The following is a 1,117,725-nucleotide window of genomic DNA, read 5'->3' on the forward strand; positions in this document are numbered from 1 at the left end:
GATCCTAAACAAACTCCCAAAATATCCCTCATGATCCATAAAATATCTCATCTGATCCCTTATCTCTAGATAAGCTCTAACTAACCCACAAATCTCTCAATTCTTCCAAAATACTCTCGAACCTTCTCCTATTTACAATAATTCTCATTCTCTCCTAAAACTATAAGAAAATAAAATAAATAATTAAATCCTATCTTATGAAACTAACTCTCTTAGTAAAAATTTAACACTAGGTTAGATGCATATGCATCAAGACACCACTGATCAACCATCGATAATCAGTTCTATGGAGATGTCAGAGAAATATACAAGGAATGATAATTGGTGCCTTAGAAGGAAGCAAGTTGATATGAGATCTTTCCTGACAAGAATTAAAGAAGGGAGACCTCTATTTTTATCATAATTTTGAGCAAGCACTTTCTAGAGTTCATTAGTATGTTGATTGTAATAGGAGTGGTGCAGGTTGGATAGGACTTAGATTAAAGTTCCCTCTTATTTGGTTGCCCACATATCCATATAAACATCCATATATTATCACTAATAAGTTTTGGGAGCCAAAATTGGTTATTTCTCAAGGATATAGGGTAAGAGATGAAGACATGGTAGGAAAATACAACCTCACACAACTTCACTCTTAGCAAGTCAGATGTCAGTGACATCAGTCTGCATGAGAAAATGCAAAATCTTAAGCTAGGGGGAGATGTTGGGTCATAGAATTATCATCTTTTTCCTACTTATTTTTCTATTTATTTTATTCCTTTTATACCAACAAGAGCATATCGTATTGTTGTAACAACCCTTATTCACCTAAGTATGTATGTTTTCACTTGTTGCTTTCTTAGTCCAATTCTACTTATAATTTGACGTTAGAACTACTTTCTTAGGCTCCTTTTTATCATAAAACTAATGTATGGGTTGTTTTGGGTTTGGATGTTCTGTCGAAGCTTGTTGTTACAGGATTACATTTCAGTTACTTTACCAATTTGGATTAATTAAGGTTTTGGGATTTGTTGTTGTTACACAGATAGTTGCTTAAGCACATGTTGCCTTTCCTAATTAGACTAGATCTAGGAGTGCTCAAAGTCAAAAGAAACAACTCATCACTTGGAGATATTTGTGGAGCATCCAGATCATTTGGTTGAGATCTTTCGTAACTCTATTTGTAATTAAAGGAAATTGTTATAGTTTTACCATTTCATGGAAATCATTGTGTAATTGTTAAAATATCATTTGATTTTAAGATCATATGAGAATGGAAAGATTCTCATGATGATCTTCTCATTGTAATTAAAATCTATAAAAGAGAAGATTGTTTTCCCACGAGGGCTAGAGTGAAGAATTAGAGAATATGATTGGAAAGGGGGAACACTAGAGCTCTATAATCCTAATACATTTATTAATGCAAATCTCAACTTTGTAGTTCAATAATTTACTTTGAGTAGTTTATGTGTTTTTTAGTGCACCAACTCTTGCTAAGGAGGAAGGGCCCTCCTTCTTAGCAGGGATAACTGGTTATTTAAAGTGGAATACATAATTGCATAAACATTTCTCAGTAATCTGATTTTTGTTATTGATGTTGTTACAATTGATTATGTGTGTAATTTAACGTGTGACAATAGACCGGTCACTCAGTTTAGTGTGGCAGTGAATTATTTGTTTTGTTGTTATAGTTTGAATTTCACTTCATTTTATGTGTGCAGATTGAATGAGTGATGGTTTTCAGGAGTTTTCTGAGAGTGGTTGAATGACAAAGTAGCTTATTCTGCAATATTTCTTCGCAATGAATCTGTGTGGAGTGTGTAACATCTTTGTTGATTACTGAGAGTGTGTGTGCAATGAATTTGAGTTGAGATTATTTTATGTTGTTCATCATCTATCTTAGCATAGACTTTGCATGAAAATCTTGTAAAAATTAAAGCCTACCTAGATTGATAATTAAATGTAACAGCAGGTCAACCAACATTAAAATGCAAACAATATAAAAATAATGAAGTTAACAAAGTCTGCTTTCAAATATTTGTGAGATACATGCATTATTATTTTATTAACTTGTATGTCTTCATGAACATATGTTGATACAAAATGATGGAAGAAGCATTCAAGTAATCCTATTTTTTTCTGAAACAATTCATACCATACCTTGAACACTTTAATGATATTGAAATAGGTAATTTGTATTGACACAAGTAATACTGAAGCATTTCAAAGTATAGGGTATAAGAATCATCATTTTTTAAACATGGCTTACAAATAATTCTAAAAATTTAGAAGTCTTGGTCATTAACATCATTTTCTGCAACATTGTCATCCAGTGTATCATTGTCAATGTTTGTATGATCTTTCAAGTAGTTAATATTATCGTCATCCTTGTCTTGAATTGCATCATCTTCCTCATCATTGAAATATAATTGTAGACCATCCATATTGTTACCAGATGTATTTAGATCATCAAATTTTTCTATACCATTCATATTTTTTTCCTTCATAACATCTTGTAACTTTGTATTGTTGTCTTCTTGTGCCTAAACATAACCATCTTTAGAATCATCACGGATGTCAATTTCTTTGATGCTCTCTAATCCCTCTCTCTCATTTTGTCGGTCGTCATTGTTTTGCTCAATATCCACTAACGCATCATCAAATACGTGCCCTAATCTCAGATCATAATGTATGACAGATATCCATTTCGAGTCCAGAATATATTCATAGAAAAATAGTAGCACATGAACGAGTACATACATACATTAGATGTATTAGAATAAATATTAGCTTATGTTCTGACTATCAAAACATGTGTTGCATTTCTAGCTTGAAATGGTTGGTTATGTTGTTGATAACATACAAATAAATAACATATTGTGCAAGTTCAAAAGCATTGAAAGGATCTATAAGGACTTAAGCTAACTCATGTCAACAGTTGTCATATAAACTTCTTTTATCACAAGTCTAATGTTCACATGGAAGACAAATTGTGTTGACAGTTTTGTACACATTGTGTTGAAGTGTTGGTTACAAATCATTCATTGTGTATGCTTATGGTTTTAACCCAAGTCAATCTTAAATGAAAAAAAATGTAAGTTTGCATTAGGGGATTCTTAGCTTGCTGCAATAAGTGCCCTAATGTTGGGTCTACATTGTTCACTTGACCAGATTATTCTAAAATATCTTTGTACATTCTTGAGTGGGGAATGTCCTCATGGGAGGAATTAACTCTCATTGTATGGTGGTTGAACCTTCGTAGGTTGGAAGCCACCCTCAGTATGGTACCGTGATGCTGAGATGTTCTAGAAGATCCTTGCCTGAAAGGCTAGTAGCAGTTAGGGAATTTGAAGTGTTAGTATCTCGTCCATAAGGGATGATGAGCACATCCCTATTAATAGTTGAATGTCCCTGAAACCATTAATAAGCACCTTAACGTCTCCTGCAAGGTCGCTATAACCCGTAGGAGACACCTTGGCAAGTGGCAAGAGAGTTGAACGCCCTTCAAGAGTCAATGAACTCTTAGCAAAGGGTGGTCGAAGGGTCACCTGTGCATACATGCTTGGAGTTTCCTATCTAAATGTCAATCTTTATGCGGCCCTTTTGGAGCCTCGTGAATCTTGTGGAGTTGGGAATTAACTCCAATGTAATCTCAGGAGAGTTAGCACATGTTTGTGCCTTAGAAAACCCTTGCAAGCCAGGAAAAGTGTTGGTGCAGATCCATATGTCGGCACAACCACCACAGTCGAGATATGGTGGAAGGGATCGAAGGAAGGATGTAAATGCAGAGAGGAGGCGAGTTAGGTTGACACAATTAAGATCAAGGCCAAGTAGAGCGTGTAGGGTCTGAAGAGCTCTCTCTCATATAGCCATGGTCGAAATTGAACGTAAACAAGTGTTGCAACAATGGAGGTGGAGGATTATACTTATAGAGGGAAACGATCAACCTTATCTTTCATCTAGGTATAACTCTAGTCGTGGAAGCTATTGATTGGCACATCGGAATTTCCCTTCAAGTGATTGGGCGAAGGAGGATTATGTGGCCTAAAGCCTCTATCCCATAAGAGTTAGCTTGCAACACAAAAGGATTCTTGATATGACGTTGGTCAAGATGAGTGGGTTGACAGATCATCCTAGTAGTTATGCCATTAGCCGGGGTGGTGCCCACCGAACTGTGCATCTTGGAAATCCTTGTAACCAATACACAACCCAAGAGTAAAGCCATAGCTGTTGAAGAGAGCCCAACATCCAAGGCAAGCTTGAATGATTTATTACAGGCCATTGAATTCGAGCAGTTTGAACCAGTCCATATTGATTTGACACAGTCATCACCAGAAACTGCCAAGAAGTCTACAGCCTCAAAAAAGCTCAAGTTCGATGAGCCAGGTGAAGAATTCATTTTAAAACCCAGAAGACCTATTACAAGGAAGCAAGTAAAAGAAGCGCTGTCAAAAATAGAGGCAATCGAGAAAGTTAGGCAAAATAATGCAAGCAGAACAATCATCACATCTCAAGGAGATAATATAGCAGTCATAAAGAGCCAATTAGAAGCAGCCAAATATGAGATTGCCAAATTGAAGCAAGCAGTTAGAAAACATGCAGATGTGTATACAAATTATCGTAAAGCTCTGTGGGGTGGGACTGAAACCTTTCAAAACCAGTTGAATTCAGTAGTTGATGGCCACGCACAATTTCACACATGGACAATACCAGCCATCAAAGAGGCCCAGTTTGTTAGAAAAATAAATATGCAATTAAGAGCTGAGAATAAAGCTCTGAAGAAGAAGATTGAAGACCTGAAGGTACAGCTAGACCAGTTAGCTGCCAAATGAATTTTCTTTTCAAAGGGAGGTTTTGTTCCAAGTTTTTGTCAAATTTGCTTAGTCTTACTGTTTTTGAAGACATGTAAATCCCTGCTATTATATGAAAAGTCGAAGGGAGTTTTTGGCAATCAAATTATTCAGTGATAAAGGTCTCGGGTAAAGGCATGCTGTTTTAAATAATTCAGCAGTTTCGTAGCGCGCTACAAAACTGCTATAGGTGATGATTTTAATGCAGACAGGCAGTTTGGTATTATGAGCGGGAATTTTGAAAGGGAGACACCTAAAGGATATGCAAGATATCAGATGGAGCTACAATAGCCGTTTAGATCAAGACAGGTGTACCTTAAAAAGGGTGGAATATTTTAACCCAAGTTAAATTTCTGTTATAAATCCACTTTATCACCGTTCAAAGGGTATTAAATGAGTTGCATACAAAGAACTTTTGCCTGCACACATATCTGTCGATGCAGCCTCCAACACATCAGGAACGTGGCAGTGTTTCATATGTTGGGTTATTAAAAGCTAAAAGACATGTTGTTGTACATTTGAGAAATTTGAGGCAAACTGGAACCGAGAAGCAAGGGACATCTCCCAACACTACTGAGCAGTTAAAGGATTTAGCGTTCAAGGTCGATATGGAGTATTAAACATCCAGCTCAGCCACATCAAAAAGGGGACCAGGTGTCAAAGAACAAGGAAAAGTCATTATGCATGGAAGATAGAGTTAGAGTCATAGTTAATTTAGAACTCTTTAAAACTCCAGTCAGCACTTTATTGTATTTAATAGTTAGTTAAATAGCTGATAGGTGTCATTAGAGGCAGTTATCGAATTCCCCTCATGCTGGAGGAGGAAGTTCGAATTAGTTAGAATAAGGATTCTATATATAGCTGAGACAGCGATGTAATGAGGGTTGGATATTTTATAAAACAGAGTACTGTTTTGGCTTATGTAAAGACAGAATTCAGTAATATCAGTTGGTTGTTTTTCTTCTCAGGATTCATGAGGGATTTCCATGTTTAGAATGTGTGATTTATTCTTTCCTTAATGTCTTTTACAGTTGCATATATGTGTAATCACTCAGAATTCATTGATCATGCTCTGACTTCCTGTATGCATGTATGAACTGTGGTTTTATATGAGTTGTGTTCTGAACATCTAAATGCTAAATGCCCTGACTTCTATGTAAAGGCAGTCTCATTATTTACTGAAGTATGATTGACTCCATAGGCCCAATGGAAATTAGTTTAATGTTTGTCCAGCCTTCATATTTGTTAATGTTATTCCACAAGAGTTAGCCATCTTATTAATAGTCAAAATCAATAACCCTTTGAGAGAGCCCTCTCAGGCTAAGGAGGCTAAGCCTTAGTCAAAAGATTGGTTTGAAACAGTTACTTGAAGTCTTCCTGGTCTGCAGCCTTCCAAGGCTTGATTTTGAGATAACATTTTGGTGCGTCTGCCGGGAGTCTGAAGATTACTCATTCCCGAAATTATGAAGCTGAACTTCTGAAGGTAGCAGGAGCTCAGAAAGGTTTTCGAGGTTGCATTCTACCTTGGTGACTCCATTCAATATTAAAGTTTAAAAGGTGGCTTCGAGAGGAAGATATACAAGGAGTAATCCTGACCAAAACCCACCTAGTCCTGTGGATAATCCCAACATTATCTCAATGAGCAAGCAAAGATTTTCTGATATACCAGGTACTTCATCTATATCAAAATCTTTGTTCCCTGAATTTTCTAGAAGTCCTGAAGATAAAATTGTTGATGATAAAATTCATGAGGTTTTGCTGAGGTCTGAGAATGAGGAAGAGCTTATTGGAATTATTTTAGATTTACAAAGAAGAGGCATTGATACTTCATCTTTAGTGTCCCAAAAAGATAAGGAAGAGTTTTGGGAGGTTGTTACTTCGGAATTGCTATTAGAGGAAGAGGACTTAAATCAGCTCAAGGAACTTGATCCTTTTGAAGTTTTGCTCAGATCTAAAACTGGTTTACCTCTCCCAAATTGGAGTTCTTTTGTTAGTGGTTTGGAAAGTCCAAACAGCCCTTTTCGTACTAATACTTTATCTTCTGCCTCTGTTAGTCCAAATAGTCCTCAGACACTATCTCACACAAGATCTGCTCCCACTGGTCATACAATACCTATTGTCACTGCTCCTCCATTCATTATGGCTATACCTGCTAGATATGCTTTTTTAGCTCTTCCTGTTGTATTACATGATCTTCCTAAAAAATATGCTGAAAGGATTCCAACATGGGGGGGTGATGAAGATATTACAGCAGAGGAACATGTGGATAGGTTCAATGATTTTGTTGATAGGGAAGAAGTGGATGATGAAGATGTAAAACTAAGGTTGTTTGCTCAAACTTTCATTGGGGAAGTCAGAAAATGGTTTAAGGCTCTTGCAGCTGGAAGCATTCATAGTTGGGTAGAGTTTGAAGACAGCTTTCTAAGGAAATGGGGAAACAGAACCAACCCTGTCCAAGCCCTTACTGAATATAACAATCTTAGGAGAGCCACGGAGGAAACTGTTCAAAATTTTTCTAAGAGGTTTAACAAAATATATAATGCTATTCCAGCTCATTTGAAACCTCCTGGAGCTTTGGCACAGTTGAGATATGCTGAATCATTTGATTCAGATTTTTCTCTTTTACTCAGAGAAAGGGAGTCTGCCTCTCTTGCTGACATGCAAAAAGATGCAATTAAGGTAGAAGGGAATATGCTTGCTGCTAAGAAATCAAAGATGGCAAAGTGTAAGTTGAAGGAGGAAGAGAAGCCTTCTACATCTGCTCAAGAAGACAAATTTGAAACAATGATGAAAACCATGGAGAAATTGATGGATAGATTAGCTCTTGGGAATGTTTCTGCTCCTCCAGCACAGCAAGAACCTCAATTCAGGAATCCTCAGTTCAGAAGACCTCAGAATCAGAAAAGGCCAAGAGACAACCGAAATCAGCAGGCTGATCCTCCAGTGAGACCTCCTTTCCAGCAAAATTTGGTAGATGAAGAGGATGAACCCGAAGTCCCTGAGGATTCAATTCATTGTTTTGATGAAGAAGGGTCAGGAATTTTCTTGACCAAGGAGGAACATGATGAGTCCAGCATGATAAAATTAGAAGAAGAGCCTTCAGATTTTTTAAAGGGCTATCAGCATGCTATCTTTGAGATGCAAAAGCAGTATAATCTTAGGAATAGAAATGTTCCTATTACAGCAAACAAAGCACAGCTTAAAAAGAATACCTCAAGGGCAGTTGATGATAAAAAGGAAAAAGCAAAGGTAGTTGAAGGTAAAGATGATCCTCCTCTCGACAAAAGGGACATTCAAATTCCTTCTCCTCCCAAAGAAATTGACAAGACTACTTCTGTTTTTAATATTGAGAATGAGATTGCAAAAATTAAAATATCAGTCCCTTTTAATGAAATTCTCAAGGTAGACAAATACAGAAGTAAAATTGTTGAAATGCTTAATTCACAACCAGGAGTGGCTGATATTCTGAATGTACAAGAAGATAATCCTATTATCTGTTTGGGTCCAAGACTTGAGGATGAACAAAATGAAGAATTTCCTCCTTTCTACATAAGCATTACCATTCATGACATGACTCTACATAATGCTATGTTAGATTCGGGGGCATCACATAATCTCATGCCTAAGGTAATCATGGAAAGATTGGGGTTAGAGGTTACTAGGCCATATAAGGATTTATTTTCCTTTGATTCAAAGAGAGTCCATTGCATTGGTTTGATAAAGGATGTTGTTGTGGGGCTTACACAAATTCCAGCAAAAACAATTGTTATGGACATTGTTGTTGCAGATATTCCACCGAAGTTTGGAATGCTTCTTTCAAGGTCATGGGCAGCAAAAATCAAGGGCACAATGCAGATGGATCTTACATATGCTACCATTCCAGTGTTTGGTGAACAAAGGAGGTTGTACCGCGAAACAAGGATGGCCTACATGGTGAGTAGCAAAGAAAAGCCTCAGAATTTTCCTATTTACTCATGTGATACTGGTCTTGGTTCAGCTATCCTTTTCAATGAATCAGTTGGGAAAGAATTAGAAGATAAACCTGCAGAAAATCAGAGTCAAGAAGGACAGCAAGGAGATGAAAAGGACATCATGGGCTGCTGGTCATTGTACTTTGATGGATCAGCAGGAAAAGAAGGGGCAGGAGCTGGCATTTGGATCACTAGTCCAACTGAAGAAAGTAAGTTTCTCTCATACAAATTAAACTTTGATTGTACCAACAATATGGCTGAGTACGAATCTCTAGTTTTAGGTTTGGAAGCCTTGGTAAAGTTGAAAGCCAAAAATATTGTTGTTTGTGGAGATTCAGAATTGGTAATTAAACAAATAGAAGGTACATATCAAACCAAGGATGCAAGAATGAGAGCATACAGAAATTTAGTGTTGGAAATGTTAGAAAAATTTCAAACCTACTCTTTTAGCATCAAGACTAGAGACCAAAACTCTGTTGCAGACTCTCTTGCTGTTTCAGCCAGCCTATTCATCATTCCTAAACATTCTTCTGATGGTTATGAAGTGGAGGTTCGCCATAGACCAGTCATACCAGATAATATCATAAATTGGCAAGTTTTTGAGAATGATCAGCATGTAAGGAATTTCATTGAATTAAAAGAAGAATTTGAGCACAATCAGATAGATCAGCGGAACATGTTAATAGAGTCAAAGGAAAGTTCTGAAGTTTTACAGTTACAAAACAATTTAATCCCTAAAGGCCTCATTCCTTTGGAAAAATTATTTGATCAAAATGATGTGTTCAAAGCACCAAGATTGCAAGCTAATGAGGAGGAAGTAGAAAACTGTAATTTAGGTGACTCAGTTGTGCCTAAAATAGTCAAGATTTCAATGTTCCTTTCAGCTGATATGAAGAACAAATATGTTGAAATGATGAAAAAATTCATTGATGTTTTTGCATGGAGCTATGCTGATTTGAAACAATATGATTCTTCAATCATACAACATACCATCCCTATTAAGCAGAATGAGAAGCCTTTTAAGCAGAAGCTAAGAATTATTAATCCTCTTCTAATGCCACTGATTGAAAAAGAAGTGAAAAAGCTTTTTGATGCCAAAATTATTGTTCCAATCAGATTCTCAAATTGGCTTGCTAACTTGGTACCAGTCAGGAAAAAGAATGGGGAGATCAGAATTTGTATAGACTTCAGGAACTTAAACAAACCTTCATTGAAAGATAATTACCCTCTCCCCAAAATGGATTTCATTCTGCAAAACATTGTTGGTTCACAAAGGATGTCTATGCTTGATGGCTTCTCAGGGTACAATCAGATTCTTGTGCACCCAGATGATCAGGAGAAGACAGCTTTCACTACACCATGGGGAACATTCATGTATGCAAAAATGCCCTTTGGCCTCATGAATGCAGGGGAAACCTTCCAGAGAGCAATGGATATTGCTTTTGCTGAAGAAAAGGACAAATCAGTGGTGGTTTATCTTGATGATATCACAGTTTTTTCAAAGAATGAAGAAGACCACTTAAAGCACCTTGAAAAGGTCCTACTGAAGTGTAGGAGGTTTGGTATTTCCCTAAACCCAACCAAAAGTATTTTTGCTTTAACTTCTGGCAAACTGCTTGGACATATTATTTCTGAAGAAGGAATTAGGATTGATCCTAATAGAGTCAGCGCAATTCAAAAGCTAGATCTACCAAGGAGTAAGAAGGAGATTCAATCCTTTCTTGGGAAAGTTAACTTTGTTAGAAGATTCATTCCTAACTTTGCTGAAGTGGTTAAGAACATAACAAAGATGTTAAAGAAAGGAGCAGATTTTAAATGGACAGTTGAAGCAAAGAAATCATTTGAAGAGATCAAGAAGGCACTTACTCAAGCACCAGTCCTCATCAGCCCGGATTTTACCAAGGAGTTTCTGATCTTCACATTTGCTTCTGAAGACACAATTGCTGGAGTTTTATTGCAAAAGGGAAGTCAAGGTACTGAACAGCCCATTTCTTTCTTTAGCAAGACATTGGCTAATGCTGAATTGAAATATAATATCTTAGAAAAACAAGCCTATGCATTGGTAAAAGCAATTAAGGATTTCAGGATTTATGTTTTGCACTCTCACATTGTTGCATACGTGCCAAATGTTGTTATAAAAGACATCCTTACACAAGCTGATCCAGATGGAAAAAGGGGAAAGTGGGTAGCAAAATTGTTGGAGTATGACATTGAGATCAAACCCACCAAGTTGGTAAAGGGTCAAGGCCTAGCCAAATTGTTGACTCAGTCAAATCTGGATTGTATTGATATTAATTTAAGCACAGAAATTTCTGAAATTTCTGAAAATGAAGAAGAGTTGGTCCAAATAAATGAGAAGTTCTTGATCTCAGAATGGTATAAGGATATAGTGTTTGTTTTGCAGCATAATAGAGCTCCTGATAACCTTTCAAAATCCAAAGCTCGGTTTACCAAGTTGAAATCTCTCAGATATTTTGTGTATGACCAAAATCTGTTTTGGAAGGATGCAGGAGGAATATTATTAAACTGTCTCATTGAAGAAGAAGCTGATAAATTAATTGATGAGTTTCATAAAGGGGATTGCGGAGGACATCACTATTGGAAAGCCACTGCAAACAAGGTTTTGAGAGCTGGCTATTTTTGGCCGACTATGTTTAGAGATATCTATAAAAAGATAGCCACATGCCATGAATGTCAACTGTTTGAGGGAAAGAGAAAGCTCATGCCAATGCCCTTGGTTCCCATTTATGTTGAAGCACCTTTCCAGCAGTGGGGGTTAGATTTTATAGGGGAAATCCATCCTCCTTCATCAGGACAACATCGCTGGATTCTCACAGCCATCGATTACTTTACAAAATGGATAGAGGCAATACCCACAAGGCAAGCAAATGATTCTGTGATTATTTCTTTCTTAGAAAATAACATATTATCAAGGTTTGGTTGCCCAATCAAGATCATTACAGATAATGCTCAGGCTTTCAAGTCCAAAAGAATGATTAATTTTTGTCATCAGTATCACATTTCCCTTGGACATTCCACTACTTATTATCCACAGGGAAATGGTTTAGCTGAAAGCTCAAACAAGAGTCTTGTGAGAATCATTAAAAAGCTGCTGCAAGAGAATAAAAAGGCTTGGCATTTGAAACTGAAATATGCCTTGTGGGCTGACCGGATTTGCACAAAGAGGTCCATTGGAACATCACCATATGAGCTTGTATATGGGGCAGAGGCTATATTTCCAACATCTCTCGGAGTACCAGTAATGAAGCTGATTCAAGGATTAGAAGAGGAACCAAATGCTGTACAATGCAGGATTAATCAACTAATAGCTTTGCAGGAGAAAAGAAATGAGGTGTTTGACAGTCATCAACAAAGCCAGAACGGGATCAAGAGAGCATTTGACAAAAAGATCAAAGAGGTTACATTCCAGATTCATGATAAAGTCTTGAAATGGGAAGCTAGAATTGAAGAGAAAGGTAAACATGGTAAATTCGAAAATTTGTGGAAAGGGCCATATCAAATTTCTGCTTTCCATGGGAATAACACCTACATTCTGCAGGAGATTGATGGAACACCATATGCTGGAGGACCTGTTAATGGCAGGTTCCTAGAGCATTACAATTGATTGAATCTCGGCCTAGTGTTTCACAAACATTGTATATAACCGTTTTGTTAGTCTTTCTTGTTAAAAATAAATGACAAGCTGAACAGGAAGCTTAAGCCCGAGGTGAAGGCCCACAAAGCTAGAAAGGAATGCTTGTCAACTCCGTTTATGTTTTTAGAAATTGAACAAAGCACTGGACCTACGAGTTCTTAGTGTACTACAGGAGCACACTATCCCAAGTGGAGCCACTGTTATCACTTAGAACTAAAAAAAAATTATGCATATAGTTGTTTGTCCTAGTCCAATTACAAAGGTATGTGTCAAGTTGATTTCGTTTTATATGTCTTACTTAGGATTTGGAGTTTTAAAGTTTTTGATTTAAACTATACTCGAATCCTATTGGTTCTACTCCACCATCATTGTTCCATAGTCATGTCTTGTCTCATCCGAGTCACCGAGTCTTTTAGGGATTTCGCAGCGTAATCCTATTGGCCAGTTTCGCAGCGCAATCATGGTTTAGCAATTTCGCAGCGCGTTATGATTAGGTCGTTTCGCAGCGCATCATTAGAATTTAAAACTAACAGCGCTGTGAAATCGTGGATTCGTGCATTTCGCAGCGAACCCTTCCCAAAATGTCAAGTCCGTAGCTGAGTCATCAGTTGTGTCCACTCATGTCAGTTTATGTGCCTCTCCTATCACGTTTGAGCGCTCATTTGCCACTACCCCACTAATAGATCTGTTGATATGCACAGAAATATCATTCCCAATAGATTCTACCATGCATAGACCTTTATGATAGTCATAAGTGCTGCATGAGTGACCTGTCTGTTTGATTATGTATGGAAGTGTTTCAATAAAAAAGAATTGAATTTCAAGCGAGCCTGATTACAAGCGAGGCTGAATTAAAAAGAACTGAACCACCATTGAAACTGAAGCTGTTAGACTCTGTGTGTGTGAAGATTTTGAAAGGAAAATGGAGAGGAAAGAACACAGATCCGGTAAATGCCAGAGGACTGAACCTGAGGGCCTGGATATAGCGTTGAGGGATGAAGGCGTGAAGAAAGCGTTCAAAGATGCCGGGTGCTGGAACTTTTGCAAAAAGCTTCAAGGAGGACATGCGCAGGTAACTAAAGAATTTGCGCTAAACTTCACTGGTTTAAATTCAAAGATAGCTATGCTAGAATTCTAAGTTTCTCCAGAAGCTATAGCTGCTGTGACAGAGATCCCAAGAGGACAGGAAGAATGGTTTAAAAATTTTAAGTTTGATATGAACCCTTGTAAAGAGTTTTTAAAGGAAGCATATGTAAACGAAGACTTAACAAAAGCAGTGCCCAGAAATTATGTAAAGGAACATTATGCTCTTCTTCTCACCTGCATTCAGAAATACTTGACCTGTGAAGGAAGGTACAATAAGGTCTATTCTTACCATTTCAAACTGCTTTTACATTTCACTGGGAAAGTTTCCATAGACATTCCTTTTTACCTATTTCGCAGTTTGAGTAAGATGTGTGATAAGGTGCAGCTGAGGAAAGAGGACTGTGAAACCTCTTTGTTTCATCATGGTCTGATTAAGTTGCTAGTTTTAGATGGCCTCCAAAAGATAGGCAGAGACTGGAATTCGTTTATTTTCATGGCTGGATTCCAAAGCAAGACTGGCCTTACTCCACAACCAGTCAGAGAACTCACAATAGCTGAACTTCAAAAAGAAGCAAGAGCTAAAAAGCAAAACAAGTCACAGCCAAGAAAACCAGTGAAGCCACTAATCATTCAAGAACAACCTCAGCAATCAACAAAGGAAAAAACTCAGGATAAGAAGACTGCACCTGAAGCAAGCACATCTGAAGCAGTCTCAAGGGTAAGGACAAGAGGTCAAATAAATAAGGAAAAGGGTAAAGCCGTAGCTATTGAAGAGAGCCCAACATCCAAGGCAAGCTTGAATGATTTATTACAGGCCATTGAATTCGAGCAGTTTGAACCAGTCCATATTGATTTGACACAGTCATCACCAGAAACTGCCAAGAAGTCTAAAGCCTCAAAAAAGCTCAAGTTCGATGAGCCAGGTGAAGAATTCATTTTAAAACCTAGAAGACCTATTACAAGGAAGCAAGTAAAAGAAGCGTTGTCAAAAATAGAGGCAATCGAGAAAGTTAGGCAAAATAATGCAAGTAGAACAATCATCACATCTCAAGGAGATAATATAGCAGTCATAAAGAGCCAATTAGAAGCAGCCAAATATGAGATTGCCAAATTGAAGCAAGCAGTTAGAAAACATGCAGATGTGTATACAAATTATCGTAAAGCTCTATGGGGTGGGACTGAAACCTTTCAAAACCAGTTGAATTCAGTAGTTGATGGCCACGCACAATTTCACACATGGACAGTACCAGCCATCAAAGAGGCCCAGTTCGTTAGAAAAATAAATATGCAATTAAGAGCTGAGAATAAAGCTCTGAAGAAGAAGATTGAAGACCTGAAGGTACAGCTAGACCAGTTAGCTGCCAAATGAATTTTCTTTTCAAAGGGAGGTTTTGTTCCAAGTTTTTGTCAAATTTGCTTAGTCTTACTGTTTTTGAAGACATGTAAATCCCTGCTATTATATGAAAAGTCGAAGGGAGTTTTTGGCAATCAAATGTTTCGGTGATAAAGGTCTCGGGTAAAGGCATGTTGTTTTAAATAATTCAGCAGTTTCGTAGCGCGCTACAAAACTGCTGTAGGTGATGATTTTAACGCAGACAGGCAGTTTGGTATTATGAGCGGGAATTTTGAAAGGGAGACACCTAAAGGATATACAAGATATCAGATGGAGCTACAATAGCCGTTTAGATCAAGACAGGTGTACCTTAAAAAGGGTGGAATATTTTAACTCAAGTTAAATTTCTTTTATAAATCCACTTTATCACCGTTCAAATGGTATTAAATGAGTTGCATACAAAGAACTTTTGCCTGCACACATATCTGTCGATGCAGCCTCCAACACATCAGGAACGTGGCAGTGTTTCATATGTTGGGTTATTAAAAGCTAAAAGACATGCTGCTGTACATTTGAGAAATTTGACGCAAACTAGAACCGAGAAGCAAGGGACATCTCCCAACACTACTGAGAAGTTAAAGGATTTAGCGTTCAAGGTCGATATGGAGTATTAAACATCCAGCTCAGCCACATCAAAAAGGGGACCAGGTGTCAAAGAACAAGGAAAATTCATTATGCATGGAAGATAGAGTTAGAGTCATAGTTAATTTAGAACTCTTTAAAACTCCAGTCAACACTTTATTGTATTTAATAGTTAGTTAAATAGCTGATAGGTGTCATTAGAGGCAGTTATCGAATTCCCCTCATGCTGGAGGAGGAAGTTCGAATTAGTTAGAATAAGGATTCTATATATAGCTGAGACAGCGATGTAATGAGGGTTGGATATTTTATAAAACATAGTACTGTTTTGGCTTATGTAAAGACAGAATTCAGTAATATCAGTTAGTTGTTTTTCTTCTCAGGATTCATGAGGGATTTCCATGTTTAGAATGTGTGATTTATTCTTTCCTTAATGTCTTTTACAGTTGCATATATGTGTAATCACTCAGAATTCATTGATCATGCTCTGACTTCCTGTATGCATGTATGAACTGTGGTTTTATATGAGTTGTGTTATGAACATCTAAATGCTAAATGCCCTGACTTCTATGTAAAGGCAGTCTCATTATTTACTGAATTATGATTGACTCCATAGGCCCAATGGAAATTAGTTTAATGTTTGTCCAGCCTTCATATTTGTTAATGTTATTCCACAAGAGTTAGCCATCTTATTAATAGTCAAAATCAATAACCCTTTGAGAGAGCCCTCTCAGGCTAAGGAGGCTAAGCCTTAGTCAAAAGATTGGTTTGAAACAGTTACTTGAAGTCTTCCTGGTCTGCAGCCTTCCAGGGCTTGATTTTGAGATAGCATGCCCCATTGGTCCTTTCCTCCTGTCCATGATTGATCCTAAGTGGTCCCTGTCTCTACAAATTTGATAGACTCTGAAGGATCACTGCATTAACTTACGTTTGCTTCTCCTATGCATTGGCAAATCTTTCCTGTGAATGAATGATCCTATCATTATTCACCTTACAACTTATGATCTTTTCTTTCAAACTTCTCAATGTATCTGCTATGTCAGGGGAATACTCATCACCATGTTGTTCATCTGATATGTAGGGAGAGTCATGTGAATTGTAGTGCACCATTTTTCTTGTCATATTGATCTTCTACTTCCTACAAACATACCATGTCAGGTAAACCAAATATAAACATGATCAACATACCTCAGTAAAGTTCAGGGGAGGCTATTTTATCTACAAAATCAATCTGGATTAGCACAACATATGTATATATAATGAATCAACATATTAATCATCTCAACATCAACATCATCAACATCTACATGATGACACTACTTCAATAATGACCATCACAATGCATGTATAACGAACGCATAGAAAATTGACATGCATGCATGACAAACGCATTCCTCCTATCGAGTCCAAGTTCTTGAACTTGGAAGCTCTAATACCACCACGTAACCACCCCTCCCATATGTACCCAATTTCACTCACCTACTAGGGTAAACATGAGATGAAGAGTTATTATGACATGACCCAACCTCCTAGCTCCAATTAAGGAACTAGGGCCTATAAATGATCATTGACTGACAACTCACAACATTCCTCAAGGCTACAGGACACTCAGAGGCCAAAGGACCACCCCAATTGAACAAACCATGAGTTGGGGCTGCTTTTCACATAACTTAACCCCAAAACACATGCATGACAAGGCCTCCAACCACACTCATAAGCCTGACTGAGTGTCGTTGTGACCCAAATTGTTTAGTTCAAATGGTGTTGTCCTCGTATCTAAGCCTCAATTCCAAGTCAGCCTCCAAACCACTACCCAGGACTTCCTCAAACTTCTTAGAATCATTAATGACATTACAAAAAGGCTAAACATACAAACTTGAAGGTAGAACTTGACCTAGACTGCCTAGAACATAACATACATTTCATAAAACACATGGAAAACATGTAAGCTACAGGTCATGTATGCATATCTAATCCTAAAAGTTTGAGATTCATTTGAGAATTACCGAGAAGACCCTATTCCCTCTCCACATAGTTGCAACATCACTTATTAGTTCATACATTCATCAACCAATAAATAGCTGAATAATTCTTCACAAGAGCGGTAAAAGATACACAACATATGAACATATAACTAGAACATAACAATCATATAAACCATGGAAACACATCCATAACATCGTCAACACAATTGCTACAAATATACATGAAACACAATAGAATAATAGTTTTTATTAACATATGAAAATACCAACCAATTTAGGGACTTCCACATACCACTCGACCATAGATTGGGCAGAACCAAAACTCTCTTTCAGCCAATTACCTATGCGCCATATTCCAAGAATGAATGTGGGATCTCATGGAATAAACCAAAATAAAACCAAACCAGGGCTTCCAAAGGCCAAACCACCTCAACCATCATCTAGTGATTCCACCTCATGGTCGGACATCATTATCACCAACCAGTTCGGTCTCTAACCAAGCTATCTAAGGTTGCAGGAGCTAGTAACTCAACCCACAACCTTCTAGGCCTCCAGAGAATTTTTCCAGCTTGTTGTTGCACTAAAAATTATCACCTTGACATTCTGCTATCGGTGTGAGATTCATTACCACTCATACTTTCCTCCTCTGCAAGTCTAAAACATTAGTTCCTCATATCAAGCCTGGAAAATAAGAGAAAAGCCTTCAAAAGTCTTTAAAACTCTGGTTCCGCACTTTATCTTTGTCTTACCTGCAGTCCCGCACCTAATGGTCATGTCTCCTGCCCACCTGACCGCACTGTCTTTGTGTTAAATATGCGAACCCCTGTAAAAGTTAAAAAGGTGCGAGTACATTCTGAAAAACTCACTTTCAGTCATTTCTAGAAGCTTCTAGAAGGAATCTTGAGGGGGCAAGTTCACTCTTTTAAGGTTCATGTATCCCATACCTTAAGGAGCTAACCCCTTGATGTGAGGAGCTTATCCCTTTGAAGAAGGATTTTATCCCTTCATAGGTGGACCTGTAACCTCCTCTTTTGCATTATAAAAAGAAGCATTGGGCTAGTTACTTTAGAGGTTAGAAGCTGAATATTTTTGAGGTGAAATGTTGTTGGAACTTAGTCTTCTTTAGTTGAGTTTTTATGAGGAGAGATTACATACCTCTAAGATCTCATTTGGAAGAGTGCAAGGCTTGTCAAAGTAAAGGAAATTCTTGTTTCAGACCCCAGGAAGAGCTTGTTCAACATCAAGGCTGAAAAGGTTGTAAGATTCTTCTACTTCAAAGTTAATACAAATAAAAAAAAATTTCTCAATAAGTTGTTAATTGATGGTTTATTTTATGGATTCCTTGATCACCATAATAGACATGATTTATGATATTTGCTATGTAGGTGCTATTTAATGTTTGTTTGTTTGTGATTGCAGGTCCTCAAAGGTAACTCTTTCGAACAACTAGGGGATGACTACTACGAACAAGCATTGGATCTAAGGTAGGATCTTAACACCTCTGTAGTATTTACTTATAAATCGCATATTTCTAGAGAAAGATAGGTTTTTTTTTCTGTTTGTTGCTAAACTATCTTCTGATACTAGGGAGATCAGTCTTGTCTGCAAGATCGATTTATCCGGCCAACACCTGGCTCCAAGGACTAGTAACTCAATCCACCAAGGGCTCTAATGTGTTTTTCCTAACCTAGGCTCCAATGTTGGTAACTCAACCTAATTTGTTCCAGGGCTTCTAGAGCATTTGTTCCATCCCATAGCCATAAGGAATTATGAGCACCAATCATAAAATAATCAAGTGGAAAAACTCACAACACCATGGTTATTCAGTAAACAAAAAGGCAAGGCTAAATCCACCATAAATCTAGGCAATCATCCATCCCAATCACAACACATAACCAGAAAACCACATGAAACCACATGCATCCATAAATCAGCGAGGAAATCACACATGCAACCTGTTACTTGCAAAGAAATTTCATTGTAGTTGTTGATCCATCAATTCCCTTACGCTTTCCTTCTTTCCTTTGCCTTCTTTCTCCAAATACAATGTATGCCAAAGTGCTCCAAGAATACTCTAAGTGTGCAAGAGTATGAGAGAATGACAAAATAGAAGAGAGCTCCAATCTAAAACTGACAAAAGGTCAAACAACAAAAGCTAACACTGACAAAAGTTGTGAATTGATCCTCAAAAGCCTTTTTATCATTAATGCCTCTATTTTCCTTCAATTTTCCTAACATGCAAATATGTGACCCTTCATCTCCCTTTTCTCCTATCTTCCTTTATTTCATAAATAAAATTCCAATTAATGCCTGTTTTCCTTTGCCAATGCCTTTGCCAATTTCCATAGCTATTAATTAATAATTAGTGATAACCATCACAATGTTTTTTCCCAACATTTAGCTTGGAATATGTGTCCCATGACCTTTGTATTATTTTATTTACATATAAAATCAGACGGGGGTCGTTACAAATCCATTCTCAGCATGGGAAACACCCAAATACCCAGTCGACTATTTAAAGTGACTGCGATGGCTAAGTGAACAAAGCCCATTTTCAGAATTGAATATCGTTGCAGAAGGTAGGGAACCTAATGCAATATCATAATGAAGTGACATGCAGAAGTATGCTTCTAGATAGCATGAAGGACTACAGAGATAGCATCATTCCTAGTGCAAAAGAGGGACAAAACAATGGAGTGCAGTTGTGCGAAGTGGGGAATGTAGAATTGTTGAGTGCAGAGATGTGTAGTGTTGTGTGTTGAGAGTGCGTAAACTAAAGGGTGACTAAGGCCAAATGTTAACTGAGAGACAGTGTAGCAGAGCACTGAGACCAGATCTATTTGAATAGCAGAGAGCACAGTTAAAAGGAGAACTATTGAGTAGAAGGGTGGTATAACAAGAGATCAGGTTTATATTTATAAGCATAGGTGTTAGCCTCTGTTTTCAGTTTGAAATTGTATGAAAAGTATAATAGTGGCGTAGTAGCATGCATTCATAAGAGGCTGGTGCCCCTTAGCAAGTAGTGGATTGATATCTTAAGGGGGTTGGGGCCTCCTATGAGTGGGTGCTCATAAAAAAATTTATGTAATTACGTAGGTGCTTAATTTACATCATAACAACAAAAAGATTGGTGGTTTTCTCCCTTTGGGTTTCCACATAAAAAATACGTGTCAATATGTGTGTTTCTCATTTGATAGATTGTGTGTACATGTGAATGGATTATCTTTCTATTTATTTATAATTTATTATGAATGCGCTCACAAGTAAATGGAAGTAGTGAAAATAAATAAATATTTGTGTTTAATGGTCTAAGAACCTCACTATTATTGATTCACCCCCCCCCCACACCTCTTAGTAATTCCTTATCCCAAAAATTGGTATCAAAGTGAAGCTCCTTCATGAACAGTTTAACCACTAGAAGATAGATCCATAAGTAATTATGTCTAGGCAAAAGAGTCAGGATGCTTACTCAAGCAAGACACCAGTCTTCGATGGGAAAAACTATGCTTTTTGGAAAGTAAGGATGGAATCTTATCTTATGTCTCTAGGAGTATATGTTTGGAGTTTTGTGTTAGTAGGTTATGATGTTCCTGGTGTCCCTCCCACATATGTAGATAATTAAAAGGTGTATGCAAATAATTCTAAAGCCAATAATGTGATTCTCTTTGGTCTTAGTCAATCTGAACTTTTAAAAGTTATGCATTGTAAGTATGTTAATGAAATATGCGTAAAGCTCAATTAGAATCATGAAGGAGATGATAAAGTCAAGCATGCCAAACTTCAAACCTTTAGAATGAGGTTTTAAAGCCTAAGAATGAGTGACAAATATGATTAGAGGACTTGATGAAGCTATAAAAGAATATATAAGTGTTCAAAAAGTCTTAAGATATTTTCCTATGAGATTTAATACCAAAATATTTATCATTGAAAAGATTTTTGATCTAAAGAGTCTCACAATAGACCAATTTCTTGGTACTCTCACAACCTATGAGATGAGAGTGGGAAAAGAGAAGTTTGAACCAAAGGAGACAACTTTCAAGGCATCCAAGAAGGCTAAGGAGCACAAAGATCATCAAGATTTCTCCAGCTACAACCTGATCAGGAGCTAGCTCACTTCACCAGGAAACTAAAACGTGGCTCAAGAAAGTATAAAGGGAAGATGCCCTTCAAAATCTTTGACTATGGCAGAGTTGGACATTTTTCGTCCAAGTTCCCTTACAAAGAAAGGACGGAAAATGAAGATGATCAGAAGTTCAAAGGAAAATATCAAAAACATCAAAAGAAGAGGCTCTCTAAGAAGAAGGGGCTCTACTCTAAAGAGGATAGCTCAACACCAGAGTCAGATAGTGAAAACTCCTTAGAGGATGAGTCAAATGAGTGGTTACTCATGGCATTTGGAGTAGACTCCAAGAAATAAAATATTAGAGACTATGAAGAAGAAGAAGAAGAAGAAGCAGATGTAGGAGTAGTGTAATTTGAAGGAGAACTCATCATTTCTCTTGATGAGTTAAAGAAGGCCAGAAGAAAGAAAAAATATCTAAAAGAATAGTTGCAGTGTGTTGAAGAAGATATGTATAATTTAGACAATGAGGAATTTGTTTATCAAAAAGAAAAACTTGAAGAAGCCATTAAAAGTAAATACAACTTATCTCTTCAACTAGAAGAAAAACAAAAAACATGTGAGAAATTAGAAGAAGAGAACATGCATATAAAGTAGGAGTTGTTCAAAGTAAAGAAGGAGATGATCTCAGAGACATGCAAAGAATAAGTTTTATCCCTGAAAGTCAAATTAGAAGAAGCTAAACAAAAAGAAGAAGTTCTTAATGATTTAATCCATGAACAAGAAGAAAATTGTCAGAGTCTCGAGGCAAAATTTCTCTCTCTGAGAACGAATCTTTAGAGATGGGAGACCGAGAAGGGTGTAAATTAAAAGTTTGCAGAAGGGAAAAGAAAGTTAGATCTGATTCTAAATAGTTAAAGGTCTCTAGAAAACAAAATAGGTCTGGGATATTCTATACCACGGGAATCTTCTATGAGGAAGATGAACTTCAAGTCTGCGGGATTTGAGGAACCTGAGAGCTATGAAAAGGTGAATCAAGAAAGGATCAATGAAGATAGAAAATTATCAAGAAATAGAGGAAACCATCACTGGAATAAGAATTCCAATTTATCAAAGAAGCCATACCAACGGAGAATGAATCAATCAGAAATACAACATAGGTACCTTCATGTACAAACTCATGAACTTTCCAACTTCAAGTACTCTAATTTATTTTATGGTCATTTTTAAAAATGTTATATATTTAGACATAAAGTTATTGATTATGGAAGGGTTAAAGTTGAAAGAGATGAAAATTTCAGATATGTAACAATAAGTATCATAATTATAGATATCAAATCTCTCCTCCTAGAAATAGAAATCCCTTCTCTCCCCTAGTGGATGATGTTGATTGCTTCAAACGTAATAATTTTGGGCACAATGCAAGTGAAGGCAGGAGTAGATTTGAGTATTCATCTAAATCCCAAAATGCTTGGCAACCAACTTTTCAAAAGGATAAGAATTAGAAATGTAATTCTCAAAAGAACATAGAATGTGGACTTTATTTGTCAGCACATGATAAAGAAAACATATGATATGTGGATAGTGGTTGTTCCAAGCATATGATTGTGGATAAAATTAAATTCCTATCTCTAAAATAAAAGGACAGGGAGAACAATGTCACGTTCGGCAACAATGCTCCAGCAAAAATTAAGGGCAAGGGAAGAGTCAATCTTAATAAAAAGGCTAAAGCTCAAAATGTATTGTATGTAGAGGGTCTCAAGAAAAACTTGCTTAGTGTGAGCCAGATGTGAGATAATGGCTATAATGTGACCTTTCAATCCAAATATTGTGAGATTTGTTAGGATATTCCAACACATAGGAAATAGTTAAGTATAACTTCGTCTAGTGTAGATTTAGGTAAAGTGTGTTTCTTTACTATGTACTTTTGTAACTTACAATCCGACAGTCATGATATATTCTAGACATGAAGTGATCTGATGGTTCATTCTCTCCTCGGTATTACCGACACTTGATCTGTGGCTTAACACCCGATTGGTCCATGATCTCTATTTAAAGAGCATGGAGGGTCATTTGTAGGGTGACTGTTCATGAGAGAAGCTTATGTAAATTTTCTTATTTTTATTAAAAAATTGTTTGAAGTGGTCGCGTTGGCTCGGGTCGTGGATTGTTTCCCTCTTTGATGGTTGTAGCCATGTCAAGAATACTGGTGTATTGATATGTGATCTATTTGTGAGTGGTGTCCTTTGGAGTTCTATCTGAGGAACTTACCCTGTAAATTCCTACATCGTATCGGAGCTATTTCAAGGCCGCATCTGTTGGTGATCCAAATCAGAAGCCGATACAACTACATCTGATTGTCGTTTCCTAGATCAATTGTTTCTGACTACTTTCGGGACGAGAGGAATGCTCTATTGTGTTAGGAGCATCTGTTCCAGTGAGGAACCCCTTTCATTTCACACGAAAAGGTTTCTGGTAGCCCTAGCTACGTCATTTTTAAGATCTGGAGGTATATAATCGTTATTTTCAATTTTAGTTATTTATCTCTCTATTTATTTCGGTTTATTTATCTCTCTATTTTGTATTATCATATCTATACCTTTCATTGTTGGGTATGCTCTTTTCCCCATGACTCTGTGCGATTTGGGAAAATCAGAAACAGAAAGGAAGCATTTTTCTCATACATATGCTCTTTTCCACCGCGCCTTAGTGTGATCTCGGAAAATTAGAAACATTGAGGAAAATATTTAATTTCCGGAGAAAGCTAACTTCAAGCCATAAGATTTGGTTTTTTTGTATGTCCATGTTGGGTTGTGTGGTTTTTTGTTTTGTAGGCAAAAAGGGATTTTTCAAGTAAGCATGCACCCCAAAGCTTCAGTGACTAAAAAAAAGAAAAACAACAACAACAACAAATCCTCTTCCTCTTTTCCAAAAATTACTAACCTTTTAAATTAGCTCACTTGGTCCAAAGTTACTTTATGAGAATAGAGGTCTTGAGATCAAGTTTTTCTTTTAGTTGAGTTACTTTTCAAAAAGCACATGTAACTTATGTTTTAAAGCTACTTTATGTAAAAGTGTTATCACCCATTATAGAAAGTGAGTCACTTATAATTCTAAAGTCTTTTTATCTTTTATTTAAGTTACAATTTAGAAGGTAGCTCATAAAGTATCATTGTAAAAGTGAATTTCACTTATTTATGAGAGTGGGTAACATAAAATCTTATTTTTAAAAGTGAGCTAATTAAATTAAGTTTGGAAAGGAGGAGATTTTTAGCATTCACTTATACACATTCACGCACTTCGTCGGTATATTCAACAACGTTTCTTCAAAAAGTCATAACTTCTTGATCCGGAAGCCATTTTTAAATCCATTTCTGTTTAATCTGCCTAATTTTTTGAGATATTTCCATTGGAACACTTAGTTTCAGCATCTACAACTTCAGTTTCTTTTCAAATGGAAATTCTATGCCAAGTTATTCTTGACAGCACCAACTACTTCCAATGGTGGTCCTACATTGTGGATTCACTTAGAAATAAAGGTCTTTACAGAATAGCCTCAGGCCAAGAAATTAAATCTAAAGATGAAGATAAGGCAACCAAATGGGAAAATAGGCAAGATCAAGCATGTGGGTTGATAGGGATGTATATTTCTCCAGACCTTAGATTCCATATCGCAGAACTTGATACCCCTAATGAAGCAATGAAACAGCTCACTAAATTTTTTGGAATTAAAAATGAACTTAGAGCCCATCAACTCGAAAATGAGTTGCTTACATTGGACCCCAATAATTTTTCTTCCATTGAAGATTTTTTGTCGAAGTTCAATACCCTTAGACTTCTTTTGGAAGGTGTTAAGGTTATGAAAGAAGATGGTAGCCTTATCTATTCCATTCTTACTAAGTTGGGACCAGCCTACTCTGTGTTTATTTCCACCTTCCATTCTACTTGAGAAGCCTTTATTTCTCAAAGACAAGACTACAAGTCCCCCTGTTTTGATGCCTTTTGTGATTCTTTAATAAGAGAACAATAAAAACTCTTACATCTTGGTCTTCTTAATCTTGGAAACTCTTCTAAGAAAGCCTTAGCTGCCCAGCAACAACCAAATTCAAAGAATCCTAAGAAGCAGTATCCAAAAAATAATTGTCCTAAACCAAACAAGGGTCCTAAGCAATTTCATTCTCAAAATGAAAAATCAATTCAACAAAATGATAAGGCAAATAAAATCAAAGGGAAGAAGTATGATAGACATTGCCACTTTTGTAACCGAGATGGCCACTTAGAATCCAAATGCTTTAAGAAGATGGAAACGTTGGAAGCAGCAATTAAGAAGCATAACATCCATTTTGAGCACTATTAAACTTCAACTTCATCTTCAAGAATAGCACTCTCTGCATGTGGTTGTCAAGCATCTCAGTCTGGTTATGCACTAAATGTATCTTCTTCTTCTCATTCTCATGAGTGGCTCATTGAGCTTGGAGCTTCTTATCACATGGCTAAAAACAAAGCCATGTTTTAATCTTCTTTAAATGATTGTAACACCAAAAACATATATGTTGGTGATGATAGACCTCTTAGTGTTGTAGGGACTGGAACTATTCATCTAGACAATGGTCAATTTAATGATGTATTATGTGTTCCAACCTTATCCTGCAACCTTCTATCTGTATATCAGATAACTCATTCAAGTGAAGGTAAAGCCATTGAGTTTTCACCTCACAATGTTGTCATTAAGGACCTAAGAGATCCTAAACAGATTTTAGCTACTGGAATTGCTAATGATTCTACAAGGTTGTATAAGTTTAAAAACTTTGAGTCATCAACTCTTCCCTCGGTATTTGTTGCTCATAATGATGAAGTGAGCAAACTTTGGCATGAGCGATTTAGTCACTTAAACTATCGCTCCCTTCAAAATCAATGTAAGGAAAATATGGTGACAGGTCTTCCTATGGTATCTTGCAAAGATGGTGTTTGTTTCGGATGTGTACTTGGAAAACATCATCAAGATAGTTTTGAAAAATGTGCCTCTTGGCACGCCTCAGCCCCTTTACAACTTGTGCATAGTGATTTATGTGGTCCACTTCCAGTTGTTTCATTCTCTATCTACAAATATTTCTTAACTTTCATTAATGATTTCTCCAGACGCGCTTGGGTATACTTCTTAAAACTCGAGAGTGAAGTACTTAACATGTTCTTGGCCTTTATGGCCTTTGTTGAGAAACAATCTGGACATCAAATTCTTAAGCTAAGATATGATAATGGTGGAGAATATGCTAATAACAAATTCATCAACTTTTGCACTGAGCATGGAATTCAAATGAAACACAATGTTCCATATACTCCACAACAAAATGGTGTAGTTGAAAGGAAGAATCCCACCTTAAAGGAAATGGATAATTGTATGCTTCAATCTAAAGGACTTAGTCTTAATTTTTGGGCATAAGCAATTAATTGTGAAAATTATATAGTAAATCACACTCCTACTAAGGTTCTAAAGAATATCACTCCAGAAGAAGCATGGAGCTCAATTAAACCAAATGTAAGTCAATTTTGTGTTTTTGGAAGTGAAGCATGGGCCCATATTCCAGATGAGAAACATAAAGCTTTAGAACCTAAGAGTGAAAAATGTATTTTTACTGGATATTATGAAGATGTCAAAGGATATAGACTTATTCCACTTAATTCCAAAAATGTTATCATTAGAAGAGATGTAAAGTTTGCTGAAAATATATCGGCCTACGAGCCTAGTTCGGCGGATGTGCCACCTCTCTCTATCCCTTCTACTTCTGAAAATATTTCTTCTTCAGATGATGACAGCGAGGATGAGAATCCTCCGCCACCTTCTCATGATCCTCCTTCAGCTCCTCATCTTCCAAAATGGCTCTGTTCTACTCGGGATGCAGCAGGTGCTCTTGCAGGTGATCCTACAGCTCAGCGACGTACACATTCTTAGTTCGATAGAGCCTCTTCTTTACTAGCTCAAGCTTCAACGAATTATGATCCTAACACCTTTGCAGAAGCTTCAAACTATCCAGATTGGGATGCAGCTATGAATGAAGAATATCGTTCATTATTGGCAAATGATACATGGTATCTTGTTCCTGTTCCGAACAGACGAAAACTTGTTAGATGCAAATGGGATTACAAAACCAAGTTTGGACCAGATGGAAAAGTTGATAAACATAAAGCTCGTCTTGTTGCTAAGGGTTTTTCACAAGTTGAAGGCATCGAATATACTGAAACCTTCTCCCCTGTTGCTAAAATGTTGCCTTTTTATTTCCCTTGCTCCCTCTTTAAAATGGGAAGTCCATCAGACGAATGTTAAATTTGCCTTCTTGCATGGGGACTTGCATAAAGAAATATAAAAGAAACAACCTCTTGGATTTATACAAACAGACTCGAGCCTTGTATGTCGGCTTAAGAAATCCCTTTATGGTCTCAAGCAAGCCCCTTGGGCTTGGTATGCCAAAATGGATAGCGTTCGTTTAGATATTGGCTTTTCTAGGTGTTATTCTGACAATACTTTCTACACCAAGAAAATGGGTAAGTCTCTTATCATTCTTGTTCTTTATGTTGATGATCTTATCCTTACTCGTAGTGATCCCAACCTTATCAACCATGTGAATTCCAACTTTAAAAAGAAGTTTTAAATGACAAAATTAGGACACTTACATTATTTTCTTGGTCTTCAAGTCTTGCAATCCAAGGAAGGTATTTCCCTTTCCCAGTCCAAGTATGCTCGTGACCTTCTACGCCACTTTCACATGGAAGACTATAAGCTAGCCCCTTCTCCCTTTCAGTCTGGAGCCAAACTTTTAGTCACATGTACTTCCCCTGAAGTTGATGCTACCTTATACCATCAGCTTGTAGGAAAACTTTTGTATCTGACCCATACCTGTCCTGACCTTTCCTTTGTTGTTGGCCTTATTGCTCAATTTATGCAAAACCCACATGAAAGTCATTGGAAAGCAGCTAAAAGAACACTTCATTATGTTCGAGGTACAGTTCAGTTTGGGATTCATTACAGTGCAAGAGCATCTCCTCTATTGGTTGGTTTCACTGATTCTTATTGGGCTGGTGACCCTAATGATCGGAAGTCTACTGCAAGTTATATCTTCACTCTTGGTTCTGGACCTATACATGTGCTTGCAAGAAACAAAGTGTCATTTCTCTTTCTTTAGCAGAAGTCGAGTATCGTGGCGCCATATAAGCTAGTAAGGAAGCCCTATGGCTTCATCAAATCCTTTCAGAGTTTGGCTTTCAGCAGCAGCATCTAACTACACTTTGGTGTGATAATCAAAGTGACATTCAACCATCCAAAGATCCAGTCTAATATCAGCACAGCAAACACATTGAACTACACTTGCACTTCATCAGAAAGCTCATTCATGACCATGTTCTTGAAGTGCAATATTGTTCAACCGATGATCAACTTGCAAACACCTTTACAAAGGCTCTCACAGAGGCAAAGTTTACTAAAATTTGATTTATGGTTGGAGTTTAGGAAGTTGTCACTAAGGGGGGATAGGCTCTAATGCCTCCTTCCTTCTCCTATTATGTCATATTTGTACATCCTTCAATCCTATCCCAAGTTGTTCTTAAGGGGGGGTGATAGGATATTTAGACACATAGAAAATAGTTAAGTATAACTTAGTCTAGTGTAGAGTTAGGTAAAGTGTGTTTCTTTACTATGTACTTTTGTAACTTACAATCTGACGGTCACGATATGTTCTAGACATGAAGTGATCTGACGATTCATTCTCTCCTCGGTATAACTGATGCTTGATCTGTGGCTTAACACCCGATTGGTCCATGACCTCTATTTAAAAAGCATGGAGGGTCATTTGTAGGGTGACCATTCATGAGAGAAGCTTATGTAAATTTTCTTTCTTTTATTAATAAATTGCCTGAAGTGGCCACGTTGGCTCAGTCGTGGACTGTTTCCCTCTTTGAGGGTTTTAACCACGTCAAGAATATTGGTGTATTGATCTGTGATCTGTTTGTGAGCGGTGTCCTTTGGTGTTATATCTGAGGAACTTACCTTGTAAATTCCTACAAGATCTTACATGAAAATAATCGAAAGCTCATGGGAAAGGCATTTAGAACTCATAATAATTTATATGTATTTGATGACTCCAAAGTAAGTTGTTATTTGAGAAAGAAAAATGAAACCCAATTATGGCATAAGGGACTTGGTAATATAAATTTTGATAGTCTAATAAAAGTTAGCATGATAGGAGTTGTGAGAGGATTGCCAAGACTATCAATGCCTGATAATTCAATCTGCAAGTCTTGTCAATTTGGTAAGAAGACTAGGACTCATTTCAAGACAAAGGAATTATCTTCATCTAAACCATTGGAGCTAATTCACGAAGATATCTGTGGCCCAACCTAACAAAAATCCCAAGAGGAGAGACATATTTTATGTTGCTTGTTGATGATTTTACCAGAGTTGCATGGATCATGCACTTAAAAGAGAAATTAAAAGTGCTTAAACATTTTAAGTCGTTTAAAGATCTAGTAGAAAATGAGAAATATCTAAAGATCAAATGCTTAAGATCAAACAAAGGAGGAGAATACACTTCAAAAGAGTTTGAATAATTCTATGAAGATCATGGCATAAGGAGGCAGTATTATATGGCCAAAACTCCACGACAAAATGGAATAGTAAAGAGAGAACAGAACAATCCAGGAGATGGTTAGAGCTATGATGGATGAAGCAGTTGTACCTCGCACATTTTGGGGAGAAGTAGCACAAGCATCATTGTACCTATCAAATAGAACACAACTCAGGCCTAATAGTGATAAAACTCCCTACAAGTTGTGGAAGGGAAGACCTACATCAAAAAACACTACAAGGTATTTGGGAGCAAATGTTTTATCAAAAAGAATGATAAAAATCCTGGAAAATTTGATTCTCATGTTGATGAGGGTATATTTCTATAATACTCAGCTCGAAGTAAAGGATACAAGTGCTACAAAAAAAGAAAAAATAGATTTGAGGACTACATTAATATAGTTGTGGATGAAAAAATGACAAAATCCAAGTTTTCCAAAGGAGACACGAACACAGATGAAGAAGAAAGTTTAGCCACCAAACTCATAGATCAAGCAAAAACATAGGCAGATGATGAAGATGAAGAAACAAGTACAACACCAAGGCCCAAAACTCCCTCAAGATATGTACAGAAACAACATCCATATAGTCAAATTATTGGTGATCAAAGACTTGGGGTTCAAACTAGGAGAAGGTTCCTTGGTAGCCCAAGTTGTGCAAACCTACCTCTATTATCTCATATTGAGCCCAAGAATCTCAATCAGGAAAGTGAGGATAATTCTTGGATAAAGGCAATGAATGAAGATCTAGATCAAATCCAGAAAAATGACACTTGGGAGCTTGTTACAAGACACAAACTGAAAAATTTCATAGGTGCCAAATGGGTCTTCAAAAATAAGCTAAATGAGAAGGGCCAAGTGGTAAGGAACAAGGCTCCTTAGTCTATGCCTAAATAGAGGGAGTAGATTTTGAAAAATCCTTTGCACCTATAGCGAGACTAGAAGCTATCAGAATGTTTCTTGATTTTTCCAGTCATAAAAACATAAAGGTGTATCAGATGGATGTGAAGTCAACTTTTCCCAATGGATATCTGGAAGAAAAATTTTATATTCAGCAACCAGAGGGGTTCATGCTCACCGAAAATGAAGGGTTTTTGTGCAAAATGAAAGAGTCCTTATATGGACTCAAATAGGGCCCTAGATCTTGGTATGCAAGACTAGATAGATATCTTCAGTAATGAGGATTTAAGAGAGGAACTGCAGATAACAATATGTATATAAAATTTGAAGTTGACCACCTACTGATTGTGGCAGTGTATGTGGATGACATAATATTTGGCAACAATATGGAGTGGTTGGGACATTTACAGACTATATGAAGACATATTTTGAGATGTCCATGATATGAGAACTGTCATTTTTCTTAGGATTGAAAATTTCTTAATCAAAATATGGGGTATTTATCTCTCAATCCAAATGTCTATGAGAAACTCTGAAGAAATTTGGACTGGAAGATGGCAAGTTGGTTAGCAGCCCCATGGTTACAGGTTGTAAGTTATGCAAAGAAGATTAGACATCATTGGCTAATCAGACTATCTACAGATTAATGATAGGAAGATTTTTATATCTCATAGCATCTAGACTAGATATCCTGCAAGCAGTAGGCCTCGTGGCCAGATTTCAAGCCTACCCCCGAGAAAGTCATATCATTATTGTCAAAAGGATTTTAAAATATCTACAAGGCACAACAGACTATGGGTTGTGGTATGACAGGAGCAGAGAGTTTAGATTAAATGCCTACACTGATGTTGATTAGGCGGGTAGTATTAATGACAGTAAGAGCACCTCTGAAGCAACATTCTTTTTGGGTTTTTGCTTAGTGTCCTAGGTCAGCAAGAAACAAGACTCCATTTCTTTATCAACTGTTGAAGCAGAGTATATTGCAGTTGCCACTTGTTTCTCACAAATTCTCTGGATGAAGCAGACCTTGAAGGAAATTAAGGTAGATTTGAATGATCCAATTCCAACCATCTGTGACAACACTAGTACTATCAACATCTCTAAGAATCTGGTCATTCACTTAAAGACCAGGAAAATCCCTATCAAGTTTCATTTCTTACTAAGAATGGGTTATTGCTAATGGTGTTTGACTTGAATATGTAGCCACTAAAGAACAAATTGCAAACAATTTACAGTTCAGTTTTGGAGCTCTCATTTTCTGTTGTCTCTCTTTCATACTCTTGGAGCACTCTTGGAGGAGTGTGGCATACTTTGGATTTGGAGCAAGAAGGTGAAGGAAGATTAGGAAAGCACAAGAGGACATCGGGACCAGCAACTACAATGAGTTTTTCTTGCAGGTACTGAGTTTCATGTATGGTTTCTTTGCTAGTTTTAGCATTCAAGGCACATGCATGTGGTTTCTTGGTTATGATCTATAATTGGCATGGAGGATTACCTAGATTGATGATGGATTTTCCTAGCCTTGTCATTTCCTGGATAGACATGGTGTTGTGGGTTTCGTCCCTTTTTTTTTTAGTTGGTTCTCATGTTCCTTATGGCCGTGGGTTGAGTTACTAGTTCCTAGAGCCTTGGTTGGAGAAACACTCTAGAGCCCTTGGTGGGTTTAGTTACTATTCCTGGAAGCTCTGGTTGGACAAATTCTCTAGAGCTCAGCAACAGATGTGGGTTGAGTTACTAGTCCTAGAAGCCTTGGTTGGAACAAATGCTCTAGAGCCCTGGAAAGCTTGTGTAGAGACCGATCTGGTGATGGTTAATGATGTCTGACTATGAGGTGGAATCATTGGTTGAGGGTTGAGGTGGTTTGGCCTCTGGAAACCCTGGTTTGGTTTTGTTTGATTTGTTTCATGAGATCCCAAATTCATGCTTGGAATATGGCATGGGGGTGATTGGCTAAAAGAGAGATTTGGTTCAGCCCAATCTATGGTCAGGTGCTATGTGGAAGTCCCTAACTTGGTTGGATTTGCAAATGTTAATAAGATCTCATTTTCCTTGGTATTTTCATGAGTAAATTTGCATAATATTATGTGGCTTTAATGGTTTTTTCCTTATTGATATATTTTTGGCTATTTGTTGGTTATAAGTATGTTTTATGACAGTTATGATATATGGCTCTCATCATGTTTTGGCTAGTATATGAAATTTTGTGAATGAATGACCTAATAGATAACAATGCAGCTATTATGAGGAGATATCAATCCTCTTTTATGATTCCCAGATAAGTATGAGACCCTTATGATCAAATCTGTTGTTGTGACTTGTAGATTACATGTTTATGATATGTTTCATGAAATGTTTGTCATGGCTAGTAGGGGTTAGATCAATCCCTTGTTAAAGTGTTTGCATTAGTAACCTTGTTTCAATGTTATTTATCATTTCTGGAAGTTTCATGAAGTTATGGGCAGTGGCCTGAGTCCTGACCCTGAAAAAGTGGCACAAAATTCCGGGTAACTGGCATAGAACTTCCTGAAAAAGGCCACAGTCACATGGATGCCTTGTTGTGGGAGTGACTGGAGGGTCCCATTTACATGCATTCCTTGTCATGGAAGAGAATGAGGCTCTAGGACAATGAAAAATCAAGTTCTCTCAAGGGTTTAATACCTGAAGGGGTTGGTTGGATCCTGAAGGTCCTATAGCTTTTGAGGAAGGTTGATTTGTTATTTTCATGTCAGTTCCACTTACTTAACTGTACATGGGGAGTTGAATCATATCATAGTAACTCTTCGACACATGTTTACCCTGATGAACCGGTTAGCTTGGGTAAATGTGGGAGGAGGGTGTTACAGAGTGGTATCATATCATGGTTCCATTCTCCTTGGGTGATGTTTGGTTTCCCTTTCTCTTTGGATGAATGTGTTGTGATGCATACATGTCAGTTGCATATATGTTTATTATGCTTGCGCTCTATGTGCTTGCTATGTATGCATGGTGGTGGTCATTGTTACAATTGTGTTGTCATGTGGAAGTTGATGATGTGGTTGTTGGGATGTGGTTGTTGTGAATGCATGTCAGTTGTATATGCATGTCAGTGTGTCCATATGTTATTATGCATGCATTGTCATGGTTATGGTTGTCGCGCATGAGGTCATGGTATGTAGTTGGTATTGTCATGCATGCTAACTAGATGATGAATTAGGTGATGTTTATATACTTTGTTGATTATGATTGTACATCTATTGTGATAATCTGGTTGGTCTTGCAGACGAGACATCCTCCCCTAAACTATACTGAGGTATGTTGATTATGTTTCTATTTTGGTTTAGATGACATGATATATTTACAGGAAGAGAATATCAAAGATGACTAGCAATATGGTAGACTACAACTCGCAAGATTCTCCTTATAGATCAAATGAGAAGCATGGTGAGGGATATTCTCCTGACATAGAAGACACTCAGAGAAGTTTGAAGGAAAAAACAAGGAGTTGCAAAGAAGATAATGATCGAATCATTCAATCACAAGAGAGACTTGCTAGGGCATAGGAGAAACAAGCAAAGGTCAATGTGGTTATTCTTCAGAGCTTGTCAAGCTTGAAAACACGGGGACCACTTAAAATCAATCATGGATAGGAGGATAGGAGGAAACCATCAGAAAGCTAAAGCATTGTTATGAGTGATCAAAGCAAAGATCTAAAACTAAGAAAGTTTGGAAAGTTAATGACAAGAATAAAGGGAAATGGGATAAGAAATGAACAAAACCTTGGGACAGAGGTAACAAAGAGAATGCAGCACCACTTAACAGGTTCAATGCATCTGATAGAGGACAAGTATTTCTGTTTGAGGAGCATAACAAGGGTGATGACAAGAAGCCCTTGCAGTTTTGGACTTTTGGAGGAGAGCATCGCACAAGAGATTGTCCACAACATCAGGGTGGTAGACCGTAGATCTACAGTGCAGAGGAAGCGCAGAAAGTGGGGAATGTTGGATAAAGTATTCCAAGAATCTATGTAGCATTGAAGAACAGGAAAAAAAATCACCAAGAGTCTATTATCTAGATGGACAGTAAAATTTGTGATCAAGTTATTTCTATTTTTATTGACCATGTATCTAATTATAGTTATGTTAATCTTGACCTGGTGGATAAGTGTGGTTTGAATAAAGAAGTGCATGCAGAATCTTGGTCAGTGCAATTGGATACAGGTATAAATAATAGAGTTCATCACTGAGTAAGAACTTGTGCATTTGAGTTTAATGGTATCCCTACATCAACACATCTGAATGTACTTCCATTGGGATAATATAGTATGATTTTGGGTATGGATTGGCTATATCTTCACAAGAGTAAGTTGGAGTGTTATGACAAAGTTATTGAGTGCTTGGATGACAATGGGGAATAAAGAGTATTGCAGAGTAAGAAGAAGGAAACATCAATTAGAATGGTGACACCTACGCAGGTGAAAAGCAGTCACAGGAAAGGGTGTGTGTTATTCGTAGTGCCTATGTCCAATGGCAATGGTAAGGAAGTTAAGGATGCAAATGTCTTGAGCAGGTACCCGGTTTTACAACAGTTTCAGGATGTGTTTCCGATAGAGATTTAAGAGTTGTCGCCTCACAGGGAAGTGGACTTTTCTATTGAGTTTGTAACAGGGGAAACACCAACATCAAAGGCACCTTACAGGATGAGCACACCAGAGTTAGTGGAGTTGAAGATACAATTGAAGGAAATGCTTGACAAGGGATACATTAGGCCAAGTGTGTTGCCTTGGGGTGCACTAGTGTTCTTTGTGAAGAAGAATGATGGTACTATCATGTTATGAATTGATTACAAGCAGATGAACAAAGTGACCATCATTAACAAGTATCTGTTGCTGAGGATTGATGACTTGTTCGATCAGTTGAAGGGAGTAGCAATGTTCTCGAAGACTGATCTGAGATCAAGATACCATCTGGTACGCATCAAGGAAGAGGACATCTACAAGACTACTTTTCAGACTAGGTATGGGCATTATGAGTTTCTTGTGGTTCCATTTGGTTTCAATAATGCTCCAGCTACTTTTATGTGCTTGATGAATAGTGTGTTGTGTCCTTATCTGGACAAGTTTTTTATTGTATTCATTGATGATATATTGATATTTTCTAAGAATGAGGAAGAACATGTTGAAAATTTAGTAGCACTGTTGAGATTTCTAAGAGAACATCAATTGTATGTCAAGCTTAGCAAATGTAGTTTTTTCAGACATAGATACATTACTTGGGTCATCTGATTTCCAAAGAAGACATAACAGTGGATCCGGAAAAGATAAGGGTTATCATGGAGTGGGAAGCTCCTACGAATGTGGATGATGTAAGATCATTCATGGGATTAGAAGGTTATTATAGGAGGTTCATCGAGAAATTCTCACATATTGCTTACCATATTACATTGTTGCAAAGGAAAGGTACGAAATTTGAATGAACAAAAGAATGTGTAGCTTGTTTTGAGCAGTTGAAATAGTTGTTGACAAATGCTCTAGTTCTAAATATTGTAGATCCAGATAAAAAAAAATTGGCGTGTACAGATGCTTTCAAGAGAAAAATTGGTGGAGTTTTGATTCAGGAAGGATAGGTAGTGTGATATGAATCAAGGAAACTAAATGAGCAAGAGCAGAATTATCTGACACGTGATATTGAGTTTGCAGCGATCATCCATGCTTTGAAGATGTGGAGACATTATCTTCTTGACATGAGGTTTGTACTGATGAGTGATCACAGTGGATTGAGATAATTGTTTGACCAAGTGAATCTGAATGCTAAGTAAGCTAGATGGTTGGCCACGATCAACAAGTTCAACTTTGAGATTAGGTACATTAAAGGTAAAGAGAATAGGGTTGCAGGTGATCTTAGAAGGAAGATACAAGTAAATCATATAGCAACCATGAGCTCCTACAGGACAGATCTACAGGATTAGATATTGCAGGCAGGACAACAGGATGACAGGTATATGGAGCTTATGCATAAGTTACAATGGGGTACAGGTGATCAGGATGTGGACTATCGTCTCACAGTAGACGGCTTTGTTAGATTTAGAGACACGATATATGTTCCAAAAAATAGTGAGCTCCAGAATATTATCTTGAGGGAATTTCATGCTAAGCCATATTTGGGTCATCTGGGATATCAGAAGACATTGAAAGTGGTGAAGAATTTCTACAATTAGTCTAACTTGAAGAAAGAGGTAGCTGAGTTTGTTGCAAAATGTTTGGACTGTTAGCAGGTAAAGGCAGAGTGTAAGAATCCAGGTGGTTTATTGCAGTCGATTCTGATTCCAAGGTGGAAATGGGAGGTCATTTCCATGGACTTCATTACAGGTTTGCCGAGAAAATTTAAAAAACATAATTCTATTATGGTTGTGGTTGAAAAATTAACAAAGGAAGCACGCTTCATTCTAGTGAAGTCTACATATTCAGCTAATGATGTAGCACAGGTCTTCATCAGAGACATAGTGAGGTTGCATTGTGTAACAAAGAGGATCGTATCATACAAAGATTCCAAGTTCACTTGTAGGTTCTAGAAAGAGTTGTTTTCAGGTTTGGGTACAAAGTTGGCCTTTAGCACAGCTTATCATCCACAGACAGATGGATAGACAGAAAGGGTTAATAGGATATTGTAGGACATGTTGAGAATGTATGTGATGCATCAACAACGGAGGTGGGAATATTATCTTCCACTGGTTGAGTTTTCTTACAACAATGTGTATCAGGAGTCATTGAGGATGAGTTCATTCGAGGCACTCTATTAGCGAAATCGTAATACTCCCATCAGTGGGAGTGATTCAATTAACAGGGTGTTGATAGGATCGGACATGTTGGCAAAGATGGAACAGGAAATGCAGGTAATCAAGAAGAATATGAAGGCAACATAAGATAGACAAGAAAGTTATGCATATCAGAACAACATGTTTAAGGAGTTTCAGGTTGGGGAACAAGTGTACTTGCGTATCAATCCCAAGAAGATCTCCTTGATGATTGGATCATGTGCCAAGTTGGCACCTCAGTTTTGTGGGTGTTTCAAGATTCTTGAGAGGATTGGACCAATAGCCTATCGACTTGCACTGCCTCTGACAATGAAATTCCATGATGTTTTCTATGTGGCGTTGCTTAAGAAGTATGTTAAAGATGTTAATCATGTAATTGATTGGTCTATGTTGCAGGTGGAACTAGAAGGAGAATTCCAGCTTGAACCTTAGTGCATTTTACAGAGAAAGATGCTCATGCTCCATAACCGAGAAATCAAGTAGGTTAAAGTGCAATTGAAGCACTTTGGGTCTGATGAATCTACATAGGAGATGATGAATCAGATGTGGGCTTTGTATCTTTCTTTATTCGCTAGTTGAGTGAATGTTTTTGACATATGTTTTGGTGTGATGTTTAGTATATGTATATATGTATATGGATGTAAATACATCCATGAGTTGAGTTATAAAGCTCCAATAAGAGGTATGGGTTTCATGTCGTTATGGTTTTCGTGTTCTTATGTTTCTCATGTCAGTTTCTTCTCAGCAGGATGATCATTGTAAATACTGCAATGAGCTAATCTATAAAGCTCCATGGGAAGTATGTTTTTCTTTTCAACAATATTGTTGGTTGTAGGCATCATTGAACATCGAGGACAGTGTTCCCCCAAGTGGGAGGATTCTGTAACAAACCTAGTCCAAAAATCCAAGTAATAAAGTTAATAAAGAAAAAAAAGTAACAAAGGTCATGGGACACGTATTCCAAGTTGAATGTTAGGAGAAAACATAGTGATAGCAATCTCTTGTGATTAATTAATGACTATGGAAATTGGCAAAGGCAATGGAAAAGGCTTTGGAAAGGCATGAGGCATTTATTAGCATTTTATTTATGAAAATAATGGAAAATAGGAGAAAAGGAAGGTGAAAGGTCACAAGTTGCATGTGAGGAGGAAAATGGAGAAAATAGAGGACTCATTAATAAAAAGGCTTCTAAGGATCAGTTTGTAGCTTTGGTAAATTCAACTTTTTGTCATTTCAGTTTTGGAGCTCTAATTTTCTACTCTTTCTCTCTCTCATACTCTTAAACACTTAGAGTTTTCTTGGAGCACTCTCAGAGGAGTGTGGCATACTTTGGATTTGGAGCAAGAAGGTAAAGGAAGAGCAGGAAAGTGCTAGAGGACATCAGTATTAGCAGCTACAATGGGTTTTTCTTGCACGTACTGAGTTGCATGTATGGTTTCCCTGCTAGTTTTGGCATGCATGGCACATGCATATGGTTTCTTGGTTATGATCTGTCATTAGCATGGAGAATTGCCTGGATTGATGGTGGATTTTCCTAGCTTTTCCATTTCCTAGATAGCCATAGTGTTGTGGGTTTATTCCCTTTTGTTTTCTATTTGGTTCCCATGTTCCTTATGGTTGTGGGTTGAGTTAATAGTTCCTAGAGCCTTGGTTAGACCAACACCCTTAAAAACCTATAACAACTTGGGTTGAGTTACTAGTCCTGGCAGCCTTGGTTGGACAAACACTATGGAGCCCTTGGTGGGTTGAGTTACTGGTCATGGAAGCCCTGGTTGGACATACGCTCTAGAGGCTGGTAACAGCAATGGGTTGATTTATTAGTCCTGAAAACCTTGGTTGGATCAAACACTCTAGAGCCTTGGATAGCTTGGGTAGAGATTGATCTGGTGTTGCTCAGTGATGTTCGATCGTGAGGTGGAATCACTAGTTGAGGGTTGAGGTGGATTGGCCTCTCGAAGCCTTGGTTTGGTTTTGTTTGATTTGTTTCATGAGATCCCACATTCATGCTTAGAGTATGGCATGAGGGTGATTGGTTGAAAGAGAGGTTTGGTTCAACCCAATCTATGGTCAGGTGGTATGTGGAAGTCCTTGACTTGGTTGGATTTTCATTATATGTTAATAAGAGCTCCTTTTCCTTGGTATTTTCATGAGTAAATGTGCATGATGTTATGAGGCTTTAATGGTTGTTTCCTCATTGATATAAGTATGTTTTATGACATTTATGATATATGGCTCTCATCATGTTTTGGCTAGTATATGAAATTTTAATGAATGAATGACCTAATAGATAACAATGCAGTTATTGTGAGGAGATATCAGTCCTCTTTGACGATTCTCATATAAGTATGAGACCCCTATGCTTAGATATGTTGTTGTGACCTGTATATTACATGTTTATGATATGTTTGGAAAAATGTTTGTCATGGCTAGTAGGGTTTAGATAAATTCCTTGTCCAAGTGTTTGCATTATTAACCTTGTTTCAATGTTATTTATCATTTTTGGAAGTTTCATGAAGTTTTGGGCAGTGGCCTGAGTCCTGACCCTGAAAAAGTGGCATGGAATCTGGGGTCGTTGGAACATAACTGCCTAAAAAATGCCATTATCGCATGGATTCCTTGATGTGGGAGCGAATGGAGGGTCCCTTTTGCATGCGTGTCTTGTCATGGGAGTGAATGAGGCTCTAGGGCAGTGAAAAAGCAAGTTCTCTCAAGGGTTGAACACCTGAAGGGTTGGTTGGTTACTGAAGGTCTTGTAGATTCTAAGGAAGGTCAGTTTGGTCTTGTCAAGTCGGTTCCACTCCCTTAACTGTACATGGGGAGTCGAATCATATCATAGTAACTCTTCAACACATGTTTACCCCAATGGACGAGTTAGCTTGGGTAAATGTGGGAGGAGGGTGTTACAACTCTGATATCAAACTTGATTTGGAATCTCTGATTTATCAGCATTAACCAAGATCTTTTCTTCGGTTCATGTTAACAAAATTGCATGAAAGAGCATGTAAAAACCATATGTGAAAATACTTAAAAAAGAGGAAACATAAAGGAGACCATAAAGACAATTCACACAAAAGTTTGATAATGAAGTTTGTCTAGTGTCGACCACATCTTAAGTTCCTGCTTCAATAATGGAGAGGTCATTTCATTCATCTCATAAAAAACAAAGGCAAATATATGGAAAAATACACCATTATATCTCCATTCCTGGGCCTAACATGAAATTTGGTTGCTCAAATCGCAACAATCGCAGCACCAGTGAGACAGTCTCATCCTAATGAGACTTTTGACTGTAAACATGACCCACTTCTTAAAGGTGCATTGTTGTCTCAAACTTCGTGTCCAACAATTAATGAAGACGACATGTTTCTAACATGAACCCTAAATTCAGTTGCCCACATAAAAGAAATTGACTGCACCATTGTGATCCTCATGAAATTCTGGTTAAAATGAGTATAAAGTTGAGTACATTCTGCAAAATGCAATTATGGCCCCAAAGAGAATCTTTTAGATTCCTCAAAGATTTTGCATAAAAAGATTTCTAGAATATTCAAGGAATATTCTGCCTCTGGAACCCTACCGTCAAGTTTCTGCCATGCACAGGCCTCCACCACTACTTCAATGTTTTATCTCGCTCATGGCTTTCCTCGTGGCTCCACGCTCACAACTCTATCCTGCCCCCTCGAATGGTGAAATGATGGGTAAATTTGTGGCCCGATGGACTTTATAAAACTCCACCGTTAGAAAGTTGGTTAGCACACAGTTATGAAGTTGTTTTGTCGTCATCGGAGCTTGCAGGTTCGACTATGCCTACGGTCCTATTTTATATAATAAAATAACAACATGTCATTTAACTGTTGATTCAGATGTTGATTGTTGTAATATTTAACTCTCGTCCTTTGACCGCGCGGAACTTCGTCATTTATCTTGGAATCTAACCTCTGGTTTTCATTATATGTTGGTGTATGCAGTTATATATATATATATATATATATATTCGTTATTAAATTTAAACTGTTATTTATATATATATATATATATATACTTTCACCTGTGATTAAATTTAACCCGTCTGCCAAATTGATTCCAAACCGCCTGTTGGTAATGTATGTCACGTTTGTCTAACCTTGGCATAGTTTGGATAACTGTTGCAAACCAAAACCATAAAAATAAATCGTTGCTACATTTTTTGGGAGAACCATATGGTAATTTGGCATAACCAGTTAAATTGTTGCCAAGTTTGAATAACAGATAAATATAACAGCGTTGCCAACAGACTGCCATTCGACCTCGACCCAACTGGCCACTAGATGGGTGCCATGCGGTGCCCAGTGATTGGGCCACATGCCCCCATGTTATTGGGCCACTGAAATATTGTTATATTTAGCAAGGTACTGCCAGATTTGACGGTGCCACTAACTTTAGCAATGCTACTAATTTTATCTGGGGATCCCCTAAATTTAACCGAAGTCCACCAAATTTGGTTGGACTGCCAAATTTAGTGATGCTCCAAATTTAACTAGTTGTCTGCTAACTTTAGATCATTGTGCATGATTGAGCAAAACTTTGGTTGGGTGTAACTACCACATACAGAGTCGAATTGAGGCGTCGTTTGCATTGTTGGAAAGCTTACCACGAGCTCTTTGATCTTACGCTAGTTTCGTAAATATCTAAGGTCTTATATTTTTTAGACATTAGGTATCCACCTGGCTTACTTTCTTAGCCAGAATTGGAGGCATCTAGAACCCAGGTCGCCCCTATCATGGAGGAAATGTAGTCTCATTAAGTCTTTAGTTTTTTGTTATGTTATGTAAATATGCAGTCTTTGCTGGCATGTTTTGGAGAATATATGGAAGCAATCAATTCAAACTAGTAATTTGTAGCTCATGGATAAACTATGATAGTCTTTTATGGAGTTTTTGAATAGTAGTAACAAACTGCCTAGAATATGTTGTACAAGGTCGTAGTCTTCAAACCGCGTTTTTATAATGCAATGAATATCCCTTTCTTTTATAAAAAAAATATGGAATTGACATGTAACATTTAAAAAAATATCAATAACAAAATTACATATATATATATGTGTGTGTGTGTGTGTGTGTGTGTGTGTATATGTATGTATATATCTACATATATGTATATGTATATATATATATGTGTGTGTGTGTGTGTGTGTGTATATATATATATATATATAAGATGATGATGATTATGATTAATGTCCACTGAAACCAATGAAGTCTATTGGACCTTAAGAAAAGAAATTAGTTGAGAATTTTTAGAGTTTTATTTCTATAATCAAATAGAAGGGAGAGGAGTGTTCTTAGATGACTATAGTTATCCTAGATGAACAGGTCAAAAAGGTTGGAAGTCTTGCAGATGTTTTGTGTGAACGGATGTGAGTGAGGGTTGGAAAATCCAAGAGAAAGTCCAAAGAAAGAGAATATCCTATGGATATATGTTTGATCTCTATTTGAGGTTGGTAGATCTAGAGTTAAGATGAATCTATGTTGGTTTATAAAATGGTGTAGAGTAACTAATAGATGAAATGACATTATGATGAACCACACTTGTTGGTTCGAAACGCGTCAGCCAAAAATTTCTCTTATGTGATATCTACCGAAAGACTTTTTTAATTCATTATGGATCACACAAGGCTCAATTCAGACATTTTTGTATTAATTTTAATCAAAATCTAGTAAAGATTTTTTTAACTTGAGTTTATGTTATTTAATCTATAGAATTTGAGTGTCCCACCTCAGATTTTGAATCATATATGCATTCAAAAATGTATTTTAAACACCACAAAATTACAATCTTACTTGAAATTGTATAATAAAATTACAGTGAAAAAAGTTAATTTCATTAAACAACACAAATTTTCGATCTTACTTGAAATTGTATAATGGAATTACTATGAAAAAAAATAATTTCCTTAAACAACAAAAAAATTACAATCTTACTTGAAATTATATAATTGCCTAACATTTTATATATGTTTTTTAAAAGTTTAATTATAATTAAAAATCTGATGTTTTACTTATAAGAGCTATAAGGGAGAGCGATTCCATGGCGGCTAGGGTTTGAAGAATACTTGCTCAAATTGTGGGCATAGTTCCAAATCTAGAGGAGGACAGTGCTAGAGCAGCAGAGCTGTGCAGAAGAGGGCAGGTTCTGACCCAACAGATGAAAAACGCGGGGTCCGACGGGACCCCAACTTATAAACAGGGAATGATGAACAAGAATAAAACTGCACTGGACGGAGTGCAAATCTCAGGCTCTGTGAAGACAGGAAAGGAAGATCTGACCAATAAGGGAAAGCTAAACAATGAGGGCAAAGACACTCAGAAACGAAAAGAAATCAATGGCAGCAACGATATAGTTGATAAAGACAGGAAAAACCCTTCTCTAGAAAAGATATCACAAGAGAAGGAGCCTAGGGAGGAATGAACAAGGAAAAGGAGGAGTTGAATCAAGATAAGGTAGAATAGGAAGGAACAACTAAGGATGCCAAAAAGAAAGAGTACCAGGGACATTGCAAGCCTAAAGCCACTGAAAATCTACGGGTAATAATCTCTGACCTAGAACTACAGGCGTACCGTGACCACATGGCAGAGCATGCAGTGATCTGCAAGTTTATGGGGTTCTAGCCAACAGAACGAGCCCTATGCTTGTGGATAAAGCAGCAATGGAAACCCAGAGGAGATGTGAGACTACACCTAGGGGCCAAAGGTTTCTTCACGATGGTATTCACTAATCTGGATGACAAGGATAGAATCTTCGATGGAGGCCCATATTTCTTCGCCTCAGCAAGTTTATACATGAGACCTTGGAAGCCCAACTTCGCACCAGAATAGGAATCCTTCAAACAGGTACCGGTCTAGATTCGCTTGTTCTCCCTACCGATTGACTACTAGGGACAGGCAGCACTAGAACAGATAGGCAATAAGTTAGGCACCTTCATCAAAGCCTCAGAGGCAATATTACAGAAGAGATACACCTTCTGTGAAAGAATTTGTGTTGAGATGGATGTTTTGGGGGCTTTGCATGAGGGTCTATGGTTGGAATACCGAGATGAAATGTATTTTGAAGCTATAGACTATGAGCATATCCCATTCTGATGTAGGAAATTTCATGAACATGGACATTTGATCAGAGAATGCCCAATGAACAGAACGACGAAGAAACCCAAGGAAAACATAGGGGGTAAGAATAAGGAGTCTTTTATACGACCTCATGTTAGACAGTGAGCAAACAAAAGGCAACAAAATAAAGCGACACATCCATTAGAAGCATAAGCAATGCATTTGAAGTGTTGGAATCAGAAACGGAACCAGAGGACACCATTCAAGAGCAAGAATCTCTGCGATATAGCTAAACCCCAATCACACCAAGGACACAAAACCCCATTTCTAATCCATCAAGCATCATTCCACTTGCTCCTGGACCATCAGGAGGATTGGAAGAAGATTCAAAAATGATGACTAGCGAAATGGGGCTCGAGGATATGGAGCTAAGCGACATTCTTGAACAGGAAGGTATGGATCTACCAAACATGGTAGAACAATGGAAAAAGAAAGGCATTGAACACATATCTGAAGAGGAGGTAAACAGAATCAACAATTTATTCATAGCAAGACAACAATCAGAAATGGACTTGCAGGGAAAAAGCTTGGGAACAGCAAAAGGTCTCGGGGTGTGAGCACAGGGACTGCATCAAACCACAACCAACCCAAAGCACCGGAAAAAATGAGGAAGAAGAACAAACAATGAAGCATTACTAGAGCTCGATCAAATGATCCTAAACTCAGGTAAGATGAAAGCCCTTGAGGCGTTCACACTCACTTCCTAAAAAAGTTGTTAATTATGAAAGTACTTTCATGGAATGCTAGAGGGCTAAATAGCCTAAAGAAGCAGTGGTTATTAAAGAAAAAAGTCAAAAAGGAACATCCAGATATGATATTTTTGCAAGAAATGAAATGCTCAAGCAAAACAATGGAAAACATCAGTAAAAAATTGGGCAAAAGAATGGACTGCCTAGAAACATAAAGTAGTGGAATGGAAGGAGGCTTGGCCATTCTTTGGAATCCTCAGGTTCTACAGCTTATATCTTCTGAAGCTGCCAAATCTCACATCTCAATAGAAGTCCAAATGGTAGGGAATTCAGACACCTATCTCTGCTCAAATGTCTATGGCCCTCAGAAACTAGAGGCAAAATTGCTATTGCTTAGGAATCTATCCAACTTACAGCAGAGATATCCCCAAGCAAAAGCAATTTTTGGAGGAGATTTTAATATGATCACTTCGCTTATGGAAAAAAAAGGAGGCATCAGAATGCTCAATCGGGATGTTGAAGCTTTCAAAGACTTCATCAAAACAGCCAAGCTTGTAGACATCTTCCCCAAGAGCGGGGCTTTCACATGGAACAATAAAAGAGGGGGTGATAGGCATATAGCCTCTAGACTGGACATATTCTTAGTGATAGAAACCATCCTACTGGAAAGGATTACTGTGGATTCGGACATACTACCAAGTGGAGGGTTGGACCACTGTCCCATAACAATGAATGCGCCCATCCTGGGTACCCCAAGGAATAAACCCTTCATATTTGAACAGTTTTGGCTCAGTCATCCAGAGTTCACATAAAAAATAAAGCAATGGTGGAGTGAACCGATAGGTATAAGAGGTACTAAGATGTACATTCTTCAAGCTAAACTTAAACACGTCAAAAACATGTTAAAATCCTGGAATCAAGAAGTCTTTGGCAACATTTTTAAAGAAAAGAAGATATTGGAGGAGCAATTGGAACGGATTCACAAGGAATGGATCTAGGGGAATATTAATCAAGAAACAATGAACACAGAACAAATACTTATGCAGTAGTGGTAGGCCAGATGCCAACAGGAAGAAACTCTGTGAGAGAAAAAATCTAGGATTCAGTGGCTTAAAGAAGGTGAAAAGAACGCAAAATTCTTTCATAGATCTGTCATTGATCATAGAAGTGCTAATAAAATATTAAGAATAAAGGATGAACAGGGGACCTCTGTGCAAACACATCATGAAATATCAGCCCTCCTCATCAACCATTTTAGCCAAATTGTTATGGAACCCAACATTAACAGAGAGGATGCTATCAGAGATCTAATGACTTCTATTCCCAAGCTTATCACAAAGGATCAAAACAAGGCTCTAAATCGAGAGATCACCTTGGGAGAAGTAGAAGAAGCAGTGAGAGACATGCCCAATGGTAAGGCGCCAGGTCCGGATGGTTTCACCATTGACTTTTACAAAGCCTGTTGGGAAATAATTAGAATAGAGGTTTGGGAAGTGGTGGAAGATTCCCAGCGCTTCTCATCCATTCTAAAATCCCTCAATTCCACCTTCATAACCCTTATACCAAAGGAGGAGGAAGCAAACACTCCGTCGAAATTTTGGCCAATTGCATTATGTAATGAGTTGTACAAGACTATATCTAAAATCATAGCTAACAGATTAAAGGCAATTCTTCCAAGGATCATTTCGGAAGAACAATCTGGTTATGTAGAACCGGGATACATATTATGGATAACATACTGCTAGCTCAAGAGATGATTCATACTCTCCAAACTCATAAAAAAGTTGGCATGCTAATGCACTTGGACCTTTCGAAGGCTTATGATAAAGTCAGCTGGAACTACTTGGAGGTTATTCTGGAGGAATTTGGCTTTGCAAGGAAATGGATAACTTGGATCCTAGCCCTGATTAAGTCCACCAGATTTTCCATCCTGGTTAACGGAGCTCCCACAACCCAGTTTACCTTCTCGAGGTATACGGCAAGGGGATCCCCTGTCCCCATTTCTGTTTGTAATACTAATGGAAGGTTTGATCCATCTTATCAGAAAGGCTAAAGAGGACAGCTTAATTCAGGGACTCCAACCCTTGGCCTCTTGCCCTGAAACCACTCATCAGCAGTTTTTCAATGATATAATGCTGCATGGTACACCCTCACTCAAAGAAGCTCTGGGTTTCAAAAGCATTCTCAATCAATTCAGCCTTGCCTTAGGTATGGAACTCAATCTCGCTAAATCTTCCATAATTTTTTTAACACGCACCTAGCAGTCCATAATAATCTTTCTAAGATCCTTGGGTTCAAGAGGTGTAACCTCCCTTCCAGATACCTAGGTATTCTGCTGGCAACCAAACCCTGGCTAAAAATTCATTGGGAAAAATGCTCGCCAATCTAGAGAAGCGGTGTCATCATTGGACCCATAGATCCCTTAACTTTGCAGGCCACCTAGTCCTCACCAAATCCGTCCTCCAGGCCATTCCTCAATTCATGCTTTCTATTCTCCTGGCACCTAAAGGTGTGCTTCAGAAAATCCGACTCATCCAGAAAGCTTTCCTATGGTCGGGAAACTCAGTTAAACAGAAGTGGTCCTTAATGGCCTGGGACAAAATTTGCAAACCCAAATACCTGGGTGGGTTAAATCTTCAGGACCCTTACACCGTCAACCGAGCTTGTGGAGCTAAGTTATGGTGGAGATGGGTTACAGAATCGAACATTCCCTGGGCCAAACACTAGAAAACCAAGTATGCAGATCATTATAGCCCTCAGAATCTGATCAGGATGCAGGAACCTCCAGAAGGATCTCCTATCTGGAACCTTGCAAGAACTAATCGAGGCATAATTCAAGAACGAAGCTTTTGGGAAGTTCGTAATGGACAAACTGCTCTGTTCTGGGAGGATGCTTACCAGTAGTTACCCAAGCTTGAAAACCCAGATCTCCTCACCATTCAGAGAAGATACCAGGAACTAGGGAAGATAACAGTGAGTGATTACTGGAAGCCTAATACTACTAATCAAGCATGGAAACATTGGATCTTCGACGATACAATGCAATCAAAAGAGAGGGACAATGTTATGGTGGAGCTGCAAATTGAGCTGGCTAAAAGGAAAATTAGAAATTCTCATGATGCTGATCAACTGCGTTGGGGCAAGCTCGAAGGGGGGACCTTCTCCCTTACAGAAGCAAGAGCTTGTATAGAAGAAAGAGACCAAGGGGAAAAAGTCAATTGGTATAACAGAGTTTGGGATGCTGAACTATGGCCGAAGATCAAAACCTTTCTTTGGCTCTTGATGCACCGAAGAACTCTTACATGGGAGAACCTCCAGAAAAAAGGGTTCATAGGCCCCTCACGTTGCCCCCTGTGTGAAAATGAGGAGGAATCTATGAATCACCTCCTCAATAGTTGTAACTGGACAGAAAGCCTCTGGAACTAGATGGAAACCATATTCAAGAGTACGGACATGAGCAGAGACTCATTTCAGGAAAGCGTAACAAATTGGTGAAGTAATTTTTCCAAATCCCAAACAGTCAATACATTATGGAAATTAATCCCTAGGTTCACAATGTGGTCGGTGTGGAAAGAACAAAACAGAAGGGTGTTTCAAAATGAAGCTAAAACCATAGAGTTTATCAAAGCCACCATACTGCAAAACATGAGAGAAACGTCTCTCACCAAATGGAAAGCAGAACAGAACAAGGATCTATGGGGGACTGACTTACAAATTCTGCAGACGTTTGGAATTGAGGCAGGCACCATCTCCAGCTCGTCTGAACTGCGACAACAGCAAGGCACCTCCATAAATGCCTGGCTGCCACCACCAACAGGATTTTACAAACTGAACTTTGACGGGGCCTCTCGAGGCAATCCTGGACCGGAAGGTATAGGAGGTGTCCTCCAAAATTACAAAGGGGAAATTCAACATATTTTCAGTCAATCCATGGGAGAAGGCACCAAAAATGAGATGGAATTCGCAGCTTTAGAGCAAGGGCTCTGAATACTAATTCGCCTAGGAACAGGAGCTACAGTGGTGGAAGGGGATTCTCTTTTGGCTATCAATGCCGCAAGGAAACTGCAGATGGGGTCGAAACCAGGTAAGGTAACGAAACATTGGAGGTTAGCCAAGGTCACAGAGCTCATAGTAGAGCACCTCTCAAGCCTCGACGGTATAATTCTACAAGCGATAAGAAGAATGGCAAATACAGTGGCTGACTGTCTGGGCAACTACGGGATCGATCACCACACAACTTATCCGGACACCTGTTGGCATGAGGTCACATGCATAGAATTTAGGGATAAGTGTTTACATCTTTCAAGAAAAGACATTCGTTACAGGGGGGAGGGGTGCAGCAGTGCGACGGGACACGCCTTAATGACGAATGAAGACAGCCATTAAGGCACACTTCCTGGATCATTATACCCCGAAATGGATTGGGGAGGGCAGACACCATCACCCGCAATGGAAGATGAAGGAAATCCTGTAGAAGAATGATTGTCAGAGAACTCTAGGCTCAGCGGATGACACGTGGCCCATGACAAGAAACCTTAAGCATGACAAATCCATTGCCTCGGATCACAAGCAGGGGAAGGAACGACGGGAAAGAAAGAGATGTAATGCTGCCAGAATTCGGAGATCTACGCAAGCCTCTCTCAACCTTTACGCTAATCCTTCCACTATAATTATAATGTCTTACCAAAGAGCTCCTATATCTTATGCTCCTCGCCCGACTCTTCATCTTGAGCGCTCTGCTTTACTCTTTGTCTGGTTCTCTAAAATTTCTCCTTCACCTGTTGTAACCAACAACAGCACTATGTCAATGGGGGGTTGTCGCAATGAGTCAGCAAATAGAGAGCTGAAAAGAGCTAGGGAGGCATATGAAACCCAAGTCTCAGCCAGAGGGAAGAAACTAATCGAGGAGTTGGAAGTTGAAGTAACTGAGGAGTAGGAGAAACTAGACATGCAATCAATTGAGGAGGAAACTGAGTGGATTGCAGATCCAGGAACCGAGACCACTAGAGCCACACAGTTTGTTAGGACACAGCGTGAGACGTGGAGAATGAAGAACATGTTGGCCAAAGCTCTGGTCAAGCAAGGGGAAGCCACAAAAGAAGCTTACTACACCACAACGCTGGCTTCAGCTAAAAACTCGGCCAGACTTGATGCTCTGGAAATAAGCATGAAGTCGCTCACTGAGGAAATCAAAATTCTAGCAGAGGATCTGCAGGCCTTCACCAGGCTCTTTAAACTCTCTGTCCAACGAGGTATGACCATTGCTATTGATATTGCAGCGGAAGGTACCAACGCTCTTCTAGGGCATCGCCAGAATACCCAAAAAGCCCCGAAATCTGAATCTATTAATGCATCAGCTGGCCCTAGTGCCACCTTCAAAGATTACGTGGAATTTGAGCTGTAGAGGTGTTTGTGCACTCTACTTTGCGACCACCAGCCTTTGAAGTCTTTTGTTTGAATTTTGATCTTGTTCTGGAGCTCAGGTCGTACTAGTCACTCTTTAGTTTTATCGTTGGGTTCAGGCAGCCCTGCGTGGCTGGCCCCTTCTATTTTATTGTACTTTTTGGAAAGTTCTTTTAGGTGTGTTTTGTCTAGATCTTGGTCAGGCCTGTATTCTCAGTGTGCAGGCCAGTTCTCTTCAAATTTTCAGTTCAACTTCTGATCGACCAAGCTTTAAGCAGAAGGGTCTATATGGTCATTTTGACCTTGTATTATATGTAATTTTGTGGATTAATATACTTAAAAAAAAAAAAAAAAAATCTAAATTAAATAATTAATTTTTATTAATGGTAAAATTTAATATAATTTAATAAATAAATATTTTTCAATATTTTGTAAATAATTAATTAGTAATAAAAAGTAACAATTTTATTTTTAGAATTATGTATATCAAATATAATAAAATTTAAAAATAAAATATATTAATATAAATGTAATAAACGGTTGTCTCATGAATGATAAGGCAAAATATAAAATATATTAATATAAATGTAATAAACGGTTGTCTCATGAATGATAAGGCAAAATACATGCGTTGGGATACCATGTAATTGATATAAGGTAAAATACATGCGTTGAGATACCATGTAACTGATATAAGGATAAGGATAAAATGAGCTAACAGAAAGCTTTCCTTCATAGCTAGCAAGAATTTTTGGGTCAAGAAAGATCTTAAAGAGCGAGTTTTGGGGCTTCATCCTCTTTTCATCCAGGGGACCACTGATAAAATTGCTAGAATTCTTAGAAAGCATAATGTTCCCTCAACCTTTAGACCCCTTAACACCATCCGCAGCTCCCTTAGATCGGTAAAAGACCCGGTTGACCCCAAGGACATGAAAGATGTCTATGTTATTCCATGTCCCTGTGGGACCCCATATGTTGGTGAGACATGTCATTCTATTAATCAAAGGATTAATGAGCACTCAGCTGACATAAAACATGGTAGAAGCCAGTCTTCCACCTTGGCAGAACATGCGGAGAAGACTAAGCATCATGTATGCATTAAAGAGGCCCAAGTTTTTGCCAAGGTAGTGCATTTCCATCGCCGGAAATTTACGGAAGCCATAGAAATCGAAAAAAGGCCGAGCAACGTCAATAGAGATGACGGCTCGAAAATTAGCAATTGTTGGATCCCTGCCCTTTCCTCCTAGCCACTTCCCCGTCCCCGGCCCGCGTCTTTCTTGTTTCCCCCTCATCCCCTTGTTCGTTTGTTTTCTTGTTCTCTTTCTCATTTCTCTATTTTAGTTCCTGTTGTTTAATTAAGAGGAATTTGCCTCTTCTCTATGCTATTAGATTCCTTAATCTTAATTAGTGGTCCATTATTTAACTTATTAGGTTTAATAGAGCCAGATAATTAAAAACTAAGAAAATTATAGCTCTGATAAACCAATTTGGTCTAAGTGGACCTTAACCACCACCACCACCACCACCACACACACACACACACACACACATATATATATATCAATTATTTATGTTTTTATTTGTTTAGTTTTAATAGTAGATTAGTCTATTAATAGATCTTAGGAATTAATTCTTACAATTTATTCTATTATATAACAAGAAACTAACTTGCCTGATAACTAATTAACTAATTATTTATATATTTATATTTAATTTTGAATATCTATATTTATATACTATTACATATTGCATTATTGATTTAAGGTTTTTGATCTTACAATTATATATATAATTAAATTCATAATATACATATATAATTATTTATTATTCCATATTATGATTTCAACTATTAAAGGAAAAAATTTATATGGTTTTTCATATTAAATTAATAACTGATGTTTGTTTTATTGGTCTTGATAGTTATTTCAAACAATTACAATTTTTGGAAATAAATATAACAAAATCTAATCTACATATTAATTAATTAACCATTTATTTATATAATTATAATTAGGAATTAGACCTATTAATAACTAATTGTTTCATACTCTTGATTATTAAATACAAACTTTACCTTTATTTAAACTTTGGTAATAAATATAACAAAAATCTAGTATATGTATATAAAAAAATTAAAATATATATATATATATATATTATTATTATTGTCCTTTTCCCTCAGTCCAATCAGATTGGCCAATCAAATTACCCAGTCCAATGTAGTTGTTTCCTAGTCAAATTCAACGGTTGGAAGATCTACTCTCCCTATTTAACATACAGCCATGATCTGATTCTTCAACATGTCTTGATGATGAACCACACTCGTTGGTTCAAAATACGTCGAACAAAAGTATTATAATGTAATCTCCGCCAAAAAAATCTTCTCAAAAACTTTTGCATTTCAATGACTTCTCAATACGTCGAACAAAAGTATTATAATGTAATCTCCGCCAAAAAAATCTTCTCAAAAACTTTTGCATTTCAATGACTTCTCCGAAAGAATCAAAGTAACATCAATAACTAAAGGATAATATTTGTGTCCACGCCACTAGATTCTTAGGATTTCAGTTGGATAAGCAGACTTTGCATATAAATCCATTAAAGTTGCATGAAAAATTAATTGTATTGAGAGAAGTGTGCTTCGAAATACATTATTTTAAGATTTTCTATTAATTTTTTTATTTAATTAATAATAATAATAAATCATATTTTTAATTAATTAATTATAATATAAATTAATTAATTAAAATAATAATAAATATATATTTTTAAATATTCGTAATTTTATTCCTAATTAAATAATAAATTTACATTATGCGTATATGAGGGGATTCTTGATCCTTTAGCAAGTGGATTGATAGTATATCTGAAAATTTAGCAAAATCTAATTTCATGCCTAAGGTCCCATCTATCCATGTCAATGCATAAAAGGGGCAGGTAGAGTAATCAACCTAAATCAACAGTTTTCTACATCACTAAGAGGTAAGTTATGACAAAAAATAACAGGGTGAATATAGCAGATTATATGCTTATAAAACAATATTAATAAACGCAATGCAGCATAGTCTTTGCCTTTACCAATATGAATTTAGCAGATTGTAAATAAAGTTAATAGATGCAATGCAGCATAGTCCATGTCTCTATTGCTAATCAAAAATACCTACATTTCTGTAATCTATCGTCATTTCTGTCAACACACCTCCATGCCTCCATAGTGCACTCAGCACAATGAACTTACTCCAAAGACTCCCCATTCATCTGATATATCGCAAGAACCCAAAACGATTGAATTTAATTGTTAAATGATAGTAACGATTGAAAAAACTATTGAATTTAATTATTAAATGATAGTATCTAAGCGATAACACTTAATCTTACCACAAATTTAGTACAGTGCGTAGTACCAGATAAAATCAATTAAAATATTAGCATTGTTCCTTTGGGGTCATAGTGCCTTGGAAGGGTTAAATTGTGGACAGAGTTCAAATAGGCATTGGCCCCATATATAAACCATCGTATGAAAACCTGAGGTAAAATTATATAAAGGAAGGTGCAACCGAAGATACCATGGATGCACCACGATTTTTGAAAATGCATTGAAGAGTACCTAATGACAAGAGATTTAATAGAGTATAGTGAAAGTAATTTTGCGAAGTGAAGTAGAGATTTAATAGAGTAGAGTGAAAGTAATTTTGTGAAGTGAAGAGGTGGTTTTCATTGTGCAGAGTAAAACGTTCATTATGGATGGTGCGATATCAATGTCAAAATAAGTAATGAATCTTTCCTATAATTGGAAGTTTGATTGTTGCCCCCCAGGTATTGTCTATAATGGTAAAATGTTCCCTGTATCGTGACAAGTGTAGTTATCTCTGTTCAATGCCATCTCAAATGGACTCGTCAACGATGGACAGTGCAAAATTATTTCTATACATGTGTTGTACATATGCCCCTCCCCTAAAGAAATGTGTAAACCAAAGGTGAAATGACTTCTCACTGTGCAAACTCGTCACTTTAGCATGTCCGACTCGCCACCATCGACAGTTACAAAGGCTGCAGATGCCTTCCTGAAGCCAACCTGGAACCTGTACTACTCTGCAATATATATTTTTTTCAGAAACCTGTACTACTCTGCAATATATATTTTTTTCAAAAGAAAAAAGCAGGCTTTCATTTCATAGAGAAAGTTACATTTTCACAGGCTTTGTCGGATCATGTTCATCCAAAAAAACACTATTGTTCTCATGAGATATCAGTTAGTGAAGAGGAACCCAAAAAAATAGAAAAGGAAAATACAGGGGAGTTGCAGGGATCCTTACCCAAAAAATAGTGGCCAAAAATAAGTAAAGATGAAAGTTAAAATTCAAAGAATACCAAATTGGCTGAGAACTTTTCAAAGAACATGTAGCCTTGACAGAGGAAAAGTCCAACTTTGGAAAGCACACAGCTTCCATATTTTACTCCCGAAATACATGTTGAAAGGAGACATAAAGAAAGAGGAGAGAACGTTGCAAAGTGGAGGAACCTCAATAGAACAACGACCCTGAATCTAGTTGATTAAGACAAGGGAGTAAGGTAGTAAGGAATGGATACATACAAATAGAATTTGTGTGTCCAATAGTTTCGATGTCTCAGTGGGTACATTGAATGACCTCATTCATAATGTATGCCTGAATCTATGCTTACTATGATACTCAATCTATGCATGTCTGCCAACGATCTTTCACCTTATTACGTGAAAATAGATATTCAGCGTGAAATAATATCGTAGGTTGTGTTCGATGTGTTAGTTGCAATCGAGTTGGACGAAAAATAGTTACTTTCAATCGAGTTGGTCGGTGAGTAGCATCAAAACAAGTCTCTCCTTGAGTTCCACCTGGAAGTTATAATGTTGGACAGGTAACTTACAAGTTTAATCTTTTGGGCTCAAGGGGTCCTCGACGGATGTAATCCCTAGATTCTATACAATTCTCAACCATGGAACACAGAGGAAAGTTTCGACTTCTAAAGAAATCTCAAGTTCCACAATTGATAAATCAATATCCGCCTTGAATGGAGAAGGATCTAGTAAAGTTTCGAAATCTTGTGACATTCCGGTTGGAAAATGTGCACCTATAATTTTGAAGAACAAGGCCCCAAGATGGCATGAACAACTGCAGTGATGCTGTTCGAATTTTCGAAATCTTGTAACATTCCGGTTGGAAAATTTGCACCTATAATTTTGAAGAACAAGGCCCCAAGATGGCATGAACAACTGCAGTGATGGTGTTCGAATTTTCATGGGCGTGTAATTGTGGCTTTTGTAAGGAAATTTCAGTTAGTTGTTGCCATAGACTCCAATGTCCCACGAGCACAAGTTGATCAAGATGCAATTTTTCTGCAATTTGGTAAGGTTGGGAAGGACATGTTTACGATAGACTATAGATATCTTGTTTACGAGAGATTCTTCGGCGTAAATCACATGATATTTCATTTGTCGAGGCGTTTTGAACCAACCAGTGTGGTTCATCGTCAAGACAAGTTGAATGTGTAAAATTCTTAACTTACAGCTTACAGCCCAAAGATTATCAATACCAAATATTTCACTGACAAACTTAATATGATCTTTGTTTAAGATGACATACCTTTATTAACAGCGGAAGAATTAATGGTTGCCATCTTCTGTCTTCTGTCTTCTGTCTTCTTCTCAGAATTTGGTTTCTCTCCTCTTGCCCTCACTTCCTTTATGTGCTTCTTGATGGAGAAGAATGCAACTCTTGTGTGTGGGAGAGAGAGGACCCAATCCTTTATATATTATTTAACTCTAATCTGGTACGTCCATCATATACCAATTCAACGCTTAAGATCTAATGCTTTAATGCTTTAATTCTTTAATGCTTTAATGCTTAGATCGGGTCACATTAAGATTAGAGACTGTTTTAACGTTAAAAGCATTTGTTGTTTCCAATAGCAGATTTCTAACATTCTCCCACTTGACCCGACTATTCATAATATTAAGCGTTGAACATCATACTATGATAAATTGCTGAGAGTTATGGCGGTTGTGCACTATTAATTCAATGCATTCCCTTCCATATACTACAATACCAGTAATCAATCAATTCATACTCATAATTTATATAAAACAGCATAATGGTCCACATAATGTCTTATATCATAATGATTAAACATAATATCTTTATAAGACTTTCTCTTGTTTAAAATTACATAAAATACGTACTACTATAATAAAACAAGAGACACATAATTGTATATCAGAAACACATAAAAGAGCTCAGAATGTCACACATCAATTATTATTAATACAGCCAAGACCCATTCTTTGAACATGTTCCTTAAATTGTCTTGGTTGTAACCCTTTCGTCAAAGGGTCTGCAATCATAAGTTCTGTCCTGATGTGCATGATTGACATTCTTTGTTTCTGAACCTCATCTTTCACAACAAGATACTTCAGTTCTATATGTTTGGCACCTTTAGAGTACTTGTCGTTCTTTGAGAAAAATACTGCTGCAGAGTTATCACAATAAATTTTCAGCGGCTTGCTAATGGTGTCGACAACCGCAAGTCCTGAAATAAAGTTCTGCAACCATAATGCATGAATTGTGGCTTCAAAACATGCCACAAATTCTGCCTCCATAGTGGATGAAGCAACGATAGTCTGTTTCGCACTTTTCCATGATATGGCACCTTGAGCAAACATAAACAGGTAACCAAAAGTCGATTTTCTAGTATCGATGCATCCAGCAAAATCTGAATCGCTATATCCAATCACATCCGATTCATTGGATGAGCATGTAATCTTTCGTTGAGAGAAATTCCTTAGTCTCATGCAATATACTTAAATTATTTGTAGCAAGCAAGACGTCATCAACATAAAGGACCAGAAAAATAAACTTGCTCCCACTGATCTTTTGGTATATACAGTGATCAACCGTATTTTCCTTAAAACCAAAAGATGTAATAATGGTATTGAACTTAATATACCATTGTCGGGATGCTTGTTTGAGCCCATATATTGACTTCTTAAGTTTACACACCAATTGTTCTTTACCTTCTACAGAAAAACCCTCAGGCTGATCCATATAAACATCATCATCAAGATCTCATTTGATGTAACTCCAAATCATAATGAGCTACTAATGCCATTATTATTCTTAGTGAGTCCTTTTTCGAAACAGGAGAAAATGTCTCCTTGTAATCAACACCATCTTTCTGAGTGTAACCCTTAGCAACAAGTCTAGCTTTATACCGTTCGATATTACCACTAGAGTCGTGTTTGGTTTTAAAAAACCCATTTGCATCCGACTCTTTTACAGCCATGTGGTAACCCAACGAGATCCCAAACTTCATTATGTTGCATGGATTTCATTTCTTCTTTCATGGCATTAATCCATTCCTTTGACTCTTTACTTTCTACAGCATGTGAAAACGAAACTGGATCCTTATTGATTCCAATATCATAATCTGATTCTTGCATATAAACCACATAATCATCAGAAATAGCTGACCTACGATTTCTTTGAGGTCTTCTTAATGCTACTTGTTGTGGTTCATGCATATCAGTATTATGTAAGTCATTTCCTTCAGGAAGTACTTCTTCATTTGGAGTAATAGTAGATGGAGGAACTATTCTAGGTAATGTAACATTTACCCTTGTTTCTTTATTTCTACTATTTCTCTTCTAGAACTCCCACTGACTTCACCATTCTCAATGAATCTTGCATTACCAGTTTCTAATTGCCTCTCAACTTCATTTACAAACGTCTCAAGGACATTCACAGATTGAGATTTTTCATGAAGCAAATAGACATAACCATAACGGGAAAATCGTCAATAAAAGTGATGAAATACTTTTCTCCATTAAAGGCTGGAGTGTCCATAGGTCCGCAAATATCAGTGTGTATTAGTTCAAGAAGTTGGTTGCTTCTAGTGGCTCCTTTCTTATTATGTTATTATGTTTGGTTTGTTTACCTTTAATACAATCCACACATAATTCTAGATCACTAAAGTCCAAATTTGACAAAATTTCATTACTTACTAATCTCATCATTCTTTCTTTGGATATATGACCTAGTCGTTTATGCCACAAGAAAGCAGAATTTTCATTCAACATGCTACGTTTTCATTCAACAAGGAATTCGCATAAGTGTCATTCAGTTTCAATTTATATAAACCATCAATTAGAATACCCGAACCAACATTATCAGCATTCTTATATAAATCAAAACAACCAGATCCATTCATACATCTAAAACCAGAAATATCCAATTTACTTGCGGAAATAAGGTTTCTAGATAATGAAGGTACATAAAGGGTACTGTATAAGTTTAATACATATCCACTTTCTAGAATTAGACGATAAGTCTCTTTTTACAGACACGACATTGAACAACCTTTAGTTCCTTCTTTTCCTCATCCTGCCCATTCTTGGCAGGTGCCTTTTCCTTCTTGAAATGACTTGATTTTCCTTTCTTTTCTTTACCAGCTTTATTACTCACAAAACTTACTGAGTGATTCACTTGATTTTTCAAACGTCCTTCTTCCTGAACAAGTCTACTGGCCAATTCATTAACATTCCACTTATCCTTTATAGTGTTATAGTTAATCTGAAAAGGCCCATATTCAGAAGGTAGCGAGTTCAGGATGAACTGGACAAGAAAGGAATCCTCTACTGTAAGTCCCAGGGAGTTTAACCTTGTTGCAATATTAGTCATCTCTATAATGTGCTTTTGCATAGTTCACGACCCATCAAACTTCATGGTCGTGAGTTCTGCCATAAGAGTACCAGCGAGTGACTTATCAGTTGAACAAAAACGCTCTTCCACAGACTGCATATATTCCTTAGCACTTTCTGTTTGTGGAATTGTTGACTTGATGTTGTTAGCAACAGTCATCTTAATAAACATAAGGCTCAATCTGTTACTGCGTTCTCATGCTTTATGGTGTGATTTTTCTGCCTCAGTACTATCTCTTGTAAGAGCAGCAGGCTTATCCTCAAGGAGTGCCAAGTCAAGATCCTGAACACCTAAATGGAAATTGACTTGTTCTCTCCATTCAGAAAAATTAACACCAGTGAACAATGTAACAGATGAAGCATGTGTATTCATGGAAACTCCTGCAAATGAAATAACTATAAGCTCATAACTAACACGATTCAGATGTAGACATAATAGTATAATATAGCACTCCTTTGGGTAGATACTATCTTATACTTAACATAATTAAATACCAAAACATAAGTAGGTAACAAATATGTTCAATTAAATAGAACTGACATCTTTGGATGATCAATATTTATTTAATCAAAATATCTATTAAACCTCATCATGTCAACTAGATATAGAACAAGACTTTCCTTTGGGTAAGTTCTCAGGTTCTATCATTAGTGACGCCAGTTTTTAATTGGTATTATTATAACTGGCAATTTCTATCAATAATCATTATGTCACTTATGCACTAAATGATTATTCTGATTTTGACCACTTTGGTGATTAACAAAATCATAAATCTCATGTGCACAAATAACTTATAACACATACCTTATGCAAAACAACATTCTGATTTTGACCACTTTAGTGATTAACAAAATCATAAATCTCATGTGCATAAACAATCATTAATGTATGCAAAACAATCATTCATAGAGCAATTACTTTTATGCCCAAATTTCAAACAATTATTTTGGATTTCCATTACTGGAAAGGCATACGAATGCGTCATTCAAACAACAGATTGGACATGCATTTCCGAAAAGGCATTCTTTATTTTGGTTTCATCAATTTAATTCAATACGAACTGTTCAAGTCTTTATTTTACGGCCTGGTGGAATGCGTGGACTTTTCAAATTCCTCTTGTCAGTGTTTAAGATTAAAGGTTTCGAAATCGGTACATGCTTGCCATTTCTTTAAACAATTTTCGGACTCATTCAAACAATTCGATTTAATGGAGAATTCCTTCTGTTATCATCATAAAAATAAAAAAGCTTGGCGTCCAAGTTAGTTTGACTGCTGACTGTGGCAGTTTCTTGAAAAATGAAACTCTTAAATTCTTACCCGACAAAGGAACATTATACCCCATGCCTAGTCCAGTCCACAGACTCTCACTTAGGTCCGACAATATGAATCGATCATTCTTATCTTAAACAAATTGGCCCAACAATAAAAAGCCATACGAAATTTCAATTTTCTTTCGAAAATACAAAGAGCATCGAAACCCAAGGATCACCGCTGAGCATAATTCAGAGTTCTAGTTCAAGCAAGAATTTGCGCAATGTATGGAAGCTAAAGGCTCCGACGGTATGGTTATGCAACATGCAATAGGGTTGTGACAAAGTCTTTGACTACGTTTACACAAAAAAAAACATATTCAAGTTATTGAACTTAACGTGTCTCTCTCAATATATCATAGAGCCGAGCTTTAGGACCTGCCTTTGGCTTTGGCTTCCCCTGCAAGCAATATGAAATTCGATTTGAGACTTAAGGGCCGCGCCACTGAGACAGGGGCTGCGTTCTCGGGCCCAATTGGAAGGAAAATTCGGGCAGAGGGTAAAGGTCGTCTTTATCTGTCCCTGTCACAAACAACTGATTGTTCTTTGAGGTGGCGTTCGACAGGAGGGAGGGGAGCAATCGGGTGAATGGCGGCCTGTAATTCGCGGCTGCAGCTATCAGCACGGTAATGGCGTCATGGGGTCCTGGTGTGCCACTTGGAGACATGGAGGACGGGCACGGGCCAGGATAGATATACTCTTGGACCGCGAATCTTAATCACAAGACAGGTTTATTGTAAATGCAAGTCATTTTTATTTCTTGATTAACAGTATTGGGATCCATGAGGGCGACGGAGGAAAACACGAAAATAGATAACACAATGAGAACGAAATCAAGGTCGAAAACTTTATATCCGACGGTCGGATCACGAATCTTGACTTATTTCGTTGTGAAGCATGCGCAGGATTTGATTAACATCATGAGTAAAGCACAGAACAGATCAATTGCAATCATAGGAAATATTCAGTTATTGATTGGTGGCTCTGATACCAAATGTAAAAATTTCCATTAAAAGCCCAAAGATTATCAATACCAAATATTTCACTGACAAACTTAATATGATCTTTGTTTAAGATGACATACCTTTATTAACAGCGGAAGAATTAATGGCTGCCATCTTCTGTCTTCTGTCTTCTTCTCAGAATTCGGTTTCTCTCCTCTTGCCCTCATTTCCTTTATGTGCTTCTTGATGGAGAAGAATGCAACTCTTGTGTGTGGGAGAGAGAGGACCCAATCCTTTATATATTATTTAACTCTAATCTGGTACGTCCATCATATACCAATTCAACGCTTAAGATCTAATGCTTTAATGCTTTAATGCTTAGATCGGGTCACATTAAGATTAGAAACTGCTTTAACGTTAAAAGCATTTGCTGTTTCCAATAGCAGATTTCTAACAGAATGAACAGATCAGGCAAAGCAAGTTAAATAGATAGAGCAGACCTCCAATGGCTATATTCAGGTGACAGCTAAACTTACAACCGCTAGATTTGACCAGTTAGTTAGGACAGGAAACTAACCATTATTAATAAGATAAGTTACCCCGGTTAGTTTTAAAAAATGGACCCCTTTTTTTTACCATTTTAAATATGTATTAAAATAAATTAACTTAATTTAATAGCTAGTTAATAAAGATTTTTTATCTAAAAATTAGAGTATTAATTATAAAAGTAATTAAATATATAAAAAATATAAGTCAAAAGGATGTTTCATACCCTTATTTATAAATAAATATTAAAATAAATCAATTATAAACTAGTTTAATGTTAGAATAATAATTAATTTATAAAAGTTAAATAAATATAGAGTAATTTAAGGGTATTATAATAATGATATTATAAATATATATAAAATAAAATAATTCCAATTAATGGTAAGTGATCCAAGTTACCCCGATTAGTTATAAAATGGACTCTTTATAAATATGTATTAAAAATAAAATAAATTAACTCAATTTAATAGCTAGTTAATAAAGATTTTATATCTAAAAAATAGAGTATTAGTTATAAAAGTAATTAAATATATAAAAGATTATAAGTCCAAAGGTTGTATCATACCCTTATTTATAAATAAATATTAAAATAAAACAATTATAAACTAGTTTAATTTTAGAATAATAATTAATTTATAAAAGTTAAATCAATATAGAGTAATTTAAGGGTATTATACTAATGATATTGATATTATAAATATATATATATAATAAAATAATTCAAATTAATGGTAAGTGATCCAAGTTATTAAATCTGAATATTAGAGTGGTTAGTTATAAAATTTATAGATATGAATAATTAGTTATATTTATATTGAAAATGGACTGTTTTAAACACTTATAAATATATTTAAAATAAATTAATTTCCAAATTAATATTAACAAAAGTTAATATATAAATATTAAAGTAATTTAAGGGAAAAAATATATTTTAATATTTAACATAAAAGTTAATTTAAGTGTTAAGATTATCATAGATTCATTATAACATTTAACATAAAAGTTAATTTAAGGGTTAAGATTATCATAGATTCATTACCAGACTATTATCTTTATTAACATAAAAAACGCCACCAAAGGCCACAAGAAACAGTAAACCAGGGGAAAACTACAAACAACTAAACAAGAGGAGGGGAAGACAAGAAGACAACGACTAGGAGGAGAAGGCTGGGACACAACAACTATTTATCTTCCACCCATCCTCCCTATTGAGATTGTTCGGTCTTTTTTCAATCTCAAGCGCTTCCCTAAATTTTCGGTGATGGAATTGGGACACTCTAGCAATAACACTAGCCTCCTCGATACAGACATGATGATTGGTTTGCTCCACATGCTTCGCTAAAGCAGAAGACTTAGCCCTACTATGTCTAAGGTCAGGTGCGTGCTCACTAATCCTTTGATTAATGGAGTGACCAGTCTCACCAATATAGGGGGTCCCACATGAACAAGGAATAATATAAACCCCTTTCATGTCCTTGGGGTCGATAGGATCCTTCACTGATCTGAGGGACTTATGAATGGTGATAAGAGGTCTAAATGTCGAGGGGACATTATGCTTCTTAAGAATCCTCGCAATCCTATCCGTGGTCCCCTGAACAAATGGAAGATGGACACCAGGAATCCGCTCCTTCTTTTCCCTTTTAGTGAAAGAATTCTTAGCAGCTTTGAGGAAAGCCTTCTGTCCCAAGTGCCTACTATAACCGTTCTCAACAAAGACATTAAGGAGATGGGATTTCTCTTCCTCGAAGCTCTTTTAATCAGAGATCCTTAAGGCACGAGTGGCAAGGGTGACCACGCAGCTGACCTTAGACATAGGAGGGCCAAGTCTTCTGCTTTAGCGGAGCATGTGGAGCAAACCAATCATCATGTCTGTATCGAAGAGGCTAGTGTTATTGCTAGAGTGTCCCAATTCCATCACCAGAAATTTAGGGAAGCGCTTGAGATTGAAAAAAGACCGAACAATCTCAATAGGGAGGATGGGTGGAAGATAAGTAGTTGTTGGGTCCCAACCCTCTCCTCCTAGTCGTTGTCTTCCTACCTTCCCCTCCTCTTGTTTAGTTGTTTGTATATTTCCCCTGGTTTACTGTTTCTTGTGGCCTTTGGTGGCGTTTTTTATGTTAATAAAGATAATAGTCTGGTAATGAATCTATGATAATCTTAACCCTTAAATTAACTTTTATGTTAAATATTAAAATATTTTTTTCCCTTAAATTACTTTAATATTTATATATTAACTTTTGTTAATCTTAATTTGGAAATTAATTTATTTTAAATATGTTTATAAGTGTTTAAAACAGTCCCTTTTCAATATAAATATAACTAATTATTCATATTTATAACTTTTATAACTAACGACTCTCATATTCAAATTTAATAACTTGGATCACTTACCATTAATTTGAATTATTTTATTTTATATATATAATTATAATATCAATATCATTATTATAATACCCTTAAATTACTCTATATTTATTTAACTTTTATAAATTAATTATTATTCTAAAATTAAACTAGTTTATAATTGTTTTATTTTAATCTTTATTTATAAATAAGGGTATGATACAGTCCTTTGACTTATATTTTTTTATATATTTAATTACTTTTATAACTAATACTCTATTTTTTAGATATAAAATCTTTATTAACTAACTATTAAATTGAGTTAATTTATTTTATTTTTAATACATATTTATAAGGCATCCATTTTATAACTAACCGGGGTAACTTGGATCACTTACCATTAATTGGAATTATTTTATTTTATATATATTTATAATATCATTATTATAATACCCTTAAATTACTCTATATTTATTTAACTTTTATAAATTAATTATTATTCTAAAATTAAACTAGTTTATAATTGATTTATTTTAATATTTATTTATAAATAAAGGGATGAAACGACCCTTTGACTTATATTTTTTATGTATTTAATTACTTTTATAACTAATACTCTAATTTTTAAATAAAAAATCTTTATTAACTAGCTATTAAATTAAGTTAATTTATTTTAATACATATTTAAAATGGTTAAAAAAAAAGGGGTCCATTTTATAACTAACCGGGGTAACTTATCTTATTAATAATGGTTATTTTCCTATCCTAACTAACTGGTCAAATCTAGCCGTTGTAAGTTTATTCATTACCTGAATATAGCCGTTGGAGGTCTGCTCTATCTATTTAACTTGCTTTGCCCGATCTGTTCATTCAATTTGTCCTGACGATGAACCACACTCGTTGGTTCGGTACGCGTCGACAAATGAAATATCATGTGATTTACGCCAAAGAATCTCTCATAAACTTGGTATGGATCACAGAAGCCTCAATACAACTATAGACATCCTTTGCCAGCCTTCTAGGCATTTGCAATATGCTTTACCATCTTTGGTACTAAACTTGCTTGTGAATGACACTGTATTTGTGATGTAGCTTCTCTAGAAAGAAAAACATAATTGACAACAATGATTTGGAGTTTCTTATGAAGATGTTTATCATCTGATGTTTTAATGAAGGGTTTTAATGAAGGGTTTAACCAAGATTATTCTATAGACGCTTGTTATGGGGATTTTATTACCCATGTTTTTTACTCAGAAATCTCAGTCAACAGAGGAAGTGTTATGTATTTGTCCAAGTATAAACTGCATTATTATTAAACTATGAGCTTATGGGCCTAGTTGAGGTCAATTTCTTGGAGACCTCATTTGCATCACACACTAGATTTCCAAGTTCCTAGCAAAGATGCATTTGTTAATGTTTTGAAAAACTCTTTAGCTAATGATTGGGATTGAAGTGGTTTATGCTTTAAGCTTGTACAGAGCACTTGGAAGATTGGTTCTTCATTCATTTGGTAGTTGTAAGAGAAGAAAAAACATAGGATATACACTCCTTGGTAGAAAAAATTTGTGTAGCTTCTGGTTTAAACCAGATACAAAATAACAATTCCCAAAGTTTGCATGCTCAAAATTGTGGCCATATCAACACTGGTAATCCCTTCTCCATCTTATTAACACAATCCAACATGATAATGAGTTGTTTTAGTTGTGTTGGTGATTGAATTGCCAAAGAGTTTTGAAGCATCGGACTTTGTTGAAGTTATCGTCCAATGTTCAATGTTGTACTTATTTCATGAATCACTATTTGTTTGTCACATTTCTTGGAATTTTTTTTCTAATTTTATGATTGAATTCTAGTTGCCAGATTTTCATAGATTTATTAGGGATAGCAGGTTGGTGAAGTAGATCTTGTCTGTTCAGTTGGAGATAATATCGTAATCTTGACACGCTCAAAAACATATAAAGCACTATACTAGATCAAATTCCTTTGGAGTTGGACATATTCTTGTTAGCATTTGGTAGTATATGCAAGCCTTCCTTCTATAGTTTTTGTCGTTAGGTAACTTCTACATCATGAGTAAGGCTTAAAGAGTGGTGTTGTTAGATTTTAGAACTTAGCACACACATGCAGGGAATAAATTACATTTGAAAACGAGTACATTCAATTCCAATTATGGCGTTATGTGCAGGATTTCCTTATAGTGCTTTTGTAGTAATGATACGTTTCCACATTGAGCAAGACAGAGTAATGCAGCTAAAATTTGAAGCTTAGAATAAGCATACATGAAATCAATTGGATTTCAAAATGAGTATGTGGTTGTGTTTATAATCAATGCTTCTGCAAATTTCTCATAAAGAAACTAATGAAAGTTAACACTCACTTCATATGCTTTTGATAACTGTTTGTTTCAGGTATATAAATCTAGATCACATTATGGAGAATGGTTCGGCTTCTACTAAATATTATAAATTATCTCTAAACTATTTTGTACTCTGGCATATGTTGCATTGATATTATATTTGCTGAAAGATTGTTCGAGGGTAGTCTAATTCCCGACTTGGTTGAATTTTTGCTATGATATGGTGTGTTGTGGTAGAGTACTTTGTAAATATTAATGGGAAACAATTATTCCATTACCGCTGATACTATCGATATATGGTAATGTATCAGTAGTCTAATTCCCAACTTGGTTGAATTTTTGCTATGATATGGTGTGTTGTGGTAGAGTACTTTGTAAATGTTAGATTTTAGGCTTCTGTGGAAGTTTTTTGCAGTGGCATGATCCGGATTATCCACGGTTTTGTGTTCATTCTGTCGACGTTTCAAACCCCAAAGAGGATCCATCATCAGGACTAATTCAGATAGAATATGAATGAAATCTTATTGAGAGAAGAGTCTATCGACCTGGGAATAAATAAACCTAGATCCCTAATTTTTAAGTTTCGATGTGGTTTCTTTGTTTACAAAGATTCCTCTAGATGAAGCCGTTTATGTTATAAAGATGGCCACCGATCTTGAAATAGCAAAGCTTGCAGAAATTTGTTTACGGTCCACTTTTTTCAGTTTTCAAGATCACTATTATGAACAAATATCTGGAGTCGCCATGGGTTCCCCACTCTCACCTATTGTCGCCAACTTATACATGGAGTACTTTGAAAGAAAAGCCCTGGACTCATACCCTCTGAAGCCAGCATGGTGGAAAAGATTTGTTGACGACACTAACCTGAATTGGACTCATGGTAAGGCAGAACTGGAGAAGTTTTTCAATCATCTTAACTCTATATCTTCCGAAATCAAATTTACTATGGAGCTTGAAGAGAACGGTAAGATCCCCTTTCTTGATGTTCTGATCAGTAGAAAAGAGGATGGTACTTTGGGACACCAGGTCTATAGAAAGAAAACTCATACTGATAGCTATCTTCATGCTGACTCTTACCATCATCCTTCCCAAAAATCTGGCGTCTTAAACACTCTAGCTGTTAGGGCTTTCAGGATTTCTGACCCTGATCACCTAAAAGAGGAGATTGAACACTTAACCTCTGTCTTCAAAAACCTTGGATACAGAGAGTGGAGTATCAAGAAAGCTATAAGAAGAGCTCAGGATAAGGTTCTCTCCAGGCGTCCTCCTGAAGACAAGAAAGAAAATTATGGAAAAGTTTACCTTCCATTCATCCAAGGGGTTACAGATAAGATTGCAAAAATTTTAAGGAAGAATAACATAAACACTCAATTTACAACATGTGGAACTATAAGACAAATGATGAGGTCAGTAAAGGATAACATTGATCGTCAACAACTCAAGGGTGTGTACAAGATTGATTGCTCTTGTGGCAAGAGTTATATTGGGGAAACAGGTCGATCTCTGAAAATAAGACTAAAAGAGCACGCGGTTGATATAAAGAATGAGAGATCCCGTACATCAGCCCTTGCAGAACACTCTTCCAAAACAAAACATCATATGTGTTTGGAAGACGCTAAAATAATTGCAAGAGAGGATAATTATCATAAAAGAAAAATCAGAGAGGCCATCGAAATTATGAAATTTCCTCAGAACCTCAACAGGGACAATGGGAGTGAAATTAGTGGAAATTGGCTTCCCCTGATCAGACAAATAAACCCCTCCAGTCCTTTGGAAGCATAGTATCAGGGTTTTCATTTTAATTAATTAATTAATTTTAAATAAAAAAAATTAATTAAATAAAAATAGAAATTAAATAAAATAAAATAATTAATAAAAACCAAGAATAAAGATTAATTAATTGGACAATTATGGTTAAACCTTGAAAAATGGTAAAATGATTAATAACAATAATAAAATAAATAAATAAACAATAATAAAATAAAATTAATTAATTAATCAATTAGATTTAAATTAATTAATTAAATAAAAAAATTTAATTGATTAATTAAATAATAATAAAAACTTTAAAAAACAATAGAAAGAATTATAATTAATTAATCAAATAAAATTAAATTGAATAGTTGAATAAATAAAAGCAATATAAAGAATTATAAATTGATTACTTACTTAATTATTTAAAAATTAAATTTAATTAGATTAATTAAATCAAAATTAATTAATTTAATCTAATTTAATTATATCAATTTTAATTAATTCTAATTAAAATTAAATATAATTAGTCAATTAATTGAACTAAAATAATTAATAAAATAAAGATTATAAATTAATTAATTAATTGATTAATTAAAAAAATAGGATTAACAATGAAAAATATGGTAAATAACAATAAATAAAAATTATGGATCAAATTGAACTAATAGATTAAATTATAAACTAATAAATTAAACTTATTTATGAATTAAAATAAATTTTTAGGTTCCAGAAAAAACTGTGGGAATAATCAAGGCTAAATAATTAATTTAATTAAATAAAAATTTTATAAATAAAATAATAATAAATTAAAATAAATTAGAAATCATACATATAAGTGTCGGCGTCTTTAAAAATTAAGGATCTAGGTTTATTTATTCCCAGTTCGATAGACTCTTCTCTCAATAAGATTTCATTCATATTCTATCTGAATTAGTCCTGATGATGGACCCTCTTTGGGGTTTGAAACGTCGACAGAATGAACACAAAACTGTGAATAATCTAGATTATGCTACTTTATAAATATTAATGGAAAACAACTATTCCATTTCCGCTGACACTATCGATATATGGTAATGTATCATCGACAAAAAAAACCACAAAACATGCTTTGATATAAAATGAAGTTTTGAAAATGGGTGTTGCTCTATGATCAATTTTCCATTTGGATTACTAGGTCTTGGTGGCATATGTTGACCCTTACTTCATCAAATATATTTATTAAATATTAAAAAACTGAAAAGCGTTCATGTTGACCCTTACTTCATCAAATAAAATTATTAAATATTTAAAAACTGAAAAGCGTTAAGTGAAACTGAAAAGCTTAAATTGCAACTTCTGAACTCCTTGACACTGGTTTGTGAGAGTCACAACTAATAAGTTTATATAGCATTATTATTTAAAGTGAGATGTGATTTTGTGGCAACTAAAGTCAAATCATTCCATATATAATTTAGCGTTTGGAACCTTAAACCACCATTAGTAATATCAGTACGTCATTTTTTCTGCACCATTAGTAATCTCAAGACATTTTCTTTCTTCTAGCGTGATTTTGTGGCAGTCATTTATTTCCCAATTTAAGCTTTTTTTGGTTATGTACTATGATAATTACCTACTAACATGACTTATTACCTTCCTACGGTCAAAAAATAATAATCTTTGTTGGTAGGGTTTATTAAATAAACGTATATTGCTCCGTGCTCACGGAAACTCAACTTATTCGACTCTTAGCGATGAAGTCAATAGTATTCACGTGGTGTGGATGGAAGCTTCATCAATTCTATTTTATGATCAATGTGACGAGAGGGACGATGTGGAGTGTGGAAAATAACATACAATAATTTAAAATAAGTGACTTACGTCAATGTGTGCAGAGAAGGGAGGTGCGGAGGAGTGCGGAGATGGGGAGTTCCAAGTCTGTATAATGAAAATTTTCTTCGCATTCCAAATTTACATTCAACTAAGTTATGAATATTTTAGTATATATAAATTAAATTAATTAATTAATGTCTAAGTTGTATAACAACCATATAAGTTAAGTTATGAAATTTTAATTATATTATTATTATTTAATTTTAAAGTTATCGTCAAGCCACGCACCAAATTGGTGTATGAGACATCTTTATTCGTGGGACAAGGGACCTACTTCTATGCAGCGATTTGACACTTAAGTCTACGAAGGCATACATACTCTACCCCCTCTAGTTTTGAACTTGTGACCTCTTATGAGGAAACACATACTCTTAACCATTATGCTCACTCACACTGTATATATAAACTAGCTCACTTGCCTATAGTGAAAAAATAATAAACTTTTCGGTTAAATGTGTATTACTCCATGCTCATGGCGACCCACTTATTTGACTCTTAGCGATGAAGTCAATAGTATACACATGGTGTGAACAAAAGCTTAATCAATTCTATTTTATGATCAATGTGAGGTAGGGATTATGTGAAGTGTGGAAAAAATAACAAGGATCATATGCAGTTGACAATGTTGAAGACACAGAAGCATATGTTAACTATTATTCCTTGTAATCGTAATAAGTAGTATAACAAGTCGCACGCGATGAATTTCTCGTTTTGATTCACACACGAATGAGTTATCTAAATATGCATGTTATTCACGAAGAATTTTAAATATTTGTCTCTCTTCAATGTTATTCGCGAAGAAAGAATCGTAACCTTAGGCATGCATGTGCAGAGAAGCGAGATGTGGAGGAGGGCGAAGATCTACACAATGAAAGTTTCCTCCGAACCCTAAATTTACAATCATATAATTCAATCATGCATTGTACCATCAATGATCCAGGATGGAAAAACAAATCTAGGTTGTAGAGCAACCATCTAAGCTAAATTATGAACAATATATATATATATATATATATATATATATATATATATATATATATATATATATATACTAACTTCCCTACGGTAAAAAATTAATAACCTTTGTCGGTTAAATGTGTATTGCTTCAGGGTCATGGTGGCTCGGCTAAGATCGGGGGTTGTTACCCTGATCACCAATATCTTTGTTTAAGTTGTCTCCTTACAGCAGACTAAGGAGGGTAGACCCTACAGAAATTAAATGAAGGACAAGTTGGGAACCAACCAATCCAGGAGATAGAGTTGAGAGACCAAATACTTGTTTAGATTTAGCAAGACTTAAATGATTCGATTTAGACAATTTATACCAGTGCCTTGTGGAGTCGACTATCTTTTTAAGAAATTTAGGACCAAGTACACAAGGGACAATTGTTGCTAAGGAAAATGTTATGATGATGAAAAGATATGCAAGATGTGATTAGCAAAGGGATGAGTGAGTAGTTTTGAGGTAAGATCGTTTAAGGTTTAAGCACTTAGTATTAATTAGCCTTTATGGCAAGAGTACTTAATAAATGAAGAGACAATCTTACATGAGACAAAGTGCCAATTTTCCAAATGCCAATAGGATACAAAAGATGCCAAAGATACAATTGCTCAAGTAAATAATCACAAAATGTATCTCTTAAAGAAAGATCATTGATATGCCAAAAATCCACAATAACCATAAACTAATAATGATATTAATGGCAAGAGAAAGAACTATAGCATTTACCCACAGTGTTATTCAAATCTATTATCTAGTGACAATAAGAGCATCAATGTTCCTTTTTAGACAATTAGGATGCCCTAACTTAGAGAATAATAAACATCCTTACTCAAAAGATTTGTTCAATAAACAATACTAAACATTCACTTTCCACATGAATTACAGATATTTATTTTTCAGTGATATCAGTTAAGCTTTCAGAGATAATAAGGGCAACAAAAAAAGAAAAAGATAGATTAGCCCTTTAAACTCTTATGACAACCACCTTCAAAATTATGTTTCAACACCTAAGTTTCATAAATTTAATATTCAGGACAACAGTAGAATCTCAAATTTATTTCCATCTCTTTAAACTTCATAAATGCATTCAGGACGACAAGATTATATGTGTGTAATCCTAATTCAGAACTCAGAAAATATCAACCATTTAAATTTAAAAGCCAATGTCAATAACCACTAAAACTTGTCGAAGTAAGAATTCAAAAAATCACCCAAAAGCACCTAATTATCAGATATTTGTATTTAAAACAATAGTGAATTCTTTAGGGATGACCATGAACCAAATTAGTGCAAGTACATAAAACAATCCCAAAATATACAATTTGATATGTGCAATCCAAATTCAGAATTTAGAAAATAAGTGTTTAAACTTGACGCTACTGACCATGCCAAACCTTGCTGCAAAAAATATTCACTTTCAGAATGAAGTAGAATACTATTTTTCAGAAATAATATTTATGACAGCAATAACCCTTAGATGCCAAACTAATGAAAAATATGTCAAACAGTTCCCAATCAATTGTTTCTCAGAAAATATTGAATTTAAATGCAAATTTCTATTATGATTAAATGTCATTAAGCAATGAGACGGTCATTCAAATTGTAGTTTTTTACTCAATGATTATCTTTGTCAATGTGCTTAATGTCACTATTTAAATTAATTAGCTTAATGTATTGGACAATGAAAGAAATAGAGGTTAGAAAATGAAACCCAAGGCCCTAGGCCTTGAAGTTGGTTATCCAAAATCTTCCAACAATGGACAAATTTGAAAATCACCAATTTCTACCCATGGTTCTCTTCAACTTCAATTTAGATCCGAATGGCAAAACCCCCATCCAAACTCAGGAATTTTTATTTTCTTTGCAATTTTGTATCTCAGAAATTCATGAAACCCCAGATCTGAAATTTCATTAAATGATCCTTGAAGTATTTGGCCCTGCAAACAAAAATGAGACTAGATCTTGTCCTCTAGGGCCTAGATCTATCTTAAAAGCCAAAACTTTCCTCAAATATTCTCATATCTGAAGCCTTTAATGAAAGCTCTTATCATTTCTTCCCTACAAACAAAATTTTGAGCCTAGATCTTGCCCTCTAGGGTCTAGATCTAGCTCAGATCTGAATATCTCCTTGGCTAATTTCTCAGACCTATTCCTGCACAAGTGAAAGGAGTAAAACCCAATACCCAATATGTACAAAAATAGATAAAATCCCAAAATGCAAGTGTTAAAATTAAAAATTATGTTACAAAACTTTATATCTACACAAGTAAATTAGAGATCTATACAAATAATCTATAGATCAATCAGATATGAAGAGTATGAGTCCAACTCCACTCCCATATTTGTAGATCTAAAGCTCTTCCTAGACAGATCTAGCTATTTAGCAGAATATTTTGAAGATAAGTAGTTTTTCTAAGTTGTAGGTACTAGCCTAGGACACCCCAACAAGATATAATTCATTATATAATCTAGGAACTTTAATCTAGAAGGCTCTCGAGATTGTAAGTTTCAGGAGTTGGATGGTTCAACCAAGAACTTCCTCAAATGCCCAAAATTTTTTAATCAAATGATTTCCGTATACTTATAAAATAAGTTGTTAAACCAATAGAGGTATAAAATAACTATTAAATCTTTAAAGATGATACTTGCTAATCAATTAAAAATCTTAATATTTTTTAGACTTGTTTTCGGTGATAATTACATAAAAATTCATTTGTCGACGCATTTCGAACCAGCAAGTGTGGTTCATCGTCAGGACAAGATGAAGAACCAAATCATGGCAATAAGTTAAATAGAGAGACTGACCATTCAAACGGCTAGAAAGAAATGGCTACATTTGAGTGGACCACGACTACATTTAAGTGGACCAAGAGTTAGGGGAAAGTTTATTAATTAATTAATTAGTTAATTTGTTTATTAAGTTTATTTATTTAAATATATATGCTTATAATTAACTAAAATTATTTTAACTAAATATATATGCAGGTATCCAACAACTGCTAATTTTCCAGTCGTCATCCCTATTAAGATTAATTGACCTCCTTTCAATTTCAATGTCCTCCCTAAACTTACGGTGATGAAAAGGAGAAATCCTAGCGAGAACCTGGGCCTCCTCAATGCATATATGATGCTTATTCTTCTTTGCGTGTTCTGCTAAAGCTGAATACCGGGTCCTCCCATGCTCGATGTCAGTTGCGTGCTCATGAATCCTTTGATTAATAGAGCATCCAATTTCACCAACACAGGGGGTCCCACAAGAACATGGAATAACATAAATACCTTTCATATCCTTGGGGTCAACAGGGTCTTTTACAGATCTTAGGGAGCTACGAATGGTGTTAAGGGGTCTAAAGGTTGAGGGAAAATTATGTTTCCTTAGGATTCTCGCAATCTTGTCAGTGGTCCACTGGATGAAAGGGATATGCACCCCTGAGATTCGATATTTAGGGTCTTTCTTAGCCTTGGGACCTCTGCTAGCTTTAAGGAAAGTTGTAAGACCCTAGTGCCTACTATATCCATTATTAACAAAAACATTAAGGAGATGGGCTTTCTCTTTATAAAGCTGGTTTTCATCAAAGATTCTCAACACATGAGTAGCTAGCGTGTTGATAACACCAAACTTTTGAGCAGGGAAACGATGAGACTAGGCATGAAGATATTGCTCAGTATGAGTTTTCTTTTGAAACACCTAGTAAGAGAAAGAACCATCATCCTTCTTCGAAATGAGAACATCAAGAAAATGCAGGCAGGCATTAACTTTGTGCTCCATAGTAAACTTTATGGCGGTATATTGATTTTTGATATGTTGGAAAAATTGATCTAACCTTTCCTCGCCATGAGGCCAGATGACACAAGTGTCATCTACAAATATTTTCCATAGCTTGGGTTGGAACTGGGCTAAGGCCAAAGCCTTGGATTCAAAGTATTCCATTAAAAATATTAGCAACAACCAGGGATAGGGGGGAGCCCATGGCAACCCCGCATGTCTACTCATAGAATTCCCCTTCAAAGCAAAAAAAAAAAAAAAAAAGATGTAAGACAAATCTCTACTAATTTAGTAGTATTGGGAATAGTGAGGCGATTGATGACCTCAAAGGCCTCCTTAATAGTGATGCTAGTGTAAAGTGAGACTACATAGAAACTAACAAGATGGTCCCCATGATCAAACTTTATGCCCCTTAACTCACTGACAAACGAAGAAGAGTCTTTGACAAATGACTCTGTAAGGCCAATAAGGGATTTAAGCTTAGAGGCTAGGTATTTGGGTAGGAGCTAGGTTGGCCCTCATATGGTGTTGACAATGGATCTCAAGGGGGGGCCTCCCTTGTGGATCTTTGGAAACCCATAGATCCTCGGAGTGATTAGGCTACTTTCAATAAGTTTGTGGCAAAAGATACCCATAGTGCTACTGGAATTTATAGATTGAGCGATTGTTTTGGAGATCCTTTTCAGGGGATTATCAACACACTAGCTACTCGTGCGCTGAGAATATCTAGTGAAATCCACATTTATAAAGAGAAAGCCCATCTCCTTAATGTTTTTGTTATTAATGGATATAGTAGGCACCATGTTCTTAAATCTTTCCTTAGATCTAACAGAGGTCCTAAGATTAAGAAAGACCCTAAAGATCGAATCTCATGGGTGCATCTCCCTTTCATCCAGGAGACCACTGATAATATTGTGAGAATCGTAAGGAAGCATAATGTTCTCTCAACCTTTAAACCCCTTAGCACCATTCGTAGCTCCCTAAGATCTGTAAAAGACCTTGTTGACCCCCTTGTTGACCCCAAGGATATGAAAGGTGTTTATGTTATTCCATGTTCTTATGGGACCCCCTATGTTGGTGAAATTGGGCACTCTATTAATCAGAGGATTCATGAGCATGCAGCCGACATCAAGCATGGGAGGACCCAGTCTTCAGCTTTGGCAGAACACGCGAAGAAGACTAAGCATCATATATGCATTGAGGAGGCCCAAGTTATTGCTAAGATTGCTCCTTTTCATCATCGTAAGTTTAGGGAGGCCATTGAAATTGAAAGGAGGCTGAGTAATCTTAACAGGGATGATGGCTGGAAAATTAGCAGTTGTTGGATCCCTGCCCTTTCCTCTTAGACCCTCGCCGCCCCCTCCCTTTCACCTTTCTTCATTCCTTTCTTTTTACTGTTTTCTTTTTTCATTTTAATTGTAGTTTCTATTTTATTACCTCGACTCATGAATTGTTTGAATTTCATCTGTGTCCCATTTTCTTTTTATTTGTTGTTTTCCCTTGTTTGTTATTTATTTGGTATTTATTGCCTTTATTTATTCATTATTATTATTATTATTATTATTTATGTTTAATCTTAATTTATCTCGTCATATTTCCTATAATAATATTAATATAAGATTATATATATTTTATTTAGTTTTAAATTAAAAAGAAAATAATAAATTTTCCCTTAATAATTATTTATTAGGTTTAATTTCTTCGTTTAGGTACATAAAATTTTACTAATATATATTTTAAATTTTTTATTTAGTTTTGGTTTAATTAAACATGATATGTATAACAAATATGTCTGTATATAAACATAGTTATAAGAATTTTAGTTAATTATAAGAGCATATATATATAGATAAACAAATTAACTAATTAATTAATTAATTAACTTTCCCCTAACTCTTGGTCTAGTCAAATGTTGTCGTTTCTTTTGGTCAAAAGTAGTCATTTATTTCTAGTTGTTTGAATGATCAGTGTCTCTATTTAACTTGTTGACATGCTCTGATTCTTCATCTTGTCCTCACAATGAACCACACATGTTGGTTCAAAACACGTCAACATATGAATTTTGATATGATTATCGCCGAAAACATGTCTCAAAAACTTGATATGGATCACAGAAGCCTTAATTCAATAATCTTAATGTTATCTTAAAACCCAACAACCTAAGTAAGATATTTGTGCAATAGATTGATCTACAAGAGTTATTAACAAGCAGCTGATAAATAAGATCAGCAAAACTTTAAATACAAATTACCATAAAATATAGGAGATGAACACTGCTATCAAGTAAAACCCCAAAGACTTTGCGTTGTATTATTCCAGAAAAGCTTACAAGAGCTTCAAGATCTAGTACACGATTCAATGATCAGAGGATTTAAAATGACAAATGACCTCTAATTTATATATTAATTCTCCAACGGCTAGTTGGCTTGATCCCCATCAAAGTAATCTTGACCATTATATATATACCTTCTAATCTCCTCTGTCAATTTTTTTTTTTACGAAATTCAAAATTTTCATTTAATTGAATTTCAATCAACTCAAAATTAATTATTTTGAGTTGATTTCCTCAAATTTTTGATTTTGGCTTAACTACCAAGGCCGAAGGGTCCAAAATCTCTTGAAATTTTCAATATCCCCTTGGCCAGAGACCTCCAAAAATTAATTTCTATGGGACCCAATAATTTTTTAATTTGGAGAATTAATTTTTCTTAGGACACAAAATTAATTAAATTCTTGGCTTATGATTTTAATTTATTTTGCTAGGAAATTTAATTGATTAACTTAAATTTGACTCTAATTAATTAAATTTCGGCATAAGAATTTTTTAATTTATTTTTGCCAAAAATTTTAATTAATTGACATATGATGGGATTAATAATTTTTCCATCCCTCAAATAATTTAGCCATGGTGTCTAAATATGAGGGACTATACATTAAAATATGTTTTACATCAAGATATTACAATTTAATACATAAATAGGGAACACTCGTTCATTATAGACCCTCATTATTTTACCCAATTCTGCAACTCAAATATGATCTAGTAGACCCAATGATTTGTAATAGAATAATTTAGCCAATTAGCTAAAATTATTCCCAAATCACTTTATAGAGGACTTGACTAAAACACTAGAACTTACCTAAGATCTTGACGACAAAATCCACCCTAGAATTGGGGTGAGGTTGGAGGGAAAAACTATGCCGATCATTCATGTTTAGAAACACACATGAATCGGTGAGACGAAAAACCTCCTAGGATAGAAATCGTCACCAAAAAAATAGGATTACCTATATTGTTACATACATAGATGGTCTTACTATGATCGTTTACATTATAAAATTGCAAAATGGGTTTACAACTCTAACAAACTGAAGGCTGATGATGAATCTTACATGATTTGAATAATGAAATTCCTTTTGCAAAAAAAGGGTGTACTGCTATAGGGTCATTGACACGGTGTGGTCAACATCTGGCTCTACTTGGAGACATGTTGCTTCACCGAAGGAATGTGAAAATACGGAATCTGCACCCAAGCAACACACAAAATTGTATAAGTAGCGTCCTTCCAAATACAATCCAAAAATCATCATATAACATTAAGCACATGAAAATAGAAGCTCTAAAACGTAAAAACGATCTAAAGACAAAAGTGAAACTTGATCTTATGAAATAGAATATTGAAATGAAAACTATTGTAACAACATAAATAACAAAAAGTAGGGCTAGAAATATAATATAGAGGATGCTTTAAGGCATTAGATGTGTTCAATATAGTGCTTCTTGAGCATTTTCTTACTCTTTGGCAGATCCATAGTGCCATGTGCATCTTAATAATTTTAGGAGTTTGACTTATCCCCATGTTATGATGTATAAGGACATCAGATTTATCTGGCTTCTTTTTTTTTCTCTTCTGCTTCATACTTTTCTTTGTGGTGGGTTGTGTTGCTAATGATGTGGAATATTTTGCTTGATCTTGAAAATTTTCAGATGAAAATATTGAAGTATCCAAGATATTCGTGACATGCCTCCCTTTATTCTGCATTTATCCTGTCAAGGGTGCATAATTTCTTTCAGTTTCCCTTTTATCTGAATCAACTTCAACTAACCACTTTTCAATTTAACAAATGAGCTCTTCATAATAGGATGGAGCTTGCTTCAACGAAGATGGATGCTTATGATCTGTTGAAAGTCCTATGTTATTTGAATTGGGTTGGAACTTTTGTATATGTGATCTTTCCATCCTGTCCAATTTATTATGAAAGGCAGTTATTTGATTTGAATACGTATCCTCTATGGCACTGACTTCCTTGGCATGATTTGATTCCATAGCTTTTATTAATTGTACTTGTTTTTCCTCCATGGCCAATAATTTGTTCTGAAGAGATATTTGATTAGCTTCCATGCCATTTATCATTGTGTTATGATTAACTTGAATAACACTCATTTCTTTCTCATGATTTTCTTATGTGGTGATCATTGCATGGTAGTTATTTGATTGTAGTAATTAAATTCCATGATCGTCATTTCCTGAACATGTTTTTATTCTATAGCTAACAACTTTCTCTGCATAGAACCCATTTCCCTGGCATGATCTGTTGTTAATATAGCTTCTACTAAACTCATTTCTTTGGCGTGATCAGCTATTAATTTTGCTTGATTAAGTTTCATATTCTTGATGAGTTGAGCCTGGTTAACCTCCATACTCTCAAGTTTTTGCGCTTGATTCAAATGCATATCCTTAACCATTTGAGTTAACTCCTTGATAAAATTATTTTCATCTTCTTTAGTCTCCTTTAATTCAACTTTCGCTTTGACCTTTATCTTATCTCCATATTTATTTTCAAAGGCATCAATGATTGATTCTAGAGAATCAAAAGTGTTACCGAGGAACTCAATGAACCAATCCATAGCATCAGAACCTAAGGTGAGAATGAAAAGTTGCATATTCACATCTTCATAGTCGGTATATGGGCGGCATCCATTTATGCAAAGATGGACATTCTGGATGTGAGTCTCAACAGTGATGGCTTTATCACCTCAAAAATGGGGCACCTCATCGATGGGCTCGCCAACTGAAGGCAGGAAATCATGTGGAGATCCCTGCAATTAGTAAAATCACAAGGAGAAAACAAGTCTTCCATGATGACTTGCTTAAAGGGAAAAGGAGGGGCCTAACGGATACTAGAGAGAGAGATCCTTTCTCAAGAAAATTAAGAAATACACAAGAAGCGAGCTTCTAGCAGAAATTTTTGTAAGAAATGAAATAAGTGGAGTCACCACTTCAACATGAATCTAGCTCCAAGATCCAAAAGGAAAAAACTGAAAAGTTAGTTGTGGAAAAGTAGATGGATATCAGGGAGGGCCTCTTGTATGATAAATAATGGATGAATAAGTGGAGTCGCCACCCAAAAGAGAAACCAACCGAAATGTCCAGGTGCTAAAGGTGTAGATAGAGAAGATAAAATGATTAGTAAGAGGAAGAAGATAAGGTGATGAAAAAATGAAGAGATGAAATGGTGCAAGAAAATGTTGTGCCGCTTGACAGGCTAATGAATTTCTAAAAAGATTAGATGATTAAAAAAAATTCGTGAGGATCAAAGACAGAAAAATTTATCCCTAGAAACGGTGCAAAAAAATGTTGTCACACATAATGTCTAGGCACCACGGCAACAGCTCAGATCGGGGGTTGTCACCCTAACCCCCAATCCATTCGTTTAAGTTGTCTCCCTACAACGGACTAATGGGGGTATACCCTACATAAATGAAATGAATAAGGACCAATTGGGAACCAGCCAATCCGGGAGACATAGTTGAGCGACCAAATACTTGTCTAGATTTAGCAAGACTTAAATTATTCGATTTAGAAAATTGATACCAGTGCCTTGTGGAGTCAACTATCTTGCTAAGAAATTTATGACCAAATACAGGATGGACAACTGCCTCTAAGAAAAATGTTATTTTGATGAAAAGAGATGCAAGATGTGATTAGCAAAGTGATGAGTGATTAATTTTGAGGTAAGATCGTTTAAGGTTTAAGTACTTAGTATTAATTAACCTTTACGAAAAGAGTACTTAATAAATGAAGAGACAATCTTATATGAGACAAAGTGTCAATTTTCCAAATGTCAATAAGATACAAAAGATGCCAAAGATACAATTTCTCAAGTAAATAATCACAAAATGTATCTCTTAAAGAAAGATCATTGATATGCCAAAAATCCACAATAACCATGAACTAATAATGATATTAATGGCAAGAGAAAGAACAAGAGCATTTACCCATGGTGTTATTCAAATCTATTATCCAATGACAATAAGATCATCAATGTTCCTTTTTAGACAATAGGATGCCATAACTTAGACTGAATAATAAACATTCTTAATCAAAAGATTTGTTGAATAAACAATACTAAACATTAACTTTTCACATGAACTAAAGGCGCTAATTTTTCAATGATATCAGTTAAGATTTCATAGATAATAAGGGCAACAACAACAAAAAGAGATAGATTAGCCTTTTAAACTCTTATGACAGTCACCTTCAAAATTATGTTTCAACACCTAAGTTTCATAAATTTAATATTCAAGACAGCAGCAGATCAAATTTGTTTTCAGTGCTTTAAACTTCATAAATTCATTCAGGACAGCAATCTTATATGTGTGTAATCCTAACTTAGAACTCAGAACTTAGAAAATATCAAGCATTTAAATTTAAAACCCAATGTCAGTAACCACTAAAACTTGTTGAAGTAAGAATGCAAAAAATCACCCAAAAGCACCTAACTTTCAAAAATTTGTATTTAAACCAACAGTGAGTTCTTTAGGGACATCAATGAACCAAATCAGTGTGAGTATGTAAAACAGTCCTAAAATATTCAATTTGATATGTGCAAACCAAATTCAAAATTTATAAAATAAGTGTTTAAACTTGATGTTACTAGCCATGCCAAACCTTGCTACAAAAAATATTCGCTTTTAGAATGAAGTAACAATATTATTTTTCAGAAATAATGTTGATGACAGCAGCTTATTCAAATCAATTGTTTCTCAAAAAATATTGAATTTAGATGCAAATTTTTGTTATGATTAAACTTCAAAAAGCAAGGAGATAGTCATTCAAATTGTATTTTCTAGTCAGTGATTATCTTTGTCAATGTGCTTAATGTTACTATTTAAATTAATTAGCTTAATGTATTGGACAACGAAATAAATAAAGGTTAGAAAATGAAACCTGAGGCCCTAGGTCTTGAAGCTTTTTATCCAAAATCTTCCAACAATGAGAAAATTTGAAAATCACCAATTTCTACATATGGTTCTTTTCAACTTCAATTCAGATCTGAATGGAAAAACCCTCATCCAAACTCAGATTTTTTTTCTTTATTGTAATTTTGTATCTCAGAAATTCATGATACCCCAGATCTAAAATTTCACTGAATGATCCTTGAATTATTTTGCCCTGCAAACAAAAAATGAGACTAGATCTTTCCCTCTAGGGCCTAGATCTATCTCAAAAGCTAAAACTTTCCTCAAATAATCTTAGATCTGAAACCTTTAATGAAAGATCTTATTGTTTCTTCCCTGCAAACAAAAGTTTGAGGCTAGATCTTGCCCTATAGGGTCTAGATATAGCTCAAATCTAAAGATATCCTTGGTAATTTCTAAGATTTATTCCTGCACAAGTGAAAGGAGAAAAACTCAATACCCAATATGTACCAAAATAGATAATCCCAAAAACCCAATTGTTAAAATTCAAAATTATGTTACAAAACTTTAGATCTACACAAGTAAATTACATATCTATATAAATAATCTACAAATATATCAGATCTGAGGAGTATGAGTTCAACTCTTCCAGATATGTAGATATAAGGCTCTTCCTGGCTAGATCTAGTTATTTAGCACAATATTTTGAAGATAAATAGTTTTTTTTCAAGTTTTAGGTATTATCCTAGGACACCCCTACAACATATAATTCGTTAGATAATCCAGAAATTTTCATCCAGAAGGCTCTCGAAATCTTAAGTTTCAGGAGTCGGCTGGTTCAACCAAGAACTTCCCCAAACGCCCAAAATTTCTTAATCAAATGATTTCCACACACTTATCAAATAAATCGTTAAACCAATAGAGGTGTAAAATCACTATTAAATTTTTAAAGATTAGAGATACTTGCTGATCAGGTGCTCAATATTTAGCACAAAAATCAAAGTTCTCAAATCGGCTCAAAGCCTGAACAACTGAGTCTGTCTCATCAAGATGATCGCAACGCAATTCGTTTCACTAAAAACCAAGTCCAGGTGAAGGAGAAAAAGCATGTTGTTCATATTTATAAACAGCTAAAAAATTGCAGAACATGACAGAACGATGACATGACAGTACAGTCAGCATGATGGGAATCTTCTTCAGTTTTTGCCCAATAAAGTTGTGACAAGTGTCACTTCAGGATTCGTTGGTTTGGTTGTGTGAAGGTGAAATTGCCCAATGACCTTCAAGGTGGAAATATTGGTTCATGGTGAATATTATGTGGAAATCAATTTTTTTTTATAAATATATATGTGTGTGTGTGATTTTAATATCATATATATATATAAACAAACAAACATTATAATTCCAAATCCACATATATATTTATATAATGGAGCATTTTAAATGTGATGGTAAGGTCAAAGTCTGAAATATATCAAAGGCTTCGAACTATATAGAAAGGCACAATGTTTATATATGGCAAAATGTATTAAGGAATGGGTTGACCTCCCCCCTCCCAACTTCATTGCATTACCATTGAGCCAACGACGGGATTTGAAAATGATAGCCACAATCCTTTATTTAATGCCTACAATGAAAGCGACGGTGGAGCGAAGGGAGCCAGCCTCGCGGGCCAGCTCCCTCACCATACGACCATGCCATATAAACCGAGGACCAACGCTAACGGATAAGCGCACTTAGCACCGCTAATCCTGTTTAAGTTAATTAATCCGTATTTAAATATGGAAGCAGTTTTGGACGTGCACAAAATTCAGCGAAATTGTCAATTTTGGCGGTGCTAACTGGAGTCTTCTCTAGTTTTAGCGGAGTTTCCTAGGGAAACGTTGAATGAAGCATATCTTGAGCAATTTTCGACAAAATTGAGCTTAGAAAGAAGTGTTCTTGGCTAATTTGGACATTCTGAACACATTGGTGAAGAGGTATCAGGAGCCATAGAGCTTTGTAAATGTCATTTTTCCCACATTGAGCTAATACAGAGGCCCAAGCCATGGAAGCTGGACAAAGGAGATGTAGCCAAAGAGGGGTGAACTCCTTCATCAAAACACTTTGTTAATGTGTCTCTTTGATCGTTTGCTGCACTGTACGTGTTTGTTGTTCAGTATTTGTTTTTGAAGCTATTTTTCTTATGAATGTCACTTTAAACTTAAGGAATTTTATTTGATTGTATGCACAAACAGTTAATGAAACCTTGGCACAATGAGCAATAAGCAAGCATATGTTTATAAATTTGTAATTGTTCTTAGCACAACAAAAGTAATCATACAAAAACAGATCAAGTTGGTATCAGAGCAAAGGTTGAATTGCTTGATTTCTTGAGTTTTTGTGCAAGTAGGGTTTTAATGGTTGCAAATTTGTGATGCTTACAAGGTTAAAGTTGCAGAAAGGGGCAGGGAAGCTATTGGTTGCAACTCCTGAGGTAATGCCCAAAAGAAGGAGAGCTACAAGCTCCGACACCCAAAGTTCCAATTACAGTTGCACTTGAAACTCCTCAAGTTTTGCCTTCAATTGAGATTGAAGAGGTACAATCAGTACCAATTTTTGAGCCTAAATCCATAGCCATTGTCTGGAGAAAGAGAGCTTGAAGGTCGCTCTTCAGAAGAGGAATAATTAAAGAGAGATTTATATACTTTGATTGAGATGGTTAAAGTCCTCTATAAAGAGAAGAACACAAGAATGGTTGGAGAGAGTTCTAAACCTCCACATGGAGAAGGAAGCCTAGAGGAAAAAAAATATGAGAAGAAGGATTCCAAAGGGCATGGTGGAAATCCACCTCCATCTCCACCATCATCATCATCTTCACCATCTCACACAACATCATCTTCCACTACCACCACTGAAACTTCCCATACTCATTCAAAAACCCCAAAAGGAAAGAGTCCATTACTGAAATTGGACATAAAATTCGAACTTCCCATGTACAATGGAGAGGTGAATACAGAAAAGTTGGACAATTGGATTTGACAGTTGGAGGTATATTGCAAAATTCAGAACCTTCAAGAAGACGACATAAAGATCCAGTTGGCTTCATTGAGGCTAGAAGGAGCTACACTAGTTTGGTGGGAAGCAAAGACTCGAGAGGAAATGAGATTCCATGGTAAGATATCCATCACTTGGGTTGAATTTGTTTCTGAAATTAAAAAATAGTTTTATCCTTTAGCATATATGAAAAAAGCCATTATGAGTTGGCAGAATTTTAGGCAGCTTAAAAGCCAAACAGTCCAAGATTATACACAGGAGTTTAGGAAAAGGGCTTTGTTGTTAGGAGTGAATTTGAATTCCCAAGATACATTGCTAAAATATATTGGGGGTTTACATTCCTATCTTAAACACACTATTCTTATGTTCAATCCAACTAATTTGGATGAAGTATGTGTGCAAGCCACGCACCTTAGATGTAGAGGAAAAAACACTTATGAAGAGAGTAGTAATACAAAGCCACCTAAGGGTAAGGAGAAAGAGAAAGGAGGAAAATGGAAAGGGGAGAAAAATGGAAGTGTGAAGAACGAAGGGGATAAATTTATCTGTAAACATTGTTCAAAAGAGGGACATAATGAGGATCATTGTTGGAAACTCCATCTAGAAATGAGACCAAATAAGTTCAACAATAAAGGGAAACAGAAAACCACTGCTATCACTCAAGAAGATTTAGGTTCTAAATCGGGTGATGAAAACAAAATCATTGTCATGGGAATCAAAGGAAAATAAGATATTGTAAGCACTAGTTCACAAAATTGTAACACTACTACTACTACAGATGAAAAGAGACGAATTGAGTTATTTCATGTTAGGTTCATATCTAAACACACCATTATTGACACACTCTTCGATAATGGGTCACAAGTGAATATAATCTTTGAAGACTTAGTCAACAGATTGAATCTTGAAACTTTACCTCACCATAAACCATACCCCTTGGGATGGATAACAAGAGACACCATTTTACAGGTTACAAGAAAATGTTTGTTTAAGTTTGCAATCACTACAAATTTTATTGACGAAGTAGAGTTAGATGTGGTACCGCTTGATATTTCAGGTGTGGTGTTGGGAAGTCCATATTTGTATGATCGAAAAGCAGTCTTTTACCGCCATGAAAACAAGTATCACTTGTTCAAGGATGGTGTGGAGTATATAGTGAGATCCCATCGTAAAAAGTTAAACATATCATTTGTTAATGCAGGGCAGGCAAAAAGACTAGTGAATTCAAGTAAAACTTTAGCACTTCTCATGTTCAAGCCAAATGATGATATTGTTTATGAAAATTTTGTTGCATGTAATGCAAGTTTGTTGTGTGTGGAGCATGATTGTTCAGAGGTCTTTGTTTCAGCCGGATATATACCCCAGGAAGTTTGTACACCCCTCCACTCAGGGGGGTGCAGGGGGGACTTATCCCCCCTGCGGGGGTCCAGGGGGGCCGATCCCCTTCGGCTGGGGGGTCCGTGGGCTCGGGGGCAGCGCTCCCGAATCTAAAAACAGATGTAAAATTGCCTTGTAGAAATATAGTAATTTCTAGTCAATCTAGGCCGTTCATTAGGCGGATGATCTGACGGTAGAAATTATGTTTAGTTTAGGGTTTTTTGCCCTAGAAGGCAACCCCTCTCTTTGTATGAGGGCATTGTATTTGAGGCTGAGATATAGATGTGTATTCTGTGAGCGAGAAACAGAGAGCTGAGACTGTGAGAGAAAACAGAGGAAATTACAGCGGATCTGCTGTAGGTTGTGTCACTTCATTTTGTTGGATAATAGAAAGGAAGGACTGGCTGTTCGGGGTGGACGTAGCCCAAACTGGGTGAACCACGTATATCTGTGTCTCTCTCATTTTACGCATTTTCTGTGTTTATATTTCTGCAATATTTTATGTGTTCCATGCTTCGTAATATATAATTTTATAACAACTGGCATCAGAGCCGAAGGTCTATTTGGCTGATAAACTTGCAGGAAAGAAGGATTCCTCATTCGAGTGGGAGCAATGGCAGAAGATGGTAAGTTTAGGGTCGAAAAATTTAACAGCCAAAACTTCTCGCTATGGAAGATGCAGATGGAAGATTATCTGTATCAGAAAGATCTATACCTACCATTGAGCGGAAAAACAAAGAAGCCGACGGCTATGATAGAGGAAGAATGGAACCTTCTCGATAGAAAGGCACTCGGAACAATACGGTTGTGCCTCGCTGCGTCAATCGCCTTCAACATTTCGAAGGAAACAACGATGGAGGGTTTGATTCAGGCATTGTCGAAACTATATGAAAAACCCTCGGCCTCAAACAAGGTATTTCTTATGAAACAGTTATTTAATATGAAGATGTCGGAAGGTGGATCTGTTGCAAATCATTTAAATGATTTTAATACAGTTACAAGTCAGTTAAGTTCTGTAGGGGTAAACTTTGAAGATGAAGTTAGAGCTCAGTTATTCTTGTGCTCATTACCAAAAAGTTGGATGGTTTAGTAATGGCCATTAGTAACTCTGCCTCTGGATCTAGTACTTTAAAGTTTGATGATGTTGTCGGTGCTATCCTTAGCGAGGAAATGCGACGAAAAAGCTCTGGTGAGACATCGGGTAAAGATTTGAATGCAGAGTCTAGGGGAAGAAAAATGGAAAGAGGAAAGAGCTCAGGATATCGCAGTAAATCAAGGAAAGGCAGATCCAAGTCCAGATCGGGGATAGTGTGCTGGAAATGCGGAAAGAAAGAACACCTAAAGAAAGAGTGTAGATCTCGGAAGGGAAAAGAAGGAGATGAACAGCAAGAAAACAATCATGAAGCAAATGTGACAGGTGAGGTGTTACAAGATGCTTTGATTCTTTCTTTCGAAAATATTACTGATTCCTGGGTGGTAGATTTAGGGGCCTCATTCCATGCCACACCTGATAAGAAATACTTTCATGACTATGTTCAAGGAGATTTTGGACAAGTTCGTTTGGGTGATGATAAACCCTTTAAAAATGTTGGAATGGGTAAGGTTCTTGTAAAATAGCAGAATGGAAACCAATGGCTACTAAAGGAGGTAAGGCATGTTCCAGATCTAAAGAAAAATCTGATTTCAACAGGGCAGTTAGGCGGTGAAGGTTGTGTGACAACTTTCACAGATAAAGCTTGGAAGGTCACCAAAGGAGCCCTGGTAATAGCAAAAGGCGAAAAGGTTGGTACATTGTATTTATGCAATGGTATTTCTAACTCTGTTAATTCTTTAACTTCCAAAGGAGCAAATGCAGCATTATGGCATCATAGGCTCGGACACATGAGTGAAAAGGGGATGAAGATTCTTCACTCAAGGAATTTGTTGCCGCTTCTATGAAAATTGCATTTATGGAAAACAGAAGAGAGTCAAATTTCTCAGAGTTGGGAAAGAAAAGAAGAGCGAAAAATTAAAGCTTATGCATAAAGATGTATAGGGACCTGCTCAGGTATCATCTCTCGGTGGCTCTCATTATTATGTTACCTTTATTGATGATGCAACTAGAAAAACTTGGATTTATTGTATTAAGAATAAATCTAATGTATTTGATACTTTCAAGAAATGGAAAGCTTTGGTTGAGATTGAGACAGGAAAGAAATTGAAGTGTCTTAGATCAGACAATGGAGGTGAATATTGCAGCAAAGAGTTTGATAGGTATTGTTCAGAGCATTGAATTCACAGAGAGAAGACAGTTCCAAGAACACCACAAGGAAATGGTGTGTCAGAAAGGATGAGCAGAACAATCATGGAGCATGCAAGGTGCATGAGATTGTATGCAGGATTGCCTTTACAGTTTTGGGCAGATGTTGTAGATACTGATGTTTATCTAATAAACGGAGGGCCTTCAAGTTCCTTGGATGGTGGTGTTCCAGAGGAAGCATGGATAGGTAAAAAGGTAAACTGCTCCTTTTTAAAGCCTTTTAGTTGTGAGGCATTTGTCCATATTGATAAAGAAAATAGAACAAAGCTTGAGGCAAAGTCAAAGAAATGTACCTTTATTGGATATGGTGTTAATGATTTTGGTTATCGCTTATATGATTACGAAAATCACAAAATCATTAGGAGCAGAGATGTAATATTCAATGAAAAGGTCTTGTATAAGAATCAGTTGCAGGAAAAGAAGCAAGAAAAAGAAAACAAGGAATATGCAGTTCTTGAAGAAATCACTGAAAAAAGTAAAGGTGTCTGAAAATAATAATAATCAACAACCACAACAACAGCAACCACCACAACGGCAACAGGCACCCCAAACACCTGAAAGTGGTGTTAGAAGATCTACCAGGATAAGTAGATCCCCTGAACGATACTCTCCTTCCTTATATTATTTATTGTTGATTGATTCTCGTGAACCCGAATGTTATGAAGAAGCAATGCAGGTTGAAAGCAGGAAGAAGTGGGAGGCGGCCATGGAAGAAGAGATGGACTCCTTAATGCATAACCAGACTTGGGACTTAGTCAGGTTGCCTGCAGGAAAAACTACATTGAAGAATAAATGGGTTTACAAGCTGAAGGAAGAAGATGGAGGAAAACAGAGATACAAAGCTAGACTTATGGTGAAGGGGTTTGCACAGAAGAAAGGTATTGATTTTGATGAAATATTTTCTCCTGTTGTTAAAATGACTTCAATCAGAACTATTTTAAGTATAGTAGTAGCTGAAGATTTGCATCTTGAGCAGTTAGATGTAAAGACAGGCTTTATCCATGGGGATTTGGAGGAAGAGATATATATGCAGCAGCCACAAGGATATGAGGTGAAATGGAAGGAGAAACTAGTGTGCAGGTTGAAGAAGAGCTTGTATGGCTTAAAACAGGCTCCAAGGCAGTGGTATCTAAAATTTGACAAGTTTATGTCTGAACAAGGTTATACTAGATGTCACTCTGATCATTGTGTTTATCTGAAAAAGAAAAATGATGGCAACTATATTATATTGTTATTATATGTAGATGACATGCTTGTTGCAGGGTATAACATGCATGAAATAAATGTGCTCAAAAGAAAATTAGCAAATTCATTTGCAATGAAGGATTTGGGAGCTGCAAAACAAATCCTTGGTATGAGAATCACTAGAGATAGGAAAAATCACAAATTAACATTGTCTCAGAATGAGTTATGGTGCCAAAGAGGAATGGTAAGCTTTTCAAGAAAGAAGACAAAATGAGTAGTTTTCGCCAAAGAAAAGTTGTAAAAAGAGGTCAGTGCAAGAATATACATAATACCAAACAAGAATGGTTTCTATGGCTTTTATTGTCTTATGTTCTTTGTAGCACTTCTATTACATACATGTATTTGAATTATGGCAAAAAAGAGCCATTTCTTGTAGAAATTGTCCACTTGGGTGACATAAACATATTTAGAAAGTTTTCTTATGCACATGTCATCTATGAAGGAAAATTGTTTGATGTTTTGAAGATATCAAAGTAAAAGTTGGGGTTCACTTCTTTGATGCATTTGGGCCATGATATTGGAGGAGGTAAGTGAAGGCAAGCCTCTCCAAGTTGGATGCCATTGTTGATTGGTCAACGCCCAAGATCATCATTTTGATAAGAGGTTTGTTGGGAGCAGCCCAATGTTAGAGGAGAGTTGTTGTTGACATTTCTTCTTTTGAAGCTCCTTGGAATGCATTGTCATGTGTGTGCAAAGTCTTCCAGTGCGGAGGCAAACATTAAGAGGTTTATGAAAGCAACTTCACCATCTTATTTCATTCAGAATATTTTCATGGTGTAAAGATTAAGTTGCAGCGATCCATGCACTTTCATTGGATGGATACTTGTCAAAAGTTTCACTTGGTTCGAAGGTACAAAAGAGTTATAAGCAGCAAGTTTATTGTTATGCCTTTTAGGCCTATTGGTTATGTAACTATTGTATTCAAGCATCATTATTTTTTACATGAAAGTTATGTTCAGAAAATTTCATACTTTCAAGATGTACAATCGTGCTTGAGTCATGTAAACCAAGTAGTGAAATTTGTCATCCATTTTGATTATATTTTGTTTATGTCGTCTTAGTAAGAAGGATGTTTTTTTGATGGCGACATGGAGTAAACCATGATTTTCTATGAACAACAGAAAATGGTGTAACAAACAGTGCATGATCAACTTGAAAAGGGCAAAGACAAGTACAAGTATTATGTCAATCACAGGTTTCAAGTTGATAGTGCAAACTGGTGTCAGTTTTTCAAAAAGAGGCTTCAAGTTGTTGAACAAGGAGAGAATGTTCAAATTTCACATTTTGAATGCATTTCTACAAAATTTATGAATCAATTTCAACAAGACGCGATCTGTGAAAGAAGAACGAGGTACTTAAGGCAAGTGAATGTTGATTTCCTTAGAGAGGACCTCAAGGAAACAAATTCGTCAAAAGCCAATTGGATCGATCTTGGAAAGGTGAGGCGGTTGTACCCTCATCTACTTGTCAGATAATAATGATATTTTGGGGTGAAAAGGTTTCTAGTGGGGAGGAATGATCAGGTGCTCAGTATTTAACTCAAAAATCAAAGTTCTCATATCAACTCGAAACCTAAACGACTACGTCTGTCTCATGAAGGTGATTGCAATGCAATCCGTTTCACTGGGAACAACATCCGAATGAAGGAGAAAAGGCATGTTGTTCGTTTTCCTAAACAGCTAAAAAAATTGTAGAACAAGACATAATGATGACATGGAAATACAGTCAATATGATGGGAATCATCTTCAGTTTTTGCCCAATGAGGTTGTGACAAGTGTCACTTCAGGATTCGTCAGTTTAGTTGTGTGAAGGTGAAATTTCTTAATGACCTCCGAGGTGGAATTATTCGTTCATGGTGAATATTATGTGGAAATTTTATATATATATATATATATATATATATATATATATATATATATATATATATATATATATATATATATATATATATATATATATATATATATTATATTATTTTATATGATTTTAATATCATATATTATATTATAATTATTATATATTATATATAAACAAACATTATAAGTCCAAATCAGCATATATATTTATATAATGGCACATTTTAAATGTGATGGTAAGGTCAAAGTCTAAAATCAAAGGCTCTGAACTATATACAAAGGCAAAATGTTTATATGTGACAAAATGTATTAAGGGATGGGCGGAGGGTTGGTCAAACCCGTGACCTCCCCCTCCCAACTCCATTGCATTATTGTTGATCCAATGACGGGATTGGAAAATGATAGCCACGATCCTTTATTTAATGCCTACAACGAAGCCGACAGCGTAGCAAAAGCAGCCAACCCCGTGGGCCAGCTCCCTCACCATATGACCATGCCATATAAACCAAGGGCTAGCGCCACTAATCCTGTTTAAGTTAATTAATCTGTATTTAAAGATGGCGGAAGTTTTGAAGGCGCGCCGAATTTGGCGGAATTGTCAATTTTGGCAGTGCTAACTGGGGTCTTCTCCAGTTTTAGCAGAATCTCCTAGGCTAACATTGAATGAAGCATATCTTGAGCAATTTTTGATAAAATTGAGCTCGGAAAGAGGTGTTCTTGGCTAATTTGGACATTCTAAACACCTTGGTGTAGGTATCAGGAGCCATAAAGATTTGTAAATAGCATTTTTGTCACATTGAGCTAATATAGAGGCCCAAGCGATGGACGTTGGACCAAGGAGATGTAGCCCAGGAGGGGTGAACTCCTTCATCAAAACACCGTGTTAATGTGTCTCTTTAATGGTTTGTTGTATTGTACATGTTTATTGTTCAGTATTTGTTTTTAAAGCTATTTTGCTTATGAATGTCACTTTAAACTTAAGGAAATTTACCTGATTGTATGCACAAACAGCTAATAAAACCTCATCACAAGGAGCAATAAGCAAGCATATGTTTATAAATCTGTAATTGTTATTAGCACAGAAAAACTAATCATACAAAAACAGATCAAGTTGGTATCATAGCAAAGGTTGAATTGCTTGATTGCTTGAGTTTTTGTGCTAGTGGGGTTTTAATGGTTGCAAATTTGTGATGCTTACAAGGTTAAAGTTGCAGAAAGGAGAAGGGAAGCTATTGGTTGCAACTCCTAAGGTAATTCCTAGAAGAAGGAGAGACACAAGGCCACAATCTCCATAACCCAAAGTTCCAATTCCAGCTGCACTTAAAACTCCTCAAGTTGTGCCTTCAATTGATATTGAAGAGGTACAATCAGTACCAATTTCTGAGCTTGAATCCATAGCCATTTTGTTTGGAGAAAGAGAGCCTGAAGGTCCCTCTTTAGAAGAGGAAAAATTTAAGAAAGCTTTCTATACTTTAACTAAGATTCTTAAAGTCCTATGTGAAGAGAGGAAGACTAAAATGGTTGGAGAGAGTTTTAAACCTCCACATGGAGAAGGAATATCAGAGGACAAAAAGGATGAGAAAAAGGATTCCAAAGTGAATGGTGGAGAGCCACCTCCATCTCCACACCCTCATGATCTTCACCATCTCACATAGCATCATCTTCCACTACCACCATTGAAACTTCCCATACTCACTACAAAACATCAAAAGGAAAGACTCCATTACTAAAATTGGACATAAAATTCGAACTTCCCATGTACAATGGAGAGGTGAATGCAAAAAAGTTGGACAATTAGATTCGACAGTTGGAGGTATACTGTAGAATTCAAAACCTTCAAGAAGACGACATAAAGATCCAGTTTGCTTCATTGAGGCTAGAAGGAGTTGCACTTGTTTGGTGAGAAGAAAAGACTCAAGACGAAATGAGAATCCTTGATAAGATATCCATCATTTGGGTTGAATTTTTTTTCTGCAATTAAAAGAAAATTTTATACTTTAGCCTATATGCAAAAATCCATTATGAGTTGGCAAAATTTTAGGCAGCTTAAAGGCCAAACAGTTCAAGATTATACATAGGAATTTAGGAAAAGGGCTTTGTTGTTAGGAGTGAATTTGAATTCCCAAGATACATTGCTGAAATATGTTGGGGTTTTACATTCCTATCTTAAACACACTATTCTTATGTTCAATCCAACTAATTTGGATTAAGTATGTGTGCAAGCCACGCACCTTGAATCTAGAGGAAAGAACACTTATGAAGAGACTAGTAATACAAAGCCACCTAAGAAGGAGAAAGAGAAAGGAGGAAAATGGAAAGGGAGGAAAATGAAAGTGTGAAGAAAGAAGGGGAGAAAGTTATCTGTAAAGACTGTTCAAAAGAGCGACATAATGAGGATCATTGTTGGAAACTCCATCCATAAATGAGACCAAATAAATTTAACAATAAAGGGAAACAGAAAACCACTGCTATCACTCAAGAAGATTTAGGTTCTGAATCAAGTGATGAAAATAAAATCATTGTCATGGGAATCAAAGGAAAACAAGATATTACAAGAACTAGTTCACAAAACTATAACACTACTACTACTCTAGATGAAAAGAGACGAATTGAGTTATTTCATGTTAGGGTCATATCTAAACACACCAATATTAACACGGTCTTCAATAGTGGGTCACAAGCGAATCTAATCTCTGAAGACTTAGTCAACAGATTGAATATTGAAATTGTACATCACCATAAACCATACCCTTTGCGATGGATAACAAGAGACACTAGTTTACAGGTTACAAGAAACTGTTTTTTTAAATTTGCAATCACTACAAATTTTGTTGACGAAGTAGAGTTAGATGTGGTACCGCTTGATATTTCAGGTGTGGTGTTGGGAAGTCCATATTTGTATGATCGGAAGGCAGTCTTTTACCACCATGAAAATAAGTATCACTTGTTCAAGGATGGTGTGGAGTATATAGTGAGAGCCCATCGTAAAAAGTTAAACATATCAGTTGTTAATGCAGGGCAAGCAAAAAGACTAGTGAATTCAAGCAAAAGTTTAGTACTTCGCATGTTCAAGCCAAATGATGATATTGTTTATGAAAATGTTGTTGCAGTAATGCAAGTTTCAATTCTGATTTGGTTGGTTTAGTTCATAAGAGTGATGAAGTATTTCAGGTTGTGAAACAATCGTCCTTCAAGGAGAAAGAAACTTCACATGAAATACCTTTGCAGCAAGAGGTTTTTTTTGTGAAGTTAGCATGCAAGGGTTGACAAAATTGCAAAGTGTAGAAACACCAATTCAATGAAAAATTTTGTTGAACAATGGGCTCATTCAATCATCCCCTATGCCATGTGGTGCACTGATGGTTATGGTGCCAAAGTTGAATGGTAATATTTTCAAGAAAGAGGACAAAAGGAGTAGTTTTCGCCAAAGCAAAGTTGTAAAAATAGGTCAGTGCAAGAATATACATAACACCAAACAAGAATGGTTTGTATGGCTTTAAATGTTGTATGTTCTTTGTAGCACTTCTATTACATACATATATTTGAATTTTGGCAAAAAAGAGTCCTTTCTTGAAGAAATTGTCCACTTGGGTGACATAAACATGTTTAGAAAGTTTTCTTATGCACATGTCATCTATGAAGGAAAATTGTTTGATGTTTTGAAGATCTAAAAATACAAGTTGAGTTTCAGTTCTTTGATGCATTTGGGCCATGATAATGGAGGAGGTAAGTTGAAGGCAAGCCTCTCCAAGTTGGATGCCATTGTTGATTGGTCAATGCCCAAGATCATCATTTTGATAAGAGGTTTGTTGGGAGCAACCCAATGTTTGAGGAGAGTTGTTGTTGACATTTCTTCTTTCGAACCTCCTTAGCATGCATTTTCATGTGTGTGCAAAGTCTTCCAGTGGGGAGGCAAACAGCAAGAGGTTTATGTAAGCAACTTCACCATCTTATTTCATTCAGAAGATTTCCATGGTGTAAAGATTAAGTTGCAGTGATCCAAGCACTTTCATTGGATGGATACTTGTCAAAAATTTCACTTGGTTCGATGGTACAAAAGAGGTATATGCAACAAGTTTATTGTTATGCCTTTTAGGTCTATTGGTTATGTAACTGTTGTATTCAGGCATCATTATGTTTTATATGAGAGTTATGTTTAGAAAATTTCGTACTTTCAAGATGTACAATTGGGCTCGAGTCATGTAAACCAAGTAGTGAAATTTGTCATCCATTTGCATTATATTTTGTTATGTTGCTTTGGTAAGAAGGATGTTGCTTTTAATGACGACATGGACAAAACCATGAGTTTCCATGAACGACTGAAAATGGTACAACAAACAGTGAAAAATCAGCTTGAAAAGGGCAAAGACAAGTACAGGTATTATGTCAATCACATGTTTCAAGTCGACGGTGCAAGCTGGTGTCAGTTTTGCAAAAAGAGGCTTCAAGTTGTTGAATAAGGAGAAAATGTTCAGATTTCACATTCTGAATGTAGTCCTACAGAATTTCTGAATCAGTTTCAACAAGACGTGATCCTTGACAGAAGAACAGGGTCCTCAAGGCAAGTGAATGTTGATTTCCTTAGAGAGGAGCTCAAGGAAACAAATTTGTCAAAAGCCAATTGGATCAAGCTTAGAAAGGTGAGGGGGTTGTACCCTCATCTACCTGTCAGATAATAGTAATATTTTGGGATCCAAAAGGCTTCTAATGGGGAGGAATGATTAGGTGCTCAGTATTTAGCTCAAAAATCAAAGTTCACATATCGGCTCGAAACCTGAACGACTGCTTTTGTCTCGTCAAGATGATCGCAACGCAATTCGTTTCACTAAAAACCAAGTCCGGGTGAAGGAAAAAATGCCTGCTATTCGTTTTCCTAAAAAGCTAAAAAAATTGCAGAATATGACAAAATGATGACATAGTAGTATAATCAGCATGATGGGAATCTTCTTCAGTTTTCTCCCAATGAGGTTGTGACAAGTGTCACTTCAGGATTCACCAGTTTGGTTGTGTGAAGGTGAAATTCCCCAATAACTTCCAAGGTAAAATTATTAGTTCATGGTGAATATTATGTAGAAATTAATTTTTTTTAGAAATATATATATATATATATATATAAACAAACATTATAATTCCAAATCCGCATATATATTTATATAATGGCGCATTTTAAATGTCATGGTAAGGTCAAAGTCTGAAATATATTAAAGGCTCTGAACTATATACAAAGGCGCAACGTATATATGCGACAAAATGCATTAAGGGATGGGCGGAGGTCGGGTCGAACCATGACCTCCCCCTCCCAACTCCATTGCATTATCATTGAGCCAACAGCGAGATTTGAAAATGATAGCCACAATCCTTTATTTAATGCCTACAATGAAGTTGATGGTGGAGCAGAGGGAGCCAGCCCCGCAGGCCAGCACCCTCACCATACGACCACGCCATATAAACCAAGGGCCAGTGCTAATGAATAAGCACGCTTAGCACCGCTAATCCCGTTTTAAGTTAATTAATATGTATTTAAAGATGGTGACAGTTTTGGGGGCGCGCCAAATTCAGCGGAATCACCAATTTTGATGGTGCTAACTGGAGTCTTGTCCAGTTTTAGCGGAGTTTCTTATGGAAACATTGAATGAAGCATATCTTAAGCAATTTTCGACAAAATTGAGCTGAGAAAGAGGTGTTATTGTCTAATTTGAACATTCTGAACACATTCGTGCAGGTATCAGGAGCCATAGAGATTTGTAAATAGAATTTTTGCCACATTGAGCTAATACATAAGCCCAACCCATGGAAGCTAGACCAAGGATATGTAGCCCAGGAGGGGTGAACTCCTTCATCAAAACACTGTGTTAATGTGTCTCTTTGATAGTTTGTTGCATTGTACATGTTTATTGTTCAGTATTTGTTTTTGAAGTTATTTTTCTTATGAATGTCACTTTAAACTTAAGAAAATTTACCTGATTGTATGCACAAACAGCGAATGAAACCTCAGCACAAGGAGCAATAAGCAAGCATATGTTTATAAATCTGTAATTGTTATTAGCACAGCAAAACTAATCATACAAAAACAGATCACTTGCTTATCAATTAAAAATCTTAATGTTATCTTAAACCCAACAACCTAAGAAAGATACTTGTGCAATAGATTGATCTACAAGAGTTATTAACCAGCAGCTTATAAATAATACTAGGAAAACTTTAAATACAAGTTACCATAAAATACTGAAACGGAACATTGCCATCAAATAAAACCCTAAAGGCTTTGTGTTGTATTATTCTAGAAAAGTTTACAAGAGCTTCAAGAGCTAATACATGATTCAATGATCGGATAATTTCAAATGACAAATGACCTCTAATTTATAGATTAATTCTCCAATAGCTAGTTGGTTTGATCCTTGTCAAAGTAATCTCGATCTTTAAAAATGATTTGATTTTTTATTTTTTGAGGAAATTCAAATTTTTCATTTAATAGAATTTCAATCAACTCAAATTAATTATTTTCAATTGATTTCCTCAAAAAATTGACTTTGACTTAACTACCAATGCCCAAGGGTCCAAAATCTCTTGAAATTTTGATTATTCCCTTGGCCGAGGACCTCCAAAAATTAATTTCTGTGGGACCTATGAATTTTTTAATTTGGGGAAATACTTTTTCTTAGGACACAAAATTAATTAAATTTCTAGCTTTGGATTTTAATTTATTTTTGCCAAAAAAAATAGTTAATTAACTTAAATTTGACTCTAATTGATTAAATTTTCGGCTTAGGATTTTTTAAATTTATTTTAACCAGAAAATTTAATTAATTGACACATGATGGAATTAATAATTTTTCCAACCCTCACATAGCTTAGCCATGGTGTCTAAATACGAGAGACCATGCACTAAAATATTTTTTACATCAAGATATTACAATTAATACATAAGGGGGGAACACTCGTTCGTTATAGACCCTCATTATTTTACCCAATTCTGCGACTCAAATATGATCTAATAGACCCAGCGATTTGTAATAGAATAATTTAGTCAATTAGCTAAATTAATTCTCAAATCACTTTATAGAAGACTCGACTAGAACACTAGGACTTACCTAAAATCTTGATGAAAAAATCCACCATAGCTTTGGGGTGAGGTTGGAAGGAAAAACTATGCCGATCATCCGTATTTAGAAAGACACATGAATCCGTGAGATGAAAACCCTCCTAGGATAGAAATCGTCATCAAAAATGTAGGATTACGCAGGTTGTTACATATATGTATGGTCTTACTATGATTATTTACATTATAAACTTGTAGAATGGGTTTACAACTCTAACAAACTGAAGACTGACAATGAATCTTGCATGATCTGAATAATGAAATCCATTTTGTGAAAAATGGGTGTACTGCTTGTTGTGGCCAGCAACAACCCCCCTTCTTATTGAGTGTTATTCCTAATACTAAATAAGTGGGGACCCTTAGTTAAAAATCTAAAAAATCAAAGTAGTGTTTAAATTTCCTTTTTAAATAAAATTACCATCATAAGCTTAGGAAACCATCTTGGAAAATCCAAAAAAGCTAAGTTTTATGATAAGGTAAAATAAAATCTTTCCTTCGGAAATATCGCATCGCATAAGATAGTGGAATGCCACCTTACAAGCACAATTTCAACATTTGCGAGATCGCAATATGTGATAATAAATAAATATCGCATCGCATTCAGCATAACTTACACGAAACACTTCAAAATTTTCCAATATGCGATAATGCCGATCACAAGATCGCATCTCGCAGGAAACAAGTTAACGAAGTCTGTCATACATAACATTTATGCGATTTGCGATATTGCGATTTTGCGATGCAGCGATAATACTATAATGCGATGTCACGAGCGATTAATTTTGCGATATTGCAATCTTGCGATGTTGCGATCTGTGATGTTGCGAAGCAAATCGCAAAATCACTTCATCGCAGATCTTTTGAGTGCGTTATTCAAGAAAAGTATTTTCCCTAAGCTGACACCTGGTTCTGCACTTTAATGCTAATAAATGAGGTAGTTTCCAATTATAATGGATTATGGGTGCGTGCTTATCGAAAGAATCATTTCACGTAAGGTGGTATGCTTGATATGTCTGCGGCATTTAAAACTTTTCCCATCACCCTTCCTTGTCATTCATTTTCGCTTCACTTGTGAATTACAAGAACGGACAACAGAGGCCAATACAAAGCATTACGCAGGTTGAAATGGGAAAGAAAGGCAAAGCCCCGAGCTCAGAAGAAAAGGAAATAGTGCCCTTATATACAGACACGGCCTGTAACAGAGACGCGGGAATAGCTACGTGGGAAGGCATGTATAATCTGCTCGAAGAGGAAAATCCCAGAGTAATGGAAGTAGATGCTACCGCGGGCTCAAATGGTTCTTCAAAAGCATCCCTTTTAGAGCTAGCCTGCTCATTCTTACACCGGATAGCAGCAAGGCCAAAAATCCTCCCATACACGGACATGGTCAAGTGGATACTGGACAGCGCAGAAATCATAAATAAACAGTTCAAAATTCAGGGTCAAGGACTCATCGGTTCATTCGCTGCACAGGATTTAAAGCTCAAGTATCATCTACCGGAGCCACAGGCAACGTATAACAAGCAGTTTATGGAGAAATTTGTAAAAGAAAATCAGGACCTTGCAGAAACCACCAAAGACTGGTCTAGGAGGGACGAACCGCTGAAGAAAGATAAACACAGTATGTACAGTATTGGTTCTCTTACCTCCCCATATTTCTTTGTTGCTGCCATGCTCTGTAGATTGTTCGGAATGCCAGATATCAACAAATTTTCATCAGAATGGCTACCATTATTAGATGTTGCCACAAATGCCACTATTGTAGATTGGGCCAAAATCTTGTCTGATAACCTAGTCATAGCCATTGTCAGTTACAGGTCCAAAAGAGCTGCGGCTCAGAGAATTTATCCTTCTTTTTACCTATCTGCATATGTAATGGATGTGATATGTTATGTTTCTAAATTTCCTGTTATGGGTTGGAAGTGGACAACTCAAGACCCCTTGCCCATCCACGTCTATCATAAAGAATTGTGGGATTCTCAGTTCACTCCATACTTCTACCAGATTTGTCATGAAATTATGTTGCCCTTGTACAGAATGTTGTATGATAAAGACCCTTCGAGATGCTCACCTGAAGCAGATGTAGACATCCTCCCTGTCGTGAGATGGTTCGGGGAGGAATTGTTTACTTATGTCAGGGTATTTGGAAGTTCTGCTCCCCCTCATGTCCTACCTTTGTATATCCCTGATAAACTCTTGGCTCGAGAGATTGCCTATCAAACCTGTGGGGAAGGTGGTCTAACTAAAGATTTAAAGGACAAAAAGAAGGCTATATGGCCACAGTTTCCTGTAGCCTGTGGGGCCTTTTCGCTTTTTGATGTAGGCCACACATTCACAGAAGTAAATAATATAACATGTCTACAGTTATTCAAATTTTCAAGAAGACCATTTGACCCTAATGAGGTAGTCAAGATAAAGGTGTTCTCTGGAGAAAAGGATTTATTCGATGATATATTCCAATAGAAAAGCACACTTCAAGAAATTCTGCATGCAGCCCAATTGCAATTCTCTCCAGAAGAATTTCAAAAGTTCAAAATATACAAGGAAAGAAGGTTAGCCAATATTCCTTTAGAGAAACTACGCATAAAACCCGCAAGAGAACCAACTCCAAGTATTAGTCTTAGTGGGAGTTCAAGCACTAATGGATCTAAATCCAAGTCAGAAAAAGAAATGTCTGAACATTCTAAAAGATTCGGAAATGAACAAGATAAAAGTGAAGGGTCGGTAAGGGATACTACCCAGTCAATGGAACTTCTACACCAACAGGTTATTGCCTCCCCGCAAAGAGATCCTCCCCCTCTTGTCATTCAAGCACCGCCAGTCATAACCAAACTAGACAAAGAATGGGAAACCTTCAACGACTTGATCAATCTTGAAGGACAAACCATAAAAACACCTGTGAGCAACGCACAGGTATCAAAAGAAGTAGTCACAACAACAGTCAGCGATGTCTCAGATATGGAGCATATTCCTATTGCCCCATCCTCTGAGCTTATGCTCAAAATAGAAGAAATTCCTCCCCTTGATGTGTTTTATAGCCCACAACACAAAGCAGTAGTAAGAAGACAGAGGAAGAAAAGGAAATTGGAAAACGTGCTCCCTCAAGACGTAGAACAATTAGATGTCCTGTGGCAAGATCCCACTAGCAATCCTACTGAGAATCTCACCAAACTATCTCAGATCGCAGGAGCATATGCCTCCGCGACTATTGATAAAGCATCTGAGGTACAGCAATTGCTAAAAGAAAGGGAAGACCAGATACAAGTATTGCAGCAATAGTTGCAACAAGCTAACGCCAACAATGAAGCACAGAAACAGCTTGAGAGGTTGCAGCAGGACTTCCAGCAAATGCAGATAGGATATCAGAAAAGTTTGGATGAGAAAGGAAAGAAGTTACAGGATCTACAGGAGATGCACAAGGACAATCCTAAACTCACAGAATTTATCACAGAGTCCATTTCCTTGAATGAACAATTACTACAGTAGCAAGAAGCATTGGGCCAAAAGATATCACAGTGGAGCTATTATTGTGAAATTAGTGATAAAACCACTAATCAAGTGGTAGATTTACGAAGTGACTATGATCTAATTGATAAACGGGTGACTGAATATTTGGCTTGGCAAGAAAAAGACGAGGGAAAAAGAGCAGGTGCACCAAGGATCAATGAAAACCACAAAGAAATGCTCTTTAACAAATGGGACGAGCAAATCAGGGAGGCAGAGCAAGCAGCAGAAGGAGCAGCCACGGCAGCAAGCAGTATTATTGATTGTGTAAATGAAAATTTGCACAGGGCAAATTTGATCGCAGAGACCACTCCAGGATATTTACCTAATGCACAGCAACTACAGGCAGATTGGAAACAGAGAGCTCAAGAAAAGGCAAAAGAAATTCAAGGGTTAACCAAGTTGAACTGGGATTATTACTGGGCTTACTTGGTAAAGCCACATAGTCAGTGGATGACTGTTAAGTGTATCATCAATTCGGCCGAAAAAGTGGCACCAGCTCTAGTCGATTCTGTTTTTCTCAGCTCAGCTAAAAGCGGAATTCAGCCAGCCGACTCTTCTCAAACAGATGTTGCATGCGTGCGATTTCAAGGACCAAATACAGAAGTAGTTTAATGTTAGATTTAATTTTAGCTTTAATTTTGTTTTATTTTCCTGAAAAAAGGACGGTCATTTAAACCGCATCCTACATTTTTGTAATAATTTATTTTTAGAATTAGTTTAGTAGTATTTAAGCCCTTCTCATGCATTTAGAGAAGGGTCCTGAAATTTATCATAAACTTATCCCCAGAACATGCACTTTTGTACCCTCTGAGGAGGTTTTGATGAATGAATGGAACAGGATTTATTAATATTTGCATTTGATATCTGCTACTGATGTTGCACTTTTGTACTCTTAGTAGATATTTGATCAAGGAGAGATAAATTGTGATCACTTGAGGCTCATGAGTAGGACTAGTTATAAATGGTATTTCTATCTCTTAACTATTTTTGCCTTGTGTTAGAGTGATTTCCAGTTCAGTTATTTATATATTAATGTATGAATTCCTGAGTTATCATTTGGTACTTTTGTACGGTGATAGCTATTTATTTATGCTTAGTGTATGAATAGCTCATTATGCGATATGTTTTTCACAACTGTTTCGTCTAACTTTTTTTACGAAGTGGTTCATCTGTACTGAATTCTTTTCTCGTAACAGCTGAATGATCTTTATTACCAGTTGTTATTTGAAATCATTTTAGATTTCATAGAAGAAAGATCACACCCTGGGTTAGTGTAGATTTACATATTTCTGTCATTAGAATAATAATTTCCTTATTATTAGATTAGAAGTATTGCATTTAGAAACTGTTAGAAACAGAAATATTCATCTTTCTCACACACACACTGAAATTGGGAAACTGGTCCCATATCCCCAATCGGACCTGCTATACCAAACGGAAAAGGAGCTGCCAACCAAGGTCTAGACCGGGCAGGTATCCCCCTTGTTGTAAACCCGATTTTCGGGGCTTCAACATATTTGGCGCTAGAAGGAGGGCCATCTAACTGTGAATAGCAAGCAGATCCAAATCTAAATACCATTCTGAGAATAAATCGCCCTCACCATCTCCTTCGACTTCTCCATTGCATTCAGAAACTTTAAATCCAGAGTTAGAAGTTGCTGGATCAACAGCCGCTGCTACAAACCCTGACATTTCAGAACAATCTACTATTGAACCTCCTGAAGTTGAATCTTTGATTCACAATCTTCAGCGATTTTCTATATCTCCTCAGGAATCTGATAAATCTCAAGGCAGCGTGACTTCGCAATACAACCCTACTCATCCTCTCACCAGATTAAAAAGCAAAAAGTTTGGTGTTCAGCCAACTGAATTACCTCTACCTTCTAGGAAGAGAGCAAGGAAGTCTCCTAAAGGATCTGATAGTGAGACTCTTTCATCATCATCATCCATCTCAACCTCTTCACCGCGAAGTCAACCATCCACTCCTCCACTTCAGGTCATCGTCCATCAGCCTATTGCAACTTCCTCAACTCCTTCTCAAACATCTGGAGTTATAATATCCTCATCTTCTCAACCACAAGGATCATCTTCTGCACTTTCTTCTGTTAGTAGTTCAGCAATGGCCCAATCTCCATGGAATAACCCAGGGGCAGTCTTAATGCCTGCACCCTTGAGTCAGATACCGACCCATCCTAAAAAATGGTTGCCTAAGTTTAACCCTGAGGCAGGTATGCTAACAGAAGAACATATAAATAACTTTATGCTATCCATAAATCTCAATGGATTTGTTAATGAGGACGCTGTTGTTCGACTTTTCCCTTATACTTTGCAAGGGACAGCCGGATCATGGTACTTTTCGTTACCATCTGGATCTATTACTAGTTCGGACATCTTCCAAGAAAAATTATTGACCTAGTTTGGTGATGACAGGTCTACAGCGACACTGATCAATGACTTGTCTAACCTTAGGGCCGAGTTAAGAGAACCTATCAAAGATTACAATTTACGTTTCAATAAAATCCTAAACAAAATACCTACTGCTTCTCAGCCTAGTAAAGAAGTGCAAAGTGAATGGTATATTACTGCTTTACCATCAAACTTAGCAATCTTTGTTGATAGGGCTAACAAAACAACCTTAGTTGAAAATATGAAAGAAGCAATAGCAGTAGAGAAACGTATTATGGCCTTAGAAAAGAAAAATGCGATGGAAGAACGAAAATCTAAGAAGGTCTCTTTCAAAGAAGACCCCAAGAAAAAGCAACCCAAAGATCCGTTTGATTTAGAAGGATTACAAAAAGTTTTAAAGACTATGTTTAACGAAATGGTCGACATTAAGAAGCAAGTAGCAGAAACGTCTTCTAAAAAGCCATACAAGCCTTTTAAAAGAAATCCTTCAACTGATTCCAAACCCCCTAACACTATTTCAAATGTTGAATCAGAAGAAGAAGAAGAGGAAAACGCTACTGAAGAGCATACCGATGAAGAAGAAGTTCTTGAGTTACAAGGTATGTGGGATTTCATCCTCCCAAATGAAAAATATCAAGAGGTATTCCCGGTTAGTACTCGTAGTAGAAATCAACTTGATCCTCCTCAGCCTACGCCTAAACCAAAGAGTGCAAGCTCAATGACTAAGGATAAAGTCGCAGCCAAGAAAACATCATCTAAAGTGACTCAAACCAGCCCAGTCCAAACAGACACATCTACTCCATCTAAAACGCTAATCGTTTCAGATGAAATGGAGTATAACATTGTTGAAGATATGAAAAATACTAGGACCAATATTACTCTTTTTGAATTGAGCAAGTTAAAACACCAGCAGAAAGTACTTTTGAAAGAATTACATGTTGTGTCAGTTGCGCCTTTACCAGCTGCTGTAATCTCTCAAGCTTCCCATGATATGGGAAGACCTCCAACTAATATGACAAATAAAGTTGATCCAAACGATATCGCATTAATTGGAGGAAGATCGAGATCGCATACTCCCCCATCTCTCCTTACTTATGAAATCTTCAATAAAAATATGCATAATTGCTTAGTGGATTCTGGAGCTTCATCAAATGTTTTGCCAAGATCAATTTGTGCAAAATTGAATGTTCAACCATAAAAATCCGTTGTGTGCATAGTTCAGCTAGATCGATCGCAAGTTGAAGTGATTGGTGAGTTAAATCAGGTTACCATAAGGCTGTCATCCAATCCAAAGGTATGTCAAGTTATCGACATTTTGGTTGCTGATATTCCTAAATTTTATGGCTTAATTCTTAGCAAAGATTGGTCAGAAAAACTTCATGGATGATTTGCAACTGACTGGTCACATATGTGGCTGCCTTATAATGGAAAACCAAACCAAATAAAAGTTGAACGTGAACAACATCAGAAATACATAGTAACAGAACTCGAGGGAAAAAATGAACGAGTAGCATATAATTCTAACATCATTGGCAACTATTCAGTAGATTCTTTCTTAGGAAAGTTTAATGCTCATACTTCACCTTACTTAGAATATTCTGTTTTGTCTTAAGTAGAAAATTTTTCTCAAACAGATAATTCTAAATGCATTAATTTTATAGATAGTCCTGTAAATAAATCTTTGTTTTGGAAATTATTTTTTGATGGTTCTAAGTCTAACGAAGGAGCAGGAGCAGGATGTGTGTTAGTATGCCCCGAGGAAGATAAAACCATGTTAACTTGCAGACTCGAATTCGAATGCACCAACAATACCACAGAATACGAAGCTCTAGTCCAAGGCTTGTACAAGGCAATCGGATTAGGCGTCAAATACTTGCAAGTTTTCGGAGATTCTGAAATAATAATCAGACAGGTACACAATACTATACACTGTTTATCAGGTCATTTAAAGCATTACTAATCTTTAGTTCGAGATCTGACTGAACATTTTATAGCATTTAATATCTCGTCAATTCCCAGACTCCAGAATGCTAGAGCAGACCTCTTAGCCAACGTAGCTTCCAAGCTCATTCCTTAAGAAGATTTTAGCCCTGACCGATTTTCAATTGAGTTAATTTTTAGACCATCTATTCCTGATAACATCACCAATTGGAGGATTTTCAATGACGATCCTGATATCGTGAGTTTTCTCACATCTGAAGGATCCTACACCAATCAAATAATTGACGAAGACCAGCATGACCAACAATTGCAACAGGATAGTACTAACAATGCTATACCTAAATCGGTAGTCAAATTAGAAGACCTTTATGATTTGAAAGATCGATTCAAAAGATCTACTAATTCAAAACTCCAAAGTTCAACTTTGAATTATGAATTAGTAAATCTAGGAACTGATGCGAAACCACAGAACATCAACTTAGGCCTTGGCCTAACCCCTGAAGAGAAATTAGCATATATTCGTCTCTTGAAACAATACAAAAGTGTCTTTGCGTGGAATTACGATGAACTCAAAACATACGACACCTCCATCATCCAACATACTATCCCAATGATTGATAATGAAAAACCTATCCAACAGAAGTTGAGAAAAATCCATCCAAATTTAGAAAATCAGATTAAAACTGAACTCAACAAGTTATTGAAAGCCAAGATAATCTTTCCCGTTAGAAATTCTAAATGGGTCTCCAATATGGTACCTGTTAGAAAGAAAAATGGAGATATCAGAATCTGCATTGACTTTCGAAACCTTAACAAGCCGTGCCAAAAGGATAATTTTCCTTTACCTCCCATGGAACAAATACTACAGGCAGTTGTTGGCTTAGAATTAATGTCATTCTTGGATGGGTTCTCAGGGTACAACCAAGTGCTGGTACATCCCGACGATCAATTGAAAACTACATTCAGAACTAAATGGGGCACATATGCATATCAAAAGATTCCATTTGGTTTGATTAACGCGGGTGCCACATTTCAAAGAGCCATGGACATCGAATTTAAAGGGTTAGTTAATAAATCAGTAGTAATCTATTTGGATGATATTATTGTTTATTCCAAGAAACGAAACAACCACCTCAGGGATTTAAAACAAATCTTCCAACGTTGTTTAAGGTATGGAATTTCACTTAACCCGGAAAAATCATTTTTCGCATTAAGTGAAGAAAAGCTTCTAGGATTCATAGAGTCAAAATCTGGAATTCACATTGATCCTGACAGAATCAAAGAAATTTCCGCAGTTCCCCTACCTCACAATAAGAAAGCCATGCAATATTTCCTTGGCCAGATCAACTTTGTAAAGAGATTCGTTCCAGATTTTTCTAGAATCGTGTCTCCTCTACAAGCCATGATTAAAAAGAACGCAAACTTTAAATGGGGCCAAGATGAACATGAGGTTTTCAACCTGATCAAACAAGCCATTATCAATGCTCCATCGTTAGCAACTCCAAATTTTTCCGATCCTTTTATTCTATATACCTTTGCCTCAGATAGATCATATGCTGCGATACTCACTCAAGCAAATCAAGAGAAGGTGGAAGCCCCAATTGCTTTTTTCAGTTCCAATTTACAAGGTGTTGAACTGAATTATTCAGATGTGGAGAAACAAGCCTATGCTGTTTTTAAAGCAATTAAATATTTCAGACCTTTCTTACTCAAGACACATACCAAGATCATAGTATCGTTTCCAGCGTTAAGAAGTCTTCTAGTATAGAAGGATGTGGGTGAGAAAAGGGCAAATTGGGTTACTGCCTTACAAGAATACAATGTAGAAATCAAACCAGCAAACATTGTAAAAGGTCAAGGCTTTTGCAAATTGCTTGCAGGAGCATTGCTAATGCCCGAAAATCCATCTGAAGAGGTACAAGTATACGAGGTAAGCCTAAACGATGCTGAGTCATTATATACTGATATTATCTATTATTTAAAGAATGGATATGCTCCTCCAAACGTTGATCACACCAAGAAAAGAGCCCTGAGGATAAAAGCCAAACAATATCAACTTATAAATGGTGTTCTTTTCAGAATAAATTATGATTCTGTTCTACTTAGATGTCTTGAGAAAGCTGAAGCTGAAAAATTTTTGCAGGAACTCCATGATGGGCCAGCAGGTGGACACTACGCTGGAGATGCAACTGCTCATAAGATCTTACGCGCAGGCTATTACGGCCCACATTATTCAAAGACGCACATAACTACGTAAGGGAATGTCAAGTCTATCAAACTGCTTCCGGAAGACAAAAGAAACCATCCTTGCCACAGCGACCAGTTACCATCGAACAGCCTTTCGATTAGTGGGGATTAGACATAATATGTGAGATCGTTCCTCACTCTTCTAAACAGCATAGGTACATCCTCACAGCGACAGATTACTTTATTAAATGGGTAGAAGCAGTTCCACTCAAGACGACTAATGCTGAAAATATCATTGAATTCATAGATCAGTTCATAATCACCAGGTTTGGATTGCCTTCCGCTTTAATGTTTGATAATGCATCATACTTTTCTGGTAATGCAATGACTGAGTTTGCACTCAAAAGAGGTTTCAAACTTAAATACTTGGCCAATTATTATCCCCAAGGGAATGGGTTAACTGAATCCACAAATGAGAACTTAATTAGAATCATCAAGCGAACCATTGACCAAAATCATAAAAATTGGCATAAGTCTTTAATATACGCTTTATGGGCAGACCGAATAACACAGAAAGCCTCTATCGGCACTTCTCCCTTTAATTTAGTTTATGGGAAAGAAGTGGTTCTTCCAACACATCTGGCAATTCCCTCTTTAGCCTTAGTTCAGTACATTGATGAAGTACCAACTTCTTCTTTACAACTTAGGCAGCTGGAATTAATTAAATTATAAAAACAAAGAGAAAGGGCTAAGATCACTCACGCTCATCATCAAGCATTGGTGAAAGCCTCTTTTAATTCCAATATGGTATCCAGAAAAGATTTTCAAATAGGAGATTTAGTTTTAAAATGGGACAAGGCTCATGAGGAAAAGGGAAAACATACAAAATTTCAAAGAATGTAGCTTGGTCCTTTTCAAATTGTAGAAATCATAGGTCCATCGACCTTCATGTTACAAGATTTAGCAGGCAAGAGGGATTCTTTACCTGTTAATGGTCAAATTCTCAAGAAATGTTTTCCATAGAAGATCAGTCTTCTATTTTTGTAGAGTAGTTGTTTTTCTTTTCATAATAAAACCAGTTGTGAATGGTTACGATAAGCATTTATGAAAAAGACACCAATTCTCTTTCAAATTTTGATTTTTCGCTTGTATAAATAGCAAATCTTTTGGAAAATTGATCTTTATTATTGAAAGATACAGTTAAAAACTCTAGCCTAGATATGATACTAGTTTCAACTTCATAAAATGTGATGAAAACAACCTTTAGTGAGAAATTGTTTTATATCAGTGCAATGAAAAGTATCAATAACAAAATAAAGATTCTCTGTAGAACAGTTGTTTCCAAAAACTCTACTATTTCGTCCAGAGCTAGCTTAAGGAAACAATGACTTCCTCCCTACTAAGGAAATCACAACTTTCAGAGGAAAAATCCAAGGATACACTTTATCTTAAAGAGTGAGAGGTCTCATCACGAGCCGGCTTATCATAATCACAGATATTATAACTTGCTGACTTTGCCAATACTGCATACCACAACAGGGCAAAGACTCAAGATTGTTGCAATCAAAAGGCAAGGGGTCTCATCACGAGCCAGCTTGTTCAGCAAAGTTATAAATCAATGAATGATTGTGTCATAAATTGGCCATCAAACCAAGACATTGCTCTTTAAGAATAAAAAGAAAATGAAAGTAGAAAGTGTGGATATGGATTCTTCTTTGAGAATTGTGGGTTTCTTTAAGTAGGATACAGGATCATTGCTGGGTAACAGGTAACCCTTTCGAGGCTATAAATGTCTGCTAGTAGCAGAGGCTCTACCTACGAAAAATGAGCATATTTAAAACTGGTTTACAGAGAAGACTTTGTTTTATCTTTACAAACTAAGTAATGACTGATGTAAATACAAGGACTAGCTTGAGGCAGCAAATAATCAAAGTTGAAAATAGTTGAAACAAAATGTCATTGACAGGCTAGAATATAATGTACTTTATCTTTCTATAATAAAGTTTAACTTTTTGAAAAAAATTCTATTTTGGAAGTTTTGAAAATTCAAAAAGCAGCAGAGATAACTGGTTCTTCCAAGTGAATCGCCAATTGTTGTGGCCAGCAACAACCCCCCCTTCTTATTGAGTGTTATTCCTAATACTAAATAAGTGGGGATCCTTAGTTAAAAATCTAAAAAATCAAAGTAGTGTTTAAATTTCCTTTTTAAATAAAATTACCATCATAAGCTTAGGAAACCCTCTTGGAAAATCCAAAAAAACTAAGTTTTATGATAAGGTAAAATAAAATCTTTCCTTAGGAAATATCGCATCGCATAAGATAGCGGGATGCCACCTTACAAGCACAATTCCAACATTTGCGAGATCGCGATATGCGATAATAAACAAATATCGCATCGCATTCAGCATAACTTACATGAAACACTTTAAAATTTGCCGATATGCGATAACGCCGATCGCAAGATCGCATCTCGCAGGAAACAGGTTAACGAAGTTTGTCATACATAACATTTCTGCGATTTGCGATATTGCGATGCAGCGATAATACTATAATGCGATGTCATGAGCAATTAATTTTGCGATATTGCGATCTTGCGAAGCAAATCGCAAAATCGCTTCATCGCAGATCTTTCAGGCGCGTTATTCAAGAAAAGTATTTTCCCTAAGCTGACACCTGGTTATGCGCTTTAATGCTAATAAATGAGGTAGTTGCCAGTTATAATGGATTATGGGTGCGTGCTTATCGAAAGAATCATTTCACATAAGGTGGTATGCTTGATATGTCTGCGGCATTTAAAACTTTTCCCATCACCCTTCCCTGTCATTCATTTTCGCTTCACTTGTGAATTGTAGGAACGGACAACAGAGGCCGATACAAAGCATTACGCAGGTTGAAATGGGAAAGAAAGGCAAAGCCCCGAGCTCAGAAGAAAAGGAAATGGTGCCCTTATATACAGACACGACCTGTAACAGAGACGCGGGAATAGCTACGTGGGAAGGCATGTATAATCTGCTCGAAGAGGAAAATCCCAGAGTAATGGAAGTAGTTGCTACCGCGGGCTCAAATGGTTCTTTAGAAGCATCCCTTTCAGAGCTAGCCTGCTCATTCTTACACCGGATAGCAGCAAGACCAAAAATCCTCCCATACACGGACATCGTCAAGTGGATACTGGACAACGTAGAAATCAGAAATAGACAGTTCAAAATTCAGGGTCAAGGACTCATCGGTTCATTCACTGCACAGGATTTAAAGCTCATGTATCATCTACCAGAGCCACAGGCAACTTATAACAAGCAGTTTATGGAGAAATTTGTAAAGGAAAATCAGGACCTGGCAGAAACCACCAAAGACTGGTCTAGGAGGGACGAACCGCTGAAGAAAGATAAACACGGTATGTACAGTACTGGTTCTCTTACCTCCCCATATTGCTTTGCTGCTGCCATGCTCTGTAGATTGTTCGGAATGCCAGATATCAACAAATTTTCATCAGAATGGCTACCATTATTAGATGCTGCCACAAATGCCACTATTGTAGATTGGGCCAAAATCTTGTCTGATAACCTAGTCACGGCCATTGTCAGTTACAGGTCCAAAAGAGCTGCGGCTCAGAGAATTTATCCTCCTTTTTACCTATCTGCATATGTAATGGATGCGATATGTTATGTTTCTAAATTTCCTGTTATGGGTTGGAAGTGGACAACTCAAGACCCCTTGCCCATCCACGTCTATCATAAAGAATTGTGGGATTCTCAGTTCACTCCATACTTCTACCAGATTTGTCATGGAATTATGTTGCCCTTGTACAGAATGTTGTATGATAAAGACCCTCTGAGATGCTCACCTGAAGCAGATGTAGACATCCTCCATGTCGCGAGATGGTTCGGGGAGGAATTGTTTACTTATGTCAGGGTATTTGGAAGTTCTACTCCCCCTCATGTCCTACCTTTGTATATCCCTGATAAATTCTTGGCTCGAGAGATTGCCTATCAAACCTGTGGGGAAGGTCGTCTAACTAAATATTTAAAGGACAAAAAGAAGGCTATATGGCCACAGTTTCCTGTAGCCTGTGGGGCCTTTTCGCTTTTTGATGTAGGCCACGCATTCACAGAAGTAAATAATATAACATGTCTACAGTTATTCAAATTTTCAAGAAGACCATTTGACCCTAATGAGGTTGCCCATACTTTCACCACTGCAGTCAAGATAAAGGTGTTCTCTGGAGAAAAGGATTTATTCGATGATATATTCCAGTAGAAAAGCACACTTGAAGAAATTCTGCATGCAGCCCAATTGCAATTCTCTCCAGAAGAATTTCAAAAGTTCAAAATATACAGGGAAAGAAGGTTAGCCAGTATTCCTTTAGAGAAACTACGCATAAAACCCGCAAGAGAACCAACTCCAAGTGTTAGTCTTAGTGGGAGTTCAAGCACTAACGGATCTAAATCCAAGTCAGAAAAAGAAATGTCTGAACATTCTAAAAGATCCGGAAATGAACAGGATAAGAGCGAAGGGTCAGTAAAGGATACTGCCCAGTCAATGGAACTTCTACACCAACAGGTTATTGCCTCCCCGCAAAGAGATCCCCCCCCTCGTCATGTCATGACAACAATCAGCGAGTGTCTCATGATCAGCGATGTCTCAGATATGGAGCATATTCCTATTGCCCCATCCTCTGAGCTTATGCTCAAAATAGAAGAAATTCCTCCCCTTGATGTGTTTTATAGCCCACAGCACAAAGCAGTAGTAAGAAGACAAAGGAAGAAAAGGAAATTGGAAAACGTGCTCCCTCAAGACGCAGAACAATTAGATGTCCTGTGGCAAGATCTTACTAGCAATCCTACTGAGAATCTCACCAAACTATCTCAGATCGCAGTAGCATATGCCTCCGCGACTATTGATAAAGCATCTAAGGTACAACAACTACTAAAAGAAAGGGAAGACCAGATACAAGTATTGCAGCAACAGTTGCAACAAGCTAACGCCAACAATGAAGCACAGAAACAGCTTGAGAGGTTGCAGTAGGACTTCCAACAAATGCAGATAGGATATCAGAAAAGTTTGGATGAGAAAGGAAAGCAGTTACAAGATCTACAGGAGATGCACAAGGACAATCCTAAACTCACAGAATTTATCACAGAGTCCATTTCCTTGAATGAACAATTACTACAGCAGCAAGAAGCATTGGGCCAAAAGATATCACAGTGGAGCTATTATTGTGAAATTAGTGATAAAACCACTAATCAAGTGGTAGATTTACGAGGTGACTTTGATCTAATTGATAAACGAGTGACTGAATATTTGGCTTGGCAAGAAAAATACGAGGGAAAAAGAGCAGGTGCACCAAGGATCAATGAAAACCACAAAGAAATGCTCTTTAACAAATGGGACGAGCAAATCAGGGAGGCAGAGCAAGCAGCAGAAGGAGCAGCCACGGCAGCAAGCAGTATTATTGATTGTGTAAATGAAAATTTTCACAGGGAAAATGTGATCGCAGAGACCACTCCAGGATATTTACCTAATGCACAGCAACTATAAGCAAATTGGAAACAGAGAGCTCAAGAAAAGGCAAAAGCAATTCAAGGGTTAACCAAGTTGAACTGGGATTATTACTGGGCTTACTTGGTAAAGCCACATAGCCAGTGGATGATTGTTAAGTGTATCATCAATTCGGCCGAAAAAATGGCGCCAGCTCTAGTCGATTCTGTTTTCTCAGCTCAGCTAAAAGCGGAAGTCAGCCAGCCGACTCTTCTCAAACAGATGTTGCATGCGTGCGATTTCAAGGACCAAATACAGAAGTAGTTTAATGTTAGATTTAATTTTAGCTTTAATTTTGTTTTATTTTCCTGAAAAAAGGACGGTCATTTAAACCGCATCCTACATTTTTGTAATAATTTATTTTTAGAATTAGTTTAGTAGTATTTAAACCCTTCTCATGCATTTAGAGAAGGGTCCTGAAATTTGTCAAAAACTTATCCCCAGAACATGCACTTCTGTACCCTCTGAGGAGGTTTTGATGAATGAATGGAACAGGATTTATTGATGTTTGCATTTGATATCTGCTACTGATGTTGCACTTTTGTACTCTTAGTAGATATTTGATCAAGGAGAGATAAATCGTGATCACTTGAAGCTCATGAGTAGGACTAGTTATAAATGGTATTTCTATCTCTTAACTATTTCTGCCTTGTGTTAGAGTGATTTCCAGTTCAGTTATTTATATATTAATGTATGAATTCCTGAGTTATCATTTGGCACTTTTGTACGTTGATAGCTATTTATTTATGCTTAGTGTATGAATAGCTCATTATGCAATATGTTTTGCACAACTGTTTCATCTAACTTTTTATACGAAGTGGTTCATCTGTACTTAATTCTTTTCTCTAACAGCTGAATGATATTTATTACGAGTTGTTATTTGAAATCATTTTAGATTGCATAGAAGAAAGATCACACCCCTGGTTAGTGTAGATTTACATATTTCTGTCATTAGAATAATAATTTCCTTATTATTAGATTAGAAGTATTGCATTTAGAAACTGTTAGAAACAGAAGTATTCATCTTTCTCACACACACACTGAAATTGGGAAACTGGTCCCATATCCCCAGTTGGACCCGCTATACCAAACGGAAAAGGAGTTGCCAACCAAGGTCCGGACCAGGCGGGTATCCCCCTTGTTGTAGACCCGATTTTCGGCGCTTCAACACTGCTATAAGGTCATTGACACAGAGTGGTCAACAACTCCACTTATTCAACTTTTAGTGATGAAGTCAATAATATTCACACAGTGTGGAGGGAAGCTTCATTAATTCTATTTTATGATCAATGTGAGGCAAGGACTATGCAGAATGTCAAAAATAATAATAAGGATCATACACAATTGACGAAATTGAAGACACAAAAGCATACACTGACTACGACTTTAATCGTAGTAAGTAGTATAGCAAGTCTCAGTTTATGAATTTATTGTTTCGATTCATGCAAGAATGAGTTATCTAAATATGCATGTTATTCACAAAGAATCTTAAATAATCTCTCTCTTTCTCTCTCTTCAATGTTATTCAAGAAGAAAGAATCATAAGCTTAGGCACCCGTGTGCTTGGAAGGGAGGTGCCGAGGAGTGTGGAGATGCAAAGGTCTACACAATGAAAGCTTCCTCCAAACCCCAAATTTACAATCATACAATTCAATCATTCATTTTACCATCAATGATCCAGAATGGAACACCCGGATGCGGGTGACACTTGGATTCATACGAACACATGCAATGGGGGGCAGCTGTGGTCTTAAGATCGTCTGGCCGGACGATCTATTAACTCGCCCCTGCCAAGCATTAACGCAGTTTGCGGTGGAGAGGATGGCTCTGCAGAAGAGGGATGGCCTCAAGCGAGGCGAATTGATTGTCTTGTACGCAGTTCTATGGAGTTTTGGCTCCATTGCCGCCAGATCATTCAGTTCCACGTCCTATAAAATGAAGTGCATGAATCAGTTCAGTGATTTGAGACATTGTTATGTTCAGTTGTCTGGGTGTAAGATTGAGCCGAATGCTGGCGGAAGGGGTAAAGGCCATAGCCTAACCTCTGTTCCATTCGCATGTTCTGGGCACTCTGTTCCGACTGCGTGCTCTAGGCATCCGCTGGAGGAAGGCTCAGTTAGGCACCAAAATTGGGTAATTGTTATTAAGGAGAACCGGTTAGATAATTACATTCCTGATTTTTCACTGTTTTTTGCATGCAAAGTGTGCTCTCCAGGGATAATGGCGCCACGACAAAGGGGAATCCCGAGGCGTGGAGGGGTTTGGGGAATTCGCGGAAGGCAAGAGGCTCAGGCAATTCAGCCAGTGGCCATGTTGGAACCTCAGTCCTCTCCCTCTGAAGAGTCCGACCAGTTGGACAGTCAAGTCCACACTTCTCGCTGCACCTTTCGCTGCCGGAGAAATCAGACCCGTCACTCATTGCTTATCACAGTCATTGCAACGGAGGAGGAGGACGACTCGTCCAGTCAGGAAGAACCTGACAGGGAGCCGGAGCAATTGAACCCTGCTCGGGTACCAGTAATGGGGGAAAATATTGATAATGAAATTGATGTTGATATCACTGTGATGGAGCCTCCTCCGGGATTGAGATCGCCTCAGCAACCAACTCAAGGTTTGTCTCAGCATCCGGCTCATGGCTCGCCTCAGCATCCCGCTTACTCCGGCAATCAGCTCACCAACAGTCTGGAGCCGAATGAGGAAATTTACAAGCCGGGAATTGAACAAGGTAAGCCACCAAGGGCTTAGTTCATGTTTTCTCTGATGCTTAATGAAAATGTTTTGGAATTTTGAGGGGACTCATTCTGGTTTAGAAGAGTCCAGCCGTCGGTTTAATAGTAGGGAGCCCTCAAGACATCTCAGCACTCCCAGTCTTCTGAAGAATATGGACTTCCCACCACAGTTTGGTACGTTGGTTTCTGCAGCAAGCCGCACTGAAAAGGCAAACTTCTCAATCAAATGCTGCTCTTTTGCATGGTCTTTTATGTAAGCCAGAAGTCCATCAGATATAGCTTTGTTATGCTCTCTGTTACTTTTTCCATATATGTAATCCAGGTTGCCCTGAGCACCTGTAGTCTTCTCTGATAGAGGATGCTCCTCTGCATCTTCAGAGGCCTTGGCCTCTTTGTAAATAATTTTATTTTTCTTAATACAATAGATCAGCCTTTATCCAGAAAAAAAAAATGATCCAGAATGGAAAAACAAATCTAGGTTGCATAGCAACCATCTAAGCTAAATTATGAACATTTTAATATATAAAAACTAACTCACTTGCCGACGTTGAAAAAATAATAACCTTTGTCGGTTAAATGTGTATTGCTCCAAGCTCATGGCGACTCCAATTATTCAACTCTTAGCGTTGAATTCAATAGTATTCATGCGGTTTGGAGGGAAGATTCATCAATTATATTTTATGATCAATGTGAGGCGGATACTATGCAAGTGCAAAAAATAATAATAAGGATCATACACAATGGACGACATTGAAGACAAAAAAACATATGTTGACTACAACTCATCGTAATTGTAGTAAGTAGTATAGCAAGTCTCGAGCTATCAATTTCTCCTTTCGATCCATGCACGAATGAGTTATCTAAATATGCATGTTATTCACGAAGAATCTCTCTCTCTAATGTTACTCACAAAAGAAATAATTGTAAGCTTAGGCCCGCATGTGTAGAGATGCGGAGGTCCACACCCCAAATTTACATTCATATAATTCAGTCCTTCATTCCACCATCAATGATCCCAAATGGAAAAATAAAGCTAAGTTTCATAACAACCACATAAGTTGAGTTATGAACATTTTAAAATGTATAAACTAACTCACGTGTTGCACATATCGACTATATATTATTGATTGATTAAAATCGTAGTCCAAAGCATATGGAAAACTTATATAAATGGAACATCTTTGATAATGCGCCATTTCACAAGAAATTTATGCTTTCAATCCCAAAATTGTGTGTTTGTTTCAAAATCTATAGGGTCAAGCATTTTAGCAACGCCACAGAAGTTTTTGCTTCCATTGATCTGCATTTCCACCAACAAAATATATATTTCTGTACATAGGATCATATGTTTTCACAAAATTAAATCGAAAGAAATGACATTAATATACATCTATGTCAATAATAGTCTATTTGGTAGCTCTATGGAAATATTGACATGCATGTAGTTCCTTGTAGTAGAGGAAGCAGGGTGGATTAGTGCCACAGGTCGCATAGGCAATATACGTTGAAATAATTATTTCTAGGGGGATTGTGGAGGTTTATTTATGGGCTAGCTGCAAAGGTGCCAAGGAAGCTTTTAATGTGCTTCCTCTGCACTACCAATTTTGTATTCAAAGATGAAGTTCTACACGAAACATTTTATTTTCTTTAACTTATTACTATTAGTATTTGTGCAAATTTATTCATGGTTTTCAAGGAACATGAGACTTCTTTAATTGTTTAAGTGCAATCATCTTTGACGAGAGAAAGAGTGGCTTTAATATTTAAGTGCAGTCATCTTTAGCAGCAGAAAGGGTGTCTAGGACGATGTGTGTGTAGAGCAAGGAATACCTCCGCACTTCAACACCTCCTCACTTCCGCATAACGAGGCCAGGCCCGAACCAAACCAATCCCTGCATAGGAATATGCATTTCCCTACACGTAAATAACATCAAGACAAACAACAATTGCAATTTCTTTCAAAATCAAGATTCAAATCTCCAAATTCAAATCTATCCATTGGTTATGTTTATTAACAATAAATTTCAGAGTGAAGATTTTATGATTATTTTGGATGAAGTCGAATCATGACAATTGTGTATTTTCTCATAATATTTTAAATCAAACTTATGTATGGGTATCATTATAAAATAAAAAAAATTGATTACCTCTTGCATATTAAATCTTAGAATGTTTTTAAGCTTTTGCATAGATAATGTAATCAGAAATAAGCATTTTTGGGTAGAGTGTGGAGGAAGCATAATGAAATCTTCCTTCGCACATTCTATCAACGTTATGGAGCCTCCACCCACCCCCGTGTTTCTTCCTCTACACCTTCATACTCCGCACAATGTATCAACTTTATGGAACCCCGTTAGGTTTGGCATCATTGGGCAGACCACTAGCAATGTTAAGTGTCAGAGTACTTACCGAAAAACCCCCCGCACCCCCTTCGCTTACATAAAGGACCTACTTAGAGCACTATGTTAATGTCAGTGTCGAATCACTCATCAACAAAATAACCACTCACAAAATTATCCTTTTTTATTTTAAAATGATTTTTCAGGCACTGAAAAATACCAAAAATAAATCTCCCTCCACCAAAGGAATTATGTCACATCAAGGCTCACTCAGCCAATGGAAAATTAGAAATAAGATTTCCAGAAATTAGAAAAATATTTTTGAATTTATAGGAAAATTAGGAATATTTAGCATTTTCCTTAAACTTTGGTTAAAATTTCAAAAGCTCGAAAAATAATCAAGAGTCAACGAACTTTGACTACGAGGCAAGTGTTATAGTCCCTAGCGAGGCAGGGACTAATAAGAGGTTTTCCATGAAGGTTCGGTTGAAAATTGTTAGCTAAAAATGTGTTGTAAGCAAAGCAAAAAAAGATTTAAAAAATATATATGTGAGGATCCATGTGCAAACGCAGTTTCATGTAGCATTAGGCTCCCAGGTTGGATCCCTGAAAGAACAATGAAAGAACTTGTTGGACTAATCATTGAGTTATATAGTTATATCCCAAATATCCTTTTCCAAAAGGAGTTTGTATTTTGATAAGCAATCTACTGCATGGTTTCTTTCCCTATAGATATGAAAGAATGAAAATAATATGAAAGTATCAAAAATACGCTTGATCTCCTTAAGAATGGGCAAAATATAAATGTTCTTGCAAACATTAGTGTTATTGAGCAAATTAATGGATAGCTTGGAGTCCCCAAACATAAACGAATTTTTGGAGGCTAGGAGTTTTGCTTGATTATTTGTCCCAACCCCATTTTTACTTTGAAACATTGATCCAGTGAAAGCAATAATATAAATCCTCCTCCATTGTTCATATTTTTGTTGATAAATGCATCATCAAAGAAGACCAACAACTTAGATGAATTTATGCTTTATGGGATAGTTGCTCTAGGGGTTGGTAATGATTCCAAATGGCCAACACCTCATCTGCAATGTGCACAGGAATCAAAATCTTGTCCTGAAAAACTGCCCTATTCCTGGCAAACCATACCCCCAACGAACAATGAGGGGAAGAGCTTCAAAAGGACGACAGGTTGGGTTGGCATACCAAAATTTCTAGGCAACCTCCAAATCCTCTCCTTCCCAAGGAATAAACTGACTAAGAGCAATGTTTCAAGCCTTCCAAACCTATTGGTAGAAAGGGCACACCATAAACAGAATGAACAACAATTTCCCCATTACTTTGACATAACTAACACCAACCAGGATCACATGGATTAGAGACTTGCATTCCTCGGCTCCAGGTCCTTTTACTCTGTTGATGTTGTCTCTCGAGGTAGCATCGGACATTTTCTCGTTGAATGCCCTTTCAACTTGCAATGTCAACAAACTCGTTCTTCGGAGTTTGTGCTAGCTGCCTTTTTATTAGACTTTCCCGTACTTTTTTTGGATGTTGCGAAGTCCTTGTCTTCCTACAGTAAAATCTTCCCTAGACACTTCTTTACTTGCAGTGTTGTGTCATTTGTACGTGGTTTAGTCCTTACTGCACCCACCTTTTTGTTGAATGCCTTCTACTTCCAACATTCTTCTACACAATGTGAATTACTACCACAAAATGTACATGGGTAAATCCTCTTTATAACTTTTAACATTAAGTTTTGACTTGAGGACTCACCTTCTGAATCACTGCTTGATTGATTCAGTTGCTTACCTTTTCGGTCCTACAGCTTTTTCGGCAACAGTTCAGGATGTAGAGACCAACATCGATCTGCAATGTGACCGCTCTTCCCGCAGTAGTCACATATTGATTGGTTGAAGCCTAAGCCTTCATACTTCGGCCTCTCCTGTATTGAAATTGGCTGAAGTCTACCCTGGCCTTGCTTTCCAAGACCTTGTCCTTCCTGGTAACCCATCTTCTCCATGAGCTTCTTACCCATTCCTTTGGTATGCTTTTCAAATGCCCCAATTTCCTGCTCACTGGAAGACTTGTTCTTCTCCAAGTCTTTTCTGGGTGAGGTTGGTGCATAAGAAGTTTCCTTGGAAGGTGAGGAAAAGCTTCCGATAGCTTCTTCTACCAACTGACTTTTTGGAGTCATGGATAATGATGAACTGTCTTCATCATCCAGATAAAGAGGGGAGACCTCTTTCTTCCTTTCAGTAGATGAGTTGTGAACTGAAGGATTGTTTGTCCTTCGACTCTTTTGCAACACTTCAATCTATGTCTGGAGCCTTTGCTTGTCTTCCTCCAGAGATTTCACCATTCGCCGCAAAGCATCGTTTTTCAAAGCTTCAATCTTTGTCTGGAGTTTCTGCTTGTCTTCCTCCATAGATTCTACCATCCATCGCAAAGCATCGTTCTCCCGCTTGAGCTTCTTGGAACTCTTTTCCATTCTTGCACTGGATGAGAACCTGCTCTGATACCAAAATATGATCTGAAATGCGGAAAATTAGATCATACTTTCTCTCCTTGGCAAGAATAATTAAATGATGCTTCATGCAACTTTGTTAATTAGTTGTTCATTATGGATGACTTCATCACATGTGAAATTAACTGTAAAGAACTTTAAACAAAAGTTACGCAATCAACAAGATAGAGAACACCGATGTTGATGACGGAGTTCACCCCTCCTGGGCTACGTCTCCGGGCCCTGCGCAAAAGGCTAGGCCACTCGTATTTTAGTGAATAAGAGGTATGTTACATTTGCTGCCACAGTTGCAGCTATTTCCCCATAATGGAAATGCTCTTGGACAGAGAGCTCTCGCAACTTCACATGGACATTCTACCAGTGAATTTTTCAATTACAAAAAAACAAAAGAGTCTTAAATTGCAGACTCAAACCTCTACTGAAAATGAGAATATATCAACAGCAATGAGAATACAAATCAAACCTCCCTCAACTTGACATAGGAGTCAGATTGTCTCTGTACTGAAATATGGAATTTCGGCTACTTCATTCACCAAAAGGACCCTGCCAGTGTCTCCGGAGCGCCTTGAAACCCTTTTCTAGGCTTTTGAATCACTCCATTTGGTTTCCATATGACACTGGAAAGCCCAAAACTGACTGGCTCATGACTTCATGCTTCTCGATGCTCTAATCTGGCACAATGGTTCTCTACCTTCTGCACTCAAATATGAACTTCAACTCTTGAAATCAAATTGAGTATGTTGCATCCTTTACTGCCTTCTTGAAAAGCTTCAAGAAGAACTCTCACACTGAATATGTGATCTCCACAAGTGTGTCCCCCTATGCTTAAAACATTCGAAGCATTTATAGGATGGATGAATGCTACATTTAGCATAGTTTGTTTTAACAAACTTAGAAGCTGGCCAATACAATGGCTCGGTGCAAATATATTATGCACTTAGTTTTAACAAACTATATCATAATATAGCTCCTTAACTTCAAGGTATTTTGAATGGTATCAACACCATGATTTTCGAAATATATATAAATGACTTGAAGCCACCTTATGGTTGACTTATCCAAAGTCTCGACCATAATGCCTAGCGCAAATGAAAGTTGTTTGTTTTTAATAACAAAACCCAAAATTAGACTTTAGGAATAACAATAATACGTTGGCGGTTTGCAGACGGCGCGAAAGGCTTAACTGTTTTGCTATGTGACTAGCGGAATCCCTTATCCTTTATCGGTTATCTCTACGGCGGTTCCGGTCTTCAAACGGCGGCAAATATCTCTGCGTAAAATGTAACATTGGTGGGTTGGAGTGTGGCCACATGCGCACAACCCCAAACCCCATTACATAGCATAAAAATCCACGTTTAAACAGAACTAGAGTTAAGTTAAACCCCAAGCGGAAACTCCGCTCACCTGGGCGCTGACATATGTGGTTAATGCCAATGGTTGGAGTGGGCGGTCAAAGCCACGTGGGCTTGACCCACCATGTGACAACTCCCATCTTTCACGTTGACCATTTAACGCAACCGCCGCACTAGCCTGGAACCTTGACTCTAGTGGAACTTCGAATGTGACGTGGTCTTGACCCACTCCCATGTGGAGTCAACCATAACCATCGCAGACAGGATTTGAACTTCAACTAGCAAAACCTGGACTTGGAACCTTGACATATGATGTAGCACCTTAGTCTCTTGCTCTGACGGATCGGTGGTTCCGTGCTCTGACACTTTCGTGGCATGTTGTTCTGACTGTCCAGCTACGTGGATACCATCATATGCTTCATCATTTGGTAATGTCATGGATTTGCAATACAAATGTAATGCAACAATAATACATTTACCATATAAATGCGACATTTCACAATAGTTGAAAAACTATATCATATAGTTTAAAAACACTATTGTGTATAGTTTGATGGTGTTTATTAAAATTCCACCATGAATTTTATTAACGTGCATAAACCATTTGATTCAGATTTTATATGTGCTCACCTTGCCACATAAACTTTGGATATGGCATCTTAAATGTGACATAACCTTTACCATCATGGTTTTAGACATCAAAGTTGTGACATCATAAGTTTGCAACAATAAGCCAATCACGACCATGCTCCTACAATTGGAATAAGAACCTGTTATGAAACCAGCTCAAGAAAAGATAGAAAAGATAGATCAACGCCTTAGAATTCAGCCTCTTCGAGGGGGCAACCTCCTTTACATTACATAAATGAACAATTCTTCGATGATACAAATGAAAAGACCTCCTTTCTATATATAGGAGTCTAAGGGGTCATAACATAATTAGAGCCGACATAACAATAATAATGTAAGGGCACAATAATAACAATAGTGGGCTTCTATGGGGCACAATAGTAACAATATGGGCACTACATGGGTACATCAATATAATAAGTGGGTTGTACTAATAACAATAAGGGGTTACACTAGTAGTATAAGGGCCTAACATGCCCCTCTCCTTCAAAAAGCGTTGTCCTCAACGCTTGAGTATTTCTTGATGCTTCTGTATAAAATTCTTGTCCTCCCATGTGGAATATTCAACGGGTAAGTTCTTCTACTTGATGAGATACTCTGAAATTGATCGATTTCGTAGCTGTCGGGTTCTTGTTTCTGTGACTGCTCCAGGTTCCAATATGATTTTTCCTTCCTCTTCAATTTCTGGCAATATTGTTTGAATTGGGATCTTTTGAAACTTTTGAATAAGTGGCCATACTTCTTCGTCCTTCTTCCATTCATCCCCTGCTTCGTTTCTCCAATCTGTTTGGATAATATAAATAGCACAAAATAATGCTTCCACATCCTCATCATTGAAGAGTCTTCCCATTCGGTAAGGTTGTCATTTTTTAAGTGCATGTAGTATTGCCAACATTTCCTTCTCATAAATAGCTTGCTTGAGATGTAGCAGTAAAAATACCCAATCACCTACATCGAAACATTTTTCACTACGATGTTGATCTACCTGCTGTTTCGTTTGATTTTGCACCGAAGTGGCGCTATCCTTTAAAAGTTGGAGAACTTGTTGTTGATGCTCGATGTGATCTTTCACTACTTGAACCTTTTTCTTCTTGATATGTCCTTCTATCTCTAGAGTTTGAGGAGTGGTAATTTCTTCCAATCCTTTACAAGATATGGTCGGATTCATTTCTTGATGCTCGATGTGATCTTTCACTTCTTGAACATTTTTCTTCTTGATATGTCCTTCTATCTTGAAGTTTGAGGAGTGATAATTTCAAACAATGAATTACAAGATATGGTTGGATTCATTTCTTCTTTCTTGATGTGATCTTTCACTTCTTGCACCGTTTTCTTCTTGATATGTCCTTCTATCTTGAGAGTTTGAGGAGTGGTAATTCTTGCCAATGCTTTACAAGATATGGTCTGATTCATTTCTTCTTTCTCTGGGGTGGGGTCCTGGCGTATATCTTCTTCTTTTGATGTTTCTTGATCCTTTTCTTCCTCCTCTTCATATTCTATGTAAAATAATTTCTTCTCAGCACACTTATGACCTTTAGTGCATTTGCTATCACAATTGTAACAAAGCCCCTTTTCTCTTTTTTCTTCCAATTGTTGTGGTGTAACCCTTGTAGGTTGTGGAAGGCTAGGAGAAACAACACTTCCATCTTTATAGTTGTGAGGGGTACGCTTCCTACTTTCCATAATTTTGCTTTCCACTATGTCACAAAGCCCTTTTACTCTTTCCAATTGTTGTGGTGTTTCTCTAAAGAAGGTGTTGCTCTTTGTATCCTCATAATGTGCTATCATTTCCTCCGTGAAAATTGACCACGTAACAAGTTGTTTACGAGAACAAAGCCCTTCGTACCATAAAAATTGATCTGGTTCTAAATATGAAGATGTAATACATACCTTTTGTAATAGTTGTACACCTTGAAACGACTGTAACTCTGTACTTTCGGATCTTTAAGTTCTGAAATTGCGACCTATAGTAGCCCTCTGTGTCCTCTTTCTAATGCCACCAGTCTGATCCAAATTGGATTCTCTAAGGAAGAGTTATGCACAATCTCCCAAGATGACCTGATTATAGACCTTTCCAGAAGAGCGAACTTGTATGAAGTGCCACGTGTCACTGTTTCAACCTTTGGATCTGAAAAATGCATACAAGAAACTAAATTCCGTCCTCTTTCTGTACCTTCTTACGAAATTTCAATCTGATCCCCAGAGAGAAAGTTATGACGATTTTCCCCAGGTCACCTGTTTGGAATGTAATTCAGGAGTCTGCAAAAAGACCAACTTCCTCAGATCATATCTCCGCAAATATAGTGTGAAAAGCTCTGAAATTCGGACCCAAGGTTCAGTGCGATTTCTTCTCAAATGGGTTTTTTTGCAACTTTTGAAACATCGCAGAAAAAAAGTTATAGTGAAAATGCCACGATGACCTGTTTGGAGCAGCGAAACCCTAGAATCCAAAGCTCTGATACCAAATGTTATGAAACCAGCTCAAGAAAAGATAGAAAAGATAGATCAACGCCTTAGAATTCAGCCTCTTCGAGGGGGCAACCTCCTTTACATTACATAAATGAACAATTCTTCGATGATACAAATGAAAAGACCTCCTTTCTATATATAGGAGTCTAAGGGGTCATAACATAATTAGAGCCGACATAACAATGATAATGTAAGGGCACAATAATAACAATAGTGGGCTTCTCTGGGCCACAATAGTAACAATATGGGCACTACATGGGTACATCAATATAATAAGTGGGTTGTACTAATAACAATAAGGGGTTACACTAGTAGTATAGGGGCCTAACAGAACTCAATCATCTTACCATCAACTGAAGATATGCACAGTAAATGAAAGTTTGACGCATGTCGATTTGCAGAAATGTCATCTAGCCAGCCAAGCCCTCTTTTGCACCTGTTCTTCATAAACTTTGATGGATGCTTTCTCCATCATCCGAAGTCTAAATGAGAAACTATAAGAAGTGTCAGATTCATAACAACGGACACTTCAACGTGACACTGTTTTTCGGGATGATATGGGACTGCCCATTTTCTGCATAAGTTGAAAACAAATTTGCTACATGGGACCATCTTGGTCGTTAAGAAAATTTCAACTTAACCTACAAGATCCATTTTGGATCATTCTATGACAGACATCCCAAGTAGGAACCTTCTTCATAAATTTAATTTATTAATATGAAAAATATACGAAGCAATTAATATATACACTACCAAGGCATGTATGATAATGTTTTCACCTAGATCTAGTTTTCATTTTCCATCTACCACTAATTAATGCATTCACTTCCGACATGACTCCAATTGCCATCTGGAAACCATGCGAAAGGGACTCATATGATCTTATGCATGCAAAAAACACTCTTTCTTAGAATATTGGTTTCGCTCTCCTCACCTGCACAATCTCGATGGTTCTTGTCTTGTCTAGCCTCATGTGCCAATCAATGATCCTCGCCATGTTAAGTCCTCCGTTCTATCGACATTTTTCTCATTCCTTAGCATAACTCTTTGAATCCAAAGGAGTTTACCATACACATCTCCCACTACTATTGATATCCAAATCCATCCCCCCAACATTCTTGTTTTCTTTCAATCAGTCATGGTGAGAGAACGTGGCCATCTTTGTTGTGGCAGCAGGGGGAGAGGGCACACTCTCAATTCTCCTTGGCGGGATGACCACCTGGTTCTCTTTAACCTGTACATTCCAAAACATATTAGATGAAGTTTTGCCACCCTAGAAGTTGTCGAGAGGTGAAGAATTTGGGATGAGCTTTGGGTCGTTCACAATGTTCTGGTGAGCCAGCTTTGGGACCAGGAGTGGGCTTGCACCCATGTTGAACGTCATGTAGCTGAAGCCAACGCCTATGCCGGCCATTTAGAACCGCAATCTATCGCCTTTCATAAATCACTTGTGTTAATTTCCCTCCCAACATGTCATCCTCCACCTCTTCCAGCGATATGGACATGTCTTCAGAGCAACAGCCTAGCAATCTGCTCTCTCATTAAATATGCTCTCCCTCCCCTTCCATCGTTTTGGTAGGTGATGGTCATGTCAGAGGCAAACTTGAACAAGAGTTTATGGTCACTGGGAAGGGTAGTTCTCAAAGGCCTCTAATAACCTACGCACAGCGAATTGAAAGGAAACCTTTCCCACACAACCACAACACTTATGACTACCTCATTGTCGAGGAAATGTCGAATATGGACAAGGAAGGAGATATAGTTGATTTCACTCACACTCAGCAAGCATCTTCTGAGCCTAAAGGAAAATGTCCAACACGATCAGGTCATCTTTGTCCTTTGTTATCGTCTCTTCCAGTCTTAAATGCAAGTTCATGACACATATATGATTGTAAAATGGTTGAGCTTTTTCTTTTTTGTACCCATTATGACTCAAAATCAAACCATTTTTTTGCTCAGTAGCATTTCTGGTTTCCCCTACAAGGATAGAAGGAAAGGTTCAGTCACGTAGACCTGGATGGATTCTTTGAATGTAATCTATTTATGATTTTTTGACTAATATAATGTTCGATATTTACCTATATGTGTGTGTGTGTGTGTGTGTGTGTGTGTTATGCTATTAAACAACCCCCCATTTGTTAACATAATAGCTAATATTCTATTAATAAATGGGGACCCTTAAAAAACTCCTTCCAAAAAAATAAATTTAACATTTAGACATTTTCTTGTTATTTTTTGGAATAAAGCAAGATATCAAGATGAAATCCTTTGAAAAACTAGCAGATGCTTGCCTTTCACATATCGCGTGATCAAGCGTGTCAAAAGCCCTGTTAACGACCAAAACTCGTGGAAAATCAATCAAAATGGATTATCGTGCTTAACCTTGAAACTATTAGACTTTTCATTTTGAACTAAGTTCTAAAACGTTTCTTAAACAAGTAAGGCTCGCATCGCATATCGCCACTTGCAAAGAGAGCACCTTCACAAAGTATCTTTAACCATGCGAAATGTGATATTGTGATGATGTATTCACCCTTATCACATCGCATTGGAAACCCTTAAGAAAGATCTAAAAACTTATCAACCCTGTGATATTGCGAAATGCGATGGGACCCCGGACCCGATTGCCAATTATGTTATAAAAACACTCAAGTCTGTTGCGCGAAGAAGAAAGGCTTTACAAAGAAAACCCTATCAAATAAGCTATGCTTTGAAAACTAATAAAGAATGCCCCACATATTGCATTTTACAGAAACCAAAGGAATGGGAAAGAAAGCGCACACACGAAATGCGATAATGTGATTTGCGATATTGCATCGCAAATCGCAAAATCGACATTTTCGCAGATAAAAATCTCACCACCCTAATAAGTTTCTTTCCTGACTTACGATGCAAAACATTAATGAGAAATAAAGTTATGGACAAGGAACCATTAGTGGGCATTTAGTAAGGGTTAATGGAATTTATGTTTGACAAGTTGTTCGACGTGATACGATATCTTCTCATTCGCGTTTAATAAAAACTCATTTCTTGTCACCTTCTCAAAGTCATCTATATCATTCATTCTTATGTTCATTTTTACTTGTGTTTATCCGATAGCTTTTGCTTCACTCCATTTTCAGGAACAATCCATAGCAAGAGTTGTTTGGAGCAATGGCAAAGAGGGGGAAGGCAACTGCGTCCGAAAAATCAGAAATGATCCCTCTGTTCTCTGACAATACACGCAACAAAGATAGAGGAACCTCAACATGGGAGGCCATGTATGATTTATTAGAAGAAGAGAAACCAAGACCTCTGGTAACAAAGGCCACAGCCGATGGTCATATTTCCTCCGACGCCTCCTTCTTCGAAACAACATGCTCATTTCTACACTGCATAGCCATGAGGCCGAAGATAATTCCATATACATATATGGTTAAGTGGATAATTGATCAGGTGGACATCTCGAACAGAGAATTCAAGAATAGTAGGTAGGAGGTTATGGGATCCTTTTCACTGGACAATTTATAGCTTATGTACAATCTACCAGAGCCACAGAATCTCTATAATAAACAGTTCCTTGAGAAATTTACTAAGGAGAATGAAGACCTAGCAGACGTCACACAAACTTGGACTGAAGACGACTACAAGATAAAAAAGGATAAGACGGATATGTATTCTACAGCATTTATCTCTCCCCCTCATAATTTAGCAGCAATCCTGCTATGTAAAATGTTTGGCAAGCCCGGTAGTACTAAATTTTCCCCATAATGGTTGTCATTAATAGATGCAGTTGTAAATGCAACAATAATGAATTGGGCCCAAATTTTGTCTGATAATTTGGCGAAAGCCATAATGGAGTATAGAAGAAAGAGGAGTATCTCTTCTAGGGTTTACCCTCCACTTTTCATGAGTGCCTATTATAATGGACGTTGTCTATTTTGGTTCCAAATTTCCTATCATGGGATGGAAGTGGAGTGTCCAAGACTTGCTTCCTATCCATATATATCATCAGAGTATGTGGGAATCTCAGTTTCACCCCCATTTTTACAGAATTTTCCCAGGATTTATGTTGCCTATTCATAAACAGGTCTACAACAGGAATGCCCCTAGATTTTCTATAGAAGTTGAAGTAGATATCCTACCTGTAGCCAGATGGTTTAGGGAGGAGACATTTACATATATCAGAGTATTCGAGAGAATTGTTTCACCGCATGACCTCCCATACTATGTCCCCGATAAGTTAATGGCTAGGGAGATAGCCTACCAAATAGCAGGGGAATGTGGGCTAAGCAAAGGATTGAAGGAACATAAAAAGGACATTTGGCCTACATTTCCATTGCAATGTGGTGTGTTTTCACTACACGATTTTGGAAATGCATGCAAGGAAGTAGAGATTATGAAATCTCTTAAATTGGCTACATTCCCAGGAGGACAGTATGACCCAAATGGCATCGCCAAAGACTTCACTACTATGGTGAAAGTGTAACCATTCATCCATGAGGAAGATGCCTTCGATGACCTCTTCGTACAAAAAGAGACGTTTTTAGAAGTGACGCATATGGCATCACTACTTTTTGCCCCAGATGATCTTGAAGCCTTCTGTGAATATAGGGAAAGGAGATTATTATAGGTCCCATTGCACCTACTACAGATTGAACCAATAAGGGAGCCAACTCCTAGTGTAAGCTTAGATGAAAGCTCCAAAAAAAAAATTGAACCAGAGTCCTAGGAAAAATCTACTCATGAGTCAGAGCACTCACAGCTACAGTCTCAAAATGGGGGCAATAAAAACAAAGAGTCCGAAAGGGACACAACCAGAACCACAGAAAAAGCAGTCGAACAAACCTTAGCAAAGAAACAGGTTGAACTTCCCTCTACTTTCACTCAGTTGGCGAAACCCCCAGTTATTGATTTAGAAAACGAATGGGAGCATTTTAATAAGAAGCTCCATACAAAGGAACAGACATTTGAGATACATACTCCATAGCATAAATCAACTCAAGAAATTACAGTGGAGAAGATTGTAGGCACTCAGGATGTGGAGCTCATTCCTGCCACCCCCACTTCTGAAATTATTTTAAGAATTGAGGAAATATCCCCATTAGATGTGTTTTATAACCCTACCCATAAAGTTGTCATCAAAAGGCAGAGGAAGAAAAGAAAGTTAGATGTTGCAGCTATTACCACTCCCGACAACGAACCAATGGACATTGTCTGGAAAGATTTGCCCATGGACCCATCTGAGAACCTTACGAGACTGTCGCAATTTGCGGGAGCCTATGCTATGGAAACTATTGATAAAGCAACAAAGGTTCAAATGCTGCTAAGAGAAAAGGAACAAAATATCATGTTGTTGGAACAACAATTAGAGCAAGAAAAAAACTAACCAACAAGCAGAGTTATAAATTGCCAAACTACAGCAGGAGTTTGAACAGATGCAAAAACAACATCAAGCCAGCGTAGCAGAAAAGGATGCGTGGATTCAATCTATGACAGAAAATTATAAAGACAGTCCGCAAATCAATCAGTTCGTAAAAGAAGCACTCAGCCTTAATGCCCAACTAATGCAACAAAAGGAACTTCTGGGCCAGGAAATCTCGTAAATAAATCCTTATTGAAAGATCAGTGATAAGTTAACAAGTCAAGTCGTCGATATGAGGCTTGAGTATGACGAAATCCATTAAAGGATTTCTGACTTTATCACCTGGCAAGAATCAAAAGATGGGAGAAAGATTGATTTTCCAAAACTGGAGGAATCACATAAAGAAATTATATTTGCAGACTGGGATTCTCGGCTCAAGCAAGCAGAAAGGGAAACAACGGTCGCGGCAGCAGCAGCAAACAACATCATTGAAGCCATTAATGAAAATCTACATGGCGCCAACCTGGTTGCAGAATCTATACTAGGATTTCTTCCAAATGCTAATCAACTAGAGCAGCAATGGAGACAAGCAGCAAAGGAAAGGGAGGAGGTGATCAGACAAACGAGCAAGCTAAACTGGGAATCATACTGGAAATTCTTAGTCAAACCATACAGCCAGTGGATGACCTTGCGATGCCTAACTAACTCTGCACAAAAAATGGTGCCAGCATTGGCGGACGTTATATTTACTGGACAGTTGAAATCTGTGATCAGCTAAAAGACACAGCTCAAACCAATGACAGATATATGTGATCTTAAGGATCAAATGCAAAGCAGTTAGTCACTCTGTTTTATTTTTATTTTAGTTTTATTTAGCATTATCTGAGGGAGGTCGTTTAAACCTCCTCAGTTATTTTTGTAATAATCTATTTCAGGACATATAGTTTTAGTATTTAAACCACTCTCATGCATTTAGAGAGGGGTCCATAAATTTTATCAGAAACATTCTTCAAAACATGCACTTTTGTACCTTTGAGTAAGTTCTAGTGGAATGAATGGAACAGGATCTATTTTCTTTTATATCTGGCATGTTCTACTGAAATTGCACTTTTGCACTCTTAGATGATGTTGGATTGATTCGAAATAGGTCGATATTGTTGAAACACATGAGCAGAGCTTATCATATATGGTTCTTTTATCTTGTGATTCTGTTTTATTTATGTATCAGGCAATAAATTTTCTTTAATTGTTTTACGTATGAAAGTTTGAATTTCGGTTAGCATTATTGCACTTTTGTATGGTGTTGGCTTTAATTTACTACCAAATATATGAACAGTTCTATATGCGATATATCTTTCACAATAGTTTTGGCTAAATATTTATCCAAAACGATTATTGTTATACGATTTCACTTCTTATTGCAGTTGAATGATCTGTATTACCAATTTCTATAGGACATTATTGTAGATCGCATACTTTACTTTATTCTCGGGCATAGTTATAGTTACTAGTGTTTAAACTAGGATATGTGCATGTGTTCAAATAGTTTAGATTAGATTACACTAAGCTTAATCATCCTCCTGATACATCATATATCACCCCATCAACACTATCAAAATCTCTTTTTGGGAAACTGGTCCCATTATCCCTAGTCTGAGCCACTACACCAAACGGAAAAGGAGTTGCCAACCAAGATCCAAACCGGGTGGTTTTCCCCCATGTTGTAGCAACGATTTTCGAGGCTTCAACAATATGATAATATTTTACCTTGTTATTAACTAACCTTACACTTTTAATATTTATTGTAAATACCACTTTTGAAAAGGGTAATTAGTCAAGTATTCTTTTACATTCGATCTAAATTACCTAAACCTATTTCATATATTTTATGACAAATATGTATTTGGGCTTAAGCGGGAAATAAGAAAGTATTGTGTATGTTTGGTAGGATGTTTAAATATATAAATTAATTTTAATTTTGGATTTGTTTCTATCGAGAGAGGGGAATGGACACGTGTACTTTTTTCTAAATTTTTAAATTAAAAAAATATATATATATATAAAGAAATTATAGATTTTTAATTTAAATGGATTTACACTACTTTGCATATGTGTATAGGTGTATATGATAGATTGATAATTAAAATGGATTTATTTTATTGTTGATGGTGTTGGAAATCCGTCAACCAAGGGGTCTCCTCGATGTGAAGTCCCAATTAGACCTCACATTGTTTGGTGTAGGAGCCTCATCTGAAATATCAGCACGGTTTCCATATATATCAAAGATATGCCTTGGCTCTAACTTTCAGCACGAGAGAGGGATGCAATGGTGTCTTCAAAAAGAAAGAAGGTGTGCCTAGTGAGTGTTCATTTGCAACTATGTCAAGGTTCTTCTACTACAGAGGGGGGAAGAAAAGTGAGCGTCTAAGTGAGAGGTAATAGTACCACCCAAGAAGAGACGTACATGAACCAGAAGGGACCGTCTAACATCCAATGGAATATTCCACAGCGAATGTGACGGTTGTTACAACCAACAAATAAAGAAATATTTGTCTAATATCCCGCGAAATAATCCACAAGGATGGGACAACGATAACAACCATTATAGAACATTCTCAACGAGATAAGTACTAAAATAATATAAATAGTTCAACTATCTTAGCACATGTGAAAGCAAACATGAAATAAAAACATCGACAAAATAGTCTTACAAACATTCATAGTCCATGCATGAAGAACATGCTGGAATTGAAGGCTTCTATTATTAAGTAAAAGTTCCAAGGCACATGTTTATAATGTACATCACTAGCCCCAGTAGTGGAGCATTGGAGCCACTCCTTTCTCCTCAAAGAATGTTATGAAACCATCTCACAAAAAGATATAAAAGATAGATCAACGTCTTAGAATTCAACCTCTTCGAGGGGGCAACCTCCTTTACATTACACAAATGAACAATTCTTGGATGATACAAATGACTAAAGCTCCCTTCTATCTATAGGAGTCTAAGGGGTCACAATATAATCAAGCCGACATAACAGTAATAACATAAGGGCACAACAATAACAATAGTGGGTTTCTATGGGGCGCACTAATAACAGTATGGGGACAATAAGGGCTACAATGACAATAGTAATAGGGGAATCACTAGTATTATAGGGACCTAACATGCCCCTCTCCTTCCGAAAAGCGTTGTCCTCAACGCTTGAGTAGTTCTAGATGCTTCTGTATAAAATTATCATCCTCCCATGAGGAATCTTCAGCGAATAAGTTCTTCCACTTGATGAGATACTACGAAATTGATCGATTTCATATTTGTCATGTTCTTGCTTCTGTGACTACTTTCGGTTCCAATATGATTTTTCCTTCCTCATGAAGTTCTGGCAATATTGTTTGAACTGGGAGCTTGTCACCTATAACCTTCTTTAAACATGAAACATGGAAAACGGGTGCACTTGGGAAGCTGCAGGAAGCTCCAATTTGTATGCCATAGTACCAATCTTTTGCAACACCTTGTACAGACCACAATACTTTGGTGATAATTTATTGTACTTCTTAGCTTACTTGAGGGACATTTGTTTATATGGTTGTAGCCGTAGGAATACCCAGTCACCTACACCAAAACTTCTTTCGCTGCGATGTTGATCTGCCTGTTGTTTCATTCTATTCTGCACCAACGTGAGGTTATCCTTTAAGAGTTGGAGAACTTGTTGTTGATGCTTGATGTGATGTTCCACTGCTTGAACCTTAGAATTTTCTCCTAAATATGATGTGATGGATGGTGGATGATATCCATAAAGTGCCATAAATGGGGTCATTTTTGTTGCAGTATGGAAGTGTTATACCACCATTCAGCTAGAGGCAACCAGTTGACCCATTGTGTATGTTTATCACATACAAAGCAACGAAGATATCCTTCCAAACATTTATTTACTATCTCAGTTTTCCCATCAGATTGAGTATGATAAGATAAGCTATGAGCTAACTGAGTACCGAGAAAAGAAAATAATTTTGTCCAAAAATTTCCAGTGAAATGGGATCTATGTCGCTTACAATAATCTTTGGGTTTCCATGTAGCTTTTGGATTGTTTCCATAAATGCAATAGAAACTATATTGGCTTTAAATGGATGTGATAATGCACAAAAGTGCGCATACTTGGTAAATCTGTTAACTACCGCCATCATGACACTCTTTCCTTCAGACTTGGGTAAACCTGTGATAAAATCCATTGAAACCTCCTCCAAACATTGGCTTGGAATGGATAAAGGTTGTAATAGACCTGGGGTCTTAATTGTTTCAACTTTATTTTGTTGGCAAACCAAACATTCCGCCACAAACTTTTGAATATCCGATTTAAGGCCATCCCAAAAAAATTCCTTCTTAACCCTATGGTAAGTTTTTAAAAATCCTGAGTGCCCTCCTAAGGGAGAAGTGTGCAATTCCATAAGAATATTTTGTTTGAGTTGGGAATTCTTACATAGGTATAAACGATCTTTGTACCATAACGAATCATTTTTCCAACTAAATGTATGAGATGCACTGGGATCTTGTTGTAAATTTTGAATGAGTGCCCACACTTCTTCGTCATTCTTCCATTCATCCCTTACTTCGTTTATCCAATCTGGTTGGATAATAGAAATAGCGCATAGCAATGCTTCCACATCCTCATCCTTTCTTGAGAGTGCATCTGCCACAACATTTTGCTTCCCCTTTTTTGTATATGATTTCAAAGTCATAACCCAACATCTTTGTGACCCATTTTTGTTGCTCTTCAGAGGATAATCTTTGTTCTAAAAAGTATTTAAGGCTATCATGATCCATTTTTACCATGAAGTGTCTTCCCATTAGATAGGGTCGCCATTCCGTAAGTGCATGTAGTATTGCCAACATTTCCTTCTCATAAATAGATTTGTGTAAATACTTTCCTTTGATTGGACGACTTTCGAAAGCAATGGGTCTTTCATCTTGCATTAAAACAACACCAATTCCATTTCCTGAAGCATCACATTCCACAATAAATGTTTTTGTGAAGTTTGGCGTAGCTAAGACCGGTGCTTGGCACATTGCCTCTTTAATATGTTCGAAGGCCTTTGTTGCTTCCGGAGTCCATGAAAATGCATCTTTCTTCAACAATGTTGTTAGAGGTGCTGCTATTTTCCCAAAATTCATAACAAACTTGCGATAATACCCTGTCAACCCGAGAAATACTCGCAGATGCTTTATGGATGTGGGGCTTTTCCATTCCTTAATGGATTTAATTTTGCTAGGGTCTACCTTAACACTTGATGAGATACAATATGACCCAGATATTCCACCTCTTGTACTCCAAAGAAACATTTGGAGCTTTTTGCATATAATTGTTTCTCCTCCAATAGTTTGAGCACCTTGTCAACATTGAACATGATCCTTCCAAGACTTGTTGTATATTAGTATATCATTAAAAAATACTAACACAAATTTTCTAAGGAAGGGTTTGAAAATGGAATTCATCAAACCTTAAAATGTAGAAGGTGCATTGGTAAGGCCAAAAAGCATGACCAAAAATTCATAATGACCCTCATGAGTTCTAAATGTTGTTTTCGGAATGTCTTCAATCTTTATTCTGATTTGATTATATCCTGAACAAAGATCCAACTTGGTGAAGTAAATTGATCCATGCAATTCATCCAATAATTCATCAATGATAGGAATGGGAAATTTATCTTTAATAGTGACCTTTCTGAGCTCCCTATAATATGGACACATGTGCCATGATCCATCCTTCTTGTGCACCAATACTACTGAAGCAGAGAAAGAACTTTGACTAGGTTGAATTATATCAACCTCTAGCATTTCTATAACCATACGTTCAATTTCACTCTTTTGGGCATAGGGATATCTGTATCTCCTAATGTTTGGAGGAACACTTCCTGGAATCAAATAAATAGCATGATCATGACCACGAATAAGTGGGAGGCCTTTGGGAATCTCAAATACCTTGGAATGATTGTCCAAGACTTTTTGGAGATCTGGAGAAATAGATGATTTCAATGTGGGAACCTCTAGCGAACAAAATTGTGCAATTATGCATCATTGTTCCTTCTTTAGAAGCTTCATCATACCGTTAGAGTTGCTTGTCTTTCCCGACTTCCCTGCAATACCCCTTTAGTTCAACTTCCTTTCCTTCCACACAAAATTTCATGAAAATTTCTTGAAAATTAAAAGCTATTGTGCCCAAAGATTGTAGCCATTGGACTCCTAGTACAACATCAGCACCACCCATTGGAATGGAAAGCATTGGGTTATTCAATATGTATTCTCCCATGGATAACTTGATATTATGGCACTTTCCAGAGCAATTTATGGTTCCTCCACTTGCAACCATCACTTGACACTCTGGTGTTGGATATAGGAAGCAATTCAATTCTTTGGCTATCTTACAATGAATAAAATTATGGGTACTTCCCGAATCAATCAACACTATTACCTTTTTCTTCTTGATATGTCCTTATATCTTGATAGTTTGACGAGTGGTAATTCCAGCCAATGCATTATAAGATATGGTTGGATTCATTTCTTCTTTATCTAGGGTTTGTTCCTGGAGTATATCCTCTTCTTTTGACATTTCTTGTTCCTTTTCTTCCTCCTCTTCACAATCTATGGAGAATAATTTCTTCTCAGCACACTTATGACCTTTAGTGTATTTGCTATCACAATTTTAACAAAGCCCTTTTTCTCTTTTTTCTTCCAATTGTTGTGGTGTCAACCTTGTAGGTTGTGGAAGGCTAGGGGCAACAACACTTCCCTCTTTATAGTTGTGAGTAGTAGGCTTCCTGGTTGCCATAATTTTGCTTTCCATTTTCCTTGCTAACTTGAATGCCTTCTCTAATGAATCAAGTTCCCAAAGGCGAACCTCATGTTGGATATTATCCTTTAAAGTCCCTATGAACACATCAATCCTATGCTCCTCTGGAATATCTTTTACCCTTATGTTCAATTTTTGGAAGTCCTCAATGTGCTCCATCATTGAACCCTTTTGTTTGAGATTTATCAATTGGCTAAAACAGGTGTTGCTTTTTGTATCCTCATAATGTGCTATCATTTCTTCCGTAAAAATTGCCCGAGTGACAATTTGTTTACGAGAGAAAAGTCATCGATACCATACAAACTAATTTGGTTCCAAATATAAAGTTGTAATACATACCTTTTGTGTGTTTTGCACATTATGGAGATCGAAAAATTGCTCCATCTGTAGTATCCATGTTCCAAGATCCTTGCCATCAAACTTCCTCATATCGATTTTTGGGACATGGTGGGTCTCAATCCAACATTAGAGTCTATGAAATCATGATTAACATTTCTTTTGTTCTCATCATGAGTTTCATTTATTACACTTTCACCATTAGTAACCATTTCTTGTAGCAACTTATTCAAATTTATCTTCAATTCTTCCATCTTAGCATCCATGCCATTCATCTTAACGTCCATGCCATTCATCTTAACGTCCATGCCATTCATATTAGCTTGCACGCAATTTATATTAGCTTCCATGCCATTCATCTTGGCTTCAGTTACCTTTTGTGAGAGTGAAATTTGTTGTACTTGGTCTTGTAATTTTGATATATCATGTTACATTTCTTCCTCTTCTTCACGAGTCATGCTAGAGATTTCAGGTTGCTTACTAGGTGTTTCCATTTTCTTTCTTCGGGGCATCAATTAATGCTAATAATTCTTCACTATTCCCTTTTAATTCCTTTAAACTAATTTTTCAAACCAATCTTATGCAAAAAATTTAAAAACTACACACCTTTTTTTCACTTTGTAAGAGCTCGATATTGAATCTATTGTATCTCTATAACTGCAGATCTCAAATATCTGAAATTGCGTCCTGCAGTAGCCTTTTGAGTCTTATTTCTAACCCATCAAGTATGATTAAGATTGGATTCTCCAAGGAAGAGTTATGCCAAATCTCCCACGGTGGCCTGATTATAGACTAGTGTCGTAGAGAGAACTTTTATGAAATGCCACGTGTCACTGTTTCAAGCTTAGTACCTGAAACTTATATATAGAAAACTACAAGTCGTCCCCTTTCTGAAACTTCTTACGAAATTTCAATCTGATGCTCAAAACAAAAGTTATGACAATTTTCCCCAGGTCACCTGTTTGGAATGTAATTCGGGAGTCTGTAAAAACCCCAACTTCCCCAGATCATATCTCCGAAAATATAGTGAGACAAGCTCTGAAATTCGGACCTGAAGTTTTGAACGATTTTGGCTCAAATGGCTTTTTTTTTAGCTTCTGAAACGTCACAGAAACAAAGTTATAGTGAAAATTCCACAATGACCTGTTTGGAGCAGTGAAACCCTAGAATCCAATGCTCTGATACCAAATGTTATGAAACCAGCTCACAAAAAGATAGAAAAGATAGATCAATGCCTTAGAATTCAGCCTTTTCGAGGGGGAAACCTCCTTTACATTACACAAATGAACAATTCTTGGATGATACAAATGACTAAACCTCCCTTCCATATATAGGAGTATAAGGGGTCACAATATAATCAAGCCGACATAACAGTAATAACATAAGGGCACAACAATAACAATAGTGGGTTTCTATGGAGCACACTAATAACAATAGGGGCACAATAATAAAAATAAGGGCTACAATGACAATAGTAATGGGGGAATCACTATTATTATAGGGACCTAACAAAGAACTAGCTGGTCTCTCTAATGCCTTGCAGGAGGAGTCAAGGTGAAAAGTCCTTTACTCATATAATGAGGGAGTATATATAGCCAAGGATGACTCTTTGACTACTCTCATGATTGTTTGAATTCCTGTGACTTTTCAACTTACATGACTCTTTACATTCCATGTGTGTCCTTTGGACTTCCATTTTACAATACCTTTGAATATAATATACATGGTCCACAATAGTGATGTGGCATATGACCATTCATGACATGACATGACATGACACTGTTGACACGAACTGCTTGATGATGTGGCATATGACCACTCATGACATGACATAACATGACACTGTTGACACGAACTACTTGATGATGTGGCAATGTCAGGTCATTGTTGCTGCTAAGTGTTGGATGTCTTCTTGAATATGTTTTTTCTTCATTTCTTCATGGCTTGGTGATGCAGAATCTTCAATGATATTTAGTCTTGGATAGTGGTCGCAAACTTGTGTCCCTTCGCTTTCTCTCGATTGATCAACTTCTGAGTTCAGCTATTAGAGAGTCTTTAGGCATGTTTCCCTTCTTCTTCTCCTTCTCCATCGTCTTGCCATGACATGATAGTTTACATGTTCCTGCAATTCACTCATGGTGAGATGACATTAATCAGAAAACCCCCTAGTCTAAGATGATGCATTCTGATTCATCAACTAAGCCCGAGACAAAAGACAAGTCCCAGAGGGGCTCAATCACTGTGCATTGTGCAGTTCTAGTAGATAGGGGGAAGAGATTGAGATATGATACTGCACAGTGCGTAGCTCAGGGAGGCCTTAAGAACAAGATTGTGAAATTTTTGGAGACAGTGGGGTCTAGATGAGGGAATGGACACTAGGAAATCCGATTTCACAGGTTTGGATGTCAAGGGAGGTTGGGCTTCTACGCATTGCATAGATCCAGCAACCGAGGGAAGAACTTGAGGCTTGAAGATGTGAAGTGTGCAGTTCAAGGCAAGCCGGGGGACATAATTGCACAATTTTAGGGGTCAAGGTCAGGGGTCGGGCACAGGAATTGTGCAGTGAAACAACCCTGGGAGATAGGGACTGCACATTGTGCAGTTCCAAGAAGTAAGGTCACAACTTAGAGGGTTGAAACTCTATAGTGCAGAGTTCAGTTGGGGCCCGATGAAGCTAAGTTGCTCGATCGAGAATATTTTTCGAAAATGGCTAAGTGTGGGATAAGTGATGAACCTTGACTGTGATCACACACTTAGCATACTTTGACAACACGAAAACATAGATCATTTGAACACATGAATAAAGCTTCTCTCTCTGTGTGACTACCTTATGACAAGATACGACAAGTGTGACACTTAAGATAGACTTTAGGAAGACCGTGACGACACTTATGCGACAGTGCTCAAGACTTTGTGTATGGGTGTGACAGATGTTTACATGGGTAGAACAACTCATATACACAAAGACACACCTTCGAAACCATCAAAATAGGCTTTCAAACATGTCAAAATACTACAGTTAACCCAACATGCAAAAGGGATCAAAGCATTGCAAGAGGACTCATAAAATAAGCTCTAATGTTTGCGGAAACAATATAAAAGACCAAGGAAGCCTCTGAAATTGAATGTAAGCCAAAATTTTGGAGGGTGTTGCAGCAACTACAACAATTATCTAAATAAATTTATATTGTTTTGTATATGTATATATGTGTATTTTAATATATAAAAAATTGATCATTCTTATATGTGATATATTTCTAATTAAAATGAATTTACATTATTTCTCTTAATTATATAATGTACATATGTGTCAATTCCATGTTGAACACAAAATGAAGTATACATCCCCTCATAATAAATTGCAATTATTTTATCATAATATTTTTTTTACTTTCAATTGAAAAGAATAGATAAAAACAATATATCAGTAAAATGTTTTAACCATAATATTTTTTTTTTCAACAATTATATATATATATTTTTATATATATATATATATATATATATATATATATATATATATATATATATATATATATATATAATGGATATTTAAATACTTTTTATGGGGTGTAGAGCAGAGGGTGATAAGGTGTTTTGTTAAAGCACATTGTGGTGTAAATATCACGAGTTCGAAACTTTGTGGGCAAAAAACTAGTCATGCTAAGGGTTGGTGTGGCCCAGGATGGGTGTGATCCATGGCTAATTTTTATGGCTTAAATGTTCCTGGATCACAACTATTCAAGTCATATGTTAGTTGTGTCAATAATCTCAAAACTCACATAACCTAGCAAACAAAAAGATAAATATATGTTTGATATTGAATATTTTTTGTTATTATTATTTTTTTAAATACCACATCAACCTATGCTAAATATTATTTAATTTTGAGTGATGGAATGTTTTTTATAAGAATAATAGGTATTTTTATATTAGATGAAGATATTACAAGTAGCGAGAGAAGTGGATGTTACATTTTTTACAAGAGCGCGTGATCTCAACCTCTAACAAGAGAGGTTCAAAATTGTGGCAAAAATGCCACATTGCTTTATACCTAAAATTATATGCAATCTTGAAGGCTTGTAGGTGAAGATGGCAAAAAATTGTCTACACAAAAAAATAAATAAGCAATACATCATGAAAAAGTAGAGGAGGTCTCAAAAGTGGTTTCCTTATAACTAGAGAGTTTGATCTCTTTTGTGTGAATTTTGCAAAGAAATCCTTCATCCTCTCTTTACCTGTTTGATCCTCTTTGCCTTCTTCTTTGAAGTCCATCTTTTCCATAACTATAATAAAAAACAAAAAACAAAAAAACAAAAACAAAAATAAAAACTTTTGTTGCTAAGTCACACTCTTTGATTGTGTTGCTATGAGTTTGTCATTTTGTATTTGACGTTGGAGGGTAAGCATATAAAGAGATGTCAATGCTCATTTGATTGAGCTGAGATTGTTTTGATGTATATCTAGGTAGATTTTTCCACATAGAAACTCAGATTATGGCTGTGTGAAACATCTCTTTCTGCAAACTAAGTTTGTTAATTGTTTGAGCTGAGTGGAACATGCTTTGATGTAAATTGATCGAGATGGATTTGTGTCTCTCAGAGAGCTTTGGATGAAAACATGAGAGCCCCCAGGTCGATGGGGTCAAACATGACAGTATCACCATAAGATAGCATCATCAAACCAAAAGACCAATCATGTTGTAAGATTGACCAGATTTTTTTGTGAGTTGGCGAAGAAGAGTTATGGAGAGTGGCTTCCCAACAATAGCCTTCTACCTCTAATTTAGGTAGCTTGTTGATGAACTGGAAACATATATGCATCTACATCATTTATTAACATGATGCAATCACGGTACCTATTATCATTAAAATGTAACTCTTTATTAAGCTATTGATAGTTATCGACCTTCCATAGTCATCCCTGAAAGCACCTTCCATGATCCTTGTTGGGAGATTAATTACGTCTTTAAAAATCGAGCCTTTAATATTTAGCATTTGGTTTCTTCTTTGAAATTTGGAGATCTCAGTATGTAGGAATGTCATTGTTGATTGGGATGGACTTAGGACAATTTAAAGATTATGTGGGATGTTTTTGCCTTGGAGAAGCTTGGGTTTTATCCATATATAACTCTATATGTTGAGACTTGGGGATGATTGAACAAAGTTACCAACTTAACAAGAACTGTAACCTCAAAATGAGAACTATAGCCCAAAAACCCCCCTATTTTTGTGCAAAAAACATGAAAATACACACCAGAAACGAAAAGTGTTGATGTTGCATCAATTTCTTCCTTGTTCTTCTTTTCCAAGTTAAAATTCTTTTTTTTAGCAATCGCATTAAAAACCAATTTTTTTTTGCAATATACATGAAAAAACACCCCAAAAAATGAAAAGTGTTCAAGCTGCATCAACATCATTTTTTTCGCATTACAATTTCAATTTTTTGTAACAATGGCATTAAAAACTAAAACTTCCATGCACTAAACATGGAAAAACACCCTGAAATCGAAAAGTGTTGATGTTGCATCAATGCTTTTTTTTGTTGAAATCTCATCATTTTTTTGGGGAGGAAGGAGAGAGAGGGGTGTTGTTCAACCCTGATGGAAAAATGGTATTATAATTCGCTTAGGGTCTCAATATTACAATAAATAATCAAGCTATGTTCTTAACATTATGGAAAAGATTGGAGTTAACCCTATCCAAGAAAATTTATAAGTTAGTGGTTTTTTGTGACTTAATGATTATCATTCGACAAGTCATAAAAGCTAAGGAGGCAACGTGTCATGAGCATATTCCCATTCTCCACAGGATTTCCTTAATTGCTTCTCAACTTGAGTGCTTGGAGTTTGTACATGTGTATAAACATTTAAATTCGGTGGCTAATGTATTGGAGAAAAAAGGCTCCTCGCTCTAGCAGGGTATAATAGAAAGAAATCATGGTCTTATAAATTATGATCTTATTCCTTAATCATGCTTAGTTTCCCAAGTTTTTTTAATGACATCCAGATGTTGTTTGGTATTAGATTCATAACTCTCCTCGGGTTGGATCTCTTGTGATGCATCTTGCTCAGTTATTGGCACGTCTGTTAAGATCGAAGATCATTGTGCACCAACAGAAGTTTAAATCCAACCACAATTTTTCAAATTTCCTTCCTTGTGGTATTCCTTGTAATAGGTGGATCGATCCCACATTTATCCTTTGTTTGAAGAGGCACTTATATTTATTTCGTTGTGGGTTGGAGTGGGTGGGATTTACCATGGGCAAGACTATGCATTCATCGAGTAGAGGATTGGAGTTAATATCACCGCGTTGTATCTACTACCAACAATCTTCTCATTTCCCATTCAAGGATTTGGCATCAAATATGGAATTTACATCTCATTTTGGCTCATGTCATCATCCCTATGTGGTCTATCTATTGATAATTGATGCCCCCTGAGGAATCTGTGGGGTATTGTTTCTTCCTAGCTTTGAAGATTGGTTCAGTTTGTTATTTGTGTTTGTTACCTTCTCTTAGTGGATTACTCTAACCATGGTGGATCCTTCAAAGCCCTTGGAGCCTGATAACAATGGTATGATATTTGAAAAACTTATGGACTCAACTAAGGCCTTGCTGGAGGTTAGGCAACGACAAGATGATATGGCAAAGAAGCAACGACATTTTTTCAAACTCCTTCTGGAAGCAAAATTGCTTTGACACCTCAACAACATGGAACTCTCGTTGAATGGGCTACATAAGGATCTTTCCTTCCTCAATGATCAGGTTACGTTAAAGGAAATTTTCATCACTGGAAGTGCTAAAATTGGTTAATGTAGCATTGCCTCCAGCTTTGCTCAGGATAAGAAAAAAGCCCGCCACCATCGGGGAGTTAATCCTCCCAACAATGGTCAAAGGTGATGATGGATTTTGTTGTTGTTTTTCGTTGGTTCTCTCGTTATCTTAATCTATCTTTGTTTCACTGCAAATACTACTTGATCCTAGGTTCCTTTTGTCGATTTATTAGTGGCAATTATTTTTGTATAAGCAAGAACTATAGTTCCATTGATGACTTTTTGGTTGTATGGGTAGATGAATACTCTCATCTACAAATCTTAGAATATTGTTGTAAGGGTTCTAGCCCATAATCCAGCCTTTTCGTTAATATAAAACCTATAACATTTCCTTTAAAAAAATCCAACATTTTTTAACAATGGCATTAAAAAAAATATTATGGCTCTGAAAAACCGTATATAAAATCCAATAGTTTTTTACGATAGCGTTAAATATAAATATCGTGACTCCAAAAAACATAAAAATTCCAACAAATTTCCATCATGGCATTAAAGAGAAATATCATGGCTTTGAAAAACCTTAAAATATTGACAATTTTCAACCTTGGTGTTAAAGATAAAATATCATGACCTCGAAAAACCTTAAAATTTCGACATTTTTCAACCATAAAATAAAACCAAATATCATGACTAAAAAAAACCCTTAAAAATGAATCCATAAATCAAATGTTCATTATACCAAGAGTAATTTCTTTTTTAAATGCTAAAAGTATAGCTCATTTAAAATTTTAGCCTAAGACAACTTGACACATTGCAACGAAAATTTAAAAAATCAACTATCAAATTGACACGCAATGGGGCATACTTGACCCATTATAATGAAAACTTAAAAACCAACCATTAAATTGACACACGGTAGGGGCATACTTAATCCATTATAATGAAAACTTTAAAATCAACTATCAAATTGATAAATAGTGGGGTCAAGTTGCTAATTGAACATCGACACAACCCCTGCAAAAAAAAAGAGTAAAATAATAAATGAATAGATAAAAATGAAAAAAACAAAACAAAAATCAAAAGACTAAAAAATAACTAAATAATAATAATAATTAATTAATTAATTAAAACTTTAAAAAATTTTAAAATGACAAACAAAAAAAATCAAACATAAAAAATTATATAAAAAAACAAGAAATATCTCTCTAAAAAACATAATTAAAAAAACAAAACAAAAATTAAATAAATAAAAAACAAACAAATTAGATAATTAAAAAAAAAATCAAATAAAAAAAAAACAAGATAAAAAAATTATTTAAAAATAAATACATAAATAAAATATATTAAAAAATGACCCTCATCAGGGTGCAAGCTGGCAGTTGAGCACTCAAGCAACAGAGTAATGGTCAATACCTCAGAGTACAGTACCATTGTGCCCCACACGCTCCAGGTGATGGGTGTGGTGGCCCCTTAGATGATGGCATGTAATGAATATGGGAAAGGTGGCAGCGGGAGTAAAGACAACATTGGTTTTAGTAGCAATGGAGGAGGGAAGGTGGGTGTTGTTCGGATCGTTGGCAGACAGGGAGACTAGTGCAACGGACGGGCTCTATGACGCCATCTACAGCTTCAAGAATATTTATCATGTGCAGAGGTTAATGGGTATGTACTTAGATATCTCTCCGCTCTCGTAATGTTGACCTGCTCTGGTTTTCGTTTGAGGGAGAGGGGAGGAATTATGGGTGAGAATCGCAAAATTGAGCAGTGTTGGAAGAGCTGGGGGTGTAGGGTGGTGGAATGTGCTTGGTTCTGTGTCTGAATCTTGCACCTGTTTGGTATTCTCTCTATTTCTCTTTGCTTTGAAGTTCTCCTTTCCCGCATGGGAATTCTGTTGACTTTGGACAAAGGACCTAGTTGTGTAGTTTGTAGGAGTCCAGTTGGTAAAGATAGGGAAACAGGCCCTGGGGGTAGAGTTGGCTAGTCCATTTGCATTCTGGGTAGCAGATCTTGGTTTAGTTCCATGTGTAGTTGCAGGGAAGAGGGTAGAAACCTCGACACGAGGGAGAAGGTCGAGAATTATGGGCAGGAAGTCTGGCAAGGGAGTGGCACTGGCTATGGAGGGCAGAGTGGTGATGGCAGCATCATGGGGCTCAGGATTGGGTGGACGATCGAGTTGGGTCCTCCTTTTGTGTCCTGAGTAGAGGGGAAAGGGTGTGTTAGCCTAGGTCAGTTGAGAGCTTGGAAATGGCAGCGCTTACCAACCCGGAACCGGGGAGCGGAAGCTAACCAGATTGAGGTTGAGAGGAGGTGTCTGAGGCCAAGAATACCCACTAGGGTTGGTTGTGGTTTGGCCCCATCCGGGGAATTTACGTGCAACCTTGAAGGGCCAAGCACTGCCACCAATAGGGGAGGATATGATGAAGGCAGGTTGGCGCACTGTAATTCTAACACGTGTGCAAGCCCCCTGATGTAATACGTTAAATTGTAATTGGTTAATGATTTGTTGCAATGAACAGGGTTGGGCCAGAGAAACCATGGCACATCCTGCAAAAACCCATGGTCATGGAAGAAGGCCACAAACAACCAGGAAGGACACAGAGCTAGGCCCGTCTGAGGGTCAAAAAGGCAAGAAATATGTGGAAAGGTTAATAATTGAAGCGGTAGTAGCATACCACGAAGGCACAAATGAGGAAATTTGCAAACTATTAAAGGAGTGGGAAGAGGGAGTGAAGTAGGAGAGTGAGACAGACACGGAAATGGAGGACTGGAGAACCCTTGTCCCGGACCCTGGAAACACAAGGGGCAGACTCACTCAATTCAAAGAAACCCTCTATATGTATTGGTTGATGAAAAGCCTGCTGGGTAAGGCTATGGAGCAGATTTCGGTGGGCATGGTTGTCACTGTCTAAGGCATGCCAAATTACAAATAGGAATTCTAGAAGGTGCAGTTTCAACTGCACAAACAGGATGTTCGACTTGGCAGAATTGAGAAGCACCTACCTTGTATCTTCGTCTAGATCGAGATGTCGGGGACGAATGCCAAAGACCCAGCGCCTGTGGAATCAGCTTCTTCTGAACAACATGATTAGAAAGTCTTATTTTAATGGTTTTTTTAATATATGCGAACAGATTTTACATTTTCTTATGCAAATATATATGTATGTAGATCTCTAGAGTATGGACAAGAATCTAAGACTTATATAGTAGCTTGGATAGAAAGACTGAATTTTTTTTGTTACTAGATAGCATACACTGCAGATAGGTGGCCAACAAACTTGGTTTCCTACTGGGAAAGTTGAGGCCACCTAGACAATCTATGTGGTGTAACTTTGCCTTATAATCAATGAAAAAGAAGGATCTACCAAGCTTAACAAAAAAAATGGAAAAAAAAAAGGAAAAAAAAAAAAAATATATATATATATAAGAGTTTCGAGAGGGTGGAGTATGACGGGTCACCCCGCCTTGACGCCAAAGTGTCGTAGATAGGGCGGATTCCCTACCCGTTGCCCTTTGGCATCGAGGCAGGAGATCATCGATTCCCAGAATCAACGAGTCCCAACACCACTATGTTTTGGGCTCATTGATTCGAGGAATCAATGGATGCCTGTCCTCGACACCAAAGGGCCTTGGGAAGGACACCCTAATTGCCCTTGCATGCAGCCCTTTGGCGTCAAGGTGGGGTTTCCCGCCATTGACCACCCTCTCGATTATTTTTTTCTCATTTTTATTTTTTATTTTTTCCATTTTTTTTATTTTTTTTTTAGATAATAATGTTGTTTTTTAATGCTTTCTATATATAATTTTTTTACGTTTTATTTATTTTGCATCTATATTTTTAATGTTTATTTTTTTTTATTTTTTCCAACGTATTTTTTCAATTATATATATATAGATAACTTTCGTAATATTATTTACTTATATTTTTTATTTCTTTTGTAAATTATATTTTTTAATTGATGATGATAATCATGATGATGATGATTAACGTCCACTAAGACCGATGCGACTTATTGGACCACAAGAAAAGAAAAAGAATCTAATTGTGATTCTTCAACATCTTGTTTATATGATCAAAGAGAAGGGAAAGAAGTGCTCCAAGGTCGTTATAGTTGGCTTGGCTTAATAAGTCAAGAAGATTGGAAGTGTGGCAAATGTTAGGGAATTGAGAGCGGATTTGAGTAAGAGTTGGGCAATCTAAAAGGAAATGTTTTTCATATTCTACCTTCTTAGTATCACAAATATGACAGATTCTATCTTCCCAGGGTGTTTCAAGAGTATACCACTGCCCGGTTTCACTTCGAATCTCATGAGAATTAGTTCTTATCCTTGCGATGATCATTTTTTTCTTAGTGTTGGTTAACAAAAAGAGATAATTTTGGTTATCAAGGGTGGGGTTGATCACCTCCTTATAGTATCTTAACTTCCTTTTACCCTCCAACTCCTTATCATCCCACAGATTGTCCTTAAAATTGGAGGTAATAGCATCTTTGACACTATCCTTGCTTCCCATGATTATCTCCTCCTTAATCCCCCAATGGTTGAGCCAAGACTCGGTATCCTTATGCCACTCGTGCTTGACGCGAAGGTGGGGGTTTTGACTAGAGTTAGAAGCAATTTTCGGGAGCCTCTTGTGATCCATGTTGTAAAGATTCTTCTTATACATAAAATATCTAAATATAATTGTACTTTCAATGGAAGACAAACCAGCTTCGATCAAGAGGATAGGATAGGGAGTATTTCCCTTGATATTTAGGTTGTAGGTTATGAATTGCTTTTGAATCATCTCAATCTTTCTCCATGACTCTCTGGATATACTGCAACCCCAAACTTCACATTTGTATAAGACAACAGGGGTGACAAGAGTCTCAAAGAGGAACCTCTTTTTACTCCAAATGCAAAGATCGACCAACTTACAATTGTTTTCAAGCTCATAATAAGATTTCCAGCCTCCAATAATCCTTTTCTTGATGCTATAATTCCAATTGAGTTGATGAGGAAAGTCAATACCCAAATATTTATAAGAAGAAACCTGCTCTAAGAAATGGTTATCATAAACAAAACTACCATGGGTGATCTTTTTGGATTTAATGATCATGACTTTAGTCTTGTCAGTATTAACTATCATACCCATCTTGGAGCAGTAGACATGAAGAGTCTTAAGCTACTTGTCTAGGTCATCGTGGATTTTTGCAAGAAGAATGATATCATTGGCATAAAGGAGAAGAGTAACACTTATACCAGCAAGTTTGGTTCCCTTCCAACCTACAGTATGCAGACACTCCTCTAGCTTATCGATGTATATGCCAAAAAGGGTATGGCATAGGGGACACCCTTGCTTAACTCTGATATTGAATTTAATGTCTTTAGACCACCCTTCATTGCTCTTAAGCTTGGCAATGACAGACTCATAGAGGAAAATCACAACAATCCTCAGTTCAGGAGGAACCATGATCTCTTCAAGTCTCTCTTAGAGCTTATCTCAAGGAACAGTGTTGAAATATTTTCTAAATTCCACAAAACAACAGAAGGGATTGGCTTTACTATTGCGTCATTCCTCTGCAATGATCTTGAAAGTGACAATATGGTCGATAGTCGAGTGATGTCTCCTAAAATCAGCTTGCCCTTTAGCTCTTTTACCATGGTTTTCAATTCAAAGGCTAAGACTATTTTCCATAATGAGCCCATATAGCCTGGCTAGGATGTGGCTAATCATAATGGTCCTGTAGTTAGAGGGAACGCTTTTGTCCCATTTTTAAAGATATGCACAATAAGGCTATGCGACCAAATATGAGGGAAGCCATGTTGTACAACCAAATTGAGAAGCTTTTGGAGATGAGGAATGAGGATATATTTTCCCATTTTAAAGATCTCAGCTTGGTATCCTTCAATATCTTTAGCTTTCCCATTAGCGAGCTTATTAATCCCAGACTCAACGTCTTCCAGAGAAAATACATCCTCCTTAGTAGGAGTGTTTAAGATGGTGCCCATGGTGTCCAAAGAGTCATACAACTTCTTAATATAGTTGTCCCAAATTTCTAAGGGGATAGAATGATTATCTCTAGTTTTATGAATAAGCACATTCCGCCAAAACTGTCTGGGCACGACTTTAGAAAGGTGGAGAAGATGTTCTTATCTCTTATTAATATATGACCTCTTCTTCCTCTTGATGAGAGCTTTGTATATACTTATATTTCGGAGCTTAATGATTTCATTAGGAGCGTCTTTGATCGCTTTCCTAAAAATTTTACAGTGTTTGTCATACCAAGGATTGGAAGTTCTATTATTTTGCTTATACGAAGTCTCATTAGAGAACTTGCTAATAGCAGTGGAAAGGGTATTTTTAAAATGGTAACAAATTTGATCAGTGTTGTTATTATAAGCCAGGGAGCCTAAATCCCTTAAGAAAAGGTCGACCTTACTTCTATTGAAGCGAATGTGTCTTTTAATTTCACTTGTCTCCCGCATGTGGGTGTTATGCATAACAAGATTGAGGGATAAAGACAGGGGTCTGTGGTCATAGTTAGGCTTGAATATCTTAAGTAGCTCAAAGTTTGTAATACGGTTGACGAAAAGGGTGTCAGAAATCACATAATCCACGACACTGCTACCTATCCCATGGAAACAAGTCATCTGATCGAAGAGAGGCCACTTATTAATACCATTACGAATTATTAGGTCCTGAGAACTACAAAGTTTGAGGAGCTCGGTGTCAAATAAGTTCTTGATTATGCCTTCAAAGTTTCTCTTGAATCTATCAGCTAAGTTACTATCTTCATTGAACCACAACGGGTTAAGGTTAGAGTTGTTAATATAATAGCTTGGTTAGTAACAGTTCTAGCATTAAAAACCCCAAGCAAAAGGATATTACCTTCATTCCTTAGGTTGTAGATGTATTTTTCTAAGGTATTGAAAGGATAATTCTTATCCAAGTTGTTTTTATTATAGGATGTAGAGTTGATAGGAGCGAAATAACAGATTGCAAGAAAGATCCTATTGGTGTTAAAATCAGAGATCTCGATCCAAATGTATTGATTGAAGGGGTCGATTTTATGAAGTCAGATGTGAGAGGAAACAATGTTCCTTATATAATAGGATATACCACCAAAACCCCTCCGAGAGGATTTCTTATTCCAAGCTGACCAAAGAGTGAAACTATTAAGGTGAAGGACCCTAGATTCGTCATGTTCCCAAGTTTCAACTAAAAGAATAAGATCAATATCGCTCAAGATCAAAGTTTACATAGGACCTTTACACCATGGAAAACCACAACAATTCCAGAAGAGGATCCGGAGTGATGCAAGTCCCTATTTATCACTCATGTTTGAGACTCTATCTCTAATAATAGCTTTCCTATTCCTAATGATTGCCCATTTCCCTTCTTTTCTTGCCTCCTTGACCTTTTGGACTTCTTTCCTAAGTTCAGCTTGGTCTTCTGGAATGAGATCTTCATTTATAAAGATTCATGTTCCTTTTAGGCTTGGGGATTTCCTGAGTATATCCAATTTATGTTCATTACAATTGACCTTGACACGGATTAGTTTGTGTTTATGCTCAAGTATCTTTCCTACCCTTGTTGCTTCCGTGAGATAAGTTGTTTGATTTTCAGATTTTGTTTTTAATTTTTCTTTAACTATTTCTAATGTGCCTTCATTGTTTTCTTCTTCTATACCATCAATTATAAGGTGTAATTCTCTTTTGTGGCGCTCATGGTCCAGCACAATTAGTTTATTAATTTCCTCTTTTATGGGCTTAATATCTAATTTATTCTCTGTGTTATTTAGGGTTGAGTTATTATGTAGTTGTTCTTTTAGATTTTTAATCTCGCTTTTCAAGGTGTCATTTTCTTTAACCATTGCTTGTTTACTATGTTCTATTTCTTGAATTTTACCTTTCATTCCTTGGAGTTCAGTCTCAAGTGTGATTATTTTATTTTCTAATGATTTGTGGTTGTTGTCAAGCATTGTAGTTAATTCTAGTTTAAAATGATTTTATCTTTCTTCTCTTCGTATTTTTAAAGATTCAATGTACTCATAAACACTCTCTAGGGTAATTTTACTTGGTCTACATTTGCTAGACGAGGGCTTAGAAATATGAGGAGAAGTGCTCATAGTGTAACAAAATAAAACTTAACAAGAGGAGGGTAAGTGGGAACATGTGCACCTATCATAGTTGTATTGAGTGTCACAGAACCAATGCATGGCTACACTCACCGCACCTCAGAGGATATATCCTTGGCAGCTGCTACAGATTGTGTTGAGGATATGTTTATATAGAGATCACCAAGCATCTGTTTATATAAAGATCCTCAAGTATTATCGCCGAAGTCAACCATAGAGGGATTACGGAGGTTAGCGCTGAAGCCACAGATCCTCAAGTATTTATATAGAGATATGTTTATATGCAAAAGACAGTCCCGAAAAACCTCAGATCCACCAAAACCCTTTGATCTTTTTTTCATAAGATATGATATATATTTATATGGAGATCACCGAGTATTATCGCCAAAGTCAACCGCAGATGGATTTGTCTATATGCGAAAGACAGTCTGGAAAAACCTCAAATCCACCGAATTATAGTTTTATTTATTTATTTTTAAATTATTTGTAATTTGTCCACTTCGGGTAGCTTAATTGGCAATGGTCGTGGAAATGAACTCTCATCGAATCGGAGGTCTTGGATTCAAATCTTGTGCTATCCCCCCAATCGGGGTGAGAAGATAGACATGATGAAATTGTTCAATTTTTTCCATAAAAATCATTTATTTAACATGTTTTTTAAGTGAAAAGGTCTCCTATTTTTTAATTATATACATATGGAAAATGTGTATTTCTTGTTAAATGTTTAAAATTAATTTTTTTAGTGACAATAATTGCTTCGAAAGGCACCCTCTAGCCCAATATGGTAGAGATGTTGTAACGTAATGTTTAACATTTTTTATTAAGTCAAATTACATAAAAATAAAAATAAATGAAAAGATTAACGTAATGTAATATAAACATTTTAACTATATGGAAATAAAATAAAAATAAAAATAACAAAATAACCCTATAAGTCCACAGGGTCTTGGATAGGCAGTGATGGGTGCTCTATTAAGGCACTCCTTGATTGATGAAGTCACCGGTTCAATTCCCCGCCCCAATTGGGGTGATATATTGGACATGATGAAGATGTAGTCCTACCAAGCTTACAACAACAACAAAAATAACCCTATAAAAATAAAAATGGCCCATGTGGAATATAGCCTATTTAAAGGGGGGAATTAAATGAGTTTGGGTCCATCTTACCAAGCACCCAGAGGATCAAAGCTCTTGAGATGCAAACCTCTTTTAGAGTGAAAAGAGATTTGATGCCTCTCGACATTTGGTAGATTTAGAGTTAAGTGGATCTAGGCTGGTTTTATGTGTATTGAAGTATTAATTAACAATACATAAATATATAAAAGATCCTAACTTCAAAATATTAATTTTATTATCTTTTAAAACTTTCTAAAACCAAAATCATTATAAAAAAACATTGCAAAGAAAAAAAAGGAATAGAAGCTTGGAAAACCCTTAAAAAACAAACATATTTAAAAGAGATGAATAAGACAACTTGAAAAATGGTTAACTAACAAACATTTAAAAAAAAAAATGTGCATACTTAGAACATAAGAAAATTTAAAGTGTCAAAAGAAAACCTTAAAAAAGGAGTTGATGTTGCATTAACACTTTTCAAAATAGACATGAAAAATTAGTAACATTAAAAAAAAAGTACATACTTGATACATAAGAAAATTTAAAGTGTCAAAAATATGGTCCAAAAAAAAGATTGATGTTGTATCAACAATTTTCAAAATCAGCATGAAAATCACAATCTTTTACGACTTCTAAAAAAACGAGAACTCGACACAATTCTCATTAAGTTAGTAACTTTGTTTTTGATATGTGTACTAGAGGATGTGCACTTTAAAGTAGCCTAATAGAGATGAATCTATGTACCATTATGGAGGAATTTCTCTACTTATTTGGTCCTTCATTTGGATGGTTCCCTGGCTTAACAAAGCACCTTCATTTTCCCTTTAGTTATTTGATTTATTTATGTCCCTCAAGACATGAAATCCCTCTAGTCTTGTCAACAAAATTTTTAAAGCCCCTATTGTCTTCCATATCAAACTAGAATCTTCATCCACAAAATCATTATTGAAGCGTTGAAATACGCATTTTGAAACCCCCATGATAATGGCTTCCTTGATGCCATTCCTAAAGAGCAATCGTAATCCCTTCCATCCTTTCCAAATGTGGGAGAGTAGAGGCATCATGAGGCATAGTATCCCTTGGATTATCGCATGACTTCATGACCTCCAAGATGTCCTTGTTTGAAGCCAACTCAACATCAAGGGAGTCATGTGGAATTAATGGAGTGATGGCCCATATCGACAGAGTATCCTAATCATATTCCATATTGGGATGGAGTTCCTAACCAGTGTCATCGGGTGGGGGTGGGAACACTAAAGAGGTGATCACTTCCATAAGAGGTGGTAGGGTGCCCCCATGACACTCATCTTCCATAGGCACTACTCGAGGATCAAGAGGTCCAAAGGATTCACTAATGATTGAAGAGATCATGTGAATGGTGGAAGCATATGGAGATGGGACGGGTGGAGCAAGGGGAAAGGTGCCCATTAACAAAGAGTCTTTGAACATCCCCGCTCCAATTAATTTAGGAGTCAAAGGGGAATCTCCTACAAATGGAACTAATTGAGTATCATGGAAATGCAAGTGAGGCTTGAAAAAGGTCAACTAGTTGATAGTGATTATGTTACCCTGATGGTGAAACATCATGACACAAGAAATAGATGAAACAATAGTAATCATGTCATAAAAAATTCTTCACTCGAGCAAGAGGTTATAGTCTAATGGGGCATCAATGAACTAAACTTCGACTTATATCATTTTACTACAGAGGCCAATAGGAAATGTATGAAAAAACCCTTATGGTTGCAAGGCATGCCCATCAAAGGCCCTTAATGCATAGTTAGGCAGTGAAAAAGTCGATGAACCAAGAGCCTGCCAAAACTTCGATCACATGATATAGGTAGATCCCCCTTCATCCAAGACTATTTGATGAACGTGTTGTCCAAAAACATGGAACATTGTCTTGAAGGATAGGCGATGTGGAAGGTAGGGTTACCAAGACGAAGGATTGAAGGTAATGATATTTGAATATGAGGGATCTATGCTACCAATAGTAGTTAAATGTGTTGAGAAATCTAGGGCAAAGGAATGAGATGATTTCTCTAGTAATGATAATTACTTGTGAATACTTTTTACTTCTTTATATTAGGTTCTTCTTCACTTAGATTATTATAGTGTTCTTATTCATCAAAAAACTACCAATTCATAAATAATAATGAGACAAGAGACATAGGATGTAGATGATCAGCCAAGGCCAAAACCTCTCCAACTTGAGAGAAAAACCCAAACAAATTCTTCTTCTTATAGAAAATTCAAGTGACGAATATCAAGACCAAGATCCTTGACTTATCAACCTCTCCAAGACCCAATCACAGGATCCTTCTTTACTGCTTCTTCTTCTTGCCCAAGTCAACACAAGTCAAACTGCTTGCCCTCCTTTGGATCTCAGCTACCTTTCATATTTCAGCCTCTTGGATCATACCTGCAACCCTCAGCCTCTTCAGAAACCCTAGTTGCAGCACGTGTGAGGGATTTACACCTTCTTTTGCACCCCGATTTCCATCTCTTGGATAGGAGATCCTTTCTTTTGATCATGCTCTTGAGATAGAGCATTTATCCATGTTACCTGCAACCATATGACATGACTTTATTTTATCAAATAAAAGCATACATACCTCAAGTTGCAGCACGTGTGAGGGATTTACACCTTCTTTTGCACCCCGATTTCCATCTCTTGGATAGGAGATCCTTTCTTTTGATCATGCTCTTGAGATAGAGCATTTATCCATGTTACCTGCAACCATATGACATGACTTTATTTTATCAAATAAAAGCATACATACCTCATTTTCCTTTTGGTCATCTAGACTTCCTTAAGAAGCTTCCTTGATTAAAAGAAATTCAATTCCTTGACCTGCTTCACTTCTTTAGACATCATACCACCATCCCAAGAATTCCTACAAGTTGGAATTCTTGATGAAACACTTGCTTCCTTTCAAATGATGGATCTTCCAATGAAGATTTTAACAAAGGATCTTGTGTATCCTCATCCAACAAAGGTTTTCCCTTTGAATGATGTATGATGATCTTTGCACTGGATGACTTTTTTTTCTTCTTCTCATAAGTGCCACTTATGCTTTTAATTAGGTTACCAAGAGCTATATCCTTCTATAGGTGATTTCCATAGACTTCTATTTCAGCTATCTTTCATGCTTCTCTATGATGATGTCATGAGTTGTTGTTTTCAATGCTTTTTATGATGCCATGATGCATCCTTTGATGCTCCTTATTGGCTCATGATAGACATATCTTACAACAAAAAACTTGAGAAACAGAAACTTGAAAAGAACTAGGTGAGGAAGATAATCTCAAACATAGAAGATATCTTTTACTTCCTCTTTCTTGGATTTCTTATTTTCAGCTTCCTCCACTTCTTCGGTGATATGAGCCTCTTTTCTTCCCCATTTTTTATTGAGCTTAGGAAAATTTCTCCTGTAATTCCCATATTATTGACATCCATGGCATTAAACCTTAGCCATATTCTTATTCTTTTTATAAGCACCAATTTTTCCAATTTTTACCTTCCTTTTTGTCATTGTAGCATATGCTTGATTTTTCTCACTTGATCCTACATCAGTTTTTGCCTTCAGCTTGGTTTCTTCAATCTTGCATAGTGACCATAGATCCTTGAATGGAGTGGATTCCTTCTTTCCATAAATTCTTGATGTGAAGTTACCCCATTCCTCTGGTAGTGCATTTAGTACTACAGTGGTAATCTCTTTGTCAAACATTATTTCTCCTAGATATTGAATTTGATCCCTTATTTCATATATCCTCATAAAGTATGAGGTTATTCCTTCTTCTTTTGATATCCTTAGCATGTAGAGTTCTTACCTTAATGAGATAAGTTCTCCTGCAGTGCTTACGAAAAACAACTCTATCAGTTTTTCGTATATTTTTTTGAAGTTTTGAATTTAGATACATATGGAATGAGGGGATCCTTGATGGATTCTATGAGAATGCTTTGAGCCCTTACTTCCCCTTTCATAAATCTTGCAAGTTATTGAGCATCTTCCTTTGGTGGTTTGGTGATTGAGCCTTTAACAAGTTCCATGACCACATTTTCAATGAGATTTAGATATGGCCTCTTCTTCCATGCAAGAAAGTTTGAAGCCCCAACCAACTTGTTTCTTTCCTTGCAAAAAGACATTTTGACAGATTCAGATGTAGACATAAATATACTTAATCGTGAATATGCTTCTTCCACTTGTTTCTTCCTTAAATTTGATGATGATATAGATAATAGAAAACTTCTCCTCTATGAAGATAGTTTTCTTGAAGAGTGATCCTTGGCTCCACAGAGAGGGATATCACCTTATAACTTTTGATGATGATGACAATGTCCTTGTTGTTGATGATGACAATGTCCTTGATATTGCTTCTCTTGGATGAGTAGACTTCAAGTTACTTAGATCTCTTCAACTTGAGGTAGGGTCTTTATAGTCCTTTTACTTTGATGATGACTTGAGTGAGGATCCCAAGACTTCTTCCGGTGTAGGCTTCTTCTTCAATCTAGGGTTTTTACACTTCCTTGTAGATCTTGACTTCAAAATTATTTTTTGGATTCTAGATATGGTTTGTTTCCCTTCTAAAGTTTCGGTCTTTGAATGCTTGAGTGTCCCTTGATGAGCTGCCCTTTATTGATTTTGTCACCTTGGCTCTGATACCATGTTGAGAAATCTAGGACAAAGGGATGAGGTGATTTCTTTAGCAATGATAACTGCTTGTGAATAGTGTTTACTCCTTTAGATTAGTTTCTTCTTCAACTTAGATTATTATAGTTTTCTTATTCATTAAACAGCTACCAATTTATAAACAATAATGAAACAAGAAACACAGGCTGTAGGCGATCAACTAGGGCCAAAACCTCTCCAACTTGAGAGGAAAACCCAAACAAATTCTTCTTCTTATAGAAACTTCAAGTAACAAATATTAAGACTAAGACCCTTGACTTATCAACCTTGTTAGTTTTTGTAGCATCGAATGTGTTCTAGCCACGAAATTTTGTGGACAGGCTAGAATACAAGAGATATCCAAAACCCATAAACCATTTTTGGAAATTCCCCCTAGAAATGACTTAATTAGATTATTATCCAATTTTTAAATATTTCCTAAGTCTAAAATTAGGGAATATGGTTAATTAATCAAAAGTAATTAATTAAAGGTGTGAATGTTCTAGAAACTCACACAGATCGACTTCTAGTTCATTCTAGCCATCAATTAAGATTTAATTTTGGTTGTTGGAGTCCCAACAGAGGATTATAAGAAGAAGTCAATGGGCACTTGAAGAGTACACTTGAGCAACGATTCCTTGTGCAAATTGAGCTAGCAATAGTAGAGTTCAAGCCAGAGAGGGACTCAATGTTAGTGAGGGGCATGGACAATGATCCAGAGGAAGATTTCCAGCTCTGGAGAGGCAACAGCAAGAGGCTGAGTTATTCCCCATGAAATAACATGAGTGCAGGAATGTGATTGCATGAACCCAAGTGCATGAACGCGCAAGTGCAAGAACGCGAAAGTGGAGGAATGCGAGTGCAGGAACGTGCAAGTGCAAGAACGCGCAAGTGTAGGAACGTGCTGGTGTAGGAACGCGAGTGCGGGCATCACAAGTGCAGGAAGCGCAAGTGTTGAGGTTGCTTAGGGAATATCTCTACCAAATTTTCTTGTTGTTTGTATTTCCAACTAGGAATCCATAGATTTACTCATATTTCACTACTGCATAATAAAATAAAACCCTCACTGTTGCACCGGTTTTCCCAATTTGGGTTTTTCCGATGACATTTGTCCAAAAATAACTATGTTATTTTATGAGTGTGTGCTAACATTTCTTCCAACATTTATTCTTCCACCATTTTATTTGTGTGGGTTGCAGTGTGAGTTGCTCAATATTTGCTATAAGAAACAGTAAATCAATTACTCATTAAAATAATAATTAGGGGAATAATTTCCAATTACTGCAATAGGATTCGGGTTTCCGAATTTTCACATGGTATCAGAGTGCAGATGATCAGCTAGAGAGCTCAGTAGTAAAGAAATAAGGAGTTTCATTGTTCAATGTGGGCAATAGATCGAAACCCTAGAGGGAAATTCAGTCACTTTACCAAGAGCCTGAATTTCTTGAGGAGATTTGATTTTTCTTAGAGAGGGACAAAAAATTCAATCTCTCCAAATCAAGGGATTCAAGAGGCAGAGGGAGCAACCCAGTATTGTCGTGACACAGATCTCTAGCTGGATGCAGTAGTTTTTGCAGCAGTTTTCTAGAGTAGAGCTAGTGTTGGGTGGAAGAAGAGCACACACTAGGGAAAATTTTCCTGAGGGAACTTCTAGTCTCAAGAAGTTTGATTTCCCTTGCAAATCAACAGTCATTGTGTGCAGAGTTTCCCAATCCAGAAGGGAGTGTGAATAGCTAAGCAGCAACTGAGCAGAAGGGAAGAGGAGATTTTCGACATTTGTTGATATGGCCACTATTGGGCTTCGAGATCAGGAAAGGTTGGATGGAGCCTCCAACTATCTCATCTAGAAGGCAAGGATGTCCTTCCTTCTAGATGAATGTGGCCTGAAGACGTATATTGATGCAGTGGTAACAGTACCCTAGGATGCAAATCAGCTGAAGGAGTACAAAAAGGAGATGGCATGGGCAAAGAGGTTGATCCTAGATGAAGTTTAGGATCACATTGTTTCACAAATAGCTGGCAAAGGCATTTCTAGAGAGATGTGGGAGACCCTCTCCACGCTATACCAGGGCACTTACGAGTAGTGGAAGATGTACTTAGAGGAGAATTTGATATTCATCGAGATGTAGAAGGGGGAAAGCATAGACCCCTTTCTCACCAAGATTTAGGGGGTCTGAGATCAGTTGTCAACTGTTGGGGCAGCGCCTCAACCCACATAAATAATGTGATTGGCACTAGATAGTGTCTCCAAGGAATGGCAAGTATTCGTCCAAAGTATTTTGCACATAGATACCTTGCCAAGTTGGGATAGGATGTGGGCCGATTTGTAGCAGGAGGAGTCGAGACAAGCTCTTTTAAAGAGCTCCATCAATGGCAACAACACCGGATGGAAATAGGTGAAGGAGGAGGAGAATGTGGCCCTCACATCAAAGGCTTCTAGTCAGGGAAAAGGGGAGCAAAGAAAGAAGAAGAAGGACATGTAGAAGGTCAAGTGCTTCAGATGTGGTGAACTCAATCACTACAGTACCCAGTGTCCTCTCATAAAAAAGGACAAAGAGGAGAAGCAGGACCATGCTGCAACACATGCTGAGATTGATAGGCTATCCTTCAGGTTGGAGGAAGATTTCGTTATGATCACCGACATACCTCCAGGAGTGAGGTGGGGTGATTTGGATCTGTAGCCCAAGAGCACTATAGATGGGAAAGAACCTTGAGGAGTCCACCCCATGGATCATTACCTGGCTACGAGGGCCCACAATATACAGTAGCAAGATGGATTAGTGACAGCTGATATAGTCATATGCCAGAGAGAGAGTTGCATGGACTAGTAGCATTTAGATGTCGGGGATCGCAGTACAGAGTTGGCGGAAGTGCAGTTGGCACAATGCAAAGTCAGCAGTAGCGCAAATTCTTCAATGACAGTGTAAATACTAGCAGTAGCCTGAGACTCAGGTGACAGATACATTATATTGATCATAGTTTATTCAGTATTTAGGATGATTCTAAGTTGCAGTTGTTGTAGTTGCAACATCAACATATGATAAGGAGTTGCAGTGCAGACGCAATGTTGGAAACAATATGGAATTATTAGCAACAACACACATGCAGCATATATTAGAGTTGCGCCATGGTTGGTGGGCAGTATGGCCAGACATCAGCAGCGTGACACGAGATGATGCATAGACAAGGTGTTGTCACAAGATGTGCAGTAGAGCACTAGAACACATTCCTCTTTAAGAGGGAGTGTTAGTCATATAGCATCGAATGTGTTCTAGCCACAAAATTTTGTGGAGAGGCTAGAATATAGGATATATCCAAAACCCATAAATCGTTTATGGAAATTCTGCCTAGAAATGACTTAATTAGATAATTAGCCAGTTTTTAAATATTTCCTAAGTCTAAACTTAAGGAAAATGGATAATTAATCAAAATTAATTAAGTCAATGTGTGAATGTTCTAGAAACTCACACAGATTGACTTTTAGTTAATCCTAGCCATCTATTAAGATTTAATCTTTGTCGTTGGAGTCCCAAAAGAGGATTATAAGAAGAAGTTGATGGGCACTTGGAGAGTACACTTGAGAAACCGTTCCTTATGCAGATCTAGCTAGCAGTAGTAGAGTTACAGACAAAGAGGGATGCAGTGTCAGTGAGGGTCAAGGACAGTGATCCGGAGGAATATTTGTAGATCTGAAGAGGCAATAGCAAGAGGCTAAGTTATTCCCAGTGCAGGAATGTGAGTGCAGGAATGCGAGTGCAAGAACGCGAGTGCAGGAATGCGCAAGTGCAGGAATGTGAGTGTAGGAATGCGAGTGCAAGAACGCGAGTGCAGGAATGCGCAAGTGCAGGAACGCGAGTGTAGGAATGCGCAAGTGCAGGAACACACCAATGCATGAATGCGAGTGTAGGAACGTGAGTGCAAGAATTCACAAGTGCAGGAACACGTGAGTGCAAGAACGCAAAAGTGCAGGAAGCACGAGTGTTGGGGTTTCTTAGGGAATATCTCTGCTAGATTTTATTGTTGTTTGGATAGCCAATTGGGTATCGATAGATGTACTTAGATTTCATTGTTGCATAATTAAATAAAACCCTCACTACTACACCTATTTTCCCAAGTTGGTATTTTCCGAGGACATTTGTCCAAAAGTAAATGTGTTATTTTATGTGTGTGTGCTAGCATTTCTTCAAGTGTTTATTCTTCCGCAGTTTTTTGTGTGTGTAGGTTGCAGTGTGAGTTGTTTAGTATTTTTTGTAGGAAATGGTAAATAAATTGTTAACTAAAATAACAATTAGGAGAATAATTTCCAGTTGTTGCAATAGGATTAAGGTTTCTGAATTTTCACAAACTTCTCCAAGACCTAGTCACAAGATCCTTCTTTACTGCTTCTTCTTCTTGCCCAAGTCACCACAAGTCAAACTGCTTGCCCCCCTTTGGATCTCATCTACCTTTTAGATTTCACCCTCTTGGATCAGACCTATAACCCTCGACCTCTTCAGAAACCCTAGTTGTAGCACGTGTGAGGGATTTACACCTTCTTTTGCACCGTGATTTCCTTCACTTTGATAATATGACTCCCTTCTGTAATTAATCTTGTGAACTAGCTTGTTTTTCTCCTTGATTTGGCCTCTAAGACAACAATGTTATCTTCGGTCTCTTCTGCAGCATATAAGACTCCCTTTTCTTCACATGTGTCGAAGTATTTTACCCTAAACAAACCCAAAAACAATTCAGCTTTCTTTCCTCCCTTCTTCACACTTCTTCCTTGTATTTCAAATGCTTGATCAATTATGTGCTTAGTGAGGTCTAGCTCACTCTATATATAATGATCTTCTCTTTTAAATATTTCGACTTGTGCCATGGAGTAGGCTGACTTTCCATTCTAGAAACATCTTTATCTCCTTGGAGGGTTTGTTACACAAATAAATTCTCTTTTTACAATGTGTGACATGCCCAAAATGGGTCTTCAATACATGACATTTACTCAGTAGACTTTATGACTTGATGGCTGAACCTAATAGCTCACAATTTTAGGTTCAACTAAAATAAAATTCCTTGAGCATGAAACCTATGACTCAAGCATAACAAAATGATTTTATTTTTATTCTTTACATCAATTACATAAAATCATGATTACATATGTCATTATGAATATCAAACCTAGTTACATTTTTCAACAAAACTTGCCTTGTATTAAGTTGGGAAACTTTGCAAAAATTCAAGTGCAGACATATAACCGGGTGCTTGGGCCAGATCCTCAACAATATTATATTTATGACCAACCCTTGCATTGGGATTATGCATAGTCCTATGAAGTGTGCCTTTAGGAGGACACAACATAATGTTCAATGATGGTTTATCAAAATGAAGAAGACCATCAAGCAGAGTGGCGTTCATGGGTTATGATGTGGAAGTATCACTCTCAGGATTCTCATAGTTATGCGCTCTAGTTATGACATATATTGGTTAATCCACCAAAATATTCTTGTGTGGATGATGAGGCATTATTTGAAGACTCTCCTCCCCTCTCCCTCGCTAAGGAGGTGGAGGATTTGCAACCATATGTTGTTGTTGGGCCAATAATGCATTCGTCAAGACAACAAGTTGATGAGTAGTTTTTTGTTGTGAGAAGTAGAAATGGATCTCATCCATCCAAGGAACCTCATGAGTAAGATGGTCCTCCCATAAATATTGCAAGGAAAATGTTTCTTTTTCTTTTTCTCTTTTGTGCTACCCCCAATGGTCTCTTTGGTTTGAGGTGCTTCTTTTTCATTTTATTGGACTTGTTTTTCTTCTTTTTGCTTCTTGGTTGTTGCGGATTATTTAAAGGTGTTTATTGCATGGAATTCACCTCAAAAGTTTAAATAGGAACATTGGAAGTTTAAGTGGTAGGCTTAATAGCTTGGGCACTAGAATCATTTGGCTGATTGGAGTGGCTAACTAGCCTATATTTCCTAAGGATACAAACCCCACCACACCATTGACGTGGGATCCAAGCTTATATTTTGATACACCATTCAATAATTGAGGGGTGTTAGGAATGATTTCATATAGCGTACTTGCTTGGGAAGAAAGTCGAGTCCAATTGGGGGGCACACATGATGTATTTTCCCTTGGTTTGGACTCCTATCTTAGTAAAATCTTCAACAATCATCGAAGAGAGAGACTTGGTAAACCGCTCATGTAATAACTCATCAAGAAACTTGGAATAAACTTTGTCTCCTTCTCCACTCATGAATGTGATAAGAGATGTGGGTGAGGGTATCCTTATGGAAGTTAGTGAGTATATTGGTTCATGTTTTGCACCTAACAAGCAATTGGTAATGCTTATTAAATCAGTGTACCATTTGGTGGCACCAACTGTAAGATTCCACTGGAAAAGATGCAACCTAATGCTATCATCCATAAAAGAGTTGGATGAGCACCATAAGTGGTAACTGGTAATGTGAGTTGTAGGGTATTCATTAGGTTTACCATCAAATTTGGGGTTGTCAACTAGTAGTTTAGGTGGGACCGCAAACCATGAAAGGTTATGCTTGATGGGGTCGTCCATTAACTTTGAAAGATTGGGAAGTGAATGGGTTGCCAAGAAGGGTGAGTTGAATGATGCTTTGGTCGGATATGTTCCTCCTATGACCTTGGTGGAGGTTATGCTCCACCCATAACATGGTTTCCAAAAGTGCGTTGACTCGAGGAGGTAGCTCTAGTGCCCATGTAAACATTATGAAGGTTATTAGTTCCCCTGGGGGGGATTTTCCTAGTGGAAAAAGGATTCCCTAAAGGTTGTTGACCTCTAGGGTGAAAGGATACACCAAAAGGAAAGCCTCCTTGACCAAAAAGGTTGGTACCCAGAGGATTAAATGCAATACTAGGGATGGTGCTTCTAGCCCCAATGGATCCCCCCGATGATTGACTATCCTAAGGAAATGTGAACCCGCTAGAAATGTAAGTTCCCCTATTTTTGTTGGGCAACGACATGGAATTAATATGATTATTCCAACTAAATGGAAATCTAGCATTAGGTGTGAACGAAATTCCTATGGATATATCAAGATTGTGTGAATGGAATTCATGAATGTCAGGATTAATAGTGGGACCTATAGATGAGATGTGAACGTGGAGTTCAAACCGTCAACATGTGACATGGGAATGCTACTTGTATTTGAAATAGAGCCTCTGCTAAAAATGAATTGAGGGTGCATGGTAAATGATGTGGAGGAACCCATAGTGGATGTACTAAATGGAAGAAGATGGGATCTTGGGAGGTTCTAACAAAAAGAGGAGATAGTGGCAGTGGATAAGGATACAAAATTTGTCTTGGTTAAATTGCCAGTGATAATAAGTGTGGACACACTAGGTTCTCCCATCGAAGTGACACCAACCACAATGGAATTTGGGTAAGGATTGTGTAAATGAAAAAAATCATACATGTCTGAAGAGATGGCTACCGATATATGAGTGATATGGGAATGAAGATGAGGTGGAGTACTTTCATCAACCACTTCGCAAACTAGAGGTCTGACCCTTTGAGAATCACCCAAAGTTGCCCCTGAAGTAGGTATGTTTATGGTAATGGAAGGGTTAAGCCTACGTCTATAGGAAAGTGGACCCTCTTTGTGGGGAGAAAGGCCCTCAAGGAAATGAGAACGAGGCAAACTAAACTCAACCACGGTGGTAGCAAAGGATGTATACAAAAGAATAAAATAAATATCATAAGGCCATCAAACATGACCAAATAACATGCACTTATCAAATCTAAGGATCAAGCACACAAATCAAGAGATCAAATGGATCTTCCCATAGTTGAAGCTTGGTTTATTAGGGCCCAAGTCAGTTGTGGAGATATGGTTGGCATTGGCCCTCTGCTTAACAACTCTAAACCTGGTGCAAGTACCCTTAATTATGCGCAATAAACCTCCAAGGGATCCAAGTGAGTACTGACCAACGTCTACCCTAGGTACAACAAGGATGTCCCCCTCACTAGCACATGTTTAAGGTCCCTAATATTATGCCCATTGTGGTTACCATGTGCAACCACTCAACTTGAATAAAAAGTTGTCAATGGGATCCACACGCAAGGGTATCTATCCTAAAGCTTCCCTAAGTAGACTGCTTGAGTACATGTGGACCACAACACCAAGCCCAAATGAGTGGGGTAGATCACTCCACTGGCTCCAATGTGACACCATGCTTGACCGTTGTGATAGAAGGGCTTCCCAAGAAATGTGTGACTGCAAATGAATTTCCACCCCCTAACTCAAGATTCTAGTGTTTGTTTTGGCAGCATTGGAGAGTTTACCTTACCAACTTATTCCAAGGCCGTAAAATTTTGAGCTAGTTAGTGTGCTACTAGAGAAAATAAAGATGAAAAATTAATTTTACTAAGCATGAATTTTAGTGGTTGTTCTTTAATGCCAATGGTAAATGGCATGAAACTCATATGATGTTATGACTTGATACAAAGAAACATGTGTAGGATATGCATATGCAGCTTTTTCTTTGATGAAATCTATCTGTGAGAAGGTTAGATATTTTGAAATGCAATATGAAAATAGTCCTTACAACCCTCTCTTTTTTCATTATAACATACAACACAAATCAAAATATAAAGTTTAAGAAAATAGTGAAAATAAACCAAAGGAAACATAAATAAAACACACTCAAAACATAAACCCTAATTAAAAGCAAGCATGCATTCAAAGAAAATATTCAACGATTAAAACACACTTACAAGTAGAGAGAAGAGTGAAGGGTTATAGGCCAATGGTGGCATAGAGATACCTAATACTCAATGCCTCTGTTGGGAATCAAACCCAAGAGGATTCAAAGCCATGATAAAGAAGACAAACCCACCTAAATGAGGTGGATATGAGATTTTTTGACTGAAAACAAGATAAAGGAAAATAGATTTGAAGATGACTCACAAGTAGGCGTAGATACATGCAAGAAAAATGGAGAAATTTTAGGAAAAACCCTGCTAAAACCCCAAGTAAATTGCTTCAACGCTCTACCAAAGAGCTAATAGAGAGTTGATTGAACAAACAATGCTCTATCAGAGAGAAAACCAGAGCGTTATGAGAGGCAACAATGCTTTGCAAAGCCTACTAACAGTGTGAATACTTGTATCTTTATGTGAAACGATGATAAGCATTCACAAGATCATTTAATTGTCAACCCAGGGTTTGTTAGACTTATGAGGACTCCAAGTTGTATGCACAAGTACCAAAATTCCCACCAATTTTATGTGCTTATGCAAAAAAACCTATAGGTGATGGAATTCATGATCAAGATAGGCTTGGCTACTAAATTGGCTTAATCACAAATTTCTTAAGTGTTGTAGTTCAGGTCAACACTCAATATTAAGAATAATTTCTAATTGTAAGCAAGTTTCCTATTAGCTCTGATTTCACAACACTTTTTGTAGTTTTGCAGCAGTTTTGCTCATTTCATAGCAACAATTGTTGATTATGCAGTGGTTTTGCAATCGCCTCTACAAACACTCGAAATCAAAGAACATGGCCCGAGGAAGTACAAGAACAAAAATGACATGAAACACACTTGCAAGTAAACACAAGGTAAATCATGTTGGTCGATCCTAATCTGATAAACAATTTAACATTCACACTTTGCAAGAAAGAAACATACAAATTATTGAAAGGAAAAATGTTCGCAGGGCCTTACCTCGAGCGGGCACAACTCAAGGTTCAACCTATGCCCAATAACTAAACTCACGAAAGTAGTTTTATTAGACTAAGTATGCATCCACGGGAAAATATACATTAATCAAAATAATATAACTGAGTACAACAACAAATGATATGTTGAGTTTAGAGTCCAAAATTAGACAACTTTGTTGGGGCTTAGTGATGGGGAACCTAAACCCCAACAAAGTTGTCTAATTTTGGAGGTTACATTATCCAAAAAAACTTTCCTCTTAATTCATGAATCCTAAATAAAATCGGACATAGTAACAAATAGGCTGCAAGACTAATAACATTTTGAGAATCACTATGTTTAGCCTCGACGATGCAACGAATGTTGCACGCTGAGGCATCTAGACTAGTTTACTATGAATTACATTTGGGATTGTGAAACAATGATCGCCCCTCTTCAGTCTTAAGAGAGAATATAGGAGATAGGTGAATGTTGTATTGGTCTGCAAGAAACTACCAAAGAAAAACACATGAATAACAATGCTCAATCAATCTGAAACTTGGAAATTGGCATGTTCACTTGTTCAAGTTTTATAGCTCTCTAACAGTCTCAGATATGCCACATGTTCCTTGTGAACCATACGTGTCTACATCAAAACATTGTTTGCATGCCTTAGACAAGAGATCAATGCCTCATTTATTTCAAACATAAATTATAATATAAAACTACCCTTAGACTATTCTCTAATAAACATGCTTCATACCTTAGTTGTATGTGCTGGATATTAGGATTTTAAAGGTGATTTCAAAGGAAAAGAGGGAAAACTAGCCAAAATGGGGTGGATGATTAGGTAGCAAAAAGCCCATTTTTGTAGTTCATCACCTACAAAGAAGAAATGAAAGGGGTTTTTACCTATATCCAAAGTTTTCAGGCATATGGGGTTTAGAAACAAGTTTTCTTATGATTCCAAATCACTATACAAATCTAAGAAAAACAAACAAAAGCTACTAGACTACCAGTAAAAGACTATGAAAAATCATCCAGTGGGATTCCCCAATGGAGTCACTAGTATTATTAATGGAATTTCCCCTTCATTAATAAGGAATTTATACCCACATGTTTTCCCAGGGCATGCCATAAACAATAAGTTTCCCAATCTATTTACACCATTATAAGACAAGGAGAAGGATTATATTATGCACCTTTTTCTCGAAAGGCGAATATTTGGCATACCTGGCTAAGGATGCTCCAAAGGTCCTTGCTCTTGAGCTCCCTAAACCTATTCCTGGACACATATAACACTCATTAACATTAACATAATAAATGAGATTCAAATACATTTATCAATGAAGAAAAATAATATGCGGGGGAGGAGGGGGAGGGGGGAGTAAATTACTTTTATTATACCATAGCATTACAAAAGTTGCTCCTACAATAATTGTTTTGTGTTCCTCCTCTCACTAAAGTTCATTATCAAGGCACACTATGTTTGCAACTTATCAAAAGGAAACCCACAAGTTTGTAGTCCAATAACACTTTGTTATAATAGACTTCTCTCTCTTTGTTCAATGGAAGGAATTTTTGTTATAGATGGCTTAGAGGGGTGATCACATTGTATCTGGACACTTTGTTGACCATGTTTGATATGGTCCTTGCATCCTTATCCATGAAAAATGATCAACTTTGACCTTGTTTTCTCTTATAGATTCGCACTACCACTTCAACTCTCTTTTGCTAATTAATTGGAAAGTTTTTGAGTCCTTCAACTCTCCCTGGAAAGTCATCAAGATCATTGTTAGGCTTAACAATGTTGTATGTTAGTGCTTGGAAAACATTGAAGGTGCAAAACATCAATTTTTTATGAAGTTTCTATGGGCCAATTTTGCATTCTAGTCTTCAATAGATGTTCCTCCCTAATGAACCCAAGGGGTGACATTTAGAGCTATAACACTCATACACCCATATTATTAATGAGAAATAGAATTGAATTATAAAAATCCAATAAGGTTTAATAAAATCCAAAAAATGTAAATATGAAAATAACTTGAGAGTTAAGAATATCTGATCTCTAGCGACCTCAAAAATTCTAGAATAGTATCTCTAATCACATGCCATTAGTCATTTCACACATTAATTCTATCGACCCCCCTTAATGGAGAATTGAATTCTCCACAATACCTAACTTGTCTCTATATATTGCATATTTGGCCCTTCGTAAAGGCCTAGTGAATATATTTTCCATATTATCATTTGTAGTACAATTCATCAAATTCAATATCATTAAATTGAAAAATCTCTCTTATGAAAAGATACTTTATTTCAATGTACTTTGATCTTGCATGATAAACTTGATTGTTTTTCAATTTGACTAAGCTTTCATTATCACATTTAATAGGCCTTGGTTCTCCTTTAACACCAATTTTACTAGCATTGTTTTCTTCTTTATTCAATTATTTTGTTTCTTTTCAATTTGAGCTCCTTTTGCCTCCCTTAACTCATTTCTAACGTTCCAACTATTACATCTCCACGCTCTTAGAAACGTGTTGATAGGTTGAACCTCCACTAATTGTCTTCGACATCAAGGTTTGCAAAACCTCCACCATTAGACTCACCACGCAAGGGCTTGAGAATGTGCAAATGGTCATAGTCAAGCTATTGATTTGCAATCCCAAAAGAGAAAACATCCATATTATCCATCAATAGAGATACATTTTGATAGTGAGATGTCCCAAAACAATACGGCTCTACAAAAACCCTATGACATGTTCTTCTAGTCTTATACATTTGCTAGTTGCTAATGACACCTCTTACGATGCACCAATGCCAAGACCCAGTACTTGAGAGCCCACACCTATTATGTGTGGAGTTAATAATTCATTAACTTCATATTACAAACCAAATTGCCCTCCCATCAACTTCATCCAATTAGCCTCTCCTTTAACCTACCAAAATTGCATATTGATCATTATATGTTTAGACCTCATTGATATGCAATGTGACCTTCAAAGAACTAATCGTTATTGATACAAAATCCACAATTGTTGGTATATTTTTTCATGTTCTCCTTTACACTTCTAATGACCCCTACCCCAAAACCCCTTTCCCTCCCAATATGAAAAACCTCAATTTTTTATACTAAACACTTACAAGACCCAAATATATTTATTTTCAAAATAATTTAGTGTGAAATTCACAAATGCATTTTATTTTTATAAATCATATATAACATTTAATCACGTGTAAGGAGCCTGAAATCATTTGATATTTGACCTGTTATTTTTGTTTATATTTATTCTGCTTATACATAAACAACACATGTTTACAGGAATACTCTCTGCATAGAGTAACAAAATTATGAGTTTATTAAACAATACTTTAAGGATTGTCTCCCTGTGTGGAGAACATATTTTTGTTTCTTAATTTTGGACAGGTACACAGTCTACTAAATCATGCATATGTTTATAGCATCTACAACATGTAATTTTCCTATCTTAATGAAAATTACAATTTTTCCAAAAAAAAAAAAACATTCAAACAAATAAACAAAACAAAACAAAACATTTAATCACATGTAAATATTAATATTAAATTAAACTCTTTTTTAACTCTAAAATTATTAATATTTAAAAAAAAAATCTAAATATATATTAATATTAAATTTTGTTATATTATTAAAAAATTATTTTATATTTTATTACTTTCTTTATGATTGTGAATTTTATTTTTATATGATAAAATATTAAACAATTGTAATTATAACATTTAAAAACATATGTACTAATAAAATATTAAAAATTATAATATGATAAAATAATTGAGTGGGTACATCATAGATGATCGAGGCACTTTTCATATTTACCTTTTATAGATTATCATTATCAACTCATACCAATTAAATATATTAAAATCGAGCACCCAAAGTGGTGAAACATCATCTCCTTCGATGTAGACAAAAGACCAAATTATATAATTTAAGAATACAAAAACCGAACTTTAGCACGTTCGAGCACCATGCAATAGTTGACCATTAGACCTCTCGATATGTCGATATAGGAAAATTGGCCACAAAGGTTTTATTAGTCCCCTCGGGGAGGAAGGGACTATTGTTATCGTTTCTTCAATAAATATTAGTTTAACACGAAAAAGAAAATAAACGAATCTGTTTTTCCTTTTAACCAAAATTCTTTTTATATTAATGAAATGCTTTTATCTTTTAACCAATTAGTAAAATTATATTTTTCTCTTTAATCAATCAACTAAATCATCGTCTTCTTTGGTTTTATATTTGGCCTCATATCGAGGCCAAAGCAAATTTAAATGATATTTTTGGTTATCAAATTTTAGATTAATAAGAAAGATAGTCATTTAAATGTTTATGTAGATTAATGTTAATATTAATTTGCAGACCACTCGGATGTGGGTGACACGTTCAGGCATTAATGTTATTACTGAAGAATGTCAGTGAGGGGACGGGCCACTTGTATGAAGGTGCCCCTCTCCATATCAACCTGAAACGCCTTCATTACTCTCTGCAGGCAGCATTCAATACAGGTCTGGATCGGCAAGAAGCTCTTCATTGTTGGGTTATGGAGATACCTCGTTTCAATCCTTCACCGTCTCCCCTGCTCTGCAGCATCTGTCCGCCTCAAGCCTTCGAGCCCAGCCTTCGCACTGCAACTGGTCGTCACTGCTGGATTGTTTGTTGTGCGGATTTTGATAATGGCTTTCATCATTCGCATTCGGCTCTCTGCTTTCTAATCTCTGCCCAGATCAATCCTGTTTCGCCTCTTATTCCCACTACTAGTTCTCCCTCTGCCTTCGTCCCTCTGGTCTCTGCCCCCTTTGAGCGCCAGCCAATGAATTCAATATGGTAAGGCACCGTATGCGAAGTCGTAGGGCAGGAAGCTCTCGTCCTCCGGTGGAGTGCTCCACCTCCTCTCCTTCCCCTGAATTGTATCATCCTCAATCTTTTGGGGAGGGTAGACATCATAATACCAGGCATGGGAGAGGTCGGGCTCGTTCTTCTAGTGTTCCTCTTGACGAATTTGCTGTCCATTCTGACAATTCTCCTCCGCCCCTTCAACCCGCTCCTCACTCTGCCCATTTCAGGTTTTGTAGCTCCCTGAACAGGCCCGTCATTACCGCTTCTATCTCCATCTCTTTCTCTGAAGAAATCGCTCATTCAGCCTCTCAGGTTGACATCTCCAACTTGCCGCAGGAAGGTACACTCAGATGCAACAATTGCAGGGATTCTGGTAAAAATGTGATGGTTGACAGTCTCTTCACCTCCCTTGGACCGAACTTTGGTGGAATTCTGCATGGTGAAGGGGGCAGCTCTGCTGCCACGCGCCCCTCTGGTGGTTCGTGTCATGATGGTTCAGCTATGCAGGATGCTTCTGGCGACGGGGAGAGCCTCACGGCGGTGGTGGAGAGTCACACAGCATAGCCTCCATGGACGTGGCAGATGAGTGGGCTTGCCTAATCATCGAGGAACCCATCCCGAATGAGTACAGCTAAGATGACGTGGCCTCCAGGTAGCAGAAGGTGGCAAACAAAGATTCGACAGAGGCTACCTGAGGTTAGAACTTGGCCGGCTATGGCTGCCTTGGTGTCTTCTATCTGGTTTTTTGTTTTGTTTTTGATAATCTTTGTGAGAATGTTGGTATCCTTTCTGGACCAAATGTTAGGTTATCTTACTGTCTTTTTGTGGAGTCTGGGCTCAAAATTGCCACCATTTTTGAAGGTTATGCTCTTGCTGGACTGGTTTCCCCAATGTTGGGGTAGTGCAGATTTTGTTGATACTACGATAAAATTGGTCGAGGCTCTGTCCTCTTTTTATCTTTTCTGTACATACTAATAGACTACTTTTACTTAGAAAAATAAATAAATAAATAAATAAATATATATATATATAGATATTAATTTACAGACATTAAAAATGGGGTTACATGCATTGTATCTTAAATTTCAATAGGAAACTAACATTATATTTGTGTCTGTCTCGGGACATGTCATGCCTGTTGCGTCAAAATTGTGGTTTGCATGAGAGCGATCATAATTTACTTGTGTGTCTAAATTTTTGTTTGTTGCATGTAAATTCATTCATTCAACTATGCTACTCCATCGACTTCGTTGTTGGATTAAGCTTTGCTCCACGATTCTCTGTTTGGACAAGTGATTGTTTGGATTAAGCTTTGCTCCATCGATATATGTTTGGACAAGCTTTGCTCCACTGATATTTGTTTGGACAAGCTTTCCTACACGGTTCTCTGATTTTTGTTTGGACAAGCTTTGCTACATGGTTCTCTGATTTTTGTTTGGACAAGCTTTGCTCCACCATTGTCTGTTTGGACAAGTGACTGTTTGGATTAAGCCTTGCTCCATCGATTTATGTTTGGAGCAGTCACTGAGCTAGACAATGATAACTTCTTGCTTTTTGTTGATTTTCTGGATCCATATTGGTGCTCATTCATTTTGCGCATCCATATTTTGGCGAGTAGCTCTGTGGACTAAAGGAAGGCAGTCATCAATTAAAGGAAGGTTGTCATCAATTCATTCATGGTCGAAGCAACATCAATTCATTTGGTAGTGAAGCAACATCATCAGAAGGTCAGTTCCACTCACCTACTTTGAGAGGCTCTGTAAAAATGAAAGTATCTGCAATATTGAGACATCATTGGTATTTTTTATTCATTATCGCTGAAGGATTTAAGCTAATGTTGAATAAACAAACAAACTTTTTAGACAATTTCAATAAATTTGCAAATTTTTACTATTTGTAAATTTATTTGCAAATTTTCATTCTTTGTAAATTTTCCGTTTTCACTCTGTAGTTTAGCTAATGCAAATTTGATTGTTTTCAATGAAAAAAAAAGAGAAGAAGACGAGCTAATTGGTTCTTTGAAACTTTCGTGAAATCCATTGATTTGAACTCAATGGAATGATTGTTTTCAACTGGTGTTGGTCCAAAGTCAAGTTCCAAAATAAGAAGCTCAACAAACTACCCTAACTTGTAATTTAGTTTTTGCTATAAACTTTTCACTACCATAGTCGATATAGCCTAGCCAAGGGATGATTGGTACGTACCCTTGCCGTTGTAGACCCTTGTAGCATTGATCCCTCATCGAAAATAATTTCTTATGTGTTTGTTTGAACTTGCTACCCACCCACCTAGAGACACCCAACCTTACTTTATCACCTCTTTGTTGAGAAATGGCAACAAGGAATTCCAGTTTTATTTGTCCTTGAATTAAATTGTGAATTAAAATCGAATTATATTGTCATAGCAACTTGTAAATAGTTAATTAAGTTTAATTAAATTAATTAGCTTAGGAATTTCGAGTTGGAAGTCTTCCTATAGTCATGTATACGGTCTCCCTAAATTTTAGGGGTCCAAGATGAGTTTATTTGAGTTGTAATTAGATAACTCAGTTTGACTGAGTTATAGATAGTTAAACTAGTTCTAATTGTTTGTGGAACTAGTAGAGGATTAGTAGTGAGTTGGTGCATTGGCGCATCCTCAGGTGCTACTCCAGCTAACTGAAGATTCTGTCGTGATAAACTTATGCATGTCAGTTCAGAGAAAGACCCAGTTGAGACTTAGTGCAGGGACGATGTACTACCAGTTGTAGAATGATCTGAGTTGTACAAATCATGCATGCAATCAGGAAGAGGACCTAGTTTGGATTGCACAGGTTTGAGGAAGGATTTCCCACATTGAATATGTGTTGATCCTCACAGGAATTGTGCAAGGAAATAGGGGCTCAGCACACAGCAGAAATTGGCTAAGTGTTGGTCAGTGCAGGCTTGTGAGGCAGAGAGTTGATCATACTTGTGCGGAATTGTTCTTATGAGAACAAGCTTTGTATTATCACTCAGATTTATGATTAATGCAATAGATAGTCAGGGTTTTGAGCAGTGGCTTTCCCTAGAGAAACAATTGTGTTATGTGTCTTTGATTATCTTCCTCTTGTCGATTATTGTTTACGTCGATCTTGGTTTATGTTGTTTAAAGAGTAGAGTAGATTCTTGTCTTGTGTTTTAGTACATAACATGAGTTGTGAATCTATAGGAAAATCTACATGGTATTGGAGCTGAAGAGAGTATACTAGAGGAGATTTCTAAGTTTTGAGTTTTTGGTTACCAGTGAAATTCAAATTTGCAATACATACTTCAAGATCAACAAATGGAATTCTACGGTTTGTGGCTCAATTATGCCTTGGAAGGCAGCTCGAATTATCTAGCCTGGAAGGACATAATGGAGGTTGTGCTAGAGGATAATGGCTTGAAGGAAATAATTGATTAAGACATTCCTAAGCCAGCAACATCGGATGCACAAAATCTAGTCGAATGGAAGAAGTGTGTGGCGAAGGTGAGGCGGATAATCCTTGAGGGAGTTCGAGACCATATTGTCTCGAGTCTCCATGGGAAGGAAACTTTGTATGCTATGTGGAAAGCATTAACAGACCTATTTTAGAACAACAATGACCATAGAAAGTTGGCATTGAAAGACAAACTTCAAAAAATCAATATGGAGAAAGGCGAGACCATTCCAAAATACTTGACCAAGTTCATTCATTATCGTGATGAGCTTGAAAGTGTTGGAATAACCGTTGCCAAGGACGATATGGTGAGCCTATCTCTCCTAGGCCTTCCTAAGAGTTAGAATAACTATCAGGACTCTGTTAATGGGAGGGAGAAGATGCCAGATTGGGAACGACTGTGGTCAGATTTGATGCAGGAGGAGATCAGAAGGAACACCAGATATGGTTCCTCATCAAAGACTGATGATGAGGAAAATTGTGCCTTAACGATTAAGGCAAGGAAATGGAAAGGGAAGGCGTCCCATTCCAAATCAGATTCTTGCCATGGCAGTAAGAAGAAAGACATGATGAAAATTAAGTGCTTTTATTGTCACGAGCTGGGCCATTTTGCTACAAGTTGTCCACTCAAGAAGTCCAAGAAGAAGTCCTCGGGAGGAGCGGCGGGTGAGGCTTTGGCCTCTCAATTTGAATTGGACTTTACTCTCATTGTGTGCATGGTTTCATCAATGATGGGTAGTGTATGGTACCTTAACAGTGGAGCTTCACTCCACATGACTGGTGACAAGGAGTTGTTCAATGACTTGGAGGAGAAAGATCTCCAGATGCATATCGAGATGGGTGACGACGGGAGGTATAGTGCTACTGGATTGGGCACGCTTACTTTTTAGAGGGAGCAGGGTGCTCCTCTCACCTTAAGGGATGTTACGTATGTGCCCGAGTTGAAGAAGAACTTAGTATTCGTTGCCATGCTTCAGGATAGAGGCTATGATGTGATTTTCTCGAAAGGAAGGAGTTCCTTCGACACATGGCCATGGGTCAAGTAAAGAAGATTGGGATTCGAGTTAAGAATCTCTATAAGTTGGAGGTAGAGGATTGTCTTGCTTTGAGCACGAAAGCAGAGAAGGTGCAGAGCCGAGACGTTGGTGAGTTGTGGCACAGACGATTGGGCCACTTGCATCATGGAGCTTTGAAAATCATGCAACAGATCTCTACTAGTCTTCCCAAAGGTATGCTTGAGCAAGCTCATACATGCAAGGGGTGTACTTTGGGAAAATACACCAAGGCTTCCTTTCACGACAGAGACAATCGAGCAAAGGTGATTCTAGAGTGAGTCCACTCAGATGTGTGTGGACCATTCTCAACAACATCCATGGCCAAACACATGTATTATGTTATATTAGTTGATGACTTTTCTCATAAATGCTGGATGTTTTTCATGCAGAAGAAGGATCAAAATTTCACAAAGTTTTGTGAATTTAAAGCATTGGCCGAGAAAGAGTCTGGCAAGAAGGTTAAAGTTATGAGTGATAACGATGGTGAGTATGTCTCAAATGAGTTTAAGAACTTCTGTGCATCAGAAGGGATTAAACGGGAGTTTACGGCACCCCATAACCCACAGTAGAATGGGGTGGCCGAGAGGAAGAATAAAAGCATTGTAGGGGCATCACGGGCAATGTTGCATGATCATGGACTACCACTACACTGATGGGTTGAGGCATGCAACATAACAGTTTATTTGTAGAACCGTAGCCCGCATTAGATTCTTGGGATGAAGACACCAAAGGAGGCTTATTTCAGTAAGAGGTTAGATGCTGGTCACTTCAGGATTTTTGGGTCATCAGTATATTTCCATGTGACCAAAGATGCATGGAAGAAGCTTGAGCTGACAACAGAGTTGGGGATATTTGTGGGGTACACTGATACACCTCACAACAATTGGGTGTACTTTCCGACCAATAGAATGACAGTGGTTCGCAGGGATGTCAAATTCGATGAGGAGAAGGTCATGCGATTTTCCCTTGAGAGGGAGCTTGAGCTACATGCGGTTGAGGATATTTAGCTCCTAAGGTTGAGGAGCCTCAAATTGATGTGGAGCATCCACATGCAAAGGATCTGTGAGTGGAGACATCCACTAAGGCAGAGTCTTCGAGAGATGGGAGAAAGCGCACTAGAGAGGCAGACAAGTTAATGCATGATGCATGAGAGAATGTGAGAGCACCCTCATCTCAGCACAGGCAGAGGAGGTCACCTGAGAGGTACACTAGATACATGACTCTTATGAGCGGATGTGTTGAGACTAAACCATCTTCCATTGAGAAAGCAGTGCAACAACGGTTTGGGTTGATGCCATGGTGGAGGAGTATGAATCCATAGTTCGTAACAATGTTTGGGATGTGGTCCCGAGACCTGAGGACAAGTCAGTGGTGATATCATGATGGCTTTACAAGGTAAAACAAACTGCAGATGGTAGTGTTGAGAAGCATAAGGCCAGGTTTATGGCCCGTGTTTTTTCACAAGTAGAGGGGATTGACCATGATGAGACCTTTGCTCTTATTGCAAGGTACTCACCGATCAGATCTATATTGGCACTATCAGCACAGATGGGTTGGAAGATACATCATATGGATGTAAACACAACATTCCTTAATTGCACGATTGAGGAAGAGGTGTACATAGAGCAACCTGAAGGTTTTGAGATCTTCGACCGTGAGTCGCATGTGTGTCGACTCAAGAGAGAGTTGCACTTCACCAAGGGTGAAGCAGATGCGAACTTGTAACACATAGTGGTGGAAGGTAAAATTTTTATCATAGTTTTCTATGTTGACAATTTGATTCTAACTGGTGATGATTAACTGATCAAGTCTTGCAATGAGGACCTTGCAAGAGAGTTTGAGATGAAGGACATGGGGCTCATGCATTAATTTTTTAGGCATGGAAGTATGGCAGGGTGATGGGGAATTGTTTGTGTATTAGGGAAAGTATGCCAACGAGATACTCAAGAGGTTTCGCATGGAGAGTAGCAAACCCATGGAGACTCCTCTAGCAGGTAATTGGAGGAAGCAGGATGCTACTTCAAGGAAGTAGTGGAAGCTATTGTTTACAAGTAGCTTGTGGGTTCACTCATGTACTTGGTGAACACGCGACTGGATATGTGTTATGTAGTTAACCAACTTAGCCAAGTGATGGTTAGGCCTACCAAGCTATATTGGAAGGCGACAAAGCATGTGTTGAGATACCTCAAGGGCACTCCTTAGTATGGATTGTGGTACAAACAGACAGACGGAGTGAAGCTTCAAGGCTTCACTGATGTAGATTGGGCAGGGAGTCCATCCGACAGGAAGAGCACATCAGGAGGGATCTTAAGTATTGGGTCAACGACAGTTTCTTGGTACAATTGTAAACAAAGATTCGTTGCACTCAATTCGATAGAGGCAAAGTACATGGCTGCAAGTTAGGCAACATGTGAGAACATCTGGATGTAGAAGATTATGGTTGGCTTGTTTGGTCAACAGATGGATCCAACTGTGATTTACTGCGATAATCAGAGTTGTATCAAACTCTTTGAAAACCTAGTTTTTCATGATCGGTCCAAGCATATTGATATCTGATATCATCATCTCAGAGATTGTGTATTGAGGTGGATTATGTTGTTGGAGTATGTTCCCACAGAGGAGCAAGATGCTGACATTTTGGCAAAGGCATTATCAAGATGTAAATTCGAGTTTCACAGAGATAAGATCGGCGTAGCTGATAATCCCTTTCTTGTTGAGAGGGAGTGTTGAGAAATGGCAACAAGAAATTCTAGTTTAAGTTGTCATTGAATTAAACTGTGAATTAAAATCGAATTCTATTGTCATAGCAACTTGTAAATAGTTAATTAAGTTTAATTAACTTAATTAGCTTAGGAATTTCGAGTTGGAAGTCTTTATGTAGTCATGTATATGCTCTCCCTAAATTTTACGAGTCCAGGATGAGTTTATTTGAGTTGTAATTAGATGACTCAATTTGACCGAGTTATAGACAGTTAAACTAGTTCTAACTGTTTGTGGAACTAGTAGAGGATTAGTAGTGAGTTGGTGCACTGGTGCATCCTCGGATGCTACTCCAACTAACTGAAGATTCCCTCATGATAAAATCATGCATGTTAGTTCAGAGAAAGACAATTGAGAGTAGTGTGCATGGACAATGTACTACCAATTGTAGAATGATCCAAGTTGTACAGATCATGCATGCAATCAGGAAGAGGACCTAGTTTGGATTGTGCAGTTTTGAGGAAGGATTTCCCACATTAAATATGGGCTGATCCTCACAGGAATTTCTCAAGGAAATAGGGGCTCAACAGGTAGCAGAAAAATTGGCTAAGTGTTGGTCAGTGCGGACTTGTGAGGCAGAGAGTTGATCATGCTTGTGCGGAATTGTTCTTGTGAGAACAAGCTTTGTATTATCACTCATATTTATGATTAATGTAATAGATAGTCATGGTTTTGAGCAGTGGCTTTCCCCAGAGAAACAATTTTGTTATGTGTCTTTGATTATCTTCCTCTTGTCGATTATTGTTTTCATCGATTCTTGGTTTCCGTTGTTTAAAGAGTAGAGTAGATTCTTGTCTTGTGTTTTAGTACATTACATGAGTTGTGAATCTACAGGAAAATCTACACTCTTCAGCCAGGAACAATTGGGTATAGCACTAGTATAAGATATTTACCTAAACACATTTTTGTTAATGAAGCTTTCACATCATTTTGGTAAGCAAACGAGCAAATTTCAATTTACTTGGTGCAAAAAAAACATCATGGATTCAAACCAAGAAAATTGTAAAATCTCAGCACGTCATCACCATCGACTCCTATCCAAATAGATAATAAACAAAAGGAAAGAAAAATCATTGACAATATCCTACTCCTACTGAATTATAAATTTATTGATTCAAAGCAAACAATTATTAGAACCAGTCTCCTTATGAAATTGAGAAGTGCTCCGTAAAAAGGGCCATCCATATACGAACCTTATTGAAGTAGCTCATATGGACACACATTTCAGCTGACATAGTGCTACAATAGTGGGCTATCCAACATTTGCTAAATATGATCACCTGGAATTAGTGATCCATCTCCAATCATCACCAAATACATGCATTATCCCAAATACTTATTGCCCCCGTGCTTTATATAATCAAACATTGACTGCCCCCTTATAATTCATTATCTGGGCCACTTTCTGCATGCTTCAAACACATTTAATGCTCATCTAATACTATGGTCTCATAAATATTGTCGTCTCTTAAACATTTCAAAGTTTGTCGTTAAATTTTAAGCTATAATAGAGCAAAAAACAGGTTGATATTGTTGATTTACTCATTGAAATCCACCAACACCAATTTTGCAACATTACAACCATGAACATGTGGTTTAGTAAATGGACATGTTGTATCTAAGGTTTAGGAGGTCCTTTGAACAACATTAACAGTGGAGAGAATCCCACAGGCAATGATAACACTCTACAATTGAAAACCCTATTGGAAACCCAATTCCAAACACATAATCTTCCATGTGGATGAATGTGTTTGCTCTTTTGGACAACTGTCTAGATAGATGGCTTTGGCCCTTGGGGGTTTGGATGCAAACATACAAGTTTCTCTATATGGTGCATCGTGTCATGTTTTATTTATTTGATGGAATTATAGTTTACAAAATTTCAAAGGTTTCCCTAAGGTTATTATAACATCACATCGAATATATCAAAGGGAAAATAAAACTTATTATATGATTCTCTTTAGTGCCTTTGTCGGATGAGTTCTAGAGCAAGAAACTAATTATATGAACACTCAGTAGTTTCATGCGTTATCACATTTCATGCGTTAGGAGGGACTACTCACTTAACAGGGAGGGGCCCCCACCCCATAAGTCAATTAGGAAAGATAGAGGCAAATACTTTACACCTATTCTCAATTCTATGTTACTACTTCTACTTGCCCGAGATGATGGGGTCCTTATTTCTCGTCTGGTGTCAACTTGGGACCATAATCAATATTGTTCAGTGATTCGTAAAGCAAGCCAAAGCAATGAATGATGATAAAATTGGAATGTATGAGGGTTTCATGCAAAAAGAAGTAATGCCACCAATGCTTGACATCTTGGACTATGGCATATAATTCCTTCTCATGAGAAGAAGTTAGTAATGGACTAAAGGTTTGTCTCGACTTTAGCTCAAATGTTAGTTTTAGTTTAAATGTAAGAAGTGTCAATAGTTAAAGGTCAATATCATCGATACTTTAAATGCAAACATCAATTTTAATGCTAGTAATAAATGCAAGTATTAGCAGTTCTTCAATGAGCTTTATAGCTCAAATGCAAACATCAACAATTTAATGTAAGTATCAACGCTAGTTTCATGTTAGTATCAACTATAAGTTTGAATGTTAAGTTTTTGTAGTTTAAATACCAGAATGTTAGTTAAATGCCATTAATGGTTCAATGTTAGTGTAGCTCTTTCCTGCTTACTAAAAGATATGAAATATGTCACTAGGTTCATTAGTTGGACAACTAGCTATAGTGAAACTTGTTGCTCTTAGCTTTAACTAAGCAATTCATAAGAGTTAAAAAGTAGTTCAATTGAAATTAGATTTCTTTAGATGCTTAGTTTCTCTTTAGTGAAACTAGGTAGTGATAGTTGTTTAGAATCAATTCTTTTTCTCACTATCCCCTGAGCTCTTAACGAAGAATCTTCTAGTTGTGTCCCCTAAGTTACCAGGAAGCACACTTTTCAGGTTCCATTCTTTCTACAGAGAAACTTTAACAGATTCTCTCAGCACTGGCTTGTTGAAAATAGTAACAAGAAAGGATAAAAATAGAATCCATAATATTCCAATTTTAATTTGTCCTTGAATTAAAATTCGAATTTAGTCTCACCAGCTGCTTGGAATTAATTAATTAATTAATTATGGATTAATTAGTTGGAGAAATTCAAGTTAAAAGTCTTTATGAAGTCATGCAACAGTTATCCCTTAAATGAAGGAGATTATCCCTTAATTAAGGAGATAAGATTGAGTTATATTTGAGTTGTAATTAGTTAGCTCCGTTTACTGAGTTAAGTCCAGTTAAATTAGTTCCAAACTGTTTGAGGAACTAATTGTGAGTTCTCAGTCAGTTGATGCATGCACGCACTCAACTAGTGTACTCCAGATAACTGAAGATTCCCTCATCAAAAACTCATGCATGTCTATTATGAGAAAGACCCAGTTGAGATAAATGTCAAGGACATGTTACTATCAGTTGCATGTGTTTTCCTATAAAGGAAACTCATTCATGCAGTCAAGGTAAGGTTCCTTGAGGATTGCGCAATTCTAACAGTGTGTTAGAGCAGTGTGTGAGAGTAGTGTTACACTGGGTGAAGGAGATCATCCCAGAGGTAACTGTGCAAGGAAATAGGAGCTTGGAGGGCAGAGGAGAAGGCTTGTGAGAAGCTTTGTTTTCCTGTGAGCATCCAGGAGGATTGTACTGAGAGCTGGCTAGCTGTGAGAGCTAAAGTTTTGTGTAATTCTGAGATATTCCCACCTTGTATGATAATACAGATAGTGGGGTTTTTAGCTGAGGCTTTCCCCTGAGCATTTTCTATGTTTCATGTGCATTGATTCTTCTTCTTATGGTTATATGTGTTCAACTCTGATTTAGCTCAATCTTTAAGCTTCCGCAAGTTTGATAGTAGAAGTAGATTATAGTATTTTCCTTTGGTATATTGCATTATCGAGTTAATCTACAGTCAGATTTTCTACATAGATCTCAGAGGTAGATTTGTAGAGAATTTACTGGAAATTCTACATGGTATCAGCGCTGAGTTTATCAGAGCAGTGAACAGTATACGGAGAAGAGAATTTGAATTTTGACGCGTTCTATGGCTTAAGACTCGAGTATGCCTTGGATGGCAGCTCGAATTACATAGCATGGAAAGATCACATGGAGGTTGTATTAGAAGAAAACAACTTGAAGGATTTCATTGATCAAGAAATCCCAAATCCAAGTTCAACTAATGCACAAGAGTTGGCTGAATGGAAGAAGTGTGTGGCGAGGGCGAGACGGATCATCCTTGAGGGAGTTCGAGACCATATTGTCTCGAGTCTCCATGGGAAGGATACTCCATATTCAATGTGGAAGACATTGAAGGACCTCTACCAGAACAATAGTGACCAGAGGAAATTGGCGCTCAAGGACAAACTTCGAAGAATCAAGATGGAGAAGGGAGATACTATTTCCACATATCTAAACAAGCTCACCACCTGCAAAGATGAGCTTAGCAGTGTGGGAATAACTACTGTCGATGATGATATGGTGGGCCTCACTCTCCTTGGCCTTCCAAAGAGTTGGAATAGCTACCAGGACTTTGTGAATGGAAGGGAGAAACTTCCGGATTGGGAATGACTGCAATCGGATTTCATGTAGGAGGAGATCAGGAGGAGCACATGAGATGGTTCTTCATCCAAGGATGATGATGAAGAAAATCTAGCCTTAGCAAGTAAGGCAAGGAAAGGGAAGGAGAAGGATTCTCATTCCAAATCAAATTCTTCTCATGGAGGGAAGAAGGTTGACAAGTCTAAAGTGAGATGCTTTAATTGTCATGGGATGGGTCATTATGAAACTAATTTCCCATCAAAGAAGTCCAAGAAGGGATGCCCGGAAGGATCTGAAGGTGAGGCATTAGCCTCTCAGTTCGAAATGGACTTCACCCTCATCGCATGCATGGTGTCATCGATGATGGGTTGTGGTTGGTTTCTTGATAGTGGAGCCTCATTCCACATGACCGACGATAAAAGTTTATTCAGTACCTTAGAGGAGAAAGACCTAAAGATGCGCATAGATATGGGTGACGATGAAAAGTATAGTGTTTCAGGAGTGGGCACGGTTGCTTTTCAAAGGGAGCATGGAGCTCTTATCACCTTGACGGATGTGAAGTATGTGCCTGGACTAAAGAAGAATTTGGTATCGATCGCGATGTTGGAGGACAAAGGCTACGATGTTGTCTTCAGTAAGGGAAAGGTTTTCCTTAGACACATCACCACGAGACAGGTGAAACAGATCGGTTCATGAGTTAAGAACCTATATTCTCTTGAGGTTCAAAATGCATGCAAAGCCTTGAGGAGCAAGGAAAATGTTAGAGACTTGGTGGTTGTGAGGGAGAGTGAATTACCTCTCAATATGCAACTCCAGAAGAAGTCTCAGACAATTGTGGAGGAGCCACAATTGGAGATGCTGAGAGGAGACCGAGTGGAGGCATGCACTCATGCAGAGACCTCCAGTAGGGGGAAATTTCGAGCCAAGTGGGCAGAGGGATCACATGCAGCCATATCTCCAGGTGTGAGGTGGGGTGATGTGAAGTGATAGTCCCAAGAAGGTTGAAATTGGGTAGGGTCCATGAGAGGTTTTATCTCGTGGATCATACCTTGCTACGGGAGCCCAAAGTACATAGTAGCGGGAGGAATCAGTGGGATTGTTGTAGTTAGAGATCAAAGTGACAGAGGCTAGAGCATTCAGATACTGAAGAGCGCAGAGAAGGATTAACAACAGTGCAGAAAGGCAGAGTCAGCCGAAGCGCAAATTTTTCAGTTGACAGAGGCAATAGCAGTCAGAGACTTTGATGACATATGCATCATACTGATTCAGGTTGGATGTTTTTTTTGTTTTTTGTTTCTGGAGTTGTTGGAGCAACAACACTAGAGAGAAGTGTTGCATGCAGAACATTACAAAGGTTTAGGATCGGGATCGAGTTGAATTCCTTTCTTGTTGAGAGGGAGTGTTGAAAATAGCAACAAGAAATGATAAAAATAGAATCCAGAATATTCCGATTTTAATTTGTCCTTGAATTAAAATTTGAATTTAGTCTCACCAGCTGCATGGAATTAATTAATTAATTCATTATGGATTAATTAGTTGGAGAAATTCAAGTTAAAAGTCTTTCTGTAGTCATGCAACAGTTATCCCTTAAATTAAGGATATTATCCCTTAATTAAGGAGATAAGATTGAGTTATATTAGAGTTGTAATTAGTTAGCTCAGTTTACTGAGTTAAGTCTAGTTAAATTAGTTCCAAACTGTTTGAGGAACTAATTGTGAGTTATCAGTCAGTTGATGCATGCATGCACTCAACCAATGTACTCCAGATAACTGAAGGTTCCCTCATCAGAAACTCATGCATGTTTATTTTGAGAAAGGCTCAATTGAGCTAAATGTTAAGGACAGGTTACTATCAGTTGCATGTGTTTTCCTATAAAGGAAATTCATCCATGCAGTCAAGGTAAGGTTCCTTGAGGATTGCGTAGTTCTGATAGTGTGTTAGAGCAATGTGTGAGAGCAGTGTTACATTGGGTGAAGGAGATCATCGCAGAGGTAACTGCGCAAGGAAATAGGAGCTTGGAGGGCAGAGGAGAAGGCTTGTGAGAAGCTTTGCTTGCCTGTGAGCATCCAGGAGGATTGTACTGAGATCTGGCTAGCTGTGAGAGCTAAATATTTGTGTAATTCTGAGATATTTCCACCTTGTATGATAATATATATAGTGGGGTTTTTAGCGGAGGCTTTCCCCTGAGTATTTTCTGTGTTTCATGTGCATTGATTCTTCTTCTTATGGTTATATGTGTTCAGCTCTGATTTAGCTCGATCTTTAAGCTTCCGCAAGTTTGATAGTAAAAGTAGATTATAGTATTTTGCTTTGGTATATTGCATTATCGAGTTAATCTACAGTCAGGTTTCCTACATAGACCTCAGAGGTATATTTGTAGAGAATTTGCAGGAAATTCTACATAGATTTTAGCCATGATAGCCGCAAACTATCCAAATTTCGATCCCACCTGTTCAAGGCAGGGACTTGCTGCCACGCAACTACCCTTATTTAATTATAATGTTAAGGATCAATTTTTAAAATTACCAATAAAAGTTTTCTCTTATATAATTTACAAAGTATGTTTAATTTTTTAGGTTTTATGTGGTTCATTAAATGTGTAAGTATGTTTAATTTTTTAGGTTTTATGTGGTTCATTAAATGTGTATTAAGATTTATGAAAGAGTTACTCACAAAGGTTTTATTTAGTTGTAATATCAAGGATTAATTTTAAAAATTACCAACAAAGGTTTGTTCTTATTTGCTTTTAGAAAATAAATTAATTTTTTAGATTTTATTTGGTTCATTAAATATGTATTAAGATATTTAATAATATTTTTTTTATTAAAAACGATATGAGAAGGTGGGAGGGGGGTGGAGGAATTTTAATTGATTTTTGAAGAAACGTTGTCATTTACATAAGGATTAAGAATCTCATGCAAAAATCAAATTGAGACCTATCAATTATTACAAGGCTTGTGTAAGGCTTTAGAATTTTGAGTTCAATGGGAGGACACTCAAACGTAATCATAAAGTTGATGATCATGAAATCCTCCTCACATTATTACAAGCTTGCTTCCATTTTGGTTTCAAGGCCATCAATTTTCAAAAAAATATCCTCCTATTAACACTTGAGAGAAAACAATCCATCAAACAACACCTTAATCGAATTCTATGATTCAATGCTAAGTAGCATTGTATTAATAATCCACTTGTCAATCACATGCCTGCGTCAATTCCAAGTCAAGGTCATAAATATGAAGAGTTTGGAGCTCCCCCTTCACATGCTTGAGCTCATGACAAATTTGGGATTTGAACTCCTGGCCGGATTATATCAAGTGAGGTGGGATTATGGTGAATAGTTAAGGAAGATATTAGAGGGGCTTTGGAAAATAGTCTCACCTGGTTAACCATTGTTTGGTTAGTATTGTTGTTATATTGCGGTCGGTAAAAATCATTCTTGGTATCGTGAGCTTGAGAATTGAAGGAGATGCATCGATTTGTTTCGAGTTCAATTGGTATAGTGAATGTTTTATCTTTTCAATTTTCATTTGGTTGGTATTTTTTTGGGTACGTGTTATATTCTTCACATGATTAGTCTTATGCATGATTTGTATGTGCCAAATGAAGTGAGGGGTGATAAGAGGGCTTGAGCTCTTGAAAAAAATATTTGAGTGGTTTTTTGTGTGTCTATTTTGACTCATAAATTTTCATCCCATGAATTTTAAATTTTGGTTTTTAATCTAATATAGGTCAACAAATTAGGTTTTTGGATGCTACAAGATCTTATTTACTGTATTGTAAATTGTGAAGTTAATGATAATGAAAATTAGAGGTGTGACTCTATACATTTCATTGGATTTCTCATTTAAGGATTACTAAGATAAATTTTTAAGTAGTATGTGTGATTGATATTGTTTCCTTTTTGTTTATGAAGAATATATATATATATATATATATATATATATAAAGGTTTAAAATTCACCAATCCTAGTTTCCCTAGTTTGTATTGCTTTAGGTTGAATAAGCAGTCACACTTAAACTAGATATTGTCTCTTTGGCTACTTTGCTTCTTATTTTAAAGTTTTGAAGTCTCTTCATTCTTGGACTTGGACATATGATGAAACTTTGAGAGAAGACTGTGCAATTGTTAGCTTTACCTAGTTTAGGAATTTAATTTAATTTAATTTTAGGCCTTATATTTGCATCTTTTTATGTGGTTAAGTATTGGCTTCTTAATGCTTTGTTGGCCAACTTGAGGAAGATTTGAGAGTGGTTTCATGGTTGCATTGACCTCTTTGGATTTAGATTTTTACTTTGGTATACTTTGTTATTTTTGGATTAATGGTAATGGACTTTAGGGAACTACAAAAAAATTAGGGGAGTTCTTTGATCCCATTAAAAATGATTCAAGATAATAAAAGTTCCATATTTTCAATCATTGCCAAAGTTCACAAGCATGAACATTGGTCCATTTCTCAATTTGCTTTTATTATGGCACATTGGTACAATAGAAACAACAAATTGTCACCTTTGATGATGCAACGTGTTAAGCAACATAGTAGTCAAAATGCTTAAAGATGCTCATCAAGGGCATCTAATCAAGGATTATACATGAATCCAAGATAATGGGAGTTAAATGAAGAGGACACTTCATACTCGATCAAGGACAAGGAAATTAAGACCAAAACCCCGTCCCGACTAATATTGACGTGAAAGAGAACACCGATCATCACATTTTTGTTTTGTTTTTTGTTTTGTTAATTTCACATTTTTCAAAGTTATTAATACATCATGCAAATTCTTATTATAAAATCTATAATAGTGGTAAGTATTGGGAATATTTTTCATTTGATAAAATTGCTCCTCTTGCTTGAAAATTGTGAATAATCACCATGATTTAGTTGTCCTATCCAACATAACTACAATTACTTTTTGATAATTCAAATTCTCCAATTTCAATTTTATTTATTTGTTTATTGAGAAAAAGAAAAAACAATTTAAAAACATAAAGTAATTTATCTTAATTACTAAATTATATATAATAATTAGAAATGTAAAAATTACTTACAAATAAGTAAATTGATATATATATATGTATGCAGAATTTTAATTTTGTTAAAATTCTATTTAATACAGTAACTAATTAAAAATGTGAATATATATATATATATATATATATTTTTATTAAAATTCTACTTTCTTATATGATTTAATTATCTTTTTATATAATTTATTAATAAAATATTAATGTTACAATATGATTTTCTTATATTGAAATAATTATATGTAAAAGAAGATACTAATAACATAAATATTTTATTAAATTTAGTATTTTTTATTGACGATGATGATGATTAACATCCACTAAAACCGATGTGGTTTATTGAACCTTAAGAAAGTAAGAGATTAATTGAGATTATTTAATATTTTATTTCTATGCTCAAAAAGAAGGGAAAGAAGCGTTCTTAGATCACTATAGTTTTGCTGACCTAACAAGTCAAGAAGTTTGGTAGTGTGGCAAATGTTTTGGAAATAAGAACGGATGTGAGTAAGAGTCGAACAATCTAAGAGAAAGTGCTTTTCATCTTCAACTCTCTTAGCATTGCAAAGGTGGAAAATTCTTTCATCTCAAAGTGTTTTGGGAATAGACCAATGCCCAATTTGACTTTAGAGCTCATGCGAATTACTTCTTATCTTTGTAATGTTCATTTTCTTCTTAGCACTGATCAAGACAGAAAGATAATTATGGTTAGCAAGAGTGAGGTTGATCACCTCCTTATAATACCTTAACTTCCTTTTCCCCTCCTTATAATACCTTAGCTTCCTTTCCCCCTCTAGCTCCTTATAATCCCACAACTTAATTTTAAGTTTGGAAGTAATTGTATTTTTAATATTATCCTTCTTCTCTAAGATGATCTCCTCTTTTATCCCCTAATGGTCAAGCCAAGACTGGGCATCTTTGTGCCATCCCTGCTTGAGCTAGAGGTGGGGTTTTTGGCTAGAGTTACAAGAAATTTTGGGGAGCCTCTTGGCTTCCATGTTGTAAAGCTTCTTCTTATACATCAAATACCTAAACATAACCATCCTCTCAATTCGGGAGAGGTTAGCTTCAATCAGGAGGATATGATAGGGGGTATTCCCTTTAATCTTGAGGTTGTAGGTGTAGGTTATAAATTGCTTTTCGATCAACTCAATCTTCCTCCATGATTCTCTAGATATATTGCAACCCCAAACCTCACAACCATATAAAATAACAGGGGTGATGAGAGTCTTATACTCCAAACCCAAAGATTAGTCGACTTGCAATAGTTTTTAAGCCCATAATAAGATTTCCAACCTCCAATAATCCTTTTCTCAATGCTAATATTCCAGTTGAGATGATGATGAATGCCAATACCTAAGTATTTGTAAGAAGAAACCTTCTCCAAGTAATTGTTATCATAGATGAAATCATCGTGGTTGATCCTCTTGGATTTAATTATCATGACTTTAGTCTTGTCAGTATTAACATTCGTACCCATCTTGGAGCAAAAATCGTGGAGGATTTTAAGCTGCTTTTCGAGATCATCATGGCTCCTAGCTAGAAGGATGATATCGTCAAGATAAAGGAGAAGAGTAATGACCATACAAGCAAGCTTGGGGCCATTGCGTCCTGCAGCTTCCAAACACTCTTCTAGCTTATTGATGTAAATGACAAGAAAGGTAGGGTAAAGGGGACACCCTTGCTTAACATTGATATTGCATTTAATTTCTTTAGACTGACCCTTGGTGGCTTAAGCTTGCCAATAACATTCTCGTATAGCCTTATTACAACAACCCTCAATTTGAGAGGAACCATTGTCTATTCGAGTCTTTGCCATAGCTTATTTGAGGAACTGTGTTGAAAGCTTTTCTAAAGTCAACAAAACAACATAAGAGAATAATTTTACTATTGCGAAATTCCTTGGAAATGATTGTGAGAGAGATAAAATGGTCAATAGTTGAGTGATGTCTCCTAAATCCAGATTGCCCTTTAAATTGCATTTTTTAATAAATTTTCTTACGCAATAATAATTTTAACATACATAAATAAAAAATAGTATTTATAAATAATAATTAAGTTCCATTTTTACAAAATCATCCTTATCCCATTAGCTTTATTAATATTTGAATACCTACAGTTAGGCAAAATTTAAAATTTATTTGAAAATAATTTTGTGTTTTTCAACAATTTTATAACATAAAAAATTAATAATATAAACATTTTATTAAATATATTTTAATTTTAATATATAAAAAATTATATATATATGAATGCCATATAAACTCTAATCACTTAAAATCCTCGTATAACATAAGATATCATCCACATAAACATAAAATTTTTCAAAATTTGAATCAGAAACCAATATTCTAATGTAATCACTAGACACAACAAAATACCATAAAAATAAATACATATATCCAAAATATCACCCACATAAACATAAAATCTTTCGAGATTTGAATTAGGAACCAATATTCTAATGTAATCACAGGACACAACAAAATACCATAAATACGGATATCCAAATCCGTATTAACCCAAAAGAAATCAACATATAAAAAGCCAAACCCATAGAATTCCATTAGAATTGTATGATTTTTTTTGTTTGAAATAATTACATATAAGAAATAAATAAATAACTTAAATATTTTATTCAACTTAATGATAATTACATATAAGAAATAAATAAATAACATAAATATTTTATTCAATTTAATGAAAATTACATATAAGAAATAAATAAATAACATAAATATTTTATTCAATTTAATGTTACCATTAATTTTAATATAAAAAAGTTTAATGAAATAATTATATTTATATATATATCAATGAAAATGTGAATACCATATAAACTTTAATCACCTAAAATCCTAAAATAACATAAAATATCTCTCACATGAACATAAAATTTTTTATACTCTGAATCATAATATCTCAATATAATCACCGAAAACAACACCCGAAAACAACAAGATACCATAAAAATAAATACAGAAATCCAAATTCCCCATTAACAAAAAAAACATCAACATATAAAAAAAGCAAAACCATAGAAAGCAACACGGGACAATTCCATTAAAATTGTATGATTTTTTTTATATTAAAATAATTACATATAAAAATAAATAAATAATATAAATATTTTATTCAATTTAGTGTTACCATTAAAAACTATATTTATAAAAGAAGTTTTAAAGTTAGAAATTATAATTAAAAACTATATTTATAAAAGAAGTTTTAAAGTTAGAAATTATAATCATTTTTTAATGTCATAAATTGTTTAATATACATGAATGAAAATATTACTCATATAAAAATATTAAGAAACACTTTAGTGTTGTGGTTAAAAATGAAGTTCCATCTTTGCAGAATTGTCTCTTACCATATGAACTTTATTATAATCTTACATAACTTCATTATAATCTTGAATATGTAATTGAATAGTTGATTTTTTATTTTATTTTTGTTTGTTTGTTTTTATAACAACTTTATAAAATAAAAAATTAATAATATAGATACCTTATCGAATTTATTCTATTATTAATATAAAGATTTAATGAAACAGATATCTTACCAAATTTATATAATTTTTTTATTAAAATAAAATAAGCGTAGAAAGTTTCTATTTATTTAATGCGAATTTAATATTTAGATAAATTCTACCATTTGCGCTAATTGTAAAGACTAAACAATAAAATAACAAGACAGGTAGGGGTAACACATTTTATTTAATGTTAAGGTGTCTCTCTTTGCAAAGATCTGCGAAACGAAGGATGCCATCTACCCAACTTCGACCATATTTCTTTGTCAATTGATTTGATTTTTTTTTTAAAAACGATATTTAAAGTTTTGTTGGCCTAAAAATTCTTCCATCCAAGACGCAGGTAAAAATCAAAAGCTACTGACAATATCTCGACCTGGAGGAGGCAAAACTTAGCTTGTAATATAATCCATTTAATTAAATATCTCAAAAAAATATGTAATATGTTTTCTAATATATTTATCCTCTCAAATTGACCGAGCCTTATGTCCAACTTACAGTGGACAAGCTCTCTGTCAAAAAGGCTTCGAAATTTAAAACGACAACGGGATAGAAATGAGCTTTTCCGAATGTGTAAAAACGAAAGATGAAAGAGACGCACGTGACGAAATACATGACTGAAGGTTTAAAATATTGTCATCACCGACACTTCTCATACAGCCTTTTGCGGCGAGGAAACCTTTATTGCCACCATTTTTATAAAAAGCCTCACATCGTATTCATTGGTTGTTATCGTTCTGCGAGTACTGCGACTCTTTTTTACCTCTTTGCGGCACTCTGTCGGGGGATCGATACCGACTCTTTATCCTTCTAAACCCTCGCCTTCTGTTCTTCCACCTCTTTCGCCTTTCTCACTTCTGTTGGAAACTTCGAGGAGGTTTTGCTCGGGATCGATGCTTGTGACTTGCGGGGGCTCGATCGCGGAACCTGTTACGTGCGGCTTCATCTTCAAGCAAGTGAGTAAATTAATCTCCATTTCAATTGCTGCCTGAAATATTCAGTAGCTTAGAGCAGTGTCTCAACAGAGTGTATTTAGTAGTCTTTAAAGCTTAGCAGAATAGCCTTGAGCTTAATAAGATCTTAGTTGTTCACCTTAGAGGAAAATAAATAAGCATTTAACAGTGTATAGCTCAGAGCCTTGGATTAAATTAGGCGCCCTGGACACCGAAATTTGGTTCAGTCTATGCAGCAATTATTGGATAATTACTCGTTCCACAAGTTTTTCAGGTTTTAGGACTGATCCGTTCAAATTGATCTAAGGCTTGGCCCATGAATTTGTTTTAATATATCTATTGCAATCCGAAAAACTAAGGCTCTAAGAAAATTTGGCATGTTTGATTTTACGTGCATTCTCAGTGAATTTACTTATGAATTTGAAACAAATAAAGTTTTAACCAAATTTAGCGTGTTTGCCTCTACGCACATTCAAACGTTTTTGGTAGATAGAGAAGATAGAAGGGGAAACACGAAAATATTCTTCTTGTTTCATATGCCGTTCAAATAAACTCAAAATATGTGACTTAATGATAAAGAATATCATTTTGGGCAAATTTTCGTATTTAAAATGTCTTAGGGTTCAGAGTTCCCTAGCCTAGAATGATCGGGCATCTTGATTTCTCTGTTTGTGTTGCGAAGTTAATGTTTTCTACTTCTGGAGTGATTTGTCCAACAATTTGGTATGAGGCAAGTTTCGGATGTTCGTTTTTAGATATTCCTACGGGAATTATTACGTTTTGTTCTACCGCGGGAGAGTGAGAGAAATGTGTGGAAGATAGGGCCGATTGACTGATAATAGAAGCGTTGTGAGGATGGGCGATTTGCATGTTCTGGTTAGAGGTGCGTGGATGTTTTAAGCGATCTGTGAAATTGCACTGAATCGCAAAATGGACATAAATTTTATGATTGTGTGAGAACTTCATGAATGCACTACGGCAAGTCGAGCACCAACAACCTGCAAAAAAAGCTGTAAAGTTGTGAACATGCTACTAATCACTTGAATTTATTGCAAAATTTGAAGAGTTTTGGATGGGAGCAAAAATTCCATGAAAACACCAGAATTTGGAAACCTCAATAGGCCTGATCTAAGGCTGCTCTACCAACTGATGCGGACCAATGGTGGAGCAAAGTGAGAAGAGTTGAACACAATATTCGATGTGATCTGAAGACATCAAAACCCACTCTTGGGAATAAATTCCAAGACCAGCTGAATGAGCTTACATCAAAATTGCAGAGAAAAAAAAACTTCCTGGGCGACATGACAGTAAGGGAAACCCTGAAAACACAAGAGGAAGTTTAAAGAGAAGATTAAGTTGTTGACTTGTTCATTCTGTACACTCTTCAAGATTGTGTATGTATATATAGAGTACAAAGAGCCAAAATTAGAATATGCAAGATTAGCACAAGTGAAGTGCAAATCCTGCACACTTGGCTTTTCGAAATATAAGGGCAGTGCAACCATTAATATTCCTTTTGTGACACTTGCTACAATATTCTTCACGAGATTTTATGACACAAGATACCTCATGACACATGCAATTTTTCTTTGCAACCATTTGGTACAACATTCTTAACAAAGATTTCATGATACATGCAATATTCCCAATGACACTTGTAAACATCTATTCACTTTTATCACATGTTATTTTAACTGAACAGTTAAGCTTAACATAGGCATTAAGTCATGTACAAATTACAATATTTACAAGCACTTTTCACATTTTACTTTTTAGCCTTCGAGTTCTAATCAATCCCACCTTTATTTTCATAATTGGGCAAAGTGAATGTAATATATTCCATAACGATCTATTTTAAAAAGTGCTAACATCCTTCACTTTTTTCTAACAAGTCCTGAATTACTGATTTTTGCAAAATAGAGTTTGGGAAGTGATTAATAGTAGGGTGATATTTATGATTTGTAGTTGATAGTCTAAAGGTGGTTTTGATGCAAATGGTAATTTCGACTATATCTTTTCTGTGGAGTTTATTTTTATAGAATATAAGTGTAGCACCTCAGATTGTCGAAAAATTGTTGAGGGGTCTATGAAAGATTGTGATTGCAACCTTGATTATATATGTAAGCAAAGATGTCCATTGATGATTGCAAGACCAAAGGGGCTTTTGTGGAGACAACTTTTGGATGTGTCCCCAACATCAAAGTTTCTTTGTTTAGTGAAGCTTTAATAGAGTTGTCTCAACTATGTGTGCGATTCAAAAATTTGGTGATGAAATATGTTCCTTAAAGATTGTAGGTATAAGAAACAACTGCATTTGAGGTTGCTTTTATCCATGGGATTCCTCATTCTTGATTTGATTTGTAGGATTGCTATTCTTTGGAGGAGTGAGGAGGGTCAAAATAGAAGACGTTGGAGTACGTTATTGAGCATGGATAGGTGTAGTAGGTGTAATAGTCAAGGACACAATTGTCTTATGATTGATGTACTTATTGAACTAGTAGACATTGCTACTTGAGGGAATGTACAAAATATCAAAGGAGTTGTAGGATATTGATTGTAAATTTGTTGATGTTCAACCATTTGTAAATGTTGGCAAAGGAACCACTATTGTCATCCCATTGACTAATCGAACTTGTACATCATATCTCACATCGTTTTGGTTTAAAAGTCGTTATGTTGTTTATGTTGATCACAGTTCTTGTGCTAGATGTTAAGCCAAACTAAAGCAAATGTGATTTGGATTGGATCATTATATTGTTTGTCACCCATCTTGATGCTTTTAGGTTGGAAAAATAGAGAAATCAACTTACAAGAGTAGTATTTGTGGTAGGGCCCAGTTGGAGGATTTGGGTAAAAAACATCTCATGGCCAGTTTGAGGCCTTAAATGACATTTTTTGGGGGTAAAACTTTGCCACTCAAGCGTAGAACACCAAATGCTACTCTACACACAAGAGACCTTTCCAATGGTCTAAGAAAGATGTTAATTGGAGTTTGGATGCAAAAGTTATGCTTCTTATAAGTTGACATATCGTGATTGACCACCATACTTCTAGAGGATGCCACGTCAACCCTTGTTACTCATGGAAAAGGGGCTAGTCATGTGGGGATGATGAAGATGACTCTAGAAGGGTCAAATTGTAACTCATGTTGAGGGTTGAATGGGTCAAATTTAACCCCATGTTGACTATTGGGCCATGTTATAATGGGGCCACTAGGAGAAAAAAGGGTTCCATTCTATTTTCTTACGTTTTGTTCCATATTAGAGTAGAGTAACTAAGTGTGGATAGAGAGAGCATAACAGAGGGGGTTTATATTTTGTAGCAGCCCACAGGCCACAGTTCTTAGGGAACTCCATAGAGTGCCTTCTCTTTTGTATTTGCATCATTTCTATTCTAGACAAAAGAGAGCACAATAGCCTCACCTTCTAGTTGACTTTTCTCCCTAAAGAGGATCCCAGATCATATCTTGGTGTTCATTGTTCACTATTTTCTGCATTTTTATCTATTGCATGCAGAAGCATATAACAATAATTAATAAATCCAAAATTAAGGAAAATTAACCCTCATAGTATAGAATTCATATTTCAATCTATTTTTATTAGATTTGGTGTGACAAAATGTCCAATGGAATATCCACGACAACTTCCAAATCATATTGATATCAAAGTAGGTTTATTTGGGTATTTCGTAGGAAGTTGCAGGGAATTAAAATTGTTTAAGCAAAAAGTCATTAAACCTTAGCCATGGCCAATGAATTAGTTTATGATAACCCTCGAGATACAACAGAGGAGAGGTTTTCGTGGTTGGTAGCTCAAGTTGTAGATATAAACCATAATGTGAGGCTCCTCATGGTGGCACTAACCAATAAGCTCGACTTGTTTGGAGAAGATGGAGGTTCCAAGGCAAAGGGAAGATTGGAGGGGAGATCAGGCGATCAGGAAGAATTGGAGGAGTCCAGGAAATCTGAAAAAGAACAGTTGTGAACCATTCATAGTCTCTCTTCAATATAGAAGTGAATGGTGGATATTGGGCTGCATCAAGGTGAGATTGATGCTTTTTAATCGAATCGTCGGTTGCAGTAGTTAGAGGTTTTTTTTACTGTTCACCATATAGATGAGGAACAAAAAATTCATTTGCCCATTCGAGCATAAAGAGCCATGAGTTGACTTGGTGGGAAAACCACATGAAAACACTAAGGCTAGAGGGAGATCCTCTAGTAACTAAGTGGGAGGATTTTAGAAATCTCATAAAGTCCCAATTTTACCCCATTGGGTATGTAGAGGACCAGTGGATTTGATGGCATTACTTTAGAGTCTAGACAAAGACAAGGGGAAAGTGTATAGAAGTACACCACAAAATTAAGGATGATGTCAATAATGTTGGGTTTCTCTCCTATGAACCTAGATGTACTCACCAAGTATCTAGAGGGTCTACACAGTCATATGTCAAAGCAAGTGATCTTGTTCAAACCCAGAACGGTGGTTGAGGCTCGTGTAAAGACACAATACTTGGAAAGCATAAGTCAAAAGAAAGGACAGTTGAGTGGTTAAGGAGAAGGAACACTGGGAAGCTTCCTAAGAGGGGAAGAAGAAATGGAAAGGGGGGAAGGACAAGAAGACAATAGCCACAATACATTGGTGGAAAGATCCTAGCAACCACTATAACATTGATGGTCATAGAGAGAAGTGTTGGAAATTACATTTAGGTATCAACTCCAAGAATCAGAGGAAGGATGGGAAGAAGAAAAGTCTCATAGCCACAAATTTGAGCAATCACATGGAAAGCAACTTGGACATGGTGTTGGAAATACTGAGGGGGGTGAATCAATATTTCGTAGCAATTAGCAACTTATTAATCTTTTCAGAGTATTAGTTAATCTTTAGCAATATTTAACATTAACCAGTATCATATAGCAAAAACAGTAAACAACACCTCTACAATGCACAATAATCAAGATAGTGTACAAAGATATTTTTTAGGTGGAAAACCCCCTCCAGGTCAAAAACCATCGAACACTTTTTAATATTTGTCTTCTTCAAAAAGAATAATTACATCAAGATTTCAGCTCCAACTGAAGGAGGCTCCAACCCCCTGATTTACAACCTCCAACCTGTAGGATGCTTCAATACCCTATTTACCAATTGAAATTGGGAGGACGCTCCAACGCCCTAGTTCTTAGGTTCCAACCTGATGGATGCTCCAATACCCTATGTACCAGCTGCAATTGGATGGATGCTCCAACACCCTATGCAAGCTACAACCATCCCTAGCACCACCCTTCCACCTTGAAGTGTTCTTAGGCTCCAACTTGAAGGTGACTCCAATCACCTGCCTTTGACCACCCTGCCACTCTAATCAACATGTGGACCACGTTTCACAATTTTCAGACTGGATCCCATTGTGCTCTGAATCAATATAAGAAAGCTGTAATAAAGATTATGCTGCTCTGCTCTGTAAGGATATCACTGACAACTCCTGGCAGCCACACTACTCAACACTGCACCATCTGACCACTGCACTATCTTACTTCAACCACTGTTCACTGAACCAACATTTGCTCAATTACAATGCCAATCCAACTACTGCTCAATCTGCACATCAAACTGAAAATCTGCTTCTGCATCAACTGTAAACCCTAGCTGTACCAAAATCACAACTACACTTTTCTGTAATAAACAATCAATCCGATCTCTGTATTAGTCAATCATTTACACATGCAAACTGCAATGGTCAATGTCACTGTACTACACTGCTCTTGAATGAATATGCGTTCAAGGGCTCATAGGCAGTCAAATCAAATCACTTGTGCCAAACTAGTAATGATACTGCAAGTACTGGGCATTAATGTCTGATGATGGCACAATCCAAGATGCCTTAGGTCAACCCTATGACCTGCTTGCAATTGTCTCAAACTCTGCCCAAGGAGGGTTTACTAGCATGTCTTATAGCTTGCTCATATATTCAATGTCCTGGTACCATGTAAGGTCACTATTGTGTCAACACCTACTGCAATCATGAAAGGTCACTGTTCAAGGATGCTGTCACAAACCCACTGTAGTATAAAGCATGTCACTGTAACATAAACATTGTCTTACTACTGTCAAGTCACGGTTAAAATGCTCCAGGCAACAAGAGCACTGTTACTGTCTTTTTGACAATGCCAAATATCACTGTAGTCAACTCAATTCAAATTACTGTACTGTCTAATCATTTAACAATTGTACCGCAAAGTAATTATCACTGTCATATCAATGAACAAAACAATGTCACTGCTATATGTATCACTGTTTGTAGTTATACACTCTAACCTCCACTGCTCAAGGTCAAATGCTTCATAGATTCACTGTATAAGAATTTTGGCATATTTATGAAAAGTACTGTCATTGTCTGGTATAGTAAGTGTTCCTGTCAATGAAGTCAAGCATCAGATCACAGCATGGGTCACTTAACACCAAGAGCCACTTGTTGTAATGTTAATAACTGTCCAAGCAGCTGCTTGTTAAGTCAACTTCATGAATATTTAAGGCACTCTTGGACAAAACCACAACAAAATTCAAAATCAATGATTGGCTTAGTGCATTTGGTTCTTGAAGTTGTTCACTGATACACAATGAGATTGCGGCGAGAATCACTATCATATATTGACATATGAATTATTGACTCACTGTCAACACGGTCTTCTAACAGTATTACTGTAGATGCCTGTCATAGATATTAGAGTACTGCCACAACTTGTTAAGATTGTCAACAACCCTTCAATCATCAAATGTATCAAGGCCTAACATGAACTCTTACCAAATACCATATACAACGTTGATCCAAACCTATAATAAGTACTCAAAACAGGGCCTAGATAAGGGTTGAAACCATAGTATAGCTCCTGTAATGGAAGCCCTAATGAAGGGCCGAAGTCATAGACAATAAGGAGCTAACCACCATATCACATCAGCCTTAGTCCTTTGCTTGAATCAGGTCAACTTCCACGAGGACTCGGTGATCACAGGTATAAATACAGTCACATACGTGCATCAGACCTTGTAAATTTTAGGTGCTGTAACAGTGGTTTGATGCCCTAATAACTGAACATAAATTGGACCTTCAATCTTGAATATGCTAGCTGCAAGAGAGAGGATGAACACTTGAACCTACAAGAAAAAATATTCCCATATGAATCCTAATCCCAAATAAAAAATACAAACAAAAACCCTTGATTGATCTCTGTGTTAACTTCCTCAGGTGGCCGAAAATTTCAGAGAGGTTTTTCACATTATTATTCGTTAAAGTTCATATGTTGGGAGGGAGTTGAAGGCTTCTTTTATAGGGATATCTTGAGTTGAGAGGGGCTTCATACAAGTAGATGTTGGAGGGCCTTTATAAGTCAAACATTGGATTTTAAATGCCTTGTAAAGTAAGGAAGGCAGCTGCCCCTTCTTGGTGGATGAAGTTTGGGTTTCTCCTTTTAATCGATGAAGGATACTTCCTAAGGGTGCATAGCACATGTGATGCCCTTCCTTAAAATGATTTCTTCACAAAACAAGATGAATAACCTTTATCCTAAATGTTTAATGACCAACAACCAATGAATGTGTGGTTATGTCACCACCCCTTGGGGTTTTAGCCCAAAAACTGAGGTCATCAACTTCAAACTTGAATATCTCTCAAACCAAGAGTATCCATTGCCGAGGATCTCCAAGACAAACGCAATGATTTGCCACTTCAAAAACCTCCGACAAATTCGGGGTATGTCCATTGACTAGGGAACCCAGACCTAGAACTTAGGATTTCCAGCCATCCAACATTGGAGCTTCCAACTTGATGTAATCCAGACAAATATAAGAAGCATTCATTAAGTGTTTGACATCAATGGTTGGTGTTTTAGTCAAAGTCAAACCTCAGGGTTGACATCAATGACAACACCATTCAACACATGGAAGAGAATGAGATGACCAAACTCTTCCATATAAAGATATATGTTAAGAAGAAAAAAATTGATGCTTTGTTTGACTCGGGATCAGAGGCGAATCTCATTGCAATAGATTTGGTCAACAAATTGGAATTAGAGGTTCGAGATCATCCTAGCCCATATCCATTGGGGTGGGTAAATAAGGAGGCAAAAATCAAGGTAACAAAACAATGTAAAATAAAATTTGCTATAAGTGCTTATTTTTTTGATGAAGTAGAATTGGATGTAGTTCCACTTGATGTATGTGGAGTGGTGGTTGGGAGTCCTCATATGTACATGGGGGATGCAATCTTCATGTAGAGAGCTAACTAGTGCCAACTCATCAAGAACTAAGAATCCTTCATCATCAACGCGCGCAAGGGTAAGTTTAAAATTTTGCTAGTAAATGCAAACCAAGCTAAGAACCTATGTAGAGAGCTAACTAGTGCCAACTCATCAAGGACTGAAAATCCTTCATCATGAACGCGCGCAAGGGCAAGTTTAAAATTTTGCTAGTAAATGCAAACCAAGCTAAGAACCTGATTAGTTCTAGCAAAAATTATGTTTTAATGTTTTTAAGAGAAACTTAGTCTATAGAAGGGTTAACGAGATCAAAGGCTTTCTTGGACGGGCGCACTAAGGAACAAAGGCAACAACTGGAAGAGTTGCTATAGGCATACAAGGGGGTGTTCCATGATCCTAAAGGGCTACCGCCCAAAAGGGAAGTGGAGCACAAGATCCAACTATTGTTGGACTCTCCGTTACCAAACATTGTGTTGTACAAGTAGTTTGTTCTAGAAGCAAGTCATGTGAAGAAGTAGTTGTGACAATTGCTAGAGTAGGGTGTTATTTGACCAAGTACCTCACCAATCATAATTGTGCTAAAGAAGGATGGGACTTGGCGAATGTGCATTGATTACAGAGAATTAAACAAAATTATGCTCAAGAACAAGTTCCACTTACGTAGGATTGGTGACCTGTTGGACTAGTTGCAACAAGCAAAATATTTCACCAACCTGGATTTAAAATCAGGGTATCACCAGGTGTGAGTCAAAGAAGAAGATACCTAGAAGACTGCCTTCAAAACCATACAAGGTTTGTATGAGTGGTTAGTGCACTAGCTATGTTCATGATATTAATGAATGATACACTGCGCCCATATCTAGATTCATTTGTTATTGTTTAAACTTTATATACATAATATATTTGTTACAATGCTCACAGGGAGGAGCACATCTCACATTTGATGGCGGTGCTAGAGACATTGAAGAAGCACCAATTGCTGGCAAATCTCAAGAAGTGCGAGTTTGCACAATAGTCTTTGTTGTATTTAGGCTATGTGATTGGTGGAGGGAAGCTTAAGATAGACCTTGCCAGGATGGAGGCCATCTTGAAGTGGTCGATGCTTATTGATGTTTCCAAGGTCAAGAGTTTCGTTGGGGTGGCACAGTACTTGAGGAAATTCATAGCCTCATTTTTCAGTAGTAGTCACTCCACTCCATGCCATAACAAGGGTGGCAGGAGTTTCTAGTGGGGGAAGAGTCAATAGAAGGCCTTTGAGGCGATGAAGAAGAAAATCAGTCGAACACCGGTTCTTGCATTGCCAAATTTGCTATAGCCCTTTGAACTTTGAAGTGGAGATGGATGCGAGTGGGTATGTTGTGGGAGTGGTCTTGATGCAGGGAGGAAGGCTTGTATGCTACCATTCTGAAGTGTTTCATAGGGTGGTTCTCACTACCCTACTTACGATAAGGAGCTCTATGCCCTGTTACATGCTGTCAAGAAGTGGAAGGCAAATAGTCATCCACACAGATTGGCACTTGCTATAGTACTTGCAGGCCCAAAGTAAGTTATAGCAAATCAAGCATTACAGGTGGATGGGGTTTTCACTGCAGTTTCATTTAGTGATCAAGTACAAGAAGGGTAGCACAAATAGGTTGGAAAACATGCTTTCGAGGCCACCCACGTAAACGATCACAACTTTGGGAACTCTGATGCACATGGAGCCTTTTACCCATGATCCATACGAAGAGGCATATACAGAGGATGCAGACTTCAAGGAGGTGTTTTGGCAGTTGTAGATTCAAAGTCATGTAGACAATGGAGATAACACAATTGACTATCATATTCACAATGGGTTACTATGTAGGCTAGACAAGTTATGTGTTCCTAAAGGTGTGCAACTATAACTAATAATAGAGGCTCATACCTCCAAGCTTGTAGGGCATTTTGGTGTAGGGAAAACAATGGTCAATTTACATAGGTATGTGTTATGGCCCAAAATGCAATATGTTGCTAGGTTCATAAGAAGATGTATGGTTTTTTGTGCCAACAAGCCTTGTAACATGAAAGAGGGTCTATACCATCACTTACCTATACCCACTTGTCCTCGGGAAAAAATTTCCATGGACTTTGTGGGATGTTTACCAACAACCAGGAAGGGACATGACTACCAGTTTGTGGTAGTTGATAGGTTCAACAAGATGTGCATTCTCATGCCCTTTAAAAAGACCATCAGTGGGCAAGAAGTATCAAATTTGTTCTTTGGATAGGTAAGGGTGCACTTTGGAATACCAAGGAGCATCGTTTCAGATAAGGAAACTAGATTTCTTAGTGCATTTTGGACTACATTGTTGAAGAAGATGGACACAAAGTTGAAGAGGTCTACAACATTCCGTTTGCAGACAGATGGGCAAACAAAGTAGTCAACAAGACTTTGGTGCAGCTTTTGGGGGTATATAATCAGAAGCATCCAAAGACATGGGATGAAAATCTGAAATCCCCATCTAAAACTTTCTTTGGATATTTTCCACCTTTAGCTTTGGATATTGCATATGGACAACAAGGAGGACTGAGGGAGGATCTCACATCGGATGCTTTATGGGTAGAGAAATTTGTTGAGAAGATCAAGCAGATCCATCTGCAAGTACAAGAGGCATTGAAGAAATGACAAGAAAAGTACAAGGCTAGGCATGATCAACATAGAACAAAGAAGTTATTTAGAGTGGGAGACAAAGTATTCTTACATTTGAACAAGGAGAGGCTATAGGGTCTTGGTAAGAAAATCAAGGTTGTGTGTTATGGTCCTTTTCAAGATATTAGAAAAGGTGGGAAATGCCTACTGATTCAGTCTACCCCCATACATGTTCATTTACTAAGTGGTGAATGTGGAAAATATGAATTCTATGAGCCATCCATGCTAGATCAAGAAGAGGAGCAGGTCCTACCTTCCATAAAGGACTTAGCTCCAGATGCTTAGGCAAAGTTGATGGAGTACAATTTTGCATAAGAGGGCCAAAAATACAAGATATGTGCAACATGAACTTTGGAAGATTGGGTTGAAAGGATGGCTTCTAGGAAATGTTAAATGGTACTCCAAGAAGAAGTAGAGGAAAAATTTCTTCACCACATTCAATAAAAGCTTTTGAGAACCAAAAGCCTCCCAAAATGGGGAGGTGTGATTTGGATTGGATCATTATATTGTTTGTCATCCATCTTGATGCTTTTACGGTGGAAAAATAAGAGAAATTAGCTTATAGGAGTAGTTTTAGCGGCGGGTCCTAGTTGGAGAATTGAGGTTAGGAACCTTCTGGGACCAATTTGAGGCCTTAGATGACATATTTTGGTGGTAAAATTTTTCCACAGAAGTGCAAAATCCCTTGATGCTATTCTACACATAGAGACCTTTCCAACAATCCAAGAAAGACGTCAATTGAAGCTTGGATGCAAAAGTTATCCTTCCCCGAAGTTGACATATTGTGATTGACCACCATAATTCAAGAGGGTGCCACATCAACCCTCATTGCTCATGGAAAAATGGGTTAGCCATGTTAAATTTCCTTGAAATTTTGCAACTGCTATGATGAACAATTTGAAACTAATTCCTTTTTCACTAAGACACATAATTTCTCAACACTAAAAGCATCAGAGTTAAATTCAGAGATAAAGAACAAAATCACACATGGGACACAATAATTTTCATGGGAAACCCAATTGGGAAAACCCTCTTCTCGTCATAGAATTTTATTGAAAGATTTTTGAGCATATGAATTTCTTACAAGACGATGTTGTTCCACTCGAGAACACACTTGTTCTCACTGCTTGGACTAAGCTTGAAACTCCTTGCAATCCTCTCGACCTAGCTCCTACTTCCTTGCGCAATTCAACCCCTATTTCCTAGCGCTGGAAATCTCCTATTTCCTAGTGTAATAGTGGCTCCTATTATTTAGGAATTCCTCCTAAATCCTAGTGCTAGTCTGCAAGGAAGTCTCCTTCTCAATTTTGCATATAGGCTCCTCCTTAATATGCTCTCTCAACAAGATGTTCTCTCACACACACAAACTTGTGCATATGAGAATGATACAAGGATGTGCCTTCGTAATCCTTTTAAGCAATTCCATCATGCTATATTTGGCAAGTGCGAATTTAGAATAACAATTGTGATTGATAAGTTAACTGAGTTCGAACTAAACTCTCTCCACTCAAAACTTTGGAGTTATAACTAATCTTTGCCTCAATTGAAACTGAAGCTTCCAACTCATCTTATCCGAAACTAGGATTGCCTGTTAGAAGTCTGCTAAATTGCTCCAACTCCATGCATGAATTAACTACTCCATGAACTCATCCTAACACCAAGAACTCGTGCATGCTAAAAGAAAGACTGATCGAGGTCTTTCTTGACTAAGGCACAAGTCAAGAAGACCTTCCCTCACTATAATTTCAACACTCCCTATTAGCGAGGAAGGTGTTTCTGGAAGAACCTCTTCCCCCTGGATCTGTCTCCAACACTACCATGTTCTTTGCTGTTGTAATTGCTCCCTGTGAACTAGAAGACTTCCCTGCATTCTTCTGCGAAATTTGATTTGAAGACTTGTTCTTCCCAACAATGCTTTGCGAGTCTACCGCCTCAGTCATAAGTTCCATGTACTCGGTTTATCTCGGTGACTGCTTACTCTGCTTGAATGTGGTATCGGAAGATCCATCTCTTTCCTGATCCCCCTTAAACAAATATTTTACCCACTTGGCTCAAACTCTCTCTATACTGGGAGTCACTGACTGAGTGGCTGCCTCCACTCATCTTGGGCTAAGCTCCTCATCATCTTGTTGGTCAACCCAACTGCTAACTAGCTGAGACTTAAACTGAGATACTGGCTGAGGCTCCATCTTGAGAGCTCTATCCTGCTCTCGCTCAACTATCACTTGTCTATTTTGAGAACTTCCTGCCTTGCTGCTCAAGGTTGCACCTGTCTCAACCTGTAGTAAGCACAAATTCTTCTTCCTTACACTTATTTGCTTCTTACATCTAGAAGCTAAGTGCTGGAGGTAAGCCTTACCTCTGCTGAAGATGACATCATAACCCTTGTGCTCCAGGGTAGCTACCGAAACAAGATTCTGCTTTAGTCCTGGAACATAGAGGATATCTCTGAGATGGAGAGGATTACCTGAATCCCTCTGAAAATTGTCAGTACCAACTCCTCTAATTGCATACATACCATCATCTCCTAGCTCGATTTGAAACTGCATGTTCTTCTCCTTCAGGTCGTTGAAATACTTCTTGGTCCTGGTCATGTGGAAGGATGCTCTTGAATCAATATACCATACACCGTTGTTTGTTGAGCTTTCCATGCAAGTAATCAATGAGAAATCTTTCTTGAATTGGGCAAAAATCGCATCTATCTCTGTTGATGCAGCTACATGATCCTTCCTAGATTCCTTCTTCCTGTTAGGACACTGTTGGTCAAAATAGTCATTGATGTCAATATGGCATTTGTGGAGATGGCAAATATTCTTGTGATGACCCTTTTGTGGTGGCATGTATATCCTTATGTTGAATAATGCTCACGATGCCCTAGGGAAACCTTAACCCTAATCCTATGTGTATTAATGAAATGCTTGCATTAATAAGTATACCCATGATGCATGATCTAATGAGCCCTAGATGCCCATGATCTATCTTGGATGATCTAATGATGCATGATGATGAATCCCTTACATGAAACCCTTCTACTCATTGATGAAAGCCCTTGTCCTTGTATGATGCATGATTAAATGTTGATTGGCAAATAGGATGCCCTAAGCCCTAAATATCTTGTTAAATAATGATTCCCTAAAGATGCCCATATCATAAAAAGCTTGAAGGCCTAAGACCATGAAGAAGGAGCCCTAGACATAAAATCCTAATGGCTGCCATAAATAAAATAATGACAGTTTCACAAATATAACTTTCTTGGTGGTAAAATGACCTTATTTAAGGAAGGACTTGGCATAAGCTCATAGAGGACATTTTCCCCTTTCCAACGAGCTATTACACGCTCTCTAACTCTTCTTAGATTGGGAGAAAATGATTCTTTAAGTTTAAAAAATATAATTGAAGGCTAACCGACCTAAGCCGACTTGTACGCTAACATGTTCCATCAATAGACGCGTATTTTCGTCTCAAGATCAAAACTAGTATAAATAAGGGTTCAAACACTTCATTTTCATTATCAATTTAAGTGGAAAATACAAAAATAAAAGAGGAAGCCGAGGAGATAAAAGGGAGATCAAAGAGATTATTGTTTGGGCTGATCAAATTCCCTTTGTGGACCCCAAAATCCAAAATGGGGCACCAAGGGTAGTCTCTTGGGTCTCCAACTGCTCAAAATGTCCATCTCTGCTCCAACATTGAGGGCTTTCTAGGTGCTACTAGGCCTCCTAAGTCTTTGAAGGTGAGACCATCCTGATCTGGGATTTGGATCAACTGCCATGTCTCAGAGAGTGCTAAGGCCGACCTTGGGGCATGCTGGTCTAGGTGCATCATCTTGAAGAATCATCAAATGTAGTGCAAAGTGGCAGAACGTCTTGGGTGCAGAAGGTTTCAAGGGTAGGTGTGATGTGCTGCTGCTACTTGGAGACTTAAGGCTCTCAACGGTTCACCTGTGGGTGCCAATATACTTCTATGGGGCCTAAGTACCTATTAAAGTTTGGGCTAGATAATTCTCTGCTGTAGATAATTACAATTTTCAACATTTTCACATTATATTCACCCCATTACATCATATCATCATGTAGAGAGAACAATAACATCAACAATACAACAGAATAGTAAAGAACAATAGAAGAAAGTCATACACAATAGAGACACCAAAATTTAGGTCAGAGATCAGGGCAAAACCCAACCAGATTCTTCTTTAGATATTCATCAAATGTTCAACTGAGATACAAAGTACAAATATCATGAGACATCATCATCAATTACATTAGGCCACCTAGGGCCAATCCAACAACAGACCATATCATATTGTCATAAGAGTACAATATACATTACTGTCACTGTCATACTTCATTGTTGCTCTCATAGATGTTCTGCCATCATTGACAAATCATACACCATTGTCACAATACTGCCATCCACAACTGCCATCACTGTTATGAACACACTGTCATATAGATCACAGTCATGTGTCACGTTCACTGTTGTCAAGAGTATTGTAAACACATTGTTATCACTGTCATCTAGATTATTGTTGTCATTGCCATGTCAAGGGCACTGCCATATCAAAGATCATTGTCACTGTCATTCATCAAGGTCTCTGTTATAAAGCAAGGTTACTGCCATAGTCATACATAAAAGTCACTGTCATGTGCCACTATCATATAGGTCACTATATTAAGAGCACTGTCATGTAGATCAATCTCAGATATGAAGAGCATTGTTATGAAGATTAAGGGCACTGTCATATACTTTGAGGTTATTGCGATATACATATGCATCAGGGTCATTGTTATACCAAGTTCAATGTTGTATTGAAGATCACTGAATCACTGCCATATGTCGGTTATTACCATATCAAAGGTATCTCTATCAAAACAATTGCCATACATCATTATTACAACCCTATGTTGATCTGGGGTAGCATTGGATGTGCTCTAGCCACGAAATTTGGTGGAGAGGTTGGGGCACATGAGATCTCCAATACCCAGAAAGGGTTTGGGCAGATTCTAAATAGTTCAGGAGATATTAAAATAATTAATATTTTTAATGGAGTCCCTAAATCTAAACCTAGGGAAATTAAAATATTAATGTGAATTAATATGAAACTGTGTTAGAATGGTCCAAAAGACATGGATCAAGCGAGATCTAATCTTAGCCGTTGATTAGGGACTTAATCTCAGTTGTTGAGATGTCAACAGGAAAGGTATAAGAGGAGGCTTGAGGGTCACTTGGATAACACACCAGCGTGATCAGTCATTCTATTCTCTAGAGCGGGGTTTGCTAAGAGGGATAGAATTAGTGATCGGGTGATGCAGTTGAGGGGCATTTGAGTACAGAGAGACAGAGAGGCAGAGATGATGTCGGGAGAGCAGCGCAGTAGCTAAGGAGAGTGACGCAGAGCCAGCCAGGGCTCACGCAGAGGCAGCCGGGAGCTGCGCAGAGCCTCAGAGAGGCCAGCATTGCCGACACAGAGGGCTAGAGGGTTGACGCAGGGAATCCCAGGGCTGGCGTAGACCCATCCGGGGTGACGCAAGGCCAGCGTGGGACAAAGAGGGGTTGACACAGTCCAGAGAGAGGATGATGCTGGGGTTTCTGGGGCAGATTTGTGCTAAGTAGCTGTTGGAAGGATTATCCGGCGTTTCAGCCAGGAGATTTGTCAGAAACTGAGAGGTATTACTGCCAAGGAAATTCTCTATTGGGTAGGCCAGTTTCGGCACCTAGATTGTACTCTGATATTGCTTAATAAGAAAACCCTCAAATAGCTGCACCGGTTTTCCCACATTGGGTTTTTTTGGGGACATTAATCCAAAAATAATGGTGTCATATGGTGTGTTTGTTCTTGTTTCTCTTAGTTGCTAATCTGTAATATGTTGAGCATGCACTGGTGTTTATTTTCAGTATTTACTTTGTAAATAACTTGTTAAGGAAAAATAACAAGTAGGTAGGAATAAATCAGATAAAGTGCATGGAGGGTTTCTAACTAAGTAAACTTAGAAACTTCAACATGGTATCAGAGCGTGATTGTAGATCATAGGAGGACTAAAGGACATCAGCCAAGCGTAGCAATAGCAGTAGAAAACAGCTGTCCCGAGGTGACAAAATTTGTTTCTAGCAGAGCAGCAACGAGGAAGGGTGACGCAGTGCCTGCATCATCAAGGGTGAGCCGGGAAGAGGTAGCGCAGAGGCTAAGGAAGGCAAAAGAAGCCTCACGTAGAGCCACATAGTAGCTGGGAGAGCTGACGCAGTTGGCTGAGGAGGCCGGGTCGCTGGTGCCGGGATTGCGCAGAGCCTAAGAGCTCTCACTTTCAGGTTGTTGGGGTTTAGAAGGATGCGGGAATATTGTAGAGTGGAGCTGGTGAGGTACTGTAGTCAGAACAGTACCTGACAGAGCAAGGCCAGAGGAGTTGCTACCGAGGGTTTCTAGTCGAGGAACCCAGATTAGTGGTGCAGTTGCACAAGATGATCAAAGTAGGGGGCATCTCGACAGTGGCAGAAGGATTTCCAGGAGGGAAATCAGGACTCAAAGGGAGTCCAGAAGAGAACTTCCAGGCGTGACGTAGAGAGACTCGGAGGAGTCGACAGAGGAGACAGAGGATGACTGTGCCATGAGTGCACACGCACCACTTGAGCGGAAGTGGGGAGACATCAAGCCGTATTCAGGCGGACTACAAGCGATGAAGGGCAGGATCCTCGAGGTACCCAGCGTCTTGGATTAGACCTTGCTACGGGAGCCCCGACGAGGAGTAGCAGGATTCGCTGATGTGGGTAGAGATGGATGCGGATGGAGTGGCAGAGAGAGCTACAGTGCAGGAGTCCCGAGACGGCGCACGGCTAGCAGGCTGCAGTAGTGTGAGAGGCACAGGAGTGTTGCACCAGTGCAGGATGGCACAGAGTGGTGTGCAACGGTGTGAGATGCAGGGAGTTGTTGCAACAACGCAGAGGTCAAAGAGGGAGCACTTGTTAGCGACAGAGGGAGCTTCAACATCAGTGGGTGTCTGTAGCTCAATAGGGAGGTCAGTTGGGACATCAGTTACTTACTTCTTAGTAACTGAGTTGCAGTGAAGCAGTGGGCAGCACGATGCAACATGATGAGAGGAGGTGCGGTGCTGATGTAGTGCTGTGAGAAAGGACCAGAAGCAGCATAGATATGGAGGGAGATGTCGTACAGATGCAACAATGGCAGTGGCAAAACCATGTGCAGTAGTATAGGATACAACAGTGCAGAGGATGTTGGACAAGAAGGCCTAGCATCAGCACAGGTACCGATGCCGGATGATCAGAGTAATACTCAGTGAGGAGTATTGCTAGAGCACAGTCATCGCTAAGAGGGAGTGTTGATTTGGGGTAGCATCGGATGTGCTCTCGCCACAAAATTTGGTGGAGAGGTTGGGGCACATGAGACCTCCAATACCCATAAAGGGTTTGGGCAGATTCTAAACAGTTTAGGAGATATTAAAATAATTAATTTTTTAATGGATTCCTCTCTTCAAACTGCCCATTTAGAGACCGAATTGACATTTCAACCACCAAGACCACTTTGCATTGGGAGCTGTGAACTGCTTTGGGAAATATGAATGTTGTCAAAAGAGATTGCTATGCTATGAGAGCTTTCATGAGGAATACTGCACCAAGGCTAGGGTCACATATAGAATCGATGGACCCTAACGATGTGGAATGACAGGTGCACTTTGACGTTGGTTGGACCGACCCATACATTGGTGATCTGCTGTACACATGCAGGCTCCCATAAAACCGTGAGTCCTTAAGAGAGTCTAAAATCCATCCAATTTGGCTAAGGATGAGAGTGCTTAGGTGAAGATTTTAGTAGATAGGACATGGTCTGACCAAACAACTGAATACACACTCAAACTGACAAAACACAGGTCTAGGATGCCTAATACAGGGCCTCACATGGTTTTCACATTGTTTCTGACTTGTGACCTTGGGCTTACAATAGTGGTTATTGTTGCACTGTAAAAATGTATTTATCCCTATTGACAAGAGGGGTAATAGGGCCTTTCAAACAAAGCATTGAGATATATTTGATCCCTTGGACCCTCAACAAGTCGAATCGTTCTATTATTGTGCTAGTCATGCTCACATATGGAAAATTTTATGAGTGCTGTACCATCTGAAGAGGGCCATAAGGGTTTTTTATTGGGCCAAATTCCTCAAGCCACGCGTGGGATCATTTCTAATCAAACCGTTGGTTGATATTAATTGATGCACGCCAGTAAAAAGTCGAAGGAAGTGGGACGTTGCCTCTTCTAGCATGAGTGGTCAAATCAAGTGCACCCCATCTTGTGGACAATTTTTTCTACAAAAATTAATTTTATTCCATGTAAAGGTGACTCAGTCTCCAACATGTGGATGACAAGTCAAGATAATACCGATGTTCCACTGAGTTTTTTCGAGACAGGGGAGCGTGGGAGTGGGGATATGTGGAAGCACCCCAAAATTTTGAAGGAGGATGGGGGGACGTCAAGATCCCTTGCAAACTGGTTTGCTCTCTAAAAATCTAAAAATAAAAATAAAGAATAAAGAATGATAAATTCCCAACAATAATAATTCTTCCCATGCAAAGTCATTATTGTGCAATACAATTAGTAAATAGCAAAATAATACTAAATTAAAATTTGTAAATTTTATAAGCATGGTTTTAAAACTCGAAACCCCCCCTAAGAAAAATTTCCCTTTGTGTGTGCTTTTCTCTTCCACCTGACGCTGATTTTGCTACTGCAAACAGCTGCAAAACCCTTCTGTGCCCAAACAAGGAATTTGCTCAGCGAAAATTACTAAGTTGCTGCTCCCTCTGCTCGCTGGAATCACTAAATCTTGCAAGCCATTTTTTTTCTTGCCAAACTGTGTTGAAATATCGATCTGCCCTACAATTCGAACTACCTGGCTTAGACTTTGCGCAACCCCTAGAAATTCGTCTTGCTACTCCCTCTGAACAACGAATTTTTGCTTACGCTTCTGAGCTCCCCCATATGATCAATCTCGCTTTGATACTATTGCAGCAACTCGTATTATTTCTTGTAACTATGAATTAAATTAGCAGTTTATTGCTACGACAACAATGAAATAAACACACTGCAATCTTCATAAAAATACCGCGAAAAATAATAGTGCTGGAAACTAAGAAATATACTGACACACACAAAAATTGACAATTACTTTTGGACAAAAATCCTGGAAAAACCCAACTTAGGAAAACTGGTGCAACAACTGAGGGTTTTTATTATTACACAACAGTGAAATAATCTGAGTACAATCTGGATGCCAAAAACTGCCAATCTTGTAGGGAAAATACTGGCAAAAATTATATGAGGGAAATTACCCGCTCTCCAAACAATCCCAACACTTGACTGCCCTTGAAAAAGCTAGTCGTCCAACTTGCCTTGCGCAGGCTCTCCGTCATTTTGGAGCTGCCTGTCACATGTGTTGCCTGAATCGATTGCCAATCTAGCCGTCCTGCTTGCTGCTAACTGGGAAAATGCTTCTCCGACTGTCTGGAAACTCTTTCTCGCTTTTGGAACTGAAAATCTTTCCCTCCAGCAAAATCCAACTACTCATTTGATGGTTTGTGCTGCCTCTGCGCAACCTCTTGGAGAAAATCTTGGTCTCTCTGCAAAGTACTCATCAGATCTGGAAAATCTTCCTCTGGCCTAATTGTCCTTGCCCCTCTCTGTCTCTGCTTCGTTTCTGAAGCTCAAACTCTTCCGCCAATCGTTGCCGCTCTTTGGAAATTCCAACTCTCCAAGGAAATCGATTTCAAGTGTATATTCTCCATCTACCTGCCGACTCCTTATAATCCTCTGTTGGACCTCCAACGACCAAGATTAAAACTTAATCAAGGGCTAAGATTATTTCCCAGTGGACCTGTTTAAGTTTCTAGATGATTCACACCTTTCACAATTAATGCTGATTAATTAACCCCTTTTCCTAAGTTTGAACTTAGGAAATATTAAAAAATAGGCTAATAACTTAATTGAGACACTTCTAGGTGAAATTTCCAGAAAATATTTATGGGTTATGGATAACTCCTGTGTTTTAGCCTCTCTACAAAGTTTCGAGACCAAAACACCTCTATTTGCTACAAAAACTTACAAGTCACACAAATCTTTGTTGATTTTTGGTAGCATCAGACGTGCTCTAAGTCTCAAATTTTGCAGGGAGGCTTGGGCACATGTATTCCAAAGAACCCAAAAAGTGTTTTGGGAAATTCCACCCGGAGACAGTGTTATTAAAGTAATTAATGATTTTTAATGGGTCCCTAAGTCTAAACTTAGGAAATTAAAATAATTAATGGGTATTAATCTAACTGCGGGTGTAAATTCTAGAAGAAGACGAGGATCAAGCAAAAATGATCTTAGCCATTTATTAGCTTCTAATCTGGGCCGTTGAATGTCAACGAGAAGATTATTTAAGGAGGCTTGAGGGTCATTTGGAAAACACATAGAGAGCGTTCAAAAGATCGAATCTTTGAAGCAGAGCAGCGGTTGGAAGAGAAATTCGAAGTGAGCTTTTGCAGTGAGGGGCAGGGATAGTATCCGAAGGGAAATATTTCCTGGTCGGAGAATACTCAGCTGAGAACGCAGATGGAGATCTAGCAGTGGCAACACTGTGCCAGAGGGGCTGACGTAGAGGCAGCACAAAAGTCAACAGGGAGTTCGAAATTTGCAGAGGGAATTCGAGTTTCAGAAGCCAGGTTCCGGGGTGTGAGATCGGGAGGCAGAAATTGAATCACCTGGGGAGAAAATTGACCAACCAGAGGATTGATGCTGTCCCCAGTGAGTTAGACGGTGGGCTGACGTAGACACTGCGCAAAGGTAGCCAGAGAAGCCGGGGGCAATCTTTCTGGGGCTGGATCAGCTAGGATTCCCAGTGATTGTGTGAGGTAATCTCACAAATCTCTTTGCCTGTATTATTCTCTGTAACGGGATTGTTGGGAAGGCTTCCAGAGATGTATTCAGATTTTACTACTGCATAATAATAAAACCCTCAGAGCTGCTGCATCGGTTTTCCCGCATTGGGTTTTTCCGGGGATGTTTGTCCAAAAATAACTGTCATTTGTGTGTAGCTTTCTCTATTGTTCAGTGTCTTGTTTCGACATATAATTTAATTGGTGTAGGCTGCAGTGTATGTATTTCGATGTTTGCCTAAGGAAACTGCAATAACTTGTTCATGTAAATCTAACAAGTAGGAGAAATATCATCAGTTGCTGCAGTAGGGAATCCCGGGTTTAAGGAATTTTCACATGCTTATATAGCAAGGTATTCATCTCTGAATTGGTAAGTGTTAAATTTGGCAACTCAGTGACAAATTCCAACCGTTGCATTAAATTCCTCTTTCTGAGAGTACCAAAATTCACTTTTGAAACACTTAATTTGGACAAGGAAAAATATATTTTTGATGGAAAACCCATATTGGCACATTTGTTTAGGTCGGCCTAAAGGAAAAATGAGCAGCTCTTTAACACACATAAATTCAAGTCAAGTCCTCCTCATTTGGCATCACAATCACAACACATTTCTTCTCTCCTCATTTGATTAGTTCATACAAGCTCAAGGATTGCAAGTATCTCTCACATGTGCGAAGGAGAGGGGTCTCTTTCTGATTGGGACGAATTTTAGATTTATTGTAGGGCTTTGACCAATGTTAACCAAGGGCTGTTTGACTGATTTTGACTGCGAGTTTTCTTGGTATCCTTCTCTTTGACTAGGCCGCATTGGAGGGCACAAAAATAGAGGAAGTTTGGGCACTTTGACCGCATATCTATGGCAAACATTGATTGCACGTTTCCTCTATGCGTTGACCAAGATTGATTGCTCAGATTTGCACTGTTTTGACTTCTGGTTAACCAACTAAGGAGGCCAAGTTGGAAGACCTTTGACTGAACTCTTGGAGGGCAATTTTGACCATTGAAAGTTGACTGGTTAGGGAACACATTGCTGCAGTTGACTGCTGCTCACTTGGACAAATTTGCACCAGAGTTTACTTTTGTTGACTCTCTCGTCTCTGTTTTAGATAAATTGCATGGCACATTGACTTGGTTGGATATTAGCTAACTGTAAGATGTGTCGTTTTTCATGTGTAAATTTTTTTAGCCATTGATAATAGCTTCTGAAGAGTGATTTGAGTACAGGTATCTTGCTCAGTCACTGGGGTTTAAGTGATAATTTAAATTTTGAATGTAATAGCAGGTATCTCTATTTATCTGAATTTTATTATCATTTTCTCGCTCTATTTTGATGGCTAGATTGAGTTTTGCAAGAAAATCTTGATTTTTAGATCATTGGGCGTTCAGGGAAGTTTTCAGTTGGACCAGCCAACTCCCGATCCGTGTTTTCTGAAGAGCCTAGCTTAATTTGATCCCGGGCTTATCATAAGATTTTTAGTGGTGATGCATGAAGGGTTTTGAGCTAAGCACCTCCTTTAAAATTTAAAAAATTTAATTTTTTACGTGCGAAATTGATGAATCTGGCTGTTGAGAGCCTTAGATTGTCAGATCTGGGAGCGGAGTTGGACTCACACTCCTCAGATCTGATAGATCTGTCATTCTTGTGCATAGATCTGTAATTTTTTTTGGGTTTTCTGACTTGGGTTTCTGGGGTTTTATTTATTTTTTGTATATCTGGGTGATGAGTGTTTTTGTTTTCAGGTACAGGTTGCAGATTTGAAGGTCAAGTTTGATTTGAAGTAAGATCTGGCCTCAAAACCATTTTTGCAGTCCAAGGGTTTTAATTTTTAATTTTTAATTTTATTTATTTTTATTTTTAATTTTTTATTTTTTAAATCTGGAAATAATTTTACGAGGGTTTCATTGATAAATCTGAAGCATAAGTGTGAAATTTGGCTTCCTGAGGTTTTCAGATTTGTTTGCTGCCTAGGGTTTTTGAACAGGAATTTTCGAAATTGTTTTTCTCCCTTGTGTTTATTCCTCTCTTGCTGCGTTTTTCTATTCCGCTGTTCGCCGTCCTCACACCCCTTCCTCGATCCTGCAAAACCCTCCTCCCTCTTGTTGCGGTTCCAAACCTTCATTTTCCTCCTGTTGATTTCTCTTTCCCTTGCAATAGAAACCCGCAGCTCTCCCTTTCCAGTTGCTTCTTCTTCATACACCATTGCTCCATCAACCTGCAAAAAAAAAAATCGTTGCTCCCTCGTGCTCCATTCCCTTGCCACAACCCCTCTTCAACCCATGTTTCCTTTCTCACTCCCTCCATTCGCAGCGTAAACCCTCGCGTGTCCATTTACCTGTGCGCTGCCATACCTGTTCTTCCATTTCTGTCCGCTGCTGTCGAACTCAAACACGTCAAGCTCCTCTTTTCCTTTCGCCGTTGAACCTGCAAGCATTTCGATTCCCTTCGTGTTTTATTTTTTAGCTTTTGTATGTTAGTTGGGTTAGATTATGTTTAATGTAGTTTTCATTTTATGATTTTATTTTGTTTTGATTTATTTTGAGTTTGTTTTTTAAATCTAAAACATAAATAAACAAAAATAAAAATTCGATTTCTATTTTAGCTTTTATTGTATATATATATTTTTTAATTTCCTTTTGTTTTATTTGATTTTATTTTACATTGTTTCATTTTGACTTTGATTTTTATTAAAATTTAACAAATCTAAAAAATTCTAAAAACCTAAAAAAGTTCATTCTATGTGACTAAAAATCTAAATTGAAATTAATTTTTCACACTAAAAGATATTAAATTTTTTTGTGGCCTTTGACCCATTTAAAAAATTTAAAAGATTATTAAATCCTTTTGATTTATTTTGGTCACTCTAAAATTTTTTAATTGATCATTTACCGCATTAGTTTTGCTTCATAAAACTTAGCACATCGAAGAATTTTTCCTAAGGACTGATTAAATTATTCCTTCTTGGTGTTCTTTTTGTGTGTCAAGGGTAAAAATCTAAAGAAAACTTTTGTGGTATTAACATCTCTCACTTCTCCATAATCAAACACGCTTAAATTTTTTGTATCTAAAGATTGACTATAGGAAAGTGATAAATTTTCCTAGATTTGGGTCACTAAGCATAAATCATTTTAGTTCTATGATTGTGAATTGATTAGCATTTAAATTTCATGGTTTTTTAAAGTATTTCGATCTCTAGAAATTTAAATGCTAGAATATTTTGCATCTATTGAAATTGATCGTCATTGCTTGACTTATTTGATGCTTGTTACATGTTAGATATTTATTAAATATTGTCAAGTAATTGTTAAAGTACTCTATCGTGGAATTGTAATAGACTGCGTATCTTTGTTTCCTAAGCTGAGTATTTTTGAGCATCCGTTGACATTGATATTAAATTGCAAAGAAGTTTTTTTTTGTTCTCTTTGAGCTATAATTGTATCATAAAGATTTGAAATAAGCTTGTGGTTTAATTTTAATATTTTCAAGGGTTTATTTTTTAAGTATTCATCTAGTAAAGTGAACATTTCATTTTGGTAATTGAGGGCTTTTGCGACACAAGTATTTATAATCCTCGAGTCTAGCTTCATCCCATCATCTGGTGCATTCACATATAAGTTAGCTTTGCATAAATAAAATTTACTTCCAAGCATAAGCTTGGTCGATAGAGAGATAGGTATCCATCCATCTTTGCTTGAGAAGCATGCTTTTAATAGTATTTAAAATGATGACCTTGCAGTCGTTAGAGCCACAACTCTCTGCAGCGCCAGAGGCACCAGGTATGTTAGATTTTTAGGAGAGGTATTGTTAATCACACCTTAGTGTGCTTTACCTTATCTTCTCTCTGCCAATTACTACGAAATCAGACTCAACACAGAAATGATCGAAGGATTCACATTTAAATAGGCATTTAACTAAAATTAACGAAGATTCTTGCATCTCACATTAGCTTTAGAATTTGCATTTCATATAAGATAGTCATTCATCTAAGCAACAGTTGCTAATCGATTACTTGGTCTTAATTTCCCTAGCAAGATCGTTGACTCCATAAGGCACTGGTATCAATCATTTAAAATCTAATCAAATCCTATTAAGTCTTGCTCAATCTTAATCAAGTACTTGATCGCTTCACTGTGTCTCTCGAACTGGTTGGTTCCCAACTAGTTCTTCTTCATTCCATTTTTCCATAGGGTCTACCCCCCTTAGCTTGCTGTAGGGAGACAGCTTAAACGGAGAGATTGGGGATTAGGGTGACAGCTCCCGATCTAAGCCGTTGTCGTGGTGCCTAGACATTCTATTAGACAACAAAACCCATTAAAAATATTAATTATTTTAATAACTCCTCATCCGGGTGGAATTTCTCCAAACGATTTCTGGGTTTTGGAGATTTCATGTGTTCTTGCCCCTCTACAAAATTTTGGAGCTGGAGCACATTCGATGCTACCCAAAATCAACAACTTGATCATGATAAAAGCCAAATAATGCATGCTTTGGGTAATTTGACAAATTCTTGGAATGATTATGGGGTATCCATTGTATCTAATGGCTAGACAAATGTAAAAGGCAAGCCACTTATAGTTGTTCTTGGTGTGTCTACTACTAATGCAGTCTTCCTTTCAACACATGAATACTCAGAAAAGTTCAAGACTTCCATCAACATTGCACAACCATTACTTCAAACAATTGAAAGTGTTAGGCCATACAATGTCATCCAAGTCATCACTGATAATGCTTCTAATTATAAGGCAGCTTGGGCAATCATTGAGGATTAATACACCAACATATTTTGGTCTGGGTGTTTGGTTCACACAATGAACCTTTTGATGCATGATATTATTAAGATCAAGGAACCTCAATAGAGATGGATTGGTGATTCGTATAAGAGAGAATGATAAAATTTACTACCAATCATAGCAATACCCATGGACTTTTCCATAGTCACTTAAGGTTGGAGCTATTGAAGCTTGGGAAGATTAGATTTTCTAGCTATTACCTCACCTTCAGGTGCCTTTTGAAGGTAAGAGAGTCATTGGCTAGCATGGTATCAAGTCAATGTTGGCAGGTATTAAAGGACAAGGCTCCAACCACATCTAACAAGGAAGGTTTTGAAGAGGTGGAAGACACTGCTCTTGATGGTTTGTTTTGGGCACATGTGAGGGATGTTTTGCAATACACCAAGCCCATTTATAACATGATTCGTTTTGCAAACACAAATGCACCAGTGATTGGGGAGGTGTATGAGTATATGGATAACATGTTGGGGCAAATAAAATATATTGTTTACCCAAAAGATCCCAACTTGTATGATCATATTCACAATGTTGTTTGTGCATGGTGGGATAAACTTAATGTTCCAGTATGTCGTGGTGTATATCCTTATGCCATAATACTACTCTCCATCTTGGTTGGGCAAACCTGCAAGTGGGGTGGGGTTAGGACCAAACCCCATACAAATCTAGAGGTACAAGTTGGGTATATGACAACATTCGACAAGCTGGTCCTTGACAGGGAGGAGTGTGCTAGATTGCGTGGAGAATTAGGCAAATACTTCAGTAGCATTGGAGTGTTTGGTTCTTTACATGCAATGGGAGATGGGACATAATGGATGTTGTCACATGGTGGAACATGTATGGCGGCGAGGGACTTTTTGCAAAATTGGCAATAAAAGTGCTTTCACAACTTGTTAATACTTCTTTTGTAGAGAGGTGTTGAAGCACCTATAACTTCATCCATAATGTGAGATGAAACTGCCTCAATGAAAATCGGGAAGAAAGCTTGGTTTTTGTGCACCATAACTTGAGGTTGTTGACATATTATTGTGAGCGGGCTCGTGCTAATACATCATATATGACTTGGGACAACCCAGAGGGAGATAATTTGGAGGATGGGGCTATACATTTAGAAGAATTGGAAATAGAATTTTTGAAAGATGATGAAGAAGCAACAACAACAACAACCACCATGCCACCACAATCATCCAATAGCAGTGCTCGAGTTCCACAAGCTTTGCTGCCGCCACCTCCATCTACAGTGTTTGCCTCACGTGGAGGTAATGTGCCTTTTGGTTCTGGTTTTGGACATGGCCGTTCAACTATGCGGGAGGAGATTCCCAATAGATCACGAGATTCTGAAAAATTAGACATCTCTCATGGCAACAGACCCAAGCAGTAGATAATAGATTTACTTGTCTTTTCTAGTTTCTAGTAGTTTTTATAACTGTTGACTCTTTCATATTTATTATGATATTTTTTGTAAACAATATATGACAATTTAACTTTGAAGTTTGAAGTTGGCAATTATAACTCATTGGCAATGAATTATGAATGATGCTTTGTGAAAGTTGAAACATTTCATTTCATGTTAGATATTCTGTTATAGTTTGGTTACTTGGTAATGGTAATGGATACAAGGACAACTTTAGTGATCCATGATGACAAATGTTATATATTGAATTTTCAAAGCTTGAAACTTTAAGATTGATGAATCATGAGACTTGATATGTTGTATGTTACTAACTTGTGGACATTTGGTTGACGAAGATTATAACTTCTAGATGATTGATGTTATATGGTTTAATCCATGTTTTTATGTGTTTTTATATCTAAATCATCATTCTACATGCTTTGGTTGACATATATGCATCAAAATATATAAAAATATATAATATAAAAATTCACTCCCGATTAGTTTGACCCGGGAGCTTTTGAAAATGTCGCTCCTCGCTCCCACTTCCGCTCCCTCTTCCCGATTCCAGTCCCGCTCCCAAGCAGCCCTGGCCTTTACTTTGATTTTGATCACTTAAAATGCATGTCCATCTTCCTTTCTTCTTTCATATTCTAGCTGTTGTGAGGTGGAATATCTCATATTGTTTAAATTCTAAGTTTTCTTGTGTCCTTGGTTGCTTTTGCTTGTATGCATATCAAGGGCATTTACTTAGTGTGCTGATCACTCATACTAGCCACAGATTTTATGTGAGTTGACAGCACATGAACACTAGGGAGTCGGGACACCCTGTGTGACTGGTGAAGTGCCAGTGCACATGAAGGAGTAATTAGCCGTGACCTTAGGCTAATTTCTTGTAGTTGTTTCCTAAGTTTTCCAGGAGCATGTCTGAGAGATAATAGGTCTTCGTAAAAGTACGATGAAGAGACCAAAAGTAGCTAGCAGTTGTATCTTCTAGGTTTTGCATAGCTGTCATGCCTATGGTTCTTGTTTTCTGTATCTGTGTTCTTTGGTTTATGAACTTCTGTCATCAGTTCAATTAAGGTTCGGTAAATGCATTTTGTTTTGTAGTGTCTTCAAATGTAGATCAATTATGGTCTATTTATGGATATCTGGATGAAAGAAAATATTATTCATTGTTATTTGTTCCTTCTTGTAGACATACATAAAGTTCTGTTGCTTGGTGTCAAGAAACTAGTCTTTGACATATGTAGTCCTAGAATATTTAAGAATTATTAAAGGTCAATGCCTTCAGAAAAGTATGACAAGGAAACCATAAGTATGTAGCTATAGCATCTCTTGGGTTTTGCATAGATATACTGCCTTTGACTATTGTCATCTGCATTTGCATCTGTTGGTTTGGGAATTTTCACCATCAGTTTAATTGACATTTTGGTATATTTTTTTTGTAATCTTCAAATATACATTAACTGTGATCTATTCATAAGCATATCTATTGAAGGAAAATTTTTTTACTTTTTATTTTATTTTTTGTCAATGCAGTTGCTAAAGTTTCTTGAGTCAGAAGGGTTGGAAGGCTTCCATTTGTTGTCGACTTGCACCATGTGTTATGGTTATGACCAGTTCCTATTGGAGTTTCTCTCCCCATAAAAATGACCAGGTCAGGGCTTGCCACACCTTTTTCAAATTACTTTCTTAAAACGATATTTATTTCTGTAAATGTAATTCAAAAGGTAATGTGACAGCAAGCATCATCTTAGCCCTAAAATTTTGCTAAGCTACATGTTCTCCCATTTGCTTAACTTTCATATATTATTTTTCACATATGCTGATCATAAATTTAGTTCTTAGTGCTTGGCACCAACAGATGCACACTTAGCATTAGTGGTCAGAAGTTAATACTACATTTGCCCGAGTCAATAGAAGACCGCAAATTGGTTCTGTATGGAGCTGACTGGCAAGCACCATTTTTTGAAGATGTTGAAACATCTAAGTCAGATTTGCTGTGTCATATGACACTTTTGGCCTCCAGGAGTTTATAACAATGGAAGGCAATGTTAGTTTATGGTTTGGAAGTCTTTCTTGAAATCATGCAGAAGTTGTTTCAAATGTTTATGTGCTTATTTTGTTTTTGAAGTTGGGCCTCGTAAACTGATTTTGATTGCCATGGAAACATCCAGTAAATTTTCAAGAGGGTGCGTCAAAAGTAGCAAGAAAAAGTGCGATAAAATGGAGTGTAGATGGAAGAGCATGAGTGCAATACAATGTGATCCTTATCTAGTGGGCGAGTCAAAATCACCAATGGCACTCGAAATATATTCTACTTTCATTTTTTTTTTTGACTGCTTGCTGGTTTATGCTTTAAGGTTTGCAACAAAATTGTAAATATTAGTAACCATCAACAACCATAAAAATGGAATGTACACAAAGAACTGTTATGCTTGAGAACCCTCATGGGGAAGAAACTTCAAATTTCATTAAAATTGAGAAGGTTTTTAATCTACATTTCACTCCTTTTACAGAATTTACTCTCACAAGGTTTTTTGCATAGTCTTACTCTTTACCCTTCTAGTTGTCCGTCGAAGTCGTAGGCTATCCATGGATTTGGCTGACTAGTGTTGCTTCTGATTGACATTGGATTTTAAGGCCTTCTCTTCGATCCCCCTTATGTAGCACAAGGATTGTTGTTCCAGTTTGAATACCCTGCCCTAGTAGGTTGCATTGGAGTATTATGGTTTTGAGCCATGGCTTGCTATTTGATATACAAAGACCAGTGACTATTTTCAATTGGCATTTTCCTTGGACGTGACAGACAAATGATTGTTTGATAAAGCTTCATGGTTTATTGAGGGGCATTATTGTATGTGCACACACTCTACTCAACACTCTCGTGCGACATTGTCAACTGTCTTTTGTCAACCGTCCGCTGGTCTCGGATCTCCTTCAACTGACCGAGGAAGTGATCTATTTGCTCCCCCTTCTGCATCTGGTATGACCTTAGCTGATTCTCTAGTAGCATCTTTCTCTGCATGGAAGTATGCTGGTACAATGTCTTCAAAGTGTCCCACATCTCCTTTGCCGTTGCCTTCTCGGCAATATGTGGGACCACATGATCTTTGACCCCATCAAGGATGATGCACTTTGCCTTAGCCATTGCCTCCTCGTACCTTTCATTAGCTATCGGGTCAGCTGGGATAGCCATTACTCTCAAGGCGAAGCCCTTGATACGATGTCTATCTAGAATGGACAAGATCCTGGCCTTCTAAACCACAAAGTTGGATGCTCTGTCCAGCCTGTCCTGATCTCTCAGCCCATTCACGGCCATATCTTTGGTCTTCTCTGTCGACTCCTCCGAGTCTCTCTACTTCCTGCCTGGAAGTTCTCGGTTCGACTCCTGTTGAGTCTCTCTACTTCCCATCTGGAAGTTCTCTTCTAGACTCCCTCTGAGTCCCGATTTCCCTCTTGGAAATCCTTTTGCCAACCGTCAAGTTGCCCCTCTCCAATCGTCTGTGCAACTGCAACACTGATCGGATTCCTTGGCTAGAAATCTGCCTCAGCAACAACTCCCTCTACCTTGGTCTTGCCCTGTTAGGTACTGTTCTGACCACAGTGCCCCACCAGCTTCGCTCCCGCAAACTGCCCACAGCTTCCTTCGCCACAACAACTGAAGCACTGAGCCTCTAGGCTCTGCGCAATCCCGACTATAACAAAAATAGCTCCCTCAGCCATTGCGTCAACCCTCCTGGTCTCTGCATGGCTTTGCGTGAGCCTCTTTCTGCCCTCCTCAGCCTTTGCGCTGGCCACTCTCTAGCCCGGACTGATGACACAGTTCCTCTGCGTCAACCCTTCCTCTGTTGCTTCTGCAAGGATCAACTACTGTCACTTGGGACAGCTGATTCTGCTGCAAATGCTCTGCCTAGCTGATGCCTTTAGCTATTCTGTGATCTACAACCACGCTCTGATACCATGTTGAATTTTCCAAGTCTATTAATTAGAAAATTAATCTGTATTCTGCTGGTTTATTTCTTCTACTTGTAAATTCTGAACAAGTTATTTAAAACATTTAAATACCGAAAAACACAATACAGTCACAACATCTACAGATCATCAACTGAAAGAAAATAGGCACACAAGTGACACCGTTATTTTTGGACAAATGTCCCCAGAAAAAACCCAATGCGGGAAAACCGATGCAACTATTCTGGGGGTTTATTATTATGCAGTATTTCCTTGAGTACAACTGGGTGCCTAACCGGCTCACTCGACAGAGAAAAATACACGGCAATAATGCTTCTCTATTTGGAAACAGGTATTCAGAAAACCTGTCCCATGAAACCCTCTCCAGCACAACTGAAGCTCAACGCTGGCCCTTTTGGCCTCTGCGTCAGCCTCCTGTTGACCTGCGTCAGCCTCAAACCCCTTTGCGTCAGCCCTCTGAGGCACTGCGCAACCTCTGGGACCCTCTGCATCACTCCAGCTGCCCTCTGCGTGGATGACACAATCCCTTTGGGCTCTGCGTGGCTTGCTCTAGCTGCTGCTTCTCGCTTTCTACCTCTGCGCTGGTCTCTCGACACTGTCTTTGCCTGTCTGTCCAGTACTCACTGCCCCTCGCTGTTGATCACTGATTCGACTTTGCTTAGCAACCTCGCTCTAGCAAAACGAATGATTGATCACTCTGGTGTTTTCTCCAACCGACCTTCAAGCCTCTTCTTATACTTTTCTCGTTGGTTCTTCAACAGCTGAGATTAAATCTCTAATGAACGACTAAGATTAGATTTGGCTTGATCCATGACTTTTGGAACCTTCTAACCCAGTTTTATATTAATACCCATTAATATTTTATTTTTCCTAAATTTAGACTTAGGAACTCCATTAAAAATATTAATTATTTTAATATCTCCCAAAGCGGGTACAATCTGTCCAAACCATTTCTGGGTCTTGGAGATATCATGTGCTTTAGCCTCTCCACCAATTTTCATGGCTAGAGCACATCCGATGCTACCCCAAATCAACAACATGCACATACCATGCATGTTAAAACCAGCTAGGAAATCATACATGCAACTTGTTACCTGCAAGTGTTCTCGCTGAAGTTGCTTGAACCAACTTTTCCTTGCTTGATGCTTGCTTTCCTTTCCTTTCATTTCCTTGCTTGTCCTTGTCCTTCCCTTGCTTGCTAGCTTTCCTTCTCCTCTTGGTGGTCTTCTCCTCTCTGAGAGTAATTCCAAAATTGAATTGACAAAAGGCTCAACTAACAAAAGCTTGTGAACTGATCCTCGGAAGCCTTTTTATTTTCCTTTAATTTCCTCCTCACATGCAATCTGTGACCTTTTAACTCCCTTTTCTTCTATTTTTCTTTATTTTCATAAAATAAATGCGAATAATGCCTTTTTTCCTTTTCAATGCCTTTGCCATTGCTTTTGCCAATTTCCTTAGCCATAATAAACGAAATGAACACCCACACTAGGATGTCTTGCCCAACAATTCAACTTGGAATACGTGTCCCATGACCTCAGTTTTATTTTGCCTTTATTAATCTTTATTACTTTTAACTTTTAGCCGGGGGTTGTTATAGATGCGACTCTAAAAATATTCTCATATTCCTTTAAACTGTGAGTGGGTATTGACATTTTAATCAAAGGTGCCAACTTGAATGTTATAGTAATCATTGATGATGGTGACAATGTTTATACTGAATTGATGATGATGATTCTAATGACTAAAAGATGAATGTTAATATGAAATTTTTATTTTGTCATATCTATATATTCCGTTTGCTTGCCGTATCGTATCCATATTTTTTGAAAATTTGCCATATCCGTTTCAAACCTCGTGTCCGTATCCGTTTCAGTGCAACTTATGGTTCTTTCTATTTTTTAATTCACCTTAATTAAAGTTAATTATTAAAGGGAATAGTCTTTTATTAGTGAGTTGATTAATGTCTAATAAAATGTGAAGTATTTACATTAATGATTTAGATGTAATTTCCACCATTGATTGGGATTTAATCTCAACCGTCCATCTTATTGAGAGATTAGGGTTATGGAGAGTTGGTTATCAACTCAGTATTATAAAAGAAATACAATGTGAAAGGAAAATTCAAAATATGCAGTGTGTTAGAAAAGACACAAGTGAGAGAGTGAAAAAGGATTTTCACTCTGTGCAAGTCTAAAGGAGAAAAGACGAAACAATGTGAGTGGCAAAAGGAGATGAACCCAGTTCTCAGAGATTGAAAGGGATGTATACAACAGGTGCAGATGCAACTTCAGGAGGCCGCACAACCCAACAAAAGAGAAGGGCAGCTGTACAACTTTCTAGGGCAGATTTAAGCAGCAGCAGTTTGGTTTTGATAGCAAGTTCTGGCAGGGCTGTATGGGCTGTACAGTGCACTAGAACAGCTAGGTTTTGCTGTAATATTTTTTTGTTTTCTTAATAGTCTATTTTCCCAGTTTGGGTACCTTTGTAACCTTGAAGTAATTTTAATGAAAAGTTGATATTTGAAGGGCACAAATTTCTGTGTTTATTGGAGATTGGTTTTTTTGTAGCTTCTGCTGATTTCTTATTTCCAATTAAATATCCAACATCTTTTTGTTTTAATTTATTTATTATATGAGTTGAAGAAATCAATCTAAATTAATTTTTCAGTAAGAAAATCATAAGGAATTAATTCACCTAGGTTGCCAGAATAGAGGTTTTAATATGTTAAGCAACCACTAAGCAAGGTCTCTAAATTCTGCATATCCATTGTGGACCATCTCCCATGCGACAATCCTCATCCTGGACTGTCCAGGGGGTTAACATATACCGTCTAGCTGAAATCTCATGAAGCACTGCCAAACATGGTGTAAATTCTTTTGGAATAACCTGAAAGTCTGACATTTTGTCATCTATCTTCCATTATTTTCTTTATGACATTATGACCTAATTCCTGGTTTTGAGCAGTTGCTTTTTTTATGTGAAAGGTATGTCATATTTAACAAGTAGATATTTGTAGAGCTGAAAATAAAAGCAGAAATGTATTTACAAAGCAATTGCATATTAGTATCAATACACTGTAAGCACAAGAGACATGGATCTGACTTGCTGTTTTCTTTTCCAGAAACGTCTTAATTTTTTAATCATTGTCATACTTATTTTTATTTGATATTATATAGAACAATGCATATGATCTGCGGTTGGGTTGGTTACATATATTAGATTTCATTAGTCATATTTCTATAGGTTACCAGAGACAACCTGTTACATCTTTTAGATGTGTAATGTTTATCTGTTTGTATTTTTGCTACTTACAGGACAGGCTACATCAGATATGATGGACACCAAGGTGTGTGCATAGTTTATAGTAATTTATGCTTGCTTTTGAGAAGAGCGCGTAGGAATATATCTTAATTGCATTTTGGCATTTCTGTAGCCAGTCTACTAAAGAATATCTCTCTTTTGTATTTTCCCATGTGACATGAAAATTGTATTAATGACATTAAATTTACAAATATATCTTCAGGATGGGTGAGGACACCTGTGATTGGCCTCAAGAAGGTACATGCATTATTGTATTGTTTTCATACAGGAAAATTACATGCTGGCGTATAAATGATTTTTAAATTTTAAAATGCTTTTGCTGCTCACATGTTCCTCTAGCTTCTATTAATTTTGAGAGTGGAACTTGAAAACAGACAAGGATTAGGCTTTGGAATGTGTCTAGACACTAAAGTTTGCTTAATTTTGTGTTATTTTGTGTTTCTATGATTCTCTTCATATTCTATGCATGTTGATTTTTAAAGGATTGTAAAGCTGGGACATGTGCTATATTAGGTTATGTAACTCTTTCAAATTACCTTAGAATCTTAACAAGCCGCTAAATAAAAATTTGTCCAGGCAACATGAAGCCTAACAATTTGTTGAGCCCCTTAATTGTATGATTTTGGTCATTTGTTTTGATATTTCCATGGCTAATTATTTTTTCCCAAGAAAATATTGTATTTTCATTTGAGATTGTTGAAATTTGGGGCAGCTTTGGGATGAATTTCCCTAAGAGAAATCCAATTACCCTAAGGAGAAGCCCAGCTACCCCAAAGAGAATGCATCTTGCCCCAAGAGAAATCCAATTACCCTAAGGAGAAGCCCAGCTACCCCAAAGGGAATCCATCTCGCCCCAAGAAAGAATTCAAAATTTGGATAAAGGAAATTAATAAGTTACCAGGATATGGATCCGGATACGGATACGGATACGGATCCGTTGGATTTTTGAAAAGCCAGGATCCGGATACGGCGAGTACAAAAATATATAATAATATTTAATTTTTTTTTAAAAATACATTTGATGTTTAAAATCAAAACCATTCATGAATCACAACATTAGAACTAAAATAATTAGACAATTTATGAATCTGAACACTAAAATGATGCATCTTGCCTCATACAAAGATGATAGTAGTAAAAACAAAATGAATGTTTCATCAATGATCACTTTATTAATATGATAATATAGAGTAGGTGTGTCTACATATCATGAAATGGGTCTACATCATCATCATCTACATATTGCAACTCTACATCATGAATAGACGATCGTGCACTAGGAATGTTAGAAGTTGTTGCAGAAGTAGGAAGTGGTTGTGTAGCATCCTCGAGTAGATTAAGGTGAGTCATGGCATTCAATGTCATGTTCAAGTCAGATATCTCAGGTTCCACATCCCACATCCTATTTGGACCTTTTTTATACTCTGAAGTAGAATGTGATAGAAGGCGAAGGTTGGAATGGACATATACAAGATCCTCAGCCTTCGCTGCTCCCAATCTGTTTCTCTTTACCGAATGGATGAAGCCATATGTACTCCAGTTCCTCTTAGCGGATGAGGAACTGGCAACCTGCGATAACAACCTCGTGGCTAGAGTTGAGAGATAAGTGCTATCTCCACCATGGAAGCCCCACCAAGTAATAGGATCCATATGCCCCTGATCATCCATGGCTATTGGATCTGAAAAGATCCCAGTGGATTGTACAAATGCTCCAAATTCATCACGTACATCCTTTGCAATTCCAACTTCCCTATAGATTTTCCTCAAAGCTGTCTTATATCCCTGTACCACTTCAGAATCTCTATTTGGTGCTGCTCTACCAGGTAAAGACAATATTTTGGAATGGTAATATTTGGGGTGTAGAGCATACGCCAAAAGGTCTAATGGTGTGGTCATTTTGTTCCACCTTTTTGTAACTATGTCTTTCACTTCATTGTAAAATACTTCAAAGGGGTCATGCTCACTTGCCTTGATAATTTCCCGTATTTTCTCCAACATACTATCTATGTTTTCATAGACTTCCCCCAAGCAAGGCATATATGTGTCAAATGCCCTAATCATGGTTAGAATTGGTTCTGTGAACTGCAAAAGGTATTGGACCTTGTCCCACCATGCATCATCAAGAATGATATACTTTATTCTTTGTCCTCTATCAGAAGTTGAAGTCCTCCATGATTCCCAAAGAGGGTCAATGACCATTGCCTGTAATGCTTGTCTGACCTCCAAAAGCCTCTTTATGACTAAAGTGTGGGAAGCAAAACGAGTTTCGGCAACCTACATAAACATATTGAAAAGTAAAATCTTAAATCAGACATAAAATAAATTGAACATTAAAATTGAGAACTCATAATGCATAACATTGATTAAAATTGGAGTACCTTTAGTAGCTCCAACTTTGCAAAACTCCGATATATGGCTTGGGACATTGAGTGATTCGTGATAAACATTTGGATCTCCTTTGATGCTACATATATTTCATTGATCCACTCAATTTCACCAATCTTGGCTAGCATAAGGTTCAATGAATGCACTGCACATGGAGTCCAAAATATGTGATTGTATTGACCCTCCACAATCAGGCCCGCTGCTCTACAAACCTTTGCATTGTCTGTGATAACTTGGACAACATTTTGTGATCCCACACTTTCTATTGCATCAATAAGAATTGTCGAGATGAACGTTGCATCTTTTTCCACTCCACTGCAATCAATGGCCTTCAAAAACATTGCTCCTTGGGGACAAATTGCAATAACATTAATTAAAGGGCGATTTCTTTGGTCTCTCCATCCATCAGAAACGATGGACACTCCTGTTTCTGCCCATGTATCACGGATTGATTGTAATTGTCTATCCACAAATTTTCTTTCTAATGTTAACAAAGTGGTGCGTACCTTTTCATACCTGGGGCTCTTGTATCCTTTTGGTGCTTCATTAACTGCTTTAATCATTTGTTGCCAATAAGGAGAGCGCACCAAATTGAATGCTAGTCCATTTGCATAGATGCAACGAGCAACATGCTCATCTGCAACTTCTCTACCCTGGTTATTGAATGCTGCTTCAAGAGGTCCTAGAGTAGGCCTTTTATTACTTGTGAGAGCTGGTGTAGATGGCAATGACGACTTGGTTGTAGAGGCTTGCACAGGGAGTTTTCCCTTGCTGAATTTCCTATCAGCAGCATCTTGCAAAGATGCATAAAACTTAACTTTTGCAGGACTCAAACCTGTCCCAGGTTGGCCATTTGGACCATTTGGACCATTGCATACTAACACACCTGTGTTAGTTTGCCCAGTAAGATGGGCCTTCACCCTAGTGTATGAGCCATTTCGAATGCTATTGCATTCACTACATCTCCATTTGTACGAACCACCACCAGAGTTTTTGCCAAGAATTTCCACATACTGCCATAAAGGAGATCTTGGATCTTTATTGACATTTATTCCTTCACTAGATTCATGCTGTAATGGTTCCATGTTTATCACACCTGCGTTGATAACCAAATATAAATTAATAAAATTGTCATTCTCAAAACAAAATTCTAAAGTGGTACAGGGCGAAATAAAATTAAAAAAAAATATAAAATTCTAAATTATTATTTTATAATAAATAATTTTAAAATTTAAATTTAAATAAATAACTAATTAAATTATTAATATTATATATATACATAATTTAAAATTTTAAAAACTAATAAACATATAAAATTTAAATATTAATAAAAAAAACAATATACATATTAAATAATTGATATAAATTGTAATTATTAAAATAAAATTATAAACATAAAGTTATAAACATAAAATATCTTTTAATTTTTATTTATAACTTACACATTATATTAATATACTATATAGTTTACGGCCCACGGGCCTACCATATTTAATTTTTATTTATAAAAAAAAAATTTAATATTTAACCCACACTATAACGTATATCATACGTTATAAACCTATAGTGTTATGTGATAACATATATCATATATGATAACGTATATCATATATGTTATAAACATATATATGTTAACGTATATCATATATGTTAAAAAAAATTAAAATAAAACACAAATAAAACCTACCGCATATATGTTATAAACTTATATATGTTAACGTATATCATATATGTTAAAAAAAAATTAAAATAAAACACAAATAAAACCTACCGCGTGCTGCAACCCTGCTCGACTCACGGTGCCCACGACAGCAACGACTGCAACTGTGCTCGACCCACGACACCCGCGCTTGCTCTATTGCTCGACCCACGACGCCCACGGGGAACCTAGTCTGTCGATTCTGCTCGACCCACGACGCTGCACAAAGAACGTTGCACAGCTCGACCCACGACGCCGCACAGATGCCTGCTCTCCCACGACGCTGCCAACCAAACTCGTCCATGCTAAAATCGATTTCACTATCGCCCTTTTATAGAATTCTTTGCAGCTAAACTAGGAGTTAAACGAGCAAAAAATTTCAATTAACTGAGTTATTAACTGTTAACTAAGAATCGAAACCCAACTGAACTGTGACATGAACATTTTGTTAACTGATCGTACGGATCCCACCGTATCCGTACCCGTACCCGTTTCGGATTCGGGGATCCGAGGTTTCACCGCTTGCCCCTAGCGGATCCGGTAACGTAGAGCGAAGGTGATGCCAAAATTTGGTCAAATTGAAGAAATCAAGCACCCAGAAGGAACCTCATACAACTCCCTTTGTAAAACCGACATTTCTTCCACCATTGTAACTCTAAAAACCATTCTTCTCGCTTTATTCATAAGGGATACCATAACAGAGGGTCAATGTCTCAGGAACATTTTACAACTTTATGGTAACGCTACAGGCATAGAGATAAATGAGAATAAGTTTGCAGTTTATCCAGTTAGTTTAGAGGATATTCAGGATTTGGGTATTGGAGGTTGCTTTCCTTTTCAACATTTAAAGACGTCAAAAGGGGTAAAAATATATAGGCTTTACTCTTAAGGTTATTTGCTATGGAAACTCAATATTGGTTGTTGTCTAAAATTGAAAAATATATCTCTAGGCGTGGTATATTAGTTCTAATAAAATTGGTGCTAGAAGCTATTCCAGTATACTAACACACAACTCATATTACCAAAGGTATTCTTGAAAAAATCAGAAAGTTTTGCCTTAATTTTCTGTGGCAAGGGAGCAATGATTGCAAAGGGAGCCATTTGGTTAAGTGGGAGAGGATTGCAACCCCAAAAGCTTTGGGGGATTCGGAGTTGAAGAACATACATTTTTTGGTAAGGCTCTAGCAACAAAATCATTATAGAATGTCATCACAAAAGACAGCCGGTGGAAAAGGATTCTTATACAAAAATACAATGTTATAGGAACCCCCTTGGACTGGATTATAAAGAAAAGGAAGAGTACAATCAATGTATCATTCCCAGTCATATGTTCCTATCTACAATGGAGAGTGAGAATTGGATAACAAGTAGCAGTGGGCGCAAATGCAATAACGAGGTGTGGTGGAGACATAATAATGCCTAATAAAATCATTAAACACTTGTATGTAATTGGCGCATGCACACTTAACTTGATTAACAATCCAGATGATCCATCCCTTTGTTTTCAAAGCTCGAGAAAAGCAACCAACCTTGGTATAGAAGGAAATGTTGATTTGTGGTAGCATCAGATGTGCTCTAGCCATGAAAATTGGTAGAAAGGCTAAGGCACATAAGATCTCCAAAACCCATAAATTGTTTTGGGAAATTCCATCCGACTGGAGAGATATTAAAATAATTAATATTTTTAATGGAGTTCCTAAGTCTAAACTTAGGAAAATTAAAATATTAATGGGTATTACTATAAAACTGAGTGAGAAGGAAAATTAAAATATTAATGGGTATTACTATAAAACTGAGTGAGAAGGTTCTAAATGACGAGGATCAAACCAAATCTAATCTTAGACGTTGATTAGGGACTTAATCTCGGCCGTTGAAGACTCAACAGGAAAAGTATAAGAGAAGGCTTGAGGGTCAGTTGGAGATACACCAGCAGATACTTAGTATCTCAAGGAAAATCAATTCTCAAAGAGAAGGAGATCGATTTCAGAGGGAGAGTTGCAGGGTGGAGGAAGAGGGGGGATTAGCAGCAGTCAGGGAGCTCAGAAGAAGTGACGCAGGGACTCTGAGAGACAGCGCATACCAGAGAGACGCAGGGATGATGCAGAGAGGGACCAAAGTTGCGCAGAGCCACACAGAATGACACAGGGTTGATGCAGTAGAGAAAGGAAGCTCTCCAGGGTGTCAGAAAGTCTCGGAGAAAAGTCTCAGGTGTTTTCTCCCATTGTTTATGTAAATTTCTCTGTAAAAGCGATTGTTGTTGAAGATTAATAAAACCCTCCTCTGTTGCATCGGTTTTCCCGCATTAGGTTTTTCCGGGGACAATTGTCCAAAAATATCTGTGTTGATGTGAGTGATTCTTGTGCATATATTTGTTTCTGTATAATGATGTGATATCTGCAGTAAAATTTATTTTAATATTTACTGAAGGGATTTCATAAATAACTTATTGGGAATAATAAGTAGGTGAATAAATCAGTTGTTGCAGTAATAGAATTTCTGTTTAGAAATTTTCACATGGTATCGGCGCTAAGATTCGGCGACATGAAGCGAAAATCAGTTCTCGGTCAAGAGCATGATGCAGAAGCATCCACTCAAGGAGACTCGTGCAGATTTTCAGAAGAATGCACAAGAGATAGAAATTACGATTATTCTATGTTGGCTTCCAAATTGGAAGAAGAAGTTGCTTGCATAACAAGCTCTACATCCTCAGAGGTTTGGTATATAGATAGTGGAGCTTCCTGGCATATGACAGGAATCCAAGAATGTTTTTCAGCTTATCAGGGAGAAAGAATGAATTTTCATATCACCATGGGAAATAAGGCAAAGTGTACTCCAGTAGGGAAAGGTACTATAGTTTTTCAAACAGAGACATGAGAGCGGTTCCGAGCTACCAAAGTGCTGCATGTGCCAGGACTGGGGATGAACTTACTTTCCATACCTCAACTTCAAAACAAGGGCTATGATGTTTTCTTCATTGAGGAGAAGATATACGTCAAACACCCGAGTTGGAAAAAGAAGGTCCAGATTGGAATCAGAAGTAACAAGTTGTACAGCTTGCAGCTAGAATCACCAATGGCACTGATAGGCAATAATGGAGACAAGGATTTGAATGAACTATGGCACAGAAAGATGGGACATTTGCACCATGGGGCTTTGAGAATTCTCAGAAAAACTGTAACAAGAGTTCCAGATCTTAGTACTGAACGAGACGATGTATGTAGAGGGTGTGCTCTGGGCAAGTATGCCAAAGCAGCGTTTCCAAGAAGTAACAATAGGGCCAAGAGTGTACTAGGATTGATACCCTCAGACATTTGCGGACCGATCTCCACAAAAGCTCTTGGTGGTGCCGAATACTTCGTCACCTTCATAGATGACCATTCCAGGAAGACTTGGATGTACTTTCTGAAAACCAAAGATGAGGTGTTCGGTCGATTCAAAGAGTTCAAGGCTCTAGTGGAGAATCTGACAGGAAAGAAAATAAAAGTGTTGCACTCAGACAATAGTGGAGAGTATGTTGACAAGGCCTTCAACGATTTTTGCGCTAGGGAGGGCATCAAAAGAAAGTGGACAGCTCCCTACAATCCGGAGCAGAATGGAGTAGCAGAAAGGAAGAACATGACTATTGTGGAAGCAACTAGGGCAATGATGTATGATCAGGATATGCCAAAATTCCTATGGGCAAAAGCATGCAGCACAACAGTCTATGTCCATAATAGAACTCCTCATATGGCATTGGGCAAGATTACTCCAGAGAAGGTCTTCACTGGGAACACACCTGAAGTTAGTCATTTCAGGATATATGGGAGTTTAGCATATTGTTGTATACCTGAGGAGAACAGAAGAAGTTAGATCAAACTGCAGAGAAAGGATATCTTGTGGGATATAGAGAGAATGCTAAGGCATATAGAGTCTATCTTCCAGGGAGTAGGAAGGTAGTAGTTCGGCAAGATGTAAAGTTCATGGAGGATAGAGCTTTTAGAAAATCTCAAGAAATGCCTTCCAAGGAGCAGTCAAAAGATGAGTCGTTGGTCAAACCACTTCAACTAGCGACAGCGAGTACCAGAAATTCTCCTTTGGAACAGGAGGGATCACAAGAAGAGGAAGAGCTGACAGATGCACCTACTACCAGAGGAAGAACGAGCCGGGAACTCCGACCAATTCTACGGGATGCAGAAGAATTCATTGGTGCACCCAGGGACAATAAAGGGGAGCGAAGACAGCCAGACAGATACCAGGCCTCAGTAGCTCAGGTTGGGGAACCATCCAGTTTTTAGGAGGTCGTTCAGCATCGAGTATGGGTGGATGCGATGGTGGAGGAATATAGCTCTATAATGGTGAATGATGTCTAGGAAGTGGTGCCTAGGCCTCAGGACAGATCAGTGGTAGGTTTGCGATAGATCTACAAGATCAAATATGTTACAGACGACAATGTGGAGAAATACAAAGCTAGGTTTGTAGCAAAGGGGTATGCTCAGAAAGAAGGAATAGACTACGAAGAAACCTTCACCCCAGTAGCCAGGTATACATCTATTAGAACCGTGCTATCTCTTGCAACATAGATGGGGTGAGAGATTCATCAGATGGATGTCAAGATGGCATTCTTGAACGGGGTAATAAAAGAGGAAGTATACATTGAACAGCTAGAAGGCTTTGAGACACATGAGAAGAAATCTCATGTATGCAGATTAAAGAAAGCCTTGTATGGGCTTAAACAAGCACCTAGAGCATCTAGCCACAAAATTCGACGTGAAGTATTTGGGACATATGCATTATTTCCTAGGGTTGGAAGTTTGACAGCAGAAGGGTGAGATCTTCCTTGGACAAGGGAGATATGCTACATAAATCCTGAAGAGATTCAGGATGCAAGACTGTAGGCCTATGGCTACTCCAATGATCACCAACTAGAAGAAAATTGATGCATCAAAAGATAAAGATGTTGATCCCACCTTGTATAGGTAGCTCATAGGATCCCTGGTGTATCTGGTCAATGCCAGGCCAGAAATTTGTTACATTGTCAACACCCTCAGTCAGTTTATGGTGGAAACTAAGAGGGCGCATTAGGCAGCAACCAAACATGTTCACAGGTATATACAAGGAACAGTTGAGCATGGACTATTGTACAGCAGAGGCAATGACATCAAGCTGAGTGGCTTAACTGACACAGATTGGGCTGGAAGTTCAGTAGATCGGAAAAGTACCACTGGGTGCTGTTCCAGCATTGAATCGTGGATGACTTCCTAGTGCACTAGGAAACAGAAATCCGTAGCTCCGAGCTCAGCTAAAGCAGAATATATGGCTGCTAGCACAGCTTCGTGCAAAGCCATATGGCTTAGAAAATTGCTTGTGAACATATTTAGTAGAAGGATGGATGCAACCAGGATCATGTGTGATAATCAGAGTTGCATCAAGCTCTTTGAGAATCCAGTTTTTCATGATTGGTCGAAGCACATTGATATCAAGTGTCACTTTGTCAGAGACTGTGTCCAACAAGGATCAGTACAGTTGAGCTACACTCCTACAAGATCAAGCCAAATCTAATCTTAGTTGTTGATTAGGGACTTAATCTCGACCATTGATGACTCAACAGGGAAAGTATAAGAGAAGGCTTGAGGGTCAATTGGAGATACACCAGCAGATACTCAGTATCTCAAGGAAAATTGATTCTCAAAGAGAAGGAGATCGATTTCAGAGGGAGAGTTGCAGGGTGGAGGAAGAGGGGCATTAGCAGCAATCAGGGAGCTCAAAAGAAGTGACGCACAAACTCTGAGAGACAGTGCAGATCATAGAGACGCAAGGATGACACAGAGAGGGACCACAGTTGCGCAGAGCCACGCAAAATGACGCATGGCCGACGCAATAGAGAAAGGAAGCTCTCCAAGGTGTCAGAAAGTCTAAGAGAAAAGTCTCAGGTGTTTTCTCCCAGTGTCTATGTAAATTTCTCTATAAAAGCGAGTGTTGCTGAAGATTAATAAAACCCTCCTCTGCTGCACCAGTTTTCCTACATTGGGTTTTTCCGGGGACAATTGTCCAAAAATAACTGTGTTGGTGTGATTGATTCTTGTGCATTTATTTGTTTCTGTACAATGATCTGATATTTGCAGTAGAATTTATTTTAATATTTACTAAAGGGATTTCATAAATATTTTATTGGGAATAATAAGTAGGTGAAATAAAGCAGTTGCTACAATAACAGAATTTCTGTTTAGAAATTTTCACAAGAAATTTGGCCAAAAGGTACCATCACTTTTTAGCGGAACTCAAGAAGGCACGCCTATAATTTAACAATTCCCCAAATGAACTAACCTTAAGCCGTAGATGGAGCAAGGGGAAATTATACCCCTATTGTTGGATACTCAACTCTTTTTGGACCAAAACAAGGGTTGACAGAACTTAGACTAGAAAGTTAAGGCCCCTCTCAAGAGTAAGTTGTTTATGTGGTTCACATTTAACATGGGAAGGCATCCAAAAAAGAAATAAAGAAATTCCAAATATTTTTTTACTTTATAGGTGTAATGGGAAAAATGTTTCACATTTGTTCTTGCATTGTAGTTTATCTTAGAAAGGTTGGGTTGAATTGAAGTTGGGGAGTTTTTGGTATCCAAAACCTTTGGAAATGTGAATCCATAGATACATGTCTAAATGTATGATTTACTAAACAAGATTTAAAGTGCTCCAACGTGTTGATTTGGGGTAGCATCGGATTTGCTCTAGCCATGAAAATTGGTGGAGAGGCTAAAGCACATGAGATCTCCAAGACCCAGAAATGGTTTGGGGAAATTCCACCCGGTTAGAGAGATTAAAATAATTAATATTTTTAATGGGTTCTTAAGTCTAAACTTAGGAAAATAAAAATATTAATGGGTATTAATATAAAACTGGATAAGAATGTTCTAAAAGACATGGATCAAGCCAAATCTAATCTTAGCCATTGATTAGAGATTTAATCTCGGTCGTTGAAGACTCAATAGAAAAAGTATAAGAGAAGGCTTGATATTCAGTTGGAGATACACCAAAATTGATCGGTCAGTTCAATTTTCTAGAGCTGGGTTTGCTGAGAAAATTCGAACAAGTGATCAAAGTTGCAGCGAGGGGCAGCGAGTGCATAGCAGAGAGGCAGAGATAGTGTCGAAGGACCAGTGCAGAGGCAGAAGAGGCTACAAAGAGCCAGCATGAGCCACGCAGGGGTCCAGAGTGATTGCGCAGAGGCTAGGAGGGCCTGCGTGGGTGACGCAGAAGGCCAGAGAGTTAGCGCAGAGCAGCAGAAGGCTGACGCAGAGGGCTTCTGAGTGACGCAGAGGCCAGGAAGGCTGACGCAGAGCTTCAGAGAAGTGTCGAAGAGATTTTCGTGGAGCAAAGTTGCAGAATATCTACTTCCGAAGAGAGGTATTACTGCCAGATAGATTTCTCTGTTGGGTGAGCCAGTTTGGCACCCTAGTCGTACTCAAGAAAGTTGCTTAATAATAAAACCCTCATACCTGCTGCACCAGTTTTCTCGCATTGGGTTTTTCGGGGGACGATTGTCCAAAAATAATGGTGTCCCTTGTGTGTTTGTCTGTTATTTTCAGTTGTTGATCTATAGATGGTTGACACTGCATTTGTGTTTATTTTCAGTATTTATATGGTTAAATAACTTGTTGAGTAATAAACAAGTAGGAGAAATAAACCAGATAATGCAGGAAGAATTTCTAACGTGTTAGACTTAGAAATTTCAAGATGGTATCAGAGCGTTGCAGATCACAGGAGAGTTGAAGGCACCAGCTAAATCAAAAAATTTGCAGCAAAAACAGCTGTCCAATGAGACAGAAGTTGTTCCTAAGCAGAAAGCAGCAGAGGAGTGACGCAGAGGGCCTGCGTCATCATTTCGAGCCAGAGAGAGGGCCAGCGTAGAGGTAGAGCAAGGCAGAAGAGGCTCACGAAGATCCACGTCATCCTACTCAGTTAGGTAGGCTTGAAGCAGTTGGTCAAAGGAGTGAATCAACCTTGCCAAGATTGCGTAGAGCTAAGAGGCTTAGTTTCTTCAACTGGTGGGGTGTTGTTGTTGTCGAAACAAAACAGTACCTAACAGGACAGAGCCAAGGTAGAGGGAGTCGCTGTCTTAAGGGATTTCTAGCCAAGAAATCCAGACCCGAGTTTTGCAGTTGCAAAGAGGATCGGATAGGAGCAGTTCGACAATTGACAGGAGGATTTCCAAGAGGGAAATCCAGACTCAAAGGGAGTCTAGGAGAGAACTTCTAAGAGGGAAGTCGAGGCTCAAAGGGAGTCCCGTAGAAGAGCGGAGATGGCAATGAACGTACTTAGGGATCAGGACAGGTTGGACGGGGCGTCCAACTTTGTCATCTGGAAGGTCAGGATCCTGTCTGTTCTGGATAGACATCGCATCAAGGGCTTCACCTTGAGGACCGTGGCTATCCTAGTCGACCCAATTGATAATGAAAGGTATGAGGATGCAATGGCAAAGGCAAAGTGCATAATCCTTGATGGGGTCAAGGATCATGTGATACCGCATATCGCTGAGAAGAACACGACAAAGGAGATGTGGGATACCTTAACGACATTGTATCAGGGTACTTCCGTGCAGAGGAAGATGTTGTTGGAGAATCAACTGCAGACGTATCAGATGCAGAAGGGGGAGCAAATAGATCTATACCTCAGTAGGTTGCAAGAGATTCGAAACCAACTTACTTCCATAGGGGCCACATCGGATCAGGAGTTCATGGTGAGGATCGCCCTGAATGTAGTCTCTGAGGATTGGAAGACATTTGTCCAAAGCATTTTGGGGCAAAGTTGATCTTCCAGGATATGAAGAGATGTGGGCAGCGCTTTGCCAAGAAGAGATCAGACAGTTGACCAAGGCGGGCAGTAGCAGCAAAGGAGGTCGAATCAAGAAAGAGGAGGAGCAAGATGCGGCTCTGGCATCTACGGGACAGCAGGGGAAGAGGAAGAATAAGGACATCTCCAAGGTAAAGTGCTTCCATTGTGGGGAGTTGGGCCATTATGCAACCCAGTGTCCCAAGAAGAAGAATAAGGGAGAGGCTTCTAACTCCAAGGCAACTCCGACTAAGGCGGAGAAAGAAGTCGAGACGGATAACGACTGTGCCATGAGTGCTCATGCACCTCTAGAGAAGAGGTGGGGTGACATCGAGCTGTAGTCAGGAGGACTACAAAAGATGAGGTGCAGGATCCTTGAGGTACCCAAACTCTTGGATCATATCCGGCTATGAGAACCCCGCATAACAGTAGCAGGATGACGAATGTCAGGTGGAACAAGATGCGGATGGAGCGACAGTGTAGTGCTAGAGTGCAGAGGTATGTAGCAGCACAATGGGGGTTGCCGCAGTGCGAGAGGCACAGAGTTGGTTGCAGCAGTGCAGAAAGGCACAAAAGAGGTTGCATCAGCGCAAGAGGCACAGAGGTGTTTGCAACAGCGCAAAGGCAGCAGAGGAAGCACCAGATAGCAGCAGAGGTAACTTCAACATCAGGGTTCCAGGCTGACAAGGATGTCAGTAGTTGGGTAGATCAGTTACTTCTCGGTAACTGAGTTGCAATGCAGCAGTGGCAGTGGTAGTGCTATGGGCAGCATGATGCAACATGTTGAGAGAGAGCTACAGTGCAGATGCAGTGTTGGGAAGAGAGAACCAGTAGCAGCACGGATGCAGAGGGAGCTACATTACAGAGGTAGCAGTGGCAGTGGCAGAGCAATGGGCAGCAGTACAGGAGGCAGCCGTGCAGAGGATGTTGGGCAGCAGGCCAAGCATCAGCACAGGTATCGATGCTGGATGATCAGGGTGATGTTCAGTGGTGGAGCATTACTAGAGCACATTTCTTGCTAAGAGGGAGTGTCGATTTGAGGTAGCATCGGATGTGCTCTAGCCATGAAAATTGGTGGAGAGGCTAAAGCACATGAGATCTCCAAGACCCAGAAATGGTTTGGGGAAATTCCGCCCGGTTAGAGAGATATTAAAATAATTAATATTTTTAATGGGTTCCTAAGTTTAAACTTGGGAAAAAAAATATTAATGGGTATTAATATAAAATTGAGTGAGAATGTTCTAAAAGACATGGATCAAGCCAAATATAATCTTAGACGTTGATTAGAGATTTAATCTCGGTCGTTGAAGACTCAACAGAAAAAGTATAAGAGGAGGCTTGAGGGTCAGTTGGAGATACACCAAGATTGATCAGTCAGTTCGATTTTCCAGAGTGGGGTTTGCTGAGAAAATTCGAACAAGTGATTAGAGTTGCAGCGAGGGGTAGTGAGTGCAAAGCAGAGAGGCAGAGATAGTGCCGAAGGACCAGTGCAGAGGCAAAAGAGGCTACGAAGAGCCAATAGGAGCCATGCAGGGGGCCAGAGTGACTGCGCAAAGGCTAGCAGTGCCTGTGTGGGTGACGCAAAAGGCCAGAGAGCCAGCGCAGAGTAGTAGAACGCTGACACTGGGGGCTTCTGAGTGATGCAGAGGCTAGGAGGGCTGACATAGAGCTTCAAAGAAGCGTCGAAGAGATTTTCGTGGAGCAGACTTCTTGAATATCTACTTCCGAAGAGAGGTATTATTGCCAGACAGATTTCTCTGTTGGGTGAGCCCGTTTGGCACCCTAGTTGTACTCAAGAAAATTGCTTAATAATAAAACCCTCCTAACGGTTGCATCGGTTTTCCCACATTGGGTTTTTCCGGGAACGATTGTCCAAAAATAATGGTGTCCTTTGTGTGTTTGTCTGTTATTTTCAGTTGTTGATCTGTAAATGGTTGAGACTGCATTTGTGTTTATTTTTAGTATTTATATGGTTAAATAACTTGTTGAGTAATAAACAAGTAGGAGAAATAAACCAAATAATGCAGGAAGAATTTCTAACGTGTTAGACTTAGAAATTTCAACACAAGGCAATCCCATTTCTAGTTATGTGGGGAATATGGACAGCTAGAAATATTATTTTGTTTGAAGAGAGGATGATGCCCACTCTTTAGGCAATTGCCCAGGTTAATGCTTTATTTACATATTACATCATCATTACCAAGGTTAAGCCACAAAGAATTCTTTTCGCAGTATAAGTGGATATGTTATTAGCTTGGGGATTTTTTAATGGGGCTTGTCAAGGCCCAGATTCTATGAGTGGGATTGGCTTTATTTTATATTTTACATAGACACATAGGGTTCACATCAAAGGTAATATAGGAAGAGTAACAAACAATAGAGGGGAATTCAAGACCCCATACTAAATATTAAAATATATTTTAAGTAGATGGATTGATAATTTTGCAGGTCATGGGTGACTCATCCATGGTCATTAATTGGATGAAAAGAGACCTCCATGTACAAAATAATTCTCCCCTTCCTTTTGCACTGCAATTAAAGGCAATATCTAACCATTTTCTTTGGATCAGCCATACTCGTGTTCATACTCATGCAACCAAACACCTCTTTGCTTCGAAAGGACTCCGATAGCGAGCCAACGCCACTATCACCCCCTTGCCATCGTCTATCAGACTTGGACATTCTTGACATCATTAACCTCCAACCCTGGGCTTATTCACTTAGTCTTCTGCATCATCGGGGGCTTTTGATTCAGTTATATACATGTTTTTGAGGTTGCCCTATTGTTGTATCCTTCTTTGCTTCATTTTATCCTAGTTTTAGGTTTGGCATTTTCTATGAGTTGCATTTGCACTCCCACATTGTATTCATACTGGATGTATCCTTCAATCCCATTGACCTAATTTTGTGCTCATTTGTTGGACATTAATAAATTTCTATCATCTTATCTTATCTTATAAGAAGCACAACAAGAGTGCAAATCACAATTGCACATATAGTGATATTATCGCAATTATCGTGATAATATTGTTGAAATCTAACTTGCCAATAATATCACCAAAATGTATCACAATAATTTTTCCTGTTTCAATTTATCATGATAATTTCATATGTATCACAAGACAATCTGAATTCATCACCTTATTACTAAAAAAGACAAGATAAAGTGTTGACTCAGGGTTTTCAACCTCATTTTACAAATTTTGCTAAGAAGGATTCAGCTCTAAGGCAGTGTGACCATTTTCCATCAAGCAAATAAGAGAAAATCTATACATCAACTAAGCGTTTTTGTAGTGGGGGTCTACTCCAATCTACCATATCCATGGGTCTTTTAAAAATAGGTCTTCATTTGCTTTGTTTTTCAAATTTTAGTATAAGGTTTGCAATGTACATTAGATATGCCTCTTCTTGCCTTTTCTTAATGAGAGATTATATACTGATACATCTATGATATTTTAATTACAACATTCTTAGAACTTTTTGCGGATTTGGATTTTGAATTTCCCCATTTTTTTGTATCATATGTCCAAATTTTAAAAATTAATCAGAGCTCTACAAAATGGTAAAGCCATTGGACCAAATGTGGGAGTATGGTGAACCATGTGAAAGTGATAATAGAACAAAGCTAAGTTGCAAGCTATGTGGAATGTAAATGTTTGCAAATCACCTACTTGAGGTACCACATTGCCAAAACCCCAGGGAATGAAGTGCATATTTTCCCTATAGCTACCCCAAACATTGTCCTTATTGCAAAGAAATCAATTCTTGATACTACTAGAACAAGAGAATAGAGTGAGGAATTAACAAATTGCATGGGAATCACAAGTTTCTCAACGACGAGGGAAACCTAGTCCTTGGCCACACCTTCTTAGTGCATTACGATTATCAAATTATCATTATAGTATCTAGATGCCTCATTATGATTATCAAATTATCATTATAGTATCTGGATGCCTGAAACTGGCGATCCACAATAAGAAAATCTGGGCAAAATTATTGAAGGGAATTACCCTTTCTAATCAAGCAATCCGGGCATAACTTGCCTACAAGAAACTCGGCCTCTTGACGCTTCTATGTCACCCTATGTGCTGGACTGCACAGTCACTATGACGTCTAGTTTTTGACTAGTCTCTGATGAAGTCATTATGCCTTTTGCTGCTAAGAAATTCGTCTCTTCGGCCCTCTGGAACCTCCTCCCAACCTCTAGATCTGAGAACTATTTTCTCTCTAACAAATCGAACTACCCTCTCTGAAGCTACTACGCAGAGCTCTGCACTGCCTCACTGGGGTAACTCGGCCCTCTTGCTGCTGCCTCTCCGAATCTAGAAAACTTCCTCCAGATCACTGTCCCTGCCCCTCACTCACTGCTTCGATCGCTGGCTCTCTCCGGCAACTGATTGTTGTTATTCTGGAAATCGATCTACCAAGAAATCAAATTGCTCAAGTGTATTCTCCATCACCACATCCAAATTGCTCAAGTGTATTCTCCATCACCACATCGACCTCCTCTTATAATCCAATGTTGGAGCACCAACGACCAAGATTAAAACATAATCGATGGCTAGGATATCTCTGCATTGATCTGTGTGAGTTTCTGGATCATTCTCATCTTATCTCAATTAATATTGATTAATTAACCATATTCCCTAAGTTTAGACTTAGAAAATATTTAGAAAACGGTTAATAATCTAATTGAGAAACTTCTAGGCGGCATTTCCAGAAACGATTTATGCATTTTGGAGATCTCATGTATTCTAGCCTCGCCACCAAATTTCATGGCTAGAACACATCCGATTCTACAAAAAAAAATGTTCGTTTGATGTTGATGTTGATGTTGATGTTGCTTTAAATGAATAAAAATTTGAAAAAACAAAAATATTATCTTTGTAGTTTCTTAAGTTTACCCATCATTTCTGATATTATCCCTGATATTTCCGATAATTTAAACTTTGGACCCCCATCGATAAAATCGTCGATAACGATGCATGTAACATTGGTGCAAATCAGCTCTCATAGGAAGGACTTCAGCTACCTGAGCTTTATGGCTCTTTGGAAGAAGTACAAAAATGACCATACAACGGTCATCCATCAGTTTGCATTAAATTATTTCTAAACTTCTTTTCAACATGTAATATGACTGTACTACAAACTGTCAAGACTACATTTTGTTTACTTGATAGATAATATACTCGATAGTATGAAGGCTGTGAATTTTTTTGGTTGTACATTGTGAAGAGATTTATCTTTGGTTTTCTGGACTGTGCCTAGAGCACCTAACTATTCTAATTTTGTTTATCTCTGTTAATTTTAGGGCTATATTGTTCTCTGCTATAGATAATTGCAATTTTAAACATTTTCAAACTTATTCACATTACTTTCACCCCATATTATCATAAGCAATTATATAGAGAGAACATTAATATCAACAATGCAGCGGAACATTAGAAGAAAGACATACACAATAGAGACACCAGTATTTTGGTCAAATACCAGGGCAAAACCCCACAAGGGGGGAAACCCATAATCAAATCTTCTTCTTCTTAGATATTCATCAAATGTTCAGCTGAGATACAAAGTACAATAGAAATGAGACACAGGTCTTTCAACATCAATCACATTAGGCCTCTTAGGGCCAATCTCAGAACATACAGGATCCTCATAAGATGGCAGCAGACAAGCCTACCATGGAGGCATTAACAAGACCTCCACAAAACCTCTGATCAATAAATGAAACCATAAGGGCTACCTCCATATCAATGTTTCAAGAGCATAGATCTCTGACTCAAGTAGGAGCACGTGTCACGGTGATATCATTGTCAAGAGCACAAGAATCACTGCAATACATCATACTGAAGATACCACTGCCCTATATCACACTGTCATAAGGGCATTGTCATACATCATGGAAGATATCACTGCCATACATCACTGTCATAAGCACAAGAGTCACTGACATACACAATGACAAGCACAAGTGTAACTGCCATACACAACGACAAAAATGCCCTTTTGTCCACTGAAGATGACCTCTGCAACTCACAGCACTAGGGCACAGCCGCACAAAAAACAAACCTCTTAATCCTTTTGCTGCTCCAAATTGACAAGTCTTAGGGCACTACATTGTAACAAGCCAGCCCTTGTTCATAGTACTAGTGCACATCAAGTAGCCTCTAACAAGCCACCAAACTCACTGTACATAGATTGCTTAACACTGTTGATCAACATTGTTATGAATAATATATAAGAAATAATGTAAATGACAATAATCATAAATAATTATTATTTAATTAGTAATTAGGTTGAAGAGGCATGACTCTCCATGAAGAGACACCTGCTTGGTATATAAGCAAGCCTCTTGTTCTCATTGTAAAATCATTCCTATTCACACATTTAATATAATATTTATATCCTCATGGATATCTTGATATTCCAAGTCTTTTGGAGTAATTAATCTGTAGAAGGAACTTTGTTCGCTTCAAACATTTACTATAACAGACCTCATCTCCTAACAAATTCATCACTCAAAAGTCAATAACATACCTTTTAAGGAAGTCTTGTTTTCAGCCCTCACTTACACTTCAACCTGTGCACACATTATATCTGAAATTTTGGCCCTAGTTAGGGCATTTGTACAGCTGTATGACAGCCCTCCAATTCGGCCTCCAAGCTGCCTCAATATCTGCACAAGCACTTCTCCTCTAGGCCTGATTTCTAGCGCTGTCCTTCTAGGGATCTTGACCCCTAATTATAGGTCTCCTTCAAGGAGGAACAATCTCAAAACTTCATTTGTTTAAGACTCGGTTGTCCTCAGTTTGGATGGCACCAGAATTCATCACACATGACCTCTTCTAGCTGAACAGAACCTAGATCCAAATCCAGCTTCACACACAAGCTTATCCGCCTTTTTCCTCTACCAATTAAGAGTCTCATCCTACCTGCAATACCTCAAAAACTTCGGCCCAATCACACGGGAAGATATTCAGCCAGATCTCAGAGAATTCATCATACTCGCATTTCCAGATCAGTCATACACAGAACCAGACCTTCGCTAGTCTTGCCCAGAACACAAGACAAACATGAATTCTCTCGTCAACATAACTTGGCTACATAAGGACTCAGTCACTTCAGATAGTCTTTTCACAAGAAGAATTGTCCTTCTGATGTGTGTTGAATGATCTCGAAGGCTCCTTTATCTATACTAGACATGGAGGAGCCATGAGGTGAGGCTGAATTGATGAAGAGCCTCGTTTTAATTTGCTCTTGATAATATTTAAATATATTTACCAAATATCTTGATGATTGCTTACCCAAATAAATTTGTCACATCAAATAATAATCAGAGGAAGGCCAAGCTGCCTAAAAATAATAATTCGGGCTTCGCTTGTAAAATTACTGAGCTGCTAAAAACCAACAAGCAAAAGCATGTAAAAATTGCCCAAAAGTGCTTTGGAACACTCACAACGACAAAACCCAAAATATCAAGTGAAAAGCTAGAATAAAAATGACAAGTTTCTACCCTACAACAACCAAGAAAAGCCAAGTTAAATCAACTTTTCTTGGCTGATTTTACTGCTGTTAGGACAACAGCAAGTTAAGGCCTTCAAATTCTAGATTTAAACAATATTAGCTCATGAAATCGAACCAAAGATATGAGAGAATATTTAGAATTTTATATGAGAAAAGAAAGAAATTTGGGATCTTCAAAGGACTTGGAGACACTTGATGCAAGTGGGAATAAAGCTTCTTATGTTCTTGAAGATGAATACTCCAACTGAGGAGCTCCCCATTGTTCAAATCTTGAGGTACCTGTGTGACTTAAAATATTGCCAAGAGATTGGTAATCATAGGTGTTGTTTGCATAATGAAAATGAATAAACATGATAATCAATCGAGAAACACATGTAAATTTCAAGTTCAATAATGCAAACTAACAAGAAGTCAAACAAACAATTGTTTGTCTTCTCCTTTGGAAAACAAGGCCCCTGTTAAGGCCTAGAATATAAACTCAAAGAAATACAATTGAAACTACAACAAGGTTAACTCATGAAATCTCCAAGCAGACCACATAAGTCTTGACACCATAAACCTCCAAAGCTTTCTTTTATTAACCAAAGATAGAACAATTACAGATTAGCATCAATTCCCCATGTTCTCAAGCTTCTATACTAGTTTTAAATGGAGGCAAGAGCTCCAATTTATAATAGAGAGGGTGACGATCCCAATGATGGGTGAAGATTTCAATGAGAGGGCTCGAGTTACAAGTGTAGAACTAGCTGCCAAAAGAGGTCTGCGTGGGCTGCCAAATGTGCAATGCGTAGGTAAGGAGAAGGCAGCGTAGCATCCTCAAGGAGATGCTTATGGCAACCAAGAAGAAAGCGTATACCAAGTGGGGGAGTGAAGTGGGAGTTTCTTGCCACATGCCCCCCTTAACTCACCATCAACTTGACCCCTTACACATGTAACTCGACCTCTAACACAAGTGTGAACTTGACCCCATAGATGTGGTAACTCGGCCCTTTAAAGTGGTAGCTAATTCATGTTTATGGCAACCACCTAGTCCTGAATTAGTGGGTCTTGAATTTGAATCCACTTGTGGCTTAACTCAGCCTTATGTGCTTAGTCACTTGACCTCAAGCGATTGCGAGAACCAATTGACTAAAAACATGTTTTTGGCATGTCTCTAGTTATTTAATATATGATTTTTTGTCTTTTTCTCACTTTTATGAGTAAAAGTGATTTTTCATGAGGGAAAATTGATATTTTGTGCCTCAAAGTGGCTACTAGGATGATGTTGGTAATTTATGGATTAAAAACAAGTACTCACATACCATACAACATTTCCTAGTACCACTTTTTATTTGTTACATTAAAATCAATTAAAATTTCCCATTACGCAGGAAATTTTTAATTATTAAAAAATCCTACTAGAACCTAACGCAATTCCATGAGACTCAAGATAATGCCTAGCATGGTAATATACATTGACCCTATACTTAGAAAACACACCCAACAACCAATTATTAAGACATGCTCTAGCTTTGGAGGATATGAGTGAAAAAACTCAATTAATTTTTTATCACTAAAAATCGAAAATAATTAATTAAGTAAAAAAACACTCTAGTGTGACTCCCTTAGTAACCAAGTCCCCAGGGTCTAAGTCTGTTACATAAGTTCATCGTGCTAGTGTCATTTTTACAATCCCCCATGGGGTACGAAATTTGCATAGAGAGAAGATAAAAGAAGAGAGAAGAATAAAAAGAGAGAGAAAGGGGCAAAATTGCGTTAATTTTCCAGTGATCTATGCTTAACACAATCACTTATTCCCATTCTTCTTCAATTAGCAATCAATTTATCCAATTTAATTCAACCTTCCAGTAACAATAAGCAACTGTAGATAGAACAATAAATCCAATGCACAATAGAAGACAATTAAGAGAAATAACAAGAGACACAATATTAGGTCAAAGACCAGGGGAAAACCCCACAAGGGGGAAATCCCTTTCAAAATTCTTCTTCCATTTGATTGCCATCAAATGTTAAACAGAGAGATACAATGTTCCAATTCATCAAACATGAGTCAAAGGTCAACAAATTTTACTATCCAATTTAACTAACCAATATCCAATGAGAGATGAGCCCAAAAGTCAAATCTATTCCAAAGTCAGTGTCTACAATTCTGGTCAAAGTCAACAGCGCCTGTAGCAGCCCTAACAACTCAGTGGTCAATGGTCAAAACTCCAAATAAGCTCGGTCGAGAATCAAAATATACGGGCTTGAATGCTGATCAAAATTCAGTCAAAACAATCCCAAACAGTCGCTCCAAATATGGGCAAAGTCAAACTTTGACCTAATGAAACCTTAGCTCTGAAATTTCAATCAACCCTGGTCAAAGTTAATTGGAAAAGTTTGGTCAATCCTTCAGTCAATTCGGGCTTCCAAAGAGATCTGAAATTCGGTCAACCCAAGTCAAAATGTCCAAAACGAATCGAAGTCAAAGATTGGTCAAATAGTCCCAAAAAAGTTAACGCTGGTCAACATATCCTCCTCTCTCCTTCGCACGTGTGACCTCGAACGTGCAATTTCAGAGCTATACGAAGTTACGAACCATAGAAGAGGAGATTTGAATGATGTAATGATGCTCCAAAGTGATGTGACAACTGGTGTTTTTATGTGTCCAAGGGACTCGAATTAGCTTACGCAGGCCGATTTGAACTTTTGTGCACTTGTGGGTTTGACCTTAAAAAAATATTTTTTCCTTGACCAAATAAAATTCTTCCAAGGGCTAGGAGGGGTTTCTTTGGATGAGGAAGACTCTCCAATGGAGGGAATTTATCCTTTAGCTGCCAAATTAACACTCACTCTTGTTGATTTGGGGTAGCATCGGATGTGCTCAAGGCCTCAAATTTTGCAGGGAGGCTTAGGCACATGCATTCCAAAGAACCCAGAAACCGTTTTGGGAAATTGCACCCAGAGACGATTTAATTAAAATAATTAATATTTTTAATGGAGTTCGTAAGTCTAAACTTTAGGAAAATTAAAATATTAATGGGTATTAATCTAATTGTGGGTGAAACTTGTAGAAAAAGACGGAGATCAAGTCAAAACAATCTAATCCTTTGATTGGGAGTTAATCTAGGCCGTTGGTTGTCCAACAGGAAGATATAAGAAGGGGCTTGAGGGTCATTTGGAAAACACATCGAGAAAGATCAAGAGATCGTATTTCTGAAGTGAGAAGTTCTTAGGAGGAAATTTTGATCGAGTAGATTTTTTGCAGTTGAGGGGCAGGGATAGTTGGGTTGGAGGATCTTCTCCGGAACCTCGAATACTCAGTAGAGAGGCAGAGAAGAACAAGTGGAGGCAGTGCAGACGCAGGAAGGACTGACGTTGGGCCAGGGGGGCCCACGCAGTGCCAAAAGGGCCAGCGCAGAGGCAGAGTTGTCTTCCAACAGAAGTCTGAAATTGCCAGGGAGCTGCCGGATTATCTGGGAAGGGTTGACGTTAGAGCTCCAGGGGGAGGGGAGACCCAACGCAGAGCCTTAGAGAGATCCACGTAGGCCCAAGCAATTACTGCGAAGAGGCAACGTAGTTGTAGCTGGGGATAGTCAGTCTAGCTGCCAGATTAGAGGGATTTGCCGGGTGAAGTGAGGTAATCTCACTAAGTTTTCTGCCAGTGTCTTTTCTCTGTAACTGGATTGCCGGAAGGGCATCCAGAGTTGTATTCAGAACTACTGCTTAATATTAATAAACCCTCAGAGCTGCTGCACCGGTTTTCCCGCATTAGTTTTTTTCCAAGGACTTTTGTCCAAAAATAACGGTGTTAATTGTGTTGTATTTTCTATCTTGCTCAGTATCTTGTTTCCACTTATAATTTAATTAAGTGAAGCAGTAGTATTTACTTAGATATTCACTGTAGAACACAGTAAATAACTTGTATGGATTAACAAGTAGGAGAAGTAACATTAGATTGTTGCAGTAGGGGTTCCTCTTGTGGAATTTTTATATGGTATCAGAGTTGCAGGTGAAGTAAGAAGAGCAGAGCCGTTAGATCCAACGCTGAGCAGAAGAGGGAGTTTGAAAATGCTGCAGGAGGCAGCAGTTTGAAACCCCCAGAGGGTTGACGTAGTTCCAAGCGGGAGTGCAAATTTTCGAAGCAGTCTTTCTCCGAGTGAGCTGACAGAGAGGACTTCCAGTTCGAATTTTTGCAGGGGCAAAGGGAGTAGCGCTGAAGCCTCAACGTGAGAGAGCTGGTGGGACGTAGATTTTCGTCATGCCGTTTGCTGGACTGAAAAACGTCAGAAGAAGGGGAAGCACCTTGAGGGAACTTTTCCTCAGCAGACTTTCCACCAAGAAGTCCGTTTTCTCATTGGCTGAGTAGCAGCAGTGAGAAGCAGAGGGGATTTTCGAAATTTTTGGCAAATATGGCAACCAGTGCCTTGAGGGATCAGGACAGGTTGGACGGAGCATCCGACTACGTCATCTGGAAGGCTAGAATGTCTTTCCTTCTAGATGAGCATGCCCTCAAGATGCATGTCGACAACGTGGTGGCTGAACCTGCGGATGAAGATCTACTAAAAAAGTACAACGCTAAGATGGCAAAGGCCAAGAGAATGATCGTGGATGGAGTCAAGGATCATGTAGTGTGTCACGTTGCTAGCAGAGCGACTGCTAAGGAGATGTGGGATGCCTTGGCCACGTTATATTAGGGATCTTCCGAGCAACGGAAGATGTACTTGGAACAGAATCTGAGATCTGCTCAGATGCAGAAGGGAGAGCGTGTGGATCCATTCCTCACGAAGCTGAAGGAAAACCGTGATGAGTTGTTTGTTGCGGGGCATACACCTCAAGATTCAGAGTTAGTTAGACTAGCCCTCAATTCTGTCTCAAATGAGTGGCAAGTCTTTGTCCAGAGTATCTTGGGCAGAGCAACATTGCCGAATTGGGATGAGATGTGGGTAGCTCTAAAACAAGAGGAGCTCAGGAGAGACCTGGTCAAGGTCAAACTTGACGGAAGCAAATACAGTAGTGGGTCGAAGCACAAGGAGGAGGATGATAATGCAACCCTTGCATCAAAGGGACAACAGGAGCAACAGAGACGTAAGCAGGATGCCTCGAAGGTGAAGTGTTTCAGATGTGGCGAGATGGGCCACTATGCATCTTAGTGTCCTCTCAGGAAAAGAAGGACGAGAATGAGAAGCACAATCTGAAGGCTGCACACGTGAAGATCAAAGAAGAGGAGTTCGCCATGACAACAGAGATAACTTTAGGAGGGAGGTGGGCTGATTTGGATCTGTAGTTCGAAAGAGCTACACATGGGCAGGATCCTTGAGGAGTCCATCTCTTAGATCAATACCTTGCTACGAGAGCCCAGTTTTGCAGTAGCAGGATCAACTAGTGTTGGATGATGTCGAGGAGTGTTGGGGAGACAGTTGCAGTGGCTAGGAGCGCCATAGTCTCAGCAATGCAAAGTAGAGTTGGCAGCAATGCAGTTGGCATAAAGCAGAGGTCAGCAACATCGCAGTATTTAGAGGGTCAACGCAGAGACTAGCAACAGTGAGTTCTAACATTCGTGTGGTATCACACTGAACACAATTAGTTTAGTAAGTTTGGATGTTTTTCAGTTGCTTCTCTTAGAAACTAAGATGCAGTACAGATGCAGTGTTAGCAGTGGCTGTGCTAGCATCATAGTAGATGCAACATTTGAGAGGGAGCTGTAGTACAGACGTAGTATTGGCGGTCGCAGTGTCAAAGGTAGTAGTAAAGTTACAACAGCAACGTAGTAGTTGGTGGACAACATGTCAGACATCAACACCGTAGAGGACGATGCTTCAGAGTCAGAGCAGTATGCAACAACAATATATTGCTAGAGGACATTCCTCGCTAAGAGGGAGTGTTGATTTGGGATAGCATCGGATTTTCTCTAGGCCTCAAATTTTCCAGGGAGGCTTAGGCACATGTATTCCAAAGAACCCAGAAACCGTTTTGGGAAATTCCACCCAGAGACTATTTTATTAAAATAATTAATATTTTTATTGTTGTTCCTAAGTCTAAACTTAAGAAAATTAAAATATTAATGGGTATTAATCTAATTGTGGGTGAAACTTCTGGAAATGTCAAAGATCAAGTCAAAACGATCTAAGCCTTTGATTGGGAGTTAATCTAGGTCGTGGGTTGTCCAACTGGAAGATATAAGAAGGGGATTGAGGGTCATTTGGAAAACAGACTGAGAGAGATCGAGAGATCGAATTTCTGAAGTGAGAAGTTCTCAGGAGGAAGTTCTAATCGAGTAGATTTCTTGCAGTTGAGGGGCAGGGATAGTTGGGTTGGAGGATCTTCTTCGGAACCTCGAATACTCAGTAGAGAGGCAGAGAAGCATTAGTGGAGGCAGTGTAGACCCAAGAAGGAATGATGCTGGGCCAAGAGGGCCCACACAGTGCTTGATGCAGTGCCAGAAGAGCCAGTGCAGAGGCAAAGCTATCTTCCAGCAGAAGTCTGAAATTGCCAGGGAGTTGCTGGATCAGTTGGGAAGGGTTGATGTCAAAGCTCTAGGAGGCAAGGAGACCTAGCGCAGAGCCTCAGAGAGCTCCACGCAGGCCCAAGCAGTTACTGCGAAGGGGCAGCGCAGTTGTAGCTTGGGATAGTCAATCCAGTTGCCGGATAAGAGGGATTTGCCACATGAAGTGAGGTAATCTCATTAAGTTTTCTGCTAGTGTCTTTTTCTCTATAACTGAATTGCCGGAAGGGCATCTAGAGTTGTATTCAAAACTACTGCTTAATAATAATAAACCCTCAGAGCTGCTACACTGATTTTCCTGCATTGGGTTTTTCCGGGGACTTTTGTCCAAAAATAACGGTGTCAATTGTGTTGTATTTTCTTTCTTAATATCTTGTTTCTGCTTATAATTTAATTAAGTGAAGGCTGCAGTAGTATTTACTTCGATATTTACCATAAAACACAATAAATAACTTGTATGGATTAACAAGTAGGAGAAGTAACATCAGTTTGCTGCAGTAGGGGTTCCTCTTGTGGAATTTTCACACCTCTCACCTAGGGAGAAATTTCCGACTGCATTATAAGTCCCATCTCAAATGTCTTGTCATTGTCATCAAGTCATATCTCGTCTTTGCATCTCTCTGCTCATCTGTTGAACATTCTCGAATATAAATATGAAGAGTCATCATCATAGGGGAGATCCAACTACCGCCCTATATCCAAAGACAATAGGCAAGATCCACTTACCGCAAGGGTAAGGATTAAACTCTATCATATTGACCCGTGACAATAGCCGAGATCTACTTACCATGAGAGAGGATCACACTATCTATTATGCATTGATCCTTCCTACCTGGACCCTCAAGAGTTAAGTGGTAGAGCAATTGCATCCTATCCAAATTGGGGGAGCTACACACTTACCATAAATGGTAAGGATCACACACATGCCCAAGTCTTCCTCAACCATTGGCTAGATGGGGAGGGACAATCCCAACAAGCCTAGCTTGTGGGTAGGATGCCAACTAGGGTATACTCTACCAAGTCCTAGACTTCATGGTAGGGGAGATACCCACTTGTCATAAATGACAAGAATCACACACACAACCTACAATGACAATAGGCGATATCTACTTACCTTAAGGGTAAGAATCACACCTTAACCTATTGTCTAGAGTTCCCTCAACCCTAGGAGCTCTCTGGCTAATTTCTTCTCTTTGTGAGCTCAAACAGGGGGGAAGAGCATAACTTAGTGTCCTCGATCAGTCGAGACTCTTACCCGAGCGGGTCACATCCATTAGTCCAAGCTGTTCTCTAAAGACCAAGAACCTCCCTTATGGCAAAGCCTCGGTGAGTATGTTTGCTATCTGCTCGTCAGTCGAAATATGATGGAGTCTTACATCTCCTCTTCGCACCATGTCTCATATATAGCGATACCTGATCTTAATATGCTTGGACTTGTCATGAAACTTGAGATTCTTTTCCAATCAGGTGCCACTCTTGTTGTCACAATATATCATTGATGTATCTAGTACCTGCTCAAACAACTCTCCAAAGAGATTCCTCAACCATACTGCCTCGTAGCTAGCCATGCTAGCAACAATATGCTCTGCATCAGCCATGCTAAGGGCAACAGACTTCTGTTTCCTACTCATCCAAGATATCAAAGCGAAACCCAAACTAAAACATCATCCTGATGTGCTCTTCCTGTGAATAACATTTCCAGCCCAGTCAACATCAATGTACCCATTAAGTCTCACATCTCCGATAATATATCTCAAACCAAGATTAATTGTCCCATGCAAATATCTCAACACATGCTTGGCAACAACCCAGTGTGTATGAAGAGGCTCAGTGATGAATTGACTCAAAGTATTTATTAATTGAAAAACATATGTTCGAATGAGTGTTCACAAGGAACATCAATGCCTCAATCAATTGTCGATACTCAGAAGGATTTTCCAAGTCAGGTCTTGCAACATCTCCACATAGTTTCTTGAAGTTCATCTTGATTGGTGTGGCCATGGACTTGCATTCTACCATTCCAAATCTTTTCAGCAGTTTAATAACATATTTCCCTTCTGAAAGGAAGATCTCATTGGACCTTTTCCACACCTGTAAGCCTAGGAAATAATGCATCAATTCGAGGTCTTTCATCTCAAATTCAAAGGCTAGCTCCCTCTTACATTCGAGCATCAAAGGCTCACTACCTGTCAAGAATAAGTTTTCAACATATAAAACCAAAATAAGGGGCATACCTTGGACAAATTTGAAGTAGAGGTTTAGGTCTACATTGCTTCTCGTAAATCCAAGCTTCACTAGGTTGCTATCAATATGTGCATATCAAGCTCTAGGGGCTTGCTTCAATCCATAGAGTGCCTTTTTCAGCCTGCAAACGTGAGTCTTCCTGTCGTACACTTCAAAATCCTATGGTTGCTCAACATATATTTCTTCTTGGAGTATGCCATGGAGAAACGCAGTCTTCACATCCATCTGGTGAAGTGTCCATCTTTCACTGCAGTAAGGGCAACATTCGATCGAATAGTAGTATAGCGGACAACAGGTGCAAATATATCATCATAGTCCTCTCCCTCTCTATAGGAGAATCATCTAGCCACGAACCTCACCTTATATTTCTCAATACTTTCATCAGCTCCATGTTTGATCTTGTACAACCATTTAGAAGTCACGATATAATTCCCGATGGGTCTCAGAACAACTTCCCACACATCATTCTTCATAATAGATTCATATTCTTTAGCCATAGCATCTTTCTAAACCTTGTCTTTCACTGCTTCATCAGCCATAGCATCTTTCCAAACCTTCTCTTTCATTGCTTCATCAAAGGTGGGAGGCTCAGCCTGTATGATGGAGCTCATAGCTACAACATATGTGTGGTATCAACAAGGCTTCTTACTTTTTTTGGCACATGAAAGTACACGGGGCAGCCAAAGATCTTCAGATGTCCAACATTGGGCTTCACACCTGTGAACTATTCTTTGGGAGTCTTGTCACCCAGGGCTTGATGAGGAATCCTGTTTTGAAGATAGACTGCTGTATTAGTGGCTTCTCCCCAAGGAAACTTAGATAACTTTTGATAATGCGACATGGCTTGGGCAACTTCCATGATGGTCCTATTCTTTCTTTCAGCTAGACCATTTTGCTCGGGATTATAAGGTACAATGGTCTCCTTGATTCCAGCGTTCTTGCAAAAGTCAATGAACTCATTAGAAGTGAATTCTTCATGATTATTAAAACTGAAGACCTTGATTCTTTTCCTTGTTTGATACTCTGTCAGTGCCTTGAAATCCTTGAACATGTCAAATGCTTCATCCGTGTGCTTCACATGAAAATTCCTTGATTGCAATTACTAGAAATTTATCTCCTAATTGTTCTGTAGTTTATTTGTTATTACGACAAATATCGATAAACTCACAATTGCAATCTTCACCAAAAATAAAATATGTTGCAGAAAATAAACTGGAAGCTGAGAAAATAATGTGCACACACAATAAAATAGACACCAATATTTTTGGACTAACGTTCCGAGAAAAACCCTGAAGGGAAAACCAGTGCAACAGATGAGGGTTTAGTTTATTATTATGTAGCAGTAAAATTTGAGTACAATAATTTAGATGCCTAAATGGAAATACTCCATCAAATAGTCTTGCCAAAATAATTAGGAGAAAAATTCTCCCTCTGTGAAATAAATCTTCCTTCCTCTGGCTTACTTGCAGTGCCCCCTCGCTGCTCGCACTGCTAGCCTGTGCAGTTTGTACGACCTCTGAAACTGCTTAAAACTTGGTCGTCTAGCCTTCTCTTGCCATTGGAAAAATTTGCTTTGCCTTTCAGAATGTCTTTTTGGCCTCCGATAGCTGATCCAAACCCTTCCCAACAATTCGCTCAACTGGATTGGCTAACTCGCACCACTTGGACGACTTTCTCTACAAAATATTTTAGCCTCCCTTCTGTTGACTCTCTGACACTGGAAAATCCTCCGGAAGTCTCTGCTGCTGCTCCTTTAATCATTGATGCGCTCTTTCTCTGGCTCAAACTCACTTCGTTGCTGAATCTTTGCAACTGGATAGCTGGATCTGCAAAGGAACTTGATCCCTTCTTGTGTCAACTGAGTCACAATTGTATCACAAATGTATCTATCTCCATCCCATCGACGTGCTCTTATAATCTCTCGATAGAGCTTCAATGGCCATGATTAGATCCTCATCAACGACCAAGATCATCTTAGGCTCTATCTGTGTGAGTCTCTAGAGCATTCTCGATCTTCCTTAATTAATTCCCGTTAATTAACTTGTTTTCCTAAGTTAGACTTAGGAAAAATTTAAATGATGGCTAATTAATTTAATTAAGGTATCTCGCGAAACCTTTTTTGGGTTTTGGAGATCTCATGTTTCTTAGCCTCTTAAACACAAATCGAGACTAGAACACCTATTTGATGCTACCAATAACTAACACTCCCTGTTAGCGAGGAAGGTGTTCTCTCTCTACTCCAACATTTCTACTCCTCTATAGTCGAACCACGTTGCTGGTGTCTGACATCTGCAACTATCTGTCACTGTTCACTAAGCCACTGTGCATACTCTAATTCATGTGCTAACCTTTCATCCACTTCGCCTTCACCTTCGCCATTTCCTTCATGTACTCCTTCAGTTGATCGACATCTTGGGGTACTGCTACTATTTTCTCCACATAGGCTTTCAGGCCATGTTCATCCAACAGAAAGAACATCCCAGCCTTCCAGATGACATAGTTGGAGGCTCCCTCCAACCTATCCTGATCTCTAAGCCCAACTGTGGCCATCTTTGAATCTAGTCGAAAATATCCCTCTTTCCCTTTGCTTGGCTTCTGGATCTACTACACGTACTCCCTTCCAGAGTGAGGAAATCTGCTCACAGCTATTGCCCCAATCTGCAACTGGAATAATTAGATCTCTAAAACTTGAAATCCCCTGAGAGAAATTTTCACTCTGTGTGTGCTATTTCTCTTCCACCCGACGCTGATTCTGCTTCTGCAAACTACTGCAAAACCCTTTGCGCCCAAACAAGGAATCGGCTCAGCGAAAAATTGAGCTGTTGTCGCTCCCTTTGCTTGGCAAAATCACTCTACTGGCAAGCCGAATTTTTCTGCTAATTTGCACTGAAAAATGAACTTCCCCAAGCAACTTGATCTGCTAGGCTCAGGCTCTATGCGACCTCCAAAATTCGTTCTGCTGCTCCCTTCTGAACAACGAATTTATGCTTCCGCTACTGAATCTCTCCGTCTAATCAATCACACTCTGATATTAGTGAAAATTTCCAGTCCGAAATTCTATTGCAGTAGTTGGAATTAATTCTTCTAATTATTAATTAATTTAACAATTTATTTGCTACGACAAATATCGAATAAATCATTGCAACCTTCACAAATAAAACTACGGAAAAACAATAATGCTAGAAACTGAGAAATAATCTAGGCACACAAAATTTGACACAATTTTTTTTGAACAATTGTCCCTAGAAAAACCCAACTTGGGAAAACTGATGCAACAGTTGAAGGTTTTTATTATTAAGCAATAGTGAAATTCTGATTACAATCTATGGATGCCAAACTGGCAATCCAAACAACAAGAAAATCTTGCCGAAATTATCTAAGGGGATTTCCCTTCCTCCACAAGCAACCCCGACACAACTTCGCTTCAGAAACTTGTCCTCCTGGACCCCTCATGTTGGCTTCTGTGCAGTGCTTGCGCAGATCCTTGGATGTCTCGCTCGAAACTACCTCTGATCAAGTCGTTTTGCCCGTCTCTGCTGAGGAAAATGATTCTCCAGCCTTATGGAAGACTTACCAGGGCTCTGGAAGTTGAATCGATTTTTCCTACAGCTAAATCGAATTTCCCTTTGAAGCTGGTTGCGCAGTCCTCTTTGGTGGCCTCACTGGGAATAACTCGGCCTCTTGCTGCTGCTTCTCTGAATCTAGAGAAATTCCTCCGGATCACTGTCCCTGCCCCTCTCTGTCTCTGCTCCCTTCTAAAGCTTTAACTCTTCTTGCAATTGACTGTTGCTCTCTAGAAAATCGAACTCCGTGTGTCTCACAAGTGTGTTTTCCATCTACCCATTGACATCTTCTTGTAATCTTCTATTGGACCTCCAACGACCAAGATTAAAACTTAATCAAGGGCCCAAATTATTTCCTAGTTGACTCATGTAAGTTTTTAGATGATTCACACCTTATCTCAACTAATTTTGATTAATTAACCCCTTTTCCTAAGTTTAGACTTAGGAAATAATTAAAAATAGGCTAATAATATAATTGAGACACTTCTAGGTGGAATTTCTAGAAACGATTTCTGGGTTATGGAGAACTGCTGTGTTTTAGCCTCTCTACAAAATTTCAAGACTATAACACCTATGATGCTACAAAATCTAACAGATAGTGAGGTAGTAGATCTAGGAGGAGGAGGAGCTTGATACTCCAGTGTGCCAGGATGGGTAGGGTCCATTGAGGTGTCCCCCTCATAGATCATTACCTCGCTACAGGGTCCCACAATATTCAGTAGCTTGGTGGATAAGTGTCAGCGATGCAGTCAGATTACCCAAGTGATAGTTGTAGACTAGTGGAGTCAGGTGCTGAGGAGCGCAGTGCAGTGTTGACAACAGAGAAGGAGGCTTAATAGTAGAGTTGGTTGTAGGGCATATTCTTCAATAGACAGTGCAGTAGCTAGTAGCAGTCAGATGCTCAGGAGATAGATGCAGCATAGAGACGGTTGATTTAGTATTTAGGATGCTTATCAATTGCATTAGTTGTAGTTGCAACAACAACAAATGAGAGGGAGTTGCAGTGCAGATGCAGAGTTGGCAGTGTCAGCAATGACACAGATGTAGCATCAGAGTTGCGCAATGGTTGGTAGACAGTAGCAGGCAGTCACAGTGGCCAGAAATCAACAACGTACAGAGGGTGATAAAAAGACAGGGTGTTGTAGCAGTAATGCAACACAAGAAGACCTTCCTCGGTAAAAGGGAGTGTTAGTTTTTGTAGCATCAGAGGTTTTCTAGTCTTGAAACTTTGTGGAGAGGCTAAAACACAGGAGTTCGCCATAACCCATAAATCGTTTTTGGAAATTTCATGTAGAAGTGTCTCAATTAGATTACTAGCCTATTTTTGAAAATTTTCTAAGTCTAAACTTAGGAAAATGGGTTAATTAATCAATATTAATTGAGAAATGTGTGAATTATCTAGAAACTCACACAGATTGACTAGGAAGTAATCTCGGCCTTTGATTAAGTTTTAATCTTGGCCGTTGGGGTCCCAACAGAAGATTATAAGATGAAGTCGATGGGTATATGGAGAACATACACATGAGATTTGTTACCATTCAAACTAGAAAGGGTCCTAGGAGGGGGTCCTATAGGGCAACTACTAGTTCAAGGCCAACAATGGAGTGATAGCCCACTGTCACCTCAACGAGGCTCCTTGCTCTTTGCGAACTTTCAGCGATGGGAGGAGATTCGATATAATGAGGATGATGAAGATGAATGGATAAATGATAGGGTGAAAGGTGATCCTAGAAACCTATTCACAATAGAGGCTCAAATATATGGCTAGCTTGCTTTGAAAGTAAGATGAAGGGCTCTCTAGGAAGGGCTTGGGAGAATCCAAAGGGCTAGGGTTTGAGTGTATGACTTATCAAGGAGATTCCTAGACCCTAAGATCCTTGTGGAAACTTGGATACCAAGTGGTCTTTGTGGAATTATCTTCAAAAGTTTGTGGAACCACAAGAGACCAAGTGGACCTAGAATTAGGTAAAGGGGATGGAATTTGTCAACCAAGGGTGTGCTTGACCTAATTGAGGGGGGGGGGAGAAAGGGATTAAAGGATAAATTTTCATTGAATTTGATGCAATAATCCAAATGAGGTCACTAGCCAAAGGAAATCTAGGGCACGAAACGATCCTTGCGCTAGGGCTTGCAATATCTCGAGATCCCACCGTCGGATTTGCTTCAAATTTGGCGGGCCTCTAGAGCAAACACCAATGCTGTTGTGGACCAAAAATCAAAGTATTTGGATGGCTAGATTGTGAGGTAAGTGATGCCCTAGGTGACATATGTAGGCTAGGCCTAGAAAGGAGAGAAGGTGTAAAAAAATATATGCTTTAAGGTGTTCACCTATGGAGGACCAGTGCCTAATCCTTTTGGAGAGATGGAGTCATGGAAGATCAAGAGTCTGGATTTATCTCCACTTGTCAAGGAGGCCTAAAAAGCAACTTCGTTGGGCATTAGGGCTTAATGGAAGGAGCTTCAAGGTCTTTATACTTCGTTGAATATTTAGTGACTTATCAACACAAAGTGTCTCTAGGAACATTATTTCATTCAAACATGGCCCATACATGATATATCACTATTTAGAGATTCAATTTCCATAATTTCGTTCTTAAGAAAAACAACAAATTAACCGTAGAATAGCGAAAATCCCAATATCATGAATGTAAAACATAAAGAATCAAAATAGCATTAACATAGTACTTACATGTAAGAAGAATATATCCAATCACCAAGATATGCCGATCACAGAAGCTCCTAGACAAAAAAGATTAACCAAACATCGAAATTCATCCATTCATCCCATATATCTCATCCTCAAAAGATAGCGAAAATCTCACAAGTAGATATGATCCAATCAACGTGACGATGCTAAAATGAATCCTCATCACTTCTATTTATACACTTCTAATGAGTTCAATTTAGCTAATTAGGCCTACATTAACACCTAAAATAAAAATAATGTGCAAAATAACTTACTTTTAGTGACAAGCACACCAAACTAGCTCATAAATAAAAGAATAAGCCTCTCAAGAGGTCGAATGATCCACAATACATGTCGTTGGGTCTTCTAAGAAGCTCGATGAAGTCCATAAGTGACACAATGATGAATAGGACTCCCAAAAGTAGTGGACAAGGGGTTGGCCCCTTGTTCTCCAATTAATAAACCTGTGGTGCTCCCAATGGGTGTGAGGGCACACAAGTAACCTCATGGGTCTCCAAGTAGGTCGAAGATGCCTGTAGACCATCCATAAGGGCTCAGATGATGGTGTATGTGATGCCACATCAACATACAAGTCATGGGTCGTTTGCCAACTGCATGGTATAGTGTGGGGTCGGCTGGGCATGGTGAACCAGGTGCATCTTCCTCTTCGAATAGGTGAATCTCGAGCAATCTCTGAACATCTCTGGGGATTCATGGAGTGCTGACTACTGCTATGGAGGCCCATGGCTCTCGACACACACCCTGCATGTGTCAATGTAGCCCTCTGGAGGGTTAGGACCCCATATAGGGAGACCAAACCCAAAATTGAGATCATCTGTAACCCTGCATAATATCCAATGCGTCCCTTAGCCTTCCAGTACAAGTCATCAAAGGAAATTGAGTAAAAGAGCTTACAAACCATGGAAAACGGGTGGGCACTTCATAATGGCATGCCCTTCCATAGTGGGCTTTGGCATGTGCTAATGTCTCTAAGCTACAAATGGGGTTAACCAAGTATCCTATTAGGTGGCTTCTACTTTTGAAGGGGATAATATGTCCAAGGTACATCCTTTAAAGGGTGGTGGCATGTGATAAAGAGATGAATGGAGTAAGGAGTGAAAGGGGAAGTTCTGGGCCACATGCTGGGGTACAAGGGTAGCTAGTAAAAGGGAAGCCTACACTTGGGTATATAATGTATAAGAGGGAGCAGTCGTGGCACATGAGCTTCTCTAGCCTTGATTTTTCCACCCTTCTTTATATGCCTTTTGCCTTTTATAATTTTTCTCTAACCAACTGCTTGGGACTCAAGGGATAAGAGCACGATGTGTAAGATATAGCAGTGGATACCCCCTTTAAGGTAGGATGATTCATTGCCTACCAAGGGTTGGGACAATCATGGGTTCCTGAATGGTAAAGGAAGCTCATCTAGGGCCTATAGAAACCAAGGTGATGGCCATGATGATGGGGTAGAGCTCATGTATTGGCTTTTGCCAACGTGTACTAAATGTGTGTCCCAACCATCTTTTGCATTTTGTGGTACATCTTCCTATTGAATGTGGCCAATTATGCTTTTACTTGTCTTTTTAGTCGCGTCAACCTCCTGGGCATCATTTTAGGCCCGACCCAAGGTGTGGGCAAGGGGAGGGGGAAGGCTAACCCTATGTAGACCCAATGGAGGAATATGGATGTCGATGGGAGAAATATCGAATCAGGTTATAATGAATGGAAGGGGAGTGATATATGTGGATGAGGGAGCGGGACCACACAACCAAAATTAGGGTTTCCATGTAGTACCATCCCTAAAGCCCAAAGGTCAGTAAAAGAGATCCCACTGGACTAGAGTTCAAGGTTAACATCGTAAAGAGGTCTAGGGGACAAGAGCATGGACCTAGTCTACTCTTTTCGCCGAATCTCCCCATTAATCCATGATAAGCAAACTACAACACTCAATTACTGAATGACGCGACATACCTTTAGGTTCGGGAGGCCCACCTTCAAACATACGATAATGACAGATGGGTGAGGGACCACATGGCTGGCTCAAGTGGCGGAGAAATGGCACAACGAGCTAGTTGGTGGCTGCAAGGGGCTGTTGGTTGCTGGTTGCGAACCATCTTGGATTTTTTTCTCCTAGGGATATCACCCACAAAATGGTGGGTAACATCTGGCTCCAACTGGGACGTGATCTCTCGGAAAAGTGGACAAAGCTACTCGAACAATAGATCATGAGAACTCCAACAATCTCTTGGTTACCGTAGACCTATTACTTGCACATATAATAGATGAAAACACGAGGCAACATGCTTTCGCGACATCTCACGATCACACTTGCTTGGATTAGACCCATAAAATGGACTCATAGATGTATTTTTCAAATGCAGTTTTTAAGTCTAGATGCAGCTAATCTATCACGAGAAATATCATATGACATTAGTTCTAATGTAAAATGAGCATGCAATGCATCCTACCCTAACATGCATACGACGAAGCTAATATTAAGTGTAATCATAAAGCCAATGCAACCAACATATCATCAAATCAATATAAATATGCCTACCTACATGAGTACTCATGCGACAAATCCCAAAGTGAATGCAAACCCATACACACGGAGGATGCTGCGGGTGGGAGGTGGGAAAATATGGTTTACATGTGAGGTATGACGAATCCCGAAGAGAAGGAACACGAGTCAATCTAGAAATGTGGAGCTTTCACTCTATGTACACAATGGTGGAATGAATGATTATCCTTAAGAACCTCTTATCACAATCATTGCTCATAATATTGTGCTTTGAAGATGTCACAAGGTTGTGATGAGAGGGGAACGAAAGGTGAGGGAAAGAAGGAGTGCAACAAATAGGTTGCTCAATGTGATGGTCATGTCAGAGAGGGGAGGTCTTGGAGTGATCAAAACCCCGAGGGTGTGTCCAAGGAGGTAAAGTATAATCAATGAGGGGCTATTCCTTGATACTATAGTCGGAAGGGGGAAAGGGCTCATGGTCACTTGAGATCATATGACAAGGGGTGAGGGAATCACTCGAAGAAGAGTCAAGATGATGAATAATAAAAAAGGGCAAAGGGCAAGGTGAAGTTTCAACGGGATCTTGAAAATCCAACTCTTGAGGCTCAAGTGATTTGAATATACTCCCGTGCTAATTTTTGGTTAACATGTTCTTTGCATAGGACAATTACCTCATCAATCCATATTAGCCCAATTTTCCATTACCAATCACATAAGACATTATTATCATGACAATGACTGAAGAAAGAACATAGACAAAAGATGCAGAAGACAAGCCAAGACAAGAGTACACATGGATATGGCTCAAGCAAGGGAAAAACCCCAAGATGGGGAAAACCCTTGATCGATCTTCTTTATTATAAATATCAAATGTTCAGAGAAGGAGAAAGAGTACAATCATAGTCAAATTATATTGTCCAAATACAAAGGAGATAGCTCAAACAAATCTCCACTTCAATCTTTAGCCCTAACCAGAGATCAATGATAATCAAAGCAGCTACAAGGATGACTCGAACCTGGATCAATAAATGCGGCCTATTGAGTTGAAGATAAAACTCCCAAGACAGTTTGAATCTTGGCAAAATTTCAGTACTGGTTAGGGCTCAAATCAACCCTAACTTATAGTAGCAGACCCATGAGAATATCTTCAAAATACTTCGCTCCTTGTTGTAGGTTCAGTCCAAGCTATGATAACATTTAGGCTTCAGATGCATATGATTAACTCCTGTACTCTTAATTAAAAGACTGTGACTTGCAATGGAAATAGACGCAGTCCAAGATAGCCCTTCAAACACAGATTATACTAGCCCAAACTTCGTCTAAACAACCTCTGCCTCCTGCTTGAGGAACTCCACTCATGAAGAAGGCTAAAGAGATCACAAACTTTCCCTTGATACCTTTGCTGGAGATCTTCCTTTTCTGCGACCCAATTCAGAGAGAATAAAATGAGAAATGGATGTGTGGAATGAGGTTGAGAGCACCTCCATATATACTAGTTGATGGGGTTGAAGAGATGTGTCTTTTGGACTTATTGAGCCGACTTAAAGATAAGGCCGACCTTGATATTTTTCGTGTGCAAGAATAAATTCAAAATCCCACTTCTACTTGTCCAAATTTGATGATCTTTAGATCGATTGTGGTCCTCTCGAAAAGGGGAATTTAATGATGCAATTATCTTTCCCAAAGGAGCTGTTCAAACTGGAATTTCGCCCTAGTTGCCAGTTTTAATATCTCGGAATCATAGGGAAGGTAGGTAGGAACCTTATTGCTTTCCCCATTATAAGCATTAAAGGTCAGGTTATCCTTAAAAGGAGAATCGATTGTTTCTAACTGTCCTTCTTCATGCAAGGGAAAATAATAATTCTCCTTCCCGGGGGTATTGATGGATATGTCATCGCAAGTAATGCTTGGGAGAAAGGGAAAACTACTCTCAGCCTCATCCTCTTTGTCGGTATCATAAATGGGAGCACAATCAAATTGAGGCCCAACAATTTCCCATTTCTCCTTTTCAATGCGGAAATAATCTCCAATGTCATCTTTCAAGGAGCTCATGGGATCACCTTCCTCAAGGTTCTCAAAAGGAGAGTCATCAGGAGTGATATCCTTAAGAAAGGTAAGGTCAGCCTCAACTTTACTTTCCATAGCCTCATCATCCCCAATACACGTGTTCTCAAAATCATCCCGTTCATCATGTGGACCCAACAAGGACTCATCTTCTTGCTCATCAGACAGATCCTCAAGGGTATCTTCATCTTGGTTGGTTGACAAGCGGGACGTCTCTTCTTCCCTCTTCTCTTGAAGAACAACTGCTAAGGTATTTGTTACATGATTTTGGTAATATGCTTCTAGGAGGAGAGCATTAGTGGGGTTTTCTTTATATTCACATTTCATCTTATGAAGCTTCACCTCTTCTTCGTGCAAATGAAAGAATACTTCATTAGAATTACATTCCCTTACTAACCCCCTGCATGACCTACTATATTCATCCATTCTTTCTTGTGTGATTTGGAGGCTTAGAGGATCCAACTCTTCATCATCAGAGGAGATGTTCCTCTTCTCACCGCCATCTTCTTTCAATTCTATAACTGACATTTGCTCATCATCCTACCTTACACTTGAGCTTTCTTCAATATCATCCAATTGATTACCTATTGTGAGACTTTGCGGGTTACTATAACATTTATCATTAATTAGGCCAATCAGAATATTCAAAGCATAGGTTAGGCGAGCAAGGTCAAAGAGGTGACTAGGACCCCCCTCATAGAAATCCCTATTTATGTCGAGTTTGACTTGTGATTTATAAAACCTGAGCATGAGTTCCATATCCATACCTTCCGATACATTTTGATAAGATTCGACATATTTATTCCCATTCTTTTGCAGTTCTTGAATGTCTTGGTCAGTGAGTTTTGCAAATGTAGAACCAAGATTAATCTCTCTTTTACTATAGTCCATTTTCTATGATCTTGCATATTAGGATTGAAATGGAGTCGCCAGGGTGAATTAAAGTGCCTTGATAGATGCTTGCTTCACCTTACAAGCATTAAATTTAAAGCTTAATGAAGAACTAGGTCTTTGTTATTCTAATGGAGTCACCAATAATGATATGTAAATAGGTCGTATAGGGAAGAAAACACACGTTTCGTGTCCCCGACAACGGCGCCATAAATGTTACTCGCTTAAACTAGCAGGGGTCCTGAGGGGGTCCTATAAGGCAACTACTAGGTCAAGGGCAACAATGGAGTGATAGCCCACTATCACCTCAACTAAGGCTCCTTGCTCTTTACGAACTTTCACTAATGGGAGGAGACCTGGTATAATGAGGACCATGAAGACAAATGGATCAATGATAGGGTGAAAGGTGATCGTAGAAACCTATTTACAAGAGAGGCTCAAATATATGGCTAGCTTGCGTGGAAAGCAAGATGAAAGGCTCTTTAGGAAGGGCTTGGGAGAATCCCAAGGGCTAGGGTTTGAGTATATGACTTATCAAGGAGATTCCTAGACCCTAAGATCCTTGTCGAAACTTGGATACCAAGTGGTCTTCGTGGAATTATCTTCAAAAGGTTGTGGGACCACACGGGACCAAGTGGGCCCATAATTAGGTCAAGGGGATGGAGTTTATCAACTAAGGGGATGGAGTTTATCAACTAAGGGTGTGCTTGACCTAATCTAGGGGGGCGAGAAAGGGATTAAAGGAGAGATTTTCTTTGAATTTGATGCGATAATCCCAATGAGGTCACTAGCCAAGGGAAACCTAGGGCAAGAAACGGTCCTTGAGCTAGTGCTTGCAATATCTCAAGATCCCATCAGCGGATTTGCTTCAAATTTGGAGGGCCTCTAGAGTAAACTCCAACGCAGTTGTGGACCAAAATTCGAAGTATTTGGATTGCTAGATTGTGGACAATGATGAATAGGATTCCCAAAAGTAGTCGACAATGGGTTGGCCCCTTGTTCTCCAAATAACAAACCTGTGGTGCTCCCATTGGGTGTGAGGGAACACAAGTAACCTCATGGGTGTCCAAGTAGGTCGAAAATGCTTGTAGACCATCTGTAAGGGCTCATATGATGGTGTAAGTGATGCCACATCAACATACAAGTCCTGGGTCATTTGCCAAGTGCATGGTACAATTGTGGGTAGACTGGGCATGGTGAACTAGGTGCATCTTCCTTGTCCAATAGGTGAATCTTGAGCAATCTATGAACATCTCTGGGGATCCATGGAGTGTTATCTACTATTGTGGAGGGCCATGGCTCTCAACACACACCCTACATGTGCCAATGTAGCCCTTTGGAGGGTTAGGACCTCGTATAGGGAGGTCAAACCTAAAATGGAGACCATCTACAAAACTTGAATAAGATCCAATGTGCCCCCTAGCCTTCCAGTACAACAAGTCATCGAAGGAAATCGCGTAAAAGAGCTTAAAAACCATGGACAATAGGAGGGCACTTCATAATGGCATGCCCTTCCATAGTGGACTTTGGCACAAACCAATGTCTCTAAGCTACAAATGGGGTTAACCAAGTATCCTATTAGGTGGCTTTTAAAGGGGATAGTATTTCCAAGGTACATCCTTTAAAGTGTGGTGGCATGTGATAAAGAGATGAATGGAGTAGGGAGTTAAAGGGGAAGCCCTGGGCCACATGCTGGGGTACAAGGGTAGCTAGTAAAAGGGAAGCCCACACTTGGGTATATAATGTATAGGAGGGAGCAATAGTGGCACATGAAGTGCCCCGTCCTTGATTTTTCCACCCTTCTTTATATGCCTTTTCCCTTTTATGATTTTTCTTTAACCAACTAATCGGGGCTCAAGGGATAAGAGCATGATGTGTAAGATATAGCAGTGGATACCCACTTTAAGGTAGGGCGGTTCATTGCCTACCAGGGGTTGGGACAATCATGGGTTCCTGAATGGTAAAGGAGGTTCATCTAGGGCCTATAGGAACCAGGGTGATGGCCATGATGATGGGGTAGAGCTCATGTGTTGGCTTTTGCCCACGTGCTAAAGGTGTTTGTATTGGCCATCTTTTGCATTGTGTAGTGCATCTCCCTGTTGAATGTGACAAATTATGCTTTTACTTTTCTTTTCAGCTGCATCGAGCTCTGGTGCATCATTCCAAGCCTGACCCAAGGTGTGGTCACGGGGAGGGGGAAGGCTAACCCTATGTGGACCTAGTGGAGGAATGTGGACCCATGTGTGAGAAATGACGAATGGGGTTATAATGAGTGGAAGGGGAGTGATATATGTGGATGAGGGAGTGGGACCACACAACCAAAATTAGGGTTTCCTATGTATTACCATCCCTAAATCCCAAAGGTCAATAAAAGAGATCCCACGAGACTAGGGTCCAAGGTTAACATCCAAAAGAGTTCTAGGGAACAAGAGAACATACCTATCCCTCTCTTTCTGCTGAATCTCCCCATTAATCCATGCCCAGAAGTATCCATGATAAGTGAACCATAACACTCAATTAGCAAATGACACAACATACCTTTATGTTCGAGAGGCCCACCTTCGAACATACGATCATGATAGATGGGTGAGGGACCACATGGCTAGATCAGGTGGCGGAGAAATGGCATAATGAGTTAGTTGGTGGCTGCATGGGGCTGCCAGCTGAGGACCATCTTGGATTTTTTTCTCCTAGGGATATCACCCACAAAATCGTGGGTAAGAAGATCGATTTCCTTGGGCAGTTCGTTTTCGAGAGAGCAACAACAGTTGCTGGAAGAGTTCGAGCTAAAGAAGGGAAGAAGAGACATGGAGGGGCAAAGATATTGAGGTTGGAGGAAGATTTTCCAGAACCGGTGAGTACTCTGCAGAGAGGCAGAGATAGCCATAGAGAGTCTGCGCAAGGGCTGCACAAAGGCCTCTGAAAGGTAGTTCAATTTTGTTGGAGTAGCTGGTTTTTAGTTCCAGAGGCCGGGAAGATTTTCTAGTGCTGGAGAGAGAGTTTCCCAGTCAGCAGTATGTGGGACGACTTGATTGGCAGTTGGTTCAGGCAGAGCGTGGAAGGGACTGTGCTAGGGTGACGTAGGCCTGCGCAGAGCTGGTTGTACGACTAACTAGTCAGAGCCCGATTGCTTGTGGGGTGACGAAAAATTCCTCACTAGATTTTTGCTAATATTTTCTCTTTAGGATATCCAGTTTTCGGCATCTAGATTGTACTCAGTGTTATTACTCAGGTTTTCCCAGAAGTTGTAAGAAGGGGAAAGGAGGCCAAGGTAATCACAAACCAATCTTTTAGATACAGAATCTAGCCAATCTGTATCCAGAGAGGGCTCTCTCTTTATGATTTAGCTTTGTTTTTAAAGGTATTAGGCTAGTTATGAAGTTCAAGGGTTTTGTTTGAGTTTGGGTGGTGAGATTCAATAGAACAGAGAGGTAAGACACAACAGTTCAGTCCATTGGGCTGATGGAGTCAAAGAAGATGGCTTTGTGGATTTGGTTTCTTAACAGAGGATGGTTTCACAGAGCAAGGTAGTCAAACAGGGAACAAATAAAGACTTGAAACAGATGGAATGGGCTCAAATTGGGTGAAGGGCAGTTAAGAATCCTTCAACCTATTTAGAGAGGGAAAATTGATGATCACTAATAAGGAGCAGTTGAGTATTCTTTAGCAAATAATCAATATGAAAGAATTAGGAAACACGAGCAATTAAGATTTCACTGCTTATTCCAATTTTGAAGAAAACACAGAGAACAATAATGACTGAAAATAGAGTGAAATCAAGCATGTTCTGAAATTAACCTTTTCTTTATCATTCAGATTATGAAACACAGATGATATAATAAACTAAGAAAACTTTAAAACACAAGATATAGAGGACTTATTGATCCAGTGGTTGATTCAAGAAATCTGTGACAAGTCCTCTGCTTCAATTCTTCATCCAGTAGGCCATACAACAGTTGATTCCAACAGCTCTATATTCCAAAAATCAATATTACAGCAAAGTCTAGGAAAATCCACACTCAATATTCCAATGGAGGGGGTATTTATGCTCAAAATTGTAAAACAAATATCTCATAACAGCTGTGAGATAATATCTAGGATGACTAATAAAAGTTTACAAGAAAAATAGAAACAGCTAGTCTTGAAAATAGAAAAAGATAACTGATGTTGTGCTGGAGGCAGGCCTTAGGATTCGGCTTGCAACTGTCTTCTTTAGTATCTTCAGTAACTCTACGCTGGCTGCCTGTCTTAACTGATACTCTTTAATTCTGATCTGATACTCTTTAATGCTGATCTGATACTCTTTAATGTTGATCTGATACTCTTTAATGCTGATCTGATACTTTTTAACTTGTTTTGAACCCTGTTCACCTTTATTTACCTTACTGGGGTTAATTGCCCAAATTTCTCCTTTTACCCACGGTAACCGTGCAGTAGGATGAATACCTGGTGTTGGGACATTGGAAGTTGTTTTGCGCCTTCTAATTCATGACATTTAGATCTTTCTGTGGAGATTGCGTTAATTGGTGCATAAGCTTCTAGCCTCTGAGATAGTTGAAAAGGTACCTGTAATTGAGGAGGAAAACTGTATACTGCGGGTTGAATGGCTAGCTCGGAGTTCATTGCTGTAGCTTTTTCTGGTCAGGTAGCAGCTGAAACTGGAGCAGATAGTTTTTTGCACGAGAGCGCGGTATGCAGAAAAATATAGCAAAAATGACAATTTACCCTTTTATTTGACAAAATGAAGTTTTGGTGGGATTTTTCGATTTGATGGGCAGATGACATCAGCGGAGGGCGGTAAGTGGTTTTGCCCCGCACCGCTTTTGGGGTTGAGCAGTTTTGGGCCGGGAGGGAGCGAGCATATTGGGAGCGCGACGCGTGGCAGCGGTACGGGCGGAAAACCGCCGGCCCCCGCGAGTTAACGCTCGACGGTTATGGTGTCGTGATATTTGTTATGGACCGTTGGATGCGAATGGGTTGATCGGACGGCGGACGGGCATGGAATATGGCGGGGAGTTATGCAGCGGGTCTCGCATAATAAAATATGTTTTTAAATAGTTTCGGGCGTATTTCTATTGGTCGGGGCTTGGTTATTAATCAACCCAAATGGTTGATTAATCCCTTTAGCACGGCGGGGGAAAGGTTATGGTTCTTAATACACTTCAAATAAGTTTATCAATCCCTTTTTTTTATACAGCGAATATGGTTATATCTAACCGGGGTGGGGTATGTAAAATATCGGGGTAGTGTTTATATTAATATAATACAGGAAAGGGTAATAGGGCGGGGGTTATATATTATATGTTAAACGTTAATATGAAAAAATGTAATGAACCAGCGCTAAGTTAAAATGTTTTTTGCATTAAAACTTAGGCTAAAGGGAAAAAGGGGTTTATATGAGAAATATGGCCATTTTCCTAAGTAAAATAGGGTTTTACTTAGGCAATGTTTATGAAATGAGATGAGTGGTTTATGAGTGATATTAAGAACAGATCTTAATACTTTGGGGAAATTAGTGAAAGATTAGGGAAAAATATGAATGGGAGTTAGTTATGTAACCTTGCCTCCTTTGAGCTGCGTCAATTATAATGTCCGCCTTGTACTTCTGATAGAGATAAGAATTAACATTTTTAGAGACATGATCTATCACAAGTATCATTCTGCAACATCAATCTACCTACCCTGCCTACTTTAGCCTAGCATTTTTTCTTCTTTACTTGGGTGCACTTAGACTAGCAAACCCTCATCAACTTTTCTTTTCTTTGCATGGCAAGCCTACCTAAGTTTGCACTTATTACATCCAAGGGTTCAGATTAGACTGTTGAACTCCTTTTTATTTACTCTACCTATCTACTTATCTACCAAGATTAAACAGTTTGGTCAGATTTTCATCCTCTATCTTTAAAACAGGAAATTCAAATATGAACTGGCCAAGATTAAGCTGTTTGGCCATTCATGAATTGTGGCATAATTTAACAAGCTGCACACAATGCTTATTACAGAAAATGAAAAAGTAGTGGCATTTTGGACTTGCACATTTTCCTGGTCTTTCTTTATTTGGGGTTTATTTCTTTCACTTTTTTGACCATTTTATTCTTTTTACCCTTTGATCTTTCTTTTAGGGTATACCCTCTTTACAGTTTTTACATTTTTTGATAATATGGAAAATCTTTGCAACAAGGAAAGGGATGAACATATTACAGAGCTCATTAAGTCAATCATGAAATATGACACCTATTGGTATAGGAGTATAACACTCAGATTATTTCACTGCTGCTTAATAATTAGAACCCTTAGCTGCTGCACCGGTTTTTCCAAGTTGGGTTTTTTCGGGGACTTTGTCCAAAAATAAGTGTGTCAATTTTTATGTGTGTATGCTAGCATATTTCTTAGTTTCCAGCGCTATTATTTTCCGCAGTATTTTTGTGAAGATTGCAGTGTGTTTATTTTGTTGTTGCCGTAGCAATAAATTGCTAATTTAATTAATAGTTAAAAGAAATAAGTCCAGTTGCTGCAGTAGGATTTAAGTAGTTGAAATTTTCATAGTTGTCAATCTGACCATACTATGCCCTGGGAGCTTGTTTGAGCCCGTATAGTGCTCTCTTTAGTCTTCCCACATGTGTGCCCTGCTCATGTGTCTCGAATCCCTCTGGCTGTTCGATGTATACCTCCACCTCTATCACACCATTCAAGAATGATGTTTGGACCTCCATCTCTAGGTTGCTTGGGAGCGGGAGCGGGGAGTGACGTTTTCAAAAGCTCCTGGTTCGGGAGCGAATTGTTATATAATATATATTTTTATATATTTTGATGCATATATGTCAACAAAAGCATGTAGAATGAAGAACTAGATATACAATTCGTAAAAACATGGATTGAACCATATAACATCAATCATCTAGAAGTTATAATCTTCATTAACCACGTCCACAAGTTACTAACATACAACATATCGAGTCTCATGATTCATCCATCTTAAAGTTTCAAGCTTTCAAAATTCAATATATAACATTTATCATCATTGATCACTAAAGTTGTAACTTGTAACCATTACCATTACGAAGTAACCAAATGATAACAAAGAATATCTAACATCAAATGAAATGTTTCAACTTTCAACTTTCACGAAGCATCATATTCGTAATTCATTACCAATGAGTTATAATTGCCAACCTCAAACTTAAATTGTCATAGTTGTTTACAAAAAATATTTTAAAAAGTATGAAAGAGGCAACAATTATAAAAACTACTAGAAACTAGAAAAGACAAGTAAATATATTATCTATTGCTAATGCTTGGGCCTCTTGCTGCGAAAAGAAATGTCTAGTTTTTGAGAAAGCATGTATAATAATGAATTACTTATAAAAAACATAAAAGCATGGATAAACCATATAACATCAATCATCTAGTAGTTACAATCTTCATCGACCACAGGTCCACAAGTTACAAGTTTTGATTTATATATTATTATTACTATCTAATTTTAAGGTCACGAGTCACGACCAAGCCAAATACCAAATTGGTGTATGCGACCCCCTTGGTGTATAACATGTAAGGGTGTACATAACCAAAATAACAAAGAGTGCAATCAATCTCTGAACCGAAAATACATCAACCAACAAGCTCTAGATGGTCTCTAACATCCAAAACAATCTTGCTACAACAAATACCTACATATCTTATAAATCATTACCTATCTTGGGATCTTTGTCATTAATATCACCCTCTAAGCATTAACATAAGATAGAAAAAATGTAGAATGTCAAGTCAAGATTTTGTTTGAGTGATGGGTACATTTTTAGTAGGGTTATGACAGAGGAGTTCGACAACCAATGTCACTAACATCAAGGTACATAGAGGGATTGGAGCTTTTCATTAAATACGAGTTCCATACCCTAGTATATGACAAAATCCAATGGAAACATTGCAATCCTCCAAATCTTGAAATCTTGAAAAACTCAAAAGTCCGCTGGATTTTGAGTGAGATCTAAAGTTCTACTTTCTCCATATGAAATCTAATGAGGTTGGAACCACTCTCAAACATCCTGAGTCATTTCATGGTAATGTTAGAAATTTAAGTAAAAATTTCTGTGCATACCCCCTTCCCATGAACCTAGCTTTGTAATTCTCCATTGTAACCACCCCTCCCACATTTACCCACTTTCAATGGTCTGCCAGAGTAAACATAAGTTGACGGCTAATATGACATGACTCAACCTTCTAAGTACAATTAAGTGGAATCGACAACTTGAAACTTTACTGACCTTCTTTAGGAGCTACAAGACCCCTAAGAGCCAAACAACCACTCCAGGTGCCACAACCTTGAGTTAAATTGCTTTTTGAGTGATATGGACTTCCAGTTTCTTGCATAACAAGGCAACCCAATGACTGTAAGCCTCTAGTTGCATGGATAATCCTTACTCCCAACGATTGTAGTCCAGATTTCCCAATTCTGAGCATGTGACCCCGGAATCTGAGCCACTTCTTCAGGGCTTGTCTCCAAACCACTGCCCAAAACTTAATGAGACTTCCACGTACCACTCGAGCATAGATTGGGCTTAACCAAATCTTTCTTTCAACCAATCACCGTTGTGCCATATTCCAATCATGAATGTGGGAGTCACAACAAAACAACTAGGGCTTTCTCAGGATTTACTGCAATCTTGCCAAAATCGGTCAAGGGACTCCTATACTTTAAACAAGCACCTACACAACTAGGCTTTACCACAATCTCGCCATTATCGGTCAAGGGATTCCTAGGTTCAAACAAAAACATACAGTCCTAAGATTTTCTGTAATCTTGCCAAAACCGGTCAAGGGATCACTAGGCCCTAAGCAAGCTTGGATGCCTTTGGATTTCTTCACCAATACCTTGAGGAATTTTCCTGTCTCCACCCTCAGGGTTTACCACAATCTTGCCATTACCAGTCAAAGGATTCCTAGGCCCTTGGGAGTTTTCCTGAGACCACCTCACCCAGCTCCAAAACCATCTGACAATCCAAAGCTCAACAAATGAAAGAACCCCATCACACCATAGCTATCCAGGAATGGCAAGGCAAGGCTGAAACCACTGTCACACCTGGGAAAATCGATGCCAGTGACAACAAGAGAACCAAATACTAACATGCATGTGTTATGCATGGCAAAAGTAGCAAGAGAATCATACATGCAACTTGATACTTGCAAAGTAATCCTGCTGTAGCTACTTGATCTAACTCTTCCTTGCTTGATCCTTGCTTTTCCTTGCCTTCTTGTCCTTCCTTTGCCTTTCTTACTCTAATGCTAGAGTGCTCCAAGAATGCTCTAAGTGTGCAAGAGTATGATAGAGAAAGAGAATAGAGAGAGAGCTCCAAAACTGCACTGACAAAAGCTAAACCCACCAAAAGCTTTGAAATGATCTTCATAAGCCTTTTTATCATTGAGGCCTCTATTTTATTTATTTTCCTTAATTTTCCTTCAATTTCCTCCTCACATGCAACTTGTGACCTTTCACCTCCCTTTTCTCCTATTTTCCTTTATTTTCATAAATAAAATGCCAATTAATACCTCTTTGTCTTTTCAAAGCCTTTGCGAATACCTTTGGGAATTTCCTCTTAGCCATAATAAACGAAATGAACACCCACTAGGATGTTTTGCCCAACATTCAACTTGGAATACATGTCCCATGACCTTGGTCTTATTTTTTCCTTTGTTAACTTTATTACATGAACTTTTACCCTGAGGTTGTTACATCCACGCTGCCATCTGCAACGTACTTGATCTTATAGATCCACCAAGAGTCCACAACTCCACACATCTCGACACTACCTCCCAAACATCGTTTGTCATGATGGAGTTGTACTCCTCCACCATGGCATCTACCCACACATGATGCTTTGTGGCCTCTTGATAGCTGGAACGTTCAACAACCTGTGCCACCAATTCTTGGTACCTATCTGTCTACCTGTGTTCTCTCTTGTTTGTCCTAGGAACTCCTATGAACTCCTCTGCGTCCCTCAACAACTGACGAACTTCTTTGTTGGTTCGACCATTAGTGGTCGGAGGATCAACCAACTCCTCATCCTACCTTTGCTGCTCCGTCTGTGCAAACTTACAAGATCTCCTGCACCTGAGGTCGTGTTAGTGCTAGTGACTGTACTAGATCCTTGTGACTGTCCATGCGGCTGCCCTGCTGCGGGATCAATGGCGCTTCTACTGGCTTATCTGATCATTTGTTGGCAACTTGCGAGATCTCTTGAAGGCTCTAGGCTCCATGAACTTTGAGTCCCATCTTACGATAATCTTCCACCTACTAGGAATATAGATCCTGTATGCCTTCAGGGTTCCGCTATACCTTGCGAAGACCCCCTTCTCTGCATTCTAATCCAACTTAGTGCGTTTTTCCTCTGGGACATGGCAGTAAGCAATGCTGCCAAAGATCCTGAAGTGACTTGCTTCTGGATTCTTCACTGAGAAGACTTCTTCTAGTGTTATCTTCCCCAATTCCTTGTGAGGAACTCTGTTCTGTATATACATAGCGGTGTTACATGCCTCTGCCCATAGAAACCTGGGCAAGACTTGGCCATATAACATAGCCTTTGCAACCCCAACTATCGACCTGTTTTTCCGCTTCGCTACCCCATTTTGCTGTGGGTTGTGTGGAGTTGTCCACTCCCTTCTGATGCCTTCCTTCACATAGAAATCCATGAAGTCACTACTCCTATGTTATCTGAGCAAAGCACCTTGATCTTCTTTCCTGTCGCTTTCTCTACTACAACTTTAAATTCCCTGAAGTGACAGAAGACTTCAATTTGGTCTTCAAGAAATAAATCCAGGTTTTCCTGGAATGGTCATCGATGAAGGTAACGAAGTACTCGTACCGTCTGAGAGATAGGGCCACAAATATCCGAGTGTATAAGTTGTAACACACCATCTGATCGATTGTCACTTTCTTGGGAATGTTGCCTTAGCATACTTCCCAAGTACGCACCCCCTTACACACATTATCATGTTCTGTGCTTAATTCTGGAACACTTGTAACTGTCTCCCTGAGCATCTTAAGTGCTACATGGTGTAAATGTCCCACCTCCTGTGCCATAACTCATTCAAGTCTCTCCCACTGTTACTGCTATTACTGCCGCTACTGCTAACTAGTGCCTTTGGAGAATCGCGCTGCAACTTGTACAATCTGTTGCTATGATCTCCAATTTGCTTTCTTCTAGTTTCGGTGTTTAATGAAACACCTTCTTCCCTACAAAGTGAACATCATATTGTGAAAATTCCACAAATAGAATCCTATTGCAACCATTGGATTTTATTTTTCTAATTGTTAATTATTTTAACGATTTATCTGCTACGACAAATATAAAATAAATCACACTGCAACCTTCACAAATAAAATGCTGTGGAAATAATAGCGTTGAAAATTGAGAAAATACTAGCAAACACGATAAAAATGACACTGTTACTTTTTGACAATTGTCGCCGGAAAAACCCATTGTGGGAAAACCGATGTAGTAGTGAGGGTTTTTATGATTATGCAGTAGTGAAATTTTGAGTACAATCTATGGATGCCCAACTGGCAATCCAAATAACAAGAAATCCTGGGAAAAATTATCGAAGGGAATTACCCTTCCTCCACAAGTAATCCCGACACAACTTCTCTTCAGAAACTCGTTGTCCTGGACCCTCTGTGCCAGTCTTTGCGTTGCTTTGCGCAGACCCTATGATGTCTAGCCTTTGAACTGCCTTTTATGACGTCTTTCTTTATGTCTCTGCTGAGGAAATCGCTTCTCCGACACTTTGGACCCTCTGCCCGACCTCTGGATTGAAAACGAATTTCTCTCCAGCTAAATCGTCTTGCTTCTTTGAAGCAATTTCATAGTCCTTTGCGTTGCCTCACTGGGAATAACTCGGCCCCTTCCTGCTATCTCTCCGGATCTAGGAAACTTCCTCCGGATCACTATCTCTGCTTCGAACTTTGGCTCTCCGACCACTGCTACTGCTCTTCGGAAATCGATGTGCCAAGGGAATCAAACTGCTGGTGTTTTGGTGTGTTTTCTCCAAGTGACCATTGACTTCCTCTTATAATACATTGTTGGAGCACCAACGACAAAGATTAAAACTTAATCAATGGCTAGGATCATCTTGGAGTCGATCCATGTGAGTTTCTAGATGATTCACACCTTGACTTAATTAATTGTGATTAGCTAGAAACGATTTCTCAGTTTTGGAGATCTCATGTATTCTAACATCTCTAACAAATTTCGTGTCAAGAACACATCCGATGCTACAAAAACTAACACTCCCTCTTAGCGAACACCGTGTTCTCTAACTAGTGCTACACATCTTGCCACAACACCCTGTCTCTGTATCACCTCCTGTCACGCTGTTGATGTATGGCTATACTACCCACGAACCACTACGCAACTTTGATGTTGCATCTATGTTGCTGTTGACGCTACCATACTGCTGCCAACACTACATCTTCCCTACAATCCCCCTCATCTATTGTTGTTACAACTGAGAAGCATCCAAAATACTGAATCAACTGTGTTCAGTATGATTCATCTATCTCCCGAGTCTCTGGCTCCTACTAGAATCTGCACTATCACGAAGAATCTACGTTGCTTCCAACACTCCACTGAGCCACTTGCTCTGCTGTCAACACTACACTGCGCTCCTTAACATTTGACTGCGACTAGTTTGCAACTGTCACTTTGGTACTGACTACATCAACTGCCACTGATCCATCCTGCTACTGAATACTGTGGGTCCCCTGTAGCTAGGTAATGATCCATGAGGTGGACACCTCAAGGACCCTGCCCAATCTCTGTAGCTTTCTTGGGTTACAACTCCAAGTCACCCCACCTCACCCCTGGAGGTATGGCTGCCAACATCGCGGAGTCTTCCTCCCACCTAGAGGACAACTTGTCGATCTCAACTGTGCCTGCTGGTCTACATCTCCAAATTATCGTTCTTCCTGAGAGGACATGGCGTGCTGTAGTGACGGAGCTCACAACATCTGAAGCACTTGACCTTTGACAGGTCCTTCTTCCTTCTCTGTTCCCCCTGTCCCTGACTGGGACCCTTTGATGCGAGGGCCACATTCTCCTCCTCCTTCACCACCTTTGATCTGCTGCTACTGCTACCACTGATGGAGGTCTTTAATAGAGCTAGACTCAATTCCTCTTACTGAAAATCTGACCACATCTTGTCCCATTCTAGTAGCTTGTAGCTGCCTAATATACTTTGGACAAAAACTTGCCACTCCTCAAAGACACTGTTCAGTGCCAATCTCACTAGCTCTGTTGGTTGAGGCACTCCCGCAACAGCTGCAAGCTGGTCTTGAACCTCCTGAATCTTGGTGAGGAAGAGATCTATGCCTTCCCCTTTCTGCATCTTGATGCATCTCAACTTTTCTTCTAGGAACATCTTCCGCTGCTTGGAACTCCCCTGATAGAGCGTGGAGAGAGCATCGCATGTCTCTTTGGCAGTATCCTTGCCAGTTGTGTGTGAGACAATATGGTCTCAGACTCCATCCAGGATCAACCGCTTCGCCTTTCCCATTTCCTTCCTGTGTTCTTTTAGCTGATCCACATTCTGGGGAACTGCCTCAACACTGTCTATGTAGAGCTTCAGGCCATATTCATCCAACAGGAAGGACATCCTGGCCTTCTATGACATAGTTGGAGGAACCCTCCAACCTATCTTGATCTCTAAGACCTGTTGTGGCCATCTCGAAAACTGTCGAAAACTCCCTTTCCTTCTGCATGGCTATTGCTTTGCTACTCACACTCCCTTTTGGAATGCACAGGTTTGCTCGCTGCTATTGCCAACGTCCCTGGAAAGAATCAAACTTCTGAGACTTAAAGTTCCCTGAGAGAAGTTTTCCCTCTGCTGTGTGTGCTTTTCACTTCCACTCGATGCCGTTTCTGCTATTGCAAAACCCTCTGCGTCCAACCAAAAGTCTGTTCAGCGAAAAACTGAGTTGCAACTGCTCCATCTGACTGGTGGAATCACTATCCTGGGCAATTCGACTTTTTTGCAACCGTGCAACTGAAAATGTACTTCTTTCCTCGACAATTCGACCTGCCTGTCTGAGCACTATGTTGTCTCTAAAGTTCTTGCTTGTTGCTCCCTCTGAGCAACGAAATTCTTTCATCCACTTCTGAGCTTCGCGACTGATCACTCACGCTCTGGTACCATGTGAAAATTGCACAATTGGAATCCTATTGCAGCAACTGGATTTTATTTTTCTAATTGTTAATTATTTTAACAATTTATCTGCTACAACAAATATCAAATAAATCACACTGCAACCTTTACAAATAAATACTGCAGAAATAATAGTGCTGGAAACCGAGAAATTACTAGCACACACACATGATAAAAATGACATCATTACTTTTGGACAATTGTCCCCAGAAAATCCCAATGTGGGAAAACGGTGCAACAATGAGGTTTTTTATTATTATGCAACAGTGAAATTCTGAGTACAATTTTTGGATGCCCAACTAGCAAATCTAAACAGCAAGAAAATCTGGGCAAAATTATCTGAGAGAATTGCCCTTCCTCCACAAGCAATCTAGGCACTACTCTTACGAAACTCGTCCTCCTAAACCCTTTGCGTCAGTCTCTGTGCTGCTTTGTGCAGTCCCTATGACGTTTAGCCTCTGAATTGCCTTTGATGAAGTCGTTTTCCCTATTTCTGCTGAGGAAATCACTTCTCTGGCACTTTGGACCCTTTGCCTAGCCTTTGTAATTGAAAGCAAATTTCTCTCCAGCGAAATCAAATTGCTTCTTTGAAGTAACTGCATAGTCCTCTGCGTTGCCTCACTGCGAATAACTCAATCCCTTGCTGTTGCCTCTTCGGATTTGAAAAAATTCCTATAGATCACTGTCTCTGCTTCGATCTCTAGCTCTCTGACAACTGTTGTTGCTCTCTGGAAATTGATCTGCCAAGGTTGGTATTCTGGTGTGTCTTCTCCAATTTCCCATCGACTTCCTCTTATAATCAACTGTTGGAGCACTAACGACCAAGATTAAAACTTAATCAATGGCTAGGATCATCTTGGAGTTGATCCATGCGAGCTTCTAGATGATTCACACTTTGACTTAATTAATTCTAATTAATTAACCATATTCCCTAAGTTTAGACTTAGGAAATATTTAAAAACTGGTTAATAATCTAATTAAAACATTTCTAGGTGGAATTTTCAGAAACGATTTCTGGGTTTTGGAGATCTCATGCATTCTAGTCTCTCCACCAAATTTCGTGGCTAGAACACATCTTATGCTGCATAAATAACACATCCCTTATCTTGGGACACTTAAATTAGGTTCATACCCAAGCCGGGCACATGCAACACATCTATAACACTGGTGCTTGCCCCTGACTCCCTTTAAATCTCGATAGTACCTACTTTGATTGGAGTACATTTATTTTGTTTCCCATCTGAATTTGGAAGTCCATTTGCTCCTCCTTGTGGTTAGAGTATTCTCTAACTCCTGTCATATGAGATAACGCTCCACTATCTATATACTAGACACCCTATGAAGTTGAGCTAGAGAGACAAGCTATCAAAGCGAATTCATCCTGCAATCTGGAAGACAATTCCGTAGCCTCCTGAATGTTGAATCTCTTTGCGGTCATACTGGAGAAATTCGAAGAATCTACTGAAGACATCCTGGGTATAATTTATGTGTGCTTTTCTCTTCCGTTCTCTACACGAATCTGGAGCTGAAACCCTCGTTGCAAAAACTTTTGCGCCTAGATCTGCCCAGGGAACTCACTGATCGACTCTTTGAAGCCCTCTGTTCGACAAATCCACTATCTGCAAATTCTGCTTCTGAGGCTGTTCAAACTTTTCCCCCACCTGAAACTAGAAATCGAACCTCACTGCCTCTGCAATTCACACCTGTAGCTGGCCTGCATAGATTGGGAGAAATTGTGCACAAATCTCCCTATGAAGCTGCACAATTTTTTTTTTCTCTTGCTTCTGAGCCTCTTGTTTGATCTTCAATGCTCTGATACCATGTGAAAATTCCTTGTTTGCAATTACTGGAAATTTATCTCCTAACTATTCTGCAGTTTATTTGTTATTATGACAAATATCGATAAACTCATAATTGCAAACTTCACTAAAAATAAAATACGTTGCGAAAAATAAACTGGAAGCTGAGAAAATAATGCACACACAATAAAATGGACAACAATATTTATGGACTAACATCCCCGGAAAAACCCCAAAGAGAAAATTGGTGCAATAGATGAGGGTTTATTTTATTATTATGCAGCAATAAAATTTGAGTACAATATTTGGATGCCAACTGGCAATCCTCTAGCAAATAATCTTGCCAAAAGAATTAGGGGAAAAATTCTCCCTCTGCGAAATAACTTTGCCTCCCTCCGGCTTGCTCGCACTGTTGACCTGCGCAGTTTATATGACCGTTGGAACTGCTTCAAACTAGGCTGTCTAGCCCCTCTTGCCACAAGAAAAATTCGCTTTTCCTTCCGGAATGTCTTTCTGGCCTCCGACCACTGATCCAAACACTTCCCAATAGTTTGCTCAACTGGACTGGCTAACTCGCACCCCCTGGACAACTTTCTTTGGAGAATATTTCGGCCTCCCTTCTGCTGACTCTTCGGCACTGGAAAATCCTCCGCTGTTGCTCCCTCAATCATTGATATTCTCCTTCTCTGGCTCGAACTCACTTCCTTTCTGGATCTCTACAACTCGATAGCTCGATCTGCGAAAGAACTCGCTCCCCTCTAGTGTTAACTGTTTCACCATTATGTCTATCTCCATCCCATCGACTTTCTCTTATAATCCCTCCCTGGAGCTTCATTGACCATGATTAGATCCTCATCAACTACTAAGATCATCTTAGACTCGACCCGTGTGAGTCTCTAAAGCATTCTCGATCTTCCTTAATTAATTCCCATTAATTAACTAGTTTTCCTAAGTTAGACTTAGGAAAAATTTAAATAATGGCTAATTAATTTAATTAAGGCGTTTCGCAAGATTATCTCGTGAAGCCTTTTCTGGGTTTTAAAGATCTTGTGTTCCTTAGTCTCTTAGACACAAATCTAGACTAGAACACCTGTCCGATGCTACCAAAAACTAACACTTCAAGTAGAATATCCATGTCTTTCGGGAGAAGTCATCCACAAAGACTATATAATATAGATAGCCACTCAGAGATTTTACTGGCATGAGTCCACATAGATCAGAATGTATGAGTTGTAGAATATCACTAGCCCTACTTTTGCTAGAAAGAAATGGTCCCCATGACCTCTTTCCACTGACACATCCCGGACATACTCCATCTTGATTAGTTTGAACCTCAAGCATGCCAAAAACCATCCTTCTTACTTTAGGCAAGGCTTCATAGTGTAGATGAGCAAACCTTTGGTGCCATAGCCCACTTTGATGATTGCTATCATGTATTATTGCTCGCATTGGTCTTCCATTGACTATATAGGGTCCTTCAATTCTAGATCCAAAGGTGAATGCATCCCTCATGCGATATTCCATAGGCCTGGTGAGGATCTTTCCTCTTATGAAAGCAACTCTCATCCCTTTGTCTTCCAAGGCAGATATAGATGCAAGGTTCTACTTCAATCCTGGTACATACATAACATCGTGAAGTAGTACGATTTCCCCATAATCTAAATGAATTGTAACAAAACCAAAACCTTTTACCGAATAAGTAGAGTTGTCCCCAATAATGATCCTTCAGATTAGTCTTCTTCTCAACCAAGTTCAAGAGGACTTCACGATACCCAAAGAAGTGTTTAGAGGCCCCACTATCTACGAATCAATTATCAAACCAATCCGGAGGAGAACTAGAAAGTGTAGAAATAAGAATATATTTAGATTGAGTAGCCACTGCATTATTTTCATATCTTGAGTTCCTTGATCTCTTTTGAGGACGATGGCTTTCTTCACGATCATTAGGAGCATCTCTTCTTCTTCTATTGTTAAACCTATGTTTGTTGAAGCCACGATTGTAGTTGGAGCGTCTCTCTTTTTCGGACAGTCTTGGGCATAGTGACCATGTCTGTGGCAATTGAAGCATTCAATTCTCCTCCATCTTCAATTGGAGTCCTTTGATTCAGGGGTAGGCTTTCTTGAACTAGATGGTCTTCCCTTTCCTTTCCTCTTCTTATCTTGAGTAGCAAATGCGAAGGGTTCTCCTTCTTCATGCTTTTGAATTCTTCCTCTAGATATCATCCTGGTTTCTTCTTGAGTGCACTTGCCAACGATCTCATCAAATGACGGGAACTTGTCATTGTTGCTTATAGTAGTAATGAATGTCTCCCAAATGGGAGGAAGGCCTTGGAGTGTAACGAGTACCAACTCTCTTTTAGACATAGATTCTCTAGCAGTCAGTGACTAATCCCCAATTTGTGATAATCTCGTGGAGTATGACTGCACAATCTTTCCCTTGTTCATCTTGATGTCCTTGATTTGATTTTTCAAGGAGAGAATGTGATTGAAATTGTTGACCTCGTACACCCAACCAGCTTATCATAGATATCCTTGGATTTCTTCAATTTTTCAATTTAAGTAAGCAAATGATCTCTCAAAGAATCAATAATTATTTTCTTGGCTTTGATTTCACCTTTCTTATACTTGGCCTTGGCAGCAACAGGAGCATTTTCCAGAGGCTCAGGTACCTTTCCTTCCACATATTCCAAGACATCATTTTCATCCAAGGTTACTTTGAACTTCATCTTCCAAGCAGCAAAAATAGATGAGTCATTCAGCTTCTCTGCATCCTTGAAGTATGAGGTAGACATCTTGACCAAGTAGCTTCTTCCAAATAGATTCCTTCAAAGGTGATTGCTTGTCTCTTGTTTTCTTGTGCTTCTCTTCAACTCAGCTCTGATACCATGTTAATTTTGTTTTGATCTATGCTTAACACAATCACTTATTCCAATTCTTCTTCAATTAGCAATCAATTTATCCAATTTAATTCAACTTTCCAGTAACAGTAAGCAATTGTAGATAGAACAGTAAATCCAATTCACAATAGAAGACAGCCAATAGCAATAGTTACAGACACAAGATTTGGTCAAAGACCAGGGAAAAACCCCACAAGGGGGAAAACACTTTCAAAATTAATCTTCTATTAGATTGTCATCAAATGTTCAATAGTGAGATACAATGTTCCAATTCATCAACCATGAGTCAAAGGTCAGCAACCTTGACTATCCAATTCAATTAACCAATATCCAATAAGAGATGATCCCAAAAGTCAAATCTGATCCAAAGTCAAAGTCTGCAATTCTGGTCAAAGTAAGCAGCAACGGTAGCAGCCCTAGCAAGTCAACGGTCAAAACTCCAAATCAGCTCTGTCAACAGTCAAAAGAAGTGGCATTGAATACTGGTCTTGAAAAAATTTGGTAGGTGCCTTGTCCATTGGGCTGTGGAGTATTCTGCTAAGTGCATCTGAGCAAGTAACATACCCCATGGTAACTGTCTCCACACGTCTGTACATGTTTTCCTGTTTTTTGGTCCCACTGTCTTGGAAACTTAGTGAAACATTGTATATTTCATATTTGTGTTCTTTTGTAAGTTTAAAATGATGCTTTTCAATTCTGTTTTTGCCCTACCATTGGGTCACTGGGATTCACAGAAACATGTGATTGGGTTTCCATGGCCAAGAGTGCCCCAAAAACCAACCAGAGGAAACATCCAGGAAATTGCATGAACGTTGCTAGAAATGGATCAGGAAATTTCTCTGGATATTTTGCAGATGTTTCCTGGCCATAAACCTGACCTAGGAGTTTTCTGTTACATTGATCTAAAGAAATGGAAGTTCGCATCCTTAAAAGTGAAAACAAATTGTGTTGTAGCTAGATTGGTCATTGGCCCACTGCAAATTTTATTTATCATGCACTGTTATTTATGACATTTTTTTGCTCTAATTTTTTATTTTGACATTTAATTTTTAATGCTGGAAACCATATTTTAAATGTACTTGATGTCTGAAAGAGTGACATCTTCTGACACAGTGACTCCCTAGTTTTCTTACTCCCTATTTTATTCATACTGAGTCGATTTAATTTTTTGTTGGTAAATTAAAGTAATCATCATGATGTGTATTGGAAGTTAATATTATCTATATGCACATTTGGCCTTTCTTCCTTCTATTCTCTGCTCTTAGTTGGCATGTGCTAATTTTTCTTGTAATGTATACTTGCAAATATAAGGTGCTTATGCATGGAGTAAGAGGTGTGGTGGAATGAAGCTATATTTGATAGCAATCAAGAGATGGAGGAGACAGGTGGAGATTCAGGACCATCAGAGTCTGATGCATCTCATTACAGATGGTTACCACCAAACTTAGAGGAGAAAATGCAGGCTATCGATTTGTGCTCCCACGATGAGATCATTGGAGTTGGAGTGCCTGGATGCAGTGATGAAGAAGAAGTTCCTCCTCATGCTGCATCTCAGGTGCTCTGGGAAACTGGAATATTGAATTGCAAGATTCCAAATGGATTTTACTCCGTAATTCCAGTATGTACTTTTCTCTTCCTTCCGTTACTATTGAGACTCAGAGGTTTGAAGCTTTTTTATGTAGTTTTCCTGACTTTGTGTGGTAGAGATTTTGGTATATGGTATTCCATGGTAGTGAGAGAAAATCATAAGTAGCCTGTTTGAGACTTTGTTGAGAGCCATTGGCATTCCAGTGATGCTTGCTTGCAACTGTACTGAAAGCATTTGTTATTTATGGTGCTTCAAAATGAAATTTGATGCATGAAAGAATTCAATCTCATACGGAGATTAGGAAAGTGCATGCCATGATGATATTTGAAGGGCAGATGTGTTAATGACTTTGGTTGTTGGATTAATGGATATTTGATTTCTGATATAAATGCCGTCAGGTGTTGGTATTTGAAATAGAATTTAGATGACTCTAGTCTCTTCCCAAAACATAGCTTGTAGTTGGAGCTTCTTTCCATACTTATTTTTATTTTATTTTTTATGCAGAATATGGTAACTAAGAAATTTCTTTTGTTATTTCTGTTACTTCTTATTCAGTGAGTTACTAGGCACACAACTAAAAATTGTGAATATCGAAATCAAAATGAAGCAATTCATAGGCATCTCAAAAGTCCCTAAAATTAAATTTTTTCAAGCATGCAAATCAAAGAAATGGATTTCAGCACTGCAAATGAAATTCATTAGAAGCATCTTTCATAGCTTAGGCAGCTATTTGTGAGGCTTGGTAGGTTGTCAGGTGACAATATAAGGTTAAAACAGGTCTACAGGGTTGCAGTGATCCCTGGTTATTAGTTATGAACAAAGTAGTCTGACTCGGAATTGGATTGGAACGAGAGTCAGTCAAGAAACTTAGTCAACTCGGAAAGTAAAACAATACCTGAAAGAGGCAAAAACCAATTAAAAATATAAAATCATGCACAAAATTGGAACTATAAATATGAACAATTGGACACCAAATATGCAAGTTTGTGAATCTATATTGCATTCAAGGATGCAAATGGGCAAAATCATATTGAGATACATAAACCAAAAGTTCTGAGATACATAATAAAGTTCTAAGACACTAGTTGATATATTGAGACATAATTTTATAACACAAACATTTAGGAACTAGATGGCCTCCAGAGGCCAAAACTCATTAAGGTCTAATCTAAATAGTAAATACTTTGTTGTTAGGGCAACCACTGTGAATATTTAGTTATTATGGAAACCTCCTCTGTGATTTAAATAGTAAATACTCTGTCATTAGGATCGACATCCCTTCAGAAATCAGCTCCAACAGTGGTCATGGTTTTCTGAGTAAATTAACTCCAGAGAGTCTTGTTGTCCACAGATTTGCACATCCAAGACAAATGGGAAAAATCCTCAACCCCACAAAGTGTGTTCTTTGTGGCAATGCTCGGAGAAAGGGCTGTCAACTGATCCCAACTCTCTCTGTTTAGGTTTTCTCCTAACTAAACCAAGGGGGGTGGTTCCTAAGGAAGATTTCTAAAAGGAAACCTTGGTGAAGATAACAAGTTCTAGGAGATTATGATGTTAATTAATAAAGCCTTCACTACTCAAATAACTTGATAACATGAAAAGTAATGGAATTGATTAGCAAGTACAAATGTTTATGAGCATATAAACATTAACAATGTAGATATATCGATAGATTTAACAAGATATCCTGCAAGGTAAATTGTAAGTAGACCAGTGCCTTGTAAGTGTTAACTTGCAAGAGATATATGCTCAAAACAAAATCACAATACTTGTAATGAAATATAACTTTCAAGTTACAACAAGTTAAACATAATAGAGAAGCTGCACAAGTGTTAGTAGATTAAGATAAAATATTATATACAACTTTGAGATATGGGCAACAAAATGAAATAGAGCTTGCAAGAAAATAGAACTTGTACTTAAAAGAGAGGTGGCTCAAATATAATATAATGATATCAAAGGAAATTTCAATATGAGCAAGTAAATGAAATAAACAAGTACAAGAAATAAAGTGAAATGCTTGCAAGTAAATAGCTCACAATCCAAACTTGTACAATAACCAATTATATGTAAGATGAAACAAAGTTATAGGTGAAGTGTGTGAAATAGGTGGTCTTGGTAAATTTTAGCAATTCAATTGCATAACAGGTTCTCTTCAAAACTATCAAAGCAGTAATACCCAAACACAGGAGATAAGCAGTGAAATATACACCAGACCTCTGAAAATCCTATCAGCCAAGACAAAGAAGTCAAGGAAGCCCACAGCCAGGTAAGGAGGCAAGGCTAAAATGTCAAATTATCAGCTGTAAATTATGTGTGATAGATCTAATTGTTTCAAGCCTTTTATGATTAGTTTTAATTGTCAAACCCTTTGATTATTAAGTGAGATTTTGCAGTCCTGTAGGAAGTTTATAGTCAAGAAAAACAAGGTTTAAGGGCTGAGACTTGCCCTTGGGAAAAGTATGTGACAAATAATGAGCATAGGGGAAGAAAACTCCGCAAAAAACGAGTGATGAAATCCTCCTTAGAAAGAAGAAAAGACCTGCAACCACAGCAATGTTAGCCTTGAAGCAAATGAGGTTGGAGACAGTGAATAAAAACCCTTCCGGCCAGGCTGTATGAAGCCTTTAGGCCCTGCGGCTAGGCCTAGGGACACCTTCCCAATGCTCTGATCCAAGAATGAAGCAATAGACCCTGTGATAGATAACTGTAGCCTGCAAAAACACAAATGTCAGTCTTCAAAGAAGGATAGGACCCTCACAAAGTCGGCAGCCAAGGAAGGAGGGCTATTTAGGGCTGCGGCTTAAGCCTAGCAAGGCTAGATAAGCCTGTGGCAGAGGAGAAAAAGGCCAAATAGGCCTGCAGCCAAAGAGATAGGCCTAATTAAGCCTGCAGCTTCGTCTGGAATGGCAGAAATTGCTAGCAGCTGGCAAGAATAGGCCCTGAAATCAAACATGAGATCAAAAAGCGAATCTGTAAGCCCGCACAAGCAACCCAAGTCATATTTTAAACGAGGGTATTAGAGAAATAACTCAAAAATTATTTTCCAATTCTCCCGATCTGAAAACCTTGCCAAAAATTTGATTAGCCCCCCTGGGAAATAATTCAGTTTTGAAAGAAAGGGCCCTCAAAACCCTAGAAGGTTCTCAGAAAAAGGCTAGACAGCATTCAAGAAATTTGAGCTCCTACAAATCTTGATAGCTCCAAACCAAATCGAATCTTCTTCTCAGATCCGCAATAGGATTTCAAGAAAAACCCAAAAATATATACAACTTGATGGAAATATATACAATGGTTAGTGTAGCATATATACAAAAGAAAGAAAATATACACAAGGCTTACAGGGTTTATTTACAAAAATAATTTACAAAATTTACAATTTGTTTATGCTCTTATTAGCAGATCTATTAATTCAAAGCACATTAGAATAGATGAGATAAATTTTATAAATAGGTGATCTTGGTAGAGTAAAAGACAAGAAACCCCCTTCACAATGTTCTTATGATCAAGCCTTGAGATGTCCCACGATGGGTTCTTTAGCCTTCATGCTCAAGTAGTTAGCTGGTTCAGCTAAAACTTCCCCAAGTACCTGAGATCTGATTCAAAAGATATTTCTACAAACGCTCGAAAAATTTGTTAGATCCAAATGGGATTGGTTCACATAGTAAAAGGGAAATCTAAGGGTTTAACAGATAACCAATAGATCTGCCCAATCATCAATGCTTACTCAACCCAAATAACTGTGTAAGATACCTATACACTGATAAATTCCAAAGGCATATGAAAATAACAACATTTAAAGTTCAGTAGAAAATCAAGCACAAAACCAGAATAAATTTACCATGAATAGTTGAAGACATACACACATGGCTTTGCCCCCAATGACTTTTTACTTTATTAATAAAAAGAATTACAGAGCTTCTAGAGCCAATTACACCATCCAAAAATGTTTACAATGAGAAGCCTCGACTCAATTTATAGAAAAATTGAGAGTTCTAGATACGACTAGGTCCAAGAAGTTGCACAATATTGAATCGATCTTGGAAAATAACAACTGCTAGATGCTTGATCCATGCCAAAATTAAATCCCGTCCCTTGATCTGGATGAAGAAATTCGAATTCCATAATAAACCCCTTTTTTTTCCTGGTCCAAGAAATATTATTTTGAATTTTTTTCGTAAAAAAATCACTTTTGACTTGACCACCTTTGTCCATGAGTTCATTTTTTTCTCAAAGAAATGATTTTTACCTTGATGGAGGACCCTCAAAATTTAATTTATTTTGGACCCACGAATTTTCTTCAACCAACTGGACCTAGAAAATTATTTTTCTTGAAAAATAATTCTTTTCTGTCTCCATCAAATTTCTTGTGGGTTTTCTGCTTTGGAATTGAGTTGGTCAAATTTAATCCTTCCTCGGGAAATACCTCCTCCAAAAATTCTGTTTTTTTCCACTTGGAGAGATTTTTTTCTCTCAATTTTAATTTTTGACTATTTTCTGGCTAATTTTTTGCGGTTTTTTGCCAAAAAATGAAAAATAAAAAATAATTTGAGGGGAAAGACATAATTTCAACCCTCAAAAGGTGTCTGAACATAAACTTGAGGTGTAGAGGTTCTAATTATGAGTACTCTACCCCCTTCAACTTTTACAAACATTTGATTTTACAATTTACATGCAAATAATTATTAAATTTCTGACTGTTTTGAAATTTTAATAATTAAAAATAGACACTTGAACTTGACCAAATTCTACGAGACTCAAGACATGATCTAATATGATAATTATACATAGACTCGATAACACTAAGACTCACCTAAGACCTTACCATAGAGCCCCACTCTAACTTTGGGGGTTGCGTGGGAGAAAAACTCTGCTAATTATTTGGGTTCAGAAACACGAATAATTGGCGGAGGGTAAAAAACTGCCTAGAGGAAACTGTTTGCGAAGGGTCATAGGCTACCTAGATGTTTTTACATGGCTTTATAATCATACTAGAATCATTTTTACAATAAAGGACCACGGGGCTACAAAATTTGGGTCTACATGACTTTACAAACTGCTGAAAGATAATTATGATCTTTGGCTGCTTGACTGCTTGAGCATGATGGAGTGCTTCAAAAAAATTGTATGCTGCTATAGGGTGGTTGACACGGAGTGGTCAACAAGAAGCAAAATCTAACACTTATTGCATGTTTTTACCCCAAATTTAGGGCTGACATCTAGTATTTATATTGCTGTTTTAAGCATAAAAATACCTAAATTTAACCAATCCCTTGCTGATCTCCTTGATAGGCTTTTATTCTTTCATGATCTCATCATTTATATGCTATTTCTTGGCTGTTATATGATTTTGCATGCTATAAAACATCCCATCTTTGAAACCCTAACTTATAATAGCCTTTCTTTAGCTTATTGGGGGTTGGTGCAATGTGTACTTGAATCTTTGTAACTCTTACCATGGCCTTCAAGGCTTTGTCGATACCTTCTCCCACAACTACTAAGTCTTTAGCACCCTTGAGCCATTCTTTATTGAAAATAATTCTAGGTAATATCTTTAGCAGAATCCTCGGAGAATCACTTGTCTTATTAACCCTTGGGCATTTATCCTCTAAGCCTTGTTAGGGAAGCCTCCCTTGTGGGGATAACATTCGACCACAAAACAACAGGAGATAGGCCACTTAGGTGAAAGTGTTGGCTGATCTTTTTGTGGCCTTAAAATTTAGGTTGCTAGATTTTGTAGTAGCATTTACATTGTTTGGTAATATATGTTGGAGAGAAGCCTTAAGGACGTTAAGTATTGTAGATTGGACATGTGTTCTAGCCTTGAAATGTGCCAGTAAGGCTAGGAACACAATTGAATTAATTATCTCCAAGCCTATGTAATTTTTTCTAAGTTTCACCTAGGGAAAATGTCTTAATTAATTCAATTAGTGATTTTTAAATATTTTCTAAGTTAAAACTCAGGGAAAGTGATTAATTAACTGACATTAGTTGAGATAAGATTGCTTTGCCTCTAGAAGCTTCTTGAAAGTTTCTAGGGTGATCTTAGCTATTGATTGGGACAAGATAACTTCTAATCTTGGCCATTCATTTGTGAATGAGATTATAAAGGGTGGTCAATGGGGCAGCATTGGAGATCGTCGAGTTGAGTTGAGTTGGGTGAGTTTTCAGAGAGACACCAGAGGGTTTCAACAACAATGGTTGATGAAGAGTTTTGCAGAGTTTATTCTTCATCCGAGAAGTCTTCTAGCTTTTGAGTTTCAGAGGGATTTTTGTCGGCTAGATTATTGTTTGCAAAGTGTAACTAGGTTCGGTCTTCGTAATGACATGATCTTCGTAAATGATGTAATAAAAGAGAATAAATTTATTTTTGTATGCCTTGCTACATGGGTTTCATGAGCAAGAAGTGTCATTAGGTCAAAGACTTCTTCTTGATGTCTTTAGGATTTATTAATATGTAAAAGAGTCAAGTCATGTATGAAAGAGCTCTTCATGAGCCTATGTAAAATGTATTCAAGCTAAAGCAGCCCTCCAAGACCAAGAACAATCCTCCAAAAGCAAGCACAAGAAGACTGCAAGCAAAATGTTAAGAAGGACATCATGTCGGCTTCAAAAATGAATTAAATATATACTTAAATGTCATGTTGGCTTGGATAAAAAGACATGTCGGTTCACTAGTTATAGTCGGCTCAAAATAGGAGGCTCAAACCACTATAAATACCCGTCTAGGGTATTCGCAAATGACAAGTACAGAACTCGCAATTTCCTCTCTGAAATTTCGCATGGGTATGGAGCAGAGATCCGCATCTAAGGAGGACAAAATTCAGATGGGTATAGGAGCAGGCAGTGGCAACTTCAGACACATCCCTGCACCTCGGTTGGCACAGTCTCGGACAAGATATAACCTCAGGCAACCAGAACTTCGGACAAGTGTCTCTGTGCTTCGGATGGGCATCACAGAGATGTCATCTAGGTCTCCTTGCAGTAAAAGAGTCTTGACATAATAAGGAGCAGTAACTAGGACAATATCGACATGATGTGAAGGAGCAAGGATCTCAAAAACATTATCACTGTCTCGGCATCAATAAAAAGGTAAGGATCTCAAGAACATTATCACAGTCTCGGTGGATGTATATATATGATGGTAAAAGGCTCACTGTCTCGGCATAAGGAGGATCACAATGATCCCTCAGTTGCCCTCACAGTCTCGGCATATTTATCATGAAGTACACTCTCGGCATGCTCACAGTCAACATGATGATGATCTTAGCAAAGGGTACAATGATGATCCAAGTGCAGATGGAGACATGGTGCAACAGTCATCATGATGATTGTCATAATGAAGTCAGAGAATCAAGATCACAATGAAGATCTCAATGAAGACAAGAGACCTCGTTGATGTGATGAAGATCTCAATGAAGACAAGAGACCTCGTTGACGTGATGAAGATCTCAGTGATGCAGTAGTGATGGCCTCATTGGTGCAACAGTGATGATGATCTCAGCAGTGACAAAGAAAAAGGATTAGGGTCTTGGTCTTGGAGTGGCATAGCAGGTCAAGGGTCATGGTCTTGGTATTCGTCAATTGGAATCTCTATAAGAAGAATTTTGTGCGGGTTTTCCTCTCCAAGAGGGAGAGGTTTTGGCCCTGGCAGAAAGCCAATTATTTTGTGTTCTTGTCTCTTTTGTTTTGATAGTAGTTTGATGAAGCAAACACACACTAATAATAATATGAAGATCAAGCTAAGATAAAATTGCAAAAGAACTTCACAAATTGTTATCATGTTAAGAAGATTCACTTTAATTTCTGAATGCCCTAGATTCATCAACACAAAGAGGGCTGAGTTATTTTTTTGGAAGCAGTGCAAGTTTCCTATAGGCAGTGCAAATTGCCATAATTGCCAGTTCGAGTTACTGGAGGCAATGCGAATTGTTAGTAAGAGTTTTGCAGAGGAGGATCAAGTTTTCCAGGAGGCAATGCTAATTGCTAGGGAGGGTCTGCCAGTGCCAGGGAGGCTATGTGATTTGAGAGGCAAGCAGTTTATGTAATTTTTAAATAGCTGATTTGCTAAAGATTAATAATAAAACCCTTAGACTGAAGACTGACTTTCCCCACATTGGGTTTTTTCCAGGGACGTTTGTCCAAAAATATGTGTTATTTATGTTAGTTTTTGTAACATCAGATGTGTTCTAGCCACAAAATTTGGCGAAGAGGCTAAAATACATGAGAACTCCAAAACCAAAAAATCGTTTCTGGAAATTCCACCTAGAAGTGTCTCAATTAGATTATTAATCGTTTTTTAAACATTTCCTAAGTCTAAACTTAGGGAATATGGTTAATTAGTCAGTATTAATTGAGATAAGGTGAGAATCATCTAGAAACTCACATGAATCGACTTCAAGATGGTCCTAGCCATTGATTAAGATCTATTTTTGGCCGTTGGAGTTCCAACAACGGATTATAAGAAGACGTCAATGGGCACTTGGAGAAAACACTTATGCAGTTCGATTTCTTTGGCAAATCGATTTCCAGAGAGTAGCAACAGTTGCCGAAGAGTCAAAGATCGAAACAGGGTCAGTTAGGGGCAGATATAGTGATTCAGAGGAAGTTTTCTAGATCCGGAGAGGCAAAAACAAGGAAGCCGAGTTATTCTCAGAGAGACAGCGCAGAGGATTGCGCAATTGTTTCAGAAGCAACTCGATTTTGCTGAAGAGAAATTCGTTCTCAGTTCTAGAGGCCGGGCAAACGGTCTAGAGTGTCGAAGAGATGATTTCCTTCGCAGGGGAAGGCATAACGACTTCATCAGAGGCAGATTTGAGCCACACGTGTGGGATATAGTGCAAAAGAAGCGTAGAAGGGCTCACGCTGGGGTTTGGACGACCAGTTTTCTGAAGGAAAGTTGTGCTGAGATTGCTTGCGGAAGAGGGTAACTCCTTTAGACAATTTGGCCAGCTATTCTTGCTGTTTGGATTGCCAGTTGGGCATCCATAGATGTACTCAGATTTCACTACTGCATAATAAAATAAAACCCTCATCTGCTGCACCGGTTTTCTTGTATCGGGTTTTCCCGGGGACTTTTGTCAAAAAACAACAATGTTATTTTTTCTGTATGCACTAGTAATTTCTCAGTTCCAACGCTATTTATTTTCCTGCAATTTTTATTTGTGAAGGTTTCGGTGTGTTTATTTTAATGTTGCTGTAACAATTAACTGAATAATTAGTTTATCAGTTAGAAGAAATAATACCAATTGTTCACATGGTTTTAGAGCTCGATTGATCAACCGAAAGTTCAGAAGCGGTGAGAGAATTTCATTGTTCAGGAGGAGTAGCACGTTGAAATTCTTGAGGCAACGCTGTTCATGGCCAGACAAGTTGAGTTGCTTGGGGAAGTTCGATTTTTCAGTGCAGGAGACAGAAAAAGTTTGAATTTCCCATATCAGTAATTCCAGCAGGTAGAGGGAGCTGCTGCAGTTCAGATTTTTGCTGAGCAGATTCTTGGTTGGATGTAGAGGGTTTTTTTTGCAGGTTGTAGAAGCAAAATTCACGTCGGGTTGAAGAGAAAAGCACACACAGCAGAGGGAAAGTTTTCCTCAGGGAATTTCGAGTCTCGGAAGTTCGAATTTCTAGTTGCAGATTGGCAGTAGCAGCTAGCAGAGGCACACATTCCAGAAGGGAGTGCGATTAACAGAGCAGCAACCGAGCACAGGGAAAGGAGGAGTTTTCAAAATTTTCAGAGATGACCACTGCAGGACTTAGAGATCAGGATATGTTGGATGGATCATCCAACTATGTCATTTGGTAGACTAGGATGTCCTTCCTTCCTGAAAGCCTACATTGATAATGTAGTGACAGTTCCCCAAGATGCAGATCAACAAAAAGAATACAGGAAGGAGATGGCGCGGGCGAAGCAGTTGATCTTGGATGGAGTCCAATATCATATAGTCTCACATATAGCGACTAAGGGAACAACCAAGGAGATGTGGGATGCTCTCTCCACGTTGTACCATGGCACTTTCGAGGAGCGAAAGATGTTCCTGCAAGAGAAGCTGAGATGCATCTGGATGCAGAAGGGGGAAGGCATAGATCCCGTCCTCACCAGGATTCATGATGTCCGAGACCAACTGTCAGCTGTTGGGGCAGTGCCTCAACCTTCAGAGTTAGTATGATTGGCAGTTAACAATGTCTCATAGGATTGGCAGGTCTTTGTCCAAAGCATATGGGCAGAGACACGCTACCAAGTTAGGACAAAATGTGGGCCGATCTGCAGCAGGAGGAGTTGAGATGAGCTCTGTTGAAGAGCTCCATCAGTGGAAACAGTAGCAGTAGATCGAGGGTGGTAAAGGAGGAGAATGTGGCCCTCACATCAAAGGGTCCCAGTCAAGGGCAGGGGGGAACAAAGAAGGAAGAAGAACCTGTCAAAGGTCAAATGCTTCAGGTGTGGTGAGCTCGGTCACTACAACACGCAGTGCCCTCTCAGGAAGAAGGACAAGTCAGAGAAGCAGGACCAACAGGTAGCGTCAGCTGAGATCGACAAGTTGACCTCCAGGTTGGAGGAAGACTTCGCGATGTTCGCAGATATACTTGCAGGAGTGAGGTGGGGAGATTTGGTATTGTAGTCATAGGGAACTACAAAGATTGGGCAGGGTCGTTGAGGAGTCCACCCCATGGATCACTACCTTGCTACAGGGGCCCACAATATTTAGTAGCAGGATGGATCAGTGGCAGTTGATACAGTTAGTACTAGAGTGACTGTTGCAGACTAGTATGCTGAGGAGCGCAGTACAGTGTTGACAGTAGAGCAGGTGGCTCAGTGCAAAGTTAGCAACAACGTAGATTCTTCAATGGCAATGCAGATTCTAGTAGCAGTCAGGACTCGGGAGACAGATGCATCATACTGAACACAATTGATTTAGTATTTTGGATGCTTCTCAGTTACAATTGCAACAACAACAAATGAGAGGGAGTTGCAGTGTTGGCAACAGTATAGCAGTGTCAACAGCAACACCGATGCAACATCAGAGTTACTCAGTAGTTGGTGGGCAACAATAGTGTGACAACAGATGATACAGAAACAGAGTGTTGTGACAGGGTTTGCAGTGCTAGAACACATTCCTCGCTAAGAGGGAGTGTTAGTTTTTGTAGCATCGAATGTGTTCTAGCCATGAAATTTGGTGGAGAGGCTAGAATACATGAGATCTCCAAAACCCATAAATTGTTTCTGGAAATTCCTCCTAGAAGTGTCTCAATTAGATTATTAGCCATTTTTTAAATATTTCCTAAGTCTAAACTTAGGAAATATGGTTAATTAATCAATATTAATTGAGATAAGGTGAGAATCATCTAGAAATTCACACGGATTGACTTCAAGATGATCCTAGCCATTGATTAAGATTTAATCTTGGCTGTTGGAGTCCCAACAGAGGATTATAAGAAGTTGATGGGCACTTGGAGAAAACACTTATGCAGTTCGATTTTCTTGGCAGATCGATTTCTAGAGAGACGCAACAATTGTCGGAGAGCCAACAATCAAAGCAAGGTCAGTGAGGGACAAATACAGTGATCCAGAGGCAGTTTTCCAGATCTGGAGAGGCAACAACAAGGAAGCCGAATTATTCTCAGAGAGGCAACGCAGAGGATTACGCAGTTGCTTTAGAAGCAACTCGATTTTGCTGAAGAGAAATTCGTTCTAAGTTCTAGAGGTCGGGTAGAGGGTCTAGAGTGCTAGAGAGACGATTTCCTCAGTAGAGGAAGACATAGCGACTTCTTCAGAGGCAGATTCGAGCCACACGTGTGGGAGACAACACAAAGGCAACACAGAAGGGATCATGTCGGGGTTTGGACAACCAGTTTTTTGAAGGGAAGTTGTGTTGAGATTGCCTGTGGAAGAAGGGTAATTCCTTTAGACAATTTTGGCCAGATATTCTTGCTGTTTGGATTTTTAGTTGGGCATCCATAGATGTACACAAATTTCACTACGACATAATAAAATAAAACTTTCATCTGCGATAGCGGTTTTCCCGCATTGGGTTTTTCTGGGGACTTTTGTCCAAAAACAACGTTGCTATTTTTTCTGTGTGTGCTAGTATTTTCTCAGTTCTAGTTCTCTATAATTTTCTGCAGTTTTTATTTGTGAACGTTGCAATGTGTTTATTTCGATGTTGTTGTAGCAATAAACTGAATAATTAATTTATCAGTTAGAAGAAATAATACCAGTACCAGTTGCTGCAATAGGATTCCGATTTTAAGGAATTTTCACAATTTGTATGGTTGGTTTCTAGTGTATTCCATTGCAAATATTATTTGGTGAATGGTGCTGTTCATGTTTTTGTTCATTACTTTCAATTGATAAATCAATTTTTTTTGTGTATAAGTAATCTGAATTAGTAACTGGGTTTATAACACCTTTTGGGTAGCAAAAAATTCACAAAGGATAGTCAATGATTGGATAAACACACTATATCCATCAAATGTTGACCCATGTTTTACAATTACTTCTTATTCCACTCTTCAATCTATAAGATAGAGTACGATATTCCCCATGGCTTAGAGAGAGCATTAATCAATAATTGGCTTTGTTGAGAAATCTGGCGGCAACTAGATTATGTGATTTCTTTTACTTTGATAACTGCTTGGGATGTTTTTTTCTTATCTTGATTAGATTCTTTTCCACTTTAATTATTATTGTGTCCTTTTCATCAAACAACTACCAAACCATAAAGAACAGTGAGACAAAAAGGACACAAGATATAGGCGATCAACAAGGGCCAAAACCTCTCCACTTGAGAGGAAAAACCCACAAGAATTTTTCTCATCTTATAGAATCCTCAATTGACGAATTCCAAGACCTATGACCCTTGACTAAGACCGTCCAAGACCAAGTCCCTTGGCGAGCTTTCCTTCTAGAATTTTCTTAGCAACTACTGCCATTTCGATCTCCAAAAAATTCTTCTACAACTTCGACTAATGGATTCTACTACAACTTTGACCTCTCCAACAGATTCACAGTTTCGACCAACAGGTTCTACTGCAACTTAGACCTCTAATAGATTCACAGTTTCGACCTTTCTCAACTTTGACCTAATTGTAGCTTCACAACTTCGATGCAACTTTAGAATTTTGTCTTGCCCAGTTACTGTGGAAACCCTAACTAAAGAGAGAGAGAGAGAGGCCCAAAAATTCGATCTTGTTCGTCCTTTTCCAGATTTTATCTTGAGGAGATTGAACTTACTTGAGAGTGTGTCCAAATGAGGTCGATTTCCTTCATATTTATAGGCTTTTGAGGGGTACGAATTGCTATCTTTAGGCCGACTTGATCTTTGCACCATGATGAGGCCTTGGAGGGTCTTTTGACTCAAATAAATTTTCTTTACAATATGTAACATGCCCAAAAGTGTCTTTCATACATGACAATGACTCAATTGATTTGTAGACTCAATGACAAGCCCTAGAAGCACTCAATGGCTGCTTGACCTAAAATTACATCTCCCTTGAGCATGAAACCCGTGCTTGAAGAATAACAATAATAAATTTATTTTCTCTTTTCATTAAATACATAAAATCCTGATTACATTTGTCATTATGAAGACTGAACCTAGTTACATATTTCAACAGACTCTTCAAGAGGAAACATGTCACTGGTGGGATTTGAACATCGGTGGGAATAATACAATCTCTCCTCTTAACCACATGAGTTAGATCCAATTGACATCTTTTAGCTTAAGATTTACCTGTTAGTCTTATATAAGATGGGGTCAAAGATCATATCGTACCCCACATTGCGGAGTTGAATACGTGCAAAAAGATGCAGGATGCCATCTTAAATCTATTGTAGAGTGCAACTGTTAACAGAAAGGTGATCCTTACAGAGAAGCTGCGAAGCACCAGACAGAACAAGGGAGAAAGCATTGTTAGTTACCTTACCAGGGTCAGACAAGTGAAAGACGAGTTAATAATTGTCGGAGAAAAAACGGATGATGACGAGCTCGTGAGAACTACACTAGATGGGTTCTCAAAGCGGTGGGATGTGTTTGTCCAGGTGATTTCTGAAAGACAAGACCTTCCTAACTGGGTTTGTCTTTGGAGTGATTTTACCTAGGCAGAGCTTAGGTTGAGCCTTACTAGTTGAAGCAACAACAAAGGTCATAAGGGTGATGATGACGAGAACATTGCTCTTGTAGGAAAGGGCAAACCCAAGAAAGGCTCAAGTAAAGAGTCTAACTCCAAGGGAGAGAAGAAAAAGAAAGACTTGCGTAAAATCAAGTGTTTCAGTGGTCATCAACGATGACACTATGTCAATCAATGTCCGAACGAAAAGCAGGGTGAAAAGAAGAAGCAACATGCAACAACTTCAACAGACATTGATGAACTGTCTTCAAGGCTTGATTCAGAGTTTGCTCTTATAGCTTGCCTATCTAGCTTGACCACCACAGGAGTCTGGTACATCAATAGTGGGGCGTCATGTCACATGACAGGAGTTAAAGAGTATTTCTCTAACTACAAAGTAGAGGAGATAGGCTTCTAGATACAAATGGGAAACAAGTGCAAGTGTACTTCAATTGGGAGAGGTACTGTCACATTTCAGAGGGACTTAGGCAAAAATATCCATGTTACAGATGTGTTGCATGTGCAAGGTATGGGAATGAATCTAATTTTAGTATGTGCTTTTCAAGATAAGGGGTATGCTGTATACTTTCAAGGGAAAAAGGTGTATTTGAAACACCAATATTGGAAGTTAGCGAAGGAGATTGGGGTAAGAAGCAACAAGTTGTACAGGTTGGAGTTTGATATTCCAAAAGCACTAGTTAGCAACAACAATAGTAGAGATATAGGAGAGCTGTGGCATAGGAGGATGGGTCATATCCATCATGGAGCACTTAAGATGCTTAGAGAAATGGTGACAAATATTTTAGAGGTGAGTATAGAACATGATGACGTATGCAAGTGGTGCGTGCTTGGAAAGTTTTCAAAAGCAACATTTCCAAGGAGTGAAGATAGAACCAAGGGTGTGTTATATTTGATACATTATAATAATTGTGGTCCATTATCTGCACTATCTCCCAGGGGTTATGAATATTTTGTGACCTTCATTGATGATTTCTCTAGGAAATCCTGGATATACTTCTTGAAGACAAGAGAGGAAGTCTTCAGTCACTTCCAAGAGTTTAAAGCTCTTGTGGAGAACTCAAGAAGAAAGAAGATAAAGTTAATTCAGATAGAGAATGGAGGCGAGTATATCGAGAAAACCTTCAAGTAGTTCTGTGCTAAGGTGGGAATCAAGAGGAAGTGGACAACTCCTTACAACTCGTAGTAGATTGGGGTTGTATAATGCAAGAATAGAACCATATTTGGAGCAATGAGGGCCATGCTATATGATCAAAATATGCCTAGATATCTTTCGGCAAAAGCATGTAGCACAATAGTTTACACTCAAAATAGGGTCCCACATAAGATTTTGGGAAAGATGATACCTGAGGAGGCATTTAGAGGGAAAAAGCCCGAAGTCGGTCATTTGAGGATTTTTGGCAGTGTTTCTTATTGACACGTTCCAACTGAGAAGAGCACCAAGCTGGATTCAACAATAGAGAAGGGGTATTTCGCTAGTTACAACAAAACATCCAAGGCAAGCATGATCTATATTCCAGGGACTCAGAAGATCATCGTGAGACGAGATGTTAAATTTTAGGAGGAGAAGCCTTCAGGATATCTCACGAGTTGCCAGTGGTTGATCAGAGTCAGCAAGCAAAAGCTCGAAGGGTTGAACAACAATCTTACGTGCAGGGCACAATTTCAAGTACAATGACAAGTACAGGTACAAGTACAAGTGCAGAGGAGAGTTCATAGAATAAGGAGAAGGAGCATGATGAAGAGCCTGAAGCTCCACCCACTTCAGTTGGCAGGAAGAACTGTGAGGTGCTTCAGACATTGAGATATGCACAGGAGTCTGTAGGAGCTCCTAGATCAAGCACCAGGGACTAGTGTTATCAGGATTGGACCGAATTGGTCTGAACCGGCCAGTTCGACTGTTATTTGAAGAATGACTAAATCAAAATCCCCCTTGATACTAAGTAATTTAATTTTCAAGTCTTTTGCCAACTCTAGACCCAACAACAAAGCTTCATATTCTGCTACATTTTTAGTTGCATCAAATTCCAATCTATAGGCAAACTTGAATATATGACCAAGAGGGGAGGTAAGGACAATTCTAGCACCCTTACCAAACTTAGAATGGGCACCATCAAAATTCATTTGCGAAATTCCATCTTTGTTACTTTCCATCTCCTTTTCCAAAGAAGCAATATAATTAGGCAAGATAACATAATTTCCCAAGTTATCAGAGTCATACGCGATTTCATTATGAGGCTCCTTGGGATTTTCCACTTGATACTTCCTCTCCAACTCCCTATCCAATCTAACCATGATGCCCTCACTATTAGGGATGTTATCATAACTTAAATCCATTTGCAAACTACCCCCTATATTGGCTCCCCACATTCTAGACAATAACATCCCCCAAGCATGAGGTACATCAATCACCATGATATCTATGGTGATAGTAATATCAGAATGTACAACCAAGTGGACTTGAAGATCCTTTATCAAACCACAAACTTCAATAATTTTTAATCCATAGCACAAATGTTTTGGTAAGGTCTAGAAATCCTCAAGTTTAACTGATTCATGACCTTCTTAGTCATGACACAAGATGATGCTCCAAAATCAAACATACAATTGTGCAAAAGCATTCCATTGACCAACATAATGATGAAAAAAGGTTGATGGTCTTTGTTATCTCTACACATATCACTACTTTGCAAAGTGATAGGGGCATCCTCATATCTATCCTTAGAAAAATTTGACATCTCTTTCCCATGAGGTGCATCAATAGCTTTCAACAACTTATACCTTTGGGAGGGAATCTTCATGATTTCAGTAACAAGTTCTAAAATCTTTGCATTATTTATCCATCCTCCCAAGTCAATATTCAACTTGGATGTGGGTGGAGTGAAAGTTTTATGGGCATTTTGATTTCTTTCCTTATTTCTTGCCTTTTCTTTGTCTTTGGCTATCTCTAGAATCTGATTGGATGAAGGCCTCTCCCCATACAATTCAATAATCCTATCCAACTCTTCAAAGTTATTCACACTAAGGGAGGATGGAGACTTCTTACTTATCTTTTGGCTATTCTCCACAACTTCCATCCAATTCTCCAAGGACAAATGATGATCTTTCCCAACTACATTGATTTGCTCACTTGTTCCAACCATTTCTCCCTCTAGGATCCTTCTTGCATAAGGACAAGTGAGTTCATCATTTAGTTCATCACAAGGTCTACAATAAGGCATTGAATCATCAACTAAGTTGGTAGACTCAAGTGGATTTGGTGGCCTATGCTCATTGGGAGGTCCCCACTTTTGTCATCTATCATTACCTCGATTTTGAAATCTCCCAGCTTGATTTCTTTCCATGGCTACCAATCTATTTTGGATGGCATTCATTTGACTAATGTGATTTGCCTCCGTACTCTTAATGAGTTGGGTTAATTCTTTTATAGGATTATGTGTAGTCTCTTCCTTGGCATTGCCTTTGGAATCACTAAATTTTGATGGTCCTCTATTAAAACTAGGAATTTCAGATTTTCCTGATTGCTTTCTAGCCCTTTCTATCTCCAAGGCTTCAATTTGAGCTACACCCAAATTTGCAGGCTGCCTCCTCCTCAACTCGTAAGTAGTGTCAACACCAAAAATATCTAAATATGAGCATAAGAGAAATTCATTAGGAGGTTTAACAGCAGCAGACATGCTTTTTACCAAATCATTAAATGTCTTGTTAAACTCCTCCATGGGTTTCATTGTCATTTTTCTTCATGTTGCTAATGGCATTAATCAAGTGCCTATTTTCTTTTTTCTCTCCAAACTTTTCCAAAAAAGCATTTATTATGGCTTGCAAGGAGTTATATGAGTTAGCAGGTTGCTCAGTGAGGCAATCAAGAGCATCCTCTTCTAAAGAGAGAACAAAAGGTCTCATCTTTACATTCTCATAGTCAGTAGTGTTACACCATTTAAAAATGCAAACATTGAAGTTCTTGACGTGTGATGTAGCACTAATGGCATTGTTACCTTGAAAGGAAGGCAACTTTTCAGTAGCCTTGTCAGGGTTAATGTAAGGATAGCCATTTATGTTAGTAAAATCACAAGGAGCAAAAAAATCATTCATGATGCTAGGCTCTGCTTGTTCTTGAAAAAACAAATGAATATCAGAATAGCCTCTTGCCCAAGATTAGCAAGACTTCTACTATGAGATAGTTTATTTAACCTCTCTCTAAAAAACCTTTCAAGCTCAAGAGTGGGGCTAACTAGACCACTTGAATTTCTCCTAGTAGAAACTCTTGCAAAATTTGAATTCAGTGGAGTTGCCACTTGAGCAAGAATTTTATCATAAAGTTCAATATGCTAAAACCAAAAGTTAGTCGATTTCCCAGGTACAAGAAGACTTGTCCCCGACAACGACGCCAAAAGATGTTGACCCTGCCGCCTACACCTACCTACAGTTAGTGAGAAAAACCTTTAACCCCACAAGGTGTGGTTGGTGGCAAGGAACTAAGAGAAGGGGTTGTCACCTATTCCCAACTCTCTCTGTTTAAGCTATCTCCTAGGCTAGCTATGGGTGGTGGTCCCTAAAGGAAAACTAAGTTAAAGATGTGAGGTTTCTAGGAGAATGTTAAAGTGAAGTGGATTACTTTTTAAGATTACAAGCAAATATGATGTGAGCAATATGAAATGAAATAACCATTAACAACCATCAACACATGAGATAAACATATGAAAAACCAGTGCCTTTTAAAGTATTGCTAAAAAATGAAAGATATTTGCTTAATATAAATGAAATGCTTTCAAATAAAAGCACAAGTAATCCTGAAAGTGAAACAAGAAAATGTTAGCACAATAAAATAATCAATACAAGATATAAGGATGCCTCCAAGATATATGATCAATTGCTAAATCAAAGCATACAAGGATATCTTGCAAAAGGAAAATAATTAGTATTCTACTTGCAAAAATATAATGCTTGCCAAAACAAAGTATTCAATTCAACAATGACAAGTAAAATGACCAATTGCAAGTAAAACCATGAGATGTGTTAATATGAAATGCACCTACACTAGATTTGGATGCAATTATCTTGGTTACTTTTAATTTAAAATGCCTAATCTAAGTGAGAAGTCCTCCTCTTGAACTCGTACAGAAGGGTAAAAATTGGGGTGACTGTAAGAAAGAGGGGGCGAGGACACGGTGGTGTCATTAGCGATATCCATTTTTTGAGTGTTACGAGCTAGAGTGTGTCTTCGTTCCTACAAGGACATAAGCCACCTTCATAACTGCAGGGTCAAAATGGTTTTACCTTACTTCGTACCAAATGGAAGAACTTTCCAAGAAAGTCTTTTTTTCCCTATGATTTCTATCTACCAAGTTTATTCTTGGAGGTTGATTTTAACTGTGCAACTAAGTTAAGATGCCTACTATGATATGCAAGAAAATTTGCGAGTGCTATGTAAAAGATTGCATAAGCTTCATAACATGTAAAATTGTGAAGTGAAAGTATTTGCTTTGACTTATGATAAATTAATGATCCACCAAAAGCAAACTTGAAACTTATGAGCAATTGATTTGCATGTAAAATAAATGGCAATGCTTGTGAAAAATAAACTCAAGATTGTACTCAAAATAGCTTTGCAAAAAGAAAGAGACTTCAACTTGAGAAATTAGCTTGACATATAATAAATGGGTGCCTTGGAAAGTGAAATTGCCCAAATACACAATGCATCAAAACTTAAGATGTGTTGCACAATAGTGAAGCATAAGTGAACTTTTGACCATACCCATGCTAAAATGTATCAATTTAAAAAGATGCTTGCATAAAAAATGAATTGCTATGAAATAAAATGTAACTTGTGACTTGTAGCAATTAATGTAAATGGCAAGCAAATTGTAGTGAACTTTAGCAAATTAAATGAGATGCATGGTTGTGTTAATTAGCAAATTGAAGCATGCATGTAAGTGAGAAGAGAAGCTAGAATCAACAAATCAAACCAACCACAAGTTCTCTCCCAAAGTGGAGAGATAGGGATGCCAATGGGTAAAACCCACGCTCCCAAAAATCAGAAATTTTATTAATTAAATTACAAGAGGCAAGGGCTCATGAAAGCCTCCTCCAAACTCAAGGAAATCTTTTACAATGAAGCCTTTAGACCATAGACTTTTCCTTGATGAATTACTGCTGCAAATGAGACAAAGGAGGGCCTTGAAATCTGAAATTTCAAAGGGGGTGCTTTAGATACAAAAATTAGATTCAAGAAAAAGAGGAATTTGCACCAAAGCAAGAGAGGCTAAGCCTCCTTAAACCCACGACCAAGAGAGAGAAATGTAGCCCCAAAATGGAACTCGGTCTTACCAAAGAGAGCCTCGAATGCCCACGACCAAGAGAGAGAATTAGTCTTGAATTGAGAGCCCAAGGTCCTGCACACAACTTGTTAATAGTTTCAAATGATAAATCCTACAAGTTGTCACAAGAAACAAGTTAGAGAGGGCTGCAAAACAAACCAAGTGTTAGCTATGAAATTACTCAATAAAATTACAAATGTATGTGTACAATATAATCTACAAAGGCTAAGCTAAAGAGTATGAGTAAACTCTCCTCTTTGCCTAGCCATGATTTAGCTCTAAAATAACAAGATATTAGCAAATGAAGCACAATATTTGAGAAATAAATATTGAATTATGAAGCAAGAGATATGAGACCAAAGCTCAAAAGAAATCCCTGCAAGACAAATTCGAATGATAAGACTTTGGCAATTGACAAATGTGGGTTCTCCTTGAGTACTTTCAAGAGTGGGTTGGTTCGCCCGAGAACTTCCCCTCATGCTTGAAGCTTGATCAAAGAAATATTTTCTACACAAATTCACATGAACATATTAGATCCACATGGGCTTAATCAAATGCAATGAAGAGAAAATTCTAGAGATATATTTGACATCAACTAAAACATTTCTCTATTTAGAGCAAGTAAATAATCCTTATGCTAATGTGAGATAGCTACACATCAGCATAACTTGAAAAGCGTCATGAAAATAATAACATAATGAAACAAGTAGAAATATAAGAGCAAAAATATCAAGAAGTTACCATACACAAGGAGAAGAACACCTCAAATGTAACCCCAAAGTCTGTTATATTAATTTGCAAAAGTGTACAATCTAGTAGAGTATCCTTAAGCACAATAGGTCGTATTCTAGATTACAATATGAGAGCCCAAGGCTTTATTATATAAGAGAGTGGGAGCAAATCCCAATGAAGAGTCCACATGACAAATGGCTATGGAGGAAATCCCAAGGAGAGAAAGTTGAGTTACAAGTGGGGATGAGAGAGCACAAGTGTAGAGCCTCCACCAAATTGAATTCCATATGTGGCAGGAGTAATCCTTACCAAGCATATCAAATTCTCCAAGTGTGCAATGAGAGGGAGTTATCTCCCCATCCCACTAGCCATGTAGTGCCACCTCAAATGATGATCCCAATATGCCCAACGTATATCCTCCTCATGAACTCTGTGGGGCCTCCAAGAGCAACTCGAATTCCCAAGTGTAGAACAAGCGCAGCTAAGGTGAGCCAAGCCTCCGCAAAATCATGCATCAAATATTCCTCTGTGTGCAGTAACTCTTCCAAAAGTTCGATTTTCCACATAAGTAACTTCTCAATTAAATGCCAGAAATTCAATTTTCTTGTGGGAGTGGTGCACTCATGATGTAATGTGCTCAATCATCCTCCACATGTCCCTTGACTCAACTCTTTGACTTGGGATAATTTCCAAGTCATTTCCATGTCATTTTGTCACATGGAGCAATTTATTTCTCTCCATTTAATTTATTTCTGGTTTAATTTATTGCCACTTTTTCCACTAAACTTAGGAAAAGTGGGTTTTGAGGGTCTAGAACACATTTTTAACCCCTCAAAGTGTGTCATAGTAGAAAGTTGAGAGTGAGGCGCAATTTTTATTATTCATACCCCATACAACTTCTCTAGACAACACTTATTACGCATCATATACAAATTTTATTACAATTTGATCATAGGCACTGGGAGTCGGGACGCACCCAAGGCCTCATCGTCAAGCCGTACTTAGGCTTTGGGGTATATTTGGAGGAAAAAACTCAATTAATTATTAAGTCCTGGTAGGGAGATGATAATTAACCAAGTAGAAAAAACCTTCCAGAGTAATAATCACTTGAAGACAAGGTCCCAAGCTACCTAGGCCTGTTACATGACTCAACACTCCTCATACTAGCATCACTTATTATATTTCCCCGCAGGGCTTGTGGAATCTGGGTACAACAGAAAATGATGATAAGAAGTAGAGTTGAAAAACCCTGGTAATATGACGATGACTGATGGTACAAGCATCCTTTGGTACATCCTTGGGCATGGAGTATTCAGATAATTCTCAGGTGCCACTCCAATTGTCAACAAGTGCAAATCCATTTTCTGTCTCTTTCCCATGCGTAGGTCTGTCTGTTATTGTAAAAGATATCATGAAAGTATCAAAGTTATTGTTTTTTTGTTTGTCCAATATTCGATCCATTAAACTTCTTGTGTATGAGGGATTGTAGGAAATTTAACAATTCTAGAAACCAGAAGTTCCATAGTGATAAATATTAAGATGCCATGAAATGTTGAAATTGGATGACATACATAAGTCAAATTATATGTTGATTTATTAAGTGGTCATAGAGATTCTTGGTTGATGTCAAGAATTGGAAAGACTACGCCAGCAATACTTGATCTAGGAACTGATTTGAGAGTGTGTCAGTCAGATGCAGTTTGGGTAAGTTATATAAATTGCACATAGCAAATATGAGTCTGAGGAGTTTTCCAATTTTCCAGGTAAACCTCATGTAGCAACTCAAGAGAAACTTCTCTACATTTGTGGATGACATCCCTTGTAAGTCCACTGGTGCAGACTAGTGCACCTCACCCAGGGGTTTTGGAACTAGACACCTTCTTGCTCAAAATTGGACAAATGCCCAACAACATTGGCAACAACTGATTGAGCTAGCCCCTTGGGCTATAGTGTGAGGAGTATTCTGTGACTGTGATGTACATTTGGATATATATCTCTGTGAGCTCCGAGAATGAATTTGCAGTCCTGTTGATCATTAGACTACAGCCAGCTTGATTTCAAATATGTGGGATTCAGTATATTGGTTAATATTCGCATTATTTTACTCTAATTAATCTGTCCATTTAATATGTGTATGTGTTGGGCGTTTGTATATTCATAGATATGCTAGATAGATGGATAGATATTGAGGAATTAAAAGGTGAGTTTCACACTTAGAAGGAAAGTTTCTTTATAGTTTGCAAATACATCTACTTTGGCTGACATACATTTGAATTTTTGGACCTGTCATCTGTCTACAATTCTTTTTATAGTGCTGGCAAAGTTCAGGGTTCAAATGCAACTCCATGCTTCTTAGGCACCCATGTTATTACTGTGGCTTGGGAGATCTACACCACTAGTCTATCATGGTAGTGAATGTATGACCTTTTCAATACAGTCTTCAGACTAAAGGACAAGAAAAGAAAACTGCTGTCATATATGTATATGATTCATTTTCCTGATAGTGAGCCTCAATGAGTTCTTTTCTCATTGCAAAATATTTATTACAAAATGTAAAACATAGTATGGTCTCCACTGTCAAAATGAAATATAATTAACGAATGTAATGCATGTATATGGGTTTACAGTGGAAATGAGGTTGCAAATATAAATCCCTATTTCATGATTTATCTGTTGTAGAGTGCACAGTACCTTTATACATGAATACTGAGATGCCAATTTCAGTTAAACTATCCTTAAGTATATCTCAGGTAAATTTGCTAAGATATGGCTACCAGTTTGCTGATATGTTTCATCTTTAGGGCTGGATCCTCCTTTGAGCAGTCGGACAGTTACAAGTGTAGAGGCACTAATATCATGATTTTACACCTGTCTGAATCTTCGGAAGTCATGTGGCCGCATAGTCTTATTGGCTAGCATGATGGCTAGGTTGGCCTTGTGGTTGTTTAATGTTCAATACTGTTCATATGAGGTAATTGAACTTCTCTTAGCCATTTTTTGATTCAGTGTCAAGGAATTGTGCGTTAGAAGTCCCAGATAAGGGACATGAATAAAGATGTAGCCATTCTGTTCAGTACTGCAGATTGGCTTTGCAATAAGGAAACATTCAACATTTTAGTTCAAGGGTATTTGATCCATCTGTTTTGGGTGCACTAAATGGTTCCGAGCAGGATATGGTTCCTATTAGAGTTGATCCCTTGATAACTGGGTATAAATAGTTGATCCTTTAGTGCTTGAGCTCTTTCATGGTTTTTGATTCTACTTATTGTATATGCATTTTGTATGCTGGATTAATTATTTATCTAGTATGTGTAGTTACATTTTCAATATTTAAGGGTTTACATGTTTTGAATTTACTGTGCAGGATGCAAAATTGAGGGCACGGTTTTCTGCAATTCCAACTCCAAATGAGTTGTCTGCGTTAGGCCCTGAAAGTGTTAGAGCAGATGCAATTCTTGTAGATGCCGAGAAGGATAAGAGAGTAGCAAAATTGAAGCAATTTACAATCGCATTAGTGAAGGGTTTGAGTTCAAATCCGGCATCAATGATTAAGAAAATCGCTGAAGTGGTGAGATACTACATTTGTAGGTTCTCGAGTATTGTTTTCTTACTTTTGAAAGGTAGATGTTATCAGGGAGCATGTTTATCCTCCATGGAAAATTTTATATCTTTCAATTTGATTCTTTGTAATTGTTGTATTTCCATCTACAATTTGATTTCTCTCTTTTTTTGTGTATTTACGACAATTTATTGCTTTTCAATTGTTTCAACAACATTTTGATGCCCCTTTCTTAGTGGGGCATGGTCTAGTGATCAGGCTGAGAGCTTACCATGATGATGACTAGGATCAAACCTTGATGAGCTTGCTCCCTGGTGTTAGATGTACCTATGATAATGTAGGGGAAACAGGTAAGGCTAGATTGAAGTCTTGGGTTAATTTTGGTGGCATAAATGCCCCTTGGATGCAACTGTACTTAGCTCCGCCTTTGTTATTGATGGAAATGCTTTGATATCTGCATCTTTTGATTACTATGTTGAATTTCCATGACCTTGGGTCTAGGTTAGAGTCTTAAGATCACTGACGCTACCAAACCAAGAATCTCAACCATAAACTACTTTGCACAACGGAAATATAAAGTAGTAAATCACATATGCACGATATACACAGTTTTAAACAAAATTGTACAATATTGTACAATCCCAATCTTCGTTATGTTAAACTAAATTATGAATAATACAATAGTCTATGGTATACAAGATACAATGATAAACGTCACTGCAGCTTCTATGTTGTATCTTGTCCTTCCGTATCGCTCACTAGCAGTGCCTTAGTCCATCAAGGCATCTACACATCGAGACTCCAAGAGGGCTGCCTCCTATCACTGCTGCAAGTCATGTTTGCTACAATGAACACAGGCTCATCAACTGCTCTCTGGGTAGGCCTAATTCCTGAGCTCCAATTTTCCAATCTAGCAGTCACTTTAGTCCATCAAATTGCTGCTCTTCACGCTGCAAACTTCACCAAATCACGCACCAACAACGTCCTTCTTGTCTGCTGCTCTAGGGCTACTTATGGGTAGCCAACTCGCTACCCTCCAATCAGCTCTATGACACCGAATCAACTCAATGTCGATTCTGCTCCTAAGATGACACTTCACCACCACGGAATGTCATCCACATGGCACCAACAAACTGCTCAACAAACTGATCCAAACAAGGTCAAGCTTTGACCCAATGCATCTCTCCAAAACACTGTTGTTCACCTCGCTTGACTATTGCACTCTGCAATTCTGGTTAGCGCACAATATGCAATCCTCAACCTCCACGCTGTCAGCAATCTACACACTTCTAGGGCTGTGTTTCACCTAGAAAAGACCCTCTGAGTGCCACGCTGTCCCTGTTCTGCCTTGTCCACCTCAAGGCTACTTGGAATAGCCTCAAGTTGTTGGCTATGGCCTTCGGCCTAGCTCAACAACTTGCTGTAACTTCGGTCTCCTCAATAGACCCAAACAACACCCTCAAACAACAACATTATCCTCCTGTTCTCCTCGGCCTACACAACCCTTCAATTTGGCCCTAATCCGCACTTAAGACAACCCTGTTCATACCTTAAAATAGCCCTTCTCCTGCACACTGTCACCTACAGCAAACAAAAAATCCACGCTGCTCTTTTCATGCCTCTTTCACGATGTCTTTAAGTCTCCTTCCCACTGCGGTTTAGCTCCATTTCTATCCTGAAAACGAGCCCAAGAACAACCCTAATCATGTCAAAACAACCTCTCTTTCCCCACGTTGTGCCTACAACAACAAAAAACTTCCACGCTGTTCCCAGGGCTTCTCCACGTTGTCGTTAAGTCTCCTTGCTTCACTGAAATTTCAGAGCTCAGTTGGAGATGTATTGCCACACAACGGATGCCTCAAATAGCCTCAAATCATCCTTAATTTATAGGCTTTTAAGGCCCAACGTCTCATTTGAAGTGACACGTCTATTGGCTCTCTTTTACATCAAGTCGGCCTACTTGACAACGAATAATTAATTTGTCAACTTCAAAAATCAATATCTCTATAACGACAACTCAGATTCGAACGATTTTCATTGCGTTGGAATCGTCTTTCCAAGCACTATCATCCTCATCCATCACATGTCGTAAATCCATCATCGTTTTGTCCCAAATCTCGATGGGTGCCAAAACCCCACACTTGGGTTCCAAGCCCACAAGCTGCCCTTGTGGTGATTTTCCCTCCAAACCCTGAACCTTAGGGCTTGGAGTACCTCCCAAGCTACACAAATCAACACTCCCTCTTAGCGAGGGAGGTACTTCCAAGACTAGGAAGTATCTTGTCATCATCATCACTGCTTGTAACACTTGCCCAACTCTTGGCGCTCACAATCGCAGCAATCCCTGTACGGTGAACTACGCCCTTCTCAGAAGTGTCGCTATCATTGCAGGAAGCAACCTGCTTCTTCTTGTTATCCTGTAACGTCTTCTACTCGTTCCATGATTCCTTCTTGGCAGTTGTAGGAGCTCCCTTGCTCACCATTGACCACACGCTCTTCTTGGGTTGCAGAGTCTCCCTCTGAATCTGCGAGCTCCCTGTCGAACTAGACTCTCTCTGAGTCTCTGTAATCTGGACCTTCTCGGGAAAGTGTACCTTCTTCTCAGGAACCTGTATCTTCTCCTCTGAAGCCTGCATCTGCACCTGCACCTGCTTTTGCTTCTCTGGAACCTGTACCTACTCCACCTACTTCTTTCCATGATCCATAGGCTTGGTCGTCAACCTGTAGAGACCAAGCTCTCTAACTCCAAGTACAATCCCATCGGACTTAGAGCCTCTGAGCCTGAGTCTTGCATTCCCATCCTGGAACAAGACGTCAAACCCTTTTCTCTCGATCATCGAGACGGAAATCACGCTATATTCGAGTCCTGGTACAAACCTAAGTAACTTGACACGTGGATTCGGGATTCGTCAGATACGGGAATTCGAGTGTCGGATTCGGACACGTTGACTCCCCGGAACATGACACGTTCGGATACGTTATATATTTTTTAATTTTATATATATATATATATATATATATTTTAAAAATTAGATATTTCTTACACAAATTCTCATTCATGATACAAATTCATTGATTTCAAACATATATCTTCATCTAGATGTAAGTTTTACTATTTACAAAGTAAGTAAAATTATAACATGCATAGTACATACAAAATTCAAATACAATTGTAATTTGTGACATGTCACATAAATGATAAATCATAAATTCTAAATTCATAAATGATAAATCATGATTCATAATACGTATTCAATTCATCAATGATCCAATAGGAGAAAGACAAGATAGTAAGATAAAGACACTGACAGCTGTAGTTTTCTCATTAAGTCATCAAAATCAAAATGTGTTACATAGGTAGTGCAATGCCAATCGCAAATAGAAATAGAAAATACAAAACAACTACAAGTATACAAGCCTCAAGGCAGTAGGTAGCTCAGGACTCAGGAGTCATCAATCCTCATAGTCATCATCAAAATTAGCATCACTGTCCTCATCATTATGGTCACCATTGCTCTCCTCTGCTGCGTCTTCCTCCCCTGTATCCAAAGTCGCCTCTACATCTGTTGGTGTGGAGGATGACCCCTCTACAGTATCACCATCATCAAATCTAACAGTCTCTAGCACTGGATCATTGAGATCCATTTTGGCCAATGCCAACTGAATACTGCTGTCTAGACCCATATCATCAGGGAAGACATCCCACATCTTTGTCTTTCCCTTCAACCACTCTTCCCTCTGTCTGTAAATAAGACGAAGGTTGGTGTGCACCTACACCATTGTCTTTGCCCTGGACTGCTCAAGCCTGCTCTTCTTAACACTATACAAATTCACATATGTGCTCCAATTCCTCTCGCGACAAGAGGATGAAGTCACTTGAGAGAGGAGCCTCATGGCTAACTGTTGTAGAAGAGGGCTTGTTGCCCCATGATTTTCCCACCAAGAATATGGCTTCTTAGCCTCCCTGTCTCTAATCACATCATATCCTGCAAATCGACCAATGCTAGTGGAAAACTCTGCAAAGGCATCCTCCACCTCATCAAGGAATGCTCTATCCTGAAAAACCCGCCTGAATGCATCTTTCCTCCCTTGTGAGATTTCACCATCTATGTGAGTAGGGAATCTGCGGGAAGGTCCACCATTCAACCATGAGTGAGCCAAGCAATGTAAAGGTGTGCAATTCTTGTCCCATCTGCTGACAAGAATATCCTGTATAATACCACATAAGGCCTCTGGTGATGTCTCATACTCGAGGCACTCTATAAAATAAGGCTCCTCCCAAACTCAATCATGGAATCCCATCCCTCATAAACCTCTTCTAGGATGGGTTTGTCTATATTCGCAAATCGAAGCAAAGAAATGATAGGGTCGATGATCTGAATAAGTAGATCTACCCTCTCCCACCAAGCATCATCTAGCACTGTGTCCTTCACTCTTTTAGAGGCTACTTGATCTGTCTTTCTCCAAGAAGACGAAAAATCTTATATAACCATGGCCCCAAGAGCGGTCTTGACCTCCCTCAACCTCTTCAACATGATGAATGAAGAGGCAAACCGTGTATCCGCAATCTTCAACAATGATAGATTGTTGTAGTCCTTGTAGATAGTGAGGGCATTTGTATGATTTTGTACAAAGTTACGGATATGCTGTGCATCGTCAATAATGTTACCAATCCAAAGCACATCAGAAGCAATGGATTTCAGTGCTAAGTTCAATGAATGGACAATGAAAGGTGTCCAAAACACTTGTGGATATTTAGCTTCCACAATCATGCCAACAACCTTGCAAACAGGTGCATTATCTGTAATGATTTGCACACAAGAATCAACACCTACATCTTCAATAACTTTAATAAACAACTCACCCATATATTGTGCATCCTTGTATTCTCCAAGTGTATCCACTGCTTTCAAGAAAACTGGACCATTCAAGGAAGACACCATGAAGTTGATGAGTGGGTGTCATGCTGGATCTGTCCATCCATCAAAAACAATGCTAACCCCAGATGTTGGCCATGATGCTTTAATAGGCTCAAGCATTTTTTGCACCTCTTTTTTTGCCTTCGTCAACAATGTGGTTCTAAGCTTCTCTGAACCAGGAGGCACATACCATGATGGATCCCCTTGAGTTAGAGCTCGGCACATCTCAATAAATAGAGGTGAGCGTGCAACATTAAAGGATATGAAGTTTTGATAGAAAAAAAAGGCAATGGTGAGATCAAGCTCTTCCTGTTTCTCCTTTTGAAAAATCTTGTCCATTGGACCAAGTGAAATTGCCTTTCTTTTTGCTGCTTGTCCCCCACTAGAACTCTCAAATGGGAATTTGTTGCTTCCTTTCCTCAAAAATAGAAGGGGTCCATCATTCTTGGTTTTTTTGATTTTGAAGCCACATTTGCCATACCAACATTGAACTCTCTTTCCATTTCTTTCCTCTTGTGTAAAGGAACTTTTGTACAAGCTCCAACTTCACAACCTGGTAAAGCCAAAAAATGGCCTTTCATACGAAAATATGTGCTTGTGAAAGTACTGTGGCAAAAGTTGAATCTCCAATTCACATTGCCTCCTCCCTTCACTCTGCTGCTTGGCCTTCCTCTCTTGTGACATATTTCTGCAAGGGATATTTGATATTTCTCAATGTTACCTTTATAGGAGGAAGCCTTCCCTCAACATTACTTGCAATAGAGGGAATACTTGCAACAGACTCTGATGAAATTGGGGGAGGAGGGGCATCTCCAATGGGGATATTCCTCCCCTTCCTTTGCCCCTTACCTGCTGCCCTTGATTGAGCCATGAATACTGTAAAAAAATAAACGAAAAATGCACAAATTTGTGAAAGAAATGCATATGCAAACTGTTTTAATACAAATGCAAAGAAATAGAGAGGAAATGCACTTAGTTGTTGATTGAATCTCCTTGAAAACGCTCCCACACCCTTTGCTCCTTGCTCCATACTCCTCACAGCAAACGCACAACCACCTATTGCAAAAGAGATGAGTGAAAATGATGAAAAGAACAAGAATTTTCGCCTTTTTATGGCTGCGCGGGTCCCTTTTTTCCGGATTTGTGTCCGGAAATCGGGGCACGATGTGTCCGATTGGGACACGATGTGTCTGATTGGGACACGATCTGGATTCGATCATGTCCCAGTCGAACACGACATGTCCCGATTTCCGGACACGAATTGGCATGAATCGTGTTCGATTCGTCGGATTCGGGACACGTCGACCTGTTTGAACGAATTTGGTTTCAGAGGTACAAACAATATATCCTAGACCCGCATGATACGTCCTGTCTCCATCTTGAATGGCACAATGCCCGATCCTCGGATCTCCAACTGACTCTTGTCGCCCAACACCATGTGCAATTTCGAGTCCCATCCAGCTAGAGTCTCAAAAACCTCCTGTGACCATGTCATATGCTTCGTCGCACCACTGTCCACGTACCATCCATCCTCCGTGATAGTTCTTTGCGAGAAATGAGAAATCATAGCAAATTCCTCCTCTTCTAATCTCCTGGAGAGATCATCCATCTTTGTGGAAGTGGCAACACCAACAACTTGCTTTCCTTTCTTCTTCTCATCATTTCCCTTCTTCTTCATCGGACATCTTGACGAAAAATGACCCATCTTGCTACAATTGAAACAATTGACCTTACTCAAGTCCTTCTTTTGCTTAGCCTTCATTCATGATGCGAGTGCCATGCCATCATCTGAAGGTTTTTGCTTTCACTGAAGATCCTCGTCTCACAACTCTTCTTGTATGAAGTCATCCCACAATCTATCCCAGTCTGGTAGCCTCTCCCTAGCAATGATTCCTTTGATCAAGGGCTTCCATTCGTCGGTGAACCCTTTCAAGGCAATCCTTACCATATCTCCATCAGAGACAGTCACACCGATGGCAGCAAGCTCATCTTTGACCCGAGACAATCTCATCAGATACGAGGTCACGCTTTCACCCTTTAACATCTTGGTGGACTTCAACTTATCCTCCAATACCAATACTCGGTTCTCGTTCTCATTCTGGAACAAATTTTGAAGAGACACCCACATCTCATGTGTAGTGTTCTTCTCGGACAAATGAGGTATTAGGGCATCCCTCACACCATCTAGGGTGACCAGTCTCGCCCTCACATCCAAATCTTCCCATATTTCCAGCTCCTTAGGGTCGGTTGAGTTCTTGATCTCTTTCTCGGCAAAATCCCAGATCCTGTTGACCTGTAAGATCAACTTGATTCTTTCCTTCCATGGACTATAGTTGGACAACCCCTGTAACCTGTCCTCATATCAGATACCTGCCTGCAAGTTTGACATTGTAGTGAACCCTTCACTAACAATGTGACCAACTCCCTCTCACGCTATACTTCGTTGCGCACAAATTTGATTTACTTACTTCCAAAGTAGCTCAGACATGCTCTGATTCCATGTTTGAATTTCCACGACCTTGGGTCTAGATTAGAGTCTTAAAATCACTGACGCTACCAAACCAAGAATCTCAACCATAAACTACTTTGCACATCGAAAATATAAAGCAGTAAATCACATATGCATGATATACACAATTTTAAACAAAATTGTATAATATTGTACAATCCCAATCTTCATCATATTAAACCAAATTCTAAATAATACAACAGTCTATGGTATACAAGATACAATAAATAACATCTATGCAGCTTCTATGTTGTATCTTGTCCTGCCGGTCCTTCGCTTTTGTACTGCCCACTAGTAGTGCCTTAGTCCATCAAGGCATCTACACATCGAGACTCCAAGAATTCCTCCTTCGAATCTCGGAAAACTGGAGGAATACTGATGAACGAAAAGCCTAAAAAATATTCATTGCTTCAACTGTTGCTGAAACACTCGCTAGTATTCAGCCCAATTACAATGATCATTGATCTCCAATGTTGCTCGTCCATTTCCTTTGTAATATTTCGTTGAGAAATCAACGACCAAGATCTAGATCTGAAATGATCTAATTAATGGCTCAAATCACTTAGACACTTTTCTAGAAGTCCCTAAAGGAGAATCGACCATGTCTCAATTATTACTAATTAATTAATCTATTTCCCTAAGTTTTAACTGATTAATTAATTTAATTAAGAGATTTCCATTAATAACTTGGGCTTGGAGATATTTTCAGCTCTTATGTTCCTAGCCTCACTAACAACACTTGAGGCTAGAACACCTGTCTAAGCTACATCAACCAACACTCCCTCTTAGTGGGGAAGGTGTTCTATGTTGTACCCCATCGGGCTCCGTGCTCAAATTTGGAACACTTGTTATTTTGAGTACCCGATGGCCTATTCCACTATGCCACTACTCTCTTGGATTGTTGTTGCAAGCGATGAGTGCAAACTCATCCTCTATCTGTCCAGAAAGCTCATCTGTGACTGCCATTGTCTCCTTCTTAACCTTCCTGCCACCTTTCTTCTTTTGCGGGCAATTGTTGTGGTAATGGCCAAACTCGTGACAACCATAGCACTTGATCTTCGACATATACTTCTTTCCCCCCTTGGAGTTGGACCCTTTATTGGATCCCTTCTTCGCTTTGCCCTTTCTCACAAGAGCAACATTCTCTCTGTCATCTTCTTTCTGTTCGAAATTACTGTTAGTACTAGTGTTTCCTTTCACAAGGCTCAATCTAAGCTCCTCTCGTGTGAAGTCGTTCCACAAGCGGTCCTAAGTAGGAAAATTAGATCTTATACTAACCACTTGCGTGAAAACATCACATTGCTTTAGCAACCCATTCAGGGCTGTTCTCACAAGCTCTTCATCATCGACCTTCTCTCCAATGGATGCTAGCTCATCTTTGACTGCCTGATGCAAGTGAGATAATTGACAACATTCTCTCCCTTATTTTGTCTGGTGCTTTTCAGTGGCTCTCTTAGGACCATTTTTTGATTCATATTTTTATCCAGGAAAAGCTTGTTGATGGCATCCCACATATTCTTGACCATATTTTCTTCCGCCAAACATGGAACAATGTGGCCCTTGACCCCGTCTAGAATAATATGCTCGACCTTGGCATCATCTTTTCGGTAGTCATGCAACATGATATGATCTGTTGGTACAACAATATGTGTTGTAGCAAACTCCTTTAGCCCATGCTCTTCCAAAATAAGAAGGCACCAGATTTTCCAAACATCAAAGTTAGATGCACCATCCAACCAATCTTGGTCCCTCAATCTTGATGAAGCCATTACTGAAGCCCTCGAGAGAAAATAAAAAATAAATATATTTTCTACTAGCTAACAAATGTACCTGGAAAACCTCATGGTCTCCCTCTACAAGTGATCTTAGCGTCTTTGAGAATTTTCAGCTTTCCTGGAAAAGAATACGACCTACTTGTGTGGCCTTTGACTAGAAAACTGGCCTCACGACCTTGCCTTTGGAAGTCGCAGCCTCCTCAAAAAGACTCAGGTTCAACCTCTCAACCCTCCTAGGGTATTTTGGCCCGCAACACCCCACACATGCGGCCAGATTTGGGTAACATGACCCTTCGAAAACCCTCATGGCCTAGCTGAAAAGTCGGCCTCTCAACATAAAATAACACTGGTAAAATTCCTCTGATTAAATCTGGAACAAACTAAAGAAATCAATCTGGGTATTAAACCCTTAGCTTCCTCTTCCAAACCCCTGTGTTGATCTACTCTGGGAAACCTCGACGGTTCAAATCTGCGTTGATACCATGTGAAAAATCGATAAAATTATTGTTTATTGCAATGAACTGGTAACTATCCATTGTATTTAATTCTAAGAAAAAATATTTTATTGCAAACACTAAATAAAAACAAGATTGCAATATTCACCAAAAATAAACTGCACAAACTCTAATAGAAAACCATTCACAGAATGCACACAATATTTTTGGACAAAACATCCCTGGAAAAACCTCGAAGGGAAAATCAGTTCTTCAGATTTGAGGGTTTTATTAATCTTCAACATATTTTGCAATTGATAAATATTACAATACTGTTTGCCAAATCTCGACAAATATTTCTTCACCTTCAGAAGTTGATCTAACCCTTGAAAGGTTCATGGCCTCCCTCTGCAACGTGACACGACCTCACACTTGAAAATACGTCCCGGACGACCTCACCATGCGGCTCTTGGACCCTCTGATGCTCACGGCCTTGATGGAATCAACCTCCCGACTCTTCTGGCAATTTGTATAACCCTCCTGGAAATTTTACGACCTCCTATTGGCAAATATGACCTCCACAAAGAATCTTGGCCTCTCTTAGAGAAAACAAAACCCTCCCGGAATCCTCACGACCTCAATAACTCGGCCTACTTGTAGAAAATTTGTGGAAGAATTCCTCCTTTGGATCTCAGAAAACTAGAAGAATATTGATGAATGAAAACCTTGGAAAATTTTCATTGCTTCAATTGCTGCTAAAACCCTCGCTGGTGTCAACCCAAATCAGAATGATAATTGATCTCCAAGGCTGCCCATCGATTTCCTTTATAATCTCTCAGTGGGAGATCAACATCCAAGATCTAGATCTGAGATGTTTTAATCGATGGCTAAGATCACTTAAAAACTTTTCTAGAAGTCTCTAAAGGAAAATCGACCATCTCTCGATATTTGCTAATTAATTAATCTATTTTCCTAAGTTAAAACTTAGGAAAATAATTAAAACTAATTAATTAATTTCATTAAGACATTTCTATTCAAAAGAATAACTTGGGCTTGGAGATATTTTCTGCTCTTGTGTTCCTAGTCTCACTAACAACACCTTAGGCTAGAACACCTGTCCGAGCTACATCAACCAACAATCTTGAGGGCGTCAACATAACTTCTTTATGTAGTAGCTCTTTCAAACTCATCTTGATTTGTTCCCTTGATTCCACTGTGGTTGGGGCTTTGAAAAATATTAGCATGACCTTCAGGATTTTCCTCAATTTATTTTTTGGTGACTTAATGCTTGCATCTTCTTTGTATGAAATCTCATCCACATATCCAAGACCTGTTTTCTGGTATGGTGATGTTTGGTTGCTGAGAATATCATCCAACATTTTAGAATTTTATAAGTTCTTGTTGAGCTTATCTACTTCATTCCTTAATGACACAATTTTTGCTTCAAGTTTCTCAGAATTTTATTCTTTTTTCTTTCAGATGGATATTTATCACTTCTTCTATTCTCTTAGCTTCTTCTAGCTGAATTTTCAAGGAGATGAATTCTTCAAGTTTTTGCTCTTGCTCTTTCAGTTTTTGATCAACTTCTGCTTCTAACTTCTCATAATCCTCAACCTTTTCCTTCAACTGACTTGACAATATTTCTTATCTCTTCTCTGCTTTGTTCGCTTGACATCTCAGGAGGACAACTTTTGTTTCATCAATGTTATGTCTCTTTTCTTCAAGTATTTGCAACTACTCTTTAAACATTATATTTTCTTATCGGCGCCTGACTATTTGTTCTTGAGCAACCACAAATTGTGCTTCACAATCAATGGTTTAACCTTTTGGATCTGATTGACTCTTTTGATTGCCTTCATCTTCTTTTGGAGGCACCAACTTACAACTTTTGTAGGCACCAACCTATAGAAGACTTCAATCCCCTAATTGAGCACTAACTCAACAAATACATAGGCACTAACCTATAGGAGACCCAATCCCCTAGCTGAGCACCAACTCATCAGATTAATATGCACCAACCTACTTCTTCAGATTGTTCCTTGGACCTGCCAACAACGATTCTTATTTTCCTTTTTTCGATTCCCTGCCTCGGTCAACCTGTACAACAAGCTTCAAGCTGCTGCTTAATTGCTCCACAATATTGTTCTTCCACTATGCTAGTCACACATTGATCTTCCACTATGTTGGTCTTCCTCTTCCAAGTTTCACACTCTTCAATCTTCGATTATAGTTGGCTGCCCAATATACTTTTAAACTGCTATTCCTTGTGATTGGTGTCCATTCTCGTACCACATGGATAACTTCACCACTATTTGTTATGTTTTGATACCATTGTCACAGTGCCACAATACTCACTTGCTCTTTTTCAACTTTAGGCATCTCAACAATCACCTAAGCTTTGATTTTGGTTTGACTTTTCCCAACAATTTTGTGTGTTTTTGGCTTGCGACCCCAATTCTACAATACTTGGTCCAACATATAGCCTATCACAGTGCATGGAGGTCTAAATCATCATCATTCACAATTGTCACTTCTCTTTAAACATACGTACAACCTTGTGGTCTAAATGGACTATGACTCGACCTCGACAAAGGCTCTTAGGTGGCACTATTCATCTCAATAGGGTTTGGCCTCATCACTAATTCAGACTCGAAACAACATAGGACTTTGGCCTGCAATAGGACTCAACCTCCTCAAGAGATTTGGGGCCTTTTTTAAGCTTGTGGCCAATATCCAAAAATAGTAAAAAAGTTATCCAAAACAGTGGCAAAGGGGTCTCCTACAACTCGGATAGGGGAAACTCCTTCTCCAAAGCTAGCTAGAGTAGAACAATGAATTCAACCTATGGCCTATTGCTTGACCTCCTTTGTAATCCTTCCTTGGTAGCTTGACATCCTCCCTGTGGGTCAGTGTACTCGCTGCTCGTCAAACTCGGCCCTCTTCTATGTGTTGTTTAGACGTGATTCATCTCACCAACATCGAGTTCCTTGTATCAAATGAGCCACATGAGTGGCATATTTTGTTATATACCTAGGGGGGATAATATGGGGTACCAAGGGTGGTACCCAAGGTAATAATGTAATAATGGGATGGGCCATAGTAATAAATAAGGTGGTTAACCCATGGTATTGTATGTATGAGGCCTATATAGAGGCTAGAGACTCCACATGGAGGATAGGAAGATGAAGAGAAGTATTATTGTATGAACAGGCATATGGCTTGTGGAGTGTTCTCCTTCCTTAAGGAGTGAATGTATGGTGTTGCCCTACCTTAAGGGTTTGATAATAAAGAAGCATTTATCTATATTTGATCTTGTTATTCTTGGGTTTATTTCTATTCTCATATATTTTTGGATCAGAGCTACAACAATTGGTATCGGAGCACTTTCTTGGGCAAACCGTGGAGAATTTTTTTTATTTTTTGCAGGGATTTTTGGGTGGCGAAATTGCAGATCAGATCTGTACGTTTTGGTGCCATATCTGCAGAATCTAATTACAGATCTGTATTCCTTGTGAAAAAATACCCAAATTCAAAAAAAAAATCAGTTGAATCGGAGTCCGGATGAAGGAGATATCGCTGATTTAAAAATCAGTGGGGTTGCAGACAATTTTCAGGACAGCGAGTTTGCGGCGCAGATCTAGAAGTCCTGGTGCCATATCTGCAAAATCTAATTGTAGATCTGGAATCTTTGTGAAAAAACACATGATTTCAAAAAAAAAATCAGTCGAATCGGAGTCCGGATGAGGGAGATATCGCTGATTTAAAATCAGCTCTTTTTGCAGAAATTTTGGGTGACGCCGGGAGAGTAGCAGCGCAGATCTGAAATTCTAGTGTCTGAATCAGGATTTCTATCACATGGGCAGATGCAAAATGGTTGTTCCGTTTCTAAAAACAGGTTATAATAGAGATTCTGAGCAATATTGACGGATCTGTGACCATTTCAATTTTTCGCCAATATTTTTGTGATGGCGGGCCTAGATCGCTTTGAACAGGAAGACTCTTTTTTGGGTCGTCTCACTAAGCTCCGACAGACTGGTACAGTGGAGGAATATATTACCGCTTTTAAAGCCTTAGCCTTCCGCACTAGGGGTCTCACAGATACATTCTTCAAGGACTGTTTTATCTTCGGTCTTAAAGAAGCCATCAAAGCTCAAGTTCTATTTCACCCCCCTTCCACGTGGACGGAGGCTTGCCAGTTAGCTCGTCAGGTCACATTGCCTAGCAAAGATTTTATTTTTACAGAAAAGAAGGATACTATGGAACCTAAAGGGGTACTTCCTACTGGTATATCCTTATTGCAGATTCATGGATTGATTCAGAAAGAGAAGATCATTGTTTCTATCAATCCTAGTTGTAAACATAATTTTATTAGTGTTAATTTGGCAAAAAAATTGCAAGTCCCAGCAAAACAAATTGAACATACACAGGTTGATGATAAGGATGTTCAAATCTATAAGGATTTGAAGCTTTCTATGGATAAGTATGTGCTTCATGGTGATTTTTATGTTTCAGATATGGATAATATGGATCTTGTTTTGGGATATCCTTGGATGGAATCTGCGGGTACAATCAATATTAATGTGCAGAAGAAATTCCTGAAGCTATGGTATAAAAAGAAGAAAATTACATTACAGGATATTTCCATTAATAAGCAGGTAGAATCCAAGGAGGTTGACGCAGAAGATGTTCCAGGGACTGACATATCAGATGATGAGCAGTTGATGGTCGATAATCAAACACAAACAGAGGCTGAAGCAGAACAGGTTACTGGTACTGACACATCTGATGAGGGTTCAGTGGTTGACGTCATATTGGAAAAGAAGACACCACAACAGGCACCACAGCAGGGTGAATTAAAGAAAAAGACATCGTGGGTTAAAACTTCAACATATCATCACCCACATCACCCCGCAAGACAACCATCAAGATGGAAACCAAGTAGTCACATGACGGATAGCGAGGAGAGAAGATCCACCCACTACACATCAACACAGAAGAGCTGCCATGGTCAACTTCCATCTCAAGCGAGCGAGGCACCAGCGAGATCGACGATTCACCTTTCTCTTGGATGGCTAGATGCACGTGCATGGTACCAGTGGACTACTCTTTTGAGTAGATCTTATTATTTGTGTTCTTCCCATGTTTTGGGGACGAAACATGCTTAGGGGGGTGGAATGTTATATACCTAGGGGGGACAATATGGGGTACCAAGGGTGGTACCCAAGGTAATAATGTAATAATGGGATGGGCCATAGTAATAAATAAGGTGGTTAACCCATGTCATGTAAGGGACCACAAGTAGTTAATAATAATGTAATGTGCCCATGGTATTAGTTGATGGTATGAGGGAACCATGGTAATGACCCATGGTATTGTATGTATGAGGCCTATATAGAGGCTAGAGACTCCACATGGAGGATAGGAAGATGAAGAGAAGTATTATTGTATGAATAGGCATATGGCTTGTGGAGTGTTTCGCTTCCTTAAGGAGTGAATGTATGGTGTTGCCCTACCTTAAGGTTTTGATAATAAAGAAGCATTTATCTATATTTGATCTTGTTATTCTTGGGTTTATTTCTATTCTCATATATTTTTGGATCAGAGCTACAACAATTGGTATCAGAGCTACAACATATTTATATGAGTGTTTGATGCCATCTTTTTTGCGGGCCGACCTGCGCACTGGCTGGACCGACTTGAGGAAAGGAAGGGTAATTAAATATATTTAACTGAATACATTCAAAAAATCATCTCCTTAACCAAGATGAGTTAGAGGGCATGCTGCGACATATTGTCAGAAAGGTCTTGAAATATGCTATTTGACTATGTAATTTTCTCCTTCATTTGGACAACCTTTGACATTGATAACAAGCATTTTCAACAATCTCCCCCTTTGTTATTAATGTCAATATTTTGACATCTTTTGTTCGCTGCTTCCCTTGTTTGCATTCTCTTGATACTTCTTGTGAACTGCTCCCCTTGTCTATATTCTCACCTCCTTTGACATCGATAGCAAACACTGCTTCCCCTGTTTGCATCTTTTGAACACTTCTTGATATGTGTTCCTCTTTTTCTATTGGAATTTATAAGTCTATTTGTTAGAAATCCTTCATGTACTTTCTGATTTATTTCTTCCTACTTGTTCTGTTAATTAACAAGTTATTTACCATGTAAATGCTGAAAATAAATACAAGTACATGCTCAACACATACAAATCATCAACTGAAGGAAAAACAAGCACACAAGTGACACTGTTATTTTTGGACTAATGTCCCTGGAAAAACCCAATGCGGGAAAACCGGTGCAGCTATCTGAGGGTTTTATTATTAAGTAGTTTCAGAATACAATCTGGGTGCTAGAAATGGCTCACCCAACAAAGAATGCTCTTGGCAGTAGTACCTCTCAGTCGAAGACTGATATTCCGGCTAAAAACCCCCGATGTACAATCACAAAGCTCTTAGCTCCAATATGCACCTTGAAATTTCCCAGCATCAGCCTCTAAGGATTGCGTCAGCCTCTCTGGCCCAACGTCACCCCAACTAGCCTTGCGTCATCCTCTGGAGCCTTTGCGTCAGCCACGCTGGTTCTCTCTCGGCTTCTGCGCTGATGCTCCTGGTACCCTTTCTGCCTCTCTGCTTCTGTATTCATTGCCCCTCAGCTGCAACTCTGATCACTCCTTCGATTTCCTCAGCAAGCCTTGCCCCAGAAAATCGAATTCTTGATCAACTCGGTGTGTTCTCCAAGTGACCCTCAAGCCTCCTCTTATACTTTTCTCGTTGACAATTCAACGACCGAGATTAAGTCCCTAATCAACAACTAAGATTAGATCTGGCTTGATCCATGACTTTTGGACCATTCTAACAAAGTTTTATATTAATTCACATTAATATTTTATTTTCTCTAAGTTTAGACTTATGGACTCTGTTATCGCGCAGATTGACACGTCAACGCTCAGACCGGGGGCTGTCACTCTGATCCCCGATCCCTCCGTTTAAGTCTGTCCCCGCGGCTAAGGGGGGTAGTCCCTGTGAGATGATGAAGACCAACTGCCAAACAGTTGGGTGGGAGACACGAGACATGATCAAGATAAGCACTAAAATGATTTAATTAATTGAGCAGACCAGTGCCTTAAGAGATTGTGGCTAAAACGATTACTTGTTAAATGATATAAAAATATGGACCATGAACAACAATCATCTATCATCAGCTAAATCTCTTAAAATGACCAAAACGATATCCAACAACTGAAAATTAAAAAAAAAAGATGAAAGCCTTAAACCACCACGAGAATCATGAATTGTTAACCAGACATCGTATTCGTATCTCGACTTAAAAAAAAAATCAGATCTCAGTATGAAAGATATAACATGAAAACCACTGAATCCACGAAATTTTTATTTTTTTCGATTTTTTTTTTTTTTTTTTATTTTATTTTATTTTTTATTTTTTTTCTTATTTCTTAAATTAAAAAAAGTTAAAAAAAATGAAATCTAAAATTTATCTAAAACTAAACTATTTTAAACATAAAACTAAAACTAAAAAATCATTATAAATAAATCTCTTTTTTTTATTTTTTTTATAAAACCAAAATAAAACAAAATTTTAAAATCTAATTAAAGTTAAATGTAAAAAATCTAGAAAAGAAACAAAACTCTAAACTAAACTAAAATTAAAATCAAAAAATTTAAATTACAAACTAACAAAGCCTAAGTCCTAACGAAATTCGATTTTTTAAAATTAAAAAATATGAAAATAAAGCTAAAGAATTAAATCTAAAACCAAACATAAAAACATAAAACTAATTTAACAAAATCAAAACATCACGTTTTTTTTTTTTTTGATTTTTTTTTTTTTTTGGAATCTATATTTAAAACATGAAACTATATGAAATCGAATTTAACTAAATTGAAATCTAATCCTAAACCTATTGCTAACCCTAAACTAAAAAAAATCTACGCTAATAAAAAGAAATTAAGTACGCAGTACGCATTATATGACAGACCAGAAATTCGGATTTACCTGTTCCGGAGCGTAGAGGAAACTCACGAATGCATATCAAATCTGAGCAAAAAATTTACCACCTGGTGCAGACGTAATCGACGGAGAGCTTAAGGTTGATGGCGGGGAAATGCAGCGGAACGAGTTTATACTTACCTGACTGCCGACGGAAATGATACGCAGACCAAGAAGTAAACCTGGACAGATACGTAAAACCTGAGCTGGCGTGAATGAGATCTGCGTTTTATGTTTGCAGGTGCCACGTGAGGAAAGATTTGAAGCCGATTTTGATACCACGCTTTGAATGGAACGATGATGCAGACGCCAGACGGATAAAAGAAAAATCGTAACCCTGATGCCTGTTGATAACTCGCAGTCATGCCCACGCACGTATCAGAGAAATCGAAGTGAAACTCGAAACCTTCTCGATGGCGGACGAAGATCGTTTGTAATGCAGGCTTTCGATCTTTTTCTTGTCTTTTTTTTTTTGCTGCTCAGATTTGAGACGGCTTGGTGACGGGATGATTTTTTCGCCGGCTGATGAAAAATCGTTTGCAATTTCCAGTGCTCAGACAGCGGCTTTTAAAGTTGGTTTGTTGTTTTTTTTTTATGGAGCTGTCTGCGGATACCCTGGACGGCAGCGTTTTTTTAGATCCGTTTATTGCAGCTGAAATCCACATACGATCCAGGACCACAAAGCCCAACACACTTATGAATATCAATTTGTCTACGGAAATACTGCTGTCAAAACTTCGATGAATACTCGCGCATGGAAATTTCTATTTGCATGAAATTTGATGGCGGTCTTGCAGAGACAAAAACCCTATACCTGCAATCACAAAAGAAAACAAAACCCTAATGAAAACTGCATTTAGCAAAAAAAATATTAAAACCCTAGATCAGCCTAATAATTTACAGATTTGGCCCCTTCACAGCCAGATTTAACAATAAGAACAGGAAAATTTTAAAGAAAAGAAATTTCAGATTGTCACTGTGAAAAAACTTCAGAAATCTTCTCATGCAGATTAGAAAAATAAAACCGAATGATAGACCCAGGATCAAATCCAGCTGGGCTCAACAAAAAACGCTTGCGGGAGTTGGCTGGTTCAGCCAAGAACTTCCCCGAACGCCCACAAAATTCCTTCAGAAAATGTTATTCTGCACAGCTCAAAACAATCGTCAATAAAGAGGGCAAAAATGCTGCTAGATCTCAAACAGTAATGGAGATACCTGCCATTACTTCAGAAACCCTAACAGCACCCAAACCCTAGCAAGTGAGCAAGATACCTGTACCCACAATACTCTACAAAAGCTATTATTAACCGCTGAAAATAACATATGCAGAAAATTAAAACAATCTCACAGCATTTCAAGAGAGTAACACCAGCAAGATATGGACCCCAAAGTCTTCTTTTATTAACCAGAAACAGATTTACAAGAGAGCTTCTTCAGTCTTAGACTCACAGATCGAATGATCTGAAATGACCCCCTAAGACCCTATATAAAGGAAATGATCCTAACGGCTAGTTCGAGTGATCCATGTAGAAATGATCTCGACCGTTGATGAGGATCAAGACATCTCTTGATCTCATCCGTCGATTTATTATTAAAAAATGCATTCACTTAAAAAATTATTATTTTATTAGTTAGGGTTTTTTGCTCAAGTTTTTAATTAATATTTTTTTTTTATTATTATTTTATTATTTTTATTCATTTTTTAATTCATTTTATTATGGATCACCAAACTAAGCCTTCGGAAACATCACCTAGGACCTAGGACTTAGGACTCATGAGGGGATTTAAAACATTTTCAACCCTCAAGACACATTTCATGATGACTTTTACAAATTTACATCTTAAGGGGACAAACTCACTTAATACAGACCCTCACAAATCACCCAGTTCTGCGACACAACTATAATCTAGCAGATCAACACACTAGGATTCTCTAAAGTTCTAATGACAAAATCAATCCCGGCTTTGGGGTCAGGTTTGAAGGAAAACTCTGCCGATTCGTGGATCGGTGAGACGAAAAACCTTCCGGGACGTAGATTATCATTAGAAAGTTAGGTCCACCTAGGCAAATTACATACATGACTCATGACTGCTAAGATTATTTACATGCAGACTGGGTTTACAATCAAAAAGATCAAGTTGCTGATGATGGCAGGATGGCACGGACATGCTGATCAGGTGCTGCCCCTTTTTGCCAAGAAAAAAAGGGGGGATGTACTGCATGGGTAGTTGACCAGTAGTGGTCAACATCTGGCTCTACTTGGGGACACGTTGCTGCTTGCAGGAATGTGAGAATCCAGAATCTGCATCCATACAACACAAAAATAAGTAGCGTCCATCCAAAAATCAGCATATACATTAAGCACCAGAAAAGAAAAAACTCTTCATTTATTAACTATCTAAAACAGAAATGAAAATGCGGAAAAACAAGGAGTAGGGTTAGAAATACGCTACAAAAGGATGCCCTACGGCATCAGATGTGTTCAATGTAGTGCATACTGAGCATTTGCCTGCTTTCAGGCAAATCTGTGGGCTGCTTGTCGGATGTGCCATGTCCAATTTTGCATATGGTAGGACTTTTTCTTATCCGAAAATCAAGCTGCTCACGGCCGTCTGATGTATCAAATCTTCGTCTCATCTTCTTTCTCTTACGCTTTTTCTTTCTGGCAGGTTGAATTACTGATGATCTGGTACTTTCTGTTTCAAAACTATCAGATGAAGTGTGTAAGATATGCATGCTAAGTCTTTTTGTGTCTTGCATCTGATTTTTATCGTTTTTAAGCTTCTCTGGATCACCTTCAATCAACCATCTTTCAATTGAACCAATGACCTCCTCATAATAAGATGGAGCTTGTTGCAACAAATGAGAAGGCTCCTGATCTATTGATGTCACCTCGTTTCTCTCATTTTCCAATTGCTGAAACCTTTGAATTTGTATTTTATATGCATCTATCTGATTAGAGTGTTCAACCTTTATAGCACTAATCTGTCTGGCATGGTGTTCTTGCATATTTTTTATTACTTTAACATTTCCTTCCTTTATGTTCATCAAGCAATGCTGTATGGAATTTATTTCTTCTCTGTGATTCGCTTGTATGTCAGCCAACTGATTATTATGATGGAATGTCATGATAGTCATTTCCTCATCCATAGTGAATAATTTATTTTGCATAGAGTCAATTTCCCTATTATGATTAGTTTTCATGGTCACCATATTCTCCTCTAAGACTGACATCTTGCTTTGTATGCTTCTAATTTCTATTTCACATTTAGTTTTTATGGCCTCAATTTCCTTAGCATGCTGATTTTGCGTGACCTCAATCTCCCTATTACGTTTTTCCAGATGGGTGCATAAAGTTTTCACATCATTGACATAATTAGTCTGATTGATTTCCATATTTCTCACCAGCATCATTAGGTCTCGTATAATTTGCTTTTGCTCTTCTTTTTCATTGTCATTTGTCCCTGATTTTTTACTATCATGAACTGGATCTGCAATATTTCTGGTGGATGACACATTCTGACATGATGAATCGTCTTGGGATCTTTCAGCTGGACCTCTTATCAAATTACTTTCATTCTGTTGCACAATTTTAGAGGCAGAAGGCAAGCGGTTTGGATAACCATATCTATTTTTAAAAGCATTGACAATGTCTTCTAAAGAAGTGAAAGATTCCTTTGGAAAATTGTTAAGCCAATTCAAAGCATCATCTTTTAAAGAAAGGACAAATAGACGCATTTTGATATCTTCATGATTAAACTGAGGGGATCTACAGTATATGGTCATGATGCGAGTAAACAAGACTATATGCCTTCTAACAACGATTGGATCACCATCCGAGAAAATAGGTAACTTAGGAATGGCATCTTCCGGAAAATCATGGAGACGTTCAGTAAAACGACATGGCTTAAATGAATAATCCATGATGAATGATAAGGGATTAAAAGGATGATAGAACTAGATACCTGCTCAAGAAAATCAAGAGATGAAAATAGTGGAGTCGCCACTTGAACAATGAATCTGATTCTAGGATCCAAAAGGTAACCACAAGCAAATATGAGGAAAGCTTCTTGTCTGGGAAAAATGAGAAAGTGGAGTCGCCACCCAAACAGGAAACAAACCCAAGAGGCGCTGCTGATATGTGATAAAAAGATGCCAAAATATTGAATCTGCCAGCCCAACTGAGAGATGAGAAAGATGAGAAGATGAATGATTGTCGTTTGAAACACCGAGAACAAAGTGTCCCCGGCAACGGCACCAAAAAATGTTATCGCGCAGATTGACACGACAACGCTGAGACCGGGGGCTGTCACTCTGATCCCCGATCCCTCCGTTTAAGCCTGTCCCCGCGGCTAAGGGGGGTAGTCCCTGTGAGATGATGAAGACCAACTGCCAAACAGTTGGGTGGGAGACACGAGACACGATCAAGATAAGCACTAAAATGCTTTAATTAATTGAGCAGACCAGTGCCTTAAGAGATTGTGGCTAAAACGATTACTTGTTAAATGATATAAAAATATGGACCATGAACAACAATCATCTATCATCAGCTAAATCTCTTAAAATGACCAAAACGATATCCAGCAACTGAAAATTTAAAAAAAAAGATGAAAGCCTTAAACCACCACGAGAATCATGAATTGTTAACCAGACATCGTATTCGTATCTCGACTTAAAAAAAAAATCAGATCTCAGTATGAAAGATATAACATGAAAACCACTGAATCCACGAAATTTTTTATATTTTTTTTTTTTTTTTTTTTTTTTTTTTTTTTTTTTTTTTTTTTAATTAAAAAAAGTTAAAAAAAATGAAATCTAAAATTTATCTAAAACTAAACTATTTTAAACATAAAACTAAAACTAAAAAATCATTATAAATAAATCTCTTTTTTTTTTTTTTTTTTATAAAACCAAAATAAAACAAAATTTTAAAATCTAATTAAAGTTAAATGTAAAAAATCTAGAAAAGAAACAAAACTCTAAACTAAACTAAAATTAAAATCAAAAAATTTAAATTACAAACTAACAAAGCCTAAGTCCTAACGAATTCGATTTTTTAAAATAAAAAAATATGAAAATAAAGCTAAAGAATTAAATCTAAAACCAAACATAAAAACATAAAACTAATTTAACAAAATCAAAACATCACGTTTTTTTTTTTTTTTTTGATTTTTTTTTTTTTGGAATCTATATTTAAAACATGAAACTATATGAAATCGAATTTAACTAAATTGAAATCTAATCCTAAACCTATTGCTAACCCTAAACTAAAAAAAATCTACGCTAATAAAAAGAAATTAAGTACGCAGTACGCATTATATGACAGACCAAAAATTCGGATTTACCTGTTCCGGAGCGCAGAGGAAACTCACGAATGCATATCAAATCTGAGCAAAAAATTTACCACCTGGTGCAGACGTAATCGACGGAGAGCTTAAGGTTGATGGCGGGGAAATGCAGCGGAACGAGTTTATACTTACCTGACTGCCGACGGAAATGATACGCAGACCAAGAAGTAAACCTGGACAAATACGTAAAACCTGAGCTGGCGTGAATGAGATCTGCGTTTTATGTTTGCAGGTGCCACGTGAGGAAAGATTTGAAGCCGATTTTGATACCACGCTTTGAATGGAACGATGATGCAGACGCCAGACGGATAAAAGAAAAATCGTAACCCTGATGCCTGTTGATAACTCGCAGTCATGCCCACGCACGTATCAGAGAAATCGAAGTGAAACTCGAAACCTTCTCGATGGCGGACGAAGATCGTTTGTAATGCAGGCTTTCGATCTTTTTCTTGTCTTTTTTTTTTGCTGCTCAGATTTGAGACGGCTTGGTGACGGGATGATTTTTTCGCCGACTGATGAAAAATCGTTTGCAATTTCCAGTGCTCAGACAACGGCTTTTAAAGTTGGTTTGTTGTTGTTTTTTTTTTTTTTTTATGGAGCTGTCTGCGGATACCCTGGACGACAGCGTTTTTTAGATCCGTTTATTGCAGCTGAAATCCACATACGATCCAGGACCACAAAGCCCAACACACTTATGAATATCAATTTGTCTACGGAAATACTGCTGTCAAAACTTCGATGAATACTCGCGCATGGACATTTCTATTTGCATGAAATCTGATGGCGGTCTTGCAGAGACAAAAACCCTATACCTGCAATCACAAAAGAAAACAAAACCCTAATGAAAACTGCATTTAGCAAAAAAAATATTAAAACCCTAGATCAGCCTAATAATTTACAGATTTGGCCCCTTCACAGCCAGATTTAACAATAAGAACAGGAAAATTTTAAAGAAAAGAAATTTCAGATTGTCACTGTGAAAAAACTTCAGAAATCTTCTCATGCAGATTAGAAAAATAAAACCGAATGATAGACCCAGGATCAAATCCAGCTGGGCTCAACAAAAAACGCTTGCGGGAGTTGGCTGGTTCAGCCGAGAACTTCCCCGAACGCCCACAAAATTCCTTCAGAAAATGTTATTCTGCACAGCTCAAAACAATCGTCAATAAAGAGGGCAAAAATGCTGCTAGATCTCAAACAGTAATGGAGATACCTGCCATTACTTCAGAAACCCTAACAACACCCAAACCCTAGCAAGTGAGCAAGATACCTGTACCCACAATACTCTACAAAAGCTATTATTAACCGCTGAAAATAACATATGCAGAAAATTAAAACAATCTCACAGCATTTCAAGAGAGTAACACCAGCAAGATATGGACCCCAAAGTCTTCTTTTATTAACCAGAAACAGATTTACAAGAGAGCTTCTTCAGTCTTAGACTCACAGATCGAATGATCTGAAATGACCCCCTAAGACCCTATATAAAGGAAATGATCCTAACGGCTAGTTCGAGTGATCCATGTAGAAATGATCTCGACCGTTGATGAGGATCAAGACATCTCTTGATCTCATCCGTCGATTTATTATTAAAAAATGCATTCACTTAAAAAATTATTATTTTATTAGTTAGGGTTTTTTGCTCAATTTTTTAATTAATATTTTTTTTTTATTATTATTTTATTATTTTTATTCATTTTTTAATTCATTTTATTATGGATCACCGAACTAAGCCTTCGGAAACATCACCTAGGACCTAGGACTTAGGACTCATGAGGGGATTTAAAACATTTTCAACCCTCAAGACACATTTCATGATGACTTTTACAAATTTACATCTTAAGGGGACAAACTCACTTAATACAGACCCTCACAAATCACCCAGTTCTGCGACACAACTATAATCTAGCAGATCAACACACTAGGATTCTCCTAAAGTTCTAATGACAAAATCAATCCCGGCTTTGGGGTCAGGTTTGAATGAAAACTCTGCCGATCCGTGGATCGGTGAGACGAAAAACCTTCCGGGACTTAGATTATCATCAGAAAGTTAGGTCCACCTAGGCAAATTACATACATGACTCATGACTGCTAAGATTATTTACATGCAGACTGGGTTTACAATCAAAAAGATCAAGTTGCTGATGATGGCAGGATGGCACGGACATGCTGATCAGGTGCTGCCCCTTTTTGCCAAGAAAAAAAAGGGGGATGTACTGCATGGGTAGTTGACCAGTAGTGGTCAACAGACTCCATTAAAAATATTAATTATTTTAATATCTCCCAAATTGGTTAGATTCTGCCCAAACCATTTCTGGGTATTGGAGATCTCATGTGCTTTAGCCTTTCCACCAATTTTCGTGGCTAGAGTACATCCGATGCTACCTCAAATCAACATTTTCCGTCACTAAGCATTGTTCCCCCCAGAGTTTGCTTTCCAATCTTCGTCTTCATATTGAGTGAGAATTTGCAAAAATGTCAAATATGGACATCTTGCTCCATAGCTCAAAAAATCATATGTATATAAATCATGTCTAATACAACTGTCCTCCATCTAGTCGACCATTATATGTATCTTAAGAGTTTCTTCAAGGCTGGACATGCCTAACTCCACTAAGGCCAAGTTAGGTGTCAACATGGAGGCTTGCGAAACAATAGGTTGCTGGATCAGGGATTGTTGTACTTTATTTGAACGTTCTTCCTCATTGATGAAGCCCTCCCTCTAGGTCTCCAAAGCCTCATTTTCATGGACTTCATGTTCACCATGTTCTATCACTAAAAGCTCACCCTCAAAGGGCAATGTTTGATGCACAATGCTATCATCTTTTCCCTGTGACTCATTCTCATTTCCATCTGGCTCAACTTGTTCTTCAAAATCATGAATTAGAGGTTCTTCTTCATTCAAATGAATCAAATCCTCATACTCTTGATTTTATTCTGGGTTGTCTTCCCTTTCTCACACACTACATTCCCTTCTGCATACAAATGATCCTCTTCTACATACTCTTTTTCCTCACCAAAATCATTTTCATCCTCAGTCACCCCTTCCTCATGTTTTTCTAGAGCAATAGATTTTGAAGTTGGGGCATCATCCTCGACATGCTTGTCCAACATCAACTTCTTAGAAGATCCCAATGTCTCATCTGGGGTGAGACATAGCTGTTACCTTTGATTCATCTTGCTAAGAACTAGGACTTTCCCAATCTTCCAAGTTATTGTGTAAGACATGCCTTGGGGAACTAGGTTGGTTAGAAATAGACAAAAGAGATTGTGACTCAAACTGTACCATGTTCTTTAAATCTTGTTGTTCACAAAAGGCAAGCTTATCCTGCAATAAGGCTACATCTGCTACTTCACTCTTGCAAGATGCAGATTTCCAACCAACAGTCTCACATGATCCTCACATAGCTACTTCCCATACCTACTCATTGGTCATCTCATTGACTTGATCAACATGCTCACTCGATGAAAGTTGGTCAACAACCATGAGGTACATTAGTCATTGTTTGATACAAAGTGCTTACATTCAATGTTTGACATCAAAGTAAGGATCATGGGTTGAAATCAATTTAGATCATGATGCTTGGAAATTATACTTGTTGCCTAATTTCACGTTGGTGGTCTCTTCCTTGTAGTAAGGTGCAAATTCCTCGGGGATTTTCTTTCATTGTCTAGGAGGGTCACAAATAGGAGGCCTTGATTGAGTATCATGTCGACAACCCTCCATACTTAACACTTGCCATCTCTCCCTTAGCCATTGTCCTTTCTTTTGGTGTTGTTGTTGTTAGTTGTTCATATTGGTTCCTTGTTTGCCTCGTCCTATGAGAAGAGGGGCTGGCAATTGCCCAGAGGTTGATGTGGCAGGGATGATTTACAACTTAAAAGCTAAGTTAACTTGAGCTCTACACTCATTTGAGGCCATCACCCTAGTCCCATGCATTCATATGAAAGTAAAAGGGGCTTAAAGAAATACCCCAATCCCTGTGAGCGATAGTTACCCATACTAAAAGGGGACTCAAATGAAGTGAAAGCTTGCTAAGCATGCCAAATCAAGGCATAGAAAAAGGCTATGTTATGGGCGGAAAAAGCAGTGTCGAGGAAAGGGCTATTCAAGTAATGCAAGCACTCCCTCCCCAAAGGCAAACATGGATGATGGTCTTGCATAACCCATTTATAATTCTATGACATGTCTCATGAAATATACCCTAGACCATGTCACATATCACTTACGGCTATTGATTGAAGGGTTGGCCTAGGAAATGTTCCTCCCCCTAGGGTTGAGAGCATGTGGTAGGGGCATTTGATGATCCTCCGATACCTATATCTGAAAACTTGTATAATGCCATAAGCTAGTGAGATGTTTGAAGATGACACCTTGTGTTATATATATTTATATGCTGTTAACATTGAATATGGTCCACTTTTTGTGCTTCAATAACTGCTGTTTCCATGCTAGAAGATATTGCTTGATTCTTTTGGAGTTTTCACTTGATGACGATCCATAGTCCTTTTTAGGATATTGATGATGCTTCACTCATACTTCTTGGATGTTGATGACACACCCTTTGAAGGGTCTTCCACTGTATCTTGGATGTTGTGCACTGGATGATGAGTGTTGGGCTTGATGATGAGTTGGTATGTGGTTAGAGACACTGCTCCACCTCCAACACCTTGGACGCTGACCGTTGGAGGTAGGACGTTGCTTGTTGTTTGTCTCACAAAACAAGTTTCCCGTGATGAAATATAGGTTGGCATAAACAGTCTCCTACCTCAGGAAAGCAAAGAGCTCATGTTCTGACTATTTATGTACAAGCTAAGCACTATACTCCTGATGTATGCTCTAAGTTTAGATATTTTGCAAGTATAGGTTTGGACAAAGTTAAACTACTTGAGAATATGATATAACATGCTTTTGAAAACCTTCTGGAAACGAATATATGTTGATCATATCTTTTAAGATGCTCTGAAAAAAGTACATTTTAGAATAGTGAATGTTTTATGTGATTACCTGTCTGCAATGCCCTTTGTAAATCCTGAAAACTTAAAATTACATATTTTATGATACGTTAGAATGACTACTTTCCAAGTAAAGGCTGATAGAAAGACCTTTTTATATATCTGACCTAGCACTGTTTGTCGAATAGTATTTTTTGCTTAAGTAAATCTGAGATTCAAGTTTATAAAATACAGGTTTGTGAGTTTTATGGGGGACCTCTTTGTGATGCAATGCCTGCTAAGAATTCAGCTGAAGAGACATCCTTGGCAGATAACCAGGGACTGCAGCTCTTAGGGCAGATTAAAAATGGGTTATGCCGCCCACGGGCAATTTTATTCAAAGTCCTTGCAGATGCTGTGGGACTCAGAAGTAAACTTCTAGTGGTAAGTAATTTTTGCATGGTGAGTTTGGTTTATTTCGGTGAGTTAATGTAATTGCCATAAAATTGTCACTGGTAGGCATCTTATTTTTTTGAAGTGGGGGGATGGGAACATACTTTTAGATGTGTTATCAAGTGACTTTATTTTTACGAATGCCCGCATTTATTTTTAATGAAAGTGATTAGAAATGACTAATTTGAGGAAATTCATGGAGGGCTTAATCTTGTATTATGAGATGATCCTCTATTTGAATGAGTCCATCATTAAGTTGAAGACATCTGATTAGCTGTATTAGAGATAAAACTGTTTAACTGATCTCATTTTATTGACTGTTGAGAATGCTGTATACTCAGGGCCTACAACTGTATGATAGGGGAATTGCATATGCAGATGCTTACAAACACATGTCACTGGTAGTTGGATTAAATTCCACGGAGCTGTTAGTTGATGTCATGCGGTCCCCTGGCCAGTTAATACCCTTCTCAATGAAAGCTCTTATCATGTACCATGTTTCTTTGACTGGGGAAAGTGATTCTGCTGAGAATGATTCGTGCGACTCTCCTCTAGAGCCAAATAGTCCAATGTTTGGATTTTCAGATAAAATGGGCAGCGAAAGGTAATTCTTTGCTGTTTTCCCTGTCCATTTCTCAATAGTTTATTCCATGCTCTTATATGCATTTCCTGTTTGAAATTTTGGTGGTCAGGTTAGTGTCAAGTTCACAGTAACATGTCATTATTGGGCTCTGAATTACACTACATAAGACTTGTAAATGTATCATCTTATGAAAATGGTTGTGTTATACTCAGTGTTGCGAACATCTCGATAACATCCCGATTTTATCTCAAAATCACGATTTTTTGGCCTAGCTGATGTTTGCCGATTTTTAAAGATATTTTTATGGTATCCTAATTTTGCTGATGTTTGCCGATTTTTACCTATTTTTGCCCGATTTTCCCGATTTTTTGGTTTTCCAGACCCTTGCCGATTTTATCCCGATGCCGATGTTCACAATATTGGTTATACCTATGGAGTTCCCAAGTTCCTAGCATCTAAACTGACAGATTTTTTTAACTCCTATCTAGAGGGTCATTTCCTATCAAATTGTGTCAGAATCCATGCCTTGAAATCTGGTGTGTAATAATGAGGATCATCTGCTTTGATTTCAAATCGACTTCCTTTCTTTGCCTTTTTGAGCATTGCAAATATTTTTTCCAATGATGGATGCCTTAGGTCTTGTATATATGTCTATTGTGGATATGAGAATGGGTCTTTGTGCTCTCATCACCTTTTGTTGGCAAAGGGCAAGACACATTAATCTGCACATGTGGTTTATCTTTCCATCTCTGTATACACTTACCTGTGTGTTTGTTTCTGAAATGTGTGGCACACACAGCCCAGAGCAAGAAGAACATAGCCCACGATATTTATACTTTAGGAAAGGGGAGAATATTTCTACACAAGCAGGTCCATCATTGCCAAACATAAAGCTAAGGCCAGCTGCACGCATTGAGGGGAAATTAAGGTGATAATGCCTGTCTCCTCTCTCCTTCCCACACAGACTCCTTCCATATGTAATATATATTGGTGTTTATATTTATGTGATCTGACATTATTTAGCATGATTCTATTCTTGTATGAATGAAGCCACAGATTACACAGCCATCCAGAGTCCTATGCTGAGCTCTATATTTTTTTTGAAATCAATGTCAAATATGAGACATTCATTTTTAGTGAATATACCTTTTAGCAAGTTTTGTTGGATGATTACAGTCCATCCCGAAGTGAGCCAGATATTGCAAATAGTTTCTGGCGACGTGGCCGCAGGAAAGGCATTGTTGAACAGCGCACAGCTAGTTCCAGGTCAGATTTTAGCAAATAATTAGTTTTCTTTTGCATTGATATATGAAATTGACCATCAACATTTATCTATATTTAGAAGTTTAGGCTGTTAGGTTATTAACAGGATTACTCTTATAACCAAAACTGTTTTGCAGTGTGGAAACTTGGTTTTGGCTTTCAACATTTGTAGGTTAACTATACAGAGGATGTAATTTTCCATAACTGAACATGAACAATTCAGTTTTTTGAGATAGAAATTGGTGAGACCAGATTTAATCTACATTATACCTGGATTTTATTCTAGTATATATATATATAGTTTATTTTGCTACCGACTTATAGTCACAAAGACTAATCATCAATATATATATATATATATATATATATATATATATATATATAGTTTATTTTGCTACCGACTTCTACTCACAATGACTCATCATCAAAAAATGTCATTATTGTGAATATCCTTCATCGTGAGGGATATCTGGTTATATGTTTATGTAATGTCATGTTTATATGAGTCTATGTAATGTTAGTTTTGGTAGCATTGGATGTGCTCTAGCCATGAAAATTGGCGTAGAGGCTAAGGCACATGAGTTGTAAAGAACCCAGAAACCGTTTGGTGAAATTCCACCCGAATTGTATTCTATTAAAATAATTAATATTTTTAATGGGGTTCCTAAGTCTAAACTTAGGAAAATTAAAGTATTAATCAAAATATAGGTGAGAATGATCTAGAAGGTGGATCAAGTCAAGTTTTAATCTTAGCCGTTGATTAGAGACTTAATCTTGGCCGTTGAAGTCTAAACAAGAAAAGTGTAAGCATGAGGCTTGGGGTTCATTTAGAAATATACACGGAGAGAACGAATTGATCTGGAGTTCGATTTCTGGGGTTAGGAAGCTGAGAATTCGAACTAAGTAATCATTCTGCAGTAGAGAGGCAAGGATAGTTCGGGAATACTGGACAGAGAGGTGGAGAGACACTAGCGGAGGCAGTGCAACAGCTAGAAGGACCGGTGCTGGGACAATCTGGGCCCACACAGGCCTAACGCAGAGCCAGAAGGGCCAGTGCAGAAGTGAGGCTGGCCTCATGTAGAAATCTGAAACCGCCGGGGAGCTGCCAGAACAGCTGGGAGAGGTTGACACAGAAGTTCCAGAGGTAGAAGAGATAGCGCAGAAACTGACACAGACCCTATAAGGCTGATGCAGGGCCAATGCATGGGCCAACGCAGAGATAGCCGGGGTAAGCCAGTTCTGCTGCCGGAATCTACCGGGTGAAGTGAGGTAAACTCATTCAGTTTTCCGCCATTATATTTTCTTTGTCATTGGATTGCTGGGAGGGCATCCAACATTGTATTCAGAATTATTGCTTAATAATGGAAAATCTTCAGAGCTGCTGCACCCGTTTCCCCGCATTGGGTTTTTCTGGGGACTATTTTGTCCAAAAATAACTATGTCCTATGTATCTTGTTCTTTGCTCAGTTTCTTGTTTCATGGAATCAAATTAAATTGGTGTAGGTTGCAGAAGTAATTTATTTTTTCAGTATTTTTTAGAAAATAACTTGATAATGTATATTAAAATCAAGTAGGAGAAGTAAATTCAGTTTTGCTGCAGTAGGGGTTCCTTGGAGTAGGAGTTTTCACATTGTGTCAGAGGATTGATTTTAAAACAGGAAGAGCAGATCCAATGCTGACTAGAGAGGCCAATAAGCGACATTTGGTAGCAATTCAAATCCCTTTGAAGGGATTGCGTAGTCCTTGCCGGGAAGCAGAGATTCTGAGGAAATCTTTGTCTAAGAGAGTTGACAGAGAGGTACGATTTCTGGTTCGTGAGCTTGCAGAGGCAGAGGGAGTGACGCAGAGCCTCAGCGCAGTGCTGGAAGGGCACAATTTCTGTTGGGGCAGAACTCTGTCGGAAAAGAGCAAAGACACATAAAAGGGGAATTTTTTCCTCAAAGAACTTTTTTTTTGCCAAAAAGTTCGAATTTCTCACTTGCTGGGCAATTGACTAGTGCTTAGCAGTGACTAGAGGAGTCAGTTCGACAATTTGGGTGAGATGGCATCACATGGGCTCAGAGATCAGGACAGGTTGGAAGGAGCTTCCAACTATGTCATATGGAAGAGCATAATCTTAGCTGTTCTGGAGGAGTACGATCTCGAAGGTCACATCAAGAGTGTTGTGGCTGTTCCTGTTGACAATGATTAGAAGAAGTATAAGGCCAAGCAGGGGAAGGCGAAGAGGTTCATACTCGATGGAGTTCGAGATCATGTGGTCTCACACCTGCAAGGCAAAGATATAGCCCGAGAGATTTGGGAAGCTTTGTCTTCACTGTATGAAGGCTCTTCCGAACAACAGAAGATGTACTTAGAACAAAAGTTGCTGTGGACATTGATGTAGAAGGGAGAAGCGGTTAATTCCTATCTTCAACGTCTTCAAGACACAAGAGACCAACTTGCTGCAGTGGGGTCTACTCAGTCTACTGCGATGGTAAGGACGACCCTAAATGGAGTCTCGGATGAATGGCAAGTCTTTGTCCAAAGTATATTGGGTAGGGAAAGACTACCTTCATGGGAGAAGATGTGGGTAGCTCTTCAACAGGAAGAATTAAGGATGGACCTGGTTAAGGTCAACCTCAATGGCAGTAGTGAGAGTGGCACGAAGACCAAGGAGGAGGAGGAGAGCGCAGCTCTAGCGTCAAAGGGAAAATAGAAGTAGAAGTGAAAGAACATTTCGAAGGTGAAATGTTTCAGATGTGGCGAGATGGGCCACTTTGCATCCTAGTGTCGTTTGAAGCAAAAGAATAAGGATGAGAAACATGATCCTAAGGCAACTCTAGCAAAAATCGACGAAGATGAGTTTGCCATGAGTGCCCACGCATCTCCAGGTGGGAAAATGGGGCGATATTGAGCTGTAGTTGGGAGGACTACATGTGGGCAAGATCCTTGAGGAGTCCACCTCTTGGATCAATTCATTGCTACGAGAGCGCGAGATTCAGCAGTAGAAAGTTGAACTTAGTGTCAGATGATGCAGTGGATTGATTGGAGAGATAGACGCAGTAGCCTGAGACCAGAGACTGATCAGCGCAGAGCAAGGTTGGAAGCAGTGCAGATAGCACAGTGCAAAAGTCAGCAGCAATGCAGAAGATTCAGAGGGTCAGAGACTAGTAGCAGTCAGATTCCAACATTCATGGTATTATGCTGAACACTGTTAGTTCAGTAATTTTGGGCATTTTTTAGTTGCTTCTCTTAGCAACTGAGTTGCAATACGAATGCAATGTTAACAGTGGCAGTGCTAGTAGCATATCAGATGTAGCATTCGAGAGGGAGTTCTAGTACAGATGCAACAGTGGCAGTGGCAGTGTCATGGGCAACAGTACAACAGCAGCAACAACGCAATGTTGGTGGCAGCGACAATGCGGAAAGGAGATGCTTCAGAGATAGAGCAACATGCAGTTGGACATTGTTGCTAGAGAACATTCTTCGCTAAGAGGGAGTGTTAGTTTTTGGTAGCATCGGATGTGCTCTAGCCATGAAAATTGGTGGAGAGGCTAAGGCACATGAGTTCTAAAGAACCCATAAACCGTTTTGTGAAATTCCACCCGGATTGTATTTTATTAAAATAATTAATATTTTTAATGGGGTTCCTAAGTCTAAACTTAGGAAAATTAAAGTATTAACGGGTATTAATTGAAATATGGGTGAGAATGATCTAGAAGGCGGATCAAGTCAAGTTTTAATCTTAGCCGGTTATTAGAGACTTAATCTTAGCCATTGAAGTCTCAACGAGAAGGTATAAGGAGGAGGCTTGTGGTTCATTTAGAAATATACACAGAGAGAACGAATTGATCTAGAGTTTGATTTTTGGGGCTAGGACGCTGAGAATTCGAACTGAGTGATCATTATGCAGTAGAGGAGCAAAGATAGTTCAGGAATATTGGGCAAAGAGGCAGAGAGTGTTGATTTGGGGTAGCATCGGATGTGCTCTAGCCATGAAAATTGGTGGAGAGGCTAAAGCACATGAGATCTCCAAGATCCATAAATGGTTTGGGGAAATTCCACCCGGTTAGAGAGATATAAAAATAATTAATATTTTTAATGGGTTCCTATGTCTAAACTTAGGAAAATAAAAATATTAATGGGTATTAATATAAAACTGGGTGATAAGGTTCTAACTGACATGGATCAAGCCAAATCTAATCTTAGCCGTTGAAGACTCTACAGAAAAAGATTAAGAGGAGGCTTGAGGGTCAGTTGGAGATACACCAAGTTGATCAGTCAGTTTGATTTTCTAGAGCGGGGTTTGCTGAGAAAAATCGAACAAGTGATCTGAGTTGCAGCGAGGGGCAGTTAGTGCATAACGGAGAGGCAGAGATAGTGCCGAAGGACCAACACAGAGGCAGAGGAGGCTACACAGAGCCAGTAGGATCCACACAGAGGGCTAGAGTGATTGCGCAGAGGGCCAGAGGGCTTGCATGAGTGATGCAGAGGGCCAGAGAGCCAGCGCAGAGCATCTAGAGCACATTCCTCGCTAAGAGGGAGTGTTGATTTGTGGTAGCATCGGATGTGCCCTAGCCATGAAAATTGGTGGAGAGGCTAAAGCACATGAGATCTCCAAGACCCAGAAATGGTTTGGGGAATTTCCACTCGGTTAGAGAGATATTAAAATAATTAATATTTTTAATGGGGTTCCTAAGTCTAAACTTAGGAAAATTAAAATATTAATGGGGATTAATATGAAACTGGGTGAGGATGTTCTAAATGACATGGATCAAGTGAAATCTAATCTTAGTTGTTGATTAGAGACTTAATCCCGCCCGTTGAAGACTCAACAGGAAAAGTATAAGAGGAGGCTTGAGGGTTAGTTGGAGATACACCAAGATTGATCAGTCAGTTCGATTTTCTGGAGGGAGGTTTGCTGAGAAAATTCGAACAAGTGATCTGTTGCAGCGAGGGGCAGTGAGTACATAACAGAGAGGTAGAGATAGTGCCTGAGGGTTAGCGCAATGACTAGAGATGCTGACGCAGAGGCAGCCAGAGCTACGTAGAGGCAGTAGGAGCCACGCAGAGGCAGCTAGAGACTGCACAGAGGCTGAGGGGCCTACGTGGGTGACGCAGAAGGCCAGAGAAGCAGGAGGCTGACGCAGAGGGTTCTAGAGCTACGCTGAGGCTAGCAGCGCTGACGCAGAGCCTTGGAGAAGTGTCGGAAGGATTTTCGTGGGGCATACTTGCTAAATATCTGTCTCCGAGAAGAGGTATTACTGCTGTGTAAAAATCTCTGTTGGGTGAGCCAGTTTGGCACCCTAGTTGTACTCAAGAAATCTGCATAATAATAAAATCCTTAGAATTGCTGCACCGGTTTTTCCGGGATCGATTGTCCAAAAATAACGGTGTCCTTTGTGTGTTTGTCTAGTATTTTAGTTGCTGATCTATATATGAGTTAAGGTTGCATTTGTGTTTATTTTCAGTATTTATATGTATAAATAACTTGTTAAGGAATAAACAAGTAGGTGAAATAAACCAGATAAGGCAGTAGGGATTTCTAACGTGTCAGGCTTATAAATTTCAACACCTATTTCACACCTAAGATGGTAAGATACGGCCCTTAGCTGTGCTTTTAAAATTTTATCCTTTTCCTTGATAGCGACACTCAAATAAGTCTTTTCATCATGTGATTGAGATGGGCTGAAGTTTTTGACATATAACACTTTTTTTTTTGCAACCTGTTTTTCTCGCATGGTAGTCCTGAAGATTTCAAGCACCCAATTTTTTTATCTCCGATTTGGAATTAGCAATTTTTTTCCAATTAATTCCCCATTTGGTCATACACTTGTCATTTTTCTTCCTCCAAGTTTTCTTCCTACGCTTTATCTCCTCTACAACAATCATCTTGTGCCAACGATGTGCATCCATGCTTTCCACCTTTTTTAAATAACTTAACAAACGAATGATCGCTGAAGCCTCCATTGGGAACATTCCAACCTTAGCTAGTAGGATCTCATATGGGACCGTTGATTTGACTTTGAGGTTACTATTGATTAAGTGCTTTTGAATTCTTTCTAGCTGTCTCCGCTTGTAATTTGACATGTTGTTGCCTTGAACTTCACATCCATAGAGGACAACTGGGGTAACCAACACTCCAAAAAGAGCTTTCTTGGTTTTCCAATCCCATAATTCCGCTTTCTTGTATCTGTTCTGAAGAAGAGAAAGGCTCTCCAACCCCCTTGGATCCTTTTGGTTGTGCACGTCTCCCAGCTGAGTCCGTTGTGAAAAACAATTCCTAGGTGCTTGTACTCTTCCATTATCTCCAAGGCTTTTTCCTCAAATATAAAGTTAACTTGCTACTTTTTCCGCTTCAAGGAGAAGATAATGACTTTGGTTTTGCTAGTGTTTACTTGCATCACAAACTCTTGATAGAAGAGCTCTAAGGCCTTCAAAGGCTGTCTCAGACCTTGGACATATTTTGCAATTAGGATAAGATTGTCAACTTACAAAAGTAGCTTCACCAGATAACCTGCTTGTTGAATACCCTCTCCACTGGTGTTGTTTTGCCATTCTTCGAGCTTATCAATATATAGACCAAATATAGTGTGGAAAAGGGGTTCCCCTTGCTTGACCCCAATGTCACTACCAAAGCATTCTGAAAAGTCCTTTTTAGTTCTGATTTTTGCACTAACTTTCTCATAAAGTTTATGGACAACAACTCTATATTCATTTGGGATTCCAAGCTCTTCAATTTTTCTCCAAAGCTTATCCCTAGGAATAATGTCAAACGCTTTTTTGAAGTCAACAAAGTAGCAAAAGGCTTCCCCACTCTAAAAGTCCCATATTTTTTTGATGAAGTGCCTAAGAGTGATGCAATGATCAATTGTAGAGTACCTTGGTCTAAAACCAACCTGTCCTTTTTCTCTTTTACCCTCTTTTTCTGCCCAACTTTTGATTCTACGCTCCATCATGCCCCCAAACAATTTTCCAAGAAGAGGATTGACCATAATAGTGCAATAATTCGAGGGATTATTGATTATTGATGTCTCCACTTTTGTAAAGAGGGATAGCAACACTTCTTGTCCATTCAACTGGAAAATTGTCTTGTGTGATTGTTCGAGGGATTATTGATTATTGATGTCTCCACTTTTGTAAAGAGGGATAACAACACTTCTTGTTCATTCAATTGGAAAAATGTCTTGTGTGATTGTTGAAAATCCTTTTGATGATTGGGGCCAAGATCTCAACACTCCATTTTAAAAATCATGCTTGTAACCCATCGATGTCTTGGGCTTTACCACTTGATAAACTTTTTATACCACGCTTGACCTCCTCTATCGAAAATAACAGGGTTGTAGGGCTAATTATGGGGGGGGTACTTTTCTCTTGTTTTCTCTCATAGAGGAGCTTTGCATATTCCAACCAATGCGTATTTGAGATATTATTATCTATTTGCTTTCTCTTTTGTTGTAGTGCCCGCCAAAATCCTTTGGGGTTGTGCTCTCCCAAAGAGATTAATTAATTCCTTCTTGAGGTCACATAATTTTTTTTTTTTTTTTGTTTTTATCATATTTTTATACTTTTTCGTGCTTTCGGTGTCTGTCTCCTTCTCCTTAAGGGATCTTTTAGCAGCCCTGCACTCTTCATCATACCATGGATGTGAAAATTTTGAAGTCCCAAATTTCTATTGCAACAACTGATTATGTTTCTTCTATTTTCTAATTACTGAACAAAATTATTTATTGTTTCCTACAGTGAACACCGAGACTAATACACTACAGCCTTCACTATTTAAATAAAATGTGGAAACAAGAAACTGAACAAGAAGGAAATACACAACACATTACATAATTATTTTTGGACAAATGTCCCCAGAAAAACCCAATGTGCGAAAACTGGTGCAATAACTGAGGGTTTTTATTATTCAATAGTAATTTCTGAATACAATCTCTAGATGCCATCTTGGCTATCCAATACAGAGAATATCACTGACAGCGAGATAAGTGAGATTACCTCACACTATCACAGGAGACCTTGGCTGACCCAACCACTGAATGACTAGCCCCTGGCTGCCTCTACGCTGTCTCTTTGCAGTCACTGCGTTAGCCCAACATCACACTGTCTAGGGTCTGCATCACTCCTCCCGGCGGATCGATTTGCCTGTGAGATTCTAAGTTCTGCTGTCCCAGTCTCACAACCCGACTTCCAACGACAAAAAGTGATCCCTCCAGCAAATTTCGGATCTCCTCAAGGCTCTATGCTGCCTTTGCGTGGCCCTGCGTCAGCCTCTTTTGGCTCCGCGCTGCCTCTCCCGGATCTCTCTCTGCCTCCGCTACTGAGTCTTGCCGGATCAGGAGAAATCTCCAACCAGAACTATCGCTGCCCCTCACTGCAAAAGCTCACTCCGAATTTCTCACTAGCAATTGCTCTGCTTCAGAAATTTGATCTTCTGAACTCTATTCGACGTGTTCTCCAAGTGCCCATTGATGTCCTTCTTATAATCCTCCAGTTGAGAACCAATGACCCAGATTAGATCCTAATCAATGGCTCAGATAATTTGGACTTGATCTCAGTCTTCTTCTAGAAATTTCACCCACAGTTTAAATTAATACCCTTTAATTATTTTAATTCCGTAAGTTTAGACTTAGGCTTCCATTAAAAATAATTAATTATTTTAGTAAAACTGTCTCTGGGTATTGGAGAATGCATGTGTCCAAGCATCCCTTCAAATTTTGAGGCTTACAGCACATCTGATGCTACCAAAAATCAACACTCCCTCTTAGCGAGGAATGTGCTCTAGTAATGCAACCTGCTGAAACATCACCATTCTCTGTAACATCTCCCTCTGCGCTGCTGATGTCTGACATCTATGCCCACCAACTGCTGTGCAAATGTTCCATTTGTACTGTTGTTGACACTACCACTGCCAACACTCCATCCGTACTGCAACTCCCTCTCAAATTCTGCATCCGTGCTACTGTTGGCCCTGCCACTGCCAACACTGCATCTGCACTGCATCCTTCTCCAACTGCTGCTGCTACTGCATCAACAACGAAAAAGCATTTCAAATTACTGAATTGGTGTTCAGCATGATGCATCTGTTTCTAGAGTTCTCTCCACTGCTAGTCTCTATGTTGAACCTCTTAAGCCTCTGCGCTATCGCTGACTCTGCTTTGTGCCAACTGCATTGTTGTAAACTCTAGCTTTGTGCCAATTGCATTGTTGTCAACTCTAGCTTTGTGCTGCTCAGTCTCTACCACTCTAGCACTCCTAGCCATTGCAATTGTCACTCCGACACTTCTTTGCATCAATTGACTCGGTCCATCCTGCTACTACTGATTTGTGCTCCAGTAGCAAGGCATTGATCCGAGAGGTGGACTCCTCAAGGATCTTGCCCAACTGTAGTCCTTTCGAACTGCAACTCTAGATCTCCCTGCCTCCCTCCTGGAGATGACTGGGCTGTCACGGCGAACTCCTCCTCCTCGATATTCGGGTGGAATTTCCCAAAATGATTTCTGGGTATTAGAGAATGCATGTGTCCAAGCCTCCTTGCAAATTTTGAGGCTTAGAGCACATTCGATGCTACCAGAAATCAACAATGGATTAGTTGGAAAAGTGTTTGAGACCCTCTTCTTAGGCCGGGATCTTTTACACACCTTTAGGGATTTGTGGATTAGAGGGATTATGTTAAAATTGGCAACTAGGGCCAAACTCCATGTGGGTCTACTTATTTATGGCAGTTGATATTTTTCTTGGATTCCTCTCATCGAGAGGTGTAGGGTTGATCTAAAGATCATCCGATTCCGACATGTATTCATGGAGATATGAATTTATTTGTGTTACTTGACAATTTGTCAAGGTCAGCCAGCAACCAAATTACCCCACTCAAATGATGATGAAGCCCTAGACACAAGAGGAAAGGAGGCTAAGCGAGAAGCCCTAGCCGCAGTCAAATGAAGGAAATTGAGCTGCAGAGATCATGCCCTAGCCGTAGTCCTAAAGTGCCCTAGCCGCAGGTCTAGAAGAGACCCTAATCCGCTGTAAGGAGAAGCCCTAAACACAACTAGAGAAGAGACTTTTATCCGCTGTTCTAAGAGGCCTAAATCCACAGTCTATTAGACCCTAATATGCAGCTTCAGGAGGAGACATAATCCGCTGTCAAGAGAATCACATATGCAGTTTGGAAAGGCTTCTATTTGCTGTCATAAAAAGGCCTTACACAGCTCACCTCGCTGCAATTTGTGAGGCCCTAAAAGGAGGCCTAAAACCGTAGTTAGAGGAGCCCTAAACTCAGCTTTAAAGGGACCCCAAGTAGCAGCTAGAAGGTTGGACCTAGCCGCAGCAAAGTAGTTATACTACAGCGTGAAGGATCTGTGTTAATGCCATGTAGCTGTAGGTGATAGCGTGGTCAAATCCAAGGCTGTTTGGACATGTTAGTGTTGTTCTTGAGCTCGATTTGAAGAGTAGAAGAAGCCGCTGAAAGGAGGAGCAATGGACTGTAGTTTAAGAGTTGATTGGGTCACTGTTGAAGGGATCAAAGTTACAGTCCATTGCTGGGCTAGGCCGCAGGCCATAGGCAGCAGTTGGAGACATTTTTAGGAGCTGCGTTCATGAGGTAAGCAGTCCTATAAGGCAGCGTAGCATTGGAGGACTGTATGAAGGCTAGCCACTGTCTATAGGTGGACTGTGGGGTGTGTTGAAGGTGCTGTGGCACTTAGAGCTTGTGCCCTAACCAGTGACCAGGTCTGCCATGAAATGCATCAGTCCTTGCTGCATATGAAAGGTGCCAGATTAGCAGCCTTGTCATGATCAGTGAAGCAGCGAAGGAAGGAGATTCTTATTGAAGGAAAGCCTCAGCGATTTTGGGTAATTGGTTAAGCTGTTCTAAGCCTATCATCTGCTGCATATCTTCAGTCCGTGTTATCAGATCTGCAACCTCATTGTGTCATCTTCATAGTGAAGATCTCTGATGTCTGATCTCCTATTTTGGCAAGTCAAGTATTGACTTAAAATGTATTTGTACTATCTCTCTCTCTGCTGAACTATTGAAGAATATAAGAAGAATTGATCAAGGGTTTCCTCACATTGGGGTTTGTCCTTGGCTGGTGCCACATCTTGTGTCCTCTTGTCTTGGCTTGTCTTTTGCTGTATATGTTTATGTTCTATCTGCACTTTACTATCATGCTGATGTGGTTGCTAATCTAAATATTGACATTGGGCTAATATGAAAAATTGAAGTAAATTGCTCTAAGCATAGAACATACCAAAAATTAATAGATCAACATTTTGCTTTCAATGCATTCTATTTCTGCATTGTCTTCCTTGCTTTCTGTGTTGTTTTTTTCCCACTGAAAGTGTTGTTCTAGAGCAGCAACAAAGAACTCTTGGTTTTCTTGATTTATGATGATTCTTCCATTTGCATGCACTTTCTTATGACATTGTTGGGCATGCCCTTCTTGTAGCCCACTTGTGTGTATGCCCAACTTAATATAGAGAGGCATATGGTCAAAATTCATCTCAATAGGACAAGCCTCAATATTGAACTCTAATAAATTGCAAATAGAGTTCTGAGAGCATATTACATAGTCCACCACACTTTGACCATTGTATGTTTTACACATGATGCCACCGGATGTTGGCCAAGCTTTCATGCCATTGCAAATTACCATGTCATAGAGGCTACATAAGCCTAACAACTCAACGCCAAAGTGTGATACACTCCCATTCCCATCTTGAGAAGTCCTTTTCCACGTGTGCTCTTCATTCCCCTCTAACCAAAGAGGATTGCTATCCAAATTCCCATTGCTTTCCAACTGGATACAGTGATTGTTTGCTTTCCTAGCATTAAATTCACTGATTAGAACTATATCTCAACTTCTGAAGGCAGCAATATCTCTTTTTAAAGCAGCATAAGGGTCTTTATCTAAATTTGTCTTCTTGTAGAACTTCGAGTTTTTTGGGGCAAAGTAACATGCAGCCAACCTGAATGTTACTTTGTTGTCTGTTATATTTAGCCATATAAATTGCTTATTTGGATCCTCTTTTTCCACTTTCACTATTCCACTCCACATTTATCTTATTAGAACAGTGATCCCTCCATGCCCTTTCCCTGTACTAGTCTCTTCGTTCCACACTAAAATTTTATTGTATCCTTCGAATTCTGGAACCCTGCAACCATCATGCTCATGGGTTTCCGTAAGGATAATGATGTCTTTCCCTTCTGCTATGGGCCCCAATCTCGGTCCTCTCCTCCATGGGTAACCTCTACAATTCCAACTCACCATGTTTAGATACTCTCGGGGAGCTCTGAATCCCTATTTTTTATTTTTTAAGCGCTCACTGACTTGGGCTTTCCCATTTTTCAGCCACGCCCATTTTCCTGCATCTCTTGCTGATTTCACTTTCTCCCATTCCATTCTTCGCTCATCTTGTTGTTCTGGTGTCAAGTCATCGTCTAGGTAAATATGAGTGCCTCTAAGTAGCCCCCTATTCTTTAGTATATTCATCTTGTCTTCTATACTTCTTAATGAAATTCTGACATGTCTATCCCTTCCATTTTCTTCCTTCCAACCAATCCTTTTCTTGCTGAATATAACCTGTCCAATTCAACTTGTCCTTGAAACAATCCCTTGCTAAAATATCTGTTCTTTCTTTCTCTCCATAGTCTTTCAAGCCCTTGATGATGACATTTGTGGCCTTGTCTAGCCTAGCTTTTTCTTCTCTTATTTGCCTCTTGATTTGTCTCTCCATGGTTTCTTTTTTCTCTTCTGATGGTTCCTTTACCACTTGAACCCAAGATTTAGCTTCTTCTATTTGTTGCTTTAGTTTGTTTTCTCTCATTTCCATGTTTGCAATTGTTGATTGAATCTCTTCCATCTGATTTGCTCTGCTATTGTTCCTTGTCCCTGTGCCTTTGTCTTCTATTGCCTTTGTTTGCTCTAACTCTTGTTTCAGCATGATCAACTCTTGCTGCCCTCTTTCCATATTGTTTTGTAAGCTTATTACCTGCTCTTTGAGAACCTTGTTTTCCCTTTCAAGTTTCTGACTAGTCTCCAATATTCTTTTAATTTGAGATCTTCATGTTGCCCCTTTAACTCAATATATTCATTTTTTTTTTCATGCTCATGAGTTCGCTTACATAGAGCTTTGATGACCACAACAACGGAGTGGTTGTGGGGCTGTATGTGTCCTTATTACTGTCTTCTCTGTTTCCTGGAATAGCTTCACTTTCATTTTGATTTTGCTTTGACCTATGTTCCTCTTGTTTTGATAAGACCTCTTTATTTTTGTTAATATCCCCATCTTGATCCGCCTGCGCTTTTACTAACCGATGCATTTTGGCAGTGACAATTATGTTGTTTTTAACTGTTTTTGGTAAGATCCAGGTGATTTTTTTAATCTGTGACTGTCTCAACTTTTTGGCCTGTTTGCGCCATAAAATCCCCTTGTACTGCTTTGCATTCACAAAGATCAATCTCTCATTTATGCCAAATAAGTTGGCTTGAGAAAACTCTGGGAGAAAGGGATTCCAGTTCCCACTTATATTTTTTGCAATGGTGTTGAAATAGGGCTCCCTATCTTGTCCTGAGATTTGCAGCTTGGGATTCCAAGTTGGGTACCAGCGTTCCTCCAGAAGTCTCCTTAGTGCTGCTCACAATGTTTGCATTTGATAACCCCCTGCTACATCCCACCTGTTTGAAGTATTTTAGCTCTATGTTTCCTAGGTATTTAGTTTCCACCAAAACAGACACTTTTTTTCCTGTGAATTTATGAAGACAGTGCCTTCCTAGCACATTGGGCATGAGTGCGCAAGTTGGAAGATAACCTTAATGAAAATGCAATGTTTCTGGGCTTGCTTTGAATTTTAGTTCAAGATATAAGCTTGCTTGCTGGGAATGCAATGTTGGAACTCTTTACAGACATATTTTCTGGAATGCAATGTTATCATTCACTATTCGATCTTCTGTTTCTTTTGCAGCTCAGCACTCTCAGTAATCATTCATCTTTGTACTTTTATAGCCCCATTTTCCAATTGTCATCACTAGTGTGCATTAATAAATATATCTTCTACGTACATAATAGTGCACAATATTTTTATATCTGGTGAATGATTCCATTCTGTGTGATTTGGATTGAACATTAACCAAAGAGATGAAGATCATTGATAGCTGCTAAATTTCACTTTAGATTTGAACCGTCTCCACTGAACATGTTGGGAGTTTAGCTTTTAGAAAAGGTGTTTATGCGTTGCTACAAATACAAGTATGATATCAAAGCTTGTTTTGGTTGATCTGAAGTTTATTTGAATCTAACTGTATGCAATTTTTATTTGCAGTCCTGAACACCCTTTGCTGAGGCTTTGTGGTCGTTCTATGCTTAGTGGGCACAGACATTCTTTTGGAGAAGATGTTGATTCTGTCAGCGCATCAAGGTATGTAACTTCAAGAGAAGCGTTAGTTGGTGCCTTGGGTAATACACACAGAGAGACAAAGACACAGAAAGAGGCACACACACACACAAAGGGTTCTATTTGTCGTTTGTTATACATAAATATGCTGGGATAGGTATGAAGTAGTGCAGATAAAATTCAATTTATTTGGAGACCATTCACTGCAATCACAATATATTGCCAATGTTGAAGTGAATCTCCCCCTTATTTATGAAGGCCAAGATCCTATATAGAGAGTGCACTGCTTCTTCCAAGCTATTTGGCCTGCAACCTTGGATGCTTTTCAATGTTTCATATGCACCTTCTGTCCTGGTTCTTTGTATGGCTCTTGTCATTGAAAACCATGGTATGATGTAGACTGCTAAAATCTTCATAGGTAAATGAAATATATCCTCACCCATAGACCCACTAAAGCCAAGCTTGGTCAAAAAAGCTATTGGAGCCAAAGTTCTAAAAGACGGAACGAGCTGATGATATACTGCGAATGTTAAAGTGATTGTGCCCCTCATTAATGTAAGCCAAGCTCTTATAGAGAAAGCTCATTTCTTCTCCCAAGCTATTTGGCCTGCATCCTTGGATGCCTTTTGCCATTCCTTGCTGTTTGCATGGCTCTTTATTGAAACTCATGGTCTGATGTATGCTGCAAAAACCTTTATAGGTATATCAAACATTTCCTGACCTGTAGACCCACTAAAGCCAAGGTAACTCAAAAGGCCCACTGGAACCAAGGTTTTAAAAACCTGAACTGGTGGATGATATATTGCCAATGTTAAAGTGGATCTTCTGCTTATGTATAGAAGTCAAGATCCTTTGGAGCGAGCCCCTTGCGTCTCTCAAGCTATTTGGCCTGAAACCTCGGTTGCTTTTCGACATTTCATATGCAACTTCTGTGCCTACTCTTTGCATGGATCTTGTCGTTGAAATTCATATTTTGATGTAGGCTGCTAAAATCTTCATAGTAAATGAAATATATCCTTGCCGATAGACACACTAAAGCCAAACTAGCTTGAAAGGCCTACGAGAGTGAAATTTTTAAAAATTTGAACCCGTTGACATTTGATTGCCAATGTTAAAGTGAGTTTCACCGCATTTATGAAAGCCAAGATCTTATACAGAGAGCCCATTGCTTCTCCCAAGCCCTTTGGCTTGCAAGTTTGAATGCTTTTTGCCATTTCATACGCACCTTCTATCCCCACTCTTTACATGGCTCTTGTCCTTGAAAATCATTTATTGATGTAGACTACTAAGTTCTCATAGGTGAACAAAATATATCCTCGCAGATAGACAAACTAAGGCCAAGCTAGCTCGAAATGACAATTGGAGCCAAATTTCTAGAAATGGGAGCCAGACAATGAGCCAATTTACTAAAAAATACAAAAAAACGTGAAAATTTTGGTAAAAATTACATATATTTATGTAGTTAAATGTAAATTGAAACCTTTTGACACCAAATATGCGAAGTTTGGTCATGTATATAAGATGTAGGTGATTATAACAAAATAGCATTAGAGTGTGAAATAGTGAAACAAAATACATAAACATTGGGGCTTTTATGCATCTAGATTCTGTAAAACATCATGCTACGAGCTACAACAAATAACTGCATATAATGACCAATTATCAAACTTATCCCCACTGCTGGGAATGGGATCACCACTTGCATCATCCTTATCATATTTAGTATCACACTCTGGCTTAGATCCTATATAGGGAGATGGGTAGTGGTACTAGTGGTTGGTGCCCATGTTATAGTGGATAATCATTCAATCCCATCCACCTCAAGTCATGAACACTTTACCTAGTAAGTTTCCACTACCCATTCCAAAGAGGGAAGAATATCATCCAAGATAGTGGTATTTGCATTAGGGATCTTTTGCAGCCACTAATTGGACCTTAGTCAAATGTTGTATTTCACTAAGACAAGATCATTGGACCATTGTCATTTCAAATGATTTATCTTCTTTGTGTGAATGTACTTAGACTTAGAAGCAATGTAAGTTTGGCTTAGGATCTAATTGCAAACTTTTGTTGTTGAGGACATTGTTTGCCAAATGTTTCTTATCTATAAGTTGTAGTAAATTGTGGTAGTCAGAGAAAAAGTTAGAAAATTCAAGAAATTCATTAGTTTCTTTGGCCATAAATGCAAGAAGCACTCGAACTTTAAAAATACTGGAATTTCTTGATCGATATTCATCTTCGCAAGCATAGTGAAGGTTCTCAGGGCATCATCAAAAAATTTCCAACTAGTCTCTTATCAGAGGCCATACTCTCTAGACAAATGTACAATCCATCTTTAGGAAATACTTCATTCCATATATAGGTTGGTGGAGTTCCTTGTTCCCATCTATCATCAATGACCTCCCAAATAGTCCAATTCAATTTTCGTCATTGTATGTCGCCCTTATCTATGTGTTATCAAGAGATTGGATTTGAGCACTAAAATGGTTCCACTGCAACATGTCATCATTCTAGGCTAGGGCATTCCTCTTCTAGTCTCTTTCTTGTTGAAATATGTAACTAGGTTAGGTCTTCATAATGACATATGTAATCATGATTTTGTGTATTTATTGAATAGAGAAAAATGAATTTATTATTGTTGTTCTTGAGGCATGGGTTTCATGCTCAAGAGAAATTTACTTTTAGGTCAAGCACCCATTGAGTGCTTCTAGGGTTTATTATTTAGTCTACAAGTCAATTGAGCCATTGCCATGTATTGAAGACCCATTTGGGCATGTTACATATTGTAAAAAGAATTTATTTGAGTCAAAAATAGAGTCAAAAGACCGTCCAAGGCCTCATCATGATGGAAAGATCAAGTTGGCTTACATGAAGGGACAAGTCGGCCTAAAGATAGCAATTCATACCCTTCACAAGCCTATAAATAAGAAGGAACTCAACCTTCTCAAGCAAGTTCGATCTTCTCAAGATAGAAGCTGGAAAAGGATAAAAAGGAAGGAGAAGAACTACATTGAAGTTTTTGGGCCTCTCTCTCTCTCTCTCTTGTGTTAGGGTTTCTACATTTGTTGGGTAGAAGAATTTGCTGGGTATGTCAAAGTTGTAGAAGAATTTGTCGGGCAGGTCGAAGTTGCAGAAAAAATTGCTAGGCAGGTTGAAGTTGCAGAAGAATTTGCTGGGTAGGTCGAAGTTCCAAAAGAATTTGTTGGGTAGGTCGAAATTGCAGAAGTTGTTCGAAGCAAGATTTGACTTGGCCTTTGTAACAAACTAAATTTATATAAAAATAAACACAAATAATGTAAAAGACAGCAAATAAGATTAATGATTAATTAGTTAGCGATTAATGAAAGGGTATGTCCCTAAGGACATAACCGTTAGTGAAAGGGTACTTACCTGACTATATATTGTGAAAATTCTATCACTGCAACAACTGATTTATTTACCTACTTATTTCCCAATAAGTTATTAATGAAAATCCTTCAGTAAACATTAAAATAAATTCTGCTCCAGATATCACATCATAATATAGAAACAAACACATGCACAAGAATTAACACATCGACACAAATATTTTGGACAATCAGTCCCCAAAAAAACCCAATGTGGGAAAATCGGTGCAGCAAGGGAGGATTTTATTATTCAGCAATTCTTCAGTACAACTAGGTGCCAAACTGGCTTACCGTACAGAGAGAAAAATTCTTCAACACTCCTCCCAGTATCAGTGTCAGCCTAGTTGATCTCTGTGTAGCTCCCAGACCCTCTGCGTCAACCCCTGCCTCTCTGTGTTAGCACTGTGCATCACCCATGCAGGCCCACCAGTGACTGCGTAGTCTGCAGCCTCTGCGTCTGCCTCTCCAACCTCTGTGCTGTTCCCCTGGTGCTGTTCCTGACTCTCTGTTCCATACTTGCTACCTCTTGTTGCTCTCCAGACCATTAGTTCAAATTTCTTAGATAGCCTCTTCTTATAATTTTCCTGTTGGTCCTCCAATGACTGAGATGAAATCTCTAATCAACGGCTAAGATTAGATTTGTCTTGATCCATGACTTTTGGAACCTTCTAACCCAATTTTATATTAATACCCATTAATATTTTATTTTTCTTAAGTTTAGACTTAGGAACTCCATTAAAAATATTAATTATTTTAATATCTCCCAAACCGTTTAGAATCTGCCCAAACCATTTCTAGGTCTTGGAGATCTCATGTGCTTTAGCCTCTCCACCAATTTTCATGGCTAGAGCACATCCGATGCTACCCCAAATCAACATATATACAAGAGCATCACTCTTGACAAATCCCAACTTCTGCAAGTAACTATCAATTTGACCATGCCATGCTCTAGGTGCCTGCTTGAGCCCATACAGGGCTTTCTTTAATCTGTAAATATGAGTTCTCTTCTCATGAGTTTCGAAGCCTCCAGGCTGTTCTATATACACCTCGTCTTCTATCACCCCATTCAAGAATGCTCTCTTGACATCCATCTGGTGAATCTCCCATCTCATTTGAGTCGCTAGAGATATAACGGATCTGATAGAGGTGTATTGAGCAGTTGGGGCGAAGGTTTCGTCACAGTCTATTACTTCTTTTTGAGCATACCCCTTTGCCATGAACCTAGCCTTGTACTTCTCTATACTGCCATCTGCAACATACTTGATCTTGTTGACCCATCGTGATCCTACAAGTGATCTATCTTTTGGTCTCGGTACTACTTCCTAGACATCATTTGTCATGATAGAATTGTATTCTTCTACCATGGCATCCACCCATACTTGGTGTTGAACAACTTCCTGAAGGCTAGAGGGTTCTTCAACCTGAGCTACTAATGCTTGGCATTTGTGAGGTTGCCTATGTGGCCTTTTCTCAGTTCTAGGAGCTCCAACAAAATCCTCTGCGTCCGTCAGTGTCTGTTGTACTCCTGATCCTATTGTTCCATTTGCTGAGAACTATCTGGATTTCCTCCCTCTGAGGAGATATTGGTACTGGTCACTGTACTCGATCGAAGTGTTAGTCCTCCTGCCTATCCTCCTTGCTGCCGCTGTTGCTCCTGGACTAGTGGAACAATTCCTGATTGATCTTTTGCAGGCATCTCATGAGATTTCCTAAAAGCTGTATCCTCCATGAAATTTGCATCTCGTCTTACCACAATCTTCCTTTTGCTAGGAATGTAGATTTTGTATGCCTTTGAGGTCTCGTTGTATCCTACGAGATACCCCTTTTCTGCAGTCTGATCCAATTTACTGCGCTTCTTGTCTCGAATGTGACAATAATCCACGCTTCCGAATATCCTGAGATGGCTGACTTCCGGCTTCTTCCCTATGAAGACCCCTTCGGGCGATTTCTTCCCCAATGCTCTATGAGGAGTTCTATTTTGGATATACATTGCTGCGTTGCAAGCTTCTGCCCATAGATACCTAGGTAGATCTTGATCATACAACATAGCGTTGGCTGCCCCAACAATAGTCCTATTTTTCCGTTCTGCTACTCCATTCTACTCTGGATTATATGGAGTTGTCCACTCTCTTTTGATGCCCTCCTTTGCACAGAAATCTGTGAAGTCTTTGTCCATATATTCTCCACCATTATCTGAACGCAATACCTTTATATTTTTCCCTGTCATATTTTCAACAAGAGATTTAAACTCTCAGAAACGATCAAAGACCTCATCCTTGGTCTTTAAGAAATAGATCCAGGTTTTTCTAGAGTGATCATCAATAAAGGTGACGAAGTATTCGCCACCACTAAGAGCTCTTGTGGACATAGGCCCACAGATATCTGAGTGTATCAATCCTAATACACATTCTGCTCTATTGTTACTTCTGGAAAAAGCTGCTTTAGCGTACTTCCCTAGTACACACCCTCTGCATAAGTCATCATGTTCACTACTAAGGACTGGTACTCTTGTAACAGTCTCTCTGAGCATCCTTAGTGCTCCATGGTGTAAATGTCCCATTCGCCTGTGCCATAATTCATTTCGTTCCTTTTCACCATCATAGTTGCTGCCTATCAGTGCCATTGGAGACTCAAGCTGCAACCTATACAATTTGTTGCTTCGAGTTCCAATTTGTCTTTTCTTCTTCCAACTTGGATGCTTGACGTATACTTTCTTTCCAATGAAGTATACATCGTATCCCTTGTCCTGTAATTGGGACATTGAAATCAGATTCATTCCTAATCCCGACACATGCAGAACATTGGTGGCTTGGATGTTGGTTCTTGCTTTTGTCTGAAATGCTATGGTGCCCCTCCCTACTAGAGTACACTTTGTCTGATTTCCCATTGTAATATGACAATCCATTTGTTCTTCTTGATAGCTCGAGAAATATTTTCGTACTCCAGTCATATGAGCTCAAGCCCTGCTATCAATATACCAAACATCTGTTGACGCTGAACTTGCTAGGCATGCGAATTCTTCTTCCAGTCCAGAAGCCAATTCTGAGTTACTTTGAGTGTCCATCTTTGTGTTGTTTTTTGACGCTATCCTACCGCAACAACTACTGTAGAATAAACTGCGTTCTTTCCTGAGAACTACGCAATTCTCTGGGGTTTCGATTTTCTGCCTTTGCAGTAATTTTGAACTCCCTTCTTTTCCTCAACGAGGGCTTTTCAGTCTACATTCCTGCTTAACCAAGCTCTGATACCATGTGAAAATTTCAAAATAGAAATCCTATTGTAGTGATAATATTATTTCTTCTTCTTATTAACTCATAAATAAGTTATTCATAGTGTTCTTACGGTGAATATCAAAATAAATTATACTGCAGTTTTCACAAATAAAGTTTTGAAATCGAATGCAATAACAACACAAGAATAACCACAATGACACAGTTATCTTTGGACAATCGTCCTCGGAAAATCCCAATGTGGGAAAACCGGTGCAGCAGATGAGGGTTTCTTTATTATTCTTCAACAAAAATCTCTTCTACAATGTACAACCAACATAACATAAGTGAGAAAATTTACAGACGCTTCTTGACAAATCTATGATCCAGGAGAAGTGCTCCTCAGCGCTCTGAATCCCTCTGCATCTTCCTGTGTCACTTTTCCTCATGCTGGCCCAACATCAGATTGCTCACGTAGTCCGAACGTCAATCTGCCTTGCGCTGGCTCTTTCTGCGTCACACTTCTGCACTGGCTCTCCTTGCTCTGCGTCTTCTTGCCTTGTACCTCTCAACTGATGTTGATTCCCTCTCTTTCTTTCTCACTTGCAACTCTCCCTCTGATTTGATTTTCTCTTTCGAACTTCGACCAATGAGAAAATCGATCGTACTCGAGTAATATTATGAATGCGATATAATATTTTATTAAAATTTATTTAATCTCTGACATGTGGATGATTACTAATTATTATTTTCTAAGAGTCCAACCAGCCATTAAAAAAAGTTTTATAAAAGGCTTTCCTCTCTCTAGTAAAGGTTGTTGTTTTGTGAGATCATATGCCATAGTAAAAAGAACTTATTTTGCGAACCTGTGTATATTTTTACATTGCATGGGTTGGTTTTAATTATATTATATTTTCTTGGATTACTGTGGTAATTGGGCTAAAATCTAAAATAATTTTGCATTGAGTATGACCCCCCAACAGTTGGAGGAATGATTCGTCTAGGGGTTGCATAAGCACTTGGAGGAGATAAACTAGGGAACTAGCCTGCTTTATTTCTTTGTCGTAGGTGGATCACTTGGATAAAGGTTGGACCATTTCAGAAGGGAGCTTCAACTGGGAGAAGAGTTCATATTTCACCTTGTATTCGATCCAAAGATTGGAGAATGCAACGTTAGGGGTCATTCCTAGTTGGATCTGAAAAGTGGAAAGTATTTTATGTCAAATGTGGGGCGACTTCTCTCAGAGAACAATCTCACCTCCCCGATCAAGTGCAAGGATGACTTAGATGTAGGTGTGTTTCAAACCTAGCTTATGAGATAAGTTTTTTGTGGCAAAGGTTAATAGAACTACAACAGCCTTTTTATCCGTAAAAACCTGGAATCTTTTCATTTTTTTTTATTTTAGTTTAGGATAATTAGTTCGCTGATTCTTCAAGTTTTATCATAAGAAAGCAAGTTTATCAAATGCTTCTCTGTTTTTAGGGAATTGTGAATTTGATTTATATGATTCAAGTTAGCACTAAATAAAATAGATGTGTCGAGGAATTAAGATTGTCAAAACAATCATGATATGGATTCTCAATGTAATTATGGTCTTGCTTTCTGCATATATACTGATTTGGTAGTATGCCATAATGTTATCGCAGGGTTCACAGCTAGTTAGCATAAACCTCTGTATATATTTTTCATAGGGCATGTTTTAAAAGACTTTCATTATTCAATCAACTTTATTATAGTTTTATTGTGACTAGTTTTGTTGTATTTTGTTTATGTATAAGAAATGCCATTATTTTTGAGACAGGTTGAATATTGTATTTTAGTCAGTTAATAATTTACATGTTACAGTCCGGACCAGTCTCCACAACATATTGTTTCTGTAGGAAGGACTTCGACAGTGGCTAGGCGGAATTCAGTTTACTCTCCCCACAGTAGTGGCGGGATTGAAAGGTATCTTCTTTTTCATGTACTTTTTCACAAGGATTGAGCTTTATGATTTTGTATTCGACTACTGTTGCATCTCAAGTTTGTCACTTTCTTGATGAAGTTATGTAGTAAAATGTTCAGCAAGAAAATTTTGATTTTGAATTATATTAATTTGTTGAATATGATATTTGTGGAATATTTTAACTTTTCTGTTCGTTAGATTATATAACAACTTTTGTTTTATTTAAAATTTTGTTGAGTCTCAAATTCAATACAATGCATAGTTATTTTTGGATTAGAATATCTAAAGATATTCTTTCAAGTCAGAAGGGACTATTTGGTATGTCAATTATGTGTTTTTTCCTCGATCCTGTTGTCTTGGATAGAATCTTAAATCACTGACGCTACCAAACCAAGAATCACAATGAAGCTACTTTGCACAACGGAATATAAATAGCAATAAATCTACTAGTGCACAAAATATACACAATTTTTTACACAATTTTGTACAATATCCCAATTTCATTATATTAATCCAACTGATTAATACAACAGTCTATGGCTCCCGTACCAAGGATAATGGCCCTCAATTATCCACAAGTACAAGAATACAAAACTAGGGCTTGGTGTCAGTCCATCGACCACCAATCTACCCTCAACAAGATATTCTTAACCATTTGGTTGATGTAGCGCGCTCTCTTAGCTCCTCTCGGTTGTACCTTGTACCTGCTTGGTCCTTTGGCTCCCGATCTGCAACACTGTCTCTATCAATAATCCAAGTCCATTTGGCCACTGAACCTCTGCTATCCAATCTGCTCAGTGGTTGTGCCTTAGTCCATCAAGGGCACAACACATCGAGACTCCTGTTGAGTTGTTCACAACTCCATTTGTGAACAACTCTCAACTGCCGACTATTGCTCCTCAGCTACTCGGGGACTTCAACCCACTATAGTCTTCGTATGCTGCTCCAATGAAGACTAACATAGGGCACAGAGGGCTGCTACCTATCAATCTAAGATGCCCATCTCTCACAATGAACATGGGCTAGGATGATTGCCCATCTTCTGCTAACAGCTGTAGATGTCCTTCTCCACACACAAGTCTAAGGCTACTCAAACTACTCCTGGTTGGTCAAACCCTTGAGCTCTCCTTCTGCCACTCTAGCAACCACCTAAGTCTAGCAACCACCTAAGTCCATGAAGATCGTGCACACTGGGCTCCAACTTGGGCACTATCACGCTGCCCTCTCACAAACCATAAATGCGCAATCCACTATTCACACTTGTTCCACTCTCATGCTACCCTCCAATAGACCAGGAGTGACCATTGCTTGCTTTTGCATCTGCTCGTGGTTAGAGCATCCGACACCTAGGAAACCTTTCCTCTTGGCTGCCAACAAACTTCTTCAACAACCCATACAAATCTGGTCCAAAAGTAGACCCAACACCTAGCAAGAATGAAGAAATATTATACCTTTCAATTGTTGTTCATGGACTGAATTCTGGTCATTGGTTGGGGCAGTCGTGTAGCCCACAAAAGCCCACCATCTATGGCCAAAACTCACCTAAAATACTGCAGCATCCTCCCTTCTTCAAGTCTAAGAAACTCACTGCCTTGTTAGGCTCCTACAACACCCTGTCTTAGGCTTGTTTAGACTACCAAACTGCCACTACAGGTATGCGGCCTAGCAAATGCAGGTCTGTCACCTTTTCGGCCTGCTTAAGGAAGTTTTCCATGCTAAACAAGCCTAGAACAGCTCCTCTCCCATGCAGGCTTGATGCAAGATAACTCGCACTCCAAAACTGTCTCAAGGGAGACCCTAATGTCCCCTCTATCCTTCACTGAAGTAGATTCTATCTGCAGCCCAAGACAGAGATGTATTTCTCCTAATCATACCCAAAAACAATCCATAAAATATGCTTTCCTACTCGCCCCTGCTGCAAGGTCACATAGGCATCCAAACAGTCACAAAGAGGCCTGAACTAGCCCTCTTCTCCTTTGCTGGAATGTGCCCTAGCTGTGGCCTAAACATAAATTATCTTCTTGAGTTCGTTCCCTTTGTGTTGCTCACTTAGATGTATCAAATTACTCCAAACTCACCTCTTATTTATATCCAAGAAGAAGGCTCCATCGAATGATAGAAAGAGGGCTGCCAACCTGTCAAGAAGCCTCTCAACAACTAGGCCGACTTGACCAAAGCCGCACTCTACATTCAAAAATTCATTTCTCTTCAACTACAACTCAGAATCGGATGATTTTCGATGTGTCAGATTCGTCTCGATGTGCACTATCATCGTCATCCATCACATGTCAAAATCTCGTCAGGGGTCCACATCCACATGCTTGGGTTTCACGCCCAAAAGTACTTTTGTGTCACTCTAACCTACAAACCCCGAACCCTAGCGATTGAAGTACCTTCCAAGCTACCAAAAATTAACAGATTAATTTACCGGATCGCTTTTTTGGTGGTATGAGAAGTGTTTTGTCCTCATAAATGGTAATGATATATGATTTTGATATATAATTGCATTACAGTTGGCCATGATACAGATTAGTAGCAAAAAATTAGTCTTATGAAGGAAAACTAATTGCTATATATTGAAATAAAGGGTGATTCTGAACATTATCTTTGGGGAGTGATAACTTGTTCACTATTGTTTGGAAGTGTGAATTATAACCACCTTGAAGACTTGTTTCATGATGATCTTCCCAATAAATCAAATGATGCTGATTTATAAATCACAATTGATATGACTTGGGAATCCAAATAAATTGGTCTTGAGTGAGGTCCCAAAATTTTGACATTAAGGACTTACAACTTGCTTTATATATATATATATATATATATAGATAGATAGATATTGTTATCAACAATTTTTCACCGGGGGTCTAAAATTTAAATTATTGGTAATATTGGTGAAAATATGGAAATTATCGAGAAACTTGAAAAATACAAAATTACTCTTTTTTATTTTTTATTTTTAATTTATAAAACAACATCAACATCAAACAAACACATCGCTATATAAATATGAAAATAAAATCGATATATAAGATGTATAACATATCAAGTGATACATCAGATATCGATATTGAAATATGATATTTGTCCCGAGTCATAAGATCTAATAGAATGGCACAAAATCATATCAAAACAAAAGTAAATGTATCTCATGAGATGAATCATGGCAATGATAACAACGGATTTTCCCTTGTTTGCTTGATGGAAAATAGTCATATCACCCTCAACAATGTTATCGGAATTGGACCAAAAGATTGGTTGACCAAAAAATACATAAAATATTTAAATTTTGAAAAGAACATATAATTCATGTGCATCCATATGAATCCAAATTATTTTACACAAATAAGAAAAATTTCTCATGTGTATAACAAGGGTGCATATAAACAAAATATCACTGAGTGCAATCCATCTTTGAATCAAAATAGATCAATAGAGACTGAGAAGCTCTAAATTGTGAAAATTGCAAAATAGAAATCCTACTTCAGTGATAATATTATTTCTTCTACTTATTAACTCAAAAACAAGTTATTTATAGTGTTTTTACGGTGAATATCAAAATATATCTTAATGCAGTTTTCACAAATAAAATTCTGAAAGCGAATGGAATAACAACACAAGAATGACCACAATGACACAGTTATTTTTGGACAATCGTCCCCGAAAAAACCCAATGTGGGAAACCGGTGCAACAAATGAAGATTTCTTTATTATTCTTTACCAAAAATCTCTTGTACAATATACAACCAACAAAACAGAAGAGAGAAAATTTATAGATGCTTCTCGACAAATCTTTGATCCAGTAGAAGTGCTCTTCAGCCCTCTGAATCCCTCTGCGTCTTCCTGCGTCGCTTTGCCTCGCGCTGGCCCAACGTCAGACTGCTCACACAATCCTAGCGTCAACTTGCCCTGCGCTGCCTCTTTCTGCGTCACACTTTTGCGTTGGCTCTCCATGCTCTGCGTCTTCTTGCCTTGTACCTCTTGACTGATGTTGATGCCCTCTCTCTCTTTCTCACCTGCAGTTCTCCCTCTGTTTCGGTTTTCCTTGCCAAACTTCAACCAGTGAGAAAATCGATCTTAGGTAGCTGAATATCTGACTTGTTGATTTGGGATAGCATCAAAAATGCTCTAAACCTCAAATTTTGCAGGGAGGCTTGGACACATGTATTCCAAAGAACCCAGAAAGCGTTTTGGGAAATTCCACCTAGAAGTGACTTTATTAAAATAATTAATATTTTTTAATGGGGTTCCTAAGTCTAAAGTTAGGAAAATTAAAATATTAATGGGTACTAATATAATCATGGGTGAAACTTCTAGAAAAAGACACGGATCAAGCAAAAACGATCTGAGCCTTTGATTAAGATTTAATCTAGGCCGTTGGTTGTCCAACAAAAAGATATAAGAAGGGGCTTGAGGGTCATTTGGAAGACACACTGAGAGATCAAGGAAATCGATTTTCTGAAGTGAGAAGTTTTCAGGAGGAAAAATCGATTGAAGAGATTTCTTGCAGCAGAGGGGCAGTGAGAATCCGGAAAAAGGAATTTTCGGAGAGTATGAGGCAGAGGGAGGACAAAAAGACGTCCAGAGGAAGCCTGACGCTGGCACACAGTGTTGATGCAGAGGCAGCGCAATCCTTGAGGGGAAGTCAAGTTTCCTGCTAAGGGAAGTCGAGTTTCAGTTGTCGAAAGTCGGGTGTAAGTTTGGGAGGTAGAAGATCGATTTTCTCAGCCAGCAGAGGATCTAGAACAGGGGCAACGTAATACCCAGCAGGGGTGACGTAGAAATTGTCGGGAGTGACGCAGTTTTGCCCAGAGGCCACGTAGAGGGTGATGTAGAGCCTCCAATTTAGCAGAATCAGTCACTGATTCCCCCAATGACAGGGTGAGATCATTTCCCCATTCTTTTGTCCAGTATTCTCTCCGTATCGGATTACTAGTTGAGCATCCTAGAATTGTACTCAGATTTTCTCCTGCATAATAATAAAACCCTTAGAGCTGCTGCACCGGTTTTCCCGCATTGGGTTTTTCTGGGGACATTTGTCCAAAAATAACGGTGTCATATGCGTTTCTATTTTCCTTGCTCAGTTTCTATGTTTCAAAATCATATTTAATTTGGTGTAGGCTGCTTCAGTCATTTACATCAATATTTCAAGAAGAAATCTAAAATAAGTTTCAATGTAATTTATGATAGAGCTGAAGTAGATTCAGCTGGTTACAGTAGGATTCCACAGATTGTTAGATCTAGGAATTTTCACATGGTATCAGAGTGTTTGATGTGAAACAGGAAGAGCAGATCTAGCACTGAAGCAAGGGCCAACTTGCTGCAGCAAGCAACAGTTCGAATCCCCTGAGGGATTGCGCAGTTCTAGCCAGAAGGGCGATATGTTCGGGGTTGTCTCTCTCTGAGTGAGCCGACAGAGAGGTAAGACTGTCGGATCGAGAATTTGCCGGGGCAGAGGGAGCCATGCAGAGCCTCAGCGCAGAGCTAGAGGGATGTATTTTTCTGCAAGCTGAGTGCTGGGCATAAAAGCGATCAGAAGGAGGAAGCAGATCACATAGTGAGGGAATCCTTCCTTAGTGATTTCTTGCCGAGGAAATCGATATTTCTCATTTGCTAAGCAACAGAGGAGCAACAAAATTACCAGCTCCATTAGGGAGTGCGTAAGCCAACCTAGAAGCTATGTAGTAGGGAGAAAGAGGGAGCTGTTCGACAATTTTCGGAGGATATGACACCCAGTGGCTTGAGGGATCAGGGCAGGTTCGACGGAGCTTCCAACGTCGTCATCTGGAAGGCTATATTATCTTTCCTTCTGGATGAGCATGCCCTCAAGACGTATGCTGATAGTGTGGTAGTGGTCCCTGTGGATGCAGATCCGTTGAAGAATTACAGAGGTGAGATGGCGAAGGCGAATAGGATGATCCTGGATGGAGTCAAGCATCATGTGGTATGTCATGTTGCTAGCAGAGGGACTGCTAAGGAGATGTGGGATGCCTTGGCCACATTGTATCAGGGATCTTCAGAGTAGCGGAAGATGTTAGACCAAAATGTTGAGATCTGCACAGATGCAGAAGGGAGAACATGTGGATCTATTCCTCACGAAACTAAAGGAGACTCGTGATGACTTGTCGGTTGCGGGGCATACACCTCAGGATTCGAGTTAGTGCGACTGGCCCTGAATTCTGTCTCGGATGAATGGCAAGTCTTTGTTCAGAGTATCCTGGGCAGAACAATGTTGCCAAATTGGGACGAGATGTGGGCAGCTCTAAAAGAAGAAGAGTTGAGGAGAGACTTGGTCAAGGTCAAACTTGATGGAAGCAGCAACAACAGTGGGTCGAAGCCCAAAGTAGAGGAGGAGGATAATGCAACCCTTACATCAAAGGGACATCAGGGGCAACAAAGACAAAAGAAAGACGTCTCCAGGGTGCAGTGCTTCAGATGTGGCGAGATGGGCCACTATGCATCCTAGTGTCCTTTGAAGAAAAAGGAGAAGGATGAGAAGCATGATCCTAAGGTTGCAGCTACAAAGATTGAACAGGAGGAGTTCGCTATGACAGCCAAGATACCTTCAGGAGGGAGGTGGAATGATATTGAATTGTAGTTCGATAGAGCTATAGATAGGCAGGATTCTTGAGGAGCCCACCTCTTGGATCATCACCTTGTTACAGGCTTAGTAGTAGCGGGTTGGAGGAGTTTTCAGTTGGTGCCATGGAGTGTTGATTCGACAGATGCAGTAGTTAGTAGCCCCAGAATGTGAGCAGCATAGAGCAGAGAGGCAGTAGTGTGTGGAGGCACAGTGCAGAGCTTCAGCAGCGCAGTGGCTTCAAAAGACAATGTGGGACTAGCAGCAGTTAGGCTTTTAGCACCGAGGTGTATCCACTGGATACTTGTCCAGTCTTGGGTGTTTTCAGTTTCTTCTCTCAGCAACTGAGTTGCAGTACGGATGCCGTGTTAGCAGTGGCAGTGCTAGTAGCATAGCAAATGCAACATTTGAGAGGGAACTGTATTACAAATGTAGCATTGGCAGTGGCAGTGTCAAAGGCAGCAGTACAATTGCAGCAACAATGTAGTAGTTGGTGGACAACATGTCAGACATCAGCAACATATAGGACGATGCTTCAGAGTCGGAGCAATATGCATTAGCAGTGTATTGCTAGAGCACATTACTCGCTAAGAGGGAGTGTTGATTTGGGATAACATCGGATGTGTTCTAAGCCTCAAATTTTGCAGGGAGGCTTCGGCACATGTATTCCAAAGAACCCAGAAAGCGTTTTGGGAAATTCCACCCAGAAGTGATTTTATTAAAATAATTAATATTTTTTAATGGGGGTTCCTAAGTCTAAAGTTAGGAAAATTAAAATATTAATGGGCATTAATCTAATCATGGGTGAAACTTCTAGAAAAAGACACAGATCAAGCCAAAATGATTTGAGCCTTTGATTAAGATTTAATCTAGGCCGTTGGTTGTCCAACAGAAAGATATAAGAAAGGGCTTGAGGGTCATTTGGAAGACACACTGAGAGATGAAGGAAATCGATTTTATGAAGTGGGAAGTTCTCAGGAGGAAAAATCGATTGAAGAGATTTCTTGCAGCAGAGGGGCAGTGAGAATCCGGAAAAAGGAATTTCCGGAGAGTACGAGGCAGAGGGAGGACAAAATGACGTCCAGAGGAAGGCTGACGCTGACCCACGCAGTATTGACGTAGAGGCAGTGCAGTCCTTGAGGGGATGTCAAGTTTCCTGCTAAGGGAAGTCGAGTTTCAGTTGCCGGAAGCCGGGGTGTGAGTCCGGGAGGTAGAAGATCGATTTTCTCAGCTAGTAGAGGATCCGGAAGAGGGGCAACGTAATACCCAGCAGGGGTGACATAGAAACTGCCGGGAGTGACGCAGTTTTGCCCATAGGCCACGTAGAGGGTGATGTAGAGCCTCCAGTTTAGTAGAATCAATCACTGATTCTCCCAGTGACAGGGTGAGATCATTTCACCATTCTTTTGTCCAGTATTCTCTCCATATCGGATTTCTAGTTGAGCATCCTAAAATTGTACTAAGATTTTCTCCTGCATAATAATCAGAGCTGTTGCACTGGTTTTCCTGCATTGGGTTTTTCCGGGGACATTTGTCCAAAAATGACGATGTCCTATGTGTTTCTATTTTCCTTGCTTAGTTTCTATGTTTCAAAATCATATTTAATTTGGTGTAGGCTGCTTTAGTAATTTACTTCAATATTTCAAGAAGAAATCTGAAGTAAGTTTGTAATGTAATTTACGATCTAGGTGAAGTAGATTCAGCTGGTTGCTGTAGGATTCCAGAGATTGTTAGATCTGAGAATTTTCACATGCCTCTGGTGTGTCCTCCAAGTGCCTATCAAGCCTCCTCTTATAATCCTCTCGTTGATCAATCAACGACTTAGATTAGATCCTAATTAATGGCTAGGATCATATTGACTTGATCTCCCCCTTCTTCTAGTAGTTTATCCCACAGTTTAGATTAATACCCATTAATTGTTTTAATTTCCTATGTTTAGACCTAAGTTGCAGGAAACGTGGCCCTAGGGGGCGTTTCGCCAGGGGAAACGAAACAAAACGCGTTTCCCCGTACCGTACGGCCTGGAAACGCGTTTCCGGCCGTACGGCCACGTTTCCCGAAACGGAAACGTGGCCGTACGGCCGGAAACGCGTTTCCAGGCCGTACGGGCCACGTTTCCCCCAAAAAAACATTTGTTTTTAATTTTTTTTTTTTTTTCTAATGTAGATCTCTTACATTTGTTTGCCCTAGTGTTGATATGTAGTTCATGGTAATGTTAAATTCTTAAAGTAAAAGTGATATTCTCCTTTATTTTTCATTTTCATCCTTTTACTTAAATTTTTAACATTACCATGAAATGACTCAGGATGTTTGAGAGTGGTTTCGCCGTCATTGGATTTCATATGGAGAAAGTAGAATTTTAGATCTTACTCAAAATCCAGCAGACTTATCTGTTTTTCAGGATTTCAGGATTGGGGGGATTTCAATGTTTCCATTGGATTTTATCATGTACTAGGGTATGGAACTTGTATTTAATCGAGAGAACAAAGCCCTCTATGCAGGGGAGACTCCCAATAATCAAGAGAATGTAGGGTACTAGGGTATGAAACTTGTATTTAATCAAGAGCACTAAGGTCATTCGACTATGTAGGAGGAGACTCCCAATCAACCACGAGACAAAAAATTAGAAATTTCTCGTGGCTGATTTTGGATATTTCTATTTTCATTATGTGATTATTCATGAGTAAATGTGATGTAAATTTAGATACTTATAGTCTATGCATTGACAATTGACAATTTTATCATAATGTAATAAATTAGAATGTATCATATATGCTTTATGATTGCACATATTTCTTAAATTCCTAATATATATATATATATATATATATATATATATATATATATATACGCGTTTCCCCGTTTCCAAAATTTGGGGAGGTCGCGTTTCGTATCGCTTCCCGTTTCGGAAACTCGTACCCGTTTCCCCGTTTTGTGCAACCTTGGTTTAGACTTAGGGTACCATAACAAATAATTAATTATATTAATAAAACTGTCTTCGGGTGGAATTTCCCAAAACAATTCCTGGGTATTGGAGAATGCATGTGTCTAAGCCTCCCGACAAATTTTGAGGCTTAGAGCACATCCGATGCTACCAGATATCAACAGTCCCTCTTAGTGAGGAATGTGCTCAAGCAATGCAATCTGTTGGAGCATCACTCTGACTTCATAACATCGTCCTCTACGCTGCTGATGTCTGACCTTCTGTCCATTAACTACTGTGAAATTGCTGCATCTATACTGATGTTGACCTTGCCACTGTCAACACTACATCTGTACTACAACTCCCTTTGAATTTCTGCATCCATGCTGCTGCTAGCACTGCCACTGCCAACTGCCCCTGCACTACAAACTCCTGCTTCTACTGAAATGGATTCTCTACCATACCCATCTGCTCTCTAAGCTGAGTGAATTTTACCCTTCTGGAAGCCTTTGTGAGTATGTCTGCTACCTGATCTCCTGTGGGAACATGCTGTAGCTATACTGCCCCACGCTGAACACAGTCTCTGATAAAGTGACATATGATATCTGTGTGTTTCGACTGATCATGAAATACTGGATTCTAAGAGAGTTTGATACAACTCTGATTATCACAATAAACCTTGGTCACTTCCATCCTTTTTCTGAACAAGCTCACAAGCAATTTTCTGAGCCATATAGCTTCGCATGTAGCTGTGTTGGTTGCCATATATTCTGCTTATGCTGAGCTCAGAGCTACTGATTTCTACTTGCTGCTGCACCAAGATATCATCCCTAATCCAACACTGAAGCAATACCTCAAAGTACTTTTTCGGTCTACTGAACTATCTCCCTAATCTGCATCTGTGAACCCATTCAATTTGACATCCTCGCCTCTGGAGTATTTCAACCCATATCTGATTGTTCCACGCACATACCTAAGAATGTGTCTAGTTGCTGCCCAATGCACCCTTTTTGGTTCCACCATGAACTAACTAAGAGTGTTGATAGCAAAGCAGATGTTCGACCTAGTGTTGACCAGTTGCATGAGCGACCCAATGAGCTATCTGTCCATGGTGGGGTCTATTGCCTTGTCTCCTGATGCATCTATTTTCTTCTAGTTGGTGATCATGGGAGTAGCCATGGGACGACAATCCCGTGTTTTGAATCGTTTCAAAATTTCTGTAGCATATCTTCCTTGTCCAAGGAAGATCTCCCCATTCTTCTGCCAAACTTCCAATCCTAAAAAATAATGCATCAACCCCATGTCCTTCATGTAAAATTTAGCTTCAAGATTCTTCTTGCAATCCTGTATGAGGTTGGATGACCCAGTTAGGAACAAGTCATCTAAATATAATACCAGAATAAATGGATCATTCTCTACCATCAAATAGTATAGGTTGGGATTAGCATCACTCTTGACAAATCCCAATTTCTGCAAGTAACTATCAATTTGACCATGCCATGCTCTAGGTGCCTGCGTGAGCCCATACAGGGCTTTCTTTAATCTGTAAATATGAGTTCTCTTCTCATGAGTTTCGAAGCCTCCAAGCTGTTCTATATACACCTCATCTTCTATCACCCCATTCAAGAATGCTCTCTTGACATCCATCTGGTGAATCTCCCATCTCATTTGAGTCGCTAGAGATATAACGGATCTGATAGAGGTGTATTGAGCAATTGGGGCGAAGGTTTCGTCACAGTCTATTACTTCTTTTTGAGCATACCCCTTTGCCATGAACCTATCCTTGTACTTCTCTATACTGCCATCTGCAACATACTTGATCTTGTTGACCCATCGTGATCCTACAAGTGATCTATCTTTTGGTCTCGGTACTACTTCCTAGACATCATTTGTCATGATAGAATTGTATTCTTCTACCATGGCATCCACCCATACTTGGTGTTGAACAACTTCCTGAAGGCTAGAGGGTTCTTCAACCTGAGCTACTAATGCTTGGCATTTGTGAGGTTGCCTATGTGGCCTTTTCTTAGTTCTAGGAGCTCCAACAAAATCCTCTGCGTCCGTCAGTGTCTGTTGTACTCCTGATCCTATTGTTCCATTTGCTGAGAACTATCTGGATTTCCTCCCTCTGAGGAGATATTGGTACTGGTCACTGTACTCGATCGAAGTGTTAGTCCTCCTGCCTATCCTCCTTGCTGCCGCTGTTGCTCCTGGACTAGTGGAACAATTCCTGACTGATCTTTTGCAGGCATCTCATGAGATTTCCTAAAAGCTGTATCCTCCATGAAATTTGCATCTCGTCTTACTACAATCTTCCTTTTGCTAGGAATGTAGATTTTGTATGCCTTTGAGGTCTCGTTGTATCCTACGAGATACCCCTTTTCTGCAGTCTGATCCAATTTACTGCGCTTCTTGTCTCGAATGTGACAATAATCCACGCTTCCGAATATCCTGAGATGGCTGACTTCCGGCTTCTTCCCTATGAAGACCCCTTCGGGCGATTTCTTCCCCAATGCTCTATGAGGAGTTCTATTTTGGATATACATTGCTGCGTTGCAAGCTTCTGCCCATAGATACCTAGGTAGATCTTGATCATACAACATAGCGTTGGCTGCCCCAACAATAGTCCTATTTTTCCGTTCTGCTACTCCTTTCTACTCTGGATTATATGGAGTTGTCCATTCTCTTTTGATGCCCTCCTTTGCACAGAAATCTGTGAAGTCTTTGTCCATATATTCTCCACCATTATCTGAACGCAATACCTTTATATTTTTCCCTGTCATATTTTCAACGAGATTTAAACTGTCAGAAACGATTAAAGACCTCATCCTTGGTCTTTAAGAAATAGATCCAGGTTTTTATAGAGTGATCATCAATAAAGGTGACGAAGTATTCGCCACCACTAAGAGCTCTTGTGGACATAGGACCACAGATATTTGAGTGTATCAATCCTAATACACATTCTGCTCTATTGTTACTTCTGGAAAAAGCTGCTTTAGTGTACTTCCCTAGTACACACCCTCTGCATAAGTCATCATATTCACTACTAAGGGCTGGTACTCTTGTAACAGTCTCTCTGAGCATCCGTAGTGCTCCATGGTGTAAATGTCCCATTCGCCTATGCCATAATTCATTTCGTTCCTTTTCACCATCATAGTTGCTCCCTATCAGTGCCATTGGAGACACAAGCTGCAACCTATACAATTTGTTGCTTCGAGTTCCCATCTGTCTTTTCTTCTTCCAACTTGGATGCTTGATGTATACTTTCTTTCCAATGAAGTATACATCGTATCCCTTATCCTGTAATTGGGACATTGAAATCAGATTCATTCCTAATCCCGACATATGCAGAACATTGGTGGCTTGGATGTTGGTTCTTGCTTTTGTCTGAAATGCTATGGTGCCCCTCCCTACTAGAGTACACTTTGTCTGATTTCCCATTGTAATATGACAATCCATTTGTTCTTCTTGATAGCTCGAGAAATATTTTCGTACTCCAGTCATATGAGCTGAAGCCCTGCTATCAATATACCAAACATCTGTTGACGCTGAACTTGCTAGGCATGCGAATTCTTCTTCTAGTCCAGAAGCCAATTCTGAGTTACTTTGAGTGTCCATCTTTGTGTTGTTTTTTGACGCTATCCTACCGCAACAACTACTGTAGAATAAACTGCGTTCTTTCCTGAGAACTACGCAATTCTCTGGGGTTTCGATTTTCTGCCTTTGCATTAATTTTGAACTCCCTTCTTTTCCTCAACGAGGGCTTTTCAGTCTACATTCCTGCTTAACCAAGCTCTGATACCATGTGAAAATTTCAAAATAGAAATCCTATTGTAGTGATAATATTATTTCTTCTTCTTATTAACTCATAAATAAGTTATTCATAGTGTTCTTACGGTGAATATCAAAATAAATTATACTGCAGTTTTCACAAATAAAGTTTTGAAATCGAATGCAATAACAACACAAGAATAACCACAATGACACAGTTATTTTTGGACAATCGTCCTCGGAAAAACCCAATGTGGGAAAACCGGTGCAGCAGATGAGGGTTTCTTTATTATTCTTCAACAAAAATCTCTTGTACAATGTACAACCAACATAACAGAAGTGAGAAAATTTACAGACGCTTCTTGACAAATCTATGATCCAGGAGAAGTGCTCCTTAGCGCTCTGAATCCCTCTGCATCTTCCTGTGTCACTTTTCCTCATGCTGGCCCAACATCAGATTGCTCACGTAGTCCGAACGTCAATCTGCCTTGCGCTGGCTCTTTCTGCGTCACACTTCTGCACTGGCTCTTCTTGCTCTGCGTCTTCTTGCCTTGTACCTCTCAACTGATGTTGATTCCCTCTCTTTCTTTCTCACCTGCAACTCTCCCTCTGATTTGATTTTCTCTTTTCGAACTTCGACCAATGAGAAAATCGATCGTACTCGAGTAGCTGAGTATCTACCTCTGGTGTGTCCTCCAAGTGCCCATCAAACCTCCTCTTATAATCCTCTCATTGATCAATCAACGACCCAGATTAGATCCTAATCAATGGCTAGGATCATATTGACTTGATATCTCCCTTCTTCTAGAAATTTCACCCACAATTTAGATTAATACACATAATTATTTTAAGTTCCTAAGTTTAGACTTAGGGTTGCATTAAAAATAATTAATTATTTTAATAAAACTGTCTCCAGGTGGAATTTCTGAAAACGATTTGTGGGAATTGGAGAATGCATGTGTCTAAGCCTCCCTACAAATTTTGAGACTTAGAGCACATCCGATGCTACTAGAAACCAACATAAATGGCCTTCGAAATCCAAAGAAAATCATGCTACAACAAATAGCTACATAACATCAAAATCATCGCCTATATTGGGATCCTACTCATCAATATCACCCAATAAGCATTAAGATAAGCTAGAAAAAGCTTTACATCCTAGTCAATGATTCTGCTTGAGTGAAGTGTACATTTTTAGAAGGATCATGAAGGAGGAGCTAAACAGTCAATGTCACAAACATTGAGGTACATAGAGGCTTTGGTGATCTTGATTAAATGTTAGTTCCATACTCTCGTACATCACAAAATCTAGTATAAATGTTGCAATCTTTTCAATCCTGAAATCCTAAAAACTATTAAGGTTGCTGGATTTTGAGTGGAATCTAAAATTCTATTGTTTCCAAATGAAATCCAATTAGGTCGAAACAACTCTCAAACATCTTGAGCTAAGTTGCACTGAAACGGATATGGATACGGGTCTTGAAATGGATACAACAAATTTTCAAAAAATCCAGATATGATACGACAAGGAAACGACATATATATATATATATATATATATATATATTCATCTTTTAGAATCTAGAATCTATATCTAAAAATACATAATCATCGTCATGAATTCAACATAAACAAGTCATCATCATCAATTCAGCATAAGCATTGTCATCATCATTAGTAATGTAATTTGAAATGCTACAACCCTTGTGCTTTTGGGTCCAACTCCTTCAAAGAACCTGACATGCATGGCAGATGATATCTATCTTCCTTGCATGGCAATTAAAAGGCCCATGGGATCATTGGGATATTCTATCAAGCCCTATTTGAACATTTCAATCTTTTGAACGTCAGCTTGGTCTTTTAACTATATGCTGGCAAAAGCTTCGCTTGAGAAGATTTGTTATATTGGAGGGATTTATGAATTCAAGAGCAAAATCAATGACAATTATCAAAACCTTAACCAAACTGAAAATTAATCGCTCAAATAAAGCTCTTTACGAAGACATTCATCAAACCATTTTGTTTGCATTTTTGAACATCTATCTTTTTCTTAGTAAGAATCCTTGACAAATATATGGAGTGTTGTTGTTTCTAAAGACTTAGAAGAGACGTTATGAGATTGTGTTTATAGTGCGTTTATTTGCAAATCTGATTCCTTCATTTTTATTATTTATTTATGGCTATACAAATTTTCATGCTTTTTAACTTTAAAGGTGGATTTTGATCACGATTCTCGTGGATCTGTTTCTAGATTTCCGGAAATGGATCCAAAAAAATTTAAAACCCTTGGAAACGTATCGAATTCCAAATCTGAAGTTTCTGAATTTTTGAAATGGTACAAAAACGTCTTTACAACGTTTCAAACAAGGATCGTATCTGTTTCTGTATTGGAAACGGTGACCTGTGTTTCTGGCAATTTCTTCAGGCGTTTTTGTGAACTTTGATCCTGAGTCAATTAGTGGTAATGTTAAAATTTTAAGTGAAAGGATAGAATGAAAGAGCAAAATGTCAGTTTTACTTTAAGGAATTAATATTACTGTTAACTACTAGGTTAAGTATCTCATGAGATGAAGCTTGGGAAATGGAAACAATAGATTTTCCCTTGTTTGCTTGATGGAAATAGGTAGAATATCCTCACAGCTCAATCCCCTAATTCAGTTTTAAAAAAATAGTTTCAAAAGAAAAAAATTTGGTCATAAGTTGAAATTGACAAAGATAGGGCGATAATTTCGAAATTATCAATATTCATTCAAAACAAGGAAATTATTGCGATAAGTTATGGCGAAAATATTGGCAAGGGGCAGCTTGGTGATAATATCACGATAAGTTATGGTGAAAATATTGGCAAGGGGCAGCGTGGTGATAATATCGCGATAAGTTATGGCAAAAATATCCGCAAGTGGCAGCTTGGCGATAATATCACGATAATTTTGATATTATCGTGATGTGTGCAACATTGATATATATATATATATATATATATATATATATATGTTTAGAGGAATTGGCAACTACGCTGGCCCTGTACTAAGCATGATACAAGGTCAATTCCTACTGCTACCACTACAACCCCTAGGTGAACTGCGCTACCCCCTAGCACACAGCTACAGGTAAGCAACTATGGATTTGAACATGTGACCTTCTACTCACATTTACTTTACATTTTCATGGGCTTGCCAAGTGAGCTCTCGGTGGGGCTGTAACTTGCTTAATATTGATTACAAGTGTAAATTATAATTTATAAGTCACCTAAAATGCTTATTCCAAATTGATCTACCCAATGTAGCAAATGATGCTTATGTCTAAGTCACAATTGAAAATTCATACATTTCCAAATAAAGGGGTATCTTCTGAGGTGTGAAAATCCCAATTGCCTACATTAATTGGACACTACCCTACATAATCTAGCCTGACGTACCTACCGTATGTATGGACCTTTTGGTTGACCTACTTACCATAGGTATTGACTGGTATTTATGTCCTTTAGAATGTGATATTTTTCTCACTATTCAACACTTTTTTATCCTTAATTAAGTTCATAATTCTTTCAGGTACAGTTAGCTGGTTCAACCTATAAAATGATAGTCATCAATATGTAAATGAATTGGGTGAAATGACAATTATTCTTTCACAGTTTGTCTTATCTTCTATATTGATCTTTAGAACATAACATCATTACTACTACAACAAAAGTGGCATCCTGATTGTTACTCAAATTCATATCTTCAATAGAGAGGCATCGTGAAAATAATTTCTTCTTAATTTTTGTATGATCGAATCTCTTTCTTAATTCCATCTTTATGAGCACTAGCATTGGATTTTAACATTGCAATAAAAAAAGTTTATTGGTTCTCTTTGTAATTGATGTTTTACCCTTGGTCACTAGTTTTGAAGTTCAAATATTATTGTTCACTTTTTGTTGTCGCACAAAGTGTCTAGGCAGCGCGACAACGCTTAGAGTAAGTGCTGTCACTCTTAATCCTTAGTCACTCCGTTTAGAATTTCTCTTAGACAAGTCAAGGGGGGTAGTCCGTAAGGTAAATGGATGAAGATAGCCTGTGAAACACAGACTCTAGGAGATTTTAATGATGGACAACTTGATGAATCTAAAGCGAGTCTAGGTCAATTAAGATAGATAAATCAAAATAAGACACCATCGACTAAATAAAACAAGTTATCCAGAACAATTTTCCAATATGCGACGAACAATGACAATCATGAATAATCAATATAAATGCCCAAAACTGTATCACGCAAGATATTCTAGATTTAAAATGATTTTCATTAACTGCCCAGATCTAGAATTAATTAACTTTCTCCTATCGCCAATATAAATTTTGAAACATTAATTGTACTTGACAATAGAGAAATATAAAAATGCATTTAATCACCAAATAGTACCAAGGAACTTTAGATAAACAATCTAATTATTCCTTAGGAACTTAATTTAATGTGAAAAATGAGGAAAACAAATCAAAGGGTCAATAAAATAGCTTTTTAATGGGCCATAGGCCACATTAAAAATACTTAATGTGAAAGCGCAAGTCCTTTAATTTATTTTATTCCAAATTCTAAAGTCACAAAAAATTAAATTTTTTAGATTTTTTAGATGTTTTTTTAAATCTTTAGTATTTTTTTTTAGAAAATTTTTAATGCTTATTTTAATTTTTTAGATTTTAGAAAATTTTAATGTTTTTTATGATCTTTTAGATTTTTTAAAGATTTTTAGGATTTTTTAGATTTTAGAGATTTTTTTTATATTTTTTGAATTTTGAAAAAAAACACACAAAATAAAAAAATTCAAAATAAAATAAAAATCAAAAGTCAAAAAGAAGAAAGAATAACTTTTTTAATTTGTTTTTTTAAGTGCTTTAGGTTTTTTATTTTGAATAAAAAAAATGATGAAAAGTAAAAAACACAAATTAAATTAAAATCAAAATGAAACGAAAACTAACCGAAATAAAAAGATTAAATCTAAACTCATAACAATACGTAACAATACAAAGTAAAAAAAAAAAATTGAAGTAGGATGAAGTCGAAACTAACCCTAACCAAAAAAGCAAAAAACAAACCTAACTTAATTCATGCAAAGTTGAATAGGAAAAAAAAGAAATGCATTTGTTGTTTGCTGTTGCAGGTCCGCAGGAAGGAGAGCTCGAAGGCAGGCAACAAAAGGGAATGCGGGCCGGAGATGGCAACGAGGGGAGTGCACGTAGCGGATTGAGTGAGAAAGGGAATCGCTGTTGCGGGAAAGCAGAGAGGAGGCCCCAGAGAGTGACCATGGGAGAGCAGCTGCGTGAGGGTTCCGAGCAAGGAAGAAGACGGGTATGCGATGGAAGGAGCGAAAATGTTGCTGCGGACAGGGAGCAAGGCAGGTTTCTATGGCAGCAGAGGGTTAGCAGGTGAGAAGACAGAGCGGATTAGAATGAGAGGTGGCAGTGTTAATGCGGAAATAGCCTATGGGGAGGAAGGTTTTGACAATAGCGAGATGGCTATGGAGGGCTCCAAATGCAGCGATGAGTGAAAGAAAGGAGTAGTCAAGGGTTTCATTAGAGTCTGCATAAGATAGGATGCAGGATGAGGCTGCAAAATCGAGCAGCAGAGAGGAGGGTTTAGGCAAAAGAAAGAGAGATATGCAATTTCCAGAAAACCCCAGGATGTAGACAACATGAAAAATCTGAATTTTTTTGTTAGAAATTGACCTTAGGAAGCAGAAAAACTGAAAAAGTAATATCTTTGAGAATCAAGCTCTATAAGTTAAAGGTATGAAAGGAAGAAGGGATAGCCTCATATCTTATGAGGGTGTCACGAATACGAGACCAATTGCAAGAGTTGGGGGGAATAATGTTCGACAAAGGGATGACCACTTTGGTGCTCAATGCACTGCCTGATGAATGGGGCAACTTTGTATCAAGCATCTATGGAAAGAAGGAAGCCACCCCATTTAGTGAACTCTGGTCATTGTGTAAGATTCAAGGAACCAAGTTAAAGGCAAAAAACAATGTAGGACCAAGTGAACAAGTTCAAGCATTTGCTGCGATGGCTAGGAGAAGAGAAAAGTTTGGGAAGCTTGGTCCTCAGAAAAAGAAGAAGATCGATATGTCAAAGATCTAATGCTATGGCTGTCAGGAATATGGGCATTTCAAGAGAGATTGTCCGGAACTCAAGAAGGACAACAAGAAAAGGAAAGAAAGAATTGAAGTCCATATCGCCGAAGAAGTAGAACAACTTGATGAGAAGAAATCCAAGAAAGAAGGGATAGATCTTCACTATTAAGGTCTCTCAGGTATATATGTGAAGTAGGAGGTGAAAAGATCTCTATTATGGTTAAAAATTGCTATTAGATGAGAAGCATTGTAAGTATGACAAGATGCATCATATTGGGAAGATGGCATCATGTGAGAAGCATACGATCATTATAGAAGCTTGAAAGGATAATTGAAGTAGAAGTCTACATGGTTGCAACAATTATCATAGAAAGGAATTAGCTCATGGTGACCTCATTGAAAGTATAAGTAGTATATATGGTTGAAAGAAAGTCATCTAGCATGATAGAAGATAGAAAGAATTGATCATACATCATCATCATTAGGAAGGAGAATTTGCAGGATGGGGATAATCAAGATCCTACGTTGGAATCTTCACTAGAAGGTTCACCTGTATTTGGAAGGAGCAAGTGTCTCGCTGATCATTCAACCTTGTGTGGGATCTTTGGTTTAGAAAGATGATGGTATGATGACAAAAGAGTGCAACATGCCAAGATAATTAAAGTACTTTCAAGCAAGGAAAGGAAGCTTCAAAAGGAAGTCTAGATGACCAAAGGGAGAAAAGAGGTATGTATTTATTTGATAGATTAAGTCATGTCATCATATAGTTGTAGATAGCATGGGTGAATGCTCTATCTTATGAGCATGATCAAGGAAGAAGGGTCTCTTCCTTTGGAAAGATGTAGGGAGACATATACCTTGAACTAATTCACATATTGAGAAGATGAAATCAACATAATATGTCCTCATATATGAGGTGGTTAACAAAGATAAAGGAACTATGAACAAATGTTCCTAGGGAGCAATATGTGAAGAAAAGAAGAGGAGTTTGTGAGAAATGCAACTATGGTCACATGAGATAAGAGAAAGTGATGAATATCCGATAACTAAAAGAATTGGTTAGGACATCTCCATGGAGAAGGTATGAAAACTTTGATAAAGTTTGGAAAAGAAGGAGACCCTTGACATTAAATGTCTTGGAGATGTGTTTATGAATGTGCAGGACGTTGATGTTGCAAGCAAATGGATGTCATGATGAAAGGCCATCATAAAAGGTAACTTTGATTTGATGTTCATTTTGATTTTTGAGAAAAATATGGTTGGGTTGAAACAAGGGTACTGAAAGAGAGTTGTAGATGTCACCTACAACCAAGAATGGATGGAAGATCCTGAAAGTAACATGACTTGGAAAAGATAGCTAGATGAAGAAAAGCCAGATGTCGATTAGAAGATCACTTTCCAATGGAGAGAAGGATGGCATGATTGATATGGGTTGTGAAGGACAGTGATGTATGGCTGATGCCTTATGAAAAAAACCTAGAAGATGAAGGCTCCATAATGATGAAGATTAAATTCATGACATCGAAAGGAGGAGCTCTACAAGCAAGTTGAAGGTACCATGATCTCTACTAAAGAGCAGAGCGCTGCTGTTGGAAACAAGTCCCTAGTTCAGAGGAAGCTTGGAATCAAGTCCTTGGATGGAGCTTGGAAAAGTCCTTGGATAAGAGGGAGTTTGGGTATATTCCTTCTATAGGAATGAGTATATCTTCCCTAGTTGAGAGGGAGAGATAAACACATCATTCTTCTCTTCATGTTGTGAATAAAGAATGGAGGATTGGATAAGCATCTGAGATTGGTTCCGATACTCTTTGAGGATGTGGTAAGGCATACAAGATGTAAGAGTGGTCAAAGAGGAAATTCCTTGAGGATGTGTTATTCCAAGATAGAAATTTTCCTAAAAGGACATACCTTGTGAACACCCTTGTGGGGTATGTCCCTTGAGAGACAATGTGTGAAAATTCGGAAACTCGAATCCTATTGCAGCGACTGGAAATTATTCTCCTAACTGTTAATAAAATTTAACAATTTATGTACTGTTTCCTACAACAAATACTGAACAAATCACACTGCAACCTACACAAATAAAATTGTGGAAGAATAAATGTTGGAAGAAATACTAGCACACACACATAAAATAACATAGTTAGTTTTGGACAAATGTCCCTGGAAAAACCCAACTTGGGAAAACCGGTGCAACAGTGAGGGTTTTATTTTATTATGCAACAGTGATATCTGAGTACATCTATGGATGTCCAGCTGGCAATCCAAACAACAAGAAAATATGGAAAAGATATTCCCTAAGCAACCTCGACACTCGTGCTTCCTGCACTCACGTTCTTGCACTCATGCATTCCTGCACTTGCACGTTCCCGCACTCGCGTTCCTGCACTTGCCTAACTGCACTCGCGTGTTCCTGCAGTCACGCGTTCCTGTAGTTGCGCCCCTGCCCTGGGAATAACTCAGTGTCTTGCTACTGCCTCTTTGAATCTGGAAATCTTCCTCCGGATCACTGTCCCTGCCCCTCACTGATACTGTGTCCTTTTGTAGCTCGTACTCTACTGTAGCTAGCCAGATCTGCACAAAGAACTGCTACTCAAGTGTACTTCTCCAAGTGCCCGTCAACTTCTTCTTATAATCCTTGGTTGGGACTCGAACAACCAAGATTAAATCGTAATCAATGGCTAGGATTAACTTGAAGTCGATCTGTGTGAGTTTCTAGAACATTCACACCTTGACTTAATTAATTATGATTAATTAACCATATCTGCTAAGTTTAGAGTTAGGAAATATTAAAAAACTAGTTAATAATCTAATTAAGTCATTTCTAAGCGGAATTTCCAGAAACGATTTATGGGTTTTGGAGATCTCATGCATTCTAGCCTCTGCACAAAATTTCAAGGCTAGAACACATCCGATGCTACAAAAGCTACCACTCCCTCTTAGCGAGGAATATGTTCTAGTGCTCTACTGCACATCCTGTGACAACACCCTGTCTCTCCATCATCTCCTGTCACGCTGCCACACTACCCACCAACCATTGCGCAACTTTGATATACGCTGCTTATGTGCTGCTGCTGACCCTGTTGAACTGCTGCCAACACTGCATCTGCGCTGCAACTCCCTTTCATCTATAGCTGCTGCAACTGCAACATCTGCAACTGAAAGGTATCCTAAATACTGAATCATTTGTGATCAGTATGATGCATCTGTCTCCAGAGTCTTTGACTGTTGCTAGTATCTGCACTATCACTGAGGAATTTGTGCTGCTGCTGACTTTGCCCTGTGCCACCTGCACTGCTGCCAACTCTGCGCTGCACTCCTTAGCGTTTGACTGCTACTAGACTCTGCATTTGTCACTTTGGCATTTGACTCCATCTGCTGTCATTGATCCATCTTGCTACTGAATACTGTGGGCCTCCATAGCAAGGTATTAATCCAAGAGGTGGACTGCTCAAGGATTTGGAGTTTTGGGACTCTGATTCAGCCATACTACTGCTGCTAGCTCTGCACTGCTGTTGCAACTACTGCAATAATGAGTCTGATCTCTCAGATCTTGAGGCACTAGCTTCCATAGGGTTGCTCCCTCTGAAGCTACACTCCCTCTGAGTCTTGATCTCCCAATGGGAAATCTCTTTGCTCTGTCCTCGCAACTCGCACTCTCGCCTTGTATTGAAAACTGGGCTGCGAAGTTCTGCGCTGGGAATCTTTTGGTTGGAACTGTACCTACATACTGCAACTAGGCAATTCGTATTGCCTATGTCACTGCATCTAGCTCTGCGACTGCCTCCCGGGTATTGACTGCAACTAGATCTGCAACTGCCATCTAAATGACTGACAATGCCTGCTGACACTGAATACTATGATACGGTGGGCCCCTATAGCTAGGTGATGGTCCTGCTGCAACAATCTGGAACTGATCTGACTGATCTCCTTGTTGCCACTATGTTGGACCTTGCCCGTCTGGAACACTGGAGTGTCATACTCCTTCACCTGGATCTTGTGCCCAACTACCTCCTTTTGAGCCCAGTCCCTGGCTGGGACCCTTCCTTTCTTTGCAACCCCCACTAGACAACTCACACTTCCTCTGGTACCTATCTCCGACACTGGAAGTCGATCTGCGACCCAGATCTACATTCTGGTTAACTCGTATGACCTCCAATGGAAATCTTGTACGATCATCCCTGCAAAGATGCAAAATCTGTGAAACTCAAAATTGGAGAAAATAAACTTGAAAATCTCCCTCTTTCCCTTTGCTTGGTTGCTGCTTTTGCTATTCACACTCCCTTCTGGAGTGAGAAGATCCGCTCACAACTACTACCAATTTGCCTGGAAAAATCAGATCTCTAAAGTTCGAGATCCACTGAGAGAATTTTTCCCTCTGTGTGAGCTCTTTTTCCACCCGACGCTAGCTCTGCACTAGCAGACTGCCACAAAACTACAGCGTCCAGCTAGAGATCTTCTCTGCGAAAGTAATGGGCTGCTCCCTTTGCCTCTGGAATCCCTCAATTTGGAGAGATCGAATTTTTCTATCCCTAAGAAAAAATCAAATCTCCTCAAGGAATTTGGCCTCTCGGCAAAGTGATTGCGATGCCCTGTAGGGTTTCAATCTGCTGCCCACACTAAACAATGAAACTCCTTTATTCGCTACTGAATTCTCTCGCTGATCATCTGCTCTCGGATACCATGTGAAAATTCAGAAACACGAATCTTATTGCAACAACTGGAAATTATTCTACTAATTGTTAATTAAATTTAACAATTTATTATTGTTTCCTATAGCAAAAACTGAACAACTCACACTGCAACCTACACAAATAAAACTGCGGAAGAATAAACGCTGGATGAAATGCTAACACACACACATAAAATATCACAGTTATTTTTGGACAAATGTCTCCGGTAAAACCCAACATGGGAAAACCAATGCAACAATGAGGGTTTTATTTTATTATGCAACAGTGATATCTGAGTACATCTATGGATGCCCCACTGGCAATCCAAACAACAATAAAATCTAGCAAAGATATTCCCTAAGCAACACCTGCACTCGCGCTTCTTGCACTCGTGCTACCTGCACTCACGCTTCTTGCACTCGTGCTACCTGCACTCATTGTTGCTGCACTCGTGCGTTCCTCCACTTGCATTCTTGCACTGGGAATAACTCTGTTGATTTGGGGTAGCATCGGATGTGCTCTTGCCATGAAAATTGGTGGAGAGGCTAAAGCACATGAGATCTCCAAGACCCAGAAATGGTTTGGGCAGATTCTAACCGCTTTGGGAGATATTAAAATAATTAATATTTTTAATGGAGTTCCCAAGTCTAAACTTAGGAAAAATAAATATTAATGGGTATTAATATAAAATTGGCTTAGAACTTTCCAAAAGTCATGGATTAAGCCAAATCTAATCTTAGCCATTGATTAGAGATTTAATCTCGGCCGTTGAAGTACCAACAGTAAAAGTATAAGAAGAGGCTTGAGGGTCAGTTAGAAAACACACTGAGGGAGACTAGTCAGTTCGATTTCTAGAGTGGGGTTAGCTAAGAAATTCGAACTAGTGGTCTGGAGAGCAGCAAAGCCTCTCAGGTAGACGCAGAGGTTGCAGACTGTGCAGTCATTGGACAGCCTGCGTGGGTGATGCAAAGAGGCCCAGTTCTGACGCAGAGAGGTAGGGGCTGACGTAGAGGGTCTAGGAGCTACAGAGAGGTCAACCAGGCTGACACTGAGACTGGGGGAAGTGCTGAATAATTTTCTCTCTATTGGGTACACTAGTTTGGCACCCAGTTGTACTGAAGAATTGCTGAATAATAAAATCCTCCCTTGCTGCACCGGTTTTCCTACATTGGGTTTTTCCGAGGACTGATTGTCCAAAATATTTGTGTCGATGTGTTAATTCTTGTGCATGTGTTTGTTTCTGTATTATGATGTGATATCTGCAGCAAAATTTATTTTCATGTTTACTGAAGGATTTTCATAAATAACTTATTGGGAAATAAATAGGTAAAATAAATCAGTTGTTGCAATGATAGAATTTTCACAAACCTCTTGCTACTGCCTCTTCGGATCTGGAAATCTTCCTCTGGATCATTGTCCCTGTGCCTCAACTAACACTGCATCCCTCTCTGGCTCGAACTCTATTGCTGCTAGCTCGATTTGCACAAGGAACTGCTGCTCAAATGTACTTCTCCAAGTGGCCATTGACTTCTTCTTATAATCCTCTGTTGGGACTCCAACGACTAAGATTAAATATTAATCGATGGCTAGGATTGACTTGAAGTTGATCTGTGTGAGTTTCTAGAACATTCACACCTTGCTTAATTAATTTTGATTAATTAACCATATTCCCTAAGTTTAGACTTAGGAAATATTAAAAAACTGGTTAATAATCTAATTAAGTCATTTCTAGGTGGAATTTCCGGAAACGATTTCTGGGTTTTGGAGATCTCGTGTATTCTAGCCTCTCCACAAAATTTCAAGGCTAGAACGCATTCGATGCTACAAAAACTAACACAACGATGATGGTGTCTATCATTGATTGGTCTCCCCAGCATTGTGCTCTGATGTTGTGGAGTGGCAGAGCTGTTAGTCAAGGCCTTGCTATGTGACAATGCTGGTTGGTATGATGAGATGCTAAGGTGTAAGCTAAGGAAGTAGCTTATGAGATGGCTTACCAATCCTACTCTTCTTATGAAAATTATTCAGTTTGAGAATGTCCAAGTACCTTGTATGGATTATGAATACCTCCTTAGTTAAGAGGGAGTGTTGAAATATGTAACTAGGTTCAGTCTTCATAATGACTTAGGGAAATATTTAAAAATTGGTTAATAATCTAAATGAGACACTTCTAGGCGGAATTTCCAGAAACGATGTTTGGGTTTTGGAGATCTCACGTATTCTAGCCTCCCCACAAAATTTCGTGGCGAGAACACATTTGATGCTACAAAATCTAACACATCACTCTGACACATGTGAAGAGGAGCTAGGGCATTCTGAAGTTGCAGCAAATCAAAATTTCAGTCATCAACACGAGTTGAGTTTTGGGTCAAAAGGAAGTCTCCCTTGCAATCCGAATTGATAAGGAGGAGAAGTCATCTCAAGCGAAGGAGAGAGGACTAAATCACCATAATGCTCACACATGTCACCTAGGGTTTCTGCAGCAGGGGTCGAAAACTACAGGTCCGAAATTTTGGTCAAAGGTGAATTGGAAGCTGTTGGAAGGAAAGTTTGACTTGGGTTGTGAAAGTGCTTCAAGGGAAAAATTTGACTTGGTCTTGGAGGGGCCTTGGTCAAATTCGTTAATTGAAGTTCTGTAAGAATAGAAGAGTTCTTGTGGGTTTTCCTCTCAACAGGAGAGGTTTTGGCCTTGGCTGATCACCTATATCTTGTGTCCTCTTGTCTTATTGTTCTTTATTGTTTTGGTCGCTGTTTGATGATAATAACACTAAGTATACTCAAGTGAAAGAATAAACTAATCAAGTTAAGTAAAAACATCCCAATCAGTTATCAAAGTAAGAGAAATCACCTAATCTAGCTGCCACTAGATTTCTCAACAGTTTCTAGGCCCACATTTGGAGGCAGATACATATTCATCATCACTTCGTGCCTATTTTGACGAGGTCATCGTTCTCCTTGAAGAATTGGTTGGTTTCTTGGTGACTTGGCACATCGTTCATGGAATGTTTGACTGACTTACCTCTTTATGTCTCGACATGCTTTATAGGACCACACATGCCATCTTGGAGATTATTTTGCAAACATGTTGATGCATAGTGTTGGATTAGAAGGGGATTGTTCTTTCTTTTATTCAATGTTGCAAACATTGGCATCGAGATAAAATCGGCAAGGGTCCAGAAAACCAAAGAATTGTAAAAATTGGGAAAAAATCGGTAAAAATGAGCAAACATTAGCAAAATTAAAAAACTACAAAGATTAAAAAGGTCAGGAAAAAAGAGTCAACAAAAGTCTACAAAAATTGTATAAATCATGATTTTTTTTCTTCAAATCGCGACTTTTTTCGCATGGTTTGGATAAAATTGTAAAATTTTCAGCAAAAGTAATCAGCTAGGCCAAAACTTCACAGTTTCACGATTTTTTTGTGATAAAATCGTCATGTTTGCAACACTGATGTTATTTACATTGCACATATTGAGGCCTTGCAGTTACTCTAGAATCCCTATAGCCAATCATCCAATTGAAGAAATAATTTTAGATCTAGTTGCAATATTTTCGACACTCAGTTTGGCTATTTACATGCTATATTTTGTGATTTTGAGTGTATCATTTTGTTGGTTTTGAGTTTCTGCTGCGTATTTGCACACATAAATCCAATAGCACAGCCAACAATTCACTTCTCCACCTCATCCTTTGACCCTAGAGGAGGCACTGGTCTTCACTTGTTTGGTTGAGGTACTAATTGGGAATCCTTCCTTAACATTTTTAGAGGAAGTTGGGCTTAAAAAGTGGGGTTTTGGGATGAGGTGACAGTGAGACCTCACCCTGTGTTTCCATCTTAGCATGTTGCACACACCTTTGCAACCCTGCTGATCTGATTGGTGACAATTACCACACCATGGATTTTATTGTAGGTATCTACATAAGGCGACATACTTCTTCCCACATTGCTAATGTGCACATCGCCTCTACACAACCTGAAAGTATGACATACCTGCTACAATGTGCATACAGGGATGCCTTTTCTTCCAGTCTCTCCCATAGTTGTATTTCAAGTTATAATGTTGATGTTGAGGTTGACCTTCGTTATTATGTGTGTTATATCTTTTTTTAAGTGGATAACATTATAGCACCTAGTAGTGTTTTGAACACTCCCACTCTTTTGTAGTCACTGATTGTACTCTCTAGTTCCATTGACATATTCCTTGGTGATTTGTGGACATTAAAAAAATTATCTCATCTTATGTCGTACATTTTATCTGTTGTCCAGTATGCATGTAGGTCAGAATTTCTGTCTGATCCTCATAAGGTCAGATGACTAGCTGATGAACATAGATTCGTCTTAGGATTGAGAGAAAGAATGCAGATTAAGGATTGGTGTCGATATCTATGGGTCCTCTCATGTGGCTGGAGAGTTTTTTGGCAGTAGACAATATAGAAGATTGAAAACACTAATATTAAATAGGTTGATTATTAACAAGAAATGTTAAATGCAATGAGTAATGACTAAAGGGAATTGCAAACAATGATTATGTTATTAACATGCAATCTAACAAACATATGACCAACAGAAGATAGCATAATGTTCTTAGCAAAATGTAGCCTTGAAAACTTTAATATTCAATAAATATAATATTGTTCATGATTTGGGCACTACTAGTAATATTAGGATGTCAAATGCTTCTCTGTTTTTAGGGAATTATCAATTTGATTTATGTGATTCAAGTTATAACTGAATAAAATAGATTAGTTGAGCAATTCAGATTGTCAAGGAAATCATGATGTGATTCTCAATGTAATTATTGTCTTGCTTTTAGCAATTATACTGATTTGGTAGTATGCCATAATGTTATCGCACGGGTCATAGCTAGTTAGCATAAAATTCTGTATGCATTTTTTATAGGGCATGTTATAAAACACTTATTTTTTTTTTCAATCAACATTATTATAAATTTATTCTGACTAGTTTTGTTGTATTTTGTTTGTGTAAGAAATGCCCTTATTTTTGAGACAGGATGAATATTGTATTTTACTGAGCAAATAATTTACATGTTACAGCCCGGACCAGTCTCCGCAACATATTGTTGCTGTAGGAAGGACTTCGACAGTGGCTAGGCGGAATTCAGTTTACTCTCCCCACAGTAGTGGTGGGAATGAAAGGTATCTCCTTTTTCTAGTACTTGTTCATAGTAGTGGTTGGAGTGAAAGGTATCTTTTCTTCTCTGTACATGTTCACAAGGATTGAGCTTTATGATTTTGTATTGAGACTACTGTTGCATCTCAAGATTGTATTTTTCTTGGTGAAGTTCTGTGGAAAAATGTTCAACAGGCAAATTTTGATTTTGAATATATTTGTTTGCAGGATATGATATTTGCGGAATATTTTAAATTTTCTATTTGTTAGATTATATAACATCTTTTATTTTAGTTAAAATTTTGTTGTCTCTGTATCAATACAAGGCATAGTTATGTTTGGATTAAAATATCTAAAAATATGCTTTCAAGTTGAAGGGGACTATCTGGTATGTCAATTAATTAACTGGAGTGCTTTTGAGTGGTATGAGAAGTATTTTCTCCTCATAAATGGTAATGATATATGATTTTGATGTATAATTGCATTACAGTCGGCCTAGCAAAACTTTAGTCTTATGAAGGAAAACTAATTGCTATATATTGAAATAATGGCTGATTTTGAACATTAACTTTGAGGACTGATAACATGTTAAATATTGTTTAGAAGTGTGAAATTCTAATAATTACTTTTGATGTAGATCTTCCTTTAACTTGTTCCAATATATCATTCAGCAATTATATTTCAGAAATTCAACAATAAAGAACAGTAGAATAGTGGAGATCACAATGCACAAAAGAGAGACAAGATTTACCTTGAGAAAACCCACTACGGGGAAAAACCCAACAACCTTTTCAATAGAGAAATTCTTCTTGTTCAATGAAAGACACACCTAGACCTATGGTCAAACCTGGTCTTCTCCTCCAAGTCAAGTCACCCAAACTGATCCTGCACTTTGCTCTTGATCTTGCACTTCCAGAATTTCAGCCCTTCTGAAATAGCCAGTTACCCAAAATTTCAGCCCTGCATCAGTTGCCCTAGTAATCAAAATTTTTTTACCCCCTTCCAACAATTGCCCCAGAAATTGCAAATCACAGAGATAGAGATTCCTTCCCATGTGCGAACTGCCTGAGAGAGATAAGAGAGAGAAATTCAGTCTTTTTCTTCGTCCTCCTTTGTCCTTCTTGACCTTCACTCACTTTCCCAGAAACTGTCTTGAGAGAGGAATGCGAATTGCCCAAATGAGGATCTTGAGCTGCCTTTATATAGGAGTATGTTTAGGGTGAATGGATGTCTCTTGGCTAGGAACGATTTGACTTGGGCGGAAGCCGACATGTCACTTTTGGAGCCAAAAATTTCATTTTAAAAATTCAAATTTACATCTTTTAAAATTCACAATGGGATTTGACTCAAAATAATTTTTTTCTTTGATTCAAGCATTTATAAATATGCTTTACAATGATAAATATCATTACATCTAGTGACCAAAAGTACATTATGAAGATGAACCATAATTACAAATTCAACACTCCCTCTTAACTAGGACAATTGTCCAAAAATCACTGTGTTGATGTGATTGATTCTTGTGCTTGCATATCACTGTTATTTTTCTCTATGCTATTATGTGATAACTGCAATAGCATTTATTTTAATGTTTACTGAAGGGTTTTGTAAATAACTTATTGTGGAAAATAAGTAGGAGAAATAAATCAGTTACCGCAGTAGAATTTCGTGTTCAAAATTTTCACATGGTATCGGAGCAGAGATCGGGCAACAGGATTAAAGAATATGTTATGAGTCAGGAGCATGATGCTGAGGCATCAACTCAAAGGGACTCACGCAGATCTCTAGAGAAAGAAGATAGCACGAAGAACATGGATCATGATTATTCTATGTTAGCTTCCAGACTGGAAGAAGATGTTACTTGCCTAGCGAGTTCTGCCTCTTCTGAGGTTTGGTATATAGATAGTGGAGTTCCTTGGCATATGACAAGAATACGAGAATGTTTTTCGAACTATTAGGAAGAAAGGATGAACTTCCAGATCACCATGGTAAATAAGTCAAAATGTATCCCCGTAGGAAGAGGTATTGAAGTCTTTCAAACAAAAGCAGGGGATCGCCTTTGAGCAACCAATGTGCTGCATGTGCCAGGATTGGGAATGAACTTACTTTCTGTATCTCAGCTTCAAAACAAGGGCTATGATGTTTTCTTCATTAAGGAGAAAGTATATGTCAAACACCCGAGTTCGAAAAAGAAGGTCGAGATTGGAGTCAGAAGTAACAGGCTGTATAAATTACAGTTAGAATCTCCAATGGCACTGATATGCAACAGTGGGGAAAAAGATTTGAATGAACTATGGCCTAGGAGGATGGGACACTTACACCATGGGGCTCTAAGAATTCTCCGAAGAACAGTAACAGGAGTTCCAGAAGTGAGTACCAAACGAGATGTTGTGTGCAGAGGGTCCACACTAGGCAAGTACGCCAAAATGTCATTTTCCAGTAGTAACAATAGGGCTAAGAGTGTTCTAGGATTGATACACTCAGGTATCTGCGGACCCATGTTCACAAAAGCTCTTAGTGGTGCCGAATACTTCGTCACCTTCTTTGATGACCATTCCAGAAAGACTTTGATCTACTTTCTAAAAACCAAGGATGAGGTTTTTGGTCGATTCAAAGAGTTCAAGGCTCTAGTTTAGAATCTGACAGGAAAGAAGATAAAGATATTGTGCTCAGACAATGGTGGAGAATATATCGACAAGGACTTCACTGATTTTTGCGCAAGGGAAGGCACCAGAAGAGAGTGGACAACTCCCCATAATCTAGAGCAGAATGGATTAGCAGAAAGGAAGAACAGGACTAATTGTGGGTGTAACTTCTGGAAGAAGACAAGGATCAAACAAAAATGATCTTAGCCATTGATTAGCTTCTAATCTGGGCCGTTGAATGTCAACGAGGAGATTATTTAAGGAATCTTGAGGGTCACTTGGAAGGACACACAGAGTGAGTTCAGAAATTCGATTTTCCGAAGCAGAGCAACTGTCGAGAGAATTTCGATAGTGAGCTTTTGTAGAGACAACTCCCAATGCGAGACAACTCCCTATAATCCAGAGCAGAATGGATTAGCAGAAAGGAAGAACAAGACTATTGTTGAAGCAGCTAGGCAATGTTGTATGATCAGGATATGCCCAAGTTTCTATGGGTAGAAGCATACAACCTAAGTCGCACGAAACGAGGAAACGGGTACGAGTTTCCGAAACGGGAAGCGATACGAAACGTGACCTTCCCAAATTTTGGAAATGGGGAAACACGAATATATATATATATATTAGGACATTTAAGAAATATGTGCAATCATAAAGCATATATGATACATTCTAATTTATTACATTATGATAAAATTGTTAATTGTCAATGCATAGACTATAAGTCTCTAAATTTACATCACATTTACTCATGAATGATCACATAATGAAAATAGAAATATCCAAAATCAGCCACAAGAAATTTCTAATTTCTTGTCTCGTGCTTGATTGGGAGTCTCCTCCTACATAGTCGAACGACCTTAGTGCTCTTGATTAAATACAAGTTTCATACCCTAGTACCCTACATGCTCTTCATTATTGGGAGTCTCCCCCATAGAGGGCTTGGTTCTCTTGATTAAATACAAGTTCCATACCCTAGTACATGATAAAATCCAATGGAAACATTGCAATCCCCCCAATCCTAAAATCCTGAAAAACAGGTAAGTCTGCTGGATTTTGAGTGAGATCTAAAATTCTACTTTCTCCATATGAAATCCAATGAGGGCGAAACCACTCTCAAACATCTTGAGTCATTTCATGGTAATGTTAAAAATTTAAGTAAAAGGATGAAAATGAAAAATAAAGGAGAATATCACTTTTACTTTAAGAATTTAACATTACCATGAACTGCATATCAACACTAGGGCAAAAGTTCACTTTTATAACTTTAGACAGGCATCTAGAAACAACTAGAAGTCACTAGAATAACCTAAAAATAAATTAGAAAACAAATAAAAAAAAAAGCTGAAACGTGAGTCGTATGGCCCTGAAACGCGTTTCAGGCTTACTGGCCATGTTTCAGTTTCGTGAAACGTGGCAGTACGGCCTGAAACGCATTTCAATGCCGTACCATACACGTTTCAGCGTTTCGTACCTGTTTCCGTACGGAAACACCCCCTTGCCCTACGTTTCCTGCAACATAGCATACAACACGACTGTTTATGTCCAAAACAAGACTCCTCATAGGGCATTAGGTAAGGTTACTCTGCATAGTGTCTTCACCAGTAAGAAGCCCGAAGTGAGTCATTTCAGGATATTTGGGAGTTTGGTATACTGTAGTATACCCGAAGAAAAGAGGAAGAAATTGGATCAGACTGCAGAGAAATGATATCTTGTGGGATATAGCGAGAATGCTAAGGCATATAGAGTCTATCTTTCGGGGAATAGGAAGATCGTAATTTGATGGGATGTAAAGCTCATGGAGGACAGATCTTTCAGGAAATCCTGAGAAATGCCTTCTGAAGAGCAGTGAAAGGATGATCCATTGGTCTATCCACTTCGACCAGCAGAAACTAGCACGAGTATTTCTCCTAAAGGAATAACACAGAGATATCACAATAGGTGGAGTCTTAGGAAGAAGAGGAGTAGATAGACATACCCATTACTAGTGGAAGAACGAGCTGGGAACTTCAATAGATACTACGAGATGTAGAGGATTTCGTCGGTGCGCCCAGGAACGAGAAAAGGGAGCGTAGGCAGCCAGACAGATACCAAGCTTTCGTGGCTCAGGTTGGAGAACCCTCTAGTTTTCAGGAGGCCGTTCAACATCAAGTATGGGTAGATGCTATGGTGGAGGAATACAGTTCCATAATGGTCAATGATGTCTGGGAAGTGGTACCTAGGCCTCAGGACAGGTTAGTTGTAGGTTCGAGATGGCTCTACAAAGTCAAATACGTTGCATACGACAGTGTGGAAACATACAAAGACAGGTTTGTGGCTAAGGGGTATGCTCATAAGGGAGGGATAAACTAAGAAGAAACCTTTACCCTAGTAGCTAGGTATACTTCTATTAGATCTGTGATATCCCTTGCAGCACAGATGGGGTGGGAGATACACCAAATGGATGCCAAGGCGACGTTCTTGAATGAGGTGATAGAAGAAGAAGTATACATTGAAAAACTAGAGGGTTTTGAGACACATGAGAAGAAATCTCATGTATGCAGGTTGAAGAAAGCCTTGTATGGGCTTAAATAGGCACCTAGAGCATGGTATGGTCAGATTGATGGGTACTTGCAGAAGATGGGATTCGTCAAGAGTGATGCAGATCCTAACCTCTACTATCTAGTTGTAGAGAATGAGCCTCTAATCCTGGTGTTATATGTGGATGATCTATTTCTGACAGGCTCATCAAAGATTGCAAGGAAAACCTAGCTACAGAATTAGACATGAAGGATTTGGGACAAATGTATTATTTCCTAGGGTTGGAAGTTTGGCAGCAGAAGGGTGGGATTTTCCATGGACAAGGTAGATACGCTACAGAAATTTTGAAAAGGTTCAGAATGAAGGATTGTAGACCCAGTGTTGCAGGAATCGCCCCCCCCCCCCGGATCCAAAGGCAGAATCGCGGATCGATCCGGAATCCCCAGTGGAAGCGCGGATCCGTTTTTGAGGTGGCGCGATTCCGGGTTAAAAAAACGATTCCTGCCATTTGAGGTTGCGGCCCCCCGGAATCGCGCATCCCTGGACGCAACCTTGACGCAACCTGGACGCAACCTGGACGCAACCCACCAATATGACATCATTCTCATATAGGATTCCTAATACCATATAACTTGAGCATTGTAGCCTGAATATACGGTCTTACTGCTCTGAATACAATGTCAACTCAATGAATATACATTGAAAAAGGGCGGGTTGCGTGGCGCAACCGGAAGCGCAATCATCTACTGAACTGATGGATGCACTTCTATATATTCATATACTGTACCATCATACATAGGGATGCCATACATATTTGTGAGATTGATACACACACACACACATAAATATATACAACTGTTGAAGTTGAGGTCATGCATATACTGCTGTAATTAGAACATAGCAATACCATACTCAAGCTATTTGAGCAGTGATATCCATACATAATGCTAAGTGCATATAAGAATGAAGAAGTCTCTGCTTATAGGTTTATACCCATCATTGCCAATATTGGGAAGCCATACCAATATTGATCTATATGAGAAACGATAACATATATATGACTGAAGCAAGTGACATGTCCATATTGAATTGATGTCATGAACAAATGTCATAATGCAAAGAATCATACTGAAGCATATGCCAATGATCATATGACACTATTGGTAAATCATACCAGGAGCAAGAGCATAGCCATATAACGAACGTCCAATTATTCCAGAGGTGCAGTATCAAATTATCAATACACTGTGAGAGTAGATCTGAGAGACTTCCTTGTAAAGTCTGCAATTCTTGCTAATGTAGTTTGTTGCCCTTACCTTGCTTCAAATCACTGTGATCTTATGTCCAACTATGCTGATCTACTAGGTATTCAATGTACTGCTGGTGGGGCTTAAGGTTCCTCCTCAAGCCTCCTACAATTCACGGTTTTGCTACAGCAAGGTCTAGGTCTTCATATACATGAAAATATACTTGGTTATAACTGCACTGATCCTCAGGATGACTGTGGCCTGGGTAGAGGACCTTAACTAGGCCTTCACCCCCTCAAAACAGACCCCCCAAGCTGCTGTAGAAACAACCCTTCTTTGTGGCCTAGAGAAGAATGAGAATCTCCTTCGATGACAAGGAACCACCCCCCTTTACCTGTGCTGTTGCTTGAGATGACTGCAGCTAGGGCAGTAGGTCCCTTCTAGGCCTCTTGGCGCTCTCAAATCCTCCTCCTCATACAGCTGTAGCAGCACCTTCCTGCAGCCTTGTAAACAGAGACAAACCCTCCACAAAATAGCACAGAAAAAGCATCAATACTTCTTGACTTGTGGCCTGATCTAGCAAGTGAGATGCTGCCCTAAATAGTCTTGAATTAGCTCTCCAAGCCTCCTTGCTGGCTGCTTCCATTAAATGCTGAAGGAGGACTTTGCAATCATGGTTTGCATTTTCAAATTTGATTTGTGGCCTTCATGAGCAATTGAGCCCAGCTCTGACATATTCCCAAACTTGAATTCTAACAGTCCCTTGCTTGATAGAAACTTGATAACTTTCCTTGTGATTGCATTCCTTCTCTTGCTTGAGCTTGTCCTATGAAATTTTATAGGCATCAAGCAGTATCAAATTGATACTGATGTATGTTTGTAATAGCTAGAATATAGATGATTGTTGTACATACTAGTAACTACAATGGAATCATGGATGCCATATCTATCTTGATTTATGCAAAAATATGCATGTTTTCATGTCTTCTACAATTAATTTGGTATTTGGGATGTTTTTTTTGAGTATAAATGCAAAAAAATATAAAAAATATATATATATATATAGCAGACGCTTCCGCGGACGCTTCGCTTCCTAGATTTTTGGAAAATGACGCTTCCGCGCTCCGCGCTTCCGCTTCGCGCTTCCGCTTCGCTCCCGCTTCGTGCAACATTGTGTAGACCTATGGCTACTCCAATGATTGCCACCTGGAAGAAGATTTATGCATTCGAAGATAAAGAAGTTGATCCCACCTTGTACAGGCAACTCATAGGGTCCCTGATGTTTCTGGTCAATACCAGGCCGAACATTTGTTACGTTGTCAACACCCTTAGTGAATTCATGGTGGAACCAAAGAGGACGCACGGGGATGCAACCAAGCATGTTATCAGATATATACGAGGAACAGTCGAGCATGGACTAATGTACACCCAAGGCAATGACATCAGGCTGAGTGGGTTCACTGACGCAGATTGGGTTGGATGTTTAGTAGATCAGAAAAGTACCACTGGGTACTGTTTCAACATTGGATCAGGAATGACTTCCTGGTGTAGTAGGAAACAAAAATCCGTAGCTCTGAGCTCCGCTGATGCTGAATATATGGCAGCTAGCACAACTTCGTGTGAAGCCGTATGGCTTAGGAAATTGCTTTTGAATATATTCAGGAGACGGATGGAAGCGACCAATATTTTGTGTGATAATTAGAGTTGCATCAAGATTTTTGAGAATCCAGTTTTTCATGATTGGTCGAAGCACATTGACATCAGGTGTCACTTTATCAGAGACTGTGTCCAACGAGGCGCTGCATAGTTGAGGTAGACCCCGACAGGAGAACAGTTGGCAGAGATTCTCACCAAGGCTCTAGGAAGAACAAAGTTTGTTTATTTCAGGGAGAAGATGTGGATGGTTAAGAATCCGTTTTAGCAACAAAAGCAGATAATATAGGGAGTTGCAGTGCAGTAGTTAGCAGTGGCATTGCTATGGGCATCATGATGCAACATATTAAGAGGGAGTTGCAATACAGATGTAGCAGTGACAGTTGTAGTGTCATGGGCAACAGTACAGGGTGTAGCAGCGCAGTAGATGAGGGGTCGCAGGTCGAGCATCAACAATGCAGAGGACGGATGACATGGATTAGTGTGATGCTTCTACTGGGAGGCATTGCTAGAGCCTTGAACATATTCGTTGCTAAGAGGGAGTGTTGATTTTGGGTAGCATCTGATGTGATTTAGCTCCAAAATTTTGTGGAGGGGCTAATATTCATGAGATCTCCAAGACCCATAAATCGTTTGGAGAAATTTCACTTGGATGATGAGTTATTAAAATAATTAATATTTTTTATGGGGTTTCTAAGTCTAAACTTGGGAAAATAAAAATATTAATGGGTATTAATAAAGATATGGGTGAGAAGCTTCTAAGAGGTGAGGATCAAGTCTGTTTTAATCTTAGCCGTTGATTAAAGACTTAATCTCGACCATTGATTCATCAACAGGAAAAGTATAAGAGAAGACTTGAGAGTCATTTGGAGACGCACCTAACAAATACTTAGTAACCCGAGGGAAATCGATTCTCAAGGAGAAGAAGTTCGATTTCAGAGGGAGTGTAGCATGGGTGAAGGAAGAGGAGGGTATGAACATCAGTCATAGATTGAGGAAGAGGTGACACTGAGGGTCTGAGAGACAGTGCAGAGGGAAGATTAGTGAGACAATGCAATTGGAGACGCAGTCCTCACGCAGGCTGATGAAGAAGTGATGCAAAAGTGACGCAGAGGAGGGTAGAGGGTCTCCAGGGTGTCAGAACTTCTCCAGGAGGAGGAGAAAAATTGTCTCAGGTGTTTCTTCTTAGAAGTGTCTCAGTATTTTGTAGAATCTTTCTGTGTAAATAGATTGTTGTTGAAGATTAATATAAAAACCCTCATCTGCTGCACCGGTTTTCCTGCATTGGGTATTTTCGAGGACAATTGTCCAAAAATAACTGTGTTGATGTGATTGGTTCTTGTGCTTGTATGTCACTGTTATTTTTCTCTATGCTATTATATGATAACTAGAGTAGAATTTATTTTAATGTTTGGTGAAGGGTTTTGTAAATAACTTATTGTGGAAAATAAGTAGGAGAAATAAATCAGTTACTGCAGTAGAATTTCGTGTTTGAAATTTTCACACGTACTACTATGGTACATGCCTCATTGGCTGCAATGTACTCTGCCTCAACAGTGCTGAGTGTAATCAACCTCTGCTTCTTGCTCATCCACGATATCATAGTGGATCCCAAACTAAAGCATACTCCCGAGGTACTCTTCCTATCTTCAGTACTTCCTGCCCAATCAACCTCTATATATCCTTGAAGTTGTTCATCCTTTGTTTGCAACATATCTCAAGCCATAGTTCACTATTCCACATGAATATATCAAGATATACTTTGCTGCAATCCAATGCTCGTGTCTCGGTTCGACCTAGAACTGGCTCAAGGCGTTCACAACAAAGCAAATGTCTAGCTTGGTGTTAACAAAATACATCAACATACCAATCAACTGCCAGTATATAGATAGATTTACCAATGTGGAGTTGGAGCTTGAAATGAAGAAAGTTCGTACTTCTTGTTAAATACCCCAGAAGACTTGGAGTATGAAAATATCAATGTAATGACCAAAAGTCGTATACGCAGTAGAAATATTAAAATACTTTGTAGACAAAGACATCCATTGTAGGACAATAATTGTATGCATTGAAACAATACCCAATGGTACTTTTCCGATCTACTGAACTTCTAGCCCAATCTGCGTCAGTGAACCCACTCAGTCTGATATCATTGCCTCGGGTGTACTTTAATCCATGCTCCACTGTTCCTCATATATATTGGAGAACATGTTTGGCTGCTGCCCAGTGTGCCCTCTTCGGTTCTAACATGCACTGACTGAGGGTCCTGACAGCATAACGAATGTCTGGCCTGGTGTTGACCAAATACATCAAGGACCCTATGAGCTGCTTGTACAATTTGGTATTTACTTCTTTATCTTTAGACGCATCAATCTTCTTCCAGTTGGTAATCATTGGAGTAGCCATGGGTCTACAGTCTTGCATTCTGAACCTCTTTAAAATTTCTGTAGTGTATCTCCCTTGTCTAAGGAAAATCTCACCCTTTTGCTGCCAAACTTTCAACCCCAGAAGATAATGCATCCGTCCCAAATCCTTCATGTCAAATTCTATAGCTAGGTTTTCCTTGCAATCTTTGATGAGCCCAGATGAACCTGTCAGAAAGAGGTCATCTACCTATAACACCAGAATTAGAGGCTCATTCTCTATAGTCAGATAGTAGAGGTTGGGATCTACGTCACCCTTGACGAATCCAATCTTTTGCAGGTAACCATCAATTCGACCGTACCATGCTCTAGGCACTTGTTTAAGTCCATACAAGGTTTTTTTCAGCCTACATACATGAGTTCTTTTCTTATGTGTCTCAAAGCCCTTTGGTTGTTCAATCTATACTTCTTCTTCTATCACCCCATTCAAGAACACAGTTTTGACGTCCATCTGATGAATCTCCCACCCCATCTGTGCTGCAAGGGATATCACGAATCTAATAGAAGCATACCTGGCTACTGGGGCGAAGGTTTCTTCGTAGTCTATCCCTTCCTTCTGAGCATACCCCTTACGAACTTGACTTTGTATTTTTCCATGTTGTCATCTGCAGCATACTTGACCTTGTAGATCCATCTCGAACCTACAACTGATCTATCCTTGGGTCTAGGTACCACTTCCTAGACATCATTGGTCATTATGGAATTGTATTCCTCCACCATAGAATCTACCCATACTTGATGCTGAACGACCTCCTGAAAACTAGAGGGTTCTCCAACCTGAGCCACCAAATCTTGGTATTTATCTGGTTGTCTACGCTCCCTTTTCTTGTTCCTAAAAGCTCCAATGAAATCCCCTGCGTCCTGTTGTATCTGTCGAAGTTCCCGGCTCGTTCTTCCACTGGTAGTGGGTGGATCTATTTGCTCCTCCTCCTGAGATTCCACCTGCTATGATGCTTCTGGATTCTTATGCCTTGGAGAAATACTGGTGCTGGTTTCTGTTGGTCAAAGTGGCTAGACCAATGGATCATCCTTTGACTACTCTTCGGAAGGCATTTTTCGGGATTGCCTGAAAGCTTTGTCCTCCATGAACTTTACATCCTGTCGTACTACGATCTTTCTATTGCACAAAAGGTAGATTCTATATGCCTTGGCATTCTCACTATATCCCACAAGATATCCTTTTCTGCAGTTTGATCCGACTTCTTCCTCTTTTTCTTGGGGTATATGGCAGTATGACAAGCTCCCGAATATCCTGAAATGACTCACTTCAGGCTTCTTGCTGGTGAATACACTCTCTAGAGTAATCTTACCTAATGCCTTGTGAGGAGTCCTGTTTTGAACATATACTGCTGTGTTGAATGCTTTTGCCCATAGAAATTTGGGCATATCCTGATCATACAACATTGCTCTCGTTGCTTTAACAATAGTTCTGTTCTTCGTCTCTGCTACTCCATTCTACTCCGGATTATATGGAGATGTGCATTATCTTTTGATGCCTTTCCTTGCGCAGAAATCAGTGAAGTCTTTATCAATATATTCTCCACCATTGTCTGAGCGCAACACTTTTATCCTCTTCCCTGTCAGATTCTCAACCAGAGCTTTAAATTGTTTGAATTGATCAAAAACCTCATCCTTGGTTTTTAGAAAGTAGATCCAAGTCTTCTTAGAATGGTCATCAATGAAGGTGACAAAGTATTTGAAACCACTAAGAGATTTTGTGGACATTGGTTTGCAAATATCTGAGTGTATTAATCCCAGAACACTCTTTGCCCTATTGTTACTTCTGGAATACGTTGCTTTGGCATACTTGCCCAGTACGCAACCTCTGCATACATTGTCTTGTTTGTTCTTAATTCTGGAACTCCTGTGACGGTTTCTCGGAGAATTCTTAGAGCCCCATGGTGTAAGTGCTCCATCCTTCTATGCCATAGTTCATTCAAATCTTTTTCACCACTGCTGCCTATCAGAGCCATTGGAGACTCTAGCTGTAACTTATATAGTTTGTTGCTTCTATCTCCAATTTGGGCCTTCTTCTTCCAACTCGGATGTTTGACATATACTTTCTTCCCAATGAAATATACATCATAGCCCTTGTTCTGTAACTGAGATATAGAGAGTAAGTTCATTCCCAGTCCAGGCACATGCAACACATTGGTAGCTCGAAGTCGATCCCTTGCTTTTGTTTGAAAAACTGTAGTACCTCTTCCAACGGGGGTACATTTTGCCTTATTTCCCATGGTGATTCGGAAGTTCATCTGTTCTTCTTGATAGCTCAAGAAACATTCTCGTATTCCCGTCATGTGCGCAAAAGCCTCGTTATTAATATACCAAACCTTAGTGGAAGCAAAACTTGACAAGAAAGCGACTTCTTCTTCTAGTCTGGAAGCCAACACAAAACTGTCGTGATCCATTATATTCTTCGTGCTTTCCTCTTTCTCGGGAGAACTGCGTGAGCCCCTTTGAGTTGTTGCTCTAGCAGCGTCATGTCCACGACTCATTGCAGATTTTCTAATCCTATTGCCCGATCTTAGCTCAGATACCATGTGAAAATTTCTAACATGAAATTCTATTGCAACAATTGATTTTTTTCTCCTACTTATTTTTCACAATAAGTTATTTACAAAACCCGTCAGTAAACATCAAAGTAAATTCTACTGCAGTTGTCACATAATAGCATAGAGAAAAGAACAGTGAAATACAAGCACAAGAATCAATCACATCAATACAGTTGTTTTTGGACATTAGTCCCTAGAAAAACCCAATGTGGGAAAACCGGTGCAGCAGATGACGGTTTATTTATTATTCTTCAGCAACAATCTCTTTACAAAGAATGATTTGCAGAACATAGAGAAACCTTTGTGAAAACCCCTGAGATAATTTTCTTCCAATCACTGGAGAAATTCTGACACTCAAGAGACCGTCCAGCCTCCACTGTGTCATCTTCTACTTGAGGACTGCGTCCTCTGTGGCGCTGCCTCTCTGAGCTATCGCTCTGCGCTGTTCCTCTGATGCACTGCGCCCCCTCCTCCTTAGTCTCTAACTGATGCTGATACCCTCCTCTTACTTCTGAAGAATCAACTTCCCTTGGGTTATTGAGTATTTGCCTGGTGTATCTCCAAATGACCCTCATGTCTTCATTTATACTTTTCCTGTTGAGATATCAATGGCCGTGATCAATTCTCTAATCAACGGCTAAGATTAAAATAGACTTGATCCTCATCTCTTAGAAGCTTCTTACCCATATTTACATTAATTCACTTTAATTATTTTAATTTCCTAAGCTTTAACTTAGGCACCATTAAAAATAATTAATTATTTGAATAACATGTACTCCGGGTGGAATTTCCCCAAACGATTTCTGGGTCTTGGAGACCTTATGTGTTCTAGCCCTTCCACAAAATTTCGAAGCTAGAGTACATCTGATGCTACCCTGAAAATCAACACTCCCTCTTAGTGAGGAATGTGCTCTAGCAATACTTCCCAATAGAAGTATCACATGTTGGTTTTGGGTAGCATTGGGTGTGCTCTAGCCCCAAAATTTGGTAGAGGGGCTAGAACACATGAGATCTCCAGAACCTAGAAATTGTTTGGAGAAATTCCACCTAGATGGGGAGTTATTAAAATAATTAATATTTTTAATGGGTTCCTAAGTCCAAACTTAGGAAAATAAAAATATTAATGTGTATTAATAAAAATATGGGTGAGAAGGTTCTAAGTGACGAGGATCAAGCCTGATGTAATCTTAGCCATTGATTAGAGATTAGATCATAGCTGTTGATTCATCAACAGGAAAAGTATAAGAGGAGGCTTAAGGGTCAGTTGGAGATATACGAAGAGATCAAAGAGTTCGATTTTTCTGGGGCGTGGTTTGCTGAGAAAGTCGATCTAAGTGATCTGAGTTGTAGTGAGGGGTAATTCGACAGATGGACTTCGGTCCAAGGCCGAGGATACATAGCAGAGAAGTAGAGAAGTAGCAGGAGAGATAGCGCAGCTCCAGAGAGGGTGACACAAAAGTTAGTGGGGCTGACGCCGAAGCTAGAGCGGCTGACGCATAAGCTAGAGGGGCTGACGCAATTCCCTAGAGGCAGTGTTGGGGTTTTCTGTGGGGCAGAGAGAGCAACAGTTTAGCATATCGACTTCTGAGCAAGGGAGGCAGACTGGGAAGGTGACACAGCTCCTAGAGGAGGTGACACAGTTCCAGCGTTGAGCTTGGAGCAACCATCACTGCCCAACATTGGGAACAATAGTATTCATCTACGGGGTTTGATCATCCAATTACTGTATTACCAAAATATCTGTCTCCGGATAGAGGTACTTCTGCTAGGTTTATTCTCTTTTGGGTGAGCTGGATTTGCCACCGTAGTTGTATTCAGAAATCTACTTGATAATATAAACCCTCTATATGCTGCACCGATTTTCCCGAATTAGGTTTTTCTGGGGATGATTGTCCAAAAATAACGGTGTCCCTTGTGTGATTGTCTCAGTTTATTTCAGTTCATTATTTGTATGTATGTGTATGCTGCAATAGTGTTTTAATCGCTATTTAAGTAATTAAATAACTTGGTGAATATAAAGAACAAGTAGGAGATGATAAACCAGTTATCGCAGTAGGATTTTGATGTGTAGATTTAGAAATTTTCACATGGTGTCAGAGCATTACAGATCACAGGAGACTGAAGACACCAGCTGAGAAACCCATAGAATTTGTTGCAAAGAAGTAGCGGTCTCGAGTGACAATGCTGTTTGAGAGGCAGAAGGGCAGCTGCAGGAGTGACGCAGAGGCAGAGGAGTGACATAGAGGCTCACGCCGTGCTTGCGTCAACATTTCGAACCTGCAGAGGGTGACGTAGAGCCAAAGAGGAGCCCGTGCAATGATTGTGTTAGCTGTCTCTGCCAGCAGAGCCTGAAAGGTTCGAATAAGCCAGTTGCCGAGGGTGGAGGAGTAGAATAAATTCGATTTGAGGAGTTGGTGGGACGCTGTTTCTGCTGGTGCAGAACATTTTCTGTGGAGACAGAGCCGAGGTAGAGGGAGTGACTGCCTTGACAGATTTCTAGCCAAAAAAATCTAGATTTGAGTTGAAGCAGCAAAGGAGGATTGGAGAGGAAGTGATTCGACAGTTGGCGGGAGGATTTCTGTGAAGGAAATTAGGGCTCAGAGGGAGTCGAGAGGAGCTTGTTCCTTAGAGGGTTTCTTGCGCCAAAGAAATTCAGATCCAAGTCTTGTTAGATTGAGAGCAGGAGAGGGAGAAGAGAACCAATCCTATTTTTGAGCAGAGATGGCAATGAATGGGTTGAGGGATCAGGACAAATTGGATGGAGCATCTAATTTTGTCATTTGGAAGGTCAAGATCCTAGCAATCCTAGACAAACATTGCATCAAGGACTATGCCTTGAAGGTAGTTGCTGAGCGGGTTGACACTGACCCGTTGAAGAGGTACGAGGAGGCCCAGGCCAAGGCCAAGTGCATGATCCTAGATAGGGTTAAAGGTCATGTAGTACCACACATTGCTGAGAAGAACACAAGGAGGGAGATGTGGCAGGCGTTGACCAGCTTGTATCAAGGATCTTCTGTCCAATGAAAGATGCTATTAAAAAATCAGCTGAGATAGTACCAGATGCAGAAAGGAGAGGAGATCGATCCCTTCCTTCTCAGGTTGGAAGGGATTCGCGACCAGTTGACTTTAGTGGGGTCTACACCAGATCCTGAGTTCATGGTCAGGAATGCCCTAAATGCAGTCACCGAGGACTGGGAGACTTTTGTACAAAGTATCTTGGGCATAGCGACTCTCCTCATTTGGGAGGAGATGTGGGCAGCTCTTCAACAAGAAGAGCTCAGGAGGATGACCAAGATAGGGAGTAGCGACAAGGGAGCTCGGGTCAAGAAGGAGGAGGAGGATGCAACTCTCGCATGAGTAGGACAACGAGGGCAATAAAAGAGAAAGAAGAAGGACATAACGAAGGTCAGATGCTTCAACTGTGGGGAACTACGACATTATGCCACTTAGTGCCCCCGAAAGAAGGGCAAGGGGGAAGCTTTTGAATCAAAGGCTGCTCCAACAAAAGCGGACAAGGAAGGTGAGGATGACGATTGTGCCATGAGTGCTCATGCACCTCTGGAGAAGAGGTGGGGCGACATCGAGTTGTAGTCAAGAGGACTACATGGAGGGGCATGATCATTGTGGTGACCAAACTCTTGGATCACATACGGCTATGGGAGCCGTTAATGACAATAGCATAATGACAGGAATTAGTTGGTGTGAGGGATGATGGAGCAACAGTGGCAGAGCTAGAGTACCAAAGTCTGAAGTAGCGCAGTAGAGTGTTGCGACAGTGCAAGAGGCACAGAGCAGATACAACAACATTGCAGTAGCAGCAGAGGGTCAGCACAAATTAGTAGTAGAGGTAGCTTTAGCATCACGGGGTCTTCAGACTGACCAGCGTGTCAGTCTTTGGATGGATTTTCAGTTGCTTACTTCTCAGCAACTGAGTTGCAGTGCAAAAGTTAGCAATGGCAGTGCTATGGGCAACATGATGCAACATTTTGAGGGGGAGCTGTAGTACAGATGCGGCCGTGCCAGTGGCAGAGTCATGGGCAACAGTATAGGAAGCAACAATGTAGTGGATGAAGGGCAACAGGCCAAGCATCAACAACACAAAGGACCGATACAATGGATCAGTGTAATGCTTCTATGGGGAAGTATTGCTAGAGCACATTGCTCGCTAAGAGGGAGTGTTGATTTTGGGTAGCATTGGATGTGCTCTAGTTCCGAAATTTGGTGGAGGGGCTAGAACACATGAGATCTCTAGAATCCAGAAATCGTTTGGAGAAATTCCACCCAGATGCGGAGTTATTAAAATAATTAATATTTTTATCGGTTCCTAAGTCTAAACTTAGAAAAATAAAAATATTGACGTGTATTAATAAAAATATGGGTGAGAAGGTTCTAAGTGACGAGGATCAAGCCTGTTTTAATCTTAGCCGTTGATTAGAGATTAGATCACGATCGTTGATTCATCAACAGGAAGAGTATAAGAGGAGGCTTGAGGGTCAGTTGGAGATACACGAAGAGATCAAAGAGTTCGATTTTTCTGGGGTGTGGTTTGCTGAGAAAGTTGAGCTAAGTGATCTGACTTGCAGTTAGAGGGGTAGTTCGACAGAGGGACTTTAGTCCAAAGCAAAGGATACATGGCAGAGAGGTAGAGCAGCAACAGGGGAGACAACACAGCTCTAGAGAGGGTGACACAGAAGCTAGTGGGGGTGACGCAGAAGCTAGAGGGCCTGACATAGAAGCTAGAGGGGCAGACATAGTTCCATAAAGGCAGTGCTAGGGTTTTCTATGGGGTAGAGAGAGCAACAGTTCAACATGTCGACTTCTGAGCAAGGGAGGCTCACTGGGAGGGTGACACATCTCCTAGAGGAGGTGACACTGTTCTGGCGTAGAGCTTGGAGCAGCCATTGTTGCCTAGCATTGAGAAAAACAATTGTCATTTGTGGGGTTTGATCATCTAGTTGCTGGATTGCCAAAATATCTGTCTTCGAATAGAGGAACTTCTACTAGGTGTATTCTCTGTTAGGTGAGCCAGATTTAGCACCCTAGTTGTATTCAGAGATTTGCTTAATAATACAAACCCTCTATATGTTGCATCGGTTTCCCTGAAATGGGTTTTCCTGGGGACGATTGTCCAAAAATAACAATGTCCCTTGTGTGATTGTCTCAGTTTATTTCAGTTTATGATCTGTATGTATGTGTAGGCTGCAATAGTGTTTTCATCATTGTTTAAGTAATTAAATAACTTGTTGAATATAAAGAACAAGTAGGAGATGATAAACTAGTGATTGCAGTAGGATTTCTGATGTGTAGGTTCAGAAATTTTCACATCACACTAATCCACGACATCGGTCCTTTGCGCCGCTGATGCTTTGCCTGCTGCCCTTCATCTACTGCGCTGTTGCTACCATTGTACTGTTGCCCATGGCACTACTGCTGTCATGTTGATTTGGGGTAGCATCGGATGTGCTTTAGCCACGAAATTTGGTGGAGAGGTTGGGGCACATGAGATCTCCAATACACAGAAAGGATATGGGCAGATTCTAAACAGTTCAGGAGATATTAAAATAATTAATATTTTTAATGGAGAACCTAAGTCTAAACTTAGGGAACATAAAATATTAATGTGTATTAATGTGAAATTGTGTTAGAATGGTCCAAAAGACATGGATCAAGCCAGATCTAATCTTAGCCATTGATTAGGGAGTTAATCTCGTCCATTGATTTATCAACGAGGAAAGTATAAGAGGAGGCTTGAGGGTTACTTGGAGAACAAATTGAGGGAGACCAGTCAATTCAATTTCTGGAGCGGGGTTTGCTGAGAAATTGAACCAGTGGTCTAGAGAGCAGTCAGGAGGCAACAGGTACGGAACAGAGAGATAGGTTATCAGTGTAGAGGCAGAAGAGGTAGATGCAGAGCCAAAGGAAGCCATGTAGAGACAACAAAGATTGCGCAGAGCACGAAGGGCTTGCGTCATCCACACAAAGGCTGCAGGAGTGACACAGAAGGCCAGAGAGGCCGTGCAGAGTGTCAGTAGGCTGACGCAGAGGGTTTTAGGCTGACGCAGAGGTCAGTAGGGCCTACGCTGGGTTCAAAAGACGTGCTGGAAATTTGTCTATCTGTGGGTAAGCCAGTTTGGCACCCTGTTGTACTAGAAAATTGCTGAATAATAAAATCCTCCCTTGCTGCACCAGTTTTCCCACATTGGGTTTTTTCGGGGACATTAGTCCAAAATAACTGTGTCAATGTGTGCATATGTTTGGTTCTGTATTACGATGTGATATCTGCAGTAGTATTTATTTTAATGTTTGTTGAAGTAATTTCATGAATAACTTATGATGAAATAAGTAGGAAAAGTAAATCAGTTGATGCAGTGATAAAATTTTCACATGATATCAGAGCAAGTAAGCAGAGATAGAAAGTGAAAATCAGTTATGGGTCGAGACCACGATGCAGAGGCATCCACCTCAGGGGACTCACGCAGATTTTCAGAAGATTGCACACGAAAGTGAGATTTCGATTTCTCTATGTTGGCTTCCAGGTTGGAAGAAGTGGCGTGCATGACTAGTGCTGCATCATCAGAAGTATGGAATATAGACAATGGAGCCTCATGGTATATGACGGGAATCAGGGAGTGTTTCTCAGAATATCGAGGAGAGAAGATGAATTTTCAGATCACCATGGGGAACAAGGCAAAGTGTACTCCAGTAGGAAAGGGTACCATAGTTTTTCAGATAGAATCAGGAGAACGGTTCCGTGCCACAAATGTGCTACATGTACCAGGATTGGGGATGAACTTACTTTCTGTGTCACAACTACAAGGCAAGGGCTATGACGTCTACTTCATCAAGGAAAAGGTATACATCAAACACCCGAGTTGGAAAAAGAAAGTGCAGATCGGAATCAAAAGTAATCGGTTGTATAGATTACAACTAGAATCTCCGATGGCACTAATAGGCAGTCATGGGGACAAAGACTTGAACGAACTATGGCACAGAAGGATGGGTCACTTGCACCATGGAGCTTTGAGAATTCTTAGGAGCACTGTAACAGGAGTTCCGGATCTGAGTATGGAATGAAATGATGTATACAGGGGATGCGCTCTAGGAAAGTATGCCAAGGCGACATTTCCTAGGAGCAACCACAGGTCCAAGAGTGTACTAGGATTGATATACTTAGATATCTGCGGACCTATGTCCATCAAAGCTCTCAGCGGTGCCAAGTATTTCCTTACCTTCATTGATGACCACTCGAGGAAAACTTGGATCTATTTTTTGAAAACCAAGGATGAGGTTTTCTGTCAATTCAAGGAGTTCAAGGCTCTAGTCGAGAATCTGACAGGTAAGAAAATAAAAGTCTTGCGCTCGGATAATGGTGGAGAGTATGTCGATAAGGACTTCACTGATTATTGTGCTAAGGAGGGCATCAAAAGGGAGTGGACAACTCCCTACAATTCAGAGCAGAATAGGGTGGCAGAAAGGAAAAGCAAGACTATTGTAGAGCAGCTAGGGCCATGTTGTATGATCAAAATATGCCAAAATTCTTATGGGCAGAAGCATGCAACAAAACTGTCTACATTCAGAATAGGACTCCTCATCGGGCATTGGGCAAGATTACTCCAGAGAAAGTCTTCACTGGGAAGACGCCCGAAGCTAGTCATTTCAGGATATTTGGGAGTCTAGCATATTGTCGCATACCCGAAGAAAAGAGGAAGAAGTTGGATCAAACTGCAGAAAAGGGGTATTTGGTAGGATATAGCGAGAACACTAAGGCATACAAAATCTATCTTCCGGAAAGTAGGAAGGTAGTAGTACGACGAGATGTAAAGTTCATAGAGGATAGAGCTTTCAGAAGATCTTGCGAAATGCCTTCCGAGGAGTGGTCGAAAGAGGATCTGTTGGTCATGCCTCTTCAACCAACGGAAGTGAAGAATTCTTCCTCAGATCAGGAAGATTCTCAGGATGAGGAGGAGGAGCGAACAAAAACACCTCCTGGCAGAGGAAGAACCGGCAGGGAACTTCGTCAGATTCTGCGTGATGCTGAGAACTTCATCGAAGAGCCAAGGAATAGTAAAAGAGAGCGAAAACAACCAGACAGGTATCAAGCGTTAGTAGCTCAGGATGGGGAGCCTGCCAGCTTCAAGGAGGCAGCTCAGCATCAGGTCTGGCTAGATGCGATGGTGGAGGAGTATAACGACATAATGATATACGATGTCTGGGAGGTGGTGTCAAGGCCTCAAGACAGATCTGTGGTAGGTTCAAGATGGATCTACAAGATCAAATATGTTGCGGACGCCAGCGTTGAAAAATAGAAGACAAGGTTTTTGGCTAAGGGGTATGCTCAAAAGGAAGGGATTGACTATGAGGAAACTTTTGCCTCGGTAGCCAAGTATACATCTATTAGGACCGTGATATCTCTTGCAGCCCAGATGGGATGGGAGATCCATCAGAGGAATGTCAAGACGACATTTCTAAACTGGATAATAGAAGAAGAGGTATACATTGAACAACTAGAGGGCTTTGAGACTCATGAGAAGAAGACTCATGTATGCAAATTGAAGAAAACCTTGTATGGGCTGAAGTAGACATCGAGAGCGTGGTATGGTCGAATAGATGGCTACTTGCAGAAGATGGGGTTTGTCAAGAGTGACGCGGATCCAAATCTCTACTATTTGGTCATAGAGAACGAGCCACTTATCTTAGTATTATATGTGGATGATCTCTTCCTGACAGGATCATCTAGACTCATTGAGGACTGCTAGAAGGATCTAGCCACGGAGTTCGATATGAAGGATCTGGGACGAATGCACTATTTCCTAGGGTTGGAAGTTTGGCAGCAGAAAGGAGAAATCTTCCTCGGGCAAGGGAGGTATGCTACAAAAATCCTGAAAAGGTTCGGGATGGGAGACTGTAGACCTATGGCTATGCCAATGATCACCAACTGGAAGAAGATTGATGCATCAAAAGACAAGGATGTCAATTTCACCCTATACCGACAGCTCATAGGGTCCTTGACATATCTAGTCAACACCAGGCCAGATATTTGCTACGCTGTCAACACCCTCAATCAGTTCATGGTGGAACCAAAGAGGGCTCACTGGGCAGCAACCAAACACGTTCTCAGGTACTTACAGGGAACAGTTGATTATGGGCTCTTATACACCAAGGGGAAGGATATCAGGTTGAGTAGATTTACTAATGCAGGTTGGGCAAGAAGTTCAGTGGACTGGAAAAGTACCTCTTGGTACTGTTTCAACATTGGATTAGGAATGACCTCCTGGTGTAGTAGGAAACAGAAGTCCGTGGCTCTGAGCTCGTCTGAGGTAGAATATATGGCAGCAAGCACAACTTTGTGTGAGGCCATATGGCTTAGAAAACTGTTGGTAAACCTATTCAGAAGAAATATGGAGGTGACCAGGATCATGTGTGATAATCAGAGTTGCATCAAACTCTCTAAGAATTCAGTATTCCATGATAGGTCGAAGTATATTGATATCTGGTGTCACTTTGTCAAAGATTGTGTCCAACGAGGAGCTGTACAGTTGAGCTACACTCTTACAGGGGAACAAGTGGAAGATATCCTCACCAAGGCCCTTGGAAAGTCAAAATTTGACTACTTCAGGGAAAAGATGGGGATGGTAAAGAACCCCTTTCAAAAGTAGTGTGTTAGTAGCACGAATGAAGAGGGAGTTGCAGTGCAGATGTAGTGTTGGGAGAAAGGACCAACAACAACACAGATGCAGAGGGAGTTACAGTGTGGATGCAATGTTGGGAGAAAGGACCAGCAACAACACAGATGTAGAGGGAGCTGTCGTACAGATGCAACAGTAGCAGTAGCAGAGTCATGGGTAGCAGTACAAGCTGCATCAGTTCAGAGGATGTTGGGCAAGGAGGCTAAACATCAGCACATGATTCAACAAAAGAGAGTATAATGATCCATAAATTTATCTATGCAACAAAACAACTATGATATCCATGAAACAAATCTAATCATGCTTATAATCAAAACCCAGATTTCGATGACTGTAATGTGCTGTCACTGACTGAAGTCAACTGTTGGATACTGCTGTCACTGAGATGAACACTGCTGCATACTGATAACTCATCTTTAGGTCCTGGACATAGGTAGGAGGAGCTGTGCGAGCGTCTATAGAAATCTTGGATGCTCTCTGTGTACTGTATGCCAACGTCTATGGTAGCCTGGACGCTCCCTAAATCATTGTGTGCGAGCGTCCGGGGACCAACTCACCCAGATATGCTCTAAACCCTCAGACACTCTCTTCAAGTTACTGTGCGTGCATCCGAGACAACCCGGACGCTATCAGGACCACTTTGTGCAAGTGTTTGGGGACTAATACAGCCCGAACTGTCCTTGAAACCTTGGACACTCCCTTAGGCTTTTGTGCTAGCATCTATGGCTTTTTGGACACTGTCTTCACTACTGTGTGCTAGTGTCCATAGTCTAAAATACCTAGTTCTGTGCTAGCATCCAGAAATCAGAAAATCCTAGATCATTGCAAGCTTCATCCTTGTGATTTTAGACCCTTGCGCTAACTCCTTCTGTCAGACCTTTGTGAACCATGACAAAAGAGAATAATAGAAGATGGCTTGATCAATGTGATGAAATGAGCTTGAGGACTCTTCTATTTATAGGCTTTCAAGAGTGTCCACTTGGGGTTGAGGCCGACTTGTTCAATTGTACATGCGCTTAGGGCCGACCTAATCCAATATACATGAATAAATAAATAAATTCAAACACTGAAGTTTCACTTCTCCAAATAAGGTGATCTGTAGGTTGATTTTGGTCCTCTTGAAAAGAGAAATTTAATGCAATCATCATCTCGGTCATCTGAGCTGTCCAAGGTGGAATTTGACTATAGTTGCAAAAATTAACATATTCATGGTTGAGTTTCTGGAGCTTTCATTCCTTGAAGCTTAATTGACATATCTTTCTTGGATCATATGTGATGTATGTGGGTTCTTTTCTTGTGGGTTATGGTGTTAATTACTGAATCTTTTCTATCTTGGTTTCTATTTGGTTCATAAAGATTGATTGTGAATGCTCAGTCTTCTAGAAGCTAACAAGATCGATCCATTGAAGGGTAAAATCTACCACTTGGAAGGAAGACATTTTGGGGTAGCTCATTTCTTTATTCCTTAACTATTTTGGTAATTATTTGATTTTTTTTCTTTGTTTGTCCATCTAGGGACCCTAGCAAGGGTATTGCATACATTTTTTAAGCTATAGTCGATCTTGATGACAAAGGTGCTCCCTTGAGTACCTCTTCTTATAGGGCCTTGGTCTCCTTTGTTTATCTTAATTAGATAGGATACTATTTTGTTCTTTGGCTCTAGTCTCCTCATCCTAATCCTCATGAAAAATAGACCAATTTTGAAGAGGGGATTTTGTCTTGAATCCATTTCCCCCAATGTTGGATTTGGCACTAATCTTTTGTTCCTTCTCTCATGTCCTTTATATCCTAAAATTACCAAAAAGCATTGTGTTACTAATGCTGCTCTAACTTCACCTTGTGCCTCGTTGATTAGCTTGGGCCAGAGGAGAGCCAGACTAACGTGGAGGGGATAAGTAATTTTAGTGACAATGCTGACCATCCTAGTAGTTCCCTCTTTGGTTGTGACCTCTTGTTCAGGGCTTTTATCATCAAGTACAGTGTGGGAGGTAACATGTACTATTACTTGGCTTTTGATAATGCTTTTTTGCTTTCAGGTTATCATAGTAAGTAATAGCTCCAGATTACCTTGTAAAAGAAAAAATTAAGAGTAAATCAGAATATAGTTAACTGAATCCATATAATTACTCAATGTATTCCTATTTGTACTAGTGGGCAAAGTTGAATAATCTTCTATGCGCTGATGTAAACTGCAATTGTTATGGGCAAAATCTTCCATGCTTTGTGCAATACAGAGCATGTGAAAATGCATGTGCGTGTGTTTGCCCATGTGTGTATTCTAAATTTTAATCTATATGCAATATTATTCTTATGTACAGAGCTTATAACACCTAGTATTTGTTGCAGGCATTCTTGTATAATGAAAAATTGCTTACTTTTTATTGTCCATACCAGTCTTTCTCTCTGTTTTGGTGTCTTATTGTAACAAACCTAAGGGATATTTAGCCTTACATCTTTGTCAATCTCTATCGTTAAGATGAAGTATGCTTTATCACATTGTTTAACTTAAAGTGAGCTCTGTTCTCATAAGTTCCCATATTTTGAGATCTGTTTGGAAATCTAATGGGAAAGTGGAAGTGACATATTGCAAAACTGTATGCTTACCATGTAACATAAGTTTATTTGCAATGTAAATGTCTAAAATAAGGAGGCTTATAAGTTGTGGTTGTTATGATCGGCTAGGAGAAGAGCAGCAAACCATGGCACATGGTTTGGTGGAGATTTTACTCGGTATGTAGCATCTGCATTTAGCATCCTTTCTGCATTCTGAATGAAAATGGTTTATGTGTTTTAAATACTTTATTTTGTTTGTGATTTAAAAAGTAGCTTAATTCTTTAGACCATTTTTTTGGCACTTTGCAATTTAAGTTATTAAACCTTTTTCATATTATTTTTGTGCTTACAGAATGTTTTAGTAGTACTGTCTATTTTGAATCTCTTTTTTTGAGATGGAGGTATATAAGATTCCTCCTCTCCTAATAAACACACTGTTCACAAATAGTTGGAGATGCAGTTTATTTTATTTTATTGTATATTGAACCATATGTTTACAAATTTCCAAAAGTGCTTTTTATTTTGTTTTATTGTATCATATTCCTATTGGTCAATGCGAAACATATGAATAGGTCACCATTTTGGAGGATGTAGATTTCCTCATAGGAATATTGCTGTAGTAAATAAGGGTTAGTGGGTGTCTATTTTGTAGTTTAGTGAATCAAACTTCTCAAAATATAATTATTGATAGTTATCTTTGTTCGGGGCCTTGGAAACTACAAGTGGTTAAATGTTAGTAGCAGAGAGACTTTTCCCAATATGAGCACGAACATTTAATTCATACATAAAATTGAATCAAGTAACCTGAGACTCTCTAAATCACAAAAAATAAATCTCCCTGATGTACATTGTAAACCGAGTACTCTTTTTTGGTAAAAGATACTTCTTATGTTGATAGATAAATATTTACTTAAGCAACAAAATAACAGGAAAAGGGGATGAGTATCTACAATGAAAATTACATCTTCTTCCTTAAGGCAACTAGAATAGCTACAAAATCAGTATAGGCATCAGAATTTAATTTTTTGGCATCCATAATCGACAAAGACCCTTTTGCTAGCAGTTGCATATTTACCTCCTCTCTCCACAGCCGACAAAAAGCCAAGGAACTGATCTCATTCTCCAACACAAATTTGCTGTGGGGTACCTAAGGAACAGACAAGGCTGAAATTCTCAAACAATAGCAGAATCATAGATCTAGAATCTCCCAACAACAGTGCCCTCCAATATATACATCCCTTTAGAATACTTGCCAGCTGTGACTGAACACACTCCCAGGTAGACATGTTTCACTGTTTCTGCCTTAAGGCAAGAACAAGAAGTCCATCAGAGAGGCTTCTCTTGTCTAGCTGAACCTTGATGGGGACGAAGAGATAAATCAGTAGCCAAGAAAGTACTCCCAGCTTATAGAAAACTGTCATTGACCATACACTATAAAATCTCTGAATCAAACAATTGTCAACTTCCATTGAAGGCCACCATGCATTCAATAGTGAATCCAGCTCACACCTATAAGGAAAATGGAGTATTGTTTAGACGAATGATACCGAGTCAAAGGACCTCCAAAACTCCGCTCCCAATCATGCCAAAAGGGTCATGATTATCAGTGTTGAGTTTGAATGGATCTTCCTGCAGAAAGAGCCCAACAATATCCAAAAATTTATCCAATCTGTAGGAGACAAAGCATACTTTCGTGCTACTGAATAAAATCCTTCCAAAAGTGAGAATTGGCATCCCATAGCTCCCACCAGCAAAATTGTCTTATTGCTGAATCTCCTTGCCTTATAAGTTATAAGTGATCCAGATCTTTGGGGCTAACATCCAGAAGGCTTGAATGCTGAGAGAGGAGGGGAGAATGTTGACTTTTTGTGTAGCATCGAGAGGTATTCCCACATGCCTAAGTTGGCCTAGAAGAATTATGAAGAATGAAAAAAAAATGAATTTTGAATGACAAGTCGGCCAATAAAAGTCAAGTCTGCCCAGGAGGGTGAAGGGACGTGTCACTTAAGTTATTGCACCCCATTCAAATAATATATATAGATGATGTGATATTTCATTTTCTCCACCCAAGCAAAAGCAACTCTGAGCAAGGAGAAATCTGATTTTGGACTTCATCTTTTCTTCATTTTTATCTCTCTCTTGGCCGCATGTGTGAGGAGAAAAGGCGAATTTTACTACTGTTTACAGAGCTTCTTGACCGATGTTTGATCAGGTTGTTTGACCAAGTTTTGACCTGCATGGACCAAGCAATTTGATCTCGGATTTGACCATAGTTGTGTTGATTTTTCAAGTGCAATAGATACAAGCACAATATTTCTGAAAACTAATAATTATTTCTATTGACGTTGATCTTCTTTTAATTTTCCAGTATATCATTAAGCAATTATACTTCAGAAATTTAACCATATAAAAGCATAGAACAGTAGAGATCACAATGCAAACGAAAGCACAAGATTTACCTTGGGAAAACCCACTAAGGGGAGAAACCAAACAACCTTTTTAATAGAGAAATTCTACTATTCAATAACAGACACACCTAGACCTCTAGTCAACAATTAGTTCAAATTGACCTTCAACAAATCTATTGGCAAACCTGGTCAAACCCTCCAAGTCAAGTCTTCCAATCTGATCTAGCAACTCACCTTCTTATACTACTCTAGGCCAAATTTTGGCCTCCTAGAAATTGCCAGAATCACAGATTTGCAACTGCCCAGAAAATTCAGCTCTGCAGCTGCAACTGATCAGAAAATAGTGCGAACTGGAGAGAGAGAATCCTTCCACACGTGCGAGTTAGATAGAGAGAGGAAGAGATGAATTTTGTCCTTCTGTTCGTCCTCGTTGTCCTTCGCTTGAATGCCCAGAAGATTCTTGAAGAGAGAGAGTGAATTGTTGCCTTGTGGAGGAGGTCGATATAAAATGCCAAATCCACAAAGTTGTTGTCTAATTCGGAATGGTGGTCAATGCTGGACTTCAATTGTCAAATATCTTTGGTTCAGTATGTGAATGGTTTCATATAACCACTTTATATTTTAGTTGTTATAATTGGTACAAGGTCCATTGCATTGATTCTATAAACATCATGCTGTTGGGCATCATGGGTATGTTAAACATGTTTTCTATTTTTATTTCAGTTTTTTAGGTCTTATTTTTTTCTCTGTATAAACTAATTCAAATAAAACGAATCCAATGTGTTGTATAGTTTTATTTTTGAATTTGGTATGTTGCTTATATGTTTTTTCAGTATTGCAGGTCAGATCATATTTCAACTTTAGACCATCGTCGAACAAGGAGAAGAAGTATGAGCGTTACACCAGAAATTGGTGATGATATTGTGAGGTTGTAATCTTTTGCAAAATGTCTTATTTTCCAATCTGTTTGCTTATGAGGTTTAATATTACTTAATCATGTTTTTTACCATGCCTTTACAATTTTCAAGATAATGATGCTTGTATTCTTAATCACCACTATTTTATATGGCCTGTTAGTTTGCATTTTTTCAAATAAATTCAGTAGCATGCCAGAGTTTGAGTGGACATTAGTAGATATGTTCCTTTGGTGGACATGACTATTCCTAGCTCCAAGGATGATAGTGACTGACGCTTCTTGATATTTACAACTTATTTCACTACTATGATATTATTATTATGGTTGTCTTCCAATGATGTATAGGTTTTATTTCCTATTAAATTAGCATTAGGTTTTTTCAGTTGTACTCATGAGGATGTGGTTTGCAATCCTTGTAATCATTATGCTAGTCCAAGCCCTTCTTTAGGGGGTATTGTCGAATTCATTCTCGAGTTGATCATTAGCATTCATGGATTAGAGAATCATTGTGATTTATCCATCTTCATTTTCATATCCTATTTCACTACAATTTTCAGGTTGTGTTTGCCATTTATTGCCTATGATGTATATGGTGTTTTTCTCTTTCCTCTAGCATTAGGTTTTTTCTCTCTCATGGGATATTGACCTTGAACAGGGTCCCTTGTTTCCCTATTTAGGGGATTTTACTTGCTTTCCTCATAGGGGTGGAGCTAGTGTAGTTGACTGTGTCTTGGCCAACCAAGACCTCCTCACCCAGATCCAACATTGCTCAGTCTCTCGCCTCCCTTTGGTTGACCATGCTTTCCTTTGCTTCTCCTTATTTACATCCCCTTCTCCTCTCACTATCTCCACTCTCGTCCCTTTATCCACCCACACTACGTTCCTTTTTGATAGAGATTATGTGGACACATACAATACCTGCATCAAGATGTTGTTCCCTCATGTCTCTAACTTTAGAGCCTTAGACACAACCACAACTTACTTGTCCCATGAACCATTGGTTTGGTGACGAGTAAAAATCTGCATAGGTATCTACACCTCAAGTTTATGCTAGAACCATCTTCCTCCATTGGCCTCGACAAATCTTACTGTAGAGTACTTTACCACAAAAAACGAACATTCCTCTCCCAATGAAGATGAGAACTTTGTGATTCTCTCCACCACTCCCTTAAAGCTTTTTCCTCATTCCTAGACATCACATCATCTCTCCCAACCTTGACCCCCATACAATGTTGTTAATTTTAGGTATGTTCTATGCTTAGAGCAATTTATTTCAATTTTCAGAGCTAGCTCAATACCTTTTCTAGATTTGCAATCACATCAGCATTAAAGTAAACTGCTGATAGAACATAAACATAAATCGCAGAAGACAAGCCAAGACAAGAGGACACATGATGTGGTGCTAGCCAGGGACAAACCCCAATGTGGGGAAACCCTTGATCAATTCTTCTTATATGTTCTTCAATAGTTCAGCAGAGAGAGAGAGTACGTTTACAACAGAAGTCAACACTTTGACTTATCTAGATAAGAGCATAGATCATCTCTAAGAAGATGATACATGAGATCAGTTGAAGACATGTTGCTTCAACTGATTCTCCAAGGTGACTCCTTCACCTATCATTGTGTTGCATTTCGTCATCATGCTACACCTCACCGCACTGCACCATGCTACACCCATCATCACTATTTTGCATCTCATCACGCTTCATTAATCATGACTGTACCCATCACAGTACTACATTATGTGCCATTGCTACACCATGTTGCCATAATGACCTATGCTCTGGCTACACCTTGCTTGCTTGTTGTCCGTAGCATGCTTGTTGTCCCTTGCTTGCTTGTTGTCCTTAGCATGCATGCAACATGCTGTTGCATGCTAGCTGTCCCTTGCATGCTATATGTGACATTGCATGCTTGGTGTATACGCTGCTACGTACCATACAACTATCCCAATGTTAGTTAGTTGTCCCTTGCATGCTGCTCTCCTTTAGAGACAGATGCTTCGACAGTTCCCGGTAGTTCCGACAGTTCTCGACAGTTCTTGGTAGTTCCGGCAGTTCCCGACAGTTCTGACAGTTCCGGCAGTTCTGGTAGCTACGGCTTTTCCCGACAATTCGGGCTTTTCCCGACAGTTCCGGTTATTCCCGGCAGTTTTGGCAGTTCCCGGCAGTTCTGGCAATTCCAGCTATTCCCGGCAGATCCCGACAGTTCCAGCAATTCTGGCTATTCCCTACAGTTTCGGTAGTTCTGGCTTTTCCCGACAATTCTGGCAGTTCCGACTTCTGCCGTCTAGATTAGGGCAGCGTTATCGCTTAGGATCTCTCCTCCTACCAAAACCCAAAGACAAGTAGAGAGGAAGAGATCCCAAGTGTGTTGAAATGACTTGAAGGCCACCTCTATTTATACTTAAAACGTTGAGCACAAGTGGGGTTTATTTGGTTGCTGGCCGACCTTGACGAATTGCCCCATAACACAAATAAATTCATATCTCCATGAATACTTATCAGAATCGGATGATCTTTAGATCAATACTACACCTTTCGATGAGAGGGATCCAAGAAAACTATCATCTTGCATTAATAAGATGACCCACATGGAGTTTGGCCCTAGTTGCCAATTTTAACACTCCCTCTCAACTAGGGAGAACTCCATCTGCTGATCCATATGTCCGACTATAATATCTCTGCCATCAGTGCCCTGCACTGCTCTGCTGAACCATGAAGAAAAAGAATTGATCGAGAATGTGTCATACCATTCTCTACTGACTCGAACTCAGTTTCATCTGAAGAGAGTGTGTCACATCACTGTTACTGACCCGAAGTTACTTTTATTGATCCCAGATCAATATCATAAGAGAGTGTCTTAAATCACTCATACTGATCCCAGATCAGTTTCATTGATCCCTGATCAATGGAGGTCATCCTAGCATAGGGAGTACGATAGATACAATGATGCGTCCATCGATAGTACTACTATGGTCCCTAACCCCATTTCCCTGCTCATTGATCAAATGAGAGGTGCTTCCCATGAGTTCCAGACTCCATGGGTAGGATGCCTCGACAAGAGAACTAATCATTTTGTCCACAGGAGAACGAATCATCCTGCGCCACAATCGCCACGGGAGAACTAATCATCCCGTCCCACAGGAGAACTAATCATCCTGTTTCACTGTTGCCACGGGAGAACTAATCATCCCGGCCCATAAGAGAACTAATCATCCTGTTCCACAGTTGCCATGGGAGAACTAATCATCTCGGCCCACAGGAGAACTAATCATCCTGTTTCACAGTTGCCATGGGAGAACTAATCATCCCGGACCACAAGAGAACTAATCATCCTATTCCACAGTTGCCACGGGAGAACTAATCATCCCAACCCACAGGAGAACTAATCATCCCGTTTCACAGTTGCCACGAGAAAACTAATCATCCCGACCCAAAAGAGAACTAATCATCCTGTTCCACAGTCAACACGGGGTATCACAGGGGAAGGTTGAACCTATCATCTTGTACATAGCACACCACCAGGGGAGGGTGAGTCGCCATGTGGTCGTATGTTGCTCCAGTAAGTACCCCAAGCCCCCCAGAGCTCCCAGATCTCAATGCATGCAACATGCAGGACCCTTATAAGAAGGTCTCTCAATGACTCCAAGTCGTTTGGGAAAGTCACAGATTTGACCTTTCTCGAGGCTTTGACAAAATGTCTGCGACTTGTACATCAGTCTCAATGCGATGGAGCCTCCTCGCTCATCGACTTACCATATCCCAGATAAGGCAGTATCTGATGTCTATCTGTTGGAGCAATCATCGAGTACGAGATTCCTCAATAATCGAATCCCCCCTCTGGTTGTCACAGAGAATCACAGTAGTGTTCATCATGTGTACAAATAACTCACGTAAGAGCTTCTGCAACCATGCAGCTTCACACGAGATCATACTTGTAGCTATGTATTCGGTCTCGACGGTGCTTATAACAACCGACTTCTGTTTCCTGCTCATCCGTGATATCGAAGCCGAATCCAAAGAGAACCAGCATTGAGAAGTGCTATAGTGTTCCTCCACACTGCTTGCCCAGTCAGCATTCGAATAATCATGCAGTTTCATATTTCTGACAGTATATCTCAATCCATGAGACATTGTGCCCCGAAGATATCTCATAAGATTCTTGGCACCAATCCCGTTAGGCTCAACCAAATATGAGCTCACCATGCTAACGACAAAACATATGTCCTGACGGAAGTTCACGAAGAACATCAACGCGAATGAGTTTATGAAACTTAGAGGCATTTCCCAAATCTGGTCCGACATCACTACCATATAACTTCTGAAAGTTAAGATCCTCGAGGTAGTCACAGGCTTGTAGTTTATCATTCCACATCCGAAATCCAATTCCCTCTTACTTGTGCAAATGAGAGGGTCTGCACCTGTCAGAGATAGGTCGTCCTCATAAGGTGCTGGTATGAGAGGTCTATCATCCACAACCTTCGGGCAATGGTTTGGATCGGTTTCACTACTAGTGAGCCTCAGCTTCATCAGACAGCTATCAATCCTGTCATACTATGTCCGAGGTGTTTTGCTTCAAGCCATAGAGGGCTTTCTTCCACCTGTATACATGAGATTCTTGATCATGAATCTCAAACCCCTCGGATTGTTCCAAACCTGTGGACCTGCTACATGAGGGGAATGGTCCCCTTGTAAGATTTTCCTTCGGTACATCTCAGACATGTACCTTCATGCTCTTTTGGAATTCAGGCATCCCTATTACCATTTGACTCTCATCGGGTAAGGCCCCATAATAGACCTCCGGTGCTATAGATGAGATGTGTCAACTGACATGGTCCCCAATGGACCATCCTGCAACTTTGTACAAATTGCCAATCCTGAACCCATGAGTAAAAGCATCTTTGAAAATTCTATTTTCAAACACGTACCTTTCCATCTATGAATGCCACCTTGAAACCTTTGACTTTCATTGCCGAAATGGACACCGGGTTCTTCTTGCAATCAGGTACATAAAAGAGATTTTGTAGATGAATCGAGTTACCCTCATTCAATTGAGTGGTAACACCCTTTCTGGAATAGGTGGCATCGACCCCAAGTATAATCCCACGAATGTTTCCATCTCTACCAAATTAGAGAGAGAGCACCCTTCTATTCGATGGAGTGCCTTGAAGCACTACAATCAATAAGCCTGATTCCCAAAGAATCTGAAGGAGAGGGCCAATACAAGATAACACTTCTTTATCTTATCAGAAACAACATTTGATTCTTCATACCTGGGGTTCCTTTCTTTCTTTGAAGAGTCGTCCATTTCCTTAATGACCTGCATTACCTGTCATTCCTTTGATCATTGAAGATGTCCCTGTAATGATTGTTCTCTTCACCAAAAGATGTGTCTCTGCCATTTAGACACTCCTTCGCATAATGGCCGAACTTATTGCAACCAAGGCATTTGCCTTTCCTTCCACCCTTAGATCCGGACTTCCCAATGAAGTGATCTTTAGGTAGGCCATCAGAAACTTCCGCTGCGCCATTCTGATAATATTCTCTGCTTTGACTTCACCTTGTGAATTTGAAGAGGGATGAGGAATCCACTAATCCTTTTGTCCTTTCCCAACTGTCTTCGGTGATTGCTCTTTCACTCTTGCTTGGGCATTGTCTTCACCTCAGCTCTGATACCATGTTAATTTTAGGTATGTTCTATGCTTAGAGCAATTTGTTTCAATTTTCGCAGTTAGCTCAATATATTTTCCAGATTAGCAATCACATCAGCATTAAAGTAAACTGCAGATAGAACATAAACATAAATTGCAGAAGACAAGCCAAGACAAGAGGACACAAGATGTGGCACTAGACAGGGAGAAACCCCAATGTGGGGAAACCCTTGATCAATTCTTCTTATATGTTTAACAAAGAGAGAGAGAGTACGTTTACAACAGAAGTCAACACTTTGACTTATCTAGATAAGAGCATAGATCATCTCTAAGAAGATGATACATGAGATTAGTTGAAGACATGTTGCTTCAACTGATTCTCCAAGATGACTCCACCTATCATTGTGCTGCATTTCGTCATCATGTTGCACCTCACCGCACTGCACCATGCTGCATCTCATCACGCTTCATTAATCATGACTGTACCCATCACAATACTACATTATGTGCCATTGCTACACCATGTTGCCGTACTGACCTATGCTTTGGCTGCACCTTGCTTGGTTGTTGTCCCTAGCATGCTTGTTGTCCCTGCTTGCTTGTTGTCCTTAGCATGCTTGCTGTTGCATGCTAGCTGTCCCTTGCTTGCTATATGTGACATTGCATGCTTGATGTATATGCTGTTAAGTACCATACAACTATCCCAATGTTAGTTAGTTGTCCCTTGCGTGCTGCTCTCCTTTGGAGACGGATGCTCCGACTATGCTATCAAATTCTTCTTCTTTTAGATTTGAGTGTTCAGTAGACGAGCAGAGATGACATTTGACTTGATGACGACGAGACATTTGAGATGGGACATATGAAGCAGCCGAAAATTTCTGCCTAGCTGAGAGGGAGTGTTAATTTGGCAGCTCAAGGACAAATTCCGTTGTTTGGACAACCTTCCTCATTTAGAGAAGATGCTCTTTGCCCTTGGAAGAATTTAATTTGTTCAAGGAAAAATATATTTTTTATATAAAAACCCACATGTGAACAAAAGTTTCGGTCAGCTTAAAGGACAAATTGGGTCTCCAAGGAAGCATATAAATACAAGACAAGCCAACCTCTTTTGGCATCACATCAACTCATTCATTGTTCTCTCTCTCATCTTGTGATTGGTTTGTACATCTAAAATTGCTGGGCTTTCTCTAACACGTGTGAAGGAGAGGAGGGACAATCAGAAATCTGCTTTGACTTTTTATGTTGGGATAGTTTGACCAGCTCATTGACCATCTTTGACTTGTCACTTTGACTTGCCTTGACTAGTTTTGGATATGATTTTGGAAGCCACATTCTTTGGCACAAAAACTGAGGATTTTTGGGTAGTTTGACTTATGTTGATTGTAGACTTTGACCACAGATTTTGACAACAAAATTTCTCTCTTTGTTGACTAGGTTTGACTGTTTTGACTTGATTTTAATTGCCAAGGAAGGCCGAGTTCTTTGACCTTTGACCAAGCTCATTTTGAGGATGTTTGGCCATTGACTTATGACCTATGAAACCGGATTCGTCCAAAACCCTGGACGAATCGCGAATCGGACACGATTCTGTCCGGACACGTGTCATGATGGCAGGACTCGTCGTGTCCTCTTGTGGCACGTCGTGTCCAGGGGCGTGTCCGAATTTCGAAAGCGTGTCTCAATTTTCCTGCCGACTCCTGGTTTGCAGATTCGTTTCGAGGGTTCGGAACTGTTGCTAGGTTAAAAGGGGGCGTGTCTCTCTCGATATTGGAATCACCTAACAATGGAAAATGCGTCTATATTGATGAAAATATCAACCTATGAAGCCCTGTTATCAACTCCAAGAAGGAAGAAGTTTCGTGGAATAGAACAGGGAATAGATCCTCACCTTCAGTCGTGTAAATGTCAAGAAGGGTTAGAGTTACGACATGGTAAGGCACAACCTTCACATTGTAAATACACATTATATTTCAAGTGAAACATCAGATCAGGGTGCATAATTTTGTAGATCATGTGCAAATCAATTTCTTATTTACTGTGCTTAAATAATTTGATAATTCTGAAAAAAATATGCATAATTTGTGGCGGGATCAGTCATCTATTTAAAATAGCGAGTTCTATTTTTTCGTTCAATTATAATTAAGTATTACTCCCTCATCACTATTGCAGAATTTATTGTAATATTTAATTATAAGTAATAAAAATGATAAATATTTTAATTTTCTTTTTAGAATATGTATGTTGAAATACAATTTTGACATAGTTAAATATACTTTTATTATTAATTCTTTATGAATTAATGATTTTGGTTTTCATATGGTTTACTAAATTTACTAAAAAGACAGGTTATCTTTTATGTTCGTTTCAGCTATCACAAATGTCATGTCATCTCATTTTGTGTTTATATAGGACACAAATTTGCTTGTTTGAGCTGTTTATTCATATGGACTTGCTTCTTTATATAGAGATCACTAGAATATTTTGCCAAATGTATTTATCGTAATTAAACTGGCCATAATTAATAATGTCATATAATGTTGTTTTTTTATATAGAGATCACTTGACTATTTTGCAAATTTATTTGAATTTTTATGTACTATGCATGCTAATAGCTATAGATGAAGAATCAAAATCTATGTTTGAATTTTGAAATCAATAAATTTGTATCATTAATTAAAATTTGTGTAAGAAATATGCTAATATCTAATTTTTAATATATATATATATATATATATATATAGATATATATATATATATATATATATATATTTTTAATAAAATAATATATAACGTGTCCTAACGTGTCCTGTTCCGGGGGTCAGCGTGTCCCGAATCCGACACCACGAATCCCGAATCCTACGTGTCCCGAATCCCCGTGTCAGGTGACTTAGCTTATGACTAGTTAGGGAATCTTTGACTGTTGCTGACTTTGACCAAAATTGCAAATTGGATATTTTAACCAGATTAGGCTTTTGGGATCATCTCTTTGACTTTGAATCTTGGTTTGTTGGAAAGTCAAAATTGTTGACCTTTGTCTTTTGATTGGCGAATTGGATCATTTTTCTCCCTCTGCTAAACATTTTATGACAATCGAATAAGAAGAAGAATTTGAAAGGGTTTTCCCCCTTGTGGGGTTTTTCGTTGGTCTTTGACCAATTTTGGTGTCTCTTGTTATTGCTCTTTATTGTCTCCCATTGTCATTGCATTTATTGTTTTATTTATAATTGATATTTATCATTGGAAGTTTAATTGATTGCTAATTGAAGAAAATAATTGGGTTAAAGTGATTGTATCATCATAGAACAATGGAAAAATAACAGCTAGTGAGGATTGTAGTTTCATGATGAAGATTGCCAAGGCTGTGGAAATAGATGAAAATGTTGGAAGAATAAATCTTGTGATAAGAAGACATGTGTTGGGAAATATTATATCAGATGAGCCTTGGATTCAAAGGGAGTAGACAAATCAGCCAAGATTAAAGCTTGTTTTGATCCATTATGATGAAGATGGCTAGAAGTACCAAGCAACAGATTACCTTAGTAAGAAGGAGAAGATTATGAAGATACATTTGCTCCTGTTGCCAACCTTAAGACTTTGAGGTCCATGATAGAGTGATTCATGTTTGTAAATTGAAGAAAGCCTTTTATGGGCTTAAGCTGGCTCCTCGTGCATGGTACTCTCGTAGTGATGACTATTTGTTGAGTCTTGGTTTTAGCAATAGCAATGCTGATTTGTACTTCAAGGTTGTTGAAGGTGAGCCCTTGATTTTGTGGCTATCTCATTGAATAATATAAGAGGGAGTTGATTGAAGAATCTTAAAAGATTGAAAGCATGACATGTGTCTGGCATGATGGAATGTGAGTCCATTGACACTAACATGGTTTGAAGAAGCTGTGGATTTGTGACTTTGATTGATTGGCTTGACCTGTTGTCTGCTATGCTGTGAAATCATTGATTCAATTCTTGGTTGAGCCCCAACATGTGGATTAGGTTATCTCCATGGCACCATTGGTTATGGTTTGAGATTTGTTTCTAATGGAGAATGGAAACTTTATGGTCTTACTGCTATTGTTTGGGCTCGATGCACCAAAGAGCACCTCTGGTTTCTGTTTTTGGCTTGGGCTCTGCTATGATGTCATGGTGGCCTCAAAAGCTGGTTGCTGGTTTGATTGGATAGGTTCTGGAATCAACCATTGTATATTGTGACAATCAAAGTTGTGTGAAGATTTCTGAGAATCCAGTTTTTTTATGACAGGTCGAAGTACATTGAGATTATTTTGGTCCTGTCCTGGTGATAGATGCCTGCCTTGGTAGTAGATGATGTTCTTGTCTTGGTGGCGAATGCTTGCCTTGGTGGCAGATGATGTTCTTGTCTTGGTGACAGATGCTTGCTTTGGTGGCAGATGATGTTCTTGTCTTGGTGACAGATGCTTGCTTTGGTGGTAGATGATGTTCTTGTCTTGGTGACAGATCCCTGCCTTGGCCGCAGATGATGTTCCTGTCTTGGTGATAGATGCTTGCACTGATGGCAGATGATACTTCTGTTATGGTGACAAATGTCTATAAATGAAGTTTGCTTGATTCTGTGTAGCTTGGAGTGGTTGAGAATTCCTTTGGGAGAGAAAAAGCATTGATTGTACAACATCATATGATTGACAATCTTCCTTAGGCTATGGCTATGAGACCTATAAATTGGTCGGGAAGATTGTCACTCCCTTAGCTCAATTGACTAAGAGGCCAGTGAATCTGGTTAGGGAGATGTATCCTGTGCATATGATTGATTTGGTCTCATTGATTGATCCCACTGGTCAGTACGACATTGGCTTGAATGCCATTGGTTTGTGGCTTTTGCGATGTGTTGGATGTTATGTATCTTTCCTTATGATGAGATTGATGAACTCTCCCTTAGGCTGTGGTCTGAGAGACCTATGGACTGGTCTGGGAGATTGTTCTTGATAAAGAGGGAGACTTGTACTTGTGATCTCTCCCTTAGGCTGTGGTTGGGTGGCCTGTGAACTAGTCAGAGATATTGATCTTGAGAGAGAATGAAAAGTACCTCCCTAGCAAAGAGGGAGTGTTGAAAATTTGGTAAATTCGATCGGTATTTTCATTGGCAAAGTGAAGGAAAGATTATGAGTTTATGTGTTGATCAAGTCGGCCCCTCCTAGAACATGTCGATGTTTGCCTAGAACATGTCAGCCTTCCCAAACGATACGTTCATTCATGTGGACAAACAACTATATATTGAGCGTAATAGCTCACCTCCAAGGCAGATTTTTGAATCTCATCTCTATTCTATGCGAGCTTTGAAGCAACACTATCTCTTTGTGATGCGAGCTATCTGTGGCATTGCTTTCTCTGTAATGATGCGAGCTACCTGTGGCACTCTATCTGAGATGCGAGATATCTGTGGCACTATTTTCTGTTGTTGATGCGAGCTTCTTTGTGGCACGTATCTCTATGTCAATGAGCTTCTTTGTGGTAATTATCTTTGTGATTGTGAGCTTCTTTGTGGCACGTATCTTTGTGACAACGAGCTTCTCTGTGGCACTTATCTTTATGACTACAAGCTTCTCTGTGGCACATATCTCTGTGACAACGAGCTTCTCTGTGGTACTTCTTCTCTAGCTCATGCGAGGGTCCATGACACTATTTTCTGTGGCATTGCGTGTATTCTAAGGTTGAGGAATAGGCCGAATTTCAGCCCTCTTGGAGACCATGCAAAGACCTATTTGTAGAACTCTTATGGATAGAATTGAAAGGGATTCTTGTGGACAAAACTAGAGAATTGACTTGAGCTATTATGATGGTCAGTTTTGTCTATGTACCTTGTTGAAGGTTTATGTTTATGGCATATTGATTGATGTACAAATTGATGAATTTGACTCTTTGTCATAAGCAAAGATTTATTGGATTTTCCCCCTTGTGGGTTTGGCCTTGATCTCTGGCCTAATTTCTGGTGTCTCTTGTCTCATTGATTTACTGTGATATTCTTTGCACTGTATTGTTAATGGTTGTAGTTTTTCATGTGTAACTACATGATGATTGAAATTCTCTAAAAGTCAAATTGAATGCTCTAAAGATGTCTATTGTATCATTGAAAGTAGTTACTAGATTATTCTAGTCTAACATTTACCCACTTCTAAGGAAAATGGAATTTGATGGAGAGTTATAAGAATTCCTCCACTAGGAACATTCATTACATGTTATACAATGGGTAACATATGTAGTTCTCAACCATATAGCCTTTCAAAACTTAATTTTCAACATTTAGGGCACAAATAAGGATGATCTAGAAGTTGCAATTCCATACATTAGAAGATTTGAAGATAAAATTCATAAAAAATAGGCACTTACAAGATAACATGTAGTATATCCATCCATTCACCAAAGAAACAAATCCAAAGGCAATCCAAAATAGCTTCCAGAGGTAGTCAAGTGCTGCATAGAGCACCAGAGAGGCCAACATGTCTGACGCAGAGGCCCAGAAAGTTGACAGAGGGCCGCCTGGGACTGACGCAAGCCAAGAAAGGTTGACGCAGGGCTGACATGAGACAGAGAGGGGCTGACGCAGTCCAGATTGGGCAGACGTTGGGGTTACAGAGCAGTTTTGTGCTGAGGAGCTGCCGGAAGTATTTTTCGAGGTTTCAGCCAGGAGATTTCTCTCAAACTATGAGATATAGCTGCTAAGGAAATTTTCTGTTGTGTAGGCCAATTTCGGCACCGAGATTGTACTCCGATATTGCTTAATAAGAAATCCTCAGATAGCTGCACCGGCTTTCCTGCATTGGGTTTTTCCGGGGACATTGGTCCAAAAATAATGGTGTCATGTGGTGTGTTTGTTCTTGTTTCTTTTAGTTGTTGATCTGTAATATGTTGAGCATGCACTGGTGTTTATTTTCAGTTTTTACTTTGTAAATAACTTGTTAAAGAAAAATAACAAGTAGGTAGGAATAAATCAGCAAAGGTGCATGAAGGGTTTCTAAACTAAATAAACTTAGAAACTTCAACAAATCGTGGTTGCATGAGTTACCCTAACCTTTGTTTTTCCACCCCTCCTTATTTGATTTTTGTTTTATTCTTGATTTCTCTTTGTATTTCTGCTTGAAGCTCAAGGAAATGGGAGAATGCTGTGAATGATGTATAACAATGGTTACCCCTTTAATGGTGGGGCAGTTCATTGCCCACCAAGGGTTGGGACATGCACGGGTTCCTTTTAATGATGTAATAGGGTAACATTGGCTCTAGGAACCAGGGGATGGCCATAATGATAAGGAGTAGAGCTCATTCTTGGCTTTTGGCCACGTGCTAATATTAATGTCCTGACCATCTTTTACATATTATAATTTCCTTTGGTGTGTTGCTTGTGGCTATGATATGTATTTATCTTTCTTTTAGTTTCATCAACCTCTGGGGCAACTTTTCTAGTCCTGACCCAAATATGTGGACAGGGGGAGGGCCCAATGGTCATGTTGACCCAGAGAGGGGAGACGATGAATGGTGCTCATAATGTGAAGAGGGAAATGATAAACATGGAATCAAAAAACAAGACCACGCTACGAAAATCGGGCTTTCCCAAGTAGTGCCCTTCCTAAAGCCATGGGCCAATAGGGGAGGCCCCACTTGAGTAAGTTTGAAGATTAACCCCCCATTTAAGGTGTGAGCAAAATACCACAGTCAAAAGGCTTCTTTCTTCGAAGTCTCCCAATAATCCATGCCAAATTCTCAAATGAAAAACAAGCATAAGCACTTGATTGCATAATGAAAAGCATATCTTTGGATCAGATTGCCCACATTTTAACATGTGCTCTTGCCAAATGGGCGGGGAAACATATGACTGATGCAGGTGGCAGAGATAAAATGACACATCACCTCAGCGACAAGGTGGTTGTCAGGGGCTGCTAGCTGCCAATTGGAAGAAGATGAATAGAGAAAATTTCTACTAAGGCTACCTACTTTTAGTGGGTAACAAGGTCAATATTTCGTGTGATAATCAAAGTTGCATCAAGCTCTTTGGGAATCCAATTTTTCATGATCGGTCGAAGCACATTGATATCAAGTGTTACTTTATCAGAGACTATGTCCAACGAGGGGCAATATAGTTGAGGTACACCCCAACAGGAGAATAGGTGGCAGGCATTCTCACCAAGGCCCTAGGAAGAAAAAAGTTTGTTTACTTCAGGGAGAAGATGGGGATGGTGAATAATTCGTTTCAGTAGGAGAAACGAATAGTATAAGGAGTTGCAGTGCAACAGTTAACAGTGACAGTGCTATGGGCAGCATGATGCAACATATTCAGCGGGAGTTGCGGTATAGATGTAGCGGTGATAGTTACAGTGTCATGTGCAGCAGTACAGGTTGCAGCAGTGCAGTGGATGAGGGACAGTTGCCCGAGCATCAACAACGCAATGGACTGATGTCGTGGATCAGTGTGATGCTTCTGTTGGGAAGTATTGCAAGAGCACATTCCTTGCTAAGAGGGAGTTTTGATTTTGGGTAGCATCAGATGTGCTCTAGCTCTGAAATTTTGTGGAGGGGTTAGAACACGTGAGATCTCCAAGACCCATAAATCGTTTGGAGAAAATCCAACCGGATGAGGAGTTATTAAAATAATTAATATTTTTAATGGGTTCCTAAGTCTAAACTTAGGAAAATAACAATATTAATGGGTATTAATATGGGTGAGAAGCTTCTAAGAGACGAGAATCAAGTCTGTTTTAATCTTAGTCGTTGATTAGAGACTTAATCTCAACTGTTGATTCATCAATAAGAAATGTATAAGAGAAGACTTGAGAGTCATTTGGAGGACACCGGGCAAATACTTAGTATCCCAAGGGAAATTTATTCTCAAGGAGAAGGAGTTCGATTTCAGAGGGAGAGTTGCAGGTTGAAGGAAGAGGAGGGCATCAGTAGCAGTCAGTGACTAAGGAGGAGTTGACACAGGGCATTCAAGAGACAGTTCAGAGGGAAGAGCAGGGAGACAATGCCATTGGAGACGTAGTCCTCATGCAGGTTGATGCAGACTGATGCAGAGTGACGCAAAAGTGACGCACAAGTGGGTGAAGGGTCTCCAGGGTGTCAGAGCTTCTTCAGGAGGAAGAAAAACTTTGTCTCATGTGTTTTCTCTCAGAAGTGTCTCAGTTTTTTTGTGAATCATTCCTTGTAAAGCAATTGTTGCTGAAGATTAATAAAACCCTCAGTTGCTGCACCGATTTTCTCACATTGGGTTTTTCTTGGGACAATTGTCCAAAAACAACTGTGTTGATGTGATTGATTCTTGTGCTTGTATATCACTATTGTTTTCTCTATGTAATTATGTGATAATTGCAGTAGAATTTATTTTAATGTTTACTGAAGGGTTTCGTAAATAACTTATTGTGAAAGATAAGTAGGTGAAATAAATCAGTTACTGCAGTAGAATTTCGTGTTAGAAATTTTCACATGGTATCAGAGTGGAGGTCAGGCAACATGATTGAAGAATCTGCTATGAGTCAGGAGCATGATGTCGAGACATCAACTTAGAGGGACTCACACAGATCTTTAGAGAAAGAAGAGAGCACGAAGAACATGGATCACGATTATTCTATGCAATCTTCTAGATTGGAAGAAGAAGTCACTTGCCTAGCGAGTTCTGCCTTTTCTGAGGTTTGGTATACAGATAGTGGTGCTTCTTGGCATATCACAGGAATACGAGAATGTTTTTCGAATTATCAGTAAGAAAGGATGAATTTTCATATCACCATGGGAAATAAGGTAAAGTGTATCCTCGTAGGAAGAGGTACTGTAGTCTTTCAAATGGAAGCAGGGGATCGACTTCAGGCAACCAATGTGCTGCATGTGTCAGGATTGGGGATGAACTTACTCTCTGTATCTCAGCTTCAAAACAATGGCTATGACGTTTTCTTCATTAAGGAGAAAGTATATGTCAAACACCCGAGTTGGAAAAAGAGGGCCCCGATTAGAATCAGAAGTAACAAGTTGCATAGATTACAGCTAGAATCTCCAATGGCACTGATAGGCAGTAGTGGGGATAAAGATTTGAATGAACTATGGCACAAAGGATGGGACACTTACACCATGGGGTTATTAGAATCTTAGGAAAACAGTATCAGGAGTTCCAGAATTAAGTACCGAACGAGATGATGTATGCAGAGGATGCGCATTAGGAAAGTACGCCAAGGCAACATTTTCCAGAAGCAACAATAGGGTGTCTTGTCTCAGGTGTTTTCTCTTAGAAGTGTCTCAGTTTTTCTGTGGAATCATTCCTTGTAAAGCGATTGTTGCTGAAGATTAATAAAACCCTCATCCATTGCACCGGTTTTGCCACATTGGGTTTTTCCGGGGACAATTGTCCAAAAACATCTCTGTTGATGTGATTGATTCTTGTGCTTGTATATCACTGTTGTTTTCTCTATGTAATTATGTGATAACTGCAGTAGAATTTATTTTAATGTTTACTAAAGGGTTTCGTAAATAACTTATTGTGAAAGATAAGTAGGTGACATAAATCAGTTACTGCAGTAGAATTTCCTGTTAGAAATTTTCACGTGTCAGCTTGGGAAAAAATTTGATCACCCTCCATTGTAACCATGCCCATCAAGAAGTGGAGTTATCCACTCACCAACTAGATCCCTGGGTACTTAAACCATACTGGGAGCTCGCAACTCCCACTCCTCATGGGATGCCACTGTGTAGCACTGCTACTTGCTAGAACCCATCCGACCCTCATATCTGACCCTTGTATGTATCCCATAAGTGGATCCAAATATTGAGAATCTGTCCCACGCATGCCAATCTGCCCGACTCCTGCTAGACCAGACAGTGAAATTTGCTATCCCAACTCCTAATGATACACTTGGAAACCATTTGGAGTTTGGACACCCTCCTGTAGACAAAGTCTATCGTCCATTGCCCCTCATGATCATGTAACGCCTCAGACTACCTCTCCGAAAGTGTATCATGCAACTCCCTAGCGACTCCTAATGATACACTTGGAAACCACTTGGAGTTTGGACACCCTCCTATAGACAAAGTCTACCGTCCATTCTCCCTCATGATCATGTAACGCCTCAGACTACCTCTCCGAAAGTGTATCATGCAACTCCCTAGCGATCACGTCCTGAAGTGTGAGCCCGGGGGTGGAACATATGCTCCCTCAGTAGTAGACCACACCATCCCTGTGCCTGTATCCGTCAGCCCGTGCACCCACCAGATTCCTCAACTGGAGAGTGTACCTCCTGTCCATGACACTATGTCTCATCCAACCATCTAGGGTGAGCCCCCAATGTCCTGCTGCCTGTACTGAGGCCATCATGGGGCAACAACCTAGCCGTCAACAATTGTAAGCCATGCTGGAGAGCGATAAGTATGTAAGTCCCCATGGGCATGGCCAAGAGTCCGCATGGACACCGAAGGGTAATCCCGTGAATGCCCATCTCTCTGTCCCGGTGCTGTTGATAACTCCATCGAAGACCTGGCTGTGTTGAACAGGGTGTCCTTAGATGCTCACCAAGACACCCATCCATATAGGGTGAGCTGCATCCAATGCTATGCCTCCTTGCCCTCCATGGTGTAAACCCGTTCACCATAGCACACCGCCATGCATCTACGTGCTTACTTGCAAACCATTGCTCAACGTTGCATGCTCCTACACGCCACTGGATGCCAAGATCTAAAATTGAGGTGGTACACATCAACCTGCACTCTATCGATATCGCCACCTCAACTGTCGTCTCACCGTACCCTCTGATGCATGGGCTCGCCTCCAAATCCTCCCTGAGAGACATAAGAGGTGAATCCCCTTGTGTACTATTACCCACCATTTTGTGGGTAATATCCCTAGGAGATTTTTTTTTCTCCATATGGTCCTCAACTGGCAGCCAATAGCCCCTTGCAGCCATCAGCTAGCTCATTGTGCCATCTTCTCCACCACTTGAGCTAGCCAAGTGGTCCCTCGCCCATCTGCCATGATCCTATGTTTGAAGAAGGGCCTCTCGAATCTAAAGGTATGCCTTGCCATTTGGAAATTGGGTATTGTAGTTTGCTTATCATGGACATTTCTTGGCATGGATTAATGGGGGGATTTGGCAGAAAGAATGGGATAGATTTGTGCTTTTGTCCCCTAGACCCCTCTTAAGAATTAACCTTGGATTCTAGTCCCGTGGGATCTCTTTTACTGACCATTTGGTTCCAGGGATGGCGTTTCACGGGAAACCCTGATTTTGGTTGCGTGGTCCTGCTCCCTTATCTGCTTATATTACCCTACTTCCATTCATTATTACCCCATTCATCATTTCTCCCACCTGGGTGCACATTCTTCGATTGGGTCCACATAGGGTTTGTTGAAAATACTGAAAGGGGGGTGAATCAATATTTCTTTTCAATTGTTATGTTTACCAATTAAGATTCTTAACAATTATAATTAGAAAAATAAATAATAAGGATTTTCTTATAAACAAGTGAGGACACCTATCCTCTTTTACAAAAATTTGAGTACAATGGTGTTTGAGGGCACCAACCCTTCAATCTTCAGGCTCCAACTTGTTGCCAAGCACCAACTTGGACTTTTGTGAGGCTCCAACCTCTATGGCTCGAACCCTCTCCTTCTCAAGGCTCCAACCATGTTTTTAGAGGCTCCAACCTCTAGGGCACCAACCCTCCAATTTTCAAGTTAGAATGTATAAATGACTCACTTTCAAAAACTTCAGGACTTCCTTCAATAGTCAAACCGTCGCTCAACAAGACTGCCACAGGCTCTTAATTTTGTCCACTGTCCAAGATCCGAATAGGAGTGTTCTTCACTATCCAAAGCTTCAAGTTCTTCACTGTTCAATCCTCCAAATTCATCACTATTCAAGCCTCCAAAATCTTCACTGTTCAAGGCCACAAGTTCTTCACTATTCAAGAGTGCGCAGAGGTTTCAAGTCTGAAGTGTCACACATAAGTCTGCTACAGGTTCGAGCTATAATTGGTCCAAACCTCCACCGATCGAGTCACCACAGTTCCGAGCTTATGTGTGCCATAGTTCCACAGGTCCGAACTGCGTAAGCCACTAATTTGAACAATATGGAAGCTACAAATCTGAACTGTAAGCCACAAGTGATTTTCCTTAAAGTAATCATGAATTTGATGTGTAGTTCGAGCTCCACAAGTGAACATAACAACGAGCCTTTAAGCTACAGGTCCGAGTCTTTCAAAGTCCAAACTTGCACAAATAACTGTCCACAGGTCCGAGAGATTTTGTTTCATCAATTTTTAACCCAATCAGAATTTGCTTCTTCTTCTCGACCTTAAGCTTCCTTTCCTCGGTGCTGTAAAGTTCACGAGTTGTGAACTGTATCTTACTCTTTGTGATGGATGACCGAGATCGATAATTGAAATGAAGTATTTGACTTGTGTTTATACGAGTTTCACCAATAAACGAAAAGACACATTCATTAGAGGAGAGGCTGACTTGTGCATGAGGTGGCACATTGAAAATATATTAAATAGTTGTCGGAAGGGGTCTTTGTTAATAATCGACCAAATATAACATAGTTTCATTGTTATGGAGACCATATTATAATAGCAAGATAGGAGGGGCCTTGTATTTTAATAAAACGAATACATTTAAACAATGCGAAACCATATTATAATGGATGTCGGGAGGACCCACATGTGAAAATTCCACAAGAGGAACCCTTACTGCAGCAAACTGATGTTACTTCTCCTACTTGTTAATCCATAGAAGTTATTTACTATGCTCTATGGTAAATATCAAAGTAAATACTATTGCAACCTTTACTTAATTAAATTATATGCAGAAACAAGATACTGAGCAAGAAGGAAAATACAACACAATAAACACCGTTATTTTTGGACAAAAGTCCCCGGAAAAGCCTAATGCGGGAAGCCGGTGCAACAACTTTGATGGTTTATGATTATTAAACATTAGTTCTAAATACAACTCTGGATGCCCTTTCGGCAATCTAGTTATAGAGAAAAAGTCACTGGCAGAAAACTTAGTGAGATTACATCACTTCACCTAGCAAATCCCTCTGGTTCGGCAGCTGGATTGACTATCCCCGGCTACAATTGTGCGTCCCCTTCGCAGTAACTGTGTGGGCCTGCGTGGAGCTCTCTGGGGCTCTGCGTCAGCTCTGCGCTGGGTCTCCTTACCTCCTGGAGCTCTGGCGTTAACCCTTCCCGGCTGATCCGCCAGCTCCTTGGCAATTTCAGACTTATGCTGGAAGACAACTCTGCCTCTGCGCTGGCCCTTCTGGCACTGCGTCAAGCACGGCGTGGGCCCTCCTAGCCCATTGTCAGTCCTTCCTGGGTTTGCGCTACCTCCACTGGTGCTTCTCTGCCTCTCTACTAAGTATTCGGGATTCCAGAGAAGATCCTCCAACCCAACTTTCCCTGCCCCTCAACTGCAAGAAATCTACTCTATCAAAATTTCCTCTTAAGAACTTCTCACTTCAGAAATTCGATCTCTTGATCTCTCTTGTTGTGTTTTCCAAATGACCCTCAAGCCCCTTCTTGTGTCTTTCTGCATGAAGGGTTTCTCTGCCCCTTCTTGTGTCAGGAGCATGATGTCGAGACATCAACTTAGAGGGACTCGCACAGATCTTTAGAGAAAGAAGAGAGCACGAAGAACATGGATCACGATTATTCTATGCAATCTTCTAGACTGGAAGAAGAAGTCACTTGCCTAGCGAGTTCTGCCTTTTCTGAGGTTTGGTATACAGATAGTGGTGCTTCTTGGCATATCACAGGAATACGAGAATGTTTTTCGAATTATCAGTAAGAAAGGATGAATTTTCATATCACCATGGGAAATAAGGTAAAGTGTATCCTCGTAGGAAGAGGTACTGTAGTCTTTCAAATGGAAGCAGGGGATCGACTTCAGGCAACCAATGTGCTGCATGTGTCAGGATTGGGGATGAACTTACTCTCTGTATCTCAGCTTCAAAACAAGGGCTATGACGTTTTCTTCATTAAGGAGAAAGTATATGTCAAACACCCGAGTTGGAAAAAGAAGGCCCCGATTAGAATCAGAAGTAACAAGTTGCATAGATTACAGCTAGAATCTCCAATGGCACTGATAGGCAGTAGTGGGGATAAAGATTTGAATGAACTATGGCACAAAGGATGGGACACTTACACCATGGGGTTCTTAGAATCTCAGGAAAACAGTATCAGGAGTTCCAGAATTAAGTACCGAACGAGATGATGTATGCAGAGGATGCGCATTAGGAAAGTACGCCAAGGCAACATTTTCCAGAAGCAACAATAGGGTGTCTTGTCTCAGGTGTTTTCTCTTAGAAGTGTCTCAGTTTTTCTGTGGAATCATTCCTTGTAAAGCGATTGTTGCTGAAGATTAATAAAACCCTCATCCATTGCACCGGTTTTGCCACATTGGGTTTTTCCGGGGACAATTGTCCAAAAACATCTCTGTTGATGTGATTGATTCTTGTGCTTGTATATCACTGTTGTTTTCTCTATGTAATTATGTGATAACTGCAGTAGAATTTATTTTAATGTTTACTAAAGGGTTTCGTAAATAACTTATTGTGAAAGATAAGTAGGTGACATAAATCAGTTACTGCAGTAGAATTTCTTGTTAGAAATTTTCACGTGTCAGCTTGGGATAAAATTTGATCACCCTCCATTGTAACCATGCCCATCAAGAAGTGGAGTTATCCACTCACCAACTAGATCCCTGGGTACTTAAACCATACTGGGAGCTCACAACTCCCACTCCTCATGGGATGCCACTGTGTAGCACTGCTACTTGCTAGAACCCATCTGACCCTCATATCTGACCCTTGTATGTATCCCATAAGTGGATCCAAATATCGAGAATCTGTCCCGCGCATGCCAATCTGCCCGACTCCTGCTAGACCAGACAGTGAAATTTGCTATCCCAACTCCTAATGATACACTTGGAAACCATTTGGAGTTTGGACACCCTCCTGTAGACAAAGTCTATCGTCCATTGCCCCTCATGATCATTTAACACCTCAGACTACCTCTCCGAAAGTGTATCATGCAACTCGCTAGCGACTCCTAATGATACACTTGGAAACCACTTGGAGTTTGGACACCCTCCTATAGACAAAGTCTACCGTCCATTCTCCCTCATGATCATGTAACGCCTCAGACTACCTCTCCGAAAGTGTATCATGCAACTCCCTAGCGATCACGTCCTGAAGTGTGAGCCCGGGGGTGGAACATATGCTCCCTCAGTAGTAGACCAAACCATCCCTGTGCCTGTATCCGTCAGCCCGTGCACCCACCAAATTCCTCAACTGGAGAGTGTACCTCCTGTCCATGACACTATGTCTCATCCAACCATCTAGGGTGAGCCCCCAATGTCCTGCTGCCTGTACTGAGGCCATCATGGGGCAACAACCTTGCCGTCAACAATTGTAAGCCATGCTGGAGAGCGATAAGTATGTAAGTCCCCATGGGCATGGCCAAGAGTCCGCATGGACACCGAAGGGTAATCCCGTGAATGCCCATCTCTTTGTCCCGGTGCTGTTGATAACTCCATCGAAGACCTGGCTGTCCCACCAGCTCTCTCATGCTGAGGCCTGTGTTGCTCCCTTTGCCCCTGCAAAAATTCGAATTGGAAGTCCTTCTCTCAGGCGGTTCACTCGAAGAGAGACTGGCTCAAAAATCTACACTCCTGGCTTGGAATTGCGTCAACCCTCTCAGGGTTTCGAACTGCTGCCTCTTGCATCTTTTTCGAACTCCGTCTTCTGCTCAGCACTAGATCTATTGTCTCTGCACTTCTTGCTTCACCTGCAGCTTTTATACCATGTGAAAAGTCCACAAGAGGAACCCCTACTGCAGCAAACTGATGTTACTTCTCCTACTTGTTAATCTATACAAGTTATTTACTGTGTTCTATGGTAAATATTGAAGTAAATACTACTGTAGCCTTCACTTAATTAAATTATAAGCGAAAACAAGATACTGAGCAAGAAAGAAAATACAACAAAATAGACATTGTTATTTTTGGAAAAAAGTCCCTGGAAAATCCCAATGTGGGAAAATCGATGCAATAACTCAGAGGGTTTATTATTATTAAGCAGTAGCTCTGACTACAACTCTAGATGCCCTTCGGGAAATCCAGTTACAGAGAAAAAGACACTGGCATAAAACTTAGTGAGATTACCTCACTTCACCCAGGAAATCCCTCTGATCCGGCAGCTGGACTGAATATCCTTGGCTACAACTGTGTTGCCCTTTCGTAGTAACTGTATGGGCCTGTGTGGAGCTCTCTAAGGCTCTGCGTTAGCTCTGCGCTGGGTCTCCTTGCCTCCTGGAGCTCTGACGTCATCCCTGCCTGGCGGATCCAACATCTCCCTGGCAATTTCAGCTCTGCCTCTGCCCTGGCCCTTCTCGCATTGTGTCAAGCACTGTGTGGGCCCTCCTGGCCCATCGTCAGTCCTTCTTGGGTTTGCGCTGCCTCCACTGGTGCTTCTCTGCCTCTCTACTGAGTATTCGGGGTTTCGTAGAAGATGCTCCAACCCAACTATCCCCGCCCTTCAACTACAAGAAATCTACTTGATCAGAATTTCGTCTTGAGAACTTCTCACTTCAAAAATTCGATCTCTTGATCTCTCTTGGTGTATTTTCCAAATGACCCTAAGGCCCGTTTTTATATTTTTTTGTTGAACAACCAACTGCCTAGCTTAACTCCAAATCGAAGGCTTAGATCGTTTTGGCATGATCTCTGTCTTCTTCTAGAAGTTACACCCACAATTAGATTAATACCCACTAATATTTTAATATTCCTAAGTCTAGACTTAGGAAGTCCATTAAAAATATTAATTATTTTAATAAAATCGTCTCTATGTGGAATTTCCCAAAACGGTTTTTGGATTCTTTGGAATGCATCTGCCCAAGCCTCCCTGCAAAACTTGAGATGTAGAGTACATTTGATGCTACCCCAAATCAACACCACATGCCACATCATTACTTTACTTCCGTACATCGAGACCACATGGATATGGGGGATTTTTAGGTTGTGTACATGCTAAAGTTCCGATAAAGTGGCAGCTGCGAGTTGATAATTAAATCGTTATTAAATTATTAAATCAGGTCGGGTACACATATCGAAAGTTGGAGCAAATCATAGATTATTCATATTGGAGATCAGAGGTCCATATCGCATATCGGAGATCGGAGGTCCATATCGCATATCGGAGATCAAAGGTCCATATTGGAGATCGAAGGTCCATATCGCATATCGGAGATAGGAGTCGGAGATCGGAGATAGGAATCAGAGATCAGAGATAGAAGTCGGAGATTAGAGGTCGGATGCAGAGATCGGAGTCAGAGATCAGAGATAGGAGTCAGAGATCGGAGATTAGACTCAGGGATTGAAGATTGGAGTTTTGAGTGGTGACACAATAAAAACGATGATATGATATAATGCCGATATGATATATTTCATTAGGTGTGTTATCAATTATAATCCTCCAATAGAGCAACATCCATCGTGCTTATATTTCCATCAATGGTGCTTATATTTCATCAATGACAATTATTGACCAACAGGGTAAGCTCGCCACTTCCCCTTGCCCAGCTTAGGTCATGGCCTGGAATGAAGCCCGGAGGTTAATGGAGCTGAAAAGAAAGATAAGAGCATATATGGCCACATTCAATAGGAAAATATACCACAAAATGCAAAGACGACTGGGACAAATACATTTAGGATGTGGGCAAAAGCCAATACATGAGCTCTACCACATCATCATGGCCATCACCCTAGTTTCTACAGGTTCTATGAGCCTTTTTCATCATATAGGAGCCCATGATTGTCCCAACTCTTGGTGGGCGATTCTCTGCCCACCTTAAAAGGGGGAATTCACTGCTATATCTTATACATCATGCTAAACCCTCGTGCCCCGAGGAATTAATCAAAGAAAATCATAAAAAGGTAAAAGGCATATAAAGAAGGGTGGCAAAATCTAGGTCGGGGTGCCTCATGTACCATGATTGCTCCCTCCTATACATTATAGACCCAAGTGTGGACTTCCCTCTTTTAGCTACCCTTGTACCCCCTACATGTGACTCAGGGCTGGCACCTCTCATTCCCTGCTTCATTCACCTATATGTGACATGCCACCACCTTTTGAAGGGTGTACCTTGACTGTATTGTCCCCTTTAGAAGTAGAAACCACCTAATAGGATTATTAGTTAACCCAATTTGGAGTTTAGGAGAAATTGGCACATCTTGAAGCCCATTATGGAAGGGCAGGCCATTATGAAGTCCCCACCTCTGGTCCATGATTAGGTAAGATCATTTACTCGATTTATCTAATGACCTGTTGTACCGGAAAGCTAGGTGATGCATTGGATCTTATGCAGGATTCCAGATGGTTTCCATCTTGAGTTTGGTCTCCCTATATCGGGTCTTAATCCTCCAGAGGGCTACATTGGCACATGTAGGGTGAGCTTTGAGGGCCATGGGCCTCCACAAGAACAGATTGCACTCCATGGGTCCTCACAACAATTTAGAGATTGCTCGTGGTTCACCTATTAGACGAGGAGGATGCACTTGATCGATTATGGCCAGCTGCCCCCAGATCTACACCATAGACTTGGCAGATGATCTAGGAGTTGCACGATGATGTGGCATCACGTACGCCATCATCCTAGTCCTTGCAAGCGATCTACAGGCATGTTCGATTTGTTTGGAGACCCATGAGGACACTTGTGTGCCTCGATATGTCATTTGGAACACCACAAATTATTACAAGGGGGCAACCTCCTGTCCACTGCTTTTTAGGGTCCTATTCTTCATTTTGGCACCCATGGACCCTATTAGGCCTCTTAGAGGGCCCTACAACATGCATAGATTATTAGTTGACCTCTTGAGAGGCTTGCTTTTTCATTTATGAGGTAGTTTGGTAGACTTGTTACCAAAAGTTGAATTATTAGAACATTATTTTATTTTTGGGGCTTATGTCGGCCAAGGAGGCTAATTCAAACTCCTAAATTGTATATAAATACAAGTGAGATGAGCTCATTTGCTCGTGATCACTTTGGTTGGGATCTCTTATCTCTCTTGAGATTTTCACACTTTTTGTAGAAGATGAATTAGAGCTTTGTTGTCGCGCAGATTGACACGACAACGCTCAGACCGGGGGCTGTCACTTTGATCCCCGATCCCTCCGTTTAAGCCTGTCTCCCGCAGCTAAGGGGGGTAGTCCCTGTGAGATGATGAGACCAACTGTCGACCAGTTGGTTGGGAGACACGAGATACGATATAAAAAACACTCGATGGATTTGATTAATTTAGCAGACCAGTGCCTTAAGAGATTGTGGTTAAAACGATTACTTGTTAAATGATATAAAAATATGGACCATGAACAACAATCATCTATCATCAGCTAAATCACAATGCTCTTAGAATGACCAAAACGATATCCAGCAATTGAGAATTTTCAAAAAAATGAATGCTTTAAACCACCACGAATCATAAACCATTAACCAGATATCAATTTCGCATCTCGACTTGAAAATTTAGATCTCAGCATGAAAGATATGACAATTCCCGAAAATAACTGGATCTAAAAATTTCCACAATATTTTTTTGTACTTTTTCAAATTTATTTTTATTTTTTTTATTTTTTTTTATTTATTTATATTTTTATTTATATTTTTTTATATCTGACTAAAAAATTAAATTTCTAATTTTTTTTTTTTTTTTAATCTAAAAACGATTTAAAATGAAAATTTAAAAAAAAAAATCTAAAATTTAAAAAATCTTAAAATCCTAAAAAATTAAATCTCAAACTAAAAAAAAGGATCTATTAAAACCTAATTAAAATTTAAAAGACTAAATTAAAATATAAAACTAAAACATACACATTTTTATTCTTTGATTTTTCTGAATCTATATTAAAAAAATGAAACTATTTTAAAAAAAAAGAAAAAAAATGAAATACGAAATACGTAACCAACACTTAAAACTAAAACATAAAATTAAAAACAAAACTATACAAATCCTAAGATTAACCTATGCTATGAAACGAGAGGAACCAAATACGAATTCATTTGTCCGCATACGAAAAACCTCAGGCATAAAGAAAACGACGCAACAGTCCCTCTCATGACAACCGGAACCCTAAACTCACCGCAAACGCTGGGCAAAGCGGAAATGTTACAGCCCTACGCACTGAGCCACGGGAAAACGCTGGAAAGCACAACGTCGACAGTGAAATTGAAGCATGATTTACCTGACCATTTAACGATTGCAGAATCCTGGATGATTGGTGTGAATACGGTTTGATGCCGCCGCAAATGTTTTTTTTAGAAGGATAGGAATACGATTTCAAGATATCATCCGCCCCAATGATGAAAACGCAAGACAAGTTGCAGTGATTGTAGATCGAGTCGAAGCTGGCTTTCAACCTGGAGCTCCCGCTGCTAACGTTTTGATACCTCCACGCAAAAACAGCAACCAATGACAACGCAGGCGTATGTGAAGACAACGGCTGGACGTGAATCATTTCCGTCAAAATATATGCTGCACGCTACAGCTTGGACTTACCCTGCTGCCGGCATGTTAAAAAATTCGATGCCCACACAACCACGTTTCAGGATATCACCCTTTGTCTTTGATTAATGCAGAGAATTTGTCAGCGGTTTTGGAGGAGAGATTATGCCGTGACAGCCTCACTGATCAATTCCATTAACATGATACAGATTCGACTTTCATGATAATAATGCATAAGTGACTGCGTAGTATCGAAAGGCATGCGAGTCCACAGGTTCGCTGGCTTGCTGATCACAGGTTCATGTCATTGTTTCTGGTAACCTGAAAAGGACAAAATCACTGAAAACCCTAATTAAACTTATATATCAGCAAAACCCTAAAAAAAATGCATAAAGCAAAATAAAAATAAAAATTTGAAACCCTAAATCAGCTGATTAATGTACAGATTTGGCCCCTTAACAGCCAGATTCAGCAATGAGTACAATAATATTTTAAAGAAATAAAGATTTCAGGTTTTCACTGTGAAGAACTTCAGAAAATCTCTCATGCAAACTTGAAAAATAAACTGAATGATAGACCCAGGATCAAATCCAACTGGGCTCAGCAAAAAATGCTTGCGGGAGTTGGCTGGTTCAGCCGAGAACTTCCCCGAACGCCCACAAAATTCCTTCAGAAAAATGTTTTCTGCACAGCTCAAAACAACCATCAGTAAAGAGGGCAAAAATGCTGCTAGATCTCAAACAGTAATGGAGATACCTGCCATTACTTCAGAAACCCTAACAGCACTCAAACCCTAGCAAGTGGACAAGATACCTGTGCCCACAATACTCTACATGAAAGCTATTATTAATGGCTGAAAAGAAAATATGCAGAAAATTAAACAATCTCACAGCATTTCAAGAGAGTAACACCAGCAAGATATGGACCCCAAAGTCTTCTTTTATTAACCAGAAACAGATTTACAAGAGAACTTCTTTAGTATCAGACTCACAGATCGAATGATCTGAAAATGACCCCTAGCACCCTATTTAAAGGAAATGATCCCAACGGCTAGTTCGAGTGATTCATGTAGAAATGATCTCGACCGTTGATGAGGATCAAGACATCTCTTGATCTCATCCGTCGATTTATTCACTTAAAATATTATTATTTTATTAGTTAGGGTTTTTGCTTTATTTTTTTAATTTTTTTTATTATTTTTTATTTATTTCATTTTTTAATTTTTATTTATTTTATTATTTTAATTTATTTTTTAATTTCTTAATTCATTTTAAAATGGATCATCGAACTAAGCCTTCGGAAACATCACCTAGGACTTAGGACTCATGAGGGGATTTAAAACATTTTTCGACCCTCAGGACACATTACATCATGACTTTTACAATTTACATCTTAAGGGAGAAAACCCCTTTAACATAGACCCTCACAAATCACCCAGTTCTGCGACACAACTATAATCTAGCGGATCAACACACTAGGATTCTCCTAAAATTCCAATGACAAAATCCATCCCGGCTTTGGGGTCAGGTTTGAAGGAAAACTCTGTCGATCCATGGATCGGTGAGACGAAAAACCTTCCGGGACGTAGATTACCACTAGAAAGTTAGGTCCACCTAGGCAATTCACATACACAACTCATATCTGCTAAGATTATTTACAATTAATACATGCAGACTGGGTTTACAATTAGATTGATCAAGTTGCTGATGAGTGCTGGATGGCACGGACACGCTGATCAGGTGCTGCCCCTTTCTTGCAAAGAAAAAAGGGGGTGTACTGCATGGGTAGTTGACCGGTAGAGGTCAACAAGCTTTATGGAGCAGTTTTGATGTGTGGATATTGGTCTATCTTCTCTTGGAGCTTCTGTATTGTCAGTTGTGAATGATTGGATATACTCTGTTATATGTAAGTACATGTTTTTTAATGTTATTCTTGTTTACTTTTGTCATATACGTTGGACTGGGATTTTCGTTGTTCTAGGGCTAATTGCTGTATGCATTCACTGTTTAAAATTGTGGAATCTGTCTCTATTATAGCATTCTCTCAATGTATGGGCCATGTAATATGAGCGAAATATTCTAGGGGTAAAATTTGACCTTGATAAGCCATTCCTTTTGCACATCGAAGTATAAAAGCTGCAAGGTTGCTTCTTCTTGAACTAGAAGGCTAGTGAAGTGATATTGAGGCTTCCTTGACTGGGAATCAATAAATCCTACTCATATTCATCATAGACTCCATTCTCCCAAAGATTAAGGCACTGATCTACCAAGGGTTGTCACTAAAACTGATATTCTTTCACCTCCTTCCAGGTCTAGCCAAGTTGGGGTACCTAGGGCATCAATTTCCCGACAAGTTAGGCATAAAAAAATTTGATCTTCTAGGGTCTCCCGCGCTAACATTTCTGCTAGTTCTTCTCCAATTTTGAAGTTGTTCTGACTTTGGAGTTGGGAGAAAAGCCAAGCCCTAGCTCCTGAATCAAAACTTGCCTTGCCATCCCCAATGCTAGTGCCTCATAGGGTCAAAATAACATCTTGAAGTGTAAATACTTAGTTTGATCCTTTATCCACCTTGTTTAGGGTACGAATATCATTGGTTGCTACATTCTTTCCTGATACCCTAGATTTGGTCCACTTGGCCCTGTATGGTCCTACTCCTTTGAAAGACCATTTTTCAAGAACCATTCGGGATACCAATTCTGACAATGATTTAGGGATTAGGGAACTCCTTCACAAGTCTTATCCCATAGACCTAACCCTCAAATCCTCTCTCCCTTTCCCTAGAATACATAGTACCTTGCTTAGAAAGCAAGCAAGCTCCGTCCTTCAAACTCTTCTGGGAAAGGGTTTATATTGTCACTCATATGCATTTACTTATTGGTCATTGGTGACACCATGCATTCCGGGTCTCCTCCCATCGGTGAAAAACCGTAAGTAGAAGGGAGCCTTAGTTGGGGTGACAGTGGGCTAAGTCTCCATTTGTTTCCCTTGGCCTAGCATTGGCCCTTTAGGTCTCCCGCTAGTTTGAGTGGTAACATTTTGGCAGTGTTTCCAGGGAGGGAGCAGGTCTACCTCCCTAGTGAATCATTAAAGAACTGGTTCATTAATGACATTGATAAAATATTCCTCTAGGTTCTCCACTCATTGTCCAATCCCCCTAGTTTACTTGAAGGCAGCAACATTCCTCCTTTGACTAGGGTTGCTGCAAAAAGGGGAAAGCGAACTCCATTACCTGTTGGAACCTCCCTTTTCCTTGAATTTGAGACGGTCAGTGATACATCTCGAAAGATGGCTTCTAATTTAAGCACCAACTCCGAAGGGGATCAACCCAAGATGAGCAAAAGTGAAAGACACTTGGTTGGTGTCTTTGCCCCTTTGAAATTGAGTAATGACCCCAAGCCATTACCTGAAAAATTTAATCGATGGTTGCCCAAATTCAGAGGGGATGCTACTTGGACTGCCCATGGTTTTATTGAAGAATTTTACTGGCAAATGCCTCCTAGAATGATATTTGATGAATATAGGATCATGATGCTTTTTGCCTTATCACTTGAGGGACAAGTGAGAGATTGGTATCTTAGCCTTTGCACTAGATGCATAAAGGAGTCCGATGAATTTGAGGACCTATTCATGAAAAGGTGGTCATGCAATGCCCAAGGGACCTTCAACATTGAAAAGTTCTACCAAATAACCAAGGGAAGGGAAGATGTGCGAGAATTCATTCAAAAGTTCGATAGGGTAGTCAAAGATATACCTGATCGTTTGAAGCCAACTTCCTTGACAAATACATAAAAGTCATGGGTTGCCACCTCACCTATGTGTTAAGGGATAAGAAACTATCCACTTTGGCCGAGGCTAAAGAAATGGCATTGGAAGTTGAAGGAAACCTGTGAATTTGAAAGGTTGACGTCAATGATCACCTTAGAGACAAATTTGAAACCAAGAAGGAGAAATCCAAAGATCAACACGATGATACTCTCCTTGCCATTCTCAGAAAGATGGAAAGGTTCACCGAAGAAGCCAATGCACGTGACAGGGTTATCGTGAACAAAATCACCGCCTTAGAAAAGACCCAAAAATTTAGTTACAACCCCAAAGGAAAGCCTTTTCCATAAAGGCAAAGTGAAGAAGATAGGCCGAGCTCTTCTCAAATCCCAAACACATTGGCTCCAACTAATGCTGTTGAGTTGGATTCTTCATCTGAGGATGAGGAAAGGAAGGGGATGAAAGTGATGATGAACAAACAAAAGAGCAAGCCAATCTTGTGGAATCTTACATCTTCAACATTTTGCTAGGAGGATCATACACGCATCCTCCCATTAGTTAGGTCACCCTTAAGGAAGAAAAAGAAGAGTCCATTCTTAATGCGGATAACCAGAGAAAATTCGAAGGGGTCCAATATTCTCGAAAGGAAAAGGACAAAGACCCCTCACCTCCTAGGAATCACCCAAGAAAGATGCATCACCTAAGCAAGCCCCTCCTAAAGAATCCATTCCCAAAGTTCCTCCCAAGATGGATCCCCCAGCAAATGTTAATCCAAAGAAAGATCATCCTAGGAAAGAATACAAGAAGAAGAAAAGTGGAACCAAATTAAACTTGACATCGACATAGGGGCTGCCATAGGAAAAATGACTTACTTGTCCCCCTAAAGGAGATTACCAAGCTTCCTGAGCAACAACAACAACTTAAGAAGTCCCTGGGGATTTAAGATGAAGAATTACTTGAAGAATTGCAAAACATTCATATTCCTGACCGAAACCCTAGGCACAAACCTTTGTTGCTTACTTTGGCTATCAATGACCTCTTCTTAAACAATTGTATGTTAGATTCAGGTGCTTCCGCCAATATCATGCCTTTCACTGTTATGAAGCAATTGGGTCTTAGCATCAGTCGGCCATATAAAAGGGTGTGTGGTTTTAATTCCAAACCTGTGGAAGTGGAAGGCATCATCAAAGATATTAAGGCCTCTTTGGCTAGGAATCTCGATATATCCCTCATCATGGATGTTATTGTCATTGATATACCTGATGTGTGGGGGTTGTTCTTATCCCGAAAACGGGGAGCTACCATTGGAGGGCATGTTAAAATGGACCTATCATACACAACCATCCCGCTATCCGATGGCACCCCTTTTTTCCTTTATAGGGAGCTTGCTTATTTATCGCATGTGATCAAGCCTGGACCATACTATGAGACATGCAAGGGCGAGAGACCTTCCCATATCCTCCCTACCCAGGAAATCTGAATCCTCAAGTGACCAATCTCTCAAAGAAGAAAAAAGTGGAAGCCTAAGAAAGAATATAAGGTTGGGGATTTAGTCTTGGTAGATTATGTGAAAATTCTATCACTGCAACAACTAATTTATTTTACCTACTTATTTCCCAATAAGTTATTTATGAAAATCCTTCGGTGAACATTAAAATAAATTCTGTTGCAAATATCACATCATAATACAGAAACAAACACATGCACAAGAATTAACACATCGACACAAATATTTTGGACAATTAGTCCTCGGAAAAACCCAATGTGTGGAAACCGGTGCAGCAAGGGAGGATTTTATCATTCAACAATTCTTCAGTACAACTAGGTGCCCAACTGGCTTACCCAACAGAGAGAAAATTGTTCAGCACTTCTCCCCGTCTCAAAGTCAGCATGGCTGACCTCTACGAAGCTCCCAGACCCTTTGCGTTAGCCCCTGCCTCTCTGCGTCAGCACTGGGCCTCTCTACGTCATCCACGTAGGCCCTCTAGTGACTGCGCAGTCTGTAGCCTCTGCGTCTGCCTCTCCAACCTCTACGTTGTTCCCTTGGTGCTGTTCCTGATTCTCTGTTCCGTACTTGTTGCCTCCTGCTGCTCTCCAGACAACTAGTTCGAATTTCTTAGCTAACCCCGCTTCAGAAATCGAATGGACTGGTCTCCCTCCGTATATTTTCCAACTGACCCTCAAGCCTCTTCTTATACTTTTCCTGTTGGTCCTTCAACGGCCATGATCAAATCTCTAATCAACGGCTAAGATTAGATTTGGCTTGGTCCATGACTTTTGGAGCTTTCTAACCCAGTTTTATATTAATACCCATTAATATTTTATTTTTGCTAAGTTTGGACTTAGGAACTCCATTAAAAATATTAATTATTTTAATATCTCCCAAACCAGTTAGAATTTGCCCAAACCATTTCCGGGTCTTGGAAATCTCATGTGCTTTAGCCTCTCCACCAATTTTCATGGCTAGAGCACTTCCGATGCTACCTGAAATCAACACTCTCTCTTAGCGAGCACTGTGCTTTAATAATACTCCACAATGAGCATTAATTTGATCATACGACATTGGTACCTGTGTTGATGCAAAGCCTTCCTGCCCAACATCCTCTACACTATTGCATTCTGTACTGCTGCCCATGGCTCTATCACTGCCACTGCCACATCTGTACTACAGCTCCCTCTACATCCGTGCTGCTGCTGGTCCATCTTCCCAACACTGCATCTGCACTGCAACTCCCTCTACATCCGTGCTGCTGCTAGTCCTTCTTCCCAACACTGCATCTGCACTGCAAACTCCTTCTCATCATGTTGCATCGTGCTACTGCTGACTGCTACTGCACTGCAACATCATACCCATTTCTGCTACTGAAATGGATTCTTTATCATCCCATGTTCTCCTTGAAATAATCAAACTTGGTTCTTCCAAGGGCCTTCGTAAGGATGTCTGGCACTTGTTTTCCTGTAGGAGTGTAGCTCAACTGTACAACTCCTCGTTGGACACAGTCTCTGACAAAGTGACACCGGATATCAATATGCTTTGATCGATCGTGAATCACTGGATTGTCAGAGAGCTTGATGCAACTCTAATTATCAAACATTATCCTAGTTGCCTCCATCTTTCTTCTGAATAGGTTCACAAGTAGGTTTCAAGGCCATATGGCCTCGGACGAAGCTGTGTTTGTGACCATATATTCCGCCTCAGCTGAGCTCAGAGCCATGGATTTCTGTTTCCTACTGCACCAGGAGGTCATTCCTGATCCAATGTTGAAACAGTACCCAGAGGTACTTTTCCGATCCACTGAACTTCCTGCCCAATCTGCATTAGTAAACCCACTCAATTTGATATCCTTACCCCTGGTGTACAAGAGTCCATAATCGACTGTTCCCTGTAAATACTTGAGAACATGTTTGGTTGCTGCCCAGTGTGCTCTCTTCGACTCCACCATGAACTGACTGAGGGTGTTGACAGCGTAGCAAATGTCTGGCCTGGTATTGACCAGATACGCCAGGGACCCTATAAGTTGCCTGTATAAGGTGGGATCAACATCTTTGTCTTCTGATGCATCAATATTCTTCCAGTTGGTTATCATTAGAGTAGCCATGGGTCTATAGTCCTCCATCCTGAATCTCTTCAGGATTTCTGTAGCATATCTCCCTTTCCTAAGGAAGATCTCCCCCTTTTTCAGCCAAACTTTTAACCCTAGGAAATAATGCATTCGTCCCAAATCCTTCATGTCGAACTCTGTGGCTAGATTCTTCTTGCAGTCCCCTATGAGCCTGGATGATCCTGTCAAGAAGAGATCGTCCACATATAATACTAAGATTAAAGGCTCATTATCTACAGCCAGATAGTAGAGATTTGGATCCGCGTCACTCTAGACAAATCCCATATTCTGCAAGTAGCCATCGATTCGCCCATACCATGCTCTAGGTGCCTGTTTCAGTCCATACAAGGTTTTCTTCAATCTACATACATGAGACTTCTTCTCATGTGTCTCAAAGCCCTCTGGTCGTTGAATGTATAGCTCTTCTTTTATCACACCGTTCAAAAATGCCATTTTAACATCCATCTGATGAATCTCCCACCCCATCTGTGCTGCAAGAGATATCACGGTTCTAATAGATGTATACCTAGTTACTGGGGCTAAGGTCTCTTTGTAGTTAAATTCCTTCCTTCTGAGCATACCCCTTAGTGAAAAACCTGGCTTTGTATTTCTCAACACTGCCGTCTACAGTGTATTTAATCTTGTAGATCCATCTTGAACCTAACACTGGTTTGTCTTGAGGCCTTGGCACTACCTCCAAGACATCGTTCACCATTATGGAGTTGTACTTCTCTACCATCGCATCTAGCCAAACCTGATGTTGAGTTGCCTCCTGAAAACTGGCAGGCTCCCCATCCTGAGCTATTAATGCCTGATATCTATCTGGCTTTTTTCGTTCCCTGTTATTGTTCTGTGGCACACCGATGAAATCCTCTGCATCTCGCAGAATCTGACGAAGTTCCCTGTTCGTTCTTCCTCTGCCAGTGTGTGCTTCTGTTAGCTCCTCCTCATCCTGTGATTCTTCTTGACCCGAGGATGAATTCTTTTCTTCCGTTGGTTGAAGAGGTTTGACCAACGGTTCCTCTTTTGATTGCTCCTATGAAGGCATTTCTCGAGATTTCTGAAAGCTCTATCTTCCATGAACTTCACATCTCGTCGAACTACTACCTTCCTGCTCCCTGGAATATAAATTCTGTATGCCATAACGTTCTCGCTATATCCCACTACATATCCTTTCTCCGCAGTTTGATCCAACTTCTTCCTATTTTCCTTGGGTATGCGGCAATATGCTAAGCTCCCAAATATCCTGAAATCCCTGACTTCAGGCGTCTTCTTTGTGAAGACTTTCTCTGGAGTAATCTTGCTCAATGCCCAATGAGGAGTTCTATTCTGAACATATAATGCTGTGTTGCATGCTTCTGCCCACAGGAATTTTGGCATATCCTGATCATACATCATGGCCCTAGCTGCTTCTACAATAGTCATGTTCTTTCTTTTTGCTACTCCATTCTGCTGCGGATTGTAAGGAGCTGTCCACTCTGTTCTGATGTGCTCCTTAGCGCAAAAATTAGTGAAGTCGTTATCGACATACTCTCCACCATTATCTGAGCGCAAAACTTTTATTTTCTTCCTAGTCAGATTCTGCACCAGAGCCTTGAACTCTTTGAATCGACAGGAAACCTCGTCCTTGGTTTTCAGAAAATAAATCCAAGTTTTCCTTGAGTGGTCATGAATGAAGGTAAGGAAGTACTTGACACCACGAAGAGCTTTAGTGGACATGGGTCCGCAAATATCCGAGTGTATCAATCTTAGTACACTCTTGGCCCTGTTTTTACTTATAGGAAATGATGTTTTGGCATACTTTCCTAGAGAAAATCCTCTGCATACATCATCTCGTTCCGTACTAAGATCCAGAACTCTTGTTACAGTGCTCCTGAGAATTCTCAGAGCCCCATGGTGCAAATATCCCATTCTTCTGTGACATAGTTCGTTCAAGTCCTTGTCTCCGTGACTGCCTATTAGCAGTGTTGTTAAAAGCGCGATTAAATCGCGCTTTTTTTTTTTCCCTAAGCCGATTTAATCGCGCTTTTTATGGGAAAAAAGCGCCTAAAAATTTTTTTGCCGTTTTTTTCGAAAAAAGCGCGTTTTTTTCGTAAAAAAGCTCGGGGGTCCCTGGCAGCGTGATTTATAATGAAAATTAAAAAAAAATGAAAAAAAATGAATATTTTTGTACCAAACGCTTTTTTCCCGCTTTTTTCCGCTTTTTTCCTGCTTTTTCCGATTTTTTCCGCTTCATTCCCGGCGCCGATTTAATCCCGCTCGCGCTTTTAACAACATTGCCTATTAGTGCCATTGGTGATTCTAGTTGTAGTCTGTACAACCTATTACTTTTGATCCCGATTTGCACTTTCTTTTTCTAGCTCTTTTTCCAGCTCGGGTGTTTGACGTATACTTTCTCCTTGATGAAGAGAACGTCATAGCCTTTGCCTTGAAGTTGCGACACAGAAAGTAAGTTCATCCCCAAGCCTGGTACATGCAACACATTGGTAGCATGAAACCGCTCTCCCATTTCTGTTTGAAAAACTACGGTACCCCTCCCTATTGGAGTACATTTTGCCTTGTTCCCCATGGTGATCTGAAAGTTCATCTTCTCCTGCTGATAATCTAAAAAACATTCTTGGATTCCTGTCATATGCCAAGAGGCCTCACTGTCTATATACCATACCTCTGATGATGCAGAGCTAGTCAAACAAGCCACTTCTTCTTCCAGCCTGGAAGCCAACATAGAGAAATCGAAATCTCTTTCTCTTGTGCAATTTTCTGAAAATCTATGCAAGTCTCCTGACATAGATGCCTCTGCATCATGTTCTCGACCCATAATTGACTTTCCCTTCCTGTCTCGGATTACGTCCTTTGATATCATGTGAAAATTCTATCACTGCAACAACTGATTTATTTTACCTACTTATTTCCAATCCTGGTACATGCAACACATTGGTAGCACGAAACCGCTCTCCCGTTTCTGTTTGAAAAACTATGGTACCCCTCCCTAATGGAGTACATTTTGCCTTGTTCACCATGGTGATCTGAAATTTCATCTTCTCCACCCGATAATCTGAGAAACATTCCCGTATTCCCGTCATATGTCAAGAGGCCTCACTGTCTATATACCATACCTCTGATGATGCAGAGCTAGTCAAACAAGCGACTTCTTCTTCCAGCCTGGAAGCCAACATAGAGAAATCAAAATCTCTCTCTCTTGTGCAATTTTCTGAAAATCTGTGCGAGTCTCCTGACGTAGATGCCTCTGCATCATGGTCTCGACCCATAATGGATTTTCCCTTCCTGTCTCTGATCTCGTCCTTCGAAACCATGTGAAATTTCTTTCACTGCAACAATTGATTTATTTTACCTACTTATTTCCCAGTAAGTTATTTATGAAAATCCTTCAGTAAACATTAAAATAAATTCTGCTGTAGATAACACATCATAATACATAAATAAACACATGCACAAGAATTAGCACATCGACACAAATATTTTGGACAATCAGTCCCGAAAAACCCAATGTGGGAAAACTGGTGCAGCAAGGGAGGATTTTATTATTCAACAATTCTTCAGTACATCTGGGTGCCAAACTGGCTTACCCAACAGAGAGAAAATTCTTCAGCACTTCTCCCAGTCTCAGTGCTAGCCTGGGTGATCTCTGCATAGCTCCCAGACCCTCTGCGTCAGTCCCTGCCTCTCTGCGTCAGCACTGGACCTCTCTGCGTCACCCACGCAGGCCCTTCGGTGACTGTGCAGCCTGCAGCCTTTGCGTCTGTCTGAGAGGCTCTGCGTCTGCCTCTCCAACCTCTGCGCTGTTCCCCACTCTCTGTTTCGTACTTGCTGCCTCCTACTGCTCTCTAGACCACTAGTTCGAATTTCTCAACTAACTCCGCTCCAGAAATCAAACTGACTGGTCTCCCTCCGTGTATTTTCCAACTGACCCTCAAGCCTCTTCTTATACTTTTCCTGTTGGTCCTGCAACGACCGAGATTAAATCTCTAATCAACGACTAAGATTAGATTTGGCTTGATCCATGACTTTTGGAACTTTCTAACCTAGTTTTATATTAATACGCATTAATATTTTTTTCTTTAGACTTAGGAACTCCGTTAAAAATATTAATTATTTTAATATCTCCAAAACCGGTTAGAATCTGCCCAAACCATTTCTGGGTCTTGGAGATCTCATGTGCTTTATCCTCTCCACCAATTTTCATGGCTAGAGCACATCCGATGCTGCCCCAAATCAACAGATAAGGAGCCCATACATGTCAAGATTCGTGGAAGGGTTGGGGATGACTATTACTACAATGCTAAACTTAACAACGAACTTTGGCCTGAGTTGGTCAAATTAAGTCGTATCACCACTTTCCTTGAGACTTGACATTGTATTATATGCATGGTGGAGTAGGATGCATTGCACGTTGATTTCTGCATTAGAAGTAACATCATATGATTTTTCTCATGGTAGATAAATGCATATTTTATTTTCTATTGATTTTATGGCCTAACATATTAGAATGTGCGATAATGATATGTCGCGAAAGCATGTTGCCTCGTGTTTTTCCATCTATTATGTGTGCACGTGACGGGTCTATGATAACCAAGAGATTGTTGGAGTTCTCGTGACCTTTTGTTCGAGCAGCTTCGCCCACTTCTTTGAGAGATCACATCCTTGTTGGAGCCAGATGTTACCCACCATTTTGTGGGTAATAGCTTTAGGAGATTTTTTTCTCCAAGATGGTCCTTAGCCGGCAGACAACAACCCCTTGCAACCGCCAACTAATTCATTGTGCCTTCTTCTCCGCCACTTGAAGCAGCCATGTGATCCCTTGCCCATCTGCCATGATCATATGTTTGAAGGTGGGCCTCTTGAATCTAAAGGTATGCCTTGTCATTTGGAAATTGAGTATTGTAGTTTGCTTGTCATGGATACTTGTGGGCATGGATTAATGGGGGGATTCAACGGAAAGAATGGGCTATGTTTGTGCTTCTGTCCCCTAGATCCCTCATAGGAATTAACCTTGGATTCTAGTCCTGCGAGATCTCTTTTACTGACCATTTGGTTCCAAGGATGGTATTTCACGGGAAACCCTGATTTTGGTTGTGTGGTCCCACTCCCTTATCCACTTATATTACCTTCCTTCCATTCATTATTACCTCGTTCATCATTTCTCCCACCTGGGTCCACATTCCTCGATGGGTCTACATAGGGTTAGCTTGCCCCTTCGCCTTGCCAACACCTTGGATCATGGTCTGGAATCAAGCCCAGAGGTTGATGTAGCTGAAAAGAAAGATAAAAGCATATATGGCCACATTCAACTGGAAAATATACCACAAAATGCAAAAGATGGTCGGGACCAACGTTGCATGAAGTGGGGATGAAATGGGGACGTTTTTGGAAGCGGGGACGCAAAAGCGTCACTTTCTAAAAATCTAGGAAGCGAAGCGTCTTGAAGTGTCTACTATATATATATTTATATATATATATATTTTTTGGATCTATATTCAAAACAAACATCCCAAATACCAAATTAGTTGTAGAAGACATGAAAACATGCGTATTTTTACATAAATCAAGATAGATATGGCATCCATGATTCCATTGTACATCAATTATTAATTATTCGAGCATCAACTATCTATATTCTAGCAACTACAAATATACATCAATTTTTTAGGCATATTATAAAACATAAAACATAAAGCATATTATCTAGGAAGTGAGCAACTGTCAACATTAGTCATGTCCAAAATTCAAGTAATAATGTTTACAAAATAGACCATTTGGCCACCACCAAGACAAAAAGGTTCAAATTCACAACAAGCCTACAAGTCTAATGATTAATCTATGACAAAAGTAGTAAATTGTGAATATATCAACTAATCTCTCCTCCTTCCACCACGAAGAGAACGTGGCGGTGGGCCTCCATATGGTGGCAATGAAGAAAATGGCCCTGTTAAAGTTGTGGCATTGAAACTGATGAAGACGAACCCCCTGTTGTTGGTGTTGAACCATGGATCTTGGGAACCAAGGGACCAGATAGGGGTGGCATCTCAACTCGATCATCATCATCCTGGAATCGCACAAAAAATTCATAGAGAAGAACTAGTTAACAAAAAAAATTAAAAAAAGGAATTAGAGAAATGGTTTATAAGCAAAATTGACACATTTGAATTCAATGGACATAACACTTATTGACTGAATTTTGAAATTCATACCACAATGGACATACCTGGAAAAGAGCATCCTCTAATTGCTGTAATCACAACACTCCATCCTCCAAATTGGGCTCCTCCGGACTCTTGTGCCAAACCTTAAGGTCTTTATTATGCTTTGCATCATCACAGTAATGGGACAACAATCACAAGTTGTAATGAACATAAACCAAGCTCTCTGCCCGGTCTAAACTCAACCTATTGCTTTTAACATTGTGGATGAAAGAATAAGAGCTCCAACACCTCTTTGCAGAAGAAGTGTTTACTACCTGTGATAGCACCCGCAATGCCAAAGTCTGTAGAAATGGAGTAACACCTCCAGGCATGTTCCACCACTCAAGAGAAGAAAAAGTCTCTCGATCTCTAATTGCATGGATGCTCCCAGATGGACCAGTGCTAAGCGTATAGTTGCTCAACTGTCTCTGTATCATGGTAGTCTCCTCTTCATCAGGGACTAATTTACTCAATGCAATCATATATTTTTCGTGAACCTATGGATCTAGGTGTGGTTTTCTCCTGCTCCCCTCCCAGGTGCTGGTGTTGAATGCCATGATGGATGATAGTATTTAGGTGTCAAAACATATGCTAATGCATGCAATGGAACATTTAGCATTTCCCATCGGTTTTCCACCTCTGCAAGAATATAATTGTATGAGGTGATATCTCTAGGATCAACAATGTCTTTAATCTGCCCCAACATGCTATCCATTTGCTCATACACCTCCCCAATTATTGGTCGATTTGAATCTACAAACTTGATCATGTAATAAATTGGTTTGGTGATTCACAAAACATATTAACCTGTGACCAAAAGTATATGTCAAGAATAGTGTTAATTTAATGAGTTGCTTCCCTCTCCTGTAAAGCTCATTAATCCACCAACATTCTTTATGCTTCACAATATCATGCATCAAAAGGTTCAATGTGTGCACCAGGCAACCAGACCAAAAGATGTGTGGATGAGTACGCTCAATAACTTTTCCTGCTGCTTTACAATTTGCTGCATTATCTGTGATCACTTGAACCACATTATTCGGACCAACATCTCTGATTGATTGCAATAGGAGATCTGCAATGTTTTGGGAAGATGCACTAATGGAGGAGGAGTCATGAGATGTAATAAATACTGCACCACTAGTAGAAACACCAAGAACATTTATCAAATGTTGGTTTCTAATATTTGTCCACCCATCTAATACAATGGATACCCTACAATCCACCCACTCATTTGTAAAACTTTGTTAAATCTCTCGGACCTTTGCTTTTCCTCTTTCTAATAACTCTCTTCTAGCTTTGTCATAGTTGGGGGACTTGTATCCTTTTGGGGCTTCATTGATGGCCTTTACCATTTCTGTTGAAATTTCTAAGTCTAACCCATTAGAAATCCCTACTTCATCCTCTGGCTTAAATTCTCCTACTTGTTTATTACATTAACAAGTTATTTATAAATATAAACACTGAAAATAAACACAGATGCAACCTTAACTCATATACAGATCATCAACTGAAACACAGGAACACACACAGAAGGGACATTGTTATTTTTGGACAATCGTCCTCGGAAAAACCCAATGCAGTAAAACCGATGCAGGTGTTCTGAGGGTTTTATTATTAAGCAACTTTCTTGAGTACAACTACGGTGCCAAACTGGCTCATCCAACAAAGATTTCGACACGACAATAATACCTCTTCTTGGAAGCAGATATTCATCTTCTTAGCACTACTCTGCCGCACGAAAATCCTTCCAGCGCTTTTCCAAGGCTCCACGTCAGCCTTGCTAGCCTCTGCATAGCTCTGGAACCCCCTGCGTCAGCTCTCTGAGTTTTTGCGTCACCCACGCAGGCCCCTGCGCAGTCTCTAGCTACCTTTATGTAGCCTCCACAATCACTACACTAGCCCTCTGGCACTATCTTTGCCTCTCTACTATCTACTCACTGCCCCTTGCTGCAACTCAGATCACTTGTTCGAATTTTCTCAGCAAACCCTGCTCCAGAAAATTGAACCGATTGATCAATTGTGGTGTATCTCCAACTGACCCTCAAAGCTCCTCTTATACTTTTCCTGTTGAGTTTTCAATGACGAAGATTAAGTCCCTAATCAACGACTAAGATTAGATTTGGCTTGATCCATGTCATTTAGAACCTTCTCACCCAGTTTTATATTAATACCCATTAATATTTTATTTTTTCTATGCTTAGACTTAGGAACTCCATTAAAAATATTAATATCTCTCTAGCCGGGGGGAATTTCCTCAAACCATTTTTGGGTCTTGGAGATCTCATGTGCTTTAGCCTTTCCCACAATTTTCATGGCTAGAGCACATCTGATACTACCATAAATAGACACTCCCTCTTAGTGAGGAATGTGCTCTAGTAATGCTCCAACTCTGAACATGACACTAATCCTCCAGCACTGGTACTTGTGCTGATGCTGGGCTTGCTGCCCTACATCCACTGCACTACTTCCTCCTGTACTGCTACCCATGGCTCTGCCACTGCCACTGCTATATCTGTACTGCAGCTTGCTCTCAACATGCTGCATCATGTTGCCCATAGCACTACCACTGCTAACTGCTGCACGGCAACTCAGTGATCGAGAAGTAAGTAACTGATCTACCCAACTACTGACATCCTTGTTTGTTCGGAAGCCTCTGGATGCTGAAGCTACTTTTGCTGCTAACTTGTGCTCCCTTTGCTGCCTCTGCGCTATTGAAACACCTCTGTGCCTCTCGCACTGCTCAACCTCCTCTATGCCTTTTTGCATTGCTGCAACCACCTCTGTGCCTTTCGCACTGCTGCAACCCCCACTGCGCTGCTACTCTAGCATTGCCTTGTCGCTCCATCCGCATCTTGCTTCTACTGACATCTATCATCCTGCTACTGTCAATCGGGGTTCTCGTAGCCGGATAGGATCCAAGAGGTTTGGTACCTCAAGAATTTTGGCCCTCATCTTCTGTAATCCTCCTGACTACAGCGCGATGTCACCCCACCTCTTATCTAGAGTTGGATGAGCACTCATGGCACAATCATCATCCGTCTTGACTTCTTTCTCCGTCTTATCCGAAGCTTCCTTGGAGTCAAAAGCCTCTCCCTTATTCTTCTTCTCGGGACACTGGGTTGCATAATGACCCAACTCCCCACAATGGAAGCACTTCACTTTGGAGATGTCCTTCTTCTTCCTCTTCCCTTGCTGTCCCGCAGATGCCAGAGCTGCATCCGGCTCCTTCTCATTCTTGATTCGACCTCCTTTGCTGCTACTTCCTGCCTTGGTCAGTTGTCTAATCTCTTCTTGGCGAAGAGCTGCCCACATTTCTTCCCATCCTGGAAGATTAGCTCATCCCAAAATGCTTTGGACAAATGTCTCCCAACCCTCGGAGACTGCATTCAGGGCGGTCCTCACCATGAACACCTTATCCAGCGTGGCCCCTATGGAAGTAAGTAGGTCCCGAATCTCTTGCAACCTGCCGAGGTATAGATCTATCTGCTCCCCCTTTTGCATTTGATACAACAACAACTGATTCTCTAATAGCATCTTCCTCTGCACGGAAGTGCCCTGATACAATGTCGTCAAAGTATCCCACATCTCCTTTGTCGTGTTCTTTTCGGCAATATGTGGTACGACATGATCCTTGACCCCATTAAGGATAATTCCTTTTGGCTTCGCCTTTGCATCCTCATACCTTTCATTATCAGCTGGGTTGACTAGGATAGCCACGGTTCTCAAGGCGAAGCCCTTGATGCAATGTCTATCCAGAGCAGACAGGATTCTAGCCTTCCAGATGACAAAGTTGGAAGCCCTGTCCAACTTGTTTTGATCCCTCATTCTGTTCACTGCCATCTTCGCTCTTCTTTTGGACTTCCTCTTAGTCTCTGGTTCTCTAATAGCATCTTCCTCTGCACGGAAGTGCCCTGATACATTGTCGTCAAAGTATCCCACATCTCCTTTGTCGTGTTCTTTTCGGCAATATGTGGTATGACATGATCCTTGACCCCATTAAAGATAATTCCTTTTGGCTTCGCCTTTGCATCCTCATACCTTTCATTATCAGTTGGGTTGACTAGGATAGCCACGGTTCTCAAGGCGAAGCCCTTGATGCAATGTCTATCCAGAGCAGACAGGATTCTAGCCTTCCAGATGACAAAGTTGGAAGCCCCATCCAACTTGTCTTGATCCCTCAGTCTATTCACTGCCATCTCCGCTCTTCTTCTGGACTTCCTCTTAGTCTCTACTTCCCTCCTGGAAGTTCTCTCCTAGACTCCCTCTGAGTCTCGATTTCCCTGTTGAAAATCTTCCTGCCAACTGTCGATCCACTCCTCTCCGATCTTCTTTGCAACTGCAACTTGGATCTGGATTTCTTGGCTAGAAATCCGTCAAGGCAACAACTCCCTCTACCTTGGTTCTGTCCCGTTAGGTACTGCTCTGCTCCGACAGAAACAACACTCCACCAACTTCCCAATCCACAATCTGCCTACAACTCCCTAGGCCTCGACAACTGAAGAACCGAGCCTCTCAATTCTGCATAATCTCGGCAAAAGCTGAATCACTCCTTTGGCCAACTGCGTCAAGCCTACCTGACTGAGTAGGATGATGTGGCTCTTCGTGAGCCTCTTCTGCCTCTCTCTGGCTCGAAATGATGACTTAGGCCCTTTGCGTCACTCCTCTGCTACCTTCTACTTAGGAGCAACTCTGTCTCTCGGGACAACTGCTACTGCTGCAAATTTCTAATATCGCTGGTGCCTTCAGTGCTCCTATGATCTGCAATCCTCTGATACCATGTTGAAATTTCTAAGTCTAACCCATTAGAAATCCCTACTGCCCTACTGCATCCTCTAGTTTAAATTCTCTTGCTTATTTATGACATTAACAAGTTATTTATAAATATAAATACTGAAAATAAACACAGATGCAACATTAACTCATATATAGATCATCAACTGAAATACTAGAACACACAAGTCTCTGCATCAACCTTGCTAGCCTCTATGTAGCTCTAGAACCCCTGCATCAGCTCTTGGCCTCTCTGTGTCAGCTCTCTGACCTTCTGCGTCAGCCACGCAGGTGCCTCATTCTCTGCGCAGTCTCTAGCTGCCACTGCGCGGCTCCTGCTGCCTCTCTGTAGCCTCCTCAATCACTGTGCTAGTCCTCTGGCACTATTTCTGACTCTCTACTATGTACTCACTGCCCTTCGTTGCAACTCAGATCACTTGTTCGAATTTTCTCAACAAACTCCACTCTAGAAAATCGAACTGACTGATCAATCTTGGTGTATCTCCAATTGATCATTAAGCTTCCTCTACAAGTCCCTAATGAACGACTAAGATTAGATTTGGCTTGATCCATGTCATTTAGAACCTTCTGACCCAATTTTATATTAATACCCTTTAATATTTTAATTTTCCTAAGTTTAGACTTAGGAACTCCACTAAAAATATTAATTATTTTAATATCTCTCTAATTGGGTGGAATTTCCCCAAACCATTTTTGGGTTTTGTAGATCTCATGTGCTTTAGCCTCTCCACCAATTTTCATGGCTAGAGCACATCTGATACTACCACAAATCAACAATTTCATGCCAATAATTAGAGTGAAGCGCATTGAATGGTACACCGCAAGCACAAGGAAATCAGACTATATTTCCATCCACATCATCCCTCCCAACAACATTCAGGAAATCCCCTATTGTTCTTTTACCTCCAGAGCTTGCAGAATTACCATGAGGAGATGAGCTACCAAATCTAGAGGTAGCACTTGATTCAGACTGAGTTTTTTGTTTCTTGCTTTTTAGTTGTGCAACCTCCTCTATTTGGATGTATTTTCTTCTTTGTTCAGCTGAAATGTTTGGGCAAATTTGAATCTCCACAACACCCTTTTTTTCATCACTATCAATCACCCCATAAAAATGCCTCCTCACATAGGTATATGAACCACTAAATGGTTTTCCTCCATAACAACCATGAGGGCATAAAAATTTGTAGCTTCCACCACCCTTTGGCCCTTCAAGTTTGGTCACATAGTTCCATAAGGGTGTCAATGCAACTTTCCCCTCTAGTGTTTCAGTGTTCCCTTCAGGTTCATCCCCTTCCTCCTTATCATACATTGGGTCACTCATATGGGGACCACTATCCTCTTCCATTCTATTCCTACTCCCCTTTTCCATCATTAAAACCAGAAGTGGAATGATACATAGAAGCCAAAAGAACATCTTGGAATATGGACATGGGTGGTGGACAACTTGCAATTAAATGAGCGAGTAGAAAGAATGGGAAAGAGTAGGAGAGGGAGGAGAAAAATACAAAAAACAATGACAAAAAAATGAGGAAGTTTGGGCTTTGCGCTTACCTCTTTAGCTCTTGTAGATGGAAGCCCTTCTTTACTCCAAACTCCTCCTCCTTCTGCTAGTTCCTCCTTCTTCACTCCTCCAAGCTCTCCTCAAGTCTCTCCTCTCTTTTTCCTCTCTTCTTCAAGCTCTCATAAAATAGAAGTGAGCAAATGAGAGATGAAAGGGTCTTTTAATCCCTTCAGTCCTCACCCTAACCCAAGTTGGACCCACCCCCAACAAATAAAAGTGATTTTTTTTAAAAAGAGCCAAAATGTGGCTCGCGTGGCAGAAACGGTCGGGCACCCAACGAAGCAGTCATGATCCGTACGGATCTAACTCGGAGCCACCGTGGATCGTGTGATTGATTCGTCGTATGAAACGTGGTTCGGAATTTCTGAAACGTAGATCGGGCGGTTCAGTTTCGATAGGGCAGGGACCATTTTTTCAGCCTGATCCACATTTCTAAAATTTCAAAATGCGATTCGTATGATGGATTGCCCACGGATCTGTACGGATTGCAATTCGGGCTTTTGATCCAGGGGGTGTGGTGTTTCCTACAACACGGGCCGGGACAAATACATTTAGCAAGTGGACAAAAGGCAATACATGAGCTCTACCCCATTATCATGGCCATCACCCTGGTTCCTATAGGTTCTATGAGCCTTCTTCATCATATAGGAGCCCATGACTGTCCCAACCCCTGGTGGGCGATGAAGCGCCCACCTTAAAAGGGGGAATTCACTGCTATATCTTATACATCGTGCTCTAATCCCTTGAGCCCCGAGAAGTTAATGAAAGAAAATTATAAAAAGGCAAAAGCATATAAAGAAGGTTGGAAAAATCAAGGCCGGGGTACCTCATGTACCACGATTTCTCCCTCCTATACATTATAAACCCAAGTGTGCGCTTCCCTCTTATTAGCTACCCTTGTACCCCAACATGTGACCTAGGGCTGGGCCCTCTTATTCCTTCATTCACCGATCTGTCACATGCCACCACCTTTCGAATGATGTACCTTGACTATATTGTCCCCTCTAGAAGTAGAAACCACCTAATAGGATTATTGGTTAACCCCATTTGGAGTTTAGGAGACATTGGCACATCCTGATGCGCATTATACAAGGGTAGGGCATTATGAAGTCCCCACCTGTGGTCCATGATTAGGTAAGCTCATTTACTCGATTTCTCTAATGACTTGTTGTACTGGAAGGCTAGGGGACGCATTGGATCTTATGCAAGATTGCAGATGATTTCCATCTTGGGTTTGATCTGCCTATAAAGGGTCCTAATCCTCCAGAGGGATACATTGGCACATGTAGGGTGAGCGTTGAGAGCCATGGGCATCCACAACAACATATTGCACTCCATGGATCCTCACGGCCATTCAGAGACTGCTCGTGGTTCACTTATTGGAAGAGGAGGATGCACCTGATCCATCATGCCCAACTGACCCCAGATCTACACCATAGACTTCGCAGAGGATCCAGGACTTTCACGATGATGTGGCATCACCTACACAATGATCCTTGCCCTTGCAGGTAATCTATAGGCATCTACGATTTGCTGGGAGACCCATGAGAACACTTGTGTGCCCCCACTTGTCATTTGGAGCACCATAGGTTATTACAAGGGGCCAACCCCTTGTCCACTACTTTTGAGGGTCCTATTCTTCATTTTGGTGACTATGGACCCCATTGGGCCTCTTAGAGGGCCCTAGGACATGCATAGATTATTATTTGACCTCTTGAGAGGCTTACTTTTTCATTTATGAGGTAGTTTGGTAGACTTGTCACTAAAAGTTGAATTATTAGAACATTATGTTATTTTTGGGGCTTATGTAGGCTAGGGAGGCTAATTCGAACTCCTAAATTGTATATAAATAAAAGTGAGATGAGCTCATTTGCTCGTCATCACTTTGGTTGGGATCTCTTATCTCTCTTGAGATTTTCACACTTTTTGTAGAGGATGAATTGGAGCTTTATGGAGGAGTTTTGATGTGTGGATATTGGACTTTCTTCTCTTGGAGCTTTTGTATTGTCAATTGTGAATGATTGGATATACTCTGTTACATGTAAGTACATGTTTTTTTAATGTTATTCTTGTTTACTTTTGTCATATACATTGGACTAGGATTTTCGTTGTTCTAGGGCTAATTGCTGCATGCATTTACTGCTTAAAATTGTGGAATCTGTCTCGATTATATCATTCTCTTAGTGTACGGGACATGTAATATGAGCGAAATATTCTAGGGGTAAAATTTGACCTTGATAAGCCATTCCTTTTGCACATCGAAGTATAAAAACTGCAAGGTTGCTTCTTCTTGAACTAGAAGGCTAGTGAAGTGATATTGAGGCTTCCTTGACTGGGAATCAATAAATCCTACTCATATTCATCATACACTCCATTCTCCCAAAGATTAAGGCACTGATCTACTAAGGGTGGTCACTAAAACTCATATTCTTTCACCTCCTTCCAGGTCTAGCCAAGTTGGGGTACATAGAGCATCAATTTCCCGACAAGCTAGCCATCAAAAATTTTTATCCCCTAGGGTTTCCTGCGCTGGCTTTTCCTCTAGCTCTGCTCCAATTTTGAAGCCATTTTGACGGTGGAGTTGGGAGAAAAGCAAGCCCTAGCTCCGGGATCAAAACTTGCCCTGCCATCCCCAAGGCTAGTGCCTCATAGGGTGAAAATAACATCTTCAAGTGAAAATACTTATTTGATCCTTTCTCCACCTTGTCTAGGGTAAGAATATCATTGGTTGCTACATTCTTTCCTCATACACTAGACTGGGTCGACTTGGCCTCGTGTGGTCCTGCTCCTTTGAAAGATCATTCTTCATGAACCATCTAGGATACCAATTCTAACAAGGATATAGGGATTGATGAACTCCTTCACAAGTCTTATCCCATTGACCTAGCCTCAAATCTTCTCTCCCTTTCCCTAGAATACATATTACTTTGTTTAGAAAGCAAGCAAGCTTCATCCTTCAAAATACTTTGGGAAAGGGTTTATAGGGTCACTCATATCCATTGACTTATCCTTCATTGGTGACTCCATACATACCGAATCTCCTAGCATCGGTGAAATTTCGTAAATAAAAGGGAGCCTTAACTGAGGTGATATTGGGCTAAGTCTCCATTTGTTGCCCTTGGCATAGCATTGGCCCTTTAGGGATCCCCTTTAGGTCCCTTGCTAGTTTGAGCGTTAACATGTACCATTGGCGATGCCACCATTATGTAGCTCCTCGGTGACTGTTGAGTCCCAATTACCTGTAGAGAGTCCTTGGCCCCAGACAAGGCATTATCTGGTGGCGTTACAATGCCACCTCCTTCAACAAACTCCTGCAAGAGTATGCTGGTCATCTTGTGATTCCATGTACAACCATCATATCAAATGATCCAGGGAGTCCCCTCACAAGTTGACTGACCACTTGCGCTGACTGAGACTCTCCTAATGAATGCGTGCGCTTAACCACTGGGTCAAGTATACCACCAATGCTGTAGTCACTCTACATATCTTGTAAGTGGTAGGTAGTCCCACCTGGATCCCAATGCCAACTCGGGCCTCCAGTATCCCCGATGGCTAAACGTGCCTGTTGACTCTTACTGTAACCTATGACTAATTGCATACACCTAGCTCACTCCATCAAGCACCTACTCAGAATCTCTCACCATCCAACCCCAAGGGAAGGATCGTGAGCACGAACTGCAATACACGGAACTAGCCGCCCATCCTGCGAATGTTGCCCCTTGCATAGCTCATGTTGCCTCATCTCTCTGATTTGTTCGACACATAAAATTTGTCAAGGTAATTCCGTGTTTCTCTGTCCACTATGCAGAGGTAGCCTAACTGTTAAAATTGGCAACCAGGGCAAAACTTCATGTGGGTCATCTTATTCATGGCTAATAATATTTTTATTAGATTCCTCTCGTCGAGAGGTGTAGGATTGATATAAAGATCATCCAATTCCAATAAGTATTCATGGAGATATGAATTTATTTTGATTATGGAATTATTATCAAGCCGACCTACAACTCATGTAGGCTCAGAAACCCAACAGTCGCATCTATTCACCCACCAACGTTGTGTATAAATATAAGAGGACTTTTCCTCATTTATACTCACTCATCTCATCACATCTCTCTCTCTATCTACTGCACAGATATGAGTCTCTTCTCTACTGCGCTGAAATGGGTCTCTCTCTCTCACACATGTGAAGCCAGAAGCTGTTGAATTTGATGCTGCAACTGCAGAAGCAAAGATTAACTTGCGTGGCCTAGAAGATCTCCTCTTTGGAACTGCGCTGTAGGTTCATCTGAGCCTCCTCTGGAAGCCGAAACTTTTGGTGGTGGAATGAAGTCAATCCGACGAACGTTTTGCAAGATATCGACTGCCCTAGTTTGAAGCCGGAAACTGCTGAAACTGAAGCTGCAACTGCAGAAGCAAAGATTGACTTGCGTGGCCTAGAAGATCTCCTCTTTGGAACTGCGCTGTAGGTTCATCTGAACCTTCTCTGGAAGCCGAAACTTTTGGTGGTGGAATGAAGTCAATCCGACGAACGGTTTGCAAGATATCGACTGCCCTAGTTTGAAGCCAGAAACTGCTGAAACTGAAGCTGCAACTGCAGAAGCAAAGATTGACTTGCGTGGCCTAGAAGATCTCCTCATCTGAACTCCGCTGTAGGTTTATCTGAACCTCCTCTGGAAGCCGAAACTTTTGGTGGTGGAATGAAGTCAATCCGACTGTCGGTTTGTGAGATATGGTCTGCCCTAGTTTGATAATGAAGCCGCTAATGCTGATGCTATTGATCTAGGGTTTGCTACTGCTGATATGAATAAGATTTATTGTACTATTTCTCTCTGCTAAATTATTGAAGATAAAAGAAGATTTGATCAAAGGGTTTCCCCACACATTGTGGGGTTTGTCCCTGGCTAGCCACCACATCTTGTGTCTCTTGTCTTGGCTTGTTTTCTGTCGATCGTTTAATGTTCTATCTGCACTTTACTTTATGTACATGTGATTGCTAATCGGTGGAATATAATAACAAAAAGAAGTAAACTGTTATAAGCATAGAACATACCATAACTTAACACTAACAATGTTGCAAGCCTCGTCTATATAGGCCTGAAGAGAGATTCTATTTGGAGTTACTACAAGTCTGCTGACGATCTGTGCATTTGTCTGCTCCAAATTAGTTTCTGACTGAAAAGATGACTGCTTGTCCTTCTTCACATGGGCTCAACATGAGTCACAGTCTGCCCCTCGACGACTAGCTCACGACCACCTATGTGTTCTCCATGCTGCTGAAGGTGGCTACCGTTGTGGAACTCAGTCGTGGCTATTGGTACCGCTATGTCTCCTAACACGTCATCAACAGATGGCTCCATGGGTGTAGGCTCTACTCTCTCCACCATGGTGTCAACCGGTGCTATCAAAAAGGTCTCCAATAGTGGTGACTCCTACGCCAAACTGGGTATATTGGTGTGCCCCTCACCATCTGATCCAGGTGGATGTTGGTGGCCACCCACCTATCCCACTTGGACCCCCACAACTGTCTCTTTCAGTTTTTCAGTTTCTGTATTTGTAGCACAATTACTATTTTTAGCATTTTTTCGGGTCTTGAACTTCCGGAGCTGTTTTGAGGCCCTAAATGACGTTTTTTGGGAAAACTGGGAGCAACATGGGTCATTGACCGATGTTGCTCTTCCCAAAGTTATAGTCGTCAGATAGATCTTTCTAACGAGCTATTATGTGCGTCAAACGGAGATCATATGCCAAAGTTACGATCCTGGGAAGTTGATGTACCAATTTACCCAAACGAGGCCCACAGTTTGGCGTTTCATCTTCTAGGGTTAGGTTTTTGGATGTTTAGGGTTTTCCATTGTTTCTTAACAATAAATAGGCGTTCGAGCCTCATTGTAACACAGTTCAGAGGCATGTAGCCACCACATCTCTTCTCAGAGATAAACTACCATTGCCTTAGCTGGTTTATTTCCATTTCTATTTGTAAGCATATTTCAGTATTTTACAGTAATGAAATGAAGTATTATTTCCGCTGCATCTCGGTGTTTATGGTTATCTCTGTAATTTGTTGTGTTCATGTTCAAGTCCTGATCAATGGTATCAGAGCGGTCTGCTTTTTCTTTGTTTTTCTTTGCATGTCCCCAACGAGGTCTGGATATAAGGAGTTAGGGCTTGAACTGGTTGAACCTTTGCAATACCAGCCTCGCAAATCCCGATGACCTCTGATGGCAGATGAAAAGAAAGACGAGGGGATAGGAGATCCTATCAAAATCTTGCTCAAAGAAGCCCTTGAACGACAAAGGAATGCGATGATGGACAACTTTGCGCTGATCCTTCAACGGCTGCCCAGAGGCGATGCATCGGCTTCCAACAGCTACTCTGGAAACGCCACACCCTTTAAGGTACAAGTTAATTTTGAAATCCCCATATTCGATAGTCAGATAGACGCAGATGCCGTAGATAAATGGTTAAATCTGCTAGAGGGTTATTTTTCTGTTCATGAATTTTCGAGTTGGGAAAAGATTATTTTTGCTCTTCTCAAAGCAGCCCCGTTCATAAACATTTTTCATACCCTTCGCACACAGTTGGGTATCAACGATTCTGAGCTACATTTGGTACTCAAATACTGCGGTTGCCTACACAGGTACATTCAGGAAGAGATGGAGTTCCTGAACATCTCCTCGCTTGGCACGTGTACCAATACACTGTCAAAATCGAGCAGAAGTTTAAACAAAAGAAGCGAGACTTTGGATCTGCAAATCCGAAGACCAAAGGACAAAGCCAAGGCGAGGTGACCCAAGACAACCCGTCGAAGCCACAAGAAAAGAACAACACCACGAAGTCGAAGAAGGACACAGGAAAGTGGTGTGAGTTCCACAAGATCCCTACTCACAACACAAGTGAGTGTCGGACCAAGCAGTCGCTGGTGGCCGAGTTGAAGGCTTCAGAATCAGATGCATGTTCCGACCCTGAGTCAGAACCTGACAAGGGGAATGGCAAAGGGAAGCAGATCATTGATGCGGAGCCTAGCGTCACTGTTGCCACCACCAAGATCCAAAAGAATGAGCCCGAAGATCCAGAGGATGGGGAGCGTCTTTTCCACTCACAGATGTGGGTGAAGGGTTCGCCGCTACAATTCATTGTCGATAGTGGCAGCCAAAAGAACCTCATTTTAACAGAGGTCGTGAAGCGGTTGGGCCTACCGACTACACCACACCCGCAACCATACAATATCGGGTGGCTTCACGAAGGACGAGGTCTTCGAGTTCGCCGGCAGTGCCGCCTTCCCTACAACATCAAGCCCTTCACAGACGAGGTATTGTGTGATGTTGCAGCTCTGGATGTTTGTGATGTACTATTTGGCCAGCCATACTTGTAGAGGTGACATGTTGTGTATGAGTCAAGGCATCGCGCTGTTATTATTTCTTTGGGTAATTCATTATACAGGATATCGGAGGTAGCCCCACCTACTGCCACCTCTTTGATCGCTGCTAAGAAAGGCAACAAGATCGTCTCACAGACTAGGAAATTTATTTTCTATCTGGTTCGCTTTCAAAGTAAGGGGAAGATCGTTGCCACATCCATGAGCCTCGCGAAGGGTTCCTCCATGCAGCAACAACAAAGGGATACGGTCATGACAGAACACAGGAACAATTTCTCCTCACCCACAGGGGTACCACACAAGTTTCAAGTGGGCATCAAAGTCTGGTTGCATCGGTAGAAAGAACGCCTTACCAAAACCCATCAGAAGCTCAGACCACTCCGACATGGTCCTTACACCATTACCAAGGCTGTGGGAGACAATGCATTTGAGCTCAGCATTCCGCCATTCCTTGGCCTGCACCCAGTGTTCAATGTGGACTGCCTTTGACCATGCTGCCCACCATTACTGGACACAACAAAGATTGCAGAACAACTCACCAGGGACCCATCTCAGTTGAAGCTTCCTCATCTCAAGGAGGAACTCAACGCAATGGGGACCATTGCTTCCTAAGGGGGGAGGAATGATCCAGGTGGATGTTGGTGGCTACCCACCTATCCCACTTGGACCCCCACAACTGTCTCTTTTAGTTTTTCAGTTTCCTTATTTGTAGCACAATTTAATATTTTTAGCAGTTTTTAGGGTCCTGAACTTTCGGAGCTGTTTTGAGGCCCTAAACGACGTGTTTTGGGAAAACTGGGAGCAACACGGGTCGTGAACCGATGTTGCTCTTCCCAAAGTTATAGTCCTCAGATAGATCTTTCTAACGAGCTATTGTTCGCTTCAAAGGGAGATCGTATGCCAAAGTTACGACCTCGGGCAGTTGATGTACCAATTTACCCAAACGGGGCCCACAGTTTGGCATTTCATCTTCTAGGGTTAGGTTTTTCGATGTTTAGGGTTTTCCATTTTTTCTCAACAATAAATAGGCCTTCGAGCCTCATTGTAACACAATTCAGATGCATGTAGCCGCCACATATCTTCTTAGAGATAAGCTACCATCGCCCTAGCTGGTTTATTTCCATTTCTATTTGTAAGTATATTTCAGTATTTTACATTAATGAAATGAAGTATCATTTCCGCTGCATATCTATGTTTATGGTTATCTCTGTAATTTGTTGCGTTCCTGTCTAAATCTGTGTCACCATCCTGTGTGTCCTCATGCTCCACCTCCTCCTCAGTCTCCTGGCATCTGAGTCTCGATCTCCACCAACACTAACGCGTCCTAGGTCCACGCCTGACTGATGCTGTCTCGCCCACTCCCTATGAGGGGGTGTGGTGTCCTTCAGATTAAATCTCTCTATGAGCCTCCATGTGAACTCGCTATAGGATCCGATACGCACATGTCGCAAAGGCGTAAGCCCTCGATATGTGGCACGTCTAATGGAATCCACCTCCCTCATGGGGTTTAGCCGGAAGTATGCCTCAAGTTCCTGCACCCATTTTTGACAAAACTCCTGGCTGAACCGTGAAAATGGGTAATGGTTATTTTTCTCACCATATTCTGTACTTCCTGCTTGGGTTGATCTCCGTGTATGATGTGAGTGCCTTCACCCCTATGGCATGCTTATCTCTAGGGTCTCTGTCATAGAAATGAAGATGGCTCTAGTTTATTCCCTCAGTGCTACTCAACTGGGCCCAAAGTTCTTGTGGCTTCTCATTGTTTCGGTTGACTCTCTTCTAGAGTTATTGCATATTCACTGTCCCTTGAGCCATGGGTTTGTCTATGGTTTCACCCATCACTGTGCATACATGCCCAAACCTTCGATGATCTTGCTGGCGAACCCCACAGGTGGCCAAGATCATGCTCTGATACCACTGTAATGTTCCTATTTGGAAAATTGACATGCAACTCAGAAATATTAAGACAACATTTAAACACGCATAAATTATACCAGAATTGAGCCAAATTGAGTCATTTTATTATCAAGAGGAGAGTACAAGGCATGGAATGTGTGCACCCAGGCTTTCCGAAGCAAGCTAGAATATCCCAGGTCAGGAAGATGCTGTTCGGATGCAAGGAAAAGACTTCTCCTCAATGTTCTGCACTGGCCTTAGAAATTTTGCAACTGTTGATTGGCAGGAACCCTGGTTTGAACCCCCAAAAGTGCTCAGCAAATTCTGCCAAATTAATGTTGGACTCTCCACGAGAAGTCCATAAACACCCAAGAAAGGTTTGATGCAGTTCCGACCTTCCAAAATCATGCCCAATTCCTATGAGCTCCTCCACTGATTGGAAAATTCGTCCTACAGGAAATCAACCTCTGCAACCCCTCCAAAATACTAAGAAAATTCCCCCAACAAGCCTTCTTGCACCTCCTAGCAAGCCAACCCCAAAATTCCTCAGCCAAGTCTCCCCCAAGATCAACCCTCACACAGAATTGCGAAGTCCAGAACACCTTCTGTGTAGGCGCTAGGAAGAATAATTTGACCTGGACAACATTCACACCCTCAACCCACAAATCCACTTGAAATCTGCTACAAAATGCCTAAGGATTAGTCTTGCAAAAACCCAAAACTAGCTCAACCGAAATTCCTCTCCACAAGAGTACGTGGTCCCTTTTTTTGCGACTAGATTGCTCCACAGAGCAACTCAAATTTCCTGCAATCTTCTCTGGAAAGCCTCCAAGGAATTATGGCAATGCTCGCCTAGGGTGGCACTCAAGGTCCATCGAAGGAGTGAGGTTTTCCCTTAGAAATCTCTAGTGCTGAACAACACTTGTGACCTAGCTAAACAACTTGAGCAACAATGGTGTAGAAGTCAAATTAGCAGAAAGTCGCCTAAAATGAGGCCCTCAACAACTATTTATCTTGCTGCCCCTTTCATCCTCCATGTGGGCCCCACAAGTTGAGTTCCCTCCTCTCTCTCTTCCCACTAATTCGAACTCTCCTAAGAGGTACAAATTTCCTTAGGAGTGACCCGCACATTCCACTTGCGCTTTGATTTATTTCCTTTTGTAATGTTTGGGAGCTTCTTTCCTTGAAAGATCAAGTGGGTTTTTCCTAATCCACCTTTCGTAAGTTTTAATACCAAAATATCTCCCAATCGCTAAAATTGCAAAATGGAAATTCTTCTTAAGAAAATTAATTAATTGGGGACATCACAGAAGAAATAAGACTCAACAAAACGAATCGCTAAGATATTTTGCAAGAATATCTACAAACTACATGGGTTTCCAAAGTCATTGTTAGTGATAGAGACGCGAAATTCAAAGGCCATTTCTGGAGGGATTTTTTCAAACATATAGGAACCTACCTCAACGTGAGTTCAACATACCATCCTCAAACAGATGGTCAAACAAAAGTTGTGAATAAATGCTTAGAATCCTACCTACGTTGTTATGCAACAAACAAACAAAATAAGTGGGCTCAATGGTTAGATCTCGCCGAATAGTGTTACAATTCCAGTTACCACACTTCACCGAAAATGACTCCATTTCAATCTCTGTACGGTAACGAACCTCCAAAATGGGAGGACCTTGCCATTATCGAGACAAAACTTCCAGCAGTTAAAGATCAGGTAGAAGAAATACAAAAAGTCTTGTAAGCACTAAAGAAAAATCTAAATATTGCAAGAAATTGTATGAAGTAGCACGCTGACCGAAACAGAACCAAAAGAGAATATGGAGTTGGAGAATGGGTATTTGTTGAACTTCAGCCCTGTAAGCAATTTTCCTTAAAACGGAAGCGAAAAAACAAATTGGCACAAAAGTTCTATGGACCATACTAGATTAACAAAAAGATCAGCCAAGTAGCATACAGTTTAAGCCTTCTTGATAAAAGTCGTGTTCATATTGTATTCCATTTGTCTTGCCTTAAAAAAGCACTTGGCAAACACCGAGTGGCACAGACAACACTTTCGACATTATATGATGAAGGGAAGATCATTTTAGAACCAAAAGGTATCATATCCACTAGGGAAAAGAAGTTGCGATCACGAGTAATCGAAGAATACTTGATTAAGTGGAAGGACCTACCAGAAGAAGAAGCGTCTTGGGAGACCGTAACGTTCTGTCAGCAGCATCCTTCGTTATCTATGCTTTGAGGACAAAGCATTCTCTCGAAAGGAATGCAATGCTATGTATATAATTATTGTAAAAATTTATTTAATTTGATTTCTAAACTAAGGGGCACCATCAAAGATCATGCCCCTTCATATAATGGCTCTTAGCTAAATTAAAGCCTTCCTTCATTGTATCATCATTCAAGCATATATATATATATATATATATATATATATATATATATATATATATATATATATATATCTTTTTCCGAGCTTTTTACGCTCCACAACACCAAAGCAACCTCCACCAATTTGCCAACCTTTTGAATGGTAGAATGATCCCATGAATCGGCACAAGATTAAGTTGATCTCTCATGGCAATATGAGGGGTAACACGCATCACTAAGGACATGCATCGAACTAGGGACATAAACTTCTGACTTGTATTTCAATTCATGATGCTTTTGGAATAATTATTAGTGTTATGTTTCAGCTATTTTTTTATATAAATTGTCACAAGAAAAAGGAATCTGGTCTATCTACTTCAAAGGAAAATTATCATTACAAAGGAAGAGTATAACATATCCTACAATAAATCATGCTGAGCATACAATGTTCTTCACTTCTCAAAATTTTGATAATTTTGATTGTCTGACATTTTATAAAGCAAGATATGACATATCATACATTAATTCATGCTTAAAATGTAACTTTCAGCTGGATTTTTATTATGTCACCTTATATAAACTCTGTGAAATTGATAGGCAATAAACAAGCTAATTTGGTACCTAAGCACATGCCCTATCAGTATACGGTTCCTCTTTCAAGGGGGCTAGCATGTGCAGATGCACCATCTATCTGCCTAACCTGAGAATATTCGTGTTGTTTTCTACAAAGGCATTAGTTCTTCTTCTAAGCACATGCCCTCACAGTATATGGTTCGTCTTTCAAGGGGGCTAGCATGTGCAGATGTACCATCTATATGCCTAACCTGAGAATATTCATGTTGTTTTCTACAAAGGCATTAGTTCTTCTTCTCTTTATTGCTCCAAAGCAATATACTACTTGCTTTTTGATTTGTTAGTAATTTGAATATTTACCTCTTTGAGTTTTGTTCTGTAGAGCTGTTCGAGCGATGAATGAGGCGATGAAGCAAGAACGCCTTATAAAAGATGAAGACCATTATGGTGGGGAAAAAAGCGCCACTGCAGATGAGAAAGAACAGAATGTTTCTGACAATCTTTCCAAATATGTAGGATTCCTTCCCCTTTATTAGTAATTCTGTTTCATATTTAAATTTTGTAACATCAGCCATATCATTGCATTGTTTCTTCTGTCTTACCATTTATTGATAATGGCTGAATTGCAAGCATAATTTTCAGTTCTAGAGTATTTTCTGGTGTCTTGACTCAGAGTACTTTGTATAAGCTTCTTTACATAGATTATCATATCAATAATGGATTATATGTTTGAATAGGTTTGAATTTATCCATATGTAAATTGAATGAGACCAAAATGTGCGACAAGATTTATTTGTTCTTTTGAGAGCTACTTCTGGGGTTTTTACTGAATACTTTGAATATGCAATTTAGACTTCTCATCATACCCTTAAAATGTACTGAAAAAATAAACAACCTGTTTGGCCAAAGTACTGTCCTTCCAGGAAGACTTAAACACCCTTCTGAACATTGACATGTAAATAAAAGTAAAAGTGTAGAAGGGGAAATATAGAGAAAATGTACACTTAAATTTTTCATATCATCATTAATCGTTCCAGGATGTTTGAGAGAGGTTCCAACTTCATCAGACCTTGTATGAAGGAAATAGAATTTCACAGCCCATCCAAATTTCAGCAAAATTAGGAATTTTCAGGACCCCAGCAAACAGAACTGCACCAAACTAAAGAGAAGTGCACTAAAGTAAGATGCGAATTGTCGCCATTCTGTTCTGCCACATGTCGCCGAGTTAAAATAGTAGTTACCTTTGTTGATTTCTAGGGCAAAAGCTAGGAATGAATTTTGCTTCCACATATAACTACTTCCAATGATTAGTCAACGATAATTTCACATAGCATTTATCATTAAGTAGTTATACAGAAGAAAAAGATCAACAAATAAACATGTAATTGATGAAAAGAAAAAAATAAAATTATTTTTGTAGTACCTGAATCACGGGTTTCATGATCAAGGAGTTTTATTTTAGTTAAGGTTCCCATTGTGAACCTTTAGGTTTTGTCATCAAGTTGAGTCAATGTCATGTATGAAGGACCCTTCTTGGGCATATTACATTTTTGTATGAGTCATTAAATATATGAGAAGGCCCTCCAAGACCAAGCAAAGACATCTCCTACAAGTCAGCTTCAAGAAGAATAATGAAATCTCTCAAATTGACATGTTGGCTTATATTCAACTCATGTTGGCTTATATACATGGGCAAACAACTATAAATAGGCAGCTCAGCCTCATTTCAGAAGGCAGAATTTCGGTGAAGCAAGTTTGGTCTGAAATCAAGTGCGGAGATCACTTATGAAGGAGCCTAATCATCAGCGAAGAGAGAAGGAAGAAGAGCGAAGTATTTAGGAGTGTTTGGGACTGTTTTTAGGGTTGATCTCCACTCACACGTGCAAAGGAAAGGACTGTTATTGCTGCAGAAAAGGCCAAAGTCTGTCTTCCTATGCTAGAAGCCGAATCTAGGAGTATACAAGCCAATACATCAAGTCATGTTGAAGAAGAAAGCCTTTCTACCCAAGCGAAGCCTTTCACCACATGTGCTGCAACTAGGGTTACCAAGGAGGCCGGAATAAGGTGCAGGTCTGAAGTAGAAGGAAGTTGAAGTTGAAGAGTGGCCGAGAAGGAGGAAGGAGCAGATGGTTGACTAAGGATCTAATCAAGGAAACTTTGTGTGTTGGTTTTGGAGTGGCAAATAGGTCAAGGTTCTTGGTCTTGGTATTCTTCAATTGAAGTCTCTATAAGAAGAAGAATTCGTTTGGGTTTTCCTTTCAAATGGGAGAGGTTTTGGCCGTGGCTGATAGGCTATATTTTGGTTTTCTTGTCTCTTTTTTGTTTATGCATTGGTAGTTTCTTGATGAAGAAGAATATTATAATAATCTAATAAAAGAGAAGATCCTAATCTAAAGAGGTAAAAAGCATTCACAAGTAGTTATCATTAGAAGAGAAATGACACAATTGCTATGCCCTAGATTTCTCAACAGAGCCGAGAGATCAAATTTCTTCACATGCAAACTTCTTTGGAGTGAAAAATACAAATTAGTTGACATCGACATAAATTAGTTAACATAGATATTCAACTAGTTTATTTAAATCTCCCGTTAAAATATTTTTGAAAAGTATAAGGTTTAAACATCTTACTCACACATTTTGTTTTACTTCTAATTACTTTACAACATATTCACTTTTTATTATTATAACCGACATTACTTTTATATTTAGAGCATAGTTTATTTTTATTTTAAAGGGGCACGTGTCAACTCCACGGATGGATGGACGGACTTACATATCCCCTCATACTAGGCTGTAGAATGAGCCTCTCAGCTCAAAGAGCTCGCATACAGATGTAACATAGAGAATAGAACTTGCATAACATAGAAACAAGCATACATATGTAACATTGAGAATAGATCTTGCATAACACAGAAACTGGCATAGGGTGCCATTGGAGTTTGCATAAGTTCCCAAATGACTCTCAAATTTTCACAATGAAATTTACCACAGAACATCTCATAAAAATGGCTCAATGCCACAGTGATACCAAAAAAAAGGTGCCAGAGAGCTCACGTTATCCTCAGGTTTTGCTCACTCCTTGATTAGGTTCAAACAACACCAACTCTTATAGGTAATACATCCACAAAGAGTTGGAGTCTTAGATAGCTCACATATCATGCTTATCACAAGACAACAAGAGCTCATATATACCACAGAAAATTCGCATAAACTTTCGCATGAATGGGAGCCGTAGAAGAATAGGATCATACCTTATTCGAATAGAGGATCTCACATGACTTAATGGTGCCCCAGAGGTTCATACGAACCACAGAGTTAATTGATGCCACTGGATAGAATTGACATATTTTACTGATTATTCCACAGAGACTACAAAGATTCACATGGAAGAGTTTCTATAACAGATAAATCCTCGACCTTCTTTCAATAGATATTTCGAATCACTTGTGATGAGGTCTTAGTTTCAACTGCCATATAATTTGCAAGAGATGCCACAAATGTCACTGAGGTAGCTCGCAAATTTCCTCAGAGCCGCAACATAATTTAGCCAGCTGGGTTCCAAGACAAGAAATAGAAATACATTCTTTGCTCACTGCACTTCAACTTGGACTGATGTTCAATCTTCCCCAGCTTTGATATCATGTTGATTTTCTAGAGAAAAGCTAGAAATGATTTTTTCTTCCACAGATAACTAGTTCCAATGATTAGTCAACAATAATTTCACATAGCATTAATGATTAAATAGCTATACAGGAGAAAAATATCAACAAATAAGCATGAAGGAGCAGTAGAAAAATAACCATGAGACAAAAAGACAAGAGACACAAAAATTAGCTCTGAGGCCAAAGAAAACCCACGAGGGGAAAACCCAATTTTCTTTTTCCTTATGTGAGAGAGCTCCAGATTCATCACTACAACAGAAATAACCATAGGTAGATAATAGCCAAACCAACAACCAAGAACAAGATAAGTGCCAAGCCAATGTCCATGCTCTCCTTCATATTTTTGCGCTCCCACACACCCCCCACCCCCTTTAACTTCAGTGGATCAGAGATAGATAAGACAAGTTTGATGTGCCAAATGATGGAAGAAGCCTCTCCTTTATACAGACTTCCAATGGGTTTGAATGTGAAAATTCTGGAACCCGGAATCTTACTGCAACAACTGATAATATTTCTTATATTCGTTAAATTAATTAAACAAACTATTTGCAGTTTTGTATGGAAAATATTGAAACATATACCCTACAACCTTCACAAAACAAATACTACGGAAAAATAAATGCTGGAAAATTAGAGAAATTCTAGCAAACACATTAAAATATCGACAGAGTTATTTTTGGACAATTGTCCTCGGAAGAAAAACAACTTGTGAAAACCAGTGTAGCAGAGGAGGTTTTCTTTATTAACTCTTCAGCAAAAATTCAAGTACAAGAATTTGAACATCAGAACAGAGGAAATATACTGAGAGAAAAATTTAGTGATAAATTTCTCACTCTCCACATCGACTCCCTGACCCTGAGATGAGCACTATGTCCGTACGCTAGGTCTTTGCGTCACCCTTTGCGCAGTGACTGCGCAAAGCTGTAGTGGACTACATCTCTCCTCACGCTATCTCTTCCGGAACTCGTTCTGCACTTCCCAGATCACTGCTAATACCCTCTTTCTCTCCCTGCATCTCACCCTCTGGCTCTATCTCCTCTGTTGAACTTCAACCACTGAGAAAATCGATTTCCCTGGGCAATTGAGTAGCTGCTGGTGTATATTCTCCAAGTCCCATCGAGTTTCTTCTTATAATCTCTCGTTCAGACATCAACAGCCAAGATTAAAACATAATTGATGGCTAAGATTAACTAGAACTCGATCCATGTCCTTTTCTAGAAGTTTCTCACCATGACTTAATTAATATCCTTTAATTAATCATATTCCCTAAGTTCAGACTTAGGAACCATTAAAAAATGATTAATTATTTTAAATAAGTCGTCTCTAGGTGGAATTTCCATAAACGATTTCTGGGTTTTGGAGAATAGATGTATTCTTGCGTCTCCATCAAATTTCGTGGCTAGAACACATCCAATGCTCCAAAAACTAACACTCCCTCTTAGCGAGGAAAGTGTTCTAGCGCTGCAACTCATTGAAGCAACACCCTGTCTTTGCACCATCTCTTGTCACGCGGCTGATGTTTGGATGTTGCTGCCCGCCAACTACTGCGCAACTTTGATATACTCTGAATCTATTTTGCTGCTGGCTCTACCAAATTGCTGCCAACACTACATCTGCACTGCAACTCCCTGTCATCTCTTGCTGCTGCAACTGAGAATCCATCTATTGATGCTATTGAAACAGGCTCTCCACCATACCCATTTGTTCCCTGAACTGGATGAACTTAGCTCTCCCTAGAGCTTTCGTGAGTATGTCTGCTACCTGATCTCCTATGGGAACATATTGCAGCTGGACTGCCCCACGTTGAACACAACCCCTGATGAAATGAGATATGATATCAATGTGCTTCGACCTATCATGAAATACTGGATTCCCAGAGAGTTTTATGCAACTCTGATTATCACAGTAAATACTAGTCACTCCCATCTTCTTTCTGAACAAACTCACGAGCAACTTCCTAAGCCATATAGCTTCGCATGTAGCTATGCTGGCTGCCATATATTTAGCTTTTGATGAGCTCGGTGCTACTGATTTCTGCTTCCTGCTTCACCAAGAGAGCATCCCTGATCTAACACTGAAACAATACCCAAAGGTACTTTTCTTGTCCACTGAACTACCTACCCAATCTGCATAATCTGACGTCATCTCCTCGAGTATATTTCAACTCATATCTGACTGTTCCACACACATATCTAAGAATGTGCCTAGCTATTGACCAATGTACCCTTTTCAGTTCTACCATAAACTGACTAAGGGTATTGACAGCGAAACAAATGTGTGGGCTAGTGTTAACCAGATACGTGAGCGACCCAATGAGCTGTCTGTACAAGGTGGGGTTGACTTCCTTGCCCCGTGATGCATCTATCTTCTTCCAATTGGTGATCATGGGCGTCGCCATGGGTCGACAATCCTGCATTCTGAATCTCTTCAGAATATCTGTAACATAGCTCCCTTGCCCAAGGAATATCTCCCCATTCTTCTGCCACACTTCCAATCCTAGAAAATAGTGCATCAACCCCATATCCTTCATGTCTTGTTCTACTTCAAGGTTCCTTTTGCAGTTCTTTATGAGCCTTGATGATCCTGTCAAAAATAGGTCATCTACATACAAAACCAAAATTAGAGGCTCATTCTCCATCATCAAATAGTAGAGATTGGAATCTGCATCACTCTTGATGAATCCCAACTGCGGAAAATAAGTGTCAATCCGACCATACCATGCCATGGGTGCTCGTTTGAGCCCATATAGGGCTTTCTTCAACCTGCATACGTGAGTGTGCTTTTCATGAGTTTGGAAACCTTCAGGCTACTCTATATACACCTCTTCATCTATCACCCTGTTCAAGAATGTTGCCTTGACGTCCATCTAGTGAATCTCCCATCCTAGCTGTGCTACTAGGTATATAATGGATCTGATAGAGGTATATCTGGCAACTGTGGCGAAAGTATCCTCATAGCCTGTCCCTTCGTTCTGTGCATACCCCTTCGCCATGAATATAGCCTTGTACTTCTCTACACTGCCATCTGCAATGTACTTGATCTTGTTGATCCATCTAGAACCTACATATGATCTGTCTTCTGGTCTAGGAAGTACCTCCCAAACATCATTTGTTATGAGAGAACTATATTCTTCTACCATGGCATCCACCCACACCTGCTGCTGTGCGGCTTCCTGAAAGCTGGAGGGTTCTGTAACCTGAGCTACCAAAGCTTGATATCTGTCAGGTTTCCTGCGCTATCTCTTGTCTGTCCTAGGAGCTCCGACAAACTCCTCTCTGTTTGTCAAGGTCTGACGCACTTCCCTACTGGCTCTGCAACTAGTGGTGGGAGGTTCATTAGTTCCTCCTCCTTTTCCTGCTGAGAACTCCCTAGATCTCCTACCCCTGAGGAGATACTGGTACTAGTCACCGTGCTCAACCCCTGTGACTCTCCTCCTCCTTGCCCCACTTGCTGTCCCTTTTGCTGGGCTAACAAAACTTCCACTGACTAATCACCGGCAGGCATTTCTCTAGATCTTCCGAAAGTTCTGTCTTCCATGAACTTTACCTCTCGTCTCACTACAATCTTCCTACTACTAGAAATGTAGATCCTGTATGCCTTTGAGGTCTCGCTATACCCTACAAGAAACCCCTTCTCTGCAGTATGATCCAATTTACTGCGCTTTTGATCTGGTAAATGGTAGTAAGCCACACTTCTGAATATCCTCAAATGACTTACTTCAGGCTTCTTTCCTATGAAGACCCCCTCTGGCGTTTTCTTCCCCGATGCTCTATTAGGTGTTCTATTTTGAATGTACACCACTGTGTTGCATGCCTCTGCCTTAAAAATCTAGGCAAATCCTGGTCATACATCATAGCCTTTGCAACCCCAACTATTGTTCTGTTCTTTCACTCTGCTACCCCATTCTGCTGAGGATTATGTGGAGATGTACATTCTCTTTTGATGCCTTCCTTTGCGCAAAAGTGTGTGAAGTCTTTATCTGTGTATTCTCCACCATTATCTGAACGTAGCACCTTGATCTTTTTCCCTGTCGTGTTTTCTATGAGAGCCTTGAACTCTTTGAACCAATCAAAGACCTCATCTTTGGTTTTTAAGAAATAGTTTGTTCAACTCGTTCCCATTGCTATTATCACTGTCTATCAGTGCCATTGGAGAATCGAGTTGCAACCTATATAGCCTATTCCTCCGAGCTCCAATATGTCTCAGCTTCTTCCAGCTAGAGTGTTTGACGTACACTTTCTTCCCCATGAAGTGTACATCGTACCCCTTGTCCTATAACTGGGACATTGAAAATAGATTCATATCCACTCCTAGCACATGCAGTACATTAGTAGCGCTAGTGTTGGTTCTTGTTTTTGTCTGAAATTCTATGGTGCCTCTCCCTACCAGAGTACATTTAGTTATGTTGCCTATAGTGATATGGAAGTCCATCTGCTCCTCCTAATAGCTAGAGAAATATTCTCTAACTCCTGTCGTATGAGCTAAAGCTCCACTATCAGTATACTAGACACTAGATGACGCTGAACATGACAAACACACGAACTCATTGTCCAAGCTAGAAGATAATTCTAAGGCTTCTTGATTGTTGATTTCATCCATGATCTTCTGTGCTATTTCTCCTTTCCTTCCTGGCAGTGTTATGCACTAGCAAATTGTTGCAAAATAACTGCGTCCCAACTGAAGATCTGCTCTTCAATGAAAACATTGTTGCTCCCTCTGCCTCTGGCACTCTTTAATCTGGAAAATTTATTCTCGGTCGAGTGTCTCAGAGAAATAAATTTTTCCTAAAAAAAAAACGACCTTCGTGGCCAAAGGAACATCACTGCCTTTGAGGGTTTCGAACTGTTGCCTACGCAATTTTCGAAATTCCTCTTCCCTTTTGGCACTAAGCTCTCCGACTTCCAAGTTGAACTCCGATACCATGTGAAAATTCCAAAACTCAGAATCCTACTGCAGCGACTGGTAGTATTTCTTCTATTTGTTAAATTAATTAAACACACTATTTTCAATTTCCTACGGCAAATATTGAAACATATACATTGCAACCTTCACAAAACAAATACTGCGGAAAAATAAATGTTGGAAAATTAGAGAAATTCTAGCACACATATAAAAATATTGAAACAGTTATTTTTGGACAATTGTCGCTAGAAAAAACCAACTTGGGAAAACTAGTGCAGCAGATGAGGGTTTCTTTATTAATTCTTCAGCAAAAATTCAAGTACAAGAATTTCGACATCAGAACAGAGGAAAAATATTGAGAGAAATTTATGTGATATATTTCTCACTCTCCATAGCGACTCCTTGACCCCAAGATGAACACTTTGTCCATACGCTGGGTCTCTGCATCACCATCAGTGCAGTAACTGTCCAGAGCTCTAGTGGATTGCATTTCTCTTGACACTTTTTTTTTCTGGAACTCGTTCTGCACTTGCCAGATCACTGTTGATACCCTCTTTCTCTCACTTGCAACTCACCCTCTGGCCCTATCTCCTATGTTGAACTTCAACCACTGAGAAAATTAATTTGCTTGGGCAACTGAGTAGTTGCTGGTGTATATTCTCCAAGTCTCATTGAGTTTCTTCTTATAATCTCTCGTTGAGACGTCAACGACCAAGATTAAAACATAATCGATGACTAAGATTAACTAGAACTCAATGCATGTCTTTTTCTAGAATATTCTCACCATGACTTAATTAATACCCTTTAATTAATCGTATTCCCTAAGTTTAGATTTAGGAACCATTAAAAAATGATTAATAATTTTAATTAAGTCGTCTCTAGGTGGAATTTCAGAAACGATTTCTGGGTTTTAGAGAATACATGTTTTCTAGCCTCTCCACCAAATTTCGTGGCTAGAACACATCCGATGCTACAAAAACTAACATTGAATGGGTGACTCTTAAGGGCCCAACAGACTTAAAATAACATGAGGCCGACTTAAAATATTTGGAGGTAAAAATTAAAATTAAAATTTTCCAATTCCTTTTCGAGATAAAAATGCCGACCATGGCTACCATATTTTCCAATAACCTTCAGAAATATAGGAACTAAGGAAAACTGAAGTTCACCACCATGACCAAATACAGGCATGAGCCACTGAAAACCTGCTAAAAATAGCACTGCCCTATACCATAACCCTAAAAAACACTGATCTTTGAAACTGAACCAAAACTTTTGAAACTCAACGAAATCTTTCGCAATTGAAATCTATCAAATTCAGTGTGAAGTATCATGGCCATAGAACCAACTTAGAATGTGTCCACAAATTATTGATGCTGAACAATCAGGATGTGCTAAGGTGAAGTCCAACCTAATCCTGAATGATCTCATGAACAATAATGAAAGTAACACTTGAATTCAACGGTAAATTCAGTTCTAACAGTTTGGCCTGCTTTTTAAAGATTATATGACAGTTTAGGTTTTAAATTTGAACATTGATATTTGAATTTTGAACCTGCCTTTGAAGTTTGAACTATTGACTGCATATTACAACTCTTTTGTAAATTATAATATGATACTCTGTTTCATTTTGTTGTAGATGTTATCTGTTACAATTTTGTTGATGACGAATGTTATATGCTGAAATTTGAAGGTGTATGTTATGGTTCATCATTTGATGGCAACGTTATAACTGCTGATGAATGATGTTATATAATTATATGTGTTTTAAATGGCTGATGCTTTAACGATCATCATTAATATAGTAGTTGTGAAAATCTGGAAATTCCAATTCCTACTACAACAACGAATAATATTTCTTGTACTTGTTAATTTATTGAAACAAATTATTTGCAGTTGTCTACAACAAATATCGAAATACATACACTGCAGTGTTCACAAATTATTTACTGCGGAAAATAAATGTAAGGAAAATACTAGCACAACAATAACACATTAACACAATTGTTTTTGGACTAGTTCCCAGGAAAACCCAGTGTGGGAAAACCGGTGCAGTAGATGAGGGTTTCTTTTATTATTCTTTAGCAAAATCTCGTGTACATCTATGGATAATAGAATAGAAGAAGAATCACTGAGAGAAATTTTACAAACAAATTTCTCCACTTCACAGTGAATTTCTGACACCTGAGAGGACCTGTTTCTCTCATGCTAGCCACACTGCGTCATTGCCTCTGCGTGGGTGATTTGCGTCAACCTCTACGCAGTGAGTGCACTGTCCCTGCGCCACTGCCTCTGCCTGGGAGATCTGTGTCCCTCTTCTACGTTGCTTCTTCCCACTGTTTCGTGCACTCTCGACTATAGCTGATACCCTCTCCCTCTCACTTGCAACTGACCCTCTGATTCGATTTCCTCTTGCCAAACTTCAGCTAGAGAGAAAATCGATCTACTTGGGCAACTGAGTATTTGCCTGGGGTATCTTCCAAATGGCCATTGAAGTCCTTATAACCTTCTCCTTGAATAATAAATGGCCCAGATTAGATTCTAATCAATGGCTTAGATCATTTTGACTTGATCCTCGTCTTCTTCTAGAAGTTTCACCCCTAGTTTAATTAATACCCTTTAGTTATTTTAATTTCCTAAGTTTAGACTTAGGCATCCATTAAAAATAATTAATTATTTTAATGAAACTATCTCTAGGTGAAATTTCCCAAAACGATTTCTGGGTATTCTAGAATACATGTGTACTAGCCTCCCTTCAAATTTTGAGGCTAAGAGCACATCCGATGCTACCAGAAATGAGCACTCCCTCTTAGTGAGGAATGTTCTCTAGTAATGCAACCTACTGAAGCATCACCCTTACTTTGTATCAGTGTTGTGAAAATTGCGATATTATCGTTTTATCGCGAGTTTTTCATCAAAACGAGAATATCGCGAGTAGTACTCATAATTTTTTTTGCCTGATTTTTTCGAAAAAATTGTGGGAATATATATATATATATATATATATATATATATATAATTTTTTTTTTTTGGAGGAGGAGGTGACCCAAGCTACGCCTGTCACACGTAGAGGACGTGGTCTACCTCTTGTAGCTCCTAGTTCTTCAGCATCTAGAGCACAACGAACTCCATAGTCTACTGCAGCCTGCCAACTCCACCGACATCTACATCTAGAGGGGCAAAGGAAATCAGTAGTATTAGAATTTAGATATTTGGTTCATTTCATTGTATATGACATTATGACTCATGATATGAGATACATTATTATATTTTTTGTTGATATTTTGAGGTTGAGTTGGGACTCAGGAGTCATGGCTTACTATTCAGGACATGATTCACTATTATGTGTGATTTTAGCACTAGAAATGATATTAAACATCTTATATATTAGTTCTTTTATCATATTTATGTGTCAATGTATTTATTTTATGTTGTAGATGGTTTAGGTATTAAAAAAATTGAAAAAAAATGAATATTTTTGTACCAAACGAATTTTTCCCGATTATTACCGATTTTTTCCCGATTATTACGATTTTTTTCCGATTTTTTCCTCGCGGTGATATTATCCCGATAACGATTAGTGCAACATTGCTTTGTATTATCTTCCTCTATGTTGTTGATGTATGACATCACTGTTCGCCAACTACTGCGCAAATGCTGCATCTGTGTTGTTGTTGACCCTGCATACTACGACCAACTACTGCATTTGCACTACAACTCCCTCTCATCTGCTGCTGCTGCAACTGAGAAACCATCTGCTTCAGCTATTGACACGGGTTCTCTACCATACTCATCTGCTCCCTGAACTGGATGAACATAACTCTTCCTAGAGCTTTTGTGAGTATGTCTGCTACCTGATCTCTTGTGGGGACAAAATACAACTATACTGCCCCATGCTAAACACAGTCTCTGATAAAGTGACATCTGATATCAATGTGTTTCGACCGAGCATGAAATACTGGATTCTCAGAGAGTTTGATACGAGTCTGATTATCGCAGTAAACACTGGTCACTTCCATCCTCTTCCTAAACAAACTCACAAGCAGTTTTCTAAGCCATATAGCTTTGCATGTAGCTATGCTGGCTGCCATGTATTTTGCTTCTGCTGAGCTCAGAGCTACTGACTTTTGCTTCCTGCTGCACAAAGAGATCATTCCTGATCCAACGCTTAAGCAATACCCGGAGGTACCTTTCCGGTCTAGTGAACTACCTGCCCAATCTGCATCTGTGAATCCAATCAATCTGACGTCATCTTCTCAGGTCTATTCAACCCATATCCGACTGTTCCACACACATATCTAACAATGGCCTAGCTGCTACCCAATGTACCCTTTTCGGTTCCACCATGAACTGACTAAGGGTGTTGACAGCGAAACAAATGTCTGGCCTAGTGTTGACTAGATACATGAGTGACTCAATGATCTCTTTGTACAAGATGGGGTACACTTCCTTGTCTCCTGATGCATCTATTTTCTTCCGGATGGTGATAATAGGCATAGCTATGGGCTGGCAATCTTGCATTTTGAATCTCTTCAGAATTTCTGTAGCATATCTTCCTTGCCCAAGGAAGATCTCCCCATTCTTTTGCCAAACTTCCAACCCTAGAAAATAATGCTTCAACCTCATATCATTCTTGTCGAATTATGCTTCAAGATTCTTCTTGCAGTCCTTTATGAGCCCAGATGACCTTGTTAGAAATAAATCATCTACATATAATACCAGAATAATTGGCTCATTCTCCACCATTAGATAGTAGAGATTGGGATCAACATCACTCTTGATGGATCCCAACTGCTGCAAGTAACTATCAATCCAACCATACCATGCTCCGGGTGCCTGCTTGAGCCCATACATGGCTTTCTTTAACTTGCATACATGAGTTCTCTTTTCATGAGTTGTGAAGCCTTCAGGTTGTTCTATATACACCTCTTCTTCTATCATCCAGTTTAAGAATGTCGTCTTTACATCCATCTGGTGAGTCTCGCATCCCATTCGAGTTGTTAGGTATATAACGGATCTGATAGAGGTATATCTAGCTATTGGGGCAAAAGTCTCCTCATAGTCTATTCCTTCCTTTTGTGCTTACCCCTTTGCCATAAACCTAGCCTTGTAGTTATCTATACTGCCATTTGCAGCATACTTGATCTTGTAGATCCACCTTAATCCTACAACTGACCTATCCTCTGGTCTAGGTACCACTTCCCAGACATCATTCGTCATGATAGAATTGTACTCTTCTACCATGGCATCCACCCAAACTTGGTGTTGTACGACTTCCTGAAAAATGGAGGGTTCTTCAACTTGTGCTACCAAGGCTTGGTCCTTGTCAGGTTGTCTACGCTGCCTCTTCTTGGTTCTAGGAGCTTCGACAAATTCCTTTGTGTCCCTCAGTGTCTGCTAAACTTCCCTGTTGGTTCTACCACTGGTGGTGGGAGGCTCAATCAAATCCTCCACCTGTTCTTGTTGTTCCATCTGTTGAGAACTACTTGGATCTCCTACTCCTGAGGAAATACTGGTGCTGGTTATGATACTCTATCTTGATATCTGTCCTTTTGCTTGTCCTTCTTGCTGCCCTTGCTGTTGTTGGACTAATAGAACATCTACTGACTGATCTTCTGCTGGCATCTCTTGAGATTTTTTGAAAAATCTATCTTCCATGAACCTTGCATCTCGTCCAGTGTTGCGGGGGAGCGCCCCCCCCCCCCCCCTTCGAACCCGCTCCTGAAGCGCGCTCCGGGCGAGAGCGGGTCGGGAGCGGGTCGGGAGCGCGCTCCTGTAAAAAAATTTACGCTCCCTGGTCTGTTAGGGAGCGATTCAGGGAGCGATCGCTCTCGCGCTCCCGGAGCGTTTTTTAATGCCCGGGAGCGATCGGGGAGCGATCGCTCCCTGATCGGTCCCGGGCATTAAAAAACGCTCCAGGAGCGATTTCAGACGGGCCGGGAGCGGTTCGGTGGAAAAAAAATCCGCCGGACCCGAAATTTCCAAAAATTTTAGAATTTTTTTTTTTATTTTATAAGCCCAATGGGCCAAAAAAATTTCATTTCAACTTCATTGAGCAAGAGATTGAGAGCTGGAGCAAGAGCAAAGGAGCAAGGAGCAAGAGCTGAGGAGCAAGGAGCCAGAGCTGAGGAGCGAGGAGCAAGTGCCAAGGAGCGAGGAGCAAGCCTGCAGAGGTAAGTAACTTAATCATTTAGTTAGTTTAGCTGGTTAGGTAGTTAATTTGGTTAGTTTAATTTAGCTGTTTGAGTTTAAAGATCATGTATTTAAATTAAATTAATAAATTAAATGAATTAATCCCAATAAACTAAATTAATTTGCAGATTCAAGATTCAAACCCTACAAACATCAAACACCATGGACCTGGGGATATTTATTGGCATTTTCCTCTTCCTGGTCCCTTTTATGGTTATTATGGTGGTGGAGAGTAGGAAACGGAGGGGGCCTGACACTGAAGAGGTGGATGAAGAAGCTGGAGGAAGTCAAATGGGTGAAAACCCCAGTGAGGAGGAGGTGGAGGAGCGTGAACATGACCCTCAAAAAACTAAACAAGACCAAACTCCATTGTGGAAATATGTTCACAGGGCTGAAACAGGGAGAGGGGGTGGAACCACTAAATTTCATTGCCCCCATTGCAACACTGATTACACAGGCTCATACACCCGTGCTAGAAGACACCTCTGCGGGAAAAGGCCATGGGATGGAGAGAAACAAATAGGAATCAAAACTTGTGCAGCGGTGTCAACAGCAGATAGAGCCAAATACATAAAGGAAGAGGAGGATGCCCAATACAGAACAAAAAGATCAAGGGGTTTCTTTGAACCAATCTCACCATCACAAAGAACTCCTTCAGCATCCTCCCAAGGCAGTGGATATGGACATGGAGGCACAGGGTCATCATCTTTAAGGCGTAGAACCATATCAGATTTCCTTGATGAGGGGTGTAGGAATGATGTGGATTCAAAAGTTTATAGGTTCCTCTATGCATGTGGGATACCATTCAATGTTCTACGCTCACCTTATTGGCACGAAATGGTTTCTGCCATAAATGATGCCCCTAAAGGATACAAGAGCCCTGGGTATGACAAGGCAAGAACTGTTGGCCTTGATCATGAAAAAGCAAAAATATCACATTCTTTGAATAAAATGACAAGTTCTTGGACTGACAATGGGGTGTCCATTGTATCTGATGGATGGACAAATGTAAAAGGCAAGCCATTGATAAGTGTTCTTGCTGTGTCCTGAAGTGGTCCCATCTTTCTAGCTGCACATGATTACTCAGACAAGTTCAAGACCGCTATCAACATTGCAGAAGCATTGCTTGAAACAATTGAGCGTATTGGCCCATACAATGTCATCCAAGTCATCACTGATAATGCTCCTAATTGTAAGGCAGCGGGAGCAATTATTGATGATAAATACCCGAACATATTTTGGTCTGGATGTTTGGTTCACACATTGAACCTTCTGTTGCATGATATTGTCAAAAACAAAAGTGAACAATACCAATGGATTGGTGATTTGTACAAGAAAGGAAAAAAATGATAAAATTTATTACAAATCATAGCAATACCCATGGCCTTTTCCGCAGTCACTCGAGATTGGAGTTGCTGAAGATTGCGAGGACTAGATTTGGTAGCTATTACCTCACCTTCAGGCGCCTTTTGAAGGTAAGAGAGGCATTAGCTAGCATGGTATCAAGTCCACATTGGCAGGTGTTAAAGGAAAGGGCTACAAATGTAGCTGACATGGCAGATTTTGAAACGGTGGAGGAGGCCGCTCTTGATGGGCAGTTTTGGACAACTGTGAGACAGGTATTGGATTTCACCAAGCCAATTTATAACATGATTCGGTTTGCAGATACAGACAAACCAGTGATTGGCGAGGTGTATGAGCAAATGGATACCATGTTGGGGGAAATAAAAGACATTGTTCATAATAAAGATCCCAACTTGTACAAACTGATTCATGATTGTGTGTGTGAACGGTGGAATAGGCTTAACCTTCCACTACATTGCTTGGCGTATATCCTTACGCCAAAATACTACTCAGAATCTTGGTTGGGCAAACCTGCAGCAGGGGGTGGTGTTAGGACCAAACCCCATTTAGATCAAGAGGTAACTAGAGGATATCTGGAAGCATTAGAAAAGTTGGTGCCTGACAGGGAGGAATGTGCAGCTGTGCGCCTTGAAATAGGCAGATACTTCAGTGGCAGTGGTTTGTATGGTAACTTCCATGCAATGGACGACAAAGATAAATTTGATTCTCTCACATGGTGGGAAACATATGGCGGTCACGGACTTTTGCCAAAATTGGCAAAAAAAGTTCTTTCACAGGTTGTAAATTCTTCTTCTGCAGAGAGGTGTTGGAGCACCTACAGTTATATACATAATGTGAAAAGAAACAGACTCAACGAAAACCGAGCAGAAAGCTTGGTTTATGTGCACTACAACTTGAGGTTGTTGAGCCATTACTGTGATCGGGCTAATGAAGATCCCACATATAAAATTTGGGACAATCACCCTGAGGACGACAATTTGGAGGATGGCATTGTACATATTGAAGAACTAGAAGAGGAGCTTGTACGGGATGAAAATGAAGCAGTTGCAGCAGCCATGCCACCTCCACCTCCACCATCCAGTAGCAGTTCTCGGGGCCCGAGTCTTGTTCCATTGCTGTCGCCACCTCCATCGACACCCTCACGTGGAGGCTCTAGTTCTGGTCGTCGGTCTGTGCGGGAGACTCCTAGAAGACCACCACGACCTGCTTATACTCCTGGAGACTCTCGTGGCAAGGGCCACTTGTAGATTTACAGTTTACTTGTCTTTTTTAGTTTCTATTAGACTTTAGTTTTCATAACTGTTGAGTTTTGAGTCCTTGACTCTTGACTCTTGACTCTTTCATATCATTATGACATTATGATATTTTTTGTAAACATTATATCACTGTGACAATGAAAATTTGAAGTTTGAAGTTGGGCCTTGGCAATTATAACTCATTGGTAATGATTGTGAATTATGAATATGATGCTTTGTGAAAGACTAAAGTTGTTTCATTTCATCTCATTATTCATGTTTCATTTTATAAATTTTTAACATTTCATATCATGTTAACAGTTAGAAGTTAGGACTTAGAAATATCTTCGATATTACTTCTTGTAATGGTTAAACTTGTCTTACAAGTACAACTTGTTACTTTGGTGATCAATGATGATAAATGTTATTGAATTTTAAATTCTGAAAGCTTGAAGTTGAAACTTTAATATTGAATTTGATGAATCATGATTTATAAGACTCATGGACATGGTTGATGACGATTATAATTTCTAGATGATTGATGTGATATGGTTCAATGATCAATTTATGTTTTTTTATGTTTTTTATGTCTATTTCATCATTCTACATGTTTTTGTTGACATATATGTATCAAAAATTAAAAAATATAAAAAATATATATATTTTTAAAAAATCGCTCCCCGATTCGCTCCCAAACCGGGAGCTTCTGAAAATGGTCGCTCCCGCTCCCGCTTCCGCTCCCGCTCCCCGCTCCCGCTCCCAAGTAACATTGATCTCGTCTTACTACAATTTTTGTGCTGCTTGGAATGTAGATTCTATATGCTTTTGAGGTCTCGCTATGAGGCACCCATTTTCTGCAGTTTGATCCAACTTACTATGCTTCTTGTTTGGAATGTGACAAATGACACACTTCTGAATATTCTGTGATGACTCACCTTTGGCTTTTTACCTGTGAGGACTCCTTCAGGTGTTTTCTTCCCCAATGCTCTGTGAGGAGTTCTGTTCTGGATATACATCGCTATGTTGCATGTCTCTGCCCATAAGAATCTAGGCAAGTCCTGGTCATATAACATAGCCTTTGTTGCTTCGACAATTGTTTTATTCCCCCGCTCCGCTACTCCATTTTGCTGTGGATTGTATGGAGTTGTCCACTCTCTTTTGATGCCCTCCTTTGCGCAGAAATTTGTGAAGTGTTTATCCATATATTCTCCACCATTATTTGAACAGAATACCTTTATATTTTTCTCTGTCATGTTTTCTACGAGAGCCTTAAAATCTCTAAACCGATCAAAGACCTCATCTTTTGTCCTTATGAAATAGATCCAGGTTTTTCTAGAGTGGTCATCAATAAAGGTGACAAAATACTCGCCAACGCTAAGAACTTTTGTGAACATCGGGGCACGAATATCTGAGTGTATCAATCCCAACACGCCTCTTGCTCTGTTGTCACTTCTGGGAAAAGTTGCCTTAGCATATTTCCCTAGTATGCATCCTCTCCATACATCATCATGCTCAGTACTGAGAACTGGAACTCTTGTAATAATCTCTCTGAGCATCCTTGGTGCTCCATGGTGTAAGCGTCCTATTCGCTTGTGCCATAGTTCATTCAGTTCTTTTTCCCCATTATGATTACTGTCTATCAGTGCCATTGGAGATTCGAGCTACAATCTATACAATTTGTTGCTTCGAGCTCCAATTTGTCTCTTCTTCTTCCAGCTGGGATGTTTGAGATACACTTTCCTTCCAATGAAGTAGACCTCATATCCCTTGTCCTGTAATTGAGACACTGCAATCAGATTCATTCCTAACCCCGACACATGCAACACATTAATGGCTCTTATGTTGGTTCCTGGTCACTTTGAAACGCTATGGTGCCTCTCCCTACTGGAGTACACTTCGTTTTGTTTCCCATAGTGATCTAGAAGTCCTTCTGCTCTTCTAGATAGCTAGAGAAGTACTCTCGTACTCCAGTCATGTGAGCTGAAGCCCTGCTATCAATATACCAAACACCTGTTGATGCTGAACTTGACAAACATGCGAATTCTTCTTCCAATTTGGAAGATAATACATCTTGACTATCCATGTTGTTTCGTGCTATTCTTCTTCTCCTGACGTATTTTTGTCTCGACAACTGCTGCAGAACACTGCGTCCCACCTGAAGACTGCTTAGTGCAGGATCCGTTGCTCCCTATGCCACTGACAAATCACGAAATAGAAATCTTACCTCTCTGTCAAATCACTCATAGAGATATTTTGCTCAAGAATCTCGCCCTCCTGGCTTGCACTGCGCAATCCCTTTGGGAATTCGATCTATTGCCTATGCAGCACTTCAATCTCTCTCCTTCTCTTCAACGCTGGGCTCTTCTAGTCTACTCTCTTGCTTCACCTTTGCTCTGATACCATGTGAAAATTTGGAAATTCCAAATCCTACTACAACAACTGATAATATTTCTTCTATTTGTTAATTTACTAAAACAAATTATTTGTAGTTGTCTACGACAAATATTGAAATACATACACTGCATTCTTCACAAATTAATTACTGCGAAAATAAATGTAAGGAAAATACTAGCACAACAATAACACATTAACACAGTTGTTTTTGGACAATTTTCCCTGAAAAAACCCAGTGTGGGAAAACTAGTGTAGTTGATGAGCGTTTCTTTTATTATTCTTTAGCAAAATCTCATGTACAATCTATGGATAGTAAAATAGATGAAGAGTCACTGAGAGAAATTTTACAAACAAATTTCTCCACTCCACAGTGAATTTCTGACCCTTGAGAGGACCTGTTGCCCTCACGCTAGCCACACTATGTCACCCTCTATGCAGTGACTGCGTTGTCCTTGCGTCACTGCCTCTGCATGGGTGATCTGCATCCCTCTTCTCCGCTGCCTCTTCCTGCTGTTTCCTGCATTCTCGACTATTGCTGATACCCTCTCCCTCTCACTTGCAACTCACCCTCTGATTCGATTTCCTCTTGCCGAACTTCAACCAGTGAGAAAATCGATCTACTTGGGCAACTGAGTATCTGCCTGGTGTATCTTCCAAATGCCCATCGAAGTCCTTATAATCTTCTCGTTGAATAATCAACAGCCCAGATTAGATTCTAATCAATGACTTAGATCATTTTGACTTGATCCTCTTCTTCTAGAAGTTTCGCCTCTAGTTTAATTAACACCATTTAATTATTTTAATTCCCTGAGTTTGGACTTAGGCATCCATTAAAAAAAATTAATTATTTTAATAAAACTATCTCCAGGTGGAATTTCCCAAAACGATTTCTGGGTATTTCGGAATACATGTGCCCTAGCCTCCCTGAAAATTTTGAGGCTAAGAGCACATCCAATGCTATCAGAAATCAACAGTGGTCAAATATATGTTTTCATGTTTTCGGCAATTAATTCAACATTCTGAATTTTTTTTTTTTTTTTTTTTTTTTGAATTTTATGTATTGAAATATATTATAAAAAAACTGTCTTGGAATGCTCTGTTCCTAGAAGCTTTTGAATATTTTGCTCTCCAGTCCCTCTCTTGCTTCCTGTTCCCACCAATCTTGAATGGGGTTCTTAGCTATTGCTAGGTTTTGAATTTATTTCCTTTCTTACCAGATATCTATTGTATGATTGTAGGCATGCTCGACAGCTTGTTTATTTGTTGCCCCTGACTTCAAGTTGTGTACGTGACTATGTAGGGTCTTGTTTTAGTTTTTGCATACATAGACTGTATATGGTAGGAATATCTTTTGTTTTTGCATACATTAGTGTCATGCTTTTATTTTGCACATTCAAAAATGTTTTGCATATTTATTCTATATTTTGTTCTCCCATGTTACTGATTGGATTTACTGTGCCCTGTAGTTCCATTTATCACTCATGGACATGAATAAAAATATCTTATGTTACCCTTTTTTTGTAATGTTTTTTGTGTTGACTGCAGTGTCTCAATACTAGGTGATGGTATTTGATTTGTAATCTATAACAGTGTCACAACTAACATGATTTTTTCTACAGGCAGCAGATTTTGCAGTTGGTGATGAAGGAATTGATTCTAGAGGAAGGAAGCCAGAATCCAGCTCTTCAAAAGATCTTAACAAGACCTCTCAAAGCAGTCTTTCAGTACCTACATGTCCACAAGAATTTCAAAAGACAAATTCTTCAAAATCAATTGAGATGATTAATTCGTGGAATCGAGTGTTACAATCTTCAACTCATACATCCAAGCCTCTGTTACCATTCCCAGAATGGAATATCGATTTTTCTGAGTTGAAAATGGGTGTCCGTGTTGGTATTGGTATGCATTCTGACACATTTTCTGAAGATAAGTAATAATCAAGTTTTTTTTATCACTGATCCCTGTTAGTAGTATTGTCTATCCTGCTGTTGCTTTGTGTACAATGGATGTTATAGTCGGAAATAGAAGCTCAATATAAAACCATCACATCCTCAATAAAAGAAAAATAATTGAATAAAATAAAAGAGAAAGTAAAGTGGTTGGTCTTTCTTTCAGAGTCTGAACCCTAGTTGCCTAACTGATACATTTGGAGAAGCTTGGGAGGTTACCTTGTTTTGGATAGGAGGTAATATCTAAATCCTTATGCATCCATTATAATCTAAAAATTTTAAATGCATTGATGTTGAATTTTGTTAACGGCGTAGGGAAAAATGGGATGTGTGCATCAAAGATTATAATAACCAAACATGGGCATACAACCATTTCACATGAAAATACAGTAGAACCCTATATGTCCATACAGTATGGATATGATATGGTCAAGTTTCATAGACTGTATTGTGTCTGTATCCATGTATGGAGAAGAGAACCCTAGCATAAAGATCAATGAAAATCCTAAAATGTCATAAAGTTTTCTGAAAGAACTAAAGTTCCTTAAAAAATTGCAGTGTTACCAACATCACAAAAAAATTGCATGGTAGAAATTTTTACCATGATTTTATTGCGAGTAAAAGTCGCAATTTTTTTCCTGCCGAAAAAATTGCAATTTTATCATAAAAGTCACTGTAAAATCACAACATGACCAAAAATATTGCCAAGCTGCTTGTTACCCACCAAAATGGGTAACTTATAAGAGAAAACTTTTCTGCTATTCTTGACAGCTAGCTGGGCAACTAGCAACCTCTGATGACAACCGCTACTTGACAACATGCCATTATATCTTCGCCATGTGCATCAACCATATGCTTCTCAACTATCTGACATGAGCACATGGAGTAGGTCGGGCTTCCTCTGATGAGGTACTTTAATCATTTTGTAATCGGGTACTTATGCTTGTTTGTTTTTGGGCATTTGATATGGATTATGGGGTGATTTATAAGAAGGATGGGTTGTGACCGTGATCTTGTTCCCTCACCTTAAATGGGGGTTTAATCTTCGTTTCTAGTCTAGTGGGATCTGTTACACAACAAAAGTGGGTGACCCTAGAAGAGGATTTTTCTCCAAGATTTGTTTTTAGCCGGTAGCCAGCAGCCCTGTTACCCACCATTTTGTGGGTGATATCCCTAGGAGAAATTTTTTCTCCAAGATGGTCCTCAACCGGCCGCCAACAACTCCTTGCAACCACCAACTAGCTCGTTGTGCCATTTTATGCCACCTGAGCCAGCCATATGGTCCCTCACCCATTTGTCATCGTATGTTTGAAGGTGGACCTCCCGAACCTAATGGTATGCCATGTCATTTGGTAATTGAGTGTTGTAGTTTGTTTACCAATGATACTTATGGGCATAGATTAATGGGGGGATTCGGTGGAAAGAGTGGGCTAGGTAGGTGCTCTTGTCCCCTAAACCTCTTTTGGATGTTAGCCGTGGACCCTAGTTCCGTAGGATCTCTTTAACTGACCTTTGGGCTTTTAGGGATAGTACTTCATGGGAAACCATGATTTTGGTTCGTGGTCCCGCTCCCTCATCCACATATATCACTCCCCTTCCGCTCATTATAACTTCATTCATCATTCCTCCACCTGGGCCCACATAGGGTTAGCCTCCCCTTCCCCTTGCCCACACCTTAGGTCGGGCTTGGAACGACGCCTCGGAGGTTGATGCAGTTGAAAAGAAAAGTAAAGGCATAATTGGCTACATTTAACAGGAAAATGTACCACAAAATGCAAAAGATGGTTGGGACAAACATATTTAGAATGTGGGCAAAATCCAATACATGAGCTCTACCCCATTATCATGACCATCACCCTGGTTCCTACAGGCCCTAGATGAGCTTCCTTTATCATTCAAGAACCCATGATTGTCCCAAGCCCTAGTAGGCAATGAATCGCCCTACCTTAAAGGGGGAATCCACTGTTATAGCTTACACATCATGGTCTTATCCCTTGAGCCCCGAGCAGTTAATTAAAGAAAAATCATAAAAGCCAAAAGACATATAAGGAAGGGTGGAAAAATCAAGGTCAGGGCACCTCATGTACCATGATTGCTCCCTGCTATACATTATATACATAACTGTGGGCTTCCCTTTTATTAGCTACCCTTGTACTCTAGCATGTGGCCCAGCGCTGCCCCTTTCATTCCCTACTCCATTCATCTCTTTATCACATGCCACCTCCCTTTAAAGGATGTACCTTGGACATACTATCCCCTTTAAAAGTAGAAACCACTCAATAGGATGCTTGGTTAACCCCATTTGGAGCTTGGAGACATTAGCACATGCCAAAGCCCACTGTGGAAGGGCATGCCATTATGAAGTGCCCACCTGTTGTCCTCGGTTTGTAAACTCTTTTACTCGATTTCCTTTGATGACTTGTTGTATTGGAAGGCTAGGGGATACATTGGATCTGATGCAGGATTGCAGATGGTCTCCATTTTGGGTTTGGTCTCCCTAGACGGGGTCCTAACCCTCCAGAGGACTACATTGGCACATGTAGGGTGTGTGTTGAGAACCATGGGCCTCCACAACAGTAGACAACACTCCATGGATCTCCAGAGATGTTCAGAGATTGCTCGAGATTCACCTATTCGATGAGGAAGATGCACCTAGTTCATCATGCCCAACCGAACCCACAGTTGTACCATGCACTTGGAAAATGACCCATGCCTTGCATGGTGATGTGGCATCAGCCGTTATAGATGGTTTACATGCATATTTGACCTACTTGGAGACCCATGAGGTCACTTGTGTGCCCGCACAGTCATTGGGAGCACCACAAGTTCATTATTTGGAGAACAAGGGGCCAACCCCTTGTCCACTACTTTTGGGAGTCCTATTCATCATTGTGGAACTTATGGATTTCATCAAGCTTCTTAGAGGGCCCAACGACATGTATTGTTGATCATTCGACCTCCTCAGAGGCTTATTATTTTGTTTATGAGCTAGTTTGGTGGGCTTGTCACCAAAAGTTAGTTAGTTTGCACGTTAGTTTATTTTAGGGGCTAATGTAGGCCCAAGTAGCTAAATCTAACTCGTTAGGTGTGTATAAATAGAAGTGATGAAGATTCATTTTAGCATCATCACTTGGATTAATCATCCTCTCTTAAGAGATTTTCGCTATTCTTTTTGGAGGACGAAATTGGATGGATGGATGAATTTTGATGTTTGGATATCTTCACTTTAGTCTTGGAGCTTCTATATTGGCATATGGTGATGATTGGATATACTTGTTCTCACAGGTAAGTGCTCTTTTAATGCTATTTTGTCATTCTTTTCTATGTCACCTAAATGATGCTAGGATTTTCGCTATACTAGGTCAAAATTTTGCTGCTTTTCTTTGATGAAAGGGTATAATTTGTCTTTTATTAGCGTTGCATCATGTTACGGGCCATGTTTGAATAAGTGAATGCTCCTAGAGATGTTTCATGGAAATTTATCTTGACAAGTCATCACATAGTGCACATTGAAGTATAAAGACCTTGAAGCAATTTTCCTCATGCCCTAATTGTCATGCGAAATTGTTGTAGAGGCCTCCTTGACTGAATGAAACCATCCTAATCATTGGAATCTTCTTGACTTCATTTCTCCCAAAGGAATAGGCACTGTTCTTCCATAGGTGATCAACTTAAAGCATATTTTTCTCACCTTTTCCCTTTATTTCTAGGCCTGGCCTACATAGGTCACCTACGGCATCAAATATCACAATCTAGGCATCCAAATACTTCGATTTTTGGTTAACAATTGTGCTGGAGGTTGCTCAAGAAGTCCTCCAAATTTGAAACAAATCCAATGGTGGGATCTCGAGATATTGCAAGCCCTAGTTTGAGGACTATTTCTTGCCGTAGGTTTCCCTTAGCTGGTGCCCTCTTTGGGATTATTGCATCAAATTCAAAGAAAATTTCTCCTTTAATCCCTTTCTCCCCCTTAGTTAGGTCAAGCACACCCTTGGTTGATCAATTCATCCCCTTGACCTAATTCTTGGTCCACTTGGCCCCATGTGGTCCCATTACCTTTTGAAGATCAATCCACAAAGACTAATTTGAATCCAAGATGACACAGGGATTTTAGGGGCTAGGAATCTCCTTGAAAAGTCATATACTCAAACCCTATCCCTTGGAATTCCCCTATGCCCTTCTTAGAGAGCCTTTCATCTTGCTTTCCAAGCAACTAAGCGATACATTTGAACTTCTCTTGTGAATAGGCTTCTAGGATCACCTTTCACCGTATCATTGATCCATTCATCTTCGTGGTCCTCATTATACTAGGTCTCCTCCCATCGGTGAATGTTTGTAAAAAGCAAGGAGCCTTAGCTGAGGTGACAGTGAGTTATCGCTCCATTGTTACCCTTGACCTGGTAGTTGCTGCATAGGACCCCACTCCTAAGACCCCTGCTAGTTTGAGCAGTAACATTTTTGGTGCCATTGTTGGTGACACGAACCATGTGTTGTGTTCCCCATATGACATTATTGATATATTAATTGGGGGCTCCATTTGAAGAATGAAGCCCTTGTTCTTTATTAAACTTCAAAGTTAATGCTTGTAGGGTGAAACAATCATCTATTAAGGCATCTACATTCACCATGGCGACTACATTTTTAATCATAATGTGTAAAAACCCTAAGAAATGGACTATCTCGAGCAACATGGTTTCCCTCATTCTCCCTATAATGACCTTAGTACTGAAGAAGTTCTAGAGAGCCCAGAAATCAAGGCATGGATGAGAAGTGGGATGCCTAATTCAAAGGAAGTCCTAATCAAGATCCCAATGTCCATCTTGACGACCTCTCTTATGCCTTAGCCTTGGTAGCGATTGACAATGATGACACAATTATGAGATTGTTGGCTTTATCACTTGAAGGTCAAGTTAAAGATTGGTATGATAGCCTCCCTCATGAGATTTCCATTGAATATGAATCATTTGAAGATATCGTCTTAGAAAGATGGGGTGGCATCCCTCATGAAGAGTGGGAGGCTCTCAGAGACTTTTCTGTGCAAGAGTTCCACAATGGAAGGAGTAATCTGGAAAGGAATCCTGGTAAAAATGAGGAATATGTATCAACTTCTAAAGTGAACCATCCTCCCATTACATGTGATAACCCCAAAGGAAGATCTTGCTAAAGAGGTTGGGGATAACTTTGGTGATCTAGGTAATGAGCATGAAGACGAATCCTCCTCGTGTCCATGTGATGAAAAGGATGACTTTGAGGACGCATGTGTTGGGAAGAAGGAATCTATGGAAAGTAAAGTTGAGACTAACCTTACCTTTCTCAAGGATAATACTCCCGATGATTCTCCTTTGGAGAACCTCGAGGAAGGTGATCCCATTAGCCCTGTAGAAGATGACATTAGAGATTATTTGCATATTGAAAAAGAGAAATGGGAAATTGTTGGTCCTCAATTTGACTATGGTCCCATTTATGACGCCAACAAGGAGGATGACGTTGAGAGTGGCCTTCCCTTTCTCCCGGGCATTATTTATGAAGACATATTCCTCAGTTTCCCCTGCATGAAAAGGAGATATTGGGGATAATTGATTCTCCTTTTTGGGAAGACCCTATCTTTGATACGAACAGTGATATGATTGATGAGGCCCTTGCTCATACTTACCTTGCTTATGATTGTAGGAGTATATTCAAATCACTTGAGCCTCTGGATTTGGATTTTCAGGAAAGGTATCACAATTAGACTTCACCTTCCCCTTTGCCCTTTTCTATTGTTCATCATCTGGAGTCTTCATCAAGTGATTCCCTCACCTCTTGTCATATGATCTCAAGTGACCGCGAGCCCTTTCTCCATTCCGAGTATAGTGTTAAGGAGGAGCCCTTCATTGATTATACTTTACCTCCATGGACACACCCTCAGGGTTTTGATCACCCTTCGTCTCCCTCTCATAATGACCTTGTGGCATCTACAAAGCACAATATTATGAGAAATGATTGTGATAAGAAGTTCTCAAGGATAATCATTCATTGCACCATTGTGTACTTAGAGGGAAGGGTCCACATTTCTAGATTGACTTGTGTTCCTTCTCCTAGGGATTCCTCTTACCTCACATGGAAACCATGTTTTCCCATCCCTCGCTTGCATCATCCTCCATGTGTTTGTGTTTGCATTCGCTTTGGGATTTGCTGCATGAGTAATCATAAAGGCAGGGGTGTTTATATTGATTTGATGATATGTTGGTTGCATTGGCTTTATGATACACTTAATATTAGCTTCATTGTATGCTGGTTAGGGTAGGATGCATTGCATGCTCATTTTCTCATTAGAACTAACATCATATGATATTTGTCATGATAGATTAGCTGCATTTATATTTAAAAACTGCATTTGAAGTTTATTTTTATGAGTCGATTTTGTGGGTTTAATCCAAGCATGTGCTATCATGAGACGTCACGAAAGCATGCTGCCCTGTGTTTTTCAACTATTATATGCGTAGGTAACAGGTCTATGGTAACCAAGAGATTGTTGGGGTTCTCATGACCTCCTGTTCGAGTAGCTTCGTCCACTTTTTCGAGAGATCACATCCATATTGGAGCCAGATGTTACCCACCAGTTTGTGGGTGATATACCTAGGAGAAAAAATTTCTCCAAGATGGTCCTCAGCCAGCAGCCAACAACCCTTTGCAACCACCAATCAGGTCATTGTGCCATTTCTCCGCCACTTGAGCTAGACATGTGGTCCCTCACACATCTGTCATGATTGTATGTTTGAAGGTGGGCCTCTCGAACCTAAAGGTATGCCTTGTCATTTGGTAATTGAGTGTTGTAGTTTGTTTATCATGGATACTTCTGGGCATGGATTAATTGGGGTATTCTGCGGAAAGAGTAGGCTAGGTATGTGCTCTTGTCCCCTAGACCTCTTTTGGATATTAGCCTTGGAAAAGCAAAGGTCGGGGTAACTCATGTATCCACGATTGCTCCCTCCTACCTCTGTACACCCAAATATGTAGACATCCGTCATCATTACCATCCTTGAACCCATGGAATTTGACTTTGGAACCATTGTGTTCCTATCCAGTTCATCATTATTTATGTGACCCTATCAATTGAAGGATGTACCTTGGAACTATCTTTCCACTTTGGGGTTAGGAACACCTAATAGGGTTGTTTATTAGCCACTCCTACCTATGGAGGTAACACTATCACAAGCTGCAAGCCATAAATTTGGAAGGGAAGCCCATTATGAAGTCTGAATATTCCGTTGATTAACAAGCATGGCTCACTTAGATGCACTAATGAATCATTGTACCTAATGGTGAGGAAGCGCATTAGATCTTATATGTAATTAGCAGGTGGTTTCATCATGGATTGGGAAACTTAACTGGGGCCCAAGCCCACTAGAGGATCATATTGACACCCCTAGGGGATGCGTTTATAGCCATGGGACTCCATCATGTGTCAGGGCATCATTTCATGCCATGGGCACCCTCAACACCTTTATCATTTTGTTCACTGCCCCACATTATTCGCGAGATGATGCACTTGGATCAGCTTGCCTTAACCAACTTAGCATGATCATAGTAGCTAAACCAAGGCTTATTAGAGGTTTGTCTCACCCTTGAGACATGGGAGGGCAGGCACCATCATTAGAGCCCTCATTTGGAGCACTCTACAGGCTTATCTTTCTTTAGGAGACCATGAGACCAAAATTTGTGCCCCAAACCCATTATGGAGCACCACATGATAACTTGCATGAAAAATTAGGGGTCATGCCCTAATTCATCTTTAATGGAGCCCTCTCTCTCATTATGGCACTTAGAGGACTCAACATGGCCCTCCAACAACCCTACATCATCATGACATCATCAACTTGGCTTGCATATGGATAGCTTATTCATAACTTGTGATAGATACCTGGTTGGCTTGTGACCAAGGCTTGTTTGTAAGACATTATTTTTTAATTTTTGGGGCTCATTAGACTAATTCGATTTAGAGAAACTCATATAAATAGAAGTGAGTCTCATTTGTGAAAACTCATCATCATCACTTGGATTCTTCTTTTGTAAAAGAACTTTTTCTTTCGATGCTATTGGAGAGTGTTTGATGCATTTTGACATTTGGAGATGAAATTTTCGATCTTCTTTGGAGCTACTTCTCTATTTGTGGATGGATATATCATATTGTCTTCTTGTAAGTGCTTCTTGCTGAATATTTTCTTGGAATAATGTCTAATGTATGGAATTTTTGCAACTAGTTAATGCTCTTGTTCCCTAATTTGTTGAACTCGATTTTGGAAAGTTATTTGGTTGGAAATTGCATATGTTACTCATTGCATGACAAATGATGAATGTTCCTTGTCGATGAGATTTTGTCTTTCTTCCATGAAATTCCATAAACATTGAGTGGATAAATGTTAAAGGTTGATTGTTGGGGCATCAATTTTTAGCCTCCTTAAGGACTATTTTTGCTTATTTTGAATCATCTTAGACTCCATAGCCCAAAGGACTAGGCACTTGTCCAAGAGGTTTGGCAATCAACTTCTCTTTGCTCCTTTTCTCCTCCTAATTTCGATCCCCTAAAAATGGGCGGAAATCTAGGGCTTGCAGCGAAATTTTAGGGAGGTGATTTTTAGGGCCCGAGGGTCCAGACATGAAGCTTAGGGTCTAGGCTACCTATGCTCTAAGTTTGGTGGGCATCCGCCCGAGTTTCATCCATAAAATCTCTTGTGTTAGGTGCTACTCGAAGAAGGAAAACCTAGGTCTTTCTCTCACCTTGGGGACTTCTTTGAGGGTTGTATGAGCTTAGTATTCATTGGAATAAATCATAAGAAGGCCTTACTTGTCCCTTGCCTTGACCTAGTGAATAACTTGGAAGCATTTCTTCTCACAATAATTCATAAAATCCCAGGTCTAGTGCAAGTCTTTCTCGGGTCTCTCAAAGAGTGAAAAGAAATTTTAGGGAGGTGATTTTTAGGGCCCGAGGGTCCAAACATGAGGCTTAGGGTCTAGGCTACCTATGCTCTAAGTTTGGTGGGCATCCGCCCGAGTTTCATCCATAAAATCTCTTGTGTTAGGTGCTACTCGAAGAAGGAAAACCTAGGTCTTTCTCTCACCTTGGGGACTTCTTTGAGGGTTGTATGAGCTTAGTATTCATTGGAATAAATCATAAGAAGGCCTTACTTGTCCCTTGCCTTGACCTAGTGAATAACTTGGAAGCATTTCTTCTCACAATAATTCATAAAATCCCAGGTCTAGCGCAAGTCTTTCTCGGGTCTCTCAAAGAGTGAAAAGAACGTTTTGGAAGTGTTAAATCATCACATAGATCTTTTTTGAGAGGTCCTACCTCATCTCTTAGAGTCTTGACCTTTGGAATACCTAGTACTATTGTCATACCTAAAATCCTAGTTCTTGATCTCCTCCTAGGCCTTTCTTGGAGAGCGGTTAGCTTCCTTGAAGCATTGAGCCCTTTTCCTAAAATCTGCACTAACCCTAGATGGTTAACTAGGGACTAGTGTAAATTCTATTAGGAAGGTCACCTTAAAGAGCAAGTTGGTAGGGTAATGTGTTGTAGTTTCCTCTAACTTCCCTCAAAATTAGAAGCGATTCTCGTGGCTAGTTTGGGAGAAATCTCAAGCCTTAGCTCTCATCCTAAAATTTTTCTTGAACCTCTTAGGTTAGTGGCATTCCAAGGGTCATTTTCTCTTGTAAACTCAAAGGAAGTTAATCATTTGGACCTTCTCCTTTCTCCTTGCTTGACCTAGTAATCACATTGAAGTTTGTTCTCTTTAAGTTTAGGCCTTGCTTGGATGTTCCCCAGGTCTCTCTATTGGTGTTAAAGCTTTATATGGGAATCATCTTATAAAGCCCTTAGAAAGGTCTTGCCTTTAGGAAGCCTCAGGTCTAGGAGTATCCCTTGTAATTGAATACTCCTTCCTCCTAGGTCTAGGTCTGCTCATAGGTCTTTTTTGGAGAGCCATTAGCTTCTTCTTGAAGCATTGAGCCATTATTTGAGCCAATCCTTTGAATGGGCCTCGGGAATCACAACATACCTTGCCATTGATTCTATCATTCAAGTGATTTCCCTCATATCGAGACTCCTCCCATCGGTGAAAGTCTGTAAAGAGCAGGGGACACTGAATGATGTGACAGTGGGTCTTTGTCCCATTGTTTTCATTCGATCTAGTAGTGGTCCTGTTGACCCTGCCACCTACACCTACCTACAAGTTAGTGAGAAAAGCCTTCAACTCGACAAGGTGTGGTTGGTGGCAGAAAACTCAGAGAAGGGATTGTCACACTGTTCCTGACTCTCTTCGTCTGAGCTATCTCCTAGATTAGCTAAGGGGGGGTGATCCCTAATGAAAAGTTAAGTTAAAAGTGATATGAGGTTCTAGGAGAGTGTTATAGTAAAAATGGATTACTTTTAATGATTTATGAGCAATAACAGTGAAAATCATTAACATGAGGAAACCATAAAACCAATGCCTTATAAAGAATTTGCTCAACAAAATAAAAGATACATTTGTTCAAAGTAAAGATGGAATGCTTCCAATGATGAAAGCAAAGTAACCCTGAAATACAAACAAAAGATGTTATCCAAGATATTTGTAAGATAGAAAATCAATTCATGAATCAAAACATATCTTTGTCAAAACTCAACCATTAGAAAGTTTACTTTGAAAAAAGTAAAATAGGAAATGCTAAATGCAAAATCATGTCAATATGGAATTAGACTTGAGCATGAAATGAAAGCACTTATTACCAATTGGAAGAATCACAATGCTTTCTTTGAAATGTTTCTTGAAGAATAAACTTTGCAATATAACAACTCAAAACACCAAGAGACAAGTAAATGTGATGGAAAGTGCACTTGGTTAATTTTAGTAACTACTTCTACAACAAGATTGCAATTGAACTCTTCAACTCCTCAGACCTCACCCTCGCCCAAAGATTTGGGTCTCACAGTGAGGAGTCGATAGAGGAGTAGAGGGCTTGCCGCCTAACATTTCGTTGACATTATAAACCTCGATGATCGTTTAGCAAGGCCACTACTGAATTCTTGCATATATAAATTCTGCTTTAGCATTGTATCATAAGGAGTAAAAGTCTCGGCATTTTAATTCCTCTCGATTATTAGGTGGGCTGTTTTCCAAGTGGATGTAAAGGAGCAAAGCCACTTGTCTGCATGGGGCAAGGTATAACTACAAGAAGTAAGAGATAGAAGTATAGAAATACTCCCAGCAAGAAAGCTACTAGCGAAGCGTGATGTATGAAGGTGACTCTGGGCAAGCGCGTAGTGACAGGCATCTACTATAGAGAGTTTTTCCCTCTCCCAACTTGGTGAAAGCAGGGGTTGGTAGAAAGGGGAATAAGTAAGACCCTCGCTCATAGATTCTATACCCCCGCCTATAGATCCCAAACTTATAGATATTATACCATAGAGTGAGCCAGGGGTGGGAGTAAGCTATAGTTGCAGAATCACTACACAACTATATAAAGATGGGAAGGAGGGGGACTCGCTAGGATCCATATATTATTACACATGTTGAAAACTATGGATGACCACACAACTATAGATAGATGAGAACAATATTAAATCAACTGATGACTGGTGTAGACAATTGATGAGGGGTAGAGGTTATGTGGGTCATAAACGCATAAGCGAGAGTGATAGTTTTTTTTGTCATAAGTAATAGACAACTTATGTTGGAGGTAAAATTTTAATGAGGCTTGGGGCCTGTTACCCACCACTTTGTGGGTGATATCCCCAGGAGAAAATTTTCTCCATGATAAGCCTCAACCGGTAGCCAACAACCCCTTCATGCCTCCTACTAGCTTGTTGTGCCATCTCTCTGCCACATGAGCTAGCCATGTGGTCCCTCACGCAACTGTGTTGATCTTATGTTAGAAGGTGGGCCTATCGAATCTAAACGTATGTCTTTTCATTTGGTAATTGAGTATTGGGTTTACTTATCATGGATACTTCTGGGTATGGATTGATGGGGGTATTTGGCGGAAAGAGTGGGCTTAGTTTGTACTCTTGTCTCCTTGATCTCTTTTGGTAGTTACCCTTGGATCTTCGTCTCATGGGATCTCTTTTATTGGCCATTGGGTTCTTGGGTGGTACTACTTGGGAAACCCCGACTTTGGGTGCATGGTCCCACGCCTTTACCCGCACATACTACTCCCTTTACACTCACTATACCCCCATTCATCATTTCTTCCACTTGGGTCCACATTCCCATTTTGGGTCCACATAGTGCTAGCCTCCCTATCCCCTTTGCCCCCACCTTGGGTCAGGCCTAGAATGATGCTTCAGAGGTTGAAGCAACTAAAAGAAGAAGAAAAAGCATAATTTTCCACATTTAACAGGAAATTGTACCACAAAATGCAAAAGATGGTCGGGAAAAAAGTAATATAGCATGTCGGCAAACGCTGACACATGAGCTCTATCCCATCCATGGCCATCACCCTGGTTCCATAGGCCCTAGATGAGCCTCCTCTATCATTCATGAACCAATGATTGTGCCAACCCCTAGAGGGCAATGAATCGCTCTACCTCAAAGGGGTAATCACTGCTATATTATACACATCATGCTCTTGTCCTTTGAGCCCCTATCTGTTAATCAAAGAAAATTCGTGAAAGGAAAAAGGCATAAAAAGAAGGGTGGAAAAATCAAGGTTGGGGCACCTCATGTACCACGACTACTCTCTCCTATACATTATATACTCGGGTATGGGCTTCCCCTTATCTAGCTACCCTTATGCCCCATTATGTGGCCCAGGACTACCCCTCTCATTCCATATTCCATCTCACTTATTTGTCACTTTCCACCCCCATTTGATTATGTCCACATTCACTTTGGGTTTTGTTTCATGAGTAATCATAGTGGCAGGCATATGTATATTGATATAATGACATGTTGGTTGCATTGCATTTATGATTACACTTAGCATTAGCAATATCATATGCATGTTAGGGTAGGATGCATTGCATGATGGTTTTTGCATTAGAACTAATCGCATATGATGTTTTTCATGATAGATTAGATTGCATTTAAAAAAAAATTGCATATTTTACTTCTTGTTGGTTTATGGGCTAACATTAAGCATGGGTGATCATAAGACACCGTGAAAAGTACGCTGCCTCGTGGCTTTGATCTTTGACATGTGCAGATAACAAGTCTACGGTTACCAAGAGATTGCTAGAATTCTCGTGACTTCCCATTCAAGCAGCCTCGTCCACTTTTTCGAGAGATCACGTCCCAGTTGGAGCCAGATGTTACCCACCACTTTGTGGGTGATATCTCCAGGAGAAATTTTTCTCCATGATGAGCCTCAACCGACAACCAACAACCCCTTGAAGCCTCGTACTAGCTCTTCGTGCCATTTCTCTGCCACCTGAGCTAGCCATGTGGTCCCTCACCCACCTGTATTGGTCGTATGTTTGAAGGTAGGCCTCCTGAATCTAAAGGTATGTTTTGTCATTTGGTAATTGAGTATTGGGTTTACCTATCATGGACACTTTTGGGTATGGATTGATGGGGGGATTTGGTGGAAAGAGTGGGCTTATTTTGTACTCTTGTCTCCTTGATCTCTTTTGGTTGTTACCCTTGGATCTTAGTCACGTGGGATCTCCTTTATTGGCCATTGGGTTCTAGGGTGGTACTACTTGCCAAACCCCGACTTTGGGTGTGTGGCCCCTCTCTTTTACCGGCACATACTACTCCCTTTCCACTCAATATACACCAATTCGTCATTTCTCCCACTTGGGTCAACATTCCCTTCTGGGTCCACATAAGGCTAGCATCCCTATCCCCTTTGCCCCCACCTTGGGTTAGGCCTAGAATGATGCCCCGCAGGTTGGAGCAACTAAAAAAGGAAGAAAAAACATAATTGGCCGCATTTAATAGGAAATTGTACCACAAAATATAAAAGATGGCCGGGACAAAAGTAATATAGCACGTGGGCAAAAGCCGACACATGAGCTCTACCCCATCCATGGCCATCACCCTGGTTCCATAGTGTTAATTTTAGGTAACAATGGTATGTTCTATGCTTAAGAGCAATTTACTTCAATTTTTCTTGTTAGCGCAATATCAATTTTCAGATTAGCAATCACATTAACATGACAGTAAATGCAGATAGAACATAAATAAAAACAGTAGAAGACAAGCCAAGATGAGGACACAAGATGAGGTATATGCCAGGGACAAACCCCAATGTGGGGAAACCCTTTGATCAATTCTTCTTATTATTCTTCAAAAGTTCAGCAGAGAGAGTACAATATACAAATTCACTTTTCCCAATCAAAGTCAAATCTGTCCAGTGAAACAACAACGATAGAAAACCCTAACCAGAAAGTCAACGTTGGTCAACGAGGCAAATTTTCTCCTTCAAATAAGCTCGATCAAACCCAATCAACTTGGCCTCCAACAATCATCTGAATCAGCCCAAAACAGTGTTGAAAATGACAGTCAAACTTGGTCAACACAGGTCAAACCTGTGGTCAACGTTGGTCAAACAACTTTGTTTGCCTCAATTTCTGTGCCTAGAAATGCGGCTTTCCCGAACAGAAAATTCCACAAGAAAAACGCAGTCAAACTCGGTCAACGCTGCTCAAACCCTTGTAATTCGGTCAATCCCTAAAACATAAACGCAGTCTGTCCTTCGCATGTGTGGAGAGAGAGAAGGCTTCTCTAAAGTTGTACAACCCAATCAGATGGGGAGAGAGAGATATGTGTGAGAATGAATGATATCCGAATGAGGTTGATGCACCTTCTATTTCTGTGCAATGTTGAGGATGAGTCTTTTGGGCTTCTGAGCCTACATTAGATTGTTGGCCGACGTTGACAATTTGTCCATAAACGAAATCAATTCATAATTCCATTTGTACATGTTAGAATGAGATGATCTTTATATCAAACTACACCTCTCGAAAAGAGGAATCCAATAAAAATATTAGCTGCATCATATGAGTTGTCCAAGGTGGAGTTTGGCCTTAGTTGCCAAATTTAACACTCCCTCTCAACTAGGAAGAACTCCACCTGCCAAACCATCTGACAATCTGTACCATCCCTATCATCCCTGCTCTGCTGAAACATGAAGAAATAATGAAGAAGAAATGATCGAGAATGTATCATACTGTTCTCCACTGACTTGAAGTTAGTCTCCAATAATCGAGAGTGTATCAAACTACTCTGCACTGACCTGAAGTTAGTCTCCAATGATCCTAGATCAATATCAAACATCCTGGCATAGGGAGTATAGTAGTACACGATACATCCATCGGTAGTACTATGGTTTCTATCTTCATTTCTCTACTCATTGGCCAGATGAGAGGTACTTCCCATGAGTCCCAGAGTGCATGGGTAGGATGTATTGGCAGGAGAAGGTGAACCACTCATCCTGCTCATATGCCATAGGAGAAGATGAACCACTGATCCTATGCATATGTAAACTATCATGGGGTGTCACATGGGAAGATGAACCACTCACCCTGTACATCGCGCACCACAAGGGGAAGGTGAACCACTCACCCTATGGTCGCTCATCACTCCAAGAAGTACTCGAAGCCCCCGGGAGCTCCCAGAGCTCAATATCCAAATCAAATGGGACCCTCATAAGAGGGTCTCTCCATGACTCCAAGTCGTTCATGGAAGGTTAAGAATTTGACATTCCCTAGGGGCTTCGTAAGAATATTTGCGACCTGATCATCAGTCCCAATATGACGAAGCCTTATTGCTCCTCGCTGTACCATATCCCGAAAAAAGTGGTACTTGATATCAATATGGTTGGAGCAGTCGTGAAACACGAGATTCTTAGAAAGATGAATCCTACTTTGGTTGTCGCAATAGATCATAGTGGTATCTAGCACATGTACAAAAAGCTCACTAAAGAGCTTCCTTAACCAAACAACTTCACAGGAGGCCATATTAGCAGCAATATATTCGGCCTCAGCAGTGCTCAAAGCAACCGACTTCTGCATCCTACTCATCTAGGATATCGAAGCAGAACCTAGAGAGAAGCAGCATCTAGATGGGCTTTTACGATCCACCATACTGCCAGTCCAGGGAGCATCAAAATAACCATGGAGCCTCACATTCTCGACAGTTTATCTCAATCCATAGGTGATTGTTCCCCAGAGACATCGCAAGAGATTCTTGGCAGCAATCCAGTGTATGTGACGTGACTCGACCAGAAACTGACTCAATGTATTCATTGCAAAACATATGTCCGGACAAGAGTTCACTAAGAACGTTAGAGCCTCCACTAGTTGATGATACTCATAAGGATTTCCCAAATCAGGCCCAGCAACACTTTTACATAACTTCTTGAAGTTAAGTTCCATTGGAGTAGTCAAGAACTTGCAGTCCACCATCCCAAATCTTTCAAGTAGCTTCACAATGTATTTTCCTTGAGAATGGAAAATCTCACCTCGCTTTTGCCAGACCTCCAACCCTAGGAAATAATGCATTAGTCCTAGGTCCTTCATCTCGAATTCAGAAGCCAACTCCCTCTTGCATTGATGAATGAGAGGGTCTGCACCTATCAGAAAGAGATCGTCCACATAAAGTACCAAGATGAGAGATCTATCATTCTTAACCTTAAAGTAAAGGTTCGGATCAGATTCACTTCTTGTAAAACCCAACTTCATTAGATAGTTGTCGATCCTCTCATACCAAGCTCGGGGAGCTTGCTTCAACCCATAGAGGGCTTTCTTCAACCTCCGTACATGTGTCTGACGATCTTGAACTTTGAACGCCTCGAATTGTTCTACATAGACTTCCTCCTTAATTGAACCATGCAAGAAGGCGGTCTTGAGATTCGTCTGGTGTAGATTCCATCCTTGCGAGGCAGCAAGGGCTATAATCAAATGGATGGTGGTATATCGGGCAACATGTGCAAATATCTCATCGTAGTCCACACCTTATTTTTGAGAGAAGCCTCAAGCAACACATCTGGCCTTGAACTTTTCAGCGCTTCCATCAGCTCTATGCTTGATCTTGTAGAGCCATTTCGAGGTGACAACGGATTTGTCCTTGGGTCGAGGACTAGACATCATTCTTCATAATTGACTCATACTCTTCGTTCATAACATCCTTCCAAACATGGTGCTTCACAACTTCTTCGAATCTGCAATGCTCAGATTGAACAATTGTGCTCATGGCAGTTAAGTACCCTTAGTACCTATTCGACTTCTTACTTTCATGAAATATCCCCTTCGAGCAACATGTCTCTCGGTATCTTCGGGAGTTTCCCTAAGCCATGAGGGTCTCTTTCTTTAAGAGGAGGGCTCATGAGGGGTGGATAAATGGGATCCATTGGTCCTTCAACATCGGACATCCGCTCATCCTGCGGTTCGCCCTGCTTTCCTGAATTTGCTTCTTTGTCCTTCCTTGGAATAGGCAGGTTACTAATCTTTCCAAGCGCAGCATCTTCATCAAAGGTGACATCATGACTTATCTCCACTTCTCTTTGACTAGGCACATAGATTCTATATGCCGTAGAAGTTTCACTGTATCCCACAAATGTTCCTTTCTTCCAAGATGCACCCAATTTGCTTCTCTTTTTTTCCGGCACATGAAAATATACGGGGCTACCAAAAATTCTAAAATGAGAAACATCAGGTTTCTTACTGGTGAAAACTTCTTTGAGAGTTTTGGAGTCCAATGCTTGATGAGGGCATGTATTTTGAACATACACAACAGTGTTGGCAGCTTCAGCCCATAAGAACTTCGGAAGGCTTTGATCATGAAGCATGGCACGAGTGGCTTCTATAATAGAACGATTCGTCCTTTTAGCAACACCATTTTGCTCAGGAGTATATGCATTAGTTGTCTCCCTCTTAATGCCAACTTCTCTACAATAATCATTGAAATCATTTGATTCATATTCGGTTCCATTAACGGTCCTCAATATTTTGATCTTCTTCTCGGTTTGATTTTCGACCGAAGCTTGGAAAGAACGAAACCATGAGAATACTTCGTCCTTCTTCTTCAAGAAATATATCCAAGTTTTGCGAGAGAAATCATCCATAAAGATAACATAATATAAATATCCTCCCAAAGATGTCACAAGCATCATACCAGATAGATCAAAATGAACCAATTACAAAATGTTGGTAGTCTTGCTATCACTTAAGGGGAATGGTCCCCTTGTATGTTTTCCTTTGGCACATGCCTAACAAACACCTTCATGTTCTACTTTAAATTCGGGCATACCTGTCACCATCTTCCTCACATCGGGTAGAGCTTTATAATGTAGATGAGCAAACCTCGGTGCCATAATTCGGATTGGAGATATGTGTCACAAGACATAGCTCCCAATGGGCTTCCTCCAACTTGATATAGGCTATCAACCCTAAATCCAAGAGCAAATGCATCTTTGAAATTTCTTTTCCAAACACGTACCTTTCCGTCAATGAATGCCACCTTGAATCCTTTGTCCTCCATCGCCGAGATAGATACTGGGTTCTTCTTTAGATCAGGTACATATAGTACTTCCTATAGATGAATGGTGTTATCTTGATAGGTGGCATTGTCCCCAAGAATGATTTCCAAATTTGTGTCCTTTTCTATCAGATTTGGAAGAGCTTCCTTATACCTAGTGAAGTGCCTTGAGGCACCACTATCAATCAACCAATTTCCCAAGGTATCCAGAGGAGAGGCAATAGAGAGGGCAAATATAAGATAAAATTCTTTTTTCTTGTTATGAACAACATTAGATTCATCATACCTGGAGTTTCTTGATCTTTTGGGAGGTCGACCATTTCCATGTTGAGTAGCGGGAGCATTCCTTTTTCCTTTGTTGTTGAATCTTCCATAACTTTGATTGTTTTTTCCCTTGAAATTGTTGTTGTTGTGGTTGTCATTATCATGAGGTGTATCCCTTCTATTAGGACACTCCCTAGCATAGTGGCCAAACTTGTTACAAATGAAGCATCTTCCCTTGCTTCCATTTTTGAATCTCGGTCTTCCTTGACATTGCTTCTTTGAACTTGCATTGTTCTTCTTTTTAGCATGAGCAGAGAATGCAATAGGATCATTCCTATTTGAAGGCATGTCCATTTCCATCATCCTTTTCTCTTCTTGAGAACATTTAGTCAACAATTCTTCAAACCCTGGAATCCTGTCATTGTTGAGGATAGTAGTGTTGAACATGTGCCATTCATGAGGGAGTCCTGCAAGGGCAATAAGAGTGAGCTCCCTATCAGCAATAACTTCTCCTACTGAAAGTAGATAATTTTTTATCTTGGTAATGCTTATGAAGTAGGATTGAATGTCTTCACCTCTTCCCTTCTTTATGTCCTTCAATTTGTTCTTGAAAAAGAGGACTTGGTTTGCATTCCTAGCTTTGAACATGCCAACCAACTTGTCATATATCTCTTTTGATGTGTTCAAATCGGAGATGTAAGCAACTAAATGCTTATGAATAGAATCCCTGATGATCTTCTTGGCTTTGACTTCAGCTTTCTTGTACTTTGTTTTAGCAACAATCGATGCATTTGAAGGAGGTTCAACAATATTTCCCTTCACATAGTCCATAACATCTTGCTCTTCTAACATCAAATCAAGAGACATCTTCCATGCATGATAATCAAACTTATCATGAAGCTTGTCATCAGATTTGAAGTAGGATATGGAGGCCATTGACTCTTGTGCTTGTCCAAAAAATCTTAGTGATTGCTCTTCTTGGTGATTTCTCTTTTCACTCTTGCTTGGGCTTTGTCTTCACCTCATCTCTGATACCATGCTAATTTTAGGTAACAATGGTATGTTCTATGCTTAAGAGCAATTTACTTCAATTTTTCTTATTAGCCCAATATCAATTTTCAGATTAGCAATCACATTAACATGACAGTAAATGTAGATAGAACATAAATAAAAATAGTGGAATACAAGTCAAGACAAGAGGACACAAGATGTGGCGCATTCCAGGGACAAACCCCAATGTGGGGAAACCCTTTGATGAAGTCTTCTTATTATTCTTCAAAAGTTCAATAGAGAGACAGAGAGTACAATATACAAATTCAGTTGCCCAATCAAAGTCAAATCTGTCCAGTGAAACAACAACCATAGGAAGCCCTAGCCAGAAAGTCAACACTAGTCAACAGGGCAAAATTTCTCCTTCAAATCAGCTCGATCAAACCCAGTCAACTCAGCCTCCAACAGTCATCCGAATCAGCCCAAAACAGTCCCAAAAATGACAATCAAACTTGGTCAACGCAGGGGTCAAACCTACGGTCAATGTTGGTCAAACAACTATGTTTGCCTCGATTTCTGTGATGAGAAATGCGGCCTACCCAGACATAGAATTCCACAAGAAAAACGCAGTCAAACTCGGTCAATTGTAGCTCGGTTAATGCTGGTCAATCCCTTCCTGTAATTTGGCCAACGCCCAAAACATTAAACGCAGTTTTTTGTCCTTCGCACATGTGGAGAGAGAGAAGGTTGCCCTGAAGTTGTAAAACCCAATCAAATGACAAGAGAGAGATATGTGTGAGAATGAATGATATCCAAATGAGGTAGATGCACCTTCTATATTTATGCAACATTGAGGATGAATAGACGTGTCTTTTGGGCTTCTGAGCCTACATTAGATTGTTGGCCAACCTTGACGAATTGTCCATAGACGAAATAAATTCGTAATTCCATTTGTACATGTCAGAATGAGATGATCTTTAGATCAATCCTACACCTCTCGGAAAGAGGAATCCAATAAAAATATCAGCTACATCATATGAGTTGCCCTAGTTGCCAAATTTAACACATAGGCCCTAGATGAGCCTTCTCTATCATTCAAGAACCCATGATTGTCCCAACCCTTGGAGGGCAATGAACCATCCTACCTCAAAGGGGTAATCAATGCTATATTATACACATCATGCTCTTGTCTTTTGAGCCCCGAGCAATTAATTAAAGAAAAATCATAAAAGGCAAAAGGCATATAAAGAAGGGTGGAAAAATCAAGGTTGGGGCATCTCATGTACCACGACTGCTCCATCCTATACATTGTGAAAATTTCTGAAGCTACACATCAGAAACCATTACTGCAATTACTGGTTTAACGTCTCCTACTTGTTCTTTGCATTAACAAGTTATTTAATTACATAAACATTGATGAGAAACACTATTGCAGCGTGCACATACGTACAGATCATGAACTGAAATAAACTGAGACAATCATACAAGGGACACTGTTATTTTTGGACAATTGTCCTCGGAAAAATCCAATTCGGGAAAATTGGTGCAACATATAAAGGGTTTGTACTCTTAAGGAGATTTTTGAATACAACTAGGGTGCCAAATATGGCTCACCCAACAGAGAAAAATTCTGGCAAAAGTACCTCTATCCGGAGATAGATATTTTGGAAAATTCAGCGACTGGATGATCAAACACCACAGATGACCCGACTGTTCCCAGTGCTGAGCAGCGATGGTTGCTTCAAGCTTTGCATTGGAACTGCGTCACCTCCTCTAGGATCTGTGTCACCTCCACAGTGAGCGTCCTCTGTTCAGAAAGTTGATTTGCTGAACTGCTCCCTCTCTGTCCCACAGAATCTCCCCAGCACTGCCTCTAAGGGCCTACGTCAGCCCCTTCAGCTTTTGCGTCACTTGCGTCAGCCCCTACGGCCTCTGCGTCAACCTCTCTAGGACTGTGCTGCCTCTCCCAGTGTTTCTTTGCCTTTGTGCTGTGTATTCTTCGGCCTTAGACTGAAGTTCCCTTGCCGAACTGCCCCTCACTGCAACTTAGATCACTTAGCTCAACTTTCTCAGCAAACCATGGCCCAGAAAAATCGAACTCTTTGATCACTGGGTGTATCTCCCACTGACCCTCAAGCCTCCTCTTATACTTTTCCTGTTGATAAATCAATGACCGTGATCTAATCTGTAATGAACGACTAAGATTAAAACAGGTTTGATCTTCGTCACCTAGAACCTTCTCACCCATATTCTTATTAATACACATTAATATTTTTATTTTCCTAAGTTTAGACTTAGGAATTGATTAAAAATATTAATTATTCTTAATAACTCCTCATCGGGGTGGAATTTCTCGAAACAATTTCTGGGTTCTGGAGATCTCATGTGTTCTAGCCCCTCCACAAAATTTTGGGGCTAGAGTACATCCGATGCTACCCAAAATCAACATACATTATATACCCAGGTATGGGCTTCCCCTTATCTAGCTACCCCTATACCCCATTATGTGGCCCAGGGCTGCCCCTTTCGTTCTCTATTCCATCTCATTTATTTGTCACTTGCCAACCCTAGTAGAAGGGTGTACCTTGGACATATTATCCCCTCTAAGGGCTGAAACCACCTAATACGGTACTTGGCTAACCCCCTTTGGAGTTTGGGGACACTAGGACACGCCAAAGCCCACTATAGAAGGGCATGCCATTATGAAGTGCCCACTATGTTATCCATGGTTTATAAGCTCCTTTACCCGATTATTCTAATGACTGATTGTACTTGAAGCCTAGGTGACACATTGGATCTTATGTAGGATTGCAGGTGGTTTCCATTTGGGTTTGGCTTCCCTATATGGGATCTTGACCCCCAGAGGTCCACATTGACACATGTAGGGTGTGCATAGAGAGCCATGAGCCTCCACAGCAGAAGATAACACTCAATAGATCTTCATGGATATTCAGAGACTACTAGCAATCTACTTTTGGGACGATGGTGACATGATTGGTACATATGCCCAGCAGACCCCCACTAGAGCCACACACTCTTGGCAGGTGTCCCAGTAGTTGTACGATGTCATGGCAACATTCATTCTACCACCTGGACCATTGCAGAGGATCTACAGACATCTTTGATTCATATGGAGACCCATGGGGTCATTGATGTGCCCTCAAACCCACTGAGAGCACCACCGGTCTACTACTTGGAGAACAAGGGGCCACCCCCTTGTCCATCATATTCCGAGGAATTTATTCCTCAATGTGGCGCTTCAAGATGTTATTGAGCCTTTGGAGGGCCCTACAACATGCATGCATTATCATTTGGCCCCTTATGAGGCTTGTTTTTACGTTATGAGCTAGTATGGTGGGCTTGTCACCATTAGGGGTTATTTTTTGCACATTATTAGGGGCTCATAGGCTAATTCAAACTCCTTAGGAAGCTATATATTGATGTTAGATACACTCATCTGGATCATCACTTGACTTGGGATCTCTCTAGTCTTAGAGAATTTCCCCACTTTTTCCTTGGAGGATATTTGTTGGAAATGGAAGAATTTTGATGTATGGATTTGGGCTATTTCTCTTATCTTGGAGCTTTGTTATGCAAACAAATTTTTGGTTGGATATACTCTATAACGTTGTAAGTTCTTTTTATTGTTGTTATTCTTGTTGCTGCATACTGCTAATATTAGGGTTAGTTGTTGCATTATTGTAATGTGGAATTGAGCTGTGTTTTAGCTATTAAATGTATGGGCCAATGTTATATGAATGAAATGTTCTAGAGATTATTTATCTCTAGAAGCTTGCATCATTTGTTTTAAAGTATAAATGCTTGAAAGTCGCTTTTCTTTTCTTATTGTCTACATTGAATGAAGTTGACTTTCTGGGGCTCCTTGATCAAGAATCCAAGTTCTTACTCATTACCATCCTTGACTCCATATCCCCAAGTGAATTAGGCAGTGGTTCAATAAAAGGGTGATTATCTCAACCTTTAGTTTACCATTTTTCCCCTTTTTCCCAAGTCTAGCCCCATTAGGTCACCTAGGGCATCAATTTCTTGACAATTGGGCCAAGGAAAAATTTCGATCTCTAGGGTATTGCGCTAGTGGGTCTCCTCCCCCTCCTACAAATTTGAGGTCATTCTAATTGTGGAATCTTCGAGAATCCCAAGCCCTAGCTCTAGAATCGAATTTTGCCTAGGTATCCCCAAGGCTAGACCTTAGTAGGATCAATTCAACCTTCTGAAGTGAATATTCTTGTTTTTTCCTTTCTCCTCACCTTGTCTAGGATAGGAACATCATTGGCTGCTATATTCCATGCCCGAACTTGGGTTGGTGGCCTCGTGTGGTCACACTTCTCAATAAAGACTATTTGTCAAAGACCACTTGGGAATCCAGGTTTACAAGGATTATAGGGATTGAGAAACTCTTTTATAAGCCTATTCTTTCTCCCTCAACCCTCCAATCCTCGCCCCTTACCCCTGGTGGATCATGTGCCTTGCTTAAAGAGCAAGCAAGTTCCATTTTTCACTCCATCCTTGGCAAAGGGTTTTCAGGTTCACTCCTCACCTATCCATTGACATCAATCTTACAAAGTGATACTTACACTACTGGGACTCCTCCCATCGGTGAAAGTCCGTAAAGAGCAGGGAGACTTAACTGTGGTGATAGTGGGCTAAGCCTCCACCGTTGCCATTGACCTAGCAATTACCCTCTTAGGAACCCCTTTTAGGTCCTCGGCTGGTTTGAGTGGTAACAGGGCCTTTCTATACTAAGATGCCTAGATGAAGTGCAAATTGTGTTAATTCCCCAATTAAAATAATGCTACATGCAAATGTTTCAAAGAGAAATAAGATAGTTGCAAAATTGGAGAGACTAGAATGTAACTGAGCTCATATGTTTTTTCACCATTAAATGGTAAATAGGCAAATAAAATGGAATAAATTGTTTTAAGTTACAATTGTTTCAAATAAATGATAATGTTCCAATAGTTTCCATGACATATAACATAAGTTGACCAAGTAGTTAAGCATGTACTTTAAGAAATTATGAAACAATTAAAACTTGCCAAAGTATGAAGTGTTTACACATGAGATAAGATTTGCTCAAGTTTACAAGTTTGAAGCTTATGCATGTGAGAATTTAAATACAAGATTTAGAAAAAATTGCATGTGGAGTGAAATGTGTTAATTTTAAGCATGCACAAAATGAAATTAAGCGCTAGAAAGCTCAGAAAAAACTAGAAGCAAAGTCAATCCATCAAACCATAATTTTACATGTCCCCCACTAACTAAAATAACAATGAAATTTTGAGTACAATAAAATAGATGTCACACTGGCAATCCTCTTTGAGAGAAATACTAGAAAAATCAATGAGGGAATTTTACCCTCCTCCAGAAGCAATCCTAGCCTCAACTAGCCACAAAAAATGTTCTGGCAAACCCCTGCATCAACCTTCTGCGCAGCAAATGCTTCTGAATCAGTGGTTCTGCTTGTACCTGCTGCTGGAAGTCAATGTCTAGACCATCTGGAAATATTCCCGGCCTCTGGCAATTGAATCCTCCTGCTCAACCAAATCGAATTGCCTTCTTGAGGCTGCTGCGCAATCCTTGTTTAGCCTCCCAGAGAAATAACTCGACCTCCACTCATTGTCTCTCTGGAACTGGAAATATTGCTCCAGACTCACTATCTCTGGATCCCCTCTTTGGCTTGAACTCTCCCCTACTGAATCATTGCAACTGGGAAGCTTGATCTTTTCCAAGGAACTCAACTTCAAGTGTGTTTCTCCTCAACCCCATCGAGCTCCTCTTATAATCTCTAGTTGGATGACCAACGACCATGATTAAGCCCTTAACAATGGCTGAGATCATATCTGAGTTGATCCATGTGAGTTTCTAGAGAAATCTTATCTTTCTCAGTTAATTCTTGTTAATTAATCATTTTCCCTAAGTTAGACTTGGGAAAAAATTAATTACTCATTAATTAACTTGATTGAGCTGTATTTAGGTGGATTTTCCATAAATGATTTTTGGGTTTTGGAGTCCTAGTGTTTCTTATCCACTTTGACCAATAGTCGAGACTAGAACACCATCTGATGCTACAAAATCTAACACTCCCTCTTAGTGAGGAAGGTGTTCACCCAGTCTCAATAGCATCCTCCTTACACACCACTGATGACTAACTGTGACAAACTGTAACTGTGCACCAACTACTGCGCAACTCTGATTCATCTGCCACAACTATTGCTGAACCACATTGCATTTGTGCTGTTGCTGACACAACACTATTCAACTGTAAGACTGCAAACTCTGCCACTGCAATGTAGCTAATCTCATGCTATTGTTGCTGTCGTTGCAACTACTGCAATTGAAATCAAATATTTGAATCAATTGTGCCACTAGAGTGGCTCTACAATTGCATCTTGAGTCTTTGATAGCTACTAGCCTCTGCACTGTCCACTGAGTAACTTTCTGCGTTGCAACTACTCTATGCCCCTCAACATTTGTCTGCAACTGTTCCTCAAGTACTCACCACGCCATCTTGAACATTGATCCACCTGCTACAAAATACTATGGGCCCCCCGTAGCAGAGGTATTGATCCATGAGGAAGCACTAGATGATGCTATCCTTAAGAGATCATGCCCAACTCTCTGCAATTCTCGTTTCTAGAGCTTAATGTCTCCCCACCTCTCTCCTAGAGTTATAGCTACATACAATGTGAATTCATCCTCCAACCTAGAAGACAAATTGTCGGTCGATACTGAAGTTGTTGCCTGCTCCTGCTTCTCCTTCTTGTCCTTCCTCCTTTGAGGACATTGAGTACTATAGTGACTGATCTCACCACACCTGAAGCATTTGATCTTAGACAAATCCTTCTTCTTTTCTCCTCCCTGTGAGCCTTGTGCCTGACTGGGACCTTTCTTTGCCTTTCACTTTGATGCAAGGGCTACGTTCTCCACCTCCTTCACATTCTTCGATCCTTTGCTGCTCCCAGCAAGACTACTCTTTGTTGATTTTTGTAGCATCAGATGTGTTCTAGCCACAAAACTTTGTGGAGAGGCTAGAATACATGTTTTCTCCAAAAGCCAGAAATCGTTTGGGAAAATTCCACCTAGAGATGGTTTAATTAAAATAATTAATCATTTTTAGTGTATTCCTAAGTCTAAACTTAGGAAATCGGATTAATGAAAGGGTATTAATTAAATCTTGTGCGAATCTTCTAGATAAAGACAAGGATCAACTCCCAGTTACTCTTAGCCTTTGATTATGTTTTAATCCTGGTCGTTGATGCTCCAACGAGAGATTATAAGAAGTAGCTTGATGGGCACTTGGAAAATACATTGAGATATTGAGATCTAGAGAGTAGCAGCGCTGAGTTGCCAGAGAGAGATTGAGTGATCTTCTTGCAGTGAGGGGCAAGCATAGTAGACCGGAGGGTATTTTTCCAGTCCCCGTGAGTGCAAGGAAGAGAAGGCATCGAGAGGTCTAGAGAAGCAACAAAGTGCCATGTAGAGGCAGAATAATGCTTCAGAGGGAGTCCACAATATTGCTAAGGAGAAGTCACGATCCAGTGCTAGAAGCCAGGGTATGAGTTTGGAGGGCCAGAGCGTTGATTTTCCAGTGGGTAGAAGGGTAGAAGGAGGTGATGTAGTCCCCTGAGCTATGATGTAGTGATTGCGTGAGCCCACACAGACACTGCACAAAGATAGCGTAGAGCAACTCATCCCTAGCCCTAATCAGTTTCGGATCTCCAGTGACAATGTGAGATATTTTCTCACTACCTTTTGTCAGTTTATTCTCTGTATCAGGTAGCCAGTTTGGGCATCCAATGACTTTTACTCAGAAAACTGCTGCTTAATAATAAAACCCTCAGTTGCTGCACCGATTTTCCCGTATTGGGTTTTTCCGGGGACATTTGTCCAAAAATAACGGTGCACGTGTGTGTGTTTATTTCTTTCTTGTGTAGTATTTTGTTTCCACAATATTTTATGTTGTGAAGGTTGCAGTAGATTTTATTTCGATGTTTACTGTGTAACACTATAAATAACTTGATTCAAAAATTAACAAGTAGGAGAAATTTAATCAGTTACTGCAGTTGGGATTCAGGGTCACCGAATTTTCAGATGGTATCAAAGCACAAATCGTAAGTCGAAGAGCTCAATGCAGAAGGGAGGAGGTAGTTCGAACCTATGGAGAGGAAACAGTTCAAAACCCGCTAAGGCAGCGCAGTCTCCCTTGGGCCAAATGGGTCAGTTTTTGAGGAAATCTATTTCTCTGAGAGAGTCGATAGAGAAACTAAATTTTCCAAATCGAAGATTGACAAGAGACAACAGGCAAATGGAGTAGCAATATTTTCCTTGCAAAGCAGATCTTTAGTTGGGACGCAAATTTTGCTGCAGTTTGCAAGTGCAAATAGTGTCAGGAGGAAAGAAGAGCACACACTGAGGGAATTCCTTCTGCATGGGACTTCTAGGTAAGAAGTTCGAATTTTTCTAGCAGAGCAACAATAGTTGTCTATAGAGTTTCTCACTCTAGAAGGGGGTGCGAATAGCTGGGCAGCATTGCACAAAGGAGAAGAGGAGGAATTTGACATTTTCTGAGAGATGGCATCAACTAGGTTGAGAGATCAAGATTGATTGGAGGGAGCCTCCAACTATGTGATCTGGAAGGCTAGAATTTCCTGCCTTCTAGATGAACATGATCTCAAGACTTATATCGATAGTGTGGTAGCTATACCCGCCGATGCAGATCTACTTAGGAAGTACAAGAAGGAGATGGCAAAAGCTAAGAGGTTGATTATCGATGGGGTTCGAGATCACGTGGTATACCACATAGCTGGTAAATATATTGCCCGACAGATGTGGGAGGCACTAGCTATGTTGTATGAAGGATCTTCCGAGCAATGAAAGATGTATCTTGAGGAGAAGCTAAGATGCATGAGGATGCAGAAAGGGGAGCTTATAGACCTCTTCCTTACTAGGCTTCAGGATACCCGGGACCAGCTGTCATTAGTAAGGTCAGCGCCCCCACCTACAGAGTTGGTGGAATTAGCTCAGAATGGAAAGTTTTAGTCCAGGGTATCCTGGGCAGAGAAAAACTGCCAGATTTGGATCGTATGTGGGCAGATTTGCAGTAGGAGGAGATGGGGCGAGATCTGGTGAAGAGCACCATTAGTGGTAGCAATAGCAGCAGTGGGACGAAGCAAGTAAAGGAAGAGAAGAATGCAGTCCTCGCATCATAGGGGCAGCAGGAGCAACGCAGGAAGAAGGACATTTCCAAGATCAAATGCTTCAGATGTGGCGAGCTTGGCCACTACAGCTCTCAATGTCCTCCCAGAAAGAAGCTCAAGAAGGGGAAGTAGGATCAACAGGTTACAATTGCTGAGATGAACAGGCTGTTCTCCAGATTGGAGGAAGAGTTTGCCATGATCGCTGAGTTACCTCCAGGGGTGAGGTGGGGTGATTTGGTTTTGTAACCTTAGAGAGCTACAAGATGGTCAAGATTCTTGAGGAGGTCCACCTCATGAATCAATACCTTGCTACATGAGCCCATAGTATGCAGTAGCAGGATGGACGAGTGGCAGTTGGTGCAGTCAGGTGTGCTAGTAGCGGTCAGATACTAGGCAACGTAGTACAATTGGCACACAGCAGAGTCAGCAGCAGCACAAAGGCTTCAGTGAAAACGCAGAGTCTAGCAGTAGTTAGGACTCGGGGGACAGACACATCGTACTGACCACAGTTGGTTCAATATTTTGGATGCTTTTCCGTTGCAGTGTTGCAGTGCAGATACAGTGTTGGTAGTAGTTCAGCAGCAACACGGATGCAGAAATCAAAGTTTTGCAATAGTTGGTGGGCAGTAGAGTCGGACATACGCAGCGTAACAGGTGGTGTTACAGATACAGGGTGTTGCTTCAGTGGGTTGTAGCGCTGGAACACATTCCTCGCTAAGAGGGAGTGTTGGTTTTTGTAGCATCGTATATGTTCTAGCCACAAAACATTGTGGAGAGGCTAGAATACATGTATTCTCCAAAACCCAGAAATTGTTTGGGAAAATTCCAACTAGAGATGGTTTAATTAAAATAATTAATCATTTTTAATGTATTCCTAAGTCTAAAATTAGAAAATGTGATTAATTAAAGGGTATTAATTAACTCTGGTGCGAATATTCTAGATAATCTTAGATGAGGATCAACTCCCAGTTAATCTTAGCCTTTGATTATGTTTTAATCTTGGCCGTTGGTGTTCCAACGAGAGATTATAATAAGGAGCTTGATGGGCATTTGGAAAATACGCCGAGATATTGAGATCTAGAGAGTAGCAGCGCTGAGTTGTCAGAGAGAGATCGAGTGATCTGCTGTAGTGAGGGGTAGGGATAGTAGACCGGAGGGGATTTTTCCAGTCCCAGTGAGTGAAAGGCAGGGAAGGCATCAGGAGGTCCAAAGAGGCAGTGTAGTGCCACGTAGAGACAACATAGTGCTTCTGAGGGAGTCCGCAATTTTGCTAAGGAGCAATCAAGATCCAGTGCCAGAAGCCAGGGTGCGAGTCCGAAGGGCCAAAGGGTCGATTTTACAGTTGTCAAAAGGAGGTGACGCAATCCCTTGAGTTGTGACACAAGGATTGCATGAGCCCACAAAAAGATAGCGTAGGGAAGCTCATCCAGAACCCGGATCAATGTCAGATCTCCAGAAACAGTGTGAGATATTTTCTCACTTCCTCTTTGCCAGTTTATTCTTGGTATCGGATAGCCAGTTTGGGCATCCAATGATTTGTACTCAAAAAACTATAGCTTAGTAATAAAACCCTTAGCTACTGCACCGATTTTCCCTTATTGGGTTTTTCTGGGGACATTTTTTCAAAAATAACGTGTACATCTGTATGTTTATTTCTTTCTTGTGCAGTATTTTTCTTCCGTAGTATTTTATGTTGTGAACGCTGCAGTAGATTTTATTTCGATGTTTACTGTGTAACACTGTAAATAACTTTATTCAGAAATTAACAAGTAGGAGAAATTTAATCAATCACTGTAGTAGGGATTCGGGGTCACCAAATTTTCACACTCTTGACTAAAGCAAGTCACATCTCCTTCTATGTGAAATCTGCCCACAATAGATCCCATCCAAGTAGTTGATCTCGTCCAATAATATGGTATACCTTGAACGAAAGTAGCCCACTCCTTGGTGAAACCATTAATGGTTACACATACAAGTTCAAATTCTTGTGGCATCTCTCCAACTGTGGCAAACTCATTCCGAATATCTTGAATCCTGGTAAGGTATGGAGACTCTTCCCTTCTGCGTCCTGGTGCTTCTCAGCTTCTCCTTCAGGAACAATTTCCGATTCTTGGAAGGATTCGGGTATAGTGCTGCGAGAGCATCCCACATTTCTTTGGTCGTATTCTTGCCCGCTAAGTGTGACTATATGATCTTGAGCTCCATCAAGGATCAACCTGTTGAGAAATCTATAGAGAAATAGTTAGGGTGATTTCTCTTTTTCTTGATAACTGGTTGTGATGTCATTTTATTTTTCCTTACTTATTAGCTTCTTCACTTATTATTATGTTTGTGTATCACCAAAGAACTACTAGAACAAGAAGAACAATAGTAGACAAGAACACATAATGTAGGATGCAAACCAGATCCAAAACCTCTCATGGATCCTTTGCAACCTAAGAAAGAAGGGATCGATTTTTTCTCCCTTCTGCATCTGAAACTGTCTCAGCTGACTCTCAAGCAACATCTCCAGCTGAAAGGAAGTTCCCTCGTACAATCTGGTCAAGGCCTCCCACATTTCCCTTGCTATGTCTTTCTCAGCAATATGTGGGATCATATGATCCTTAACCCCACCAAAGATCATGCACTTTTCTTTTGCCTGAGCCTCCTCGTACTTCTTGAGAGGATCAACATCGACCGAAACAACAACCGTCCTCAAGGCATAATCCTTGATGCGATTTTTATCTAGACTGCCAGGATCCTGGCCTTCTAGATGACGAAGTTGGATGCTCCATCCAGCCTGTCCTGATCCCTTAGTCCGTTAACGACGATCTCTACTCAAAGGAATGTCGAATTGGTTCTCTTCTCCCTGTTTCGCTGTTGCCCCAACAAAACTCGGTTTTGGATTTCTTTGGCGCTAGAAATCCTCTAAGGAACAATCTCCCTGTGAATTTCGATTTCCTTCACAAAAATCCTTCTGCCAACCACTCCTCTCTGATCTATCTTTTCTGCTGCCTAACATTGGATCTAGATTTCTTGGCAAGAAATCTTCTGACGAACTGATTCCCTCTACTTTGCTTCTGCCTCACTAGGAACTGTTTTGCACCAATAGAATTATCATCCCACCAACAACTCCAAATAAAATCTGCGCTGCACCTCTAGCCATGACAAACGAAAAACGAGATTCAATAGTCTCCGTGCTAGCCTAGTAACCATTGCACTGTCCTCTGCATCAACAACATCATCCAATCAGGCTGACACAGGCTCTGCGTGAGCCTCCCATGGTGACTGTGTCACCCCTCGTCTACTCTCTTGCCCAGAAACTAAGTTGTCTCTTCCGACAACTGCCTTCAACACAAATTTTCCTCTATCATTTCGCCGATGGATTCAACCCTCCTTGATCTGCAATTGCTCTGATACCATGTGAAAATTTCTGAATCGAACAAGTAAAAAATCCTACTGCAGAAAATTGATTTACGTCACCTACTTGTATTCTTCATTTAACAAGTTATTTTCAGAAATTTTCAGAAAATATTAATGTAAATACACTGCAGCCTACACCACTATACAGATCAAGTACTGAAAAAATAAATGAGGCAATCTTGCAAAGGACAAACTTATTTTTGGACTAAATGTCCCCGGAAAAACCCAATGTGGGAAAACCGGTGCAGTGACACTGAGGGTTTTCTATTATTAAGCAAAAGTTCTGAATACAAATGTTGGTTGCCCTCCCGACAAACTAGTGACAGAGAAATACAATGGCAGAGAACCTGAGTGAGTTTTACCTCACTTCACCGGGCACAATCCTGCTATTCCTGCAGAAAAACTGGCTGGCCCCGACTACAACTTTGTTGCCCCTTCGCAGTAATTGCATGGGGCTCTCTGAGGCTCTGCGTTAGCTCTACGTCAGCACTTCTGCTCATTGCGTCAACTTTCTCGGCTGTTCCGACAGTTCCTCGTCTTTCTGCGTGGAAGGGAACTCTTCCTCTGTGCTGGCCCTCCTGTCTTTGCGTCAAGGCTACGTGGGCCCAGACTGGCCCATTGTCAGCTCTCCCGACTACTGCGCTGCCTCCACAAGTTTCTCTCCGCCTCTCTGTTTGTATTCCCAAATTATAACTGCCCCTCAGCTACAAGATCTCCTCAATCGATTTCCCTCCTGAGAACTTCTCACCTCAGAAAATCGATTTCCTCAATCTCTCTGTGTGTGTTCTCCAACTAACCCCAATCCTCCCTTTATACTTTCCCTGTTGATAAATCAACAACCGTGATCTAATCTCTAATTAACAGCTAAGATTAAATTAGACTTGATCCTCTTTTCTTATAAGCTTCTCACCCATATATTCATTAATACCCATTAATATTTCAATTTTCCTAAGTTTAGACTTAGAAACCCCATTAAAAATATTAATTATTTTAATAAAATACAATTGGGGTGGAATTTCACCAAATGATTTATGGGTCTTGGAGATCTCATGTGTTCTAGCCCCTCCACAAAATTTTGGAGTTAGAGCACATCTGATGCTACGCAAAAATCAACAACAATCACACAAAGGACACACTTACTTTTCGACTAAACGTCCTGGGAAAAATCCAATGCAGGAAAACTGATGCAACAACTCTGAGGGTTTTCTATTATTAAGCAGTAGTTCTGAATACAAATGTTGGTTTCCCTCCCGGCAAACTTTTCCTGAGTTAGTTTTACCTCACTTCACTCTCCAAATTTCGGCTGATCTGGCAACAATATTGGCTAGCCCCAACTACTTCTGCACTGGCACTGCGTGGGCCCTGCGTCAGCCCCATAGACTCTACGTCAACTCTTCTACCCATTGTGTCAACTTTCTCAACTGTTCCGGCAGTTTCGACTTTCTGCGTGGAAGGTAGCTTTCTGCTCTATGCTCACCCTTCTACCTCTGCGCCAAGGTTGCATGGGCCCAGATTGGCCCAACATCAGTCCTTCTAGCTACTGTGTTGCCTCCACAAGCTTGTTGAAGTTTCTAAGTTTACTTAGTTTAGAAACCCTTCATGCACTTTTTCTGATTTATACCTCCCTACTTGTTATATTTTCTTTAACAAGTTATTTACAAAGGAAATACTGAAAGAAACACCAGTGCATGCTCAACATATTACAGATCGACAACTAAAGGAAACAAGAACAAACACTCCACATGTCACCATTATTTTTGGACGAATGTCCCCAGAAAAACCCAATGTGGGAAAACCAGTGCAACTATCTGAGGGTTTTCTTATTAAGCAATATCAGAGTACAATCTGGGCGCTGAAATTGGCCTACCCAACGGAGAATTTCCTTAGCAGCTATACCTCACAGTTTGAGAGAAATCTCCTGGCTGAAACCTTGTAAAGCCTTTCGGCATCTCCTCAGCACAAAACTGCTCTGCAACCCTAGCGTTTGCCCAAACTGGCCATGCATCAGCCCCAAGAGGCACTGCATCAGCTCTGGGAGCCTCTGTGTCAGTTGCGCTAGCCATCTAGTGCTCTGCGCAACACTTGGCTCTCTCTGCGTGGCTCTGCGTGAGCCCTTGTTGGCTTTGCGTCACCCTCTTTAGCTGCTGCGCTGCTCTCCTAGCACAATCTCTGTTTTCTCTGTTTCTCTGTACTCAATGCCCCTCAGCTACTGTCCCGATCACTGATTCTATCTCTCTTAGCAAAGCCCCGCTCTAGAGAATAGAATGACTGATCATCTGGTGTGCCCTCCAAGTGACCCTCAAGCCTCCTCTTATAATTTTCCTGTTGACATCTCAACGGCCGAGATTAAGTCCCTAATCAACGACTAAGATTAGATCTGGCTTGATCCATGTCTTTTATTTTCCCTAAGTTTAGACTTAGGGACTCCATTACAAATATTAATTATTTTAATATCTCTTAATTGTTTAGAATCTGCCCAAACACTTTCTGGGTATTGAAGATCTCATGTGCCCCAACCTCTCCACCAAATTTCATGGCTAGAGCACATCTGATGCTACCCCAAATCAACACTCCCTCTGAGCGAAGACTGTGCTCTAGCAGTACTCCTCATTGAGTATTACTCTGATCATTCGTCCTCGGTACCTGTGCTGATGCTAGGCCTTCGTGCCCAACATCCTCTGCACTGCTGCCTCCTATACTGCTGCCCATGGTTCTGCCACTGTCATTTTTGCATTTGTACGACAGTTCCCTCTGCATCAGTGCTGCTGCTGGTCCTTCCTCCCAGCACTGCATTTGCACTGCAACTCCCTCCGCATCTATGCTGTTGCTAGTCCTTTCTCCTAGCACTGCATCTGTACAACACCTCCTCTCATCATGTTGCATCGTGCTGCCCACTGCTGCACTGCAACTAAGTTACTGAGAAGTAAGTAACTGATCTCCCAATCTGACCTCCCTATTGGGCTAGAGACACCCACTGATGCCGAAGCTCCCTCTGTCGCTAACAAGTGCTCCCTCTTTGACCTCTGCGCTATTGCAACAACTCTCCTGCATCTCGCATTGTTGCACATATCTCTGTGTCGTCTTGCATTGGTGCAACACTCCTGTGCCTTTCGCGCTGCTGCAGCCTGCTAGCCTTGCGCTGTCTCGAGACTTCTGCACTGTAGTTCTCTCTGTTGCTCCATCCGTATCCATCTCTACTCACTCAGCCAGTCTTGCTTCTCCTCGTCGGGGCTCCTGTAGCAAGGTCTAATCCAAGAGGCTGGGTACATCAAGGATCTTGCCCCTCATTGCTTGTAGTCCACCTGACTATAGCTTGATGTCTCCCCACTTCCACTCAAGTGGCGAGTGTGCACTCATGGCATAGTCATCGTCTGTCAAAACTTCCTTCTCTGCCTGTGCCGGCACTGCCTTAGTCTGGGAAGACTCTCCCTTACTCTTTTTCTTTGGGCATTGGGTCGCATAATGACCCATCTCCCCATAGTGGAAGCACTTGATCTTGGAGAGATCCTTCTTCTTCCGCTTCTCCTGCTTTCCCTCAAATGCTAAGGCCGCATCCTCCTCCTCCTGCTGAACTTTGGTCCCTTTGCTACTACTACCTATCTTTCATTGCCGTTTGATCTCTTCCTGGCGAAGAGCTGCCCACATCTCATCCCAAGGTAGGAGAGTCCCTCTGCCCAGGATACTCTTGACAAACACTTCCCAATCTTCTGAGACAGCATTCAGGGCTGCCCTCACCATAAGCTCATGATCCGGTGTAGCTCCTATAGCAGTCCACTGGTCTCGGATCTCATTCAGTCCTCCGAGGAAGGTGTTAATTGATTGACCCCTCTTCATCTGATATGACCTCATCTGGTTCTCGAGGTGCATTCGTCTCTGCACATAAGTATGCTGGTACAAGTTCTTGAGAGCCTCCGACATCTCAACTGCGTTTTGCTTCTCGGCTATATGTGGTACCACATGATCCTTGACCCTGTCAAGGATAATGCACTTGGCCCTCGCCATCGCCTCTTCGTACTTGTCGTTATCATTGGTGTCGATTGGGATAGCTATAACCTTTAAGGCGAAGTTCTTGACACGATTCCTGTCAAGCAATGATAAGATTCTGGCCTTCCGGACTGCGAAGTTCGATGCTCCGTCTAGTCTATCCTGGTCTCTTACCCCTTGTAGTGCAATGACGCTCCTCTACTTGCCTTCTGGAAGTTCTCTGTTCGACTCCTCTATGTCTCTACTTCCCGTCTGGAAGTTCTCTTTTGGACTCCCTCTAAGTCTTGATTTCCCTCCTGGAAATCCTTATGTCACTTGTCAAGATGCCTCGTACTATGATCGTCATGTGCAACTGCACTGCTGATCCAGGTTCCTCGGCTAGAAATCCTTGGTAACAACTCCTCTGGCCCTGCTCTGTCAGGTACCGTTTTGACTACAGTACCTCACCAGCTCCACTCTGCAATATTTCTGCGACCTTGAAGACTTCAACAACTGCTTCTCTGTGAACTGCGTCAGCCCTTCTCTGCCTCACGCTGGCTTTGTGTCACCCCGAATGGGTCTGCATCAACGCTGGGATGCCCTGCGTCAGTTCTTTGGCACTCTACGTTAGCAACGCTGGCCTCTCTGAGGCTCTACGCAATTCCCGGCTTCTTCTGTGTGGCTCTGGCTGGCTTTGCATCACTCTTCCTTGGCTTCTGCGCTGTTAGAAACAACTTCTGTCACCTCGGGACATGTTAATTTTAGGTGTGTTCTATGCTTAGAGCAATTTATTTAAATTTTCATAGTTAGCTCAATATCTTTTCCAAATTAGCAGTCACATCAGCATTAAAGTAAATTGCAGATAGAACATAAACATAAATTGCAGAAGACAAGCCAAGACAAGAGGACACAAGATGTGGCGCTAGCCAGGGATAAACCCCATTGTGGGGAAACCGTTGATCAATTCTTCTTATATGCTCTTCAATAGTTCAGTAGAGAGAGAGATAGTACGTTTACAACAGAAGTCAACACTTTGACTTATCTAGATAAGAGCATAGATCATATCTAAGAAGATGATACATGAGATCAGTTGAAAACATGTTGTTTCCACTGATTCTTCAAGGTGACTCCTTCACCTATTGTTGTGCTGCATTTCGTCATCATGCTGCACCTCATCGTGCTGTAGAACGATGCACCCATCATCACTATGCTGTATCTCATAACACTTCATTAATCATGGCTGTACCAATGTTTTTAAAACCGGAACCGGTGACCGGACCGGTCCACCTAATGAACCGGTTTACCGACCGGAACCGGTCTAACCGGGACTGATTTGGTCTAAACGAACCGGTTTTAAAAAAATACATTAAATAATTAACTTTTAATGAAACAAAACTATTTTTAAGATGTAAAACCATGATTCCAAGCCAATAGAGACAAAATATGCAAAGTTTGCTCATGTATATACCATGTAAAGGTGAATATATCAAAATGCCACCGAGTACAATACATATCATCGACAAAATAGCAAAATACATAAGAAATGAGGCTCTAAATGGCCTATAAAGTCCAAAAACAATGTGGCAAGCTATGAGGCCATTGACCTACTACAAGTCTACAGTGTACACATGATCAATCATCAAGTTCATCACCACTACTAGACACAGGATCATCATCAGGAGCTACATAGACATCATCTGGTTCAGAGTCTGAGGATGCCTCAGCCTGATCTGCAACCTCAGTATCAATGCCACCAATGACAATAGAAGTGGACCTAATGGAAGCACGAGTTTGTCGACCTGCATGACTAGTGCCTTCCATTGGTTCTTTGCCTTTCCTTGATGCCGCTATTGATCCTAGTTCTGATGCCACCACATAATCTGCATCATCCCCCGCTAAAGCCATGTCGATATCAAAATCAGCCTCAAACACAGGTTCTTCAGTCTCCTCCACCCATTCTGATGTTGGATCAATATTGTCCAACACAATGGCATCTAGATCAGGAGTTTTGCTCATCATTTGGAGCTCCGATTGCATTTATTGTTTAGCCCCAAACCATGAAATCTTGAAAACCATTAAGTTTGCTGAATTTTGAGTGAAATCTAAAATTCTAGTTTCTCCATATGAAATCCAATGAGGTCTAAACCACTCTCAAACATCCTGAGTCATTTCATGGTAATGTTAAAAATTTAAGTAAAAGGATGAAAATGAAAATTAAAGGAAATGTCACTTTTACTTTAAGAATTTAACATTACCATTAATTGCTAACATTGTTAGTGTTGAAACACCCTTAGTTCCCCCTCAAAACTCCTGAAACACAGTGAAAATATGATTTTCAAACTTTATGGTGGGCGTGCCTAAAACCGGCCGGTTTAGGACAGAACCGGCCGGTTTGATACAAACCGGCCGGTTCTGTCCTAAACCGGCCGGTTTTCACCGGTTAGGGCCAAAAAAAGGTGAAATGCCAAGTCAAACCGGGTTTTTTGGCCGGTTCGGACCGGCAGCCTTGCTAACCGACCGGTTTGACGGGTAACCGGTTTTTGAAAACGGTTTTAAAAACACTGGGCTGTACCCATCACTGTATTGCATTATGTGCCATTGTTGCACCATGTTGCCATATTGACCTATGTGTTGGTTGCCACTTGCTTTCTTGTTGTCCCTAACATGCTTGTTGTCCTTAGCATGCTTGCTGTCGCATGCTAGCTGTCTCTTGTATGCTAGCTGTAACATTGCATGCCTGGTGTATTTGTTGCTAAGTACAATACAACTGTCCCAATGTTAGTTAGTTGTCCCTTGCATGCTGCTCTCCTTCGGAGACAAATGCTCTGGCTGTGCTGGTAGTTCCCTGTTGTTCTCTGTAGTTCCTGCAATTCCCGGTAGTTCGGGCAGTGCCGACAGTTTCTCGGCAGTTTCGGCTTCTGCCCTCAACGTCAGCTTTCTCGGCAATTCCGGCAGTTTCGACAGTTCCCAACAATTCCAGTTGTTCCCTGCAGTTCCCAGCAGTTCCGGCTTCTGCCCTCTGCGTGAACTTTCCTGGCTGTTCCAGCAGTTCCGGCTGTTTCGGCTTTCACCCTCTGCGTCAGCGTTCCCGGCAGTTTTGGCTATTCTCAGCAGTTTCAGCTTCAGCCCTCTGCGTCAGCTTTCCTGGCAGTTCCGACAGTTCTGACAATTCTGGCTGTTCCCAACAGTTTTGGCTTCTGCCCTCTACGTCAGCTTTCCCAGCTGTTCCGACAGTTCTCGGCAGTTCTTAACAGTTCCGGCTTCTGCCCTTTGGATTAGGGCAGCGTTATTCCTTAGGATCTCTCCTCCTACTAAAACCTAAAGACAAGTAGAGAGGAAGAGATCCCAAGTGTGTTGAAATGACTTGAAGGCCACCTCTATTTATACTAAAATGTTGAGCGCAAGTGGGGTTTATTTGGTTGTTGGCCGACCTTAACGAATTGTCCCATAACACAAATAAATTCATATCTCCATGAATACTTATCGGAATCGGATGATCTTTAGATCAATCCTACCCCTCTTGATGAGAGGGATCCAAGAAAAATATTAGCTTCCATTAATAAGATGACCCACATGGAGTTTGGCCCTAGTTGCCAATTTTAACAAGACCACTGTTTTCTGCTGCTATTGCTCTGCTCGGCTGATGTCTTTTAGTCCTCTTGAGATCTGCAATCACACTCTGATACCACGTTGAAGTTTCTAAGTTTACTTAGTTTAGAAATCCTTCATACACTTTTTCTGATTTATTCCTAGCTACTTGTTATTTTTTCTTTAACAAGTTATCTACAAAGTAAATATTGAAAATAAACACCAGTGCATGCTCAACATATTACACGTCAGCAACTAAAAGAAACAAGAACAAACACACCACATGACACCATTATTTTTGGACTAATGTCACAGGAAAAATTCAATGAGGGAAAACCTATGCAACTATCTGAGGGTTTTCTTATTAAGCACTATCAGAGTACAATATGGGTGTCGAAACTGGCCTACCCAATAGAGAATTTGCTTAGCAGCTATACCTCATAGTTTGAGAGAAATATCTTGGCTGAAACCTCGGAAAACCCTTCCCGCAGCTCCTCAGTACAAAATTGCTCTGCAACCCCAGTGTCTGCCCAAATTGGACTGCGTCAGCTCTCTTTGTCTCACGCTGGCCCTACGTCAGCTCTCTTTGTCTCACGCTAGCCCTATGTCAGCCTTTCTAGCCCTGCGTTAGCCCTAGGAGGCCATGCGTCAACTTTGGGAGCCTCTGCGTCAGCTGCGTTGGCCTCTCTGGTGCTCTGTGCAGCACTTCGCTGCCTCTGGATGGTCCTGCGTGAGCCCTTGCTGGCTCTGCGTCACCCTCTTTGGTTGCTATGCCACTCTCCCGGTACAATCTCTACCTTCTCTGTTTCTCTGTACTCAATGCCCCTCAGCGGCTCTCCTGATCACTGATTTTATCTCTCTTAGCAAAACCCGCTCTAGAGAATAGAATGACTGATCATCTAGTGTGCCCTCCAAGTGAACCTCAAGCCTTCTCTTATACTTTCCTCGTTGATAAATCAATGGCCAAGATTAAGTTCCCAATCAACGGCTAAGATTAGATCTGGCTTGATCCATGTCTTTCGGATCACTCTAACATAGATTCATATTAATACACATTAATATTTTATTTTCCCTAAGTTTAGACTTAGTTACTGCATTAAAAATATTAATTATTTTAATATCTCTTGATTCGTTTAGAATTTGCCCAAACCCTTTCTGGGTATTGGAGATCTCATGTGCCCCAACCTCTCAACCAAATTTCATGGCTAGAGCACATCCGATGCTACCCCAAATCAACAAAGCTTCTCTCCGCCTCTCTGTCAGTATTGCCAAACTATCCTTGCCCCTCAGCTGCAAGATCTCCCCAATCGATTTTCCTCCTGAGAACTTCTCTCCTCTCTATGTGTATTCTCCAACTGACCCCAAGCCTTACTTTATTCTTTTCCTGTTGAGAAATCAACAGCCGTGATCTAAACTCTAATCAACAGCTAGGATTAAATTAGACTTGATCCTCGTCTCTTAGAAGCTTCTCACCCATATTTTCATTAATACCCATTAATATTTTAATTTTTCTAAGTTTAGACTTAGGAGCCCCATTAAAACTATTAATTATTTTAATAAAATACAATCCGGGTGGAATTTTACCAAACGATTTATGGGTCATGGAGATCTTATGTGTTGTAGCCCCTCCACAAAATTTCGGAGCTAGAGCACATCCGATGCTACCCGAATATCAACATTGTAATCAACGTGTTTTGCTTTCCAAAATCATAATCTAAAGGCTCAAGTGATTTGAACATAGAATGATACTCAAGAGAAGTGTGAGCTTTATCAATTTCCTTAGTACCAAAGATTTTGTCTTTCCTAAAAGGAAAATTGATCACTTCCAACTCTCCCCCTTTATGCAAGGCAAATGAAGATTCTTCTTCCCAAGGGTATAAATGGGTATGTCATCATAAATAGTACCTGAGGGGAAGGGAAGAACAATCTCATCCTCACCCTCCTTCTTAGTGTCGTAAATGGGAGCACAATCAAATTGATGACCAGAAATTTCCCATTTCTCCTTTTCTATGTGGAAATAATCTTCAATGTCATCTTGCAAGGGGCTAGTGGGGTCATCTTTCTAAGGGTTTTCAAAATAGGATTCATCAGGAGTAATATCCTTAAGAAAGGTAAGGTTGGTCTCAACTTCACTTTCCATAAAATTATCCTTCCCAGCACATGTGTCCTCAAAATCATCATTTTCATCATGTAGACCCAATGAGGACTTGTCTTCTTACTCATTACCTAGATTCTTAATGTCTTAATGATGCTTGATGATGGCTTCCTCTTGGATGCTTAATGCGGGGCGTAATTAAAAATGTCTAAGAAAGCCATCAACAAACTCTTCAATAGATGAGATACTCCTAGGTTCATGATCATGCAACCATTTTTTATGACCATCGAGAGATCCCATGAACAATAACATAAGGACATCCTAGTGAACAACCTTCTCTCTTGAAGCATGTGCATTACAACTTTCTACGTGGTCAATTGCGGAGAGTGGATCACCGTCAAACACGGGCACACCACGTACCATCCTTCTCGCAAGATGATTAGGGTGCCCATGGATGCTAGCAATGTCCAAAGCAAGAAATTTATCAAAGAAAGACAACCTATTAGAGGTATACATGTAAAATATGTAGGAGTCGCTAGTGTGAAATTGACGATGCCTAAAAAAATGCTTGCTTCATCCCACAAGCATCGAACTTAAGGTTCAATGAAGAACTAGGGCTTCATTCTTCCAACAGAGTCGCCATTGATGATCGTATATGGGACGATTTGCAGTAGGAGGAGATGGCGCGAGATCCGGTGAAGAGCACCATTAGTGGGAGCAATAACTGCAGTGGGACGAAGCAAGTAAAGGAAGAGGAGAATGCAGTCCTCGCATCACAGGGGTAGCGGGAGCAACGCAGGAAGAAGAAGGACATTTCCAAGATCAAATGCTTCAGATGTGGCGAGCTTGGCCAGTACAGCTCTCAATGTCCTCCCAAAAAGAAGGTCAAGGAGGGGAAGTAGGATCAGCAGGCTGCATCTGCTGAGATTGACAGGTTGTCCTCCAGATTGGAGGAAGAGTTTGCCATGATCGCTGAGTTACCTCCAGGTGTGAGGTGGGGTGATTTGGTTTTGTAACCTCAGAGAGCTACATGATGGGCAAGATTCTTAAGGAGGTCCACCTCATGAATCAATACCTTGCTACGGGAGCCCATGGTATGTAGTAGCAGGATGGACAAGTGGCAGTTGGTGCAGTCAGGTGTGCTAGTAGCGGTTAGATACTAGGCAACGGAGTGCAGTTGGCATAGAGCAGAGTCAACAACAACACAAAGGCTTCAGTGACAATGCAGAGTCTAGCAGTAGTTAGGACTCTGGTGATAGATGCATCATACTGACCGCAGTTGGTTCAGTATTTTGGATGCTTTTCCGTTGCAGTGTTGCAGTTGCAACAATAGCAGTTGCAGAAGTTTGCGGTGTAGATGCAGTGTTGGTAGCAGTTCAGCAGCAACATGGATGCAGAAATCAGAGTTCTGTAGTAGTTGGTGGGTAGTAGAGCCGGGCATACGCAGCGTAACAGGAGGTGTTACAGATATAGGGTGTTGCTTCAGTGGGTTGTGGCGCTGGAACACATTCCTCGCTAAGAGGGAGTGTTGATTTTTGTAGCATCGGATGTGTTCTAGCCACGGAACGTTGTGGAGAGGCTAGAATACATGTATTCTCCAAAACCCAGAAATCGTTTTGGAAAATTCCACCTAGAGATGGTTTAATTAAAATAATTAATCATTTTTATTGTATTCCTAAGTCTAAAATTAGGAAATGTGATTAATTAAAGGGTATTAATTAAATCTAGTGCGAATATTCTAGATAATCTTAGATATGATCAACTCCTAGTTAATCTTAGCCTTTGATTATGTTTTAATCTTGGTTGTTGGTGTTCCAACGAGAGATTATAAGAAGGAGCTTGATGGGCACTTGGAAAATACACCGAGATATTGAGATCTAGAGAGTAGCAGCGCTGAGTTGTCAGAGAGAGATTGAGTGATCTGCTGTAGTGAGGGGTAGGGATAGTAGACTGGAGGGGATTTTTCCAGTCCCAGTGAGTGCAAGACAGAGAAGGCATCGAGAGGTCCAGAGAGGCAGTGTAGTGCCACGTAGAGGCAACACAGTGCTTCAGAGGGAGTCCGCAATTTTGCGAAGGAGCAATCGAGATCCAGTGCCAAAAGCCAGGGTGTGAGTCTGAAGGGCCAAAGGGTCGATTTTACAGTCGTCAAAAGGAGGTGACGCAATCCCTTGAGCTGTGACGCAAGGAATGCATGAGCCCACACAAAGATAGCATAGGGAAGCTCATCCAGAGCCCGGATCAGTGTCGGATCTCCAGTGATAGTGTGAGATATTTTCTCACTACCTCTTTGCCAGTTTATTCTTGGTATTGGATAGCCAGTTTGGGCATCCAATGATTTGTACTGAAAAAACCACTGCTTAGTAATAAAACCCTTAGCTACTGCACCGATTTTCCCTTATTGGGTTTTTTTGGGGACATTTGTCCAAAATTAACGTGTACATGTGTGTGTTTATTTCTTTCCTATGCAGTATTTTGCTTCCACAGTATTTTATGTTGTGAAAGCTGCAGTAGATTTTATTTCGATGTTTACTGTGTAACACTGTAAATAACTTTATTCAGAAATTTACAAGTAGGAGAAATTTAATCACTTACTGCAGTAGGGATTCGGGGTCACCAAATTTTCACACTCTTGACTAGAGCAAGTCACATCTCCTTCTGTGTGAAATCCGCCCACAGTCGATCTCATTCAAGTAGTTGATCTCGTCCACTAGTACGGTATGCCTTGAACGAAAGTAGCCCACTCCTTGGTGAAACCATTAATGGTTACACACACAAGTTAACCTTCTTGTGGTGTCTCTCCAACTGCGACAAACTCATTCCGAATATCTTGAATTCTGGTAAGGTGTGGAGAAACTCCTCCCTTCTGCATCCTGGTGCTTCCCAGCTTCTCCTTCAAGAACAATTTCCGATTCTCGGAAGGATTCAGGTATAGTGTTGCTAGAGCATCCCACATTTCTTTGGTCGTATTCTTGCCTGCTAAGTGTGACTATATGATCTTGAGCTCCATCAAGGATCAACCTATTGAGAAATCTATAGAGAAATAGTTAGGATGATTTCTCTTTTTCTTGATAACTGGTTGTGATATCATTTTATTTTTCCTTACTTATTAGCTTCTTCACTTATTATTATGCTTGTGTATCATCAAAGAACTACTAAAACAAGAACAATAGTAGACAAGAACACATAATGTAGGATGCAAACCAGATCGAAAACCTCTCACGAATCCTTTGCAACCTAGGAAAGAAGGGATCGATTTCTTCTCCCTTTTGCATCTGAAACTGTCTCAGAGGACTCTCAAGCAACATCTCCCGCTGAAAGGAAGTTCCCTCGTACAATCTGGTCAAGGCCTCCCACATTTCCCTTGCTATGTCTTTCTCAGCAATATGTGGGATCACATGATCCTTAACCCCGCCAAAGATCATGCACTTTTCTTTTGCCTGAGCCTCCTCGTACTTCTTGAGAGGATCAGCATCGATCGAAACAACAACCATCCTCAAGGCATAATCCTTGATGCGATTTTTATTCAAATTGCCAGGATCCTGGCCTTCTAGATGACGAAGTTGGATGCTCCATCCAACCTGTCCTGATCCCTCAATCTGTTGATGGCCATCTCTACTCAAATGAATGTCGAATTGGTTCTCTTCTCCCTCTTTCGTTTTTGCCCCAACAAAACTCTGTTCTGGATTTCTTTGGTGCTAGAAGTCCTCTAAGGAACAATCTCCCTCTGAATTTCGATTTCCTTCATGAAAATCCTTCTGCCAACCACTCCTCTCTGATCTCTCTTTGCTGCTGCTTAGCATTGGATCTAGATTTCTTGGCAAGAAATCTTCCGACGAACTGATTCTCTCTACTTTGCTTCTGCCTCACTAGGTACTATTTTCCAGGAATAGAATTAGCATCCCACTAGCAACTCCAGATAAAATCTGTGTTGTACCTTTAGCCACGATAACCGAAAAACGAGATTCAACAGTCTCTGTGCCGGCCCAGTAACCACTGCGCTACCCTCTGCAGCAACAACATCATCCAATCAGGCTGACACAGGCTCTGCGTGAGTCTCCCATGGTGACTACCGTCTGATCTCTTCTTGGTGAAGAGCTTCTCACTTCTTGTCCCAAGGTAGTAGAGTCCCTTTGCCCAAGATAGTCTGGACGAACACTACCCAATCTTTTGAGACAGCATTTAGGGCTGTCCTCACCATAAGCTCCTGATCCGGTGTCGCTCCTATAGCAGTCAACTGGTCTCGGATCTCATTTTGTCCTCCGACGAAGGTGTCAATCGATTGACCCTTGTTCATTTGATATGACCTCATCTGGTTCTCGAGGAGCATTCTTCTCTGCACAGAAGTATGCTGGTACAGGTTCTTGAGAGCCTCCCACATCTCAATTGCCATTTCCTTCTCGGCTATATGTGGTACCACATGATCCTTGGCCCCGTCAAGGATAATTCACTTGGCTCTCGCCATCGCCTCTTCGTACTTGTCGTTATCATTGGGGTCGACTGGGATATCTATAACCTTCAAGGCGAAGTTCTTGACACGATTCCTGTCAAGCAATGATAAGATTCTGGCCTTCTAGACTGCGAAGTTCGATGCTCCATCTAGTCTATCTTGGTCTCTTACCCCGTGTAGTGCCATGACGCTCCTCTACTTCTCTCCTGGAAGTTCTCTGTTCAACTCCTTTGTGTCTCTACTTCCCGTCTGGAAGTTCTCTTATGGACTCCCTTTAAGTCTTGATTTCCCTCATGGAAATCCTTCTGCCACTTGTCGAGATGCCCCCTAATCTGATCGTCTTGTGCAATTGCACTACCGATCTAGGTTCCTCGGCTAGAAACCCTTGGTAACAACTCCTCTGGCCCTGCTCTGTCAGGTACTGTTCTGACTACAGTACCTCAACAACTCCACTTTGCAATATTTTTACGGCCTTCTAGACTCTAGCAACTGCCTCTCTGTGAATTGCGTCAGCCCTTCTTTGCCTCACGCTGGCTCTGCGTCACCCCGGATGGGTCTGCGTCAACCCCGGGATGCCATGCGTCAGTCCTCTGGCCCTCTGCATTAGCAACGCTGGTCTCACTGAGGCTCTGCGTAGTTCCCGGCTTCTTCTGCGTGGCTCTGGCTGGCTCTGTGTCACTTCCTTGGCTTCTGCACTGCTAGAAACAACTTCTGTCACCTCGGGACATGTTAATTTTAGGTGTGTTCTATGCTTAGAGCAATTTATTTCAATTTTCACAGTTAGCTCAATATCTTTTCCAGATTAGCAATCACATTAGCATTAAGTAAACTGCAGATAGAACATAAACATAAATTGCAGAAGACAAGCCAAGACAAGAAGACACAAGATGTGGCGCTAGCCAGGGACAAACCCCAATGTGGGGAAACCGTTGATCAATTCTTCTTATATGTTCTTCAATAGTTCAGTAGATATAGAGAGATAGTATGTTTACAACAGAATTCAACACTTTGACTTATCTAGATAAGAGCATAGATCATCTCTAAGAAGATGATACATGAGATCAGTTGAAGACGTGCTGCTTCAACTGATTCTCCAAGGTGACTCTTTCACCTATCGTTGTGCTGCATTTCGTCATCATGCTGCACCTCACTGCGTTGCACCACACTGCACCCATCATCACTATGCTGCATCTTATCATGCTTTATTAATCATGATTGTATCCATCACTGTATTGCATTATGTGCCATTGCTGCACCATGTTACCATACTGACCTATGTGTTTGCTGCACCTTCCTTGCTTCTTGTCCCTAGCATGCTTGTTGTCCTTAGCATGCTTGCTGTTGCATGCTAGCTGTTCCTTGTATGCTAGCTGTAACATTGCATGCTTGGTGTATTTGTTGCTAAGTACCATACAACTGTCCCAATGTTAGTTAGTTGTCCCTTGCATGCTGCTCTCTTTCGGAGACAGATGCTCTGGTTGTTCCGGTAGTTCCCGGCAGTTCCAACAGTTCCGGTTGTTTCGGCAGTTCCGGTAGTTCCCGGTAGTTCCGACAGTTCCCGATGGTTCCAACTTCTTCCCTCTGTATCAGCTTTCTCGGCAATTCTGACAGTTCCCAACAATACCGGTTGTTCTCGATAGTTCCCAACGATTCCGACTTCTGTCCTCTGCGTCAACTTTCCCAGCTCTTCAGGCTTCTGCCCTCTGCGTCAGCTTTCCCGGCAGTTTCGGCTTCAGTCCCCTGCGTCAGCTTTCCCGTCAGTTCTAACAGTTTCGACAATTTCGGCTGTTCTTGGCAGTGCCGGCTTCTGCCTTCTGCGTCATCTTTCCCCGCTGTTCTGATAGTTCTCGGCAGTTCCCAGCAGTGCCGGCGTCTGGCCTTTGGATTAGGGCAACGTTATCCCTTAGGATCTCTCCTCATACTAAAACCCAAAGACAAGTAGAGAGGAAGAGATCCCAAGTTTGTTGAAATGAGTTGAAGGGCACTTCTATTTATACTAAAACGTTGAGCACAAGTGGGGTTTATTTGGTTGCTAGCCAACCTTGACGAATTGTCCCATAACACAAATAAATTCATATCTCCATGAATACTTATCGAAATCGGATGATCTTTAGATCAATCCTACACCTCTCGATGAGAGGGATCCAAGAAAAATATCAGCTTCCATTAATAAGATGACCGACATGGAGTTTGGTCCTAGTTTCCAATTTTAATAGGACAACTGTTTTCTGCTGCTATTGCTCCGCTCGTCTGATATCTTTTAGTTCTCTTGTGATCTGCAATCACACTCTGATACCGTGTTGAAGTTTCTAAGTTTACTTAGTTTAGAAACCCTTCATGCACTTTTTCTGATTTATTCCTACCTACTTGTTATTTCTCTTTAACAAGTTATTTACAAAGTAAATATTGAAAATAAACTCCAGTGCATGCTTAACATATTACAGATCAACAACTAAAAGAAACAAGAACAAACTCACCACATGACACCATTATTTTTGGACTAATGTCCCCGGAAAAACCCAATGTGGGAAGACCGGTGCAACTATCTGAGGATTTTCTTATTAAGCACTATCAGAGTACAATATGGGTGCCGAAACTGGCCTACCCAACAGAGAATTTCCTTAGCAGCTATACCTCATAGTTTGAGAGAAATCTCCTGGCTGAAACCCTAGAAAACCCTTCCGACAGCTCCTCAGCACAAAACTGCTCTGCAACCCAGCGTCTGCCCAAACTGGACTGTGTCAGCACCTCTCTGTCTCACGCTGGCCCTGCGTCAACCTTTCTAGGCTTGCGTCAGCCCCAGGAGGCCCTGCCTCAGCTTTGGGAGCTTTTGCGTCAGCTGCTTTGGCCCCTCTGGTGCTCTGCGCAACATTTGGTTGCCTCTATGTGGCCTTGCGTGAGCCCTTGCTAGCTCTGCGTCACCCTCTTTGGCAGTTGCGCTGCTCTCCTGGTACAATCTCTGCCTTCTCTGTTTCTCTGTACTCAATGCCCCTCAGCTGCTCTCCCGATCACTGATTCTATCTCTCTTAGCAAAACCTCGCTTTAGATAATAGAATGACTGATCATCTCGTGTGCCTTCCAAGTGACCTTCAAGCCTTTTCTTATATTTTCCTCGTTGATATATCAACCTCCGAGATTAAGTCCCTAATCAACGGCTAAGATTAGATCTGGCTTGATCCATGTCTTTTGGATCACTCTAACACAAATTCATATTAATACACATTAATATTTTATTTTCCCTAAGTTTAGACTTAGTGACTCCATTAAAAATATTAATTGTTTTAATATCTCCTAATTTGTTTAGAATCTGCCCAAACCTTTTCTGGGTATTGGAGATCTCATGTGCCCCAACCTCTCCACCAAATTTCGTGGCTAGAGCACATTCGATGCTACTCCAAATCAACAAAGTTTCTCTTTGCTTCTCTGTCAGTATTCCCGAACTATCCCTGCCCCTCAGCTGCAAGATCTCCCCAATCAATTTTCCTCCTGAGAACTTCTCACCTCGGAAAATCGATTTCCTCAATCTCTCTGTGTGTGTTCTCCAACTAACCCCAAGCCTTACTTTATTTTTTTCCTGTTGAGAAATCAACAGCCGTGATCTAATCTCTAATCAACAGCGAAGATTAAATTAGACTTGATCCTCGTCTCTTAGAAGCTTCTCACCCATATTTTCATTAACACCCATTAATATTTTAATTTTCCTAAGTTTAGACTTAGGAGCCCCATTAAAAATATTAATTATTTTAATAAAATACAATCCGGGTGGAATTTCGCCAAACGATTTATGGGTCATGGAGATCTCATGTGTTGTAGCCCCTCCACAAAATTTCTGAGCCAGAGCACATCCTATGCTACCCAAATATCAACATTGTAATCAATGTGTTTCGCTTTCCAAAATCATAATCTAAAGGCTCATGTGATTTGAACATAGAATGATACTCAGGAGAAGTGTGAGCTTTATTAATTTACTTAGTATCAAAGATTGGGTCTTTCCTAAAAGGAAAAATGATCATTTCCAACTCTCCCCCTTTATGCAAGGCAAATGAAGATTCTTCTTCCCAAGGGTATAAATGGGTATGTCATCATAAATAGTACCTGAGGGGAAGGGAAGAGCAGTCTCATCCTCACCCTCCTTCTCAGTGTCGTAAATGGGAGCACAGTGAAATTGAGGACTAGAAATTTTCCATTTCTCCTTTTCAATGTGGAAATAATCTTCAGTGTCATCTTCCAAGGGGCTAATGGGGTCATCTTTCTCAGGGTTTTCAAAATAGGATTCATCAGGAGTAATATCTTTGAGAAAGGTAAGGTTGGTCTCAACTTCACTTTCCATAAACTTATCCTTCCCAGCACATGTGTCCTCAAAATCATCATTTTCATCATGTAGACCCAATGAGGACTCGTCTTCTTGCTAATTACCTAGATTCTTAATGTCTTGATGCTGCTCGATGATGGCTTCCTCTTGGATGCTTAATGCGGGGCGTAATTAAAAATGTCTAAGAAAGCCATCAACGAACTCTTCAATAGATGAGATACTCCTAGGTTCATGATCATGCAACCATGAGTTATGACCACCGAGAGATCCCATGAACAGTAACATAAGGACATCTTGGTGAACAACCTTCTCTCTTGAAGCATATGCGTTAAAACTTTCTACGTGGTCAATTGCGGAGAGTGGATCACCATCAAACACAGGCACACCACGTACCATCCTTCTCTCGACATGATTAGGGTGCCCATGGATGCTAGCAATGTCCAAAGCAGGAAATTTATCAAAGAAAGACAACCTATTAGAGGTATACATGTAAAATATGTAGGAGTCGCCAATGTGAAATTGACGATGCCTAAAAAAATGCTTGCTTCACCCCACAAGCATCGACCTTAAGGTTCAATGAAGAACTAGGGCTTCGTTCTTCCAATGGAGTCGCCATTAATGATATGTCAATATGTAACTAGCAGGGGACCCAAAGGGCAAATGCTAGACCAAGGGCAACAAATGGAGAGTTAGCCCACTGTCACCTCAGCAAAGGCTCCCTTCTATTTATGGACTTTCACTAATGGGAGGAGACTCGGTATGTTGTGGAGTCATTCATGAAGGATAAATCAATGAATGGATATGAGTGACCCAAACAATCCCTTCCCTAGAAGAGCTTGCTTGCCTTGTAAGCAAGGTACAATGTTTTCTAAGGAAAGGAAGGGAGGATTTGACTGTTAGGTTTATGGGATATGACTTGTGAAGGAGTTTCCCGATCCCTAAAATCCTTGTTGAAATTGGTATCCCGAATGGTTCTTGAAGAATTGTTTTCTCAAAGGAATGGGACCACATGAGACAAAGTGGACCCAGTCTAGGGTATGAGGAAAGAGTATAGAAACCAATGATGTTCTTACCCTAGAAAAGGTCGAGGAAGGGATCAAAGAAAGAATTTTCACTTGAAAGTGTTGATCTGATTCTATGAGGTACTAGCCTTGGGGTTGCCAGGGCAAAGTTTGATCCCGGAGCTAGGGCTTGGCTTTTCTGAGGAAACACCAGCGCAGGAGACCCTAGGATATTGAACTTTGTGGAAGGCTAGATTGTTAGGAAATCGATGCCCTAGGTGCCCGAACTTGGCTAGACCTGGGAGTAGGTGAAAGGATATGAATTTTTGTGACCACCTCTTGGTAGATCAATGCCTTAGTCTTGGGAGAATGGATTCTATGATTAACATGGGTGAGGATTTTTGATTCCTAGTCAAGGAGGCCTCAAGACCACTTCACTAGCCTTCTAGGTCAAGGAGAAGCAATCTTGCAACTTTTTTACTTCGATGTGGAAAGGAGATGGTTTGTCAAGGTCAAATGCTTTGATAGAATTAGCCCTAGGAGATTTCATTCACATTACATGGCCCATACATTGAGAGATGCTATAATAGAGACAAAATTCCACAATTTTAAGCAACAAATGTATGCAACAATTAGCCCTAAAAATAGCAAAAATACCAGTCCAATGTATATGACAAAGTAAAACAAGAATAAAATTAAAAGCATGTACTTACATGTAACTGAGTATATCCAACCATCCACAATTGACAAAATAGAAGCTCCAAGATAAGATAGACCAATATCTACAGATCAAAATTCATCCATAAAGCTCTGATTGATCCTGTAGAAAAAGTGTGAAATTCTCAAGAGAGAAAAGAGATCAAAACCAAAGTGATGATGAGCAAATGAGCTTATCTCACTTGTATTTATACACAACTTAGGAGTTTTAATTAGCCTCCTCGGCGTATATAAGCCGCAAAAGTAAAATAATGTTCTAATAATTCAACTTTTGGTGACATGCCCACCAAACTAGCTCATAAATGAAAGAATCAATCTCTCAAGTGGTCAAATAATAATCTATGCATGTCGTAGGGCCCTCTAAGAGGCCTATTGAGGTCCATGGGTGTCACAATGAAGAATAAGACCCTCAAAAGCATTGGACAAGGGTTTGGCTCCTTGTAATAACATGTGGTGCTCCAAATGAGATGTGGGGGTACACAAGTGTCCTCATGGGTCTCCAAACAAATCGAAAATGCTTGTAGATTGTCTGCAAGGGCTAGGATAATGGTGTTGGTGGTGCCACATCATCGTGCAACTCTTAGATCATTTGCCAAGTGTATGGTGCAAATCGGGGGCTAGCTAGGCATGATGAATTAGGTGCATCTTCCTCAACCAATAAGTGAACCACGAGCAATCTTTGAATGGCTATGGGGATCCATGGAGTGCAATCTGCTGCTGTGTGTTGAAGAATTTGGGGCTAATGTAGTTAATGAGATTCTTCTTCCATAATAACTCTTTGTGATGCATTTTGTCTTTAGATTATTAGCACAATCTTTTGCTTATTATCATTAGTGTGTGTATTTCTTCCTTCAACAAATAACTATCAAAGCAAAGAGACAAGAGCACAAGATATGGCATTTTGCCAGGGCCAAATCCTCTCCCTCTTGGAGCGGAAAATCCGCACAAAATTCTTCTTATAGAGATTCCTATTGACGAACACCAAGACCATGACCCTTGACTTTCTGAGCCACTCCAAGACCAAGACACCAATCCCCTTCATTGTTTTGTTTATCTTCATCACTTCTGCTGTACTAGGGTAAATACTATTGTATCACTAAGGACATGATAGCAGCATCATCACCGAAACAATGACTATAGATTTACTGAGATCTACTACACCCTTCATTGAGATCATAGCTACATTCTTGACATCATCTTTTGTGTCTTCACTGGGATCATCGTCATACCAATGAGAGCTATATGTACATAGATCCATGAGAGTTGCACTGATAACCTTTTCATGATCAAGACTTTATGACTATGTTATTATCAAGCTCATGATAGATATCGAGATCATGACAAGTCATGACATGCTGTGGGGTCATATCCAAACGTGTTACTGCAATGATATGTCGAGAGTGTAGCCTTTTCATTCACGAGTATGCACTCCCTTTAGAACCAAGATCATCATCACGAGACTGTCATTACAGTAGTGCTACTTCAGAGTAGGCCGAGACTATATCTTTCCATCCATAAGTATGCCGAGAGTATATATCATAACAACATTGTTTATATGACTGCATTGAATCTCCTGAGTAAGTTGCCCATAGACTGTCACGTGATTCTTCTTCATCACATAGATGTCGAGAGTAATTCCTTCAATTTGTATGATGAGAGCAAGCCCTGAGACAGAGCTTTCACCGAGCACCGAGACAGAGCTTTCACCGAGCACCGAGACAGAGCTTTCATGAGATCATACATCGAGATCTGTGTGTTATTATTTCGTATTACCTAGATTATGCATTGGATGTCACCGAGGTATTATCCCTTTCTGTATTTTACGAAGTTTCAGAGTGATCCAAAGATTTTTTTCGTTGATTATTCTAGCTGCATATGTATATAGTTCCTTGACCATATATGCAAGCCGACATGAGCCAGTGAACCTTTGCGTCCTTTTGTTGAGCCGACATGTCATCTTTATATAATTTGACTTAACTGTCTTTCTCACCGTTTTTGTAGGCTGACTTTTTCTTTGGAGGATGTTGCTTGTCTTGGAGGGCTACTTGACACTAGGTTGACCCATGTACATTACATAAATTGCTCAAGAAGAGCTCTTTAACACGATTTTGACTATTTGACTTTCCTAGACCTATGGAATGAGCAAGAAACTCATTCATATAATTTACAAAAATAATATTTCTTTTTCTTGACAAGTACAAAGATCAAAATTACGTTGACAAATACCGAACCTAGTTACACTTTTCTTCAACATTGTGGAGACCCATGGCTCTCAACGCACACCCTACATGTGCCATTGTAGCTCTCTGGAGGGTTAGGACCCCGTAGAGGGAGACCAAAGCCAAGATGGAAACCATTTGCAATCATGCATAAGACCCAATGCGTCCCCTAGCCTTCCAGTGCAACAAGTCATTAGAGAAATCGAGTAAATAAGCTTACTAGTCACGGACCACAGGTGGGGACTTCATAAAGGCCTTCCCTTCCATAATGGGCATCGGGATGTGCCAATGTCTCCTAAACTCCAAATGGGGTTAACCAATAATCCACTCAGCTAGATTCTCAAATGCCTTCTGTGGCCCTATCATATGTTTCGACACCCCACTATCCACATGCAACGCAGCCTCATCAATGGTACCCTACGAGAAAGGAGAGATCACGGCAAAGTTTTCCTCCTCCAATCACTTGGTGACAGCATCTTATCTCAGCAGAAATGGCAATCCCAGCGACTTTCTTCCCTTTCTTCTTCTCGTCATCTCCTGTCTTCTTCTTCATCGGACATCTCATTGAAAAATGACCCATCTTGCCACACTGGAAACACTTGATCTTACTCAAGTTCTTCTTTTGCTTGCCTTTCATTCTTGCTGCAAGTGCCACGTCCTCATCTGGAGCCTTCATCTTCGTATGAAGATCCTCGTCTCACTTCCTGAATGAGGTCGTCCCAAAGCCTATTCCAGTTTGGTAACTTCTCTCTGGCATCGATCCCCTTGATGAAGGGCTTCCATTCCTCGGTGAACCCTTTCAAAGTAATCCTCACCATATTAGAATCTGAAATAGTCACAACGACGCAAACAAGCTCATCTTTGACCTGAGACAACGTAATCAGATACAAAGTCACTCCTTCACCCTGGAACATCTTGGTAGACTTCAACTTGTCCTCCAATACCAGCACCCGGTTCTCGTTCTTTTTCTAGAACTAACTCTGAAGAGTCATCCACATCTCATGAGCGAAGTTCTTCCCGGACAAATGTGGTATTAGGGAGTCCTTCACACCATCTAGGGTCAATTGGCTTCTTGATGGCTTTCTCGACGAACTCCCAATCCTGTTGACCTACAACACTAACTTGATCCTTTCCTTCCATGGACTAGAGTTGGACAGTCGTTCCAACTAGTCCTCATACTGGAGACCAACCTGCAACTTCGACATTGTAGTGAGCCCTTCGTCTACAATGTGACCAACTCCCTCTTACGTTGTATTTCGTTCTGCACACTCTGATTTGCTGTACCTCATAGTAGCTCAAACGCTCTCTAATACCATGTTCTTCTTCCATAATACTGGTGTCTAGGACAGAATCTTAAATCAAAGATGCCACCAAGCCAGGTATCACAACAATACTACTTTGCAACAGCAGAACAATATACACAGTAAATCTACAAGTGTACAAGAATGTAGACAACCTTTTACAAAATTTACAATATGTACAATCAACCCAACTTCGTTATATTACATCATCTCATAATACAATTGTCTAGGGCTCCCATACTAGGGATAATGGCCCTCAAAATCCACTAGTACAAGACAATACAAAATACAAGATTATTGACGGTCTAGTTGATGTAGTGCACCTCAAAGCTGCTTTGTCATACCCTGTAACCCGCTGGTCCTACTTCCCAATTTGCTCACTAGCTGCCCCTTAGTCCATCAAGGAACAACACAAAAACTCCAGGAGGGCTGCCTCCTATTACTGTTGCAAGTCACTTCTGCTACAATGAACTTTGGATTATCAATCTGCTCCTCTAGGCTGGCCAATACAAAAGCTCCAAAACTGCCTCCTCTAGTGGTCACTTTAGTCCATCAAAGTGCCGCATAGGCTGTCAAATCTTCACCCAACACATAGCTGTCAATGTCCTTTTTGTCCGCCTGTTCTAGGGCTACTTTGGACATCTACACACTGCCCTCCAACAGTCCAAAGATATCCAATACCTCTGTCAAAAACTCACTGTAGTATCTGCTCCTAGGTTAGGGCTTCTAACCACCCAAGTCAGCCCTTCCACTTAGCTTCTATAGGCTGCAAACAAATCTACCATCCAACTGTCCAAACTAGGACCAGCGATTTGACATGAGAACATACCCTCACATGAGCTGGTGCAATGTTGTAGTCCTGCAATCTGGTTAGGGCTTTCTGGAGCTCCATGTCAGCCCTCTCTAACCCCTCCAACAATCATGTTTTCCTCTGCGGTTTGCCTCCTTTTGCTTGCTGCCTCCCACACTGCATGCCCCTTGGCTTCTGCACTAGGGAAGAGGCCTTACGGCCCTTCCAACAAGACTAGAACAGGCCTACGGTGCCTCTGTAATGGCTACAGGGCCTGCAGCCTACTACAAGAAGGTTGATCGACCCTTAAACTTGCACAAAACAGCCCAGAACTCATTCGGCTAGCCTCTGCTGCAGTGTTGCGAAAATCGCGATAAAATCAGAAAATCACGATTTTTTGAGTTTGGCGATATTATCGCGTGATTTTTACGCTAATTTTTTTTCACAAAAAATCACGATAACTTGAAAAAATTGCGATTTTTAAAAATCTTTGGGAGAAAAAAAATAAAAAAAAATTCTGATTTTTTGATGAGGAGGAGGAGCAACAGGAGGAGGAGGCGACACAACCTACCCAGACTACCCCTGTCACTAGTAGAGGACGTGGTCTACCTCCTGTAGCTCCTAGTTCTTCAGCATCTAGAGCACAACAAAGTGCACTGCCAACTCCACGGGCATCTACATCTAGAGGGGCAGAGGAAATCAATAGGATTAGACTTTAGTTATTTGGTTCATTTCATTGTATATGACATTATGACATGATATGAGATACATTATTATATTTTTTGTTGATATTTTGAGGCTGAGTTGGGACTCAGGAGTCAGTACTTACTATTCAGGACATGATTCACTGTTATGTGTGATGTAGCACTAGAAATGATATTACACATCTTATATATTAGTTCTTTTATCATATTTATGTGTCAATGTATTTATTTTATGTTATAGATGCTTTAGATATTAAAAAAATTGAAAAAAAATGAATATTTTTGTATGTTACGATTTTTTCCTGATATTTACCGATTTTTTCCCGATTTTTACGATTTTTTTCGATTTTTTCCCCTCGCCGATAATATCCCGATAACAATTACTGCAACATTGCTCTGCTGCACTTCGGCCCTAGCAAACCCACTTAACAGACCTCAAATCAGCCATTATGCTCCTCGTCCCTCTCCTTGTGCTGTGGCTACCACAGGTGATGTTTCTCCTTTGAGTCGTTGCTCTTGGATGGATTGAAATGACTCACATGCACCTTGTATTTATACTCTTTACAAGGGCTCCAACGAATTCTCTAATGTGGGCTGCCAATTGTCCACAAGGCTTCCTTAACTAGGGCAACTTGTGCAAAACCCAACAATGGCATTCAAGTGATTCTCGATACTTTGGATTCGGCTCGACGTCCTCTATCACCAGAAATCATACCATGCTCAAATGCCTTGTGGTTTTAGCCCAACTCCTTTGGGTACAAAACCCCAACCTTGGGTTCGAAACCTACAATGCCCTATTGTGGCACTCCAACCTCCAAACCCTGAACCCTAGGGCTTGGAGTACTTCCCAAGCTACCAAAAATCAACATTTAGTAGTAAGGGAGGCTATAATGAAAACTCATCATAATAAGATTGGATTCAACACGGAAGTTGTGCACTCCTCCGTAGGAGAAAAATCAGTGAGGATTCTAGAACACTCTTGATTTTCAAATTATGATTATATTTCTAGTTTGGTGTTTGTTGAACTATTCAAGTTCATTAGATGCTTTAGTTAGTATTTTTCTTTTCTTAATGTATCGGAGTACTCGTGGGTCGTGAGACTAGTTACATAGCTTTTTCACTCTAGAAATTAAGTTTCGAATACTTTAGGACAGTGTTAGAGAATTGTTATAAAACTACAATGTGATAAAACTATGCTAAATTGGTTGTTCCTTGTGAAATTTGTTTCTGATTTTCAGCTGTTTAAGGTATGGTGATTATATGAGTTCTCTTGATTGACAGGTTCCTTTGGAGAAGTTTTTCGAGGCATATGGAGAGGAACAGAAGTTGCAATTAAGGTCTTGCTTGAGCAAGATTTGACTGAGGAGAATATGGAAGACTTCTGCAATGAAATATCATTGCTAAGGTAGTGGAAGAATATTCTTGCTTGTGCCAATTGTTGGATATTTCTGCTCTTTTGAATTAAATTTTAAGAGATGTATTAGATTTTCTTTCTCACATATTTTTTACTTTGTTTGCTTTGTCTTTCTTCCAGCCGCATGCGACATCCAAATGGTATTCGTCAATGCCCTTTATATAGTTTCAATTGATGACTGTGTAAGCTAAAATTAGGATTAGTTAATTATTTTGCAGATTGCATGCATTTTGCATTTTATCAAATTTGCGAGCTTCGTCAGTCAGTGTTTCATGATGATCATCTAATTTTCTATACTAGGGACAATCCTAGTTTCTCTTAATGGAGAAAATATGCCGTAATTTCTCTTCTTTCAGCTTCTTAGATTCTCTTTTGGATTTTAATTCCTCCTTTCCTTCTAGTTATTCTTGATCATTTTTACTGAAAACCTTTGTTAACTTTTAATTTGCTTCACCAACATAGTCTTTTGTTTTTTTAAAGAGTCTGCCTTATATTCAGAGAATGTGTTTACAAACAGTAAATCAAAAGTGAAAGGGTATATACAATGGAACTTATATAGTCATTTGTATGATTATTAGTGCAGAAATAATGTCTGAATGAGCTATTGTGTCTAAAGATTCAACATACCGATAAGGCACAAAAACTAGACAAAGAACTAAGAGCTTGCCCAAAACAAACTTACACCTAAGCTTCTGAAAGTAAAAAAGAGCAGATATCCTCAAGCACTGCCAATTCCCAATGAAGGAACGAACTAGACAGCTGCAGTCACCACACAGGGCCAGTTGTGTGTGAATCTTTCCCTAAAGAAGAATTAAATATCTATCTTGAATGTGTTCCAGCAACCCTTAGCAAACGAGCAATCTTAAGAGATGTGCTTCACCATCTTAGAGCAATGGAAAATAAGGCAGGCACCATCAAAAAGCCAACTCTTGACCAACTGGACCTTAAAGGTGAATGACAAGCCAAGAAAAAATCCTCAACTTGTAAGAAAACTGAAAAGACATGACACTCTGTAGTTTGCACACCCACCTATCCTCTAAATCAACCAATAACCATCTCACACTGGGAATCGAGGTGAATGGATGTCATTGTAGCAACAAGGAATCATGAATCATATTTCCGCAAGGGTAGTCAGAAACTCTATTCTGTCCCTTCCAAAATGGCCTCAGCACAACAATGTCCACTTTGATCATATATGTTTGGTGGATGAGAGCTACCATCTCCACCAGCGATGATATGTAAAGGGGGAAACAAGCAGTGAGCGATATTCATGTACCAGTGTATGTCAATCTTTCCAGCGACAAGCAACTTTATCTACAAATCTCCACAAAAGAAAATGCCTATCTTACTCAAATGATCTGCCTGAAAATGAGGTAGGTCTGCAATTGGAGTACCATGTGACGTCTAGCTCCATATAAGGCATGTTGCTAGAGCCCAACTTCCCCTGCCTTCCTCCAAATTGCACTTGACTATGCTTGCAACTAATCTCTACACTAACCAAATTCTCCTAAATATGACTAAGTGTAAGACCTCGAGCAAGTGGGGGGGTGAAATCATGAAATAATATCACAGAAATCAAAAGCCCCTTGGGCCTTGCCTATATGTTATGTTACCATCATTTGATGCTAAAACAAGCCCTGCCAAGGTACAGAACCCTGTAGGCACCTCACTACCCACTTAATAACAAGAATGCTACCCTGAGTGGTAACATCTATCAAACCTGCCACCCGCTGCCAATTACCCTTGGGTATAGCACACACATCCTAGGGAACGAGAAGGCGACTCCTCCCTCCATAGTTCAACCACTCATACAAACATAGCATCTGCTCTATCCATCAAAACTAAGCCTTACTGGGCAACTGAAAAAGATACATATTAAATGTGCAATGTCTCGAGACTCCATCCAAATAATGTCAACTTCCCAACAAATGGAAGGTCCTTATGTTGCCAAAGATGAAGCTTTCGTTAAAGCCAATGGAGACGCCAATCTCACAGAGATGTTGATTTGTGGTAGCACCGGATGTGCTCTAGCCATGAAAATTGGTGGAGAAGCTAAAGCACATAAGATCTCCAAGTCTCAAAAATCGTTTTGAGAAATTTCATCCGAATGAGGAGTTATTAAAATAATTAATATTTTTAATGGGTTTTTAAGTCTAATCGTAGGAAAATAAAAATATTAATGGGTATTAATAAAGATAAGGATGAGAAGCTTCTAAGAGATGAGGATGAAATCTGTTTTAATCTTAGTCGTTGATTAAAGACTTAATCTCATTCGTTGATTCGTCAACAGGAAAAGTATAAGAGAAGACTTGAGGGTCATTTGGACACACACTAGTAGATACACAGTATCCCTAGGAAAATCGATTTTCAGAGAGAGTGAAATCGATTTCTGAGGGAGAGTTGCAGGGTGGAGGAAGAGGGGGTGATTAGCAGCAGTCAGGGAGCTCAGAAGGGGTGACACAGGGACTCTGAGAGACAGCGCAGAGGGAGACGCAAATCATAGAGACACAGTGGATGACGTAGAGAAGGACAGAGCAACGCAAAATGATGTAGGGCTGACGCAGTAGGCAAAGGAAGTCCTCCAGGGTGTCAGAAAGTCTCGGAGAAAAGTCTTAGGTGTTTTCTCCCAGTGTCTATGCAAAATTTTTCTGTAAAAGCAATTGTTGCTGAAGATTAATAAAACTGTCCTTTGCTACATCGGTTTTCCCGCATTGGGTTTTTCCGGGGGCAATTGTCCAAAAATAACTATGTCGATGTGTTTGATTCTTGTGCGTATATTTGTTTCTATATAATGGTGTGATATCTGCGGTAGAATTTATTTTAATATTTACTGAAGGGATTTTGTAAATAACTTGTTGAGAAATAAGTAGGTAAAATAAATAAGTTCTTGCAGTAATAGAATTTCTGTTTAGAATTTTTCACAAGAGACACGAGTGAGAGGCCTATGATGATGGTTTTAGCTCGAGCAGATACTACTGCACAAGGCTTAGTGTCTGGGTGTGCAGAAGTCGCCTAATACATCCTCAGAAATTACTTTAGTAATTAAAGTAATTTATTTTTATAAGATAAAGTGAGTTGATCTAGTGAAATGCAAAGGATTTTGCATTAGTGAATTAGATGAATCTCAAATCTCAATCTCAAGTGAGGTGAGGTCTAATCTTAGCATTCAATTGCTTTGGAGATTAGGGTTAGGGATTTAGTCATAACTCAAGCTTATAAAAGAAAAGCTAGGCAAAGGGAGAAAAACACAATGTATAGGGGCACAAGGCAATGAGAGAGGAATCTTAGTAGTTGGGTGAAGGACATCCACTCAAGCATGCTAGGTTTGAGGAATGTGCTAGAGTGCAACAAGGAGATACAGATCAACTAAGACTAGTTCTTGATCAGCTAGATGAGATCCAAATTTGTTGTATGTATTTTCTTTGGCTTGGGCCATTTTCCCAGTAAGGGAACCCATGTAGGTTCTGATCATTATTAATAAAGAACTAATTTAATTGCGCATAAAATTTGTCTAGAAAGAATGGTCTTGGTTTGTACACTTGTCTCGTCTTTCCAACTCGGTGGTTCAACTTGTATCCTATTCTTGTGGGATCTCTTTTATTTGCTACCAGCTTTAGGAGTGCCACTACATGGGAAATCTCGATTTTGGTTGCGTGGTCCCGCTCCCCGACACCACATACATCACTTTCCTCCGCTCATTATATCCCCTTCACACATATCTCCCATTCGGGTCCACATTTGTCCATTGGGTCTGTTGACCACTACGTGTCAACTCCCCATAGCAAGTACACCCCCTTTTCTTCGCAAAAGGGATAGCGCTTGATTGACATGTCCGTGCCATTCGACAGTCATCGTCGACTTGATCATACTATGTTGTAAACCCAGTCTGCATATGTGAATTGTAAATAATTTAGCAGATATGAGTCATGTATGTAAATTGGCTAGGTGGACCTAATTTTCTAGTGATAATCTACGTTCCGGAAGGTTTTTTGTCTCACTGATCCATGATCGGCAGAGTTTTCCTTCAGCCTAACCCCAAAGCCGGAATGACTTTTGTCATTAGAATCTTAGAGGAATCCTAGTGTGTTAATCTACTAGATTATAGTTGTGTCGCAGAACTGGGTGGTTTATGAGGGTCTATGTCAAATGGGTTTTCCCCCTTGAGATGTAAAGTTGTAAAAGTCATGATGTAAAGTGTCTTGAGGGTTAGAAAATGTTTTAATCCCCTCATAAGTCCTAAGTCCTAGGTCCTAGGTGATTTTTCCAAAGGCTAAGTTCGAGGATCCATTTAAAAATAAATAAAAAATAAAAATTAAAAAATTTGAAAAAATAAAAAAACAATAAAAAATTAAAGATATAAATAATTAAAAAAATAAAAATAAATAAATAAATAAATAAAATTTTAAAAAATAATTAAAAAATAAATAATAAAATAAAATAAAAACTTAGAAATAATAAAATAATAATATTTTTGAGTAAATAAATACAAAATTTCAATTTTTAATGCATTAAAAAATTCGACGGATGAGATTAAGAGATATCTTGATCCTCATCGATGGTCAAGATCATTTTGACGTGGATCACTCGAACTAGCTGTTGGGAATTTTTCCTTTAAATAGGGTGCTAGGGGTCATTTGAGATCATTGGATCTGTGAGTCTTGTGCTGAAGAAAGCTCTCTTGTAAACTTTTTCCTGGTGCTAATAAAGAAATACTTTGGGGTTGAAATCTTGCTGGTGTTACTCTCCTGAAACGCTGTGAGCTGTTTGATTTTCTGCATATTTTCATTTTTCAGCCATTAGTAATAGCTTGATCTGGAGTATTGTTGAACACAGGTATCTTGTTCACTTACTAGGGTTTGAATGGTATTAGAATTTCTGAAATAATGGCAGGTATCTCCATTGCATCTGGGATTTAGTACTGTTTTTTCCCCCTTTATTTATGGTTGAAGTGAGCTATGCAGGAAACCCTTTATTGAGAAGATCAGTCGGCGTTTGGGGAAGTTCTCGGCTGAACCAGCGAACTCCCGCAAGCATTCTCTTGTAGAGCCCAACCAGTTTCGATCCTGGGTTTATCATTTAAGTTTGTTTTTCTGAATTGCATGAGAGATTTCTGAAGTTTTTCATAGTAAATCTGGAATTTTGATAATATCACTGTTGATTATTGATAAATCTCGCTGTTTAAGAGTCGAAAAATTGTAAATGCTGTAAACTTGTAGTTGGTTTCTAAGGTTTTATTTTCAATCCTTGCATATATTTTCTGGGTTTTCGTTTTCCCATTGCAGGTTGCAGGCACAGGCTTTGAGAATTTTTCAGGGTTTCATCAGGTAATCTCAAGCAGTCTGCCATCCGGGGTTTCATTTTTGTAGGGATATTCTGCAAAAAAGATTTTTAGATTCTCTGGAGAAATTCGAGGTTCTGTTCAAGCCATCTATCTGCTGTTCTTGGAGCTTCATCTTAGCTCCAACCTGTACAAGCTTGCTCCTTAAACGCACTCATTCTTCCGTCAACGGATCTGCAAACCCTTCCACACTCTTACCTGCTACGCTGCTGATGCGCTCATTCAACTCTCCGTCTACCTAACTCCATATTGCAGCTCTCTACACAACCTTTTCCCTATTCTTCTGCCTCCCCTCGTCTTAGCTTCTTTTTGCCTGCGTCTAATCCCCAGCCCGCAGTACCCTCTTCCACGCATTTTTTTTATCAACGTCCCCTCACCATCCAGCAAACCCACCTGAACCTCACCACATTTCCTTCTACGCCTCTCCTGCAGCAGTCACGTTCAAATCTGCAATACCGCTGTCTCTTCCTTCTACCATCGATCATCTGCAAAAAAAAAAAATACACATCTGCAATCATTCCGCTGCCTAGCTCTGTGTCTTTCAAAACCGAGCTCCTCATTCGCTTCACTATCGCTGCAAACCTGCTATCGATTCCTGCACTGCACACAAAACAATTAAAACAAAAAAAAATCTTTCAATACACGGGCCAGGTAATGCGTTTTGGTATTGTTACGTGCGTGGAGAGGACGAATGTTTATGCATGAGTTTTTCCTTCAGGGTCAACGTTCAATTTTTGGCTTCGATTTTCCTTCAGTCGTAGCGTTTGCGGCTAGGGTTCTTGGTACACAGTTGTTTCCAGTTTCGATTTTCAGTTTTAGCTTGAAGCGTTTTTAGTTTCGTTTTCATTTTTCTTTTTCTTTTTTTGGGTGCGTTAAATTTCTGTATAGTGTAGATCGTTCATTTCTATATAGTATAGAATTATTATCATTTACATTAATTTGCCTTAGCCTTTGTTTATTTGGATCTCAACTTTATAATCATAAATAAAAAAAATTCATAAAAAAAAAGCCCCTTGTTTAGACTTTAGTTAGGATTTTAGCTCAATTTAGATTTAAGTTTTGTTTAATTTATAGATTTAAAGCTTTAGTTTTAGATTTTAATAATTTCAAGTTTTGTTTACTTTTAGTTTAGATTTAAATTTTAAGTTTTCTTTTAAAAATTTCCATTTGAGAGTTCTACTTCTACTGGGGGACAAGCATTAAAAAGAAGATCACTTGGTCCAATGGACAGGATTTTCCAAAAAGAGAGACGGGAAGAGCTTGATCTCACCATTGCCTTCTTCTTCTATCAAAACTTCATATCATTTAATGTTGCATGTTCACCTTTATTTGTTGAGATGTGCCGAGCTCTAACTCAAGGGGCTCCAGCAGGGTATGTGCCTCCTGGGTCAGAGAAGCTGAGAACCACATTGTTGACGAAGGCAAAAAAAGAGGTGCAAAAAATGCTCGAGCCTATTAAGGCATCATGGCCAACATCTGGGGTTAAAATTGTTTCTGATGGATGGACAGATCCAGCACGACACCCAATCATCAACTTCATGGTGTCTTCCTTGAATGGTCCAGTTTTCCTGAAAGCAGTGGATACACTTGGCGAATACAAGGATGCACAATTTATGGGTGAGTTATTTATTAGAGTTTTGAAGAGGTAGGTGTTGATTCTTGTGTGCAAATCATTACAGATAATGCACCTGTTTGCAAGGCGGCTGGCATGATTGTGGAAGCTAAATATCCACAAGTGTTTTGGACACCTTGCATTGTCCATTCATTGAACTTAGCACTGAAATCCATTGCTTCTGATGTGCTTTGGATTGGAAGCATTATTGAGGATGCAAGACATATCCGTAACTTTGTGCAAAATCATACAAATGCCCTCACTATCTACAAGGAGTACAGCGATCTATCATTGTTGAAGATTGCTGATACACGGTTTGCATCTTCATTCATGATGTTGAAGAGGTTGAGGGAGGTCAAGACTGCTCTTGGGTCCATGGTTATTTCTGAGTTTTGGTCTTTTTGGAGAAAGACAGATCAGGCAGCCTCTGAAAGAGTGAAGGACACGGTACTAGATGATGCTTGGTGGGAGAGGGTAGATCTAATTATTCGGATCATGGACCCTATCATCTCTTTGCTTCGAGTTGCAGATACAGACAAACCCATCCTAGGAGAGGTTTATGAGGGATGGGATTCCATGATTGAGTCTGTGAGGAGTATTATTCTACAGAGTGAGTGCCCCCAGTATGAGACATCACCAGAGGCCTTCTGCGATACCATACATGATATTCTTGTCCGCAGATGGGACAAGAATTGTACACCTTTACATTGTTTGGCTCACTCATTGAACCCCAAATACTACAGCCATGAGTGGCTGAATGGTGGACCTTCCCGCAGATTCCCTCCTCACATGGATGGTGAAATCTCACAGGGGAGGAAAGAGGCATTGAGGCGGATTTATCAGGATAGTGCATTGCTTGCTGAGGTGGAGGATGCCTTTGCAGAGTTTTCCACTGGCACTGGTCGATTTGGAGGTTATGATGTGATTAGAGACAGGGGGCTTAAGAAGCCCTACTCTTGGTGGGCAAATCATGGGGCAACAAGCCCTCCTCTTCAGCAGTTAGCCATGAGGCTCCTCTCTCAGGTGACTTCATCCTCTTGTTGCGAGAGGAATTGGAGCACATATGGGAATTTGCATACTGTGAAGAAGAGCAGGCTTGAGTAGTCCAGGGCAGAGACAATGGTGTATGTGCACACCAACCTTCGTCTTATTTACAGGCAGAGGGAAGAGTGGTTGAGGGGAAAGACAAAGATGTGGGATGTCTTTCCTGAAGATATGGGTCTGGACACAACTGTTGAGTTGGCATTGGCCAACATGGATCTCGGTGATCCAGTGCTAGACCCTATTAGTTTTGATGACTTAGAGGGGTCAACCTCCATACGAGCAGATGCAGAGGCGACTATGGATACAGGGGAGGAGGAGGATGCAGAGGAGAGCAGTGGGGACCATGATGATGGGGACAATGATGCTGATTCTGATGCTGATTGATGCCTTGAGGCTTGTATACCTATAGTTGTTTTATATTTTCTATTTCTATTTGCCATTGGCATTGCACCAACACTACCTATGTAACAGATTTTGATTTGATGACTTAATGAGAAAACTACAGTTGTTAGTGTGTTTATCTTACTATCTTGTAGTTGTAAGTTGTCTTTCAGTTATGAATTATGAATCATGATTTAAATTTTTAATAGATTTATCATTTATGTGACCAGTACCACTGACATTTATTTGAATTTTGTATGTACTATGCATGCTAATAGCTATAGATGAAAATCTATGTTTGAAATCAATAAATTTGTATCATTAATTAAAATTTGTGTAAGAAATATGCTAATAACTAATTTTTAATATATATATATATATATATATATATATATTTTTATAATATATATATATATATATATATATATATATTTTTTAATAAAATAATATATAACGTGTCCTAACGTGTCCTGTTCCGGGGGTCAGCGTGTCCTAAATCCGACACCACGAATCCCGAATCCTACGTGTCCCGAATCCCCGTTTCAGGTGACTTAGGTTAGAAGTTTCCAAAAGTCATGGATCAAGCCAAATTTAATCTTAGCCGTTGATTAGATATTTAATCTTGACCATTGAAGGACCAACAGGAAAAGTATAAGAAGAGGCTTGAGGGTTAGTTGGAGAACATACTGAGGGAGACTAGTCAGTTCGACTTTTGGAGCAGGGTTAGCTGAGAAATTTGAACTAGTGGTCTGGGGAGCAGTAGGAGGCAGCGGGTACAGAACAGAGAGTCGAGATCAGCACCAAAAGACCAGCGTAGGGTTTGGAGAGGTAGACGCAAAGGCTCTCTGACAGACCCAGAGGCAACAGACGCACAATCACTGAACGGTTTGCGTAGGTGATGCAGAGAGGCCCAGTGCTGACACAGTAGGTCTGGGAACTGCGTAGAGGCCAGTAAGCTTGACACTAAGGTTGGGAGAAGTGCTGGAGAAATTGTTCTCTGTTGGGTAAGCTAGTTGGGCACTCAATTGTACTGAAGAATTATTGAATAATAAAATCCTCCTATGCTGCACCGGATTTCCCGCATTGGGTTTTTCCGAGGACATTTGTCCAAAATATTTGTGTTGATTCTTGTGCATGTGTTTGTTTCTGTATTATGGTGTGATATCTACAACATAATTTATTTTAATGTTTACTGAAGGGTTTTTCGTAAATAACTTATTGGAAAATAAGTAGGTAAAATAAATCAGTTGTTGCAGTGATAGAATTTTGATATGGTATCAGAGAAGGTAATCAGAGATGGGAAGGGAAAATCAATTATTGGTCGAGACCATGATGCAGAGGCATCTACATGAGGAGGCTCGCATAGATTTTCAGAAAATTGCACAAGAGACAGTGACTTCGGTTTCTCTATGTTGGCTTCCAGGCTGGAAGAAGAAGTGGCTTGTGTGACTAGCTCTACATCATCGGAAGTATGGTATATAGACAATGGAGCCGCTTGGCATATGACGGGAATCCGAGAATGTTTCTCAGATTATCATGAGGAGAGGATGAACTTTCAGATCACCATGGGGAATAAAGCAATGTGTATTCAAGTAGGGAGGGGTACAATAGGTTTTCAAACAGAAATGAGAGAGCGGTTCCGTGCTACCAATGTGATGCATGTACCAGGATTGGGGATGGATTTACTTTCTTTGTCGCAACTTCAAGGTAAAGGCTATGACGTTTTCTTCATCAAGGAGAAAGTATACGTCAAACACCCAAGCTGGAAAAAGAAATTGCAGATCGGGATCAAAAGTAACAAGTTGTACAGACTAGAACTAGAATCACCAATGGCACTAATAGGCAGTTCTGGAGACAAGGATTTGAACGAACTATGGCACAGAAGAATGGGACAGTTGCACCATGGGGCTCTGAGAATTCTCAGAAAAACTGTAACAGGAGTTCCGGATCTTAGTACGGAACGAGATGATCTATGTAGAGGATGTACTCTGGGAAAGTATGCTAAAACAACATTTCCTAGAAGTAAGAACATGGCTAAGAGTGTACTAGGATTGATACACATAGATATCTGCAGACCTATGTCCACGAAAGCTCTTAGTGGTGCCGAGTACTTCCTTACCTTCATTGATGACCACTCAAGGAAAACTTGGATATATTTTCTAAAAACCAAGGACGACGTTTTCTATCGATTTAAAGAGTTCAAGACTCTGATGGAGAATTTGACTGGGAAGAAAATAAAAGGTTTGCGCTCAGGTAATGGTGGAGAGTATGTCGATGAGGACTTCACTAACTTTTGCGCTAAGGAGGGCATCAAAAGGGAGTGGACAACTCTTTACAATTCGGAGCAAAATGGAGTAGCAGAAAGGAAGAACATGACTATCGTAGAAGTAGCTAGGGCCATGATGTATGATCAAGATATGCCAAAATTCTTGTGGGTAGAAGCATGCAACACAACAGTCTATGTTCAAAATAGGACTCCTCATCGGGCATTGAGCAAGATTACTCTAGAGAAAGTTTTCATAGGGAAAATGACTGAAGTCAGTGATTTCAGGATATTTGGGAGCTTAGCATATTGCCGCGTACCCGAGGAAAAGAGGAAGAAGCTGGATCAAACTGCGGAAAAGGGATATCTAGTGGGATATAACTAGAATTCTAAGGCATACAAAATCTATCTTCTAGGGAGCAGGAAGGTAGTAGTTCAACAAGATGTGAAGTTCATGGAGGACAGGGCTTTCAGAAAATCTCGAGAAATGCCTTCCGAAGAGCAGTCAAAAGAGGAGCCGTTGGTCAAACCTCTTCAACCAACGGAAGTAAATAATTTTTCCTCCGATCAGGAAGAATCTCAAGATGAGGAGGAGCTAACAGAAGCACCTGCGGGCAGAGGAAGAACGAGCAGGGAACTTCATCAGATTCTGTGAGATGCAGAGGACTTCATCGGTGTGCCAAGGAACAATAAGAGGGAGCGAAAATAGCCAGACAGATATCAGGCATTAGTAGCGCAGGATGGGGACCCTGCCAGTTTTTAGGAGGCAACTCAACATCAGGTTTCGCTGGATGTGATGGTAGAGGAGTACAACTCCATAATGGTGAACGATGTCTGGGAGGTAGTGCCAAAGCCTCAAGACAGATCAATGGTAGGTTTGAGATGGATCTACAAGATTAAATATGTTGTAGATGACAATGTTGAGAAATACAAAGCCAAGTTTGTGGCTAAGGGGTATGCTCATTAGGAAGGAATTGACTATGAAGAGACTTTCGCCTAGGTAGCCACGTATACATCTATTAGAACCGTGATATCTCTTGCAGCACAAATGGGGTGGGAGATTCATCAGATGGATGTCAAAACGACATTTCTGAACGGGGTGATAGAAGAAGAGGTATACATTGAACAACCAGAGGGCTTTGAGGCACATGAGAAGAAGTCTCATGTATGCAGATTGAAGAAAGCCTTGTATGGGTTGAAACAAGCACCTAGAGCATGGTATGGTCGAATCGATGGCTACTTGCAGAAGATGGGATTTGTCAATAGTGATGCAAATCCAAATCTCTACTATCTGGTTGCAGAGAATGAGCCTCTAATCTTAGTATTGTATGTGGATGATCTCTTTCTGACAGGATCATCCAGACTCATCGGGGACTGCAAGAAGAATCTATCCACAGAATTCGATATGAAGGATTTGGGATGAATGCATTATTTCCTAGGGTTAAAAGTTTTACAGGAAAAGGGGGAGATCTTCCTTGGGCAAGTGGGATATGCTATAGAAATCGTGAATAGATTTAGGATTGAGGACTGTAGACCAATGGCTACTCCAGTGATCACCAACTAGAAGAAGATTGATGCATCAGAAGACAAGGATGTCGATGCCACCTTATACAGATAGCTCATAGGGTCCTTGATGTATTTGGTCAATACTAGGCCTGACATTTGTTACGTTGTCAACACCCTCAGTCAATTCATGGTGGAACCAAAGAGGGCGCATTGGGTAGCAACCAAACATGTTCTTAGATATATACAGCGAATAGTCGATTATGGACTCTTGTACACCAGGAGTAAGGATAACAAATTGAGTGGATTTACTGATGCAGATTGGGCGGGAAGTTTAGTGGGTCGGAAAAGTATGGGTGATGTTTCAAATTGGATCATGAATGACCTCCTGGTGCAGTAGGAAACAGAAATCCGTGGCTCTGAGCTCAGTAGAGGCAGGAATTATGGCCGCAAGCACAGCTTCGTGCGAGGCCATATGGCTTAGAAAACTGCTTGTGAACCTATTCAGAAGAAAGATGGAGGCGACCAGGATCATGTGTGATAATCAGAGTTGCATCAAGCTCTCCGAGAATCCAATGTTTCACGATCGGTCAAAGCATATTGATATCCGTGTCACTTTGTCAGAGACTGTCCAACGAGGAACTGTATAGTTGAGCTACACTCCTACAGGAGGACAGGTAGTAGACATCCTTACCAAGGCCCTTGGAAGAACCAAGTTTGATTATTTCAGGGAGATGGGGATGATAAAGAATCCATTTCAGTAGCAAAAATGGGTATGATGTTGCAATGCAGTAGCAGTCAACAGTAACATGATGCAACATGATGAGAAGGAGTTTGCAGTGGAGATGCAGTGTTGGGAAGAAGGACCAGCAACAACACAGATGCAGAGGGAGTTGCAATGCAAATGTAGTGTTGGGAAGGTGGACCAGCAAAAACACGGATGCAGAGAGAGCTGCAGTACAGATGTAGCAGTGACAGTGATAGAGCCATAGGGAGTTTTAGGGTTAGGTTTTCAAAGGATTGGGAATGAGCTAAGAGGGAGTGTTGATTTGGGGTAGCATCGGATGTGCTCTAGCCATGAAAATTGGTGGAGAGGCTAAAGCACATGAAATCTCCAAGACCCATAAATGGTTTGGGTAGATTCTAACCAGTTTGGGAGATATTAAAATAATTGATATTTTTAATGGAGTTCCTAAGTCTAAACTTAGGAAAAATAAAATATTAATGGGTATTAATATAAAAATGGGTTAGAAGGTTCCAAAAGTCGTGGATAAAGCCAAATCTAATCTTAGCTGTTGATTAGAGATTTAATCTCGATCGTTGAAGGACCAACAAGAAAAGTATATGAAGAGGCTTGAGGGTCAGTTGGAGAACATACTGATGGAGACCAGTTAGTTCGATTTCTGGAGCGGGGTTAGCTGAGAAATTCGAACTAGTGGTCTAGGGAGTAGCAAGAGGTAGCGAATCCGGAACAGCGAGTCGGGATCAGCACCAGAAGACCAACGCAGAGGTTGGAGAGGCAGACACAGAGCCTCTCAGGCAGACGCATAGGCAGTAGACCGCGTAGTCATGGAAGGCTTGCATGGGTGACGCAAGAGTTAACACAGTATGTCTGGGAACTGCGTAGAGGCTAGTAAGCCTGATGCTAAGTTTGGGAGAAGTGCTGGAGAATTTGTTCTCTGTTGGGTAAGCCAGTTTGGCACCCAGTTGTACTGAAGAATTGCTGAATAATAAAATCCTCCTATGCTGCACCGATTTTCCTGCATTGGGTTTTTCTGGGGACATTTGTCCAAAATATCTGTGCTGATGTGTTGATTCTTGTGTATGTGTTTGTTTCTGTATTATGGTGTGATATCTGCAACAAAATTTATTTTAATGTTTACTGAAGGGCTTTTCGTAAATAACTTGTTGGCAAATAAGTAGGTAAAATAAATCAGTTGTTGCAATGATAGAATTCTCATAGTTTTGACAAGGACCTGATCTATGACACCGATGATGACGATATTAATAGGATCCTTGTCTTTCCTCAAAATCCTGGGGTTAAAGTTGAGTCTTATGTGGACCCTTTCCTCAACCCTCCATGCGCTATCACTAATGAGGAGGAATTCTCCCTCTCCCCCCTAAGTGTGATCATCATGAGAAACCTGCTTGTTGTATCTCTCCATGTCATCAATCTTCCTTTCCTTCTGATCATGACCTTGTGGTGGCCAAAAAGCTCGATATAAATGATAGGGACCATAACGAAGATGATATGCTTGAGGTTTCCATTCATCAAAGATTTATAAGCTTGATTGTTGATATCTCTATCTTTTGGTTAAAGAAGAGGATCATGTGGAGTAGGTTGCATCCCGTCATTCCCTTTTCACCGATGATTCCCCGTGTGTGGCCATTTCATTCCCACCTCTCGCCCTTGTGACCTTCCATATGGCCATTACTACCCTTACATTTAGATCTATTGCATAAGTAAGCAAAGGAGAAGGTGTTCTCATAGTGATTGGATGATATGTTGGGTGCATTGGGTCTATGATTGCACTTAGTACTTGCGTAATATGATATGCATGTTAGAATAGGATGCATTGCATACAGATTTCCACATTAGAACTAATGTCATATGATATTATCATGTTAAATTAGATGCATTTAGAGTAGAATTGCATTTAACAATAAATTTTAATTCATGTCGATTTTTAAGGCGTAATATAAGCATGGGAGATCATGAGACGCCGCAAAAACATGCTACCTTGTGTGCTTGAATCTTTGATGTGTAGGTAACAGGAAAGCAGTCCCAAGAGATTGTTGGTGTTCTCATGACCTCCCTATTCGAGTACGTCCATGCACTCTACTGAGAGATCATGTACCAGTTGGAGTCAGATGTTACCCACCACCTGTCAATGACGCCCTTAGGAGAAAATTTTCCACTTAGATAGTCCTCAGCCAACAGCCAACAACCCCTTGTAGCCAACAGGTAGCTCGATGTGCCACCATCTCTGCCACCTGAGCCATCCATTATGTGCCATCATCCATTTGTCATGATCATATGTTTGAAGGAGAGCCTTCTGAGCCCGAAGGTATGGCTTTCGTTATGTAGTTGAGTACTTTTGTTTACTTATCATGGACACTTTTGGGCATTGATTAGTGGGGGGATTCGGCGGAAAGAATGGTCTTGGTTTGTACGCGTGTCTCTTCTGTCCAATTTGGTGGTTAACGTTGTATACTAGTCTTGTGGGATCTCCTTTATTGGCTACTAGCTTTAGGAGTTCCACCACATGGAAAATCCTAATTTTGGTTGCATGGACCCGCTTCCTAACACCACATACATCACTCCACTTCACTCATTATAACCCCTTTTAAAATATCTCCCATCTGGGTCCACATTTGTCCATTAGGTACACAAGGAGTTAGCCTCCCCTTTCCCCTTGTCCACACTTTGGGTCGGGCCTGGAACAATGCCTTGGAGGTTGATGCAACTAAAAGATAGTTAAAAGCATAATTTGGCCACTATCAACGGGAAAGTACCATAAAATGCAAAAGATGGTCGGAACATACAAATTTAGCCCTAGGAAAAAGCCAAACATGAGCTGCACCCCTATTATGGCCATCACCCTGGTTCCCAGGGCCCCCTATATTGGCCCCTTTCATCATTAAGGAACCCATGATTGTTCCAACTCCTAGTGGGTGATGAATTGCCCAACCTTAAGAAGGTAATCACTGTTATATCTTACACATCATGCTCTCATCCCATGGATCCTCGAGCAATTATCAAAGAAAAATCAATAAAAGGAAAAAGGCATATGAAGAAGGGTGGAAAAACAAAGGCCAAGGTAACTCATGTACCACGATTGCTCCCTCCTACATTCATACACCCAAATGTGGGCTTCCCTCATCATGGCTACCCTTATATTGTGGCATGTGGCTTGGAGCCTTCCCCTGATGTCCGTCTCTGTTCCATCATTATATCACAAGACACCTTCCACTTAAGGGATGTACCATGGACCTGTCACTCCCTTAGAGGTTGAAACCACTTAATAGGGTCCTTGATTAACCTTCTTCTTGAACTTGGAGACACTTATACGTTCCAAAGCCCATTATGGAAGGGCATGCCATTGTGAAGTGTTCACATGGTTCCATCATTTGTAAACTCATTTACTCAATTGCACTAATGATTTGTTGCACTGGAAGGTGAGGAGACAGATTGGATCTTATACAAGATTGCAGGATGGGTCTTCGTCTTAGGGTTTGGTCTCCCTATACGGGGTCCAAGCCCCCAGAGGGTCATATTGGCATTGGTAGGGTGAGCGTAGAGAGCCATGGGCCTCCACTATAGCGCAGAGCAGATAACCACATCATGGGATCCCTCAGCTCCACTTAATGCTCGCTCGTGTTCCATTTATTTGATGATGATGATGTACTTGGACCACCTTGCCCAGTCGGCTACACACTTGCACCACACAGTTGGTTGTTGTTCCAAGGCCTAGATGGAAGACAAAAGGAGGGCTTGCATCATTGTTCCAGTCCTTGCAGATGTAATACAAGCTTCTTCGATCCACTTGGAGACCCATGAGGATGTTTTTCCCCCACAGCCACTTGGGAGCACCACAAGTCATTTTCTTGGAGATCAAGGGGGTGACCCCTTGATCACTATTTTTGGAGCCCTTCCATCCATTTTGGCACATGTTGGACTTCACTAGGCCTTCCAATGACCTTCCTAGCTATCATATTATCATTTCAACCCTCCTAAGAGGCTTATTTTTCATGTTATGGAGCTATTTGGTGGGCTTGTCACCAATTACGGTGATATTTTACACATTAGAGACACTTTTAGGTGTTTTTTATGCTAATTATACCCATTGAACTATTAGAGGCTCATATAAATACAAGTGAGGCCTCATTTTTTGTAATTCATCATCACTTGGATTTTGATCATTGTTTCTTCTGGAATTCCACTATAGCTATTGAAGGAAATCGAGATTCTTTAATGCATTTTGATGTTTGGGTTAATCTTATTCTATTTTGGAGCTTCTCTCTTGCAAATGTGATGGATGGATATACTTTTTCTGCCATGTAAGTTTCTCTTTTATTCGGAATTTTCATTATATCTCCAGTATATGGAATATTACATCATGATGTTGCTTGTGCTCTAAATTATGCGAAAATCTTGAATCACTTTGGTAGTCTTAATCTATTGCATGTGTTATTCATTGGGAAAGAAAAAGTGAATGTTTCTTGGGGTTTCCTTTGAAAACCTAACCCTAAAACTCCATTATTTGACAAATCGAAGTATAAATCCTTGTTGTAGCTGGGTAGTTGCTTCATTAGGGTGTACGAAGCTGCAATTAGGCTCCTTGATAGAACAAAACCCTATATCAATCTCATTCTTTACTTCATTCTCCCAATAGACTAGGCATTGGTCCTAGATCCTTGGTGATCACATTAACTTAATGAAATATCATTCTTTCACCTCTTTTCTTCTTCTTTTCTTCGTTCTCTAAGGATAAGGAGATCTTCTAGGGCTTTGTTCGAAATTTTAGGGAGGAAGAATTTTAGGATTCCCTTCGGACAAGTTTCTTCATTTATGTCTCCTCTAGGCATCCTCTAGTTTTGAATGAATTCCGATGATGAAATTTCAAATAAATTGATGCCCTAGCTATCACACCAAGAGGGAACCCTTAAAGCTCCTTTGACTTGGGGATTTATTGAAGGTTTGCACTTTGTATTTCTTCATTCAAAACCTTTTCTCTTCAATATAGGTGATCACTTGATGAGCCTTTACCATGACATATCTCTCAATCCTTAGTCTCTTATAGTATTTCTCTCAATGGGTTTTTTATGGAAAGTCACCCTAGCTTCTCCCAAAGCTCACACTTTAATTGAATCTTTCCATTGAATGAGCCATCCTTGCCTCACTTTGAACTCCACTATAAACACATCAATCACAAGTGAGGGATTTTGGAAGTTTTGATCTTAGGCATTCATCATTTTTGAATATTCCTAAACCTAAGGTCATCCTTCCCTCAAGCCTTTCTTGGAGATTTCTTCTTTTTCTTCTAAAACAAGCAACCTATTATTTGGGCCTCTCCTTTGAATGGGCATTGGAAATCACATTATGCATCGTTATTGACCTCATCATTCTACTGATTTCGCTATACCGGGACTCCTCCCATTAGTGAAAGTCCATAAAGAGCAGGGGACATTAACTGACGTGACAGTGGGTCCTTGTCCCAGTGCTGCCACTTGATCTAGCTATAATCCCTTTAGAACCCCTTCTAGGACACCTGCTAAATTAAGCGGTAACAGTTGGCAACTCCACTTATTCTTCCATTCACAAGATCTTATGCTAGAAGAAATCCTGGTAGCTTGGTTAAACCCTCTCTTGGAGCTCGGTTAAACAAATTATATTCTAGTAAGAATTCATTTTTTTCGAACAAGAAGCCCTCCCTAATATCCACTTGCTTTTCCTTGCCTCGGGGATAGAATTTTTCTCTTCCTGGTTATTGACTAACATGTTGTTTCTTTCCCTTTAGATTTCAGAGTTAGATTCATGTTCAAGTGGCGATTGCACTTCTTTCATTTTTTGCAAGGATTTCTACTAGAAGCCTGCTTCTTGTAGACCTCTTGTTTTTCTTGAATACAGTTCTCTCTCTAACATCCATTAATTCCTTTTGCCCTTAAGCAAGTTATCATGAATGACTTGTTTGCCCCCTGTTGTTTTACTAACATTCGAGGCTATCCTCATGATATTCTGGGTTCGGCCCTTGATAATTTGCCCTCTTTTGAGGGTAATGATGCAATTTCCACTAGAGATCATCTTACGAAGTTTAGTCTTTGTTTTTGGAAATTTTGCGGCTCTACACAATATAATCATGAAGACATCAAAATGCGACTCTTTGTCCTTTCCTTGGAAGGTGATGCTATGAAATGGTTTTATGATTTTCTTAACAATTCCTTTGATTCTCTGCAAGCTATCGTCACTTCGTTCGAAAATAGCTATGGAGATCAAAGGGATTCACGTTATGCCAATTACAATGTAAAGAGAGAGGAAAGTGATCTTGTAAAAGCAGAAAGGTTTCAAGAGAATGTGCCACATAAATCTTTGCCATATTGCAGACCTTGTGAGAGTTTTCATGATGAATCCACTTGTGTTGTTTAAAAAGAATCCTCAATAGGGGGAAGGCAGGGACAAATGATCAAATTGGTATATATGATGAAAAATAAAATGATAAGCTTCTTATCAAGGAGTTAACTCAAATGCTTAGAGACATGCAATTCAGTGAAGCACAGTTGATGAAAACCATGGAACTCAATCAAGAGAATCACTCTAAGGAGATGAGATCCATGCACACCAAGTTGTTAACTATAGAAGAAAAGCATGTTGAGGAGTTGAACGCCATCAAAGCCAATCATAAGAAAGAAATGAACTCTATTCAAGAGAATTATAATAAAGTGATAAAGGACATGGAATTCAGTCAGATTTCTCTTCAAAACAGGTTACAGTTTATGGAAGTTACTTAGTATAATCAAACGGTCACCTTTCAGAACATGATGGATAGCATGGAATCAAATCATACAAAGAAAATCAGAGATCCCAGCTTAATCCAGATGACAAATGTAAAGGGATCAAATAACTTCCCACAGACCATGAACCACCCAGCCTGTTGAAGCAAACGTCATCTTATTATGACGAGGTTATTGGTTCCATTGAGAAATGGTTGAATGAAGATAACCCAAGTAGAAAAGAAGCTGGTGGGAATGAGATTGGTACTTGCAAGATTGATCCATCATCTTTGACAAAGCAGGTTCATAAAAAAGAAGAGAATGTTACAAAAGTCTTGGTCCTTGGATGTTCCAAATTTTCCGTATGAGTGTTTTTCAGATTAGGTAGAAAGTTGTACATCGATCGCATCATCATCAACGTCACATCCTGCACGAAACAAAAGTAAAAAGCAGAAAAGAAAAAGGAAGAAATTTGATGCATTTAATGGTCGAGAACAACGTGATATTCGAATAAGTCAAAGTCCTAGCATATTCATAATCTAGCACGGAACATTAGAGAAGCAACCTATGGATCTGCCTGAGAGTCAACAGATGCGTAGCATGCACTTTAATGAAGGCCTCTGATGCCATAGGGCATATTTTGTGTTGTATCTCTGACACTGCTCTCTTAGATAGGATTTCACTTTTGCCATTAGTTAGTTTTCTTTTTATGCATTTATATTTTATGTCTTTATGTGTCTTTGTTAGAATAGGTTTTCTATTCCAGCAGATGTTCCATATACTTGTTTATGTATACATGATGATGTTGACCTAGAGTGGATACCTATCTGATGTTAGTTTGTTTTCTTGGACACAGGATTCTGGATTCTCACATTCCTTCAATTGAAGCAACGTGTCCCCAAGTAGAGCCAGATGTAGACCACACTTGTCAACAACCCAAGAAGCAAAGTACAAAGCACAAAACAATTTTTTTCGAGAATCAATGTCATCATTCGGCTTCCAGTTTCATTATTGTAAACCCAAATTCTACAAAGCTTATTGTAAATGATGCTAGTATGACCATTGATTCATGTAATAACACCTATGTAAGCCTATGATTTTTGTCAAAGGATTTCATCCTAGGGAGTTCTTTAACCTCCCCAAATTATGTGTGTTTGTAAACACAAATAATCGATAGAGTTTTTCTCCCAGTTATAACCCTAAAGTTAAGGTGGAATTAGTTGACAAGGTGTTAGGTGAGTCCTAGTGTTTATCGAATCTATGTAAAATGTGTTTAGGAATATTTTAGCGCATAGTTACTCATAGTTAGACACCATGGCTAAATTATTTTAATATAGACACTTGGTTTCATACTAGATCATATTGTGTCGTAGAATTGGGTAATGTCTTGAGGTTCTATGTCTAAATGTGTATTTTCCCTTCTAAGGGTTGAATTAAATTGTAATCTCTTGATGTAAAAAATGTTTTAGTGCATGGTTACTTAGTTAGACACCATGGCTAAAATATTTGAGGGTGGAAAAAATTAATTAATCCCTTCTAGTTATTTAATTAATTTTTCTGGCAAAATTAAATAAAAATCATAAGCCAGAAAATTAATTAATTTTGAGTCAAAAAATAATTTGAGAGAAATTAAATTATCTCCAAGTGGAAAATAATAAAAAATTTTTGGGTCAAAAAAGAATTAATTTTTGGAGGTCCTCCACCAAGGGAAAAATGGATTTTTTAAGAAAATTTGACCCCTTGGACCTTGGTGGTTAAGTTAATGTGAATTTTTTAAGGATATTATTTTGGATTAATAAAAAGGGGGTTCTAAGAGATTCAAATTTTTTCTCAAAAATAAAAAAATTCAACGATTAAGGTCAAGTTATTTTAAAGGGAAGATCAATGGATGAGATTGTTTTGGCGAGGATCAAGCCAACTGGCCATTATTTCCACTTGGAAGGGTTTTATTCTCTCATTTTCTATATAAGAAAGCTATTGAGCTCCTCATCTCATCTTTGAATGATGTAATCTGTAACGCATGTATTGAGTCTTTCTCTACTGGAATTGTATTTCTCATAATAGAAAGACTTTGGGGTTTCAATTTCATGGTGTTCTTCTATCTGCTGATCTGTGGCATATCCTAGTGATTTTTATGCTCTATATTGTACGTGCTTCATAAAATTGTTATTTCATTTGCTGCATGATGGAACATGTATTGGTACAGGTATCTTGCCTTAGGTGTTGGGTTTAGATCTATAAGTCTAATGTTGATTTGGGGTAGCATCGAATGTGCTCTAACCACGAAATTTGGTGGAGAGGTTAGGGCACATGAGATTCCAATACCTAAAAAGGGTTTGGGCAGATTCTAAACAACTAGGGAGATATTAAAATAATTAATATTTTTTAATGGAGTCTCTAAGTCTAAACTTAGGGAAATTAAAATATTAATGTGAATTAATATAAAACTGTGTTAGAATGGTCCAAAAGACATGGATCAAGCTAGATCTAATCTTAGCCGTCGATTAGGGACTTAATCTCGGCCGTTGATTTGTCAATGAGAAAAGTATAAGAGGAGGCTTGAAATTCACTTGGAGGATACACCAGAGTGATCAGTCATTCTATTCTCTAGAGCAGGGTTTGCTGAGAGAGATAGAATCAGTTATCAGCTGCAGCGAGGGGCAGTGAGTACGAGGCGGAGAGGCAGGGATAGTGCCGAGAGACCAGCGCAGAAGCAAAGAGAGGCAGATGCAGAGCCAGAGGGAGCCACATAGAGGCAGCAGAGACTACGCAGAGCAAGAAGGGTCTGTGTCATCCATGCAGAGGCTGCAAGAGTGACGCAAAGAGCTAGAGAGGCTGCGCAGAGCCTCAGTAGGCTGACGCATAGGCCAGCAGGGCTAACGCTGAGCTTCAAATTGTGTTGGAGAAGAATTTCGTGGAGCAGGCTTTCCGAAAATCTATTTCCGAACAAAGGTGTTGCTGCCAAATTCTTTTATCTCTGTCACGTTAGCCAGTTTGGCACCCAGTGTATTCAGAAAAGAACTGCTTAATAATAAAACCCTCAGATAGCTGCACTGGTTTTGCCGCATTGGGTTTTTCCGGAGACATTAGTCCAAAATAATAGTGTCATTTGTGTGCTTGTTTCCGTTTCCTTTAGTTGATGATTTGTAATGTGTTGAGCATGCGCTTGTATTTATTTTCAGTATTTACATGGTAAATAACTTGTTAATTAACAGAAAAAGTAGGTAGGAATAAATCAGGAAAGTGCATGGAGGGTTTCTAACTGTTAGACTTAGAAACTTCAACATCTAAATCTTTTATGATCTAACAATTAATTTTTAAAATTTTAAATAGAGATATACAGGTATGCTAGCCCTTGGTCTCCAAGTTAATAGATTGTGGGGAAGAATTGACCGTGTTTGGATTCTGAGCTTTCGTTTTGCAGGGTACTTTGTGGAAGGGTTTCGATCGGTGATTTATTTACATACATCATTCATATTAAAATCTCAAAAAAAATTATAATTTCTTTCTCTTGTGTTATAACGAGATTGAAATGCTATTGGGGGAAAAATTTATTTTGTAAATATTGTAAATATTTGTAAATAATTTTTTTAACCCTTGTATTTTAATTTTAAATTTTGTATAGCATTTGGGGTTTGGGGTTTTAATTTTTTTAGATATATTGGGTAGTTTGGGTTCTCCATTTTGTGAAAATTCTATCACCGCAACATCTAATTTACTTTGCCTACTTATTTTCAATAAGTTATTTATGAAATTCCTTCAATAAACATTAAAATAAATTCTGTTGCAAATATCACACCATAATACAGAATCAAACACATGCACAAGAATCAACCTATCGACACAGATATTTTGGACAACAGCCCTTGGAAAAACCAAATGTGGGAAAACCAGTGCAGCAAGGGAGAATTTTATTATTTAGCAATTCTTCAGTACAATCGGGTGCCAAACTGGCTTACCTAACAGAGAGAAAAAATTCTCCAACAGTTCTCCTAGTCCATGCATCAGCGTGGCTGACCTCTGTGTAGCTCTCAAACACTCTACATTAGCCCCTGCTTGTCTGCATCAGCCCTGGGCCTCTATGCATCACCCACACAGGCCCTCTAGTGACTGCGCAGTCTCCTGTTGCCTCAGCGTCTGCATCTCTTGCCTCTGCGCTAGTCTTATGTGGTTGATCTTAACTCTTTGTTCCATACTTGCTCCCTCTTGCTACTCTCTAGACCACTAGTTCAAATTTCTTAGCTAACCCCGCTCCAGAAATCGAACTGACTGGCCTCCCTCAGTGTGTCCTCCAACTGACCCTCAAGCCTCTTCTTATACTTTTCTCATTGGCTCATCAACAGCCAAGATTAAGACCCTAATCAATGGCTAAGATTAGATCTGGCTTGATCCATGACTTTTGGACCATTCTAACTCAATTTTATATTAATTCACATTAATATTTTATTTTCCCTAAGTTTACACTTAGGGACTTCATTAAAAATATTATTATTTTAATATATTCCAAACTGGTTAGATTTTGCCCAAACCATTTCTGGGTCTTGGAGATTTCATGTGCTTTGGTCTCTCCACCAATTTTCGTGGCTAAAACGCATCTGATGCTACCCCAAATCGACAGTACCTCTTTGCGAGGACTGTGCTTTAGTAATACTCCTCACTGAGTATCACCCTGATCATCCGGCATCGGTCGCTGTGCTGATGCTAAGCCTCCCTGCCCAACATCCTTAACATTGCCGCATCCTGTACGGCTGCCCATGGCTCTGCTACTGCCACTGCTGCATCTGTACGACAACTCCCTCTACATCCGTGCTGCTACTGGTCCTTTTCTCCCAACATTGCATTCGCACTGCAACTCCCTTTGCATCCGTGCTGCTATCACCCCCATTTTTGCTACTAAAACAGGTTCTTTAACATCCCCATCTTTTCCCTGAAGTAATCAAACTTTGTCCTTCTAAGGGCCTTGGTGAGGATGTCCGCCACCTGTTCTCCTGTAGGAGTGTAGCTCAACTGTACAGCTCCTTGTTGGACACAGTCTGACAAAGTGACACCGGATATCAATATGCTTTGACCGATCATGAAACACTGGATTTTCAGAGAGCTTGATATAACTCTGATTATCGCACATGATCCTGGTCGCCTCCATTTTCCTTTTGAATAGGTTCACAAGCAGTTTTCTAAGCCATATGGCCTCACACGAAACTGTGCTTGCTGCCATATATTCTTCCTCTGCTGAGCTCAGAGCCATAGACTTTTGTTTCTTACTGCACCAGGAAGTCATTCTTGATCCAATGTTGAAACAGTACCCAAAGGTACTTTTCCGATCCACTAAACTACCTGCCCAATTTGCATCAATAAATCCACTCAATCTGATATCCTTACCCCTAGTGTACAAGAGTCCATAATCAACTGTTCCCTGTAAATACCTAAGACCGTGTTTGGCTATTGTCCAGTGCACCCTCTTCGGTTCCACCATGAACTGACTAAGGTTGTTGACAATGTAGCAAGTGTCTAGCCTGGTATTGACCAGATACATCAGGGACCCTATGCGCTGCCTGTATAGGGTGGGATCAACATCCTTGTCTTCTGATGCATCAATCTTCTTCCAGTTGGTGATCATTGGAGTAGCCATGGGTCTACAGTCCTCCATCTTGAATCTTTTCGGTAGCATACCTCTCTTGCCTAAGGAAGATCTCTGCCTTCTGCTGCCAAACTTCCAACCCTAGGAAGTAATGCATTAGTCCCAAATCCTTCATATCGAATTCTGTGCTAGATTCTTCTTGCAGTCCCCAATGACCCTGGATGATCCTGTCATAGAGAAATCATCCACATACAATACTAAGATTAGGGTCTCATTCATTCTTTATAACCAAATAGTAGAGATTTGGATCCACGTCACTCTTAACAAATCCCATCTTCTGCAAGTAGCCATCGATTCGACAATATCATGCTCTAGGTGCCGGTTTCAGCCCATACAAGGCTTTCTTCAATCTACATACATGAGACTTCTTCTCATGAGTCTCAAATCCCTCTGGTTGTTCAATGTATACCTCTTCTTCTATTACCCTGTTCAGAAAAGCCATTTTGACATCTATTAGATGAAACTCCCACCCCATCTGAGCTACAAGAGATATCACGGTCCTAATAGATGTATACCTGGCTACCGAGGCGAAGGTCTCCTCATAATCAATTCCTTCCTTTTGAGAATACGCCTTAGCCACAAACCTAGCCTTATATTTCTCAACACTGTTGTCTGTAGCGCATTTGATCTTGTAGATCCATCTCGAACCTACCACTGATCTGTTTTGAGGCCTTGGCACTACCTCCCAGACATTGTTCACCATTATGGAGTTGTACTTCTCTACCATCGCATCTAGCCAAACCTGATGTTGAGCTACCTCCTAGAAACCAGAAGGCTCCCCATCCTGAGCTACTAATGTCTGATATCTATTTGGCTGTTTTCGCTCCTTCTTATTGTTTCTTTGCGCACCGATGAATTCCTTTGCATTTCGTAGAATTTGACGAAGTTCCCTGCTAGTTCTTCGTTTGCCAATAGGGGCTTATGTTAGCTCCTCCTCAACCTGTGAATCTTCCTGATTCAAGAAAGAATTCTTTACTTCTGTTGGTTGAAGAGGTTTAAGCAACGACTCTTCTTTTGACTGCTCCTCGGGAGGCATCTCATGAGATTTTCTGAAGGCCCTGTCCTCCATGAACTTTACATCTTGTCAAACCACTACCTTCTTGCTCCCTAGAAGATAAATTATGAAAGCCTTAGCGTATATCCCACTAGATATCCCTTTTCCACAGTTTGATCCAACTTTTTTCTCATCTGAGTTTTCTAAACTCCCAAATATCTTGAAATGACTGACTTGAGGCGTCTTCCCTGTGAAAACTTTCTCTGGGGTAATCTTGCCCAACGCCCGATGAGGAGTCTTGTTCTGAACATAGACTGTTGTGTTGCATGCTTCTGCCCACAGGAATTTTGGCATATCCTGATCATACATCATGGCGCTAGTTGCTTCTACAATAGTCCTATTCTTCCTTTCTGCTACTCCATTTTGCTCTGGATTGTACGGAGTTGTCCACTCTCTTCTGATGCCCTCCTTAGCGCAAAAATCAATGAAGTCCTTATCAACATACTCTCCTCCATTATCTGAGTGCATAACTTTTATTTTCTTCCCAGTCAAATTCTCCACCAGATCCTTGAACTCTTTGAATCGATAGAAAACCTTGTCCATGGTTTTCAGAAAATAAATCCAAGTTTTCCTTGAGTGGTCATCAATGAAGGCATGGAAATACTCGGCAACACTCAGAGCTTTAGTGGACATAGGTTTGCAGATATCTGAGTGTATCAGTCCTAGTACACTCTTGGCCCTGTGTTTACCCCTAGGAAATGTTGCCTTGGCATAATTTCCCAGAACACATCCTTTGCATACATTATCTCGTTCCGTACTAAGATCCGAAGCTCCTGTTATAGTGCTCCTGAGAATTGTCAGAGCCCCATGGTGCAAATGTAACATTTTCTGTGCCATAGTTCATTCAAGTCCTTGTCTCCATGATTGCCTATTAGTGCCATTGGTGATTCTAGTTGTAATCTGTACAACCTGTTACTTTTGATCCCGATCTGCACTTTCTTCTTCCAACTCGGGTATTTGGCGTATACCTTCTCCTTGATGAAGTAGACGTCATAGCCCTTGCCTTGAAGTTACGACATGGAAAGTAAGTTCATCCCCAATCTTGGTACATGCAGCACATCGGTAGCGCGAAACCATTCTCCCGATTTTGTTTGAAAAACTATGGTATCCTTCCCTACTAGAGTACACTTTGCCTTGTTCCCCATGGTGATTTGAAAGTTCATTTTCTCTTCTCGATACTCTAACAAACATTCCCTTATTCTCATCATATGCCAAGAGGCTCCACTGTCTATATACCATACTTCTGATGATGTAGAACCAGTCATACAAGCCACTTATTCTTCCATCCTGGAAGCCAACATGGAGAAATCGAGATCTCTTGTGCAATTTTTTGAAAATCTTTGCGAATCCCTTGACGTGGATGACTCTGCATCATGGTCTCGACCCATAACTGATTTTCCCTTCCTGTCTTTGATTACTCGCTTTGATACCATGTGAAAATTCTATCACTGCAACATCTAATTTACTTTGCCTACTTATTTTTAATAATTTATTTATGAAATTCCTTCAATAAACATTAAAATAAATTCTGCTGCATATATCACACCCTAATACAGAAACAAACACATGCACAAGAATAAACACATCGACACAGATATTTTGGACAACAGCCCTCGGAAAAACCCATTGTGGGAAAACCGGCGCAGCAAGTGAGGATTTGATTATTCAGCTATTCTTCAGTACAACCGGGTGCCAAACTGGCTTACCCAATAGAGAGAAGAAATTCTCCAACACTTCTCCCAGTCCCAGCGTCAGCCTGGCTGACCTCTGCGTAGCTCCCAGACACTCTACGTCAGCCCCTGCTTGTCTGCATCAACCCTAGGCCTCTTTGCATCACCCACGTAGGCCCTCTAGTGACTGTGTAGTCTCCTGCTGCCTCAACGTCTACCTAAAAGGCCCTGCATCTACCTCTCTTGCCTCTGTGCTGATCTTTTGTTGCTGATGCTAACTCTCTACTCCGTACTTGCTACCTCCCGCTGCTCTCTAGACCATTATTTTGAATTTCTCAGCTAACCCCGCTCCAGAAATCAAACTGACTAGTCTCCCTCAGTGTGTTCTCCCACTGACCCTCAAGCCTCTTCTTATACTTTTCTCGTTGGTCCATCAACGGCCGAGATTAAGAACCTAATAAATAGCTAAGATTACATCTGGCTTGATCCATTACTTTTGGACCATTCTAACTTAGTTTTATATTAATTCACATTAATATTTTAGTTTCCCTAAGTTTATACTTAGGGACTCCATTAAAAATATTAATTATTTTAATATCTTCCAAACTGGATAGATTTTTCCCAAACCATTTATGGGTCTTGTAGATCTCATATGCTTTAGCCTCTCCAGCAATTTTCGTGGCTAGAGTAGATCCGATGCTACCCCAAATCAACACATTTTTTCATTTGTGCAAGTGATAGCTCAAGGGTTTGAAGCGGAAATTGATTTCTTGGTTATTCATTTAAGAGCAGAAGGCTGATCTAGGCCCATAAGGGTAAGATATAGCCTTCCAGTGCCCAACAACTCAACGTCCAGCTAAAAAGGGAAGTCGTCCAACTCTTAGAAGGCAAATTTTATCATTTTTGGGGGGGTTGAGTACATTTTTAGCCTCTTAGAGGCTAGCCGTAGCCCTTTAGGGCATTTTCTCCCTAGGCCGCAGGCCATAGGGGCCTTCTTCACCTATCCGCAACCCCTTTTTGGGCTTTTTCCCTAAGCGACAACCCTTTTGAGCCGTGGTCACACGACTTAGGGCCATTCCCATCTAGTCACAGCCTTAATTGGGCTTGCGGTGGGCCTTGGAGGTCTCATCCTCCTTGCTGCAGCCTCTAAGAGCCCTGTTTTGGGCATTTGCGGGCCTTAGAGGCCTTGCAGCCCTAGGCCGTAGGCCTAGGAGGCCATTTTCCCTTAGTCTTTAGCTCTATTGGGCATTTTCCCTCCATCGTTCAATATTTTTGGGTAGGATGTGGGGTTTGGCTTCAAAATTTTGACTAATTTTTTGTGGTTGCGGGCCTAGGGCATCATCGAAAATTATTTGGGACTGATATCTATTGATTTGGATCATAAATTTTGAGTTTATTGGGCTAACAAGTTGTTTCACAAATTAACTAGCCTCCTGGGCAAGGGTTTCAAGGGCCAAAGTTGCCGAGCAAGCCACTAACCAGCCATAAACACCCTAGCTTCAGTCATGAGAGGGTTGGTCCACTTAATTTCAAGCTAAGAAATTGTGTTGCAGGTGTTTGAAGAGTTCTAGTCCATTGGAAGGTCAACTAACCATCAAACTAGGCCTCTAGGCCTAAGGGTTTGCTCTCTAACCTTGTCTCTTCCTCACTATTTCATAAATCAGATCTGAAATAGGTCGTTAACAGTGGCATAATTTCTGAGGTAACACTCTAAGAAGCTCTAAGAATACATTCATATGAGCTCATAATTAATCTCGAGTAATAACAAAGACTTGTGCCATGGTTTCTATGTTTTTCTAGTTGATTTTGGAGTGTTGATATACATTTTCCTGAGTCTGATATATTAACTTCTGAATCTGATATGAATGCTACAGCAGTAAAGTTTATAAGTTTCGGTGCTAAAGTTTCAATCTAAGCATTCCTCATACATTTAAGAAGTCATAATAAGCTTGGTTTGGCAAAGTAACCTAAGCAGTTTTGCTCTAAGTGGTTGAACTAATCATTGTTGTCTTGCTGGTCACTCTTTGCATTTTGCATCTCAAGATTTACATCTAAGTGTGCTCTAAATATAAGTCAACCTCATTTGTAAAGAGAATCTAATTACACATCTCATTGTGAAGCTTGAATAATTGTAAATGCTCTAAAAGATCATTATTCATATTGCATGGTTAATTCACTATTAGTAATCTCATCTCAAGAAGATTAACTTGGCATTGGCACTGTATTGATTCATTGTGAATGCTATTGATATCATCTTTGCTCTTATAAGTAACCTATTGCTTCTAATTGATAAGTGACATAAAGAATTGATTCCTAATTGGATAAGAGTATTATCTTGTCTCATGGTTTAAGAACATTTTCATCTAAAGTTAATCTTGTGATATCATCTTTGAGTAATATTGTGATCTTAATTGGATGATCCTATTGCTCATTAGGTTGCTTCTCACTGGTTATCTATTTAGAGCATTTGTCAAATTTTAAGATTGCTAATCATTGAATAGATCTTGAAGTGATTTGTATTTGGGCATTTTGTTGATCTTGTTCCATTAGCACATTGTCTTCATTGAGATTGTTTCCATAATTGCTATGTTTAAGTACTTATTTGTGCTCTTGAATTGAACATCATAAGAATCTAATCTAAATGGAAAGTACTTATGAGGATCATTAAATAATATCATTTAAGATATTCACTCATAACTTGCATTTCATCTTAGGATTAGTTGTGCATTAATTAATATACCTCCAAGCATAAGCTTGGTTGATAGAAAGATAAGACCACTTTTCTCACCCAGCGTGCTGAGTTTAGACCCTCACTTGTGGTTAACACGGTGACCTTGCAGTCGTCAGGGCCACGGTCTCTACAACGCCGTAGGCATTCACGTGGTTAGAAATCGAGGGGAGGTATTGTTAATAAAGCCATTGCTTTCTTCCCGTGGGTTTCCTTCCACAACTTGGATTTGAGACTAACTTCAAAACAGTTGAGAGAAAGGATTCACTTAGAATAGGCATTTAATTAAGATTAACCAAGATTTTGCATTTCACTTAGTTCTAGGTGTCGCATCTCATATAGGATAACTTTCAAACTAGCAACAATTGTTCATCTAGTAACTTGTTAATCTATATTGATCGAGTAATTTGACTCCTAAGGAACTAGTCTCATACTTAAGAAATTCTTAAATCTAATCAAATCTTGCTAAATAATCTTAATTTTCCAATCTTTTTCAACCAAGGTTCTAAGCCATTCAGTTGTGTCTCCCGAACTCATTGTTTCATCCATAGGTATTGTTGGTTCTCAAATTGTATAGGCACAATGCAACAACAATCAGGGTGGGGGTTGTCACTATGATCCCCGCCCTCTTCGTTCTAGCTGTCTCCCAACAACATCCTATGGGGGGTAGTCCCTATAAAATGTGAAGATGAAAAGACCCGTTGGCAACAAACAAGTCTGGGAGACACAACTGAATGGCCTAGCAACTTGGTTAATTTAGCAAGCTTAATGATTAGATTAGATTATCTTGAGAGACTAGTGCCTTAATGGAGTCAAAACACTTGCTTAATTGAATTATCTACCAAGCTACCAGATGAACAGTTGTTGCTTCAAGATGCTTCATTATTTTATATGAGATGCAACACCTGAAAACTAAGTGAGATGCAGGGTCTTGTTTTATTTTAAAGTATATGCCTAATTAGATGAATCCTTCCTCCTAGTTGTTTTGAGGCTAGTCTCTAGAGTAAGCTGTTGAGAGAAACCAAGGGGAAGCAAGCTATGGCTTGATTAACGATTCCTTCCCTTGAGTTCTAACCACCCGATGCCTACGGTGCTACAGAGAATGTGGCTTTGACGACTGCAAGGTCACCGTTTTAACCACGAAAGAGGGTATATCCTTCACAAGCTGAAAGAGAAAAGGTGGTCCTATCTTTCTATCAACCAAGCTCATGCTTGGAGGTAAATTGACTAGTGCAATACTATGCCTAGAATGTAGATGCAAGATTAGGGAATGCTTCAATGAGATTATTAACTAGATTAAGTACTCCAATAAGATAAATTATTTAAATTCACACGCTTGTAGTGATATTCAATATGAGAGAAAATTAAATGAAGCACTTAAAGAGTAATTGAACAACTATCTCAAGTGAAGCAAGATAAACAATTGCAGTGAAACACAAGTGCACAATTATCAAGAGATTACTTATTATTGCAGCACTTAATGTTACTTAAGAACAAACTGAAGCGCTTAATGAGACAAGGCTAACAATTCAAGTGAAATGAAATTAGCAATTCCAATTAGAGCTTATCAATTATGTCAACAAGACTGTGTCTTATGTGTTGAAATTTCTAAGTTAATTCTTCCTGCACTATCTAGTTTATTTCACTCACTTGTTTTATTCTTTAACAAGTTATTTAACCATATAAATACTGAAAATAAACACAAATGCAGTCTCAACCATCTACAAATCATCAACTGAAGATAACAGAGAAACACACAAGGGACATCGTTATTTTTGGACAATCGTCCCCGAAAAAACCCAACTTGGGAAATCCGATGCAGCAGTTCTGAGGATTTTATTATTAAGCCGCTTTCTTGAGTACAACTAGGGTGCCAAATTGGCTCACCCAACAGAGAAATCAATCTGGCAGTAATACCTCTCTTCGGAAGCAGATATTCAGCAAGTTTGCTACACGAAAATATCTCTGACGCTTCTCTGAAACTCTGCGTCAGCCCTCCTGGCCTCTATGTCACTCAAAAGCCCCCGACGTCAACGTTCTATTGCTCTGTGTTGGCTCTCTGTCCTTCTGCGTCACCCACGCAAGCCCTACTAGCCTCTGCGCAGTCACTCTGGCCCTCTGCGTGGCTCCTGCTAGCTCTGCGTAGCCTCCTCTGCCTCTGTGCTAGTCCTTCGGCACTATCTCTGCCACTCTGCTATGCACTCATTGCCCCTCGCTGCAACTCAGATCACCTGTTCGAATTTTCTCAGCAAACCCCTCACCAGAAAATCAAATTGAATTATCAATCTTGTTGTATATCCAACTGACCCTCAAGCCTCCTCTTATACATTTTATGTTGAGTCTTCAATGGCCGAGATTAAATCTCTAATCAATGGCTATGATTAGATTTGGCTTGATCCATGTCTTTTAGAACATTCTCACCCAGTTTTATATCAATACCCACTAATATTTTTATTTTCCTAAGTTTAGATTTAGGAACCCATTAAAAATATTAATTATTTTAATATCTCTTTAACCAGGTAGAATTTCCCCAAACCATTTCTGGGTCTTGGAGATCTCATGTGCTTTAGCCTCTCCACCAATTTTCATGGCTAGAGCACATCTGATGCTACCCCAAATCAACATTATGATTAGCGATATTATTCAATGATTAGGCAAGTTACTACTTATATCATAAATCAATGAAGCACATTAGATGACAATAGAGACAAGCTCTAAATGAGATTCCTAATAGTGACGATGCAAAGATGCAAAGATGTAAGAGGAAAGTCAAGGCAAGAGTATTATCAAGATACCAATGCAACTAGATATTAGAGAGCTCCTTTTGCAATAACTCACTGTTATAGAATAGCAATCCCAAAAATCACTTGAAAACAATCACTATTTCAATGATAAACCTTTAGCAATTAGAGAGATGACCTTTAGACTTGTTAGACTTATTAAAATATGGTCCTATGGACTGATCTTTAAATCTAATCAGACTTCTTTAATAGTGATAACAGTCTGATATTTTGATTGCGAACAAAGAAAATTAATGACCAATTCAACCCTTTAATCAAGATGATGATTTGTTAGTGTATTAGGCTTATTTAGATGAGTTTTTAAGAGCAATATATCAGCAATTATGTTGTTGTAACACTTATATCAGACCGCTGCAAACTTAGATCAGACTTCAAGAATGCATAGGACAACCAACATAAATCAACAAGATTGATGAATTAAACCCCTATAATCGAAGTGTGATGTCTTATATGAGTTATTAGCCTATTAAGTGGTTACTTTGGCTTATTCTTTGATTTGTTTTCCACTGTTAACAGGAATTCAGATTGTTGTAAGTTATTATCCAATAGATGACAATAAATTATATGTCAATATGGACTCTTAAATGCAGATATAGAAAATTCAGTGCACAAAGAATACTTTTAATGCCACGAAGAACAAGTTAGGCTAGGAAAGACCATTGAAACCTCTAGATTAGATCTCTAAAATTTATATCAGACCTTTGAATATTCAAATTAGTCAATTATTAACAAAGAGATCAACAATTTTTTGATAAGATCTATTCACATAAATGCATGAAAACAAATCCAAAACACTTATAATGTTCTTGAGTTTAATATGTGATGATTTTAGAGTGTTTTTAGGCTTGTTTCTCTTGAATTTAGGGTCTCATAAAATGTTCAGATCTGATTTGATTTATGCAGCAAGTGAAAGAGAAGGTAAGGAAAGAGATCAAACCCTCAAGGCCTCTAGGCCTATATCCAATGGTTGATTTAGCTAGCCAAGGCACCAATGAGATAGTATTGGTCTTGAATTGCAAATTGTGGGCTTTCCAACACCTGCAACCACAAATGTAAGTCTGAAATAAAATATATCAACCACCAAAACCCCACATCCAAGCTATAGAATGCCCTCTAAACACAATGGTTAGGCCAACAATGGTCTCTATGTTGAGATTTGTAGCTTGGTAGGTACTCCAAACCCTAAACTTGAGGGTTGTGGATGTTGAGAAATCTATAGGGCAGTAGGTAGGATGAGTTCTATTTCTGTGATAACTGCTTGTGATATCTTTCTACTTTTTCTTACATATTAACTTCTTCTCTTATTATTATGTTCGTTTATCATCAAACAACTACCAAGAACAAGAAGAACAATAGTACACAGGATATAGGCTATACAAGCTAGGGCCAATACCTCTCCACTTGAGAGGAAAACCCAAAAATCTCTTCTCTTCTTATAGATTCTTCAACTGATGAATTCCAAGACCTCTAGAGTCTAGACCAAGACCAATACCCTTCCAAGATGATGTGCTTCCTTTGTCCAAGTCACACCCAGTCAAATCTCTTCCAGTAGCACAACTTCGACCCCTAGCTTCAGAATTTCAGCCTCTACTACAAGGCTGAAATTTTCGGCCCCCAACAATTGCGTCCGCATCCACACATGTGAGAGCAAATTAGCCTTCCAAGGCCTCCCAGCAACTTCGCTTGCTTTGCTTCCTTGTCTAGGGCTAGAAGGTGACCTAGTAGGCCCTTCTTCCAGCAACTTTGATCCTCTTCCAACAAATAGAGAATTTCGACCTTGAAGCAGCAAACCCTAGCCTTCCTTCTTCGCACGTGTGAGATAGAATTAGCCCAAAAACTTCTTCCTTCGTCCTCTTCCTTCTTCGCTAGCCTTTTTCTGCTCCTCCTTCACTTGAATGAGATGAGAAGTGAGTGTGTCCAAAGGAGGTTGAGTTCCCTCCTTTATATAGGCTTCTCAAGGTGGATGTGGCTCCTCAAATTAGGCCGACTTCTCAGCTGCCAGGCTGACTTGGTCTTGAAGGGTATTTTGACACTTTTAATTACAAAAATAATTTTCTTTACAAGTTACAATGTGCCCGATGGGGTCTTCAACTTATGACAATGACTCTTTTGACTTTTTGACCTAGGACAAACCCTAGAAGCAATCAATGGGTGCTTGACCTCTAAAAGAAAAGACCTTGACCATGAAATCTATTGATTTGGGGTTGCATAGGATGTGCTCTAGCCATGAAAATTGGTGGAGAGGCTAAAGCACATGAGATCTCCAATACGCGATAATGGTTTGGGCAGAATCTAACCAGTTTGGAAGATATTAAAATAATTAATATTTTTAATGGAGTCCCTAAGTCTAAACTTTGTTAAAATAAAACATTAATGTGATTAATATAACACTAAGTTAGAATGGTCCAAAAGTCGTGGATCAAGCCAAATCTAATCTTAACTGTTGATTAGGGATTTAATCTCGGTCATTGATGGACCAACGAGAAAAGTATAAGAAGAGGCTTGAGGGTCAGTTGGAGAACGCATTGAGGGAGACCAGTTAGTTCGATTTCTAGAGCAGGGTTAGCTGAGAAATTCCAACTAGTGGTCTGGAGAGCAGCAGGAGGCAGCAAGTACGGAGCAGAGAGCCAAGATCAACAACAAAAGACCAACGCAGAGGCAGGAGAGGCAAATGCAGGGCCTTTCAGGCAGACGCTGAGGTAGCAGGAGACTACGCAGTCACTAGAGGACCTATGTGGGTGACGCAGAGAGGCCCAGGGCTGACACAGACAAGCAGGGGCTGACGCAGAGTGTCTGGGAGCTACGCAGAGGTCAGTCGAGCTGATGCTGGGACTGGGAGAAGTACTGGAGAATTTTTCTCTCTATTGGGTAAGCCAGTTTGGCACCCAGTTGTACTAAAAAGTTGCTGAAAAATAAAATCCTCCCTTGCTGCACTGGTTTTCTCACATTGGGTTTTTCCGGGGGCTATTGTCCAAAATACCTATGTCGATGTGTTGATTCTTGTGCATGTGTTTGCTTCTGTATTATGGTGTGATATCTACAACATAATTTATTTTAATGTTTATTGAAGGAATTTCATAAATAACTTATTGAAAATAAGTAGGCAAAGTAAATCAGATGTTGCAGCGATAGAATTTTCACATGGTAAAGCAAGTAATCAGAGACAGGAAGGGAAAATCAGTTATGGGTCGAGACCATGATGCAGAGGCATCGACGTCAGGGCCCAGGGGACTCGCACAAATTTTCAGAGAATTGCACAAGGGATTTCGATTTCTCCATGTTGGGTTCCACGATAGAAGAAGAAGTGGCTTGTATGACTAGTTCTACATCATCAAAAGTATGGTATATAGACAGTGGAGCCTCTTGGCATATGATGGGAATCAGGGAATGTTTCTCAAAGTATCGAGAAGAGAAGATGAACTTTCAGATCACCATGGGGAACAAGGCAAAGTGTACTCCAGTAGAGAATGGTACCATAGTTTTTCAAACAAAATCGGGAGAACGGTTCCGCGATACAAATGTGTTGCATGTACCAAGATTGGGGATGAACTTACTTTCAGTGTCGTAACTTCAAGGCAAGGGCTATGACGTCTACTTCATCAAGGAGAAGGTATACATCAAACACACGAGCTGGAAAAAGAAAGTGCAGATCGGGATCAAAAGTAACAGGTTGTACGTATTACAACTAGAATCACCAATGGCACTAATAAGCAGTCATGGAGACAAGGAATTGAACGAGCTATGGCACAAAAGAATGGGACATTTGCACCATGGGGTTCTGAGAATTCTTAGGAGCACTGTAAGAGGAGTTTCGGATCTTAGTACGGAACAAGATGATGTATGCAGAGGATGTGCTCTAGGAAAGTATGCCAAGGCAGCATTTCTTAAGAGTAAACACAGGGCCAAGAGTGTACTAGGATTGATACACTCAGATATCTACAGACCTATGTCCACCAAAGCTCTTAGTGGTGTCGAGTATTTCCTTACTTTCATTGATGACCACTCAAGGAAAACTTAGATTTATTTTCTGAAAACCAAGGATGAGGTTTTTTGTCGATTCAAAGAGTTCAAGGCTCTGGTGGAGAATCTGATTGGGAAGAAAATAAAAGTTTTGCGCTCAGATAATGGAGGAGAGTATCTCGATAAGGACTTATTTGATTTTTGTGCTAAGGAGGGCATCAGAAGAGAGTGGACAACTCCGTACAATCCGAAGCAGAATGGAGTAGTAGAAAGGAAGAACAAGATTGTTGTAGAAGCAGCTAGGGCCATGATGTATGATTAGGATATGCCAAAATTCCTGTGGGCAGAAGCATGCAACACAATAGCCTATGTTCAGAACAGGACTCCTCATTGGGTGTTAGGTAAGATTACTCCAAACAAAATTTTCACAGGGAAGACGCCTGAAGTTAGTCATTTTAGGATATTTGGGAGTTTAGCATATTGCCGCATACCCAAGGAAAAGAGGAAAAAGCTGATCAAACTGCGAAAAAAGGATATGTAGTGGGATATAACAAGAACGCTAAGGCATACATAATTTATCTTCTAGGGAGCAGGAAGGTAGTGTTTCGACGAGATGTAAAGTTCATGGAGGACAAGGCTTTCGGAAAATCTCGTGAGATGCCTTCCGAGGAGCAGTCAAAAGAAGAGTCGTTGGTTAAACCTCTTCAACCAATAGAAGTAAAGAATTCTTCCTTAGATCAGGAAGATTCACAAGATGAGGTGGAGCTAACAGAGGCACCTGCTGAGAGAGAAAGAACTAGCAGGGAACTTCGTCAGATTCTGCGAGATGCAGAGGACTTCATCGATGCGCCAAGAAACAATAAGAGGGAGCGATAACAGCCAGATAGATATCAGGCATTAGTAGCTCAAGATGGGGAGCCTGCCAATTTCCAGGAGGCAGCGCAACATCAAGTTTGGCTAGATGCTATGGTAGAGGGGTACAACTCCATAATGGTGAATGATGTTTGGGAAGCAGTGCCAAGGCCTTAAGACAGATTAGTATTAGGTTCGAGATGGATCTACAAGATCAAATACACTGCAGACGGCAGTGTTGAGAAATACAAGGCCAGGTTTGTGGCTAAGGGGTATGCTCAAATGGAAGGAATTGACTACGAGGAGACCTTTGCCCCGATAGCCAGGTATACATCTATTAGGACCGTGATATTTCTTGCAACTCAGATGGGGTGGGAGATTCATCAGATGGATGTCAAATTGGCTTTTCTGAACGGGGTAATAGAAGAAGAGGTATACATTGAACAACTAGAGGGCTTTGAGACTCATGAGAAGTCTCATGTATGCAGATTGAAGAAAGCCTTGTATGGGCTAAAACAAGCATCTAGAGCATGGTATGGTCGAATCGATGGCTACTTGTAGAAGATGGGATTTGTCAAGAGTGACACGGATTCGAATCTTTACTATCTGGTTATAGATAATGAGCCGCTAATCTTAGTATTGTATGTGGATGATCTTTTTCTGACATGATCATCCAGGCTCATTTGAGACTGCAAGAAGAATCTAGCCACAGAATTCAATATGAAGGATTTGGAACTAATGCATTACTTCTTAGGGTTGGAAGTTTGGCAGGATAAGGGAGAGATCTTCCTTGGGCAAGGGAGGTATGCTACAGAAATCTTGAAAAGATTCAGGATGGAGGACTGTAGACCCATGGCTACACCAATGATCACCAACTAGAAGAAGATTGATGCATCAGAAGACAAGGACGTTGATCCCACCCTATACAAGCAGCTCATAGGGTCCCTGATGTATCTAGTCAATACATTTGCTACGCTGTCAACACCCTCAGTCAGTTCATGGTGGAATCGAAGAGGGTGCATTGGGCAACAGCTAAATACGTTCTCAAGTATTTACAGGGAACAGTCTATTATGGACTCTTGTACACCAGGGGTAAGGATATCAGATTGAGTGGATTTACTGACGCATATTGGGCAGGAAGTTCAATGGATCGGAAAAGTACCTCTGGGTACTATTTCAACATTAGATCAGGAATGACTCCCTGGTGCAGTAGGAAACGGAAGTATGTGGCTCTGAGCTCATCTAAGGTAGAATATATGGCGGCGCGTATAGCTTCATGTGAGGCCATATTGCTTAGAAAACTGCTTGTGAACCTATTCAGAAGGAAAATGGAGGCGACCAGGATGCAGCAGTACAGGATGCAACAGTGCAGAGGATGTTGGGCAGGGAGGCTTAGCATCAGCACAGGGACCGATGTCGGATGATCAAGGTGATACTCAGTGAGGAGTATTACTAGAGCACAGTCTTCGCTAAGAGGGAGTGTTGATTGGGGGTAGCATCGAATGTGCTCTAGCCACAAAAATTGGTGGAGAGGCTAAAGCACATGAGATCTCCAATACCCAGAAATGGTTTGGGCAGAATCTAACCAGTTTGGAAGATTTTAAAATAATTAATATTTTTAGTGCAGTCCCTAAGTCTAACTTAGGGAAAATAAAATATTAATGTGAATTAATATAAAACTGAGTTAAAATGTTCCAAAAGTCATGGATCAAGCCATATCTAATATTAGCCGTTGATTAGGGACTTAATCTCGGTCGTTGATGGACCAACAAGAAAATTATAAGAAGAGGCTTAAGGGTCAGTTGGAGAACACACTGAGGGAGACCAGTCAGTTCGATTTCTTGAGTGGGTTTAGCTGAGAAATTCAAACTAGTGGTCTGGAGAGCAGCAGGAGGCAGCAAGTACGGAGTAGAGAGTCAGGATCAACAACAGAAGACCAGCGCAGAGGCAAGACAGGCAGTCGCTGAGGCAGCAGGAGACTGCGCGGTCACTAAAGGGCCCGCGTGGGTGATGCAGAGAGGCCCAGGGCTGACGCAGACAAGCAAGCGCTGACGCAGAGTGTCTGGGAGCTACGTAGAGGTCAGTCGGGTTGACGTTGGGACTGGGAGAAGTGCTGGAGAATTTTTCTCTCTGTTGGGTAAGCCAATTTGGCACCTGGTTGTACTGAAGAATTGTTGAATAATAAAATCCTCCCTTGCTGCACCGGTTTTCTCACATTGGGTTTTCTCGGGGACTGTTGTCCAAAATATCTGTGTCAATGTGTTGATTCTTTTGCATGTGTTTGCTTATGTATTATTGTGTGATATCTGCAACATAATTTATTTTAATGTTTATTGAAGGAATTTCATAAATAAATTATTGAAAATAAGTAGGCAAAGTAAATCAGGTGTTGCAGTGATAGAATTTTCACAAAACCCATGCTCCAAAATAATAATTTTACTTTCATTTTACAAAATACAAGAATAACAAATACATTCATATTTATGAAGACCGAACCTAGTTACACATTTTTCAGCACTCCCTCTTAACTAGGGAAGTATTCATAAATGGTACATGGATATTCTCATCTGAAGAGATCTCATAAGAAGAGTCGGATTGGTAAGCCATCTATTTAGCATCATAACAACCGGCATTGTCACATAGCAAGGCCTTGACTAACAGCTCTATCTCTCCACAAGATCAGAGTACAATGTTGGCGAGACCAATGATTTATAGACACCATCATCATTGTCTCTCAAGGTACATACCCCACCCGGGTGTTCACAGAGTATGTCTTTCCTTGGACTATTCTTATCTTGGATAGCTAGCCCTCAAAGAATATTTTGGTGGGTAACAATCTGCAAGTTCATTTTCATTGGGGATTTTATATCAGTAATGTTTGGATGAATTTGTTTGTAGATATGTTTTCTTTGTGCACAACTCTCTAATTGAAAAATTTCTTGGAATGAAAGAACAGCTTTAGAAATGCCTTTCCTGTCAAGATTAGAGAATTTCAAGAAGTCATGGTCTCTGAATCACTATTTTTTCTCGGCTTTGCAACTTCAGTTCTTGGTTGAATTTAAAGGTCTAATTGATGTTTTTTGCAAGGAAATTTTTATACCACGTAAATTTCCATCATTCATTGTTTCCAATCAAATATAGTTAAAAGTCAGAATAAGCACTTATGTTCTGTTTAAACGAATATTTAATTAATCTGATATTAAGGTGTTACTTTTCTGTTTCTGACCTCTGTTCTGGGTGTATTGATGTAACTCAGTGATCTTATTTCTTGGAGCCTGTACAAAGCCGCCTCATCTTTCAATGGTCACTGAATATATGGAAATGGGTTCTCTGTCTCACTTGATCCATACAAGTGGCCAAGGAAAGAAGCTCAGTTGGCGAAGAAGATTGAAGATGCTTCGTGATATTTGCAGGTTGGACATTTATGTGCTCTCATTATCCTACTTAATCTCTACTTATTTCCATGCTTTTAAGTTGAAACCTGTTAATGATATTAGCTTTTGCTATTTTCACTAGTAGCATGTGTATAATGTGTTTGCCTTGAACAGTCATCACTGTTTTCTTTTGATGATTATTAAGAAATCTTCTATTTTCATAGTTTAAATGTTCAATCATATAGATGTCACTGTAGCTGGCCAAAATTTTGTGAAAGCTACTTAACAGTGTAAGTTATCTGTTTTAGAATATCTAGAGATAAATCATTCTGCACTATTGTTGTATAGTCTTTCTATTGAATCTTGTTTGAGTTAAGTAATCAACCATTGATCATGGCTTTTCATTTTGAAATCAAGCCAAATATATTATGGAATTATGCACTCCATTATCATACCAGATTTTGTTAACGTGGAGAAATACAATAGCAGGTGAAAAAGAGTATTTGTTGTATAAAATCTTCTTCCGGTACTAGTAGTGGACTATATCGGATATTCTTTATATTAAACAAACAGGTAGTGTGAATACTTGGATAAATGAGTATAAACAAACACCATTTCTATATAATTTGCTGAAGGAACAATTACCTACCTTGGATGAGGAAATGGTACTGTTGATTGTGTAAATCGTACTGTCTCTCAACCAATGTTTCGAACCACATTGTGAGGCTGATCTTAGGGAGGTGGAAATGATCACCCAAATTTTTATAGCCCCTAATCACGTCCTCTGATAACCTTTTGATTTTCTTATGCAATCCAGCAAGCATCAAGAGGAACGAAGGTGTCCTCTAAGCCAAGTGCAGTTTCCATGTACCAACCTTTGTAAATGATTTTAACTTTATATTTTGGGATTTTTTCCAATATTAAGATCTTCTGTACTTATGGATTAATGCTGAAGCTGAAACAAAATAAGTGAATACTGAAAAGCTAACTTAAAAGAAGATGAGCAAACTGAAATAATGAGAAAGACTGCTAAAATAATGTACAAAACAGCTAAAGAAAGTTGCAGAGGAATTGTCATTTTAGATTTCCCAGAATAATGTCTGAAGTGTGAACATCAACGTAATATATGATTCCATGAACATAAGAAACAAAGGAGGGGTTTCCGTCACCTAAACAGTTAGTGTACCTTGAGTCCACATGCATCATGAGTTCCCATGACTTATACAAGCAACTTATGACTCCTAATTATCCTCCATATAATTCCCAGTTATCTTTCTTTATGCCTCCCTAACACCTTATCTTGCCTCATCACAATAGAGTAAATATCATGCATGAAATAAAGCTATGTTGCATGAAACACCTTCCTGGGCAACATACTGGTACCAGAAAAGCACCGAAATGCTGAAACTTGGCCGAAACTTCACTAAAACGCTGTTTTCTGTACCGCATTGCATTTCGCGATTCTGAAACGCTGTATGGTATTGGCGGGCAATTGAGCCGAAAACTGCAGTGTTTTGGTGAGTTAAGATGTTGTTCCAAGCATGCTCAAGCAACCAAGAAGGGCGTGGGTCCCTTCTATGGCCCAAAAATGCTTAATTAAACATTTCTTGTAAAGTTGACTTCACTCCTAAGCTAATTTATTTAAAACAAAATCACACTTACAACTCTTTTGCGGCTCTTGATATTAGTGGTGATTCAAGTAGAACTAGAAGTACTAATAGAATTGTTTGTTCTGCTGAACAAGCATTTTGTTATATTTTTGTTGATGAGGATGAGAGTTGTTATGATTACTAATATGTAGTCAATATTTGTCTTTAGTTCATGTTTGATTTCAGTTAGCCTTATGTATAAAGGCTGATTTTGGAACATTCAGTATACAACCTCATCTATAAAGGCTAATTTTGGATTTTTGCATCATGTAATCATCTATGAGAATTACTGTAGACTTGGTTTTCCATCTAAAATTTCATTCATGTGTCTCATTCTTTCTTTCTTGCTAGATAATGTGTTATTAACTTATTTATGATGACGTTTCCAGCCATACCCGTTTCGGAAACTTTTAGATGTGTCGGTGTTTCGTGCAACTTAGAAATAAAGTAATCAATAAAAAGCATGTTCATGAGTCACATATAAAAATAATCATAGTGCTTCCATCCTAAACATCGACATTAGTCTATTAGCAATCCACTAATAAAATACACAATCAAATCCGTCACTATGGTGATTGTCATATAGCCAGGCCAAAACAGGAGGATGATGGGCATGTGGTACCTGAAGCAGGGTGTAATATGTCTATGGCTTCTAGGTGCGTGCACTTGAATAAGATTACCATCCTCATGCTTGATCTACACAGGGGAAGAGCAAAGGAGACCTGACTTGTTGGAAAATCAAAGACATTATATTAGGGTTTGATTCTCTTTTCTTGATAATTACTTGTGAGTGTGTTGGCTTCTTTTACTTCTTTATTATCTTATTTTTCATCAAGCAATTACCATATTATATGTGTATGAATATCAAAAAACAAGAGACACAAGATATAGGCACATGCCAGGGAAAAACCCCCCTCGAGGGGAAAACCCAGTCAAGATATTTTTCCCTTCAATAGTGTTCTTTGAGACTCTTTACCAAGACTAGACTTTCCCTCCATACCATGTCAGCCTCCTAGATCTTCGACCCCTTCTAGCAACTTCGAGTAGGCAGCAGCTTCCAACAACAGTGAAATTTTAGGAGACATCAATCTCCCAACACAGACCACGAAACAAAGAGAGAGAAGCACCAAAAGTTCGATTTCTTCTTCTCTAACGACTTCCCTAAACCCGCACTTCTTTCCTTCTCCCTGTTGTGGTCTAGCCATGAAAATTGGTGGAAAGGCTAAGGCACATAAGATATCCAAGACCCAGAAATGGTTTGGGAAAATTCCACTCGGTTGGAGAGATATTAAAATGATTAATATTTTTAATGGGGTTCCTAAGTCTAAACTTAGGAAAATTAAAATATTTATGGGTATTAATATAAAACTGGGTGAGAATGTTCTAAATGACATGGATCAAGCCAAATCTATTCTTAGTCGTTGATTAGAGACTTAATCTCAGTCGTTGAAGACTCAACAGGAAAAGTATAAGAGGAGGCTTGAGGATCAGTTGGAGATACACCAAGATTGATCAGCGAGTACGATTTTCTGGAGCAGGGCTTGCTGAGAAAATTCGAACAAGTGATTTGTTGCAGCGAAGGGCAGTGAGTACATAGCAGAGAGGCACCGATAGTGCCAGAGGGTCAGCGCAGTGTCCAAAGAGGCTGACGTAGAGGTAGCGAGAGCTACACAGAGGCAATTGGAGCCACGCAGAGACAGCTGGGGACCACGCAGAGGCTGAGGGACTTGCGTGGGTGACGCAGAGGGCCAGAGAGCTGACACAGAGAGTCGTAAGGCCGCAGAGGATTCAGGAGCTACGCTGAGGCTAGTAAGGCTGACGCAAAGCCAAGAGGAACCGCCGGAAGATTTTTTGTGGGGCAGACTAGAGTTGAGAGACTGAATATCTGTCTCCGAGAAGAGGTATCACTGTCGTGTAACAATCTCTGTTGTGTGAGCCATTTCATCACCCTAGTTGTACTTAAGAATCTGCATAATAATAAAACCCTCAGAACTATAGCACTGGTTTTCCCGCATTGGTTTTTTCCAGGGACGATTGTCCAAAAATAACGGTGTCCGTTGTGTGTTTGTTTTAGTATTTCAGTTGATGATCTGTATGAGTTAAGGCTGCATTTGTGTTTATTTCAGTATTTATATTTATAAATAACTCGTTAATGGAATAAATAAGTAGGAGAAATAAACCAAATAATGCAGTAGGGGTTTGTAACGTGTCAGGCTTAGAAATTTCAACACTCCCGGCAACAGACTTCGCACTTCTCCAGCTCTTCTTGAGACAACAAACTTGCCTGAGAATGAGTGGTTCAAATGACTTCAACCTCCTTGAATGTATAGGCTTCTTATGGGTCAAGTGGGAGTCCTTAGCCTGACTTGATCTCCCTTAGGCCAACATGATGTGGAGGGTACAAAATTCATATTTGACATGATACAAAACCTTTTTAGATAATTCGGAAGCCCAAGAAGGGTCTCTTCGAATTTACAATGACTATAAACTCAATATTAATCTTAGGAGTCCACAATGGGGACTTTGACTAATATAATGATGACCTAAGCATGAAACCCATGCTTTAATAAGTCATTGTTATAATAATAAAAAGTATTATCTTTATTCTTTTGACAAGTACATTACATAATGACTCAAGTACATTATTGAAAACCGAACATAGTTACATTCTCTAACACTCCCTCTTAATTAAGGAGGTATTCATAATGTACATATACAATTGAAGATCTCAAACTATATGAAAACATTAAGAACTTTTAGGCACCGCATTATTGAAGACCGAACATAGTTACATTCTCTAACATTCCCTCTTAATTAGGGAGGTATTCATAATGTACATATACAATTGAAGATCTCAAACTATATGAAAACATTAAGAGCTTTTAGGCACCGCAATGCCATGGACTAGATTCCTAATCGGGGAAATCTATCGGTTGATTTGGGGTAGCATTGGATGTGCTCTAGCCGTGAAAATTGATCGAGAGGCTAAAGCACACGAGATCTCCAAGACCCAGAAATGGTTTAGGTAAATTCCACCTGGTTAGAGAGATATTAAAATAATTAATATTTTTAATGGAGTTCCTAAATCTAAACTTACAAAAATTAAAATATTAATGGTTATTAATATAAAACTGGGTGAGAAGGTTCTAAATGAAATGGATCAAGCCAAATCTAATCTTAGCCGTTGATTAGAGACTTAATCTCGATTGTTGAAGACTCAACAGGAAAAGTATAAGAGGAGGTTTGAGGGTCAGTTGGAGATACACCAAGATTGATCAGTGAGTTCGATTTTCTGGAGCGGGGTTTGCTAATAGAAATCAATCTGAGTTGCAGCGAGGGACAGTGAGTGCATAGCAAAGAGGCAGAGATAGTGTCAGAGGGCCAACGTAGAGCCTGCAGGAGCTATGCAGAAGGCCAAAGAGATTGCGCAGAGGCTAGCAGGGCCTACGTGGGTGACATAGAGGGCCAGAGAGCTAACGCAGAGAGGCAAAGGGCTGACGCAGGTGGTTCCAGAGCTACGCAGAGGCTAGCAGGGCTGACGCAAAGCCTTGGAAAAGTGTTGGAAGGATTTTCATGGGGCAGACTAGTTGAATATCTGCTTCCGAAGGGAGGTATTACTGCCAAATAGAAATCTTTGTTGGGTAAGCTAGTTTGGCACCCTAGTTGTACTCAAGAAAGTTGCTTAATAATAAAACCCTCAGAACTGTTGCATCAGTTTTCCCAAGTTGGGTTTTTCCAAGGACGATTGTCCAAAAATAACGGTGTCCCTTGTGTGTTTGTCTATTATTTCAGTTGATGATCTGTATATGAGTTGAGACTGCATTTGTGTTTATTTTCAATATTTATATGGTTAAATAACTTGTTAAGGAATAAACAAGTAGGTGAAATAAACCAGATAATGCAGGAAGAATTTCTAACGTGTTAGACTTAGAAATTTCAACATGGTATCAGAGCATTGCAGATCACAAGAGGACTGAAGGCACCAGCGCAATCAAAAGTATTTGCAGCAGTAGCAACTGTCCCAAGAGACAGAGTTGCTCCTAAGCAGAAAGCAGCAAAGTAGGAGTGACGTAGAGGGTCGGCGTCATCACTTCGAGACAGAGAGAGGGCTAGCGCAGAGGCAGAGAGAGGCAGAAGAGGCTCACGAAGAGCCAGGTCATCCTACTCAGCCAGGTAGGCTTGACGCAGTTGGCCAGAGGAGAAATTCAGTCTTGCCGGGATTGCGCAGAGCTAAGAGGCTCAATTTCTTCAACTGCTAGGGCCTAGGGAGCTGTGGGCGGATTGTGGATTGGGAATTCGATGGGGTGTTGTTGCTGTCAAAGTAGAACAGTACCTAACTGGACAAAACCTAGGTAGAGGGAGATGCTGCCTTGAGGGATTTCTAGCCAAGAAATCCAGATCCAAGTTGCAATTGCAAACAGGATCGAAGAGGAGCAGATCGACAGTTGGCGGGAAGATTTCTAGAAGGGAAATCGAGACTCAAAGGGAGTCTAGGAGAGAACTTCCAAGAGGGAGTCCAGTAGAAGAGCACAGATGGCAATGAACAAACTGAGGGATTAGGACAGTTTGGACGGGGCCTCCAACTTTGTCATCTAGAAGGCCAAGATCTTGTATGTTCTGGTTAGACATCGCATCAAGGGATTCGCCTTGAGAACCATGGCTATCCCAATAGACCCAGTTGATAATGAAAGGTGTGAGGATGCAATGGCAAAGGCAAAGTGCATAATCCTTGATGGGGTCAAGGATCATGTAATACCGCATATTGTCGAGGAGAACACGACAAAGGAGATGTGGGATACCTTGATGACATTGTATCAGAGCACTTCCGTGCAGAGGAAGATGTTGTTGGAGAATCAGCTGCAATCGTATCAGAAGCAGAAGGGGGAGCAGATAGATCTACACCTCAGTATGTTGCAAGAGATTTGGGACCAACTTACTTCCATAGGGACCACACCAGATTAGGAGTTCATGGTGAGGACCGCCTTGAATGCAGTCTCCGAGGATTGGGAAACATTTGTCCAAAGCATTTTGGGCAGAGTTGATCTTCCAGGATGGGAAGAGATGTGGGCAGCTCTTCACCAAGAAGAGATCAGACGATTGACCAAGGCAGGAAGTAGTAGCAAAGGAGGTCGAATCAAGAAAGAGGAGGAGGAGGATGCGGCTCTGGCATCTGTGGGACAGCAAGGGAAGAGGAAGAAGAAGCACATCTCCAAGGTAAAGTGCTTCCATTGTGGGGAGCTGGGTCATTATGCAACCCAGTGTCCCAGGAAGAAGAATAAGGGAGAGACTTCTGACTCCAAGGCAGCTTCGGCAAAAGCGGAGAAAGAAGTCAAGTTTTGATGACGATTGTGCCATGAGTGCTCATGCACCTCTAGAGAAGAGGTGGGGAGACATTGAGCTGTAGTCAGGAGGACTACAAAAGATGAGGGGCAGGCTCCTTGAGGTACCCAAACTCTTGGTTCATATCCCGCTACAAGAGCCCCGAATGATAGTAGCAGGATGACAAATGTCGATAGAAGCAAGAGGCAGATGAAGCAACAAGGCAGTGCTAAAGTGTAGAGGTTTGTAGCAACGCAGTGAGGGTTGCAGCAGTGCGAGAGGCACAGAGGTGGTTGCAACAATGCAGAGAGGCACAGAGATGGTTGCAACAGTGCGAGAGGCACAAAGGTGGTTGCAATAGTGCAGAGAGGCACATAGATGGTTGTAGTGGTGCGAGAGGCACAAAGGTGCTTGCAGCAACGCAAAGGCAGCAGAGGAAGCACATGATAGTGGCAGAGGTAGCTTCAGCATTAGGAGGCTTCTGGATTGACAAGGATGCCAGTGGTTGGGTAGATTAGTTACTTACTTCTCGGTAACTGAGTTGCAGTGCAGTAGTTAGCAGTGTCAGTGCTATGGGCAGCATGTTGAGAGGAAACTGCAGTACAGATGTAGCAGTGGCAGTGGCAGAGCCATGGGCAGCAGTGCAGTAGATGTTGGGCAGCAGGCCAAGCATCAACACAGGTACCGGTGCTGGATGATCAGTGTGATGTTCAGTGGTGGAGCATTACTAGAGCACATTCCTCGCTAAGAGGTAGTGTTGATTTAGGGTAGCATCAGATGTGCTTTACCCATGAAAATTGGTGGAGAGGCTAAAGCACATGAGATCTCCGAGACCCAGAAATGGTTTGGGGAAATTCGACCTGGTTAGAGAGATATTAAAATAATTAATATTTTTAATGGAGTTCCTAAGTCTAAACTTAGGAAAATTAAAATATTAATGGGTATTAATATAAAATTGGGTGAGAAAGTTCTAAATGACATGGATCAAGCCAAATCTAATCTTAGCCGTTGATTAGAGACTTAATCTTTGTCTCTGAAGACTCAACAGGAAAAGTATAAGAGGAGGCTTGAGGGCCAGTTGGAGATACACCAAGATTGATCAATCAGTGTGATTTTTTGGAGCGGGGTTTGATGAGATAAATCGAACAAGTGATCTGAGTTACAGCGAGGGGCAATGAGTGCATAACAGAGAGGCAGAGATAGTTGCTAGAGGGCCAGCGCAGTGATTGAGGAGGCTACGCAAAGCCAGCAGGAGCTTCGCAGAAGGCCAGAGAGACTACGCAGAGGCTAGCAAGGCCTACGTGGGTGACGCAGAGGGCCAGAGAGCTGACGCAAGGGGTTCCAGAGCTACGCTAAGGCTAGCAGGACTAATGCAGAGTCGTGGAAAAGTGCTGGAAGGATTTTTGTGGGGCAGACTTGTTGAATATCTGCTTCCGAAGAGAGGTATTACTACCAAATAGAAATCTTTGTTGGGTGAGCCAGTTTGCCACCCTAGTTGTACTCAAGAAAGTTGCTTAATAATAAAACTCTCAGAATTGTTGCACCGGTTTTCCCAAGTTGGGTTTTTCCAGGGACGATTGTCCAAAAATAACGGTGTCCCTTGTGTGTTTGTCTATTATTTCAGTTGATGATCTGTATATGAGTTGAGACTGCATTTGTGTTTATTTTCTGTATTTATATGGTTAAATAACTTGTTAAGGAATAAACAAGTAGGTGAAATAAATTAGATAATGCAAGAAGAATTTCTAACGTGTTAGACTTAGAAATTTCAACACTCCAACCAGTCACTCAACAATTTAGGCACCGCAATGCCATGGACTAGATTCCTGACCAACACAATCTATCCAAGTGGGACTAAGGTGGACTCAAGCTTTCAGCCCCTCTAGGTACCATCAGGCTTACTTACTAACCACCAACCCAAAAATACAAGTGTGTATCCAAAACAGAACTCAATAACAAACACCACCTTTTCAATTCCCGGATCCAAACATCAACACAGAGTGTCGGCCTGATGTCTCCCCAGGCAATGCTTCCCTCGCAAAGTCTCAACAAATCTCTTTCATTTCCTTATCATCAATACAATCACCAATATTTATCAAACCTAGCAGGTTCCTTAGATATTCGAACTTCTTATTAGGAAGAGCCTTTGTCAATATGTTTGCTACTTGTTCATCTGTCAGAACATACTCTAACTTCACAATCCCACCTTGCACCAAGTCCCTAATAAAGTGGAACTTGTTATTGATATGTTTCGTCCTCGAATGAAACACAGGATCTCCAAACATCTTGATACAACTTTGATTGTCACAATTATTCATAGTAGGACCCAGAGACTTCTTGAACAATTTTGTCAGAAGCTTCCCTAACCAAACAGCCTCTTTTCCTACTTCACATGCAACCACATATTCTACCTCGGCACTACTCAATGCAACGGGATCTTGCTTCTTGTTAATCCATGAGATCATAGCAACTCCCAGACTAAAGCATCCTCCAGTAGTGCTCCTTCCATCGGTTTCACTGCCACCCCAATCAGAGTCTGTGAAGCCAATTAGCTTGACTTCCTTACTATCATACTTTAGGAAGTGATGTATAGTGCCACGAAGATACATCAATATATGTTTGGCAATTATCCAGTGATCATGACGAAGCTCCAACTAAAACTAACTAATAATGTTCACTGCAAAACATATATCTAGCCTAGTATTTACCAGATACATCATGAAACCCACCCGCTGTCGATATGAGGTAGGATCCACGAGACTAGAGTTGGAGCTCCTCAACTTCTTGAGGTTGGTGATCATAGGAGTAGTCATTGGCTTGGAATCCATCATCACAAATTTCTGCAATAACTTGATGATGTACTTTCCTTGCCCCAAATATATCAACCCAGGTCTCTGTTGTTGATTTCTAGTAGCATCAGATGTGCTCTAAGTCTCAAATTTTGCAGGGAGGCTTAGACATATGTATTCTCCAATATCCAGAAATCGTTTTGGGAAATTTCACCTGGAGATAGTTTTATTAAAATAATTAATTATTTTTAATGGGACCCTAAGTCTAAAGTTAGGAAATTAAAATAATTAATCTAAACTATGGGTGAAACTTCTCGGAGAAGACGGAGATCAAGTCAATATGATTTTAGCCATTGATTAGAATCTAATCTGGGCAGCTGATTGATCGACGAAAGGATTATAAGAGAAGGCTTGATGGGCACTTGGAGAACACACAGAGGGGAGATCAGAAGCTCAATTTTCTGAAGCAAAGCAACTATCGGAGAGATTTTCGATAGTGATCTTTTGCAGTGAGGGGCAGGGATATTATCTAAAGGGAAATCTTTCCCAGTCAGAGAATACTCAGCAGAGAAGGCAGAGGGAGATCCAATAATGGCAGCGAAGAGCCAGAAGGGCTGACGCAGATCCACGTAGGAGCAGCGCAGGAGCTGAGAGGAAGTGCGAAAATTTGTTGAAGGAATCGATTGCAGAAGTCGAAGTTCCTACGCAGCAAATCGATCAGCTGGAGGAGTGACGTTGTCCACAGAAAATCCCAATCCGGGAAAACTGGTGCAACAGTTCTGAGGGTTTTTATTATTATGCAGTAGTAATTTTTGAATACAACTTCTGGATGCCTTCCTGGCAATCCAATTACGAAGAATATCACTAACAGAGAGATTTGTGAGATTACCTCACGCTATCACTGGAAATCCTGGCTAATCCAAGCCCTGAATGATTGGTCCAAAAATAACGGTGTCATTGTGTTGTATCTATTTCTTGTTCAGTTTCTTGTTTCGGCATATTATTTTAAATAGTGAATATTGCAGTTTTATTTACTTCGATATGTACTGTAGAACACAGTGAATAACTTGTATGGATTAACAAGTAGGAGAAGTAACATCAGTTTGTTGCAATAGGGATTCTAGGTTTAGGAATTTTCACATGATATCAGAGTTGCAAGTGAAACAAGAGAACAGTATCGGAAAAGCCCAGCGCTGAAGGAAGAAGGGAGTTCGAAATTCTTACAGAGGCAGCAATTCGAATCCCCAGAGGATTTGCGCAGTTCAGGCCAGGAGGGTTAGATTTTCGAACGGGGTCTCTCTTTGAGTGAGTCGACAGAGAAGTAAGATTTCCAGATCGAAATATGTCAACAGCATAGCAGCAGAAGCTTCAGTGAAGAGGGGTTTTTCTGGTCAGATGCAGTTTTCTACATGTAGTTGCTGGGCAGAAAATCGTCAGAGGGAAGAGAGACACAGTAGAGGGAATTCTTCCTCAGAGGATGTCCAGTAAAGGAGTTTGAATTCTTACTAGTTTAGAAATAGCGGAGAGGGGCAGATCTACAAACTCCAGAAGGGAGTGCTTAGGCCAATCTAGTGTTGCGCAGAGGAGAGAGGAGGTTATTCGACATTTCTATTTGGCAGATATGGCAACCAGTGGACTGAGAGATCAGGACAGGTTGGATGGGGCATCCAACTATGTGATCTAGAAGGCAAGGATGTCGTGGCTTCTGGATGAGCATTTTCTCAAAGTCTATGTTGACAGCGTCGTGGCTGAGCCCACGGATCCATATCCACTCAAGAAGTACAAGGGAGAAATAGCGAAGATAAAAAGAATGATCCTTGACAAAGTGAAGGATCATATAGTCTGTCACATAGCTAGGAAAAACACTGCCAAGGTGTTAAATTGGAAACTAGAGCCAAACTCCATGTGGGTCATCTTATTTATGACAACTGATATTTTTCTTGGATCCCTCTCATCGAGAGGTGTAGGATTGATCTAAAGATCATCCGATTTCGATAAGTAATCATGGAGTTATGAATTTATTTTTCTTATAAGATAATTCGTCAAGGTCAGCCAACATCCAAATAAACCCCACATGTGTTCAACATTTTAGTATAAAAGGAGATGACTTGAGAGTCATTTCACACACTTCTCACTTGATTTCTCTCCAGTTGTCTTGGGTTTTAGTGTGAGAGAAATCTAGAAGGAAGAAGCTCTAGACGTTGGAGGAAAGGAGGCTGTCATAGCCGTAGCAAAGATGACAGGCCAGCGAAGCCATGGAAGGAACCTCTACGCTACCCTAAAGCTGCCCTAACACAGTCCTAAGGATGCCCTAGTGCAACGCATACCTAGGAGAAAGCTTGTTGAAGGAGGATAAGCTGCAGCAAGACGAGGCCAAGGTAATGAGGAATGTTCAACAATTACTTATGATGTCCTAACACTAAAGCCTAGCTGCAATTAAGAAGGTCGAGGAGATTCTGGACAGCGTGATGTGGAGGAGATTAAGGAGGCCAAGGGAGGCCTCAGCAAGCCCTAGCCACAGTCCTAGCAAGAGCAAGAAGAGGCAAAGACAGCGAGGAGATCAGGGACTATTTTAAGGGCTAAAACAAGGCACCGAGCTGCTAGAAGGAGGCCAAGATTACTTGCTGGGTAGACCGAGTTGGAGACCTCTACTAATACTTGTATGGTGCAGGTCGTAAGCTACATAAGTATTGTTTGCTAGGCCGCAGGCCATAGCATCACAGTTGGGACTTGCGTAAGGTGAATTGAGGGCTCAAGTATGCCCAGAACAGTAGCATGCTAGGGGAGGTGTCTCATGAAGGTATGTTGCAGTCCTTGAGGGTTGTTTGTGGACTAATAGATGGGTGTGTAAGGGCTGCTAGATGCCATAACCAGTGACAATATAAGCAGCAATGAAGGCAGACTTGGAACAACAATGTTGAAGGGACAACATTGCTAGTAAATGGGATAGCTAGGCAATGGAGCTTGGGGGAGCCAAGATACATGGGACAGCTGGGCTACATAGTGCTGCAAAGATACATGGGACAACTGGGCTACATAGCGCTGCAAAGATGCATGGGACAACAAGGTCAAATGGTGTGATGAAGCATTATGGTTGGCTACAGCAATTGATGCAACATGTTAAGATACAGCCTATGGATGCAACTACATATCTAGATGCAGCAGTTGGATGTAGCATGGTATTAGAGACAGCAGTGTAGTGTTGCATAATGATCAAGTGCAGCCCGATGATGGGAGCATGTGATGAAAAGAAGCTTAATGACAGTGGTGCAACGTGATGACACTTTGCAGTATACATTGAGCACAGTGATGGTAATCATCTTCTTAGATATGATCTATGCTCTTATTTAGATAAGTCAAAGTGTTGACTTCTGTTGTAAATGTACTATCTCTCTCTCTCTCTGCTGGACTATTGAAGAACATATAAGAAGAATTGATCAAGGGTTTTCACATATTGGGGTTTGTCCCTAGCTAGCACCATATCTTGTGTCCTCTTGTCTTGGCTTGTTTTTTGCGATCTATGTTTATGTTCTATCTGTAATTTACTTTAATGCTGATGTGATTGCTAATCTGGAAAAGATATTGAGCTAACTGTGAAAATTGAAATAAATTGCTCTAAGCATAGAACATACCTAAAATTAACATGGTATCAGAGCTGAGGTGAAGACAAAGCCCAAGCAAGAGTGAAAGAGCAATCACCGAAGACAGTTGGGAAAGGACAAAAGGATCAATGGATTCCTCATCTCTCTTCTAATTCACCAAGGGTGAAGTCGAAGCAAAGAATATTATCAGAATGGCACAGCAGAAGCTTCTAATGGCCTACAAATCACTTCAATGAAGTCTGGATCTAAGGGTGGAAGGAAAGGCAGATGCCTTGTTTGTAATAAGTTTGGGCATTATGCAAAGGAGTGTCCGAGGTAGGGACACATCACTTGATGATGATAATAATCATTCCAGATCGGAGGAATGATAGGTAATTGGGTCATCGAGGAAGTAGTCGACTCTTCAAAGAAAGCACAGAACCCCAAGTATGAAGAATCAAATGTTGTTTTTGATAAGATAAAGAAGCGTTATCTTGTATTGGCCCTCTCCTTCAGACTCTTTGGAAATCTGGCTTATTGATGGTAGTGCTTCAAGGCACTTCATCGGATAGAAGGGTGCTCTCTTTAATTTGGTAGAGATGGAAACAATCATGGGATTATACTTGGAGTCGATACCACCTATCCCGGAAAGGGTGTAGGGAATGTTACCCTTAAATTGAATGAGGGTAACTCAATTCATTTACAAGAATCTATTTTATGTACCTCATCGCAAGAAGTACCTAGTGTTCATTTCGGCAATGGAAGTGAAAAGTTTCAGGGTGGCATTCATCGATGGAAAGGTACATGTTTGAAAATAAAATTTTCAAAGATGCTCTTACTCATGGGTTCAGGGTTGGCAATTTGTATCAAGTTGCAGGATGGTCCATTGGGGATCATGTCAATTGACATATCTCATCTATAGCACCAGAGGTCTACTTCTTATAGGACCCTACTCGATGTGAGTCAGATGGTGACTGGGATGTCTGTATTCAAGAAGAGCATGACGGTACATGTATAAGATGTACTAAAGGAAAATCTTACAGGGGGACCATTCCCCTCATTTAGCAAGTCCACAGGTTTGGTACAACCCAAGGGGTTTGAGATTCATGATCAGGAATCTCATGTATGCAGGTGGAAGAAAGCCCTCTATGGCTTGAAGAAAAACACCCTGGGCATAGTAAGAGAGGATTGATAGTTGTTTGATGAAGTTGAGATTCACTAGGAGTGCAACCGATCCAAACCATTGCTCGAAGGTTGTGCATGATAGACCTCTCATACCAGCACCTTCTGAGGACGACCTCTTTCTGACAGGTGCAAACCCTCTCATTTGCAAAAGTAAGAGGGAGTTTGATTTCGGATCTAGAATGATGAACTGCAAGCCCGTGACTACCTTGATGGATCTTAACTTTTAAAATTTATGTGCTAGGGATGCCGGACTTGTTTTGGGAAATGCCTTTGAGTTTCACAAACTCATACTAGCATTGATGTTCTTGGTGAACTCCCGTCATTGGGCTCATATTTGGTCGAGCCTCACTAGATTGATGCCAAGAATCACTTGAGATATCTTCAGGGCGCAATCTGTCATGAATTGAGATACACTCCCGAAAATGTGAAGCTGCATGATTATTCTGATGATGACTAGGCAGGCAGTGTGGAGGATTGCAAGATCACTTCTGGGTGCTGACTCTCTTTGGGTTCTGCTCGCTATCCTGGACGAGCAGGAAGCAGAAGACAGTTTCTTTGAGCACCGCCGAGACCGAATACATAGCTACAAGTATGATCTCGTGTGAAGCTGCCTGGTTGTGGAAGCTCTTCAGTGAGCTGTTTGTACACATGATGTATTCCACCGTGATGTTTTGTGTCAACCAAGGAGGGATTCGATTGTTGAGGAATCCCGTATTCTGTGATTGCTCCAGCATATAGACATCAGATACTACCTTATCTGGGATATGGTACATTGATGGGCGAGGAGGCTCCATCGCATTGGCACTGATGTGAAAATCATAAACATTCTGTCAAAGCTTCGAGGAAAGGTCAAATTTGTGACTTTCCAAGAACAACTTGGAGTCGTTGAGAGACCCTCTTATGAGGGTCCTGCATGATCCATGCATTGAGCTCTGGGAGCTCCGGGGGGCGTGGGTTACTTCTTGGAGCAACAAGCGACCATAGGGCGACTCACCCTCCCCTAATGGTGCGTTGTGTACAGGGTGAATAGCTCAGCCTTCCCTTGTGATACCCCGTGGCGAGTTAGGGACATGATGAGTGGTTCTCCTATAGAGGCATCCTATCCATGCAGTCTGGGACTCATGGGAAGTACCTCTCATCTGGCTAATGAGCAGGGCAATGGGGTTAGGGACCATAGTAGTACTATCAATGGGCGCATCGTTGTATCTACTGTACTACCTATGTTGGGATGACCTCCATTGGTCTAGGATCAATGAAACTGATCTGGGATCAGTATGAGTGGTTTGAGACACTCTCTTGTAATATTGATCTATGATCAACAAAACTGGCTTCGGGCAGTAAGAGTGATATGACTCACTCTCTTGGAACTGATCTGGGATTAGTAAGAGTGGTATGACACACTCTCTTCATATGGAACTGACTTCGGGTCAGTAGAGAATGGTATGAGACATTCTCGATCAATTCTTCTTCTTCATGGTTCAGCAGAGCAGATCTCAGCAGAGTAGCAAAGCTCAACAGAGCAAAGCAGAGCTCAGCAGTGCAGGGCACTGATGGCAGAGATAGTACCGTCTGGCAGATGGATCAGCGGATGGAGTTATCCCTAGTTGAGAGGGAGTGTTAAAATTGGCAACTAGGGCCAAACTCCATGTGGGTCATCTTATTTATGACAGCTGATATTTTTCTCGGATCCCTCTCATCGAGAGGTGTAGGATTGATCTAAAGATCATCCGATTCCGATAAGTTTCATGGAGTTATGAATTTGTTTGTGTTATAAGACAATTCGTCAAGGTCGGCCAGTAACCAAATAAACCCCACATGCGCTCAACGTTTTAGTATAAAAGGAGATGACTTGAGAGTCATTTGACACACACTTCTCACTTGATTTCTCTCCACTCGTCTTGGGTTTTAGTGTGAGATAAATCTAGGAGGAAGAAGCCCTAGACGTTGGACGAAAGGAGGCTGCCCTAGCTGCAGCAAACATGACAGGCTAGCGAAGCCAAGGAAGGAACCTCTACGCTAACCTAAAGCTGCCCTAACGCAGTCCTAAGGATGCCCTAGTGCAACGCATACCTAGGAGTAAGCTCGTTGGAGGAGGATAAGCCGCAGCAAGAAGAGGCCAAGGTAATGAGGAATGTTCAACAATTCCTTACAATGTCCTAACACTAAAGCCTAGCCGCAATTAAGAAGGCCGAGGAGATTCTGGACAGTGTGATGTGGAGGAGTTTAAGGAGGCCAAGGGAGGCCTTAGAAAGCCCTAGCAAGAGCAAGAAGAGGCCAAGACAGCGAAGAGATCAAGGACTGTTTTAAGGGCTAAAACAAGACATCGAGTTGCTGGAAGGAGGCTGAGGTTGCTGGGTAGGCCGAGTTGGAGACCTCTACTAATACTTGTATGGTGCAGGGTGTAAGCTACATAAGTATTGTGTGCTAGGTCGCAGGCCATAGCATCACAGCTAGGACTTGCATAAGGTGAATTGAGGGCTCAAATATGCGCAGAACAGTTGCATGCTAGTGGAGGTGTCTCATGAAGGTATGTTGTAGTCCTTGACGGTTGTTTGTGGACTGATAGATGGGTGTGTAAGGGTTGCCAGATGCCCTAACCAGTGACAATATAAGCAACAGTGAAGGCAGACTTGGAACAACAATGTTGAAGGGACAACAGTGCTAGTAATGGGACAGCTAGGCAATGGAGCTTGGCGGAGCCAAGATACATGGGACAGCTGGGCTACATAGTGTTGCAAAGATACATGGGACAACTGGGCTACATAGTGCTGCAAAGATGCATGGGACAGCAAGGTCACATGGGGTGATGAAGCATTATGGTTGGCTACAACAGTTGATGCAACATGTTAAGATATAGCCTATGGATGCAGCTACATATCTAAATGCAGCAGTTGGATGCAGAGTTAGAGACAACAGTATAGTGCTGCATAATGATCAAGTGCAGCCCGATGATGGGAGCATGTGATGAAAAGAAGCTTAATGACAGTGGTGCAGCGTGATGACACTTTGCAGTATACATTGAGCACAGTGATGGGTGTTGTAGCATTTATTGGTTTTGGTAAGTTAGAAACAATTAGACAAAAAATAATAAAAAAAGGAAAATTAAATGAAAATATATTTTACAAAATGTTAAGTTAGGATATGGACAAAAAGAATATTGAATAAAAATGTGAGGAAGTATTTTCATTTTTATGTCCATATCAAAGAAAATGTTAGGATAGATGCCCTAAAAAATGAAGGCAAAAATAAAGTGTTAGGATTAGAGAGAAAAGAAAAAGAAATAAACTCTGAAAGTGTTGAAAATCTAAATGCCACTACTTTTACTTTAATTCAGTTTGAAAATAATAGTTGTGTGCTTCAGCTTCGATCCATTATCCAACTTCATTGATGTTGATCCTAGGCCTCTAACAACATAGCTTTTGTTGTCACCCAACTCCACTGCATGAGAGGATGGCTCCTTTGATAGTGTGTGAAGTTGCTTGCTTTCACCCGTCATGTGTCTTGATCCTCCACTATCAATGATCCATGCATTGTCATCAATGAAAGAACCTGTAACGGCAGCCAAGAATCCTCGACTCTTGACCTTATTGAATAAGTAGTATATGATCTTCTTGATCCATCTTCCAGCAGTGTTGTAACCCAATCTTATTTAGTTCACCATAGAGGGAGAATCCATGCCAACAAAGTGATCTTCGACTTCTCTTGACCTTAGCTCTGATACCATGTTGGAAAATCAAAGATATTATATTAGGGTTTGATTCTCCTTTCTTGATAATTACTTGTGAGTGTGTTGGCTTCTTTTACTTCTTTATTATCTTATCTTTCATCAAGCAATTACCATATTATATGTGTATGAAGATCACAAAACAAGAGACACAAGATATAGGCACATGCCAGGGCAAAACCCCCCTCGAGGGGAAAACCTAGTCAAGATAATTCTTCCTTTCAATAGTATTCTTTGAGACTCTTTACCAAGACCAAACTTTCCCTCCACACCATGTCAGCCTCCCATATCTTCAACTCATTCCAGCAACTTCGACTAGGTAGCAGCTTCCAGCAACAACGAAATCTTAGGAGACTTCAATCTCCCAACCCAGACCTCGAAACAGAAAGAGAGAGGCACCAAAAGTTTGATTTTCTTCTTCTCTAATGACTTCCCCAAACTCGCACTTCTTTCCTCCTCCCAGAAACAGACTTTGCACTTCTCCAACTCTTCTTGAGAATAAGTGGTTCAAATGACTTCGACCTCCTTGAATATATAGACTTCTTGTGGATCGAATGGGGATCCTTAGGCCGACTTGATCTCCCTTAGGCCAACATGATGTGGAGGGTACATAATTCGTATTTGACTTGATACAAAACCTTTTTTCATGATTCGAAAGCCCAAGAAGGGTCTCTTCGAATGTACAATGACTCTATAAACTCAATATTAATCCTAGGAGTCCACAATGGGGACTTTGACTAATATAATGATGACCCAAGCATGAAACCCATGCTTTAATAAGTCATTGTTACAATAATAAAAATTAGTTTCTTTATTCTTTTGACAAGTACATTAAATAATGACTCAAGTACATTATTGAATACCGAACTATGGTGAGGCAAGCTAGTAACAGGCTCAACAATGGCAAAGATGATAGCAAAATGTACTATAGCAAGAAATAGAAGAGGATCTAATGAAGAACTTGTTGCCACACAATCTAGTATGGGTCCCAAGAGAGGTACCTAAGGGACAATTACTAGACCAAATGACAACAATGGGACAAAGACCCACTGTCACCTCAGTCAGCATCCCCTTCTCTTTATGAACTTTCATTGATGGGAGGAATCCTAGTGTACAGGAAATCACTAATAATGATAGGATCAATGACAAGGTATGATGTGATTTTCAAATAAGGGCTCAATGCTTCAAGAGAAGCTAAGGGCTCTCCAAGAAAGACCTACGAGGAAGACCAAGACCTAAGGTTAGGGATATTCAAGTAATAATGAGTATGCCTAGGATCAAGACTTCCAAGATGAGGCAAGACCTCTCTAGGGGCTTTTCAACATGATTATGCTTCAAATAGGGCTTTCGCTCCACTAGAGAGACCTAGAAGGAAATCCAAGCTAGACCTAGGGTTTTTGAGTAAGTGTGGGAGGAAGTCTTCCAATGTGATCACTAGGTCAAGCAAGGATAGAGAAAGGGTCAAGGATGATTGATCCCTTGAAGATTTAAGTGCAAATGACCCTTTAGAAGACCACCAACCCATAACGTTGAAGATAAGCTTCCAATGTCAAGTCTAGGGCTTGAGTTTTCTCGCAAATGAACCGTGGGAATTCCCTGAAATTTTGAGGATTCCTAGAGGAAACACCAACGCAATACCTTGTCCAAATGGAATTGAAAAATTTATCTACTAAAGGAATTCACATGCAGCCCTAGCTCAACCGTGTGAAAATTTCAAAACTGAAATCCTATTGCAGTAACTAGAATTTATTTTTCTAATTGTTAATTAATTTAACAATTTATCTACTACGGAAAATATTAAATAAATCACACTACAACCTTCACAAATAAAACTGCGGAAACAATAGTGCTGGAAACTGAGAAAATTCTAGTGCACAATAAAGATGACACCGTTATTTTTGGACAATTGTTCCCAGAAAAAACCAACTTGGGAAAACCAATGCAACAACTGAGGGTTTTATTATCAAGCAGCAGTGAAATCCGAGTACAATGATCTGGATGCCAAATCTGGCAATTCTATAGAAAAAAACACTTGCAAAAATCTAGTGAGGAATTTTCCTCACACCGCAGGCAAATCTGGCACTGAAGACTGGGCTCTGAAAGGCTCTACGAATTGCCCTGCATCACCCTCTGCATGGGCTCTACACAGGCTCTAATTCGTACAACTTAGATCTCAATTTGAGTTGCTTCTTCTATTTGCCACTGACTCTGGAAACGCTTCTTCCCACCTCTCCAAAATTCTTCTGCCACCAGAACACTAAAACGACTTCCCGAATCTACAAGTCGAACTGCCTTTGGAGGCTACTACACAGTCCCTGCGTTATCCTCACTGTGGCTCTTTTGCCTCTTTGCAAATGCACTCACTAGATCTGGAAATGTTCCTCCATCCTGACTATCCCTGCCCCTCACTGTCTTTGCTTCCTCACTAAAGCTCGAACTCTCCAGCAATTGACTATTGCTACCCTGGAAAATCGAATTCTCCAAGTGATTTTGGTATATTCTCCATCGATCCCTTCTTATATCTTCTTTTTGGGACTCCAACAGCCAAGATTAAATCTTAATCAATGGGTCAAATCAGTGTTACTTGGGAGCGGGAGCGGGAGCGGGGAGCGGGAGCGGAGCGGGAGCGGAAGCGGGAGCGGGAGCGACCATTTTCAGAAGCTCCCGGTTTGGGAGCGAATCCCGGAGCGATTTTTTAAAAATATATATATTTTTTATATTTTTTAATTTTTGATACATATATGTCAACAAAAACATGTAGAATGATGAAATAGACATAAAAAACATAAAAAAACATAAATTGATCATTGAACCATATCACATCAATCATCTAGAAATTATAATCGTCATCAACCTTAGTAAAATAATAAATTAAAATAACATTCAATTCAATAACATTTATCATCATTGATCACCAAAGTAACAAGTTGTACTTGTAAGCCAAGTTTAACCATTACAAGAAGTAATATCGAAGATATTTCTAAGTCCTAACTTCTAACTGTTAACATGATATGAAATGTTAAAAATTTATAAAATGAAACATGAATAATGAGATGAAATGAAACAACTTTAGTCTTTCACAAAGCATCATATTCATAATTCACAATCATTACCAATGAGTTATAATTGCCAAGGCCCAACTTCAAACTTCAAATTTTCATTGTCACAGTGATATAATGTTTACAAAAAATATCATAATGTCATAATGATATGAAAGAGTCAAGAGTCAAGAGTCAAGGACTCAAAACTCAACACTGAACAGTTATGAAAACTAAAGTGACAAGTCTAATAGAAACTAAAAAAGACAAGTAAACTGTAAATCTACAAGTGGCCCTTGCCACGAGAGTCTCCAGGAGTATAAGTAGGTCTTGGCGGTCTTCTAGGAGTCTCCCGCCCAGACCGACGACCAGAACTAGAGCCTCCACGCTAGGGTGTCGATGGAGGTGGCGACAGCAATGGAACAAGACTCGGGCCCCGAGAACTGCTACTGGATGGTGGAGGTGGAGGTGGCATGGCTGCTGCAGCTGCTTCAGCTTCATCCCGTACAAGCTCATCTTCTAGTTCTTCCATATGTACAATGCCATCCTCCAAATTGTCGTCCTCAGGGTGATTGTCCCAAATTTTATATGTGGGATCTTCATTAGCCCGATCACAGTAATGGCTCAACAACCTCAAATTGTAGTGCACATAAACCAAGCTTTCTGCTCGGTTTTCATTGAGCCTGTTTCTTTTCACATTATGTATATAACTGTAGGTGCTCCAACACCTCTCTGCAGAAGAAGAATTTACAACCTGTGCAAGAACTTTCAATGCCAATTTTCGCAAAAGTCCGTCGCCGCCATGTGTTTCCCACCATGTGAGAGAATCAAATTTATCTTTGTCGTCCATTGCATGGAAGTTACCATACAAACCACTGCCAGTGAAGTATCTGCCTATTTCAAGGCGCACAGCTGCACATTCCTCCCTGTCAGGCACCAACTTTTCTAATGCATCCAGATATCCTTTAGTTACCTCTCGATCTAAATGGGGTTTGGTCCTAACACCATCCCCTGCTGCAGGTTTGCCCAACCAAGAATCTGAGTAGTATTTTGGCGTAAGGATATACGCCAAGCAATGTAGTGGAAGGTTAAGCCTTTTCCACCGTTCACACACACAATCGTGAATCAGATTGTACAAGTCGGGATCTCTGTTATTAACAATGTCTTTTATTTCCCCCAACATGGTATCCATTTGCTCATACACCTCGCCAATCACTGGTTTGTCTGTATCTGCAAACCGAATCATGTTATAAATTGGCTTGGTGAAATCCAATACCTGTCTCACAGTTGTCCAAAACTGCCCATCAAGAGCGGCCTCCTCCACCGTTTCAAAACCTGCAATGTCAGCTACATTTGTAGCCCTTTCCTTTAACACCTGCCAATTTGGACTTGATACCATGCTAGCTAAACCCTCTCTTACCTTCAAAAGGCGCCTGAAGGTGAGGTAATAGCTACCAAATCTAGTCCTCGCAATCTTCAGCAACTCCAATCTCGAGTGACTGCGGAAAAGGCCATGGGTATTGCTATGATTTGTAATAAATTTTATCATTTTTTTTCCTCTCTTGTACAAATCACCAATCCATTGGTATTGTTCATTTTTGTTTTTGACAATATCATGCAACAGAAGGTTCAATGTGTGAACCAAACATCCAGACCAAAATATGTTCGGGTATCTATCCTCAATAATTGCTCCCGCTGCCTTACAATTAGGAGCATTATCAGTGATGACTTGGATGACATTGTATGGGCCAATACGCTCAATTGTTTCAAGCAATGCTTCTGCAATGTTGATAGCGGTCTTGAACTTGTCTGAGTAATCATGTGCAGCTAGAAAAATGGGACCACTTCGGGACACAGCAAGAACACTTATCAATGGCTTGCCTTTTACATTTGTCCATCCATCAGATACAATGGACACCCCATTGTCAGTCCAAGAACTTGTCATTTTATTCAAAGAATGTGATATTTTTGCTTTTTCATGATCAAGGCCAACTGTTCTTGCCTTGTCATACCCAGGGCTCTTGTATCCTTTAGGGGCATCATTTATGGCAGAAACCATTTCGTGCCAATAAGGTGAGCGTAGAACATTGAATGGTATCCCATTTGCATAGAGGAACCTGTAAATTTTTGAATCCACATCATTCCTACACCCCTCATCAAGGAAATCTGATATGGTTCTACGGCGTAAAGATGATGACCCTGAGCCTCCATGTCCATATCCACTGCCTTGGGAGGATGCTGAAGGAGTTCTTTGTGAGCTTTCAAAGAAACCCCTTGATCTTTTTGCTTTGTATTGGGCGTCCTCCTCTTCCTTTATGTATTTGGCTCTATCTGCTGTTGACACCGCGTCGCAAGTTCTGATTCCTATTTGTTTCTCTCCATCCCATGCCCTTTTCCCGCAAAGGTGTCTTCTCAAACGGGTGTATGAGCCTGTGAAATCATTGTTGCAATGGGGGCAATGAAATTTAGTGGTTCCACCCCCTCTCCCTGTTTCAGGCCTGTGAACATATTTCCACAATGGAGTTTGGTCTTGTTTAGTTTTTTGACCCTCATGTTCACCCTCCACATCCTCCTCACTGGGGTTTTCACCTATTTGACTTCCTCCGGCTTCTTCATCCACCTCTTCAGTTTCAGGCCCCCTCCGTTTCCTACTCTCCACCACCATAATAACCAGAAAAGGGACCAGGAAGAGGAAAATGCCAATAAAAATCCCCAGGTCCATCGTGTTTGATGTTTGTAGGGTTTGAGTCTTGAATCTGCAAATTAATTTAGTTTATTGGGATTAATTCATTTAATTTATTAATTTAATTTAAATTAATGATCTTTAAACTCAAACAGGTAAATTAAACTAAACAAACTAACTACCTAACCAACTAAACTAACTAAATGATTAAGTTACTTACCTCTGCAAGCTTGCTCCTCGCTCCTTGGCACTTGCTCCTCGCTCCTCAGCTCTGGCTCCTTGCTCCTCAGCTCTTGCTCCTTGCTCCTTTGCTCTCAAACTCAAGCTCAATCTCATTGAAATGATTTTGTTTTGGCCCATTGGGCTTATAAACCCAAAAAAATTAGTTAAATTTTTTGTTTTTTTCGGGTCCGCGGAATTTTTTTCCGCCGAACCGCTCCCGGTTCACTAAAATTCGCTCCTGGAGCGTTTTTTAATGCCCGGGAGCGATCGGGGAGCGATTGCTCCCCGATCGCTCCCGGGAATTAAAAAGCGCTCCGGGAGCGCGGGAGCGATCGCTCCCTGAAGCGCTCCCTCACAGACCAGGGAGCGCAAATTTTTTTACGGGAGCGCGCTCCCGAAAATCGCTCCCGTCCGGGAGCGATTTGGGGAGCGCGCTCCCGACCCGCTCTCGAGCCGCTCCCGCCCGGAGCGCGCTTCGGGAGCGGGTTCGAAGGGGGGGGGGGGCGCTCCCCCGCATCACTGGGTCAAATCATTTTTGGATCGATCCGTGTAAGTTTCTAGAGAATTCTCACCTTGATTTAATTATTTTTTATTAATTAACCAGTTTTCCTAAGCTTAGACTTAGGAAACATTAAAAAATAGGTTAATAATCTAATTAAGTCATCTCTAGGTGGAATTTCCAAAAATGATTTCTGGGTTTTTGAGATCTCATGCATTTTAGCCTCTCCACCAAATTTTGTGGCTAGAACACATTCGATGCTACAAAAACTAACAAATTGTCTAGAAAGGAGGCCAAAATTTTTTGGGAGAATAAAAAGAGAAGGGAAAAGGGGGTGATCACCAAATTTACTTGGATGAGTGCCTTACCCTTAGGCTATGGAGTCTATGTGATTTGAAATTTGGCCGAAATTGTCTTCAAGGAAGCTAAAAATTGATGCCCTAACAAGCACTCTTTAACATTTACTTGCACAAGACCTATGGACTTTCATGGAAGAAAATCGAATTTCAATCCGCTAGGAACATTCATCTACTTGTTATTCAAAGAGTAACACGTGTAATTTCACAATCTAAGAATCTTTACACGGATATTCAATAAATTAGGGCACAAAAAAAATAGCTAGTTGCAATAATTCCACACGTCAAACATTTTTCATTCATAATATTCCACAAGATTACTTACAAGATAACAAGAGATATATCTAATCCAAGATCAAGAAGATGGCTCCAAGAAAGAACGAAATTTCAGCGTCAAAGATATCAAAATGCATTAAGAGTTCTCCAATAGACAACCAAGATAAAAGTGTGAAATTCCTCAAGAGAATTAGATCTAAGTGTTATGATGATATTTGATATAAATGAGGCTTAACTTTATTTATATGAGCCTCTAAGAGTTCGAGTTAGCCGAAGATGCCCCTAAAAATATTTTAATCTACAAAATAACATCACTTTTGGTGACAAGCCCACCAAATAACTCATAAAGTGTAAGACAAGTCCCCCAAATGAAGCAAAAATGATGGAACAATGGTGTATGTTAGTTTTTGTAGCATCAAACAGGTGCTCTAGTCTCGACTTTGATCAAAGAGGCTTAGAAACACAAGATCTCCAAAACCCAGAAAATGTTTCAGGAGAAAACACCTAGATATGGCTCAATTAAGTTAATTGATCAATAATTAAATATTTTCTAAGTCTAACTTAGCAAAAGTGATTAATTAACAGTAATTGATTGAGAAAGGTGAGAATTCTCTAAAAACTCACACGGATCAAGTTGGGGGTGATCTTAGCCATTGATGGGGACTTAATCATGGTTGTTGGTTCACCAGCGAGAGATTATAAGAGAAACTTGATGGGTAATGGAGAACATACTTGTGAGGTCGAGTTCCTTGGCAGATCGAGCTACCCAGTTGCAGAGATTGAGCAAGGGAGAGAGGTTCGAGCTAAAAGGTTCACAGAGACAAAGAGGGAACAACAGAGGTGAATTCCGGAGGAATTTCCTGTTCCAAAGAGGTAGCAACAAGAGGTTGAGTTATTCCACTAGAGATTGTGCAAGTAGCTCCAGTGAGGCAGTTCTATTTGGCTAAGCATGAGGTTGATTCAGTTACCGGATGCCGAGATAATTTTCTAGAGGGTCAACGAATCACTTCTAGAGGCAGCAGCATGCAGGATGAATTGATCAGAGGCAGATTCAGGCTATGCGTGTGAGGGTTTGTGCAAACACTACGTAAAGGCTTGCGCAAGGGTTCTTGGAGGGCCAGTTTTCTTAAGCAAGTTGTGTCGGGATTGCTTGTGGAGAAGGGAAAAATTCCCATAAAATAATTTTGGCCATATTATCTGTTGAGGATAGCCAATTTGGCATCCAGATTGTACTCAGAAGTTTCACTACTGCATAATAATAATAATAAAACCCTCATTTGTTGCACCAGTTTTCCCACATTGGGTTTTTTCGAGGACACTTGTCCAAAAATAACGGTGTCAATTTTATTGTGTATGTGCTCCATATTCTCAGTTCCAGATTTATTTCTGCAATGTATTTTATTTTTGGTGAAAATTGCAGATTTGTTTTTTATTCGTTGTTTGTCGTAGCAAATAAACTACACTTAATAATAATCAGTTAGAAGAATAATTTCCAGTTGCTGCAATAGATTGAAAATTTCGCATGGTAATTAGAGCAAGTTTGACAAATCATGAGCTTAGTGGTGAAGAGGCAGAAATTTCACAATTCAGAGGGAGTGTGAGTGAATTTCTTCTAGGTCTGTGCAGAGGGTCAGCCAGGGAATTCGAATTGCTAGGTAGAAGGGTTCGATTTCCAATTGCAGTTGCAGGAAAAGTTTGAATAGCCTAGTTGCAGTTCCAACAAGCAGTGGTTGCCAAGAAGCAATTCAATAGAACAGATATTTCATTGAGCAAATCTAGGTGCACTTGGTTTGCAACTAGACCAACAGTAACAAATCACCACTGGGTGGAAGAGAAAAGGGTTTGCTATTGATTTCGGGTAGCATTGGATGTGCTCTAGCCACGAAATTTGGTGGAGAGGTTGGGGCATATGAGATCTCCAATACCCAGAAAGGGTTTGGGCAGATTCTAAATAGATCAAGAGATATTAAAATAATTAATATTTTTAATGGAGTCCCTAAGTCTAAACTTAGGGAAAATAAAATATTAATGTGTATTAATATGCATCTGTGTTAGAATGGTCCAAAAGACATGGATCAAGCCAGATATAATCTTAGCCGTTGATTAGAGACTTAATCACGGCCATTCAGATGTCAACAGAAAAAGTACAAGAGGAGGCTTGAGGGGCACCTGGAGAACAAACTGAGGGAGACCAGTTAGTTCAATTTCTGGAGCAGGGTTTGCTGAGAAATTGAACTAGTGGTCTAGAGAGCAGTTAGGAGGTAGCAAGTACGGAACAAAGAGACGGGAGATTAGTCAGAAGAGGCAGATGCAGAGCCAGAGGAAGCCACATAGAGGCAGCAGAGACTTCGCAGAGTCAAAAGGGCCTGCGTCATCCACGTAGAGGTTGCAGGAATGACGCAGAAGCCTAGAGAGGCTGCGTAGAGCCTCAGTAGGCTAACGCAGAGGGTTTCAGGGTGACGTAGAGGGTTTCAGGCTGTAGCAGAGGTTAGTAGGACCTACGCTGGGTTTAGGAAAGTGCTGGAAGTTTGTCTATCTATGGGTAAGCCAGTTTGGCACCCTGTTGTACAAGAAAACTACTAAATAATAAAATCCTCCCTTGCTGCACCGGTTTTCCCACATTGGGTTTTTCCGGGGACATTAGTCCAAAATCACTGTGTCAATGTGTGCATATTTTTGTTTCTGTATTACGATGTGATATCTACAGCAATATTTATTTTAATGTTTGTTGAAGTAATTTCATGAATAACTTATGATGAAATAAGTAGGAAAAGTAAATCAGTTGCTGCAGTGATAGAATTTTCACATGGTATCAGAGGAAGTAATCAAAGACAGAAAGGGAAAATCAGTTATGGGTTGAGACCACGATGCAAAGGCATCCACCTCAAGGGACTCACACAGATTTTCAGAAGATTGCACAAGAGAGATGTTTCGAATCTTCGATTTCTCTATGTTGGCTTCCAGGTTGGAAGAAGAAGTGGCATGCATGACTAGTGTTGCATCATCAGAAGTATGCTATATAGACAGTGGAGCCTCGTGACATATGACGGGAATCAGGGAGTGTTTCTCAGAATATCAAGAAGAGAAGATGAACTTTCAAATCACCACGGGGAACAAGGCAAAGTGTACTCCAGTAGGAAAGAGTACCATAGTTTTTCAGATAGAATCAGGAGAATGGTTATGTGCCACAAATGCGCTGCATGTGCCAGGATTGGGGATGAACTTACTTTCCGTGTCACAACTACAAGGCAAGGGCTATGACGTCTACTTCATCAAGGAAAAGGTATACGTCAAACCCCTGAGCTGAAAAAAGAAAGTGCAGATTGTGATCAAAAGTAATCGGTTGTATAGATTACAACTAGAATCTCCAATGGCACTAATAGGCAGTCATGGGGACAAAGACTTGAACGAACTATGGCACAGAAGGATGGGTCACTTCCACCATGGAGCTCTGAGAATTCTCAGGAGCACTATAACAGGAGTTTCGGATCTGAGTACAGAACGAGATGATGTATGTAGGGGATGCGCTCTAGGAAAGTATGCCAAGGCGGCATTTCCTATGAGCAACCGCAGGGCCAAGAGTGTACTAGGATTGATACACTCAAATATCTGCGGACCTTTGTACGTCAAAGCTCTCAGCAGTGCCGAGTATTTCCTTACTTTCACTAATGACCACTCAAGGAAAACTTGGATCTATTTTTTGAAAACCAAGGATGAGGTTTTCTGTCGATTCAAGGAGTTCAAGGCTCTAGTGGAGAATCTGACAGGTAAGAAAATAAAAGTCTTGCACTCAGATAATGGTGGAGAATATGTTGATAAGACTTCACTGATTTTTGCGCTAAGGAGGGCATCATAAGAGAGTGGACAGCTCCCTATAATCCGGAGCAAAATGGCGTGGCAGAAAGGAAAAACAAGACTATTGTAGAAGCAGCTAGAACCATGTTGTATGATCGGGATATGCCAAAATTCCTGTGGGCAGAAGCATGCAACACAGCTGTCTACGTTCAGAACAGGACTCCTCATCGAGCATTGGGCAAGATTACTCCAGAGAAAATGTTCATTGGGAAGACACCTGAAGTCAATCATTTCAGGATATTTGGGAGTTTGGCATAATGTCGCATACCCGAAGAAAAGAGTAAGAAGATGGATCAGACTGCAAAAAATGGGTATCTGGTAGGATAGCGCAAGAACGCTAAGGCATACAGGATCTATCTTCTAGGGAGCAGGAAGGTAGTAGTACGACGAGATGTAAAGTTCATGGAGGACAAAGCTTTCAGAAGATCTCGTGAAATTCCTTCCAAGGAGCAATTGAAAGAGGATCCGTTGGTCATGCCTCTTCAACCAACGGAAGTGAAAAATCTTTCCTCAGATCAGGAAGATTCTCAAGATGAGGAAGAGGAGCAAACAAAAGCACTTGTTGGCAGAGGAAGAACCAGTAGGGAACTTTGTCAGATTCTGGGTGATGCAAAGAACTTCATCGGAGAGCCAAGGAACAGTAAAAGGGAGCAAAAACAGCTAGACAGATATCAGGTGTTAGTAGCTCAGGATGGAGAGTCTACCAGCTTCAAGGAGGCAGCTCAGCATCAGGTCTGGCTAGATGCGATGGTGGAGGAGTATAACTCCATAATGGTAAACGATGTCTAGGAGGTGGTGTCAAGGCTTCAAGACATATCTGTGGTAGGTTCAAGATGGATCTACAAGATCAAATATGTTGTGGACAACAGTGTTGAGAAATACAAGGCCAAGTTTGTGGCTAAGGGGTATACTCAAAAGGAAGGTATTGACTATGAGGAAACCTTCACCCCGGTAGCCAGGTATACATCTATTAGGACCATGATATCTCTTGCAGCCCAGATGGGATGGGAGATCCATCAAATGGATGTCAAGATGACATTTCTGAATGGGGTAATAGAAGAAGAAGTATACATTGAACAACCAGAGGGCTTTGAAACTCATGAGAAGAAGTCTTATGTATGAAGACTGAAGAAAGCCTTATCTGGGCTGAAGTAGGCACCAAGAGCGTGGTATGGTCGAATAGATGGCTACTTGCAAAAGATGGGGTTTGTCAAGAGTGACGCGGATCTGAATCTCTACTATTTGGTCGTAGAGAGCGAGCCACTTATCTTAGTCTTATATGTGGATGGTCTCTTCCTGACAGGATCATCCAGACTCATTGAAGACTGCAAGAAGAATCATGCACTATTTTCTAGGGTTGGAAGTTTGGAGGCAGAAAGGAAAAATCTTCCTTGGGCAAGGAAGATATGCTACAGAAATTCTAAAAAGGTTCGAGATGAGAAACTGTAGACCTGTGGCTACGCCAATGATCACCAACTGGAAGAAGATTGATGCATCAGAAGACAAGGATGTCGATCCCACCCTATACCGACAGCTCATAGGGTCCCTGATGTATCTACTCAATACCAGGGCAGATATTTGCTACGCTGTCAACACCCTCAGTCAGTTCATGGTGGAACCAAAGAGGGCTCACTAGGCAGCAGCCAAGCACGTTCTCAGGTATTTATAGGGAACAGTTGATTATGGGCTCTTGTACAACAAGGGGAAGGATATCGGGTTGAGTGGATTTATTGATGCAGATTGGGCAGGAAGTTTAGTGGATCGAAAAAGTACCTCTAGGTATTGTTTCAACATTGGATCAAGAATAACATCCTGGTGCAGTGGGAAACAGAAGTTTGTGGCTCTAAGCTCGTCTGAGGAAGAATATATGGCAGCGAGCACAGCTTTGTGTGAGGCCATATGGCTTAGAAAACTGCCGGTAAACCTATTCAGAAGAAATATGGAGGCGACCAGGATCATGTGTGACAATCAGAGTTGCATCAAACTCTCTAAGAATCCAGTATTTCATGATAGGTCAAAGCATATTGATATCCGGTGTTACTTTGTCAGAGATTGTGTCCAACGTGGAGCTGTACAGTTGAGCTACACTCCTACAGGGGAACAAGTGGCAGATATCCTCACCAAGGCCCTTGGAAAGTCAAAATTTGACTACTTCAGGGAAAAGATGGGGATGGTAAAGAACCCATTTCAGAAGTAGTGTGTTAGCAGCACGAATGAAGAGGGAGTTGCAGTGCAGATGCAGTGTTGGGAGAAAGGACCAACAGCAGCACAGATGCAGAGGGAGTTGCAGTGCAGATGCAATGTTGGGAGAAAGGACCAACAACAGCACAGATGCAGAGGAAGGTGCAGTGCTGGGCGAAAGGACCAGCGGCAGCATGGATGTAGAGGGAGCTGTTGTACATATGTAGCAGTGGCAGTGGCGGAACCATGGGCAGCAATGCAGAGGATGTTGGGTAGGGTGGCCTAGCATCAGCACAGGTACCGATGCCAAATGATCAGAGTAATACTCAGTGAGGAGTATTGCTAGAGCACAGTCCTCGCTAAGAGGGAGTGCTGATTTGGGGTAGCATCAGCACAGGTATCGATGCCGGATGATCAGAGTAATACACAGTCCTTGCTAAGAGGGAGTGTTGATTTGGTATAACTCCAAACTGGCACACCCAACAGAGATTTCTACACGACAGTAATACCTCTTCTCGAAAGAAGATATTCAGCTTCTCTAAAACTAGTTTGCCCCATGAAAATACTTCTAGCGCTTTTCTAAGGCTTTGCGTCAGCCTTGCTAGCCTTTGTGTAGCTCTGGTACTCCCTGTGTCAACCCTCTACCTCTCTGCGTCACCTCTCTGGCTTTTTGCTTCACCCACGCAAGCATCTCAGCCTCTGTGCAGTCACTGGTTGCCTCTGTGTGGCTCTTGTTGGCTCTCCGTAGACTCCTCAATCACTGCGCTGGCCCTCGGGCACTATCTCTACCTCTCTGCTATGTACTCACTGCCCCTTGCTGCAACTAAGATCACTTCGAATTTTCTCAGCAAACACCGCTCCTAAAAATTGAGTTGATTGATCAATCTTGGTGCATCTCCAACTGACCTTCAAGCCTCCTCTTATACTTATTTTGTTGAGTCTTCAACAACTGAGATTACATCTCTTATCAACGGCTAAGATTAGATTTGGCTTGATCCATGTCATTTAGAATCTTCTAACCCAGTTTTATATTAATACCCATTAATATTTTTATTGTCCTAAGTTTAGACTTAGGAACCCATTAAAAATATTAAATATTTTAATATCTCCTTAACCGGGTAGAATTTCCCCAAACGATTTCTGGGTCTTGGAGATCTCATGTGCTTTAGCCTCTCCACTAATTTTCATGGCTAGAGCACATCCGATGCTACCCAAAATCAACACTCCCTCTATGCAAGGAATGTGCTCTAGTAATGTTCCACCACTGAATATCACCCTGATCATTTGGCACTGGTACCTATGTTGATGTTTGGCCTTACTGCCCAACATCCTCTGCACTGTTGCATCCTGTATTGCTGCCCATGGCTCTGCCACTGCCACTGCTAAATCTGTATGACAACTCCCTTTGCATCCATGCTATTGTTGGTCCTTTCTCCCAACACTGCATCTGCACTACAGCCCTTTCTCCTCACGTTGCATCGTGCTACCTATAGCACTACCACTGCTACTACTGCACTGCAACTCAGTTACTGAGACGATGGTAACTAATCTACCCAACTACTAACATCCTTGTCAGGCTAGAAGCCCTCCTGATGCTGAACCTCTCTCTGTTGCTGTCTTGTGCTCCCTCTACTGTCTCTACGGTGCTGCAACAACTTTGTGCCTCTCACATTACTGCAAACACCTCTGTGCTTTCCTACACTGCTGAAACCTCCTTTGTGCCTCTCGCACTACTGCAACCCTCTCTACGCTACCAAGGACTACTGCACTCTAGTATTGTTCTGTCACTCCATCTGCATCTTGCTTCTACCGACATTCGTCATCCTGCTATTGTCTCTCGGGGCTCTCGTAGCTAGATATGATCCAAGAGTTTGGGTACCTCAAGGATCCTGCCCCACATCTCCTGTAGTCCTCCTGACTACAGCTCGATGTCACCCCACCTCTTCTCTAGAGGTACATGAGCACTCATGGCACAGTCGTCATCAGTCTCTACCTCCTTCTCCACCTTAGTCGGCGCTGCCTTGGAGTTAGAAGCCTCTCCCTTATTCTTCTTCCTGGGACACTGGGTTGCATAATGGCCCAACTCCCCACAGTTGAAGCACTTAATCTTGGAGATGTCCTTCTTCTTCCTCTTCCCTTGTTGTCCCGCAGATGCCAGAGCCGCATCCTCTTCCTCCTCTTTCTTGACCGAGGCTGCTTTGCCACTACTTCCCGCCTTGGTCAGTCGTCTAATCTCTTCTTGGCAAAGAGCTTCCCACAGTTCTTCCCAATCTGGAAGATTCGCTCTGCCCAAAATGCTTTGGACGAATGTCTCCCACTCCTTGGAGACTGCGTTCAGGGCGGTCCTCACCATCAACTCTTGATCTGACATGGCCCCTATGGAAGTCAGTTGGTCCAGAATCTCTTGCAACCTGCTGAGGAAGTGATCTATCTGCTCCCCCTTTTGCATTGGATACGACCACAACTAATTCTCTAGTAGCATCTTCCTTTGCACGGAAGTGCCCTCATACAATGTCGTCAAGGTGTCGCACATCTCCTTTGCCATATTCTTCTTGGCAATATGTTGAACAACATGATCCATGACTCCATCAACGATTATGCAATTTGCTTTGGCCATCGCATCCTCATACATTTCGTTATCAGTTGGGTCGACTGGGATAGCCACAGTTCTCAAGGCGAAGGCCTTGATGCAATGTCTATCCAAAATAGACAGGATCCTGGATTTCCAGATGACAAAGTTGGATGCCTTGTCCAACCTGTCCTGATCCCTCAGTCCGTTCATAGCCATATTTGCTCTTCTCTCTGACTCCCTTTGAATCTCTACTTCCCTCCTAGAAGTTATCTTCTAGACTCCCTCTGAGTTTCGATTTCCCTCCTGGAAATCCTTCTTCCAATAGTCGAATCGTACCTCTCCAATCCCCTTTGCTCCTGCAACACTGGTCTGGATTTCTTGGCTAGAAATTCGCTTAGGTAGTGACTCCTTCTACCTTGCTTCTGTCCCGTTAGGTACTGTTCTGCTTCGACAGCAACAACACCCCACCAGCTTCCCATTCCACAATTTGCCCACAACTCCCTAAGCCTCTGCAACTGAAGAAACTGAGCCTTTCAGCTCTGCGCAATCCCGACAATGACTGAATCACTCGTCTGGCCAACTGTGTCAAACCTACTTGACTAAGTAGGATGACGTGGCTCTTTGTGAGCCTCTTCGACCTCTATTTGCCTCTGCGCTGGCCTTCTCTCTGGCTCGAAATGATGACACAAGCCCTTTGCGTCACTCCTGCTCTACTGCCTTCTGCTTAGGAACAACTCTGTCTCTCAGGACAGGTGTTTCTGCTGCAAATTTTCTAATGTTCGCTGGTGCCTTCAGTTCTCCTGTGATCTACAATGCTCTGATACCATGGTGAAATTTCTAAGTCTGACGCGTCAAAAATTCCTACTGCATTATCTGGTTTATTTCGCCTACTTTTTTATTACTTAACAATTTATTTAACCATATAAATACTGAAAATAAACACAAATGCAGTCTCAACTCACATACAGATCATGAACTGAAATAATAGACAAACACATGAGGGACACCATTATTTTTGGACAATCGTCCCCAGAAATACCTAATGCAGGAAAACCAGTGCAACAGTTCTAAGGGTTTTATTATTAAGCAGCTTTCTTGAGTACAACTAGGGTGCCAAACTGGCTCACCCAACAGAGATTTCTACATGGCAGTGATATCTCTTATCAGAAGCAAATATTCATCTTCTCTAGCACTAGTCTGCCCACGAAAATACTTCCAGCACTTTTCCAAGGCTTTGTGTCAGCCCTGCTAGCCTCTGCGTAGCTTAGAATCCCCTTGTGTCAACCCTCTACCTCTCTGCATCAGCTCTCTAGCCTTCTATGTCACCCACACAGGCCCCTCAGCCTCTGCGCAGTCACTGGCTGCCTCTGTGTGGCTCCTGTTGACTCTACGTAGCCCCCTCAATCAATGCACTGGCCATCTGGCACTATCTCTGCCTCTCTGCTATGTACTCACTACCCCTTGCTGCAACTTAGATCACCTGTTTGAATTTTCTCAGCAAACCCCGCTCCAGAAAATCGAATTGACTGATCAATCTTGGTGTATCTCCAACTGACCCTCAAGCCTCCTCTTATACTTTTTCTGTTGAGTCTTCAACGGCCGAGATTACATCTCTAATCAGCAGCTAAGATTAGATTTGGCTTGATCCATGTCATTTAGAACCTTCTAATCTCGTTTTATATTAATACCCATTAATATTTTTATTTTCTAAGCGTAGACTTAGGAACCCATTAAAAATATTAATTATTTTAATATCTCCTTAATCAGGTAGAATTTCCCCAAACCATTTCTGGGTCTTGGAGATCTCATGTGCTTAGCCTTTCCACCAATTTTTATGGCTAGAGCACATCCGATGCTACCCCAAATCAACAAGTCTGTGTGAACTTCAGGAGCAGCAGATCATGTGCTAGATTCCAAAGGACTTTTGGAAGTTTGAGCAAGTTGTCCAGTTGAGGTAGTAGGCAGTGTGAGTACCAAGGAAGGGATATCTGAAGGAAAGCAATAGTAGATCTGTGCATTCCTAAGGGAATGCGAGTAGTAGCAGCAGGGCCACAGGAAAGAGAGGGGGCTTCTAGATTTATTTCCTAGTTTTTGAGTTTCATAGATTTTGCAGCTTTCCAGAGATGGAAGAACGAGTTTACAGAAGGAGATGTATCATCTCAGAATCAATCCAATCCTTTCACTAGATGGACACAACATCTAGCAGAAACTAATGAGAGATCAGATCCAGAATCTTTCCATAGTATTGGGAATGCCCTATTTATAAACTTTGATTGCTTAAATAGAGATCAAACATTGATCCTCCTACAAAGAATCAATACTTGGGCATCACAGAAAAAGGTTGAATCCAAACAGCCTTGGAAAGATGTGGTCATCCAAATCACTTGGGCACTAACAGGAAATGCTCGCCTATGGTGGGAGCACCTAGATAAATCAGAACAGATGGATATCTTAAATAAGGATGATCCTTTAGAAGCCATATTGTTAGCACTGTCGCATGAATTCCTTGGACTTACTTGTGTGATCTTGACTTACTCATTGAGTATTATTGCATTATGCAAGGACTTTATTATAAGATTCCAGACCATGAGAATGTGGCATATTTGCGACACTATATTGCTTCTATGCCAGGAAGAATTCCAGAGCTAGTTACGCAAGAATTAGCTAAGCAAAAGATTTCTATTGATTCTCTTTCCCTGGCATCCCTTCATCAGCATATCCTCACCATTCTTAGAAATGAATGCGCAGCATACAAGAACAAAAGAAATCTAAAAAAGCAGTTAGCCTTTAGTCCTCAGCTTTGTGATCTGTTTTCAGAAACATATAGATTTGGGTGTTATAAAACTCCGAAAAGAAAGCCTCAACAGAAATCCCAAAATTGCAATTGCTCTAAACCCAAATGGAAAGGTAAGAAGAAACAATTTGTGCCATCATCTGAAAACAATAGAAGATCCAGATATATTTTCAGAAAGAAAAGGAAACCTGCTACTGCTGATAAAAGCAAATGTTTTATATGCGGACAGAAAGGCCATTGGGCTAATAAATGTCCATCCAGGAAGCAAAAGACACAAGTCAAACTTTTCAACTTGTTTTCTTCATCATACAATCCAGCCGAATGGGAACTAGTTTCAGACTATGATTCTTCAGCAGAATGTTTTTCAGTATATAGTTCCAGTTCAGATGATGAAGATTTAACACAGCATTTTCAGAGATTAGATGTAAATATTAGTGATGATGATAACAGTGATGATTGTACATTCATATCAGATTGTAAAATGTTCTCAGGATATAACATTTCAAATGAAATTAGCCATCTTCAACAACAGATTGATAAATTGTCTCCTAACTTGGTTGTCCCAAGAAGCAGGCTTCAGAAAAGGATAAATGAATTACAAAAGAATGTTCCTCCTGTCAGAACCCTTTTACCAGTTGAAGAAAGAGAAGATTTACCTCCTAATTATACTTCTCTTAGAGGAACTCTAGAAGACCAAATCAGTCAGGTTGAGAGTAGAATCAGGAAAAACAGAAATTTAATAGCCACAGCATCCAATGACATTAAGCAAGACATCCAATTGCTTGATGAACTGAACTCTCAGTTTGTCACTATGATGACTAAAGCAGCAGATCTTCCACTTGAACCCAATTATGAAATTGAATATCTGAAAACCTCAGATTCAGAAAAAGAATTTGAAGAATCTGAATTAAAAGACATTAGTGGAATTGGAGATAGATTAGTCATCCAAATTGGCATCAAAATACCAGGCTATAAACTTTATCATCTAGATGCTCAAATCGACACAAGTGCAATGAGCAGTTGCTGCAAATACAAAGCAATTCCATCATACTATTGGCAGCCAACACAAATCCAATTCAGAGCAGTCAACCAACAGATCATGAAGGTCTATTTTGTTGCTCCAGATTTTCCTATCCTTTTGAATAATCTGGTAACATATGTTACATTATACAATTATGATGCAGGTGTTGATATTTTGTTAGGACGGGATTTTGTACAGAAATATATGCCAATTATTGTAGATAAGAAAAGTATAACCTTCACAGTCCAGCTTTCAAAAGTTCAGGTTGCAGCGAAAACTAGTTTTATCATAAAAATTGATCCTAACAAAAAATCAGAAGATATGGAAGCTTCTCTCAAAGATCTCACAAACATTCAAAAAATTATAAAAAATGCAGATCTTCATGCACCAGAAATCTTGAAAGAATTGCTTGAAAAACTCAAGCAGAATCGTGTCATGTGACTTAGCTTAGAGAATATTGACGTCTGTCTCCGTGGAGGGTGGAGTCTGAGGAACCCCTCTTGGAGGAGTCACCTTCATGGTCAGAGCCAGTGGCAGATGATCCATTAGAGCAGGGGCAGCAAGAGGAGGACTCGGAGTCAGAGGAGCAGCAGCACTCAGAGGAGGAGCAGGAAGAGGAGGAGGAGGACACTGCGGGAGCATCAGCATCAACACCATCTGCTATAGATATAGGAGAGCATAGCCCCATACCTAACACTCATTATTTGACATTAGGTGCAGAGGCAGGCTCAGGGCCTCCTACTACTAGGGGCAGGCTTGGCAAACAGCCCATCATGTTTTCCCGTAAAAGGGGGAGAGGGCAGTGATTTCAGATAGATAGCTGCTAGTTTTATTTGTTGTGCTACATATAACTCATGATGATGAGATACTTTTATATATGTGATGTTATTTTGTATTGGTTCTCCACATTTGAGTCCTTGAATGGACAATTATCAGGGATCAACAGGATTTGGTATCGCCTTTGATGTATCATTTCTATTTGACATCATATATATCAGTGTTTTCTTCATATTTATGTGCCAATGTGTTTATTTCATGTTGTTATTGCTTTATATGTTTAAAACTCTGAAAAAAAATGAATATATTATGCATTTTTTATGCTTGCCGATATTTGCCGATATTTTCGCCGATATTGCCGATAAGATATTTTCTAGACCCTCGCCGATATTTTCCCGATACCGATATTATCAACACTGATCAGAACACCCTGATGCATTCTGGTTTAGAGAAAAATATTTCATCACACTTCCATATAAAGAAGGTATGAAACAAATCCCACAAAAGGCATCAACAAATCACATGAGTCCTTCTGAGCAGGCGCTATGCAGACAGGAAATTCAACAGTTGCTTGACAGAGGCCTCATTGAACCATCAAAAAGCCCATGGGCATGCCCAGCCTTTTATGTGAACAAGCATTCAAAACAAAAATGCAGAAAGAAGAGGTTAGTCATCAATTATAAAGCTCTCAATGATGCTCTTTGTTCTATCAGGTATCCTCTTCTAAACAAAGAACTCTTGTTAGCTAGAATCTCTCAAGCTAACGTCTTTAGTAAATTTGATCTGAAGAGTGGATTTTGGCAAATCGGAATTGTTCCAAGTGACAGATACAAACAGCGTTTGCTGTCCCAAATGGACAATATCAGTGGACAGTTCTACCTTTTGGCTTAAAGAATGCAATGTCTGAATTTCAGAAAAGAATGTAAGATATATTCAGACATTTAAATTTTGTCATTGTATATATAGATGATCTATTAGTTTTCAGTAGAGATCTCCAAGAACATAAACTTCATCTTGAAGCTTTCTATGATCTTGTGTATAAGCATGGTTTAGTATTGTCCTCCAGACTAGACAAATTTGTCATTTCCCAAACCAAGATAAACTATCTTGGTCTTGTCATTTCACAAGGAAAGATAATGTAACAGGATCATGTTTTGCAGAATTTATTAAAATTTCTAGACCAATTTCCAGATATCAAGACAACTCAACGGTTCCTTGGATGTTTGAACTATATCAGAAATTTTAATGCAAAACAGTCAATAGATACAAAGGTCATACAACAAAGACTCAAGCAGAATGCAGTATGGACAGACGCCATGACAAAAGCAGTTAGAGCTATCAAGGACAAAATTACATCTCTTCCTCCCCTTGTATTACCACAAGATAATCTACCTTTTATTTTAGAAACAGATGCTTCTAATCATGTATGGGTTGCAGTATTGTTACAGAGACAACGTAAAAAGGAAGAGGTTTGTGCCTACACATCAAGGACATTTTTAGATACTGAACTAAAATATCCTTCCTCACACAAAGAAATTTTAGCAGTTAAGAGAGGCATTAAGAGATTCGATCTTTTCCTGAAAAGTGTCCATTTTATAGTAAAAACAGAGCTCAAGCATATGAAAGGAATGCTTGCCAACAAACGTCTGTTAGAACAAGGAAATTCGAGGATTTTGAGATGGGCATTATGGTTTGATGGATTTGATTTTGAAATCATATACAAATCCGGTAAAGAGAACTACCTTGCAGATATGCTTACCAGAGAAGGTAGTAATCCTACCCAAGAAATCAAAGTTTTTGAAACAAGTGAAAGCTCTAAATCTAGGAAACAAAGATTCCAGATTGAACTTTGTTCAGATTGCAGGCATGAATTATGTTGGGAATGTCTAGTCACTAAGATCAAATTACTTCCCATTGAAGTTCAACAAATGATTTTGTTCAAATGGTATAATTCTCAGAATGGAAGACTTGCATATGACATCAACTGGAACTTAATAAATAATATCCATATTTATTTTGGCCATGCTGGAAATGTATACATTGCTTATATTTATGACCCCGCTATCACATGGTATGAATATTATGGCATACTCCAATTTGCTCAAACACGCAAGGAAATTCATGTTTATATGTATTGTGAAGATATAATGAGCAATTACAGGTCTTGGAGCCCTTGGCTAGAAGTTTTGTTCTATATGTTTTCTCCCAGAACTTCTAAGATCAAGAATCTTTCTGCAAAAGCTATGATTAATCTTCTCAGAATTGAATTGCAGGAAGGAGCATTGGCCTACAATATCTTTGCATTTAGTTTATCTCACTGAGTTACAATAGTCAACCTCACTGCTCAGAATGAGTTCCGTTTGGCTGTAGAATTTTTTGGAGATACCTGTCTTCCAGCTTATTAGCTAGATCATCATTTCATGTACAGTCCTTTCTATGCTTGTCTTGGACAATTTGCCCCTCACTGGCTTGATCAGGTTATTCCTGGGGCCCAGCGAACCCTCCATGAAGACTCTTCAGAAAGAGAAGATTATTCTCCTCCAAGTGGATATGACTCTGACCGTAGTCCGAAAGGATATTATTAAGAGCATATCTCTTTTCTCTTGTACAAATTTTACTTTCGGTTTTTAGTGGGTTCTCTCCATAAAAGAATCTCCACTCTCTATAACTTTAAGGCATAGTTTTAAAAAACGGCCGTTTCGAAACGGAAACGGCCGAGTTGGTCCGTTCCATTTCCCTCTGGAGTGACTCGGTACAAAAAACGGCTCGGTTGCTGACTCGGCCAACTCGGCCGTTTCCCATACTGACTCGGCCGAGTCACAAACAGCGGCCCGTAACCCACTAAAACAACGATTTAACATTATTTTAATGAAATTTTAAGGGGTTTGCTGATTGGTTTGGACTTCAAGGTGTTTTATGAATTAGCTAAATGTTATTTGGGGTCCATTTCCCCTCCCAAACCCTATTTAACACACTCAAATGCTCTCTACTATTGATATGCTATTCAAATTTCATGGTAATGTTAAATTCTTAAAGTAAAAGTGACATTCTCCTTAATCTTCATTTTCATCCTTTTACTTAAATTTTTAACATTACCATGAAATGACTCAGGATGTTTGAGAGTGGTTTCGGCCTCATTGGATTTCATATGGAGAAAGTAGAATTTTAGATTTCATTCAAAATCCAGCAGACTTATCAGTTTTTCAGGATTTCAGGATTGGAGGATTGCAATGTTTCCATTGAATTTTGTCATGTATTAGGGTATGGAACTCGTATTTAATCAAGAGCACCAATCCCTCTATGTACCTTGATGTTAGTGACATTGGTTGTCGAACTCCTCTGGGATTCGCTCCTAAACCAGGAGCTTCTGAAAATGTCGCTCCCGCTCCCGTTTTCGCTCCTGCTCCCAAGTAACACAAAGAAGAGAAACCGTTTGGATCAAAAATGGTTAAATGATCTAGTTTATGTCCAATACAGCCTCCGGCTCAGACGAAACCATTTGCTGAACAAAAGACCTGATTCAGATCCCATTGTGTTGGAAGACATTGATCCAACATCAGATTGGGTAGTGGAGAGTCGTCCAACAGAGTTTGATCCTGATGAGGATCTTGATTTAGATTTAGATATCGAGACATCAGTTGAACTTGAACATGTTGTTCAGTTGAATGCAGATCCCAATCCACCAGGCTCAGTCTCACAGCCAGCAAGGACTCCAGTTGTAGGTGCTTCCTCTGCTCAGCCACGACAGAAGCGCAGCCGCATATCTACTCTATCTCATCTTGCATATGCTGCAGTTGCACAGCGTGCTAGTGGTACCACTTCTACAGCTGCAGTTGCAGATGATGATGATGAGAAGGAGCCATGGGGCGCCCTGTCTGACTCTGATGATAATCCAGAGATTGATCGACATGATCTTGGCTCCTCTGGCAGTAGCTACTAGCCAATAGTTGTAGTACTAGTACTGGAGTCTGGTCACAATTTACTTTTTTTGTAGAGGCCATTTCTAGCCTCCTTGGTTATGTGGTTTTTGTTTTGAGTCTTTGATCATGTATGACAGTTGACTATGTATTGCCATTGGCTACCATTTTGATATAATGGATTGGTTCATGAGCCTACTTTGTTCATATGTTGTCTTCCATTTATATTATAATGCTATGTGTTTGGAAACATGAATGAAAATCTTTAAAATTATGTTTAAAATCTTTAAAATTATGTTTTTTATAAAAAAATAAATATTTAATGTATTTTTTACAACGACCGAGTCATTGAAATCAAGCCGGCCGAGTCATTACCGTTTCGGAGTCGGAGTCGGAGTCGATCCTCGGCCGAGTCGGAGTCGGAGTCAGAGTTTTAAAACTATGCTTTAAGGACAATAATGGTGTTTACTTTTGGTGTTTAGTGGGTTCTCTCCATAAAGAATCTCCACTGTGTATAACTTTAAGGACAATAATGGTCTTTACTTTTGGTGTTTAGTGGGTTCTCTCCATAAAGAATCTCCATTGTGTAAAGCTTTAAGGACAATAATGGTCTTTGTAAGGTCTGTGTGCCAAAGATCCGAAATCTTTTGTATAATCACTAAATCTTATCTTGGAAGATAGAGTGATTGGATGGGACCTAATCTAGAAACTATAAATATGTATACCCTCGAAGAGATCAGGAGGCAATTTTTGAAATAGAATTTCATTAAATAAGGAGACAAGTGTCGGTGGAAGTATGAGTTATCCAATGCGAATTGTAATGAGAAGAAGGGTCCTAGCCTGGACGAGGCTTGAAAGGAGATAGTAGGGCACTAGATCTAGGAGGAGTATGAGACTCCATTGTGTCAGAATGGGCAGGGTCTAGTGCAAAAGCAGCAAGGAGATCATTTAGATTAGTCCCAGTTGTTGCAACAGGATCATCACCTTTGCTATAGGAGTCCACAGTGTCATAATAGCAAGATTCAGTATTAGAATAACTAGTTGCATTCAAATGCCCAATAGATAGTAATAAAGCTAGTTGTAGTCAGATGATTGAGAGACAGTTGTTGAACTAGTTTTTGTGACACAAGCAGTGAAAATTACCTAGTTGCAGGTGCAGTTCTAGCCAGAAGATTCCCAGCGCAGAGCTACGCAATTCAGTTTCCAGTGCAGGAGGATAGTGCAAGTTGCCAGGAGGGCGCAGAGTGATTTCCCATAGGGAGATCGAGACTGAGAGGGAGAAACCCTATGGAAGCTAGTGCTTCAAGATCTAGGGAGATCAAACACATTATTGTAGTAGTTGCAGTAGCAGTGCAAAGATAGCAGCAGAGCAGTAACAACATCAGTATGAGTATATCAAAGTTCAAAGTTGCAGATTTGGGCAAGGTCCAAGGAGGATAGCATCAAATAGTTGTTTTCTCATAGATCATCATTACCTTATCTACAGGGGCCCACAGTATTCTGTAGTAGATGAATCAGTGTTCAAGATGGCGCGGTCAAATCCTAAGGGATAGTTGCAATACTAGTTGAAGTTAGATGTTGAGGGGTATAGAGCAGTTGTAGTGCAAACAGTTACTCAGTGGACAATGCAGAGGCTAGTAGCAATCAAAGACTTATGAGACAATTGCAAAGCTAGTCTAGAGACACAATTGATTCATAGATTTATTTCTCAGTTGCAATAGTTACAGTACCAACAACAACATGAGATGAATAGCAGCGCAGACTAAGGTTGGCAGCAATACAGGTAGTACAATGCAGTGTCAGCAGCAACGTAGATGCAAGATGGTTCAGCTACAGAATGGCAGATGAATCAGAGTGTACATAGTAGTTGGTGGGCAGTGGTAGGTTGTCACAATTGTCAAACATCAGCAACGTGTATGGGAGGTGCGAAAATTCCTACACTCGAAGGAACCCCTACTATAGCAAATCTGAATCTACTTCACCTACTTGATTTTTAAATTACATTCATCAAGTTATTCTTTTGAATACTGAAGAAAATACTTCTGCAGCCTACACTTAATTAAATATTTTATCTCATGAAATAGAGAACAGAGAAAAGAACAATATACATAGGACACTTATTTTTTGGACACAATAGTCCCCAGAAAAACCCAATGCGGGAAAACCGGTGAAGCAGTTATGAGGGTTTATTATTATGCAGGAAAAATATCTGAATACAAATCTAGGATTCTCCTCTAGCAGTCCTTTACAAAGAAAAATATTGGCAAAAAATCTAAGTGAGTTTTAACTCATTTCACCGAGCAGAATTCCGACTGATCCAGCACAAGACTGGCTAACCCCGACTATTTTTGCGTTGGCTCTGCGTTATCCCTGCATTACCTTCTCTGCCCTCTGCATCAGCTCTCCCGGTTGTTCTGCCAGTTCCCGACAGTTTTGGCAGTTCTAGATTCTGCGTGACAGGCAGCTTTTATGCGTCAGCTTTCCCGGCTACTACATTGCCTCTGCGTCATCTTTCCCAGTTGTTCTGGAAGTTCCAGCAGTTTCAGTTGTTCCGACAATTCTGGATTCTAAGTGACCGGCAGCGTTTCTGCATCAGCTCTCCTGGCTACTGTGCTGCCTCTCTGCAAGCTCTCGCTGCCTCTCTGTCAGTATTCTCTGGAAAGTCTTTCCGGATTCTCACTGACCCTCTGCTGCAAGATCTCCCCAATCAATTTTCCTCCTGAGAACTTCTCACCTCTGAAAATCGATTTCCTCAATCTCTCTGTGTGTATCCAAATGAACCCCAAGCCTCCATTTTATACTTTTCCTGTTGAGTCTTCAATGGCTGAGATTAAGTCTTTGATCAATGACTAAGATTAAAACATGACTTGATCTGCCTTCTAGATCATTCTCGCCCATATTTTGATTAATACCCATTAATATTTTAATTTTCCTAAGTTTAGACTTAGGAACCCCATTAAAAATATTAATTATTTTAATAAAATATAATCTGGGTAGAATTTCACCAAATGGTTTTTGGGTTCTTTAGAACTCATGTGCCTTAGCCTCTCCACCAATTTGTAAGGCTAGAGCACTTCCGATGCTACCAAAAACTAACACTCCCTCTTAGCGAGGAAAGTGCTCTAGCAACAATGTCCACCTGCATGCTGCTCTATTTCTGAAGCACCTCCTTTTTGCACGGCTACTGCCACCAACACTATGTTGTTGTTGCTACTACATTGTTGTCCATGACACTGCCACTGCTACTACTGCATTAGTACTACAGCTCTCTCTCAAACGCTGCATCTGCTATGCTGCTAGCACTGCCACTGCTAACACTGCATCCGTACTGCAACTAAGATGCTGAGAGAAGCAACTGAAAAACGTCCAAAATTAGTTGAACTTAACTGTGTTCAACATAATACAATGAATGTCGGAATCTGACTACTAGTGATTCTGACCCTTTGAGTCTTCTTCGCTGTCGCTGACTCCTGCACTATGCCAATTGAATGCTGCCAACCTTTCTCTGCATTGATTAGTCTCTGGTCCCCAGCTACTACAATTGTCCTCCAAACACTCCACTACATCATCTGACACTAAGTCCATCTCGCTACTGCTAAATCTTAGGCTCCCGTAGCAAGGAATTGATCCAAGGGGTGGATTCCTCAAGGATCCTACCCACATGTAGTCCTCTTGACTACAACTCAATATTGCCCCATCTCCCTCCTGGAGATGCGTGGGCACTCATGGCAAACTCATACTCGTCAATCTTCGCTAAAGCAGCCTTAAGATCATGTGTCTCATCCTTATCCTTTTTCTTCAAGGGACACTGGGATGCATAGTGGCCCATCTCGCCACAACTGAAACATTTCACCTTCAAAATGTGCTCCTTTCGCTTCGTCTTTTGTTGTCCTTTCGATGCTAGAGTTGCATTCTCCTCCTCCTCCTTCGTCTTTATGCCACTCCCACTGCTACCATTGAGGTTGACCTTCACTAATTCCCTCCTTAACTCCTATTGAAAAGCAACCCACATCTCCTCCCATGAAGGTAGTTTTTCTCTGCCCAATATGCTTTGGATGAAAACTTTCCATTCATCCGAGACTCCATTCAGGGGTATCCTCACCATCGCGTTTGGCTGAGTGGACCCCATTGCAGTAAGTTGGTCTCTAGTGTCCTGAAGACGCTGAAGATAGAGGTTCACCCCTTCTCCTTTAGGCATCAAAATCTGTTGCAACTTCTGCTCCAAATACATCTTCTGTTGTTTGGAAGAGCCTTCATACAGAGAAGACAAGGCTTCCCACATCTCTCGGGTTGTATCTTTGCCCTGCAAGTGTGAGACCACATGATCTCGAACTCCATCGAGAATGAGCCTCTTTGCCTTCCCCTGCTCAGCTTTGTACTTCTTTTGATCATTGTCAACATGAACAGCTACAACACTATTGATGTAGGCCTCGAGATCATATTCCTCCAGAACAACTAAGATTCTAGTCTTCCATATGACATAGTTGGAAGCTCCTTCGAACTTGTCCTAATCTTTGAGCCCATGCGATGCAATCTCACCCAACTGTTGAATTGACTCCTCTAGTCACTACTTAGCACTGTTTAGCAAGTGAGAAATTTGAACTTTCTAGCGAATGGTTCTCTGAGGAGAAAATCCCCTTTTACGTGTCTTCATTCTTTTCCAACGGATTTCTGCCCCGGCAAAAACTGCTCCCTTCAAACACTGTGTTGAGGCTCTGCGTCACTCCCTCTACCTCTGCAAACTCACGAACTAGAAATCGTACCTCTCTGTCGTCTCACTCAAAGAGAGATTTTCTCGAATCTGCTTCCCGGCAAGGACTGCGCAATCCCTTCAAGGGGATTCGAATTGCTGCCAAGAGCAATCTTTGGCCTCACTGCTCACCATTGGATCTACTCTTTCTATTTCAAAATTAATGCTCTAATACCATGTGAAAATTCTTACACTCGAAGGAACCCCTACTGCAGCAAATTTGAATCTACTTCACCTACTTGATTTTTAAATTACATTCATCATGTTATTCTTCTGAATACTGAAGCAAATTACTTCTACAGCCTACACTTAATTAAATATTTGATCTCATGAAATAGAAAACAGAGCAAAGAACAAGATACATAGGACACTTATTTTTTGGACACAATAGTCCCCGGAAAAGCCCAATGCGGGAAAATCAATGTAGCAATTCTGAGGGTTTATTATTATGCAAGAGAAATATCTGAATACAAATCTAGGATGCTCATCTAGCAATCCTTTACAGAGAAAAATACTCGCGGAAAATCTGAGTGAGTTTTACCTCACTCCACCTGGCAGAATTCTGGTTGATCCGGCACAAGACTCGCTAACCCTGGCTATTTATGCATTGGCTCTGCATCAGCCCTGCATTACCTTCTTTTCCCTCTACGTCAGCTCTCATGGCTATTTCGGCAATTCTGGATTCTGCATGACAGGCAGCTTTTCTGCGTCAGCTCTCCCAGTTGTTCTGGCAGTTCCAGGTAGTTCCAGCAGTTCCCGACAATTTCAGTGGTTTCAGCGGTTCTGGCTTTTGCGTGATAGGCAACTTTTCTGCATCAACTCTCCCGGTTACTGCATTGCCTCTTTGCAAGCTCTCTCTGCCTCTCTGTCAGTATTCTCCAGAAAGTCCTTCCAGATTCTCACTGCCCCTCTGCTGCAAGATCTCCCCAATCAATTTTCTTGCTAAGAACTTCTCACCTCAGAAAATCGATTTCCTCAATCTCTCTGTGTGTGTATCCCAATGAACCCCAAGCCTCCATTTTATACTTTTCTTGTTGAGTCTTCAACAGCTGAGATTAAGTCTTTAATCAACGGCTAAGATTAAAACATGACTTGATCTGCCTTCTAAATCATTCTCACCCATATTTTGATTAATACCCATTAATATTTTAATTTTCCTAAGTTTAGACTTGGGAATCCAATTAAAAATATTAATTATTTTAATAAAATACAATCCAGGTGGAATTTCACCAACGGTTTATGGGTTCTTTAGAACTCATGTGCCTTAGCCTCTCCACCAATTTTCAAGGCTAGAGCTCTTCCAATGCTACAAAAAACTAACAGGAGGATGTTATGAAACAGGGAGAACACCTTCCTCGCTAAGGAGTGTTTGTTTTTGTAGCATCAGACAGGTTTTCTAGTCTCGACTTTGGTCATAGAGGCTTAGAAACACAAGATCTCCAAAACCCAGAAAAGGTTTCAGGAGAAAACGCCTAGAGATGGCTCAATTAAGTTAATTTATCAATAATTAAATATTTCCTAAGCCTAACTTATAGAAAGTGATTAATTAACAGTAATTGTTGAGAAAGGTGAGAATTTTCTATAAACTCACACAGATCGAGTTGGTGATGATCTTAACCGTTGATGGGGATCTAATCATGGTCACTCGTTCACAAGCGAGAGATTATAAGAGCAACTCAATGGGTAGATGGAGAACACACTTGTGAGGTCGAGTTCCTTGGCAAATTGAGCTAACCAGTTGCAAAGATCAAGCAAGGGAAAGAAGTTCGAGCCAAAAGGGACACACACAGAGAGCAACAGAGATGAATTCTGGAGGAATTTCCAGTTCTGGAGAGGCAGTAACAAGAGGTTGATTAATTCCACTAGAGTTTGCGCAGGGACTGTGCAGGAAGCTTCAGTGAGGTTGTTCAATTTGGCTGAGCAGGAGGTCAATTCAGTTATTGGAGGTCAAGATAATTTTCCAGACAGCGAGAGAATCACATCCAAAGGTAGCACTAAGAAGGACGAGTTGATCAGAGGCAGATTCAGGTTGTGTGTGTGCGGGCCTGCCCAAGCTCTGTGCAGAGGCTTGCGCAAGGGCTCTCGGAGCGCGCCAGTGTTTTGAAGCAAGTTGTGCCAGGATTACTTGTGGAGAAAGGAAAATTTCTGTAGTAATTTTGGTTAGACAATTTGCTGAGGATAGTCGGTTTGGCATCCAGATTGCACTCTAAAATTTCACTGCTACATAATGATAATAAAACCCTCATTTGTTGGATCGGTTTTCCCACATTGGGTTTTTTTGGGAACATTTGTCCGAAAATAACGGTGTCAATTTTATTGTGTATGTGCTTTGTTTTCTCAATTCCAGATTTATTTCCACAACATATTTTATTTTTGGTGAAAATTGCAGTTGTTATTTTATTCGTTGTTTATTGTAGCAAATAAATTGCACTCAACAAAAATCAGTTAGAAGAATAATTTCCAGTTGCTACAATAGATTGAAAATTTCATAGTGTAGCAGGGTCGTTGGAAGGCCTAATCAAGTTCTCAAAGTGCCATGATGAAGAATAGGGCTCCATGAACGATGGTCAAGGGGGTGGCCCCTTGATCTCCATGTAAAACATCATGTGGTGCTCCAAAGTGGCTTTGGGGCACAAGTACTCGTCTCATGCGTCTTCTGGGGTAAAATAAGCCTGTAGACTGCTCCAAATGAGGGCACGGAAGATGGTGCTTTCCCTCCCATGTCTCAAGGATGAGTCAAACCTTCGCTGGGCCTCGGATCAGCTGCCAAACCGTTTCTACAATACTACACTAGCTGGGAGCACTGCTAGTCCAAGTACATTATCTCGCATGTAATGTGTTGTTTTTCCACGATCCTACTGTCTGGGATAGAATCTTAAATCATTGATGCTACCAAACCAAGAATCATAATGAAGCTACTTTGCACAACGGAATATAAACAACAGTAAATCTACTAGTCCATAAAATATACACAATTATGTACAATAACCCAACTTCGTTATATTAATCCAACTGATAATACAACAGTCTAGGGAACTCGTATCAGGGATAATGGCCCCCATACATCCACTGATACAAGATACAAAACTGGGGCTTGGTGTCAATTCATCGACAACCACTCTACCCTCAATAAGATACTCTAACCATCAGGTTGATGTAGTGAGCTCTCTCATCTCCTCTCGGTCGTGCCCTATACCTGCCCAGTGCTTCAGCTTCCAATCTGTAGCACTGCCTCTATCAACGATCCAATTCCATCTGGCCACTGAACCTCGGCTATCCATTCTTCTCACCAGTTGTGCCCTAGTCCATAAAGGGCACAACACATCGAGACTCTTGTTGAGTTGTTCACAACTCCTTTTGTCAATGACTCACAACTTCCCATTATTGCTCCTCAGCTACTCAAGGACTTCAGCCCACTATAGTCTTCTTGCGTTGCTCCAATGAAGACTAACATAGGGCACGGAGGGCTGCCACCTATCACTATAAGATGCCCATCTCTCACAACGAACATGAGCTAGGAGGATTGCTTGACTTCTGCTGTAGATGTCCTTCTCCACAAGACATGTCCAGGGTTGTACAAACTGCTCATGGATGATCAGACCCTTGAGCTCAACAACTGCCACTCTAGTAGCTACTTTTGTCCATCAAAGTGTTAAACATCAGGCTCCAACTTGGGCACTATCATGCTGCCCTCCTATTAGTGTCAGTCTTTTCAGCCTTCCTCCAGTGATCAAATATGCTCTTACAAAGTGATTTTGAAGTGTCAAGGTCAAATTTTGTCATTTCAGTGAGTCTTCAAGCAAAATTTGGTCACTAGGCATTAGGTCTAGGGTTTGCTCTCACTGTTTTCAAAGTTGTCCAAATGTCAGTCTATGTCACTATTCAGCTGAGTCTATCATCATTCATAGGGTTGTCATTATCATGTCAGTGTCGAATGAGTCATTTTACACCTTATTCATGCTTCAGTTGTGCCTAGGTAAGGTCATTTCCCTCTCCTAGGGTTTTGAAAGCTAACTTTTCTTGGATAGTCAAATCATCGGCAAAACTTGTATCTTGATGTTCATACACCTTCCCCTATCCTTAAAGTACCTTACCAATTGCTTCCCATCACTCAGATCCCCCAAATTCCTCATTTTTTTCACAAACCCTAGTTTCTAGCTACAACCTGGCAATTTTCTAGGTTGGGCCTGTGTTTTTCCCTTTTGGACCCCTTCCCCTCACTCAATCTCTGAGATTCCACTTTTCTCTGCTTCCTAACATCCCTCCCTACTTCCAAAAATTTCCCCAAGAATTTAGAAGCCCCCTATCCCCTTCATTTCGCTCCATTTCGACAAAATTCCTTGTTTCACACATCGGGGCAAGTTTGACTCAAATGATGTTTCAGAGCAATCAAAGATGAATTTTGCAAAACTGAGAGAGGTTTTTGTCCACAACATGCCAAAGAAGAAAAGCCTCCTTCACTTTTTGCACAGGTGTCATGGTTTGAGAGAAATGTCAAAGAATACCGTTGCTTCAGGAGAATCAAAGGCACTTCTGAAGTGACCTTGGGAAAATCAAGTTTTCTCTTAGCTTGGTTGGCCAAATGTTTTGCTTGATGGGTAAAATGATAACTAGACACAAATAGCTTTCTAATGAGCTATCATGAGCTCAATTTGGGGTTGAGGAAGGCATTCAAAAGTTGACTGCAACAGCACTCTTCCTTGAGGCAGCCTCATTTGGCACTTTTTGACCAGTCTTGGGATATTTGATTTTTGACAGGTCAAATCAACTCCAAATTGAAATATTCCAGTTGGGTTGGAAAGTAGACTCAAAGACCTTTCCAACGAGCTATCATGCGCCCAATTCCGACACAGAGAAGGCCTCCAAAAGCCTCCTGCAAAAGCGCGACCCGTTGAGCCAGGGGCGCGACCTGTTGGGTGCTGCACGACCTGTCCAAAGCCCTTCTGCAGTTCAAAAAATCAACGTGCGCGACCCGTTGGGAGGGGCGCGACCCGTTGGGCGGCCTGCGCGACCCGTTGAACCGCTTGGCTGCAAAATTCAAGGAAATTTCCCTAATCTTCTTCCAAATCACCGAATTTGCTCGAGGTAGGTGCTCTAAACATGGATTAACTGCTGTTATGAATGGTGGATGTCATGGGCATGCTTTTATGATCAAATTTTTGCAAGTAAAAGGACATATTATGGCTGCAATGTTCATGACCAAATTGTGCTAGGGTTTGTGTTGTTTCAAGTTATTTTTCCCTTGGATTGGCTTCCCTCCTTTCCCTATCACTCACATTTATATGTTCATCTCTTTTCCCATTTTATCTTATAAATGAAATGCAAATCTTTCCCCATCCCTAGCCATTAACACTGAAAACCCTACCCCTTTCCCAAAGCATGAAAAAACAAAAATTCAAAACCCTAATTCCCCTCTACCATATGCATGTGCAAAATAACAAAAACTGTTGGTAAACATGTCAGCATGTTTTGTGCATGGTTTCCCTTTTTCCCCTATTAAACATGTATACATATATTCCCATGTTTACTTTCATGCATGTTTTTCCCATATGCAATAATCTTTGCAAATGATTTCCCTATTACAAATATGTGTTCTAATATGCATAATGATTTGCAAAATATCCCTTGAAATTCCCTGTTATCTTTATATATTCCCATTCCTTGTTAAAAGATCCCTCCCCTAACATTTCTCTCATGTCTTTTTCCCCTTGAAACAGCATAGATTTCAGCGCTTTTTGCAGGCAGAGACAACAGTTCAATTTGTCCACTTTGCTCCTAAACCATGTCAGAAACCGAGACTTATGAGCAAAGTGATGACCAGTCATCATCTTCAGAGGTTGAGGTACAGAGGAGGCCTCATAAGGGTGGTAAAGGTGGCCATCATAGGAAAGAGGAGCCCACTTCCTTGACCGATTTGCAGGGGTGGATTTTACAAAGCGAAAATGAAAATGTTTCAAAGGCGGTTGGCCAAGGCACAAAAAGGACAAAGAGGCCCGATCCCCTCCGTATCTTGGCTGAGGCATCCCTCAAAAATCATGGCACTCATTAGCCTAGCCACAGCTCAAATCCCAAAAAAATTTGAGAATTTTGGGTAATTTTGGCATTTTTTGGAAATTTACAGGTTTTGGCTCCTCAATGGGTCTCACCCCCGGTGAGACCCTTTGTCATCGTAGCTCCTTTTTGCAAAAACTCAGCATTTCTAGATTTGTCATGCAAAATTACATATGCCCATGGATGGACTTGAGTTTTTATGGAGTTTTGGGCCTCCAAAAGGTCAAAATACATGCAAAATTTGACTTTCTGCCCCTTTTTTGAGTTGCAGAAGCAGTCTTGGGAGAATTGAGTTTTGACTGGGCAAATGAACTCCAAATTCAAAAATTCCAGTTGGGTTGGAAAGTAGACTCGCAGACCTTTCCAACGAGCTATCCTGCACCCAATTCTGACACATGGAAGTGCCCCAAACAGAGCTCCAAAGTGCGCGACCCGTTGAGAAAAGGGGCGCGACCCGTTGAGGAAATTTTGCCAGATTTGACCAGTTCAGCCCAGAAATTGCAGATTTGACTCTTTTCGACTTTCTGAGGTTAATGATGGTCCTCTTGGATGTAATTGTGACACTTTTTGGATACTTTCACTCTTGTTTAACACTTCTAGAAGATTTTTTCATGTAAAGGGTAAAAATTGAATGTATGAACTGGTTTCCAAGTTTATAGAGGCAAGTTGTTTTGACTGCCTATTTTGTAGTGCTTAGTTTAGAAGTGGTTCAAACAGCTCCTAGAAGGATGAGCTCGACCCCTAGAGGCAAGGGAAGAGGTTGGCTTGCCTATATTATGTATTTTCTTAGTCATTTTCAAGGGTTGGAAGGTTGGACTCTTGAGGGAGAAGCTATCATTGTATTATCACTTGTATCTCTGCAATTTTTGGCTAAGGAAGACCAGGGTTTTGCAGTCATCTTTGGGATTCTTGTGGACTCATGTGTTGATGGTGTGTTTCTTCATGTTCTTGTAAGCTTTGTTATGTGATTCATTTCCTTTCTTTACTGCTGCACATTAAACAAATGAAGTGTTAAAGTATGAATTCATGCTAGCCATGCTCTGCTTTTAAATTTGTTTAATTTCAATGTTTTCTTCTGTCTAAAGAGAATTCAAAGTGATTGTTTGCTCTCTTTAGCTCCTCATCTTTCATTCCTCACCATTCATTTCAGTTAAAGGCATCAATACAGGCTCCTACCTTGCCCCAAAGACCCCCCTGCAGAAACTGTGTCAAATCCCCGCACCCTAAATTGCAGCTCCTCAATTTGCCACCAAAAACCCCAAAAATCCCCAAATCAACCTTTATAATCAATTTACTAGCCTAATATGAGTGTTACATTGTTGGTCATCTCATCCTATTGAAAATCTACCGAGATTGATCGGAGAGAGCCTTCTCCTGCCTCGTAGGGCTAGCTACGAGGCTAAATGGTTTGATGTAGCCTTGAGGTTTACCTTTCTCGGCCTGAGGTGAAATTTCAAGCGCTAACATACTAGCGACCATACTGGGGAGAACAAACTTGTTTGTGGGTTGATGTGTTTGTTTCATAAGTCTTAGACGGAGCCTGAAGTTACGCCAGGTAGCCTTCGAAAACGCTCTTGCTTTGTATAAGCGGAAGTAGATAAACGCTGCTTCAGTCCATCTCCGTGAGCGTGTGAATTCAGCACTTCATTTGCATTTTACCCCAGTACATGTATCAAGTTTAGATCTGATTGTTGATGGTGGACAACGATCAGACACTTGAAATGCTGAAATCATTCACTTGGCGACTCTAAATCAGTTTTGAGATCAGATCCAAAGACTCCACTGGAGGATGATCCCGACCAGCAAAAACATGAAAGGACAACATGGACAGATCAGGTACTCAAGTTGGAATTTCATCCAAGACATTTTGTTCTTTGTCATAAATTATTTCTTCTCTTTTCCCAAGAATGTCAAGAAGGCTTTGCAAAGTATATTGTATTTGAGAAGAGATCCTCGGCCTGCAGTTGATTCTTTCCCTTTGAAGATTGTGAATACCAAATATTTGCATGCCTTTGAGCTTGATCAAGATCCTTTTTCCGAATTTTGTGATGGCTATCTTCAAGTTGATGAACCTCAAGTGACCAAAACTAATTCTATACCTGTTGTACATACCCCTATACCTTGTAAAATTCCAGATCGGTATAAACCTCTTTTTTTACCTTCTGTTCTTCATGCTTTCCCCAAAAACTATGATCTATACTTGCCGATGTTTGATGGTGAATGTAAGAATGTCAACGCTGAGCAACATGTGCAGAATTTTGAGAATTTTCTAGATCTTTTTGAAGTTGATGAAGAAGATGTTAGTATAAGGCTTTTTGCTCTTTCTTTGCAAGCCAAAGTGAAGAGTTGGTTCAAAGCCCTGCCTGATGCAAGCATCTCAGATTTCCAGCAGTTTGTCAAAGTTTTTCTCGACAGGTGGATGATCGGACAGAACCTTCTCTTGATTGTAGAAGAGTATAACCAGTTGAAAAGACTGCCAGGTGAGACAGTAGAACAGTTTTCGGCCAGATTTAATCAAGTTTATTATTCAATGCCAATTGATATTAGACCTTCTCCTAGATCAGCTCTCTTGCACTATCCGGGTGCCTTTGATCCGGAGATGGAGTTTCAGCTGAGAGAAAGGAATATTGCAACACTTCACGAGATGCAAAACAGTGCAGTAAATGTAGAGGCTCATCTGCTGATCCGAAGGGCAAGGTTGAAGGAAGAAGAGATGAAAAACATAGATCCGGAAAAATCGACATCTCTAGAGGTAAAGCTTGACATTTTGGTAAGTGCAGTAGAAAAGATGATGGACAAGATCAATGCAAGAAATGCTTATGATGTTCAAGCCCATGGCTCGCTAATTGAAGAAGAACAAGTTGTTGATCCAAAGCATTTTGTTTCTCATCCTAGTTGTCATAGCACTGATAATGATTGTTTTGTAGATCATCTTGGAAAAGAAAGAACTGTTGATATGACCTACATGCTTGATGATATGTTTTATACCGATGATTTGCCTCAGTATGATCAGTATGATGATGATTATGTTCTCCAAACAAACGCTAATCTTGCAGACGAACCAGCAGCTAGTTTGTGGGAGGAAAAAGTTCATTTTCAGCAGCTTGAATACAATGTTCAGCCATCACATATCAGCTATGACATCGATGAGGAAAGTGCAGAAAATTGGGAAGTAAGTGAAGGATCTCTGCCTCTTTGTTTTGATTCATTTCAGTTCATCAAAGACAACTTCCATGAAATTAGGAATCAGCTGTCAACAAGTCTTGATCTAGACCATCTTGAAGGCAATAAAAACCTTGTTCAAGACTTCTCATATTCAGATTTGCAGCCCCCAAATGCCATTGGTTGTCAAGTTGTAGATGAAAGCATGGAAGCTGACATATTTGATCAAATGATACAAGAAGGTTCCCTACCTTTCTGTTTTGAATCATTTCAGTTTTTGAAGGGAAATTTGCATAGTCCATCTTCAGTGAAGAATGAGCAGCATGTAGGCAATCATGTAATCACAATGGAACCAATAGAAAATGGGTTGCAGAAGTCTTTTCAAGTTTTTCATGATCCAATAGCTGATGTTTTGGATGAGGTTTGCAGTCCAAGTCTTTTTCCATTGATTACAGGTGAGCTTGAAACATGTGCTGATATGAATTTGATCCAGCAGCCGGTTTCTTTGTCATTTTCAGTAGAGGTATCGTCACAAGGCTTAGATCAAAGTTTGCATTCATGGTATGAGGAAACGAGAAGTAATCCATTGGATGAGCTAAGTCCCAATGTGCTTGAATTTCGAGATCCTTATGCAGTGTTTTTGGAGGCGGATAAAGAATTCATATTATTCAATGGATCTGTTCCCAAGTTGTCATGGGAGGTGTCTTTCAGTAGTTCTCTCTTGTTGGTCATAAGCGAGAACTTGTGGAGAATTCGAACAGCAGATCGGATACTTGCTTGGTTACATTGGTTGTTTCATTTCACTTGATCAGGTGATGTATGAAACTGTTAGAGTAGGTTGTGATGAATAAGCTCCACCTTGAGCATCATTTTCAGTTTGTCGGTTGTGTTTAAGTATCGAGTCAGCTTTTAGTTGAGTCATGAGTCCTTTGTGAGTCAATTTTTAGTCTTGTGGTTAAGATTGTGTCGGTTTTCAGTCATGCATTTTAGTTTGAGTTTTTGACTCCATCGCCCAATGGATGAAAGCACTGGTCTGCTCTCCCAAAGATCTGCGGTTCTTGGCACCTCCAAGGAGCTACCATCCCCATTGGAGCCAATGTTAGTGTCAGTCTTTTCAGCCTTCCTACAGTGATCAAATATGCTCTTACAAAGTGATTTTGAAGTGTCAAGGTCAAATTTTGTCATTTCAGTGAGTCTTCAAGCAAAATTTGGTCACTAGGCATTAGGTCTAGGGTTTGCTCTCACTGTTTTCAAAGTTGTCCAAATGTCAGTCTATGTCACTATTCAGCTGAGTCTATCATCATTCATAGGGTTGTCATTATCATGTCAGTGTCGAATGAGTCATTTTACACCTTATTCATGCTTCAGTTGTGCCTAGGTAAGGTCATTTCCCTCTCCTAGGGTTTTGAAAGCTAATTTTTCTTGGATGGTCAAATCATCGGCAAAACTTGTATCTTGATGTTCATACACCTTCCCCTATCCTTAAAGTACCTTACCAAATGCTTCCCATCACTCAGATCCCCCAAATTCCTCATTTTTTTCACAAACCCTAGTTTCTAGCTACAACCTGGCAATTTTCTAGGTTGGGCCTGTGTTTTGCCCTTTTGGACCCCTTCCCCTCACTCAATCTCTGAGATTCCACTTTCCTCTGCTTCCTAACATCCCTCCCTACTTCCAAAAATTTCCCCAAGAATTTAGAAGCCCCCTATCCCCTTCATTTCGCTCCATTTCGACAAAATTCCTTGTTTCACACATCGGGGCAAGTTTGACTCAAATGATGTTTCAGAGCAATCAAAGATGAATTTTGCAAAACTGAGAGAGGTTTTTGTCCACAACATGCCAAAGAATAAAAGCCTCCTTCACTTTTTGCACAGGTGTCATGGTTTGAGAGAAATGTCAAAGAATACCGTTGCCTCAGGAGAATCAAAGGCACTTCTGAAGTGACCTTGGGAAAATCAAGTTTTCTCCTAGCTTGGTTGGCCAAATGTTTTGCTTGATGGGTAAAATGATAACTAGACACAAATAGCTTTCCAATGAGCTATCATGAGCTCAATTTGGGGTTGAGGAAGGCATTCAAAAGTTGATTGCAACAGCACTCTTCCTTGAGGCAGCCTCATTTGGCACTTTTTGACCAGTCTTGGGATATTTGATTTTTGACAAGTCAAATCAACTCCAAATTGAAAAATTACAGTTGGGTTGGAAAGTAGACTCAAAGACCTTTCCAACGAGCTATCATGCGCCCAATTCCGACACCGGGAAGGCCTCCAAAAGCCTCCTGCAAAAGCGCGACCCGTTGAGCCAGGGGCGCGACCTGTTGGGTGGTGCGCGACCCGTCCAGAGCCCTTCTGCAGTTCAAAAAATCAACGTGCGCGACCCGTTGGGAGGGGCGCGACCTGTTGGGCGGCCTGCGCGACCCGTTAAACCGCTTGGCTGCAAAATTCAAGGAAATTTCCCTAATCTTCTTCCAAATCACCGAATTTGCTCGAGGTAGGTGCTCTAAACATGGATTAACTGCTGTTATGAATGGTGGATGTCATGGGCATGCTTTTATGATCAAAATTTTGCAAGTAAAAGGACATTATATGGCTGCAATGTTCATGACCAAATTGTGCTAGGGTTTGTGTTGTTTCAAGTTATTTTTCCCTTGGATTGGCTTCCCTCCTTTCCCTATCACTCACATTTATATGTTCATCTCTTTTCCCATTTTATCTTATAAATGAAATGCAAATCTTTCCCCATCCCTAGCCATTAAAACTGAAAACCCTACCCCTTTCCCAAAGCATCAAAAAACAAAAATTCAAAACCCTAATTCCCCTCTACCATATGCATGTGCAAAATAACAAAAATTGTTGGTAAACATGTTAGCATGTTTTGTGCATGGTTTCCCTTTTTCCCCTATTAAACATTTATACATATATTCCCATGTTTACTTTCATGCATATTTTTCCCATATGCAATAATCTTTGCAAATGATTTCCCTATTACAAATATGTGTTCTAATATGCATAATGATTTGCAAAATTTCCCTTGAAATTCCCTGTTATCTTTATATATTCCCATTCCTTGTTAAAAGATCCCTCCCCTAACATTTCCCTCATGTCTTTTTCCCCTTGAAACAGCATAGATTTCAGCACTTTTTGCAGGCAAAGACAACAGTTCAATTTGTCCACTTTGCTCCTAAACCATGTCAGAAACCGAGACTTATGAGCAAAGTGATGACCAGTCATCATCTTCAGAGGTTGAGGTACAGAGGAGGCCTCATAAGGGTGGTAAAGGTGGCCATCATAGGAAAGAGGAGCCCATTTCCTTGACCGATTTGCAGGGGTGGATTTTACAAAGCGAAAATGAAAATGTTTCAAAGGCGGTTGGCCAAGGCACAAAAAGGAGAAAGAGGCCCGATCCCCTCCGTATCTTGGCTGAGGCATCCCTCAAAGATCATGGCACTCATTAGCCTAGCCACAGCTCAAATCCCAAAAAAATTTGAGAATTTTGGGTAATTTTGGCATTTTTTGGAAATTTACAGGTTTTGGCTCCTCAACGGGTCTCACCCCCGGTGAGACCCTTTGTCATCGTAGCTCCTTTTTGCAAAAACTCAGCATTTCTAGATTTGTCATGCAAAATTACATATGCCCATGGATGGACTTGAGTTTTTATGGAGTTTTGGGCCTCCAAAAGGTCAAAATACATGCAAAATTTGACTTTCTGCCCCTTTTTTGAGTTGCAGAAGCAGTCTTGGGAGAATTGAGTTTTGACTGGGCAAATGAACTCCAAATTCAAAAATTCCAGTTGGGTTGGAAAGTAGACTCGCAGACCTTTCCAACGAGCTATCCTGCACCCAATTCTGACACCTAGAAGTGCCCCAAACAGAGCTCCAAAGTGCGCGACCCGTTGAGAAAAGGGGCGCGACCCGTTGAGGAAATTTTGCCAGATTTGACCAGTTCAACCCAGAAATTGCAGATTTGACTCTTTTCGACTTTCTGAGGTTAATGATGGTCCTCTTGGATGTAATTGTGACACTTTTTGGATACTTTCACTCTTGTTTAACACTTCTAGAAGATTTTTTCATGTAAAGGGTAAAAATTGAATGTATGAACTGGTTTCCAAGTTTATAGAGGCAAGTTGTTTTGACTGCCTATTTTGTAGTGCTTAGTTTAGAAGTAGTTCAAACAACTCCTAGAAGGATGAGCTCGACCCCTAGAGGCAAGGGAAGAGGTTGGCTTGCCTATATTATGTATTTTCTTAGTCATTTTCAAGGGTTGGAAGGTTGGACTCTTGAGGGAGAAGCTATCATTGTATTATCACTTGTATCTCTGCAATTTTTTGCTAAGGAAGACCAGGGTTTTGCAGTCATCTTTGGGATTCTTGTGGACTCATGTGTTGATGGTGTGTTTCTTCATGTTCTTGTAAGCTTTGTTATGTGATTCATTTCCTTTCTTTACTGCTGCACATTAAACAAATGAAGTGTTAAAGTATGAATTCATGCTAGCCATGCTCTGCTTTTAAATTTGTTTAATTTCAATGTTTTCTTCTGTCTAAAGAGAATTCAAAGTGATTGTTTGCTCTCTTTAGCTCCTCATCTTTCATTCCTCACCATTCATTTCAGTTAAAGGCATCAATACAGGCTCCTACCTCGCCCCAAAGACCCCCCTGCAGAAACTGTGTCAAATCCCCGCACCCTAAATTGCAGCTCCTCAATTTGCCACCAAAAACCCCAAAAATCCCCAAATCAACCTTTATAATCAGTTTACTAGCCTAATATCAGTGTTACATTGTTGGTCATCTCATCCTATTGAAAATCTACCAAGATTGACCGGAGAGAGCCTTCTCCTGCCCCGTAGGGCTAGCTACGAGGCTAAATGGTTTGATGTAGCCTTGAGGTTTACCTTTCTCAGCCTGAGGTGAAATTTCAAGCGCTAATACCTCCAACAAACCATAAATGCCCAATCCACTTTCCACACTTGGTCCACTCTCATGCTGCCCTCCACCAGACCATGAGTGACCAATTCTTGTTGTAGCGTTGGCTCCTAGTTAGGGCATTTGACACCTAAGAAACCCTTCCTCTTGGGTGCCCACATACTTCACCAACTGTCCTCTCCTAGGACACTCATCCATCTAGCATCCAACCATCAACAAGATGGCATCTACAACTCATTGTTGTTGCCTCCATGACCTCAATTTTTGTGCATTCACAAGACTGGTTAGGGCACATAACAGCCCTAAACCACAGCTCCAAAACCACTATATTCCTTATCTAAATAATTGCTCTTTTACTACCCTTTACTAGGTCTCTCCACGCATTTTTTGGCCCAAGGCTCCTCCTTAAGAACCCTCACAACATGTTGTTCTGCTACAGTAAAAGTTGTTGCCTTTCAACACAAGGAAATACCACTTGATGAAGTCGTCCCTAGCTTTGCTTACTTGTGTTGTTGCTCTTAGTCGCTGCAGCCTAGAGTCTGCCCTCTCCATAAGGCCTCAGACCATCAAACTACCTCAAGACACCTGTTGTTGCTATAGCAGTCCTGCGGCCACCTGTAGTAGAGATTCAGCACACAAATATGCACAATAAAACACTCTAAACATACCTATGGACTGTGGCTAGGACTTGCAAGGAACTTGCACCATATTTAGGAGATAAACTGCCCCAAAACCATCCTCCTTGCCTCTAGGCAAGGTACCTAAGATCTGCGGCTCTTCCTCACAAGGAAACTCGCACCAAAATAGAAGTATCTACCCAAAAACTTGTGCTTTAGCCCTTGTGTCGTAGCTACCTCCTTCTTTGTCCTATTTTAGAGCTCTTCCTTTGATGTGGATGCACTTGGATGTCATGATGAGGTCTCACAAGGTCTTTTATTTATATGTTTCATGTGGGGATCGAATAGCCCTCCAAAGGGAACCTCTAACACAAGGCTGATGTTATGAATAAATATATAGGAAACAATGTAAATGATAATAATCATAAATAATGATTAGTTAATTAGTAATTAGGTTGAAGAGTCATGTCTAAATGAGACATGACTCTCCATGAAGAGACACCTGCTTGGTATATAAGCAAGTCTCTCACTCTCATCATATCAATCTTATACACACATTTTAATATATAATATTTGTATCATCATGAATATCTTTATATTCCTAGTCTTTTGGAGTAATTAATCTAAAGAAGGAACTTTGTTCACTTCATTTAGTATCAGAGCAGTCGATCCTCTGGTTGCTTCACCACTGCACGGAGCCACGGTCCTCAATCCAGGCCCTTGGCCATCGATTCTTCGTCAACCTTATTGTTGTTTTAGTTCAAACGTTTCGCTACAATTGGAGTTTCTCCATCTCACCATCAAGCTTTTGGCCACATTAAAAAAAAATAGGCCAAATTAACGAAAAAAAAGTAAATATATATTAAAAACAAAAATCAAAAAAAAAACAGAGGTACATTGTAGGTCCCCGACATCCAACAACCGGTTAGACCCACTTCCGCCGCTGAAAACAATCTAACGCAGCCACTCAACAACAACAACGGGAGCCGCAATGCCAGCAGTCATCCTCGATCTCCCATCGCCATCCCTGTAACAAATAATATAATTAAACAAAACACAAATAAAACCCATCGCAGGGCATTCATCGCTACCTCTATCTACTTGCACTGTCAATTCTTCCCGTCGTCAACCGTTTGAGTACACCCATCATTGCTTGCAGTCCATACAATGCCCTAGCATCGTGTTCCATTGTTCAAACGTTGAGGCATCAGACAACCACGACCTTTTGTCTGATTGTGCTATCACCATCATTGGGTTGCTTCGTGTTGTTCCTGCACGTCGTCGCTGAAGCCCTTGTAGACATCGCCAGCGGGTAACAACAATAATCGTCGACTCCATTCCCCAACGTTCTTGTTCTTCGTTGCCCTGTCCGTTGTCAGTCGATGCGGCTTAATCACTTATTGGTCAAACGACATGACCAACCATCCTGTTTGTTGACCTCACCCTCCCGCTGAAGAAAAAAAATTCGTGATTGACATTCCTTTTAGAAAAAGGTTGATAATTCTTTAAAAAAAAACTATATTAGATAATTTAATATAGCTATATATATACATATATATTAAAAAAAGGTCATTTAAAAAAAAAATCTAACAAACGAGGGTTTAACAAAAAATATATATATTATATTATTTTATCAATAAAAAAGGGGGTAAAATAAAATAAAGGGTATTGAAAAAAAATAAAAAGGTCCATACAAAGTTAAAAGAAGTGAAGAAAAAGGAAAAAAATATGGGTTTCTTTTCAATATGTCATTTTTGTTAGAAGGATACCCTAATTGTCAAGAATTATTCAGAAATCAAAACATTGTTTGCACAAAATGTTACAAAACTTTTACCTTAGTCGAACTTCTAAGTGATGCACAAAAACAATCATTTGCAAGAGATATAGGACAATTAATGGCAATATATAAGGGACAACATGTTGATTTTAATAAGGAAATGAAGAAAACAGAATGCACATTGCAAGTTGAAAGCCCATCATCACTCCTACAAAACGATGTAATCCAGTGTTCCAAGAAATTGCAGCTAGAGATCAAGAGAAAGGCAAGATAGCCAAACTTTGGCAAAAGAAGGAAGAGTGACAACAAGGACATAAAAATCTTGTGGATATGCATTACAAGGAAGTAATGGAAAAGGATGAAGAAATATCTCACCTCAAAGACCACGTCGAAAAATTACTTACACAAGTGAAGAAGACTAAGGTCACAAAGAAAGAACTCAAGAAGCACTTATCAGAACAACAAGAGAAAACTTTACGTTTAAAAACTCTTAATAACAATTTATTAAAACAAATCAGAGATCTAAATAATGAAAAACTTAAAAGTCAAAACAGTAAAAATAAGGTTGATGAATCAGAAACCAAAGAGGTTTTACGTCTAAGGAATCATAACCAAAACCTCCTTACACAAATAAAGAAGCTTAAATGTGATAAGATGTCACTTAAAGACAAGTTAGAGCAACTTACTCAAAAAGTATCAAAGTCTCCAGACATAACATTCCAGGTTGAAGATAAGGAAATTAATACCGAATCAGTCAATAGCAGAATTCAAGAAGAGGATCAATCAGTGGAAGGAAAAACACATTCACATGTTACAATCCAGATGATGAAAATTCCAAACGAAGATTATGTACCTAACTCAAAAACCGTAGTACTAGAAGGAAATCAAAAAATTCCCACACACCTAATAAGGGAAAGTCAAACAAAAAAGGTTCCCTATCGACATCTGAATCATGAGAGTAGACAACTCAACCAAGCTACGTATTGGGACCATTCAGAACAGAAACAACAAAATGATGTTCCAGAGAATAGTGATGTAACCTCAATCCAGTCCTATGATGACAAATCGTTACAAAATTCCAGCGATCAGAATATTCCACTGAAGCTTAATCTAGGATGGTCTAATTCCTTCTTAGTGCGACAGTTTTGTATGTCACTTAGAAGATCATATCTACTTGTATCGACGAAGATGATTATTCTCAAACGAGAAGACATTCGAAACCGAAAAGGAAATCAAGCCTTTTTCATTGACAAGCTTGGAGGATTTTTGAGGAGGAAGGCAATGTTATGAATAAATATATAGGAAATAATGTAAATGATAATAATCATAAATAATGATTAGTTAATTAGTAATTAGGTTGAAGAGTCGTGTTTAAATGAGACATGACTCCATGAAGAGACACATGCTTGTATCAATCTTATACACACATTTTAATATATAATATTTGTATCCTCATGGATATCCTTATATTCCAAGTCTTTTGGAGTAATTAATCTAAAGAAGGAACTTTGTTCGGTTCAATTGACTTGCCTTCATGTCCCTCTTAGGCCACTATACATTAAAAAAATTAATATCTTCACTTGTAGACTCGGATTTGGATGATTTTCATTGCCTTTGGTTTCTCTTGGGATCTTCTATCATCGCAAATCAACACATGTCAAATTCTCCTCAAGGTTTCGGCCCCAACATCAATGGGTACAAAACCCCAAGCTTGGGTTTCAAGACCACAAACCACACTTGTGTGCTAACTTCTCCATAACCCTCAAGCCTAGGGTTTGGAGTACCTCCCAACCTACAAATCTCAACACTCCCTCTTGAGCGAGGGAGGTACTTCCAACACTAGGAAGTCTCCATCATCATCTTCGGTGACACTAGCCCATCTAGTTCCATCACTGCAGCGTACTCTATAGATTGAACCCTGCAATCTCAGTAGTGCCTCTACCTCATCGCATCTTAACCTGAAGGCCCCAAACCTCCATAGGGCTACTCCCTTTGAGGCTAGACTCCCTCTGAGCCTACATGATCTCCATTGGCTCCATCCTGCAAGCACTCATCCTCTTGGATCAAATACAACACGTATAAATCCATCCAATCTCGGATATGCAACATCACGATCCAATGAAGACTCTAACCTGCCAATCTGTAGTCCATTACATGAAGCAATATCAATCATGTTGATCTCATCCATGCCAAAGCAATCCTTGAGTTGTCCCAACGATCCATCGCAAGTCAAAGGAATTCCATGATCTGCAAACCTCCTCACAACATATTGTAGTGCACCAAGCTCACCACCAATCCACCAGAACTCCTAGCCCATCTCACCATGTAGCCTATCGAGACAACATTTCCATGTCTTCAGTTGAACCCTTTGCTCCATGATCTAGACACCCTCAACTCTCTCTGAGTTGCTTCGCTATGCACACTTTGATTCACCATCCCTCAAAGTAGCTCTGATACCATGTTGATTTTCCACGATCCTGGTGTTTGAGATAGAATCTTAAATCACTGACACTACCAAACCAAGAATCACAATGAAGCTACTTTGCACAGCAAAATAAAAACAACAGTAAATCTACTAGTGCATAAAATATACACAACATTTTACTCAATTATGTACAATAACCCAACTTCGTTATATTAATCCAACTAATAATACAACAATCTAGGGCTCTCATACCAGGGACAATGGCCCTCATACATCCACTGATACAAGATACAAAATTGGGGCTTGGTATCAATCAATCGACAACCAATCTACCCTCAAAAAGATACTCCAGCCATCTGGATGATGTAGCGTCCTCTCTCAACTCCTCTCGGTTATACCCTGTACCTGCCCGGTCTTTGGCTCCTGATTTGCAGCACTGCCTCTATCAACAATCCAAGTACATCTAGCCTTTGAACCTCGGTTATTTAATCTGCTCACTAGTTGTGCCTTAATCCATCAAGGGCACAACACATCGAGAATCATGTTGAGTTGTTCATGACTCTGTTTGTGAATAACTCACAACTGCCCACTACTGCTCCTCAACTACTCAGGATCTTCAGTCCACTATAGTCTTCCTGTGTTGCTCAAATGAAGACTAACATAGGGCACAGAGGGTTACCACCTATCATTGTAAGATGCCCATCTCTCACAATGAATGCGAGCTAGGAGGATTATGCAACTTCTGTTGTAGATGTCCTTCTCCACAAGACAATTCTAGGGTTGTGTAAACTACTCCTGGCTAATCAAACCCTTGAGCTCAATAACTGCCACTCTAGTAGCTACGTTTTGTTGGAAAGTGTAACTAGGTCTGGTCTTCATAATGTCATGTGTAACTGTGATTTTATGTAATTGATTAAAAAAAGGAAAATTAAAATTATTATTATGCTTGTCTCATGGGTTTCATGAGCAAGGAATTTTATTTTAATGATGGCTCCCATTGTGAGACTTTAGGGTTTGTCATCTAGTCATAAAAGTCAATTTGAGTCTATGTCATATATGAAGGACCCTTCTTGGACATATTACAGTTGTTTACGAGTCATTAATATGTATAGGATAAGCCCTCCAAGACCAAGCGAAGTATCCTCCTCATGTCGGATTCAAAAAGATTATTGCAAATTCCAAATGACACGTCGATTGAGCTTACAGTAATGTTGGCTTAATTATGATGGCAAACAAGTATAAATAGGCAGATTACAATGGAGATTATAGACAGAGTTTCGATGATATATCACAGTATGGTTCAGTATTATTTCAAATGAGATGGTTCAGTGCTATCAACATTGAAAGGGTCTCGGTGCTACCATAGTGACATGCTACCACAGTTTCGGTGCCAACATACCACAGTGTCGGTGCCAACATACCACAATCTCGATGCAATCTTTGTTTCAGTGCCACCACAGTAAGAAGAGATCGTTGTCTCCACAATAACGTTTTGTTGTCATCACAGATTCGGTATAACTACAGTGAGAAGGTTTTGTTGCCATCACAGTATGGAGATCTCAATGTCATGACAGTAATGAGATTTCAGTGGTGATAATGTCTCGGTGCTAAGAAGGTCGAAGTAGAAGACGAAAAGAGAAAAAGGTTGATTGTCAAGAGAACTTGTGTCCTGGTCTTGGAGTGGAAAATAGGTTAAGGGTCTTGGTCTTGGTATTCGTCAATTGGAATCTCTATAAGAAGATTTGTGCGGGTTTTCCTCTCAAAGAGCGAGAGGTTTTAGCCCTGGATGATAGCCTACATTCAGTGTCTCTTATCTATTTATGTTCATGCATTGGTAGTTGTTTGATGAAGAAGAACACTAATAACCTAAGTAAAAGAAGATCCTAATCTAAAGAAGTAAAAAGCACTCACAAGCAATTACTAATCAAAGAGAAATCACTTAATTGCTATGCCCTAGATTTCTCAACATGGTATCAGAGCTAAGGTGACTAAGACAAGGAAGGGCATCTTATCAAGGGACACTCAAGGATCAAATCTCAAGGAAGGCATCAAAGCAAAGATCATCTTGAAGTCAAAGGAAGCATCAGAACCCTAGATCAAAGAAGTCTACAAACAAGTATTGGGATCATCATCAAGACGAGAAGGCCAAAACCCTACATCTACTCAAGTTGAAGCAATCTACAAATCAAGTTAAAAGACTATTCATCCAAAGGAAGCTAGATCAAAAGGCGGTGTCATCAAGACTCTCTCTCATTGAAACAAGTTCCTTACCATTAAAGACATCACCAAGAAGTCATCACTAATCTTCATCAGCAAGACTCCACCATCAAAAGGGATCTCCCTCTCTGTGAGATCAAGGATCATTATTGAAGAAAACTATCTTCAACAAAGAGAAGTTTTCTATTCTCTATATCATCATCAACATCAAGGAAGCAGCAAGGAGAAAGGAGCATCCTATCAAGTAAGTATATGACCTTATCTGAATCTGTCAAAATGTCTTTTTGCAAGGAGAGCAACAAATTGGTTGGGGCTTCAAACTATCTTGCATGGAAGAAAATGACAGATCTAAATCTCATTGAAAATGAGGTCATGGATCATGTCAAAGGATCTATCACAAAACCAGGAGAGGAAGATGCTCAAGCTCTTGCCAAGTATATGAAAGGGGAAGTTAGGGCTCAAAGGATTCTCATAGAATCCATCAAGGATCCCCTCATCCCATATGTATCTAAACTTGCAACTTCAAAAGAAATCTATGACAAACTGGTAGAGTTGTATTCCGTAAGCACTGCTGGAGAAGTCATATCATTAAGGCAAGAACTCTACAAGCTGAAGATGTCTAAGGAAGATGGAATAGCCCCATACTTTATGAAGATACCTTAGATCTGAGATCAACAACAAGAATTGGGAGCAATCATGTCTGATAGTGAAATGACTATAGTGGTATTAAATGCACTACCGGAGGAGTGTTGTAACTTTACTTCAAGTATTTATGGGAAGAAAGAAGCTACTCCATTCCAGGAGCTATGGTCACTATGCAAGATTGAAGAATCTAGACTAAAGGACAAACCTGATGTGGGAGCAGGTCAGCAAAATCAAGTTTATGCTGCAATGAAAAGAAGAAAGGGACAATTTGGAAAGTTTGGCCCTCAGAAAAAGAAAAAGAACATGGCTAAAATCCAATGTTATGGGTGTCAAGAATATGGACACTACAAAAGAGATTGCCCTAAGATCAACAAGGACAATAACAAAGAAGAAGAGAAGAAGCTCATATCACCGAAGTAGTGAAGGAAGCTGAAAAGAAGTCCAAGATAGAGGAAGTAAGAGGTCTCTACTATGAATGAGACAGTCTTCCTCACCTTAGTTCTTTTCAAATTCCTAAGTCTTCTATTATAAGATATGGCTATCATGATTCACTGAATGGGATGCATCAAGGCATCATAGAAGCATTGGGAACAAGAGCTCGGGACATCATCATAGGGAAGCATGAGAGATGGTTAGAATCTATGGAAGTCAAGGATATAGCTCTTGGGAATCTCGTTGGGAAAACAAGTGGCAAGGTTCATCTAGTACAAGGTCCATCATATATCTGTCAAAAGGAAACATCTGCTGATGGGGATACTTTAGATCTTCAAGAATCTCTAATGGAATCGTCATTGAAAGGTTCACCAATCGTGAGGGGAAGCAAGTGTTTCATCAAGAATTTCAAACTTATGGAACTCATGGGATAATGGTATGACGAAATAAAAATGAAGCAGTTCAAGGGATTGAAGCTCTTTCAATCAAGGAAGTTGTTGTAGGAAGTCTGGATGACCCAAAGGAAAAATGAGGTATGTATGCTTACATTTGATATTGTGGAAGTCATGTCATATGGTTGCAGGTAACATGGATCAATGCTCTATCTTGAGAGCATGGTCAAAGTAAGGATCTCCTCCCTCAAAAGAATGCAGGAATTCATAGGTCGCATATTCACTAGATGAAATCAACATAAAATGTCTTCATATGAAGTATGAGGTGGTTGATTGCAATTGAGGAACTCTGATTGGAAGCTCTTGGGAATGTAATGTGCGAAGAAAGGAAGGAAGAGATCATGGAATATGCAACCATGCTAAAGGCAATCAACATCCGAAAGACCAAGAAGATTTGACTAGGATATCTCCATGAAAGATATGAAGACTCTGAGGAAGTCTGAAAGGAAAAGAGACCCTTGACAATATATATCTTTGGGAAATGTGTCGATATGTATGCAGGATGTTGATGCAAACTAGAAGATGTCATGATGAAAGACCATCACAAAGGTAATGTTGAATTTAACGTTTCATTCCTTTATTTTTATATCTGGATGGGTTTATGCAGGGCTACGGAGGGAAGATCTATGGATGTCTTCCACCATTGATGCACATGTAGTAGGATGAAATATCCTTAAGTAAACATGGCATGAAGAAGGCAATATGGCATGAACGAAGGCCATATATGGACTAATGGATCACTTTCCGATGATGACATAGTTGAATCATGGATGAAAATAATGGATGGTCGATGCCCTATGTAGAAGTCCCAATCATGAAGACTCATAGATAAAAGAAGTTCATGACATTGTGAGGAGGAGTTCTTCAAGCAATTGGTTGTCTCATTATCTCCACCTGAGGAGTTGTTGTAGGTCCCTAATTAAGAGGGACTTGGAAATTCCTAAGCCAAGAGGGAGCTTAGGTACATTCCTTTATTGGAATAGATATGTCCTCCCTAATTAAGAGGGAGAGATAGACACATCATTGTTGTCTTCACTTGGGAAGATAGAATGGAGGATTGGGAAGACATCTAGCATCTGATGCTCTTTGAGGATGTATTAGGGCATCCAAGATGAGAGTAGTCGTAGAGGACCGATATTCTTTGAGGACTAGGAATCAAAGATAAGAATAGTCCAAGTGGAACACACCCTGAGAACCCAGGTGAGGTATGTTCCGAGAGAGACAATGATGAGGGTGTCTATACATCATTGGTCTCGCCAGCATTGTGCTCAGATTTCATGGAGAGATAGATTTGTTAGTCAAGGCCTTGCTATGTGACATTGCTAGTTGATATGATGCTATACAGATGGGTTACCAATCTGATTCTTCTTATGAGAAATTCTTCAGATTGAGAATGACCAAGTACCATTATGAATACCTCCCTAGTTAAGAGGGAGCGTTGAAAAGTGTAACTAGATTCAGTCTTCATAATGTCATGTGTAATTGTGATTTTATGTAATTGATGAAAAAATAAAAATAAAATTATTATTATGCTTGTCTCATGGGTTTCATGAGCAAGGAATTTTATTTTAGAGATGGCTTACATTGTGATCCTTTAGGATTTGTCATCAAGCCATAAAATTCAATTTGAGTCTATGTCATATATGAAGGACCCTTCTTGGGCATATTACTGTTGTGTATGAGTCATTAATATGTATCAGATAAGCCCTCCAAGACCAAGTGAAATATCCTCCTCGTGTCGGCTTCAAAAAGATTATTAAAAATTCCAAATGAAACGTCGGTTGAGCTTACAATCATGTCGACTTAATTATGATGGCAAACAAGTATAAATAGGCAGCTCGGCCTATTTCAGTGATCCGGATTTAGACAGGAACGCAATAGATTACAGAGATAACCATAAACACAGAGATGCGATAACCATAAATACAGAGATGCAGCGGAAATAATACTTCATTTCATTAATGGAAAATACTGAAATATGCTTACAAACAGAAATAGAAAGAAACCAGCTAGGGCGATGGTAGCTTATCTCTGAGAAGAGATGTGGCGGCTACATGCCTCTGAACTGTTCCGAACTGTGTTACAATGAGGCTCGAAGGCCTATTTATTGTTGAGAAACAATGGAAAACTTTTCACATCCCGAAACCTAACCCTAGAAGATGAAACGCCAAATTGTGGGCCCCGTTTGGGTAAATTGGTACATCAATTTCCCGGGGTCGTAACTTTGGCATACGATCTCCGTTTGACGCATTCGATAGCTCGTTAGAAAGATCTATCCGAGAACTACCACTTTGGGAGGCAACATGGGTCCATGGAATCCCAAAAAAACGTCGTTTAGGGCCTCAAAACGGCTCCGGAAGTTCAGGACCCGAAAAACTGCTAAAAATAGTAAACTGTGCTACAATTTAGGAAACTGAAAAAGCTGAAAGAGACAGTTGTGGGGGTCCAAATGGGATAGGTGGGTGGCCACCAACATCCACCTGGATCATTCCTCCCCCCTTAGGAAGCAATGGTCCCCATTGCGTTGAGTTCCTCCCTGAGATGAGGAAGCTTTTGCTGAGTTGGTTCTCTGGTGAGCTGTTCTGCAATCTCTGATGTGTCCAGAAATGGTGGAAAGCATGGTCGACGATGGTCCACATTGAATACTTGGTGCAAGCGAAGGAATGGAGGAATGCTGTGCTTCAAAGCATTGTTGCCCATAGCCTTGGTACTAGTGTAAGGACCATGTCGGAGTTGCCTGAGTTTCTGATGGGTTCTGGTAAGGCGTTCTCTCTGCAGATGTAACCAAACTTTGTTGCCCACTTGAAACTTGTGTAGCATCCTTGTGGATGAGGAGAAGTTGTTCCTGTGTTCTGTCATGACCGTATTCCTTTGCTGCTGCTGCTGCGTAGAGGAACCCTTTGCAGGGGTCATGGATGTAGCAACGATCTTCCCCTTACTTTGGGAGTGAACCATACAGATGAATTTCCTGGTCTGTGATATGAGCTTGCTGCCTTTCTTGGTAGTGATCAAGGATGTGGCAGTAGGTGGGGCTACCTCTGGTATCCTGTATAATGAATTATTCAAAGAAATAATGACAGCACGAGGCCTTGACTCATACACAGCATGTCGCCTCCACAAGTATGGTTGGCCTAGTAATACATCACAAACATCCAGAGGTGTAACATCACACAATACCTCGTCTGTGAAGGGCTTGATGCTGTAGGGAAGGCGGCACTGCTGGCGAACTTTGAGATCTCGTCCTTCATGAAGCCACCCGATACTGTACGGCTGTGGGTGTGGTGTAGTTGGTAGGCCCAACCGCTTCACGACCTCTGCTGAAACGAGGTTCTTTTGGCTGCCACTGTCGACAATGAATTGTAGCGGCGAACCCTTCACCCACATCTGTGAGTGGAAAAGACGCTCCCCTTCCTCTGGATTTTCGGGCTCATCTTTCTGGATCTTGGCGGTGGCAACAGTGGCGCTGGGATCCGCATCAATGATCTGCTTCCCTTTGCCATTCCCCTTGTCGGGTTCTGGCTCAGGGTCAGAACATGCATCTGATTCGGAAGCCTTCAATTCGGCCACCAGTGACTGCTTGGTCCGACACTCACTTGTGTTATGAGTGGGACTCTTGTGGAACTCACACCACTTCCCTGTGTCCTTCGGCTTCATGGTGTTGTTCTTTTCTTGCGGCTTCGACGGGTTGTCTTGGGTCACCCCGCCTTGGCTTTGTCCTTTGGGCTTCGGATTTGCAGATCCAAAGTCTCGCTTCTTCTGTTTGAACTTTTGCTCGATTTTGACAGCGTATCGGTATGCTGTGCCGAGTGAGGGGATGTTCAAAAACACCATCTCTTCCTGGATGTATCTGTGCAGGCAGCCACGGTATTTGAGTACCAGATGCAGCTCAGAATCTTTGATACCCAACTGTGTGCGAAGGGTATGAAAAATGTTTGTGAACTCCGGCACATCTTGGTCTCGTCCCTGCCGCAGTGTGGTCCATTTGATGTATTTGTCCTCATAGCTTCCGACAGGGTAGTACTGCTCCTTGATGGCATCCCGGAAGTCATTCCAAGTGGGTGCGGCTGAAAATAGTGAGCCTGTACTTTCATCCTTCTGCTCGCAGTAGGTTTCCCACCAGTCCTTGACGTGGGGGGCTGCTTTGAGAAGAGCGAAAACAATCTTTTCCCGACTTGAAAATTCATGAACAGAAAAATACCCATCTAGCAGATTTAACCATTTATCTACGGCATCTGCGTCTATTTGACCCTCGAAGATGGGGATTTCAAAATTAACCTGTACCTTAAACGGTGTGGCATTTCCAGAGTCGCTGTTGGAAGCCGATGCGTCGCCTCTGGGTAGCCGCTGAAGGATCTGCGCAAAGCTATCCATCATCGCGTTCCTTTGCCGCTCGAGCGCTTCTTCGAGCAAGATTTTGATAGGATCTCCTGCCCCCTCGTCTTTCTTCTCATCCGCCATGGGAGGCCGTCGGGATTTGCGAGGCTGGTCTTGCAAAGGTTCGACCAGTTCGAGCCCTAACTCCTTATATCCCGACCTCGTTGGGGACATGCAAAGAAAAACAGAGAAAAAGCAGACCACTCTGATACCACTGATCCGGATTTAGACAGGAACGCAATAGATTACAGAGATAACCATAAACACAGAGATGCGATAACCATAAATACAGAGATGCAGCGGAAATAATACTTCATTTCATTAATGGAAAATACTGAAATATGCTTTCAAACAGAAATAGAAAGAAACCAGCTAGGGCGATGGTAGCTTATCTCTGAGAAGAGATGTGGTGGCTACATGCCTCTGAACTGTTCCGAATTGTGTTACAATGAGGCTCGAAGGCCTATTTATTGTTGAGAAACAATGGAAAACTTTTCACATCCCGAAACCTAACCCTAGAAGATGAAACGCCAAATTGTGGGCCCCGTTTGGGTAAATTGGTACATCAATTTCCCGGGGTCGTAACTTTGGCATACGATCTCCGTTTGACGCGTTCGATAGCTCGTTAGAAAGATCTATCCGAGAACTACCACTTTGGGAGGCAACATCGGTCCATGGACCCATGTTGCCCCAGAATCCCAAAAAAATGTCGTTTAGGGCCTCAAAACGGCTCCGGAAGTTCAGGACCCGAAAAACTGCTAAAAATAGTAAACTGTGCTACAATTTAGGAAACTAAGAAAGCTGAAAGAGACAGTTGTGGGGGTCCAAATGGGATAGGTGGGTGGCCACCAACATCCACCTGGATCATTCAGAGGACAGATTTTCTGTGGTCTGTAAGTCTGCAATTCGGTCAAGCATCAGAACACAGAGAATCTCATACTAATGGCAGAGCTTATAGTGCGTATTACAGTGCAGATTACAGTAGAGATTATAGACATAGTTTCGATGATATATCACAGTATGGTTTGGTGCTATCAACAGTGAAAGGGTCTCGAAGCCTATATATAAGAGCTTGACCTCATTTGAAAAGGTGAATCCAATTAAGTTCGATTACCAAGAGAAGTAGATCTAGAACCAGCGAAGAAGAAGAGAGAAAAGAAAGAAGAAACTGAATTTTAAGCACTGTTTTTGGGTAGAATCTCTCACGTGCAAAAGAAATAGGGAAAGATTATGTTGCAAAAAAGCTGAATTGTAGCCACTACAAGGAGCCGAATCTAGTGTCAAAAGGAGTGAAGATTGCAGGTTGAATTGCCAAGAGAGAAGAGGTTGACCAAGCGAAGGAGAAAGGAGGCTAGATTCACGATTATTTTCTCACACATGCTAGAAGCAGTCTAGAAGTAGCAAGCCGAAATTTTGGTGAAAGGTTCAAATTTGAAGCATTGGAGCAAGTTTGACTAGCGTTGACTTTGTGGAAGAGAATCTAATCAAATAATAGGTTTGACTTGTCTTGGAGGGGTCTTGGTCTTGGGTCATATGTTTTTGAATTCATCATCTGAACATTCTATAAGAAGAGAAGAATTCTTGTGGGTTTTCCTCTCAAGAGGAGAGGTTTTGGCCTTGGCTAGCAGCCTACATTTTCAGTCCTCTTGTCTCTTTGATCTTCATTGTTTGGTAGTTGTTTGATGATAGAGAACACAGTAATAATCAAGTGAAAGAAGAAGTTAATAACAAGTACCTGAAGTTAAGTAAAAAAAACATCACAAGCAGTTATCAAAGTAAGAGAAATCACCTAATCTAGCTACCCCTAGATTTCTCAACAAAATTCACCTACAAAAAATATTTACAAAGAAATTCCAACCAAACCCAAATCCAAACCCATCTTCAGATTTGCAAGAAAATAAACCAAGAAAAACCCCAAAAATATATACAAGATGAATAAAATTATATTCAAGGGTTATACAATATATACAAGATTTATTTACAAATCTACAGATCTACTAGATCTAAGGAGTATGAGTACAACTCCGCTCCTTGATCAGTGGAAATAAGCTCTAATTTAGCCAAATCTATTCAATTAAAGCACAAAATAGAGGATAAAATAGATAAATAATTTTTGTTACAAGCTATGCCTAAGAAACCCTTTGCAAAATCGTTAGATAAGTCTTTGATGGCAAACAAATTAGGCTCTTAAATTTTTATGTCTCGAGAGTCGACTGGTCCAACCAAAGACGTTCCCTAATGCCCAAGATCGAAATACTAGAATGATCTCTACACACTGAATATTGTTGATTTGGGGTAGCATCGAATGTGCTCTAGCCATGAAAATTGGTGGAGAGACTAAAGCACATGAGATCTCCAAGGCCTAGAAATGGTTTGCACAGATTGTACCCGGTTTGGAAGATATTAAAATAATTAATATTTTTAATGGAATTTGTAAGTCTAAACTTAGGAAAAATAAAATATTAATGGGTATTAATATAAAACTGAGTTAGAAGGGTCCAAAAGTCATAGATCAAGCCAAATCTAATCTTAATCGTTGATTAGAGATTTAATCTCGGTCGTTGATGGACCAACGAGAAAATTATAAGAGGAGGCTTGAGGGTCAGTTAGAGAACACACCAGAGTGATCAGTCATTCTATTCTCTAGAGCGGGGTTTGCTAAGAGAGATAGAATCAGTGATCAGCGGCGAGGGGTAGTGAATACATAGCAGAGGCAGAGTTGGTACTAGAGAGAGAGCGCAGAGCTCGGAGAGGTTGACCCAAAGGCAGTTGGAGGCTACGCAGAGGCAACCAGGAGCTGCGCAGAGCCAAGAGAGGCTAGCGTGTGAGATGCAGAGGGTCTAGGGGCCGACGCAGAAGCTCCAGAAGCTGACACAGAGGCTAGCAGAGCCAAGAGCCAATGTTGGGAGGATTTCGTGGGATAGACTGGGCATTGGTGAGCCGGATTGGGTGATGCAGAGTGGTGGAAGCTGCAGTTGTCGCTATGGGATTGTTCATCCGGTGATTTATTAGCCGAAATATCTGTGTCCGAGGAGAGGTATTACTGTTGAGGGCATTCTCTGTTGGGTGAGCCATTTTTGGCACCCTGGTTGTATTATGAAAACTGCATAATAATAAAACCCTTTGAATAGTTGCACCGGTTTTCCTGCATAGGGTTTTTCCGAGGACATTGGTCCAAAAATAACAGTGTCACTTGTGTGCTCGTTTTCTTTCAGTTGATGATCTGTAGATGTTGATATTGTACTTGTGTTTATTTTCAGTATTTACATGGTAAATAACTTGTTAAGTAATTGAACAAGTAGGAAGAAATAAACCATATAGTACAGGAAGAATTTCTAACGGTTAAACTTAGAAATTCCAACATGGTATCAGAGTGTGGTTGCAGATCACAGGATAACTGAAGGCATCAACTAGCAAAGCAGTAGCAGCACAAACAGCTGTCCCGAGTGACAGAGGTTGTTCCTAGCAGAAAGAAGCAAGAAAGGGGTGACGCAGAGGGCCTGCGTCATCAGTTCGAACCAGGAGGAGGATCAGCGCAGAGGCAGAGAGGAGCAGACCTAACCTACGCAGTGCCCGGTCATCTTTTTCAATCAGGAAGGATTTGATATTGTGGCCAGGAGGTGCAGATTTTGCCAGTTTCGGGATTGCGTAGAGCCTAGAGGCTCAGCCCTTCAGTTACTGGGGCATAGGAGACTATGGGTAATTTGCGGAGTGAAGCTGGTCGGGTACTGTGGTCAAAACAGTACCTAACAGGGCAAGACCAAGGAGGAGGGAGTTGTTGCCAAGGCGGATTTCTAGCCAACGAATCTAGATCAGTGGTGCAGTTGCACAGACGATCGGAGTGGGGCAACTCGACGTTGGTAGAAGGATTTCCAGAAGGCAAATCGAGACTCATAGGGAGTCAAACCAAGAACTTCCAGATGAGAAGTTGAAAGACTCGGAGGAGTCGAAAGAAGAGTAGCAAGATGGTAGTGAATGGGCTGAGAGATCAGGATAAACTAGACGAAGCGTCCAACTTCGTGGTCTAGAAGGCCGGGATCTTGTCCATTCTAGATAGATATTGCATCAAGGACTTCACCTTGAAAATTATAGCGATCCCAGTTGACCGAACTGAAAATGAGAAGTACGAGGAGGCAATGGCCAGGGCGAAGTGCATCATCCTTGATAGGGTCAAGGATCATGTGGTGCCGCATATTGCCAAAAGGGATACGACAGATGGGATTTGGGAGGCCCTGAAGAAATTGTACCAGCATACTTCCGTGTAGAGGAAGATGTTACTTGAAAATCAGTCGCAGTCATACTAGATGCAGAAGGGAGAGCAGATAGATGTCTTCCTCAGTTGATTGAAGGAGATCCGAGACCAATTGACTTCCATAGGGGCCACTCCGGATGAGGAGATGTTGGTGAGGACTGCACTGAATGCAGTTTTCGAGGATTGGGAAGTGTTTGTCCAGAGCATACTGGGCAAGTCGAAGGTTCCAGATTGGAAGCACTGTGGGCGGCTCTTCGTCAAGAAGAGATCAGACGGCTGACCAAGGCGAGGAGTAGTGGCAAAGGGGTCAGAATCAAGGAGGAGGAAGAAGAGGATGTGGCTCTAGCATCTGCGGGAAAGCAGGAAAAGAGGAAGAAGAAGGACCTCTCCAAGGTCAAGTGCTTCCGTTGTGGGGAGCTGGGTCATTTTTCGAACCAGTGTCCTAGGAAGAACAATAAGGGAGAGGCTTCTGAAACCAAGGCAGCGCCAACAAAGGCAGAGAAAGAAGTTGAGGAGGATGACGATTGTGCCATGAGTGCTCATTTTCCACTTGAGAAGAAGTGGGGAGACATCGAGCTGTAGTCAGAAGGATTACAGGCGATGAGGGACAGGATCCTTGAGGTACCCAACCTCTTGGATTATACCTTGCTATAGGAGCCCCGAAGAGGAGTAGCAAGACTGGTGGATGTCGGTAGAGACAGATGTAGATGGAGTGGCAGAGAGTGCTACAGTGCAGGAGTCCCGAGACAGCGAGAGGCTAGCAGGTTGCAATAGTGCGAGAGGCACGGAAGTGTTGCACCAGTGCAAGATGGCACAGAGAGGTATACAACGGTGCGAGATGCAGGGAGTTGTTGCAACATCGTAAAGGTCAATAGAGGGAGCAATTGTTAGCGGCAGAGGGAGTTTCAACATTGGGAGTGTTCTAGCCTGACAGGGATGTCAGAGGTTAGGTGGATCAGTTACTTACTTCTTAGTAACTGGGTTGCAGTGCAGTAGTAGTATGCGGTAGCACGATGCAACGTGAGGAAAAGGGGATGCAATGCAGATGCAGTGCTAGGTGTATGGACCAACAACAGCACGGATGCAGAGGGAGATGTTGTACGGATGCAGCAATGGTAGTGGCAGAGCCATGGGCAGCAGTACAGGATGCAACAGTGTAGAGGATGTTGGGCGGGGAGGCCTAGCATCAACACAGGGACCAATGCTGGATGATCAGGGTGATACTCAGTGAGGAGTATTACTAAAGCACAGTGCTCGCTAAGAGGGAGTGTTGATTTGAGGTAGCGTCGGATGTGCTCTAACCATGAAAATTGGTGGAGGGCTAAAGCACATGAGATCTCCAAGTCCTAGAAATGGTTTGGATAGATTGTACCTGATTTGGAAGATATTAAAATAATTAATACTTTTAATGGAGTTCGTAAGTCTAAACTTAGGAAAAATAAAATATTAATGGGTATTAATATAAAACTGGGTTAGAAGGGTCCAAAAGTCATGGATCAAGCCAAATCTAATCTTAGCTATTGATTAGAAATTTAATCTCAGTCGTTGATGGACCAACGAGAAAAGTATAAAAGGAGGCTTGAGGATCAGTTGGAGAACACACCAGAGTGATCAGTGATTCTATTCTGTAAAGCGGGGTTTGCTAAGAGAGATAGAATCAGTGATCAGCAGCGAGGGGCAGTGAATACATAGCAGAGAGGCAAAGTTGGTACCAGAGAGACGGCGTAGAGCTCAGAAAGGTTGACCCAGAGGCAGCCAGGAGCTGCGCAGAGCCAGGAGAGGCCAGCGTGTGAGATGCAGAGGATCTAGGAGCTAATGCAGAAGCTCCAGAAGTTGACGTAGGGCCAAGAGGCAGCGCTGGGAGGATTTCGTGGGACAGACTAGGAGCTGGTGAGCTGGATAGGGTGACGCAATCCCTATCAGAGTGACATAGAGCAGTGGAAGTTGTCGTTGTCGCTGTGGGATTGTTCATCCAATGATTTATCAGCCGGAATATCTGTCTCCGAGGATAGGTACTACTGCTGAGGGCATTCTCTGTTGGGTGAGCCATTTCTGGAACCCTGGTTGTATTCTGAAAACTGCATAGTAATAAAACCCTCTGAAATTTGAATAGTTGCATCGGTTTTCCCGCATTGGGTTTTTCCGAGGACATTGGTCCAAAAATAGCGGTGTCACTTGTGTGCTCGTTTTCTTTCAGTTGATGATCTGTAGATGTTGATACTGTACTTATGTTTATTTTCAGTATTTACATGGTAAATAACTTGTTAAGTAATTGAACAAGTAGGAAGAAATAAACCAGATAGTACAGGAAGAATTTCTAACGGGTTAAACTTAGAAATTCCAACAAAGATCAAAATCATTAGATCACGAGGAGATAGATAGTACAATGAACCTCTAGAGATAACCGCTAGATCAATTAATTTCAAAAATGTTTCTCTAACGTCAAGCTATGCAAATAGTAGATCCACAATTGGCTAGTGAAATAACAATAATTTAAATTAAAACCGATAGAGCATTAAGAACAAAATTCAGAGAGGGTTTACCATAAAAGATAGAAGAGGAACACCACCATGAATTGACCCCCAAAGACTTCTTTATTATTCATAAAATATTTCCAATACAAAGTAAAGGGTCAATTGCTTGACTTTTCATTGTTAAAATGAGGAGATATGAGTTCAATTTATAGAAAAAATAAGAGATCTAGTTCCCTCTCCAAGTGAAAACGGCTAGGTCTAACGAATTGCACAAATTTGACTTGATCCCAGGAGAAAACAACTAGTTGAAAGCTTCATCAATGCCAAAATAATTTTGACCCTTGATCTCTGCATTGATCTTGAAGAAAAAATTCGATCTCCCTTGAAGATGGTGTTGGATTGACGAAAAAATTTGATTCCGGTCGAGAAATATTTTTTCCAAATTTTTCTCCTCTAAATCTCCTCGTTCAACATAACTATCTTGGACCAAAAATTTGATTTTCTTAGGAAATTAATTCTTTTTTGGACCAATGAATTTTTCGAGGGAATTTCAAGCTTGATCTGTAAAGATTCTCTTATTGGGAAAGTGCATATCCTTTTTTTATATTTTCTTACTGGGAGAGAGTTTTGTTTTTCTCTCATTTTAATTTTTTGACCAATTTCCGACTAATTATTTTTTCATTTTTGCTGGAAAACAAAAAATATGACTCAAGAGGGGTTTAAACATATTTTTTCACCCTCAAAGTGTGTCTAGATAGAAAATTTAGTTGTTGATGTGTAATTTTAAGTACTCATAGCCCCCACAACTTCTATAGACAACACTTGTTACATTTTTACATCAAATATTACATAAAAATCTTGTTCAGAATATAGGTTTCAAGTGTCAACTGGCACCATTGGGTAGAATATAGGTTTCAATCAGCAAGGACCATTGAATGGACTTATTCCTCTACTAGGTTTCAATCTTAAAATCCAGAATTTCCAACTCAAGGGGTGCAAGAGGAAGGGTAAAAGGACCTCTTTTACATATATGTTGAGACTCTAAAACGTTGTTTATAAATGTGTTGAACACTGAAGAGACTCCTCTTTTTATGTTGTGTATAAGGTCAAATGGATCTAATTCTATCACCAAACATCCTAAAATAGGGATTCCATCTTAATTTGATGTTAAAAGTTTAAATTAATATATTTGTGTTCAGATTTAAAATAATATTCTTTAATCGATGTTAAAAGTTAAACAAAATTCCATAGAAGTGGTTAACCGGAAGACATGACTACTTCAAAGGTGGTGGATTGGATGACGATTGGGTTTAAGTTTCATCTGGGGTTTTTTTATTTTTACTTTTTTCAAACGCTGTTTGGGCACGCAATCATTCTGTCGATACTAAGATGGGTCATTGCTGACTTGGCTGTTTGACAAGTTTTGGTGAAATCAAATTTCCTAAGAATATTTTTATTGGATCCCTCTCATCGAAAGGTATAAGATTGATCTAAAGATCATCCGATTCCATCAAGTATTCATGGAGTTATGAATTTATTTGTGTTATAAGACTAATTGTCAAGTCGGCCAGCAACTTATGTAGGCTCAAGAAGCCCAAAGGTCATGTCTATTCAACCTCTATGTTTTAGTAAAAATATAGAGCACTTGAAGTCATTTGGTAACACACATACACTCTTAAGGTGATCTCCTCCTCTCCACGTCTTTGGGTTTTGGTGAAGGAGAGACACTAAAAGTGTACGCTGGCCTTATATGGTGCCCTAGCCGCAGAGCCACAGATGAAGCCCTAGCTGTTGTATGATAATCCTAGCAGCAAAGATGGAGGCCCTTATACGCTGCCTGTAGAAGCCTAAACGCAGTCCTATCACGGAGTCAATAGAGACCTGTACATACAGCTAAGGAGACATGTTCACTCAAGCACAGAACTCGCACATGGAGGAGCAGGTTCGTATTAGGTGCAGTCATGTTCAGATTTCGGAAGTAGGATGAGGACGCAACAATAGTCCATGTATTGGGTCAAGGCATGAAGCCACAACCAAGGTATGAAACCGCAAAGAGCCGCAGTCACTCTAAACACTGTTATAAAGACTCATATACGCAGGTAATGGAGACTCCAAAATACGCAGACATAGAAACACCTTATACACAGTTAATGAAGACAGTTACACGCAATCATGGAGTTTCGGTCTCCTCACTGTCTTGTTATAGTTTTAGCCTCCTCCCAGTCTCAATGATCTCCGAAGCACCATTACAATCTTGGCATACCATTGATGAAGTAGATCCAGGAGGTATTCCTGAAGCAGTCTCAGCATAATAGCCAGCAGTGGTTAGGGTTTGAAGCAGAAGGACTACGTTCTCTGCATAACTATTATAGTATAGAAGATCACTATATATATCTCGGCATTCTCCCAGTCAGATCTATAAGGATATGACTTATACTTGGTGATCAATAAGTATATATTAATGACAAGGAATGATCTTCATGATATGTTCTTAATTACAGTCTTATGACAGTTATAGGATCATTTCTTGACGTCGATATAACTCTCATATCTCAGTGAATGGTGGTCTCACAAACTTGATCTCGATGGCACTAATGTGAATGTGCATCATGATGATCTCAGCGGAAGGAATGATGTTAAGTAAGGAACAGCATGATGATGAATAGGGCTGCATGATGATGAGAGATGCAGCGTAATGCGCAGCATGATGATGAGAGCAGCTCAGTCATCAAAGTCCAACACTGTGATGGTACAGCATGGTGCTACGCGGTAAGGTGCAGCAAATGGACCAAATGCAACACTACGATAGGTGAAGCCATCACCTTGGAGAATCAGTTGAAGTAGAATGTCTTCCACTGATCTCATGTATCATCGTTATAGGAGATGATTTATGCTCAGATCTAGATAAGTCAAAGTGTTGACTTCTGTTGTAAATGTACTATCTCTCTCTGCTGAACTTTGAAGAACATAAAAGAAGAATTGATCAAGGGTTTCCCCACATTGGGGTTTGTCCCTGGCTAGCGCCACATCTTGTGTCCTCTTGTCTTGGCTTTTCTTCTGCGATTTATTTTTATGTTCTATCTGCAGTTTACTTTAATGCTGATGTGATTGCTATTTTGGAAAAGATATGGAGATAACTGTGAAAATTGAAATAAATTGCTCTAGCATAGAACATACCTAAAATGCATACCTAAAATTAAAATTTTGACAGTTATAGCATTTCAGAACAGATTTAGTAGTTTTATCTTTTAGCTTTTCAGTATTAGAAAATTAATTTCAGATATAACTGCGCTCAGATATTGAGCACTCTCATTCCTTTGTGTCATTGTTATTTTTATGAAGTTAATTTCAGTTATTTAACCTTTGTACATGAATCAATCACTACCTTGGACTGATATCCACTCTTTTTTATGTCATGATTCTGCAATACCGAATTCATGGCTGTCCTCACCTTAATCGTTGAAGGGGGATGATGTGCATACAGCGGATGAATATAGTGCATCGAGATCTGAAAAGCGCAAATTGTCTTGTTGACAAACATTGGACAGTTAAAATCTGCGACTTTGGTCTTTCCCGGATAATGACAGAGCTCCCCATAAAGGATTCAACCGCTGCTGGAACTCCTGAGTGGATGGCACCAGAACTTTTGCGCAATGAACCGTTTACAGACAAGTGTGATGTGTTCAGTCTTGGGGTGATAATCTGGGAATTGTATACCTTAAAACGTCCTTGGGAAGGTGTGAAACCAATGCAAGTAAGTGCTGCAATTTGATAAATGCGTTTTACGTACTACGGGTTGCATGCCAAGAAATCAACTTCCTCGTTGTTTCAAAGTGTACTGTTATTTTTAATAGGACAATGAAGTCATTTCAGTGCCACTTAAACAATGACTTGAAAGCGCAATTTCATGTTCAATGCGGTTTCGTTACCACCTGCTAATTCAAGGCTTACTTACCTTAGCATTACTGGATTCCTCGTCTTGCTTTGTACATTACCAGGTGGTTTATTCTGTTGCACATGAAGGGGCACGGTTGGAGATACCAGAAGGCCCTATTGGCAAGTTGATATCAGGTATGTGCTATATATGCCTTTGCATGACCTGTTCAGAGTCCTGTAACTTTGTGGGTGTGCATAATGATTTTGTTTGTTATCTTCTTTCCAGACTGCTGGGCTTATGCCGATGATAGGCCAAGTTATGAGGAGATTTTCGCCCGCCTACATGATTGTGAGAACTTTTTTGTAAGCTAAAGAGCATTTATATTGGCCATTGTACATACAAAAGGAGGAATGGACCCGTTAAAAGTTATCTGACCTAAAAATTCTCTCCTATATAAGGCCACTTACAGAACAGACATACCAGAAATTTTATGAAATGTATGATAACAAAAGTTTTGAGTAGCATGTTACTTCTACTGTAAAATCTAGTGTACCAATTCACGATATTTCACTTTTTTGAAGGTCTTGGCTTCCTTGTCTTCCAACCCCTTGCAGTTTCAAACGGTGGCCATGTGTTAGGGAGAAAAATTACAATAAATATGCTTTAAAGCATTTTGAGTTAACTTTCTGGGCTGCAAGGTTGTACCCAATCACATCTTTAATGATACTGTATCCTGCAATAAAATTTATGTAAATTAACATTTCAAATTCCCATGTTGTACATGTTAAATTGTTTTGTTGTAGTGTTTAACTCATTATCCTGTAATATCATGGTGTGAAGATGTAGTCTAGTAGTCTAATTTGGCCGTGAGTTGCACTCTATACTCTATATTCAATTTAGGAGAACGAGGGAAGTATATTTAACTCAAACTATCTTCCACTTAATTGGGTGATGACATCATTATTTTGCATGTTTAAAGTTGGTTTCATTTTTATAAGATTTTGGGGTAGATTTAGTGGCCTAAGATCAAAATGATGTCGTAAATTGTGATCGTTTCTTTAAAGAGAAAAATGACATCCATTTTACATTTTAATGAAAATATATATATATATATATATATATATATATATATATATATATATATATATATATATTTGTAATGGTCAATTTAAAATGAAAAAAATGATTTTTAATGATTTTTAAAATAATAAAATTAATTTATTATTAAAAAAAACATAAAATTTATTTTAATCTTAATTTTATACGAAAGGTTTCTAATTGACAATTATATCTTTCCAAATGATTAAAATAGATTTATATTATTTAAAAATGAGACATTTTGCATTGTAACATCATTTTTGAATTAAATTGTAATTGACAATCTTTCTTAAAATAAGATTTATATATTTTCGACTTAGTTACCGGAGAATCCACAGTAAGAACCATTTGCTACCAACGTTTCAAATCCCAACCGGGATCCATCATCTGGACAACTTGAATGCTGGATAGAAGAAGAGCAAATTTGAGAGAAGATTTATATAAAACTATATAAAGTTTAAAATTAGACATAAACTCAAATGTTATCATTAATTGAGTAACTTTAGTCATTAACATCTCATTTTTGAATTAAATTGTAATTGATAATCTTTCTTAAAATAAGATTTATATACCCGGATGCGGGTGACCATCGAAGCATTCAATGAAGAACCGACTGATCGGCGGCGTTCGGACGAGCCAAATGGTGGCTAGCACACCATCCTATGCTCACTTGAAACGAGCTCAGGCGCGCCAGCAAGCTGCATTAAATGGTCACTCAAGCTGAGACCTAGACATCGCCTGCCTTGATATGGAACCTCCTAACCCCTCAATCTTCCCTCCTCCCCTCAATATTTGCCCACCCCAAGCTGAAAATCCCTGCAGTCGGACAATTACCGGGAGCCACTGCTGGCTTCTATGTTGTATTGACTTTGGAAACGGGCACCACTATCCCCAGTCCAGGCTTTGCCCTCTGAATCCTGACCAAACGCCCTCTGTTCATCCTGTACTCTCCTTCCTGGTCTTCTATCCTACTAAATTCCCTTCCCACCATATTAACATGGTCCGTCATAGAATGAGGAGTCGCAGAGGTGGTATTCGAGGTGGTAGCATTCGCTCACAAGCAATGTAGAGCTTCGAACCTACCCCACCTTCTCCTCCCCATGAAAATCCTCCCCCTCCCAGCTCGCCTCACAGGAATTATCCTGACGGTCGCAGCGAATGGGGTCGTGGGCAGGCTTCAATTGTTAAGCACAGCGATTTCAGGGTACATACTGCAACTTTTCCTCTACCCCCTGGTTTGGCCCATCATTCGACGCAATTCAGGTTCCAGAGCAACCTTAACAGACCTATCATCACTGCCAACATAACCGTTGTCTTCTTCTCTGAAGAAAGTGAGTAGCACGGCGCTCCATTAGGTCGCTCTGAAATGCTGCATCAGGAGGAGCGCAGTCATGGAATAGGCTGTGACTCTAGGATGCTCCCGGAGGAAGAAGGCAGGGGAATTTGGAGTGGCGGTTTGCGTGCAGAAGGTGGACGAACTGATGATAGTCAGCAACCAGGTGGCAGCTTAGTTGGAGCGTCTGTTTTGGTGCCTATGGCTGGTAGTACGAGTGGCACTTTTCCTGCGAGGGAGCCACAAGGTGGCATGGCAGAAGGCGGCGTGGTGGAAGCAAATGAGGTTTGGTATCATTATGCTTGTCACATAGCTGAGGAGACTCCAGACCAGGATGAACCCAAATGAAGCCACGTGGCATCTGCTGCCACCCACGCGTCAACTAAGGTCTCAACTGCTAACTGGTTTGGTCAAGTCACTTGCTGTGTCTGTTTTTTGTCTAAACGAAAGGTTATTCTATCATTACTTCACCTGTGTCTTTTTTTGTCATGTCAAAACTTCTTCTGGAGCTCTTTTGTTTTGGGTCAAGGTCACATGTTTGGTTTTTTGCTATAGCAAACTGGTTTCCCCAAATATGGGGCAGTTTAGATACTCCTGATGGAAACTGTACAAAACAGCTAAGGCTAGGGCCTCATTGTAACTATTTTTTGCATCTTTCAATAGAATTAGTCTTATGTAGAAAAAGAAAAAAAAAAGATTTATATAAGACTATACAAAGTTTAAAATTAAACATAAACTCAAATGTTATCATTAATTGAGTAACTTTAGTCATTAACATCTTAAATAACAGAAGATGAAAAGATAATTTGAAAAAATATGATGTCATATTTTTGGCATTGTTAAATAATATTAAATCACAATTTAAAATGTTTTGAATTTAATATTAATCAAAGTATAATAAGATTGGATGTCTTCAAATATTTAAAAAATGTATATATTAATGTTAAATAAAAGATAAACAATCACAATTAAAAATGTTTTGAATTTAATATTAATCAAAGTATAATAAGATTGGATGTCTTCAATATTTTAAAAATGCATATATTAATGTTAAATAAAAGATATTGTTTATGAATGTAAAATTACAGAGTTTGGAAAGGTTAACTTAGTTATATGAAATCAACAAAATCCTAGTCTAATGAGGCTACAAATTTGTCTAGAAAACAACGGAAATTTTGGCACAATTTTGGTAAAATCTAGTGAAAATTTTTGTAAAATCTAGTTACAGTCGTCAAACTTCAAGATTTTAGGTGCCCCAGGGATTTTTGATGCTGTTGAATCCATTTTCATCATCAAAAACAAGATTCAAGCACTCTTATCGTCAGATTTTTTAGGAAAAAGATGGTCGGATTTTGGTAGGTTTTGGCCCTATGAGCAAATTCGCTGCCTTGGTAGACAACTCCATAAATTTAATAATCAAATTTTCAATTAAATATATGTATTTTAAAATAAAAGATTTTTTGTTTTTTTGTTTTTTCTATTAGAATTTTTTGTTAATTTGACAGCTCAGGGATAAATTATGTCCATTGGACAACCTTCCTCGTCTAGAGAAGACCCTCTTTGCCCTTGGAAGAATTTAATTTGCTCAAGGAAAAATATTATTTTTAATGAAAAACCCACAAGTACACAAAAGTATGGGTTAGCCTAAAGTCAAATTTGGGTCTCCAAAGTCACATATAAATACACCTCAAGGTCACCTCATTTGGACATCATATCAACTCATCTCATCTTCTCTCTCCTTTCTTGATTGGTTCGTACAAGTCTGAAGCAAGGAGGTTGAGTTCACACATGCAAAGGGAAGGAGGTTGTTCTGAAATTTATGTGTTGACTTTTCTGTTTGGGTTTTCATTGACCAGTTTTTATTTGGCATTTTCACTTGGTTTGATTTGCAAAATTTTGATTTTTGGAGGCCGAATTTCGTAGTGAATGAATCAAACTTTTTTGGGCAGGTTGACTTGGGTTGGCCGCAGGTTTGTTGATTGAAGTTTAACCACATAAATATAAATATTGGCTGCAATTCTCTCTCCTTTGATAGAATCTTCTTGGGACTGTTTTGATTGAAGTTTGACCAGCAAAGAAGGTTGAGTTATTTGACAGTTGACCAAGCTCTTTAGGAGGATTATTGGTCGTTGACTTGTGGACTGGTTAGGTCATCAATTGTGTTGTTGACTTTGACCATATTTGACTTGTTGACTAGATTTGATTTTTGGGCTCATCTCTTGAAGATTAGTTAGTGAATTGGTTGATAAAGTCAAATATTTGTCTTTGACTCTTTATTGTTGAATTGGAACATTATATCACTTTGTTGAACATTTGATGAAAATCTAATAGAAGAATTTGAAAGGGTTTTCTCCCTTATGGGGTCTTTCCCTGATCTTTGACCAAATCTTGTCTCTCTTGTTATTACTCTTGGATGTCTTCTATTGTAGATAGGATTCACTGTTCTATCTACAATAGTTTTTTGTTACAGGAAGACTGAATTTATTAGATAATTGATTGCTAATTGAAGAATAATTGGAATAAGTGATTGTGCTAAGCAGAGAACACTGGAAAATTTAACATGGTATCAGAGGTGAGGTGAAGACAAGCCCAAGGAGGCAAGAGACAAGTAATCATCTTTGAAAGAATCTATTTGGAAGAAGCTACTTGGTCAAGATGTCTACCTCTTACTTCAAGGATACAAAGAAGTTGGGTGATTTGTTGCTTGGAAAATCAGGTTGGAAGTAACATTGGACGAAAATGATGTTTTGGAATATGTGCAAGGAAAAGTTCCTAAGCCATCGGAAAATGCTCTTGTTGTTGCTAAGGCCAAGCATAAGAAAAGTGAGCTCAAAGCCAAGAAAATACGTATTGATTCATTAAAAGATCATTTGCTTGCTTACATTAGAAAATCAAAGAAGTCTAAGGATATCTATGACAAGTTGGTTGGGATGTATGAGGTCAACAACTTGAATCATGTTCTCTCCTTGAACAGTCAACTCAAGGACACAAAAATGAACAAGGGGGAATTTGTGAAATCATATGTCATGAGAACCTATATCTGATAGAGAGTTGGTGCTTGTCGCTCTTCAAGGCCTTCCTCGTATTTGGGAAACCTTCATTACTACTATAAGCAACAACGACAAATTTCTGACATTTAATGAGTTGGTTGGTAAATGTACTCAAGAAGAAACCAAGCTTATCTCTAGAGGGAGAATTCAAAGCATGAAAGACAACTCTTTGCATGTGTAGACTAGGACGAGAAAAGGAAAATAAGAGGTCCATCTAATTCAAGCCTACTCCAGCATCCAGGGATTCTAATAGAAGATCAAGAAGGGACAAGGATATGTCAAAGATTGAATGTTATAATTGTCACAAGTATGGTCATTATGCTCAAGACTGTCCGGAAAAGAGAGATGCCCGAAGGTCTAATCGTGGCTTCAACAACAATAGGTTTAATGATAGAAGAAGAAGAGATGCTCCTGATGATCATGAAAAAGGCTACCATCCTCAAAAGAGATCAAGAAACTCAACGTATGGAAACAATATTGTTGCTACTCAATTTGAATATATTCTTATTTCTTCTCTTTCTAGTTCTTTTCCTCTGGACTTGCGTGATATTTGGTTAGTAGATAATCGGGCCTTTTGACATTTCTTTAGGTATCGTGAAGTCCTCTCAAACTTGGTTAGGAGGGAGACTAGTCTAAAGGTCATTCTTGGGGAAGATAAAGAAGGGACAAGGATATGTCAAAGATTGAATGTTATAATTGTCACAAGTATGGTCATTATGCTCAAGACTGCTCGGAAAAGAGATGCTTGAAGGTCTAATCGTGGCTTCAACAACAACAGGTTTAATGATAGAAGAAGAAGAGATGCTCCTAATGATCATGAATAAGGCTACCATCCTCAAAAGAGATCAAGAAACTCAAGGTATGGAAACAATACTGTTGCTACTCAATTTGAATATATTCTTATTTCTGCTCTTTCTAGTTCTTCTCCTCCGAACTTGCGTGATAGTTGGTTAGTAGATAATTGGGCCTTTTGACATTTCTTTGGGTATCGTGAAGTCCTCTCAAACTTGGTTGAGAGGGAGACTAATCTAAAGGTCATTCTTGGGGACAATTCTACTTATCCTATGAAGGGCTTTGGTACTATCAAATTTCATTTGGATTATGGGTCACAAAAGTACAGGTCGACCTAAAGTCAAATTTGGGTCTCTAAAGTCACATATAAATACACCTCATTTGGACATCACATCAACTCATCTCATTTTCTCTCCCCTCTCTTGATTGGTTTGTATAGGTCTGAAACAAGGAGTTTGAGTTCACGTGTGTGAAAGGAAGGAGGTTGTTCTAAAATTTCTGCATTGACTTTATTGTTTGGGTTGTTGTTGACCAGTTTTGACTTGGCTTGACTCGCCAAAAATTTATTTTTGGAGGCCGGATTTCTTAGTGAAGGAATTGAAATTTTCTGGGAAGGTTGAATTGGGTTGATCGTAGGTTTGTTGACTAAAGTTTGACCACGGAAATCTAAAGTTTGATCGTAGTTTTCTATCCTTTGACCGAATCTTTTTGGGATTTTTTTTACTGAAGTTTGACTAGCAAAGGAGGTCGAATTGTTTGACAGTTGACCGAGCTCTTTTGGAGGATTGTTAATCATTGACTTGTGGACTAGTTAGGGCATTAATTTTTGTTGTTGAGTATCGCTGACTTTGACCATATTTTATTTTTGGGCTTATCTCTTAAAGTTTGGTTAGTGGATTGTTGGATAAAGTTAAATATTTTACTATGGCTCTTTATTGTTGAATTGGAACATTGTATCTCTTTGTTGAACATTTGATGGCAATCTAATAGAAGAGAAGTTGAAAGGGTTTTCCCCTTTGTGGGGTTTTTCCCTAGTCTATGACCAAATCTTGTGTCGCTTGTTATTTCTCTTAGTTGTCTTTTATTGTACATCAGATTTATTGTTCTATCTACAATTGCTTATTATTACCGGGAGACTGAATTTATTGGATAATTGATTGCTAATTGAGGAAGAATTGGAATAAGTGATTTTGCTAACCATACAACACTAGAAAATTTAACAATTTTTGCAATCATCTTATCTTGAGTGAGCATCTGTAGTGCCATAATTAAAATTGTCATCAATTTTGTTAACAACCGTATTATCAATTAATATTTTTTTAATGTCACAGTTCTAATATATTAAAATAAATACGTTATTTATATTACATTATAACTTTAGAATATAAATAATGATTAAATAAAACTATTAAAATATTGTAAAAAATGGCATTTAAAAAAAAAAAAAACTTATTTTTCTACAAATTGAAAAAAATAGAGCACATATTGTAAATAATCATTATTCTTTAGTATATTAAATACATATATTTTTATACTTTAATATTTTTACTACTTGTTTTCTTTCGAGTAGTATTAGAACCACCCTTGTTTTGAGGAAATTTTTTATTAATAAAGGATAAAAGTTTGCAACTCTATATAAGGCATATAAGGCACGTTGTGGAGAGGATATAAATAACAAGGTATAATAAGACTAGTACTTTTACCAAATCAAGTGTGTGAGAGCTATACACTTTGTTATGAATATAATTTATATAAAAATAATATAAATGTAAATAATAATCATAATCATAATAATGATTAATATAGAAGAGGTATGTCTCTAAGACATGACCACTCATGAAGGGGCACCTGTCTAGGTCTATAAGTGGGTCTTCATCTGTAATCAACGTATCTCATATCACTTGTATTAAAGCATTATTATATGAAAATATTATTCGTCCATGATGGGCATTCTTATATTTCAAATATTCTGAATATTTTGTTGCATATACGAACTTTGTTCATTACATTGGTATCAGAGTTGTTTGATTCTTTGGCCGCTCAACCACTACACAGAGCCAGTTTGATCCAACCTTTGGCCATCAACCTTTCGTCAATTGAAGTGTTTTGCTACACAGAGTTTGGATCTTCTCCATTTTGTAGTTTTAATTGTCAGGGCTTTGGCCATATAATTAAAATAATAATAATAATAATAAAAGTTTATAAAAGAAAAAAACAAAGTTAATAAAAAAATTAATTAAAAGTCAATATATATATATATAGAAAATAAATAAATAAAAGGTATATAAAAAAAATATTGGCGACTTACTTGGTCATTGCACACAGCCCTGTCATCCACATCTGCCACTACTTAAACTCCCAATCGCATCTATTGCAAACCAGTTGACCCATACACACCTTATAGACAGACCACAAGTCAGTGTCCCCATCAATTAAAAGTTTGTTGTTAGCGCAGGTCCTCTGCACATAGTGCCACCAAGAAGAAAATCGTGACAATACATAGTGCCACCAAGAAGAAATTTGTGACCATAGAGAGAAACACCCAGTGTGCATGTTGCCTCTGCCTCTGTTGCAAACATTCACGCCACACTATCCTAACTTCACCCAACATTATCTGCTCCAGAGCCGCCATAGTCAAACATCCTGTAATTTGTCGCTTATATCTATTGTACAGTCGTTGTCATACCAAAAACCAAACATAAACTATATTGTTGTCTACGTTATACCCCATTGAACGACCTTTGTCGCGGAGCTTTCCACATTATATTCGTACATACAACCATCGATTTAAATAAAATCTCTGTGAGTATGGCAACATGAAAAACTTGGTGGCAGCCCTGTAGATGATGAACATCATTTGCCATGAAGTGTATTTTGTGTGCACCAATATTATTTTAAATCAACTCTAATCAAAATACCATAACCTTCTGTAGACAATAATTATATTCATTTCCACCAAAATACATATAAGTATTAAGTTGTCAACATGTGAAAATAGTATTTCTCAAGGTCAAATGTTTAAGAAAAAAATTAATAAATAAATAAATCTAACTATTATATAAGTTACAAGAAAATTTAAGGAACATTCACTTTAATAGTTAAATTAAGAAAAAGGTTTAAAAATAAGGATTATTCAAAAATAAAATAAAGTAAAAAAATTAAAATTAAAAGGAGTTACACTTAAAGGGGTTTGAAGAATTAATAAAGTTAAAGGGGGTACTTTTAAGACCTTAAGTTCATCCCAAAAAAGTAAAATAGAGATCAATAATGGAAGATTTACTAAAACTTTTAGTAAATGTGTTAGTGCACTATTTAAAATCAAAGGATCACTTGCAAGAATGGATATTATAATCTTTATAGAAGGGATATTATAATCTTTATCGATCCTAATCAAGATGGTAATCATGTTAGTATTGAATGTGCTAACCAATTAGTGATTCCTAAATCGAATATAATTGAAATGATGGATTTGACGAATAACAAACAATATGACATAAGCAATTTATAACTAAGTATTGGAGATTATACTTTTATCTAGTAATTCACTGTTAAAACTTTATTTTTTTACAATGGTAATATAATTCTAGGTTCACCCTGGATGGAATCACTGGCGTCCATCTTAAATATGAAGAAGTTTTTAACATTTTCCTACAAGAAGAAAAAAATAACACTACAATACATTACATTGAAATCATATTTAGCAACACCAGAAAACATACAAGATATTTCAAAAGTCATTTTTCAAGAAAGAAAAAAAAAAATGATACAAAATATGCAAATGGAAGTTGACAAAATCACCACTGAGAAAATTGAAGAAGCCTCTTGGCTTAAGGACCATAGTGAAAATTTACTAACACAAATTAAGAAACTTAAGAAGGACAAAAAGTCATTGGAAAACAAGGGACAATAGCTTATCGAGAAGGAAACGTCGAAATGTAGAAAGTCAAGTTGAAGAAAAAGGAACGAACATTGATCCCGTAAATATCACAACTCAAGAAGATGAAAAGCCAGTTGAAGTAAAAACATATTTCGATGTTGCAGTTCAAACAATGAAAATTCCAAGCGAAGATTTTGTGACCAACTCAAAAACATCAATACCTCTAGTAAATCAGGAAATTGCCACATGCATGATAAGGGAAAATCAAACCACAAGAACTCCTTATTGACATTTGAATCACAAAAGAAAACAATTCAATCAGTTTGCATATCCATATCACTCAAAACAGAAACAACGAACTTATGTGCTGAAGACTACTATGTTAGTGTAATTCAATCTTGTGATAAAAATTCACATGAAATATCTAGTAATCGTAAGATTCCACAAAAGATTAATTTAGGATGGTCAAATTCTTTTTCAATTCGAAAATTGTGTTTATCACTCAGAGGATCCTATCATCTTGTATCATTGAAGATAACAAATCAAAGAATTCTGAAAGATGTGAATAGAAATAGATGACACGCCTTGTCAGCAATAAGCTCTTTGAGAACAAAGCTTTTTGAAAAGAGGCAATGTTATGAAAATAATTTATATTTTAGGTCCCTATAATACTAGTGGTGCCCCCATTAATATTATAGTGTTATTACTGTGCCCCATAGAATCTCTCTATTGTTATTTTTGTGCCCTTATATTGTTATTGTTAGGTCGGTTTGGTTATATTGTGACCCCTTTTACTCCTATATATGGAAAGGAGGTTTTGTCATTTGAATCATCCAAGAATTGTTCATTTATGTAATGTAAAGGAGGTTGCCCCCTCGAAGAGGCTGAATTCTAAGGTGTTGATCTATTTTTTCTATCTTTTTGTGAGCTGGTTTCATAACATTTGGTATCAGAGGTTTGAATTCTAGGGTTTCGCTGCTTCAAATAGGTCATCGTGGCATTTTCACTATAATTTTTTTTCTGCGACGTTTCAAAAGCGAAAAAAAAAAAAGCCAAACCATTTGAGGCAAAATCATATTGAACCTCGGGTCCGAATTTCAGAGCTTTCTGCGCTATATTTGCGGAGATATGATCTGAGGAAGTTGGTCTTTTTGCAGACTCCTGAATTACATTCCAAACAGGTGACCTGGGGAAAATCTTCATAACTTTATCTCTAAGCATTGAATTGAAATTTTGTAAGAAGGTATAGAAAGAGGACGGACATATTTTTCAGAGCCAAAGGTCGAAACAATGACACGTGGAACTTCATACAAGTTCGCTCTTCTGGAAAGGTCTATAATCAGGTCATCTTGGGAGATTGTGCATAACTCTTCCTTGGAGAATCCAATTTGGATCAGACTGGTGGCATTGGAAACAGGACGCAGAGTGTTACTACAGGTCACAATTTTAGAACTGGATGATCCGAATTTACAGAGATACATCAAATTCAATATCAAGCTCCTACAAAGTGAAAAAAGGTGTGTATTTTTTTTAAATTTTTGCATAAGCTTGGTTTGAAAAATTAGTTTGAAGGAACTCAAAAGGCATAGTAAAGCATTATTATCGGTAATTGATGCCCCGAGGAAAGAAAATGCAAACACCTAGTAAGCAACCTGAAAGCTCTAGCATGACTCATGAAGAAGAGGAAGAAATGCAACATGATATATCAAAATTATGAGACCAAGTGCAACAAGTGTCACTTGCACAAAAAGTAACAGAATCTAAGATGGATGGTTTAAAGAAAGATGTAGAAGCTAAGATGGATGGTTTAAAGAAAGGTGTAGAAGCTAAGATGGATTGTTTAAGGCGTAGAAGCTAAGATAGATGGCATGGAAGCTAAGATGAATGGCATGGACGCTAAAATAGATGGCATGGATGATAAGATAGAAGAATTGAAGATAAATATGAATAAGTTGCTACAAGAAATGGTCACTAATGGTGAAGGGTAGTAAAGGAAACTCATGATGAAAACAAAAGAAATGTTAATCATGATTACATAGAATCTAATGTTGGATTGAAGACCCATCATATTCCAAAAATCGATATGAAGAAGTTTGATGGCAAGGATCCCGCAACATAGATATTACAGATGGAGCAATTTTTCGATCTCAATAATGTGCAAAACACACAAAAGGTACGTATTGAAACTTTATATTTGGAACCAAATTAGTTTGTATGGTATCAATGGCTTTGCTCTCGTAAACAAATTATCACTTGGGCAATTTTTACGGAAGAATTGACAGCACATTATGAGGATACAAAAAGCAACACTTTTTTTAGCCAATTGATAAGTCTCAAACAAAAGGGTTCAATAATGGAGCACATTGAGGAGTTTCAAAAATTAAACATAAGAGTAAAAAATATTCCAGAGGAGCATAGGATTGATGTGTTCATAGGGACTTTAAAGGATAATATCCAACATGATGTTCGCCTTTGGGAACCTGATTCATTAGAGAAGGCATTCAGGTTAGCAAGGAAAATGGAAAGCAAAATCATGGCAACCAGGAAGCATACCACTCACAACTATAAAGATGGAAGTGTTGTTGCCCCTAGCCTTCCACAACCTATAAGGTTGACACCACAACAATTGGAAGAAAAAAAGAGCAAAAAGGCTTTGTTACAGTTGTAATAGCAAATATACTAAAGGTCATAAGTGTGCTAAGAAGAAATTATTCTACATAGATTGTGAAGAGGAATAAGAAAAGGAGCAAGAAAGGTCAAAAGAAGAGGATATACTCCAGGAACAAAGCCTAGATAAAGAAGAAATGAATCCGACCATATCTTGTAATGCATTGGCTAGAATTACCACTCCTCAAACCATCAAGATAGAAGGACAAATCAAGAAGAAAAAGGTAATATTGTTGATTGATTCAGGAAGTATCCACAATTTTATTCATTGTAAGATAGCAAAAGAATTGAATTGCTTCCTATATCTAGCACCAGAGTGTCAAGTGATGGTTGCAAATGGAGGAACGATAAATTGCTCTGGAAAGTGCCATAATATCAAGCTATCCATGGGAGAATATGTATTGAAAATCCCAATGCTTTCCATTCCAATGGGAGGTGCTGATGTTGTACTAAGAGTCCAATGGCTACAATCCTTGGGTACAATAGCTTTTAACTTTCAAGAACTTTTCATGAAAATTTATGCGGAAGGAAAGGAAGTTGAATTAAAGGGTATTGCAGGGAAACCGAGAAAGATAATAAACTCTAACAGTATGACAAAGCTTCTAAAAAAGGAAAAATGAGGTGTAATTGCACAATTATGTTCGCTAGATGTTTCCACATCGAATTCATCTATTGCTCCAGATCTCCAAAAAGTGTTGGACAATCATTCCTAGGTATTTGAGACTCCCACAGGTCTCCCACCTATTCGTGATCATGATCATGCTATTCATTTGATTCCAGGAAGTGTTCTTCCAAACATCAGGCCGTACAGATATCCCTATGCCCAAAAGCGTGAAATTGAACATATGGTTGCAGAAATGTTTGAGGCTGGTATAATTCAACCTAGCCAAAGTTCTTTCTCCACTCTAGTAGTATTGGTGCACAAGAAGGATGGATCATGGCGCATGTGTCCGGATTATAGGGAGCTCAACAAGCTCACTATTAAAGATAAGTTTCCCATTCCTATCATTGATGAATTATTGGATGAATTGCATGGATCAATTTACTTCACCAAGTTAGATCTTCATTCAGGATATCATCAAATCAAAATGAAGACTCGAGACATTCCGAAAATAGCATTTAGAACTCATGAGGGTCACTATGAGTTTTTGGTCATGCCTTTTGGCCTTACCAATGCACCTTCTACATTTCAAGGTTTGATGAATTCCATTTTCAAACCCTTCCTTAGAAAATTTGTGTTAGTATTTTTTGATGATATACTGATCTACAGCAAGTCTTGGGAGAATCATGTTGAACACATTGACAGGGTGCTACAACTATTGGAGGAGAAATAATTATATGCAAAAAGATCCAAATGTTTCTTTGGAGTACAAGAGGTGGAATATCTAGGTCATATTGTATCTCATGAAGGAGTTAAGGTAGACCCTAGCAAAATTAAAGCCATTAAGGAATGGGAAGTCCCCACATCCATAAAGCATTTGCGAGGATTTCTCGGGTTGATAGGGTATTATTGCAAGTTTGTTAAGAATTATGGGAAAATAGCAGCACCTCTAACAACATTGTTGAAGAAAGATGCATTTTCATGGACTCTTGAAGCAACAAAGGCCTTCGAAGATCTTAAAGAGACAATGTGCCAAGCACCGGTCTTAGCTACACTGGACTTCACAAAAACCTTTATTGTGGAATGTGATGCTTCTGGAAATGGACTTGGTGTTGTTTTAATGCAAGATGAAAGACCCATTGCTTTCGAAAGTCATCCAATCAAGGGAAAGTATTTACACAAAGTTATTTATGAGAAGGAAATGTTTGCAATACTACATGCACTTAAGAAATGGCGACCCTACCTAATGGGAAGACACTTCAAGGTAAAAACAGATCATGATAGCCTTGATTACTTTTTAGAACAAAGATTATCCTCTGAAGAACAACAAAAATGGGTCACAAAGATGTTAGGTTATGACTTTGAAATCATATACAAAAAAAGGGAAGCAAAATGTTGTGGCAGATACACTCTCAAGAAAGGATGAGGATGTGGAAGCATTGTTGTGTGCCATTTCTATTATCCAACCAGATTGGATAAACGAAGCAAGGGAGGAATGGAAGAATGATGAAGAAGTGTGGGAACTTATTCGAAAGTTACAACAAGATTCCAGTACATCTGATACATTTAGCTGGAAAAATGATTCGTTATGGTACAAAGATCGCTTATACCTCTGTAAGAATTCCCAACTCAAACAAAATATTCTTCTGGAATTGCACGCTTCTCCCTTAGGAGGGCACTCAGGATTTTTAAAAACTTACCACAGGGTTAAGAAGGAATTTTTTTGGGATGGCCTTAAATCGGATATTCAAAATTTTGTGGCGGAATGTTTGGTATGCCAACAAAATAAAGCTGAAACAATTAAGACACCAGGTCTATTACAACCTTTATCCATTCCAAGCCAACGTTGGGAGGAGGTTTCAATGGATTTTATCACAGGTTTACCCAAGTCTGAGGGAAAGAGTGTCATCATGGTGGTAGTTGACAGACTTACCAAGTATGCACACTTTTGTGCATTATCACATCCATTTAAAGCCAGTACAGTTTCTACGGCATTTATGGAAACAATTCAAAAGCTACATGGAAACCCAAAAATTATTGTAAGTGACAGAGATCCCATTTTTACAGGAAATTTTTGGACAAAATTATTTTCTTGTCTTGGTACTCAGTTAGCTCATAGCTCATCTTATCATCCTCAATCTGATTGGAAAATGGAGATAGTAAACAAATGTTTGGAAGGATATCTTCGTTGCTTTGCATCTGATAAACAGACACAATGGGTCAAATGGTTGCCTCTGGCTGAATGGTGGTATAGCACTTCCTTTCATACTGCAACAAAAATGACCCCATTTATGGCACTTTATGGATATCAACCACCATCCATCACATCATATTTAAGAGAAAATTCTAAGGTTCAAGCAGTGGAACATCACATCGAGCATCAACAACAAGTTCTCCAACTCTTAAAGGATAACCTCGTGTTGGCGCAGAATAGAATGAAACAACAGGCAGATCAACATCGCAGTGAAAGAAGTTTTGATGTAGGTGATTGGGTATTCTTACGGCTACAACCATATAAACAAATGTCCCTCAAGCAAGCTAAGAAGGATAACAAATTGTCACCAAAGTATTATGGTCCGTACAAGGTGTTGCAAAAGATTGGTACTATGGCATACAAATTGGAGCTTCCTGCAGCCTCTCGAGTGCACCCAGTTTTCCATGTTTCATGTTTAAAGAAGGTTATAGGCGACAAGCTCCCAGTTCAAACAATATTGCCAAAACTTGACGAGGAAGGAAAAAATATATTGCAACCAGAAGCAGTGATAGAAACAAGAACTCGACAACTATGAAATCGATCCATTTCAGAGTATCTCATCAAGTGGAAGAACTTATCCGCTGAAGATTCCACATGGGAGGATGAGAATTTTATACAGAAGCATCCAGAACTACTCAAGCGTTGAGGACAACACTTTTTTGAAGGAGAGGGGCATGTTAGATCCCTATAATACTAGTGATGCCCCCATTAATATTGTAGTTGTATCCCTTATTAATATTGTTGTGTCCCTATTTTCCCCATATTGTTATTACTGTGCCCCATAGAATCCCTCTAGTGTTATTTTTGTGCCCTTATATTGTTATTGTTAGGTCGGCTTGGTTATATTGTGACCCCTTTGACTCCTATATATAGAAAGGAGGTTTTGTCATTTGAATCATCCAAGAATTGTTCATTTGTGTAATGTAAAGGAGGTTGCCCCCTCGAAGAGGCTGAATTCTAAGGTGTTGATCTATCTTTTCTATCTTTTTGTGAGCTGGTTTCATAACATTATATAAAAATAATATAAACATAAATAATAACCATAATCATAATAATGACTAACTAATTAATGATTAATATAAAATAACCATGTCTCTAGGGACACGACCACTCATGAAGGGGCACCTACCTAGGTATATAAGCGGGCCCTCATTTGTAATTAACATATCTCATATCACTTGTATTAAAACATTATTATATAAATATATTATTTGTCTATGATGGATATTCTTATATTTCATATATTCTGAATATTTTGTTGTTTATATGAACTTTGGTCATTATATTATAATGATTATTATTTTTATTTTTATTATTTATATTTTTATTATTTTTATTTAAATTATATTCATAATGCACTTCTAATCATAATGTTATTCCCAAGCACATGAACCCATCAACATTATGATTGCCATTTGGGTTGCTTGCATTCAAATAGAGTAGGTCAAACATGAGTGTAGAACCACCTAAAATATTTATTAAAAAACTCCAGGGTTAATATTAAAAGTGCGAATTTGACAAGACCTAAGAATAAGGGAAGAGTTGGTAATCTTTGTGATACTTAAAAAAGTAGTGGATGAGAATCACTCTCTTAGAATGCCCTTTTTTATGTGCATATCAGGGCTCATTTTTACAATATTTATAACATTAATGATCTTCATAATATGTTAACTCATGAAAGCTAAGAGACTAGGGAAGTTTTTCTACAATCTTTTTATCGTGGAAATAAAAAGGCCCTAAGGGCTTATTCTCATTAACAATCACAAAAATAGTTCTCCAAAATATTACAAGAAGCCCAACCCCTATATAGTTGGAGCTTCTAGTATTTATAGGTGTATACAAAATAGTTTCCCCTTACTTTGATGTTCAAATGGCACTTTTCAGTTTCAACAAACTACTAAGGTGGTAGTTTTTGATTCATTGAAGTAATTACTAGGAATGAGGAGTGGCCTAAAGGCATTTTTGGTTACTACAAATTTGCATCTATGCTATTTTCTGACTATGTTTGACAAGTGGTAGGTATAGTTGTGTCTTTCTAACTATGAGACCCATTCCTTCTTCCATGCCCTAGTCCTATATATAAGCCATAAATTGACATCAAAGGTTAGCATCACTAAACTAGTGGAGATTAAATTTTGTGTTGTGATACATCACATTAGAATATTTTTGGTGTGATAAAGGTCATTTTTCACAAAAGAAACATTGTCATGATAAAGGGTGTGCCACATGATAAAAATATGCATGTGACATATCATAGTGAGGTGAACTTTCATGTGAAAAGAAAAATATGTTTAAACTTTCTGAAGGCTTCCCTTTTTCCGATAGGAAGAAAAGTATTGCATGATGTGATGTATCACAAAGAGAATGTATTTTAATGTAAAACAATTTAAGGGAGAACATTTTCAAGATGTGAAGAAGAGAAAATGGACAAGTTTTGAAGAATATTTGGATGGTGCATTGTCTCAAAGGGACTAAGTTTACTCTTGCAAAATCTCACAAGATGACAAATTTTGAGGGTGTGAAAAGTGAAAAATTGACTTTAGACTTGGAATTGTTCCCTTGTTTCAATTGATGAAACTTTCATATGATGTGACATATAAGGCAAGAAAAAAAATGTGCAATATATTGCTCAATAAAAATATTTCCAGTTTGAAATTCCTAATGCCACATGAAAAATAAAATCATGCAATATGTACAAAATCACCCGAAAAAAATCCATGTGATAAAGAATTGTTTTGCAAAATTTCTTTAAAAAAAATTGAAGTGAAGGAAAACATACCAACACCATGAAAGTCCAAAAACTACGCAAGATAGGAGGGTCCCCATGTTATTCATTAGATGTTGAAGTCAATAAGCATGAAGGGTTGTTGTTAGGTCAACAATTGGATACACAATAAGTGAAGCATTGAATCTCTATAGTCAAATGTTAATACCAGTGCTAGTTCATGTTAGAAGTAGATTTTTCCTGCATCAAATGTTGGAGTTTTTGCTCAATAAGTCTCATTGCTTCTTGTCCTTCAAAATAACTGGGTGAGTATCCATTTTTGTTAGTGAGAAGATTATTCATTAGGGTCACAAGGAAGGAATTTGAAATTCATTTCTTTAACTTAAACCTTCCTTAGGAACCAATGCAATATCACAAGGTAGTTACATGCAATAAATGCTAAAACATTCAAGCTAATTGTTACCATCCTCTAGCATTACTATAGAAACACCTTGGCATCATACACCTTGCTCCATTACTATTGAATATCCATGCCTCCAATATAGGTACCTACATTTCCCATGTGATATGAAATGCCTTTCCCAAGCCTTTACCTTGTTAGATTACTCTTCTTTTGAAGAGGAGTGGATGGGGGGTCTTATTCATCCTTCAAAGGCATGCAAGATGGCACCTATTGGTGAGAACGATTTTAGAAATTTTTACTTATGATGAGAATCTTTCTTGTTGAATGTGTTATCATTGATGTCAAGTTCATGGGGAGTTTGTTGAGTGTACATTGTCATGTTGCATTACTAAATTTGTCATTGATTACTGAGTGTAGGTTGTCTAGCTTAATGTCATGGATGAAGTCAGTTTGAGTAGCCTGTCTTTGTAGTAACTTTGACTATAGTTTCTTAGTCCAATTGAGCCTAAAATATGTCTAGTTATATGTCTCTTTCTGAGACCTTTCCATTGGTATATGGCACTTCTTCTAACTCCCAAGGAAAGAGGACAAAAACGAGTTTGAAGTAAAGCAATTCAGACATTGTTCCAGTTGATCAAGGTTCCACACCCTAGGCAATGAAGTGGAAAATAGGTGGAAAATTAATGATGTGGCGGGCTCTAATTGGATTGGCATAAGTCCAATCTGTTGAAAATGGTTACTATTGATGTCAAAGGTTGTCCAAATGAAAGAGGAAATTACATAGTCAATATCATATTCTAAGACCTTTCCAATGATATATGGTACTTCCTCTAATTCCATGGGAATGAGGAGATATGAAATATTTTTTTTTTCAAGATGACCCAACCAAAGTACAAGCAATCCCCATTTGAATACTCTATTTTTTAATGAACTTTTACTCCAAACACCTAGCTCAAATGAGAGCATAGGATATATGGTTGGAAAGCTTATTCTAAGACCTTTCCAATGGTGTATGGCACGCCTTCTAACTCCTCACTGTTGAGGAGAAATGAATTTTGTAATATTCACTATACATTTTGCAAGTTGCACTAATCGCCCAACCAATGAACAAGTTGGCCCTAACCCAGCATCCAAATGCACTATAAATAGGCGTGAGAAGGAGCATTTCTAACCACTTTACTCAATAATTTGGTTTTGTGCTTAGAAAAGGGAAGGACCAGGTCTAAAGTTCATACATCATGAACTAAGAAGAAGTGAAGTGAAGTTGAGTTGAAGTAGCTTTTTGTGGAAGGGTTTTGGCACATCTTTTAAAGGGTTTTTGGCATTGTTTTTGGGAATGGTTTTTGGTTGTTTGAGTTATGTTTTAAGTATACAGTACTAGAGGTTTTAGGCAAAATTTAAAGTCTATTTGAAAGTCAAGTTTGGTACTAGTTTGAAGATTGAGTCCTAGCTTGGTTGGAGACCTTTTGTTGCATAGTTTGAGGGCCAATTCTGAATCAATTTTGAAATTGTTTGAGCTCTATTGGAGGTTTTTTTCAAGCCTATTTATGGAGTTTCAACTCTAGAACTTTAGAAGGCCAAGTTTAGTGTGTAGTTTAAAAGGAAGCTAAGCCTTAATTCATCTTTTGTAGACATGCTTTTAAGCCCAAAATCAGGACCAAAATTTTGAAGAGTTAGAGGTTTGTTAAGGTATGATAGTAGTGTTAAGGGAGTCGATAGTTGAGTTCTATTGATTGTCAAAGTTGTTAAGGAAAATCTACAAGAGTTTGGAGCCTACAATGAAGACTTCAAGGTGACTAGGAAAAAAGAACAAGGTGACCAAGAAGAAGGATAAAGAAGAAGGATAAGTGGTTGTGGTCAAGATTAAAGGTGCAAACTTAAGGGTGGCATGGTAGGGGGAAAACCCTACTAAAGAAAATGAATACATTACAAGAATTGATGTTGATAGGTCTAAGGAACAAATTGAAGGATTAGGTTGATTCCTACAAATTCCTGAGTTTGTGCTCAGCGAAGGAGAATGGAGTCTCTTGTAGGTTGGTGCCTACAAATTTGTTAAGTTAGAGCTCAATTATGGACTAAAATCTCCTATAGGTTTGTGCCTGTGAAAGTTGTAACTTGGTTCTTAATTTGTACAAGGCAGTTTACAAAATATTTACAAAGAAAACATGTACAAGTGTTTCTTATGTAAAGATCTATGTTTCATGAAATCAAAGTCATGAGTGATTGAGAAATTGATGGGAATTTGGTACAGTATGAAGCAGGTTCAATGGCAAGAATGCATCAGATGGATGCATTAGATGGGCATTGAGAGGGCGTTAGTTGACCGGTAAGTCTTCAGAAGTGTGATTCATTTCAGTTCATTGGATGATGGAAGAACCACACATGAAAATACTTGCTCGGCTATCTATTGAGTGAAAGGTGAAAAGAACCCCAGGAATGGGAGTGTAATAGAAAGAAATTTGATGTGAACAATCAGTGGAAGGGCGTGGAGAAAACTGCATACTGGGTCCCATCCATCTTACCCATTCCACCAGCGAGCAATTGAAGTTCCAGCAATAGGTTGTAACGTCGTCAAATGCCTTTATTCTTCAATATAATGTAATGGCACCATTGATGTAGGGGGTATAAAAAAGGTCAAAAAAAATTGTGTAAGCGTGTTTAAATGGCCATTTCATATAGATTTTCTTTTCGTTTCCCATCCATACTTATTTTCTTAATTGGTCCTTCCCTCAAAGCCTTTTATCTGCTACATAAAATATTTTAAAACACAAAAATAGTTATAAATAATGAAATATTGATTTACCCCCACACCAGTTTTTCCAACACAATCCAATGTGTAATAGTTTTCCTGGTCTAGTATGCAGTAATTGGCTTGATCCAATAAGCCAATCTGGTATATGAACATTCTCGGGAGTCGGGTACCGATAAAGGGGGTCACAAGCTTAGAGATCGATGTAGAGGTGCCTAGTATGGGTTGGTAAAAAACCCCCCTAGCCTGGGGATTGCACAGTAGACATGGATCACTCAGTTGTGAGCAAGGCCCGCTACAAATATATGGAGCCTAGTCTGGTATTAGTTGGTGATGTCTAGTTTGGTATGGGCTAGTATAAGACCTCACAAAGCAGTCCAGTATGAAAAAAAAATAAGGGATAATTTACTATATAACATGAAATTCGTGATTTATTGTGAATCTGGCCAACCATAATCAAGGTCCCTAATCCAATTTTAATGACTAGTTAGTAAATATTAAGTAAATATTTATTATATCGGGCCCCCAGGGCACTAGAGTGCATCTTTGTTCCAAAAATCTAAAGTCATGTTGGTATGACGTGGCAAGGCCAGGTGGAATGATAGGTGGTAGAGGTAGTTGAAATGGTAGTTGGAGGTGATGAAACATGGCAAGCACATGTCAACAGTTTGACATGTTGCAAGTTCTTATTGGCTATAGGAGATGACATGTTAAGTGCAGTGGCATGTGATGTGGCACAGTGGACCCCATATTGAGGTATCAGGCCATCAGAACACTAGAATGTAGTTTCATGTTTAGCAAGACCAATACACCGAGATTTGACAAGCAACATTTAGGTCATAGTGCTCAGTCAAAGCGACAGCACCTGAGGACTTTAGTCTTAGGACTTCTGTCTTGGGACTTCAATCTCGACACAATCCAAACATGTTCAACAAGTCAATATGCCTATCTTCCGAGGAGCTTAAGCCTGAGGTCATATCCTCAGGTCTCGAGTGATAAGCATAAGTGCTTAGGGGGTTATTGGACATCGAGAATTTAGTCTCAGAATGAAGATGCATCATATTCAGTATGTTAGGGGCAGGCCTGATCCTACAATATATGACAAGCCATTCATCATGGCCCTTGGTCACATGATTCAAGTGGCTTAGAACTTGAGTTCTACAGACTAAAATTTGGTGTTCCGAGCACCTAAATCAATTAAAGGGTTAAGATAAAAAGGGGTTCGAACAAGACAAATGCATTAGATTTTTGTTTATAAATAGAAACACAAACAATTTGAGATAGTGAGTAGTCTCATGCAAATCGATGAGAGGAAGTGTCATGGACATGCAAAAGCATAGGAGTTCGAAATTAATTACAGCGGAGAGCTATGTTACTGAAAATAGATAGAGTTAAAGGACAAATATTGTAGATCTGAGACAAAGTGTACAGAGGAGAGCTCAGTAAAGGCTGAACGTGCAAATTGGCTAACATATGAAGTTGTTGTATACAAGAAAATTGCATATCTAAAGTGTTGAGGGTTTAATTGTAGAAAATGAGTTGTTTTCATGAGAAACGTTATGAGGTAATTGTTGTGATATGATATAAATTAAATTGAACCAAAGCCTAATCAGAGGAAGAGAAGGTGTTGCAAAGAAAAGATCAAAGAAATCAAGAAAATTTGATATTAAAGTTTGTTATATGTATGATATGTTTATAAAAGAGCCATAGATCTAAGTCTGAAAATCTATGAAAAAGGGATGTAAGTGGTTGAAGCATGTTGTGGCTTGCAAATCAAAAATATTAGTGTTTCCAACAAGTTAGTTCATTTACACAAGTGGGAGTTGGTGCCTCTAGCAAGTTGGTGCCTACAAACAAGTGGGGTTTGGTGCCTCCAACAAGTGGGTGCTTGCAAAAAAAAGGGATTTGGTGCCTCATGTAGGTTGGTGCCTACAAAATCTAATGCAAACTTAACTTGGTGCTTGCATTCACATTAAAATCAAAAGATTTTTTGTGGTTTTCTCCCGTAAGGGATTCCTTGTATATCTTGTATTCAGTTTATGTGTGTTTTGATTGGTGTATGGTTTTGTTCTTTAATTCTATAATTTGTCAAAAAGTGCTTGATATTGGTTGACCCCCCTCTCAATATCAACTTAATTTCCAACACTTAGATGATCTACCTTGAATACTCCATCAGTTCTAGTTTACATTGTCAATTCTCGTTAAATGTGTCAGCGTAGAATTTTCGATAACCAATACTCTATCCCTACCTAGGATTGAGTTACTCATGGTTTTTTATTCGTCCAAGTAATGTTACATCATTCCATGGTTTTTTATTCATCGAAGTACTAACTAAGGTGATGAAGAAAACAAAAGAACTAATACCTCATCTATTGAGCAAGGAGTGGGTGTCCATGATTCCAACTAATTGTGTTTATATATCATTGAAGTATAGTGTTAACAAGATTTGGTTATTTATAAAAATATTATGCATAATTCTTATAAGAGGAAATGATAAAGCAACACAAAAGGCTACAAATAAGATAAATAAATAAGAAAAAAATGAGTAGGAAATGATGACAAGATTTAAAACTACTCAAAGAAAGTTATCAAAGTTAAAATGTTGAAATGAAAAAGTAAGTAAGAAAAACTACTTATGTACAAACTAGTCACTTGAAGATATCTAGTTGAAATATTATTTCAGGATTTGGCTATTGACAGGTAGGAGGTATATCTCTCCTTCGATATTTTTCAATCTGTGTGTTAAGGCCAAGGTTCTTTTTTACCATGTAAGGACCAAGACACAATTGTTGAAACTTAGTGTGTTTCCCTTTATGCTCATGTGGATTGTCCTACTTTAATGCAAGGTGTGACCAATCTAAAAATATCCAGCCCCAACAAACCTCTTGTTCAATGATCTCTTAACATCTTGTTGGTGGACAACAAAATATTTCTTTGGATTTTCCCTTTCTTCTTCAATTTATAGCAAGGTTTCAATTCTCCTTTGGATGACTTGAAAATTATTCCCATGAGAGGCTTTGGATAACTGGAGAGAAGGTGAGAAAAAATTGTGGGGAAGGATGGTCTCTTTCCCATAAACCAAGAAGCACAGAGATGTTCTTAAAGAATATTTTGGGGTTACCCTCTCAACCTAGAGAGAATTTGGTAAGGCATTATGTTAGTATCTCTAATGATCAACTACAATCCTCTTGAGGATGTGAATAAATTTTGTGTTGACAGAATTAGCCAAATCATTTCCCTAAGTGTAATAATTAGTTCATATCATAAAGCAATTTCTTTATCTAAAGCAAACTTAGTTAATTTTATAGAAGAAAAATATGAATCATTTTAAAAAACAAGGGCAGATTGCAAACCAAACCAAGTGAGAAAATGCTACTCTACAAAATGGACCACAACTTCTTCATTCACCTTCATCAAAGGTATAGCCTCATTACATATTTGAAGTAATTAGTTGCAACCAATATATATATTTGTGTTTTTTAAAATAATGTGGGTTGATTTCTTTGATGATTCTCAACCCGCATTACTCAAATGGTTCTTCCGTGACTACATGTTTCAAAGTTATGGAAGATTCTTCTCTCAACTTGTGCAGTTTTGACATATTGAGCATTTATGAGCACAAGCATGGAAGTCCTTGAAGATTGTAGGCCAATAATGTTCAACCCTTAAGATATTGTGGGTTGTAGTTTCACATGTAAAGTGTCATCTAGTGGGTCCATCATGTAGTTCTATGAGGACTTTTCTATCATCCACCTTTTCAAGGAATCTTAGAAGTACATTGTCATAATTCGTCCAAAATAGGATGCCACTAATGAGTTGGTATTGTGTAGATTTTAGTCTTATTGCTTTTTTTTGCTTGAGACAATTGGCTAGGATGTATTATGCTACAATTAATTTCTAATATCATTGTACCACAAATTAGGTTGAGTAGTAACATAGAGGATTTCCTACATGTAATATTTCATTTTCCCAACCTTCATCAAATGTATCAATTGAATCCAATTATTCTACTACTGGCTTGCATAGCGCTTGGCCTCTAATAATGATAGTAGGTTTGCATTCAATGTCATACTCTTGGATGGAAGTCATCCAATTCCCTCTTCACTCACTGAGCTCCTTTTGTATGACCAATGACCTTACCAGTGATGGGGTATTATAAACTTGGTTCGATGTTTGAGAATGTGCGACCTAAATTGTTTGATTTCCTTAGAAATAATAATATCTAATAAATCCATTACTGTGTAGTTCAATTCAACTCGTTGTAGACCAATTCTCATGAATGCAATTGGGCACTCATTCCCTTGCTCATTAGTTGTGTGAATATTGTTGCAAGGAAATGATTAGAGGAAAATGTATATAGCAAGAAATCCTTTGTGAAATGTTATGTCCCTATAATATTAGCGTAGCCCCCTTATTGTTATTGTTAGTGTAGCCCCCTATTGTTATTGTTTTACCCATGTATCCCCCATATTTTTATTATTGTGCCCCATAGAAGCCCACTATTTTTTTGTGTCCTTACAGTATTATTGTTATTTAGACTCATTATAATGTGACCCCTTAGACTCCTATATATACCAAGGAGGTCTAATCATTTGTATCATCCAAGAATTGTTCATTTATGTAATGTAAAGGAGGTTTCCCCCTCGAAGAGGCTAATTTTTAAGTCATTTATCTATCTTTTCTTCTATTTTGTGAGCTGGTTGCATAACATTTGGTATCAGAGCTTTGGGTTCTAGGGTTTTTCTTCTTCCAACAAGTCATCTTGGAATTTTCGCTATAACATTATTTCTACAAAGCTTCAAAATATGAAATTGCAACCACATGGAACCGAAATATTGGTGAACTTCATGTACAAATTTCAAATCTTGGTTCACTATATTTTCGAAGATATGATCCGAGGAAGTTAGGGTTTTTGCAGGTTTTAGAATTCCATCTCAAACAGGTGACCTAGGGAAAATCGTCATAACTTTCTCCCTGAGCGTCGTATTTGAATTTCTTAAAAGGTGACTGAAATTTCACAGACTTTAGTTTTTCATGTATCATTTTCAGGGCCGAAGGTCGGAACAGTGACACGTGGCACTCCTACAAGTTCTCTACTGAACAAGTCTATAATCAGGTCATCGTGCGAGATTGGGCATAAATTTTTATTGAAGAATCCAATCTTTTTCATAATTATGGCATTGGAAATAAGACTCATAGGGATACCACAGGATGAAATTTCAGACCTTGGAGATCCGAAATTACAGAGATAGAACAATTTCAATATCGAACTCCCAAAAGCAAGAAAAAGGTTTGTATTTTTCAAAAATTTGCATAACTTTTGTTTAAAAAATCAGTTTAAAGTGATTCAAAGGGAATGGTGAAGCATAAATATCATTGTTTGATTCTAAAATTCCTCGAAACAAAAAAAATGGGCACACCTAGTAAGCAAAAAAAAATCTATATTATGACGCATGAAGAAGAGGAAGAAATGCAACATGATATATCAAAATTACGAGACCAAGTGCAACAAATTTTGCTCTCACAAAGGGTAACCAAAAATGAATTGGAAGTGGTGATGAATTTTAATATGGATGGTTTAGAAGTAAAAATAAAAAGGGACATGGAAGGTTTGAAGGATGGTTTAAAAGCAGACACCAGAGATTTTAAGGTAGACATGGACGCGATGAATGTCAAATTGGAAGGGTTGACAAAGTTGTTGCAAGAAAGGCTTCCCGATGGTGACAAGGCGATCCATGAAATTCATGATAAGGACAAAAGTAATATGAATTATGATTTTAGAGACTCTAATGTTGGGTTTAAGACCCACCACATTCCAAAGATCAATATAAGGAAGTTTGATGGCAAGGATCCAGTAACATTGATACTATAGATGGAGCAATATTTTACCCTCCATGATGTGCAACACACACAAAAGGCACACATTGCATCTTTATATTTAGAACCCAATCAATTTGTATGGTATCAATAGCTTTTTTCTCGTAAACCACTTGTCACTTGGTCAATATTTACAGAGGAAATGATAGCACATTATGAGGATACAAAGAGAAACAGCTTCTTTAGCCAATTGATAAATATCAAACAAAAGGGTTTAATGGCAAAGCACATTGAGGACTTCCAAAAATTGAATATTAGAGTAACTGATATTCTAGAGGAGCATAGGATTGATGTCCTCACAGGGACTTTAAAGGATATCATCCAACATGAGGTTCGCCTTTGGGAACTTGATTCATTAGAGTAGGCATTCAGGGTAGCAAGAAAAGTTGAAAGCAAAATTATGGAAAAAATGAAGTGTACCACTCACAACTATAAAGATGGAAGTGTTGTTGCTCCTAGCCTTCCACAACCTATAAGGTTGAAACCACAACAATTGGAGGAAAAGAGAGAAAAAGGGCTTTGTTATAGTTGTGATAGAAAATACACTAAAGGTCATAACTATGATGAGAAGAAATTATTTTACACAGGTTGTGAAGAGGAGAAAGAAAAGGAACAATAAACATCAAAAGAGGAGAATATACACCAAGAACCAACCGCAGAGAAAGAAGAAATGAATCTAACCATATCTTGTAATGCATTGGCGGGAATTAGCACTCCTCAAACTCTCAAAATAGAAGGATATATCAATAAGAAAAAAGGTGATAATGTTGATTGATTCAGGTAGTACGCATAATTTTATTCATTGTAAGATATCCAAGGAATTGAATTTCTTTCTATATCCAGCATCATAGTGTCAAGTGATGGTTGCAAATAAAGGAGCTATAAATTACTCTAGAGAGTTCCATAATATCAGGTTGACCATGGGGGAATATGTATTGAATATTCCAATGCTTTCCATTCCAGTGGGTTTTGGTGATGTTATAGTAGGAGTACAATGGTTACAATCTTTGGGGACAATAGATTTTAATTTTCAAGAAATTTTCTTGAATTTTTTTTTGGAAGGAAAGGAAGTTGAATTAAGGGGCATCACAGGGAAAACAAGGAATATAATCATCTCTAATGGCATGACAAAGCTTCTAAAGAAATAAAAATGGGGCGTGATTGCACAATTATGCTCAATAGATGTTCGAACATCAAAATCATTTTCTCCATATCTCCAAAAAGTATTGGACAATCATTTCAAGGTATTTGAGACTCCCAAAGGCCTCCCACATATTTGTGATCATGATTATGCTATTCACGTGATTCCAAGAAGTGTTCCTCCAAACATTAGGCCTTACAGATACCCCTATGCCCAAAAGAGTGAAATTGAACGTATGGTTGCAGAAATGCTAGAGGCTAGTATAATTCAACCTAGTCAAAGTTATTTCTCTACTCCAATAGTATTGGTGCACAATAAAGATGGATCATGATGTATGTGTCTGGATTATAGGGAGCTCAACAAGCTCACTATTAAAGATAAATTTCCCATTCTTTCCATTGATGAATTGTTGGATGAATTACATGGGGCAATTTAATTCATCAATTTGGATCTTCATTCGAGATATCATCAAATTAGAATGAACACTAAAGACATTCCGAAAAAAACATTCAGAACTCATAAGGTCATTATGAATTTTTGGTCATGTCGTTTGGCCTTACTAATGCTCCTTCCACATTTCAAGGTTTGATGAATTACATTTTTAAACCCTTAGAAAATTTGTGTTAGTATTTTTTGATGATATACTAATCTACAACAAGTCTTGGAAGGATCATGTTCAACATGTTGATAAGGTGCTCAAAGTATTGGAGGAGAAAAAATTATATACAAAAGCCTCCAAATGTTTATTTGGAGTATAGAAGCTGGAATATTTGGGTCATATTGTATCTCATGAGGGTGTTAAGGTAGACCCTAACAAAATTAAAGCCATTAAGGAATGGAAAATCTCCACAACCCTGAAGGATCTTCGAGGATTTCTCGGGTAGATAGGGTATTATCACAAGTTTGTTAATAATTATGGGAGAATATTTACACCTCTAACAACATTACTGAAGAAAGATGCATTTTCTTGGACTATGGAAGCAACTAAAGCATTTGAACATCTTAAAGAGGCAATGTGCCAAGCACCGGTCTTAGCTACACCGAACTTCACAAAAACCTTTATTATGAAATTGTGATGCCTCAAGAAATGGAATTGGTATTATTTTAATGGAAGAAGGAAGACCCATTTCTTTTGAAATTCGTCCAATCAAGGGAAAGTATTTACACAAACCTATTTATGGTAAGGAAATGTTGGAAATACTACATGCACTAAAGCAATGGTGACCTTACCTAATGGGAAGACATTTCAAGGTCAAAACGGATCATGATAGTATTAGATACTTTTTGGAACAAATATTATCTTCAGAAGACAGCAAAAATGGGCCACAAAGATTTTGGGTTATGAATTTAAAATCATCTACAAAAAAGGGAAGAAAAATGTTGTTGCAAATGCACTCTCAAGAAAGGATGAGGATGTGGAAGCATTTCTTTGTGCCATTTCTATTATCCAACCTAATTGGATAATTGAAGCAAGGGATGAATGTAAGAATGATGAAGAGTTCTGGGAACTCATTCAAAAGTTGTAGCAAGATCCCAATGCATATGATACATTTATCTGGAAAAATGATTCATTATGGTACAAATATTGCTTATAGCTTTGTAAGAATTCCCAACTCAAACAAAAGATTCTTTTGTAATTGCACACCTCCCCCTTAGGAGGGCATTTAGCATTTTTTAAAACTTACCACAGGGCCAAGAAGGAATTTTTTTGGGATGGACTTAAATCTAATATGCAAAAGTTTGTGGCAGAATGTATGGTTTTCCAACAAAATAAAGTTGAGACAATTAAGACCCCAAGTTTGTTACAACCCTTAGCCATTCCAAGTCAATGTTGGGAGGAAATCTCAATGGATTTTATCACAAGTTTACCCAATTCTGAAGGAAAGAGTGCCATCATGGTGGTAGTTGATAGACTTACCAAGTATGCACACTTTTGGACATTATCTCATCCTTTTAAAGCCAGCACAGTTGCCACTGCATTTATGACAATTCAAAAGTTACATGGAAATCCAAAGATTATTGTAAGTGACAGAGATCCCATTTTCACTGGAAATTTTTAGACGGAATTATTTTCTTGCCTTGGTACTTAGGTCATAGCTCATCTTATCACCCTCAATCTGACAGGAAAACTGAGATAGTGAATGAATGTTTGGAAGGACATATTCATTTCTTTGTATCTGATAAACAAACACAATGGGTCACACAATGGGTCAAGTGGTTACTTCTGGTTGAATGGTGGTATAAAACTTCCTTCCATACTGCAGAAAAAATGACACCATTTATGGCACTTTATGGATATCATTTACCATCCATAACATCATATTTAAGAGATAATTGTAAGGTTCAATCAGTGGAAGATCACATCGAGCATCAACAATAGGTTCTACAACTATTAAAGGATAACCTCACTCTGGCGCAGAATCGAATGAAACAACAGGTAGATCAACATCGCAGTGAAATAAGTTTTGATGTAGGTTTTTGGGTATTTTTACGGCTAAAACAATACAAACAAATGCCCCTCAAGCAAGCTAAGAAGGATAATAAATCATCACCCAAGTATTATGGTCCTTACAAGGTGTTGCAAAAGATTGGTACTATGGCATATAAATTGGATTTTCCTGCATCATCCCGAGTACACCCAGTTGTCCATGTTTCATGCTTAAAGAAGGTTATCGGTGACAAGCTCCCAGTTCAAACAATATTTCCAAAACTTTGTGAAGAAGGAAAAAACATATTTAAGTCTGAAGCAATCAGGGAAACAAGAACCTGACAGCTACGAAATCGATTAATTTCAAAGTATCTCATTAAGTGGAAGAACTTACCTACTGAAGGTTCCACATGGGAGGATGAGAAATTTATATAAAAGCATCCATAACTACTCAAGCATTGAAGAAAAAAAAAATGGAAGGAGAGGGGCATGTTAGGTCCCAATAATACTAGTGTAGCCCCCCTTATTGTTAATGTTAGTGTAGCCCCCCATTGTTATTGTTGTACCCATGTATCCCCCATATTATTATTGTTGTGCCCTTACATTATTATTGTTATGTAGGCTCTGATTATATTGTGACTCCTTAAACTCCTATATATACCAAGGAGGTCTAATTATTTGTATCATCAAGAATTGTTCATTTATGTAATGTAAAGGAGGTTTCCCCCTCGAAGAGTCTAATTTTTAAGTCATTGATCTATATTTTCTTCTATTTTGTGAGTTGGTTGCATAACATGAATTCTAGTTTGTGTCATGATGGGGTTGCTACTATGGCAACCTTGATTTTGTTGAAAGCTTCTTTTAAAACAATTGTCCACTTGAGTTGTGTATCATTTTATCATCTATTGAACCAGCGTTACAATCTTGACAAAATCAACCGTAAATATACATCCAAAATTTATCTTTTCAAAGAAAGATTACATGGAGTTCTTATTATTGAGGAGAGGGCTCTGCATACTAATATTTTTTTCCCTTACAATATACAAAATTCCCTTCTTTTAAAATGATCTGTCCTAATGGAACCTATTAGATCTGCGCCTATGCTAGTATCCAAACTACTCAACTTGGTATAAATCTACTTATGTGTTAACACTTATCTAATCAATCTTGTAGAGAAAGGATAAGGGGAAAATCTAAAGCGAGCAAACCTATATCATAAGTCTACTAATACTTCTCTTAAAGGGAAAACTCTTCTACTCTTAATAAGTCAAGATCCCTCTTCCACCTGTTGAAAATAAGTGTTGATGCACAATCCTATTAATTAAAAAATTAAAGGGTGAAAGAAGAGAAAGGCTTCCTACACAGGGAGGTGAAGCAAGTGAATTCATTGGGTATTATCTAGGCCTGCTAGTAGCGAAGCAACGTTTGTGCTCTTGAAGTGACTCCGTCAGGATACTTCCTAGGCCTAATGGTAGCAGAGCAACACCAGAGATGAAAACTCATACTCTAAATATCATAAACTCGTCGCTCACATCACCCTTTCCTGGATTGGAACAAGTGTGATATGGTGTATCTTGGTGTGTTCAACCAAGAAGAAGAAAGTGAGCTAGCATGTATATAATCGGTCGAAGGGGGAAGCCAAGACAATCCAATTGGTGAATCAATACTTCTTGAAAGCTTGACCCTTTAACTGAAAAGAAATTCCTAGACAAAGAAGTTGAAGCTCACCCAGTGTGTTGCCAAGTATTGTCATTGCTACAACACCCTCCAAAATTTCACTACATTCAAATTTCGAAGCCTACTTCACCGTCGTATCTAGTGTGTCTTTGGTCGTCAATCGTTGTTTCAAGTCATTCTATGTGTTTCAAGTGTTATTTATTTTTCTCATGTGTTTTCACATTAATTAGAACATCTTTACTGCATATCATGGTTGAAACACTTTTGTTGTTGTAAAATGACACTTTTTGGTCACTTTGGCACACACTTTGTTCATTGTACTGGGGGAATGCATTTAAAGTGGTGCTTTGATGTCTACTTATCATTTTTCAAGCTTGTCTAATTTTTCTTGATGAGGTAGTACGTGTCACACATGGTTTTATGTCTGACCTCATTATGTTCACCCCTTGTCCCATCTTCGAGACATAGACAAATTTTGGTTGTAAATGAACCCATTGAGGAAATAAGCGCACAAGCACACTCTTAAGCCTTGATCGGGAATTCTCCGTTGTTCAAAATTATGCCATGTACCCTTCAAGGGTGCATAGTGCACTCATTAATCATCTTTCCCCTTCCTTGTTCTGAACTGCGCCCTTTAAGAAAGAAATCCTTCCTTTGAGCGCATTCCTTTGACTCAAAGAAGTGTGCCCTCCTTGATCGCATGAGCACACATCGAAGATCCGAAGCTCAACCCTTCCACCTTCAGCCATGCACCCTCTTGACTCCTTGAGCACGTGAGTGCACTCTAAAGGAACAAAGCTACATCCTTCATCCTTCAGACTTGCAACATGCACCCTCCGTGATCTCTTGAGTGCATGAGCGCACCCTGAAGGCACGAAGCTCCATCCTTCAGCCTTCAGGAGTGCACCCTGCACCCTCCTTCTCTCCCTTGAGCACACAACTCACTTAGGAATCCTAAAGCCTCCTCCTTCGTCCTTCAGACATGTGCCCTATGCCTTTCATTGGTTGTATCTCTCTCTCTTAAGCACATGTTCATGCCAAAGCCTCGAAGCCTCTTCACTTTAGCCCTTCAGCTTTTTGAAGTGTACCATTGCACCCAAAAGCTCTCCTTGCTCCTTCCAAGCACATTGTTAAGGCATGAACATAAAATCTGCATAAAAAAATGTTAGAATATGATATTTTCAGGTTGATGGTTGCTTGTCATGGGTTATTGTATCCATAGGTACCTCATAAATAGCATGACAAGAACAAATGAAGAAGATCGGGCAAAGAGGGAAAATAAAAGAAGCCACAAAGAATACAGAACACATGATGATCGAAGTACTCTAAAAGCTACATAAAATTAAAAACCATTCGAAGGGTGAAGACATGAACAATCAGAAGTTGCTTGAAGAAAAAATACATGAGTAGCCTCCATGTCACCCATTCAATAAAGTCCATGTCATCAATCACTATTAGTCCCAGTCATCAAGGATGGTGAATTTTCATGCCTCGTCATATGATGATGTGGAATTTATGATGTAACGATGTAATCATTATAAAGACAAATAAGCAAAAGTTCAAGAGTCATGTATGGACAAAAGAGCCATGGAAGTCCAAAGGATATGTAATACCAAGAGTCGTATGTAATTCCAAAAGTCATTTCAAAGTCCAAAGGTCGTAGAAGTCCTAAGTTCATTAGGAGTTGGAAAGTCAAGAGTCGTGAGGATGTGAAAGGTCATGCCTCAAGTTATAAACCGATCCTCATTACTCATGTAAAGAAATTTTAACCTTGGCTTCTCCCACAAGGCATTAGAGAGATAGAGTTAGTAATTTTGGGGAGAAAGTAGTGGCTCTAATGCTCCACTATTGGAGCTAGTGATTTTCATTGTACTTATGTATCTTGAAAATTTTGCTTAATACTTGAAGCCTTTCAGCTAACACATTTTCATACATGGATTATGGATGTTTTAAAACTATTCTTTAAATGTTTATGATTCATGTTCGCTTTCACATGTACTGAAGTAATTGAACTATTTTGGTGACTTTGGTGCTTAACTTATTGGGAATCTATTGTAATGTATGTAATTATTGTCACATCTATGTGAACTATTTCGCTTGATGTTAGATGAACCTTTCTAATATGTGTGTGTGTCTCAATTAGCGTAGCACTATTACTTTTCTCTTAGAGGCTCACTTTATTCCCCCTCTGCGGTGAAAGAACCTTGATACATCTACAATTGAACATTCACAAGGCACACTTTCTTGCATTCAAAAGCACAAGTGTGCTTCTCTCTCATGCTAACAGCTAAAGCCAAGGCATATATTTAAGTAAATGGTAGTCAGGTCGTATTCCAGATGAGAATCCTACATCAAACGGTGTGAGGCCTAATTGGGACCTCATATCGAGGAGATCCCTTGTATGTTAGTGGTATTCAGTACCATCAATAGGTTTTCAGGAAGAAGGGAAAAGTTAAGTTTCCCTATAGGTTATGTGAAGGGAATCATCAAATTCACCTTTTCCCTTATATCGATGAAGCATCCAAAGTGTTGGAAAACCTTACTACTCCTTAGCAGTAACTTCCAACTGGCTACTGAAAGCTTTCCCCCAATCCTCCACTAGTTGATGAAGTGATTTATCTGAATACGTCTTCAATCAATCCCACTCTCTCTGAATGTGAATCCCATGAGTCTGTTACCAACCACCCATTAGTTGGGAAAATGGTTGACTCAATTCCACCTTCAATCGATCACACTTTTCCCATAGAGAGTGAGGTTCATACTACTCAGGTTCTTCTTGTTTCTTCAGATCCTTTCGAACAAGGGGGCATTTCTCCCGTTGTCACAAAACCCCCTCCAAGTAATTAGGTCATTTCCTTTGATTGGAATTAATTATTGATTTGAGGCTTCTCCAATCTATATTATTTGTGGTGTTATCTTCCAAATTCATCGCATATATTTTTGGAATCAACGTTTCGAACCATCCTCTGTGGTTCATCATCAAGCTAGATCCATAAGTGAATAATTTAGGACTCAATAGTGTTAATAAATAAAGGTGAGGCTTATGATTGGAAATGAATGGCATCCGACAAATTTTTGAAGGAGAGTGAATCGACTGATGATGATTTAATTCAGATTTAGTTTTAATTATATTTAATTTTTAATAATGATTTTAGTTATAGTTTTAATTTATATCTAGTTTTTTCATTTTAAGACTGTTAATAATTAATAATTTTGTAATCTAATCCATAAATTAATTGCTAATAAATTTTATTTATTGACACTTATATTTAATAGGATGCTTAAATTATTATTTGTTTTTTAATGAATGATAATTAATACCTAATATTTATTAATCATTATAAACTAAATTAATTTAATTATAAGATGGAAATTAAAACTTCACTATATGTTTTCTTACTTTCTTAGCATTCAAAGTCGTTGTCATGTTTCTAATTTCTATGGATTGGTGTGATGCCCTACCATCTAACCTAAGCTCATTTTTGGAATCATATTCACCAGAAGCATTATTACAGTTGTTGTTGTTCGACTGTGCTATTAATTAATTAATAGAGCCTCGTCTCCCTTCTTACATGCCCTTCCAAATAATGGTGAAGTCTTGTGGTAAGGACATATATCCCACTATTATTGATGAGGGTGCCTTTGTTAGTATTCTATCCTCATAATTGGAAAGCTTTGGGTTCCCCTCAGCTTGTGTTTGTTACCCATAATATGTTAGATTTTAACAGAAGAATTGGTCAACCTTTAGGGATCCTTCCTCAATTTCCTAGTACCATGGAAGGAAAAATTGTATATGTTGATGTTATGGTATTCCTATGCCCCTTGTATTTTAATTTACTCCTTGGGCATGACTATGTTTATGCCATGAATGTTGTCGTCTCCACACTCTTTCTAGTGATGTCTTTCCTACACGATGGAAAATTTGTGACTATTGATTAGCTTTCATTTGTTGGTCCTAATTTGAATGCCAATCATCCAACTTCCCAAAATGTTCCTAATATGCAAGTGGTATCTCCCCCACCACAGGTTAGTTATGTGGCAACCTGTCCCATGCCCACACCTACTGATGAAGAAGATATTTTCATTATTTTCTTGACTTCTTCTAACCTAGATCCCATAGGTGATATGATATATTATCTACTTGGGACATTGGAGCCTTATCTTTCCATTGGATCCTTTTATATGCCTTCCTTCCTAAGCATTGTTATTCCATCTGATGAGAACCTCTTAGAATTCATGGCCTCTTGGAATTCATGATCAAGATAACTGAGCATGGTTCCTTTTCTTGTGTCAAGCTCGTTAAAAAATGAAACAATTTTCTCTAAGCATAGTTCTTTTACTATGTCGAGCTCGTTAAAAATTGAAACAGGTTACCACAAGCATAGTTTCTTATATGTTTCAAGCTCGCATAAACATGAAACAACCCTATGAACATAGTTATTTTTCTATGTCACCTTCATTTCATCATATCACATGATCATCTTTCTTCCTTCCTGGTGAACATATTTCTCTCAGTAACTAGCATTCTATAGGTCCATGAGAAGAGTTTGCAAATGAAACAAAGTTTGGGGGGGCATGCCTCTACCATTATGTTGGGGGAAATGTATTTACTCTCAAGCATAGTGTTTCCATGTTTCAAGCTTGTGTAAAAATGAAACCACTCTCAAGCATAGTTTTTCTTTGTCTCAAGCTTGTGTAAAAATCAAACCACTTTCAAAAATAATTTTTTCCTTTGTTTCAAGATTAAGTAAAAATGAAACCACTCTCAAGCATAATTTTTCCTTTGCTTTAGTTTTATATAAAAATGAAACCTATTCTCACGATTTCCATTTTTATCAATCTATTTTTGCAAGATGAGCCTTGGTTTTATCACTCCATCGTCACCATTTTCTTGGCCAATCATTTGATTTCACTTGGTTTTTTACCCTTTCCTGAGGAACTGTTGTGATGAGTGGTCTTATTAGCCTACCTCTTTACCTATACATGTTTTGAGCAGTTCCATCATGACCGAAACCAATTTCTACCCTTTATACCACTCATTCCTCCAGGTGGAGTCCTCTTTAATCTCTTTTTAGACTCCCAAACTATGAAAATATTGTCAAGCACTTGGACTATTTATGAAAAATGGATACTTTAGTCAAACATAGCTAAAAGGTTCTCCTAGGTATTTTTTTATGCCTTTTCGAGCCCAAGAGACTAAATTTACAAAAAGGAACCTCTTGGAGTTTTCCTTTCCACCTCTTTTTCAAACTCTCTAAACATGAAAAAGAAGTTGAGTTATACCTTCGTTGGACTCGTAAACCCATTAAACAACGTAGGGCTCGTCGAACATGATGAGACCAAACCACGCCTTCACAGGGTTCGTTAAAAATACTCAGAACGATTCATCCAAAGGATGAACTTATAGGTAAACCATATGTTATCTTCCTCAAGCTTATTAAAAAATAAAGAGGTATTGGCCAGAAATTATGGGAAATTGGGGAAACAGGGCATCAAACCTATTCGTTGTAGTGAGTTTCTCTTGAACGTGACACTCTCTCACCTCCATGACTGTTTTGGGTTGGGGAATACACTTTCCTCTCTGTTAATCACACCTTAATTAAATACTTCATGATGGGACTTTGAGTCAATGTTTCCAACTCCATATAAGTGACGTCGATATGTTCAAGAGAATTCCACCCTCAGTTGACATCCGCTACAATACCTTAAGCCTTATTTCATGTCTATCGCCCCTTAACCACCTCTTAATCATCAACATTCTGTCTCAAATATTGATACATGTTTCGTGTCATTGATGGGGGATACATCAAGGCCATCCTATGACGGGTTGCTTCCTTTTGACATCAGCACATTATCTAGGAAGTTAAATTAGAAACTCCCTTCAATGCCTTGGAGCTTGCATACCTCAATGTAAATTTTCCTCGCTTTCAGCGACAGGTTTTCATCATTAACCTTCGAATAGAAGATTTTTTGTGGTGTTTGAATTCAGCTCATTCATTCACACCTCATAGATTGCACTTAAGTACCTTGAGGGTCATTATCATTATCGGCGGTTCATCTCGTGTTTGTTAACAACTTTCATCCTTGGTCGGTAATCAGATGGTGTCTGCCATGTTCAACTCCAGCACATCTATTCGCATGGTTAGACTCGTACTATCGAGTGATAAGGTAGACGAACCCGGATCTAGTTTCATCCATCTGGGTTGTGATTTCAAGATTCATACAAGATTACAAATTATGATTTCTATAGTCATGCAAAGGTCATCCGAGCATGGGTCCATAATATGTCATCATTGGACATGAATTTGATTATTGTACATGTAAAATGGCTTATACTTTGAGTATGGTTATGCCAACCAGAACAATGATATCATAATGATAATGTATTATAACAATCAATTGGTGATCTCAACCAGTTTATTCTTGATCCGAACTTTTCACATGGTAAATCACTTCAGTCCTCAACCACTGCTTCTAACTTTGTACTTTATGGGGGACTCTGTTATAGGCCCTTTTGTCACATTCAACCAAATGAACTTGAATCTAAATCAATCATCATCCATTCAAAGCTTGCAATCATCCCTGGCACAGCCAAAAGCATGTCCTTTCCAGAAGTTCCAAGAATTCTCCATTATATTGGCTAAAACCCCTAATTTATGTCCCCATCACACTTTCTTAGTTCATAAAATGCAATGACGCAATTTGAATCAAAGGGAAAAATGTTGGTCAGCACAAGTTTCTTTCACTACAAGTGCGATGATCCTTGAAATGAGGAAAAAATTAAATATAATTTTGAAGCTCTCGCTTCCAAAGGCTTCTATCATGGAATTTTCCATTCTATATAAAAAAATGTCCTTGAATTCCTACAAATAAGGTCTTATATCTTATACCATGGAGCTTATCCCCTTCTAAAGTGTCTCTTACCCTAGTTTAATGGATCTAAAACGTCCTCATTTCTCTTATAAATTCATTTTCTGCTATTGGGATTGGGTTGGCTTTTGGAGACTCTTAATTATGCCCTCATGCTGCCCATTTGTGTCTAGAGGTCCATAATCCATACATGTACTTGAGGTGTAATTGAAGGCTTCTATTATGACAAAGGAAGGACAATATAGCTCTGAGAAATCTACAAGGTCAAGGTTTTCAAGGGTTGTAATCTTCTCCTACTTTCATTAATCCAAAAATGCCTTATTTTCTTATACAGTATGTTTCATTTATGCATATGTAGAACAATGACTCCTTGGATTATTGTTTAGATATGTTTATATATGTTATTTGTATGTTTTGGTATTATTTCTTGTTTTATATGTTTTGCAGGTTCCACTTATAGCATTTGGAGTTGGAGCTAAAGCTTGCAAGCGGGGAGAAGAAGAGATTCTACATTGGTTTCCAAGTAATTCTTTCTTACATATTTCAAAATTCTCTAAGGAAAGTAAAGCAATTTTGTCATGGTTGTTTATAGATCATACCACTAGGTATAGGGATATTGCTTCTATCTGCAGAAGGAATTTATCCATAAAACAAGATGAATTTTTGGGGAAAAAGAAAAATATGAGTAAATTTTTGAAGAGTTTTCCCTTTGTCACAAGGAGGAAAAGAATGTGATTTATTATGGGGAAATGTATTTAAATTTAAAATGGTGCAAGGGAACATTTTTGAGGATGTGATGAGGAAAAAATAGACGAGTCTGGAAGAATACTAGGATGATGCTTCATTTCTTAGGGACAAAATTTTTTGTCATGAATTTCACAGGATGACAAATTTGAGGCACAAAAATTGAAAATTTGACTTTGGACTTGGAAATTTTCCCTTATTGTAATTGAAAAAAATTCAAACAATGTGACATATCACATGAGAAAAAATTGTGTGAGATATCACTCAACCAAAATATTTCAAGCGTGAAATGCCTACTGTCACATAAAAAACAATATGTGCATTATATAAAACGAATTTCGTGCAATAAAGAACCTATCTAAGTGAAAGACAACTTACCAAGGCCATGAAAGTATAAAAAATACTGAAAGAAGAAGGAGGGGCTCCATGCTATTCATTAGATGTTGAAGTTAATAAGCATATGGGGTTGTTGCTAGCACAACATGTTTTTATATTGTATTATAATTTATTTTGCCTATGTCTATGTTATTTTTATGTACATAACATTGTCTGCCCCTTTAGAATTTATTTGTCCTCAAAGAAAAGGTAGTGAGTTCATATTTCATTATATAAGGTAATCTTGACTATAGATTACTTTTTTAACATTGAATCATGATATTCACTCATATTACCTTGATGTGTAGATAGGTTTTCTTTGAATTCTTCTTTTCCCATAAACTGTGTTGTTCCTAAACCACATAGCTTATAGCTTCTCCCTTTCCATTTGAATTCCATAAATTTTCTTGGAGGTTTCTAGCATAGGTTCTCAATTACATCAACATTTCTACTTCTAATAATGTATCCATTTCACTAAGTGGTAAAGTGTTACTTTTTTAACATTGAATCATGATATTCACTCATATTACCTTGATGTGTAGATAGGTTTTCTTTGAATTCTTCTTTTTCCGTAAACTGTGTTGTTCCTAAGCCACATAGCTTATAGCTTCTCCCTTTCCATTTGAATTCCATAAATTTTCTTGGAGGTTTCTAGCATAGGCTCTCAATTACATCAACATTTCTACTCCTAATAATGTATCCATTTCACTAAGTGGTAAAGTGTAAGTTCCAATTTCCAGTTATAAGTTTTGTATTTGTATAGAAACCTTATAGCACCATCCTTTAGACTTGCAACATGCACCCTCCTGATCTCTTGAGTGCATGAGCGCACCCTGAAGGCATGAGGCTCCATCCTTCAGCCTTCAGGAGTGCACCATGCACCCTCCTTCTCTCCCTTGAGCACACAACTCGCTTAGGAATCATGAAGCCTCCTCCTTCGTCCTTCGGACATGTGCCCTATGCCTTTCCTTGGTTGTATCTCTCTCTCTCTCTTAAGGACATGAGTTCATGCCAAAGCCTCGAAGCCTCTTCCCTTTAGCCCTTCATCTTTTTGAAGTGTACCATTGCACCCAGAAGCTCTCCTTGCTCCTTCCAAGCACATTGTTAAGGCATGAACATAAAATCTTCATAAAAAATGTTAGAATATGATATTTTCACGTTGATGGTTGCTTGTCATGCATTATTGTATCCATAGGTACCTCATAAATAGCATGAGAAGGAAAAATGAAGAAGATCAGGCAAAGAAGGAAAATAAAGGAAGCCACGAAGAATACAGAACACATGATGATCGAAGTACTCTGAAAGCTACATAAAATTAAAAACCCTTCAAAGGGTGAAGACGTGAACAATCAGAAGTTGCTTGAAGAAAAAATACATGAGTAGCCTCCATGTCACCCATTCAATAAAGTCCATGTCATCAGTCACTATTAGTCCCAGTCATCAAGGATGGTGACTTTTTATGCCTCGTCATATGATGATGTGGAATTTATGATGTAACAATGCAATCATTATAAAGACAAATAAGCAAAAGTCCAAGAGTCATGTATGGACAAAAGAGCCATGGAAGTCCAAAAGACATGTAATACCAAGAGTCATATGTAATTCCAAAAGTCATTTCGAAGTCCAAAGGTTGTAGAAGTCCAAAGTTCATTAGGAGTTGGAAAGTCAAGAGTCATGAGGATGTGAAAGGTCATGCCTCAAGTTATAAAAGGATCCTCATTACTCATGTAAAGGAATTTTAACCTTGGCTTCTCCCACAAGGCATTAGAGAGATAGAGTTAGTACTTTTGGGGAGAAAGTAGTGGCTCTAACGCTCCACTATTGGAGCTAGTGATGTTCATTGTACTTATGTATCTTGAAAATTTTGCTTAATACTTGAAGCCTTTCAGCTAACACATTTTCATACATGGATTATGGATGTTTTAAAGCTATTCTTTAAATGTTTATGATTCATGTTCGCTTTCACATGTACTGAAGTAATTGAACTATTTTGGTGACTTTGGTGCTTAACTTATTGGGAATCTGTTGTAATTTATCTAATGATTGTCGCATCTATGTGAACTATTTCACTTGATGTTATATGAGCCTTTCTAATATGTGTGTGTGTCTCAATTAGCGTATTACTATTACTTTTCTCTTAGAGGCTCACTTTATTCCCCCTCTGCAGTGAAAAAACCTTGAAACATCTGCAATTGAACATTCACAAGGCACACTTTCTTGCTCATTCAAAAGCACAAGTGTGCTTCTCTCTCATGCTAACAACTAAAGCCAAGGCATATATTCAAATAAATGGTAGTTGGGTCGTATTCCAAATGAAACTCCTACATCAAACGATGTGAGGCCTAATTGGGACCTCATATCAAGGAGATCCCTTGTATGTTAGTGGTATTCAGTACCATCAACAGGTTTTCGGGAAGAAGGGAAAAGTTAAGTTTCCCTATAGGTTATGTGAAGGGAATCATCAAATTCACCTTTTCCCTTATATCGATGAAGTATCCAAAGTGTTGGAAAACCTTACTGCTCCTTAGCAGTAACTTCCAACTGGCTACTGAAAGCTTTCCCCCAATCCTCCACTAGTTGATGAAGTGATTTATTTGAATACGTCTTCAATCAATCCCACTCTCTCTGAATGTGAATCCCATGAGTCTGTTCCCAACCATCCATTGGTTGGGAAAATGGTTGACTCAATTCCACCTTCAGTCGATCACACTTTTCCGATAGAGAGTGAGGTTCATACTACTCAGGTTCTTCTTGTTTCTTCAGATCCTTTCGAACAAGGGGGCATTCTTCCGTTGTCACAAAACCCCCTCCAAGTAATTAGGTCATTTCCTTTGATTGGAATTAATTATTGATTTGAAGCTTCTCCGATCTATATTATTTGTGGTGTTATCTTCTAGATTCATCGCATATATTTTTGGAATCAACGTTTCGAACCATCCTCTGTGGTTCATCATCAAGATAGATCCATGAGTGATTAATTCAAGACTCAATAGTGTTAATAAATAAAGTTGAGGCTTATGATTGGAAATGAATGGCATCCGACAAATTTTTGAAGGAGAGTGAATCGACTTATGATGATTTAATTCAGATTTAGTTTTAATTATATATAATTTTTAATAATGATTTTAGTTATAGTTTTAATTTATATCTAGTTTTTTCTTTTTAAGACTGTTAATAATTAATAATTTTGTAATCTAATCCATAAATTAATTGCTAATAAATTTTATTTATTGACACTTATATTTAATAGGATGTTTAAATTATTATTTGTTTTTTAATGAATGATAATTAATACCTAGTATTTATTAATCATTATAAACTAAATTAATTTAATTATAAGATGGAAATTAAAAATTCACTATATGTTTTCTTTCTCAGCATTCAAAGTCGTTGTCATGTTTCTAATTTTTGTGGATTGGTGTGATGCCCTACCATCTAACCTAAGCTCATTTTTTAAATCGTATTCACCGAAAGCATTATTATAGTTGTTGTTGTTCGATTGTGCTATTAATTAATTAATAGAGCCTCGTCTCCCTTCTTACATGCCCTTCAAAATAATGGTGAAGTCTTGTGATAAGGACATATATCGCACTATTATTGATGAGGGTGCCTCTGTTAGTATTCTATCCTCGAATAATTGGCAAGCTTTGGGTTCCCCTCAGCTTTTGTTTGTTACCTAGAATATGTTAGATTTTAACAGAAGAATTGGTCAACCTTTAGGGATCCTTCCTCAATTTCCTATTACCATGGAAGGAAAAAGTGTATATGTTGATGTTATGGTATTCCTATGGCCCTTGTATTTTAATTTACTCCTTGGGCATGACTATGTTTATGCCATGAATGTTGTCGTCTCCACACTCTTTCTAGTGATGTCTTTCCTGCACGATGGAAAAATGGTGACTATTGATCAGCTTTCATTTGTTGGTCCTAATTTGAATGCCAATCATCCAACTTCCCCAAATGTTCCTAATATGCAAGTGGTATCTCCCCCACCACAGATGAGTTATGTGGCAACCTGTCCCATGCCCACACCTATCGATGAAGAAGATATTTTCATTATTTTCTCGACTTCTTCTGATCTAGATCCCATAGGTGATATGATATATTATCTACTTGGGACATTGGAATCTTATCTTTCCATTGGATCCTTTGATATGCCTTCCTTCCTGAGCATTGTTATTCCATCTGATGAGAACCTCTTGGAAGTCATGGGCTCTTGGAATTCATGATCAAGATAACTGAGCATAGTTCCTTTTCTTGTGTCCAGCTCGTTAAAAAATGAAACAAGTTTCTCTGAGCATAGTTCTTTTACTATGTCGAGCTCATTAAAAAATGAAACAGGTTACCACAAGCATAGTTTATTCTATGTTTCAAGCTCGCATAAACATGAAACAACCCTATGAACATAGTTATTTTTCTATGTCACCTTCATTTCATCATATCACATGATCATCGTCCTTCCTTCCTGGTGAACATATTTCTCTTAGTAACTAGCATTCTATAGGTCAATGAGAAGAGTTGGCAATTGAAACGAAGTTGGGGGGGCATGCCTCTACCATTATGTTGGGGAAAATGTATTTACTCTCAAGCATAGTGTTTCCATGTTTCAAGCTTGTGTAAAAATGAAACCACTCTCAAGCATAGTTTTTCTTTGTTTCAAGCTTGTGTAAAAATCAAACCACTTTCAAAAATAAGTTTTTCCTTTGTTTCAAGATTACGTAAAAATGAAACCACTCTCAAGCATAATTGTTCCTTTGCTTTAGGTTTATATAAAAATGAAACCTATTCTCATGATTTCCATTTTTATCAATGTATTTCTGCAAGATGAGCCTTGGTTTTATCACTCCATCGTCACCATTTTCTTGGCCAATCATTTGATTTCACTTGGTTTTTTACCCTTTCCTGAGGAACCATTGTGATGAGTGGTCTTATTAGCATGCCTCTTTACCTATACATGTTTTGAGCAGTTCCATCATGACCGAAACTAGTTGCTACCCCTTATACCACTCATTCCTCCAGGTGGAGTCCTCTTTAATCTCTTTTTAGACTCCCAAAATATGAAAATATTGTCAAGCACTTGTCTCTTTCGAGCTCATTAAAGTAAATGAAACGAAGTCTACCCAATATATTGTTTAACCCTTTTCTGGACTAAATGGACTATTTACGAAAAATGAATACTTTAGTCAAACATGGCTAAAAGGTTCTCCTAGGTATTTTTTTATGCCTTTTCGAGCCCAAGAGACTAAATTTACAAAAAGGAACCTCTTGGAGTTTTCTTTTTCACCTCTTTTTCAAACTCTCTAAACATGAAAAAGAAGTTGAGTTATACCTTCGTTGGACTCGTAAACCCATTAAACAATGTAGGGCTCGTCGAGCATGACGAGACCAAACCCCACCTTCATAGGGTTCGTTAAAAATACTCAGAACGATTCATCCAAAGGATGAACTTATAGGTCAACCATATGTTATCTTCCTCAAGCTTATTAAAAAGTAAATAAGTATTTGCCAGAAATTATTGGGAAATTGGGGAAACAGGGCATCAAACCTATTCATTGTAGTGAGTTTCTCTTGAGCATGACACTCTCTCACCTCCATGACTATTTTGGGTTGGGGAATCCACTTTCCTCTCTGTTAATCACACCTTAATGAGATACTTCATGATGGGACTTTGAGTCAATGTTTCCAACTCCATATAAGTGTCGTCGATATGTTCAAGAGAATTCCACCCTCAGTTGACATCCGCTACAATACCTTAAGCCTTATTTCATGTCTATCGCCCTTGAAACACCTCTTAATCATCAACATTCTGTCTCAAATATTGATACATGTTTCGTGTCGTTGATGGGGGATACATCAAGGCCATCCTACGATGGGTTGCTTCCTTTTGACATCAGCACATTATCTAGGAAGTTAAATTAGAAACTCCCTTAAATGCCTTGGAGCTTGCATACCTCAATGTAAATTTTCCTCGCTTTCAGCGACAGGTTTTCATCATTAACCTTCGACTAGAAGATTTTCTGTGGTGTTTGAATTCAGCTCATTCATTCACACCTCATAGATTGCACTTAAGTACCTTGAGGGTCATTATCTTTATCGGTGGTTCATCTCGTGTTTGTTAACGACTTTCATCCTTGGTCGATAATCAGATGGTGTCTACCATGTTCGACTCCAGCACATCTATTCACATGGTTAGACTCATACTATCGAGTGACAAGGTAGAAGACCCCGAATCTAGTTTCATCCATCTGGGTTGTGATTTCAAGATTCATACAAGATTACAAATTATGATTTCTATAATCATGCAAAGGTCATCCAAGCATGGGTCCATAATATGTCATCATTGGACATGAATTTGATTATTGTACATGTAAAATGGCTTATACTTTGAGTATGGTTATGTCAACCGCAACAATGATATCATAATGATAATGTATTGTAACAGTCAATTGGTGATCTCAACCAGTTTATTCTTGATCCGAACTTTTCACATGGTAAATCACTTCAGTCCTCAGCCACTGCTTCTAACTTGGTACTTTAGGGGGGACTCTGTTATAGGCCCTTTTGCCACATTCAACCAAATGAACTTGAATCTAAATCAATCATCATCCATTCACAGCTTGCAATCATCCCCGACAAAGCCAAAAGCATGTCCTTTCCAGAAGTTCCAAGAATTCTGCATTATATTGGCTAAAACCCCTAATTTATGTCTCCATCACACTTTCTTAGTTCATAAAGTGAAATGACGCAATTTGAATCAAAGGGAAAATTGTTGGTCAGCACAAGTTTTTTTCACTACAAGTGCGATGACCCTTGAAATGAGGAAAAAATTAAATATAATTTTGAAGCTCTCGCTTCCAAAGGCTTCTATCGTGGAAGTTTCCATTCTCTATTAAATATGCCCTTGAATTCCTACAAATAAGGTCTTATATCTTATACCATGGAGCTTATCCCCTTCTAAAGTGTATCTTACCCTAGTTTAATGGATCTAAAACATCCTCATTTCTCTTATAAATTCATTTTCTACTATTGGGATTGGGTTGGCTTTTGGAGACTCTTAATTATGCCCTCATGCTGCCCATTTGTGTCTAGAGGTCCATAATCCATACATGTACTTGAGGTGTAATTGAAGGCTTCTATTATGACAAAGGAAGGACAATATAGCTCTGAGACATCTACAAGGTCAAGGTTTTCAAGGGTTGTAATCTTCTCCTACTTTTATTAATCCAAAAATGCCTTATTTTCTTATACATTATGTTTCATTTATGCATATGTAGAACAATGACTCGGATTATTGTTTAGATATGTTTGTATATGTTATTTGTATGTTTTGGTATTATTTCTTGTTTTATATGTTTTGTAGGTTCCACTTATAGCATTTGGGGTTGGAGCTAACGCTTGCAAGCTGGGAGAAGAAGAGAGTCTACATTGGTTTCCAAGTAATTCTTTCTTCCATATTTCAAAATTCTCCAAGGAAAGTAAAGCAATTTTGTCTTGGTTGTTTATAGATCATACCACTAGGTATAGGGATATTGCTTCTATCTGCAGAAGGAATTTATCCATAAAACAAGATGAATTTTTGGGGAAAAGGAAAAATGTGAGTAAATTTTTGAAGATTTTTCCCTTTGTCACAAGGAGGAAAAGTTTTTCATGATGCGATTTATCATGGGGAAATGTATTTAAATTTTAAATGGTGCAAGGGAACATTTTTGAGGATGTGATGAGGAAAAAATAGACAAGTCTGGAAGAATATTTGGATGATGCTTCATTTCTTAGGGACAAAATGTTTTGTCATGAATTTCACAGGATGACAAATTTGAGGCACAAAAATTGAAAATTTGACTTTGGACTTGGAAATTTTCCCTTATTGTAATTGAAAAAAAATTCAAACAATGTGACATATCACATGAGAAAAAATTGTGTGAGATATCACTCAACCAAAATATTTCAAGCATGAAATGTCTACTGTCACATAAAAAACAATATGTGCATTATATAAAACAAATTTCGTGCAATAAATAACTTATCTAAGTGAAAGACAACTTACCAATGCCATGAAAGTATAAAAAATACTCAAAGAAGAAGGAGGGGCTCCATGCTATTCCTTAGATGTTGAAGTTAATAAGCATATGGGGTTGTTGCTAGCACAACATGTTTTTATATTGTATTATAATTTATTTTGCCTATGTCTATGTTATTTTTATGTACATAACATTGCCTGCCCCTTTAGAATTTATTTGTCGTCAAAGAAAAGGTAGTGAGTTCATATTTCATTATATAAGGTAATCTTTACTATAGATTACTTTTTTAACATTGAATCATGATATTCACTCATATTACCTTGATGTGTAGATAGGTTTTCTTTGAATTCTTCTTTTCCCATAAACTGTGTTGTTCCTAAAGCGCATAGCTTATAGCTTCTCCCTTTCCATTTGAATTCCATAAATTTTCTTGGAGGTTTCTAGCATAGGTTCTCAATTACATCAACATTTATACTCCTAATAATGTATCCATTTCACTAAGTGGTAAAGCGTAAGTTCCAATTTCCAGTTATAAGTTTTGTATTTGTATAGAAACCTTATAGCACCATCTTGATCCTTTGAATTGTTGACCATTAGTAGGTGTAACCAAAATATCCTTCACAAGGTACAAAAATAGATTTAGATGTTTTGTGAGATTAATACCCACAAAATAATATGTACTCCTAGAGTCTATTAGGATTGTGATAGTTTTAATCTTTATGTTTCCCTTCAATTTTAGTTTTAATCCTTGATTTTTATAAAGAGAACCATTATTCTTCAAATGAGGTGGAGTATATCATACTATAGGAGGTTTCACTTCTTTATTTTGGACTATAACCTCATTAATAATCTTTGGTTCCTCTTCCTTGCAAATTTTCCTAGTGTGCATGATTGTCGCTAAAGACACCTTTAGTGAGTTTTCATCCATGTCCAATCATAACATGTCTTCTTTAGTGAAAAACTCTACCAGCTCCCATGTATAATTTTGTAAAGATATGATTGATTGGATGTTCATCTATGACTCAAACTCCAATTATTACCACATCTATAATAGTTGTTTTCTTTCCTTTTTGCCTCTTCATCGGAGTCATCACTAAAGGCATCTAATTCTCTTTCAATTCCATACTTGTATGTGTTGAAGTTGTAACTAGTGTCGGTCTTCATAATGTAATGTGAATGCTTTATTGATGTATTTAGTATATTTATTATTATATTTTATTTTTTGATCAAATCATGTTCTTCATGCTTAAAGAGTCAAAAAGAATTTATTACGAGTCAAAAGAAAATGTATTTGAGTCATGTACCATTTGGAAATTTGTAAGAAAAAGGAATTTGAATTTTTGTTTGAGTCAAAGTCCACCAAATGAGAAAGTTGGCATGGCCCTCCAAAGTGGCACCCATTCGACACTCCTGGACAACTATATATAAGAGGCAGATTGACTCATTTGGGAGATCATCCTTTGATATGACAAGAAGTACATATGAACCATACAAAGACAAAAAAGGAGAAGAATTCAAAGGATAGAGAATATAATTCAAAGGAGAGAGAAATATTCTTGCTTGACCGAATTTTCGGACCTTCCACAGCTCGCACATGTGAGCAGGATGAAAGTTTTCTATGCTACAGTAGACTCAAAACTTTAGGAAGTTGATGAGTTTGACCTATGTTGACTTTGACTTCGGAGGTGATTTTGAGGGTTGAGCTTGGAGTTTGTGGTGGTAGTTTTGGTCTTGGTCTTGGTATTGGTATTTGATATCTCATTTTGATATGATTCTATAAGTGAAGGATTGTTGGGTTTTCCCCTTTATGGGGTTTTTCCCTAGCTTGCAGCCTAATTTTGGTGTCACTTGTCTCTTTGTTTTTCTGGTTGATTGAACATTTGTATAATTGCTTGATGAAAAATACATAACACAAAATAAAAAGATATCTAACATTCACAACTAATTATCAAGAAGAGGAATAAATACTTTGTACTTCGTTTCTAAACATGGTCGCAGAGCTATTGTAGTGTCCCTTCTTGGTTAGTTAGTTTTGGTGACACCTATAGAGGGTGATTTTGATGGAGTGTATAAAGATTATATATGTCAAACTTATGTATATTCTTGTACATTATAGACCTAGTTTGGGTCACATGGTTGTTGCATGCTTATGATAATATCTATGGTTGTGTGTGTATAAGACTGATTTTGGTTAAGTGCATATTATTAATGTTTCTCTTTTGGCATCCTTATTTTGACTTTGGTGCATGACATGAATGATGGTCTATGATCATGACACAAGAATGGAAGATACTATATGGAGTAGTTAACTGACCATGATCTTGTTAATGATCTATGAATTACATGATTATGTATGCTTAACCATGTATTTAGCACGAATTAGCAGGGGACTTAGTTACTTGCCAAGAAGAATGCTGAGATAATAAATGACTATGGAGGTCATGTATATAATTGGCTAAAATGTGATTGCAGTAATTCATTATGAATTTTAATTGATGTGTTTATTAGTCAAGGTTATGATGCATGCAGGTCTAGGGAAATATGACCTTGTCAACAGATCATCAGATGCATATGAGCTCACAAATAGTACCTTGAGGCAGAGCATGAAGCTTCAAAGAATCATATATGAGAATATATGGAAAATATTAGGACGTAGAGTCCTAATTTTCTGAAAGCTCAAGGCGTGGAGTCTTGGATATTTGCAATAGATCAAGGCGTGAGTCTTGATTCTACCATGACACGGAGACCTAGGTACAATGCAAGGGCATGGAGTCCTAACTAGTCAGGAGGTGCACAATAGGGGTGTGGAATCCCTATTATATGACTAAAAAACACCACTTAAGGGCTTACATCAACCCGGTGAATTAATCTAAGTTGAGTTGAACTAACTCTAACTTACCCACTTTAGAGGGGCATTTAAAATAAAAATGGTTTTAATACAAAATACTAATAATATATTTTTGAAAAATCAATAATAGAAAATTATCTAGAAAGGACACATGGGATGATGAATATTAGATAATTAAAGTAATTAAATTATTAAAAAAAATGAGAGGTGTCCACCACAGGGGATGGTGGTAAATAATATGAATTATTATAAATTAAAAATATATTAATTTTTGCATAAAGGGGGTGAGGTGTCACTATACTCAATGCTTATAAATAATGAATGATTTTCCCCATGGCGCGGAGATGAGAAAGAGTAGGGAAATGCTTCCAAAATGACTACCCAATTCCCAAATTAAAATCCCAATAATTTATCTTGGTTGATTGAGATTAAGTGGTGTGAGAGGAAGATATGATATCTTCCTTAGTTTGCTCGAAATTTCTCACTATTGTTGAAGTTGGTATTGTTTGTGAGCTCATAGAGCTCGGGGTTCCAAGGAAAAAGGTTTCCTTTGGATATGGTTGGGTGGTAAATCTAACTGGTCTGTTGGAGTTGGTGAGTCAAGTTGTTGAACAAAGTAGAACAACTGAGTATCAGGTAAAATTTCTAGTTTGTTATATTTTTCTTTAATTAACCTTTCTTGGATGAAGATGTAGCTAGTTTACCTTTAAAATAATTCTTCTTGTTCTAAAATATTTTATCATAGCCAATGGTTTACCATTTATTTATTTTGGTTATACATATGTTGAAATTACATAACTGCAAGAATATGTTTTTGTTTTAACTAATGGGTGAATAGTGGCTCCAATTAGTAATTCTTCATTTAAATGAGTTGTGAGCGGGCTCCAATTAGCAATTCTTCATTTAAATTGTTTTTGTTTTAACTGATGCATGAGTAGTTGTTGCGGCTCCAATTAGTAATTATTCATTTAAATGGGTTGTGATTGGGCTCCAATTAGTAATTCTTCATTTAAATGGGTTGTGAGGGGGCTCCAATTAGTAATTCTTCATTTAAATTATTTTTGTTTTAACTAATGGGTGAATAGATGGTGCGGCTCCAATTAGTAATTCTTCATTTAAATGGGTTGTGAGCAAGCTCCAATTAGTAATTCTTCATTTAAATGGGCTATGAGTGGGCTCCAATTAGTAATTATTCATTTAAATGGGTTGTGAATCGACAATATGGTAGTGTTAATTGTAGTCTCTATATCTTCTATCCATTATAAGTGTATTGTTCTTATTTTCAATTTGTGGATCTCTGATTTATTGTACATTTCTGTTTATGAAAGCATATGTTGAAGAAAAGTTACTATTATGTTAATACATTTCTGTTTATGAAAGCTTATGTTGAAGAAGAGTTACTATTTTATTAATTTTTGTTGGGGAAGAAAAAAAAAGGATTACAATTTAAGCTTGTAATTCACCTAAGTAAAAAAAAAAAAAAAAACACAAACCATGTCATGTAAACTATAATTGGAAGAGATGATGTTCATATTCCTGTTCTCTCACGTCCTCCTTAGCTTATTTCGTTTCCTTTAAGGTTATATATTTATCTTTCATCTAATAATAGTTTTCCACAATAGTCTTGTTTTAGTAGTCATTGTTTAGAAGACACCAAGCACATTGTTCTTGCCTTATGTTTTCATGGAAATATAACACTTATTCTTTTTGCAAGAAAGAAATTTCTCTTGAAATATAACATTTATTCTTTTTGCAGAAAATAAAATATTCTTTGAAATATAATGCTTATTCATTTTGCAAAAAATAAAAACATATATCTCTGCTTAATTTTTTGTTTACTAATGTCAGTGTGCTAATTTAGAGTATTGTATCATTAAATGCAAAGGTAGATAATGATTTTAACTTGATGGGTGTCTATATTGGTGTGTTACATTTACTTTCGTTAATGCATGAGATAAATTAGTGCGTAATCTTTTGTAACTTTTACTATGAAACCTTATGAGATAAATCAGTGTGGTAATCCTGTGTAACTCTTACTATATATACATTCTTCAAAAATATGAGATTATGATTCCTACCTTTGCAATATGTAGTTTGAAGTTTTCTTTATTGCCAAAAGTACTGGTCTGGAATAGTTTATGAAAGAGGTTAACCTTGGTAATTTTTATATGCATTCTTGGAAAATGAGACTTTATGATTTATCCATATGCATTATGTAGTTTAAAGATTTTATTTTTATAAAAATATTAGTGTGGAATAATTTTTGAAAGAAGATGTTATTAAACGTTTTATACACTGGGATCTTTGGTCATTTTACCAATAGTTTATTTTGGAATGAGTTTAAATAATTTATTATTATTTTAATGTTGCACTCTACATAACACCAAATCTTAGTACCTAAACTTCCTCAAGGAGTAATTTTGTTTGGACAGTGTGAAAGAACACTATGTTTTGTTTGTTTGGACTCTCGTTGAAAAGAATACTTTGATTCTTTCTGTTGGTTGGAAATAATTTGAATCTTTTTTTAGGTTGGAAAGAGCTACTTTGATTTTCTTTCATGCAAGATGCAATGGTAACAATAAGAATCTTTAATTCAAATAGTACAGATTTTGGTAATTATGGTCAATCACTTATGGACGCCATACTCTGGTACCCTTCCTTAACAGGGATGTTATTTGAATATTAAATTGAATTTATTTTACTAAGTTTGAGATTCAATGGCATGGTCTTATATTTCATCCTTTTAAAGTAATATAAATATTACTATATTATTAAGTAATTGAAATTGTATGTAATTTATTAAGTATTGGAAATTGTATCGTATGTTTTAAAAACTGAAATAAGAATTATATCGTATTTTTCCTTTTAGGATATGTAAAAATTCCCTTGGAATATTTTGCATGTAAAGCTATGGTATTGATGAAAGATTTTCAGAGTAGATAAAGAGATTATTTTAGTTGTTTTGAGTAAATAAGATAACTAATTTGGAAGTAAGATAAATGGATTTGAAATTAGCAAGATTATTCAAGTTATAGTATCGGAGATTTAAAAAAAGAAAGTATTCTAGAGGGGTCAACAATATATGGGCCAAAAGAAAAGGCAGATTTCTTTCCATCACGAGTAATTGTTAGGTCCCCATAATACTAGTGATTACCCCATTACTATTGTAGTTGTATCCCTTATTAATATTGTTGTGCCCCTATTGTCCCCATATTTTTATTACTATGCCCCATAGAATCCCTCTATTGTTATTTGTGTGCCTTTATAATATTATTGTTAGGTCGGCTGGGTTATATTGTGACTCCTTAGACTCCTATATATATAGAAAGGAGGTTTTGTCATTTGAATCATCAAGGAATCATTCATTTGTGTAATGTAAAGGAGGTTGCCCCCTCGAAGAGGCTGAATTCTAAGGCGTTGATCTATCTTTTCTATCTTTTTGTGAACTGGTTTCATAACATTTGGTATCAGATCTTTTGGATTCTAGGGTTTCGCTGCTCCAAATAGGTCATCATGGTATTTTCGCTATAAAAAAATTTCTGTGACGTTTCAGAAGCGAAAAAACACCCATTTGAGACGAAATCGCACAGAACCTAGGGTATGAATTTCAAAGCTTTGTGCGCTATATTTGCAGAGATATGAGATTCTGAGGAATTTGGTCTTTTTGCAGACTCATGAATTACATCCCAAACAGGTGACCTGGGGAAAATCGTCATAAATTTCTCTCTGAGCATCGGATTGAAATATCGTAAGGTACAGGAAGAGGACATACTATAGTTTCTTTTGTATATTTTTCAGAGCCAAATGTCAAAACAGGGACACTTGGTGCGTCATACAAGTTCACCCTACTGAACTAGTCTATAATCAGGTCACTGTGGGAGATTTGGCATAACTCTTCCTTAGAGAATCCAATTTGGATCAGACTAGTGGCATTAGAAAGAGGACACGAAGGGCTATTGCAGATCACAATTTCAAAACTAGATGATCCAAAATTGCAGAGATACATTAGAGGCAATATCAAGCTCCTACAGTGAAAAACGGTGTGTAGATTTTTTTAAATTCTTGCTTAAGCTTGGTTTGAAAAATTATTTTGAAGAAATTCAAAGGGCATAGTAGAGCAGTATTATCAATAACTGATGCCCCGAGGAAAGAAAATGCAAACACCTAGTAAGCAACCTGAAAGCTCTAGCATGACTCATGAAGAAGAGGAAGAAATGCTACATGATATATCAAAATTACAAGACCAAGTGCAACAAATGTCACTCTCACAAAAGCTAACAGAAGCTAAGATAAATGGTGTGGAAGCTAAGATGAATGGCATGGAAGCTAAGATGGACAATTTGAAGATAGATTTGAACACAAATTTGAAGACAGGCATGGCATATTTGAAGACAGATTTGACAAATTTTCTACAAGAAATACTTACTAATGGTGAAAGGGTAGTAAAGGAAACTCATGATGCGAACAAAAGAAATGTTAATCATGATTTCATAGACTCTAATGTTGGATTGAAGACCCACCATATTCCAGAAATCGATATGAGGAAATTTGATAGCAAGGATCCCGCAACATGGATATTACAGATGGAGCAATTTTTCGATCTCAATAATGTGCAAAACACACAAAAGGTATGTATTGCAACTTTATATTTGGAACCAAATTAGTTTGTTGGTATCAATGGCTTTGATCTCGTAAACAAATTATAACTTGGGCAATTTTTACAGAAGAATTGACGGCACATTATGAGGATACAAAAAAAAACACTTTTTTTAGCCAATTGATAAGTCTCAAACAAAAGGATTCAATAATGGAGCACATTGAGGAGTTCCAAAAATTGAACATAAGGGTAAAAAATATTCTAGAGGAGCATAGGATTGATGTGTTCATAGGGACTTTAAAGGATAATATCCAACATGATGTTCGCCTTTGGAAACCTGATTCATTAGAGAAGACATTCAGGTTAGCAAGAAAAATGGAAAGCAAAATTATGGCAACCAGGAAGCATACCATTCACAACTATAAAGATGGAAGTGTTGTTGTCCCTAGTCTTCCACAACCTATGAGGTTGACACCACAACAATTGGAAGAGAAAAGAGCAAAAGGGCTTTGTTACAGTTGTGATAGCAAATACACTAAAGGTCATAACTGTGCTAAGAAGAAATTATTCTACATGGATTGTGAAGAGGAAGAAGAAAAGGAGCAAGAAAGGTCAAAAGAAGAGGATATACTCCAGGAACAAAGCCTAGATAAAGAAGAAATGAATCCGACCATATCTTGTAATGCATTAGCTGGAATTACCACTCCTCAAACCATCAAGATAGAAGAACAAATCAAGAATAAAAAGGTAATAGTGTTGATTGATTCAGGAAGTACATACAATTTTATTCATTGTAATGTAGCAAAAGAATTGAATTGCTTCCTATATCCAGCACCAGAGTGTCAAGTGATGGTTGCAAATGGAGGAATAATAAATTACTCTGGAAAGTGCCATAATATCAAGCTATCCATGGGAGAATATGTATTGACTAGCCCAATGCTTTCCATTCCAATCGGAGGTGTTGATGTTGTACTAGGAGTCTAATGGCTACAATCCTTGGGTACAATAACATTTAATTTTCAAAAAAAATTCATGAAATTTTCTGTGGAAGGAAATGAAGTTGAATTAAGGGGTATTGCAGGGAAACCAGGAAAGATAATCAGCTCTAACGGTATGACAAAGCTTTTAAAAAAGGAACAAAGAGGTGTAATTGCACAATTATGTTCGCTAGATGTTTCCACATCGAAATCATCTATTTCTCCAGATCTCCAAAAAGTCTTGGGCAATCATTCCAAGGTATTTGAGACTCCCAAAGGTCTCCCACCTATTCGTGATCATGATCATGCTATTCATCTGATTCCAGGAAGTGTTCCTCCAAACATTAGGCCATACAGATATCCCTATGCCCAAAAGAGTGAAATTGAATTTATGGTTGCAGAAATGCAAGAGGCTAGTATAATTCAACCTAGTCAAAGTTCTTTCTCTGCTCCAGTAGTATTGGTGCACAAGAAGGATGGATCATGGCGCATGTGTCCGGATTATAGGGAGCTCAACAAGCTCACTATTAAAGATAGTTTTCCCATTCCTGTCATTGATGAATTACTGGATGAATTGCATGGATCAATTTACTTCACCAAGTTGGATCTTCGTTCAGGATATCATCAAATCAGAATGAAGACTAAAGACATTCCGAAAACAGAATTTAGAACTCATGAGGGTCATTATGAATTTTTGGTCATGCCTTTTGGCCTTACCAATTCACCTTCTACATTTCAAGGTTTGATGAATTCCATTTTCAAACCCTTCCTTAGAAAATTTGTGTTAGTGTTTTTTGATGATATACTAATCTACAACAAGTCTTGGAAGGATCATGTTGAACATGTTGATAGGGTGCTATAACTATTGGAGGAGAAACAATTATATGCAAAAAGATCCAAATGTTTCTTTGGAGTACAAGAGGTGGAATATCTGGGTCATATTGTATCTCATGAAGGAGTTAAGGTAGACCCTAGCAAAATTAAAGCCATTAAGGAATGGAAAATCTCCACATCCATAAAGCATCTACAAGGATTTCTCGGGTTGACAGGGTATTATCGCAAGTTTGTTAAGAATTATGGGAGAATAGCAGCACCTCTAACAACATTATTGAAGAAAGATGCATTTTCATGGACTCTAGAAGCAACAAAGGCCTTCGAACATTTTAAAGGGGCAATGTGCCAAGCACCGGTCTTAGCTACACCAGACTTCACAAAAACCTTTATTGTGGAATGTGATGCTTCAGGAAATGGAATTGGTGTTGTTTTAAAGCAAGATGAAAGACCCATTGCTTTTGAAAGTCATCCAATCAAGGGAAATTTTTTACACAAAGCTATTTATGAGAAGGAAATGTTGGCAATATTACATGCACTTAAGAAATGGCGACCCTACCTAATGGGAAGACACTTCAAGGTAAAAACGAATCATGATAGCCTTAAATACTTTTTAGAAAAAAGATTATCCTCTGAAGAGCAACAAAAGTGGGTCACAAAGATGTTGGGTTATGACTTTGAAATCATCTACAAAAAAGGGAAGCAAAATGTGGTGGCAGATGCACTCTCAAGAAAGGATGAGGATGTGGAAGCATTGTTGTGCACCATTTCTATTATCCAACCAGATTGGATAAATGAAGCAAGGGAGGAATGGAAGAATGATGAAGAAGTGTGGGCACTTATTCGAAAGTTACAACAAGATTCTAATACATCTGATACATTTAGCTGGAAAAATGATTGGTTATGGTACAAAGATTGCTTATACCTCTGTAAGAATTCCCAACTCAAGCAAAATATTCTTATGGAATTTCACACTTCTCCCTTAGGAGGGCACTCAATATTTTTAAAAACTTACCGTAGGGTTAAGAAGGAATTTTTTTGGGATGGCCTTAAATTGGATATTCAAAAGTTTGTGGCGGAATGTTTGGTTTGCCAACAAAATAAGGTTGAAACAATTAAGACCTCGGGTCTATTACAACCTTTATCCATTCCAAGCCAACGTTGGGAGGAGGTTTCAATGGATTTTATCACAGGTTTACCCAAGTTTGAGGGAAAGAGTGTCATCATGGTGGTAGTTGACAGACTTACCAAGTATGCACACTTTTGTGCATTATCACATCCATTTAAAGCCAGTATAGCTTCTACTGCATTTATGGAAACAATTCAAAAGCTACATGGAAACCCAAAGATTATTGTAAGTGACAGAGATCCCATTTTCACTAGAAATTTTTGGACAAAATTATTTTCTTGTCTCGGTACTCAGTTAGCTCATAGCTCATCTTATCATTCTCAATCTGAAGGGCAAACTGAGATAGTAAACAAATGTTTGGAAAGATATCTTCTTTGATTTGTATCTGATAAACAGACACAATGGGTCAAATGGTTGCCTCTGGCTGAATGGTGGTATAACACGTCCTTCCATACAACAAAAAAAATGACCCCATTTATGACACTTTATGGATATCAGCCACCATCCACCACATCATATTTAAAAGAAAATTCTAAGGTTCAAGCAGTGGAACATCACATCAAGCATCAACAACAAGTCCTCCAACTCTTAAAGGATAACCTCGTGTTGGCGCATAATAGAATGAAACAACAGGCAGATAAACATCACAGCGAAAGAACTTTTGATGTAGGTGATTGGGTATTCCTACGGCTACAGCCATATAAACAAATGTCCCTCAAGCAAGCTAAGAAGGATAATAAATTATCACCAAAGTATTATGGTCCGTACAAGGTGTTGCAAAAGATTGGTACTATGGCATACAAATTGGAGCTTCCTGCAGCTTCTCGAGTGCACCCAGTTTTCCATGTTTCATGTTTAAAGAAGGTTATAGGCAACAAGCTCCCAGTTCAAACAATATTGCTAGAACTTGACGAGGAAGGAAAAATTATATTGCAACCGGAAGCAGTCACAGAAACAAGAACTCGACAGCTACAAAATCGATCAATTTCGGAGTATCTCATCAAGTGGAAGAACTTATCCACTGAAGATTCCACAGGGGAGGATGAGAATTTTATACAGAAGCATCCAGAACTACTCAAGCGTTGAGGACAACACTTTTTTGAAGGAGAGGGGCATGTTAGGTCCCCATAATACTAGCGATTACCCCATTACTATTGTAGTTGTCTCCCTTATTAATATTGTTGTGCCCCTATTGTCCCCATATTTTTATTGTGGTGCCCCATAGAATCCCTCTATTGTTTTTTTTGTGCCTTTATATTATTATTGTTAGGTCGGCTGGGTTATATTGTGACTCCTTAGACTCCTATGTATAGAAATGAGGTTTTGTCATTTGAATCATCAAGGAATCATTCATTTGTGTAATGTAAAGGATGTTGCCCCCTCAAAGAGGCTGAATTCTAAGGCGTTGATCTATCTTTTCTATCTTTTTGTGAGTTGGTTTCATAACAGTAATAATCACTGAGGTTAGTAAATAAGTTACAGAGAAGAGGAAATGGAAATGAATCATCATGTTGTGATCATTTAATGGTTTCATAATGGTATCAAATATTTCTAAAATGATAGAGTTTTATGTTTAAAATATAGGGTATTGTTGCAAAGAATGATTCTTCAAATGAATGAATCAAATGTTAACATGTGAACTTTATGTTACATAAAATGATTGTTTTAGGATATGATGAGTTCTTATTCATTTTTGGAAGACTTATAATTTATGTGAATGTATTTGGATATGATGAGTTCTTCTTTTTTTGAAGACTTATAATTTATGTGATGATTGATGTGTTTTGTTTTCATGTTCTATGAAAGGCCAAAAGCATGATACAAAGTCTATGTAAAGTATTGTTAACATATAGAAATAATATGGATCTATTTTCAATGGTTGTATGAAAAATGGATAAGTTTTATGTAAAAAAAGAAACTTATATATATATGGTGTACTTATGAATATATCTACAAATTAATTGTTTAAAAAAAACACCTATTTTGTGTAACTTGCTATTACAAATCTAGTTGTTAGTCGAGGAATCTTACATATGGTATCAGAGCTAGCTACAACACTAGGGCCTAATGGGAATACATGCTTGCTGGTAGATTAATATATGAATGATGATTTTGGATCCATGTTGAATTGTTATGTGTGTGTTTGTTTTCTTGTTCTTAGAATAAGTGTAATTTGGATTACTATTCTTAATTTTTTTAAGGTTTAAGGCTGAAATTTCGTGTTGTTGTTTAGTTTCAAATTTATTTATTTGTTTTTTTTTTTGCTTCTAAACTCTTTCTATTCATTTTCTTGTTTATTCTCGTTAAGATTTTGGAAATATATAGGTAATTTCTAAACTAATAATCCTCTCCAATTTAATAATTTTAAAAATATTACGACACTTTAGCACATATCTTATCCCACTTAAAAGCTATAATTTTAAAAATATTACAACACTTTAGCACAAAGCTTCTACTTCATCTTGTTGTACTTTAGCATTGAGTTTGTACTTCATCTTGTTTTACTTTTCATGGTTTAATTTTCAATTTGCACATAGATTTAGCTTGGAATTCATCTTCTTGTTTTTTGGTCTAAGGATATACTTTTGAAATAATTATGTAAAGTTATGGGGAGACTAAGTTTGGAGTTTCTCTCTCTTCTTATTATTCCAGTTAAAGGTTATAAATTTGAGATTATTATGGAAGATTCGAGCTAAAGCTAAAGCTTAGTTTGGATTTTAGCTTCATATTTTTTTTTTTGTGGAACAATGCTATGATTTCAATATTATTAGTGAAAAATCAATTTCTTATCCCTTATCTTTCAGTTTATTGCTAAAAATTTCTGGGCAAATCTGCATGGTACTTTTTTTTCATGTAGTTTATGTATTAAAGTCATAATATTGAAATTATTATATAAAATTAATGTGGATAATTATCTTGAATTCATTTTCTTTTCTTTTCTTTTGTTGGTAAAACTTTATAATTTCCACAAAGTTGCATTTGAGGTAAGCTTGGAATTTACGAATGACCTGGAAGTTAAAATTGAACTAGTTCTAGTGAATTTCTCTTAACATATTTTTGCTAGTTTCGAAAAAAGAACTAAAGACCATAAAATTGACTTCCTTTTCTTTTCTTTTTTTATACTAGTCTTCTCGAGCAAAGTTGAAAAGAGATCATTTGCAAAATAATTTACATACCTTTCTATCTTAGAATTATCTGTGATAGATTGAATAGTTCCTCATAATTTTGGTCTTTTTGTTGAAGTAAGTTGTGGAAATTTGTTAAAATCATTTAAGAGGTGCTATGAAATATTGTGATTAAATAGTTTGGATTAAACACATGTTTGTGAATGGTTTGAATGGGAGGTTAATGTATATTTCTTAGTGCTTAATGTGTTGTTAAACACATAATATGGTTTAAAAAAAACCATCTTTTTTTAATGAAATCACACATGTCAAGAAAAACCATGGCTTAGTATGAGACAAAGACTTAGTGTGTATAGATTGGTATTGTGTAAGAAGTATGAGTGTGAAATGTCATTAATGTAATGATTGAATTCATCATATTAATCTTGATTCTTAAATTATCTATGCTAATTAGAACTCAATGTAAGTTATCTCTAACAAGTCATTTTTAACTATGAATTTAGGTGCACAACTAATGCACAAACATTAATGTAAAGAGTTACAATATGTTTTATGAAGACCTTCTTAATGGTTAAGAATGAAATTTATGTGGTTTCTTTTATCTAATTTTGTGATCTTGTTAAGTGTTGATTTTGTGTTGGTTTTCTTCATGAGATAAATTGAAATTGTTCTAGGACTAGGTTGAGGAATGTCATGCCTAATAAAGAAGGGGTTCAAATGAATTACAGGTGAATGGTTGTGGAAACCATTTTAGGGAAAGTTGAAGGATGTGCATGCTATGTTATGTATGAGCCTAGAATCTATACTAATTTATATCTATAAGGTAAGTAGTTCTTTGTGTATATAACAAAGAATTGATTTTGATGAAATCTCATGGACATGATTAAGAAGAGTTGATTGTGCATACTTTGAATTTAGTGGAATAAATATTCATAACAGGAATTTGTTTGAGATTTAAATGCATTATTTTCTTTTGATTACAAATGAAGAAACAAATATTGGTATAGTGTACATCATTAGGTGGTTTATAATGTTTGTAATAGTTGGTTTTGATATATGTAGTCAAATGTGGACTAGGTATTTATACTCCAGTATTGTAAAAGATATATATATATATGCTTGATTGAGGTAGAATTAAATTGATTTTTAAATGCTTGAAAATGTAGAAAGAAATTATTGTGATAAGTTGATGAAATATCTTTTATATTGGCTTAAGATAAATTAAGTCTAGCATATTTGAAGAAGATTTCATATTGTTGTGTCTAGGAAATCCCTAATAGTCTCCTTAATGAATTTAAGGATTGCATATTGATTGAATTGTATTTAACTAAATTAATTAGAGAAATTATGAGCATTGAACTCTTGCTCAAAACTATTTTTAGTTAGTTGATAGATTTAAAATTCATGTTGTTTATGAACTTGATGGATTACTTTCTTGAAATTTGATTAGCACATAATTGTTAAGAGAATAACATATTTAGAGATAAACCTTTTATGTGATTGGAAATGTGTTGTATTTAAGATTAAAGGATAAGGTATGAGATTAATGAAAAGTTGATTTGAGTTCTTATTTTACAAGAATATGTGCTTGTGATATTTTTTAGGGAGAAATTGAAGAAGAGTGAGATCACATTTTTTATGAATTGGAATTGTTGCATGATTTAGAAACCTAAGATGATTGTCTTGTATGTGGAATGGAAGAGATTGTTGGATTTAGGATTTTTTGTTGAGATGCTGCTAGTTGTATGAATAGTTTGTAGCCCCGGAAAAATTTTTGGTATTTTGAGATGGTAGTAATTCGTCTTAAAAAATAAATGGAAATGAAGCTTAGCTTTAGGCAAGAAATGCCATTGTGATAGTGTAAATCTTATGTAAAATCAATAAGATTATTCATAGTTTGAGAAATGTATGGTTTTCATAGCTTTGTTTAAGGTTTTCTTATATGTATTAATGTTAATAAATAAGGCATGAAACAAAATATATTTATTGAATAGAAATCATGAGTAATTGGGAAATGGGTGTTGATACAATGTTATTGATAACCTACTTTATGAGTTGTCTTGGATTGGAAGATTGAAAATTGATATGTTGGAATGAAATTCGTCTAAACCAAGATTGAATTTGTTCTTAAGTAATGAAAGTGAATAACATCAATGGTTGTGGAGTCCAAGGAAAATTTAGTGGTACAAAGTAGGGTGTTTTCCACTTTACCTTGATAAGTTAAAATAATTGTGTTTTGATCTTCAAATTGTTTTCATTCTTAGGATTAAACTTTTCGTAAAAATAGTAATTGGTTCCTAAGATTTGTGATTGCATCTATGTCTTGTGAAATGAAAAGCTTAAACTTAGAGTGAGAAAACATAAGTCATTACTTATATGACATCATGTTTTGGTAACTAGATTGACATGCAATTGTATATGTATGATTTGCTACCTCTTGTCATGCAAATTTGATTATATGATGGGATGGACCATCAATGTTGTTATACAACTAATGTAGGAGCTATTAATAGCTTGGAAAGATCAATATACTATAGAACCAAAAAGATGACACATGAAGGACTAATGCAGACTGTGAAAAGAAAAACATGTGGAATGTCAAGTTATTATAGATAACTTAAATAGATGTCATATCAATTACATAAAATATGGTATTATAAATTGTATGGCTAGTTTTGATATAGAAATATTTGGCATTTTATATATTGAAACATATCTAATATAGTATGGATATATTAGCTACTTGATTAAGAATGATATGTTTTGGTTTTCTTGGAGATGCTTTTAGTTTAGCAAAACATTGAATTATGAATTGGCATGAGAAAAATATATCAAATACTTATGCATAATATTAACACGAGACTAAAAAAAAAAAAAGAAAAACCAAGTTTCTAACTACTGTAGGAAAACTTCGGGCCAAGTTTATCCCAAGAGGGGGAGTATTTAGTGTCCCTTCTTGGTTAGTTAGTTTTGGTGACACCTATAGAGGGTGATTTTGATGGAGTGTATAAAGATTATATATGTCAAACTTATGTATATTCTTGTACATTATAGACCTAGTTTCGATCACACAGTTGTTGCATGCTTATGATAATATCTATGGTTGTGTTGGTATAAGACTGATCTTGGTTAAGTTCATATTATTAATGTTTCTCTTTTGGCATCCTTATTTTGACTTTGGTGCATGACATGAATGATGGTCTATGATTGTGACACGAGAATGGAAGCTACTATGTGGAGTAGTTAACTGACCATAATCTTGTTGATAATCTATGAATTACATGATTATGTAAGCTTAACCATGTATTGAGCACGAATTGGCAGGGAACTTAGTTACTTGTTGAGAAGGATGCACAAATAATAAATGATTGTGGAGGTCATGTATGTAATTGGGTAAAGTGTGATTGAATTAATTCATTATGAATTTTAGTTGTTGTGTTTCATATACAAGGTTATGATGCATGCAGGTCTAGGGAAACATGACCTTGTCAACAAATCATCAGATGCATATGAGCTCACAAACAGTACCTTGAGGCAAATATTAGGACACAGAGTCTTAACTTCTAAAAGATCAAGGCGTAAAGTCTTGGATATTTTCAATAGATCAAGGTGTGGAGTCTTGATTCTACTATGACGCAAAGTCCTAGGTACAATGCAAGGGCGCAGAGTCCTAACTAGTCAGGAGGTGCACAATAGGGGTGCGGAATCCCTATTCTCTAACTAAAAAACACCACTTAAGGGCTTACATCAACCAGGTGAATTAATCTAAGTTAAACTTTGAGTTGAATTAACTCTAACTTACCCACTTTAGAGGGTCATTTAAAATAAAAATTATTTTAATACAAAATATTAATAATCTATTTTTGAAAAATCAATAATAGAAATTATCTACAAAGGACACATGGGATGATGAATATTAGATAATTAAAGTAATTAAATAATTAAGAAAAAATGAGAGGTTTCCACCTCAGGGGAGGGTGGTGAATAATATGAATTATTATAAATTAAAAATAGATTAATTTTTGCATGAAGGGGGTGAAGTGTCACTCCACTCAATGCTTATAAATATTGAATGATTTTCCCCATGGTGGGGAGACTAGAAAGAGTAGAGAAGCGCTGCCAAAATGACTACCCAATCCCTAAATTAAAATCCTAATAATTTATCCTCGTTGATAGATACTTAAGTGGTGTGAGAGGAAGATACGATATCTTCCTTAGTTTGCCTGAAATTTCTCACTATTGTTGAAGTTGGTATTGTTTGTGATCTTATAGATCTCGGGGTTCCAAGGAAAAAGGTTTCCTTTGGATATGGTTGGGAGGTAAATCTGAGTGGTCTATTGGAGTTGGCAAGCCGAGCTGCTGAACAAAGTAGAATGACTGAGTATCAGGTAAAAATTTCAAGATTGTTATATTTTTATTTAATTAACCTTTCTTGGATGAAAATGTAGCTAGTTTACCTTTAAAATAGTTCTTGTTGTTCTAAAATATCTTATCATAGCCAATGGTTTACATTTTATTTCTTTTGGTTATACATAAGTTGAAATTACAGAACTGCAAGAATATGTTTTTTCTTTTTTAGAGTGGTTCATGGACACCCTGGTCAACGAGTGTCACTACGTCCACAGAAAAATCTAGGCTGACGCCCCTCGGCCTACTGCAAGACCTGACCCCAAGGGCTTTGGGGAGAATGGACCCTGTGACCTCCCGATGGCGAGGCACTGATTTTGACCAACTGAGCTAACCCTTGGGGCTTGCAAGAATATGTTTTTGTTTTAACTGATGGGTGAATAGTTGTTGCGACTCTAGTTAGTAATTATTCATTTAAATGGATTGTGATCTGGCTCCAATTAGTAATTATTCATTTAAATGGGTTGTGAGCGGACAACATAGTAGTGTTAATTTTAGTCTCTATATCTTCTATCAATTATAAGTATATTGTTCTTATTTTCAATTTGTGGATCTCTTCTTTATTGTACATTTTGTTTATGAAAGCATATGTTGAAGAAGAGTTACTATTCTATTATTTTTTGTTGGGGAAGAAAAAAAAGAGGATTACAATTTAAGCTTGTAATTCGCCTGATTAAAAAAAAACCATGTCATGTAAACTATAATTGGAAGAGATGATGTTCATATTCCTATTCTCTGACATCCTCCTTCGCTTAGTTGGTTTCCTTTAATGTTATATATGTATGTTTCATCTAATAATAGTTTTCCACAAAAGTTTTGTTTCAGAGTTAGCAGTCATGGTTTAGAAGGCACCAGGCACATTGTTCCTGCCTTGGTTTTCCTGGAAATATAACACTTATTCTTTTTGCAGGAAAGAAAGTTCTCTTTTTTTTTTTTCTAAGCAACATTAACTACTATGTATTAATATTTACAGCTGAAAATTACATGCGATATGTCTTGCTGCTCATGTGGCTCCATGGCAGCTGTAGCATAGCCCCCCAACCCATTACATTTCTGAGAAGCACACCTGAAGGTACCTAGATTGCGCCTTACAACCGCCAGTAAAAAGACAAAAGGCAACTCTGTGAGGCCCACGCAGGGGCAGAGATTGTCACATAGAACCAGGGCTTGTGGAGATAGCCCAAACCAAACAAAACTCCATTCCATAACGGAAGAGTGACCCAGAAACAGCAGAAGATACATATGACCGAGACCCAACATATAACAGAAAAAAGCAAACTAGAACGACTAAAGACAGCAGGAGAGAGAACCGACCATGATTCCACAGGAGAGAGAACCGACCACGATCCCACAGGAGAGAGAACCGACCACGATCCCACACGCGTCCAGACTGCATGCATGAGAGCCACCTGGGCTTAGCCCTCTTGCTCATCATCCTCTGGCTCGTCCTCCCCTGGTTTGGCTTCCCGAATCCACGCCCAGCCATGTCCTTCTGGTAGGCCGTCCATGAAGGCCGGCAGATCAGGTTCTTTCTCCCGCAATTCCGCCTCCCGTGAGCTTGAGGCCTCCCCCAAAGGCCTTTTACCTTTATCCACGAGCCGGCATTCTTCCTCCATAGCCAGAGGCAGTTTTCCTTCTCGCGCCGGGTGAAGTCTCTCTTCAATGTCCGAGGGATTCTCCATTGCAGGTGGCCGAGGCAGGCCGGCTTCATTTTCGTCCGTGATTCTGGTAAACAATACTGAAATATGAGCATTGATGCCCAAATTTTCTCTGGGATTGCGCAGTGAGAAGATGACAGAGCCGAATGCAGGTAGAGATTGCTCTCCATTGCTGGACCCTCCCGCTTCCACATATTGACTCGGCTGCACCTGAGGTGCTCCTCCTCGTCGATGACAATAAACACAGCAGCAATGGTAGTGTAGGTCGGCTGCAGGCCCTCGAGCGGATCTGGCTCTCCCTGAGCCTCTACCCCGGCGACATGGCATTCGTTCACGGACCATTCTTCCAAATTCCGCTTCCTCAGACGAAGCTTCCACCCAATTCGGCTCACTGTGACAAACAAATGACTATAGGCATGAACCAGGGAGGACCAGCAGTCGGCCAGCCTCCCCCAATTCCACAATGACTCCAGAAATCTCAGGTTGCAGAGCAGGAACACCATCGCAGTGGGCTTCATCTGCATCCCAATCGAAAAATTTAACAACCTCTTCATTCTTTCGGAATGTCCCCGCATTGAATGCGGCCATCCTCCTCCTCTGTGGTACCTGCACCTTCATTAAGGCTCGAGTGCTGCGTTGCTGGTCGATGGGAGGTGGCGGCGAGGAGCCTTAATGCCCTCCGTCCGTCGCATGTCCTGTCTATCGTGGCAAGTGGCCTTACCAGGTCTTGCATGGTGGCACCCGCATCCGGGGGAAAGAAAGTTCTCTTGAAATATAGCTTTTATTCCTTTTGCAGAAAAGTATTTTTTTTTGAAATATAATGCTTATTAATTTTGCATAAAATAAAAACATATATCTCTGTTTAATTTTTTGATGTCAGATCTGCTTAATTTTTTTATGTCAGTGTGCTAATTTAGAGTGTTGTATCATTAAATGCAAAGGCAGATAATTATTTTAGCTTGATGGGTGTATATATTGGTGTGTTAAATTTATTTTGGTTAATGCATGAGATAAATTAGTGTGGTAATCCTTTGTAACTTTTACTATATATATATATATCTATATATATATATATATATATATATATATATATATATATATATATCTTCGAAAATATGAGTTTATGATTCCTCCCTTTGCAATATGTAGTTTGAAGTTTTCATTATTGCCAAAAGTATTGGTCTGGAATAGTTTTGAAAGAGGTTAACCTTGGTAATCTTTTATAACCTTGGTAATATTTATATGCATTCTTGGCAAATGAGATTTTATGATTTATCCATTTGCATTATGTAGTTTAAAGTTTTTATTTTTGTAAAAATATTAGTCTAGAATAATTTTTGAAAGAAGATACTATTAAACATTTTATACATTGGGATCTTTGGTCATTTTACCAATAGTTTATTTTGGAATGAGTTTAAATCATTTATTATTATTTTAATGTTGCACTCTACATAACACCAAATCTTAGTACATGAGCTTCCACAAGGAGTAATTTTGTTTGGACGGTGTGAAAGAACACTTTGTTTTGTTTGTTTGGACTGTCATTGAAAAGAATACTTTGAGTCTTTTTGTAGGTTGGAAAGATATACTTTGATTTTGTTTCATGCAAGATGCAATGGTAAAAATAAGAATCTTTAATTCAAATAGTATGGATTTTGGTAATTATGGCCAATCACTTATGGACAACATACTCTAGTGTCCTTCCTTGGTAGGGATGTTATTTGAATATTAAATTGAATTTATTTTACTAAGTTTGAGATTCAATGTCATCTTTTTTTTCATGCTTTTAAAGTAATATAAATATTACTGTATTATTAAGTAATTGAAATTATATGTAATTTATTAAGTATTGGAAATTGTATCGTATGTTTTAAAAACTGAAATAAGAATTATGTCGTATTTTTCCTTTTAGGATATATAAAAATTCCCTTGGAATATTTTGCATGTAAAGCTATGGTATTGATGAAAGATTCTTAGAGTACATAAAGAGATTAATTTTAGTTGTTTGGGGTAAATAAGATAACTAATTTGGAAGTAAGATAAATGGATTTGAAATTAGCAAGATTATTCAAGTTATAGTATCATAGATTTAAAAAAAGAAAGTATTCTAGTGGGGTCAACAATATATGAGCCAAAAGAAAAGGAAGATTGCTTTCCATCACGAGTAAGAATCTCTGACGTCAGTAAATAAGTTATAGAGAAGAGGAAATGGAAATGAATCCTCATGTTGTGATCATTTAATGGTTTCATAATGGTATCAAATATTTCTAAAATGGCATAATTTTATGTTTAAAATATAGGGTATTGTTGCAAAGAAAGATTCTTCAAATGAATGGATCAAATGTTAACATCTGAACTTTATGTTACATGGAATGAATTTTTTAGGATATGATGAGTTCTTCTTCATTTTTGGAAGACTTATAATTTATGTGAATGTATTTGGATATGATGAGTTCTTCTTCATTTTTTGAAGACTTATAATTTATGTGATGATTGATGTGTTTTTTTTTGCATGTTCTATGAAAGGTCAAAAGCATGATACAAAGTCTATGTAAAGTATTGTTAACAGATAGAAATATTATGGATATATTTTCAATGTCTATATGAAAAATGGATGGGTTTTATGTAAAAAAAAAGAAACACACACACACACACACACACATATATATATGGTGTACTTACGAATATATATATAAAAAAAAAAACACCTATTTTGGGTAACTTGAGTTACAGATCTAGTTGGTAGTCGAGGGATGTTACAGTTATGGTAAATACTGGTGCACTATTGAAGAAGACCTAATAGGAAGTTGTTAATTTTTCTTATTGTTATATGTTGTATTAGATACTTTCACCCAATTTACTTCTTCATTAACAATGCATCCAATTAATAACAATGTAACCAATCATAAATTGTAACTAAAGATAGAACAATATGTGCAATGACAAAGAAGACAACAGCACAACCATAAGAGACATTAGATTGGTCCAAGACCAGGGAGAAGCCCCACAAGGGGGAAACCCTTTCAAATCTTCTTCTTTAATAGATCGTCATAAAAAAAATTCAGCAGAGAGTACAATGAGCCCAATACATATATTTGCAGCGGAGATTTACAAAATAGATCTAAAAATCTACAAATCTATATAGCAGCAGAGAGAAAAATAGATCTACCAGATCACTGAAGCCAACTGAATCCAACTGTCAAACCCAAGGTCAAAACCTTAGATGCTCTCAGCAAAATTGATTGCATGCATCCGAAACTCTTTGGGCACTCTCTCGAACACTATGTGAGGGAATTTGTGATTGCTCGAACGCTCTTAGGAAGACATTTTGCGTGTGTCCAGGGTCAAACACATCTAAATCTACTCCAAACCCTCGGACGATCTCTTCTAGTTACTGTGCATGCAACCGGGATTGTCTGGACGCTCTCAAGACTACTCTATGCGAACGTCCGGGGACTAATATAGCCTAATCTATCTCTGAAACCCTGGATTCTCTCTTAGGCTTTTGTGCTAGCGTCTAGGGCTCTCTAGACGTTGTCTTGACTACTGTGTGCCAACGTTCAGGGACTAAAATTCCCAATTTTGTGCCAACGTCCAAGAATTAGAAAATGCTAGATCAGTGCGAGCTTCACCCCTATGATTTCAAACCGTTGTGCGAACTCCTTCCGTTAGACCTGTGTGAACCAAGACAAAAGAGAAGAATGGAAGATGGCTTGATGAACATGATGAAATGAACTTGAGGTTTCTTATATTTATCAGATTTCCTGAAGGTCCACTTGGGGTTGAGGCCGACCTAAACAATTTCGCATGTGCTTAGGGCGACCCATTCCATTATACATGAATAAAATAATTCAAAAATCTACTTCCACTTAACCAAATAGGGTTTTCTTTAGGTTGATTTTGTTCCTCTTGAAAAGAGGAATTTAATGCAAGCATCATCTCGGTCATCTAAGTTGTCCAATTTGTAATTTTACCCTAGTTGCAAAAATTAACACTCCCTCTCAACTAGGAAGAATTCCACCTGCCAATATCTGTCAGTTGATCTTCACATCACCCTATCATGTTGTGGTCATACTTTGACTATCTCTGCTCACCTCTATTTGCTAAAAAAATCTCAGATCTAAAAGAAAAGAATCAGGGAGCAATAGCCTCCACCCATACTAATCAATAGGATAACTCATCATATAGGGGAGCACATCTTCGATCCTGAAATCTGATCGGGGAGCTCATTCTCAACCTAGAACATAAAAAGGGTAGCAACTCTCAACCCAATCTTATTGCCTACCGATATTCCCATCAACGACTCTCAATATTCATGTGGTATAACACCTGCATCATAATCGACTTGGTTTGTAGACCCCATGTACACTCTCAACTCATTGTCCAAATGAGTAGCGGCATTCCCGACAAGCCCTGCTTATGGGTATGATGCCAACTGGGGTATACTCTGCAAAGACTAGATAGGGGAGTAGCATTCCCCGACCCTATGAATATAGGAGAGAAGCATCTTCAACCCTATGGGTAACAGATAGGGGAGTACCCTATTGTCCAGAGATCCCTCAACCCTAGGAGCCATCTATCTCAATTCCTCCCCCTGGGAGCTCAAACAGGGTCGGAAGAGTTGGCGCAGTGTCCTCGATCAGCGCTGCCCCTTATTCGGAGGGGCCACATCCATTAGTCCAAGCTGCTTTCTAAAGACAAAGAACTTTCCTTTCGGTAATGCCTTGGTGATAATATATGCAATCTACTCATATGTCGATATGTGATCGAGGCTAACAACTCCTCTTTGCACAAAGTCTTGAATAAAGTGATATTGAATCTCAATGTGCTTGGACTTGTAATGGAACATGGGATTATTTGCCAAACGGATCCCACTCTTGTTGGTCCAATATATCACTGTAGTGTCTAGGACCTGCTCAAATAGCTCTCCAAAGAGCTTCCTCAACCAAATTGCTTCACAGTTATCCATGCTAGCGGCAATGTATTCTGCTTCGGCGATGCTCAATGCAATAGAATTTGTTTCCAACTCATCTAGGATATCATGGCAGATCCAAGGCTAAAATAGCATCCAAATATACTCTTTCTGTCGATAACATTTCTTGCCCAGTCATCATCGATGCATCCATGAAGTTGAACATTTCCAGAAGAATATATCGGGCCAAGTGTGATCGACCCATGCAAATATCTCAATATGTGTTTGGAAGCTATCCAATGTGCATGGAGGGGTTCAGTCATGAATTGACTCAATGTGTTTACTACATAGCATATGTTTGTACAAGTGTCCACAAGGAACATCAGAGCCCCAATCAGTTGTCTACGTGGATGGATTTGACAAATCGGGTCTTGCAGCCTCTCCACATAATTTCTTGAAGCTCATTTCCATCAGTGTAGTCATGGATTTGCATTCAGTCATTCCAAATATTTCCAGCAACTTCACAACATATTTTCCTTGAGAAAGGAAAATCTCACCAAGCCTTTGCCACACCTCAAGGCCTAGAAAGTAGTGCATGAGACCAAGGTCCTTCATCTCAAATTCAGAGGCTAACTCCCTCTTACACTCGATCATCAAAGGCTCACTACCTATCAAGAATAGATCGTCAACATATAAAACCAAAATCAATGGCATACCTTGGACTACCTTGAAGTAGAGGTTGGGATCGGCATTGCTTCTTGTGAATCCCAAATTCATTAAGTAACTGTAAATGTGTGCATAACAAGCTCATGGAGCTTGCTTCAAACCATAAAATGCCTTCTTCAACCTGCAAACATGTGTTCTTCGATCTTCCACTTCAAATCCTTGTGGTTGTTCAACATATACTTCTTCCTGTAACATGCCATGCAGGAAAGCAGTCTTTACGTCCATCTGATGAAGAGTCCATCCTTGACTAGCAACAAGGGAAACTATCAAACAGATGGATGTATATCGAGCCACGAGAGAAAATATGTCATTGTAATCTTCTCCCTCTTTCTGATAGAATCCTCAGGATATGAACCTTGCTTTGTATTTCTCAATGCTACCATCAATTCCATGTTTGATCTTGAATAGCCACTTTGAAGTCATAGCAGACTTCCCATTCGGTCTAGGTACAACATCCCATACATCATTTTTCACAATTGATTCATATTCCTCAGCCATAACATCCTTCCAAACTTGTTCTTTTACTACTTCTTTGAATGAGGACGGTTCAACTTGAATCATAGTGCTCATGGCTGCAACATATCCCTGATACTTGCATGGTTGCTTCCTTTCTCTAAATGATCTACAAATGGGAACATTTCTTTCAGCATTTTGTAGAGTATCACAGAGCCAAAGTGGTCTCTTCCTAGTAGGAGGATCACTTGGAGGAGGATCTAATGGATCCATAGGCTCCATGGGATCATCAACAATATCAGACTCAGGCACGGAAGGACCATCTAGAATATCCCAGTCATCATTCTCTTCCTTGGGAGGAGGAGGCAGAGGAAGATCTCTTACTTTTCCAAGAGTTGCATCTTCATCAAATGTTACGTCCTTGCTAATTTCGAACTTCCTCTGACCAAGAATATATATTCTATATGCTTTAGAATTTTCACAATAACCCACAAACATACCTTTTCTTCCTGTAGCTTCCAATTTTTTCCTTTTATCCTTCAGCACATGAAAATATACGGGGCATCCAAATACATGAAGATGGCTAATATTAGGCTTGACACTTGTGAATATTTCTTCAAGGGTCTTGTTTTCTAACGCTTGATGAGGCACCCTGTTTTGAACATATGCAACAGTAAATGTGGCTTTTTCCCAAAGGAACTTTGGCATCTTTTGATCATGGAGCATGGCACAGGTAGCTTCTAATATAGACTTGTTCTTCCTTTCAGCTAAACCATTTTGTTCAGGAGTATATGGCACAATTGTTTCCTTCTTGATCCCTTCTTTCTTGCAAAATTCTATGAATTTTTTTGACATGCATTCCCCTCCATTGTCGGACCTGAAAATTTTGATTCTCTTTCCTGTTTGATTTTCGGTCAAGGCTTTGAATTCCTTGAACATTTCAAAAGCTTCATCCTTGTGCTTAAGGTAGTATATCCATGTATTTCTTGAGAAGTCGTTAATAAAGGTGATGTAGTAGAGATGGCCACCAATAGAATGTAGAGGCATCAAACCACATATATCGGACTGAATGAGATGGAGGATGTCATTTGTCTTGTTCTTAATAGAGGGGAATGGTCCCCTGATTTTCTTTCCACTCGCACAACCTGGACAAACTGCATCATGATGAGCTTGAACGTCGGGGATACCTGAGACCAATTTCTTAAACTTCAAAAGAGCATCATAGTGTAGATGAGCCATTTTGCAGTGCCATAACTCGCTCAGATGATTGGTGTTATGAACCAATGCTAGAAGTGGCCTTCCAATGACTCTATAGAGTCCTTCAAATCTTGATCCTAATGTGAATTCATCTTTCATAGGTGAATCAGTAGGCCAAGTCAAAACTTTTCCTTTGATGAAGGCAACCTTCATCCCTTTATCTTCCAATGAGGATATAGATGTTAGATTCTTGATTAATCTCAGTACATACATAACATCATGCAGCAGAACTGATTCCCCAGAATTCAACTGAAATTTGACGGACCCAAAGCCTTTCACAAGATGAGTGGAGTTGTCTCCAAGAATAATCTTTAGCTTAGTCTCCCTCTCTACCAGATTAGAGAGGAATTACTTGTATCCATAGAAATGATGAGTGACACCACTATCAACCAACCAACTATCCCACAAATCTGGTGGAGAAGAACTAGTAAGGGCAGAAATAAGAATGTATTCATATTTATTTACAACATTACTTTCATACCTGGGAGCCCTTGACTTCTTTTGAAATGATCTTCTTCACGGTCGCTTGAGGAGCCTCTTCTTCTTCTTTCATATCTTCTATCACAGTTATTCCTTTGATCGTCTTATCTTCTTTTATTATTTTTTTTGTTTCTAGTGTTGTAACGTGGCCTTTTTCTCTTCTCGGGACAGTGTCATGCATAATAACCTTTCTTGTGGCAATTTTAGCATTCAATATGAGATAATGATATGTCATTCCTTCCATTTTTAATTTTAGAAGGAGGCTTCCTTGATGGATCTCCTTTTGCCTTCTTCCTTTTGTCATGAGTGATATATGCAGCAGGCTCTCTCTCTTCATGCTTTTGAATCCTTCCTCTTGTTATCATCCTCTATTCTTCTTGAGTAAGCTTCCCAGCAATTTCATCAAATGACAGAAGAACATTGTTGTCGTTGATTGTAGTAATGAAGGTTTCCCAATTAGGAGGGATACCTCTAAGAGTCACAACTACTAGTTCCCTGTCAAGCACATTTTCTCCAACTCTCTTCAATTGATCTCTAAGGCAAGAGATCCTCATAATGTAGAATTGAACAGCTTCTCCTTTGTTCATCTTGGTTTCCTTGAGTTGATATTTCAAGGTGATGATCACATTCAGATTATTTATTTCATACATGTCAGCTATCTTATCATACATGTCTTTAGACTTTCTTAAATTCCCAACATATGAAAGTAAATGATCTTGCAAACCATCAGCTATAATTTGTTTTTATTTGGACTCACCTTTCTTGTACGTATTCTTGATGGAAGCGAAATCATTTTCCGTAGGCTCGGGCATCCTTCCTTGAATGTATTCCAGCACATCATTGTTGTCAATTATGATCTCGAACCTGACTTTCCATGCAACAAAGCTTGATGCATCACCCAACTTTTCATGATCCTTGAAGGTAGAGGAAGACATCTTGAACTTGACTAGGCAATCTTCTTTCTGATAATGAGGTCTTCAGTGCTTGTCTTCTTTTCGGCTTTTCCTTCACCTCAACTCCGATACCATGTTAATTTTTCTAATTTTTCTATGTTGTATCAATTTCTTTAGCCCAATTTACTTCTTCATTAACAATGCATCAAATTAATAAGATTGTAACCAATCATAAATTGTAACTGAAGATAGAACAATATATGAAATGACAAAGAAGACAACATCACAACCATAAGAGATAGCAGATTGGTCCAAGATCAGGAAAAAAACGCCACAAGGGGGAAACCCTTTCAAATCTTCTTCTTTAATAGATCTTCATAAAAAAAATTCAACAGAGAGTACAATGAGCCCAATACATATATTTGCAGTGGAGATTTACAAAACATATCTAAAGATCTAAAGATTTATATAACACTAGAGAGAAACCCAGATCTACCAGATCACTAAAGCCAATTTTCAAACCCAAGGTCAAAACCCTATACGCTTTCAGCAAAACTGACTGCGTGCATCTAAAACTTTCTGGATGCTCTCTCGAACACTGTGTGAGGTCGTCTGTGACTGATCAGACGCTCTCATGAAGACACTGTGTGTGTATCCAGGGTCAAACACACCCAAATATGATCCAAACTCGTGGACACTCTCTTCCAGTTATTGTGCATGCATCCGAGACTGCCTGGACACTCCCAGGACTACTCTGTGTGAGCGTCTAGGGACTAATACAACTCGATCTGTCTCTAAAACCCTGGATGCTCCCTTAGGCATCTAGGGCTCTCTAGATGCTATCTTGACTACTTTGTGCCAGCATCCGAGGACTCAAATTCGTAGTTCTGTGCTAACACCAAGAATCAGAAAACCCTATATCAATGCGAGCTTCACCCCTGTAATTTTAGACCCTTACACGAACTCCTTCTCACAGACCTGTGAGAACCAAGACAAAAGAGAAGAATGGAAGATGGTTTGATCAATGTGATGAAATGAGCTTGAGATCGCTTCTATTTATAGGCTTTCTTGAGGGTCCACTTGGGGTTGAGGCCGACCTAAACAATTTCACATGTGCTTAGGGTCGACCCATTTCGTTATACATGTATGAATAAAATAATTCAATAATCAACTTCCACTTAACCAAATAGGGTGATATTTAGGTTGATTTTGGACCTCTAGAAAAGAGGAATTTAATGCAAGCATCATCTTAGTCATCTGAGTTGTCCAAGGTGGAATTTTACCCTATTTGCAAAAATAAATAGAAGTCTGACGTGCAAGAAAACCTAAGAAGTTAATATCATTACATCTATTACATGAAGGCATGTTCGCTCTCCTTCAAAAGCAATTTGATGACACACATACATTATCTCTTTAAGAAAATATAAGGAACACAAGACGAAAATAAGAAGAGATAATTGGTTAGAATATGAGACATAAAAATTCTAGAACATAAATTGGATTTTATGACAAGCCCTCTCTATGCTTTAGGGCCAAAATATTTGAGACATATCTGCATACTTTGCGATCTATTTCTCATGTGTTGAGAGTCAAGGTCCCTGAAGCTTGTATTATGTAACTAAAGGTTGAAACTTTTGTGACTTATGCAACAGAGAGAGATTTGAACTTCATATATGTGGTCACATGTAACAGAAAGATGCACAAACTCTTGTGACTGGCATAAATTTGAATTTATACAGAAGCTTATGGTAATTGGTGTGATAGATATTATTGCAAGAAGTTAAGAACCTTTGTGTCAATTCACTATTTCATCCGAACTTAAAATGGAAACATTTATTTGAGGTATCCAGGCTTACTGTAGTAACATCTTCTTGACATCCAAACTATTGTAGATGTCATTTTTATCCTTTTTAAAATCATGTGGAAAAACATCTAAAAACTACTTATTCAATTGGAGCTCATCAACACAAATACACCTGATCTGAAATAAAAGTCAAGAATACTCTCTCTTGAAAAAGGAAAGGATACAAGGAATTTGATCTGAAGTAAAGGTTTGAAGACAAATAAATATGAAATCTGAAGGTGGAAAAAGATAGCGAAATTTTGAAGCAATATCTATGTGGTATAACCTTGAGGCATGAAACAATATGAATGATGAATTTAAGGTAAGTCAAGGAACAGGTTCTATCTATGGCATACCTCTTAAAATGGCCAAGCTCCTATGTAGTATACCTTTGTGAAATGAATTGAAAATTATGTGATTGACTCTATGTTACATGACCAAAATTATGGGGTATATAGTCTATGGAAGGGACCAAAATCATCATTGTAATTAGAAGCAAATACTATGTGGTAAAAGAGTCAAATTATCAAAGGATGAATTACACCATGAAGCCAACCTGTCTGATACATGTAATTTTGATAGATATAATTAAAAAGGGGACTAAAGATTATGGAGATATTAAACCTCCTCTATAGACTATTTGTGCAAATTTTATGAGCCAAGACAAAGGACATTGCTAGCAACCCAAAGAAATATTTGTGGTCCGATGGCTAAAATTCTAAGGTACTTCTATTGGAGGAAGACATTGAAGAAAAGACAAATTATCTATGCTGCGAAAGGATCAGATCCATATGATAGAAAGACTGTAAGGTTAGATAGGTAAGGTTGACAGAGATAAATATACTTTTTACTAATGACCTATGTCAATTGTCTTGCATATGAGGCTAATTCTTCTAAGTCGTGATGAAATCACATAAGAATAAGATAATGATATTATGTTCCTTTGAAATATAGTAGCATATTATAAATGGATCTGTATATACATATTAATATATCATTGATATAGCATTTTAAGTCTCTCCTTGCATATGAAGACTAGGTTTTTGTGATCAATGAATGAAATTAACTCCATCTCATAGAAGGCTTGTCAATAGCATCTCTAGGATTTTGCAACTAACTCATTATTATGCTTGTATAATCTGCAATTCTTAAATGGTGGATCTTGAAGACTTTAAACCATATAGGGTTTGTAAACCCTAGAAAAGGTTTCAATTAGAAAACCCTAGAAACAAAACCCTAACTAATTGTTTCTACTATAAGAAGAAGATCTAGCTCTTGAAGATGAAAAAAATGACATCATGTTGAGGTCAGGACAAGGTCAAAACAAGAATTATCTAAGCTTTACTAGCATATGGAAGAATTTAAATAATGTAGCAAATCACGAAGATCTTTATGAAACTTAATAGACGTAAATGAACAAGCAGAAAGAAATATGAAGTATGTATCAAAGAAGTCGATTAGATGGTAGCATGAAAGCAAGACTTAATAAAAGGGAAGAGATTCATTGCCTTAGATGGAAAGAGGGCGTTGTAATATCTTGGATGGATACAATACTATTTGAAGTTTGGAAATGATCTGAATTGGAGTAGATTACTAATGTTGTGCTAATTCCCCATTCAGAAATAAACCCAAGATGCTTATCATTTTCTTTTCAAGTGCTTAAGGATTCAAGACTTTTGCTTAATTAACAGATTTTCATGAGAGTTTCTTATGTAAATGTTATGAATAATTCAACATAAAAACATATGCTGAACAGCAACAATATAACAACAATGAACATCAATATACAACACACAACAAGCACATGATAAAGGAGTTCACCCCTCTTGGGCTACATCTCCTTGGTCCAACTTCCAAGGGCTTGGGCCTCTCTATTATGCTCAAAATACATCAAAAGTGTGTTTAGCATGCTCATGTGCCTCTGAAACCTATCTCAATGAGTTCATAATACTAAAAACAGCTAGCATTGACTATTTTTGCATCCAATTTGGATAAGAACTGAAGGAGTTATGACTTCTCCTAGTTCCTCCACTATTTTTTCCACAAAATGCTCCAAAACCGACCAAAAATCCTTCTTCCACTCCAAAATCTGTTAAGGAAGCATGAAATTCATCATTTGGCGGGCTATATTCTGTGAGCCTTATCACAATCGCATTCGGCAGTGTTGTGGGCTCTTAACACAACAAACGTTGCGATGCGTATTGAGGACTCGATGGGATAATGAACTGTAACATATCAAATTCCCATGTCCGGAACCTCTCGCTCATCACAATCGGCAATCAGCTGCGGGCGAAGATCTTGTTTACCCAACAGAACACTGTGATTGCGATTTCGCGGACCTGCCATGGTGTTAAACTGTGGCATATAAACCTATCGTGTCTGGGGTCTATCGCAATCGGAACTCCACTCCGTCAAGGCCGATTCTTGTTGCTGATGCGATTGTGATGTGTGATTGCATCGCATCACAACTTCAACCTTGTCGGAGTTGGGGTCGATAAGTTGTTTTGTTCTCCCCTTCACCTATTGCGATTGCGATTTTCGGTTGCCTCAACGCATCGCAACACTGAACCTGTCAGGGGCCGATTTGTAACACCAAAACACTAATCGCTGCGATATGCAATTTGCAAGGGCCAATGGAGGGCTTCCACTTGTCACCTCCTTATTCGTTGATACTTGCCACATCATCCTAATCTTGCCATGTAGGCAAGTCAAACCTGAACTTTGACTTTCTCTAACTTTTGCATACAAACTCGGATTTGAGTGTCGTTCACACCATTGGATTCAGAATGATGAGCTCCTCAATATGAAGCTGATTTTGAAAAGATTGTAACACCTTTATTTTTTAGCATAATTTTGAGCACCTGATCAGGCAAAGAAGCTTGTGATAAAATGGATAGATGACATATCTATGGAAATACCCTTTAGCAAGAAGTTGAAGAGTTGTGGTATTGTCGATACATCATGATACAAGTATTTTATTGGTTCACTGATATATTTGATTCAAGAACACATCGATTAGGTCAAAAATATTGATCATGATAAAGGTATACTGATGGTTTGGAATCTGTATGATTTCTTTGAAGGGCATGAAGCAGAATTCGATTTCAATGCAAAGGAAGGAGACGTAAAGGCTTGTACAATCAGTTGTGAAGAAGTATGGCTACATAAGGTGTTTGATTAACTACTTTATGACATGTTGGATTTGAATATGATATTGATCAAAACTGCATGAATATTGTTAGATAACTAGGATGATCGAAGTGCTTTATGGTTCAAGATTATGATGCAGATAGGATTTGAGAAGCCACAACAGATCTCCATGGAAGAACAAGTAGTTGATGTAAGGGAAGTATGAGTACTTCTAACACAAACTTGGGCTTGTATTTATCTCCTCCCTGTTTAAGAGGGAGTTAGGATCTCCTCCCTGTTTGAGGGGGAGTGAGGATGGACACTGTGTTCTCCATGTTTCATGTACTATGGCCAGGACTAACATACATAATCCTAGTGCATGAACATTGGTAAGGAGAATGGTGGATTGGATAAGCATCAGGTATGTACATTCTTGAGTCATGTATTGTGGTTGTTTAGGATTAACATCCTAAGTTGGATACATGAACTTGGTAAAGAATGGTCTAGATGATGTACTTTTCCTTGGGATTAGTAAATGGTCCTGTGAGGTCATACCTCCGGAACACCTGAGTGGGGTATGTGCCTTGAGAGGTAATGGTGTCCAAATTAATGCCTCCCAGCATTGCTCTCTAATCTAGTGGAGAGATAGAGCATACTTGTCAAGGCCATGGTAGTTTGATAATGTCGGTTATGATGATGTAGTCATCATTGATGCTTATCAATCTGGATCCTTTCTTATATGAATATTTCAACTTGAGAATATTTGGTTGATTCATTATGAATACCTCACTAGTCAAGAAGGAATATTGAAGTTGTAACTAGTGTCGGTCTTCATAATCTAATGTAAATCCATAATTGATCTATTTAGTATAATCATTATTATATTTTATTTTGGTCAAATCATGTTATTCATGCTTAAAAATTCAAAAATAATTTGTTAGTTAAAAGAAATGTATTTGAGTCATGTCCCATTTGGAAATTTATAAGAAAAAGGTATTTGAATTTTTGTTTGAGTCAAATTCCACCAAATGAGCAAGTGCTCCCTCCTTGGAACAAGTTGGCATGGCCCTCCAGTAGCATTCGACCCTCCTGGAAACCTATATATAAGAGTTATATCGACTCATTTGGGAGATCATTCTTTGACATTACAAGAAGTACATTTGAACCATACAAAGAAAAACAAGGAGTATAATTCAAAGGAGAGAGAAATATTCTTGCTTGACTAAATTTTTAGACCTTCCACAGCTTGCACATGTGAACAAGACAAAAAAAATTATGCCACAACAATCTCGAAATTTTAGGGGCCAAAATTTCAAGAAGTTGACCAATTTGACCTATGTTGACTTTGACTTTGGAGGTGACTTAGAGGAGGGTTGAGCTTATAGTTTTTGGTGGCAATGTTGGTCTTGTTCTTGGTCTTGGATATCTCATTTTGATCTAATTTCATAAGAGAAGGATTGTTGGGTTTTCCCCTTTGTGGGGTTTTTCCCTGGCTTGCAGCCTAATTTTGGTGTCTCTTATCTCTTTGTTTTCTTGGTTGATTGAACATTTTTATAATTTATTGATGAAGAATACATAACACATAATAAAAAGCTATCTAACATTCACAAGTAATTATCAAGAAGAGGAATCAAGCTTTACACTACTATGCACTTGGTTTCTCAACAGTATGATTTTGGATCACTACATTTCTACATGTGTCACCATTTGTCACTATAATATCCATACTTGTTTATGCATTGCTTATCTATATATTGGCATCAATGTTTGTCACCATCCCTAATGTGGGGTAGTGTATACTTGTTGACTTCAATTTTTTGTTCAGTTAATTTTGTTGAATGTTTGACACCTTCAATAGTGCTGAGATTCCATAGTTTTATTTCACTACGAATATAAATTTTCAACCTATGGATGTATATTTTTAGTAGCTTTTCATCTGAGAATCTAGTTTGTCCTATTGCCAAAACTTCCCATTCATGTGCATAATCATTTACATTTCCTTTTACTTAAGATGAATGAACTTAGTGTAAATTTCATTGTCTTCTTCATCATTTAACCCTTTTAGTTTTGTAGTTGTGAAGGTTTCTTAATGGAAGGAATGAGTATCACATTCCTAGACCAGCATGAGAAAAAATCATAAACATATCCTTCCAAATTACTAGATATTTTAATTAGTTTTTCTTTTTCACTAAGTGGGATATTTGATTCAAAGATACCCTCCATTTTGATGACTCGGATGATGACACCTCTATTGTTTTTTTTTTCATCATATTTAGGTGATCCCTATTTGGTAATATTTATGTTGAAATCCAAGGTTACTTATATTTCCTTAGAGAGATATCTCGTGTACATATCTACTTGAGATTCATAAAGGTTAGGTTGTGATTTTCTCTAGTCTTTTTATTCTTATATTGAACCTATCAATGGTCTCACCATTGACTTTATCTCTTTCAATTGTATCTTGTCCTTTTAATGTGATTATATTACGTAAGTATATTATACTCTTTGCAACATACCTTTATGCTTTATTCCTTTATCAGCCAACATTTCTATTAATTCTTCTCATTGCTTTTTCATACCACCATCAATGTTATCTAGATGATATTTTAGAGATTTCATATCACCCTTATGGCTCTACAATTATTTATTTATTTTTGCATTGGTTGTAAAATTCCTCATGGATAACTCCATCATTTTTGAAATCAATAAGTCCAATCACCTTGCAAATTTTATGGTCCCCTAGAATTTGTATAAATTGCAAGAATTTATGGTCAATTAATTTAGAATTGTATGGTGGAAAATTTGATCATAAAATGACTGCAATTAACGTTGTAAATTGGCATTCGGCACGATTGTATGGATATGGTTTGTATGGATATATGATAGTAGCACATAGTACAATGGAGGTTATTGATAGCAATATGACCCAAAGCAATTGTTTTATGACATTCGAAATCAATTAGTGTCTAGTACGATGAATTCATATGGGCTAAAGCCAGTAGGATTTGATACCAATGTAAAGAACAAAGTTCATTTACTATAAAAATATCCAACATAACAAGGAAAACAATTTAAATCTATATACAACAAATATATAAAATAAGAATAAGATATGGTGAATGATATGATAATACAATGTCATGTGAAAGTGTATTTATACGCATTGACTATGGTTGAACAATCATTGTTGGGTTCAAGAATTGGCATTTTTTACCACCTTTTTCTCTACCTTTTTGTCCATTTTGTCCTCAATATTCACATCCTTTTCATATATTATCCTATCTTGTGACTTAAGTAGTCACTCTCTAATCCATTAAATTTTTTCATGCATTTAAAAGGGGAATAGTTGTTTTTGGGTGTTTTATTGACAATGTAATAAGAAAAATGTCTACATGATGAACCAACTGACCTAGGAGTAGGTATTGACTATTGAAAAATGCAGCAAGAAATTATCAATTTGATTTTGCCTTGATTAAATTGAGAAAATTTGAATTTCCACATCAGTAGACAACTTGGATGCAGTTAACTTGTGTGACATGGCTTGTGTCACTTAGCTTACTCAATAAATTCAAGTTCGAGGAGTTAGAGTTTTGTTAAGCATGTATGATTTCTAATTTGTAGCAATCAAAGTCAGTTATCTCAAGTTGTTTTCAATCAAACTAATTCCAATTGTTGGAGGAACTAGTGGAAGGTCAGTTGTGCAGTGGGACTTTAGTCAAACTCAGTGATCATCTAGTTAACTGATCAATCAGCCCAAAATAGCTAGTTCGTGCAGAGAATTCAAGTTCCCCAACTGTGGTTGAGATTCCAATGTAGTGTAACATCAATTGTAGACTAGTCTTAAGTGTACATGTGTTGCATGTCGTCAGATGATCAACCTTAGGAATTGTGAAATCCATTTTGGAGAAATTCCTAAATAATAGAGGCCTAATTTCTCAAGAATTGCGCAAGGAAATAGGGGCTCAAGCAGAGGCAAAATTTGACTAATTTTGGATCAGAGCTTCTTAGTGAGTAGAGACATCTCTATTCATCATATTAATACAAGCAGACATTGGGGTTTTTAGCAATTTGCTTTCTCTGGGAAAAATACCATTTGCACGTGTGATTTATTATTGCATGTCTAATATTTTTGTTCTAAATTGTGAATCAACTTCTGCGAAGCAGTAGAGTAGGTTTGTGTCTTGTGATTTTGATTAAAACTTCATAAGTAGTTACAAATCTACACCATAATTTCTACATTGACCAAGGATACTATTACCTCACCATGTTGATACTCCACAATTTTACAATGTTGCTACTCCATTATGTTGTTACTCTAATATACTTAGATGTTGTTACTCTATTGTTTTGTTACTCCCAAAAGTTTTGTTGTTATTTAAGGTTGTCATTATGTGTGTTGCTACTCAACATAAGTGCTAGTCAACACGACTTATTTTAATAGCAAGGATTTGAATTTTCTTGGAAGATGTGGCTAATCTGGACATGATGGTTATGTTTTCCATTATTTTAGTTGTTTCGCTAATTAAAACAACTTGTTGTGGCATAAAACTTTAATTGTATATGATTTGTTGTAATTGCTTATAAAAAAATACTTTATTGAATAGCTTGAGAATTGAAATATTCTCAAGTCCATTCATATTTTATTTATTACTAAGATTAGATTTGAAGAGAGGAGTCTTTAAAGAGGACATTCTCGCCCTGAAAGGGGGGCTAGCGTTATTTTTCTCAAAATTGTGCATTTGTATTTTTTTTGAAATTAATGAAAGACTCAGCAAGTCCGTGGTATGATTTATGATTAATTGTATTAACTTGTAGGCTTTGAGTTTTTCTCTAGCTCCTTGCTAAGTAGGAACCCTTCTCTTTAGCAAGGTTTATTGTGCCTACATAGGTAGCATAGCTATTTTGTTTGTGGTTTTTTATTTATATTTCTGGAATTTAGTTTAATTGATGAATTGTTGTTATTGTTACTCATGTTAGTTTACAGATAATTTTGAATAGAGATTGTTGTTGCTCAACTATAGCTTTCGTAGTTTTGTGCCAATTCATACTATTATTGTTGTTAAAGATTGTTGTTATTAACTGTTGTTACAAATTGTTGTTATTGTTGTTGTAGAAATTACCATCACTCTTTGTTGTTACTATTTGATATTTCCATCCTTTATTGTTCCCAACCCAATGATATTATTACAATTTCAATGGTAACATTTTTAATGAAATATTCCATATTGGTTGTGATGCTTGAACTATTTTTAGTTTGGTGTTTCAAGCTTGGTAATTGATTTCCAAATGGTTGTAGTATTTGAGTTATTTCATTTATGCAAGAGAGGGATTTGGTTGTGAGGCTGATTTTCATTTTTAGAATGAAGTGTTGAGTGATATTCCTTTCCTGCAAGAATGCTTATGCTTATTATTTCCATAATTGTGTGCTAGGTGTTATTCTTTTCATGCAAGTGTGGTTTCAGCAGTAAGGTTTTAAATTCCATAGTTGTGTGAAGAGTGACTTCAATTCCTAAAAGTGTGAATTAGTTTACGGTCAGCATTGACCTTTAATTGAAGGGTTGTGTTCTTGTTGAAGATGCATATTAGGGAAATGTACACTGGAAGGTAATCAATGTCAAGTCAATGATTGTTTCCTACATATACATTTCACAATAACCTTGAAATAAAAAGACTTACCCTTATTGTTAATTTATCTTAGAGTGGATGAATTGTTTTAATAAGACAATAAATATCCTTAACAATCAAGGTCATGTCCCTTAGTTATGATGTAATGCTTCATTTATATTTATTATTATTTATTATTTATTATTTATTTATTTGTGTTATATATTTACATATATACATACATGCATGTATCTTAGAGTGTTTGTTATTTCCAAAGTTGTGTGCTAAGTGTTATTCTTTTTATGCAAGTGTCATTTCAGTAATAAGGTTTTAAATTCCAGAGTTGTGTGAAGAACGATTTTAATTCTTGCAAGTGGGAATTAGTTTACAGTAAGAATTGATCTTTAATTGAAGGGTTGTGCTCTTGTTGTGGAAGAATATTACGGAAATGTACACTAGGATGTAATCAATGTCAAGTTAATGATTGTTTCTTGCATATACATTGCACAATAACCTTGAACTAAAAAGACTTGCCCTAATTGTTAATTTATCTTAGAATGGATGAATTGTTTTAATAAGACAATAAAAATCCCCAACAAGCATGTCCTTTAGATATGCCATGTCCCTTAGTTATGATGTGACACTTCATTTATTTTTATTAATATTTACTTATTTGTTATATATATATATATATATATATATATATATATATGTATGTATGTATGTATGCATAATGTTCATTGCATAACTAATCCATTTCCATTATTGTCAATCAAGCTTTCTAATCATTAAATCCCTAGATTTAGTCCCATCAACCATCACTAGAGGAGCTCTATCCCTAAAAAGAAAGAATAATTGCTCCTTTACAATGAAAATTAACCCATGTTTCTTGGAGGTTTTTATTATATTTATGATTTATCTAATTGTTTTATCACACATTTCCGAAGTTCATATTACATGGGATGATGAGATGTAATGTTTACTTGTTTAAATAAACTGGTGATTATTCATCGAGACCTTTACTAACAAACATGTGGTCTCAAGGGAATCTTGAATAGGTAAAAAATTGTTCTAACTAGTAACTCTAATATGACCAACATGTGCTAAATCTTGTTGTAAGGCTAATCCTCAATCTTGTTGGTTTTAACCATGTAAAGTTAATTGTTGCAAACAAATTCTTAATAAAAATAGAAAATATTCAATGGCACACACACATTTAACACAAAGATTTTTAGCCTAGAAAACGAAACCTAAGAAAACCATATATATATATATATATATATATATATATAGGGCATCCATAAAGCCCCAATATATTAACCTTAGATTAAAATACAACCTTAGTTAAGAAAAATCACAAAACCATAGGCTAAACCAACATGTACCACAAAACTTCTAAAAGAAAAAATCATGCGCAAAAACCTACTAAAATGGGCATAAAAATCATCCCCAAAAAATAAAAATAAAATATGGGGGTTGACGGCCTCCTTGTTGGGTGTGGAGCCCGATTACCTTCGTGATTGTTCAAAGGTTTTTTGTTTCAGCCACGTTGGATCCTTGTTCCTAACAAGGTGGAAACGCTGCTTGTTTAATCAACGTCAAGGGGGTCTGGGGGGGCAACGGTGACTTTTATGATCACCCCCCTAGATGGGGTTCAGGGGAAGTGCCCTTGAATCTAAAAATAGATGAAATTTTTCCTTGTAAAATATTGTGGTTTCGAAGTCAATCTAGGTCATTCATTAGGCAAATGACCTGACGATAGAAGTTATGTTAATTTAGGGATTTTTCCTTAGAAGGAAACCCTCTGTTTATATGAGGGAATGGTATTGTAGTTGTGCATTATTATTCTGAGAGAGAGAGAGAGGAGGTTGTGTGAGAGAAAAGAGGAAATTACAGCGTATCTGCTATATATTGTATCTCTTCATTTTGTTGGATAATATAAAAGGAAGGATTGGTTGTTTCTCCATGGACGTAACCCAAATTGGGTGAACCAAGTATATCTATGTCTCTCTTGTTTTATGTGTTTCTATATTTGTGTTTTTGAAATATTTTGTATATTTCATTACTCCATTAATTAATTTCTAACACTCCCATTATGCCTAGTGCTTATAGATCGCACATGGGGTTGAACATACAAAGAATATAACACAAACACAATATTATCCCACTTGTTTTCTTTGCATAAAGGGGGTCACAAGAGTACATAATCAACAATCCAAGGCACCAATTTCCATTGTTTCTCTACGCCAAGAGAACTGCTTAGTGCTCATAGAATTTGTTAGTAAATTTGTAACATTCTTCAAGGTGTCGACCTTCACCAACTATAGTTGTCTTCAACCATGTCTCTCATAAAGTGGTATTGAACATCAATATGTTTTTTCTTAAAATCATGAGTTGGGTTCATTCCAGGAATATTGCACTTTCACTATCAAAATATATACTTACAACTTGTTGTACCAACCCAATACTTGAACACAATATGGGTAATTGTAATACTTCCTTGTTTGCATGAATTCCTACCATATATTTAGGTTTTGTAGTTGAAAGTGCCACTGTAGAATTTATCTTGCTCGTGTAATTGATTGTTCATCGAAATAGGTTAAAAACATACCCAATTATAGATCTTTTTTTATCCAAATATATGTTACATTCTACATCAACAAACCCATGTATGTCCAACACTTTGTATGGTCATGTTCTTCCTTGGTAGCACAATCCATAACTATTAGTGCTACACAAATACCTAAAAACCCTATTTATTGTTTCCCAATGCCCCTTCCGTAGATTTGGCATAAGTCTACTCAACAATCCCACTGCTTGTACAATGTTTGATCTAATATAGACCATTACATACATCAACCTACCAACTGAACTAGCATATGGAACATGGGACATGTTCTCTTTCCCTTCTTGTCTCTTGGTACATCAGTCTACAAATAACTTTATAGCTATATGAATAGTGATCCATAAACTATCGTGGATATTCCACTGGACAGTTCGTCACAATAGATTTGATAATATTATATCAAAAATCTGATATGCTACACTATTACAGTTTCATTTAATTTCTAGATCTGTAAAATTAATTACAATTAGTGCATGCATGTAAAAGTAAATCAAGCAAAAAAAATAGATAATTACAAAATAAACTCACACACACATAATACACAAGATATTCTCTTTGGGAAACCCTTTCAAGAGAAAACCCAGCTAGAAGGTGAGGTCGCTTCGCACTCTTTCTCTGTCTGGAAATATGGTTGCAGATACAAAGAAGTAATGTCTGTGGTCTGTGGGCTGCTACAATGCACAGACTCTCTGTGTGTGCTCTACCTCCTATCTATCCAGGCTATATTTTCTCAACTATCGAACAAAATGCTCTCGAAATAATGGAATGCCTCTTCCCCCTAGTGGCCCGGTTATAACACAGCCCGATAGCCTACTAGTGGTTAATTTTGACCACATCAACTCTTAACTAGAGTTAAAAAGATAGACTCCTCTAGAGTCTTTTACATCAAAAACACGTGGCTAGCCCCTTTTCCATGAATAATGGTGGTTGACGTGGCATCCTCCCAAACTATAGGTGTGAAAACAAGAAGGTCAACTTCTAAGTGGCATAACTGTTGCATACGGACTCTGATTGAAGCGATTCTTTCACCGTTGGAAAGATTTATGTGTGTAGAATAGCATTTAAAGGTGCTATGCTTAAGCAAAAAAAATGTACCCCCAAAAAACGTCGTTTGATTCCTTAAAACACTCCCGGAAGGTTTCAAACCTCATTTTGCCAAACTGGGTCCCACCAATAAAAACGGTCCCATGAGCTGATTCCTCCACTTTTTCCACTCTAAATGCATCGAGATAGATGAAAAAAATATAATGATCCAATTCAGATCACACCTCCCCATTTTGGGAGGCTTTTGGTCCCCAAAATCTTTTACTGAATGAAGTGAGGAAATCTTTCCTCCACCTTCTCTCTAGTGTACCATTTAGCTTTGCCTGGAAGTTGCCCCTTCAACCCAATCTGCGAAAGGTCTTATTTCCCTTGTCTTGTAGTTCTAGACCTCTTTTGTAAAACTGTATCTTTTGTCAACTCTACTTGAGTTTCTGGTGCCAAATCCTCCACAGAAGGTAGGACATGTTCCTCTTCCTGATCTTGCATGGAAGGCTCATAGAGTTTCAAATTATCCACATTTACAACTGAGTAAATGCACATATATGGTGGTAAACTGAGTCAATAGGCATTATCACCCACTTTTTCCACATCTCAAAGAGACCATACCTTAGAGCCTTGATTTTCTTACCAGGCCCCTGCAACCTCTCCTTATTCAACTATAGCCATACTCTATCTCCCACCTTGAATGATTTCTTTGTTCTGTGTTGATCATGCTTGGCCTTATATTTCACCTACGACTTCTGTAGTGTTTCTTGCACCTGTAGATGGATCTGCCTGATCTTCTCTATAGATTTTTCAGCCCTCAAAGCATCTCTTGTAAGGTCTTCCTTCACTCATCCTTGCTTTCCATATGCAATATCCAAAGGTGAATGTGGAAAATATCCAAAACAAGTTTCAAATGGGGACTTTCCTGTAGAAGTGTGGACTGCTCTGCTATAAGAAAGTTCTATATATACCATATTTTCATCGCAGGTCTTTGGATGCTTCTGGTTGTAACCCCTCAGAAGCTGCACCAAAGTCTTGTTGACTACTTTTGTCTACCCAGCTGTCTGTGGATGGAATGTTGTAGATCTCATCAACTTCATGTCCATCTTCTCCCACAATGTAGTCTAGAATGCACTGAGAAATGTCATATCCCTGCCTGAAATGATGCTCCTTGGTATCCCAAAGTGTACCCATACCTATCCAAAGAACAAGTGTGTTGCTTATTGTCCGTTGATGGTCTTTTTGCAGGGCATTAGAACACACCTCTTACTAAACCCATCAAATACCACTAACAGGTAGTCATTTCCCTTCCTGGTTGTTGGTAAACCTCCCACAAATTCCATGGAAATGTTTTCCCAAGGACAAGTAGGTACAGGTAAGGGATGATACAGACCTTGTTTTGTGTTGCTAGGCTTGATGATACAATAAAGCATGCATCCTCTTATGAACCTAGCTACATGCTCTTACATCTTGGGCCAATACACATACCTCTCCAAGTTAGCCATGGTCTTCCCTACACCAAAGTGCCCTACAACCTTGGAGGTGTGAGCCTTTCTAATCATTTGCAAATGCTCACCTTTAGGAACACATAGCTTATTCAGCCTGTAGAGTAACACATCCTGGAGATGGTAGTCAACATTGTTGTCGCCATTGTGCACATGACTCTGACTCTACAACTACTGATACCCCTCTTTGAATTCCTCATCTTGTTAATATGCCTTTATGTATGCATCATCGGTGAATGGCTCCATGTGCATAAGAGTCCCCAAATTTGTAATCTTTGATGTGGGTGGCCTTGAAAGCATATCGACCAACTTGTTTGTGTTGCCCTTCTTATACATGATCACTAAATGAAACTCCTGTAAAAACCCCATCCACTTGTAATGCCTCATATGTTGTAGCTTACTCGGGGCTTGCAAGTATTGTAATGGTTGGTGATCTGTGTGGATTATTGTCTCCTTTCCCATCATAGTGATTCCACTTCTTCACATCTTACACCATGGCATAGAGATCCTCATCGTAGGTAGGGTAGTTAAGAACTGCCCCATGAAATACTTCAGAATGGTAGCAAACGGGTCTTCCTCCTTGCATCAAAATAGCTCCCATAGAATACCCACTCGCATCTGTCTCCACTTCAAAGGGTCGTTGCAAGTTTGGTAATGCCAGAACTAGTTCTTCACTGATCTTCTTCTTTCACTCATCAAAATCCTTTTGTTTCCCTTTTCCCCAATGGAAACTCTTTCCACTCGTAGTTATGGCGTGGAGCGGTGCTACTACCATTGAAAGCGAGGCTATGAATTTTCTCAGGTACTGTGCTGCCCCAATGAAACTCCTAACCTCAGTAACATTAGTAGGCACTGACCATTTCATGATGGCCTCCATCTTGGAAGGATCTATCTTCAATTCTCCTCCACCAATCACATATCCCAAATACACCAAGGACTATTGTGGAAACTCGCACTTCTTGAGATTTTCTAGTAGTTGTTGCTTCTTCAATGTTTCCAGCACCTGCATCAAATGTGAAATATGCTCCTCCCAGGTAGCACTATATACCAATATATCATCCAAATAGACAATAACAAATGAATCTATAAAATGGCACAATACATCATTCATTAATCTCATAAATGTAGCTGGTGCATTACATAGGCCAAATGGCATAACTAACCACTCATACAAACCTTGGTTGTTTTTGTAGGTGGTCTTCCATGTATCTTCTTCTTTGACTCAAACCTAGCAATATCTAGACTTCAAGTCCAGCTTGGTGAAATACTTTTCTTGTTGCAACTGATCTAGAAGATCGTCTATCCTAGGCAGGGGGTATCTATTCTTGAGTGTGATTTTATTCAACACCCTGTAATCTATACACATCTGCCAAGTCCCATCCTTCTTTGGCACAATGATGATGGGTGACCCACATGGTGATGTACTCGGTCGAATGACACCCTGTTTCAACAGCTGTTGCAACTGTTTCTTCACCTCACTTGCTTCTATAATAGACTACCTGTATAGCCCAATATTTGGCAATGGGGAGTCTACCAATAGTTGGATCTCGTGCTCCACTTCTCTCTTAGGGGTAACCCCTTAGGCTCTCGGAACACATCCTTGTATTCTTGTAACAACTTCTCCAATTGTTGTTTTTGTTTCTTAGTACACCCCTCTAGGGTGCCTTGCCTCTTATTGACTCCTCTACAGACTAACCTTCTCTTAAAAACAATAAAACATACTTCTTGCTGGAACTGATCAATTTCTTGGCCTAGTTGGCACTTACCAGTGAAATTTTCGACTTGCCTTTGTGCGCAGTGATGATGAGAGATTTTCCATCCTTGATGAGTCGGTACTGGTTATCTCTCCTCATGAATATTGCATCTCACATATACATGTATGGACTCCCAAGAATGACTCCACATACATCAAGGGAACCACATCCATATCTACTTCATCAATAAAATTAGCACTGATAGAAAATCTAATTTTGCATTGTTTTGTTACCTTCAACTCTACATCCCTATGTACCCATCCCAGTGGATATGGGTTTGGATGATCATGAACTTCCAGCCTTGACTTCTTGACCATATTTGCTACAACGAGATTTTCCTGTGATCCTGAGTCAAATAGAGCATCAATCTTGGTCTTCTTGACCTGTATCTTTACATGGAAGAGTTTGGTCATTTCTTTCTCTTCCTGGTACTAAAAGCTACTCAGATTCACCTCCTTCTGCACTGATGTATAGGAAATATTCTCATCCATGTCTGAGCTACTTTCAACTTGGTTGCTCGAATCAGTGGCCATGAGATTCTTCTTCTTATTATCTCTCTTCTTGTTCTTCGGCTTTAGCTCTGGATGCAACTTCCAACACTTATCCTCTGTATGGCCATCAATGTTGCAGTGGTTTCTAGGATCTTTTTACTGGTGTGTTTTGGCTGTCATCTTTTTATCTTTTCCCCCTTTTTTCTTCTTATTCCCCTCCTTATAAGCGTCTTGTTGTTCCTTTTTCTTTGATCCACTTAATTGCAATTTTTTCAGGCCTATGTTCTCTAGGTAATGTGCCTATACACAAGCCTCGTCCACCATTTTGGGCTTGAACAGCATCACTTGCTCACGTAGATGGTGGTGCAGACCCCCCAAATACTTGAGGTGTACATATGGGTTCTTTGGAGAGATATCCATCATTATAGCCATCTTTCTAAGTTTTGTGGTGTACTCTTGCACGTTTGGGCCTGGCTTTTGCCTGAAGTAATGCCACCGTATCCACTATTCTTCCATGTACCCAATGGGATAAAATTGTGATTTAATGAGGGTTTTGAAATCCTCCCACTTAGTCACTGGAGGTTCTCCCTCCAACCTTAGGGTTTTTGTATGGCTCTCCCACCAAGTCAGTGCATGGCCCTCTAATTTCAGTCATGCGAATGAGACCTTATGCCCTTCCTCGATCTGATGGACACTGAAATAAACTTCAAGTTGCTACAACCAATGGTTCAGCTTCAGAGTGTCGATCTCACCATGGATGGCTTTATATCGAATTTTTCTTCCACTTTAAACAGGGATTGGTTCACAGCACTCAAACTTGGTTGATATTTTTCGGGTTCTTTCTTCGACTGGTTATCTACGTCTTCTCGAATCTCCTAATCCCCCTTCTGATTTTCCTCTACATTTGAACCCCCTTCTTCTCCAAATATCCCTAGCTTATTTCTTAGGACCGCCATGAGGAGGTCTACATTGTGGTTTATATTCGTGACTTGTTGTTCGATCCATGAACACCTCACCTCTACAGGATCACGAGGTTCGTTTACAGATTCATCACCCATGATAAGGGTTTTACGATTTTCGGCCTCGCTGATCTAGATCCCTGAAATCTTCCCAAAATACCTAAAGAAACCTACTCTGATACCAAATGATCTGTAAAATACCATGGATATTCCACTGGACAGTTCGTCACAACAGATTTGATAATATTATATTAAAATTTTGAGATACTACATTATTACAATTTCATTTAATTTCTAGATCTATAAAATTAACTGTAATTAGTGCATGCATGTAAAAGTAAATCAATCAAAAAATTAGAGAATGAAAAAATAATCTCACACACACATAATACACAATATATGCTGTCTGGGAAACCCTTTCGGGAGAAAACCCAACTAGAAGCTGAGGTCACTTCGCTCTCTTTCTCTGTCTAGAAATATGGTTTCAGATACAAAGAAGTAATGTTTGTGGCTTGTGGGCTGCTAAAGTGCACAAATCCTCTCTATGTACTCTACCTCATATCTCTCTTGTCTATCTTTTCTCAACTATGGAACAAAATGCTCTCAAAAGAATGGAATGCCTCTTCCCCCTAGTGGCTCGATTATAACGCAGCCTGATAGCCTACTAGCGGTTAATTTTGGCTACATCAACTCTTAACTAGAGTTACAAGATAGACTCTCTAGAGTCTTTTACATCAAAAACACGTGGCTAGCCCATTTTCCATGAATAACGGGGACTGACGCGACATTCTCCCGAACTATAGCTGTGAAAACAGGAAGGTCAACTTCTGAGTGGCATAACTTTTGCATACGGACTCTGATTGACGTGATTCTTGTGCCATTGAAAAGCTTTATGTGTGTAGAATAGCATGAAAAGGCACTACGCATTGGCGGAAAATTTTTACCCCCAAAAAACATCGTTTGATGCCTCAAAACGCTCCCGAAAGGTTTCAGACCTCGTTTTGCCAAACTGGGTCCCGCTGGTAAAAACGATACCATGAGCTAATTCCTCCACTTTTTCCACTCTAAATGCATCAATATGGATGACAAACAATATAATGATCCAATTCATATCAAATAGGTATCTTTACCATTTTACATACCTACATATTAAGCCATTGCAATTTGTCTCAACATACTTCCTCTTATTTAATCAAGCTTTCATGTTTGCATGATCTCTTTAAATTTCCATTCCAAAATATCCTTCATGTCAAATTTAAAGGACAAGTGATTTTTCACATCCTGGATGATTTCCTTGTCATTTTCAATCAACAACATGTCATCCACATACAATATCAACAAAACCCTCTTGTCTTCAACCATGTTTATCATAAAGGGATATTGAACATCAATATGTTTTGTCTTAGAATGATAAGATGGGTTTCTTGTCGGAAAGATTGCACTTTGACTATCAAAATCTATTATTATTTATTTTTGTACCAACCTAATACTTGAACACAACCTTTGTAACCATTCTACTTCCTTGTGCATGAGTTCCTACCATGTATTCAACTTTTGTAGTTGACAGTGCCATTATAGACTTTCTCTTGCTCACGCAATTGATTGTTCATCCAAATAGCTTAAACACATACCCAGTTATAGATATTTTTTTATCCAATTCTCCAGTCCATCTTGCATCAACAAATCTATGTATGTCCAACACTTTGTCCAGTCATGTTCTTCCTTTGTAGCACAATCCATAACTAGATGTGCCACAGAAATACCTAAAAATTCTCTTCATTGTTTCCCAATGCCCCTTCCCTAGTTTTTACATATACCTACTCAATACTCCCACTACATGTACAATGTTCGTTCTAATACAGATCATTGCATACATCAACCTTCCAACCTCACTAGCATATCTATCATTTTACATATCTACATATTAAACCATTGCAATTTGTCTCGACATACTTCCTCTTATTTAATTAGGGTTTTATGTTTTCCTAATCTCTTTAATTTCCATGCTCAAAATATCCTTCATGTCAAATTTAAAGGAAAAGTGATTTTTCACATCTTGGATGATTTCATTGTCATTTCCAATCAACAACATATCATCCACATATAGTACTAAATAAATAGGACAAACACCAACTAATTTTAAATACACATAATGATTTCCTTCGCTCCTTGTGAAGTCAATTCCCAATATATAAGTATCAGTTTTTTTACACCACATCTTTGGTGATTTCTTTAACCCATAGAGGGACCATTTTAGCCTACATACGAATTCTTCATTTCCCTTCATTGCAAAGTCTTCTGCCTACTTCATGTAGATTTCTTCTTCCAAATCCCCATGTAGAAATGTTGTCTTCACATCCATATGTTCTACCTTAAAAACAAAAGAAGTTGTTGATGGGCCCTATTTTGACATATTTTTACACTATTTTGGTTCCCCTCGGCACATCTTTTCACTTACCTTCTATTAGCGCTTGAAATTTCACCTCAGGCTGAGAAAGGAAAACTCCAAGGCAACATCAAACCACTTAGCCTCGTAGCTAGACCTACGGGGCAGGAGAGGGCTCTCTCCGGTATATCTCGGCAAAGATCTTCAACGGGCAGAGATAACCAATAAAGAACACTGATTTTAGGCTAGTAAACTGATAAAAAGGTTTGATTTGGGATTTTTAGGGTTTTGATGGAAAATTGGGGAAAGGCAATTTTGGGTGCGGGGATTGGACACAGTTTTTGCAGGGGGTTCTTTGGGGCAAGGTAGGAGACTGTATTGATGCCTTTGAATTAAGTGAATGGATAGAAATGACCGGTGAGGAGCTAAAGAGAGCAAGAAACCTTCAAGAGTTCTCTTTAGACAGATGAAAACATAAATATTAAGCAAACTTAAAAGTAGAGCATGGCAATCATGAATTCTACTTTAACACTTCATTTTCCTAATTTGCAGAAGGAAAAGTAAGAAGATGAATCACATAAAAAACTTACAAGTACAAAGAGAAACACACCATCAATACATGTAACCATAGGAATCCCAAAAAGGACTGCAAAACCTCGGTCTTTCTTCCTTTGCCAAAATTGCAGAGATACAATGATTAATACAATAGAAGCTTCTCCCTCAAGAGTCCAACCCTCCAACCTCTGAAAATGACTAAGAAAATACATAATATAGGCAAGCTAACACCTTTCCTTGCCTCTAGGGGTCGAGCTCATCCTTCTAGGAGCTGTTTCAACCAATTCTAAACTGAGCACTAAAATCTAGGCAGTCAAAACAACTTGCCTCTATAAGCTAGGAAACCAATTCATTCATTAAATGTTTGCTATTTCATGAATGAATCTTCTAGAACAGGTAAATAAGTGTCATATCAACATGAAAATAAATTAATTACATCAAAGAGGGTGAAAAATCCCATCCCAAGTCAAAAATGGCCAAAGCTGGGCGAATTCCTGAGCTGTAGGTGAAAAATTATGAAAATTGCCTGATAGGTCGCGCCCTAATCCTGATAGGTCGCGCTTCTTTGGAGCTCCGTTTGAGGCACTTCCAGGTGTCCAAATGAGGCAAAAGTGGGCTTGTTGGAACGTTCTGGATGTCTACTTTCCAACCCAACTGGAATTTCTGAATTTGGTGGCCATTTGCCCCTCCAAAATTGCAATCTCCCAAGACTACTCCCTGTTTGTCAAAAAGGTGGCAGAAAGTCAATTTTTGCATGTTTTTTGACCTTCTGGAGGCTCAAAACTTGATGAAATCTCTTGGTAATTGCTGAGCAGGTGTATCTTTGCATGACAAATCCAGAAATGTTGCGTTTTCCCAAAATGAAGTTTCCCATCGAATAGGTCGCGCGCGGCGCGCGACCTATCAGGGAGAAAAACCTATTTTTTGCCCAAAAATTCATAAGTGACCAAAAATGCTCAAAATTTTTTGAAATTTGTGCTGTAGTGAGGTCATTTAATATCATGCTCCTTCAAGGAAGCCTCAGCCAAGATGTGGAGGGGATCGGGCCTTTTTCGTCGTTTTAGTGCCTTGGCAAACCTCCTTGGATCTGGCGATTGTAATTTTGACATTTTTAAAGCAAATATACATGAACCTCTCATTTCAACTTGATGGCATTAAAACACATTTCTCATGCCCATTTTTCCTTATCAAGCAAAATACTTTGATGATTAGAGGCCTACCTGCAATCTTGAAGAATTTTGAGGTCGTTTAGGATTTTACTGGCGGTTTTTGTAGATGAATTCCCAACAGGTCGCGCGCAGGTGCTGATAGGTCGCGCGCGCTCGATAGGTCGCGCCAGTGTAATTTTTCAACTGGAGGAACCCCCCTGATAGGTCGCGCGCGCAAGTGTTGACAGGTCGCGCGCAGGCTCAACTTGCCAATTTTGCTCAATTTCTCTCCAAATCGCCCAAATCGCTCTTCACTATTGTTTTGAGGCAAATGATGATCAAATAGAAGGAGAGAGGGGCTTTATAGGCTTGATTCAAATTAATTTCTCTTCAAACCCTCTTTCTAATGTTTTTAACTTGACACTTTTTCAAAATTACTTTATGGTTTCCTTTTGTCCTGAAATTGTTTGAACTGATGCTTTGTCTTGAAAATTTCTTGTAGGGATAGCTTCTGAGGAATCTTGGCAAAGGGGACTAGGGTTGCATGCTGTCTTTTGAAAACTTTTGAATTTTTACATTTTTTTACAAAAATGAGAAAAAGACCTTGTCTTTAAAAACAGGGTTTTTAAATCCAAGGCTAAAATTAGCTGTACAAGATGAAATCTTTGAAGAAATCTTTGAAGAAAAACTTTGATAGTCATCCCTCTGACCTGCTGGGCATTTATTAACCTTTAAAGACATGACCTAAAAGACAAATTGGACCTAAACCCTAGACCTAGGAATTTGACAAGACAAGGAACCTTAAAAGAACTTATAGACTCAAACAACTTGATCCAACAGTGCCAAGAGGGGAATAAAGACACCAGCTCCTCCATCAGGGTTATGGCATGCCTATGGAATGCAATGAAATGACACTGATGAGACACCTACTTATGCAAATGAAAAGAGTTTTGATCACTGATGGAGGGCTACTAGACCGACTCTAACATTGGCTCCAATGGGGATGGTAGCTCCTTGGAGGTACCAAGAACCTTAGACCTCTGGGAGAGCAGACCAGTGCTTTCAATCATTGGGCGATGGAGTCATTATTTCAACAAACGACACAAGACTTTGACTCATTTATTGACTGAAACCTGACTCAAGCCGACACAATTATGAAACCAACATGACTGAAAACTGACTCACAAATGACTCATGACTGACTTAACTAAAACAAGAACTTACAAAGCTTATTGAAGTGCAGCAGTCCATCAAGATTTGAAATCATGATGACAACCACCTGTGTTTCTTACAAGACAATATACATCAAACTATATCAAAATGCCAATGCAACCAATCAAGCAGATGCCTTCTTGATTGATTCGCCTGATTAGATCTTCTGGTCAACAATACAAACCTATCACTAGGCATCCAAAAACATAGTTGACCATATTCTCCTTCATCACTGAATACTGCAATAATCACCTTCATTGTTGACTGCAAGAGATCTGCCATTGGATCTTGAAAAACATAAAGTCTTTCCTCCTGCTGAAAGAGCAAGGTGTCTTTTTCTATTGATTCTGATCTTCCTTCATCATGTAGTCCAGAAAGAGTATGTTCCTGGTCCTCAAAAAATTCTGAACAAGTAGATGAGCAGATCTCCTCTTGAAATAACATTTCAAAACATGAGACATATGAGGAAGAATCTGAAATGGAATCCTGAATGGTCTGATCTTTTGTAGTTTGAATATATGGTAAGTCATCCTCATATGATATGATAGCCAGATTCTCATTACATTCATCACTCATGAGAAAAGAAATTTCAGATGTTTCATGAAACCCAACACTAACATTTCTATCAGCTATCATAGATTCATCCAGAGAAACCTTTTCACTAACTTGAACGAAGATCTTGTCTTGTTTTTCACAGAGGCAATGAACTACCTCCTCATGAAGATCTAGCGTTGGTGAAATGAGATCATTTAGGTCTGCTACTCCATTTTCTTCATTTGAGGTAGCCGCGACAATACAACTCTCTTTTATGAGATCCAGAACAACATGTTTTGCCTCATCACAATTTATCTCCCGATCTGATTTATCATCATCACTTTCTGAGATTGGAACATTACTTTCCTGCGTTACCTGCATGCTGTCTTCTTCTATGGACAAATCTAAAACAACATTTTCTCTTTCCTCATTTTCAACTATATGGAAATCTTCAGCCTGCTGATCTTGACAAGTATCCTCTAAGATTTCTGTGTGCTGCTGAAATGGATTCTCATACAGAGCCTCCATGATCTCAACATCCATAAAATTATCATCTTCATAATATTTCTCAAGGCTTTCAATAAAAGTTGAAGCATGCTTGCAACAGTCTTGAACTAAATTTAATGATGGATAAGATGCTTGATATCTTTCAATGAACAAGGCATGAAAATCCTTTAAACAGTAAATACAAGCAGGCAGCAAACTTTCATACCATGATTGGGCTTTACCTTCCAGAGTGGCCAGGAATATCTTCATCAAGCAATCTTCAGGAAAATCCACCTTCAACTTGCGAATATGCATATGAAATCTTACTAGATGTAGAGCAGCATCCTTCTTACCATCATCTTTAAATGTAGGCAAATTCCTTGACCAATCTACCTTCGGAATTTTATTTGGAAAACCAGGGATGTGATCTCGGCTCAAGGGAGCATATCTTCTTGCGATCTGATTCATCTTGAAAATCTCAAAGCTACTGATCTCTCTGCAGTGAAGTCACCATGAAGCATTGATCTCTGGAGTTTTCAGTGAAGGAGTTGCTAGTGAATGATTTCAGCCTTGTCAGTGTCTGATCGTTGTTCACTATCAACAATCAGATCTGAACTTGATACATGTACTGGGGAAAAATGCAAATGAAGTGGTGTATTCACAAGCTCACGGAGATTGACTGAAGTAGCGTTTATCTACTTCCGCTTATGCAAAGCAAAAGCGTTTCGAAGGCTACCTGGCATAACTTCAGGCTCCGTCTAAGACTTATGAAACAAACACATCAATCCACAAACAATTTGTTCTCCCCAGTATGGTCGCCAATATGTTAGCGCTTGAAATTTCACCTCAGGCTGAGAAAGGAAAACTCCAAGGCAACATCAAACCACTTAGCCTCGTAGTTAGCCCTACGGGGCAGGAGAGGGCTCTCTCTGGTATATCTCGGCAAAGATCTTCAACAGGCAGAGATAACCAATAAAGAACACTGATTTTAGGCTAGTAAACTGATAAAAAGGTTTGATTTGGGATTTTTAGGGTTTTGATGGAAAATTGGGGAAAGGCAATTTTGGGTGCGGGGATTGGACACAGTTTTTGCAGGGGGTTCTTTGGGGCAAGGTAGGAGACTGTATTGATGCCTTTGAATTAAGTGAATGGATAGAAATGACCGGTGAGGAGCTAAAGAGAGCAAGAAACCTTCAAGAGTTCTCTTTAGACAGATGAAAACATAAATATTAAGCAAACTTAAAAGTAGAGCATGGCAATCATGAATTCTACTTTAACACTTCATTTGCCTAATTTGCAGAAGGAAAAGTAAGAAGATGAATCACATAACAAACTTACAAGTACAAAGAGAAACACACCATCAATACATGTAACCACAGGAATCCCAAAAAGGACTGCGAAACCCTGGTCTTTCTTCCTTTGCCAAAATTGCAGAGATACATTGATTAATACAATAGAAGCTTCTCCCTCAAGAGTCCAACCCTCCAACCTCTGAAAATGACTAAGAAAATACATAATATAGGCAAGCTAACACCTTTCCTTGCCTCTAGGGGTCGAGCTCATCCTTCTAGGAGCTGTTTCAACCAATTCTAAACTGAGCACTAAAATCTAGGCAGTCAAAACAACTTGCCTCTATAAGCTAGGAAACCAATTCATTCATTAAATGTTTGCTATTTCATGAATGAATCTTCTAGAATAGGTAAATAAGTGTCATATCAACATGAAAATACATTAATTACATCAAAGAGGGTGAAAAATCCCATCCCAAGTCAAAACTGGCCAAAGCTGGGTGAATTCCTGAGCTGTAGGTGAAAAATTATGAAAATTGCCTGATAGGTCGCGCCCTAATCCTGATAGGTCGCGCTTCTTTGGAGCTCCATTTGGGGCACTTCCAGGTGTCCAAATGAGGAAAAAGTGGGCTTGTTGGAAAGGTCTGGATGTCTACTTTCCAACCCAACTGGAATTTCTGAATTTGGTGGCCATTTTCCCCTCAAAAATTGCAATATCCCAAGACTGCTCCCTGTTTGTCAAAAAGGTGGCAGAAAGTCAATTTTTGCATGTTTTTTGACCTTCTGGAGGCTCAAAACTTGATGAAATCTCTTGGTAATTGCTGAGCAGGTGTATCTTTGCATGACAAATCCAGAAATGCGAGTTTTTCAAAAATGAAGTTGCCCATCGAATAGGTCACGCGCGGCGCGCGACCTATCAGGGAGAAAAACCTGTTTTTTGCCCAAAAATTCATAAGTGACCAAAAATGCTCAAAATTTTTTGAAATTTGTGCTGTAGAGAGGTCATTTAATATCATGCTCCTTCAAGGAAGCCTCAGCCAAGATGTGGAGGGGATCGGGCCTTTTTCGTTGTTTTGGTGCCTTGGCCAACCTCCTTGGATCTGGCGATTGTAATTTTGACATTTTTAAAGCAAATATACATGAACCTCTCATTTCAACTTGATGGCATTAAAACACATTTCTCATGCCCATTTTTCCTTATCAAGCAAAATACTTTGATGATCAGAGGCCTACCTGCAATCTTGAAGAATTTTGAGGTCGTTTAGGAGTTTACTGGCGGTTTTTGTAGATGAATTCCCAACAGGTCGCGCGCAGGTGCTGATAGGTCGCGCGCGCACGATAGGTCGCGCCAGTGTAATTTTTCAACTGGAGGAACCCCCCTGATAGGTCGCGCGCAAGTGTTGACAGGTCGCGCGTGGGCTCAGCTTGCCAATTTTTCTCAATTTCTCTCCAAATCGCTCTTCACTATTGTTTTGAGGCAAATGATGATCAAATAGAAGGAGAGAGGGGCTTTATAGGCTTGATTCAAATTAATTTCTCTTCAAACCCTCTTTCTAATGTTTTTAACTTGACACTTTTTCAAAATGACTTTATGGTTTCCTTTTGTCCTGAAATTGTTTGAACTGATGCTTTGTCTTGAAAATTTCTTGTAGGGATAGCTTCTGAGGAATCTTGGCAAAGGGGACTAGGGCTGCATGCTGTCTTTTGAAAACTTTTGAATTTTTACAATTTTTTACAAAAATGAGAAAAAGACCTTGTCTTTAAAAACAAGGTTTTTAAATCCAAGGTTAAAATTAGCTGTACAAGATGAAATCTTTGAAGAAATCTTTGAAGAAAAACTTTGATAGTCATCCCTCTGACCTGCTGGGCATTTATTAACCTTTAAAGACATGACCTCAAAGACAAATTGGACCTAAACCCTAGACCTAGGACTTTGACAAGACAAGGAACCTTAAAAGAACTTATAGACTGAAACAACCTGATCCAACAGTGCCAAGAGGGGAATAAAGACACCAGCTCCTCCATCAGGGTTATGGCATGCCTATGGAATGCAATGAAATGACACTGATGAGACACCTACTTATGCAAATGCAAAGAGTTTTGATCGCTGATGGAGGGCTACTAGACCGACTCTAACATTGGCTCCAATGGGGATGGTAGCTCCTTGGAGGTACCAAGAACCTTAGACCTCTGGGAGAGCAGACCAGTGCTTTCAATCATTGGGCAATGGAGTCATTATTTCAGCAAACGACACAAGACTTTGACTCATTTATTGACTGAAACCTTACTCAAGCCGACACAATTATGAAACCAACATGACTGAAAACTGACTCACAAATGACTCATGACTGACTTAACTAAAACAAGAACTTACAAAGCTTATTGAAGGGCAGCAGTCCATCAAGATTTGAAATCATGATGACAACCACCTGTGTTTCTTACAAGACAATATACATCAAACTATATCAAAATGCCAATGCAACCAATCAAGCAGATGCCTTCTTGATTGATTCGCCTGATTAGATCTTCTGGTCAACAATACAAACCTATCACTGGGCATCCAAAAACATAGCTGACCATATTCTCCTTCATCACTGAATACTACAATAATCACCTTCATTGTTGACTGCAAGAGATCTGCCATTGGATCTTGAAAAACATAAAGTCTTTCCTCCTGCTGAAAGAGCAAGGTGTCTTTTTCTATTGATTCTGATCTTCCTTCATCATGTAGTCCATAAAGAGTATGTTCCTGGTCCTCAAAAAATTCTGAACAAGTAGATGAGCAGATCTCCTCTTGAAATAACATTTCAAAACATGAGACATATGAGGAAGAATCTGAAATGGAATCCTGAATGGTCTGATCTTTTGTAGTTTGAATATATTTTAAGTCATCCTCATATGATATGATAGCCAGATTCTCATTACATACATCAATCATGAGAAAAGAAATTTCAGATGTTTCATGAAACCCAACACTAACATTTCTATCAACTATCATAGATTCATCCAGAGAAACCTTTTCACTTACTTGAACGAAGATCTTGTCTTGTTTTTCACAGAGGCAATGAACTACCTCCTCATGAAGATCTAGCGTTGGTGAAATGAGATCATTTAGGTCTGCTACTCCATTTTCTTCATTTGAGGCAGCCGCGACAATACAACTCTCTTTTATGAGATCCGGAACAACATGTTTTGCCTCATCACAATTTATCTCCCGATCTGATTTATCATCATCACTTTCTGAGATTGGAACATTACTTTCCTGCGTTACCTGCATGTTGTCTTCTTCTATGGACAAATCTAAAACAACATTTGCTCTTTCCTCATTTTCAACTATATGGAAATCTTCAGCCTGCTGATCTTGACAAGTATCCTCTAAGATTTATGTGTGCTGCTGAAATGGATTCTCATACAGAGCCTCCATGATCTCAACATCCATAAAATTATCATCTTCATAATATTTTTCAAGGCTTTCAATAAAAGTTGAAGCATGCTTGCAACAGTCTTGAACTAAATTTAATGATGGATAAGATGCTTGATATCTTTCAATGAACAAGGCATGAAAATCCTTTAAACAGTAAATACAAGCAGGTGGCAAACTTTCATACCATGATTGGGCTTTACCTTCCAGAGTGGCCAGGAATATCTTCATCAAGCAATCTTCAGGAAAATCCACCTTCAACTTGCGAATATGCATATGAAATCTTACTAGATGTAGAGCAGCATCCTTCTTACCATCATCTTTAAATGTAGGCAAATTCCTTGACCAATCTACCTTCAGAATTTTATTTGGAAAACCAGGGATGTGATCTCGGCTCAAGGGAGCATATCTTCTTGCGATCCGATTCATCTTGAAAATCTCAAAGCTACTGATCTCTCTGTAGTGAAGTCACCATGAAGCATTGATATCTGGAGTTTTCAGTGAAGGAATTGCTAGTGAATGATTTTAGCCTTGTTAGTGTCTGATCATTGTTCACTATCAACAATCAGATCTGAACTTGATACATGTACTGGGGAAAAATGCAAATGAAGTGGTGTATTCACAAGCTCACGGAGATTGATTGAAGCAGCGTTTATCTACTTCCGCTTATGCAAAGCAAAAGCGTTTCGAAGGCTACCTGGCATAACTTCAGGCTTCGTCTAAGACTTATGAAACAAACACATCAATCCACAAACAATTTGTTCTCCCCAGTATGGTCGCCAATATGTTAGCGCTTGAAATTTCACCTCAGGCTGAGAAAGGCAAACTCCAAGGCAACATCAAACCACTTAGCCTCGTAGTTAGCCCTACGGGGCAGGAGAGGGCTCTCTCTGGTATATCTCGGCAAAGATCTTCAACGGGCAGAGATAACCAATAAAGAACACTGATTTTAGGCTAGTAAACTGATAAAAAGGTTTGATTTGGGATTTTTAGGGTTTTGATGGAAAATTGGGGAAAGGCAATTTTGGGTGCGGGGATTGGACACAGTTTTTGCAGGGGGTTCTTTGGGGCAAGGTAGGAGACTGTATTGATGCCTTTGAATTAAGTGAATGGATAGAAATGATCGGTGAGGAGCTAAAGAGAGCAAGAAACCTTCAAGAGTTCTCTTTAGACAGATGAAAACATATATATTAAGTAAACTTAAAAGTAGAGCATGGCAATCATGAATTCTACTTTAACACTTCATTTGCCTAATTTGCAGAAGGAAAAGTAAGAAGATGAATCACATAAAAAACTTACAAGTACAAAGAGAAACACACCATCAATACATGTAACCACAGGAATCCCAAAAGGGACTGCAAAACCCTGGTCTTTCTTCCTTTGCCAAAATTGCAGAGATACAATGATTAATACAATAGAAGCTTCTCCCTCAAGAGTCCAACCCTCCAACCTCTGAAAATGACTAAGAAAATACATAATATAGGCAAGCTAACACCTTTCCTTGCCTCTAGGGGTCGAGCTCATCCTTCTAGGCACTGTTTCAACCAATTCTAAACTGAGCACTAAAATCTAGGCAGTCAAAACAACTTGACTCTATAAGCTAGGAAACCAATTCATTCATTAAATGTTTGCTATTTCATGAATGAATCTTCTAGAATAGGTAAATAAGTGTCATATCAACATGAAAATACATTAATTACATCAAAGAGGGTGAAAAATCCCATCCCAAGTCAAAACTGGCCAAAGCTGGGCGAATTCCTGAGCTGTAGGTGAAAAATTATGAAAATTGCCTGATAGGTCGCGCCCTAATCCTGATAGGTCGTGCTTCTTTGGAGCTCCGTTTGAGGCACTTCCAGGTGTCCAAATGAGGCAAAAGTGGGCTTGTTGGAAAGGTATGGATGTATACTTTCCAACCCAACTGGAAGTTCTAAATATGGTGGCCATTTTCCCCTCCAAAATTGCAATCTCCCAAGACTGCTCCCTGTTTGTCAAAAAGGTGGCAGAAAGTCAATTTTTGCATGTTTTTTGACCTTCTGGAGGCTCAAAACTTGATGAAATCTCTTGGTAATTGCTGAGCAGGTGTATCTTTGCATGAAAAATCTAGAAATGCTGAGTTTTCCCAAAATGAAGTTGCCCATCGAATAGGTCGTGCGCGGCGCGGGACCTATCAGGGAGAAAAACCTGTTTTTTGCCCAAAAATTCATAAGTGACCAAAAATGCTCAAAAATTTTTGAAATTTGTGTTGTAGTGAGGTCATTTAATATCATGCTCCTTCAAGGAAGCCTCAGACAAGATGTGGAGGGGATGGGGCCTTTTTCGTCGTTTTAGTGCCTTGGCCAACCTCCTTGGATCTAGCGATTGTAATTTTGACATTTTTAAAGCAAATATACATGAACCTCTCATTTCAACTTGATGGCGTTAAAACACATTTCTCATGCCCATTTTTCCTTATCAAGCAAAATACTTTGATGATCAGAGGCCTACCTGCAATCTTGAAGAATTTTGAGGTCGTTTAGGAGTTTACTGGCGGTTTTTGTAGATGAATTCCCAACAGGTCGCGCGCAGGTGCTGATAGGTCGCGCGTGCACAATAGGTCGCGCCAGTGTAATTTTTCAACTGGAGGAACCCCCCTGATAGGTCGCGCGCGCTCAATAGGTCGCGCGCAAGTGTTGACAGGTCGCGCGCGGGCTCAGCTTGCCAATTTTGCTCAATTTCTCTCCAAATCGCCCAAATCGCTCTTCACTATTGTTTTGAGGCAAATGATGATCAAATAGAAGGAGAGAGGGGCTTTATAGGCTTGATTCAAATTAATTTCTCTTCAAACCCTCTTTCTAATGTTTTTAACTTGACACTTTTTCAAAATTACTTTATGGTTTCCTTTTGTCCTGAAATTGTTTGAACTGATGCTTTGTCTTGAAAATTTCTTGTAGGGATAGCTTCTGAGGAATCTTGGCAAAGGGGACCAGGGCTGCATGCTGTCTTTTGAAAACTTTTGAATTTTTACAATTTTTTACAAAAATGAGAAAAAGACCTTGTCTTTAAAAACAGGGTTTTTAAATCCAAGGTTAAAATTAGCTATACAAGATGAAATCTTTGAAGAAACCTTTGAAGAAAAGCTTTGATAGTCATCCCTCTGACCTGCTGGGCATTTATTAACCTTTAAAGACATGACCTCAAAGACAAATTGGACCTAAACCCTAGACCTAGGACTTTGAAAAGACAAGGAACCTTAAAAGAACTTATAGACTGAAACAACTTGATCCAGCAGTGCCAAGAGGGGAATAAAGACACCAGCTCCTCCATCAGGGTTATGGCATGCCTATGGAATGCAATGAAATAACACTGATGAGACACCTACTTATGCAAATGCAAAGAGTTTTGATCGCTGATGGAGGGCTACTAGACCGACTCTAACACCTTCCATCATTTTTATGCTCAAAATGAATTTTGACTAAAAGTATTAATTGGTTATGTTCTATCATATTTTGTTAACTAGTGGGTAATAGAATCATTTGATACTTAGAATATGTTTGAAATTTCTATAATTCTATTGCAATATAGACACCCTACAACAAAACTATGAGTGGGTTGTAGGATAGCTACATTGGTCACATAATTAGACCACTAGTTGGATAGAAGAGACATACAACACATCCAAAGAAGGACTACCAAGTCATTGTAGGAGACCTATAGCAGAACTACCAACTAGCTGAAGGAGATATACAACACACCTGTAAGTATATTGGAGGATTATTTCGGAGAAAGTCATTATTAATAGTTGCATAGTAATGGAAGCACGACTTCAACCATTCTAAATCTAGATTGATGACAAAAGAGATGATGCAGTAATGCATCCTGCTAATTTGGGTTATGTCATATAAACAAGGATCTGCTTAAATATGGAAAAATCATGCATCCAAATTGACACTCAAAATTCGTGAATTCATCTAGTCTTGTGCCAATTGATTAAGAGATTAATAGGCTAAAATGACTCAAATCAATGAACGCTTCATGTTAGAAGAACCTATGTGAAAATTAGATGTCTTAAATTAGTTTGATGAGAGGTAGTGATATAGGTAGCTTACCATCGCCAAAGAAGGTAATCTAGGAAAAGGGAAAGACTATATATTAGATTGCTACTATGTAATATGATTTTTCTAATATCAACACTTATGCAGTTTCTTGCTAAATGCATCATTGATGTGTGTGATAATTAACTAGATAGTACTATGTTTTCTCTTCCATTACCTTGTCCAAAGAGGCAAGGTCCTCTCCCAAGAGGGGTACTACTGTACTTTAGTAGGTTTAGTGAAATTTTACTTTTATTTACAATTACAAAGTTAACAATTCATTGTTATAGGTTATAGACTCCTTTGCTAATCACATATTTTTTGTTGCTTGTCTAGCATTTCTTTGATTTGCATTTTGTATAAATATAAGATTGCTCTAAGGATTAGTGGAATATTAATTTAAAATTTACATAGGAATGAGTTACTCCACTATTTTCCTATAATACGATGCATTATAAATATATATAAAAAACTTACAAGAGAGTTTAAAAAATTTACATTTTTGTTGCCTTCAATTATTTCTACAAATTCTAAGATTCCAAAAGTTAAGAACAAAATCCTTGAAATGCACTTAGTCAAGTTATGAATTCAGTAGCATATTAACAGTTGGTAAGGTTGTTTGACTTCCTTTTTCGCAAAGTTTGACTTTTATTTATGTAGACATGATTCCAATACTATATGAGCGATTTTCATTTCAATAGTGTGAATTTAATTTCTACAATAGTGGTTTTAATTTCATCAATTGTGAGTTACCATTCAAGAAAGTGTGAGTTATATTTCTAGCAATATTGTGAAATTTAATTTCAGTCTGAATAATTTTTATTCATAGCATTAGTTACGAATTTCTTTTACTACAAGATTATCATCTTAAATAACCTTCCAACTATTGCAACTTATTCAGATTATATTCATTATTGCATCCTTAAAACTACAATTTCAAAACCAATTCATTGTTTGAATTCCCATTTTCCCACATATATATTGCATGATATCTTGCAAGTTCTATACAAGCCCCAAGTTGACAATTACATGTGCATTCCCTCTAACTACCTCTCTAAGAAATTGGAAGAGTAAATAAATAGTCTATCATTTTTTGGGCCATTGTTGAGGAGCTATGAAGGGTGTAGTAGTATTCTTGATTTGGTTCAGTGAGGGGAATATATCCAGTCACAAAATGTAATAGGATGTAACACACATTAAAATGCAATAACACACATTAAAATGCAATCTATTATACATAAATATGTATACACCTTTGACCTTATCTATCTTTGGATACATCCACTCTTTGATGTGGATATTTTTATTTCATGATTAGAACTAGAGATTCTGAAGGAATATTTAATAGCAATGTATAAAATACAAAAATAAAAAACTAACCATGCACCAACACCCAACACTACAACTAATAAAATACCAAAAATTTGATAAAATCTATGAATCCATCAGTTGAACCCATTTTTTTAATATAATCTAAGTTTTTTATCATAGGACACCTAAGGAAAAACAGCTAGATAGTAGATTTTCACCCAAACAATTTCAAGTAGAAACCAGATATCCTACTTTGATAAATATCCATAGCTTGGAAAAAAGAAGACTATCAAGACCCTTTGAGAAACATGGTTGAAGAGGGTGCCATGACTATTAAAGAAGAAATAGTCACTTTTGAATTTTTCCCATTCAAATTCTAGAAGGGAAGCATAAATGAAGAATATTCTCCCCTCAACCCTACTAAATTTATATGAGATGGTTGGTGAAGACCCAAATACATTCTTTTTTTAGTTCAAGATTCTCTATAAAAGTTACCGCTACATCTTAGAAACTAAAAATTTTCCCTATCACATTGAAAAATACAGCACTTTTATGATTCACAGGTCTTGGTGGCAACAACATCAGAACTTGGGAAGCCATGAAGAAGGATTTCCTCAAGAAATATCAATATAAAGCCTAGAAAGACAAAAAAATTAAGATGACCCAAAAATAGGAAGATGGCCTAGAAGATTATGTGGAGCATTTCGAATATAATCACAACATTCAAGACAAAGCTAGTTGGACAATGAAATGTTGAGAATTCTCTTATTAAGGGCAATTCGAGAAGAATGTATCAATAATTAAACTCTATGGGTGCAAGAGATGTTTCTTAGCTCATATATGATCATATTTTTTATCTATGCAATATATATTCCCTAGGGTTGTCTGGGCTAGGAATAGGACCACGAGACCTTGTAGTCAGGGTCACTAGAATAGTTAGAAGTGGGGTCACTTGAGTTGAAATATCTAACCTATTAAAATATTTCAAGACTGACATACACAACTCATTAAGTTCACAATTTGATACCTAACAGGTTGAGAATAAGAGAGAAGAGGTAGAGCTAGCTTTGGTAATTTCTTTCCTAAGGTACATAAAGAATCATCCATTAAAGGAATGCTCATTGAAAAGATTTGGGATCTATAGGATCTGTAAACATGACCACTCCACTAATAGTTTCCATTCCCTGCTAGGATTGAGGGAAGTGTAATAAGAGGAAGGAAGGGAAGTTGGGTAGGTATGCATTATCAATTAGAATTATCCATGGAAATCTCACCCACAATGTATGATTCTATATCCATCTAGTTCATTCATTTCTTACTGGGTTGCCTCTCAGATACAATAGCATCCACAACCTTGGTGACCATCCATACCTAAAACCATCCATGGAAAAAAGGATGGAAAAATCCTCCCTTCGACCAATAGAAATTCATACCACAACATCATATCCAATTTCCAATGCAACCACAACTTCAATCATCTAACCCATCTCCTCCTCCTCGCCCCCAAATTCTTATGCAACCCATTTTTAACCTAAATAATTATGTAGCACAACAAACATATGCTAATGAGTTTCCCAATTTCTTCACTTATTCTATCACTCCCCTTGCTTACCAAAATTTACCTATGATTAGGGAGAAATATTAGTGAAAGGAAATCTTTGGTGGTAATTATGGAAGAAGACATGGAAGAATTCCTATAACCCACAAGAATAAATGAAAATCCTTTTGTTGAACAACCCCCAAATAAGCCACAATTCATAAGCACTTCATCATCTCCTCCATATCTAGAAAGGCATTAGAATTGGGGTGATTGAAAAGTGTGTGCATTAGAATTCAATTATTTCAATCCATAAAAGACATACTTATTTATTTAATACCATGAGGCAACTGAGGGAACTATGTAATAGAAAACTAGGTATGAAGAAGAATTATCCTCAAAATTTTCTTGTAGTTAGAAAGTTAGCAAACTTAATGTTAGGAAGGTCATTTTTTTCTTTTCTTTTCTTTTCTTTTCTTTTTCTGATGAAATATTTGGATAGATCTGCCCGATGGATCACTTCTTGTCAAATTATTAGAAGAGCCTAAGTGACCCTATGACCTCCCATTAGTGAGGTTATTTAGCAATGGGAACTCAACCAATTTAGATAACCCTCGGGGTTGAATACTTTGATCCTAGTATCCCTATAGTGAGAATTTAAATTAAAAACAATCTCTTTACCAACACCTTAGTTGATCTAGGGGTTTTAATTAATGTAATGACAAGGGAGACCATGGAATCACTTAGATTATCTAATTTATGACCTATCCATACCATTCTATAGCTAGTCGAGAGACTCATTATTCAATCTAAAGGCTTTATCAGAGATGTTGTGATCTCATTAGATTCTTAGGAATACTCTAATGACTTTATGGCCCTACAACCATAATCCAATTTTGGAGGCTATCCCTTAATTTTGGGTAGGCCAGGGTTAGCCACGACCAATGCAAATATTAGCTATATATAAGGAAACAAGATAATATCCATGGAAAATCTACCAAAAATATCACATTATACCCTCCATCTAATCCCAACTTAGAATTAGAATTGTCTACCAGTATAGAAGGTGAAGAAAGTGATGATGAAGGAGTTTCCCAACAACTTCTCATGGTGGATAAATACATCCCCTTTGAAAATAAAAGAATAAATATGACATGATCAATGACTACATAGCTTCATCTTCTCAACAATAGCACCAAATCCTTAAATAAAGTATGGATCCTATGACCTAAGAGAATTGTTCTTTAATAAACATTTCCACAAATATAGATCCTTAAAAGATTAGTAGTTCCTCAAGTATTCCCACAGAGATTAGCCCAGATAATACTCTAAACATAAATTCAATATTGTCAAAAGAGGAAAAAGAATAGGTTATTAAACTCATCAAAAACATAATAACGAATTCACCTCGGAATATATTAATATGAAAGGAATCCACTTGGATCTATGTACTCATAATATATACATCAAGGAGGGATTCCCACCCTATTTGAAAACCCCAACACAAAATGAACCTTTCTCTAAAGGAAATAATTGAGGAGCTACATAAATTACTTTCTGTGAATTTGTATATTATATTTTTTATATTCAGGGGGTGTCACCACTTGTCAAAGTTCCTAAGAAAAATAGTAAGTATCAAATATGTGTTGATTACATAAAAATAAATAAAGGCACCCACAAAGACCACTTCACCTTACCTTCTACTGACCAAGTATTGGATACACAGGCAGGAAAAATATACTTCTCCTTCCTTTATGGGTTTAGTGGATGTAATTAGAAACAACCACTTTCGAGGATGAGTAAAATCTCACTCTAACTTTCTCATGCGAAATTCGACTACTGAGTGCTTCGCTTTGGATTTTGCAATTCCCCAGCTACATTTCAACAAGCAATTCCAATCATATTCTCTAACTTGATCCATGACTATGTAAAAATATACATAGATGATTTTTTGGTGTATGGTGACACATTTAAAGAAGCCTTGGAAAAGTTAGAAAAGGTCATTAAAAAATGTAAATAGGCCAATGTAGCACTTAGTAATGAGAAATCCTTAATGTTAGTAATAGGATGATTTTTTTTATGGAACTATATTTCTTCTTGTTGGGAAAAATACTGGGGGGGGGTGTTGAATCAGTATTTTAAAACTCACTTAAACTTTTCTTTTCTTATCTAGATTTATGTACGTGACTATAATGAAGCAAACCTACATATGTACATGACTGTTATGCAGACAACTAGTGTATATCCAGTTAACTAATTTTTCAGTTAATCCATCATCTGTTTAACTTGAACCAGTGTATCAATACTTCATTAGGCATTAATTAAATAGTAACCATGTGCAGTAAGAACAGAATAAACCATCACACATAAGAAACACATCAACACACATGAACACCGGGATTTTTAGATGGAAACCCAATGTGGGAAAAAACCATCATTGTTGTTGTCTCTGTCTTTATTTTTTACTATAAAGAAAACATCTTACAATCTTCTACGGACACAAACTCATACCAATACGCAGGCACCCACCTGCAGAAGGTTACAACCTTCTCTCCTTCTCCAGCACCTAATGGAAGGGAGCTCCAACCCCCTGATCTCATTTACTGACACCCACTGGAAGGGAGCTCCTACCCCCTGATCTAATTTACCAGCTACCACTGGAAGGAAGATTCAACTCCCTTACTGAAGGCTTCAACCCTCAACACCACCATGGATTGTGTTTCATAAATTTTCAGACTGGATCCACCTAAACCAAAACATCAAATATGTAGGCCATGTTTCATCAAATTTTCAGACTATACCCACTATCATCATTTAATCCCAATACCAAATATCCAAACTAAAACTGATCACTACAACAAATAACTCAATCAATGAACCAATTGAATCAACCAACCACTGAACCAACTGAGACCCAAATCAATCAACTTATTCTCAAACAATCAAATCATTTTAACCATAATACCAAATACTGCACCCAAACACTACATCAACTCACTGAACCAACTAAAAACCCTGATCAATAAAATGCCAGAATATATACACTACTTTACTTTATCAAATCCACGTGTATAGGCGACTTCCTTGAAGCATACCTATGCACACATATCAAAACATTGAACCCTAAAACTGAACCATTGTCATTCTTAAGCAAACACTGAGTTACACCCTAAACCATTGAATCATTTTGAAATAATCACAGAATCATCACATATCTTCAATCACATACAGCTAGCAGCATCATCATTCTTTAATCAATCAATTCAACCTTAATCATCATTTTTAAGCCCAGATCGTCGAGTAAGACTTCATTGACAGATAGCAAAAACATAGTATGACTGATTAGACTGATCAAACATCTTATTCAGCAAAACCTTAGCTTATACACGCGCTTTCCACAAAACACTTTTGTGTGTATACGCACTCTTCATGAATCAAACCCACATACACGCGACTTACCAACATTAAACCCGTGTATGTATGCACCTTTCAGGTTATCGAACCCGCATACAGATCTGCAACTATTGACTTTTGTTGCAAATCGCATCATCGGAACAAACCCATCTCTCAGCATACATAACAAAACATGCATCAGACATAAACATTACAGATCAAATCAATCTATTACAATATAGTTTTTAGATCTATTGGATCTAATCCATCATCAAATTCCTCGGTGCATACATAGTTTCAGATCAAACAATTCATTAATAGCCCATTACATGCATACTTTCTTTAGATCTAACTATTCATGAAATATTCTTCACTTGCACACCCAAGCACTTTGATCTGCATCTCCTTATATAGGTTAACCCTTATCCAATACTACAAGTCAAAACCATACTAATGCCAATGGTATTCTTTGACAGAATTAAATATTCGTTTTTGGGCTCAATACTATGGGTCAATACCATGATAAATACCCTTGGTATTTAAAATACCATGGTGCATAAACTATACATGCCTTTTCTTCTTCATACCCACATGTGTCCACGGATTTTCTTCACAGAACCCGCATATACTTCTTCAAAATTCATCTTTATCGTTTCTCTATCTTTGAACTAATATTCCTTTATCCAAACTTTCTATTCTATGTAGACACAATGTTTTGACATCTTTATCAAGTAGGTTGCCATCAAAATACAACTCATCAAGTATGTTTCCATCAAGGAAAACACATTAGTCATAATGCCAACACTTCTACAAGTATACAAATGGATCTAGGAAAAATAGAGGTAATAATTAGACTCATGGCCCATAAAACACAAAAAGATATGTGAAGTTTTTTGGGAAATTCCAAAAACTACAGGTATTTTATTGAAAACTTTATAAAGATGGCATGTCCTTTATTTTCACTACTAACTAAAAATGTGGAATCATTTGGATTAGTAGGTGTCAGATTGATTTTGAATAATTGAAGAAGAAATTGACTACACCGCTTGTTTTTGAAGGGACCAAATTGGTCGCTACCATTATGTATATCCACATATGCCTCTTAAATTTCCACCAAAGCAATACTTGGATAATGTGAAGATCAAAATCCATATTCCATATATTTAGTGAGTTAAAATTTAAATCCTACAAAGCTAGTATACATGGTAACTAAAAAATAATTCCTTGTTGTTGCTAATGCCATAAATAAGTTTTTACATTACATAATAGGTTTCCCAATCATATTACATACTAATCACTCTATCATATAATACTAAATGAACAAGCTAATTGCTAATGGCAGAATGACTAGGTGGTTATTATTGTTATAGAAATTCAACATAACCATCCTTCGTAGACTTGGAAGAGATAATGCCATTTTTTACTTCTTATCAAGACTCAGCAATGATGAGAATCCCTTTCCTATAGAAGATGTTTATCCCAATTATGATCTTTTTGCGGTAGCTACTAACATTGTGGTTTGCAAGTATTGCTAACTATTTGGTTATAGGGAAGCTTTTAGTGAATCCTTCACCTAAGAAAAGACAAAGTATCATGAACAAAGTGGAGGGTATTCATGGATCGGGGGTTTTCTTTTTTACACTAGACCAGACCTTGCGGTCCAACAATGTATTAGAGAAGAGGAGATCCATGATACCTTGAAAGCTTACCATGATGGGCATTATGGAGGGAAATTCGTCAATAAAAGAATAACATATAATATGCTCCATCAAGGCTATTATTGGCCCACCAACTTCCAAGGTGCTTGAGAATATGTAAGGAGATTTGACAACTCCCAAGAGTGGATTAGAACATTCAATCTAATGAAATGCCTCTACATACTCAACTTTTAGTGGAACCTTTAGATAAATGGGTTATGGAATTTATAGGGCCCATCCATCCTCTATAAAGGAATAAATCATGTATACTTATCTATACATTCTATGTCACCAAGCGGGTCGAAGATAGATCAGTTGTAGAGGCCACAAAATAGGTAGTAGTATATTTCCTTTATGGAGAAATATCTGTTAAATATCAGATACTTAGGTAAATTTTCATAGTTATAGGAGCATAGTTTACCAAAACTACATCAAAACCATCATTGAATAGTATTGGATCAAACATTAGATGAAAACGCCCCGCCCCCAAGCCAATGGATAAGTGGAAGGAACAAACAAGATTTTGGAATCCATTCTAACTAAAGCTATTCAATTACATCTCAAATATTAGGTAGATAGGCTAACAAAATCTTTGTGGTCCTACCATACAACATGAAGAAACACTACTAGCTTTACACCCTACGACCTAGTGTACGGTAAGCTAGTTATCTTGCCTATCAAAATAGAAGTAAAACCATTAAGAATGGCACTTCAATTGAGCATGAATTTGTTAAAGGCATAGAAATAATACCTAAACAAAATCAAAGAGCTCGATGAACTTAATCAATCCACACTATACCACACACTTGTTATTCAACAACAAAGAGCTAAGTGACATGATAATATCATCAAAAATAAAATGTTTTAGGATGGAAATTGGGCATTATTATATGACTTCTGATTTAAGAATTTTTGTTGAACACACATGAAAGTAATAGGAAATTTTGTATAACTCATGTGATATATATTATTCACAAAACATACATGTAAATACATCGTGTGTGACCCTTGGTTTCATCTACTAAGAGGTCTCTTGGACTTCTCATGAGTATGTTCTTCACTTGAGTCTTTTCGCCTTCCGTTCAAGTGAATGTGTCAAGTTCACATAACCCCAAGGATTATGTTTCCAACATTCCCCCCCTTAATCCAAAGAGGTGTGTATGATTCCACGAAGAAATATAGAAAACAAAAGTGTATGGAAGCCAATGGATGGATGTGATCTCTGAAATGGTGTTTTAAATAACACCACAAATGAAATGAGGTAGAATAAGTTGAAGTCTTCTCCCAGTGGTGGTTTAACATTGACCACCAAATTTGGAACTAGGCTTGAAGTAGTTCCTAGAACAATTCTAAATTTGGCTAGAAGATGAAGTATTTTACAAAGTGGAAGTGGTCCCTAATGATGGTTTAAAGGTGACCGCAAACTTATGAGCTGGATAGCATAAGTTCAAGACTTATATGGCTTATGGTTTAAGGCTAGACACCAAACAAATCATTCTCATGGAACATGAAACTATCTTTGTCTACATCTATGACTCTGGCACTAGCTAACTTAAGCTCTACGATCTTGCAGTGGGCTCTAGTTCAAGTTGTAGCTCAAGATTTCCTGATATATATTTAAAGTTATTAGCTGACCATAAATTCCCCCTATGTCAGATACAAGGTGATAATATTGTGATTTCCCACTACAATACATGTCAATACATAGTATTCTTAGAGGTTAAAGACCATTGTCAAGAAGTGGTCCATCTAAGGTGAATCATTGCTCTTGCAGAAGTCTTGTGTCTAGAACAAATGTATTAATGATGAGTATTTTTTCCACAATGATCACAAGGGTAAATATAAAAACATTGATCTTTCACATGGGCCAACTCAATCACAATGTTGGCATATAACAATTTGAAGTGGTATTGTGGAATGGGATGTGGAGTAGGTGAAGATAAATTGTCTTGAAGGAACCCTGCACTCTGAAACTGGATTGGTTTGGAATATTATAGAATGTGAAAGGTCAAAATCTATATCTAAGACTGGTTTTGTGCTTGTTGTTGATAACTTCTTCCCAAGTTTTGATGATGGGCTTAGGAAATGCAAGTGAAACCTTTACATCTTCATGTGAATTTTCTCATGAATTAGATTCATTGATCTAATCAAGTGATGGATAATGATGGGAGTATTTCTCTAACTCAAAAAGAGAATTATTTTGAACAAGAAATAATTTAGAATGATGACTCTTCTATTGTAGTTCATCAAGCTGGACCTGAGATTTGAGCTGCAAAAACTCATTCTTGTCTTGTGCATGTTGTAAATAGATTTGAATATTAGGGAGAGAGAAATTGTTTATTTTGACTGTATCATTTGTAATAGAGAGTATTAAAGTATTTAGTAACTTTAATACTCCACCAATTAGATATGTTTTAAAAAAAAATCGGGATCAACAAATTAAAGGTATTGGCTTCAACCAAAAATACACCTTTCCTTTAAAAACCAAAGACGATTCCAATTTTTCTAGCCTCCTTTGAGATTATCCAATCTCCCAAGGAATAACACCATCAAGGAACAAAATAACAAATTAGTCACAGCTATGAACCAATGAGAAAGAGGCAATGCCAGTTTGGCCTCCTTACAAATTTTCACAAGCATTCAATAGTTGTTATAGTAGTTACCTGTAACTACTGAAAGATGGGTTGTGAGTGAAGTTTCTTTCTCAAATTTGGCCTAAGCAGAAATTTCATGGACTAATCAAACTAAGGGGCACACTAGAAATAAAGTTGCATGATTATGTACCTAAAGCTTAGTTGTGGGACCAAATTTTGGCAGAAATGGTAGTTGTGGGATATCATCGTAGCACCAAAAGATGCAGGGAAAAGTGGGAAAATGTCAATAAGTATTTCAGAAAGCCCAAACAAAGTAACAGAGAATGCCTTGGTAATAAGAATATTTGTTCACATTTAGACAAATTGGGTGTGTTGTACATGAAGGGAATTTTTTAGATATTCTAATTAAGAAAAGCTCAACTGGAGTCGAATATTGGAAACATAATCCTTGGAGTTATGTGAACTTGGCACATTCACTTGAGTGGAAGGAAAATCCTAAAGTGATGGCCAATAATGATGAGAAGTCCACGAGACCTCTTGGTATATTAAACCAAGGGTCACAAAATATGTATTTATATGTATGTTTTGTGAATAATACATATCACATGAGTTGTCTAAATTTGCCTATATTACTTTTATGTATGTTCAACACTTTCAAAGGGAAATTTTGTACATTGGCTAGGACCATATTATATTGACATTATTTATGACAATAAGTCAATAAATCTACACATTATTGATGAAGCATGGACTCCCTTAATGGCTAACGGACACTAATTGAGGTTATACAAGAAGCCACTATCTAATGTTTCATTCATAAAAAAACATTTCCGCTTGTTGGTACAATGAAAATATGGAGATTGTAGATATAGTGGTGAATCCACATGTATCTAGTACATTAGAGTAATTCTTTTACCTATAAAAGAGAGAGAGAAATAAAGAGGGAGATGAAGAAAAAGTAATCTACCCGTGAAAGCCCTTTCAAGGGTGAAATTAAAAGGGTAACATCTAAAAAGTAGTTGATGGTAGGTGCTATCCCTTTTAAATGTGTAATGTGTGTGTGTAATTTCATATACGTATCTACTAATAATTTGTCTTTCTTGTAGTTATACCATGGAAATCGTCTATAGCCATACCATATTCCAATTGGATTTTTTTTACAAATAACCAATGTTTTTACATATTGAAAAGATTATTCCTACAGAATTGTTATAGGGGTTTCATAAAAACTTGTTTTAGAAACACCATATGTACTTGTTCTAAAAATTCCTTGCATACTTGATGTAGAATCTTTCTTCAAATTTTATGTGGGATTTTCCTTCCTATTCGCTATGAGAGCTTCCTATATTTTGGTTGAATCACATTCAAGTAGCTCTTCTATGGGACTTTCATGCAAACTTGTTGTTGGACCCTCATGCAGAATTATGGGTCCTTCCTTGATCCAGATTTAAATAGGAATGCAACAAATTACAAATATAACCATAAATACAGATATGCAACAGAAATAACACTTCATTTCATTAATATCAAATACTGAAATATGCTTACAAACATAATGTAAATAAGACTAGCTCGGACGATGGTAGCTTATCTCTGAGAAGAAATGTGGTAGCTCCATGCCTCTGAATTGAGTTACAATGAGTCTCAAGGGCCTTTTTATTATTGAACAATAATATAAAACCATAAACAACCAAAACCCTAACCCGAGGAGATGTAACTCCAAGAGTTTATGGGCCCCGTTAGGGTTAGTTGGGCAGCCAACTTCCCGGGGTCGTAATTTGGTCATATTATCTCTGTTTGACGCGTATGATACCTTGTTGGGAAGATATCTCTAAGGAATACAACCAAATTCATGATTTCTCTAAGAATTATTGGATGCATTTTTCCAAAAAACATCGTTTAGGGCCTCAAAACGGCTCCAGAAGTTCAACACCCGAAAAACTGCTAAAAATAGTAAATTGTGTTACAATCAAGGAAACTAAAAAAAATGAAAGAGGCAGTGTTGGGGGTCCAAGTGGAATAGGAGGGTTGCCACCAACATCCACCTGGATCATTCCTCCCCCCTTAAGAAGCAATGGTCTCCATTGCATTGAGTTCCTCCATGAGATGAGGAAACTTCTGCTCAACTTGGTCCCTGATGGGCCATTTGCCTTGGTGCAGGATTTGGTTGGCTTTGACAACTCGATACAGCTGGATATTTTGCTGGTGAGTGTTCTTGATCTGTGTGTCCATGATCCGATCAGTTGCAGCTTGTTCCATGCATTCTGGATTTAACTCTATTGGTGTGAGTTGTTCTGCAATGTTGGATGTGTCTAGTAATGGTGGAAAGTATGGTTGAAGGCGATCCACATTGAACATTGGGTGTAGGCCAAGGAATGGGGGAATGTTAAGCTCAAAAGAATTATCTCCCATAGCCTTGGTGATGGTGTATGACCCATATCGAAGTGGGTGAATCTTGCAGTGGGGCCCAGTGAGGTGCTCCTTCTGCAAAATATAGAAAAACTTTGTCGCTCACCTGGAACTCGTGTGGCACCCGATGTTGATCATGTTGCTTCTTGTACCTAGCATTGGCTTTTTCCAATATGCCATGGACCTGTTTTCACATGTGTTGAATGTGCTCAATGAAGGTATTTGCCTTGTCGGCTTCGGACTGGACATGAGCCGAAGCTGCATGGGTCATTGCAAATGGTATGGTCACATCAATGGGACACAGTGGCTAGAATCCCAAGCCCACCTGAAAAGGGTTGTGGCCAGTCAAGCTATGGAGAGCCCGGTTATATATGTGTTGGACATAGGGGAGGCTGGCATCCCATGTGTGTGGATGCTTTGAGTTGTACATGTGCAGAATTTGTACGATCATCATGTTGATGACCTCTGTCTCGCCATCAATTTGGGGATGGAAATTTGTGGACTTAGTGACCTTGGTGTCTAGCATCAACCAGAGATTAGACCAAAATGTATTGAGGAACATGTTGTCCCGATCTAAGATGATAGACTGTGGGATCCCAAAGTGTACCCACACTCATTCAAAGAAGATTTTAGCAGTGACTTCTGCTATGATATTCTTCTTTCAGGTTGCCATAATGGTCATCTTCGAGAATCTATCGATGACCACAAAAACACAATCATTGCCATGCTTAGTAGAAGGAAGGCCCGACACGTAATCCATGGAGATGCATTCCCAAGGTTGAATAGGGGTAGGCAACGGATTATAGAGGCATTGCTTCTTGATGGTCAGTTTGGAAATGGTGCAGGCAGTGTAGGATCCGATGTACTTCTCGACATTTTGTCGAAGATTCGACCAATAGAAATACTTCTGCAGTACTACCACCATTTTCTCCACCCCAAAATTCCCAGCAGCCTGACTATAGTGCGCTTCCCAAATCATCTTGGCACGCTCGCTTGAAGGAACAAAAAGGTGTCCCAGGTGGCATAACACAGCATCCTTGAGGTGAAAATCTAGAACTTACAGACCCTCTAAGAGCGTATGGTATGCATGGCCGAAGTTTGGGTCACTTTTGTAGAGAAGTGGCCAATCAGAAGTGTCGTACCCACAAGAGTTCAGCATGGTGGTTAACGCCATGATCGATGGTCAGCTGAGGCAATCTGCAACATTATTGGTGTTGCCCTTCTTATATTTGATATTCAAATGGAAATGTTGTAGGTATGTGGACCACTTCTGGTGGCGATCATTCTGCAACTCCCCTTGCGTCTGTATGAACTACAGGGGTCGGTGGTCTGTGTGGATGACTGTTTCCTTCCCCAAAATGTAATGCTTCCTTTGTCGGCACAATGGAATACATCTCTTTGTCGTCAGTGGGATACTTTCAGACTGTGTCTGAAAGTGTCTCACTGTGATATGCCACTAGATGCCCTTGTTGAGGGAGGACTGCCCCAATAGCATAGTGAGAGGCATCTGTCTCGATCTCAAATGGTTGTTGCAAGTCTGGTGGTGTGAGCACTGGTGCAAAGCAGAGGCGATTTTTCAACTCTGTGAATGCCTTCTGTTGAGATTCGGACCAAAATAATTTTTCTTTCACTCCTCCCTTGGTGATTTGACTCAAGTTCCAAGTGATATGAGAGAACCCCAACACGAACCCGTTGTAGAAATTGGCAAGACCGAGAAAGCTACGGAGCTCCATCAGAGTGGTTGGGACTAGCCAATCTTGAATTACTTGGATCTCGGTTGGATCCACATGCACCCCCCGATTCATCAATAATGTATCCCAGATATTGAACCTAGGTCATGCCAAAAGTGCATTTCTCCAAATTGGCACACAACTTGTGTTGCCGCAGTGTTTGGAGAACCAATCAGATCTGGTGGAAGTTTCTTCCCAACTCTGGCTGAATATCAGGATGTCATGCAAGTATACCATTACAAATGAGTTGGTGAATGTCCAGAAGATGTCATCCATCAACCTCATGAACGTTGTAGGAGCATTTGTCAACCCGAAATGCATAACCAACCATTTGAAAAGGCCCTCCTTAGCTTTGAAGGCAGTCTTCCACACATCAAAGGGTTCGATTGATACCTGTTGATATCTAGACTTCAAGTCGATCTTCCTGAAATATTTTTCCCCCTTGATTTGGTCCATAAGGTCATCAATTCATGGGATCAGGTACCTATTCCGGACAGAGATCTTGTTCAGCGCCCGATAGTCAATACAGAGTCTCCAATTCCCATCCTTCTTCTATACCAATATGATCAGGCTCCCACAGGGCAATGAAAATGGTCGGATGTGACCTTTCTACAGCAGCTTCTGAATCTGCCTCTTAATTTCATCGTTCTCTAGAATGGAGCACCAATAGATTATTCCATTGGGAAACAACACACCTGGGGTCAGATCGATGGATTGCATGACCTGACAGTGCAAAGGCACCCCTGCGTGCGAGGTGAAGATATCCTCGTACTCCTCCATGACCTTGTCCATCTGTTGTTGTCGTGCGAAGGGGCCCTGTCTGGAGGTCATGGACACTGTCTTCTTCTTTCCCTGAGGGCGTATCATCAGGAAAATAAATTTCCTGGTTTTGGAAATGAGCTTACTGCATTTTTTGCAGTAACGAGAGAGATGGTAGTAGGCGGTGCTACCTCCAGTATCCTATACAACTTATTTCCCAAGGTAACAATAACAGCGTGAGGCCTTGAATCATACATAACATGTCTCTTCCACAAGTATGGTTGGCCTAATAAAACATCACAAACATCAAGGGGAGAAACGTCACATAATACCTCATCGGTGAAGGGCTTGATGTTATATGGAAGGCAACACTGTTGGCTCACGCGAAGATCCCGTCCTTGGTGAATCCACCCGATGGTGTACAGTTGTGGGTGTGTTATGGTTGATAAGTCCAACTGCTTCACAACCTCTGTAGCAATGGGGTTCTTTTGGCTCCTGCTATCGCCAATGATCGGTAGCGGGGAACCCTTTACCCACATCTGGGAGTGGAAGAGACGCTCCTCCTCCTGTGGATCTTCGAGTTCCTCCTTTTGGATCTTTGTGGTGGCAAAGGTGGCATTGGGCTCCGCATCGATAATCTTCATCCCTTTGTCATTCCCCTTTTTGGGTTATGACTCAAAGTCAGAACATGCATCTAATTCTGAAGCCTTCAGCTCGTCCACTAGTGACTACATGGCCTGACACTCACTTGTGTTGTGAGTGGAGATCTTATGCAACTCACACCACTTTCCCATGTCCTTCTTCGGCTTCATAGTGTTTTCCTTTGCTTGTGGCTTTGGCAGGTTGTCCCTAGACGTCCCGCCTTGGATTTGTCCTTTGTTCTGTGGTTTGGGGGCACCTTTCGCTTACTTTGGATTCGCAAATCCAAAGTATCACTTCTTTTGTTTAAACTTATGCTCGAGCTTGACGGTGTATTGATACGTCGTGCCTAGTGAGGATATGTCCAGGAACTCCATCTCCTCCTAGATGTATCTGTGTAGGCAACCGCGGTACTTGAGTACCAAATTTTTCTTAGAATCCTTGATACCCAACTTTGTGCGAAGGGTATGAAAAACATTAGTAAACTCCAGCACATCTTGGTCCCTTCCCTGCCGCAGCGTGGTCCAATTTATGTATTTGTCCTCATAGCTCCCGACATGGTATTGCTTCTCCTTGATGGCATCCTGGAATGAATTCCAAGTGGGAGCGGTTGAAAACAATGAGGTTGTACTTTCATCCTTCTGCTCACAGTAGGTTTCCCACCAGTCCTTGACGTGGGGGGCAGCTTTGAGAAGAGAAAAAGTAAGCTTTTCCGGGATGGAAAATTCATGAACAGAAAAATATCCCTCTAACAAATTTAACCATTTATCTATGGCATTTGCATCTATTTGGCCCTCAAATATGGGAATGTCAAAGTTTACTTGTACCTTAAAAGGTGTGGAGCCTCCAGAGTGGCTGCCAGATGTGGATGCACCATCAGTGGGCAACCGTTGAAGGATTTGGGAAAAGTTATCCATCATCACTTTCCTTTGTTTCTCAAGTGCCTCCTCAAGTAATATTTTGATAGGATCTCCTGCTCCCTCGCCTTTCTTTTCTTCCCCCATGGGCGATCGTCAAGGTTTGCGAGGCTGATCTTGCAAAGATTCAACCAGATCAAGCCCTAAATCCTTATATCCTGACCTCATTGAGGACGTGCAAAGAAGAACAGAGAAAGAGCAGACCGCTATGATACCACTGATCCGGATTTAAACAGGAATGCAACAAATTGCAGATATAACCATAAATACAGAGATGCAGTAGAAATAACACTTCATTTCATTAATATCAAATATTGAAAAATGCTTACAAACAAAATGTAAATAAGACTAACTTGGGCGATGGTAGCTTATCTCTGAGAAGAGATGTGGCAGCTCCATACCTATGAACTGAGTTACAATGAAGCTCAAGGGCCTTTTTGTTATTGAACAATAAGATAAAACCCTAAACAACCAAAACCCTAACCTAAGGAGATGTAACACCAAGAATTTATGGGCCCCATTGGGGTTAGTTGGGCAGCCAACTTCCTAGGGTTGTAACTTGGTCATATTATCTTCATTTGACACGTATGATACCTCGTTGGAAAGATCTCTTTGAGGACTACAGACAAAATAGCTTTGGAAGTTCAAGAACTGAAAAACTGCTAAAAATAGTAAATTGTGTTGCAATTAAGGAAACTGAAAAAACTGAAAGAGGTAGTGGTGGGGTTCCAAGTGGAATAGGATCGTTGCAAGAGCTTCTCACAAGTGCATTGCAAAATATCCTTGTAGGATTTCTTTGAGACCTTATCATAGACTTACTTCAAGACCCACTTGCAAATATGATCGTGTCCATTTTTTTTCCTACATATTCATTGGCATGCATACCATACTCTTCCTATAAATACCAAACTCTATAATATGATGGAATAATTTTATGCACTCACTCTCATCATTTTCTTCAACGCCCCTTATTCCTCGATTATCATGTTTTAAACTTCACTACATGCCCATCTCAACATCTTCCAATATTATCCAGTTTATAATTCCTTCAATCTCCCTTTATTTCATGTCTTATCTTCACATCAATCATTTGAGAAATTGCCACTTTCAACTACTTGTAGGATATATTTGACATATGCACAACATATAGAGCAATGATAAATATATTAATACAGGTTTTCAATAGTAAGGATATCAGTATGTATTATTTTCATTACCTATAGTTACAAATATGATGAACATCAAAGTAATGATATCTTGCCAAATGTCACCTCACCTTGTCTGAGAGTGGAAAACAACCCTGGTTGTTGGAGGGGTGGAGGGGGGTACTACCATAATTCTTGTATCACCATATTTACAAAATACAACCAAATAAAGCAAAGCCCCACCCAAATCCATAGCACAAGAAAATTTTGGAAATCATTAGGGAATATCATGCCTTAAATACTCCCATCATACCCAAGGCCATTGTTACTCATCATAATAATTTCTCCCCTTAATGAAAGTCATTACCACGACATTGGCCTAGTGAATTTACCACAACAAAATATCCATTCATAAATCCTTACAAAACCATACCACTGCCAAAATTTTCCTCATAAAGCCACCTTCCACCATACTCTAAATGTTGACAACAAAAACCCTACTCTCCTTAGTTTAAATATAACAACTGCATTTGCTCTACAATAGGGGGACCATTTGTCCACAGTGAACCAAAATAATTTAGGGATTATTGCTCAAAACACTAACGTAGTGAGCATGTTTGAAGAAACTGGGTGGATGGCTTACTTAGTGAAGCTCAAAAAAGTGGATAGGATGATCACAATGGAATTTGTTTAGGCATATGAGAAGAAATAAAATTTGGTAAAAGGAATAAAGATACAAGTTGATGGGAAAAGGTTAACCAAGGAAATTGGTTTGCCAAAAACTAGCAACCAATGGTGTGAGAGAAGAATTGCAATGAAAATGTCCCAAGAGTAAATTTTAGACAACATTCAATCACATAACAAGCATAAGTAAATATATAGAGATACAGTAATGTAGAACCAGTGAAAGCACTCTAATAGATTATCTCTTATTAGCCGAATCATAACTGGTACATTGATATATAGACATATGTATATAGATTGTGAGGACAATTACAACAGTTTAACTGTCCAACCAAACACCATAACTAATCTGACATTAGTTAACTCTTGTTACATTATATATTTATCAACTTGACTTGAGCTAGTTGGCTAAGTCAAATAGCTACTCCAACATCTCCCCCACTCTCAAATACTTCTTTATCACGAAGAAGGGGAGGTTTGGAGTGATACAGAAGACTTACAAAAAAAAATATTAGAGCAGAGAATTATACAATTGATTTCGTTGGCTCTTTTAGAGGAAAAAATTTAATACAAAACATATTACAATAAAAGTAGATCAAAACAACACATGTGGTAGTTCTTCGGTAGGTAATTTTGTGGGCTCTAACGAAACTTCTTGGACTAGATCTATCGATCGATTTACTACTTGGTTGACTTCCACTTCATGTGATTATTGTTCCAAAGATGCAGCATAGGTCAAAACACTTGGTGTGAAGAACTGATGAGTGGGTCGCACTAGTTGCGTTGATGAAGAGTGACATGGCGCTGGTGGACACATGTTTGGAAAAGTGATCTAGTAAATAACTGGAGCAAAGATTTGTAGATGTTCATCAAATATGGACCATTCACGCACTGCCAATCTATATTTAGCACTAGATTCTTTGATATATGACAGGTACTGCACTTTTTCTTTCAGGGGTACATCTTTTGTTCTCCTTTAGCTAAAGGGCTTGGCTTGTACAATGCTCATAATTTGATTAAGTAATCCCTGTAAAAATTATGATGCATTGGTGGCTTCCAGTTGTGCTTTGTTCCCTTCCCTTAGCCATTGGCACTTATATTATATTAGTTTCACATAAATTTCTCATTCTTGCTCTAGTTTGTTTTCAAGATCTTACTTTGATCTAGGATCTGTATATTGTCTTGATCCCATATCGTGAATGGCCATATCTTGTGGTTTGATACAAGTATGATTGGATGTCAGATAAGTAGGCAATTTGTTTAGTGTAGTCATGAGAGCAACTCCCTTTTCGAGTGCAGTTTCCAAATTCTATTTGGCCGCTAGAAATTCATCATGAGCCTTTTGCAATACTTCTATAAATTTTGGATTTGCAATTGCTGAAGGTCGAACTTGAAGCTCTGTCACTTATGCATTAAGTTGTTCATTATGATCAATTAGTTGATGCACCAACTATTGTATAGAAACGATATGATCATCAACCTTGGCTGGGGTGGGAATTTTAAGTTTTTTGTTGCCCAGCTTTGACATGCAAGCCAAGTCTCTCTTTATCATTCATGTTGTTATTGAAGCTTGTTGGTGTCCTTCTTCCTCTTTCGCAAGCACCTCTTAGCCGTTTTGAAAGAGTTTTCTAAAACCTAAAAAAATGGTTTATCATTGGCAAGTTTGATATCAACATATTTGATCAAAACATTGACAAAGTCCTTTTTATCTTTGGTTTTTGACGTGCTTATTAAAGTCATTTTTATGGAGGTCATGCCAGTCAAAACAAGCTTAATAACTTGTGGATTATTGACAACTAGTGGATTGTAACTAGTACTTCAGTCATTTATTCTTGATGTTGGTTACTTGACACATTATTCATTTGTGGATTGTGATCTTTGGTTTTTCGTCAGAGTGAGTGCACTCAGACGAATTGTCTTGCGAGTGCTCTTCAGAATTGACTTTTGCGTTCGGCTGAACTGACTGGTTCTGCTCCAACTGATTCTACTCTAATTGATTCTAGTATGATTGAGTCTACTCTGACTGAATCTATTCATCTACAATACGAGTTAGAAAGTTAACAGGTGTATCATATTTTAAATCAATTACAGTCACTTTATTAGTCTATGTGTCGGTATCCTACTCTACTTGATCTAAAGTATCATTATGTTGATATTGAGTGTTTCCACTATGCCTAGTGGAACAGGTACCATTTGGATTACTAGAATAATTATCATTGTGATCACGACTCTGAATTAGTGAGGTCTAAAGAATATTCTCCATTTTCTACTGAATATTATCTGCAAAGACATCTTTGGCATTAGCCATTACATTCTTTGTCTTTTTTTGAATGGATTCAACTTTGGGTTTTCGAGTATTTTTTAATGTTTTCTCTTTGGCCTTCATTTTTCGGATAGCTTCATCAAGTTGTTGTTGCTTCTCAAGATCTTTCAGACAGATTTCTTTAAGTACTTTTTTCCATTGTGTTGATTTAGGCATGGTCGGGGTGGCCTTGGGGTTGTGAAGGTCTATGCAACCAGAATTTCATGAGGTTTTTGGTAAAGGTATTGATAAGTCAATTTTGAAGGGTTGTAAGTATAGAGCAACTTGTGCCTTTTCTTCTAAGAATCAGCTAGGGGGTCAATGATATCATGGGATGGATCAAAGACTTCGGGGGGGAATAACGTAATTGGTATTGGATTGTCAATGTAATTTTTCAAACACTTGGTCAACAAAAGGCTTGTAACCGAGTTTTTGAGGGTTGATTTCTGCAGAGTTATTGTACCATAATTTGGTGATTTCTAAACAAAACTAGATATGGGAACAGGGGGGGAAAGCTCGATGGACATGATGGGGGACTTGTCATTTATTGTAAATATTCTTAATATTCAGTAGCCAATTCCTAAATATTTCGTGGGGCCCTAAGGATTGTGGTCTTCCTGACCAATTGTGTGAAAAGATTCTAAAATTATTCATACGAGTGTTAGGCAAACTAATCTCATCTTGTATAAGGGACAATATCTCTGGTCTAAATTGGATCATTTATTGTTTGTCATCCATCTTGATGCATTTGGAGTGGAAAAAGTGGAGGATTCAACTCACGGGGCTATTTTTACCAACGAGACCCAGTTTGGTGAAACAGGGTTTGAAACCTTCCGGGAGTGTTTTGAGGCATCAAATGACATTTTTTGGGGGTAAAACTTTGGTGCTTTAGCACCATGCCTTTTCATGTTATTCTATGCACATAGACATTTCCAATGGCACAAGAAGCACATCAATCGAAGTCTGTGTGCAAAAGTTATGCCACTAAGAAGTTGACCTTCATGTTTTCACACCTATAGTTCAGGAGGATGTCGTGTTAACCCCCATTACTCATGGAAAAGGGGTTAGCCACATGATTATGATGTAAAATACTCTAGAAGAGTCTATATTATAACTCTAGATAAAAGTTGATGTAGTCAAAATTAACTACTAGTAGGCTATCGGGTTGTGTTATAACTGGGCCACTAAGAGGAAGAGGCCTTCCATTATTTCAAGAGAATTTTGTTCCATAGTTGAGAAAAGATAGACATGAGAGATAGGAGGTAGAGCACACAGAGAGGATCTATGAACTATAGCATCCCATGGGCCACAAGCATTACTTCTTTGTACCTGCAGCCATATTTCTAAACAGAGAAAGAGAGTGAAGTGACCTCACCTTCCAATTGGGTTTTCTTCGGAAAGGGTTTCCTAGAGAGCATATCTTGTGTCTTATGTGTGTGTGAGATTATTTTTTCATTATCTAATTTTTTGAATGATTTCCATTTGCATGCATGCACTAATTACAATAAAATCTAGAGGTCTAGAAATTAAATAAAACTATAATAATGTAGAATCTCGTATTTTTAATATAATATTATTATATATGTTGTCATGAACTATCCAGTGGAATATCCATGGCAGTTTATGAATCAATCTCCCTAGATTCAATGACTGAATCTAGTAACAAACAAACAAACCAGTAAATCTTTCCCTGGGTTCATCTTTAATGAATAATAAACAAGAATAATGGAGTATGAAATCCATACCTTTCAAACAAAATGCCTGATGAAGACCCTCGCTATGGTTTGATGCAAATTCTTAATGCTCAAAATCCAGGGCCTGCAAACACAATAAAAACAAAGGATTAAAGGCATATGATATATAAATTACTCAATAAAACCTATATTAGTGATCAAGGAGACTAGTACCTAATATCATTACCAATGGAAAATTGAAGTTAAACAAGTTATACATCATATCCATTGGACAATATAGTGAGAAAGAAATACTATTATGTATTATAAATGAATGAAAAAGAGAGATACAACCTAGCCTTGGTGTTGTAAGACTCCTTCCAGTTGTCTCCAATATTCCCTTTAATGACAAGCTTCCGACCTCAAATTGACAGCATAAGTTTACATCAAAATTCAACCCCTTCCTCTCTGGTTTGTTCTGAATTTATAGAAAAAGAAGCTAGGGTTAGAGATTCTCTTTCTAAGGATAAATCCACAAAGAAGGGGATTAGGGTTCTATAATGAGAATGAATAGATTCATGAACCATGGGATGAGGCCCAAATAGGTAGGGGCTCGCTTCCCTCTTGTTGGTGTAATATTCCCCAACAAGGCTTCTAGAATTTGCTTTTCATTTTTACCTATGTTTAAAGGTTACCTCACACTTGAATGGAAAACAGAGTGCGGGATTTTGCAGTCTATAATGACCAAACTGCATTTGTGTAGGTAATTACTAGGAAAAGTGCGACGGTGCTTGAAATTAGGCTTTTAAGCAATGTAATCTAGGATTCTTGTTATTTTCATAATGGTTTTTCTTCCAACGTTATAGTGGATTTCTTACAAGAATTTAACGGGTAGTGAGAGATTTAGATTTGCAATAATTTACCTAATGGTGAGAAAATGATGTGTAATAGATTGCCCCCTAAAAGCGCAAAGTCAGAAAAGGTGTTTGAGGACTGAAGCGCTTTATCATGCAAAAGTTTGGATTAGAGACCAAATGGTTGGAGACCTAAAACAAACAATTGTTAATTTTTCTTAGGACTATATTGTTCTTTTCTTTGATAATTGAATTTCTTCATTAACACATTAAGTTCACCCCATAACATAATAACATTATTCATATTTACATCATTATTCAGCAGCATATGCAATTATGTAGAAATAACAACATCATCATCATCAATGCAGCGGAACATAAAGCAACAACAGGAGATGTTGAGTCTAACTTGTCCACAATGAAGGTTATCGATGAGTAGGTTGAGGCAAAAGTTATTGGTCACGCAAGTCTAGGTTCAAAAAGGGGTTTATATGGTTAAACATTGTCACAGTTGATTTCTAAATGTATACAAAAAAGTTTTCCATGAAATATAACCATGTTTTCATTTCCAATAACATCAACTATGACAACCAATGAAACTATTGTTTCCAAGGCATCTTAGTGCCCATCCTTCAAATGGGAGGATTTCTCAGGCCACATGAATGGAACATGTGATGTCCAGTCCAACTTGTCCACTATGAAGGGTGATGCATGATGAGCGGGTCAAGGAGAAATAAGACATTTTCTAAACGAGTAAGAATATGAACTCATAGACTAATCCAAATTTGTATCTACAATGCTTGGATATCAACAATTTACTAGAAATTTTGCCACTATTTCAACATATATTAGGCTTTTGGAGATAAAGTAACAAGGCAACCATTATAACATGATTTGTTACCATGGCCAAATATCCTAAACATGCACAAGTCAATTTAACATATCATAAGCATAGTTGCCAAGAACCATTGATAATTCATTGAACCAACACATATGATCATTGTAGCTTAAAATTCACATCTAGGAGGGATATAGCCACCATGAATAGGTTAGTTATGAACCAACAATAGGTCTCAAGTTCTAACATGGGAAGAACCCAATAACATGGATATTTTAGATGGATAATTTCATCTCATTTACATTTATATTATACTTTTACCATTTTTTTGTCGAATTATTTGTGTGAGCGTATATGAGTCTTCAAACCCTCCCATACCATCAACACATGTATCTACTATAATCATGTCAAATTTCAATACATGCAAGCACAAACTAAAAAAATGTCAGCGTTGGCCCCTTTCACAGGTCAGTTTGTGTGGCATCAATTGATTAAAGCATAATTTCAAATAATTGGTAAATATTAAGTGGTGGATTGGTACTTAGGGGTAGGACCACAACAAGTAAAAATAAGCTTGACATCAATGATAATTGGTTACTAGCTAGTTGCCATCATTTTTACTTCATGGGGACCCATATCCTTAAATATTGGAAGTAGGAGCATAAAAGACATATAATAAATTATGTGTGATTCATTAAGGCATCATTCATTTTCATATAAATGATGATGATGATGATGATGATGATGATGATGATGATGATGATGATGATGATGATGATGATGATGATGATGATGATGATGATGATGATGATGATGATGATGATGATGATAATGATGATGATGATGACGATGATGAAAATGATGATGATGTGGATGAAAAACATGATGATGATGATGTTGATGAAGATGAAAAAGATGATGGTGATGATGATGATGATGAAATGATGATGAATGGTAAGAAGTTTTCTGAAATGGAAGGGTAAGGAGTTTTCTCAATCTCTAGACTATGATTACATTATAAGCCCAAAACTGGTAAATAGTAATAAATAATTTCATCTCCTAGACATTTATATGTTATAATTTTGTCTTTTGATTGTAGAAATCCTTTTGTGAGTCATATTGGAGTCTGAAAACCCTCCCATATCGTCAATGCATGCATCTACAAAACCATGTCAAATTTCAGCGCATAAGCACACAAACTGAAGAAAAAAAAATCAATGTTGGCCCCATTCTCAAGCCACATCATGACTAGCTCAAGAGACTTTTGCAGCCCTCATGATAAATCATATATCATAAAAGACACCAAAATATATCATTTGTTAATACCATGTTTCATAATCAATCAATTATAAACTATCTTTTAATGCCTAAACATTAATTTAGACAATTTTCTAAAAATCGTTATGAGACCCCATGTGGTAACTATGTTCATTGGCAGTCATTGGCTGACCTTACTTATTTGTGTGGGTGCCCCTTGCCAAGTCGAGTCAACCCACCAACTCATGGCACTGGCGCCCCAACAGGGTGATCGTCCTGGCATGCCCAATACGTGATGCCCCCATGGGTGCCCAGGCACCCCGCCTTCATGCGGGCGCACCCAGTGCACGGGCATTCGCCCTATTGTGAAAATCAGTGAACACACATCATTAGATCATCAATGACAACAAAATATTATCATTTTTTAGTACCATGTTGCATAATCAATTAATTATAAACCAGCTTTTAACACATAAACATTAATTTAGTCAATTTTCTAAAAATCATTATGAGGCCCCCTTGTGGGAACTCACTTCATTATAATTCATGGGCCGACCTTACTTATTTTATGTGGGTTCCCCTTTTCAATTCGGGTTGATCCACCAAATCGTCGCTTTGGCACCCCCACTAGGTGGGCATCCTAGTATGCCCAGCAAGTGACGCCCCCATGGACACCCAGGCACCCCGCCTTCGTGCAGGGGTTCACCCTGCTGTGAAAATCAATGAATACAAATCATTATCTCATCAATGACAATAAAATATTATAATTTGTTACTACCATGTTACATAATAAATCAATTTTAAATCATATTTTAATACCTACACATTAATTCCGTTGACTTTCTAAAAATCATTATGAGACCCCATTGTGGTAACTTTGTTCATTGGCAACCATGGACCGACCTTACTTCTTAATTTGTGCAAGTGCCCCTTGCCAAGTCAGGCTAACCCACCAACTTGTTGCACGGTCACCCCTATAGGGCAGGCTTCCTGGCGTGCCCAACACGTGACGTCCCCATTGGCACCAAGGCACCTCACCTTCGTGTAGGCACGCATAGGGTGTGGGCGTTCACCCTGCTATGCAAACTAGTGAACACAAATAATTAGCTCATCAATGAAAACAAAATATTATTTTTTTTAGTACCATGATGCATAATCAATCAATTATAAACCAACTTTTAACAACTAAACATTAATTTACTCAATTTTCTAAAAAACATTATCAGACCCCCTAGTGGGAACTCAGTTCATTGGCAGTCATGGGCTAACCTTAGTTCTTTTATGCAGACACCCCTTTCCAAGTCTGATCAACCCACCAAATCGTCACAATAGCGCCCATGTCAGGTGGGCATTCTAGCATGCCCAACACACAACACCCCCATGGGCGCCCATCGTCCCGCCTTCGTATAGGCATGCCCAAGGCATAGGTGCTTGCCCTACTGTGAAAACCACTCAACACAAATGATTTTCTCATCAATGACAACAAAATATTATCATTTATTAATACCATGTTACATAATCAATCAATTATAAACCAGTTTTTAACACCTAAACGTTAATATAGTCAATTTTCTAAAAATCATTATGAGACCCCCTTGTGGCAACTTTGTTCAATGGCAGTCAAAGGTCGGCCTTACTTCTTTTGTGCGGGCACCCCTTGCCAAGTCAGTTTGAACCACCAACTCATCCCATGGGAACCCCTACCTGGCGAGTGCCCAGGCGCCCCGCCTTCGTGTCGATGCACCCACAGCAAAGGCATTTTCCCTTTCATGCACATGCATGTCTTTTCCTTTCATATTTCGCACATCCTCTTGACCATGTGTCGCCCGCTTCACTCGTCGCCCAACTCGCCAACCCACTTGACATGCCCAACTCGTCCACCTGCCATTATGTCGTGAAAGTCACCTTTGGGTGCTCGGGCACACCCAGGGAATGCACCCTTGTCATGCACATGACACCCTTGGTTCACTTCACTCGTTCAGTTTTCCCATCGGGTCGCCCGTAGTGCACGCCCCATTTGCACATGGGATTTGGGGTGCTCTGCCTTCGTGTGGGTGTGCCTAGGGCACTCGCCTCTGCGTTGTGCATGTGACACCCCCACGGTCGCACTTCGGTTCATACTTCATTTTTTCACCACTTTGAGTGGGCATGGGAAATCATGGGTCAACCTTACTTCTTTTGTGCGAGTGCCCCTTTCCAAGTTTGGCTGACCCACCAACTCATCATACAAGCGCCCTAGTGTGCCCAGCACATGATGCCCCATGGGCATTTGGGGGTGCCACCTTCGTGAAGGCACGCGCAAGGTGCAGTCGTTCACCCTATTGTGCAAAGCAATCAACACAAATTATTATTTCATCAATGACGACAAAATATTATCATTTGTTAGTACGTCAATGCCACATAATCAATCAATTATAAACTAGCTTTTAACACTTAAACATTAATTTAGTAAATTTTCTAAAAATCGTTATCATACCCCCTGGTGGGAACTCATTTCATGGGAAGTCATGGGTTGACCTTACTTTGCACGTCTTCATGACAGTCATGTCGCCTAGTTCACCTGTCACCCAACTCGCTCATTATGTCTGCTTAATGAACCAAAGTCAAAATTGGAAATATTGGTATAAACGTAAATGAGATTCTCTTTATTTCAGGAATAATATATTCTCTACTGAGCAAGGAAAACCACATGAAGGTGGAAGCTCATATGGACCCTCCCCCCCCCCCCCCCCCCCACATCACTCTCAATTCCTTGATACCCAATCTGTCTACTATAATATATTTGAAAGAAACACAATAACATTCAAACATAAAAACTAGGAAAATAAAAATTTAAGGTGAATGAAAAAGAACAAACCAACTGAAAACATATAAATACATATCGTCTCGTACTTTTCAACATTTTGATATCATTAAGCTTCTTCATCATCCAACTTATCATCATCTATATCATCCAGTTCAAAATTCATGTAAAAAGGATTCGCCATATTAGCATCATCATCGTCGTCTATATCATCATCTGGAATATGCTCTTCTACATTTGGTTCAATTTCTTTAGGTTCTTCATCGGACACAATGTCAATATCATTTAGTTCATCCAGATTAACATTGTCTCGATTAGCATATATTCCTTGAACTTTTTCGAAGTCTTCGTTTAACACTGCATGAACCCCTTGTTGCTCTACATCATCTTCTTCTTCAATTTCATCTTCTTCTGCTACATTATACTTTATAGGCCTTCCTCTCGGATCATATCTAACAACATATGACCAACCTGATTTACCTAGAACATCTATGTAAAATACTTGTTCACATTGGCTTGGAAGAACATATCTCTCTTATCTTGGCTCAATATTCCTTGTATCAACCATGGTAAATTTATTAGCATGCTCAATAAAAATTCTATCAGGGTCAAATTCATGGATTCGTAGCCTAAACCATTTGACATTGAACACAACTATTTTGAAGGATTCAAAGTCACACTCAAGTATATCACGTAGATACCCATAGTATTATTAATTTCATACTTCTGTGATCCATATTGCTATTCAGAATATACTGCGGATTAATCACATCTTTGGTTTTGAGTCCACGTTTCAAACCATCTACTGTGGTTCATCCTCACGACAATGATGAAAAACCAAATCTATCAATAGGTATGAAAAGCAGAGATGAATTAGATTCCACAAATAGACGTTGGAAAATAAGTTTAATAAATTAAATAATTTAAGTTTTAAGATGAATGTTAGAGTACAGTTAGGTCAAAATAATATTAAAAGTAGTTATCTAGTTAGGAAAATAAAAAATGTATATAAAGACATTAAATGAAAATGAATAATATAAATAATATCATTAATATCAAAAAACAAAGACCAAGGAAAATATATATATATATATATATATATATATATATATATATATATATATATATATATATATTATGAAAAGGCCATAAAACTCAAAAGAAATAAGGTTTCATTAATAAAAATAACTATTTTTTATATTTCTATTAAGCATGTATTAATATTTAAAACAAATAATAATAATAATAATAAAATTAAAATAAAAGATTAAAATAGAACATAACAACAATTAAAGAAAGAACAATGAAAAGACAAAATTAAAGTCAAAAAGATAAAAATGATAGAAAATTAAAACAAGAAAAGAACTTAAATGTTCATTAAAAAATAAATAAATAAAACTAAAATAAAGAATAACTAAAAAAAATTATTAAAATAACCAGAGAAATCAAGAATAAAGGGCAGGAACCCAATTCCTACTTAATTTCCAACCATCATCCCTATTGAGATTCTTCACATGCTTTTCACCCTATTGATAGATATAGTTTTTCATCCTTGTCTTGAGGATGAACCACAGTAGATGGTTTGAAACGTTGACTCAAAACTAAAGATGTGATTAATCTGAAATACATTTTGAATACCCATAGTATCGTTTGTCAGAGAGTCTTGAATGTCTTCCACCTCTAGAGGAAACATTGATAACTTGAAATACTACAGTTATCTCACTATCAGAAGTTTTCATCTTTTCATCCAACCTTTTGATGCGAAATTTGCGGCAACTACACCACATTTTGTTGTGGTGTTTCAATTGCAATACATCAAACATATAAAAAATGCATTGTCAATTGATAGCGTATTTATACTTGCAAAAATTGAAAATTAAGAAAAAACACACCATATGCATCAATACAATTGTAAAAAAACATAGTCTGGGTGAATATGCTTACCTGATAATCTTTTAAACCATATACTAAATCAATTTCCCTCTTGTGTAAGATTGGTATCTCCACTATGTTGAGCTTGTTTTAGTAATGTAGGCACACCATACCATGATAACCTACTGTTATTATCTTTTTTGTATTGTTCAATCCATACCTTCATCCAATCAATATTTTCACAATGTTTAAATGTATTGCATCCCACTCTTGATCGATTGTATTAAAATAAAGCAATTCACGTATATATAATTAGTTACCATGTTATACCTTCATAATAATGGATTATGCAGGAAGACTAAAAATTAAATAAGTATGGTATACATAAAAATAAAAAAGTCAGAGTAAAAATTAAATAAGTATGGTATACATAAAAATAAAAATAAAAATAAAAAAGTCAAATGTGCTATAAATCTCCATTATCTACTTACATCTCACTTTGCCCATTCTACCTTTCCCCAATAGTGCAACTTCCATGCACGATGTTTCATTCTTCGCAGTCTTAATCGAGTCTCTTCTTTCCCATTGAAAAGATGTTTTTTGGTACTTCAGTACTATGGTTACTAGATAGGAAGTGCATATACTCATCAAACACCTCCTTTCCTAATCTTCTTTAATAATGAGATTCCATCTTAGGACCACAAATTGGACAAGAAAATTTACCCTTTGTTTGAAGACCTACAAGAGATGGAATAATTTTTATATCAATTATTTTAAATATGTACAATGAAGGTCGAATTATTTGGAAAACATACATGAAATGGACTTCACAAAATTACACAGTATTAAAGTGCAGGGTAACGTTATAACATACCACAGAAATGTGTTAGCGTTGGGGCATCGTGAAGTCCATACAAGCATTGTATGGAATTCAAATTCCCTTTGTGCAACTATTGGTCTAGAGATATCATGCATAGTGACACCAATCCATAACTCCACTAACTCATCAATATATACACTCATATCTTTGACCTGGTACTTACCTAATTGATTGAACATACAATACATAATTGCTACATATAATAGTAAATAAAAAAAAATATACTCCATAATTGAACATATATGAGTAAACAAAAAAAATTAGGACATAGTTATGAACCAAACAAGACAAATGAGATGTTATTGTGCTAAAAAAAATTATTCTAAAAAAATAAATACCTGGAACAATCATTGTCAACATTATGTGCTCTGTTATGAAACCAGCTCAAGAAAAGATAGAAAAGATAGATCAACGCCTTAGAATTCAGCCTCTTCGAGGGGGCAACCTCCTTTACATTACATAAATGAACAATTCTTGGATGATACAAATGACAAAACCTCCTTTTATATATAGGAGTCTAAGGAGTCACAATATAATCCAGCCGACCTAACAATAATAATATAAAGCCACAAAAATAACAATAGAGGGATTCTATGGGGCACAGAAATAATAATATGGGGTAATAGGGGCACAACAATATAAATAAGGGGTATAACTACAATAGTAATGGGGTAATCACTAGTATTATAGGGACCCAACATGCCCCTCTCCTTCAAAAAAGTGTTGTCCTCAACGCTTGAGTAGTTCTGGATACTTCTGCATAAAATTCTCATCCTCCCATGTGGAATCTTTAGCGGATAAGTTCTTCCACTTGATAAGATACTTTGAAATTCATCGATTTCGTAGCTGTCGAGTTCTTGTTTCTGTGACTGCTTCCGGTTCCAATATAATTTTTCCTTCCTCGTCAAGTTCTGGCAATATTGTTTGAACTGGGAGCTTATCGCCTATAACCTTCTTTAAATATGAAACATGGAAAACTAGGTGCAATCGAGAAGCTGCAGGAAGCTCCAATTTGTATGCCATAGTACCAATATTTTCCAACACCTTGTATGGACCATAATACTTTGGTGATAATTTATTATCCTTCTTAGCTTTCTTTAGGGACATTTGCTTATATGGTTGTAGCCGTAGGAATACCCAATCACCTACATCAAAACTTCTTTCACTGCGATGTTGATCTGCCTGTTGTTTCATTCTATTTTGTGCCAACACGAGGTTATCCTTTCAGAGTTGGAGGACTTGTTGTTGATGTTCGATGTGATGTTCCACTGCTTGAACCTTAGAATTTTCTCTTAAATATGATGTGATTGATGGTGGTTGGTACCCATAAAGTGCCATAAATGGGGTCATTTTTGTTGTTGTATGGAAGGAAGTGTTATACCACCATTCAGCCAGAGGCAACCATTTGACCCATTGTGTCTGTTTATCAGATAAAAAGCAACGAAGATATCCTTCCAAACATTTGTTTACTATCTCAGTTTGCCCATCAGATTGAGGATGATAAGATGAGCTATGAGCTAACTGAGTACCCAGACAAGAAAATAATTATGTCCAAAAATTTCCAGTGAAAATGGGATCTCTGTCACTTACAATAATTTTTGGGTTTCCATGTAGCTTTTGAACTGTTTCCATAAATGCAGTAGAAACTGTACTGGCTTTAAATGGATGTGATAATGCACAAAAGTGTGCATACTTGGTAAGTCTGTCAACTACCACCATGATGACACTCTTTCCCTCAGACTTGGGTAAACCTGTGATAAAATCCATTGAAACCTCCTCCCAACGTTGGCTTGGAATGGATAAAGGTTGTAATAGACCCGGTGTCTTAATTGTTTCAACTTTATTTTGTTGGCAAACCAAACATTCCGCCACAAACTTTTGAATATCTGATTTAAGGCCATCCCAAAAAAATTCCTTCTTAACCCTGTGGTAAGTTTTTAAAAATCCTGAGTGCCCTCCTAAGGGAGAAGTGTGCAATTCCATAAGAATCTTTTGTTTTAGCTGGGAATTCTTACAGAGGTATAAGCGATCTTTGTACCATAACGAATCATTTTGCCAGCTAAATGTATCAGAAGTACTGGAATCTTGTTGTAGCTTTCGAATAAGTGCCCACACTTCTTCGTCATTCTTCCATTCCTCCTTTGCTTCGTTTATCCAATCTGGTTGGATAATAGAAATGGCACACAACAATGCTTCCATATCCTCATCCTTTCTTGAGAGTGCATCTGCCACCACATTTTGCTTCCCTTTTTTGTAGATGATTTCAAAGTCATAACCCAACATCTTTGTGACCCACTTTTGTTGCTCTTCAGAGGATAATCTTTGTTCTAAAAAGTATTTAAGGCTATCATGATCCGTTTTTACCTTGAAGTGTCTTCCCATTAGGTAGGGTCGCCATTTTTAAGTGCATGGAGTATTGCCAACATTTCCTTCTCATAAATAGCTTTGCTTAAAAACTTTCCCTTGATTGGACGACTTTCAAAAGCAATGGGTCTTTCATCTTGCATTAGAACAGCACCAATTCCATTTCCTGAAGCATCACATTCCACAATAAAGGTTTTTGTGAAGTCTGGTGTAGCTAAGACCGGTGCTTGGCACATTGCCTCTTTAAGATGTTTAAAGGCCTTTGTTGCTTCCGGAGTCCATGAAAATGAATCTTTCTTCAATAATGTTGTTAGAGGTGCTGCTATTCTCCCATAATTCTTAACAAACTTGCGATAATACCCTGTCAACCCAAGAAATCCTCGCAGATGCTTTATGGATGTGGGGATTTTCCATTCCTTAATGGCTTTAATTTTGCTAGGGTCTACCTTAACTCCTTCATGAGATACAATATGACCCAAATATTCCACCTCTTGGACTCCAAAAAAACATTTGGATCTTTTTGCATATAATTGTTTCTCCTCCAATAGTTGTAGCACCTTGTCAACATGTTCAACATGATCCTTCCAAGACTTGCTGTAGATTAGTATATCATCAAAAAATACCAACACAAATTTTCTAAGGAATGGTTTGAAAATTGAATTCATCAAACCTTGAAATGTTGAAGGTGCATTGGTAAGGCCAAAAGGCATGACCAAAAATTCATAATGACCCTCATGAGTTCTAAATGTCGTTTTCGGAATGTCTTCAATCTTCATTCTGATTTGATGATATCCCGAACGAAGATCCAACTTGGTGAAGTAAATTGATCCATGCAATTCATCCAGTAATTCATCAATGACAGGAATGGGGAACTTATCTTTAATAGTGAGCTTGTTGAGCTCCCTATAATCTGGACACATGCGCCATGATCCATCCTTCTTGTGCACCAATACTACTGGAGCTGAGAAAGAACTTTGACTCGGTTGAATTATACCAGCCTCTAGCATTTCTGCAACCATACGTTCAATTTCACTTTTTTGGACATATGGATATCTGTACGGCCTGATGTTTGGAGGAACACTTCCTGGAATCAGATGAATAGCATGATCATGATCACGCATAGGTGGGAGACCTTTGGGAGTCTCAAATACCTTGGAATGATTGTCCAGGACTTTTTGGAGATCTGGAGAAATAGATGATTCCAATGTGGAAACATCTAGCGAACATAATTGTGCAATTACACCTCTTTGCTCCTTTTTTAGAAGCTTTGTCATGCCATTAGAGCTGATTATATTTCCTGGTTTCCCTGCAATACCCCTTAATTCAACTTCCTTTCCTTCCACAGAAAATTTCATGAAAAGTTCTTGAAAATTAAAAGCTATTGTACCCAAGGATTGTAGCCATTGGACTCCTAGTACAACATCAGCACCTCCCATTGGAATGGAAAGCATTGGGCTAGTCAATACATATTCTCCCATGGATAGCTTGATATTATGGCACTTTCCAGAACAATTTATTGTTCCTCCATTTGCAATCATCACTTGACACTCTGGTGCTGGATATAGGAAGCAATTCAATTCTTTTGCTACCCTACAATGAATAAATTTGTGGGTGCTTCCTGAATCAATCAACACTATTACCTTTTTCTTCTTGATTTGTCCTTCTATCTTGATGGTTTGAGGAGTGGTAATTCCCCCCAATGCATTACAAGATATGGTCGAATTTATTTGTTCTTCATCTAGGCTTTGTTCCTGGAATATATTCTCTTCTTTTGACCTTTCTTGCTCCTTTTCTTCTTCCTCTTCACAATCTATGTAGAATAATTTCTTCTCAGCACACTTATGACCTTTTGTGTATTTGCTATCACAATTGTAACAAAGTCCTTTTGCTCTTTTTTCTTCCAATTGTTGTGGTGTCAACCTTGTAGGTTGTGGAAGACTATGGGCAACAACACTTCCGTCTTTATAGTTGTGAATGGTATGCTTCCTAGTTGCCATAATTTTGCTTTCCATTTTTCTTGCTAACCTGAATGCCTTCTCTAATGAATCAGGTTCCCAAAGGCGCACATCATTTTGGATATTATCCTTTAAAGACCCTATGAACACATCAATCCTATGCTCCTCTGGAATATCTTTTACCCTTATGTTCAATTTTTGGAACTCCTCAATGTGCTCCATTATTGAACCCTTTTGTTTGAGACTTATCAATTGGCTAAAAAAAGTGTTGCTTTTTGTATCCCGATAATGTGCTATCAATTCTTCCGTAAAAATTGCCCAAGTGATAAATTGTTTACGAGAACAAAGCCATTGATACCATACAAACTGATTTGGTTCCAAATATAAAGTTGTCATACGTACCTTTTGTGTGTTTTGCACATTATTGAGATCGAAGAATTGCTCCATCTGTAATATCCATGTGGCGGGATCCTTGCCATCAAACTTCCTCATATCGATTTTTGGAATGTGGTGATTCTTCGATCCAACATTAGCATCTATGGAATCATGATTAACATTTCTTTTTTTCTCATCATGAGTTTCCTTTACTACCTTTTCACCATTAGTAAGTATTTCTTGTAGAAAATTAGTCAAATCTGTCTTCAAATCTGCCATGCCTGTCTTCAAATTTGTGTTCAAATCTATCTTCAAATTGTCCATCTTAGCTTCCATGCCATTCATCTTAGCTTCCACGCCATTAATCTTAGCTTCCACGCCATTTATCTTAGCATCTGTTAACTTTTGTGAGCGTGACATTTGTTGCACTTGTTCTTGTAATTTTGATATATCATGTAGCATTTCTTCCTCTTCTTCATGATTCATGCTAGAGCTTTCAGGTTCCTTACTAGGTGTTTGCATTTTCTTTCCTCAGGAAATCAGTTACCGATAATAATGCTCTACTATGCCCTTTGAATTCCTTCAAAATAAATTTCCAAACCAAGCTTAAGCAAAAATTTAAAAAATCTACACACCTTTTTTCACTTTGTAGGAGTTCGATATTGCCTCTGATGTATCTCTGTACTTTCCAGTCATCTAGTTCTGAACTTGTGATCTGTAGTAGCTCTCTGTGTCCTCTTTCCAATGCCACAAGTCTGACCCAAATTGGATTCTCCAAGGAATAGTTATGCAAAATATCCCACAGTGACTTGATTATAGACTAGTTCAATAGAGCTAACTTGTACGACATGCCGTGAGTCACTGTTTCGACCTTTGGATCTAAAAAACACCCACAAGAAACTAAAGTCCGTCCTATTTCTATACCTTTTACAGAATTTCAATCCGATCCTCAGAGAGAAAGTTATGACGATTTTCCCCAGGTCACCTGTTTTGAATGTAATTCAGGAGTCTGCAAAAAGACCAACTTCCTTAGATCATATCTCCGAAAATATCACGTGAAAAGCTCTGAAATTCGGACCCAAGGTTCAGCGCCAATTCTTCTCAAATGGGTTTTTTTTGCGACTTCTGAAACGTCACAGAAAACAAGTTATAGCGAAAATGCCACGATGACCTGTTTGGAGTAGCGAAACCCTAGAATCCAAAGCTTTGATACCAAATGTTATGAAACTAGCTCAAGAAAAGATAGAAAAGATAGATCAACGCCTTAGAATTCAGCCTCTTCGAGGGGGAAACCTCCTTTACATTACATAAATGAAAAATTCTTGGATGATACAAATGACAAAACCTCCTTTCTATATATAGGAGTCTAAGGAGTCACAATATAATCCAGCCGACCTAACAATAATAATATAAAGCCACAAAAATAACAATAGAGGGATTCTATGGGGCACAGAAATAATAATATGGGGGTAATAGGGGCACAACAATATAAATAAGGGGTATAACTACAATAGTAATGGGGTAATCACTAGTATTCTAGGGACCCAACATGCTCCCTCTTTATTGAATTGCACAAAGGAATGTTATTGTTGATAACAAAAACGAGCCACACCGAGTAAGTAGATATGGGCTCTCCAAATGGATTGACACTGTCAACTGCTAATGAAAGACTAAGATTATGAGGTTCTCTTTTAAACTCGGTCCAATTTTCCTCTATATTCCTAAATGCAGATCCATTTGCAAGCATTCAAAGAACACCATCTTATATTATATTCGTTGCATGGTAATCTATAAGTTATGCAACGCTTTTGCACTTGAAAAATTGTCTCAAACGTGGAATTATGGGAATATAATGAAGAACCTTGTGAAGCACCTTTTTTGTTACTTTATCGGTTTAATATCTACTCTCATCACATTTTGGGCATTTGTCTTTCAATGTATGTTCTTTATAATAGAGAATATCATCATTAGGGCATGCATGAATAGCTTGTTACTCCATTCCAATATCTTTCATAATGCCATGTAAATCTCAGTACGTACTAGGTAAAACATCTGACAATGGTAACAGAAATTCAACTAATAATCTACAACATAAAAAAAAAAAAAAAAAAAAGAAGAAGAAGAAGAAGTAGTAGTAGTAGTAGTACTGGTTAATGTGCTAAACAATATTAATCGTACATATTGCATTCAAATGTTACAAATTAATGAAATGATGCAGATCACCATACTAACATTAAAAACAACGAAAAATAATTGATTTATAATGTATATAGTACTAAATGTCATAATATATATTACATACCTTAGGAGTTGTGTCACACATGTGTTTGACAAACCATTCACCACCTTTAAGTTGACCAGCAACAATACAACAAAGAGAAGAGATGTTTTTGAGCCTTCATATAGAGGTTTAGTTGCCCTCTCAAGTACAAGCATATCAAAAGCGAAGTCATCATATCGATTTCCATCATCATCTATTCCAACATTATTAAATGTCTCCTGGATCAATCTATTTGTCCCATCTTCTTCAACTATGCTATCAACATCATTATCTTCTTCCATAGGATCATTAGCTTGATCCTCAATATTAATAACTTTGTGTTCTTGAACAAGTGCTTGTACTAAAACCACCTCTTCCTTGTTAGGCAATACCCTAGGGGGGCCATACTATACAATTACAATCAATAAAGCAATATTAGTATATATAGCAAATATTGAAACGTCGATATAAGAATTATTTACAAATATAATATATAAAGAAAAAAAATACAACAAAGACAATGAGAAAGACAACTTAGGTGAGACCAAGAAACAAAGACAACAAATCAATGATGATGTGTGTGCTATTTATTGAGATATTTAAGAATATGTTGAAAAAATATAAGAAATATGTTACTTTTTTTGACATGTAGGAAGTGAGATACTTTCTGAGATATATAGTCACTACCATAATGAAAAACATATTGATCTTATTTTTCATTCATCATTGTAATGTCATATTCTTTCTTATTGTCATATTTTTCATAATATACTTTAAAAACTTACTAATAATTCTCCATAAAAACCCATGATTATCTTGTAAATCAGTCTAAGTCCTAATTAACCCCCTAACACATTAACCCCATTCCCCTAAGCCCTAAGCCCTTTAACCCTAACCCATAAACCCTTAAAAAATAACCCCTTATCCCTAAGCCCATGAAGTAATTAACCCCTTAATCGACCCTAATGAAAATAATCAAATAATATTTCTAGTCCACATCAAGATGACAACATAGGTCAAACATCTCCCAAAAGAATATTGTAAAATATATTTACAATATAAAGACAATACAAATACATACAATCTAAAATACAATATACATATAAACATTTACAAAAACAATCTACAATACAAAGGCATATAATAAATAACTTACAAATTGATGATATTTGTGTCTGCCTTTAGTGTGTCTGTTAAGGTCCCATAATTTATAGGATCAATGATCATTGAGTATTTGCTTTCAATATTTCAGATTGTAAATAATATATCTTTCTACAAATGATTTCCAAAAAAAAGAGATAGAAAAGTGAAAATAAAAAATGAAAAGAGGGTATAAATACAAAAAAAAAAAATGATAAATGAACCCCATAAAAAAAATAAACCTGAAAGTGATGCTAGTTTAAGTGCCACTACTAGCCTTCTGGCTTTGTAAAAGAATAAATAGATGAAATTGTGTGCAGCTTGTTCAAAATGCCACAATCCCTTTCTACTTGAGACATATAGTTTAATCATGCTCAAGTTGTTTTCAATTTATGTTAATTAGGTTAGAGTGAATAACTTAACCAAACAGTTTAATCTTGGTTAAGATTAGATAGGTAGAAATAGGTGAATAATGTTAATCCAACTGTTTAATCTGGATTAATTTAGCTTATTAGATTAGTCTAGTGTTTGAAATAGATAACCTTTGTCTTTGAGAATAAGAATTGAAGGGGTTTGCATACCCAAATACACCCATATTTGCTTTAAAATAGCATTAGGATAGGCAAATGAGGATTTTATGTAATATGTCTGAAGTATTTCATTATCCAAAGTTTCGCACTTTGGGTTATGTTGTATACACCAAAAAGATGTGGCGGGGCCCTCTAGTGTTAACATCCCCGCATTTCACCACCACTCGATCATTCCCTGCTTGCATCTAACGGCCCATAAAGGAGTTCAGACCCCCCCCCCTCCCCCCCCGAAGCATCAACGTCTAATGACAAGGGGGGGGGGGGATCTGAAAATCGGTTTACCGCCCCCCGATGTGGCGCCACCAAGTGAGTTCATACCCCCCCTCCTTAAACCAGATACCACCGCACCCCCCCTCCGAAAGTGGTATTTCCTTCCCACCTAATGCACCTTCCCACCAATGGTTGCATCCACGTCCTATCATGGTCAGCACTCCCGTCTCGCCACCTCACCCCATGTCCCATCACTCCCACCAACGGTCCCACTCCACTCCTTCCCCAATCCCCATCTGCCACGTCTAAGACTGTTTCAACTTCCATTAATATCCTAATCGTTTACACGTGCCATTATAGGAGTTTAATGCCTAAAGAGACTGTTAAATTCAATGGTTAAGTCCAGTTTCACTGTTGATAAATATAGAATTTCACACTGATCACACTTTATTTTCATCGCTTGTCAATAGAATTCCCTCCTCTTTGTATTGTAATTCTTTCTGCACCATTCCTACTGCCTATCATTCATCAATCGCCAGTGGTCTACCACTGAATTTCCCAAAATACTAGACGCATAGCAATTTCTTACTATTGCAGTCTTTGATTCTCATCCTGCAAACCACCATGGCACCTAAAACTTCCCCTGTGATCAATCTGATGCTTAATTCCCCTATTGATCTAGACCATACTCCACTGGTAGACCGAGATTATAAAATCACTAAAACACAGTGCAAATTCGACTTGTTCGAATTGCACTACTGGTTCCAAGACAATTTCCTTGATCAATCTGATGAAATACATATTTGGAAATCCAGACTCCCTCTATTTTCTATTCCCCAATCCTATCATTTTCTTGAATTTTTCCTGAGATGCAAATCCTCTTACCTTGCAAGAAAGAGGGAAATTATTTCCCAAAATGGTGAAATTATTTTCACCATCACAGCTGACAACATTAATCAAATGTTGCAGGTTCCCCACTGTGATTCCCTTTCCCCTTTCTCCATTGAAGCTCTCAGAGAAATCTACAAGAAGTTAACTTTTCTCCAGAGAGCAGCCATCTTTGAAATCTTCCTTCCAGAAGACTCCCAAATTCCTAAGAAAAATAACCCATATCCCTCTTCTATGTTCCCTCAAAGAACAAGACAAATTATTTTTGTTTTGTCTTCCATTCTTAGTTACTACTCAGATGAGTGGGTAGATGAGCCTATTCTAGGATTTTTGTCCACCCTTTCTTTAGAAGAAGGACCATCAGTCACCTTTGACTATGATCACTTCTTATCAACTATAATTCATGAACAATTCCTTTAGTTTTTAACTGAAGGAATGTTCAGATATTCATCCATTCTGATGTACATGTTTCTATTTTTCCAAGCAAATAAGTTTCCTTTCTCAAAGCAGAAATTAGATCAGAAAGGAGAGCCACAGTCAATTGTTTTATGGACTTCCTTAGTCAAAAAAAAATCACAGGAGTACAACTTTTCAGAGTTTATAGATCAATTTATATATCCAGCCACTTGTGTGTTAAGTGGCCAACAGGTTCCAAGGATCAGTGAAGAAATTCAGAAGGTTCTACAACTCAGTGAACAGGTTAAAACAGGGGATTGGTATCTTTACCAATCATTCACAGAGATTAGAGTATATGGTTCAGAGATGTCGCCATACAAATTTCCCAAGTGTGTGCCCATGAGAATATTTGCCTTGGAATATATCAGACAGGTAATTATTCTAATAATATTCATTTTGTGGCATCCAGAAAGAAATCCCAATTCAGGATCAAGATACCAGTGGGACATTTTATTTGTAATAGTAGAGTAGCAGCAGAGGAAGCAGACCTGCTACTGAAACAAATGAATTTCCCTCTCAGCTTCAATTGGTCTTATGACCCCTTTGGGGTCATTTCCAAGTTGAGAGTATAAAAAAAAAATACACCATATGTGCACACACAAAGGCTTGAAATTGAAAAGTATATGAACCAGCACACTTGGGTGGAGAATACATTGCAGGAGGCCGAGGAGCATGTACTTTCAAGGACAACTTCAAAGACTCCAATACCTAAAGAGAAAACATATAAGAGAGCAAGAGAGGGTGATTCTCTAGTCACCAAAGTCTTAGCCAAGGAATTTAAAATATACACTAAGAAGCTCAAATCATGCTCCGGTTGTAAAATAGAATTTCCATCACTAGAGGACACACAAGGCACTATTGTGCTCTCAAGCTTGAAGACTTTCAAGATGGACAGTGGAACTACAAAATCTCCACCATCTTCCTCAAATAGAAAGGATATTCCAGCTATTATCCCTCAAACACCTGAAACTTCTACAGAGTAGAGACAGTTGGACATTTTCAGAGATACAAGGAAATCAAGCAAAGGAATGAGGCCATTCATGACAACATATCAGCTCATTTCAAAAAATAGTCCTCTTCCATTCAGCACAGACTCATTTCAACATATGATACAGAGAAGGGAAGAATTCATATGGCATTCTTGCAGGCCCAGGTCCCTCAACCAAAGTCAACAGCAGACTTCAAACAGACCACTTTTGAATTTGAGTCAAAGGATGTCCATCCTTTAGATCAAATAAATATGCACAAACAGGCAGGAGATATGGTGCATTCAAATTTCACTCAAACCACCATCACTACCCCAAAACTACAACTTACTCTAAATAATGTGTAGTCTCAACTCAAATTGGAGAAAGTCTCCTCATTGGCCAAAGATACTAGAATCAAATACTTGGAGGAAATGGTAGTCAAAGCAGGCCTTGATCCAGAAAATGCAAAAGCTACAGAAGAAATAATCAGAAAGAAGAATGTTGATATTGTAGCATTAAAAAATCAATTGAAGCTGCCAGCAACAGAATACCCTCAGGCTAAATAACTTGGAAAGAAAGAGCTGCAAACGGAAGAGATGCTAAAGTTGCTTGTGGAGCAAAGTGCCCAGATTAAAACAATGGAAGCTAAAATGCACAAGCTTATAAAGGAAAAGGAACAGAATGCACAGCTTGCAGTTGTTCCTCTTGATGCAGTTCCAATTGCATCTTTGCTCCAAACAGGTGTCCCTATAGCAACTACTACAGCCGTAACATCATCCTCAACAGTGCTTCCCACTTCAGTGGTGGATGACTTAGTTGAATTGGCTCAATCTATGGAAAATATGACTATACAGGGAGAAGATCTAAAGAAACTAAAGCAGGAGATAAAAATTTTGCAGGAGCAGAGTAAAAGGTATGAAAATTCCTACTTGACAAAAACACAAAAAACTCAAACCTTGTCCCAAAGAGTGCAGAAAATGGAAGAAGATCATTCCATGGGAAAAACATTAGCATAGGTGAAAGAACATATCTGAAAAACAATTAATGAAGACATGGGAGAAATTTGGCCTTCCATCCAAATCATTTTTTAATAGATGGAACTTTTTGAAAGGTCGACTGAAGCCATTGAGCAAGTTAGAAAGCAACTAGGAGATAAAACAAATGAAGCCACTTAGCTGATTAAATTTTTGAATTCCAAGAACAATCAAGAGTTAGAAGAATTAGAGATTGAAGATAGAACTGAAACCATTTTGGAAGTCAGAAAGGTGCTGACTAAAAGGAACCTGATGAGACAGCTTGAAGAGAAAGGGAAAAACATGAACACAGGCATACAGAGATTCTTTTCCAAGCTGGAGCCTCTCTACAAGAAGGGACTTCCAAACCTATTAGTTATTAATGACAAACTCAGTACATGGCCAGATTACAGTGCACAGATTATGAATAAGGCGAGAGACAACTCGAAAGTTACAGTCAGAAGACTCAGCATGACAGGAAGGGTGTTTCTGGAAGCACTATCATTTGATCTTGACATCCAGTATGCAATTCTAAATTTGTTCATCACCCGGCCGACATTTGCCAGGTATACCGAAGTTGATGAAGTGTACAAAAAATTAATGAATATGAATATCCCAAGCGAATAGCGCTAGGATAAACTCTGTGAATTTTTAGAGTAAATGGTAAACTCAGCAGCACAGCTTAGTGTTACCGCACATCCAGTTTTTCAGCACCAGACAACCAGTTGTTCCTTTATTTTAGTGCCATGACTTCAAATAGTTCAATTTTCCTCATTTTATTGTGGTAAGTTAGCTTAATGCAGTCCTATGATTTTGTAGATACATCCTCGTCATCCTGACAAGATATTTTTTGTAATTTAGTTATAAATACTTCAATTATTGAAGTAGTACAGGTTGGTTTTTGTACAAAGAAACACTATTGTATACCTTTTTTTGAAGCATCAGCTAATTTTCCAAAGTAATACAGAGGCTCTTTCACAGGATTCATGTGTCAAATTGGTGGTGAAGTACATCTATCTGTTATATGTGTTTATATCTCTTTGTTTATAGCACATGATTGTTTTCTAAAAATCTGAATTATTCAATAGATAAATAAAGGGAAGAATTTGTTTAAATCTACACTCTGCACCTGACTACAAATAATTTATATGTTTTCTTCTGATCTTTGAATATAGAATTTAGGTAACAATGCTCTATATTTTAAAGTGAACCTTATTCTGTTCTTCTTCTCCATTTCACAGACTTTAAAGAATCCAGTCGGTTTGGCTACCTTGCCTTGTGAGATCTATTTGTAGATACTCTAGTTAATCAGTATTTTATGTATTAGACTCCATAGCCCAATGGAAATCTAAGTTATCAACCAACCATTCAAATACAAATCAAACCCCAAACTTCATAACTAGCCTAATATTTGATTAAACAAAGCTAAATCTTACAAAGAGAGCCCTCTCTGAAGCTGGCAGGGCTAGATCCCAGCTTCCAAAGTTGGTTTGTGGTTACCTTGGTGATTTTCTTCTGCAACCTCAGAATATTACTGAGCGCTAACATTATGGCGGCCATACTGGGGAATTAAAATAATTCTTTATTCCATCATCATAAGATTATTTCCCTAGCTTATATATCCTTATTTCAAGAAATTTAATGATTAACTCATTGGAAATAAAGGATTAGAGGTTGTTTTACTTTTAAAAACAAAAACAAAAAAAACTGGCTCCAAAAAGAGTTTATACTTGAGCCAATCCTAATCCAAACCCACCTGAAATTCTAGACAATCCTAAAAGAATACTCATAAGGAGAAGTTTAGCTGAAAGCCAGGGAAGCAATAGCCCCCTTTCAAGGGCCAATTCTCTTCCTGAGAACCTTGATATTATTCACGATATTCAGTTTGACCTACCTTTATAGCATAGTCTTTTCAGGACTAAGTCTAAATCTTTTGTTGATTAGACAGTAGTTGATGAAGCCATTCTTCAACCATATAAACCAATAAGACCATTTGTTGAACCTGATTCAGATCAACAAGCCCTTCAGGAGTTTGACAAACTGCAAGATCTTGTTTCAGCCCTTGATCAGGTTGTACATCAAGCTTACATACAACAGTCTATTGAGCTCTCTGCTCTCACTATTGCTGCAGTTGCTTCATCCTCTCAATCAATTCATCCAACATCAGTTGGCCCTTCCTCTTCTATAATTTCAACTACTCATCCAGTAGTATCTCAAGTAGTCACCCAATTAATTCCCACAAATCCTATATTTTCTCCTCCCTTAAGACCAAATATCATGGTTGCTCGCTATGCACCTCTGGTTCTACCTACACAGTTGCATAATATGCCCCAAGACTAATAGACTAGGATACCCCAGTTTGATGGTACTATTCCTATGACTACACAGCAACACATTGACAAGATGAATGACTTCTTCGATCTTCATGAAGTAGATGAGAAGGATTCAAACTGAGGCTTTTTTCCCATAGCTTAGGTGGAGAAGTCAGAAAGTGGTTCAAAGACCTAGTAGCAGGTAGTATAACTGACCTTGCTAGTTTTCACCAATCTTTCCTAACTATGTGGGAAATTAAAAGAGTCCTCTGCAAATCCTTAATGATTATAAAAACTTTAAGAGAGGTCCCAATGAAATTGTAGAGGAGTATTATGACATATTCAATAGGGTTTATAATGCAATTCCCATTGCCATTAAACCACCCTCGGGCTTGGCCCTGATACATTTCCCAGAAGGATTCGATGTTGATATGGTCTATCAACCGAGAGAAAGAGATCACTCCACCTTAGAGGAGATGAAAGCAAACTGTTATGAAACCAGCTCAAGAAAAGATATAAAAGATAGATCAATGCCTTAGAATTCAGCCTCTTTATGGGGGCAACCTCCTTTACATTACATAAATGAACAATTCTTGGATGATTCAAATGACAAAACCTCATTTATATATATAGGAGTCTAAGGAGTCACAATATAATCCAGCCGACCTAACAATAATAATATAAAGCCACAAAAATAACAATAGAGGGATTCTATGGGGCACAGTAATAACAATATGGGGGCAATAGGGGCACAACAATATTAATAAGGGGTATAAATACAATAGTAATGGGGTAATCACTAGTATTATAGGGACCCAACATGCCCCTCTCCTTCAAAAAAGTGTTGTCCTCAACGCTTGAGTAGTTCTGGATACTTCTGCATAAAATTCTCATCCTCCCATGTGGAATCTTCAGCGGATAAGTTCTTCCACTTGATAAGATACTCTGAAATTGATCGATTTCGTAGCTGTCGAGTTCTTGTTTCTGTGATTGCTTCCGGTTCCAATATAATTTTTCCTTCCTCGTCAAGTTCTGGCAATATTGTTTGAACTGGGAGCTTGTCACCTATAACCTTCTTTAAACATGAAACATGGAAAACTGGGTGCAATCGAGAAGCTGCAGGAAGCTCCAATTTGTATGCCATAGTACCAATCTTTTGCAACACCTTGTACGGACCATAATACTTTGGTGATAATTTATTATCCTTCTTAGCTTGCTTGAGGGACATTTGCTTATATGGTTGTAGCCGTAGGAATACCCAATCACCTACATCAAAACTTCTTTCACTGCGATGTTGATCTGCCTGTTGTTTCATTCTATTTTGTGCCAACACGAGGTTATCCTTTAAGAGTTGGAGGACTTGTTGTTGATGTTCGATGTGATGTTCCACTGCCTGAACCTTAGAATTTTCTTTTAAATATGATGTGATGGATGGTGGTTGATACCCATAAAGTGCCATAAATGGGGTCATTTTTGTTGCTGTATGGAAGGAAGTGTTATACCACCATTCAGCCAGAGGCAACCATTTGACCCATTGTGTCTGTTTATCAGATACAAAGCAACGAAGATATCCTTCCAAACATTTGTTTACTATCTCAGTTTGCCCATCAGATTGAGGATGATAAGATGAGCTATGAGCTAACTGAGTACCAAGACAAGAAAATAATTCTGTCCAAAAATTTCCAGTGAAAATGGGATCTCTGTCACTTACAATAATCTTTGGGTTTCCATGTAGCTTTTGAACTGTTTCCATAAATGCAGTAGAAACTGTACTGGCTTAAATGGATGTGATAATGCACAAAAGTGTGCATACTTGGTAAGTCTGTCAACTACCACCATGATGACACTCTTTCCCTCAGACTTGGGTAAACCTGTGATAAAATCCATTGAAACCTCCTCCCAACGTTGGCTTGGAATGGATAAAGGTTGTAATAGACCCAGTGTCTTAATTGTTTCAACTTTATTTTGTTGGCAAACCAAACATTCCGCCACAAACTTTTGAATATCTGATTTAAGGCCATCCCAAAAAAATTCCTTCTTAACCCTGTGGTAAGTTTTTAAAAATCCTGAGTGCCCTCCTAAGGGAGAAGTGTGCAATTCCATAAGAATCTTTTGTTTTAGCTGGGAATTCTTACAGAGGTATAAGCGATCTTTGTACCATAACAAATCATTTTGCCAGCTAAATGTATCAGACGTACTGGAATCTTGTTGTAACTTTCGAATAAGTGCCCACACTTCTTCGTCATTCTTCCATTCCTCCCTTGCTTCGTTTATCCAATCTGGTTGGATAATAGAAATGGCGCACAACAATGCTTCCACATCCTCATCCTTTCTTGAGAGTGCATCTGCCACCACATTTTGCTTCCCTTTTTTGTAGATGATTTCAAAGTCATAACCCAACATCTTTGTGACCCACTTTTGTTGCTCTTCAGAGGATAATCTTTGTTCTAAAAAGTATTTAAGGCTATCATGATCCGTTTTTACCTTGAAGTGTCTTCCCATTAGGTAGGGTCGCCATTTCTTAAGTGCATGGAGTATTGCCAACATTTCCTTCTCATAAATAGCTTTTCTTAAAAACTTTCCCTTGATTGGACGACTTTCAAAAGCAATGGGTCTTTCATCTTGCATTAGAACAACACCAATTCCATTTCCTGAAGCATCACATTCCACAATAAAGGTTTTTGTGAAGTCTGGTGTAGCTAAGACCGGTGCTTGGCACATTGCCTCTTTAAGATGTTCAAAGGCCTTTGTTGCTTCCGGAGTCCATGAAAATGCATCTTTCTTCAATAATGTTGTTAGAGGTGCTGCTATTCTCCCATAATTCTTAACAAACTTGCGATAATACCCTGTCAACCCAAGAAATCCTCGCAGATGCTTTATGGATGTGGGGATTTTCCATTCCTTAATGGCTTTAATTTTGCTAGGGTCTACCTTAACTCCTTCATGAGATACAATATGACCCAAATATTCCACCTCCTGGACTCCAAAGAAACATTTGGATCTTTTTGCATATAATTGTTTCTCCTCCAATAGTTGTAGCACCCTGTCAACATGTTCAACATGATCCTTCCAAGACTTGCTGTAGATTAGTATATCATCAAAAAATACTAACACAAATTTTCTAAGGAATGGTTTGAAAATTGAATTCATCAAACCTTGAAATGTTGAAGGTGCATTGGTAAGGCCAAAAGGCATGACCAAAAATTCATAATGACCCTCATGAGTTCTAAATGTCGTTTTCGGAATGTCTTCAGTCTTCATTCTGATTTGATGATATCCTGAACGAAGATCCAACTTGGTGAAGTAAATTGATCCATGCAATTCATCCAGTAATTCATCAATGACAGGAATGGGGAACTTATCTTTAATAGTGAGCTTGTTGAGCTCCCTATAATCCGGACACATGCGCCATGATCCATCCTTCTTGTGCACCAATACTACTGGAGTAGAGAAAGAACTTTGACTCGGTTGAATTATACCAGCCTCTAGCATTTCTGCAACCATACGTTCAATTTCACTCTTTTGGACATAGGGATATCTGTACGGCCTGATGTTTGGAGGAACACTTCCTGGAATCAGATGAATAGCATGATCATGATCACGCATAGGTGGGAGACCTTTGGGAGTCTCAAATACCTTGGAATGATTGTCCAGGACTTTTTGGAGATCTGGAGAAATAGATGATTCCGATGTGGAAACATCTAGCGAACATAATTGTGCAATTACACCTCTTTGCTCCTTTTTTAGAAGCTTTGTCATACCATTAGAGCTGATTATCTTTCCTGGTTTCCCTGCAATACCCCTTAATTCAACTTCCTTTCCTTCCGTAGAAAATTTGATGAAAAGTTCTTGAAAATTAAAAGCTATTGTACCCAAGGATTGTAGCCATTGGACTCCTAGTACAACATCAGCACCTCCCATTGGAATGGAAAGCATTGGGCTAGTCAATACATATTCTCCCATGGATAGCTTGATATTATGGCACTTTCCAGAGCAATTTATTGTTCCTCCATTTGCAATCATCACTTGACACTCTGGTGCTGGATATAGGAAGCAATTCAATTCTTTTGCTACCTTACAATGAATAAAATTGTGGGTGCTTCCTGAATCAATCAACACTATTACCTTTTTCTTCTTGATTTGTCCTTCTATCTTGATGGTTTGAGGAGTGGTAATTCCCGCCAATGCATTACAAGATATGGTCGGATTTATTTGTTCTTCATCTAGGCTTTGTTCCTGGAGTATATCCTCTTCTTTTGACCTTTCTTGCTCCTTTTCTTCTTCCTCTTCACAATCTATGTAGAATAATTTCTTCTCAGCACACTTATGACCTTTAGTGTATTTGCTATCACAACTGTAACAAAGCCCTTTTTCTCTTTTTTCTTCCAATTGTTGTGGTGTCAACCTTATAGGTTGTGGAAGACTATGGGCAACAACACTTCCGTCTTTATAGTTGTGAGTGGTATGCTTCCTGGTTGCCATAATTTTGCTTTCCATTTTTCTTGCTAACCTGAATGCCTTCTCTAATGAATCAGGTTCCCAAAGGCGAACATCATGTTGGATATTATCCTTTAAAGACCCTATGAACACATCAATCCTATGCTCCTCTGGAATATCTTTTACCCTTATGTTCAATTTTTGGAACTCCTCAATGTGCTCCATTATTGAACCCTTTTGTTTGAGACTTATCAATTGGCTAAAAAAAGTGTTGCTTTTTGTATCCTCATAATGTGCTATCAATTCTTCCGTAAAAATTTCCCAAGTGATAAATTGTTTACGAGAGCAAAGCCATTGATACCATACAAACTGATTTGGTTCCAAATATAAAGTTGCCATACGTACCTTTTGTGTGTTTTGCACATTATTGAGATCGAAGAATTGCTCCATCTGTAATATCCATGTGGCGGGATCCTTGCCATCAAACTTCCTCATATCGATTTTTGGAATATGGTGGGTCTTCGATCCAACATTAGAGTCTATGGAATCATGATTAACATTTCTTTTGTTCACATCATGAGTTTCCTTTACAACCTTTTCACCATTAGTAAGTATTTCTTGTAGAAAATTTGTTAAATCTGTCTTCAAATCTGCCATGTCTGTCTTCAAATCTGCCATGTCTCTATTCAAATCTGTCTTTGAATCATCCATCTTAGCTTCCATGCCCTTTATCTTAGATTCCACGCCATTTATCTTAGATTCCACACCATTTATCTTAGCTTCTATTAGCTTTTGTGAGCGTGACATTTGTTGCACTTGTTCTTGTAATTTTGATATATCATGTAGCATTTCTTCCTCTTCTTCATGAGTCATGCTAGAGCTTTCAGTTCCTTACTAGGTGTTTGCATTTTCTTTCCTCGGGGCATCAGTTACTGATAATAATGCTTTACTATGCCCTTTGAATTCCTTCAAACCAAGCTTACGCAAAAAATTTAAAAAAGAACTACACACCTTTTTTCACTTTGTAGAAGCCTGATATTGAATCTGATGTATCTCTGTAAATTCAAATCCTCCAGTTCTGAAATTGTGATCTGTAGTAGCCTTCTGCGTCCTCTTTCCAATGCCACAAGTCTGACCCAAATTGGATTCTCCAAGGAAGAGTTATGTGAAATCTCCCACAGTGACTTGATTATAGACTAGTTCAGTAGAGCGAACTTGTATGACGTGCCACGAGTCACTGTTTTGACCTTTAGATCTAAAAAATGCACACAAGAAACTAAAATCCGTTCTCTTTCTGTAACTTCTGATGAAATTTCAATCTGATCCCCAGAGACAAAGTTATGACGATTTTCCCCAGGTCACCTGTTTGGAATGTAATTCAGGAGTCTGCAAAAATACCAAATTCCTCAGATCATATCTCCACAAATATAACGCGAAAGGCTCTGAAATTTGGACCCGAGGTTCAGCGCGATTTCTTCTCAAATGGGTTTTTTTTTCAACTTTTGAAACGTCGCAGAAAAAACGTTATAGCGAAAATGCCACGATGACCTGTTTGGAGTAGCGAAACCCTAGAATCCAAAGCTCTGATACCAAATGTTATGAAACCAGCTCAAGAAAAGATAGAAAAGATAGATCAACGCCTTAGAATTCAGCCTCTTCGAGGGGGCAACCTCCTTTACATTACATAAATGAACAATTCTTGGATGATTCAAATGACAAAACCTCCTTTCTATATATAGGAGTCTAAGGAGTCACAATATAATCCAGTCGACCTAACAATAATAATATAAAGCCACAAAAATAACAATAGAGGGATTCTATGGGGCACAATAATAACAATATGGGGGCAATAGGGGCACAAAAATATTAATAAGGGGTATAACTACAATAGTAATGAGGTAATCACTAGTATTATAGGGACCCAACACAAACGCACTTAAAGTAGAGGCTAATTTACCAGCCAAGAAAGTTAAGTTAAAGGCTGAAAAAAGAGTAACGATAAAAGGGAAACCTTCATCTTTTGTTTCTGTTGATTATAAATTAGACAGTATATTGAGAACAGTAGAGAAAATGATGGACAGAATCAATATAGTTGATAGGAATCCTCAAAGAGAAAATCAAACTGGGTAAATAAGAAATCCAAACTATCGAAGAAATCAACCCTTGAAGAAACAAAGAGACCTAAAGGGTCTAGACCAACAGGGAATACCTCCTTTCTAGGAAAATTATACGCATGAGGAGGCTGAAGTAGCTGATGATACAGAGAATACTCAAATAAATCTATTAGGAGTAAATGATAATGACTATATTTTTCTCACTGAGGAAGATCAAGACCTTTTCATGTTATCCCAAAATGAAATAGAACCTGAAGAGACAAAGGATTACAAGAAAGGCTTTGTTAATGCTATTATGGAAGTTCACAAACAATACAACCTTGGGGGTAGAAAAGTACCTGATACTCCTCCAAAGAAACCAGCTGAAATACATGCCAAAAAGAATGTTGAGATCCTTACTAGAAAGAATCTTGATGTTATAATCCAAAAAAAAAAACTGACAATGCGTCCAAAACAATTAAAACAAATGATCCCTCTACCAGCCAACCAAGATATATACCCCAAAGAGATGTGGCTGATAAACTAGAAGTTATCAATTCAAATAAAACACAGACATCATTTAATATAGAAAACGAATTGGAAAAACTCAAAATCCCTATTCCTTTGATAGAATTGATGAGTAAAACTCCTTATAGATCCCAGGTAATGAAAGCATTGAGCATAGGAGAAGGCACTGATATAGTTAATGTATCATATCATCAATCTGAATTACTATTTGGCCCTGAAGTTGATGGAAAACTTCAAGAGGGAGATGTTCCTCCCTTTTATGTTAGTCTAACTATTCATGACAAAATCTTACACAATGCTATGCTTGACTCAGGGGCTTCCCACAACCTTATGCCAAAAGTAATTATGGAGAAGTTGGGGTTAGATATTACCAGAAGGTATAAAGACCTGTATTCATTTGATTCTAGTCAAGTTAAGTGCCTTGGACTTATAAAATATTTGTGTGTAAATTTAGTCCAAATCCCTGCTAAAAGTGTACTTATGGATATAGTCGTTGTCAATATTCCACCCAAATATGGAATTTTTCTTTCCCGTTCATGGGGAGCCAAACTCCAAGGAACTCTATAGATGGATATGCCTTATGCAACAATCCCTATCTTTGGTCAGAACATAAGACTCTATAGAGAGAAACTCATGAAATTCATGGTCACTTCTCAGGATAGGCCTAACAATTATCCTATATGTTATGTTCATTCTGATTTGGACTCATTTATTATTTACAATGATGTAAGCACACAAGAACAAATTCAAAGCCATAGTACTGATTTTTGTCTCAATGTTGATGGTCAAACCTTAATCACTGACTAGGATAATTTAGATGAAGTTTTGTGGAATTTGGGTTTTGATGGATCAGTGAGTAAAGAAGGAGTTGGTGTTGGTGTATGGGTTTCTAATTCATATACTCATCACTCATAAGGTCACTCTTACAAATTAAATTTTCAGTGTTCCAATAATGTTGCAGAGTACAAAGCCTTGCTCTTAGGATTACAACTCTTGAAGAAACTTGGTGCAAAATGAATTTCCATTGATGGAGATTCTGAGTTACTGATAAAACAAATCAAAGGAGAATACTTTGCAAAACATCCTAATATGAGAGCCTACAAAAACTTTGTGTTAGACTTTCTTCATTCTTTCATTGAATATAGTTTGTCTACAGTTTCAAGAGATCAAAATATATCTCCTGATGGTCTTGCTACTTCGGCAAGTACTTCTAAATTACCATTTCGTCCCACTCGTCCATAGACAGTCGAAGTGAAGAATAGACCTATTGTAAATGATAACATTAGATACTGGCAGGTTTTTGGAGATGATGCTCAGATTAAAAACTTTTTGAATTCTAAAGATGAATTTGAAGATACTAATATAGATGTGGAGTTTGATATAGAAGATATTGTACATACTAGTGTAAATAAATTAGAATTACATGAAATAGATGAAGAAAAACAAGAAACAAATATTTTACAACTGAAAGACAAACATCTTGCCTAGAGGGCTTGTTCCTTTAGAAGATCTATTTGATTTCAATGATGTATCTAAGAAGCCCAAAATTGAACCCACTAGAGCTGGGGTTGAGGAACATAACATTGGGACTGAACTTCAACCCAAAATGATCAAACTATCTAAATCCTTTCCTCCAACTGAAAAGTTGAACTACATTAAATTTCTCAAAGAAACATTGATGTTTTTTTCCTGGAGTTATGAGGACCTAAAGTCCTATGACACTAGTATCATACTGTGATAAAGGAAAGTGTTCCCTCTACAGACAGAGGCAACCCCTCTAGCCCTAGAGTGGGTCTAGTCACAGCAAAGACAAAACAACAATTGATTCCCTTGAATAGTCATTGTTGGATGCCTACCTCAAACCAGTGGTTGTTGAAGTTTCATTGCGCTGCTCCAGCTTCCATTTCTTTCTCCTCAATGAGCAATCAACTTGAAACACCACAATAAAACAACAGAGCACATAATCGAGAACAACAATGATCTATTTACTTATAAGGTCAAGAAATCATAAGCTATCAAGTAAATTGTACACAAGATATAGGAAATCATCATTTTTTGTATTAAAATGAATCAAGAGCAAATCTTACAACCAAGTCTTGACGTTGCAAGCCTTCTCAGAGGGTCTAGCCAGTATGTTTCTTCAAGCATTCACTCTCAAGAATGGGTCTCCCAAATAGATGGTATCTCTCTCTCACTCACAAGCTCTAATACAAGGTTAAGGCATTCCACAACCTCTTATCAAACTATTAGCAATCCCACACTTGTCACACTCACACCAAAGCTATCTACAAACTCAAAAGAACTAGCCAGCACTGCCCAACTAAAGAACTCAAAAAACTAAAAAACTCACAGATCATAGCAATGGTGAGTGATTTTATAGGAGAAGGAATCTCCATGAAATGAGGGAGAGGGAGCTTATCCTAAAGGGAGGTTGCACAAGAGGTGGAACCACCATCCCAGAGGAGGAAAAGCGACCCAAACTGACCCAACAACTAGCTATAGAAACACCCAGAAGGTTGACTGTTTGAACAAATTCGCCAATTCTAGATCGTCACAAGTCACAAACTAAGTCTCAACAACGACATCGCAAGGAGACAATGCATTTAGACCAATCGTCGCAACAAATAGCTGGAGGCCTCACGCCGAGCCTAAAATTCAACCGTCGCGGGAAACACGTGTGCACCTGCGACGGTGTCGTGACTGGACTGTTCATGACAAGGGATCGTCGCGCCTTTTAATGTCTTACTAGAAACAATGCAGAAACTTAGGAAAAAGGGTCAGTTCTTCAGCATCAGAGAGCATTGTTTAATCTTCTTACATGAGTGGGAAGATATGAACATGTTTATTTGATACATGACACAGCAGAGGGACTGAGATGAGGACAGTGACAAATTATTGTGTAACAGATGCCCCCTAAAGCATGAAGCTCGAGAGAGTGGGAGGGGTGAAATGCTTTACGAAACCATGACTGAACTGGAACACCACCTTGAAGAACCTGCAAGCGCAAGTACAACTGATATCTCTGATAGTGAAATAAAAGTAGTCTAGGCATGGGTGCAGCCATCCAAAAGACATATGAACCTTGGTCTGTGGTATGGACGCAGCCACCCAGTTGATAAGACCATAATGATGAAGGTATGGTCGCAGCCATCCATGAGGACTCAGGTATGGTCATAGCCATCCAATCAAAGAGTCATGTATGTAATCACGAACCAATCCACGCAACCCGAACATATGTAATCTTAGTTCGGGGTCTTGAAACCCTAACCAATCATAGTATAAATTCTAGCATGCGAACAAACGTGCTGAAGTCGAGCATGGTTGAAAGTCGCTTGATTACCAGTCAATGATGAAAACTGTTAACAAGCACGAGAGAAACCACCAATAATGCCAATGGTTCTCAAGGTACTGCCAGTACAATCCACAAAGTGTGAAGAATGATCTGAATTCGAACACTCGTGGAATCACCCAATCGAAGACCAATGATGAAAGTTTGTCATTAGGTGCGAAGAACTTGCCATTGAGGCATGCAAGCTCCAAGGTACCGAAAAGGATCTCTAGATCAACCTACTGGATAATAAGCTGGTGTCGATATGAGGCGATAAGTCGCAGGAGGGCCATAATGTTTCCCCCATCAACGACCCGAGATAAGGAACAAGTGGTAGATGGTGAAACAGAGCATCAAAGGAGGAGGTAAAGGTGTGAACTGTAGAAGGATTATACTCTTGAACATATCAGCGACATGACTCCAGAATGCGGCAACATTTTGGTACCAAGGGATCGGAGGTCTAACGGAGACAACATGGATCAAATGGAAGGAGGCAAAATGGCAACCCAAAACCCCGGAAGGCCAATGACGATGTGGGGATATCCCAACCCAACAAGAAGCAAAAGTGTCGATGTTCAAGAGTGACTAGCTGCCATAGATAACCAATGACGACTTCCAAACTTTCCCCCACCATTGCTAGCGAGTACCCCAATTATTTTTAAAAAAGAAGCATGAAGGGGATATCATATGCTTGTGATATAAGTTTGACCTTCAGACAAATCCAACCTAGTAATAGTTTAATGAGCCCTAGGGAGGAGAAGCTCGAGTCTCGTCATGGTGATGAGTCCAATGTCGTCAGGGTTTTACGAGTCCGACATAGGTAAAACTCGAAGTCTTTTTCATGTTTAGAGAGTTTGAAAAAGACACGGAAAAGAAAACTCCAAGGGGGTCCTTTTTCATAAATTTGTGTCCCTCGAGCCCGAAAAAGTAGAAAACAATACCCGAGAGAACCGCTTGACCATTACGATCAAGGAGTACTTTTCGTAATTAGGCTTCGATCCGAAAAAGTAAATAAGTGATCGAAGACACGTAGTTTCATAACCAGTATCGAACTCGAAATGACAAAAGTTCGGTGATCTTTTCATGTTTATACGGTCAAAAAAGAGCTGAAAGTGGACCGCCTTTTATTCTGTTTAACGAGTAAAAAGGGAAAAACTTGGAAATCTTTTCATCTTTTACGAGTCAGAAAAGAGCTTAAAGGAGACTCGTCCTAGAGGAATGAGTGGTATAAAGGGTAGCAATTGGTTCTCACAATGGTGGAACTGCTCAAAACATGTAATGGCCAAGAGGTTGACTAATAAAACCACTCATCGTTGCAGTTCCTCAGGAAAGGAAAAACAACCAAGTGAGAGCATATGATCGGCCAAAGAGATGGCGATGATGGAACGAAACAACCAAGGCTCATCTAGTAGAATTTAGCGGATAAAAACGACAATCACGAGGTATAAATCAGGTATGGGTTCATGTTTACACAAGCTTGAACCATGGAGAACTTTGCTTGGATTCGGTTTCATGTTTACACAAGCTTGAAACAAAAAAACTATGCTTGTTATAAGTTCGCATGCCCCCAGCATTATAACGCAAATCGAGGTACATGCCCCCCAAGCTTCATTGCATTCAATGAGGTGGATGGAATGAAGGTTCACTTTCAAGATCATGGAAAAACTCGACTTGTATTTTACGAGATCTTAAGCAAAGACTCGATTTGGAAAGGGAGTTGTTTCAGTTTTTTAATGAGGTTGACACAGTAAAAGAACTATCCTCATAACCCTTGTTTCATTTTTTAACGAGGATGACACAAGATCAAGAACTTTCCTCAAGACTCCTTGTTTCATTTTTTAACGAGCTTGACACAAGACAAGGAACTGTGCTCCATGATCCTTGTTTCAATTTTTAATGAGGTTGACACAAGATCAAACTATCCTCAGGAATCCTTATTTCTTTTTTTAACGAGCTTGACACAAGACAAGGAACTATGCTCAAGACCCTTGTTTTCATTTTTTAACAAGGTTGACACAAGAAAAAGAACTCTCCTCGAACTCCTTGTTCCATTTTTTAACGAGGTCGGCACAAGAAAAGAACTATCCTCAAACACTTTTGATTCATGGGTCATACAAAAACATGACTCCCAAGAGGTCTTCACTGGATGGAAGAACTACACTTTGGAGGAACACATGTCATTAGACACCAATGACAGATCGAGTTCCAATGCCCCCAGTACATGATGTATGAGACCATCTGCATGATCATCAGCATAGGTGGAGACGAAATGGGTAGCCACATAATTGACCTATGGCAAGGAAGGGGTTGCTTGCGGACAAGAGCCGATAGGGGATGATGGTGGTGTTAGACTCCGTCTTGTATGTCAGTGTGAGATTGATTCTTCTTCAAAACCCTGTTTTGAAGAAGAAATCATTAAATGTGTTTTTTAGAATATGTAATTTGTCAAAATGTTTCAAAATTCTCCAGCTCTTCAAATGGCAGCGACTTCAAGCTCCTATCCCTGCACAAGCACAATTCAGAATATCATCAGCAATCAGAGACAAAGCGGAATCAAACAAAACATAGTTTTGCATCCAAATGCCAGAAATGCCAAATATACAACACGCTCAGTTGTTGTAGGAGTTTGATGGTTATATACAACACAAAGGATGATGATGAGACATGGATTCCTTTGAGTTTATCAGTTGGTTCTTGGGTTAAAATAGAACCTTTAATAAGATAAAAGCATAGAGTAAAATGGCAATGTTTTGGAGATATTAATTATCATTGGAAGGGGATAATATTGTAAGCTCATGTCTACAAAATAAGCAGTGTGACCTTCCTTCATCAGGTACAGATGATAGTCTTTGCAAAACCTGTGGTATTGATGAGTGCGATGATTGTCTTCTAATATGTGATGCTTGTGATGGAGCATATCATACATATTTCCTTTCACCTCCAATTGAAGAAATTCCAAGTGGAAGCTGGTACTGTGCTCCTTGTTTTGCAACTGGAAAGGAATCGCCAGAGGTTGACTCATTCCATCGAAGAGAGAAAAATGTGCAAGGCACAGAAAACATTGTCTATCACTGTGTTGTTTGTGAGCGGCTAAGCAAGATGCAAAATGGTGAACTTTACAAACAAGCAGAATCTGGAATTGGTAGGAAACTGGAGGGACCAAATTCTCAAAGGGAAGAGGTAAACGTGACGGCAATGCATGGTATGGAGCAAGAGTTGGAACTGTCTAATGATGAAATGGCTGATTGCAAATTACGCAAAATCTGTTCTGTAGGTAACAAAGACAACGATCTTCTAGTGGAATGCAGTAACATCGATTGTTTTTCTAAGTTTTACCACTTGAGCTGTTTGAAACCACCATTGGAAGCTTGTCCTCCACCTGGATGGTATTGTCCCTCGTGCCTTTGTAGAGCTTGTCTTAAAGATGAGAACAACAACAGTGTTATCCTTTGTGATGGTTGTGATGAAGGTTATCATATATATTGTCTAAAACCTCCTCTGGCTGAAATACCAGAAAGTAAGTGGTATTGTTCATCTTGTCAGCAGAAACAGAGAAGGAAGAGAAGAAGGAAAGGCCTGGAAGCGCAAATCGGTATCTCGACCCGATCAGTGCAACCATAGAAGGCATTTGAGGGCTCTACTTGTGTCCTTTCCAAGGAACCATCTTCGACAGTGACACAAAATTACTGTATCAAGATGAAAAGCCTGAGCAGATGAGTGAGCAGAATCAAAGAAGGCAAGAAGGAGCAGCCTCTGCCACCGAAACTATACCATAGATCCTACCCACTGTCAAAGGCTCACCTCTACTGTAGCGTATCAAGGCTATTAAGCCAAGATAACATGAAACAAAAAGCAAAATAACCATGTAACTGATAGAAAGAGTTGCAGCATCAGAAACCCGCAACGAAGCAAGCAAGGCTTCTGTCAATACGTCCACAGATCCCCCAGATTTAGTAACATTTCAACCACCATCAGAGTGAAGCACACAAGTGCTCATATTCCCGTGAAGTAGCTCCTTGGTCAAGGCACTTGCTGACATATTTGCAGCTGACTCGAGACTATTCTTTAAAGTAATGTCAGAGAGAGCCAAATCTGACCCTGAAGAACTAGACATTCCTGCTGTAAGTAATGCACTAGATGTGGTGACAGCAAGTTGAGATGCAATGGAAAGATTATCAGAGAAATGGAGGATCTATATTCTGTGATGTGGCAGTCAATTGCAAATACTCTGGCATTCGATCCGTCTTCAAAATATATGCGGTGGATTTACTCCAGATTATCAAGATCTTTTCCTAATTTCGGTAAAATGGCCAATGCATTTCCAAAAATTTGGGGGCAGTTGTAATTTCCAGAATGTGCGAAGTGGCAGAGAACAAGATCCGATTGCCTTCAGTAATGGGATTGACACCTGTAAATGCCACCTCTTCATCAATGATCAACAGATTCGAGTAGAAAATGGAGCGCTTTTCTATCTTCAGAAACGCTGATTGGCTCTTAGTTTTGTTTGTTTAATAATGATAAAACAAATTCCTTGTCTTGGGGTCGATTTGTTTTTCCTTAGCAAATTTTTATTTAATGTATTAAAAAATCATTTGTAAAAGTTAGTGGGTAAGAGAGAGGAGTTCTGAGAGCTGGTGGAGAACAGAGAGCTTCTATTGTACAGTCTTTGACAGAGATTTTAATGAAAATACACAGCTCTGGCTTCTGAGATTCCTGTGGTATGAGATTTAACATTTGTGTCTTCCTTTGTTTCATGTAAAGCCTGTTATGTGTTCATTTCATTTCATGATCATTTCCAATTGAACAAATGAAGTGTTAAGGTAGAATTCATAACTTATATGCTCTGCCTTTAAGTTTGTTCATATTTAATGTTTTCTTCTGTTTGACAAGTATTCATCTTCTATGCCCTTGTCAGCTCCTCAACAGTCTTGCCATTCCATTTAATCTCAATTTGATGTTAAAATTTCTTACCTACCTTGCCTCAGGGGATAATCTGTGTTTTTGATTACATTTCTCTGTTTAAATTGTTCCATTGCCCCATGCAGCCCAGAAAAACCCCATCATTTTATTAAAAACCCCTTTTTAATCAATTTACTAGCCTAAAATCAGTGTTCTTTATTGGTCATCTCCGCCCTTTTAGAAAACTTTTTGCTGAGATAGACCGGAGAGAGCCCTCTCCTGTCCTCGTAGGGCTAGCTACGAGGCTAAGTGGTTTGATGCTACCTTGAGTTTCGCCTTCCTCAGCCTGAGGCAAATTCGAGCGCTAACAGGTGGTATAGGAGGCACTAGGGGACTAAAGAATGACAATTGATCTATAGTCACCATTCTTCCATCGTGTGGAAAACAAACCACACGGAAAAGTGAAGAAACAAGAGCCCCCATGGCATAAATATAGTCACGACCAAGGGGAAGGCTAAAATCTAAAGCACCTTGGACAACCATCACATCTATATAGACAGTTTTGCATCCCAAAGTAACAAGGAACTTCGAAAGGATCCCTAAAGGTTGACTAGTTCCTCCGTCAAACGCCAATAGATTATGTGTGACCGGCACAAGCTGTGGGGAGCCCAAAGCTTGCCAAGTAGTGAAAGGCATGAGGCTAACTGACGCGCCCTCATCCAAGATAGTGCCAGGTACTGCCTTATCATAGGCATGTACTATAATCTAGAAAGGCACATAGGATGGAAGGCAGAAAGTAGTCAAGTGACTCCAGTCGAAGGAAATGATCGAACTACTTGGTGGAAGTATCATATGATTGCCCCCGTTCTCTACGGGAACTGAAGAAGGATTCTCTAAATCATCTGGGATAGGAGGGTCGTTCTCAGACTCTGGAGAATCTGACGAGACGAGAAGAACATGAACAATATAATCAGGATGATCTTCCGAAACAGAGTGATCAACAGGTGGTGAATCCAAGTCGACACTCTCTCCAACCAGTGGTTGGTCTGGAACATGCTGAGCACAACTAGGTTCGGGAAGAGGAGGATGGACAAGAGAAGAATCTAAGTCAATCTCTTTGTCAACAGGGAGAGGATCTGAAGAGAGCCTCTGATAACCAACAGAAAGTCGGGTGAAGAAGTTGTAAGACTTTCCAAAACGATGGAAGCTTTATCCATGAGTAGACAAAGGTGAAGGGGATGATTGCCTTCACACATTCTATAGGGGAATCGAATATTCCCTTTCTTCTTACCGCTGCCAGTTGAGGATTGAACATTGACATGAGCTTTAGAGGACGATGAGGGACGAGCCAGATCGTGAGACCATACTTCTAAGATCCCGGGAATGCCAAGACAATCACGAAGAAGATGGTCACCCTTGCACAATTTACAAGGAAACTTAACCTTTCGCGGAGGAGCAGGAGGTGTTCCGACCTGAGATGTACTCGGGGAAATAGTTGCACAGGTGGCCTCGTGCTTATCGGACTTCTTCTTCTTCTTCGTCTTCTTCTTCTTCCTCTTAGTCTCCTGCTTGCTAGATGTAGAACTTTCACCAGGTGAAGTAGGAGGTGAAGACGAAGAAACAGGGGAAGAAGGCACAGGCTCAACCTTGGAATCATCGTGTCGTGATTCAAACGAAGGAGAGGGCAGAACAGGGGTCATGACACTCGGGACCACTGAGGTTGAAAACAACCAAACGGGCAGACCGATGGTTAACCCAGGCAGGGACAAAGTTGCCATGTACAGGGCACCAGCATTTCCAAAAGGAGGAAACAGACCAGGAGTTCCATCTGGGGAAAGACCTTGGCCGGTAAACTTAGGAAATGTTTCCATCTGGAATGAGCCTGAAAAACACTCGAACTGTAACGAAGAACTTTAACTCTTACTAGGAATATTTCGTGGGTAGTAAAATTTATGACACAGGAACAAAACTTGACCTTTTCATGTTTCAAGAGTTGAGAAAAGGACGAAAAGGTGAATCTATCTCTTTCGAGGTTTAATGAGCCTGAAAGGACAAGTGCTCAGATGATCCTTTTCTTTTAAGGAGTCGAAAAGGAACGAAAGTGACTACTCTGGAGAACTAGGCAAAAGGTTTACCAGACAAATCGCAACATTGCATATACACCTTCGTGATCAAAAGAGAAATGACCAAGGACTTTCTGTACGACAGTCAATCTTCCCGAATGCTGTGTTCGGTGCGTTACGGTTCGTAAGGCAGTAGACACAGCTTCCTATGGATGTAGGATGATAACTTAGTGGGGTCTCCCGATATATACTCGACGGTACTGGGAGCACAAGTCCGTACTAGGCAGCTATTGAGTCACAGAAGGAGGAATCACCCAACCTTAAGCGAAAGCAATAGTGACTAGGTTTAACGATGCCAGAGCACGTCTCTAGCCTAGACCTCTAAATAATGTGCGTTAAGTTCCAATGCGTTGTTAAGTTCATTCAGTTCATTTTAGAGTTGATCTTGAATTAGGTTTCAATTTTCAGGCCCTACCGAATGTAGCTCAATAATTCCTAGAATGTAGCTACAATGAGTGAAGCACCATTCGTTTCGATGAACACCTACTTACAGAAAGGTAGAAAGTTCATTCCCAAACCAAGACAAAACCAAGACAAGCAAATGCAAGTGCTAAGAAACACAATGCATTAACACACCAATCCTACAGTGCATCGATACTACTAATGATAGATTTAAAGCTTACTTTCCAATTTCTCAAACATGAAAATTTGAAATGCAAATGTACTTTCACTTCCCTATACTAAATGAATGCAATCCCTTAATTTTTTTTTGTTTAGAATTTAAAGAGAAAAACAAGCAAGTGTAACTGATCTATCCAAACAATTGTGATCTATGCTTGCTAGTGAAGAAATCGAATCAATATCAAAAATTGGTTCAATAATCGACACTAAAAATCAACCAGTGAGAAACAAGCAACGAAAAAGCTTCAAGAAAATCAATAAGACAGTTGCGGATGAACCATGGATAGACAAGCAACCCGGACAAATGGTTCAAAAAACTTGAAAGAGCTAGGTCACAAGACTAAGAACACAAGATTCACTCAATGAAACCAAAGAGACAGTACCCTAACTAAAAGTAGTTAAAACAAGCTGATGGGAGAGAGGAAAACAGCAGGGGATAAACAAGACTAGTGAATTCAGGAGGTGAAGTTGTAAAAACAACTTACACAGGAATCGTCGCGGGTATATAACCAGCAACTAGTGATGATAAGCCAATAGTCACAGCAACAGAGCGACGTTGTCACAGGAGTACACATGTATTCCGCGACGGGCCGATTTCAGGTATAGTCACGACTGTATGACAGGCATCAGCAACGCACAGGTTTACAAAACAAAGACAGGGCGACGTCGTCGCGACTGTCAAGATATCTTCAGCGACGATCATACTTAAGCAAAAGACAAAGTAAAATAACCTAAATGACACCAGATAATCTTTCCAAGCAGTAAGGGGAATTCCCAAATTGACCTAGGTAACCCAAAAAACTGATGGTTTAACCCCAAAATTCAAGAGACACTAAATCAAAAGAAAAATCAAGGGTAAACAAGAAGAAAACATACAAAGGAGTCCCCAGTGGAGTCGCCAACTTATGATAAAGGAAAGTGTTCCCTCTGCAGACATAGGCAACCCCTCTAGCCCTAGAGTGGGTCGAGTCACAGCAAAGACAAAACAACAATTGATTCCCTTAAATAGTCATTGTTGGAGGCCTACCTCAAACCGGTGGTTGATGAAGTTTCGTTGTGCTACTCCAGCTTCTGTTTCTTTCTCCTTAATGAGCAATCAACTTGAAACACCACAAGAAAACAACAGAGCACGTAACCGAGAACAACAATGATCTATTTACTTATAAGGTCAAGAAATCATAAGCTATCAAGTAAAGCGTACACAAGATATAGGAAATCATCATTGATTGTATTAAAATTAATCAAGAGCAAAGCTTACAACCAAGTCTTGACGTTGCAAGCCTTCTTGGATTGTCCAGCTAGTATGTTTCTTCAAGCATTCACTCTCAAGAATGGGTCTCCCAAATAGATGGTATCTCTCTCTCACTCACAAGCTCTAATACAAGGTTAAGGCATTCCACAACCTCTTATCAAACTATTAGAAATCCCACACTTGTCACACTCACACCAAAGCTATCTACAAACTCAAAATAACTAGCCAGCACTGCCCATCTAAAGAACTCAAAAAACTAAAGAACTCACAGATCATAGCAATGGTGAGTAATTTTATAGGAGAAGGAGTCTCCATGAAAAGAGGGAGAGGGAGCTTATCCTAAAGGGAGGTTGCACAAGAGGCAGAACCACCATCCCAGAGGAGGAAAAGTGACCCAAACTTACCCAAAAACCAACTCTAGAAACACCCAGAAGGCTGACTGTTTGAACAAATTCACCAATTCTGGATCGTCGCAAGTCACGAACTAAGTCTCAGCGACGACATCGCAAGGAGGCAATGCATTCAGACCAATCATCGCAACAAATGGTTGGAGGACTCGCGCTGAGCCTAAAATTTGACCGTTGTGGGAAACACGTGTACACCTGCGATGATGTCACGACTGGACTGTTCATGACAAGGGATCGTCGCGCCTTTTAATGTCTTACTACTGACGATGCAAAAACTTAGGAAAAAAGGTCAGTTCTTCAGCATCATAAAGCATTGTTTAATCTTCTTACATGAGTGGTAAGATATGAACATGTTTATTTGATACATGACACAGCAGAGGGACTAAGATGAGGACAATGACAAATTACTGTGTAACACATACAACACAAAATCCCATTGAAGCAAGATCACAAACCCTTTAAACAAAAATTGAGGATTAATCCAATGCTTATGCCTCTGGTTGAAAAAGAGGTAAAGAGAATGTATGATGCAAAAATCATAGTACCTCTAAGATATTCCAAATGGGTGTCCAATTTGGTTCCCGCTCGAAAAAAGACTGGTGAAATCAGCCTCTGCATTGATTTCCGGAATTTAAATAAATCCTCTCTAAAAGACAATTACCCTATGCCTAAGATGGACAACATCCTACAAAAGATAGTTGGATCCAGCTGGATTTCCTTGTTGGATGGCTTTTCTGGTTATAACCAGGTCTTAATACACTGAGATGATCAAGAGAAAACAACATTTACTACACCTTGGGGCACTTTCATGTATGTGAAAATGTCATTCGATCTAAGGAATGTTGGAGCAACGTTTTAGAGAGACATGGATTTCACTTTTACTGATGAAATGGGGTAATTTCATAGTTATATATCTGGATGACGTCGTTGTTTTTTCGAAAACAGATGAGGAACACTTAAATCACCTTAGAAGAGTTTTTGAAAAATGTCGAAGATTTGGCATTTCCATCAATCCTAAGAAAACATTATTTTGTTTGTAAGAAGGAAAACTATTGGGACACATTATTTCGAAACAAGGAACCGAGATAGATCCCAGTAGAATAGAAGCTATACTGGAAATTAATCCCCCTAGGAATTTAAAAGAAGTTCAATCTTTTATTGGACAGATAATTTTTTTAAGAAGATTCATTCTGAATTTAGCTAAACTCTTAAATAATATTACCAATATGCTAAAAAAAGATACTACGATGAAATGGAACATGGAAGCTAAACAATCATTTAACAGTGAAAAGCAAGCTTTAACTCAAGCACCTATGTTAATTAGTCCAAATTTTACTAAATATTTTCTCATTTTTTCATTTCCTTCAGAACGCACCATTGTTGCAGTCCTCCTACAAAAGAATGATGAGGGCCATGAACAACCCATTGCTTTCTTCAGCAAAGCTTTGAGAGATGCAGCCTTGAAATATGCCATTATGGAAAAGCAATCTTTTTCCTGGTAAAGGCCATCAAATACTTTAGAGTATATATTCTCCATTCGCACATCATTGCTTTTGTTCCAAGTGCAGTAGTTAAATATATACTGACTCAAAATGATCTAGATGGGAAAAGGGGTAAGTGGATTGTTGTTATACTAGAATATGATATTGAAATTCGACCCACTAAACTCATCAAAGGTCAAGGGTTAGAAAAATTAATGGAAGAATCTAACTTGCATGCTTTAAATATCAATTTGCTGGCAATATTTAATGAACTAGATGAGCTGGCTACCTCTCCCTGGTATGCAGACATTATTTATGTGCTACATAATTTACGAGCTCCTCCTAGTTTAACTAAAACAAAGGCTAGATTTATTAAACTTAAAGTTGTTAAGTTTTGTATTTTAAATGAAAATCTGTTATGGAAAGATGTTGGTGGCGTTTTACTAAACTATTTATTGGAAAATGAAGCAAATAAAGTCATGCAAGAGTTCCATGGAGGAGACTGCTATGGACACCTATATTGGAAAACTACTGTAAATAATATTCTAAGGGCAGGTTTTTACTGGCCCACCCTATTTTCTGATATCCAAAAGAAGGTTGCTTCATGCCACAAGTGCCAAATCTTCGAAGGTAAAAAGAAGTTGTTGCCTTTACCCTTGAGGCCTATATCTGTTGAAACTCCTTTCCAACAATGGGGCCTTGACTTTATAGGAGAAATTCACCCTGCCTCATCTGCCCAACATAAGTGGATTCCAATAGCCACTAATTAATTTACCAAATGGATAGAAGCGATACCTACCAGACAAGCTTCTGATGCAGACATCATAAAGTTCCTAGAAAACAACATCCTTGCTAGATTTTGTTGCCCTAGGAAGATTATTACTGACAATGCTGCAGCTTTCAGGTCAAAAAAGATGATAGATTTCTGCAATAAATATCAGATAAAATTGGGACATTCTACAGCCTATTACCCTCAGGGAAATGGACTGGCAGAATCCTCCAATAAAATCTTGGTTAACATCATAAAAAAAAAATTACGAGACAATAAAAAATCATGGCATATAAAGTTGGTTAATGCATTATGGGCAAACAAACTTACTACCAAAAAGTCAATAGGCATGTCTCCATATCAGCTAGTGTATGGGATAGATGTTTTTTTTCCAACCTCGTTGGGAATTCCTATTTTAAAGATGATGCAAGAGTTGGAGGTGGAACCAAATGATTTACAGAGGAGAATAAACCAGACCATCCATTTGCATCAAACCAGAGAAGCAGTTCATAACAGAACTCAGGTGATCCAAGATAGCATCAAGAAAACATTTGATCGAAGGACAAAAGCTGATGATTTTCAAATTGGTAATCATGTTCTAAAATGGGATTCCAAAAGGGAAGAAAAAGGAAAGCATGGTAAGTTTGACAACTTGTGGATGGGACCTTACATTATTGATTCTTACCGAGGTAACAATGCCTTTTTTCTGAAGAACACAGATGGGACAGAAATACCTGGAGGACCTGTCAATGGCAGGATTCTCAATAATTAGTGTTAATACCGTTTACTTTTGTACTATCATGGGTGGGTAGCTTATATCTCAAAGTTGAAGCCCGTGGAGAAGGCTCTGAGCTTTGAGACATTTTTCCACCATAAATACAGAAAACAGAAAAAATCATATGCAGTAAATACTAAAGAGAAGGACTCAAGGCTACTGGTCTATGGTGTTCTTGATACTTCACCAAGAAATGACATCCCCAGCTGAAGCCACTGTTAGGGTCCTATAATTTATAGGATAAATGATCATTGAGTATTTGCTTTCTGTTTTTCAGATTGTAAATAATATAGCTTTCTGTAAATGATTTCCAAAAAAAAGAGATAGAAAAGTGAAAATAAAAAATGAAAAGAGGGTATAAATACAAAAATAAAATAAAAGGAAAAAAAAAAGAAAAGAAATGATAAATGAACCCCATTAAAAACAAAAAACAAAAAACAAAAACAAAAACAAAAAAACAAAAAACAAAAAAACAAAACAAAAAACAAAAAAACAAAACAAAAAAATAAAAAATAAAAACAAAACAAAACAAAACAAAAAAACAAAAACAAACCTGAAAGTGGTGCTAGTTTAAGTGCCACTACTAGCCTTTTGGCTTTGTAAAAGAATAAATAGATGAAATTGTGTGCATATTGTTCAAAATTCCACAATCCTTTTCTGCTTGAGACATATAGTTTAATCATGCTCAAGTTGTTTTCAATTTATGTTAATTAGGTTAGAGTGAATAACCTAACCAAACAGTTTAATCTTGGTTAAGATTAGATAGGTAGAAATAGGTGAATAATGTTAATCCAACTATTTAATCTGGATTAATTTAGCTGATTAGATTAGTCTAGTGTTTGAAATAGATAGCCTTTGTCTTTGAGAATAAGAATTGAAGGGGTTTGCATACCCAAATACACCCATATTTTCTTTAAAATAGCATTAGGATAGGCAAATGAGGATTTTATGTAATATGTTTGAAGTATTTCATTATCCAAATTTTTGCACTTTAGGTTATGTTTTATACACCAAAAAGATGTGGCAGGGCCCTACTGTGTTAACATCCCCGCATCTCACGACCACTCGATCATTCCCCGCTTGCATCCGACGGCCCATAAAGGAGTTCAGACCCCCTCGAAGCAGCAACGTTTAATGACGAGGGGGTCCAAAAAGCGGTTTACCACCCCTTGATGTGGCGCCACCAGGTGAGTTTGGACCCCCCCCCCCCACTCCTTAAACCAGATACCACAGCGCCCCCCCCTCGAAAGCAGTATTTCCTTCCCACCTAACGCGCCTTCCCACCAACGGTTGCATTCATGTCCTATCACAGTCACCACTCCCATCTCGCCACCTCACCCCATGGCCCGTCACTCCCGCCAACGATCCCGCTCCACTCCTTCCCCAATCCCTAGTTGCCACGTCTAAGACCGTTTTAGCCTCCATTAATATCCTAACCATTTACCGCCGCCATTACAGGAGTTTAATTCCTAAAGAAGCTGTTAATTCAACGGTTAAGGCCAGTTTTGCTGCTGATAAATATAGAATTTCACACTCTGATCACACTTTATTTTATTTATTTGTTCAATAGAATTCCCTCCTCTTTGTGCTGTAATTCTTTCCACAACATTCCTACTGCCTATCATTCATCCATCATCAATGGTCTTCCACTCTGAATTTCCCAGATTATTGGACGCACAACGATTTCTTACTATTGCAGTCTTTGATTCTCATCCTGCAAACCACCATGGCACCTAAAATTGCCCCTATTATCAATTTGATGCTTAATCCCCCTATTGATCTAGACCATACTCCACTAGCAGAACGAGATTATAAAATCACTGAAACACAGTGCAAATTCGACTTGTTCGAATTGCGTTGTTGGTTCCAAGATAATTTCCTTGATCAATCCGATGAAATACATCTCTGGCAATCCAGACTCCCTCTATTTGCTATTCCCCAATCCTATCATTTTCCTGAATTTTTCCTAAGATGCCAAGCCTCTTACCTTGCAAGCAAGAGGGCAATTATCTCCCCAAATGGTGAAATTATCTTCACCATCACAGCTGACAGCATTAATCAAATGTTGCAGGTTCCCCACTATGATTCCCTTTCCCCTTTCTCCATTGAAGCTCTCAGAGAAATCTACCAGAAGTTAAATTTTCCCCAGAGAGCAGCCATCTTTGAAATCTTCCTCCCTAAAGACTCCCAACTCCCTAAGAAAAATCCCCCATATCCCTCTTCTATGTTCCCTCAAAGAACAAGATAGATTATTTATGTTTTGTCTTCCATTCTTGGTTACTACTCAGATGAGTGGGTAGATGAGCCTATTCTAGGCTTTTTGTCCACCCTTTCTTCAGAAGAAGGACCATCAGTCACCTTTGACTATGGTCACTTCTTATCAAATATAATTCATGAACAATTCCTTTAGTTTTTAACTAAAGGAATGTTCAGATATTCATCCATTCTGATGTACATGTTTCTGTTTTTCCATGCAGATAAGTTTCCTTTCTCAATGCAGAAACTAGATCAGCAAGGAGAGACACAGTTAGTTGTTTTCTGGACTTCCTTAGTTAGAAAACAATCACAGGAGTACAGCTTTTTAGAGTTTATAGATTAATTTATATATCAAGCCACTTGTGTGTTAAGTGGCCAACAGGTTCCAAGGATCAGTGAAGAAATTCAGAAGATTTTGCAGCTCAGTGAAAAGGTTAAAACGGGGGATTGGTAAAGATTAGATTACCAATCATTCACAGAGATTAGAGTATATGGTTCAGAGCTGCCACCATACAAACTGCCCAAATATGTGCCCATGAGGATATTTGCCTTGGAATATATCAGATAGATAATTCATTCTGATAATATTCATTTTGTGGCAGCCAAAAATAAATCCCAGATCAGGATGAAGACACAAGTGGGACTGTTTATTTGCAATAGTAGACCAGCAGGAGAGGAAGCAGACCTCCTACTGAAACAAATGAACTTCCCTCTTAGCTTCACTTGGTCTTATGACCCCTTTGGGGTAATTTCCAAGGTGAGAGTAGAACAAAAAACTACACCATGTGTGCACACACAGAGGCCTAAAATTGAAAAGTATATGAAACAACACACTTGGGTGGAAAATTCGTTGCAGGAGGTTGAGGAGCAAGTACTTTCAAGGACATATTCAGAGACTCCAATACCCAAAGATAAAACATATAAGAAAGCAAGAGAGGATGATTCTCCAGTCACCGAAGTCTTAGCCAAGGAATTTAAAATATACACTAAGAAGTTGTTGTAGCGGCTACAACCACCCTCCAAAATTTTACCTTAGCTTCGTTTTGGAGCCTCCCTACCAACCTTTCACAGTAGCATGTCTTGCCTTGTCAAGTACAAAAGCTTCAATGATTTTCTTGTAGAATGACAGCCTGTCCATCAAAGATTGTTGCATCCCCCTCATAGGTTGTTTCTCATGACTTGGTCCAACTGCACACTAAGCATCTCCCTCAAGCAATTGTGCAATTCTGGAGGGCAACCAGCCTTCCCTCTAGAAATTGATCAATTATGTTTGGCAGCCGGCTAGCCTTCAAAATTGCGCAAATCTAGTTGTCACTATTCAATGGAAAAATTGGGCAATTCCTCCCATCAGGGCTGCTCAGCCCAGAAATTGTGCAATTATGGGCAGCAGTTAGCTGCTCAGCCTAGAAATTGCGTAATCCCTCTGGGGAGCCAGCCCAGCTCCCTCCCAGAAATGCGCATTTTTTCCCTTCATCTGAGCAAATCATTGCATGTGCAGTTGGTTTGACCAGTTCCACATGGGACCAAGAAAACTTGACTTGCATGCATGGCCTGCTTTTCTCGGAATAGCAAAAAGCAACATGCAAAAAGCATCCCTAGATTTTAGGGAGCTATTTTTAGCAGCTAGAGGTTACATGCAAAGATCGTTTTAGAATCTTTCCTCCAAGTGTTGATTTTTCCTAGATTTGTTCCATGCACGTCATGAGCCTAAACTTATTTATTCGACGCTTCAAAGCTCACTCATTCACATCGATCTTGGAGTTCTGACATCCCACAACACATCTAGGAGTCTTTGACACATCCAGCTCAACTATTCACAGGTAAGTTGTCTTAACTTGTCTTTTGCAACATTTCTATCATTTTTTGTGTTTTGGCTTGTGTGAGTGTTGTTTGCTTGATTTCTACCAACGCTTGTTGTCGTTTACATGCATACTACCTTGTACTAGCACCATTTCAATTTTCATTAGCATCTCACTGTTGTCGCATGCATGAAACTGTTTTGCATGAACGATCGTCGATTCAGTGACTCGCTTCACCCACATGCATGTTGTTCCATTTTCTGACTCTTTCATTCATTGTTTGCATACACGATCATTCACTCCTGCTTACACTGAATATCGCCATGCATCCACTTTCACATTTGCTTTCAGATGCCCGTCAGCGGGTCTGGGCAGCCTTGGCCTGAACTCTGCCTCACCAAGACAACATTGTGAAATCTTGAGAGGGAAGGCTCTGTCTTCCTCTTAGGAAATGCGCATTTATGCCCAGTGACTCTCCACCAGTCTTACATTGCCCAATTCTGAGGGATAGTGACTACTGCCCCAGAAAATTGCACAATGTAGTCAATGGGCCTACAACCACTGCCAACTGAAATTGTGTATTGCGCAGTTCCAGTAGCTAGCAGGCTAGCCTATATTGCGCATTGCGCAATTCTAGTAGCTAGCCAGCCTCCCAGACAACCCAGAATACCTTTTGCGCAATTCTGGCAGCCTGTCTCCTAGCTTCCCAGAAAAAATTGTGCAATACTTGCCAATCAATCCCCAGGTATGTTGCATGTCGTTCCTCAAATTTTCTTTGGTTCTCGCTGACATATTTCTTTCCATGCATGTCGCTTTCTCTCCAAATCTAGCAGGTGTTCGTCTGCCTCTTAGAAGTTAAGGATCAATGGCCTCTAAGAGAGCAGGATCAAAGGACACTAATGGAAGTGAAACTAGAGTAGCAATTGAGCGAGTGTCTATAAGTTTGCCGATCTATGAAGATACCAATCTGATTGTAGATAAGGACATAAAGTTGAAATGGCAAGAGGTCAATGATGCATTTGCAGAAACATTTTGGGAAGACCTCGAAGATGGCCAAGTCCATGTGAACATCCACAAGTCCGGATTGTACGGATTGCATGCAAATATCCTGTGCTCCCTTATGCGGACATGATACATTGGATCGTCTTGCACACTGATCCTGAGATGATGACATTGAGCAATGTCAGCGAGACGAATATTGCTACCTTTAGGGCATAGGATTATGATGAAATGTATCAAATGTCAAAGCCCGTGATCATCATGGAGACTCCCTTCAACATACCCAGCAATAATTCCAACTCCAAAGACATTTTGAAGAACTGGGTGAAGGAGCTGGCTAAATTCAGGATGACACCCAACCAGGTCTACAAGATGAAGATACTGCGGAAGGCATATCAATACTTGGTCATATTTTCATGTCGATTGTATGGCCAAGAAAGCACAAAAACCTTCCCACGAAGTTGGGTGATCACGTTGGACCAACTGGCCAGAGAAGGCAAAGCATGCAACTGGTCTGACATGTTGGCTCATCAGCTGAAGGAACAGGTAACAAGGGCTCGACAACCACCCAAAGGTATGCAAGCAGAAATCTACATGTCCACTTATATCTTGGATGCAATCTGTGCCTGTCAGGAGTTCCCAGGCTTGAAGTGGGCATGGACACTGGAGAAGACTGTTGTGAACACTTATTGTAAGATGCTTTCCGAATGCAACTTCAGAGGAGTTATCACACAGTTGTCCTATCATTTTGTCACCCTGGTTTGCAAGATGATATTCGAACCGGATCCACCCTGCATGTCGAAAGCAGCAATGGAGGCACTAATTAACTTAGCTAATTGGTATGCCTCACCGTCCGACACCTTCATACGGATGTACAGCGCGAATAAGCCTCCACATGTTCTACCAAAGTTTTCCTTGGACAAGCTCGTCATGCAGGAAGTATCATATCACATCTTGGCAGGATTGACAGCTAGGCTGCACCAGAAGAAGAAGGAACCTTGGCTCACTCTTCCATTGTGGATCAGTTTATACGAGATACAGAGTTTCAAGCATGCGGATGTCGAAGCAGACCAGATGAAGAAGTATTCATTCGACCTCTAAAGTTACAATCTGTATGACCTGCATTGTCTTGTGAAAGATCACTGTGCAAGAGTACAATTCAACTGGATCCACGGGGCATGTCATTAGGCGGAGGAAGACCCATGGAGGTATTGTTACATCTCCTCCAGACTCAATGAATCAGTGGGCCTCATTGTGGAATGGATAGTGAAGCAATGTGAAGCAACATCCCGAAGAGCACCAGAAGTAGCAGCAGCAGCAGAAGTGAACATACCAGTGCGCAACAAGGGAAAGAGGAAGATTGTCGATCACATGGAGGAAGATAAAAGTTGTAAGTTCTGAGTAGACCCACTTGTGCAGAAAGCATCCTTGGTCATAGAGGCAAAGAGGCAACAATGCAACAAGAGAAACGCACAAAGGTAGAGAGATAAACGGAGAATGGAGGAAACAGAGGAGGAGTTGCATGAGTTGAAGGAGCAACTACGGAAGGAAGAGGAGTTGCACAGACAGGAGAAGGAAGCGTAGCAAGAACAGGTACAGTAGGGGGAAAAACTTGTACAGATGGATCAAATTGCGCACGTATAGGTGGTCGACTCATCAGAATAGCTGGCATCAGGTAGACTGGGTGGACCATCGTAGGAGCAGGACTTCGCTCAGGAGATACAGCAAGCACTTGAACAGATGGATACAGATATGGAGCAACAGGAGTTAGAGCAAGATATCGACCTCATGCCTCATCACCAAGAGGTCGATCCACCAGCTTCACCGTGTCCAGAAGAGGAGAAAGTCCCAAGCAACCAAGGAGACACAGAAATCCTTGGAGACAATCTGGAAGAGGAGATGCACAACATCTCATTCGACGAGTCTCAACATAGAGTTTTGCAATCTCGCAAAGTGTCGACTCCGGATGATCATACATCTCTTGCATAGTTCGAGGAACGAGTGATCTTTTCTGACGTGTGCAAACATCTAGCAGCATTGGATGATGCTACCAGAGCATATACCAAAGCCACTAGCTCAAGTGTTCACTTCCTGATAGTTGAGAACGAGCAAATGGCGAAAGAGCTACAAACAACCAAGCAGGGAGGAGAATTGGTTACAGCATCCGCCCAAGTAGAATTGAAGAAGGCAATAATGGATGACGTATTGTCCCTTGACACAATCATGTGGGTGTTGTATTCTAAGTTTGGTACCATGCATAAGGAAGTTGTACAACCCAACGGATGGTAGCAACGATGTGTTAGAAGAGCACGTATCTTGTCGAACGTGCATGTTGTTGTTGATTACATGAAAACATGGATGATGAGATACAAGGGAGCCCCGCTTCACTTGCCTAAGATGGTGAAGCCCAGAGCGGTTGAGATGAAGGCACACATCTGGAGTCAAATCCGTAACTATGAAGAGCTCTTGTAGCTCATCACTAGTCTACAGGCTTCCCATGCATGTGTATTCAAGAGTATGGATGTTGTTGTGTGCACACATGCGATCCCATCTATTGGGACTCTCACCCAGGCGAAGACAAAGGCACAAGTTTGGCTAGAGACTGACTCATACTTTGATGAGTTGATGCGCATAGCCACCAACCCAGACTTTTCCATCAATGCAGACACCATGCACAAGTATGATGTTGTTCCAGCCACACTCAAGACAATGATGTGCATGTTATCAGATGATTTGTACATAGGAGGCCGAGCAGTGTACTCGGATGCTATGGAGGCAAGAGTCAAGTTCTACAAAGATGTCACATTATAGTACATGGACACCATCGCGGACTACCGATCTTGGCATCATTTCGCTACTGTCGACCACCGTGAGGATGTCGAAGAGTTGGTCTTCCAACAGTTGTCCACGTCATAGTGATGTCTTGCATGGCTTGCTCAAGCCATTTTGTCTCACATGGGCACATGTGCATTTTAATGTAATGTCTTTTCAAGTGTAAGTTCAAGTGTCGATAGTTGGACGTAACTGTCATAGAGTAGATGAAGAGTCATGGGGGTAGATGAACTGTCACAAAGGGGAATGTCAAGGGCCACCCCACCCTTTTCTATAAATAGTACCTCATAACTCATTGTAAAGGCTTTTGGTCAGCCAAGCTTCCGATAACACTATCTTAGAGAGAGATTGGACAATATTGTAATGCGCCTTGGCTTCTCAACTTCGCAAAGCTAGTATATCTCTTTGGAGGAGCAGGCAGTTGTGATTGTAACGTTCCACTGTCAAAACTAGTGGTTGGACATGGATGTATTGTATGACTGGAACTTATAATTCTTAATATAACAAAGCCAGCATGTTTCATGCATATGTCGTATTGTATTCCAACTATCTTGTTTACTCTAAATGATGTATGTATATGTTTGCTTACGCATGCATGGACTATTTTGTATAAGTATGTATGAATCTTATTGAAATGTGCTGATTGATTTAACCATCACTTTGGATTGTTAGCTAACTTTATTTCTATTTTGTGATGCATCTTCACTCGTGTGTTCCCTTCCAAGCTGCATTGTATCACAGGTTTCCAAGGGGCGCACTCACCCAACTCTTTGTGTGTTAGAACTGTTCATGCACCTTCCTTGTCTTGTCACAGCTGTCACACCCTTGCTACCAATAGGGACATCTTAGTTGCCTCTGTGTGAAACCGCGGTCAAGGCATTACCATACGACCCATTGTTGGGACTCCTACACCAAATGGTCTGAGGTCTGATTGAGACTTCTTACTGGGGAGATCTCGTGACATGTTGGCAGGTCCAGCACCGTCAACAAAAGCTCAAATCGGGCTTTGGTTCTAAAATAAAATTTCCATCACTGGAGAACACACAAGGCACTATTGTGCTCTCAAGCTTGAAAAATTTCAAGCTAGACAGCAAAACTACAGAATCTCCATCATCTTCCTCAATTACAAAGGATATTCCAGCTACTATCCCTCAAACACCTGAAACTTCTACAGAGCAGAGACAGTTGGACATTTTTCAGAGATACAAGGAAATCAAGCAAAGGAATGAGGCCATTCATGAAAACATATCAGCTCGGTTCAGAAAACAGCCCTCTTCCATTCAGCACAGACTCATTTCAGCATATGATACAGAGAAGGGAAGAATACATATGGAATTCTTGCAAGCCCAAGTCCCTCAACCAAAGTCAGCAGTAGAATTCAAACAGACCACTTTTGAATTTGATTCAAAGGATGTCCATCCTTTGGATCAAATAGATATGCAAAAACAGGAAGGAGAGATGGTGTATTCAACTTTCACTCAAACTGCCATCAGTGCCTCAAAACTACAGCTTACTCTAAATAATGTGCAATCTCAACTCAAATTGGAGAAAGTCTCCTCATTGGCCAAATATACTAGAATCAAATACTTGGAGCAAATGGTAGTCAAAGCATGCCTTGATCCAGAAAATGCAAAATATACAGAAGAAATAATCAGAAAGAAGAATGTTGATATTGCAGCATTAAAAAAGCAATTGAAGCTGCCAGCAACAGAAGACCCCCAGGCTAAAGAACTTAGAGAGAGAGAGTTGCAAAAGGAAGAGATGCTAAAGTTTCTTGTGGAGAAAAGTGCCCAAATTAAAACAATGGAATCTGAAATGGACAAGCTTATAAAGTAAAAGGAACAGAATGCACAGCTTGCAGTTGTTCCTCTTGATGCAGTTTCAATTGCATCTTTGCTACAGACAGGTGTCCCTACAGCAACTACTACATCTGAAACATCATCCTCAACAGTGCTTCTCACTTCAGTGGTGGATGACTCAGTTAAATTGGCTCAATCTATGGAAAATATGACTATACAGGGAGAAGAGATGAAGAAACTGAAGCATGAGATAAAAGTTTTGCAGGAGCAGAGTAAAAGGTATGAAAATGCCTACTTGACAGAAACACAGAAAACTCAGACCTTGTCCCAAAGAGTGCAGAAAATGGAAGAAGATTGTGCCATGGGCAAAACATTGGCACAGGTGAAAGAAAATATCTAGAAAACAATTAATGAAGACATGGGAGAAATTTGGCCTTCCATCCAAATCATTTTTGAACAGAAGGAACTTTTTGAAAGGTTGATTGAAGCCATTGAGCAAGTTAGAAAGAAACTAGGAGATAAACCAAATGAAGCCACTGAGTTGATTAAATTTCTAAATTCCAAGAACAGTCAAGAGTTAGAAGAATTAGAGATTCAAGATCGAACTGAAACCATATTGGAAGTCAGAAAGGTGCTGACTAAAAGGAACCCGATGAGACATCTTGAAGAGAAAGGGAAAAACATGAACATAGGCATACAAAGATTCTTTGCAAAGCTGGAGCCTCTCTACAAGAAGGGACTTCCAAACCTATTAGTTATTAATGAAAAAAGTAGTACATGGCCAAATTACAGTGCACGGATTATGAATAAGGCGAGAGACAGCTCGAAAGTTACAGTCGGACGACTCAGCATGACAGGAAGGGTTTTTCTGGAAGCACTATCGTTTGATCTCGACATCCAGTATACAATTCCGAATTTTTTCATCACCTGGCCGACATTTTCTAGGTATACTGAAGTTGATGAAGTGTACAGAAAATTAATGAAGATGAATATCCCAAACTCTACGAATTGTTAGAGTAAATGGTAAATTCAATAGCACAGCTCAGCGTTACCGCACATCCAGTTTTTCAGCACCATACAGCCAGGTGTTCCTTTATTTTAGTGCCACCACTTCAGACATTTCAATTTTCCTCATTTTATTGTAGTAAGTTAGCTTAATGTAGTCCTATGATTTTGTAGATACATCCTCATCACCCTAACAGGATATTTTCTATAATTTAGTTATAAATACTTCAATTTTTGAAGTAGTATAGGTTGGTTTTTGTATGAAGGAATACTATTGTATACCTTTTGTTGAAGCATCAACTGATTTTCCAATGTAATACAGAGGCTCTTTCACATGATTCATGTGTCAAATTGGTGGTGAAGTACATCTATTTGTTATATGTGTTTATATCTCTTTGTTTATAGCACATGATTGTTTTCTAAAAATTTGAATTATTCGATAGATAAATAAAGGGCAGAATTTGTTTAAATCTACACTTTGCACCCGACTACGAATAATTTCTATGTTTTCTTCTGATATTTGAATATAGAATTTAGGTAACAATGCTTTATATTTTAAAGTGAACCTTATTATGTTCTTCTTCTCCATTTCACATACTTTAAAGAATCTGGTCGGTTTGGCTACCTTGCCTTGTGAGATCTATATGTAGATACTCTAGTTAATCAGTATTTTATGTATCAGACTCCATAGCCCAATGGAAATCTAAGTTATCAACCAACCATTTAAATACAAATCAAACCCCAAACTTCATAACTAGCCTAATATTTGATTAAACAAAGCTAAATCTTACAGAGAGAGCCCTCTCTGAAGCTGGCAGGGCTAGATCCCAGCTTCCAAATTTGGTTTGTGGTTACCTTGGTGATTTTCTTTTGCAACGTCAGAAAATTGTTGAGTGTTAACAGTGTCCATAGTCTCTAAAATGATTTTTAGTTGATTTTATTATAATTCTCCTTAGCCTCAATCCCTTGCAATTTCTACAACGGAAATAACATCTTCGATCCTCAGAAGCCCTCAATGTCAATCCCATCTATCCTTGGTATCCTTGAGGAATGTCATGTGACATTTTTTGTCACCAAACTTTCAATGATGATTTTGTTCAAAAATTAACCTCAAAATAAGCCTACAACTTTTCAAAACAATCGCAACTAATATATATAGAAACTATGTCAAAGTTATATGATGTTAGAGTATCTATCTATCTATATATATATATATATATATATATATATATATATATATATATATATATATATATATTATATTATATTATATAATATTATATTAATATTAATATATTATTGATATTAATATTTATATATATTAATAATATTATATATAATTATAATATTAATGTTATATTTATTTTAATTAGTTGAACACAACGTAAAATGGTCCCATAGTAGACGTTGTCAGTGGAAAAAACCATTAATGGTGGAATTGAAAGTTATGCAAAGGTTATTTTCCATTTTCCGGAAATTGGACAACACATTTTCATATTGGATAAAGCGTCGGATATCCGACGATAAAAGTATTCCCATCGGATATTCTCTGACAGGAGGGATTATGGGAAAAACATCAGATAATCGATGGAAAAGATATTCTATTGAATATTCTACCATTGAAGAACTCCCATCGGATATTCGATGGACATCAAGATTTTAGAAAAAAACAAAAAAAAAAAACAAAAAACGAAAAATACAGTTAACTTCCAACACTTTTTATGATTTTATCCGTTCCGTCAAATTATGTCTTCAGAATTTCTGCTCAAATGTAGTAGTGTGTGCATGTAGATCCAGCTAAGATCCAAGTCATTCAAGATTTGTCAGACCTGACGAGTCTCACAAAGCTTCGCAGCTTCTTAGGGATTGCTAATTTCTACTACAAATTTGTGTTGGTATTCTCTCATATCACTTGGCCCTTAAGTCAAGTTACCAAGGGTGGAGTGAAAGCAAACTTTTTTTGGTCTGAGTCACAACATAATGCATTTTTTGAGCTGAAACACCACCTTTTCTCTACACCAGTCCTCAAAGTGTTAGACTTGCAATGAGCATTTGAGATTTAGACATATTCCTTTGACTGTGTTATTAGTGTAGTCCTCACTCAACAAGGGCATCTTGTTGCTTATCACAGTGAGACACTTTGTGATACTATTCATATATACCCCACCTATGATAAGGATATATATTCCATTGTGCAAGCTTCCCAGCAGTGGAAAAATTACATTCTGGGAAAGGAGATGATCATCCACACAAATCACCAACCTCTTCAATTTATGCAGACACGTGGAAAATTACAGAACGATCACCATTAGAAATCGTCCACATATCTGCAACAATTTCATTTGAACATTAAATACAAGAAGGATAGCACCAATCACATTGCAAATTTCTATAGTCTGCCCCAGTTATGGCACTAACCACTATTCTCAACTATATTGGGTATGAGGCTTTTGGATGGTTGCAACTATACAAAAAGTATCCAAAATTTTCCACCACATACCAGATGTTGATGGACAGCAATAAATTTTCAAACTTCCACCTCCATGATGGATTGTTGTGCTACCTGGGACACCTTTTCGTTCCTTCAAGCGAGCATGCCAAGATGATTTAGGAGGTGCATTACAGTCAAGTAGTTTGGCATGGAGAATATAATGGTGGTACTACAAAAGTATTTTTATTGTCCGAAAATCCATGGATTATATGTATGGATTTCCTTCTACCAAGCATGGTAATGACTGTGTGTTTGTGGCAATTGATATATTTTCTAAGGTGGCCATATTGGTTTTCTGCAAGAAGAGTATCATAGTAGAAGCCACTGCCAAGCTCTTCTTCAAATGGGTGTTAGTAAATTTTGGGATCCTATGAACCATAATATTAGATCTGGATAGAAGGTTCCTAAGTGCATTCTTCTTAAGACTCTGGTTAGTGTTGGACACTAAGCTCAATAAGTCAGCTACCCTCCACCCCGAGAGTAATGGCCAGATAGAGGTCGTGAATAGGATGATAGTGCACATACTACGCATGTACAACTCTAATCATCCATGAACATGGCATGAGAGTCTTCCTTGTGTTTAACACATATATAATAGATCTCTCCATAGCTCAAATAGACACAACCCCTCTCAGGTGGGCTTGGCATTTTAACCATTGTGTCACATTGATGTTGCAATGCCTCTTGCAACTACATAGGAAGAATCTCCACATGTTCAATCTGAAGTTAATAAATCCATCAAGTTTATTGAATGAATTCAACACATCCAATGACAAGTTCATGATATCTTGGATAAATCCAATGCTAAGTACAAACAACATCATGATTAGCATCGGGTGCCACATAAGTTTCAAGTGGGCGACAAGGTTTGGTTGAATTTGTAGAAGGAACGCCTTGCAGGAGCCTATCGGAAGCTTTGACCACTCTAATACGGGACTTATACCATCACCAAGGTTGTGGGTGACAATGATTTTGAGCTAAGTATCCCCCCATTCCTTGGCCTACACCCAGTATTAAATGTGGACCACCTTCAGCCATACTTTCCACCATTGTTGGACACATCAGACATTGTTAAGCAAATGACACTAATAGAGTTCAACCCAGATTGCATTGAACAAGACGCAATTGATCAAATCATGGATACAAGATTAAGAACACTCACCAACAAAGGAAATAGCTATATCAAGTTGTCAAAGTCAACAAGCTCCTACACCAAGGCAAGTGGCTCACCAGGGACCAAGTTCAGTAGAAGTTTCCCCATCTCATGGAGGCACTCAATGCAATCAGGACCATTGCTTCCTAAGGGAGGAGGATTGATCAAAGTGGATATTTGTGGGCACCTTACTATTCAACTTGGACCCGTAGCACTATTTCCTATCATTTTCCTATTTTTTAACCCAATTTCCTATTTCAGCAGTTTTCCATTTTTGGCAGTTTTTGGGTCTTGAACTTTTGGAACCATTTTGAGGCCTTAAATGGAGTTTTTTGGATAAATAGGAAAATGTGAGTTAGAGACTACATTTCCATTCAAAATTTCTTTTCCTCAGATATACCTTTCTAATGGGCTATCATGCACACCAAAAGGAGATTGTATGCCAAAGTTACGACCCTAGGAGGTTGATGTTCCAACTAACCCATCAAAGCCCATAATCTTTTGGTGTTTCATCTCCTAAACTTACATTTTTGGATGTTTAGTATTTATCATTGTTTCCTCATGATAAAAAGGCTTAAGTGCCTCATTGTAACATAGTGTAGAATGCATGTAGCTGTCACATCTCTTCGCAGAGATAAGTTATTACTGCCCAAGCTAGTTTACTTTCATTCTGTATGTAAAGAGTTTTCAGCTTTTGCCATTTCTTAATTAGAGTTCAGTTTCGTTGTATCTATGTGTTTTATTTAAATCTATATTTCATTTTTTTTCTTTATAAATCTGGATCAGACTAATATTCAATATACTTATTATATTATCATTAGCTGAGAGATCTACTATTAAGCTAGATGGTATATTATAAGATGTACCTATATCCTTAGTTTAATGGGATTATCCAGTTAATTTCATGATATTAACTCCAATATACCAATCTAGGAAGTCATCCATTTGTTGATTTTTCCACAGCACTGAAGAATTTGGTTTGAATCTAAAATAACGATCACAAACACTCTCAAATGCCACAACACTTCTACTTTGCACAAAGGAAAATACACCGTAATGAATCAAATAGTACACGATAAAATTTTCAACCAAACTTTTTTATATTACAAGTCTTTAATAAAAAAATATCATGTCTCTTGTACGAAGGATCATGGCCCTTATAACCATAACTGATACAAGAAAACAATCTAGGGCTTGGTATCAACAACTATGATAACAAATCTACCCTAAAAAAAATACAACTGACCTACTTGTTGATGTAGCGCTCCACATACCCTTTCATTCCACGTACCTTCAACATGTATGGTGAGTGTTTTTGCCTTCCGTTATACAGCTCAACAATCTACCACTATCAATGATCACTTCTCCTTTAGTTCATTGAACTTTCGCACAACCAATCTTCCCTCTAGTTTCTCTTTCTTCCCTCAAATACACCAGCACATAGGGTCTTCAATGCACTTCCCACTTCTACCACATTGTTGCTCCAAATATGGCCAAACTTAAGGCTTTGAGGTTTCCCTCTTATCTCTAATTAGACCCACTTTCAATCACAGAACTAGGGCTTGATAACTAGCCCTCTTTGTTTCCCTTTAGCTCCTCCAAAATTCAACCCTTAGGGGTCCAACAAGACTACCCACTAACAACCCTTTTTCTCCCTTCAAAAGGGATTGTACATAGGGCCAACCAAGCAACTTCTAATAGCCCTCCAAGTACTGTACTTAAGTTTATATCAATATTTTTCAAGACACTATAGAAAAACCCACATTACCAAGCAAAAACGTCAGCTTGAGAAGAAAAATAACATATCTCTAGGACGTCCACTTATGTCCTTAAATATTGTTGGAAAAATGTAGCAAGAAAATCTCGATTTGACTTTAGCCTTAGTCAAATTGAGTAAATCAAATTTCCACATCAGCAGGACAACTTGGAGGTAGTTAACTAGCGTGACATGGATCTTTTCACTCAATTAGCTTAGTAAATTCAAGTTAGAAGGCTTGGAGTTCTGTTATGCATGTGAGATTGCTAAATTTTAGTAATCCAGTTCAGTTATTTTCAGTTGTATTCAGTTAACTAGCCTCTAACTATTGTTAGAGTCAGTTGAAGGTTAGTTGTGCAGTGGTGCAGTAGTCTAACTCAGGGATTTGTTAGTTAACTCATCAATCAGCCTAAAATAGCTAGTGCATGCAGAGAATTTGAGTTCCTCAGCTGAAGTGGAGATGACAAGACAGTGTAACAAGCAGTTGTAAACTAGTTTGAGTGTACAGGTGTTTCATGCATTCAGATGATCAAACCTTGGGTATTGCGTAATCAATTGAAGGAAAATTCCTAAAAAATAAGGGCTAATTTCCTCAGAAATTGCGCAATAAAAAGGAAGGCTAGGTGAGATAATATTTTCCTTAGTTTCGGCCAAAGTTGTTCATTGAGCAGAGACAATATTTATTCTTTTGCATATTGAGCTCAAAGTTGTAGCTAGAAATTGTAATAGATTCTTTATTCATCTTATTAATGCAAAGAGTGTTGAGGGGTTTTTCCCAAATGGGTTCCCCTACAAATCACTATGTATTTGTGGTTTTTCTTATTGCATGTATATGCATGTTGTTCTAAATTGTGGATTTCATTCCGCAGATCAGTAGAGTAGAATTGTGTCTCTCGATTTTAGATAAATTTCTTGAGTAGTTGCAATTATATAAAATTTCTACACGGTATTAGAGCCTCAAAATTCACATTAGAAGTAGTATTTTGAACTTGTCTCTCAAGAATTTCGATTTTACAGTCTTCTTGCAACAATTTTTCTTCAGGATTTGGAGGATGTCTTTCAACAAACTGAGATTGGAGTATGAACTCAAGGGTAGCTCGAATTTCATAGCCTGGAAGGATTAAAATAGAAGTAGTGCTCGATGAAAATGGTGTGCTAGAATATGTGAAAATTGATATTGCAAAACCTCAGCATTCGGATGCACAGCAATTAGCCCAATGGAAGAAGGATGTTGCAAAGACCAGGAGAATTCTTTTGAAAGATGTGCAATACCATGTGGTCTTAAATATCCATGGAAAATAGACAACATTTTCTATGTGGAAGGCATTAATTGAGCTATTCCAAAATAGCAGTGACCATAGAAAATTGAACCTGAAAGATAAACTTCGAAACATTAAGATGTAGAAGAATTATATTATTTCGTAATAAATCTCCATATTTGCACAAGTTCGGGATGAACTTGGAGGGGTTGGTGTGAATGTTGCAGAAGATGACCTGGTGAGCCTAGCTCTTATAGGCCTTCCAAAGTCCTGGCACAACTACCAGGATGTTGTGAATGGAAAGGAAAAATTACCGAATTGTGAAAGGTTGTGGTCTAATTTGGTACAAGAAGATTTCAGGAGAAATAGTCGAGATGGAAGACCGTCCAAAGCTAAGGATGAAGATAATTTTGCATTGGTTGGAAAGGCGAAGAAGGGAAAAGGGAAGAAGACCCAGAGAAACTCTGAGTCCAGCCAAAATAATGGGAGGAAGAAATACATTAGCAAGATAAAATGCTTCCACTGCTACAAATTCAGGTAATATGCAACAAAATGTCCTCAGAAAAAGTCTAATAAGAAGCCTTCAGGAGCAGCAGCAGGTGAAGCACTGACTTCACAATTAGAATTATATTTCACCATAATAGCATGCATGGTCAACACTATTATGGGGAGTATGTGGTACCTTGATTTTGTTGCCTCGTTCCATATGATAGGGTGCAAGTAGTTTTTCAATAGCCTAGAGGAGAAGGATCTCCAAATGCATATCGAAATGGGGGATTATGGGAGGTACAATGCTATAGGAATTGGTATTGTCACCTTTGAGAGGGAGAAATCCACTCTTCTTTGCCTCAAAGATGTTATGTTTGTACCTAGGCTGAAGAATATCCTGATATTTGTAGCAGTATTGGAGGATCGTGTCTATGATGTTATCTTCAACAAAAGGAAAGCGTTTCTGAGACACATAGTTATTGGGCAAGTGAAGCAGATCAGGATTTGAGTGAAGAACCTTTACAAAATTGAGGTGGGAGATTGCACTGCATTGAGAAGTAAGGCTGAAAAAGTGTAAAGATGTGATGTTGGAGAACTCTGGCACAGGAGATTAGGTCATCTACACCATGGTGCCTTAAATATCATGTAGCAAATTACCACTGGTCTCCATAAAGGCTCCCTTGACCAACAAGATGTTTGCAAGGGTTTCACATTGGGGAAATATGTTAAATCCACTTTCCATGAAAGAGAAAGTAGAGCATATTAAATCTTGGAGTGAGCCCACTCTAATATTTGTGGACCCTTTTCTACATCCTCCATAGCAGGACATAAGTACTATGTTATTTTTATTGATGATTCCTCTAGAAAATGTTGGATCTTCTTCATGTGGAATAAGGATGAAGTTTTCTCAAAATTTGTTGAGTTCAAGGCATTACTAGAGAATGAGACTAGGAAGAAGGTGAAGGCTCTCATGAGCAACAATGGAGGTGAATTTGTTTCACATGCCTTCAAGGATTTTTGTACGAAAGTAGGTATTCGAAGAGAACTAACGGCACCCATAACCACAGCAGAATGGGGTAGTTGAGAGGAAGAAAAAGAGCATATTGGGAGAAGCAAGGGCCATGTTTCATGATCATGGGTTTCCATTGCATCTCTGAACAGAAGCATGCAACACAACAGTCTATATACAAAATCAAAGTCCTCATAAGATACTTGGTATGATCACACTGGAGGAAGCTTTCTCTAGGAGAAATCCTGATGTGTCTCATTTCAAAAAATTTGGAGCTTCAATTTACTACCATGTCTCCAAAGATTCGAGGAAGAAACTCTAGCCTACAATATATTTGGTAGTTTTTGTAGGATACACCGAAACTCCACATAATTACCCAGTGTATTTTCCTCCACTGAGGATGACAATGGTAACGATAGATATCAAATTCGATGAGGACAAGGCTATGAGATGCTCTTTGGATCGAGATTTGAGTATCCCACTAGAGTAGAAGCTTCTCAATCCAAAATAGGAGCCTCAGGATGAGCTTCAAGAGGTTGTGGAGTAGCCACATATAGAGGAGAAGATAGAGGCATAGTGGAGGAACCCACTCAACCAAAATCTTCCAGAGAGGGAGAAAGAGAACCGGGGAAGTTGATCAATTGTTCTAGGATGCACGGGAGAATGTGGGAGCCCCCACATCATAGTTCAGGTAAAGGAGGTCACCTTATAGGTACAGTGGGTACATGGATCTCATGACAGAGCTCATTGAGATAGAGCCTTCTTCATTTGAGGAAGCAGTTGCTCAACCAGTTTGGGTTGATTCCATGGTGGAAAAATAAGAATCCATTATGAAGAACATTGTATGGCAGGTGGTGTTGATACCATAAGGGAAATCAGTGGCTAGTTTGATATGGATCTACAAAGTGAAGCATGCAGTGGATGGGAGCATCACGAAGTGCAAGGCCATATTTATGGCCAAAGGATTTTCTTAGATAGCAGGAGCGGACTATGGGGAAACTTTTGCACCAGTTGTAAGATATTCCTCAATCAGGTCCATTCTAGCATTGGCTGCGCAGATGGGGTGGAATATCCACTATACGGATGTGAAGATCCCCTTTCTCAACAGTGTTGTTGAGGAGGAAATTTACATAGAGTAGTCAGAAGGATTTGAGACATATGATCAATAGTCGCATGTGTCCAGACTCAAGAGAGCATTGTATGGTCTCAGAGTAGGCACCATGAGCATGGTACACTTGCATCGACAATTATCTCACTAGATTGGGCTTCACCAAAAGTGAAGTAGATGCGAACCTCTATCACATTGTGGTAGACTTTAAGTTGTTTATTCTTGTTTTGTATTTCGATGATTTAATATTAATTGGCGATGAGCAGTTGATCCACTCTTGCAAAGAGGATATTGCAAGGGAATTTGAGATTAAATACATGGGCCTCATGCATTACTTCCTTACATTGGAAGTATAGTAGGGTGATGGTGAATTGTTTGTCTCAAGTATGCTACCAAGATACTTCAAAGTTTTCACATGGAGAATCATAAGCCCATGGACACACCTCTAGCTACAAACTGGAGGAAGGAGTATCATTCTTTAGGTGAGGAAGTTGATGCTACCATTTATAGGCAGCTTGTGGTTTCACTGATGTATCTTGTGAACACACAAAATGACATGTGCTATGTAATCAACCAGCTTAGCCAAGCTATGGTGAGGTCTACCAAATTATATTGGGAGGCAGTAAATCATGTGTTACTATACCTTAGAGGCACTACCCAGTATGGATTATGGTATGGACAGATAGGGGGAGTGAAGTTGCAAGGCTTCACCGATGCAGATTGGGGAGGAATTCCATCTTAAAGGAAAAGTACAACAGGTGTTATCTTCAGTTTTGGGTCCACAACTATTTCATGGTACAGCAGGAAGCAAAGTTCTGTGGCGCTTAGCACAGTAGAGGTTGAATACATGGTTGCAAGTCAAGAAGCATGTGAACCAATATGGATGAGGAAAATACTTGTGGAACTATTTAGTTAGGAGATGGATCCGACAGTGATATATTGTGATAATTAGAGTTGCATTAAGCTCTATCAGAATGTGGTATTTCATGACAGGTCCAAGCACATTGATATTTGGTATCATCATTTGTGGGGTTGTGTGCAGAGGAGAATTATGTTGCTACAGTACATTCCAACTAAGGAGCAATATGCTAGCATCTTGACAAAGGCATTGTCAAGAGTTAAATTCAAATTCCACAGGTGCGAGATAGGGTTGGTGGAAAATCCATTTTTTATTAAGAGGGAGTGTTGAAAAAATGTAGCAAGAAAGGCTCAATTTGACTTTATCCTTAGTCAAATTGAGTAAATCAAATTTCTACATCAGTAAGACAAATTGGAGGTAGTTAACTAGTGTGACATGGATCTTGTTACTTAGCTAGCTCAAAAAATTCAGGTTAGAGGGCTTGGAGTTCAATTATGTGTTATGAAACCAGCTCAAGAAAAAGATAGAAAAGATAAATCAATGCCTTAGAATTCAGCCTCTTCGAGGGGGCAACCTCCTTTACATTACATAAATGAACAATTCTTGGATGATACAAATGAAAAGACCTCCTTTATATATATAGGAGTCTAAGGGGTCATAACATAATCAGAGCCGACATAACAATAATAATGTAAGGGCACAATAATAACAATAGTGGGCTTCTATGGGGCCCAATAGTAACAATATGGGCACTACATGGGTACATCAATATAATAAGTGGGTTGTACTAATAACAATAAGGGGTTACACTAGTACTATAGGGGCCTAACATGCCCCTCTCCTTCAAAAAGCGTTGTCCTCAACGCTTGAGTAGTTCTTGATGCTTCTGTATAAAATTCTTGTCCTCCCATGTGGAATCTTCAGCGAGTAAGTTCTTCCACTTGATGAGATACTCTGAAATTGATCGATTTCGTAGCTATTGGGTTCTTGTTTCTGTGATTGCTCCAGGTTCCAATATGATTTTTCCTTCCTCTTCAATTTCTGGCAATATTGTTCGAATTGGGATCTTTTGCAACTTTTGAATAAGTGGCCATACTTCTTCGTCCTTCTTCCATTCATCCCTTGCTTCGTTTATCCAATCTAGTTGGATAATAGAAATAGCACAAAACAATGCTTCCACATCCTCATCCTTTCTTGAGAGTGCATCTACAACAAAATTTTGCTTCCATTTTCTATAGATGTCAAAGTCATAACCCAACATATTTGTGACACATTTTTTCTGTTCTTCTAATGATAATAGTTGTTCTAAAAGGTATTTAAGACTATCATGATCCTTTTTTACCTTGAAGTGTCTTCCCATTTGGTAAGGTCGCCATTTCTTAAGTGCATGTAGTATTGCCAACATTTCCTTCTCATAAATAGCTTGCTTGAGATGTCGCAGTAAAAATACCCAATCACTTACATCAAAACATTTTTCACTACGATGTTGATCTACATGTTGTTTCATTCGATTTTGCACCAAAGTGGTGTTATCATTTAAAAGTTGGAGAACTTGTTGTTGATGCTCGATGTGATCTTTCACTGCTTGAACCTTTTTCTTCTTGATATGTCCTTCTATCTTTAGAGTTTGAGGAGTGGTAATTTCGACCAATGAATTACAAGATATGGTTGGATTCATTTCTTCTTTCTTGATGTGATCTTTCACTTCTTGCACCTTTTTCTTCTTGATATGTCCTTCTATCTTGAGAGTTTGAGGAGTGGTAATTCTTGCCAATGCTTTACAAGATATGGTCTGATTCATTTCTTCTTTCTTTGGGGTGGGGTCCTGGCATATATCTTTTTCTTTTGATGTTTCTTGATCCTTTTCTTCCTCCTCTTCATATTCTATGTAAAATAATTTCTTCTCAGCACACTTATGACCTTTAGTGCATTTTCTATCACAATTGTAACAAAGCCCTTTTTCTCTTTTTTCTTCCAGTTGTTGTGGTGTAACCCTTATAGGTTATGGAAGGGTAGGAGAAACAACACTTCCATCTTTATAGTTGTGAGGGGTATTCTTCCTGGTTTCCATAATTTTGCTTTCCACTATGTCACAATGCCCTTTTACTCTTTCCAATTGTTCTGGTGTTGCTCTAAAGAAGGTTTTTCTCTTTGTATCCTCATAATGTGCTATCATTTCCTCCATGAAAATTGACGACGTAACAAGTTGTTTACGAGAACAAAGCCCTTCATACCATAAAAATTGATTCGGTTCTAAATATGAAGATGCAATACATACCTTTTGTAACAGTGGTACACCATGTAGATCAAAATATTGCTCCATCTGAAGTATCCAATTTACCAGATCCTTGCCATCAAACTTCCTCATCTTGCTTTTTCTTGATTTTAGGAGCTCGATCTTGAAATGACGGTAACTATATATTTTCGGATCTTTAAGTTATGAAATTGCAACCTGTAGTAGCCCTCTGTGTCCTCTTTCCAATTCCACCAGTCTGATCCAAATTGGATTCTCCAAGAAAGAGTTATGCACAATCTCCCAAGATGACCTGATTATAGACCTTTCCAGAAGAGCAAACTTGTATGAAGTGCCACGTGTCACTGTTTCAACCTTTGGCACTAAAAAATATATACAAGAAACTATAGTCTGTCCTCTTTCTGTACCTTCTTATGAAATTTCAATCTGATGCTCAGAGAGAAAGTTATGATGATTTTCCCCAGGTCACCTGTTTGGAATGAAATTCAGGAGTCTGCAAAAAGACCAAATTCCTCAGCTCATATCTCCGCAAATATAGCGCGAAAAGATCTGAAATTTGGACCTGAGATTCAATGCGATTTATTCTCAAATGGGTTTTTTTTAGCTTTTGAAACGTCGCAGAAAAAAAGTTATAGCGAAAATTCCACGATGACTTGTTTGGAGCAGCGAAACCCTAGAATCCAAAGCTCTGATACCAAATGTTATGAAACCAGCTCAAGAAAAGATAGAAAAGATAGATAAATGCCTTAGAATTTAGCCTCTTCGAGGAGGCAACCTCCTTTACATTACATAAATGAACAATTCTTGGATGATACAAATGAAAAGACCTCCTTTCTATATATAGGAGTCTAAGGGGTCATAATATAATCAGAGCCGACATAACAATAATAATGTAAGGGCATAATAATAACAATAGTGGGCTTCTATGGGGCACAACAGTAACAATATGGGCACTACATGGGTACATCAATATAATAAGTGGGTTGTACTAATAACAATAAGGGGTTACACTAGTACTATAGGGGCCTAACATTATGCATGTGTGATTACTAAATTTTAGCAATCCAGATTAGTTATTTTCAATTGTATTCAGTTAACTGACTTCTAACTATTGTTAGAGTCAGCTGAAGGTCAGTTGTGCAGTGGGACAGCAGTCTAACTCATAGATTTGTTAGTTAACTGATCAATGAACCTAAAATATCTCGTGCATGTAGAGAATTTGAGTTCCTTAGTTGAAGTGGAGATGACAAAGCAGTTGTAAACTAGTTTTAGTGTACAAGTGTTGCATGTAGTCAGATGATCAATCCTGAGGAATTACACAATCAACTGGAGGAAAAATCCTAAAAAAATAGGGGCTAATTTCTTTAGGAATTGTGCAAGGAAATAGGAGGCTAGGTGAGTTGATATTTGGCTAAGTGTTAGCTAGAGTTGTTCATTGAGCAAAGAGAACAGTTATTATTTTGCAGGTTGAGGTCAAAGTTGGATCTAGCAATTGTAATAGATTATTTATTCATCTAATTAATGCAAAGAGGCTTGAGGGGTTTTCCTAGTTGGGTTCCCCTAGAAATCACTGTGTATTTGTGGTTTTTCCTATTGTATGTCTATGCATGTTATTCTAAATTGTGAATTTCATTCTACGGATCAATAGAGTAGAACTGTGTCTCTTGATTTTAGATTAAATTTCTTGAGTAGTTCCAATTCTATCAAATTTCTACAAATTATCCTGAGCTTTTGTACATACACCTCATATTTTCATTCCTAGTTATGGCTTCCTATATGGTCCATGTCATCCCTAAAAATATGCCTCAAAACCTTCCCAAAACCTGCTTTGTATCTCCACCACAGACCCTCTATCCTTGTGTTATCCTTCAAGAAACATGGCCACACTTTTATTGCCCTCACACTAGTTATAGGATATTTTTACAACAACCAAACAAGGGCTCGGACCTACCTGAACAACACAGAAATGACCTGCAGCCTAACACAAAGAGATAGCACCATAACCATGCACAAAATCTACCCAGAATTGTCCTCCAAACTCAACCCTACAATTTCCTTAAACTTTGCCTTCCAAACTCAAAAAATAGATGTCATAACACATCCTTTTCTTCTCTTGGAAAAACTCGTATATGCCACAACCACCTTAGTCCTTCTCCAATGATGCATTTGCACTTGTGATGTGATAAAATGAGGTCTCATCTTGTCTCTATTTATAGAGATCTTGGCAAGCTTCCCTTAGCCACCAAGGGTCACCACATAACACTAGGCCAACCTTAAAAATTTGTTAAATCTCCATAAAACCACATGACAAAAATTCTTCTCATTCAACCAATGCCTCCAAATTCATGCCTTGGCTTCCCCTTAGTCCTTAATGTTAAAATATGTAACTAGTTTTGGTCTTCATAATGTCTATTGTAATCATGATTTTATATATTTGATATTAAAAAGAAAAGAAATGTGTTATTGTCATTCTTGATGCATGGGTTTCATGCTCAAGATAAATTTATTTGTAGGTCAAGCACCCATTGAGTTCTCCTAGGTTTGTCATATAATTATGAAGTCAAAAGAGTCATCATCATACATGTAAGACCCCTTTGTGCATGTTGTATCTTGTAAATATTTTTTTTGTAAAGTCAAAAGTGTGATGAAGACCCTCCAAGACCTTGTCAAACAAGTCGGCCTACAAGAAGGATCAAGTCAGCCTCATGGACAACAATTCAGCCTCTAAAGAAGCCTATATATAATAGAAATTGACATGACTTCAAGAGCACTCACTCACCACACAAGAAATTCGTTGAAGGAAGAGAAAAATACCTAAAAGAGTGAAGAAGAGGAGGAATAAAGGAATAAATTCTTTGAGTATTGTTTTTGGGCTCTCCTCTCCTCACATGTGTGGAGATTAGGGAAACATTAGTACAGCAAAATTGAGTTGCAGAAGAAACTTTTGGGAAGTTGAATTTACGAAATAAACTATTGGGAAGTCGAAGTTGTAGAATAAATTGTTGGGAAGTCAAAGTTGTAGAAGAAACTGTTGGGGAATTTGAAGTTGTTAGAAGGTCTAAGTTGTTGGAATTTGTTGGATAGAAGTTGATGGAAGTTGCTAGGTCAAAGTTGTTGGAATTTGCTGGGTGGAAATTGTTGGAATCTGTTAGGTGAAAGTAGTTGGAAAAGTTAATCAAGAAGGATAAGTTTGACTTGGTCTTAAAGGGGTCTTTGACAGGGGTCTTTGACAAGGGTCTTAGGTCTTGAAATTCATCATTTGAACATTCTATAAGAATAGAATAATTCTTATGGGTTTTCCTCTCAAGAGGAGAGGTTTTGGCCCTAGCTTGCAGCCTACATTTTGTGTCCTCTTGTCCATTTGATGTTCATAGTTTAGTAGTTGTTTGATGATAAGAACATAATAATAATCAAGTGAAATAAGAAGTTAATCAAGTTAAGTAAAAATACATCACAAGAAGTTATCGAAGTAAGAGAAATCACCTAATCTAACTGCCCATAGATTTCTCAACATGGAATCAAAGCTAAGGTGACAACAATGAGGAAAGGCATATTGAATATAATCCAATTGAAAAAGTAAACATAAGGTCCAAGCAAAGGATCACCAAGGAGGAGTACTCATATCAAGGATCACATCATCACAAGGAGAAGAATACCTCAAGGACCCTACCTCCACTCAAAGAAAGAAGGACTACAATTTTGAATCATTTTGCAGTCTCCATATTCTACATTTCTACATCCAAAGAAAGCAAGAAGAAATAATTCCATCATCATGAAAGAAATCCAGGTGATATCCGTCTCATTGAAAAAAGGATCACATTTAAAGCATACTAGAAGGAAGACATCTTCATCAAGAAGGAATCTTCTATTATCAACATCATCAAGAAGGCATCAAGTTGAAGATATCAACATCAAGGAGCATCTTCACTTGACAAGTAAGTATGTTTATATTTATGTATGAATCTACTATCAACATGACTTCATTCTTCAAGGAAAGAAACAAAATGGTTGGGTCATCAAATTTCCTTGCATGTACGAAGAGGATAGATTTGATCCTCATAAAGAATGAAGTTATCAAATATGTTAATGGTTCAATCTCCAAACCATCATAAGATAAATATCAAGCACTATCAAAGTACATGAAAGGAGAAATAAGGGCTTAAAGAATCCTCATAGAATCAATAAAGGATTCCATCATCCCTTATGTAGCAAATTTGGAGAAATTGAAATATATATATATATATATGAAAAGTTGGTAGAATTGTTTTCCGTAAGCACTGCAGGGGAATGTATATCATTGAGAACTAAATTATACAAAATGAAGATATCTAAGGATGAAGGAGTGGCCTCATATATTATGAGGGTATCTCAAATAAGTTATCAACTACAAGAACTAGCAAAAATAATGTCTGATAAAGAGATGACCATTGTTGTGCTCAATGCACTACCTAATGAATCAGGCAACTTTGTATCCAGTATCTATGGAAAGAAGGAATCCACTCCATTCAGTGAACTTTAGTCATTATGTAAGATTGAAGAAACTAGGTTGAAGTCAAAGATAAATGTTGGATCAAAGGAACAAGTTCAAGCATATGCTGCCATGGCCAAGAGAAAACGAAACTTTGGAAAGTTTGATCCTCGGAAAAAGAAGAAGATTGATATGTCAAAAATACAATTCTATGAGTGCAATGAATATGGGAAATTTAAAAGTAATTGTCCCAAACTCAAGAAGTACAACAAGAAGAGAACGGAAGGAAATGAAGCCCATGTTACCGAAGAAGTGGAAGCATCAAAAAAGAAGAAATCAAAGGAGAAAGTGAAAGATCTCTACTATGATTGAGATAATCTCCTTCACATAGTTCTTTTTAGTTGTAGAAAGCATCACAAGTATGATAAGATGCATTATAACAAGATAGATATGACATCATCATAGAAGCATGGAAGGATAGTTGAAGTAGAAATTTTACATGGTTGTAATAGTCATCCTAATAGAAAGGAAGTAGCTCATGGCATCTCCATTGGAATCATATAAGGAAAACCAAAGTAGCAATCTATATGGTTGGAGAAATTAATCTAGCAAGATAGAAGATAAAGAGATCATCACACATCATCATCATTAGAAAGGAGCATTTGCAGAATGAGGATCATTAAGATCCTCGATTGGAATATTTGTTAGAAGATGCACCTCTACTTAAGAAGAAGCAAGTGTTTCGCAAATGGTCTACATTCCACGTTATGTCGGATCTTCAGGTTAAAAGGATGATGGTATGATGACAAAAATGTGAAGCATGACGAGTTGGTTGATGAAAAGGAAAAACTTGGTAATATGTGTCTTGGATATGGATTCATACATGTGTAGGATGTTGATGTTGCAAGAAATTGATGCCATGACGAAAGGCTATCATAAAAAGGTAACTTTGATTCATTAGGGGAATTTTGAGGTCTAAAATGGGCCTCCTAGGAAAAATGTACAACCAAAATAAACTTTATAAGAAACAATAGGATTCAAGATGATGATGTCAACCATGGGGGATGATTCACCATTTTTGGAGTAAAAAAGTAAAGAGATTAAAAAATAATAAAATAATAAAACTATTTTTTTAACTCGTATTGTCAACTTATCTCCCTAAGGTTTTACTCAAATTTTTAGTGAGAGTACTCGTTGGATGAAAAATTTAATTCCTCATCCAATGGGTACCCATGTTGGATACTTTTGATGGACCCCGCTACATGAAAAATGAGAAATACATGAAAAAACATGATTGCAATCACATTTTTCATGTATTTCTCATTTTTTGTGTAGTAGGGTCCATCAAAAGTATGCAACATGGGTACTCATTGGATGAGGAATAAAATTATGCATCCAACAAGTGTTTCCACTCGAAATTTGAGTAAACCCATAAGGAGATAAGTTGAAAATATGAGTTGAAAAAAAAAATAGTTTTTTTCTTTTTTCCCACTAAAATTTGATGATGTAATATAATCCTATTTTATTATTTCCACTATTATTTTATAATTTCCTTAGGAGGCCCATTGTATACCTCAAAATTCCCCTAATTTTTATGTTCATTTTGATTTTTAAAAACATTTAGTTGGGTTGTTATAGGGCTACCAAAAGAAGGTTGTAGAAGTTACCTACAACTAATACTCAAGTGATTGTTTGGAATATCCTCAAAGAAACATGACTTGGGAGAGGTGTTTGTATGAAGAAAATATCTATGTGGACTAGAAGACCACTTTCAGATGAAGAGAAGGATGACATGACTATTGGTTCAACACTCTTGTTCATTGAAGGGAAAGTGATGGAGAAGATGGTCGATGCCCTACGATAAAGTGATGATGAAGAAGGATCCATGATGAAGAAAATGAATTTCATTACATCATGCAGAAAGAGTATCCCTACAAGCATTTGATAGTACCATGACCTCCACCAAAGAGTAGATAACTCATGTTAGAAACAAGTCCCTAGTTGAGTGGGATCTTAGGCAACTCCCTTGTTAAAAGGGAGCTTGGGACTATTCCTTTTATAGGAATGTGTATATACTCCCTAATTGAGAGGGAGAGATAGACACATCATTCTTGTATCCATGTTATGAAGAAAGAATGGAGGATTTTGTAAGCATCTGGGATTAATTCTGATACTCTTTGAGGATGTCGTAGGGCATCCAATAGGAAAGAATAGTTGAAGAGGAAATTCCTTGAGGATATTCTATTCTAAGACAGGAATGGTCCTAAAAGGACATATCTTGTGAACATCCAGATGGGGTATGTGCCTTGAGAAACAATGATGAAAGGTTTCTATTAGTCATTGTGTCACCATCATTGTGCTCTGATCTTGTGGAGAGATAGAGTTGTTAGTCAAGGCCTTGCTATATGACAATTTTGGTTGATATGATGAGATGCACAGATATAAGATGATATGATAGCTTATGAGATTGCTTACCAATCTGACTCCTTTTATGAGAAATTTTCATTATAAGAATGTCTAAGTACCATGTATGGATTATGAATACCTCCCTAGTTAAGAGGGAGTGTTGAAATATGTAACTAGGTTAATTCCTCATAATGTCTATTGTAATCATGATTTTATATATTTGATATTAAAGAGAAAATAATTTTATTATTGTCATTCTTGATGCATGGGTTTCATGCTCAAGATTAATTTATTTGTAGGTCAAGCACCCATTCAGTGCTCCTAGGTTTTTCATAGAATTATGAAGTCAAAAGAGTCATTGTCATACATGTAATATTGGGCATGTTGTACCGTGTAAATAATTTTTTTGTAAAGTCAAAAGTGTCATAAAAACCCTCCAAGACCTTGTCAAACAAGTTGGCTTACAAGAAGGATTAAGTCGGCCTTATGGATATCAATTTGACCTTCAAAGAATCCTATATATAAGATACATCAACCTCACTTGAAGAGCACTCACTCACCACACAAGAAACTTGATCAAGGAATAGAAAAATACCTAAAAGAGAGAAGAAGAGGAGGACTAAAGGAACGAAGTCTTTTAGTATTGTTTTTGGGCTATACTCTCCTCACACATGTGAATATTAGGGCAACATTACTATAGCAAAACCAAGTTGTATAACAAACTGGTGGGAAGTTGAAGTTGTAGAAGAAATTTTTGGGAAGTCAAAGTTGCAGAAGAAACTGCTAGGAAGTCGAAGTTGCAGAAGAAATTGTTGGGTAGGTCGAAGTTGTTGGAAGTTGCTAGAAGGCTAAAGTTGGTTGCTGGAATTTGTTGGGTTGAAGTTGCTGGAAGTTGTTGGGTCAAAATTGATAGAAGTTGTTGGGTTGAAGTTGTTGGAAGTTGCTAGGTCGAAGTTGCTGGGTCAAAGTTGCTGGAAGTTGTTGGATCAAATTTGTTGGAAATTTGTTGGGTCGAAGTTGTTGGAAGTTGTTGGGTTGGAATTTTTGGAAGTTTCTAAGTAAAAGTAGCTAGAAAAGTTCATCGAGAAAGAGAAGTTTGACTTGGTGTTGAAGGGGTATTTTACAAAGGTCTTAGGTCTTGGAATTTGTCATCTGAACATTCTATAGGAAGCGAATAATGCTTGTGGGTTTTCCTCTCAATAGGAGAGGTTTTGGCCTTGGCTTTTAACCCACATTTTGTGTCCTCTAATCTATTTTATGTTCATATTTTGGTAGTTGTTTTATGATAAGAACATAATAATAATTAAGTGAAAGAATAAGTTAATCAAGTTAAGTAAAAACACATCACAAGTAGCTATCAAAGTAAGAGAAATCACCTAATCTAGTTGTCCCTAAATTTCTCAACACTTCAAGGGTGCCCCACATTCCCTCAATGATACAATCATCAAAAGCGCCTCTTTGTTTTGCACCCAATAATTTGGGTGCAAAACACAATGCTTGGGTACTTCGCCCACAAAGCTCTTTTGTGGTGAAAAATCACACATACCTAGTACCTAGGATTGTGGAGTGCCTCCAAAGCTACATAAATCAACATTCCTTCTTAGCGAGGGAGGTAATTCCACCACTTGGAAGTATCTCATCATCATCGTCACTACTTGTGACATTATCCCAACTCTTAGTGTTCACCACTGTAGCATAACTTGTAGAATGAACCATGCTCTTATCGATAGTTTCTCTGCCTCTAGAATCCTCCTATTCTGATAGGACTTCATGCCATCCCACGACTCCTTCTTGCCATCTATGTAAGTCCCCTTACTCCATACTGACCACACACTCTTCTTGGGTTGCAGATTCTACCTTTGAACCTACATACTCTGGCTAGAACTTGTCTCCCTCTAATCCTTTATAACTTGCACCTACTTTTCTTATGATCTATAGGCTTTGTCATTAGCCGATATAGACCATGCTCCCTAAATCCAATGACAACTCTAACAGAGTTAGAGCCTTTGGGCCTAAGTCTCACTTTCCAATCCTGAAAAATCATACCAAACCTCTTATGCTCGATCACTAAGAAAGAAAATATGTTGTATCTGAGCTCTGGTACAAATATTACATCTTGAAATCACAAAAAAACAACCTAACTCCATCCTGAATGGCACGAAACCTAATCCTTTAATCTCTCTCTGACTCTTGTTTCACACCTCCATGAGCAACTTCTAATCCCATTCACTTAGAGTCTCAAACACTTCACGCGAACCTGTCATATGCTTCAACACACCACTGTCCACATACCATGTAGTCTCATCGATGGTACTCTCAGAGAAATGAGAAACCAAAGCAAAATCTTTGTCATCCAACCTTCTCGAGAGGTCATCCATCTCAAAAGAAGTAGAAGAACCTACTATCCCCTTCCCCTTCTTATTCTCATTATCTCCCTTCTTCTTCTTCGGACACTTCGTCGAATAATGACCATATTCCCCACAGCTGAAACACTTAAGCTTACTCAAGTCCTTCTTTAGCTTTCCCTTCATTATCCCTACAAGAGTTATGTTTTCTTCAACCAAACTTCTTCTTCTAGTGAAGGTCCTCATCTCATAGTTCCTCTTGAATGAATTCATCCCACTACTTGTTCCAGTCTGGCAGCTTCTCTCAAGTGACTATCCCTTTGATGAAGGGCTTCCATTCCTCGGCAAACCCTTTCAAAGTAATCCTCACCATATTAGAATTTGTAATAATCTCACCAATGGCAGAAAGCTCATCTCAAACCTGAGACAGTCTCATTAGATACGGGGCCATTGCTTCTCCATCTAACATCTTTGTGCTCTTCAACTTATCCTTCAATACCAATAATCTATTATCGTTCTTATTCTGGGAAAAATCCTGAAGAGCTTTCCACATCTCATGGGCAGAGTTCTTCCTCGACAGATAAGGTATCAAATTATCTTTGACACCATCTAGGATGATCAACTTCACCTTCGTATCCAATTCCTCATACACTTCTTACTCCTTAGGGTCACCCGATTTCTTGATCTCATTGTCGGAAAATTCATATATCTTGTTCACCATCAAGACCAACTCTATCCTTTCCTTCCAAGGACTATAGTTAGACAACCCATCTAACATTTCCTCATAACATAGACAAACCAACAACTTTTCCATTGTTATTAGTCCTTCAAAAATAATGGAACCAACTCCCTCTTGAGTTGTACGCAATGCACATTCTAATTCACTGGCCCTTCAAAGTTGCTCTTATACCATGTTGATTTTTCCACAGCACTCAAGAATCTGGTTTGATTCTACAATCATGATCACAAACACTCTCAAATTCCCCAACACTTCTACTTTGCATAGCAAAAAATACACAGCATTGAATCAACTAGTACACAAGACAAATTATTCAACCCGACTTCGTTATAGTACAAATATTCAATACAAAATCCTTAGGGCTCTTGTACCGGGGATAATGGCACTTACAATCAACCCTGATACAAGAAAACAATATAAGTCTTGGTATCAATGACTATTATAACCAATTTACCCTGAACAAATTACAACTAACCTACTTGTTGATGTAGTGCTCCATGGACCCTTTTATTCCATGTATCTTGAACATGTTTGGAGAGTACTTTGCCTTCCCTTTTACAACTCAATAATAAGCCACCATCAATGATCACTACTCCTTTAGGTCACTGAAATTTGGCCCAACCAATCTACCCTCTAATTTCTCTTTCTTACTTAAAAGACACCAATGCATAGGTTCTTCAACGCACTGCCCATTTCTACCACATTACTGCTCCAAAGATGGCCAGACTTAGGGCTTGGAGGTTTCCTCTTATCTCTTATTAGTCCCACTGTCAATCACACAACTAGGGCTTGATAACTATTCCTCTTGGTTGCCCTTTAACTCCTCCAAAATTCAACCGTCAGGGCTCCAATAAGACTTCTCGCTAACAACAACTTTTGTCCTTCAAAATGGACTGTACATAGGGCCAACCAAGAAACTTATAACATTCCTCCAAGTACTGCACTTAATTTTCTATCAATTTTTTGTTAAATACAATATAGAACAACCCACATCACCTAGAAAAAACATCAACTTGAGAAAACAAATAACATACATCTAGGACATCCACTTATGTCCTCAAATACTCCTCATCTTATGTGCATGCACCTAAGATTTTTCAACCCTGGTTAGGGCTTCCTGTATGGTCCATGTCAACCCTAAAACTCTGCCTCAAAACCTTAGTTATATCTCCACCATAGGCCCTTTATCCCTGCGTTGTCCTTCAACCAACTCGGCCACACTTTTACTTCCCTCACACTTATTACAAGAGCTTTGTCCAGGACCCTAATAAGGGCTCGGCCCTGCCTGAACAATGCAGAAATGACATGTAGCCTAACATGGAGAGATAGCACCATAACCATGCATAAAATATACCCAGAATTGTCCTCCAAACTCATCCCTGTAATCATCCTAAAATTGTCCTTCCAAACTCAAAAAATAGATGCCATAACTCATCCTTCTCTTGGAATAGATCCTATAGGTTGTAGCCACCTCAGTCCTTCTCCAGTGATTTATTTTCACTTCTGATGTGATAGAATGAGATCTCATCTTATCTCTATTTATAGAGATCTTGGTGGGCCTCCCTTAGCCACCAAGGATCACCACATAACGCTAGGCCTACCTTAACAATTTGTTAAATCTCTATAAAATCACATGAAAAAAATTATTCTCATTCAATCAACGCCTCCACATTGATTCCTTAAGTGCCCCTTATTCCTTCAAGGGTGCCCCACATTCCCTCAATTAGAAAATCATCCAAAACTCCTCTTGGTTTCACGCCCACTACTTTGGGTGCAAAACCCATTGCTCTGGTACTTCGCCCACAAATCCCTTTTGTGGTGCAAACTTACACAAACCGAATACCCAGGCTTGTGGAGTACCTCCTGTTAGTGTCAGTCTTCCCAGCCTTCCTCCAGTGATCAAATATGCTCTTACAAAGTAGTCTCAGAGTTTCCAAGTCAAATTTTGTCATTTCAAAGAGTTTTCAAGCAAAATTTGGTCACTAGGCATTAGGTCTAGGGTTTGCCTTAACTGCTTCTTAAGTTGTCAAAATGTTGGTCCATGTCACCATTCAGCTGAGTCTATCATCATTCATATGGTTTTCATTGTCATGTCAGTGTCTAATGAGTCATTTTACATCTTGTTCATGCTTCAGTTGTGCCTTGGCAAGGTCATTTCCCTCTCCTAGGGTTTTGAAAGCCAATTTCTCTTGGACGGTCAAATCATCGGCAAAACTTGTTTCCTGATGTTCATACACCTTCCCCTATCCTTAAAGTACCTTATCAAACATTTCCCATCCCTTAGATCCGCCAAATTCCTCATTTTTGCACAAACCCTAGTTTCTAGCTACAACCTGGCAATTTTCTAGGTTTGGCCTGTGTTTTGCCCTTTTCGACCCCTTCCCCTCACTCAATCTCTGAAATTCCACTTTCCCCTGCTTCCTAACATCCCTCCCCACTCCCCAAAATTTCCCCAAGAATTTAGAAGCCCCTTATCCCCTTCATTTCTCTCCATTTCGACAAAATTCCTTGTTTCACACATCGGGACAAGTTTCACTCAAATGATGTTTCAGAGCAATGAAAGATGAATTTGCTTTAAAAATGTCAAAATGCAAGTAGAGATCGGGTTTTGTTTTGCTGCTCTCAAGGTTATCCCTTTCACCCCCTGAGGTTGTTCATGAGGAGGGAAGGCCATCACAGTAGCATGATATTCTTGAGACCAGACATGTCAGCTCTCCTCCATTAGTCACTTATCAGAGAGGCCCAAGGGCCTTATTTGCAGTAGCTAGGTGAGTACTATCTCCACAGCAAGTGGAAGGGGTCTCGCCTTCATCGTCAGCACAATGAGTGTTATCTCCACATCAGGTGGAAGGGGCCTCGCTTTCTTCACCAGCACAGGTACCAGAGAGGGGCAAGCAGCCCATGATTCATGAGGATCCGGTGATTGATCTTGAGGTTAGTTCTCCTAGTCAAGAGGCGAAGGAGATCATTCAGCATCTCAGGGCTGAAAATGATGTTTTACAGAGGAGACTTGAGGGTGCTCAATGGAATATTACTTACCTGGAGCAGCGGAACAAACAATTGGAGGATGAGAAAGCGCTTGATGAGCTATGGAGGATTCGTAGCGACCGAGTCTTGAACCGTAGAAGACCCGGTGATCCATTGCCTGCTGACCGAGAGTCAATGCTCATTCAGGAGAATGCCCACTTGGAGAGGCTGTTGGCTAAGGCCAACCAAGAGAAAAAGTTGTTGAGAAACATGAAGAATCACTATTGGGCAAGAATGCATGTATGCAAGGCCAAAATGAAAATGTTCCAAAGGAGGTTGTCCGAGGCTCTTAAGCGGAGGAAGAAGACCAATCCACTCCGTATCTTGGCTGAGGCATCCCTCAAAGATCATGGCACTCACTAGCATCAACTACAGCACAAATCCCAAAAAAATTTGAGAATTTTGGGTAATTTTGGTATTTTTGGGAAATTTACAGGTTTTGGCTTCTCAACGGGTCTCACCCCCGGTGAGACCCTTTGTCATCGTAGCTCCGTTTTGAAAAAACTCAACATTTCTAGATTTTTCATGCAAAGTTACACATGCCTATGGATGGACTTGAGTTTTTATGGGGATTTGGGCCTCCAGAAGGTCAAAATACAGGTAAAATTTGACTTTCTGCCCCTTTTTTGAGTTGCAGAAACCAGTCTTGGGAGAATTAAGTTTTGACAGGCAAATGACCTCCAAATTCAAAAATTCCAGTTGGTTTGGAAAGTATACTCATAGACCTTTACAACAAGCTATCCTGCACCCAATTCTGACTCCTGAAAGTGCCTCAAACAGAGCTCCCAATGTGCGCGACCCGTTGAGCAGGGGGGCGCGACCCGTTGAGCAAACTTTGCCAGATTTCACTGTACAGCTCGGAAAAGCACAGTTTGACTTGGTTTGACTTTTTGGGGTTGAAGATGATTATCTTTGATGTAATTATTGTAACTCTTAGACACTTTTACTCTTGTTTAACACTTCTAGAAGATTCATTCATGTCAAGGGTAAATATTTAATGAATGGATTGGTTTCCTAGCTTATAGAGGCAAGTTGTTTTGACTGCCTAGATTTTAGTGCTCAGTTTAGAATTAGTTGAAACAGCTCCTAGAAGGATGAGCTCGACCCCTAGAGGCAAGGGAAGAGGTTGGCTTGCCTATATTATGTATTTTCTTAATCATTTTCAGGGGTTGGAAGGTTGGACTCTTGAGGGAGAAGCTATCATTGTATTATTTCACTTGTATCTCTGTAATTTTTGGCTAAGGAAGACCAGGGTTTTGCAGTCATATTTGGGATTCTTGTGGACTCATGTGTTGATGGTGTGTTTCTCCATGTTATTGTAAGCTTTGTTATGTGATTCATTTCCTTTCTATACTGTTGCATATTAAACAAATGAAGTGATAAAGTTAGAATTCATGCTTGCCATGCTCTACTTTTAAATTTGTTTAATTTTTATGTTTTCTACTGTCTAAAGAGAATTCAAATTCATTGTTTGCTCTCTTTAGCCTTCTTATCTTTCTTCCTAATCATCCACTTCAGCTAAAGACATCAATACAGGCTCCTACCTTGCCCCAAAGCCCCCCCTGCAGAAACTGTGTCCAATCCCCGCACCCTAAATTGCAGCTCCTCAATTTGCCACCAAAAACCCCAAATCAACCTTTATAATTAGTTTACTAGCCTAATATCAGTGTTACCTTGTTGGTCATCTCATCCTATTGAAGATCTACCGAGATTGACCGGAGAGAGCCTTCTCCTGCCCCGTAGGGCTAGCTACGAGGCTGAATGGTTTGATGTAGCCTTAAGGTTTACCTTTCTCAGCCTGAGGTGAAATTTCAAGCGCTAACACCTCCCAAGATACATAAATGAACAACATTAATACTAGGTACGCGTTGTTAGCCACAGTCGATGCATTTATTAGTTGTATATCTGGTGATATGATTATTTCTAATGGAAATTCAACGAAAAAGTTTACATTGCATCCACGAGCAAGAGAAATAATTGAATTGGAATATGAAGAATAGATTGAAGATGATGATGAATATTATGAGGATTTTCAACCAATTTTAACTATCTCACAAAATGATGAGGAAAATCAATTAATGAATCTAATGAATAATTGTGATTTTTCTCAATATTTTCAACAAAATTATTGTGTGCATATGTTAGATCATAGTTCTCAAGAAAATTGTAGTATGGAAGACTTTTCGTCACAACAATCCAAGCTATCATTAAATTAAATGGAAAAATTTGGTAATACTCTTGTAGAAATTAGTCCGAGAAAAACATTAAATGTTAATAATAACCTGGAGGAATTTCAAAAATAACAATTGATTATTATGGTGCAAAAATATCTGTTTTCAATTGCCTGGGAATATACAGACATGAAAGGAATCAATACAAATACTTGCAAGTGTCATATGTGTGTGTGTGTGCATGCACATCATGACAAACTCAGAGAAGGATGAATCCTAATATGAGGAAAACTGATAAAGATAATTATAGAAATTTCTCAATGTAAACTTTCTCTATCCAATTTAAAGTAGCTAGTGGGTTTCACCATTGGTTATTGTGCCAAAAAATAATGGAAATTGGAGAGTTTGTATCGGTTATAGAGAATTGAATAGAGCAACTTTAAAAGAACATTTCCCATTACCTATCGTTGATCAAGTTCTAGACACATTAACAGGAAAAATATACTCTTACTCTCTTGATGGATTCAGAGGAATATAGTCATATTCAAATAGCACATAAGAATCAATATAAGACAACTTTCACATGCCCATGGGTACGTATTCTTATAGAGTACTTCCTTTTGGATTGTGTAATGCACCTACTACATTTCAAAGGGCAGTATTAGGTATTTTTTCTAATTTGATCCATGATTGCGTAGAGGTATATATGGATGATTTTACTGTTTAGGGAGATACTTTTGAAGAGGGTTTAGAAAGACTAGAAAAAATCCTTGTTAGGTGTCAAGAAACTAATCTTTCATTGAGTAATTGGAAATTGATTGATGATGTTTAATGAAGGAATTGTTTTGGGACATCCCATTTCAGGTTTTGGAATTAAGGTGTATTTAGAAAAGGTTGAAGTCATCTCCAAACTTTCAGTACCTAAATTTCAAAAGGACATAATGAGTTTTCTTGGATTCATGGGTTATTGTAGAAGGTTTATATAAAACATCGCAAAACTTGCTTCACCACTTTTTAAATTACTCACCAAAGATTATGAATTTCAATAGGATTCTTATTGTCAAAAAGATTTTGAATAGTTAAAATAGAAAATTTCTTAGCTATCCATCGTAAGAGGGCTAAATTGATCCCTTCCATTTCATATTTCCACAGATGCCTCAAACACAACTTTAAGGGTTGTGTTGGGACAGAAATATCTAACTCCTTATGAAATATATTGTACAAGCAAACATTTAAATCCTACATAGTTGAATTACACAGTCACAAAAAAGGAGTTCTTGGCAATTGTTCATGTTATCAACTAGCTTAGACACTACATTACTATATATGAGACTTTTATTCAAAATGGCAATTCTGCTATTAGATGTCTTATGAATAAACCAGTAGTTAATGGTAGAATCGCTCAATGGATCTTAATACTATAGGAATTTAATATTACCATTTTAGATAGGCTAGGAAATAAAAACACAGTCATTGATTTCCTTTCTAAGATGCAAAATGATAATACTATAATCCCTGTAGTAGATAATTTTCCTGATGAGCATCTTTTTTCAATATCTACTAAATATCCTTTGTTTGTAGATATCGCTAATTAGTTGGCTAAAGGAAAATTTCCTCCTCAACTATCAAGAAGAGAAAGACATAGAGTTATCAAATCTAGTGCATCTAATTCTTAGATAGAAGGAGAACTATACCAAACAAGACCATATTTAATCATTATAAGATGTGTTCCAAAATATGCGGTACCTAAGATTCTTAAAGCATGTCATGATGAACCTTGTGGATGACATTTTGCAGACAAATGAACCGCATATAAACTACTTATGTTGCGATATTATTGACCTCCCCTTTTAAAGGATGCCAAGGAATATGTCAAGAGATGTGATAGTTGTCAAAGGATGGGAAAACCTTTCCAATATGATGAAATGCCTCTACAATCGTAAGTACTAATAGAGCCTTTTGAGAAATGGGCTCTAGATTTTCTCAGGCCCATTAATCATCCATCCAAGTAGAAGAGGTACATTCTTGTTTGCAGTGATTATGTTATTAAATAGGTAGTAGCTAAGCCACTAAATTTTCCCACTGAAAATGTTGTTACATTTTTTTTTAGGATATTTTTACTCATTTTGGTGTACCAAGAGAAATTGTAACATATTAAGGTGTGCAATTCACATTCAAGCTTGTTTAGAAGAACATGGACCAATACAAAATTAGACATCATAAATCCATTCCATATCATCTACAGGCAAATGGACAAGTGGAATCCATGAATAAATTTCTTGAAGCCATACTCACTAAGACCATGCATCTACATAGGAAAGATTGGGCAAACAGACTTCCAGAATCACTCTAGGCATACCGGACCACATGGAGGAACGCCACTAGACATACTCCTTATGAAATTGTTTATGGAAAAAAAGTTCTACTTCCTATTGAATTCCAAGTAGAGACATACAAGACAACAACAAAATTATGGTTAGATCTCTCTGAAGCCCAAAATCAAATATTAGCACAAATAAATGAATTTGATGAGATTAGACAATATGCCATTCCAAGGAAAAGCATAATCCGACAACAGAGTACAAGATGGCATAACAAGTTTATCAAGGTCAAAATTTTCAAACCAGGTGATTGGCTCCTCCTCTTTGGCTCAAAATTTAAATATTTTCAAGGGATATTCCAAACACATTGGCTAGGCTTTTATGAGATGGAAGTTGTGTTTACAATGGAGCAGGGGGAATCAAGACTATTTGTGAGGAAAGATTCACTTTTTTTTGTTAATGGGCATAGATTAAAACTTTATCATAAGCCCTTGACAACAAAAGACTTTTATCAAAGTTTGCAGAAAAATAGGAGTTAAAATTGGTGGAAAAGTGGGATCATTCTCTTGTACCACCTAATGTCATTTTATTTCTTTTCAATATAATAAAGAAAAAAAAATGTGTAGTTATGAAAACCAGTATTGATGGCATAACTATGTAATAAATCCTAGTTGAAAACCAAGATTTTTGGAAACTTGGATTTCTCTTTTCTTTTTGCAAATAAAAATTCAATTCAAGCTAATTAGTTTGAAAAGTTTGTTTCTCTTTTAATAAAACTTTGCCAACAATATCAACAACTTTCTTGAAGAATTTTGGAAGGGATTTTCAAAAATAATAGCATTTTGTAGCCAACAAAATATTACGTACTTGACCAGTTCTAGTGCCAACAGACAAGCCTTTTCCTCAGTCCAGCAAGCAATCAAAATAAGGCAACATATCAAAGGTAACCTCTCAGGTAACGCAATGCACATTAGTAACTTTATCAGTCAAAAATATATAATTTGGGATATATGGAATGATTTATCATTTTTTAAATAAAAGCTCAAAAAGGCTTATAAGAATCCTCAAATCCTAAATGATGGAATAATAAATCTGAACTCCACCTTATTCTATAAAATCCTAAAGTCCTTATCCTATTCAAAGAACATAAATCTGAAACATCAAATCACAATCTTTCAAATTCCATTTGGGCGATTATATGTAATCATCATACGAATAGGAAATTCCTATTATAACCCATCATCACCATACATTCCTATCATTATTTGATAATGTTCATATCCATAATAATCTATCATCCTTCTCGACCATTTTACCCACCCATTCAATCCATTTAATGCCTTCCCTGTAATAGCTATTTAAGTGTTTTGAAGTATAGACTTCCAACGCTACAGTGGGTGTTATAATTTGCCATGAGCCTAAAGGAGCAAAGTTTTTAGCCACATACCCTAGAGTCATGGACATTTAAGGAAGGAAGGTTGGCTAAATTTCTTTGAGAAATTTGAGGGACATGATGTTGAAGTCACTTGGGCATTTGATGGGATTAAAGCTGAGAGAAGAGAGATTGGGTTGAAGCTAATGGAGTCATTATTTGCCGAAGTCACAAGACTTACGAGAACCAGCGAAAATTGGTTCAAAAGTCAGAAGCTTAGAGAAGAGCCATGGAAATCCCTAGTTAAGAACCCCGACATGGAAATCATGGCATGGACAAAAGGTATTCTTGTATCGGCATTTAAGAAAAAATGGCGAAATTTATTGTTCATCTTGCAAAAGTTTATCACCTATGAAGGCAAGTAAGGAATTATCTTATTCTATCATGTTATACTTTTAATGCATGTCCAAAAGGGGAAGGAAATAAATTTGCCTTACAATCTACTTAATATCATGAAAAATGGCCTTCATCATTCAGAGAAACTCCAAGAATATTGAAAAATCCCTTTATCATTTTGGGTTGGTTAAAACCCTTGTCAAAACAAAGTTGAAAGCCAAGTATGCTAATTGGAGAGACTTTCTACTCAGAAATCATTTTATTGAAGTTTCAAAGGAAGAAATAGTTCCAAGAAGAAAGAGGGGAAGAAGTAGGATTTCACCAAACCCTAACCCTCAAAGTGAGAACACAGAATAGGAAGCACAATCAATTCTAGAGGCAAAGGATATTGGAATCGTTGAGACCGAGGAAATATTTGTACCAAAGTATCCACTAAATAAAGATCAAGACATGCTTGAAGTAGAAAAAAAAGAAAATTCACCAATTACCCTAGTGAAATCGTCAAAAGGGACACATGAGAGAAAGAAAAATGGGAAAGCACAAAAAAATAATGCACCAAAAGCAGTTGAAGCAGTTAAGATAAGACAGAAAGGGAAAAATTCAAGTACTATTGTTCTAACTGAACTCAAAAAGCAAAGTGTTAAAAGGAAAAATTCATAGAAGACAAGAGAATCATGGAATCGAAAGAAATGTAGAAGAATCATAAGGAGCATAAAAAAAGGAAACAATTATGTTTCATCAAAGGTTGCAGAGGTCCAAGAGCCAAACTCACCATTAGTACCTGAAGCAAAAAGTTTGTAGATTTAAAAAATTCAACAACAAGAATATGACTATTTAGATGCCCTGGAGAAGGAAGTGCATTAAGATAAGGTAAAAAAACTTTCTCCTCTCTTTGAGCATACTTTCATTGATGACATTCTGATACCTAATATTCCTATACATAGAGATAGTGTTCCCTTCTCTATGGAACAAGACATTATCAATGCATTGAAAGAAGAAATAATTGAACTATAAGTACTGGAACGGCATGTAAGAGGAGAAAACGAGATGCTCAAATAATAGAATAATAGAATGCTCCGCATGTATTACTAGCATCATAATAATTTAAAACTCAATAAGGCAAAAAAATGATTCAACAGAAAATCAAAGGGTTAAAAGCTAGGATGTTAATGAAGAAACATAGGTGGTAAGTTGCTACGATGAATAAAGGTGGTAAGAGTAACTTGGATATCGTTATCCAAGCCTCTGAGACTGCTCTCTGAAGTTTGTATTGTCACAAATTTTAAAATTTTCTACCAACATACATGCTGACATGCAACACCCTAAGCATGGGGGAATGTTTAGTTGAAGAAATAGCATCCTTGTTGGCATCCTATTACTTAGATTTTCACCATTTTTCCTTATAACTCATTTATCCTTGCATTATTCCACTATTGTTCTATAAATAATCAGACATCATATCTACATAAGATGTAATAAGGTAAAAGTCCAATATTTTCCCAATTCTATGTGTTTTACTTTATAAATTTGGCTCAATTTGCATAAGTTATGGAAATTAATATATTTTGCAGCCTTGTCAACATTTTGTAGCTGAATCCAAGGTTCAGGTAGACTTCATGGAGGACAGATCATCCTAATCATATGGATAGGTTCCAAATCATGCCTACATGGTATTCCACATATTGGGCACAGTGACTAGCAAAGTCAAACATTTGTTCAACAATTAGATGATGCATGAACCAAACCTCTAGACTACTTGGAAATGGATTAGAATATCAAGCAAGTGTGATAAATCTTCAAGGAATGGCAAATTAAAATAATGATGATGTTTCTAATGTTAAACATTTCTATGATTCACTTCCTCAATAACGAATCATATAAATTAGAATTTAAATAGAAATTAAAGGCTTAGTTTTCATTCACGGTTTTGGTTTTTAGCATTCAATTTCTCAAAGTCATTATTGTAAAAGACACTATAAATATGCTTCGCCAAGAAGCGAAGAGAGATCCATTATTATCATTACCTTCCAATTAGTTAATGTTGGTTCTTTTGATCATGTAAGCGCTATTCTTATTTAATAAATTTTTCCTACCGTTACGATTGTGTCTCAATGAGAAGAGTCCATATTTGGTCACCAAGTTTTCTGAGTAGTTTAGATCTCGTGCTCCAGCACGAGGGCCCGTTGTTGCATATGAGAACTGTAATTTAAATTCTTTTCATTTATCTTTCATTGATTTCAATTTCTCTATTTTGATGCTCAGTTTCTTGTCATTACTTTTTGTAGAATTTTGCTCATTTCTTTTTAGCTGTTTTTGCAGACATCAAGCATTTGAATAAAAATTCAAATACTACAAAACATTTACCAGTCATATTTGCTATCATTTTTTTATTTTTTCAATCGTTTTTAGTCCCAAATTTATAGATAGGTTAAGAGTCCTTTCACAGTATCATAGACATATCATGGTTTCGAAAATGAATTAATCCTAAGTTTGCATACACACACTTGAGTATTTGCATTCGCTTTCATAGTCACTTGCTTTGGTATTCTATCAATTTCTTGCAGATAATTGTAGTTTGTCCTTACATTTCATAGAATAGAAAGTAAGGAGTTTCGTATAGCATAAAATGCCCTTTATTTTCCATATATCAGATTTCATAGACTCCAGAGCACAGTAAATTTAGAAGATGATTACTTTTATAGAATATTTTTTCTTTATCGTCTTGAGATTATAATTTCAAGGTTTTCATAAAATACAATGTCTTTATTTTTCATAGATTAGAATTTGAAAGTTTTCATAGTATAGACCATTTGATTGCTTTCCTAGAAGTTAATTTACAGCTCTTAGATTAGATTCATTTATTTTCTAGATTATAAATGTATTGCCTTCCCTAGAATAGTCTATTCTTGCTTTCATAAAGTTGAAATTGTTGATTTTCTTTACTTTTACTGAATGTGTGTGTGCACTTCTTAATATAAGTTTTGCATCCTTTAATCATTTAATGTTTTCAATAGAATAGAATTATCATTTAAGCATTGAAATTGAAAATTTAATCTCCTAACACATATAGTATAGTGTACTTCATAAGTGTATGAACTTGGATTGACATTTTAATGTAAGTAATTTAACACTTGATTAAATTACCCAACATCTTTGGCATAGTTGCTAGACAAGTATACATAGGCATTAGCTTTCAATGTAGAATGTATTTTTATTTACATAACTCTTATTAGGAAGAGTGGTAAGGCGAGAGGTAAGAACCTACTCATGACGATTGTGGAGTTCTTCCTAACCAGAGTTGTTGCATTGCATTTCATAATTAATTGCACTCCTTCTTATATTAGAATACATTTTAGAATGCATGTATAAGGAAAGAAACTTTAGGGGTAGATTTGTTAGAACTTTAGTTCCATCGTCACCAACCACTACCACTAGAGCATGTGGTGAAGTAAGAGCCACATCAACATCCATCTCATGAATTCCATCTTTTGCATATAAAAGAAGACTTCCTGAGGTATAAAGAACTGATATGACAAACAAATAAGATCCAACTTATTCTACTGAAGCAGTAGTAGAGGAACCTATATCTCCTTCTGAAGTAGTTATCTTTCTTTCTTCAACAAGGGAACGACTCTTTGGACAACTATTAGAAGTACCTACTGAAGAAGAAGAAGAAGAAGATGGAAATTTTTCTAGAGAACCATTAATAGAACCAAAAGAGGAAGATCTAGTTGAAGAACCCTATTACGTTAGTTTAGAGGGCTCGATGGTAGAAGGTGAAGGAGAAATGTTTCCTCCAAATGGACATCAAACAGTAATAAGAGGAGGATGAGGAGGAGAACAATCACCACCTAGAGGTGAGAGAGGAGGAAGAAGACCACCTCTTTGTGGTGGAAGAGGCAGTAAAAGTGGAGTAGAGGAAGAGGCAATGATGGAGATGATGACTATGACGAAGATCCTTATGGATTTCAAAAAACATCTCTCCATTGGTACTTCTTAACTTCCATGGTATGAGAATAGAAGACCCAGAAACTTTTCTCTTTGAATTTGAAGTATTATGTAGATCTTATGATTACTTACTTCATGTTCAAAAGTTGAAATTGTTTCCATCCACACTAAAATATGGAGCTCTTAAATGGTTCATGGGTCTAGGTTCTAACTGAATAAGATCATGGGAAGATATGAGAAGATATTTTTTAGAAAAATATAAATACATTTGTATACATCGTGATATTAAAGATCAAATCTTTAAAATGACTCAAAAAGAAGATGGGAACCATGAGGATTTGGTAGAAATATTTGTATATAATTTTAAGAGGGCACAATTGCATAATATAAGATTTGATACATTGGAAACCTTCTACTTAGAGCTATTAGGGATGAGTGGATTGACCTTATTAACCTAATGAGTAAGGGATATGTGCCTTAATTATCATTTGAAGAAATTTTTGAGTTATACAAACACATATCAAGAGAAAAACAAAGTGGTTTCACGATTTCGAAACAATCTGAAACAAACTTCCAAAGGAAATTAATTTTTCCCAAAAATAATTGCATAGATTTCTTACTATTTGGATACGAGATCTAAGTAATGGCTTTGATGTGTTTAAGTTTAATGGAAATACCACTCTTCCTGATGATATGTCCTGAGAGATTCCCTTCAGACATGGAAAAAATGTTTTTCTTAGGATTGAAGGATATACTATGTTTTTTGTAGCGCTCAAAAATATGCCTCAGATAACGTAAATGGTTTGATATTTTCTTTGAGAGAATTGTGACATCATCAAGGTACACCAACGCACTCTCGCCAATCAGCCCTTTAAATGAAATATCCATTGTTCTTTGAACTGTAGCTCCAACGTTAACAATTCCAAAGGACATACATCTAAATGCAAAGGTCCCCCATTTGGTTTTGAAAGTAGTCTTCAATCTTCAGCCACCAGTACCTAGTTATAGCTAGACAATCCATCAAGTAAAGGGAACAACTCAGACTCCAAAACCATTTGAAGGATATTCTTTATGGAGAGAACTGGGTAGTTATCTTTATCTGAAGCCTTATTGAGATTTCAGAAATCAACATACAAGTGAATATCTTCACATTTATTTCTTACAGGAATGAGATTCAAGACCCACATTGAATGCCTAACTATAAAAATAATGTATGCATCCAACGACGTCTTTAATTATTTTTCTATTAAACTCTAAAGCATTAGATGTACCTTTCTCAATTTCTGTTGAAAAGGCTTGACCCTGTCTTTTATCGGGATGACATGTTGGATGATTCGAGTATCATATGTATTTAGGTCTTCATATGGCAGGGCAGAGATGTCTCGATATTGTTTGGATAACTCAACGGAATCTTGTGTCTCCTCCTAGGAGAAACAAGTACTAAGATTGATGAACTTGGGGTATGCCTATGTTTCGAGATTGATTTGTTTGTGCATTAATGTAGAACTTTGAGTCTTTGTATTGGTAGTTCCTTTAAATCAATTTTGCAATTCAAATATCTTCTCGAGTGACACAACACATTTGGGCATTGGGTTTTCCTCTCATGCATTAGCTCTCTCCTACAAGGCTCTATCGTGTTTGTCCTCATCTATGGTTCCACCTTTGAAAATGTCCTTGTTAGAGAGAAAGTCCAATATCTGCTAATCATCATTGAAAATGTGTAGTTACATTGTTCGAGACAGCAGGTTTGTAAATTATTTCAATAGAAAATCCATACCTAAGTGGTATAAATCTAGCAGCACCAATAGCTAATGTATCGGTTGTGGCATTATTAATTCACGGGACAAATTTAATACCAAAAGCTTTAAATGTAGAAATCAACCGCCATACCTCCTATTGGTATTTTTTTAGATGAGGTGAAAGATAATGAATAGTATTATGTACATGTCTAGTGATGATCTCAAAGTCACCAATTACCTTCAGACACTCTACCTTCAAGTTGATGACTTTCTTTAATCCAAGAATCAATGTCTCATATTTTATAATGTTTTTAGTACATTGAAATTATAAACAACAAGAAATCAAAAAAATATTATTATTGGGGTCCATCAGGATACAACTTGCATTAACTCCATCCTGTGTTTTAGATTCATCACAATACAATGTCCACAAGTAAGTATTTACATGGTTAACATCTAAACTAAAATTATTTACATATGTAGTACTCAGTTCATCTTCACTAATTGGAGGGTAGGGAAGAAGTTATAGTTGTGTATTTGACAATATGGGTGATAACATATTGGTAGCAACCAATGTCAAATTCTAAAAAGCAGTTCCCCAATTCTTCCTAAGTGATATTGATCAGTTCATTAGGCACCTCTAGTTCAGTAATTGTAAACTTCATGTGAGGCTCACTATTAACCCTAATCTAATTTTTCTTTCCTTTGTAAGGAATCCACAAATGAGACCAATCTGAGGCAAAGTATCCTTGCAGTTTACTAGACTAGTCTCTACTCAGTAGAAGCCCATATTCCTCTGGAATATCAACAAGCGCAATGTTGATGCACTGATGAACTCTTGAGTTGGAAGACAATTTAATCAGCACGTTGTTAAGTTCTTCCACAACTTGAACTTGAGATCTATAAAGTTGGATGATCTTCGCATATGTTTTCTCTGGTTTAGCACTAATATTTTGGCAAACATACCAAGGCATAACATTTGTCGATGCACCAGAATCAACTAGATAATTATCATTGTATTTGAACATCTCAAATGTCAATAAAAAGGGAGGTATTGTATATTTTGAATTAATATTTGTCACATTAACAGTGGATTCGAGATTTACCAGGGCTTTAGACTAATTGGAGGAAGAATCCTTGGAAGAAGAAGAATCTTTGTGAACTAAAGGCACAAATTCGAAAGTGTTGGTAATAAACTCGCTCTTCCCAGGTAGTTTGGCTAGCTTAAAGAGGGATATATTCACTTGATCTTTCTTCATATCTTCAATGATGTTATAATCCATATCACACAATACACTCTCGTCTTTGGAAGGTTAGGACAAATTTTTTGGTTAAGGAGGATTCTCAACCACTTGAGGAGCATTAGAGTTACTTTTAGCACTTCCAAATGTACTCTTTGAAGCCTGCTCAGTTGAAGATTTTGCAGTTGAATTATGAGCAGGGTCTTTCAGAGGATATATCCTTCTCAAAATCATATTCTTCTTATCGTCGAAACTAGGTTCAGCTAGTATATGTTAGGTCCCTATAATACTAGTGATGCCCCCATTAATATTGTAGTTGTATCCCTTATTAATATTGTTGTGCCCCTATTGTCCCCATATTGTTATTATTGTGCCCCATAGAATCCCTCTATTGTTATTTTTGTGCCTTTATATTATTATTGTTAGGTCGGCTTGGTTACATTGTGACCCCTTAGACTCCTATATATAGAAAGGAGGTTCTGTCATTTGAATAATCCAAGAATTGTTCATTTTTGTAATGTAAAGTAGGTTGCCCCCTCGAAGAGGTTGAATTCTAAGGCGTTCAACTATCTTTTCTATCTTTTTGTGAGTTGGTTTCATAACATTTGGTATCAGAGCTTTGGATTCTAGGGTTTCGCTGCTCCAAATAGGTCATCGTGGCATTTTCGCTATAACGTTTTTTTTGCGACGTTTCAGAAGTCAAAAAAAAACCCATTTAAGACGAAATCGCACTAAACCTCGGGCCCAAATTTCATAGCTTTTAGTGCTATATTTTCGGAGATGTGATCTGAGGAAGTTGGTATTTTTGCAGACTCCTGAATTACATTCCAAACAGGTGACCTGGGGAAAATCGTCATAACTTTCTCTCTAAGCATCGGATTGAAATTTTGTAAGAAGGTACAGAGAGAGGACAGATTGTGGTTTCTTCTATATATTTTTCAGAGCCAAAGGTCGAAACAGTGACACGTGGAACTTATACAAGTTCGCTCTTCTGGAAAGGTCTATAATCAGGTCATCTTGGGAGATTGTGCATAACTCTTCCTTGGAGAATCCAATTTGAATCAAACTGGTGGCATTGGAAAGAGGACATAGAGGGCTACTACAAGTCACAATTTTAGAACTGGATGATCTGAAATTACAGAGATACATCAGATTCAATATCAAGCTCCTACAAAGTGAAAAAAGGTGTGTTGTTTTTTAAAATTTTTGCATAAGCTTGGTTTGAAAAATAAGTTTTAAGGAATTCAAAGGGCATAGTAAAGTATTATTATCAGTAATTGATGCCCTGAGGAAAGAAAATGCAAACACCTAGTAAGCAACCTGAAAGCTCTAGCATGACTCATGAAGAAGAGGAAGAAATGCAACATGATATATCAAAATTACGAGACCAAGTGCAACAAGTGTCACTTGCACAAAAAGTAACAGAATCTAAGATGGATGGTTTAAAGAAAGATGTAGAAGCTAAGATGGATGGTTTAAAGAAAGGTGTAGAAGCTAAGATGGATTGTTTAAAGAAAGGCGTAGAAGCTAAGATGGATGGCATGGAAGCTAAGATGAATGGCACAGACGATAAGATGAATGGCATGGATGCTAAAATGGATGCATGGATGACAAGATGGAAGAATTGAAGATAAATTTGAATAGGTTGCTACAAGAAATGGTCACTAATGGTGAAAAGGTAGTAAATGAAACTCATGATGAGAATAAAAGAAATGTTAATCATGATTCCATAGACTCTAATCTTGGATCGAAGACCCACCATATTCCAAAAATCGATATGAGGAAGTTTGATGGCAAGGATCCCGCAACATGGATATTACAGATGGAGCAATTTTTCGATCTCAATAATGTGCAAAACACACAAAGGTACGTATTGCAACTTTATATTTGGAACCAAATTAGTTTGTATGGTATCAATGGCTTTTCTCTCGTAAACAAATTATCACTTGGGCAATTTTTACGGAAGAATTGACAGCACATTATGAGGATAAAAAAAGCAACACTTTTTTTAGCTAATTGATAAGTCTCAAACAAAAGGGTTCAATAATGGATCACATTGAGGAGTTCCAAAAATTGAACATAAGGGTAAAAAATATTCCAGAGGAGCATAGGATTGATGTGTTCATAGGGACTTTAAAGGATAATATCCAACATGATGTTCGCCTTTAGGAACCTGATTCATTAGAGAAGGCATTCAGGTTAGCAAGAAAAATGGAAAGCAAAATTATGGAAACCAGGAAGCATACCACTCACAACTATAAAGATGGAAGTGTTGTTGCCCCTAGCCTTCCACAACCTATAAGGTTGACACCACAACAATTGGAAGAAAAAAGAGCAAAAGGGCTTTGTTACAGTTGTGATAGCAAATACACTAAAGGTCATAAGTGTGCTGAGAAGAAATTATTCTACATAGATTGTGAAGAGGAAGAAGAAAAGGAGTAAGAAAGGTCAAAAGAAGAGGATATACTCCAGGAACAAAGCCTAGATAAAGAAGAAATGAATCCGACCATATCTTGTAATGCATTGGCTGGAATTACCACTCCTCAAACCATCAAGATAGAAGGACAAATCAAGAAGAAAAAGGTAATAGTGTTGATTGATTCAGGAAGTACCCACAATTTTATTCATTGTAAGATAGCAAAAGAATTGAATTGCTTCCTATATCCAGCACCAGAGTGTCAAGTGAAGGTTGCAAATGGAGGAACGATAAATTGCTCTGGAAAGTGTCATAATATCAAGATATCCATGGGAGAATATGTATTGAAAAGCCCAATGCTTTCCATTCCAATGGGAGGTGTTGATGTTGTACTAGGAGTCCAATGGCTACAATCCTTGGGTACAATAGCTTTTAACTTTCAAGAACTTTTCATGAAATTTTATGTGGAAGGAAAGGAAGTTGAATTAAGGGGTATTGCAGGGAAACCAGGAAAGATAATAAGCTCTAACAGTATGACAAAACTTCTAAAAAAGGAACAACGAGATGTAATTGCACAATTATGTTCGCTAGATGTTTCCACATCAAAATCATCTATTTCTCCAGATCTCCAAAAAGTCTTGGACAATCATTCCAAGGTATTTGAGACTCCCAAAGGTCTCCCACCTATTCGTGATCATGATCATGCTATTCATTTGATTCCAAGAAGTGTTCCTCCAAACATTAGGCCGTACAGATATCCCTATGCCCAAAAGAGTGAAATTGAACGTATGGTTGCAGAAATGCTTGAGGCTAGTATAATTCAACCTAACCAAAGTTCTTTCTCTGCTCTAGTAGTATTGGTGCACAAGAAGGATGGATCATGGCGCATGTGTCCGGATTATAGGGAGCTAAACAAGCTCACTATTAAAGATAAGTTTCCCATTCCTGTCATTGATGAATTATTGGAAGAATTGCATGGATCAATTTACTTCACCAAGTTAGATCTTCATTCAAGATATCATCAAATCAGAATGAAGACTCAAGACTGTTGGCATTATGACACAGGTTTGACTCTATGACATAGGTTTTGTCCTTGATGGCAACTCACTCAAATGACAGATCACAGTTCAGGCTCTCAGAATGAAAGAAAATAAGGTATACGCAGGTTCCTCGTAACAAAGTCACGTATACACACGGGATTACCGATCAAAAGGTGAGTATACGTATGCACGCACTTGCATGCAAAGAAAAGCGCGTACATGTGGGAAAACTTATGTTTGGTCCATGGTATTTAGTCCGACATATTTGAACCTATGGTTTTGGTCCTTGGTATTGCATCCAAAGAGTTGAACCCAGGTATTGGGTCCCTAGTATTGGTTCTCAATGGTTTTGGACCATGGTTTGAGTAAGGCCTAAGTCTATAAAAAGGAAAGGAGATCACTTGGCAAGGGATCGACTCAAGTGTTGAATATCTTAAGTGGAGCAAGATCTGGAATACTGGGGATTGGTTGTGGTGTATAGCTGGATCTTAATCAAGGAGGAACCTGAGCATTACAAGATGGATAAGTTCTATTAATGGGTCGAAATATTGAATAGTAGTATCATTGTGTGATTTTGATCTGTTATAATTGGTGCATGATTAAATCTATAAATCTGATAATCTGGGTATTATTGATGTCTGATTAAGTGAAAGGGTAAATTATCTTTTATAGATCTGTATGCAGGTTCGGTACGGCAGAGGCGCGTATACACGCGGATTCGGCAACTGAAGACAGCGTATACGTAGGTTGCCCTTGATACAGCTGCATATGTATGCAGGTTTCTACATTGTGAAGTAGCGTACGTCGCATGAAATATGTTTTAGCTGCTTTTGGTTATTGCTGCAGTATTCTGGGTTCAGAATTGGCGTCTAGTTGTTGGTATTGTTTTCTAGTTACAGTATTCTGAGAAGTTATTGGTTGATTCAGTATTGGTTTGTACAAAGGAAATTGGTTGATGCAAATATACTTTATGTTTGATTGATATTCATGGATCAAGTCTGAAAATTTATGAAACATGGTCCCTGGAAGAAAAGAGAAGGTTGTAGCCTTCTGTATGTCAGCACCTACGTACTAGTACCTCAGCTAGTACAAGAGCTAAGGGGGTTGTAGCTCCCTTCCAGGAGAAGCTGGAGAACGAGAGAAGGTTGAAGCCTTCTACAGATAGCAGCCTGTGTACTGGTATAAGACTGCAGCAGTACAAAAATATTGTAAAAAGAAGTTTCTAATTAAAAGAAGATAGAGACGAATTGCAGCAGGTGGTTTTCACCCACATTGGGTTTCCACCTTATATCTTGTGTTCTTGTGTGTGACTGTCTGCTCTGTTTTTTCTGTTCTTGGTTACTGTTTATATGGTTCTGACACACAGATTAATGATCAACATCTGAAGAATAAATTAAATTATAAGTTTGCAAGTTATACGCGGGTTTAATTAACTGGAGTTGCGTATACATGTTGTTTTCACTAACTGAAGTAGCGTATACAGATCTTTGAAAAATAATTTTGATAATACTGATTCACCCCCCTCTCAGTATTATTTCCAACAATTGAAATCAGAGCAGGTCCTTCAGAAGAAGCTTGATTGCTTGAAGGAAGATCTATCATTATGAGCAACTACGAAAATGAAGCATCAATCAGGCCACCAATTTTTTATGGGAGCAACTTCGTCTATTGGAAGGTAAGAATCACTGCCTATCTTCAATCTCTTGGTACAGAAGTTTGGGATATTGTGGAAACAGGATACACATTTCCATCAGCAACTCCTACAGATACAGCTGGTAAGAAGCAGTATGAAACAAATGCAAAGGTTGTCAGCACTCTATTAGGGAGTCTATCTCAATCAGAATTCGTCAAGGTTATGCAGCTCAAAACCGCTAAAGAAATATGGGACAAGATCGTTCTGAGCTATGAAGGAGATGATCAGGTAAAACGAGCAAAACTACAAACTCTCAGAATTCAATATGAAAATCTCAGAATGCACAATGATGAAAGCATGGCTAACTATTTCCTACATATAGATGAGATTGTTAATTGTATGAAAAACTTGGGTGAAAAAATAAAAGAAGTTGTTTTGGTTGAAAAGGTTCTAAGATCTTTGTCCCCTAAGTTTGATTCAAAAGTTTCTGCCATAGAAGAAAAGCAAAATCTACAGAGCATTACCATGTCACAGCTGCACAGAATCCTAACTGCTTACGAAATGAGAAAAGGAGGACCATCAGACAGGAGAGAAGTTGAATTCAAAGCCTCAAGAAAAGGAGATTACAATGAGTCAGGACATATGTCAGAAGAAGAGGAAGAATCAAACTTTGTCAAGAACCTTCAACGGGGAACTGGAAGATTCAGAGGTAAGCTGCCTTTCAAATGCTTTGCTTGTGGAAGAGTCGGTCACTATGCTGCCAAGTGTCCTCATAAAGATAAACTTGACAAAGGTAAGGAACCAGTTAGATGGAACAGAAAACAGAATGTAAGTAAGAAGAGCTATTATACACATGAAGACAGTGATGGATATTCAAATAGTGATGAAGATGAACAATGTAATGATTATAGACTTTTGATGGCTTTTGAAGATGATGATTTCTTGGATGCTATAGATGAAGAAGGTCTCTATGAAGAAATTTCTAAACTCAAAATTTGTTTAGAGGAAAAGAATATGATTATAGATACTCTGACATTCCAACTTGCTGAAAGAGAAAAACACAATGAAAAGTTAGAATGTGAAATTGTGGGACTTAGAAAAGATATTGAGAAATCAAAAGCTCTTAATCTTAGATTTGCTAAAGGATCTGAAACTTTAGATGAGATTATCAAAGTGCAGCATTCTCCTCTAATCAAGACAGGTCTTGGATATACTGAAGAAGCATCTCAAGCACAGAAGCCATCCACCTCCAAAAGTTATCTTGATGCAGCAAGGAGAAGTGAACAGGTTGACAATCGACAGCAAAAGCATAATGCAGATCACCAGGTAAATCAGGGACAATTTACTTCAAGAATGAACAAAGATTACCAGGTAAATTAGGGGTAATCTACTTCAAGGATGAACAGAAGCTACAACCAACCACAAGTAAATCATTCTCAATTTGCCTCAAGAATGGATGTCAATAGAAACAACAATCATTTGGTCGGTAGGTTTGATAATCGCAGGAATTTCTTCAATGGCCAATGTTTGTCTTGTCTTAACTTTGGTCATAAAGCTGCTCAATGTGTCGCCTACAAGACCATCATGACTAGAGAAGCTCAAAAACAAAGGAGTGTGATTGGGATCATGAAAACGACCTACAATAACTTTTCTACTCTTGAGAATGAAATAGAATGTTCTATTTGTAACAACTTCGGTCATGAAGATTTTGAATGTAGGAGTAGGTTTCAGAAAACAACTCAGAAGGAGAAAGTTTCATTGAGTCCCAAAACATGGAAAAAGAAAGAATCGCAACCAGAAAGATGTGGGATAGCCTTATATGCGGAAGGACAGGAAAATCAGTGGTACATCGACAGCGGATGCTCGAAACATATGACAGGTATAAAGAAAAACTTTAGTCATATAGTGCCTTAGAAAAGGAAAGGAAGGTCTCATTTGGAAATGACACCCCTGCACTCATAAAAGGTAAAGGTTCTGTTCTTTTGAAAGGAAAGGTCAAAGCTGGAAATGTTATGTAGGTTGATGGCTTAAAGCATAATCTATTGAGTGTTAGTCAAATGTGTGATCAAGGAAATGAAGTAATATTTCAATCAAATGGATGCATTGTTCGTGAGCTTGATACAGGAGAAACAGTGATCAAAGGCATAAGAACTTCAAATAATTTATACATACTCAAGGGAGGACAACAACAATGTTATCTAAGCAAGAATGATGAACACTAGTTATGGCACAGAAGATTGGGGCATCTGAGCTTCTCTCAGATAAGGAAAGCATGTAAATATCAGGCGGTTTGTGATCTCCCTGACATCAAAATTCCAGACAATACAATATGCAAATCATGTCAGTTTGGTAAGCAAACCAAAACTAATTTCCCTGAGAAAGAAGGATCAGCCAGCAGGCCACTTGAACTTGTCCATATTGATGTATGTGGTCCCTCTAGGAAAAGGTCACCTCTAGGAGAAGAATATTTTATATTGTTCATTGACGACTTTTCCAGGATGTGTTGGATAGGACTTATGAAGCATAAAGATGAAGCTTTTGATAAGTTCAAAGCATTCAAAGCCTTGGTTGAAAACGAATCAGATCGCAGAATCAAATGCCTCAGGTCTAATCGAGGAGGGGAATTTACCTCAGATGAATTTTTCGATTTTTGTGAAGAACATGGAATAAGAATGGAATTCTCTACTACAAGGACTCCTCAACAAAATGGAGTAGTGGAAAGGATGAACAGAATGGTTCAACAAATGGCTCGTGCTATGCTTGATGAGTCTGGAACTCCTGCAACCTTCTAGGGTGAAGCCGCATTTGCTGCAATTACTATTCTCAACAAGACAAACGTTCGGGTAAACAGCACTCAGACTCCTCATGAACTTTGGTATGGTAAGACTCCCACGGTAAAATACTTCAAAATTTTTGGAAGCAAATGCTACATCAAAAAGATTGATGAAAACCTTGGGAAGTTTGAACCTAGAGCAGATGAAAGCATTCTCCTTGGTTACTCTCCCCACAGCAAAGCATATAAGTGTTACAATAAAAGACTTGGAAAAATTGTTGAAAGTATTGATGTAGTGGTTGATGAAGAAGGAAACACCCCTAGGCAAATAAAATCTGAAGATTTCGAAGATGATGAGGACTATCCTTTAACATCAAATCAGATTCATGATGAAGAAGAAACCCATGAGGCACCACAAGAACAGATAAGGATAGAAGAAAAGACTCCATCCAGGTACGTTCAGAAGAATCATCCAGAAACTCAAATTTTGGGGCAGAAAGAGGCAGGTGTACAAACAAGGAGAACCATTTCAGAAGCTTCAAGCTATCTAACATTGCTCTCCTCCACTGAACCACAAAACGTAAAAGAGCCATGCAAAGATGAACGCTGGGTGAAGGCCATGGAGGAAGAACTTGAGCAGATTGAAAAGAACAACACTTGGGAGTTGGTACCTAGACCAAAAGATAAGAATGTCATAGGAACAAAATGGATATTCAAAAACAAGCTGAATGAAAATGGAGATGTTATTAGAAACAAGGCTAGACTTGTTTGTAAAGGGTATGCTCAACAAGAAGGCATAGACTTTGAAGAAACTTTTGCACCAGTTGCTAGACTTGAGGCCATAAGAATGTTCCTTGCTCTTTCTAGCTTTCAGAAGTTCAAAGTATTTCAAATGGACGTAAAATCTGCCTTTCTGAATGGAGACTTGGATGAAGAAGTGTATATTGAGCAACCAGATAGGTTTATCCTTGGAAATGATCCAAAACTTGTATGCATACTCAAAAAGGCTCTCCATGGCCTTAAATAGGCTCCAAGGGCTTGGTATTATCGGTTGGATAAGTACCTCCATCAACAAGGTTTTACAAAAGGATCAACAGATAGCAATCTATATATAAAAATTGACAATGATAAGTTGCTAATACTTGTTGTGTATGTTGATGATATCATCTTTGGTAGCAATGAAGAAGACATGAGTCAAAACTTTGCTTGGTGATGCAAAAAGAATTTGAAATGTTCATGCTTGGTGAGCTCACATATTTTCTTGGTTTACAAGTCCAACAAAACAAAGACGGTATTTGTCTATCACAAACCAAGTATCTCAAGCAGATCTTGAAGAAATATGGGATGGAGGATTCGAAGCCAGTATGTACCCCTATGGTAACAGGATGCAACCTCAGTGCAAATGATGAATCAGCAGTAGTACATCAACCAACCTATAGATCCATGATTGGTAGTCTTCTCTATCTAACAGGTACCCGACCAGACATTATGAATGTAGTAGGAATAGTTGGAAGGTTTCAGGCAAACCCAAAGGAAACTTATCTTCAGGCAGTTAAGAGAATTTTCAAATATCTTCAAGGAACTAAAAACTATGGCTTATGGTATCCTAGAGATACAGATCTCACACTTCATGCATATATTGATGCAGATTGAGCAGGAAGCGTGGATGACAGAAAAAGCACTAGTGGTGGTGCATTCTTTATGGGTTCCAGATTAGTATCTTGGTTCAACAAGAAACAAAGTTCAATTGCATTATCTACAGCTGAAGCAGAATATGTGGCTACTGCATCTTGCTGCACACAACTCCTTTGGATGATACAAACATTGCAAGATCTTCAAATCACTTATACTCCACCTATCCCCATTTTTTGTGATAATACAAGTGCAATCAATATTTCAAAGAATCCTATCATGAATTCAAAGACTAAGCACATACCTATCAAATATCACTTTCTCCAGGAACAAGTGCTTAAACAAAAGATCAAATTGGAGTATGTTCCCTCTAAGGAACAGGTTGCTGATATACTCACCAAACCACTGCCCAGGGAGACATTTGAATACCTCAGACGGAAGCTGGGAGTAGTTGATGCATCATGTTGCTGCTGAAACTTGTTTGTTTCAGAGATTAATGGTTGTACGCGAGTTTCATATGGAGGATCCGCGTACATACGCCGGCTTATGAAAATACAGCCGCATATATGTTGGTTTGAAGACATTTTGTGGGCCAGGCTCTGGATGAAAAGAGTCTGATATGGGTCTGACAGAGAGCATCTGGCACAGGTTCAGGGGGAGCATATATTCTAATAATGCATTGTTGGCATTATCTTAGAAGATCTTGGTTCAATTTCATAGTTGTTTTGGTTTTAGTTGGAACAGGTGCAGAGGGAGAACGTGGTTGTTGGTCTGAATAATGATTGACAGATGCTATTGATGTTAATTGTTGATAACTATCGTAGTCTTGTTGTAGATATTTCGTCTCTATGTCATATCAAGGTCATGTAATGACCTATCTTAGTTTCCCCACTATGCCTGGGATGGATGAAGTAGTGTTCTTGTTTTATCAAGTGTAAATTCTTGGTGTATCCCCACTTGGTTGGGTAGATGAGTCAATCCCCACTTAGTTGGGAGATGGATGTATGTATGAGTATTTAGGGGTAGGAAAGTCATTTACAATGTATAAAGTTATGTATCTTCTTGTAAAGCATCTTCTTGCAGACCTTGCCTACAGTCAGGGGGAGCTTGGACAGCACAGCAGAGCAGAGAATTCAGCATGTACTCAGGGGGAGCATAACCCTTTGCCCTTGATGTCAAAGGGGGAGAATGACTTTGAGTGACTTGAGGTTGCCATCAAGTCCAAAGGGGGAGATTGTTGGCATTATGACACAGGTTTGACTCTATGAAATAGGTGTTGTCCTTGATGGCAACTCACTCAAATGACAGATCACAATTCAGGGTCTCAAAATGAAAGAAAATAAGGTATACACAGGTTCCTCGTAACAAAGTCGCGTATACACGCGGGATTACCGATCAAAAGGCACGTATACGTATGCACGCACTTTCATGCAAAGAAAAGCGCGTACATGTGGGAAAACTTATGTTTGGTCCATGGTATTTAGTCCGACATATTTGAACCTATGGTTTTGGTCCTTGGTATTGCATCCAAAGAGTTGAACCCAGGTATTGGGTCCCTAGTATTGGTTCTCAATGGTTTTGGACCATGGTTTGAGTAAGGCCTAAGTCTATAAAAAGGAAAGGAGATCATTTGGCAAGGGATCGACTCAAGTGTTGAATATCTTAAGTGGAGCAAGATCTGGAATACTAGGGATTGGTTGTGGTGTATAGCTGGATCTGAATCAAGGAGGAACCTGAGCGTTACAAGATGGATAAGTTCTGTTGATGGGTCGAAATCTCGAATACTAGTATCATTGTGTGATTTTGATCTGTTATAATTGGTGCATGATTAGATCTATAAATCTGATAATATGGGTATAACTAATATCTGATTAAGTGAAAGGGTAAATTATCTTTTATAGATCTGTACGCAGGTTCGGCACGGCAGAGGCACGTATACACGCGGATTCGGCAACTGAAGACAGCATATACGCTTGTTGGCCTTGATACAGCTGCGTATGTACGCAGGTTTCTACATTTTGAAGTAGAGTATGTCGCATGAAATATGTTTTAGCTGCTTTTGGTTATTGCTGCAGTATTATGGGTTCAGAATTGGCATCTGGTTGCTGGTATTGTTTTCTGGTTACAGTATTCTGAGAAGTTATTGGTTGATTCAGTATTGGTTTGTACAAAGGAAATTGGTTGATGCAGATATACTTTATGTTTAATTGATATTCATGGATCCAGTCTGAAAATTTATGAAACGTGGTCCCTGGAAGAAAAGAGAAGGTTGTAGCCTTCTGTAGGTCAGCACCTACGTACTAGTACCTCAGCTAGTACAAGAGCTAAGGGGGTTGTAGCTCCCTTCCAGGAGAAGTTGGAGAACGAGAGAAGGTTGAAGCCTTCTACAGGTAGTAGCCTACGTACTGGTATAAGACTGCACCAATACAGAAACATTGTAAAAAGAAGTTTCTAATTAAAAGAAGATAGAGACGAATTGCATCAGGTGGTTTTCAGCCACATTGGGTTTCCACCTTATATCTTGTGTTCTTGTGTGTGACTGTCTGCTCTATTTTTTCTGTTCCTGGTTACTGTTTATATGGTTCTGACACACAGATTAATGATCAACATCTGAAGAATAAATTAAATTATAAGTTTGCAAGTTATACGCGGGTTTAATTAACTGGGTTGCGTATACACGCTGTTTTCACTAACTGAAGTAGCGTATACAAATCTTTGAAAAATAATTTTGATAATACTGATTCACCCCCCCCCCCCCTCTTAGTATTATTTCCAACAAAGACATTCCGAAAACGGCATTTAGAACTCATGAGGGTCATTATGAGTTTTTGGTCATGCCTTTTTGCCTTAGCAATGCACCTTCTACATTTCAAGGTTTGATGAATTCCATTTTCAAACCCTTTCTTAGAAAATTTGTTAGTATTTTTTGATGATATACTAATCTACAGCAAGTCTTGGGAGGATCATGTTGAACACGTTGACAGGGTGCTACGACTATTGGAGGAGAAACAATTATATGCAAAAAGATCTAAATGTTTCTTTGGAGTACAAGAGGTGGAATATCTGGGTCATATTGTATCTCATGAAGGACTTAAGGTAGACCCTAGCAAAATTAAAGCCATTAAGGAATGGGAAATCCCCACATCCATAAAGCATTTGCGAGGATTTCTCGGGTTGACAGGGTATTATCGCAAGTTTGTTAAGAATTATGGGAAAATAGCAGCACCTCTAACAACATTGTTGAACAAAGATGCATTTTCATGGACTCCAAAAGCAACAAAGACCTTCGAATATCTTAAAGAGGCAATGTGCCAAGCACCGGTCTTAGCTACACCAGACTTCACAAAAACCTTTATTGTGGAATGTGATGCTTCCGGAAATGGAATTGGTGTTGTTTTAATGCAAGATGAAAGACCCATTGCTTTCGAAAGTCATCCAATCAAGGAAAGTATTTACACAAAGCTATTTATGAGAAGGAAATGTTGGCAATACTACATGCACTTAATAAATGGCGACCCTACCTAATGGGAAGACACTTCAAGGTAAAAACGGATTATGATAGCCTTAAATACTTTTTAGAACAAAGATTATCCTCTGAAGAACAACAAAAATGGGTCACAAAGATGTTGGGTTATGACTTTGAAATCATATACAAAAAAGGGAAGCAAAATGTTGTGGCAGATGCACTCTCAAGAAAGGATGAGGATGTGGAAGCATTGTTGTGTGTCATTTCTATTATCCAACCAGATTGGATAAATGAAGCAAGGGAGGAATGGAAGAATGACGAAGAAGTGTGGGAACTTATTTGAAAGTTACAACAAGATTCCAGTACATCTGATACATTTAGCTGGAAAAATGATTCGTTATGGTACAAAGATCGCCTATACCTCTGTAAGAATTCCCAACTCAAACAAAAGATTCTTCTGGAATTGCATGCTTCTCCCTTAGGAGGGCACTCAAGATTTTTAAAAACTTACCACAGGGTTAAGAAGGAATTTTTTTAGGATGGCCTTAAATCGGATATTCAAAAGTTTATGGCAGAATGTTTGGTATGACAAAAAAATTAAGCTGAAACAATTAAGACACCGGGTCTATTACAACCTTTATTCATTCCAAGCCAATGTTGGGAGGAGGTTTCAATGGATTTTATCACAGGTTTACCCAAGTTTGAGGGAAAGAGTGTCATCATGGTGGTAGTTGACAGACTTACCAAGTATGCACACTTTTGTGCATTATCACATCCATTTAAAGCCAGTACAGTTTCTACGGCATTTATGGAAACAATTCAAAAGCTACATGGAAACCCAAAGATTATTGTAAGTGACAGAGATCCCATTTTTACAGGAAATTTTTGGATGGAAATATTTTCTTGTCTTGGTACTCAGTTAGCTCATAGCTCATCTTATCATCCTCAATCTGATGGGAAAACGGAGATAGTAAACAAATGTTTGGAAGGATATCTTCGTTGCTTTGTATCTGATAAACAGACACAATGGGTCGAATGGTTACCTCTAGCTGAATGGTGGTATAACACTTCCTTCCATGCTGCAACAAAAATGACCCCATTTATGGCACTTTATGGATATCATCCACCATCCATCACATCATATTTAAGAGAAAAATCGTTCAAGCAGTGGAACAACACATTGAGCATCAACAACAATTTCTCCAACTCTTAAAGGATAACCTCGTGTTGGCGCAGAATAGAATGAAACAACAGGCAGATCAACATCGCAGTGAAAGAAGTTTTGATGTAGGTGATTGTTAGGATATTCCGACACATAGGAATAGTTAAGTTCAACTTGGTCTAGTATAGAGTTAGGTAAAGTGTGTTTCTTTACCGTTGTACATTTTGTAACTTACAATCCGACGGTCACTATATGTAGTGATCCGACGGTTCACTCTCTCCTCGGTATTACCGACACTTGATCCGTGGCTTGACACCCGATTGGTCCATGAGTTCTATTTAAAGTGCATGGAGGGTCATTGTTCGGGTAATCCGTCTATGAGAGAAAGCTTATGTAAATTTTCATTCTTTGATTAATAAATTCCCTGAAGTGGCCACGTTGGCTCAGGTCGTGGACTGTTTCCCTCTTTGAGGGTTTTAACCACGTCAAAAATATTGGTGTATTGATTTGAGATCTGGTTGTGAGCGGTGTCCTTTTGGTGTTCTTTCTGAGGAACTTACCCTGTAAATTCCTACATGGTATCAGAGCTATTTGAGGGCCGCGTCCGTTGGTGATCCAAATCTGAAGCCGGTAGAACTGCATGCGACTGTCGTTTCCTAGATCTACTATTTCTGACTGCTTTCAGGCCGAGAGGACTACTCTGTTGTGTTCGGAGCATCTGTTCCAGTCAGGAACCCCTTTCGTTTCACGCGAAAAGGTTTCCGGTAGCCCTATCTGCGTCATTTTTAAGATCTGGAGGTATACAGTGTTTATCTGCAGTTTACTGTTATTTTCTCTCTAGTTATTTCGGTTTCTGTTTATTTAGCCTTTTTTTAATTACCGGATCTATACCTTTCATTTCTGCGTATGCTCTTTGCCCTGTGACTCTGTGCGATCTGGGCAAATCAGAAACAGAAAGGAAGTTTTTTTTCTCATGCGTATGCTCTTTTCCCTGCACCTTAGTGTGATCTTGGTTCAAAGCTATTTTGAGAGAGTAGAGGTCTTGGGTTCAAATCTTCATTTTTTGGGGGCGTTTTTTTCATTCCCGCACATTCACGCACTTTGCCGGCAACTTCAACAATTTTTTTTCAAAAAGCCATAACTTCTTCATCCGGAAGCCTTTTTCAGAGCCGTTTTTTTTAAAACAGCCTAATTTTTCGAGATCTATCCATTTGAACACTTACTTTCAACATCTTCAGCGTCAGTTTTTTTTTAAATGGAAAGTCCATGCCAAGTCATTCTTGACAGCACTAACTACTTCCAATGGATATCCTACATGGAAGATTTACTTAGAAGTAAAGGTCTCTACAGAATAGCCACAGGCCAAGAGAAGAAACCAAAAGATGAAGACAATGCTGCAAAATGGGAAAATAGACAAGATCAAGCATGTGGTTTGATAGGGATGTCTATTTCTCCTGATCTTAGATTCCATATTGCAGAACTTGATACTCCTCATGAAGCATTGGAACAAATCACTAAAGTTTTTGGGATTAAAAATGAAATTAGAGCCCATCAACTTGAAAATGAGTTGCTTACATTGGATCCTAATAATTTTTCTTGCATTGAAGATTTCTTGTCCAAATTCAAGACCCTTAGATATCTCTTGGAAGGTGTTAAGGTTAAGAAAGAAGATAGTAACCTTATTTATTCCATCCCTACTAAGTTGGGACCAGCCTACTCTGTATTTGTTTCCACCTTCCATTCTACAAGGGAAGCTTTCATTTGTCAAGGAAAAGACTACAAGGCCCCTTCCTTTGACTCTTTTTGTGATTCTTTAATAAGAGAACAAGAAAAACTCTTACACCTTGGTCTTCTTAATCTTGGAAACTCTTCCAAGAAAGCGTTAGCCGCTCAGCAGCAACCAAATTCAAAGAATCCTAAGAAGTCATATCCTAAAAAGAATGGTCCTAAACCAAACAAGGGTCCCAAGCAAACTCACCCTCAAAATGAAAGATCATTTCAGCAAAATGATAAGACCAATAAAAACAAATGGAAGAAGACTGATAGACATTGTAACTTTTGTAATCGAGATGGCCACTTAGAATCTAAATGCTTTAAGAAGATGGAAGCCTTGGAAGCCGCAATGAAGAAACATAACATCCATGTGGAGCATTCTTCAACTTCAACTTCAACTTCATCTTCAGGAATGGCACTTCCTGCATGTCGTTGTCAATCATCTCAGTCTGGTTATGCATTAAATGTATCTTCTTCTTCTCATTCTCATGAGTGGCTCATTGATTCTGGAGCCTCTTATCACATGGCCAAAAACAAAGCCATGTTTTCTTCTTTAAATGATTGTAACACCAAAAATATATATGTTGGTGATGATAGATCTCTTAATGTTGTAGGGACTGGAACTGTTCATCTAGACAATGGTCAGTTTAATGATGTATTATGTGTTCCAACCTTATCCTGCAACCTTCTATCTGTATATCAGATAACTCATTCAGGTGAAGGTAAAATTGTTGAATTTTCACCTCATGATGTTGTAATCAAGGATCTAAGAGATCCTAAACAGATTCTAGCTACTGGTATTGATGATGATTCCACAAGGTTGTATAAGTTTCACAACTTTGAGTCATCAAATCTTCCCTCAGTATTTTTTGCTCATAATGATGAAGTGAGAAAACTTTGGCATGAGCGATTTGGTCGCTTAAACTATCGCTCCCTTCAGCATCTATGTAAAGAAAATATGGTGACAGGTCTTCCTATGGTATCTTGCAGAGATGGTGTTTGTTCCGGATGTGTACTCGGAAAACATCATCGGGACAGTTTTGAAAAACGTGCCTCTTGGCACGCCTCAGCCCCTTTACAGCTTGTGCACAGTGATTTATGTGGTCCACTTCCTGTTGCTTCATTCTCTGGCTGCAAGTATTTCTTAACTTTCATTGATGATTTCTCCAGACGCACTTGGGTATACTTCTTAAAACTCAAGAGCGAAGTATTTAACACTTTTTTGGCCTTCAAAGCCTTTGTTTAAAAACAATCTGGACATCAAATTCTTAAGCTAAGAACTGATAATGGTGGCGAATATGTTAAAAACACATTCATCAACTTTTGCACCGAAAATGGAATTCAAATGCAACATACTGTTCCATACACTCCACAACAAAATGGTGCAGCTGAAAGGAAAAATCGCACCTTAAAGGAAATGGCTAATTGTATGCTGCAATCTAAAGGACTCAGTCTTAGTTTTTGGGCCGAAGCAATTAATTGTGCAAATTATATAATAAATCGCACTCCTACTAAGGCTCTAAAGAATATCACTCCAGAAGAAGCTTGGAGTTCCATTAAACCAGATGTAAGTCACTTTCGTGTTTTTGGAAGTGAAGCATGGGCCCATATTCCAGATGAAAAGCATAAAGCTTTAGAACCTAAGAGTGAGAAATGTACTTTTGTTGGATATTCTGAAGATGTAAAAGGTTATAGACTTATTCCATTTAAGCCCAAAAATGTTATCATTAGAAGAGATGTAAAATTTGATGAAAATAAATCGGCCTGCGAGCCTAGTCCGGCGGATGTGCCACCTCTTCCTATCTCTTCTACTTTTGAAAACATTTCTTCTTCAGATGATGAAAGTGAGGATGACAATCCTCCCCCACCTTCTCAGGATCCTCAACTTCCAAGATGGGTCCGTGCTACTCGGGATGCAGCAGGTGATCTTGCCGGTGATCTTACAGATCAGCGACGTACACATTCTCAGTTTGAAAGAGCCTCTTCTTTACTGGCTCAAGCTCCAGTAAATCATGATCCTGACACTTTTTCAGAAGCTTCAGGCCATCCACATTGGGAAGCAGCTATGAATGAAGAATATCATTCATTGTTGGGAAATGATACATGGGATCTTGTTCCTCTACCAAAGGGACGCAAACTTGTTAGATGTAAATGGGTTTACGGAACCAAGTATGGACCAGATGGGAAAGTTGATAAACATAAAGCTCGTCTTGTTGCTAAGGGCTTTTCACAGGTTGAAGGCATTGACTACACTGAAACCTTCTCCCCTGTTGCCAAAATGAACTCTATCCGCCTTGTTCTTTCCCTTGCTGCCTCTTTAAAATGGGAAGTCCATCAGATGGATGTTAAATCTGCCTTCTTGCATGGGGACTTGCATGAAGAAATCTATATGGAACAACCCATTGGCTTCATCCAAACAGACTCCAGCCTTGTATGTCGACTTAAGAAATCTCTTTATGGTCTCAAGCAAGCTCCTCGGGCTTGGTATGCCAAAATGGCTAGCTTTCTTTTAGAATCTGGCTTTTCTAGGTGTTATTCTGACAATACTGTCTACACCAAGAAAGTGGGCAACTCTCTTATCATCCTTGTTCTTTATGTTGATGATCTTATTCTTACTGGTAGTGATCCCAACCTTATAAACCATGTGAAGTCCAGCCTTAAAAAGAAATTTGAAATGACAGACTTAGGACACTTACACTATTTTCTCGGTCTTCAAGTCTTGCAATCCAAGGAGGGTATTTCCCTTTCCCAGTCCAAGTATGCTTGTGATATTCTTCGTCATTTTCACATGGAAGACTGTAAGCCAGCCCCTTCTCCCTTTCAGTCTGGAGTCAAACTTTTAGTCTCTTGTACTTCTCCTGAAGTTGATGCTACCTTATATCGTCAACTTGTAGGAAAACTCTTGTATTTAACCCATACTCGTCCTGACCTTTCCTTTGATGTTGGCCTTGTTGCTCGTTTTATGCAAAACCCCCGTGAAAGTCATTGGAAAGCAACTAAAAGAATACTTCGTTATGTTCGAGGTACAGTACAGTTTGGGATTCATTACAGTGCCAAAGCAACTCCTCTATTAGTTGGTTTCACTGATTCTGATTGGGCTGGTGACCCTGATGATCGGAAGTCTACTGACGGTTATGTCCTCACTCTTGGTTCAGGACCTATTACATGGGCTTGTAAGAAACAGGCTGCCATTTCTCTTTCGTCAACAGAAGCAGAGTATCGTGGTGCCGTGGAAGCTAGTAAGGAAGCCTTGTGGCTTCGTCCGATCCTATCAGAGTTTGGCTTTGAGCAGCAGCATCCAACCACACTTTGGTGTGATAATCAAAGTGCCATTCAGCTATGCAAAGATCCAGTCCAGCATCAGCGCAGCAAACACATTGAACTACACATGCACTTCATCAGAAAGATCATTCATGACCATGTTCTTGAAGTGCAATATTGTTCAACAGATGATCAGGTTGCAGACATCTTCACAAAGGCTCTCACAGAGGCGAAGTTCACTAAACTTCGATATATGCTTGGAGTTCAGGAAGTTGTCACTAAGGGGGGATAGGCTCTAGTGCCTCCTTCCTTCTCCTATTGTGTCATATTTGTAAATCCTTCAATCCTATCCCAAGTTGTTCTTAAGGGGGGGATGTTAGGATATTCCGACACATAGGAAATAGTTAAGTTCAACTTGGTCTAGTATAAAGTTAGGTATAGAGTTAGGTAAAGTGTGTTTCTTTACCGTTGTACATTTTTTAACTTACAATCCGACGGTCACGATATGTAGTGATCCGACGGTTCACTCTCTCCTCGGTATTACCAACACTTGATCCGTGGCTTGACACCCGATTGGTCCATGAGTTCTATTTAAAGCGCATGGAGGGTCATTGTTCGAGTAATCCGTCTATGAGAGAAAGCTTATGTAAATTTTCATTCTTTGATTAATAAATTGCCTGAAGTGGCCACGTTGGCTCAGGCCGTGGACTGTTTCCCTCTTTGAGGGTTTTAACCACGTCAAAAATACTGGTGTATTGATTTGAGATCTAGTTGTGAGCGGTGTCCTTTTGGTGTTCTTTCTGAGGAACTTACCCTGTAAATTCCTACAGTGATTGGGTATTCCTACGGCTACAACCATATAAACAAATGTCCCTCAAGAAAGCTAAGAAGGATAAAAAATGTCACCAAAGTATTATGGTCCGTACAAGGTGTTGCAAAATATTGGTACTATGGCATACAAATTGGAGCTTCCTGCAGCTTCTCAAGTGCACCCAGTTTTCCATGTTTCATTTTTAAAGAAGGTTATAGGCGACAAGCTCCCAGTTCAAACAATATTAACAGAACTTGATGAGGAAGGAAAAATTATATTGGAACCGGAAGCAGTCATAGAAACAAGAACTCGACAACTACGAAATCGATCCATTTCAGAGTATCTCAGCAAGTGGAAGAACTTATCCGCTGAAGATTCCACATGGGAGGATGAGAAGTTTATACAGAAGCATCCGAAACTACTCAAGCGTTGAGGACAACACTTTTTTGAAGGAGAGAGGCATGTTAGGTCCCTATAATACTAGTGATGCCCCCATTAATATTGTAGTTGTATCCCTTATTAATATTGTTGTGCCCCTATTGTCCCCATATTGTTATTACTGTGCCCCATAGAATCCCTCTATTGTTATTTTTGTGCCTTTATATTATTATTGTTAGGTCGGCTTGGTTACATTGTGACCCCTTAGACTCCTATATATAGAAAGGAGGTTCTATCATTTGAATAATCCAAGAATTGTTCATTTGTGTAATGTAAAGGAGGTTGCCCCCTCGAAGAGGCTGAATTCTCAGGCGTTCAACTATCTTTTCTATCTTTTTGTGAGTTGGTTTCATAACAGTATACCTTTACTCAAATTGTATGTCTTAGCAGGATTAGCAGGATGAGTCTCTCCAACCGAAGGTTTCCCACTTGAGTGAGGCTTATCGTCTCTGAAAAATTCAAACGCCATTACATCTATGAACTAGCATTGTCCTAAGAAAGAAGGACTACTCTTCCTCTTTCGATTGGTCATCTTGTTCTTCAATTGTTTGATCATCGAGCACCTTATTTACCATTACAACCATATTTTGTAGCCATTTCAGGCATGTTTTCTAAAAGTGAGGAGCTTGGTGGAAAGTGCAATAATTTCCCATGCCTAATTCTTCAACATTAAGATTGATGTTTGAGCTTTGTGCTAATCTAATGAATTGACTAGTAGTCTTCTTGAAAAAAGTTCAAATATTTGCTACCAAAAGAGCTTTCAGTTATCTTTCTCTTCAAATCAGACACTTCATTAGTCAATTGTTTCAGATATTTTTCTAAAATTTCAAAATAAAACACGTTTTTTATCACCAGACTTACTGGAGGAAGCTTGAGATTTCTTAACATTAATCTTGGGTTCATCTTGGACCTCATGTGCTCCTATATCAATCATTTCCTTTTCAATGGCAATGGCTTCAGTGAAATTCTCAATCAAAGTAGTCTTTGTTACTCTCTTAACAGACATAGAAATATTATATGGAAATTTTGAAGTGTAGTAACAAATTGTGATAAAATCATGGGTAGGCACATCATTCATAAACTTGTTCAGAATAATTGTCAAACGTTGATTGAAATCTTTAACCTTTTCTTTCTTCCCCATATTCAACAAGCTTAAATCTTTGAGAAGTATTACAGTTGTCTTTTCTTCAACAAAATTTCCAAGAAAAGCTTTTCAAAATTCATCCCAAGTTATAATAAACGCTGAAAGAAGAGTATGGTACCATACACCAGCCTTATTCTCAAATGTGTATGGAAACAATCTACAAGCAATATCCTCATGTTATACATTCATAATCCTATGTGACAATGGAAATTATTGATGTGGTCTTCCACAGAAATTCCTTTATCTAGGTCATACTTAGTAAGATGTTTTTCAGGATGACAAGGTAAGTCATGAAGAATACCTTGAATACCGAGAGTGGATGGCGTTATCCAGGCCAGAGGTTTTGGTTGATTATCATCCATGTTGTTGTTGTCTTCATCGCTTTTAGAATTAGAGTCTGAATCTTTGTTGTCATTCAAGAAAATCCCTCCCTTCCTTCCTTAAATTCTCTTAGTTCTCGGGTCCTCCAATGTGCTCGACATTCTTAATAGGTCCTTAGCTTTCACTTTCTAAATTTTCCCCTTCAATATTCTTCGCTTTGGTGTTCTTTGAATTAGCTTGACTTTCAATACCTTCTACATAATTTCTTTTAGTACCATCTACAAAATCATCGAAAGAAACGTTAACCAACTCCTTGATTGTACTAACTAACACTCCTTAATGAGTTTTCTATGTTTGGGTCATGCACTTATGCGGAAAGATAGATGTGACAGGAAGAATCCCAAACTTTTTAGTGTATTCATGGGTAACAGGGAAGAGGGCTCTTAACTGGTCATAATTCACTTTGTATACTGGTTCAGGACTATGTAGAGGGGATTTGATTTTAGGAGTTTCCCAGATAGAAGATACATAGAATGAGAACGGGGTTCATTACTTTCTTTTTCAGAAGCCTCAAGAGAGGAACAAGGATTTATACCAGTCATACAATGGCGGTCCTCCTTCTAGCACCAAATCTGTTGATGGGTCATATTTTGTCGCCAACAGTTTGTGGATCTCCCCAATGAAAAAGCCCAACTAGACTCTACATTGTTTGGGATAGGAGTCCCATCCGATATGTGGGTTCGGCTACCACCATGTTCCTTAGAGATTCATTTTGGATAGGATGAACAACGAGTGTTAGAAAACAAATAAATCTTTTGATAAACACAAGTTAAGTAGCTTTATGGAAACTTTACATATGAGATGCTATGAAAATAACAACTAAATAACATGACATGAACCTTAAAGAAATAATGTTAGAAAGACTTCAATTAAAATGCATGTATAAAGAGAAAGATTTTTTTATCGATTATGAACTAGTTCCTAACCGACAACAAACATGAAAGCATGATTAATCATACAATCCCACATATGATATGTACTTAACTCAAAAAAGTAGTTCATTAACATAAACACGTGGAAACTAAACATATACCACCAAATTACTGCATGAAGAGTCTCATAATGCTTAACAACACATGTAAGGAATTGTGTGCCTAGGCTCAAAAAGTTTCTAAAATTAAGTTGAAATATCCATAACACCAAAACATGAATACCCATGAAATCCATTAGTGGAAGTGCAAAGCTACCACTTGAGTTCTCAGAAATATCTATAAGCTCTCAAAAAAATATGCACAAGTCAAGCCCAAAATTGAAGGCCTGTTACATCTAGCCATGAATTTTCACATTCCATATGACTCTCTACTCTAGATCCTAATTTAATTTTAATAAAATACAAATTACATCAAAATTTAAGAAACAAAACATTCTCAATCAGGTATCCTTGTGATGAAAGTTCTAGAGCCTCTTTATGTAGGTCTCGAACCAGATATACTTGCCAAATTTTGCATTCACCTGCAATTGTTAGGATCTTGTATTGTAGCTCATCTCCATACCTCATGAGGCATTCTAATGTATCTAGAATCAAGGTTGGCATTTTAGCTTTTACCTTATTTAACAACATTGTGAGTTTTGAGCGCAACTTCATGGGCTCAACCACATATTTCACAATTACTTCTTTTATAGCCTCCAAATTATCTCTTGTAGTAGCCAGTTTTATTGGATCCAAATTTACTTGACTCCTTCTTTTGATATTTTTTTCCTAATGCACCAATGGAAGGTATTTTGTGTACCTTGACAAGAGATTCCAACCCATTGTATAATGTCTTATAAGAGGCCATTACCTTGTCTAAGTCTCTACTCAACTTCTCATGTGATTGCATCTTGATCTTGACATCAAATTTATCCTTCTTTGTTGTTATCCAATTTTTTCTTGGGAGTTCTTCAGACGCATTAGGATACTTGATGCTCCATTCATATATGAGATCAACTATTGAGTAGAATAGTTTAATTAACATTCCTTTGTCTTTTTACTCACTTTGCATGTTGGGGAATGGAGCCATAACTTGATACAGGGCCAACATTTCATTATAAATAAGATCCATTAGTTCTTCTAGCATATTAACTTCTTCAAGGATGGATGTCTACAAGTCCTCACTTAGGGAGTGTGATATGAGCAAAGCTTGGTTCTCATTATGTAGTTGTAGAATCTTCTACTTAGAAACTGTCAACTTTGCTTTCAAATCTTCAACCTCTTTTGATATTCGGTCTATATTTCTTTCTGTGACAGCTGCAAAAGAGGTCCTAGTAGAAGCTATCACTCCAGGGTTCATTGTCGTATCTATTACCATCTCCCTTTCTATAATGACTGAAATGGGTTTTCCTGGATTCTTGGCCAAGCATTTGTACCTTTCCAGTATGATCTTACACTTTACCTAGTCAAAAGTCAGCCTAGAGATATCCAATACCTCCTCTTCCTCTTATTTTGTGATGCCTAATTCCTGCAATGGGAAATGTCTACCAATCATAGGAGTAGGTGGTGGGACATTCAAGGTAGGAAATTCCAACTGTGTCTCTAGACCTTTTAGCCTATTATATTCTACTAACTTATCTTCATTTTCCTTATCCATTAACTCTTGCTCAAGTTGTTTGGCTAAGGCCTCTTCTTGCATCATAGCTTCTTCTTCATCCTTTCTCATTCTTTCTTCTTCTTCTTTTCTCCTTTGTTCATATTCAACTTTTTTCTTTAGTTCTTCCTCTTTTCTCTTTTTCTTGTTGCTTCCTCTTTCCTCTTCCTTATTTCCTTTGTGTTCTTTCTCTTTATGGACTCTTTTCTTTTCCTTTCTATTAGAGTCGGTCTAGTAGCCCTCCATCAGCGATCAAAGCTCTTTGCATTTGCATAGGTAGGTGTCTCATCAGTGTCATTCTTTGCATTCCGTTAGGCATGCCATAACCCTGATGGAGGATCTGGTGTCTTTGTCCCCCTCTGGGCACTGCTGGATCAGCTTGTTTCAGTCATTAAACTTTGTCAAGGTTACTTGTCTATTGTCTTGAGATCAAATTTTTAGGTCTAGGGTTTTTGGTCAAGTTTGTCTTCAAGCTCATGTCTCTGAAGGTCAATAAGTACCCAGCAAGCCAGAGGGATGATTTTTAAAGTGTTTTTTCAAAAGATTCTATCTTGTACAGTTAATTTTCACCTTGGATTTAAAAACCCTGTTTTTAAAGCCAAAGTCATTTCTCAAAAATTTTGTGAAAATTGTAAAAAATTCAAAATGATTCAAAGGACAGCATATAACCCTAGCTCCCTTGCCAAGATCCCTCAGAGCCTATCCCTGCAAAAATTATCAAAGAAAAGCATCAAATCAATCAGTTTCAGGACAAAAGGAAACCAAAAAGTCAAGTTTATAAAGTGTCATGGAAAAACATTATAAAGTGGGTTATGATATGAAATTAATTCAAACAAGGCTATAAAAGCCCTAATCTCCCTCTATCAAGCCTCATTATGCATCCAAGTGATAGAGCAACTGATTGCAAGAGAGTTTGAGTGAAGTTTGTGAGTTGGGAAGGCGCACGACCCGTCGAACCAGGCGCACGACCCGTCAGGCACCCTCCGCCAGTGTTAATTTACAACGCGCGCGACCCGTCAGAGGCGCGCGACCTGTTGGGTGAGGCGCGCGACCCATCAGCGCTCTCTCTGCAAAACCGCCAGCAAATTTGCCAAGGAGCCACAAATTGCTAAATTGTGCAAGGTAGGCCCTCCATCATAAAGAATTATTTCTTGTTCCAGTTCAAGAAGGTCATGATTATATTTGTAAAGGTCTCCATTTGCAAGTAGAAGTCTCTATTATGCTTTGGCTTGAAGTTGTAAAAATTGCTAGGGTTTATTATGCTGTTTTGAGGTATCCCATTGTTCTCATTTTTGCCACCTCCCATTACATTTTCCTTATCATTTTATGTAAATTTCCCTTCCAAATTTGTTAAAGAGCCCTAAACCCTACCCTTCTTCCCAAGAAATCAAAAGAAAAATTAAACCCTAGCCCTTCCTCCCATATCATTATTGTAAATAAATTTGGAAAATAATGTATATGCAATAATCCTTTCCCTAAACTCCCTGTTTCATTATTATTCCCAATTTCCCTTTAAAATATCCCTTCCCTAACATTTCCCTTGTGCTCCTTGTCCCCTTGAAACAGCATTTTAATCAGCAGTTTGCAAAGTAGAAACAGCAGTACATTTCAGCCACTATGCTCCTAAAACAATGTCAGAAACCGAAACCAATTATGAGCAAAGTGATGACCATGCATCAGCTTCAGAGTTTGAGGAACAGAGGAGGCCTCACAAGGGTGGAAAGGGCGGTCATCATAAGAGAGAGGAGCCCACCTCTTTGACTGATTTGCAGGCTTGTCCAATGGCAGTATCATGTTTCCGTTATATGTCTTGTTATGAGTTTTGCGAGAGGATCTCTCGGATTCAGCATCACAGGGAGTTGGCTCGCTTATTTGTTTTGCATTTGCATGATGGACATGTGAACCTTGCTGGGGTGGATTTTACATTGACACCCGAGATGATTGCTCAAGCCACAGGGATACCGAATGTCGGAGAGGTGTGGAACAAGCGCAGGATGTTGGACAGTGTTCAGTTTGAGCCTTTCATTAGACTTGCATTCATGAGACATTTGACGGGTGTATTTCCCTTCAGATTTTTGAGGAGTGAATATGCTCTCATGATGAGGCTTATCATGCTCTTTTTCACCTGTGAGGGCAGATTTTCACAGATATATTCGTACCATATTCGCCTGATGATGCATTTCACACGGGTACCGATGATGAACATCCCTGTTTTCATGTGCCAGAACATTGAGAGAATGGTGCCCCTGATGCAGAGGAAGAGCCCAGCACAGCAGTATAGGAGCCTCTATCATTACGGTTTGATTCAGCTTGTGGTCAGACATCAGTTGGCTCAGCATGGCATCACATGGGAGGAGTTCATCTCTCGTGAGTTCTTTACAGCACCACCACCACATCCGGAAATTGTTCATGAGGAGGGAGGACCATCACAGCAGCATGATATCCCCGCGACTAGCCATGTCAGCTCTTCTCCATTGGTCACTTATCAGAGAGGCCACAGGGCCTTATTTGCAGCAGCTAGGCGAGTATTTTCTCCACACCGGGTGGAAGGGGTCTCGCCTTCTTCATCAGCACCACGAGTGTTATCTCCACACCAGGTGGAAGGGGCCTCGTCTCCGACAGTAGCACAGGTATCAGAGAGGGGCAAACAGCCCAGGATTGATGAGGGGCCATCAGGTTTTCCAGATATAGAGCTTGTTGATCTTGATGTCAGTTCTCCTAGCCTAGAGTCAAAGGAGATCATTCAGTACCTTAGAGCTGAAAATGATGCATTGCAGAAGAGATTAGAAGGGGCACAATGGACAATCTCATATCTAGAACAGCGCAACAAGCAGTTGGAGGATGAGCAAACTCTTGATGAGTTTTGGAGGATTCGTAGTGACCGCAACTTGAATCGAAGAAGACCCGGTGATTTAGTGCCAGTTGAGCGAGAAGCTATGCTTATCCGGCTCAATGCTCATTTAGAGAGGTTGTTGGCTAAGGCCAACCAAGATAAGAAATTGCTGAGAAACATGAAGAATCATTATTGGGCACAGATGCACGTGTGCAAGGCAAAGATGAAGGTGCTCCAAAGGCGGTTGGTCAAAGCACAAAAACAGAGAAAAAGGCCCGATCCCCTCCACATCTTGGCCGAGGCTTCCTTGAAGGAGCATGGCACTAAATAGCTCAGCCCCAACACAAATTCCAAGAAATTTTGAGCATTTTGGGTTATTTTTGGTTTTTAACGCAAAAAACAGGTTTTTCGGCTTGACGGGTATCACCCCCCGCGCGACCCTTTCACTTGGCAACTCTATTTTCAAAAAAATCAGCATTTCTGGATTTGGCATGAAAAGTTACACATGCTCACCCATTTCCAAGAGATTTTATGAAGTTTTGGGCCTCCTGAAAGTCAAAAAACAAGCAAAAAATGACTTTCTGCCACATTTTTGACACACAGAAAGAAGTCTTGGGAGATTGCAATTTTGGAGGGGCAAATGACAACCAAATTCAGAAATTCCAGTTGGGTTGGAAAGTAGACTCACAGAAATTTCCAACAAGCCTACTCTTGCCTCATTTAGACACCTAAAAGTGCCCCAAAAGTGCTCTCAAAGGCGCGCGACCCGTCAGGCAAATTGCTCAAGATTTCAGCCTACAGCTCAGCAAAACACAGTTTTGACTGTGTTTGACTTTTTGGAGTTGATTTTTATCCTTCTTGTTGTAAATGATGTAAATTTTTGACACTTTTACACTTATGTATCTTTTTCTGGAAGATTCATTCATGAGATAGGTGAAAATTAAATGAATGAATTGGTTTCCTAGTTTATAGAGGCAAGTTGTTTTGACTGCCTAGTTTTCAGTGCTTAGTTTAGAATTGGTTGAAACAGCTCCTAGGATAGTGAGCTCGAACCCTAGAGGCAGGGAAAGATGTTAGATGATCTATATTATGTACTCTCTTGCTCATTTTCATGGTTGGACTCTTGAGGGAGAAGCTTTTATTGTATTATTCACTGTATCTCTGCAATTTTTGGCAAAGGAAGACCAGGGTTTTGCAGTCCTTTTTGGGATTCTTGTGGTCACATGTATTGATGGTGTGTTTCTCTTTGTACTTGTAAGTGTGTTATGTGAATCATTTCCTTACTTTTCCTTCTGCAAATTAGGCAAATGAAGTGTTAAAGTAGAATTCATGACTGTCATGCTCTGCTTTTAAGTTTGCTTAATATCAATGTTTTCAACTGTTTAAGGGGAATTCAAGGTTATTGCTTGCTCTCCTTAACTCCTCACCAGTCATTCTCATCCATCCATCTCTATCAAAGGCATCAATACTGTTTCCTACCTCGCCCCAAAGAACTCCCTGCGAAAACTGTGTCCAATCCCCGCACCCGAAATTGCCATTCCCCAATTTTCCACCAAAACTTTAAAAATCCCAAATTTAAACCTCTTGATCAGTTTACTAGCCTAAAATCAGTGTTTTCCTATTGGTCATCTCGCCCATTGAAGATCTTTACTGAGATAGACTGGAGAGAGCCCTCTCCTGCCCCGTAGGGCTAGCTACGAGGCTAAGTGGTTTGATGTTGCCTTGAAGTTTACCTTTCTCAGCCTGAGGTGAAATTTCAAGCGCTAACACTTTCCTCTTCTTATTTTTTCATGTTCTCTTATTCTTCTTATTTCCTCCTCATTTCTTCCTTCTCTTTCTTTCGTTGATCCTCTTCTTCTTCCAACTTCTTTTGGGATTCTTATTTATCAGCCTTTTGCTTCTTTTACTTTTCCTTCTCGGTCTCTTGCACTTGTTTTATTTTGAGAATAGCTTCTCTTGATTCCAAGCTCATGCTTTCTTGGGTGTCATGCTCTGATTGTTCCCTTTCATCAACTTGAAGAGTTGATTCCAATGCCTTGGAAGAGTTGTAAAAGTTTTTCACTTTTTTTCATCCCTTTTCTTGGTGGCTAAAGCATATAACCAACTATATCCAATCACTTTGCAATGAACCATGGTGATTCCTCTTGGATCATGTCTATGAGAAATTAACTCACCAAATCTGAAAAAGTTTTAATTCTTCGGCTTTTGCTTCTACCTCCTTAGAAATTTTAATAGATTAAGCTCCAATGTCTAGTGGGAAGATAGTCCATAGAGATTTCTTGGATTTGACCAAGGTCTTGGACTATCCTCTGGTAAGTTGGTGTGACGCCTCTTGTAATAGCACTTTGTCCATAATAAATGTAGGCAAAGCATGAGGGGACTTGTAAGAACCAAACACTCTGATAGAATTAACATCACCAAGAGGAAACTAATCTACGATATCATGCAAGGAAACCCTACCACTATCGAACATGTATGGAGGCTTTGTGCCGAAAATTTCATGATATAAAGGAGAGATGAAGTATTAAACAATCTTTTCATACATCCCTTTGTACCCCATGTTCTATAAACCTTCGAAATAGATATGCATAGGCAATTCCTCTTCAAGACTCCACTTCAATCTTAGCGCTTCAAAATCACACTTTGCACATACTACATCCAATAGGTAAGATGCCATGTAAAATTATAACTACTCTGCCTTAGTTAGATTCTTTGTTGCATAGGCCTTTTATTTATAGATGATGCAATCATACTTTCCCAATTAAAGATCGTCCCTTTAGTGGCACATGCATGCATTAATGGGACCCATGTTTCCTGAAAGGTTTCCATGTTTAGTTTGCCATAGGGAATGCTCATCATAGTAGCCACCATTTGATAAACCTTCCTGAGGGATTTATTCTTGTAGATATCATATGTCATATGCCTAAAAAAAATTAGCTCTTTCCACCAAGACTTCAACAAATCCTTGGTTGAGCCATCAAATATAGCAAACCACCTGCTACTGAATGTATCTTGATGTCTATGAAGCTTATAATAATTTGCAATGTATGTTGTTATAAATTATGCCACAAGTTCTCCCTTATCACTTTTGATTACATGCTACTCCTCATCTGTGTGTTGAAGAATCCACCCTACAGTTTCTACACACGGGAAGACTAGCGAATGTGTGGCAACCTTGTGTAGCCAAGACTTCTTTACATTGATATACACCTCAAAGGCCTCTTCATCTTGTGGGATGTCTTTCCTCAAAAAATTTAAGTCGATATCACCCCATATAAGCTTAGTTTCATTTTCAATGTAGCAAGAAGTATCACCATATATAGGAAATTTATGAGGGTTTTCACAACTCCCTCTATGTTGCTTTCCACCCTACCAGAACTTTTGTTGGATCCTCTTATGATAGCTAGAGCCATATCTTCGAAGGAAGAGGATATGTTGAGGCAATCTAGATTAATTGTACCTGACATCTCGAAGACATTCATTGGCGAAACAATATGTTAGATTACAACAATGTTACTCACTAATTTCAAAAAAAAAATGATCTAGGTCATGTTTTGGGATAGTGGGATTATGTTGGACATGCTTGTCAGAAATGAAGTTTCTCTACATATCGCAATTTCAAAAGATAGAGTAAGTCACAATTTTGAGTTACAATTCCATTGAGGACTACAACTGCGAATTGCGACCTAAGGGAAAGGGTAGGCTAGTCTAGTTGCAGATTTGGCTTACAATCCAAATCACAAATCAAAATGATAGTTTAAGTCACATTTTCAAATAGCACTGTTGATGGGGACTATGAATACGATTTGTGATTTAAGCGTAGTCATAACTATAAATTTCCAACTCAAGTCACATTTTGAGATTATAGTCTTAGTGCGGACTAGATATGCAACTTCCAATCCAAGAAAGGGAGGAGAACAAGCTTAGTCGTAGATTTGGATCTTAGTTTCATTAGGAACTAAACTTGTGATCTGTGACTTAAGAAGAAGAGATTCCTTCTTTAGTCACATACATGATTTGCAATGACATTGTAGCCTATAACTGCAATTTGCGACCAAGGATGCCAAGCTAAAAGACCCATCGCATATTAAAATCACAATGTATTCAACTAGAGGCTAAAATCGCCATTTACGATTTGGGGAAAAGAGGTTCTTTTGGTCGTAGACTACAAAGCTCAAATGGAAGACTTGTTAGAGTTGAGAGTGTTAATAAGACAGATTGATACATAATGGTTTCAACTCATGAATTCGACCATAAAACACATACCACTGCACTCCTATGGATGGCAAGGCTAAGTCAAAGAAACTTATGTGATCTGGTTTAATAAACCGTAGAATTTGACTCATTCAAAACATAACTTTACGCAAAAGACTCATGTGCAATTTCGCCCTACAATTTTGTTCCATAATCTCGTATGATTTGACCAATAATCCATATGATATCCTAAGAACAATTTTCCTGAAGGAGGGACACCATAATTTTGAAATGTGGGTTTGATTTGAGGAGGCAATTGTCACAATGAGAGATGAGGGTCTATGGTTTAGAAGTGAAAATCCATGAATCAGGAGCATTCGGACTTAGCCAGCAATGTGATTGTATGTTCACATGTTGTGGCTGGCAAGAGATGAATTTCATTGACCTGAGTGGTCAAAATCAGTTTTAGTAGAGAGGGTTGGATCTCTCGAATTAATCTTTATCTCAATTATTGTAATAATTAGAATATTGTATTATTTTTAGACTAAGAGATAAATTGTTCATATAGGTGTGTAACAGAGCTTGAGAATAGAGATTTAATTGTTAGATTGATTAAAATAGGGATCAAGTTGTTAATGAAGTTAGGATAGGATTTGATTCATAAAAGAGAAAAAGAATGTAATGATAGAGATTAGATGATTGAGAATTGAGAAAGTAAGCAAGTGGTTTGATAGAGATAGGATTTGAGGTTGAAACAGAGGTTAGACAAACTGTTGTAATCGAGCCGAGAGGGCCAAGACTCTGTAATTTCCATTTTGTTGAATAAATGATCAAGTGTGGTGTTGCGTGTTAATCCTGGTGCAGAAATTCATTGTATCTGTGTATTGGCATTTTGGACCCTAATCGGGTATTTTCTCTGTTTATAACACTTTATTTATAAATCGTAGTCAATTAGTGTTAAAGGTTAATATTGTGGTTAAGCACTAAACCTTTCCTTAAAGCGCCTTTATTAAAATTATGCATTAAGCACGTGGGTTGTATTTGATAAGCGGGAAGCGGTATCTCGCGCGCCCGAAAGGAGGTAAATGGTATTGTTCCAAGTCCGCGCAATTAACCTTAGTGGTCGACACATAGCCGATGAAAACCACTTTCTTGCGCACTCTCAATTTGATATCGACCATGCAAGAATCCGCCCGAGATTGCGCGACAGCTGTTCGATTGGACGGGTCACTTCGACAGTGGAGATCGTCCAGCTAGTTTACGAGCAGACAATGCAATATCCATTGGATCTGGTGAAGTGAGATCAACAGTGCAAATTGAAGCGCTCGGTCTATGGAAAAGTCAAAGTGGGACCAGCGGTGATTGGTCAGACAAAGTGGGACCCTTTGAAGGAAAACACACGTATAGAATCTATTTGCACACAGCTAATTGGCTCTAAAGCTAAACAGTGGTCGAATTATAGACTACCACCTCATTTTCATCAACCTCTTTTGTCATTTTGGTGTCAGAGCCCAGAGATTAAGTTTTGCTACAACAAACATGCCACCAAGGAGAGGAGCTGGCATAGGTCGGGGGAGACTTGTAGCGAATGCAGTTCTGCTGGATGAGATCCAGAGTCTGCATACTAGGATGGAGAGAATAGAGACTGCTCAGAGGAGAGAAACTAATGAAGGAGATGCCAATGCGACAGAATAATCTTCTGAGGAAGAAGAAGAGAATGAAAGTGAAGCTGCCAAAGTTCTCAAGGTGTTGGCCAAAGCAAGTGGAAGACCAAAGATGGAAATACCTTTGTATGATGGGAATCTCAATGTAGAAGAATTGATGGACTGGATCAGTTCATTAGACAAGTATTTTGACTATAAGGAGGAGGTTGATGACAAAAAGAAGGTGAAATTTGCAGTTACCAAATTAAAGGGTCATGCATCTATCTCGTGGGATGAATTACAAACATCTAGAGCAAGAAAAGGGAAGTCGAAGATCAAACAATGTGATGAAATGGTAAGTAAATTGAAAGCCAAATTTATGCCAAAAGATTATCAGTTAAATCTTTTTAGATAATTACAAAATTTGAGACAAAAAGGGATGATTGTCAAAGAATATATAGCAGAGTTTTATAAGATGAACATTAGAGCAAGACATGCAAAGGATGATGTAAAAAAGGTAGCTAGGTACATCAATGGCTTGAGATATGACATACAGGATGAAATCAACTTGCTGAGTCTGAAGACAATTGAAGATGCCTATCAAGCAGCTTTGAAGGCAAAAGAGAAGATGTTGAGGAAGCAAAATCAAAGGAATAGAGGGAAGAGTTCAGCAAGAGGTAGAGGAACTACTAGACCAAGATTTCAGCATCATCGGAGTGAAGCAGGAAGTTCAAGTAGTAGACCACCATAGAGAGAAGACTTTAGTAGAGGAAGATTTGTAACCAGAGGAAGAGTTCGAGGAAGAGAAATTCGGTGTTATACATGTGGATAATGGGGACATGGATCATGGGACTGTCCTCATAATAAAGCAACAAATTAGAGGAATGTGAATGTGGCTGAGGCAAGGGAAGAAAAACCTAAAATTGCAAACAAGGAAGAATCACCTAAAGAAGGAGAATCCCTATTGTTGAAAAGGGTATTGCTTAAGGCAGAGAAAGAGACAGGAGAACCAGCTCAAAGAAAGATTTTATTGAGAACTACATGCAAGTCCAAGGGAAAATGCTGCAAAGTGATAATTGATAGTGGAAGCACTAATAACCTTGTTTCTATAGAAATGGTGGACAAGTTAGGACTAGTGAAAATATCACACCCTACTCCTTACAAAGTATCATGGCTGCAAAAAGGACATCAACTTATTGTGACAGAACAATGCAAGGTAGAGATATAGATTGGTACTTATAAGGATGTGATATTATGTGATGTAATGCCAATGGATGCATGCCATGTGTTGCTGGGAAGACCTTGGCAATTTGATCGAAAAGCTATTCATGATGGGAGAAGAAATACTTACACTTTGGAGAAGGAAGGAAATAAACACACATTTCTTCCATTGAAGGACGAAGCAGGCAAAGAAGCGCCTGGAAACAGTGTTATGTTGATGAGTGGGAAAGAATTGCTACAAGAAGTCAAGAAGGATGAACAGATGCATTTTGCTGTCATAAGGAGACCTAAGGTAATTTTAACTTCCACAAACTTAGATGATTGACCTGAAGAAATCAAAACTCTGTTGAATGATTGCGCTGATATTATTTTGGATGAGCTACCAAATGCATTGCCACCAATTAGGAGTATTAGTCATCATATTGATCTAATACCTGGAGCAAGTTTGCCAAACAAAGCAGCATACAGATTAACTCCTCAAGAGAATGCAGAAGTTGGAAGACAAGTACAGGAACTGATGGATAAGGGATTAATCAGAGAGAGTCTTAGTCCATGTGATGTACCAACAGTACTTAGTCCAAAGAAAGGTGGTGAATGGTGTATGTGTACAGATTCCAAAGCCATAAACAAGATTACTATCAGGTATAGATTTCCTTTACCACGCATGGATGATTTGATGGATTGTTTAAGTGGGTCAAATTATTTTTCTAAAATAGATCTGAAGAGTGGATATCATCAAATAAGGATTAGAGAAGGAGATGAATGGAAGACTACATTAAAAACAAATAGTGGGTTGTATGAGTGGTTAGTGATGCCTTTTAGACTCACTAATGCACCTAGTACATTCATGAGATTGATGAATTAAGTCTTGAAGGAATATGCAGGCAAGTTTGTCATTGTTTATCTTGATGATATTCTAGTTTTCAGTAAAAGCAAAGAAGAACACCTGGAGAATGTTAAGTTGGTTTTAAGAACTCTGCAGAAAGAGAAATTGTTGATAAATCTGAAGAAATGTAATTTCATGAAAGAAGAATTAATCTATTTTGGATTTGTAGTTTCTAAAGAAGGTTTGAAAATGGATCCAGAGAAAGTCCAAGCAATTTGGAACTGGCCTACTCCAAGAAACATATTTGAGGTAAGAAGCTTTCATGGTCTTGCAAATTTTTATAGAAAAATTATCAGAAGTTTTAGTCAGATTTGTGCACCAATTATTGAAACAATCAAAGAGACTAATCATCCATTCAAGTGGACAGAAGCAGTAGACCAAAATTTTAAGTTGTTGAAGAAGAAAATCACAGAGAAACCAGTTTTAGCTTTACCTGATTTTGGAAAATTATTTCAAGTTGAAACTGATGCTAGTGGAGTTGCAATAGGAGTAGTTTTGAGTCAGGAACAGAGACCAATAGCCTACTTTAGTGAGAAACTAAATGAAACTAAGAAGAAGTATTCTTCTTATGATAAAGAATTTTATGCTATTGTGCAAGCTTTAAAAAAATGGAGACATTATTTGCTACCAAAGGAGTTTGTATTATATTCTGACAATCATGCATTACAGTTCATAAACAACCAGCCAAAATTGAACTAGAAACATGCCAAGTGGGTAGATTTTTTACAAAGTTTTACTTTTGTGATAAAACACACAAGTGGTAAGTTGAACAAAGTTGTTGATTCTTTGAGCAGGGTAAATTTCATTGTGCAAGAATTAAAAGCTGGTGTTGTAGGATTTGAAGAAATGGTTGATATGTATAAAGATGACGTAGAATTCAAAGATATTTATGCAGTTGTACAAAATCAAATAGTTCATAACAGAAGTCAGTGGTTAGATTATCTTATCCAAGGAGGTTTATTGTTTAAAGGTAACAAATTGTGCACTCCCAAATGTTCTATGAGGGAAAACATAATCAAGGAGAAACACAGTGGAGGATCCCATGGTCACTTTGGAAAAGACAAAACCTTTGCTCAGGTAAATTCTTTTTACTACCAGCCATTGCCAATACCAAACCGACCATGGGATGCAATTAGTATGGATTTTGTTTTGGGGTTACCTAGAACTCAAAGAGGGAATGATTCCATTTATGTTGTGGTAGATAGATTTTCCAAAATGGCACATTTCATTGCATGTAAAAAGACTAGTGATGCTACACATATTGCTAATATATTTTTTTCAGAAGTTGTATGGTTATATGGATTTCCTATAAGTATTGTGTCTGATAGGGATACAAAGTTTGTTGGGCATTTCTGGAGAACTCTTTGGAAGAAACTAGGAGCCAACCTTAGTTTTAGTTTAGCATACCATCCTTAAATAGATGGACAGACCGAAGTGGTAAACAAAAGCTTGGGAAACATATTGAGAAGTTTAGTGTATAACAATCCGAAGCAATTGGATTTAGCACTTGCTCAAGCTGATTTTTCTTATAAAGACACTCCAAACAGAAGTACTGGGATGAGTCCATTTCAGAGTGTTTTTGGAATGAACCCAAGAGGTGTGTATGAACTCAGAAATTTGGGTGAACAGGAGACAAGAAGTGCAAAAGCTGAAGAGTTTGCAGAGCAGATGCAGAGACTACAAGAAGATGTCAAAGATAGATTGCAGGAAAGCAGTGGAAAATACAAACAGAGAGCTGATATGAAGAGGAGAGAAAAAGAATTCCAAGTGGGAGATCTAGTGATGGTATACTTGAGAAAAGAAAGATTTCTTGTTGGGACTTATAATAAACTAAAGATGAAAAAGATAGGGCCATGCAGAATTGTGAGGAAGTTTTCAACTAATGCTTATGAAATTGAATTTCCAAAAGGGATTGGAATATCACCTATCTTCAATGTTGCAGATTTGTATCCATAGAAGGAGACAGAGTCAGAGCTACAGAAGGAACCTGCAGGAGATGAAGTTCAAACTTCACATTTGGAAGAACAAATGCCAAAGATAGTCAAGAAAGAGGTGGAAGCTGTTTTGGAGAAAATAGTATCCAAAAGAACCATAGGATAGGTTTATTTTCACTATCTAGTCAAATGGAAGGGACAGCCAGTGGAGGATGCTAGTTGGTTGACAGTAGCAGAGTTGCAGAAGTATGGAGTAAATCCTGAAAGTTTGATGAAGAATTCTTTTCTTCCCCTAGGGTCTGATGCAGGAGCATCCGGACTTAGCTAGAAATGTGAATTTATGTTCACATGTTAAGGCTAGCAAGAGATGAATTTCATTAACCTGAGTGGTCAAAATCAGTTTTAGTAGAGAGGGTTGGATCTCTCGAATTAATCTTTATTTCAATTATTGTAATAATTAGAATATTGTATTATTTTTAGACTAAGAGATAAGTTGTTAGTATAGGTGTGTAACAGAGCTTGAGAATAGAGATTTAATTGTTAAATTGTTTAAAATAGGTATCGAGTTGTTAATGTAGTTAGGATAGGATTCAATTCATAAAAGAGAAAAAGAAGGTAATGATAGAGATTAGATGATTGAGAATTGAGAAAGTAAGCGAGTGGTTTGACAGAGATAGGGTTTGAGGTTGAAACAAAGGTCAGACAAACTGTTGTAATCGAGCCGAGAGGGCCAAGACTCTGTAATTTCCATTTTGTTGAATAAATGATCAAGTGTGGTGTTGCGTGTTAATCCTGGTACAGAAATTCATTGTGTCTATGTATCAGCGTTCTGGACCCTAATCGAGTATTTTCTTTGTTTATAACACTTTATTTATAAATCGCAGTCAATTAGTGTTAAAGGTTAATATTGTGGTTAAGCACTAAACCTTTCCTTAAAGCGCTTTTATTAAAATTATGCATTAAGCACGTGGGTTGTATTTGATAAGCGGGAAGCGGTATCTCGCGCGCCCGAAAGGAGGTAAATGGTATTGTTCCAAGTCCACGTGATTAACCTTAGCAGCCAACACGTAGCCGAGGAAAACCACTTTTCTTGCACACTCTCAATTTGATATCGACCGTGCAAGAATCTGCGTGAGATTGCGCGACAGCCATTCGATTGGACGTGTCACTTCGACGGTGGAGATCATCCAACTAGCTTGCGAGCGGACGACACGATATCCGTTGGATCTGGAGAAGTGAGATCAACGGTGCAGATTGAAGCACTCGGTCTGTGGAAAATTCAGAGTGGGACCGGCGGTGATTGGTCAGATAAAGCGGGACCCTTTGAATGAAAACACATGTATAGAATCTATTTGCGCATAGCTAATTGGCTCTAAAGCTAAACATTAGTCGAATTATAGACTACCACCTCATTTTCGTCAACCTCCTGCGTCAATCCAAATCTGGGAATTGAGGAGAGATCAAGGCATTTTCACAATGGTTTTAGTTCAAAAAGGAATCACATAACAAAGTTGGGTGCCAAGAGAAGCAAGAGGGCTGGCGTATGGGATATATAAGTAATCAATGCAAAGGAAGATGAATCAATTTGGTAGTTGTTAAGTAAAACAAGAAGTAATGATGAAAAGGGAGGTGCATTACTTACCTAGTAGTAGCAATCACAAATCATATCTGGAGAGGAGGCTCACTCAGCTAGCACTAAAGGAATAATGAAATGAGAGGAGGAGAGAGCTCAATATATAAGCAAAGGCACGTGCAAATAATTCATGATTTGGAAGTGTGACTTGGCTTTATCACATGTGATGGAGGAAATCCTAGTTGCAGATCACATTTTTTGATGACAGTCAGAAGCCACTGGGAACTAGAAGTCTTATTTGTGACTTAAGAGGATGAGTTTCTTACGGTAAGTTTCAAATTGCACTTGTAGATACTAGGGAAACTAGAACTACAAGTTGCGATTCAAACTTGCGACTATGGCAGAAAATATGAGTTTTAAAGTTTCAATGATATGCTTGCTATGATGCAATGCAACCATGGTTATTTTAGAGGAGAAGTCAAGGCTTAAGAAATCAATGGAAAAGTGTGAAAATGAGTTGAGTAAAGGGGGGTCTCCAAATTTTGAAATGGTCCATATTTACGGTTGTTATAGCAGTTACAACACCAGCAAAATGATTCAGTATAAAATCAAAGGGTTAAAATCTAGGATGTTAATGAAGAAACCCAAGTTGTCAATTGTTATGAAGAAGAAAGATGATAAGAGTAACTTGGATATCTTGATCCAAGCCTTTGAGATTGTTCTCTCAAGTTCATATTGTTACAAATTTTGAAACTTTGCTACCAACATGCATGTGGACATGAAACACCCTAAGCATGGGAATGTTGAACCAAAGAAATAACATCCTTTTTAACAACTTGTTACTTAGATTTTCACCCATTTGTCTTTATAAGTCACTTATCCTTGCACTATTCCACTACTAATCTATGAATAATCAGTTATCAAAGCTACATAAGATGCAATAAGGTAAAAGTCCAATATTTTCCCAATTTTATGTGTTGTAGTTGAATCCAAGGCTCAAATAGACTCTGTGGAGGACATATCAGCCCGAGCATATGGATAGGTGCCAAATCATGTCTACATGGTATTCCACCTATTATGCACAAGAGAAATTTCATTGGTTGATCGCAATAGGAAAGTCAAACATTTGGTCAACTTTTAGATGGTTCATGAACCAAACCTCCAAACTACTTGGCAATGGATTAAAATATCAAGCGAGTGTGATAAATCTTCAAGTAATGAAAAATTAACAGAATGATGATGTGTCTAATGTTAAACATTTATATGATTCACTTCCTTAATAGTGAATCATCGAAATTAGAATTTTAATAGAAATTAAAGGCTTAGTTTTCATTTATTGATCCGGTTTCTAGCATTCAATTTCTCAAAGTTGTTATTGTAAAAGACACTATAAATATGCTTCGATGTTATCATTATCTTTCCTTTGGTTAATGTTGGATATTTTGATCATGTACCCATTGTTCCGATTTAATAAATTTTTCATATTGTTATGATTGCACCTTAATGAGAAGAGTCCATATTTGATCACCAAATAGTTTTAGTGGTTTATATCTCGTGCTCCAGAAGGAGGGCCCCTTGTTTCCTATGAGAAGTGTAATTTAACTTCTTTTCATTTATCTTTCATTGATTTCAATTACCTTTTTTTTATGATTTATTTCTTCTTTTTTTCCAAGGAAACATCTGAGCAGATCAACCCAAAGGGATCACATCCCATCATCTTATTTAGCAGAGCCCAACCCCAAGGGTATTGAGGAGAATTGACCCGATGACCTCCCAATCAGGAGGTGCTTTAGCTTTGGTAATTTGACCAATTGAGCTAACCCTTGGGGTTGATGCTTTGTTTCTTGTCATTACTTTCTATAGAATTTCGCTCATTTGGTTTTAGTCAGTTTTGCAAACATCAAGCACTTGAATAAAAAATCGAAAACCATGAAACATTTACCAGTAATTTTTGTTATTAGTTCTTTATTTTTGCAATCATTTTTAGTCTCATATTTATAGATAGGTTAAGACTTCTTACACAATATCGTAGACATATTATGGTTTCAAAAATGAATGATATGAAAGTTTGCATACACACACTTGAGTATTTCCATTCACTTTCATAGTCACTTGCTTTGGTATTCTGTCAATTTCTTGCAGATAATTGTATGTCCTTACATTCCATAGAATAGAAAGTAAGAAGTTTCCCATAGCATAAACTGCCTTTTATTTTCCATAGATCAGAGTTCATAGAGTCTAGAGAACAGTAAAATTAGAAGATGATTGTTTTTACAGAATAAATTTTCTTTATCCTCTTTAGATTAGGATTTCAAGGTTTTCATTGAATACATTGTCTTTATTTTTCATAAACTAGAATTTGAAAATTTTCATTGTATAAACCATTTGATCGTTTTCCTAGAACTTAGTTTACCGCTCTTAGATTAGATTCATTGCTTTTCTAAATTAGAAGTTTATTGCTTTCCCTATAATAGTCTATTCTTGCTTTCATAAAGTTGAAATAGTTGACTGTATTTACTCTTATTGAACATGTGTGTACTCTATTTAGATTACATTTCATAAGTAGAATTTCATTGCACTTCTTATAATAAGTTTTGCATCCTTTAATCATTTATTATTTACAATATAATAGAATTAGCATTTAAGCATTGAAATTGAAAATTTAATCTCCTAGCATATATAGTGTAATGTACATCGTAAGTGTATGAACGTGGATCAACATTTTAATGTAAGTAATTTAAATCTCAATTAAATTACCCAACATGTGGTTTTTTGTGAATTTGAGGAAACACTTGCATACTATTTTTTGAGGTTTGATCAAATGCTTGTATTTATTTTTCTCTTCAAAAATTATAGTCATAAATTATACTTGAAGAGGTAATAGCACTAGACAATAGAAATAATTATACTTGAACACATATTAAAAACAAATAATAGAAGAAGCCCGATATATAAGTACAAGTTAGATTGGGATATAAATACATGACACCCATAGAAAATTTGATCAACAAGGTCTATAAAACTATAAACCATGAAATCTAGTTGGTCCAATTATATTTATGAATGGGAAAATACAAGTCTAGAAATATGTATATTCAATATGCTTTGTGCTAAATGAAAAGTAAAATGTGCATATACTTACGACTTAATTTGATTAATTATCCATTTCTTTTATACATGTTAACAATTGAAATTGGTTCACTATGAAAGGGCCAATGGGGTTGCATTGATCAGGTGTTGTTGTTACATTGGAGGACCCAGAAGAGCCATTGATGGACCAATGCCTCATTTTGTATGGCCACATCTCCGGGTTTATGTAGATTCAATATGATTTATGCTAAATGAAAAGTAAAATGCTCATATACTTACGAATTAATTTGATGAAGGATCACTTTCTCTTGTACGTGTTTGTATGCTTGAGGCTTGAACAAATAATTATTCTAACAATTGAGCAATAGAAAATAAAGAATTCACACTTGAAAATGATTATTCTAATAATTTAGCCCTAGAAAACAAAGAATTAAGTTATAAAGGATGGAGAGTTGACCAAAAGAATGGATATCTATATGGTCATTGTATTTCCCGAAATTCTACAGTGGAAGGGAATTGGAAATATCTCGATACAGGGAAAGGGAACTTGATCAAGCTTTCCATACGCCTTTGCAATAGTCAGTGTTGGACGCGGCAGCTTGAAACGGAGAGTTAAACAACCATATAATGGGACAAATATTTTAATCCAATGTCGCTGTTGGTCTCTGTGGTTGGAATGGTAAAGGTTTTTTCCCTTGTTCTGAAAAATTGAGGGTTTGAGAAGGGTTTGGGTTTGAGGGAGGCATTTTCCGACGTTGGTGGAAGAATTAGGAGTTTGACACTGTAGCAGTGAAGGGGTTGGAGCTTAACATATATAGTGGTAGTAAGTTACTTACATTTTGAGGTTTTTTTTGACACATTTTTTAACATTTTTGGAGATAATTGTGGAAGTACAATGCATCATAAATGCATTCAAACACGACAACAAGGTAAGAAATTTCAAAACTTGTGGAAACAAATTATCTAGGGCATGTGAAAATTGCCTCATCAGCGAATGTTGGGAAGTGGGTTTGCGTCAATGCACAACAGTATCGGGGCATTTTAAAATGAAGACTAGCCCATCTAAAATGGGAGAAGACAAGGAAAAAACGATCTCAAAAGGAAAGTACTCGGGTCCTTCGCAATAACCAATATTCAAACAAGTCCCCTTTGCAAGCATGTGGCAATAATAGGCCCAAAGGAAAATTCATTGATGAATTTGCCTTTCTATAATCCCACATCCACAACTCTCACCTGGTCATCTGATCTTTATCTGAAGGAATTGTTAAACGCAAAAAAGAGGTTGGAGCTTTTAGAAGCTAAAAAGCAAGAAAGAGATCATACAATTCATGTAATAACAGTTGAAAACCAGGCTTTAGCAGAAAACATAGTTACCGATCAAACGAGAAAATTACCTAGTACCTGTTTTTTTGAGGTAGCAAAAAATCACTTGATTTTGAAAATTGGTGATTCAAAATAAACCTTTTTTTAGCATATTTTTGTCACTTTAAAATTTTTTATGTATCAAGTATGAACATTTTTTTAAATGTTAGTGATTTTCATGTTGATTTTGAAAAGTGTTGATGGAGCATCAACATTTTTTTTAGAGAGCTTATTTTTTACACTTTAAAAAATTTTATGTATCAAGTATGAACATTTTTTTTGTTAGCGATTTTCATCTTGATTTTAAAAAGTGTTGATGAACATCAACCCTTTTTGTTTAGAGGGCTTATTTTTTACACTTTAAATTTTCTAATGTATTAAGTGTGGATTTTTTTTTTAAATATTAGTGATTTTCATGTTGGTGATAATAATAAAAATTTAAACAAAAAAAAACCAAAACCAAAATTAACTTATAAAGATAAAAAATTAAGAAAAAACAAAAAATATCAAAATATAATTTAAGGAGAAAAATAAATAAATAAAATCTAAAACTATTTTTTTAGGTTAAAAAAAGCAAGTAGTCTTTAGTGCGACTTTTTGGAAGCTTTTCCGGTCTAATTTCTCTAAAATCCGGTAGGAATTTATTGAAATCACAAGTTTGATGGGTAACACCTGCGCAACCCATCTCAAAGGTCATTGCAAAGATGATGGACACCTATCCCCGCTAATACAAGACCTTTCCACAAAGAGACCTCAGTTGAGCAACCCCGATCTTTCTTGTTGCTGGCCATTTTGACTTCCCATTCCATCGGCTTTCTAACGGCGGATGCGATTTCGACTAAGTAGAAACCGGCAGGTCGAGATCTTGAAGAAAAGTGCGTTCAGTGGTTTCATCCAAGTGCCCTAGGGGTTTTTCAAGGTGCTGAATCCATATATATATTCAAAACTCTTTTTAAATAACACAAATCAAGATTTCACGTCAAATTTTCCGCTGGATTCTAGCAAAGGAAAGTCCAAACTCCGAAAAAAAAAATAATAATAATAATTAAATAATTACCAAAAAAAACTTTAAAAAAAGAAATTAAAATTTAAAAAAAAATAATAATAACTAAAAACAATTCAAAAAAAATAAAAATTTAAATTTAAAAATAATAATAATAATAAAATTATAAAAAAAATTAAAAATTTTAAAATAAAAATAAAAAACACAACACACTGCTCCCTCGCCACCTAGTCCACCCCTCCCACACCTCCTCGCCCAACCGATCTTGCTCACCCCTCCTTGCCTCCCACACCACCCTTCCTGTCACGCCCCTACACCTGCGGTAGTCTTCCAACCGCTTGTAGCGAGGTGCGGCACCACCGAACGCTTTCTTTTTAACAATACTAACATTCGTGGACTACGCCTACTCCAACATTAACATACTTAGTTTGTGTTTCGCAACCAAGTAAAAGCATTATCCTTTATACTTTAATGAAGCCCATACTCATTCATTATCCATATGCAATTAACCGAGAACATCAACAATTGCAAACAAGTATAAAGGGAGGGGCAACTCCCGAACAGTCTGCCCAACAATTTTATTAAGAATATCAGATTACAATACAACAGTGTGTCTTGGCCGAACCAAGTCTCACACTTAACCAATTTTACAATAGACAGGCCACCTGCCTTTTTACAACATGTCGTGCACCTTTGCACAAGAAGAAGTGCTCACCCGAGCCACCCAACCTTCCTACCAAATCCTGCACGAAACCGTATCCAAAACTGAACCCGGCACACTAGCCTCCACCTCACCTGGCACAAGAATAACTAAACCTGCACTTGGATAACCTACGCATGAGGTATGCGTAGTCCTTTTACCCCTTGCGCAGTTTCCTCTTCTTCTTATGCGCAGAAGTGTATGAGAGTTCAATGTTCGAATGTTTGAAATGAGCTCACCTCATGCTTTATTTATATGCCTCATACGTGGGCTTCACATGGGGGTGTCAGCCCCTTGGCCGACCCCACCATCTCTCATAATATGCCCACAAGCTTCATATTACAAGTCGGCTCTACGTATTCCAACTTCGCATATATGTATGCTTTCGTTCAACACTTAGTCATATTTAAATGTTCTACCTTTCGTCGCTACAAATGTCGCATTACTGTCGCACCTTTGTCGCATTTCATCCGCCCGCGCGCCCATGCGCCGGTCCACGCGCTCGCCCGCGCCCTCGTGCACGACTCGCCCGATGCTCCACAGCTCGGAGGCCTTACACTTCCCCTCTCACCCCACCTCGCTCACCACCCCTTCCTCCCTGCCCTCCCTCGCACCCCACTCTACCATCCCTCCCTGCCCACCCAGCAGCCCAAGGTGGCGAGGGGTCGATTCCCGGAATCAACCCCTCACCACTCCGAGCCAATGCGCCGCGGGGTGGGTAGGGATGGAGCTGCATGTAGCTCCTTCCTCGCCCACCCCACAACCTAACCGACCCGGGGTGGCGAGGGATCGATTTCGGGAATCGGCCACTTGCAACCCTGGGTCAGTTGTGCCATGGGGTGGGCAGGGACGGAGCTACGTGGCCCACCCATAGCCCAACCGACCCAGGGTGGGCTGGGATGGAGCTACATGGCCCACCCCACGACCCAACATGCCTGGGGAGGGCGGGGAGGGGTAGGAGGGGTGGGTTCAGTGGGAGGAGGGGTGAGCAGAGTGGGGTGGGCGGGGAGGTGTGGGCAGGGTCGTGTGGGAGGGAGAGAGGAGTGAGCGGGGTGGTGACGGCAGGGAGGTGTGGGAGGGTTGCGGTAGGTGGGGAGAGAGGGGTGAGCAGAGTGAGGGTGGACGTGTTTTTTTTTTTGTTAATTTTAAAATTTTAATCTTTTCGGTTTTTTCAATTTTAAATTTTTTAGTTTTAAACTTTTTTTTTTTTTTTTTTTTTTTTTTTTCTATTTTTTTATTTTAATTGTTTTGAATTTCTTTTTTTTAATTTCAACCTTTTTTCATCTTTTTTGTAATTATTTAAATTATTTTTTTAATGAGGTTTTTATTGTAAGATAATCTTCGGCAAAATCACATAACGAATCTTTTGTCGACGCGTTTCGAACCAACCAGTGTGGTTCATCGTCAGGACAAGTTGAAGAACCAATCTAGCTTAGCGTGATTAAATAGAGTGTGCAGAGATCCCAACAGCTACATTCCTAACGGCTAATTTGACCAAGAGACCCTGGTCAAACTACTAAAAAGTCAATTAATATTTCTCTAAAAAGCTAAATTTAGATAAATATTTGGTAAATTTAAAATAATTGGGTGTATTCTTCTTATTACGTACATATTTTAATTAAGATGGTTATTATATCCCATAATATATTTTAATTAATCATATTTAATTATTATTCCAATGTAAAGGTAATCAAACCCTATTATTCTAAGAATTTAGTTATACTCGATAGTTGTGTGATAATTAATTAATGGTCTTTGGTAAGTTAGATCTATATCATATTTAATATTTTTTAATTAGATTGGTCCATTAAATTAATAAATAATCTAAATCTTCTATTATTATTCTTAGAGAATTAGTTATATTAGGTGAAAATTATAACTAATATCATCATAATTACCTAATAATATTTATTCCAAGGTAAATCTATTATTACTTATAATTTAAGGTCGATAGTTTATTATTAAAACTAATGTTATTGGTACCTAAAGGTTAAAACAATATTTAAAAAGAATATTTATTCCAAATTTTTATTAAGGATAACGATGTCAATATTCTTAATTATTAATATTTATAAGGTTTAAAACGCGTTAATTAGGAATTAGTTAAAGGGAAACTTAATTCTAAGGTTAATCTAGAGATAATTAAATAGTATAAATACTAATATGTCCAATAGTATCATAGACAGGTAAGGTCGATACAATGATAGCCCGAAACAAATCACTAACTCAACCGTTCCAATTTAATAGGACAAAACTGTCAAAAGAAAAATAAAGGAGGGGGAAGACAGAAACCCTAAGACCTAACGAAAGGAAATGAGTAGGCTAAGAAGACAAGGCTGGGACCCAGCAACTGCTAATCTTCCAGCCATCATCCCTATTAAGGTTTTTATTTTTTATTTCTTTTTAACCTAAAAAAAGGGTTTTAGATTTATTTATTTTTGTTTAATTTTTTTCAATAAATTTATATATATATATATATATATATATTATATTTATATTTATATTTTTTAAATCATTTTTTATTTATTTTTTTATTATTTTTTATTTATTTATTTCTTGTTGAATTGAGGCTTCTGTAATCCATAACAGTTATAAGAAGAACTTCGGTGTAAATCACATGTAGAAAACCTTTGTCGACGCGTTTCGAACCAACCAATGTGGTTCATCGTCAGGACAAGTTGAATGAGCAGATCTAGCTTTGCATATTAAATAGATAGGGCAGGATATCCAATGGCCAAATTTCTAGACAAGGTAACGGCTAAAATGACAACAACTAGATTTGACCGGGAAACGACTAGATTAACTATGATGAGGGGTATAAACTTTATTTAATTAAATAAATAAACGTAAATGGACCATTTTATAATTATAAATATATAAAGTTATTATATATAAATATTAAAAATAGAATATTCTATAAATAATTAATTATATTTTAAATAAAATATAAGTTAAAAGAGACATTAAAATAAATTAATTTAAAATTATGGATTTGAGACTTCTACGATCTGCCTTATGTGGGGTTATATCTTCCGGATCCATCGCATTTTGTTGTTTTATGCATCGACGTTTCGAACCATCCTCTGTGGTTCATCATCCGGATTTAGATTTGTGAAGAAGTCAGAGAAAGATGAGGATAAATAAATAAAGGTTATAGTAGGTATTGTAAAGAGCCGACAGGTTTTGATGCAGGTGAGGTTTTTAATTAATCTATAATTAATTTAATTATTATTTTTTTTTTTTTTTTTTATTTACTATAATTTAATAATTTAATTTAATTTTAATTTAATTCAATTTAATTTAATTTTAATTTGACAAAATATATATATATATATATATATATATATATATATATATATATATATATATTTAATTTAATTTAATTAATTTTGGTTTGATTTAATTTTACTTTCTATTTTTAATTTTATTCTATTTTATTTTTAATTTGATTAATTTAATTTAATTTTAATTTATTTTATTTTATTTTTTATTTTTTATTTTTTTAAAGGTTAACTAAATGGAATAGATGATTTAATTTAATTTAATTTTAATTACTCTAATTTAATTTAATTTCAATTATATCTTTGATATAATTTGTTTTAAATTAAACTGAATTAAATTAAGTTTTTAATTTAAATTTATTTTGTTTTAATTTTAATTTTGTTTACTTTAATCATGATTTATTTTAATTAATTTAGTTATAATTTTAATTTTAATTTAATTTAATTTAATTTAGTTTAATTTAATTAGATTTTGATAGGAATGAGATTAATCTTACTAAAGGAGGGAGACAGGAGGACCAAGAAGCAGAGGGGACGGGATTTGTCTAGGATGTGGTGGAATCCCCTGTTAGCGTGGGAATCCAATTATCACTTATTTTCCAACCGTCATCACGATTTAGGTTATTGGGGTGTTTTCTTATTTCGATAGCTTCTCTAAATTTCCTATGGTGGTAATTCTCTCTTTTGGCCAAACACAGGACTTTTTGATGCAAATGTGATGATTTGTTTTACTAGAGTGTTTAGCCAAAGCTGAGGTTTTGGAGCGGTTATGGTTGATGTCAGCAGTGTGTTCGTGAATCCTAGTTAATATAGACCGGCCGGTTTCGCCAATGTATGTCTTGCCACATGAACAAGGGACTAAATAGACCCCTTTGTGGTGTTTAGGGTCAATAGGATCTTTTACTGATTTAAGACATCTGTTAATTGTGTTCATAGGTTTGAAAGTGGTTTTTATGTTGTTCTTTCTTAAGATGTGTGAAATCTTATCAGTGGTGCCTAGAATGTAGGGAAGGTGAACTTTACCATCATAATCATCCATGTGTTGTTTGTTTATGGGATTCTCAACTTTCTTGAAAGCATTGATTCCTTGGTGTCTCTTGTATCCATTCTTTTTGAAAACATCCAAGAGGTGGTTCTTTTCCTGCTCAAAATTATCATGATCTGAAATACGTATCGCCCTTGTGGCTAGAGTGTTGAGCACCCCAAGTTTCTGGGCCGGATGATGGTGAGAGTTAGCATGTAGGTAATGTTCAGTGTGTGTTTTCTTACGATAGACTTGGTGAGATATTGTGCCATCCTGGTTTCTTTTGATAAGGATATCAAGAAAGGGAAGACAACCATTTTCTTCCATTTCCATCTTAAATTTGATGGAATTTGATAGGTTGTTAAGGTGTTCTAGGAATTTCTTTAATTTTTCTTTTCCATGAGGCCAAATGACATAAGTGTCATCAACAAATCTTTTCCACAGTTTAGGTTTTAAAGGGTAAGACTCAATGGCCTTGGTTTCAAAATGTTCCATGAACAAATTAGCAATGATGGGAGACAAAGGGAGTGCGACCGTTATAATGAACACAAAAGACTAGAACGAAAAAATGCTAGACCACTTAACCAATAGTGGTTGTTACATCAAATTAAAAAAGAATCCCATAAGGAAGATCTCTAAGAATGTCAATAACTTAGTAAAATTAAGCAATGAACCCAATATGAAGAATCTTATTGAAACCAACCCCTACACCCCCAGGATATATGGAGCCCCTAAAATTCACAAAGAAGGTATACCTATCAGACCCATTGTCAACACGATTGGAGGCCCTACTTACCACCTTGCGAAATATCTTGCTAAAAAGCTTAAACCCTTGGTAGGTAACGCCAGCTCCTTTGTCAAAGATTCCAATCATTTCATTAATGAGATCAAACATATAAAACTAGACCAAAATGACATCTTAGTGAGCTTTGATGTAAAAGCTCTCTATACCAACATTCCTATAGATGAAGCCATGGATGTTGTTCACAAAATCACTGACCCTAACACAGCTAAACTGGTGGAAATCTGTCTAAAATCCACCTTTTTTAGCTTCAAGGATGAGATATATGAACAAACTTGTGGTGTGGCCATGGGATCCCCCTTGTCTCCCATCTTTGCTAATTTGTTCATAGAACATTTTGAAACCAAGGCCATTGAGTCTTACCCCTTAAAACCTGAACTGTGGAAAAGATTTATTGATGACACTTATGTCATTTGGCCTCATGGAAAAGAAAAATTAAAGAAATTCCTAGAACACCTTAACAGCCTATCAAATTCCATCAAATTTAAGATGGAAATGGAAGAAAATGGTTGTCTTCCCTTTCTTGATATCCTTATCAAAAGAAACTAGGATGGCACAATATCTCACCAAGTCTATCGTAAGAAGACACACACTGAACATTACCTACATGCTAACTCTCACCATCATCCGGCCCAGAAACTTGGGGTGCTCAACACTCTAGCCACAAGGGCGATACATATTTCAGATCATGATAATTTTGAGCAGGAAAAGAACCACCTCTCGGATGTTTTCAAAAAGAATGGATACAAGAGACACCAAGGAATCAATGCTTTTAAGAAAGTTGAGAATCCCAGAAACAAACAATACAAGGATGATTATGATGGTAAAGTCCACCTTCCCTACATTCTAGGCACCACTGATAAGATTTCACACATCTTAAGAAAGAACAACATAAAAACCACTTTCAAACCTATGAACACAATTAACAGATATCTTAAATCAGTGAAAGATCCTATTGACCCTAAACACCACAAAGGGGTCTATTTAGTCCCTTGTTCATGTGGCAAGATATACATTGGCAAAACCGGCGAGTCTATATTAACTAGGATACAAAAACACGCTGCTGACATCAACCATAACCGCTCCAAAACCTCAGCTTTTGCTGAATACTCTAGTAAAACCAATCATCACATTTGCATCGAAAACTCCTGTGTTGTGGCCAAAATAGAGCATTACCACCATAGGAAATTTAGAGAAGCTATCAAAATAAGAAAACACCCCAATAACCTAAATCGTGATGACGGTTGGAAAATAAGTGATAATTGGATTCCCACACTAACAGGGGATTCCACCACATCCTAGACAAATCTTGTCCCCTCTGCTTCTTGGTCCTCCTGTCTCCCTCCTTTAGTAAGGTTAATCTCATTCCTATCAAAATCTAATTAAATTAAACTAAATTAAATTAAATTAAAACTAAATTAAATTAAATTAAAATTAAAATTAAAATTATAACTAAATTAATTAAATAAAACAAAATAAATTTAAATTAAAAACTTAATTTAATTCAATTTAATTTAAAACCAATTATATCAAAGATATAATTGAAATTAAATTAAATTAGAGTAATTAAAATTAAAATTAAAATTAAATTAAATTATCTATTCCATTAAGTTAACTTTAAAAAAAAAAAAAAATAATAATAATAATTAATTAATTAATTAATTAAAATTAAAATTAAATTAAATTAATAAAATTAAAAATAAAATAGAAAGTAAAATTAAATCAAACCAAAATTAATTAAATTATATCGCATTATATTTATAAAAATAAAAAATTAAAATTAAATTAAATTATTAAATTATAGTAAATCAAAAAAAAAATTAATAAATTAATTATAGATTAATTAAAAACCTCACCTGCATCACGAAAGGAATGCTGCGCTGCTGCAACCCTAGCCGCGCCCGACTAATCCTCTCCTTAGCGCGATCTTCCCCATGGAGCTTGGAGGTGGCCCTGCGGCCCCTCCTCCCTTACCTCCGGAGCTCGAAGCCTTCAAAGCACTAGTAGCTGCTGCAGGGAAACGCCAGACTACAAGCTCGCAGCAAAAGTTTGTTAAAAAACTGGACAGCATTCCCACAGTGACCTTGCCTGTGGAGGAAACCTGCAGATCAGCGCTAAAACTTGCAGAAAGAGGCCTCATTGGCCAGTTTACTGGACTGTGGCCATCCCCGAGAGCAGTCGAAGAATGGGTTAAAAGAAACTGGATACCATTGGTCAACGAAGGAATAAAGAGTTACTTTGTAGGCAAAGGGTTCTTTGTTTTCGTGTTTGATAATGCAGAGGACAAAAGCCTGATCTTCAGAAATGGGCCATACTTCATGGGTCCCCAAGGCCTCTACTTGAACAAATGGTCCCCAGATTTCGATCCAGCACAAGATGTGCCCAAGGCAGTCCCTGTTTGGGTGTGTCTCCCGCACCTTCCCCTTCATTGCTGGAGTCAGAACTCACTACAATCCATCGGCAATGCCCTAGGAAGATACATAGATTAGGCACCGAGGAAGGATCAATTCTCCTGTGCTCGAATCTGTGTAGAGTTTGACCTGGAAATCGGGCTACCAGAAGCAATAAAGCTATCGGTGGCAGATTGGACACATATCCAAGAGCTCGACTACGAACAGCTGCCCTTCAAGTGTCGACACTGTCACGAGTACGGGCACTTCGCAAGATACTGCAAAAAGAGAAATGAGGAGGCATTAGAGAAAGAAAAGGGAGAACAATGGAAACAGGCAAAGAAACCAACAAGCAGCAGACAGAACAACAAAAATAAGGCAAAAGAGACAGAGAACAAAGTAGGTCATGAAAGTGCAAGTAATCAAAACACTAGAAGCAGAGATACAAACAGCAATGAGGGGACAAAAATCCCTTTGAATCTCTCATGCCACCTTCAGATCCTCCAGAGACAGAGCGAGAAAATCCACCTCAGCTGGAGAATAACGACACCTTAGATCCAGGTAATAACCCAATCCCAACCCCAAGTAATACTTCCTCCCCTTCTTATGCAGATATAATCAAACAAAAGAAGAAAAACACAGAGAATATGGGTTCATCAGATGATGAAACATTTGAAAGGCCATCAAAAAAGGTTGGAAGAAGAACAAACAGGGAAACTAGGGAAGAAGAGTCAGAAAGACAAAAAACCCTTGGCAGTCAAGCTACCATAGAAATGACACTTGGGAGGAATACCAGGCCTAGGGCCCCCAAGGGAGGAGGGCCTACCCCTTCAAGTGGTAAATGATGCAGCTGACCTCTTGGAACTACAGGGGTTTCGGGAATCCCACTAAAGCATAAGCCATAAAAAATCTTTTGAAAATGGAACCCACAGACATCCTCATGCTCCAAGAAACAAAAGTAGAAGGGGAGATCCTTCTAAACACCAGTAACACCAAATGGAAATTCGACTCTGGAAAGGTTGTGAGTGCAAGAGGCACGGCTGGAGGAATAGGAACATTCTGGGCAAAAAGCTCCTTTTCTCTAGAAAGATCCTTCGAGGCCCAGCATTGGATATTTACTAAACTGCGCCATATAACAAGTAATATCAACCTATCCTTGTTTAATATGTATGTTCATGTTCACTACGAGGAAAAGAAAGAGTGCTGGAAGACACTCTCGGAGTTTCTAGACCATATCAATCCCAGGAACATAGTTATAGGAGGCGACCTGAATATAATTCTTGATCCTAAAGAGAAGAGAGGAGGGACTTACTCAAGAGACCCCTTTCTTACCACAGTGGAGAACATAATATTACAGAGGGACCTAGTAGATTTCAAGCCAGTTAAAGGAAAATACACATGGACCAACAACAGAACAGGAGAAAATCACATCGCAGCAAGGCTGGATAGATTCCTCATCAGCAGCTCTATAATGATGGGGAAAAGAATACTCATCAATAAGATTCTTCCAAAGCTTAGCTCGGATCACAAACATGTCCTCCTCTGTCTGAAAGATGAAGAAGATCTAGGCCCTCTCCCCTTTCGTTTCAGTCCTCTCTGGGCGGAAAGAGAAGGATTCTTTGAAATAGTTCAAACAGCATGGAGAACAGAAGTCTCAGGCTCCCCAAGCTATGTGTGGGAGCAAAAAATGAAAAATACAAAGAAGGCCCTAAAAGAATGGATAAGGAAACCTATGAAAACTCCCACCAGTCAGAGGAAAGAGGCTGTCACCCAGCTAGAAGAAATGCAATTTGACTTGGAAGAGAAAGATATCTATCCCATGGATTTAGACCAAGAAAAAATTGCACAAAGGAAAGCATATTGTTCCTTCAAAAGCGAGGAAGACTATTGGCGCCTAAAGTCCCGCAGCTTGTGGCTTAAAGCTGGGGACAGAAATACCACTTGTTTTCATAGACAGTATAGGGCTCGACTTACCCGAAACCATATAGCAGAAATCACCTTATCTAATGGACAGGTATGCAAAGGATTTGCCCAAATCAAGGAAGCTGCTGTGAAACATTTCCAGACTCTACTTACAACAGAAAAAGACGGGAGTGAGGAAGATATATTAGAGTTCCTCGCAAATATTCCAAAGCTAATCAGTATGGAGGATAATGAAAACCTCACGAGCTCAGTCACGGAAGAAGAGGTATCCAACATTGTCTGGTCTATGGAGCCTGACAAAGCACCAGGACCTGATGGATTTTCAATCCACTTTTACAGAATCTGTTGGGAGTTAATCAAACCTGATCTCCTCATAATGATACGTGGATTCATGAGAAAGGCAAGGATCGGGGGAAAAATTAACTCAACCTTTCTCACCTTAATTCCTAAGGCGACAAATCCAGGATCTTTGGACAGATACAGGCTGATTTCACTGTGCAATGCATCCTACAAGATAGTGGCCAAACTTCTGGCAAGAAGAATCAAGCCTCTCCTGCAAAAGCTCATTTCTCCAGCCCAAGAGGGATTTGTAAAAGGAAGACACATTCTAGATAACGTTATCCAAGTCCAAGAAGCCTTGCACTCGAGCCATTCACGCAAAGAACAAGGTATGCTTATAAAACTGGACATGTGTAATGCTTTTGATAGAGTTAATCGCTCCTTTTTGTACAGGGTCCTTTCAGCTTTTGGATTCAATCAAGACTTTATAAATTTAATCAAAGCATGCCTAGAAAAGATCTAGATAGCTCCAATGGTAAACAGTAGACCAGCAGATTTCTTTTTAGCCACCAGGGGACTGAGGCAGGGCTGCCCCTTGTCTCCATTTCTTTACATACTGATGGTAGATTCCCTGAGTAGAAAATTAACTATGGAAAAACAAAATGGTAACCTCCCTGGAATCAGAATTGTGAAAGAAATCGACCCAATGAACCACGCGCTGTTCGCTGACGACTCACTGTTGCTTGGGGGCGCATCTCCACGAATTGCGAACTCCTTCAAAATCATACTCAAAAAGTTTTGCAGCATCTCTGGAGCGTTAATCAGCGAAAGGAAAAGTGTCGTCTGTGGGTGGAATACAGAACAGCAGACTATCAACAGAATACCCAGTGACCTGGGCTTCAATGGACACGCAGATTGGGATAAATTTAAATACTTAGGTCTTCCAATAACAATGGGATCCAACAGGAATCAACTGTGGGAAGAGGTGATTTCGAAATTTAAGAAAAATATCGCAGGGTGGGGGGGTTATTGGCTTACCACAGGAGGTAAACTCACGCTCATTAGATCGGTCCTCTCAGCATTGCCAACATTTCAGGCCTCCTTAATGCTTGCCCCAAAGCAAATCTCAAACCAGATCTCCAGCCTCATGCGAAACTTCCTGTGGAATGGAGGGCGAGGAAATGACAATAGATATCATCTAATAAATTGGGAAATAGCGAAAAGACCTATAGAGGAAGGCGGCCTCCAAATCCGAGACCCTATTCTAGCAAACGTAGTGCTGGGCTGTAAATTACTGTGGCAATTGCTTGATGAGCCCAATCACCCAGTCAGCCAGATACTAAAATACAAATACCTCAAACAACAGTCAATCAGATCCTTCATTCCGGAGAAAGCCCCAAAAGGAACGCAAGCCTAGAGGTTATGCAGCAAAGGCATCGAATTCTTCAGAACACACCTGTACAAAATTCCTGGGAACGGCAAAAACACTCTGTTATGGAAAGACAGAGTCATGGGCCACCCTCCTCTGAAAGAAAACAGTGAAATCGCAGAGATAAGAATATGGCTACAATCAAAAGGAATCTGAAAGATTGAAGACATCGCTGGCTGGGATAACAATGGATAATGGCAACGCTGGAACCTCCCAAAGGCACAAGCGCATCTAATCCCATAGTTACACGCCCTTAAAGAGGCAATTTCAGACTTCGCTCCAATTCATAGAGATGAAGAAGACACCTGGGGATGGGGAAAGACGGGTGTGTATACAGCGAGACAAGGATACCTACAAATGCAAAGCAAAAAGGATTCGCCTCATCCAAAAGAAGTATGGAAGCAGGTTTGGGACAGTTTTAACATTCCCAAGATCAATTTTTTCTTCTGGACTCTGTTCCATAACAAAATCTTGACCGAAGAAAACTTGTGCAAGAGGAACATAGCAGGCCCCCATCGATGTGTTCTAGGAAAAAATGCACTGGAAACTTCAGATCATTTGTTTATAAATTGTGAGTATGCCAAGAAGGTCTAGACTATCTTTCTGACCGGATTAAATGTGAGATTCTCAGCTCACTGTACGATTGCAGATATGTTCTCCACTTGGAAAGCCAGTTATTCTCACAACATCGCTGGCAAATCTCTATGGTATAAGGTATGGATTGCTGCCCCAAAATATGTATGTTGGAAGCTCTGGCTAGCCCGGAACGAAATCATCTTCAACCAAAATGAAATACCAGCAGAAAAAGTGGCAGAACAAGCAAATAAACTCCTTCTAGAAACCCTGAACCATTCTTCAGTCAAAGACAACAAATCCCTTCGAACAGAGGAAAGGGCATGGCTGGATGATTTCTCTTCCAACACCAGACCTTCAGCAATCACTCGGCCAACCCACAAGGAAAGATGGCAGATCCGAGAATCCGAGGATAGATTCCAGCAGTGGTGGAAATCCCAGGGCAAGTGCACTATCTTCTTTGACGGCGCTTCAAAAGGCAATCCAGGCACATCAGGAGCAGGAGGGGTAATCTTCTATCCGAGCGGAGAAAAAGAAGATTTCAGTTGGGGATTGGGACCGAAAACCAACAATCAGGCTGAAGCTCTCAGTCTCTTAAAATCCTGCCAATTAGCCAAAAAAGAAAGCCAAAGAGAAATTCTTATTTTTGGGGACTCAGAACTGCTGATAAAGTCATTAATAAGTAAGAAACGGTTTAAGGACCCAACGTTCTAAAAACAGCTCTCAAGAGTGAACAGAATTCTAAAGGACTTCTTCTCGGTGCAAACATTTCATATCCTTAGAGATCTAAACAAGGAGGCGGACAGATTAGCAAACACAGGATGCACTCAACAAAGTGGAATGATCAGCATAAATGCAGGTGCTCTGAAAACGGCAATCATCCCTTAACCGGGAGAGGAGCTCATGCAAAATCCATGAATTGTAATTTGGTTGATTAGGCTTTGCCCAACCAGGAATTCTCAATCAAACACAACCGTTTCAATTAAAAAAAAAAAAACCTCACCTGCATCAAAACCTGTCGGCTCTTTACAATACCTACCATAACCTTTATTTATGTATCCTCATCTTTCTCTGACTTCTTCACAAATCTAAATCCTGATGATGAACCACAGAGGATGGTTCGAAACGTCGATGCATAAAACAACAAAATGCGATGGATCCGGAAGATATAACCCCACAATATTTAAAATTGTTTTAAAAAAAATTAATTAATTAATTTAAGATTGTTAGATATCAAAGTTATTATATAAATATTAGTTAGTTATAAAAGTTTAAAATAGAGCAATCTATAAATAGTTAATTATATTTTAAAATATAAGTTAAAGGGACATATATTTATAAATATATAAGTTTCATATTCATAGTCAAAGAGTCTTCAGATATATAAATATTAGAGAATTCAAGTGTTAGAAAATTATTACAATATTTAAAAATTAATTAATAGATTATTAAGGGTAAAAAATAGTATATTAGTTTTAAATTAATTAATTAATTAATTATAAAATAAATTCATTTTAATTTATTTATTTATTCATTTATTTATTTATTTATTCATTTATTTATTTATTTATTTATTGTTCTATGGTCGTTACATTAACTTATTTAATTAATTATTTAAATCACTAGGGATAAGTAAAGGGGTTTTTTAATAAAATTGATTTAATGGAAAGAATATTGGTTAAATAAATAGAATGAGTGACACATTTTAAAAAACAATAAGGTCAAGAATAGGACCAATAGTAAACCACTAAGCCAAAGGAGAAACCCTAGGAGGAAGGAAAAGACAAGGCTAAAAGGAGAAGGATCCGGGAAATTTAGGGGGAACATCGAAAGCACAAAAAGGATGGGGGGGGGGAGCAAGACTAAGAAGAAAGCGCAAGGATCCAGCAGCTACTGATCTTCTAGCCGTCATCTCTATGAGATTGTTAAGCCTTCTTTCAATTTCAATAGCTTCCTTGAATTTACGGTGATGGAACTGCGCAACCTTGGCAATGACCTTGGCCTCCTCTATACAAACCTGATGCTTGGTCTTTTCTGCATGTTCTGCTAACGCTGAAGACTTGGTTCTCCCATGTCTTAGGTCAGGATCAACGAACATGCAACTGACCTAAGACATGGGAGAACCAAGTCCTTAGCGTTAGCAGAGCATGCGAAAAAGACCAAGCATCAGGTTTGTATAGAGGAGGCCAAGGTCATTGCCAAGGTTGCGTAGTTCCATCACCGTAAATTCAGAGAAGCTATTGAAATTGAAAGAAGGCCTAACAATCTCAATAGACATGACGGCTGGAAGATCAATAGCTGCTCGATCCCTGCCCTTTCTTCTTAGTCTTGCTTCCCCCCCCCCCTTCCACCCCCCTTTTTATCATTTTCGTGCTATCGATGTTTCCCCTAAATTTCCCGGATCCTTCTCCTTTTAGCCTTGTATTTTCCTTACTCCTAGGGTTTCTCCTTTGGCTTAGTGGTTTACTATTGGTCCTGTTCTTAACCTTATTGTTTTTTAAAATGTGTCGCTCATTCTATTTATTTAACCAATATTCTTTCCATTAAATCAATTTTATTAAAAAACCCCCTTTACTTATCCCTAGTGATTTAAATAATTAATTAAATAAGTTAGTGTAACAACCATAGAATAATATAAAAATTAATTAATTAATTAATTAAAATTAATTTATTTTATAATTAATTAATTTAAAACTAATATACTATTTTTTACCCTTAATAATCTATTAATTAATTTTTAAATATTGTAATAATTTTCTAGCACTTGAATTCTCTGATATTTATATATTTGAATACTCTTTGACTATGAATATGAAACTTATATATTTATAAATATATGTCCCTTTAACTTATATTTTATTTAAAATATAATTAACTATTTATAGAATATTCTATTTTTAATATTTATATATTTATAATTATAAAATGGTCCATTTACGTTTATTTATTTAATTAAATAAAGTTTATACCCCTCATCATAGTCGATCTAGCCGTTTCCCGGTCAAATCTAGTTGTTGTCATTTTAGCCGTTACCTTGTCTAGAAATTTGGTCATTGGATATCATGCCCTATCTATTTAATATGCAAAGCTAGATCTGCTCTTTCAACTTGTCCTGACGATGAACCACACTGGTTGGTTCGAAACGCGTCGACAAAGGTTTTCTACATGTAATTTACACCGAAGTTTTTCTTATAATTATTTATTTCTTTTTGTTAATTTTTTATTTAAACTTTTTATTTTTACAAGTTAATTTTGGTTTTTTTATATTTTTTAATTAATTATTTTTTGTCATGAATCGGCCCATTGCCACCCCCAGTTGGGCCTCGTGGTGGACGGGGAAATTTAAATTTTTTTAACTTTTGTTAAATATTTTTATTTTAATGTTTTATTTTATTATTGTAATTTTTTTATTTTTCTTATTTTTTAATTTTCCTTTAATTTTTATTTAGTTTTTACTATATTTTATTTTTTTAACTTTAAAAATAATAATAATAAATAAATAAATTTTGTTTTTGATTTTTTTTCCTTAAATTATGTCTATTTTTTAAATATTTTCCCCCTTTTTTATTTATTTTTATTTTTATTTTATTTTTGTTTGCTTTTTAATTTTATTTTTTTGTTAAAATTTTTAAATTTTACAAGTTAATTTTGATTTTTTTATATTTTATGGTTTTGTTTTGTCCTTTCTTTATTTTTTTTGTCATGTTTTTAAAAATGTTTTTTGTGTTTTATTATTTGTTATTATTTTTTTAATTTTTAACGTTTTTTAGTGTTTTTATTTTTTTTTTCAATATTTTAATTTTTGTTTTCTTTTGTATTATTTTTTGCGTTTTTTATTGTTTTTTATTTTTTTTCAATATTTGAATTTTTGTTTTTTTGTATTATTTTTTTTTCCCATAAGGAAAAAGTCGTAATTTCTATTAATATGGAGAAATTACATTTTGCAGATGCTGATGCATATTCATATTGTGGTCCAGAGGCCTGCCTTGTACAAAAAAACCATGTATGTCTTGACCTCCACGCAGGGAGTCCTTGTAACTGTAACTAGATATGTCCAAAACTTAGAAGAAACATGATGTAAACACATTACATTTCGGCTCTACGTAGAGAGCACTACTGTAACTGGTTCATATATAATGATGTATATACATGTAAATACATATGTCAAAATCCACATAAAACAGAAACTAATTATATGAGGGTCTGAGACCCATTCCTAGTAAGGTCATCAAAAGGTCTGTGGTAGTGCTGATGGAAGGTTCCATCAATCTCCTCCTGGATCAGCCAGTCGTCTCGTTGTCTGTGCGCTGCTTCTTTGGATAGCTAGTCCGCATCGGTGTTCTGTTCCCTGTAGATATGGCGACAGACAAAGGATTCAAAAGATGTGATCAGTCTTTTTGCCTCATCAAGAATATGTCTCAAAGAGAATGTATAGCAATGAGATGCATCGTTCAGCCAGTTGCAAACAATTTGTGAATCACCAAATAGTTGTAGGTGGCTGCAATGTTTTTGTAATGCAAAGTTTATGATATGTTTTGATGTGCTTAATTCAAAAAAATTGTTGGTGCCTCTGCCAAGCTTAATCTGGATCTTATAACAATGTGCATCGTTGAGGTATAGTATCGCTCCTCCACCACAGCCTGCTTCTTGAGCAGAGCCATCAAAAAAAGCCCAAGGCTTCGATTTGTCAATACTTATAGGCCTGTTAGTGCGGGGGGGGGGGGGGTAATAGAAACTACCTCAGGTAGTAAGTCATAATCAGCAATAGTGTGACTCAGTATTACAGGCCAATGAGGTGCCTTGTTATGAAAAATAATTTGGTTCCGAGTTATCCATATTGCCCAGCAAACAAGCAATGGCATGTTGATGGATTTTCCAGTATGATCTCAGCACCAACAGCTCCAAGCCTCCATTATATTCGGACCCTGCCAGTCTTTGGGGGAAGGATAGTGAGCAGAAATATTTTTCCAAAAGTCTTTAGTAACATTGCATTTTAAAAAAAGATGTTCAGTGCTTTCCTCTTCTATACAGCAGAGATGGCATCTGAATGGTCCATGAAATGATCGCTTCATAAGATTAGTTCCAGTAGGGATTTTGTCGAAGAGTATTCCACATTAAAAGGCGAGTGCGTGGGGCAGCTCCAAGCTTCCAAAGACCTTTCCAGATGGGGAGGATATTCGGGGGCTTGAATGGTTCCATGAGCTTTAAGTATCCCAATCTAGGGGAGTATATACCGTGTTTTGCAATGGCCCAGATAATCTCATCAGGGCCTTCAGTGAGTCTGATATGAGCCTGTGTGAGAGCATCTGTAAAGTCTCGCCATTCTTGCTGCCACTGTTCAGGGATCTCTAAAGTACGAGAAGTTGCCCAAGCCTGTTGAAGAAAGGTAGAATTGTCACTATCTCCAATGTGTTTAATATGCGTAATACCTCTACTGTGAAGGTGCCTTATCAGTCCTTCAGATAATCTGTGAATATTGCCGCACCCCACCCATGGATCCACCCCTATCCGTACGTTATTTCCTTCCTTAATGCGCCAAGTAATGCCTTCCCGCAATAGAGGCAGTGAGTGGAGAACAGCTTTCCAAATATTGGATATATTGTGTCCAGGTTCATGTTGTTGACGAAACCAATCCATAAGGTGTGATGGCTTGATCTATTTAACTTGAGCGACACGAGACCATAGGCTGTCTGTAGTCAGGAGATGCCAACCAAGTTTGGCTACCAAAGCTTTGGCAAAGAAATAAAGTTTCTTAATGCCCCAACCTCCCCAACGTTTGGGTCTAGCAATGGTGTCCCATTTAACCCAGGCAAATAGCTTCCCTGTGTGGTGACCTTTCCATAAAAATCTAGCACAAATACTTTGTAGTCTGCACAGGATGCCTCGAGGTATCCAAGCCAAAGTCATCCAGTAAAATGGTGTGGCTTCAATAACAGCTTTAATGAGGATCAATCTCCCAGCTCTTGAAAGATATTTGTGATACCATACCTGCAATCTTTTCTCCACCTTTGCTATTAACCAAGTCCAATCTGCAATCCTGTAACTGAGGGGTTTTAGTCTGTATCCCAGATATTTGATGTCGTCGGCTAGATTTAATGAGGTGAAGGGGAATCGATGGGATGCATATGTAGATTCATGACAAGTGCAACCAACAGCCGTGATTGTAGATTTGCTTTCGTTTATCATCATGCCTGTGGCCTGTTGGAAGAGTACAAATATATGCTGGAGAGTAGTGGCATCACCTATGCATCCATTTAGAAATATGAGAATATCATCCACAAATAATAGGTGAGTAAGATAAAAATTATCAGAGATATTGATGTCGGTGATCTGATTCCTATCCCGGGCAGATGTGATGAGTCTACTTAAGCCTTCCATAATGAGTAGGAATAGAAGTGGAGATAGGGGGCATCCTTGCCTGAGTCCTCTTTCCGAGGTAAAGAAAGATGTGGCTTCACCATTGAGTAGAACACTGTATGATACGTCAGTAATGCAGCTCATTATCCATTTAATGTAGCTATAAGGAAAGCCAAGGTGAGTCAGAAGCAACCTGATATAAAGCCAGTTGGCTCTATCGAAGGCTTTGAAAAGATCCACCTTTAGTATCATACCCTTTTGTTTTTTGATATGAAGAGAGTGTAGGAGCTCCTGAGCGGTAGCGATGGCTTCATGTATCTGCCTGTGATTAAGGAAAGCGAATTGTTCAGGGGATATGTGGCGAGATAATATAGGCTTCAGACGATTGGCGATTATCTTGGCAATAATTTTGTATAGGCAATTGCAGAGGGATATGGGTCTGAAGTCATTGAATGAGACCGGATGGTTGGCTTTTGGGATAAGAGCTATGAATGTGGATTTGATAGCAGATGATATTCTGCCATTTCTTCTGCAGTGCTCAATAATATTGAGAAGATCATTGCCCAGGATATCAAGGAAAGCAATGTAAAATTCGATGGTCCATCCATCTGGGCCAGGGCTTTTATCTTTCTTAAACCATTTAATGGTGGCTTCTAGTTCTTCCATGGTCACTTCCTTTATGAGATCGTCAGAATCTTCTTGTAGAACGAATCTGGGGAATTTTTCAGCCACTCTCATTATCTCCAGAATATTAGCCTCTCTGGGGGCTCTATAAATGCCTTTGAAGTGTTCTGTGGCTAATCTGGCTAGGTTCCTCTGTGGTGTAATATTCTGATTCTGTTCATCCCTCAATTCCCATATAGTGTTGATAGCTTTGCGTCCATTGGCAAATTTGTGGTAGAATTTTGTATTGTCATCCCCCTCTGTAAGCCATATAGCCCTGCTCTGAAGCCTCCAGCTTTCTTCTCTTTCCTTCAGAATCTGTGATCGTTTGGCAACGAGGGAGGTGTAGTGTTCTTTGCTTTCCTGGTTAGGGAAGATACCATCAGAATAGTCCTCATATGATGCTATAATCCTCTCAGCCTCTTTCAAAGTATGGTCATCACGGATGCGCTTCTGGTGTGCCCAGTGCTTGGAGATTCTCTTGAGCTCGGTTAGTTTCCTAATAAAACCTTCAGTAAGGTTTTCATTATCCCTAATAGGATTGTTCTGCCAATAATCAGTAACCAGCTGAATGTAGGAGGGGTCCTTTAACCATGAGGAATTGAATTTGAAAGGGCTCTTGATCTTATTATTGATGTCGGCCGTCTCCAAGAAAATAGGACGATGGTCAGAGATGCCTCCAGATCTGACCCATTGCCTTATGTGAGGAAGTCTGTTATATAGAGTTTCCTTAATCAAAAGTCTATCTAATATTCTGGCCAAGCTCTGATCTCCGCTTCGATTGTTAGTCCAAGTATGTTGTAACCTGGCAGTGGGTATGTCTACCCAATGATGCTCCTCCAACAGATTGGATATAGTATCCGAAAAAGAGTCCACCTGGGCTGAGTGCCCCCACGATTCACAAAAGCCCATGGTGAAGTTTAAGTCTCCTCTGAGTATAATGTTGTCCTCCTATAATAGATCAGATTCTAGTAAGGCTCTCCAAAAGGTGGCCCTATCAGAACATGGGCCATATACATTGATAACCCGAATGTCCATTTCCATGGAGAGAACATAAACGTCCAAGCCAATGAAACCTCTGCCTCCCCAAATGTTTCTGATCTTTAATGCTCTATTATGGATCCCAATAGCTAAGCCACCAGATCTCCCTGATGCATCTAAAGCTTGAAATTTCCAATTAGGCATCCAGGAATTGAGAGACTGGATTAGGGGGTCTGCTGGACAGAGGGTCTCTTGCAGAAATATGATGTCAGATTGAGAAAGGGTAAGTAGTCTCCTGAGAGCTAGTTTTTTGGGTGAACTAGCAAAACCCCTGCAGTTATATGATAGAACTTTCATGTAGGATGGGGGGATGGGCCATTCTTCTCTCTAAGGGCCCTGAGGATGGTTTGTTGTCGCCCAATGGCGACTTCAGCATCAGCAGTGTGTCTAGCTTTGGTTATGCGAGAGGGACGACCCCGAGAAAGTTTACGGGGGACAGGAGCAGATTCAGTATCAAGACCAATAGCATCAGAACCTCTGTCTTTCGATCTGGATCGGAGGGAGTATCGAGGGGGTGCAGGGGGGGATGGGGCAGGGAGGGCGGTGTTAGAGGAGGTGATCAGAGAAGGCATACTCGGGGATAAGGCAGGAGATGGGGTCGGAATGGAGCAAAAAAGAGAGGGAGGGGGAAGGGGGTCAGTGAAGTTGTGGGATGCCACCGAGGGATTAGTATACGAGTGAGATGGCGTGCAAATGCTATGATGAGGTGCAGTGCCTTCAAAATTGAATAAATCTGGAGGAATATAAGAGGAGAAAGAGACAGACATACCCGTAGTAACATCGCCCTCCTGTTCAGTATCTTCTTGAGCGGGGGCTGGCGATGAGTGGATAGGGTTCTCGACTGAGGTGCCCGGAGGATCTTGTGGTTCTCCTTCGTCCATATTTTGCATCGCTTGAGTCTCATCCGTCGGTGGTCGAGGTGGAAGGTGTAGGGGTCGCTCTGAATCCCCTTCCTGATCAAGCTCCTTGCCCTTGCGAAGAAGTGGACAATCTCTGTATAGATGTCCTACTTTGTGACATCTTCGGCATCTATACGAGATTCCTTCATAGTCTATAATCTGCTTGCGTGCCGTGTCCCTCCATTGTATAGTAATATATTCTTGTAGTCCACCCCTGGTGTCCAGGTTGATGAGAAGGCGGGCGTAAGCCATCATACCGGTGTGAAGATAGGATTTGTCATAATCCATGTAAGTGCCAATTGCATTCCCAATTCTTCTGAAGATGTCTTCAGACCAATACTGTAATGGAAGACCTGGAAGCCGAACCCATATAGGCCCTATAACAATCTGCTCAGTTTCGGGGTCGAACATGGGATTCCAACGCTTAAGGAGAACCAGAGCGTGTTCGAAGTGCCAGTAAGAGGACAAGACCCAATTTGTATGGTCGCCACGAGCGAACCTTAACGCAAACCATCCTCTCACAAAAGTTTGCACGAAGGGGATGTCCACCAGATGATGTCCCCAAACTTCAGTGGCCTAGGTCTTCAACCGTACAGCGGAGTAGTTTCGTCCCCTGATGCGACCCACCAGGACCCTGTCTGCAAAATCCATGATTTCGCCCCACTGGATGTCCTCCTCAAGTCTGAGAAAGATGTCGTCAGCTTTGGACTTGAAGCATCGGTATTTCTTCTTAGGGCCAGAAGTCGAAGGAGGGTTCCGAGCTCGATTCGAAATCGGGGCGGTACCAAAATCGGGAGGAGGGTTAGGGTTTGATGATGAGGGTAAATCGCGGCCTCCGGGGAAATTAAGCGGACCAGAGAGTGGGGGAATATGAGTGAAGCTGCCTGAAGGAGTATCAGTAAACGAGGAGGCGGCAAATGGGTTAATGGTTGTCGGTGCAGCTGAAGATGTCCACGGAACAGAATCAGAAAGGGGGACAGAACAAGGGTTAGGGTTAATATAACCCGCCACAAACCCGAGGGTAGCCGGAGAGTGAGGAGGCGTGGAAAGAGCAGGCCAGGTGGGGGGAATATCCGAAAGAATCACGGGATAAGGCCGCGACAGCTCCCTGGTGGAAAATGAAGCCAAATTTTCCGAGAGACCAGAGCTGTACATACCTTGTGATGTGGAATAGGGGGTGCGCCAGATGGAAACCCCTTCCAATGGGTCTTCAGAGTAGTCAACAGCTTCGTGGTCCTCCATATTGCTAGCAATAATCTCGGAACGGCAGACACCTCGGAATGCAGTTTACCAAAGAGAAACGGACCGAGTAGATACAACTGTGACGGCTAGTAACCGGAAGGTGGCGACTTGTAAACCCTATCTTGTTAACAGGAGCCTCTCGCGCGGAATAACAGAAACGGCCGAAAAACCGAAAGGTGGAAGGGGCGCTCGATGGATGCAGTTGTCGAAAGTGTCGTGCAGTCATAGAATACTGCAAAGTAAACAAGAAACCCTACCTTAACCAAACCCTTCGCGCTCGAAACCCTCGCCTGTGGTCGCCATCCAATCTTTCCCCTAAATGGAAGTTAGTTCAACGAGGAGATGGGATCTTCTCTTGTTTTTTTGTATTATATATATATATATATATATATATATATATATATATATATATATATATATATTTATTTTTTTTATTTTTTTACAGGGTCTGTGTTGATGCTCGTCTAGGAACCTGATCCCATTATGTGCAATTTGATATTTGATTTTAAATTCTTCGTTATAATGAATAGAGTCTGCCCCCACAATGTGTCAATTTCATGGTTGCTCTTTAAGTTTTCATTAGAATGGGTCGAATTTAAATACACTATGTGTCAATTTGATGGTTGATTTTTAAATTTTCTTTGCAATGTATCAAATTGTCTTAGGCTAAAATTTTAAAATCGCTATACATTTAGCATTTAAAAAAATAATAATAACTCTTTCATATAGGTGTTCATTTTTAAAGTCTTTTAGTCATAAGTTTTTTTCCATAATGTCATACTTGAAATATTTTGAAAACTTAAGATTGTTTTGTAATCATAATCTTTGGTTTTAATTCCATGGTTAAAAAATTGTCAAGATTTTAATTTTTCTAAGTCGTGATATTTTATCTTTAATGCTATGGTTGAAAACAGTTATAGGTATTTTTTCTTAGCACCATGCCTGAAAATTGTTCGAATTTTAAAGTTTTTCAAATACATGATATTTTAAATTTAATCTCATGTTTAAAAATCGTTGGAATTTTAAGGCTTTTCAAAGACATGATATTTTATCTTTAATGTCATGTTTGAAAATCGATGGAAATTTAAAGTTTTTCAGAGTCATGATATTTTATTTCTAATGTCATTATTAAAAAATGTTGAAAATGTACCCTATATATATATATATATATATATATATATATATATATATATATATATATATATATATATATATATATATATATATATATATATATATATATATATATAAAATAAAAATAAAAATAAAAACATTATTCCAACATCAACACTTTTTGTTTTCAAGGTGTTTTTTACACACAAAAAAATTGGTTCTTACTATCAATTTTATAAAATGTTGAAAATGTACCCCGGAAAAAAAAAAAAAAAAAAATAAAATAAAAATAAAATAAAAAATAATAATAATAATAATAATAATAATAAAAAATAAAAATAAAAATAAAAATAAATAAATAATAAAAATAAATAAATAAATAAAATAAAATAAAATAAATAAATAAATAAAATGTTATTCCAACATAAACATTTTTCATTTTCAGCCTGTTTTTTCATTTTTTTTATTTTTTTTTAGGCTAAAGTACCCGTTTTGAGGTAATATTTCTCGTTTGATCGGTAACTATGTTAGAAAGCAATAAAGCTTTGAAGGAGAAAGTGGCATTGCTATAGGAAGCTCTCCTGATAGGGAAGAAAATGGCAACACATGAAGGTGGATGTGCAAAGCATGAAGAAATTTTTAGTGAAGAATACAGAGGTGGTGAATGTGACACCATCCCAGGATAAGGGGAAAGTGGTTGCCCAAATAGACAACCATGAAGAGACAACAAGAGAAGAAAGGAAAGGAGGTCCCACAAAAGTTTCCAAAGCTTGGGCTCAAGTTATTAGCAATTCTGCTAATAGGGAAGTAGAAGCAAACATTCGGGTTGGCAACATGCAAGAGAAAGAAAGCAAGGACAGACAATATAGAGCAACAAACATAATTATTAAAGGGGTGAAAGACTATGGAAAAAATGAATGTACTCTTGACCTTCAAATGGACTTCTTGAAAGACAAGCTATTATGGCAAGGACAAATATGCCAAGCATGGAGGGTAGGTAAGTTTAACGGTGAGAAAGCGAGGCCCATAACAGTCATCATGCCTAGCTTGCGTGACAAATATATCATTCTAAGAAAGAAGCAGCTCTTGAAGGGTTCTCGCTTTTTTCTAGAAGAAGATTTAACTATAAGACAACAAGAGGAAAGGAAACAAGAGATGAGCGCAAGAAAGCATGGATTTATAAAGGTAAAGCTATGATAGCATGATTTAGACCTCCTTCCAAAACAGGGCAACAAGATGATAATAAAGAAGAGGCAACAAACTCTTTAGCAGGAAATTTGGGAGCAATGTCAGTATGGGAAAGCAGGGATAAAGACACAACTGTGAGTCTTGCATGTCAAAACAAATAGAAATCAATTCATACCCAGGTTTCCTTAAGAATAGTTTGTCGGAATTGTAGAGGTTACCTATGGAGACTAGGACTTGGGTTAGGGCCTATTGTGGAAGATAGAGACATAATTTGCCTCATAGAAACACATGAGCATGAAGGGTGCAAGACACCTTTGCTTGAAGGGTACTGGAAGATGGTTGTGTGGAACAAGGCAGCAGGGAATGGCAAAGGACACGAGGGTATCATAGTATTAGTTAGAGAAAAAGAAGGTTGTTTCATTCATCTAGAAAAAGAAGACTCAAATAACAACTCGCTTGATTTAAAATATCATAAAATGGAAATCACATCAGAATTGCAGCATGTTATTTTGTGCCACAAGTTTCAAAAATCTACAAAAGTAGAGGGCTTCACCACAAATATCCCTTTGCAGCCTTAAAAGAAAATATTGCAACATGTTATCAACTAGGTGAAGTCCTTATAGTGGGTGATTCCAATGCTAGGACTACAAGTGAGAAAGCTAGCGTTCTTTGTTGTAAAGAAGACTATGACCCTATATCACTTACAAAAAAGAGTAATCATCAGTGGGAAATAATTTCATAGAACAAGGGTCGCAATCTCTTTGGTGAACAATTGCTTACTCTATGTGGGGCTTTCAATTTAGTCATTTGTAATGGTTTGACTAGATGGGAAAAGTTTGGTCATTTCACTTGCAATACCTATAGTGGAGCAAGTGTAGTAGATGATGTAATTTGCTCACATAATTTGTGTGATAAAATGGAGGAAGTTTCAAGTGGAGATCAGCTTTGGGACTCAAAATCATATCATAAGCCAATTGATTTAAGTTTCTCTTGGACCGGAAAGAAGCAGTTAGGGTCAAAAACTCAATGTGTTCAACAAAATATCCTAAAGGGCAGAATTATTTTGACTCCAGAAAAATGAAATACCTTCAAAATAATGCTAGAGAGGCGCTTTGAAAAGGAGAAAATCCCATTTCACAACCTTCATAGTCACGAATTAACACATTTAATTCAAAGCGCACTTGCAGAGTGCAAAAGAGCAAAAATTAAGAACTCTGAAACAAATTGCTTTCCAGTTAATGCTTGGTTTAACGAGGAATGAAAAAATTCAAGGAGAATGTGGAAAGAGTCAAACAAGGATAACATCAATCTCAAAGCCTACAAGCAGATATTAAAAAAGAAAAAGGTTGATTTCATGGTTTCGAGGAGAGAAGAACTAATCTTCCTTGGGAAAAATAACCCCAAATTATTTTGGAAGGAGCTCCAACCGAGAAAGAAACAAACTAAAAACAGTATTACAGCTTCTAAATGGTTTGACTATGCAAGACAACTTTATGAGCAAGATCCCAAGGTTGACCCTCCTCCCTTGGTCAACACTGATACAAAGCTCTTCACGGTAAGAGGTAGAGATGGGTATCACGAAGTTGGGTGTTGGAAAAGAAAAAGAATTAACTTAACTCCAAGCAGAGTATCTAGAGTGGGTCTTAAAAATTCTTGCACCTCACATTACAAAAAAATTCAATAACATCATACAACAGGGGTTCCCCACAGATTGGACAACTAGTATGGAAATACCTCTTTTCAATAGTTGTGGCATCAATAATCCCTCCCATTATAGGACCATAATGATAAACTCCTTGTTTGCAAATTTATTTGGAATCATGTTATAAAATAAGATTAGCAAGTGGGCAGAATAAAGAGATAAACGTGCTAAAGGGAAAGAAGGTTTTAAGCCTAAACATTCCACTGTTGATCATGGTATAACTTTAAGGTACATCATTGAAAAATTTTGGAAGAAAAAAGAAAAAACCTTTTGTTGCTTTGTTTATTTCAGAAAAGCCTTTGACACGGTTCCTAAGGATAAGCTTTGGCACAGAATGGAGGAACTTGGGGTTCCCAGGCATTTTAGAGCAGTTATGCATAGGTTGTATGAAGAGGTGAAAGTCAAAATTAGAAATTCAATAGGCATTTCTGAAATTTTTATAAGCGATATCAGGGTCAAACAAGGTTGCCCATTGTCTCCTACCCTTTTTGGTTTATATATTGACAAGCTTGAAGAGTGGCTAATTTCGCAAGGGGGTGACAGTGTCCATTTGGGAAAGTTTGTTAAAAGGCATCTTTTGTACGCAGGTGACCTTATTCTAATTGCTAAATCTACTCTTGGTTTGCAAGAGCACTTACTTTCCCTTGAGCATTTTTGTAGAAGGGTGGGGATGCGAGTCAATATTAGCAAAACAAAAGTAGTGGTCTTCTCTAACAAAAGAAAATGTAACCAACATAAGTTATACTTTGAAGGTAGCATTCTGGAAGAAGTTGCGGATTACAAATACCTCAGAATTGACTTAAACAGACATCTAAGCTACAATGGTTGTAGAAAGAAAATAACTTTTGGGGGTTGGAAAGCATTTTATGCTTTTCAAAATAGGTGTAGAGAGATAGAGTTATGGGATTGGAAAAGCACTCTAACTATTTTTGGGCTTTTAATGATTCTGGTGATTCTCTACAGTTGTGAATTGTGGGCCAGCAGTACATCCAACATGCAGTGGAACAAATTGAGAAAATTCAGAAGCGATTGATTACAAACAAATTCAAAATTAAAACTGCAGTTCCTTATGCTATCTTGTTAAGTGAAACAAGGGTTGTTCCTATTGAAGCAATTGTTATGGTGCAAGTCATAAGGTATTTAAAAAAAAATTGAGCAAATGGAAGAGGGTGGATGGTCTAAGTTTGTGTTTAATGACGTATTGTGCAAAAGAAAGAAGACTTGGATGCGGAAAAATAACAAATGGCTTAGCAAATTGGGAATTTGCTTGAGCATGTGTCCCACAAACAATAAATAGATAAAAGCTTTTGTTATGGATAAGTTCCACAAACATACTTGGGATAAAGAGCCAGGGAGAAAATAAAAGTAATATATTGAAGAGTTTAATCCCACTCATAATCATCAACAAAAAGCGTACATAGGGGGCAATATTTCTTAGAGAACCAAAACTCTTATTACTCAACTAAGGACTAATTCTCATCAACTTCGTTGTGAAATAGGCACTGGAAAAGGCCAAAAGAAGTGTGGGAGGAAAGAGTATAAGTTTTTTTCTCTTCTAGAAAAGTGGAAACAGAAAAGAATTTCATTTTAGAATGCGGGGTCGAATACAAGAGCTAGATGGAGAAGCAATGTGTCCTTTAGGCTATATTTAACCTCATGGACATAAAAATAATTTATTCTTTATTTCTTTCTTTCCCTCAAGGCAATTTATTTGCAGTTGCTTAGCTCTGCAATAATTCAACAGCCTGCCAGGGTAGGAGCAGAGCCCCTTTACAGATCTCGAAAGAAATCAAAAGCAGATAATTTATTTCATGGGCCACCTTTTCTTATTAAAAAAAAAATACGCAACATTTTTTATCCAATAAATATTAAGAAAAATTAACATATATTTGCTTAATAAATGTCAAAACAAATTTATCCACCTACAGAGACTCTCAGCTACATGTACTCCTTGATGTCATATTCAAGCCAATGGAACAGATAAATACACCATTCCGTATGTATTAAGAATAAAAAAAACTACACAAAATATAAATATTCAATATGATAAGAACTTTACCATTCCATGTAATCATCAGAACAGTTTATATGATCTCAATATAACAAATATAGATTTTTCTTCTGGAAAAAAAGAACTTTACCAAAAAAAGCGATTAGATAGAAAATTGCACACTTGGCATTGGCGATGAATTATTTTTTAAAGAGTAATGTTTACTTTGCATTGCAAATGGCTAGGAATAACTCTAGAAGATAATTCCTATAGGCATATAGTTCCTTAGAAACCACAAATTGTTTACGGTATCACTTCTGGTGGTTTCTGGCAGAGAGAACGTGATGTCGGGTTGATTAATAGTCACTGATATCTTCGATGAGCAGTTTTAATGAATCTAATTCTGAGGACACCGTTAATATCATCTATCGTGCACTTCATGGCGTTGGGACTCCATTGATCTGGGTATGAGTGTTGTGGACCGCCGATTTGTTTTATTCTTAAGTTTTGAATGATATCATTTTATGAAATTGGGAGCTTCTCATCAATGATTACGCATTGATGACACCCCAATTCTTTGTGCTTCAAAAATTATTCAAATTTCTGAATAGACCAGCTCATCGAACAATATGATGTTGCTCTCGGTGGACCATGAGCTTCTCCTTTGCATAGGCACTCACTTTGGTTGGTTTGCTAGTTTCATAACAATCAATAAAACCAATAGTTGATTATCACCCTGGTGCATTATATATATATATATATATATATATATATATATATATATATATTATTAAAGGAAACATATTGTAAGAGTTTATACGAGTGCACATCTTAATAATCCCTCAAGTGGATAAGTGCTTCCATATAGCTTCGTGGGTTCTTCCCTTGGTGCCTTGTTGAAATGTGATACCTTTGATGAAACATCACTATTGAAGAATAGATTTTGGAACCTCTCCTTTTGCACAAATATGCCGAGAACATAGTGATTTGTGGTTCATACCATTGTCATGAACACTCAACATATCGACAAGTTAAATAAAATATGGTATTTCTCCCACTTGGTTAGGGGCATTTTAAAACATGTATTAACTCCATAAGCGAGACCTCAAAACCCAATTTTGAATAAAAAGAATAAATTTATCCACATTAGAATTGAAGAGTCGAAAATCCTTTTCATCATTTGCCTGGAAAGATTGAGCTACAACAACCAGTAAAAAAAATTGGCATTAGTGCTAGTGACATAACAACAACATAAACAAAAAGACACATAGAACTAAGTAGCTAGAAAACATAAAACATGGTTTTCATTTACAATATATCAAGAAAATATAGTGAGTCTAGTTGACAGGTGAAAAGCATTTAGGTTTCCCTGGTGGTGACGGTTTGCTGGTGTGTAGAATGATTGCCTCCATGCATTCCATGCCCTCATCTATAAGATAATAAAGCAAGTGAAATTCCTCCATGCAGAGGAGAATCTCATCCTTGCTCTTATTTCTCTCAAATAGAACTTTGCCCAAAAGATTATTGATGTGATAATAGACGTCAATGGTGTGAATATATTGATTTTGTAGACCTGAGTGGTACCCAGATTGGGGGCCCAATTAAAAATTGACAGCATAACCTATGAATTATAATGTTGTCCCTTTTTTTGCAACCTCCTGTTCAATATCATCAATTTCTTATCAAATGACCATCGGAATGTGTTCATGATATTTTTCAATAGAGGCATGGTGTAACGAACAAATTTCTTATTCATGACACGTGGGCTCTAGCCTAATCCCTAACGCTGCTAAGGGTGCTCTGGCCCCTAACTCTCCTCCTCGAACATTCCCATTGTCGACGCATGTCGAAAGACTAGAGAAGCTCTCGATATAGACTAGAGGTGAAGAAAACCCAACCAAGAAAAGAGAGGATGGTGATGCAACAAAAATCACAAGGAGTGGGTGGTTAAGGAGAGACTAGCAAAGGATGGCATTCCAATTGTTATGCAACCAGCTCAAAAAATAGAAGAAAAGATAGATCAATGACTTGAGAAATAGCCTCTTCGAAGGGGTAACCTCCTTTACATCACATAAATGAACAATTCTTGGATGATACAAATGACAAAGCCTCCTTTCTATATATAGGAGTCTAAGGGTTCACAATATAATTAGAGCCTACATTAAAATAACAATAGTGGGCTTCTATGGGGCACAAAAATAACAATGTGGGGGATACATTAACAATGATAATAAGGGGACTAGATTATTATTATAGGGACCTAACATGCCCCTCTCCTTCAAAAAAATTGTTGTCCTCAATGCTTGAGTAGTTCTAGATGCTTTTGTATAAAATTCTCGCCCTACTATGTGGAATCTTCAGCGAGTAAGTTTTTCCACTTAATGAGATACTCTAAAAATGATCGATTCCATAGTTGTTGGGTTCTTGTTTCCGTGATCGCTTCAGGCTGCAATATGATTTTTCCTTCTTTATCAAGTTTTGGAAATATTGTTTGAACTAGAAGCTTGTCACTGATAACTTTCTTTAAGCTTGAAACATGGAAAATTGGGTGTTACACTCTAGAAGATGCAAGAAGCTCCAATTTGTATTCCATAGTACTAATATTTTGCAACACCTTTTAAGGACCATAGCACTTGGGTCATAATTTATTATCCTTTTTAGCTTGCTTGAGGGACATTTGTTTGTATGATTATAGCCATAAAAATACCCTGTCACCTACATCAAAACTTTTTCACCATGACGTTGATCTGCTTGTTGTTTCATTCGATTATGTACCAGATTGAGTTTATCCTTTAAGAGTTGGAGAACTTGTTGTTGATGCTCGATGTGATCTTCCACTACTTGAACCTTAGAATTTTCTCTTAAAGATGATGTGATGGAAAGTGGGTGATATCCATAAAGTGCCATAAATGGGGTCATTTTTACTGCAATATGGAAGGAAGTGTTATACCACCATTCAGCCAGAGGTAACCACTTGACCTATTGTGGTTTATTATAAGATATAAGCAACGAAGATATCCTTCTGAGCATTTGTTCACTATCCCAATTTGCTTGTCAGATTGAGGATGATAAGATGAGCTATGAGCTAATTGATTACCAAGAATAAAATAATTCCAATCGAAAATTTCCAATGAAAATGGGATCTCTCTAACTTACAATAATCTTTAGGTTTCCATGTAGATTTTGATTTGTTTCCATAAATGTAGTAGCAATTGCACTGGCTTTAAAAGGATGAGACAATGCACAAAATTGTGCATACCTGGTAAGTCTATCAACTACCACCATGATGACACTCTTTCCTTCAGACTTGGGTAAACCTGTGATAAATCCATTGGGACCTCCTCCCAATGCTAACTTGGAATGGTTAAAGGTTGTAACAGACCTGGGGTCTTAATTGTATCAACTTTATTTTGTTGGAAAACCAAACATTCTGCCACAAATTTCTGAATGTCAGATTTAAGGCCATCCCAAAAAAAATCCTTCTTGATCCTATGATAAGTCTTTTAAAATACTCAGTGCCCTCCTGGGGGGAGGTGTCCTATTCCAAAATAATATTTTGTTTGAGCTGGGAATTCTTACAAAGATATAAGCGATCTATGTACCATAATGAATCTTTTTTCTAGCTAAATGTATCAGAAGTATTGGGATCTTGCTACAACTTTTGAATGAGTGTCCACACCTCTTCTTCATTCTTCCATTCATCCCTCGCTTCGGTTATCCAATCAAGTTGTATAATAGAAATGGAAAAAAGCAATGCTTCCACATCCTCATCCTTTCTTGAGAGTGCATCTACAACAATATTTTGCTTCACTTTTTTGTAGATGATTTCAAAGTCATAACCCAACATCTTTGTGACCCTTCTTTGTTGCTCTTTTGAAGATAATCTTTGTTCCAAAAAGTATTTAGGACTATCATGATCTGTTTTTACCTTGAAGTGTCTTCCCATTAGGTAAGGTCCCATTGTTTTAGTGCATGTAGTATTTCCAACATTTCCATCTCATAAATAGGTTTGTGTAAATACTTTCCTTTGATTGGACGACTTTCAAAAGCAATGGGTCTTCCTTCTTGCATTAAAACAACACCAATTCCATTTCCTAAGGCACCACATTCCACAATAAAGGTTTTTGTAAAGTATGGCATAGCTGAGACCAGTGCTTGGCACACTACCTCTTTAAGAAATTCAAAGGCCTTAGTTGCTTCTGGAGTCCAACAAAATGCATCTTTCTTCAGTAATGTTGTTAGAGGTGTTGTTATTCTCCCATAATTCTGAACAAACTTGCGATGATATCATGTCAACCTTAGAAATCCTCGAAGATGCTTTATGGTTGTGAGGATTTTCCATTCCTTGATGGTTTTAATTTTGTTAGGTTCTACCTTAACACCCCCATGAGATACATTATGACCCAAATATTGCACCTCTTGTACTCCATATAAACATTTGGAGGTTTTTGCATATAATTTTTTCTCCTCCAATAGTTGAGCACCCTGTCAACATGTTGAACATGATCCTTCCAAGACTTGTTGTAGATTAATATATCATCAAAAATTACTAACACAAATTTTCTAAGGAAGGGCTTGAAAATGGAATTCATCAAACCTTAAAATGTGGAAGGTGAATTAGTAAGGTTAAAAGGCATGTCCAATGATGACCCTCATGAGTTCTAAATGTTGTTTTCGGAATGTCTTTAATCTTCATTATACTTTGTTGATATCTTGAACGAAGATCCATCTTAGTGAAGTAAATTGCTCCATGTAATTCATCCAATAATACGTCAATGACAAGAATGGGAAATTTATCTTTAATAGTGATCTTGTTAAGCTCCCTATAATCCAGAGACATATACCATGATCCATCCTTCTTGTGCACCAACACTATTGGAGCAGAGAAAGAACTTTGACTAGGTTGAATTTCTGCAACCATACGTTCAATTTCACTGTTTTGGGCATAGGGATGTCTGTAAGGCCTGATGTTTGGATGAGCACTTCATCGGATCAAATGAATAGCATGATCATGATCACGAATAGGTGAGAGGCCTTTGGGAGTCTCAAATACTTTGGAATGATTGTCCAAGACTTTTTGGAGATCTGGAGAAATAAACGATTTTGATGTTTGAATCTCCAGTGAGAATAATTGTGCAATTATACCCCACTGTGATTTATTTAGAATCTTTGTAATTCCATTAGAGTTGATTATATTTCATGATTTCCCTGTGATACCCCTTAATTCAACTTCCTTTCCTTCCCAAAAAAAATCAAGAAAAGTTCTAGAAAATTAAAATTTATCGTCCCCAAAGATTGTAACCATTGGACTCTTAGTACAACATCAGCACCACCCATTTGAATGGAAAGCATTGGACTATTCAATACATAATCCCCCATGGTTAGCTTGATATTATGACACTTTTTAGTGCAATTTATAGTTCCTCCATTAGCAACCATCACTTGACACTTTGGTGTTGGATAAAGGAAGTCATTCAATTCCTTGGCTATCTCACAATGAATAAAAGTATGGGTACTACCCGAATCAATCAACACTATTACCTTTTTCTTCTTTATATATCCTTCTATCTTGAGAGTTTGAGGAGTGGTGATTCCTGCCAATGCATTGCAAGATATGGTCGGATTCATTTATTCTTTCTTTGGGGTTAGTTCTTGGTGTATATCCTCCTCTTTTGATGTTTCTTATTCCTTTTCTTCCTCCTCTTCAAAATCTAAATAAAATAATTTATTCTTGGCACACTTATGACCTTTAGTGTATTTGATATTGCAACTGTAACAACGCCATTTTTCTCTTTTTCTTCCAATTGTTGTCGTGTCATCCTTATAAGTTGTGGAATGCTAGGAGTAATAACACTTCCATCTTTATAGTTGTGAGTGGTAGACTTCCTTGTTGCCATAATTTTGCTTTCAACTTTTCTTGCCACCCTGAATTCCTTCTCCAATGAATCGGGTTCCCAAAGGAGAACCTCATGTTGTATGTTATCCTTTAAAGTCCCTATGAAGACATCAATCCTATACTCCTCTAGAATATCAGTTACCCTGATATTCAATTTTTGGAAGTCCTTAATATTCTTCGCCATTGAACCCTTTTGTTTGAGATTTATCAATTGGCTAAAGAAGGTGTTGCTCTTTGTATCCTCATAATGTGCTATCATTTCCTCCGTAAAAATTGACCAAGTGACAAGTGGTTTACGAGAACAAAGCCATCGATACCATACAAACTAATTGGGTTCTAAATATAACAATGCAATGTGTACCTTTTGTGTGTGTTGAACATCATGGAGTTCAAAATATTGTTCCATCTGTAGTATCCATGTTACTGGATCATTTCCATCAAAATTCCTCATATCTATGTTTGAAATGTGGTGGGTCTTAAACCCAACATTGGAGTCTCTAAAATCATAATTCATGTTATTTTTGTCCTCGTCATGATTTTCATGGTTTACCCTTTCACCACTGGGAAGCTTTTCTTTTAGCAACTTTATCAAATCTTCCATGTTTGCTTTTAAACCTTCCATATCGCCTTTTAAACTATCCATGTATCCTTTTATTTTTTTCTCTAAACCATCCATCTTAACATTCATCACTCCCAATTCATTATTGGTTGCTCTTTGGGAGAGTGAAATTTGTTGCACTTGATCTTGTAACTTTGATATATCATGTTGCATTTCTTCTTCTTCTTCACGTGTCATATTAGAGCTTTCTGGTTCCTTAATAGGTCTGTCCATTTTTTTATTTCGAGGCATATTGGAATTAAATAATGATATATATGCTTCTTTATTCCCTTTGAATCACTTCAAATTGATTCTTCAAACAAAAGTCATGTAAATTATAAAAAAAATATACACACATTTTTCCTTGGTTTTTGGAGCTAGATATTGAAATTGTCATATCTTTGTAACTTCGGCTCTCCAAGATTTGAAATTACTTCCTTTACTATCCCTCTGCATCGTCTTTCCAACACCACAAGTCATACCAAAATTGGATCCTTCAAGATAAAGTTATGCCCAATCTCCCACGATGGCCTGATTATGGACTTGTTTAGTAGAGTGAACTTGTACGAAGTTCCATGTGTCCTCATTTTGACCTTTGTCCCTGAAAATTATACACGAAAAACTAAAGTTCATGCACTTTCAGTTGATTTTCACGAAATTCATATCTGATACTCAGAGAGAAAGTTATGATGGTTTTACCTAGGTCACCTCTTTGAGATCGAATTCTAGAGGCTGCACAAACCCTAACTTCCTCAGATCATATCTACGAAAACATAGCAAACCAAGATCTAAAATTTGTACATGAACTTCACCAATTTTTCAACTCCACGTGGTTGAAATTTCAGGTTCTGAAGTATCGTAGAAAAAAAGTTATAGCGAAAATTCTAAGATGACCTGTTTGAAGAGGCGAAACCCTAGAACCCAAAGCTCTAATACCAAATGTTATGCAACCATCTCACAAAATAGAAGAAAAGATAAATCAAAGACTTTAGAAATAGCCTATTCGAGGGGGAAACCTCTTTTATATCACATAAATTAACTTATTGGATGATACAAATGAAAAGACATCCTTTCTATATATAGAAGTCTAAGGGCTCACATTATAATCAGAGCCTACATAACAATAATAATGTAAGGGAACAACAATAACAATAGCGAGATTCTATGAGGTACAACAATAACAATATGGGGGCTACATTAACATAACAATAAGGGGACTACATTATTATTATAGGGAGCTAACATTAATGTTTGAAGTTGGTTATAAGCAAGAAGCGGAGTGCGTCGTGAAAATGGCTAGAAATAATATACTAAAGAGAGTGTAACAAAGGCTATCATAAAATGAGTGATAACCACGATGGTGAGAAATTATATAGTTGTAGCAGAGGATCCAATTGTGGCGGGAGAAGGGAGGTGCAACACAAGCTTTAGATATTTTTTGCAGCCTTTGAGCTCCCCTTATAGTCTGATGACCAAGGAGAAGAATGTGATCAAGCTTGATGATAACAAAAAGAATAGAAGGAACTAGGCCAAGAGGGCCTTGTCTTTCCATTTGTCGAGCACAAACAAGGAGGTAGACAATTTCCCTTAAACACTTAAAGTCCCCAAGCTGACTGTGAGACTTACTATTTCCTCTTGCATAAAGCAATGAAAGGAATTGGATCATTCCCCTTAGGGCAATATAACTTGTGCAATAACCTCTTGGACTGGAAATGCCATCAATGACAACCTCTCTATTATTACACACCTTCATTGCACAATGAATTCGAAAGGATCTACATTCGGAAAGTAAGTTCTTGCTTGAAACAATACTCGTCGTAAATAATCCATGTAGGATCCAATTCAATATTCGTTGTAGATAATCCATGTGGGAGGGTTTTCAATGACATGTTGTGGGCCAAGATTTCACGGGGGTGCAACTGGTTGCTAGCTCCGACCATTATGAACTCTTCCCAAGTCACCCCCAACACAGATCTAACTAATAAACAATAGTTAACAAATCTAGAAACCTAAGGAGAAATTAACCCTCATAGTGTAGATTTCATATTTTCTAATATATTTTAGTAGATTTGTTGTGAAGAACTGTTTAGTAGAATATTCGCGACAGGTTGCGAATTATGAACATAGCTAAAAGATAGAAACTTGGAGAGCCAAAGGAAGAGCAAAAGAATCTAACAATAACACAAACACCCACACAACACAATCAAAAACGTTTAACAAAATATACACAACAACAATACAAATTATACATAAATAAATTCCCTTGGGATTCTGCTATAATCCAGTGAATATATAACTAATTTTCTAAAAAAAATAAAGCATACAATGTATATAAGATGAAACTCATAAAATTCACACCAGAGTGCAAGAAAGAGACAAATAGGTGTTGTCAAGAATTAATGCCCCAAAACTATATACCTAATGTATATGTAACATCATATTTCCTAATTCACTCCAAAAAGTAGCAAAAACACTATGAAACCATTCTTGTACACCATGTATAGATGATTCAATCTCTTAGAATTCATGCCTATATGCAACACAAAACTAGAATATTTAATAAATATATACAATGCATATAGTAAAATCATTGCATTTGCATGCACAATATCACAACAATTTAGAGTTACAACTAGAAAACAATTTCTGAGTTTAGGCTTCTATGATGTGAATAGCTTTCATTTGATTCTTCTGGATCCATCGAAACTTGTTATTTGAGTCAACATTTTGAACCAACAAATGTCGCTCATCTTTAGGACAATGATGAGATGTTTAATCTGGTCTAGCTATGTAAATAGGTGAGAGAGAAGAGAAATGTAAAAAATTAATAAATCAAATAAATGATCAAAAGATAAAATTATTAACAAAAATCATAGAAATAGGGAAATATAAATATACTAACGGGTAATAACTAATATTACTCATAAATTTAACAAAAAGTCAAATTCTTAATTTAATAAAATTAATACGGGGACTAAAGCTAATAAATAACAAGAGCCACCTAGTGGCATGCCATTATTTATTTGTATACATGAACTGTATACCTATAGTTTTTAGTTTATTTGGTTAAAATGGTATGTGTGAAGATGAAATTCTTTGGAAAAAAAAAACATTGAAAATTTATATGTTTAAAATTTCAATTATATTTTTATATTAAAATAAATTGATAAATTCAAAAAAGTTTTTTAACTATAATTGAGTTAGAAATATCGTTATTTGAAAACGATTTTAAATAATTAACTAATGAAACTTATATAATTTGACTAAACAAATATATCCTTAATTAAAAGTTTATATTAAAATTAAAATTATATTTTTATTTAAAAATAAAATAATTGTATCAAAATATTTATATATTTAAAATTTAAATTACATTTTTATTTAACATAAAATGAATTCATTTGACCTTTGTCCAACTGTCGATGGTAATGGTCGGTCTACCGTTCCAAGGTATAGCATGGAGGGTATGGAGCTAGACACCGTAGATTACTCGTTGGATCCCTACCTGGAGCAGGCCATCTTCTGTAACCATAACCCTCGATCGGTTCTTGCCTCCTCAACACCGTCCAGCTTGTATCCATCGTCGGTTGTCGCCCTCCCCGGGCTTACGGCCTCCACCCTACACATTGGGACCCTCTCGATTGACTCACCCGCTCTACACTGCCCGCCGCTGTCTCCTGGTACCCTAAACCTTCTGGCTACCTGTTCATCCCCTCTTTTCGACCCTGTGCCCACTACAAACCTATGTCTTTCCAAAATTCCAACATCTCGTCCGGGAACTGACCCTGATGCGGCCATAGAGACACGGAAGACTTTCGACCACCCCAGAGGCTGCAAGGCGACTCGGGACATAGCTCCTCCTTCTGGTTGTTTCAATACCCCGAGAATCTGAGCTAGGTCGATGGAACCCAACCGAGAAGAAAATAACCACTCGGATCTGTTACAGGACCACCCTACTGCTCCGCGTACAGGGAAGAGGAAAACAATGTGCGTTAAGATATCTAGCAAGGATTACACCATAAATTTTGGTAAAGGACTCACCATGGGTGAAGTTGCCGACAAAGCAAGGAAAGTCCTAGTGGGCAGGGTTCGTGGAAGAACCTATACAGCGAAGCAATTGGGGTTGTGGGTTAAAGAGATCTGGGGACAGATTTTCATACAGCTCCCGGAGGTTCAGATACTGCCTCGAGGGTGGTTTGCGCTTCATTTTTCCCTTGAGGAATACACGAACCTGGCTCTTGCATGATATTGGCATATCGAAATGGCTCTGGTGCTGCTCAAAATATGGAGCCCTCTCTTCGATCTAGAAAGAGAGCAGATAGGAGCTGGATCTCTATGGGTACGGTTACCAGGGTTACCTCTCCAGTATTGGTCTGAAGAAGTGTTCGTGTGGATCGGGAATACCCTTGGCACCTTCCTGGATTACGACAAATCCATAGTACAATCCAAAAATCGAACCCTAGCCAGCATTTTGGTGCATCTGGACAACCTGGAGGGCTTGGAAGAAAAAATTACCCTGCAATGGCGCAATTTTACTAGGGTTCAAATCCTTGATTACGAGGGTGTGCCATTTAAATGTTGACTCTGCCACAAGGTCAGGCATTTCTATAAGGAATGTCCTCTAGTCTCGAAACCCCCGGAAGCAGCTATGGAAAAGGAGGCAAGCATTGGTAGGGATACCCTTGACATCCCTAGAAAGCATCCATCTGCAGTACCTGGACCATCTCGGATGGCAACCCCATCCCATCTAGTCCAGCAATCTACAGGCAACTCTTCGGGAACCCCATCTCCACCTCTGACTTGAGCCAGGGCAGCATCTGAAGCGGCTCAAACATCGCGTACTCCTTTCCCCTCTTCCCCTGTTCTATCTTCTGCTCATGCATTTTCTGCACAACATCTGCATAATGCACTGGTTCAGGATCACTCCACCTCTCCCTCATCAATTCCTTGCCCCCTTCTCTCCCATCACCTGGTTTACTCCACTACTACCCCTACCATCCACCCGGAGGCCACCTCTTCCCCATCATCACCTTCCCTAGTTCCCCCACATCCTTATAACCTGTGATCTCGCCCTCCCTCTAGGGGTTCCCATTCAACACTCTCTGGTCTTGGCCTGTCCCTCCCCTCATCGACCATCAAACCCCTTCATGGGCGCAAATCTTACCTTTCGCATGCAATTCTCCAGGCTGGTGCTGAGGTGGTCTCGAGAAGGCAAACTTCATTAGATCGGGTTCTTAGAGCGAAGAATACCCATGATATGGTTCCCCCATGAAATGCATATCCTTCAATTGCAGGGGTATGGCTAGCTCGCCCAAAAAGCTAGCCCTGCGCAGGCTATTTACTGTTGAGCCTGTAGACATTATCCTTCTTCAAGAAACCCTCGGTGAAGCCCAACACATCATTCGGATTCTGTAGAATTTAAGCCCGGGATGGGAATTCCTTGCACTTGATGCTATTGGACGATCAGGTGGATTGGCTTTGGGATACAATCCCCGAACCATAAACCTAAATTCGGCCTGGGGAGGAAAGGGGTTCATTGGCATCGATTTTTTTTCTGCTGAGCTGGGTATGGATCTCCATGTCATGAATGTTTATGGGTCGTGTCAAGGATGCGAGGCTTTCTGGAATCAGCTCCTAAATCTCTCTCTTACCTCACCAGACAATCTCATCTTGGGCGGGGACCTAAATTTTTCCATTGGATATAGTGAGTCTTGGGGATCATCGACACAGATTGACCCACTCTCTGATATCATGGAAAACCTCCTTGATCAAGCTCACCTCACAGATATTCCTATGAACAGACCCCTGCCAACATGGAGGAACAGAAGAGTTGGAGAGGTTGCCCTCGCTAGAAGACTGGACTGTTTCATTCTTAAAAATATGATGATGCAATGATTATCTCATTATAGGCAGTGGGTTGGAACCGGAGGCATCTCTGACCACTCACCTATCTACCTTGAAATATTTGGTCCTCCTATCAAGCCCAAAGCCCCGTTCAAGTTCAATTCATCTTGGCTTCTGGATCCCTCCTATATTAATCTGGTTACAGACTACTGGATGCAAAATCCTCCCTCCCAAGGACACACTTGGGTTGAGGGTTTCTGTCAAAACCTTCTGCATCTTAAGAAGCTCACTATCAAGTGGGCAAAGGAAAAACTACAAGGGGATTCCCATATCCTCACCTCTGTTGAATCATCCTTGGCGCACCTTATGGATGACCACAACAGGGGATTCTTAAGTGCTGAAGCCAAGTTAAATCTGATTGAGCTAGAAAATCAAAGAGCCAGAATTCTGAAGGAAAGAGAGGAAACCTGGAGACTCAAGAGTCGTGCGATCTAGCTCAAAGCAGGGGATGAGAACACAAGGTACTTCCAGAACTTTTCCAAGGGAAGAAAAGCCTCCAACACCATCTGGAAAATTCCCACACCGGATGGAAGTATTGCAAAAACTTTCAATCAAATATCACAGTTGGGTATCTCACATTTCAAACAGCTCTACAAGGAGCCACCTACCTCAAACCTAGCTGATATCATTCAAGTAGCAGGGCACTTCCCAAGCTTTGTTGATTCGGAAGAGGCAGTTGAGCTAACCTCTCCCGTCACCAGAGATGAACTTGAAGGGACTTTAAAATGGTTTTAGAAAGATAAAAGCCCTGGCCCAGATGGTTGGCCCATTGAATTCTACTTAGCTTTTTTTGACCTCATTGGGAATGACCTTCTCAATGTAGTAGAAGAGTGCCAGACCTCTGGAAAGATGTATGAGGCTATCAATTCCACCTTTATTGCTCTTATCCCAAAATCTGACTCACCTGTATCCTTCAATGATTTCCAACCCATCTCTCTTTGCAATACCCTATACAAAATCATTGCAAAGATCATTGCAAATCGGCTCCGCCCTATACTCTCCCATCACATTTCTCCTAAGAAATTTGCCTTTCTCCAAAATAGACAGATCCATGAGGCCATAGGCACAGCCCAAGAAGCCATTCACTTTATCAAAACTAAAAATCTAAAATGCAGTATCCTCAAGATAGATCTTGCTAAGGCTTTTGATCGTGTTAGGTGGCTCTTCATTAAGATGATCCTGATCCATTTACGATTCCCTCTGGCTTTCACAGACTGGATTATCTGCTGCATAACCTCGGCATCCTTCAGTGTACTTATTAATGGCTCTGCATCCCATTTCTTTCATGCCGAACATGGACTCTGGCAAGGATGCCCCCTGTCTCCCCTTTTGTTTCTAATAGTGATGGAAGGTCTCAGCAGGCTCATTGGCACCACAAAAAGGGAAGTTAGACTCAAAGGATTGAAAATGAACAAACTCTACCATCTCACACATCTCCTTTTCATTGATGATGTTATGATCTTCCTAGATGGCAGCATCAGGGATTCTACCTCCTTCCATGACATACTTATTCTCTTTGAAAAAGCCATTGGTATGGCTGCAAATCAGACCAAATCTACTATTTCCCTATCTCACACCACCCCTCAAGAGGATAAAGCAGCCCTCCATTTTTTCCACTATCAATTGCACAATCTCTCGGATGGTCTAAAATACTTGGGTTTTAGGATCAAACCCCACAATTACCGGATTGATGACTGGATCTGGTTAGTGATTAATATTGGGAAGAGATTGAAAATTTGGAATCATAGATTTCTATCAAGAGCTGGGTGCCTTGTCCTAATAAAATCAGTCCTGAAATCCACTCCTGTATATTGGATGTCACTCGCCTGGATCCCTCAGGTAATACTCGGGCGCATCCAACAGATACGCTGTCGATATCTATGGAACGAACAAAAGGAAGGAAAAACTTTTGCTTGGGTAAGCTGGAAGAAAATTTCATTGCCAAAAAAATGGGGGGGTGGGGATTAAAAGACCTGTTTGTTTTTGCCCAAGCTCTTGCAGCCAAGATGAGTTGGTCCCTTCTCACTTCATAGAATCTATGGACGACTGTGTCATACCACAAATATATATGGCCGCAGCAATTATTGGACTGGGTATGATTACCAGACTGGCCTTGTGTGGGCATTTCCATAGTATGGAAAGCAATCCTACAAACGATGCCTTTCATCAGATCAGGTTTGGCATGGCGCATTAACAATGGAGCATCTGTTCGCATTGGTATTGACCCCTGGATAGGAGGGGGAAATAGATATCAATTGCCACCTGATCTCATACAATACCTTCATCACAGGAATACCACGACGATTGCACACATCGCTGATCCCGAGCATAGCACGATTTTCAGACAAATTTGGAGGACAACACCTGAAATGGACATTCCTGCACAATGGCATCAGTCTTGGGATTCATATCTATCGGCTTTGTCTGAAGCTCATGTATATCTAAATCATGACCCAGATGTACTAGTTTGGATTCTAGCTGATCATGGGAAATACACCCCAAAACTGGGATACAACCAACTTCTCTTGGATCACAAGCCTACACTCTCTAAAGCATGGTGGCAACGGATCTGGAAAATGAAAACTCCTCCCCGGGCACGCCTCTTCATGTGGAGTGTTTTATGTAACAAAACTCCTACAGGTGATGCCCTTATGCACAGATCTATTCACGACCCAATCTGGTGCGTTCTCTGCAAACAAGACTCTGAAAACAATGAACACCTGTTTCTGCTTTATCCGACTATCAAACAATTATGGCAAGCTACAACACAACATCTCTTTATGCAGAATGCATGGCAAGGCACTTCTATTCTCCAAGCATGGAACAGCTGGATTGCAGCACACCAGGGAGCTAAGGCATAATGCCTACCTCTCATCATCTATTGGACTATATGGCTTACCCGAAACAAAATTATATTCAAGAACGAAACTGTCCGCTAGCCTCTTCTCATTGCAAAGGTCGTGGCAGCTTATCATGACATCCCAGAAGAGGCAAACCCTCACATCTGCAGAACCTTAACCACTAGTCAGGTCGATAAATCTAAGCCATGGGCTTATTTCGATGGAGCTGCCCAACCACATGGTTGCAGAGGGGGTTTCATGCTATACATCTCTGAACAACACTTCTATAAGGTCCAATTAGGACTAGGGGAGGGAACAAACAACTTTGTTGAGCTTATTACCCTCAGACATCTGCTCCATTTTGCATTAGCACATGACTGCACTTCTATTCAAATCTATGGGGATTCCAAAATTATTATCAACTGGTTCAACAACAAAAATCATTGTCATGCTATTTCACTACAAAATATTTTGGATGAAGTCTACAATTACAAAGCAGTGTTTAACTCAGTCTCTTGTCATCATATATACAGGGAATATAATGAAGATGCTGACAGACTTTCCAAGGAGGGCTCACTACTACCCCGAGGCTTGTGGATAATCTCTGAACAGTTGGGAGCAGACTTCTACCAATATCACCACAGGCCATATATAGACCAGGATTACCATAGGGTGGAAAGGCCCTAATTATATATATTTTTGTTGTTTTATCAGAGTTTTTTATCCAAATATGTATATATTTATTTTTGCTGATATATAGACAAACAATTTGAATATGTACAGGAAATGGCTTGGCCATTCATATTTTGATATAGCTTGATTCGAATTGGTCATGGACCAACAATATTCGCATATGCCACAGGCATCTACTACATGTAATTTTTCTACTTAATGAAAGATTACGATTTTTCCACTGGAAAAAAAATGAGTTCATTTAAAATTTTATTATTATTGTTAGGATACAGATATTAAGTATTCTATATACTGAGAATTTAAGTTTTGTCAATGATTTGTTTTTCCATGATAGACTAAAGGCTAACAAAGATATAATTTATTTTGGGGTGTACTATTAAGTCACTCTGTGATGTGAAGGTCACCGGTTCGAAACTCCATGGACAAAAATTTAGTGATGTTAAGGGTTGATGTGGTGATTTTGACAACTTAATTGTCCCTTAGTCGTCATTTCTAATGCCACAAGTCAAGCCTATTGTAATCACTAGAGAACTGAGACCACTTAAAAAAACAAAAACAAAAAAAGAAACAAAAACAACAACAACAACAATTTTGAAAATAATATTGAAAACATCTATGTTGTTTTCAACACTATAATATATAATAATAATAAAAATAGGATGAAAAATACATCAAAAATTAAAAGCTATATTAATAAACAATTAAAATAATATATTAATTCATAAAATAAAATAGGAAGGAAAAAAAAAATCCCCTATAAATTACTATCACTTAAATTTAATCATGTTTATAGTATTTTTTTTAATATGATTATAAAAAATATTGTAAAAATAATATTAATAGAATAATAAACTTTCTAACTTTTAATATTATGAAAAATATATTATGTTACCTATAAAGTTAACATATTCTTTACATTTCAAAAAAGAAGTTGTCTTTAGTGCGACTTTTTGGACTTTCTAGTGCCAATGGAAAAATTTGAGGTGAAATCTTGAGGTGCAGGGGTTACCCATCAAACTTGTGATTTCAATAAATTCACGCGGGATTTTAAAGAAATTAGATTGGAAAAACCCAAAAAAAAGCTTCCAAAAAATCTCACAAAAAACAACTCCAAAAAATCACAACAACAAAACTAAAAACCATCATAATAATACTCAACATATAACTTAAAAAAAAAAAAAAATAATAATAATAATAAATATATATATATATAATCTAATTAATTAAAAAAAAAATTCAAATTATTATTAAACTACACATTTTATCTTATCTTATTGTTTATTTATTTATCTTTTATAAAAGCATTTATTTAAATATCACTTAATATCACATATAAATTTTATACATAACTATATAAAGTAGGCATAAACATTAAACATCACATCTTCTTTATATTAATTAAATCAATTTACCTATCTTTTTTTACATGCGTTATATAACTCATTTATATTAAGCTTAAAATTATCACATCTTCTTTATATTAATTAAATCAATTTACCTATCTTTTTTTACATGCGTTATATAACTCATTTATATTAAGCTTAAAATAATCTAATTTAAGTATAAATATTATATAACTAAATAAATTTACAAAATAAAATAAACTATTTTAGTTTTTAAATTATATATATATATATATAATTTTAATATAAAAACAAAAACAAAAACAACTTATTTATGAGTCTTTCCCTTATCATGAGGCCTATAGCATTCGCCTCGTATTGACTCTCAACATTTTTCAAGTTTATTGCAATTTTAACCAGAGTTTCATGAAAATGCTCAATATTTTTATTTCTCTAATTTTGTAATTTTATGGAAATTTTATTTCGAATTTTCGATTGGATCATCAAGCCTTGATGGGACATAATTCCCCTAATGGAGAGAATTTTATTTTTGGTATTTATTTTAAAAAATCTTAGTGACTAACTCGATAGTGAGTGCTCTGACAATGACATTGTTATATCTAACCATGCTATTCTTGAGCTCGTCCCAATGCTGCAAGATGTTGCAAGTCCTTTATCGGGGTGACATGAGAAAGGGAGCGTGAGAGTAAAGTTTTAAACACTGACTTCCCACACGTTACAATTCTCCACACAAACTAGTTTCATACAACTTTTGCATCCCCACAATATGATTCTCGAAGACAAATTAACAATTACAAGCCTCCAAAAAGCTATTAACTTGGAAAACAAAGATTCTGACCACTGTTTTACTCACCTTCATTCATATTTTCAATTTTTTTAACTAGTTCGGCTAAATTGGTTAACTATGCACTAGACTCATCGATCTTGATGGATTGAAGCTCGAGGAGGTTGTCTATGATGACGACTCTGAAAAAAGGAATGGCTTCGTGGGGATCTGGATAGCGAAACGCTCGCAAGAGTACGTTGAACAAGCAATTGCACCCTTGTGTGTATGTGGGTCAAGTTCGCGAAGTCATTGTTTACAAATACATTATGAGAAGGTATGTGTTCGCCCTCGTAGGATGTGTTTCCATCGTCTAGGGTGCATTCTGTGTGCTTTCTTGCAAGACAACCCCTCACTGTATTTCACCTGTAATAGTTTCTTGCAGGACAACCCCTCATTGTGTTGCACCCAACAATAAATACCAATCAATCATGAGGTCGATTAACACGGAAACAAAGAGTCGATATAGAAAACCAAAAAGAACTAAAGAATGTAATAGCAGTAGACCTTGGATATGGAGATCCTTCAGTGCGCTTGTGCCTGTATCTTCGCCAAGAGAAAACATCAGACGGAATGTTCGTTGACTTAACACTAATTGCAAGTACTCTGATATTTATTTTCACTCTCGACACCTATGTAGGTGGCAAGGCCGAAAAGAGGCGAAACAATGTGACACGATCAATAAGACGCATCGAGGTTGAATTTGTTAACTATTCTCTGCACTCAAGGATCTCGATGGATTGAAGCTCGAGGAGGTTGTATATGACGACAACTCTACAAAACGGAGGTTGTCTACGACAACGTACTTTTAAGAGTGTTTCAGCATCCATATTTATTTACATAGCAATCATGATATATTGATATACTCTATTTGACTCCAGCAAGAAGATTACAAGAAACACATAATGCAAAAAAAACGATAAAAAGAAACGGGAATGCAACAGAAACCTATGCGCCATGAAAACGCTTCAACAACTACAACATCCACAAGTTAATGAAGACAGAAGCAAGTAACAGTTAGGGCCACTTAGTCTATTTATAGCTTGAGTGTGTTAATTTCACTACAGAAACAGGTCATTCAATTGTGACTGGAGATATTCTTTCATTCTCTGGTTTCCCGCCTGCCCCACTGCATGGTGTAATGATATTATGTCGCACAAACAAATAAAACACCACTTATAATGTTGTTTTTGTTTTCGTTGTACGGAAGTTTGTTGCTGGGAGGACCAACAAGATATGGGCGCTCAACCAGCTCTCTTGGATTCAAACCAAAAATCGCTCTTCTGCACTCGCCAGCATGCCCCAATATTATAATAAGCCCTGCCTTTGCACCCAATATAAGTTGGAACCCACCTTCAATATATATTCGTTGGAACTTGATCCATATATAGTATACAGATTATTGTCAAAATTAATATGTGAATTTTCGTGATAGCTTAATGCTTGAATACTTGAATTTCGCTTACACGTTAGAGTCTTGTCGGAAAAAAGGGTTAATCAACAAATAAAATTAATGCTTGAAATTTGCTTGTTGGTGTCTTGTCAGACTAAAGGGTCCATTAATAAATAAATTAATGCTTGAATTTCGCTCACACCTTTAAGTTTGGTAATTCACCATCTCTAACTGTCGGATTTTGTGCCCATTAAATGCCAGAAAATATTCCAGTCAATGGCCTAGGTTCATTGTGCAGAAGTTTAGTTCATTGTGTGGACCTTCGCATGTTGAACTGTTTCACACATGTGTTTGCACAATGGATTTCCACACAAGTTTGATTTAAAATCAAATTATTATTATTATTATTTATTTTGAAGTTAATTGTGTTAAGTCCACATGTATTAGTTATGAGTGGAGTGAGCGCATCAATGCCCCTTCCGACCTCGAAATTAATTTTCGACCCCTAATTAAATTATTATTATTATTATTTATTTTGAAGTTAATTGTGCTAAGTCCACATGTATTAGTTATGGGTGGAGTGAGCGCATCAATGCCCCTTCCGACCCCGAAATTAATTTTCGACCCCTTCTTATATGTCACTTTACTAGTAGAAGTAGTTACTACAAAACAAGCGATAACAATGAAGATAGTGTGACGTATGAGATAGCATAAAACATTGTAATTTAATTTTAAAATGCACCTCAAGCCACAATAAGATTAATATAGATTAATATGAGACTTATATTATTAACCCACGGGACATAATGATATTTTAGTGAGAAGATCGGACTTAGCAAATTGTCTTCATTATCTAGATAGCTCACAACAAGCCTACCTGCTTTTAGTTTTTTCAAGTGCTTCTCATGTCTCTATATAGCACTGAAATGATAGTCACATAGAAAACTTCATTAATACATAACAATGGTAGTCACATAGAAAACTTCATTAATACATAACACTTTTTTTAGTTCAAAACATGAAGCCCTACCAGAATACCAAATCCAATTGAACCCAAAATCTAGGTAGGATATTGAATTCAAGAGTATGGTGGCAAAACCCTACAATTTCAACACGATGAATAACTTGTTCACTCGCTCTTCTTCGATAAAAGAATAGAGAAGCTACGTAATAAGCACTAGAATGGAGGCCTATCTTAAAGCTCTTTCATGCTTCTAGTTCTTTGAAATCCTTCCATCAGCAAGGGAGTTGTTCTTCTTATCTGGTATTCCACCATACGGTGAGACTTCTTTATCCAAGACTGTAAGCAAGCACTAAAAGCTCAGGATTTCTTCTTAAGAAAACAAGAGTAGGCAAGGGTGGCTTTGGATGCTCATCTCAACTCGTATGCATAAACAATGAGAAATTTGGGAAGGCGAAACGATCTTAGTCTGCTAAATCAAGGTGACTCATCAACGATTGGATATCTTACCTTGTGCCTTAAGGAGTGGGTCTGGTGCGCAAGTAGCGGTAATTCCACTGAACTGTTGAACGCGTGTATTGTATGGCATTCTAAGCAGAGGTAACTCTTGTATTGTCTTGCTATAATTTGCGTAGCCAAAAGAGATAACTCATTTATTGCTTAACCTCTGGTTGGATAGGAACAATCCCTTCACTTTTTGTAGTTTCATTTACTAGAAAAAACATAACATAGGCAGTGTCCAAGCATGTTATTGGCTAGTTGGAGTGATAATATTATGGAGTGATTTTAAAAATAATGGAAAATCGTAATAACTTCAAAGGCGGCTGAAGGTTTCTAGGTTGATTCAATAGCTCTTCGTAAATGATGATTTCCGAGTTGAGTCAATATCTTTTTGAAAGTGATGGTTTTTAAGTTGAGTCAATAACTCTTTGAAAGTGATGGTTTCTGGGTTGTGAGAGCTTCAATGCCCTTCCAGCCTCGAAATGATTTTCCAACCCCTTCTTACGTGAGCGGGTGTAGTTACATTAGAATTTATCGAACTATGATCTGACCGGGGCGATTGCTAAATCATAACCCATTTCTCCCTGCATTCCATGAGAAAAGACCCTGAGATCATCCGAGTGAGTTTCCCCTCACCTTCACGAGATCATAATAGGTCAAAGTTGGTGGAGATAGAGGCACTCAACATCGAACCAACAAGATAGGGGTGCTCAACCAACTCTCTTGGTTGAGCACCACACTATAGGTTGACCACAACTACACTTTCCCCTTATTCTAATAGTAGGATGATAGTGGAGATTCATATCCTTAATATTCACACCCTGCTAAATAATTGGAACAAAAGCTTTTCCGCACCTGCCAACGTGCCCAAATATTATAATAGCACCCAAAATAATTCCTTATGATGAATCCATGCATAACCATGTCAAAATTCGCTTGGATCGATTAAAATGCCATCATTGGTAGGAGTTGGGCGATGAATTAAGTAGTGTGTCGTATAGAGTAATTTTAATTTAATTGGACCAAGGCGAATCAAAGGGTCGGAGAAGATTCTAATATTCACGTCCAAGTATCTATATAATGAATTGGATATTGTAATAGGCCCTGAAAACGGCAATACCAGCCTTGGGTGCCATTCGTTTGGCAATTCCACCAACGTAGCCCAACATGCTCGCTTTGCAAACATACATGCCATTAGTTTTTTTTCACTTTAGCAACCATAATAGAGCCTAGCTCCTTGACTATCCATGAATGTTCATTGTGTGGAAGCACGTAGCAGTGTGCAGAAGTATGCTAAGCTTGTATGGAGGTTTGCTTGCGAAAAGCTCCGCACAAGTCCCAGTGGAATCCGACTCCAAAAGAATTGTATATGAAATGAGACAAGAGCTTAGTCAAATCCTAGGTTTGGTTTTTATTTATTTGTATCAAATAACTATATTAAATTGAAACATGAATTATTATTATCATATATATATATAAAATAAAAATAAAAAAAATAGTATCATTAAATCAAAATAATGTTTCTCACAATACCCCCTGCTTACTCGCTCAGTCACGTCATCATTATTTTAATTGGCAACTTACGCTTCACGTAATTTTCTTTCTATGAGTGAGTAATTGGACACAAGTTCTGTGGCGGTAGTTGTGCGGAGGTCGTTGTGCAGATGAAGTGTGTGTGGATTTGGTTGTAGTGCAAATGTGCAGAGGAAGTGTGTGTAGAAACAAGAATAACGACAGATATTTGGAAATGATTCTTGTTGTGCAAAATGTGAATGTGTGAAGGAATGGAGACAAGAATAATGACATATTACAAAAAGTATTCTTGAAAAACAATGAAATGCATGTGCCACACTGCTTTTATCAATTAATTAGTGGTAGAGGCAGGGACTATCATAGTTTGCAACTATTACCCTTGTTTTTAAATAATCTTTTCATATATTTTTGTCTAAAATTATAGTTTTGGATAAATCTTTATTTCCTTTTTAAAAATATAATGATTTTATTTTTTTAGTATTATAATGTTCTATGTAAATATGAATATAGAAATTCATATTACATGACATTACATTAAAGTATTTGATGAGCGCCAGTATTGCAGCAAGGATGTTGCAACTCCTAGGCTACTAGCTTTACTTATCAACCCGAGGTTCGTACAAACTTGGAGGTGAGAGTGCTATATGCACAAGTAGAAGTGAAGGTCCTACCTGTTGTCACTTGTTCATCTGGCGAGAGACCCCAAGGGTTCCAAGCAGAAGAGCAAATCTATTCTAAGAGAGCTACTCTACTACAGTAATGAAGAAAGCAACATGTAGTGCTAAATCACACCATATCCTAATTAACCATTTAAACAACTATGCTAAGCAAAATTGGTAAATGAACACTAACCTAATGTTGCTATCTAAGTTACAGAAGTAAAGAGCATGAAACCAAACTAATGTGTAAGCAAGGAAACTAAACTAAATCTGCTTTCGCGTTTTTGGTTTTTTTTGGTAAAATCAAGCATGCAAGGAGTCAAGCGAAGATCGAAATTAGTGAAAGGAGGATGTAACGAAGTAGCAGTGCATGGGAACCGTTGGATCAGTCGAATCAACGAATAGTATAAATGGAAGACGAGCAGCGGAGATCATATCGTAGGGGATTAAGTGAATATATGGATGAACAGGACTAACGAAAGATAAGCGGCGGAGATCTTATCGCAGGAGGTTAAGTCAATAGATGGACGAACATGATTAACAGGAGATGAATGGCGAGGATCTTATTGTGACGATGAAGTGAATAGATGGATGGATCACATCAAGTCACATGGCGACAGAAGGGAAAAAAACGTGCGGAATAATGGAGCGGTCTTCCTAGGTGGTAAGTAGTTTCTCGCGTGCCCTCAAAGTTGTAAGTTGTATTTCTGAATTTTGCGCGCTCAGCCTAAGTGAGTGACACGTAGCACGAGAAAACCACTTTTCTCGCGTGCTCTCGGGCGGATATCGGTCGTGCAAGAATTCGCGTGAGATTGCGCGATAGTCGTTGGATCATGCGGGATTGATCAACGGTGGAGATCGGCCAAGCTAGTTGGCAATCGGGTGACGCGATAGTCGTTGGATCGAGGGCACGACAGATCGACGGTGGAGATTTGGAGCGCATAAAGTAGGTGGAAGAATTCACGATAGTCGTTGGATTAAGCTAGACAGATCGATGGTGGAGATCTGGAGCACATGCAGTCAAGCGTTGAAATGAATTGGATGGTAAGGAAATCTACGAGTAGAATCTAATCAAGACGTGTTTTATTAGCCTCCGCTTAAGCATTTCGTGCTGAAAGAAATGAGCATATTAGCAAAAAGTGATGGAAAAAGACGACAATGAAATGAACCTCGTACTGAATTAAGGCAACGAACTTCATGCAAGAACTCCTAGCTAACCTGCTAATTGAAAGAAGGCACAAATGGAAGCAAACTAAAACACAACTAATCTATGCTACACTATTGTAAGGGAAATGTAGCTACTTAAGCAAATGAACGATTAACCCATGAATCTATGCGCTACACTGATGTAATGGAAATGCAACTATTTAAGCAAATGAACGATTAAACCATGAATCTACGCTAGCATACATGTACAATAAAGAGGAGCCTTAGCTGCTAGGGTTGGGCCCTAACCCAAGAGCTTCAGCCCTATGATTTAACTCAGTGTTGGCTCAAAACAAAACTCATTCTTATTATCAAAACAATGGATTACATCAAAAACTGTCACAAGTCTTGTAGCTCGAAAATAAAGTAGAGTTTTACAATCAAAAGTCTGAATCCTACTGAGGTCCTAGGCCTCTCTACTTATACGTCTGAAGTCTCCAATGACTTCCTTAAAATTAGGGAGGCTCGGCTCCCAAACTTGAGATAAACTGGTGCTTTGACTTTCACTTGCTCGGATGCCTTCTAGTCCTCATGATTTGGCTATTTGCACTCCGAGATGATGGAGGAATATTCGAATGGAGGGGTAGTAAATGAGGAGGATTTACCTCCTATAATTCCTCTCCCTTGTTCCATTCGTGTTTTGACCAAGGTCTTTGCTAAAATTCCTTGCTTTTATCCTTAATCCTGCATTAAATTCACATTAGACCACAAAGCAAAATATCCAACTCTAACTCATCTCATAAACAAAATATAATCAAAAGTATGCAATAAGTTGTGAGAATAGTTGGTTTAACTAAGCTAGGAGGTGAATTAAGGCCCATATAATTACCCAATTGTGAGGCTCATCATCACCCCCCTACTGAGAGTCTTGCTCATCCTCTGAGCAACTTAGTCAATGTCCATGTCCTTCATGGCTCTGGTAGCCTCTCTAACATTCCATGCTCCTATTGTGGTCTCTTCTTCTTGTTCATAGAAGCCTGCTTTCCTTTCTACTTCTTCCCACTGCCTCTTTTCCTCTTCTTATTTTCTCCCTTCTAGCATCCCTAGGAGTAGTGGTGGACTGAGTTTTAGGCCTTCCAATTGACCTTCAACCTTTGCATTGATTGCTTATATGTTGGTGTCTTGTTGAGCGCCTCTCTCAACCTTTGAGGGCAGTGATATTCTCTGGTCTTCAAGCTGTGTGGCAGTGTGTTTCGTCTCCTTAAGCAAGTATGTACACTATCATCTCCTAACAGCCTAAACATATCCTCAAAATGTGAAATTGCTTACTCTTGGGCAGCAAGATATCTAGGTGCTAGCTGAGGATCATTTGCAATTAGATTATGGGTGTTGATTAGGGCCATGGGATTTGATTGTTCAGCTCTGATGAAAAGAGGTTCATCTTGCTCTCTGGCCAACATTCTTTTCATCTCTGCAGCCCTTGATTCCTCATGGTTCATCCATGATGCCAAAGCCATTAATTGTAGATCTCCTAGCTCGGCATTAGGATCCCAAACATTCATATCTGTGAGGGTCTTGTTGTGCAAGTAAAACTCAGCCATTTTGGCCCTATCCTCTAGTGTACTTTGATCACAAAGATCAATAAACTGCTTATAGTCCTGAAATGGCATGGTGCCCCTTTGTGCTAGTGTTTTAATCTGAAATTGCAGCCATTGTTCTCTGAGGTAAAGAGCATATGATTTAGCTGGCATCCTACACTGGATGGCCTCCAAGGAGAGGTTGGCCATACATGCTAGTTGGTTTTCCCTTTCCTGCAGTTGTCCTCTTAGCCATGCATTTTCCCTCTCAAGTCGATCTCTCATTATTGCTTCTTTGTCCCTTGGTGTAGGGGAATCTTCAATCTCAATAGGGATTTTTGTTGATATTTGTGGCTTCTTTTGTTTTATTCTTGTGCTCTTTCTTGTTCTGAAATATAGAGGGGTTTGCCTCCTACTTTTCCCTTTTTGCTTGACTGGGGTGTTGAGAGCAGTGAAGGCAGTTGCTGCCTCCCTCTCAGGGGCCTTTGGAGACACCCTAGGTGACTCCTCCTCGTGTTCTTCCCCTTCTGTTTCAATGCCTTCTTCCTCTTTGTTTTTCTTATCTTCTTCCTCTTGTTGTTCTTTCTTATCTCCATCAGTTTCTTCCTTCGTTTCCTCCTCTGTTTTAGCATCATCCTCCTTCTCTTCTCCTTCATCATGTTCCTCTATATTAGTTTCTTCTTCATCCATCTCATCCCCATCTAGCTCTGTATCTTCTTTTTGTTTTGCCTCCTCCTCACTGACAGAAGGACGAACATCATAGATGAGGGTTTTGATGTCATCCTCTACTAGTAAGTCTCTGAAGATTGACCATGTTATAGGGATCCTAAGGTTTTGGAGGGCATCCTCAATGAGGATCCTGATCAACCCATGGTGAGCCAATTGTTGGGAATTCCCTTCCTTTACTTTGCTGCTGGAGTCTATGAGTGATTGCATCAAGAAATAGGGTATGCTGAGTCTTTGGTGAACTAGTGTTTTTACCCCAAATCTTAATTATTCATGCATCCTAAAATGGTAGCCATAAAAAACACTGTATCTACCCTCACATGAGATGCATTTGATGATTTGGTAACCTACCTCGCTCTATGGGTATGGCAGACTGTCTCTCCTTACTCCATTTTTATCCTCTGTGGGTTCTTCACCTTCTAGAAAGAATTTCCTTTTTGTCACCGGACTGTCTGATTTGTATTCTTTTCTCCATGGAATTCCTAGGGGAAGTATGGTGACCCTACTAATGAGCTCTGGGGTGAGATCTATGGTGAGCCCTCTAACTATAATAGTGGCATGGATTTTGCTATGTGGAGTGAGGGAATGAGCAAATTCTTGAGCCACCTCATCATCATACCCTGTGAATTTTTCGAAAAACCCCATCCATTAGTGTCTTATAAAGATTTCAAGCACTTGGGCGTGTTGTTGTATTATCACAGTGTTTGTGGGTTCTCTCCTATTAAACCCTCCTGTCATCTTTCTTGTGAGGCTTGAGGAGGAAATGAGAGGTTTGACACAAGAATTTTAAATTCAGGAGAAAACAGAGTTTCCTGTGTATGTAATTCACCTCCCACAGTTGTTATATCCACTATCTTTTAGAGCATTTCTAGTTCATTTGCTTGTAAATGGGGATGGATTTTTAGATCCTACCTCTTTAGAATGGTGGTAGTGGACAATTCTCGTGATATTCCCTCTTGAACCCCTCTCTACCTATCTTGTAGACTGCCTCTGTGTATCCTGTAGATTGCTCCTATAGACTGTTCCTATAGGAATTCCTATGCATGCTCCTATAGAAATTCTCTTGCAGAACGATGGATCCTTGCTTCTGGTGGGTGGCCAGAGTTATAAGCGCGACTTGAGTGAGGGAGTTTCGAGGAGGTGGAATGCATGAATGCATGCAAACGATGTTTTGTTTCCCACTCCTTGTAATCAGCTCCCTCCTCGTAGATTTGTAGTTAACTACTTCTTGTTCTACTCCTCCTCCGTCTTTGAGTTGACTACGGCCACGTGTGACAACTCACCCGGTTTTGTATGTGATGAATGAACGAAGGTGGCCAAGTTAACTGGCCACTTTTTCACTTATAAACCAAATACCTCATAACCTTTAAAACTTTTGATCAAATTATGCATACGAGTGAGTGAGCGGGATACTTACTTGTGGTATCAATGTCATGCTGCAGTTGTCGAAGATCAAAGGTGTTGCGTCGTTTATTTGCTGCATGCTCATTCTTCTTCCTCCTCTGTTGTCTGATGTTTGTTGTCTGCTGTCTGGAGCTCCTGGATCCTAGTGAAGACCTGTAGCTAATGATTGATATTATGTGGGAAAGGATGCTACAGAGGGATTAGGAGTGTGTGTGGAGCAAGGGACATTCAGCTAATGCTCTTACTCTCCTCTGTGTTCCCTTTTTTCTTTTTTTCATAACTGGCAGAAACTGATCTCTTTTTGTTTGAAATGGTGAGTGCAAGGATGACGGTAATGGACGAGGTGAGGGGTTAGATCATGTCTAGAATTAATTTTGTGGACCTAACCAACCTACCATTCACCCTTGGATTTCTTCCTGTAGGTTTTCCGAGCCATTATAATTCCTACAGGATCATTCTGTAGAAAACACAGTGTTCGTCTAAATTGAAGCAATGAAGTGAAAAAACAATGGAATTGATGGAGGGATGCATGGTAAGGAGTGGAGGAGATGAATATATGTGAGGCAGGGTTCCCTTTGGATCTTCTCTTTGCTCCTTGATTGTCTTTCTTGCCCACCTGCAAATAACAATTATGTCTTCTTCTTCTTTTTTTCTTTTTTTGAAAAACACCTAGGTTGCCTCAGAGAGGTTTTCACCCTAGATGTTTGCCCTAGGCGCCTTAAGGAAGGTTTTCACCCAGGGATCTTCTTATTCTTTTTTCATTTTTTTTTCATCATTGGGCCGCCTCACGAGGTTTTCAACCCAAAGATGGGACTCAGGCGCCTCATGGAGGTTTTCACCTGAATCCTTATTCCTTTTTTTTTCTTTTTTCTTTCTTTCAGTGACCTGATGAGGGAGAATCTGGAACTTGCTCCACCATCATCACCGTCTTATTGATATTGTCAATGAACTCTTGCTTTGATAAAGGCCTCTTGTACATTTTCAATCGGTGTCCATTAATAAGCAATGGAATGGCTTCTTCATTTATGGTTCTGATTTGCACTGAACCATTATCATGGCATCTTTCTACCACATAAGGTCGGAGCCATCTTGTCCTTAGCTTGCCCTTGAAGTCTTTATACCGAGAATCATATAACAATGCCCAATCGCCCTCTTGAAATTACTTTTCCTTAATATGCCTATCATGCCAGATCTTCCTCTGAAGCTGAACTATCTCCGTATGTAGGAGGGCGTGCATTCTGAATTCATCCAAGCCATTCAAATGGAACAATCTTTCTTTTTGTGCATGATTGAGATCCAAATCTAGTTGGGCTGCCATCCTCAATGTGTTATATTCAAACTCATTGGACAGCAAAGCCTTTTTCCCATAGACCAGCTCATAGGGTGTAAATCCAATGGTGGTATTCCATGTTGTATTATAGGCCCAGGTGGCCTCAGCTAGTCTCTCTGCCCAATCCTTCCTGCTGCTGCTCACTACCTTGGTTAAGATGCTCTCCAGTGCCCTGTTGGTCACCTCCACTTTCCCATTAGCTTGTGGATGATAAAGAGTGGAGGTCCTATGCTTGATTTTGTGATGGCTGAGCAATTCTTCAATCATGTTGGAGGTAAACTGGTTGCCTTGGTCTGTGACTAGCTCTCTAGGGTACCCAAATTTGTAGAATACATTCTCCCTTAGGAACTCAGCCACCTTCTCTTCTGTTGTTGCCTTAATTGCCTTGGTTTCAGCCCACTTAATCAAATAATCAGTGCACATAATAATGTACTATTTTTTCTTTGAAGGAGGGTTGATAGGCCTAATGAAGTCCATGCCCCACTTGTCAAATGGCTCGAAAGTCACTTGAGGTTGTAGGGGAATTTCATCTCTTGGAGTAGGTTTTCCCATCCTCTGGCACCGATCACACTGACTAATGTACTTTTTCACATCCTGATGAAGAGTGGGCCAATAATAGCCTGCTTGTAACACTTTGAATGATGTCCTCTTTGCTGCAAAGTGACCTCCACAAGGCCCATCATGATAGGTCAGAAGGATGTCAAAAACTTCCTCTTCCCTTACACACCTTCTCAAGATTTGATCTGGGCCAAGTTTGAAGAGATTGCCCCCAATCCAGGTGAAGGGGGCGCTTTTCCTGACTATCTTGCTCTTTTCTTTGGAGGGAAAGTTTGGTGGGAACTGTGCTGATACCAAATAGTTTGCTATATCAGCAAACCATGGGGAGAGAACTAAAATAGCAAACAAATGCTCATCTGGTAATTGGTCATCCACCATTCCTTCTTCACCTGCAGGCAGATTCATCCTAGATAGAAAGTCTGCAACAACATTTTCCTTACCAGGCTTATCAACAATAGTTAGATCAAACTGTTGTAATAAAAGCAACCATCTTATAATTCTAGCATTCACATCTGGTTTGTTCATTAAATTTGTTATTGCAGCATGGTCAATATGCACAAATGTTTGGTAGCCTATAATGTAATGCCTAAATTTGTTTAATGAATGCACAACAACCAGGAGTTCCTTTTCATTCATAATATAAGTTAGCTCAGCCTTTGACAGGTTCTTACTGATAAAATAGATGGCATAGGGCAATTTCTCCCCTACCTAACCTAAGGCTGCTCCTATGGCTTTGTGTGAGGCATCAGCATGAATATGAAAAGGAAGGGCCCAATTTGAGCCTCGAAGAATTGGTTCCATGGTTAAATTACCCTTTAAAATGTCTAAGGCCTCTTGAAAACTTTTTCACCACATAAACTTTGAATCATTGGTCAACAACCCAAATGAAGGAGAGGCCAACTTGTTGAAGTCATTTATGAACCTTCGGTAGTATCCAGCTAACCCCAAGAAACTCCTGACATCCCTCTGCTTTTGCGGAGGTGGGACCCTTTGGATGATTGCTATTTTGTTCGGATCCACTTGCGGTCCTTGCTGAGATATTGAATGTCCTAGCATGGTCCCTTCAGTCATTAAGAATTCACATTTTTTTGGACTGAGAGACAGGTTCATTTCAATGCATTTATGCAATACTTTGCCTAGGTTAGTCAGGGCTTCTTGAAAATCACAGCCATAAGGTGTAAAATCATCCATATAAATTTCCACTGCATCATGTACTAATTCAACAAAAATACTCAAGACTGCTCTATGGAAAGTGGCAGGAGCATTGCATAGGCCAAAAGGAAGGACCCTATAGGACAAAGTACCCCAAGGACAGGTGAATGTGGTCTTATCCTGGACCTCTAGGCAGTTTTGGATTTGGTTGTACCCACTGAATCCATCTAGGAAAGAAAAGAACTTTTTCCCTGCTAGGCCATCTAGCACTTAGTCAATGAAGGTAGGGGAAAATGATCCTTCTTTGTGGCTTTGTTAAACTCCCTGTAATCGACACAAATCCTCCACTTACCATTTTTCCTGGGAACTAACACTAAAGGAGAGACCCACTCACTGTCAGAGATAGGGTAAATGAATCCTGCATCTAGCAGTTTTTGCATTTCTTCTTTGACTATATCTTTAACAGCTGGATTCATCCTCCTTTGTGGTTGTCAGACTGGCTTGCAACCTTCTTTGATGTATAGGTGGTGAGTACACACTGAGGGGTGTACTCCCTTCATTTCCTTGTAACTCCAAGCGAAGGATTCTAGGTTTTCTCTCAACATGTTGCATATCTTTTCCTCTTTGAGAGCAGAAAGAGATGGATTAATTTTCAAAGTTTTCTCTAGGCCAAATTCTATGGTTTTGACACGGAGTGGGTTGGAATTGGCCAAGCATAAGTCAATTGGATGATTGTTCTGGGTTTCCCTTACTTCTTCTCTAATGGTAACGAACTAGGAGTTGGTCTTTGGAGCAAGTGTTCAATGAAGTCATCCTCATCTTGATGTCCTCCTCCTATGGTTGCTTCCAAAGCATAAAGTTGGACTAAATAAACCTCATCTTCTTCCTCCTCCTCCAACCATAAAGGTAAATCATGCTCTAGAGAAGGTTGAGCAGGAGGGTATAGGACTAACTGCTTGGAAATATGCCCATTCTTGATGGTCATATTCCCAGCTCTGCAGCTAATGTAAGCATCGGTTGTGGCCAACCATGGCCTCCCAAGGATGAGAGGGTAACCAGTAAGCTTAGCCTTAGGCTGGAGAACTAGAAAATTTGTAGGGTACTCCCAGGAGTCAATGGAGACCATCACATCCTCCACAATTCCCTCAAGGGTGACTGTGGAATGGTCTGCAAGTTGCAGAACTGTTGTGGTCTTCCTCAATGACCCTTGGAGGTTGAGCTTGAGCATGGTGTCCTTGGTCATCACATTAATGGCAGCCCCAAGATCGATTAGAGTGTGTGGGACGATGTTGCCATTGATGTGCACATCTACTACAGGGATTCCAGGGTCCAAATATTTTGGACATATTGCCTGCCCCAGCATTAAGTCAGACAGCTGCACAATGACATTAATGGTAGGGGAATCCCTTTTTCTTCTTCCTGGATGCTTGAAGAATTTCTCCTTAATCAACTTATTGTAAATGGGAACATCTTTTATTTCCTGGAGAAGGGGGATCTTTACACATAGATTTTTCAATTCTCCCAGAAGTTCAGTTTCTTCTGGGGTAGGCTGGAGTGGTTGGGCTAATCTCTCAAGAAAGGGTGGATTCATTTTAAGGTTGCTTTCCTCTCCTTCTTCCTCAACCTCCTTATTTGGAGAGGGAGGTTGGTTATCTGGGAGAATTCTCCCAGATCTTAGGTTGATCTCCTGGATTTCTACAGCATAAGCTAGGTATGATGTCTCTCCACTATATGCTTGTTGATCCTGCCTATTGTTCGGGTTCGGATTTGGTTGGGCATGCATCTAGGGTTGCTTGGGTGGAGCAGAGTGTAGGAGTTGTGGTTGGGTAGGTGTGGATGAAATAGAGCTGGAGCATTGTTGTATTCGGCCCTCCACCCCTAGTGTGGGGTATTCCATTAAGGTTGTGGCGGAACATAAGGTTGAAATGACTGGTTGGCTGGCTGGGAATGATACTGAGATGCATAGGACCAAGGAGGGGGTGTAGACCATGAAGGATGAGTAGGGGGTCCCCAAGAAGGTATACTTGTGGTTTGGTTGGGGTTGTAATATGCATGGGACGACCCTTGCATACCCTACTAGTATGGTCTAGGTCGAGGAGCTCTCCTTTGGTTGATGTAATAAAGTTGCTCAGTGACCCCTTCAGCTCCTTGATACACAGCTTTGGGTCCGGGTAAAGAAGGGCACTTGTATGTGGAGTGGTTTTCTTCACGGACCGAGCAAATCTCAATGTATTTCAATGGACATTCGTTCCTAGGATACCTCTTGGTGAATCTAGGACAAAAGATGGCCAAGGCTCTCTCTGCTTCCTCTTGCTTCCTTTTGATATTCATGGTGTCCAATTTCAAGGCAAGGGTTTTCAACATCTCATTTTTGAAATCTTCCAGCATATTTCCAATTTCACCCTTGATGGATGAGTTGGAAGATGATGTACTGGCCATAGGTTGACTACTCCTACCCTTTTTCTTGACTGACCTAGAATGGTTTCTAAAGACAGTCTTGATATCCTCATAGGGTAATTAGTAGACATCTCCTGCTGCTAACAAATGTAAGGTATCCAGAAGATCTTCCCTTACTCCTCTAAGCAGGACCAGCTTTAGTGACTCAGGGTCAAGTGTGCACCTAGCCCTTTTGTAATTAAGCTGGAATCTTTCTTCGTAGTCTTCTAAGGATTCATCCTACCCCATGGTCATCCTGAAAATCTCTTCTTTAGTATCCTTTGACCTACAGTAGTCCTTATATTTGTTGTTAAAAGCTTGTTGCTTCTGAGCCCAAGTTTTGATGCTATCTCAGGGTAAACCCATGTACCAACTGTTGGCATTTTGGCACAGGTGTGGCACTACGGTACAGGTGTTGTCCTTGATGGCAACTCTCTTTGATGATAGATCTCAGTCCAGACTACAAGAATGAAGAGAACTTTCATATACGCAGGTTCATTAAGCCCAAGTTGCGTATACACGCTGGTACGCTATATACTAAGTCGCGGATACGCAGGCTCGCTATATACGAAGTCGTGTATACACGTAGTTTCATGAACAGAAAAGAGCGCACATGTCGAGAAGCTTCCCTTTGGTCCGTGGTAGTTAGTCCTCGGTACTTGAGCCTATGTTTTTGACCAAGGTATCTCGACAGATGTGTTGATCCCTAGTTTTGAAGTTGATGGTATTGTGTTACTATGGTTTTGGACCGTGGTATTGTGAAGGGCCTAAGACTATATAAGGAGAAGAAGATCATTAGGAAATTGTACTGAAAAAGTCTTGAATATCTAAAAAAGAAAGAGATCTAGTATGCAGGTTCTGGGTTGCTTGATCTAAGCTATGGAGAGATCACACCGGTTGATGGAAGACTAGATCTAAGGATAGATCGGGATCAAATTGTTTGAAATGAACTATCGGTATATGGTTGATTACGCATATTTTTAGATCTGCATACTGACGCAATGTTATGTTCTGAGTATGACTGATGTCTGGTACAGCTGCAAGTTATGAGAAATTATTTTTAGATCTGTACGCAGGTTGTCTTTGGTAAAAGCGCGTGTATACGCGGGTTGGTTTCATTGAAGTAGCGTGTATCTTTTGAAGCTTAATTTTTGGGGTTGCAGTTGGGTCTGACTGTTATTGCAGAAGTTCTGTAGTCTACTCTGTGTTCTGGTGACTGGGTGTTGACAGGGTTTCAGTGGTTCAATGATTCAAAGATTGATGATGCTAGTATGATCTGTTATGAAAATTGATGAATTGTGGTCTTCAGATTCTAATGTTGTGCTTCAGGAATATCCAGTCTGAAAATGTATGAAAAGTGGTTCCTGAAGGAAAGAAGATTGTAGGCCAGCACCTACGTACTAGTATCTTAGCTAGTACAAGAGCAAAGGGGGTTGGAGCTCCCTTCCAAGAGAGTCTGGAAAACGAGAGAAGGTTGTAGCCTTCTGCAGGTTGTAGCCTGCGTACTGGTATAAGGCTGCACCAGTACAAAAGATTGTAAACTGAAGTTTCTTATTAAATAAAGATAGAGACGACTTGCAGCAGGTGGTTTTCACCCACATTGGGTTTCCACCTTATATCATGGTGTTCATGTGTGTGGCTTTTGTGTGATGATCTGTTCTGTTATACTGCACATGTTTACTTTTAATATGGTTAATAATGTCCTGATGCATTCTCTGAAGATAAACTAACTGAATCATAAGATTTTTGGTTATACGCTGGTTGCTTTAGACACAGTAGCGTGTACACGCTTGTTCACTTAACTGAAGTAGCGTATATGTTTCTGAGTATGAAATTGAAAAAGTATTATTGATCTGATAATACTGATTCACCCCCCCCCCCTCTCAGTATTATTTCCAACAATTGGTATCAGAGCAGGTCCTTCAGAGAAGCTTGATCGCTTGAAGGTAGATCGTTCATCATGAGCAACTACGAGAGAGAAGCATCAATCAGGCCACCGGTTTTTGATGGGACAAACTTCAATTATTGGAAGGTAAGAGTTACTGCCTATCTTCAATCTCTTGGTACAGAAGTTTGGGACATCGTAGAGACAGGCTACACTTTTCCTTTAGCTACTCCTACAGATTCAGTCGAGCAAAAGAAATATGAAACAAATGCGAAAGCAGTCATTACTCTATTAGGATGTATATCCCAATCGGAATTCATGAAGGTAATGCACTATAAATCCGCAAAAGAAATATGGGACAAAATTGTCACGAGCTATGAAGGAGACGAACAGGTAAAGCGTGCTAAACTTCAAACTCTCAGGATTAAGTATGAGACTCTCAGAATGTATAATGATGAAAGTGTGGCTAACTATTTCCTTAGGGTAGATGAGATTGTTAATTGCATGAAAAACTTGGGTGAAGAAATAAAAGAGGCTATTGTGGTTGAAAAGGTTCTAAGATCATTGTCCCCCAAATTTGAATCTAAAGTCTCTGCAATAGAAGAAAAGGAAAATCTACGAACTCTTACTATGTCTCAGCTTCACGGAATTCTAACTGCTTATGAAATGAGAAAAGGAGGTCCATCAGACAGAAGAGAAGCTGCTTTCAAGGCTTCAGGCAAAGAAGATTATTATGAAGCAAGTCACGTGCCAGAAGATGAAGAAGAAGAATCAAATTTTGTCAGAAATCTTCAAAGGGGTTCTGGAAGGTTCAGAGGTAAGTTACCTTTTAAATGCTTTGCTTGTGGAAGAGTAGGTCATTATGCTGCCAAATGTCCTCACAAAGATAAGAATGACAAGGGAAAGGAACCTGTTAAATGGAACAAGAAACAGAATGAAAAGAAGAAAAGCTATTACACTCATCAAGATAGTGATGGTCTTTCAAATAGTGACGAAGATGAACAGGGTAATAGATATAAACTTTTAATGGCTTTTGAAGATGATGACTACATGGATGCTATAGATGTAGAAGGCTTTTGTGAAGAAATGAATAATCTCAAAGTTTGCTTAGAAGAGAAAAGTGCTATTATTGATTCTCTACAATGTCAACTGGCAGAAAAGGAAAAACATCTTGAAAAATTGGAATGTGAGATTGTTTGTCTTAGAAAGGAGATTGAGAAAACAAAAGCGATTAATCTTAAATTTGTTAAAGGATCTGAAACCTTGGATGAGATTATCAATGTGCAGCGTTCTCCTCTGATCAAGACAGGTCTGGGATATAATGGAGAAACATCTCAAGCTTCTACCTCTAAAAGTTATCTTGATGCAGCAATGAGGAGTGAGCAAAGACCAAATAAAAGTCATCAGGTGAATCAGGGACAGTTTACCTCAAGAACAAATAAAGACTATCAAGAAATTCGAGGACAAGCTGCCTTAAGGACAAATAGAAGCTACAATCAGCCACAGGTAAAATCTTCCCAATTTGCCCCAAGAATGGATGTCAATAGAAGCTACAATCGGTTGGATGATAGATCTGATTATCGCAGAAATTTCTTTAATGGCCAATGTTTTTCTTGCCATAACTTCGGTCACAAAGCAGCTCAATGTGTTGCCTACAAGACAATCATAACTAGAGAAGCTCAAAAGCAAAGAAGTATGACTGGAACCATGAAAAGGACTTATAACAACTTTTCGGTTCTTGAAAATGAAGTTGAATGCTCTATTTGTAATAACTTTGGTCATGAAGACTCTGAATGCAGGAGCAGGTTCTGGAAGACAACTCAGAAGGAACAAACCTCAAATGTCAGAACATGGAGAATAAAGGAACCGCAACCAGAAAGATGTGGGATATCCTTTTATGCAGAAGGTCAAGAAAGTCTATGGTACATTGACAGCGGATGTTCGAAGCATATGACAGGGGACAAAGAAAAACTTGAATCATATACCGCATTAGAAAAGGGAAAGAAAGTTTCTTTTGGAAATGATATCTCTGCAGCCATAAAAGGAAAAGGCGTTGCTCCGTTGAAAGAGAAGGTCAAAGCTGGAAATGTTTTGTATGTTGATGGATTGAAGCATAATCTTCTGAGTGTCAGTCAGATGTGCGATCAAGGAACAGAGGTAATATTTAGATCAAATGGATGTTGTGTTTGTGATCTTGATACAGGTGAAACAATGATCAAAGGAAGAAGGACTCCAAATAATCTATACATATTTGAAGAAAGACAACAACAATGCTATTTGAGCAAGGATGATGAACACTGGCTATGGCATCGGAGGTTGGGGCATCTAAGCTTTCCACAAATAAGGAAAGCATGCAAATATCAGGCAGTTTGTGATCTTCCAGATATCAAAATTCCAGACAACACCATATGCAAATCATGTCAGTTTGGAAAGCAAACCAGAACTAATTTTCCTGAGAAGGAAGGATCAGCTAGCATGCCTCTTGAGCTAGTACATACAGATACATGTGGTCCATTCAGAAAAAGAACACCTCGAGGAGAAGAATATTTGATATTATTCATTGACGATTTCTCCAGGTTTGTCTGGTTAGGACTTATGAAGCACAAAGATGAAGCATTCGAAAAATTCAAATCCTTCAAAGCCTTGGCTGAAAATGAATCAGGAAACAAAATTAAGTGCCTTAGATCTGACAGAGGTGGGGGGTTTACCTCGAATGAATTTTTCGATTTCTGTGAAGAACATGGGATAAGAAGGGAATTCTCTACAGCTAGAACTCCTCAGCAAAATGGAGTTGTGGAAAGAATGAACAGAACAGTCCAACAAATGGCTCGTGCTATGCTTGATGAATCAGGTACTCCCGCAACTTTCTGGGGTGAAGCTGCACATGCTGCGGTTATTATTCTCAACAAAACAAATGTCCGAGTAAACAACACTCAAACTCCTCATGAGCTTTGGTGTGGTAAGACTCCTTCGGTGAAGCACTTCAAAATCTTTGGGAGCAAATGTTATATTAAGAATACTGATGAGCAACTTGGCAAACTTGAACCAAGAGCAGATGAAGGCATTCTTCTTGGTTATTCTCCACATAGCAAAGCATACAAGTGCTACAATAAAAGACTTGGCAGAATTGTTGACAGCATTGATGTTGTGGTTGATGAGAAGGGATACATTCCTAGGCAAGTTCATCATGAAGACATCGAAGAAGATGAAGGCTACCCTCAAAGACAGAATGATGAAGAAGAACCTCAAGAAGAACCAGAGGAGCAGACAAGAATAGAAGAGAAGACTCCATCTAGATATGTTCAGAAGAATCATCCAGAATCTCAGATTGTGGGACAGAAAGAAGCAGGAGTACAAACAAGATGAACAATTGCAGAAGCTTCAAGCTATTTGGCATTACTCTCTTCCACTGAACCACAAAATGTGAAAGAGGCATGCAAAGATGAATGTTGGGTCAAAGAAATGGATGAAGAACTTGAGCAGATCGAAAAGAACAACACTTGGGAATTGGTTCCTAGACCAAAAGATAAGAATGTCATAGGGACAAAATGGGTCTTCAAAAATAAATTGAATGAAAATGGAGAAGTAATTAGAAACAAGGCCAGACTTGTTTGTAAAGGGTATGCGCAGCAAGAAGGAATAGATTTTGAAGAGACCTTTGCTCCTGTTGCAAGACTTGAGGCCATCCGAATGTTCCTTGCTCTCTCAAGCTTTCAAAACTTCAAGGTATTTCAAATGGACGTGAAATCAGCCTTTCTGAATGGAGACTTAGAAGAAGAAGTATATATTGAGCAGCCAGATGGTTTCATTCTTGGGAATGATCCAAACCTTGTATGCAGATTGAAAAAGGCTCTCTATGGTCTCAAACAAGCTCCAAGGGCTTGGTACTATCGTTTGGACAAATATCTTCACCAACAAGGTTTTTCAAAAGGATCAGCAGATAGCAATCTCTATATGAAAGTTGAAAATAACAAATTGCTAATACTTGTTGTGTATGTAGATGATATTATCTTTGGCAGCAATGAAGAGGCTATGAGTCAAAACTTTGCCTTGGTTATGCAGAAAGAATTTGAAATGTCATTACTTGGAGAATTGACATACTTTCTTGGATTGCAAATCCAACAAAATGAAGGAGGTATTTTCTTGTCTCAAACCAAGTACCTCAAGCAGATCTTGAAGAAGTATGGCATGGAAGATTCAAAGCCAGTATGTACCCCCATGGTTACAGGATGCAGCCTCAGTACAAATGATGAATCAGCAGCAGTTCATCAACCAACTTATAGATCCATGATTGGGAGTTTGCTTTATTTGACAAGTACCCGACCAGACGTTATGCATGCAGTAGGAATTGTTGGAAGATTTCAAGCCAACCCAAAGGAAACTCATCTTCAGGCAGTCAAAAGAATCTTCAAGTATCTTCAAGGGACTCAAAACTATGGCTTATGGTATCCTAGAGATACAAATCTCACTCTTCATGCTTACACAGATGCAGATTGGGCCGGAAGTGTGGATGACAGGAAAAGCACAAGTGGTGGTGCATTCTTCATGGGTTCCAGATTAGTATCTTGGTTCAGCAAGAAACAGAGTTCGATTGCTTTATCTACAGCTGAAGCAGAATATGTGGTTGCGGCATCTTGTTGCTCACAACTTCTTTGGATGATGCAGACCTTGCAGGATTTTCAAATCACTTGCACTCCACCTGTCTCTATCTTATGTGATAATACAAGTGCAATCAGCATTTCAAAGAATCCAGTCATGCATTCAAAGACCAAGCACATACCAATCAAGTATCACTTCCTCCGGGAACAAGTGCTTGAACAAAAGGTCAAGTTGGAGTATGTTTCTTCTAAAGAACAAGTTGCTGATATTCTCACAAAACCACTGCCCAGGGAGACTTTTGAATATCTCAGACAAAAGCTGGGAGTAGTTGATGCTTCATCCTGCTGTTGAAGCTTGTCTGTTCTAAAGAAAAATTGGTGTACGCGTGTTGTATAAGGGATATCCGCGTACATACGTTGATTTATGCAGGTGAAGTCGCGTATATGGAGTTCTGAACAGCAAGGGCAGACTCTGGTTGGAGAAGGTCTGAGATGGGTATGCCAGAGTCCTTCAGGCACAGTTTCAGGGGGAGCAGCTTAAAGTCTAATAAAGCATTGTTGGCATTTAGATGTTTTTGGTTCTAGTTCACAACTGTTGTTGGTTTCAGGAGCAGGGGCATAGAAGGAAATCTTGGTTGCTGATCTAAAAGATGATTATCAGATGCTGCTGGTGACTTTCATAAGTCTTGGTCTAGATTTTTCGTCTCTATGTCATGTATCTCTTTTGTGATATCTCTTTTATGATGTCAAGGTCATGTAACGGCCTATGTTGGTTTCCCCACTATGCCTGGGATGAATGATGTAATGTAATTGGTTGTTATATGTAAATTTCTGATGTATCCCCTCTTGGTTGGGAGTATGGATGTATGTATTGAGTCTTTTGGTGATAGGAAGGTCCTTTATGATGTATAAGTCTTGGTTCTTTTTGAAGAACATCTTTTGCAGATCTTGCCTACAGTCAGGGGGAGCATGTTCAGCACAGCAGAGCAGAGATATCAGCATGTTCTCAGGGGGAGCACAGCCCTTTGCCCTTGATGACAAAGGGGGAGAATGATTCTAAGGATCTTGGGGTTGCCATCAAGTCCAAAGGGGGAGATTGTTGGCATTTTGGCACAGATGTGGCGCTACGGTACAGGTGTTGTCCTTGATGGCAACTCTCTTTGATGACAGATCTCAGTCCAGACTACAAGAATGAAGAAAAATTTCATATACTCAGGTTCATTAAGCCCAAGTTGCGTATACACGCTGGTACGCTATATACTAAGTCGCGGATACGCAGGCTCGCTATATACGAAGTCGCGTATACACGCAGTTTCATGAACAGAAAAGAGCGTACATGTCGAGAAGCTTCCCTTTGGTCCGTGGTAGTTAGTCCTCGGTACTTGAGCCTATGTTTTTGACCAAGGTATCTCGACAGACGTGTTGATCCCTAGTTTTGAAGTTGATGGTAATGTGTTACTATGGTTTTGGACCGTGGTATTGTGAAGGGCCTAAGACTATATAAGGAGAAGAAGATCATTAGGAAATTGTACTGAAAAAGTCTTGAATATCTGAAAAAGAAAGAGATCTAGTATGCAGGTTCTGGTTTGCTTGATCTAAGCTAAGGAGAGATCACACCGGTTGATGGAAGACTAGATCTAAGGATAGATCGGGATCAAATGGTTTGAAATGAACTATCGGTATATGGTTGATTACGCATATTTTTAGATCTGCATACTGACGCAATGTTATGTTCTGAGTATGACTGATGTCTGGTACAGCTGCAAGTTATGAGAAATTATTTTTAGATCTGTACGCAGGTTGTCTTTGGTAAAAGCGCGTGTATACGCGGGTTGGTTTCATTGAAGTAGCGTGTATCTTTTGAAGCTTAATTTTTGGGGTTGCAGTTGGGTCTTACTGTTATTGCAGAAGTTCTGTAGTCTGCTCTGTGTTCTGGTGACTGGGTGTTGACAGGGTTTCAGTGGTTCAGTGATTCAAAGATTGATGATGCTAGTATGATCTGTTATGAAAATTGATGAATTGTGGTCTTCAGATTGTAATGTTGTGCTTCAGGAATATCCAGTCTGAAAATGTATGAAAAGTGGTTCCTGAAGGAAAGAAGATTGTAGGCCAGCACCTACGTACTAGTATCTTAGCTAGTACAAGAGCAAAGGGGGTTGGAGCTCCCTTCCAGGAGAGTCTGGAAAACGAGAGAAGGTTGTAGCCTTCTGCAGGTTGTAGCCTGCGTACTGGTATAAGGCTGCACCAGTACAAAACATTGTAAACTGAAGTTTCTTATTAAAGAAAGATAGAGACGACTTGCAGCAGGTGGTTTTCACCCACATTGGGTTTCCACCTTATATCATGGTGTTCATGTGTGTGGCTTTTGTGTGATGATCTGTTCTGTTATACTGCACCTGTTTACTTTTAATATGGTTAATAATGTCTTGATGCATTCACTGAAGATAAACTAACTGAATCATAAGATTTCTGGTTATACGCTGGTTGCTTTAGACACAGTAGCGTGTACACGCTTGTTCACTTAACTGAAGTAGCGTATATGTTTCTGAGTATGAAATTGAAAAAGTATTATTGATCTGATAATACTGATTCACCCCCCCCCCCCCTCCCCCTCTCAGTATTATTTCCAACACCAACGTAATGCTGCATCCTTGAGGGTAAATGGAAACAATTTTAACATTTGCTCATCATCTGTATAGTCATAGGTTCGGCATATAACAACAAACTCAAATAGGAAAGTGTCAAGGTCCTCTGTGGTCAGGCCATGGAAATGAGGTAGAGAAGAGGGGCTTATATTCTTCATCTTAGTTTCCCCATTAGTTTCCCTGATGGGTAAGGCACCCTCAATTCTCTCTCTATTTCCTCTGTCATTTTGGTTTTTAGCCATTGGTTCAGTAGGAATGGATTATTCTTCTTCTTCTTCCCCTATAGGTTCTTCAAATATGTCATGTTTCTCACCTAAAGGCTCCTCCAGTTCACAGCCACCGAAGAAGAGAGAAGGTTGGTTGTTGGATGCAGTGGGGGTATTTGGCAAGAATTTCCCTAAATTGTCCCTACTCGTACGAGGCATGAAAGGAAATGTTTTTGGGGCTTTTATAGGATTTTTTTAGCAAGAAAGTACTTTGCAGAAATGAAATTGTTGATTGAATTAAAACTACTGACAGAAAGAAACTACTTGCTGAATTGAAGTTCTACTTGCAGAATGGAAAGGAAAGTAGATAATGACAAATGAAAGAAAGGAAGCTACTAGATTACTTTTGCAGAAATAAACTAATGGTAAAAAATTGGAGACTAGAAATAGAAGAAAAGAAACCAGACTAGAAATAGAAGAAAAGAAAGCAGTACTCACATTCTACTTAGACACCTCCTCGGCAACGGCACCAAAAAGTGATGAGCGCCAGTATTGCAGCAAGGATGTTGCAACTCCTGGGCTACCAGCTTTACTTATCAACCCGGGGTTTGTACAAACTTGGAGGTGACAGTGTTATATGCACAAGTAGAAGTGAAGGTCCTGCCTGTTGTCACTTGTTCATCTGGCGAGAGACCCTAGGGGTTCCAAGCCAGACTTCTATAGAGTCAGAAGAAGCTTGATTCTTTTAGGGAAGAAGAGAAAATCTATTCTAAGAGAGCTACTCTACTTTAGTAATGAAGAAAACAACATGTAATGTCAAATCACACCATATCCTAGTTAACCATTTAAACAGCTATGCTAAGCAAAATTTCTAAATAAACACTAACCTAATGCTGCTATCTAAGTTACAGAAGTAAAGAGCATGAAACCAAACTAATGTGTAAGCAAGGAAACTAAACTAAATATTTTTCGCGTTTTTGGTTTTTTTGGTAAAATCAAGCATGCAAGGAGTCAAGTGGAAGAGCAAGCGAAGATCGAAATTAGTAAAAGGAGGACGTAATGAAGCAGTAGTGCATGGGAACCGTTGGATCAGTCGGATCAACGAACTATATAAACGGAAAAGAGCGGCAGAGATCGTATAGCAGGGGATTAAGTGAATAGATGGATGAACAGGGCTAACGAAAGATAAGCGGCAGAGATCTTATCGCAGGAGGTTAATTCAATAGATGGACGAACAGGATTAACGGGAGATGAATGGCGGGGATCTTATCGCGGCGATGAAGTGAATAGATGGATGGATCACATCAAGTCACGTGGCGACAGAAGGGAAAAAATGTGTGGAATGATGGAGCGATCTTCCTAGGTGGTAAGCAGTTTCTCGCAGGCCCTCAAAGTTGTAAGTTATATTTCTGAATTTTGCGCGATTAGCCTAAGTGAGTGACATGTAGCACGGGAAAACCACTTTTCTCGCGTGCTCTCGGGCGGATATCGATCGTGCAAGAATTCGCGCGAGATTACGCGATAGTCGTTGGATCATGCGGGATTGATCAACGGTGGAGATCGACCAAGCTAGTTGGCGATCGGGTGATGCGATAGCCGTTGGATCGAGGGCGCGACAGATCGATAGTGGAGATTTGGAGCGCATAAAGTAGGTGGAAGAATTCACGATAGCCGTTGGATCAAGCTAGACAGATCGACGGTGGAGATTTGGAGCGCATGAAGTCAAACATTGAAAAGAATTAGACGGTAAGGAAATCTACGGGTATAATCTGATCAAGACGTGTTTTATTAGCTTCCGCTTAAGCATTTCGTGCTGAAGGAAATGAGCATATGAGCAAAAAGTGATGGAAAAAGACGACAATGAAATGAACCTCGTACTGAATCAAGACAACAAACTTCATGCAAGAACTCCTGGCTAACCTGCTAATTGAAAGAAGGCACAAATGGAAGCAAACTAAAACACAACTAATCTACGCTACACTACTGTAATGGAAATGCAACTACTTAAGCAAATGAACAATTAAACCATGAATCTATGAGCTACAATGCTGTAATGGAAATGCAGCTATTTAAGAAAATGAATGATTAAACCATGAATCTACGCTAGCATACATGTACAATAAAGAGGAACCTTAGCTGCTAGGGTTGAGCCCTAACCCAAGAGTTTCAGCCCTCTAAGTTAACACAGTGTTGGCTTAAACAAAACTCATTCTTATTATCAAAACAATGGATTACATCAAAAGCTGTCACAAGTCTTGTAGCTCAAAAATAAAGTAGAGTTTTACAATCAAAAGTCTGAATCCTACTGAGGTCCTAGGCCTCTCTACTTATACCTCTGAAGTCTCCAACGACTTCCTTAAAATTAGGGAGGCTCGGCTCCCAAACTTGAGATAAACTGGTGCTTTGACTTTCACTTGCTCGGCTGCCTTCTAGTCCTCATGATTTGGCTGTTTGCACTCTGAGCTGATGGAGGAATATCCGAATGGAGGGGTAGTAAATGAGGAGGATTTACCTCCTATAATTCCTCTCCCTTGTCCCATTCGAATTTTGACCAAGGTCTTTGCCAAAATTCCTTGCTTTTATCCTTTAATCTTACATTAAATTCACATTAGACCACAAAGCAAAATATCCAACCCTAACTCATCTCATAAACAAAATATAATCAAAAGTATGCAATAAGTTGTGAGAATAGTTGATTTGACTAAGGTAGGAGGTGAATTAAGGCCCATATAATTACCCAATGATGAGGCTTATCAGTATTCCATATATTCATCTTAATATTATGGAAGTCGAAAATTCAATTTATGTTTACATTTATCATGTTATAGTAATATTCACCATAACCTATCACCCTGATGGGGGTGGATGTAACACCCTCCTCCCACATTTACCCAAGTTGCCGGCCTACTGGGGTAAACATGTGATAGAGAGTTACTATGATATGATTCAACCTCCTAGATCACATTAAGGAAGTGGAAACGACAAACCAAAACCCTTAACGACTTCCCTATTAGGTGTTATAGGACCCCAAGGGCTAAAAAACCCTTCTTGGTGCCCAGACCCTGAATTAAACCTCTTTTTTCAGTTCCCTAATATCCAAGATGCTTGCACAGTACTACCTAATTTCAACTGAAGCCCTCCAATTGCACACATGATGCCTACAAGGGAGCGGCTGCAGTCTTTTTCACCTAGTTTTGTGCCTACGACCATGGGATTTAAGCCACTTTTTCAAGCTAGGATCCAAACCTCTTCCCAGAACTTAATGACACTTTCCATAACCATGATTGATACAAGGAAAAAGCCTTCCATAGAAATCTTAGGCAAGAACTTAACCTAACAAGGCCTAGCCATGACATACATTCCATCAAACATATCATGAACGTGAAATCTATAGGTCATAAATACACATATGAACATATGGTCTGATATTTATTTGAAAATCACCAAGCGGGTCTAGTTCCTTCTCATGATAGACGCAATAACATCTATTATTTCATACATTCATCATTCATTCATTTACTAATTGAAATGTGATGAGAGCCATAACCAAAGTCTGTCATAAACCATACTTATAACCAGCATGTAACCAACAGAATAACAAGGATAGCACAACCATAAAAACCAAATATTAACAAGTACATTTACACATATAACACAAGCTGGAAAGATCTCATATTATCATATGTGAAATCCAACCTAGCCAGGGACTTCCATGTACCACCTGACCATAGATTGGGTTGAACCAAATCTTTCTTTCAACCAATCACCCATGTGCCATATTCCAAGAATGAATGTGGGACTCACAACAAAACCAACCATGTTTCCTCAGGCTTTACCACAATCCACACCATATCAATAGGCCCTAAAAAAGCATGTATGCCTCTGGATCTCTCCACCTACACCGTGAGGAATTTTCCTGTCTCCTAGTCTCTAGGCTTTACCATATATCCTACCATTCATTGGTCGAGGATTCCTAGTCCTAATCAAGACTTCACCCTCAAGGATTTATCGTATATCTCGCCATTCATTGGTCAAGGATTCCTAGGCCCATCGAGGTACACAAAATATGGCTTTACCACAATCCTACCTTCTTCAGTCTAAGGACTCATAGGCCTTGTGTTCTTCTTCAAAGACCATCTCACTCAGTTTCGAAACCATCCAGCAATCCTGCTTAACCAAATAAATGAGAACCCATCACACCATGGCTATCCGAAAATGGCAAGGCAAGGCGGAAGAACACTATCACACCTACAAAGCCCCATGCCTGATCCAAGATCTTTTGCTTATAGATGTGTTAAAGAATTGCATGCATAAATTGTAGTTTAACAGAGAAAAAATTAATGTACACATGAGGAAGGAGAAGAAACACATAAAGCATGAACGAAGACAACAAGACTTGATAACGGAGTTTGTCCATCTTGGACTACGTCTCCGGGCCCTACTCGATCAATGGGGAGGCCTTCATTCATTAAGTGGCATGAAAAAAGAAGAATACAATCATCAGTTACATAAAAGGGGTCTTCTACCTCCATTCTGGAAAATGGACGAGAAATGAAGAACTCAGATGGAGAAACGGATAGTGCCATTGCGTTTGTGCCATCGAGAAGGGCTAAAACCATATCAAATTTGTCAAGTTTTGGCAAAATGAACTTTCGCCCCTCCTGCGATCTCCTGCCTCGAACTACGTGTAAATTTCTCTCCCCCCCCCCTTGCACTTTTCTGCGTTCATTGGGTTTTATAATATATTTTTGTTAGAAGGCCACTTAAATCGGGAGTCTGGTTGTTTATAATAGAATTTGTTTGAACGAAAGGATAGGCGGACGCGACAAATCCGACCGTCCGACCTTTCTTTACCACAAAACCCCGAAAATAGCCTTTTTCCACTCAAACAAACAATACACAGAATAACACAGAATATCCGAACAAAAAAAAAGACTTAAAATTTCATGAAATCAGGTCTATAACCCATCAGGGCGGGACCTTTATCGCAAGTCGCATATCGCACTGGCAATGGCCCTTTATATCAGGGATCTCTCGCCTAATCGCCGATCACCCCAATCAGATCCTGACTGATGATCTGCACACCCGATCCAACGGTCCAGGCGTAATCGCACATCGGCCCATCGCTTTATCACATGTCGCTATCACAATGGCCCCAGGGGTCTTCCTGTTGGTTATGCCAACCGCCAATATGTTGATCCACCGATCACCAATATCGCACCTGGCGTATCACGTCGACGGAGTCTGTGCCTTCTGCTCCGTCGATCGTCGATATTGATCGCCGACGCCAATATCGCATGTCGCCTACCCCCGATTGCAATAAGTCGAAGATCGCTAATCAGGGGTTCCTTCCGCCCGGCCTTAAGTCCGCCCTTTGGACCCCTCTGATTGCCATTTTCCTTTATAAGGCTTTTAGGCCCATTTTTAGAAGAAATGCCTCCTTTTTCAAAGGAACAAAGACAACTTCTTTTTGCAATAACTTCACCATCCGAAGTCCATTTTAGCCCATTCAAGTTGCAGTAGATTCAAAATTAAAATATCTACGCAATGGACTATTTCCAGGAGCATCCTTGGACTTTCATTTTCCTCTGTTTCCTGCAAGTCAACCCAAAACTTTGCCTGCTTATATCTCCTTCATTCGGACTTGGAATGGAGTGTCGTTCGCACCGTTCGAATTAGGGCAACGAGCACTTCGATCTGATGTCAAGATAATTGCCTTTCTACCACCTTGAATTTTGAGCTTTTCACATGCCATTGTGTTTGAAGATCCACCTGGATCAATGCCAATGACAACAAGAGAACCAAAAACACACATGCATGTACCATGCATGCCAAAACTAGCAAGGAAATCATACATGTAACTCGATACCTACAAGTAATTCCGTTGTAGCCGCTTGATCCTGCTCTTCCTTGCTTGATCTTTACTTCCCTTTGATTTCTTGTCCAATCCAAGTGAATGCTAGAGTGCTCCAAGCATGCTCCAAGAATACTCTAAGTGTGTGACAGAGAGAATGGAGAGAGAAATCCACCCAAAAACTGTCAAAAAGCTACCAACTGATTCTTAGAAGCCTTTTTATTAATGAGCCCTCTATTTTAATAAATTTTCCATTATTTTCCTTCATTTTCTTCCTCACATGAAACATGTGACCTTTCACCTTCATTTTCTCCTGATTTCCTTTATTTTCATAAATAAATTTCAATTAATGCCTCATGCCTTTCCAGAATCTTTGTCATTGCCTTTGTCAATTTCCTTTAGCCATAATAACCAAAATTAACACCCATTAGGATGTTTTTCCCAACATTCAGCTTGGAATACGTGACCCATGACCTTAGTCTTATATATATATTTTTACATGAATTTTTTACCAGGGTTGCTACAGAACCCTCCCCTTTGGGGGAACATCGTCATCGGTGTTCAATGACACCTACAACCAGTAAACCATTGAAAACCAAAACATACTGCCCACAGAGCTTTGTAACACAGCTCGTTGCAGAGTGTACAATGACCGCTGCTGAAAACATGACAACGATATTGTTTACTAGAGCTTTATAACACATCTCATTACGGTATTTACAATAACAACCACATATACTCTCATGCACATTTGCTTCGACCAACAAATAATCATATTGTTTATGGAGCTTTATAAATCGAGCTCAATATAGTATTTACAATAATATACACATATGCACATTTGTTCAACCAACAAATAAAAGGATACGATTCTTGCATCCACAAAAAGGGAATCCATAAGCTCACACCTCCACCCTCAAGAGTAATACTAGGATTCACCTCCTTCACAGGAAGTCCAAAATCCATTGCCAAATTCAAAACTACATCCAATGTCCAACGCTACGATCTTGCGCCATTTGTCCTCTCAGTTAACAGTTATTGGCTCATTCTTCCAAGGCACACTCCAATGTGCATCTGATTCCATCTAGCAATGCTAATGACCAAAAAAAATCCATTCCTAGCATTCCCTTCTCTACGACATAGTCCCTCGGGCAATCTAGTCACCCCTTTCGTGTAGTCACTCACCTTCTAAGTTCCCCGGCATCCCCTATCCTAGGTGATCCACCCCCTGGTAAGGTTTCCTAGCATTAGAAGGTACAAAAACCAAGGCATATCCCTGCCTCAAAACCATCATATCAGCCATAGCATGCTCATGGAAATCAATGGACATTATTGGGTACCAATGTCCCATAATGGCCTTGCTCCTGAAGTGCTTTACTAGCATAGTGTTTCCTGTTCCAGTTCCTTTCATTGTTGCTGCCAATTTTTGCAGTCAGTTTCAACTACCTGAATCAGGCATTTTTGTGCTTTCCTGTACCAAGCACATAATTTCGATTAGATTCAAAATAAATTTAAATCATACATCATTGGTGGCTCTTCAACAAGGTACACTTGCAATCTTGTTTACTTCATATCACAACAAGTCAAACTAGCTCTTTGATCAAATCATTATGTATAAACATATCACATCCAGATAGCTCGAAACACAACCATCATACATTAAAATCATTAATCACATTCAATCACCATAAACTAGAATCCTAGATCACATGCATAATAAAAACTAAATTAAAATACTTATACTTATCCTTTAATCAATCCTTTCCATATACACACCCGATCAGTTGCCACACCGGACAAATTCCCAGTGCCTTTTTTTCAACCACATACACATACACATAATGTGCATCACACACATACAACCACACACGACATACAACACCATACAATACATGCACCTACACCTAGCATACATTACATACACCTACACCCGGCGTACAACATAACGCATACACTCGCATCTGGTGTATGACACAACACATACACCTACACCTGGTGTACAACACAATACATATACATACACAAAGTAGAACACAACGAATACACATGTCATGATACCACGACTACACAATGCACATACACGATACCACACATACTCAAAACAACATGTTGAACACGCACACAATACCACATGTACAACATGTAAACAATACCACCTGTACACAACACCACCTGCACAACATGTACACAACACCATGTGTACACAGTGCCACATGCACGACATGTACACAACACCAAATGTGCAACATGTACATAGCACCACATGTACAACATGCACACAACACCATATGTACATAGCACTACATATACAACATGTGCATAGCACCATATGTACACAGCACCACATATCCAACATGCGCACAACACCATATGCACACAACATCCAATAGGTACAATCATTGAATATACAATATGCACAACATATACACAACAGTAGCAACGCACATCCAAAACCACATTTTCTCTACCAAGAAACCTTGCTTCCAATGTCTCTCTGTCATCCATGCTTATCCTAGCATGTCGTGGATCACACTGTTTTCATTCTACTGATGTATCTCTTAGCATTACATGTCCATAACGTAAACATAGGAATAGTATAAACACGTAATATCAACTCATATCCATATGATACTGACCTCGTAGATTTGTCGAGTCCACTCTTCCCACTTGATTCCCTACAAGACCAGGAATCTCTTTTGTTCCATTCACCTGCATAACCAATCATTCCTCCATGAGAATGATTCCTGACAACTCTGTCAAACAATCACATACATACATACATATATATAAGCATTAGAATAAAAAAATCATGATCATGTGAGATAATGACACACATGCACATTTGTATACATATATATACATCAACATAATCACGATCATAACATAATTACCTAATATCATAAGGTTAAGGTTAAGAGAACTTCCTTTATCTGTGCACAACATGCACAATATTGAGAATAATAGTTCCCAACATAGCCAAGGCATCTGACACCTCAAATCAATTTATTTTATCTTTCTTGATTACTTTTCTCATGATTGTCCTACCACCGTCCATTTACATCAATGGACCCAACCAATCCAACTAGTCGTCATACTCTTGCCTTCAAATGCCCTTATACATGCACCGAGATTCATCTAGGTCTTACACCACCTATTGGGTTTCATTCAGCTCTTCCCGAGCTGCATTAACTTCCTCCTTCCTAACCAATTCCCAAGACCCTCAAAACATAAAGGCAAGAACAAGAAACAAACAAGAAGAAAATCTTTAAACACCAATAGCAACATGACACCACAAACAAAGTGGTAAGGCCTTACACCAGACGCAATCAAAACCCATAAATCAAACTCAAACAAATCACAAAATATCGAAGGCACAAAACTCCCAAAAAACACCGTGACTCAACCCTATGGGTTCCCATTGCCTCCAAGGGAAATTTAACTTGAGCCTTTTTCAAGATTTCACTGCAGTCTATTTCCATGCAATCCCTTCACCATACTACCATAAACACATAATTGTCAATATATAAATAAATATAACAATACTCTGGTTACCTTACCTTGTTGTACCCAGCACACTAACCTATAATTGAACTCGTACATATATCATCTCTCAAGGGATTCCATTCCCTTGGAGAATCCAACCATAGCTGAAAATGAGTTTATTATCTTTGTCAAATACATGTTTAGGAATATAACATATATCCACATAATATCAAACAAAATCTAGGTTAAGAAGACTTCTTGTATTCAAAGCATTCATTCATTTGGAATTGTAGTTTCCAAACATAGCCAAAGGAATTCTCACCCAATTCCTTTCCTTTACCTTTTACCTTACTGTAATCAGGTCTTACTATGTACTACCACATCACCCAACATATAGTTATATAAACAAATCAACTATTACCTTGTCATGTTAATACCAAGCATGTTGCCCTGCAACTATTTACACATGTCAGTGACACATTCTAAGAATCAAAACATTATGTCTATTAATTGAAATCAACCTTTTCCAAGACTAACAACTATGTCATAATCAACTAACAGTAATTACTCATACTACTACAACTAGCACCTACTTACACTAGAGCGCATATTAGTTGTCTCAGCACATATGTGTTAGTACAACTATCTTAAAACCATATCATTCCTTCATGCAACCTTATAGACACATACTCATATCATGCAAGTAATAAAACATTCAGACAATAGATAGATGACATAATGGACACCAAATACTAAAGCACCAAATAAACAACATAATCAAATATTCAAACACCAAATAGACGACATAAGCAAACCCATAACTTAATGTATCTCAGGGGAGGCTATCACATCTGCGCAAATCAGTCCAGATTAGTATGACATAATATCACAATATATTAACTCATACCTGAATGTCATAATCATAATCATTTACATAGGTCAATTCAAATTAGCACAAAACATAATAACATCAAGACCTTAGTTGCAATGACCATAATCATCAGGCATATGACCACAATGCATACAAAAACAAGTTACTATCATTCATGACTATCCGACGCATATGCATATAAATGCATTGAATAACTAACATCTATCATACATGTAACCACAACAACCATAAACTAAGAAACATATAAATGACCCTAATTCTTATAACAATCATTAACCAACATATCGGCATACCCACCATAGAAACCTGTATGACGATCTGCTCTCACCCCAAGGTCCAGTGTTGCAACCTCGCTTTGATGATTTTCATCTCCTGCTCTATCTCAACCAACACATTAGCATCATAACTGTTAGAGTCAGTATTTGCATACTGCCATCAGTGATCAAAACTCCTCTTTTATATCATATTAGTGTCCCATGTTGAAATTTTTATCATTCCACCTAGGTCATCATGTAAAAATTTACTCACTAATGGTAGCCCAAGTTGAAACCCCATCCCCTCTCAAAATTTATATTTGTTGGCCCACCTTCATGTGTCTTGATGAGCATACATTCACTATAAAAGCTCATTTCATCATGTTTTATGTCATTCAAGTCCCCCTGAAGTCCAGTCATTCAAGGTCCCATTAGGTCACTAGGTTTTATTTTCCAAGGTCCAATAAAACACCATTTCACTGCATAAGGCCAACAAAGTATGAGAGTGAAGCAAATAATATCCTTTTTTCAGTTAAATAAGGGTTTATAAGCATGTAACCATGGTTGCTAAAGTTCCAAATTTGATTTTAAGCAAGAAATTCATTCCAGTTTGTAATTTTATTTCAAAAAGAGAGTTGTAATAATTTTTATTTATTTATGTAATTTTATGTTTATCATATGTAATAAGTCACTATTCTTAGCTGTTTACTCAAACTCCATTGCCAATATCATCCAAACAAAAGTCAAAAGTGAAGATTGCCAAAGCTTCAGCATCATCCACCTGCAAAGAAAAGGTCAGAAAGCAAATTAGCAAAGAGCTCAAATGAAACATTAGAAAGAGGGTTTGAGAAGAAAAAGATCAAATTCACTCACCTATAAAGGACTTCTTGGCTTCAAACTCAGCTTCATTTGCCTCCTAGCACTCATTGAGCAAGCCCCAAGAGAGCCTTTTCACAGTTATGGGTGAAATCAGCAGAAACAGGGCAGGCGTTGTGCGTTTACCTGGCGTTGCACATTTTCTTAAGGCGTTGCGCGTTCCCTTAAGGCACTGCACGTTTGCCTGAGGCACTGCGCACTCTGCATTGGTGTTGCGCGTTTGTCCAACAACACTCCAATTACCTGCTGAGCTCCTCCAAAATGGTTTCGACCTCAATGCAAGTAAGTAGCAGCTAAGGGACATGCTTTTCCCCCTCCTCAAGTTAATTCCTAAGTGTTTGAAAGGTTTTATTGAAGATTTAGCTTAATTGTTACATCTAAACCCTAGATTTCCCCCAAAAACTACCTTCCACTCTCATTCCCTTTTGCACACTTCCCTCCACCCTCCTTCCCTTTCCCTAAATCTTTATATCCCAGATACCCTCTAACCCTTTGTCCCAAAACCCTAAGTCCTAGGTGATACAACACTACCTAGGCTCCCAAACCCCTATATTGCAAACAAATTTCCCCATCCCCAAACTATCATACTACTACCCTATACCCCTCTCCAATACACATATCCCTTCACCCATCATCTTCATATTTACCCTTCCCCATTTACTATTCCCTAAAAAACTACATTCCCCCTACCTTACACCTCCCTAGGGTTTGATACTAAACACCATGGTAGAGGAGGAATAGATACCACATAGTGAGGAAGAGGAAACATATACAAAAGAAGACAAGGAACAAGGGAAGCCACACAAAGGAGGTTAGTTACATAGGTTTGAGCCCACAAATCTCAGGGAACTCTTAGCATCCCCTATGATTGTGACATCCTTCAAATGGCTAGGCTGTTATGATTTCTATGAGCAAGTGTGGGCAGTCCAACATCATCTTGAGTTGACTAGGCTCTTCATTTCTAAACTCCATGACAACCAAGTCACTCTTGTAGGTATAACTTTCACTTTATCTACAGCCAATATATCACCTACCACCAGGATTCCAAATGTTGGGGAAAAATGGTTTAAACAAGGTGCTTTGGAGAGGCATTATTATGAGCCTTACATGAAACCAAGGTACTAAAAAGAAAGAAGGGGTTATTTTCCTTTTTCACACCTCCTTGACATATATGCCCCAATGATGAAGATTATTATGAAATATTTTTCATGTGAAGGTAGATTTTCCAGGGTCTATTCTTATCATTTCCGGCTTTTAATGCATTTCACTAGGGTAAAAATGCTCAATATACCCTACTAGCTTTTCCAAAGTGTTGAGAAGATGGCCTACATTGCCCAAAAGAGGGAGTACAAAGATCAAATGAAGAGCTTATTTCATCATTCCCTCATTAAAAATCATAGTCCTTTACCATCTCAAGGAATTCAACATTGCATGGAGTACATTCATAGCTAATCCCGTATTCACTCATCCATATACTCAAAATATTCAAAGCATCCCTTCATCATCTCATCCATCCACCTCCATTCCTCCATCTCAGCCATACATCATTCATCCTCATCTGATGAGTCAGCCTCACCATCACCTCCATCATCACCATTTCATGAGCCTATTCATTCACCTAGCAGAGATGAAGGCAGAGAGCAAGAGCACATTGAACATGGTGAGATCAGCAAGCCTAAAGGGGTTGGTTTGGGTACCTTGACACATACCTATCAGAGAGGGCATAGGAAAGTGTTTGCCCCATATATTGTGGGAGGGGCCTTGCCTTCTTCATCAGCAAAGCAGGTACAGAAGGGCAAGGAAAAAGTGACAGAGGCAGAGATCCAGTAGCAGGAGGAGGACCTCCATGAGACAGAGCAAGATTTTCACTTAGTTGACCTAAGTGAAAATGATGACAGTGAGAGCACAACCATTTCCCTCAAAGAGAAAGAAGCACTCATAGGGGAACTCCAGGTCAATTTGCAGAGGGAAAAATATATCATCACATACTATGAGCAGGAAAACAAGCAGTTAGAGACCAAACATGAGCTCATGGAGATTCAGCTCATCAAGGCAAAGAGGGAGGCTGAAAAGGCTAAAGCCTTACTTGATGAAGCATATGGAGAATACAATGATCAACTAGAGGAACAGGTGCCAAGAAAAAGGCCAAGGACTAGAGGCCTAAAGAGAGCTTTGGAGCTAGAAAAACAAAAGGAGGCTAAACTAGCTAATGAGCTCACCCTAAATGAGCAATTTTCCAAAATGGTAAATGAGAACTGGGAGCATTAGCTTGATAGGATGAACACCCATATTGAAAGCCTCTTAGACAAGGCCAAAAGAGACATTGACATTCAAAGAAATATGGCAAAGTATCATTGCCGAAGAAACTAAATAGCAAGGGCAAAGCTCAAAGCTGCTAGGGCAAGAATTGAAGCCCTAACTCACCATGAGCAGAACAAGAAGCTTGAAATAATTGAAGAGGCTTCACTCCATGCCTAGTCACCTCAAACCTCAGCTTCTTGAACAATTTTGAAGACCCTTGGCTCAATTTTTGTCATCTTATTTTTCCTGTATTTTTAAGGCAATTTTTATATCAACAGTTTGGTCAGGTGCTACACACTTTTTGGAGGAATGGCCACCACCATTGGATTTAGAAGGACCAAGACATCCAAGAAACCCATGTTTCCAACCCTGGAAAGCAAAACTGGTGGGTGAAAAAGGCAAAAAACCACCTTAAAATCATGTTTCTGCCGCATTTCTGGACCAGGCGCTACGCGTTTGAGTAGTCTTTGGATAATGAATTTTTCGAGGGGAAAATCAATCCCATTTTGAAAACCAAAGGAATTTTTGGAAACTAGACAGGATAATCTTTCCAATGAGCTATCCCGGGCTAGATTTGGACATTATCAAGCTAGGTAAAAGTCAGCTTGAAGATGGCGCTGTGCATTTGACAGTCAGCCCAGATTTTCACTATTTCTCTCCAATTTGATTTGTACCTATGGGAAATTAGTGAATTACTAATTTAATTGATAAGGATGATGTAATTATTATATTTTTATTGTTACCTAGGGTAAATACATTAAGTAAATGGCCTCACATGGCTTGTAATGAATCAATTTGCTTAAATTAGGGATGAGTCACTTTGACCACCCTACACTCTAGCTATCAATTTAGTTTTTGTTGCAACAACTCCTCCTCTCATGGATTTGACCCCTGAGGCTAGGATGAGTTGGTTTGAGTCCTATATTATGTAATTTCATATTCATTCTACAGGTTGGACTCTATTGGATGTTGTACTAGTGTTTCAGACTTTGGCATGAAATATATTGGATGAGTTGTAGCCATTTTGGTGGGATTCCTGTGGCATGGTTTTTTGACATTGTTTCCTCTTCAGTTACATATGTATGAATGTTTTGTACCCTTCATGATTCATTTCACTCTAAATATGTTTGATTTTCAAGGTGTGATAAGCATAATTCATCTTGTATGCTCTGTTTTGGGAAAATCATCATAGATTGTTTCATTTCTTCAGTTTAAAAAGAATTCATGATCCTCATGCTCTTTTTAGCACCTCACTAGTCTAAACCATCTCATCACTATACTACTAAGTGTTAAAGTAACTTTCCTACCTTGCCCCATCAGATGTCTGCAATTTTGATTCTCTTTTGCCCTGACCTAGTTCACTCTCTGACCTAATTCACTCATCCAGTGACTACCACAATCAAATCAAATCAAACAATGTCTGCACTTTATATCTAGCCTAAAACCCTAATCTATCTAGCCCTCTTGGTTGTGATTCTTTGGAGAGAGCCCTCTCCGGCTTGATAGGGCTAGCTACCAAGTTAAAAGGTTGATTTTTGGTTACCTCAACTGGACCCTTCCTCAACCTTGGAGATCCGGAGGAGTGATAACAATTACAACCAACAATAACATGATCACACAAACTACATACAATGACCTCACAATGCATGTTTGACCTACTATACATGCATAACTATAACCATGAAAATGCATGCATAACAACATATAGACACTAGCATGCATCACAAGTGCATATACAATTGACATGCATTCATGACTAAAGCATCCCAACAACAACATCATCAACTCCTACATGGAAACACAATTGTAACAATGACCACTACCATACATACATAACAAGCACATATATAACCTACATGCATGCATGACAAACACATTCTTCCCATCCAGTTAGAGTGTTGAAGCATGCTTTGATACCACTCTATAACACCTGCCTCCCACATTTACCCAAGTTACTGGCCTACCGGGGTAAATATGTGACGAAGAGTTACTCTGATATGATTCAACCTCCTAGATCACCTTAAGGAAGTGAAATTGACAAACCAAAACTCTTAATGACTTCCCTATTAACTCTTATAGGACCCCCAAGGGCTAAACCACCATTCTAAGTTCCCAGACCTTGAATTAAACCTCTTTTTTCAATGCCTTGATCTCCTAGACGTTGGTACAACACTACCTGATTTCGACTGAAGCCCTCCAGTCACACGCATGATGGAAACAAGGGAGCGACTGCAGTATTTTTCACCCAGTTTTGTGCATGTGACTACAAGATTTAAGCCACTTTTTCAGGCTAGGATCCAAACCTCTGCCCAAAACTTAATGACACTTTCTAGAACCATGAATGACATAAGCACAAAGCCTTCCATACAAATATTATCCAAGAACTTGACCTAACAAGGCCTAGCCATGATAGACATTTCGTCAAACATGTCATGAACATGAAATCTACTAGTCATAAATACACGTCTGAACATAGGGGTATGATACTTATCTGAAAATCACCAAGAAGGTCTAGTACCTTCTCATAATAGCTTCAATAACATCTATTATTTCATACATTCATCATTCATTCATTTACTAATCAAAACATGATGAGATCCATAACCAAATATTGTCATAAACCATACTTATAACCAACATGTAACCAACAAAATAACAAGGGTAGCACAACCATAAACACCACATATTAACAAGTACATTTACACATATAACATGAGAAGGAAAGAGCTCTTATTATCACATGCAAAAGCCAACCAAGCCAAGGACTTCCACGTACCACCCGACCATAGATTGGGTTGAACCAAATTTTTCTTTCAGCCAATCACCCCTGTGCCATATTCCAAGCATGAATGTGGCACTCACAACAAAACCAACCAGGTTTCCTCAGGCTTTACCGCAACCCCCACCAGATCACTAGGCCCTAAAAAAAGCATGGATGCCTCTGAATCTCTCCACTTACACCGTGAAGAATTTGCATATCTCCTAGTCTCTAGGTTTTACCGTATATCCTGCCATTCACCGGTTGAGGATTCCTAGGCCTAATCAAGGGCACACACCTCTAGGATTTACAGTATATCCATCCATTCGCCACTCGAGGATTCCTAGACCCATCGAGGTGCACAAAATATGGCTTTACCGCAATCCCACCTTCTCCGATCCAGGGATTCCTAGGCCTTATGTTCTTCTTCAGAGACCAGCTCACTTAGTTTCGAAATCATCTAGCAATCCTGCTTAACCAAATAAAAGAGAAGCCATCACACCATGGCTATCCAGAAATGGAAAGGAAAGGATAAAGAACATTGTCACACCTGGAAAAACCCATGCCAATGACAACAAGAGGACAAAAAACACAAATGCATGTACCATGGATGCCAAAACTAGCAAGGAAATCATACATGCAACTCGATACCTGCGATTAATTCTGTTGTAGCCACTTTATCCTACTCTTCCTTGATTGATCTTTAATTCCCTTTGATTTCTTGTCCAATCCAAGTGAATGCTAGAGTGCTCCAAGCATGCTCCAAAAATACTTTAAGTGTGTGAGAGAGAGAATGGAGAGAGAACTCCACCCAAAAATTGTCAAAAAGCTACCAACTAATCCTCATAAGCCTTTTTATTAATGAGATCTTTATTTTCTTCAATTTTCCATTATTTTCCTTCATTTTCCTCCCCACATGCAACCTATGACCTTTCACCTTCCTTTTCTCTTACTTTCCTTTATTTTCATAAATAAAATGTCAATTAACACCTCATGCCTTTCCAAAGCCTTTGCCATTGCCTTGGTAATTTTTCCTTTAGCCATAATAACCGAAATGAACACCCACTAGGATTTTTTCCCCAACATTCAGCTTGGAATACGTGTCCCATGACCTTGGTCTTATGAAAAAAATTACATGAATTTTTTTACCAAGGCTGTTATAGTGGATGGCATCGAATTTTACAGCGCAGTCCGACACGAAGTATCCCCATGCGAATGACAACCATAAACACAAGGGAGGAGGCCTAGACAAGTGGCGAACGTGGTCCCAAACCCTTAAGAAGGCTATAACGAATTTTAAAGGATGGTCCCTTGCCTATTTTTGTTGTTTTTGCATTTAGGATATGGGAGATAGGGAGGATGGTGCAAACATCGTGGAGTATGCACAAGTAACCACCGTGTGCATGCTCACTCGATTGAGAATATCAATTTGGGTAGCTACTACTAGGGGTAGGGGAGTTCAGTGTTTCTTCAACAGTGGTATTCAACGCTTCGTATGGGACACTAGCGACAAGGCACTCACAGTTTCTCTTAGCGGTTGGTTCTTTAAGTTGAGGGGAGTTGAAGCAGTCCTCGGCCTGTGTTGAGCGGCTATTAGGTGACATTGATCACACCTGGAAGGTCGTTGGTAAGTTTTCTTGTTGGATCTCCTACCTATACTCGTTTCTTTCTAGCCCTTTCTGTGGTGGTGTGTTTCGATTATGTTCTATTTATCTGTTTTAGGGTGAATTCTATGTGTTGTGTCTACATCAAGGCAAGACAGTCTTAGCTCTGGGTTTCCAGAGGTTGGGAAACGACTATGTGTGGATTGCAGGAGCCTGAGGGTCTACATTGGAATAGGTGATCTCTACCTAGGTGTGGCTTTGGTGCACTTGTTGAGCGGGGGAAATTTCATTGGCTCAAGGAGGTAGTTATGCATTGTGTTGAAAAGGATGGTGCCATCCCTTGAGCGAGGCTTTGGGAAGTAGAGCCTAGGCCAAATAACATTGAGTATCATCAGTGTGGGTGCCTCAGTGCTCGAATTGTTATGCTACAACAGAGGGGCCAGGCCCGGCGACGAATGGGGCCCCGTGGTCTACCAAGGGGAAGGGGTGACTAAGCAGGCATGGACGAAGTAGTGGGGGTCAGGCGAGTTGAGTTGGGTGACGACTTCGAGCATGTCCAGGCCCAACCCCCAAGATACATCTTTGGACTCCCTGGACGTGAAAATATGTCTTATGTTGACCATGCTCGAGGAAATGCGTCAACAACGTCATGATGGCTAGAATGAAGTAATTGCATTTCTCAATGACCTGCAACAAAATCAATGGGACATCCTTGATCGCCTGGCTTCTTTGTGATGGGGCCAAAGGCGCACAAACCACCGTCTAGACGACTTCGAGGTGAATTTGTCCCATGTGGAGTTTCATGCACATCAGGATTTTGATCATCTAGCTACTCCTGGTGTTGGTCAAACATCGAATGTACCTCTTATTTGTGATGTTGCTTGGTTTTCTATTCATTTTGTGTGTTTTTTGGGTATTCGGCCGGCTAGTTTATGCTATTTATGTAAAGCGTCGCAAATTTTCCTTAGATGTTGCATTGCTCTCCTTGCCAACAAATCTAGTTGGGTTGAGCCCAAGAGAGCAAGGTCCTTTTGATTATCAAATATAATATGTTACAAAATTAATAGAACGTTTTTGGCCAACAAAAAAACAATATTCATCCTAACCTATCAAATATTATATATACAAATTAAACTTCTCCTAATTTTAATGATAAGTATGTTAATTTTGTGATCACTCAAAATTAAAACAACTAATCAATAAAAAATAATCAAGATTGCTCGAGACCATAAATGTTGTTCTCTCTTTCAAACATAGATTTTGATGTAACGATATGATCTCCTTCCCCACTAACTGTCAAAATCATAATTTCCTTTTGTCGAACATATCTTGGATGGCAATTTTTAATGCACAAATTTAGGGTTGCACCTTAACTCCATGCATTTAAAAAATGGGGCTTAAGAAAGCATGACAAGAGCAGTGATGGAACTCAAATTTTATTTCAGTATTGATATTCTCTCACGCTAATTTTTAAAAAATATACGACGTATTAAATTAATGTGTGTTTTAAAAAACTAAGCAACGTGCCCATTTCTCATCTCAAAAGAAGTGTAGGAGAATAAGATTTAAACTAGATGTCCATGGCCCTAAGCCTACTACACTCACATTGATGCCCCTGCATCCCTCTCAAACTTTGTCCCGATTGCTTTCCCTACTATAGGAATATGATAGTGAGGAATGGTTAGATTGTAGTGAAACAAGTGAAATGGAGTTTCTTTGATGGTCAAACTGCCCTTTGCCTTGTAGTCACCACAACAATAATTGTAATATTTTTCTAAGTATAAATGTCCAAAACGTTCTTCTCTCATAATGTCATTTTATGTGATGTTTAGTTCGACATGTGAACATTTAAGCGAACATGTACATCATCTAAAATTTGGTTATAACATATAAAAACTATATAATAATATGTAAAAGTACGCTTCAAACTATACTGTCTTGGAAATAAATATGCATTGTCATCATATTTCATGAAGAAACAAGGTGAGTTGCAGAGCAGCAAATCCTTGTCCATGAATAACAATCCAAACAGCAAAACACCCTTAAAATTAGCTATAAAATTTATCTAAAATAATCACAAATTAAAACATACTAGTTACCACGAAAAGAGAAAAAGTAAGAACAAGTTTATTGCAAAATCAAACTCTAAAGGTATTTGCTTCAAACATACCCCACAACCTGTGTCCAATGCAGTCCTGACAGTACCATCAGAAATAGGTATCACTTGAGCCAGTTCATCAATATACTTATCTTCCCTTTGAGGAAACATCGTTCCTCCTCCAGGAAACTTGAACAAGTCACCTTCAAATTGAACCCAATTTTGTACAACCTTCTCTACTGTAAGACTTTTATAGGGAACATTAGCATATGGCACATAGTAATGGCTCTTTGGCCATGGAAATGGATTTTTGTATCCTCTTGGAGCAAGAATGAGGCAGTGGGAAATGCCTCTCTCTATATATCACATTATCTCTAGGAAATGTCATAACTCGATTTTGGTCATGGAAAGGCATCTAATCAATGTATTTGGCACTACAAGGTTCAAATATTTTTGCTTTGGATTTAGAAAGTTCAATATTATATAATCAATGTATTTGGCACTACAAGGTTCAAATATTTTTGCTTTGGATTCAGAAAGTTCAATATTATCTCCTTCATTGTGATGAGTCTCAAAATTTAGAGACAAAGTTGCACAGTCTGTCAGTTTGGTGATTTCCTCTGCAATATTATCACCCTTTCCAAAGCCACTCTTCTACCAAGCACCCAATATGTAGAAAAAATAGCGTAATCCCAAAGCAATAAAGATAGAAACAGAACTCCTGGTCTTGCAGTGTGCTGAATTTGTTTTCAACCTTATCTTGTATTTGTTAGAGGACAAGAAAATGAATGAATTATTGCAATATTTACAAAAGCAAAAGATACTTGACAAGAAAATGAAGAAATTATTTCAAAATCTATGGAGTCAAAGGGTCCCACTATATCATAATGTAGGCAAGCAAAACGAAAATCACTACACAATTGAACCCAAGTTCGTGATGCAAATGAAAAAGCATGTAGGACAATAGAAATCAAGTCGGAAACCAAAATAAGAAGCAAATGAAGGAAATGCATCCTCTCAAATGAAGGGAAATACACCATCTCATCCTGAGGCCAAGTTAAGCATGTTTAACATTAAATTCATGTTCAAAACACATAGGATAAACATCACATTCATGTTTAAAACACATAGGAGAACAGAACCCAATCCAGAATTCCATAATATTAGCAAATAGAGGAGAACACATCTGCCCATCCAGAAGCCCAAAATATTAGCAAACAGAGGAGAACACATATGCCCATCATGTAGCATGCATATTGTCCATGAGTTGAGTCTATAAACTAACATTAATTAATAAAAAAGTGGCATTTTATGTTGAAACACTACCCATTGGAGCCATGTTTTAGTTATTAAATGTGAAATTTCCAAATATCAATGGAATTATCTAACTAAATATTTAGTTAAGGTAAAGAAATAATAAATTGCTTAAGACCATCCACCCTGTGCATGGACATTGTGTGTGGATATTGACCATGCACAAAACCATGCACAAAGGCGAGGTTTAGACTACAAGAGGACTCATTGAATGTCAAGAATTGAAGTAAGGGGAGGCAACTGAATCATGATGCAGTGATTCTCTTATTACTTTTATTGGCTTTGAGTCAGTTGATTTAATGTTTTTCTATTGTTTGTAATATGTATGAAGTTCAAGCACGTTATGATCCTACCGTATGTAGTTTGATTTCACAATAAAATCATGCTTTAAAATCTAAGAAAAAAATTAAATGGGTAGGCCAATGTTATTGAAAACTTACACATATATTTGATCATTGTTTTTCAAATACAAGAAAAAGACACTTACGCTACATACATGCCTATTCAATTTTTTTGCCCGGAATTGAAAAAATATTAGAAAATTACAATGCATATAATACATATTATCCAATCAATTTTCCAAATCCAAACAAAAAATTTAAAACATGCAGTGCACATATCATTTTAGTGAAGTCTGAGAAAAAATAAAAAGGGTAGTTCAAGCTTTGAATCCCACCTTTGGTTTCGTCCATAAATGCCATGGCCACGCGCAAAGGGGCTTTCTTAAGACCCTCCCTGTTAACATCCTCATCGAATCACTCCAATAAAACTGCAATAAAATATTTTCCAGTAAACAGATAGTAATTACAACAGCTTACAAAAAAAATTATTGTATAGTTTTCCTCGGGCGATGTAGAATTTCCTTTTCATTGAATAAATGCATTTCAGGTGGAGGAATAATGTGTAATCTACGATGAGCATGAATGTTAATCAATTATTATTGGAAAGCCCCACATTCAATGGTGAAACATCAAGCCAAGAAGTATTGTTTTTGTTAAATCAATAAACAACTTATTTGTTGTTGCATTATATACGTGAAAACATAAACAAGCTAATCACGCGCCTATCTTTTCTCCTAGTTGAAATGTCCTCCAGGATGGACAAATTGAATCAATGCACCTCAGCAACCAGTAGATTTGTAAATAAACAAAGCTAAAGGAACCACCAAAGACAGAGGTAGCAGCATCAATGCCAATAGCATGGACGGGTTACCAAGTTTATCCTTAAGCAGTTCCATAAGCATTTAACATAGCAATCCAACACTTGTTAAATTGAATGCATGCCGAGATGTCAAATTGAATTAAATATAAATCACCATGTCCCACTATGTGGGGCCACGATTTTTTCCAGTTTTTTATGTTGGTCCACAACCTCACCACTTGTTTATCTTGCTGTAACCCAACCTGCATGACAAACAACACAAAGAACAACCACTTTTCAAATCAAAATTGGATGCAAAGAATACCATGGAATAAGAAAATTTGAAACTTCCCCTAAGGGACAAAGGAAATACTAAAGAAACAAATATACAAGTAGACAAAGTGGATGTAGGACAATGTCCACGTATAATGATCATGGATCCTAATGAAGAAAGTGAGTTGTTAGGAAATCCTAGAATGATCTATACCCACCTCATTATTTATTGATCGGTTGTTAGAGAACTTGATGGTATGAAATGAAAATGAATCCTTGTATTTTCCTAGTCGTGATGAAAAACCAACCACCTCACCTTAAGGGGTTATAAATTTAAATCTCTCAAATATATACTTGGGCTCCTAAAAATCATGCACAAAACCTTAGGTAGGTCCGCCCAACCTAATATTGGGTCAAAAACAAAATTTTATGGGGCGCTGCCCCCGACCCCATAGAGTGGGGTTACTTGCACCCCTCAAACCCCTTGTGACTCCCCCCGCTACGCAATCGGCACAACAAAGGAGGGCTCCGCCCCCCTTCTAACCCCCCGGTTAACTACGTGGGCTAGTTGTGGAAAGAATATAACACAACCCAACATTCTCCCACTTGTTGTTTTCTTTCCACAGGGGGCCACAAGAGAGCTTAGTCATTTATACAGCCCTGCAACGCCCATTGTTTCTCTACACCAAGAGAACTTCTTAGAGCTCACCAATTTTGTCAATGCATCTGCAGTATTCTTCAAAGTGTCCACCTTTACTAGCAACACCTTTTTGTCTTCTATCATATCCCTCACAAAGTGATATTGAACATCAATGTGCTTTGTCTTTGAATGATATGCAGGGTTCTTTGCCAAGAAAATTGCACTTCGGCTGTTACAATCTATCCTTATAGCTCCCTGTACTAACCCCATACTTGAACACAATCTCTGCAATAAAACTACTTCCTTGCCTGCATGAGTGGCTGCCATGTATTCTGCCTCTGTAGTTAATAGTGCCACTACAGATTTTTTCCTACTCATCCAACTGAGTGCACCTCCAAATAGGTTAAACACATACCCACTTGTAGATATTCTCTGATCTAGATCTCCAGCCCAGTTTGCATCAACAAAGCCATGGATATCCAAAACTCTATCCAATCCTAGTCTTCCCTGGTAGCACAAACCATAATCACTAGTGCCACACAAATACCTGAAAACCCACTTCAGTGTTGTCTAATGCTCCTTCCCTGGTTTTGACATAAACCTGCTCAATACTCCCACTGCATGTGCAATGTCTGGTCTAGCACAAACCATCGCATACATCAGGCTACCGACTGCACTGGCATATGGAACATGGGACATATCCTCTTCCTCTTCTTGTGTCTTGGGACAATGTTCAGCAGATAACTTTACACCTACAGGAATAGGAACCTTCACCAGTTTACTATCCTGCATATTAAACCTCTACAATATTGTCTCAACATAATTCCTCTGGTTTAACCAGAGCTTCCTCTTTGCTCGATCTCTTTTAATTTCCATGCCCAAAATATAGTTTGCAGCACCAAGTTCTTTCATGTCGAATTTGGAGGTCAATTGGCTCTTCAAATCCTAGATAATTTCTTTGTCATTTCCAACCAGCAACATATCATCCACATACAAGACTAGCTAAATAACACGGTCACCAATTAATTTAAAATACACATAGTGATCTGTTTTGCTTCTGGCGAAGCCAAGTCCCTGTATAAATGTATCAAATTTCTGATACCACATCCTTGGTGACTGTTTTAACCCATACAGAGACTTCTTTAACTTGCATACTAGTTCTTTCTTACCCTTCACCGCAAAGCCTTCAAGTTGCTTCATGTAGATCTCCTCTTCCAGATCCCTGTGAAGAAATGTTATCTTCACACCCATCTATTCTACCTCAAAATCAAAAGCAGTAGCAACAGATAAAAGTAATCTAATAGAAGCTACCTTGGCAACAGGAGAAAAAATATCACCAAAATCAATTCCCGACACCTGGGAATAACCTTTTGCTACCAACCGAGCTTTGTATTTCTCCACCTTTCCTTTTGCATTTGTCTTCTTCTTGAACAACCATTTTCTACCAATGGGTTTCCTTCCAGTCGACAACTCCACCAGATCCCAAGCCTCATTTTTGTGCAAAGATGCCATTTCATCAACCATGGACTCTTTCCAGAGTTTTCCATCCTCTAAATCTACTACTTCCTTCACAGTCCTAGGATCATCATCAGTAATAGATCAAGCAAAATTTGAATAGAAAGCAGATGGACTATACCTTTCTAGCTGCCTTCTTTGTCAAACTGATCTTCTCACACACAGAGTTTGTGGCTCTTCATCTTTTGATTCCTCCTCTGCTGTAGAGTCTGATTCTTCCTCCTTTAGCTCAAACTCTATCTTCTGAGGTTCCTTTGGTTGGACTTCATGTTTAATAACATCTTTCACCTCTCTGAACACCACATCTCGGTTGTACACAACCTTCCTTGTTACTGGGTTCCAAAGCTTATAACCCTTTAAACCATCCTTATACCCAATAAAGATGCACTTTTCAAATTTACTATCCAACTTGGTTCGTTTCTCCTCTGGAACATGTACATATGCATCACATCCAAATACCCTCAGATGTGAAAGAGAGGGTTTCTTACCAATCCATACCTCTTGTGGAGTCTTATCCCCCAACGCTGATGAAGGTGATCTATTGACCAGGTAACATGTTGTCTCCATCGCCTCTGCCTAGAATTCCTGTCTTAACCCGGCACCACTAAGCATACTTCTTGCCCTTTCCATTAACGTCTTGTTCATTCTTTCTACAACTCCATTTTGCTTAGGTGTATATGGAGTAGTCTTCTTCCATGCTATACTACACTTCTTACAGAATCCTTCAAATTCCTTATTGCAAAACTCTCCACCGTTATTTGTCCTCAGCACCTTTATCTTCTTCTCCGTCTTGTTTTCCACCAGAGCCTTAAATTCTTTAAACCTGTCAAAGACTTCAGATTTCTTCTTAAGGAAATATATCCATGTATTCCTTGAAAAGCCATCTATAAATGATACATAGTACACAGACTTACCCAGTGATGGAACCTTCACAGGTCCAAACACATCACTGTGCACAAGCTCTAATATCAGGTTTGCCCTCTTACCACTAGAGGGGAAACTCACCCGATTCTGCTTCCCATATACACAATTTTCACAGAAATCAAAATCCAGAGAGTTATTACTCATACCTTCTACCATACCTTTGTTGAAAATAGCAACAAAAAATGCTAAAAATAGAACTGTTATAAATAGCATTTCGGGATACATTCCAATTTTAATTAGTCCCTAAACTAAAATTGAGAATTAAAATTCGAATTTGATCTTAGCAGCTGTTTGTAAAATAATTAATTAATTCATCTTGAGTTAATTAGTTGTAGGAAATCAAACATGAAGTCTATGTGAAGATATGCAACAGTTTCTCCATTGATTGAGGAAGTTATCCCTTGATTAAAGGAGATCAGGATGAGTTGTAATTAGTTAGCTCAGTTATCTGAGTTAAGTCCAGTTAGATTAGTTCCAATAGTTTGTGGAACTGATTGTGAGTTCAATTAGTTAATGCATGCATGCATGTAACTGCTGCACTTCAGATAACTGAATATTCTCTCATAAATAACTCATGCATGTCAGTTCAGTCAGAGACCCAGTTGAGATCAGATGATGGGATAGTGTATTATCAGTTGCAGGAATATTCCATGGAGGATATCTCTTGCATGCAGAAGGAATTCATTCCTTGGAGATTGCGCAGTTACTTTTTGAGTTTGATGAGTGTATGATGAGGCCAATTCACATAGGTGGCAGCATTGGACCCCAAGAGAAACTATGCAAGGAAATAGGAAGCTTGGAGGGCTGAGGGAAGGCATATGTTGTGTCTATTCAGTCTATGAGCAGCAATGAGGGATTGCAGTGAGAGCTGGATAGCTTGTGAGCTAAAGCTTTGTATAATCCGGACATATTTCCACTTGTATGATAATACAGAGATCAGGGTTTTTAGCTGAGGCTTTCCTCAGAGTATTCTTCTATGTTCATGTGTGATTTCTTTCTCATTCTTAGTTATATGTGTTCTATTTGATCTTGCTCAAAATCGATTAAACTTCCGCAAGTTTGTTGTAGAAGTAGATCTTGTAATTTGCTTTAGTATATTGCATAATCTGTTGATCTACAATGGGAATTTCTACATGGTATCAGAGCAAAGGTGATCAAAGCAAAGAACAATATACAAAGAAGGAGAAGTTCGAAGGTTGAAGTTCCTGAATATAGAATTCGAATTCTTATCACATCTCAATTTTCACCAATGGCGTTCAACGGTTTAAGACTCGAGTATGCCCTTGATGGCAGCTCGAATTATATAGCATGGAAGTATCACATGGAAGCAGTATTAGAGCACAACGGTCTAAAGGACTTCATTTATTAAGAAGTCCCCAAGCCGGCAGCAGCTAATGCTACAAAATTGGTGGAATGGAAGAAATGTGTGGCTAGAGCGAGGAGAATCCTCCTGGAGGGAGTTCGAGACCACATTGTCTCAAGCCTCCATGGGAAGGAGACACCATTTTCAATGTGGAAAACATTGAAAGATCTATAATAGAACAACAACAATCAGAGGAAGTTGGCGCTGAAAGACAAGCTTTGGAAAATCAAGTGTGAAAAGGGCAACACGATCTCTACATATCTGAGCAATCTCACCACCTGCAAGGATGAGCTTGGAAGTGTAGGGATCACGATAGCCGATGATGACATGGTGAGTCTTGCTCTCCTCGGTCTTCCTAAGAGCTAGCATAACTACTAAGACTTGGTTAATGGAAGAGAGAAACTACTAGATTGGGAACGACTTTGGTCAGATTTGATGCAGGAGGAGATAAGAAGAAGCACCAGAGATGGATCTTCATCAAAACAAGATGATGAAGAAAATCTAGCCTTAGCGAGTAACGCGAGGAAAGGGAAAGGGAAGGCGTCCCATTTCAAATCCAGTTCTTCCCATGGTGGGAATAAGTTTGACAAATTGAAAGTGTGATGCTTTCATTGTCATGAGGTGGGCCATTATGCTACGAATTGTCGACAGAAGAAATCCAAGAAGGGATCCTCGAAGGGATCAAATGGTGAGGCACTGGCCTCATAGTTAGAATTGGATTTCTCCCTCATCGCATGCATGGTTTCATCCATGGTGGGATGTGTTTGGTACCTAGACAGAGGAGCTTCGTTCCACATGACTGGCGACAAGAATATTTTCAGTACCTTGGAGGAGAAGGATCTCCAGATGCAGATCAAGATGGGCGATGATGGAAAGTATCATGTTTCAGGTGAAGGTATGGTTGTGTTTTAGAGGGAGCATGGAGCTCCTCTCACCCTGACTGATGTAAAGTATGTACCGGGTCTAAAGAAGAATCTTGTGTTTGTCGCTATGCTAGAAGACAAAGGCTATGATGTAGTCTTTAGTAAAGGAAAGGTATTCCTGAGGCATATCAGTACTGGACAGACCAAGAGGATTGGGATTCGAGTAAAGAATCTCTACAAGCTGGAGGTAGACGACTGTGCTACATTGAGTTCCAAAGCAGAGTTGGTGCAGAGCCAAGATGTTGGCGAGCTATGGCATAGAATATTGGGCCACTTGCACCATGGGGCCTTGAAGATCATGCAGCAGATTTCTACCGGACTTCCCAAGGGAAAACTAGAGCAGACGGATACATGCAAAGGTTGTACCTTGGGTAAGTATGCGAAATCTTCCTTTCAGGATCGAGACAGTAGAGCCAGAGCAATCCTGGAGCGAGTTCACACAGATGTGTGTGGACCATTCTATACAACCTCCACCGATAAACAAAGGTACTATGTTATTTTTATTGATGATTATTCTCGTAGATGTTGGATCTACTTTATGCAAAAGAAGGATCAGACCTTCTTGAGGTTTTGTGAGTTTAAATCCTTGGTAGAGAAAGAATCTGGAAAGAAAATAAGGGCCTTGCATAGCAACAATGGTGGAGAGTATGTCTCCCAACAGTTTAAGGACTTCTGCGCTGCAGAAGGAATTAAATGGGAGTTGACGGCACCCCATAACCCATAGCAAAATGGGGTGGCCGAAAGGAAGAACAGATCGATTGTGGGAGCAGCTCGAGCAATGTTGCATGACCAAAGCCTGCCACTTAATTTGTGGGCTGAGGCATGCAATACAGAAGTATACTTGCAGAACAGAAGCCCGCACCGTATACTGGGAATGAATACACCTATGGAAGCCTTTTCCGGGAAGCGACCAGATGTGAGTCACTTTAGGGTCTTTAGATCATCGGTTTATTACCATGTGACCAAAGATGCCCGGAAGAAGATAGATCCAACAGTTGAGTTGGGGATACTTGTGGGGTACACTGTTACACCCCACAACTATCGGGTGTTCAGAGGACAGTCGTACACAGAGATCTGAAGTTCAACGAGCAGAAAGCCATGCGAGTATCACTTAAGAGGGAGCTCAAGTTGCATGCAAAGGAGGAACTTTCAGTTCCTAAGGAGGAGGAGCCTTAGATTGATGTGGAGTAGCCACATGCAGAGAATCTAGGAGTGGAGACATCCACTCATGCCGAGTCTTCCAGAGATGGCCGGAAACGCTCAAGGGGAGCTAACAGGTTGATGCTGGATGCGCGAGAGAATGTGGGACAGCCATCTTATCAGCGCAGACAGAGGAGGTCACCCGAGCGGTACAATGGTTACATGGCCCTGGTTGGGGAGTGTGTAGAGACCGAACCTTCTTCTTTCGAGGAAGCAGTGCAACAACCAGTCTGGGTTGATGCTATGGTAGAGGAGTATGACTCTATCATTTGGAACAGTGCGTGGGATGTTGTCCCAAGACCTCAGGACAAGTCAGTGGTGAGTTCCCGATGGCTTTACAAGGTAAAGAAGGCAGCTGATAGTAGCATTGAGAAACATAAGGCAAGGTTTGTTGCCCGTGGTTTCTCACAGGTCGAAGGGATCGACTACGATGAGACTTTTGCTCCTATAGCAAGGTACTCATCTATCATATCGATGTTGGCACTATCAGCTCAGATGGGTTGGAAGATCCATTAGATGGACGTGAAGACAACGTTCCTCAGTGGGAAGATTGAGGAAGAGGTGTACATTGAGCAGTCGGAAGGTTTTGAGACCTTCGATCGCGAGTCACATGTGTACCGACTCAAGAGGGCTTTGTACAGGCTGAAGCAAGCACCTCGTGCTTGGTACACTAGGATCGACAACTATTTCACCAGGTTTGGCTTCACCAAGAATAAAGCAGATGCGAACCTTTACCACATCATGGTAGAAGGTAAGCCATTGATCATTATTCTTTACGTCGATGATCTGATTTTGACAGGTGATGATCAGTTGATCAAGTCTTGCAAGGAGGACCTTACAATATAGTTTGAGATGAAATACACGGGTCTTATGCACTACTTTCTAGGCATGGAAATGTGGCAAAAGGATGGGGAAGTGTTTGTGTCTCAAGGCAAGTATGCCAATGAGATACTCAAGCGGTTCCACATGGAGAAGTGCAAGCCCATGCAGACTCCTCTAGCTGGTAACTGGAGGAAGGAGGATGCTACTCCAGGTGAGGTAGTAGCTGCTATTGTTTATCTGTAGTTGGTGGGTTCATTGATGTATCTAGTGAACCCACGACTAGACTTATGATTTGCGGTGAACCAGCTGAGTCAAGCTATGCTTCAGCCTACCAAGGTTTTTTGGAAGGTAGCGAAGCATGTGCTGAGATACCTCAAAGGCACATCTCAGTATGGATTGTGGTACAGACGGATAGAGGGAGTGAAGCTTCACGGCTTCACAGATGCAGATTGGGCAGGGAGTCCATCAGACTGGAAGAGCACTTCTGGAGGAATCTTCAACCTTGGTTCAGCGGCAATTTCCTGGTACAGTAGGAAACAAAGGTCAGTTGCACTTAGCTCAATAGAGGCTGAACATATGGCTACCAGTCAAGTAGCATGTGAGGCCATTTGGATGCGGAAGATTCTAGTGGGATTGTTTGGTCAAAGGATGGATTCAACTGTGATCTACTGCGATAATCAGAGTTGTATAAAACTCTCTAAGAATCCAGTTTTTCATGACAGGTCCAAGCACATCGATATCCGGTATCATCATCTTCGAGATTGTGTAGTGAAGAGGATCATGTTGTTGTTGTATGTTTTGACCGAGGAACAGGATGCAGATATTTTGACTAAGGCATTGTCAAAATGCAAGTTCGAGTTCCACAGAGACAGGATTTGGGTGACTGATAATCCCTTTCTTGTTGAGAGGGAGTGTTGAAAATAACAAGAAGAAATGCTAAAAATAGAAGTGTTAAAAATAGCACTGATATAAATAGAATTTCAGGATACATTCCAATTTTAGTTAGCCCCTAAACTAAAATTGAGAATTAAAATTCGAATTTGATCATAGCAGTTGTTTGTAAAATAATTAATTAATTCATCTTGAGTTAATTAGTTGTAGGAAATCAAACATGAAGTCTATGTGAAGACATGCAACAGTTTCCCCATTGATTGAGGAAGTTATCCCTTGATTAAAGGAGATCAGGATGAGTTGTACTTTGAGTTGTAATTAGTTAGCTCAGTTATCTAAGTTAAGTCTAGTTAGATTAGTTCCAACAATTTGTGGAAATGATTGTGAGTTCAGTTAGTTAATGCATGCATGCATGTAACTAATGCACTTCAGATAACTGAATATTCTCTTATAAATAACTCATGCATGTCAGTTCAGTCAGAAATCCAGTTGAGATTAGATGATGGGACAATGTACTATCAGTTGCAGGAATATTCCATGGATGATATCTCTTGCATGCAGAAGGAATTCATTCCTTGGAGATTGCACAGTTACTTTTTGAGTTTGATGAGTGTGTGATGAGGCCAATTCACACAGGTGGCAACATTGGACCCCAAGAGAAACTGCGCAAGGAAATAGGAGGCTTGGAGGGCTGAGGGAAGGCACATGTTGTGTCTATTTAGTCTCTGAGTAGCATTGAGAGATTGTACTGAGAGCTGGATAGCTTTTGAGCTAAAGCTTTGTGTAATCCAGACATATTTCCACTTGTATGATAATACAGAGATCGAGGTTTTTAGCTGAGGCTTTCCCCAAAGTATTCTTCTGTGTTCATGTGTGATTGTTTTCTCATTCTTAGTTATATGTGTTCTATTTGATCTTGCTCAAAATCGATTAAGCTTCCACAATTTTGTTGTAGAAGTAGATCTTGTATTTTGCTTTAGTATATTACATAATCTGTTGATCTACAGTGGGAATTTCTACAACCTTTACCATGAAGTATTTGAAGGCCCTTCTCTCTAATATGTCCAGGCCTTTGATGCCACAACATTGTCTTTTCTCCAGAGACCATTAGATTTTCTACTCCACTTTCAGGAACCACTGAACTGTTGCAGCCATCAACAACAGTGCTACCTTGCAGCATGTACAGAGTTCCAATCCGAACTCCCCGCATCAATACCAGTGCTCCTTGAACCATCTTGCAGGTATCCTTCTCAAACACTGTTTTTACACCTACATCATCCAGCTTGCTTATAGAAATCAGATTTCTGGCCAATGCAGGAACATGTAGAACACTAGAAGTGTTCTAACCCTTCCACCTTGCAACTTCAACTTTACTTTTCCGCGATCAACGATTCTAGCCTTCCTATCATCCCTTAAGAAGACATCACCACCATCGTATTTCTCATACTCACAGAACCACTTTCTATGGGGAGTGAAGTGAAAGGGTGCACCTAAGTCGATCAACCATGCCTCATGAACTACATGTGTACTTGAAGAAGCCAAATACACATCCCCACCTTCATCTGAGGTGGTTTTCGCCTCTGCAGAAGGAGCATCATCAGATCCCTTTCCTTTGTCAGGAGCTTTAGATTTACAGTCCCTTTTGTAGTGCCCTTCCCTTCCACATTTCCAGCACACCACCTTTACAGGCTTTCCTGGAGATTTAGATCTCCCACTCGATGACTTATTTTTGTTTCTGTTCTAGGACTGCCCTCGTACAGACAAGGCATCACTATTCTGGCTCTCCATATTTTTCTGTCTCATCTCCTCCATCAACAAGGATGAGACTATTTCATCAAACTGTAAGGCAGTTGCATTGCTACCTATTGCAATAGCCCGACTATTCCACAAATCTGGTAGAGAACACAACAAACTAATGCACATATCTTCATCTGAAATTTTGATATCAATAGACGATAACTGACTTACCACAGTATTAAATGCATTCAGATGCTCTGTCACCAAGTCTCCATCTTTCATCCTCAGGTTATACAGCTTTTTCTGTAGGAACAATTTATTCACCAAAGAATTAGATTGGTACAAAGTCCCTAACTTGTCCCACAAAGCCTTCACCGTAGCTTCCCCTTATACATTCAGCAATACTGAATCTGAAACACACAATCGTATTGTGCTCTTTGCCTTCCGATCTAACTTCTTCCACTATTCATCGAACACCCCGTTGGTTTAGTACCCGGATCTACCACGATCCACTGATCTTTATCCACCAACAGATCCTCCATCTTGAGTTTCCACAACTCAAAACTCTGACTATTAAATTTCTCGATCTCTATCTTTCCACTGCTCACCATCTTCTTTCACCACCAGAATCGATCCCGCAAACCTCCCACTGAATGGGGTCTACCACAGGCCCGAGCAAAACCCCTCAGCAACAAAGGCGTCCCCTTGAAGCCAAAACAACTCTGATACCAAATGTAGGTTTTAACCCTGTACAGAAATTACCTGCATACGAATTCTAAAACACATAAAATAAACAATGCGAGAGCATAACACATAAAACACATATACACAGAGATTTTCCCCTAAATCCCAAAATCGAGACTACCAACTTGATTTTTCATTATATTCCTCTCAATGTTACAATACATATTTATACATGCCAAAGCATCCAATACCATGGACCGAAAACCATCGCGTCCAAAACCATGTGCAAAAAATCATGCACAAAACCATAGGTAGGTCCACCCAACCTAATATAGGGTCAAAAACATATACATAGAGATTTTTCATTATGTTCCTTTTATACATATTTATACATGCCGAAGCATCCAATACCATGGACCCAAAACCATCGCGTCCAAAACCATGGACTGAAAACCATCGCGTCCAAAACCATATGCGAAAATCATGCACAAAATCATAGGTAGGTCCACCCAACCTAATATAGGGGCTAGTTGTGGAAATAATAACACAACCCAACACCACCAAAGATAGAGGTAGCAGCATCAATGTCAATAGCATGGACGGGTAACTGAGTTTATCCTTAAGAAGTTCCACAAGCATTTAACTGAGCAATCCAACACTTGTTAAATTGAATGCATGCCGAGATGTCAACTTGAATTAAATGTAAATCACCATGTCCCACTATGTGGGGCCACAATTTTTTCCAGTTTTTTATGTTGGTCCACTACCTCACCACTTGTTTATCTTGCTGTTACCCAACCTGCATGACAAACAACACAAAGAACAACCACTTTTCAAATCAAAATTCGAGGAAAAGAAAAATGTGCTCAAGCGATGCAAGTTTGCAAAATCTTCAATAATGAGCATGACCTTCGTCACCACCAATGCAGCTATGTGGGGAAAACCATTAACTCTATCAGCCAAGATTTTGTTGTCTATCGTGCCCAGTGCAGAATCCCTGGGCAAAGGTATGCATACCTATCTCAGAAAATTCATTAAATCTCTCCGTCAAGTTTTTGTTGTCTGCCACGACCAATGCAGGAATCCCTGAGCAAAGGTGAAGCAGCCTCAAGAATTCATGGACAAACAAAACTAGAGCAGGGTCATGGTTTAAAGGTGGTCTGATGGCATTTATTATCTAAATCTTTGCATTAGGTATTTTTTCTAAAATGTAAAATTCACACCTAGGATATGCATATATGTGATCGCAGTGGTATTATCCTAAATCTAAATATGATAATATATTGTATACATGGAGTTTGAATTTGTCAGTTACAAGCGGTAGAGCAGGTTCATAAACATTCAATAGCAATTGAGTGAGATGCCTTTGCATAGAATTTTCTCTATGAATACAAGGGTATCCCTATTATGAGTATGATTCTATGGCATTTGAATTATCTTTAGCAGAAATAATTATATCATCATGTATTAATCGAAAGTGATGTTATAATTAGCACCAGAAGGGCAAGTGAAGTTGCTAGTGTTATCGTCTGTGGCATAGTTGTAGGCCAATGGGAACTCCTGCTTTTAAGTATTGCTAATAGTTGGTGGGAGGGTAGTTGTCCATATTAGTTGGTGGGGGGAAGTTGTTTGTATAGTTCCCCGTGCAGCCCCCGAGAAAAGCAATCCATTCCAATTTGATTTCTAAAACTATTACCTTGACGCCCAAAATCTCCTCCAGCTTCAGGACTATAACCACCAACCAACAAGCCCTATAAGAGGAACATCTCTTCTCCTCATTCATAGTTAAGGTTGCTCCTCTCTCATTCTATTCAGTAGCAAACTAATACAGGTAGTCAAAATGGGTTTTCATCAGCAAATAAAGTATCAAAATAGAGGCAACAAACATCTAATAGTGAGAGGGGCCCCACCAGCTACAGGGTTGATACAATTAGAGTGTACTAGTCTGTCACGCTTGGAGTAATGAGCACCCTTCTTGATCAATATGGAAGCACATTTCGTATCCTACGGCCCCGAAAGAAGCAAGTTGGGTCAGTAGATTATGAAACAAGTTCTCCTTTCTCTGTTCTCGCACTTACTTCCTTCCTCAACTAGATTCAAACCTCTTTTCTATGCCAAACCTTTATCATAAACGAACATAAACACCGCTAAAACCTATAGAACCTACCTTTCAGTTAATACTTCTTACTTACCTAAAGAACTATACTTGCCTTCAGTACTACGAACTAGTAAATACAAAAAAGTGGTAGACATATCTCTTTCTCCTGATAATTGGAACTTGATTGTCATGAATTGCTACAATTCTGCCCCCAAATTGAATATATAGGAGGTGGTTGTGACCAAAACCTCTAACTTTCTCTGAGTTCATCTAGAATTATGCCGCCAAATTGAATATATAGGAGATGGAAGCGACCAAAACCTCTAACTTTCTATGAGTTCATCTCTCACTAACCCTTGTTGTTGTTGTGAATAGTTTCTGCTTCCATCGTTACTGGTCACTTTGGTGGAATTCATTAACTCACCAATTCAGTTAAGCCTTAGGAGCAAAGAAGCAAAGAACATCGTCACGTACCAGTTATCATCGTCATCATGGAATTCCTCAAATTCTCTGCACAACATATTGCAGACAATCAGTTAAATAAAACAAGAATACAAGGACCCAGATTACCCATATATTCATAGAACCTGCACAAGTATAAATTCACAATCATTCTATAAATGTGAAACTTGGTCATTTATTGGAAAAAATAAAATTTATAATACAAGAAATTTCAATGTAAAATTAGGATTCAAAGTATAAAACTAAAACTAAAAGCTAAAATCCTAGAAAGCATGCCATAGCTACAACTTCGTTTAGTTCAACAAGATTCGGTTCATGCCATAACTACAACTTTGTTTATTGTAAGAAAATTCAGATGAACAATTCTAACATAAATGTCTTTCTTCAACATTTCCCTACAATATTAGCGAACTATTTTTACAACCACAATAGCTTATAAAAAAGACATAAATACTGCAGAGTGAATAATACAACAAAAATATTATTTGGGACTATCCAACTTGATCTGGTGTAAGACTGAACGTTTTATTTCCAATTGAAAATGAAACGTCAAGAATCGTAAGTACTAATATTAAAATAACTGCTGCTAAAGAAAATAAAATCTAATAATTGATGCTAAAACAAATCTCAGTAAGGTAAAGAGCTCTCTTGCAACAAGATTAAAAGAGAGAGACAAGATTAACATAGGTTTATTTCTCTCCAACAACTAGGATTGAAAGAAAGACATGATTTTGCAGTCGATTAATATACAGATACCTGCGGTGTAGGTGGCACCAACATTTGTATGGTTGTTGCATGGTGGTGTAGGTGGGACCAAAATTTGTATGGTGGTTGCATGGTGGTGTATGTGGAAGTAGGGAGTGGCGAGGAGTGACGGTGTACATGGAAAGCATGGCATATGTTATTTTAATCTTTAGCAGAAACATTTAACACAAACATTTATTGCAGCCCTGTAATGTTAAACTAGTCTTTCATTATTTCATTATGAAAAATATTGTTGAGCGTATGTCTTTATAAACTAAGTTCTTTTTGCTCTCTGCCTCGAGAAGAGGCCAAATAAGATCTCAACGTTATTAATTGGTTGAGAAAAAACTATGTCAATATTCAATACCGTGAGGGAAAAGTAAAGTAAAACATATGTCTCAAAGCCTTAGGATTAATGTTTTGGTTTTTCGTTTAATGTTTTGGTTTTTCCTTTAATGTTAATAAAAAGCAGGCTACCGATTACTATAGTCCCTACTGCCTTATGGCAGGGACTAATAAACTTGAATTATTACCACTACCACAAACCTCCTTCGTCACCAAACCCAACCTAAAGAAAAAAAAATATTCACTTTATTTTACTTTGCCGAGAAATATCGTCATGTGTGAATTTAGAGGCACTAGGAAGTTTCTCAGATCCCATGTCTGTTTACTAGTGTGTTAAGAGACCCTGGATTTTGTATGCCAAAAACCGCCATCAATGACAAACTCGTTGATTTGCGTCTTTGTTAAATAGTGCATTGTTGCAGTTTGGAGTCAATAATAAGAGAAGACCAATCTAAAAAAATTGTGAAACCCTCAACAAGTCAGACAACCATGCGAAGCATCTTCGGTGGGAGGAATTCAAGCATTTTATCACTACAGCTAGAGGCCATGTTTAGAAACGCGATTTTTGGTTTCATAAAAATAACAACCTGACTTAGCCATATGAACATCGTACGCAGACAAATCGTCCATAGTTCTCGTACACAGTTACTTAGTGTTGTGTTGCTCACCTCGAGCTTTGTAGCCCTAATGCGAAGATGTAGTAGATAGGTTGTCCATGTAAGCCATCATCCGTAGATCATACCTAAGTTAACTTTACAGGCGCTTAAGAATATGTAGAAGAAATTATGTAAGATTGAAAATAATACCATGTTGTCGATCCTATATGTCACAGAGTGACATAATAAAGCTATTAAATATTATTTAAACATAAATAAAATTTAAATATATAAATAGAAATACTCAAAAATATATAATAATTTTTTTAAAGTTAGCTAACTATATGAATAACCTTAACTAGTAAGTAAATGAATAAAAATTATAATATTAATGGGGTTGAAAGTCATCCTAAGGGCTAGCTCAATTGGTCGAGTACCTGTCGCATGAGCATCTTACTATGAGAGGTCGCGGGGTCAATTCTCCTCGACACCCTCTCGGGTTAGGCTCAAATATGAGCCGGTAGGACTTATCCCTTTGGGATCCACACGAGACTATTTTCATGGACGTAGTGATGACCGATTTCTGAAGTCCATGAACCACATCCAAAAATAATAATAATAAAAATGGCATTGAAAGCCAAAGAAATTTAATTACATAAACATTATGTATATTATTTAATAATAAAACCCTATAATTACAATAAAATATCATAATAATATGGTTGAAATAAGAGGAAAATACTTAATAATAAAACACTATAATTATAATAAAATATAATAATAATATAGATGAAATCATAATGAAAATATAAATAAATATATATGAAAAAAGTATATATCTACTCCAAGTTAGAATAACAATAATATAGTCACCTATATGAACTTATTAATCATACCTCTAACTAAAAGAATAATGAAAATGAAATAAGTTGGGCTAGTATTAATAAAAAATTATTATAAATGAAACCCTGCCACATATGGTGGAAAAAGAAAAAGAGTTTATATATATAATAACAACAATAAAAAGGGATAGAAAGGAAAGTTCCCCGTTGAGGGTGACTGTAACGTCTCCTCCCACATTTATCCAAATTCACAAGTTTGCCAGGGTAAACATGAGACAAGTGTCATCATGACATGACCCGACCTCCAAGTTCCAGTTATGGAAGTGGGGTCGACACACCGACAACTTACAAACATCCCTAGGGAACATTAGATCACCCAGAAGTCAGTCTACAACCTCTGATGACTAGATCCTGGAACTGTTTTTTCACAAGCTTAACCCCCAACCGTATGCACAACACAACATGCATGTGATTATGAACCTCCAAGCGTACTCATAACCCAACTTCCGTGCAATTATGACCTAAAATCCTCAATTCAGTGCTAGTTGTTCCAAGGTCTTAGCCACTTCTTCAGGCTAGCCTCTGGACCACTGCCCAGAACTGCCTGTAACTTTATAGAATGCAAACAAATGTAATGAGAATGTTAATTAATCAAAATTCAAGTAATAATTTGACCTAGACATACGTAATCCATGATAGACATTTCGTCAAACATTTGGCAAACATATAAGCTACATGTCATGAATGCATATCTAATCATAAACTTCTGAAATTCATCTAAGAATCACTAAGAAGACTCCAAGCCTCTCTAGCTAGCTGCAATAACACTTATTAACCCATGCATTCATCAATCATTCAATAACTTATCAAAACATGTCAATAGCCATAGATAGAATACATCATATAACCAACATATAACTAGCATATAAATAGAATGGAAACCATGGCAAATTAGCCATAAAATCACTAGCATAATCACCACAAATGCTCATTGATCACATAAGAAAAATATCTCATATTAATATATGAAAATGCCAACCAAGTCAGGGACTTCCACGTACCACCCGATCATAGATTGAGCTCAATCAAATCTCTCTTTCAACCAATCAACGTCACACCATATTCCAAGCATGAATTTGGGATTTCATGGGTCAAACCAAAACAAACCCAACCAGAGCTTCTAGAAGTCAAACCACCTCAACCCTCAACCATAGTGATTCCACCTCTATGGTCCGAAAATTACTAACATCAACTATATCGCTCTGTACCCAAGTTGTCCAAGGCTCCACGAACTAGTAACTCAACCCACAACCTTCCAGGGCTCCAGAACATTTGTTCCAATCGTAGTTCCAGGAACTAGTACCTCAACCCCCTATGGGATCTAGAGCGTTTGTACCAACCTATGACTCCAGGAACTAGTAACTCAACCGAAACTGTTCTAGGGGTTCTAGAGCATTTGTTTCAACCACAACCATAGGGAACCTAAGCACCAATCAGAAAAACAAGTGGGAAACCCACAACACCATGGTTTTCCAAGAAATGGCAAGGTAAGGATGAAACTACTATCAATCCCGAAAAATCTCCATGCCAATGACAACACGTAACCAAGGAAACACATGCAGATACCATGCATCCAAAAATCAACAAGGAAATCACCCATGCAACCTGTTGTCTGCAAAGTATCCCTATTGTAGTTGTTGATCCAATTGTTCGCTTATGCTCCCTTGTTTTCCTTTGCTTTCTTTCTCCAATCCAAGTGAATAATAGAATGCTCCAAGCATGTTCCAGGAATGCTCTAAGTGTGTAGGAGAATGAGAGAATGACATGAGAGAGCCAAAACTAAACTAGAAAAAGATAGACTAGCCAAAAGCTATGAATTGATTCTATGATGCCTTTTTATTATTGATGCTTCTATTTTCTTCATAATCCTTCATTTTTCCTCTATTTTCCCTTGCATGCAAATATGTGTCTCTTCATCTTCCTTTTCTCCTATTTTCCTTTATTTTCATAGTTAAAATGTCAATTATTGTCTCTTTGTTTTTTCCAATTTACATAGTCATTAATTAATCCACAAGTGATATCCACTAAAGTGGCACTAAAGTGTTTTTCCCAACATTTAGCTTGGAATATGTGTCCCATGACCTTGGTATTATTTTATTTACATGGAAAATCAACCATGGGCTATTACAAACCCCTCCCCCTTGGGGGAACACTGAACTCAGTGTTCAATGACGCTTATAACCAACAAAATAAATGCTTCCTATGGAGATTTATAACACAGCTCGATGCAACATTTACAACATACCAAATCACTGAAACCATGAACACCATATTGCTTATTCGATATTTATAACACAACTCGATGTAATATCTACAACATACTGCTTATTGGAGCTTTATAACACAACTCATTGCAGTATCTACAATACACATATGCATAAATTTAAATCAAACTCATATGCTCAAGCAACAAATAAAAAAGGATACATAGCCCGCATCTCATCAACCATCTCCCATGTAGCTTCATCAAGCCCAAAGTGCTTCCACTGCACTTTAACTTTCTTGATTGCTCTTTTCTTGAGCATGAGTTATTTCCGCTACAAAATGCACTAAGGTTATGGTTAGAACTTTCCCTCTGGTTCCACTTGCAATACAAACCAATCGATCACATGATCAACATCATGGACATATATCTTAAGCAATGAAACATGGAAAACATCATGGACTTTCATTGTTGGCAGCAGTGGAAGTTGGTAGGCCACTGGTCCAATCCTCTCAAGGATCTCAAAAGGCCCGTAATACCAAGGTGTAAGCTTGGTGTTGGGTGATTTAATTGCGAGTTAAATCCCTGTCATTAATTGTCAACATCGGTTTCGTAGAACTGACGAAGTATACCTATACTATATATACTATGTGGTTATTTATTAGAATAGATTAATCTAATGCATGTTAAAACTAATTACCAAACAAATTAAATCAATCTAATCCAAACCAATCAAACATAAAGAATTTGAAATCATACGTGCTTGAAATTGAAATCATACTTGCAGAATTGAAATCACACCACACTTGCATAAATTGAAATCACACTTGCAGAATTAAAATCACACCACACTTGCATAAATAAATCAAACTTGCAGAATTGAAACCACGCCACACTTGCATAAATGAAATCACACTTACAGAATTAAAATCGCACTCGGTGAATTGAAATCACACTCACACCTACTGAAATGAAATCACACTTGCTGAAAGGAAAAACACACTTGCATAAAATGAAAACACATGTGCTGAAAAGAAATGAAATAAAATAACTACACTATGTTACCAATATGTACAAATGTGTACAAATTATGGTTGATGGGGGCCCTCCATTCCTCAGCAATAACACTAAACAACTATCATCACATCTTGGAGATCAAAGTGGCAGTATTCATTTCATAAAATGACTTACAAGATATTACAAGAATTCTCTCTCCTCACTTTACAAATCACATCTTGGATGGAACTTGGAACCTACAACTAACAACTAACACTAACACTAACACTTAACCATTAGCTACTTACTATTGACAACTAACAACCCTTGTATGAAGGGTGCACTCCTATTTATACAAAAACTGAGGATAATTATACAATAAATATAAATCCTTAGATCTCTCCTAAATCCACTTTAATTTCTTGTGGTTACAACCAATCTCTTAAAAATGTAAGATACAATCCTCTGAAAATTCTGTCATCCATGATTCTTCTCCTTTGAATGTGCATAGTTAATGATCCACATTTTCTACAACTATTCCACAAATCCTAGTGAGTTGGAATTTGAAATTCGAATTTGTGGTTGGGTTGCCAAGTAGGACCCTTCTAGAATCTCCAAGTAGGCCTACAATATCACAAAACTCATAACACTTCTAGATATATATGAAAATATGTTAATTTCCTAACATTTAATCACAAATTCAATTATAATACTTAAAATCAATGACTTGGAAAATAATAATGATAAACCCATGTAATGATGAAAATGGTTACTTAAAGTAAGGTTATGGGGCTATAGAGTTACGGAATGAGGGTAAAATGATAAAAATGAAGGTGAAAGTGGATGACATTTTGGAGACCCAACATACCCCCCAACTGAAGATGTTGCATGTATTGATGCAACTATTGCATTGATTCCCTTAATCATAAGTTAATCGCCCTGAAATGTTTTGCTTCTATATGAGCTTTGGCTTTATAGTGATTATCTTTTAACAATCATATCTTTTGATAACTTTATTTTTTTGCAAAGTGTACTTTGAAAGATATTTGATTGCAAACACACACACACACATATATATAAGGTTGGTTCTTGTGTAGAAACCAAAATTTTATGAGTATTGGTTCTTGTGTAACAATACTTTTATTATTTTTGTTGCATCAAAATACTTGAAAACATTGAGAATTCCTTTTTAAGTCCCATAGTGACTATCAGCCATTTAATGTGCTCATCAATTGATCATTGCAAAACATATAAACTTTTTTGAATCAAAATGCAATAATAGTTGATTTGGGAAAAATATGTTGGTTAGGATGAAATGAAATGTGACATGTGGCATGAAATATGAATATGAATTGATATCCCTTCCCCCCAACTAAAGTTGTTTTCAGTTTTTGGCAAATGAGAAAGGGAATATAAATGAAGTGAGTTATTTTCCAAAATCACAATTTTAACATTTAAGGAATTACATGATTAAAGATTAGAAAATTACATACCTTCACTTACCTGAAAAGTGGACAAGCTATGTATATCGAAGAGTGTGGTTGTTGTTGTTGGATCATGGAATATGAAGTAAAAGAATATAATCTGCTTCTTCTTTCCCTTGGTTGTATGAATTGAGGATGAGATTGGAATCTTTACTGCTACTGCTACTGATTTGAGTCCTGCTGCAAACTGTTGAAATCATGTAGTCTTCATTCGTTCCACCCAGTGGCATAATTCTTATCTATGTGAATAGATATGTCAATGTCGAACATAGAAAAGAAATTGTTGGATTACTGGCCATTAATGAATTCCATTAACCAACACGAGACTACTCAACATTGATGTCAATGAGAGTCAAGATGCCTAAGTACATCTTACTAGGTACGAATAGATGTGTCGTAGTTGAGTCACCTAGAAGATCCGACAAATCGGGGACATTGATGTATTTCCACTGTTTATTGGTGAGAGAGATTGCCATTAAGGCATGCAAGCCTCAAGGTACTTGAAAGATCTCTAGTTTTGATCCCAGATGATGTGTCGGAGTCGATGGGTCAAAACTTGTTAGAAGGGAGGCCTTAATGAATCCTCCATTATCTAACGCAAGTATGAAATAATAATTTGAATAACTATAGATGGAAAATTTGCATTGAAGCAAGGTTTATTTGATAGGAAGGAAATGGAAAATGGGATGACTCAACTTTGTAAGGGAGTTGAATGAATTTATTTTTGGGTTAAGGGTGAGTGAAAATTAGGCAGGAAAGTATGAAGATTGCAAAGGAAATGAGCTTTTGGTAGTAGGGAGATGAACAATTATGGATCGACTATAGGCTTAAAATGTGTAGCAATGGTAAAAGTGGTATGTGCTTAGTAGAAATGGTGTAGTGTATCTGATTTTACGTTGAATTATCATGTTCATCATAAAGAAACTTGGTCTTTAAAAAGGTACTCATTCATATAGTGCTCTTCTTTCATCATCCTGGAACCTGTAAAAACTTAGCAATTTCTGTAATAAAATGTAATATTATCAAAAGAGAGATATGATTTGTCCCTCTTCATTTGATATATACACAAAAAACTCAAAAATAATACTAATAAAACAAATTCAAGGATGAAAAATTAAATGCACTTTTACCTGATCAGTACCATGGATCACATGTTATTGTTTTGTTGGTGACTTCTTCATTGTGTTTCTAACCAATTTTGAGCTTGAGACCTCTTCTCCACACACTTTAATGCTTCATCAATAGACCATAAACCAAATTTGCATAAGCTATTGAATTGTGTCGATTCTGCAGCTACCAAAAATATGGGTCATTGCATTGCCTTGCCGCTTTTACAACTTGCATTTAGACTCAGATGGTGGTTTGTCAATTATTGCAGTTGGGTTTTTAATGTTTGTAGGTTTTTATGAGAGTCTAACTCCGTAATTGCGTTTGTTCTTTTTTTTCTAGAGCTCCACCCTTGTCCATGATCCCTGTAGATTAAGAAAATAATCAAAATTCAAAATTCTTGGATCATCTTGAAACCAATGCCAAAGCGTAGATCTCCTCGCCCTGAATCCAATGCAATTCATTTCATTGAAATCTGACTTCGGATGCTCCCGGAATCACGTTTTGTTCGTTTTAGGAAACAACTAAAAAATGAATTTTTGAGTTGCAGGAATGCCTAGTCAGCAGTCTGTACGCTCACTGGGTAGTGTAGTTCGACACATAAATCTTGTTCCTGAATCTGACCAAGCCATCTATCGTGAGGTGATACTCCTCATTCCCATCACCTTCACCCTACTATTGAAATATCTGCTTAATATGTTGGTACCTATCATCATGCTTCCCTAAATGTAAGATCCACTCCTGTAAATTTGTCCCATAAGAGCTCACAGCTGAAATATGATTCATCTATACTCTCCTACTGAGAGCATATGCAACCTTGTTCTCCTTGCCCTTAATGTACCTGATCTCAAAGTCAAACTCACTGAGGGTAGCCAACCTTAGATTGGGTTGGGTAAACAAGTACCTCAACCCACTGCAATCACTCATCAGAATAATCCTCTTGCCAAGAAGATAATGGCTCCACATCTTTAATGCATGAATGATATTGGCCAATTTAATATCATGAGTCACATAGTTCTGCTCGTGCTCATTCGACTTCCTTGACTCATTGCATACCACCTACCCTTCCTACATCATGACTCCACCAAGTCCTTCCTTGGAAGCATTTGTACATACCATGAATTCTTTATCGGGATCTGCAATCTTTAAGATCGAAACATTTGTAAGCAAATTCTCCAACTACTCAAAACTAGTTGCATACTCTTCGGTCCATTCAAATTTCTTCCCTTTCCTCTGCAAAGATGTAATAGGATAACCAATCTTAGAGAAGTTCCTGATGAACCGCCTGTGATAACCTGCTAGTCCCATGAATGATCTGACCTCATCTACATTCCTAGGAGTTTGCCACTCCATGATGGCTTTAATATTTTTTGGGTCCACTGATATCCGTTCCTTGGAAACAACATGTCCCAAGTAATAAATTTTGTCTGAAAGAAAATACACTTGTTGAGCTTGCCATACAACTGATGCTCTCTCAACAATCTCAACATTGTTGTCAGATGTTCTGCATGCTCTTCCTCATTCTTAGAATATATCAATGTGTCATCAATAAACATTATCACAAACTTGTCCAGATAAGGAAGCAGCACACTTTTCATCAAACACATGAAAGTATATGGAGTATTAGTAAGACCAAAATGTAACCACCACAAACTCATAATCCCCATACTTGCTACGAAATGTGGTCTTGTAGATACCTTCTTCTTTGATGTGCACCAGATGATATCATGATCTCATATCAATCTTTGAAAACATTGTTTCTCCCTTCAATTGATCAAACAAATCATCAATCTGCAGCAAATGATACTTATTCTTGATAGTCACCTTGTTCAACTACCTGTAATCAATGCACAACCTGAGAGTACCATCCTTCTTCTTCACAACCAACACTGGTGCGCCCCAAGGTGACACACTTGGCCTTATGTACCCTTATCAAGCATTTCCTTAAGTTGTAACTTTAATTCCACCAACTTTGGAGTACTCATCCTGTACGGTGCCTTAGATGTTGGTGCTACTCCTAGCATCAACTCAATAGAAAGTCCACTTCCCTATGAGGAAGTAACACTAGAATATCTGCAGGAAACAAATCCCGAAACTGCTGCAAAACTGGATACCTCTTCAGAAATTCATCATCATGAACTGCAAACAATACACATCCTTTCCAAAAATGACGCTTTTCTTGCATAGTTGTAACCATTCTTATTGATGTAGGCTTCTTCTTACCCTACAAGATTATCCTTTCCGCAACATCATCCAGACACTCAATAGCCTTATCATAGCAGTCCACTTTAATCTTGTGAATGAACAACCATGCCCAAAAGCATATTATATGAACCCAAAGGATGCACATTTAGATATGTTGATGTAGGCATACCATTAAGCTCAAATGCACAAGATCTCACCCAACGATGAACTCTTCTCTTAGTCTTTGTAGCCAACTGCACCAACCAAGATTTTGCATGCCCTTCTTTATTCAAGCAACACTTATCCAACAGATCAAGATTGATATAACTATAATTAGATTTGGGGTCAATCAAAATATAAACAACTTGATCACAAATCTTACCTTCCATCTCAATAATGGATGCCTAATGATCATCCTTCCTATTATCCACTACTGCATAAATATGAGGAATACTCTACCCAACATCTCCAACTGTTTGTGCCTCCTGAGCACTGTAGATCTAAGGTTTTCCACCCTAGTGCGACGAACAAAATCTCTTGCAATTATCTCCACCACAAGTCCAACACTACAAAGGCCTCCTACCATCGCCCTTATTCTTCTCCTCAGACTGAAATCCATGTCCTCTGCCAACTACTTTGAACTTCTTATAAGGTGCCACATTCTCCTTATCACCTGCATCATGTGGTTTTCCTCGTTTCTTACACCACTTTCCTTTAGCCTTATCATTACCTTTTCAATCCCGCTTAATCTCAAACTTATGCTTAGACTACTCATAATAATGCTTCAACTTCCCAATGACTTCATCCAATGATCGAGGCTCATCATATTCAATTTGATCTTTAAATGCTAAGGGAAATCCATTGATGAACCTTTGGACCTTTGCCTTCTCATCCTTAAGATATGGCACATACATCAACAAGTTCAGAAACTTACTCATGTAATCTTCATCTATCATAAACGCCATCTTAATCTCACAGAACTCCTTAGCCTTTCCTTCATAATATATCTCAAACAAGTACTTATTTCTGAAGAGTATTTTAAACTCTTGCCAACTCAACTCCTTTGTCTTGATGCCTTTGACACACTTCACATCTTCCCACCGGATATCTTCTCTTCCTTTTAGATTGAAAATAGCTATCCTAGCCTACATATTCTTTGTATAATCAAGAAATTCAAAAAAAAAAAAAAAAAATCCTAAGTATTCATGCTTCCGCATCTTCTAGTTTCTACATCTCTCCATCAAATTCAGGAGGTTTGGTTTTCTTGAACTCATCTGACAAGTACTTTTTATCACTCCTCTTATAAGGATGATGGCAGTGATGGCCATGACGTCTCTCTGAACCAGAACTAGAATAGATCCCACAAGCACTACCTCTCTTGTTAGGTGTATCCAACCACCTGCCACCTCTAACTGTGTCATCCTTGTCCAATTTGTATCCTGATTGAGACCTACTAGCATATGCCCCATTAGTCCTTTCCTATTGTCTGTGACTGATTAATGGTTGTCCTTGTCTCTGCAAATCTGATAAGATTTGAAGGATCATTGTATTAACGTCCACTTGCTTTTCCCGAGCTCTGACAAGTATTTCCTTTGACTCGATTAGCCTATTATTATCTTCCTTGCAACTTCTTATTTATGCTTTCAGACTTCTTAGTGTATATCCTATATTAGGAGAGTACTCATCTCTTTGTTGTTCAATTGATTTGTAAGGAAGTAAAGTGGACTACAATCCACCATTATGCGCGTCATCTCTAATCTTTTATCTCCTGCAAACATGTCATGTTATATAAAACAAATATAGACATAATCAAAACCATAACTCAGTGAAGTCCAGGGGAGAGTATCTCATTTGCACAAATCAGTTAGCACTATATATATATATATATATATATATATATATATATATATATATATATATATATATATATCAACCCATCTACATCCTGCATGATAACTCAAACTATAACACCGACTATATACATGACAACCATAGCCACTGTAATGCATGCATACGATTGACACACATGCATAACAATCACATCTAGCCCATCCAGTCCAAGTGTTTGAACCTGTAAGCTATGATACCACCCTGTAACGCCTCCTCCCACATTTACCCAAATTCAAAAGCTCACCAGGGTAAACATGAGATGAGTGTCACCATGACATGACCCAACGTCTAATTTCCACTTATGGAAGTGGGGCCGACACACCGACAACTTACAAACATCCCTCAGGAATACTAGATCACCCAGAGGTTAGTGTTCTCATCCTTAAGATATGGCACATACATCAACAAGTCCATAAACTTTCTCATGTAATCTTCATCTGTCATAAACCCCATCTTAATCTCATAGAACTCCTTAGCCTTTCCGTCATAATATCTCTCAAACAAGTACTTATTTCTAAAGAGTATTTTAAACTCTTGCCAACTCAACTCCTTTGTCCTGATGCCTCTGACACGCTTCACAACTTCCCACCGAATATCTTCTCTTCCTTTTAGATTGAAAATATCTATCCTAGCCTACATATTCTTTGTATAATCATGAAATTAAAAAAAAAAGATCATCCTAAGTAGTCATGCTTATGCATATTCTAGTTTCTTCATCTCTCCATCAAATGTAGGAGGTTTGGTTTTCTTGAACTCATCTGGAAAGTACTTCTTCTCACTCCTCTTATAAGGATGATGGCAGTGACGACCATGATGTCTCTCTGAACCATAACTAGAATAGATCCCATAAGCACTACCTTTCTTGTCAGGTGTATCCAACCACTTGCCACCTCTAATTGTGTCATCCTTGTCCAACCTGTATCCTGATCGAGACCTGCTAGCATATGCCCCATTATTCCTTTCCTATTGTCTATCACTGATTGATGGTTGTCCTTATCTCTGCAAATTTGATAAGCTATGAAGGATCACTATATTAACTTCTACTTGCTTTTCCTGAGCTCTGAAAAGTCTTTCCTTAGACTTGATTAGCCTATTATTATCTGCCTTGCAACTGCTTATTTATGCTTTCAGACTTCTTAGTGTATCTTCTATATTAGGAGAGTACTCATCTCCTTGTTGCTCAACTAATCTGTAAGGAAGTAAAGTGAACTATAATCCACCATTATGCACGTCATATATGATCTTTTATCTCCTGCAAACATGTCATGTTATATAAACCAAATATAGACATAATCAAAATCATAACTCAATGAAGTCCAGGGGAGGGTATCTCAGTTGCACAAATCAATTATCACAATATATATATATATATATATATATATATATATATATATATATATATATATATATATATATATATATATATATATATATATATATATATATATATATATATATATATATATATATATATATATATATATATATATCTATAGATATAGATATATATATATATATATCAACCCATCTACATCTTGTGTGATAACTCAAACTATAACACCGACTATATACATGACAACCATAGCCATTGTAATGCATGCATATGATTGACACACATGCATAACAATCACATCTAGCCCATCCAGTGAAAGTGTTTGAACCTAGAAGCTATGATACCACCCTGTAACACCTCCTCCCACATTTTTCCAAATTTAGAAGCTCACCAGAGTAAACATGAGATGAGTGTCACCATGACATGACCCAACCTCCAATTTGCACTTATGGGAGTGGGGCTAACACACCGACAACTTACAAACATCCCTCAGGAATACTAGATCACCCAAAGGTTAGTCTACAACCTCTTATGACTAGACCTTGAGCTGGAATTGCTTTTTCACAAGCTTAACCCCCAAACACATGCACAACACAACATGCATGTGGTTATGAGCCTCCAACCATACTATAAAGCCAACTTCCATGCAATTATGACCTAAAATCCCTAGTTTAGTGCCAACAGTTCCAAGATCTGAGCCACTTTTTTTCAAGTTAGTCTCCAGACCATTGCCTATAATTGCTTGTAACTTTTTAGAATGCAAACAAAGGTAATGAGAATGCTAATCAATCAAAACTCAAGTAATAACTTGACCTAGACATGCCTAATCCATGATAGACATTTCATCCAACATATGGAAAACATATAAGTTATAGGTCATGAATGAATATCTCATCATAAACTTCTCAATTTCGTTTAAGAATCACCGAGAAGGCTCCAAGCCCTCTATAGCTAGTTGCAATAACACTTGTTAGCTCATGCATTCATCAACCATTCAATAAATTATCAAAACATGTCAATAACCATAAATAGAATACATCATATAACCAACATATAAATAGAATGGATACCATGGCAAATCAAGCATAGAATCACCAACATAAGCACCACAAATGCTCATAGATCACATTAGGTAAATATCTCATATTAATATATGAAAATGCCAACCACGTGAGGGACTTCCACGTACAACCTGACCCTAGAGAGGGTTGAACCAAATCTCTCTTTCAACCAATCACCCCCACACCATATTCCAAGCACGAATGTGGGATCTCATGGGTTAAACCAAAACAAAACCAACCAAGTCTTCCAGAGGCAAAACCACCTCAACCACAATGATTCCACATCTATAGTCCAGAAATCACTAAGATCAACTAGATCGATCTCTATCCAAGTTGCCAATGGCTCCAAGAACTAGTAACTCAACCCACGTCCCTCCAGGGCTCTAGAGAATTTATTCCAACAACAGCTCCAGGAACTAGTATCTCAACCCACCAAGGGCTTCAGAGCATTTGTCCCAACATATGACTCCAGGAACTAGTAACTCAACCCAAATTGTTCCAGGGCTCCCAAAGCGTTTGTTCCAACCCACAACCATAGGGAACTTGAGCACCAATCAGAAAAACAAGTAGGAAACCCACAACACTATGACTATCCAGGAAATGGCAAAGGCAAAACTAAAAGCACTGTCAATCCAGGGAAATCTCCATGCCAATGCAACACATAACCAAGGAAACACGTGTATATACCATGCATAAAAAAATCAGCAATGAAATCACACATGCAACCTAATGCCTGCAAACTATCCATTTTGTAACTGCTTATCCAACTATTCCCTTACGCTCCCTTGCTTTCCTTTGCTTTCTTTCTCTAATCCAAGAGAATACTAGAATGCTCCAAGAATTCTCTATGTGTGTAAGAGGATGAGAGAATGAGAGACTTAAATGAGAGAGCCAAAACTTAACTGAAAAAAGCTAGACCACCCAAAAGTTGTGAACTGATTCTGTGATGCCTTTTTATTATTGATGCCTCTATTTTCTTCAGTTTCCTTCATTTTTCCTCTAATTTCCCTTGCATACAAATATGTGTCCCTTCACCTTCCTTTTCTCTTATTCTCCTTTATTTTCATAATTAAAATGCAAATTATTGCCTCTTTGCCTTTGTTAATGCCTTTTCTAATTTCCTTAACATTTAATTAATCCACAAGTGTTTTACCCAACATTCAGCTTGGAATAGTTGCTGGCTCCACTTACAAAAGTTTGTATCTCAGTGTGGAATCATTATGAGTTTTGCAGAGGCTACTGGGGCATTATATATTGTCCATCTAAGATAGAGAGAGGTGCCTGTATAACCTTTTGTTTCCAATATTATGTGTGGGTGGGGAGAAAGTGTTGTCTATAGTGCATTGTGTGTGTGTGTGTGTGTGTGGGGGGGGGGGGGGGGGGGGGGAGTGGGTGGGGTTTGGCAGAGGAAGGTGTTCTTTGTTGAAAAGTTTATCGCGAGGGTCCTCCATGCAGATATAGAGAGGTCCACCACAACGTGGTGGGGGCCATCGAGGCCAATGAGAACGCCCTCAAGGGGGCCCACTAGTTGATGAAGGAGAGTTGAAGCATCTTCTATATGGCTCATCCAGGAGAGTAGATTTACCTCCCCCTTTCGACTCCATAGAAGCCCAAATTCCCCTAGTACAAGCAACGATTGACCAACAGGCTCAATACTGCCACAATGATAAGAATGAAGTCATTATCTTTCTCAATGATATACAACACAATCAATGGTACATTATATACCGTCAAGATTGTCTATGTTGCAACTAGAAGATATTCCAAGATCGGATTGACAACTTTGAAGGGCGCATGGCCTATATGGAATCCCATGTTCATGATGTTTTTTATCGCCTTGGCGAAGATGGTAATGATGCACAAGCTCCCGACAATGCAGATGTGTAATGAAGCATATCAAATGTATTTTGTTTTTTGCTCAATTTTGGGCCTATTGGGCCATTGACATGTGGTCTTTTAGTTTTGTTGAGTTAATATCAAACTATTTTTTTTTTCCTATGTATATTTGATGGCCAATAAATCCAGTAGAGGTGAGGCCGTAGCACGTTGGAAAATGAGCCCATCACGATGTAATCTTCTTATGAATTAATAATAAAAAATGACTTACAAAAAAAAGGATAGAAAGGAAAGTAATAAGGTCGAACTCTGAAAGAAAATATAAAGAGAGCAAAACTAGAAACGAAGGAGGATTAAGGAGAAAACAAACTTCGACGAAAGGGCGGGAATCCAATTCTTGTTGATTTTCCAACCATCATCCCTATTTGGATTGCTCGTTCATTTCTCAATCTTAATGGCTTCTCTAAATATCCCATGATGGTAGTGACCAATCTTGGCAAGACCTTGGAGTTTTCAATGCAAATGTGGTGTTTAGTCCTCTTTAATTGTTTTGAAAGGGTCGAAGTACAAGATAGATCATGCTTGATGTTAGCTATGCGTTCTTGAATTCTTGTTCTAATGGAACGACCAATTTCACCAACATAGGGATCTCCACAGGAGAAAAAGATTAAGTAGACACCTTTTTGCTTGAAGGGTCAACTAAATCCTTAACCGATTTAACGGTATTGTAAATAGTGCTTAGAGGCTTGAAGGTTGCATGAACCTTATTCTTCTTTAATATACGAGCAATCCTATCAATGGTACCTTGGATGAAGTGAAGTTGAACATTGGAAATAGGATTGTTGGGTCCGCTCTTCAATCTAAGACCTTGGATGGATTTTTGGAAGGCTCTGAGGCCTTGTTGTTTGTTATAAACATTATTCATGAAAACTTCAAGGAGGTGGGACTTTTCTTCATTCAAGCGGTTCTCATCGGAAACTCTTAAAGCTCAGGTGGTGAAGGTGTTTAAAACACCAAATTTATGTGCCAAGTGATGATGGGAATTGACTTGAAGGTATTGTTTTGTGTGCCTTTTTACCGAACACCTAATGAGAAATGGAACTGTTTTCATTCTTGGAGATAAGAACATCCAAGAACGAAAGGCTACAATTAACCTCAACTTCTATAGTAAACTTAATGAAGTCAAATTTTCATTAAGATGTTGCAAGAATAATTATAACCTATTGTGACCATGAGGTCAAATAATAAAGGTATCATCAACGAACCTCTTCCAAAGCTTTGGACAAAAGGATGAAGAGGCCAAAGCCTTGGTCTCAAAGTCCTCCATGAAAAGGTTAGCCACAACAGGGGAGAGAGGAGAGCCCATGGAAACTCCACATGTATGCTCAAAGAATTCACCTTGAAAGCTGAAGAAAGCCTAATTAAGGCAAATTACAACTAACTTAGTTGTATCAGAGTCAGTTATGCAATTAATAATATCAATGGCTTCATTGATGAGAATTTTTGTGAATAGAGAATTGATGTCAAAGCTTACTAAAATGTTAGAGGGTTCAAGCTTAATATCTTTAATTTCTTCAACAAATGAATATGAGTTTTTAACAAAAGAGCTAGTGAGGCCCACTAGAGGCTTAAGCTTTTGGGCAAAGTGCTTGGCGACAAGGTGAGTGGGTCCACCTATTGTATTAACAATGGGTCTCATGGGGGCTCATTTTTAATGAATCTTGGGTAGGCCATAGATTCGAAGGGTGACAAGATTTCTCTCAAGCAATTTCTTACTAATATGGTCAAGAGTGCTCCCATCATCATTCGACCCATAAATTTGGTGTTTTAAACACCTTAGCCGTTCAAGCTTTAAGTCTTTATATTGAGAACCACCTGAATGAAGAAAAGTCCCACCTCCTTGAAGTTTTCATGAATAATAGTTGCAAGAAATGCCAAGGCCTCAAATCCTTCCAAAAATCCAACAAGGTTCTAGATTGAAGAGTGACCCTAGTGATCCTATTTTGAATGTTCAACTTCCCTTCATCCAAGGAACCACCAATAGGATTGCTCACATATTAAAGAAGAATAAGATTTTAAGAGAAATTTTTTGATGACACTGTGTGGAGGATTTTAAATCCTGTCCAAAATTTCAAGTGGACACTCTAACCATCGTCACGAACCCTTAAATGGGTTAAGGATCTAGTTGACCCTTCAAGCAGGAAAGGTGTCTGCTTAATCCTGTGCTCTTGTGAAGCTCCCTATGTTGGCGAAATTGGTCATTCCATTATAACAAGAATTCAAGAACACATAACTGACATCAAGCATGGTTGATCCCATATTTCAGCCCTTGCAGAGCACTCAAAGAAGACTAAACACCACATTTGCATTGAAAACTCCAAAGTCTTAGCCAAGATTGATCATTATCATCATATGAAATTCAGAGAAATCATTGAGATTGAGAAACAAATGAGCAATCTAAACAGGGACGATGGTTGGAAAATCAACAAGAATTAGATTCCTGCCCTTTCGTTGAAGGTTGTTTCCTCCTTAATCCTCCTTTATTTCTTGTTTTACTCTTTTTTCCTTTTCTTTCAAAATTTGACCTTATTGTTTTCGTTTATATCCTTATTTATTATTATTATCTCTTATATATATATATATATATATATATTATCTCATATATATATATATATATATATAATCTCCGATTTTAATGGTAGAGTTTTATTTTTAATAATTTTTAATGAGTACTGACTAAACTTATTTCATTTTCTTTATTCTTTTGAACATGGTTAATAAATTCATATAGATGGCTATATTATTATTATTATAGCTTTTAATATATATATATATATATATATATATATATATATATATATTTATTTATATTTTCATTCTGATTCATTCATATTATCATACTAATGTTTTATTGTAGTTATAAAGTTTAATTACTAAACAATATAAATAATCTTTATGTAATTAAATTTATTTTAATTTGAGACGTATTAATATTATACTCTTTATTTCTTTACTTAATAGTTAAGGCAATTTATTAGATTAGCTAATTTTAAAATTTCTATTAATTTTATATTTTTTTGGGATTATTTAATTGTTTTATAAATTATTAACTGTAGTTTTTTTATTAATTTTATTAAATTAAAAAATAACCATATATATGTATAAAATAATGTAAGTTTGACAGGATTTTTGTATTTATTTTCTTTAAAAAAGGCAAGTTACAAATAAAAATCAAATGTTTAGGTGGCCTCAACTTGCTTAGAGGGAAACTAGATCTGTTGGTCACCTAATTGCATGATATGCTATCCAGAAACAAAATGGTATAAACCTATCAAGAAAAGCTAGATATGTTTGAGTGTCCTTATACTTCCTATGCTCTAAATAAATGAAGACATACAGTAAAGTTTGTTGCATATATCAAAATACAAAACATATATTAAATCCTCATGCTACTAACTGTCAAATGAATCCATGGGAGAAAGATCCTTCGTACTAGAGCCCAGAATCTCAGTTTGCGGGATACAGGGAATGTGTTGTTCGATGTGGCTAAGGCATCCATTCTGCTTTTGAAGCCAAAACTGAATTTGTTGAAGGTCTTTGCTAAAATCCAAGAGTCCTTAAGAAATTGATTTTTCATCAACCAGTACAAATGGACAGTTTGTTTGTATTGAGAGGACCAACCATGAGAGTGACCAGGATTAGGCGCCAAGGCCTGCTAGTCTCCCAAGTCAATTTCCATTTCAGCAACTTGCCGATTTAGTTTAGCTTCCCACACGGCTATGAGCTGACGCACCTGAGTTGAGTTGCCCTCCTGATAAGCAGTGGCAACATCTCTGATTATGCGAGAGGTTGATTTTCAACCTCAATCTCTACTTGAATGAGAATCGGCTTGGCAGCCCTCGTGGGTTTGCCTCTGTTGCTTGCCATGACTGCGGGAACCCTAGGCTTGTTGGCCCTTCACTGAGGCCGAACAGGTCATGTAACAATAAGAACTTAAACCTCTAACAATAGTGACTTCAGACCACAATGACATACCCAAAGTTAGCCTACAAACGTGAACCTTGCACTTTCCAAAACTGGACCAAACAAGATAACCTATCAAGTAATCAAGGCATGAGGCCAAAAAATAATAAGTTAATCGACGGTTTACCCTACAACAAGCAACGAGACGAGATTGGATCAAATCCCAAAGTCCTAAACCATACCACCAACCCTACCATGAGCAGTTGAGGGCGAAGATTTGAAACAAACAATAAACGAGCCTGAACCATATAAACCCAAAACCGTGACAACATTCAACGAAATAAATACCAGTTCCAACGCTCCAGGGATTCAGACAAAGAGAAAACAATGAATAGCTTAGCTTCCCCTCCCAAAGAATTCCCATGCGTGAAAGAAAAATACCATAGAAAACAGAGACAGGAGTACGACATAAAGATAAACCCTCATAAAAATGATAAATTGTCATCCAAAAACCCCCGTGATGCATCCTTCGAACCCTCAACTTAAGAACATAGCCATTCCTCCAATAAACAAGCAGAAGTATGTGGTTATCCATGGGAGCGAGGCAACAAAAATATAAACTAAAAACATAAATGAAGAGAGCGACCAGAGCGGACTTAAAGTCGACAATCACCTAGTGGAAGACTGTGAGGAGCGTCACCCTAGGACCACAACTTGCCACAAACCAGACTGGATCCAAATTTCCTTTGCAAGTAGTGGAGTTACTTGACTTAATAGCAAAAAACCCAGAGAATTCCGACGTAAAACTCTCTCTGCCACCTTCCTCAATCACATTGAATATCTACATGCGTGAGGCCACTGCTCCATGTGTCTTGTTGACGTGTAGGGTGACAGATTGTCGCCCATCGACCATAATCATTGCAGAATGACATTTGTGGATCCCAATACTTCCAGCTCACACCCCGACCAGGGATAATTTTATGACTAATATTTGTTATTATCTCTCTTATCTCTTACCTATTTATATTGACAAACCAATTCATACTTCTCACCATTGTCTTATGATGAACCACACTTGCTAGCTCGAACCGTCAAATCAAATAACAAGCTGTGATAGATTTGGAAGAACCGAATCATAGAAAACAATTACCAACCTTTTCTTGCCTTACGATGCTTGGTTGTCTTGCATACTACCATTGCAATTAGTAATTGTACCATCCTTTCATTTCATGCATTTGAAAATAAATTAAAAGAACATTGTACTTTAGGGGATCATATCATTTATCTCTCGCTCAACATGAACCAACCATACATCTAGACTCTACTTAAGAACAATGATAACAAAAAGTGTAATCAAAGCAATATGAGCTTGCTTATTTAGCTTGATCCTTAATTGAGTTAAGCAAGGGTTGGTAGTAGCCGCATCCCTTTCCCTAGAGATATGATTTATTCTAGTTGTTGCTCCCACTATGATAAGAGAATTCATGGCTAGGTTAATAAAGTTTATTACCAGAATGGAAGAGTGGCTAGGTTAATAAAGTTTATTACCAAAATGAAAGAGTGGCTAGGTTAATAAAGATTATTACTAGAATGGAAGAGTCAGACAATAAAATCACAAAATAGTTTTTGTGGTATCTCGTACTTACCGCTTGATGTCGCTAAAAAAGAGGGATGAAAATCAATTAAAAAAATAAATAAAAAGACATCATTGCACAAAATTAACATAAATAATTAAAAACATTGGATGGCCCTAAATACACCCATTCTTTTCCATGAACGACCATTACTCCCTCTCAACAACACTAAACCCTTTGTCCATATGAGTTAATGCCTATTAAGACAATATTGACACCCATTCGATGCAGGCAAGGGCTAACCAGCCATATATTGAGTCATAAATGCCCTTGCCATCTATGTATGTGGTGCATGTCAGTGGGATGGCATACAGAACTCCGGCGGACGACCTCGCGTTTCCGGTGACATATGCGGGACCCACCAACGAGGGCCCGCCCGCCCCGTCTCGTTTTTGACTCCGGCGGCCAGCATGTGTTTCCGGTGGAGTATGCGGAGGAGTAGTCGGAGAATGTGTTTCAGGCCGCGTGGGGATGAGCATTGAAGCAGATAATTAATTACGTACATTTCTCCGCAGTCCGTCGTTTTACTCGCTGCTCCCAACCCCAATCATGAAGCCGCGCGATTCACCGATTTGAATTTGAATTGATTTATCGCGCCAATTTCATTTTCATTTGCAGTCAATATCCGAGGATTGAATCGTGGAGTTTGGGTTGTTTTGTTACAGTGTTGTGGAATCGAGTTTGTTTGAGGTTAAGGAATGGGATGCAATGGACAAAACCTTTATGGGGCACCAGGGCTCTTCTTCCTCAATCACTTTGGATGGGTATGAAGGGTAATTCCCCATGGATATTTCTACGCGGTTATGGATTGCTTCTGCGAGAAGACATGGAGCCACACTCCGCAGTACAAGATCGGATACTGCCAGCAGTGTCCAGAGAAGGTGTCATGGCCCGTGGAATTAGGGCAACGGCCCTCTCCATACTTCAACGCTGGAATGTTTGTTTTTGAGCCGAGTCAGCTGACATTCGACTGCCTTTTGGAAACTCTGATGGCTACTGTGCCAACGCCCTTCGCAGAACAGGTCTGGATCTGTTCTCATTTCAGTGAGGATCATGCACATTTTTGTTTGGTTTACCAGATCTAATTTTGACTAAATTGTGGTATATGTTTTGTAGGATTTCTTGAATATGTATTTTGAGAAGATATACAAGCCCATTCCTCTGGTGTACAATCTGGTTCTAGCCATGATGTGGCGGCATCCCGAGAACGTGGACTTGGACACTGTCAAAGTTGTTCACTACTGTGCTGCTGTAAGCTTTCTTTTCACTGCAAATTTGGGTTCGATAGAAACAATATGATTTATATATGAAAGACGAGATAGGTGTTCTGAGCGTACAGGGTTATATTAATGGATGAATGTGGATGTGCAGGGATCGAAGCCGTGGAGGTACAGTGGGGAGGAGGAAAATATGGAGAGGGAAGATATAAAGACGCTGGTGCAGAAATGGTGGGACATATACAATGACCCCTCGTTGGATCACTCGGGATCATGCGACATAATTCCAGATCCAATTTCAGAGTTGGATGGAAAATCAAATGATCTGCAACGAGTGGCTGCTAATTCATTCTTTGCTGCTGCGACGGCAACAAATCCCAACTTAATGCCTGCACCGCCTGCAGCTTAAGAGATTTCAAATTTGTAGAAGTCGCCTGTAGCATAAGATATTTATATATGTATATTTTAATCCACCGGCATAGACGGGGACAATTTGTATATCATACAGAAGATCATACTGTATGTCCTCAAAGATGAGGATATTGCTGTTGCGCTTACAGTTATTGGTTGTAAATTAATCGAATTTATTTAATATTTGTAAATATACAAATTGACATTTGTATGACTGGACGTACATGGTTACTCTTTCGTTTTCTGTAATTCAAAAAATATTTAATTTTCATTTAATTCTGCATCGATATGAAAATATTTACACGCATGCAATGTGACGTAATTATGAATTATTATAAAATTTAGTAAACCCTGATGGCTAGTAAAAGCCAAACTTCACTGGTATCTTTCATCATTAGTCATCAGCAATGTTATATAGTTTTTTTGGGTAGGAAAAAGGTGTAATTTTATATATATATATATATATATATATATATATATATGCATTTAAATATGATGATTTATTAGGATTCTAGAAAGAGGGGTTATATAGTCATCGTTTTCCAAAATAACTATAATAAAATTAAATATAAATATCAAAACAATGTTGGTACGTGTAATTGTTATATGAGATAAGTATGAATAAATGGAGATATACTAAAAAGTCTTACAAAATGTTGTTGAAGTATGTGAACTTAAAGAAAATTGTTATATTTAATCAGTTTTATTAATGAATGGTTTATGATAAAATTGATAGAGCTGATCATTTTGTTGTTGTTTTTTGATCTATGAGGTCCCAAAATCCAATCATATTTTTTTTTAGAAAGACTATCTACTCTATTCTCAATTGTAAACATAAACAACAATTTTGAGGATAAGAGTTGTGCATAGTTTGTTGGAACTTGCTCCCAAACCCATTTTTAGAGAAAATAAATGAGTTTCCAAAATATGGAATACAAATCCTCCCCCACATCCAAAAGTGTCTCCTTGCGAAGTCCCATCAAAGAATTCCCAAGGATGAGATCTATCAACGACTGTTGGATTTAGGATTCTATTGTTATTATCTCTTTGGTCCTTCAAGAGAAGGTCATAAACAACTAAAATTTGTGTCGCAAAAACTTCAATGGGAAAGATGTCATCTTCAAAGATAGCTCTATTTCTTGCAAGCCAAACTCCCCAAACTATTAAAAGAGGCAATACTTGATACAATTTGTTCTCCCTCAATGAGTCCACTGAATACATACCTCCATTAACTCTTCACCTAACCAAATACCTGCAAATATGAACTTTTTCATAACATATTTCCAAACACTTTTAAAATAAGGACACAGTAAGAATAAATGATTGAGAGATTCTTGAATCATCAACTTTGCATAGGACACATTTGTTTGGGCCTTGAAAACATCTCCTTGTTAAATTCTCCCAAGTTGGGAACTTTAATTTTCCATAAAAGTTCCCACCAGTCCTCATGAACATCCTACAATCTATCAGATATAAGAAAAGCATATCCAAATTTTAGCGTATAAACCCCTTAGGAATCATGGGACCAAACCAACTCATCCTCCTCTTGAGCTAATATGAGATGTGTTGCAGGTAAACTGCCAATGTATCTAATCTAGAAATGATGAAGATGCATGGGTATGCCTAAATGATCTTTCAAAACCCAACCTCGATTCCATAGATTTGTTTGTGCTAGATCTACAATTTGACTCAAGTAAGCGAGGTCATTACCATGTAGATATTCAATCAAATGTTCAAGAAGTCTGTGATCAATATGAATTCCAATCCAAGGATTGATCAACCTTTAAATGTGATCCATCACCCACTTTCCAAGCTAGGCTTGAATCAATCAATAAAAATTACGAGAGAACAACTTTCCAAATGATAAAAACATTGCTTTTCAATTTATTGGGTAAGAAAATCTAGTCCTCTCACTGCATAGGGTGTATATATTAGATATACACCACTTTCGTCCAATGAGAGTGAGTTTTTAGTAATTTCCAACCAACTTTAGTTGCTAAAGCTTTTGAAAAAAAATGTAAGTCCTTTAAACCCTAACCTCCAAAATCTTTAGGAGCAACTATTATTATCTGGATTACCCATGGAAGAATAGATTGATCTGATAAACCTGACCATAAAAGATTACAACGTTTTTTTTATCTTGTTTAATATGCCTTTTGGAATCCAGGAAAGCCACATCCAAGAAACTAATATTGCCTCAAGGACTGATTTAATAAGAAAAATTCTTCCAGCTCTAGAAAGCCATCTTAAGCTCCAATTTTTAAGCCTTTTTTCAATTTTTTCTATTAACCAAAATCCTTCTGCAAATTTATATGAGTTAGGTTTTAACTTAAATCCAAAATATTTCAATCCCACAACAATCTCATCTGTGACAAAGGGAAACATACCTTGATAAAAATCCATATCTTCAACATTCAACCCACAAATAGATAAAGTAGATTTTGTTATGTTAATCTTAATACCTTTAACAACTTCAAAAGAGCAAGTGCATATTTGATGGTTGTAGAATATCTTCTTGTAACATCACAAAAGATGAGAATGTTATCTACAAATAGTAAATTTGAAGTGAGAAGCCCAAAAAATACACATAATTGTTGGAAATAATACTGAGAGGGGGGGGTGAATCAGTATTATTAATTTCTTTTCAATAAATTATCCAGATTTATGCTTTAAATTATTCTTCCAAAATTGATAATTAACTTGTATGTCAGTGCCATAAAATGATGAACAAGAACAGTTAAAAACAGATTGTCACACAACGGAACACCTGATATAAGGTGGAAACCCAATGTGGGTGAAAACCACCTGCTGCAATATGTCTCTGTCTTCTTTCAAATAGAATTTCTTTTACAATGAATTTTTACTGGTGCAGTCCTTTACCAGTACGCAGGCTGCAACCTGCAGAGGGCTACAACCCTCTCTCGTTTTCCAGTCTCTCCTGGAAGGAGCTACAACCCCCTACTTCGTTCAAGGACCACGTTTCATTAATTTTCAGACTGGATCCAAGAAGATCAAATGGTCATCAAGTATAAACAAATCTTTAGAATTACCCAGGCATTAGATCAATATATATTTTCTTTATACAACATATCTTTCAAAATCACCCAAGCGCCAACCCAAGCACTATATCAAAATATAAATAAATGCTCGATCTGGTCACCCATTAAAACAGAGGTTGTTTATGCCGAAATCAGAACACAATGCAGAAGATATACATATAACAGTGCACCCGGAGGCTAGGCACAAGACAAACCCAATATGCGCACCCAGAACCTGAACTGCAATACACCTGAAGCAATGCGATTTCTCTCGAAGAAATGTCTGAACTTCAAGCCTGCGATCCTTTGCTCTGTTCTACGCGCATTCTCCTTGATCAGTAATTGCTCCTTAACCGATCACAAGAATGCCAATCAATTCTCCCTTAAGATCTTCAATTCATAATCAATGCGTTGCCAAAGGATCTCTTTTCTTCTTATATAGTCATGATTTTGATAAAACCATGAGTCGAACCCAGAGGATCCGAAATCCTGTGGCGCAACTGTTTTGACCGATCTCTTAAGAAAAAGGGTTAAGCGGGAAAACGATGAAAACGGTCCAAACAAAAAAAGGCGGACTTTAAACTGAATGAACCCATAATAATACTATATCGGGTCCGCTTCTCATCGCTACCAGCGCATGCCCATATCATGGCCTATTCCCGACGTCCGATCCGATGGATCGGATGCGACATGCCCATTAACCAGCCTTTATATATATATCGGGTCCGCTGTTTTCATCGCTATCGGAAATTTGAAGTGGAAGGCTTTTATAAACTGTGCGATCACCGCGGATGCGATGTTATTATAAAATCCCTTTAAAGCTTCCATCGGGTCCGCCACCTCTTATCGCAATCGGAGGATTGGGGTGGACGACCCTATATACATTGCGACATTCTGCGAATGCGATATTATTATAAACCACATTTGAAATGCCATCGGGTCCATATGTTATCGCAATGGATTACCACGAATGCGATGTTAATATATGTTGCCTTTAATGCTTCCATCGGGTCCGCCACCTCTTATCGCAATCGGAGGATTGGGGTGGGCAACCCTTTATGCATTGCGATATACTGCGGATGCAATATTATTATAAACCAAAAGCGATATGCCGTCGGGTCCAATGCATACATGCTATTGATTATTATGTAATACATACATACATATATATATATATATATATATATATATATATATATATATATATATATATATATATATATATATATATATATATATATATATATACATATACATATACATATATATATATATATATATATGGGTTTTAAGTGCCCAAACACCTCCCGATAGTATTAATGAATGCATATATGGGATTTGATCGCCCGAACAACTCCCGATAGAGTTAAACCATGCATCCAAGGGTTATATAGGCCCGATTCCTCCCGATAACTGCTTCTTTGGCATATATAAGTGAGATGTTCGTCTATGAGAGGGTTGCCATCAAGTACAACGCATGCATCACAATGCCAACAATAATCCTTTCAAAGAACCACTTCTTTTAGCCTCCCAAGAATTTGACTTAATCCTTTAGTGACCAATAAAAATAGAAGAGGTGATAATTGACATCAAACTTGCCGAAAGACCTCTTTGAGCATGAAAGAAAGGTGAGGTTGATCATGGGTTGATCAATTTATCAGAACAATGAAGGAAATAAAGGTTATGTAGCTCATAATCCAGTTTACAATTGGAATACTAAACCCCAGATGTGTAAGTAAGAGACAAATATAGATCCAACTTACTCGATCATATACTTTTGAAAGGTAAATCTTTAGAATTGCACCTTTGATATTCCTTAATTTTAGACTATGTAGTCCTTCCTCGGCTACTCCAATAGCTTCATGGATCTGACACCCTTCAAGGAAGCTAAACTACTCTTTTGATATCGCTTTAGATAAGATTGGCTTTAAATGATGGGCAATGACCTTATATACACAATCACATAGAGATATGTGTTGAAACTCGTCAAAAGTAGTAGGGTTGTCTACTTTTGGAATTTAAGCGATAAAAGTACTATTAAATGAATATAGAACCAACCCTGTAGTTCATAATTTTTCCACAACACAAAGAATATCATCTCCAATTAGTTCATAAAAAGCAATGAAAATTTTCACTCACCACTTGTCAAGACCAAGACTCTTGTCCTTTTGAAAAATTGAGAACACCTCTTTTAATTCTTCAGATGTCATTTCCTCCATTATAGGCGCATTCTTTACATTATTTGAAAAACTAGGAAAAAAGAAGGCAATCACACAACTTCTGTTATCATTGCTTATCGAGGTTATTTAAACAAGGATTCAAAATGAGACTTTCCCATATTTGCAAGATCTTCAAACAAAGAGGCTCTATTACCTTCTAGGTCATGCAGTTCCCATATAGTATTTGTAGATTTCTTGCCTTTTGCAACATTATGATTTTTTTTTGTATTGTCATCTCTTGCCATAAGCCAAACAATACTACTCTTAAGTCTCCAAGTAGCTTCTTGTTCATACAATTTTTTTTTTTTTCTAGATTCCAGCTGAACAAGTCTATCCTTTGTATTCTCCGTGAGATAACCCTCAGAAGCTTCATCAATGATAAGGATGAGACTATCTTCTATTGCTCTTAATTCTTCAATGTACCTTTGACAGGACATCATTGCATGGTCAGTCCATATTGCTTCTATAAATCAATTTAGCAACTTCAAAATAGATTCTGACTGAGAAGGACAATGCCACAAAATTTGGCAAGATGGGAATTTGGAAATTCATTATAGAGTATAACAAATGATTGTGCGAGTTTGATATTTTTTTACAATCAATTAGGAATATGTGGTGAGGACTTCATTTTTTTTCTTAAATTAATTAAATTTAATATAACAAGGGTATTGTTTTTTATGTGAAAATATATGTAAAGTTGGAGATAATCGTAATTGGTATAAAATATAGTTATATGTTTTTTTTTTTTTAAAGATATTCTTTGGATTATGAGAACATAACATTTAAGTGTAACAAATGATATTTTTTAGGATATTTATAATTTGCTTGATGCTATGTTTTAGATATTTTTTTATTAGGAAAAAAAGAAACCAAATCAAAATCAAAGAGATAATTTTGTCTAAATGAATTGAATTTAGATATTAGCTTTAGTCAAAATGAGGTAAATTATTGGGGAATCCACTTCTTTCTTGAGTGATAAAGTTGAAGATATATATAGAGGACTTTCCTCCTCAAGGGGGTTGTAGCTATTGCTCCATTAGTGGAACAAAAATGCATCATGAAACTATTACATCTTATTTAAATACGAAAATGGATCTTTTTAAGGACTTTGATCGCTCGCCTTCTAAGAGGGCTTCCCTCTGTGGATCAATATCTTATTACATTCATCCATAAAGGAGCATTTAAAATTGTGAAAATAAAGTCAATGAATTGTAAGTATTGGGAAGGGGGTGTAGGGTATTGGGTTTGGGGGGTGTTGGGGGGGGGGGAGAGGAGGCGGGGTGGTTATTGGTATTGGCAGAATAAAAGAGCATCTCTAGTAAAAATAAGGGGTATTTTTACTTGGAGCGATTCATATTGTGGAGCAATACCTTATTAAAGGGACATTTAAAATTGCGAAAAATAAAGTCAACATAATGGTATTGGGGGGTGATGTAGGGTATCAAGGGGTGTATAGATATTAGAGGCTGATGTAGGGTATCGAGGGGTGTATAGATATTGGAGGGTGATGTAGAGAATTAAGGGGTCTATAGGTATTGGGGAGTGATATAGGGCATCGATGGGTGTATATGTTTGGGGGTATAAAAGGGGTTATATAGTAAAATGTAGCATCCAAAGCATAACCACCTCCAAGCATAATGTAGCATCCCCATTTAATGCTCTGCATGCAAAGCATTAAACCCATAGCTATGGGTATGATGTTTTAGTGTTCCATCAAACCCATAGCCAGGAATTCTCATAATTTTTTCTTCCCATAAGAAATGAATCACTGTGTTCAAATAATTATTGGGTTCCATCATATTGGCATTCATCAGATCTATGCTTCCACCATCTGACATAAACTTAATTCGTTCAATAGTGTACCAAATCGATACTTAACATTCTTCCATAACTTAGATTGCATATCTAGCCACACCTATGAGGTGACCAACCAACTGATCGTCTGCTAGATGTTTTTCATGTCGATGCTTTAAATTTGACGCATTAACACATCAGCAAAGCGGGAGGGGAGGTTTTGCCATTGTGCACCTGTTACAAGGGAGAAAATTTAAGACTTTAAAATTTATAACAAAAGTTGATTAATAAGGCCAAAAAACTTGTGTTTTCTACCATGAATATCATTTAGACTCTAGCATATTTATTGGGGCTATTATGTCAATGATTTGACAAGCTTAAATTGACATAATTAAATAATCCAATATAGAAGATGAGGGTGGAGCCATGGAATGAACATCATTCTGCCTTTGCTTAGCCAAATCACTAATGACTCATCTAAGATCAACGATTTCTGATTCAAGAGAAGAATTATATGGTTTTTCGTGTTTCAATTTGTCGAGCCAAGGAATATGAGTCGTGAATCATATTGATATTGCATTGATGAAAATAGACTTATATAACATACAAGAGTGACCCTTTCTTTCATCTTCCAAGTTCGGTTCCTTTTCTAACTACTCATATTTCCTTTTATTTACATATTTACAAGTTATTTAACCAATCCCCAAGGATTAGGTGTATAACATTCCCCCCTTAATTTGAAGGGGTGTTTGTGAGTCGACATGATTTTATATCAATTTAGTTTGTAAACTTTGAAGCACACTATAGTATGTAATATGTGTTAAGTTAGATTATTTGTTACTTCTAAATCAAAACTAGCAACTCAATTCAAGAATCATGAAACATAACTCTTAACATATTCACACAAGCTTGTAATGAAATCACTCTTACTTGACTTAAGAATACTTCAAACTAGGCATATACTAGGATCTCTCACACAAATCCAACTTCTCTATGCAATCATCTCAAAAATTCCAAGTTTTCACTCAAATGATGGGAAAATGATCAAAGGGGTTTTCAATCAAAAAGGATAACTAATGCACTAGGGCCTTCCTTCTTGGTGGAGGCAAGTGGACATTCTGACAATCTTTTACTCAACTTAGTTAATATAGAGCCAATACTAGTTATAGGGATGAGAATGCACTACAACCTTCCTCATCTATGAGAGTGAAGATGAGTGGTTGCTCATAGTCTTCTACTCATCTCTTTAACTAGCATGTACTTGAATCATCATTCTATTCTAGAAGAGAAGTAAATGAAAGCAAAGAACTATGGTGTTTGAAAGGTTTAAGGTAAAAAGACAATTTTCAAGAGGTTGGGGCCTTCTTCTCTTAGAAAATTGGTGAATGGCAACTCACTGCCTTGATTACTTTTATCAATTAGGCTAATTTTCAAACAACAGCTCGCATATAATAATAAAAAATAAAAAATGATACTGAAATCTATGGCTATGCAAAAATATAAATTCATTGATGCACTGGAATTATCACGTAGCTCTTCAAACGTAACTATGATATCTATGAGAATCAAGCCAAATATAACAAGCCAATGAAGCCAATATATATTTAACATAATGAAACCTTACTCATCAAAAAATGCTAATAAAATCTAAGCATGTTCAATCAATATATAATATGATAACTAATTTCTAATTAAAATTTAAATACCTAATATGGTTCCTCTCTTTTCGACCTCATCAAAATGAATACTTTCAAGTGTTTTGGTGAGCCATTTTGGGGGACCTTTTTGAGATGGTCTAGGTTTCTTCAGTGATCGCTATGGGGTTGCATCAATATTGAACCTTCCAATCTTCTCAATCACATCACTTAAAAGAGTCCTCTTGATCAATTACATTTATTAGATTAAATTTAAATTAGATATTTAAATTTTAATTAAAATTTCCTTATAAAGTAACTTATAATTAAAAATTCCTTATAACATCACTTATAAACGTATAGTTCATTTTTACTAAAACTATTTACTAATACAAAATTAATCAATTATTATTTAAAATTTTTGAAAAATTAAAATAAAATAAATACAAATGTTTATCTACAATTTAAAAATAAAAAATAAAACAAACTATTAAATAATAATAGCAATAATTTTTATTAATTTTATTTTTATAATTAAAATAATATCATTTACATAAAATAATTTTATAATTTACTATGAATCCACTTTATCATCTCCACAAAACATAATTAAAAATTAAATTAAATATGATGGTTAGTTTTTTATTTCCCAATATATATATATATATAAGCCACCTATTTTAGAATAAAATAAAAAACAACTAATTGTTAGCTTTTTATACCTCAAATAAAATTTTAAAACAGTGAAATGTACCAAACAAACCACTAATTTAAAAATAAAAAACAATTCATGGAGAGGCTTACAAAATTAGCAGAACTTTCAAAATCAGCAGGTTTAATTATTGGCTTCCCTTTAAGTCCGACTTTACTAACTTTGACTTGAGGGTAACTCAATTATAAATTTCAAAATATTTCCTAATTGAATTGACAAGAATGAAATTGGACTATTTTATTTGCATTTTAAATATACAATTAAAAAAAAATCTCAAATTTTATCACTTGTTTTAACAGATTGGCCCCGTCGTTTTAATAATAAGAATACTAAATAATATTACAAATCCGCATAAATATCTTGATCAAAAGGATTACCTCTCACGTAAATTTATTCCTTCTCATATAAAAATTCAAATGATTTTGTAGACATTGTCGACTACTTTCTTATAAGTTAAGCGACAATGTATGGGACAGACTAGAAGGTGGATTGCACAGTGGAAGTGCTAAGGCCTTCTCAGGAAAAAACCTGAAAAAATCTCTGTAGATTCCTTGCCAATGTGGGCTTCAACCAAATTACACACAAAGCATTTAAAATATACATCCATAAATATCTTATGCTACAGGCGACTTCTGCAAATTTGAAATCTCTTAAGCTGCAGGCGGTGCAGGCATTAAGTTGGGATTTGTTGTCGTCGCAGCAGCAAAGAATGAATTAGCAGCCACTCGTTGCAGATCATTTGATTTTCCATCCAACTCTGAAATTGGATCTGGAATTATGTCGCATGATCCCGAGTGATCCAACGAGGGGTCATTGTATATGTCCCACCATTTCTGCACCAGCGTCTTTATATCTTCCCTCTCCATATTTTCCTCCTCCCCACTGTACCTCCACGGCTTCGATCCCTGCACATCCACATTCATCCATTAATATAACCCTGTACGCTCAGAACACCTATCTCGTCTTTCATATATAAATCATATTGTTTCTATCGAACCCAAATTTGCAGTGAAAAGAAAGCTTACAGCAGCACAGTAGTGAACAACTTTGACAGTGTCCAAGTCCACGTTCTCGGGATGCCGCCACATCATGGCTAGAACCAGATTGTACACCAGAGGAATGGGCTTGTATATCTTCTCAAAATACATATTCAAGAAATCCTACAAAACATATACCACAATTTAGTCAAAATTAGATCTGGTAAACCAAACAAAAATGTGCATGATCCTCACTGAAATGAGAACAGATCCAGACCTGTTCTACGAAGGGCGTTGGCACAGTAGCCATCAGAGTTTCCAAAAGGCAATCAAATGTCAGCTAACTCGGCTCAAAAACAAACATTCCAGCGTTGAAGTATGGAGAGGGCCATTGCCCTAATTCCACGGGCCATGACACCTTCTCTGGACACTGCTGGCAGTATCCGATCTTGTACTGCGGAGTGTGGCTCCATGTCTTCTCGCAGAAGCAATCCATAACCGCGTAGAAATATCCATGGGGAATTACCCTTCATACCCATCCAAAGTGATTGAGGAAGAAGAGCCCTGGTGCCCCATAAAGGTTTTGTCCATTGCATCCCATTCCTTAACCTCAAACAAACTCGATTCCACAACATTGTAACAAAACAACCCAAACTCCACGATTCAATCCTCGGATATTGATTGCAAATGAAAATGAAATTGGCGCGATAAATCAATTCAAATTCAAATCGGTGAATCGCGCGGCTTCATGATTGGGGTTGGGAGCAGCGAGTAAAACGACGGACTGCGGAGAAATGTACGTAATTAATTATCTGCTTCAATGCTCATCCCCACGCGGTCTGAAACACATTCTCCGACTACTCCTCCGCATACTCCACCGGAAACACATGCTGGCCGCCGGAGTCAAAAACGAGACGGGGCGGGCGGGCCCTCGTTGGTGGGTCCCGCGTATGTCACCGGAAACGCGAGGTCGCCCGCCGGAGTTATGTATGCCATCCCACTGACATGCACCACATACATAGATGGCAAGGGCATTTATGACTCAATATATGGCTGGTTAGCCCTTGCCTTCGATGCAATAATAACATCATAACATCGCTTTCTTTACGTAACAATTAAAGATGTGTATGGATTTATAACCTACCCAAAGTTCCATGGACGAGTTACAATTTAGAAATAATAATTTTTTATTAAAAGAATATAATATATAACTAGAATTTTGTGGAATATTATAAATTTTTGAGTCATTTACAATGAACTAATAGAAAGTCAACTTATTTTCACTACAAAATGAAAAATATATTCTCTTCTCAATAAGAATTAATGAAAAATATATTTTCAATATAGTGAGTGATTAATAAAATAAAAATAACATTTTAATATTATTTATTTAATATTTAATTTTTCATATTTAATAAAAATAATTGTTTATATATATACATATATATTTATTGTAAGTTATTGGTGTTTCTTTCTATTAATCAAAAGATGTTACATGATTGACCTATGTATTTGAGATGATTTCAACGTTTCCAATGGGAAACCAAGTCTATTGACCATCTGGTTGTTGAGTAAGGAGTCCAAAATTTATAAGTTTGCAAGAGTTTCAAAATAACCAAAAGAAATACATCATCATCAAACTATCTATCACTAGTTAGCCTATTAGTTGTGTTATGAAACCAACTCACAAAAAGATAGAAAAGATAGATCAATGCCTTAAAATTCAGCCTCTTCGAGGGGGCAACCTCCTTTACATTACAAAAATGAATGATTCTTTGATGATTCAAATGACAAAACCTCCTTTCTATATATAGGAGTCTAAGGAGTCACAATATAACCCAACCGACCTAACAATAATAATATAAAGCCACAAAAATAACAATAGAGGGATTTTATAGGGCGCAGTGATAACAATATGGGGACAAATAGGGGCACAACAATATTAATAAGGGATACAACTACAATAGTAATGGGGTAATCACTAGTATTATAGGGACCTAACATGCCCCCCTCCTTCAAAAAAGTGATGTCCTCAACGCTTGAGTAGTTCTGGATGCTTCTGTATAAAATTCTCATCCTCCCATGTGGAATCTTCAGTAGATAAGTTCTTCCACTTGATGAGATACTCCGAAATTGATCGATTTCATAGATGTCGAGTTCTTGTTCCTGTGACTGCGTCCGGTTCCAATATAATTTTTCCTTCCTCGTCAAGTTCTGGCAATATTGTTTGAACTGGGAGCTTGTCGCCTATAACCTTCTTTAAAAATGAAACATGGAAAACTGGGTGCACTCGAGAAGCTACAGGAAGCTTCAATTTGTATGCCATAATACCAATCTTTTGCAACACCTTGTACGGACCATAATACTTTGGTGATAATTTATTATCCTTCTTAGCTTGCTTGAGGGACATTTGTTTATATGGTTGTAGTTGTAGGAATACCCAATCACCTACATCAAAGCTTCTTTCGATGTGATGTTGATATGCCTATTGTTTCATTCTATTATGTGCCAACACGAGGTTATCCTTTAAGAGTTGGAGGACTTGTTGTTGATGTTCGATGTGATCTTCCACTGCTTGAACCTTTCGTAAATATGATGTGATGGATGGTGGTTGACATCTATAAAGTGCCATAAATGGGGTCATTTTTGTTGTTGTATGGAAGGAAGTGTTATACCACCATTCGGCCAGAGGCAACCATTTGACCCATTGTGTCTGTTTATCAGATAAAAAGCAACGAAGATATCCTTCTAAACATTTGTTTACTATCTTAGTTTGCCCATCAGATTGAGGATGATAAGATGAGCTATGAGCTAACTGAGTACCAAGACAAGAAATAATTCTGTCCAAAAATTGCCAGTGAAAATGGGATCTCTGTCACTTACAATAATCTTTGGGTTTTCATGTAGCTTTTGAATTGTTTCCACAAATGCAGTAGAAACTGTACTGGCTTTAAATGGATGTGATAATGCACAAAAGTGTGCATACTTGGTAAGTCTATCAACTACCACCATGATGACACTCTTTCCCTCAGACTTGGGTAAACCTATGATAAAATCCATTGAAACCTCCTCCCAACGTTGGCTTGGAATGGATAAATGTTGTAATAGACCCGGGGTCTTAATTGTTTCAACTTTATTTTGTTGGCAAACCAAACATTCTACCACAAACTTTTGAATATCCGATCTAAGGCCATCGCAAAAAAATTCCTTCTTAACCCTGTGGTAAGTTTTAAAAAATCTTGAGTGCCCTCCTAAGGGAGAAGTGTGCAATTCCATAAGAATCTTTTGTTTGAGTTGGGAATTCTTACAGAGGTATAAGCGATCTTTGTACCATAACGAATCATTTTGCCAGCTAAATGTATCAAATGTACTAGAATCTTGTTGTAACTTTTGAATAAGTGCCCACACTTCTTCATCATTCTTCCATTCCTCCCTTGCTTCATTTATCCAATCTGGTTGGATAATAGAAATGGCACACAACAATGCTTCCACATCCTCATCCTTTCTTGAGAGTGCATTTGCCACCACATTTTGCTTCCCTTTTCTGTAGACGATTTCAAAGTCATAACCCAACATCTTTGTGACCCACTTTTGTTGCTCTTCGGAGGATAATATTTGTTCTAAAAAGTATTTAAGGCTATCATGATCCATTTTTACCTTGAAGTGTCTTCCCATTAGGTAGGGTTGCCATTTCTTAAGCGCATGTAGTATTGCCAACATTTCCTTCTCATAAATAGCTTTGTGTAAAAACTTTCCCTTGATTGGACGACTTTCAAAAGCAATGGGTCTTTCATCTTGCATTAAAACAACACCAATTCCATTTCCCGAAGCATCACATTCCACAATAAAGGTTTTTGTGAAGTTCGGTGTAGCTAAGACCGGTGCTTGGCACATTGCCTCTTTAAGATGTTCGAAGGCCTTTGTTGCTTCTTGAGTCCATGAAAATGCATCTTTCTTCAATAATGTTGTTAGAGGTGATGCTATTCTCCCATAATTCTTAACAAACTTGCGATAATACCCTGTCAACCCGAGAAATCCTCGCAAATGCTTTATGGATGTGGGGATTTTCCATTCCTTAATGGCTTTAATTTTGCTAGGGTCTACCTTAACTTCTTCATGAGATACAATATGACCCATATATTCCACCTCTTGTACTCCAAAGAAACATTTGGATCTTTTTGCATATAATTGTTTCTCCTCCAATAGTTGTAGCACCCTGTCAACATGTTCAACATGATCCTTCCAAGATTTGTTGTAGATTAGTATATCATCAAAAAATACTAACACAAATTTTCTAAGGAAGGGTTTGAAAATGGAGTTCGTTAAACCTTGAAATGTAGAAGGTGCATTGGTAAGGCCAAAAGGCATGACCAAAAATTCATAATGACCCTCATGAGTTCTAAATGCTGTTTTCGGAATGTCTTCAGTCTTCATTCTTATTTGATGATATCCTGAACGAAGATCCAACTTGGTGAAGTAAATTGATCCATGCAATTCATCTAGTAATTCATCAATTACAGGAATGGGAAATTTATCTTTAATAGTGAGCTTGTTGAGCTCCCTATAATCTGGACACATGCGCCATGATCCATCCTTCTTGTGTACCTACTACTGGAGCAGAGAAAGAACTTTGACTAAGTTGAATTATACCAGCCTCTAGCATTTCTGCAACCATACGTTCAATTTCACTCTTTTGGACATAGGGATATCTGTACGGCCTGATGTTTGGAGGAACACTTCCTGGAATCAGATGAATAACATGATCATGATCACGAATAGGTGGGAGACCTTTGGGAGTCTCGAATACCTTGGAATGATTGTCCAAGACTTTTTGGAGATCTAGAGAAATAGATGATTCCGATGTGGAAACTTCTAGTGAACATAATTGTGCAATTACACCTCTTTGTTCCTTTTTTATAAGCTTGGTCATACCGTTAGAGCTAATTATCTTTCCCGGTTTCCCTGCGATACCCCTTAATTCAACTTCCTTTCCTTCCGCAGAAAATTTCACGAAAAGTTTTTGAAAATTAAAAGCTATTGTACCCAAGGATTGTAGCCATTGGACTCCTAGTACAACATCAACACCTCCCATTGGAATGGAAAGCATTGGGCTAGTCAAATACATATTCTCCCATCGATAGCTTGATATTGTGACACTTTCCATAGCAATTTATTGTTTCTCCATTTGCAACCATCACTTGACACTCTGGTGCTGGATATAGGAAGCAATTCAATTCTTTTGCTACCTTACAATGAATAAAATTGTGGGTACTTCCTGAATCAATCAACACTATTACCTTTTTCTTCTTGATTTGTCCTTCTATCTTGATCGTTTGAGGAGTGGTAATTCCAGCCAATGCATTACAAGATATGGTCGGATTCATTTCTTCTTTATCTAGGCTTTGTTCCTAGAGTATATCCTCTTCTTTTGACCTTTCTTGCTCCTTTTCTTCATCCTCTTCACAATCTATGTAGAATAATTTCTTCTCAGCACGCTTATGACCTTTAGTGTAGTTGCTATCACAACTGTAACAAAGCCCTTTTTCTATTTTTTCTTCCAATTGTTGTGGTGTCAACCTTATAGGTTGTGGAAGACTAGGGGCAACAACACTTTCATCTTTATAGTTGTGAGTGCTATGCTTCCTGGTTGCCATAATTTTGCTTTCCATTTTTCTTGCTAACCTGAATGCCTTCTCTAATGAATCGGGTTCCCAAAGGCGAACATCATGTTGAATATTATCCTTTAAAGTCCCTATGAACACATCAATCCTATGCTCATCTGGAATATTTTTTACCCTTATGTTCAATTTTTGGAACTCCTCAATGTGCTCCATTATTGAACCCTTTTGTTTGAGACTTATCAATTGGCTAAAAAAAGTGTTGTTTTTTGTATCCTCATAATGTGTTGTCAATTCTTCCGTAAAAATTGCCCAAGTGATAATTTGTTTACAAGAGCAAAGCCATTGATACCATACAAATTGATTTGGTTCTAAATATAAAGTTGCAATACGTACCTTTTGTGTGTTTTGCACATTATTGAGATCGAAAAATTGCTCCATCTGTAATATCCATGTTGCGGGATCCTTTCCATCAAACTTCCTCATATCGATTTTTTGAATATGGTGGGTCTTCGATCCAACATTAGAGTCTATGAAATCATGATTAACATTTCTTTTGTTCGCATCATGAGTTTCCTTTACTACCCTTTCACCATTAGTGAGTATTTCTTGTAGAAAATTTGTCAAATATGTCTTCAAATTTGGCATGCCTGTCATCAAATTTGTCTTCAAATCTATCTTCAAATCGTCTATCTTAGCTTCCACGCCATTCATCTTAGCTTCCATGCCCTTTATCTTAGATTCCATGCCATTTATATTAGCTTCTGTTAGCTTTTGTGAGAGTGACATTTGTTGCACTTGGTCTTGTAATTTTGATATATCATGTAGCATTTCTTCCTCTTCTTCATGAGTGATGCTAGAGCTTTCAGGTTGCTTACTAGGTGTTTGCATTTTCTTTCCTCGGGGCATCAGCTACCGATAATAGTGCTCTACTATGCCTTTTGAATTCCTTCAAAATAATTTTTCAAACCAAGCTTAAGCAAAAATTTAAAAAAATCTACACACCTTTTTTCACTTTGTAGGAGCCCGATATTTCCTCTGATGTATCTCTGTAAATTTGGATCATCCAGTTCTGAAATTACGATCTGCAATAGCCCTCTGTGTCCTCTTTCCAATGCCACCAGTCTGATCCAAATTGGATTCTCCAAGGAAGAGTTATGCCAAATCTCCCATAGTGACCTGATTATAGACTGGTTTGGTAGAGCGAACTTATACGACGTGCCACGTGTCCCTATTTTGACTTTTGGTTCTGAAAAATATATACAAGAAACTACATTTCGTCCTCTTTCTATACCTTCTTACGAAATTTCAATCTGATGCTCAGAGAGAAAGTTATGAAGATTTTCCCCAGGTCACCTGTTTGGAATGTAATTCAAGAGTCTGCAAAAAGATCAACTTCCTTAGATCATATCTCCACAAATATAGTGCGAAAAGCTATGAAATTCGGACCCGAGGTTCCATGCAATTTCGTCTCAAATGGGTTTTTTTTTGCTTCTGAAACGTCGTAGAAAAAAAGTTATAGTGAAAATGCCACGATGACCTATTTAGAGTAGTGAAACCCTAGAATCCAAAGCTCTGATACCAAATGTTATGAAATCAGCTCACAAAAAGATAGAAAAGATAGATCAACGCCTTAAAATTCAGCCTCTTCTAGGGGGCAACCTCATTTACATTACACAAATGAATGATTCTTTGATGATTCAAATGACAAAACCTCCTTTCTATATATAGGAGTCTAAGGAGTCACAATATAACCTAGTCGACCTAACAATAATAATATAAAGCCATAAAAATAACAATAGAGGGATTCTATGGGGCACACTAATAACAATATGGGGACAAATAGGGGCACAACAATGTTAAGAAGGGATACAACTACAATAGTAATGGGGTAATCACTAGTATTATAGGGACCTAACAAGTTGAGTCTTTCAACATAAAATATAACAAACTACTCATTAGATGATTCAACAGGAGTCGGTTCCTTTGTGCTTG

General features: G+C 38.6%; 3 protein-coding genes and 1 pseudogene across 6 annotated transcripts; 2 read left to right on the forward strand and 2 right to left on the reverse strand.

Annotated features, from left to right (window-relative positions):
• Window positions 1-196,273: 196,273 nt before the first annotated feature.
• LOC149140189 (serine/threonine-protein kinase EDR1-like) lies at window positions 196,274-696,048 on the forward strand. Of its 4 annotated transcripts, XM_089447022.1 has the most exons (23): window positions 196,275-196,532; window positions 226,090-226,207; window positions 231,840-231,871; window positions 232,049-232,083; window positions 292,922-293,228; window positions 317,733-317,936; window positions 346,117-346,305; window positions 346,656-346,918; window positions 347,697-347,825; window positions 348,074-348,163; window positions 362,463-362,558; window positions 370,976-371,077; window positions 400,185-400,286; window positions 425,669-425,716; window positions 428,789-428,875; window positions 488,533-488,662; window positions 509,520-509,799; window positions 568,579-568,702; window positions 568,832-568,851; window positions 610,303-610,459; window positions 694,866-695,154; window positions 695,399-695,471; window positions 695,563-696,048. In XM_089447022.1, exons 5-23 carry the CDS (start codon window positions 292,983-292,985, stop codon window positions 695,646-695,648), a joined length of 2,715 nt encoding a protein of 904 aa, XP_089303148.1. In that variant the 5' UTR covers window positions 196,275-196,532; window positions 226,090-226,207; window positions 231,840-231,871; window positions 232,049-232,083; window positions 292,922-292,982; the 3' UTR covers window positions 695,649-696,048. The 4 variants fall into 4 exon arrangements, with proteins under 4 accessions (XP_089303149.1, XP_089303150.1, XP_089303151.1 ...); XM_089447023.1 differs by lacking the exon at window positions 425,669-425,716 and having other exon boundaries at window positions 196,274-196,532; XM_089447024.1 differs by lacking the exon at window positions 347,697-347,825 and having other exon boundaries at window positions 196,274-196,532.
• On the reverse strand, window positions 233,047-235,408 carry LOC149140190 (uncharacterized). The gene is made up of 2 exons (XM_089450917.1): window positions 234,225-235,408; window positions 233,047-234,120 (listed from the first exon to the last, which is right to left on the reverse strand). Exons 1-2 carry the CDS (start codon window positions 235,314-235,316, stop codon window positions 233,047-233,049), a joined length of 2,166 nt encoding a protein of 721 aa, XP_089307043.1. The 5' UTR covers window positions 235,317-235,408.
• Window positions 696,049-1,098,892: 402,844 nt separating the features above from the next.
• On the forward strand, window positions 1,098,893-1,099,736 carry LOC149140191 (galactinol synthase 2 pseudogene; annotated as a pseudogene).
• A 10,029-nt stretch (window positions 1,099,737-1,109,765) lies between these two features.
• Window positions 1,109,766-1,110,370, reverse strand: LOC149140192 (galactinol synthase 4-like). Its single transcript, XM_089453180.1, has 2 exons — window positions 1,110,161-1,110,370; window positions 1,109,766-1,110,040 (listed from the first exon to the last, which is right to left on the reverse strand). The coding sequence occupies exons 1-2, from the start codon at window positions 1,110,281-1,110,283 to the stop codon at window positions 1,109,786-1,109,788; spliced, it is 378 nt and encodes a 125-aa protein (XP_089309306.1). The 5' UTR covers window positions 1,110,284-1,110,370; the 3' UTR covers window positions 1,109,766-1,109,785.
• Between the last annotated feature and the right edge of the window lie 7,355 nt (window positions 1,110,371-1,117,725).

This window comes from Pinus tabuliformis, chromosome X (assembly GCF_031772625.1).
Source record: "Pinus tabuliformis cultivar Carrire ecotype Pingquan chromosome X, CPIR1, whole genome shotgun sequence".
NCBI lineage: Eukaryota > Viridiplantae > Streptophyta > Pinopsida > Pinales > Pinaceae > Pinus > Pinus tabuliformis.

What these genes read in the sequence shown, in the direction of transcription:
- LOC149140192 (XM_089453180.1), bottom strand. Translation starts at nt 1,110,283, where the DNA reads ATGTATTTTGAGAAGATATACAAGCCCATTCCTCTGGTGTACAATCTG. An exon ending in TTGTTCACTACTGTGCTGCT is followed by an intron (nt 1,110,041 to 1,110,160) that starts GTAAGCTTTCTT and finishes GTGGATGTGCAG; the next exon opens with GGATCGAAGCCGTGGAGGTA.
- LOC149140189 (XM_089447022.1), top strand. Translation starts at nt 292,983, where the DNA reads ATGGAGGAGACAGGTGGAGATTCAGGACCATCAGAGTCTGATGCATCT. An exon ending in CAGCGCACAGCTAGTTCCAG is followed by an intron (nt 348,164 to 362,462) that starts GTCAGATTTTAG and finishes TTTTATTTGCAG; the next exon opens with TCCTGAACACCCTTTGCTGA. An exon ending in AAGGTGTGAAACCAATGCAA is followed by an intron (nt 695,155 to 695,398) that starts GTAAGTGCTGCA and finishes GTACATTACCAG; the next exon opens with GTGGTTTATTCTGTTGCACA.
- LOC149140190 (XM_089450917.1), bottom strand. Translation starts at nt 235,316, where the DNA reads ATGGAACCATTACAGCATGAATCTAGTGAAGGAATAAATGTCAATAAA. An exon ending in CAAAGTTGGAGCTACTAAAG is followed by an intron (nt 234,121 to 234,224) that starts GTACTCCAATTT and finishes ATGTTTATGTAG; the next exon opens with GTTGCCGAAACTCGTTTTGC.